Source organism: Lissotriton helveticus, chromosome 8 (genome assembly GCF_964261635.1).
Source record: "Lissotriton helveticus chromosome 8, aLisHel1.1, whole genome shotgun sequence".
Taxonomy (NCBI): domain Eukaryota; kingdom Metazoa; phylum Chordata; class Amphibia; order Caudata; family Salamandridae; genus Lissotriton; species Lissotriton helveticus.
The window spans coordinates 1,080,959,915-1,082,113,347 of NC_136069.1; the positions used below are offsets into that span (position 1 = coordinate 1,080,959,915).

At 42.6% G+C, this 1,153,433-nt stretch overlaps 1 protein-coding gene across 1 annotated transcript; it reads right to left on the reverse strand.

Moving 5' to 3' along the window:
* Positions 1-233,187: 233,187 nt before the first annotated feature.
* NLGN4X (neuroligin 4 X-linked) lies at positions 233,188-952,481 on the reverse strand. The gene is made up of 8 exons (XM_078657971.1): positions 952,207-952,481; positions 842,536-842,638; positions 717,587-717,675; positions 641,408-642,222; positions 431,556-431,708; positions 300,985-301,170; positions 274,239-275,028; positions 233,188-236,885 (listed from the first exon to the last, which is right to left on the reverse strand). Exons 4-8 carry the CDS (start codon positions 641,877-641,879, stop codon positions 236,036-236,038), a joined length of 2,451 nt encoding a protein of 816 aa, XP_078514097.1. The 5' UTR covers positions 641,880-642,222; positions 717,587-717,675; positions 842,536-842,638; positions 952,207-952,481; the 3' UTR covers positions 233,188-236,035.
* Between the last annotated feature and the right edge of the window lie 200,952 nt (positions 952,482-1,153,433).

A 1,153,433-nucleotide genomic window follows, 5' to 3' on the forward strand; every position in this document is an offset into this window, starting at 1 on the left:
GGTGGAGGCATGGGCATGCCCATTTTGGGCAGCCCCACCCTATCAAATTTGCCCCAAAAATATCCCTGGCATTTAGTGAGCTTTTTGCCCCCCCCCGGCGGTGCTAATTGGGGGCTAATGCCCCCATGTGCCCCCCGGGGGGCATAAAGTCCACTAGATGCCAGGGAATTTTTTGGGCCCATTTTAATTCGGGTGGGAGCTACCCAAAATGGGCATGCCAAAGCCTCCACCCTAATAAAAATGTGCCAAAAAATCCCTGGCGTCTTCTGGGCTTTTTGGCCCCCAGGGGTGCAAATTGGGGGCTAATTCCTCCATCTGCCCCTCAGGGGGGGCAGAAAGGCTGTAATTTTTGTGGGGGAGGGGTGGGGCCAATGGCATGCCTATTTTGGGGAGCCCCCACCCTAATTCAGATTTGCCCCAAAATATCCCTGGCGTCTAGTGGGCTTTTTGGCCCCCGGGGGGCACATTGGGGGCTACTTCCCCATCTGCCCCCCAGGGGGGCTGAAGGGCTGTAATGGTGGTAGGGGGTGGGGGCATTGGCGTGCCCGTTTCAGGCAGCCCCAAACCTCAAAAAAAGGTGCAAAAACAAATCCCTGGCGTTTAGTGGGCTTTCTGACCCCCCCCCCCCCCCCGGGTGGCAAATTGGGGGCTACTGCCCCATCTGCCCCCAGGGGGACAGAAAGACTGAATTGTGCCCATTTCTCTATGGGGGCGTGAAGGCCCTTGCCCAAGGGGCCGCTCCCCCCTCTCTGGTGTCTAGTGGATGGATCCCAGCTTGGGCATTGCCCTCCCAGGGCAATCCCCAAGCTGAGATCGGCTGGGGAGATTCTTCCCTTTACAATGATGCTTCTCCCATCTTTCCACGTGCTCAGGGGGCTGAGATAACCCCTAAGCATGTAGAAAGTCAAACTGAAATGAGCTTAGGCTCATTTCAGTTTCGGTTTCTGTGCAAGGAAGACAGTGCGACGTGCGCGCTTATCGTCATTGCACAGAAACCAGGGAGGGGGCATCTGAAGCTGGGGAAGCTCTTCCCCAACTCCCGTGGCTTTGGGGGATAGAATGAATTCCCTCTGCTGCCTGCAGCAGAGGGATTTCGTGCCACTGGCCTATGACGGAATGGTTCCGTCATGAGCACAGGGGCGCCGACGCTCATGACGGAACCATTCCGTCATGGGCATCGAAGGGGTTAAAAGCAAAATAAGCCGCTAAGACCTACACCTAGAGGAATTTTTTCCGGTTTCAGGATGAGAACTATTGTAGCATCATGCCATTTTAGCAGTGGGCTGACTCCCTCCAAGAAGATTCTATTGAAAATATGGGTTATTGTTGGAATAATGCTCTCTCCAAGTGAACTATATAGTTCAATTGGGAGTCCATCTGGACCAGTCGCTGTACCCCTTTTGCCACTCGCCAATGCCTTCTTCACTTCCTCCTGTGTGATAGGCAGACCCAGATCTAATTGTTGGTCGTAGCTAATAGGTGTTAAGATGATATTCGCCAACCATAATCTTGCACTGAGTTTATCTTCTGTGGAGGTCTCTTTATATATCTCCTGAAAATAATCCAGGAATGCCTCTCCGATACCTTCATCTGAAGAAATGGAGGGTTCCCCATTACCCACAGAGATTTCTTTCATGTGGTTCCAGGGCTGATCTGCTTTGATTTTCCCAGCTAATAATTTGCTAGCTCCTTCTCCCTACTCAAAGTGGGCCATCTAGCTCGCCTCCCATCTGCGCATAAGCCACCCCTGGAGAACACTCTCCATTTAATCCTTCAAATTCCTATTTTTCTCCAGATCTTCCTTCTGGCCAAATCCCTCTTAGGTGTTTAATTTTGCATCCACTTTCCTAATTTCTTCCTCCAAGACTATGATCTCTTCTCTATATTTCTTACGTCTATAACTTGATCTATTGGTTATTATACCCCTCAAGAAGGCTGTAATAGTATCCCATACTGTAGTGATATTGTCAGTTCCCACATTGGTCTCTAAGAATAGATTTGTTTTCCAGTAGAGAAACATTGTCTCATCCTCCTCAAGTAACAAGGTGCGGTCAAAAGACCAAGCTCTACCCTATTGAGTCTGTAAGCATTGAAGAGACAGTAGAATACTGGAATGGTCCGACATATGTGCTGGAAGGTATATTATATCCTTTGCTCTGTCTCTAAGAATGTGACTTATCAGAATATAGTCAATTTGTGACTTGTGTTTATACTTAAAATTTCTATGAGACCCCCATCTGTTGCCCTGACATTTCTCTCTAAATATCACTGAGACCCAGTTGGGACATTAATGCCTAGAGGGATACCCTAGATCTGGAAGGGGTGATTGCTCTACTGTTAGGAGATTTATCTAATTTGGGGACAAGAAAGATGTTAAAGTCTCCTGCCCATATCACTGGCTCTGGGAAATCCAATAGGTGCGAGAAAATAGTTTGGAGATTAGAGGGGTCATCCTGATTCGGGCCATAATAGCCAACTAATGTAAAGGGAAAACATTTGAAAGTGACCTTCAGAATCAGCCACCCTTCCCCTGGGTCACCATTATATTGTATAATCTGTGCTTTAGCTAATTTATTTTAAAAGAATCCACACCCCTCTGATATTTGCCTTCTGGTCAGTACAAACGAAATAATCCACCCATTTCTGTGCTCTTAATATTTCTTTCGTTTCTGCCTCAAGAAGGTGAGTCTCTTGGGTAACCAGGACCTGCGCTGGGAAGTCTCTTAAATATTGTAGGATTTTCCTTCTGCGTGACCCCCCCCGCAGGCCATTCACATTCCAGGACAGTATCTGGAAAGTATTCATTTAATTTGAGACTCTGCCATCCTTGCCTTCCTTAATACAAGACAGCGATAACATCTTAATTTTAACCCTCCAGTTAGTCCTAATCTAGCTAAAACCATCAGATCTGAATAACATAGAAAAACTAGGCAAATGAGGTATTTTTGTTTTTTATTCCCCTGTGCTCCCCAACCCCCCTCTTTGAGAACCCTTCCCTCATTTGACTGGACTAGTTGATATGGTATCTGTAATCTCCTCCTCCTCTACATTAATCCCACCTATGTGTTACCTGCCAGAGAAAGAAGACAGAGAGGAAATATATCATGCATCATGCATCATACATCAGAATACGTGTTTAAATATATCCACATTTTTTTTCCTTTCCTATACTTTATTTTTTTCCCTTTTCTCTTCTCCTTTTTCCTTCCCTCTGTACCTTCCCTTTTTCCCTTCTTCAGTTTTTTTCTCCCACGTTTTTCCCTTATTTTTTTTTATATTTATTTTCCCACCTTCATTTTGACAAATCATAAGCTATATCCTACAACTTCCATACCTGCAGAAATATCTTGGTTATTTAATTGCTTAAGGGGGCTAATGATATCTAACAAATCACCTGCCTCCTGAACTGACCTGATATTTTGCATTTTATTAGTGTGCATAACCTTCAAGAAGGCTGGAATTGCACTGTCGCTCCAATCTTCTTAAAATTGTCCATCCTTCTCCCGAACTCCCACTGCCTTTCTAATGTGTCTCTCGACAAGTCTGAACGGACGTCAAATGAGAAATCCTTGCTTCTCAGTATTTTTCTCTTTAATGCCAGATTAAAAAAAAATTCTTTCACGGCATAGGTAAGGAAATTGATGAGAATCTTCCTTGGCTTAGTCATATTCGGATTGGAGCGGAAGGGGTCCCTATGATCAAGGACTCCACAGGATCGTCGAGTGGCAGAACGTCTTTAAGCAGATTTACAATGAAATTCCTTAAATCTAACCCCTCTTTCCCCTCTGGAATGTTGTTCCTCCGGGAGTTGTTTTCCAGCGTTTCCATTCTTTCTCACAGCACAGCCTCTCCCTTTTGTAGGTCATATATTTTAGCCTCTGCCGTCCCTAAGTTGGTCTTTAGCTCCTCTACAAAATGCTCAAGGGATGCAGTTCTAGCATTTAGGAGATCTACTTTCCTTTCTAGGATCTCGCACAAGTTCCTAATCTCCCCATTGTTAGCAGCTGATATCGCAAATCCTTGCTTAATGTCCTCTTTTAGTGACGTGAAGAGGGCTTTCATTGAAAATGAGGGGGGTCCGAACTGCTCATGAAAGCGTAATCCTGACCCACCCCCGTTCCTCCCAAGGCTAGCACCTGTGGCAGTGGCTTTAGCAGTAGCAGTGGTAATAGCAATAACCGTGTCAGTGACAGTAGCAGTAGTGGGAGTACTCTGAGGACCTATTTCTATTCGCCCTGCAAGTCCCGTTTCAGGGCTCGGTTCAATTTGATCATAAATGGCCCAGTCTCCATCGCTGATGCACCTGTAGACTGCAACCTAACCTGCTGTGTGTCTGTAGAGTCCTAATACTCAGATAGGCCGGTAATGTTGTTGCTGTTTTTTTGCTCTTCTCCCTGCTTTGTAATGAGCAAGACCTCTGGCTGCACCCTGAAGAAAGACCTTAATGATAGGGTGACCTTCACTTTATTGGGTATAAATATAACCTTATGTTTCCCCCTTATTATACTCCTAGCGTTAACCTGGTCATTTTGAAAAGTAGAGTTATCGCTGGGCAGACTAGAGATATTAGGGATACCAGGGCTACTTATTATGGATGTGGTTCTCGAAACTTGCTCTTCTTTTGATTGAACTTGGGGCTCCCACTTCACTTTCCCCTTTTCCTTTTTCCTTTTTTTCTACTTCCAGTCAACCCTCTTTGCAGCTTTCCTACCCTTTTTTGGCTTATCAGCAGGGTTATCTCGTTTTTCTGGGGACCTTGACTTACCCCCTACAGCGTCTTGAGTGTATGGGAAAGCCAGCTCAACTTGAACGTGAACCTCATCTTTTCCAGATAAAGTAGAAGGCTCCACAGTGTGGGAACAAGAAGTGGTCTGTTCACCACCCAAAGACGACTCCGGCCTTTTCTTGTCTAAAAAGACAGTGTGGGAAACCGGAGCCAACAGTTTTTCCCCAAGTGTCTCCCCAACGTCCCCCGTGCACACAGCACTGGCACCTCAGCTCCAAAGAAGCACCAGATGCTGGGGCCGCTGCTGCTGACCCGGAGGAGGCCCGGGCTGCCGCTCTGCAGCGGTGCCTTGACTCTAGGGCATCCGAACACCAGAGTGGGAAGCAGGGCGGACAGGGAGCACCAGGCAGCTCCCAGGTCATCCGTCCACTCTATGCGTCTCCGGTGGTCAGTGATTCACTCGGTATCACTCCGCAGCCTCTGGAGGGAGAAAAGCGGAAAAAAGCGAGGCTAATCCGACGAAGGTAACATCGGGCTGAAGTGCGGTGAGAGTCAGAGATTCGGACACGTGCGGCTGCTCAACCAGCAGACGCCATGTTCTCCCCCCTTGAATCAAGCATCGGAGTGGGATTCTTATTGTGTTGTGTTTCTTATTTTCTAACTGTTCTGGTACTTCTAAATGCTCTTCATATGTTCTTAAGTTGACCCTGTGTGCTACGTGCCACAGCTACACTCGGCTGAAGTCACGTTTAAATTACTGAAACATTTGCTCAGCCTAACAAGAATACTGATATTATTACTTGTGGTGGACCACCATCCTCCCAAACTAATAGTTAACTTTCTTACTTCTTTGTAAACACATTGAATATTTTGAATATTTTGTTTCAAAAAGTATTTGCGAGTTTCAATTTGCCTCTCTAGACTGACAGAAGTAAGGTCTATTAATACTAAGTTGTGCAAATAAATTCAAATTCAAATTCAAAAGTACTTTATTTGGTTTTTTTTTGTACGAAACCATGAAAGTTCATATAACATTTAAAAATAGCATTCCAGGCTATCGGATAAAAATATACAATACAAAATACAATTTAAAAGTTCCGGCTATTCATGACGTAGAATGTTGAGCTGTTACACAGTCAGAGGGGAACAAAAAAAGGCACAAGAGTTAATTTTGGCTTTCTTACTTATCCAAGTGTTTCCTGTACTTCATAGTGCATTTTAAAAAACCAGCCACATGAGGAATACTTTCTGGGTACAATAATTGAAGGTAAAATAACGCAGGGCAAGCTTGTACAAAGTTCATTCTTTTTAAAATAGACTTAAGATAAAAAAAACCTGGGGAATTCATAATATTTACAAATGAACATAAAGTGGAGCAGGTCCTGTGGAGACAATTTGTTGCAGCCACAGGGTGCTAACTCCGTCCCCTTGTGAATCCCTCTAGGGACTGCCAGTAAAAGGTGGAACAGATTAAACCTGAACCTGATTAAAAGAAAACGCTCAAATGCCGGTAATGGCCAGAGTAGATATTGCTCCTCGGCAAATGAGGTTATTAACATTGAATGAAGGCGTACGTTAGGCTTCAACCAGTCCCTTTCCTCTCTATCTAATTTCTTACGAGTAGTTAATGACTGTTTTATGAATGTAAGATCTTTTCTCGTTATTCCTGCCGGGTTTAAAAATAAATCTGGTCGTCCCTCTTTGCCAAAGCTATCTCTAAGGTATCTCAACCAAGGTGTTCTAGGCTCAAGGTTTCTTTAAGCAAGCTGTGTGTTAGCCCAAGGTGTTTATTGAGCCAACATTGCAACCAGAACATGAAAGGGCGCAGTGACAAAGTATCACTGATAAAAGGCAAGCCAGTTTCTTCGTGCACTGATGTGTTCCGGGTTCCCTGTGGGACACACAAGAGTTGTTTTAAAAATTTGTTTTCGACAACTTGTAAACACTCATTTTGCTGTATCCCCAGAGTTCACTCCCGTAGGTAGCTATCGCCAGGCTTTTAGAGCGATAGACCTTAAGCATGGCTGCCACCGGTCTATTGCCCATTCTAGCTACAAAATCAAAAAGGGCAGCATTGGCCCTAGCTACTTCTCCCCTTTTTCTGTTCATAAGTGCAGCCCAGTTCAACCGTTGGTCTAAAAGTACCCCCAGGTAAGAAAAGGAGGTGCATGTAGGCACCCAAATTCCATCTACCCTAAATGAGTGCCGTTTCCTGGCTGCATTCCCCACCTGCAGGACATAGGATTAAGTGCTGTTTATATGTAAATCTCGTGTCAACATAAATCCGTAGAAGGTGTCCAATAAAGTTTGTAGTCCCTTAGGGGTGCGGGCTAGGAGGATACCGTCATCGGCATACAGTAAAATTGGCAAGCCCCGACGTCCCACATACGGGTAATCCGCCCCCGTCTTAAGCAAATGATCTTCTAAGTCGTTAATATATAAGTTGAAGAGAAAGGGGGCCAGGATGCACCCTTGCCTGACCCCCGACTAGTGCTAAAGCTACGCGTGACCTTGAGATCCTTGGTATATCTGGCATTGGCCTTTGTCTCGCTATGTAAATCCATTAGGAAATTAACCAGATGTTGCTCTACCCCCATGGCCTTCATGGTTTGCCACAACTTTCTCCGGTTGACACAGTCAAAGGCCGAGGAAAGATCCATGAAGGCCATGTAAACAGTTCCTGATCGTGCGATGGAATATTTACCCAGGATTAGGTAGAGGTTGAGGCATTGGGCCATGGTAGAATGTATGTCGGAGATGATCTGGTTCTCCTCTGCCCAGGTGGATAACCTCTTCAGGATAACGCCCCCTAAAACTTTTACTATGGAGTCTATCAGGGAGATAGGCCTGTAATTTAATGTGCAGTTCCGGTCTCCCTTTTTAAATACCGGGACTATTGTTGAAAGACCCCATGAGGCTGGGCAAGCTCTTTCTGCTGCAGCGTTTCCCACAGCTGTGAGAATTGGGGCCCAAAAAGTTGGGTCTGATTTATAAAGGTCCGGAGGGATGCCGTCTGGGCCCGGGGCCTTTTTGTTAGAAAGGTTACTTATTCCTTCCATTAATTCACCTACTGAGAATACCATTGTGTCCTGTCCTGACCTCTCGCATGAGGGTACTGATTGTACATTTTTATCCTCAAAGATGGTAACAAAGTGATTCACCCATTCGTCCTCCGTAATGCTTGACCCCACTTCAGTAGCCCCTGTCGGTACTAGGGGTGATTGATTAATTGTGCGCCAGAATCTAGAGCTGTTAGATAGGGTCAGGGGGTTTAAAAGTTCCTCCCATAATGCATTCCTCAGCTCATTCTTCCTTTTTGTCAGCACCTTTTTATAAGTTAGACGGAGTGAGCTGATCAGGGCTTTATCTCTGGAAAGTATTTTGAGGGCCTCTTTCAGGTCTCTTGCTGCTTTAGAACAGTTGTTGCAGAACCACTTAGGTCCACCAGAGGTGGTTTTACCCCCCGTGCCTCCAACAACTTTCCTACGTTCCGGGCAATATTCTCAAAGGCTGCAAGGACTCCTTCGCTCTCAGGGTTGGAGCTAAGACAAGTTAAAAATTCCTTTTCGCAATTCTTTTTTAATTTTTCATTGAATTCGGTCGGTATCACCTTATTCCATTTAATGCGTTGCCCACAATTAATGGGTTGCAATACGTTATCCCTAGTTATGTTGTCCTTTTTGGGTTTTTTCATGAGGTTTCCTCCTAACAAGACACAAACTGGGTTGTGATAACTATGAGCACTGGGGACTATTTGAAAACCTAATAAAATTGTCATAAGGTTTCTATCGACTAAGATTAAATCAATGAAGGTTCCATTTTTTCCTCCTTTGAAGGTGGGTCCTTTTTGATTTAACCTTGGTGGGGCAATGTTCATAGAGAACAGAAGGTCTTGCTCGTCTACTATGCGGTTCAAGACGTTACCATGGGTTGTGTGTTCAAAATGAAGTCCCGATGACAGGGGACATCCCATATCCTCTAAGGAATGTAGCATGGGGTCACCACATAGATGGACATTAAAATCCCGGCAAGCAACAAATTCCTTCTAGCAGGTCCCCGACATTGGATGATAAAGTTATGCAATTCTGTGGTCCTGCAGCCCTCACCCTGTTTGTTTGCGTTATAAAAATTAATTACACGCATACTTTTCTCTTCTTTCCCCAACATAATTGCCTGGAAGTTTTTATTGCCTGAGGGAAGAACCCTAACCGCCCGTAGCCCGCCCACTTCTGGCGCTTGTTGCCGGTACACAAAAAGATTTGTATCCCTCAAGTGCAATCTTACTGTCGGTTGCCCATGTCTCCTGAAGACAGATGATAGAATAGTGCTTTATGGTCTGCACCCATGATGGATCGGAGGCCTTATTTGCGAATCCTGCTATGTTCCAAGAGATGATGTTATATTCTGGATTGCCATCTATGGCCACCCCTGTGCTCACGTTAGATGTGCCAATCCATTTTGTTCCGATGTTGTAATCCCCACGGTTTGACCGTTGTTGGTAAACCCGTTGAGCTAGCACTATCCGTTGAGGCAGCAATGGGTGGTGCCATACTGCCACTGATTAGTACTGGGCAATCGGGCTGAAGACCAAGACCGTGGAAGGAGGTGGGGTTAGCAACGGGACCGTTCAGTCAGTCACAATCATTTAGACCTGAACGATTGTTGAATCTATTTGTGACCTCCATATGTGAAATAGTTTCCGATCCCCCCCTCGTTTGTCCCTTGAACGACTTAACGGGTATTGTGTTCCAACCATCCACTCCTTTTCTATGTGTGTAGAAGTGCGTCCTGTTCCTGTTGTTGGCATCACTATCATTTCTTGGCCTATAAAAGAACCCCAAGGGTAAAATGTATATGCCTTGTCCCCTCGGTGCGGTACATATCTCTGCTTCCTTCAGGATCTTTTCAACAGGTAGCGTGCTGTTGAAGTTAACTACTATGCAGTCACCTTCTCTGCATTTCCTGGTGCACCCCAGCCAAGCTACTCGGCGTGCCATAATTATATTATGCCCTATATTTTGTTGACTATCTGTGTTATTTGCTAGCCACTGAGAAACTTTGTTTTTAATCTGGGAGAAGTGTTAATACTAAGTTGTGCAAACACATTAGAGTGGATATTTCTGTGTTCCCTAATTTTAGAAGACGAGAATTAACTTTTTTAATTAAATTAGGAAAACTAGATGAATAAGGAGAAAATAATGTTGGGGCAAATATGCAGCTTTTCTTTAGACCAAATAAAATTTTACCAGAGTACTTAAATGACGACCCCAAAAGTACTTTCACCCACTTATCTGTGCACAGATTCATCAGTGGCTGCAAAAGCTGATTGGGAAACTCACTTCCATTCATTTATGACATAACGTGGCTCTGTCAAAACAGTCAAAAGCACTACTGAATTCCACAAAAAGCCCCAAATAGCTTCATTTTGTGTTGCCTGACATATTTTTCAACTATTTTTGCAAAGTAATCCCTTTGTGGTTTGTCATTCCTAGTTTTTTAATTTTTATGCGCTCACATACTGATAACCTTGTGTTTTAACACAGGAACACTACTGCCCAGTGCCCATTGTGTGTGTGCTCTGATCCTCCCAAAGTATGTTGAATTTGGCTTAACCCCTTGCATGATGGTGACGAACCCCAGCCGTCACGCTCCGCGGTGCTCGTGTGCGGATGACGGCTGGGGTTCGTCACGGCCCCGCCCTGTTCGTTTGTTTACCGCACAGCAGCGGAAACGGGCCAGCATCGAAGGGGTTAAGACCACATTTAGCGTAACTATAAGACCATAATACAGGGTGCAGAAATACATCCATGTCATGAAAAGTTAAATGCCACTTGTGAACTGCAGAATCTATTGTGCCATCCACTACAATAGCAGTGAAAACATCGCTTCAGGCCATGCACCACCTTGAACCCTGCTGCACAGACCTGTCAAAATCATCCTTTTGACAATTAGGAAAGCCCCATTTTAAATCATAAATAAGTCACGTCCAAGTGCACATTGCTGCCCACAAAGTAGGGTGCATGATCTTTATAAGTGGGGCATGTATGACATTAGAAACGTCATGTTCCCCTGTGACTAGGTTGAAAATGGCATTGTCCCTGGCTTGGCTTTAGCTGGCACATGATAAAATCCAACACTTCAATAATACACTTAAATCTATAACTTTTGACCTGTGCCAGCCACCGATAACATTCAAAGTCTTATATTTAATAAAAACACAATCTAAATCAGATTTGTTTAAAACACATATATGAAATGTACCTTTTAGAAAGTTACCTTACCCCTGCACAATGCTGCTGGAAAGTAATTTGCATTTGCTCCCCAGGAACTGCCCAGTCTGTCCATGGACAAAGTCAGCTGTGAAAGAGGTATGATAACTTCCCCCAGAGCAGAGACAATGGCCTTGGACTGGGGAGATGTTCTCCATACCTGACAGGAAGACCATTTGTAATAGGTCAATAAATTAATTACCTTCAAATCAGCCTGCCAAATCACAGCAAATATTTGGGGACACTTGGGAAGACCTAACTGTTGTCTCTATAATCAGGCGAGCACCAAATCCAGGGGAAGGAAGCTACCCCAAGAACTGGTTTTAAGTTACCACAGAGTTACCACAGAGTTGCCATTACACTGACCACATTTCTGGGTGGCCATACAGGCACTTCACAAGCCTTCCCTAAAATAGTTTGGCATCCTGTGGAGAATCATAAGAGGGCTGGAACTGCTGTTAGTGACCTTGACCTTCGAATAGTCCTTAAGGACTGGACCTGCACTGTTTTGTGCCCAGGACAAGGAAGTGGACTCTAAGTGTCAGTTGGATGACCTCCTATATTGATATGTAGACACAGAAAGCTTCAATGGGCCATTTATCTGAAGTGCTTGCTGACTAGTGGTAACTGGACCTGGACTAGACTTTGCTGTAGGACTCTGCCTGACAACCCAGGAGTCCATACAGGCCTTTTCCAAAGGTGTTGGGGGCCTTAGAAGTGTACTCCTGTGATTGGGCACCAGAACAACATTTTTAACCTATGAAAAGGTTTTCCTCCAGAGCTCCCAGAGCTTTAGGGAACCCTGCAGAAAAATTATCTGACCATCAGTTCCACAGTATCAGATTGAATTTTACCTTCATCCCAATAAAGGCTTTACGCTGGTCCCAAAAAATGACTTTGTCCCATTCTGCATAGGAATTAGATTTTTTTTTCAAGAAATCTCCAAAGCTTCATAGCTCCAGTGGTACCAATCTCTTTAAGTGTATGACCTTCAGTACCACGGCAATGACTATAATGTCAGCAGTGGCCCAATGAAGAAGGGTTTATCTTCTCAAAAACTGATAAATTCCAATCAAGCTTTTGAACTTAGAAACTTTTCACACTTTTTCGACTTTCAGACTTTGCCTGGAACCACTCCACTAGTTACATCAGACTAAGGCATCATCGCAGTCTGTGTAAAATCACTCAGTGGTCTCAGTCATCCTGTTTCCATAAACATATTACTTGCGCTTTGTACTTTTTGACGCTCTTTTCACATAAATCTTTAAAAATGATATCCACGATTGAATTGTTGTTGTTGTGGGTTTATTGTACTCCGACCAATTGCATCTACATAAGTTTTCACTGCCTTGAGAAAATTACGGTAGAACATTTCTATTACCTCACAGACACATATTGTTTCACAGCAGCTACTAGATCTAGGGCTAAATGCTACCATATCTGCTTTATTTGTGCTTGTGTCTGTATTGGGTGGCAAGCATTGTGCATGCTCCTTTCTTTCATGTCTCCTTCATGGCTCTGCTCCTGCCTTAACTTTGATGGCTCTGTTTGTAACATCCACTGCACCAAAGCATCTCTACTGAGCTTTCTGGAATCCACCTGATTTTGGTTTGGAGTTTCTTGTGTGGCAGCCAAGGCCAGATGTGCAGTGGGACTGCACTATTTCCACTTCCTGGGGGAGCCAGAATGTGGGTAAGCACTGCCAAAGTGCTCGAATGTCTTATCAATAGAGGTCCGTGTCGTCAGCCAGTGCATTCGGCTGAAGCGTGTAGGGGACGGGACGCAGTCCAGCACCTTAAGTATTTTAGCCGCTAATGCTTAGATCGCTGATGTGCATTGTTACCGGTGCACATGAGTGGTAAAAGATAGTCACATGTTTGTTGAGCTCTTCTCACACAGCATGATTGCTTAATCAGGATTCACTCTGGAACTTTTTGTGTGGATTTTTGTGCCATATTTGTGAGTTCTGAAACACCTAAAAAATAATACATAAGTAAATATAAACTGCCAATTTGCACTCAATCACTGCGTTTCAGCTGATACAATTAATACTACTGACTCAACTCACAGGAACAACTTGATTAACTTATAGTTAATCAGTAGAGAGCCTCTACAACTACCTGATCTATGTACGGCATTACCATCACAATACACTCAGTTAGACAGCCCAATACAACCTCATTTATTACACACATGAAGAGTCAGAAGAGAACAGAATATACAAGTTCAAGGCAAACAACATCTGTTGTAGACTCAGAGAGCACTTCATTGATGTGAAAGATGCAAACACACTGCAAACCAATGAATCGCATACTCAGGTGAATACCTAGATCATAAAGGAAGCAAGATGCATGGAACAGACTGTGAAATCCACAAATCAACCAATAAAGCATGGTGGTGTTGAGCCTAAAGGGCCAACGTTGAAGCCTGACTTTTTAATTCCAAAAAGAACAACAAGCTATCAGCTAATGCTCTTCATGATCCAAATGTCAACTTGACATCTATTATTAGAACTACAGAGGAAATACACATGATTTTCTACAATCAAAACTCATTGGCTTATAACTTTGATAATGATTCTATATATAGGCTTAGATGTATTCCCATGTAACGGTCCAAGACAAGTGATGTATTTTTTACCACATACTGAAGCTTACTGCCAAGCCTTTAACCAATCACTTGAAGAAATTACACCCCCTGCATATCCAGGGCTAAAACCAACAGATGTTGTCAGTGCTATATTAACACACATGTCAGATACACTAGTTAATCAATCTCAATTACTTTCTGAACAAATGTCTCTACTAAAAACCATAAATACTGATCATAAATTACTACAGGAAAATTCCAAGCATACAACCAAATTAGAATTTTTTTTATATAGATTCAAGTCTCACATCATCAATTTATCCCAAATGTATGACATTTTTTACTTACTCCATCAATCCAGAGGGAAAATAAATAATCAAAGAATATACTCTAAAGCTTCTTTATTATAGGAGTCCAAGACAAAAACAGGAGGGCCCGTATGGACATTAGTAATACACATTCTAAAGAGCATACGCCCAATCCAACTTTTTCACACAAAGATATTGAGGGAATATAGTTGATTCAGGCTTTCAACTTGTTATACTTGGGAACTACACCAGCTGTAAATGATAATGTAAAATGTAACAAGTTACCTAACCTCGCTAATAATAAATCAATGGAAGAATCCAAGGCTGATCAAACAACAATGAAAGGGGGAACCTCTATTCTGACCTATCTATTTGTAACAAAATAGCATTTAAGTCTGTTTGCAATTTCATACAGGATGCAGCAGGGTACATGGAATCATTCACTTAGACATAGTATTTATTATTTTCCATTTATTCATCTTTATATCAAATTATTTTTTCATTTTTTAGTGATTATATAGTCAAAATTGTGATACAATGACATAATAACATATATACAACTGTATAAAATAAAAGGCTAAGACATTGCTGAACAGGAACCCCTGAACAATCTATATACAAAAAATGTCTCTCATACTATCATTCATACAGAATTCAGACTTTCATATCTAGTGTACTAACAAAACTAATACAACATACACAGTGAAAACAGTAGTGTCCTATATTAGATTCCTCAGAGTATAGTTCAACCCGTGGTTTGAATCTTCCTTTTTTTAAATTATTTGCAAGGATTAATAGTCTGTTGTAATCCTTTCCTCTCTTTCTTCAGGGTTTAATTCTATTTTGTATGAGGGTCTACGGTGCGTACGGCCTACGTACGTTTCGGTGGTATCATTTTTTTAATTCACCTTCCTCAGGGCCAACATGAAACTGGACAACGAACATATACATGCATTCTATTAAAACCAGGGGGTTCTCATAATCTTTAACAATGCTGTTCCTTTCAGAAAAATGTTAAAAGGATAGGTTGCGTATTTTCTGGATCTCTGTGCAGATGTAGATTCCAAGTAATTGTGGTCCACGGTGTGTATCTGTATTTCGTATTTACATGAATTGGTATATCGGGCAGGCACCGTGAATGACTGGTGCTGCTCTGATGACCGTTAACCGCGAAATTAATCGTCTCAGGGGGGGCGCCTCCGGCCAATGTCTCTGCCACACACTGATATCAGTAAGTGAGAATTGAAGAAGTTGAGGAAATTCAACAAACATATTACAACAAGTAAGGACATATCACAAGAATCATCAATAATACCCAATGTTTCAAGGAATCATAAACTTTATTCAGTATTTAATCAAGCTGTCCAAATGAACAGAATGAAGGAAAATTGAACAAATCGAGTCTACTTTGAACACGTGTATATTGATACCTGACAGTACTGAGGGACTGTCAAATACTTTTAAGATAGAACAAAATAATTCTTTTTAAACATCGATACAACTATTTGTCAACTTGGCTCAATATCCACACACAGTCAGATAGATCAAAGACTCAAACATCTCATCAAATTTATTTTGTTCAGACACCAGTGTAAAAGAAACTGACCGTCCAACAATTAATACTTTTGATATAGTAAAGAATATAGCCGATGGTTTGGTATTTCTAGCTAGAACATTATCCAATAAAAATGCTAATTATCACTTACCATCACCTAATTAGAAAATAAACCCTACAGTTAACTTTACATGGAACTAATAATCTAGGTCAAATTAATCAATCTGGCAAAGCCAACACAGTCCTATTAGCAAAAGCAGCGAAAACAGACCCATTGCAAGAATATCCTGCCAAACCACTTATACCTTTGAGTAGTTCAGAAAGTACTAATTCCAAATAGTCCACATTACAATGGAATAATTTACCATCTACAAAATTATAGTTATGTCCCAAGTAAAAGTTTGAAGTTTCCTAGTAAGCTCACAGTTCATACAGACTAATAACCTCTGTTGTAATATTACATGAACAAAACGAGTAACAGGAAACATCGCTATAAATATTTGGTCAAGATAGGCTGACTGGTAGGATGGGGAATCACAGTTCAAAATGTTGAAAAGACAAAATACCCAAACATAGTAAGAGGTAGAGAACAAGTGGTAGAATCTTCTATGATTCCTCTGACCCAGACTAGTCATGTGAAGGGTCCAAGTTGTCTGAATGCACCCAAAATTTTAAAAGTCACCATAATTAAGTCTACGGTTGGTGACTATTTCATTTCAATGTCAACTTCCTTAGTACAAGAAAAGACAATCTTTAATTCCTTGCACAATCGCTAACATCGAACATAGGTCAGTTATAATTCAGTAGAGCTACTTTTCAACTTGCTCATGGAATATTGATGGAATTGAGAGGCAAATATTTTTCTCACATGTCAATCTACTTGCTTATTTCAGTAAACATCATCATTACCTGCATAAATATTTGAACACTTCATCTTTGTACTTGTTAAACTTCACTAAAATATAAAACATATGCCAACCTTTTCACTTTCATTACTGGAGAATTTAGTCTGATATTATTATTCTTAAATAACCTATCGTCTAAGAATTCACAAAATATGGTGTTGAACATCCAACCATTCTTAATAATAAATGCCAACAGAAAGCTCCATATTACTAATGCGTTCATCTAAAATCTGTTATCCAATATAGGTGTTAAATTGATGAATGGATGGTTCCAGACTGATAGACCAGCCAAGCATAGATTGTGAACTCAAAAACTGCAATCAATTTTACCTTTATACAATATTTAAAATGTAATTCATGCAAGAGTAATGAAATCACCCACAGACAGGAAAGTGATCATAACCTGCAGCAAATGTCATTATTTTTTTTGCTTTGATTAATATCAGTCTAGTTTCAAATTTAGGGCTGGGCATAGTTTGCGAAGTAGCGCCTTGCGAAGCCACACGAAGTGCACTTTGCACTATGCGAGCTACGCGTAGCACTACACGAACTGCGTAGTAGCATGTTTGCACTGTGCAAGATGCCGTTTTCAATGATTGCACAGTGCGGACAAGCATCCGGCACTGGCTTTGATTAATATGAGTCTAGTTTCAAATAGGGCTGGGCGTAGTTTGCGAAGTAGCGCTTCGCGAAGCTACACGAAGTGCACTTCGCACTATGCGAGCTACGCGTAGCACTACACGAACTGCGTAGTAGCATGTTTGCACTGTGCAAGATGCCGTTTTCAATGATTGCACAGTGCGGACAAGCATCCGGCACTGTGCAATCATTGAAAACAGCATCTTGCACAGTGCGAGCTGTAGTTTTCTTCCGCTCGAGGAGATTTTTACTCGAGCGGCAGCTTTCTCAACACGGACTGGTAGTTTCTCATCACGAGCGGTCACGAGCATATGCAACCACTCGCAATAAGAAACCAGACCTCCCCGCGCTGAGAATCTCGCAGGGAGGCTTATTTTCCACGCGCTCGAACGCCAACTTGATGTTGCTGATCGCTAACGAGGAAAAAGTCTCGCCAGGATGTCATTTTGCTTGCTCGCGGTTGCCAACTTGATGTTTAGGACCACGAGCAAGCAAAAAGTGACCGCTGCACTACGCATCGCTACGTGTGTTCACACTGAGCTACGTGCAGTTCGCGTAGTGCGAAGTTGCGCAAACTAAGCGAGCGTAGCGCAGTGCTTCGCCCAGGCCTAGTTTGAATATAAACAATGGCAACTTAATATACATAAGTAGCAGGTGAATAGGATGTAATGGAGAACTTAGGGGTCCATAACGGAATGCAGGACCGTCCGCAAAGGGTGCAGCGGCCCTGCACCTGCAATTAGGATGCCAAAGCCACCGTGGCGGTGGCATCCCCAATTCCTAGCATTGTGGCAGGCGGTGCTTACATTGTGGCAGGCGGTGCTTACAGCACTGCCCGCTACAATGCTGGGAATGCATGTTGTGCATTGGCATGCACAAGGTGACAGGCACCGCGCGGTGCCTTCCACTTTGTCCATGCCAATGCAGGGGGAACCATTGGTAAACCCCATGTGCGCCCCCTGCCCCCCCAACTTCCTGGGGGCCCGCTATGGGTCTCCAAAGGTAAAGACCGCATGGCAGTGATCTCTGCAGTTCTCCTAATATGGATGGCCACCATATTAACCATGTTTTCCACCCGGTTGACGAGTCGACCGGCGTAAAAGCGGCGGCTGTCTTTCCGTCCGCCGTGGACCCCCAGCCATCCTAATATGGCTGGGGCTCTTTTAAGTGTGGATGGCAGGCGGATCGACCCCGTCGGGCCAGCGGTGACTACCATCGACCCGGCTGGGGCGATCCGACCTCCATCCTAATGGATCCCTAAAATCCGAACTAGTAATCAGCATTGAAGCCTGCATAATCACAAGAATAGGAACTGGACTCAATATTGACAATTAAATATCCAACTGACTACTCAAATGGTAACTTTTTTTTTCTGCCTGTTAAAGAATTGTCTACAATCTCAGGCTGTTGGCCTGAATAGCTTGCCCACTGACATTGTACACCACGATCCTATATTACGGAGCTCTTTCCTGACATGAGACTATCTCCTTAAGTATTAATTTCTGCCACCGTACCTTTACAGTGGAAGGTATCAAAATGTCAGCCACTTCATAACAAGCATTGGCATAGCCAATAGGTCTCGCATTTGGGACCTTATAAGTGTTTAGCCATGCAACTGTTGGTGTTGTGCACCAAGGATATTCTGCTGCATAACTAAATACTTATAGGGTCCAAAAAGCGAGACCTATTGGCTATGCCAATGCTTGTTTGTTTTTTGTTTAAGATGCCAGATCTGCAATAGCTGGACATGGTTTTTGTTAACAGTTCTGCATCAAATGAACTTGTTTTCATTGCTCTGAATGTTGTTTCCATTCTGGTTGTAGGCATGAGTCATTCCCGGTGGTGTGTGGGCTGCCTAGCTGTTTGCATGTGCCGAATTTTTCAAATGAGGAAAAGCCTGGTGCAGGCGCAATTTACAAGTGTGGAGTGAGTGAGTGAGCCCCAAGCAGCATGATTCACTCACACAGGAGATCATGCACTGCACCTGCATACTCAGCATAGTTTAAGGAAACTCGACCCAGTCATCAAAAACATATTTACTAAGAAACTCTGAGAGGAGCCTGCCTGCTGCACTGACGGCTGGTGGTGTGTGTGCCTGGTGAAAGTGTGCACTCATGGCTGGTGATGAGTGTGCCCGGTGAAAGGGTGCACTGACTGCTGGCGGTGTGTGTGCCTGATGGAAGCGTGCACTGACGGCTGGTGGTGTGTGTGCCTGGTGGAAGCGTGCACTGACGGCTGGTGGTGTGTGTGTCTGGTGAAAGCGTGCACAGATGTCTGGTGGTGTGTGCCCAGTGAAAGCATGCACCGACAGCTGGTGGTGTGTGTGTGCCTTGTGAAAGCATGCACTGACAGCTGGTGATGTATGCCTGGTGGAAGCATGCACAAACGGCTGGTAGTGTGTGACGGCTGGTAGTGTGTGTGCCTGGTGAAAGTGTGCACTGACAGCTGGTGGTGTGTGTGCCTGGTGGAAGCGTGCACTGATGGCTGGTGGTGTGTGTGCCTGGTGAAAGTGTGCACTGATGGCTGGTGGTGTGTGTGCCCGGTGAAAGAGTGCACTGATGGCTGGTGGTGTGTGTGCCCGGTGGAAGTGTGCACTGACGGCTGGTGGTGTATGTACCTGGTGGAAGCGTGCACTGATGGCTGGAGGTGTGTGTGCCTGGTGGAAGCGTGCACTGACAGCTGGTGGTGTGTGCCTGGTGGAAGCGTGCACTGACAGCTGGTGGTGTGTGTGGCTGGTGGAAGCGTGCACTGACAGCTGTGTGTGGAAGAGTTCACTGATGGCTGGAGGTGTGTGTGCCTGGTAGAAGCATGCACTTACGGCTGGTGGTTTGTGTGCCTGGTGGAAGTGTGCACTGACAGCTGGTGGTGTGTGTGCCCGGTGAACGCATGCACTGATGGCTGGTGGTGTGTGTACCTGGTGGAAGCGTGCACTGATGGCTGGTGGTGTGTATGCCTGGTGGAAGCGTGCACTGATGGCTGGTGGTGTGTGTGCCCGGTGGAAGCGTGCACTGTTGGCTAGTGATGTGTGTGCCTGGTAAAAGCATGCACTGACGGCTGGTGGTGCGTGTGCCCGGTGAAAGCGTGCACCGACGGCTGGTGGTGCATGTGCCTGGTGGAAGCGTGCACTGACGGCTGGTGGTGTGTGTGCCTGGTTGAAGCGTGCACTGACGGCTGGTGGTGTGTGCCTGGGGGAAGCATGCACCGACGGCTGGTAGTGTGTGACGGTTGGTAGTGTGTGTGCCTGGTGAAAGTGTGACGGTTGTACCTTGATAACATCTTCTAAATATGGTTGTCCAAGTTCAGCATGGCAAATGTATGTGGAGACACTATTCGGGATCGCTAAAAGATACCTCTTGAAGACGTTTTCTGCCACCTGTAGCGATTTCACATTTACAAAGCCCCATATTCCAGCACCATAAGGTCAACTTACGGCAAATGGTAACCTCCACATAAGTGGATACTAGAATAGAAAGGGAGCTCGCACAGCTGAGGGTTATCAAGGTGATGTCTTTAGGAAGGTGAGTGTGCAGCAAGAGGGAACACTGTCTGCACAAACAGTGTAGAAACCAAGGTACTCGTACAAAGCTCACTCAATTGAGAGAGCACCTCTGCGCACAACAATAGAGACCAATAGGTCTAGTTCAATTGAACATTAAAACGTGATGATGGTAAATCAGTGTAAAGTTTTCATCAGCTTTCACATTTTATTCATGTTTCAAAAGTGAAGATCAGGTAAGGTATCCAAAAGTAAGTTTCCATCAAAAGAAAGGTCTGTTCCAAACAAATAATCACACATCCCGATGCATTTCGGGCCACGCCCTTCTTCAGGGGATTACTCTACAAAAACAATCCAAAAGGAAACAATTCAATCTTGTATCCAAATATAACATACTCAACTGCTAACATCATTAAATGTGCGAAAAAATAAAATCCAGGGTAGTGGTCATGCGGAAAGATAAGAAAATGAACAGATTCAAGCCAGAATGTACACCCCAGGTGTATAGACGGTAAAAAAAGAAGGAAAGGTCAAAGTGCCGCTTCATACAATGGAGTGAGACAGTTTTTGAAAGCCCTCGAACAGCCCGCTATGGCAAGAGCCGAAAGTGAACAAAAACGTGCATAAACATCCGACCAAACCTCCGTTTCGGCCGATTGTATCTACGAGAGGAAACATACATGAGAATACTGGCAAATTTCTGGATAGGTATTTGCAACCGTTTGTACTTAAAACCCAGTCACATGTTCGAGACACAACAGACTTTTTGTCCAAGCTTGAACCTATCATGAATGATCTCAAAAATACAGATTTGATTATGTGCACGGTGGACGTATGTTCGCTTTATACCTCCATCCCCCATGATGGCGGTATGGAAGCCATTGAACAAACACTAATCACATCAGATTTGGACTCTGACCTGAAAGTTTTCCTGATGCAACTCACTATGTATACGCTGTATCATAGTTATTTCACCGTACTAGACAAATGGATACTCCAGTTGAATGGAACTGCCATGGGCAATTCGGCAGCTCCTTGTTACGCTAATATCTACATGAAAGTGTTTGAAGAGTCGCACATTCTATGCCAAAACAGCTGGCTTCGACATGGAAAATTGTACCTACGGTACATCGATGACGTTTTTTTGCTATGGGAAGGTACTTCTGAAACCCTCGTCAGCTTCCTTGAATCATGGAACAATGTGAATGAACCTATTCAATTCACTTGGGATTACAATGACAAATGCATCCACTACTTGGATGTGGAAATACATCGAGAACCAAATGATTGGTTCACTACCATATATCGAAAACCCACAGACAGGAATTCTATTCTACATTATAGAAGTTTTCATCGGCCTAGCCTCAAGAACAACTTACCGTTTGCCCAACTACTAAGAGTGAAACGCATAGTTTCCAAAGATCAAGAGTGTAAGCAAGAACTCAGAAACACATTGGAGAGACTCAAAGCACGTGGGTACCCCACACCCATTTTGGACCTGGCCATGGAGAGGACCGACAAGTGTGTTAGATCGGAACTACTCAAACCCAAACCTAAAAAAACTACTGACCGCATGGTCGTGGTTTCTAAACATTCTAAGATGTCTAACCAGTTTCAATATATCATCCGGAAACACTGGCCTATACTCGCAATGGAACCTGATTTCAATGGCCTATTCAATCAACCTCCGATGTTTGCTTTTACCAGAGGCCGTAATGTCAAAGAGTTATTGAGCAAATCCACTTTGATTACTACTCCACTTGTTTACAACAGTCTAAAACCTTGCTACAATTGCAGCAACTGTGGGAATTGTATCCCTGGAAACAAAACTACCCACCCCATGAAAGGACATGTCATCAAACTGAGAGTGAATGCTACATGCAACAGTAGCAATGTTATCTACATGCTGAAGTGCCCTTGTGGCAAATGTTATATTGGTCACACTGAGAGAAAGATCCGTGTACGCATTCACGAACACAAAAGCAATATACGTACACGCAATTTGAAGTCAAGTGTGGCTATCCACTTCATGGAACATAGACACAGTGTGGCCCAATTGAAATTTCAAATACTTGAACAAGTTAAAATTACTGGGAACAATAAGAATACCCTTTTGAAAAAAGAGAACTTTTGGATCCGCCTTATGTCCACCATGGCACCGCATGGTCTTAACGACCGTATGGAATTTTTGTGTTATCTGTAATTTTTTCGCATATATGCCTGGTTACTGACTGCTTGTTTTCATTTCTTTTCTCATTATATCTCTTCTGTTACCTTATTCTGACAGTGTCACCTATCTATAATGTTGTTTTGGCTTTCTAGCGATTATTTAGTCTTTCCAATATGGCCCCCACCCATTCACCACTTCCCCTTGAGCCACATTTGACTCTTAGTCCTTTGTTTATGTTTCGGGTCACATTCGTCTTATTGCACACTGTTACGACGGCTCCACTGATAGATCACCGACTTCGCGGCTCTCCGTGTAGCTTGCTTCACGCTTGCACGATGTAAGTACCCTCGCCGGGACTTTTTAAGCAGCAGGTTATGTTTGGTCACTCTGGTTCTGGTGTACAAATTCTAAACTGTGCCACAGTATTTTTCTTCTACACGTTTTTGTTCACTTTCGGCTCTTGCCATAGCGGGCTGTTCGAGGGCTTTCAAAAACTGTCTCACTCCATTGTATGAAGCGGCACTTTGACCTTTCCTTCTTTTTTTACCGTCTATACACCTGGGGTGTACATTCTGGCTTGAATCTGTTCATTTTCTTATCTTTCCGCATGACCACTACCCTGGATTTTATTTTTTCACACATTTAATGATGTTAGCAGTTGAGTATGTTATATTTGGATACAAGATTGAATTGTTTCCTTTTGGATTGTTTTTGTAGAGTAATCCCCTGAAGAAGGGTGTGGCCCGAAATGCATCGGGATGTGTGATTATTTGTTTGGAACAGACCTATCTTTTGATGGAAACTTACTTTTGGATACCTTACCTGATCTTCACTTTTGAAACATGAATAAAATGTGAAAGCTGATGAAAACTTCACACTGATTTACCATCATCACGTTTTAATGTTCAATTGAACTAGACCTATTGGTCTCTATTGTTGTGCGCAGAGGTGCTCTCTCAATTGAGTGAGCTTTGTACGAGAACCTCCACATAATACATTTCAGATTTTTGCATCAAATGTACTATACACTTGTCAAACTCCAGAAATATGGGCTGCGGCCAGACTCTCGTTGTGTGAGATGTGGGGATGATGTGGCTGATTTTATCCATATGGCTTGGGAATGTAAACTAGTTCATGCCTTCTGGGTTAAAGTGACTGAGAACTTTACACAAATGGCATTGGAAACTGTGAAATGTACCCCGAATACCTGCTTGCTGGGTGTAGTTAAGCCCCTCAAACCCTCCAATTGGAGACTAGTGGCTGTCACAACGCTTCTGGCAAAACAGCTGGTTGTGATGCACCGGGGATGGAGGAGGGGGCCCACGTTGACTCCGTGGCTGAAGGAGATCGTTTTTTGCACGGACCAATTGTACATGAATGCAGAAGAATTACCAGTGGCGTCTAGATGCAAGGACTTCTGGTCCCCACTTAATATGTTCCCACATGATCATCCAGTGCTAGACTGAGGCCCTGCACAGTTTACTGAGTAATGTCCGTGTATGTCAGAAACCACATCCCCGGACGTCGCCTTCCTCACGGAGACCTGGATGAACGCCTCCTCAGTGCCCGACATCGCAATGGCCATCCCGGACGGATACAAAATCACCCGGAGGGACCGTGTCAACCAGACTGGAGGAGGCATCGCCATCGTCCACAAAAACACCATCCGCATCTTGACCAACTCCGAAGACACCCTCACAGCCGCCGAACATCATTACTTCCAGATACACACTGACCCCAAGACCACACTCAGAGGCACCCTCATCTACAGACCCCCAGGACCCCGTGCACAATTCAGCGAAGACATCACAGACTTCATCAGCCCACACGCCCTCCCCTCCGCCGACTACATCCTCCTAGGGGATCTCAACTTCCACCTAGAGAACAACAACGACAACAACACCACCACCCTACTGGACAACCTCGCTAACCTCGGACTCAAGCAACTGGTGAACACCCCACCCACTACGCCGGACACACTCTGGACCCAATCTTCTCCTCCAGAAAGCACATCTCCTTCAGCCACTCCACCGGACTCCACTGGACTGACCACAGCTGCGTCCACTTCAGCTTCAGAAAGAACACAACTCACCAACTCCCGCAACAGGTTCCCCGCAGGAACTGGAACAAGATCACCACCGACCAGCTCACCGCATCACTGAACCAGAACCCATCCGCCAGATCAACGGACCCCAACCAAGCAGCCCACAACTTCGCACAATGGATCACCAACTGCGCCGACGACCTCGCACCCCTGAAAACCCATCCCAGCAGGCCCGGAAGCAAGAAAGCCCTGTGGTTCAACGACAACCTCAAGAACTCCAAGAAGAACTGCCGTACCCTCGAGAAAGCCTGGCGAAAGAACCCGACCACAGACAACATGACCGCCCTCAAGCACGCCACCCGCAAACACCACCAGCTGATCCACACCACCAAGAAGACAGCATTCAAGGAACGATTAGACAACAACGCGCACAGCAGCAAAGAACTCTTCAGCATCGTCAAAGAGCTCTCCAACCCCAGCGCCGGAAACAACGACATCACTCCCTCACAAGACCTCTGCGACTCACTCGCCGCGTTCTTCCACAACAAGATCGCAGACATACACAACAGCTTCGGCGAACAGACCACGCACCCAACCACAGAACCAACGCCCCCCCACCACCATCCTCCGCGACTGGACCCCAGTCAACACCGAAGACACTATCCGGACGATGAACACCATCCACTCCGGATCACCAACCGACCCATGCCCGCACCACGTCTTCAACAAGGCCGACTCCGTCATCGCACCCCAACTCCGGGACTTCATCAACTGCTCCTTCGACACCGCCACCTTTCCGGAGAGCTGGAAGCACGCCGGACTCAGCGCCCTACTGAAGAAACCATCGGCAGACCCCACCGACCTCAAGAACTACCGCCCCATCTCGCTGTTCCCGTTCCCTGCCAAAGTCATCGAGAAGACCGTCAACAGACAGCTGGCCGCCTTCCTCGCGATGAACGGATCCCTCGACCACTCACAGTCCGGCTTCTGAGCCAATCACAGCACCGAGACCGCCCTCATCGCAGCCACTGACGACATCCGAACCCTGCTCGATAACGGGGAAACAGCGGCCCTCGTCCTCCTGGACCTCTCCGCAGCGTTCAATACTGTCTGCCACCGCACCCTAGTACAACGCCTCAGCAATGTCGGAATACAAGAGAAGGCACTGGAGTGGATCATCTTGTTCCTCGCCGGAAGAACCCAGAGAGTCCACCTCCCCCCGTTCAAATCTGAGGCCACCGAAGTCATCTGCGCCATACCACAAGGCTCATCACTCAGCCCCACCCTCTTCAACATTTACATGAGCCCCCTCGCGGCCATTGCACGTCAACACAGCCTCAACATCATCTCCTACGCCGACGACACCCAGCTGATCCTCTCCCTCACCAACGACCCCACCACCGCCAGAACAAACCTACACGAAGGGATGAAAGAAGTAGCCGAGTGGATGAAGAACAGCCGCTTGAAATTGAACTCAGACAAGACGGAAGTCCTCATCCTTGGATCATCACCATCTGCCTGGGACGACTCCTGGTGGCCCCCGGCCTTAGGCCTTAGGCAGCGCACCCAAACCAACGGACCACACACGCAACCTGGGCTTCATCCTGGACTCCTCCCTGTCGATGACCAGACAAGTCAACGCCGTCTCGTCTTCATGCTTCAACATCCTACGCATGCTCCGAAAGATCTTCCGATGGATCCCCACCGAAACCAGGAAGACGGTCCCCCAGGCACTTGTCACCAGCAGACTAGACTACGGAAACACCCTCTACACCGGAACCACAGCCAAACTGAAGAAAAGACTCCAATGCATCCAGAACGCCTCCGCACGACTCATCCTGGACATCCCCCGCCACAGCCACATCTCCGGACACCTGAAAGACCTGCACTGGCTCCCCGTCAGCAAAAGAATCATGTTCCGACTCCTCACCCACGCACACAAAGCCCTCCACGACCTGGGCCCCAGGTACCTCAACAGCCGCCTGATCTTCTACACTCCACGCCCTCGCCGCCGTTCCACACATCCGGAGAGCCACCATGGGAGGAAGATCCTTCTCCTACTTGGCAGCCAAGACCTGGAATTCCCTCCCCATCCACCTCCGTCTTACCCAAGACCACCTCTCCTTCAGGAAGCAACTCAAGACCTGGCTGTTCGAGCAGTAGCGGACCCCCCCACCCTAGCGCCTTGAGACCCTCCGGGTGAGTAGCGCGCTATTCAAATTTCTTGATTGATTGATTGATTGATTGAAACTTAGCTAGCAAAGAGCTGTGTCCTCAGTGCCTAACGAGCTGGCTCATAGGAATATTAGCACAAAATGTGACACTGTTGTGTTGTGCTGTAGAGGGAGTCCGCTGTTGAATTATGTTTATAACTGTTTGCCCATTTTGATTGTTGTGTATCAAATGTGCCTGGAACCACGATATGACACGAAATGTATTGCATAAGCTTAATACGATAAGACAATGAAAAATAATAATAATAATAATAAAATGCATAGAAAAAACAGAAGGTGAACCAGATTACATACCTGCTTGAAGCAATTCTGTGTTTGTATTTTTCAGTGAACAGATGTTCCAGTTCAATAGTTTGATTTTTAACAAGTCATCTTGATATAGTACAATAATATGGTTAAGTGAATGGTGAGTTCTCCAGCTTCGCACTTTGTCCCACAAGTGGCTATGGTTTACTTTATCAAAAGCAGTACTCTAGTTGCTGTAACACATGTATAGTGTAAGATTTCTGCCATCAGACTCTTGTGCTAAAACTGTCTAGTCTATGACTTTATTCGTTTTCAAGCAACCAACCCGGAAACTGGTTGATTTAGATTTTTAATAGCTTCTTTTTGTTCATCAACGGTTCCAAATTGATCAATAAATATTTTGCAACAATCTTGCCTTTACAATCTTAAAGTGCTATAAGCCGGTAAATGTTTGTGTCACTTTTCAAGCCATTTTTAGGTCTTGCCTGAGACAGCGCATGCGCTGTCTCTTTGAGGCATTTAGCAAGTGGCTTTTAAAAGTGCCACCAGAGGCTTTGCTGGCCTACAGCTTGGGTTCACGAGCTCGTGCACGTGCACAGCTGCCATCTGTGTTTTTATGCTGTAATCAGGCTCCTCCGCTTGCACTACCCCCTCACTTTTCCCCTCCCTCCTGGTCAGCTTCAATTGTGTCTTCTAGCTGTGAATCATGCTCCTCTGCTCGCACTCCCCCTCCCTGCTCCCCCTCCTCCCCCTCCTCTTCGTCGGTTTCATTTGTGTCTTCTATCACTGTGAATGCTCCTGCTTCCACCAGGCACACACACCATTAGTCATCAGGGCACGCTTTCATCAGGAACACACACCACCAGCCGTCACTGCACGCTTCCATCAGGCACACACACCACCAGCCATCAGTGCCTGCTTCCACCAGGCACACACACCACCAGCTGTCAATGCACGATTCCACCAGGCACACACCACCAGCCATCAGTGCACGCTTCCACCAGGCACACGCACCACAAGCCGTCAGTGCACACTTTCACCAGGCACACACACTACCAGCCGTCACACACTAACATACGTCGGTGCATGCTTCCATCAGGCACACACGTGTGCACTGACGACTCATGGTGCATGTGCCTGGTGGAAACGTGCACTGACGGCTGGTGGTGTGTGTGCCTGGTGGAAGCGTGCATTGACAGCTGGTGGTGTGTGTGCCTGGTGGAAGCGTGCATTGACAGCTGGTGGTGTGTGTGCCTGGTGGAACCGGGCACTGACGGCTGGTGGTGTGTGTGCCTGATGGAAGCGTGCACTGACGGCTGGTGGTGTGTTTTCCTGGTGAAAGAGTGCACTGACTAATAATGGTGTGTGTGCCTGGTGGAAGCAGGAGCATTCACAGTGATAGAAGACACAAATGAAACCGATGAAGAGGAGGGGGAGGAGGTGGAGCAGGGAGGGGGAGTGAGAGCAGAGGAGCATAATTCACAGCTAGAAGACACAAGTGGAGCTGACCAGGAGGGAGGGGGGAAGTGAGGGGGTAGTGCAAGCAGAGGACCCTGATTACAGCATAAAAACACAGATGGCAGCTGTGCAAACAGCAGCCACGCGGATCTTTAAAGTTCCTGGTCAATAATAGCGACCTCCCGGCATGGTAACACGGGTTGGTAGATCCAACCTACACGGATCTTTGGATTTAGACGCAGGCCAAGCATCCTCTTTTATATATAGGAGGCAATATATACAAATCAAAGACTTCACTTCGCAATCAATTATCTTGGCGAATATTGGAAGGGCCAGGAGGTGATACATATCTCGCAGAGGTCACTTTTTACTATTCGATTCAGGAGAGTTCTTCTGTCTCAGTGCTTCCTTCAGTCTTGATAGTGGACTGATTTGCTCCTTCCAAGATCACACCCATCATTATCAGCTCTCTGATTTATTTTTATCAAGTAGAGCATCTGTGTCTCCTATAACTTGTGGACCTGTGAAGTGTTTTCACGTTACTGTGTCACTTAGACGATCAGTTCTTTCGCTTAACTGCTGCAAGAGAGCACAGGCATTTCATAGATTTGTGGAATTGCGATTTCATATATCACGTCCATTTTTCAACTACAACTGGCTCTTAGTTTGAACCAAAACAGTAGAGCACATGCCCTGACGAAGTTACAACAAGTAACGAAACACGTTGGCTGTGTATGTGTATTGGTTAAGATTACCTAAATAAAGAAGAAAAAACTCTCGGACTAAAAGCATCTGTGTGATTCTTTAATGGGTGCGCCTTCCACTTTTTGTTTATAATTTGCTGACCGGATTTGTGCCTCGGGACAACGGGCACGGGAAGTTTGCTGCACCAATATTACTTTGACTTGGACTAATGTTCTGGTTGTGCTGAACCCTGGTCATGTAGTCCTGTTCTTTTTGGTTGCCAGTGGTATTGCCAACCTGCTATTCCACCTATCAAGATGGTGGTGGGCTGTTTGCATTTGTCTGACTATTTAAGTTTGGCAATGCAAACGCGCAGCAGGGGCCCTGATGGTGCGCCAGAGGCGCGCCAGAGGCAAGCCGTCCGCGCCTGTCCGCGCCCTGGACGCGCTCAGCGCCAGACATGCTGCCTGTTTAAATAGGGCCAATTGACAAATATTCGAGAGCACAGTTGATGAATTTAGGCAAGAGGGAGAGCAAAGGACACAACCACCCGCCACATACGGTGAGTCAGGTTGAAAAAAAAGTGGAAAAAACCCTTAATTGTGGACTGATTAACAGTATATCATTGGTCAAACACCATTGGGAGGTATCAGCTTTGATAAAAGACATGAATCTGGATGTACTTTTTTTAACAGAAACGTGGACTGGTGCTGACTCGGTGGTAGAAATAGGGCTTGCCTGCCCTGTAGGCTATAAAAATAAGCCAAGGGAAACGGGCAGAGGAGGTGGGGTGGAAATGATCTTTAAGGAGGATTTGATTGTTGTGCCTCTTAACCCCTTCGATGCTGATGACGGAGCGGTTCCGTCATCAGCATCGTTTGGGCTGTGCTGATGACGGAACCGCTCCGTCATCAGTACAGCCCTGGGGGAGAGCGCTGGCTCTCCCCCCCCCGTGCGGCGATCTTTTTTTTTTTTTGCAGGGGTGGCATCCGAAGACTTTCCGCTGCCACCCCCTGGCCCCCCCACGCTTCCTGGTGACGTCAGCGCGCACAGCGCGCGCCGACGTCATCAGGAAGCGCTGGACGCGCTGGAAGCCATTTGTTTCCAGCGCGTCCAGGAACAAGGTCGGTGTTTGGTGCTCCGGTGGGGCGGGGGGCCATTTCTCGGTGCCTTGAGGCATCGGGGGGGAGGAAACACTGTTTCCTCTCCCCTGATGTCCCAATGCAGGGCATTACTGGTTCAGGATCGCGCACAGCGTCGCGATTCTGCCCCAGTAATGCCCCCACTAGACACCAGGGATGTTTTTGGTTGGAAAGGAAGTGACCCCTTGGGCAAGGGTCGCTTCCAGGGGCAATATTATTATAATTCAGACTTTTCTGCCCCCCTTGGGCCGACATCGCTCGTTTTAGCGAGCGATCTCGACCCAGGGGGGGCAGAAAAGCCCACTAGACACCAGGGATTGTTTATGTTTGAAAAGGAAGCGACCCCTTGGGCAAGGGTCGCTTCCAGGGGCAATAATTTATAAATCAGACTTTTCTGCCCCCCCCTGGGTCGACATCGCTCGTTTTAGCGAGCGATCTCGACCCAGGGGGGGGCAGAAAAGCCCACTAGACACCAGAGATTTATGTATAATTGTAAAGGAAGTGACCCCTTGGGCAAGGGTCGCTTCCAGGGGCAATATTATTATAATTCAGACTTTTCTGCCCCCCCTGGGCCGACATCGCTCGTTTTAGCGAGCGATCTCGACCCAGGGGGGGCAGAAAAGCCCACTAGACACCAGGGATTGTTTATGTTTGAAAAGGAAGCGACCCCTTGGGCAAGGGTCGCTTCCAGGGGCAATTATTTTATAAATCAGACTTTTCTGCCCCCCCTGGGTCGACATCGCTCGTTTTAGCGAGCGATCTCGACCCAGGGGGGGCAGAAAAGCCCACTAGACACCAGGGATTTATGTATAATTGTAAAGGAAGCGACCCCTTGGGGAAGGGTCGCTTCCTAGGGCCATAATTTTTCAATGCAGACTTTTCTGCCCCCCCTGGGGGCAGATCGCCCATGTTAGCGCGTGATCTGGACCCAGGGGGGGGCAGAAAAGCCCACTAGACACCAGGGATTTATTTCTAATTGTAAAGGAAGCGACCCCTTGGGGAAGGGTCGCTTCCTAGTGGCCCATAATTTTTTTTAGACTTCATTTTTTGGGCCACATCTGGACCCAGGGGGGTAGAAAAGCCCACTAGACACCAGGGATTTTAGTATATTTATAAAGGAAGCGACCCCTTGGGCAAGGGTCGCTTCCAGGGGGCATTATAAATATTGTAGACTATTCTGCCCCCCCCCTGGGGGCGGAGTGGCTGTTTTTTTTACAGTTTCTGGTCCCAGGGGGGGGGGGGTAGAAAAGCCCACTGTACTCCAGGTTTTTGTTTTTTATAGGGAGCGACCCCTTGGCCAAGGGTTGCTTCCTTGGGCCCATTTGTTTTCAGTATGTTCTGTCGTGTCTTTATTTGGCCTCTCTGCCCTCCGTAGGGTTGCTTCCAGGGGGCCCACGTTTATAATGATTTATAATCTTCCCCCCTTGGGGACAGACACCCCATTTGTGACATACCCTGTGACATAGCCTGTTGTAATGTGTGTTGTTTTTGTTTCTTCTAATGTGTATTGTTTTTTTTTCTCTTTATATTGTTGCAGTATGCGGTTCTGTTGCTGGTGGTTCTGTTGTTCTGCTGTTTCTGTAGTTGCATGTGTTTGGTAAGAGACTTTTTTTTGTTCAATTGTAATGTAATTGTTTATTTTGCAAAGTGTGTAGTAATACGAGTATGTGTTGTTGCTGTTTGTTGTGATTGTAAAACATGTTTTGCATTTGTTTTTGATGTGTCCTTCTGTAGATGTAAGGTTTTTTTTTCTTCTTTCTAGTGGGATATCGTTGCCTATTTGCTGTGTCTTTGCAGAGTAGGTGCTGGTGAGTGTAGTTGTGTCTTGTAAGTGAATTGTATATTTTTTCTAAATATATTTTTCGGTGAAAAAGTCTTACTTTTTTATCTTACTTTGCGCAGTGTTGGGGTTGTTGAGTTGTTTGTGCAGACTCCTTTATTTGTAAGGATAATGGCTAGCTGCCGGATTACTGCTCAGCAAGTTGTTGGAATGCTTTTTGATTCTTCCTCTGACCATGGTCCAGAGTCTGACTCTGATTCTGAGCCAGAGGTGGGAGGTGAAGATTCAGGTAGTGAGTTTTCTCTACACATGGCTTCATCTGATGATGAAGACACTTTGAGTGCTGATGAAGCTACTTTTGGTGTGGATGATGTGCCTGTGGTTGGGGAGGACATTGCTGTGTTTACGGTTTTGGAGGACATGCTTGTGCCTGTGGTTGCGGAGGACAGTGATGTGCCAATTGTGCGGCAAGAGACATCTGGGCTGCAGCCTGGGGCTTCTAGACTTCCAGTTGGTGTTGTGAGACAAGGGTTAGCTGGGCGGCGGCCTGCGGCTGCAAGACTTGACGATGAAAGTTCTGACCTCTGGGTTGCACCAGGCATGGTGCAGCCGGCATTGCCTGAATTTACTGGTGTTCCAGGGTGTAGGGTGAACACTGAAAACTTTTTGCCTATTGATTTTTTCAAGTTGTTTATGGATGATGTGTTTTTGGCAGAGATTGTAGAGCAGACTAATTTGTATGCTGAAATTTTTTTGAGGGTGAACAGTGCCAGCCTTAAGCCCCACGCTAGAGCTACCCGGTGGACTCCCACAAATTTAGAGGAGATGAAAAAGTTTTTGGGTTTAACTTTTTTGATGGGCTTGCTTAGGAAACCATCAATGGCTTCATATTGGTCTACTAGTCCCTTGATGGCAACAGCTATATTTCCGGCAGTCATGAGTCGTGATAGGTATTTGCTTCTGCTGCGGATGATGCATTTTGTTGACAATAGTCTTGCTTTGCCACGAGATCACCCTGATTGTGACCGTCTTTTCAAGATTCGGCCTGTCCTTGATCATTTGGTTGATCGATTTTCTGAGATCTTTTATCCTGGGAAAGAAATTGCAGTGGATGAGTCTTTGCTGTTGTTCAAGGGCCGCTTGGTATTTCGGCAATACATTCCTAGTAAGAGGGCACGCTATGGAATCAAACTGTATATGCTGCGTGACAGTGAGACTGGATATGTCTCTAATTTCAGGGTGTACACTGGTAAGGAATCCAGGATTAACCCCCCTGGTTGTCCGTCGACTTTTGGAGTGACTGAGAAAATTGTGTGGGAACTTGGTTGTGGATTTTTTAACAAAGGCCATCATTTGTATGTCGATAACTTCTACACTGGTGTGCGGTTGTTTAGGGAATTGGCCAAAGTGAACACTGTTGCTTGTGGCACAATCCGCTCAAACCGTAAAGGTTTCCCAAAAGAACTTGTTTGTCGAAAGCTTGCTCGGGGACAGTGCAGTGCTTTGCGTTTTGAGGAGCTTCTAGCTGTGAAGTTTACAGACAGGAGAGATGTCTACATGTTGACTACAATACATGATGAAAGCACTGAACCGCGGAATGTTTGGGGTCAGGTTGCAGAAGTGCGCAAACCTGTGTGCATACTGGACTACAATAAGTACATGGGTGGTGTTGACAGAGTTGATCAGAGGTTGGAACCGTATGCTGCTCTTCGTAAGGCTTACATTTGGTACAAGAAGTTGGCTATCCATCTTTTCCACTTGGCAACCTTTAATGCTTTTATTGTGTTCCAGAAATCTTGTCCCCAGTCAAAGTTGACTTTTGTAAAGTTTCAGGAGTCTGTAATAGGCAGCCTTGTTTTAGTGGAACAGGCAAGTGTTCCTAGAGTTGGAGTGGTGGAGGATGTTGCCAGATTGAAAGATCGCCACTTTCCTGATACAATTCCTCCTACAACCTCAAAAGACTTTCCCAGTCGGAGATGTAGAGTCTGTTGGCGAAGAGGTTTGCGGAAGGAGGTTCGCATGTACTGCCCCGACTGCCCTTCAAACCCCGGGCTGTGTGTACCTGCTTGTTTTAGATTGTACCACACGCAAAAGAATTTTTGGGAGTATCAATGAGTGGTAAAGTGAACTGGTTGGTCTTTATTCTGTAATAGTTATTGTTCAGTTTCAAAGTTTGTATTTGTGTAGTCTTTTTAGATTTAGTTGTCGAGTTAGTAGATTTGTATCAATTTGCAATTTGTTTTTGTTTCTCTTTTATTTAAAAAAAAACTAATGTATGATGTTGGTTTGCGTGTAGTGTCCATTGTCTGACTGTGTGCATGGTTTGGCGCTTGACTGCCGGTGTCTGTGGACTGATGCTTGTCTGGCGGTGTCTGCGGACTGGTGCTTGACTGGCGGTGTGCGTGGTCTGGTGTTTGGTTGGCGGTGTGCGTGCTCTTGCGCTTGCCTGGTGTTGTGTTTGGATTTGTCTTTGGCTGGTGGTGTTCGTGGAGTGGTGCTTGACTGGTAGTGTGTGTGGAGGGGCGCTTGGCTGGTGGTGTGCATGGAGTGGTACTTGGCTGTCTGTGCACGGAGTGGTGCTTGGCTGGCTGGCGGTGTGTGTGGAGTGGTGCTTGGCTGGGGGTGTGTGTGGAGTGGCGCTTGGTTGGACGGTGTGCGTGGAGTGGTACTTGGCTGTCTGTGCACGGAGTGGTGCTTGGCTGGTGTTGTGTTTGTGGAGTGGCGCTTGGCTGGTGGTGTGTGTGGAGGGGCGCTTGGCTGGTGGTGTGCATGGAGTGGTACTTGGCTGTCTGTGCACGGAGTGGTGCTTGGCTGGCGGTGTGTGTGGAGTGGTGCTTGGCTGGCGGTGTGTGTGGAGTGGCGCTTGGCTGGACGGTGTGCGTGGAGTGGTACTTGGCTGTCTGTGCACGGAGTGGTGCTTGGCTGGTGTTGTGTTTGTGGAGTGGCGCTTGGCTGGTGGTGTGTGTGGAGGGGCGCTTGGCTGGTGGTGTGCATGGAGTGGTACTTGGCTGTCTGTGCACGGAGTGGTGCTTGGCTGGCGGTGTGCATGGTCTGGTGCTTGGATGGTGGTGTGGGTGGACTGAGGCATCACTGGCCTCACACAAATTACCTCCCACCCAGTGTTCCCCAAGGTCTCCCGATAAAAATGGTACCTCACTTGCGTGGGTAGGCATAGCGGCTGCTTTAGGAAAAGGCCCAATTCATACTGTGGAGACGAAAACATTACCTTTAGCCAAATAATCTTATTTTTTGAGGGGGTCACCTGAGCTTTTGGCCCGGGGCTTGGCAGGCATCTTTGGAAACTACCAAACCCAAACAGTTCTGAGAACTAGACACCCGGGGGAGTCCAGGGTGGTATGGCATGCGTGGGTCCCCCAATGTTTTCCTACCCAGAAACCCCTGCAAACCTGAAATTTTGGTCAAAAAACCCACTTTTCCATACTTTTTTGGGTGGGATCTCGCTGCCGGAACAAATGTCCTACCACCCAGCGTTTCCCTTGTTCTCCCAAGTAAAATGATACCTCACTTGTGTGGGTGGGCCAAAGGCATGTGACTTAGGCTGGGGTGCTTAATTTGTAAAACATAAATATGAGTAAAAACTACTTTTTTCAAAATTCATTTTTGGCGTGTTCTGCTTTGGGGCACCCACACAAGTGAGGTATCCTTTTACTCGGGAGAACAAGGGGAACGCAGGGTGGTATGACTTTTTTGCCGGCACGGCGATCCCACGCCAAAAAGTTTGGAAAAGTGCAATTTTTACCTAATTTTAAGGTTTGCAGGGAGTTCTGGGTAGGAAAATATTGGGAGACCCATGCATGCCATACCTCCCTGGACTTCCCCGGGTGTCTAGTTTTCAGAACTGTTTGGGTTTGCTACTTTGCAAAGAATACCACCGAGCCCCGGGCCACAAACTCAGATGCCCCCCCCCCCCAAAATCAAGGTAGTTTTGCAATAAGGTAATGTAAATTCACCACCGTACGATTTGAACCGTTTCCTGTTGCAGCCACTATGTCTATCCACGCAAGTGAGGTACCATTTTTTTCGGGAGACCTGGGGGCACGCTGGGTGGGTGGAAATTTGTTGATCCACGCAGATTCCAGAACTTTCCACCACAGAAATGTGAGGAAAATGTGTTTTTTTGGTCAAATTTTTATGTTTTCAAGGGATTCTGGGTAACAAAACCTGGGGGTAGGCAGACGAGTCACCCCATCCTGAATTGCCCTGGGTGTCTAGTTTTTAAAAATGTATAGGTTTGTTAGGTTTCCCTAGGTGCTGGCAGAGCTACGGCGCAAAAACAAAAGGTAGTCTTTTTGTCCGAATCGTGCTAAATTTCACTGGGAAATTGAGGTGCGACCATGCTGCGTTTTGCGCTGTTTCATGTCGCAGCCACTATGCCTACCCACGCAAGTGAGGTACCATTTTTTTCGGGAGACCTGGGGGCACGCTGGGTGAGTGGAAATTTGTTGATCCACGCAGATTCCAGAACTTTCCACCACAGAAATGTGAGGAAAATGTGTTTTTTTGTTCAAATTTTTATGTTTTCAAGGGATTCTGGGTAACAAAACCTGGGGGTAGGCAGACGAGTCACCCCATCCTGAATTGCCCTGGGTGTCTAGTTTTCAAGAATGTATAGGCTTGCTAGGTTTCCTTAGGTGCTGGCAGAGCTACGGCGCAAAAACAAAAGGTAGTCTTTTTGTCCGAATCGTGCTAAATTTCACTGGGAAATTGAGGTGCGACCATGCTGCGTTTTGCGCTGTTTCATGTTGCAGCCACTATGCCTACCCACGCAAGTGAGGTACCATTTTTTTCGGAAGACCTGGGGGCACGCTGGGTGAGTGGAAATTTGTTGATCCACGCAGATTCCAGAACTTTCCACCACAGAAATGTGAGGAAAATGTGTTTTTTTGGTCAAATTTTTATGTTTTCAAGGGATTCTGGGTAACAAAACCTGGGGGTAGGCAGACGAGTCACCCCATCCTGAATTGCCCTGGGTGTCTAGTTTTCAAAAATGTATAGGTTTGCTAGGTTTCCCTAGGTGCTGGCAGAGCTACGGCGCAAAAACAAAAGGTAGTCTTTTTGTCCGAATCGTGCTAAATTTCACTGGGAAATTGAGGTGCGACCATGCTGCGTTTTGCGCTGTTTCATGTCGCAGCCACTATGCCTACCCACGCAAGTGAGGTACCATTTTTTTCGGGAGACCTGGGGGCACGCTGGGTGGGTGGAAATTTGTTGATCCACGCAGATTCCAGAACTTCCCACCACAGAAATGTGAGGAAAATTTGTTTTCTTGGTCAAATTTTTATGTTTGCAAGGGATTCAGGGTAACAAAACCTGGGGGTAGGCAGACTAGTCACCCCATCCTGAAATCCTCTGGGTGTCTAGTGTTCAAAAATGTATAGGTTTGCTAGGTTTCCCTAGGTGCTGGCAGAGCTACGGCTCAAAAACAAAAGGTAGTCTCTTTGTCCAAAGAACGTAAAATTTCACTGGGAAATTGAGGTGCGACCACGTTGCATTTTGTGCCGTTTCCTGTCGTAGGCACAAGGCCGACCCACACAAGTGAGGTACTGTTTTTATCGGGAGACCTGGGGGAACGCTGGGTGGGTGGAAATTTGTTGATCCACGCAGATTCCAGAACTTTCCACCACAGAAATGTGATGAAAATGTGTTTATTTTGTCAAAATCTTAGCTTTGCAAGGGATTCTGGGTAACAAAACCTGGTGTTAGGCAGTCGAGTCACCCCATCCTGAATTCCCCTGGGTGTCTACTTTTCAAAAATGTATAGGTTTGCTAGGTTTCCCTAGGTGCCGGCAGAGTTAGGGTGCAAAAACTACAGGTAGGCACTTTGCCAAAAAAGGGTCAATTTGTAACTGCTAAATTTAGGTGTGACCACGTTGCATTTTGCGCCGTTTCCTGTCGCAGGCACAAGGCCGACCCACACAAGTGAGGTACCGTTTTTATCGGGACACTTGGGGTAATTCAGATTTGTAAATCAACTGTTATTACCAATTGAGCTTTCATGCATTTCTCCCTTTCAATGAAAGACATTGTGTAAAAAAAAAATCTTTATGAAAAATGACCAATAATTCTCATGCTAGTATGAGTATTCCCAACTTTGAAAATGTGCAATTATATACTGTTTCTGAACTCTATAATTTGTACCCAATTCAGAAATACATAGGTGTCTTTCATACAGATTATTCCATGTATACATTTTCCAAGACAAAGTGCACTATACCCAGTAAATGAAAAAATACCATTGCAAGTTGCTGCTCAGTTTTTGGATCTGGGTTCGTCGGGTTCTTGGTGAAACTACAAGTCCTATATATCCCCACAACCAGGAAGGTCTAACAAATGTAACGGTATATTCCTTTCCAAGAGCTGTCAAAATTAGAAAAGGTTATAGGTGAAAACGTTGAGATGAAAGGCTGTTTTTTTCAACAAAATTTCAAATATTCCAATATCTAACTGTTAGTTTCTATAACGAAACCTTCATGGATTTAGACAAATGACCCCTTTCTGAATTCAGAATTTTGTCTACTTTTCGAAAATGTAAAGCTTTCCAGGATCCATTATTGCTTTCAAACTCATTTCTACCATTAACTGGAAGGAGGTGGAAAGCTCTAAAAATAGCAAAAATAGGCTATGTCCCAGAAAAATGCCAAAACTGAGTGAAAATTTTCGGTTCTCTGACAAAAGTCTGTCATTCCCTGAAAGCTGAGAAAATGGAAATTTCAGCCCCACAAACCCTTTTGTGATACCATTTTCAGGGAAAAACCCAGAGGCTTTCATTTGCAGCCCGTTTTTCCCATTTTTCTGAAAAAAACAAAAAAATCACTATATTTTGGTTAATTTCTGGGACCCCTCCAAGGGAATCCACAAACCCTGGGCGCCTTTAGAATCCCCATGATGTTGGAAGAAAGGACGCAAATTTGGCGCGGATCCCTTATGTGGTCAAAAAGTTACAAGGGCCTAAGCGCGCACTACTCCAAAACGCCAAAAAAAGGCTTAGCACAGGAGGGGAAAAGGCCTAGCAGCGAAGGGGTTAAGATAGATGATATTGCAGGCATAGCAATCCTGGGCTTTTCGCTGCAGGAACCTAGCGGCAGCCTACTTACAGGAATGATTTGCTACAGACCTCTTGGACTTGATACTCAATACCAAACTATTTTAGATACCATTACAAATATGGCACTAGCACACTCCAGAATGATTATACTGGATGATTTTAATCTGAGGGATGATGGGAGTCAAGAAAGTCACTTGAGAAATTTGAGGGACACATGTGCTAATCTCAATCTACAACAGTTTGTAAAACACCCTACTCATCAGGGGGGCATGTCTTTGACCTTCTGTTCGCTAATCGCTAATCAATCTGAAACAGAAGTATCAAACATAACACCACAAATCGGGACTGACCATTATTTAATTCATTTTCATATTACACTGCCTTGCTCTATGGACAATACTAATTGTCCAGTGACTTACCGGAGAGGAACTCCAATGGTTCACTTCCTTCCTCCAGAACAGATCCCAACAAATCAAACTCAGTCACTGCCTTTCCAAACCCCAACCTGTCGCTCTTGGAGTCCCACAAGGCTCTATCCTCTCTCCAACCCTTTTCAACCTCTTTATGGAACCCCTCACTCTCATTCTCAAACAAGCCAAAATCAGTTACCACCATATGCCGATGACACCCAATTATACTACAAGATCAAAACCCACAATGACATCCTTCACCTCAATGACACTCTGTTGAAAGTCCAAGCTTGGTTCCACCTTAATCATCTCAAACTCAATCCTAAAAAAACTGAAATTATCCTTTTCACTCCTAAACTTAACTCCCTACCCATTCAACTCTGGACTAAAGACATCACTGCCCTTAACTGCTCCCTCTCCACCTCTAATTCGGTAAAATCCCTGGGTATCAGCATTGACCAGAACCTTACCCTCATCCCCCACATCAAAAATGCAGCAAGAAGTGCTCTCTCCACCCTACACCACCTCAAAAAAGTTAAACCTTTCATTCCAGCTGATGATTTCAAAATTGTCGTACAATCTCTTGTCCTATCCAAGATCGACTATGGAAACGCCACTCTGGCAGGCACCCCCAAGGTCCACCTGGCACCAATTAAATCTGTCCTCAACATAGCCGCCAGACTTATTTCTGACTGTCGAAAATTCGACCACATTTCCCCTGTCCTCAAAAACCTGAACTGGTTCCCAATCGAAGGTCGCTCCACCTACAAGATTGCTTGCATTACCCATAAAGCTCTTCACCAAGACACCCCCTCTTACCTGTCAAGTAAACTACAAAAAGCAGGGAACACTAGATCGCTGAGTAGTACTAACTCCCTAGTCCTTATCCCTCCCAAACTTAAATGCAAAAAGACCCAATCTCGTGCATTCTCTGGCAATGCCCCCACTATCTGGAATGCACTGCCCAAAGACCTTCGATGCAACCCCTCCTATCCTCTCTTCAAAAAGAGACTCAAAGCTCTTCTCCTCAATAAATACTGGGGTTCTTAATTCTTACTGACCTTTAACTCCCTCATCTCCCATCTATCACTCTCTCTCTGTCACCCTACATTCTCCCCCTCTCATCTCACCCTCCCCCCTCCTCACCCTCTCCCTTAGCGTTATCCTCAACTCCCCCTGCACCACCTCTAATCTGCTCTAACAACCACTTCTCTCACTGTATCTTGTCCCTTTCTAACTGTTTATTTTACTTAATATGTACCTGCTCTGTTCATGTGCCATCACTATGTAAAGCGCTCCGATACTCTTGGGTCCAGCAGCGCTATATACAACTTTTTAAATAAATAAATAAATAAATAAATAAATAAATAAGGAAGGGGGTGGGCGAAATTAGGAAAAAACAGGACCCACCCGGCTCTCTCAAACAAAAATCATTTTGACCCCACCGCTACAGTAGAGGATAATTATAAAACATATTATAATCATATGACTGACATGTTGGACCAGCTAATCCCGGTAAAAAAGCTTAATAATAGGAGTAAAAGCACAGCCCCCAGGTATAACCAAGAACTGAAACAACTACGTTTGATTTGTAAGAAAGCAGAGAGGAAATGGAGGAAGAAGTATCTAGAGTCAGATAAGAAAGAATTTAAATTAGCGCAGGTCAAGTATAATGAGCTTATCCTTAAGTCCAATGCAGACTTTTATGCTAACTCCATTATACAAGCGCCCATTAGTCATAAGGCTCTTTTTAAGATCGTTAAGGACCTCTCCACCCCAACTTGTACGAGCAACAAAGTGGTGGCATCACAGAAACTTTGTATTGAGATCTCCTCCTATTTTGAAGATAAAATTGCCAAAATTGTTGGTGACCTCCATCCCCACATTATTGGTGATCAGGATAATCTCGTGCAGAGGGTGGATGAGGACTTGCGGATAACAACCTCTCAGGATAGTTTTCAAATCCTCACCGATCCTTCTTTCAACAATCTGGCTCACAGTGTTTTTTTTTCAGTTTTTTGGAATACTATTGAGAAGCTCTTCTTGTAAATATGACTTACAACTACTATTTACAAATTGTCTGGCTTAAGTACAGTCTGTGGGCTGTCCTTTGTTTCTGTCCTAAGTTTTGATCTGTGGCTTAAATGTGTGTTTAAATGTCTATGTGGTTCGTGGTTTTCCCATTATTGATACATCTGTGAGTAAGTAGCGATTGCGCTCTTTTAGGTAAAAATGGCTAGGCTTAACCGCGCTGTATTGTGTGTTTTAAGTGTTTGACTCCCCTTCTGTATATGTCTGGAATGAGCTCAATGTGTTTTGTTTGTGTTTTCTTGCTGTCATCAGTCTGATATGCAAAATGTCATTTCATTAATATTAAATAAAAATAATAAAAATCCAGAAATGAACCAGACGACACATGCTAAATAGCTACATGTTACTATTAAATTTATAGAGTAAGCAATTATGCACATGTACAAATGGCCACAATGCTTAAAAGATAACATTAGAATTCACATTAATTAGGAATAAAATAGGCCTAAAATCCTTAGATACATTGTGTTAGATATAAACAGGCAAACACATTGTCTGAGTAAATTGGATGTTGCTGAACTAAAACACACATTTTAGAACTTGAAAGGCCTCAGTTTTAAATAGACAGTCACCGTGCTTCCATTTCAACACTAAAAAAAGCTTTCCAACAGCTGTGTTTTAACTGCCGCTGAGCAGCAGCTGCTGTTTTGATTGTAGGCCACGGAGAGACAGGAATGTTGACTCAGCTAGGATTTTGTCAGTTAAACCCGGGGTAAAATCCTGCATTTCAGACTGCTGTTTTAAAAAGTTACAAAAATCAGGTTCATTGTTTTCGATAAGAGGAAAACATTTAAAGTAAGGATTTCCTTTCTTAAGGCCTTTTTACATAGGTTTAGGAAAACAGAGACCCAACGGTGAAACCTTCTTCTAAACAGCACCTAACAAACAATAACCCCACGTATGTATCAACCCCTAATCATCAGATGGGGAGTCGTGTGCACACTGATTAGCACCCACCGCAACAGTGCCTATTCCCTAAGGAACTCAGAGCATTAATCACAACAGCAAAGGTGCACCACAACATATAGTATATGATATATAATATTCAATGAGTCGCGAAGGATGATATTCCTCAATTTGTAATCTTTTATTTCAAGAGCATAAATGAAGCACCATACAGCCGACGCGTTTCGTCCCAAACAGGGGACTTCTTCAGGGCTGTTAAATACAAACACATAGATAGACAAATATAAAAATACATGTTTGACAAACACTTATATACATCTATATATACAATACAATTTATATACACTTTTTATTAAAAATTGCCTTGGAAAAAAAAAAAACAAGGCATGTGGATATATTTGCTTCTGTTAAGGTTCAAGAATAGTGTGTCAAGTTGGGATGACTCTATGCAGAATCAGACACAAGTAGACAGACAGCATGGCATATAATTAACAGAGGGGTATAATATACATACTGGTTCCATCTAGGCAACACAGTGAACATTTCAAGTTTTGCTGCTCGTGGTGACAGAGGGTAACATGAATTTTGTTGACTATAACTCATAAGTCAAAGGGAAAAATAATACTCAGAATATAGCAATTTAGTCATGATCAGAGGACAAGGAGTCTGAATTCACAGCAAGAGTGGCGATAAAAATGAAGGGGATGGCGAAAAAAAATGGAAAAGGATTAAGATAAGGAAGAATGGGGACAATAGTTGAGATATGGGAGAAAGGAATAACATAGATCTGAAAATATATACCTTATATTGAAAGTGACAGCTTCAAAGATGATATCTACTCGACGGTGAGTGAAACTAGTGGCACCTTATGTGGCGAAAAGTATATCTCTTTATTCTATGGAAAGAAGGAAATAATAAATAATGTTTATCTATACCGTTATAATACAACCTGGCTCAATTATCTGGCTGGGGATAGTCAAGGAGAAGCAAGGTGACAAACTTACAACTGATATACGATCCAGCTAATCCCGTGAGTAAATTTGCTGTGCTTTAAAATGATGGGCAGTCGGTTCCGATGCTTCCAACCAATAATGGGTCGGGTAACAATAGATAAAATGGTCTGTAAAAATAGAGGCGGGATAAAAAAAAAAAGAATATTCATAAGGAAAATTCCTATATGACTAGTGGGGTAATTCCTATATAGATAGTAGGGGCCGAAATGTAGAAAGTAGTCATCCTTTGCTTAAATCAAGTAGAAGGGTCTAGCACAATACATAAAGACCCTCTGTACCTATCCAAAGACAGGCAACAGTGCTGACTGAGATTATTCAATGATAGGATATGCTTACCTATCTATAGTCCAAAATTACTAGTAAGTCCAATATGTCGCAAAATCCGGGAAATACAGATCTATTGATTCGATGCCGCAGTCTGTGTAAATGTAAACAAATAAATACATAGAAGTTTAGGAAACATGTCCAGAACCCATATAAATATTAATTGCCCATTTGGACAGTAGACTATATCCACTATCCAATGCCATCAGTAGACAAAAAAGCCAGTTTATCGATCTAAAATCCTGGTTGGTAATATTCGGTAAAAAAAAAAAAGGCTGAGGTCTGCAGATAAATTAGCCCATACCCCATGTTCCAGTTTAAAAAGACCCTAGCCTCTAAGTCCTTGAAATGGTGCCATCCATCCACAGCAAAGCGCTTCAAAAGTGCCATAGCGGTGTTTGCCATTTTACATAAGCAGATTCTTGGTTCTGATGTTAAATATTGATTGCCCTTTTAAAAAAGTGGCGCACAATGTTTCATGTTTCAAGTTAGGATTCTGTGCTTAGGCTTATGATAGGCAAGGAATGAAGCTTGCTTTTTCTATGTGGAATTATCAAAATGATTGGTTTTATTTAAAAATTTTTTTTATTAATTATGAAAAATTATAAAAAAAATATTTGCTTTTAAATTTGTTTTTTAATATTTATGACGTCTAATACTCATACTGTGACCTCCAAGCATTAAAATTAAATTTAGGTTGTGTTGTACCGCATAATGAGGAAATTTGCATATGAAATCACTCTGCGCAGGCGTAAAATAAGGGTATAAATGAGATATTTCTAGTGTCCAATCTCTGGGATTTGTAGAGAAAATTCTGAGGATGACGATTATGCCAAAAAATGATAGGATATTCATTTTTAAGTGCCCCAAATATCAAAGTCGAAATTGGGCAAAATTCACTAATTTGAAAACAAATTCTGCATTCAGAGCAGCTTTTAAAGTGCCTTAGGCTTCACTAAATGCATACATTTAGGTATAATACAAATAGATGACTTCTATATTGTTAGACAAGTCTATTGCACACTGCTTATAATTGAAAATATGTATAAAACCAGCAGAAGTTATTCTTTAAACTCTACACTGACAAACAGGGGGATGAGTGCTTTCCAGCTCTGTCTCTAGGGTGACTTTGAATTGGGACAGCCGCTTGGAACCCCTTTGCACACAGAATAGGACAGCTGGGAAGGGTTAAATGTCAATTCTATATTTAGAAGCATGGCAGGGCTCACAGAGCAAGGTCTGCTTTGACTTTTTGACCTCTCAAACTTTTTTAAAGAGGACAGGGGGGAGAGGGAGAAGTTTTACTTTTTTTGGCAAAAGCAAGCACTTTATGGACTCATATGATAGAAAATTAAATAATGGTATATGTGAACTTTGATTAACAGATAAGCTTTGCCACATATATACAGCACTAATGCTTTTAGTCTGAGGATTCAAAAGCTGAGGCAATTAAAATTTAGTTTGAATTAATCCGCCCTCATGTTACATTTGTACATTTGCTAAAAGGATTGGGGTTCGGGTATTCATGTTTTTTTAGCTCTCTCAAAAGTGGTATGTACCTCCTATAACTTTGTTTATGCCCAGTTACAAATAGGGGTTGATAGTGTTGACAGAAGTGAAAACTGTTTCAGGTTTCCTACTGTCAAAATGGGGGAAGGAGGATAGCTCCTCTACAAATTAAGGTTAGGTAAAATGTACGTTGCTCTCTCTTTTTCTTAATATTTGAGCCTGTCTAAGCTGTCTGAGAAATAGCAATGAGTCATTTAATTGGCTATTCAGTAATACTGTTTTAAACATTGTTAGCAATAATAAAATGAATAAAAATATATGTTATGTTACTGCCCATCCTGTTTTATGAAATTATGACAGGATCAGTAGTCTAGATTGCTGTTCCCTTATTTTGATCTTTAAGTGGAACTAGATGTGGGTAGTTTTTGTTCTACAAGTCTTAAGGTGATAACACCATTATTGTATGTTATTCTCATGCTACATAGTTTTGCAAGGGCATTGCTAGTTTTTTATTAGCTAGTCTGTGTAAATAAACTGACAGTCCTTATTAGAGCTGAGTTTGGATCATGAAAAGTAGAACGCAGGGAAGATGCCCATGTGATCCTTAGCAACACATTTTTGAAGGAAATGTTTTATAGATAAGAAACCCTATTAAATTAGCAGTTTTAGATTTTCCTGTTGCTCCTATAACATGAGAGCATGGTCCTAAGCGTACAATGTAGGTGCTTTTATTAAGAAGAATCATTTTAGAAGTGTCTGCAGTCCTGTACAAGTAATGTAAAGTTTATGAGCAAAAGTGTAGAACATTTCTTTTTTTGAGGGTTTTCAGATTAGTACACAGGAATACACCAATGTAAGGATTTAGGGTATGTCTGTGTTGTTTTTCTCTTTTCCTCTGACTTTAGTAAATTAATACCGACTTTCTTGGCTGCTTGGGATTGGGTGATGTATTACTCTTGTCAGTTCACCAAAGAGTTCCTTTTACACTTGCCAATAGGTCCAGGTTTTTTTTACTCTCACATAGATAAATGAAGTGGTTCTTGGGTGCCTTGCTAATATATGGGGCGTCCCAAGACAAGGAAATATTCTGACACTATCCTCTCTGTTGATAGGTTGTTTCTGTGCCTTGTCTAAAGACCTTTTTGTTCTGTCCACCAATAGATATGTGCTGCCTTACAACCATTGCCAGAGGGATCCGGGCATCAGATTCTGCCTGGGGAGTCAGCGTCAGCACCAGTCCAGCTTGAAGCCAAAGTGAAGGTAACCAGCACAGGCATTGCTGGCAACTAGGACCTCAGTGAAGGCGGAAGCCCTGAGATGAAATGTGTACCCCTGCCACTGTCTTGAGCGAAAGACGGGGTCACAAATCGGAAAGGAGAAATTATGGATCAAGTTTTCGATGCCCAGCTGAGAGTCACAGACCGACCAGAATGGCGAGGAGGCTTTGCTTGAGGTGATCCCTTTTGAAACAAGGGTTGCTTCAGAGATCCTAGCATCATGCCTCTGAATCCTGGTCCCAAAGTGAATGCAAGTTTGCTCCTTTGTTTGTTGGTCAAGAGATACCTGAGCACACAGGATGCAATGTGTGGCCCCAACGAATGAGCAGTGCGCCTGCAGAGCAATACAGGAGTTAGGGAAGGACTTGAGTTTAGGGTACAGGTGCTGTGTCTCTGGTGCCTGTTAGATTGAAGTGAAGAAAACGAGTGCACTGCCTAAGACACTAGACAGGATCGCTAAGAGCATTTTCCTTGGTGGCTGACTGCCCTATCCTGAAAGAAGAGACTTTTTTCTTGAAAGTGGGCTGTGATTCTTGAATTGCGAGTTGTGCAGCTCCACTAAACAACAAGAGCATGCCTGTGAGGCTCAAATGGACACAGGGAAAAGACTTTCCTCTGGTTGGTTGTACAGCGGCTTCAATTTCCCCAAGGACTTCTTCTTTTTTTGTCAATAATGTATCCCTTTAGTCGTTCCGTTTTTTTGAGGAGTAGCCCTTTGCAGCTCTTCGTTCTAATTCCTATGGCACTGTGTGGTCCTCCTGGTCCCAAATATGATTAATGTTCTAGCCCTCATAAAGGGAACAATGGAAAAGTTTACAAAAATGTTTTGATTTGATATGTCCTGTTAGTTATTCTGAAACTGAAATGCATAGGAGCCCTTAAAATGTTTTTACTAGACTGTTTTAGGATTTCCTTAGTACTAGGAGAACTGATAATTCTGTTTGTAATAGTGGTCATTACTCTCTCCTGCTATCTGTATGTTAATTCTGTCCCGATGCTCCGTTCTCTTTGTATTCCTGCGTATGCCTTATATGTACCCGCTTAATGAAATGTTTAGAATGGAAAATGCCCACTTAGCAATGAATTAGGATATTGATAAATTTATGAAAATTAATGTGCAAATATTTTCTGTGTTCCTATTGGATCATAGGAATGTCTTTAGCTCATGCTAAAAGGACTGTCTGTTAAAGATTGCAGAGATTTGTTAGCATGAGCTGAAAGCCATTTTGTATTTTGGCGGCCATTTTAGGTAGCCATGTGCTCACCATGTGCTGTTTCCCTTTTCAGAGCCTTGCACATGCTCAGAAGGGCCTAGCTAGTAGAATGCACCTGCTCCTCTAGTATAACTGTCAGGCTATTTTTGCTGCTGTATGGAGAAGTAACTCTCCTCCCACTTTGTAGAGCAAGTAGATCTTGTATACCCATATTAGGCATTTTGCATGCTTACATGAGCCAGTGTCATATAGTTACTGCTTGCCTATATACCGTGTTAAGTTAGCCTGAGCTTATTAAATGTTTAAACGCCATTTTACCTTTGGCTGCTTCTGCACACGACACATAATTGTTGTTTTAGCTTTCAGCCTAGAAGAGCGTTGTGATTTACACGAGAATAATATGTTATTGCTCTGATATCAACTTTGCTTAGTAAACTGTGTCTGTACAGTGAGTGCTGAAGCCTTCAAGGATAACTCGACACAGTGTTGTTGTGAGGTCTGATCTTCGCACCTTCCTAGACATAACATAAATGAAGCTGCTGCCAAAATCTGGCTTTAGGCGCGTTTTATATTGCTTTGCATACAGCACACGATACACACTTGATGCTGTTCGCATGCAGAGAGCTGGTGGAAGATGATGTGATCCCTTAACACTAGGATCTTGAGGTATTGGGCCGCCCTGCTAAAACCCACTGAGACCTTCTTAGATATAATATAATGTGCTAGATAGGGAGGGTGAGAAATAGGTGTTGTTGAACCCTATTCATTTCAGCATATTTAGTATGTTGTCACCTTTTGCATTCTATGGACTAATAACTATGCTGATAACTTTGCTTCTTATAATATGTTTGCTTGTATTATCTAAGATACTGCATTTGAGAACACTGCATTAGTAAATAAATATTTCAAATATGCACGCGTCCTCATTTACTCCACGTTCTGGTTTGAAATGATTGTATAACGAAAGAGTGCTCATGTATTCCACATGACCTGAGGTATTCTAGGTTCATGTTCTGGTTTGTCTAAACATTGGGAGTGTGTAATGACCAATGAGACACTGTAGCTAGCTCGGTAAGGGGATTTTGGGTACTAAGGTGAGTTTTGGCACACCCTAATTCACTGAGGTTCCAAATCTCTATGCACAGTTCTGTAGGAGAACGGAATCCCTGCTACATGGCGCCCATACGTTGGTGGTCTTATTTCATGACACTCGAGTAGTACATCATTCAATCCTTAACCTCTTCATTGTCGTTTCCAGAAAACAGTGGTGTCGGAAAAAACCTACCTATTTGTGAAATAGGTCTTTCAAGCTTGAATCTTTCTAAACGGTTTCCTTGAATTACTACCCAGTTGTGCTACAAAGTTTGCTTTGTCCTTTTTCCTCTCTGTGACGTCATGGCTAATGCCGTGGACATTCCGCAACATAGTCGAATTGCGGTGCGCAATCATTTGCAAAATTATAATGTCCCTGTGGATGGCATGGCCGTGATAATGGTGGTGAGTGCGGAGACAGCTTACCCTTACGAGATCTTTTATTCGTGGGTGATGTTCCCAGCTGTGGACGGCACTACAGGTGTCCTCCACACGTACACTCCCTCCCCTCTGCCGAATTTGTACACACCATACCGGGCACAGGAAGTACCGATTGATACTTGGCAGGATCGCGTTTGGTTTGGTGGCACCCTCCCCCATTCTTTGACAGCTCCGAGGTTAGGTCCTTTGTCCATTCCAGGCGCAAATTGGCCTGTTTTGGCTGGATTTACACCTCATCCTCAACACGGCAATTGTACCGTTGTTGAACTTCGTAGACTACATGTAGTCTCCATTAGCGTTATTCGAGCGTTGGTACAATACCTAACCCGTAATCTTCCGGGTGGGGCCCCGGGAGGCGCGGCGCTTCCTGCGGGACAGGGCGGTATGAAGCTCAGTCCTGTGATGGTCAATGAAGTAATGGGCAAGCGTCCCCAGGATAAGGATGAATTTCCTTTCTGGCTTGCCGAGAAATTTGATCAGCTGGAAGCAGTATTTCCTAACACGACTCCTGGTGAAAAACACAGGATTCTGGCAATTAGTTTACCCAAAGACTTGGCCCCTGAAATCGGTGACTGTGTGACCTGGGGTAGAACATTTGCGGCAGTCTATGCGAGGTGCTACGGCACTCCGTCTATGACTGTCCTGCCTGCGGTCCTTAATCGTGTTCAGGACGAGCACGGACCTGAGGCTGCGGTTGAGTTGGGCATGCGCCTGTGTGGCACCTTTGATGTGGTTTGCGATCTCGTCCTTGCTAATGTCAAAGGAGATGCAGTGAACTTTCAGGTGGCCAATGCTTTGCAGGGGCTCCCCGATGCCGAAAAACCCAGTCAGTTAGCGAGGACTATTGTGGCGGCTTATAAAACCATGGATCGCAATAGTAGGGGTCTCAAGCCTTTTTCTACTAAAGAGAAAACGCAACTCCAAGGGCAAAAATCTGACACGGACGTTCAGCCCAAGTCCAAGAAACAGAATTGGCCTAAAAAACAAAAACAGGTAAAGCAACAGCAACAGAAACAGGAGTCTCATCCTGCGTCTCCCGTGCCTGCCCCCACAGAACATGTTTATGACTTACGCGATCGCGCGAAGACTAAATCACCTGATCGTTTTCAGGTTTCTGATCAGTGCTCTCCTCGTTCTTTTCAGGAGTCATCAGCCTCATTGATCGGTGGTGGAGGAAGTGGAAGGGATCGGGGTGGCCAGCAAGGACGTGACCAGCCCTGCCCAAAACACGGTGCAGGAAAGCAGGACGGCTCGACGTCGAAAAGACCCCAGTTTCAAAAGAAGATGGTCGCCGCTTTAACAGCGAGATATGCCACAGATATTGAGAACACGGCTTCAGAATCTGACATGGGCTCTGACCTTGCTGGACAGCGCGGCAGAGATTACCATAGTGCGAGAGGCCCTGCGTCCACTACTGAAGGTGACAGCGACTGACCGTTATGTTGTAATCGAAACGGCTGACACTAGAGTTGCTCCCCCTGACGGACTTTATGAAATTGTCCTGTTAATCGAAGGTGACATACAACATACCATAAAAGGGGTATTTTGGGAATATCTTTTGTCTACGTATGACATTTTGCTTTCGGAGGCTGACTGGCCCCCACCTTTTGTTTTCGCAGCTCCGCGAGGGGAGGAGGTGATCCTCCCCAGTTTCGCGCACACAGTCTCGAAGGAGCATGCGCTGAATTTTGCAGAAGAGTGGGCTAAGGCTCTAGCGCCGGCTCTGTACCGTACACATTGTGGTTGGGATAAATTGTCCCCGACACACGAGATTCCTTTACGGTCTCAGCCACAGCTTCAACCTCAATATCCCATTAAACGTGAAGCTAAGGCTTCCGTGGCGGAAATCCTTGAACAATTGGAATGAAGGAGTGATTGAAACATGTGTGTCACCAATGAATAACCCTCTTTTTACTGTGACCAAACCTGACGGTTCATACCGTTTGGTATTGGATTACCGGCATTTGAACTCGCATTGCCGTACCTGTGCAGTACAGAATACACACGGCTCTGCCTTGGTGGATGGTCTTGTGCGTAAGCGTTTTAAGACCACGCTTGACATTTCCAACGGTTTTTATGCCCATCGTTTGGATGGTCTAAGTTCCCAATGGACCTCCTTTACTTGCGGCGGTGTCCAAAAACAATTTTGCCGTTTACCTATGGGTTATAAGAATAGTCCAGGGGTATTCACTGCCCGCATTGTCTCTCTTTTGGAGAGAATTGATCCAGATGCATGCTCGTATGTGGATGACATTTATCTCACAGACGACGAACTTTGGGAGCATCTGTGTCGAGTAAACAGCTTAATTTGTACCTTTGCAGACATGGGTTACAAATTCAACTTTGCAAAATCGCACATTGCAGAGTATACAGTGTTGTTCCTGGGCTACGAGCTCAACAATGAAGGTAGAGGTGTGGCTCCTCACTTCCTGGAGAAATGCGCACAACTGCGCGCTCCGACAACTCTGAAAAAATTACAGTCTTTACTGGATTTTTTACATTTCGGGAGAACATACATTCCGGAAACTGCCCAGCATATCAAGCCTTTGTATGCTTTGATACAACCAACTTTTTCCAAATCATGCTGGCTACCTGAGCTCTCTGCTATTTTGCAATCTTTGCAGGCTGATCTGCTCGCTTCTAAATTCTTACTGACTCGTGACAACCACACTAACCTGGTGATAAGAATCATCCCTGGGACGGTGGGTTTCACTTACCTGACTTTTAATGAAGGAGACACAGTACCAATTGCTTAAAAGTCACACTTGTACACTTCTGCTGAAATGCGATTTTCCACTGTGGAGAAAGTTTTGATGGCTGTACAGATGGCAATTCTTAGGGAACGTGCTTTGTCACAGGGAAAACGCATGTTGGTTGTTACCCCGTGTCCTGCCTTGGAGGCAGTTACGAAAGCCAGTGTACCTAATTCAAAAGCTTTGCACCCTCGGTGGATACAATGAACTGCTTCCTTGACGTCCCCGGATGTCACGTTTATTTTTGACGCCTCATTACGGTCGCAGGAGTATTTACAGTATGAATTCGTTCATCCAGCTCCTTTAGCTATGCGACCTGTGGAGGATTTCCATTGCATCATTTACACTGATGGTTCGGCGCAGGTTGCGCATGGCTCTAAACACGCCTACGTTTCCACATGCGCCATTGTGGTCGGTGCCATGGTGAACGATGAGTTCAAGTCCAGAGTTGTGCACACGCAGACTCTAGGGGACTGCACCGCACAATTGGCAGAGCTTCGGGCTCTGATGCTTGCATTGGAGTACGCAGATCCTAGTGTGACGACTCTTATTGTGAGTGATTCCTATTACTGTGTCCAGTCTTACAATGAAAACTTGTTCTTTTGGATTCAGAATGACTTTCGTGATTACAAGGGTAGCACGATAAAACATAAAATGATCTGGGTTCGAGTGGCTGAGCTTAAAGAGATGTTGCCACTTGGGTTTTTGATTCATACTCTCGGTCATCAGCGTGTTGGAGTTCACGCTGTTGGTAACTCGCTTGCTGATGAGGCGGCGAAATCTGCAGTATCGACGTATTTAGTTGCAGCAACACGGTCCAACAGTAAAATTGATGATGATATCTTGGCAGCTGTTGCTGCCACTGAGAAGGGAGGTAAACATCCTACGGGGTTCCCTTTGAAGAACACATACCACTTAAGTCCCGATAAGATATGTGAAAATTCCTGAAGTTGGGGAGCGGTTGATTCCCAACTTGGACCGCAGGGCTACATTGATTACAGCTGCGCATGAAGGTGTGGCATCTGCGCATGCGGGCGTCTCGGCCACTGTAACTCAATTACAACAGCGTTTCTGGTGGCAGGGATTGTACAAACAGACGCGTAATTATGTCCTTCAATGTGACATTTTCCAGCAGATTAAGCCTTCGACTGCTGCGCGTCCGCCACAGACACAGTTTTACATATCTAATAAACCACTAGGATGCATTTATTTAGATCACTGCGGTCCTTTTTCTTCTAATACTGCGTATAAGTACATCTTAGTAGCAGTTGATTCATGCACACGCTTTGTGTGGGTATGGCACCATCGCAGCGCTGATTCACGGACTGTCATAAGAGATTTGCGTGTCTTTGTAGGGATTTTTGCTTGTGGTACCTTCCATTCGGATCAGGGTCCGGCTTTCGCCTCTGAGGCGTATAAGGATGCCATGATTTCGATGGGGGTCCAAGTCAAGTTTTCGTCTCCGTACAGACCTGAGGGTCACAGTGTAGTGGAACGAATGAACCGTGACTTAAAGCAATCTTTGACAGCTCGAGTTATAGGCACTGGCAGAAACTGGCTGGCCCATCTCAATGGCGTGCAGCGTGCTCTTAACAATCTCTCTAGAAGGTCTCTGGGTGGGTGGACCCCATACGAAATGTTCTTTGGTATCAAGATGTTTGTCCGGGACCTTGACGGTCTAGACTGCGTGGCCCAAGCCACAACCTTTGACGTAGATGAATATTGCAATGTTTTACAGGATCTACAAAAGACCCGAGACAGTCTTGCAAAGGAACATTTGCCCTCCACATCGGATGATGCGTTGCAGATCCCGGTAGTTGGCTGGCTACCCCAAGTTAGAGAACTGGTTCGAGAGAAGATCGATAACAAGAAATAATGTAGTCCTTCCTATCAAGCTCCGGTTCCGGTGCTTGGCGTGAAGGGCACAAGAACAGTCATTTTACCACCGCTTCCAGGTCATAAGGAAAACAGGTTTATCTCAATTGACAATGTCAAGATACACAGAGTGGCCGATTCTTCTTAGTATGACACTGGCTGTCTCCTGTCCTTCGATTGTGAGAAATTCTATTTTGGCCACTGCTTCCAATCCTGAGCCAGAAGTGGCCATCGAGATGCCTACAATTTCCAGTCCTTTATTAAGTACTTTGCCTGGTACTAACGTTGATGAAATTAATTACACATACCCGAATGACTTATCTATGCCTGATCTGCACAAACTTTTTTTTGCAGAATCCATATTTTATTTTGACACTGTTTCTCATATTTCTAAGAAGCCCTCACAATTTGCAGTTTATGCCAGTTTATTTAAAAAACATTTTTTGATTCCACCTTGGACATATATTTCGCTGGTACTTTTTTCAATTTACCTTTTTATGTCAATTGGTTTTGTGTTTTATTTTTTTCGAATCGTCAATGGACACTATGTCGAGGAGAGAACATGCATTCGACATCTAAATGGAACTTTGGCCCCCCTCTCCTCATCGCATTCAGCACACAGACTGAAAAGAGACTTGACTTTTGTTAACATCACTGCTTGGCCTGTCCTTGATGGGATTGTGTGGGATGCCGTTAAATTTCAAATCCATGGCCCTACTGAGGTTGTTAATGTCCCTAATGTGCTCAGGGTAAACATGGGGGATGTGGTAAAACAAAAAATAAGTTCTGATGATTGGGATGTTCAGGCCGTAGAGGCTTTGTTCTATGATTTGAAATATTATGCTGCCTTTGATGCTGAGTATTTGTACTTAGAATCAACTAATTATGGTGATTTGTTTTGCTTCCAACATTTTGGCAACCATTATCTGCATAAGACTAATTCCAGGAGGAGTACTGTAAATTATACACAGTGGGAGCATTGCCCAGCTCCTTTACAAGGCAGTTCGAGTACTTTTTTTAAAAAGTACACATATTTTACTGACTTTAATCAGTCCAATCCCACTTCTTTTTATTTTAAATTGACAGAGAGGTCCATGTCCAAGGTTAGACTTACCGATACTAAGTTGTTGTACTCGAAGTCCTTTATAGACAAATTGGCTGTTGAAGGCTACGAGTTTTGGAGGGAAACTATTGACCTTAAATCTGTTTGAGGTTCCAAAAGCTGGCAGGTACAAGGCACTGAGGCTTTGCACCGAGCATGTCTCATCCCAAATCATATGTTGTTTTTGAATTCTACCATTTCGCAAACAACATGCTTTGGATTGGCTACTTCTAAAAAATTAAATACACCTACCGTCCCTGATTTAGAAGAATATTCTGGTTGGAGTAATATTACACAGTTTTCCATTACGGAATTGCAAACTCTATTGCATAATTCGTCCTTTAACATATCCTGTTTGGATCCAAAAGGTTGGCTGATGTGGCAAAGAAGTTCTGATTCATGCCAACGTCGTTTTCTGGGTTTAGCTAAAGGATTTACACAAGTCAGGCCTGATCCCCGTTTTGATGCTGATCATTCTGTCACCACTTATTCAGTAGGCAAATTATGTCAGAATTGGCTGAAACATTCTACATTGGCTGCGGTTAAACTGCATCTATCCAAGCTGACTGATGATGTGGATTTAAATGATTTCATAAAAGGCCCGGCTAGTGGTAGATCTAAAAGATGGATATATGCGATTTACAATGAAATCTGGAAGACATCACAGATTGAGGCTGCTACACGCCTTAGAGCTATGGATCAAGCTAATTTAGGAAACGTGCTTGCAGTTGTAGATAACAGTATTAACATTCTTTATTCCCGCATTTACACCTTAAATAATATAGTGTCTTCTGTTGTTGATATATTGCAAGATGAAGTGTCTGTTTTATACCGTGTTCAAAATCAATTGCGTTCCATTATGCAATTTGCGTGGACCGTGCAGACGCTTAAGTCGGGGAAGGTGCCTTGGAATTACATGAATGTCACCTCCCTTTTTGCCCCTTCTAATTTGACTGACAAGCAGCGCTTCCTTTTAATGAGAGATGCCCCTTGGTTTTGTGCTGACTATGTAACCCTAAGCATATATAAGGCCCCTGTTTTATGTACTCCTTAGACTGCCTCGTTCATTTGCTAAGGCTTCTGTGTGACGTAGTCTCCCTCATCTGAGGTGAATAAATGCATTCTTTTTATATTTCAGCTTCTGTGCCAATTTCTTCTTTGTAGGTTTAAAAGGACCAAGTATCAGTGAGACCACTGAGAAGGTTTCTATGTTCTTCAGTGTGTCCTCGGGCTCTCCCCTTGATCCTCTTCCACTCAAAATCTGGAAGACATACGGTCAAGACACCTTCCCTTGGTTGCAACAGATCTGTAACCGCGGTAATGTGTAGACGGTGGCAGAGTCTCCCCTGATCCGCTTCAGATGCCAGCAAGCGCTGCTGTGAGGAAGACTGTGTGAAATTGATTGACTGCTGTAGCAGGATTAGAAATGTATTGCATTTTTAAAAACGGACATATTTTTAAACTTACATGCTACCCTGATTCCTTTTATTTAATGTACTTACTCGCACTGATCTTCTTAGGGAGTCTGAGCTCAATTACCAGCCTGCACGCCTCGGTCCGACTCGGTGATTATCACCATAGAGCGGAGGGCGGACAGGCAGAGCCAGACACTTCCGTCTCACGAGCGGTTAGCGCTCTAGCTTCCCCACCTGCGAGGGCTACAAAGGCAGGAAGGAGCAGCGGGTGCTTTGCGGTAAGGTGTAGACGGTGGCAGAGTCTCCCCTGATCCGCTTCAGATGCCAGCAAGCGCTGCTGTGAGGAAGACTGTGTGAAATTGATTGACTGCTGTAGCAGGATTAGAAATTTATTGCATTTTTAAAAACAAACATATTTTTATACTTACATGCTACCCTGATTCCTTTTATTTAATTTACTTACTTGCACTGATCTTCTTAGGGAGTCTGAGCTCAATTACCAGCCTGCACGCCTCGGTCCGACTCGGTGATTATCACCGTAGAGCGGAGGGCGGACAGGCAGAGCCAGACACTTCCGCCTCACGAGCGGTTAGCACTCTAGCTTCCCCACCTGCGAGGGCTACAAAGCCCTACTATCGTACTGAGCGTGCAGCGGTCGCGCGCAGGGGAACGCCTAAGGGATCGCCTAAGAGGAGCCAAAGAGTAGCTCGTCTGCGCCCATCCGTGACAGGAAGGGGCTTGGAGCCATGGGCTCTGCTCTTTTGGAATCCTCCTCTGCAGGGGCACATAGACTTAGGTATTCAAGTGATATTTTAAGAAAATTACAGACAGCTCCTTTGAAAGGCTGTAATAGAGATTCCTGGCCATGTCCAGAGGGTCAATTTTCATGTATAAATTGTCAGTTTCAAGCGTCTAATGTTAAACCAATTGCTAGGGGAGAACAAGAAATACTTCTGTCAGAATGCGGCTTGAAGAGCTTTCTGCTGAATGTTCACTCTCTGCCTAAACATTATTTGGAAGTATGGGACCTTGTATATACATTGCAGCCTGATATGTGTTTTTTAACAGAGTCCTGGGTGAAACCCCATACAGTTCCTGTTATAATGTTAGGGATTCGCTCAGGTTATAAGTTTCTGAATTTTGACCGCCCTGATAAAGTCGGGGGTGGCTTAGCCATTTTATACAAGGAGGATTTGAAGGTCAGTATATTAGAACAAACTCATTGTTCATCAATGGAAATTATGATCTTCCAAATAAGCTCCAATGCTAAAACATTCTGGAAGGGAGCCCTCGTATATCGTCCTCCAGGACCCACTTCGAGCTTCACTCTATCCCTTCTGGAACTGCTGGCACCGCATCTTAAAGCAAAGGAAAATGTTATTCTCCTGGGTGATTTTAATATTCACGTAGATATTCCTACGCACCCAGAAAACCTAACACTATTAGCTGATCTATCCACTCTGGGCTTAGAAGTGCAGAATAATGGCCCCACGCATATTGGAGGCCACACTCTGGATATACTTTTTTCTAACTGTCCTAAAGTACAATGCCACTCCACAACTCAAATAAACTGGTCTGATCATTTTGTAGTGGAATTCTTTTTATTGGGTATAAACAAACCTCCCCCAAAACCCTCTCTCCCGCCAATTTGGCGGCGACAGTGGCATAAAATAACAGTGGAAGAGCTACAGAGGGTGTGGAAGAGACCTACCTTCACTGAGATAGATAGTGTAGACTCAGCTCTTTCTAAACTCAATAAATCCCTCATAGAGGCAGCCGATATATTGGCTCTGCTGAAGCTACACAAACAACATCCCACCTCTAAGCAAGAAATATGGTACACCGAAGCTCTTAGAGCAGAGAAACAGGGATGTGGAAAGATTGAAAAGATATGGAGAAAGACCCGAAATGAGGAAAATAAGAAAGCACATCAAGATGCCCAATCTAATTATTACAAAAATATTAGGCTGGCAAGGAAGAACAGTCTCAACCAGCAACTTGAAGAGGCAGGTAATTCCTCTAAGGAACTTTATAAAATACTACAGGCCTTTGTAAAACCGGTGGCCTGTGAAAGTCCGGATGAGTTTTCCCAGACCCTTTGTGATGACATATCTTTGTTTTTTGAGAACAAAATAAATTTGATCTATGATAAGATCATGCAAGCCTCCAGTCAAAGGAACAGCATTCCTGCTCCCTTTAAATTGTCCACATTCGGAGACCACTCACTTACTACCTTTCCAGCAATTAATGACTCTGATTTTTCTATTCTCATCAGTCATATAAAATCAGGGTCTCCGGATGATTTTTTGCCCGCCAAAATGATTGCTTCCCTGAGTACTCTGATTGGACCAGAGATCCAATCAGTATTAAATCTTTCTCTCAGTGAAGGGCGGGTACCTACGGAGTGGAAGAAAGTGGTGGTGAACCCTATTCATAAGAACACGGCACTTCCATGGACAGACCTTTCAAACCTCCGACCCATCTCCCTCCTGCCACACTTTAGCAAGATGACCGAGAAACATGTGAACACCCATTTGTCAAAGTACATCAAGGCAGCGGGGGGTCTAGACTATTCTCAATCAGGGTTTAGGCCCAATCACAGCACCGAATCTGCCCTCCTCTCAGTGACCGATACCATTCGGATGGCACTGGATGGAGGGGGCTCGATGATTCTGGTGCTGTTAGATTTATCCGCTGCCTTTGACACGGTGTCTTCTCGGCCGTCTGAGGGAGGTGGGTATAGGAGGTGTGGCCCTGTCCTGGTTGGAGAGTTTTCTCTCAGACCGCTCACAAGGAGTCAGATTGGGCTCCCTTCATTCCACCTTAAGAGAGCTCACCAAGGGAGTGCCACAAGGCTCATGCCTAAGCCCTACACTTTTTAATGTGTATGTGGCCCCCTTGGCTGCCATTGTGAGACAATATGGGTTCACACCGGTGTCGTACGCTGACGACAACCAGCTTTTGTTCCCTTTTCAGTCCCTCACGCCCGCAATAAAAAAATCTTTTGCGGATGGCATGAGAGCGGTCTCAGACTGGATGGCCATAAATTGCCTCCAATGCAACTTAGGCAAAACAGAGGTGATGTTATTTGGGGAGGCCCCTCTTTTGTGGTCCCCAGAATGGTGGCCCCTAGACCTTGGGCCAGTACCAAGTCCAAAACAAACAGTGAAAAACCTTGGTGTGCGTTTAGATCAGGCACTATCACTCAAAGAACATGCCAGTCAAGTTGCTGGATCATGTTTTCATACCATTGGACTCTTGCGACGTGTCTTCCCATTTTTGCCTGACTGTCACAGAAAGACCCACCCTTCTTGACGACAAACACCACTGGTTGCCTGTCCGGCAGCGTATTAAATATATAATCTGCTGCACCATACACAAATGTCTTTTTGGGTCTGGTCCTAAATATTTAACTGACAAGTTTATTCCCTACAGCCCTGGGCGCTCCTTACGCTCAAGTAATCAGCAGTTGCTTCAGGTCCCTAAGATTAGGAGGGTTAGGCAGGGAGGCCGAGCCCTCTCTTATAAAGGCCCCATTCTTTGGAACTCACTGCCACTCACCCTAAAACAAAACTCTAATTTCCAAACCTTTAGGAAGTTTCTTAAAACCTTCCTATATACAACTTCCTAACTAATGGTAGCCTCTTAAATTCACAAATCAGTTTAACATCTTTAGTAAAAGCGCAAGCGCGGAGATACCCCTTCGGGGGTCGAGTCCTGCGCTATATAAGAATATAAATAAATAAATAAATAAATAAATCTTTGGAAGAAGGCATGGTCCCAGAATGGTGCCATGTCCAATCAAAATCTTGGAAAGGGCAGTAAGCAAGACTTTGTCTTGCTTTTTAGAGGATAACCAACTGCTGGATAGGGACCAATTTGGGTTCCGCCCATGCCACGGGACCGTGATGGCGTTGGCAACTATGATGGACAATCTACGTAGGCGAGTCGATGATGGGAATGCTACTGTTTTAGTGCTTCTCGATATGTCGGCCGCATTCGACACGGTGAACCATTCAATACTGGTGGAGAGATTGAGGAAGATAGGTGAATGGACGGGCTTTGCAGTGGCTACAGTCTTACTTATCGGGGAGACAGCAGATGGTGACCATGGCACCATTCACCTCCAGCAAATCGTCGGTAATTTATGGAGTACCGCAGGGCTTTGTGATCGGCCCTATTCTTTTCAATATCTATCGGCAGCCCCTGTTTCCCATCATTAAATCGTTTAGAGTTGACCTAGTCAACTACGCTGACGATACTCAACTGGCGTTTTCCCTGGAAGGGAAACAAGCAGTATCCATGGACACATTCCAGGAGTGTAGGCTGGGGAGAAACTCTCTGCAGTTTAATGGTGGGAAAACTGAGGTGGTGTATTGCTCTTCGGTTAAGATGTCTAAGCATTTGCCACTGGAGTTTAGGCTCACCCCTGAAGAAGAACCTCTGGCCACTGTCAATACGGTGTGTAATCTTGGGGTTCTCTTGGACGATAATCTCTAAATGGAGTCGCAGGCAAATAAAACCACCAGCGTGTGCTTCTCCTTGATGCGCATGCTTCGCCAGGTACTCCCACTGTTACCAAAGGACTCGCGCTCCCTTGTAGTGAGGAGCACAGTGCTAAGCAGGCTGGACTACTGCAACTCTCTGTACTTAGGAGCACCTCAATACATCTTTCAGGGGTTGCAGAGAGTCCAGTCTGCAGCAGCAAAGCTGGTGTTAAATAGGCAACGAAGGTCCTCCACTACCGTGGCTCTAAGAGACCTACACTGGCTGCTCATCAGGGAAAGGGTCCAGTTTAAATCGCTCTGTATGGTGCATAGAGCGGTACATGATCGGGGCCCAGTTCCACTGTAGGAAAAATTCATCTGGTACCTCCCCAAGCGGCAGCTTTGCTCCTCTAGTGCTAATTTGATGACGATCCCTAGATTTAAGCATTCTAGGATGGGGGAGGGCCTTCAGTGTGGCTGCTGCACATTTATAGAACAAACTACCACAGAGTATCAGACAAATTGACTCTCTGACTGAGTTCAGAAAGAGCCTGAAAACGTGGCTCTTTCCCAAGGTCTGATTTCCCTTCTCCTGATATTTTGGCCTGTTCTCATGTCGGTTATTTTTTTTATCTAAGCGCCAGGATACCCGTAGAGTGGCAGTTTGCGCTGTACAAGTAGCTATTACAATTACAATTACAATTACAAGAGCTATAAACAGTACTTTGTCCCCGAGCAACCAAAATACAATATTAGAGAGCAATTATTTCCATATTTTCAGTCCAAAAGAATCCTCCAGATTGTGTCATTCGAAAAATAAATTCTTAATTTTCTTTATGTAGAGGTTTGCGGTAACAAGTTCTGAGAGATGATCCTGTGTAGTTGGTATCATCACATGCAGCCAAACAGCCGACACGTGTTTTGTCTTGGGGACAAATCACCCAATGACTTCTTCATGGCAAACAGTTCTATAGTAGTCTCATCACCATGACATAAGTGTGTCTGTGTACGATCCCATGGTATAAAAGGCAAAGGAATTCCGTTGCGTTTGTTGTATTCCGAGGTCAGCCTATGCAAAAAGCAGCGAAAATTTCTTAAAATGGACTAGTATTTCAGGTCCAATGAGTTTGTCACATAAGAGTTCCTTAATCTTAGGTGGACTAATAAGTCGGGTCCAACGGTAAAGTAGTGTAGCAAATCCTAGACTGGGTTGTTTGCCCAGGCCAGAGGTAACTCTAATTCATGCCTAATCATACAGGGAGTCAGGTGGAACACCTTGGACTTATCCCAGTTGATCCGAAGGCTGGAGAATCTTTCGAAGTGTACATTTCCCCGCAGCAGGGGTGCAAGGTTTACCTCAGGGTCCCTAACGTATAGCAGCATGCATAGAAAGATATGGCTAGGGGCCTCTGTTGGAACCCCAGTGCGGCCCGAGCATGCAGCTGCCTGATTTTAAATACCAGGGGCTCAAGAGCAAGGGAGAACAGCATGGGGAGAGGGGGCACCTCTGTCTGGTTCCGCAACAAATTTGTTTGGGTTCGGACACTGTTTTATTAATGCAGACTCTAACCACTGGGAGCCTGTAGAGCAGCTGCATCCATTTAAAAAAAGGCCTGTGGCATCCCCATGCACCCCAGGACCGCAAACATATATCCCCACTGCAGAGAATTGAACGGCTTGGGTGCGTCCAAGAGCACCGTCGCAGCCTTGAGCTCTGGTTTCAAGCTGTGTAGCACTGCAAATAAGGTGCATATGTTGTGCGAAGTAGACCATTGGGGTATAAACCCTGACTGATCTGGCAAGACCAGGTGAGGGTCCAGGGGCTGCAGTCTGTTTGCAATTATTTTGGCAAGGATCTTAGTGTCTATATTTAATAACGATAGCGGCCTGTACGATTCACATCAATTAGCCTCTTTGTCCCGCTTCTGCAGTGCTCCCATTAAGGTTTCCCTCAGGATGGGTGGCAGAGCACCTCTATCATAAGCCTCTGTATACATTGCTAACAATTTTGGGACTAGGCTATCTACATAGGTCTTAGAGAATTCCCCTATCAGGCCATCAATTCCTGCCACTTTGCCATTTGGCAACGCCATTATGGCTTCTTTCACATCTTCAATACAAACAAAATTCCCTGTACCCAGTAATTCAAAAAATGTTTGAGTGCAGTAATTAACAATACATTAAAATATTGAATGCTATATCCAAAACGTTAGAGTGACATTTTAATATAAAAAAAATATTTTTCCTTCACATTCCATTATACAAAAGATAAAACGGCATAAAACTTCACAATTATAACTCAATAAAAAAGATTATTCCTTCATAAAAAAACACAGTGCATATAAATCACAGGGAAGTTGATGACAAACAAATTACAATTATGACCAGCATAATAGAGACAAACACATAATGTAAGACACAATGCTTGTCAAATACAAATGCACATCAGATTGGACTCAAGAGCACTTCAGTTTATACATTGCTTCCATCAGTATTTAATCCTGTTTGTGTCAGTCCTTTGATTGTGCTCCTAACGGCGTTGACGCGTTTAAATGGTTTCATATATATTGTCCCATCTTTATCAAGACACAGTATTATTGTCTCTGTATATAATCAATTGCTGTATTTTTTCTCCCCTCGTTTTTGCGTTAAATCAAGGCGTACCACTGGCTATAGTCAATTATTTTGGGCAATGAATCTTCAGGCCATAAGCGGGTATCGCACACTTGTTTAATCAAAAAGCGCTACAGGCTTTGCTTCAACGCTCTGCTTGAATTGCGTGTGAAAATATAGGTTAAAAATTGGCGAGTATTCCTTGCCGCTCAGTTGTTCCACTTAAAATCCCTTTTGATTATCTTATAGTCTGCACTACTCTACGTGTTTGTACTTCGTGAAGTTTGTTGTCGCTCTGCTGGTCGACTTTTAGATCCCTGACTTAAACAGGGTTAAATACTGATGGAAGCAATGTATTAACTGAAGTGCTCTTGAGTCCAGTATGTTTTTTTTATGATGGAATAATCATTTTTATTGTGTTATAGCTTTATGCGGTTTGATCTTTTGTATAACGGAATGTGAAGGAACATTTTTTTTTTTATAATTAAGTGTCACTAACATTTTGGATATAGCATTCAATATTTTAATGTATTGCTAATTACTGCACTTAAACATTTTTTGAATTACTGGGTTAAGGGAATTTTGTTTGTGTTGGTTATACGTACCTTATTTCCCTTGAAAGCTTTAAGGGCACCCTCTCTATTTTTTCATCATTCTTTCAGATCTTCTACAGTCCAAGGTTCGACCAGGTACTCTCTCTGCCGCGAGGAGAGCCATCCAAGAGCAAAATCTTCAAAATATTGGACACCTTCCTCCTCCAGAAACATTGTACTATGCCCATATAGACATGAATAGAACTCAGTGAACACCTCCAGGATCTCGGGTGTGGTGTGGTGCCTGACAGATGCATGGTCCACCATTTGAAGTATGTGTTCCTGTTCCTTAGGCATCACCAGTTTGCTCGCCAGTGATCGACCTGGTCTGCCATCTTCACCATACACTCTGGCCTGCCACCTCCTGGACCTATGCCAGGTATCCTGTTCTGCCAGTTCCGCATGCTCAGAGTTCAGTTCCCACACCTATGTCAGCAGAGTGTGAGTGGGCATTTGCTTGTGTGCGTGCTCTAACTTGTGAATCTTATCTTCTACGACTTGTAGGCTGTTTCGCAGTGTCTTCAGTATTTACACTTGGGCCCCAATGCATACCCCTCGGATAGTGACCTTGAAGGCCTCCCACAGTGTTCCCACCCCATCCACAGAGCCTTCATTTTCCAGGAAAAAATTTGTGATGGTGACTCCCATAGTGGCGCAGCACACCTGATCTAGCAGCTCAGATGGCTGCAACCTCAATTGGAAGGGTGGTCTAGCACATGTGGGAATCGCCAACTCTAGCAACACCAGGGCATGATCGGATAGCGTTCTAGCAAGATGCTTGACGCTCTTTCTCCATGTGTTCACCTCCCTAGAGACAAGCCAATAGTCCAGTCTGGACCATGAGCAGTTAAGACATAAGTTCCCCTCCTTGGCAGTGGGGTTCCTGCCCAAACATCCCTGTATCAGGACTCAGGAGCAACAGACCATGGCCGTCTGCTTCAGTACATGTTAAGCTAAAGGGCCTGCCCTTCTTCACTAAAATCAATACCCTTCTGGAGGATGCAGAGTATGATGATGCCACCCTGACTGTAGCCCATCTTTTCCCTACATGCTGCTCTGTGTGTTTTGTGAGGTGAGTTTCCTGCAAAAGCATTACGTGAATGTTATGTCTATCCCGGAAGGTTAGAACATGGCGTATTTTCTTAGGATTGTTAAGGGCCATCACTTTCCGCATGAGTAGTTTAGTTACAACGCCTGAGTGTGCAATTGGCCATTTTTTTGTTTTCCAGGATCTACACCTCCGTGCATTCTTCCTGACAGCTGGCTCTTTGACCTGTTGCGTGGTGTACCGTAGATGTGCCTGAACGAAAATCTGTGATCCAACCCCCACCCACTTCAGCTCCCCCAGCTTGCTAAAGACAACCCCAAACAACGCTAACTTGCATAAGTCATGAACAGTTACCCATTGGAATTTTCAGGGAACTTCCATGTGGGGGCATTAGTGACCCAATCCCCTCCCATGGTAAAAGTGAGGTGGCCGAGGGTGTCCAGTAGGTAAGTTGTCACTTGAGCAATGTCCCTGCAATCTTCAGGTGCAGGCACAACAGCATTCATTGCCATCGTCTGATCCAGGCATGTTGTCAATTAGTCAGGTGCCTTACCGCAGTGGCAGCGCCTCCCACAGCATACTGCATTCCAGCTCCACAATTGCTCTAGTATACCTGCTATGTGCTATTACTACCAGCATCTACCTGTTCATGCAGGTATCATCTAGCTGGGTGTTCCCCTCATTGCTCCTCATCCTCTGATCTCTCTGCTGGTTCTATTCGACTCCTCTTCAGCAACTTGACCAAATCCATGTCTGATTTTGGGGTGTTGAATAGTTTGGACTTCCCTTCCACATCGATTCACAGCTGGGCTGAGTACAGCATTGTGTAAGAAATGTTCGCCACCACCAGTTGTTTCTTTACTGGCTGAAATTCTTGCTCACCCTCCAGTACAGTAGCTGTGATGTCTGGATAGAACGCAAGATCATTGTCCTTATAGTTGATCGTTTTTCTCTCACCATTTGTAATACTGCATCGTGGTCTCTGTAATTGAGCAGCTTTGCAATATTTCGGCCATGGCAGGACCCCTGGGACAGGACGCACCGCCAATGACCTATGTGCCCTTTCCACAATCAGCACCCCTGACAACTGCTCAGTGCCAAAAATGTCCTTGAGCATGCCCTCCACAAATAACTCCACCAATTCAAAGGTTGTTTCGCCAGACCTCGCCTTTAAATCCTTGTTTTTGTCCTGTATCATGGCAAGAACCTTCTCCATGTTAAGGCATTTAGATGAGACAGTCTGCTGGCCATCCTCTGCCTCCAAAATGCATGTTTCAGCTTCCTCCAGCTGGACACTATGCTTGTCTAATTTAGCAGCAATGTTGTCCATCCAGAGGTTGAGAGCATCAATTTTGCCATCTATCAATTGTACGCTGCTCTACATGGAGAGCAGCATAGATTCAAGATAGGTGGCCGCTTCCACTGGGTTTTCTTGTTCAGAGTCTGATGCTGTCCTCTGCTGATACCAGCCCAGCTTCCTCATTTCGAAGGTAAGGAGGGTTTGAGTTTTGTCTGACTTCCCATTCTTCACACGGTACTAGGGATGCTTAATGGGTCATATTACACTGTATACTAAGGCAGTCAGTCTCTCCTATGCTTGTGCAGACCCACCCTCTGTGCCAGTCTGATGTAGTCAGTCGTGCTCAGGTCTGCTGCTGGGCCCCGGGCCGCTCAATGTGCTAGCTGGACAGTGTTCATATCCACAGGACACACACGTGGACCGTGTGCATCAGTCTTCGTGAGCTACTGATCCTCTTTCCACCCCTGGCAAACTGGATCTCCCAGTCTTGCACCCAGCCAGATAGAGATCAACCGACCCATCGCCTTGCAGGGATACTCCATGTACAATGCCCGCAACCCAGATCGCATACAGGGCCTCACTGCGGGGCTGCGCCAACCTCCAGTTTTCCTGTCCCCCTGTGCCATGATCTGTGGTCCCTTGGTGGGACTTACGCCCTTGAGTATCCAGGAAAATAGTCCCACTCTAAGGTGCTCACAATGTCAATGTGTTTAGTGATGGGCTATGGGGCAGATCTGTGGGGCTGTGAGCCCTTAAGTTTTCAGGCAGTTAATCCTCACCTCGCCCCCCCCAGAGCCAATGCGAGAAATGATGAGTGGTATGGGTATAATCAGACTTTAAACCGGATCTCAGTGTGGCCTTTCCTCCCAGAGCCGGGCCCTGTCACGTGCAGATTTTGCAACTCACTGCTCAGCCAGGATTCACCGCTGCTTGTCCTTCCAGCCTTAGGCCTGAGCAAATCGCTGACAGCAGACTGGCAAGTCCGCCAGCGGGGGGGCCCCGACTCAGCAACCTGCCGCCACTGCGGTGCTGCAACCTCCACTTGCACGGGCCCACAGCAGTTGCCTCTGGGACACTTCCACTCCGGCCTGCTGTGATGTGCCGCTGAGTCTGCCACGGTCCACAAGGCTTTCCTATTCACCGGTCCGGTCCCAGGGAGTCTTTAGGGCGCTCCGGGTCCCGGCACCACAGCTGCGGCTCACCAGGTCCTCTATCATCTCCCGGTGGTGCCATTTTTAACTGCAATGGCCACCCAAGCCTGTCGAAGACAGGATGGTGCCCCGCCGTCTTGCTGTCAGTCACAGCAGCAGCACAGCACATGCAGCTGTGTCAGGGCAATCATCCATGCCTTTTAGTGGTTCAATGAAGCAGCAAATGCAGGATTCCGGACAGATTATGCTCATGGATGGTGGAGATGCACTAAGACGCAGCCATTTTAGCATCCCTCTCTTTCTATGCATCTTTGAATTAACTAGGTATCTTGATTCAGCAGAAGGTCTTCAACCTAAGGTGGGAAGCAAGCAATCACTCGCTTGTGCCGATGATCTTGTAATTTCACATTGATTTTAAAAAGTCTAACATTCAAGCTATCAAGCTTACATTGATATACCTTACAGAAAGGTCTTATAGTGAATAGTACAAAAAACAAAGTAAGAACCCTGCTATATGTGCATTCTGTGACACCTCAGTGTAAATTACGTTTTGAAATAAATTTAAAATCCTTAATCCTTCATCATACAAATGCAACAATAACTTATATTTGTGAGTGCAGTAAAACTAATACAGACATTAAAGCAGCTACTTTTTGAAGAAATAAAAACAAAACAGCATAGTCATCTTGAATTAGATCTTTACTAAAGTGAGAGATGTAAAATGTCCTCTGCAGTTAAAGTTACTTGTTGAAATGTCCACTAACATGCGTAAAAGGCAACTAAGGCGAAAACATTGCTGCATAATAGTCAAGCGCAACATTTTCTGTCTGTATTGAAATATATACGGAACTGGCAGTTGATTCTTATTTAACAGTAAAGCAACCTTTTATTTTGTACCAACTGACTTCTGTGCCTTCTGTGACTTCTGTGCCCCTTTGATTGTGTACCCCTTGTACTGACTTCTGTGCCCAATTCCCGAGTCCATGCCCTACGCCTGTCTCCTTTCCCCATCCCCGCCGCTGCTTCCCCTGTGTCCTCGCCCCCTCCACGCCCATTCGCTCCACCCGACCCTCGCCTCCCGCCTGCTGCTCCTCCCTCCCCACCTTCCCATATAAGGTGGCCATTGCGCCGTGAGGAGGGTGACCCTTGACCTTCCCTGGTAGGTCGCTCCCCCCTGCTGCAGCTCCGCCTGCACCCCCACTGTCTCTACTGCCGCCGGTGAAATCTAGGCCCTCCACCACCCGCAGGCATCCACCTGCGCCTTATCCCTGGTGGCCAGTGGTGGCCTTAGGTTCGTTGCCGCTTGTTGTGTGTGCCTTTATCTGTCTGCCTGCTCCTCTTCTGTGCCCCCTGCCCCCTGGCTCGCCGCTTTGTTTCTGTGCCCCTTTTGAATTCTGTACCCCTCGCCAACCTCTGTGCCCCCTTTTATTTTGTACCGACTGACTTCTGTGCCTTTTGTGACTTCTGTGCCCCTTTGATTTTGTACCCCTTGTACTGACTTCTGTGCCCCCTTCCCGAGTCTGTGCCCTGCGCCTGTCTCCTTTCCCCCGTCCCTGCCGCTGATTACCCTGTGGCCCCACCCCTCCACTCCCATTCTCTCCACCCGACCCTCGCCTCCCGCCTCCCATCAGCTCCTTCCTCCCCACCTCCCCATATGTGGCACTGCGCGGCCGCGCGCCACTGGCGTGCTGAAGGCGTGCCTAAGGCAAGCCCGTCTGCGCCCGTCCATGCCTGGATCGTGCCCAGCGCCAGAACCCCTACCCCCCGCAGCAGCCATGAGGACCACCGCCGCTATGACGCTGATAGAGATCGCAGGTCACCCGACCAATATTTTCACCAACTTCTGTTTCGGGCCCATATGCTTCAATTCACCATCCACATTGATCAGATGACCTTACAATCTACTCTCAATAATTGTGAGTCCCTTTCTACTAAATTTTAGTGTACCCGACTTACCATCCACAGATACGGGTACCTATGACCACGATGGGTCAGGGAGCTAGCTGTAAAAAGAAAGGCAGGAAAAATACAAACCCAACATTTAAACCTTTACTTTTCATAAAATGACCACGGACAACTGGAAGTTTTAAAAGTTTTATCTTAGAATTCAAATCTCTTTAGAATATACACTCCACTACAAGGAGACAGTCTAAAATCAAATTCGCAAAGAGTACATAACTATACAGAAGAACTAGTAGGGCAATCATTTAGTTTTCAGATGCTAGTGCGACAGGGAACCCGCTAAGGGGGAAAGAAATATTGGTAACCCTAGAAAGGATATTTACGTATGAGCAAGCTATGGTAAAATTTTAGATATGGAATGTACTTCATGAATATAACTAGAGTATTTGGAATTTCTAAACAAAAATATGATAGGGGCAAAGTGAACACGCTATAAATCAGAGTCAGTTTTATGAGAGAAAATTTAGAGACCATAACAGGAAATTACAAACTGCAATGAGAAAAAATGATTTCTAAAAGGTAGGGTAACATAGGAACACGCTATGAAATTAAAGGCAAATGACTTTAATGAGATGCAATGGTTGCGTGAGAAAAAGCATGGAACATTATCATATGCAAAGGTATGTCTTTATTGAAGCAAAGACAGAAAAATAGAAAGATGCAGTTTAAGAATTCAGAGCGATATTTACCTAGACTGGTGTGAAAACCAACCCTGGCCACGGGTCAGTTAAGGACAGGAAAACCCTCAAGGAAGGATAACCCTCAGTGCAACAGCAGGTGCAGAATGGACACCCCAGGACAGGACAGGAAAACCAGATTAGGATCAGGACAGGACCACCAGGATACGACCAGCACCCGCAGTTCGGAAGCAACGCCAGCGCTCCACCCTCTCTGCAGCTATCAGTCAGGACCCCGATTGGGTCAGCGAATTCCCCAGCAAAGTGCTCCGCCAGCACTTAAGGTTCAGTAAAACCTTCAGAGTCTATGGTCAAATTTCGGACAGAGAGCTCCGCAGCACCTCTGTATCAAGTCACCTATTGAGTGCGTTGGGTCAGTGACAGGTCAGCTATTCAGACAAGTCGGACAAATTCCCTAGGTGAACCTAGGCTAGATATACTGTTTTGGGACAGTGTACCACCCCCCAGATGTTGCAAAATGTCAGAATCCCCAATTTCGATTGGTCCTAAGGTAGGATTTGGTTAACACACCAATCAGAACAGACTTTTCTAAGCCCCTATTTACATGTTTGGGCACCGCCTAGCAAGATTGGGGTTCCCATGAGAAGTCGCACAGAATACAATGGAGAAGAATACAATGTAATAAATGTAGCATTTTTATTCCCCTGGCTGGGTGAAGGTGCATCTTCCCATGCATGACTTGGCAGCAACCTTCTGTTGGCTCGGTTTCAATGTCACCTCGCCTCGGCCGGTTCTGCGCAGTACTGCCCTCCAAGATGGACTCCCAAGCCCCCATCACCCCTCCGTGCCGAGGATACATGAAAAGTAAGCGAAAACAAATTAGCACATAGAAATAAACGAAGGTATTTCATGTCAAAATTTCGTACTTCAGATTTATCATCATAAAAATATACTATGCAATTAAATATTAGTGCAATATATAACGACACGAGAGCAACAGCACGAACTTCACCACGTTATTACAGCGAGCTGCTATCTTGTGGCTATTACGCATGCGCACCCTTTCCCTCCAAACTAAATCTACGTAAAGTCACGTGAGTGTGACTGACGCATGCGCAGAAGCAAATTTAAGAAACGGCGGCCATATGATAGACAAGGGTTACTCGTATTAGTAGAACACATAGGCAAGCTTCGCTACTACACATGTATACCACAAATAAAAGATATTAGTACAAAGTACAAATTATTATGAGGTTACAACAGATTCGAGGTTCATGAATCGAGCAAGTCGCGATGCGAAACTTTGCTCTATCAATCCCCTCTTTGATGATATTTACTATCATCACAAACTAATGGAATCAGATGCCAACTTTCTTTCACACTTTGTACATCTCAATCTCTTCCAACATCCTATTTAGTTTCTCCTTCTCCATTTTGGTAGGGTGAGAATTTTTCACCTTTTTGTAAATCTGATTATTCAATTCTTCCAATTCAAGCTCCTCCGCACCTCGTTTCACACCTCTCGCATTCACTTGGTACAAATTCGTTTGTTTCCGACATTTGCAACCGATGAATATGAGAAATATGATGAGCCCTATCACTCCAATTGGCATCAGTACCTTAAACAATAAGCTTTTACCTAAGCTAGCAAACCAATGACTTACATTGGAGAGACCATCAACCAGTCTCTTCCAGGCACTGTCAACCTCGAGTGGTTTAAGTTCCTTTTCCAAATTAGTAATGTTTTTCACATATCTTTTGAGCTGTACACTTTTGTCCGGAATGTAAGTGCAACAATGTTGCGCCTTCAACATCCGGCAGACTCCGCCCTCTTTTGCTAATAAGGTGTCAAGAGCAAGTCTGTTCTGCAAAACCATTGATCTGATCGCAACCATTTCGGTATTGACCAACAGAAATCCATGAGCTGTGTCAGTAGACAGCACATCCACTATAGTGGACAATTTGCAAATTCTGTGAGTGTTCAGAACCACTCCCACTCCAGGTATCAGTGCACTAAAAATACTACCCATTATTTCACCTACGCTTTCTCTTTTACTACGCACTAAGCCATTAGTATTTTCATTGCTTCCAGCAATTTCATTCACATGGTATATTTTCGGGAAGACAATGCCAAAGTAGTAGCTTCCATACCAGTGATCCGGCAATTTGAAATAAGCCTTGTCTCCACATATATAATAAATTCCAGGAAACACAGGCTCTGACCCATTTTTGAATCCCCAACCTCCAATTACATTGTAATTGTGCTCACATTGACTGGAACCAATGAAAATGTTATTATAATAACTAGTTCTTTCGCGGTGAAGACAGAGTTTCCCTTTCCTTTCGAAATCCAGCAACAAGGCAGGACCCGCCCCACTACTTGAGGTGCTCTCCATGTTCTCAGCCCATTTAGGAGTTTTCTGTCTCTTGTCATTAGCCTTTCTTTGGAAACTCTCCCTTCTTTTCTCTGCCATGTTTAAAAATATATTTTCTTGTTCATGTAATGAACAGGTCAAGTTGTCTCTGTGTGCTTCATTTAAGTCTATAGTACCTATAGTCAGAAAGTACTCTCCCATATAACGTGTAACGTCACTTTTGGTATGTACAGGATTCAGATTTCCACGTATGGGAAGTTCAGAAAAGATCACGTCATTGTTAGAGTAGTAGTACTGTAACGGTCCTCTTTTGTAAAATAAGCTTGCTAAAATGCTACAGGAAATGCCATAGGTCAAAGGTAAGTGATGATTAGTCACGCCTTAAGCTACATAAGTAGGTAGCTTCATGCAGACATAGCAGTCTTCTATTTCCATAGTTTCTACGTAATGCACTAACAAATTTGCGAAAACGTTTAAATTAGTCTGGTTCTTAACTCCGTGGTAATGTAGTCCTTCCTCATCTGATGCTTCTAAGTCTCGTTTTGTCTGTCTGAGTGCTTTCTCACATCTTTCTATACTTTGTGTTGTCAATTCTTCAGTGTCAGTAGTCTGAGTAGGGTCAATGTTAGTATTTTTGCTAACCATAAACGGAATGAAAACTGTTAATCCTATCCAAACTAATATAACTATAACTATACTACATATACACACTTTGCAGCATTTATTTATTTATTTTATTTATTTATTTATTTTTTACACTTATAATGCGCGCAGATACCCACAAAGGGTTTCCCGGCGCCATGGCTACGAGAAAAAGATACTGAGAGGCAAAATACTGTCACAGAACAACAACCATTGGTAAACACAATTATTTATTAAACAGCCAGGTTTTGACTTTTTTCTTGAAACTGGCAAAATTTTCCTCTTTGCGCAAAGCTAAAGGGAGAGAGTTCCAAAGAACTGGTCCCAGGTGGGAGAAAGATTTACCTCCCATTCGGGCCAGTTTGAATCTGGGAACCACGAAAGTTGCTCCATTTAAGGAACGAAGATTCCGTACAGGAACATGGGGCCTGACCAAATTCTGCAGGTACCGTGGTGCGGTTCCTGCCCTGATCTTGAACATTATGGTCAAGGCCTTAAACCGGACCCGGTTATCAACTTTCAACCAGTGTAGATCTCTGAGGTGCTTCGAAATCCTTGCTGTCCTAGGGATCTTACATAACAGCCTGGCTGCGGAGTTCTGGACCAATTGTAGTCGTCTGACTACGGCTAAATTGGAGCCCAGATAGAGAATGTTACCGTAGTCAACCCTAGATGTTATTAGCGCGTTGACTACGGTCTTCTGGGTATCCACAGGTAGCATCCAGATAATCTTCCGCAGCCATTTAATGATGGTAAAACAAGTACCAGCCACTTTGTTGGCCTGCTGCTTCATGGACAGAGAATCGTCGATACACACCCCAAGATTTCTAACCTGGGTAGCCGGACTAGGGAAAATACCCATAGATGGCGGCCAATGTCTATCTTGCCACAGCTCACGATTTTTCCCCAGGAGAAGAATCTCTGTCTTCTCCCCATTAAGCTTCAGCTGGTTAGTTGACATCCAGCTGAAGACCTCCTGGAGACCAAGTTTCAGGACTGAAGGGGATGAAGACTCTGAATTAGTAAGGGAAAAAATAATCTGTGAGTCATCCGCGTAGGTCATGAGTTCCAGACCTACTCGCTCTGCTAGATCAGCGAGGGGGCGGAGGTAAAGGTTGAAGAATAGTGGGCTTAAAATTGAGCCCTGGGGCACGCCATGAGGTGACCGAAAAATATCCGACTGTGCGTGAGAGGACGAGATCTGGAAAGTCCGGTCGCTCAGATAGGATCTGATCCAGCCCAATGCGGTCCCTCCGACACCATCCACGCTCAGCCTGGCAAGCAGTCTGTTTGCAGCATGTTTTGCAACAACTGTGACTAGGCCTTCCATTCACTCTTGAATCAGACATCTTGGCTCAGAAGAAGTTTTCCAACCCCTCTTTGTAACTTTACACAGGTAGCTTACTCTGTGCAATTTCAGGTGAGCTCGTCTTCTTCAGTAGACAAATCAGCAATCTGTTCTTCGTCACTTTCGTCAGTTATATCCAGATCCTCAAAGTTTTCCAAGATTAAGTAGGTCCACTCAGGATCCTGGTATTTTTCGTTCAGTCTTTTTATTTGATCACTCCTTCTTTTGGAGCTTTCTCCAATTTGCTCTGCAATCCGTGGACTTCTCCTTTTGTCTGCAAGTTTCTCTTCTACTGTTTTTATTCTCAGCCTTAGTCTCTTAATACATCTTGGTTCGATGTTTTTCTTTTTCTTAAGTCTCTTGGTTGGTACTGTAATTTGACTTTCTTCTAATGTTCTTTTGTTTTCATTTGTTTGTGGCACTTCTTCTGTCTCTTCCCTTCCTGTCTGACTAGTCCCAGGTCTTGTATCTACTTCTTCTGCCTGGTTACTAAGCTGGCCTGGTTCAGGTGAATTTTGATTTTGGCTTTCAAATGTCTCTGTTTCTGTGTCCTGAACACGTTCTTCTAATTCTATCTGATCCTGCTCGAGCACTTCGATCCCTTGATTTTCTTCTGCTCGAACCTTTACACTAGTACTAATCTGTCCCTTTTCTATTTCAGGAGTTAATGGAGGTGTGTCAATCACTTGTTCTGTCCCTATCTGACCTTCCTCTTCGTCCTCAGATTTGACGTGAATCTCAATGATCTGAGGGTCTTCGCCTGTGCCTGACTCGACCTCTCTATTCCACTCTCTATCTTCATAAATTCGCTCTCTTGTTCTGATTGGGTCTTCAATGAGATCGATTAATGGTATCCAATCATCTTGGCTGGTGCTCGGTTGCTCGTCATCAGCTACTTCCGGACCAGCGTCTACAGGACCCTCAGCTGGACTGGTGCTCGGCTGTGTGTCATCAGCTACGTCAGGACCAACATCTGCAGACCCCTCAGCTGGACAACCTTCAGCTCCAGGCTCCTCGTCTGGTATCACCTTCTGGGTATGGCTGGCATGGATCCACTTGGGAACGCCTGCACACTTCACCGCTGTCGTTGTTACCAGGATTACTTGGCGTTTTTGCCCCCACCTCGGTTCAAGGCAACTCGAACGAGTGTGTTTCTTTATTTTAACCCAGTCACCAGGAACCAATTTGTGAACTGGAGTTGTCGGGTTGGCGACGGCGTCTGCCCCAATCTGGCGAGAGATAGAACGCACTTGGTCACCCAGTTGCTTGCAGTACTCAAGTACTAAATCATCAGAAATGTTTAACAGTTTGTATCCTGGTACCCATGCTTGTCTCATCACTCTTCCCATCAAGATCTCATGGGGACTCAGGCCTGTTTTTCGATCTGGAATGCTTCTGAGTCCCATCAGAACGAGAGGTAAGGCATTTACCCAGTTTATGCCAGTAGAGTCACACATCTTTGCCAATATGTTTTTAATGGCGCCATTTACTTGCTCTACAACTCCAGAAGCCTCTGGACGATATGCACAGTGCAGCTTTTGTGTTATTCCAAATGCTTTACATAGCTGATCAATTACTTCATTCTGGAAATGTTTGCCTCTTCTCTGATTCAATAGTGACCGGAACCCCGAACCTAGGTATCAACTCCTTTAGTAGTAGTTTAGCTACTGTCATGGCATCATTCTGCGGGGTAGGGTAAGCCTCCACCCATTTTGAAAATAGGCAAACAATGACAAGGACATATCCTTTTCCTTCACAACGGGGCATGGTGATGAAGTCAATCTGTACTCTCACGAAGGGACCCCCTGATTTCCCAATTTTCCCTAGTTCAACTACTGTTCTTTTGCCAGCGTTGAACTGCTGACATGTCAAGCACCTCTGACAAAGGGATTCTGCTACCTTCCTGAACTTCTTGTTGTACCAGGTCTGTTGAAATACTAGAACCATGGCATCCCTACCAATGTGTGATCCTTCATGTATTAATCTGGCCATAGGGGCAAGCAGGTGTCTGGGTAACACAGGCATACCATCTGGGCCCACCATGACACCATCCTCTCGTCTTGGTCGACAACCAAGTTCCTTCCACTTCTCTTTCTCTTCCCAGGGCACAGCATGCTGCCATTCTCTCACTTCATCCCAAGTAGGCACTTCTTCAAACACCATAAGTTGGCAGCTGTTTCCAGTCGCTCCCAGTCTGATATTTATTGACATGCGATCCATAGCACATTGTTTTGCCACTCGATCAGCAAAATCATTTCCCAAAGATACATGGTCAAGGCCCTTTTTATGAGCAACACATTTGACCACTGCCAATTCTTTTGGTAATTGGATTGCCTCTAGAAGGTCTTGTACAACTTTTCCATTTCGAATGGGGGTACCTGATGAAGTCAGGAATTCTCTTTGTAGCCATAATTGGCCAAAGTCATGCACAACACCATAACAGTACTGACTATCAGTATACACTGTTATTTTTTTGTCTTTTCCCAATTTGCAAGTTCTTATCAGAGCAATCAATTCGGCTACTTGTGCAGACTTTACTCCAAATAAACAGGATGCTTCTTCAATTTTGTTTGATGTGACCACAGCATATGCAGCACTTAGGCCTACATGCTCGTGCCTCATGCATGAACCATCCACAAACCATTCCTCATCATGTACGGGCAAAGGGGTTTCTTTAATGTCTGGGCGGGGTTTAGTACTGAATTCTGTCAGGTCAATGCAGTCATGCTCATTCTCTCCCTTATCTTCCATTATCATTGAATCAGGGAGTAGGGTTGCTGGGTTCAAAATATTACACCGGGTGATGACTATATTTGCAGCACCCATGAGATTTCTCTCATATTTAGTCAGCCGACTAGGGGTGAGGTACTGAGTTTTCGTGCGGGTCAATAGAATTACCACCGCATGTGGAACATAAACAGTGACAGGATGTCCCATGATAATGGACTCACTTTGTTCTAAACTTGTGCAAGTTGCAGCTACTGCCTTCAGACACCCAGGTAATCCAGCAGCCACTGGATCCAAAGTGGCAGAGAAATATGCCACGGGCCTTCTGTTCAATCCATGCTCCTGAGTCAGGACTGACAATGCACAGTTATCACGAGTGTCACAGAATAGGCCAAATTCCTTGGAATAGTCAGGCATCCCTAGAGCAGGCGCTGTACACAGACAATTTCGCAATTGTGTGAAGGCTGTTAAGCTTTCATCATCCCATTCCACTGGGTCCTTTGCTCCTTTCTTTGTCATGCTTATCAAAGGCTTTGCCAGGACTGCAAATCCCACAATCCATTGCCTGCAGTAACCTACAACTCCGAGGAACATTCTGATTTCTTTCTGTGTACGGGGTAACTGCATATTTTGAATTATTCTGACTCTCTCTGATGTTACTTTTCTGAGGCCTTTTTCTATCTGGTGCCCCAAATATTTCACTGACTTTGTACAGAACTGTAATTTCTCAGGGGCCACTTTATGTCCCTTCTCACTTAGGTGATTCAGTAGGGCAATGGTGTCAATTACACAATCCCTATGACTTTTGGACGCCACCAATAGGTCGTCAATGTACTGCACCAAAACAGACTTTCCAGGTAAGACTAAAGATTCAAGACATTTTTTCAAGATCTGATTAAAGATAGAGGGGCTTTCTGTGTACCCCTGGGGGACCCTATTCCAAACATACACGTGACTGTTGAAAGCAAATGAGAAAAGAAATTTGCTGTCTGGATGCAATGGGATCGAAAAGAATGCGTGACATAGGTCTATGACAGTGAACCATTCAGCATCCCAGGGAATCTGATACAGGATGACTGCTGGGTTTGGGACAATGGGACAGCAAGGAACCACAATTTTGTTTACCTTTCTCAGGTCCTGCACTACTCTGTACTTGCCACTAGGCTTTTTAATGCCCATAATGGGTGAATTACACGGGCTACTCATTACTTCCTGTATGATGTTTGCTTCTAGCAATTTCTGTACTTCAATGGCAACACCTGCTCTCACTTTGGCACTCATTTTGTAAGGCTTAGTGTTGGGGTAAACTGCATTTTCTTTCATTGTTATTTGTATGGGGTCTACGTTTTTCATCAATCCTACATCCTTTCCCGTAAAGTCCCACACTTCTTGTTTCACTGTCTGTTGAAGTTCTTCAGGTAAGTCCTGTATAGTCATTCGCTTTATTTCTGAGTCAGGTCTGACTAACATTAACTTGTAGATACCATCTTCATCTGGGGTCTGAATTTCGACGCCCTTTGGTGTGCAAAAGATAGTGCAGTTCATTTTGCACAGCAAATCACGTCCCAGTAAGTTCACTGGACTGGTGTCACAAACGACAAATCTGTGCATTTCTTTAACCCCTTCAGTGCTAATGACAAGGGTAACTCGTCATGGAGTTTCCATTGATTTCAATGGAAAGTCAATGGAAGAGCCTCAGGTGCCTTAGCAGCCAAGTGGTTAAAGTTTCCTATTGAGATCTCCATTGGCTCGGTAACAGGTGTACTAATCAGTTGATTAGATACACCCACTACTTGGATTGCTTCTCCCGAGAGGGGTAGGTTGGGAACGTCCGCTGTTCTCACAGTAGAACGTGTAGCACCAGTGTCCAACAGAAAGGTGACATCATTTCCATCAATCTTTCCTTCAATGTATGGCCCTGACTGGTCTACTGGCAAGGAGGCGCCAAGTACACACTCCTCGTCCTCCCCTCTCAGGCCCCGTCAGTACTGATCATCACAGAAAAACGTGTCATTCAATAGATACTGCGAAGTTGCTGTATTTCTGTTTTCATCGCCTCCCCAGATTTCTATGTCGTCACCCTGCGGTGATTTCCCCTTAAAAATAGGTTTTGGTGCTCGGGGCACTTGAATCGTTTTTACCTGCTGCTGGGTCTTTCTTTGTTTTTCATTCTGCGTCTGTGGAATTAAATCAGGTGTTTGGGCATTATCAGCTTGTAAATACGGACACTCGTCTCGCCAATGTCCAATTTCTCCGCACTGGTGGCAGGGAAATTTCTTTTTCGCTTCCTCTCTGCTCATCTTAGGTCGGGGCTTTCCTCCATTCCCTCCCCCAGGACCTTGGTTCTGAGTAATTTTATTTACTTTACTCAGTTGCTTTTCTTGCTGTTCTGCGAGCTTTACTTGTGCCCACATCACCTTTTCCTTTAGCGCCTTTTTCTTCTCTGCCATCTCGTCCTCACAATACTTTGCGTATCGTAGGACCTCATCCATCTTTTTAGTATGCCAACAGATTTTATTATCCTTTATCCACTGACAAATTTCGGGTCTTAAACCGTTTACAAACCTGTAAATGAAGTGGGTCATGTCCTTCATCTCGATGTTATCTATACCACTGTATGTTTTGAACACCTGCAACAGCCGTTCATAAAAAGAGTGCACTGTCTCGTCCCTTTCCTGCGTGGTTCTATCTATCTTGGTCCAATCAGTTTCCTTTGCTGGCACCTTTTGTTTTAAATGTTGAATTACTTGCTCATATTTTCTCATCACTTCTTTTGATGGTTCTCCTGTTACTGAGTCCCTCGGGTATTCCTCACTAGGCCAAGCTATGGCTATTTTACACTCGGTCCACAAATCTACCGGGACCACAATGTCAAAGAACCCATCCAAATATTTCCACAGGCATTTTTGAACCTTTACAAATCTTTCCACTTGTCTGTACCAATCCACAGGCTTCTCTCGTAATTTTGGGAAATCATTAGTAAAGGATACAATATCCTGTCTGGACCATGGAACATGTACATATTTTCCACCTGGCACTTCGCGCATGGGGCATAGTTGTTCTGGCTTTTCAGCTTCTCTTAGAGCGAATTCGGGAGTTACCTGCTTAGACCTGGCCTCATCTCTTTTCTTAGCCCATCTAGCCTTCCATCTATCTACATCCCCCCATTTCTGCAATACTGACAATAGTTCTTTGACCTGTGCCTTTTTCCCTGACACATTCAAGTTTTCTAAATCCTTGTCTGAGAAATCTGCTCTGTATGGTTTCTGCAAAGGTTTCGATTTTGAGATATCTATTCCCATGCTAGCAGCAGTGTCGGTCAATTTTTCATGAAATATTCGGACATTTCGGGTGAGATTTTTGCAGATGAACAGTAACTCCTCTTCAGAGTAAGTATTTAGTCTGTCTAATCCTACATTTCCGGCCAATAGTTCTTCTATCTCTATTCTCAGTTTGCAGAGATCTAAAGGTTTTGACTGAGGAACCTGTTTCTCTAATTCTTGACTCCATTTTTCGATTTCTTCGGGAGTCACCACTGTGACACTCCTGGTACCCGAAGTCGATTCCATCTGAATTTCTTTTGTGTTGAAAGGATTATGTCTTTTCTGCATTCTTTTCCCTGTATTTCTAATGGGTAGGTCCATTAATGAGACCTCAGACTCACATTCACTGGTCTGGTCGTCTACAATTAAGGGCTCTGGTCTGGGCTGGGCTATGACAGTGGTAATGACTGGAGTTTTCGGACTCCCTTGACGGTCCCCATACAACGGAACCACTGGTCCAATAGTTACTGGGATGGTCAAGGCTTCAGGGCTTGTATTTAATTGGGAGATTTTCTGAATTATCTCAGCTCTCTGTTTTGCTAGAGCCTCTCGCTCCCTGTCCTCCAATATCCTTTCCACTGAATTGTCATGTAATATCTGAGGATTTAAAATTGGAGCATAATTCGGGGCAGTGGGATGTGTCTCTCTTGGTCCTTCACCATAATTAGGTTTTGGAAATAAACTTCCCGTGCCTAGGGATCTTGGTTCTTCCTCATAAAGAGGATTTAAAATCGGCATTCTGGAATTTAGTGGTCTTTCCTCACCTTCATAGGGAAGTCTAGCACAAGACCCCCTTTCTCGTGAGTATCTTGTCTCCTCACTAGTGAGTCTTTTTGGGTAGATCTCTCTGGGCTCTATGGGTCCTAGATTTTCAGTATAGGGAGGTATTTGGTAACCCCCTCCTACACTTACTTATCTGGCCTCCTCTTGAGGAGGAAGTCTTCGGGAAATATCTCCTGCACTGGAAGGTCGGTGTCCTTCATTATAAGGAGGCGGACTTCTCATACACATGTCATCTAACAATTCATCATCCGACTCACCCAGGGGCGGCCAATGTTTGCATTTCTCTGTCCTATTCTCCCCCCCGGGAGGACCACCCGCGGGCATCATTGGAAACAATCCCTCAACCATCATATTCTGTCTCCACTGTTTCATCTTTTTATCTCGGGTTTCTTGTTTCAGTTTGGGATAACATTTCGTTAATCCTTTATCCATTCGTGGTTTATCCCTTTCAAAAGCTTCAATCTCCCATAATTCTAGTGCTTCATACTGCGTTAATCTAGGTCTGGGATGTAAGTCATTCATTCTGGTTCTCAAATTAAATAAAATTCTGCCATTAAATGTACCGTCTACCGGAAAAGCCAATACTCCGTCATCCTTGGTGTACTCCACCCAATTCTCCAACCATACGCAGGTGTGGTACCCTTTGTCAAACAACATAAAAGATGCGGGAGTATTTGGTGGTGGAATGACAACACCTTCTCGAGTCCTAATTGGTTTGTCCTTCTTGAAATAATTCTTGACCTTGTTCACAAGGGACAACTTCCTCTTATTTCCGTACATAATGTCGGTTTTTACACCTTTCCACTGATCGTTCTCAAATCCCATATACCGTGGATCAGGTCGTGTATGTGGTCTATACGAGTGCCACATATAATTTCCTTCAAGCGACTTTTTGTTTACAAAGTCACTTCCAATCCAAATGCGTCTCTTATTTCTGCGCGTCCAATGGAATGCACACATTTAGATAATCTAGACCAATGGGTGCGCGGCCTTTTCGCGAGACAGTTCTCACGCTCCGGCACTCACCCCTCCTTCACAATTTCAGCTCCGCTACCAGCCCGCTGTGTCTACCAATCCCAGCGCGGCACGGAGTGACGTCAGAGCAGCTTCGCGACTGACTCCCTCCTTTACAAGGTAACGGAAACTTTCTTTCTTTCTAAAGTGCTTAGTGCTTGGTTATTTCACAACGAATACACATTCGCCACTGTGCTCAAGTGTCTAGACAGAAAGAATTTCACTGCAAGTAAACTACTTCCATTTACTTTTCACACGCTACGGATAGATCTCTTCCGCCTATCCTTCACTCTAGCATTAGGGAACCTGTTATTTCCTCAGACTCATCCACTTTCTGGGATATTTGCTAAGTCTAAGGTTTCACCCGCGAACCCCTTTGCTTTCAGCCAAGCTTCGGTGAACCCGCTACTCTTCCGATGTGACCCTTACTAGGTTACGCCACAATAGGAATTTTGCCAATGAACCTCGTTGCTAACATTTATTCAATCATACATTCAGAAAACCCTAGTCAGTGCTTCCAGTTCTGCCTAACCTGCACCAACTTTCCTTAGAGCAAGTGACCTCAACACAAATGGATTCTATTCACCATTCGCTATTCAATTCCCCGGGGATTCCCAACAACATCTAACAAATAACTAACAAGTGTGTTAATACATATATCAGTATAATAATAAGAAAAACAATTTAAAACATTTCATAATTTTTTCAAAGCAAACTTTTCCCGTGAGTGATCAGTTCACTAGAATGAATTTACTTTTCATAGCAGCATAAACATGAATAAACAAAACCCTTTTAGCAGCATCCAACTTATCTAGCTTAACTAGTCCTACCTGACTTTAACTAGTCCCTAACCATTTCCTCTGCTACCAGAAAATTACTGATAGAGATCGCAGGTCACCCGACCAATATTTTCACCAACTTCTGTTTCGGGCCCATATGCTTCAATTCACCATCCACATTGATCAGATGATCTTACAATCTACTATCAATAATTGTGAGTCCCTTTCTACTAAATTTTAGTGTACCCGACTTACCATCCACAGATACGGGTACCTATGACCACGATGGGTCAGGGAGCTAGCTGTAAAAAGAAAGGCAGGAAAAATACAAACCCAACATTTAAACCTTTACTTTTCATAAAATGACCACGGACAACTGGAAGTTTTCAAAGTTTTATCTTTGAATTCAAATCTCTTTAGAATATACACTCCACTACAAGGAGACAGTCTAAAATCAAATTCGCAAAGAGTACATAACTATACAGAAGAACTAGCAGGGCAATCATTTAGTTTTCAGATGCTAGTGCGACAGGGAACCCGCTAAGGGGGAAAGAAATATTGGTAACCCTAGAAAGGATATTTACGTATGAGCAAGCTATGGTAAAATTTTAGATATGGAATGTACTTCATGAATATAACTAGAGTATTTGGAATTTCTAAACAAAACTATGATAGGGGCAAAGTGAACACGCTATAAATCAGAGTCAGTTTTATGAGAGAAAATTTAGAGACCATAACAGGAAATTACAAACTGCAATGAGAAAAAATGATTTCTAAAAGGTAGGGTAACATAGGAACACGCTATGAAATTAAAGGCAAATGACTTTAATGAGATGCAATGGTTGCGTGAGAAAAAGCATGGAAAATTATCATATGCAAAGGTATGTCTTTATTGAAGCAAAGACAGAAAAATAGAAAGATGCAGTTTAAGAATTCAGAGCGATATTTACCTAGACTGGTGTGAAAACCAACCCTGGCCACGGGTCAGTTAAGGACAGGAAAACCCTCAATGAAGGATAACCCTCAGTGGGACAGCAGGTGCAGAATGGACACCCCAGGACAGGACAGGAAAACCAGATTAGGATCAGGACAGGACCACCAGGATACGACCAGCACCCGCAGTTCGGAAGCAACGCCAGCGCTCCACCCTCTCTGCAGCTATCAGTCAGGACCCCGATTGGGTCAGCGAATTCCCCAGCAAAGTGCTCCGCCAGCACTTAAGGTTCAGTAAAACCTTCAGAGTCTATGGTCAAATTCCGGACAGAGAGCTCCGCAGCACCTCTGTATCAAGTCACCTATTGAGTGCGTTGGGTCAGTGACAGGTCAGCTATTCAGACAAGTCGGACAAATTCCCTAGGTGAACCTAGGCGAGATATACTGTTTTGGGACAGTGTACCACCCCCCAGATGTTGCAAAATGTCAGAATCCCCAATTTCGATTGGTCCTAAGGTAGGATTTGGTTAACACACCAATCAGAACAGACTTTTCTAAGCCCCTATTTACATGTTTGGGCACCGCCTAGCAAGATTGGGGTTCCCATGAGAAGTCGCACAGAATACAATGGAGAAGAATACAATGTAATAAATGTAGCATTTTTATTCCTCTGGTTGGGTGAAGGTGCATCTTCCCATGCATGACTTGGCAGCAACCTTCTGTTGGCTCGGTTTCAATGTCACCTCGCCTCGGCCGGTTCTGCGCAGTACTGCCCTCCAAGATGGACTCCCAAGCCCCCATCACCCCTCCGTGCCGAGGATACATGAAAAGTAAGCGAAAACAAATTAGCACATAGAAATAAACGAAGGTATTTCATGTCAAAATTTCGAACTTCAGATTTATCATCATAAAAATATACTATGCAATTAGATATTAGTGCAATATATAACGACACGAGAGCAACAGCACGAACTTCACCACGTTATTACAGCGAGCTGCCATCTTGTGGCTATTACGCATGCGCACCCTTTCCCTCCAAACTAAATCTACGTAAAGTCACGTGAGTGTGACTGACGCATGCGCAGAAGCAAATTTAAGAAACGGCGGCCATATTATAGACAAGGGTTACTCGTATTAGTAGAACACATAGGCAAGCTTCGCTACTACACATGTATACCACAAATAAAAGATATTAGTACAACGTACAAATTATTATGAGGTTACAACAGATTCGAGGTTGATGAATCGAGCAAGTCGCGATGCGAAACTTTGCTCTATCAACGCCAACACCCTCATCGCTCTCAACCCAAGAAGGACCCACACCTGCTGCAAGGCTGCCCCGAAGCGCACCCACGGTCCCTTCTCCTGCCTGAACTGCAGCTTCTCCTGCCTAGTAAGCGCCGAGATGCCCGCCACAACGGAACACAACCAGCTTAGATGCATCCTGATCAACACCCGCTCCACACACAAACATGCCGTCGAACTCTGGGACCTACTCGACACAGCATCAATGGACGTCACCTTCCTGACCGAGACCTGGATGAACAAAGCCTCCTCACCAGACACCGCCAGAGCCATCCCAGATGGGTACAAGATCACCCGCAGAGACCGCACCACCAGGGCCGGAGGAGGAATCGCCATCGTTCACAAAAAAAACATCAGTGTCTCAACAAACACCAACGACACCCTCAGCACCGCCGAACACATGCACTTCCAGATCCACACGGACCCCAAGACCACCCTAAGTGGCACCCTCATCTACAGACTGCCAGGACCCCGGCCTCAATTCTGCGACTCCATCGCCGGCCTCATCAGCACGCACGCCTTGACCTCCACTGACTACATCCTCCTCGGAGACCTGAACTATCAGCTGGAGAACAGCAACAACAACAACTCCTCCACCCTGATTGACAATCTCACCAACCTCGGACAGCTCATCACGACGCCCACCCACATCGCCGGTCACACGCTAGTTGCCATCTTCTCCTCAAGCCCCCACGTCACCTTCGCCACACCTCCGAACTCACCTGGACAGACCACCACTGCATCCACTTCTCCTTCTGAAAACCCCTCACACACCACCGCACCCTACAGACCCCCCGCCCCTGCTGGGGCAAAGTCACTGAAGAACTACTAAAGTACAGACAAGCCTCGCATTCAACCCTCCGACCAACCCCACCAACCCCGATAATGGTGCACTCACCTTCGAACGCTGGATGAACGACTGCGCCAACACCGTAGCCCCGCTGAAAAAACCCAGAAAACAGAGACACCAGCAAAAGAGTCAGCTGGTTCACCCCGAAACTCTTTGACTCAAAGCGCACCTGCCGGAAATTGGAGAACATATGGCACAGCGACAAGACGCCGGACAGCCGCGCTGCCCAGAAAGACGCCATCCGCAATCCCCACCACCTCATCAGGACCGCCAAAAGGACCTCCTTCACAGACCGCCTTGACAACAACACACACAACAGCAAGGAGCTCTTCACCATCATGAAGGAACTCTCCAACCCCAGCTCCAGGACCAACGACATCCCACCATCGCAAGCCCAATGCGACTCCCTCGCAACCTTCTTTCACCGGAAAATCACCGACATCAATGACAGTCTCAAACACCGGACGACCCCTGCAGACTTCGCCGCACCGGACCCACCGCAACCCACCGCCCACGACACCCTGACAACCTGGGCTAATGTGAGCATCGAGGACACAATCAAGACCATGGGCCTAATCCACTCCGATACCCGTCCGACCCTCTCCCACACCACATCTTCAACAAAGCCAGCAATTCCATCACACTCCACCTGCACAAAATCATCAACCTCTCCTTCGAGACCGCCATCTTCCCTGAGAACTGGAAACACGCAGAGATCAACGCCCTAATGAAAAAACACAAGGCGGATCCGAGCGACCTCAAGAACTTCCAACCCATCACCCTGCTTCCGCTCCCAGCAAAGGTCATCGAGAAGATAGTTTACACCCATCTCACCCGTCACCTCTAAGACAACAACATCCTGGACCCCTCCCAATCAGGATTCCGCAGCAACCGCAGCACCAAGATTGCCCTCATCGCCGCCACAGATGACATCAGGATCCCTCTAGACAACAGAGAGACGGCGGCCCTCATCCTCCTGGATCTCTCCGCCGCCTACGACATCGTCTGCCACCGCACACTTCGCACACGACTCCAAGATGCAGGCATCCGGGAGAAGGCCTTGGAGTGGACCACCTCCTCCCTCTCCGGCAGAACTCAGAGAGTCTGCCTCCCCCCATTCCGGTCCGAGGCCTCCGAGATCATCTGCGGCATCCCACAAGGATCTTCCCTCAGCCCGACGCTGTTCAATGTCTCCATGGCACCACTAGCACGCATCGCCCGACAGCACAACGTCAACATAATCTCCTACGCCAATGACACGCAGCTGATCCTCTCCCTCACCAAGGACCCTCTATCTGCCAAATCCAACCTCCACCAGGGAATGAAGGCAGTCACTGACTGGATGAAGGAAAGATGACTTAAGCTGAACTCAGACAAGACGGAGATCCTCATCCTTGGGTGCAACCCCTCAGCATGGGACGACTCATGGTGGCCCGCATCACAGGGGACCCCCACTGGCCCCCACCGACCACGCACGCAACCTGGGAGTCATCCTCGACTAAAAACTCACCATGGCCAAACAAGTCAACGCAGTCTCCTCCACCTGCTTCAGCACCCTCCGCATGCTCTGCAAGATCTACAGATGGATCCCGACAAACATGAGGAAAAACAGTCACCCAGACCCTAGTCAGCAGCAGACTCGACTACGGTAATGCCGTCTACGCCGGAGCCTTGTCCAAGCTCATCAACAGACTGCAGAGAATCCAGAACGCCTATGCACGCCTGATCCTCGACGTCCCGCACCGTGACCACATCACCCCCCACCTGTGGAACCTGCACTGGCTCCCCGTCGACAGGAGAATCTCCTTCAAACTCCTGATCCACGCACACAAGGCACTCCACAAGACCGGACCAGCCTATCTCAACAGTCGACTCTCCTTCTACGTACCCAACAGGAAACTCCGCTCTGCTGACCACGCCCTGGCCACGGTCCCGCGCCTCCGCAGAACCACTTCCGGAGGCAGGTCCTTCTCCCACCACGCCGCTAAGACCTGGAACACCCTCCCCCTCTACCTACGACAAACCGAAGACCTGCTGACTTTCAGGAGACTACTCAAGACCTGGCTCTTCAGCACCCCACCCCCCCCCCCAGCGCCTGGAAAACCTTACGGGTAAGTAGTGCGCTTTACAAATTAAATGATTGATTGATTGAACCATATTTCAAATCAAACTTGTAGACCACCCTCAAAAGGACATTTTTAAGATCCAGACTATTGTACATTCCATTACCTCAGTTTGAAGGAGCTTTGAACCCTCAACTTGAAGTATTGAACCTATGACCATAGGTTCTTTGGCTATAAGGATAAAACTATTGGTCATATTATCTGCCTTTACCCAAAATTATTAGTTCTAAAGATGAAACATCTAGGCGCACCCAATAGAGTAGCAAATCTAAGGACAGTTAGTGACTTGATAAAATATTGCTTTGAGTTGAAGAAAAGGTATGAACTTTTGAGACTTGCTTATGTCTTGATGCAATAATCTACCATCTTAATTAGTTTGCACACAATTATTAATGTTTTATTATGATATGGTATCACAAGATTTAACAGAACTTTATAATATTTTTTTTAAAACAGGAACTCATTTGTTGTATGATTTACATTTTTGTATTGATTGAAATCATTTTGATTAATATAATAAACTCATTATTGCATGTCCACCACCTTCTTTTAAGATCAATGTGCATCATTAGCTGACAGTTAAGGGTATTTTCAAAGGAAACACCTGTGGCAAGAACAAGTAGGAATTTTATTTTAGAATTTCTTGGCCTCTATAATAACAACTAAATAACATTATATAATAACTGCAAAAGTAAAGACTTTATTGCATGATTTGATAAAACCTTTGCAAAATACAAAAAATATAGCACTTATTAAATTCATTAAAAAGAACCCCGGTTCCTACTATTAAAAGCGCCCAACCTCCCACCTGTAAGAGCTCTCTTGTAGGTGCACTACCACAGATCCTATAATGATGTTAGTTGAGATAGCTTTTGAGTCCCATATTTAGCCAGCCTATACGCCATTCCCCTTCCAATAGTCGTTTTGTTTTGGTATTTCCGACTGGTTATCATGTACCTGGCTGCCCCGCAAAGGGAGTTGTTCAGCTATTGCGAGGAGCCAGGGGTCTGCATCTCTGGCCGAGGTAAGCTGTATGCGGATCCCCTCCTCTAGTTTTTTTACTGCGCATCCATGAACCTCACTAGTGCGCATTTTAGGTTGGTATTCCGGGGATCAAAACAAGCCAATACTGCAGCTCTGAATGATCTAACCTATTTGTTGTTTCATCCCCTCCGTAGAAGAGCCCTTCTTTCCTTCAGGAGGTTAGGGCACAGGCACAGTACATGGATTAAGTTTTCCCTATGATGGCCGCAAAGCCGACATGGTTCCAGGGCGCTGTCTCTCTTCCATTTTGGGACATGGCGAGTCAATTGGAACACCCCCATTCTTAATTTTAAAAAGAGGAGCTTGGTTCATCATATGTCTTGAGGGTCATCCAAACATGGCTCCTAGGTGTGAGACGTGCCCTGTCTTCTACTGAGGAGAACTTTTTCGCACTTATTTTTGCTAGCCTCTTGAACTCATTTTGGCTTACATGTAGGTCCCAGACTCTGCTCAGGCCGAGGGTGTTTAACCCGCTGGACAAATAGCGGCACCCCGCTAGCCATCGTTTTGTATTCAGATTGGACCATAAATGTTGTGCTAGGCTGCCCTCCTTTAATGACCTCAGCTTGTGGCAGCTCATTAGAAAAGTCATAATTCTGCCCATTGATTGTTTGTATATGCACAGTTCCAGCCTAATTTGTGCCGGTGAAGTGTGTGATGGTAGCTAGAAGTCAGTTCTAAAAATGTTTACAATGATTTTGTCTAGTTGGCCACAATCCAGTCCTTTTAGCGCCTCACTTCCATATGTTAGAGTTGCAATGACTTTTGCCTGAGCCACTTGAAGTGTTAGAGCGAAGGTTGGGCCAAGTAATTTCTTTTGAATGGAGCTAAGTGCGAATGCTAGCGCTGTTCCTTTCTTTTTTTTGCTCACCCAAATGGCTTTTATATCTTCCGTTGTTGTTGAAAAAAACTCCTAAGTACTTGTAGCAATTGGTTTCTACATAGCTTTCCGAGTTTAATACCCATTTGAATTTGAATTTAAAAACACTTATAAAGCGCACGTACACTGAATCAGTTTCATGGCGCTGGTGAGGTCACTGAGTGAGAACAAAAGAGAGAGCTAAATGCCAAAGGCCTGCTGAAATAGTAATGTTTTTAGTGACCTCCGAAACTCCATATAGGAGGAGGAGAGTCTTAGCGGTAGGGGAAGGTCATTCCAAAAAGTGGGTGCAAGTACAGCAAACTTCTGCCCCCCTGCTCGCTTCTTTTTGAAACGGGGCGTGGTTAGTAAGGCCAGGCTCGAGGAGCGAAGGTCTCTAGAGGGAACAAAAAGAGAGATTGCCGAGTTGATAAAGGCAGGGGCGGTGCCCGCTCTTGCTTGAAAAATTAGACACCCCAATTTAAACCTGGCTCGTTGTTTTATGGGGAGCCAGTGAAGGCTCCTGAGCAATGGGTCGAAAGATGAGACCTAGATAAGCCAAAAACCAGGCGAGCAGCCTGGTTCTGTACCAACTGCAAACGCTGCAAAGCGTAAGCAGGGGCTCCATTATAAATAACGTTACCATAGTCAATCTTTGACAGGACCATGGCCATTAAGATGAGTTTTAGTGCAGAGGTGGAAAAGAACCTGGCAACTTTCCGGATCACTCGAAGTGTAAAGAAACAGGGGGAAACCACCGAGTTGATATGTGAATGAAGAGTTAATTGATTATTAAGCATAATCCCAAGTGTTTTAACTGAACAAGAAGGGAGAGGGGGGGACCCAAGTGAAGGGGGCCAGAAGGAGGGGGACCAGGGGTTGGCAGCACCGCCCGTCACCACAAGTTCTGTTTTATCCGGATTAAGTTTTAACTGATTGATGTTCATCCAGTCTCGGATGAATAGCATGACGGACTGGAAGCTGCCAACTCCTGAAGGAGAAGAAAGATCAAAAATGAGTTGTAGATCATCTGCATAATTATATACAGTGACCTCCATAGTCTGTAAAGCAAACACCAGTGAAAAGATATAGAGATTAAATAATAAAGGAGAGAGAGCAGACCCCTGGGGAACACCACAGTTGACATTTCGCTGAGGAGCCGAGAAGAGGCCTAGATGAACTGTCTGAGCGCGGTTCATCAGGAAAGACTCGACCCAGGCTAATGCCAACCCCCCTATCCCCGCCGCCCTGACACGTGATAACAAGATGTCGTGGTCCACAGTGTCAAAGGCGGCGGATAAGTCTAATAAGACCAATATTTTGGGGGTGTTGGCGTCGAGTCCTTCCATAAGTTGGTCCATGACCAAGATCACCACCTTCTCGGTTGAATGTCGTGGTCAGAAGCCAGCTTGACATGGGGCCAGGTAATTGCTGTCCTCAATAAAGGAGCTCAACACCTGGGAGACATGCGCCTCAGCCACCTTTCCCAGGTAGGGAAGCAAGGATATGGGACGGTAATTAATTAGGGAAGAGGGATCAGCCCCAGGCTTCTTTAAAATAGGGATGATAGTGGCAGATTTAAATGCGGTGGGAACTAGGCCTTTAGAGAAAGTATCATTTATAACAGTAAGAGCAGGGGCAGGACAGGCCAATAACACCTGAGCACTTATGCGGGCCGGGCACGCATCGGACGGAGACCCAGATTTTACACGCTTAGGAAGAGGGGACAAAGATTCGCTGGTTAACTCAGGAATGTAAGTGATGGACTGGGTGTTTTGTGGCGAAGAACAATCTAAAAAAGGATTTGACGGGGGAGGGATATGTGCTTTTATTTGTGCAACTTTGTCAATAAAAAACTCATTCAATGAGTTGCACAGTGACTGGGAAGGAGTAATCGTGGGTGAGGGCCTATCTGACATAGCTAACTCGTGGACAGTTGCAAAGATTTCGCGAGGCTGGCATTCTGCTGCCAGTATGCGTTGTGAGAAGAAAACTTTCTTGGCCTCTTGGATGGCTTTTTTATACTCTGAAAGTAAGGTGATATAATTAATTTTACTGACCGGGCAGTATTTTGACCTCCAAGCCCGTTCTGCTTGACGGACCGTTAATTTAAGTACCTTCAGAGCAGGAGTAAACCATTTGTTGGCATAGTGATAGTGGTTAATGGCAGTTTCTTGGGCCTTCCCGGACGAACCACCAGGATTTTACTTTTCTTATTATTTATCTGAAGCCCATTCTTGTTTGAGTATGCAGCAGTTGCACCCATGAGCCTTTGTAGGCCTATCTTTGTGTGGCTTAAGAGGACCACATCATCTGCGTATATTACATTTGGGTGCATGCGAGTTGACTGTATTTAGGGCTTCCGGGAGATCCGATAAAAATAGGTTAAAAAGTGTGGAGGCCAAGACGCATCCTTGCTTGAGGCCTTGCATTGTTGAAATTGGTTGTGACAGTCTGGAGCCATCACCAATCTTAATCCTGACCCATGTGTCCTGATGCAGAATCTGCACGGCTCACAATAATCCATTTGGAATGTTCAATGAGGAGACCTTCTGCCGCACCTTTGACCTGTTGACCTTGTCAAACGCCGATTTATAGTCTATAAATCCCATGTAAAACTGTCTGGTGCTAGTCTCTGCCTTTTCAATTAAACACGAAAGAGCCACAAGATTGACCGTAGTGCCGGTGTCGCTTGTGAATCCAGTTTGATTTGGGGGATTATTGAGTGTACCTCGGCCCATGCCCAAAGTGAATTGAGAAGTATCCCTACAAAGTACTTTGCTTTGTTATCGATTAGGGCCACCAACCAATAGTTTCCTGGAGTTTTTTTGGCTCCTCCTTTGAAGATTGGAACGAGGATCAATCCTTGCCATGAGGGTGGAATGATGTTCCTATCTAAGATGAAAATACAGAGTGGAGCTAGCTTAAAAGCCCAGAAGGCCAGATCCCTCTTAAACAAAGCTGGAGGGATGCCTCCTGGTACTGGGGCCCCATCTTTCTGTCCCTTTGAGATCTGCTTTTGGATTTGATCCTCTGGGACTGTGCTGTACTCTATGCTGTCACTTTGCTTTTTAGTTATTGGTGCTTTGTGAGAATGCTCTTCGATCATTGGCACTTTGTTGAAACGCTTTGGCGGCGAGTTCCCCTCCGTCCAAGGTTGAGCCTCCGGAGCTTTGTTGCCCTCTGTAGCATAGCCTGATTAAGGGTATAGTCTTGTAGGTCGTTAAAATGACTATACAGGAAGAAATACCACTCAGACTCCATTATATAATAATTTGATCTATCATATCTGATAAGTCTGAGTTTTAGTAACATACACCAATCCTCAAGTGAACATTACTATTTGAAATGTCCATTTCTATAAGCTCTAAGGAACAATGCCTTACCATTCACAAGTGGAGAATGGCTTGCAATTCCACCTGCTAGCAAAGCTTGCAAGCAGCTAATACTCCATAGTTTCGACTATGCAAGACTCTTCTTAAACCACACCTCAGCCTACTAGTATCCTAGTTGACTCCACTGCTTCAACCTCCAATGCAGGTGCAATACCATCCATCTCATAATCTTCTGGGGGAGAGCTAACCACTGACATAAAGGACTTTTCTTCCTTTCAACAAACTTCTTTCCACAACCTCCCAGAAACCAACGCCCAATATAATGTTTAACATGCTGCTGCTGTTAGATGGCCACATATGTGTATGGGGAGGCATTGGCAAATCCTGTGTCTGGTCAGGCCAGTTTTTCCAGCAATAATCATCTGTCTGGGGGAGGCAGCTTAGGCAGACCCTTCGCACCATCCCTCAGTTAAAGTTATCTAGGTTGATGGAGAAACACACTTGGTCTTGAAATAGATTAAAACATCTGTCTATGACATGACAAAGTTGGACTGGGAGGATCTTTGTTGAGGGAGGATGATGAAAGGGATGCAGATGGCACAGTCCATATTACACAAAGGTGCATGGGACTATCTTAAAAGCAAAGGCATATGACCCAGTCAGCTGGTACACAGTGCCAAACTCTAAGGCCCACAACTAAGCATGTATCCATTCATTCTGTTTTCACAACCTCAACTTCCAGAGGGCTCAATATTGCAAAGATAGACAAAAGGGCAACCTCCCCACTCCCTTGAGTGCAGACAACAACCACCTGCACATTAGTTTTCTATTACTCAATCCTCAGTCTCATCAAACAAAATCAATTGGTAAGAAGATGCCATCTAAAATGTTTTTCTTGCATATGGACACCCTTCGATTCAACAAGTATTTCAATAAATACCATGTACTTTCTCCTGTGCCCAAACATGAATATTTAGGTATTATAAAGAGGCAATGAAATGCAATGTAATATGGTACTGACTGTGGGGGATATTTAACAAAATTGTAATAAAGCAATCAGTTGGAAACATCCCACACGCATTAAGAAATGGGAGCTCAACTACTTTAAATGTTCTAAAGAGAAAATAATATATATAAAATGTGAAAGATACTTAAAGTGAAATTTAATGCAAGCGTATTTATCCTTGGGAGGGTAATAACTAAAACAGCTGAGTAGGAGTCAATCTAGGTATATTGACCTTGGTGGGGGGTGGGCAACGTAAAAATACACCTTGGGAACATCATTTGACAAGTCTATATAGAAAGTCAAATGGAGAAAATATTAACAAAAAATGATTGCACGTTCAAACAAAATGCTGTCCAAATCAAAGTTCCGAAGTCTGAAATTAATGTTCAAAAACATCATATTATATGTAAGTCAATCCCCCAACCCAAGTGGAGTTTCAAAATGCTTTCCAGCATTGAAAAGAAACATGCTTGGCTATTCTCTTTGTCTTGTTCATTGACCAGGAGCACCTAGACCTCCTCCATCAAGGCCAGGCACTTAGGATTGTTTGGCAGGCTGGTCACCACCTGAACACATTGGGTTACATTTAGGAACAGAGATGGAGGACATACTAGGTTAAAATGTGGCACCGGTAAGGGTTTTTGAGATGCAGAATATGTGGACTTGGCCATAGTCCTAGAGGAAAAGTGACAGCCCAGCTCTCTGTGCTGGCCAGCATGTGCTCCTCGGTGCACCTTCACCTCCTCCGCAACCTCTTGAAGGCCCCAAGAGGTCATCTGCTGACAAGCAAGAACCTGCTTCATGACATCCTAAAGGCAGCAATGACCCATCACACAGGGGGTGAACGTAGAACAATGGGTAAGGGCTCAGGATATCAGAGGCTAATCTCACCCTTTGCTGCTGATCATCTGGATGGGCACTTGCAGGTGGATAGGGGTGCAGCCGGAGGCTCTATTGTCATAGGGCTTCTTGGATGGTAGAGCGCAAATTTCAGTCCCTGATGTTTTAAGGGCCTAATGATGGGACACCACATATGGCATTTCATCTTGGCATAACTCATGGCATATGCTATCTAAATCGACTCCTCATTTGTCTCCAATTCTCTGTGTGTAGTACTTTAGATTGTGATTGAGTCACTATCCAATGTAATATAAGCAAACAACCTTTCCAATGCAAGTTTTAATCATTAAGGGGCAGATGTATCAAGCGTTTTGTTTGTCGCAAACGCTGCGAATCGCAAACTAGCAGCGTTTGCGACAAAAAAAGGGGAATTGCGATGTATGAAAAAAATTGCATCGCAAAATATGCGATTCCTTAATTTTGCGCTACCATTTAAGGAATCACAAAAAAGATTCCTTAAATGGTATGTAAGAAACAAGAAAGTTTTGCAATTTCACACTAAGAAATCACAAATTACCACCAACTTGTAGTTGGTGGTAATTTGCGAATTCTTTTAAAAAATTCACTTTTTGCAATTTGTAAAGGTGGCATGTGATGCTCATACATGCCCTTAGGGCATGTATGTACGCCATATGCGCACACATGTCAATTTCAGGTGTGCAGCAGGGTGTCCTTAAAACACCCTTGCACCCTGGAATTTATTCTCAATTTGAGATTAGCAAATTGGGAATAATTTCACATTCATTCCTATGGGCCTCATGGCCCATAGAAATGAATGGGAAATTATTCCTTAATTGCGATTAGCAATTTGCTAATCGCAATTAAGGAATTTTAAGAAATCGCTAAAAAATAGCGAATTTCTACCTACATACCATTTTGCAATTCTCAAATAGCGATTCTTTAAAAATCGCTATTTGAGAATCGCAAAAGGGTATCTTGATACATTTGGCCCTAAGTGGCTGACTATGGTTAACACAATGGCTAAAGAGGTTCACTTCTTTTTTAGATCAATGAAAAGATTTTGAGTGTATGATTTATAAACAAAAAATGTCACCAAATCGCATTGCATGACAAACATAACATCTAGTTATTTTGGCACGAAAGAGACAGAAGCATGATTGGAAGATCAACATTTGAATATTTTACGAAACAGCATGCATGTGTTTTAAATGGACATTCTATGGATTCTACTGTGTGTTACATAAAAATTACAATCATTTCTAATGTAAACAAAATAAAACATGTTTGACTTGACAAGGACAAGTACAATAAATGCAATTTAGAAAAATAAGATCACGTAAATTTATTATGAAGAAGTTTGCACTGTAATAATTGTCCATAAATAACATTATTCTGTGTTTACACTGTCCTCCATCTTACCTCAACCTCACACTATATCACATGATAACTGTTGTTGAGTCTGATTCAAAATAAGACGTGTCTAGTTTCACTTGAGTAAGCAGAAAGTGTGCTCAGAGAAATGTCCTCATTGTACTGAATCAAGGACGGTTCTTACCATCCCAGGCTTATGTTAAACAATGTATCAGCTTAACAGTACAGCGAAGACTGTGAGAATGGTTGAATCTCAATGCACCACTATGCTGAGGGAAATCTCAAATTTATTCTGTGTTTAAAAATGCTTCATCTAGGTTGTTTCCTATTGGTCTAAAACCTAGAGAATCATCTATTCCTACAGAATGTATGAACATTTTTGTCTAAAGCCCTATAGAAGAGTGTTGATTTTGCTAGCAAGAGAGACCTCCTATTCCCCATCTCTGAAGGCGAAGATTTTATTTTGAACTGCACTGAATTCTTTGTACTTATGACTTCTGTGCTTTGCTGCTAGCATTGCTCATGACACCTTTTCTCTATTTTGCCAATTAATTCTTATATAAAGCATTGACACGAGAATCTTTGTCCGTCATTCTTATGAGAATACTTCAGCATCATTGTATGAGTCCTCCTAATTTAAAGAGACAGTTCTAACTGGGAGCACCAAGGCCTGTATAAGGACTACACCACTCCTGGTCCAAGTTGTTAGTGCTCCCCATGAGTTAGAAATTGAATTAGTTTTCCACGCCAACAAGTCTAGGGACACCTTACAGATTTGGGCATTTCCCTTCATTTCACTGGATGCACCTTTTCAAAGGTGCACCCGGCACAATGAAGGGATATACACCATGTTATCATGAATGTGCTCCCAGTGCAGCCGTGAACTCACTCTGCCCTGGTGGCAGTGCATTCATGTGAAAACGGAGCGTCTGCAACCCGTCTGCACTTTGAAGGGGGATTAGAGATCCCTTTGCAGGTGAGTACAGTCATTGACTGCACCCGCCTGCAGGGGGATGTCTGGGGGTTCATGGAACTCCCTTTCCCTCTTCCAGATGGCTGCTCTCAGTAGGCATGTTGACAGTGCACCACCTTTTAGGTGGCACACTATCAGTGATTCTCCTGAGAATTTCTTTGCCTCTGCGTCCACATCTGTAATAGGACATGGACACAGAGGCAAAGGGATTCCCTCATTTGCATGGCGCACACCCCATGCAAATAATGAAATGCCCCCTGAAGACAGCTCTGGTGCATTGTGTTCACCCACACTATCGGTATTACAGACAGGGTTGCACAAGTGTCTGTGATACCTTCTGTAATACCAAAGTGCCCGCGGGGCACACAAAGTGGGCACAAGTGCCCGTTGCGACCCCAGGGCACTTACTGTAATACAGTCACTGGTACCAAAGGTGATGGTTCCAATTGGAGCCGACCCATATATTGAAATTAATTGGCTGTAGAGCCAAGTACAATACCTTCACAGTCCAAAGGGTTTGTCCTGAGATTTATATTGACCAATCCCATCTAATCCTTGCTCCGGAGAGACAAGGTGGCTGAAACAAGAATGACAAAGTGAGTATCAATAGAGACTGCATGGAAAATTATGAAATGAAGCAAGCGGCACAGTGAATGCTGGGAGTTAGAATAGAGAAAAAAGGAATGCAGTGGATGATAATCGACAAATATTTTGTGACTCTCATTGTTAGATTTGTTGGAGTTATACTCATTGGGATTCTGATTATATTTTTTAACTTTTGATGAGAGATTCCTCAAGTTGAAAACTAACTGGTAAACTTGCCTGATAGGAGAGCTGTGCCATGAGGGGCTATCAGTTATACCAAATTAGAAACATAACTTTCTTCTGTGAGTGTATTAACAGAGCTCAGCAGTCATTCCTTCCTTAGTGCACATGGAGTGGACACGCTGAGTAGCAACTTTCAAAGGTTGAGAGCTCACTTTATTGCAAGAGGAGGGAGAATTCTTGCCTCTGTCGAAAACATTTGTGCAGTTGAAGTGGGCAAACAGAGTAAAGATTAAAAAGAGAAGGGCGCTAGGTGGTGCATGACTAAGATGGCCACACACCTGTGAGTCTCTAACAGCTTGGCGGCATAACCCTTCACTTATCCTTAAATCTACCCCACTAATCCTGCCTCTATAGCCTGCCGCTTGTTCATTAACCTATCCTCTAGCTCCATGGCACGAATTAAGGCTCTCCGACCTCGGCAAGTGACTCCTGGGTCGGACTCTGGTGCACACAGGGCAAGCGTGGTGACATTCCTGGAGACCTGCGTGGCAGTTCATGCTGCGCGAGTCTCAGGGATTCCACGTGGCGACAGGCCCCTCTAATCAAAGTTTTTGCCTGGTGATCTCCTGTCTGTCTGCCTGTAACGACTGCCGACATGTGGCGGACATAAGCTGTGCTGATAATCGGGAGTTCCCGAGAAATGCGGTGAGGGTGAAATCTGCGTCTGCGACCCAGCATAATAACTTGAACTATGTGAGCACCATTAACCCCCCACACCAACATCAATCCACAAGCCGAGCTGCAGGCCCAGCAAAGTTCTGCCCCTTCATACCTGACATCCCCAGAGACTCTAGGGGGGGGATACAAACAATAGGAAAAATAAAACGTCAAAAAACATCGCTGTTGCACTGTTCCCTTACTGCTGCTTTGTTCCAGGGACCCCCTACTTCACGTTGCCACACCCCAGGGGCTCTACTTTGTGCCTGTCTAGAGGGTGCTACTTGCATTCTACCGCAACGGACGTTATACCTGCCGTCTTCAACAGTGCTCTATTTGCAGGAACCCCTGCGGGTGCTGTGAGCTTGACCGACATTGGGCGCTTTCTCTTCTTCTCCTCCCATACACTAGGTGATCACGGGTGGCTGCCACATTACCAGTTACGATCTTCCATAGTCCTATTCCTTCCCTCTGCGCTTTCCACTTTTGGGATCCTTAAAGGACTTGCCAGCTGCATGTTGGTACACAGCTTGTTTGTTCCTATTGCCTTTACTGCCAGCAGTAATCACTTGATTGCTCCTTCGATGCACCGGTAGCCACACAGTTTCCTAGTCAACCAGGCCTTAGTGCATTGACTTGAGATGCCTACTCCACTCCCCTGAGCCGTCAGTATTGAACCACAGCGGATCTTCCTCCAAGCACTTTGTGTTACCAATTCATCCGCCATACGCTTCCAGTGCACCCTGCAGTGGACTTGTATTAGTCCTATGAGGCCTACCATCCTCCTATTACACAGCTAGGTGCTCCGCAGGTTTATCTCGGTTCCTCCACTTTGCCATACCAGCCACTGCTGCCGCTGGAAGCAACAGTCCTTCTGGAATGCAGCATTCCCTACTCCTGTAAGTGATATTACCACCGAACATGACTTGTCGTCTTCCAACTTGTTGGCGAAACAGCTGTCCTGTGTGTGACTCCCACCATTGTTAATCTTCCTGCAAATACCGCTCTTTACTCTTGTGACAATGGGGAAACCAGATGACCGCCAACCCAAACTCATCTTCGAGACAAAAATGGCTGTTACACGCTCCAACTTGGATGAATCTGGACATCCCAGCAATGAGCAAGCGCAGACACAATCAACAGACCCAGAAGATGAAGTTAAAACCCTGCTCTTGGCTATACAGCATAGCCTTGCTGATCTCTCTGGGAAAATGGACACCATGAACAGCCGCCTGGACTTTCTAGTCCAGGAAGTGGATAAGCATGACAAGCAGATCAAAGAGGCCGAATGACCCATTTAAGACAACAAAGATGCCTCATCCCAGATATAGCAACAAGTGTGGCAAATGGATAAGCTTTTAAAAGTCATCGCTGCCAAAAACGTGACCTTGAAGCTCGCAGCTGCCGTAAATATATCCGAGTCATAGGAACACCAGAGAGCACCAACACGGGCTGCATGGAGGACTTCATTGAGCGCCTCCTGAAAGGTATCTTCGGTGAGGAGGCCTTCTCATCGCAACTCATTGTGGAACGGACGCATCGCTCTTTGGGTCCTGGACCTCCTCCAGGCAGTACTCCAAGTCCTATTGTGGCCCGTCTCCTGAACTATTGCAATCGCGATACTGCACTTAGACTGGCCCGAGAGAACAAGTCACTGCACTTTGAGACCAACAAGTTCACCATTTATCCAGACATTAAAGTTGCGGTTCAGGTGGCAAGTCACAAATTCCTGCAGGTCAAGCAAAAACTACAGAAAGCGCAAATCAAATATGCTCTTATGTACCCGGCACGTTTGTGGGTTACTTAACATTGCAAACATACTCTCTTTTCAAATCCACAACAAGTTAAAGACTTCCTCAAGACCGTCAAGCGAAGATCACCTTGTCGAGATTCCAGTGACCGTACTTCCAGGTCTCCATCCCCAACAACAGACTGACTCTAAGAGTGGACACTAACACTTTCGAGCTCATTTAGGGACCTACTCACTCTTCACATTGCCTGCTGCCTCATGGTCCCTGTAATGTATGGATGTCATTGCCTGTACCCGTTGAAAGGAACAATGCACTCTTTCATGGCGGTTTGAACTGACTGCTGCTCGTCATAGACAGATACGTGTATCATGTGCTATATATGCTCTGTATGGCACACTGATGGGCTTATTGCAATTTGTAGGTTTTGTTTTGGACTTTGCCAAGCACCCTTCCTTTTCTCCCCGCCTCCATCCCCGTACCACTGGGAGTCTGCTCAGCAGTTTTTGTTGGGAGAAGGAAGGATTTTGAGGCCCACAAGTGCCCCCCACATGGGGGTTCCCCCGTGTTACTTACTTTTTTGTTGGACTTCCTTGACCAGGACTGTAATGTCAAGGGTTATGGGGGGTCTGGGTGGGCAATGTTGTACCAGCACAATTGGGATGCCATTGTGTGTGGGGGTGGTTTGGGGATTACTCAGCACACTTGTGGTGCTGATGTGGGCGGGGATGGTTTGGGGATTGTTGCTGTTTTTTACTTTTACCTTTGTGATTCAGCAGCAGATGGACATGCCAGCACACAATAAGATAACCACATATAGTCCTCTCTCCATGACACATTAGGTCAATTGCCTCTCCCCTGGAAATGCCACAACACAGGATGAAGCATTATGAATACATTTGCTCACATGGAATGTCAGAGGCCTTGGCGACCCTTGTAAATGCAGGCAAATTCTCACAAAACTTGATAGGCATCAAATACACGTCGCCATGCTTCAAGAGATACACATTGACCCCTTCATGCCCCCGCTTTGGGAGCAGGTGGGCTACCGATCGAGTGTTCGCCTCCTATTCTACATAGTCATGGGGTACATTGATTTTTGTTAAAGAACACAATTTCATTCAGGGCAGTACCTACAGTGACTCTGCTGGCAGGAGCTGTATGATTTGGGGCACACAGAGCACACAGTCAGTCACGCTTGTCTGCTGCTATGGGCCAAACACTGATGATCCAGATTATTTCACTACCCTCTGGGGGCAAATTCTCCAAGCGGGGTCCACACACGTCATCTGGGGGAGATTTTAACACTGCCCTGTGCCCCAAAGCCGCTAGGTCTAACCCTCTCCCTCACATTACACCAAAACTCGTGACACACAGGCATGCTTGCTTCCAGATCATGGGCTCATTGATGCATGGCGTCATGTGCATCAAGATGGAAGAGAAGGTACCTATTACACTACAGCACACTCTTCCTGGTCGTGACTCGATTATTGGATTGTTTTCTGAGAAGTTGCTCCTTGGATCCTCTTGACGGAGCATATGGCCAAAGCCTATTCAAACCACGCCCCAGTACGCATGACACTTTAACCCCCTACTCGATTGCCACTCTATGATGTTGGAGCCTCATGACTGAGGAGCGCCTAGATCCCGCCTTCAAGGCCGACCTTGGGGTAGAGATTGCTGAATTTTTATTAGAAATAAAGGCTCGGTAATGCACATGAGCCCGAACTGTGAGGCATTTAAAGTCACGATGCACGGCTCACGCATTTCGAAAAGTTTTGGAGTCCTTAGACATATCCGACGCAGTCTGCGCCAGAGTGTCACACTCAGAGACAAGCTCACTGAGTATAAAACAACGGCTGAGCGGGAAGCCCGCTTTCGTGGTAAATACTTAATCGCCCATAAATATAGAGAGGGAGAAAGACCCAGTAGGGCACTAGCGATGGAAATTCACCTACCCCACTTTTCCAGTTACATTTTAGACATAATAGACAGCACAGGAGTGCGCCACAGAGATATTCTCGAAATTTTGCACACATTTACTGAATTTTACACAGACCTCTATAGCACTCGCAGGACTGAACACCCAGACCTTTCTCATTATCTTGAAGATGTAGCACTGGGATGGCTAGGAGAAACCCAGAGGGAATTCTTAGCGGCACCATTCGAAGACAATAAGCTTCGTGAGCCATTATGCAAATGAAATTGGGGAAAGCCCCGGGCTCTGACGGGCTCCCCATCGACTTTTACAAAATATACCTTGATCAATTGCTTCCTGTGCTGTAGGAGGTTTACATGGAGGCCCAGGAGCTACAGATCCTTCCAGATTCGATGTGAGAGACACTGATCACCTCCCTCCTGATACCTGGAAAACCGGCAGACCTCTGTGATTCCTATCGACCCCTCTCTCTCATCAATATGAATGCAAAACTTTTTGCCAAGCTACTAGCTAACCGCCTCAGTCTCCTGATGGAGAAATTAGTTTTACCAGATAAGGAAGGTTTTATCCCAGGTAGGGCGACTGCACACAACCTTTGTACCCTTTTTACCATTTTGTAGAATGTCAATCCACAACTGGCACTAGTGGCGGTCTTCTTAGATGCTACGAAGGCCCTTCGATTCTGTGGAACTCTCCATAGGTTTTATATCAGGTATACGCCTCATTTATACTTTGCCAGTAGCAAGGGTTCTAATTAATGGACATACTTCCTCCTCCTTCCCTATTACTCGGGGCACCCGGCAGGGCTGCCCGCTCTCTCCACTTCTTTTTGCCTTTGCCATAGAACCCCTGGCGGCCAAAATCAGGCAACACCATCAAGAAAAGGCCTTTTGCTGCTTCCTCCACCCTAACCTCATCTCCCCTTACGCAGATGATGTTGGCCTGTATGTTAGGGAACTGCTGCAGAATCTCAACTCGCTACTTCTGGAGTTTGTTCGATTCGGTGGTCTGTCTGGAATCTACATAAACTGGGCCAAATCACAGCTTTTTCCGCTCACTGCTTCTGTGACACCATTTTTCACTGACTTCCCCATTGAATGGTGTGCTACTGAAGTAAAGTACTTAGAGCAGTAGCGGTCGGCAGTAGGAGTTACTGCAGGGCGGTGACGTGGGCGGGGGAGGGGCAGGATGGGGGTAGTAATGTATGAATTACGGAGTTTTACAGGTAAGTAAACATTTAAATAAACAAAACGAATTCCGTTGCGCGCACTGCATCACCAAATGTGATGCAGTGCGTGCAACAAAATTCGTTTTATTTATTTAAATGCTTACTTACCTGTAAAACTCCATAATCCATACATTACTGCCCCCCACCCTGCCCCTCCCCCTGCCCACGTCACCGCCCTGCAGTAACTCCTACTGCCGACCGCTACTGACTTAGAGATACACATCACCATTGACCGCGAAGAACTGATGAGGCTCAACTATGGACAAATGCAGGAACATATTGCTGGCAGCATAACAAGGTGGAATGCTCTCCCTCTCACCATGGCGGGCCGCATTTCCCTCATTAAAATGGTCGTCCTTCCCAAACTCTTTATATCTGTTTTTGAACATTCCTTATAATCCGGGCAGACATTTCTTTACTCTGGTTGGATTGGAGTTATTCAGACTTATATGGGGTGGTAAACAGCCTCGGTTACAGTGGGACACACTTGCACGGCCCTACTCCCAGGGGGGATTTGATGTCCCTAATTTTGAATTGTATTATCTCTGTGCTCAAGCACATTATGCCCACTATTGGTTCCACTCCCCCAGATACACGCCTCATGTAGCGACTGAACACTGGTTGGCGAACCCTATTCCGTTGGATGGGGCCATACGGACTACAATCTCACCCCGCGCACCATACCCGACCTCTGTAGAATGCACAGTTAAAGCATGGCAGCGGAATGCTCAGCGACTACAAGCTCCCATGCCATACTCACCTTTACTCCCTCTCACTTATCATCCAAAGATGCCTGTCCTGCTAGAGGGTGCCTTCAAAAAGAATAAAGCTAAATACAACATTGACTGCTGGGGAGACCTTTAGCTCAAAGGTAAATTTTGCACGTCGTAACAGCTATTTCTGGACCCTCCCCCATGGATATTTTCCTTTATGTGCGACTGCGATAAGGCCTTAAAGAATATACCTCTTCATACCCTCTAGAACTCCTAGAAGTCGCCCCTCTGCACCATATACTGCTTACTGACAGTGCTTCACACTTACAGCCTGATTCATGTACGGGCCGTTTTGCGTGTCCCTAATAGCGATCAATAGCGACTCGCTATTGAGGAAACGCAAAACGGCATTCATGTACTTTTCTGAGAAAAAATAGCGACTCGCATGCGGGCGCTAAAGCCGTTAGCGACCCACAAAAAACGCAGAATAATCGCTATTTCCGGCTACCTGCGATCGGGATTGCGACTCGCAATCCCGATCGCACGAGATTGCGCTCGCAATCCCGATTGCACGGGATTGCGAGTCGCATTCTCGCGGGATCAGGAAAACGGGAAGATGCATTCCGAGCACCGTGATGACATCACAACCAGGAAGCAGCCAAATCCCACCCCCAAACACCACAGTGACGCTAACAGTCGACTGTCCACGACGGAAAGCTGCCACCAACCCGCCGTTTGCGCATCCCGACCCCGCCGAAATAGCGACCGCTATGTCAGACGACCCGCAGCCCGGACCCAGCAACAGCGCTGGCCGAAAGCGCAAATTGAAATTTTCTGAACAGGAGCTGGAGAACCTCATAGAGGGTGTGGTGGCCAACCACGACCAGCTGTTCGGTGCAAACTCCCGGAGGGTCCCCGAGCAGGAGAAGAGGAGGATCTGGGTGGGGATTGCCGCAAGTGTGAACTCTGTGGGAGTTGCGGACAGGTCCCTGGAGGAATTAAAAAAGCGGTGGTACGACCTCCGAGGGCGTGCCAAGGAGAGGGTTGCGGAGCGCCTTGGTGAGGCATCAGGCACCGGAGGAGGTGGCCCGACTGTCCCACCCAACACCCCCCTGGAGGACCGGGTAGAGGACACGTTGGAGAGGGAGGCGTGTGTTGGCGTCACCCCTCTGGACTCCTCCCGCCCCACCCAAGACACCCAAGGTAAGTGGCATGCGACAGCGACCCTGTCCCTATGACCGCCCATGACCAAATAGGCTCACTCATTGGCCCTTAGTCATGCCGTGCATCAGGAAATGCCCTGAAGCATTGTGGGAGACGTAGTATGTCCACAATGTAGTACTACCACAATGCGGCCCGAAAGGTTCCAAAGTGCGCTAATACACAGCCACCCAGGGAATGACACCCAGCATGCATGTAACATCTGCACGTCTGTCAGTCACATGCACCTAATGAGTATCCACTTACCCTCACAGGTGCAGGAGATAGCAGCGACAGTGAGAGGCTGCTGATCGACGAGGAGGCCCAGGAGGAGGAATCCCTCCCTGACACCCAGCCACCAGCCCCTGCGCCAGCGCCAACACCAGCAGCCAGGCCACCCACCACACCTGCTGCATCCGCCTCAGGCCCACCGGCTGCCAAGGCCAGGCCACCCACCTTGCCTGCTGCATCCGCCTCAGGCCCACCGGCTGCCAAGGCCAGGCCACCCACCTTGCCTGCTGCATCCGCCTCAGGCCCACCGGCTGCCAAGGCCAGGCCACCCACCTTGCCTGCTGCATCCGCCTCAGGCCCACCGGCTGCCAAGGCCAGGCCACCCACCACACCTGCCGCATCCGCCTCAGGCCCACCGGCTGCCAAGGCCAGGCCACCCACCACACCTGCCGCACCTGCAACACCAGCTGCTGCAAGACCTGCAGCTCGTCCACCACCATCTGGGCCAGCCACATCGGCTACACAGCGGCCGACCACCAGGAGGGGCAATGGCCACTTCCACGCATGCACGAGTGTGGAGCGGCGCATGCTGCGTTTACACCAGCGCCAGTCGCAGCAGCAGGGAGCCATCCAGCTCCAGCTGCAGAAGATCGGCCGCAATGTTGCGGGAGTGGGCGACAGGGTGGACCGCATGACGGCGGCCATTGACCGCATGACGACGGCTATGGAACACAACACTGCTGCGCTGGTGAAGCACCGAAGTGTTGCTAGCAGGCGCCACCACCAGTTGCTGAGCCGGCTGTCCACCTACAGCCGCTCCAATTATGCCTCGGCAAATGCCACCACCCTGCTTGCGCGCCGCTCCTTAACCCAGCAGCACCAACTCGTCCAGTGCTGCGAGGATATTACCCGGGTGCTGGAGCATTTGACAACCGCGGTCACCGCACTGCACGCACCTGTGATTCCGGCAATTGTGGGGGGTGATGATGCTAGTGAGGGTGCCTATAGTGTCAGCAGCCACTCTGCCACGCAGGCCCCCCCACCTAGGCGCAGCGCAAGGGCTGCCCCACCTCCAGCTGCCCAGGAAGAGGAAGAGGCTCCCAGGCGCCGGGAATTGTGCGCCGGAGACGCCAATGACATTGTGACAGGGACACAGGCGCAGGCTGAACTTAAGCCTGCAATGGAGCGTCTCATGCAGTATGCATGAATACTGCTTTTTGTATATAGTTGTTACGAAGACCCATTTATTTTTTTGTGATTCAAACAAATACATTTATTTTGGTGCACACATACGCCTTGTGTAATCATTACAGTTTGCATGCAATTGTGATATGTGGGGGGGGGAAGGGGGTGGGCTAGAAATTGTTAGCTGTGATATGGTTGCGACGTCTGTGGCCTTCAGCTGGGTTCTCCCCGCGTGCATGGTGCGCATGTGCTGGTGGCCGGTCGTCCCCCTCAGATTCACTGCCTGAGATGTCAACTGGTATCCGGCGCTTGGTTGCAATGTTATGAAGCATTGCACAGACAGCCACAATGCGGCAGCACGCTGCAGGACTGTAATACATGGCCCCACCTGTCTTGTGCAGTATACGGAACCTGCTCTTGAGCAGGCCAAATGTCCTTTCAATACAGTTCCTTGTCCGGATGTGCGCAACATTGTAGCGGCGTTGCTGAGGTGTGGCAGGGTTGAGGTAAGGGGTCAGGAGGTATTCCCGTAGGGCGTAGCCACTGTCACCTGAATGAGAGGATGCAGATGTTGATTGCCTGTGCAGCGCAGTTACTTCATAGCAATGTGACATTGTCGACAAAGTGTACTTACCAAGTAGGTGTCCTTCCCCAAACTCTCCCCTGATCAGTCGTGTGTGGAGTCCGCTGTGCCTGAAGATAAAGGAGTCATGGGTACTCCCTGGGTACTGGGCCACAATGTCAGTGATGATGGCCTTGGCATTGCAGACCATCTGTATGTTGAGGGAGTGGTACGACTTCCTGTTGCGGTACATATACTCCGTGGCAGCTGGTGGGCAGATGGCGACGTGGGTACAGTCTATGCAGCCAAGGACATGGGGAAAATGGGCAACATTATAAAATTGAAGTTTTGTGAGGTCCAAATCCTGTTGGCTCGTGGGAAATGTGATGTGCCGGTGGAGCTGGGTGAGCATGGCGTCAACAAAAGTGTGGAGGCAGCGTGACATGGTGGGCTGGGAAATCCCCCCAGCAGCGGCTACTATGCCCTGGAAACTGCCGGATGCCAGGAGGTGCAGGCTGCACAATACCTGCACATGTGTGGGCACAGAATTGTTTCGCCTTGTTGGGTGCTGCATGATGGGGTCGAGTTCTTGTATCAGCCAGGTGATCATTTCCCCATTCAGCCTGTATTTAGCATAAATCTGTTCTCTGGTTTGCCCCAGCAAGGTGACCCGCTGCCGGTAAATCCGTGCCTGCCTCATGCGTCTCCTCCGTGCTGCTCGCTGTAGCCTTCGCCGCCTCACCACCATGTACATCCCAGGCATTGTGGAACGCCTATTGCTGCTGCTGAATGTCCTTATGTGTGATTGGTCAGGCCTGGACCTGTTGGTGATTGGCTAACAGTTTTTCAAAATTTGGTTAATCATGGCTTTTATGGTTACCACCTGCTTTGAGTTGTCCTTAAATTGCACCGCGCTAATGTGCGATTTAGCGATTTTTCGCTAATGTATTTCTTTCATGAATGCCGATTGAGACAATATTGCGTTTCGCTATCCAATTCGCAGATTCCGTGGTTGGTCGCTATTTCATTTTCGCTAATGCTCGACTTCCCGGAGTCTGCGACTTTTACAGCGTAATCGCTATTCCTCTCGCTATTATTTTTTAGCGATTTCGCTATTTCGTACTTGAATGCCGATTCCGTGTTTTGCACCCGCAATTGCGTTTTCGCAGCCATTGCGGGCGCTATTTCGCTTCATGAATCAGGCTGTTAGTATCTACACTATACCATAGCTTAAATACTGATTGTGTGTCCACTCCCTGCGCTGCCTGGGATAAGTGGTCTGATGAACTAGGACAGGAAGTCACTGATCAACAGTGGGCATATTGCTGCAGGCAGACTGAACAAGTCTCCTCTAGTAGTCGGCTACGTATCACCCATTACCAGTTCTTACACCGCATCTACTATATCCCGGTTAAGCTATACAAATACAAATTGCAAGACACTAATATGTGTGACAGATGCAGGGCGGAAACTGCTGACTTCCTGCACCTTGATTGAGACTGCAGCTCAGTCCTAACCTACTGGCAACAGGTGATCACCGCGCTAGAACTGATGACATCCTTGAAAATACCACTATCTCCCCTTTTAACGCTGCTCGGCTACACAGAGAAGCTAACAGTGGCACATCGTAAATTTGTTTCATTTAGTCTGCTACTGGCCAGATGACAGGTGGCATATAGATGGGGTCGAGGCCAAGCACCCAAATTCAAGGAGTGGATTGGTGACTTGATATTTTGGCAAGATCAACCATATGCATATGCCGAACTCCCCCTACTTACATCACGCCCCCGTGATATTTGGGATCCACTTAAATTGTATCTCCTGGAACATTCAATTGAGGCCGGAAACAATCCATGATCCCCCCGCATACTACGCCCTATAACTTGATCATTAATTGCCTAAACGTGATGCCTCTATATCTTGCTGTACAGATGTAGTCTATTTCCACCCTGCCCTGATTTTATCTGATGTGTGTGAGATCTTTGTTTAATGTCCATTTTATGAGATGTCTCCTGCCATTTTTATTATGCTGGACTCAGTATTGCATCAATCTGGTGATTTGATGTTGTTGCTATGCATGTATATATCTATGTACTGTAACTTTTATACTGGTTGTTTTTTATGAGTTCTAGAAAACCTAATAAACAAATATAAAAAAAATAAAAAAAATAATAAAAAGAGACTGCAGAGTGATTGGAGTGTTGCCATGGTGCAGTGCCGTGATTGGCTGGCGGATGGTGAAACAACGCTGTGCTAGGGTGGCCTTTGAAAGAGACATGCTTAAATTGGTGAATGGATTAGGGAAATTGTCTGTGTTAGAAGAGTAAAAGTTTGAACCAGGACTGTTTACGATTGTTATTTTAATGGGGATACCTTTTTTGACAAGAGAGAAGGCTGCAAATACAGAAGACACATTTCTTCCTGAAGGCACCACCAAATAGGGAAATGGCAGTGAATAAAGGGTTACAAACGTGCATGTGGCTTAACCAATGGCACAAATGCATATCTAAAGACAGGGATCTTCAAATTTTCCTGAGCTTAACTTTCTGCATCCTCCGAATAGAGAATAAAATGGACATTGTTTAATGTCCATTTGCATTTTATGAGATGTCTCCTGCCGTTTTTATTATTCTGGACTCAGTATTGCATCAATCTGGTGATTCAATGTCGTTGCTATGCATGTATATTTCCATGTACTGTAACTTTCATGCTGGTTGTTTTTGATGAGTTCTAGAAAACCTGATAAACAAATATAAAAAAAAAAAAGAAATTGAAAAGAGACTTTAGAGTGATTGGAGTGTTGCCTTTGTGCAGTGCCATAATTGGCTAGCGGATGGTGAAACAACGCTGTGATAGGGTGGGCTTTGACAGAGACATGCTTAAATTGGTGGATGGATTAGGGAAATTGTCTGTGTGAGAAGAGTAAACGAAACGTTTGAACCAGGACTGTTTGCGATTGTTATTATAATGGGGATACCTTTTTTGACAACAGAGAAGGCTGCAAATACAGAAGAAAAATGTCTTCCTGAAGTCACCACCACCTAGGAAAATGGCAGTGAATAAAGGGTTACAAACGTGCATGTGGCTTAACCAAAGGCACAAATGCATATCTAAAGACAGGGATCTTCAAATTTCCCTGAGCTGAACTTTCTGCATCCCCCGAATAGAGAATCTGAGGAGAATTTTGTATCATTTAAAACTGCAGCCTAGACTCACACAATTTGTGGTGGTAAATCTTTGGGAACAATTGGCAAGTGAGAAGAAGAAGAAGACATTTTAATTTTAGTAATTTAAGATTTGCAGTAGAGGTTATTCATGGAGACGGGAGCAAGATAAAGAAAGGCAGAGAAAGTGCAGGGAGGAGGTCATTGGAACAGTAGGGGCATCTTCTCTGTTGGAAAATGAAGAAAAAGAACAGGAAAAAGAAAAACCTGAGAAAAAAGCAGATATAGAAAGCGGGGAGAAAAACGCCCTCATAGAGGAAATTCTTAGTATTAGACCACCCTCGTACAGTGCCACGGATACTCCAAGTACTACCCCACCAGTGCTACCTAGGAATGCAGTGACTGCGGGATTCTCAGTGGAGCCATGCGCACCTCCAAGTTATACAGAGACACCTGTTTTATCCTCTACTCGGACCCCCATATCAGTCACAAAAAAGTATCATACCCTTGCTGAGCATCATTCCTGCTTCCCTAGTCAGGAAATCCACTAGTTTTGCTCTGATAAAACCTGTCCCAAGTTCACCACAAGATTATACACTAATCACAGGAAGCATGGGTATAGTTCTTTGCCAAGGACGAAACATGATCAACAGAGAAAGTATGGGTCACACAACCAGCACAGACTTGTCAGTTAGCTCACCAGGTGCATGTCAAACTACCCTGAGGAAAAATCTATCCCAATTAAAGAGAGAATTTGAGGAGACAGTAAAAGGGAATGTGGGAATGGATTACCTAGGGTAATATGGGGAAAAATAGTTGCTTTATATTTGCAATGAATCAGAGAGAGGGGCCGAAGAGGCTCATGCCAAGATGGAGAAGGTGGCAGATGAATATGGTATTTATACAACACAGCAAAATAAGTTGTGAGGGAAAGCTAGGATGGATACAAATGAGAAAGAATTGTGGATGTTAAAGTTAAGAGGATCATGAAGGCTTGTAAAAGAACTAATTGAAAACATCAGACCTGATAAAGATACAGCCAGTCCTTCTCTGGCACAAGATCTGGACTTCAGACTATACAGAATGTATCTGTGCTTTAGTAAAGGACTGCTGCTCTTCTGAGTCTGCATTAAATGTGCCATGGCTAAAGTTTATCAAAAAGTTCATGACAGATATTAGTCATCCGGAATTTAATGAACGTCCGGAGTCCTTGAATAATACTACGTGGAAAGCACTCAAAGCAGAGTATCTAAACCACTTGGAGGATCTGAGACTATCCATGGAATTAGTCAAACCAACTGTACAGCATAATCAAATGGTCTTGACTACATGCTCAATGCAACCATACCTCTTTAATTTTTTGAATGCACTAGCTAGATTTGTTTTAACACGTTTTAGACTAGACATGTTTCATCGCTTGCTGTTTTTTCCAAGCCTTAACAATTGGTCAAGGGAATTAATACTCTTTCCCTGTGACAATATATCTAAGCAATCAACGATTCCTGTTTGGTTCTTTTGTAAATTATACATCACTTTGAAGAGATTTTTTATTGTGCCCTTAATGAAATCGCTAAATTTTATTCAATCTAGGCCGGCGTTTTTGTACATGCAATTACTTCCTAATTTGTTTATATGTGTGAAACTAGCATGGTTTCTCAAGGCTGTATTAACTAAAAGAAAATCATGTCTTGCTGTTTGCTAAACTATGACTCTCTTTTAATATTGCTGTATCTGGATTTTATAATATACTGTTGTGATGTGCGCTTTTATGATACATTATGTGACTCGAATAAAGATGAATTGATTGATTGATACAGAGACACCTGTTCCGTCCTCCACTCTGACCCCCAAATGAGTCACAATAAGTATCATACCCTTGCTGATCATCATTCCTGCTTCCGTAGTCGAGAAATCGGCTAGCTTTGCTCAGAGACAACCTATCCCAAGTTTACCACAAGATTCTACACCAATCACAGGAAGCATGGTTATAGTTCCTTGCCAAGGGCGTACCATGATCAACAGAGAAATTATGGGTCAAGCAACCAGCACAGAGTTGTCAGTTAGCTCACCATGTCCAGGTCGAACTATCCCGAGGATAAATCTATTCCACTTAAAGACAGAATTTGAGGAGACGGTAAAAGGGAATGTGGGAATGGATTACCTAGGATATTATGGGGGAAATTAGTTGCTCTATATTTGCAATGAATCAGAGAGAGGGGCTGAAGAGGCTCATGCCAAGATGGAGAAGGTGGGAGATGAATATGGTATTCATACAACACAGCAAAACAAGTTGTGAGGGAACGCTAGGATGGATACGAATGAGAAGGAATTATGGATGTTAAAGTCTAGAGGTTTGTGAAGGCATGTAAAAGAACTAATTGAAAACATTAGAGGGTGGAGTGACACAGAGAAACTCAGAGAATTGTAGTTCAAGAAAGAGAAGGTTAAAGTGAAGCAAAGGGGAACGTAGGGAGAAGTAGTAGCAGTTGTTGGAGAGTTTAAAGAGTTTCCATTATGAGAGCTACAAGGAGGAGCATATGTACATGTTCCATGGTCTTAATCAGATAATTTCTATTTTATTAATTCCCTTCCAAAGTTTAGAGAGAATCCTGATAAGTGGTTGTCACTATCCCCTCCTGCGCTGTCTCTGTCATAACCCCTTCCTGCACCCCCTGCATAGTGGTCTAGGGTGCAGGTCTCATGTTGCTTTCTTCCTATGGCACTTTATGGCACACTATCATATCTTGACTTATGTTCTCCCAATAAGTCAGAGACACCATTTACATCACACGGTGTGAATTTTAGCTTCTCCCCACCGACTGTGGAAGAAATTAAGCAGGAATTCAAAAATACCAAACCAGGAGCCCCTGCCGATCCATGCCCCCCAAAAATATTCCATCTTATTATAGATGTAATATTGGAACAACTTAGTTTATTGAACTCCGAGATAATAGAATCGGGACTATTCCCTAAATCTTGGAAGACTGCATCAGTACGGCCTCTGAATAAAAAACTAATCTGGACCCAACAGAACCCGGCAACTATCGGCCGATTTCCAGATTGCCCTTCCTCTCTAAAGTACTGGACAGAATACTTAATAAACAAATCTCTAAGTATATCTTACAGAACAATTTCCTTGACCATTCAGAGTATGGCTTTAGAGAGGGACATGGAACAGAAACTGCACTAATTACAGCCACAGAGGAACTTAGAAAATCCCTAGATGCTGGAAAGAAGGCCGCCTTGATATTATTAGATCTATTGGCGGCTTCAGATACCATAAGCCACGAAATCTTAGCTGACCGACTAAAGAATCTAGGATTCCATGGTACCTCTATCCGCCTTATGCAGTCGTACCTGAGCAATAGGACATTTGTAGTCGAACTGGAAGGATCCACCTCCAAATCTTTTGACCTGCCATGTGGGGTACCTCAGGGCTCCTCCCTGAGTCCCAGAGATCATCAGACAAGGAGGTTTGTCAGCCATATCATACGCCGATGACACACAAATAGTGGTCTCAGTCTCAGATAACATCGATGAAACTGCTGATCGCTTTAATGCCTGCATGACGAACATCAATAGGTGGATGCAAAATAACTGCTTAAAACTGAATAGGCAAAAAACGGAAGTCCTCCTCCTGGGTGCAAAGACCTCTTTCTGGTCCCCTAGATGGTGGCCCAGTGAAATGGGAGATTGTCCCGAACCAGTAAAAAAAGTTAAGAATTTAGGGGTAATTTTTGATGACAGATTAACCTTTGAGCATCGAATTAACAAACTTACATCGACCTTTTGGGACATCCTTAAAATGATTTAAAAAATTCAGCGTTTTATTCCACCCGATTGTGTGAAAACAGTTGTCACAGCTTTGGCCCTTTCACGACCACTCGATTACGGCAATGCCTTATATGTCGGCATACAATCCCAGCCGTTGACCAAGCTCCAAAGGATGCAGAACGCAGCCGTAAGACTGATCCTCAATATACCAAAACATCAATCAGTATCACATCGGCTGAAGGAACTCCACTGGCTCTCCTTGGATAAGAGGATAGCGTTCAAATCCCAATGTCTAGCATTCAAAGCAGGACAGGGACTAGGTCTCCTCTATTTGAGAACGCAACCAAAAAAATACACCCCTGCCAGAAACTTGAGATCTTCCCAGGCTCTTTTACTGAGCACTCCCAGACACAGGCAGGTCCACTGGGAAGGCAGGAGTTTCATATTAGGGGCAACAAGAATCTGGAACTCTCTGCCGTTACAACTAAAAAACTGCAAATCACTACTCGAATTTAGGAAACAGCTAAAAACATGGCTATTCAATAAATAGAAAAAATCATACATTAACTAAGCAATCGTGATGTTCTTTTCATCAGCTGGACATTAGCGCCAAGACACCTTCGGGTAATCGAGCGCTTAACAAGTCTCAAATCCAATCCAACATCCTCATGACCGATGTTCCCCCAACACCCTCATAAGTGATGTTCCCCAACACCCGCATGACTGATGTTTCCCCAGCATCCTCATGATTGATGTTCCCCCAGCACCCATATGATTGATGTTCTCCCAGCAACCTCATGACCAATGCTTCCCCAACACCAGTAAATCCATTGCACATAAATCCCTGCAAGCTTCCATCAGAATGGCATGAGCCAATGGCAAACTTTGCTCCCACTGTTACTGGGGCCTTGGTGCTGTTGTTTTCCATTATTTACTTTTTTGCGAAAATTATACATTATACACAATACCTAGCTACATCCCTTGAGCCTTTGAGATGGTATATAAACTCAACCCAACCCTGATTTGTGGCTTGGCCTCATTCCCTGTGGAATAAGCTTTCCCCTCCCCACTCACCTGCAGAATCATGCTGGAACCAAGAAGCCCTCCAATCTCCTTCAAGTCCATTGGAACCTGTGGTTCCCATGGCAACAACTCCCTTGACATTTTTCTCCTCGCTACCTCGTGCATGACTACTCAGGAACTCTTGCAACTCCCTGAGTCTAAGCCTCGAGATCCTCCTCAAACATCAGTCAAGTGGAAGAAATAGGTGAAGTACTTTATATCAAGTTATTGCATAATAAACCTCGTATAGTAGTGAACAGGACCAAGTATCCCCATCTTCAAAGACTATAGACTTTTACTCGATGTACTCCCTGTGATTTATTTTCGTGCTGATTGTGTGTTTATACTCCGGACGCTTCCGCCAACCTTGATGCTAGAACTGTCACCGCACAAGGTTTAAAGACTTTAGTTCCATGTTTCTCTGATGAGCAGTACTGTCAAGACAAAGCACTTCAGAGTCTTTAAAATATATGGATCAACCTCGTACCACACCCTGTGTTCCGAGTGTACCCCTAGGAGTGCAAGTAAATTTAACCTTTGCTCTGAGTGTATCTGTATGAGTGAAAGTAATTCCAACCTTTGCTCCAAGTGTATCTTTAGGAATGCAAGTAACTCGAACCTTTGCTCTGAGTATCTTCTTAGGCGAGCAAGTAACTCCAACCTTTGCTCAAATTTATCCTTGGGGGTGCTAGTGACTTCAACCTTTGCTCTTTGTGTATCCTTGGGAGTGAAAGTAAATCCAACCTATGTTCTGAATTTATCCCTGGGAATACCAATAACTCCAATCTGCATTTCAAGCTTATTCCTAGGAGTGCCATAATCCAATCTGTGACTCTGGTTATTCTGCTCTCATGCCATGTTGCTGATTAAATCTGTAAGTTTATGTCACTGAAGTTAATGTATGTTCATTGTATGAAGAGACCTGTTAATGTACTGATAGTAACTGTCCCCTCTTGTTATTTCCAGTGCATTGCGTCATCACAAAGTCAGAGGTTGTGATCCAGTGCGGATCTACCTTGCAAATGTAGAAGATCACAGAAGTGACAAAGCCTGTTACGCAGTGTTGCATAGCCTCTGAGCACATCCAGTACTGCAAGTCTCTCGTTTCTATATTTATCCCAACCCCCTTGCCCCCAGGGGACAGTGTGGGATCAAAGGTTTTAGTTATTTGACCTGCATTGTCCACAGGAGGGATAGGCGGTACAGCATTGCCTCCAGTGTCATCTACCCTGTGGGGACCAGGTGAGTGCATGACAGTGGTACACTCGATTAAACGAATTGTGACCATTTCTACGGTAATGTGGGAAGACTTGAATGTGGTATATTGTTTGAAGAAGCAGTCCGAAAAGACCTTCAGGTGAAATGTAAGAGAGCTGTTGAATGGCCAACACGGGAACTGCCACGAGTGCTGGGGACTAATGCCCCTTCACACTTTGTTTGTAGCAAGTATGAACACGTCATAATACACCTAAAGAGTAAGGCTTCCCCAAAAAGAAATTAATTGGCAAAAATGTATTGAACTTTTCAAGAGCCCAAGGAATCAGTGAACACTTATTTTGAGAGACTTATGCAGGTGTATATGGAGCACAGTGGATGAATGATCATTTCGGCTTAAACAGGAGAGGATTTCTTGCCTCTTTTCCATATGGATTGAGAACATAAATCAACAACTAAATTATTCAAGCATCCTCTTTTGGCAGAGCAAATCAGTGGACGAGATCCTACAGCAAGACTTTAGAGGCTAAATGAAAGGGATTGAAGGAACATTTTGTTATTCCCCAAATTCAGCTCGTTAAGAATGCAGGGACAAAGAGATTCAAGTTCCCCTCCGAAAGGTCATGAATTAGATCCAAAGTTTGGAATGTTAATGAAAGTAGTTTCCCCAAACTATAATGGAAATATATCTGGAATGGGGAAAGGTCAGGGTAATTTGGCAAGTACTAGTGTAAGTGTCTTAAAGAAGGTTACACAGTGCCAAATCTTTAACAGGGTAGGATATTGGAAGTGGAAGTGTAGGTACCATCCAGACTGAATCATGATCGAATCCCATGGGGTGATTTTAACAGGGCAGGGAGAGTTTTCCCCTGTACATAATGCCCTTATGACTCAGTTCAACAATCTGGAGCATTGCCCAACAACTTCAATCCATTGCTGATGCAGAGAGACATCCCACCCAGCAGCCAGATAACAGCGTCCCTTAGAATCCAATGCTGCTGCAAAGAAATCCAGTTCCCATGTTGTTCAAAACTTTCAATCATCAGTATCAATGATGGTGCCTGAGGTGGGAGGAGGAGTGCATACTTGTCTCAGTCCTAGAAGTATATCAGAGTGCATCATATGTGGATGGAGAGGTAAGAAGACATACTATAGGAGCTACTCGTTCAATGATTAGAACTGTTGAGGTTCTTACCCTACCCATCTGCGGAAAAGAAGTCCAAGTTATAGGCATCACAAATCCTCGACATGCTAACCAGGTTACCGCCAGAGTACCAGTAATAATAGGAGACATTAGAGAGCAACACCAATTTGTATTTTATGAGTCCAGTCCTGTAAACCTTTTGGGCATAGACCTTCTCTGCAAGCTCAACTGCATCATACATTGTAGAAAGAGAGATTCAAAAGGCTGACTATGAGTTTAAGTTTCACTCATCAGAGCCTGATTTCAGGCTATAAGAGTTCGGGACCACTGAGGAGTTTTCAGCAGATGTAAGGGCGACAGTCAAGAAAGATATTTGGGATCTTACTGGAAAGGAAATTGGATTGATCAAGGATGCCAAGCCCCTCAAGATTACCCTTTCTCCAAATGCCATTTTTCCTCAGACTCACCAATTCAGATGATCCCTGAGGCCATTGAAGGGATCACCCCTGTCATTGAGCACATGACAGATCAAGGGATCTTGAAGGAGGTTATTGGAAGCTCATTTTATTCCCCAATTATGGCTTTACAGAAGTCAAACGAGAGTGGAGGTTCATTCAGGACCTCCAAAAGATTAACCAAATTGTTGTTCCATGTTATTCTGTGGTACCAAAGCCTGCTGTGATCCTATTCTAAATCCCTTCAGAAGCGGAGTGGTTAACCATCATTGATCTTTCTCAGGAATTCTTCTCAGTCCTTCTTCACAAAGTGAGCCAGTTTCTATTTGCATTCCGGGAAGAGAAGACTCTTGTGTGGTGTCGCGACCAACAAGGGTACACTGAGAGCCTATCCTGCTTCAACCAGATTCTTAAAAAGAAACTGAGTCCTTGTAGTTGCTATTTAGCTCAACACTATTCGATATATAGATGAAGTTTTGATGAATAATGAATGACTAAAGAAGCTTGCATACAGGATACTATTGCTTTACTCAATCATTTGGCTGAGAATGAACATAATGTCTCGTCTGAAAAATTGCAATACTGTCAGAGGGAAGTCATGTATCTAGGACATGAAATAGCAAAGGGAGTGAGGTGAGTGTCCCATGAACGCACAGAGGCAGTTCATAAAATGAAGCTCCCAACCACACAGAGAGGTGAGGATATTTTTGGTTTTGTTGCCTACTGCCAGCAATGGACCTCAATATGTTCCTTGGTGGAAAATCCTTGGATAAGGCTGACACATGCTAATATCAATGATCAGGTGCCAAAGGATGATGAAAGCATGAAAGCCTTTCAGGAGCATTGAATGTACTATGCAATGCACAGGTGCTCTTGGAAGGCCAGACTATACAAAAGATGTTGTGTTCTTTTGCCATGAAAGAAATGGGTGGGATCTGTTTGTATGAACACAAGCCCATGGACACACCAAGGGCCCCATTAGGATAGCGGGCGGAAAATCACCCCGACCGCCTTGGAGGCGGGAAACAACAGCCCGCCAGGACCGCGGATAAACAGGCGGTCAAATTAGGATTAACCACCAAAAAAGACCGACCGGGGCGGTAGCGGGCAAACCAAAACCGCCCGACGCGGGCGGTGACGTCCAAAAACTGACCACGGTGGTCAGAAACGCTGTGGAAAAGCTACAACCTGTCTCAAGCAAAGCGGAGACACCGCACGGGAAATTAGGATATCCCAGATGGTCCCGTGGTACGATCCGCTGTTTCCGACCGCCGCGGTCGCACACAGGAGTGAATGGGAGAGACAGCGGAAGAGCTGCAGCATATCCACCGCAGCGGACGGTACATGAAAAACATGGCGGACGATGCCAAAACACCGCAACAATGCCAAACTTTGCACAAATCACATACCGATGAAAAAACAAATGCCAAAAAACAAATACATACACATCCAAGGACAACACCCACAACACACCTGACAGCAAAATCCCATTTGACCACACCTACACAGCTGAGTATAAAACCAGCCACTTTACTGACCACAATCCTTTGCAGCACTCCAGAAGAGAAGGGCACACACTAGATCTGACAGGAGAGGCAAAAGAACACAGCACACACACCACCACCATCACTACCGCCATCACACCAGCATCAACAATCCCCCAACACACAACACACCTCACACATAAACACCACACCCACCACACACACCCCTGCACCCACAAACACTTTAAACACCACGCACCATGGCAACACAGAAAATGCCCAAATTCACAGAGAGTGAGTTGACAGTCATGGTAAATGAGATAGTGAGAGTGGAACCACAACTGTTTGGTAGCCTGGTCCAACAGGACACAAATGTGGGAAAGGATAGTTCAGATGGTCAATGCAGTAGGGACCACCCCGCGATCCAAGAAGGAGATCATGAAGCGGTGGCAAAATCTCAAGAGGGTTGTCAAAGAGAGGAGGAGCAAGAACTGGGAGCTGGCTAACCGGACTGGCAGTGGCCCTCTCATCCCATTGAAAACATTCACACCATGGGAGGAGAAGGTGTTTGCCATACTCCATCCTGAGAGTCTCACAGGAGTATCCGGGGGAATGGAGGCTGGTAAGTACAAACAAATGGCAACCAACACACTGATATGTACTTCCTAGCACAACCCAAACACCATTGCATTGTTCAACCTCACCTAACATGTAGCTAGCCATCTTGCTTGGGTGGCTTGTTTGTGGGTGGGAGGCCTGTACCACGATGCATGCACCATGATCAGAGAGGCCCACACATCTGACAACAAGGTGCCCCAGAGTACCACATGGTGCTTGGTAAGGCCTACTTGTCATTGTGGACTGTCATGTCTTAATAGGTGTGTGTGTGGCCCCCTCCTGTTCCCTGAAGGTCTGGCAGTGGCAATGAGTATTGTCCCAACATCATGTCCCTAGGTGTGGGCAGGGCAAGTTGTATGTTTGGTACACTTCATCCACGGGCAGGGTGTTGTACTGTGTGGCCTCAAACTTGGCTCAGTCTTGGCAGATATTCAGGGTTACAGGCACTGTTGTGGTCTATGTAGTGTGTTGCTGCAATGTGATTGCAGGGTGTGGTGGTCACCATGTTGATTTGGGCATCTCCTGTACTGCATTGATTGGATTGCTTTGTCCTGATGATGACACTAACACAACCCTGCATCTTTCTCTCATGCAGAATTGCCAGTGAACATGTAGGAACGGGAGCCGGAAACCAGTGGTGACGAGAGTAGCACCACAGCTGCACCGGAGGCCAGTGAAACAGAGCTCACCAGCTCATCGGAGGGGGACCGTAGTATGTAGGAGGAATCCGTGGCTGATACACAGAGTACTGCATCATCTGATGCCAGCAGTGATGCATCCATGTTGGCAGGCACAGGGGATGGTGAGTCTGCAACATCATCTACCACACAGCCGTCAGTGCCCAGCCTCCCATCCACTTCATCTGGTGCTGCCCGTGTCTGTGTCAGTAAGAGGGGACAAGTTACATTCACACCTGGCACCTCTGCACCTGCCCCCCTGCTGCCCTCAGTACAGAGGGGCAGATTTATGAAGGCCTTGCGCCGCCGGTGCGTCACTTTTTCCCATGTTAAAAATGACGCACCGGCGGTGCAAGGCCTTCATAAATCTGCCCCAGAGTCTTTAGAGCTCCTGCACCAGCTTTGTGTGGGCCAGACTGCCCTGCTCAATGCCTTCAGTGACCATGACAAGAAATTAGGCCAGGTGGTTGCCTACATGGAGGGCATACACTTTGACATGGGTGCGCTACACCGTACAGCCCAGGCTTTGTCATCCGCAGTGACTTCTGCCCTTCAACAAGCACATGCTCCTATTCCTGCTCAGGTGCCTTTGTCCACCCCACAGTCAGTGGCCACATCAGATGACAGTGACCATGGTTCAGCACAAGGAGCACACAGTAGACACAACCCAAGCGGTCCCGCCCACCGACACCATCCCCACAGAAGAGCAGAGCAGAGCCAGCCCAGAATGCAAAGACAAGAGCCCGTCAGGGAAGAGCAAGGCTGAAAAAGCTGTGGTTCTGACATCAGGCTCACCTGCCTCAGAGGCATCACCAGCAAAGGACTCTACTGTCCCTAAAACTCCACGCAGAGCTAGGCGTGCTGTGTCTGTGCCCACTGAGGAGGTGTTGTATAGCAAGGTTACACCTAGGAAGGGCACAGGCCCAAATCCCCCCACCACATCAACTCCAATTCCAAGCCCAGTGAAGGAGGTGGAGAAGGACACTGTTGGGGCTACCTCTGGCAAAGGAGGGCACTGTAAGTGGGACACCTAGCAAGCAGGGGAAGGTGGTCCTGAGGCGTAGCCAGACAAAGCATTACGCAGGATCCAGCACGTCACCAAAGGGAGTGCCAGTGTCTGCACCTGATGCGGGACAGTTGGTGTGTGTGCCTGTTGTGTCATCACCAGTTCCCATTGACCCCAAGACAGGGACGCCATTTCATATCTCCAAGAAGTGGAAGAGCACCCCTCCAACCTCTCCCACTCACACTGTTTAACAGGTCTGCATGGCTTCACCTCCCAGTGCCACTATACCACCTGGTCCAAACAGCCCTCCAGCTTGCCAAACCACTGATAGCCCTACCTCACCTGGGCCTCTGTCTCCCCAGTCAAGTGTTCCTGCTGTTCCCGACAGACAGACAGCTCCAAGTCCATCTGACAGACTAATGTGAGTGGCAGTCCCCCTTATACACCCTTCTCTCATACAGGTGTGCTAGTCCTGCCCATTGATTGGCACCTGGGTGTGTTGCTGGTCAGGGAAGGGTACAGTCAAACACACGCACTGTGCAGCTTCTCATGTCCTGACTCTGCATTTCTCCCTGGCAACTTAAATTGTCATTCACTGCTGTGTTGTACTCTCATCTGTGCCATGGACACTGGCCCTGTTGCTCTGCTGTGCTGGAGTCTCCCCTGTGCCATGGACACTGGCCCTGTTGCTCTGCTGTGTTGTACTCTCACCTGTACTCTCACCTGTGCCATGGACACTGGCCCTGCTCCTCTGCTGTGTTGGAGTCTCCCCTGTGCCATGGACACTGGCCCTGTTGCTCTGCTGTATTGGAGTCTCACTTGTGCCATGGACACTGGCCCTGTTGCTTTGCTGTATTGTACTCTCCCGTGTGCCATGGACACTGGCCCTGTTGCTTTGCTGTATTGTACTCTCCCCTGTGCCATGGACACTGGCCCTGTTGCTCTGCGGTGTTGCACTCTCCCCTGTGCCATGGACATTGGCCCTGTTTAACTGCTGTGTTGGAGTCTCCCCTGTCCCATGGACACTGGCCCTGCTACTCTGCTGTGTTGTACTGTCTCCTGTGCCTTGGACACTGGCTCTGTTGCTCTGCTGTGTTGTACTCTCCCCTGTGCCATGGACACTGGCCCTGTTGCTCTCCTGTGTTGGAGTCTCACCTGTGCCATGGACACTGGCCCTGTTCCTCTGCTGTGTTGTAGTCTCACCTGTGCCATGGGCACTGGCCTGTTGCTCTGCTGTGTTGGAGTCTCACCTGTGTCATGGACACTGGCCCTGTTGCTCTGCTGTGTTGGGGTGTCCCCTGTGCAGCCTCTCATGCACTTGCTGTGCCACCTGCCAGACACTGGCCTTCCTGTTTGGACTTTGCCTGTGCAGATTTTCTTGCATATGAGCAGCATTTTGTGCCTTGCTATTGTGTACTGTTGTTCTACTGTCACATCTGTGTAATATATGAATAAAGACAGTTACTCCTGTTGTGTTTTTTTTCAGTGTCCTTGCTGATTAAAGTTATTTTTGTGTGTGCGTGTGGTTGCCTGTGCCCCATGCTCTATGTGTCACTTCAACATTCCCAAGCTCGTTGCACGCATCACATTTTTAAACAAGGGTGACACGGTCTTCAGTCCATTCACACTGATACTTGTGTTATTTGTGTTGGCTCTTTTGCCTGTCATGCAGTTCTCTTTTTAGTGGTTTGCTATTGTTGGCTAGGTTGTTGCCATGTCAGCTTGGGGTACACTGCCAGCACAGGGTGTGATGTTGTGCACAGGTTTGCATGCAGGCTGGGCAATGTCATGATGTATGTATGTTATTCCTGGATATGTGCCCAGCTGTGTATGTGTATGGTCATTTTGTGTTGCCCCTTAGTCCTGGTCCCCTGCCCTACATGAGATGTATGCTCTTGGGTGGTAAAGAGGTGTGCAGTGTGAAGGGTGTGGCTTTGTAGTGGTTGTGGATGTGTGTGTGCCCCTGGATTGTGATAGACACACGTGCCACCCAGGACTTGTGTGCTTGTGTTTTAGTTTGTCCTGCCCTGTGTAAATGATTGTATGCACTTGTGTGAGTTGTCTGTTGTGCACTGTGCAGTGTGTTGGTGTGTCCTTGCAGTTCTGTGTGACTCATCCTTGTTGTTTTGGTCACTTATGAGTGTGCAATGTGTGTGACTTGCACATCAGTGTTGTGTTTGTTTGATCATCAATGTGTCTTGAGTGTGTTTGTGTAGACTGTGTGGCCCTGCTGCTCCTCACTGGCATTGTGTTTGTCTTTGTCATGCATTGCAGGAACATGGTGCCTTTTCCCCTCATGAATGGCATGGTGTGTGTGGTGTAATGCCATCCCCTATGTGTGCCGCTTGTGCCTAACCATTGTGGTTCTGCACTCACTCTATTTGTGTATGGTACACCCCTTACATGTCTACTACTGACATGCTAGTCAGTTGACTTGGATGTCAGCTGTCCCCTTGGTTTACATGTGTATGTGCCTCCCCATCACTTCATTTGTGACACTGTGCCTTGTGCTGCAGTTCTTGGGCCAAAAGTGATGTTCCACACTGGACATTGCCACAATGGTCTATGTGTGATGTTCTTGAGCTATTTATTAGTGAGGATTGGTCATGTGCACTTCAGCTGTGTGTCCTGCCCAGTGGTCTGGTGAAGATGGTTCTGCTCTTGTATCCCAGAGTGGTGCATCCTGTTGTTGTTGTGTTGTATGTATGCGTGTTGGCTGTGGTGTTGCTTGACTTCCTGTGTGGGCTGTTGTATTTGTGCTGTGCGGATTTGTGGTGTGTGTGTTTAGGTTGTATCAGTCATGTCTGTGTGTAGCTGTTGTGCTTGGTGTGCACAGACTGCTTGTTGTGCATACAGTGCTATGTGTATGTGGGCTTGGCATTGCCTGATGTGCATCCACTGATGTCCTGTGGTGTTTGTTGATTTTTTATTTCATGTGCATGTGTGGTGGGTTTGTTGTGGCAGTGTAGTTCTGTGCAGGTGAACTTATTGTGTGAATTGTGGTATAGTGTGTGTGTTTTGTTCTTGAGTGATGATGTTGTGCACTCATGTTGTGTTTGTGCTCACATTGCCTTTCCACAGTTTGGCTGACAGGGAATGTCTGTTTGTGTTGAAGTTCTATGTGTGTTCCTGTGGTGTTTGTGTGATGTTTTTGGGCATGCATCTGTTCAGGCTTCCCTGTGTGTGTGTTCTGTTTGTGGCTACACCCAGGGTGTGTGTTTGTGTGTATATGTGCTGGGAAGTATTGGAAGCCTTCAGTGTGTGAGGCACTGATGTTGTGTGTTCCTTGTCAGCCACTCCGGCAATGGCTGTCTCCCTGGTTGTTTGTTGTGTGGTGCAGGGTGTGTATTGTGCTTGCTTGTTGCTGTGCTTGTTACTTGTTATTTGTTGCTGTGCCTGCGGGTGCACAGGATGGTCACCTGGCCTGTGACTTGGTGGGATGCGTTGATGTGTGGTTGGGGTGGTGTGTCCCTGTGGTATTTGTGCCCTGCCCATGCCTTGGAGTGTCCCTGCCTTCTGCATTGTTCGCATGTGTTGACCGTGGCGGTGACGTGACCGGGAGCGGGACGTTGCTGCTAGTTCACGGTCGATGTGTGTCCCGGATGCAGAGGGGTGACTTGGTGGCAGGTGGGTCATGTGTGGGTGCCCTTGTGGATGTGTTGTGACCCCCAGCAGGGTGTCTGTTATGGTTTTGGACCCTGTGTCAGCCCGTGTGTTGTGTGTTGTATTTGTGTATTTGTGTACCTGCGGCGGCGTCCGTGGCGGCCCATTTGATGGTAGTGCTGTAGCAGGTACATCACCGGATGCATATGTAGGGCTGGGTCCATGGCGTTCATGACCGGGTGGAGAGGACTGGGTCTGTGCTATCGCACTCCGCTGTCAAGTTTCTGCCGTCTCTGGTTGGGGGGGTGTCTCCGCTGCAGTGCGTCTGCTTGTTTGGGCCATACTAATTTGTGGAGTGGGGCGGACGTCATTCCGCATGGCGGTGAGTCTCCATTGGCTCCCACCGCCGCGGTGACGGGGGCACTTTGATGGCAGTGCGCGGCGCTCCGTGGCGGACGGGAAATGACCTATGTTTTGCTATACTAATTTGGCAGACGTTAGTACCGCTGTTCGCGGGCGGTAAAAGGTGTTTTTCAGCCCCGCTAGCACCGCAGTGTTGCCACCGCCCGACATCTTAATGGACCCCCAAGTGTTCCTTTGCCTATTTCTCAGCTACTTTTGATCTGGTGGCCGCAGTATTGCCTTGTTGTCTCACAGTGGTTGCAGCAGTTAGCCTTAACATTTAGAAAACTATGGGGAGAGTGATGGGCTATCCCTTGATTTTAATGGTGCCACACTCATGATTCGTACCCAAACTCAGAATTTGATAGTTAGCCACCTAACCTGTTATCAGAGAATCAATTTGCCAGCTTAGAATGTTCCCATCTGGAGATGTAACACACTGAACCCAGCTTCCCTATTACCAACCCCAGAGGGAGATGATGAGGGTGACTTCAGTGTAACTCAGTTGTGTACAAATCCAAGGCCTGACATACTGGATGTTTTCTTTAACAAATCTGACTATACCCATTTTGTTGATGGGTCATGTTTGAAAGACCAATGTGCATCTTAAGAGCTGCTTATGCTGTAAGTACTTTAGGTGGGGTAGTGGAAGCATCTTACTTGTGTCACATAACATCTGCACAAGTTGCTGAATTGATGGCCTTTACCAGAGCTTGCTGTACCTCAGTCAGAAGGGTTGCGAGGTACTATTGACAACAACATCCAGTATGGGTTTGGAGTTGTGCCGGTTTTTGGTCATGTATGGTTGCAGTTGGGATTTTTGACTTTGGCTGCAACCCCCTTCCGCAATGGGTTGTAAGTTTCAAATCTATTAAATGTCCTCCAATTTCCAATTGCCAAGGGAGATTGCTGTAGTGAAGTGTGCTGCACTTGAGAGCGCAAATGGTTTTGTCACCAGAGGCAACAGCTATGCAGATGAAGTCGCCCAGTACTGTGCACTTGAGCCCAGTACCTTTTCACCTAGACAAACCATGTAATTTGAGGGAGAGACATTGACCAGTATGTTGTGGAATACTGTACATACATTCAGTGAGTTGAGGGCATTACACCATGCTACCCCTGATATAGAAAAGTTCAAATTGAAAAGGATGGTATGCTCAAAGGATGCCAGTGATATTTGGATGTCAAGTGAAGGAAAGGCAGTTCTCCCAGATTCCGTTCCACAAGTAATGATCAGACACAGGCATGGTCCACCTCTTGTGGGAATTTATGGAATGGTGGTTAATTTCTGTTTTCACCAGTTTAAGCCTCAGTCCTGAATGATGGCAGAAGACTTGTGTCTAAGATGTGTGATCTGTCAAAAGCGAACGTGGGCAGGAGTTTTGTGGTGACTATAGGCCACACTGGAAAATCTGATGGACCATTTAATCAGATTTATGATTGACTTCATGGAAATGCCATGATATTGTCATCTGAGGTACATCCTTGCGTGCCTATTTTCCCGATGGATCGAAACTTAAAATACTCATAAATGTGACAGCCTAAGTGTTTATTCCCACATAGACAGTAGGAGGTATAACCTCAAGTATATCCCCCTACAAAAACGTATCGCACAAAACTACTTGATGTTACTTAACGTCACTGCTATCCATCAGTAGTTGGGAAAACTATGGAATTAATTGCCTGTGGGGGCCTTCATTTTGGAAATACAGACTGGATAAAACTAAAAAGCATATTGAGTCATCAATGTCCTTATTCTTTCACTATATGCATGTGAATGTCGCAAAAGGAATGTTACAGTGGTATGTGTGAAATTGCACTGGTTAGCCTCTCTGTGCTAATTCTCTTTCATCATTAGTGTGTGACTACGAAGGTGGCGCCCCCCACAATGTACAATGAAGTCCGTACTGTAGCATACCTCGGGTACGTGATTTACCATATCATTCTGCATGGAGCAAGTCAGGGTTGACTAATCAAATGGAACTGTCCTGGGTTGCCATCTGAGATACAGAGTAACACCTAGGGTTATATTCAACCAATATGTAGAGTTCTAGCTATACATTTTGTCATAACGAAAGTTAATATAGTAATTTAGAGATGCTGGTTAAAAACATGCTACTGGTTGTGATGGCAATATATATCACAATGGGTTGGCATTACAACAGCTGATGATGGATTGGCTTGACACCTCGTTGCCTATAATTGTTTAATTTGTCAGAATTTGCTTAGTGTAAGTTTTGACAAATGATATTGTAAATCCTTGAGAAGAATTTTTTTTCTGCTTTATTGGTGAATCAAGTGAAGATGTGCACCATCTCATGTTAACATTTCCCTTCCTTTCTTTTGATTTCTTTATTTAGTTAGGTGGTCTGGTAGCATGAAGGAACTGGTAGGATTTTAGTATTCACCCTGAAGGCACAGAGTGTTTATATCCCTAACTATAGGTAGTTTTCCCCTGAAGGAGACCCAAGCCCTATTGTAGGCTATTGTAGAGGTCGAAATATGTTGGTAACAAAATAATTAGCTTGGGGTCATGTGATTCATTGGTTTTCGTGTTATGATCCAATGTACATGTTTTAATCATACCAGAGGCACTCTTTATTAAAGTAGGTTTTGAGTATACCTCTAGGTATTTTTAAAAATGTATTTTGCTGCCAAATCAACAGGACCCAAGACATTGTTGTGGCAATAGATTTCTAAGAACTCCCAGGGTTAAGAGTAGCTGCCCTCCGTTGAATCTGCTGGGGTGGTATTGTTCCAACTCCATTGTGAAAGGTGGGCAAATGATGAAGCATGCCTTGATAAGTTAAGGGTGAGATAACCGCTCAAAAATCTTTTGAGGACCCTCTTCCATAGAAATCCTAACTACTATTGGATAGCAGGTACTTAAAGTAACAGTCTAACAGTTGCCAAACTATTGACGGAATGCCAGTTCATCTTGAATCAGACCAATGAACACGCTTGAAGAACGAGGTCATATAGTTGCTATGTACAGCTCTAGGGATTGACCAAAGGTTTCATTGTATCTAAAGACAAGAATCATCGGGAAATATAGAACTGCTGAGCAGGACTATCAAAGCAAAATTGCCGAAAGCTTTTTCCTCTACATCTCTTAAATGGCTTGATGTCCTTCTTTTAATGCTCACGAGTATCCAAAGTACCCCATGTAAAAAACTGGATTATCGTCATATGAAGTGTTGATGGGGAGAGCTTTGCCCATATCCTATGACCTAGCGGATGCCCTTGTGAATTTAACAGATGACATGATCCTCCAGTAATACAAAGGATTGTCTGACTTGGTGCGTTCTATCTCATATCAGGTCGACATCTCTACTTTTCACTACTGCACATGCGATTGCCTACCATATATCTTTGTACACCTTGAATAGTGCAGGTAGATCTCTTATCCCCGCAATTCTGAGAATACTTCTTGTTCCTCAGTCATTTTGGGGGTATCTGGAGTCAAAACCACAGCAGAATGGAGTTTATTTGTATTGTGGTTTGTGGATGCCTAAAAAATGAACAACTTTCTGTTCCTGTAAGTCATATCCTGTATGTTGCAGTAGGCAGAGAACTTTGCTCAAGTGTACATCTACATAGTGGAGGCAGGTACATCCAATACATTGTCAGAATACCTTGGTATAATACTAAATGAAAAGGAAAACATTTCTGTACAATTACAAGTATCTCTTTTGGTGTATGAAAATTAATTTACTATGTTAGAAGTACATATATGAGTTAATGATGACGTATTTTGAAACCTGCTTTACCTGCAATTTTCTATATTATACTGCATGTGGGGCATTAGATGTGACATTAAATGTTATTGCATGTGAATGATGTATATGATCATTACATTTACTCTACCAGTGAGTGAGTAATATGCAAATGGGTCCATATTACATTGTATCTTCCTAGGCTTGCTTGATTGGATGTAATTTCATGGTTTTGCAACAATGATGTTCTGGATCATTTGTGTGGACAGTATAATAGTCCACCATTTATAAATGCCTCAACATTGTCTCAACTATGTCAAACCACTGTGATGCCTATGCTCTGTCTCTTATATCTCACTGCTCCTACTTCTCTATTTAAACTCTCCTGCTGTACCTCAGCTCTCTCTCAATCTCTCAACCTCTCTTTTTACACATATCTCCACCTCGCATCTACCCTCACCCCTCTCTGAAACTCATACCTCTTCCCCTACATCACCCCCTCTCTCTACCTCTTTATCTACCTGACCTCTCTTTCCTAACTTCACCTCTGGGTCCCTTCTTTACATCTTTTCACTTTACTTTTCATCTCTATTTCTACACTTTACTACTATCTCTCTATCCTTCTCTCAGACTCCCCACACACTTCACACGACCTATCTTTCAATCTATCTTCTCCTTTTGACTCACTTTCTACCTGATTTTCTTGAAGTCTTTTCCCAAAATATTGGCCTTCTGGCTAAATCTGGCAAACCTACTCATGTTCCCGCTCAACGGAGACCATACTTTAACCCACTTCTCACTTTAAATAGGGAAATAAATAAACTGGTGAGGGCTCAGTTCCTGTACTTTTCACATGAGCGAAGAAATTTAATAAACCTGCTAAAGAGAAAAAGACAGAGGAAAAAACGCTCCCTAAGGCAAATAAAGGAAGATGGTGTATGGACACAGTTAAGAGAGGCAGCTTCAAAAAATAACTCAAAAAGGTACTGGGAAATAATCGCAGATTGCTGCGGCACTAGGGTGAAATCTCTTCCCATACCCATAAAAGAAGAAGATTGGAAACTTTATCTGCGGGAATTGTATTCTGGGAATCTCGATTCTTGCAGCTCTGATATTGGGGCTCTGGATCAGCCTTTAATTTCAGTACCCAACTATGTCCACTCTATCGATAAAGTGGTCGAGGCTATTCAAAAAAATGAGATCCTCAGGAGCAATGGGCCCTGATGAAATTCCCATGACGTTAATCAAAAAGGAGCCTCTTTTTTGGGCTACCTATTTAGCTCCATTATTTAATTTTTGTTATTCTAATGGGAAAATTCCACCATCTTGGTCAGGAAGTATTTTAATTCCTCTAAACAAAAAAGGCCTTAGATCGCATCCAGGTAATTACCGACAAATAGCTTTACTGGATGCAACGGGGAACATTTTTGCACGTAGAATTCTCGATCATCTTGCGGAATGGGTGGTAGAGAAGAAAGTACTCCCCATTGAGCAAGCAGGCTTTAGGAAAAACCATTCTATGCTAGATAATATTTGTATGCTGAAATTAATAGAGGAAAAATACACAATCTATCGTAATTCAAATGTATTTATGGCTTTCATTGATTTTTCTACAGCCTTCGATAAGGTAGATAGACCTCTCCTATGGAGAAAACTGCAAAAAATTGGTTTGCCTCCCCCTCTTCTATCCTTGATCACAGCACTCCACTCACAAACCTGGTGCAAGATATTAATGGGTGGAAATCAAGGATTATCACATGTAATCCCTACTGAAAACGGTCTCAAACAGGGCTGCTTGTTAGCACCGCTGCTATTCTCCTTATATATAGCAGACTTACCTGATTGCTTTGCTCAGATGATGGAAATGCCCCGAAGATCAGTACCTGTTCTTTTGCATGTCTACTATACGCAGACGATATAGTAGTAATGGACTTAACCCCTATTGGGTTGAATAGAAAGTTGGCCTCCTTTCAAAAATATACTGTGGCCCACTTTTTGAAAATAAATGTATCTAAAAGTAAAATTTAAATTTTGAAAAGTTCTAAAAATAGAAAATCATATAATTTTAATTGGCAAATCGGTCCTGATAGACTGGAGGTAGTAGATTCATACCTCTATTTATGGACATTTTTAACAAGCAGCTTGAAAAATAATCCTCACATTTCACACTGCTCTAGTAAAGCTACTTTGCATGCCAACGGCTTGCGCATTTTTTACAGCGTTATGGGTAGGAGACATTTTGTACATTTACTGACGGTTTTTAAGGCAAAAATCCCCCCAACCCTGCTTTATGCGATAGAATCAATCCCTGTTAAGGAATGGAGTTTTTAGACACGGTTGAAGGCCAGATACTACGAAAAATATGTAATTTTAACACCTTAGTTCCAACAGCAGCAATCAGATTGGAATTTGGCTTGATAAGCTCCTATACTCAAGGCTTATCCAGGGTTCTACATTGGGGTTATCAGCTAAAACATAGTGACCCTGATTCACTAAGAGGTGTCTTATGTCATGAAATCTTTGTTGTTAAGGCAGGTAACTACTCCTTTTACAGTGATTTCTCTTTGGCATTAAAATTCTTTAGTATAGAAGAAGAATCAGGGCTTAACCTTCCATCATTAGGATTTAAGTCTCTCCTAAAAACTCTGAGTGGCAGAGTTAGTTTCGATAGAGACATTCAATCCTGTAACTCTAAAGAAAGATTAAAACTAATAATTAGGACAAACTCTCCGAGAATTGCACAAAAATATTTATTTTGGAACTTAGAACACAGCATTCGTCGCTTATTTATTTTGGGTCGCATGAATCTTCTGCCCTTAAATGACCTTACAGCAAACTGGTCTCAAAATTCGAATAATGGGAAAATTTGTAATTTGTGTATGCTGTGCAATCAGACTCTGGACCATGTTTTGTTTGTATGCCCAGCATTGGCATTGAGCCGTTATCGTTGGCTCCATCTGATGTTTTTACAAAACTCCGTTAAAAACGTAGCATCAGCTCGAGATTATCTCTTTTATCCTAAAAACAAAGCAGTGTGCGCAAAATTATTTAATTATTTTAAGGAATTTATGTATATATATTTTAACCTGTACAGATGTTTTTATAAGATTGTGTATAAAATGTAGCACTAACCCGAGATTATCAATTTTGAACAAATAACGAAGCAGTGGGACTAAAACCTTTTAATTTCTCTTGCTTTTTTATTACACTTTTCAAACGGGTGGTTATCCCCTCAGCCAGCCTTTTAGCTAGCTCTCCATCTGTAGTAGTCTTTAGTTTTATTAATCTGTATTTTGCACTTTGATAGGCAGCTATTAACTGCTATTTTCTCATAAGTAGGGTTAGGTTGCTTTATGCTTCCCACTATGTTCCGTTGTTCATTATAAAAACCTATATGCAGTGGGATTCAGGAGGTTTTTATCTTGTGAGCTGGTTGCTACTGAATTGTCTTTTGCACAGGTCTGATTATGCCCATGTTTTATTCTGTCTCTAATTTTAAATTGATCCTTTTGGTTTTTATTAAATGAACTGTCAGCTTATATAATGTCCAATTTATCATCCTAGGAGTTATAATCTGGAAAATCTCAAGTACTGTATGACCAGGTTTTCTGATAATATTGTTTGTTTCTTCTTATCGAAATTTAGCTAATCGAAGGTAGGCTCTTGATAAATTTTATGATGGTTTTTGATTATGCTTGTTATGTGTTTCTGTTTTATTTGTAGTTCTATGAATGTATTTTATGTGGACCTCCTAGGAGTTCCAAATCTTTAATAAATATATTGAATTGAATCGACTCACTTTCTACTGCACCACTCCATCTACCTGTCATCTATATATATTTCTGTCTCCACCTCACCTCTCTGTATTCCTCTACATTGCTTTGCCTCTACCTCTCTTTAACTCACCTGTTTCCACCTTACCTCTCTCTACCACACTGCTTAGTGTATGTGATGCCTCGCTTTCTCACTACGTTATTTTTTCTAGCTCCTGCTCGTTTTACCCTGCTTAAAAATCTTGCATATTTATCTACCTCTCTTTCTCTACTTACTTCTTCTTACCTCACTGTATTTTTCTTGTTTTGTTACCTCACCTTCTGTTAATCTTACCTTATGTCTCTCCCTGTCTCTCCTACCTCTTCTTCTCACTTTCCTTCTCCCAGTGCTCTAGTCTTCTCTCTCCCTCTCTCTCTCTATGTATACTGTTCTCTTTACCTCTGTTCGTCGTCTGTCTCAAACCCTCCCATTTTCTATGGTCAACAGGCTAGGAGGTCACTATCTAACCAGAAAAGTGTGCACACAGAAAGAGGAGATGAAGGGCACGGAACATAAAGAGAATTATTGAGACAATGATCAGATTTCATCGGAATCAATGGTGAAATTATTCAGGGAATGCTTGATTTTCACTATTGCATTATTAATGTTGGTGAAGCTTTCTTTTAATACTATTTAGTTAGCTGAAGCTGTGCAGCTTGAGCTGTACACAGTTTTTGCATTTTTAAAGTGTAACATATGTAATTCAAAATTGTTTGGGATCACAAGGACTCAGGTGAAAATGGGTTATGGATTTAAAGATGTTGCTCCAAATGTTCCAAAAATATGTTATGCTCTGGCTCCAAAGGTCTTTAGGATGGTACTGTAAGGCACTTACTCGATGTGCTTGGAACACATGTAAGTGGGCGCAGACAATATAATGTGTTTGTTTAGGGATTAAAAGGGGAAGGTGATTGGAACTCCCCACCCCTTACACGTGACAGTGCAGACACTTCTGTCTATCAGGCTGGTATGCCATACATCCTTTGTAATTTATTAGATAACCCAATCCAAAAGTGTTTTATTAGTTGGGAGCTGAACTAATTAACTCATAATAATTTTGCCACAAAGACCACATTTCCAAGAACGAGAATTAGAAATAATTAATCTTATTAGTATTTCAATTACATTACAATACATTACTCTTTACACTCAAACATATATCATATTCATATTTATATTTCGATAACTTTGTCTTTATGGCACAAATACATCACAAATGGAACGTCTTCAACATTTCATAAAAAGAACAGGTCCAATACTAAGGAATACATTTTTGCAAATTGTATGCCTGATAAGCCAACTTTTTCCAAACACTGTATGGGTTTAGAAAATCTCCTTGAATACCATGCCATCTATCCAGTATCTTTTATGATGTTCATTTGTAGGTTCCTGGGCCACTCATCTCATGAAAGGCAAGGATGATCCATGTTTTGATATTATTCTGGTAAACTTTTATTTTTTAATTCATATATTTTTTTGAGAGCGTGTTTGTTTCCTACACGTTTAAACACCTGTCTCTTTTACCTTTGGTTTCTGCCCTGTGTTTACCTAGTGCTGGGAAACCCTGTCGGGTAGCTATGCCAATGGAAACTTAAAATATGTTTTTTAATATGCCATTGCTGAAAATGGACATTGATATTACTGACAGCGTAATGTCACAGCTGGATGGTCTTAATACATGCAACATTTGGCACTAGAATATAGATTGCTATTTAAAAAAAAAGTTACAATGTTGAATGCATATTATTTTTTGTCTATTTGTTTACATTTTTGCTAATGTATATGTGCACTCTGTTCCTCGTCTATGCTAAATTTAAAAGAGACATTTACAGAACATGTATTTCCCCACATTACAGTGACCTGGCCATAAATTAGACTATGAAGACCGAAGCAACGGGTCACAGCCTCATTTTCTATGACTGTATAGTTCTCTTAAATTGAATGTTAATAGATGCATTTGTAGAGATGGTGGTTGCTTTTTGTCGAATACCAAGTTAACCCACATCAGATTACATAAAAAAGGAATGGACAGCCAAAATGTTTCATCGATGACACTTTTTCGAGGCTGTGAATGTATATTGTCGGATTTAATATCGTTTCAATGCATTCTGTAAATAAAGTACCAATGTATTAATATCCAATGCAGCATTGTCAGCGTCACCGGAAGTAACAACATTTAAAATGAGTTGTGTTGTCAACAATTATTAGTACCCTACAGAAAAAGTACGTAGTAGTGAATAAAGGCAAACTGTGAGGAACCCATCGAATGTTCGTAAAAAACATAAAATACAACCAGTTAAACTATGCGTGTAATATTAAGGGAGTAAATGAGAGAATAGAACAGTGAAATGTGAATAATTAAAATGTGCTTGTGAAAATGAAGTCTGAGGGCCTGATTCACAAAGGTAAACGTACACATTTCTGTAAGTTTACACTTTTTCGGTATTCGTGAAACTGCATTTTAAAGGTACGTTGGATAAAACATAGGACAGAGCTATGTTTACATGTGCGCAATTATCCGCTCTGACTGTGGAGTCACTGCAGTCATAAACTGCAGGGCTTCGGTTAGTAACATTTACTATGTAGCCACTTACTTGAATTTAAATTTGAGTGAAAACCAGATTCTAGGCAGTATTGCAAATGGGATTACTGCCGATATAAATCGATAAGCCAATTATCCACCAAAAAAGTAAGAATCAGAATGTAATCTAAGTAATTGTCTGTACGGGCCACTATTCTACTGAGAACGTATTGAAGAATAGTATGATACGGTGCTTTAGTTGAAAAGGGAAATAATGCTAAAAGTGTAAGTGTTCAATATATGTAATTGTGCATTTGTTGCCTGTAACATATAACCATAGATGCCTCCATTGTATCTATTGACATACCCCTAACTATGATGTACCCTTGATATCTGAATTTAATGGGGCCCAAACACAAACCAAAAAAATTACAATTTCAAAAAATAAAATAAAAAATATATGGTCCAACCAATCTACCTAATGTACTAGTTGCTGGCAGCCAGTGTAGGGCTGTCTATGGCTGCTTTATTTGATATCTTTCATTAATGCATTTTTTATGTAGGGTGGACTGGGCTCAAAAGCATTACTGTGCTTTAAAAGAGAGCAGGAAGTGATTTCTGGTTAACAAACATCATAAAAAGAGCTATTAGCACTAGGAAGCCAAGGAAGAAACAGTTTCTGGGACGTTACAGTATGAAAGATTTATAATCATAAATACAATTAAAGATGAACAGTGTTAAATCTAAAAAGAATCAATAAAAAACAATTATAAGCATTTCCTACAATCCGACGGTATGGTTCCATTAGAAAAAATTGTGTGTAAAGGAGCATGGGCTCTTTCTGTGACTTTTTTCATCACTTGTGGATTGTCTCCACCTAAAACAATTAGCACGTACCCACAGAAAATCGGCCTTCGCCATCTTATCTGGATTATCAAAAAGCTCCCTTCTCTCTAATTTGGAAACACAGCAGCTCCATTACCTTAACCACAGTATAGATTTATATCTATTCTGGGAAGCACCATCTTTTTATACCAACATATTTACATTGCATTCTGGTCTGATCCAGATAGTGAGCCACCTGAAAAGGGGACGCAATTCAATAGTGTCATTCAAGTGAGGGGGGTCCAATATTTGATGGACTATGTAGGGAGGAACATATTGAGGGAAGCCCAACCATCTTCTACAAAATATATCTTCAATTACCTGAAGAGAAGAAGTTCCCACTTAGCCCCATAAATCATCCTCTCCATTCATGGTTACTGACACGCATTTAGCCCGATATAGTTAAAAATTTACCCCAGAGGTTTCTTGCCTAATCTTGAAACAAAACCAAAGATGGCTCACATTGCCCTCATTCATCAAAAGGGGAGACCAGGTGCAGGTCCTGTCAATGACAGCCACCAAATAAGGTACGGATGTAACCCTACCCAGCACAAAAGTATTAGCTAGAAACTGTGTAATTTAAATGGATTTGGGACCCACTGTCATCACAAAAGTGTTGCTATAATTAATATTTAAGTCTAAATCCTCCATGAATGCAAAAAGTGAGTCTACTATCCAGTGTAACCGCAGCGTGTTTCTTGATAGCTGCACCACATTATCTGTGCACAGTAAGGTAGGTATAGGTCCTGTCCCCCCCCATGAAAAATCTGCATTGGTCAACAGAAGAGAACTCTCCAGATTATTAATATATAATGTAAAAAGAAATGGGGCCACAATGCAACCCTGACTTATTCCCCTCTTAACTTTAAATGGCTTTGTATAAGAGCAGACAGTATTATATCAGACCATAGAGAACATATCAGAGAACAGATCTCTAAAAAAAAATTTACTTTGTGGGCAAAGTGATGGATAACATATTTGCCCAGAGCTTTGCCTGAATCACTATGTCAAAGGCAGATTTGAGGTCCATGAAAGCAGGTGATGAGAACCTGATATCGCACGCACATATTTACTCATGTTCAAATTCAAATTCAGACATTGATCACTGGTACTAAGACCCACTCCAAATCCGACCTGCAGATCAGAAAGGATGCCACTTGTCAAGTACCAGTCTTCATGGAGGCAGAACTGACGACAGCTCCCAATGCTCACCAATCAGCCTTTCACAAAAGTGGGTGCACCAACAGGAGGGAAAGGGGAATTGGAAATAAGAAGAGACAACTGCTTCTATGACTGCTTCCTTCTCTGCTCCCAGGTATTCTTCTTATTATTCCCAGGTAGAGGATGGTACCTAATGCACAGAGGGTCAAAAGATCAACACCACTCCCACAAAAATATACTGTTATTAACTTTTTAACAAATGAAGACTTCCTACCAGTCTAAGAAGAAGTATTAGCCTCTCTTCATGAGATGCTTTTTTGGTGGTAAGCTGTCTCCCTGAACCTGAAACTAACAAGACACTCTAAGTGATATTCTGCTACAACTATAAGCGACTTGTATGTATGACTCTTCTATTGATCTGAATACCTGTTTGTGTAGCAGGGAGTCATTAATAATGCAATTCCAAAAATATAAACTTAAAGTCTTATGTCTTCTGACTTGGCTTCGCCTCCTATGAACTTCTGTGGAACTCCTTTAACTTGCTCTCGTGGAGAAAATAAGGTAACGCGCAAATGGGAACCAGGAAGGTAATAGAGGTTGGAAAGGAAGAGGAAAGGCACAAGAGGTATGTCCAATATCTAGGAGTTGAAGGAGTTAAGCGCTACAGTTCACAAAAACAGCTGCCATGAAAGCGCGGAGAAAGAACCTTACTTGAAATGTTTTTCTCACAGTCTCAAACTCCACAGGTACTCTTGAACTAAGGGTTTAATCTCCTACTTGACTCTTGGCGGAACAGATTTGCGAGGAAACTTCACCCAAGCGTTCAATATTTCTTTCTCGTATCAACTCTACAATGCGATTTCCAAACTCTAGAAACGTGAAGAAACTCTCTCTGAAACTCTAAGAATTAACTAAGATAATTCCCCACCTACACTCGTAGAAATTACGAGGAGGTACAGAACCATGAACTAGCCCTGACAAAACTTCAGTTGAAGTGCACTGCGATAAGCGCGCGCGCACACATCTTAACAATTAGTGGGCACTCAGGTGTTTTGAAAATGAACTCCACTGTACAGTGAACTCGGCGGCTATCTTATAATGTGCAAGTTCCCTGACGCAGGTCTTCCCAAAGGTTAACCATGGAGGGTTTGACAATGATTCTGAACATTTTCTTGCCATAATGTTTTCTTAGACCAAATGTAATTGCACCTACGATATTCCTGACACCAGTCTCCTACACCCAGATCAATAGCTGATTAAGAATCACCCTCCACGCTACCTTAACACCTGCATCTATTACATCAGTAGGGTGATAGAAATGAGAGCCAGCCTTGTCATCCTATTAAAAAATGGAAATAATCCCAGAGGATGAGCAATACATTGGACTTTCCTCCACTACTGCTGCATTATTACTATGCATAAATATAAGAGTCGCTCAAGGTCACTGAGGAAGGGGTCTGCAACGATTCCATCTGGGCCAGGTGCCTTATTGCGAGAAAGACCTAAGATGGCCTTCTTAATCTCCTTCAAACAAATAGACAGTGTAGAGACAATTGCTGAGATTGAAGACTTGACAGAAGTAGCCTCATAACCTGTAGAATATATCTCTTCAAAGTGGTTTATCTACATCCCTGGGGGAATATGAGAAACAACTGAACCCTTATCTGAGTTATTAAAAAATAGGCAGTTGACTACTTCCCAAAACGTGGCATTGTTTTCTACTGTGGAAGCTTAAACTCAAACTGCCATGCCTCATTGCTAATCTCCTTTTTACTCCTGGCAATCTCTGCTTTATAATCTTGGTTACATCTAGCAATCAGAGGCTTGCCCCTTGGGTTGTTCTTCAGGGAATTGCAAATAATTCTGGGCTTCCTAGATCATCTTTTGTCAAATCATCTGAGGACAATAAGGGAACCCACATGATAAGAAAGCAAAACCATGAAATGGACCACTATCGTGACTGATGAAAAAGCCCTTAGCACCTCCAATGAACATGGCCCTCCCCGGCAAGATGCTAATTCCAGGGCTCATATAAGAGAAAATGGTCTCCGGTGCTACTTTCACCCTGGGACATTAAACTTACAAACATACCTTACTGATGAGAGGCATCACCTCATCATCAAAGAGATAGTGTTATGATCACTAAAACCAATATTATACACCATGATGTTATCTATGTTGTTAAACAGGTTACATGATACTAAGATGAAGTCAAAAAATATCGAACAACCTCTAGTCATAGAGGTTGGGGGATAGGATCTTAACCCCAGTAAATCAAGCTGTTCAAAGGAACAGACAAGGTTAAATTTGCAAATAAAATCATTTCGAAGTGCTCCCAAACCCAAGTGTTCAAATAGAATTTGTTGTCAAGCATAGACAAAGGCTTGGGGTCAAAGATGAAGCAATGCCCCTTCAATATTGTCCAGCAATGAGACAACCCCCTCATCCTTTGATTCACAAAAAATAGATTTAATGCAGCTATATGCTCTGAAGAATTAAAGGCAGAAATGGCAGTATAAAATTAAACCAATAACAGTTTTTTTTAATTTTTTTTAAAACTTTGTTTATTAGTTTTTGAAAAAGAAAAACATAGTACAATACAAGGGTGAGGCTGTAAAGACGACAGAAAAAGCATCCCAAGTATACATCACGTACAAAATATGACTGTGTAAGCACATGATTTCGACATACGGCTTAGCAATCAGGTGAGCATCATGACGGGCTATCAGGGTGAGCACAGGTAATTGGTATGACTAAAGGGGGAGTCAAGACTTAGTATGTAACAATGGAAGGGAAAGGAATGTGTCTAGTGTGTACTAAGAGAACCGTGGCCTATTATCTATGGCCCACGACATCAGGTGGAACATGCATGCGCTATGTGTGTTGGCGTGTGTAGTCGGAAGCCTCCCCGCGCGAGGCCACCTTAAGTGGGTGTGTATGTTATGTCTGGGCTCCGCCATCATCTGGAAGATCAGTCCCAGTTTGGGCCAGTAGGTAGGTTGTTAGTGGTCCCCATATGTCCCTGGGCCTGGTAGTAATCGGAAGCAGCTCAGCAAAGGTAGTGTGTTGTTCGTGGCTGTATGTCATGTCCATGAGCCACTCCTTAAACTTGGGGGCCCTGCCACGCCCGCATCTGCATGCCACTCGTCGTTTCGCAAGTAGCAACGCGATGTCTACGAATTTCCTACATGTCGTGGGAATGTGTGGTGTGTGTCCTAGGAGCGTTAGTAATGGGTCAATACTTATGGTTATCCCAGTCATTGACTCGAGAGCAGTCAGCACCTGCTGCCAGTAAGCATGGATCGAAAGACACTCCCAGGTGAGATGTAAAAAGCCAGCATGGTCCACTCGACAACGTTCGCATTTGTCATAATCGGTCAATTGAAACCTAAATTTCTTAACTGGGGTATAATACAAGCGTTGCAGGAATTTAAAATGGATTATTTTGAGTCTGCTACTGGCCGATATACGGGCTGTAAGGGAACAGCAGTATGACCACTGCTCGTCAGTGAGCTCAGTGGTGAGGTCAGCGGACCAGCGCGAGCGAGCTGAGGTCTCCGTCACTGGAGCACTTAACCTGATATGACGATACATGCCCGACACTAAGTGTGAGCCATCTGGGGAACAAAGCATATGATGCAAGGGAGATGTAGTCTCGGGTTCATCCGGGAAGTCAGGCAGGATTTCCCTCATTCCCTGGCGCAGCCGCAAGTAGTAAAACACCTCGAGCGGGGTGCGACTGTGCGCAGCAAAAAAGAGGTCCGCAGTTTTAAATCGTTTAGCCGTAAATAGCTCGCCCCAACAGTTGATATGTAGCTTCCTGCAGAGTGTGCGGAAGCCCTGTTCACATAGGAGTTCAAGTTTAGGGTGATATGCCAGGGGCATCCGAGGGGAATATAGCAAGGCACAGTCCAGCTTTTTAGCCACCCGGCGCCAGGCTTCGATTGTACACGTGACAGACGTATACAGCGTGGTGACAATTGAGGGTGGGCAATGGAGAAGCCCATTGAGGGGAAGTGGATTCGCAATCCAGTCCTCCACTGCCAACTGTGGCACAAAAGGAGTGGGGATCATCCAGTGGTAAGCAAAATGTGCTTGAGCACATAGGTAGTAGACATCAAAGGCAGGGACATCAAATTCCCCTTTGTCATACGGTTGAATCAGCGCAGACCACTTCAGTCTCGGGCTTTTACCTCCCCAGAACAACCGACAAAGTTCCGATCTCAATGTTTTGAAGAAAAAAGCTCCCGGGTAGTACGGGATGTTTAGGAAGAGGTAGAGGAATCGGGGGAGCACCACCATTTAAATGAGTGATGCCCGCCCCGCCATGGAGAGGGGGAGGGATATCCAGCGATCCACCTGAGTAGTCAACTTCGTAATTGCCACACCATAGTTGGAGCATAGTGTCTCGTCTTTGTCACGCGAGATATGGATACCCAAGTACCGAAGTTCCGATCGGCACCATTCCAGGGGGTAGTCAAGGGGGAAGTCTACCACGGCCTCCGTAAGCGGGAAAAACTGTGATTTAGTCCAGTTGATATGTATCCCGGACATCCCGCCGAGAGTGACGAACTCTCTAAGTAAGGGGTTCAGGTTGCATGCAGGGTCCTTGACAACAAGTGTCATATCATCAGCGTATAACGATACAGCAAGTTGAAGTTGGAAGCAGCGAAGCGCGCTCTCCCGATGTAGCTGACGCAGCCTGCAGGCTAGGGGTTCAACAGCTATTGCAAACAGGAGAGGGGATAATGGACACCCTTGACGGGTGCCTCTGGAAATATCAATAGAGGCGGACAGGTGGCCGTTGATCAGGACTTTCGCCGTCGGTCGCGTGTATAGCAGCTGAATCCACAGGATGAAAAGTTTGGGAAAGCACTTTCGCGTCAGTACCGTGAAAAGGTACGCCCATTCGACCGAGTCGAAGGCTTTAGTGGCGTCGAGAAAGACTGCTGCGACAGGGATTTCAGGATGCACAGTGTGCAGTAGGGAAAACAGAGTGCGTAAATTATGAGAGGTGGAGCGACCTGGAACGAAGCCAGACTGATCCGGCAATACAATCCGGGTCATGAGGAGAGATAAGTGGTCCCTAAGAGGAGCACACTGTGTTTTTTAAAATGCCCCTCACACACCAACAGGCCCTTTGGTGTCATGCTTCATCATCGGGGCCTTCGCACCCCTCTACGGGATGCGGCGTGCTACGACAAAACGACTACGCAGGAGCACTTGACAGTGAGCTATGTGAGGGTGTGTATTAAGTAATGTGAGTGAGGTGAGGTGGGAAGGTGAATAAAAAATACCTGGCGCTAAGGATAAAAATACCTTTATTCCGTCCTTGGCTGGTATTAGTAAAAAAAAAAAAGTGCAAAGACTGGTTGAAAAAATACGTACTAGGGTATATCAACCAACAACAGTGTCAACATGTTTCGGAGCACAAGGCTCCTTCTTCAGGACGAGGATATGCACTACGATCCTCACCTTACTCACATGGAATGTGAAAGTGTTCAAAAAATATATATATATTAAAAAAACAATGTGTAATATACCTATCTGCATGGAACGATCGCCTGCCTTCCCCTCAACGCTGCTGGAAGTGGGCGCAACGAGCATACCATCACTTAAAACATTTTTTCAACCAGTCTTTGCACTTTTTTTTTTTTTTACTAATACCAGCCAAGGACGGAATAAAGGTATTTTTATCCTTAGCGCCAGGTATTTTTTATTCACCTTCCCACCTCACCTCACTCACATTACTTAATACACACCCTCACATAGCTCACTGTCAAGTGCTCCTGCGTAGTCGTTTTGTCGTAGAACGCCGCATCCCGTAGAGGGGTGCGAAGGCCCCGATGATGAAGCATGACACCAAGGGGCCTGTTGGTGTGTGAGGGGCATTTTAAAAAACACAGTGTGCTCCTCTTAGGGACCACTGAAAACCACCTTGTGGATTCTATTTTGTTTATTCATGACGCCTAGGGAGACTGAATCCACTTCTCTCTCTCTCCCCCCTATTGTTATTTTTCCATGAGGAGAGATAGTCTGGTGGCCAGCACTTTCGCCAATATTTTTACATCGCAAATGAGGAGCGAGAGTGAGCGATAAGAGTCGCAAATGGTGGGATCTTTTCCAGGTTTTAACAGCGACGTTATTACGACTTCGCGCATTGTTCGAGGGAGGAGTCCGTCATTCAGTGATTCCTCAAAGACTTCGCGGAGGACCGGGGCCATAATGTCAATATATGTTTTAAAAAACTCTGCAGGCAACCCATCGAGGCCGGGCGCCTTCCCATTTTGCAGTGACATGATGGCATCCCGAATTTCATCTAGTTTAAAGGGGGCAGCAAGGAATGCCCTGTCGCTGTCACTGAGCCAACAGAGGGCAACGTCACCCAGGAATGTATCATATGATATATCCAAGGCGGCGGTAGAGGTGTATAAGGTGCGATAATGTGAAACGAAGGCAGAAAGGAGGTCATCGGTATCCCTGAGCGTGTGCCCTTGGTCAGTTAGCGGTTCCAAGACTGTGTTGTTAGTGCGTGGTGGCTGCGTAAGCAGCGCTAGCGCCCTGCCCAGTCTGTCCCCTTCACAGTATCTACGTGCTCGCCAGTGTTTCCCTCTACATTTGGCCTCTTTGTCAGCTTTCTCTTCATACTGCGTCAGCTTATCCCTAAACTCTGCATGAACATCTGAGGCGTCACCCTCTACCATCCTAGCCTCCAGTCCCTTAAGTTCGCTCTCAAGTTTGCGGATCGTGCGTTGGATATCACGTAGGACCCCAAAACATTTTGATATGCAATAGCCTCGCACTGTGACTTTAAAGGCCTCCCAAATATTATCGACTGAATCAACAGAGCCTTTATTGTTAGGGAAGAAGGCAGCGATCTCATCTCCAAGCTCGGCGCGGAACACGGTGTCCAGAAGGGCTGCTGGCTGCAGTCGCCATTGCGGCCTAGGAGTGTCCCACCCAGGTACCTGCAGGTGCATCAGGACGGGGCTATGGTCCGAGTATGTCCTTGGGAGGTGTTCTAGTTTGGTGACCCCCGCGCACATCTCTCTGGTGGTGAAGAAGTAATCTAGTCTTGCCCATGTGCCCGTCAGGGTTGTAAAGTGTGTGCCCTCCTTTCGGTGGGGGTGCATATACCGCCAACCGTCTACTAGGTCTCCCTCCATGAGTAGGTCTCCCAGCACTTCCCTAGATCTAGGTTTGTATTGGGACACCCCGTCTGCCCGGTCCAGGTGTGGGTCCAATGCCAAATTGAAATCTCTCCCCCAAATAACATGTCGGGATCCTACATCCAGGATCTTCCCCCAGAGTGCAGTGAAGAATACGGGTGTGTCTGTATTGGGGGCATAACAGTTGACCAAAATGACGGTATCGCGATCCAGGCGACCCCACAGCAAGGCATATCGGCCCTCCGCATCAGCCAGTTCGCCACATATATGAAAGGGTATCGCGCGTTTTATTAGGATAGCGACTCCTCTCGCATAGGTAGAATAGGAGGAGAATGTCCGAGCGACAGCCCATTTACATGCAAAGGTGGGGCGTGTCTGTGGTGACAAGTGCGTTTCCTCTAGCATAGCTATCTGAACATTATGACGCTCTAAGTATGCAATCACATTGCGACATTTTTTGGCATTGTTTAGACCCTGTACATTCCATGACATACAATTCAAGCGTGCATCAACCCCTGAACCCGCCATGTCTTAAGGTCGGCATATAAGTGTTACAGTTCGTAGTCGATACAAGTCCAGTATTAGCACTTGAAAGGTGTAAATTTACGTGCCGCCCACACAGCCTCCCCAACCTCCCACAGAACAAAACACCCCCCTAACAACTGCCCCAGCCCCCACCCACTACTTCATCCCAATCACGCCAGCAGCCATCCATATCCACATCCCCCCACCGCCCACCCTCCCTCAACCTATGTAACATGTATCCACAAGGGGGGTATACCCGTAGGGAAAACAACATCGAGGGCGCACAGCCACGTCTCCTCCCAGTAGCCTACCATTCTGTACCACCCTCGGCGTAGGCCAGGGAGGAGATGGTGGTCCTTGTCATACTTTACCAACGGAGAGGTCCAGTAGCCCCCAGTGGCTGCGAGGAGAAAAAGCAACCTTGATCAAAAGCCATACAGAGAGTGTCCTCTCATTCGTCATAGTCTACTCGAGGCGGGTCTTCGTCGAGGTCATCATTGTTTCTCCGATCTTCCTTTTGCGCTTTGCGAACCGCTTTCAAGTAGTCCTCAGCTTTCTGCGGATTGGTGAAGAATCTCTGTCGACCCTGGTGTGTCACACGCAGCTTCGCCGGGTAGAGCAGGGCATAGTCCAGCTGTGCCTCTCTCAGCTTCTTTTTAACTGCCAGAAACTTGCGCCGTTCCTCCTGCACCAGGGGGGTGAAGTCAGGGTAGATAGAGAAGGTAACGCCGTTGTAATGCAAGTTCTGTTTGGTCCGGGCCGCCCGCAGTGCGACATCCCGGTCGCGATAGTTGAGTAAACGGGCAATAACCGGTCTGGGCGGAGCTCCAGGTTTAGGAATCAGTGCTAACGATCTGTGTGCCCTCTCTACTATAAATTGTGGGGAGAAGGCATCCTCACCTATCGATGCTCGGAGGAGTCTCTCCACATACAGTTCTATCCGTCCAGTGTCTGTGGACTCCGGAACACCTGTGACGCGGATGTTATTACGTCTACTTCGAGCTTCCAAGTCCTCATTCTTGGCTGCTATCACTCGCAATAAGTTGTCCATGCAGGCGAGTTGGGATGTATGGGAAGCAGTGATGTCGTCGCCGTCGGATATCCACTGCTCCGCTGCAGTGAGTCGTTCTTCGTGCTGGTCCACTTTATGTACCAAGGCGTCCATTCTAGAAAACATCCTGTCCACCTTGTCCACCACAGTGGCGAATCCCTGTCACATTTCTAAGAGCAGCCGGTGCATATCCAGGTCTTTAGAAGGGGAGGGTGCAGCTGCAGGATCCGCGCCACTAGGCCCCTGTTCCGCAGCCCCTGTCTTAGACCCTTTCTTTGCGCCATCAAAGCTGAGTTTCATCTGACGGTTTTCGGGGTCCACCATCGTGCTCTCCCGTTTCCTACGCCGCTCCGTCTTGGGAACCTCGGCGGTAGTGGGTATTTTCCGGCCAGGCAGGGCTGTGTGGGGCAGTGCAGCCAGTCGTGGAGCAATGGGCAGCGCCGGAGCCACACTCCGAGGATCAGTATTCCACAAGGCGACACCCCACTTGGGATATCCTTGGTAAAGGCGTGTGGCAAAGCACCGGTCAGAGGGGGACAGCTAGGAGTGCACCACAAGCGGGAGCGGCAGAGCCGCGCACCGGACGTCCACAGCGTAGTTATGGCACACAGTTCAACGGCCCGGGTCGCCACGGGCCCAGAGCAGCACACACAGCAGATCTCACGCTGCGTCCAGAGGTTCACGACTACACCACCACTCAGGACCACAACCCTGACCGGGGTCCAGGATAATATGTAGAGCACCAGGGCACAAAGTAGTGGGTCGCTCACCTCCACAAATATCCCCGGGCAAGCGGGTTCCAAAAGCTACGCCGCAGCCAAAGGCCTTATCTGTACAGTAGTTCCACAGGCGCCATGCGCGCCACGTCCGCCCTCAGTATCGAATATGCACAGGGACAGGAGAAGGCTCGCAGTGAGGGAAGCCTCGCAGATCAGGTGAAGAGCAGAACGGTCCCCTCTCACCTCGGCTTCCAGCAGGGCGATGTGGTAGGTCACAGCGTGACAGAGCCTCCAGGCGCCAGCAATGGGGTTAGAAATTCAAGATGGCGTGTCCAGCGCCGGCTCCCGCGCATCGCGGTAACCTCGGGCGATTGTCCCCAGATGCGACGCCCCAGTCAGGCACAGGATAAAGGGCAGCGTCGGGTTTGCAGGCAGCCTCACAGCGGTCAGACAAGGGGTCCGGGCTGAAGGTTCGCGGCCAGGGGCGCCGCCGCTCGCGTAGGTCCGCTCCCGCTCAGGGCCCGCCCCCACAGGAAGAGCACCGGCCTCTCGTGGCGATGAGCGGCCGGCCGCCGCAGCACAGAAGCTCCAGGGGCTGTGCCGGTGTAGATTGACCGGACGATTTCACGCCGCTGGTCGCATCCAGAGGCTCCAGAGTTGGAACGAGTGTGGGGGACAATCCACGGTACAAGTGCAGCCACTTTGGGGAGCAGCAGCCCTCCAGTAGGTAAGGATTAGGGAAGGATAACTGGTGCAAGGAACGGGAGCCACGCAATCAGGCGGCCATTCCGTGTGTGCGCCCTCTAGCGCCCCAAACCAACAACAGTTCCTTCTTATATAGGAACCGTACAACAACTACCTGCAAGTTGGGAGCCCAGTTTGAAGAGCCTGAGACTTGCAGGATGTAGACAGAGATATCAATATGTACTGCCTGCCTTTGGGTCTCCTCACAGAGGAATGAATCGCAGGAATAAAAAAGTTTATAAACCACCCACTGTGAGAAAATTGAGGGTAACCCATATTTCTTGGACGACTATTATGTCATACCTAGAAAGACAATTTAGTCACTTAGGGACTGCTTTTTAATAATTAGATGTGCACTATTCCAACTCAGGAAATAAAAAAACGATTTAAAATGACTCAGATTCCACATCGATTTGATTGTGGAGAACCTCCCTAGATGAAAAATGCAAGTACCATTCATTCTCTTGTCACTCTACATACTCAGTGGCTCAAAACTATTTGAGGTCAGGATATTACAGGCATTAAAAGCGGCAATTGTCCTACCCTGTGAGAGAGGGGCTGCAAAAATGCATGCCTTTGGCGAGGATCAACAAATAACCAGCATGCAGGGAAGATAAAAGAAGCCTAAAGGTAAAGCCTTAATACGCCAGGCAATATGAGGTAACCCAGAAATATCAGCCACTGGAGTCAAGCTAGCCTGGCTGATGAGGGGTGATACCTCGAAACAGGTCCCAGGATGCTTGTTTCCAGTCCTGGGAGGACTTGACCTGGCAGTTCGGGCTGGACTGTACCCAATGGGAGCATGGTCAAGACTGATTTGGACATGGCTGGGTTTCAAGTGGAATGGCTTGCGGAGCAAAAAAACGATGGATTTAGGGCTAGATCTCTGTACTGGAGTGAATGTATGACATTGTTCTGCATTCTGTCCATCAATTGTTCTTTTTGCATTTGTCACCATGAGTGGGACAGAAATACCCAGACATTGGTCCTGTGCTCTCCATGCCACTGGATTCCAGTTAACCTGGCTGATGAGGGCTGAAACCCCAAAACCGGTCCCAGGATGCTTGTTAGTGGTCCAGGAAGGACCTGGCCTGGCAGCTCGGGATGGACTGTTTCCAAGAGGAGCAGGGTCAAGACTGATTTGCATATGGCTGGGTTTCAACTGGAATGGAATGGGGAGGAGAGAAACAATGGATTGAGGCCCAGATCTTAGTACTGGAGTGAATGTTTGACATTGTTCAGCATTCTGTCCGCCATTTGTTATTTTTACTTGTGGGATCTGTGGGCGCAATAAATACATCCTGGAGAAATTTCCTCTCTTCTCTCCAAGGACTCTAGGTGATGCAGTCCCTGTCAAATAGTCACGCCAATAACTAGCGCATCCCGTGCTGATGAATCTGTTGGCACATTAAATTTGCACTGGAGTCACCTCCCAAGGACTCTGGGCGATGTAGTTCCCAGCCCAAGAATCAAGCCAACAACCAGTGTGAAAGGATAAGAAGTATTTAGCTAAACATAATAGTACATCAGCACCAAGTAGCCTGAAGACCAGAGAGTACAAGTATTTAGTAACAGGAAAGACAGGTCAAATCACTATTGGAGATGCGAGCAACCATCCCCATTTTAACTAAAGTGTCTCTCAAATCAGAGAATATTAAGCTCCCTTTTGAATGTTGTAGTGCCATTTGAGTTTGTACTGATGGAACCTTAGTGGCCATGTAAAGTTGCTTGTTATGATGCAAAAACCCAAAAAAGGTATTTTAAAAAAGGAATGATGGAACCTTTGTGGCTCCTGATTTGCTCTGTAGAACTGTGGCGTAAGCATTAGAGCATAGTGAATTGAATGCAGGTTTAGAATGTTGAGTCTGCGGTTGCATGCAGAAGAATAAGGACGTGTTATACTAAACTCCATGTGTGGCGTAGTTATTGGCAAGTACCCGGGCTGGTGAGGATGCTACAACTGGTGACAGGATAGGGAAAAGTAACCTGAAGTTCACCCACGCTTTCCCAGAGAGTTTGACGTGGTCCAGCAAACTGCTCATGTGTGCCACGTGTGCCTCGGTAAAAGTGCAGAATCAATGTTTTTCCTTGTAGAGTGAAAGCACAGCCCCAGTTCCATGTTAAGCATATGATGTTAATAAAAACTCACTGAAAAGTTTTTACATTAGTGGCTGAGAACCTGCTGGGAAGGCCGCAGAAAGTGATACTGCGCTAACACACATTTCAAAGCTTTACTATCATAAAGAGTGAAAACACTGCAAGGCAAAGATCAACTAGATGTCAAACAGCACAACGAGACACTTAAGGGCAAAGTGATAAATGAACCAGTCATCTGCTTATCAGTACTGAGTAAAGAGAGTCATTCCGCAACAGTGCGGGAGGGACTGACCCCAGAGAAAGCACCCGGGGTTGGGCTTGCAGAGTCATCCATATCCGAAACGACACTTCACCAAAGCTGCAGAGTGGGGCTCAGAACAACTCTAAAGGTTTCTGAAGTGCAGAAAGCGGAGAGTGGTGAAGGGAATTGTGACTGTTTGCCTCTCCAATGGAGACCATTTCCTTTCATTATCAACAATGATTCAGAGGCCAGCATATTGTAAGGCCTCAGAGATGGTTTCTATTAATAAGATCACCAAGCAGCAGCAAGGAGAACTCTACTCTCCTCGTCAGTAAGTTCTACCAATAGTTACAATGCTGCCGTCTTCTTGAAACCACCAGCGCCATTCAATCATGCCAAAAATTTGAACATTGGCGACAGATTGACTGCTGGGATAGAGACATTTGATTACCTTAAGAATCTTGCTTATGAAGGTATAAATGAAGTCATAAAGAAAATGCTGCGAGCTGACGAAATTACATAAATCTCAAATTCAAGCCAATGCCAATTACAAAAAGTACATCTTCAGTCAAAATGACAGAAAGCTGTTGAGACTATTGACAAATTTGTTAAGAGACTAGATACGCTCATCAAACACTATAAGTTAAATTAATGTAATGATGAGGAATCTGTACACCAAATAGTGATTGCCAGATGCATGTCAGATTCATTCAGATGACAAATGCTGAGAGAAATCCTAGTGTTTAGCGAGTTCTCATGTCTGCCAGAGCTGAAGAGTGTGCTGCCCGACAAGTAGCTGACATGGAGGCAGTGAGGTGCCAGTCATGAGTGTAAAAAGTAAGCCAAAGCACAAGGCCAAGGGATAGAGAGTTAATTCTCCACAGAAAAAGAAATTATGCTTCAGGTGTGAATTTTCATTTCCACATAAAGGTAAATATCCCTCCATTGGGCAGATCTGCAAAGGCTGTGGAAAGGAGTAGCATTTTGTGATGGTAAGCAAGGCAAAGGAAATATTAGGTGTCATGGGGTGAAGACAAAATGGCCACCTGAAAGTTCTATAGGCGACATTTGGCGCACGCCCATACAGCCAAGCAACCACATCAGCTGAGGAAAATCAACAACAAATAAAGTCAATCAACATCTACATCTTCTGCAACTAGTTCTTCCATATCAATATCAAGTGAAACTGAAGAAGATGGGTGTGCCATGTTCATGTTTATCTCAGAGAAACATACACATGTTGGACTGGCCACCTGTGAGGAAAAACACCAGTCCAAGAGAAATTAACATGCCTAAACCCCAAAGTCATTCAAACATTGTCTGAAGATCATACTAAAAGTCAATGGTTGTTCAATACCTTTCATTATTGATAGTGGTGCGTCAATAAATATCACGCTTGAGGAGAAATAAAATCAACTGACTCCAGTGCCCAGGCTTATACAATTGAAAACTAAAGTGTATATATGAGCTGCATCGATTCCACTAAAAAGTCAAGGTTCATTTGAGGCAATGATGAAGCATAAGAAAACAAAAGTACAAGCACCCATTCATTTACTTCAAGGTACGGCATCAAGGACCTGTTTACTCAGATTCAGCTCAGTCACTGATATGGGACTGGTATCTATGAATTATAACATGAATGCTCTTCATGAAATTGTAAGTCAATTCACTTTGTTGTTTCATGGGTTGGAAAAACACAATACTATGAAAGCCCAATTTTACATTAATAAGGCCGCCCATCCCATTGCTCAGAGACACGGACAAATTGTCTGTCACTTACAAGCAGCTGTTGAAAAAGAACTCAATTCTTTCCTCAAACACAATATCATTCAGGGTTCGACTGGGCAAACTATCTGGGTTTTTCCCATAGTGGTAGTACCCAAAAAGGACAGTGAAGGAGCAGTATGCATCTGCGTAGACATGGGTCAAGCAAACAAGGCAATTGAAAGAGAACGACATCCAGGTCCGATACATTGCTGACATGATAACATAATTGAATGGTGAAAAGGTAGTCTTTCGCCTGGATCTGAACTCGAGGAGAATTGCAGTTACGTTATAACCTTTTCTGCACATGTTGGTCTGTTCCATTACAAGTGACTACATTTTGGCATTTCATCAGCTGCAGAGCTATTCCAAGATGTCATTTGACATATCATACAGCCTTGTCATGAATGGTTTCAATTACAGTGATGACATTTTTTTTCTTCTGACTTTCATAGATCGAGTTAATGACCCAAAGGTATCTGATATCAGATCGCTTTACATGAGCACCAGTAAAGTTACACAAGGACACATTCATTTATGTTAGGCACGGGGAGATTAAGTGATTTGTCCAGAATACAGGATATTGAGCATTATTGCCGAGACTCAAACCTGGTTCCCCTAGATTTCAGATCCACCACCCTAGCCATTAGGCCACATCCTCTCCCCAATTGTTTTTTGGAGCTACACAGGAGCATGACAAAGCTCTCATGCAAGCAAATCAGTTGCTCGCTAATGCTAGTTTAACTTTCAGTGCCAATAAATGTGAGTTCCAGAAGACAACGTTAAAATTATTTAGCCATATCTTTCCGGATGGGGTATGACACCCAATCCCGCTAAAGGACAAGCGCCGTCAACTTCAAGTCTCCCACAAAATGTTTCCAGGCCTTGGCATGGCCAGTTATTGGTCTAGATACATACAAACATTTTTTGTTTCTTTTCTTTGGCAACATGAATGCGAGCATAGCTTCTGGAAAAGCAAGCAAGATATTGAAATGCCATATTTTGATCCAAAGCCTCATAATGAAGTTGTTGTTGACGCTAGCCCGGTCAGGTTGCCCGCCATCCTTGCACAGTACAGCAAACCCCCAAACTCTCGAATACATATTGTGTTGTATGCCAGCCGAAGTTTGTCCCAAACACATGCTTATTCACAACCTGAGGAATAAAGCTTAGCAGTGGTGAGGGCTTGTGATTATTTCCACGTATTCCTGTATGGGAAGCCCTTCACGTTTGTGACCGATCATCAAGCATTGTTCACTATCTCTGGAAATCCAGCAGCAAAAATGCCTCCCGGCATTGAACGTTTGGGTCTGCGATTACAAGAGTACAACTACACCATTGTGCATCCAGGGAAAGAGCAGAGCCATCCTGACTACTTCTCAGGAGTGCCTCTACAATGCATTGACATGCATTCTAAGATGGCTGAAGCTTACATACATTTCATAGCGAAATCGAACGCTCCAGCTGCCATGTCGTTGGAACAAATTGTCACTGCAACAAGTCGGAGAGTGACAGGCTGAAACTGAAGACATTATTACACATCAATCCTGGTACCAGCACCCTCGACCTCTTACCAGTGACAGTGAATATCAAAAGTTCAAGAATGTCAATGATGAACTGTCCATTAATCAGAAAGGTATTATACTAAGAGGATCAAGAATTGTCATTCCGGAGAGTCTGCGACATCAGATAATTGAAGTTGCTCATGATGGACATTGTGGAATTGTTGCCGCCAAACGAGCTCTCCGAGACTGAGTTTGGTTTCAACATCTCGACAAGAGAGTTGAAAGAGAATCTATGCAACTACCTGTCATCAAAAACCACTCAATACCCATTTAACATGTCAGAGTGGCCAATGCATGTATGGGAATGAATTGCAGTGGACTTCTTCGGTCTTCTTGACAACGGGCATTCCTTGATGGTGATCATTGATGAATATTCACGTTTTCCATTAATCAAAGATATATCATCTATCACTCAATAAAATTTCTTTGAAAGATTAGAAAACATGTTGGTGATCTGGGGTGATCCTGCAATTATAAAGTCTGACAAGTGCCCACATTTCAACAGCCGAAAATTCAAAGTCTTTCTTAGTCATCTTAAAGTGAAGCATCAGAAGACTCCCCCTCCTTGGCCAATGGCCTTGTCAAACATTTTATATGTACTCTAAAAAAAGCTGTCCACCTTGCTGTACAAGAAAAGCTCAACCTGAAAGCTCTCTTAATTTCCACTCTTTAAGGTTACCGCTCGACTCCTCACTCGACCAGAGGTGAAAGCCCTGCAACCTTGATGTTTGGGAGTGCCATCATTACCAAGTTCCCTCAATGGACAAACAGAGAAGCAAATACTGAGGAACAAACACGCTTGAAATACTTGGACTGTAAGAGGGAAATGAAAACCTACACAGAATAGCGTGGACATGCAAAAGATGTCCCCTTAACTAGAGGAGAGCGAGTTCTTGTTCATCAGCATAGAAAATGAAAGACTGATGCACCTTTCCATGCTGAACCAATTCATATTGTTACCAGCAAACAACACATGGTGACTGCCCAGCATCCAGGGAAGTTCATTGCGTGATATTCTTCGCATTTCAGATGTGTGGCTCATCGCTCATCAGGCACTGATGTCATTGTACAGACTGAGTCTCAAAATATAAGTGAAGAACCCCTGACTGCTGCTGTTTCTTCCTCACCAATGCCAGTTATGGACACCCTGTTTTCGAAGACACCATCAGGACGTGTGATCTATTAGTGGAGAAGTGTGGCTCACCGATTAGAGCGGCAGACCCTGAGGCAGAATGTCGTGTCCGAATCAGGGTTCAATCCCCGTCGCGGCAGGGTCTTGGGCTCAATGTCTTCGGACCCGTTATTTCTCGCCTCGGTGCCTACTCTAATTGTGGAGTTCCACTCTGCAACTCTGGGCAATAGCTTTCTTAATCTCCACACCGGCCCTCACAATGCTAGGATGCCTGGCTTCACCTTGGGGGTACCCAGAAGTGGACACCTCACAGGAACAGGCCAGGATGGGTTCCACAGCGGTATTTGTACAGTGCTTAGAGACCCCTGGGTGATAAGCGCTTTACAAATCCAAAGACATTTGCATTTACAGCACCATGAAGACTCATTGAAGAGCTCTAATTGTATATATTTGTAAAAAAATATTTTTTATTTAACAAACGGGGAGATGTAGTGCCTCTTGAGTTTGTAATGACGGAGCCTTTATGGCTCCTGATGGACTCCATGGAACTGTGACGTAAGTGTTAGAGCATAGTGAATTGCATGCATGTTTACAATGTTGAGTTCGTAGTTACACACAGAAAAATAAAGACGTGTTATACTAAGCTCTGTGTATTGGTGTTGTCATTCGTGAGTACCCGAGCTGGCGAGAATGCTACAAATTTGACCGGACAAGAGGTTCTGTAAAGAATTGGTAGGACAGAGTTCCAGAGTCTTGTTACCCTCCCAGAGAATGCCTGTTTCAAGCAGTGTTCTTGCCTTGAAACTAAGAATTTCAAGCAGAGTGAACACAGCATTCCTTCATCTTCCAGAGACTTTCAGTTTTCCAACCAGGTCGGAGGGAGGGTCGCTGTGGAAAAGTTTATAAAAATAGAGGTAATGGAAGCTACATGTGGATTTCCTGTAGACATAATGTGGAATTCAACAATTCAAAATTTAAACAGGTTGGCTATAACTGTAACCTAAAATAACATATATAAAAAAGCTAACGTAAAGCGGGTCAAACATTAAAACATTCCCTTTGATTGCGTGCCATTCAGTCACAATGTTTTAATGATAAATGTAAATCGTACGTAAAGTGATGACAAGCCCAGCTTCCTGGAAGAAAGTTAAACAATGTCTAAGGCAATTTCTGAACCAGAACACTCGTCCTTGTCTTTCGCCTTCGCCTCAGGCTTAAACAGCAAAGACTGTGACATGGGTCAAAGGCAACTTGATTGTACATTGTACGAGGCGCTCTGTTTCTTGCGTTCATTAGAAACAAGCATTGATTCTCTCTGAATATACATGCATGCTGTGATGTTCAATCGACAGGCCCTATTTTCAATTCCTGTCAAACTGTGCAGGCATTATTGGCAGGTTTCTGGCAGCTATTGCTTTTAGAATGTGATACCCTACGCCTATCTCTCTCTGAATACATGTTTTAGAACAGTGTTTGGAAGCCGACATGCATACGAAAAATCTATTTGTTAGCAAACACGTGGAAAAGATTGCTGTTGAGTAAAGATTCACACATTTTGTTAGTGCTCTAACTCTAAATTCATTGAGCACATTTTATAACAAATCATTTTGATGCAAGTCACAAGAATGCACCCTCTTTTTTCCAGCAGAATGAATAAGTATTTTTTGCTCTTCGTTCAATGTCACTTAGATTAGCTGTCTCCATAACAACTGTAAAAGAGTGACTATTTCAAGCCTAATGTGTTTTTCTTGCTCTGAGAAGGTTTATTCTGTTTTTTCCAAAGGGAATAATGTTTGTCCTCTCCCTAGCTTGTGCATCACGATCCTTGAACCAGATAAGAGATTATAGTTTGTGCACAAATCGTGGGACATTTTGCTTCCAAGATTTGGACATTTGCAAATTGCGCACCCCAGAATTCGGGATAATATGCACTATTGTGTAAAACTCAGAATCATATGCAAATTGAGGGCCCACTAAATTTGAACACCATGCTCATGATAGACCACAATGGTGTTTTGTAATTTGTAAGGGTGCATCATAATCACGGATAGTCCGCACCTGCATATATTCTCATGTTGTATTTTCATTTGACCATTAGAAGGTGTTCAGTAATAACGTGTGAAAGTGTAAGAGGTAAGAAAAGTTTTATGCGTTGTAAAGACACAACGTAGCATTTATGTTAGGATATTGTAATTCATAGTATTTGATGTCATTTTCCTAACGAAATTGCTTATATGTGATGTTATGTGTATGAGCACCATATTAAAGTTGCAAATAGATGTGACTTAATTGCATTTAAGGTGTAGACTTTCATAAGTTGACATGAACTTGATGTGCTTTTGTAATGTAATGAGATATAAAGGCCTAATGAAATGTTCACTCACGTGTATTTGAGAGGCCTATGTGTTTCACTTTCATGTTGACCAATTTCTGTAGGCCTGAAATGTAGATAGAATAACGTCTTTTGTTTGGGAGAGTTAGGCTCGGGAGGATGCCATACATTTTGGTGAAGAAAGCTGATAATTGGGACCCGGTGATCTTTCTCATTGAGGGAGGCCTGGGAATCAAGGTCATCACGCCAGGAGCTGGGAGCACCGTCACCGCGTGCAAAAATCAACTAAGGGAAGCGTCCAGCGAGTTAAGGTGATTTGTGGGCGTGTTTTATGATTTTGTGTTTTTTATTAGGGATAGTGTTCCGAGGTGGAGTCAGGAGAAGGGGTGAGGAGATTGAAGGAGAGAGAAGGAGCTGTAGCTTTGGCTACTTGACTCATACTTCTTAGAAAGTCTTCACATGCTGTCACTTTTTTCCTGATCTTGCCTGGGAAATGTTAAGTAGGGATGTCACGATAGTGGTAGTGTAGTGACAGACTAATGCTTTTTATTCATACTCTGCAGATTAAGACCAAACTTGACATGGGGGCAGTTATTTCCTGTGTTCTGCTTCTGGAGATTGTCATTCTGTTCATGATTCATCGCATAAAGTTAGCCCGTAGGTTTTGGTTTGTATTAGTTCCCATGTATTTCTACAACCTCATAATGAGGTGTTTGTATATCCAGTTGTTTTTGGCCTTGTCATAAACCCCACTAACTTGGAGTCTGGAGTCTGTGATTCTTTAGAGTCATAGGGGCATATTATCAAGGGGGTTTATCTCCGCTTTTTTGGCTTTAAAAGTCACTTTGCATGTCAGTGATATTTATCACTAATGACATGCAAAGTGGGCGTGTCAAGATGTTAGCGACTGGAAACAGTCGCTAACATCGCTATCTCCTATTACCAACTTATGGAGATATTCGCGCTAAGCGCGAATATCTCCAAAAGCTAACACCTGCCCTGAGCAGTTCTTAGCCATGTTATCCAATGGGAGGTGGATAACATGGCTAGGAGCATTAGCTAGATAATGCATGAATATCGCTGACTTTTCAGCGATACTCATGTTTTGCGGCGATTTTTATCGCATTTGCGATAAACCTTGGTAATACCAAGGTTTATTTGCGATAAAAATCGCCGCAGCTTTGCGGTAAATTTTTATCTCTAACCAAGCAATAGCGATAATTATCGCTATTGCTTGGTAATATGCCCCATAGTTCTTATAAGTTGTGATCTTGTCCAAAATGAAATGGTTTTCCCCTTTACGCTTCTCAGCAGGCAATAAAGGTCCGTCTGGAGAGAGTTTCATGATAAATTTGGTAGAGAGGAACTCGGCCCTTTCACTCAAATACAAATAAACTGGTTCACAATTTGCATCTGCATTTTGCAGCCCCAATATGATGGCAATTGTGAATCTCCGAATAACTAGAGTCGCTCGATGAACAACTTAAATTGTAAATGTCTTTGGAGGTTTCTATTTGCAATGGAATAGTAGTACTTTGTATTAGCACGGAAAAGTACAATGTATGGTGTGGCAAGTGGACCACTTCCATAAATGTCCCAGCTATATGGACATCTGGATGCCTGGTAATGATCTTTGCTTATTGTGGAACAAGTATAGTGGCTGAGGCCTTGGAACGAGGGTGTTGGGGAGGGGGGTGAAACAAAAGAAATAATAAACATACCTTCTTCACTGCCGCCACACACCACTCCTCCGTCCTCATGCTGCTGGCAGTACCGGAAGCACCCAGGCTCCCAGACTCTCCCAGCCAATCACCTCACTGCATGAGCAGCATTGTGATTGGTCTGAGTGACCAGTTTGGATGCTCAGGCAGCACCTGGGAGGCTGGACATATTCTCCACCCGGCTGTTCAACACAGACCAGTGGAGAACATGCTAAGGCGCATGACGGTTTGGTTGGCCCAAGAGGGCCGATACAATCAGTCATGCATGCTTAGGAAGTGCAAACCACTCCTGCTCCCTCTGACGGTGAGGAGTCCAGCCCCGCCCCACACCTAACATGGCTTTCAGTGGCACAGAAAAATAAAATGATAATAACTTCTTGCTATTATATATTTTTTTCTTTTGAACTGCTCAACAAGCAGTGGGTTGACGCTACTTCACCTTAAGGAGGAAACAGCCATCGAACACTGATCTTGAAAATGCGCCATGACCTAGGCTAGTCTTATAGTAATGCTGTCTTATTGGACCAGCAAGGGTGCAGAGCGTGCTACCCTTGTGATGGTAGAGGGCTCCTGCCCTCACTCAGAATTAAGTGGCACAAGCACGGTTGTGGCAGCATACCCATTCTGCGCTCCGTAGTAGTCAGTAGTCTGAGCAGGCTGTGTCAAGGGGGGTTGTCAACCAGCCCACTCATGTAAAGTTCTGTGGCTGTGTGCTTAACTTACCCTTGCCCTGCATTGATTGTGTGTAGCTCAAGACACTGTGTAAAGTTTGCATATACATGCTGCGATACATGAGTGTACCTGTGTGTAGAGGCCTGTGGATTCCATTTTGAAAATACAGGGTCTCGAGGGATTAGTGGAGGTGAGACTACAATCCCCAAACAGGAGCTGTGGATTTCTGATATTCCTGAGAGCTGGGATTGGGACATTCACACTGGAGGAAGGAAAGCAGAGCATCCTCTGTGCACATCAAAAACAAGTTTAATTTTTGGAAGTGTTTACTGATCATTAAGCTGATTGTTGGGGTGTCATCCAGTGGACCAAGGAATTTTGATAGAGAGGTAGGCTCAGGTCTTTGAACCTTTATGAGACATAAAGCCAGACAGAAAAGTCTACTGGGGACTTGCATAAGCGTACTGCGGTTAAAGTTAAATCTTAAGGCCAAAATCAGGTTTTGTTTCGTGGAAACTAGAGTGATCCTCATCTTGAAGTCATCTCCATTATCTAATGGGGATTAACCAGCCTCACTAGACATGGAAGGAGGGCATCAGGAAACTGCCCTATATAACTCTAATGCACCAACATGTAGAGACTGTGGATAATATTTAGCGTATTGCCTCTTTTCTTTTTGTGCGCACATTAAAATTGTCCCTTTTTCAAAAAAGCAAGAACTTGTCTGGACAATGATCTAATTACTGTTGTTATGTTTACTTGGAGTCTTGAGCCTGTGTATGCCTCACACCTACCTCCCTCTTGAAGAACCTTGGACTGCTTGACCTGTGCTACCATTGAGAGTCAATTGCTAAAAAAAGGGTACGGTTTGGTTAGGAATGGCTTGAGAGTTTTAAGGTCTCTTGTAAAGCATAGGACTTGAACAAGATGTTTAAGGCAGCAACTCTTTCAGTTGATGGTGACAGAGATTCAAGGAGGAGCTCTCTGTTCCAATTAGGACATTTCTGTCAAATCCTACAGAGAGGATTCCAGAGAAGCTTGCAGTGTTGTCTAACAAGAGGTTAGCTAACAGGGTGCACAAGGGGCTAGAGTAGCATGGTTTTAAGCCAAAAGGGGCAAGGAACCCTTCACAGACTTGTTCCAGACTTGACAGTACAGGTCATCATTATTCCCAAGGAACCCAAGGAGGGTCCAGACGAAATGGAAAGAATAATGATGTGTCCGGTAAGGAGAACCATGAAGGGGGAGGACAAGAAACTTTTTCAAAGCCCAATGTAGTGACGTGTTATAAATTTCAGCAAGTGGGATACTATAGAAGGGGCTATCAGGTAAAATGCATTATACAAGCAGTACTCATGATAGCTAGCCTGTTACATGAGGTTGAGGGACCTGGGAAAGCCCTATTGTGCCTAACATAGTCATCATGGACATTTGGGAAGGGATCCAGATGCTCTGAAGCACATTTATCCTAACATGATGGGGTTTGCACAGTAAGTCAATATCAGTGGGAGGCAGATACCTGCCCTAAGGGATACTGAAGCTTTAAGGAATATGGCTGAAAGGAAGTATCTCAAGCCCAAGCAAATTCTTCCTGGTACTGAGGATGCATGTTTGGTAGCCAGTGATGAAAGAATGTACCACTTGCTTACATGAGTTGGGCTAGAATTCAAAATCAACGCAGCCATTGTAAATCTCTTGGGCAATTATTTGATTGCCCCATACTTGGTGACAGGACCACAAGCCTATATGGCTTGGATAGAGGCCGCTATGTTGACCAGAGCACAGGCTGCATGGCAGTCTAAAAAAAGACTGGGTCCATTCCAGATTTGCAGGGACCTGGGAGGATGGCCTACTCTATATTGAGCCAATAAATCCTGAATCCTGACCCATATACTAGCAAGAAGTTAGTGGCTCCATTGGTACACAATAGATTTCTAATGCCACTGGACCATGAACTGCCCTTTGCAAGACACCCCAGTGTTAGAAACACACAGGATCACTTGAACCCTCTGTTCTCCTGGTCAGGGATGCACAGAGACACAAGTGGTTCTGTAGAACCTACCCTTCTAGACAAGTAAGTGGTAAGTCAGGAGGAAGGACTATGCTACTGTTAAAGTTCTGTTCTCGCGCCAGGACGCCCCTTTGCTGGGGCATCTGTGCGCGTAATAAATCCGGATAACATAACATAACAATCCATTTACTAGTTGTGGGTGTTCCATTTAGGCAGGGGGAATAGATATTTGTAGGTCCATTTTACCCCCAACAGCCAGGCAAAAAGTTTACCATAGTTGTGGCGGATCATGCCACCAGGTATGCACGGCCGTATCTCTGAGGAGCATGACTGCAAAGCTGGTAGCAAGAGCTCTACTGAGGACCTTTTCTAGGGTCAGATTCCCAAAGACGATAATCTCAGACGAAGGAACAACTTTATCTCTTCACACATGAGACAGATGTGGGGCCTACTTTTCCATGGTGTACCATGCACAAACCGAGATTGGTGGTGCAGTTGAACAAGACACTCAAGAGCATGAAGGGAACTTTGCCAGAGAAGTGGGATCTTCTCCTGTCCTGTCTCTTGTTCGCCTATGAAGAGAATCCACAGAAGGTTAAGGTTCAGTCCCTTAGAAGTTCTATATGGATACCTAGTGAGGGGTTTACTCCCTCTAGTCAAAGAAGGGCAGTAAGAAACGTCAGAGGCACCACAAACGTATATGGTGCAATATGTGATTGGCCTCAGGAAACTGATAGTGCAATACATGAGTCAGGCAAAGGAAAACCTTTAGACAAGCCAAACACTTATGAAAGACTGGTATGGCCAGAAAGCTATGCTGACTGAGTCTCAGGCATATCAGGAGGTGCTGGTGCCGAAGCCTATCTGTAGCTTTGGTTGACAAATTGCATGGGCCTCACAAGATAGTTCAGAAGATTTCTGAAGTTAACAACTTGGTGGATACAATGGGACCAAGAAGGGTATATCATGCGGACAGGATGAAGCCTTGCACAGTGAATTTTATAGCTAAGGAATAGGAGAATGAGGAAGACAGTGAGCCCCTTCCTGGCTGGCTGCATGGTGACATGAAGGATGGTGCTGTGGTAGGGGTTCAGTTAGCCCCTGAGTTAAGGCCTGAGCAGCAAAGAGAGGGTTGAAAGGGTTTGGTCCAGTTATCAAGCCTCTTCTCACTGGCTACAGGGTTGATACCCATCAGCGTCCACAACTATTCTGTTAATGGTCTAACAGGGAAGGACAGAATGTACTGAATGTCTGGCCAGGTTCAGAGATGCATTAAAGCAAAAGTTGCCAAGATGTTAGACCTGGGGATCATATAGAGATCTTGTAGTCCTTGGTCTAGTCTTGCAGTGCTAACACCAAAGCAATGGTATCCTTACTTGCGGGTCTGTGGGGATTACTGAGCCCTCAATGAGGTAACCAAGACTGATGCCCATCTACTCCTAAGAGCGAATTAGCTTGTGAATCGGTTAGGTGCTACAAAGTATTTCACCAGCGGGTACTGGCAAACCAATTTTGTACCAAGGGCCAAATGGAAGACTGCATTGTCTATGCAAAAGCATTCATATCAGTTTGCGGTTAATGCACATTGGATTGAAGAGTGTGACTGTCACTTGCAGGGATAAAAGAGTTATTTGTGACTTATCTGGATGACATTGAGGTGTTTTGTAATTCATGGCAGGACCATATGTGTTGTACACCTTGTATCTCATCGGTAAATATGTGAGTTTGTTGGACAATAGCAACATCAGGATTGTGCCAGACTGATTTCATGCACACTCTCAGGATATGTTGCCTGTCTCCCTGCTAGCCCACAGTGCACCATCTGGAACCCTAACCTTGCAGAGCACCAAATGTGTGTGAAACCTCAGAACATGACAACCCAGATCCCCCAAAGAAATTGTGGTTAACAGATCTAGAACCCTTTCATTTGGACTCTTATGCATACCTAAAGAAATATACAAGAAATACTCAGCAAGGCATTTCAATATTTATTGAAGCAGTGTGTTTTTTGTATGAAATATGTGTGCTGCAATAATCAGTAGAATGAAACAGATTAGAGTAATTAGCGTTACAAGAATAGTGAAAAAAGACTAACTTTTCCGCCATTGTGTAAAGACAGTGAATCTAGGCAGGCAAATAAGTACTGTGTATAGTGTACTCCTACCTAGCACTCTCTAACCTATTCTTGCCTAGGGTGGGTAATCAGCCAAAACCCCTGCCCGGGTGGTTTAACTCCCCATTACTTATGGGTAAGTGTCATCAGGCTGCCTGTCTTGGTGTAGAGCTGGACATCCCTTGTTTTGGTATGCAGGAATCGGTTGAGATGGAATTGTAGAGATCTTGCAGTGTCAGCTGAGTGCTCTTCTGCCTAGACAAGAAAGTGGTTCTATATATATAGCAAAAGCACCCATGTAGCCATGTCTCAACCCCTGTCAGGGCAGGTTTCTTTATTCTAGTTGGATAGCATCGTCACCTATCGGACAATAATATAAATACCATTGGCGTAGTGAACTTTCACCCTTCTACTGAATGTTCAAGGAGTCATGATAGTGTGCCTACGGAGTGGAAATGTTAGCAAATGCAGATTCAGAGAATGTTATCCTGCATGGTCACACACACAAATGTATGTCAAATGTGGCAATGTTTAAAAAAGAGGGCAACTTAAGAAACGTGACTATGTAAATTATGGCGTTTCTAACCGGTACTATCCTGCACATGTGACATCCACTCCTTTGGTATAAGTAGGTGAAAACCATTGCTAGACAAATGCTAAAATATAAGGGTCAAGCAGTAAAAAACCTTCTAAAATCTAAAAAAGCATCATGCTTCTTTGATAAAAAAGAGCATAGAGAAAGACATTTTAAAGTTTTGGAAAGTAATAAAAGCTAATTAAAACAAATGTAAAAGCAATTTAGCATTAAAAATAAAGCTGAATTAAAAAAAGTCTCAAAACTTGAAAGTGCCAGATTGTTTGTGTGTTCCAGGAGGAAGATGAAACATTGCTGTTCCCAGCAGACAATGTTGCCTGGGACACCCATCAGATCATAGCCATTGAGCAAACATGTTCCCAACCATCCACTTCAGCAGCCACTGAAGGAGAACACCCAGTAAGCGACGTGCAGAAACCAAACCAAGATCCAAATCAGTAGGAGCAGAAGCATCCTAGGACGACTTGTAGAATGCATTCAGGAGCAACGGCAAGTACAAAGGATAACAGAACAAGTGTGCCGTCAATGGGCTGACTAGTAGGTCAATGTCCGAAGACTGAACCAGTTGTGTTCCTAGGCATATGTCCAGGGCACACTTGAAAGTGCCCAGAAGACAGAGGAATAGTGACTGCATGCAACATAGCCACACAGGCTGAAAGGACAAGAAACAGTGTCCATTTAGTTATTGATGCAAGGGTGCACCAAAGCTCTGTATCATGTGAACATGCGAAAGAGCTAGTTACATTTGGCCTTTTAATGAGACATAGATTGTGAAGTGGAGAACTAAAATCTAAGTCCAGACAATCAGAAACAGGACCAGCAAAAGACCTTCAAAAATGCTTCCCACCACAGAGTGCATGAATGATGGAATAACTCAGAAGACTGTCTGGAAGGCAGTGCCCAAGCTAGAGCCTATTTTCGTAAAAACGTGTGCCACTACCACAGTTAGACATGTTAAAAATGTGATATACAAGTTCCCCAACAATGTAATGGAAATTAGTGCGAAGTAATGACCAATTCTCAGAAGACGACCTTGTAATTTGAAGAGCAAACCTCTTCTTTGCAGATGTTAAGGCTAAATCTTTCTGGGATGATAAGCCTTTCAGTCTGCTCAAAGCATCAAAGTGCACATTTGTAAGCTTTACAAAGGCCAAAGTGTCGCCTCCCTAACTATGTGGGCAAGTGGAAACAGTACTTGCGTGCAACAAGTCCCGACTGCAGAAACCGTCACCAGATAGGCGACGCATATTTTCATGCCACAGCAGCTCTGGTCATTCAGAATTAAATAACTCCCATTAGAGAACAATCTGAAAGCCAGACATATCACAGCAGCTGGAGAACCCTTCAGTAGCAGGATACATTTGTCAAGGATGCATTACACGCACCATGTAACGAAACCCCCCTACACACTAAGGAATGCCCTAAAGTATTCTCATCATCAGTCCCACTAAGAAAGAATTCAGTCTCACCATTCCTACGCAATATCTAAATATCTAGTGCTTCGTATCTGCCTAGCTGATAGTGTTGTAAACAGTATTGGCAGTGACATATGTCGATATTGGCAGAGAAATAAGTCAGTGGAAAATCCAATCTGCAGAATGTATTTCTGCAACAGTGAATAGTAATTTCTCTAATTTCTCTATGTGTAATATAGTGTATGTTGTATCATTCCTTGCCATGATTATTTGCTGTTTTCTAAGATTGTAAGGTAAAAACAAGCTTGTCGAATTAAGGTGTTGCTATGGTACTTGACCAGAATGAAGTGTCTGCAGAGTCCAGCTTAATAACATAATTGATCTAAGCTATGACTGCCCATGTATTAAAGAGGACATGTCATTCTGTATGATGTCTATTGCAGATGACAGAATGTTACCCAGAGAGTATATCCTAGTGGACAATGTAGTCATACCATTATCAACTACTGCTAGAGACCTTTCTAAATGTGCGCTGCCATTTTTGTGCAGTCTCTCAGCAGCCTCCTACTGGGAAACTTTCAGAACTTCTTATACATACAAGAAACGCTTTTGACGTGTTTTTTGGGATCTAGTAAATAGTCCTGCAGGCCCACATTATCATAAAGAAGGGACAAGTGTTTTTTCACTTGGGCCAATGCAGAGGTTTTTAGCCAATCAAAGCACAACTTTCCAAAACTATAAAATGTTACAACCCGAGTGTCGAGTCGGAGCGCAATGTGGGCTGGGCCTGCTGATCTTAAACCCTTTGGTGTCACCAAGGAAATGTGCATGAGATCTGTTAGTATTTGACAGCCACACTAACCATCTAACCTGATTGGCCCCTGAAGAATTGTATGAACTGTTGCTAAGCATGGTGTTTAATGTTTCCTCCATGTTGGTTGTGAACCATTGCCAGTTTGCAAAATGTGCAAATTCAGAAATGTAAGGTGTATTTAAATATTTTATCTCAGTCAAGCCAAGACTGTTATCATCCATATAGGTACCCCAATATCGGCTCAGGTACCACATGCACCTTTAACCTACATTGCCCTAATACTACACTACATAACGGTTCTTAGGACTGACCTTTTACCTATTTACGGTAATGTCCAAAGAAGACATGGGGTTTTCTCCGAAAAGCTTACGCCTCCTTTATTATGCATGAGGATTCTTGGAATCACAGCAGGACTGCAGGCCTACCATCTCCTGCATAAAATCTAAGTACAAGGGTTATTCCTTCCATCATCCCAGTCTGACATGACACAGCGAGGTATATCCCGAGGGGGCAAAGTCTTGGGTATATATACACCATCTCTTGCTAAGGTAGTCAGAGGGAAAAGGACTTCCATGCCGACACACTGACATGAGACGGTGAGGCTCCTGCACCCAGACACTCCAGCTCACAGTGATCTGACATGCCTTGCGGGTCATCCACCTCGAGACCAGAACAGGGGTCCCACAGTCTCTCACTTCAGGTAATGGGGTTGACTTTATCCTAGATGGATTCTTGGCTTTACACCCACATCCATGCTAGGTACATTCAGGTACATCTAGTTAGGAACCCATCGTAGGAATACACTTTTATTACTGTTATGTATTTTATATACTTGCTTGTATTCATTGTTTTAGCATGATGGTAGAAATCTACCATCTGTTCACTCTGTTAGCACTTATCATCATTTATATCTGTCACTGTCTAATGGTTGTTTCAGCACACATATTTTACACTAGAATGACGCTGGTTCAATAAATATTTATTGTGAAACGACCCCACCGTTTATTCTGTGTATCTTTCTCCGAGACAAGGTGGGCACGAGTGACTGAGCAAAAGTAGCATTGTTTCCATGATCACTGATGGGAGAAAGTTGTCATGTTCAATAGTTGCCAAGAACTATTCTCTCCTTGGTAAAAGGGGTTTCTAGTGGCACTGTGAGCTAGCTAGTATACAGGCTGACATACTCAGCGGGGTGGAACAATAGTCCCCTACACATGCTAACAGTATATCAATTATATCAATAACAGTGTGACAAAAGCTTGAGTCTTTGCTGGAACACGAGCTTCAGTTTATTCACAATAGCCTTAGCCAACATGTGTTTTGTCGCGCTTACAGTTCTGCGCAGCGACTTCTTCAGGGCTAAGAAACAAACAATAGTACAGAATTGGCAATGAAAGGTATGCAATAATAGCATCAAATGTTTGTTTCTCATTGTGACAGACTAACTTTGAAGAATCGGCTCTTGTTGCCTACTCGAGCCTGTGGAAACCCATGCTGTTTTAAATGTGTCACATCAGTTGTTTAGTGACAAACTAGTGTAATTTAGGAAAAATATTAATAACACTCTTAGATAAAATAAGCTGGTCTAGAGTTAACACATGCTTGTTCCTTGTGAGCCCAGTTGTGACATATGAACCTAAATAGTCAACAGTGACTTTGCTAAAGTGAATTTAACATAACAACACCCCCTTAATGTTGCCTGGTTCCCGAAGGTATGTAATAAAAAAAACAAATACCTATACTCAATATGTGAAACTACTAGGGGAATAGAGATGGGTAAAAAAGAAATAAAAATAATGCTAAGTATACAAGCCCTGTAAGAGCAAGTTTATCATGCTAAGGTGACCAAATCTGACTGGGAAACCAACCTTAAATCCACTTGTATTCCGTCCCGAATAGGATTTAATAGGGCCCGATGTTAGACACACAGTTAAGACTCCACATATCTTGTGTCCAGAAGTTATCCCTCCTATTCACAGTATATGTATCCTGTGTGTGTTTCCCAATGAGGAGTCCCTGAGGATGGGTAGATAATGGGAAACAGCCTAATTACATATAAGGTCATATTCTATATAATTTAGGAATATGGTAATGAGGTCCCACTTACCTTAAAAAAGTATTTAGTGGCAGTGCAAGTTTGAATAAATAAAATCTATGATGCATTGCATCCTCTCGATGCAGGTTGTGTTAAATAAAATAACCGGCAGCCATATCCTTGCCGGGATTGATACAAGACCTTTGCCTAATAAAAAGCATCAAAGGAAAGTGTGTCAGAACAAGCAAGTAGACAGATCCTGTGGTGAGCATTTAAAAGATGCCCCCAAATGCAGATACTCATATCTAGCGTAATTGGCACTGTACCGGTAATTGCAGAAGAAAATTAAATTAGTTATGGGCACTTACCTCTGTGATGAATAGAGCTCCTTCCAGCTTGTACGCTGGAGACCTAATGGCCTGCAGAAGAACACACATTTATATATGACTGAGAGCAGAAACAGTTGTAAGACTATACCCGCTCTAAAGACATCAGCCATCTTGGAATGGTAAATTTAGTACCCCGCTTATCACAAGAAGTTAAAAGTGGTTCATTCGGAGGAGGAGCTTAGCGGGCACCCAAGATGGTCGCATGAGCTTAGAGCTCCCGGACCTTCGCCACCTCCACCGATTATCCTGTACCCTATCCTGACTTAGAGGACGGGTTCTTCTTGGCATGGCCCCGCTGATCGTCTATCTGTTTTCAGACTTCGATTTGTACCCCGGGAGCCGAAGATGTGGACTTTTGAACATTTCCGGCCTGCTCCATGGCACTGCCCCGTGCTTGGGTTCTCTGCCAGCCGGACAGTAATTGAATAATAACGGCTCATGCGAGTCTCCCTTGACCGGTCTTCTACTTTCAGTTTCGATTCTCGTGCTTCGACTTCTTTGACTTTGCCTTGATCGCCCTGGTTCCTTGCTTTCTGTTTAACCACGCATCATCAACTGGTGATCTGGAATCTCGCTGCTCCTTGCCTGGTGGTTGATCCTCGTCCTATTCTCCAAATTGCCGCGGACGCATCGAGTGTAGCCATTCTCACTAGGTCTCAGAATACCCTCCGGGGCGCATGACCTAAAATGGCCACCAAGCCTGAGGGAGAAAAACGCAAGACCAGACCGGCAACTCGAGGGGGTCCTGTGCAATCTAACTCTATGGACAGATATACCCTCGCTAAGGGCTCTCCAGGCGGCTCGACTAAACTATTTTGGAGAAGACTCCCCGATGGGTGAAGATCTGTCGTTGAGGGACGTCATGGGCGCCATTGCCGAGATGAAGGCCACACTGGGTCAACAGTATGAAGCCCTGACCCACAAGTTGGACACGGTCGCAATAGATGTTACCCTGATCAGGGCTGATCTTGCGAAGACTAATGAGAAGGTCAAATCCCTCGATCTAAAGACATCTAGTCTTGTTACAGACGTCTCTGACTTACAGGCAGAGGTCGGCAACCTGCGATCCGCCCGTGACTACCTCTCTCGACGTTTGGACGACTTTGATGGCCGGGCTCGACGAAACAACGTCCGTCTGGTTGGTGTCCCGGAGACGCTGGAACCATCATCGGTGGACCTGCTGGTGGAGGACTTAGTCCTGAATCATTTAGCACCCAAGGGTCTCAGCAAGTTTTTTGCAGTGGAACGTGCACACAGGATCCCGGGTGGCCCGCCCAAGCTGGGAGCTACTCCGCGTCCAATCATTGCTCGGATCTTTAACTTTCGGGACAGGGATGTGATCCTGCAAACTTCACGCATATCGGGTCCTACGGCTTATGAGAACACCACAGTCAGTTTCTACCCGGACTTCACCCGGCAGGTTCAGAAGCAGCGACTTGGATTCCAGGGGGTGAAAAAGAGACTGAGGGACAGAGACATGAAATACGCTATGCTTTTCCCGGCCCGGTTACATGTGGTTTACAATGACCGAACATTTTTCTTTGATCATCCTGGGGTGGCTAGTGACTGGCTGGACACGCTGCTTCCGGGATGGGATCAATCTGATCATTCTGGACACTCCGGTGGAGCAGAGGGCGGCCCGGTGGAGCAGGAATAGGGGGTGAAATCGGCTCCCGGACCAACGTAATGACTTTTGGCTGTGATTTGATGCTATGCCACTATTGCTTGCTAACGTGTTGTCTGATTGGGGTGTGGGTGGGGGTCGGGTGAGACTTCCTCCTCTGGGGTTCTTTTTGTAGAATAGTTGTATGTTAGGGCGACAGGCACACTGCAAGTTGGGGTGGCTTTTGAGTCTTACGCAGGGGTGCGGAGTGGGGGGTATGATGTCTTGGGGGGGTTGGGGGGTTGCAGTTCCTGTTTCTTTGTTTTTATCAAGGCATAGTATCGATGATCTTCAGTTTTGCAGTGTCGCGTCTGGTGTGGGGGGGGATGGGGGTGGCCTCTGGGATGGGGGGTAGGGGATTAAGATTACTGTGTTGGAATGTTAATGGAATGGGAGACAGGATCAAGCGGGGTGTAGTTTTGCAACTGCTGCGACGTCTGTCCCCTGATGTGGTTTTGCTTCAGGAGACGCACTTGCTTGGTAATACGTGCCACGCAATGAATAGGCGTGGTTATCGTCTCATTGCGCACTCAGGTTTCACTTCTGGCTCCAGGAGGGTGGGCATCCTGGTTCGGAACTCCCTCCCTCTTGCCGTTGACGATATTATCCTGGATGATAGGGGACGATACGCCGCCATTGTGGGGCGCTGGGAGGGGAGGGTTGTCACCCTACTCTCCGTTTATGTACCGCCGGGCCTCCAGACTACTACCTTTGCTGACCTGGGAAGAGTGCTCTTGGGAGTCCCCGCGGGTCTGCTTGTAGTGGGTGGGGATTTCAACTCTGTAGTATCTGGGATGTTTGATCGTTACCCTCCCCGTGAAATTGCGAAGTCTCAATCCTGGTTGGGGGACTTCCTGGAGGCTCTGGGACTTGCCGACTGTTGGCGCCTGCTTCACCCTGGGCAATTGCAATATACCTTCCACTCTGGGGCCCATGGCAGTCTTTCGAGACTGGACTACGTGTTGATGCCCTCCTCCCAGGCTACTCTCATAAGAGAGGTGAAACATCTTGCTAGGGGCATTTCGGATCACTCCCCACTATGGTTGGTTGTGGATGCGCACTTGGAGTCGGAGGGTAGAGTGGCCCCGATAAACCCATGGTATCTTCGTGATCCCAAGGTCAGAATGGAACTAATTAAAGCGATTGACAAATACTTTGCCGAAAATGTGGGTTCTGTGTCCTCCTCTGTCTCATTGTGGGAAGCGTACAAAAGTGTAATTCGGGGCCAGGCCCTCTCCTTGATTGGCAACGTTAAGAGATGTAGGCGGGAGGAGGTGGTACGTCTTGAACATGAAATCTCCGTTCTCGAGGGGGAGTTGGAGTCCGAGGTCTCCCTGGAGAGGCTGCACCTTTTAGGTCTGAAACAACTTGAATATAGAGCGCTGGTGACTGACGCTGCGAAAGAGATGGGTCGGGAACAGCAAGGACATTTGTATGATGTGGGAGATAAGGCTGGGAAATTGCTTGCTTGGCTGGATAGGAGGGAATGTGCGAGTCGGGTTGTCCCTGTTGTTGTTGATGTGAATGACGTGAGTATCACTGACCCTGTTGCTATTGTTGAGTGTTTCGCTGATTATTTTCGGGTAGTGTACTCCCCTGTGTCCGATTGACCTGAACATGACTCCCACTTGCTTCTACGCGATATTTCGCTGCCATGCTTGTCCGACCCTGAAAGGGATCTTCTGGAGGCTCCGCCTACGGTCGATGAAATCGTGATTGCCATCCGCTCGGTTCGCTCGGGAAAGGCTTCGGGCCCTAATGGGCTCCCCATTGAGCTTTACAAGCTCCGTCCGGATGTGCTGGCACCACATCTAAGGTCGATGTTTTTGGAATCACTGGAGACGGGTTCCCTTCCTCCTGACCAGAGATTGGCTTCCATAGTGGTTATTCATAAGGAGGGTAAGCCACGTGACCGCTGTGATTCCTTCAGGCCCATATCTCTGATTAATGCTGAACCGAAGATCCTGGCGAAAGTGCTCACCAATCGTTTGGTATCTGTCATAGGTGACCTGGTTCACCCAGGCCAGTCCGGATTTATACCTCACCGTAACACGGCACTTAACCTCCGGTGCCTGCATGGAGTCCTTGCGCGAGCGGAGACCTTGCGAGAACCGGCCATCTTGGCGTCTTTGGACGCCACCATGGCGTTTGATACGCTGGAGTGGCCATATCTTTGGGCGGTTCTTTCTAAATTCGGTTTCAGACCCACTTTTATTAACTGGGTGAAATTGCTCTACACTGACCCTTTCGCCCAAGTGGTGGTGAACGGGCGTGTTTCGACCTCCTTTGCTCTCGGTAGAGGAACGCGCCAGGGCTGCCCTTTGTCCCCACTCTTGTTTGCCCTTGCTTTGGAGCCGCTTGCTGAGGTGGGAGCCATCTTTGAAAGGCATTAGGTGGACTCCGGAGTTTGAAGATCGTATATCCCTGTACGCAGACGATATACTCTTGTACCTTACGTCGCCTCGGAAGTCGTTGATCGTCCTTTTCGACGTTTTGACTTCTTTCCGTAAAAACTCCGGTCTTGTCATCAACTGGTCGAAGTCTTGCATCTATGTTCTCTCCGGCGAGGCTCCTCTCCTGCCCCGTGGCTGTCCTATCTCGGTGGTGCTGGAGGGATTCAAGTACCTGGGAATCTTTATCACCTTGGACCCCGTGCTCCGTTATGAACGCAATTTGCTACCCCCTCTCCAGCGCCTCCGTGCTGATGTGATTGCATGGGGTAGACTCCCTCTCTCTCCTCTGGGACGAGCGGCACTGTTTAAGATGATGTCGCTCCCCCGATTTCTTTATGCGCTTCAGAACACACTTGACATTCTACCAGCCGGTTACTTTCGGGAGATTGAAAGTCTACAGCGACAATCGATATGGGGGGGGCGTTCTCGTATTGCCCTTTCAAAGCTGACGCTCCCTTGGTATGATGGGGGCATCGCGCTCCCGGACATCCATTGTTACTACTGGGCCTCTCAGCTGGGGGCCATTAACCACGGTACTTATGCTCACTTGCCGAACCCGGCTTTTGAGATGGATAAATGGCTGCTACCTGGTGGAGATTACAACAGGGCTTTATACGCGAAATCCGCCGGCAGATCTCTTACGGGCCCCACTAAGACAGCAGTACAGGTGTGGCATCGCGCTACAGCGGCCACGGGATGGGCTGACAAGCCGACTCGTGCCACTCCGCTTTATGCGTCGGAGAGATTAGGCTCCCTCTGGAAGTTGAAAGGTTTTGATAGATGGGACGTGATCGGTATCAGCAGGGTTGATGATGTGTGGATCAAGGGTAGAGTCAAGACGTTTGAGGAGCTGAAAGTTGAGTACGACCTGAATGATAGAGAATCCTTTCGGTATGCGCAAGTCCGACATGCGGTCCTGTCCGTTTTTCCCTTGGGTTCGGACATTCCGGAGGCGTCCCCGCTTGAAGATCGGATACTGGATGGGCTCGTCCCTGATAGCACGATCTCGCTCATCTATAAAAAGTTAATTAATACCAGGATTGACCTACTGGATAGCCTTCGAGAGTTATGGACTAGTGATGGTCTAGAGCTCGACGACGAAGACTGGCAGGCTGCGATCTCTTCCCCGAAGGAGATGGCTATCCCGGCGCGCCTCCGGTTTGTCCAGCTCAAAATTCTTCATAGGGTATACATGACGGGTCCTCGTTTGGTACGCATGGGGTTCTCGGCGGATGGATTGTGCAGGCGTGGCTGTGGTATGGTAGGCACTTTTCTACATATTATTTGGGAATGTCCTGCAGTGCTATGCTATTGGACTCGCGTGCATGCAGTTATGAGTGAGGTCACGGGTGGACAATCAATGCCTGAAGCGCGCAGGTGTCTGTTGAATGTCTGGGAGCCGAATGATTATGACCAGGCGCAGCTTCGATGGGTGACCTTGGGTAACATTATTGCCAAGAGAGACATTGCCCAGTTATGGGGCGCTCAGAGGTCACCGACAGTTCTGTTGTGGCAATAAAACATGGACTGGTTTATGTTCAGAGAAAAGACTGTTTATGTCTCCCGTGGCACGCCCCGCAAATGGGGGAAAATTTGGACTCAATGGAATATGTACCGTGGTGATATATGTACTCCCCCCCGTTCGGAATTGAATACTGACTTGTCTTCCTCCCAACCTGATGTTTCCTCCGCAGGACATTAGATATTTTGTTTGCTTCTGGTCTCCCCCCCACAATATCATCATATAATTCTGATATTTGATTTGCGTATGTACCCCCCCCGACAAAGAAGTGACACATTCGTATTGTATTGCCTTGCTTTTGTTTTCTTTTTATGTTTCTTGTTATTTGAATTCAATAAAAAGATTTAAAAAAAAAAAGTGGTTCATTCATCAGCTCCCGAGGTGTGTTGAAGTAGAACTCAAGGGTCGAGGAATATTCATCAGAATTATGCTTGATGGGCTAATGCATAGTGATAAAACAAATACCGTTGGCCATCTTTGAGTGTTTGTAGAAGGAAAACAATGCTGATTCCCCCATGTAATAGTGGGTTCCCAGCAAGTTTAGAAATGTAAAGGAGAAAAATGTAATAAAATGTAATAAACGGAATGTGGGTGAACCATCCCTAGGGTAACAAATCCATCTGGATATAAGATACCTGAAACAATAAGTTTGAAGTATTCATTACGTTTGAAGAGTCTCCAATACAAAGAAATGGAATATCCAATAATGAAATGGAACCAAATACTGATATCTACATCAATATGTCTTAAAAAGATACACATGCCAGTTCAACAGCACCTGCTGAGCTACCAAAGATAGATCAAACTGCATGTGGCTAATTAATCGATCTTGATACCTTTGCTCTTGATCCCAGCGAACCTGAGACAATGCCAGCTCCAGTTTCCCGTAAGCAACAAATTTGGGAATTCTACACTGGTCTAAAAAAGACTTATTTAGTCTCACCTTGGCTCCACCGCTGGATAAAATCTGAAATATTGTTTTTTCTGTTCTGGATTGGCCCAGTGGCTGTCTTCTGTTTACTTGTGAATGGAAATGATCTCCCAGAATGCTCTGCAGTATCCAATATGTACTTGCTCCTGAAACCACATACATCATCTCATCGTGAACAAAGAGACTAATTTTCCGTGAACATTACAGCTGTTCCAATTTCTGATGGGATCGTTTGGGACAGAGTTGATTATGATGTATTTCGCTCGACATAGCTTTTGAAAATACTGCATTTATTTAAAGTTTCCTTAAACGATATCATTACCTTCAGTAAAATGTTTGACGATTGGGATTTTGACACTGTCAATAATATTGTTGTCTGATTTAGAAAAACCTGCTGCATTTTCAACAATGAAATGTTAGAAGACACATCTGATTTTCATAATGTGTACTGTTATCATCATTATGGTCATCATTTTTTACACAAATCAGGTACCCATAGAAATGTTTACACATACAATCAATGGGAACATTGTCCAACACCACCAAAGGGTAGTTTGAAAACTTTTGCACAGAAATGTTCATATTTTTCAGGGTTTAACACTTCTGACCCAACCTCATTTTACTATAAGGTTGCACCTACACCTGCAAAGAAAAATATGCTGACTAACACCAAACGGATTTACTCTACATCCTTTATTGCCCAACTCTCTGAACAGGGTTTCAACTTATGGAAAGACGCAATAGACACAAAATCTGTCTGGGGTTCTAAGGATTGGCAAGTTCAGAGAACAGAAGCACTATTTAGAGCATGCCTCAGTCCGCAACAAATGATGTTTCTGAATGAAACTGTGCAACAGACTTCCTGTCTTGGACTATCCATGAACAAGGATTTGAACACACCATGGATTCCCACACCTTCATACATCAATTTTACATCACGTGGAGGGGGTACAATGGATGGCATTATGCAGTACAATAAATCAGATCCCAATTGGAAGGGATGGTTAGTTTGGCCCACAGACACAAACAGGTGCCAATTAAGATTCAGGGGTACAACCAAAGGGTTTAGTATCCACAGGCCAGACCCACAATATGTACAAAGAAAACATCCGGGGGTACTGACATCATACAGTATAGGGAAGTTGTGTCTTGAGTGGGTAAATACTTCAACACTGTCCCAGGTGAAACAGCACTTATCCTTACTCTCAGATGAGGTGGATTTAAGGGATTTTTTTATTAGGACCCTGAAAGCCATGTCAGAATCTTTTTATTATGCTGTATACAATGAAATATGGAAAATATCTCATCAAGAAGCTGTCGAGAGACTCCCAGAGATAGATACGATTGACCTAGAAAAAGAGTTAGCTGTAGTTGACAATGGTATGACTACATTAACATCCAGGATTTATTCACTGTGCAGCATCCTATCTCCTTCTATTGATATACTAGAACAAGACTTGTACATTCTACAGCACGGACCATCACAGCTACGTTCTATTATGTTGTTAAGCTGGATGCTGCAATCATTGCTCGCTGGTTATGTGCCTTCGCGATTTATCAACAGTACTTCTTTTTTTTCAGTATACAATCTGACTGAAAAGCAGATTACGTTGGCACAAATGGGAGCAAAATATGCAATGCTGTGTATTGAAAAACTTGACAAGTTACCTTTTACTATGCAGAGTCACCGTCCACAGAATGGTTAATTCATGGCCGTATAACACTACCGGTCACTACTTTCCAGTTTCAATATTGCCTAGAAAACGACAGGCAGGCAGATATGAAGCGATGGGTAGGGAATTATTCAAGGAATCTTGGAAATTAGTGTACAGATTTTGATGCCGGAAGGGGGACACAGAAGTGTTTCTTAGCGGTACTAACTGTAAGAACGCTTTAAGCTGCTCTCTCATATGCCAGGATATTATGGTTCATGGGCATGTAATAGTTCAATTGCAAACGTATCTTGTCACTTGAAAGGGACCGTGGCTGCAGTGAATAATCCGGTATTCGAGTTACTTTCAAATGGGCGTTACTTGATGCTGAATGATCAAAGTTGTTGTGGCATCGCCTATCTTGTCACTGTAAACTCCAGGGTTACTTACTGTATGAAAGTTTTGTTTCCACCGACTCAGACAATCAGGGAGGCATTGTTATGGCCTTCGTTGGATGTTTCCTTTATACGGTTTGATACTCTGAGCAGAATGAAAGCCATGCTTTTGCAACAAACCGTGCCCTTGACCCCTGCCCGAGAAATTATGATCATCAGGTTGCAAGCTCCTCGACTGAGATACAGGTACTGATATGAACAAACTGCCCTTTCCATTTCAAGGAAATGCTATAACATATTTTTAACTTGTCTGATGCAATGGGTATTGTCTACCTATTTAAGACCATAAGTTCTGGACTGTTAATCACCTTTCAGGCAATCCGTGGAGTTGTTCCCAACTTTATACACACTGTTTTCGGAAGAATTTTTGGAGGGTTTCTGGTGATGCTGTTTCTAATAGCAGATATTCTGATTGTCCAATTTCTGCTATGCAATGGACATCCCAGTCAATTAATTTCAATTATAAATCTTTATTCGGCACTTAAAAAGACACCATAAAAGCACATACACAATATACACATATTATAAATACAATATTTTAAAAAAATATGTAAGTTTTCAAAATTGATGGCTAAAAACGCATTTCATGAATAAGGGGAAAGAGGAATTTACATTACGTAATTAAATAGCATTAGAGTCAGTTATTTCTCTGGTGTTCCTTAGCTGCAATGCAACCCGGATAAAATTTATGATGCAAAACAACGTGTGGGCATCTGCAGCCTCCTGAAGAAACCTCAGGGCCTTTTTTGCTTGTCTGAGTTTTACTTCTTTCAGAATCCCTACCAAAAACTTGCGTCTTGGGGCAGAATAATAGGGGCATAACAAAACAAAGTGAAGGGTATCCTGCGGAGACCTAGCGTCGCAGCCGCAGGTACCCTTCGCCTCCACTGTCAAGGTAAACCCAGAAGGAACCGCAAATAAATGATGGAGCATATTTAGTCTGAATCGGGTCATATGATATCGGTCCTGAGCATTATACATGACCATCCCAGTCACCAAAGAGATGAACGCACGGTCTTGGAGTGCCATTACCGTTATCGCATGGTAATCCAGCTGGGCACACCTCGTCTTCAAGAACTAAGCGAGTCTTGGTTCTTGTCATTTAGACCAGTCTGGATCAACTGTATTCGGCTTGTCCTCCGATGCCTGTTCTGCAGAGAAGAATGCATGTTGGATCTCTGTCTAACACTTCCAACAATTGTGCCACCGGACGGTGATGCTTTACTCGACCATATAATGGCCCATGTTCTGAAGTGTCCTCAGCCTTTTCGAATGTTGATGTCTGCATTTATAGAGCTACCACAGTATGCTTCAGCTCCTGATAGGAATGATACCAGCTCCTCAAAAACACTTAGTCCTCAGATGACACTAGTGACTCACCAGCAACGGCTGTGGTGAATACGGCGGAACATCTGTGTTCGACTGACCTGATCTGCGAGGTGTTGCAGGGATCATCGTCTGCGATTGCAGGCAACAGTGATGTTGTGTCTCCCAGCCAGGACACATAAACATTTTGCCTCATTATGTGCTGGGAAAATTCGGCTTTTTCCAAAGCAACTAAATTTGCAATTTTAAACATGACACTTTAGCCTAAACTGCATGACTTTCAGTCACTCTATGTTCAAACGATATCTTCGAACATACTCTAAATTTGTATTGCCAGTTATACATGTTTTTTAAAACTTTCTTGGACATTTTACATTTTTTAGGACTATTTTTATAGACTTATTTCTGTACTATATTTAGCAATATGTTAGATTTTTAGTATGTTGTCTAGTCAAATGAGTAGTGAGTGTTATATTCCATATAGGTACCCCAATATCAGCTCAGGTACTACATGCACCTTTACCCTACATTGCCCTCATATTACACTACATAACGGTTCTTAGGACTGCCATTTTACATAGTTACGATAATGTCCAAAGATGACATGGGATTTTCTCTGAAAAGCTTAAGCCTCATTCATTATGCATGAGGATTCTTTGAATCACAGCAGGACTGCAGGCCTACCATCTCTTGCATAAAAACTATGTACAAGTGTCATTCCCTCCATCATCCCAGTCTGACATGACACAGCGAGGTATATACCCAGGGGGTAAACACTTGGGTTTATAAATGCCATCTCTCAGCCACGGCCCGTGGAGGGAGTTTCGGTGGGGCGGAGAGGTGGGGTGGGGGAGGGGCAGGGTGGGGGGGTGCTAAAAACCGGAGTATGGATAATTGAAGGTAAGAAAACATTTTGATAAATAAAACGAATTTCGAAGCGCGCCCTGCATCGCAAAATGTGATGCAGGGTGCGCTACGAAATTTGTTTTATTTATTAAATTGTTTACTTACCTTCAATTATCCATACTCCGGTTTTTAGCACCCCCCGCCCCGCCTCTCCGCCCCACCAAAACTCCCTCCACGAGCCGTGACTGCCATCTCTTGCTAAGGTAATCAGAGGATAAAAAGGACTTCCATGCTGACACACTGATGCAAGACGGTGCGGCTCCTGCACCCAGACACTCCAGCTAGCAGTGGTCTGACATCCCTTGTAGGGAGTCCACCTCAAGAACAGAACAGGGTCCCACAGTCTCTCAATGCTAGTAAAGGGGTTGACTTTACCCTGGAGGCATTCTTTGCTTTACACCCACATCCGTGCTAGGTACATTCAGGTATATCTAGTTAGGGATGCATAGTAGGAGTACGCTTTTATTACTGTCATGTATTTGATATACTTGCCTATATTCATTGTTTTAGCATGATGGTAGAAATCTACCATCCTTTTACTCTGTTAGTGCTTATCATCATTGATATCTGTCACTGCCTAATGGTTGTTTCAGCACGCCTATTTTACACTAGAATGACGCTGGTTCAATAAATACTTATTGAGAAACGTCCACACCATTTATTCTGTGTATCTCTCCCCGAAACAAAGTGAGCATGAATGACTGAGCAGAAAGAAGCATTGTTTCCATGATCTCTGATGGGACAGAGTTGTCATGTTCGATAGTTGCCAAGAACTATTCCTTCCTTGGTAAGAAGGGTTTCTAGTGGCACTGTGAGCTAGCTGGTAAACAGGCTGCCATACACAGTGAGGGTGTCCAGAATCAGTTTGGACACTAAGCCTGCGGTGTATGTTGTCTAAACTTACAGACCCTAAATAGGTTTATAGGGACTACACGACAAGACATGATGTCTGCTGCACAGGTGTGTTTGGAAAATAATTTGATACAGTATCAGGCATGCACTGAATAGTGCCTGATTTCCCTGAACCAGCCAATCTTTAATTCCCCAAACTGATTTTAAACCAATAGTGTTGCCCCAAAGTTAAACCCTAGTGTGGACAACTGGAAAAGAAAGAATTCGGGGGCATATTACCAACCAATAGAGATAATTTTTGTCTCTAACTTATTTAGAGACAAAAATTATCGCCGCAAATCGGCGATTTTTATCGCAGATAAACCTTGCTATTAGCAAGGTTTATCGCAAATGCGATAAAAAACGGCCGCAATGCATGAATATCGCTGACAAGTCAGCGATATTCATGCACTATCGAGCAAATGCTCTTAGCCATGTTATCCACCTCCCATTGGATAACATGGCTAAGAACTGCTCCTGGGCAAGTGTTAGCTTTTGGAGATATTCGCGCTTAGCGCGAATATCTCCAAAAGTTGGTAATAGGAGATAGCGATGTTAGCGACTGTTTTCAGTCGTTAACATCTTGGCACGCCCACTTTGCATGTCATTAGTGATAAATATCACTGACATGCAAAGCGGGGCCCAAGATGGTCACTATCTCCTATTAGCTGTCGCTAACTGGTGTTAGCGACAGCTTGGTAATAGGGAGATAATTTTATCTCTGCTTTCTTGGCTTTTAAAGCCAAAAAAGCGGAAATAAAGCCCCTTGATAATATGCCCCTCAGTCTATAACAGCTTTTTATAAGTAAGCATATTTTTCTTGCTGGTGGTGGTGTGAGTCTATAGTAATAAGACACTGGGTCAGTTCTAGTGTGACCAGAAAAATATGCAAACTTTTGTGCAAATGCTTGTGAGCTACCCCACGGTGGTGTAGGGTAATGTTACCATTGCATGTGATTAAATACAGCATGTGAAGTACTTGCTTTATGCAAGAAGTGGTCACCATAATGTTGAAAACAGAAAATGTCATCATAATTTGACGTGTCATCATACATTTCCTTGGAATTAAAAACGGTGGAATACTCTAGATATTCTAGCATTACATGCAGTGAAGCAATGTCCGAATCAATGAAAATGGTACTAGGGGTGTTAACATCATTAAAAAAACTACAGAACACATATGATATTCACAACAGCTCAGTAGGACTAAATATATCATACAATACCCTATCACAAATAATTCCATCAGGAACCAGAACAGCTGAAATGTTCACCAACACTTTGTGTGATGAAGAATGGGTTATTAAAATCAAGTTCCCCAATTGTATAGCAGAGAGTTCTGGGAGATAGTGTCAGGTCAGAAGCAAGAAAAAGACTGCCACAAAACCAATCCAAAGAAGAAGGAAAAGTAATAAAATTGTAATACAAAGGTATAGCCATGGAGGAACAAAGTACATTTTCTTGAGTAAAAAGTAGAAATCACGCATCTAACTCGTGCAGATGCAGGTGGTGGCTCTGATGAAAGTGAAGTGAACTCATCAAAGTAAATAAGGTAGCCACAGGGCGTTGAATCTATTTTTTGCAGCTCTGTAATTGAAGTGGACTCGAATTGTGGTATATTGACATTAATTGAAATTACCTGAAACCCATGCACACAGCAATAGTATTTAACATTCCTTTTACACAATATACACCAATACTCTTATCTTCCTTCCACTGCTCTTTTTTATCAACAATTTTTGTTAAACAAATGTATGCAAGCACAACTATTACTTCAATTGCATTGCAGATTCTTGTACATTTCAACTATATATAAAACAATCCAGCAATTCTTGGTTTGTGGGTTCCACTTTCTGATGCCCAATGCATTAGGGGACCATCCTCCAGATTCATCAAAGTCCTGTTTTGCGAGTCCTTAATAGCGAATATTAAGGAATCGCTATTAAAGACTCGCAAAACGGGATGCATGTAGAAATCGCAATATTTTTTGCAATTTCTACTGCTTCCTTATTTGCGATTCGCTAATTGCGAATCGCAAATAAGGAATGTCTTTCCCATTCATTCCTATGGGCCTAAAGGCCCATAGGAATAAATGGGGAGTCATTCCTTATTTGCGATTAGCAATTAGCGAATCACAAATTAGCAAGCGATTTCAAGGGTGCCAGGGTGTCCAAAGGACACCCTGTAGCACCCCTGAAATGGTAATGTACACTGGTGTTGCGCACACACATGTCCAAAGGACATGTGTGTGTGTAACATACAACTTAGAAAAATGCACTAAAGTGCATTTTTCTAAGTTTTCGCTGTTTACAACGTAGTTAGACTTCGCGATAAATAGCGGCCCCAGAATGCGAATTCGCAATTTTAAAATGGTACATGATTTGCATTTAAGGAATCTCAAATTGAGATTCCTTAAATGCAATTATTCGCAATTTAGCGATTTCTAGATTTGCGATTTTTGCATTTGGGATGATGAATCCCAAATGCAAAAATAGCGCTCGCAAAGGGCCAGATTCTGAGAATCTGGCCCTTTGCGAGCCGATTTTGGCTTCATGAATCTGGCTGCATGTCCCTTCTTCAGGTGCCACTGAGTTTAAAAGAAAAAAACATAAAGATAAAAGTAAAAACCAAAACTAACATCAGAAGGAGTCTACCCAGTTTACACTGCTATAATTAACGCAACCTAAAATCCCCTGACATAAAAATGTGCCTTGTCACAGTTTGCTAATTGCAAATCATGTAAATGTAGTGGATGTACGTTGTTACAACGCATGCTTTTACCACGCATGCTGTAACAACGCAAGTTTTAAAATGCATTCCATTACAACGCATTACACTGGGGGGTGCTGGATAGTGAATAGTTTAATTTACTATTCCAACACCAGTCCCCGTGGACACTAGGGAAGGTGTTGGATAGTAAATTAAAACTATTCCCTATCCTAGTGCGCCCCCCAGTGTAATGCGTTGTAATGGTTTTCGTTTTAAAGTCTGCGTTGTAATAGCACTGCGTGCTAAAAGTTGCGTTATAAAGGTTGTTCCCCAAATGTAGTGCTTATATAGCACACGTATCATCCCCGAAGGGGTCTCAAGGCACTGTACACAAACCGCCGTGGAACCCTTCCTGGCCTTTCCCTGTGAAGTGCCCACTCCTGGGCACCCCACGGTGAGGCCAGGCATTCTAGCGCTCTTGGAGTCATTGTGGAGATTAAGCAAGCTATTGCCCAGAGTTGCAGAGTGGGACCCAGGATTAGAATAGGCACTGAGGCGAGAATTATCAGGTCCGGGGAAATTGAGCTCAAGACCCACCGAGGCAGGAATTGAACCCTGGTCCGGGCCAGACCTCTGCATCAGGGTCTGCCACTCTAACCATTGAGCCACACTTCTCCACCTGCTGCTGATAATGTTAGACAAGTATTGGGAAAGAATACAATCAGCAAAATCTATACTGCCACCATTACCTTGTGCATCCCCCGGTCGAACTGGAAACAATGTTCAACTGAGTAACTCATTTGACCGCCTTTTACTGAGCGCCCCGTGTTTGTATGTCAGAACAGAGACTAAAACCTAGTTTTGAACTTGGAGCAAATGGTATGTTTTGCACCCTTAACTGGTATGAGTACTTTGCTGGGAAGTTTCTCAGATGTTTGCACTGTTGCTTTTGTGGTTTCATCAGCCTTGGAATTCCCTGCAAAGTGTAGTCCTACACTTTGATGACTCAAGGTTGAATCACATGAGTCTCTGGCAAGCATTTTTTCAGCTTAGCCACCTGTCCCCAAAGTGCTGTGTGCTTTATGGTGCAACCCTTGGAATCTCTGAATCCATTCTGGCAGTAATGCAGAAACTCGTTGTAAAATTGGATGCAATAATACGAATTGCACACGTTATAAGTGTGAGGAATTGGGATTTGCATTTTCACGTGCAGAATTAGAGCTTTGCAATCACCTAATGACTGCGTGTACGTCTTCTCTGGATGGAATTAACCATCCTGCTTTCTAGTCTTATTGGTTGCACATTAATCTGAGTATTGCTGTTTTGTCCCGACAAAAGGCTGTGCAGAACCGTCAGTATAGATGATGTAATCATACTGATCAAGAGGCATGACTTAATTCGGAAGAGGATATTCATTTTTGTAATGCAAGAATGTTTGTGTTAGGAGTATTGGGTCAAATCTGTAGTCTACATCAGTTGCGATGAGAGAGTTGGCTCACTGTATGCATCTTGGATGTAATGCTTAAGCATTGGTAACCCTATGGTTTAACAGATTCCGTATAGATTTGCAAATGCATTGCACCATTACACAGGGTGCTGTGCTGAGCATTGCAACGGATTCACGAATACTCCCACAAATACTACCAGATTAGACTGGTTAATGGTAGAGTAAGAAAGGGTTCAAAAGAACTGACCACTGAGAAGAGGAATAACAAAAAAATGAAAGGGAGATTATGATTTAATGAGTACATCAGTACCACTGCAAAAATAATAGGAAAGGTTGCCATTACTGGTTCTTTAGTACTGCGAGTGATATACCATTCTTGTACTTTAAATGTGACACTTGCATGAGAAAATATTTTAATGATTCTGATTTAAATAATTGAAGAACATCAAAGAAATGTCACAGGTTTGTCAATAACGGTGAACTTTCAACAAGGATATTTAATGACTGAGTTAGGAGTGCATGCAAAGTGAAAGAAAGTGAAAGGTTTCTTACATATTCAATCACATAGCCAAGGAGGCAGTGATATAATTAGTTACATATGTAGTAAAGCACTAATGCAAATAGCCATCCCGTGGTACAGTAACAGTGTTATGCATGTGTACCATATCTTATACATCCATTTGGACAATGAAACTGTCAGTAGGAAATCTAGTTAGATACTGAAACAGTCAGTTGGAATTAGGAGACTGAAAAGTTTATTAATGGTACATATTTATAAAGTGAATATTCTTGACCCCTCAATATGGTTTCAATAAGTTATCCCCAATTGGTCTATCAAGTCTATTGGTAAGTCTGTCGTTCAATGCACTATCTGTGCCTAGTGATTGCAAATTAAATAGTACTAATGGAATTGTAGTACTGATTGTGCTACCAAGAGAGTTAGTCCTTCAAATATGAGTTAGGCCTCTAACTACAGAGGTTATGTGTGCAGTTTACACTGCTATATTAAATTGCCATCTATAACGTCCTGCACAAACTTGAGGTTTGTTTTTATTACATTTATATCCCTCCTAAGGGAAGCCCTAGGTACCCAATAGAGTAGAGTGATATGTTTTGGAAAGGTAAAACATGTAGTTTGAACTTTTATACAGTAAGAAATGTATTTATATACATATATACCCAGTTACACATCCAGTCAGCTACCTATGCAGCGACTGGCATACCATTTTACAAAATCATTGAGTAAGCCACACACCCAGTGAGAAAATGAAAGAGGCACTTGCACATTCAGTCAAACTCCCATACAGCACTTATGTATCCAGCAGTAACAGAGCAAATTACACACAAAATTACACTAAAGAGTCAGTAATCAATCACTATACTCACATACACACTCATAAACAGAATCATGGACTTACTTAGAGATGTAATTATATAGCAACAAATTAACTTAGTGTAAGTAGTTTTACTGCCAGGTCGACTTGGCAGCCAATCATTTTGCAAAATACTTTCACATCCAGTGACGTTCCTTTGGAGGAACTCATGCACTCACTCAGATATGTACTTAAGTACTGACACTCCTATTCACCCATTCAGACAAGCAGCCATTTAAACATGTTTTGGGCCTGCTACTGCAAAGCCTGTGTGCTCAGTTTAACTACTAGGCCAACTTGGCATTCAAAACCTATTTCCTTAGCCTTAAACTCTTTTTCTATTACATATAAGTCACCTCTAAGGTAGGCTGTAGGTAGACTGTAGGGCAGGGTGCTATGTGCTTAAAAGTTAATACAAGTACTTTAAAGTTTCAGTGAGTTATATGCACTGTAACAGACCTATATGCCCAATTAAACATCCAGTCTCCCACCCATACTGCAAATCATAAATCTATTTACAAAAGCATAGAGGTTTTCACACACCCAGTCAGACAGGGACAGTGGCACTTACACATCTACTCACTCACCCATACAGCAGTTATGCATCCAGCACTAACAGAGCCACTTGCACGCACAGTTATACACCCCAAGAGTCACTAAAACAGCTAGAAAGCAATCCATATAGCTACTAACATACACATTTAGAGAGACATACAGTTTTTAAGACAGATAGTGATATAGCAACATTATTACTTACATATCAAATGACACATGCACAGAGGAAATGGTGCACTCACTTACATATGTACTCAAAACTGACACAACCAAGAAAGCCATCCAGGCAATATGCCCTTTAAACATATTTTGGGCCTGCTACTGCAGAGCCTGTGTGAAGTTTTACTACAAGGCCTATTTGGAATTTAAAACCCCTTGCCAAGCATTGAAGTCCCCTTTTATTACATATAAGTGACCCCTCAGGTACGCCATAGGGCATGGTGGTATGTGCTTAAAAGATCAGATGTACTTTGAAGTTTCAGTGAGTTACATGCGCACTTACAAGTCTCCCACCCATACTGCAACTCACATACCTATGTGTAAAACTATAGAGCCAGTCACACTCCCAGTCAGACAATGACAGAGGTACTTACCCATTCAGTCACACACCCACACAGCACTTGTGTATCTAGCACTAAGAGAGCCAGTTGCACACAGTTACATATCTCAACACTCACTAACACAACCAGTAAGTACTCGACACAGCCACTTACATACACACGTACAGACCCATAGACTTGCTAAGAGAGCTAGTCATATGCTGACATAGTAACTTACATATCAAATCACACACCCAGACAGGGACTAAAGCACACATGTCAGATATGTTCTGAAGAACTGACACTACCAAGCCACCCATCCAGACCAGTAGGCCTTTAAACATGTGTCAGCCCTGCTACTGCAGAGCCTGTGTGTGCAGTTTTACTGACAGGTCGACTTGGCATTTAAAACTCTGTGCCAAGCCTTAAACTCCCTTTTTTCTAGATATAAGTGACCCCTAGTTTAAGCTGTTGGTAGATATACACTGATGCCTACACTGACAGACCCAGACACACTATAATGCATACAGTAGCCCATCCAGGCACACACTGATGCATACACTAATACACTCAAGCACACACTCACGTGTACACTAACACACCCAGGCACAAACTCATACATACACTAACACACACAGGCACACACTCATAGGTACACTAACATACCCAGACACACACTTACCCATACACTGACATACCCAGGGACTCACTATTGCATACACCGACACACCCAGGCACACACTGAAGCATACACTAGCACACCTAGGCACACACTGATGCATATAGTGACATGGCCAGACATACACTAATGCATACACTGTCACACTCAGGCACATACTGATGCGCACAGTAACACACGTAGTCACACACTGATCCATACAGTAAGACACAAAGGTACACACTGATCCATACTCTGACACGCTCAGGCACACCCTGATTTACATGCTGACATATCCAGATACATAATCATGCATACTGTAGCACACACAGGCACACACTGATATATACACTAAAATATCCAAGCAGACACTGATGGATACACTTAAACACCCAGGACACACTCACCCATTCACTAACACATCTAACAACACAGCTATGCATACATTGATGCACCCAGGCATGCACTGATGCATGTGCTGTCACACCTAGGCACACAGTGATGCATATGGTGATACACACAGGCACACACTGATACATATATTGAATCACCCAATCACACAATGATGTATAAGTTGACACACTCAGGCACACTCTGATTTAAATATGAAAAGTAACAGACGTATAGTGGGTATAACATGGTGACATAACTGTTTATGTAGGTACCTAAATGCTTAAATTATGAAATTTAATATTATATAATGAAATCTAATTGTATTGATTTGGTTCTTTTCTTTCCAGACATCTTCTTGAACTTAAAAACAGAGAATTACAATGCCAAAAAAACAAAGAAGAAAGAAACAGAGGAAGGTTACTATTTCCTTACAACATAGAGAGACAAGGCACATAATGCGGAGAATGTGGTTAAAGGGAAAAGAGGTGCAGGTAAGAAAACTAAGAAGTTTCTTAAAATAGTATGTGGAACAATGCAAGGTGAGCAAAACCATGCGATTAAGAAGCAACATTTCAAATGAGCTGTGAAGGGAGGTAAACTTAGTGACAGAAAAGAGATAGTTTAACAAGAAGACAGAGGCAATTTAAGGAAATAGGAGTCAGAAGGTTTCACAGTAGGGTAAAACAGAATTTGGTACGAACTATGAGGCAGTGTAAAAGGAGAAAAGAAGCTGCCAAACAAATACAACATATTGAGACTGTAGTTGATAAGACAGTAGCTCTGTAGAGGAAGCTATTTATTTTGATATGGAACAGAATGAGAATACTGGATAAAATAGTGCTGTCTATAAAGAGAAGAAACCACAAAAAAAGGACTGGGAATTGAAGTAATTTTTTTTTACTTTTCAGAGGATAATGGAATCATGTGTCTTTAAAGAAGAAAGCTGGTTCCAAGAGAACACATTAGCGCATGCAGTTGCAACAACTGGTGGATGTTATGAAGTGAAACATGGTATTCCTACTACAAAATAGGAGCTGGTTCCTAGAAATGTAGAGGAAGTGTTAGCTGAAGAGGTACAAGGAAGACGTAGAGAGGCCGCTGTAATAGTAGTTGGAGTATTTGTCAGGAATCACTTAGTATATTGAAAACTTGTACCTCTACATTCCCATGCACAAGTCTGAAAGAGAAAATTGGCATTTTGCAAGAAAACTCCTGCATTATGTTTTAGGAGAAATTAATATAGCTCTATTGCATGGTATAGTAGCAGAGGTAGAAAAAGTTTGTGAAGATGTTCAGTTTTGTTTCTTAGGCGCTGAAGAGGAGTCTAGGGAAAATGCAGAGTTCAAATGTGTAAGTGTAGAAGAACAGGACACCGCGATTAGTATTGATAACTTTACACAAGAGATTGAAGAATTAAAGACAGTTTCTTCAGATAAACCCAACCATGTTTCTATTTGTTGTCTACGCACTCACTACAAAAGCCAAAATTGCAATGTTGTTTTCTTCTCAAAAACTGAAAAAGAGAGCAGAAATAAAAGGCAAGAATTTGCTGTATATTTTTTAGTAGAAGAATGCTTTGATTAGTCAACACAGCTAAATGTATGCAAGTATTGCTATAATAAGTTACAGGATAATAAAATACCATCCCGAGCAACTACATAACAAGTTAGAATTAGTATCAATTCTGGAAGAACTTTGGGAATTAAATATTTAACAATCATTTATCATGCAATGTATACAACTTTTAAAATGGAGCCAAAGACAAAGTGAGCAAAACCATGCGAATAAGAAGCAACATTTCAAATTAGCTGTGAAGGGAGGTAAACTTAGTGACAGAAAAGAGATATTTTAACAAGAAGACAGAAGCAATTTAAGGAAATAGGAGTCAGAATGTTTCACAGTAGGGTAAAACAGAATTTGGTACGAACTATGAGGCAGTGTAAATGGAGAAAAGAAGCTGCCAAACAATTACAACATATTGAGACAGTAGTTGATAAGACATTTGTCCTGAAGAGGAAGCTATTCATTTTGATATGGAACAGAATGAGAATACTGGATAAAACAGTGCTGTCTATAAAGAGAAGAAGCCACAAAAAAAAGACTTGGGAATTGAAGTAATTTTTTTTAACTTTTCAGAGGATAATGGAATCATGTGTCTTTAAAGAAGAAAGCTGGTTCCAAGAGAACACATTAGCGCATGCAGTTGCAACAACTGGTGGATGTTTTGAAGTGAAACATAGTATTCCTACTACAAAATAGGAGCTGGTTCCTAGGAATGTAGAGGAAGTGTTAGCTAAAGAGGTACAAGGAAGACGTACAGAGTCCGCTGTAATAGTAGTTGGAGTATTTGTCAGGAATCAATGAGTATATTGAAAACATGTATCTCTACATTCCCATGCACAAGTCTGAAACAAAAAAATTGGCATTTTGCAAGAAAACTCCTGCGTTATGTTTTAGGAGGAATTAATATAGCTCTTTTGCATGGTATAGTAGCAGAGGTAGAACAAGTTTGTGAAGATGTTCAGTTTTGTTTCTTAGGCCCTGAGAGGAGTCTAGGGAAAATGCAGAGTTCAAATGTGTAAGTGTAGAAGAACAGGACACCACTATTAGTATTGATAACTTTACACAAGAGATTACGGAATTAAAGACAGTTTCTTCAGATAAACACAACCATGTTTCTATTTGTTGTCTACGCACTCACTACAAAAGCCAACATTGCAATGTTGTTTTCTTCTCAAAAACTGAAAAAGAGAGCAGAAATAAAAGGCAAGAATTTGCTGTATATTTTTTAGTAGAAGAATGCTTTGATTAGTCAACACAGCTAAATGTATGCAAGTATTGCTATAATAAGTTACAGGATAATAAAATACCATCCCGAGCAACTACATAACAAGTTAGAATTAGTATCAATTCTGGAAGAACTTTGGGAATTAAATATTTAACAATCATTTCTCATGCATTGTATTTAACCTTTCGAATGGAACCAAAGACATTAGAATTACCACCAATGGAGCTATAGAAAGTCCTTAAAGGAAGGGTTTTCAACTTACCTTTAGATTTTAAATGGAATAGTGAAACAATCAGTGTAGAGAGAGATATTAATGAACCACTTATTAATCTAATAAATTATGTCCCTACCAAAAACAATCAAATCTGGCAAGAGTTAGTGGATGTTAATAAAGTAAAAAGGTTACATTATACCTGAAACAAGAGAATATTTATTACAATAATGTCGATGTTGTTGGAGATGTAAGTTGAATTGAGGATTAGATATTACCATCAAGTGGACAGATTGAGAAAGTGGGTAGATCCAAATCATAAGAAATATATGAACAATATAGTATCCATCCACTGCATTCCAAAGAAGTTATTGGCAATGTTATTTATCTCTTTTAAATGAAACAAGAAAAATGAGCTCCAATGAGTGTGTGAGAGAAAAGTTTAGAAGATCGCTGCTTTACAAAACTATTTCCAGGTGGCTGGTATGATGATTGCCCCGTACAAATACCTTCAGCTGAGTACAGGTCAACCAGATAATATTCATAGGACCCTAGATATCAGCAATATATTCCACACATAGTCCTTCTGATATACCTAGTTGAGAGCAGCCAAGGTCCCAGGGCATGATAAAATCCCTGGTGATCAGTATATACTGAGTGTCTAATCAGGACAAATTATAAGTATATATATATGCTAGTATATATATAACTGCTAGAAAGATTCTTTCAATGCTGTGAGAGACAGGATTCAACGTTCAGTGTTTCCAAACTATTTGAGAGTGTTAAAGGACTAAATTGAACAGGAAGGAACAATTGATGTTGAGATAGCTAAGGACAGTTCACAAAGTAGCAAAAGTTTAGGGGCCACTGAGTCAAGTTCATTTTGGAGAAACAATATTTGACAATGAAGTTGCTATAGCCATGAATGAGGTGGAAACTGTAATACAACAAGCAAGACAGGAAAGTGTTAATTTAGAATAGTTAGTTGGACAGCTGAATGACAAGCATAATTAAATATTTATGGAAGTAAAAGAGGGAATATAGCATGGACTCATTCATGAGAAGAAACGGGATGCATGAATATAATTTAAGACAATACTATTGTATGTTAGGGGTCAAGCTACCACTGGGAAAATCTTTTAAATAGAATATTCCACTACTTTCCTACAGATGACCACAGTAACAGCACCCACTGGATTAGCTGCACAGAACATTAAATGAATGACTTTACATCTACTCCTTATGCTGCCTGTGGAACATGTAAACAAACCAGATTACCAAGTGTTATCCGGTGAAGCTTGTCATGAAGTCTCAAGAGTACCGAAGAAATTGAAACTTTTAAACACTGGAGAGGTGAACATGGTTTCAAACTTAATGCTTGCCTTTGTACACATGAGGATGCAACAGATTCTAAAGACAGACTATGATGTGCTGTTTGGAGGTAAGCACTTAATTGTGTTTGGAGATCTAGAACAACTTACCCCCGTAAAAGGACAGCGTGTGTTCAAGAGACTCATCCATGATGAAACTCGAAATTCATTGGGAAGTATTGGAAATGTAAACATTTGGTTAATTTTCAAATACAAAGAACTACTTAGGAATATGCAGCAAGCATCGGACGTTGAATGCAGAAATATTCTCAAGGATATTAGAGTAAGAGTTCTCACCAAAGAGGGAAAATGTCAATTAGAAGTCGGCTTGTTTCGAAACTGTTTCCTACAACAAGAACAGCAGTAGAGCTAATGTTTAGTTTCATTCAAGAAGAAAAATCTATTGTGTGCCTATTGCCAACACTTCAAGTGTGCTCCTGTTTTAATGAAGAATTACTTAAATTGGAGAAAGAAGACATTTTACAACTTACAGCAATTGACGAAATGGAACACCAGGGTGTGACAGTACTCCTAAATTAATAACTACAGTCCTGCCTTTTAACTAGTCTATTGTCTTGCTCTGGAGTGCCTCAGGGCTCCTCTCTGAGCCCCACAATCTTTATCTACTACGGTTCACTGACATTGTGCAGTCCTATTGGTTGTCATTGGTTTCTTATGCTGACGACACCCAGTTTGTTGTGTCAATCTCACCTGACTCTGGATCAGCCCATCTATCTCTAACTCCTTGTCCTGACAAAGAGCCAGCTGGTTGCAAATTAAAACTCAATGAAGATAAAACAGAAGTCAAGTTGCTGGGTAACAATCTCAGCAACTTTGCTCTGAGCCCCCTCACAAACTGCCCACTCACAAAAACTCAATAAAGAATCTTGGGATTTAGCTCGACAAAGGCCTTACCATGCACCATTAAGCCAAACAACTGGCTGCCAGTTGCCACGGCATCCTAAGACTATTGCAGAAGGTCTTTAACCTACTGCCTTCCTCCTCCAGAAGAGTGATCATTCATACCCTTGTGCTAATCCAACTTGAATATTGGAATGTCCTGTTTTGGGCCCACTCATCTATGTCATCAGGATACTGAAGATTGTGCAGAATGCTACTGTACATCTCCTGACTAACATTCCGAAACACCAATCAGCCACCAAGGTTCCAAGATCCACACTGGCTTCTAGTGCAACACTGAGTGCAGTTCAAGACTCTTTGGATTATGCACAAGGCAGTCCATAGAAAGGACCCTTCTTTGTTGCCATTGTTAACCTCTTCCGATCTTACTGGGAGAGCCCACAGATCCTCATTGGCCCACCTACTGAAGGTTCCCAGGATTCTCAGATCCTTGCTGGGATGGCCGATCCACTTCTTTTTTGGCACCCAGACTTTGAAATAGTCTACCACTGGAAGTGCATCTACTGGAGGACGAACTCCCACTCCTATAGGCCTCAAAGACCTGCCACTTCTGTGATTGATGTTCCTCATCAGTTCTATCTCGGTCCCATCAGTGTCTATGACAGTGCTGGGAAGTCTTCGGGTAGCCATGCGGTATAAAAGATCTCAAGAATAGTGTGGTTTGTTTTTGGTTGAATTTAATGACAACAAAGAAAGTGCTGATGCAAATTGTGTCAAAAAGTATAATTGGTTACAAATGATTCTATGGATGATGCTGAAATGAAGGAAAAGAAGAAGAACAAGGAATCTGCTGAGAATAAGAAAGTGGGGCTTCTGAGTTCGGGTAAGTAGCAAGGCCAGGTCCAATGTTCCAGCAGTAGAAGTTTGTGAGTGTGTCAAATTTGGACAGGAGCAGGATGCTGAGGTCATTGGTAGTGGGCACTCTAGGAAGAAGTGGGCCACCTGAAAACACACTGCACAGGAAGAGTTAAAGGGAAGTCTGAGGGATTCACTCACGGAAGCATGTCACAAGGGCCTCAGAATCATGGGGGTATAGCTGTTTTGTGATTACCCAGGCCAGGCAGGCTGGCTGGGAGCGGAGCAGATAGGGCTGGTTGGTATTAGTACAGCATGGTTCCAGTAGGTCCATCTGTCTTCCCACTTGCTGGAGGGACAGAACTCGCCCTTCGGAAAAGAGATACCTCTTCTTACTTGGGTGCTGCGTCAGAGTCGCCAGGAAGCAGCAGATCGGTTAACCGGAGGTCGGGGCCCGCAGTTTGCAGGGGAGCAGCTCCTCTACTCCAAGGGAGGTTCTCTGTGCTTTGTCAAAGGCAGGAGGTGCTTCAGGGTTCTTTGAGAACTTGCAGGTGCAGGATGAGATAGCAGGCCACGATTGTTGAATCCTGGAAGCACCAGGCATTGTTTGGGGCCAATTTTCTGCAGCAGGTCTTCTGTTCTTGGGTCAGCAGCTCTCATTTGTCCATTGATATTCTTGGGTCTATCAAATCTAAGTTAGTCGGTCCAGGGATGCCACATAAATACTAAATGTAGGGGTCTTAAAGGGGTATTAGTCAATGTTTTACCTACCTATAGAGTATCTTCACCTTCTAAATGATCAATTCCTGTGGACAGGGGCACTACCCTAGCCCTGACAGGTTAATTCCTGCCATCCCAAGATGGAGGAATTTGAAATGTTGTACTCACATCACCTGCTCCTCATTAGGGGGGGTGCTGGCTGTATGTGGGCATGCCTCCTAATTAAACCAAATGTGGAGCAGGACTGAGGGTTTGGCATCCTCCCTTAGCTAGAGCTGCCTGAGTCGCATTTCAAAGGCGGCATCGGTTTTGAAGCTTTCCACCTCAGAAGGCCATCCAGTCCTGGAGGAAGTGTGAAGCACCTGCACCCAGAGCAGGCTTTGTTCCTGGTCTCTTAGAGCACTGGCACTCACCCCTTGAGGTCGGAAACATATCTGGTGGTGGTAGGCTGGCTAGTACTAGTCAGAGACCACACCGGTGCTTGTTAGATTTTCAGGGGACCCTCTAAAAGGTCTCCTGTGTGTATTTATGAATAAATCCAGCCATGGCATCAGTGAGGGCTTATGAAGATGGGATGTGTGGTACCAAACATCTTAGGGTACAGTGGAGCTAGAAAACTTGTAACAACAAGTATCCAGCCCATATTTTCTCTATGGCTCCCCTGTGCACTTATGATATCCAAAAATGGACTTGCTATCATAGAGTCATATCTTCTCATGCAGACATGTCCACAATGGGATATAGTGCACCCTGTCTTAGGGCTGTAAGGCCTGCAGCAAGGGTGACTTGCCTATACATCATGCAATGTATGGGGCATGGCACACAGGGCTGTGTGCCATGTTGACTCTCCAGTTGTCTCTGCAACAAGACAGACAGCCTACAATGGCAGCGTGCATAGCCTTGGTGAGGGGTCCCTGGGGTGGAACAATTTGTGCTGTAGGCCCAGTGGACCCTCTTCAGGACTTATACCCTAGGTACCAGGGGTACTATTTACTAAGGACTACCCGGGGTTGCTGAAGTTGTGCAAATTGTGGTACCATTTTGGGAAAGAGATCTGGCAGAACCTGATCAGCAGGGACCTACGGCACTTTCAATACTAATTCACATCTGCATCAGACATAAAGTGTGAGGCTAACCATGTCAAAAGAGGCATCGTCCTATAGACAGAATGTAATGACAGCAATCTTAAATTCAAGTAGAAATGAATTTCAAGCTATTAAATTCTCATCCTTTGTTTTTCAACCAAAGTTCTAAGAAGGATTACTGTTAAAAAAAATATGGTATACAGTATTTGTTCTATGTGGATCTTCAGTGTTTATGACCACATTCAGCCTACTAGGGGTGATGTCTTCATAAACGTCTGCATAATTCCAGTGTCCTTTATATCTATTAGTAGCATTTTACCACATTTAATAATAAAGGAGTTATTTTTTAGATGTTTTTTGATTAGTTCAGTAGCTATAGCTAAAACAAATGATTACATTATTGTAGCGAGTGCAATGCATAGTAGTGCCTATTTGTAGTGACATACTGTGCAGTTCTGTTTTTTTCCTATAATCTATATGATTTTTCCCCACTGTTCTAGAATGAATTTTTATACAATACATCATTTATGGTGTACAAATATAATGGTGTACAAGTATAAAAGCTGTAGACAGTAAAAACAGAAAATGAAATGTTTTAATGTAATGTAAGATACTATTACAACATAAGAAATGTGTAGCGTTTGTTTATATTATGAACTTATGCATTGCAGAAATTAAAAGTATTTTTTATAAGTTTGTAAAATGTAATACTAATTTAACTTTATGTTCCTTTTCTTTTTATACAGATGAATGGCACCGTCTGGATTGATGTAATTTCCTTATTTGTTATTTCTTTATGAGCCCTCACTGTCCTTTTAAGCCCTTCAGCCTCAGCTCTCTGTTGAGTTTTCTGCTCTAAAAAGGCTTTCTTTACTAACAACTTGTGCTGGGCTTCAATTGTTACAGGGTTAGTAAAGAGGTTCCCATAGCCTAGTTCCTCTAAGGTACTCTTCACATACTTAAGCCATGGTATTCTCATACATTTGTCCCTTTCTAACCCATCACTTAAAATTTCTCTGGTTAGAGACGCATCAGGGTTGGCCCAAATTTTTAACCAGGCCACAATTGGCCTTAGTTTTACTAGATCTTCTAGGTAGGGCCTCCCTAGTTCCCTATGTGCTATAAAACTCGCAGTACTTGGGGGTACCCTCAGGACGGTTCTTAGGTATTTATTTTCCTCCCGTTGAATTTTTGCGATGTTAGCAAAGCCCCATACCTCTGCCCCATAAATCACTTTGGAGCAGCATATGGAACTATACAGGTTCATTACCTGTTCGGGGCTCCATCTACCTAACCTCCTGCCGTAACTTGCTATTGCCCCATTAGTGGCGAACATTTTACTGCAGCGCTCCTCGACCAGGGAGTTAAATTGTAAACTGCCGTCAAAGATTACACCTAGGTAGGGAAATGTTTTAACCTCTTCTATTATGTGGTTTCCTATCGTGTACGTAAATTTAGTACAGGGTTTATTACCCGCCAGGAGCACATATGATTTACCCAAGTTCACAAAGAGGTCTAGAGAGCCCATGAATTTAACAAAACCATCTATCAGAGTCTGTAAGCTCCTAGGTGTGCGTGCGAGCAGGACCGCGTCATCTGCGTAAAGCAGAACAGGAATATGACGCGGCCCCGCCTTTGGGCAATCTGTCTTTAAATTTAGCAAAAACTGCTCCAAAATATTTATGTAAAGGGAGAACAAAAAAGGGGCGAGAATACAACCTTGCCGAACTCCACTCTTACAGGAAAAAGAGTCGGTCAACCCCCCTTCTCTGTTAAAACGAACCTTAGCCGAAGTGTCACTGTGCAGTTCCCTTAGGATGTTAATTAGGCCACCCTCTATCCCCATAAGAGACATCATGACCCAGAGTTTTTCCCTATTAACATGATCGAATGCCGCTGCCAAGTCCATGAACTCCATATAAATGGATGCACCGCTGGCCAAGGTGTATTTGGCTGTCAGCATATAGAGGTTCAGGCATTGATCACTGGTGGACCTCCCCGTCCTGAATCCATATTGAGTGTCCGAGAGGGTATTGTTTTCTTCGGTCCACTCAGTCAGTCTATTAAGGATCGCCCGTCCCAGGAGTTTGGCAGATACATCAATCAGGGAAATAGGATGATAGCACTTAGGGTCGTCCCTATTGCCCTTCTTGAGAATCAGGACAATTATGGCCTTGGACCAGGTCGGTGGCAGACCACAGGAGATGGCAGTATTTATGACCCTGGTCATTATGGGGGCCCAAAGTTCTACGCAGCTCAGGAACAGATCCGGGGGGATTCCGTCAGGGCCGGGGGCTTTGTTTTTAGTCAATCCCTCTATTCCAGCCGTGATCTCTTTGATGGAAAATACTACTGTAGAGACCTGATGTGAGAACTCAGGTTGCTCTTCAGTAGTTCCGGGCTCATAGTTGTACAGGCCCCCATAATGAGAGACCCACTGTTCTGGGAGGATATTAGACCCTATCTCCGGGATATTGTTTTCCTGGAAAGTAGGTTGATTAATAATTCTCCAGAACCCGGACATATCCCTTTTTTCCCCTGCTTCTCTTAAGTCTGCCCACGCTTCTCCCTGTAAAGCAAATTTCCTCCTCTTAATCTCCCTCTTGTAATTCTTCCTACACATCGTGATTTGTTGGATGTCCCTGGGTTTGTTTTTAAGGCTGCTTTTAAGCTCCCTCAAGGCCTTTGAACAATCACTATCAAACCATCGTGGGTTAGAATGGTTCCTTGTGGGCGCGCTAGTATTTAATAGGCCATCTATAAGGTTGGCAATCTGACCGAATGCTTCAAGTAACCTCGGGCCTTGAACATCCATGTCTAAACAGTCATTAATGGCGGGTTTGCCAGAGTCCATCAGAGACTTATAAAAACTTTCCCCGTTTATTTTAGACCACTTTAATCTTCTACCCTGGTCTGTTACCTTCTCCATGGATATACCTTGGTGTGTGCTTCTTGAGCCCACCTGATATATCAACCCCAAGAGAAGGGGGTTATGATCGCTAAAACTACTCCATTCAATCCCTGCGCTAATAATTCTATTTAAAAGGAATCTAGAAACCAAAATATAATCGATAATAGATGAGCATCCTCTGCCCTTGAATGTGGGTGGGAGGGTGCCATCCCTCTGCACTCCCATCATATTGATGGTGTGCTCTAGGTCGTAATTATGCCGAAGCTTGCTAAAAGCTAACCCTTCCGTCGTGTGGGAGAAATGCGGCCCATTCTCAACAGGACAGTGAGACCATTCTGCATCTATCAGGGCCAATGCCGGGCATAGATGGCAGTTAAAGTCTCCCATGACCAGCAGAGCCTGTACCTGCCCCTTTTTATGAGCTGTGATTTCCTGACCCAATCTGTCTTCCAACTCTCCTACAAATGAGGTATGGTCTCCCCCAACCCCATTGTTGTAAATATTGAAAACAGTGAGTCTTAGCCCTTTCCCAATAAGCCGTACTGCTTGTATGGCGTGGGAGTTCCAGTCTGGGGTAGACCAGCTGCCCGGGAGATCTAGATCTACATAAATGGATAGTCCTCCCATGGCTCTCCCTGATCTGTTTTTTTGCGCCGGGACAAAAAAACATTTGTACCCCTGCATATGGAAGTTACTGTTGTCAAGGGCCCATGTCTCCTGTAGACTGATTACATGGAATTTACTAATATAATCGCGCCACTCTTTGTTATTAAATTTGGCTGCCAAACCTGCTATATTCCAGGAAATAATTCTCAATGCCTCATTAACCTGCTCAATTCCCCCGTGATGCTCAATATGCGCCACAGTCTCCACCTGTTCCATTTCCAACCCATTCCTTCCCCCTGTAAGTTCGATGTCTGTGATCATGGGCTCATCTGCCACGGACCTCCTAACCCTACTGGGTGAGATTTGTTGCACATAGGGGTTTAACTGCTCCACCTCCTGAGTTAAGTCTCCAGTTTTCCCATCACCTAAAGATACAGTTCCCATTGTGTCAGTTAGTCTGCCCGTGTGTCAATCAACCCCCTCAAGTCCATTCAGGCAGCTAAATCGATTAAAGCTGTGAAAGGGTGCATCCGGGCGATGAAATGGTGGCCGAGTGTTAAAATCGTAGTGTTTTCCCCTCCGTCCGACCCTCGTCCAGTTGTCATAGGTTTGAATAGGGTACATTGGGATAGGGGGGAAAAAGAAAGACACATGGAGGGTTTGGATAGTTGATTCTAGTGATCTATTCTTCCCTCGACATATATGTATAACAGTCCCAACATCTCTAAAGCTCACAAGTATACAATCCCCTATGATAGATTTGTATGTTTTGCCCACCCAGGGCACCCTTCTCACCATTATGATTTCATTATTGAGGTGTACCGGGAGCGGTCTATTCGCATTTAACCACTTGATTACCTTACTTTTCAATGAGCAAAAGTTCTCAACTTCGCCATTTTCAAGCGGGGAAACACCAGCCATGACTACCACATAATCATTTGCCTCTGGGGGAAGATTGGGCCTACGTGGCCTAGGGTGGGGCTTCATTAGCGGTGGGAGAGCAGTGCTATCACTGGTTTGTGTAGAGGGAGCTGGACCTACAATAGAAGGTGACCTATTAGAATTCAGTGGGTGGGCCGGGACCAAGTTAGTTTTAGGGGGTTGGGGAGGGGCAGCAACAGTGGCGTCCTGGGGGGGGCTAAACTAACTACCCTATTGGGGGGCTTCTGAGGGGCCGAGGGAGTGGGGATAGTCTCTGGGATTCTACCCCGGAAGCCAGACGAGGTTTTCAAGCTATTTAGTGTAGCTTCCAAAATGGTGAGTCTGATCTCAACCTTTTTGATACTTTCGCCAATTGGCAATAATAGGGACCTGAGCAGAAATTCCAAATTTCCTAGCGGGACAACAGAGGGGGGGACATTGGTAACATTATTTTCCGTATAATTTGTCAAGACAGTAGCTATAGCAGCCTGTTCAATGGGTGTTGAGTGGACCTCTTCCACTAACCTATGAGTCAGTGGAGGGGGTTTTGTTGTCCTCCCAAACTCAGAGTGGGCGATTTTTGTTTTACTTTTGCCTTGACCGCCCCTCGACTTCCTCCTCCGTTTATTCGGTGGAGGCCCGCGAACCCCTTGCGCCGTGGCCAACTTGGGTTTAGCTTTCCTAGCTTTAGTAGCCGGTGGAGGCTGAGAGATTAGGTCAATGGTCACAGTACTTGGGCTGTTAGCGGGAGTTAAACTAGTAGGTGGGTCCGATAGGTTATTAATGCAGTCCAAATAATCAAAAGGGAGGGATCACTTGTCCTGCGTGAACCAGGGTATGCAGGAGATCGAACAACGGTGTCTCTAAATTAAACCCTCATGCACGTGTAGGGTAGCGTGGTAAGCGGTATATCTTGATTCTCCGCTCTTCAGACACGTGTGTGCATAATCATCGGGTTTGTTTTTGGTATGCAGCCTCCACCAGGAGGATCTTACCCTCGGTAAAAACAGTAGTGACCCAGTGATGTGGAGGGAGTGTGGGACAATAAAAATCCCCCGGAGACCCAGTTATCGGAATTTTATTAGGTCTGGGTTCGGGTGGATCCCATTAGGGGAATGCTCTAGTGGCGTGCGCTCTATTGAAAATATTAAGTTCTCAGGACGCACTAGCATTCAAAAATGATTTAAAATGGCCAACATGTTTCAGCCCTCTATGCCGTGAATCGGACTTTAGGGCTTTCTTCAGGACCCGTGGTGAAAGGTGAAAGTGATACTAGATTACTATATTTATAGCAAGCAGGTGTGTAGAAAAGGGAAATTATCAACCTGTTTCTTTTTCTCGAGGTCACGATGTACCTATAGTTCGAACATAATAATAAAAGACATACACAAAGGGAAAACAAGGGTAAGGGAGACACATAATGTAGTGAATTCACTACTAGACAATGCAGATTATAGCAACCTAAAATGGCAATTCTTCATAACCCCCAGTAATTGGCAGTGTCAACTCTCTCTTTCTCCAACAGGCTATTTCATGCAAAAAGTGGTTCATAGACGATGAATCATACTTATATGCAAACGTGTAGGGTTCAGATGATACCCCACCACTCAGATGACTATCGTGGTGAGTCAAATATGTGGCAATCGTTTATCACGTGACATGCAAAAAACTCATTCATAAATATGTGCAGTTTCTACTGTCTTGAGCATGATAATGGTTGCCCCGCGTAGTGAAAATCTTTCATACCGATGTGCTCTGTGCGCCAAAATCATACCTGAAATGTACCATAGTTACACCTCTTTCGGGTGTGACAAGGGCATATAAATACTTATATGCAAAAGTGTAGGGTTCAGATAATACCCCACCACTCAGATGACTATCGTGGTGAGTCAAATATGTAGCCATCGTTTATCACGTGACATGCAAAAAACTCATTCGTAAATATGTGCAGTTTTCTACTTTCTTGAGCATGATAATGGTTGCCCCGCGTAGTGAAAATCTTTCATACCGGTGTGCTCTGTGCGCCAAGATCATACCTGAAATGTACGTTAGTTACACCTCCTTCGGGTGTGACAAGGGCTTCGAGGGGGCTGGATAGGAGGAATAACTAAGTATTAGCGTGAGGCGGGTCTCTGTATACTTGCGGTTTTGTTGCAGAAGGGTCTCGTGGCAGTACCTAACGCTCCTGTCCTCGCGCTTCGCGTTGCGCTTCTGCTGCCTCTTGCGACCCGGAAGTAACAGGACTGAGCTTCCGGGTCGGTATTTTGAGGTTTCCATTCATGGCAATAGAAAGGGGACTGAACAGTCCTTCGAGTTTACACTATTATGAGGTGGAGAACTCGGGGAATCGTATTTCTTAAGAGATAATACTGGTGCTTCATTTAGAAGCGCAATCGTTATTCCAAGAATGAGGATAATGTGAAAGAAAAATGATAAGGTAAAAATAAAATTTAAAAAATAAAAATGAAAATCGGATTAAAATTTAGAATTGTCCAAATTATGGTAATTAGTTGCGAAGTTTTGCAATTTAATTAGTTAATTCGGTGGCAAGCAATTTATTGACATTAGGCACTTAGTTAATCCCTGGTGTTTCTCACAATGCAACTTGGGGATATCTTTCTTTAGGGCTTTGGGAATTCGCCTCATACGCCTCTGCTGATGTTAGTTATGGAAAACAGTCTCATTTCAACACGCTCAGCCACGGAATATTATCATTCAACCCCCTTATATCTGTCCCCAGACGGTGGACCCAACGTTGCTCTTTTTCAAAGAGGATTCTCTCTGCATTGCTGTCCTTTATGTCCAGAGTTTCAAGGATGACCCAACGAAGGTCATCCACTGTATGGTTTTAGGTTCCTACAACGCCTGTTGGCAAATCTCGGTTTGGGCCAGGAAAGTGCGCCAGATGTGAGGATCCTCCAATTCTTATTCACAATTTTTTCCATAACTAACATCAGCAGAGGCGTATGAGGCGAATTCCCAAAGACCTAAAGAAAGATATCCCCAAGTTGCATTGTGAGAAACACCAGGGATTAACTAAGTGCCTAATGTCAATAAACTGCTTGCCACCGAATTAACTAATTAAATTGCAAAACTTCGCAACTAATTACCATAATTTGGACAATTCTAAATTTTAATCCGATTTTCATTTTTATTTTTTAAATTTTATTTTTACCTTATCATTTTTCTTTCACATTATCCTCATTCTTGGAATAACGATTGCGCTTCTAAATGAAGCACCAGTATTATCTCTTAAGAAATACGATTCCCCGAGTTCTCCACCTCATAATAGTGTAAACTCGAAGGACTGTTCAGTCCCCTTTCTATTGCCATGAATGGAAACCTCAAAATACCGACCCGGAAGCTCAGTCCTGTTACTTCCGGGTCGCAAGAGGCAGCAGAAGCGCAACGCGAAGCGCGAGGACAGGAGCGTTAGGTACTGCCACGAGACCCTTCTGCAACAAAACCGCAAGTATACAGAGACCCGCCTCACGCTAATACTTAGTTATTCCTCCTATCCAGCCCCCTCGAAGCCCTTGTCACACCCGAAGGAGGTGTAACTAACGTACATTTCAGGTATGATCTTGGCGCACAGAGCACACCGGTATGAAAGATTTTCACTACGCGGGGCAACCATTATCATGCTCAAGAAAGTAGAAAACTGCACATATTTACGAATGAGTTTTTTGCATGTCACGTGATAAACGATGGCTACATATTTGACTCACCACGATAGTCATCTGAGTGGTGGGGTATTATCTGAACCCTACACTTTTGCATATAAGTATTTATATGCCCTTGTCACACCCGAAAGAGGTGTAACTATGGTACATTTCAGGTATGATTTTGGCGCACAGAGCACATCGGTATGAAAGATTTTCACTACGCGGGGCAACCATTATCATGCTCAAGACAGTAGAAACTGCACATATTTATGAATGAGTTTTTTGCATGTCACGTGATAAACGATTGCCACATATTTGACTCACCACGATAGTCATCTGAGTGGTGGGGTATCATCTGAACCCTACACGTTTGCATATAAGTATGATTCATCGTCTATGACCACTTTTTGCATGAAATAGCCTGTTGGAGAAAGAGAGAGTTGACACTGCCAATTACTGGGGGTTATGAAGAATTGCCATTTTAAGTTGCTATAATCTGCATTGTCTAGTAGTGAATTCACTACATTATGTGTCTCCCTTACCCTTGTTTTCCCTTTGTGTATGTCTTTTATTATTATGTTCGAACTATAGGTACATCGTGACCTCGAGAAAAAGAAACAGGTTGATAATTTCCCTTTTCTACACACCTGCTTGCTATAAATATAGTAATCTAGTATCACTTTCACCTTTCACCACGGGTCCTGAAGAAAGCCCTAAAGTCCGATTCAGGGCATAGAGGGCTGAAACATGTTGGCCATTTTAAATCATTTTTGAATGCTAGTGCGTCCTGAGAACTTAATATTTTCAATAGAGCGCACGCCACTAGAGCATTCCCCTAATGGGATCCACCCGAACCCAGACCTAATAAAATTCCGATAACTGGGTCTCCGGGGGATTTTTATTGTCCCACACTCCCTCCACATCACTGGGTCACTACTGTTTTTACCGAGGGTAAGATCCTCCTGGTGGAGGCTGCATACCGAAAACAAACCCGATGATTATGCACACACGTGTCTGAAGAGCGGAGAATCAAGATATACCGCTTACCACGCTACCCTACACGTGCATGAGGGTTTAATTTGGAGACACCGTTGTTCGATCTCCTGCATACCCTGGTTCACGCAGGACAAGTGATCCCTCCCTTTTGATTATTTGTAATTACCTAAGGAAACTGAGGGATCAGTACTTTCCTTCTCCCCCATCCATTTGATTAGCATATTAATGCAGTCCCTCAGCAGAAGAGGAACATCGTCCGTTGAGGTTGGCTCCTCACTCAATGAGGTCGGGTTTCCACCGAGGGGCCTATGTTTCAAATTTTCTATCGAGTGTCTGCGCTCCGCCCTGAGCTTCATAAGGGTGCTTTCCTTATCCCCTTCTCCCGCCGCCCGCGGAGCGGGAACCGCGAGGTGTTGAGGCAAAAATCCGGGGTTTGGTGAGCTGGACACAGAGAGCAGACCAGCGGCAGCAAACAACACGAAAGGCAGAGGGTCCCGCTGATAGAAGGAAGAGGTGGGTCTTTTGATCACCCGGTGCTCATGGGGGCGGGGCTAGCAGGGAGAGCGGCCAGGTGTGCTCAATCGGCCGGCAGGGACTCCTGGAACATTGAGTCCCTGCACTTCCTCGCAGCCCTGCTTTGCCCTTTCTGCACCCTGAGTGGTCCTTAGCGCTTCCTTTATCCTGACAGCGAAGCGGGTCCCGCGGAGCGGGAACCGCGAGGTGTTGAGGCAAAAATCCGGGGTTTGGTGAGCTGGACACAGAGAGCAGACCAGCGGCAGCAAACAACACGAAAGGCAGAGGGTCCCGCTGATAGAAGGAAGAGGTGGGTCTTTTGATCACCCGGTGCTCATGGGGGCGGGGCTAGCAGGGAGAGCGGCCAGGTGTGCTCAATCGGCCGGCAGGGACTCCTGGAACATTGAGTCCCTGCACTTCCTCGCAGCCCTGCTTTGCTCTTTCTGCACCCTGAGTGGTCCTTAGCGCTTCCTTGATCCTGACAGCGAAGCGGGTCCCGCGGAGCGGGAACCGCGAGGTGTTGAGGCAAAAATCCGGGGTTTGGTGAGCTGGACACAGAGAGCAGACCAGCGGCAGCAAACAACACGAAAGGCAGAGGGTCCCGCTGATAGAAGGAAGAGGTGGGTCTTTTGATCACCCGGTGCTCATGGGGGCGGGGCTAGCAGGGAGAGCGGCCAGGTGTGCTCAATCGGCCGGCAGGGACTCCTGGAACATTGAGTCCCTGCACTTCCTCGCAGCCCTGCTTTGCCCTTTCTGCACCCTGAGTGGTCCTTAACGCTTCCTTGATCCTGACAGCGAAGCGGGTCCCGCGGAGCGGGAACCGCGAGGTGTTGAGGCAAAAATCCGGGGTTTGGTGAGCTGGACACAGAGAGCAGACCAGCGGCAGCAAACAACACGAAAGGCAGCTCACTGAGGCAGCTACTCACACACCCACTCATTCACCCATACAGCTACTCAGACACACTCATTCACCCATACTGGCACTCACATACCCACTCACTCACCCATACAACAACTCAAATACCCACTCCCTCACTCACCTATACAGCCACTCATATACTCACTCACTCACTCATACAGGCATTCACACAGTCGGTCATTCAACCATATACCCATTCACTCAGCCATACATCCACTCACATAGTCACTCCCTCGCCCATACAACCACTCACACATCCACTCCCTCATCAGTACAGCCACTCATGTACCCACTCACCCATACATCTACTCACACACCCACTGACTCACTAACACAGATGCTCATATATGTACTCACTCACCCATGCAGACACTCACACATGTTCGTGCTCACCCATACAGTGACTCACATACTCACTCAATCACTCATACAGCCACTCACATATTCAGAAACTGACAGAGAGTCAGCAACACAGAACAAGACTGTACCGATAGAGCCTTTGCACTGTCGTATAATCGTTTAATTGACATAAAATTAGTGATATTGATTTACCAACTGTTTTAAAAGAGAATTGATTCTGTGATTTTTAAAACTTTTCAAATTGAATTGTGGCTTTTAGAACTGTGAAATACCTAACGTAAAGTTGAAACTGAGGCTTGTACTCACGGTAAATTGCAAAGTCAGTCCTTTACTCGCGCCCAGCTGCTGATTGGCCGGCCAGGTGGGGCAGAAAAAGTAGACATTAGGTAGGACACGCCCTCGTGTGGAGAGAGAGCTAGGTCAGCACTCTAGATTTTGACAGCAAACACCTACTTATGGCGCCTGCAGCGTGGAAGCGCTAGAGAGAAACTGACAGAGAGTCAGCGACACAGTACGAGACTGTACTGATAGAGCCTTTGCACTGTTGTATGATCATTTAATTTACGTAAATTGAGTGATATTGATTTACGAACTGTTTTAGAAGAGAATTTATTCTGTGACTTTTAAATCTTTTAACATTGAATTGTGGCTTTTGGACCTTTTAAAATTGAATAAGTGGCTTTTAAAACTGTGAAATACCTAATGTAAAGTTGAAACTGAGGATTGTACTCACGGTAAATTGCGAAGTCAGTCCTGCAGTTGTGCCCAGCAGCTGATTGGCTGGCCAGGCGGGGCAGGAAAAGGAAACATTAGGTAGGACCCCCCTTTGTGTGGAAAGAGGCCAAAGTCAGCGCTCTAGATTTTGCCAGACAAACACCTAGTTATGGCCCCTGCAGCGTGGCCACGCAGCAGACGCGCTGAAGGCGTGCCTAAGGCAAGCTTGTCTGCGCCCGTCCATGTCTGGATATGGCCAAGGGCCAGGGACCCTGTCCGTTGTGCATCAGAAAAACTGAATAATATCACTTACTCGGTGAAAGAACTACTAGCATTGAGGTATTCAGGGACCTCATCCTACCGCTAGCAAGCCTGATAGGTAAGGAAGCAACCTGTCCAAAATGTTTTTCCCAGGTCAGCACAACAAATATTGACAATTTCATACAAACAGATAGGACTGCTAGGGAAGCCAAGTAGAAAATGGGACTTATTAACAGCAGATCATTACAAGCACACACGACAGTAATTAGGATGCGCATCAAGAATGAGGAGCTTCATATCCTATTTTTGGCAGAGGCATTGCTGAAAGAATCTTCCACACCGGATATAGTCCAAGTATTCCCTCCAGGCTATGCAATCAGAAGATAAGACAGAAGGGAGAAAACAGGAGGGGGTGGCTATCATATACAAAAAGGAATTTGGATGCATTACAGCATCCCTGTCCATCACTATCTGCGATACATCACTCTTTAGCATCAAACTCCCGCCCAATACCACCTTTTCAGGGACACTAATCTACAGACCTCCAGGTACCGCTAACTCCTTCCTAGAGGAATTTCCTGGTACAGTAGCAACAATGGTAGCCAGTAAGGGGTTCACTACCCTAATAGGGGACTTCAATTTTCATCTAGATTTACCTGACAGCAACACTTCAATCAGATTAATCCAAGACATGGAAGCCCTGCAACTCAAACAATTGGTAAAAGAGGGCACACATGAAAAAGGACACCTACTAGACACCATGTTCTCCAATGAACCCAAGTTAGTGGTAGGGACCCCCATGCCAGTTCCATGGCCTGATCACCACTTCATTCCTTTCACATTAGACAACCCCCAGGCACAGCCCATAGATGATAAACCAACTAAAACTAGGAATAAATGGCCTAGATTGTTAAGGGATAGCATGATGAATGAACTTGACACCCAGGCCCCATGCATAACAGACAATACAGAAGAGGCCGACAAGATGTGGGCAGAATGTATTAAAAACGTAGCAGCTCAATACCCGGAAAAAAAAACCAGACCAAATAATCAACCATCTAGGAAAAAGGAGCTTGGTTTAACACAAACCTAATCCTGATAAAAAGGCCTACAAAAAGCTGGAAAGGCAATGGAGGAAAAATTATGACCCCGCTATCAAAAGTCAATACAAGATAGCTATCAGACAGTATCATAATGAGATGCTCCAAGCCCAAGCCAAATTTCTCGAAGGAAAAATTAACTCAGCAGGCAACTCAGCTAGAGAACTTTTTAAGATAGTGCCATCCCTCACCTCCACTGATTAGGAAACCACTAATCCTGCTTGATCCAAGGAAAGATGTAATAAGATGGCACATTTTTTCAAGAACAAAGTAGACAATATACAATTCCCTGCTAGGAAACAGTAGCTCAAATCAGGGAGAGGCTCACCCAAGCAATATTGATAATTTGGAAATTAAAACAGAGGTAAGATTAGCCCACTTCAAAGACCTAAGTGAAGAAGGTATGACCTTCATCCTGATCAAGATTAAATCCGGCTCCCCTCTAGACCTGTTGTCACCAGACAACTTGAGGCAAGGAGGTAAAAAAAAACAGGTCAACAACCGCAGCACTTATATCACTCTCCCTTACACAAGAGACCATCCCCCAAACTTGGAAACACAGTATAATCAGGCCACTGCTGAAGAAGCCCCAGCTAGACCCATCAGAACCAGGGAACTACTGACCAATCTCTCACCTGCCATTACTAGGCAAAATAACAGAAAAACACGTTAATCAAGTCCTGTCCCAATACTTAGAAGAGAATCGGATACTGGATACCACTCAAATGGGCTTTTGACCCCAACACAGCACAGATTCAGCCCTGTTGGTGGCAACAGAGGAATTGAAAGGAATCCTAGACCAGGGAGGTACAGCAGCTATTCTGCTTCTGGATCTCAGCGCTGCCTTTGATACAGTGAACCATAAGACAATGAAGGCAGGCTAAAGGAAGCCGGTATCACAGGCTCTGCATTAAAGTGGATAACCTAATTCATAGAAAACAGATACTTCCAATTAATGGACGGTGAACATCTCTCTGATACCCTCCAAATGTCATGTGGAGTCCCACAGGGATCTGCATTAAGCCCAACACTATTCAATCTGTATATGCAACAACTAGCAGAAAAAGTACAGCAATTCGTACTGTCAATAGGGTCTTACGCGGACGATACCCAGCTGATACTATCTGTGACGGAGAGCCCTCAATCCATGCACTACAATCTGGCAACATGCATGGTGCAAGTAGCAGATTAGATGAATAAAGTTTGCCTAAAACTGAACGGAGGAAAAAAAGAGCTCATGTCCCTGGGTAATAAGGCAGTCCCAAGAAACATGATTAGCTGGCCTCCAGAACTAGGAGAAACCCCAGTCCCAAAGACAGAGGTAAAGAATCTAGGAATTTGGTTGGACAAAAATGAGTCCACGGAGACTCAAGCTAGAAAAATATCAGGATTATGCTTTGGAGCACTGTGAATGCTAAGGAAGAACCTACCGCTCATTCCTGAAACCAAGCGCAGAACCGTGGTACAGGCCCTAGTGCTGTCACAGCCGGACTATGGCAACTCCCTGTACTTTGGCACACCCAAATACATCATAAACAGATTACAAGTGGCACAGAACGCCACAGCTAGGTACTATGGGGGGGGCGTGGCCGAACAGTCACGATGGTGGACGGCTCTCACTAGAGCTCCGAGCCCGGCCGGGATTTATCCGGAAAAAACTGAGCTGTGGGCGACACTCAAGACACAATGCTGGGTGGATCGGAGGAAGAGACCGATCTAGGGAGCGGAGGCCTGAAAAACAGAAACAAAAAGCGAGGCGGGGCGGCGAATCGGCCTGATTTCAAGGTCGCCAAGGACTGCGGAGCGGGCCCCAGAAGCGGGGAGGTAGAGTGCTGCAGTGATCCGACAACGGGACCGGGACTCGCTCGGTGGACGACATCGGATCTGCGGGGAGCGGAGCTTGCGCCCTGCGGATGGTTGTCGGGCCGCCTGGGCCCTCCCGGACATCGCCGGACACAAAGAGAGCAGGAGCAGTTCAGTGTGGACGGCGCGGAGCGGTGCACTGCGATCCGTGACCCGGTCCGCAAGACACTGGTAGTGACCGGCGACGCCATCTTGGGGCTGTCGGCCTGGGGAGCTCCCCGGGACTGAGGCGAGACTCCCGTGAGTGGAAGATTTCTTTGGTCTTTCCCTCCCTTTCCCCCTCTCCCCCCATCCTTACTTGCTGAACGGCCCCGTTGAGGGACGGAGGGGTCGCCGGGAGGAGGAGCTGCACGGCGGAACCCGGTGAGATCTTCGGGAGCCTTAGGCACAAGCCCTGCGCACCGGTCGTGGTGGGGAGCCACGATCAATTGCCCTTCCAAACCTGCTGGGCCTGGAGGCAGAGGGGGGCCCGCTCTGCTGTGGCGTGAGGTTCTGCCGGGTGGGGCCCCGGCGAGGACGAGAGCTTACTGAAGTGACGGTTTGAGCCCCCAGGGAGGTGAATCTGGTCTGAGCCGGAGGCGCCTGCCCCTTGGACCCCTGTCCTCCCACACCCCCCTGCACGACATCTCCTGGGAGAAAGTGGCGGAAGGGCGATGGCCTGGTGCCGGGATTGTGACGCCCTTACGGCCGGAGCGCCCATACTGGGGGTGAGTGCCCCGGGTCTGGAACAACATGGTGTGGAAGGGCCCGAAGCTTGCGGAGGGCCAAGGGGAGCAGACGGGACCCTGCCCGCAGGTGGGGAATGGCGCGGATAACAGCGGAACAGGACCTGCCGATCAGACGATGCCGGGGACTCATCAACCAGATAAGCTGGACCTCATACTCCAGGAAATCCGGGACTCGCGACACGCAATGGAGCAGCAATTGGGGGCCCTCACGACTAATTTATCTCTCCTAAAACTGATCACGGCAAGTTAGTGGACAAAGTCAAAGACCAAGGGCTAGTGCTCGCGGACCTTGCGCCCACTGTGGCGGACCACAGTACGTCTATCAGGGACATACAGGGCCAGGTCACCGCCCTGATGGAAAGGCTCGAAGACGCCGAAGGGCGTAACCGACGCAATAATGTAAGGGTGATCGGCCTGCCGGAAAAATGGGAGGGATCGCAGGCCGCAGAATTCATGGAGCAGTGGTTCCGAGACCACGTAGCGTCGGATGAGCTCTCCCCATACTTCTGCGTGGAGAGGGTACTCAGGATCCCAACGGGATTGCCCAGGCCGGGCCGCCCTCCGCGCCCGCTCATAGTCCGCATCCTTAATTACCGGGACAGGGATGTACTCTTAAGGAAAGCCCGGGAGAAATCCATCATTAACTTTAAGAACCAGAGGGTGTCGCTATATCAGGACTACACGAATACGGTACAAAAACGGCGGGCCTCTTATCTGGAAGTGAAAAAGAGACTGAGGAGCGCGCAGCTGAAGTACGCATTACTTTTCCAGCCAGTCTGAAAGTGATCCATGGAAGGAAATCTCACTTCTTCGAAAGCCCAGCCGATGCTGAAGAGTGGCTGGAGGTGATGGGACTGGTTGGTAGTCGGGGGGCGTCCCAGGGAGCTGAGGCAGGGGTGTCTGGGGCGGGCTCGGGGGATAGCCGCCACCCATCTTCTGGATCCGGAAAGGGGAGCACTCAGCGAGGACTGTCGCGGGAACGGCAGAAGAAGGACCAACTGGTAGCCCTCTCGATCGCTGGTGCCTTCAGGGAGGACTATGCGAAAATAACCACAGACTCCGAGGACAACTCGATACACTCAGACTCGGAGAACAGTGTGCTGCTCTTCCCTACAATCACACCTAGAGCTGCGGACGAACTAATAGACAGTTGACTCGGCAGGTGGTGTCCAGTGACAGTAGCTCTGATACGGACACTGTACTTTATCCTTTAATGATGCACCTTGTATATTTGGTACCAGTCTCTTGTTTTTGAACAGTTAGGTATGAGGGTGGTAGGATGTAACTGTGGTATATGTCACCGACCCTTTTTCCAGTATCTGCTACACCTCCAGAACTAGAATTGCAGTGGGTACCCTTAGACAGTGCCCAAGGAGGCTTACTGATAGTCCCACAGATACTGTTTAAACACTACATTGAACTTTTCTTATGTGAATCATGAACCCTGGCCAGGCCACCGTTGAGCCGGTAGAGCCCGGAGTTGGCCACGAGATGCGTAAAAGTGTGCTAGGCCACCCCCCATGGCGAACGCACAAGACTTTGGGTTTTTATGTTCCAATTGTTAATGTTGGGCCCAGCTATGTTCTACTGATGCGCCGAGTTAGTTTTGCTCAAGTTAAATGTATTCAGAGGTGTACTCTCCTGGGTTCTGCTCTCCAGTGCTCCTAATTCACGACCACTGACAGAATTAGTTCCACCACAAGATGATTATGGCTGAGCAGTCTGAAGTATACAAAGTTCTTACCTGGATGTGCGAGGGCTGGGGCAGTGCAAAAAAGACACAGAGTCCACTCCTACCACCTTAAACAACAGACACAAATTGCCTTTCTACAGGAATCACATCTCACAGCCACTGAGGCCCAGAAATTAAGGAAGAAGTGGAGAGGGGCCATATACTCCACGTCATATTCTGCCTTTTCCAGGGGGGCCACTATCTGGGTGAGACACGGGACGCCGTTGGTAGAAATGGAACAGAAAGTAGATGACCAGGGTAGGTACATTCTAATTAAAGGTACCCTGGATGGCAAACTGATTGTCCTGGGTAGCATATACGCCCCAAACTACGACCAAGAATCGTTCCTACAGAGAGTTGGGCGGGCATTTTCATCTTGGGCTGATATACCCTGGGTGCTCGGAGGGGACTGGAACGCTGTACTGGACCTGGACATGGATAGGTCACTCCCGCCCCTACAGGCCGCTGGCGCTGCAAAGCTATCAGACATTTTAAAAACATGGGTGGAGGGCTGGGGACTGAGTGATGTTTGGCGAACGTTACACCCTACGCACAAAGAATATTCCTTCTACTCCCCAGTACACGACCTACACACATGCATTGACCGATTCCTATGCTCCCGCACACTGGTTACAATGATAGGTGCCCCGGAATATCTAGCAAAGACTTTCTCGGACCACAGGCCCCTAAGGTGTACCATTTTCTGGAGCAGAGTCCCGACTCCAGTCCCTACCTGGAGACTCAACCCACAACTCTTAGAAGACGGGCCGTTTAGAGCGTCCCTTTTAGACGCCCTGACGCACTTCTGGGATGCTAACTGGGGATCTGCTTCCTCCAACTTGGTGGTCTGGGATGCGATGAAAGTGGTAATACGTGGGGCTGCAATAGGGAAGTTGATTGGCTCCAGACGGGAGGTACACCGGAAATTATGTGAGGTGGAGGCCCGATTAACGGTGCTTGAGTGGGAGGCAGTTGAGGACCCCGAAAAAAAACAGGCCCTACAAGAACAACACATCTTGCATGCAGAGACGCTGAAAACACTGCGTATCCTTGACTGCAAAGCTTATTTACAGAGGCAACACACTGAGGCGGATCGCTCTGGCGCTCTGCTAACCCGCTTGGTGCGAAATAGGCCCGAAACCCCGATCATTACCCAGGTCCGTAACCGGGCGGGCACCCTAGTGAGTACTCAATCTGACATTAACCTGGCGTTTCATGATCACTTAAAGGCACTGTATGAGCAGACCGAGTTGGAAGACCTCACGCAAATAACTGATTTTATGAGGGAACTCCCCTTCCCCCTATTAACAGCAGACGCGCAGAAGTCGATTGAGGGGCCTATAACGCAACATGAAATACGTGCAACGATTAAGAACTTAAACAGAAACAAGACACCGGGCATGGATGGGCTCCCAGTGGAGTACTACTCAACTTACGCTGACACATTAGTACCGATCCTGGAAAAGGTATATAGGATAGCATTCGATGAGGGCCATCTGCCACAATCAACAATGCAGGCCTTAGTGACCTCCATACCTAAACCGGGTAGGGATATTTTGGAATTGGCGAATTATAGGCCCTTATCCATGCTGTCCACAGAATATAAAATATTGAGCAAAGCTATTGCTCTGCGAATCCAACCTCACCTTACCGCGCTCATACATGGAGACCAGTGCGGGTTCCTTCCTGGGCGCAGTACCTCCCTAAACACAAGACGCCTACACGCACTAATGGCGGCAGCACCGACAGAACAGGCAGGATGCATTGCGTTAGATCTTAAACAAGCGTTTGATTCACTTTCTTGGTCCTTTTTGTTTGAGGCCCTGCGACGCTTTGGCTTCCCGACACCTCTACTGCGATTGGATCAGGCTGCTGTATACTGATCCCACAGCTCGGGCGAGAATGGGGTGCTATGTTTCGGCCGAATACCCGGTTTACCGAGGCACCAGACAGGGGTGCCCTCTGTCCCAATGCTGTTTGTTGTAGCGCTCGAACCACTGGCCATTGCTCTTCGCAAGTACGCGACTGCACTAGGCATTCCAATGGCAAGGTCATCCCATATACTCTCCATATATGTGGATGATATGTTATTATATCTCCGGGACCTGGAGGCTGATTATACGCTATTGCACGATACCTTCCGTCAATTGGAAGTGGTATCGGGCTTGGCTATAAACCCAGAAAAGTCTGTGGGATTCTACTTCTGGGACGCACCCCATCCGCCCTCTATATCATTCGGCACCTACATGATATCAGTAGCTCAGTCCAGCTTTAAGTACTTGGGGATCCGGATATACAGAAAAACGGAGGACCAGTTAGATGGTAATATCTCTAAGACCCTCGCAGGCCTCCGTGGCAGTTTCGGATTCTGGACCTCGCTGCCTTTATTAGTCATGGGCTGCATTGCAATAGCAAAAATGATAATGCTACCTTGCTTACTGTACCACTTCGTGAATCTATCCATATGTCTCCCACACCGCATTTTCACGACAATAAACACCTTACTGACCACTCTTATAAGGGGGTCGGGTAGACGACGGATAAGTCTGCGTAAATTACAACTCAGTACCTCTCAGGGGGGTTTAGGTGCCCCTGATTTTCAAGGGTATTATTACGCCAGTCAACTCCAATGGTTGTCTTACTGGCTGGCCGGAAGGAACCTCCATGAGATCGGATGGACGACGGAACAGTTAGACAGAGGCGACTTACATATCCTACTGTTACCCAAAAGTAAGATACCAGGATGGTGCCACCCATTACTACGCACTACCCTTCTCTGTTGGAAGAAGGCGCTGGCTTACACATCTTCTGTATTGCGATATGCAGATAATATCCCATTATTAGGCATCCCGACACCACAGGGAAAACTCACCAAAAATACTCTTCGAAACTGGACAGAGAGCGGAGTTGAGGAAGTGGGTAGTTTCTTTGGAGACGATTTACCTCTTGACCATCGCACTTTTGTGCAGGTGACCGGGACCTCGGACAGACATTACCTATTGCACGCTACTGTATCCCACTTTATTAGGACGACTTGGGCTCCACAACTCATTAAACCACAACTGAATGAGCTAGTACATCTGATGCACTACATGGGGGCAGGAGGTCACTTAGTCCGCTGGCTGTATACAGGGATTAGAACTCACGCGGCACTGTCCCTTACCACATTACGAGAGATCTGGTCACAAGATACTGGGGAGGAAATTACAGACGCAACTTGGCGGGTGGTCCTGGAACACCCCAAAAGGGTCTCCCGGAATGTGAAATTTAAATTCATCCAAGCCATGATACTCCATAGAGCATATCTTACCCCGGAGAGAATTCACCGGATGTTTCCCGATGCCCCCCATCATTGCACGCGATGCAGGGTGGATGAGGCGGGCCTCCTAAATATGCTTTGGACAAGCCCACAGCTGGGCAGTTACTGGAAGGAGGTATGCCAAACAATAAGTGAGGTTTCACAGATACAAGTGAATGAGAGCGCCTTATATTGTATAGTGGGAGCTCGTCCACGTCCCAAACCATTAAAAACCAAACTAAGATTTGTAGATTTTGCCCTCCTCTTGGCGATCAGGACGATTACGATGAGGTGGAAATCCCCAAGAGCGCCCAGAGTTGAGACATGGAAGGCGGAGATAGTGAGGTGGGGCCGAGCAGAATGTATTGCCCTTAGAAAAGAGAAGGAGGGTGGGAGGTGGAAAACTCCCATGGCGCAGGATTGGGAAGTTACGATACTGGAATTAGACAGATTAGACCAGCCACTGTCCCAAAGCGAATGACAACACAGTACACCTTGAGGGAGGCAGGCTGAGTATAATGAACACTGGGATGGAACGGACAGGTTTAGGTAGGCTTATATAAATTATTCTGGAATGAGAGTGGTCATCACCGTGGAGCGAAGACAGAACAGTTGAGAGTTTATTGACGCCCGGGCGTGGTGGGTGGGGGTGGGTCAGTTGGGGAGGGAATGGGTGGGTTTGGGATATGTCCTGTCAATAACAGAGGACCCTGATACTATGTATGTAATTGAATGTGGACGACCTGGTTAAAGTGATCAGGCCCGCTTTATTTACAGATTGGGGGTAAGCTGGAAAACCGTGATGTATTAAATGTTTAATACTTAATAATGTATGCTTATGCCCTGAATTATACATTCACGAATAAAGTAAAAAAAAAAAAAGCTAGGTACTACTGCACATTCCCAGACCTTAGTCAGCCAGGACAGCCCTGAAGAAACTGCTCTGGTTCCCAATAAAGGCCATGATAGAGTTCAAATCGCCCATAGAGCCATGAATAACAAAGGCACATCGCTAATTAAAAAACTTGTTACATACTACGTGCCAGGTAGATACTTAAGATCCTCCGTACATCTACTTATGAAACAGACCAGGATAAAGAGAGCCAGATGGGGAGGTAGATCCTTCTCGCATCTGGCCCCTGTCCTATGGAACTCCCTGCCTAGGGAAATGCGCATGCTAACGGACAAACTGGCATTCAGGAAAAGGCTCAAAACTTGGCTCTTCCCTTAATCATCAATGGAACCTCATCCAGTCTTTCTCAGCGCCATGAAGCCCTCGGGCAGCTATGTGATCTGTAAATCCATAAAACATAAACGTTCATTCTCCCATACAGCCACTCATGCACCCACTCACTCACCCATACAACCACTGATATACCCACTCACTCATCCCTAAAACCACTCACACATGTACTCACTGACACATGTAGCCACTCACGTACTCATTCACTCACCTATACTGCTACTCACATACCCATTCACTCACCCAAACAGCCTATACACTCACTAACTGACTCACTCCCCTATAGTAGCACTCACACATCCACTCACTCATCCATATAACCACACACACCCCCACTCACTCACTCACTCACTCACTCATTCACTCACTTATCCTTACATCCACTCACACATGCACAGATGCACCCATAAAGCTACTCACACACTCACCAATACAGGCACTCACATGTCTACTCACTCACCCATATAGCCACTTAAACACTTACTCACTCATACATACAGCCACTCACCTACCCACTCACTCACCCATGCAGGTACTTACACAATCAGTCACTCATGCATGCAGCCACTCACACATTCACTCAATCACCCATATAACTACTCACACAATCAGTCACCTATACACCCATGCACACAGCCACTTACACACCTAGTCATTGACACATACAGCCACTCACGCACCTACACACTCATCCATACACCTACTAAAAAACATACTCACTCACCCATACAGCTACTCATACTAGCACTAACTCACCGATACAGATACTCATACAGTCACACACTCACCCATACACTCACCCATACAGCCACGGACACACCCACTCACTCATCTACCTAAGTCTTTGTGATGTTAATCTTTAGGACGTTTGTCTTGCAGTACATGGCCAGTGGGACAAAGAGCCTCTGAAGGCCCACCGGGGTTTGGGCGAGGAAAATCGTGTCATCTGCCTATTGCATTGATTGAATTTTGGAGGATGCATGTTTGGGCAGAAATTGCCGAGTGGCTGACAGCCACTCTGGCAAGTCTGCTAGGTATAAGTTGAAGAGTAGTGGGGCCAGTATGCACCTTTGCTTTAAGCCTCTATTTGTCATGATTTTATTGGTCGTTGACCATCCAGTGGAGACTCGTATTTTTACCCAGGTGTTGGTGTACAAAGCGATAAGAGCATTTAATAACGATTGCAGGATGCCCCAATTGTTTATTTTTTCCCGCAATCTGGGGTGAACTACACTGTTGAAAGCTGTTTGAAAGTTGATGAACCCCAAGTACAGAGCCTTTCATTTTATGGCAGGCGTGCTCTCAATCATATGAGATAGACAGATCAAATTGTCTTCAATGTGGCAACCGTATTGAAAGCCGGTTTGAGTGTGTGGCATCAGATTGTGATCTTCCACCCAGGTAGTCAATTATTGCAGTAAAGTACATGTATAACATTTCCCTTCAATGTCAAGAAGAGCGATAATCCAGTATTTTTTGGGGCTGAAGCGGAAGCCAGGAGTCTGGAGTCAACCCGCCCATTCAGCTTTCCCCAAATAGAGGGGCCAACAATGAAGCCCATTTGTGTGGCAAAGCTTTGTACACCTTTGTCGGTATGCCTTTTTGGCTGTTTGCCCCTCCTGGATGCATTTTTTTAATAATAAGTGCGATTTGAGTTTGGGGTATATTGACAATAGGTTCCGGTCTTGTGGGAAAGTTGACATGGCTAGAACTATGAGGACCAATCCAGTTGTTTTTGGTGGGCTCTACAAAGAGTGTTTCAATGTGAGCCTCCTACTTGGCAGGGCAAATATTTGTTATAGTTGATAGTGGGGCTGGTCTGGCGCATTTGCTAACCCAATTCCAAAATTTCCTTTGATCTTTTGATTTTATGATTTCATGAGCAGATTCCAAGAGATGGTTTTCTTTCAACCTCTGAAGGGTAAATCTTACTTTTATGTGCTCCTTTTGAGTAGTCAATACCTTCTCTCGAAGAGATTTATGTTTGGTGTTATCGTAAGTGTGTCTACGCAGGAGGCTGTTTAGTTTACATTTCATTTTCACAATGATTTGCTAGTGTTCACTGACGTCTTTAGTTTTTGTCCTGGAGTTGTTTGGCTCTGGGATTTTCTTTATGATTAGGTCTTCTCTTAGGTCATCCATTGTCTTTTCCCATGTTATTGTAGTCAGTAGGTCATTGCCCTCTTGTATCAGTTTATCCAGAAAGTGGTCTAAGCTCTCATTGATCACGTCCTGGATGTGTGCGGTCCACTGTGTTTTTCTTACTGTTTCTAGGTTGTCTTCTTTCCCAATCAACTGGGTTACAGGTCAGGGGCACTACAAGAGTGGCACTTTACACGTGAGAATGACATGATTTCTTGCCAGCAAAGGAGTTTCTGCGAACTCCTGCTCTAAATGGAAATGAGCGAACGAAACCCAGATGTAATCCAGTGTGGCCATTCTAAATTGAGATCTTCCATTTAAGGTGCGGGAGCCTAATTGATTTAGGTAAGCTGCTATCTTTATACTGCATCCATCTGTTCATTGGTACTGGTGTCTTATGTCTGGAATAGCCCACATTTAGTTGTCTAGTGATGTTAAGATGGAAGAACCCAAACCTGTCTCCATTAGGTTGGCATTAAAGTCTCCCAGTATTAGCCACATGTCATTTGGAAAGAGGAAGAGGAGGTCCCTCATGGCGGGGAGCATTCTCCTCAAGGTCACCTCTTGTTTCATTCTGGGTTGATTTAAATAAATGCAGTCAAAGATTATTGTTTGTTGTTCCGAACTACGATCTTCTGCTTGCTGAATCTGAGTTTTAAGGAAAATATAATCTCCCTGCCCTTTATATAGGAGGGGAGGCTGGAGAGCCAAATTGTTCTTCATGTAGATAGACAGGCCTCCCAAGGCATGGCCACCTGATTGAGATGCAGTTGCATATGATTCATAAACAGTGTATCCTGCCATGGGATTGTTTTCAAGGTCCAGGTTTCTTGTAGGGCGATAAAGTCACAGCTTTACAGGTGGCAGGATGTAATATTTTTGGCTTTGTTACTGGTTAATCCTCGGATGTTGCATGAGCAGCCTTTTAGGAAGTAAACAGTGTCGTTATTGGTTATGTTTTTAAAGGGGGTGCTCAGTACTTCGCCCTAGGGCCTGGAGCCAGGTCCAGTCTTGAGAATTTTGCCATTTAAGAATACACTGACTTACTTGTGGTGATTTTCATCAAGCCCTCTGTTTGTGGCATTAATTTTGGTCCTGCTATGGGGCGACACAGGACTGAGCTGAATGAGGGCCTTGCTGTGTTACTGTGGATCCCACTTTTTTCATTATCTTCCCTCAGAGTGTTGGAGGCTCTTTCATTTAGGAATGCTGGGTTCTTAACTGGAGCCGCAAAACTAACCTGAATTCCCCAATCTCCCAGACGATTTTGATCCTCATTAGAGCAGAGGCCATGTCTTCACTACAGAAGGTTACTTCTGTGGCCTCGTTTATCTAACCCAGTTCTAGGGCCACAAATGCCACACTTTTGATGTCTATGGTTTTAATATTTTCTATCCCCAGTAGATGCAAGCATAGCTTTAAAGTATTTCATCTATTTTGGGTGTCCCATTTCCCTTGGGACATGTACTCAGGGTACAACTTCAGTTTTAAGCCTCCTTGGGTCGGCTGTGTTTCCTCAACAGTATTCGCAGTCGCTTTGTTCTGCTGCCAAGGTTGTTTTTTTACCGGTGAGCCTTCTTTGAGCACCCTAAACTTAGGGGTTGGCTTTGCCAATCTGGTCATTCCTCTTGCGGACAATTTTGGGAAGCATCATAGGGTGGGTCTTCCCCTTCTTTCCTAAGGGATGCTGCAGTCTGCCATCTGCAATTTCAGGGGGATTTAGCGCTTTCACATTTTATTTTTCCCTGACCTGTCCATGATATTTACTTATGTGGCCATCTCTCGGGTGATTTTTCTCATTTTTACATCATCTCAATCTTCTTCAAGCAACTGTAGTGTCTCTTGGTAACAGTTGTTTTTATGTTCAGTACCTCTGCTGAGGTTTACCGTTGCGACGTGTTGGTGAAGAATCCTATCTTTTGGCGATTCAGTAGGCTTATCAGGAATTGATAAGGAGTCTTTGACGACCTCCTGCCTAAAACGTTTCTTTAATAGTTGGTTCGCCTTCGCTTCTTCAAGGTTCTTTGCAGGTCCGAGCTCAGTAGACCATTCATGGTTATGATGTATGCCTTCCACTTTGATGTTTTGTTCAGAGGAGCTGGTTGCGGCGATTTCTCCTCCATGTTTGCGGTTGGACGACGGGTCTATTTGGGTTTTAGGTTCCATGTCTTCACAACGGAGCCAGCAAAGAAGGGCACCATCATTTTTCTTAGACCTATTTAATTTCTTCTTTTTTTTCCTAAATAAGCACTGGCTTTCTCTGGGGGGTGTTTACAGTTTTTATGGCCTCAAACGGTAAGGTCCAATTACTAATACCTATTACGGAGTTTGGTTGTGTGAGATTATCTGCATCTTTTGTTGTTGTTGCTATTTGAGTGAGGTCATGTTCTTGTTTGACATCGACTTTTGGAATGCTGACCTGGTCTTTTTGTGTAATAATGGTCCTTTCCAATGGAACCGCAGGGGGATCATGACTGTGGGGCTGGATTCTTGTCCTGGAGCTAATCATGTTGCCTCCTTGGCGCTCAATGGTAGATAGGTGGTCCTTACTTGATATTGGCCAGGATTCGTGTTGGTTATGAGATTGCGGGGGAGAGGGAGTTCTATGCACTCCTCTCTGTGCCTCGTTCTTCAGGTCCTCAATTAAGGTAGTCATTATGTCCGAGAGCATTTCTGGTATCTTTAGAATGGGGTTGCAGCTACATTCCTTGTACATTTGAGGTTGCGCTGGCTTGGTCCGAGCTCTATGTATCAGAGAGTTTAGCTGGTCAAGCTTGGAGTCAATTCCAGTTATTTATTCAGCTATCAGGTGAAGAATGTTTATTTGTACATCAAGTGTGTCTGCATGCATATGGGCTGCATTGGCCAGTGAGTTCTAGTCTTTCTTAGTAGCTATTAGCAGGGTCTCAGCCTTATGAGTGGGTGAGTTATGGAGGGCATCCCTGTACAAGAGTTCTATTTTTGGAAGTTCGTTTATCTGGCTGTCAAATTGAGACATTGTTGGGTTTGGGCAGCTGCTAGTTGTTAGAGGTCGTTCCCCTTGGAATTTTTTTAGTCGTTCTTGTTGTGACTTAGCCGCTATGTGACTTTCACTGGTACTGTTAGTGGTCATCAAGGAAATGGAGTCCTCCATAGAAGCATTTGATTTGCAGCTTCTAGATTAATGCTGACATAGTTCCTCAGGGTAGTTGTTATAAGGTAGCTTGCAGTGAACTTGTTATGACAGGAGTACTAATGAAGGCAGGTCAAACTTAAGTTCCAGAGAGCAGGATCCCTGTTCACCATTGGATTGCTTAGTTACTGCTTGAGAAGGCAGCGGGCTTGATGAGTTCATTACCAGGCTTACTGAGCTCTCCGAGGTAGTAGACGAGATCCATATTGGTGATTTCAGACTAGTGTTCTGGTTTAAAATGAAGTCCTGGACTTCTTGGAGATCTTGAGGTTCCAAACGTGACCAAGGCTGTTGGTGAGCCTCACTGACTTTCCTGTTGCTGGAACTTCTGGGTTTGTCCGAGAGTAGCTTTTTATTAAGAAAGTCATCAAGTCGACTTTCTCTGGGTTTCCTTGGTGAGGTGGTCAGCATTGGCTGTAATGATATTGGGCCTTTTCCAGGGATAATTATTTCAGGGGATAAGGGAATAGGATAAGCTGTGCTTATTCGAATTTTCTCACTCTGGCTATTGCTGCTGGGAGCCATGGTGCCCCTTGGGAAGGCTGCTGGTTTGAACTTTCGTGTTTTCTTACTTGCCCGATCAAGATAATCTCTAATGTCTCTAGTGTCTCTGTTGTCTCTGGTATCACTATTATTTTCCTTGTAATTATGGTTGATTTTCTTTTTTCCTTTTACTGACGTCGGAGTATGTCCTGGTTGTTGGTTCTCTTGTTTATCATGCTTTCCTCTGACCGGGGGTGTCAAGAGACTACCCTGCCCTCTTATTTGGACCCCCTCATGTGCCACTTGGTTTCCTTCAGTTGGAGATGGTGACTGGTTTCCTCACTTTCCTCTTGGGGGATACAACATCTTTGTTTTCTGTCTCTTGGCAGTCTTGTGGGGATGGTGGGAGTTTTGTGACTGCCTAGAATTTCTTGTTCGCATTGCCCCCCAGTTCTTGACTGAAGGCTTTGGTAGGGCAGCACCCTTTCACCTTTTCTTCCCGCTTAATTCTCCTGCGGTGCTGGTTCCACACATAAAAAAGGTCAGGTTCCACTCGGAGGTTGTGGGGCAGGAAGACCACAAAAAAAGGAACTGAGGAAGGGGGGGTTAACGGGAACCCAGCGGGCCGCCTGCAAGCTGCATCCAAACCTAGTTGGGCCGCTTCTGTGAGGGCCCTGGTTCACTCTAAACACACGGGAGCTACTGTCGCTGCAGCTCAGGTCCCACACCACCACCTCTTCCCCTTACTTGCCTGCTGAGAAGCTCTTCCTTTTCCTTTTTTCGTCCTCATCCTCCTTTTTTGACCTCTTTATAGCCTCTTCAGATGGATATAAGCCCAGAATTGAATTAATGAAAGCCTGGGGAGAGTTGGGGGCCTAGGAATCACCGGAAGCTGAGGTGCTGTGGTGGCCAGGGGCTATGGGTGGGGGGCTAGATGGCCTGAGGGATGACACAGCAAAGCAGATAGACAGGCGACAGGTGAGCATGGGGATAGATCAGGTGTCACAGGTCGCAGGTCCAGCACAATGCCTGTGCGGAGTGTGGGTGCAGGCGGCAGAATAGGCGACAGTCTCAGCAGCGGTGTGAGCCAAGGAGGAAGGATAAGGCTGTATGGTGATACATGCTCAATGTTGCTCTGGTACTCTGAAGCTCTGTACTGAGCTCCAACTCCGCGGTGTCGCACCACCATCACCCACCATGATGTTACCAGCGCCGCAGCTCCGCTCGACCCCTTTGAGCCGGCTCCTCTCTCCTCATGCCTCACACCTTCTCGATTCCTTGACTCTCAGTGTGGCTCAATGCTTTGGCGCTCGGCGTGCTGTCCTGCTCCCCGCTCCGTGCTCTGTGCTGAGTCTGCCTTGTAGAAATGAAGTGTTCATAGCTATCAACAAGTCTGCGCCAGGGAAAGCCTAGACAGGGTACCACTTCATCTCTTTAAATCAAATGTACATCTATGGGGCCCGTAGTAACAAAGGTGTTACAGAGTGTGGTTGAGGGTGCTAATCCTGAGTTTTGGAGATCGACCATTTTAGTCCCCATTTTTAAAAAGGGAGATAAATTAATGCAAGTCTGTTATAGACTAATCTCCATCATTGATTACACCGCAACATTTCTGGGGTGACTAATACTATCCAGCTGGAAGAGTGGGCAGAAGAGAATTAGATTTTGATACCAGCCCAGTTTGTATTTACACCTGCAATAGGTACAGTAGAACAAAGACTAAGGGGCATATTACCAACCAATAGAGATAATTTTTGTCTCTAACTTGTTTAGAGACAAAACTTATCGCCGCAAATCGGCGATTTTTATCGCAGATAAACCTTGCTATTAGCAAGGTTTATCGCAAATGCGATAAAAAACGGCCGCAATGCATGAATATCGCTGAAAAGTCAGCGATATTCATGCATTATCGAGCAAATGCTCTTAGCCATGTTATCCACCTCCCATTGGATAACATGGCTAAGAACTGCTCCTGGGCAAGTGTTAGCTTTTGGAGATATTCGCGCTTAGCGCGAATATCTCCAAAAGTTGGTAATAGGAGATAGCGATGTTAGCGACTGTTTTCAGTCGCTAACATCTTGGCACGCCCACTTTGCATGTCATTAGTGATAAATATCACTGACATGCAAAGCGGGGCCCAAGATTGTCACTATCTCCTATTAGCTGTCGCTAACTGGTGTTAGCGACAGCTTGGTAATAGGGAGATAATTTTATCTCCGCTTTCTTGGCTTTTAAAGCCAAAAAAGCGGAGATAAAGCCCCTTGATAATATGCCCCATAGTCTCCATCTTACCACAAGTAAATATGTGAAAACAAAAAAGGGGGCTATTCATTTGGCATTCATTGACTTATCAAGTGCTTTCAATTTAGTCAATCGTGAAAAACGATGGGAAATAATGCAGAGCATGAAGAATGAACCGGAACTTATCCCTTTAATAAAACTCTTGCATTTAGATCTGGAAGTCCCGGTTCGATATGACTCTCAGGGGAACAAACATCAAAAACAGAGTTCCGAAGAGGAGTGAGAAAGAAATGCATATTAGCCCCATTCCTTTTCCTTATTTACATAAATGGAATAACTTAAGATCCATCGCAGCTAGGTAAGGACTTGCATAGGATGGGAGAGCGATCAATACCAATACTTTTAAGTCAGGAAAGGGTGTATCCTGGCTCCCCTTCTTTTTACGATTTACATTAACGCCCTAGAACCTGCTCTAAAGGAGGCCACCCTTGACATTCCGCGTATGGGGGAACTTGGTATTCCTGTGCTCCTATACGCGGATGACGCTGTCCTTCTTTCACAGACCAGAGTGGGCTTACAGCGTCTGTTAGATGTCTTTGGGAATTTTATGGGCTCCCTGGACCTTAAAATAAATGCTAAGAAGTCCCAGATCATGATTATGGGGAGAAGCTCCAGGAAGAAGCATTCTAAAACCTTTTTCTGTGGCAAAGAGGAACTTTGCAGAGTCCCAACATTCCCCTATTTGGGGGTTACTTTTGATGAGAGAGGGAATTGGGGACCGCAATTAAAAAATAGAAACATTTCCCTCGCTAGGACTAGTTCTGCACTCTAAGTTTTTACAAAAAAACTGGGGGCTAGGCCTATAACAGCATTAATGAAGATCTATAAAGCAAAATGCATTGCAGTGGCCACATATGGTAGCCCAATATGGGGCTATATTGCCCCGGATTGTTTACAGACTACAGAAAATAAATATTTGAGATCTGTTCTTTCAGTGCCACACTCTTCTCCCTCGTACACCATTCACTCTGAACTTGGGGCGGGCTACATTTCAGACTCAATAAGAATGGCTCCTATAATATGCTGGCTGAAGACCTGGTTAAATCAGGAAATTCCCTTGAATCACATTATATTGAAAGATTGTCTCCAACTGGATAATAATAACAAGATTAAATGCCTGACATACGTTAAAAACAGCCTTTTTAAATTAGGGAGACCGGAGCTTTTTTCGTCTCCAGAGTCAATAACATCAAAGGACATTGCTTTAATAAAGGGCGCAATGGGCCAAATGTTAAGTCTGGAGAGAGAAGAATTGGAACTAAAAAAAACCACTGTTAGGCTAATCTTATAATTTCTTGCCCACAAGGTCCTGAATTCTATCTTAACCTGGTGAATCGCCCATACCATAGGTTTCTCTTAACACGTTTTCGTTTTAATATGATTCATCTGAATCTTGGTTACTTTCCTAACTGAGTACCCCTGATAATGCTAGGCCGTGTTCATGTGACAATTTTTCCGTCCAGAACACCATGCACTTCTTGATGTTCTTTGGTCACTACACGGAATTAAGGATGAAATACTTGGTTCCAGTTTTAAAGGAGGCAGGGTTTTAGCAGGTTAAGCCTGCCCTCCTGTACCTGCAATTACTAGAGACCCCAAGGACTGTCTTCCCCGTTGCCAGCTTTCTGGTCGGTGCTGTTAGGTTAAGAAATAGGAAAATAAATGAGTGTTTGAATATAGATGAATCTGGATGAAGCTCAGTATAATGTATACATTGCGAAAATTGGCAGCAAGGGATATTAAATTGATTGATGTTTTTATATTTTTAGTTTTAAATCATGATCTTATCAGTAGATTTTTAATGGAACTTTTTAACTGGCCACAACTCTTTATACTTTTTGCATAATATAATGTATTTTATTCAGTTTTTATCTTGTATAATGTATGTATTTTATGCATGTTGTGTATAGTACTATTGTCTATTTATGATATTAATTTATCGAAATAAAGTTTTTTGACTGACTGACTGACAATACCAATACTTTTATACGAAGATGTTTGCCTGCACAGCAAATGGTCTCCAGGGGTTTTCAGGTCACTTTGTGAACTATATGGGTGGCTTGGAATTAAAAGTGAAAAATTCAAAGTCATATATAATGACGTGTAGGCCATTAGGTACTAAAACTAAGCACTTCAGTATGGAGGGAATCTCTCTTAAAAAGTTAAAAACTTTTAGTTATTTAGAGATAATTTTCAGTTCCTCCCTAATGTTGAAATCGCATCTCTTATTGAAATCACAGCAAATGGGGAGGAACATGGATGCCATTTTCTGCTTTGTGCAGAAAAAATAACACAAACCATTAGCTGAGATGATAACACTCTACAACACAAAATGCACTCTGGCTGCCCTATATGGGGTGGGGGAATCAAACTGCAGATGCACTCCAACATATAGAAAATAGCTTTGCACATAGGTTGCTTGTGGTTCCCAAAACCACTGCCAACTATGTTTGCCATGAGGAGTTCGGTTTACCATTCATAGGGGACACGTTACGATTAGCCCCACTTCTTCTGTGGATTAAATGTTGGCAAAATCAAGAGGCTGGTTAGGCAAGAGTGTGCATGTCTGATTCTTTATCCCTAGAAAACATTAGCAGAATACCATGGCTGGCATACCTAAAATCATCCTTGCAAAAAATGGGACTAAAGGAACTGCTCTAAGACCCACAAAGTATTGGTGCAGATGCCAAAGAGATTGTGAAACATCGTTATATGGAGGCACGTCTGACTGAGAGATTACAGAGTGTATTAAATGAAGACTATCGAGTCTTATTTGCAGATATCAACTGTCAAAATGCAGAATCGTATTTACTATGGAAAGAAACCTTAATTTATCGATCTTATCTCACATTTTCAGATTGAATTCAATTAATTTTAAAGTTGTTTTTCCAATACAATGTGTTTCACAGTATGAATTACCCTACTGTCATTGTAATAATGTCACGAGACAGAGTTTCTCATTTTTGCCACAATACTCTGGCCCAAGAGACACTTTGTTGGTACCTCTGTTTAATTTGGCAGAGTTCAGGTAACATCTGTTTGCCATGGAGTATTTACAAAAACTATCTTCCATGCGTGTGAAATTGTATTAGGCGTTCACTAGAAATCAGAAAACATTACGGTTTAAAACATTTCTAAATGACTGTTTTTAGGAAAATATTATGCCTTTCACTTAAAATAAATTATTCTCCTAAATATGTTTGAGAATAGGTTTTAGAATTATATTGCAGACAGGGATTGCAACCGATGAAATGACCAATTATTCTTTTAATAATTTTACATTGTTATTGCTGTATTCGTTCCTTTATGAAGTAAACTGTATATAAGAAATCTTATTGTTGTACACATAAGATTTTATATGTGTTTATAGCAAATGCCGAATAAAGATTAGATTAATTGAATTCACTCTGAGCACTTTACCACTGATAAACAGTGCTAAAGTGCATGTGCTCTCTCCTCTAAACATTGCAATATTCGTCCATACCCAATTGGTATATATATTTGCTTTTAAGTCCCTATGAAAGTGCACTACATGTGTCCAGGACCCGTAAATCTAATGATACTACTTCACTAGTGGATCTGCAGTACTGATTGTGCCACCCACTTAAGTATCTCTCTAACCATGATTCAGGCCTGCCATTGCAGAGCCTGTGCATGCAGTTTTAAACTGCCATTAAGACCAGGCACAATAAACTTTTTGCCTGGCCCAAACCTTTTTTTTAAATTACAAATGTCACGCCTAGGGTAAGCCATGGACTGTGCAGAGGGCAGGGTTCAGTGTATTTGAAAGGAGGACTTGCATATTTAAATGTTTTACAAGTTCTGACAGTGAAATCTCTCAAATTTGTTTTCACTGCTGCAAGGTCTATCTCTCCCACAGAATCACATTGTGACTACCTTATTATATTTTATAAGCGTAATTTCCAATTGGGAAGAGACACACACTTCAAGTCTGGTGTATCTGGAATTACAATTTAAAAACCAAACTTATGGTGTACTTAGATTTTAAATTCCAATTCTTAAAATTCCATTTTTAGGAAGTTGGTCTTTTCTTACTTTAGCTATTTGGTGTCTGTGCCTGATCACATGACTGGGTGTGGATGGCAGACAGCCTTTGTTTATTCCTACTAGACAATCAAACACAATGAGAGCTTAGATGTGTCTCATTGGGCCATCTCTGGCACTATGGGAGGGAGGAGCTGGGCACAGTCTCACATATGCCTCAATGGATTTATATCATGGTTACAGTCAAGTACCTGACAGAGGTATTGACATGGGTATTTTTTATATGTTTTCTTTAAGACAAACATTAATACTGGAATCGACATAAACACATTTCATTTCAAGAAGGTGGCTTTGTAATTCAATTTAAATGTTTATTGATCAATTATATTATCAAACCAGGCCACCAGTGACACAGGTCTAGCTATTCGAATAAGATTCAACTTATAAAGAAGCTTCGTATAGTCATGCATTTAATGATTGTAGCACAGAGTTGCAGAACACTCAGGGTAAGCTAATATTTGTTTATAGAATAGGATCCAAGGTCAGCCACACAGAGCTGCTAGTTTTATTATGCTGCCAGTGAAGCACATTCTTCAGCAGTCCCATGATTGATTTTAAATGTGTCATTAAGTAGCGGCTGCTACCGGACCTGGGTGAAAAGGAAGGGGGAAAAAAAAAAAAAAACCCACTTAACTGAAATGAACGCCGCCTCTCCTTCGTCCTCCGTCCCTCCGACATCTTCCTGCACTCCCGGCCAGCAGCAGGAAGCACCCACCCTTCCAGCCTCTCATAGCCAATCACAATGCTCCTGGTCTGAGCACCATGGACCGGGCTCAGGCGGGTACTGGAAGGGTTTGCATGCTCCTCACCAGGCTGTGTAATGCAGCCTGGTGGGGAAGATGCAAAGTGTGCATGACTGCTTGGCCGGCCAAGCAGTCGTACGCACTCTACGAGAGAAAAGCACTCCTCTACCTATTACGCCAGGCCCGCCCCACCCGAGAGCTACTGAAGTATATAGGAGCATTTTTTTTTTCTTTTTGTTCAGTGGGGTGACACTCCTCTGCCTTAGTGGAGAAGTCGCCACTAGTGTCATTCCGTGAAAAGATGTGGATTAACAGCTTTTGTACAGTAGTGGGACAGCTCAATGGATTTGCTTCTTTGGCTGCATATGGTGAGCATTCTTTAGTGCTCTTATTGTCAGAAATCAGTTAGGACCTGTGTGAGCAATCTCAAAATTTGTATATATCAAAATGTTGTTTTAGTATTGAAGGTGCAACGTTCAAGTCATCAGTTGCAAGTGGTGTCTAAACTATACAACAGTAGCATATTTCATTTTAGACATCCGTCTATATATTTCTGGATTATTCAAAATTCTATTTGTTGAATGAAAAAAATGCTTCGAGCAAAATACACCTGCTAGACACCAACTATATGTTTTAACCTATAACAGACTTCAAGTGGAATTTTCTCTATATATGTTCAGTTGATTTCAAAACACCCTTATGTGAACACTTGGACACAATGCAAATCATTGCCCCTCAAATAGAACGCACCACAGTATTGGCAGCCCAGAAACATTCAACCAATTCCTTGAGAAAGAGAAGAAACCACAAAAAAAGATAAATGCATGATTCTTTGCACAAAGCATTAGAAAATACTGTGATATTTTATTTTTCTTTAAAAATGCTGCTGCAAAGTTTATACATATGTGTCCAGCCATATATATCTCCCATCATTACTTAAGGCAAAACCAAAAATGCAAAACAATGAAATTAGAAACCATTCAACCTTGCGCGCCTCTGAAGGTCAAGAATATAAGGCTGGGAAAATATTTTTTTTTTCTTTTACAGATCGCAAAGTATACTGTATTTTGCTATTATTATTATAGAATTCTATGAAGAGCCTAGAAATTCGCTTTGCTTATAAACCCTCCACCGTTCCGGATGTAGTAAATTGTCTTTGACCATAAGTATTTGAAAAAGCTAAAATCATTCACTTACAGGAACTTTTTTTACCCAAATGTCACAAGCCTGGCACAATACTGTACAATCATATTGCTAGCAGAAAACAGTTTGAAGTACTAGACAGATACCGCAGCGTTTAATAACAGACGCTCCAAGAGCGTAAGGGTAAGATGGCTGGACATATTAACTCTGTAGGTTCCATTCTAGAATCTCTGAGGCAACCCACGGTTTGTCCAAAAATGGGCCTGTAAAAAATATTCATTAATACTATGTGTTGAATGAACTCGGGAATAATGCAGACATTAGAGTTCTAACTGTTGGAGATTGGCCTTCCACCATTTATATATATGTAGAGTGCTACCTGCTTACACATCTTTCAGAATTCCATTTCCATTAACCTTTTCGTTGCTCTTACTTACTCTCCATATCAGTATAAAAAAGCCAATATTTAGCGAAAGAGGTTCTTCAAAAATTGCCGGGAAGATATCACTGTTAGAAACGCGTACTCCAAAGGCCAGGCCTTCATCCTAGGCCTCATTCTTGTATTGTGGGGTTGGCCACATAGGGTTACCCGCGTCACTGGCGTAGCGAAACTTGAGGAGCCCCCCCCTTCAAGGTAGTAGAGTTGCCCCCTCCGGACTCAATCAGGAGCTCTCCGGTCACAGTACTGTGCTGAGGGGGCCATTGGAGCTAGCCCCCACCAATCTTCCACTGCGTGGGCTGCGGGGGGTCTGTGTTACACCATTGGCCTACGTTGGCATTAATGATACTGTTTCATCGTTAGAAATCTGGCAACCCATTTGTTAATTTAAATATGGTATGACGATTGGACCCCTCCTACCCGTGTCTCTTAAATGTCCACATCGGCAACGCTACAAACGCTTCTGTAACGCCACATAAGTCACTTGTCTTTGGTTACTATCGTTGAGTGACGCAGTTAACAATTTTTGGGACACAACAGAAGTGGGCAATGATCATTCAACGTCTCTTGTAGTGTATACAACATGGATGGTTTATGGTCCTGCAATTCAAATCATGATTTGAGCAGTAGCTGCGCAGTGTCCATTTCTCTAAAGAAATGGGTCTGGCTGTTCTGGAATTACCCTTTTCATCCATTTTCAAATGAAATTGTACACGAGTAATTTAAAAAATCTCGTGTAAGGTGATATTATATTTTTCCTTTCTCTAATAATGGGCATTAATTAGATGACAGTTGCAGACCGTAATTAAGCAGCGCAGTGATTGAACTATTTTTCTGACATGTTTAATCTTGATGAAATGCATGAAATACTTGCAGAGAAAGTGCTTTGCATACAGATAAGGTAAAATGCTCTACTTAAAAAAAATTGATTTCTGTATGTAGCACAGATGAACGGGCACCGTGGTCATCTGACGTCCGATGCAGCTGCTGATTGGTATGCAGCTAGCTCCCTAGATGAAAAACCTCCCAAAAAAACGGACTTTCCATGTTTGTTGGCAGAGCACTGCATTTTACAGAGAAGTGATGCTTCCTAAACTGTTCACGAAATTTCGGCGCTACATACAATGGTCTGTATGTTTGACTGCGATTGTGTGACTCGCCGAACCTCCTCGACAATTCTTGTGCTGCAATTTAAAACAACCTTACCGAAAATTAAATTTTAAAAAACGAATCTTGGCAGAATCGGAACATGCACTTCTATAAATTGTAAAGAGATGTTTGCATGTGATGCACTAAAATTTGGCGGTATGCTCTCAGTGAAAGCATGGCATTTCCTACAAATGACTTAATTTTAAAAATCCAAAATCGTCTCTGTTTACCTCAGGTAATTAAAAATAACATTCTCCCCCTGTTCGGAGGGAACCAGGGTGAGCATGACTAATATATGTACACATAGTTCACAACTGAAATCACAATCATTCTAAAGGCTCTTTTCAAACTGAAAACATCAATAAAAGCTTATTATTCGTTTCAAACCAGAGTTTTGTACATTTTTTTACAAGGTTTCTTAAATACAGTTCAGGCTGGCAAGTCATCTCTTTGCACAGAACTATACATGTTATACTGCATAGTCAGTCAGTCTTCTCTTGCTTTTAAATACGTTTCTTTTGTTCCTGGATTACAGCTCAATGTAAGTCTGTCAGACAATCTCTGCCGCATAAAAGCCATTCATGGCATGGCACATTATGAACATGTTTTTAAAAAAAAGTATTAAACCGTAGGTCATTTGCCTTGTTCCAGAACTTTCCACACACAGTGTCTTTACCACTGGGAGCATTCACTCCTTTCCAAATGACAGTACTTCTTGCCTAACAATAGCTTGCCCTGCTGCAATTTTAAAAGTATATGATAGAGTAACAGCAGTGACAACTTTTCACATTTGGCAGGGGTTGAAGATGCTGTTATATCATCAGACAGTTGCTTTTGAGGGATCAGTAAGAAAATAATGACTGCCTTCTGTTTTGTTGCTGTACTTTTTGTGTTTTTCCTCCCCAAGTGGCTGGAACAATATAAAGTGGCAAAGCTATACTCTAGTAGTTGAGTGTCCATGTGGTAAATTAGTACTATTTTGGCCTCCACTAAAGGTGTTGAATGTATGCAAAGGTTGCATTCCTGTTAATGTGTTAGGAATCATGGTGATGGTGTTTGGCGTCATAAGTGGGATGTCATCCGGAGACCTTCTCAAGGTCAGGGTGTAATCGGGTGGACATGTTAGTCTCAGGGTATCATGGGCTTGCAGAGACTCACATTCATGATCATGTTCCATCTGTTTCATCTGCAGGGACATCATTTCTTCATTCTGGATGTGTGCAATGTCATTAGTCGTATTTCTTTGAGGGCTTGGCCGCCGGTGTGTTTCATGCCGCCTTTTGTCTTTTTTGTAATATAGCGCAGCGAATGCCAAAATATTGAGAAATAACAAGGATGCTCCTACAGCAATGGTGACGCTCAGCTCTGTAGAATAATCCCGCTTGTCTTCAATAATGACAGTTGGCTCATCTGGGCCAGTTTTTTGGTTCTCCTTTGATTGCTGAGGGTTGACGGCTGGCGTCATTGCTGGTCTTTTCGTGGTTGGCCAGAGTTTTCCTGAAGATCGTCTTGTGGAATATGGGAAAGACGTCATATCCGGAGGTGGGACTTTAGTTGTTGTGGAAACATACTGGAATATTTCATTCAGATTGTGCAGATGGGGAACGAGTTCCAACCAGAAGGCAACCTTTGTTGCTCTGTAATGATCTCTCACCCTGGGCTTTAAGCCAATGTGCAAATAGAGCTGGTCCTTAGGGTTGTATTTTGACCATGCTACTTCTTCAAACCGATTCGGTTTCGTGTGGATGAATTTTGTGTCCTGCGGGACAGGCTGGTTTGGATCCCTGTAAATGAAGAAAAAGAAAAAATGATAAAACAATGGAAAAAATGATAAATGTGTTCTTTGCTTTCTTACAAAATCTTACAAAAAATAATTTTATACTTCGCTTCGACTACAATGCTGGCAAAAAGAAAATAAGCATTTCATTCTCATGTTTTAATAAGTGGGTGTTAAATTATGCTAAAAAATAGAATTGATATCTAAAGATGTAAAATACTAGTGATAACACAGTATAGGCACAGCACAGTTATATTATTCAATACAAATCTCATAAATGTGTTTCAGAGAGTGCAGGGGAGACATAATGTAGTGACTGTTTTGCAAGGTGTGAATCGCTTGAGTGACTATCAGCAGCCTTTTCTTCTAGGTCCACTCACTGGCAAAATGAAGTCACAGAGCAATAAGGCGCCCTGGGCAAAATGGCCTAATTTGCATTTAGTAATTGTGATTTGTAATCACTACCTACAAGTCTGTCTCGAAACCTAGATTCATTGGTCCAACAGAAGGTAGATATATTTTTTCATTGGTTCAAGATGCCTTTAAATAGTTTTTGTATCTCACCACTAAGTCAAATGCAAACAATAAAATGAATCAGTCTGTTGGAGGTTATCCAATGAGTACTAGAATTCACATTAAGATTAGATGAGACCATTGCTCATGCTTTCATCAGTTATAGAGATGATGCTCGCAGTACCAAACATACAGGAATGGGCTGATTACAAGTTGCACAGTACTGTGTAAAAGTAGAATAGCAGATTATCCATTACATGCAGCAATTTCCCACCAGTACATGCCATTACTAGTAAAACCCAAGCCGCCTTTCCATGGGGTTTTACTGTATACATTTACCCTCTGCTGTGGGCGGATGGTAAATGTTTGTCTGTGGGTGGGGTTGGGGACATGAAGGGGGTGAGGGGTAGGAAGGGATGTGGCAAGTATGTCCTGGCGGTGAGGGGGCACTGTATGCTTCCTTCCCTCAGTGAAAAAGGGGAGTGAGACTTGACTGACCGCTGCTGCAGTCAAAGACTCATGCAATTTATTGGGCTGGTTGTGGCTGAAAAAAAGGTGTGGAAAAACCTAACTATTAGGAATCAAGTGGAGAATTCCATTAGGTCATTCTGCCTAACTGTTAATCAGACCCATTTTGTTTCATATCCTTGATCATGTGCCCATGAAAATGTGTGTCTATTGGTCAAAAGTTATATGCTTAATTGCTCGATGGAAAATAAATAATCAAACATACCTGTGCAAAATATAAATAGAAAACTTAATTAGAAAAGGAACCAATTTTAAATTACAGGAATATCCGGAGTGCCACAATTACTGTCAGAGGAAGCATTTCCAGACCACAAGTCATGATCCACCAGAAAACAAATTCCCAGGACAAACAGGAGAATCCAATAAAAACACATATTTCTGTAAAATAGTTATTTCCTGACCCCAGAGTGTGATATCTCACATTGTCCTCCCAGGTTTTCCTCCCTGTAATATCCTAAAAGACACAGCTGATTGCACAAATATAAGCTTTTCTTCATGTTTAGTATGAAAAGATACCAAACGCCATCTGTCTGTTCATGGGACTAGAAATGAACCTTTCTACTGGGCACCGTCCCCTGTGAAATGTGAGGCAGAGTGTTTTCATACATTGGTTCACGGTTCTGTTCACACACGTTTTATGACAAACTACTTTTAAGCTCAAGCTGCATTGTTCTATAAATAAAACAGACCCAGAGGCAAATTCATTTATTTTCTGCACTGCCATTATGGCTTCAGTTTTAGCCACATGCTTCTACCACACTTCCTCTCACTTACATCAGGCAAGGAATCTTCGAGCACTCACAGTAAAAGAAAAACACGAAGACAGCCCCATCACTGTATTGTTATGTTATGTTATGTTAAATTTTATTTCTATAGCGCACAGCTACTCAATAAGAGTGTCCCGGCGCTTTATTTAGGCAGCTCAGTAAAAGAGAACATAACACCATAAAAACAAACATAAACAGGAGACAAAAAGACACACTAAAGGTTAAAAAGCCAGGTCTTAAGGCCCTTCCTGAACCAGAGCAGATTAGATGTGCGTCGCAAGGCCAGAGGCAGAGTGTTCCAAAGCTGAGGGGCCCTCAAACTAAAGGAGCGCCCCCCGATACGGGCCTTCGTCACACGGGGAACCACGGCCAGAAACAAAGATTCCGACCGCAGAGATCGAACTGGACGATAAAAGACAAGCCTGCGCTGCAAGTACTTTGCTCCAAAGCCAAAAAGTGCTTTGTGAGCCAGGGTCAGCGCTTTGAACATAATCCGCTTCCGGATGGGCAGCCAATGAAGCGACTGCACCAAACCGGACGCTCTAGCTCGCCTATGAAGGCCAAAGTTAGCGCGAGCCGCAGAGTTCTGCACAACCTGCAGCCGCTGAACAAGATAGTTGCATAAAGATTCGTTTACATCACCATCATGCCAACTATCTCTAAGAATATCTTCGAGTTCCAAACAAAAACTGACTAAAATGTGAATTAGAATAAGTTCATTTTAATATTTGTCTTTCTTATGTCTCACACACTGCATAAATAGATTGCTCCTAGGTGCTAGGGATGGAATTGGTTCACATAACCAAAGGAGGTCACATTAGAGTAGTGTCTGGCTATAAAGGTATAAATATAGATGGGCCAAGTTGGTTCATAGTGGTCAGGGACCTACCCATGTGAAGCCATGGCTGGGTAGTTGTGGTTACAATGACTCAGTTCAGTAACCTTTTCTTAGACAGAAGTAGACAATGTATATGGTAGATGAATATATGGGGTTACAGCATATATGTCTTGAGTTTTGTTTTAAATTGCATTGATTGATTGACCATGAGAATTTCCCTTGGTAGATTGCTCGTATTAGATAAGTGCCGGGAGGGCGCAACGGGTGTTTGCGCCCACCTTGCGTGTTCCGGGTCACTTTGATATTACAGAAGGGGCCGCAGACGCTTGTGTAGCCTCTTCTGTAATACCATTTGGACTGGCACACATAAAGCGCCAGTGCTATCTTCATGGGGCTTTCCCTCATTTACATGGGGGCATGCCCCATGCAAATAGGGGAATCCCTTTGCCTCTTCACCTGTGCGTCAATACAGACGTGGGCGCAGATGCAAAGAAGCTCTCAGGAGGCGCACTGACAGAGGGTTCAAGGGAGTGCCATTGATACCCCTGACATCCTCTTGCAGGCTGGTGCAGTCACTGACTGAACCCGCCTGCAACGTGATCTCTAATCCCCTTTAAAAGTGAAGTCGGGTTGACTCCTGCATTGTGAAACACGGAGCGGCATCAAAGCAGCCGCTTTGTTTTTTACAGGAATGCGCTGCCCCCAGGGCAGCGCAAGTTCGCGACTGGCCTGGGGGCACCACATTCCATGTAATAGTGCACACTTTCCCTGTTTGCGCATGCTGCATCTGTTTTAAGGTGCGCCAGGCGCAAACAGAGAAAGTGCACCCTTTACAATATAGGGCCCCAAGTATGGGTTGTCACTGAGCCGCCTCAGATACTCTTAATTTCGCATCTGACTCTAAGGGTGATCAGGAGATGCTTTTCTGATAAGTATAATTTGCTTGCAGGTGTGTCTTATAGGCATTTGGATAATGTGCCTTTAATGCATTTGAACACAAAGCAGAGGATCCAGAATATGTTCTGTCTTTTACTGGGAGAGAAGAAGAAAAACTTCACAAGCGAATAAACAAGTTTGACAATCAGAAGTTGCATAGAATGTCTATACAATATGCTGGGAAACATCACTTACAACGCAACTTTTACCATGCGATGCTTTTATAACGCAACTTTTACAACGCAAACCATTACAACGCATTGCGCTGGGGGGCGCTCTAGGATAGGGAATAGTTTTAATTTACTATCCAACACCTTCCCTACTATCCACGGGGACTGGAGTTGGAATAGTAAATTAAACTATTCACTATCCAGCACCCCAAAGCGCTATGCGTTGTAAAGGCATGCGTTGTAAAACTTGCGATGTAAAAGCATGCGTGGTAAAAGCATGCGTTGTAATGTCATACATCCCAATATGCTTCTCCATCTATTAATGTTCCAAATCTTCTATACCCACTGTAACCCTAAAGGGTGGGGGGGTTGGACAGCAATCATATCGTTTCATGAAGGACCTTGTAGATGTGTTAAGTCAACATAAATTATTTTAGATTACATTCAAATAAATGAGGTGAAATCAAATTTATTTAAATCACCTTAAATCAAATCTTATCAAATTAACTCCCTGCGTCTACAGCGGTTATTATACCCATTTTCATTTTTACAAGCAGAACGCAACATCATGCTCTGGTAGGTGGGGGTGAGCTGTTCACTGTATGATGTATTGGGACACTAGTCATAGTATGAGAAGAATGGACACGGCATTCAACCTTGTGATCACCACAAAGTCCAGGGCATTGGGTAAGGAATAAGGAAGAATGGACAAATGGGGGAGTAGAGAGAGGTACAGTAGGAGGTGAGCTCCAGGCTGACAGCTTAACCCTATATTATTTAGATTGATGGATATCTGTTATTTTGGTATTCCAACTACAACATTCCGTACTGGAGAATATGTTACATTGGGTTTGTGCATGATAAATGCTTCTACTTGCCACAGCGTCACCAATCACCATTCTTAGTTCATTTAAAGATCTACATCTGTCGGCTCATGTCTTATTACTTCATGCTTTGATCTTTTACATTTTGTAGTACAAGGACCTCCATGAGGTTTATACTGGGGTGGATGCTTCCCAGTCTTCTGCTTAATGGAATATAGAGACTTAATCAGCAGTATCTTTGACATCCACAACAGTTAGGTAATTAAACATCACACTACTCTGTCTCATTGACTCAGTGCTCTGCCTTCCACAATTAATTTTGAGCAACCTTTCCATGCTTCACCATGCACTTATATGACCACTTCACTGAAAGGGGTTTGTGTCTTGGATAGCCAATATGTCAGACACCTAAGCCATGATCTCCTGGCTTGAGGCTCACTAAACCAGCGGAAATGATCACCATTGGATGGGCCGGACAATCCAGGAGGACCCCTCCTGGTCACATCTAGCCTACTTGTGCTGCATGACGTTCCGTGGGATTAGGCTTCCAGGCATTGGGCACTGGATAGCTTCTAGGGCCTCATGACAGTGGAACTCGGTGGATTGTGAAGTGACTCCTTCATGACGTCGGTGCCCCTAGATTTTGACCCGAGATCCCGTCCCCTCTCCCAGAGTCTTCCTCCCCATGTTCAATAGGAGTGGAGCTTACATTAGTCAACCACTTATGGGGGTGCTGCATTCCTGGGGGCGACCGGGCCCCCTCTCGTGACTACTGTAAGCTGATCCCAACCGTGACCAATGTGCTACACTGCCCCGGAGGTACTCTGGAGTGCGGCCTGCCAAGCGTGCCTAGGAATGCCAAACTCATGATGGGTGGGGTGCTTGTTACAATGCCTGCAACAGCAACACACTTGGCCTCAATGTGAGGTCTTGAGGCATTCACTCTGCATTCCTGACATAGGGGTTTGTCCCGGCCTGCACACGTGGATCAAATTTGACTGCCAACCCACAAATTTCAGGAGAGCACCAACAGATAGGAGCTAAGAGGTGTAGTGTTCACTCTTGCTTCCCAGACTCTGAGCTACATGGGACCACAACAGCCAAGAGACCTTGGAATCTGGCCAACCATGTTGCTCTTGCTGTCCTGCCCCACCAGGATCCAACGGGTTGAGGGAAAGGCAAGTGTGCTGGGTGGGTCAACAGGAACTTCCTCACACCTTTTCATTGGTCACAACTATGAAGAACACAAAACCATTCAGGAATGGCGTCCCCATCCCAGCCAACTTTGGATACTCCTCACCCCATCACCCCAACGGAGAGCCCGGATAAGCTCAACACAATCCTACAGCCAACCGAAACCTCCCAGGTGCACCTGGAAGTGAAAGTAGATACGTGGACGCAGATATTGACCACCTTTGAAATGTTCAACGAAACTTGGCGGTGCAGGTCGCTCAGTACAAAAAAACTCTTGAACACCTCTCACGAAATAAGGCCCATTTACAAAAACTACTTGGGACCTCAGGGAGCAAATTAATTTCCTCAAAGATCACACGGAGGATGCTGAGGGATGGGCCTTGTGCAGCAATATCAGGGTTCTGGGCCTTCCTGAGGGCAGCAAAGTCACCTATATGGTGAACTACTAAGAGTCTCATAAGAAATGTCAAATGAGAGGTTTGTAAATAAAAAGTGCAGTACCTGGTCAAAATCTGGATTTAGTTAGGAAACATTAAACATATAAGTGCAGCATTATAAGACATTAGACTGTCTTGTACTTCATTTTATTTATTGACAATTTAAGACATATGGCTGCATAGTGATTAACTTAGAATCACACATTTCTTTGGTCATGAGCTGAAGCTGGAGTTATGACCCATTGTTTTACATTGAAAGACCATGAACGAAGTCACTAGACTGCATGTCCTACAGGTACTGGTGCAATATTGCCTTGAATCAAAGTCAATGCCCACAGTGAAATTTGGTTTCAGATGCTGCGCCCTTTACCAAGCTTAAAAAGACCACGAGGCTGTTTGTCGTTGAGCGTCTCATCTAAACTATATCATAGTTGAAGTATTATTAAGGTATAAGCATCAGTTGTGTATTCACCATACAGTGTGCCTTTCGTTGATCTTCTAGTTAGATTCATGGTAGTAGGTAGATTACTCTACATTTGAAATCATATTCCTAATTTTCTATTGTTTAGCCATTTAACTATGATATAGGAAGCTTACATTTAATAAATAAATACACTTGACAGCATTTAGTTAGAAATATGCTCTATGTCAATCCAAGTGGTCTAAGACAAACCATAGGAACAAGGACAGGACAGGAGCCAGGGGTGCAGAACAAAGCAGAAACATTAAGCAAAGTTCAGATTGTTACCAGATTGTGTGTGTAAGCTGTAAGAAAAATAATATACGTGATCATTCCCACAGCTAGTTTTAAAAGTGTCATTAAAGCCTCCAGAAATACTTTCTACAAAACACGCCATCTAAAAACAGTGTGAGAAAATGAGAATTATTTGAGGTGGATGGAAGTCCAACTCAGTTAATTATGGCACTATTCTTGTTAGGTTCAGTACAGGTTTCAATAATTTAAGCCTGAGCTCAACTAGGCATACAGTCAAAAAGTTGAAAACACAAAACAATAAAAACATTACAAATCCCACTCTAATTTCTAAAATATAGAATAATTTAATGACCCTGCTGCTGCAGAAAAGCTTCAGGTGGGAGCATCCTGAATCTTTAGTCCAGCGGCAATGTCACCTTGGCGTGGCAAGTTTGTCTGGTCCCGCAAACATGTTTGAAGCCAATTAGTTTTAAAGTCCTAGGTTTTTAAGGATGTTAGGAGGTGTACACTTTGACAAAGCCAAGTGTCCCAGGACCTCAGGAGCAGGACTTGGGGGACAAGAATCACTCCAGCAGAAGACACCAGGAGGGGCCAGGGCAGGTTCATTTGGAACTGGTCAGCTGGGAACTTCAGGGAAAAGGGCTTCTAGCATCCTGTTGTGTCCGTGTAGCTTAAAAGGAGGTAAGTGAACTGAGCCTTGGAGTCCTATTCTTCCTAATGGGTACAAGTTGCAGCGCATTCAGCCTTTCAGGTTTCCTCATAGGTTTTAACAGCAGGTGCAGTCCTTCTTTGGTCTTTCACCGGTCCAGTAGTATTCTGAAGAGGGTGCCCTGGGGTGCCACATTTATGCCAGGTTCTCGCCTGCGGGTGGGCTTATTCCTGGCCCTCCCTAACCGATAGAGAAAACATTTCCACGATAACCCTACCCTTTTTTGCAGCAGTTCCTGTGATCACTACAGCATAAAATACAACAGTGCCCCATTCCACCTAAATCCAACATGACAGACCCTTCCTTCACTTGTACAGAGCTCCTGTGTTCAGCCCACAGGTATGGCCAGAGAAATGACCCCCTCCTCTCTGGTCACTCAAAACTGATTCTGGGGGCATCTCCTATCCCACTGTTAATCGTGGGATGATAACTAGAAGGACAAGGAAGGGGCAGGCCCAGGTGTTCGCTACATCTGCCTATGATAGAATATGACTCAGTGAAGCTAAATTTCTGGACACAGTTCAGATGGTCATCCTGTTACAGGAACAGCACACTTCCCACACCCAAGGCCTCTGTCTGAGCACTGGAAGCAAATTCACACCTCATCATAGGGGCTAATCATCTCTTGAGTGACATTTAGAAGCTCATGCAAATAGGCTTCTAGAGGCGTTAGGTGGGTAAAATCTGACTCTTAAAAGTAAACCTTCTAAAATATGTAGTATAAATCAGATGTTAAGAGTGATTCAGGCTTGTAATATAGAGTTTAAAAAGTCACAAATGAACTTTGTAGCTGTTTCCTAAGTGGAGCTGACATAATTTAATATTAATATTACCTCCGAATGCTTTGCTATTGAAAAGCTAACCCCACTAGACTGAAAATGGCTTTTAAGGCCTTCTCACTATAAAGACATGTTTAAGATTGAACTTTAAATGTCCTACATTTAAATTCTAAATTCCATATTTGTAAAGCGCGACTTATCACCCCTAAGGGAGATTAAGTGAGCTATTGCCCAGTGTCACATGATGCTCAGCTGCCACCAGGAATCACTGGGAGACCCGTGCTCCAGAGTCAGCCGATCTGGCCACTGCGCCACACTTCTCCCCTATTTAATTACCCTTCACTCTGCCTTATGGGCATTTAGGCATACTGAGGCGTGACATATTAATATTTAAAAGGCAGGTGGTTATTTTCACAGGTCGGAATTGCAATTTTAAAACTGGACAGACAGGCTACAGTGATAGGCCTGCAGTTATGTTTTGCACTGTGGTGGCACAATGTGTGCTGTAGTCTACTAGTGACAGTTAGCTAGTACACTTTGTAACATACATATAATAGGTACAGTGTAGTTTAGTTAAACCTGCCAATTAAGAGTATAGCCAATGTTGACATATTTTAAGGGTCAGATCTGGGGCCTGGTTAGCAGAGTCCCAGTGCAAAGAGTAAAAAAACTGCAGCATCAGTCTAAAATAAAAAAATGGGGGTGATCATGAGAAAACAGGCACTGTTCTACAAACAGGATGTAAAATGTAGTGCTGCTTTATACACAACTCTGGTAAGCAGAACAATAGTGCTTTTAACTAAAATGATTAGGGAAACACCACAGTTAGTACACCATGCCTTTGTCTGTGCATAACTAATGTTTATGGTTATTCCACCAGCAGAGAGGAGACACATACTGTATAACCTCATTATATTTTGAGAGTTCTTCAGGTACAACGTGAGCATCTTATAAACCGTGCCTTAATGCATGCAAGTTGTAAAAAACACTTGTATAATTGTATACAGTGGTTGTCATTGTTAATACAAATCTTTTGTGATAGTGAACATATTTCGGTACCTGGTATGTGCCTCAGACTTTCTGCCGCCACCTATCAAGTCAGAGTCCATGTACCCATTATCAATCACCTGAACTTGTAAATAATAAATAAAGAACCATAATGTCAGCAGTCAACCATGATTTATTGCCGGGCTAAATCTACAACGTGGAAGTCAGTACCTTTGCATCGCTGCTTGCTAGCATAAGGCAGCGGACAGCAGGATTATGTTCTGATTTTCTGACCACATAACTAGATCTGTAAGCTTAGCCATATCCTAACATTTGTTTTCATGAGCGTGTTTTTACATCGCAGAGAAATATAGGCTCTGCACTTAAAAAAAACTAATATTGCAATTATACGTGTACATTATGTCATGGAAAGAGTATGCAATGGTGCGTGTGGTGTGGTTTTGGATCCATTTATGGCAATTTTGCATGCAGAGATAACCCACTTAGGGCCTGATTACAGTAAGGCTCAGAGCAAGTGGTAAATGTATGCTCTAAAGTCGATTCTGTGTGATTTTATTGTTGGAAAAGTCAGTATCACATGGCTGTTTCGCATTTCATGGGATTTTACTTGTAATTGCATAGTAATGAGGTGATTTCCCCACACGTAAATATTAAAAGTGCAAGCGATTTATGCATACAGTAGCATCACCCGGTATTGTGCAACTAATAATTCGGGCTATTGTCTACAACAACAAGAAGCACGAATCTCAAACTCTCCACCCTTTCTGTATCTGCAAAAAAAATCGTAGCTCCAGGCTCACCTTTGCCACAAATCATTCTCGTGATCACCTCACGTAAATAGTAAAAGGGCAAGCGATTTAAGCATACAGTAGCATCATCCGGTATTGTGCAACTAATAATTCGGTCTATTGTCTACAACAATCAGAAGCACAAATCTCAAACTCTCCACCCGTTCTGTTTCTGCTAAAAAAAAAACGGAGCTCCAGGCTCACCTATGCCACAAATCATTCTCGTGAGCTTTTCAAAATCATCTATCCGTCTCTAAATCCAACCTCTTTAGATTCAACAGCGGACTTCTCCCACAAGGTTCAGAATGTCCTTTTTAAATGTTCTTAGCAACAGAATGTCAAATAACTGATGATGATGGAACAGAAATAGGCCACTCTATAACACTCACAAAATGTATCCCCAGAAAACAAAGATAAGGTCTATGCCATCTCTCGCACAACTATACTCTACACAGGTGTATCTAGAGTGCCTGGGTAACTTTAAAGACCCTGATTTGTACCCACAGGCAACCATGAAATATCCAAAAGTATTATAAAACAAGCATTTTCAATGCAATAAGTCTCGCATTTCACAAATTTAAGACATTGGCATTGTAAACGACAATGCCTTTTTATTTATGTGTTTTTAAAAGCAACACAAATATAAAAGGCATTGTTATTTCTAATGCCAATTGCTCAAACTCCTACAAATGCGAGACCACTTTAATGGTGGCCGTGCCCTTTTCTTTAGATGCTGCTCGCCGTATTCAGGTTACAGTGAGCAGCGTCTAAAGAAATGGGCGCGGCCAACATTAAAGTGAAGGTGCAGTTTGGGGGGCTTTCACGCAAACAGAGAAAAAGAAAGAAAGATAGAAAGGTTCTGTAGCGCGGCCGCTAAACTCAAAGCGGACCATGCTGTAAATTAAATAAATAAATTAATAAGAGCTGCCGCTATAGTGAAAGCAGACCGCACTGTAAATTAAATAAATAAATAAACACAACCACTATAGTTAAAGCAGCCATGGAGAAATAATTCTGTTTGGACAGAATATCGTGTCCAAAATATCATGGGACAAAATATTGTGTGAAGAGTATCGTGGACAGAAATATTGTCATGGTAAGTTTCTAAAGGTAAGCAAAGTTTTACTATATATAACTCCACATATATCTACTGTGGCGATATATATGTTCAAGGTATGTAGAAAATGAGTTGAGAATAGCAAATCTATATTTTACCTATTTGCACTTACCTTCTCGATATTTTTGTCCTCTATATTTTTTAAATGATATTCTGCCCATGCACTATTTTTAGCATCCATATTCTATCTGACAACCAGAAAAAACATGTCCCATGTCGGAAGGTGTATTCTCCGGCTTTCTGTGATAGTATGTTTCAAGTTGGACACCTTAATGTTTAAATGTGTCAATAACGTGACTTCTCCTTTAGCAGCCTACAGAATCAGGCCTACACCTCCAGCTGCTGTCGCAAGAGTGAAGCCAAGCAATTCTATATAAGGTCAAATCCAGAAGTAAGAGAGCTTTCTTCATCCGTGGTCATATCCTCAGGAACTCTTTGTGCATCAGAATAAGGTTATTCATTCTATCTGCCTCAGTAAAGGTCTGATATACCATTCATTTAGTAAGATACAGTAAGACCCAGACCCACACCTGGCACCATAATTCATCTTCTAACCAGACCTACCAGAGTACCCACTCAAACAGAATGACAATGTCCAGACTGTAGCCATATATCTCATTATGAACACTGCAGAAAGAACTCCTGTCCACACTATCGTGAAAAGCCTAGAATCACAATGGGTGCTGGAAATGGAGTCAAAGGTCAATGCTTGGCCTGCACCTATCAGAGATGGCCTCTAAAATTATGTGATAAGAGTATCACCAACATATGCTGATTGTGCAACACACCGTGCAACAACATAAAGAAATAAGTATGCATCCATGCGGACAGATGCCTCCCAAATAACTGTTGCAACTCGGATGCATCTAGCAACATGTACAAGGAATGCCGCAACCCAACTAGAAATAGAAGCCATGCCACTACCTAAAATTAAGCAAAAGCAAAGAGAAGTTGATGCAAATCTACACTGTGCTCAAGAAGATTGGCAACACTTACAGCATACAAACAGTGCTTAATGTGTGGTGTTTGTTGCAAGTGGCGGACAACAGCAGTCATTTTGGAGAACAGAAATCATTTTCTAATTTTTCCATCAGATTGTGAGCTGCAGCGAGAGACTAAGAAAAGCGAGAAAGAAGGTTGAAAATAAAGACCAGAAAACTGTGGCAAAGGAAGGAGTAGGAATGAAAAAGAACCTGCTAGAGTTAAATAAAGAGACAGGAAGTGTAGGGTGAAAGAAGAACATGACACAAGATGAAATCAAGACTAAGCAGCCTCCACATTTTTGGCAACCAGTGCTTGATTTGAGCAGGTGCAGACAGGTGCAAAGCACCAGCACTCATTTTGGGCACCAGGAACATTTTATTTTTCTTCATCAGACTTGGCCCAGAGGATGGAAGAGAAAGGGTAAAAAGGGAGAAAAGGACAAGAAAACAACAGCACAGGGAGAAAGCAAGAATGAAGAAGAACCCACAAGAGTGAGAAGAAAACATAGGAAGTGTGGAGTGACTTCAAGACCAGGATGCCTTGTTACGTCAACCTTGCATTTGGCTGTAAAGTTGTGGGTTTCGTAGAATAACGTTTGCACACGGCATCTGTGCTTTTCTTCATTTGTTTTCTTTTTTGCAGTTTTATTCAGCTCAAGATCAATCTTCAGTGCATTGAGGTCGGCCAGTGGCGACCCCAGGGCAGCCAACAACAGGGGCGGCCTTAGAAACATATGATTGGGCACTTGATTCTACGGGGGGTCTGGGCACACCCCTCTGCCCATTTAACTGGAGATGGCAGACAACTGCGCTTTGTCCATTCAACAAGACCTTCGCAGACACGTTAAGTCAGAGAGACAGACACAGGAATTATGTGATGTGAATGTGATGCGGCTCCCTGTGCCTGCTTAAATTTGAATATGCATTATGATGTAGCTGTGTGCATGCTCCCTTGGCTGGCTTTGTGGCTCCTGCATGCACGGAGCTCACGAGGGGAAGGGGGCAGGCCAGCACCCGGATCTGTTGCGCCCAGCAGGACCACTGTATGAGGTGCTCCTTCCTCCCTGCACAGCAAGGATTCCCCAACGGCAGGGGAAGGAGCTGGGTGGGGGGCAGAGGGTGGCTAGGGTTCCCACTAGAGGTGGGGTGTAAACATTTAAGGGGTAAGGCGAGGGAGAGTCATTTCAACTTTCTTTTTGGGTGCAATTGTTTTTCTTCAGTATTCCCAGAGTAGTGGTGATGTGGACAAGGGTCTCCCAGAATGGAGTGCAGGCTGTGCATTGAAGAGGGGGTGCTCAGAGGACACCCCCACTCCCTGTCACTCTCTTTGTGGGTCAGAGAGAAGGTTGTCTGGCCGCATTAACTCCAGGCGGCTTCTGGTGCCTGCACTCAGACATCATTTCACTCTCTCTCGTGAACCAAGCTGCTCGCCCTTTCCCACTTCCTCCGAGCTTCTCTTCATCTCAGGGGCTCACACACAGTGCTGCACAGGACTCAGCAGCTCCATCCATGGTGAAACAGCCTCTGAAGTCATGGGCTGAGAAGAAAGGCCGAATGACTACACAGCCGGAGAGGGAGGGGCTTCTCCTTTGTGTGGGAATCATCTCAGATGGCGGGGGGCTGCAGCGTGACTATGCGGATGTCGCCTCTTCTGGCCCCATTTCTGCTCGACTTCCCGATAGCAAGTCTGCTGCCGAAGCAAAGCGTGAGTCCCGCCGCAGCAGCCACTACCGTGCGCATTGCTGTTCCCTCCCGTGGCAATACTCTGTGAGAGTGAACTTTTCATGAAAGGTGGGGCATGCACCCACCAGTAGACATTTGCAAACTAAGCTTTTTAAGAACATACACAAATGCCTATCCAAAGTGTGGGAGGAGTCAGACCTCCACAAAGTACCTACAACAGATCGCCTAAAGCGCAAGCACTCTATAGGCTTGACCTAAAAAGAACAAAGGCCATTTACCTTAATTCTCTCTCTTCTTATTTATTAGAATTAGAAACCTTCTCTAGATTTCGTCAGTCTACTGCAGATTGATAGAAGGTATACATTCAAAGGTTATGGTACATTTAGGGACAAATTTACAAAGAAATCATGCAACATAGCTCAGCAAGTAAAGTTGCTGCACTGGGTTGATGGACTGGGAAAGAGCAGACCAGCACCATATCTACTAAGATGTGGCACTGTTCTGCTTGGTCCCTGTGCTGGTGGACTTTATGCTGCCATGCGCCGACAAAGACACCCTTACATCATACTGTAATGGTATAAGCATTGTTTTAAGTATAGTTTTTGTACAGGAAGGGGTCACTTACTATACAAAATCTTTACTTTAAGGCATTTCTCTCTTTCTGTGTGAGCTGCGTAATACAGCACACTTGCAATGTGGGACTAACAAGGAGAAATGAAAACATTTCTCCTCATTACCCCTGCCTCAAGTAGACACAGTATTTTGCGTCAAAACTTCTGGGTGGTTGCATGGTGACACCCATGAACCACCTATGAAACACCACCTTGAGGCAAGGGAACACAAGTATGCAGGTTGCGCTGCTTTACATTACTTTGGGTTACAATCCGAAGCGTCATCTTTATATGCGACTACGTATGGGAAAAGTATAAGATTTTTACAAATAAGATGGTAATGAAATGGTGGAAAACACATAATTAATTATATCTTCCCATGCTCTATATACTGATGGCTTGGCCTGGTGGGTTTGGTCACTTTGGAGGAAGCCTCTGGGGAGAATTATAGGTGGGGTGCACAGTGTGAGTAGGGCATTGGAAGGGAATAAAAGGGTGTGTGAATGGAACTTGGGGTAGATTTCCAGAAGTCAGGTGTCCTATAAAGTTGCACAATAGTACCACTTTCCAGTACTATCAGACCTTTATTTATAATTCGCAAAGTAGAACATTATATTATATTAACCATAGTGAATAGCACTTATATATGTGACAACAGGAGCTATTTGCCTGCCTTGTGTATTAACCTTGCTTGAGTACAAGTTAATATGGAGGCATGGGTAGATCATGTATATCCCCAACTTGCTTCATATGTTCTCACCAATCCCCATTGTGCCTGCAAGCATCTTCAACACTCCTTTCTTTAAGTGAGTAAATCTGTGTTCATATGGATGCAGAGTGTGGTTTCTGTCTTAGTACCCATGTATTCTAACTGTGCTCAGAAGCAATAGACACTACCAGGAGAGAATGGTCAGTGCTGCAAACATCTCTATGCAATGTGCAGGCTGTGAATGCATGAGCATGTTGTTCGCTACCCGGTAGTTATAGAGAAGTGTTCCTTTTTGTGTAGTTTCACTATTTTTTAATAGCTTCTGCTTGTATTTTTTTTTACTTAGGGCAATGTCAGACTGCAAGCTAGCCCCTGGTGCATGTCCTTTGACCCCCTAAACATTGCAAACGATTTGCTGAGCAAAATTATCATTGTGGAAATAGCAAGAGGGCCGCAGTGTTAATCTACCACATCCTCATGAGTGATTTTAACAGCAAGTCTTCAGGACTTCCCTTGCAGCTCCCAACTTCTGGGAGCAATAGTTCAGAAGACCAATGTTAATAGAAACCATTTTAAACATATTTGGGAGCCTACTTTTGACATTATTATTATTATTATTATTATTATTGGGACATTTATTGAGCGCTGCGCTTACGCACACCGGCGTGTCCACGCGCTGAGAGTGGGAGTAGACGGATGACAGGGAGCACAAAAACATCACGGGCCATTATTTGCTATAAAGATAAGTTTTTAATTTTGCCCGGAATCTGGCCTCATCTAGTTCCAGACGCAGGTCCGTTGGCAGTTTGTTCCAATAAGATGCCGCCAAATATCTGAAAGACCTGCCTCCCATACGGGCCTTCTTGATTCTTGGGGTCCTCAATAAACCACCCCCTGTTGATCTAAGCGCCCGTGTTGGTATGTACGCTTTGATCAAATTCGTCAGGGGGGCGGGTGCCCTGCCATTCAGAATACGATGACAGGTACAGAGGGCTTTATACTCCACTCTTCTCCTTACGGGGAGCCAGTGTAGCTGCTGGAGGGCCGCCTTAGAGTGCGCCCTTTTTGGCAGTCTGAGTATCAGCCGTGCAGCCGCATTCTGCAGCACTTGCAGCCGGGCCATGCTTTTTTCTGGCGCCCCCAGGTACAACAGGTTCCCATAGTCCGCCCTAGCTGTTACCAGGGCATGAACCAGGGTTTGACGTGCTTCCAGCGGGAGTAAGTCCAGGACCTTTCTCAGCTTCTTCAGAATCCCGAAGCAGACTCCCACCACCCGATTAATCTGGGGGCCAAAGGTGAGCCCTACGTCAAACCACCCCCCAAATTGCGCGCCTCTAGGCACGGGGTAGGGGTGGGGCCAAGGCAAGAGGGCCACCATGCCGGCGACCAGGCAGACTGGGCTCTCCCTACCACCAGCACCTCTGTCTTGCTGCCGTTCAGCTTCAAGCAATTGTTGGCCATCCATTCGGCAAGATCTTTCATACACGAACGGAAGCCATCGGCAGCAAGACAGGGCGCCTGCGACAGGGAGATCACCAGCTGCGTGTCGTCGGCATAAGAGACCAGCTGGAGGCCATGACTCTCCACGATCGATGCAACAGGCGCGACATACAAATTGAAGAGGGTAGGGCTCAAGGACGAGCCCTGCGGCACGCCTTGGCCCAGAGGCACCCCCCTAGAATAGCAGTCACCCTGCCTGACTTGAAAACTTCTCTCATTGAGGAAGTCTTGGATCCATCTCAGCGCGGTGCCAGAGATGCCACCTCTGTTCAGACACTGTAGCAAGATGTTGTGTGCCACAGTGTCGAACGCCGCGCTGAGGTCCAACAAGATCAGAGCCATAGTTTGGCCTGCATCCACGCCCTCTCTCAGATGTTCCGTCGCCATGAGGAGGGCGGACTCAGTGGAATGACGTGGCCTGAAACCAAACTGCGTCGCATGGAGCAGTCCCCTTTCCTCTACATGCTTCATAATTTGGGTATTAACCACCTTTTCCGCCACTTTTGACAGAAAAGGCAGGAGGGAGATGGGCCTCCCTATCAGTAGTGTTTTAAAGTCCACAAGATCTGGGTGCATAATGTGCAAAAATAGGGCATGCATATGTGTGTAAATTGATATGCACCTGCAGTGACAGGATAAAAAATGTTTCTTTCACTGGATAGGGCGTGATGGCGAGTTCCTAATACCTAAAGTGAGCATTTGTGCACCATCATACTATGTATTACAAAATGAAATTCAATGATGAATGCAGAGTTATGCTAAATATATTGCAAAAGATAATTATTTCAAAATGTGCTTCATCTGCCTGAGTGCCTGTACAGTTATACATTCAGATATGACTACGCTTTCCCTCCTCAAAAAGCAGCAATTAGTTCTATGATGCTGTGAGAAGTACCTTTACTAGGCGAGAACTTTATGCTTACCCTGCTCGTAGGTTTCAGCTTTATAACTATACTCCCTAAAAATAGACACACAACACAGAAACACCTATGTAAGGTGTAGGAAATTTGATTCTTATTTGTAGTAGGTGAATGCTCACCTCGAATAATAACCAAAGCGCTTATCAGGCTGAACTTTCAAAGTCACTAATTGAGCCTGAGCTCAGTCCCTCGGTAGCTATGAAACAGAGCAGACAAGCTTAACTTAGGTAAATGTGTGAAGTATTTATGCAGTACCTAAACAGTAATGAAGTCAAAATAGCAGCAATAAAAATCCCAAACCAAATTCGAAAAATAGGGTTAACTTTAATAAAGAAACGGACATAAAAACAACAAAAATCTAATAAGGGGGACCAGAGATAAAGGGAAAAAAAGCACCAACAAGCACAATATGCCAATGATAGTCAATAGCCATGGCAGACCGGGGCCTAGGCACTATTTGAAGTCGAACACGATGGTGCTCTGGTTGGATACAACTAGTAGATTGGTTGTGCTGAAAAGTATGAAGTTCAGGTTCAAATAAAATCTAAGGCCTTATTCATAAAGGGATTCTGTCACTTTTTTGAGCTAAAAGTCTTTCCTGCACAGGTCAAAAATGAAACTGTGCAGCTGCTGTAGAATAGTAGGTCAGATACTAGAAAAAGGCTGACCCTGCTAACATTCTGGAGCTTTTCAATATTTGATTGAAAAATCATCTGAGACACAACACACTGTCATTTTTTCGGAGGTGAAGAGAGCTCCACTTGAGGCAAAGCTGATATTTAATCCGACGCCTTGGAGCTGCCTGTCAGAAATATTTCATGGCAGGTACTGCTGAGGCTCTGGAAAAAACACTGTTCAAAGATTACAAAATGAAATGTGTTCTTATGTCCAGACAAACATAGGAGTACACTTCTACAGCAACAAAGCCCTCAAGGTAGGGCACTTGAAGACTTGCATGATATCAGGCAGAGGCCAGCAGGAAAGTCCACTCGTGGTCCAGATGCTACTGGTCAGCTAGGCACCTCAGGAAAAAGACTTCTTGAAGATTGTTGTGTAAAAGTAGCCACACAGTAGGCCAGCGAACTAACCCTTGGAATCCAATGTTGTATCCTGGGTACAAAGTAGAGCATACCCAGCCCTGCAGGGCTCCTCTTGGGTCACAGATAGCAGGTCTAGTTCTATTCTGTACTTCTGCTGGTCTAGAAAGATGGGTGCCTTGTGGTGCAAAATGTATGCCTGGCACTAGTTAGTGGACAGGGGAGATTCCTGCAAACAGGGCCAAAATGCAATGTATCAGGTAATTTTTAAGATGGTCAAAGTCTTTGGCCACACTTAACTTTGGCTCATAGGGTTTTTGATTTGTAAGGAGTGCGCAATGGTAACAAATAGTCTCAGAGAAAGACATACTGACACCTTGCGATGTTAGTATTTGCTAGGCCGAGTAAGTTTATCGTATTAACAGTATTTATTGGGTCCAGTAAATACTTGGTACACCTCCATCCCAATTGTGATTGGGGTCTTAGCTTAATTTATTTTTACATTTTCAAGTCAGCTCATCATACATGTGTTACTAACGTAACTGTTTCCATCCAGTTAGAATGTACACAGCATTATCCACCGGTAAGAACCTGCATTTCCTACTATACTGAGTAAGCTAACGTAAAATTGGCTACTATGACAAGTAGTTAGGAAAAATCAGATTTTGAGTGCAGACAAGTGTTTACACACAAACCAGGATTGTGAGTTGAGGGATAATTCTCTCACAGGATGAATACTATATCGGCCTCAAACCCATAATATGCGCGTGACAAACTTCACCTGAAAAAATTGGCAACACCAATAAGGAGCCAGAAGCAATTAGTGTTTTCTTTTGCCCAAGAAATATTTACCCCATATATATCGCCTTCCTGACAAACAGACACACAGGTTTGCATCTCAGCAATGAGCCAGTTGTTGTATGTTATTCCTAAGAAAAAATTAAAACCACATGTTGCTTCGTATCAGGGCAAAGATAACACACCTGCATCCAGTGAGAAGCCCGGATAATATTTAGATTGTTTCTTAGCCTTAGAAAAACTCCAACCACTTCCCTGGGGTGAAGACATTCACTTTGGTGCAGAGAAACACACACACATCTGCACCACTTTGGTCAAGTCTGAGCAGTATATGTTCCAATGTGACTGAAAATCAAACGTCTTGACTACCACTTAGTCACAGCCAGTCAGTCAGGATGCGGAACACATGGCACTCAGCAATAGAAATCTGAGCATAGGTATATGTTGAAAATATATATTATATGTGGTAAGCTTCCATACAGCCTAGGCAGTGATATATGTGACCGAATCACAAGTACCTTAAACTGACATTTTGTGCACAGATTCTTTCCAAATTTCAAAATGCACTCTACATAGTTTCTGACCTTTGGGCACACGAAACCAAGAGAAAGCCCACACACCTCCGCTACATATATGCACAGGTACCCAGATTAAAAATCTCAGGGTCAGGCCTTGGCAGGGATATGTTCCTGTGCAAGGAAGACTGAAGAGAATTACTACATTTTAGGAATTTTGGGGCATATTAGCAAGAGCCTCGTTAAAATTATCTATGTGAAGTACATCTAACCTGGGCTTCTATTGGAATTCTATAACGCATATTAGAAAGACCATTATCGTCGTTTTAGCGGCAGTTTCCTGTCGCTAAGATGGTGATAATTTTAATGAGGTTCTTGTTAATATGCCCCTTTGTTTTTTAAATCTGTCAATCTTCATTTTCAGTGCGATCTGCAGACAGCCAATCAGGGTGAGGGAGCACTGCCATTAAGTGATAGAAACCTTAAGATGTGTAGATGTTAGAAAATATATTGTTGTGCTTTATTTCTATACAGACCAGGGTGATATGTGGCCAAAAGGGGAGGATTACTCTAATTGGCATTTTACTTGCAGCTGATATCTACATTTCCAAAAAGCACTGCACTCAGTTTATCAGTTGTGGATACCAAGAAATCATACATAATCCATGTAGGCCACACTCCTCCATGTTCAGAAGACTAAAAGGAACAAAGTTGAGGGTAATTTCTTGGCAGGGATATTTTCGGGTGTGATGTGGACAAATGTATATGGTTGTGGCATGTTTCTCTATAGGCCAGGAGCTGAACAAATGACAAGAAGCCTAAACTAGCATTTCTTCTGCACTGTCATAATATCCAAAATGCACTGCACCAAGGTAATTGACTATGAGCACACAGAACCCACAGAAAACCAATACATGCCTCATACCCCCTTGCTCAGGAGACTCAGAGGCAGGAAGTAATAGGTCAAGTGTTGGCAGGGAAATGTTCCTGCCTGAGAGAGACTGGACGTTTTTAGAGAGCCCAGGAAAGATATCTGTGACCAACTGACAGGTACTCTAAGCTGGCATTTTCCCTGCAGCTGTTTACCAAATTTACAAAAAATGCTTGTCACCCAGGTTATCACCTGCCAGCATCTTGACTCCACATAAAAACCCATAACTGTCTGGTACTCCCACACCCAGGAGACCAGAGTAATGAAGCTGGGGGGTAAAAGTTTGGCAGGAATATGTTCCTGTGGAAAAGAGAGCGGGTTCAATTACCATGTTTTGTAAATAAATTTGCTAGAAATCTGACAAACATCATATTCAGCCTGTCCAACTGCTCAGTCAGTCTGGACAAGAGAGGTTTGGCTTTCATCAATAGATTCCTTACTTCATACAGAATTAGGGAATATATTGGGTTTATACTTTCCTTAGAGTTCTTACTTTAATGTCTATCATGAAATGAACGGTGGGCCATGAACAGTGACTCTGCCACAATTTTGTGATCTTGGCTATTATTATATAACATACCAATACTAATTTTATGGTATTTTTTAATTTTCTGTCTGTATTTGTCTCTATTTATTTTGTGTTTGGCATGAAAATTAGTTTATGCAACAGTGGTCCCATGCATTCAAGAAATGCGAACAAAAATGAATATAGACAGAGTCAATCTATATTATGAGCGACATGTCCAGCCGGACAGCGGTCTTCCAAGTTTACTCAATAAACACTTAGTTAAAACACAGAGAGTACCTTCCACAAATCACCCAGTGTGGTACACAGGCCCGTGCCAAGCACTAACAGATCAGGTACAGAAGGTAGATATAGAAAGCGAAGAAGGGCTTTTTAAGGCAAAAGACGTTTTCTGTTTTCAATTCAATTGTACAGAATTTGTAAAAGAAGCACCATTACATTACATAGTAATCAAGCTTTGTATTAGGTGCTAGATAGGTCGACGGCGTTTCGGACCCCCTATTAAATCACGGGGACCATCATCAGGACATTCAATGAAAGCCTTAACAATAATTAGCCTCTAGTTGCCTAGAAAAAGAAAGGAAATATACACATTTAGGTACACAAACTGCAGAGATATATAAAAGTGACTTGTAGTGACACGTGCAGCACTCATCTACCAGGCGGGTGGAATTCATAATATGTGCATTTTCGTGGTAGATCTTCAGAGAGACTATCATGCTGATGGGGTATACTTGCCGATGTTCCGGTTGGTAATAACGCATGCATATTCAGTCAGCTGTGAAAGTTGCCGATATACGGAAACAGATCATGCCGGCACGGTGTATTTGCCATGATCAGGTGATGGAGGTGTCGCATGCACGGTCGTGGGCCGCGAAAATGCCGGTGGTTCGTAGTGAAGGCGACTGGACAGATAAGGAATTACCGTGACTAAAAAAGTGAGCAATTGGACAAATATAGAGTTAACGTGACTATCAATTAAGGAACCTCCGGAATACTTAGAGCATACACAGTGGCGCTGGCGGAAAATATACACGCTTACCAGTGAATCCCACTGGAGATTGGCCGATGGAAAGTTAAAAGTGATCGCCCTAAAAAAGGAAGAAAAGTGTAAATAGGGCGTGCGCGGGAAGTTTACGGAACTATTGGGCGGGTGAGCTCAGGTTCTTACCAGAATCGAGCGCACAAGTCCGCGGTACAATGTTGTATCCGTCGGAGCCTAGGGAAACCTGTGGGGAAACCCAAGACGTTAGGGTATTGCAAAAGTAGCTCGTTTCGAGGCCAATAGATGCACGATTACAAAAAGGGGGTTCTTACCGGATGAGTCGGCGTTAAAGTGTGCTCCCTGGCGTGCTCGTGGAAGAAAGTGAAGGCTGACAATATGAACGTGGGGGCTGATTGGATGAGGAACATGTGATGTTCCTGGGCATGAAAATGGACGATGGACACTGGCTCGGCGGCCATCTTAGGAGAGGAGGTTGAGCCAATCACCCGGGGAGATTGCCGAAGTGAAGTGCATGTGACAAATATTTACTTATAGTGAGCCTCAAGAATTACATTAGATTAAAAAATGGGATTACAGAAAACAGCATGACTGACTCAGGGCAAAAAAAGCTGAGTCAATACTAGATTAAAGCAGTCCATTCATCCTGCAGGTTCAGTCCAGAATTAAGGCTGTCAGTCTTCAAAATCCACTTGAGCTCTTCTCTGTTCAGTAAACGGGTTAAATCACCACCCCTGGGGGGAATGATGACCTGCGTGATAACAGTCCAGCAGATGTCATTTTCCGTATGCCCCTTGCCCACGAAATGTTCAACCAGCGGGGCATTGGGTGTTTTACTGCGGACCCGACTCCGATGTTGGGATATCCTCAGCTTGATTTTTTTGCTTCGTATATCAGGTTGCAGGGGCAAAAAATGGCATAGATGATATTGCAACTATTACAATTGGTGAAAGTTCTTAATACATTTCTCACATCTTTGTATACAAACTCTTTACCATCTACTGAATAATCGCATACAACACAAGTGCCACATTTGGAGTGACCTCGGAGAGGTGGTAGTTGCCAATGATCATGGAGTGTGGTATTTCTTGCTGATGGCAATGCAGCCCTTACTAACTGATCTTTAAGATTTTTATTTTTCTTAAATGCAAAGAGTGGAGTCTCCCAATTTATTGGGCCTGAATTCAGCATGTGCCAGTTCTTTTTTATGCTCTGTTTGACACGATTTGAAATGGGTGAGAAGGTGGTCACACACACCAATTTGTCAGAGGGTTGTTTGGGTTTTGGCTCTAAGAGGGTTTCACGGGGACAGTACCAGGCTCTTTTCATGGAGTTTTTGATAAGACGCCTGGGATAGCCTCTAGTTCTAAGTTTCTCAAATAGGGTATTAGCCTCACTGAAGTAGTCCTCCTTTTTGGAACAATTTCTCCTGAGTCTGAGGAATTGTGAATATGGCAGGCTGTCCCTCAGGGCCCTGAGGTGACAGCTGTCATAACTTAGCAATGTATTTCTTTCCGTAGGTTTACGAAACAGGGAAGTATATAAGGTACCATCTTGATGTTGGACGTTTAGGTCTAGGAAAGAGATATTCTGCTTATTGTGGGACAGGGGGAATGTAAGGCCATTACAATTATTGTTAAGCCAGTGCAAAAGTCCATGGAGGTCATTTGTTGAGCCACCCCAGATAAGAAAATATCGTCTATGTAGCGCTTCCAGGTGTGCAGCCCTCGATGGAATGGATTACTGGGGGAGAGGATAGTGTTGGACTCCAGCCAGTCCATATAGAGGATCGCCTATTTGTTCCCCAAGGTCCCTGCTGACTGAATTGGGGCCCCTTGTTGCTGTTAACATGGCATGATAATTAGGCTCCAATAATTATGCTTTCATATTAATTTAACCAATGGATGTACCCTACGCTTCAATGCAAGTTTTAGCACTATAAGCAGCCATGTGCAATACAACACACTCATCTGAAAACATTAGCATTCTTAAAAAACCTAAACAGCTGCATACATGAACCTATGTGATCTTTATTAGGAAAATGTTTCCTTTTAACTCTCCTAACTGTGAATATGCAAAGCTTTGGGTCTAGCGGTCATTATTGACAATACTTCTAATAATTTTTTTTCAAGACATATTTTCTGTAATTTTCTATATTTAAAAATATGTGAAGCTAGGAAAAGAGATGGTATTCTGTCTGTAGTGCCTTCAGAAAATAATACAATTCCTCATACGTCACATGCCATGTTTGCTTTGCTGTATGGAGAATCACAGACACCGGGGTTGTCTAACAGCTAGACAGTTCTCTGGCCCTCTGAGGCTGCGTCTTTCTGCCTGTTTTCACCTTGCCCCGCTTGCAGTGCTTCTATTGTTTTGTGGCTGACATTGGGCCACTGGGGATGTCGTGGTCAGCTCAGCTGAGACCAACATTGCGGCGGCTAAGGGCAACATGTTGCAACTGTTCTGTTTGCCACCACTGTACCTGGCTCGCTTGCGGAGGCGGGTGGGTGACTGTGTATGGCATGGCGATGGCGCGGTGGGGGCAGTGGGTGCCCTGCCATATTGTACTGCAATAATTCCAAGTTCAACTTCAGCTATCATTGACATCTTTTACAGCCTGGTGAGGGTGGAGGCAATAGCTCCAGCAAGACTAGTGGGAGGAGGTTAGTAGTCCACCACCGCTGCTGTGTGCTGCTCACTATTGTCAAATAGTAATCTTGTTCTCCTGTCTATTCCATTGAATACCTGCATTACTTGTTACCAGACTGTTTTGTTTATAGAAGGGCTGGGACAGGACAAGACCAAGGCTGTACCAGTGGTACTTTGGTGCTTTGGCATCCCGTAGGCTGCGGTGGTGAACGGACCACTGTAGACGATCCTTGGGTCGGGCTACACATCCAATGAACTCGTGGGCCCAAGGTGGCAGACACCCTGTCACATTATTGCACCAGAAGATTAGTGCTATTAAGTGCACTGTGTTGTCCCACTGCCAGAGTTAAGAGTGAGCCTGCCTGAGACCAGAGGAGGCGAGGTTACGGGCCAACAGGAGGAGGCGAGGTTAGGCCACCCCCTTGCATCAGCATAGTCAGAATCAGTATCCGGATTATAGAACACCATGGGGAAAACAAGACAATGGGGAAAACTTTGCTCACACATAAGCCTATAAGCGTAGATACCGTGCTTGAAAGAGCCATTGAGTCGTTTCTATGGAAATAGCTCTATCTGAGTGAAGATTTTCCATGCAGCTGGGAGAAGCTTAGAGGGTCCCACCAATAGGCTGTGGGGAGATGCAAGCCTGTGGTAGCGTATTGGGGTTACGCATTCCCAGTGATGGAGAAAGATTGTTCTGTAAGGGATAGCGACAGGGTGGCTAGTCACAGTACTGCAGGAGCTAGGAATGGGGTTACAGTGGCAGAGATGAACCCCTGCACTTGTTTAGCACCCCAAAGTCCAGACATTGTTAACTCCTCCCAGGACACCCGCTGCCAAACGTAAAAGGCCTAATATCAGATAGCCCCTGACCACCCAAACAGCCAAAACCAAGAACTGGTAAGGGAAAGATTGGGATGGAGGAAGCTTAGAACTTCATTGAGGTTTATGAGAAATGTACTGAAATCCTGTAAGTGCATCCTACTCCAATTAAGGAAAGTTTGACTGCCTTGGAAGCCAAAATGATTAACCTTATTAGAGGCCAAATGTCTGCGAGTGCTCCCAACACAGGTGTAGCTGGACACACCTCCAGATGCAAACCTGTGGGTCAGGTATGGCAAAGTCAAGTATGGTAGCCACCTTTCCACCAAAGGAGAGGACATCTCCTCACCCTGGGGCAGGAAGGAGCAGTGGCGATCGAATGAGGACTGCAGAGGTATTACATGGGGAGCGGCCCCCACCATGGGAAATCAGGCCTCTTAACTATCACCAACAAGGACAGACAGGGTGATGGACAAGGTGACAGGAGCAAATAGTGGAGGGCATGCAGTTCCCGGCACCCTGGCACAAAGTCTTCCTCCCAGGGCGTATGTGCTTTTTCTGGTGGGAACTCCATTATTAAAACCCACCAACCCAAATTCTGGGGAATAGGCTCATTAAAAAGACACACATTGGCTCTTTATACATCAGGACTTCACTTAAGAAGAGAGAAATGAGATCCCAACAGTTTGTGGGGTCCGTTGGGTTACCTCCTCACCAAAGATGATATGCGAAGATTGCCTGGTAGTGAACTTTGTCACCCAACAGCAGTGAGAAGGCTGTTAAGGTATCATAAATAGAGGTCATTAATCCCCAGTGAAATATCTGTTTTTCCTTTGGGCTACTTTTATAAGCTATCCTCCCAGCCATCAATTGCATACCTTCCCAAATCCGGCCATCAACTGAAACAAACTGTGTCAGTTAACAACAGGTTTGCACCTCTTTCTAACTGTGTGTATCCAGGCCCCAAGTTAGTAATTGCTGTTCAGCTGACTGGGTGGTTGAACTGGCTCCATCTAACTCTAATTAGGAGACTGTTAACTCACCTATCCTAATGGTGGACTGTACTGAATGTCCATATAACCCTGGGGCACCCGACTCTAGTCAATGTAATGTACCAATCAAGCCTATCCATCTTGAAGTTTCTGATTGCCCTTTCCCACCAGTACCACATAATAGTTATGATATTAGGGGAAGATGTCGATTTGTGGTTTCGAAGCAAACTCAACTCCCCAGATTGGTGTTATATTATTTTAGATTATTATGTAATCTGTATTCAGGAGACCTGGTGCATGGAATCTATCCAGGATGAAGGTTTTACATTGTTCTTTATGGGAGCTATACCATCTAACGCAGGACAGGCCAAAGGGAGGCTTCAGATCCTGGTCTCCAATTTGCTATCTGCCACCACCAGAAGTGTTGTGACTGTCCTGTCCTATGCACAACTACTTTGGTTATCATTTAAAAGTGGGATTGATTTGGTACTTTTTAATTTCTACAATAACATATTTGATTCATCTAATAGCTCCATTGTGTATGCCTTAGATGCAGGTCTGGAAGAGTGTTTGCAGACAATTCACTCTAAGTACACAATTCTTTAGTTGAGTAATTTTAATATCCAGAAATGTCCTCTACCAGCAAGACAGGTTTGTGGCCTAATTAATTCCATGGGGCTGGAACTCTGCACTTTTACCACAATGACTATGCGAACACTTTGAACTCCCTGATATTTAAGTATGATCTTATGCACTTGAAAAGCAGTGGTGTGCGTACCAGCATACCAATACCTACATTTATTGGCAGAGATGCACATGCCACCATTGATCATGCTATGATATCTGCTATTGATAAGGTTGTGGTTCACTCTGTTAGTATCTCCCAGACAGTGAGCGACCATAACCCCTTAGTAATTTCACTCTCAATTATGGCCCATGATACCGTAAGTAATACAATTGTTACCAATGTCATTGCAATTACGTCTAATGGTCTCCAGATTCAATGGGCAGGTATTGATCCAAGTAAACGTCTATGAGAATTGTTAATTTTCAACCCTGAATAATGCAGCTATTATCTAGAACAGGAGGTAGATCATGTTGGGATATTGAATGTCCATGGGAAGATCATCAGAATGCTAAAATCATTGCTTAAAAGTACTATTAAATATGGTAAGACAGGAAAACGGGGGTGGTTTGAATATTCATGCACCCAGACCTCAAACCTCTAAGGAAGGATCTGGATGTTTCACCTAGTGATAGCTCAGCTATTAGATACTTATACAAGAATCATAATCAGGTACTTGCAGCCAGGATTGAGCACTGCAAGAAGAGGCCTGGATTAATATGGCCCATGACTCTGAGACAAAGGATTCACTTTTATTTTAGTGCACAGTAAATCCCCCTTTTTACCGAGATGACACTCTGCTTAAACTCACCTGTTGGAAAATGCCCTTATTGCAGGGTTATTCCCAAAACTTTTGCTTCTTCCTCCTATTTTTCCTAATCTGTTCTTGTTGGCTGTAGGACTCCGGTCACTTTACCACTGCTGATCAGTGCTAAAGTGCATATGCTCTCTCTGTAAATGTTTATTATGATTGGCTATCCATGATTAGCATATTTGATTTACTGGTAAGTCCCTAGTAAAGTGCACAGAGGGTGCCAGGGCTGTATATCAAATGCTACTAGTGGGCCTGCTGCACTGATTGTCCACCCATATGAGTAGCCCTGTAAATCTGTCTCAGACCTGCCACTGCTGTGTCTGCGCGCACAGTTTAAAACTTCCATGTCGACCAGGCAAGTGCACCCACTTGCCAGACCCCATTCTTCCCTTTTCTCCCTTTTCTTACATGTAGAGCACCCCTCAGGTAGGCCCAAAGTACCCCCATGTGCAGGGTGCAGTGTATGTAAAAGGTACAGCATGTGCTGGTGTGTTTTACATGTCTTGATAATGAAATACTGTCGATTTTGTTTTTCTCTATTGAAAGGCTAACTGTCCCATAGGCTAACATAAGGGTTGCTTTGTAACATCTTACAAGTATATCTTCCATTGGAAAGGGCTAGAGAAGTTGGGTTTAGGCTCTCTGAACTCAGAATTTAATAAAACATCTTTTTATGGGGATGTTTTTTAATTGTGTGTTTGAAAATACGACTTTTAGAAAGGAGGTATTTTCTTGTTTAACCATTCTGAGTGCTTCTACTATTTTTGTATTGATTGTATAGTTTTGAAATTACAGAAGCTGGATATGTGCATTCACTGTAGACAGCCACAAGGGTGGCTGAGGTGTGTCCTGCCTTTCCTGAGTGACTCATAGCTGGGCTGAATAGACCTTGACTGCATTTAGAGTGGTGGGAGAAGTTTCACCTGCACCCGAATAAGCTGTGTCTCCTTTGCACAATGCTATCACCACCTCCTGTGGTCATGCTGCACCAGAGAGGACAGGACTGGTTTGTACTGGGCTCAGAGACCCTTGCCTCAAAGAGAACTAAAAGAAAATGTGTTATACGTTTTGGACCTTAAGCCACAGAGAATTAGATCACTTCTGGACTCAAGAGGAACTTGGGCCAAGGAGAAGAGCTGTAAGGAGGAGTACCCCCCTTTTGCTGTGTGTGCTTTAGTGGGTTGGCCTGCAGTTGCTGCTTCTGCCAAGGACAAAACCTGGAACTTTGCTGTGAACCTGCTTAAAGAAGAATCTCCAAGGGTCGGTGTGTGCTGGCCTCCTTTTCTGAAGTCTCTGGGGCACAAAGACTTCACCTACAACCCACTGACCAGCACCTAGACTCCGTTGTGGTCTCCTGCATTCAAAAGGGTGCCAATTCCAGTCCCTGGGCTACGGGAATTGTGTGACTGGTGCTGCATAGCAAGAACAACAACTCTGACACTGTCAGCACCGCCACCAGTGATGCCGTGACCTGCACCGAGGTGGGGGCACTACTCATGAAGGGCACGATGCACCACCCCGCCTGCACCGCAGTTCTGATTCCCTTTGACGCCTGCAGTTATCAGCTTTCTCGATGCCAGGGTTCACACCAACGCAGTCACCACCAGCACCTGCATCCAGTTATTGCAAAGCTGATAACCAACTAGGGAGACTTCACGAACTCTGCGATATCGCATCGCCTCACTGGAACCTGCACCTCATAGCTGATGCTGCCTAACTTCCCTGTCCTCAACTCGACGCCTCAACTCCTCATGGACTCGACGCTGAGTTTTTTCTCTCGAGTGGCTCGCCAACGATAAAAAATTTCGACTGATCATGTGACACATAGTCCAGTTTGTGGTAATTTTACACAGCACGTCAAACTCCTGGTGCTAAAAATCCATAAGAGCAGAGAGACTTAACAGACACTGCTGCTGGATGAATTCCTCAGAGGCGACAGAGTTTTTCCAGAACTTCGCGGCATTCCACAGAGTAGAACTCTGTGAACTCCGCCCAGTCCTTCTTGCCATAAGTACAAGTGCTGGAGGGGAAGTGCCAGGGTCAGATGGGGTCCCAGTAGATGCTTGTAAATCTGAGGGGGAATTATGAGGTCTCATTTTGACTAGGGTACTCAATGCAGCTGTTGAGGGTTCAATGTCCTGTTCCTGGGCTATTTCTACTATAATCCCCAATTTTAAAAGGGGAACAAATCTGAACCAAAATGGTATTGGCGTATTTCCCTCCTAGATTCTTCAGCTAAACTAATGGGAAAGGTCCTCCTACAAAGACTGGAGAACTGGGCTGAAAGTAATTCCATCAGATTTGAGATGCAATACAGGTTTAGAAGAGGGTGGGGGACTGTAGAGCAAATCTTGAACTACGTTTAGGGAAGTACACTAAAGAGAAAACTGGTTCTCTCTATTTATGTTTTGTTGACCTAAGCAGTTCCTTTGATCTGGTGGACCACTGAATATTTTGATCTACTTTGATCTCCCTGGGTGCCCCCGGGAATAATATTAGCTTCTTTGCAAGCTTATATGAAAACCTATTGGCTATAGTGTGGTATGGCCCCAATGGGGAATGGTCTCCTGGTTTTAAAATCAAGGGGGTATCAGACAAGGGTGCATACTGGCACCATTCTTGTTTTCAGTCCTCTTTAATGGGGTGGATGACACCCTACATACTTTTCAGGCCGATGCACCTATTGTCGATGGCCGTTCGGTGCCAATACTATTGTATGGTGACGATGCCGTCCTGTTATCCAGGATGCCGGTCGGACTACAAAGATTAATGGACTCTTTTGGCTATTTCATGGCATCTAGGAGAATAGAAATAACAAGGAAAAAACTGTCACAATGGTCTGTGGGAAAAAGGCAAACAAACGCAGGACCTTTTATATTGAGGGTTCCTCAATTGCTAGTGTAAAATCCTTTTGTTATCTAGGGATTTTATTTCCTAACACTGGAGTTTGGGTGCAACACGTTTCAAATACTCAGTTGAATTGAGTCGAATATGTGAGAAAGTATTTAGGTTCGCCTATAAAATCAGGAGTCTTTCATCCAAGGAGATGATCGAAATATACAAAGCTAGGGGTGTATCAACTGCTACCTATGTGGAGGGGTATGGGGTTATACACCTAGTAAATCCCTTCAGACAGAGGTGACTTGATTCCTCAAACGTTTGTTGTGTGTACCTAGTTCTATGCCATCTTTTATAGCTCCTAAAGAAACTGGCCTGCACTATATGTAGGATATTTTAACTTTAAAACCCTTATTATGATGGCAGTCTATTTTGGTCAAAAACAACAAAACCAGTTTAAAAAGGCTATCATTCTAGATGGCTGCGTTAGACCATGCTCTTAAGATTCCCTGGTTGTCTTATGTAAATGATTCTTTTAGTATATTATTTGATCTACCTGTTTTGAGTGACCCCGAACGCGTCCTTTTTTATTGAGAAAATTGTAGTTAAGGCCTCTTTTATTAATTATAGACTGGAGGGAAGACTGTGTGAAGAATCCAAAAAGCAAACAGTTATGACATATGTATTGAACTCTTGCCAGATGGCTGCCATCATACCTGATCTGGGTAACCAATAGCCAGCACCAGACTGCAGCTGAGCACTGTTCATCACTTAGTTGCCTTTCCTGATATGAATAAATGTCCTACAGGTAATACACCCTGTCCCAGAGATGGTGTATTGATTCAAGCATGCAGCACTTTATATTATTTTGTGTTTTTATATGCTGGTCTTAGAAGATGTAACTTAAAACCAATTTTTATTGTACAAAATATCAAGGATGTCGACTCAAAACTGCTGCATGCCATATATTTGTCCTGGGTATCCTTTTGTATGTTTTAGTACTGCAATTTATTTTTGGGGCACTATACACCTCATGAAAAGCATTGTATTGTAGTGCAAATTAACAGGGATGATTTGACTGTTTTTCATTTTTATTGTTTTTAAATGTTTATTTATTGGCGATTTATTTTATGATCTTTTATGATATCAGTATTTGTGCTGAATAAGGACTTTGAATTGAGTTAAAAAGGAAACCTCTGGCTGAGCCTGAGCCATAGTTTATTGGCCAGACTGTATTTCCTAGGAAAACACACTCATATTTGGTCAGGCCAACATTGTCTTTTTTACCTTCTAGGATTTAAGTTTTTCCTTTTCAGAAATGCAACAAATATTGAACAAATTTGTTTCCCAAAAAATGAAATAATCTCCACATTTTTGTTTATATCTAGGTGCTTCACTGACACATTCATGAACGAATTCATAGCTCTCAGGGTAAAATCGCAGCACCACACAATTTTAAGAGATATTTCAAAATCACAATCAGTAAAAGGCTTCTGTTCACAGGACGTATTGCAATAAATAAAGAAAAATGAAAGGAAAAGAAGAAAAGAGAGACAATGTGGTAACAGCCTTGGCCAAGAGGTTATTTTAAACCTTGTGCATATCTGCTTTTCAAGTAAATCCAAATATCATCTCTATTTTTTCAGATTTTTGTGTTTTCACTACTTTGTATTGCTGATTAAATTCAAATGGATCTGTAGAGTAATTATATCTGAAGAATGGTACACGTTTTCTCCCACACACACATATACGTAACTAAATGATTCCTGAAATTTCAATAGCCACAGCTGTCCTGTTTGGCTGCAATAAACAAAACCATGCAGTTTTTTGGCAAAGCACATTGTGACTGTGTTATGATGAACAAGCTACTTGAAATTCAACCACGCTTGAATCATTTGGATAATAAGTGAATGTAATTGAAACAAATGACAATTGAATGATAAAATGTTTTTTTTTTATGCGTTTTCAAGCAAAATTCTCGGTGTTTCCTTACCATCACAGTTGTATTTCTTTTCTCAGCTATATTTATCGATGTTTTAGATTTTTGTATACATTATATGCCTGTCTAGAGAAATGTGATATTGTGATGGTGCTTGTTGGACCCGGCCCTTTTTGGCAGGTTCACCCCGAAACTTTTTGCTTTTGCCTAGCCTGTTTCTGTAACCTGGTGTTGGTGATTTTAGGTCTCTGCGCACTTTTTCACTGTGGTCCAGTGTAAAGTGCGTGCGCTCTCTGTGTGTGTGGTGAGTGACCTGCCCTCCCATAGGAATGCGTGGGGAATATGTGTGACCATGGTAGTTCCTGATGTGTGGGGAGTGCAGGGTCGAGTTTGGTATGTGCTAACTCGTGAGATTGAATGCTGCGCGATGATGCATGCAGCATGATTGTGTCTAGTGTGGAAGTGCCACTTCTAGAAGTTGGCATGTTTGTGTAATTTGTGTCTGACGTGTGATTGGCTGGAGCTGGCTGGTGAGCCTGGCTCCAAGAGTCTGGATGGGTCTGCCCCGGTGGTGAGTGGAGAGATTGGCATGCTGATGTGAGGGAGGGGTACACCTGGGACCTGAATAGGGCTGGGCTTTCCCCACACAATGCCGGCTCCACCCCCTGTGGTGCGTCTGATGTCCCAAGCCTGGCCAGTGAAAGGAGTTCCCCATAACCAGTTGTAGGTGGTTCTCACATTGCCTGCACCCTGCTAGACAAAGAATTTTGTGTATGAAAAAAGGCTGTGACCTCTTGTAAAATGTTCTTGTTTCTTGAATCAACCAGGAGCGTGCTGCTGCTGGGGCCCAGGGGAAGGTTTGCCTCCCTGGGCCCTTACAAGCCCCTGGATACCTGATGGACTTTGCTGCACAGGACTTTTGGGACCCTTTGCCTTGCTTTCTTGCCTTTGCCCAGGCTTGTTGAAGCCTAAGCGCCCTGGGATCTCTTTTTAGGGAGAAGGCTCGTGACTCTGCCCTAGCGCTTAGAAAGCGCTGCTATTTTATGCCTGTAGCACTGGGTTGCATCGTGTGCTGGTATTCCCCCTTCTTGGGCTCATCGTGGGTGGTCACCCCACTTATGGCGATGCGTTTGTGCATATTTGCATTTTTGGCAGGAGCCTACCCTGATTATTTGTTTCCCCACGGTTATTTTAAAATCCGGGTGCTACCCCGTTTATGCCGCCAAAAGGAATCACCGCCGCAGCCCGAGCCGCGTTTACAATCTTCCCCCGGGCCACTGCCTAGCGCGACCCGGAAGGAGAGAGAGGCTTGGTCTGCCGGGGGCGGGGCTTCCCAGACCGAAGGGGAAGTGATGCAGCGAGAAGAGAAGAAAGCCCCGGGTCCCCGGAGGGGGGCCCGGGTGAAGCGGGGCTGGCGGCCGAGGCCGCTAACGGAGGGGCGGGGTTCCCTGGAGTCTAAGGGAGCCCGCGAGAGAAGCGCCGCTGCCTGTCCGAGAGAGCCGCCGGAGGAGAGGCGTCTTCGTGGAGCAGGGCTCCTGTGTGCCACGAGGAGCCCCGCAGGAGTGTGTGCTGCAGTGGAGAAGAGCCCGGTGAGTCAGGGCTGATCTTGGGCGGGCGGCCACCATTTGTTCTTTGGGTGTCGTGGGGAGGCTCTGGTGGTGTACTGGGCAGCCCCGCCTGAAAGAGGGCCGCCCCAGCGAGGATGACCGAGGGACAGTGCGGGCCCGGTGGCAGTCAGCGGGCCGCTCCAACGTGTGCCAGGAGGAATTCTCAGAGCCTCGGATGGCTCCAACGATGGGCATGTTTATTTTCGGAGCCAGAGGGCTCCAACGGGCACAGCGTTAGTTCCGGAGCCTAGATGGCTCCAGAGGGGACTCCCTCTCCATTTAAAGGCCCATGTTCTTCCCTACAGTTGTGCCTCATGATTTAAAGGGGTCTGTGTCACCCCAGTTCACGCGCCCGTTCTTGTGTGCCATGGCGCAGATGTGATGTTGAGGGCCTGTGTCCTGTCCCCAGTGTTTGAGGGGACCTGTTTATTTTCAGAGCCAGATGGCTCCAACAGTTGGCACAGTGCTGTTCTAGGGTCAGTGAGGGCCCTGTCACAGTTTTATTGATTCCCAGCTGCCCAGCAATTAGTGGGCAGCTTCACCGTTTAGGCACCAAGGTAGAGAGAGTCCTTGTGAGGGACGGAGATGGCACAGTGGTGCCAGGTCTTCCACAGCTGCGCAGCACTTAGTGCCAGCTGCAGCGTTTAGGCACTTGGGATTGTTCCCAGCTGCCCAGCAAGTAGTTGCAACGTTTAAGTTTGCACAGGTGGCGCACCCCTGACTGGAGCTGGCCTGGCAGCGTGCCCTGACATTCTGGACACGTCATTTTGAGCCCCTTCTTGAGATGGCCAGTTGGCCAGGGGGCTGGTATGTGGGTAGGGCGCAAGGCCCTAATGTGATTTCTGCACAATGTGATTTTACTATGTTTATGATGGTAATTGCCTAATGTGATTTTTGTGCAATGTGATGTTACTATGATTATGAGGTTATTTTACCTATGTAGGTTTATGTTAGTGAGAGTTTACTTCACTGTGAGTTACGCCCCTAAATGTGATTTATTCTTAGGAGGCAGAGTCTAATGTGTTTAGACTAGTGAGAGATTGCCTACTGTAGTTATACTATTTAGGCCTAAATGTGATTGCTGCGTAATGTGCTTTGCCTTTATGCTTGTGTTATACTTCTAAAGGTGCTCATGCTTAGAAGTTTGCTTTGCCTAGTATGTTATACTAGTGAGTTTGTGTCCCTCCGTGATCTAGGCCTATGGTTATTAGTATTGCGTAGTGTGTACCTACCTTTACCAGTGGTTACTGGTTGTGACCTATAATTGTTATTTTGTGCTACACTTATTCTAAGTTATAGAAGTGCTATTTCTGCCAAGTGTTGATTCTGACAGTGGCCCATGTGGCCCTGTCCTAGTGTAAATAATCCTGTGTGAATATTGCCCGTACCAGTTGGCACAATGTATATTGTGTGATTACTATCTGATGTGTTTTGACAATACAAAAGTTATTTTTATATAACCTTGTCTGGAGTTCCTTTTGTGGTGTGCCTAGGATGTTGTTGCTGTTGTGTGCATGCGCAAATGCTTTACACATTGCCTCCAGGATAAGCCTGTCTGCTTCTGCCAAGCTACCAAGGGGGTGAGCAGGGGTTATCTTGGTGTGTGACTCCCTTGCCCTGACTAGAATGGTGGTTTCTGCCTGGCTTTGGCATAAGCCTTAGCCAACCAAAAAATCCCAGTTCTAACAGTGCTTGATGGCAAGAGCTTGAGAAGAGACCGACGGTGGTGCAATGGTAATTGCATAGTTAAGGTATGTTTGTATGAATAGGAATTTGTAAAAGACAAACCTGGAGACACAGTATTGAAGCATTGAAAATGGGCAGGGTCCTGAGATACTATTAAGGATCAATTACACTGATGCAGAATATTCATGGTTGATGATTCCTGTGGTGCAGAGGTAGTAGAGTAACTCAGTGTAAAAACGGTTACTGTTTTACGTTGTCCCGAAGGCGGGGGGGGGGGGGCAGGGAGAGCATTGCAGAGCCATATCTACTGGCACCAAAACATTCTGCTTAGTTACATGTACATACACCTTTTCACAATAGTGCTAAGGTGTGTGTGTGATGCCTAAAATAGGTTTTCTAATGGAAAGGTATGTGCTCTACAGATGCAAAATTGAAAACAATTCTCCTTGTTGGCACCTGCTTCAAAGAAATGTCATATTTTGGCACAAAGCCCTGTCTATCAATGTTAATAGGAAGGGCTTTGTCCCAAAAAATCAAAGGTTGCAGCGTGGCAACAATATGTACACCCATGTGACGCCTCCTTGACACAAAGTAAAGCAAGCAGCGCAAAGTGCTCCTGGCATTAATTTTAGAACAACTTTCCAGCGCAAACTGACGTTTTGCTCTGGAAATTAAATAATTTTGCATTACTGTTTACTAACATAATGTCCTAATAAATCTTTGTGATCTCTGTGAATACTCCATGTGAGCCAGTTGATATACAGTTCAGAAAATCCGGGTGATGAAAACTGCAAGCATAATAATGAAATTATTAGTTCAGCTGTCGGTATGAAAAGAAAAACAACCTACCCAGTTTTGGCAAAGTTTGTCCAGTAGGTCATCACCACTGCACTAAGCATGACATCATTCCTCGAGAAGTTGCAATTGAACAGCTCAGTGGGTCCTATCATTGGGATACCAAAAACATAAGGCACCTCGTCACCATGTGCCGAGTCAGCCCAGGTTGGTTTCATCTCGCTTTGACAATGGTGATAAAAAGCGTAAAAATATGTTGGCGAGCCATATTGGGCATGCAGCTCAGCAGTTGCAACAGCAGGTGCAACCCACTGATGGTCAGTGAACAGGGCTACTAAAGTCTTTCTTCGTGTTTCAGGGTTCTCCTTGTCTGCCCAATCAGTGTACATAAACTTTATAGTCTCCCGAAAAGTATCCTTGCCCTCTGTGTATCCATACAGGTTGTCGACAAAGTTGGAGACAGAAAAGTCGAAGTCATTTGGTGAGACACCATCTTCATTGTCCACAATGCCATCCACAAACTTTAAGCCTTCTCCCTGATTCACACCAAGCATTATATCATAATTAAGAAATTCCCCCTGTTCCATTAAAATCTGAGGGTCATCCGGAATAACGTCACCATCGATCACTGGCCCAAATGCAATGTGATATGTGGCTGGGGTGATGGTCTGCTGGATGAGCTCTTTGTAGTTCTTATCTCGAAGACATTCAACCACATCAATGGTGTCTTGCATGTCGCAGCCGACTTTATCTGCTAATATCCGTGTGTATTTGCCAGGCTGGTAATTCACAGCCCAGCTGGACAAGGCTGTCCCACTTTGTATGATGGCTTTTTGAAATAGACCTGTGGGTGAAAATTGGAAAAATACAAAAAGAGAATCAAAATACGCAGACAAAAAAAACATAAAGATTAGCTCTATTCAGCATACAATACACTTTCATATTTCTGAACACCAGACATTTAATTTATCTATTGCTTATATTTTCCTTCCAACAAATTATGTGTGTTGACAATATCAGATTTTTTTCAGTGTTGTAATTGTAAGAAGTTTTTTGAAATGCCTGTAAAGCAAGCATAGGTAACATTATTTAACACACCCCAGGTACTGTTATGTATTTCTAGACCATTTCCTTTGCAATAAAGTAGTGTCATCTTTTACTTGTTGCACTATTATGTTCAAGTACCTATATTGCATTATCTTAAGATAGTTAAAAGGGAGTGGTCACTTGCACTGGCTCTTAAGCCTCACTGTAGCCATGCACCAAATTGTTCGAATATGGTTAGATACATAACATTTTCACCTTAAACTATAAGAAAATATAGGAAGTACAGTATTAAATGCTCCCTCACATTACATTTTTTTGCTTAATATTACCCTATGTTGTTAAAATCAGACTCACAGCTTTAAAGAACTCATTGGGCAGTGGTGTGGACTGTTTGTAATGAGACAACTGACAGACTTTGGGGTTCTCTAGAATTGACAAGGAATCACTTTCACTGGGATTCATAATTAAGGAGTGATTGATAACTATGTGGCTTGGTTGCCTGTAACTTTGAAATACGGATGTGTGGTAACACTCAGGGTGACATCTACAGATGCAGAAGAAAAAGGAAAAAATACTCCATGTGTTTAGGTGGAAGTAGCCTGATTTGCATCACACTTTCTTTTCAATATAGATGGTGTTAGAAGCATGAGCCATCTTAGGAAGGCCTATGCAGAAGCAGCTGCTTCACAACAAGATGTGGTTGCAAGTAGTAGAGGGGGTGTTAATACGAATAGGAAGAGATAATGTTCTAGAAAGGAGAGTGTCGCAGCGCTGGCGCTCATCGCAAATAACACACCGAGGCAGAGGTAAGGAATGCACGTCTTACTTTATTCCCTGCCAGCCTCACACTGGCTTACAGACTAAACTCCTCCCTGTGACTCACTTCCTTTTCCTGCTGCCTGTCCTGTCTCATACAGGAGGTCAGGCAGGGCGACACTACATCTCCCCTGTTTTGCAGAGTCTCACTTCTTCTATATCTCTTCGACCAGACGTCGGGGCTTCCTGATTAAACGTTGTGGTCGTTCTCTATGTCTTGTCACAGGACCGTGACTTTGAGGACTGTGGTGATGTGTAGTTTCCACCATCCGCGTGGGGCTATGATGGTTTGGGTCACTGTTGTCACTCTGATTGGAAGAGTCAGTTGAGAATGGGCTGGGCGTGGCATCATGGCCGTCACGTCGGTTGCATTTCCTGAAGTGCGAGATGTTTCTTGTCACTTGTTTGTGGTCAGCTTTGGCTGTGACCATGGTCCCTTTCTTCTTGGTGACCTGCATGGGAATGTCGAGGTATCGACTATCTGCCTTGGATCGCCGATCACTTCGCACTATTACCCAGTCTCCTTCTTGTATGTTGGAGTCTTTGGCATGTCTACGTTGATCAGCATATGTTTTCATTTGATGCTTTCGGGTGTGATCAATATCCACAAGGGTGTTGTGATCAACGGTGACTGTCCGTTGTTGCAGACTGTCCTTTAGCATGGGCAGTCTTGTCCTGGGTGTCCTTCCTAGCATTACAGTTGCTGGGCACTGGGCTGTGGTATTGTGCGGCGTATTCCGATACGCTCTGAGTACTTCGTTTAATGTCTGCTGGACATCTCGGTGGGTCAGTTCTGCCTGCTGGATTGCTCTTTTTAGTGTCCCCATAAAACGCTCCACCATGCCATTTGCCTGTGGCCATAGCGGAGTGATTTTCTGGTGCTTGAAGTTGAGGTGGGTTGCAAAGTTCGTGAAATCATGACCGTTGAAAGGAGGTCCATTATCTGTTTTTACTCGCAGTGGGATGCCCCAAGCTGCGAATATCTCATCAAGCACTGGGATTACTGTCGTTGCTCGAGTTGATGATATCAATTGTGCAAATGGGAAGCGGGAGTATTCATCCATGGCAACAATGATGTACTGTCCTGATTGTAGTGGGCCAAAGAAGTCAACCGCTATCTGTTGCCATACTCCGTCTGGCAGTTCTGACATTTGTAACGGTGCCGGTGGCTCTTCCTTGCTGACTACTTGGCAAGTGACGCAGTCCTTCAGAGTTGTCTCGACCATGTGGTCAAGGGTGGGGAACCAGACACGTTCTCTCAGGGCTTTCTTGGTTGCATTGATGCCTCTGTGTCCTTCATGTGCCAGGTTGATGACTCCTTGGCGTAATTTGAGAGGAATTACAATCCTCCCCCCTCTCAAAAGGAGACCATTGTCACTGATGGAGAGTTCGTCGCGCACTCGTTGGAATGCGGCTAGGTCCTGTCGGAGTTGAGCAGACTCGGAGGAGGACTGCTTCATGTCCCTCCAGGAGTTGGAGCGAATTCGGGTCATCACTGCTTGGACAAGGGGGTCAAGTGCAGACGCCTCCTGGATGGCTTCGATAGGAACTGTGGGAGGACACGCAGCGTCAACAACAAAGTGAAGATATTCGTCAGCTACAGAAAGTGCGGAACGGGCACCCGCCAGTGGGTGTCGTGACATGAAATCAGCTGGGTTTTCAGCTTTCCCAGGTTTATGGATGATGGAGAAGACGTAGTCTTGGAGGCGCAGGCCCCACCGCTCAATGCGTGGTGGCATTTTTGCATTGGGGTTGCCAAAGATGGTAATGAGCGCCTGATGATCCGTGATGATCGTGAAATGTTTGCCATACATGAAAAGGTGGAAGTGTTCGCAGGCCCACACCACGGCCAGGCTTTCCTTCTCCGGCTGGGAGTATGCTTTTTCTGTATCCGTCAGACTGCGACTAGCGTAGGCAATGATGTGACGCTGGTCTGAGTCTTCTCGGTATTGGGCCAGAATGGCACCCAGGCCCACAGGACTGGCATCCACAGTGATTTCAGTTTTTTTTTTCGTGTCGAAGTACGCCAGATTGATGGCAGACCCCACAGCATGTTTGATGACAGAGAAAGCATGTTGACACGCCTCCGTCCAGTCGAATGGCTGACCTTGGCGAGTGAGTTCTCGCAGGGGGTAGCTGATCGTGGCGTAGTCGCGGATGTACCTCGCACAGTAGCTTGCCATGCCAAGGAAAGAACGTAGGTCAGTGACATCACAGGGTTTCTGAGTGTCAGCCAGGGCTGCCACTTTCTCAGGGTCTGGTCTCATGCCCTCCTTCGAGAAAATGTGTCCGTAGAATTTTAAGGTGTCTTTATGGAATTCACACTTGCTCGCATTAAGTGTTAGGTTTGCCGACATCAGTGCATGGCAGACCCTGTCCAGGGCCGTGTCGTGTTCTGTTCTGTCCTTCCCAAACACCAGCAGGTCGTCACTGTAGTTGAAGGCATTTGGGATGCCTTGGATGACTCGTCTGATGGCTTCCTGGAAGATCTCGGCAGCCGAGGATATGCCAAAGTTCAGACGTTTGTAACGAAAAAGGCCTTGGTGAGTGGTAAAAGTTGTGATATATCTCGATTTGTCATGGAGCTCCAGCTGGTGATAGCCTTTATTAAGGTCGAGCTTGGAGAATACTGTGGCACCATTCAGCTTGGTAATCATGTCACTGATATGCGGCCCAGGATGGCGTTCCCGCTCGATGGCAGTGTTGGGCGCACGCATGTCAACGCACAGCCTGACCTTGTTGTCTTCTCCTCGTTTTGGAACTACTACAACTGGCGATACCCACGGAGTGGGACCCGTCGTACGTTCTATGATGTCTGTTCGAAGGAGATCTTGGAGCTCGTCATCAACGGCCTTTTGTAGATGGAATGGCACCTTCCTATGGTGTTGGGCAACCGGTGTCACGTTCTCGTTGATGTGAAGCTTTACTTTGAAATGATTGAGCTTTCCAAGCCCTTTGAATAAGTTGGGAAATTTTGCAACGATGTCAGGAGTGTCCTCCGTCATGTAGAGGAGTTCCACGAGTTTGAGTCTTTCTGCTGTGGGGAGACTGAGGAGACAATCTGCCAGATCTGGTCCCTCCACTACGTGAATGTAGGCATCAATTGTCCGGTCTTTGAACGTGAGAGTGGTGCGAAAGCGGCCTAGACAAGGCAGTGGTTTGCGTGACATCCACGTGAAGACACGGACAGCAGCAGGTTCCAGTTTAGGCTTGTGTTTCATGGATTGATGTTCTAAAGCACAGATGTAATTTAAAGATGCTCCAGAGTCCAGGACAAATTTAGCTGGGTGGTCGCCTATCAGGATGTCGAGCTTTGGATATCGCTTCAGACGATCTGGGTCAGCAACCATGCATATGTACTCATCACGTTCCGGAGTGGTTACCATGCATATGTATTCATCACTGTCTTGTGACGTGAGGGTGCGCGATGGTGACTCACTGGATGTGTCTCTGCGGGACCGATAGGAGTCCGTCACATGGCGTCTGGAGCGATGGCTACTTCCGGAACGACCTCTTGACTGATGTGAGTATGCTGACTGGACGCTGGAGTCGGACGAGCTAGAGGACCTGCGTCCCTTGTCTTTTATGGCTCGGGCGTGATGTCGTGACTCATGCCCCTTGGTTGATGATCGGTGACTAGGTTGCTTGGCTTGGCATGCGACCTCGAAGTGATTGTCTCTTCCACAGCGGTGGCATCGTTGCCCGATGGCTGGGCACTGTCCTGAGTGGGGGTAGTCCTGACTGCACCTAAAACAGGTGGGCGACGCTTTTGAGGGTCTCGTGTGTCGCGAGCTTCGACGTGATGGCCGAGACCTGTAGGACTTGGAGGTGGGCTTGACGGGCTTGGAGGACCGGTGTGCTTGAATGCGCAAAGCATGGTCCTTGTGATCCGACGATTTCTGTGTCCCCATGCGCTTCGCGTAGTCCTCCGCCTGGTCATTGATTCTTGTCAGTTCCTCGATTTCCTCTAATGTGTATGGTTTTTTTAGGAGCCTTCGGCGCAGGGCTTCAGACGAGCAGCCGTCGATGATGCGGAGCCTCAGGGCATCTTCCGTTTTAAAGTTATCAAAGTCGCAGTATCGTGCGAGCCTCCGTATGCGCATGATGAAGTCACTCATACATTCATCTTTCTCCTGCGTGGCGAGGTTGAACGTGTGGCGCTCATAATCCACATTGCGTTTGTGGAGAAAGCGTCTGTCAAGTGCAGCTTTGGTTTCATCATAGGTAGCTGTTGCAGCATTGGGCAGCTCTTTGATGATTTGCGCAATGTCCGGACCAATCAGATTCCTCAGAGCCACAAGTTTTTGCTTGTTGTCTTGCACTAGGGATCCGACCATGTAGTCCTCAAAGTCTTCACTCCATGTTTTCCACGATGGGCCCATGCTGTTACCTGGCGTCAGTGGTAAAGGCTGAGGTTGGCGCATGAAGGAGGCTCCCACTGGGTTATTCGCCATTGCAGGTGCAGTGGAAGCAGGGCCTCAGGTGCTGGGAGCTGGGCTTCCTGTGCTGGGAGCAGGGCTTCCTGAGCTCGCTGTGCTTGATGCACTTGATGCTGTGGTGGCAGTGCCCGATGAGCTGTCAGGGCCCGGATTGGACATCTGCGCTTAACTGGCTGTGAAAGCGGTTGTCCGGTGTTTATTAGTTGCACGCAGTGTTTATGTGTTATTATTAGTCTCTTTATTGAGCAATTTCGCTTCTCAGTTGCCTCTGTGGACCGGTAATGTCTTTGGAAGCAAAAGGCGCCTGACCTTAAGATGGCCGCCAGAGAGAGAACGTGGGTCTGTTGAAGGGCGGCGCCTGACTCCAAAATGGCCGCCGCGCGGGACAGTAGGCCTCGTGTCTCTGTCCCTGGACCCAGCAGACAGCACGCGTGAGGGGAGCGATCGGGCTTGAACTCACCGTCGCTCCTCACGCTGTGTCCCGTTCTGGCTCTTCTTTCTTCACTCGCGCCTGGGATCGGGTGCCGCTCTCCAGCGCTACACACTCGGCTGCTCACTTCTGGCACGTGGGGTCGCGCTCTGGCATACGCGCCTACCTCCTGGTGCAGCAGTCGGGTGCCTGGGGTGTTTTCGAGCACCCGCGCTCTGGTTTCTTCGCGCCTCTCCTCCCAGGGCAGTATCGGCAAGCGCTTCTCACCGGCTGCAGTCGGGTGTGTTCTGGGCTTCGGCGGATTTTCTTTCCGCTGCAGGGTTCGGTGGTCGGCCACGTTGGGTGGCTGAGCGGGGCTGCTTGTGGGGTTTAGAAACATCCCACCCTCGTCGCCATTGTCGCAGCGCTGGCGCTCATCGCAAATAACACACCGAGGCAGAGGTAAGGAATGCACGTCTTACTTTATTCCCTGCCAGCCTCACACTGGCTTACAGACTAAACTCCTCCCTGTGACTCACTTCCTTTTCCTGCTGCCTGTCCTGTCTCATACAGGAGGTCAGGCAGGGCGACACTACAGAGAGGTAGGGGCGATCCATTACAACAACAAAAAACAGAGTGGGAAAGAAGAAAGAGATTTTTTTTCTAAAGGAAGAAGATGTTAATGTAGAAAGAATTGAAGAGCGAAATGGAAATAATGGAGGCAATGGAAATACATCTAGACAACTCTAGAACAATAGTTGAAGAGACAATAAGTTTACCACTTGCACAAATTTACGAAATGTGAAAAAGTTCACTGTGAATTTCCCTGATAGTGACAAAAATTCGGACCCTCCTTTCATTTCATGCTATTACCAGAAACATTTCTCTTGCTGTACAGTACTTCATTTCCTCTCTTCCTTACACTTCTTTTTGCATCCTGTCACTATCATCGTTTCATACTGCCCATCATAATGAACGGCATGAAGCAACTAATGCAGCCCAATGATCTCCATCTGCCACCGTCCAGGCATTATGACCGCCATCTGCCCAATATGGCGATCCTCTCTGATAATGTGTGTTGCTTTTTTCTGTGGAAACCTTTCTTACTTTCATATTTATAGACATCATTGGTAAAGTTTAAATATGAGTCATATATACATGAAGAGATAATTGAGTATTTTCTACTTGATGTGTGGAATACTTCTCCCAGGTAGTGCAGAATTTTTAGAAATAAACATTAAAAACATTTGAAAAGTGACTTCAAAAATAAAAAGAATTCTTGTGCCAACAGAGACCCTTCCTATAAACTGTAAGAGGAAAACGATCTGAAGTTGCTGTTAGATGTCATGTTCTATAATTATATAAAATTACAGTAATAAATACATCAATCCAATATAAATATAAGCAGGGAACATTATGGAAAGGTGCACCATTTATTACCAGCGCTTGCTGCACAGGTTTGCTTTACTGGAAATGGAACTCGTCATACGGCCCCACATCTCAGTCTGCTTTATTTTGGCACAGTCTGTTCCTTGTGTTCTGTTTCTGTTGATGCACTCAGCTAGTACCTGCAGCAATCTCAGTAGGCTCACACAATGCTAAAGTAAAGCTTAATTGTCAACAGCAGTTATCACGTCGCTATTTCTTTTTATCTCCACTGTTACAGGTTTCAGAGCATAGATTTAACATTATGCATGTGCAATTACGTGTTTATGAAATATATATAAGTTCTAGGGTGCAGCAAAGGAGCGTAAGTTAGAGAGATGAGAGAATGTGAAAGTGCTCCTCAGGATAGGAATGCATCCACACCATTGTTGTTTTGATAGGGAAAACATATGTAAATGTATCTTGTGTAGGAACAAAGCATGTAATGCATGTCACACAAGAGGGCAGCCAAAAATACTGAGAAAGCAGGGAAGTTGGTATTTAATGCCTTTGTAGTCAGGGTAAGTCATACTCAACTGTGGCACGTTCCATGCACATGGTCCCATTTGTCAGCTGTTTACATGAGTGGCAACAAGAAGACAATGCGTATTATGTGAACCAGTTCATTGTGGGTGTGCTTGGTTAACACTGTACGAAACACCTTGCAAAATGTTTGCACTGACCTTGTACAAACATGTTGGGAGATTCTCCAATGACATTTCTTGCACTTGACTATGATGAACATAGACACATCAAGAGACAGGGCCGGCTGGTGGCGCCTGGTTCACCAATCACTGTTGGCTCCCCAACACCCCATGTCCATCTCCTCAAATTCTCTTCCTACCACCAGGCAAACGTGCCGCTCATCTCTCCAATCATAAAGTATTTCTAAACATAGCCTCCCCCCACTGAGCACTACAAAAGGGGGTGGTCATGGACAGAGCATCTGAACCAATCAAACACTCACACCCAGTCAACAGATCTGGGTTTAATCCATCACCGTTTTTTAGCCCACTCTGCTACCCCAGTTCAGACATGGCCATATGCAAATCAGTCTGACCCTGTGCCTCATGGGAACAGTCCAGCCTGAACTGCCAAGCCATGCCTTCCCTGGACCGGAAACAAGCTTCCTAGGACCGGTTTCTGGCACTACAGCCGTCTTCAGCCAGGCTTGCTTGAATCCAGTGGCAAAGTGAGCAAGGGACTCACGTCTGAGCATACCCTGCCAACTTATGGCGAACAAAGCGGTACAAAAGGGGGTGGTGATGGACGGAGCATCTGAACCAATCAAACACTCACACCCAGTCAACAGATTTGGGTCAGCGCCTCCTCCACAGGTCAGTGCCCTGTGCGGTTGCACCAGTCACACTGCCCTAAAGAGAAACATCCCTGTCAGGAGAAACATTAAAAATAAGTATTTCCTCAGAAATATCTCTATACATGAAAACAGCAATCCATCAGATATATATCTATACAAGATTGGTATTCATTAGAACACAGAGTGCATGTTTTTTCCAAATGGCTATCAATGTTTTTACTTACTAACATTGATGCAGCAAAACGCAATTATGCACCTGGGTTGCAAATGTTCCTTTTCAGCACATTCCTACCTACAAAGTGAAGTAATTTCATATTGTGGATGGGACTACTTAATTCTGTGTGATTTTTGCAATATTTGCTATTACTGTTTTTATTGTCCATCGCCTGTCATAATGCTGGTGGATTCTATTTAAGGATTTTACATTTTCATATCTACCCGTGCCTCATGTTGGAATGTTGAAATCTGGCTACAGGATATAATGTCATTATAAAATAGTACAATAAGATATTGAGCTTTTGGTCAAGCTCCAAACGTTTGCTTTACTAAGTTGTAATGGTTTTCTAATATTTGATTTTTTGTCTGTCAGGCCCATGGCATTTCAAGAATGGTCACAGTATTCCATTTATATTTACTTTAGTTTCGGTGATGGGACTCAAAGTAGTTATTAGATTATGCCGCTGATGTGACAGAATGTTAACTGAAGTTATGCCAATCATACAGGCAAAATAATTTTACTCAAATTGCAGTTGGTGTTTCAATTTGCTCTCATGAAAAAAGTTGGCAAAAGTATGACTAGATGCACACATACAATCTCCTAAGAATGCATTGGCAAAGCAAATAAGTTTCGTTTATAAGTGACAATGCAAGCCAGTCCTCTTGGCATTGTCAATTATTGTTTAATATTGTTACCTGCCTGATGTTTGGATATTTGAGTCTGCATTTTGCAAAAATTGTTCATGTACCTTATATTGTTCTAGTTTTATCTCTCAATAGCAATAGTTAGCGTCTTGAATATGTCATATGGCCATGGATTACTCCACATTTTGTCCATATAATTGTCAACGTATTATAATAAATGTAGATAGTCATGAGATGTACATACATTTAAACAGAAGAAAAAACATCACAAGAATTTTACACCCACATGCATCAAGCGATTTTGGAGTCGCAAACGGTGCGAATCGGAAAATTCGGCCGTTTGCGATTCCAAAATCACTTTTTGGGATGCATTAAACAGTTTTTCAAAAATCGCAATTGTTTGTGATTCCTAAAAATGCGATTGCATTTAAGGAATCGCATTTTTGCAAATCCTTAAATGCAATGCATGAAGGTTTAAAAAATTCCGAATTCGCAAATATGAGAGCAAATTAACACGAGGTTGACCCTCGTGTTAATGTGCGAAATCTTTCATAAATGGTCAAAAAAGCATTTTTGAAAGTGTCATGTTACACACACATGTCCTTTGGACATGTGTGTGTGAAACTTGCACTTAAAAAAACATTTCACGGGTGCAGGGGGGGTCCTTTGGACCCCTCTCAGCACCCTTGAAATGCATCAACAAATTGCTATTCGCAAAACAAAAATTGCAAAAAGTGAATGCCTTTCCATTGATTCCTATGAGCCTCTAGGCCCATAGGAATCAATTCAATGCCATTCCTTAATTGCAATTCGCAATTAAGGAATCGCAAATACAGAAAATTAAGAAATCGAAAAAACTTTTAAGATTTCGTGATGCATAGGATTTTGCAATTCCTAAATTGCGATTCCTTAATTTTCGCAATTTAGGAATCGCAAAATCCTACAATGATGCATGTGGCCGATAGAGCAGTAATCATTTTCTTTCAGTGTAAATGTAAAATAAAATTAACATTTTCGATATGTTATTTTCTTTTCAAGAATAATCGTAAATTGGAGATCCTTGTCAATGATGGGCCTGATTAACGAAGGTAAACTTGCACTTTTGTGTAAGTTTATGATTGTTTGCTATTCACAAAGGTATTTTACTAGCAGTATTTTAACGACTGAGGACACATCATCAATATTTGTGTGTACATTTTCCAACATCCATATATTGTATCAATCTATCTATACCTTAATTTTGGTATTAAACTGCATGAGGCAAGAACAATACAGAGTAATTTTTTAAACAATGTGGAATAAATAAGTGGCATGAATACTACTTTTTGGTCCCTTGAATATTTAGCAGTCAAATGGTGGCCAGTCATTTCAGTCTATAACTGACTGGAACTTACCTGGCCAAGAGATGTGATCAAGTTAATGAATAGAGAGAATGTGAGTTTATGAGTGTGTTTGGTTATTATAGGGTTATCTTGATAAATGGGGAAATTCATAGCTCTAAAGTGAAGGTAGATTTTTGATGTAGGAATTTTTAAAGGGCTTCAAGAGGTAACTTGTGATTGTTGTGATCATATCAGTTGACACTTTCATCTAGCCAGAGATCCTATTCAGCTTGGAGCTTACTGTCAGTTTCTGAGTGTTGGCATAATTTCCCTGATAAATTTGTCACAGTCATGTGCCAGCAATAGAATGCGTTTGGCAGTTTATGGTTATATTATGCAGGTAGTAAGATAAAGAGGTCATATCATATACCAAACATCTTGAAGGACCCCTTTAATTGTAGGTATTTCTTTCCGGTCACATAGTCAGTCAGAGGTATCAGATCCTCACAAACTTCTATTTCGGCATGAATTTTACTTTGAGGGCAATTTTACGCCAGAGATATGTATTACTTAATACATGTATCATCTGCTCTTTATGCTCCAGGTGGTACCAGGATCTCAATTGCACTATCACTTTAAAAGCACCAACAGTTTTAGACTATCACTCCTGTTGTTTGTAGCTTGGAAGAAACAACTAGAATGATTAATTAGCTGAAATACGCGAAAACCCCCGACCTGGACAAAATACCTGGTGACTTATATAAATTGGAACGTTCGATCTGGGCTGTATATTTATAGCAGCTGGTGCTAAGGAAACAGGTTCCTGGCTCTTGGCAGAAATTATAGCAATACATAAAAAAGGGATGCAGGGGAGCCCTTGAATTATAGGCCTATCAGCCTTATTGACAATGCCCCAAAACATTTTCTGAACACATTTTAGGGAGACTTCTTGATTGGGTAAATGCAAATGAAATGTTATCTCCTCTCCAGGTAGGTTTCTAGAGCAAAAAGTAGTACAACAGTTCAGATTTTTAGATTTTTGGTTTTATATTTGAAACATGTTTTACTTCAGAAGCAAAAACCGAATGTGGTTTTTATTGATCTTAGAGCAGCATTCAATCTCATACTGCGTTCTACCCTCTGGCAAGCCTTGACAAATTTGGGGGTCCGAAGTAATCCAGTACATTTACTTAATAAATTGCATGCAAATAATTTCACTCAAGTTTGCTGGGGCCCCGATAGCGAGTTAACAGACCGCATTCCTACTGAGAGAGGAGTTTGCCAGGGCTGCGTTTGGTCTCCATCCTGTTCTTGCTGTATATTAATGACGTTGAGGAAGCCTTCTACCTTTGCAGAAATGACTTTCCGGCTCTGAATAATAAGAATATACCAATTTTACTTTGTGCAGATGACTTACTCCTTATATCTAAATCACCCATGGGTCTCCAAATTTTGATTGATACGTTTTTACGTTTTTGTAAAACAAGAGGCTTAGAGTTAAACTAAATAAAACCAAGTTTATGGTGTTTGAAAAGACTAAGAAGGGAAGTCTTAGTATTCAGGTAGGTAGCGCGGCTTTTGATAGAGTACACCATTTTGACTGCTTAGGTGTAAGATTTGTGGATAATTTAAGCTGGGCTAGTCAACTGGAAAAATCTACATTAAAGATTGATCACAGATCTAATGCTATGCTAAGGTTTTTTTAAATCAAACTACGTCACATATAATTTCCCCTGTTAAGGAAACTTACTCTGCAACCACACAGAGAGCCGCTCTTTATGGGGCGAAGATCTGGGGTTGTGGCAACTTACATTCATTGACAATTGCTTAGAGTAACTTTATTAGGACACTGTTAGGGTTACCTTCCAGCTCACCGCTAACCCCCATGTATTTTGATGTTGGGATAAAAAGAGCTGCTGACCTGACTGTCTTAAAAACTCTAGCATATTGAATCTGACTCTGGATTACACCTGAACTTGGAGTTTTTAAAGATTCACTGATATAGTTATTGAATCTCCCAGGATCCAGGGATATCCCATGGGTTAAATCTGCCTGATATAGTTATTGAATCTCCCAGGATCCAGGGATATCCCATGGGTTAAATTTGCCTCAGACTGTTTTTTTTTAAATTGGAATGCGTACTTTATGGGATGACCCTAACACTATTACAAAAAATGATAGCAATCTGTTAAAATTTTTATATTGGGCTTGTATTAATGATTGTTATGTTGTGCACAGCTCTAGTGGGTCGGCAATCAGTACATTGATAGCCTGCAAGCAATATCCAATGTTTGAAGCATTTTTTGATTTTATATTTCCATCTTTAACTAGAAATTTGTATATAAATTCTGCTATGGAACTCCACCGCTGAGGTCCTTCACAAATAAATGGTGTAGTAACCAAGATCTCAAAATGTACCCTGCATGTGGCTCGAGCAATAAAGATGAGAAACATATATTTTCCTTCTGTAAAGAGTACCGTTTTATACGTAGCAAATGGTTTATCCCAATCTGCCATGGTATGGGCACTCGCAGACACTAGAAAGCCTTTAGGATTTTTAAAAGTGGCACGTCGCTCAAAGTAATATTTCCTGTAAGCAAATTTTTACAAGCAGTGTGGTTTAAGAGACTACAAATTATAAACATTATTGACTGATGTGTTTACTATCTGGATAAGCTCCTTTTATGGAAATTATTGTTGCACTCTTGTTCTTTTGCACTATGCACGGTTACTTTATGCATTGTTGCACAGCCCTTAACGTATATCTGCGGACATTGTCTGTAAAATGTATAGGAAGCTTATTGCATATACATTATCAATGAAGCTTAAGGCAAGGAAGAACCACAAGCCCATAGTTATTTGTTTTTATTGCCTGCATTTCAAAGCAACATATATCTTAAAATATTTTGCCATTTAGTACTTGTTGTATTTTGCACATCTGTTTTGTGAGCTTGTTATTATTACAGCCTGGAGGAATGTTATCCATTATCAGAAATGATCTAGTGAGTTTTTCAAGAGGTATCGTTTAGTTGAAATTTAAATAAGGACATTAGAATGATGCTATATTCTGATGCACATAGTTTTTTTTTAACTGAGTCGCATGTATTAGCTTCTTATGCATTATACGTTGATGCTTCTGTTTTTATGTTTTCTTGTGCATACTTTTGATGGTTATTTCAACCGAATAAAGTTTACTACTACTACTACTACATGTATCATCCTTCTGATAATTTGTATGAGCATTCAGAGAGACAGAAGAGTGAAGACCTGGCCTGGCAGTTTGGTCTTGACTGTTAACAAAGGGAGCAGGGTCAAGACTGATTTGCATATGGCTGGGTTTAAACAGGAATGGCATGGGGACCAAAAAAAACAATGGATTTAGGCCCAGATCTCTGTACTGGGGTGCATGTATGACATTGTTATGTATTCTGTCCATCAACTGTACTTTTTGCATTTGTCATCCCGAGTGGGATGGGTGGGTATGCCCAGACATGGGTCCCGGGTTCACCGTGCCACTGGATTCAAGCTAGCCCGGCTGATGAGGGGTGATGCCCCAAAACCGATCCCATGATGCTGGTTTCCGGTCTAGGGAGGACCTGGCTTGGCAGTTCGGGCTAGACTGTTCCCATGAGGCACAGGGTCAAGATTGATTTGCATATGGCTGGGTCTGAACTAGGGTGGCATGGTGATCAAAAGAACAATGGATTTAACCCAGATCTCTAGACTGGGGGTGAATGTTTGATTTGCTCTGCATTCCGTCCATCATCTGTGTGTCTTTTGCTTTCTTTCCTTAAGTGCACTAGGTATGCCCAGACGTGGTTCCCGGGATTAATGTGTCACTGGATTCAAGCTAGCCTGGCTGATGAGGGGTGATGCCCCGAAACTGTACCCAGGATGCTTGTTTCCAGTCCAGGGAGAACCAGGCTTGGCAGTTCGGGCTGGACTGTTCCTATGAGGCACAGGGTCAAGACATATTTGCATATGGCTGGGTCTGAACTGGGGTGATGGTCAACAAAAGAACGATGGATTTAACCCAGATCTCTTGACTGGTGAATGTTTAATTAGCTCTGAATTGCGTCTATCATCTGTGTGTTTTTTACTTTCAATTCTTCAGCAACAAAATCATTGCTATTTACAGCAACTTCATTCCACAACTGGTCCACACTGACCTCATTTACCTTATTCCCCTAGCCAGCATCATCCACTCTCATGACATCAACACCCTCTCGTACTCTAATGATACATAACTCATTCTCTCCCTCACAGACAAGTCACCCAGTACCCAGATCAAGTGTAATGCCTGCATGGCTTAAATCACCGCTAGATGACGACCAACACTCTAAATTTGAACACTAACTAGACCGAAATCATGATCTTTAGGAAGAGCTTCACCTGGAGGCCAACAGAACAAGCACCAACAACCACCCCCACCGCTCATACCAAAAACCTAGGGATTGTCATCCACAGCAAACTCAACTTCCCCGCCCATGTCAATGCCATCACTGCCTCATGCTTCCATACCCTAAAGATGATGAGGAAGATTTTTAAATGGCTCCAATTCAGCACCCGGAAAACCGTCACATGCCCTGGTCATAAGCAAGCTGAACTATGGGAACACCCATTATGCTGGGGTCAACATAAAACTTACCAAAAGACTGCAGGCCATTAAGAGACTGGTGCCAGAATCACTCTCTACGTCCCAAGCCGCATTCACATTGCCCCACATCTGAAGGAGCTCAACTGGCTCTCCATTTACAAATGAGCACAATTCAAACTTCTCACCCACACTTTCAAGACACTGACCCAGCATACCTCAGCAATCATATCAACTTTCACAAAGATTCCAGATTCCACGCCCTTGTCCGTATTTCTACTTGCACAAATCTCACATATATGCAAATCCAGATCAGAGGGCCCAGACCTCTCCTAGTTAACTAATAAAAGGTGGAGCGACCTACCATTACACATTAGAACCTGTTCCTCACTTCTTGAATTCTGAAAGAAGCAGAAGACCTCGCTTTTTTAGTAATTCCACGAGGCCCTAGTTGTGGCTAGACTCACACCTGAACACATTGGGGTATCCCCCACCCAGTACTATACTCTAAAATGAATACACAAACTAGTACACCTGCTTCAGACAACCAAACATTTTTCTATGTTAGAACCTCACCTACTCTATTAGTGGGATTCTTCATCAATGGGTCTCATCCTGGCCCCTAAATACCAGGATGGCCTTAACTATATGCACAGCCATATTCCAGGGAGCACCCTGAAGGATGAAATGTTGTTTTCATCTATTGATATTTATCTGATGAAATGCTGTTTTCAAAATGTACCTTAATGTGCATATATACATCAGAGTCAAGTGCTAGAACTTTCATGGGAGAATCCCTCAACATGTTTCTACAAGGTCCGTGCAACATTTTTGCAAGGCATTTATTATAGGGTTCACCCAGCACACCCATATAGAGGTGGTTAATACAGTAAATATTATCTCCTCATTGCCAACACGTGTAAGCTGCAGACACATGGGACCATATGTGTTGCACATGCCACTGTTGAGTGTGACTATAACCTGACTACAAAGGCATTAAATACCAACTCCCCTGATATGTTTTCACTATCTAAACAACAGTGGCATGGGTGTTTCCTTTTCCTAGCCAAAATATTTCCACCACATAAAATGAACAATTCTCTCCCTCCAAATGTATTCTTCTCCTCTCAGGTGCTTGTTCACATTCTCTTATCTCTCTAACTTACACTCCTTTGGTGCACCCTTAATTTTATATATATATTTCATAAACAGGCAATTGCACACGCAATTTTAAATCTAGGGGGTGCGGCCGGACTAGATGGCCGGGTCGAAGTGTTTTACCTCGGCTCCATCTAGAGAGCTGTGAACAGCAATCCTGTGCACCCCTCAAACCGGATGGCTGAAGAGAGGGGTGTCCACCCCCTTTTCTGTCCCTGTGTGAGCTGCACGGCGATTGCGGCCCCATTGCAACTGTCTTTGCCTGGATTTGCAGGCCGTGAAGGAGGAATGGCACAAAATGACGGCCGCCACCGGAGCCGCAAGGTAGGCTCTCTCGCATACGGCAGTGGTCTCAGCGTGACCTGTGATAGAGAGAGACCTTCCTTGTGCCCAGCGCTGATGATTGTGGTATGACATGCCACTCCGCTCTGCACTCGATTAGGAAGCCGTTGATTGGGGAGTCTGCTGTGGCGGCCGGCGGTTGGGAGTTGCACCCCTCACGCGATTGGTGCACGGAGAGACAAAGGCGCGGGGGCCTAGAGGGATCTGCCAGTTACTGGGGACCCCCAGATTCTTGGGGTACAGTTCTCTCCTGGGGTCCAACAAGTATACTGAAGCCTTGCCTGGAGCGCCTGACTTCAACATGGAGGCCGGAATTACATCGCTGTCCTAGCTGTGCAAGGGGGCTCTGGATATGCCCCCCTGCCACCTGTGTCTGACCAATTGACATATTATGAGATATATCCAGGTAAAGAGGGTGCCTACACCCTGCACCCCGCACACAGCTGTGCCATCTCGCAGGACTCCTTCTGGAGTGATGGAGGGCCACAGGCTACGTCCCTGGGATCTACTGCTCTGGTGTATTGGTTGACCCAGGGTATAAGAAGTGGCCTCGCGATAGGCCCATAGCCCTGGTGTAAAGTGAGCATGGGGGAGACCGCCTCTTTGCAACCAGAACCACTCTCATAGACATAGGAGGGCCACTGCGGATGCCCCTATGCACCGAAGATTATGCCTGCTAAAGTCTCCAATTATTTCCCCCCAGCTGAGAAACATCAATTACCGGTGCAGGATGACCCCGCCGATGCCGTGGCGCTTACGCAAGTAGATCTAATGGCGTCCCTCTGTGAGTTCAAGACAGAGCTGCTTGCTGAGCTTAACCAGGACATCAAGGCTTCCATCAAGCAGCTCAAATCGGATCAAACTACGCGGGTCGGCGACGCTCCAACGGGAACTGTATTCGGTCGGGACAAGAGGGTTGGATTTGGAAAGCCACGCCCAAGAGCTCGATAAATGATCTACTGCCACCCAAGAGCAGGTGCAGGATCTACAGAGACAACTACATCTCGCACTGCTGACATCTGAAGATTTAGAAAACAGGGGTCGAAGGGACAACATCAGGATCCAAGATTTGGAGGAAGGGGCGGAGGGGCAGAAACTGGAGGCCTTCCTTGAGAGTCTCTTTGCGGAGATTCTCAGCCCGCGGCAACTCAAGATTAAGTTGGAGAGAGTGCATCGATTAGGGGGGAAGTGTTCCGGGGCCGACGACGACCACGCAAAATTCTTGCAAAGTTCCACTCCTTCAAAGTAAAGGAAGCAGTACTTCAAGCGGCTCAGACAAAGAGCGACATCTCCTTCCATGGTTTTTGTTATAATGTTTACCAGGATCTGGCTCCTGCGACGCTGGCTAGGAGGCAACAGTTCTGTCCCATTATCACAAAACTCTGAGACGAACACATCAAGGACAGATGGACTTATACATTCGGTCTGAGCTTCGAATTTAAGAATAAGATGCGCCCCATCACAGGAATCGAGGATGGGATACGGATTCTTGATCTCAACCCTGGAGACTCCGCGTTAAGGCACGATACGCAGAGGGGGCAGAGCGAGAAACCCGGAGAAATCGCCAGTGGAGCACAAGTCTGAAAGCGGGGCCCAAGTGATCGCATTCACACAGGGAGTCTTTTTCCAGATTGTTGTTGAACACAGGTGGCAATTACCCGCACTCCAAGAGGGCCTTACTAGGGTTGTGACTGCTCAGGACTCTGAGGAGAGGGCCCAGAACTCCGGACCCGGGGGACCATTTGGACATCTTCTACTGGTTTTTTCTAGCAGGGGGTCGTTCTCCCCCCTGTTGGGAGCCCAGGGTGAGGACATTGCACTGGCAGAAAAACTTTAGCCGAAGTTCTACCCGGGATATACTGGTTCAGCGCAATATTGGATAATTGAGAGATGTCGACCTTTGCTGTTATCTTCAGTAGCCGGGATGGGCGTGGCCTTCGGTTGAGTCACCCTCCAACATCCCCGGTCATGGGGCAACCCATGCCGGAGATGGTCCAGTTTTCATCCACAACAACTGGTTGCTGGTATTGTTAAAACTTTGTTCTTCTTTTTTTATATTAGGTTTTTTGGTGTCACGGTCCTCCTTCCCACTTGTTGCTTTCTCTTTGTGGGCAGCTGACGCGGGAGGGAGGGGTAGATGGGGCTTGCGGCGGGTAAGTTTAACTTAAGTTTGTTTTAAGTTTAACTTAAGAAAAAATCCTAACCTCAGACACAATCCTAACTTAAGACATAATCCTAACTTGAACAAAATCCTAATTTAAGACAAAATCCTAACTTCAGACAAAATCCTAGCTTAAGACTACTAAAGGCCTTCTGTGAATACCAAAAGTGGTAAGTTTAGGATTTTGCCGTAAATTAGCTCTGTGAATCGGCCCCATAGTCTCTATCTGCTCCCAATTCAAAGTTATAATTTCATAAATGTAATAAGGTAAACCAGTGTTAGTCAATGGTAGGGATAGGCTTTACAACAGTGAAAAATGACTTTTGAAGTTATTCACTCCCAGAACATGTCAAACTTAAGTATACATAGCCTAGTTTTTAAATACAGTGCAAACTGCTTTATGAGTCTCTTGGGCCTACTGGTAACCTATAGGTATTAAAAAGGATGTTTTAGGCCTTGCTAAAGGTTTATTTAGCCAAGTCAAGATGGTAGTTTCAAACTGCGCCACAGGCTGCAGTGGCAGGCCTCAAGCATGTTTTGAAAGGCTACTTTAGTGGGTGACACAATGAGTGCTGCTAGTCCACTAGCAGCATTTAATTTACAGGCCATGGGTACATAAATTAGTATTTACTGGGGATGTATAAGTAAACGAAATGTGCCAATCAAGTGTCGACAATTGTGTTATGTTTTAGGAAGACAGCACAAGCACATTACACTTTGTTAGCTGGCAGAAAAATGCACAGAGTCCTAATGCCAACTAAAACGGGTTCAGCAACAGAAGGCAAAACTCAGAGGGAGAACCTGCAAAAAGGGCCAGGTCCAACACTAAAACCAATATAATCTTCTACCTGCCTCACTAAACATGGTCGATAAACTGAAAGACGACTTGTGACTGTTTTTGTTGCCTGCCTTGGCCCTAAAAGGATTATCTTTTTTGTATATGACATCTAAGGCTGACGTTAGATAAACTGTAGAGATTTCAATGTTGTCAGACTAAATGGAAATTTTACTTGGATGAATATTGCAAAGAATTGTCTGAATAATTAGGCAGGATGGCTTAAATTGTGGGCTCAAGGGGTTGACATGTAGAAAACAAAGTAAATGAGATAAGAGATAATCCCTTTCAATTTGGAAGGCCTCCAATTTGATTATGTTAGTGAAATCTGTCTCAGTTGGCTTGAGATAAAGGGTAGAGACCCAATTGATATTTTGCTCTGAATTCCCATCACTTTCTAGAGGTAATACCATAGGTAGTAACACCTGACTCTAGAAAAGGCGCACTGGAATCAAGTAATATCATAGGAAATTATCTAGATTCACTCTCAGCTACATTGAAAATTGTCAGTGCTAAATCTGTAGAGTGTATTAGCTAAAAATTTAGCATCTGTTTTTCATCAAAATATGATGTAGGCCAATAGATGTTATTGTAGGGTGGGAATTCTCTTTCATGAGAGCTAATACAACATTGGCTGGTTACTAAGGTGATGTTGTTGTAATATTTGTTTGACCTCGAATATAACAAATGATAGGCTTCACGCAAGCTTAGTAGGGAATTGCTTTTAGACTTTGCTTTGTATCCTATTATTGCCTCTTGATTTAAAACTCAGGGGCAGTTGAATTACTACACAGAATTTGGAGACTGTCATTTGCACTTTGCATCTAAGTGCATTATCAAAATATTGTCAAGAAAGAAAGAGATGGAGTTAAAAAAAAATGCCACAGTTTCCACAAATTGCTGCATAGAAATCCAGAAATGCTTCAAAATATTAACAAAATCATTTAACCAGGATTCCATCAATATTAATAATCTTCAGAAGATAGATCATCCATGAATTTACTGATTCTAAAATATCAAAACATATATAAAGTGTCAATATATGGTTAAAAAAATTCTACTGAGATTGAGAACATATCACACTCAATGGCCACAATGGTACCCAATAATATACACAATTCTGCATTACTGGCCAGAGCACTAGATGAACCTTCTGCTAAGGATCATCAGATACTCCAGTATCTATGGAATAGCCAGGCAATCATCCACAAAGCCATCGAAAATCCAACTTGATAATGCTACAAATTTTTCAAAGACGCAAAACACTAAATGCACATGGGTAGCCACTATGTTTCACACATTCAAGTATTATTTTGGCAATTACAATAATCTTAAGTGATGATGGCCCTAATGTGACTTGATAACCCAGTAATGTGAGAATGTCTCAACATTGTGCACCTCACTAAATTAACTACAAAGCAATGGAGGGGTAACAAGAAAGGTTTGAAGTACCTTTTTGAGTCTGAGTGTTGGTAAAATAATACCTTCAGAATCAGCGAGACTGAAAATTATCCAAGATACTTCTATTGATAATTGAATGAGGCACAGAATTTATTCCAGCGATTGAGTGAAGCTTCAAAAGCTAGAGAAGGTATATCATGCTGTTTGGGGTTTGCTCTGTATAATATTTGGTGTTGGAAACAGTGGCCCATCAGGGGACAAAGGAGAGGCAGGAGCCTCCTGCCCAATAGACATTTTAGATGTGAAGGTTAGGGTGAAGTGATCTGGGTTTACTTTCCCTGGTAAGAAAGGAAAAATGGCAATGACCTTGTGGGCCAGCTTCAGATCCAGTTATTGCATGCACTCAGAGTGAAAAGATTGACATCTTCATTATCAAGTCTAACATTCATATGATTAGCAGGGATAGTGACTTTAAAGGATATGGTAGTGGCTAAGATTACCTGTATTAAACTCCATTCATACATTGATGGATTCAACCCAGATCTTTTGACTGGGTGTGAGTGTTTGATTGATTCAGATGCTCCGTCCATCACCACCCCCTTTTGTACTGCTTTTGGCCACCATAAGTGTGGCAGGGTATGCTCAGACGTGAGTCCCTTGCTCACTTTGCCACTGGATTCAAGCAAGCCGAGCTGACGGCTGGAATGCCAGAAACCGGTCCTCGCAAGCTTGTTTCCGGTCCAGGGAAGACATGGCTTGGCAGTTCGGGCTGGACTGTTCCCATGAGGCACAGGGTCAGACTGATTTGCATATAGCCATGTCTGAACTGGGGTGGCAGAGTGGGCTAAAGAACGGTGATGGATTCAACGAAGATCTTTTGACTGGGTGTGAGTGTTTGATTCATTCAGATGCTCCGTCCATCACCACCCCCTTTTGTACCGCAGTTCTGACTGAGCGGGTGAGATATGTGGGTAGGCAAATAATGTTACCCCTATGAACCTATACCCACAGCCCAATCCTGTCATAAAAATTATTATAAAAATGTTCTTTTCATGAATTAAATGAAAAAGAGTCTTCATAACACTCCTCTTTGCCCTTACTGTAAATGTCAAATGAATTTAATGTCATGTGGTCATATGAGTTCTGGGGCTGTATTACAGTAATGGAGCCCCATCCCCATTTACACCACAGTATACCCTTAACTAGGTGCGCCGTCACAAGCAGGGACAATGCACCCTATTACTCATAATGCATCCACATGCAATGTTATTGAAGGTTGTACATTTTCACATTTTGCCAACTATAATCTCACTTTATGTTCTGGCAAATGGAAGTGAGCCTTTGGATGAATAATGAGTTCAGTGTTGTATTCATGAATGACAGATCCTCCTCATGGATGTCTTGAGCTTCCTCAGGGAGAAGTCCAGCTGCCGACTCATTAGGTTTTCGCTGAAAGTAACAATTTTCTGCTGCTTGATTAGATACCATAGACTTGTCTCCAGAAAAAAATATATATAAACTGTCCTATATTCAATGCATTTTACCACGATGGTCTAACTGACCCTTTTCTAGCGAGGGCTCTGGTCAGTTGATATGACAATTGTCTTTTAATTATTTTGCTGCACTGCTATTTTGTACTAAACCCAGTTTAGACTTTGGCTTTCCCAATGTGTTGTTGTTTACTTTTACCAGATGGTTATGTGGCAGCAGAAATCACTTTGGAAGAAAGAGGGCAGCGGAGTGTTGGAGTGAGCTCCACATGATGGCCTCAAGCATCAAGGTCTTTCCAGGGGAACTGGGTTGGAGAATGACCCAGAGGTGGACCTGGTAAATTGGCTAAATTTATGGGTCTGATTACGAGCTGAGCAGGACTGCCACAGTCCTGCTCATCATATTAACAGGTCCGCCACCACCAGCCATTTCATGATGGAATCCCCTCCATGAAAGTAGGATTGGAAGGAGAATAGAGAACAGAAATGAATATGAATTTCAACACAAGTATAGAGAGAGCTGGCTCTAGAAACAGTATGATAATGGGGATAATCAGCAGGAGTGCCAGGACATGAAGCACAGACCCTTGAAGGATGGATGTGTCAGAGAAAGAGACCTCTGATCTAACCACCCGACCTCCAGGTGTTTTCCTAACTGAGGACGCAATGCTTGCAGACCCTTTTTCCTGTTACTGTGGTGTGAGTGATCTGCAAGAAATGGAGATGGGGCCGATCATTTCAAACATATTTTAGCCCCAACTAAAAGGGACTCCTTCCTAGACTGTGAACAAACAATACTGAAAATGCATTTGCGAATATTTGTGAGAGTGGGTGGAACTAACTAATAAAGATGAGAAGAAATATTTTCCTGAACACAGCACCTTCAGCTTATTTACAGAAAAAAGGAGCAGGGTTAAGACTGATTTTCTTATGTCTAGGTCCAAACTGAGGAGGCATAATAGGAAAAAGAATAATGGACTGGAAAGCTACCTTAAGCGGGTGTCAGTGGTTAAACCTTTTGCAAGGTTTCCTACAATTACATTTTGGTTTATTTTGTAATGCCCTAAGCTGCAAGAGTATGCCCCGATGAAGGGTCCCTTGCTCAACATGCAACTGGAACCAAGCTATATGTGGCTTAAAAGCTCCAGTCAGGGTGAGACAATTCTTGACCTGCTTGTGTTCTGTTTCACGGTGTTCATGGCCTGCCAGTTCTGGCTGAACTATCCCTATTGGAGCAGGGCTAAGATTGATTCGCATATCGCTGGTTTCAAACTGAGGTGGCATGGTGGACAAAAGAACAATGGGTTGGAATTCTACCCTGAGTGATTGCGAGTGGTTAGATTCATTTTAAAAATTCCTCCCATTACCCTTTACATGTTTCATGTAATGCCCGTTGCAAAGGTATAGCCAGATGTGCATCTCTTGATCACTGTGCCAGTTGAACCAAGCTACAGTCAGCCGATGAGCACCAACAAAGGGGAAAACAGTCTTGGGTTGCTTGTGTTCCAATTCAGGGAGGACCTGGCATGGCCTGAAAATTCAGGATAGACCATTCCTATTGGCACTGGGTCAAGACTGATTTGCATATTGCTGGGTCCAAACTGATGCGGAATAATGGGTAGAAGAACAATCGGTTTTAAAGCTACCTCAATTTAATGGCAGTGGTTAGACTTCTTGTAAGCATTTCTCACATCACCTTTTGTGTGCTTGATGTACTGCCCTAAATGGCACGAGTCGGCCCAGATATGGGTTGCATGCTTACTGCGCCACTAGACCAAGCTCCATGCAACTGATGGGCCCTAATGAGGGTGAAACTGGTCTTGGTTTGCTTGTGTTCTGGTTCAAGAAGGACCTGGCCTGGCAGAACGGGCCGGACTATTCCTATTGGTAGAGGGTCAAGACTGATTTGCAGATGGCTGGGTTCAAACTGAGGTGGCATGGTGGGCAAAAGAACTATGGGTTGGAATGCAATACTGAGCAATTGCCAGTGATTAAACTTATTGCAAGCATTCCTTCCACCAGCTTCTGTGTGATTGACTCATCTTGCAATGAATAAGAATCTTGATGGTGATTGATTAGAACAAGAAAAGAGGCTAAGCAGACCATTTCACCACCACTAGGTCATTCTCTGCTTTAATATATTTTCTTTCTAAGTAGAAGATGAACGCTGCTTCAGAAGAAATCAAATTAGGTAGAAACACAGAGCTTTTAGAAGAAATGGCTAATTTTACAGCAATAACTTTGAGGTTAGCTCTGAGGTTAGTGACAGAACAATTAGACGTCCATGCCAAGTTGCTAATTCAAAATAAGGTGTATTAGATTTGCTGCCAAAGGCTGGTGCTGCACCATTGTGGGGGATGAATGTGTTGTACCCATCTTCCCAAAAATGTTCTTAGTATATATGAACGGATAGATGACTTTAGGGAGAGTGTCGAAAACTACACAAGGTACATAGTGGTCCAGTTTAAATCCAGGATCATCTGGACATGGCTAGGAGAAGTTGTGTAACAGTGGGAAATTTAAATAATTGAATAAATTATTGGAATCGTTCTGATTGTGGTTGTTGTCTACATCGCTGTAAACTAATACTGTGCATCATCCAACATCTTGTAAAAATAAAGGCCCCGTCAATGCTTTTACACTTGCTGTTCTGAATTATGATGAGTAAAGGGACAATAAGGATGTGAAAAAAGGAAGTAATGAGGCTCTTTTCTATTAAGTTGTTGTAAAGTACTTTTCCTCACGGAAAAAAGGGAGAAAACATAAATATGTATTCTTTTCATATTACTATATTACTGTTTTATATATGAATGAAAAGATTGTAGTGATATATTCTATACCCAAATATAGATTGTTGTTTAATATTGGTTTGCAGTAGCTAATAACTTCAAATATGCTTTGTGTCCCTTCTCATTTCATTAATAATGATATCTTTCACTTTACTCCTAAAGAGTTCACAAGCCAGCATTTTGACATAAAACTAGTACCGTTTGCATTACACAGTCTGAATTAATCTTCTGCAATCTTCCATAAATGATGGTCTACTTTGATGTTCATGGAGTGTAACATAGTTTAACCGCTTTCACTACAATAGGAGTAGAACACGCTTTGACATGTGTCAATACAGAGTGAGTTCATACATTTGATCACATGACTTGTTAGGGTTAAGGTTTTCTACTTACCCTCTGAGTAGTGGGACAAAGTGAGCAGACTCACGCAAGATGCGCCTGCTCCGGAACCAAAGATGGTAACTCGCTTAGGATCTCCGCCGAATGCACCAATATTTTCCTCAATCCATCGCAAAGCTTGGATTTGATCAAGTAGCCCATAATTCCCTTTTGCAGCTTGGTCACCTGTGCTTAAGAATCCTGCAAGACATATATAAAAATGTACCAGAACATAAGAACACAGCAGCAAACCGAGGTCAAGCACAATCACTTTCTTAGTTTCAAATATAGTTTTTCGAGTGCAACAACTTCCAGCACCTGCTGCCAAAATGTGCAAATTAAGAGGAAGAGTTAAAGACAAAAATGAAGGTGCACTAAACAAATCAAGAGCATGTCGAATCTTAGGAAATTCTTCTTTATTTTTCAATTTCTTTTAGTAACAACAGCGGCACACAGCCAACGTGTTTTGTTCCCCCGTGCCTGGGAACTTCGTCAGGGCTTGAAAAATAGCAATAATCTGGGCTCCCCAATTACACCCGAGCGCAGTGTATATCCGAAAATGAATACCGGAAGAAACCGTCACACCTGAGGAGCAATCACGATCTTGAATCTAAGTTAAGTCATTCTTAAGGGACCCAATACATGGATGCAGATGTAAAATAATTTGCATAGGGGTGCGGATGGACCGCAAGAGTGCAGTGTCTTCCTCAATTGCTCCCCTCAGAGCAGCAGTAACATTAGATAATTGTGAAAATCAGTAAGGAGAAGGTCCTTGTGCAACGGTCAGTATCAAAGCAGCAGTAACATGGGACAATTGTGAATTTTAGTAAAGAGAAGAGGTGCAGCACCGAGGGAGACGATGGCTCGGAAAGGCTGTTGGAAACCAACATCGTAATCCCAATGGCAGAAACACCGTCCATAGGAGGTTACGGTGCGGTTCCGACTGTAAACCAACCAAGTCAGTCGGAAGGGCTCCAACGCAGTCGGGGAGATTTTGACTGTTGGATACTAAAAAAAAATAGCACTTACGTTCATACTGCCGAACACCGGCCGCCACCTCTTCTTCCTCTGTCCTCCTATCGGCACTAAGCAAGAAGCACACAGCTTCCCAGAATCCTCTGACCAATCACAACCTTGCTTTACGGCAGCTTTTCAATTGGTCTGAGTGCCCCTTTTTGGTGCACAGACAGGGGCCAGCAAGCTGTGCGTGTTCTCCACCCATAATGTAATGTAGCCTAGGAGGAGAACATGCGGAGAACGCATGACGGTTTGGCTGGCCCAAGACAGCCAGCCAAACCATCATGTGCACTTTAGGTTCTGCCATCACTCCTCCCACTGTAACGTGGGGAGCCCAGCCCCACCCACCCAGTTTCAGCTATAAGCTGAATACAAAATACAAAATGATAATAACGAACATTCACTGCTTTTTCCTTGCTTTTTCCCTGTTATTTGAGTGCCTTCTCCTTGCTTCCCCTCAACTTCATTGCCTTCTCTGTGCTTTTCCCCATTTTTTGAGTGCCTTCACCTTGCTCTTACCTTTATTTTGACTGCTTTCTCCTTGCTTTTTTCCCTGTTTTTTGATATTTTTCTCATTTCTTTTCCTTCATTTTCACTGCCTTCTCCTTGCTTTCCCACCTGTTTTCACCTTGCATTTTCCCCATCTTTTTGAGAACCTCCTCCTTGTTTTCCCTCATTTTCACTGCTTTCTCCTTGGTTTTCCCTTAGTTTTCACTGCTTTTCATGTTTTTCCCTCATTGCCCTTCCCACCTGCCGTCTGTTTTTTCCAGCTTCCCGGCCTACCCTGCCCTTGCCTACCAGTGCTCCTCTCTCCTCCAAGGACCTACTTAATGGAGGCCAAAGAGCAACCCCATTGAGCAGGCCCCAATCCTACCTATCCCAGTGATGCTGCATCTCTGTTTCTCCTGTATTCTCCTATCTTTTCTCCACCATATTGAGTGCCTTCTGCTTTCTTTTCCCTAATTTTCACTGCTTTATCCTAGCTTTTTCCAGTTTTTTTAGTGCATTCTCCTTTCTTTTCCCTCGTTTTCACTGCTGCCTCCTTGCTTCTACTACTGTTTTCTGAGTACGTTCTCTTTGCTTTTCCCTTGTTTTCACTGCTTTCTCTTTGCTTTCCCCCCATTTTATGAGTACCTTCTCCTTGTTTTCACCTCACTTTCACTGCTTTCTTGCATTTTCCCCTGTGTTTTGAGTGTCTTCTCTTCCTGTCCCCTCGTTTTTACTGCTTTCTCCTTGTTTTCCTATCAATATCTGGCTGTTCCAATGAGACTCCTGGACCTGCAAGAGCCTTGGTACCCTGTCAGGTAATTAGCCACACTTTACAAATCCATATTTATTGATTTATTGATTGATTGCCTAGTGGACCTTCTGGACAAAGTCAATTAACACCTATCCACCAAGAGTTCCAAAGACAGTATTTTCTCATTTTTCTGACCCAGCTATTTCCCTCCTCAACCTTTCTTGTAGTGAAGGCAAAGTACCTAATTCATTCAAGGAGGTTATAGTGGTCCCACTCCAAAAGAAAGCCAGCAAAGACCCACTTGAACTGTGAAATTATCACATCAGTTCCTTATTACTCTATCTAATGAAAGTAGTTGAGGCACATGTTGCTCGAAACCTCTGCTCCTTCTTGAAGGTGTCCAAGTTTCTTGGTCCCTATTAGGCGGGCCTCCACCCTGCTCACTCCACAGAAACTGTCATCCTCTCTGGGATTGTTGAAATGTGTGAATTATGTGATAAAGGCCATTCACAGGCACTATTACTCCTTGAACTATTGGCGGCCTTACACGAGGTCTACAACAACTTCCTAGTTTACCGTGTCTATGCCATGGTGCTGCAGGGTACAGCACTTGACTGGATAATTTCCATCTTAAAGGATCATTCACAATCTGTCAGCCAACTCCTTTCAAGTCATATAAAGTCCACCTAGACTGTGGTGTACCCCAGGGATCCTCCCTCTTGCTACATTTCTTCAACCTGTATATATGCCCTCTAGTTCACACCCTCAAAGAAATGCACATCAAAGTCTATAATTATGTTGATGACATACAGCTACTTTTCAATATTGACAATTCTCCTGAATGAAAGGAGGACTTCCAAGACACAATGCTATTCATCCACAATTTAAGGAATATCAATCATCTAAAATTAAACTCAGGACAAACTGACATTGTCATCAAAAGAATTAAGCATATATTTTGTAATTCATCATCCTGGCAGTCTGTGACAAGTATCCTTCTCTCGCCCAACAATGCCTCACCACTGAGGCCCTTATTCAAGTCATAAATGCCCTAGTCATCTCCGGAATAGAATATGCCAACTCCCTATATTTGGGCCTCCAAAAATGTCTCAATCACAGGCTCCAAATAGTATAGAACCAAGAAGTCCTGTTATTCTTCCAACAATGAAGAAACTGCCATATCACCCTTTTGATTAAATAACTCCACTGGCTTCCGGTGGAAGAAAAACTATCTTTAAAACTAGCTGCATTATTCTCAATTCCCTTAATGGAAAAGCCCAGCCTTCATCACAGACTGAATCCAAAAGTACATACCCAAACTAACTCTAAGATCCATTCATATTAACTACCTAACAATACAAACATTTACCAAAAGAGAGCGGGTGATTCCAGATTTTCAGTATATGCCCACCGCAACTAGAACTCTCTCTCTCTCTCGAAATCGGAACAGCTCCCAGCTGCATGAAATTTAGCCAACTACTTAAAACATGGCTTTCTAGACAGGCATATGACTGAAGCAGCCTCAGCAGCTATGTCAGGCCCTGTTACCCCAGTGTCAAGAAACTGTTGCTGATTGTGCACTCTACAAATGTCAGTAACATAATATAATATACCATAACATAACACAGCTTAGCATAGCATGGCATAACCATAAGTAGGCTCTCCAAAATCTTCACCTCTCCAAAGTCTGGCAAAGTGGGGCAGTAAAGTCTAACATTAATGAAAGACATACATTTCTCAAGAACAGTCTAATACCATGCTGGAGAGAAACTTAAAACAGGGAAAACTCCTCTCCTTATCATGATACTAGGAGCCTGGTGTTTGAAATTTCCATTAAGAAAAAGTGGCCACAAATTGTGTACTGACTTTTTACAAATAGAAAATAATTGTTCAAACCAATTTATGTAATAATAGGTGAGTTCACAAATTCTTAAAATAATAGTGGGGTACAATCGGACCCACCTCATTAATACGAATGAAGTAGATGTCAACGTGTGACTCAGTACTGTTGGATGGCATGACAGGCATGGCTGCTTACTGGGATCAGCAGACCACCATATCTGTGATCGCATTCAAATTATTAAACTTATTTTAAACACGGCCCTTTTTCCTTAAAGGAAAATCCCAGCCAGGTTAAGCAGCTGACACAGCCTTCTCAGCCTTTTGTTTGGAACATGATTATTCACACTTTTACTAACATGGAAATTAGAGTTAAGAATAAAACTTTTTGAGCTTCGTGCAAAAAGCATTTTACTGTTGCAAAGCCTGCGATTCAAAAACTCACAGCATTTGAGACAACCAAAAGGCTATTTGCTTTGTACTAAACCCATTTTGTGATTCAGTAACATGTTTCAGAATTACAAAATAGGTTTAGTTCTCAAGAACGAATTCCTATTTGGAAATTATTTGTAAAGGGCATGATTAACCTGTCCTTTCAAAATAGAGATTGGTTAAGTGATGCATCAATGTTTTGCTATCATAATAAGTTTACAGAACATTGAAACGTTACTGATTCCTGAGTTGGAGTCTTAACACATTCCTAAAAGGAAAGAGGTCTCCTTGATATCCCTTCCCCTTTCTAAATGTAAATGAAATTTTGTTGGGGAGGGACCACTGGCAACTATCACATATATATTATGTTTTTAAATACACTTTTCTTTTTAAAAGCGGTTCCATTCCCCTTAAGAAAAACTGCTGCATTTTAAAAAAAGTTTTCTTTACTAAAATACATACATAGTGGTCTGCTGAACCCAGCCATTTAGGCCCACTTATTACGAATGGACATTTTGTACATTAGGCCTTATTTCTGTCAGTGTTGTTATCCCACCAGAATTAAACAAGAAAGATCATAAGTGCACTTCAACAGAGGGATTTATTTATTTGGTAAAATGTTGTATGCAGTAAAAAGATTTACTTGAGCATATACAACTGGATATGGTTCATCATATAACTTTGTAGCTATCCAAGTTCACCATAGCTTGATGCGGAATTGCAAAATAGTCCTATACATCAAAAGGGTACACTATAAAATGTGTGTGTAGGGAGAGGAAACCTTAAGAGGATATTAGTTATGTTAATTTGTCGTTAATTTGGTGAAATATACTTGATTATTGGAATAGCATTTAGTGTACATGGATATGATGAACATTTGTATGGTTGCTTTTCTCCTTAGAAGATTATTGAAGTTTGCATCATATACTGGCAAGGCCTAATTGAGAAATTAAGTGTGATCATGATATGAATCTTGATCCACACATGAACCTATTATACGATATGTGTAGTGCTACACCGATAAGAAGAGTACTTGTAAAATTTGGAAAAATATCCAATATAAGTAGGGACCACTGCTTATTTGGGTTTCTATTGAGAGTGTACCTGTCCATGTTATACCCTGTTTATGTCTTTTCTTCCTGAATTTAAGTTGACATCAAATGCTACATGAAATGTTTCCTTTTAACAAAACTAACTGATAACTTTGTGAGATCACTTGATATTGTTCAGTTTGGTGGTTATTATTGCAGCTTAAAAGAAAGTGCCAGATATACTTATTGCTCTAGAAAACAGATAATCACTAATGCCCACATGCATCATTGAGAATTGCATTCGCAAACGGTGCGAATCGCAATTTTCAGCCGTTTGCGAATGCAATTCTCAAATTTTGGATGCATCATGCTTTTCGCAATTTTAGGAATCGCAACCATGTTGCGATTTCTAAAATTGCGTTTGCATTTAAGAAATCGCAATTTGAGATTTCTTAAATGCAATGCATGATCATTTTTAAATTGTGAATTCACAAATTGGAAGGGGTAAATTAGCATGAAGTTGAACTTCATGCTAATTTACCGAAAACTTTCAAACATGCACAAGTTACATATTTGAAAGTTTTAATTTACACACACACATGTCCTTGGGGCATGTGTGTGTGTAAATTGCATTTAAAGTTACATTTCAGGGGTGAAGGGAGGGGTTCTTTGGACCCCCCCAGCACCCTTGAAATTGTATTCACATTTTGCGAATTCGCAAATTGAAAATCGCAGAATGTGAATGCCTTCCCATTCAGTCCTATGAGCCTTTTGGCCCATAGGAATCAATGGGAAGGTTTTCCTTAATTGCGATTCACAAATTGTGAATCGCAATTAAGGAAAAATAAGGAATCGCAAAAAAAGTTGCGATTATTTCATGCATTGCCGTTTGCGATTTCTAAATTGCGATTCCTTAATTTTCGCAATTTAGGAATCGCAAATGGCAACAATGATGCATGTGGCCGTGTGGGCCTAAATTCACAAAGGTAACTTACACTTTTGAGTAAGTTTACCACTTTTCAGTATTCACAAACTGCACTTTTGTAGTAACTTAAAGTTTTTGTAGTAAGTCCAGTACTAAACTTGGTCAACCAGTGGTACTGCAACATCTTCCCATTGTAATATATGAGTAAGTTACTACAAAATTGTAACTTATTACAGAAGGGAACTCTGTGAATGCTGAAAGTCTAAAACTTACTTAAAAGAGTAAGTTATTAGATGGTGCAGTCTGTGAATCAAGCCTTAAATGTACAAGATGATCCCACTTATATCTGTAAAGCGGCAATTCTTGATAGTACATTGCATGCTATTTACTGATTAAGCTACTCAGGCTAAACCTCTGTAACTAGTATACTTTTTAAAATGTGGAACTATATGTTACATGTGCGTCTCTTTGTAGACTTCAAGAAGTTCTGAGCAATCGAAATGTGTTGCTGCAAGAAAAATAAAGTTGTATATATATGCCACAGTCATCTTTTATGCCAAGAATTGTTTTTCAAAGAAAGGAATTTTGTATTAAAGCACAACATGGGATCGCCTTGCTATGTTATATTGTTCTGGAGTAAAGTTACTTAGTGCATCACCTGTTTACTTTTGACTACTACTGGAGTACAGTGCTGTGTGAAACGACAAGTTAATATATATGTATTATAAGTGTGTAAACAGTGTAAAGATTTACTTGAGCATTTACAACTTGATACGGTTGTCATGTAACTTTGGTGCTATCTAAGATCATCACAGCCTGAGGTACAGTTGTTTGCATTGAAATGGAAACAGACTACCACAAACTTGTCTTTCTTAAACCTGATTACCATTGTGGAATATGTGTTACAACATTAACGACCATACATTTTCAGGCAAGCATTTTGGCAACCTCTCATAGCCATTTAGTTGTTTGTATGCCAGGATCAGGACGTGGAGTCATTGTGATTGTGTGTCAATCTCATTGACTATTTTTTGCAGGCATGCAAAGCTTTTTAATGCTAGCAAAGTTTTGTAAAGGCCCCACTGTTCGTATTTCGTGAAGTCTGAAATGTGTTTTGCTTACATTTCATCTTCACTCTTGTGTCTGCACATTGCGAGATGATTTTCACTAATAAAACTCCGGGCAACTTAGAAATCATATGCAGTCTTTTTTCATGCATGTTCACCTTTCACAGAGAGTTTCTATGTACAATGGCATATGCATATTTACATTCGATTGAAAGTGAAAATCTTTGCAATTTCATAAAGTAGCAAAGGTTTCCACTGAACTTTGCAATGTTTGGAAGAGATAACACTTGGCGACTTGCAATGTTGCACAATTATATTCAATTGCACGGATTGCATAAAACGTCACCAGGATTGCTGCAACTTTGGACCATCATTTCCAGTTAACATAGATCGTGCTAGTCCTAGCAAGATTTGAATTAAGATTCGCACAGCACGACCTCCTGCAAATCGGGATTTTGCCCTAGTTGGGCATTTTAACTGTAGGAGCATTGCTTCAATCTATGGGTCTGATTCACAAATGTAAACCTACACTTTTCCGCAAGTTTACCTTTTTGCTATTCACAAACTACGTGCCGAGTTTTAGAACTCCACACTCCTAATATATATCTGTGAGCTGAGTTCTCTGCACGGGGAGAATCTGGAGTCCCAAAGTCACTTTTTGGTGAGTTTTGTAACTACAAAAACGCACTACGAAGTGCAGTGTCTGAATCAGGCCTTTAGTAACTACACTTTTACTCATGGAGCAGCAACATCTTCTTTCACAAGCACTAATGCCAGGGCTTTAAGTGGGCCGGGTCTCACTGGTGCTGAGCACTGGCAGTTTTATTAAAGGGGGGTCAAAATGGGTCTCTAACGGTCTCTGTTTGGTGCCCTGGCACAGGCGGTCCGTTTTTTCTGGACTGCAGTGACAGCAGGCACCTCATGTGCGTGTGCTCACACTGCTCACTTCTCACTAGTGGAGAAGTTACGGCATGGCGTCATGCCAGGTGAGCGTAGTAGGGGAAGAGAAATCCTTTAAAGCGTCATTTTCTCTCTGGATGTCCCTTCTCTTTTAGAAACGCAGGAGCAGCAACATCGTCATGGTGTCACCAGGGCTTTAAAAGGAAGCATTTTCAATAATATATAAAAGCCATAGTTGCTGCTTATTTATCTTATGCAACTAACAACCATTGACAAAGCCAATAGTGTGACTATTTGTAGGTATGGTGTTACTTGTTGTATCACATATCTGGATGCAATGACAGAAACAGCAAAAATGTACAAGCCGGACAGGACACTATGCTAGACACAAATTTTTAGTTTACATGATTTTAAGCAACGCCCTAATTAAATTGGCCACGCCCCTTTGAGAGGCCCCCCTCTAGTGCACAGCCCTAAAATCTTTTGTGTCAAACGAGTGCCAATGCAAAATTTAGCAAACAACGCCCTATATTTTTCTCCCGAAAGGTCTTAGTAAGTCTAAGACAATTGTGTTGACCGTTTCTAATGCGTTTCTTGACCGCCACATTTTGTTTTTACAAACAAAAACGTTGCCCTAGATTCCGCTTGTATTTTGGATTGAATGCACAGTCTCACTCTGTCACACTGCAGACTGTAAGCCTTTATTAAAGAGGAAATCTGGCCTCCCTGGGAGAAAGTGACTGTAGTAACCTTTAACGCAGCGAGGTAATTAGTATTCAGAGCCAAAATTCACATTAGCAGCTCCAGCGTCATCACACCAGAGCTGGGTGATCTTTGCGGTGTCTAATTCATTCCAAAATCTATCGAGAGAACCTGCCATCAATTAATATATCACGTTTACCACGTGACAGGCGTTGGTCTTTTGTTTTTTGTTTGTTTTTCTTTAATGAGTGTTGATTCTTATTGGCGGCAAAAGCGCATTTTGTCAATTAAAAAAAGAAATAAATCAATGACTGGAAGTTGAAGTAAAATGCACGTACACATTTTATTTCTGCTTATTTAGCATGTTACTAGTTTCACTCAATAACGTCATCTTTTAGAGCCCGGGTTTAATTTATATATGAGTATCTCTGATTGTGCTAAAGTTTATAAATCGTCATCAGGTCCTGGAGTTAAAATTTCAACAAGCTGCAGTCATCTTTCGCCTCAGTCGAGGACAATCTAATTGGCTTTTGTTCTGCAGATGGAAAATGGTTTCCATCTGGATGTGCGAGTAAGGTTTATATAGAGGCAGCTGGTCTAACTGTTTCCTGGCCAAAGTGACTTGCAGAACCTCCAATGTCATTAACTAATGCTCATACAACCGTGCGTCCCTGGTCACAAAGATGGGCCAAATGAGCAGTGATCCAAATGACCAATCACAGCATGTGATTGCCATGCTCTGTGTATTTCTATTTACTTATTTTTTCAGATTATCTATAGTGCTACTATGCCTTATGAGTAGGCATGAGCGTACCTTTCGTAAATTCAGTATAGCACAATAACACAGAATTACCTCAAAATTCCACTAAATTCCGATTGTATTATGAGAGAAGAGTAATTCTGCATTTAGAACTATTTCCTAGTTTAAAAAATTCCCCCCTTGCATACAAAATGGATGCAAGGATGAATGTTGCGCTAAGAAATAGCGCTAAATGCAACAGAACACAAATAGCGAGTGTGAGCGGACTCTTATGGCTGCCTAATGTGCTCTTGTAGGATTTTACCCCAACTTACTACAGATGTTTAGCTCTATTTTCTAAGCCCAAAATGGACGCGAAGATGCATTTTGACCTAAGAAACAGTGCTAAACGCAGCAGAACACAAATAGCGAGCACACTCACTAAATGTGCTCTTGTGTTAGCATATTTTGAACCAAATTGCTCTTAATTACACAAGTAGGAGGTAAATCAAAGAGTAACACAGAATAAATTACTCTAATTACTCTGTCGTTATTGAAATTCTGCCCAAGCCTACTTAAGAGTCATAAGAATGCGTTTTGAGTAACCAGTGAAAAGGCAATTGCTAACAAGCATTGGAAATGCAATAGGGCTCGCATTAGGAAAGTTTGAGCTATTGGTCTTATAAATGATTTTTTTTTAATTTATGTGTTATTTTTTAAAATAGCTAAATTAATAGCTTTGTCATTTACAATGCCAATAGTTCTAACTTTCGCAAACACCTATAGCATTTGTATTGCAACATGTTTTGTATTTACGTGACTTAGATGTATTGATATTACAAATAACAATGGCTTTTAATTTTTTTAAATAATTAATACTTAAATAATTTATTTAATTTGTAATGGCAATAGCTTAAACTTTTGTAAATAACTTTTGTGAAGATTATGTTCAGTGTTTTTTATTGTGACGAAAATCCAAGAACAGAAGTGAAATATTAACATCTTTTTGTGATTTGTAATAAAGCAAGAAAGCTTGAAAACCGCTTGAAACATTGAAAGAACATATTTGAACCAGTGATGCTGTGGTTGCACTGAGTGATGCTGTGGTTGCGCTGAGTGATGCTGTGGTTACGCTGAGTGATGCTGTGGTGGTGCTGAGTGAGGCTGTGGTGGTGCTGAGTGATGCTGTGGTGGTGCTGAGTGATGCTGTGGTTGCGCTGAGTGATGCTGTGGTTGCGCTGAGTGATGCTGTGGTTGCGCTGAGTGGTGTGTGCATCGGTGGAGCTTAGTGGGTGCATTTGTGGAGCTGTGTGGTGGGTGCATTGGTGGAGCTTAGTTAGAGCATCGGTGGAGCTGTGTGGTGGGTGCATCGGTGGAGCTGTGTGGTGGGTGCCTCGGCGGAGCTGTGTGGTGTGTGGCTCGGTGGAGCTGTGTGGTGGGTGCATTGGTGGAGCTTGGTGGGTGCATCGGTGGAGCTGTGTGGTGGGTGCATCGGTGGAGCTGTGTGGTGGGTGCATCGGTGGAGCTGTGTGGTGGGTGCATCGGTGGAGCTGTGTGGTGGGTGCATCGGTGGAGCTGTGTGGTGGGTGCATCAGTGGAGCTGGGTGGTGGGTGCATCGGTGGAGCTGTGTGGTGGGTGCTTCGGTGGAGCTGTGTGGTGGGTGCATCGGTGGAGCTGTGTGGTGGGTGCATCGGTGGAGCTGTGTGGTGGGTGCATCGGTGGAGCTGTGTGGTGGGTGCATCGGTGGAGCTGTGTGGTGGGTGCATCGGTGGAGCTGTGTGGTGGGTGCATCGGTGGAGCTGTGTGGTGGGTGCCTCGGCGGAGCTGTGTGGTGGGTGCATCGGTGGAGCTGGGTGGTGGGTGCATCGGTGGAGCTGGGTGGTGGGTGCATCTGTGGAGCTGTGTGGTGGGTGCATTGGTGGAGCTGTGTGGTGGGTGCTTCGGTGGAGCTGTGTGGTGGGTGCTTCGGTGGAGCTGTGTGGTGGGTGCCTCGGTGGAGCTGTGAGGTGGGTGCATCGGTGGAGCTGTGTGGTGGGTGCATCGGTGGAGCTGTGTCGGTGGAGCTGGGTGGTGGGTGCCTCGGTGGAGCTGGGTGGTGGGTGCCTCGGTGGAGCTGGGTGGTGGGTGCCTCGGTGGAGCTGGGTGGTGGGTGCCTCGGTGGAGCTGTGTGGTGGGTGCATCGGTGGAGCTGTGTGGTGGGTGCCTCGGTGGAGCTGTGTGGTGGGTGCATCGGTGGAGCTGTGTGGTTGGTGCATCGGTGGAGCTGTGTCGGTGGAGCTGGGTGGTGGGTGCATCGGTGGAGCTGGGTGATGGGTGCATCGGTGGAGCTGTGTCGGTGGAGCTGTGTGGTGGCTGCATCGGTGGAGCTGTGTGGTGGGTGCATCGGTGAAGCAGTGTGGTGGGTCGTTCGGTGGAGCTGTGTGGTGGGTGCCTCGGTGGAGCTGTGTGGTGGGTGCATCGGTGGAGCTGTGTGGTGGGTGCCTCGGTGGAGCTGTGTGGTGGGTGCATCGGTGGAGCTGTGTGGTGGGTGCATCAGCGGAGCTGTGTGGTGGGTGCATCGGTGGAGCTGTGTGGTGGGTGCATCTGTGGAGCTGTGTGGTGGGTGCATCGGTGGAGCTGTGTGGTGGGTGCATCGGTGGAGCTGTGTGGTGGGTGCCTCGGTGGAGCTGTGTGGTGGGTGCCTCGGAGGAGCTGTATGGTGGGTGCCTCGGAGGAGCTGTATGGTGGGTGCCTCGGAGGAGCTGTATGGTGGGTGCCTCGGTGGAGCTGTATGGTGGGTGCCTCGGTGGAGCTGTGTGGTGGGTGCCTCGGTGGAGCTGTGTGGTGGGTGCATCGGTGGAGCTGGGTGGTGGGTGCCTTGGTGGAGCTGTGTGGTGAGTGCCTTGGTGGAGCTGTGTGGTGGGTGCATCGTGGAGCTGTGTGGTGGGTGCATCGGTGGAGCTGTGTCGGTGGAGGTGGGTGCATCGGTGGAGCTGGGTGGTGGGTGCATCGGTGGAGCTGTGTCGGTGGAGCTGTGTGGTGGGTGCCTCGGAGGAGCTGTATGGTGGGTGCCTCGTGGAGCTGTATGGTGGGTGCCTCGGTGGAGCTGTGTGGTGGGTGCATCGGTGGAGCTGTGTGGTGGGTGCATCGGTGGAGCTGTGTGGTGGGTGCATACCAACCAACGCTGCAGCCATCAGACATAAGCAAAATGTTTCAACACTGTTGCGGACCCAGCGGCGATACATTTTTAAGACCCATTAATTGTATGGCATCAAGCCCCTCATTGAAGGCCTAAAACAGCCAGCACACTGGAAAAGTTTTAACCCACCCTGGAACACCAGAAGTGACAGGCATACTCAGTAGACAGTTCCACTAACCAGCCTTTGACCGACACAAGATTAGTCGGTGCAGGGTATTGTCTCACGACAGGGAAGCCAGAGAGGTCATTTGTGGGTTGGGTGGGGTCACAAGTGCTTGCATAAGCAGACTGGGGCTACAGGATAACTTTCTTTTCAAAGGTCACTAGGCACCCTGGCCTACCAGCAATCAGCTAGAAGCATAGCGAGGTCCGCGACATGGCGATTGTGTTAGAAGAAGCTCTATGCCTCAGAGTGCTGTGTATTAACCAGGACAGCAGAGAGAAAGAAACAGGGTCCCACGGCTCTCCTTAGCCTGGGGTTAGAGGTGTAGCCCCTTCCAAGACCGAGAATCACCCTCTGCTCACTTTACCACACACACACCGCTAGATAGAAAGCTCGGACTGTGTCGACGACTGCTACAGTGTTCCCCAACCACCGAACTGAACGTAGACCACAAAAAAGGCACTGCCCTACTTGCTGACCCATGGCCTTATCCCACCCACTCCGGATACTGTAAGGAAATAAAAAGGGGAGGATTTCTCTGTACCGATGGTAAGCTATTTGGGATGAACTGCCTACACTTTTTTGCGCAAGAGCAACAATACGATACTGTCCAATATCGCCCTGCCAGCAGCACTGGCAGGCAAAAGCCCATTCCTTTCAGCACAGAAACACCACAAGCTGCTGAAGCTGCAAAGCAAAGGGGAATCGAAAATGAAATGTGACATACCTTGTATGGTAGGGAAGCTGAATCACAAATGTTGGGAGGAGAATTTAATTTTAAACTCGGACAGAGTACGCCATCTATGCTAAAGTGAGTCGATATTTTGGTTAACAAAACAGTGGTGCCGATAATAGTTTAATGTAAAAGCAATCAGAACCGTGGGCTCATTTTTCACACAAACATTTATTTCAACATTTCAAGCTTAACTCACCTGTCCAGAGACAGCAGCAAAATGTGAGTCAAGTGGTGCATTTACCGAAATTTATCAGGACGGACTTTGAAAGAAACAAGTTAAACAAGTTTTAAAAGGAGACACGGCCTCCGGCCGTGAAACTGAAAGTACGGCCGGCCGGCCGTGAATAATTAGGGGGTGAGAAATGCGCTGGGAGGGCTGCCTTTGATGTGCTAATGCGAGGCAGGCAGGCAGGCGGCTGGTGGCATTGTGCACGCGCTTTTTAGGGCTTGCGCTTGCGCAATCACCTAAAAAGCACATGCACTTCATGCAATCGCCAGTGGAATCGCCAGTGGTGGTTAACCTCGGGATAAGCCACATTAGAGCTTCGCCAGCTATGCGCATGCGCACAGCAGGCGAGCCCTAAAAAGGAGAAAGCAATATGAAGGATATGTTATGAAGAATAGCATGAATGAAATAGAAGAGCTATAAGGAAAGTCAGCTTAGGTCAGCTTAGGTAATGCCAATAGCACATGTAGTTCCTGCAGCTTCTCAGAGGTGAAAGACCCGCACTACAATAATTCAAGAGAGAGATCATTAGGTCATGGGTAACAGTTTTCAATTGGTTAGGAGTCAGGGCATGATTGACTTTTCTCAGGAAAGAGAAACTGAGAGTGTGCATGAGTGTGTGTGTGTTGTGTGTCACAGCATCAGGAGTCCCACCACTGGAAGTCACTACAATGCACCTTCTACATTGGGAGTACCATAACATTATGTGTGTAGATGGATGGATGGATGGATGGATGGGTGGGTGGGTGGATGCATGCATGGATGCATGGATGGATCACAAAGGAAAATACCAGCACTCCACTGGGTGGTCAATATATCCATTAAACCTAGAGATAACGGGGTAAGTGTAGTGATGATGGATATACTAGATTACCATAGAAGGATGTCAGCACCTTCAGAGGTTGAGGTGCTCTACAGAAGATCTAGTAGGCAGAGATGGAATTACATGATAGGGAAGATCGAAAGCGTTTTCCGAGGTTAGTGAAAGAAGATGGACTAATATTCCAGGATAAATATAAATTCCTTTGTAAAGAACACCGTATATTATTGGCTAGATATAGCTTCGCCAAGGTACATTAGAACATAAATGACCCCCCAATAAGACCATTAGTATCCACCCTTAATTATTTGACAGGGCCCATCATCAAGTATGTATATTGTTTTCTGAGACCCTTAGTATCAAAACAAGCAACATACATAAAAGACACAACATACATGATACCAAAGATTAAGAGCATTGAATGTAATCCCTGGTAGAGAGTGAGTAGGCAGGGAGAGAGTGAGTAGGCAAGATGGTGGCCGACTGCTCGGCCGAGTGAGCTGGCGTGCCTCACATGGATGAATCACCCCCTCTAAGTGTTCCAGTTGCCAGGTACCCCCCATTGTAAGATTCGGGCTGGGCGAGTGGCCCGTGTGTCATGCTTAGAATAATTTCATGCTCTCCATGCACCGGTTCTGTACCTACCGGTTTTCCATTACCGCGCTGCACTCCTCTGTGCACGCAATTCCTGGAGGAGTTCATGCGGCAACATGGCCCCAAAGCTCACAGCTAAGACAGCAGCTGCAAACTGCAAGGGCTAGATCCGCTGCTATCGCAGCTTGAGCCAACAGTCCAGTGGAATCGATTGATTCAGCTAAAGTCCCGTAGTCAGCGCGAGGGGGAGAAGTTACCGGAGAAGGAGTTTTGTGCAGTAACCGGGCGGCCCCCACAGCTAGCGGCAAGACCAAGCAGACCCTACTGGCTCTTTTTAAAAACGTCACTGCTAAAAATAAAATACCGGCTGATGTCTGGGGGAGCAAGCAAACATACCTGAGTCCCACAAAAACTTTTAATGGGGTGCATTCAGCAGGAGATGTATTAGTCTTACCAGACTCCACACGAGCTGACAGCTCTATCTATGTCAAGTTTTTGTATCGGAACACACATCCTGGCCATGCGACTGTCCAATAAACGAGGTGGTTTAGCATTTCAGGCCCGGAAACGTACGTGTGCAGGCATTTTGCTGACACAACAACTTGGAGGCAAGAACGCGCACTGCGGCAACTAAGGATACAGGAAGCATTATTCAACGCCTGTCGGAAGCACGAATGGTTCGCAACACGTGTTAGAAGCAAGAGGAAGAGTAAATCTTTCTTGTTCTGTGGAATTCATTTTAACTGGAAGCGAGAGGATAATTGAAAAAATCCAACATATGCTTTTGATGGTGGATTAACACATTTGTGAGGTACGAGTTGGAACTGGGAAGAAGGAAATTAAGGTAACACTTACAAGACTATAAAGTACTGAGGTGCTGTGGTGACTGGAATCGGGGCTACAAAGGAAATATTTTTCGAGTGAGATGGTCGCTGACCGGAGAAGGAAAAATGTTGTCTCTGGCTTTCCTGAAGTTTTGCATTGTTATGCTGCTGTGACAGTGGGGGTATATTTATATTGATGGTATGGTGAATTTGCTGGCTGGCTGTGGCCATATAGAGTTTGTTACTGTCCTGGTGGGAGCATTCTGACATTCTTAGGTGTGTCTGAGACTTTACCATCTTTAAAGTTAGAGGGGGGGCGAGAAACGTTGTTGTGAGTCCACGAGTAGGGTTAGGTTATGCCCACTGTCTAGGTGATTAATTTGAGGGGCGTAATACCCGGTGTGTTGTTAAGGGGAGAAATACCTTGTAGTTTGCCATGATGTGAGGTGAAGTGGGTTGGATGATACCCACTGTCTAGGGTAGTGTGTAGTGCATTTAACTGTGCATATAGTGCCTTTAATGTGAGATGAGGCAGGGATGTTACCCACTGTTTGAGGGGTGATAAATACCTTGTGTGTGTAGTTACTTTGTAGTTACTTTGAGTATGAAGCAAGTTGGGGGTTTTACCTTCTGTTTGAGGGGTGATAGATACCCTGTCTGTGTACTGTGCCTTGATTGAGAGACGATGTGGGTTGAGTTTTGCATTACCTACTGCTTAGAGGTTATGTAGATGTCCTCTTTGTGTGTAGTAGTGCCTTGAGAGTGAGGTGGTGCAATTTTACCCACTGTTTGAGGGTTGAGAGATACCCTGTGCGTAGTTGTGCTTGGAGTGTGAGGTGAGGTGGGTGAGCACCCACTGTTTTAAAGGATCAAACTTTTACTTTGTGTTTTTTTATAGATTAGAATGGCATGTAGTTTTTAAAGAATTATTTTGGACGTGTTGGGTGTGTATTTTGTCATCTTGCGTTCAAATGATTTTCTATAATCATTATAAGGGGGGAGATGAGTTGTAATCTACTTTTTGGGTTAATGGATCCTCCCCATTGTTGTTCTCTTGGTGCTTTAAGTGGAAGAGTCAGTTGGGGTGTATGGGCTGAGCAGCAAGAAGGCTGCTCCTGGTTGGCCATTACATGGATATTTACATCTTCCTATAACCTGGAACTGAAGCTGTAACCTGAAAAATAAATCCACAACCTTTACCTACGTGACCTGTCTACGTGGCATACTTTGTTTAACAATGAGCAATAAAATAAAGAACTTATTTAACAGAAATTGGTAACTTCTAAATGGGGGGGGGGGGTAGTCAGACTCTTCAGAAGCCCCTGTTTGCATACTGAAAGAACAAGACAATATGGAACCACTTAGTGCACACATAAAAATAACAGGTGGCATGAGGCAATTGAGTACTGTAGATGGAGCCAAGCTAGTGGGGATTTCCCAGGTGGAACATGTGTGAATTGCACAACCTTCATAACATGTATTAAGGTTGTATTGAATGGAGAGACGACCTATATTGATAGCATGGTTAAATGCAGGACAATAAACATAGTTTATCTGATCGCCTGTCCATGTGGCATAGGCTACATGGGTGAGACTAGCAGAAAAATGTGTTTAAGACAGAAAGTGCATAGATCAGCCATCAGAATGAGGAGGAAAAATGTGACACTGATTGAACATTGGTGCAAATAAGAACGTAAAGAAAATTAATTGACATCGTTCATTGTCAAAAGTATAAAAGACAAAGCGAGAGAGGGATATTTAGACAAGAATGAGAAAAGAGAACAATACTATATGTGCAAATGTAGCACCTAAAAATATGGTCTGTGTTATGTACTGTGTATTGTTGCTGTGGTTCCCTGGCAACTGAGTTCTGACTTCCAGAATGCTTATGTGCTTGGAGTCAGGACCTGCAGTTGGATTGGATACCACAGCCTGCCAGGGGTTGTTACTACTATGCATATTACCATCTTAAACTATACAATAGTCCTGTCTTGGCAAAAGTGATGACAAGCACGGGATAGATAATTTAAAGGGTATCAAGAGCAGTTGATATGGTGGAGCAGCTATTCATCGTTAACTTGTCTTCTCATTTTGATGTGAACGGACCCCTGGCTGAAAAGAAGCTGCAGCAGTGTAAAAGTTATCTTTGACCTTCCACTTATCTAGTTTCACCTCTTATCATCCAAACAAGACCAGGACGCTACAGATTACATTGAGCTGTGGTAGTTTGAATCTTAAAAAGTCCTGTTTGTCTAATGCGAAGTCAACTGGAATCCAAGAATCTTCTACTTTCGCTGTGACGTGTCTATTTAGAATGATAAGGGCTATTTGTGATTAGGAGCTACTGCTGACTGAAAGAAGGCTTTCAATTGTACAGTGTTTTGGTCTCTTTTCACATCATTGGCTCCTGCATTGTCCGCTGGGATTGGCTGCTTCTTGCCTGATGTACGGAAGCCAACGGGTTTGACAAGTGGAACCTACCAGATTACTCGACATTTAGGGAAAGAAGAGAACCTAGTTTCCCATCTAATTTGTCCCAGAAATTCACAGATGCTGCACATTGGTGGTGAGATGGCTTAATATTTTAATGCTGATGCACACAGCTTTTGACTTTGCACAACTGTGTGTGATACTGTTTCTCTTAATTGTGCATCACTGATGCACACAGTATAAGTCACTGTCTGCAGTAATTCAAATAACATTCATATGATGTCACTTCACCCTTGATTACACTGCCCAACTAGTATAAGTGGAGCTTCTACAATTGACATTGTGACCTCCCAAGCTATTACTTCCTTACCAGCATTTCTGCAGGAACCAGGCATAACTTGTTTGATGTAGGAGGATTGGCGGGAATCCTTTGAGACCTTCTTAGAGGCCATTGGGGGTAATGTATGTGTTGTCATAGAAAATGAGCAATTTTGAAGCATTGTTTTGGGAATTGAAGGGAGGAAGGTTTTGAAAACCCTTCCAATGATATCAGAGGGAGAGCAGACCTATGCATAACTATTTACAAGAACGGAATAGTGCTGATACAAGCAGCTAACAATGAATTAGAAATATTCGACAACATGTTCTCAACCTTAAAAGCATGTGTAGAGAACTCAAGATCTCAACAACACCTGACACCACAAGAAGATACTCTAGACTCCTACAACACTACCACCACGGACATCTTACTAACTAGAGCCCCTCAAGCACCACAACAGTCTACGCAACTAGGAGACACAATCGATAAAGGAGGCACTTCATTTGGGAATGATACAGAAAGAACAGAAATGTCTACACGATATGCGAATAACGACCTGGAGCTTTTTCAGAGGGAAGAATTGACACCTCTCCCCAATAACGGGTCATCTCCGACGAGTAGGCCACTAAATAAAAAGCTGGAAATAACTGATATGGAAGATATCACCGCTTCCATACCCTACTCTACTACAGCATAAAGGACATCCAGAACCATAGGAAATGTATATCCCCCAAACATGGTATTAAGAGCACAAAGCATAGATAGCGCATCCCACACTGCAAATAGAGGTGGAGCAGACAACTGAACCAATGACAAAAAGAAAAGGATCCCGATAAAGACAACAGAGCAAAACGTGAATCCCGAAATAAGCGGTTGAGCACTCTTAATACGTCACCCCAGACTCTGAGAGAAATCAAAGCGCTTCAAACACAAATGGGCAACATGTCCCAGAACATACTAAGCACTCTACAAGCGATAGAAAAGTTACTTGAAATCACAGTAAGCACTCACACCAAAGTCGAACACATCCGAGAACTACTATATAACTCCTAAAGAAAGAGCAATGAGACGGCCATGCCATTATCAAATAGGCATAATCGACCCGATAGGAATCGTAATTACTTATCGAAAGAGGAAACCCTATCCTTAATCCGGGAGCATGAGCCTACGGACCACAGTAGAGGGGAGGAAATTAGAACAGTCCAGATCAAGGCTAATAGAACATCCAGACAGAATGAAACGAAACCCAACCTTAACAACTTACAACAAGTCCAGCTAATTGTCGATTCGCAAAATCTGAACCCAAGTAGCGCTGGGAAACTGGTGAAATGCCTACTGCTCAACTGTCGGTCTGCAGCAAAACATGCATCAGACATAACTGACCTCATCATTAGCCAGGAAATTGACATGACAATCCTTACTAAAGCATGGCTATCAGAATCCTCGTCTCCATTCATGGATCTTCTAGTGCCCCCTCAGTATAACATTGTGAGACTTGATAGAATAAAAAAGACAGGGGGTGGTATATCCTGCATTCACCGATCGGATATAGAGGTCAGCCAAGTACAATCCGACCCACTTGAAACCTGTGAATACCTGGGTCTGAATATAAGATCGGTTGACAATCAGAGGTGCAACCTGCATGCGCTTTATCACCCACCAGGAAATAACGTGACTTTCATAGACCAGCTAATGGAGATCATCACGGCTAACTCTAACACTGACGCTAAGAACATATTCCTAGGGGAATTTAATCTACACTGGAACGACAGCAACGACAAACAGGTCAACGCTCTTAAAGACTTTTTAGCAGTGCTAAACCTCACCCAAGCATGCACACAGCCAACACACTCGAAAAGAGCTACGTTAGACTGGATAATTAAAAAAAGCAATAATACTTCAGTCCTCTCAATTGAGCCATGCGACTGGTCAGATCACCATGCCATAACCTTCCTGATACCCACATTGAAAAAGAACAAGACCACACAACCTATTAAACACAAAAAGTAGATGCGGGACACTAAAGACTCGAATATTGAACTACTAGTAGAAAGCTGTGAGAAGGACCTAAATCCACCTAACAACTTGCAGAATGTGAATCATCTAACGGACCACTACACTACATCAGTAACAAATATAGTCAACGCCACCATGCCACTAACACTGAAAGGAGTCACAGAGAAGGTTAAAAATCGAAGGTTCAATGGGACACTGAATGAAGACTGTCAGAAACTGAGACTTGCTGTAAGAAAATAGAGACAACACCCATCATCCCCCAAACTGAAATCTCTTCAGAAAAATCAGAAACAAATACAACAAAAAGATCCTCAATTCCAAAAAGGAATTTATTAGATCAGAACTGGATAATGCCAAAAACAGACCACGGCAACTATTCGGCATCTTAAAACAACAATCCAATAGGTTGGCCAAATCTGCCCAAGAAACCACAAAAACGCTACTACGTTGTGAAGAATTATCAACATTCTTCACAGACAAGTTCAACACGCTTGAAAGAGAGCTCAGGAAAGCAGCTGACAACCTTGACAACCAAACACCCTCAACGATCAATACCACCTCGAAGATTGTCTATAATAGGGCAATAAACAAGGCACAATGGGATACCTTCAAACTATTTGACCAGAGTACCATCGCCAAAACGCTATCAGATATCAAACATTATAACCATTATAATGACCCACTCCCCTCAAAATGCCTGAAAGAAATCAGCCATATCGTGATTCCAATATGGACGAAAATAATAAACGCCTCTCTATCCCAAGGGATCCTTCCAGAATGCCTAAAAACAGGTCAAGTCGTCCCCATCATCAAAAAACCTACAGCGGACCCGGCAGATCCTAATAACTTTCGCCCAGTGACTAACATTCCTTTACCTGCCAAACTAATAGAGAAATGTGTGCAAAATCAACTGAGCTAACACATAGCCATTTCTTGCTACTGGACGACTGCCAGTCGGGATTCAGAACAGGACACAGCACGGAAACAGCGATCCTACATATTGTCTATGATGCACTACAGACCCTAGACCACAATCGAACATGTCTACTTATCATCTGCATTTGACACGGTAAATCATGAAACATTACTGAGCAGGCTCCATGACAGGATGGGAATGGCTGGTAATGTGCTGAAATGGTTTGAATCCTTCCTTCAGAATAGAACGCAAAGATTCCTGGTCAACCAATCACTTTCACCATCATGCCCTAACTCAATTGGAGTCCCTCAAGGATCTACATTATCTCCAGCATTGTTTAACCTGTATGTCGAACCTCTTACAGAAATTCTCCGAAATTCCAAAATATCTTATGACATGTACGCGGATGACACGCATATATACATCAAGATCGCGTCTCTGGAAGACATCAAGTTAATGAATGAGGCCTTAAACATGTCATTACAATGGTTAACTAACAATCATCTGAAGCTAAACGCACAAAAAAACAGAATTCTTACTAATCTCACCACCAAAGAACCACACAGAAGTGAAGGAATCGTCCAAGATGATCACAGTGTTAAATTGCACCCCAACCTTACTTGACTCAGCGTAATCACTAGGAATCACGCTGGATGAGAACCTAGACATGAAAGCCCACATCAAATCAATGGCAAAAAGGGCCCGTTTTCATTTGAACTACATTAGAAAAGTGAAACTATTCATCTCTAAGGCGGATCTCAAACTGGCAGTCCAATCACTAGTTATCTTGAGGATTGAATATGGATGTACAACGTTAGCAGGTTTACCAAAAATTTCCACAGCACCACTACAAGCATGCCTCAATGCAGCTGCAAGACTTATCACCGGATCAAGGAAATTCAACCATATCTCTCCACACCTGAAAGCATTAAACTGGCTAACTTATGAAGCAAGAATTCAGCTAAAGATGGCATGTATTACCTACAAAGCTCTCCACTACAATACACCAAGATACCTTGCCCAGAAAATTGAATTAGCTGGAGGAAACAGACCAGCCAGGAGTGCCAAGGAGCTGGTGCTGAGGCCACCCATTTTTCGGAAGAAGAAAACTTATGATAGAGCTTTCTCAGGAGCAGCCCCAGAATCTGGAACTCACTTCCTCAAAACATTAGGAAAATTCCAAACACAGCAACCTTTAAGAGAGAAACTAAGATCTTCCTAATGAGCAAGTTCCTTCCATAGGCAAGACAGTTCATCACTAGCACTGTGACATAGATGTGATCAAGACGGAACAACAATGTAAGTGTAGAGAAGGTCACCAGCTTTACTGGGCATATCCTCGATCGGTACTATACTACGTCTGACACAGAATTGTAGAATATAGAATGCACAGGAAAAAGACCCTTAAAAACTATTGCATACTGGAAGTCCCCCTTCAATTTGACCTCCCCGAGATGGCCCAGAGGGACGCCCAGAGTAGCGACGGGCAGAGCGGTGCTCTAGCTACCTGAGCGGCAGCCAGGTGAGGCGCAGCTTTCACGTCCTACCAATAAGAAGGACGATTACTCGATAAAAGACATCCAGGTGACACATTTATGATCTTAAAACATTTAATTAATTCTTTTTTCACTAAGCATTAGTGAAGTCCCGGTCCTGAAGAAAGTAGCGGACACCTCTGAGGTCCACTTACTGCAGAAACATGTTGACCTTATCATCAATATAGCAGATATTTGTTCGAAACTGCTATGATCCCGCACTGTTTTTTTAGATTTGGAAATATGAGAGACACCTAATACCGTTCTTTAGCTCTCTATTATCCAATTTTAGATTCCTTCACATTATTCACTCTTTCACATTTTTTCACGCACTGCTTTTCAGTCACTCTCAGAAGGTTACACCATCCTGATTCTGAGTTACATTGGGGTATCCTTGCACACATTGTGCATTTACAATGTGTGCAGAAGCTTTCTCCTTGGTGAAAGGAGTCCCAAATGATGACAAGGGCGGAACCGAGAGATGACTGATGGGTACTTTTTCAATTGAAGAAGTACTTCCCACTGGAGTTGTTGACCCTTCTTACCACACTTTGTTCATAGATTAGGTCAGTTGTCAGACTTTCTTCCACACTTTTCGCTGAGACCTACAGTTACTCATTGTTTTGTGTATGATAGTAATAGGGAATGTAACTGTTTATGGTCTTTAAAAATTCTCCCTAGGATCCTCCCTTTATCGGTTTGTTTATTATACTGGAAGTCCCAGCACTTCATATATATAGTTGTATCCCAAATCTACCTCATGTCAACTTATACATTGTTGTTAACCCTTTATTTTTTGTTAACCCTTTATGGCTGTATACTTACCTACGTCATATTACTGTGAATCGTTATACTATATAAGACTTGTCTCTAACCTACCTCATGTAACGTGAAGCACTCTGATACCCAAGGGTCATGTTCGCGCTATAGAAAACTCTTTAAATAAATAAATAAATTAGCAGGGACGATGTTTAAAAGTAACAAAGAATCTGGATCATTGCAGTGTATCAGTGCAACAAATAAAACAATAGGCAAAACAAGCACTATTGACAAGAGGAAGATAAAAACTCAGGTTAAGGACAGGGTTTGTTATGTTGTGGGAATACGAGACACACTGATGAATCATATAACTGTCCTTCGGCTTCTAAAAGCAAATGTTTTACATGTAAATGTTAGGGCATTTTTACAGGGTATGTAAGGCAGGAGCAGGAATCAAAAGGTCATTAAATGTGGTTGGGGATCGTCATTCATTAGAAGGCATCAATGATTTAAGTGTTAGTGGTGAGGAAGAGATCGATATGCTGGTAATGTGTGAAGTGGATCCACAGATGGAACGGCAAGAATATTCCAAGGCATTGGAAAATGCAGAATATTGTTCTCCAAAGTGTGTGGTGGAAATTCTAGGCAAAGATATGCAAGCATGGGCAGACTCATGTTTGCCCTCCACCCTGATTGACAAGAATGTGTGGAATAGTTGGGAGGATGTAAATTCGATCCTCCTAATGTACAACCTGAAGGATATTCTGGTGGGAAACTACCCTTATTAGAGTATTTTACTGCAAGTCCAGGGTTCCCGAGTAGAAGCGCGTGTGGAAAGATAAGAAGAAAGGGAAAATCATTAATGCGATGGAGAGAGCAACTCGCTCTTGGGATGGCCCTCAATCCTAAGAATCTCAAACAGGTTCTTTCAACAGGATGCATGAATAGTGATGACTTGGTTGCCAAATTCCAAAGTTATTCGAAAAATAACTAGGGTGATTAAAGGGATTCGAGCATTGACTAATTCTCAAGGAGGGGACATGCCATTAGGTGCAAAATGTACCCTAAGTTTTAAGGGAAATGCTGAAGGAATAACTTCAAAGATTGTGCAGTGAAGGTGTGGTAGAGCCTATAGAGACCTCTGAATGGTTGAGCCCCATAGTCATCGCAATGAAACCCACAGGGAAGTTCCACATGTGTGTTGACTTAAGAGATGTTAATGCTTTATTATGGGTGGATCAATATCCCTTTCCCCGCATTAATGAGATACTTGTGAATATAAAGGGGGGAAATGTTTCACCACACTAGACTTATAAAATGCATATCACCAAATAATGTTGCACAAAGATTCATGCCACCTGACATTGTTCATCACACCTGAGGGTGCCTTTCAGTTTATCCGAATGCCTTTTGAATTGGCTTTGGCCATATTCCAGAGAGTGATGCAGGGGGTATTACAGAACATTGCTGGTACCCTTGTGTTTCAGGATGATGGTCTTGTGTGGGGTGAGAGCCAATAAGCACATGACAAAGTGTTGATGGGGGTGTTGAGGAGATTGGAAGATGCAGGTCTGAACATTGGACGACAAAAATGCAAATTTAGTGTCAGTGAAGTGGAATATCTTGGCCACATGCTAAATTATAATGAGGTTAAACCCAAACTTAATTAGGGGAGGCCATTGAGACGGCTCACTCACCGCAAGGCAAGTATCAACTCAGGTCCTTCTTAGGTCTGGAAGAATACTATGCTAAATTAGTGGATCACTTTGCAGAAAAAGTGCATGTTTTAAATGAAATGATAAGAAAAAATGTGAGGTTCTTCTGGACAAATGATTGTCAAACTGCGTTTGATGTGGCGAAAGGTTCCATAGCAAAAGCAGTCTCGCTCAAACCATGTGATCCTGATGACTGAACCATTAATGTAACAGATGTTAGCTGTTATGGTCTGGGGGCAGCCTTAATTCAAGAAGATAAAGGTAATGAAAGAGTGCTAACATTTTCTTGACGCACGTTAAAGGTAGCGGAGAGCTCTTATTCCACTGTGGAAAAGGAGTTGCTAGCATGCTGGTGGGGTGTGCAACATTTCTTGATTTTTGTGTGGGGAATTGAATTTGCATTGCGCACTGACCACTGATTGATCTATTTTCCATGGCAGGAGCTGGGAGAGCTACACCCCGCATTGGAAAGTGGCTCTATCGGCCGCAGGGATATTAGTCTATGGTGAAGTATGTTTCTGGGGTTACAAATGTAAATGCTGACTGTTTGTCAAGACTGCCATTGCAGAATGGGGGAGAAGAGGAAGAAGTTGAACAGAGGGTAGCAGAAGTGTCTGATGTATGTAAGGCTATTAGCAAAATGGAGCGGTGGAGAAGGTTGTGCAAGATCTGCTTCTTTGTGATTTAATGAAGGTATTGCCTCATGCCCAGCAAGGCAAAATTATGGGGAATTTAGAGGTGTTTCAAAACATCTGGGAGGAAATGTCAGTTGTAGATTGAGTGGTGAAGAGATGTCAAAGGTTGGTTGTACCAGCGGGCATGCAAGTCAGGTTAAAACTGCACGAAGGGCATGGTGGATTGTCGGCCATGAAGTGGAAGGCACGTGCAGATGTTTGGTGGCCGGAGATGGACAGGCAGATTGAGACATGTGTTAAGAACTGCATTCCATGCACTTGTAGTGATAAGTCCCATCGAATTCAGGAGACTTCCATATGTCCTATGCTGTTGCCTGAATGTTCCCAAGAAAAAGTAGCAATTGATATCTGTGGCCTATTTGGCTGTTTGGGGACTAATAAAAGATTTGCGATTGTAATGGTTGAATATTTTTCTACATGTCGAGAAGTGGCTTTTGTGAGAGAGTACGGAGTTAAATTGTAGCACAGTGACTGGGGGCCTTGGCCGTCAATAAAGAGAACATGTGCAATAAGATTCACACTACAGGCTTGATGGTATGCCGGAGTTACCAGTACCCCTTGGATCTTCTGTACTTCTAAAGCCTATTTAGTAACCTTTAAAGAATGACCTCAATGATGGTGGTGACCTGAAGGGTGGCTTGCAATATCTATGGTTTTTTATCCATTTTTCTCTACAAGAAACAGGTTGCTTAGCGCTCTTACTCCCCCCCCTCCTTCTACCAATTCTCTTAACTCTCTCTTTATGGGGCAATCTGACCATTCCTGGTATTTCAGTGTGTAGTGAGTGGTGACATACATTTTGACATATTTACTGTTCACAATCGCTTTGAAAACATGTTTAATAGGATATACCCATAACAGATAAATATAGGGTTACATGGATACTGCTTGCATTGAGCTATCGGGCAGCCTGAAAGCACATTTTTGAAAAAAAGAGTAGGTGCAGAGACGATTCTGAATCTTGGGTTTGTTTAGTAGGGAGTGAAATGGATGCATGCTGTCCGCTAAGTAGAAGGTCTCTGAAAACCTTTCAGTCAGGGAAAAGCGAGACAGGGCGCACTGCTAGAAAGTGGACGCATACGTGTTCAGAGATCCTACTTGTAATAATGGTACATAAAGGGTGAGGGGAAGAGCCCTAGAACCCCTCAGGTTGTGTGTTGGCCAAGGCCAGCACACCTAGTAATAACAACAAAATACCCTTGCACACACAATTTGAGTATAACAGGTGGTGTCTGTTGAGACACTATAAGCATTCATAACAGAAACAAAGCCATTTGGTTGGTGAATAAAGTATGTTCTCTAGTCAGTTTCTTGAAAGTGAAGTAGTTTAATGTTCATAAGGGAAAAACCAGCCAACACGTGTTTTGTCGCTTCTGGGACAATCCTCCCGCGACTCTCAGGTCTATGATTCGCGATAGATTCAAAGTGGAGGTCACTCCACCGGTGATAATTCCAACCTGGTAGGGCTCAGAACCATAATACCAACGTGTGATTATTCGAATATGGACAAGTCAATTTGGAGAAAGATACATTCGTATTCATGGGTCCTTAAGGTACTTCACTTTCAAGAAACTGACAAGATAACATACTTTATTCACCAATCAAATGGCTTTGTTTCTGTTATGAAAGCTTATAGTGTCTAAATAGACACCACCTCTTATACTCAAATTGTGTGTGCAAGGGTATTTTGTTGGCACGCTGTCCGCTACTCTTGCTTGTAAAGTGGTGAGGTAACAGTTAAGTGTTGTGTCCTTGATGATTGTGAACGCTCTTCTCTCAGCTGACAGCTCCCCATATAAGGAATTTTAATCAAAACCCTACTTTTCAAGCAAGAGCTTCAGGTTATTCAATTTTGAACTTTTGTACAAAACCAGTGCTCCAAATATTCAACAAAGTAGTATCCATATTATCAACATTGAAGAACGGAAGAAAAATCTGGAGCAGACAAAATTCAATCCTGTGATTCCTGGCAAATCACTTACTCTCCCCAGTGCCTAACAAAAATGAATGTGTCCATCTGTAACAAAACTGGTGATCATGTAAGCGCTAATACCTGATATCTTTGGGTCTAGTTCGTACTATGTAAAACTCTAAAAAAAAACGTTACAAATCTGACCAGCTTTTTTACACATTTCTGACCCAGAATGATTATTGATGATGTCAGACAGGAGCATCCTCTCTGATTGACATCAGCCTCTGGCAGCACAGGGCTTAAGCTTAAAGCAGTAAGATCAGAGTGATAACAAATCAAAAAACAGGAGGCAGGAAGGAGTGTGGGGCGCTGAACCTCAAAGCCCATATTAATCAACCGCCAATGCGCAAAAACAGACGTTGTGTTTGAGTCTTTGCATGTCGTGCTTCAGATTTGGTGCATTTCTTTTATTAATAGTGCACAGCTGCGGGGCTGATTGTTGGCCTTTGAGATAGTACTAATGTTAATTGCAGCACCCGTGTGCACTGCAAATAACATGAATACTATTTCAAAGCCCGACATTCAGCCCCTCTGACATGCACTATTAATAAAAGAAATGCAGCAAATCTGAAGCACGACGTGCGCTTCATAGCTGCCAAGGTTTCATTGGCATCTGTGAGATACAAGGTTTCCCCGATGAACTGAATAATACCTTAGTGAAGTACTGTTCCATGTAGGTCCTGGAGTGGAGTACCCATGTTAGATTCATATATAATTGTTATAGAGTGAGTGTTAATGAAAATCATTCACACTGTCAGTGGTTAACCTGAAAACAGACATTATTGCCGTAGAGAGTCTTTGGCTAGCGTCTGTTTGTGAATATCAGGATTATGATGTAGTGGAGTTTGGGCTATAACACATGCCACCTCTACCATACTAGTACGTCTCACATAAATTTAAGAAAATTGTGCAAATAATGTAAAGACCTCTTCTTTTAGAACACTGTCACTTGAATTCATACTGGAAAGGATATGTCGCGCCCTTGATAGATGGTTCCAGGCACAGCTACACAATATTGCTGACATGGACATTTTCTTGACCAATTTGTTAAGCTTCTACATTTTTGCAGTGAGTATCTCAATAGTCACTCCAGTCAACTTCCAGGAAAGAGCGCCTATTCACAGCAGTCAATATAAACAAGTCCACGATGAAAAGAGCCTACATGCCCGTCACAACTGACAACATACAAGACCACCTTTCTGGCCTTCACACTTTTCACTAAACATCTATCATGTTCCGTAGCATATAAGTAATTTGAAGATTCTCTTTCTCAAGTTACAACTAGCCTGGTATCATAGAGGCCTTCCACAAGGCAGTCCCATATTTCACCTTGATACATGATTAAGCCTATATGTATTCAACTAAACGGAGAGCCAAAACTAACCGCAGGAACACCACTGAGTGCCAAGCAGGTGACCTACCTGTTCCTTCAAACAAAATATAAACTAGCCTTTACTCAGCAAAAAATGTTTTACTGTAAACAACTCAACAATAAGTCAGGGAACTTTCAGCAGCTCTAAAATACACCTATGTGGACATAATAATCTGCCCTACTGATCTTATTATGGTACCACCATTGTAGTCCTGTGCTTTTCTAAACCTAAAGTGTATTTGCCTGTGTAACCAATTCATGTCATGATGTGTGTATCTAAATTGAAAACCTGCATTAAGACTCTTCATGTGGTGCTGCATGTGTGGAAATGCACCATCTTTTCACTTTTTTAAGCAAAATTTTGGAGTGATATTTGGCGCTGCACCCACACGCGTGTTCTGGTTCCCAGTGCACATTGCCTTGGTTGCAGCGCCCAGAGACCTTACACTGGGGCACACAGAGGAAAAAAATTCAAGGGAACATTGCCTATGAGTAAAATTTTGTGTGGCCTATCCATGCTTATTAAATGCACACTGCCATATTATATCCTTTTCCATTCCTAAGCCAAGTAAGAAAAAATAGTGGTCATATTAGTGAAGTGTTTCCAGTACCAAGTTCCACCCACCTTCCTCTCTGTGAACCCATCTCTACTTTCTCCTAAACTGTACCCCTAGATTCCTACACTTCTTCCACTGGACTTCTCTGCTCTTATTCATCATCAACCCTTTCACCTATATTCTTACAATGCACTTCTCGTTTGCAGAACCTTATTGCTTTGTAATTAACTAATTCATGCAACAAACGCATTTGTGAAAACAGGTCATGAATTATCTCTGCAACAATTATAATTGTTCTCTGCTGAATCTAAGGTACAAATCAGTCCCTGCAGGCTTACAAGTTAGTGTTAGCCAAGCTACAGAACAATGATTAAGGAAGGTACCATAGGAAGGTTTGGTTCCTCTCTGTCTCTGAATAGCTGTATCAAATGAATAAACTAAATATTAAAATACACAATTAAATTAATGAGTTTGACCGGTATAGAAAGTAGACTGTCTGACTTATTTGTTTAAGTTACAAAGCGTACATTCATGTGTGCCTGACTGCTTATTTTGTTTGACTATGTTGCACAATGCCCTGAACAAATGACATTTGCTCCTAATCATGTGGTGTAAAAATTTGATATCCCTTCGAAAATAGAGCGGAAGTAGAAGTTTTCTAATGAAGATCTGATGGACAGGTAAGTCTGCACATAAAGATACAGAATAGATTTTTCTTACACCGGAGGTCACATGTTTAAATTGATAGATTTTTGTATACAGATAAAGTTGGCACATTTACTTTGGGATTGCCTTTGTGTGAAGATAAAAGTCATGGAGCAGTCAGGGATATGGCTTAGTAAGTTAGATTCAATGGGTTTGAATATCAAATTTCTGAATTAAAAAAACAGTGGACTGCAGGGTGAAGAGTTGAGAAGTCACAATGGAGTGTCTCTCTGAGGAATACGGTTAGTTCTGAATTAAAGCAGGTGGGCCCTGTCTAAAGTGACACAGTGGGTGAAAATCGATGGGATGGTATGCTACCCTGGTGCGATTGCCACTGGTTAGACTATTTGTATGCAGTAACTTTATGGGTGCCGCTGTACCACTTTTTTAGTAAACCAATCACTATAGATCAGTAGCGGCTCCTGGAAGGCGTGGTGCGGGGCGGGGGGCTCGGTGCGGGGTAGTAAACTCCAGCAAACAGCCGATCAGAGTTAGGTAAAGAAAGAAATAAATAAAAACGAATTACATTGCGCCCGCTGCAACACATTTGGCATTGCAGCATGCATAAATAATGTTTAGCATGTATATCATGCAACAAACATAAAAATATGATACAACCTCTTCAAAATTTATAAAAGTATATTTTTTAACATATGTAATCAAGTAACCTTAGTACATCATGTATATTGCTTCACAGACAGACATTTATAAAAAGTGAGACAATCCTATTATTTAACTGAGAGGCAAGTCACAAATCATACAAACCCTAAAGGCCCGATTCACAAAGGCAATCTGAGACAGACGTCTAACTCTAAGACTTTTGGTATTCACAGAGTTCATTTATGAGTCATATCTTTATGTCCGCAGTCAGACCAGAATCTCCGGCTTCGGCCATAGTCTCTGCACCCGGCCCGACCTCTCCGGCTAGGGCCGTACTCTCCGACTTGCTCCTTATAAAGTGTAATCAATTGGCCAGAATGCAATTTTTACTAAAAGGAACATCAGGAACAGGTGATAAATGATAGAGGAGGTCATGAAAATCTGTTTGGGCAGGGAAAAGGGCAAAACTCCGAGCACTAAAAATCAGTGCTGATCGACTTACCACACTCTGCCGCTCGCAGAAATCTACAGTGCGCAGCTGAGTTTGTTCAGCAATTCACAGAGTTCTGCAGTGTAGAACTCGGCAAACTCTACCCAGACCTAATTGATTCCAGACTATCTGGTTTCAAATTTTGAAATTCAGATACAGATGGGAATCTTTACCTCTACCTCCTGTAACATCAAAGCTCAATGTTTTATCTTTGATTCTATGTTCACAATGAGAATAATTGGCACCAAGATAGAAGCCCCAACTCAAGGCCCAAATACCAGGCCAAGAATGCATGTATTTGGTGAGGGTCACACTCCAAACACCACCAAAAGCGCAAAATATATTTTCCAACCATCTTCTTTTTTGTATTACCAACGTGAAGTTATTCCCCAGGGTGCAGTTCAAACTAAATTGGTTTACTTGATGTCTGTGTGCCTCAATTTTCACATGTAATGAGATTCCTGCTAATTTCCACTTTAGAATTTGGGGTATGTAGTTGTGCTAAAAAGCCCAGTGGCCCATTGGGACTGCTTACAATAATGTCTGAAACTGGGATTGGAAAACAAATGTGTTCTATCCCACATTGTGCACAAATTCATATCTCTGAATCAAGATTTTCTAGGAGATGCAGGAAAATTCTTCTAATGATGACCTATGACATAGGCTTGGACATTTTCTAATCCTTGCAAGAGAGGGCCTTGGTAGCCAAGGCCTTGCAAAAACTGCTTCTGAAATGCTGGCCCTTTGAATATTGAGTAGATAAATGGTGTGCAAGCCTATATCAAAAAAAAAACTTTGATCCATCCACATTCCCCACAGAATTCATTCTGAAGACAGGACAGTTTTAGTTCAGCTATTGCTCTTGGCAAAAACCTTTCAGGCAGAAGGGAGTTAGATCACACAAAAAATGATCATACAGAATGATCACATATTTTTTAACATGCCTGATAAGGGTTGGTAGTAGATTAAGTCTATCTAGAATCAAAGAAATCTGGATCCAACCCTGTTCGGACAGTGGGAAACAAGAAAGTCTTTCAATAAGTACCTCACACCACCTAATACTTTCCCTTGTCACTTTCAATCTGTCTTTCTGTACTAATAAGCTTGGCAGTTTCTTACCATTTCGTATTGGATAATCAAATATAACCCTGATTTGAAAGAAATATTTACTCATCAAGTTATAAAATAGGTTTGGGAAAAATGAGCACAGTTTGTCTTACCACAGATTTATTAAATCAATTCATGTGTCACTGTTAGACCTGTCTTCCTTAGGGTGGTCTTTCCCCCCACCATTTTGACTTTTGCCTCACATTTTTGCTGATTCTTGTTTTTGGCTTTAGTACTCTGAGCTCTTTACCACTGCTAACCAGTGCCATGTCCATGTGCTTCTACCCTAAACATGATGACATTGGTGTATACCTGATTGGCATATTTGCTATACTGGTAAGCTCCTTGTAAAGTGGTATGTTATATACACAGGTCATGTACTTCAAATGCTAGTAGTGGGATGAAGCACTGATTGTGAAAACCCAGAGAAGTAGCCTTTCAAACCTGTCTCAGGCTTGCCACTGCAGATCCTGTGTGTGCAGTTCACGGCCACTTCGACTTAGCATTTAAAACTTTTGTCAAGCCTCAAACTCCCCTTTTTATTACATATAGGCCACTCTTATGGTAGGCCCTGAGTATTTAAGTAAAATGTAGGACATGTACTGTTAAGTTTTGCATGTCCTAGTAGTGACAAACAGCGTATTTAGTTTTTCACAACAGCGTATTTCGCGTTTCACTACTGTGGGGCCTACTCCTCTTTTTGGCCAGCACTGGGGATTCTGTAATATACTTTTAAGCTCTAATTCCTGATCAGAGGCGACTAGCATTTTCATGTTTGAAATGTGTGGAATGGTAATGATAAATCCAACTTACTTGTGAAGTTGGATTTATATTACTATTTTAGAAATGCCACTTTTCGAAAGTGGGCGTTTCTCTGGGTGTACTGCTCTTTGTGCCTGACAGCCTGTCTCCAATACACGTCTTGATTGGGTAACAGCTACACTTCGTGCATTCCCCCTAGACAGCTACAAGCACAGGAAGGTAGGACTCATCTGCATTCTAGGCACTCATCTGCATTTATCTGCATTCTGATGGGTCTTCCTTACTAAGGAGGAATGAGAGGAACTGACACTTACACGTCAGTAGGTCGTCCTGTCCACAGAAAAAGGACTGATTTTTCCCCCAGGCTTAGCACGGCAGGCAGGACTGTTTAGAAAGGAATGCTTGTGCACTTCAGAGAGTTTCTTTGAAGTTACCCCTACATCAAAGTCACTTTTGGGTATAAGTACTGAGACTCTCACCCCCTGAAATCAGATACTTCTTGATCTTGAACTGAACCTCTGTCGGAAGGACTGCTGTGGTTCTTAAATAACTCAACTGGATAGATTTTCTGGAAGGAATGCTTTTCTGCTTGCTGCCCTGCTGCATGTTGCTTCCTGACTCTGATGGAAGAACTTTTCCTTCCCTCCAGGTGATCTTCAAGGGATAGCTGGTTTGCCTCATGTTTTCTGAAGTCTCAGGGACATTAAATACTTCTTACTATTCAATTGGTGCTGCTGGGCTCTACCTTCTCTGAGTCCTATTGTGCCTGAGGTGCACTTTCCAAGCTCTGGGCCTCAGACGTGGGGTCTACAGCTGTTTTCGTCAAAATACAATGCATTGCATCGACTGCATGAGACATTCCCTCACATTGCCTATCGACACCAACGCAGAGGTTGCCCGATGATATAGGTTCCATAGCCTGTGCAGCACGATGACGACCCTCTGCACGGCTTGACAACGCATTGCATTCACTTCAATGGAGCTCGTTGATGACGTCCATTTGTGATGCTTGATGATGACACAGTTGACTCGTGATGTCGATCAACTCCAACTGAGTAATTTCTTCGGTGGGACCTGTCTGGGTCCAGTAGCCGGCCTGCCATCGATCGCGGTCAGCCTGGCACCAGTCCCTCATGGCCTCAAGTAATATTTTTGCTCACTAGTGACTTCTAAGCACAATATTTGATTTAGTCTTTAAATATTAATATCTTGACTTCTACCTATTTGAGTTTTTTACATTTTGGTCTTATTTTGCTCATATAAAAAATTATCTATCTTTCTAAACCTATGTGGAGCACTTTTGTGGTGTATTCATTGTGTTTCTGTGTGTGTGTGTTGCACAAATACTTTACAAATTGCCTCTGGTTAATCTATAACTGTTTTCATCATGACACCCACCTGACTGTGATTAGAGTTTAAACAGGCATTAATTAGATCATAGTATCTATGTATTTAAACCACAGGTGCCACATAACGCTTACTTTGTAAATAAAAAGTGCAATGGCCCAAAATATCTCAAAGAATCCTGCCCCTGAACGGCTGGGATGACAAGCACCATAATGCACATTCTTATTTCTGTCTCATGGTTATTTCTTCCACAACTAAACACTTCCTGTCATTAGCCAACACACTCCAAAGGCCAACCCAGGTCAACTTCTTGCCATCAGTAACTGTGTGTTTGACCTGGCCCTTAGTGGAAGGTCATCCTCATACTTTTTGCCTTCTTTCTCCTATTTTCTGATCCTCTTTTTGTTGGCTTTTGTACTTTGGGCATTTTACCACTGCTAACCAGTGCCAAAGTGCACATGCTCTCTCCCCTAAAGATGGCATGATTGATTTACATCCGTTTGTCATCTTTGGTTTACTTAAAGTCCCTTGTAAAGTGGTGTACCATATGCCCCGGGCCTGTAAATGAAATGCTACTACTGAGCATTCAGCACTGATTGTGCCACCTACAGACATAGCCTTTCAAGCCTGTCTCAGGTCTGCCTCGACAGCGCTTGTGTGTTCAGTTTACTGCCATTTCGACTTGGCATTGAAAGCTACTTGCCAAGCTCTAAACTCTCATTCTTTTGCACACAGGTCCTCCCTAAGGTACGCACAAGGTAGATCTACAGGCAGGGTGCTGTGCAACTACTGGTGAAGTTGGATATCACATTACTATTTTAGAATTGACAATTTTAGAAAGGGGGCATTTCTCTTTGCTTATAACTCTGTGTGCCTGACAGCCTGTCTCCAATACATTTCTGAGTTGGGGGACAGCTACACTTTGTGCATTACCTCTGGACAGCCACAACACATGAAAGGCTGGGTGTGACAGGGGATACATCTACATCTATCAACATACTGATAGCGTTCTTCCTGGGCAGGAAGGGGAAGAAGTTGTTTATACTTACATCTGAATAGGTTGTGTCCTTCCCTCAAACAAAGAGCTGATTTAGCCCCTACTGATAGTCTGGATCGAGGGTTCAGTTGAAAGGGATCTTGAGCACTTCAGGAAGTTCCTTTGAAGATACCCTCTACATCAAAGGCTTTACTGGGTATAAGTAACGGGGCCCTGACCTCATCTAATCAGACACTGCGTGGGACTTGTAACCAGACACTGCTGGTTCTACATCTGCATATTGCCTGGAAATGCCACTCTTGCTAAACTGTTTTGCGGTGTTGGGCTGCTACCTGCTGAGTGCTGGGCTGCAGAGCGGACTGTTATCTGCAACTTTCTTGGATGTGTTGGCCTGCAGCTTGTTACCTGCCTTTGCGCCCCCAAGTGTACTCCAACTACTTGTTGTCTTGCTCCCAGTTCTTTGGGGTCTCAGGGCCATCAAAGAACCCCTTGCCTGCCCCTGTAGTGGGACTCGAACCTAGTGAGTTCAGGAGCAGGGCTTATGCACGGTTCAGCATGTGGCTGATCAACAACTTGGGTGAGGAGCAAGGACTTCCAGCATTGCAAGGTTGAGTGCCTCATGAAGGTGTGTCTCTTTCCCTGCCTGACTCATGCTGCACCTGTAGCCTGCCATGCTCACAGTGCTTTAGTAAGGATCGGCATGTCCCTCCACTGATTTCCACTGCATAGGTGGTGCATGTCTGTTGGTGCGATCCACTGAGCCCTATTTTTCCAAAATGCATTGAAGAGTCAACGTGGAGATTCCTGCCAACGTCAGTGCCACTTAAGCCCACCCCTAGTGGACGGAACCTCATGTGGTGCAGTCACTCCCGTTCTCCTCAGCAGCCCAGAGGGAGAAGCCCAACCGTGCTGGAGATCACCGCATTCCAAAATCCTGAAGGATCATGAGTCTGCCTTGATCGACTGAAGATAGCAAGTGCAGCCCCAAGTCTTGAGGCCGACCAGAGAAATGTATGGTGACCCTGCTATTGTGCATACAGGGTCTATGTGACCTGCGAGATCTGGGTTACCGCCTGCATCTTCGCATGCAATATTGACTGTAGTACTTGTGCTGGTCTCAGGGGACCCTTGTATCCAAATGAGCTTTGCATGGGGCGTGATAATGACCCATAACTCTTTGTGGTCCACAGCATGGATCTCTAAACCTCCAACTGACAAGTGCGCTAGTAGTGCCGTAAGGACCTGGATAGTGTCAAATGAGTCTAAGAGTGCTGTAATCCTTGTATGCATTGAGCAAGCATATCTTGTAACATATACTATGTTCTTCCATACAAAGAGTACTATTTTTAAAAGTGCATATTGTATTTTTATCAATTTTATCTTTCTTTTGGGTCAAAATATAGAATTCTATTTTTATAACCCTGTGTGAAGACTCTTTTTTTAGTGTATTCATTGTGTTCGCATGTGTGTATGTGTATATGTGTATGTGTTGCACAAATGCTTGACAGATTGCCATAGCGGCTAAGTTTACCTTCTCTGCACTAACCTACAAGAGGGTGAGCACAATCAATCAATCAATCAATCAATCAAGACATTTGTATAGCGCGCTACTCACCCGGAAGGGTCTCAAGGCGCTCAGGGGGGGGGAATACGTTACTGCACGAACAGCCAGGTCTTGAGTTGCTTCCTGAAGAAAAGATGGTCCTGGGTCAGTTGAAGGTGGATGGGGAGGGAGTTCCAGGTCTTGGCTGCCAGGTAGGAGAAGGATCTTCCTCCGGCGGTGGCTCTGCGGATGCGTGGTACGGTGGTGAGGGCGAGGCCGGTCGATCGTAGCTGGTGGGTGGGCGTGTAGAAGGTCAGGAGGTCATTGAGGTACTTGGGGCCCAGGTCGTGGAGAGCTTTGTATGCATGGGTGAGAAGCCTGAATGTGATCCTCTTGCTGACGGGGAGCCAGTGCAGGTCTCTCAGGTGGCCGGAGATGTGGCTGTGTCGGGGGATGTCCAGGATGAGTCATGCGGAGGCGTTCTGGATGCGTTGGACTCTTTTCTGTAGTTTGGCTGTGGTTCCGGCGTAGAGGGTGTTCCCGTAGTCCGGTTGGCTGGTGACGAGTGCCTGGGTGACCGTCTTCCTGGTCTCGGTGGGGATCCAGTGGAAGATCTTACGGAGCATGCGCAGGGTGCTGAAGCACGACGAGGAGACAGCGTTGACTTGTCTGGTCAACGAGAGGGAGGAGTCCAGGATGAAGCCCAGGTTGCGAGTGTGGTCCGTTGGCTTGGGATTGGAGCCTAGGGCAAAGGGCCACCAGGAATCGTCCCAGGCGGAGGGCGATGATCCCAGGATGAGGACTTCCGTCTTGTCTGAGTTCAGTTTCAGGCGGCTGTTCTTCATCCATTCGGCGACGTTTTTCATCCCTTCGTGTAGGCTGGTTCTGGCGGTGGCGGGGTCGTTGGTGAGGGAGATGATGTTGAGGTTGTGTTGGCGTGCGATGGCTGCGAGATGGCTCATGTAGACATTGAAGAGGGTTGGGCTGAGTGATGATCCTTGTGGTACGCCGCAGATGACTTCGGTGGCTTCGGATCTGAACGGGGGGAGGCGGACTCTCTGGGTTCTTCCGGCGAGGAACGAGATGATCCACTCCAGTGCCTTTTCTTGGATACCGATGTTGCAGAGGCGCTGTACTAGGGTGCGGTGGCAGACAGTATCGAACGCTGCGGAGAGGTCCAGGAGGATGAGGGCTGCTGTTTCCCCTTTGTCGAGCAGGGATCTGATGTCATCAGTGGTTGCGATCAGGGCGGTCTTGGTGCTGTGGTTGGCTCGGAAACCGGACTGCGAGGGGTCGAGGGATCCATTTGTCTCAAGCAAGGCGGCGAGCTGTCTGTTGACGGTCTTCTCGATGACTTTGGCAGGAAAAGGGAGGAGCGAGATGGGGCGGAAGTTCTTGAGGTCGGTGGGGTCCGCTGTTGGTGTCTTCAGGAGGGCGCTGAGCTTGGCGTGCCTCCAGCTCTCCGGGAAGGTGGCGGTGTGGAAGGAGGTGTTGATGATGTCTCGTAGATGGGGTGCGATGACGGAGTCGGCCTTGTTGAAGACGTGGTGGGGTCAAGGGTCGGTTGATGATCCGGAGTGGATGGTGTTCATCGTGCGGGTGGTGTCTTTGGTGCTGACTGGGTCCAGTTGCAGAGGATGGTGGTGGGGGGCATTGGTTCGATGGTTGGTTGCGTGGTTGGTGCACCGAAGCTGTTGTGTATGTCGGCGATCTTGCGGTGGAAGAACGAGGCGAGTGAGTCGCAGAGGTTTTGCGAAAGAGTGATGTCGTTGTTTCCGGCGCTGGGGTTGGAGAGCTCTTTGACGATGTTGAAGAGTTCCTTGCTGTCGTGGGCATTGTTGTCCAGGTTCTCTCTGGTGTGTATCTGACTTACCCTGACTAGAGTGATGGGTTCTGCCTGACTGGGTGTATACCTTAGCCAAACAGAAACCCCATTTCTAACACTATGCAATGCAAAACTCCCCTAAACTTGGACTGGTGCGGTCACCTCACCATCCCTATCACCCTGCTCACTAGCCAACCACAATTGCTGAGCATCTGACTGTAAAATTTCTTGAGTTCATATAACATGTATCAATCTAAATGATACATTTAGAGACACATTTGTTTATTCTTATAACAAATATTCTGGGGGCAGATTTATTAAGGGCTTGCAATAATCTTGCAAATCCACCTTGCATATCTCTGTGTGCTTTAATAAATCTACAGTAATGTAAGCAGTTCATATCACTGCCTTGCATTACCTTGCATCAGGAAGGCATTCTATGGGTGGAGTATTCCATGTGCCTATCAATGGATTTTGCCACATTCCCAAATTTACTAAGAGTTGTAAACCTGGTAATGAGTCAAAAAAGTATACCCCAGAGACCCAGGCATAACTGAGACAAATATCTTTATATCTTATTGCCACTTCCTTTTTCTATGTGTGATGCATTACATATCACAAATATCAAAAGGAAAATGCCTTTAAGGAACGTTTTTGTGCAGGATAGTGTTCCTCCCTTCACAAAAGCAATCATTACCTGCAACGTGGGGACCCTTGCATCATGGTTGGCACTAAGTAGCACACAGTGAGCCAGAGCAAGGAGGGAGCAGAAATGGACCATATCTTTTACTATAAATGAGTTATTAGTTTACAAAGTAAGAGGTTTTTTATAAAAAATAACATATATATACTAATAAATCTTATGAGTTATCCCAACAAATATAAACGAATATTGGGTGGGTCTGGAAGAAACCATTTAAATTTCGTATCTCGTTTTTTCTAGTTTTCTAATTCATAATATGTCTGGTTTTGAGAGAAATTGCATGAAGTAATTAAAAGCGAAAACCAAGTAGCGAAAAGGGGAAGAAAACAGCCTGGCAACATTTTAATTTGATACAAATGCATCAGTCGAAAAAGCTAATTATCCTGGCAACCAACAATACTATTGTCAGTACTCCTGAGGACCGTGAAACTCAGGAGCTAATTTACTAGCCCCTTGCATGGCCGGTACGTCACTTTTTCCCATATTAAACATGACACACAGGCGGCACAAGGTGCTAGTTCATAAGCCTCTCTCTATATTTACCACTACTGGTCTTTTGTCATGAATACTTTACTGCTCTGTGCAATAATACTTCTTTGTATGGGAAAATATTGGGGCTTATTTACAAGACACTCGCTTCGCCGGTGCACCACTTTTTCTTATATTAAAAGTGACACCCCGACTGCGCAGGGGGCTTGTAAATAAGCCCCATTGTTTTATGCTTCAACTTTGTAACCTATTGCACAGTCTGGCCCAAACTTTGGGACATATTATCAAGAGCAGCGTTAAAAATTATCACCGGTTTAGCGGCAAAAAACTGCTGCTAAAGATGCGATAATGTGGGTGATAATATGCCCTTGAGAATTCCAATAGGAGTCCATGTTCTGGTGTGAACATGGGCTTCTATTGGAATTCTCCAGGGCATATTATCAAGCTCATTATCGCCGCTTTAGCTGCAGTTTTCTGCCGCTAAATCGGTGATAAATTTAACGCCTTTCTTGATAATATGCCCCCACATTGGTACGATGCGTCAGAAAGTTAGCTTACTGAAGACGCTCATCTGGATTTCAAATAATCTGTTGTTTGGTTGTTGCACTGCAAAATGGTAAAAACGCATTTATTTTCTGAAAACTCTCTCTTTGCACCCAAATACGCTAATCTATGATAAATATCTGTACCCAAAATATGTGAAGACAAATATCGACCTCCTCCTCCTAAGCTACACATCTGAAAAAACAATACTGACCTTATTTACTTGTTCTAAAAAAAGACTCATACATTTAATGCAACCTCACAGGCATCTGTAGTACCTGCATTTTGCAAGTAAGTAGTAACTTCATTGAACATCCTCTACATATTGATTGAAGTAAACATATATGAAATGCAAATATAATGATCCAAGTAAGCTAACATAATCTTTGGGTATTTAATCAAAATCACTAAAACCGAAGAGAAAATAGTTGACCCATAACATTTATAACTGTATGCCATTCTCAAGAACTGGTCTCATGTTTGATAGAAATGGTCTGTTAGATTTCTCAAAATATTGTAATGTTGGCAGCCACTTCACATCAATCTACCTCCTTCCATGATCTTAATTTTAAGGTATTAAATTACCTCGATATTTAAGGCTCTTATGGGCCCAAGTTTGACTCTGCCTCCTTAATAGTTTCTTATAATTCTTAAGTAGGTGTCCTATTCAAAATTCCAATGATGATCAAACATGCCAGTGTCATCTATGGTCTTATCTTAAGCATGCCTTCTTCATATTAGCCACTATGGAGACATGTTTACTGATTCAGTGGCACCTGATTGTGTTGTCCTCAGAGAAAACTGCATCCTAGACAGGAACACAGAGATTGTTGATGATGGTGGGCTGCCAATTTAGCCTAATGAACACTCCCAAAAAATTCAAGGCCCTTCCTAGTATCTATTTGAATATCTGTTCATTAAATGTGTTACTAGCCCACCACTACATCTGTGCCTTAATTTACACTCCATCATAAATGAGCCTCACACTTTCCTCAATCAACCTGCTTGATTATGCACAAAATGTGTTAACCATCTAAAAATGAGCTGTCATTATTGGATACCTGAACGTCTGGGGTTGCTATCCATCAGGCTTCTACAGCTAAGATATCTCTGGCAGATAGATAATCATGGCCGCATCCAAATGGCCAATGAACCAACTCACTTATTCGGTCATAGTCTTAGCTTTTAGTTTCTCTGATACCTGAACTCGATCTGTAAGTGACATCTCTCACATTCACCCCACATCTTAGTCTGCTCTACATTGAAGCGGAGCTCTACAAAAGACTGCCACGTTGAGAAATATGAATAAACTCCAGCTTTTTTTTTTTACTTTTACCCTCCACTGGATTTGCAATGAACAATCTGCATCTAGACCTAACCGATGAAGTCCTTGCACACATAGAAACTAGCAACATCTCTAAGAGAGATTTGCTCCACTTCCACTTGTAACTCAAACCTCTTGACCATAACCAATTATGCTCTCCAAGTCTCCATTAAATGCTTCTGTAAGATTCTTGAAATGTGGTGGAATAACGCAAAAAGTCACATCTGGTGGCATTGTGAGTTTCCCCCACTTCTTGGACTACAAATTTGTCTACATCATAGCAAAAAGCAATAGTTTGAGACTTGATTTTCTCAGGCCCAGAATTTTTTTCAAGTAAATCTTCAGCCTCAAACTGCAGTCACTGGCACCTACACCTCACAAAGTGTATAAGTCCTTTTGAAAGATACTATGAAATTTGGGGACACTTCATGTATTCGTCTGAGATTGGCTGAGCAGGACTCATGCACCAGCAAAGAGCAATAAACTAATAGACCAGACATGGAAACATTCCAGGAAGTTAGAGGATTTCTACACACTGTTCACTGACCAATCCATAATCAGAGATTAAGTCAAGCAGACAATCTCAAATCAAATGCCATAAGACTGATAAGAGCACCTTCTGTGCAAATGACATTACGTGTGTTTTGTAGCTAAGCGGTCCTCTTTGGTAGTACTCAAGGGGCTACAGTGTGGCTTATGTGATTCACAGTGTGTGAGCGCCATGGTGGTACTGGGAACTGAAACCGACCCTGGTAAAGAGCTCGGCCACCCCGGGGGGAGGCATGTGCTAGTGAAAAGCTTTGTGCCGATTTTGTTGCAGGGTCCTATGCTGCAAAACCAGTCCCCGGTAATAAAAACGGCCTCCCAGCGGTCTTAAACTGGGGGCCCACTGGGTTAACGCCCAGTGCCCACTACGGTCAGTCGGGCCCTGTTGAGCACATTTGCTGCACTTTTTCATTCAAAATAGGAAATTGCCTACATTGCATCTGGGCATCCTCCAAGAGAAGTTAAATATCAAAAATCTTAACTCATGTTCCAATTCTAGGACAAATGCAGACCAAAGCACGAGAGAAAGGATGTTATGTTATGTTATGTTAATTAATTTGTAAAGCGCATCTGTTACCCAAAGGTGTCCTGGCGCTATCTGCTATCTCTAACAGAAGTGGGTTGCTGGATCAAAGAGAGGTTCTAAAACAACCAGGTTTTAAGCATTTTTCTGAAGGGGAGTAATTCAGTACAGCTCCTCAGATGAACAGGTAGCTGGTTCCAAAGTCTTGCTGCACCTACCACAAAGCTCTTACCACCCCACCAAGCCTTTTTCACTGGTGGTACTCTTGATTATGAAGTGACCTGAAGACCAGGCACAAAGATTTAAAATGTATCCGTTGTCTCACCGGTAACCAATGAAGTTTACGAATCTCACTAGAGATGGGGGAAAATTTAGATAAGCCGGAAAATCAACCTGGCAGCTGTATTCTGCAGCAGCTGAAACCTCAGCAACAGCCTCTCTTGGATGTTTAGATAGAGGCTGTTGCAATAATCAAGTCTTGACATGATAAGTGCCGTGACCACCGTCTGCCGACTCTACTTAGGCAAGAAGGGGAGAATTTTCTTGGTGGTTCTAATGATGAACATTGTAGAAGAGACCACAGCATTAATTTGTTTCCTCATGTCAAGTTTCTCATCCAGATAGACACCAAGGTTTTTCACCTGTGTGGAGGGAACAGGTAGAGGTCCCAGGGACAACAACAACATACATTTATGGAGGGTCAACGGGGATTTAAAGACCACACTCTGATACGGCCCCAACAATACTGAACAAAGAAGAGTGTCAGAGGGTCTAAAATAACAAGAAGAAGAGCGCTATATGTACATCTACAGAGGACTACCAGTAACTTAATTCATGAAGAAAAAAAGGGGGAATAAGGGTCACCCTCACATTAAACCCAGCTAGTGATCATATGAGGATTCCCATCAGTCACCACACGGAACCGCCCTTCATCATTTGGGTTCCTCCTAAGACCACTGATGGTGTTATCTATTCCATTTCTCATGGAGGGCTATGATTGTAAAAACCCTCTCATGGTCAAATAGATTAACGTGGTCTTACTTCTCAACGGAGAGGATGTTGTGAAAGGGGACTGATTTCATAGTGAAAAAATTAGTGAAAAAAACAACAAGAAAAAGTGTATGTGAGATAAAATTGGATGAGGGGGTGCTGAGCGTAGCTTTATTCTGTTGCTACCCACTCTACCAATGTTAAAAAAGTAGACAGGGACAACCCAATTAATCTTGGATCATCTAATGTATTTTAGGGTCAACATTTTTCTGCAATAGTTGACATAAGTTGTCATTGCTTTCATCAGGACCGCTGTACAATATTTGCTATTACGAACTAGTGCTCTTAAAGAAAAAGTGCTCAAAGTTATAAATAAATTTCAAAACTCGATACTTAGATCACCTGTATCCACTAGATGTCTGTATCGGTGGTTTACCATTCCAAGTAGGATGTTACTAGAAATAGTGAAAACATGAAGTTGTTATAACGTAGTCGTGTAGAGGAAACATAGCATTCCTGTACTTGTACATCTATACTAGGTTACACTTATATAATCCTAGTGGAAAGTAAAGTTCTTCCAGGCACAATCATAGAGCCATCTTATATAGTGCCGGAATCTCAACCTTAGAACGAAATTTTAAAATAACCAAAGGAGATTGACATCTTACCCTACTTGGAAGATGTATAGACCTCACCCCACCTGGCCACGGCTCAGGGTGAAGGGGAAGCACCGCTCTGTAAAAAGGGCAAAAAACAGCATAGCTGAAACAGCCACTTTCATCTAGTGTTGTCAGACAGTCACATAAAAGCGCCAAAAGCGTTAACCAATGTTCCACTCACATATCGTAATTAGCCTTATAGAAAATCTACTGAGCTTCCGTGATTTGTAAAAGTAATTTCCAACAACAGCATTAGTAACTCAGACTACGCACCCCAGCAGAAGATAGATATTACGGCTTGCTGGGAGAACAGAAAGTTACTTGTACGTCGCAATACTAGAGCTGATTCGAGTATTTAAAAAGCCCTTAATCCTGTAAAATAATCCCACCGCTGGATGTACATGCCAACAAATACCGCTCACAGCGCTCATACCGCACAGGTCCACTACAGCCCGCCAACAACCTCAACCAGGAACTTGAGGAGTACATCAACGAAGAACCAAGACTCAACACCAACCAACTTGGAACTGGGCTTGTGATCAATCTTAGCCAACATGTTTTGACACCAACTGAAGAGAAAGCTCTGAATAGAGGACTAGGCTTTGTGCCAACTCATATCAACGATCACTTTGAAACGCGTCTTGAATTAGCTAAATTTTTACGCAAAGTCAGACTACATTTCTTCTTTGCTAACAAACCAGGATCAGATGTGGAAGTGACACGAGAGACCAACACTGGATTGAAACGCAAATCCACTTTTAATCCTCCCTCACATGCCATGCCTCCGAAGGTTTTGGCATTCGAGCAAGCTCTTGAGCGGAATATAGAGGACTTATTCTCTCATCAGGAACAGTTTTTCTGCAACTTTCCCAAAGAGGAACAAATGGCCTTGAGAACATTGTCTGCATGCCAAGATTTAACAATAAAACCTGCGGACAAAGGGGGAGCAACGGTCCTCTTAGACACCAGCACTTATCGTGCTGAATGTCTCCGCCAACTCAGCGATAGGAAGGCATATCGCCCCCTTGATGTTGATCCAACCGAGGAACTAAAGACCATCATTTCCACCATGACGGAGGAAGCTCTATCTGAAGGATGGATTACATCCCAAGAAGCCTCCTTTTTGTGTACTCTGCATCCTGTAACACCTTATTTTTACGTTCTACCTAAGATACACAAGGAACAGAGACCTCCACCTGGCCGGCCCATAATATCGGGCATTGGTTCAATTCTTGAACCGTTATCAACATTTGTTGATTTTTTTCTACGCCCTATGGTGCAAGAGATGCCGACGTATTTAAAAGATACGGGTGACGTACTACGCCTCTTACCCGAAATTGAATTTGACTGCACTATGGATCACCTGGTTTCGTTTGATGTAGAGGCTCTCTACACTTCAATACCTCAAGACTAAACATTGGAAGTTATCAAGTATCTGTTACAATCCAAGACCTTTGAAAGTATTACTCCTGTGAGCTTCATTATGGCTTGTGCCACTTTAGCTCTGAAGCACAACTTTTTCAAATTTGAGGACACTACATACCTCCAAGTGTCGGGTACCAGTATGGGGAGCGTTTACGCTCCCAGCCTGGCAAATCTTTACGTGCATTCATTTGAACAGCAGCACGTGCTGGCTAACACTAATCCCTTCCTTCGATGTATCAGAACCTGGAAAAGGTACATCGATGATGTCCTTGTTGTATGGCGGGGCACAAGTGAGAGCTGTCTAGAGTTTTTGGGATGGTTAAACAGTAGGAATGAGTTCCTTCACTTTACCATAGAGATAGGGAAAGACAGACTGGCTTTTTTGGATCTATTCATCACATCTACTGCAGAGGGTTTACACTCAGAACTCTACAGGAAACCCATGGCGAAGAATTCCTTGTTAAGTTTCAATAGCCACCACCCCAAATCCTTACGGGAGAATTTACCGTATGGACAATTTCTTAGAGTTCATAGGAATTGTTCCAGTGCTGGAGCCTTTGAAAACCACTCTATGGCTCTAAAAAAGCAACTGATATCCAGAGAATATCCAAAGAGGTTAGTGCAGCGATCGCTTAAAAGAGCTAGGAACAATAACCGCTTGGCTCTTTTAGAACCTCCAGTTCAAAAACCTCCCCTGGAAAGGTTAACCTTTGTCACCACTTTTGGGACCATGTCCAATAAGATACAGAGGGTGGTCAAACGCCATTGGTCCATCTTGAATTCTGATGAGTCCACAATTCAGATGCCGTTGTTTTCCTTCAAAAGAGGTCCAAACCTGAGGGATCGTCTGATCCACACTAGACCACGTAACAGAGAACCCAGGGCTCTGGGTACATTATGGGACCTTCCACCAGTGATAGGTCACCATCCATGCGGTTCTTGTCATTCCTGCCCACAAACAAAAAAATCTACAGAAATTGACATAGGTACAACACGGCCGTGGATCCAAAATAAGTTCACAAACTGTAATAGTGACAATTTGATCTACCTCATTACATGTCCCTGTGGCCTGAAATATGTGGGGATGACCACTCGGAAGATCAGAGTGAGGATATCGGAACACAAGAGCACCATCAGGTGCAAGAGGCAAGCCACTAAATTGACGAATCACTTTCTTGAGGCACGCCATCCATCCACTGCATTCCTGTGGACTGTTATCGCACAGCCTAATATTCCACCACATATTACTGACATAGGCAGATTTCTTTTCCTGAGAGAACAAAAATGGGTATTTAAATTGGGCACCAACCGTGTTGGGCTTAATGATGACATACCATGGGTTAGTTTATGAATTCTTGCCCAGTTGATGTTTTCATCTCTAGCCCTAGCCTAAGCTGTGACTGTCCTTCTGGCTCTTTTGTGGGCTTGGACACGAGAAACCAAACCATACATATTACTCCCTTGCACGCCATCCATATTCAGAGACACACGGTTTGACATGATATGTCCTAACAACACTTAACACAATACCCAGTATAATAATACAGGGCGTGAATTCACCAATCACAGTCCTTAGAGATTTTCTCTATTGCGGTAAAATATCTAACATCTAAGCGATATAACATTCAATGTAACAGTTATGTGATGTTTCTATATTTTTTGCTGAACTTAGCGCGTGCTGGATCGGATTGCTTAAATAATGCTTAAATACCGATTTAATAAATACGCCGAATGTTCTTTTTTGATTGTTTACTTTTTCGAATAACGAGAATACTTCACCACTATTGGTCTAATATCTAGCCAATCATGTCTCACGTAGCAACCCACGTGATGTGCATCTGTCCAATGATGCTCTCCGTTATATACGGCAGCTCGGGCGGACTCCCACACCTCCCCGATCGGCTCAGACGCCAACACGAAGTACCGACGGAGAGGTGAGATGTGTGTCTGTGCGGTATGAGCGCTGTGAGCGGTATTTGTCGGCATGTACATCCAGCGGTGGAATTATGTTACAGGATTAAGGGCTTTTTAAATACTCGAATCAGCTCTAGTATTGCGACGTACAAGTAACTTTCTGTTCTCCCAGCAAGCCGTAATATCTATCTTCTGCTGGGGTGCGTAGTCTGAGTTACTAATGCTGTTGTTGGAAATTACTTGAAATTACTGAGCGTGGCTCAGTGGTTAGAGGCGGCAGTCCCGGAAGCTGAGATCGGCTGTGGACCAGGGTTCGATTCCCCGCCTCGGCGGGTCTCGGGCTCAAAAAAAAAATTCCACAGACTCGATAATTCTCGTTCCGGTGCCTACTCGACTCACGGGGTCACACTCTGCGACTCTGGGCAATAGCTTGCTTAATCTCCACTACGGCCCCTCACGGCGGGATGCCTGGCTTTCACCTTGTGGACACCCTGCCGGGGTATCTCACAGGGGAATACCAGGACGGGTTCCCTAAGCAAGCGCTTAGATACCGTGTCGGTGATTTGCGCTATATAAATACATTTACATTTACTTTTACAAATCACGGAAGCTCAGTAGATTTTCTATAAGGCTAATTACGATATGTGAGTGGAACATTGGTTAACGCTTTAGGCGCTTTTATGTGACTGTCTGACAACACTAGATGAAAGTGGCTTTTTCAGCTATGCTGTTTTTTGCCCTTTTTACAGAGCGGTGCTTCCCCTTCACCCTGAGCCGTGGCCAGGTGGGGTGAGGTCTATACATCTTCCAAGTAGGGTAAGATGTCAATCTCCTTTGGTTATTTTAAAATTTCGTTCTAAGGTTGAGATTCCGGCACTATATAAGATGGCTCTATGATTGTGCCTGGAAGAACTTTACTTTCCACTAGGATTATATAAGTGTAACCTAGTATAGATGTACAAGTACAGGAATGCTATGTTTCCTCTACACGACTACGTTATAACAACTTCATGTTTTCACTATTTCTAGTAACATCCTACTTAGAATGGTGAAACCACCGATACAGACATCTAGTGGATACAGGTGATCTAAGTATCGAGTTTTGAAATTTATTTATAACTTTGAGCACTTTTTCTTTAAGAGCACTAGTTCGTAGTAGCAAATATTGTACAGCGGTCCTGATGAAAGCAATGACAACTTATGTCAACTATTGCAGAAACATGTTGACCCTAGAATACATTAGATGATCCAAGATTAATTGGGTTGTCCCTGTCTACTTTTTTAACATTAGTAGAGTGGGTAGCAACAGAATAAAGCTACGCTCAGCACCCCCTCATCCAATTTTATCTCACATACACTTTTTCTTGTTTTTTTCACTAATTTTTGCACTACGAAATCAGTCCCCTTTCACAACATCCTCTCCGTTGAGAAGTAAGACCACGTTAATCTATTTGACCATGAGAGGGTTTTTACAATCATAGCCCTCCATGAGAAATGGAATAGATAACACCATCAGTGGTCTTAGGAGGAACCCAAATAATGAAGGGCGGTTCCGTGTGGTGACTAATGGGAATCCTCATATGATCACTAGCTGGGTTTAATGTGAGGGTGACCCTTATTCCCCCTTTTTTTCTTTATGAATTAAGTTACTGGTAGTCCTCTGTAGATGTACATATAGCGCTCTTCTTCTTGTTATTTTAGACCCTCTGACACTTTCTTTGTTCAGAGGTCCCAGGGAGTCTGGTCAGCATTTTGGGGTCCAAATATTAATGTCATTACCAAATAGGATGACTTCAGTCTTGTCTGAGTTTAATTTCAGACAATTACTGGCCATCCAAGATCCAACTGCTTTCATACAATCGTGTAGCTTGTGGCTAACCGCCCCTTCTAGTCCGGGAAGGAGGGATACTACTATCTGCGTATCATCCGCATAAGATGTAAGCTGGAACCCGTAAGATCTTATCAATGGGGCCAGGGATGACACATACACATTGAATAAAGTTGGACTTAGTGATGAACCCTGAGGGATCCCACAAGGCAGATGAAAGGTAGTTGAGCAGAAGTCTCCAAGGGCTACTATCTGCCTACGCGCAGCAAGAAATGATTTTAAAACCTTCCAGGCAGAATTTTTTACTCCGCAGGCTGACAAATGGTCCATCAACAGAGCGTGATGGACCTTGTTGAATGCTGCGGAGAGGTCGAGCATAATCATTGCTGCTTTACCCCCTGATCTAGCGTTTTCCTAATCTCATCAGTAGATTTTATGAGAGCAGTTTCTGTACTATGACCCTCCCGAAAGCCATATTGTGTACAGTCAAGTACCTCAGCCTCATACAGGTAGCTGCTCAGATGTCTATTTATCCATTTTTCCAGCATTTTTGCTGGGAAAGGTAGGTGAGAAATAGGCCTGAAGTTACAGACATCTGTAGAATCCAAATTTGTTTTTTTAGCAGCGGAATCAAGGAAGCCGTCTTCCAATATACTGGGAAACTGCCCTCCCCCAATACTCTATTAAAAAGAGTAATCAGTGCTGATGTAATTACATGAAGAATCAGTTTGGCTATTTTGACAGGACAGGGGTCATAAGGAGAGCCAGATTTCAAATTTTGCAAGAGTGTAGTCGTATCAGTGTTATCCATAGCAGGGAATTCCATCAATGCATGTTGTGTTTGCGGGATTAGATTTATGTCCCTATCTAATTCATAAGAGAGACCATTGTTGGCATTAATGAAAGTTGAAAAAATAACTTCGACTTTGCCTACAAAATGCTTAGCAATTTTGTTGCATAGTTTCTGGCTGTCTACTACTTTTGACGAATGAGGATTGGCCAGTTGACAGACAATTTTAAAGAGTTCCTTTGCTGAGTTTTCAGCTAATTTCATTTGGCTCGCGAAGTACTCTTGCTTAGCTGTAAGCAACAATTGCTCATATGCCCGTAAACTATCTTTATGTTTAATTTTGTCCTCGGCCTTATAGCCCTTCCTCCATTCCTGTTCAGAGTATTTGCAAATGCATTGGTTGGAGAAAAATGTAGACCATAATGTGATATGATTCCTGACCTTGCTCCAAGTTGGGAATTTGGGCCAGTCATTTAGGGTCAAAAGGTTAAACTGGGTCCAATTGCTGGGTGTGCTGGTAGGTGCTGCATCTCTAGGAAAAAGGACATTTCTATCCGCCAAGGTTAGGTTATAGGTCCCCAACCAAAGAGAAAATCATCATGGCTACTGTCATTTAGCTGTGGATCTGTAACATATAGTTGTATACTTGCTGTCTAGAGGGTGGATGAGAGGGCTACATAGAGCATGTATTCATTTAGCATTTTTCTCACATGTTTGAATACTTCATCCCAGAAAGTGGAACTTGTCCCTATACAAAAGAGACACCCCCTCTTTGCCATGAAGGTGCGGATGGCATAGACATTCTTCTATGATAGCACAGCTTTGATGAACTGTGGGAGTGAGAAAAAGCCTGAGCCCACGACAACATACCAGTTAGTGCTCAGCACATGAGCTGACTGTTGTTTTTTTGGTAGACTGCTTTAGATAGAAACTGCAGTAAGGGAACTATCAATTAGCTGACTGACTTAATTCCCAGCTAAGCTTTGCCCAGCAACGTAGATGCCTTTAATCAGAAATATTTCTGACTTGAGAGAGAATTTCAAACCCAGTTCATGGCCAATTACATTTTAGCACCTTGCTAGGTGAATCTACACAGTTACACGTCTAAGTTATGGAAGAATCTCATTTTGTCTGTACTTTCTGTGTCAAAAAGAAGGAGATGGCTTCCATTATCTTCCACTCATGAGCACATCAGGAACCAATGAAATGTAGACATGAGCTCTCAGTGTGCGTAAGAATCACATTCATTCAGTAAAAGTGTGGTAATATCAACCAAGGCCAGCTCCTCCATTTGAACGGAGGAGAGTCGCCGCACAAAGAACAGCCCTAGGCCAGACCTAAAAAAAAAGGTAATAAAGTTTATTTAATACCATTTTATTTTTCAGCAACCAACCAGTCCCAAACACAGCATCAGGACGGGGCGAGCAATTACTGATGAGTGGCATCAGGGAGCTGTGCACTTATGTTGAAAGTGTGCATGTCCCCATGGCCAGCTGTCTTGTGATACCCAGCCAGACATGCACATTTTAAACTTTTCTAGTCCAACTGACCCTTCTCTAGACAGCGGGGTTAGAGAAAGCACAGGCCTCCAGTGCTTGTTAGAGAGCTGAGAGAGGCCACTCCTTCCAATCCTGGTGCTTCTCTAATGCAGGGTAACAGAATGAGAGCAGCACCAGGATTGGCTTGGGAGCCTGCCTCAAGGAGAGAAGACCAATTGAGAAGGACATCGTTCTTGCGTAGGAAGTTAGGTGTATTTTAATATTTCTTTTTTTCTGTGTCACCCACCCCACTACCCTCCGAACATGCCAGACACCACTGATGTCAACTATGGCTAAATTAGTACGAAATTACAGTAGCAGACCTACAGGTAAATGTCAAACCAAGTGTTTTACTTAGCACTTTATACTACTCTTCAGCTGTTTCTAAGCGCTGTAAATAACAGATGGTACGATAACTCAGATTACAGTACTCACTTTACTGGCCAACAGATGGGTGGAAGACTAAGTCGTCTTTTTCACGATTCAAACTTGTAACTTGCCTATCACCACTTTCTTCAGGAGGTGACCGTTCAACTCACAGAGCTATCCATCCAGCAATAGGGATTAAAAAATAAAATGAAAATTGCTCCTCCACCACTCTTTTCATACAGTGCCATTCATTTCCATTTCTGTCGAAGTGGAGCTTTCACGGCAGGAATGCTCTAGCAAGTTTGGGACATCTGAATTTGTGGGTATTTAGCCATTTCTCCCCGTCCCATCCGTTTGTGGAAATAGTGGGGGCATATTAGCAAGGGCATTATCGCCGCTTTAGCTGCATTTTTTTGCCAATAAAGCGGCGATTTTTTTATCGCCCTATTACCCAGCTGTCGCTAACAGCAGTTAGCGAGAGCTTCCAGGCAATAGCGACCGGTTTGGGGCCCGCTTTGCATGTCAGCGATATTTATCGCTAATGACATGCAAAGTGGGCGTACCCAAACTGGTAGCGACTGAAAGCAGTCGCTAACACAGCTATTGCCTATTAGCAATACCCATGGCGCGATAAAAAAACGCACGCTAACCGTGATTAGCGCCAGGATTTTACACGTGGTAAAAACCTGACTTAGCCATTATAGTCAATGGGAGGTGGATTTGATGGCTAAGTCCCTACCTGCCTATTAGCGAGATTTTCCTTAGTGATAGGATTTTTATCGCTGGAAATCTCACGTTATTGATAGGATTCGCCGCTATCGCTGGATTTTTTATCGCTGTGGAGATAAACGTTGCTAATACTGCGTTATCTCCGCGATAAAATCCAGCGACAGGAGGCGATAAAAAAATCACGCTAAGCGTGGTGTGCGATAATTTTCGCAAGTTGTTGCTAATATGCCCCATAGATTTACTCATGACACGTGCAGGAGTACATTTGTTTCAGAGTAGCAAGGGGAGTGCAAACTTCCCGAGAGCTGATGGGAGCGTAGGCGATAGATCCACAGCACAATTATACATGGGGAACTGTCTGTACATGAACCCGGTAATACAAAGACATGTACTCTGACAAACACTGTTGTGAAGTTAAACAAAAATATCTTGGAGCCGTTTAAATCGATTCTAGATAACCGCATCCCAGCTACTCTTGAATTGAGGGGCATATTATCAACAAATAGCAATATTTATCGCTAAGTAGGGTTAGGGGCAATTTTTTTATCGCCCCGCATCACGGGATTTTATCGCTGAGATAACGTGCTATTAGTAACGTTTATCTCAAAAGCGATAAAATTCCCGGCGATAGCGGCACAATCCGTGAATATCGCTGAGAATACAGCGATATTCACACATTATCGCTAACAGGGTCTTAGCCATTATATCCATATCCATCTCCCATTGGATATAATGGCTAAGAACTGGTCTGATCAGGTGTTAGTTTTTGGAGATATTCGCGCTTTGCGCAAATATCGCTACGCCTCTGTTGGTAATAGGCGATAGCGATGTTAGCGACTGTTTTCAGTCAAACCTGAGGTCTCACCTTCGACCACGTGCCATATGAGATTATGGAATATATTAACCATGGAAAAACTGGTGAATGTTATGTCTGAGGCCAAGAAAGCTATAAATATGCCTGGAGCTTACTATCTTGTCCCACACTCACTAGAGTCCTCAATCTATTAAGTTATTGAAGTGGTAAACACTTTTGCTAATGATAGATCATTATAATGTCAAATAATGAAGAATGTATTAATATTTGACCCATACCATTTTTAACTGAATGCAATGATTCTCCAACACATGTTGCTAGAGCTGGTAGAGGGGGGAGGAAGGGCTTGACAGAGGGTAGTATGAAGGCAAGGGCTAAACTGTTTTCTTTGTTTTAAGTGCCTGCGTCTGTTACCTCGTTTAGCGGGAGTGTAAGATTCATTTTTTCTTTTTGTAAAAAGCAACACAAATTATTTAAAACACAAAATAATAAATGTATAGACATATGCGAGAGTAGACCTTTGACCGCAGATTAGCGTTTTGTTTTACCCAATAAATGTAAACTATTTATACATGGAAATCAATTCACGGATTAATTTTATGCTATAAAAAATGAAATTAGAAAAGACAAGTGTCTTGCTTCATACAAATCACATTACTCTATGATTTATTTCTCCCTGAAACCGAGGCTTCGATAGAGATTGTCCATACGCAGCATTTCACTGACAAACACCCACTTCCGAGATCCCAAGCAAAAGCTCCGAAAAGTAACTTAATCGATAAACACGCCACATTACATATGAGGTAGTGGGGAAAGCCAGTGACTAACCCACAGATGTTTAATCCGTTTATTGCCCTCTTGATCATTGAGGTTGTATGATACAATTCTTGACACTACATTTTGTGTATGTTTTCATCGCAGGTCATTTGCTGCCACCGTGTGGTTCATTGTTATTTAATCTTAAAAAATAAATAGTTTTCATATTTAAACATTCGTCGCGTTAACCTCATGGTATGATGAAAGTTACAAGTTTTTGCTTTTTGAAAAAGTAGTATCGTGCTCCACAAGTAGTAGCAGGCTTTAACTCAGTGTTGGAAATAGTACACTAAGGGGCTAAAATAACTACGCAGTGGCAGTTTACCACCCAAATATTTGCGTACTCTGTCACAGCTAAGCTTTGCTGCCATTCCCTAGCAATTTTTTATTCTTTCCTCCTTTTGGATTCAAGGCTGCTTTTTAGCTCAGGAAAAAAATGTCACGATGATCAAAGAGCTTCTCTCTAATGTCGAAGGAAGAGGCATTGCTTCACAAACACACCATGGTGCATATTTACAACAGAATGGAGAAGCATGGCGGTAAACAAACATTGCTAGTGCCACGCTTCTCCATTCTGAAAACGCAGGGAGGCATCTTATTCACAAGAATGCGGTGCTCTCTTGCGTTTCCCCTAGTGCTGGCGCTAAGTTCAGCTGCCTAGCAGGTCAACGCATGGTGTCTGCGTTGGGGGAAATTATTGTTTATGTGCAGGAAGTTCTCCCTTCCTTCACATAAACAATCATTCATGGCACAGTACACACATAGAAGTTGCCAAATGTAATTTTAAAAAAAAGATTGTTTATGTGCAGGAAGGGACACCTTCCTGTACATACACAATCAATGGCAATTTGCTGTTTCTATGTGTGGTGCACAAGGCAGCACACATGGAAACAGCAAAAACTAGGATAAATAAAGCATTTCTCCTCGTTTCACTAGATTAAGGCCAGCTTTTCCCTGGTCTTGAATTTTGGCGCTGCCTCCTATTTACGCCACACTTGTAAATAGGGGGCAGCGTCAAAGTCAATGGGTGTTGCAGTGGAATGCCCACCGCAACACCCATTGCCCACCCCTTTCACGCTGGGTACAGCATGAAAGGGTGCCTTATTTACAAGGCATAGTTAAGCCACACTAAGGGGCATATTTACGAGGGAAGTGGTGAAGTGAGGCGTTAGCATTCCTGGCTTAACGCCTGTCTCTTCCACTTCAGAAACTCAGGGCTGCACCATATTTACAATAATATGGTGCAGTCCGGTGTTTCTGCCTGCGCTACACTTAACAGACTAGCGCCAACGCAGGCACCCTTGCACCATAGTGCAAGGGTGGTGTCTGCGTGCAGGGGAAGATTGTTTATGTGCAGGAAGATCACCCTCCCTGCACATAAACAATCTTTAAATGCCGTTTAATAACTTCTATGTATGCTGCTTAATGCAGCATACATAGAAGTTGCAAAACTGCTTTTTTAGAAAATGATTGTTTATGTATAGGAAGGGGGACTTTCCAATACATAAACAATCATTGGCCTTTTGCTGTTTTCATGTGTACTGCATAATGCAGCACACAGGAAAGCAGCTAAAACATAGAGAAATGAATAATGTCTCCTCCTTGCTCCAGGGTAAGGCCTAGTTTTCCCTGGTCTTAGTTCTGGTGCTGCCTCCTATTTACGCTTCCCTTGTAAATAGGGGGCAGCATCAGAATCAATCGATGTTGTGTTGGAACATCACAGCAACACCCATTGCCCTCCCCTTTCACACTAAGCATGGCGTGAAAGGGGGCCTTATTTACAAGGCAGTATTAAGTCATGTTAAGTGGCTTAACGCTGCCTTGTAAATAAGGCTAAAGCCCCTATCGCCACAGGAACGTCGTAAAGGTGACGTTCCCGCGGCAAAAGGAGCATGTAAATATGCCCCTCAGTGGCTTAACGCTGCCTTGTAATTAAGCGATCCCCCATCACCATCAGAAGGTCACTGAAAGTGACATTGTGGTGGCTATAGGGGCTTGTAAATATTCCCCCATTTATCAGTGTACATTAAATATGTTTTGGCGCATCTCAGTGCAGCAACCAAAGTTCCTGCGATGTGTCAAAGGGTGAGAGGAAAACAACACCGTACGTACCATATGTACTAACTTGTAGGATCAAGTGCTGTTCTACTTCCCCCCAGCAGAAGTGCACTTTTGGCTGTTTTATGTGTGCTGTGCAGCACACATGCATAAGCAGAAAAAATGAAGAGACATATAAAAGTTACTCAATTTTTAAACCTGCCTCAAGGAGGCATAATTTTTTGTGTGTAAACTCTGTTTCCAAATTTTGGTATATAGGGATTGGCATCAAAACTTGTGGGTGGCGTCAACTATGTACCACCCATGCAATGCCGCCTTGACATAAAGTATTGCAAAGCGGCGCATAGCGCTTCTTAGTGTTATTTAGGCAACTTTCCAATGCAAATCATGAGGGAAAAAAGGACACTTAAGTTAGAACCTGCCACGACTATCAAAGAAAAGGTCCTAGCCCTTGTCAAATTAGAAATGGAGCAGACCCTTGCCGGATTGGAAACAGAGCAAGCCCTGGCTGAAAAAATACTAGCCATGGAAGAGAAAAAAATGGCCCATGACCTTAGCCTCAGGGAGTTGGACATTAGAGCCCAACAAATAGAGTTCAACAGCAGTAATGGAGGCATCTCACGTGCTATGTCTCCCAGTGTGAGTAGAGGTTGCATCCCGCAGCATATGGTACCAAAATTCCTGATGGGGCGGGGCATTAAAAAATGGCTGGCAGCTATGAGACTACTCTAACAGCGCACGGGCCCCAGAGGAAATCTGGGGCGGTAGTTTATGTCCGTTCTTGCCCAGATTGGGGAGAGATACCCTCCTTACAATGGAGGGGAAGGACAAGGTGAGCTACCTGGTCAAGTAAGGCATTCTGATCAAAACATTTGTTGGAGGTCCCAAACTCCCTATTTAGGTGGGGGTGGATTTCTTAATTTACGCTGGAAAGATATTGGGGAAGGGCCCTCAGTTGGATGGGCTGGCTTCCTTCCCACCACAGGCGGGAAAGATTCCTGTTAGTGTAGGCAGTTCCCTTTGGATCTAGGTGAAAAATGCGTCCCATGATCTTTCTCAAAGTGAGGGGGAGCAAAAATACAGGATGCCCTAAACCCAACCCCCGGGCCTGATGTACTCACAGGTGGGGAAGCTGGCCTGTGCTGGGAGATCATCCACTGAGGGTGGTTTTCTATGCCACATGCTTATAATTAACAAATGTATATTAATGAAAGAAAATGCTTGCTATAAGCTCTAAATTTCCATTTTCTAACTAGGACATGCTATATATTAATGTTTCATATTCATAGGACAGAACATTGTTATACAATGGGATACTGAACAGCTGACAGAGTATGCTTGCTCAAGGTTCTCGTGAGAACCCTCCTAAATGTATCTTTTGTAACATTTTGTAGCCGCTTTAGAAGAACAACATGTCAACATGGACATTTACAGTGGGAATTGGGGAAGAAGATGACAGACCATTGGAAGATCCTTTCCCGTTGGCCAAGGAAGAGTCAACAATTTGAGTTTGCAACATGCTTTGTACTTTTCTCTATAGCATGTGTTTGTTCCCAGTTAGAAAGTCAAAGCATTCTATGTCCACCTTTCCTTATTGTGCTGCTGTTGCCCAGGATTGCTGTAAGGTACTGCTAAGTGTGATTTTCCTTGATTTCCTTACCCTTTTCTGAGGAGACTTCATTTCTTTATACTAATCATAGGTACTTATGTCATTATTTTGTTACCTAATTTTAAGTTTGTTACGGCAGCTGTTAGGGGAATAGGGTGAGTTTACAGAACTACTCTTTATAAGGAGTTCCACCCTTTATAGCTATTAGCTTTTTCCTACATTTACTTGCTCTTTCCCAAAGGAACTCTTTATGGGTACTAATTAGAATAGGTTAGACCCTTTTGATTAGGATAGGGACAAATTCCTTAATGGAACACACTGTTATTTTGTTTGCTGTATCTAATAACAATTTTTACTATTTCTGTAAACTGATTTTTTTTTACTAACTTGAGTAAAAGAACAAAAATACGAACTAATCTATTTAATGAGAAATAAAACTTTAAAACTTCTTCAAACTTTTCATCATTGACTGAAAATTAAATGCTGTAAGTTGATGATTGTTTTAGCTATGTATTTAGGTTTTGCTCCATTCTACCATGGAGGCAAAGATTTGCTGACCAAATGAAGAAGTGTGCCTGGGAATTGGAGTTTCATCTAGTAAGTCTTAAGGTGGAGCTAGTTATAAAATAAATTATGAGATTTATACACTTGCACCCTCCCATAGAAAATAGTGGCAGCAGGGACTTAAATTTAAACCCCATAACACCCAATAGCAAATAATGTTAAATTAAATTACATTTTTTAAACCAGTAAAAAATATAAATAAATACATATAAAAATAGCACAAGCAAGCAGGAAGGCACTGGCCCAGCTGCAATCCTTCACATTTGCTCCCCTATGAGAAGTTGATCCATCAAAACAGGAAGAAATGGTATCCAAAAAGCAGGGCCGTTTCTAGGTGAGGCGAGAATTGAAAAATGCCACCCCCTCCCTTTTTCTATCATGGGGAACTACATTCACCACACGATCTCCTTGGTCTGTGGACAGTCCAGGCAGTTCTTGGGGTTCACATTGCACTTTCGCATCAAGAACCCCCCAAAGTGTATGAACCGCGAGAAACTTTCGAAATGTATTAATTTATCCTGTTGGCCTGCAGATCGAATTTGGGTATTATATCCAGCCTAAAACCGCTCTTCAGCTAAATAAAAAAAAACGGCAGATTTTGCGTGTTTTGAAATTTGCTAAATATTTTCAAATATGTCCACAAAGCAAACTATGTTGTCTCTATCCTCATTCTTACAGAGTTGATACAGCTGCAAGTTATCGGTTGCTGGTTGGATGAGACTGCAAACATTCTTCAAGAGCACCAAATGAGCTGGCATCTCCTAAGATCACCTACTTACATGTAGGACCAATAATGCCCACTAGCAGTCAACTTAGATCATAGGATTTTCTAGAATATTTGTCTTTTCGTCCATTATGAACGTTGTCTCGTTTTTAGGCACATATAGAGCCCAGGACATGGAAAGTGCTCAACTGCTGACCAGTTCAACCCTGGACATGCTGACAAATGTTGCTACATTTTTAGTTCAACTGGCTCTTAACAGGTGAAAAGCAAAAAGAGAGGAGTCTGCTTGCAATGGTTGCCTGTTATTAGGACTGCTGTCAAAGGTCTCAGAAAGATATACGGTACAAATAGATATTTACTGGGGCAGCTTTCTTTTTCTATTTTCTTCTGTAGTTTGGCAGTGAAGTAATGACCATCCCAGTTATTCAGTGTGTCTATGTCATTTATGCAATGGCGGGAAGTGCCATCATAAAGAAGTTACTCAATAGGGTCACAGTCTAGTCTTACATCCCTCATAGGCAAACCCGTTTTCCCATAAAGCACCCTTTGTAATATTGTTTTAGCATCAACACTCTACTCTAAGGAAAAGTGTTTGTGGTGCATTTGACAAAATTAACAACAAAAGTGCAATCATACAATGTAATGAACTTCAAGGTCTGACGGCTTAGACAGATTTACTCGCAGGAGTAGATGCAATGGAGTCTCCCTACCACTTTAAAGAACCACCGCTTGTCAACAAATCAAGCTGGAGAGTGAAAGGTCCTCTCAGACTGTTCCTATTGTGAAGCGCTCTGACACCTTCGGGTAAATTCTGCGCTATAAAAACGCATAAATAAGGTAAGGGGTCCTCTGCTCTTAAGTTCTGCACACTCTTTTCGTGCTTCCTTGACCCCCTCTCCCGTGTCCTACTACTCCTCCAGGCTCCTTCCTCGCTCACATGCAGAGAGGTAGATTCATCACCTCATCTCAGTCACAGGCCGCAGGCCTGGACATATGGGGCCGCCACCGCTATCTTATGATCTCACTCTCAGATCTTTTTAGACTGCCTGGCCTGCTGCAACAAACAGACCCGACCCACCCGCGCCACCACAAACCTCACTCAGACACAGGGCGTCACCTCCCCCCTCACAGTGCTGCTAGCCAGAAGCCAGCTCTGCTCACCAGTGTTTTGCGCCACTCACTCTCAGTCCGACCGTGAGCGTGAGGACGTGCCCGGGCTCCGAGTCGGAGATAACATATAATGATTCACCCGTCCGCCTCGCCTCATCATTTACAACATTATTAGCAATAGCAGGCTGCCTGAGTAATGAATGATGAACAACATTATTACACATGATTCATTTGCAATTGAATTTGCATCCGATCCGAAACATATATATTTATTTTCGCCAGCGGCCTTCTGACAGACTCACCGGTGCGTGCACTGCTCAAGTCACGACCTGCGTACGTCCCCACGACCACCACGGCCAGGCCTGACCACGGCTGTGCTGTTTTGCAGGCTCGTGGTGCTGGAGTCAGGAAAAAAAAGAAGGCCGACGGGAGACGGAGCCGGGACCGGACAACAAGACTGTGTGGCACTGTGGCAGGTGGCAGCTGCAGTACACTAATTAAATTATGGTTAATTAACGCCCATCAAAGGGGGAGCAGCGCGCCAACCGACACACACAGTCCGACCGTCCCCCGCGCGCGCGCCGAGAGAGATGGTGGCACTGGTGCGCCGTGGGCGTCACCGTCACTGGCCTGCCCTCCCTGGCTGAAGCACTGCCCATGGATTGGCCAAAAATGTTCCCCAGGGCCGTCATTGGTAGCGCTATCCCAGAGCTACAAGATTGACGTCCCTGGGGACCCACACTTACACTAGTGTGTCCCGCACCCCGCTCTACACACACACACGCCATTAATCTAGGGTGTGCCGCTCGGCTCTAAACTGTCTGCGCAACATCATGATGTCACAAGCAATTGCAAACAGCAGGTGCGCTTGCACAGTGCACTCTCCACTGCATGATTTCCTGTTTCCAGACTAGTGCCACACACAACAAAATGCCGCCCTCACCATTTTGCCACCCTAGGCGGCCGCCTAGTCCTGCCTAATGGCAGAAACGGCCCTGCCAAAAAGCAAATATCAATATTGACAGGTCAGTAGTCACAGTAGTTTGTACGGGAGAAGTTACCCATTGGGCATGGTGTGGCTGAGTGTACTGAATACACTAATATTTCTATTTGGTGGTCATACACAACCAATAGTCCCAACTGATTAACCAGAAGGAAATGAATAGGGAGAATACTTCAAGTGCTCCAGCTGCATGTTAATATTATGATGTGGGAGATGTTCTACATGAGGGGGTTCTCCTACTAAATCCAGAGGAACACCAATGGACTGTTAGGGTATTCCGTCACGCAAGATGGGTGTGCATCAATGACAAAAATCAGTAGCCATCTTACATAATGTGATCCCCTTCACAGCCAAGTAGGCCTTGTCAGACATGCAAAAATAATGCCCAACAAAGTAAAGCAGTGCAATATGCTACTGTGGAAATGGATTAAATGCTGTAAGCAATTTAACTTGTGGGAGAGAGAGAGGGAAGTGAGCTGTGTTACAGTGTTATTTGAGAGGCAGACTACTTTTTTGCCAATCACAACTTCAAAAGTAAGGGGCATATTTATAAATGGGGTTGCATTGCACTCGCACCATACAATGTGGTGCAATCGCGATGCAAGCCCAAAATATGATTTATCAAGCCGCACAAGGCCAACTTGCATGGCCCTGAGTGGATGGATAAATCTGAATGTAAACCAACACAGCACAAATCACTGCTTTGCGTTACTCTGCCTCAGGGAGGATTTCCATGGGTGTCACCTGGGTATTCCAATACAACATCCATGGATTTTGGTGAATTTACAGATTTACCACTAATGGAAGACCTGGGAATGTGCCAAAATGCCATGCCATCCCTGGTGAGGAGTATAGAGGAGAACTATCTTTATCTCTCCTTGTTGCTTCCTCTTTTGTATGTGTGTTGCATTCTGCAGCATACATAAAAAAAGGAAATACCTCAGGGTATTATTTTGTGAAGGAAGGTGCCGCTTCCTGCACAAAAATAATGCTACTTACAAAGCAGACACCCTTGCACCATGGTGCTTCTAGGCAGTGGCTCTGAAGTGCAAGGAATTCCCAGTCTCCCCTGCCCTGGCTGAAGTGACGATGCAGGGTCGTTAGGCGTTTTGTGCGAACGCAGACCACAGGTTATTCAGTTAAAGTGGTGCTGTGCTCACCTCCGCCATGCCCCCCCAATTCTGCCAGCTAATGGCCCATCCAGGCACTGGTAATCACTCTCGCTATTGTGTGACTCTCTTGAAAGAATTCATACAATATGTCAGTTGCCCAGGCATGGCTATAGGCTCAAAAGAACTAAGAGAAGAAACAAATCAATAGATAATCAGTATCAAAGTGCACAGAGTCTGAAGGCCAACAAAAATAAGGTTGGAAAAAAGGGAGAAGGTAAAGGCAAAAAGTTTGGGAAAAGATCACCCTAAGGGTGACAGGTCTAACAGTATAAAAAATAGTGCAACATGTACCACCATCAATGTGAATATAGCCACAGGATGGTTCCCCCTGGGTCATATACCCCTTCGAAGCTCCCAATCTTTCATTAAATCCAGTTCATCATAATTCGTCACTATTTTTCAAATTACAAACATATAAAAAGTGTAGTGTGTCAATTTCAATGTATATTGGGATCTCACTCATCACTTCATCAGGGAAAATGATCAAGTCTGCTCCTCACATGGTTCATTATACCCATTGGTGGTGCACTGATTTTTAAAACCTGATTTCTCAATTTGTACGTTACAATCTATTAGCTGAAGGATTGGGTGACTCTGAGCTGCATGCCCACTCCGCCTCTGACATTTTTGCTATAAATTAAGGGGTGTATCGGTATAGCTTCCTTGTTCTTATTTGTCTGACTCACTGCAGTGAACATTCCCGTAGAAAGAGCAGCAGATGACAACCTCCATTTGCTCAAATGGTCAGGTGACTAGTAAGTTCAAGCTTTAGTTATTATGTAAAGCTCTGTGTGTCAACCTGTGAACCTTTGAATGTGACTACTCAAATGTCACATGCCTTCAGAGGTGGATATATTTCATCACAAGTTCAAACCACATTCATTCTCTGGAGCAAATCTCCTGATAGGTTAGAAAAATCAAATTGCATTCTGTCAGAAGTATTTTTTCTGCTTACATGATCATCAGCAATTTCTTTAAGTGAAGGCTGCCTGAGGATTTAAGGGCAGAAGGTTGACGCTCACAGTTCTTGAAGGGACATAATTTCCCTTGGTCGTATATACACCACGTGCAGAATATATAGAGCAATTTACACTTGATCAGTAAGGAAGGAGGATTTGTTATGCTGCCTTTATCATGTGTAAATGTAAAGTATGTTTCCCAAATGTAGAACAGGACCAGTGGTAAAACACAAAAATATGCAACCCATCTGCAGAATGTTAAGAGGGTCCCCTGAGTCTCTCATATGTCAGAGATATTTATTTGCCTTTGGCTGATTGTGGACCCTCTAAAGGGTTGGGGTCCCTGAAGGTTTGGAGCTCCCTCCACTGTGGAGGTTGCAGGGGCCTGAGTAACTCTGCTCCATAGGCCATATTTTGACCATTCGAGGTTTATTAACCCCTGGGCGCGGCGGCAATTCTGCGCCTGTGCAGCGTTTTCCATAGTGGGCGGGTTCATGACGGCCCCCAGCCATCATCAGCACACGCCCACCGCGGTGCATGATGGACGGGGGCCATCATCAGCACCGAAGGGGTTAATAACTATTTTAACCTATCATCGATGTGTTGTTTATTCAACTACTGAGCCAAGCCTTTAGAAAACTATATACATCAAATGCCTGCGGGTCAAAGCAGAATATATAGTCTCTATGTAGACATCAATGATTATATTTAAATAACATTGTTGAAACCAGTGATTCTGGCAGTGTGCTGTAGACTTTGAGAATAAGGAGTTTTTTTAAAATAGGTTTACCTTAAAAGGAGTTTATCCCAAAAATTTGAAAATTGCAATTACAATTCCTAACTATGAAAATGATCATCAAACCAACCCAAAGAACTTCCTCTTGATTAGCCTAACTGGTGTAGAGCAAAGGTGTATGCCAAAATAACTTTGCGTTATAAAGAGCAAAGGGGTCGCTTAGCAGAAGTATTGGTAGTATATAGAATACACTGGGAATATAAATATAATCCAGGGAACGTTCAATCAACTTATAAAAAATACCATTTATTAATACATAAGGTAAAACGTAAGGAAATGCAATATGGTTAATTATTTTGAAATACTTATCTCTCAAATGCTTATGATACCAGGCTAACATTTTCTTGTCCTGATGATAATCCTGAGATTTAGGTGGATCAAAATGTTGGTGCCCTAATCACCCTGACCCTTCTGACTATACTTGATTGATAAATGGGTGCAGTAGTGCTGTGTAGTAAAGAGCTGTGAATTTTGTATGTTGTTGACACCTTTTTTTTGTCTTTTTGCCTATGTGAGTCACTTACCTGTATAAGTGTGTCCTGTAGGGGTACTGCCCTTATGTTTTTCTTTATGTAAAAATGAATTTACATTTCATAAGACGTTAAAAAAAATAATTTTATTGTCTGTGTGTATTTTTAAATGTGGATAAAAATGAAAATCGGGTTGCTTGTTGAGTAATTCTATATACTGTCTGCCATGACTGCCAGGCCAATAGATGTGTGGATTGGTAGATACCGGGGTTAAAAAAGAAAGGATTTATAGTAAAGAGGCTCTAACAGCAGTAGATATGCTAAGGTTGATACTGAAAGTTGCATATCGTCATATAAGTGCACTGATGTATCTTCTGCGGGTGTTCACAGCACTGAATCCTAGCAAACATTCAAGCATGAGTGCATATTTATTGGCTAAATAAATCTGGAAATATACTAATTTCACCTTCATTTTTCCACAGAACCGAAAATAAATGTGGATAAATACAGATAAATTAGCAAAAAATAAATATGGATAAATACAAACGGAAATGGCAACAAAAAAAGTACCATAAAAGTCGGGAGTGCTAATTAGGACTAAGATATGCATTGAGTAATATGTTATTTATTACCATTATTGTGGCAACAAATGGGCAGCATGACCCATTTGTTGTTTCGCAAATTGATTACTGGAAAGGAAAGTTACAATTAGTTGTATTTTATGTTGGCCCCTCTGGAAGGCTGGATGGGCTTGAGAGCAGCCTATCATAGGGTAAGGGAAAGGCTCTGTAGGGCAGATGTTATTGGGCAAGGTCATTCAAATATTAGGCGAGTGCCTCAGAGAGGGGTGTGGAGTGTCAGGCAGGAATGTTGTAAACTGTGCATTTCTAAAGGTAGATAGAAAGTGGTTGCTAACCAAAATAAAATCAGAACATTGACATTTAATATAGGACCCTTGATAGCTGACCATTACAGGAAAAGCTTCAGTTATCTCTGAGCTTAACCATTGCATAATATTTAGTTGCCATTTATTTCTGAGAGCTAAATAAAACTTGAGTATTTTAAAAGCAGACAACTGTCAACTCTCCATTGCTAGCAGCAGCTTCAACATTCTCTGCTTTCTACACCCAAAATGTGTTTCTAAGAAAGCAAATCTGTTCTTGCCAAGACTCTGTATTCCTAATTATATTATTAGATAATTCTCTCTTCTTTGTACCATAATCAAAGAATATTGTCCTGGATTTCACCTACTGGTTTCCATAAACCTTTCCCTAGTTGACACCTATAACCTTCATACCAAATGCAGAAAAAAAACATGCAATATAAGGAGTAAATAGAGGTAACTTGCGTACAATGAATCTGTATTGGCATCCCATGATCTGGTGACAATTACAAAGCACTCGACATTCGACCTTGTGGTTTATAATGTCAGGATCATCCCTCATTTCCCAATGTAGACCCATTTTACACAGGTACACGTCGTGCATCCAATAAGCCAATAACACAACCCAATACAGCAGAAAAATCGGAAGAAGCGACAGAAGAATCAGCATTGCTTATGGTAATGATGGGATATGACTGACCTGTCAATGTGTGATGACACCACCTGATCTATAGATCACAGTATCATAGAAGCACACAATCAGAGTTGCAAAATGGCGGACGGGAACATTGAAAGAAAATGTATCATTGCTCCTGCAATATGATCCCATGTTGTATTCTGTCTTACAATGGATAGAGCGTGTGACCAGCTTGAATCTTTACTACTTTTTTTAATCTTAATGCTTTTGCCCTTTAAGAACTCAGAATTCATTTCAGCCTATGACCTTGGTAAACGCTGCATACATCAGCCAAGCCTAAAAGAAATGTGTAGGGTCAAAGCGTTTCCATCTTAGCTCATTCTTTCCCATAGAGACATAATGTCAAATGGAACAGAAAATGCCCAGACATCTAATGTCAAGTCAAACAAACCACTGTAGAATAGACAGAAAATTGCAAGCACGAATCCAGTATGCATTAATGCAAAGTCAGAGCATCTCATGTAAAGAGAATTCGGTTAAGACTATCCTCAATTTTCAAATCTGAACCTTTATTAGGTAAATGAACTCAACTTCTGTGTGTGTTCTAAAATAGTCATTTAAATCCCAACAGTTATATTGTCTTGCTGAGCATCTGTTCACTATGTTTCCAACAAAGGCACAGGAGAGACAGCAATTTAAGGAGATCAGACATATGCTTCAAAAAAAGTTCAACCATGCTTTCCAATTCATAATTGTTTCGAAAGTGTAAGCATATCAATTTCTAATTATATATAGACACATTTTGAGTGATGAAACATCACTATCTTAAATTTTCCTTGTTGGTCGCTCACCTCATGATTTAACAGTTTGAACTTAAAGCGCCTGTGTTTTCTGTGTGTTTATAATTCTGTGTGATTTATTCTCAGTGATGGGAGAGATAATTCAATGATACAGATTTATGTTGTTAATTTGTGATTGAAATAAGGGGCCGAAATTACATAATTTTGTTTTGCATAATTCTTATAGATCTGTTTGTTCAGAATATTGTGCTGGCTGGTGGGTTCTACCGAAAAAGTGGATTTAGTGGAATTAGTTACCGATGTTTGATAAATGTCTTTTAACTGAAGAAAAGAAATGTTATAACGAGTAGAATTAAAAAAATTAGTTTAGTTAAAAATGTTTCTTCGCATTTATGTTGATTATTGACACATTGTTTTGTTACTTTCACAGCCCTGATGATGTCCCAATAGGGACGAAACGTGTAGGCTGTTGTTTGTTCTATAATGAGACTTTGAGACAACAACTGAAGTTGAAATATTGGATTGATTTGACTTCTTGTGTTATATGGACTGCTCTTGTTGGAAACTGAATAATTATCAAGAAATAAATGAATATGGACTTCAACATGGACTGTTAATCAATTATTTGGGAGCTCCTTTCATTGGTATTTCTATGGTTGTGTATATGTGTATGTAGGGCAATTGTGTTAACATGAGATGTAAGTATCTGATGATGTGATGGTGGTGGTGTGATGAGACAGTGGGGTCGAGAGAGAAGGGTGACGTGTAGAGAAGAGATTACAGTGAAGTCATGGAGAGTGAGGCAATGTTAACAGTGAGGTAGTGATTGAAGATGAAGACGTGGGTGGGGTGGAGACAACGGAAGCTGAGAGGTGCTGAAGGGGGAGGTGGAAAAGCGGATGAAAAGTGGGAATGAGGCAGAAAATGGAGGAGGCTATTGCAGGGAAAGGCACTGAAAGGTTAGTGAGAAAGTAGGATGCAGCTGAGAAAAGAAAGTGAAGGTGGAAATTAATGTGAGGTGAGGTGAAGTGAAGGAGCTGAAATGAAGAAATGGGTGGGCATGGAAGTGGAAGACAGAGTGGTCGAGGGGCATGAAGAATAGCAGAGGCAAAGGCGAGGTATCTGACACCATGGAAAGAAAAACGAGAACAAACCACTCAATTGAATGAAACTCTAGGCACTCAAGCTAGGTCAAGGACAATGTCAAAAATGAGGCTTGAAAGAAAAGCTGAAAAATGGCGTTTGTGTTGCCTTTCGCAACCCCATCTTAGGAGTAGCATGCCATTCTGTCCTCTGATTTCTGACTGACCACTCGCATAACACATGAGAGAAGCCAAGGAAAATTGTTTTATGGGCAGTGTGAATATTGTGAGGAAGGCAAGCGTTATGTCGCTCATGACTATGTCGCTGAAGATGGTATAGAAACAGCAGTTCAGAAGGAGGTAGGACTTCCCTCGAGAATATTTTCTGCTACCCGATGCCACAACTAAGTGGTCAGACAATCACATATTCCATTGACACAGATAAAAAACATATGACTGTAGCACCTTCATAAAAACAAGTACAAGCTCTCTGTGCATGAAGGAAGAATGGGCATTTTAGCATGACAATGATACATTCTAATAATATTTGGAATTTTCTTGACTGACTACCAGTGAAAGGCTGAGTGGGACAAATGCCCATCAGCTAAAATCGTCTGAGATGTGAAATCTGAGTCTGATAGGTGAGATCATTAAAGTCATCAGGTTCACAGACACTGAATATATGGGTTAACCATATGGATATATTGCACAGAGCAAGATATGTGGAAGTTTATATGTACACATATCCCAGAGATCAAATAAATGTTAATGGTCTAATGATGTCCATTTGACATTAAGGTAGAATTCAAGTTTGAATGTTACACTGAAAAGGCTTGGTGTGGGTAATTATTTAGGAGAACACTTACGAGGAACTTGAGAAGGACATGTATCTTTCAAATTACGCCGTATTATTAAGTTTAACTTCAACCAATCCTAGATTTGTAGCCAACATCATGTGCCTGCTGAAATCTATAGACAAATTTACTATAGAACAATTAAACAAAAGTAGCAGAAAAGTAGGTTCTATCGAATACCAAGCCAGCAGTGTTGAATGTGGAGCGCATGATATGGAGCAGGTACCAGCCATGCTTCCAAAATTCTACCCTTTTGTGCATGCACAATTGTGTTACAAGGGCTTCCTATAACAGCGTGATGAGGTACACATCCTTCATGCGGCCTGTGCCAAGGCTTTCTGGGACGTTAATTGTTACCTGGCAAAATAGGCTAGTTCTGCCCACTCACGTCCTATTCTTGAAAGGAGAGATCGAAGAGGGGAGGGGACACAAAAGGAGCTTGAGACAGAAGTGACAGCTTGGAAGACATAAAGCACTCCACACCTCAGAAAAGGCCGTTTCAAGGTGGAGGTTGTGGAAGAGGACCCTGCACACTCATGGAATACTATGTTGCGTATGCACAAAGTCAGATACAAACAATGCTGCGTACACTGAAGCTTGGGGGAGGAGGATCCAAGTATATATGGGCATCTCACAACATGAACTTAATACTGCTTCCAATGGAAAGGTCCTTGTTGCAGGCCCCAGGGTTAGACAAAGGATAAAGTGGATGGCTCAATAAGAGAAATGAAGAACTGATGGGGAAACCATGGTGGGAATAGACTGGCAATAAGAAAAAAACAGAAGGGGGACGATTACAAAATGACTGTACAGTCACACTGGAGAAACTGACACAAGGATTTTCCATTATTGGGCAGACCGAAGGATTAGAGGCTGGGAAGGATACACTGAATAGGAAATTCAACTCATGGTGAAGAACAGCAAGTGGAAAACAGGAAGCCATCATTGGAGAAACAGGAGACAATGGGGTGTTTTCGGTAGGCAACAGCATAAATTAAAATGTATACATCTATATCTATATCTATATCTATATCCATATCTATCTATATATATATATATATATATATATATATATATATGTGCTGCATAAAAGTTACCCCTCGGGTGGAGGCACAACCCAAGACAGCCTGCATCTTCCCTCACCGCCGACGCTTTTCAGGCCATTCGCCCTTCTTCATGGGCGGTCTGTAATTCAAATGAGACGCCAGCGGCAACCATTAGATACCCTCTTTTATTTCAATTAATTCCCAATGGAAAATCACAATGAATTCTGGGAATAGTAGTTGTCTTCAATCAAAACCCCATGTGGGGTGCTGGCATAAAGTCCATTTGAAAAAATATAATAAACAATTCATTGGGGGAATTTGATTGAGTCTCTGAGATGCATATAGTAGTCTTTCAACCAATTATTGGCACCCTGAAAGTCTCCAGAAAAAGAGCTTGCGACAACACTCTACGGTGCAGAGATCGGTGGGTTTTGCAAAGCTAGGAAACTCAAGTAACAGAATACAATTTCCTCTGGAAATTGTCAAATATTAATAACACTATGAATAATACTACTACAATAGCTAACAATAAAACAATAAAAATAACATATCAACAAAATAAAACAACAATAATAATGATAATGAGAACATTAATAATAATAATTTATATTATTAAGTATTTTATGTTAGTGATTATAATCTTTAATATTATTTTTGCTATTGTTATCACTCAGAGTTTTCTGCTTTCAAACTGACTTTGTGAAGAATTAGAGCATAAACATTCTGAGTTGGATGGCGAACCATGTCCAGCGTGAGCAGGACATCCAGTCTTTATAATTTCTTTGCGTTCTGTGCCTTGTAGTTCTGCCTTTGAAAATGTGTAAAAATGCCACACCTCATCCAAGATTGCATAAAACACAGGATTGTGTGAGCTACTAAATCCTGACTTAGGACGACTTGTGAAGTTTGTGGAAGGATACAAAAACCACTTTGGTGCGTGAGGTAAAATACCCCAAATGATCATTGATAAGGATATTCCAAGTCACCTTAGAGTTCTATGACTTCATAAAGGCAGTCATCCTGCAGCCCCATGCCTCTATTTTATCATGCAAATCCTTGGTAATTTTTAGTTTTTCATAATGCGTTGTTGGGGGTACAGTATCTCACATATATACATAAGGTACAGTAAAAAAATATATACAAGTAATTCATAATACCTTTGATTGTCCACGTATATTGAATTTAATTTGCATAAAAAACAGACAAAGCTTACTTTTTTTAAATCTAACAGACCATATAGAATATATATGGCTCAGAGGCGGTCACACCCTTTCTGTTTTTCTTAAATGTTTCAGTCGTCCTGGAGAAGATTTGAAATCCTGCTATTATGTCACATGTACCAACGCTCCTTCTAAAAAGTAGCCACAACAGAGTTTTTTTTTTAGAGATCACATGAAAGTAGAATCAATGTATGTTGTCCTGACTCATGACATCACTCTTCGAGGAAGTTGTCCTGCTCACGACACTGCATTTTTCTACTGACTCAGACAAAATTTCAACAATTTCAAGCGCTCTTTATTCTTAGAAAATCAATTTTTGTAGATTATGAATCTTGAAATTCTACTATGCATCTTTCAGTTACAAATGCCTCATAACACAACGACCCTTGCAGAAACACCTGCTTGAGCAGGGAAACCACTTTAGAAGCTGCATAATGGTTATCATGAGTGTGTGATTGCCGGACGCAATTAAAATACACATTCAAAATATTTCTGTATTAAAATTTGGCTTAAGGGAAAAAGCCAAGTAACCAAATAAAAACCAGGGTATGTAGATTTTGGAGGAATAATCACCAAAATGTTATGCCACATTTTTGTGGGCTGAGCTCAGAACAAGTGATCATTTTTATACCTGATAAATCCTGAACTCCTGGTAATTAGATTTTATAGGGTGCGAAAATGATCACCTTCCTTGCCAGCGGCCCCAGAACCAAGTATGGTTAAAAGAACTTCCTTTTATCTTTTTAATTGGATATCTATTTTCTGGTGCCCAAAAAACCCGGACAGTAGGTAATCATCCTAACTGCTAATTTATGGAAATATCTTTTTTTGTGTGGTTCCCTCTAAATGCAGTAGCAGTATTGCAGTTGTCGTGAAGGCTCGCTGAAATGTCCGAAGAACGGAACACTTCCATTCCATAAATGAAAGTCATCATTTTGCGTTTGCAGACAGGAAAGACTAGATGAGAATTGATGACAGTGTTGAGGCTTCACCCACAGCTATTTGCTGAAACATCCAATTGCATCCATCACCGAGAAAGGCTCTGTGTACTCAATAGTGCTGTCTATTCCCAAAAGGCTGTTAACACCATTAACTTGGGGATGTCATTATGGGATCCAAAGTGCTGAGCACACGCATCAGTAGAACTGAATGATCCCTCTCTAAAGATGTACTGCCAGTGATCAATACAGCGGGAGGAGGCCGAAAGGGCTAAAATCAGGCATCTTTAAATTTATGAGGCACAGCTGCATTTTTGTTCCATAGCACCACCTACAGTTGCATGAACATACTGCACAGTGCTTTTCTTGGTCTTTAGAGAGGTTGTATGAAGTTAGAAGAAAGCTATTATTCTAGGCTGGCTTCCCATGAATAATTTTACTTGGCTAAGAAGCTGTATCAAATAATCACAATTCAAACTAACTACCCTGGAGGTTGTACACCAAGTACATTAGTCTACTCAGCAACCATACTTGCATGTAAACCAATCCTTGTCTTGATGCCTCAGCAACAAAAGAGAGTAATAATCAATAAGAACCCAGGGAAGGGTTGCCGGGAAGGTTCTTGCATCACTATGGTAGCACATGTCATTTCTTTATCTCATAGGCACAGAATTGCACTTCAGAGTGTAATGCCCCACCCAAGTAAAGGGGATATATAATCCAAAAAGAAGATGGTTATGATCTCTTCTTTGCAGTTGTGTGTATTTATTTTTAAAAATCCCAATCAGACCCTGATGGGCTAATCACACACTTGATCTTGGTGAAAAAGTCTTTCAGAATGCTTTAATGTAAACTATTCAATGCTGATGTTAAATTAATCACTTCTTGCGATTCTCTTGCAAGGAAATCTTCATCTAGGAATAAAAGATGCTAGATAAGTAAATCATTTGTATATCTCACTGCATTTATTCATAGTTTTACATAGCGCAAACTGACCAGAAGTTATCAGAGCGCTTTACATGAGAACCAGTTGCCTTACACAAGGGCACATTCATTTTTGTTAGGCACGGGGAGATAAAGGGATTTGCCTAGAATCACAGGATGTTGAGCATCATTGCCGAGACTCGAACCCAGTTCCCTAGATTGAGATCGACCACCCTAGCCATTAGGCTACATCCTCTATATTTAAAATGCATTTTTTAAATAATAGATGTACTGTTCATGACAAACCAATCAAATGCAGAAATGAAGGGTATTCTAAAGCTAACAAACTGTTTCCTAAACTGAAAAGCTCTTCTGGCTTTTCTTTGAAAAATAGAACATGAAATTGTTGGGATGGAAAATGCCCTGCATAGCTTGTGAGAGGATGCTACCCTACCCAATACTGCTTTTACCCTAAACAGTCTCTGTAGGTGTTTTTTGTTTTGCCATTATGAGACTCCCAATCATGCCATCACACTGAGATCCTCTGCGTTAAAATGGACTGAGACCGCAGAGCGGTGTCCTGAGGTCCAGCAGCTCCTAAAGTGCACCCCTTTCATGTGGCTGAGATATAGTGGAAAGATCTGTACACATAGCAGGTTTAGCCTGGGATCTGTGTGTACATGTTAATGAGAGAGCATGGTGGGATTCATGTTGAGTTCATATGTGTGAGGCAACCTGGAAAGGTGTAGTGTATTGTGCAAGACTGCCCACACAACTTGAGACTTGGAAGCACTCCTTTTGAACATTCCTTCCATCCTCAAGTATGCTATAGTGGGGCAGACCCTGCTTCTCGGTGGGGCTGCTAGTGATGTCTGGGCCAAATACGCATATTTACTTGGCTAGTAAGAAGTAAGGGTATGTCCCTGATGCCCTAGGTTTCCATTGTCCTGGCATGAACTTACCATGCAGTGGGTGGATTTCATTGGAGGGGAGCCACCGAATTTGAACAGTGCAGTACAGGGGATTGATCTAGTCTAAGGAAACACTGACCTGCTTGACCTGTAGCTTTTTCCGTCATCCCTCATGACCAATGAAGGGGTTGTGCACCAGTATGGTTGAGCGGGATTGAGTTAGAGAAACTGAATCTGTTTGACTAATACCCCCTTCCAGACCAAATCAGAGACAAGACTTCTGGATATACTGTTGGAACTGCTGTTCATGAAACAAAGAGCCCTATTGTCAGTTAGAGGAGATGCTGTACTGAACCCTATGGAGGTAAGCCTGCCTAAATGTAGGTGTTTGTCAGTCCAGCTGCTTCTAAGGACATGTGGAAGTTGTAATGTGGCCTGCCCATCCAAGGACATGAGGCCGTCTGGCTGCTCTGCAGGATGAAAACCTAAGAATGTATGACTCAGGTGGGACTCAGAGTAAGACTATTCTCATACATCTTTGCTGGTAAACCTACTTTGCCCCTGACTCCACTTGTGTTGCAGAGAGACCTGCGAGCCCCTGACTGTCTCTAGGAATCTTGTGGCCTTCCTCATTTCCATCATCTTGCCAAAGAAAGTCAGTGAGATAACTAGGTGAGGCTATGTTGACCTAGGACCACGGACTGCATAGTAATCTGACAAGTGGTTCTTGAGCCATCAGCACTTAAATCTGCAGTGCTATTTTGTCTCCAGTTCTCTCAGACAGTGAACCTCATACCTCTAGACCTATGGGTACCTCATAAAAGACCTCTACACTTGTGGGAGTGGCCCTGAAGTTTATATTAGCAATGAGAATTCTCATTGTGCAGATTCCGCCCAAGTGTGGCAGGATGTATGTCAATAGAACGCGATCTTTTAGATCGTGGTACTTGACAACGCGGGCATTACAACGCAAGTCGTTACAACGACTTGCGTTGGAGGGCGTGGATTGTGGAATATTATAATTTTATATTCCAACACCAGTCCACGTAACAGTAGGTAAGGTGTTGGAATATAAAATTACAACATTCCTTGTCCAATAGCGCCATTCAAGCGCAAGTTGTAATGACATCGTTGTAAAGGCACTGCGGTGTAAACACCGCATTGTAAACGATGTTTACCGTGTGGCAACTCCCCCATGACAGAGAGTCCTCCACCATGAGTGCAGACACCCTTTGTGAATCAGGCCCTGTATTCATAGGGTTTCATTTATGAAAACTATTGCATCGCAGAGTGAAAACAGCGATGCAACAGTTTTCACTGCACCCTCCTTGCAACATGATGGATGCGCCATACTTAATGTACGTGCTCCATGTCGCAAGGAGTTACAGATACGTCAGTATTTCTGACATATCTGTAGGCACAGTAATGACCCACTGCTGGAGTGTGAGGCAAAAGTGACGTAACTCCAGCAATGTGTTATTACACATGGGCAAGCCCCATGTCACATTTGCCTGTGTCAGTCTTGCGCCTGTTGTGAGGCAGGTGTAAGATTTTGACATAGTTGCATTCTAGAAGTGGTGCAGTGAAATCTGATAGATTTCACTGTACCACTTCTACAAAGGCTTTTTATGGGGGAATGCCCACCCTGACCAGGTATAATGTAGCACAGGGCTTTACAAAATGATGCATCCGCTTAGATGTGTCACTTTGTAAATAAGGTACAACATGGCACATTTTTCATGCCAGTGCATCACAAAAAGTGGTACAATGACGGCGCAAAAGTGTCACAAGGTCTCATAAATAAGGCCCTTAGGGCCTCATTTATGATGCCCCTTGTGCCATCGGAACGTCACGTTTTGTGACGTTCTGTGGCGCAGAAGCCTGCGTGATATTTATCAGGCAGCACTAAGCCACTTTTTTTGGCTTAATTCTGCCTGATATATATCAGTCCCTTTAATGCACTGTTCTGCGTTAAAGGGGCGTTCAATGGGTGTTGCTGGGGGCGTTCCCAGCAACATCCATGGGCTTTTGACACTCCCCCAGATTTACGAGAAATCGTAAATCTGAGGCAGTGCCAAAAGCTTACGCCTCCCCAGGGGAGGCGTAAGGGAGGCGCAACAGGGAGAAATACCTTCATTTCTCCTCGTTTTTCCTTTTTCTATGTGTGCTGCATTCTGCAGCACACATAGAAAGAGGAAAAGCCTCTTGTAACTATTTTTGTACAGACAGGTTTCCCTTAATGTACAAAAATAATCATCCCCACAACGCAGGCACCCTTGCACCATTGTGCAAAGGTGCGTGCGTTGGTGCAGGCAGACCATTGTGCGCCGGCGCAGGGGAAAAGGACAGGAATGCACCGTATCTTATAGATACTGCACATTCCTGCCCTTTTCTTTTGCCGTAGGGAAGCGCAGCAGGAAGGTCTGCTGCGCTTCCCTATGGCAAAACCTCATAAATGAGGCCCTTAGTGTCTAACACACACCACCTCCTTGAGTAAGCCTTGGACTGTGACTTAGAGAATGAAGTGATAAAGGAAGCATTTAGGTGCATAATATCAACGGCCAGCGATCATTATCGCTGGCCGTGATTAGGGATAATTTTATTATCGAAGGCTATCTCTGGAATGTATTGCCCTGGTAGCGCGTTATTAACAATGCGTTACTCCAGGGTGATAAAAACTCCAGAGATAGTGAGGTTATCGCCGTTTTGCAGGGAATATTGCTGGTTTTCCAGCGATGTTCCTGCAAAACGGCGATAACCTTGCTGATACGACCCACAGGGCCGTATCACCATAATCCACCCCAATGTTAGGGAAAGGTAAGTCTGCATTTTAGCAGACGTTAGTTTTTGGAGAAGGCACCGGTTTTCTCTGAAAACTAATGTGTGCTAAAATGCTGGGGCAGCCTTGTAAATATCGCGATGTGAACATCAGCGATATTTGCAAGGTTGTCCCTCCGGGGTACGCCCAGTAACGCCCACTTTGCATCTCATTAGAGATGCAAAGGGAGGCGTTGGGAAAAAGGGTGCTAACATGCATAATCGCATGTTGGCAACCTCTTGTAAATAGGGGATAGTTTTATCTCCACTTTTTTGGCTCTTTAAGCCAAAAAAGCGGAGATAAAGCCCTTGTAAATATGCCCCTTAGTAATTTAATTTGGGATTGAATAGAACACCTCCACCGCCTCGAAATGTTTCCTAGTAATCTTATATTGTCTTTAGGCCATTTGAACTACTTTTCACAAGGCACATGAGGAGCAATAAGAATGGCACTATAATCATCTTTGCATATTTCCTCTGCTTCTCAGATTTCTGCCTTGTCATGTTTATCTGTGTTACCCTGGCTCCCCCTCTACTAATGTTTCACACAATAAATCTTGTGCATCAAAATGTAATTGTTGTTTTTCCTTTGCATTTCATCTTGTAGTGATGTTTATAAATTCAGCACCTTTGAAAGAAATAACAATTAGCATATTGTTTCCTCATATGCTGACCAATGGTAGCATATAAACCCTCAGTTATATTTGAGCAAAGTAATTTACATGCATCTCAATAAATTACTTGTCATGAGAAACTTGAATGGTTGCACTGTGTTTATAAGGGAAACATCCTTTACAACGCAACTTTTACCACGCAGTGCCTTTACGACGCAACTTTTACAACGCAAACCATTACAACGCATTGCGCTGGGGGGCGCTCTAGGATAGGGAATACGATTAATTTGCTATCCAACACCTTCCCTAGTGTCCACGGGGACTGGAGTTGGAATAGTAAATTAAACTTTTCACTATCCAGCACCCCAAAGCGCTATGCGTTGTAAAGGTTTGCGATGTAAAAACCGCGTTGTAAAGGCATGCGATGTAAAAGCATGCCTTGTAATGTCATACATCCGTTTATAAACCTGTAGGACTCCCAAATACTCCAAGCAGGAGGGTATTGGTGCCGGTGCCCCCATTTAAATTGTGACAACTTAACATGTCCTTACTCTGTAGCTAGCACCACACTGCATAGAAGGGGTATTAATTTCTGCTTTTATGACTGTTATTGTGAGCTCCAAACTCCACAGCAACAGCAAAGTGTTGTTAGGTAAATACTCAAAGAGCCAAGACAAGCCAAAGGCATCAAACTTGACTTTGAGCGTGTATGTCCGTGGTATTTGGTATTAGTGATGTGTTTGTTTCCTGCAAATAGGTTGAAGTGACTAGTTTCTGAATTCAAGTAGGACCAGGCACAATGTTTGACATCTGTGTGTATTACCTGAACTTGTGTTCTTTTCTCATCTGCAAAAGACTGCTTTGCACAATAGAATGCGTTGCCAAGAGACTTTGCTAGATTTAGTTCACTACTGGAATCGCGATTTCCTTTTTTTATATGAAGTTTATCTCCACATAAAAATTCACATGAGATACCAGCAAATAACAAGTCACGCTATATGCATATTTCTTTATATTTTCACAACATTTTCATGGAATTTACAAAAATACACAATTTTGTATTCCCTCAATATAACCACCTATTAAATTGACCTGATCATTTGAACTTGTAACTAAGACAAAAAAATTGTCCTTTGTAACCTGTTTTATGATTCTTTTTGTAACTGTTTTAATTGTCTTTAAAAACAAAAACATTCATTCATTCATATAAAATTGTTCTGCCCATTTTCTAGATATTAGTGAAACTCATTTATCAAAGCAACTATGTATGCAGCCTATGTCTTGTTGATGGTAGAATAGTCTTTGCCTGCATCTCTGTCTATCGTGCTCAATTTGAAAAAGAAAAAGTGCTGCTAAAAGTTGGGGTCGTCGAACACCACCATGGTTGTCTTTATCTGATTTTACCTCATACCTCTTTCATTTACCAAAATCCTCTCCCTGCTGCTTTATCTCACTCTTGCAGGTTCTTTTTAATCCCTACTTTTATTTGTCACTGTTTTTCTGTCATTCGGTTCCTCCACCTTTCAGCTTTGCTGTAATTCTCTCTCTTGTTATTAGTCAAAGTCTGATGCTCAAACGTAAACCCCGGTCCACAAATAGGAGTTCTGTGTGCCCCACCTACAACCACAAGCTCAAAACAAGCATTGCCCATCTGAATACAACATTACATAATTCCTTTAAATACATATGTGCGTTCTCTAAAGCAGAGTAAGATGGCTGCATCTTGTTATGGAATGGTCCAAGTTAAGATTCCATTCCCATGCCACGCAAAGTAGCTTCTCTTAAAAAAAACAGAAGCCTGCCCCAAATGTAGTCACATATTTGGTATATACTTTTATCAGACGGGCTTGAAAATTCCAGTGACTGAGCTCCCCTGTGCCTGCATGGAAAAGTGCCTCTTTGTTTATTTGCTGAATCTTGTGTGCAGTCACAGCTCACTGCAAAGCCCATCCTTGCCCCCAGCTACTGATGCAGTGGCTCTCTCGGAAGAAAATGACAGCTGCCAGGCAGTCTTTAGCAAACGCTGCTGGAAATGTGCCCGCTTGAAACTTGCTGAGAACTGTGTGTCACTTTGAAATGCTGATTTCTCTCTGCATGCCTAATGGCATGCGCCATATTTTGCAATCACTTGTGCCCTCCAACCTCCACAAACGTTCAAACGACTGAAAATCCATCCCTTTAGTTCATCTTAGACGTGAAACAAAGAGGTCATTCGGCTGAGGGCAGTAAATCAAAACAATGCGGTCAACACGTACTTGTTTGTCTTAGAAACTCGCACGCATCTTCCCTCGGGTAATCAAAGGTTTGGAAAACCATGAAAAGAAAATTGACTACTAGCTATTTCAGTTCTTTTATGTTCTTGGTGTCCACAATTTTTATCCTAACCAGTGGTGTAACTAAACTTGAGGGGGCCCCCCTTCACAGTTCACTGAGGGGGCCACCAATGCTCTGTACTCAGTCAGGAGCTTTAAGGCCAGGGGCCCCACTGCCTGTGCACAGTGACTGGAGCTCGGGCCCCTCGTCATCAGGGGGTCTAGGGTCTATTGTTAGGCCACTGATCCTAACTTGTTTTGTACCATACGAATATAGGAGGTCATTACGATGGCGGACGGACTGAAATCCGTCTGCCTTCGTCCCGGTGATGGGAACGGCCTGCCTATAAGGTGGCGGTCCCACATATCAAATCACAATGTGTCCCCCACCACGGCGGCCACAAAATGCATTTTTTACTTTGCTGCGGGTGCTGCTGGCTGCAGCACCCGCTACAATGTAAAAAAGGCAGGTTTTGCTTTTTCCTACACTACGTGGCAGGTCTCATGCGGTGCCTGCCACATGGTGCAGGGAAATGTAGGGGGCACAAAAGGTGCCCCCAAGTGCATTAACAAACTGACCCTGCACAGGAGGGGCCTGCAATGGGCCCCCAAAGTCAATCCCCACCAGTCTTTCCATGGCGGGGGAACCGCCATGGAAATGTTGGTGGGGATCCAGTATCCTAATCTGGCGGGCTGTGCCTTCCAGGCACCGCCACCATTTAAGGATGCAGGACGGTCCGACAGGCAATTGTATGGATTGCCTCTGTCGGACCCATGGCAATCAGGCTTTCCACCGCCAGCACACCGCCCGCCATCACAATCTGGTGGGCGGTAATTGGCGTTACGATAGTGGTGAACCCGTCAACGACAGCCTGTTAGTGGCAGCAGGTTCACCGCCATCATAATCAGGCCCACAGTACCGAAATATCTGAACATCGTTCTACAAAGACCAAAATATTAACAAGGTAAGTATAAATTATAGTACATGATTATATGTACCATGAGGATATCTAAATTCTGAAGGAGTGTAGGTGAATTGTTAAGAAAAGTTAATGTATATTTACATACATTTGGATACACTGTATCAATATGTAAGTTTTATATATTTTTGCTACCATACTTTAGCAAGATATCTTTTCACAGGTTTGAAGGTATATTCTTCATACACGCTAGTAAACACAAAAGGCAATATTTTGAATGGGGCTTGATTCACAAAGGGCCTCAGCCACCAGTGCGGAGGCCCAGCAGCTGTGGGGGAGTCTCCGCACTTGGGCGGAATCGATCCTGCAAGAGTACAGAGACTCCCCCACGACTGCTGGGCCTCCGCTATGAGTGTTGAGGCCCTTTGTGAATCAGGCCCAATGTTTTTACCAATTTATTTTTACCTTTTTTCATATTCAACGGATTCTACAAATGTAAGGATGACAAATATAGGTAATTCACCTTTTTGCAAATAGGATAGAAACCTCAAAGCCTTAATGTGAGCTCCCACATTTAAAATGTGAACACGTTTTGCTAAGAGTAGCCCTTGGCTTTATTCAGTGCAGAAAGGCCTTCCTCATAGAACACATGTTAGAACACTGGCATGTTAGAAGCTCCACTGAAGAGAACAGATGTCCCTCAGGGCTAATATTGGCTGATATATGCCTTCTACTCCAACATGCAAATGTTTGACTTCCTGTTTCTCCATTTTTTATTTAGAAAATTCTACCCTCAGTGGATAGAATGTTCTAATAGCCCTGTTGCACTTCTGCCTTGGGCTATACAGCTTGTTAAAGGCTCTCTTCCTTTTATAGGGCCTCCCCTGTGGCACAGACCTATAATTTCTGTTCAGGGCCTTCAACAACTGGTGTAGCCCAAGGCAGTGAGCTATAAGCCAATATGAGGTGTTCTGTGTAACAAACTAACCAAACAACACTCTATTAAAAAATTAAGGTAAAGGTCCTGTTAGAAATGGGGTTTCAGGTTGGCTAGGGTATGCACCTAAGCCAGGCAGAACCCACCACTCTAGTCAGGGCACGAGAGTTACACACAGAAGAACCCCTGCTCACGCCCTTGGTAGCTTGACAGGGCAGTCAGTCTTATCACTTTGCGCAACACACAGCCACACCAGCGATATACTAGGCACACCACACAAAAAGAGACTCCACACAAGGTTATATAAAAATATCCTTTGTATTGCACATAAAAAACGTTAGACCATAATCACATAAACCATGACATAGGGCAATTGTCATAATACTGTAAGTTAGTGCAATGAAGTAAGCACTTATAGGCCGCACAGGTTACAAAAACACAATCACTGCACCTATAGGCGTATCCTGATGTAATGCCTGTTATAATGACAGCACAGCCCTATTCAGTTGCAGGTGTAACTTTCCCCACCACTGTAAATGCCGACCAGGCCTATTCAGGTGCAAGGGAAACTCCTGCTACTCTAAATGCAGCAAATGTCTGTTCAGCCTAGTGCTGAGTCACCCAGGAATAGCAAGAGAAACCTTAACCCCCCCTTGTGGCTGTCTAGAGTGAATGCACATACCCGCTTTCCTCTCAGTCAAAACCAGATGGTGAATACAAATCCAAGCAGGGCACAAAGACACATAAGCATATGCCCTCTTCTAGAAGAGGCATTTCTAAACTAGTAATGACAAATCCACTTTCACCAATAAGCAGGATTTAGCATTACTATTTCAAACATACCAAACATGGTCATGCTACCTCTCGCATATCGGAACTTACCACTTATAGCACATATTAGGGAATCCCCTATGCAAAACTATGTAAGGGCAGTCTCACAGCAGTGAGAAACCAAATAGGCTGCTTGACACTACCAGGACATGCTACACAGTTAAGGCACATGTCCTACCTTTTACCTGTACAGCACCCTGCTCATAGGGCTAACTAGGGCCTGCCTTAGGGGTGACTTATATGTAGTAAAAGGGGAGTTTCAGATGTGGCAACCACTTTGCATGCCACGTCACTGTGGCAGTATAATGAGCACACAGACCCTGCAGCGGCAGAGGCCTGAGACAGGTTTGAAAGGATACTTCGGTGGACGGCGCTAGCAACGCTGAAAGCCCACTAAAAGCATTTAATTTACCTTTTCATTATTGCAAGACATCTTGTAACTCTATACTAGGAAATTTGTGCCTACGGACCTATTATGCATGGGACAGCCCAAACCAATATTTCTAGACAGCACTGACAGTCTAGAAGATTATAACTCTCTCACATATGCCTACTCAATTTAAATATCAATGACAAGATCTTATTTACCAAACAAATACTGTCACAGAGATGTCTGATTAATCTTTTTTTGGGTAATATGTTGCTGAAGTATCTTTCAAAGTCTTCCACCAAGAAAATGAAGACTCCATCACTGAATGCCCCAACGCCCACAAAGGCCAATAATTCATTCAAATAATTCATCAGGAAATGGCTTTTCTAGTTTGATTAAATTCAATTTTATAGGTGCACGCTGACACATGGGGGCATCTTGGGGATTGTGCTGTATCAATTCCTTGCTACATGATTGTGAAACTCTCCCCCTCTGAGCACTGAGGGTGCCCTTATGCCCATGCAGCACTATCCATATCTTTGGGGTATTCTGAATGACCTTAGTGAGAGTGAGTGACTAAGGTGAGATGACAGCTTGCATTGTGCTGTGCCGAAGGAGCCACCCGATGGTCGTTATTGTGGCAACAGAAGTCCAGTGGTGGCAAAGGGTCATGGGCATGCAAGGCAGGTTTATTCTTACCCCTCTGGCACCATGGATAGGGTGCACAGACATAATATCGACTCCAAAATATCGTTTGGATAGAATATCGAGTCAAAAATATCGTTTGGACAAAATATCGACAGGACAGAATATAGACAGCCAAAATATCGTTTTTAAGGTAAGTGAAGTAATATCGACTGTAAATAATATAGAAAGTGAAAATATGTAAGTATATAATATAGATAGTAAAAAAAATCGTTTTTTTTTAGGGTTCAGGGTCAGTTTTGGGTTTTTGGGTAAAGGGGTATTTTTAGGGTTCAGGGTCAGTTTTGGGTTTTTGGGTAAAGGGGTATTTTTAGGGTTCAGGGTCAGTTTTGGGTTTTTGGGTAAAGGGGTATTTTTAGGGTTCAGGGTCAGTTTTCAGTTTTTGGGTAAAGGGGTATTTTTAGGGTTCAGGGTCAGTTTTCAGTTTTTGGGTAAAGGGGTATTTTTAGGGTTTAGGGTCAGTTTTCAGTTTTTGGGTAAAGGGGTATTTTTAGGGTTCAGGGTCAGTTTTGGGTTTTTGGGTAAAGGGGTATTTTTAGGGTTCAGGGTCAGTTTTCAGTTTTTGGGTATTATTTTATTATATTTTGTTACTATATATATATGTTTTAATAAATATGAAATAAAAAAATATTTATTTAACTTTCATTAATTATTTAATTATTATAAGTTAATTTAAGTAATTTTAAGTATATTTTAGTAATTAATTATTAATATTAATTTAATTTAACACTGTTTTTAGTAAATACGATATTTTTTACAACTATATTTTTGTAAACGATATTTTTAACTCGATATTTTTGTACTTACCTGTTTGTAGATAGAAACTCGATATTTTGACTGTCGATATTTTGTCAACGATATTTTTGATGGTCGATATTCTGTCCCTCGATATTATTTCAGTGATCCCATGGATAGATTCAATTGCCACTTCCTCTAGTATGCCCGACTACACCCTGATACCACATGCCAATACAGGATTATAATTCTAACTATGATAAAGGAGTTCTGAAGCAGACCTACAGAGGGCAAACAGCATGCCACGGGAGGTGGCCTCCTTTGTCCCTGATACACTCCTGGAAGTAGAATGTTGTTTTCAATCACAAATTTCCTTGCTCTCATGCAAAACACCCCAAGATCTGGCACCCAATTTGTGTGTAGGAAGATTACTTGTTTTCTTTATTAATTACTCAATTATTGCTTGTGAGACTTACTAAGTCATCGAAATGAACACTTCTTTCTTTCCCAATCTAGTAATAGTTCTATAGTATCGTTCAGTTATTGATCTCCTGATCTTTTTACATTTCTGTGTATTGATTGTTCTGATGAAAAATGTTTCAAATCTTTGAATTTTGTTCTCATTTAAAGTGTTTGAATGCAGATGGTAATGTTCTCCCTGACACCTATTGTGTCATATTGTGCCATATAAAAACTGCAATAATAAATACAACTATTAACCTGTAAAGAAGCATTTAGGAAACCGTTTTGTCCAAAACCTAGTCATTTCTACTCCTGATGTAAAGTGCAGGTTCCTTTTGTTAGACTTGGCATATTTGGCGTGGTTTCCTCAGACATTTTGCACCTATCTCCTGTTTTTTTGATGCTGTGCTGGATTTTGTTTTTGCTGGCATAGATGCTTTAGGCACTTTGCTACTGCTGATCATTGGCAAAGTGGAAGTGTGCCCTTTGTAAGTTGTTGTTACAAATGGTTCTCCCTGATTGGCATATTTGATTTACTGGTAAGTCCCTATTAAAGTGCACTGAAGTGTGCCAGGGCCTGTAAATTAAATGCTACTAGTGGGCCTGCAGAACTGATTGTGCCACTCACATGAGTAGCTCTGAAAAGGTAACTCAGACCTGACACTGCAGTTATTTTCTTATATGTAAGACACCCCTATGGTAGTCCCAAGGTACCCACTTGGTCAGGGTGAAGTGTATGTGAAAAGTAGGACATGTACCGGTGTGTGTGACATGTCCTGATAGTGAAATACTTCCAATTTTTTTTTCACTATTGTAAGGCTATCTTGCCCGTAGGATAGAATGGGAAATAGTTTGTAACATCTTACTAGTATAACTTACCAATGGGACACAATAGAGAACCAATGTTTAGGCTTTTAGTAAAGATGGTTTTTAAATTGTGTGTTTGAAAGGGCCACTTTTAGAAAGTAGGCACTTTCTTGATCAACCATGCTGTGTGGCTCTGCCTGTTTGTGTATTTACTGGTTTTGCAGTGACAGGGGCTGGAGATATGCATTCACTGTAGACAGCCACTGGGGGGTTGAGCTGTGCCTTCACCTTCCTGGATGACTCAGATCTGAGCTGAATGGGACTTGGCTGCATATGGAGTAGTGGGAGGAGATTTCCTTGTACCTTAATAGGGCCTGTCTCCCTTGCACAATGCTGTCTCCACTCCCTGTGGTCCGACTGCACCAGTGAGGACAGAACTGGTTTGGACTGGGCTCAGAGACCCTTGCACAAAGAGAACACATACATTTTTGGGTATAAGTATTGGACCTAAAACCCCAGAGAGTTAGACTGCTTCTGGAATCAAGAGGAACCTTTGCTAATGAGAAGAGCTGGAGAAACTGGAGGAGGAGTACTGCTCCTTTGCTGTGTGCTGTCTGGGGTTAGCTTGCAGTAGCTGTTTCTGCCAAGGAAAGGACAAGGACTTTGCTGTGTGCTTTATTCCCCCTGCTTGAGGAAGATCTCCAAGGGCTTGAGTAGAGCTTGCCTCTGGTTCTGAAGTCTCAGGGACACAAAGACTTCACCCCTAGCTCCCCTGAACTTCCCTACTGGGGGTTCTGACCTGCCAAGAGGTGCCTGTGACTGTGTTGGGCCTCTGGAGATTGTTCCTGCTGTTGGGAGCTGGAAAAGCAACGCATTTATGAGAAAATTGATGCATCGCTCCTCTTGCGGTTGTTTTTGCCAACGCTGCACCGCTGTGCGACAAGAATCTCAATGCGTTGCCACACCGCTGCCAAAACGACACAGAGACTGTCGCCGCTGCAAGAACTGAAACATCGAGGTATCACGGCTGAAGAAACTGATGCAGCGCTGCTCGACGCCGCCGCATCGATCATCAGCGCATACTGTATTTCCACTCATCGTACCTGTGGGGCATCACCTGCGGACCAGAACCATCTCGGAATTGACGCATCACTTCCCTCTACAGACCGGATTTGACGCATCACTTCTCCTGCGTGCAGCAAAACTGTTGCATCGCCTCCCCAAGGTCTCAGGAACTGACGCATCTTTTTGTTTTTCAACGCCTCGAATCTCTACGGCTGTTTGGCCTTGTGAATCTTGTCACAACTACAGGTACTTTAAAAGAAATCATGCATCCATAATTTTCAATGGCCCACGTTGTTTAAACCCTTTTTTAAATCATATTCTTATTACATATATGTTGGATTTTTGTTATTTTGGTCTTGTTGAGTTTAGATAAATAAACTTTCTTTTTCTAAACAGGTATGGTGTCCATTTGTGGTGTTATTACTGTATTACTGTGTGTTTTGGGTACAAATACTTTACACATTGCCTTAGGGATAAGTCTGTCTGCTCGTGCCAAGCAACCGAGGGGTTGAGCAGGAGTTATCTAATGTGTGTATCCCGCTTACCCTGACAAGAAGCAAGGGTCCCTATTTTGACAAAGGTACATACCTCTGCCATCTAGAGACCCCCATTTCTAACACCTTGGTTTGTCTTAAGCTCAAATTGGTAAAGAGTGCTGTCAGAGAGTTGAATGGAAATGGTGTAAGCACCATCAGCTAGAAGATAAAATGCATCTAAGTAATGATAACCCTACCATTATTTCAGCTAGATGAGATTAATGATAATTTATAATTGAATAAGTTCAATGTATAACACAATTTATAATCAAACTAGTAGTAGATGCCTTCAGGTCTAGAAGTGCCAATTTCTCTAGATGTGATACCTTAAACTTCCACTTCACACATAAAAGTAATACACTAATGTAGGGATTAGCTTCCACTAAGCCACTCTTTTTACTTTCTGAGCATTTTCAAGATGGAAGTATAGTATGCCAATGACAAACTGATATACAATAAAATATCACCACATCCATGTGTTTCATTAGAATTAGTAATGAGGCTATTGCTCCAACTACTAAAACGTGTTAATTCTCAAGCCACTGCCAACAATATTGCTAAAAGAGCATGCATTTACCTTGCACCACTTGTGCATTGCAAGGTTGCTAAAGTTAGCACAGAAGGGGTAGTTTCAATCAGTCTTAAGAATGACGTGGTGACCCCTTCATTAACTACCCCCCACCACCCCCTGATCACAAAGCAACAAAGGACTTCAGGCCTATATATACACTATCACACCAGCCCTTCCCCATTGCAGTCTGGGCATCTTTCTTAGTCCATTAAGATCTCTCAGCTGCTTATGTCACCATCAACCACCCAGACATTCATATAGGTGGGATAAGATGTAAACGGAATCCCCCACTACAATGGCATGTTTAGGATGAGTCCTAGCTAACCATCATTTCAGGCCATTCAGCTCATCAATGACAAATCTTCATCATAGGGTCCCTTAGAGAATCCCATTGTTATGCATACTGTTTACTAGATAACTCCCCAATCTATTTGAGCTGTTGAGCATTTTCAAGGTGGAACTATAGTTGCATGCCAATGACAAATGGATATGCAATAAACTTCCACCACATCTTGTTGCTTTTAAAGAATTACGAGAATGCCTGCCAACCTCACAGCAATGTACGTCTTCCAGTTGGTGGCATCTACTTTGTTGTCCATTTCCATCCCCCTGATTTGAGGGAGGAGGCAGTCATCATCAAAGCAAATATATTAGGCATCATTCTTGATTTGGAGTGATACATTTTGATACCACATAATGTTGAATACTTATCGTTACACTTGTAATGATCAACCTTTCTTCAATATGTTATATGGTATAAGTGAGATTTAATTCAGGTTAAAAACATATTGTAGAAAAATTATATAATTTTTTCGTGAATGAGAGCAGCGGTTGCAAGTACTGTTGTTCGCCACCAAACATTGATTATTGATCAAAACTCTTTTTGAATTGATGTTTTACGTGAGTACATTTTGGCCACTTTTGTTGTGAAAAAATCCTTTTTTTGGAGGGAAGGTGCCATGGAAAGTGTGTGCACGAAGTAGCAACAGTAGCAAATTCTTCTTTCTGTTGTGAACATCCTTCCTGTTCTTGGTTGAGTCTTTGGTTATTTTGACTTTGGACTCTGAAGGGAAAGCCTTACTTAGCCTGCATTCTCTGCTGCATCATTCACCCTTAGATTCTTTTCGATTTTGGGAAAATAATGTATGTTTAGTTCAATACTTATATGGTGGGAGGGAGGGTACACACAAACATATTATTCCTTTTTTCAATTTTATTCTTAATTTTACTTGTTTCTTGCAGAATGGCATGGCATCTTGTTTGCAGGGCCGGACTGGGAACCAGAACTGGCCCTGGCAGAGTGTTCTGCCGGCCCCCTGGGGGGCGCTCTTTGCCACGGCCGGTTTTCGGCGGACAGGGCATAAACGGCCCTGTAACAAAAACGGCCCCCAGGGGCGCAAAACCGGCCCCCACCCATGCGGCCCACCGGGGGATTGCCAAGTGCCCGCAATGGCCAGTCCGGGCCTGCTTGTTTGGCTAAAGGGTGCAGGGCAACCCTATGCTGGGATTAAATGATAAGAGTGCTGTGGCAAACTGTGTTTCGGGTGAGTGAGCTTAGCACTTTTTTTCAAGCTTTTTCCCCCCATTTCTGATGGTAGTGCAGTGTTTTACTGTGTGAGTGCTCGTCTACTGTAGCCCATTGATGTTTTTCCTGAGTTATTTTAATAGATATTTTTACATTCTCACTGCTGCTGTGCTAGAGATACTTCAGGAGCCTGTTGAATGTTCTTATTCAAGTCAGATTTAGGTTATGTTTTTTGGCATGCACCTGTTGGTTGATAGGAACCAAAGTGGGTCCAAGCATCCAGAGCCAGACAGACAACCGTTTTCCTTTGTTCTCAGTCACCTTCTATCCATGTGCATGTACATTATAGTGTGTGTCTTGTGTGGGTGTGTGAGTGCATGTGTGTCCGTGTGTGTGTCTAAGTGTCTGTGTGTGGGAGGGAGATCGTTGAGGTTGATTAATGCACTGTTTATGAAACTTTTAAAAGGTTCTGGCAACTGCACCTTTTGTCTAGGTGTTATTTGAGCACGGGGCATCTTCAAATGTCATTGTAATCACTTTTTGTCCATGTCCATGTTACTGTACTGTTATTTCCTACTGTAATAGATGTTGTTTCATTCTCTCTGCTGCTTTACTGGACCAGTCTGTCCTGTGGATGCAACTATTTCCAGTCCTGGTAGATATTTATGCAAATCCTTTCCCTGCAATAGAGCATGTGTTTGCTGTGGTTGAGGGGATGGGCTCCAGGGCAGGCAACCATCTTCTTGTTGTCCTCTGTTCTTCCTCCTTGCCTACCATATTCACATACACCATTTTGCAACTCTATAGTGTGTCTTATAAGCTCTCCTTTTACCTTTGTTCTCCACAAACTCTTCTTTTGACAAGCTATGTGCTCGTCCACCATCTCCGAAAACATTGAATGTGACTCATAGATGGCCATTTTGTCTTTATTCTCAATGCTGTTTTCCTTGCCATGCCATGTGCTTGTTCTCCATTTTGTAAAACATGAGTGTGTACCATAGGCAGCCATTTCGTCTTTGTACCTCATGCCTTCTTTCTTGCTAATGCTGCAGCAACAAATGATGAACAAAATGCTGAATAAATCAAACATTCATCCCCAGTCAAAAGTTCCTGATTAAATCCATTGTTCTTTTGTTCACTTTGCAACCCCAATTTGAACCCGGACGTAAGAGAATCACTCTTGACTATTCTCTTCATGGGAACAATGCAGCCTGAACTGCCAAGCTGGGTCTTCCCTGGTCCAGAAACAAGCATTCTGGGACCAGTTTTAGGGTTTTACCCCTCATCAGTCAGGCTATCTTGAATCCAGTGGCACAGTGAGCAAGTCACCCACATCTGGGTATGCCCTCCCCACTTAGGGTGAAAATGTTGCAGCAACAAATGATGAACAGAATGCTGAATAAATCAAACATTCATCCAGAGTCAAGAGATCTGGGTTAAATTCTTTGTTCTTTTTCACACAACGCCGCCCCAGTTTGGACCTAACCATATGCAAATCAGTTATTGCAATATTTCTCCCTGGTTCCCATAATGGAACCTTGAAACTGGAGATCATTACATATTATTTACCATGTCTTAGCATATTTTTTCTTCATGGGACAAGCTAGCAGCTGGCTAACAGACAGCTGCTGAGTGAGCTCTCACATCCTGGCCCCCTATGCAGGTTTGGGAATCATTTACAGGTGGATTTTCTTGCAAAGCTTCTGAGATGCAGGTAATTGTCTGCTGTTTCTTCAAATTTAGAACAGGGACGACCATGATAAACAAGACCTCTAAGGCAAAATCTAGACTGTCAGCCACAAAAAGCTACCCACTGCTCTGACAATTGGAAAGACACAGTATGCAATGACTGAATGGTTGGGCACCTCAGTGTGCAGGGCTAGAACTAAGGGGAAAGGAAATATGCTTACTGCAGGGGAGAACATTACCCAGTTAAGGTGCTGCATTATGGCATCCCAGCTCAATACTGCTACAGGCAGTGGCTGATCCCAGGAAACCAAACCCAATACCCTCAACTCTATTCATGGCACAGGCACAACTTATAAAGCAAATGCAGCAAATCAATAACTATGCAGCAAATGCTGCAGCCATAGACTCACACAAATCCACTGTACATCGCCATTGCCTATAGCGTTATCAACAATTTATTTATGAAAGGTAAACAACACCTAAATATTAAAAGTCCAATTAGTATCCATATTTAGAAGCGCTTTGAAGAAAAAAGCTTTTTCAAGCTACCTATCCCCACACAAAATATTTAACATAAAAAACACATAATGTGCAACATGTGTAATGTGGTCCTATATAGCAATCTCGGGGTTCTGGTGACACTTATAAACCACTTGACCCTCAGCCTTGGTTTATGATGTCATCAGAATCTCTTGATGGCAATATCAGTCCATAATACACAGGAATGGAAGGCTTATAGCCTGGTGATTCACCTGCAACTAACACAATGTTTGATACCGCAGCACATAAAAAAACAGTTCCACAAATTTCTCCACAGCAAACATTTTGTGATGGTCATGTCTGAGCAGCACTAGAGAGCAGTGACAAATAGACCTGACAGGCAAATAAAAAAAATAAAAGCACAAAAGCATGAGATAAAAATACAGAAAGTCAAACTAAAATAGGTGGGAGAAAATGCACATTCTAGCCCAAAATGGCCACTGACATACATCACATGAAGTGCAATCCTATGCTATTTTTTTGTGCAATGTGCATTTTTATAGACATGAGGTGCAGGTAAAGTATTTTGAGAAATGTCATGCAATTTCAAGTAATTATTTAGCAAAGTTCAGAAAATTCTTTATGATAACATTTCGTAAATATGCCCTGTTTCCTGATATTGTCAATGTGGTCTAAAACTCCTTTTTTGACTTGGGCTGCATATCATTGACAAGGCCCAAATGCCAGTGGCTGCAACGGGGTTGCTTTGATCCCAACTGGAGTGGACCTGGATTAGACATTCCGGCAGGTCTGTTACTGTTGGAGCAGGACTAAGGCTGATTTGTATTTGTCAAGACTAAATCTAGATTGTATAGTGGCCCAAAACCAAAAGATAATGGACTGGAATGTGGGCCAAATAATTACCAGCATCCTAATTCAAGCATTCCACCTATAATTGTTGTGTTTTTCTTCTTCCAATGTGAAGTCTCCTGCATTCTGTAGTAAGTAACCAGGAGCTACAGGAGCAGCAATAGAGGTTTATTGCAGGAAACAGAAGGAGTCACCTCAACACAAGCTGGCCAGGCACAAACTGTCACCAGCTAGAACACTAGAAGGAGACAGAGCCATATACATTCTGGAATGGATGACACAGGTAAGAATTGTGGTGGAGTAAAGGAAATAGAAGAAAGATAAATATACAACACATCTCCTCTCGTTGAATAAAACAAAAGGAATAAAAGGAAACTTAACACAAATGAGTAGACATGTCATTGAAAGGAAACTTAGCACAAGGCTAAAGAAGAATTCCTGAAATAAAGGCAAAAGACATCATAGAATGATAAGCATTCAAACACAAATAATTATAAGCAAAGAGAACATCATATAATTAATACACAAGTAATTATAAGCGGTGAAAACATCAAAATTAATAAGCATTGAAAGGGACACACGTCACCCCTCTAAAAGAACTAATCACAACAGAAATCATTCAAATGAGCAGGAGGTCTGTGGCTCCTTTGAGGTCTGATGGCAGGCAAAGAAGGACTTGAAGAAGTAATGGGGTTAGAATCAGTAAAGGAGTTGGGAACGAGATCAGTAATGGAATTGGGAAGAGACACAGCGGGATCAGTAGCATCCCCTCCACCGTCACCCCTAGCCACAGGAGCAGGAACCACAGGACTCGGATCCGGAGAAGGAACAAGCATGAAGCCTGAGGAGGGAAGATCTTGGACAGGAGAAGGGACAGGAACAGAACTAGGACCAACTACAGAACTAACGCTACCTTTCTGATAGAGGGCAACCCTCCTTAAGTTCCACTTCTCCCCATTGGAGAGGACAACATAGTGGGGATAGACCATTTTAACGAGAAAAGGACCACGGAACTTGGACAACCCGCCAGAAACACGACCAGATTTTACCTTGACAAGGTCACCTCTCGCAATTGTACCAGTAACAACCTTGGTGGAGGTCCCATCACCTTCACGAGGTTTGTGAGAGGAGACCCTAGGAAGCAGACCTACAGAACTACAACTAGAAGCGCCTTTACCGGAAGGAAATACAGAGCCCTTACGAGAAAGCTTGGGGACCACTCTGGAACCATCACCTAAAAGAGACTGACAGACCAAATCTTTGAGCCAAGAGGGAATGAGTTTGGTGCTGGGAACCCTACCCCTCATCATCTCAAAAGGGGATCTGGAGTGGGAACCATGAAGAGTGGTACAATATGCATAAACCATTTCACTAATAAGGGAAGAGACAGAAGAACCACTGGAGAGGGCCATTTGAACGGTGCCTTTCACCAATCTATTAAGGCGTTCACAGAGACCGTTACCCTGAGGGTTGTAGAGGGAGGTCCTATGGTGGGAAATACCGCAATCAGACAAAAAGGCTTGCATCTCATGCGAAACCAACTGTGTGCCATTGTCAGTTATAAGAACATTAGGGAAACCTTCTCTAAAAAACAAAGACTTAAGGTGATTAATGGTAGTAGCCGTAGTGATGTCCTTGAGAAACTCCACAGACAACCACTTAGAATGGCAGTCGACAATGACAACAGCAAACCTCTGGGAAATAGGCAGTTCTGCAATGGGACCTATAAAATCTAAGCAGATGGAGTGCCACGGAATTTCCGGGAACTGCAACGCACCCATTTCAGAACCCACTGAAACCTTAAGTCTCTTCTCACCCACCTTGCAGGTAGGACAATCCTCGACCCATGAGGAGACCATGGAGTCCACACCGGGCCACCAGAAGTTGAGCTTGAGACGCTGTTGCGTCAGGGTTTGTCCAAGATGACCCTCATGTGCTAAGGAGATGAGCTTCGGTCTCAAATCAGCAGGAGGCACAAATTTGTCACCACGTAATATGACATTGTCATTGCAAACAGACAAATCATCTATGACTTTGAGAAAAGGACGGACAGAGACATGGAGACAGCTCTCTCTGCGTGAACCTAATTTGATGAGCTGGATGACTTCCTGTAACACACTATCTCTAGACATGGCATCAACCCACTCAGAGCGAGAAAAGGAGCTCTCAGAAAGAAGAAGCACATCGTCGATCCAAGCAACATTCGCATCACATCCCTCCAGACTGAAGCCAACATCAGAACCAGACGGAACAGCCAACCTAGACAGACAGTCCGCCTGGAAGTTCCTCCACCCAGAGATGTGAGAAATGTCAAAGTGGTATTCCTGGAGTTTAGAGGCTAACCTTGCCAACCTCGGAGAACCAAATGCCCCACCCCCAGGAGAAAGAATGCGGATGAGGGGTTTATGGTCAGTCTTAAGGTTGAAGCGGGTGCCCCATAGATATGGTTGAAAATGATGAGCACCCCACGCAGCAGCCAAGGCCTCTTTCTCGATAACAGAATAGTTCTGTTCACATTTTGAAAGGGTACGTGAGGCAAAGGCAACAGGTCTGTCACCATCCTTGTGGGACTGAAGCAAAACTGCACCGAGGCCACAGGCACTGGCATCCACCAACAAAGTGGAGGGCTTGGCAGTATCAAAGGGTGCCAGAACCTTAGCACTGCAGATAGCTTCCTTAATCTCATTGAAACAAGTTTCCATTTCAGGCCCCAATGAAAATTTGCAACCCTTCTTCAATAAGGTTCTCAGAGGCAAGGTCTTCTCTGAGAATTTCTCCACAAATTTGGAGTAGTATTCGATCAAACCCATGAATGACCGCAACTGGTCCTTGTCAGACGGGCAAGGGGCTAAGCGTATTGCATCAAGAAGGTTCTTCTTGGGTCTGACGCCATTGACTGAAATCTCATGTCCCAAGTACTCAATGTTCTCCACAAGAAAAGAACACTTCTCCCTACGTAGTGTAAGGCCAGTGTCCCAGATTCTGTGTAGGACATTCCTGAGAACAAGGTTGTGGTCAGTCACAGACTCTCCAAAGACCAAGATGTCATCTTGAAAGAATACCACATTTTTGAGCCCCTTAAAGATTTCGTTGACTAATCTTTGAAAGACACTCGCCGCCGAAATCAGCCCAAAGGGAAGACGAGTAAATTGAAAGATACCCTCTGGGGTGATGAAGGCGGTAAGATGCTTCGAGGACTCATGGAGTTTAACCTGATGGTAGGCGCTCTTCAGGTCGAGTTTTGAGAAATATCTCGCCCCCTGAAGAGTGGAAACCATCTCCGTGATGTTGGGTAAAGGGAAGGTGTCCGCAACGACACACTTGTTTAGGGACCTGAGGTCCACACAAAATCTCAATTTTCCGTCTGATTTTTTAGAAATCACGACGGGCGAAATCCATGCTGAAGCTTCTGTAGGCTCAATTACACCAGACTGAAGCATCTCTTCAATTAAAAGTTTTACCTCACTCCGGATTGAGATAGGAATCCTCCTTACCCGATGCTGCACTGGCAGACTACCCTTCTTTAACTTAATGAGATGGGCATACCCCCGAAGTTCACCCAACTCCTCCCTGAACACAGATCCAAATTCAGACAAGATGAATTCAATAGAGTCATCGTCAACAACCATAATTTGGTTCTTTGCTCTAGGATTGATGACGATGTAGAGGTCATATTGATGTACCCACCCTAGTATAGGCGGGCCATCAATGGAAACATAAACTTTCCCAAAAATAGACCTTTTCTCAAAAGCAATCTCAGATTCAAAGAAACCCAGGATTTCAATTTTCTGCCCATTGAAACCCTTAGGTGAAATATCACTACGCTGTAATTTCACCCCTTCCCAAAAGGCATCGAAAGTAGACTTGGGTATAATGGTATGTCGAGAACCCGTGTCAACCATCAACAACACCTCGTGGGAGTCAATCTTGAAGATGGCTTTGGGTCTGGTTTGTCTCGGATCATCACAGATGACATCAACATCGTCAATGACCAAAAGCCTGTCAGGTTCAACTCCAGAATCATCAGCGTAGTAGTCATCAACAGTATTCACTCTCTGTCTAGTTTTGCTCTTGCACATCTTGGAAAAATGTCCGACTTTCCCACACTTCAAACACTCTTTGTTTGATGCAAAGCAAAACCTGGCGTCGGAAGAGTGACTGCTACTGCCACACCTGTTGCAGACTTTGCTTATTGAAGTTTTCTTGACAGTGGGTCTGGGTCTGTTTTTTACTACCGCAACACTGTCTCCAGAACAATGCTCACACCCCACAACGCTACCTTTGTCGGTAACTACAGAAACTTCTTGGTGAGGAGTTGACTTGTGCGAATCAAGGACCTTCATGCACTTACTAGACTCTTCAATTACTTTGGCCAGATCAATTGCGTCTTTCAAGGTAGGATTTTTGGCTGCCCATAGCCTCTCTTGGATTTTCTTACTTGAGCACTGGACGACTAATTGATCTCTTATGAGCTCGTCATTCATAGAACCGAACTTACACTTTATAGAAAGCTCTCTGAGTCTGGCCACAAAATCATCTATGGTTTCTGACTCTTTTTGGCGTTGTGTATAGAACTTATAGCGGTTCATGATCAGATTCTCTTCCTTTGCAAATCTGATCTCCAAGCGATCAACCGCTTCCTTAAACTCATCAATGTCATGCCCACCAGCTCTAAGTGTGATAGGTAGGAATCTAAAGACCCTCTGCCCTTCTTTGCCCAAAGTGCTCAAAAGGATAGCTTTTTTCCTTTTGGGTGAAAATTCCTGTCCATCAAGTGCTTCTAGGTAATTGTCAAACATGATATACCAGTCTTCCCAAGGTATTTCAGGTACACCAGGTTCAGGTAGGAACTGGGGAGGCAAAGTTACCACAAATTGTTGTGCCATGTTCACTGATTGTAGAGTGAAAACAAAATAACCACAAGTTTTGCACAACAAAAAACTAAGAGATTGTAGTAACAGTTCTTACCATTCATAAAGTGTCCAAACAATATTGAAGTACTGCGACAGAGCCAGGCAGAAGTTTTAGGGCAAACGAGTAAATTCCAATTCAATATCACCAAAGACGGCTGGAAGACAAAGTGAGGCTTGTAATGTAAACACTAGACGACAAAATTGCCGCCGCTGAAAACGAGGCTTGGATTTCGGTTGAAATGAGGCTTGGAGGACAAAGGCCTGAAGGAAAGATGGCCGCCGGCGAAAACGAGGCTTGAATCTGTTCTGGAACGAGGCTTGGAACTCACAGGGAGCGTCTCTCATTAGCACCAAGGAAACACGTTGCGCTCGCCTCGGCTGACTCGTGCACAGCCTCTCTGACGACAGCTGGTGCGTTTCTAGGGCAACAGGAAGCGGTGTCTCGAGCGTTGCTCGCGCACGCGCTGTACTCACTGCGCAATGACTGACGAGTCTGATGCGTCTCCACGGCAACCGAAGACGGTGTCTCGAGCGTGGCTCACACACGCGCTGCGCTTGCTCAGCAATGACTCACCAACTCCGTTGTTTGGGTGACGTCAGCGCTGGTAGAGCTCGAGCTCCGCTCCGCTTTCCAGTCCCAAATAAATGGTAGGATTACCAAAATAAATGGTAGGATTGCCACAGATGGACGCCTTCACTGGAAACTGAAGAGGAGAGCCTTGGCAAGATCTGCACGCCGTAGATTCGTTTCTTGTTGAGGAAACTCCTGCTTTCCGCTGAAAATCTTGAAAAACATCAAGATGAGGTCTTCAATGGTACTGGCCAGCAGGTAACGTCGTGTTTTTTAAATGCCCCTCACACACCAACAGGCCCCTTGGTGTCATGCTTCATCATCGGGGCCTTCGCACCCCTCTACGGGATGCGGCGTGCTACGACAGAACGACTACGCAGGAGCACTTTGTAGTGAGCTATGTGAGGGGGTGTGGTTTACGTGATGTGAGTGAGGTGAGGTGAAAAAAGTGATTAAAAAATACCTGGCACTGAGGAAAAGAGAAAATTTTATTCTGTCCCTGGCTGGTATTAGTAAAAAGTGCAAGGACTGGTTGAAAAAATACCTGCTAGGGTATATCAACCAACTACAGTGTCAACATGTTTCGGAGTACAAGACTCCTTCTTCAGGACGAGGATGTGCACTACGATCCCCACCTTACTCACATGGAATGTGAAAGTGCTCCAAAAAATTTTTTAAATACAAAAATAATGTGTAATGTACCTATCAATGTTTTAAAAGATGGTTTGCTCGTTGCACCCAATTGGCGTTTCAAAAATTTAAGTTCAAAATGCGGATGGCCCCATGAGCCTTAGCGTGGTATTGGGGGTATCACTTCTCATTGCCCAGTCAGCAACGATGACTGCAAGGGCTGGATGCCTGCCTTCCCCGCAACGCTGCTCCGCTGTACAGGCATCCAGCCCTTGCAGTCATCGTTGCTGACTGGGCAATGAGAAGTGATACCCCCAATACCACGCTAAGGCTCATGGGGCCATCCGCATTTTGAACTTAAATTTTTGAAACGCCAATTGGGCGCAACGAGCAAACCATCTTTTAAAACATTGATAGGTAAATGACACATTATTTTTGTATTTAAAAAAAATTTTTGAGCACTTTCACATTCCATGTGAGTAAGGTGGGGATCGTAGTGCACATCCTAGTCCTGAAGAAGGAGTCTTGTACTCCGAAACATGTTGACACTGTAGTTGGTTGATATACCCTAGCACGTATTTTTTCAACCAGTCCTTGCACTTTTTACTAATACCAGCCAGGGACAGAATAACATTTTCTCTTTTCCTCAGTGCCAGGTATTTTTTAATCACTTTTTTCACCTCACCTCACTCACATCACGTAAACCACACCCCCTCACATAGCTCACTACAAAGTGCTCCTGGGTAGTCGTTCTGTCGTAGCACGCCGCATCCCGTAGAGGGGTGCGAAGGCCCCGATGATGAAGCATGACACCAAGGGGCCTGTTGGTGTGTGAGGGGCATTTAAAAAACACGGTGTGCTCCCCATCCCTGAGGGACCACTGAACTACCACCCTGTGGATTCTACTTTGTTTATGCATGACGCTTAGGGAGACTGAATCCACTTCTCTCTCTCTCCCCCCTCCTGGTTGTTTTTCAGCAGGTAACGTCGCCAAAATTGTAGTAAGTAACCAGGAGACCACAGGAGCAGCAATAGAGGTTTATTGCAGGAAACAGAAGGAGTCACCTCAACACAAGCTGGCCAGGCACAAACTGTCACCAGCTAGAACACTAGAAGGAGACAGAGCCATATACATTCTGGAATGGATGACACAGGTAAGAATTGTGGTGGAGTAAAGGAAATAGAAGAAAGATAAATATACAACACATTCCCTGCCATAAAGAAGGAAACCATTGGATAAGTAGTGGTGGACTGGTAACAAAAAGTAACCATTGAAAAAGTGTCCATTGGTACACTTCTAGTGCTGCAGGTGATTCCAGCAAGAGAGTCTGGCCATCATTTGGAGGAATTATGAGGAGGCATGATGTGTAGTTTCCACATATCAGTAGGAACTGCACATTTGGGGGCAACATAAACTTAAGACGGTGCCAGACTGATTCCATGCACACCTGTAGGATATGTTGTCCCTTGGACCAGCTAGCTCGTAGTGCCACTGTTATCCCCCCAAACCTAAACAGGGAGTGAACAGTTCCGGCAATCACTGAACATGACAACACTGTTCCCTCAGGAACAGTGATGACAGACTTCCAATTTTTTGCTCAGTCACTCATGCTCTCTTCTGCTCAGAGACATATACAAAGAATACACAGAGAAGCGTCTTCAATATTTATTGAACCATAGTGATTCGTACATAGAATATATGGGCTGCGATTAATAAAAGACAGAAGCAGGCAAAAGTTATGCTGAATGTCAGAACGGTGAACAAAATGAATAGCTCGACCATTTTGCTGACACAAATGCATACATATACAATAGTACAACTATGTAGTGTACTCCTAAAATATGAAACCCTAACCTACGTGTCTAGGGTGTAGATGTATGTTTTGCCAAGAAGGCCTCTTTTGTATGTCTTGGTCACGGACTGGACACCTCTCACAGACCCTTTATCTCAAAGGCCAACCACAAGCTCCTAAATAGCATAACTATAATTTATAATTAGTAAGTATTGTTGATGGCTGGTATAAAATAGGAATTTAAATGAACCCAATTGAAGGAAAAATTGTGGAATTGCGAGATGATCCATTTGAATTTTATATACGTATAGCTGTAAATTGCCCAATGTAATCTCTGCATGCAACTGACAGCATCCATGGTTCTATTGTGATTTATAATGAGCAATAATAACACACTTCCCAGCATGTGTCATTCCTAGGAAATGAGTGATGCATTTAGTAAACAAGTGCTCGTTGTGATACACTGGTGGTTTAGAAAATATGGGAGTGCATATTTCAGAAATAACTGTTACTACAGTGAAAACCTTTGCTGAAGTGGGTCTGTCTGAAGCTGCTAAAGTAGGACGGCTTTGATTGTAAAATAAAAAAAAATACCAATGCTCAGGTTTTCGATCCAATCTTCAAGAAGTAACAAGGCTGTATGAGCTGTATGACTGCTTGTTATCCCTTGAGTGTCACAGAGTTGCTAAAGTGTCAATTACTAGAGTGTACTTGGTGAAGCAAACTGTTGTGAACTCAGACATTGATCTTGAGTGAGCTGACTTCTCGTTAGAAGAGATCTTTTCAAACGTATACCAGTCCTCCTGTGTATAAAGAGAAATCTATGAAAATATGAATGAAGAAATGTAGCAATGATCAAAATGCTTTACTTAACAGCTCTGTGCGTGGCTGTGATCAGTTGTACCAATATCACTATGCATCAACCAGTATGTGCAATACTACAGAGAAATTCGAGTTGTGGTTTGCCTAAAATGGCAAGGGGTATAAAGAGATCAGAGCATTGGAGAACATGTTCCTTCTTGACCATGCTGTGTTGGTGAATAGCACCAAAAACCTGTTTTTTTTGTGAGCTTTCAAATATTCATAACATAACAGAACATACCATAAATTAACATAACACAACACATAACACAACAAAACATAATAAAACATACTATAACATAACATGAAATATAACATAACAACACATGTATTTTAAGTTCTTCATATTCTTAATCCTTGTATTAGCAATATTACTATTATTATGATGTTTAAACTATTTTCATTATTAGCAATATTATTATTAAAAGTACTAGTAAATATTTTGATAAAAGTCATTGTAGTAGTCACTGTAGTAATTGTAGACTTATTAAAAATGGTTGTGTGTATTAGTAGCCTAAGTATTGCTATCAGTGGTACAATTACTGTTATGATTGGTTATCTGCCACTGCGGTTGGTTTAGTAAAGGGCACTAAAATAAAGGGAACAGCAAGCGAAAGCAGAAGAAGGGTGCAGACTTACCAGTGAGCACATAGAAACAAGTAAAACAAAGCAGACTTCTATATCGGACATAATGCAAAAGTTAAAGAAAGCAGCAGGGGCTCAATAACAATCGGGCACCACCTCTTACATCAGCGATGCAGCTCTGGCCTCGATATGGTTCTACATCAATACGGACATTGCTGGTTTTACAACTGCACATTGCCAGGAGGGACTTCTGCTCTTCTAACTGCTCTGCTGCTTGCTGAGCCACAGGAGGGGTTGCCATTTTGCGACGTGCCTTGCTGTGCTGGCCTGCTACCTTTTTGCTGTTTACCATCCAAAGTGCCCTCCGCTACCTTGTTGGCTTGCCCCCTTTCCCCCAAAATCTTACGCCCATCGAAGACGTTGAACTGTTCTGTGGGACTCTGCTCTATGAGCAGTCCAGCATTTTTAATGCATCTACAGCTCTCCTGCACCATTCTGCCAGCTTAGCACTTCACTGGGATCTAATGTAGACAACTTCGCTCCAACCCAGAGCAACTGAGTGATCAAGTGCACTGCTGCAATACCTCTTCCAGCTTCTCTTACCTCTGATGCCGCAGCGCCATGAGAAGTCTTTGCTGTGCAGCCTCGCCAGGTTGCCTGGACATTGCCAATCAGCATGTTAGCACTGCCCATCTCTGTGAGGAGCTTCAATGCGGTGTGCCGACATCAACCAAAGCAACACGAGCCCCAGCATCTCTAAAAAAGGCACTGGGATTCCAACACCAAGTGAGAGGTCCATACACCTGCCTGCACATTTGCATTACACTTTATTTTCTGTACGCACTAATCCGTCAGACCCCTGCAGAACCAGCGATGAGTGCTGCTTTGGCACAACAGGTGCCCGTGTGCACTGAGTGATCCCATGTTGATTTTGAAATCACTTTGACACCAGCATTTACAATACCATAAAGTACAGAGTAGTAACAGCTGCATATTTTTACACTGTGATTCCCTTGTGCATTGAGTGTAATAACTTGAGAAGTATTCATAGGATTTATAGTGTTTTGTTCTTATTTTGTCGATAATTCAATACCTATTTTTATAAATCTGTTTGGAGTCCTTTTGAGGTGTATGCATTGTGTTACTGTGCGTGTGTGTGTATGTTACAAAAATACTTTACAAATTACATCTCGTGATAAGCCTGCCAGCTCTGTGTCAAGCTACCAGAGGGTGAGCACAGGCTATCTCAGTTGTGTATCTAATTTACCCTGACTAGACTGGTGGGTTCTGCCTGGCTTGGGTGTGTACCTTAACCAACCAGAAAACTCAGTTCTAACATTTATCGAATGATTCGCTCCGGTTTTTGCAACAAAACCAATATGGTATAGTCTGTTGCAGATATGTTTTTATTCATCGTATTATTTTTGACACAGGTACCGACATTGCTGCTGCTAATATTAGTAGTATAGTAAGTTTAATGTTGTGTCAACTGCTGCCTAAGGCAATTGCAATCTGCTATTTTTTAAGAAGAAGACATAAACGAATTAGTACATTGGACAACCTCTAAGCTATAGTTAATCAAACAACAGCACGAAAGTTATAAAACTCTCCCCAATGCCACCTACATTCTTATCGTCCATATTGAAATGAAGAGAATGTATTTATATTTCTACAGTTTTTAACTTATGTGTAAGGGAAACACCACTGACATGCTGACTTGAGGTCATGACAGACTACTAACTAGATCTGCCAGTTGGGCATTGTATATTAGAGGGTTTTTTGAAGGGTTGTGCAAAATGTGCATAATTTGTGTTTGCATCATTGTTTTAAATTTCGGGAAGAAAATACATAATTACACAAAATGGAAAACTCCCATTTAGTAGTATATTTTAGTGTAAATATGGCCTCACTTCCATTTTGGATGCAATGACGCATGTCATGCTCAAAGAAAAGAGTGAAAACACAAGTGTTGCTTTGTATCACTGCACTTGTGCTAACTTTTTGCATGAGGGGCAGGTAATTATTTGACATTGCAAATTAGCGAAATGTCTGGAATTTCACCTTATAAGACTACCACATCATTATCAAAATTACACTAGATTAGGCTAGTATAATGGAAATGTTCCCTGGGCCTAATTGTTGACATTTTCATCAGTCAGTCAGAGAAAAGCTGGTTTCCTGGGGCACATTCACCACAAATAAAAATGGGGAATCCCATTGGATGTTTGAGTGTAAGCTAATCTGGCAGAGGGGTTGCCAAAATGTCTTGTGGTGTGTTATTTGGTCACAAGAGGGACTTAATATACTTAACTGGTAACAATATTCTTGAATAACCAGTCTGCCAAAATAAATTTGTGTTAAGCAAAGAAACACAGAAAGGACCAACCTTTGCTGGTCATAATCTAAGACAAGTTTTTGTTGCTGAATCTAAAGAAGGACCCCAAGCCCTTGAGTCATGTGATACTACCTGTGTCTGATTATGAGTCTTCATACATAGTTTTGGAATCTCTAGAGCTGGGTAGAGACGTTATCAAAGCCCTCATGTAAACACAATGCAATGGCACAACCATTTGATTTTGGCTTTTCAATTTATCCGTGACAAATTGGTATTGCCAAGACAAAAGAATCTCTTAAAGGTCTTCCTCAGTTAATTGAGGCCCAATGAAACCTTTGTAGGTCTGGGCCCAGGACAAGTATTGCACTACATTAGTCTCTCCAGCACAATCTTTCGTTTTTTAAATGATATTTATCATGATTGCCTCATGAAACTTTGTTAAAATTCAATTTTTGGTGCAGCTAAGGCAATAAAGTCACAAGCAAATTAGCAATGTATCTATCTCTTCTTCTTCTGCTTCTTCTTACTATTATTATTATTATTATTACTACCAGATTTCAAGGTCAAGGTCAAGGTCAAAAGGTCTTTATTTCGAATTTTCATCATTAAAGACATACTATAAAATACAAAATCATGACATAACCTCCATTTCATACGGAGTAAAATTGAGTATCCATATAAGTTTATACATAAAAATATAAATAAGTATAAAAGCTAAAACCAGTGCTAAAAAAGTATTAAATACACAGATTTGCAAAAGACTTTGACAACTACATATTGACCAATTAACAAGAGGTTCAACAGGACCCATGACCCACGGGGAATACCTTTTACATTAACAGTTGTATCATTTACATCGCTTGATTAGAACTAATCTTGCAAATCCGGAGAACCCAAGCCCAACTTACATATTTGGCTACACCTATAACCACTTAGGGGGTGGTATCGGTTTTCAGGATCCTGCTTGCGGCCAACGCAGATCTAGTTCCCATTGACCGACAAACAGGTCTTAGCCACTGCCATCTGGGTCGTTGGCATTCTGGACAGACAAAAAGGAAGTGATCGACGGTTTCAACCTGGTCCAAACAAAATGGACATTTATCACTACCTAGATTAGTCCATCTGCATGTTAACCCTCGTAGCGGTAGGGTGCCTATTCTATACTGGTGATACAGCTTACGGTCTAAGGGTTTCGTTATGATATCCCAATATTCTTCAAGGTGCGGGTCATCCTTGACGCCAAGAAAAGTTGCCGTCAGGGAGCTGCCAGTCATGGATTCATATCTCTTAGCTTTAATCCATGCCCAATACACATCCCTTAAAGCCTTTTTGGGGGGAAAAAATGCTGTATCAGGGTTAACCCATAGCTCCCCCAGCCCCATATCAGTCAGTAGTATTTTAATTTCAGACAGCCAAGGGATTCTGTGGGAACCTCCTAACCCTTTGCCTTCAAGTAAAGCCTTGGCATATAAGGACAGTTCCTGTGTAGTCCACAGATGTCGCCAAACGCCAGTGGTCTATACCATACAACGTCCTCAACAGGCTGGTAGCCCAGGTCATACAATAGGGGAATATGAGGGGTGAATTGAGGTAACCCTACCACAGACCTCAGAAATGTATTCTGAGCGACCCTTAAGGGGGCCAGATTGCTAAACCCCCACAATTCTGCACCATACAAGACGGCGGGGAGAATTTTTAACTCATAGATTTTAACTAAGGGGGCCAATGGTTTAGTTAGGGTAAGCTTATGTTCTTTAAGCAGAGCCCCTCTTAATTGAGTGTGTTTTAGGGCATACAAATCTATCTGGGGTTTCCAGCACATTTTATCGCCGAAAGTGACCCCAAGATATGTGAAGACGGATGTCTGATCCAAAGTGGCCCCTCCCATGTGCACCCTAGCACTTACTGGTCGTGCAGCATGGAGAACCATAAACTTGGCCTTTCCCACGTTGACTTCCAGCTCATGTTCGAAACAGAACAACTCAAAGTGAGACAGTGCCAGCTGTAGTCCCTGTCTCGTCTTAGATATTAAAAGAGTGTCGTCTGCGAACACGAGCAGGGGCACCTTCATACCAGCTAGGGATGGTGCATATGTTGGATAATTAGAAAAATATTTAACCACCCCGTTAATAAACAGTGAAAACAGGGTGGGGGCCAAGACACACACTTGTCTTACCCCTTTAGACACCTCAAATCTTGCCGTTACCTCACCTGGTTTACCCCAACGAACCTGGGCATATGTATGTTTGTGAAAGTTAACCAAAATTGCCACCAACACCAGGCACAAGATCAAACGCGGATCTTAGGTCCACAAAGGCCACAAAGAGCATACCGCCCCCAAGAAATACTTCCTTCCAATACAAAAGTACAAATCTACCAAATTTCTATTTTTACTCATTTACAAAGATAAATACATAAAGAAACCCTGAAATCAGACTGACTCCCCAAACTGCATCATTCAAAACAGAAGTTAAGGTACCATTGATGAACACATTTCTGCCCTAGGACACAGGAACTCTACTCTCCAAGCCCGACATGGCACGTTGACTACATCCATGTTTTTTACCCGCCTGTTACAATCGTGTTTTTGATTTGTCTGGTTGGTCCTTGAGGTGGTCCCTCCCTCTACTGGGGAGCGACTACATACTACATCTGTACCGGTCTCAATTATGTTGTTACTTGCTCCCCTTCTGATCATCTGAAAAGCGCTCTAAGACCCTCATGGGTCATGTTCATGCTATATAAAACTTTTAAATAAATAAATACAATTCAGTGTCTGTATTTATTTTAAATATGAAGAAAAAACGTTGTTTTTATTTTTGAGTGATAATCTGTGATATTAGTCCTGCTATTCGTCCTGACTGCCAGGCAAATAGAGGCCCTCATTGACCTGCTCTGGAGTTTACAAAGGGTATGAGGCTTGCTAAAAAAAATCAAACAGCTGCAGATGTGCACATCTTTGTACCACAATGCTCATGTTTTCAAAGAAGTGCATTTATTAGGCCTGGGTGAAATTTTAATTTCACTAGAGTACCACTTGGTACATGAAATTCCCAAAATGATGCCACTACACTACATTGCACAATTATGTGCCACCCACTCCTACATTTTATTTCAAGTTAGCAGGAATATTGCAAACTCCCAGAACGCAAGTGGCTTATGGCTTAGTCATTTCACCTGTGTTTTGTATGATATTTATTTACTGTAAAATGCGCTCACACATTCACAATTGATATGAGGAGCATTTTACCCTAAAATATAGAGCCAAATGACGGATTTGCATTTTGCATAGTTACACAAAATTTCACATAATTTACGCAATATTTTGGATAATTAAACAAAAGCAGATTCAGCACATTTGTCAAAAACCTTGTATTTATGTGTTATGTATAGCTGAGCAAATATGTATCACTTGCATCTGCAGATATATTTATAGCACCTTATTTTTTCAAAAAAATATATATGGATAAAAATAAACAAACTATTGAAAAAGAAAAATAACATCAACCAGAAATCTAACAAAAAAAAATAATTATGATAATAATTCGATTTTTTAAATGAATAAAAGTTTTAACAAAAAAGATAAATAAGTAAATATACATTATACTACCAGATCTTGATAAAATGTATTGTAAAAGGGTACAGAAACAAAGCTTGTCTGAATCAACATACTACAACCCTTTAAGATCGAAGTCCATCATCAATCGAAATAGCACCACTCAAATACATTGTGATCCCTCAGTTCATGAGATCAAATAGATGCTTCACATTCCTTTACTCCTAATAAAATACAAATGTCTTAAAACATTAAAAAAAAACTAGATTTAATAACTGATCATGTTTAAAACATCTTTAAACGCCTGCATCACATATCCTTTAGCAATCTCCTATGTTTTGATGCGGCCCACAATAATTAAGCTACCGCAAAGCACACATAATTGTCAACTAACTGTTGCATATTATAAAGTGCTGGAGTTCATAGTATAAAATTATAGTTTTGGATGAGGGGCAAAATATATATGAACTTACTGTTGAATATAATAAAGTACTGGACGAGATTGTCTTAAATTATATTTTCGTATCAAGGTTAAACTTTGAGGCAAATAAAAAGTTCAAAAAAATAAACAACACAAATTAGTCTATGTCGACCTTCCCGTCGCCGGGCAAGGGGGCAGAACACTTACTGTATGGGTATTAGCCGAAAAACGAAGCATACAGTGAATCATATTGAAACGAAACCATATCAATAGGAAGCGATGTTGAGAATGTAATGCAAATATAAAAGTGTCAATATTTTAACATCCTTATAAGTGCAATATTAGAATCATTAATGATCATTTTGTAACTATCGTTGTTCCTGTTCTACTTCACAGATCTAATCATATAAATATGAGACTTGGGTAAAATAGAATATTAGCACAGTATGGTCTATTTGTATTTTTACTTTATGGAAGACCTTACCACTCAAGCGAAACAGATCGGTGTGTGAAGCACTTGTTGCATTCATCTGTTTACATTCCAAGCGTTAAAGGCTTGAAGTATAACAGACAGGGCATAACCACAGATGATCATGAATTTGTTACATATTAATTTCAAAGTACGACTCAATATATAGCTCTATGGGCCAGATGTACGACCTACCAATTTGCGAGTCGCAAATTGTGTCACATTTGCAACTTGCAATTTTTGACTCACATATTGGGATGTATAACAGTGTCTCAAACACTGTTTGCGATTCCTAATGGGATCGAAAATTGCATGCCCCATGAATATTAATGAAGCAGGCGCAATTTGTGACCCCATTAGGAATGGCTAGCACTCCCAGGGACGGTGGCCTGCTGGGGTCAGCAGACCACCATGTCTGGGACTGCTTTTAAATAAAGCAGTCTTTTTTTTTTACACCTGTTTTCCTAAAATGAAAATGGTATGCATTTAAAAAAGAAAAAATACACTTTTCAGTTTCACTTTTTAAGGGCAGGCAGTGGCCCCTGTGTCCACTGCCTGCTCTTAAAAATATTTTCTCACATACTCACTAAAGGGAAGGGGTTCCCTGGGGACTCCTTCTCATTTGCAGGTGGTTTACCACCTACCTGAAGTAGGTAGTAAACTGCAAGTGTTTTGAGGCCACAAATGTGGTTGCAAAACAATTGTACATGGCATGAGGACTCGCTATCAGGAAGGGACGCCCCAGTGGTGGCTCCTCCACTATGGCGGAGGAGCGTCGTCCCTCTGCTTTAAGCAGTGTAAAGGAAATATAAAATGATAACTTTTAGTTATTATGATTTTATGTTTCCTTCCTTTGCGGGTGGGCGGGTGGGTGGGGCTGCTCTGCTTACGGAGCTTGACAGGAGAGGAGAGGTTTGCCCACTCCTAAGTGCGCAATGACTGTTTGGTCAGCCCTATCCGTCTACCCAAACCAGTCATACATAACTTCCTCGTGCTCCATGCAAGCTGCATTGCAACCTGTGTGGAGAACAAGCCAAGGTCCCTGTTCACTGGTTGAGCGTCGAACCAGGATACTCAAAACCAATCACAGTGCTGCATTGCAGCGTTGTGATTGGTCAGGGGAGCCTGGCTTCCTGTCCCATGAGGAGAGCAGGAGCAAGGAGCAGAGACACAGCAGCGGGACTGGTGGCAAAGTAAGTGTTGAAATTATTTAACTTTTTTTGTTTTTCTTTGTCCTACCTCGCACCGGTTCCCCCGTTGCCCACCTCCGCCTCACCACCCACAAGTCATGCTGGCTGCCTCTGATGTAGACTGGGGGTCATGCAATGCTTCAAGATCAGCATGGGATCATTGAGTGTAGGAAGTCTGTGTCAAGTGTTGCAAAGTTCACCTTATTCCTAACATTAAATATTTTGCAGCTCACTATTGCGGTTTGGCCTGGAAACACTAGCAGTCTGCTAATGTGTGTTTGTGTGTCCAGAGAGTGCCTGTGTTTGTCAAGGTGTGTACGTGTGTGTGTTTTATGTACATGAGGGCGCATGTGTATGTCCCTGTATTTGCACACCTACAAGAATGCACGCATGTTTGCGGTTATATGTACACACCTATTTATCTGATCTGTCTCCTCTGAGCTTTTGAATGGCTGTGAGTGCCCATGAGTAGACCGGGTAGTCTGCACCCCTGTGTATGTCCCTATAGTTTTGTGTGCATGTTTTCGTTCTATAGTCATATGTGTGTGTCTGTATCAGTAAGATGGTCACTGTATGCTCAACCTATACACCTGTCATTTTAGTTTTGTCATGTGAAGGTGGATGGAGCAGAGGGTTGCAGTTTTATTGGGTCCGCTGAATTCCTGTGGCTGTCAATTCCGTGGCAAGGAGTTGCGAATTCCACAGTGCTCAGTGCACACCTAGACTGTGCCAGTCAGTATTAAAATAAAGGCTAGTAATAATAATAATAATAATCCACATTTGTATAGCGCACAATCACCCGTTAGGGTCTCTAGGCGCTGGGGGGCCGTCGGGAAGATTAAGCGAGCTATTGCCCAGAGTCACATGGTGCTGGGCTAACCTGCCGCCGGAGCCGGGGATCGGACCGTGGTCCCCAGATTCCAGCGTCAGTCACCCTGGCCGCGGCGCCACACCTCTCCCACAGTAAAAGCAGATAGAGTTGAAGGCCCAGCAGGGGCAGTTTCTCCTCTAACTATGCCTTACTGGAACAGAAATAGGAATCTGAGTAATGATATTTTTTACAATGAATCATATCATTATAAAGGCTATCCAGATGCAACAAGTAGATGTTTGGACTGTTGTGATGAGAGAGGAGGTCCTAAGTAATTGCCAGTGTAGGAGAGCTGGAGTTCAGAATGAAGAAGTATCCCAGAGCACAGGAGAGAGGGGGAGCGCAACACAAAGTTTGATCTGGCAAGCTATTCTGGAGGGATGGAAAAGGGAGTGAAGGAATGAGGATGACATACAGTTGAAGAAGGGCTTTAAGTAAGATGAAAAAAGGTTGGGGTCTCTGAAAGGGGCATAGTCTATTTAAATAAGGGCATGGCTTAAACAGATTAACTAAATTTCTGTGATTCCAATAGTTTCTCACCCAACATGGATTTTGGTCACTCTGTGAGCTTTCTGTTGTTGTATCCAGAAATTTTACACAGCAACTGACATTTTCCTAAATCCAACCAGGATTAGTGGCCTTGCCAATGTGCTTTTAGGTGTTTAAGATAAGGAATGAACAATTTTGATTTTGCCGTATATAATTAATATTGAAGATGCTGAATTGTGAGAATGTGAATTAAATATTATTGAGGACTGTGGAACAGACAGGGGTTGTCATAGTGTACCAATCATTCCTATTCTGTAAACTTTTTTCATGTGTTTAAATATTGCTTCATAAACCTTTTAGCTTTTTCAGTAAATTCTTTATTTAAATTTATTTGACTTACAAAACAACATTTTTACAACTTTTTTCAAAAAATTTCTCTGGGTGAGAAAACCCTGTACCCTCCTTATGTAAGTTGAGATTGCTCACTTCGGTTTCTCACTACATAAAACTCTGCCTCAACTTTTACACACCACCACTTTGAAATTTCACCAGCCAGTACTGGTAGTTTACTTCTTTCATTTGAATAGCTTTCCATGTCTAGGGGATTCACAAAAAATGCTGTAACTGCTCCAGCTCTTTATCTTTTCTTGCCATTGTCCACTGGAGGGATTGCTGCAAGAGTATGTATTGCAGAGATGGGCAAACATGAAAATGTTGCTGGTAGCTGTTTTTTCACGTTTTTACCCACCCAATATATATATTTCCAGGCAGGAAAATCCTTGCGATTTTAATTTTTCTGACCACATTTACTCTTGAGGCTCAACTTTGTTTGAGCTAAGGATTTCATTAAAGCTGATCATTAAAGTGGCCTCTGCCAATAAACGACAGATCAGGAGAAGGTGGATGACTTAATGGCAGAACCTCCTTTGGCTTCATCATTGGGCTTGCCATCAAGCATTGAAAACAGCACTAGAAATAGGGGCCTAGTGCCGCCTATTTTGAGTGGCAGCACCACTGTACTAGGCAGCTATCATTCAAATGTATGTCTTGTATGTAAAAAGTTCAATGAAGTCATGGGAAATGAATCCTTCACCCAATATTGGGGTATACATTTCAAAGACCCATTTTCAAACTAGGTTGGAAATGGTTGTCACACTATGGGAGCACAAACATGGCTAGCCAGAGGAATAAGTGGAGTCAAAGGGCCTTAGTTACTGGCCAGTAAGGAGACAGTAGAATGGGGCATGCCTTTAAAGATGTATCAGAAGAAAATGTCAACTAGAGTTTTTACCCATGCATGGTAGCTCCCACCATTCAGGCAGGAGCTGCGTGCGTGAAATGCTGCTAGTAGTTTGGTTGTCAAAACCAAATGTGTTGCCACTTCTTCTGCCAGAGTAGAGGTCTTACATCCACCACGTCAGTGAGAAAATTTACAGATCTTCAGGGGCTAAATCAATCGTATTTGCAGGTTGGGTGTGAAAGGCAACTCTGAAAATGTGTGAATTACCACAAAGTTAAGACATTGAGGCTGTTCACTATTGTCCCAGTGTCACTCACTGCTCTTCGAATGGAAAACGTGGTTAAACATGCACCTAAGGAAAATCCACACCACTTGCTTTTTTAAAACCATTGTAAATTTTAACCTTGAAGTTAAACGTCTGTAGGTTATCATTCTGCATATCATGATCTACTGTTTATGTCTGCTGTGGCACTTTTTGGGCATGTTAGACCTGTCAGCCTTGGGATAGTATTCCCCCAAACCTTTTGCCTTACGCCTCCATTTTGTTTTTTCCTGATCTTGTTTTTGCTAGTCTTATGACTCTGTGCACTCTACAACTGTTAACCAGTGTTAAAGTGCATGTGCTCACTCCTTAATACATGATAACAGTGGCTTTTCCCCAAATGGCATATTTAACTTACTCATAAGCCCCTAGTAAAGTGGTACTACATGTACCCAGGGCCTGTAAAATAAATGCCACCAGTGGGCCTACAGCACTTGTTGTGCCACCAACTAAAGTAGCTCTATAATACATGTCGCAGGCCTGCCATTGCAGTCTGTGTGTGCAGTTTTTAACTGCCATCTCGACCTGGTAAAATCAGCCTTTAACCAGGCCCAAACCTTCTTTTTTAATATATATATGTCACCCCTAGGATAGGCCCTGGACAGCTCAAAGGGCAGGGTACATTGTATGTAAATGTTGGACATGTAATTTTAGGTTTTTCATGACCTAGTAGAGAAACACTTTCACATTTGTTTTTAACTACTGAAAGGCCTATATCTCTCATAGGATAATTAAGACGCTGTAATCTCCAAATGGGAACAAGTAATCATTTCATGTTTGATGTCTTTGGAATTGTAATGAAAGATCCTCATTCATGGTGAAGTCAGATTTTAAATTAAGATTTTGAAAATGTCACTTTTGGAAAGTTGGCATTTTCCTGCCTTAGTCATTAAGTGCCTGTAGCCTGTCTCTGGGTCACATGACTGGGGGTGTTGCTGGCTGCTGGGCTTTGTGACTCTTCCTAGATGACCACACAAAATGGAGAGCCTAGATCGGCCATCACTGGCAGGACGGGAGGGGGGAGCTGGACACAGCCCTACTTACACATGATTAGGCTGTGCCCTGCCACCACACACATGGCTGCATACCCCCCTGTAGTCCGTCTGGAATCAAGACAGGGAAGGCAGAATGCCTGTGGACTTCAAGGGGAAACCTCTAGATGTTTTCCTCATTTTAAAGACAAAACTGACTTTAAATATTGGACCTCAGACTCCAACTCTTCAGTGCACTTCTGGACCTGTGGATACTCTGCCAGGATGAAGGAATGTTGTGCTGCTGAAAGGACTATCACTCTGCTGGACTGCTGCTCTGAAGGACAGTTGCCCTGCTATGCTGACCTGCTGCCATGTTGTGCGGACCTGCTGTGCTGATCTGCTGCCCTCTTGCCTGGGTGAGGAGGACTGGACCTGTATCTGCTGAACCCAGAACCTCAAAGTGACTCCAAGGGCGTGTTGGCTAGCCTCCTGACTACAGCCTCGGGGACAGAAGTCTCCAATACCCTTGATATCATTACCTGGACTCTGCCATCTATGAGTCCTAACCTGCCAAGTGGTGCCACCCCCGTTTTGGACCCCTGGAAATGGGCCTAAAGGTGCTCTGCCCATCTGTGGACCCAGCAGACCTGAAGTTTCTCCTCTGCTGTGCTGAGCAATCCCAGGAAAAACTGGCCCATCACCTCTGTGTCGAGGGTTCTTCTCAGGCAAAGGCTTCCCGATCTACCCTGCTGCCCAAATCTGAGCCACCGCATATGCGAAGCATTCCTGATGCAGGCCATCACATCAGAAATACCTTGTCGGCGGCAGCCTTAACTCAGATTCTCACAGCGCAGCCTCACAGCTATTCGGAACTGAAGCATTGCCTCAACTGTGCGACATATCCACTGATGGGATATTCGAAGATAATGCAGGACCTCACATTGCAGCTTCATAGCTCTTCGGAATTGATGCATCGTCTTGGCTGCTTCCTTGCATCAGCAAAAGGCATCTTAGCATGAATCTGTGTCTTTTTTACTCTGCAATGTAGACAACATTCAATTTCCCCTGTTTGCCAAGTGACAGAACAATGGTTCTTTCTGCTGCTTGCCGATGAACCACCCCCTACCCACACCTGCCAGCAATCTGGGAATACAACTTGTTGACAAGCTCTCCTTGCATTTTCAGATAATCTCCATAACTCGGAGCTTCTATGCCTGTCTCTGTGCCATCAGAAAGTTACTGAACCTCTTCCTCTTGTCAGCTGGTAGGACAGTTGTCCATGTTTTGATTACATCTGGACTGGACTATAGTAACATCTTATACCTAGGCCTCTACAAGGAAAGATCATACAACTTCAGGTCGTAAAGAATGCTGCTGCCTGCCTCATTTTAAGCATTCCCAAGAGGAAGAGTGTTTCTACTCATCTAGGCTATCACCATTGGCATCCCGTCAACAACAGAATTATCTTCAAATACCTTATGTTTATCCATCCGGTCTTTTATAAGTGCAGTCTGCAATACTTGATGGGTAGGCTTGCAAACCATCATCCACTTTAATCTCTACGCTCTTGCTTGTCTCTCAGCCGAGATTTTGTTGAGTGAGAAGTGGTAGACATTCTTTCTCAGTCTTTGCGAGGGAAAAATCGAATCAACTCCCTCAATCTCTGTAAGCCATCTCCATCTTTTTTTTAGGAAGGCCCTCAAAACTCATCTCTTTGCATTGCATTAGAGTGTCAGGAAGTGGGTGCTCCTCAGAAAGTCCACCGTCGGAACACTTATTGGAGAAGCCATGGCTTTACACATTTTCTCATTCATTCATTATTTTATTTAGAAAAAATAATAGATTTTTTTTGAAAAAATAATATTTTTTAAGTTTGCCAAAGAGAATTTTTTCTCAGAGTGAGCCATTGTAACATTATTGAAAGCCCCTTTTAGGAAAACTTTCCTTAACCATGAATTTCATCTTATAGCCCTTGCTCCTTTAGACAAAGAACGGCAGTTTATATCGGATAGAATGTTAGTTAGCAGCGATGAATGTACTGCATCCTTTTCATACATTTTACCTGCAAGCTCTCCTTGTTATGGCATTCCCTGTAAAAAGAGCAAATGAAATTCCATGACAACCAAGTGTCAAATTAAGTTTGAAGTGTACATATTGATAATTACAAAGCACTTGCTCTTCTTTAAATGAATTGGCAACTGTGCATTATAGTGGGCTCTCGAGGAATTAACAATTTACTCATACAAACTTTGCATCAGGTGTTTTTTGAAAAGTCATTACAATAACAGTCAAAAAGCATCAATTGGGTTACCAATTTAATCGAATCGTCTTTTATATAAAATATAGGGCCTCTAACAATTTCGTTAAATGGTAGGCAGTTCTCTCCCCTACTAACAATGCCTAATTTTGGCCCTCACTATGAGGTGAAAGCTAGTGCACAAAAATTGCAGTCAGAATTGCTGCTACCACATATAGTGTGAAAATTATCGGGTGATGTATTATCACACCATATCCAGTTTCACACCATGGAATGTGGAATACTCACAGACACCAAGGTTTGCACATCAATTTTCACATATTTTCCCCATATTCTGAGCAATATCCAGTGGCGCCTAGTAGGGAATGGGAATGGGGGTGGCGGGCGAGGGGCCTCGAGGGCAGGTAACAGGGGGATTTGAAATGATATTATTTATAAACGCACTTAGCTTTTCTGCCGGCCGAATCTCTCTTCTGCTTCTCTGCTCTTCCTGACTCCAATCCGGAAAAAGACGCAGGAAGGGCCTGGGCACACAGGCTCCAGAGAGCCACTCACATTGTTGGAATGCAGCCTTGTGATTGGTCTGAGCACCGTGGATCAGCTGTGATCGGGACAAGGTGCATATTCCCTACCAGGCTGTCCATTACAGCCTAGTGGGGAATATGCAAAGTGCGCATTACTGCTTGGCCAGCCGAAACGGCCAGCCAAGCAGTCAAGCGCACTTAGTGTTCATAGTCCACTCCTCCACCCAGACCCAACAGCCCGCCCTACCCTAACCCCGCCCCGCATCAACCAAAAATAAAATTATAATAACATTCAAGTTATTATTATTATATTTCCCCCTCTTTAACTGTTCAAAGAGCTGTCGGACGACGCTCCTCCACCTTAGCGGAGGAGCCGCCACTGGCAATTTCTCCTTGATAAAGCCAGTCTGGTTTTCACTGGTGAAAGAAGCCTGTAGAAACAAACAAAAGTGCAGGATTTGTCCTGCTCGTGGTGAGCGCCTGGGTTTAAACTTGAGGCAGGCAATCCATTGAAGGCTAGACTCTGGCTCGATCCCTATCCCGCCTTTTTCTGAGCTCTAGTCCTCTTTGATCTTCCAGTGCACAACGAGCTGAGCATTCACGTGGCTTCTTACTGCCTCCAATGCTCCAAGCTCTTACAACAATAATTAAAGACAAAGGGGCTTATTTACAAGCCCCTTGCTCCACCGGTACGTCACTTTTTCCCATATTAAAAGTGACGCACCGGCGGTGCAATGGGCTTGTTAATAAGCCCCAAAGCATCTGTCCAAATTGTGTGATCCTAGTCAAATATTTCATTTCAACCAGCATCCTTTTTCTTCATTCTTGTTTGAGAGCACATTAAAATAGTAAGTTCAGAATCTTTGTGGAACAAAAGTTCAGATTTAAAATCATCACTTATCATAAATGTCCCTCACTGCAGTGATATGATCATATGAACTAAAGTGAAACGCTCCTGCATGTGATAGATATACACTTTTTGTTTTATTTTGAAGAGACAGAATCGAATTTTTGCATGATAAGTGTTGCACAATATACATGCCAAACATTTTCAGGTCTCGGCTCAATCGCTTGCTCCCAGAGCCAAGGCAGACCCTTGGCTCTTGCTGTTATAGAAAAAACAGTAACTCTTCTTTGGAAACAGCTATCAGTGCTTGTCCTGAGCTTGTGACACAGAAGTTTAGGGTCTGATACTCTAAGCAATCATAAGCATTCAGTGAATGTTATGTTTATTTGTAAAGCGCACTATCGCCAGCGAGGGTCATGGACCTGTTTTTATTTCCGCTTTTCTGCCTGTTGCCCGGAACAAAGAACATTCTAGAAGGAATAAAGGGCCATATTATCAAGCAGGGGCGATACATTATCCCCGCTTTTATCGGCAGGAAACTGCCGCTTAAGCGGCGATAATGGGCTTGATAATATGACCTTGAGAATTCCCATAGAAGCCCAAGTTAACACCAGAACCTGGGCTTCTATGGGAATTCACAAGGGCATATTATCAAGCCCATTATCGCTGCTTTAGCTGCAGTTTCCTGCCGATAAAAGCGGCGATAATGTATCGCCATTGCTTGATAATATGGCCCAAAGTGACTTTCTGGACTTTCCTGTTTTTTTTTTTTATTATGGATGCAGCATTAAATCCTTGTCAAGCGGTAGTTCTTAGACAGTGCGGTTTTGCTGTTTGTTTACAAACTACAGTTAAATATAAAATCAATGCCGCTTTATTTATGTACCCTCCGAGCAAGCCGCTCCAGAAAGGCGATTTGCTGAAATCAGCAGATTTTGTGGCCCATGATGGATTCGGAGGCGGATGTGTTATTTTCACCGCATTTGCTGCGGCTGCAGAATCACAGTATTTATGGAGCTCTGACAACTACCAAAGCCACAACATCATAATATGCATCGGAAGAGTCTGTCTTTTCAATCATCCCTGTCGTAATATACTACGCTTGGCAATGTGTGATTGATAAATTACATTTTTAATGGCATATATCATAAACCTATATTTTTTGCTGTTCTTGAGTTCAGTTGGTGTGGGAAGTGTATTCGCAAACGTGCTGTCGAATATTAAAATAACCACGCTAGAATGCTGTGCAGAATGTAATGAAACTGTAATTTTTTTTGGTTGTAATTTTATTTCCAATGGGTTCATTCGCACATATACAGGTTCTTGAAGATTCAGCAAGAAAGAACGAAACAATCAGTCGATTTGTTTATCATTTGTTTGTGCTTTATTATTGTTGTGCTTCCGTTTTGCTGATATATATGAAAACCCATCTATGCTACAGCAGCAAGTGACTATGAAATGACAGGGCATTTATAGTGCTCTCGTTCACCGAGACATCTAGGCGCTAGAGCTGCCTGCTTCATTAGAACCTTCTAAAGCCGGAGCTCAGAATAGATAGGATTTCACACGTTGATTCAAGATGTCGGCGGTGAGTGCCTGACTTGAGAGATTTTGCCAGCTTAATCAAATGGTCCAGACAGAAAGTGGAATGCTGATGTAGACCTTCTATTAATGGACCTAAATGCTGCCACACCTCCCGCCGCCATACCAGTACCACATCATCTCCATGGAACCAGCAGCAGGAGTACAGGAAGGCTAGGAACATCGAATAGGATCTGGTGATTGCCCACTGGTGCCAGGCACACCAGCTCCATGCCAGCCTGCAGAAGACCTACAGGGGCAGCCCACAGAGCCATCTCTCACTTGAGAGCAAGGGCAACATGTACTGGGCAAGGAATACATGTCCTTCTATGAACCTGAGACCCCTAAACAGCTGAGGGCCTGATTCACAAAGGTAAATTTACACTTCTGTGTCAAAAGATAGGGCAGTCCTATCTTTTTGTATGCAGAGACTTGGCAGTCTAGTGCCTACAGAGCCAGCAGCAAGAGTTGTAGTACCTGGTGGTACACATCGTATACCACGTACCTTTGAATAGGAGCAGCTCACTCCCTTTGTGGTCCTTCTCCTAGGACAGCACCAACATGAAATCCTTCATCCAGACTGCAGAGATTGAATTCTGCTAGTCCTGGATATGGGAGGCCAGTCTCCAGGAGATGTTGGATAGTGAGGCGATTAGCGCTCCAGTGCTAACTTTTAAAATTAAAATGAACTTTTAGAATCGCTCAGGGAGTGTCAATCCTCTGGGGGGGGGGGGCAAAGCAACCTCTGTAAATACACTTTAATGGGTATGGGCGTGTATGGTGTCCCATCTCCAAACTGCTCCTGGTCTCGCAAACCACATCAACAGAGACCCGCTGCAAGATTGTTGCAAGATTGCGCTGTCCGAGGGGCCACATCCCACATTGAGCGTTGAGCATCCCTCCCGAAACTCGAGCTTGGTTCCCCAGCTTCACGGTCGACTACTCTAGGTGTTAGGCAACATGCTCTCCCCTACTTACTTACTTCCACATCAACTTGGCATAAAAAATCTCTTGCCAAGCCTTAAACTCCCCTTTTGTTACACATAAGTCACCCCTATGGTAGACTGTAGGTAGCCCTAAGGACAAGCTGCTGGGCAATTAAAAGGTAGGACATGTACTTTTAAGTTTTACATTTACTGGTGGTTACAAACACCCTAAGTCGTTTTTCACTACTGTGAGGTCCACTTCCCTCATTGGCTACTACTGGTAATCAATATTCCCTCTAATATTTTTCCTCTGCATGCGGCAGTATAAGGTCTCTGTGCGCTGCAGCCAAGGCTATGTGTGCCAAGAACCCAACCGCGTGTGTGGGTGCAGCACCAATTATCAGAGCAAATATCATTCAAACATTTCCATAATAAAGAGAAAAGATAGTTATTTCTGTACATACAGCACCACATGAAGGGTTTTAAGGCAGGTTTGCAACATACAACAAACATAAAAAGGATACAGTATTCAAAAGCATATTCTCCATTGAAGGTCTTTTTAATGTAGCAATGTTTCCCTTACTATCACTTGCAAATGTGAATGCTACATCCTTGAGAGGTGAATGCGTTATTCAAGATAGCACCACAATGGAACCTGTCAAAATGCATAGTTGTGTCCTATCCTTAGCCATCCACAGAATATTCCTTATATGCGTTTTATCTCCTACTGCATTTCTTGCATGCCTTTCGCAGCCCTGCCAAGTACCATGCATCAGGCTTAGACTAATGCATTTTAGTGTGGTGTTCTGCATCACTGCACTAAAATGCATTAATCACACATTTGTAGTGCCTTGACAACACCTGTGTGCAGTGAGGGAGAAGTTGGAACTGCAGCTGCAAAATGCACGGCATGTGCACTATTGCAGTATTTAACTGTGCTATATTCAAGCTGCCAGTTTGTGGTCTCATTGTGCAACATACTTTTGATCATTCGGATATTCTCCTGCTACTGACACTACTAGACCAGCAGGCATAATAGGAAACAATTAAACAAATTGTAGCCATATCTAAACACTTGCATATTTCTGTTTTTTTTAATAAACCGCACAGAGAACATACTGACAGTATGAGTGCAGAAACTTCTGCTCAAATTAAGCGCTGGGGTGACATTCACAAACAAAGAAAGTGTTGCTGTAGAGTAAGTAAAATGGCTGCTATACGGTGACGAGGTTGAGACTCTAATCTCTTTCTGTTCTGAATGTGTTGGCACCGGGCCAGGCTGCTGGCTTAGAGATACTTGCACCTGTCTGAAAGGGTAGTTAGTGCCCTTGTAGTGATGCACCACTGTAGGCATTATGCAGCAAATACGTGAGAGGTAGCACTGAAGGAGAGGGACCCCACTGCTGTGCGGGACGTGGTGACCTGTTGCTTAGGGGTGCTCAGTGAGTGAAGGGGCCCAAGTCCACTGGGGCCTCCCTGACCCCGCTCTTGGTGTGAGTTAGAATGGAAGGACCCATCAAACATCTCACTCACCTCCTGGGTGCAGTACCCCAAAACAGCTTAGCTATCTGCTCATTTCCAGCAACGCTGTTGCCGGGAACACTCAGCTGTGGTGCTCCACTTTGTTTGCGGACAATTTGAGTTGGCCATTGTCTGGACCATCTGAGGAACTGGCAGTCTTTGGAATGAGCGATTGCCTAATAGCCTCTTAGTGAGAAAGCAACAAGGAGCGCAGGACAATTACCACAGGAGGAAGAAAAGCACACAAGACAGATAGCAAGAGGAGCACGGAGGAGGGAGTGTTTAAAGGTAGGAGAAACACAGGAGGGAGAAAGCAGCATGGAGCAGTTGGGATGGCAGAGAAAAGCACAAGAGGGACAGAGAGCATAACTGAGAGAAGGAGTGTTTTGCAGATGGAGAAACACACAGAGAGGATGGCAACATGGAGCAGCGTACAAGGGAAAGAGCAACATGGAGTGCAGGAGGTAGTGCCTCAGTGACTCTGCTTCAAAATGTGCTTTTCAATTTTATTAATAGATCTAGCGCACCGCAGTGGTACAGGTCTTACTAACTCATACCTTGATTTTGGTCGTGAGAAAGTGGCACTCATAATACACTGACATTTTAAACAATGTCTCACGTAGCAATCTGAAACCTTGGTAGCTATCATTTGTTAATAAGGCGTGGCAGATTGTGTGCCTTTTTGAAAGTTTTTATGTTCATTTCAGCACCCTTCTTGCCTACACACAGCGCAGCAATTAACTTGAACCCTTTCAAAAAGGCACCTAATCTACACCGCTCTATCAATAGGTTGACAATACCTCACAGATTTGCCAGGATATTCCCAGTTTTTCACCATGTCCTGGTTTTTAGAGCGGGTTAACTGAAAATGGTGGGAGGTGCCTTTTTTTGTTTTCCAAAGCGGTGATAGTTAGCAGCTGTTATAAAAAATCGATTTAATTAACTGGCATGATACTGGCTTTAAAATCTTTATTTTATCAATACTGCCTGTTCTGTAATTCTATACTGATGAGCGATGTTATTCTGTATTCTCTATTTAAATAAAAATTGTAGCTAGCCCTACCAAGTACCACGCATCAGGTGTTAGACTAACGCATTTCAGTGTGGTGGTCCGTATCACCGAACTGAAATGCGAAGTCACAGATTTATAAAACCTCCACTGATGTCAAGCCCAGTGCCAGCTGGTAATTAGAACCACTTACAGAAAGCTGGCAGAGCCCGGTCAGCCCTGCTTGCGCAGACTTGTGGGTTGGCTCAGCTAGCTTTGACTGTGCTGGAAACTGTGAAAGTGTGATGCAGCCCAGGATGGCGATATGAAATAGTTTAATTAAAATCTTACCTGCTCATTTCCTCAGTCCCCTGCAGCCTGACAGACAAGTTAATTTTGCTGAATGTTGTTCAGTTGTTGACTGAACAACCGTTCACCACATGCCCTTTTTCAATTGCGTGACACAGTTACAGTGTACTGGCACTAGGGTCCCCATCACGGCCCATGTGACAGCGAGCTGAGACTTAGAGCTACCCTGTGCAGTTTACTTAAGGACTTGGATTCAGTGCAGCCCATAGGACACACAGGCAGCAGCCCCTCTATTGACACAGACCAAAGGCTGCATGTAATACCCATAACGGAGCACCGTATAATCTGAGGCCACTCCTGAGAGTCGGCCTCTCTCCTGCAATAATCTGCAAAGCAACGCAATGCCCCCTAGCCTCATCTCAACCTGGCTTGCTTGGAACAGGTGAGCTGAACACTGGGGATGTGAATGGGGTAAAGATGGACAGCGAAGGAACAGGTTGGTTCTGGTGGATATAAATGGAGTTAGTTCTAATGGCTGTGTGGTATTTGAATGCACTGGGTGGGGCAGGTTGGTTCATATTAGGAATAGCGTTCTAGTGTACTTGAGTAAAACCAGGCTGATTAAGCTCTCAAGTAAAAGTCACTCCTAGTTGTTGAAATGTCACTCATAATTGCACTGACATTTTTTAAATATCACACTTAGGAATCTAAAACCTTGGCAACTATGTGCTGTCCCTTTCCTGTATGTAAGAAATGTTCCAGTTTTTGGCTTAAAAATTCTGGTCACCCTGTCTCTAAACTTAAGGCACATAGCAAGCCTAACAGCATGATGTGTGCTCTCACAATCCCTAAAATATATTGTGGATTGTAAAAGCACATGTCGTGCTGTTAGGCTTGTTGCATGCCTTTTGTTAATAGAGCACAGCAGATTGCGTGTCTTTTTGAGAGTGTTCACGTTGACTGAAGCTCCTGACATGCTTACACTCGGGGCTGCATTTAACATGAAAACTTTAAAAAAAGGTACACAAACTGCTGTGCTCTGCTAAGAAAAAGCATGCAGCAAGCCCAACAGCACCAAGTGTGCTCTCACAATCACTAATACATATTAGTGATTGTGAAAGCACACGTTGTGCTATTAGGTGCTGTTAGGCTTGTTGCATGCCTTTTCATAGCTGTCAAGGTCTCAGTTTGCTTATGTGTGACATATTCATAATTTTAGTGTAATTATGAGTGACATTCATCGACTCTGAGTGACACTTTCTGGAGAGCAAATCAAGCAATGAGGACGAGTGAAACACATATATATAAAAAGAATTGCACCCATTTGAGCAAGTAGAAACTAGAAGATCTTAAAACTGCTGGAAAGCACCAGAAATGGAAGGGCACTAACCTAGTAAAAAAGACGTAGCTCACAACTAATCCTCATAAAATAGAGTTTTGCAAATATGCATGGTTCGTGTTCTGCATGAAACAAGTCCCAGTCTCAGTTTGAAATGTAAATTAAGAAAAGCATGTCTCATTAACTGTGACTGGAATTGCTAGCCTAATGGGTTTAAGCACCTGTTGCAAAGAATAAGATGAACTTCAAAGTGCAGACCCTGTAGTGTCGACTGGGTGTGCATGAATGACAAGCGTTATTGCAAGTGACGCGGCTGTTCGTGATGTCGAGCTGAGGAAGTACAGAAACCCGCCTTTGCTCCAAACTGCCTGCTTGGTGTGCAATGGATAGCAAGCATTTTTGGCATTAGGAAATCTTAAACATACAAACTTAAACATCAGAAACACGCGCTTCACTTATTTTATAGCGGAAAACCATAACCCCTGAATATTTAGTGTCCAGTGGGTAGAGTCTATTCAGTCTGTTACGGTTAAAGGAGATCTGACGGTGGGCCAGTAACTGTTTGACCGCCGATTTCCACCTAGTTAACAATGTTATTTTAAAAAGCGCTCCAAAGCAAGTGTCGCTTAACAACAAATTGATTACTTAGTCAGTGAAAAACAGCTTCTGGAGGCCGAGAGTAACCGTACACAGTGTAATTACAAGGCTTTCCAGGTACTGACAGTACAGTCAGCTCAACTCAGCCCAATCTGCTGTTATACGTAACTTGCAAGCCCAGCCTCGTAACTAAAGGTTAATGGATTATTAATGTTCTATTAAAATCATCATCATGTTAGTAGTAGCCATGAATTCTATCTGAGTGGTCGAGGACTGTGGTCTCTTCTTGCAGCACGGCACCAATCGCCTTCAGATCTTTTCAGATCTGATCATACCTCTGCAGCGATAATCCAAGCCACTGATTGGATTATCACTGCCCTGGGACAGGAGTGTAGGGCGGGGTCGGGGAGCCTAGGATAGCTGGGCACTGCCCTTGAGGGCTAGAGGGGTGTTTAGTGTCATCAGAGTCCCATGCCAGTAGAGACTGCACTACGACACCTGTACGTGTGAAGTGCACTAACTACCTTCAGATTTTTCCGATCTTACACAGTGGCGTGAAGCCTGGCATGTGGAGCTCAAGGCGGCGGGGAGGGGGACGAACAATGCAATACTCCCACAGGAGTCAGAAGGTCCCTAACCCAGGTGGGGAAGGGGCACATCCAGCCCCAGTCAATGAATATCTCTGTGAGGCTTTTGTTAATAGAGCACGGCAGATTGTGTGCCTGTTCATGTTAATTGCAGCTCCCGACAGGCTTACACACTGGGCTGCATTTAGCATGAAAACTTTCAAAAAGGCATGCAAACTGCATCGCTCTGTTAAGAAAAGACACACAGCAAGCCCAAGAGCACTACGTGTGCTTTCACAATCACTAATGTATGTTAATGATTGTGAAAGCACATGATGTGCTTTAGGCTTGCTGCACGACTTTTCTCAAGACAGTGCAGAGGAGGGCAGATTGTCTGTTTTCCTTCAAGTATTCATGCTAATCGCAGCGCCCATCACGCTTCAACACAGTGTTGCGTTTAACATGAATACTTGTCTCTCCTGGTGTGTGCGTGCTTCAAAGAGCACACTGCATGCCCAGATTCACATAGGTGCACGCGCGCATGCGCGCAGCTTAAATGGAACAGTGCTGGTAATTCCTTAGTACACTTTTAAGCTGTAATTCCTGATTAGAAAGGAGTAGCCGTATCATGTATCATATTTTTAAAATGGGAATTAACATTCTCTTTGCTTGTAAAGTTGGATTTAACATTACTGTTTTAGAAATGCCACTTTTAGAAAGTGGACATTTCACTGCTCTTACATCTCTGTGTGCCTTGCAGCCTATCTCCAATACATATCTGTGGTGGGTGACAGCTACACTTTATGCAATACTACCAGACAGCCACAAACACAGGAAGGATGAGTGTGACAGAGAACTCATCTGCATTCATATGCATTCCGATAGCTCTTCCTGGGCAGGAAGAGAGAGGGGGGGCTGACACACCTGAATATGCAGTGTCCAGTTTGGCACAGAAAAGGCTGGTTATCCCCTACTGAAAGTCTGGAGCCAGGACTGGGAAGAAAAGCAGACCTGTGTGCTTCAAGGGCCTGCTTTGAATTCACCACCATTTTAAAAGGCACAACTGAGTATAACTACTGGGCCTCTGACCCTACTGGATCTTTTAAGAACTCTGTCAGGAGTAAAGACTGCTGTGCTAGAAGGATTGCCACTCTGCTTGACTGCTGCTCTAGAAGATCTGCTTTTTTGATTTGCTGTGCTGTCCTGCTGTCTGCTGATCTCTGACCTGCTGAGGACAAGGAGTTGACCCAACTCACTTGAACTCATAGTGACTCCAAGGGCCTGCTTGCTTGCATCCTGTTATCAACTCTCAGGGCGATAAAAGACTTCCTGCAACCCTGCAACAGCACCTGGAATCTGCCCTCTGTGAGCCCTGCCTTGCCAAGTGGTGCCAATCCAGTCCTGGGCCACTGAAAGGTAATTACTGTTAGATGCAGTGATGACTTTACACCAATCAGAACCAAAGCATTGCTGTTCGATGGTGATTCAGGAACCGATCAAAGCCATCGCTTCGACGGACTGCGCGGGTGGGTTATAAACAATATAAGGTCTGACCCGGAGAGCAGTAAACCACACTTCTTTTCAAGACTCCTGGGGGTGTGTAATGCTTTTAAAGAAAACTCCCAGTACAGTTTCGGTTAACAATCCATGAACTGATTAGTCGTAGCTGCTCGACTTTAAAAATATTCATCAATAACCACATCAAATACACATCCCACCCTGGTCAAAATTAATGTGTATACATAACTCAAAATATTTTGACTTTATATTGTTTATAATTGATTGAGTGGAGGGGGGGCGGTCTGACTCCTTGATCCATCTATTGCTCTCATTGTGAATGTGACTTTTTCAGTGGGACCTGGGTTTACTCTGATCCAGCACAACCTCAAGGAATCATTAAGCGGTATTTGACACTAAGCACTAGGTTTTGACTAAATCTTTAAAAAATCATAACACAGAAATGCCTATTGTATTTTTTAAATATTTGTCTTGTTTTACTCATACAAATATCATCTATTTTGCTAACCCTAATTGGAGTATTTTTGTGGTGTTCTCATTGAGTTATTCTGTGTGTTGCACAAATTCTTTACACACTACCTCTTTAGATATGCGTGACTGCGCTGTACCAAGCTACAGAAGGTGAGCACAAGTTATCTTTTGGTGTGTATCTGACTTACCCTGAATAAAGTGGTGGTTCCTGCTTGTACAGGGTGCATACTCTGACAACCATAAACCCCATTTCTAACATTGGTAGAGTCCGGCAGGGTTAAAAAAATCTGTCTTTCACATGTAACATTGAACTAAGTTTTAGTAGGGTCACCAGTAGGTGTGAAAGCAAACCTTGTAGAGCTCAGCCAGAGAATCAGTTTATGCAAAATCCTGAACCCATATCTGAGTTGGCCAATGCACACAAGTTTTTTGAATCCCTGCCCTCCACCAGTGGCAAGTGAGAGCTGGCTGCAGTGGGAGAAAAGGAATCCTGTTGCCATCTTCTGTGCTCTGCACAGTATGCAGCTCACTGCAAAACTGAAAGATAATGTATTTGCAAGTCCGAGGGCATACAAGTGCCCTATAGGCCCAGATGCTGTGCTACTGTACATATAGTTCTCCATTTATGGTGCCCCTTGGAGCACAGGGACACCACAAGCATTGAGTGTTTGTGAGCCTGCAGAAGGTACAGCAGCACCGCCAAAGATGTTTTAAAAACTCACGCTAAGTCTCCCAGGGAGTTATAATCATACAGCTGAGAGAGTTTTTACTTATTTTTCAGCCTACCTCGAGTCCATGCTTTTTTTACATGGGCTGGGGAATGCCTGAATTGCTAGTGGTTAGTCCTGCCTCTTCATTGGCATTCTAATAAAGGAGAAGACAGACCGTAGGACACACATTTTCAGTTCAGTACATGATTAATATTGCGGTATTTGACAATGTTAAGTTTACATTATAATACATGCTTATGAATATTGGTTCCACTCCCATTGACTTTATTTGAGAGTTATAGCATGTAACATATATTGTAATGTTGCAATTAGTTAGTAATAACGTTCCCCATTAATTTAAATTAATGTTGTTATATTAGTGTATTATAACATGTGGCTACTTTTACAGATGTGTTGGCATCCTGTTACATCTAATTTATGTGGGAAGTACTGTGATTAAATGTTTGGGACCCACTAGGGCTGTACCATGATAAAAGGGTGTCACCAAAGGTATTTCAATCTAACTGATTGTACATATTTGCAATTTAATCCATAGTCTTTGGTCATGCATGTAATAAGGGTATGTTTCATTTTTACAAGAATAAGCACTCACTGGACAATGATTTATTTTGTGTTGTTGCATATTAGTGAGCTGGAGTTGATAGCACATCTCACCTCTTCCAAGTAGGCCTTGGGCTGCTCAGCTTTACTACCCTGAGAGAGCCAAGTGCTAGAATTGGGTACTTTGTTCCTGATAAAAAGACAATTGCGGCTTTAGTGTAGAGCTCATGTCCTCCGCAGCTATTAGTCCAATTTCTTACACATGCCATAACACATCTTCTTTTGTTTTAAAGTAAGACAGAATGCTTAAACAAAGCACAAAAATACACAATAAACTGCAGAAGATAATATATAAACTGCAATTCAAAAAGAACAACGTCTGGCCCTTTTCAGATGCAAATTGTTTACTATTATGCAATATGAATATTTTCCTTACAATGATAGCAAATTAAGAGCCCCTAAAATATAAGTAGCCGCCCAAGTATAAGCTATAATGAAATGTTCATTCAATATTTATAGATCTTGCTGCAGAAGATGTAAACCACTTACCTAAAACCCCTAGCCTGTAGTTAACGGTTATAACGATGACATTTCCATGACTTGATAAAATGCTTCCATCGATCATGTTCCCAGTCCCCTCCATGTAGGATCCTCCATGAATGTATACCATAACTGGCTTCTTGCTGTTCTGGTCATGAATGTCTGCACACAAATGCAAAATATCAAATGATATAATGTTCCTTTATGGTTACAGAAATCGATTTTTTTAACAAATGATGCAATATGTAAAATTCCCCACATTTCTCAGTTACTGAAACAGACAGCTATACAACATGTAAAAGTATCTAAAATTATCAATTAATGAAATACACAACTTTAGTTCCCCCATTTCACTGCATGACCAAACTGATGATATAAACATGCCATAATTGATAACATCAAAGACAATATCATCTGTGTAGCACTGATGGCACCCATGCATTCTGATTCTTACACTTATTCCCTGTGTTCTCTTCAATCTGACCCAGACACCTGCTACCAGTTTTTTTTTAAATGTAATAATGTGTTCTCTACAGACAGTCTTTGGCTAGAAATTGTGGAGCATATTTAGGAAAGCCTTTGCCTTGCTCTAGCACCATGAAACATGGTGCAAGAGTGATGCAAATAAAAAAAAAAAAATTATATCTACCAAACAACGCAAGGCCACCTTGCATGGCCCTGAGTGGCCTCATAATTCTCAAATAATGCAATGCAGCACAAATCGATGTGTTCCATTGCCATGCACCAGGGAGGCGGTTCCATAGGTATTGCATTGGTGTTCCCATGCAACATCCATGGATTTTAACGCATTTCCATATTTACCAGAAGTGATAGACCTTGGAAAGGCCCCAAAAACCTACACCTCCCCAGGTGAAGCGTAACAAGAAGAAATATGTTTATTTGTCCTTGTGTTTTCCTCTCTCTATGTATGCTGCATTCTGCAGCTTATATAGAAAGAGTCAAACATTCTCAGGTGATTCTTTTTGTGCAGGAAGGTTCACCTTCCTGCCCAAAAACAATCCTCTGTCCAACGCAGGCTCCCTTCTACCATGGTGCAAGAGTGCCTGCATTGTCTCTAGGAAGCCAAAAGGGTTCCAGCTCAGGGGAAAAGACAGGAATGTGCTGTAAATACAGCGCATTTCTGGCCTTTCCACCCATTGCAGTTCAGCAAGTTGATGTGCTGCAGTGTGTTACTTGGCCATAAATACGGCCCTGTGTTCAGTACTTGAAAGATACATGTGAATGCATGCACAGTGCAGGTACTGAGTCATTCCGTGTTTACCATTCAGGTAAACCATACGTGCCGCAGTCCTTGGTGGGAGTAGAAGATTCGATCAAAGGATGGATGCACAGTGCCTATCCTGTGACTGAACACTGTTTGCACCATTCTGAAATAGCAAGCACATCTGCAGTCTTTGGTTGTGGACATTGTTTATTTTATTTGCATTGTTCACACAGTACAGTTGCTGCAGCACTGCAATGCAAGTAGCACTCTGGACACCAGGCATGGATCCAATGCACATATTGTATTCGCATGTCTAAGAGGCAGAATGCTTACAGCACAATTTATTTTGTATAATTCATACATTTAATTGTTAATGTGTGCTGAAAAAAACCTGAGGAGGAGGACTCAAAATCATATATGAGCATTCAAAATGAATTACCATGGGTCTTTGTTACAAGAATGCCTTTCACTGTGTACATGTCCACCTAAAATACCTGGAGCATATATATGTTTATTTCTCTATAACCTTTCCCTGTTTCTATCTTGTAGCAGCATTCAACTACTATTTGAAATGAGTTTACAGATTCCTGCCAAATGCTATTCAAATTAAATTCAATGGTGGAAGGCGTTTGAGTAAGTGGTGAAACAAAACCCAGCAAATCACTGACAGTAATAATTCAATGTAACAAAAAAGGGCAGCTTCACTTTCAGCAGTGCGCATCACACTTTCTCTCAAAAATAGAGGACTCTCCATTCCACCCTTTGTAAAGCTTATGTCAAGCACAATTGTGTGTCTACAATTTACAGAAATCTTTGACTTAAAATATGGCCATTAAACGCTGGGGACGAGGAGGATGGTTCAAAGAACATGTTTGAGTAGTACTATTACACGTCATAGGTGGTATGTGAAGGCAATGCTCGATGCAAACAACTTTTAACGACGTACTTCGAAAGCAGAATTGTGGAGGTGGAAGTATGTGGCATGAATGTTAGTGCATATTTATTACGTTGCTTTTTATTATTATGGTGAAATGCGTTGGTTTTCGGCTGCTGTGTTTTGTGCTGCGTTATTGCATTATGTCATGGTTGGATTGATTTCTTCTCTAACTGTTTTATTGTGTTGTGCCCTGTTATGTATTTGTTGTGCTGTTGTTTTGCTTTATGTTTTATTATTGTGTTGTGTTCTGTTGTACTCCGCAGTTTACTCCAGCGATGTCAACAACTATTTCCAAATAAACAGAATGGAATCCACTCAAGGTGGTGGTGGTCCCTAAAGTGATGGGGAACACACAGTGTTGTTTAAATGCCCCTCACACACCAACAGGCCCCTTGGTGTCATGCTTCATCATCGGCGCCTTCGCACCCCTCTACGGGATGCGGCGTGCTACGACTCACGACTACGTAGGAGCACTAAATAGTGAACTATGTGAGGGCGTGTGTTACTAAAGGAAAAAGTGAGTGAGGTGAGGTGAAAGTGAATTACTTAAAAAATACCTGGCACCTAGGGAAAAAAATGTATTTTATTAAGTCCTCGGCTGGTATTATTAAAAAGGTGCAGAGTGGGGTTGTAAGTATACGTGTTAGGGTATTACAACCATTTTAGAGTGTCAACATGTTTCGGAGCGCAGGGGCTCCTTCTTCAGGACAAGGATAAGCACATATCCTCACCTTACTCACATGCAGATGTAAAAGTGTTTAAAAAGAAATTACAACAATGTGTAATGTACCTAACAATGTTTATGTGTAGGTGAGTTCAGTTGCGCCCAATTGGCGTTGAAGAAAACCTGTAAAAAGAAGACACAATAAACACATTGGTCTAAAGTTCAAGAACTAAGGACAAAACTGTTTTTCTTAGTACATACGGGTGATAGGTAGAACCCAAAATGAGGTTCAAGAAACCCTGTAAAAAAAGCATTCAAAATTTTTTGGGGGAAAATATTAAAAAGGGACAAACACATCAACACAGAGACATACAATCACAGTGTAGAAGATCTCCCTAATTGGGTGGAAAAAGAGGGAGAGGATGACAAGTCTTTTAGGCTTACTTATTTTTCTCAGTCTCATAACCTCATGAGCCTATGCGTGGTATTAGGGGGATCCTTCCATACTGCTCAGTAAAGCAACCTAAAAAGTATTAATTAGTGGGATTTCGTTTGTTTAAAGCATAAACTATCTAGAGCATCAAAGTAGTAGTTGTTATAGCTCTACTCACGGTTACTGCAAAGCTAGTCGCCTGCCTTCCCCTCAACGCTGCTCCGATGAAGTGAGCGTTTGGTTGTGCCGATACCCTATTTATACTATCCTAATTGGTAATTAGTGAGGGAAATGGAATAATTAGACTCGGAAACCTGCCCAAATACGGAGCTTTTTAGGCCTTTAGATCCGGAATTGCGCGCCCGACTGAGTTAGGAGTCGGTAAGAACCGCGCATGCGTGCATCGAACAGTGCCTTTGATGTTACTACGCATGCGCGAAGACGGATATGAACGCGCATGCGCGAGGTTCTTGAACTGATCAGATATGTAGCAAGCGCGAAGCACAGTGTGAATGCGCATGTGCAAAGCTCTTATACTGATCGAAAGCACTGTTCATAACAAATAGTTGCTTAGGATAAAGAAGACATGAGGAATACTCGCAAGATTGGCATTATGATAAACAAGCAATATTGCGGGCAGGAATGCTTGAAGAGTGTGGTTATCGTAAGTCATATCTAGACACTCAATTCTTAGAAATTGAACAGACAAATAAGCCTATTAATTCGTAGGATAATTCTTGAAAAGGGCAATGTCACTAAGGGCAGGTGTTGGGGGTTCAAGGTCCCAATGGTAACAGTAATAGGAAGTTTATCAGTGATTACTTCAAAGGCCTAACAGCTAGGACCATCTCATATATTGCAGAAATTCAGTGTTTATAAGAGATGGCCTGGTGTTAATTATCTTAACAGGTTCCATGGAATGGAGTCATTGAGGCCCGCGGTATCGGTCCCAAGACGGAACACCCACCGTTGTTCTTTTTCCAAAAGTCCTACCTCTGAAGGCAACTGTTCGATCACCGTCCACTGTAATTCATTGACACAGTGTTGATGTTCAAGAAAGTGGGCTGACATTTTCGTTGTTAACTTTTTGCACCTAATGTTACTTTTGTGCTTGTTAATTCTTACTTTCACTGGTCTTGTTGTCATTCCCACATACTCTTTTCCGCATGGACATGTGATCAAATATACAACATTCTTGCTGTTACAGTTGGTAAATGTACGTTGTTCCCAATTTGTGCCATTGGAAAAAGTAAGGGTTTTGCTTTTTTTGTTAAGATGACAGTTATTGCAGTTGCCACAAGGATGGTGGCCCTGTATCCCTTGTAGTCTTGGCTGTTTTTCAATGTTTGTTAACCAGTTTTGCAACCTGGTTGGTTACTGGGCTATATGTGGTAACACAAACTGTTCTATCTGCTTGGTTGTCTTTTTTGTGGGTTATCTTCCAAGAGGGCCTCTCGGTTGTTGTTCCTAGCTCTTTTCATAGCTTTTTGGATCACCTGGTCAGGATATTTTCTTTGTCTCAGTTTTTTACTGAGATCCTTCGCCTGAGTTTTATATTTTGCAATGTCACTGCAATTCCGACGTAAGCGGATAGAACAGTTTGTGTTACCACATATAGCCCAGTAACCAACCAGGTTGCAAAACTGGTTAACAAACATTGGCGTATACTTAAAAGTGGTACTCTATCACTGGAGAAACCACTGTTTGCACACAGACGGGGTAGGAACTTGAAAGACATGCTTGTTCATACAAGACCCCCTCCAATCAGAGAAAAACAGCCAAGACTACAAGGGATACAGGGCCACCATCCTTGTGGCAACTGCAATAACTGTCATCTTACCAAAAAAAGCAAAACCCTTACTTTTTCCAATGGCACAAATTGGGAACAACGTACATTTACCAACTGTAACAGCAAGAATGTTGTATATTTGATCACATGTCCATGCGGAAAAGAGTATGTGGGAATGACAACAAGACCAGTGAAAGTAAGAATTAACGAGCACAAAAGTAACATTAGGTGCAAAAAGTTAACAACAAAAATGTCAGACCACTTTCTTGAACATCAACACTGTGTCAATGAATTACAGTGGACGGTGATCGAACAGTTGCCTTCAGAGGTAGGACTTTTGGAAAAAGAACAACGGTGGGTGTTCCGTCTTGGGACCGATACCGCGGGCCTCAATGACTCCATTCCATGGAACCTGTTAAGATAATTAACACCAGGCCATCTCTTATAAACACTGAATTTCTGCAATATATGAGATGGTCCTAGCTGTTAGGCCTTTGAAGTAATCACTGATAAACTTCCTATTACTGTTACCATTGGGACCTTGAACCCCCAACACCTGCCCTTAGTGACATTGCCCTTTTCAAGAATTATCCTACGAATTAATAGGCTTATTTGTCTGTTCAATTTCTAAGAATTGAGTGTCTAGATATGACTTACGATAACCACACTCTTCAAGCATTCCTGCCCGCAATATTGCTTGTTTATCATAATGCTAATCTTGCGAGTATTCCTCATGTCTTCTTTATCCTAAGCAACTATTTGTTATGAACAGTGCTTTCAATCAGTATAAGAGCTTTGCACATGCGCATTCACACTGTGCTTCGCGCTTGCTACATATCTGATCAGTTCAAGAACCTCGCGCATGCGCGTTCATATCCGTCTTCGCGCATGCGTAGTAACATCAAAGGCACTGTTCGATGCACGCATGCGCGGTTCTTACCGACTCCTAACTCAGTTGGGCGCGCAATTCCGGATCTAAAGGCCTAAAAAGCTCCATATTTGGGCAGGTTTCCGAGTCTAATTATTCCATTTCCCTCACTAATTACCAATTAGGATAGTATAAATAGGGTATCGGCACAACCAAACGCTCACTTCATCGGAGCAGCGTTGAGGGGAAGGCAGGCGACTAGCTTTGCAGTAACCGTGAGTAGAGCTATAACAACTACTACTTTGATGCTCTAGATAGTTTATGCTTTAAACAAACTAAATCCCACTAATTAATACTTTTTAGGTTGCTGTACTGAGCAGTATGGAAGGATCCCCCCAATACCACGCATAGGCTCATGAGGTTATGAGACTGAGAACAATAAGTAAGCCTAAAAGACTTGTCATCCTCTCCCTCTTTTTCCACCCAATTAGGGAGATCTTCTACACTGTGATTGTATGTCTCTGTGTTGATGTGTTTGTCCCTTTTTAATATTTTCCCCCAAAAAATTTTGAATGCTTTTTTTACAGGGTTTCTTGAACCTCATTTTGGGTTCTACCTATCACCCGTATGTACTAAGAAAAACAGTTTTGTCCTTAGTTCTTGAACTTTAGACCAATGTGTTTATTGTGTCTTCTTTTTACAGGTTTTCTTCAACGCCAATTGGGCGCAACTGAACTCACCTACACATAAACATTGTTAGGTACATTACACATTGTTGTAATTTCTTTTTAAACACTTTTACATCTGCATGTGAGTAAGGTGAGGATATGTGCTTATCCTTGTCCTGAAGAAGGAGCCCCTGCGCTCTGAAACATGTTGACACTCTGAAATGGTTGTAATACCCTAACACGTATACTTACAACCCCACTCTGCACCTTTTTAATAATACCAGCCGAGGACTTAATAAAATAAAAAAATTTCCCTACGTGCCAGGTATTTTTTAAGTAATTCACTTTCACCTCACCTCACTCACTTTTTCCTTTAGTAACACACCCCCTCACATAGTTCACTATTTAGTGCTCCTACGTAGTCGTGAGTCGTAGCACGCCGCATCCCGTAGAGGGGTGCGAAGGCCCCGATGATGAAGCATGACACCAAGGGGCCTGTTGGTGTGTGAGGGGCATTTAAACAACACTGTGTGTTCCCCATCACTTTAGGGACCACCACCACCTTGAGTGGATTCCATTCTGTTTATTCGCATTACCAAGGGAGACTGAATCCACTGACTCTCTCTCTACCCCTCTATTTGTTTGTATCTTAACAACTATTTCCAGCCACAAGCAGCATATACAGTGGTTAATTTGTAAACAAAATAAGTGTTGGAGGCAGCTTGCACCAGCCCATTTCTCCTGCTAGCATCACCTAAAACAGAACCAACTACCAACCATGAAAGTGGGGAGGGGGGTGTAGAGTAATGGCCAGAGTTGCCGACCTCAGAGCTTGGGATCCACGCTCGAGTCTCTGCGTTGGTTCAACATCCTTCGATTCTGGGCAAATCACTCTATCTCCCCTTAAATAAATGTGTCTTTAACTGGTGCTCATGAAAAAAAGCTGGTGTTAATGATTAAGGGGCATATGTATCATCCTTATTTTTAGTCGCAAACGATGTGATTCGCAAAAAAGCAGCGTTTGCGACAAAAAATGGAAAATGCGATGTATGATTAAAATCGCATCGCAAAATTAAGGAATTGCAAAATTTGCGATTCCTTAATTTTGCATCAGCATTTAAGGAATCGCAAATTGCGATTCCTTAAATGCTATGTATGAAGCACCCAAGTTGTGCGATTTCTCATTAAGAAATCGCAAATTACCACCAACTTGAAGTTGGTGGTAATTTGCGATTTCTTTCACAAATGCGCTTTTTGGCATTTGTAAAGGTGCCATGTGTCGCACATACATGCCCTTAGGGCATGTATGTGCGCTATATGTGCACACATGTAAATTTCAGGGGTGCATCAGGGTGTCCTTATGACACCCTTGCACCCTTGAAACTATTCTCAATTTGCGCTTCTCAAATTGCAAATCGCAAATTGAGAATAACTTCCCATTCATTCCTATGGGCCTCTTGGCCCATGGAAATGAATGGGAAAGTATTCCTTAATTGCGATTCGCAATTTGCTAATCGCAATTACGGAATATTAAGATTTTTTTTTACATACATCTCTATTTGCAATTCTCAAATAGCGATTTCTAAAAAATCACTATTTGAGAATCGTAAAGAGGGATTTTCATACATATGCCCCTAAGTGCCAGTGGTGGGACCGTAAACCACTGGCTCAAATTAAGCCCGGAGCATGTACTTGTAAAGCACCAGTAACAAACAGCAATTTAGCACTCTACAATGCAATAAGTTACCACTCCTCCAACTCCACAAATATTTAAGAGAATAGTCAGCCCAAAACAATCTGTGACAGAGACCATACCTTAAATTACCAATTATACTTGTCATTGTATGTGATTCGATCCAAACACTACATTACCAGTATATTGTACTACTGACCTATAACACAGTCTGTGAATTTAAAGTGGTTGTTGCTCCAAATAGTAATAGAGGGAGGCGGGGCATACTGATTGTGTGCCGGTCAGTGCATCTTCTGACTTCCTCTTATTTCCTGCATCCACATGGATAATACGGCACGGAGGCAAGGGGCAAAGTGTGTCCTTCTTTTGTACGGGCCATGCCCCAATGCAATGAAGGGATGCTCCCTTATGATTGTGCTGTGGCAATATGCACGCCAGCACAATCTGTATTACATAAAGAACCATGCAAGCGTCTAATGCCCCTTGTGTAATACCAAAGCTCCCTGGGGACACAGAGAGCAGGCTCACATGGCTGTTGCGCCCCCTGGGATATTTATGAAATCTAGTTTGAGGTGTCTAGAATTGTATTTTATAACAGTTGTAATCTTTGCAAGAAGAGACCCTCAACCTTATGGGCAACAGAAATGTGCGCACACATTTAAAACGATATGGCCAAACACAATGAATGCAATCAATTTAAAATACAATAACAAAACAAATAAATAAAGTAAATAAAAACATAAACCAATTTTTGTGGCAAATCGAAATACAGAAAGGTTACAGATTTGATATAATAAATAATTCAGTTGAAAGAGTTAAGCAACCTAATTTTCTTGACAGCCTACTCTAAAACTCTACATATAAAGGTGGTAAGGAAGTACTAGTACAACTCTCTGCAGGAATCGAATTGCAAAGGTGACCTGCCACCAAAGAAAAGTCCTATTGAGAGAATTTTACATGACACACATTTAGAATGGCAGAACGAAGCATGAGTCCTATTCTCATTAACATATATGCATCCGACCATCTGCAACTTTACTGGCAGCTTCACCAGGTGAAAATCAACAAGAGAATTGTAGGTGATGAAGCCTAACCTGAATTAAATGATATACTGAAGAACTGGCTGGTGCTTCTATTACCAACTGTGCCACAGAATGAAATAATCTTGGCAATGGTGAAGGGGTGGACTGAAAAACATTAATCAGTAAAGCATTTGTACTGGTAAGTCTTTATTGTGTCATGGGTCAAACATAAGTTACACAAATAAAGGTCTTAATTGCTCTGTGAAAAAAAATTAAGGAATACTATGAAAGGAATTTGGAAACATAAGAATGAAAAAAGGTGAATACATTGAAAAGAACACGCAAATTTGGAAGAGTTGGTGGGATAAACAAGAATAAAGTCAGTCATAATTTATAAAGGTGGGAGGCATGTATTATTGAACAAAACCACTTGGTTGCAATTTGGAAAAATATTGGAACATCTAGGGGAACATTTACTAAGAACTCACAAAATGCTGCTCAGCAACCAAAATTGCTGCACTGCATTACATGAAAGGGTGAAGACAGGACAGTGCCACAACTACCAAGTTATTGCCACTAGTACTGGAGCACATTTAGCTGCTTTGTGCCATACATTCACCTTTGCACCTCAGTGCAAGAGTTTGTGCCTGATGTCTAGCATAGGTTTTGTACTGAAAGGATACCGTTCTAGTACAAAACACTCTGCTTAGACATAGTTTTAAACTTTTCTAACGTTGCCTGTGTGTTGTACAATGTAGCCCATATGCAAAGTTAGAAATGATTTCAGAAAGGAAAACTTTTCTCATAAGTTATGCCTGCCTTGAGGAGATATACATTTTTGCGGCAAAGCCCGGTCTCGCCCCTGCAGGAAAGCTGAGATAATGTTTGCCCCATCTCTTTAGTGCTGCAGAATCAGCTCAATAAATGGCGCATTTAATCTAGGAATGCCACATATAAATTGAGTACTGTGGCTTAGACGTACTTGTGGATGCAGATACCAATAGCCAGCACCACATTTTTCAGTCACTTCACGTAAACATTAAGTACAATTGTTGCAGGTCAAATTTCCTACGCCCTCACACAGATTGGGTCGGTTACTATATCTAGAAGCCAAAACTTGCACACAATTGAGTATGCCTTTAGAAAACATAAGCGGTACAAAAGGGGGTGGTGATGGACGGAGCATCTGAACCAATCAAACACTCACACCCAGTCAAAAGATCAGGGTTTAATCCATCACCGTTCTTTTGCCCACTCTGCCACCCCAGTTCAGACATGGCTATATGCAAATCAGTCTGACCTTGTGCCTCATGGGAACAGTCCAGCCCGAACTGCCAAGCCATGCCTTCCATGGACCGGAAACAAGCTTCCGAAGACCGGTTTCTGGCATTGCAGCCGTCTTCAGCCCGGCTTGCTTGAATCCAGTGGCAAAGTGAGCAAGGGACTCACGTCTGAGCATACCCTGCCACACTTATGGCGGCCAAAAGCGGTACAAAAGGGGGTGGTGATGGACGGAGCATCTGAACCAATCAAACACTCACACCCAGTCAAAAGATCAGGGTTTAATCCATCATAAAATAGTTTTTAAAAAGGCATTATAATTTACTGCAATTTACTGAGAGATCAAGGGGCACAAGCAAGCGCACACCTCCACATTGGCATAATTGCCACCAAGATAGCTCAGTGAAAGGAAGAGGAAGTTATTGACTAAGTACGACTGCAGCTGTGCTAGCACACAACCTTCAGGGTTTGTACCATGAAAATATAACCCTGGTTTTAAATGGTTTTGAGTCCCATCATGGCCGAGAGGAGAATCCATGATTAAGGGCCACATCTATCTGTCCTCCTTTATAAATATATGAACATGATTCCTGAGTCAAGAAATCAAAAACCAAAAGAACTCTGGATGGGTTAAAAACTTAAAAACCTATTTTGCTTACCTACGAGGGAATGTGTTTTTGGACGTTGTACTAGCTTAGGTTTAAAAAAGTTAAAACATGGCTAACAAATCAAAGACATTTTAAGACATGCATTTAAGTTTGTGATAGAGACATAAACATACTGCTTTTGTGTGGTACAGTAAAAAAGGTCAGAGTTTTTTGTTGTTGTTAGGACTATGAATCTGTACATTACAGTAGAGTTCGTTAGACAAGTACTTACACATGTGCCAGCGGATGCAACAAATGTGAGGGTTGCATTGTGTCACTATGGCCAACGCAGAAGGATAGAGTTATGGGTGTGGTGTTGACGGTGACCGCCTAACAGTTGCTGTTAAGAGTAAGATACTTTTTAAGAGCTTCTCTGCATGCACACACACAATCAGAAAGTTCTTTAATTAAACTCTGGTCAATTTGTCTAATACTGTAATGGCTCTTCGATGGTCTTATTTTTGACCCTTGTTCATGTACTCAGGTAATTGTTTGTGTATGTTCAGTAGAGCACACGCGCATTCCTCTTTCCTCTGTGGGGCATTGATTCATAAAAGCTTATTGTGTGTTTATCATGCAGCCAACAGTGTGGCATAAGTAGTCCTAATGTTGGGCTGTGGTCTGAACAATTTGTACACTTCTCCTGACAAATCCGGTAGCAATGGCTGTCTTTCTTTATCCTCTGTCTTTTCTCTGGACTATAATTAGTTCTAAAGTTGATCTCTCAGATTCTCCCCCTCAATGGTAGTGCTGGGGGCTCTCTAGGCCTGTCGAAGTCCTTGATTTGCTTAACTACTGTCATGCCTCTTAGTCTGTTCCTTTTTAGTCGTGCTTATTGAATTAGCTATTGCATTTTGTATGTTGTGTGCAGCAGTTGTGCAGTATATTTTTCAGAGTGGGACTTGTTTAATAACTGCTTTTGCTTTTTCCTTGTCTTTTCTTCATTTTGATTCTTCCAGCTCTCATTCAGGGTCCCATGTGGAGCAGCATGCGGTAGTGTTTGAGGCTGAAGCCGACTCAATTGAATGCTTCATGGTTCCTAGTCACAAGACTTCTTTTACCTTTTGTTTCCATATGCTGGAGTGTGAGACAGCTCTCTCAACGCCATCTTGTGCTGCTCGACTTATTGCTCAGGCACTTGTCATGTTGAGGGTGACTGCACATGTGGTTGGTGGCAAGACCAGGACCAATGCACACACTGAAACAGGTTAACTGTTGTGCTACACACCAGTGTGTGGCAAGGTTTTTTTTAATATAAACTCTGCAATAACTTAAGGAGCTACCATCGCCCCAAGGGGAGACAGGGATAGGTTCTTCTGGGTAATACTAGTTAACGCATTCCTGCCCAAGCCAGACATAATAGGCGTGTAGATCTTGGGAGCAAAACACTACATAAGAGCAAAAATCGCTTTGCAAATATTCACACTGCACTTGAGGAGTGGATGGAGAACCATCAGGGGCACATTACAGTATACGAAAAGTAGACTAAAGACACGGGGCCTCATTTATGAGGCCATGCGTCACTTTTAAGCCGCTGGTGCGTCACTTTTAGTGAAGCACCAGCAGCATAAAAAATGTGCCTTGTTGCACCAAATTTACAAAGTGACGCATCTAGGTAGATGCGTCACTTTGTGAACCCCTGCGCTTCATTATACCTGCGCCAGGTATAATGTATGCAGGAGGGCGTTCTGACGCAAGAAAAGGTCATAGAAGTGACGCAGTGAAATCTATAAGATTTCACTGCGCCACTTCTAGGACACAAATGCGTCAATTTCTTACGCCTGCCTCTCAGCAGGCGTACATTGCTGGATTTCCATCACTTTTGTGACACACTCCAGCAATGCGTCACTTTTGCGCCATGCAGATATGTCAGAAATACTGAAGTATCTGTAAATCCTTCCGCAATGATGCGTCATATTGTAAATATGATGCATCATTGGTGTCGCAAGGAGGGTGCAATGAAAAGTGACGCATCGCTGTTTTGACGCAGCGATGCATCACTTTTCATAAATGAGGCCCACTATGTTGACTGGGGCGGTGGGGTATGTCCATGTGTGACCTTGGTTTGAATTTCGTGTAACCGGTGCAGTACCTTCACGCTGTGCAGTTCTATTTATTGCAAGTAATGTGTTGTGTAGCCAGTGGGCCTAGAGCAAGGGAACAATTGTGCCTTGTGACTACTGTTTAAACTGTGAAATGCAGCAGCAATCAGGGTTCAGTGAGCCCCTAACAGCTCTGGGCCCTGGTGCCACTGCCCCTGCTGCACCAATGGAAGCTACGCCCCTGAAGGTATGCACTATTTTGTCATGGTGCCGAATAACACAACACAACTTAAGATGCCCTTTGTCTCTCCATATATTTATTCATTATATAGTTTTATGTAATGCTAGTCTGCCAAAATCGTGTGCCAGTGTGCTTTACAAGTAAAACAGCATTGGAGACACAGATGTTCTTTCAATAAAGGGTGACAAAACAAGTTACAGTAAACCTGGAATATAATATATGAAATACATCTAAAGTAGGGCTGCGCCTACGCTGACAAAAAGCACTATCTTGCTGTTCGGTCAGGAAGCAGATTGTGTTCTGGTCTGTTATGATGCAGGTATTTTCGTGAAAGGTGCAACGCAGTTCTCATGAAACATATATTTCCAACAGCATAATGCGGCAACTATAACAATACCAGCCACCTTAGCGACTGTTGCCAGGCAACTGAAGAGGTATTTTATCACTCTAACGCGATGCAGTGCGAATGAGTCAATATTGCATAACTTTACTGTGGAACCATTAACAGTAAAGAAGAGTGGTATTGCATGACTATGTTTCTTATCAGCACTAGATTTAACAAAATTATTACAATTTTGTCTCTCTGGCGGTGTTAGCTCAGTGATGCACAACTGCAGCAGAATTTTATGACTGGGAATTAAGATAATAACCATAAGATCTTTGATTACCATGTTTTCCACGCTCATTACATTTTAGTCATCAGTTTTTTAACTGGTACAGCAGCAAAAATAATTGATTTTAAATTGTAACACATTTTTTTTTTCTATTTTAAGCAAATGTACTTGTGAGGATTCCGCTTGTGAATACAAATGCTGTAGAATATGTGCCAGTGAATGCGGATCCGGTGAAACTGAAGAACTTTAACACTACAAATCTTTTTTAAAGTACTTTGGGGCACATGCAGCAATCTATTCACGGGTCGCAAATGGGACGATTCGCTGGCGACCGGTAAAAAGCCATTTGCAATGCATCAACCCAAAATGCATTCGCAAAATAGGTAATCACAATTTTTGCGATGACCTATTTTGCGAATGTATTTAGGGAATCGCAGTATACAATTCCCTAAATGCAATGCAGGAAGCATTTTCAAAATGTGACTTTGCATTAAGGAATCGCAAATTAACATCAAGTTCAAGTTGATGTTAATTTGAAATCCATAGAAAAATGAATAAAATTGCATTTTCCTAAGTACCATGTTACGCATATACATGCCCTTAGGGCATCAGGGCGGTCTTAGGACCCCTAGCACCCCTTGCAATTGCATTCACAATTTGCGATTACCTATTTGGTAATCGCAAATTGTGAATGCTTTTCCATTCATTCCTATGGGCCGCTAGGCCCATAGGAATGAATGGAAAGCATTCCCTAATAGCGAATCCCAATTTGCGATTCACTATAAGGGAATGTGTAGGAATCACTATGGCCCACATGCATCAATATCGGCTTTTGCGAGTTCTAAATTGCGAAAAATAACGATTCGCAATTTAGAAGTCGCAAAAGCCTATGCATGAATATTTTAGCTTTTTTTTTGCAATTCGGTAAAAATCGCTATTTTTACCGAATTGCATAAAAAATGCAAATTTTCAATTGCGAATTCACAATTCCCATTCATTCCTATGGGCCAAAATGCCTATAGGAATGAATGGGAATTGCGAATTCGCAATTTGAAATCGAAATTCATCAATGCATTTCAAGGGTGGAGAGGGGGGTGCAAATGACCCCCCCTGCACTCATGAAATGTACTTTTCAGTATAAGTTACATACACACATGTCCCAAGGACATGTGTGTCTGTAACTTAACAGTTTCAAAAATGCATTTTTGTGCATATTTGAACAATTTCGCAATTTACCACGAGGTTGAACTTCGTGGTAATTTGCACTTCCAATTTGTAAAATTGCACATTTTTAAAAAATGATGCATAGCATTTTAGAAATTGCACAATTGCGATTTCATATGTGCTATCGCAATTTTAGAATTTGCAAAAAAATAGCAATTTCTAAAATAGCATGATGCATCCCAAACAGCACTTTTGCATTCGCAAACGGCCGATTTTAAGGAATCGCACCGTTTGCGACTCCAAAAATGCTTGATGCATGTGGGCCTATTTGTTTTGCAAATCCTACATACATAAGGAATTGCGACTCCTAAATAGGGATTCCTTAAAAACCACTATTAAGGAATCGCAATTCCTTATCTTGATGCATGTGCCCATTTGAGTCTGAAAGCTGTTTTGTAAAATTAGTTACTCAGTTTGACTCGCGTCAGCATTGGACACACTCATAAGGACAATCTAAAGCTATCTGAAACTGTACATTAATCTGTGCATTTTATTTGACTGTCCAGGGCGGCGTTTAGACTAAAGGTAGCTTTAAACGCTTGTGGTCACTTTTAATTTTTCGACTGTGTTTACAAAGGCTAACACTAGCCATTTTGACTACACTATTCGTAATCGAACATGTGCTGCCTTATTTTTTATCAAATATAAAGTCACATGGTCATTCCATAGATTGGCAGGTAATTCACCATATCTCCGAAGGCCAGCATCAAAAAGATAAAAGAGAAGTTTTGATTAACCTCATGTATACTGGAAATCTACAAAGGGTGAGGCATTGTGATTTCAAAACACTTTGCCATGGAAGAGTGCGGGCATTAAAAAAAGGTTACCAGTTTCAAAGCCAGTTTAAGATCAGTGATTCATATATCAATAAAATATGTCAATTCTAAGAGGGTAGGTCGAAGGTAAGTGTTTGTCATGATGGTAACATGCATAAGGAAGATTAAGAGTGTCAGGATTGCCGGAAAAGCCTAATCAGCCATCAGTTTATATGTCAATTTAACAAAGTTCTTTAGAAATGTATTTATAGGCTTACTACATAGTCGCCCTCAGTGCTTAATTTGTGGCAGAGATTGCCGGTGGTGGGTAGGTGGTGGGTACCCAGAGCAAGACAGAGAAGGGATGAATGTGAGAGTAGATAAAAGTAAGTAAGAAAATTAATGACAAACAGAAGAAATCGTGAATAACTAAACCCACAAGAGTGAGAAATTGAGACATGAAATGCATTGTAAAGCGCCGGCAGTGGGTTCTTAATGGGTCTTAAGAAACACTTTGGGCCCATGCTCCTATTTTTTTCACAAGAGAAGTACAGCTCCTAACTTATCTACCTAAATAAAGTGTGAATAACATAAATTTTTTGGGACAAGTTAACTTTTCGTGGAACTGCAGTGCTTAGCACTGACCGTGTAAAAAAATGTATACATTAAATGTAGAAATCGCTTGTAAGCAATACTTTGGTAAACTTTTTTTTCCTGAATTTATAAAGTTAGTAATGAGTCAAACAAGGATTTTAAGAGGCGACTCTTGTTACATCATTTTGTCTGTAAAGTTTCTGTGGTTAGGTTTTATTTGCACTTATCAGAGGTTCTAAAGCTAAGATATTGATGATAGATGACAGTGACAAGAACAAGAGCGGTACTATTATTTTGTTTACGGGAATGCAAGCCTTAAGGAGTCCTATATATTTCCCCATTTATATTTAAAAATTAGATCCCTACACCAGCTATGTTGTAATTCTTTCCAGAAATATCCTAAAAATAATATATAAAACCTCTCTTCAGAATATATTTCCAAAACCAAGACTGGCTCCTTGTAATTCCTTGGCAAACTCCTACTGATGACAGTAGAGGTTTGAATCATCAGGGGACTGTGTTACTTTCATAAAGCTGACATGACTGAGATAAACTAAGTCTTCTCAACAACTTCATCATACTTATGTGTGTCTAATCACATATTTCTGTCCCTGGTAAAGCAACAATCTATACCTGTCATCCAGAGCCAGCTGATAATATTTCCGTGACTTATGGACGGATATTATTACAGACTTCGTTATTGCTCCTTGCAGTAACCCCAGTCGAGACAAATTTACTTAAAAGTGCCTTTAAAGCGCCTTGGAAGTCAGTTCACAATGAATAACCATTAAACCCTTAAAAAAAGCTGTAAACCGGCTTACAAACCAGATATTTTTACTAAGTTTGAAATTGTTTGTCGCTTCCAATGCCCCAAGAATTAAAACTTGGATGTTAAACGTATTCTGAGGTTAGAGTGCAAATGACGGACATACACAGGGGCATATTTACAAGCCCCTTGCAACACCGGCATGTCACTTTTTTGACACTCCAGTGGCGCACAGTGCAGGCCCATATCTACGAGACCATGCAAAGGAACCCTGCATGACTTTTCATGGCCTTGTAGATAAGGTCAAAATACATGCAGCGCGAGTTGCTGCATTGCCTTATATTGCAGCAGAGAGGCGTATCACGGGTGCTGCTGTGGGTTATCCCACGCAACGCCCATGGATTTTGACACGCCTCCAGATTTACAGTATACCAGCGCCTAAAAATTACGTCTCACCAGAGCAGGTGTAATGAGGAGAAATGTTTCAATTTCTCCTCCTTTTTACCACTTTCCATGTGTGCTGCGTTCTGAAGCACACACAGAATGAGGAAAATGCCTCTTGTGATTGTTTTTGAGCAGGAAGGTGCCCCTGCCTGCACAAAAATAACCATGCGAACAACACAGACACCCTTGCACCATGGTGAAAGTTTGCCTTCATTGGGTCACAACTGCAAATTTTGCGCCGGCTGAAAGGACAGGAATGCTCCCTATCTTGTGCATTTCTGTCCATTCGAATTGCTGTAGGGCAGCCCAACACCAATTCTTTGTAAATATGCCCCATGGTTTTTCACAAAAGCCTGACCTCACTCAGTTGACTCTAGAACTTAAAATACATGGGGGGAGAATTGAATAAAGGGAGTTGGTCCCCCCCAGCAGGTTAGTAATAAAGACTTACTATTTTTTTTTTAAGCATATTGTCTAGATGTGCTGTTTGGATATCAAAAAGTACTGATGCCATTGTTTCATTTGCACCCTGAAACAAATTATTAACTTAATTGCAAGTATTTCAGCATCTTAAGAAATCTGCGCGTTTGCAGACTTCAGCTACTCAGGTGATGACGAAATACCCAAAAGATATGGAGTCTCACCAAACTTCACCATCTTTTCCTCAAGAACTGTTACAGTTAAAGTCATCTATTAGTTTTCCTGTGCCAATGACGCTGATCGCTGTACTGTTTAAAGTGGCTTTAAAATTACCCTGCATATTTTGTGGTTGCCTAACCTCTCTATCAATTACAGTCAAACAGGTTTATGTTATCTTATCTGACTTTGTAGCAATTAGTGATTCATTGTCTGAATATAAACTTAGGACCGCTAAAGAAGTTTTCTCATCTACTTACAAGGTTTGGCATCAATATAGTTTTGCTAGAATATTGACTGACATGAACATGGTGTCCTTAATATTGTTCATGAAAAAATCACGCCATTTGAGTTACTAATAGAAAATCCATACACAATGGTATGATAATATTGTAAAGGATATTTAAGAAACAATATTTATGTCAAATATTAGTCCTGCATACAATATTCTGATGTACAACCCATTGAATATGTCAGCCAGATGCCATACTAAAGGGGAAATTTAGAGTTTGGTTGGATTGGAGAACCACCAGAAATAGGTGGGACATCCCCTTGACCATTTCATGGTTAATCTACCCCATTTAAAGTGGGGGGGGGGGCTCATTGACCCACCAAAGGTTGACAATATTCTTATCATCAGGAAGTCATTATTCAGTGCAGGCATTGTGTCTGCTGTGCTCGGAATTCAGTTAAGTCAAAGTACATTTGACGCACAGGCAAAATGCAAGTTTGGCAAATATGGCGAAAAGTCATCTGACAGATGAGTGTAGGCCGAAGCTTCAACTGACCTGGTTGGTTGTCACCTTGCAAGGGTGGGCTATTTTGGGACTTTGAACCTTAACAAGTAGAACGTATAACAATAGCAAGTAATTTAATATCAAATGTGACAAGATATGGCATAGCCCTCTGGGTCATACATCAGTAAAAAACTTAACTCTTTATTCTCTATGGATGCAAGTGGTTGCACGGCAAGAAAACATGCACCACAGTGCCTTGGTTTGACTTTTATATTCCTGCTTATTTTGACACGTGTGCTCAATAACTAGGGAGAAAGCAAAAGACACACAGATGCTGGACGGAATGCAGAGCAAATTAAACAGCACCCCCAGTCAAGAGATCAGGGTTAAATCCATTGTTCTTTTGCTTACCATGGCAGCCCAGTTTAGACCTAGCCATATGCAAATCGGTTTTGACTCTTTTCCTCATGGGAACAGTCCAGCTCGAACTTCCAAGCCAGGTCTTCCCTGGACCAGAAACAAGCATCTTTCGACCGGTTTTAGAGCATCACCCTTGATCAGCCAGGCTAGCTTGATTCCAGTGATACAATGAGCCCGGAACCCATGTCTGGGCATACCCGGCACACTTAGGGCGAGAAAGCAAAAGACACACAGATGATGGACAGGGCTTAGACTGATTTGTATATGGCTGGGCACGAAGTGGGGTGTATTAGTGAGCAAAAGAACAATGATTTGACCCAGATGTCTTGACTGGGGGTGAATGTATGATTTGTTCAGCATTCCGTCCATCATTTGTTTGTGTAGCAATAGTTAGTGAGTTCACTAAGGCTACTTCATGTTTTTGACATTTTACAAGAAGAGTGCAATGCACTCCTGATTAGGAATCTACCCAAAGGAACCTCATTTTTGATGTAAGGTAATAAACATGTGATGACATCTCACGAGACAGAACACCGCCTGAAAGATCATATTCAGTGGGGTAAGGAAGGTGGACATCAGTGACTTCAGCCAGCATAGTGTGGTTCATAAGAAGATGGAGAGGACTAGAGCCTGAATTATATTTCTGAAGCCCACTTCAGAAAGGAAGGTCTAAACTGTATGAAATAGTGATAGGTGATTCCAGATAATCTTTATTTTGTGTGCAGTTCAAGGCTTGATTGTGTTGTTAATTTCTGTGCTGAAGTAAAGGAACTTGGCTTCTTCAAACTGAAGAAATTAAGACACTAGAATTCACCTAGGTTGGTATGCCACCTAAATAGCAACTCAAAGATATGACAACAATATTGTGGATAAATATGGACCAAAATATTAAAATATAAAAATATTTCTGTTTGCTCTTCAAATATAATATTGAAGTAGAAATATAATTTATTTTAATTTATTTTTTTATTCTGGAGGTTTTTTTTAATAACAATTTTATTCGTTTTTTGGAATCTACCGGAAAAAAGTAGAATTACAGCCACACCTCACCTTCACATTATAACCAACCATTTGTCAAATCACATCCTGAATCATAGTGTTCCCCTCTCCTCCCCCATATCTTATTGTGCTTCAATGGACAGCCTCATGCATTATAAATATGGCTTTAGAGTTGAGTGCACCAGTCCACTCCTGGTCTCCATTTCCACAAAGACAAGGTACTGGGGAGTTCCATCTCTGGGCAATGTCCAGCTTTACGACCAGTGTGGCAACCGCCGCAAGAATACAGTCATCCTGGAAGCCACAAATCTCATCAACCATTCCCAGCAGAGCCACCCTGGGGCTTAGGCTAAGGTATCGCTCCAAGACCTCTGAAAGCTCTATCGTATTTTCTGCCAATATATGGAGATAACTGGGCAGGCCCAGACTACATGGTAAAAGTGAGTTGGAGCTGAGGAACAGCGGAAGCAGGCAAGTCAAGGGAGCCTTCTGGCATGGTGAAAGGGTATTGGCGTGAGGTAAATCATGTGTAGGTCAATTAATTGAATCAACTTAAGTTGTGGTGAGATGGCCAATGTGCGTGGAGCCAACCTGCCCCCCCTCCAATTTTACTCATCAAGCTCACCAACCCAGTCTTTCCAGGGGTGTCTCAGTTTGTCAAAACTATGTGGGGCATTCACAATGAGTGATCGATAAATTTGGGAGATTACGCCTTTGCCAATGCAGCCCATCAGCAGTTTAGCCTCCAATGGGCTAAATTCGGGGCCTCAGTGTCAGGCAAGATATTAGCTAAGAGTGTGTGGCATAGTTGCAGATATTTATATAATTGCATTTGATTAAGATTGCAGTGATACTGTGGGTCTCGAAAGAGAAAACTGTTTCCTCACCCAGACACCCCCAAGGACTATGACGCAGATCATATCTTATTTGTAGAAGCCCCTAACCCAGCCGAGTGGTGGAGTCAGCATCCCCCTTTACATGGGGCTCATTCCCCGCAATTAATCATTCCATCCTAGGAATATCAACCCGGAATTCCACCAAATGAAGATCACACAAGTGGTGCCTGGCAAGCTGTAAGGTGCTGGAGCACAATGCAGTATATCTAGGATGCGGTCAAATCCCAGGGAAGAAAGCCCTCCTCGATATGTTGGATTATCCCACCCACCGCCGAGCCAGTTATTGACAATAATTAGTTGAGAAGCCGGGTAATAGCATTGGAGGTCCATCATCCCCAATGCACCATCATACTTAGATTGTCTAACATTGTGAAAAGCGATTCAGGTGTGACCGCCTGGCCAGAGAAAGTCGCAGAGAAAAGAATTGAGTGCGTAGAACCAGCACTGAGGAAATGGAGTGGAAAGTGTTTGAATATGTACAAAAGTGAGGGAGAATCCTAATTTGGAAGAGGGCAGTAAACCCATCACATGCAGGGGAAGCTGCAACCACTTCTGCCACAAGTGGGTTCTAGTGTTGCCTCTGATCGGGGCAAGTAGAGACTTGGATGCATTCACCCGGATGCCTCACCGAATAATGTGAGGATTTCGACATCTCGAGGCTCAAAGTCTGGGGGTCATACAAAACATGCCATCTGCATAGAGAGCGATCCTCTCTGCTGGTCACCCATCCCATGACCACCCACTGAGTTGGTCATTGAAGCGGATGAGCCATGTTAGGGATTCAATTGCAAGAGCGAATAGTGGAGAAGTGTGGCTCAATGGTTAGAGCGGCAGACCCTGATGGAGGTCTAGCCCGGGACCAGGGTTCAATTCCCCGCCTCGGCGGGTCTTGGGCTCAAAAATTCCACGGACCTGATAATTCTCACCTCGATGCCTATTCCAATCATAGAGTCCCACTCTGCAACTCTGGGCAATAGCTTGCTTAATCTCCACAACGGCCCCCACAACGCTAAAGATGCCTGGCCTCCACCTTGGGGGTGCCCAGGAGTGGACACCTCACAGGGAAAGCCAGGAAGGGTTCCACAGCGGTATTCGTACAAGCGCCTTGAGACCCTTGCGGGTGAGTAGTGCGCTATACAAGTATCAATTTACATTTACATTTACATTACAATAGTAATGGGGACAGGGGACAGTTCTGATGTATGCCCCTCCAAATAGGGAAGCAATCCAACAATGAACCATAGGCCTGGACCTGTGCAAGGGGCTGGTTGTAGAGGTTACTTATAAGGTACCTAATGTACTTCCCCAGACCGGCATGATTGAGAACAGCTTCGAGAAAGAACCAGTCCACAGTGTCAAACACCTTTTCAAAGTCTAGAAGAAGTATCCCTGCTGGGGAATGAGATGCACCTAATCTAGAGAGTGCCACCTTAACCCCTCTGATGAAGTGTCTTGTACTGTGCACGGTCATTAAGCCACATTGATCTCAAGTATGATAAAGCAGTTTGCAGCTGATTGACCAGGATTTTAGAACATAGCTTTATTTCAGCATAGATTAAGGAAATAAGTCTACACAAGGAGAACTTCTCAGGAGGGTGTACTGGTTTAGGAAAAACTGCTATCAAAGTTAGGTCCAATAAAGGTGGGAATGCACCCTATTTAGCCACTTCAGTATAAAATTTGAGCAGGAATGGGGTCAACTCAGTGAAGAAGCTCCGGTAGTGCTCAACAGGAGAGCCGTTCTGGGTCAGGTGTCATGCCGGATGGCATATCAGATAGGGCAGAGATAATCTCTAATTCAGTGATGGGTTCATCACCTCATGGGTCAAAAAGGGGGATAGAAGGTAGGTGAATGTCATATAATAGTGGTTGTTCCACCTCTGTGGAGGGGCATTCTCTGCAGGTGTAGAGTTTTTAGTTGAGGGCAGCAAAAGTCTGTATGATATCAGGGATTTTGGACAGGCGCTGACCATCTGCATCTGTCAGTTGGTGTATGATTTGTGAAACTGTGTCATAGTTGCTGAGCCAGTAGAGCTGTTTCCCTGATTTGGCACTGTGTTTGTAAATGTTACAGGTTATTGCTCACCAGCAATGAAGGGGCATCCTTGAGGGCGAGTTGCTGCAGGTGGCAGCTGGCCACCGAGAACCGATGCGTTTGATCAGGTGGATGGTGGCCAGGGGCCCGACGCTCTAGGTTGTGAACCTGGGTAGTGAGGGCTGTATTTTGTGCTACTGCCTCCCTTTTCCCCTATGTACAAACCCCCTTGTCGCCCCATGGATTGCTGGTTTACCAGCCTCCCACGGGTTGGCCACTGAAGCAACTGATCCCTAGTTATTTTCAAAGTAAGCCTGGATCTCGGTTGACACGGAAGCCTCAATTTGGGGGTCTGGGAGGTATCAAGTGTTATGGAACTAGATGGTCTTCTGAGTCAGGTCAGCGGCACCAATTGTTATAATAATGGGATCAAGGTCTGATATTCCCTAATGGAGTACGGCTACACAGTCTACCTGCCATACATTTGTAGTCTGTAACAAGAAAATATCAATTCAAAATGACATTTTTTTGGCACTGCTGAGGTGTGGGTTTATACCTGTCCTCGAGTGTGCCAAAGTCTATTTTCTATGTATGCGCTGGAAACTGCATATGAAATTCCCTATGGAACAGGATGAACACCCCTCTGGAGCCCCAACTGAACCCCACATGGAGCACTCAGTCATACCCATATCTTCGAAGGAAGTGACATTGGGTTCCTAGCAAATTAATTTCCTGAAGCACAAAAACAGCAGGCTGGAAGCATTTGTCCAATCCCAGCACATCAGTATGTTTAATGTGGTCAAGGATGCCATTCACATTCCAGGACATCAATTTAAAAGAGGGCATGTCCGATGTCCGAGGCATTGCAGGACAGTACTAAGGTGAAACTTGACTCAGAGCACAGGCAGCAGTGCCTTGGAGGGGTGGTGCTTTGTGGTTCACATGTGAGGTGTAGTGCAGGCACTGAGAAACCTAGTGGCAGATGGATTACAACCAAAACAAAAACGAGTACAACAAACCATTTTCTGTGTTCCACTCAACTACCCCCTCCCCATCCTTTTACCCCTGAAGCATCTGTCACCCAAACTGGACCTCAATGGAGGTAGAAAAAAGAAAAAAGTAGAAAGCAAAAAGGGAAGGATGTAGTGAGAGCAGGGCGCCTAGAAGACACCCTTCAAATAATATACTGTACTAGGGAAAGTCAGGGTAAGTGCAACATAGAGTTGCTAAGGAGTACGATCAGTCTCCATGGGACACAACTGTAGGAGAGTAGGGTCTGCTATCCTATGGTCACCCCAAATTTTTGCTTTTTGCTTCACTGGTTTATGACTTAAAGTGGCTGTGGGCCTGCTAATCAGACCCACAGCCTGCTGTTCTCTCTCTAAATTAATGCCAATGCTCATTAGGTGCATTACGAAATTGGAACTGGTTCACCTTATTGGCCCCTGTAACAGTGTACCCCAGGTACCCAGGGCATAGGTGCTTCCAAGGCCTACCAGGGGCTGCAGCACGTATTGTGCCATCCCTGGCCTGGCCTCCATATTTGACACAACTGGCTGATCACTCAGCTGGGGTAAGTCGGTGTAACCACCCCTTACTTAGGTATAGTATGCCTATATCTAACCTAAAATGGACACATATGTTCCTATCAGCCACTCCTATGGAAGGCCTCCTCAATCCTGGAGGCAGAGTGCTTGGAAATATGTGAGATGGTGCTCTGGCATGAGCTGAGCCTGTCTGCTGCTTTCGGAACCAAGTCCTTTAGCTGTTCCATGATACTGCCATACCATATACTCTTAAGTGCATTATGAACCTCGCGGTTAAATGCTATCTTTGGTTTGGCTTTATCAAAACATGTCGAGTAAGGTGTCATACGAATTGGAATACTACCCCCTCGCCAGTTCTGGCGACGGGGGTAGTATTCCACCCTTCTAGAGGGACACGACATGTACCTAGCCTGAACCCCGGTTAAAGTTAAACATGAGCCTCAGCATCACAAAATGGATGCTGCCACCACAGACACAAGTCTGACCTCCTGCTGCTGGTAGTCCTTCCAGCGAGGGAGGCTTGGACAAAGGGTTTCCTGCCTTGGGAGGTGCTAGCACCACCCCAGACAATATTTTGTGTATTGGGTAGGACAGGGCTGAATAGAATCAGACATGCCTGGGGCACACAAGGCGTCCCTGTGCATATGCCAGTTCAAACCGGTGCTGGGGCTCTCCAGCCCCAGTCTTGGCGCGAAGCTGGACAAAGGAAAGGGGGTGTAACCACCCCCCTTCCTGGTCCCACCCAGAGGAGGGACCTAGCAGGTAATCCGGCCCCTAGATTTGGAATAAGAGTAGGAGCTGTGTCCCAAGACTTCAGATCATCCTGAACTCGACTTGAAACTAAGAAGAAAACTGGACTTCGACATTCTGCTGCACAGAAGACTGAAGAGAATCTCCCTTGTGGCCAAGGAGTGACCACCCTGTGAATACAGGCACCAACCACCAACTCGACATCTGCTTTGCTGCCACCTCCTGCCGGAGCCCGAGCCCAGAGCCCAACGGGACCCAGACTCCCAGACATCTCAGAGCCCGATCCACAGTCTCTGCCAAGAAGAGACCCGTGGAGGCACCGAGAAATGTGGGACCGGCCATCTCAAAAGACCCCCAAGAAGCTGACTGCGCAGCACCCGAGGCACCCTCGATACTGTGCTTTGGGGTTTGAGAAGCCCCACCACCGAGCAGCATTTGCACCGAAGATCAGCCCCCCAGCCTCTCCACGATCTGCGTGGGGCCCTTTTGCACTTTGCCACTTGACGCACCATTCCGGCCACTTGCCACGTGGCTAGCGGCCATCTTGGTGACGAAATCTACAAACTACACCACTGGTCTAGTTGCTCCAGACTGGCCCTTGCTTCTCTGAAAAGGAGCACCCACTCTGACCTTGCTGGTACGAGTACTAAGCTTTTTCTACTTCCTGCGTGGCTTGCATTAGCCAAGGCCTGTTTGCTCCAATGAAGTTGCCGACACCGCCATCAGCTAGAGCCTTTGTGGGACAGCTTGTGATCGACTCCTGGACGTCCTTGACCTCTTCGTGTCCAAGTGGCTGCGGAGACAACTGCACTTCTTCACCTGTTTGCACCCGACATCGCCTGGTTCCATCCGGGTTCCACGGTAGTCACTGGCTCGTGACTTTGAACATTGTCCCCTCTGCTTTCAGGTCTTCACATCTTCAAATCCATCCTTGGATCCACCGGAACTCTCCTCGACGACCCGCCTGCAGCATCTTCATCTCCAGGCGCCATCGACCTGTGTGACGAAACCCGACACGACTTGGCACCTGTGCATCCGCTTCCTGTGGGTGAGGTAACTCAGCAACGCCGGTGTTCCTACACTGGTACACACCTCTAGTGCCTAGCTCTAAAGTTTTGTCCTTCTAGGTCCATCGGAAGGTTCCTTAAACACTAACTTTGTAACTTTTACGCACCATTGACTTAACATTGGTGCATGCGTGCACTTTAAGCACTGCACCCGAGTCCCTCGGGCCTTTCCCGACTTCATCACTGCTAGTCCCGAACAGCTCCAGCGATTCCCCAGGTCCTAGGCCTCCTTCCTTTCCCATTGGTGGTTCTTATACCACTATTTTAGTATATGGTTTAAGTGACCCCTAGGGCTCATCCATATTGTGCAACTTTTGTGTATTTAAACTGTGTTTTGTTTTAACGCATTTGCTTCTGTGCTCATAAAGAGTATAGGGGATATTTTGTAGTAAATAAATATATATATTTTCAATATATATCTGTGTGCTGCCCTTTCATTTGGTATTGAAGGGGATTGTGTATGGTAAAACAGCTTGCTTCACATGCCTTTACAGAGTTTAGCCTAAGACTGCTTTGTCCACGCTACTAGGATAGCTGGTCTATAAGGTTGACTTACAACCAATCATCATAAGGATTGCTTGGCATGGTACAAGGTGATCACTAGAACTAGTGAGCATCATATACCAGGCCAACTTCTCACAACAACCGCCCAGAACGATGGAAACAGGCCTATACAGGGTCAAGCTGAGGAGTCTCTCCCTTGAGGGTCCGCGTCAATGAGACCTCACTCAGTCTTTCATCAGTCCCTGCCATCCTAAGTGTAGGGAGCTCTCAGCCTGAGCCCTAAGAACCTCTTTGAACATCATCACAGTTGCGGTGTTTATATGAATGGGTACACTGTTTCTCCTAAGGCCTTGAGGGGCAATTGGTGGCACCTCTGCGTGGTCACCACTTGGGTCGGATGTATGTCGTTACAATGCATGCTTTTTCCACGCATGCCTTTACAACGCAGGTTTTACAATGCAAGTCGTTACAACGACTTGCGTTGGGGGGCACTGGATAGTGGAATAGTTTAATTTACTATTACAACTTCAGTCCCCGTGGATAGTAGGGAAGGTTTTGGATAGTAAATTAAACTATTCCCTATCCAACAGCTCCCTCCAGCGCAAGTTGTTGTAACGACTTGCATTGTAATACCTGCGTTGTAAAGGTACTGCGTGGAAAAAGTTTAGTTGTAAAGGATGTTTCCGCTTGGATCCAGCCAGTCTGAAAAGACATGTTGGTCTCTTTTCTCCTCAACCCAATCCTAGGCCTGCTCAGGGACTTGAATAAGAATTACTTAGATTTAAAGAGGACTTTGAGTTTTGCTGGGAAGAGGAGCATGTATTTGCGAAAAGGCCCTCATTTACCGGATTTTGCATAGGGCAGTGCAGCAAGTCACTTCGCTGCACTGCCCTATGCCAAAGTGAAAGGTCAGGAATGCAGCGTATTTATGCAATAAGGTGCCTTTCTGTTCTTTCCCCTTGTGCTTGCACCATTTCAGCAGCCTAGTGCCAAGGCAGGCACCCTTGCACCATGGTGTAAGGGTGCCCATGTTGTCGGAAAGATTGTTTTTGCGCAGGAAGGGGTACCTTCCTGAACAAAATTAATCCTAAGAGGTATTTTCCTCTATTCAGAATGCAGCACACTTAGAAAGAGGAAAGAATGAGGGAAATATATATATATATATATATATATATATATATATATATATATATATATATATATATATATATATATATATATATATATATATATATCCTTGTTACGCCACACCTTTGGAGACATAAGGATTTGACACTTCCCCAGGTTAACATGATCTTGTAAATCTGGGGCAGTGTCAAAATCCATGGGTGTTGCGTGGGAAAACCCACCCCAACACGCATGGAAAGCCTCCAAAGCGCAGCGCTATGAGGCCATCAAAACCCACGCATAGTGGCTTTGCGTACCCTCACAGATATCAATTTGTAAGTGGAGTTGATTGTCGCACATTTGAATCCCCTGTGGCAACGAACCTGGTTTTTGTTGTTAGAGTACTCACACGCAGGAATGTCCCTCTAGATGGATACTAGGGATAACAATATCTCAGACATAGATGAAGTGGACCCTGTAAACCTATACAAAAGGATTCTATGTGAGCATCTCACCAAAGGCTTTGTGTGTATATCATGACTGTTGAGTGGAGGGCGCCCTTGGTATGTGTCCCTCTTTTGCTCCTCTGTGTAGGTTGCAGTGAATCTGACTCCCCAAGTTAATGCACTTTCCCCTGTGCTTGCTTAGCTGGAGTCAGATTAGCAAATATTCACTACAACACCCTTGTATTCACTTTCCCATTATTTAATATATTGGAATTAATATCATAAATTCTATACTCCCACCCAACTAATGTGTGCACTTTCCTCAACATTTGTTGGACTGTATTTTAAGTTGCCCTACTCAATGTACCCACTTTCCCCAATATTTGTTAAACTGGAATCAGAATAGTAAAACTGACCCTTTCCATGTATGCACTTTCCCCAATGTTTCTTAGACTGAAGTTAGAATATTAAATCTGACACACTAATATATGCACCTTCTCCACTGATTATTGAACTGGAGTAAGAGTAGTAAATTTAAACCCCCACCACAAATGTATGCATGTTTCCCAATCTGTGGGAAACTGGAAATAGAATAGTCAATCTGACACCACCCCATGTATGCATGCTTCCCAATGTTTCTTAAACGGTATGAGAACAAAACATCTGACTTCCCCTAATGTATGGACTTTCCCCAACTTTTATTTAACAGAAGTTAGATTAATAAATCAGAACGATAATGTATGCCTGTTCTGCAACGTTTATTAGACTGGAATTAGAATAGCAAATCTGAACTCCTTCCCATGCTAGATGCATGTCTTTTGTCCAATGTTTGTATAATTGTAGTGAAATTAGTGAATTTGATATGTTTTTTTCATTTGTTCATTTTTTCATGTTTTTAGATCTGCATTACAGTAGTGGTTTTTACTTCACTCTAGGTGTTTATAGGACAGTTTGAGTTTTTTTTATTTAGAAATATATTGGCCCGACTCAGAAAATAAACTTAGACGTTTGATCTAAACTTAGACAAAATGTCTAAGTTTATGTCTTTGGGAATTCACAAAGGGCATTTACGAGTAGTATGTTCTGAGTCATAATCTTAGATGTTTGTTTAAGTTTAGATCAAACGTCGAAGTTTACCTTCGTGAATTGGGTCCATTATTTTTTTAATCATTTTATTTTTTTAAATTAAACTTACTTTTCAATGTGATTTGTTTTTAAGTAATTTCCTATTAGTAGATATGAATTTAAAAATTATTAGTTTGTGTTACATATGTACACAATAGTTCGATACCTATAAAATAAATTTTAATATGTTTGAAGTGGTTTTAAGATTTTTATTATTATTATTTCTTTTATTTTTATATTCATTTTAATGCATTATGTTTTACAAGTCACAGTTTGTAAAGTTTATTAAACTGCTGTTTATAATTTATCTAATGTATTTTTAAGGGTTTTACCTTTTTTAAATGTAATTTTTCAAAATTAAAATAAATTTAGTTATATTTAAAAATGTATACTACGCCAATATAATGTCAATATTTTGATCCACAATATATTTTTTTGATATTATTGTGCTTTGCATTCTTTCTATGTAAAGTTAATCTTTTGGTTGTGGACATTTCTGACAATGATATTTGTGTACTGCAATATTTTTGTAGTTAATAATGCAATATCCAACCATCTTAGAGAGCTGGTTTTGCACTTGTTCCAAAGTAAATTCACTCATGTTGAACACATGTCTCTTCTTCCTTGAAATATCTATAAAAATAATTTGGAAACATGCTTTGATACATTGATGCTGCAATCTCAGTTTATTAACAACCATTTCAGTGACAGGCCATTACTTCAATAAAATCTTCACCTCGACAGAATCATTTGTTAATTTGCCATGGCTTTCAAATGACTCCAACACCCAAAGTGCTACAACTTAATTTAGAATAATGAGTTAGCAATTGAAGGTCATGGCAGATTGAGGTAATGGTTATATAAAAATAATGGGGCATATTATCAAGGAGGTTTATCTCCGCTTTTTTGGCTTTAAAAGCCAAGAAAGCGGAGATAAAATTATCTCCCTATTACCAAGCTGTCGCTAACACCAGTTAGCGACAGCTAATAGGAGATAGCGACCATCTTGGGCCCCGCTTTGCATGTCAGTGATATTTATCACTAATGACATGCAAAGTGGGCGTGCCAAGATGTTAGCGACTGGAAACAGTCGCTAACATCGCTATCTCCTATTACCAACTTTTGGAGATATTCGCGCTAAGCGCGAATATCTCCAAAAGCTAACACCTGCCCTGAGCAGTTCTTAGCCATGTTAACCAATGGGAGGTGGATAACATGGCTAAGAGCATTTGCTCGATAATGCATGAATATCGCTGACTTTTCAGCGATATTCATGCATTGCGGCCGTTTTTTATCGCATTTGCGATAAACCTTGCTAATAGCAAGGTTTATCTGCGATAAAAATCGCCGATGTGCGGCGATAATTTTTGTCTCTAAACAAGTTAGAGACAAAAATTATCTCTATTGGTTGGTAATATGCCCCACTGTTCCTGTGGATGAGAACGTCCTTCACTGTAAATGTTTTTGATGTGATGACATATTTCCATTGGAGAAAAAACAACCATCTATTTAGAGGGGTGATTGTTTGCTGAAAGTTTTAGCGGACCAAAACAAACAATTTCTAAGTGTGGCTTAGAACACAATCTCAGTCACTTACACCGTGCAGGGAGCCATACAACCAGTCTGGTCATCAACAGCTATGTCATGCACTCTCTGTATGTCTAAATGACATCTTGCCATATTTAGAGACTCATTGTGTCAATGGCTAGTCTATCTGTCCTTTTAGTGGAACAATAGGTGTGGTAGCTTCATTGAGGTCACAAAACCTTTTCTGAGAGGGCACGGTGTTGCAAAAGCCCCTTTAGCAAAGTATTTGTTCCGAAAGTTAGAGTGTATCCTTGCATAAAGAAATAATCTCTGACATACAGGGAGTTTTCTACCTTTCCAATTGGGGCATTGTGCAACACCCCCACCCAGGACCATCAGGTCTCACATGGAAGTCAGAGTTAGAAAAATGAGTACCAAGCACCTCACTCTAAGTAGGGCTGGGTGACCCCTATTATGACCAGGTAGTCTGTTCTTTGGTGGACACACTGGCCGGTCCACAATTTCAGAAAGAAGAATGAGTTGAGGCTCCACTGTCTGAAACACTGCAGTTGCCCCACATCAGGTTGGGGTAGGGGAACCAGGATCATAAAAAAATGGTGAATCCATCATTTTACAGCAGATGTTCAATTTTGTCAAATTCTAAATGGCATGCCTTTGAAGTGCAATATTCTAGTCAACACGTGTTAGACCTGGTATAGTTGGTGTGGATCTCCCCTACATTTTTGCCTTCAACCCTTTGGTTTTGTTGACATTGTTTTTGATGGCTGTAGGACTCTGCACACTTTGCCACTGCTAACCAGTGCTACAGTGCTTGTGCTCTCTCCTTTAAGCATGGTAAATTTGACTTACACCTAATTGACACATTTAATTTACTTGTTTGTTCCCGGTAAAGTGATAGCCTACGTACCAGGGCCTGAAATTTAAATGCTACTAGTGGGCCTACAGCCCTGATTGTGGCACTCACATAAAAAACACTTTAAAGATGTCTAAGGCATGACCTTGCAGCCTGAGTGTGCAGCTTCTAAACTGCAATTCTGATGTGGAAAAATAAAGCTTTTCCCAGGCCCAAACCTTCCTTTTTAATACATATACATCATCCTTAAAATAGGCCCTGAAAAGCCCAGATTGCAGGCTGCAGTGCATTTAAAAAGTAAGACATGTCTTGGCAGTGAAATACTCAAATTTATTTTTCACTACTGCGAGGCCTGTTTCTCCCATAGGATAAGATTGGAGTTACCTTTTTATATTTAATAAGCTTTAACTTTTAATTGGGAGCAGGAGGATGGGTGGAGTTTGGTATCTAAAGAATTGTAATTAAAAGCCCCCTTTAACTGTAAAGTTGGATTTTTCGTCACAATTCTGAAAATGCTACTTTTAGAAAGTTGCTATTTTCTTGTCCTAGGCATTTGGGGGCTGTTTACAATGGTGGTTGGTCGGACCGCTGCCTGCTATTGCGGCGGTCAGGAGACTGCCCTACAAGCAGGCAGCAATCCAACTGTCGCATTATGATGCAACCGCCGTGGTGGCGCTCAAAAAGTGCTCCTGTCACTGTGGCCTGGGCTGTGGCCAAGAAAAAGGGCAGGAGCACATGACACCATGATTTGGAGCACCTCCTCCACTTGCATGCGCTGTGTGCCATGCACCATTTGGTAAATGGGACTCCGTGCATACAGGTGAGTGGGGACACCACATGTGCCCCCAGGGCCACTTCAATGTGGCCCATGATGGATGGGGGCCCTGTTTGTGAATCCTAAATTCCATTTCCAAAAGCTTTTTCATTGCAGTCTTCCCACCATGAAAAGATTGTCCGAAAGGTATGTTGTAGTCGCGATGGAGGAGCTTGGTTCGGCACTGCCACCATTCAGGACTACGAATCTGACTGCCACCCCGTTGGGATCATTGATCTTGGCTGAGACATTTGTTTTCCCCCTGACCGCTGTGGGTCTGACCACTGATATTATAATACAGCAGTTGGACCGAGGGGCTGTCGGTGGGTGAACCTTCATTGATGGCCTGTCGGTGGTGGTCCACCAACCATCATAATCAAGCTCTTGGTGACAGAAGAAGGACGGCTGTGCTGCTGAAAGGACTACCACTCTGCTGGACTGCTGCTTTGAAGGACTGCTGCGCTGCTCACCTGCTTCTCTGCTGCCATCTTGCCTGGGTGATAAAGATTGGACGTTCATCTCTAGCCCCAGTAACCCAGCAATAACTGGGCGGGGGGGAGTTAGAAACCACCTTGAATAATAATCACTGTCCTTGTTAAGGGTAAACCACCAAAATCCCTAAAAAATCCTGTGCTCCAACTCCTGCTAACTATGGGGCAGAGCAGCCAGGCTTAACTTGGAAGTAATATGTAAAATATTTATACAATTAGTGAAAGAGTAATAAAATGAGAACATAACACAAGAAGAATCAAAAGTTAAAACTGATGGCAATGGATTGTGAGTGGGATACAGGGACCAGCTTCATCCCAGTGGAAATATTAGTTTCAGACATAGAAACTTTAATGTAGAAAAAGTAGTCATGAATGAGTAGTTGGCAGGGCAACCTGAACCCGAGGCAGGGTTTGATGATATCTATCACCAGAGGGACACAGTTCCTAACGGGCAGGTGCAAAAAGTCACCAAGCCCTCAAAAAAGAAAAAACAGAGAGTAAAAGAGATCCTAGATTGGGGACCCACTCAGGTGACTGGAAGACCACTCTTTGTCCTCTGTTGCCCTCACACACCCCGAAGGGTGTCATGCTTCATCATCGGGCGGTTGCTCCTCGTAGGGCCAGCGCTGCAATTCCCTACGGGCCCCCTGAAGGGTCACTTTAGCGGAGATCTTTTCAGGACCGCCGGATGGTGCATGTGGGTGTGTGGGGAGTGGGTTCTTTACGGAGGGTTAGAGAAGTGTGTGCTAGTTAGTGAAAAAATATATATAATGGGTCATCACGCAGCTAATTTTATTAGATGTACCCTTATCAAGATTTGGACTGCTAAAAACTGTGACCCTGGAGACACACTATGCCCTGGGGTCATGGGTCATAGGTCAACATGTTTCGCACCTCTTTCGCCTATAAGAGGTCGTTGGCGTTTCATCAGGACCAAATTGTTAAAATTTAAGTGCACGTGAAAGTTGGTGAAACAAAATAAGAAACCCTCAATGTCGATCTGGGCAAAAGCCTGTGCCCCTCTCAATGTGGTCACAGGTCAATGATGAAAAGGTAGCTCCAGGTCTTGTATTCCATCGGCTAGGCGCATGAACCACCCGTTCATTATCGGGACTTCAGCACAAATGGTCACATCAGTGTACCTGCCCCTTCCATGCGACTGCCAGTAATGGGCCTCCAAAGAAAAGGAAACTGATAGTAAATAATCCCACGGCTACGCTGCCGTACTGAATATATAACACAAAAAAGAGGGGGGATCTGGGAGCTATAAAGGTCCAGTGTCCATGCTCCCTAAATACAATATCTATCACCAGAGGGACACAGTTCCTAACGGGCAGGTGCAAAAAGTCACCAAGCCCTCAAAAAAGAAAAAACAGAGAGTAAAAGAGATCCTAGATTGGGGACCCACTCAGGTGACTGGAAGACCACTCTTTGTCCTCTGTTGCCCTCACACACCCCGAAGGGTGTCATGCTTCATCATCGGGCGGTTGCTCCTCGTAGGGCCGGCGCTGCAATTCCCTACGGGCCCCCCGAAGGGTCACTTTAGCGGAGATCTTTTCAGGACCGCCGGATGGTGCATGTGGGTGTGTGGGGAGTGGGTTCTTTACGGAGGGTTAGTGAAGTGCATGCTAGTTAGTGAAAAAATATATATAATGGGTCATCACGCAGCTAATTTTATTAGATGTACCCTTAGCAAGATTTGAACTGCTAAAAACTGTGACCCTGGAGACACACTATGCCCTGGGGTCATGGGTCATAGGTCAACATGTTTCGCGCCTCTTTCGCCTATAAGAGGTCGTTGGCGTTTCATCAGGACCAAATTGTTAAAATTTAAGTGCACGTGAAAGTTGGTGAAACAAAATAAAAACCCTCAATGTCGATCTGGGCAAAAGCCTGTGCCCCTCTCAATGTGGTCACAGGTCAATGATGAAAAGGTAGCTCCAGGTCTTGTATTCCATCGGCTAGGCGCATGAACCACCCGTTCATTATCGGGACTTCAGCACAAATGGTCACATCAGTGTACCTGCCCCTTCCATGCGACTGCCAGTAATGATGGCAGACTGCTGAAGAGTGGGATCCCTGTGCTTTTTTTGATGAAGGCAGGAAAGTTCAACACTCTCCCACATCACCAACAGTATAAATCGTCTCTCACCTCAAATGTCTGTTTACCAAGCAGTGGTATTGTGGAGTATTCCTTATTAAGAATCTGCTCTACACCTGAATCCTATGAACTACCTTGGGTTTCAGAGAGAAACAAATGTCTCAGGGGTTGCTTTTATTCCATATTGGTTTGGATGATATTTTACCAATCAAAAGTTGTAATACTGTGTCTGGACTAATAAAAGTCTTTTGCCATTTTTCAGCTCTGCTTATTCTAGGCTTACAGACTTTGCTGTAAAAATGGCGAAAGGCGTTTTTACTTTTTAGTTCAGCCTGGATTGCACCGAGCTAATCCTATGCCTAAAAACTCTGCTAGAAAAACAGACATTTTAGGTGAGCAGATTCAGTGTGCTGATGGTGTTGTAAGGTGCACCATAAAAAGAAGCTGCTCGCTGCACAAACTTGGGAGCTACCCTGAGTCCCCCTACTTTCTTTTTTGCTTAATTTATGCAGCACTCTAAGCCTGAAATGGTAGTGTCTTGACTTATACAGGGTGTTTCCTTGTGACTGGACAAAATTATACCTCTCTGAAGGACTCTAACTAGATCGTAGCATATGTGTAAGGGGTTTCTTTTATACATTAGAGGTTGATTTGGATGGTATTTTATCCATCCAAAGCTGTAACACTGTGCCTAACTATGAATCGTGCATTAAGGTAATTATAACTTGCGCCCCGCCATGGACACTTTTCTCTTCAATAATATCACTGCAAATGTTGCAGTGATATTATCAATGATGTCACAGAAGATGTCATGGGTGATGCAATATGTGGGGTAATTAGCAGTGCATATCTAGGGCGCGAGTTATAGTTACCATAGGGCATGAGCTATAGTTACTTGAGATAAATATAACTGGTGAATTTCAGTAGTTTTTAGAGATTAAAACATTACACTGTTACTGAATACATCACCTAACTATAATGTTACTTTAATCATTGTATTTTTCAGCGACTTTCCTGGGTTAGCAATATTAAATTACCATTTGTATATCTATACGTTAATCCAATACGTAAATTGATACAGATTCCATATGTAAATCCAATTCGGCTGTGCACTGAGGTTTTTGCTCTTTGGCTGTGTACAGGGATGGTTTGTGGCAGTGGCCAAGTCCCCCAAAGGCAGTCAACACCATGCTGCACACAGCCTCTGGCTGTGCTCAGGGGTGGGGGGTTGGCCACAGGACTTTGCACTAGGACCCATCCAAGGACCATTTTATTTTTAGGGAGGGGGCTGCCGGGCCCCCATCCCCAAGCCATTATAGTCACCCAGGAACCACCCTGGGGCCAAAACTGACTAAAAACTGACATTCAGACCCGCCCCCTGAATCACTTTAGGTCCTGGCAACTCCATTCTCCAGGGCCCTTTTTGCAATAAAGGGAAAGGGGGCTGCATGCTCCTCCTCCTGGAGCCTTGCTATGCCCTAGGGACCCTATCTCCTTAAGCCTTTTTGAAACAAAAACTTAAGGGGAGGGGGCTGCGTGGCCTCTTGCCACGAGCCTTGTTGGGCCTTGGGGACCCCATTCCCAGGGCTGTTTTTTTTTTTTAATTAAAGGATAGGGGGAGCCGAGTGGCCCCCTTCCCTGATTCTCGTTAGGCCTTGAGGAACTGTTAGAAATTGGGTTGTTGGTTCACTTGGGTATGAGCCCAAGTCAGCCAGCAACCACAATCTTAGTCAGGGAAAGAAAAACCCTACATTACCTTGTGCACACCCTCTGATAGGTTGACACAAAGCAGTCAGGCTTAAGTTAGAGGCAATGTGTGAAGTATTTGTGCTACACTTCAAACAGTAAATGATTGAAAAATCCACACAAAAAGCTTCCACATCAGATCAGAAAAATAGAACTTAATATAATAAATAAAACAAGACCAAAACAACATAAATCCAATAAGTAGAACTTGAGATATTAATTTTTAAGGAATAAGCTGTTAAATAGTGGTTAGAAGCAATTCACACAAAGGTGATGCGTCGGGGCTGATCCACGCAGCAGAGGCAATATACTGGTTCGCAGGGCTGATCCGCGCAGCAGACGTACTGCATCGGTTCAGGTCATACAACAAAAGTGATGCTCTGGTTCCGATCCTTCCAGCTGGAGGGATGCACCTGTTCTGATCGACAGAGATGGGGGAATATGCCAGTTCTGATCCATGCAATGGAACCAATGCACTAGTTCAACAGAGGATGTGTGGGCTTCACTGAAACAAACACCTTAGGCAACACTTCCATAGGTCCAGGACTGGTGTGGCAGAAGCAGGTAAGTATTTTATGTCCATGGGACCTCAGATCAGGAGGCCAGCCAGCTATCACTTGGAGTCACTCTGGGTTCTAGTGATGCAGGTCCAGTCCTTCTCACCCAGGCAGGGGATCAGCAGGCAGCAGGGCAGCAGGGCAATGCATGAGTCCACCAAAACAGCAGCCCAGCAGAGTGGCAGTCCTTCAACAGCACAGTAGTCTTTCTTCCTGGCAGAGTCTTCACAGGTCCAGAAGTGTACTGAAGTCGTGATGTTAGAGGTCCAGAACGTATAACCAGTTATGTCTTTGAAGTAGTGGAGACTTCAAAGACAGGTGCTTCCTTTTCTGGCCAGACTCACTAGAGGGGGTAATGCTGCCTTTTGTGGGGACTAGACACAGCCCTAGGTTGAAATGAGGCTGGGTGCAGCTCTTACCTCCAATTAATCAATCAATCAATCAGGGAATTGTAAAGTGCGCTACTCACCCGTGAGGGTCTCAAGGCACTGGAGGGGGTAGCAGCTCTGGTTACTCGAACAGCCAGATCTTGAGGGTCTTCCTGAAGATGTGCAGAGTGGGTGCATGTCTGATGTTGATCGGGAGCTCATTCTAGGTCTTTGCTGTGATGTAGGAGAAGGATCTTCTACCTGTTCTGGCTCTGCCGATGCATGGGGTTTCAGCAAGATCAGTGGATCGGAGGTCACTCTCCAGGTACGTGGAAGGTGATTCTTTCATTGAGATATTGGGTTCCTATATTGTGGACTCATTTGTATGCATGGGTGAGTATCTTGAAAGTTACTCTCTTCTCGCTGGGTAGCAAGTTTAGGTCTTGCATGTGTGGGGTGATGTGTTCATGTCATGGTGCGCTGAGGATGAGTCTGGCTGTGGTGTTCCGTATGGTCTAGAGCTTGAGGAGCAGAGAATTGTTGATCCCGCTGTAGAGTGCACTTCCAAAGTCTAATCAACTGGTTATGAGTGCATGGGTGACGCCTTTCTTGATTCAGGGGGTCCTGAGAAGGAGGGTGTTAAAACAGGTGGAGGTGACGGGTTAATTTGTCGGGTCATGGAAAGGGAGGAGTCGAGTATGATGCTGATGTTCCAGCCATGGTCCGTGGGTGGGGGTGGGCTGCCGAGGGCAGTGGGCCACCAGGTGCTGTCCCATGCAGAAGGGGAGGGTCCGAGGATGAGGACTTCTGTCTTCTCAGAGTTGAGCTTCCGGAAGCTACTGCTCATCCAGGTTGCGATGTCCTTCTATCCTTCCTAGACGCTGAGTCTGGTGGTGAGGGGGTCCTTGGTGAGGAAGAGGATGAGCTAGGTGTTGACAGCACAGGAAACCATGCTGAGTCCATGCTGTCTGGCGAAGGAGACAAGGGGGGCCATGAAGATGTTAAAGAGTTTGGGGCTGAGTGATGACCCTTGGGGTACTCCGCATCTGATCTCTGTGGGTTCGGAGAGAAAGGGAGGAAGTCTGATTCCTTAGATTCTGCCGGTGAGGAAAGAACAGAGCCAGTTGGGGGCGGTCTCCTGTATACAGGCGTCATGGAGTCTGGTGGTGAGCGAGCAGTGTGAGACGGTGTTGAAGGCTACTGAGAGGTTGAGCAGGACCAGGTCTGCAGTGTGCTTTTGGTCAAGGAGCATGTGAATGTCACCTGTGGTGGAAAGTAGGGCAGTCTCTGTGCTGTGGGTGCTGTGGAATCCAGATTTGGAGGGGTCAAGGATGGAGTTCTCTTCTATGAATTTCGTTAGTTGGACTTTGACGATCTTTTCTGTAACTTTGGCTGCAAAGGGGAGGAGAGAGATGGGTTGATAGATCTTGAGGAATGGTGGATCTGCTTAGGGCTTCTTGAGGAAGGGCTTAGCTTCTGCATGTTTCTAGTCATCGGGGAATGTGCCAGCTTTGAAGGAGGTGTTGATAGTGCGTCTTAGCTATGGTGCGATGGTGGTGCCAGCTCTGTGGAAGATTTGTGGAGGGCAAGGTCCATGGGGGCTCCTGAGTGAATGCCTTTCATGGTCTATGCGGTGTCTTCGGTGGTGACTGGGTTGCAGGAGGAAATGGTAGGCTGACTTTCGTTGCTGGGGGCTGAGTGGGTTCGGTGTCATGTGTCTGTTTGTCAAAGTTGTCGTAGAGGGATCTTGTTTTCAGGTGGAAGTAAGAGCTGTGATTTTGTGGACCCCTACCTTAAAAACACATTGGCCCTGGGTGATTGGGTCCCCAGTGCCGTAAATGGATCATAAAAACAAATATCGATCCCTGGGACATGGCTTCCCTGGGGCTGAAAGCGGCCGTGGGAGGGAGGCACCATGCCCCCTCCATCTTACAAACATATTAACCCCCAGAGAATGGGTATCCCAGGGCAGAAAATGGCCCAGGGAGCGGGCTGTGTACCTCACACTCCTCAAAAAATAAATTGACCCTAGGGGATGGGGTCCCTGGGTCCAAAAATGCCTGGGGAGTGGGTCAGCATGACTCATCCCCACTAATAAGACATTGGACCCTGAGGGTTGGGGTCCATGGGGCCTGGGAGGGGGGGTCATGTGCGCTCCCTCCCACAACAAAATAAAAAACATCATCCTACCAGGTCTAGGCTTACACTGGGGGGGTGTTATAAATAAGCACGGGAGCCTGTGCTTGTTTTCTTTTTTTATCTTGCCACAGATTTGTGGATCCTTTGCAAATTCACTGCAGATTTCATTTAAACAATTAATGTGTTTAGCCCCAGGCGGTGTCCCGGACTGTTTATGTCTTTTTTTCTTTTTTGCTTGTTTTTAGGACTTGGGACTTCGTCCCAAGTCCTAAGATGGCAGCCACCAAGCAATCGGATCACAACTCAAGATTTGTTGGAATACGCTGACACTGACTGCGTTGGAGATAGCCGTGGAGAAACGTACTACAATTGAGCCATTATGGATGGTAGGGAGCCAAGAGAAGGGGAAATCTACTGTGGTTCAGTCCTGACTCGGGGGGGTAGATAGATGTAGGCTGTGGGCCCCAGCAGTGAGGCGCGGCGATCACGACAGGCTGAGTGGGGGGGCCGAAAGGGAAACTTTGCTCTCCCCCGCCGCAAAGTCCGATGAAAAGGCTGCTTCTTAGAAGGCCCCCCACAGACCACAGTGTGAGCAAAGTGCGCCCGGTGGCACAGGCTTACCGGCACACTTCAACTTCATCCCCAGGGCAGGCACAGGGGGATCACAGCGGCCATGCAGGGAAAGCAGCGGTCAAAGCAGCGACGGGAGCCGGCGCAGCCAAATCCCCAAGACGCACTCAAGCGCCAGCAGGTCCCTCGCTCAGCGTGTGACAGAGTGTAACATGGCACCCAGCGCCCACTCCACTGGTGCCTCTTCAGGAGAATCTACGAGGCTGCCCGGGGGAACACAGGCAACAGGCAGGTCGAAAGTACGCAGGCCACACACCCTCAGGACACACTCCGCAGGTAGCAGATCTCCCGGTCACAAGTCGGGGTGACATGAGGCGGTGCCCAGTACCAGCGGCGCTGGGGCCCCTCCTCGTCTCTTTGTGCGGTGCAGTGCCAGCCCCGATAGCTCTGTTTGCGGTCGATGATAGTCAGCAGTCAAAATATCTACTCAGTCACTCACATACCTACTCACAAACCCACATACGCACTGACAAACCTATGCAGGCATTGATACACCCACTCACAGACTCATACATTCACTCGCACGCCCATTTACTGCCCCATAAGCCACTCACACCCCCACTCACAGACCCATAGAGCCACTCACGCACACACTCACCGACCTATACAGCCACTCACACACCTACTCTCAAAACTTACAGGTTGCTTTTAGGAAATACAATAAAAAAACATAGAAATTTGCTAACACAACAAGAGTTACAGGGGTGTTAAGGTTAGGAAATAAGATTAAAAAACATGTAAACCATAGAAATATACTGATAAATGATTACTACTTCTGATAAAAAGGCTATTGGTTGATCCTAAAGTTCTCAGCAACTTTAGGTCCATTTCTCTTTTCTCTACAGTTACGATACTCTTAGTGAAAAGGGTCAATAAGCAGTTGTCACTCTCCTTAGCATACACTTCTTGTTTGCATGACTCCCAATCAGCCTTCTGCTCTAGTTTTAGTACCTAGTCCACCCTACTGGATGTTTATACATTTATCAAAAATCTATCAAGAAAAATCTTGACCGGAGCATTTCTGAGTTGCTTATGCTCTTTGGTAAGTCTTTGGCCTTTGATTCTGTCTCTCATGTCATTTTACTTGACAGTATCAAAAGAATTGGTATCAGTGTGCTGGCTGTAATCCTTCCTGTCTGATAATTCCCAAGCAGTTTTTCTTCCCTCTTTTACCTCTTCTTCTAAACATTTGGCCTGGGGTGCCCCCCAGGGCTTGGTACTTAGCCCCACTCTTTAATATCTATCTATCGCCTCTGACTAAACGGGTGGCAGCCTGGGGCTGCGAGTGGTCTCCTATGTGAATGACACTCACCTTTTATTGGCCTTCCAGGAAAATACACCTGCTACTCTGAGTTCCTTCAAGTTGTGCCTGAAAGCTGTGGGGAATGGATGGAGGAAAACCATCTTCAGATGAACTCAGAAAAAATGTAGATTTATTTATTTTGGCACTAAGTCCTTCCCCAATGCCAGTCTTTTGTTGACACCTGAAGTGGGGGCTGCCCCACCCCCTACTTTAATGGCCAGAAACCTTGGGGTAAAATTTTACTCTCATCTTACCTTAGAGCCTCACTTGCAGCATCTTCACTGGCTTGCTGTCCTCAAGCAAATCCAATTTAAGACGCTTACTCTGGTCTAAAGAGGCTGCACCCATAAAGGCCCTCTGTATCTTAGGAGAAGATTTAGTCCCTACTTACAGTCAAGAGATCTGAGGTCCAACAGTTTCAAGATATGGCATGTTCCCCTCATACAAAAAGCCAGACAAGGGGGGTTCCCTTCTAGTACCTGTCTTCCAAATTGTGGAATACATTGACATTTCATTTCCACTGCTGCTCCTTGTAGTCTACCTTTAGACTTAATCTTAAACCTTTTTTGTTTGATTCCTCTCTTGTGGTTAGGTAATCTCTATTTCTCGCTGTACTCTCATGAGCTTCAGATAGCACGAGAACAACTCTTCGGATGTAGCAGTGCACTCTATAATTGCCATGAATTGAAATGAATTGAAAAAACAAAGGTTAGAGAGACTTTATAGTTAGGAAATTAGATTTAAATAAAGCGTCGAAATTCACTGAAAAAAATAAAGGCTACAGGGACAATATAGTCAGGAAATAGAATTAAATAACTTTGAAATGTATTGTAAAAAACAAAGGTTACTGGGATGTTATAGATTATACATGCACAAATCCATAGAAATTCAGCAGTTATTGTTACCTAATCTAACTTTCACGTACGTCCACGCAATGCACTGCATGTGACCTCACATATTACATCACTCATGACATGGTCAGTAACATCACTGATGACCACACCCACACAACCACTCACACACCCACTCACACACCCATGCAAACACTGACAATTGGAAAAAAAATCTCACCCTATTCCTCAAACCCAACAACCTGCTACTTAATTAACAGTTTAAAATTACATTTAAAAAATGTAAAGTTCATATAAAAATGTGCAAACTATGCTAAAACAAATTCAAGCATGTTATTATGATACTAATAAACTATAATACTGAAATAACGAATAATTATTAAACTAATAAAATACTTTTTTATACAACTAAAGTAATTTTATTCTATTTAATTAGTTTGTCCTCATATTGCTACAGGTAGCGATTGACATCCTGATTGATCAATGCACCCCACTGATTCACCAGGCGTACTTCAACCTGAGCAAGACCTTTTCCAACAGGTGCTCTTTGGACCTAATGGCCCTGTGACTTCAATATGTTGGTCAACCAGTCTTAATCAGCAGACAATCCCGACGTCCTTGTCTGCCATTGCCAAATTCCACCTCTCCCGCAATTAGTCTAAAGGTAGCCACATCCCTACTCTTCCCACTGATGGACAATTCATATCCAACCTGCCCAACTATAGTGCTAAGCTTATCCAACCTGTAAAATCTGGGGGGGGGGCACCCTTTTCATACACAGCTCCCTGCGCACCAGCAAAATTACGAAAAATGAAAGTGAACACAATTTCCCAGGTAGTTTGACCATGGACCATATTTCCTCCGGGATACCAAAAATCACCAACGCAAGGCTTACCTTCATTTCGCTATCCATTTTCTCGGACAGAGTCTTTCCCACTTTTTGCCAGAAGGGCTGTATAAAGGGACACTGCATGAACATGCCCACATTTATGACACCTCCGAATCACTTGATTCTCCAGCCTCGACAACATTTTTGGGGTCCAGTATGCTCTGTGCAACTTGAACAAATGATTCTTCTTAAAGCTACGGATTTCACTGTTTCATACGAAGTGCACATTGATACTTGCCCGTGGTTCATTAGATCCAGCATCGTCAGGTACCTTCACCGGATCTCCTCTGGCAGTGTGAATTAAAGACCTAATAGAAGATTTTCTATCCTTTGATATTTGGTTCCAGGATATTTTTAACATCACAATATTCTGGCCATCACATTTTTGAGTTGATGTTTTTTTAAACCACCATTGAGTTATTGCTAATAGCGAGGGAAATGCTTAATAAGGGTTTATGGGGCATATTATCAAGAACGGCGATAAAATTATCGCTGTTAACATCAGCACCTGGGCTGCTATGGGAATTCACAAGGACATATTATCAAGCCCGTTATTGCCGTTCTTGATAATATGCCCCTATGTTCTAAAGTGCTTCGCTGCTCACAGTATAGCAAAGGCCACATGATCACCGTGAGGGGTTTACCTGAATACTTCAATATGGCGGCCCTTTTGATACTACAGGAAAAAATGCCAGCAAGATAACAGATTGAATTGAATTGAATTTAGATATTAACACGAGGGTGCTTTTTTACAAGCCCCGTGCACCACTTTTGCGTCATATTTAACATGGGAAAAGTGACGAAAAGGTGGAGCAAGGGGCTTGTAAATCTGCCCCTGGAATATTTAGCTATGATTCAATGTTTTGCCAACTACGTCATCTCCGAGACCTTTATGCAAGAAGATAGCACAATTAATGAACATTTCTAAACGCGAAGGCATTAGCCACTATACTCTTTGCAAATAATTCCATTTTAATGACTTAAAATGTTTCCAATCTAAACTTTTAATTCATTATTTCTAAATAGTGACGAGTTTAGACCACAGATATTAGTCTTTTGTTGCATTTTTCTTCTGGTGAAGGAGACAAGTGTCATTAAATTGCAAATTATAATTCTTAAATTGCTCAGTTCACACGTATTTAGAGACAGAGATTTCACTTAGCACGCGGGGGAATTGCAGTCATCTATATGCTAATGCTGGTTAGCAAAAAACAGGGAACTCTTCTTGAAAAGCAAGAGAAAATCAAAGACAAGGCAAAGTGTGCTGTTTAAAGATGGGTTAAGAAGCAGGTTAAAAATACGGGGGGTAAAAGTGTCAGATTTTTCATGCATCAGGTTTGAGCTTTGAAAACAAAAGCACATCACTACCTTCGTCTTCCCCACGATCATTACTGCTCATATCATCTGCTTGGCTCTTTGTGTTGGCTCCTGGGAGCAGTTGGATCACAATAGGAAAAACAAAAGAAGAAGAGAATTCAAGAAGAGCACAAGACAAAAAAAAAAGAACCAAGATCAAAAAAATATACCGGTCAAAAAAAGGTGACACAAAAATGGAAAGACCGATGCATTTGGAATGCCCAAATTAGAAATGCAAAGTGGGTCATGAAGAATTCAAGTATATTGTAAAATTATGTAAAATGGTAAATCGTGGCTACGTAAAATAGTGTCTGTAAACAACAGTTGAAAATCGATCTTCAAAAAACAAAAGAATGAAAAAATGAAGTAAAGTGCTAGGTACCAAAATGGGACCAAGATGCAAAAAAAAAGACATGTACTTTGAAATCTTAATTCATATTTCAGGACAATTCAAAGTTGACCATAAAAACTGAAAATGTTGACTATTTGTTGATTTACCAGTCCATAATACGGCATATTAAATAGCCTTGTTTGTTAGCAGATCAGCTTTATATTGTCCTCACTATACATATTCACCAATAATACGAGTTTTTGGCAGAAAAGGGGATTGGGTTTAAAGGTGGTGAAGTGATATGCCAAAGATCATACATTGTGCTTCATGGTGAAAAGCCATTATCAGAAATGTGGAACCTAAGTCATAAAAATGCAGTTGGACACCTGCAATGCACGTTTTGCTGCAGGTGTGTGAATGCAGTTTACTCACAGACTGCTCTGAATCACAAATTGTACCTGCAAGACAGTGCTTAATTTGTAACTAAATAAGTGCCATGGGCCTGGCTAGGACGCCATTGCAGCTTGCACCCTCCATTGTCCTTACCAGTTCTTCCAATGACAGTACCAATACAACTGCTAACCATCATACATCTACAAGTGTGACATTTTAGACTATTCCATACCCCAAAAGCCATAAGAATGGCTTAGGTGGCAGGTATTAGTCATTTTTAAAGTGTCCTTAATTAATAAACAGCCAATGTTGAGATGATCTCTAAGTTAGACTAACATTGCCACCATGTGGTAGACTCTATAAGTGCCAAGCACCAGAAACCGCTGCCTCAAATAAAGCACTGGGTTTTCCTATTGTGGGGGAGGGCCCTGCAGGTTGTGCTGGTGCTGCTCAAGCCCCATGTAGTCAGTGATTTAGACTGCACTGGCTTTCATGAGCCCTCTTGGCAACGGGAAAGTGGCCTACTGATAATTGTATGTCGAACTTTTGAATACAGAAACGTTGGGCTCCCAAAATATCATAGCCAAAATATTGAGAACCAAATATAGAGAAGGTAAGATATGGTTGGGTGAAAATGACAGTTAAAACATACCATTTTAACTAACCAAACCACTGAAATTCACCAGTTTTAATTATCTTAAGTAAATCTAACTCCTGCCCTTAAGTAACTATAATTCACGTCCTCACCGTACAAAGTTTTCTTATCAATAATATAATTTCAGATGTTGCCTTGGTGTTATCAATGATGGCATAAGCAGTGGCTGGTGTGGGCGCAGGTTTTAGTTACTTTAGGGCATGAATTGAATTATGTTTCAGTGAGGCCGAATATGTGCCTATTGGATTCAGTTGAGAAGTTGTTTATTTCCTATGTATACTTCATGGATGACTGAGTGTTTTTGAGTCCAATTGCTATAAATAAGCTCTGTGACTATGTCTCAAGAAGACATGTTGGTGTTGCTTGTGACTGTCAACTGCTGGATGGTTGTGAAATGGTGGTGCTTTGGCTAGGTACGTGTCTGTCACATAAGTAGAGGGATTAGGGGAGAGGATGTAGCCTTACGGTTAGAGCAGTTTACCTCGAAGCTGGGGAACGGGGTTCCAGTCTCGGCAGGGACTCTCAACATCCTGTGATTCTGAGCAAATCACTTAATCTCCCCAATCCTAACAAAAATGAATGTGTCCATCTGTAACAAAACTGGTGCTCATGTAAATGCTCTGATATCTTTGGGTCGAGTTTGCACTTTATAAAACTCCCCCCAAAATCTGTGTATGGGGTAGTAAGGCGGTTTTGTGGTTTTGAAAATATTCTGTTTTAGCTTCAGGAATTAGAAGATACTTTAGAAGGACAGCAAGCTTGCTGATGGTGGCCTGAACCAAGATGTTGTTCTTGATGTACAGATTGACATTGAGCTTTCTCAGATGGATTTGGGGGAAATACCACTGAGGCTATGAAAGCCACCTTGGATTTCAGATGTTTTTAATGGAACGCAAGTTATGTTCTGGTTTTCATAGCAATCAACTCGACACCCAAAACATTTCTCACTTCCTAACTTGAGAATTGAAAACAACATTTGTTTCGATGGTAGAAATCATCATAGGGAAATAAATAAGTATTGATATCAAAGCTGAAGACTGCTAATATTTAACCTATCCATGTATTTTTTGTAGACTTAAAATGAAAGCTTCGCCAGAAAAAATGCACACATGCAACTTGCTTGGGAGAGTGTTTCAGGAGCAAACGTTCCAAGGACAGCTCAGAGATAACAGATGTTAAAGCAAGGTCAGATATTTTTGTTTGAAAAATCTGCATGTAGTACTATATCACCTATTTTGTTTACCAATATGAAAACAGGTTTTTTTTTCATAATCTTCACTAAAGTAATGTACAATAAACTTGAATTCAAGGAAGTAATCTTGTGTTCATACTAACGGCGGCAGGGGAGTTTTATATGCTGCATCTCTACCTCAACAAAGGAACGTATGCCTTTGAGTTTTTAAAGCTAACCCAGATATTATTGTTTTGAAGTTTTTGCCAGAATGTGTTTCTTGTTTATAATCCTGCTCGTCTCCAGTGGTATCCATTAATTTAAATGTTAATGGCTTTCTAAGAAACCATATTATCAAGCTGTCACTATGTAAATAAACATGTTATGTAACATAACTTCTGTTCCATTTGGTATTTCCCTTCAGGACATTTTTGAAATCCATGGGGCTCTGGCATGCTAGGGCTTCTACACATGGCTATTCAAGCACTATGTAATGAAAGAAAAAAGCATTAAACCATTGCAAGCCTTCGTTGTCTTTAGGCGTGAAGGAGACGGGATTACATTAGATGTTAAACTGCAGATATTAATGTGTGACACTGACAGACACGCTGGTGATTCATTTACTATTATGGCGAAGACTTTGTTGTGATAGAGTGACCGGACTTGCATTTTTTGATGCTGTTCGCCCTGGGATATTGAGTACCCCGAGCGAGATACTTGTGAGAGCTTGTTTCGAGCAGACGCATGCCCGTTGTTCTTTAACCCCTTCAGTGCTCATGACGAGCTCAGTTCGTCATGAGGTACACCTCTCGTGTGCTCATGACGAGCTGAGCTCGTCATGACCACACCCATTAACATTATGGCCCAGCACAGGAGGAAAATATCATCAGCAGCCAAGGTGTTGCATCTCCCACTGCTGTAAGACCTTACGTAGGGTGTCATTGGATTGTTTTTCAGGAGTTCCTTATCACCCTGTCCTGAGGAGGCCAGATTTAGTGGAAGACCGCAACGCGACTGCGTCAACAGTTTCCATAAAGAGGAGTCCCAACTTTGAAATGATATGGGAATTTATTGCCATTTACACATTTTTTGATTTGGGTTCTGTTTAATTACTCTTTGAACCATTTGTGCCTGACTACCTCGGAGTGTACCCCCTAGATTGAATAGAAGGACACCTAGATGTTGCTTTAGTAGTATTTTGCTGGGTGAAGAAGAAATTATTTGTGACTATTTTGTTTTGTATAAATTTGGTGTATTTCGTCTTTATTTGTTGTATATATATTTGTGTACATATGTATGTATATTTGTTTATAGTGTAAAACTTGATACAGAAACTTGCAAAGAATAATTCTGTGTGATTACAACAAATAAAATATGTAATCACGTCCTCTCATAGTAGTGATGGTTATTGTAATTTTAAAGTAATAGATCAGTGGACAAATGTCACAAAGATAGGAGAATTTGTAGTCCCCTATTAGGCAAATATTTAGATATCGATCCCTCCTTTTTCCACTTCCTCTTTTTCTACACAGACAGACAGCGCATATCTCTTGGTAACATTTGTGTGATGTTCACGTACATGTCCAACAACAATAGAGGACACGGGAGGTATTTTAATGCAGGTATCTGGTGCTGCTTTTGACACAATGTTTGCCTCTTTTGACAAGCACTCGAGAAGAAACAAAGAAAAGATTCACAAAGAATTCCCTTGCAACCTACTTCAGCCACTCTAAAAGAGTAAAGCAAAGTAAGAACTGAGAGAGGGCATAGCCATGTAACTTAACTTTTGTGATAGACGCTGCCACTTTTTGTCACTTGACCGTGTTTTAAAGATTATTTTATGAGCGTTGCAGAAGAAACTAGTAACTACCAAGTTACAAAAAAGCAAGACATCTCCATAGGTGTAGGTTATACTCATTATCTGTGAAGATGAATGACTTTAACCCAATTCACCAGTCCCCCAGTGACTACACGGGTCAAAATAATGACTGCTGACATCCACTTGGCATACTCCTGTTTTTGTGGATTGTCTGAATTGTGGAAAACCTGCAGTGTTAGGTATATGCTTACTGTGAAATTTTATTTACATCTGTTTGTTCCATGGAAAATACCGTTGCATGGAAAGAGTACCTTACCACAAAGTGGAAGTGCCCCATTCAGTGTTCCTCCCTTACTGAATCTCCTACACCTGCTTAATTTAGGGTTAAGTTCAGAAGTTCTTATAAATGCATAAATGCAATCAGATGATTTTGATTACTCAGAAAGCGAAGGCTTGAGAGTGTAGACCCCATTTCCATTTCCCCCTCTCCTGACACACACTTTCCCATCAGTAAATATCAAGAATGCAGAAAACTTCTCACACCCGGCAGATATTCATCAGTTGTAAGTGACATCTGTGCACACCACTAATCACTGAAGTTGACAATGTGAATCAGGTGCAACTTGTGCATGCGCATTCACCAATTTTACTACGTAAGTTTTAGAAAGCAAATTTGGGGCAGATTTACAAACCTCTTCCGTCTCCTTGAGGTGCCATTGCGTCACTTATTTTGATGCAACAGCGGTGCAAACAATGCGGCCAATTTACAACGTGACGCATCTAGGGAAATGCATCACATTGTAAAGCCCTGCGTCACGTTATACATGCACCAGGTATAATGTAAGTAGGCTAGGCGTTGCCATGCAAAAATCAATGTAGAACTGATGCAGTGAAATTTACAATATTTCACTGCAGCAAGATCCTTGCGCCTGCTCAGACCAGGCGTAAGGAATGACGCATGGCTTTTTGTATGGGACTCACCTATCTGTTGTGGCACATTGCTGGAGTTGCGCCACTTTCATGAGCAACTCCAACAATGCATCACTTTTGTGCCAACAGATGTGTCAGTATTTCTGAAGCATCTGTTAATCCTTGCACTGTATTGTAAATACAGCGCATCCATGGTGGCGCAAGGAAATTTGGCACTGGCACAAGGAAAGTGCCACATCAATGCAGATGCGTCAGTTCCTTGTAAATCTGCCCCATAGTGCATAGGCTTATGAGGTGATATCATAAGGAGTCCGGTCGGTGCTGACTTGCATACGGCGGGCATCTGTCTAGAGTGGTGTAGTGGGCGATAACGATGGACTGGAATGCAGCCCCACGTGACTGTCAATAGCTGATACTAATTAAATCATTCCAAACCTTCACAAATATCATTGTAAATTGATCAAAATCAAAAGTCTGCATTTATTTGATTCATAATCATTTTGATGACGACCAGCTCATGGGTTAAATGTTTTGGATCGGTTTCAATCATTTTTGAGTCATTAAAAGGATCACTTCACATATATTTTGAACTATTCGTATTGGCCCTGGGGAGGAAGCACTTGACATTTGAGAATATATTAACGTTTTAGGAGTGATTCATATCTTCATTTATGTGCTCTCTTAACTGCTCTTTTAGGGATTTCGGTCATCTCAAATTTGAACCTACTCTGAAGAAATCCTATTTCAGAGCCGGTAAATTATTGTTTCACGGGCTCATTTAGTTTGTGGAAATATCAGTCTTTACAGGGGCACAATAATGTTGGCAGTAGCCATCAAGATGAACCGATACAAGGGGACATTATATGTTGTTTTTTGTCTCAATCAAAATTGTTCTCAGACTATTTGAATATGTTCTTTGGTTTTGAATACTTTACCACACATAGTGTATTGGTAATATCTGCCTACTAAAAAGTATTCCTCTGGCTATCATATTAGAACAATGTTAATGCCCCTTATAATATGATGACCAGAATCTTACCTGAAACATCTGTGGCTCCTGCAATCAATTACTTTAAACCTAATGGTCTGAGTTCTAATAAGCAATGTGTCACTGTGGTGGATGCTGATAAATTCACACATACATTAAGGCCTCCTTAGATCAATAATTAATTAACTTTCAAGGGCCAGGCTGATCTCATATTTAACACAATGTTCCTTACACTGAAGGGGTGTTATGCGGGAGGAGAAAAATCACTATTACAGAGTGACAGTTCATGCAGGATTAGCTGAAAGTTGCGTATTAACTATTTCCACAGTTTTTATGGACTTGTGTTGATCGATTTGTGTTATGTGTACCCGTGATTTGCACAGGACAGCAGATCTTCAATCTCTCTCAATAGGATCAAATTAATTGAAGTGTACCTACTTTAAAGACGAGTGAGCAATTAAGGGACGAGCAAATTGCCTTGTGATTACTTAGCAACTTGTGCTTTATTACAATATATCGTTTCCCAATTGGTCATAATTATTGCTTCTGCAATAATATGAGTAGTTAGCAATGAACATTGTACATCTCTGGGCTTGCTGCATTCCCCAGCATTTCACTCAATAAAGTCTTCGCATTCACGACTGCTAGGGCTCACATTTCGTTTTGTTGGCAGCTTGTATTAATTTCAGCAGATTTTAGGTCACTATTTCGCCTGCCTGAATTTCTCGCTCTTGTCACTAATTCTTTTGGAGATTCAAATGTCTGTTCGACAAGTTCGAAAACATTTTCCCATTTTCAGGTGAAAGTCATTTAATAACCACATCTGCAATTTAGAAAATAATAAATTGACTGCATTCCTCCCAACCCAATAGTAGGTCAGGATGCATATTTGCTTGAATAAAAAAGACAAAGATATGTACTTGCCTTGCGGTAACTCACATTATTTTGGCATGGCAACATCGTATCAGTTTTCTGTCTTTAAAAATCAGGAAGAATTCCTATTTCAGCACTTCCAGAGACGACCAAGATATTCCCTTGACTGGAGAACATAGATGGCACAGGAAAAGACTCATAGAAACAATCATATACAGGAAGACCTAGTACACCACATATATTTACTATCTAACCTACTTCAGGTCATTGTTTATTTGGTGTAAACTTGTAATCCTTGTTAACCCAGTGTGATAGTATTCCTAACTAAAATTGTCTAATATAATCTCGTTATAAAAGATGGACTCTATTATCCCTCATGTAATGTTAAGCGCTCTGATACCTAAGGGTCTTGTTCGCGCTATAGAAAACTGTTTAATAAATAAATAAATATAAATAAACAGTGGAATCTCTGTATTCCTGGGATAAACACTAGATTTTAAATAATTTCGCATTTTTAGGTACCAATTATTTGTATTTCTGGGATAAACATTACATTTTTAAACAATTCTACTTTTTTTATTTACAGAGTCTTTCATCTTCATGAGATGAATTGAATAGATATTTAAAATGTCTGTACCTATGATAGTGCATTTCTGCCTGATTTAAGGTTTCCACTCTGGAAGAAATAATTTTGTAGACAACTAGGTCACAGGAGCTGAAGAGAAGAACGGAATGGAGGGATAGGGACTTTGAAATTATCATTGAAGAGCTAAGATAGTGTGAAAAAACGATACCTAAGAAAACTATTGATTATCTACATCGCCTTTCTGATTGTTACGTTTGATACTTTGGTACGGCCATTCATCAGATATTTACAGGTGCAAGAGAGGTTTTAGATGCCTACCAGTCTTCCTCTTGACTGTGAATGACCACATGTTGGCAAGTCTGGTATTAGACTAAGGTGAATACGTTTTGTGCAGTGCTCACACAATGAAACATGATACCGCAATTAGCGCCTGTTTGCGCACCATTGTAAACATCTGCCTGCATGCTGCTAAAAAACGCTTAGTCCTGCTAACGCCTGTGCAAACTTTAGTAAACGTGGGGCCAAATTATCAAGAACGGCGATAATGGGCTTGACAATATGCCCTTGTGAATTCCAATAGAAGCCCAGGTTCTGGTGTGGAGCACATCAAACCTGGGCTTCTATAGGGATTCACAAGGGCATATAATCAAGCCCATTATCGCCGTTCTTGATAATATGGCCCTTGGTCCTTTACGTCATTCTTGTTGCCTGTCTCCTGATTAAAAGTCACAACCTTTTATTAGACGTCTTTGGTTGGAGGTTGGGGAGGACTACGGTCATGCTTCTACAATCACAAATAGCTATGTTGTGTTATTGTTCTTAACTCTTAATATCGAGGGCTGCACAAGAATCTGGCACAACCGAGAATTTATGACATACTTGGGTTTACCCTTGTAGTAGAAAACCCCTCACCTTGGAGTTTGTACCCATTCACAATGAAACAACCTGGAAATATAGTAATAGGAACATTGGCCCTCCTCCTTTTGGCCCTCCTCTCTAGGTCCCTCTCCCTCTCCTTCTGCTTCTGTTAAAACCCTTGGTGTTAGAGTCAGCAGTGACATTTCCATGCACTCGAAAATCAGTGCGGTGGTATCATCTTGTTTTCTTAAGCTCCGTATCATACGTAAAGTCTCCCGCTTTTTTTCCATTGCAGCATTGAAACTCATTTTACTAGCCATGGTCATATCCCGTCTGGATTACGGAAATGCTCTCTATGTTGGTATTCCGGCATGCGAGCTCCGTCGCCTCCAACTAGTCCAGAACCAGGCTGTCAGGTTAGTTTACAAATTGCCCAAACACCATCATGTCACCCCACTGTTAAAAACATTACATTGGCTTCCGCTTTCTGAACGCACCTTATTTAAACTGAGATGCATGATCTTTAAGGCTCGCGATGGCACAGCACCTGTCTATACTATCTCTTAACTAAAAGCTTACATCCCCAACTGAGACCTGCGGTCCTCCTCTAAACTCCTCCTGTGGGTTCCTCGGTTCAGAAGGAAAAAACACGGTGGCATGAGCTTTTCTTTTTTGGCCCCTTCCTTTTGGAACACTCTTCCTCTCAGCATTAGAACAATTACTTCCTATATGGACTTCCGCAGGGCCTTGAAGGCTCAGCTCTTTCCACAAGCATTCGCAGAATAGGCGGCACCCCCGTTCTCCCCCGGTACTTCTGTCCTCAGCGCCAAGAAACCGTGTGGTCTACGAGCGCTTTATAAAACTTTTAACTTTAACTTTATTGCTTGGGATGAGGTTAAACATTTGCAAATGAGTGCATGTAAATCTGATATCTCGGATTATCTCTCATTCCGTGCACCAAAACTCGTATTCCGGAGTGCATCCTGCACCTGGTAATTGTGCCTCCTGCAGGGGTAATCAATAATGTTGTATGTGGAACCAATATGATCCATAGCTGGTGCTTCAGGAAGTCAGTTTGTGTGTTCATTGTGACCTTAAAGTCTGTTGACCAGAAGCAGCCTTTCAAAGACATTAATTTGATAGAAACAAAAAATGTAAATTATTTTTAATTGTGATGATTTTAGCTTATGCTTTAGGCCATATTTTTAAGGTAACGAGAATGCTAAAATGGCTTGACATTGGCATTCACATTAAAAATGAGTCAGTGTACAGGTTTGGATTGATAACTACCTAAGTAAAACCACAAGTAACACATTAGGGAATGCAAAGAATGCAGGTCATGAGGCCAGGGTTAGATGTGCATCGTTTATTTTTATTATTTGACAGATCGGTGTACCTTTATCAATTCAACTTGTTGAACTAAATCTGCATCTGGAGCTATTGGACCTCCACATATGACTCTGCACTGCACTGTCATGACTGAGCACCTGGGGGCACTGCAGCAGGGTAAACCCACGTTTTCGAAATGCTCAGGGTATATCACGATATTAATTAAACAGTGCCATGGCTGCAATTCACACTGCAGAATTGGCTTCCGGTGGAACAACACAGCGTCATCTTTATTTCCAGAGTGTATGGAATTATGTGGTGCATTTAATCGGTGATAAACATACCCACGGAAATCCGTGAGCATGTTGGCTATTTTCTCATGGTTTCTGATAGTCCTGCTGTAGAGTAACACACTTGTGTGGAAAAGAGTGCATTATTTATTTGTCACTCTTGTAGGGGCTTACATAAAGAACATTGCTTGCTGAGCTATTAAATATGGGTTCTTAGAAGAGCTTAATGTTCAATTACTATATAGCCGAAGATGGTTTGGAGCTGTTTGCAATTATCGGACACAGTGATTCTGTTGATTATAGCTAGAAATACATATAGTTGCAGTTATGATATTCTTTGTCTTCTGTACCCATATCTGCTTTGAATATAGCCCTATTGATGTCCACTCTTTCCACTAAAACTAGGTGCTCTTTTGATTATTTTTTTTATTTGAATCCTATAATCTTGCAAATACTTATCTACATTATATTCCAGCCTTTGAGAAGAGGTAGGTCTATTTGAACATCAGTTCAATCCACGTGGGTTGGATCCTGCTGGACAGGAACACAGTCTAGAACCAATCCATAGCTCAAAGTCACTTGTAAAATCACCTGACTTTATGACTGTGTTGTGTTTGCCCCTGATTACTGTGGTCACGTCCAGTCGAAACCTTAAGCCCCAGGAACCAAATGCCACCTTTTTCCAGAAATCCAGAACTGGTAGGTGCCTCTAACTCCACCTCCACTGAGTTAGGCTTGCGTAAAAAGGAGTGCTAGGAGCCAGACAAATCTGTCAGTTTCTCATACACATGTATTTTACTTGGCGCTCAGGATTGTTACCCAAATAAAGTATTCACAAAAATTGTTGGCATTTTACTATATGATATTTATTATAGACTTGTAGCCCACCGTAGCGGGCTATACCAGCTATTAAAGGCCTGCTACCACGTTAAAGGCCCGAGTCGAAGGCTATTAGAATATTCTGCCACTAGAGGGCAGAATGTTTTAACAAATAAAACAAAGGCCTCTCAAAGCTCCAGGGGATTTAAATCCCCTCGAGCTCCGAAAGGCCTTTGTAAAACATTGGAATGTTGCTCTACGGGCCTTTACCGGCCCATAGAAGCAGGGAGCACTCCATTGTCTGCAATGGAGCTCCCAACATTCCAATGTTCTAATATAAGTTATTTGTTCACAAATCATCTCCATTCGAATGATTGTGTTATAAACAACTCTGTCATGAATATTAAAATTTGGACAAATTTTAAATATGCCACAATCATATTCATCACACTTTCAATCCTACTACTTTTACCTAAATTATTGCCAGCCATCTAATGGCATGTTTGGGAAAGTCCAAAATAACATCCTACCCATTCACCAATACCTTGTACCTTTTCCAGGCATGATGTTCAAGGGAGTGAGGAGGCGGTCAGCTCATGCTCTGCTCCTGTGTCATTAACAGGATATTTGAGCAATGCTCTAGCTCATGATAGCAAAAACAACAAGTGATGGACTGAGTGTGGATCAATGTCACACACTCCCCCAGTCAAAAGATCTGGGCCCAAATCCATCGTTTTTTTGCACTCCACACCACCCTGGGTTAGACAATGGCGATATGCAAATCAGCTCTGACCCTGTTGCCCCATGGGAACAGTCCAGTCCGAACTACAAAAGCCATGTCCTTCCTAGCTCATGATAGAGCATGCGGAAACCTACAGCTACTTTCCTTCCTTCGTCCAACAGGACAGAGCTCACAAGGTCATCTTCTAGGTAACTATCCTTTATTCACCATGTTCACAAAATATGCATTCACCCACAAATGGAAAATTTCCTCAAGGAAATAACTCATAGCTATAAAAGCACGTGCTGCAGAGTTCCTCCTTTGTCCAGCTGTTTTCAGGCAACAATAACAATTTCAAGATAACCCTGTGATTAATGTTCCTGCTGGAGAGAGATCAGAGTTTTGTCTAGTGACAGTTTTGACTCATCATAAAGTAGCAAAGAGGGTTAATGTGCCTACTGCTAAGAACACATGCGATGCAGATCACAGAACGCAGTGTGAGTGAACCATGAGTAGCGCTATAAGAAAATTAAATATATGCCAGATAAATGAAGGGCACTGTTGAAGGGTGATAGTAAGGGAATTTTGTGGTGAAGGAGGTTTTGGTTAGGTGGGGCACCAGAACCATTGCTGCACTGGACTCCGCCAGAGCTTAAGTCAGACCTGAGTTACCTTTTTGGTCCTTTCAGCATGAGTAAAGAAAAACAATGGCAACCCAAGCTTGCCTTTATTTGTTAGAAAATAAACAAGTTAGCCTGATTTCTGAGCCTTCCACTTGCACCCTCTGTGCACTGCAAATGAATGCACAGGCAAGGGTTTTCCATGTTACATGCAACATGGCTTGAATTTCATGCAAGACAAAAAATCTTTGCTACAAAAATTAGCTGTGCATAAATATTGTAAACTTATTTAATGACTTGTTGATTGTACATTCTCTCTATTTGCACATATATCCATCTTCTTTTCTTGGCAAACATTTTCTTCAAGGTTTCACCTACACTGTTTAACTAGTTCCAGTAAGTTTATCATTAATTTATCTATTAGTCTTTAGCTCATACTCTGATTTCATAATCTATTCTCTGTAAAAATATTGTTTAGCAATCAGCTTGCACAGTGACTCAATGGCCTAGACGCTCATTGATGACATATGCAAGGATGCTGACACAGTGCTGGTTATGCTGTATTATTATATTATTATATATTATATAATATATATATACATATATATAAATAATATATATATTTATATATATATATATATTATATTATATTATATTATTATTATTATACTATATTATAATTATTAATATAATTATTACTATGTTATTATACTGCACTGCTTCTGGCTCTAGTTTCATGGAGCTCGAAAAGGGGCAGGAGCATCGCGTATCAAGCATCGCACTCAGAGCCCAGAGCCTGGCAGCATTTTGCCTTGGACAAAGGCAGGGAGACCAGTCACTTGCTACCCAACCCTGTGGTCGAGATATGCTGCGAGGCTGCAGGGGGCAAAGGGGGCAACACAGGACACAAGGAGCTGGGTGCCGCCCCTGCTCAGCACCCTGCTGAATCTACCTACAGGGGCTCATGCGCAGTGAGGAGTGAGCGTGGAGGCTGTAGCCAGCCAACATAAAGAGTGAGTCCGACTGCCCTGCAGACGTGGCCCAGCTAGATCTGGGTGCAGCTTGCAGGACAGGTCGTGAGCTCCTGCTCAGCTCTTTCACTCGCCCCTTGCTTTTTTCCCTTAAACCTCCTCTTTGGCTGAGAAAGCCGCACCCCATCAGGCACTGTGGTCCCAAAAGCACCATCACACGTAGGTGCATCGAGATGAGAGACACTATGGGGTGAGGCCACAAGACTCCCTGTGTCTTCCAGCAGTTTCCAGAGGAGCCCGCACCTCAGGGTATCGGGCCCCAGTTCTGGGCTATAGTCGGCCCCTCCTTATCTTCTTCCACAGTCCCAGTTAGCACGGTGTGGTGGAGCCACAACTGGAGATGGAACTCAGTGGACCAGAGGTCGGTGTGGCTTGTCCCATCAGAGAATTTGCAATCAACAACCATAGCTCGTTGCTCTCTGCTTCTGCCCCATTATAATTCTCTAAAAATATACTGTCACCACTCATTAGCAGCACAAGTCATAGCACTAAATACTGCTTTATAGCTATAAAGCATTACATTGTGCTATATGATGCATTATTAACAACAACGCCAGAATGCTACAAGAATGCATGAATTACCCTTTAGAGCCACCCTTGGAGTCTACCTACGTGCTGTTTCACAACTATAGCGTAGCACAATAGAGCAATAGGTCCAACATCTATTTAATCTCCCATGTGTCTCTGGAAATGTCCGGCTGAGTCTAGGCCCATTTTAGGGAGCTGACTGACACAAAGGATAACCAAAGGTCCACTAAAAGACTTCATGAAGCATATAAGTCCTTTTCTTCTGGGGTGGAAAATGTCACACAGACTAGTCTATAAATGGCCCACCTAGGCAATGGGAAAAAGGAGAGACCCCCAGGCTACCACATGGTGAGCTACAGCAGCTAGGACCACATTGATGAAGGTACAAGCAGAAGCACCCAAAACAGCTAGTGCAGTTGGCACTGAGAGCATCAAGAGTGCCTGCCCCACTGAAGGGGTCACTGGCGGCATGACATGCTCACCATGCTCACCTACACTTACATCTGCAATGACATGCAGCAATAAAGTAAGTACAATTTATAAAGACGGTAATCAGCGCCCGGGAAGAAACAATTGATAAAGGACTTTTTCTAGAAGAAACCACCTTAGCCCCATACCACTGACCTAAGCCAGGACCCTGTGAACCTTACAGAGGACCTTGCAGCCATGTCAAGCCCTATGAAAGACACAATATCGCTTAAAATGCAGCTCCCTAAACAAAGCTGCAACTACAACTCAGTTCTTTCCTGGTGGAGGAGAGACATTACCATTTCCTCAGACAGCCCCTCCAACAGTATGAGATCAACGTCACAACTAAGGCAGTGAGAAGGATCAGGTGGGCCAGAGCGCTATTAATACTGTTATCAACAATACCAGCATTCTTCCTAGCACCCTCACGTGCAAAACTCCTGCCCTCTCAACACTGAATCTCAGCCCCACGTGACAACTATTCCTCTGAAAATACCCAATACCACAACTTTGGTTGCTCAGAGTCATATCTACGAAGTGCAAAACATTGGCTTTCAATTGCATGGCACCAGTGGAGGAGAAGTCAGAGAGGCAGCTGGCACTGTTTGGAGAGAGTGGGACCTGGCCTCACTTCGTGCTTCCCAGAGAGCAGCACTTTGTATTGAGGGTCCCAACAGTGCAAAAACCAATGCAGACTCAGATATCCAGCAACAAAATCCCCAACAGCTGCCATCACAGGACCAAATGTTCATAGGGAGCCAATGCAAAAATGAAAATTCAATCCTGTTTACCATTCAAACTTAGTGATAAAAGTAATCTACTGGCTTCAATGAACACCACCTTAGTTACTACAATAAACACCCTAACTTGGCAGTCAGATAAATTGGAATTTCAGTTTGACCTAATCAAGCCCTAGCTACATCAATAGCCAAAATGGAGGCCAAACTCAGCTTTCTGGAAGAGGGGGCACAAGTCGCTAGCTCAATTGGAAAAGACAACATCCTGTGTTCTTTGTGCACATGCCGTCTGATAGAGGAAAAATTATGCACCCTGCCCGAGGTCCTAAACCCAATGATACTGGACCTGAAACTTGCTTTTCACTCCATAGCAAAAGGTAGCTCCTAATCACTTCAGCACATATTCATAGATATTGGGAACGGGTCCTTAGAGACAAGAGACATCTGTAAAAGGGATCAAAGAGGCAAAGCAGCAGCAACAACAGCATTGCAATCCAACGAGGCTGTACTACAACTGGACCAACTAACTCTCCTGTAACTCCAATGGGAGATGCTAGCAAGGTAACCCTCCAAGCTTCCACAACATCTGAACCGTAATCCAAGGAAACTATTACACCAGGAACCACACAGATAACCGATGGAGCACAGTTCTCTCAAAGAGAAAAAAAGAGGCAGAAAAAGGCAAAAAAACAAAACAGCAAAAGATCGATCAGAACTCAGCACGCAAATGATCCCATGTTCAAGAAAAGAGTGTTAGAAGAGGGAAGCTGAACTCCTGATTGTAACTCAACCCCTAGGACCTCTGCCATTAGCACACTCTTTACTCGAACATGGAACAAGCTCCACTGTTGCCAAAGCACCTCAGCAATGCCTTCTGTACCTAGCCCTCATCTATAGCTTGGACAACCACTACTCTCTAAAACTCGTGAACAGCAGGGAGTGCTGTTGAACTCCAGTACAGCTACACAAAAAAGGGAATAGCCACATGGAAAGGAGACCTTTCTTGATAGACTTAGCGGAAATTCTTCCAAACAATATAAGACTGACCAAATAAGCAATGATTGCCTATCCAGCAAATCCCAAAGATATTCCAGACAAACAAAGCTGGTGTTTACACCACAGTATCCAGTAGAGGGGAACCACAACATCCGGAATTGTTCAAACATATTACAATTGTTTCAGGCAATCCAAAATCTTAAGTGTTGAGTTTAAAGTCATGCCGGAGTGCAACAAAGGCAGAGAGTCAACAATACTAACACTAAATTCGCCTCTATTGGCAGAAGTAATAATGGTGTGTAGGTCAACTTTTGAGGAATGGTGTATCGGAATATCAAAAATGATAGCTCTGAAGTACCCAGCTCCATTGAAACACCAAAACGAACTGTCAAATTCTACTGCTCGTCCATACAATGTTTTCAGGGGGATTGGGCGCCCGCAACATAATCGACCCCAAGGAAATATGTGTGTAACCCGGTCTTATTCAACCATAAGGAATCCGTAGGAGAGTTGCCATAGAATCACCTGAGGGAAATCTTATAACTGATTGGAGCCGGATTCCGACTGCCCTGTCCAGTGTTACTCAGTACTGCTCTTAGCATCAGTAAGTATGCCCCAGAAGGAAATCAATATCCAGAGATATTGTAATGGAATGTTGCCTGGCTGTCAAGACTATTAAAATCTTCATATAAAATCTTCATCTGCAAACTCATTTATAATGAATGCTGATTTACTTTGCCTCCAAGAAACATGGTCAACAAATTCAATAACTATTCCCGTCTTCTGCAAGATACATCAAGCTGCGAAAAAAATGGCAATATTTTTGAGAGGCTATCTGGAGGACTTTCTATATATCTCAATATCGACTTGGAGCTAATAATCAAAGAAATACCCACCTCAGCTGGAATGCCCCAGCTGATTACACTGGGCTGTCTTAAAGCAAATGATACCTGAACACAGATTTTGCTGATTAACATCTATTTTAATAGTTTTCGCTCTGGGCGAGCTGAAAGGTTGACTCAGCAATGTGAAAAATTGGACATAGTGTTATGTGACCATGTTATTTATGACATAATAATCTGCAGGGACTTAAGCCTGCATCAATTGGGAAGAACCTCAGTTATTTGTCTGCCAACAAACTCCCCAACTGACTTGCTCCACTGTTTCCTAAATAAACATGGCCTCAAGGCCATTCAGTTGGAAATTCACCTGTGCCACCAAAGTTTCCAAAAACATTAAAGGGAATAAGCACTATTGATTACGTCTTTGCCTCAGCCAAAATCATTGAGCATTTAGAGAGCTTCAGAATCTTCTCATTACCACTTCTCACATCATTGAACCTCAGCTCATCCAAGCGTGAATGCCTGATAGTGTTGGGCACCTCACAAGGTGACAAAACTCTACACTTAATCTGGAGAGTGAAATGGGGTTCAGTCTCCTTGCAAAGACTTAGTCTGGAAATTAGCCAATGGTCTGTCCCTTATGAATCATAGTGGCAAATATCTGCTGGCCAACTGGGAGTCCATTATTAAGGATATCCATTTAACTCAAGAATCTGCACTAGCTCCCAGGAGGTTCTTCACAAACATCTCCAAACACAACCACCACTTAATATAAAACAAGCAGAACATCCACAGGATGAGGATATTAAAATAAAAAACACACAAGTTGCACACCAAGGCTGATCAGCAGTTGAGACTGCAGGACTTAACAAAACAACATAAGCAAAGAGTGGTCAAATACATACTTATGGGTAAACACAGTCAGGATGACCAATGGAAATCAAAATGGGCTGGGAACCCTCTGGAAATAACAAAAAGGACAAAATGTTGTGGACACAGCATGTATAAAAGCTGCATGTAGCAGAAACATTGAGCGTCTCCTTGCCAAAAACAATAAGTATCCCAGATGAGTCTTCAGGCAAGGAACCAATGTTCACGAAAAACACTATTCAAAGAATCCTGTGTAAAACAAGAACAACAGGTTCTCTTGGCCCAAATGGGATCTCAGCCCAAGTTTTCATAGATGACATTGACTTGTTATCTAGAATAGTCTTCCCCCTCTGCCACACAAGGCGCAGTGACCACTCATGTACTAAAGAGCTGCAGGGAATCAATTGTGCACCCAATATTCAAGAAGGGAGATAGGCAGAATCCATTCAACTGCCGCCTGATCGCCTTTCTAGCTATTGAAGCTAAAGCATATGCTTCTGCCCTCTTAAAAGAACTGGATTACTAGGTGGCAGCTAATGTGATTGTTCCATTTTATCAAACAGTCTTCAGGTCGAACTCTTCATCTTCGGACACCATAGTCGCACTCTCACTTAATTCACCAAGCTTCCAGTCAGAAGTCATCCGTTTCTACTCATGTTTCATTGTTTACTCTGCAGCATTGGACTCAGTAGACAGGGGCAAATTATGGAGGAAATTCCAGGTCTTGGGCATCCCAAATAATTTGATTAATGCGCTAATATCTTTGTACTCCTGAACATGGGTGAAGGTTAAGCTGTCCCAAATGGTAATAACAAGGAAAAACCTGATGAATAATGGATTAAAGCAAGTCTGTGTCCTTGCTCCCTTGCTATTTAATCTGTACACTGCAGACATGTCAGCAGCCCTACAATATGCTAACATATCCCGCAAAAATCGGAGATGTTAAGATAACTATAGTGAAATATGCTGACAACATCGTCCTGCTAGACCATTCTAAAATTGAGATTCAGATAGCCCTGAATGCCCTTTATAAGTACAACGAGGCAATTAAATGATGGCAAATGAGTTAAAAAGAAAAGTTGTAACCTCGAGGAGGGAGACCAAGAAATCAAACTGTTGCTGGAGTATGAGACCTTTAACATTCAGTGAAACAAAATTGTACAGTTACTTGGACATGTGGCTTTACATAAATGGTGGAACTAAAACTCACTTGAGCCACCTTAAAGGGCTCTAATCACTACTAGACTTTGCCAGTTTAACACTGTATCATTAGAAAGTCCCTCTTCAGTATCAATGCGAAGGGTGCTCAGTGGCCCCCTACTACCTGCGATCACCTATGGCCATGAAGCTTTCCCAGGACAACTTACTAAAACTACGAAACAGCTCCACCTAAAAGCATAAAAAAGAGTCTTTAGACTGCCCCGAAATATAAGGGGTTGCCTGATTAGACTTGAATTTGGGTTGGAGGGCCAACCATGGGCTAACACATTGAAATTCGTCCTCCAGAACATATTTAAAATTAAGAGTAGCCTTTTATCTAAATGATTCCGGTGATACTCTCCCAAATTGACTTGTCCATGCTGAACAAATTATTACTCTCGTATACAGCAATTAAAACTATTCTGAAAAAGTAGACAGAAGCACTGTCAAAATCATGTGACAAGGACAAACTAAAGAACATACCAATATTAGGAGTACTGGCAATTTCATATGCAAATCTTTTCCCACCCTGCTTGAACACGCAATAAGAATTTCAGTGCTCAATTGGGAAAGCCTGTCTTAAACAAATATTGGCTGTAAGGTTCATGAGCCTTCAAATTAAAGAACGTTACGGAAAGAAGGGGTCCCAGACAGGGAAGAGGAAAGTAGATTTCAAAGGTAAACACTACGTAAATAATCAAAGATAATCAAAAATACAGTACGATGTTTTAATTCACAAGGTACCAAACAACCATGAAAATGGCTTATACACATCAATTTTTAAATTTTTAAATTTTCTTATAACATTATGTGCCCACATGCACAACGCAAGGGGAAGGGGAGTGAGGTACTGTGAAGGGTGTTCAGTGAAAAGTGCAAAAGATTTTTCAATTTGGCAACAAACAAATACATTCAATTCTTATGTTTGTTAAAAACATTATTCAGAGTGGTCACCCATCAAGGGGCCACAATTAACAGCTTCAATCGAATTTTTTTATCCAAAACCAGACTTCTATTGTGGCAGTATCAATCTTGCTTTGGGGTAGAAGCTGGTACCGGTGGGGTAAGCGGTCTACGTTTCGAACCTATAGTAGGTAGGGAAAGTTGCCCTTACAAAGCGGGTCTTCATCAGGACAGGTGGTGAAGTGGGCAGACTTCCTCTAGGAGCCCAACCACGGGGAAACCCGGGAAACTCCGTGTGTCTGTTACTTTCAATCGTCTGTGCTTTCAGGAGGTATTCCGCCTTGAAACGTAATTAGGTTGGCGCTGGAAATACCGGTGCTAAGATTAGCAAAAAGGCTAGACAAAAAAGGGGAACTCGGCAGATCACTCGAAGTTTCACCTCACGGCGTCACTGCTCGTGCAGTTTTTAACAAACATAAGAATTGAATGTATTTGTTTGTTACGAAATTGAAAAATCTTTTGCACTTTTCACTGAACACCCTTCACAGTACCTCACTCCCCTTCCCCTCGCGTTGTGCATGTGGGCACATAATGTTATAAGAAAATTTAAAAATTTAAAAATTGATGTGTATAACCCATTTTCATGGTTGTTTGGTACCTTGTGAATTAAAACATCGTACTGTATTTTTGATTATCTTTGATTATTTACGTAGTGTTTACCTTTGAAATCTACTTTCCTCTTCCCTGTCTGGGACCCCTTCTTTCCGTAACGCTCTACTACCCAGGTCCCACTGACTTCGAATGGGTGAACCCTTTATTATAACATTCAAATTAAAGAAAGCAACCCAAACTGGCCATTCCTTTCCAAGATTGGGAACTGCAGGCTGAGTGGTTTCAAAACAGAGGGGCAGATTTACTACTTCTGGCGCATCGCTGCTAATCAGCAGGGATGCGGCACATGAGTTGCGATTCATCTGCCCACCCGTGCGCCACCACTGATGCGCCGCATTTACAACACAGCGCACCGTGGTGCACGGATGGGCAGATGCGTGTCGCATCTCCTGTCGGAAAAGCGGCGCATTGCTGGAGTTGCGTCGCAAGTGTGAAGCAGCTCCAGCAAGGCTTGTGGGTGTCCTGTACCTAACATGCTGCGTCAATCCTTACGCCTGCTTCAAGCATGCGCAGGGTTTTGACGCGGCATAGCCGTAAAAGTGACTGAGTGAAATCTTGTAGATTTCAATCAGCTACTTTTAGGAGGCATTCCTGCACCAGAACGCCCCCCTCCCCTGCCGGAACGCCTACATGTGGCGCAGGGCTTTACAATGTGACACCTCTCCCAGATGCATCACGTTGTAAATACCCCGCAGCATGGCGCTGGCTTTGTGCCGCCGCTGTGTCACAAAAGTGACACAACAGCGGCGTAAAAGAGGCGCATGGGGCTTGTAAATCTGCCGGAGAATCTTTTAACCACCTGTGCTGTTGTCCCATGCTGTTTCCTGCCAGGTGAATTCTGTTGAAACCTCTCCTCCTAAGCCGCAGCATAAAAACCTAAAATGATACTAGGAATTTTGTTCTTACTTCGATGGAGCCACCTGAACTGGCTAAATTTGGTGAATACAGTAGAGTGGTACATGACCTCCTTAAAGACCTCAGCAAGACTTTCTAAACTTGAATATGGAAAAGATCAAATCTTTCCACAGAAAGATTGGAGCAGCATGCAGTCTCTAGAGTTTACCATGTTTCATACTATGCACATTATTTAAACTTTGTTTAGCACTTTGCAATATAATGCATAGCAATTGGACAGTGTCACAATCATTGTTATTCTTGCCATTCAAGAGCCACCAAGTATACCGTCACAGGTATCTTGCCCATCTTGCTGCTATGGGCTTCTTTCAAGAACGGTTGCACATTACTGTTATCCCCTCTATCGCAAAGCACTTTAATATTGACTCCTACCTCTAAGCCTTTTATCTTACTTCAACACCGCTTATATTATCTTTCCATGCTTTTTCCTATTTTTAACTCCGGTACTATCTGTTCTAAGTCGATTTTTCTATGGTCTTACTCCTCATCTTAATAACCTCGGCACTCACAGCCACTTTTAATAACCGTCGAACACTCCTGTGACTAATGTTAATCTGAAGTCCTTTTTAGTGTATCAAATGTAATGTAATAACACTGTTTTAAAAGGTTTTCTTAAGGTACTTTAACTCTTTGTATGTGCTTGTGTTACTCAGATATTGCTTGTTATCCTTGCCTCATGTATTGCTTCTGTTGAGAGGATTTGCACTGACATTGTAACGATTTTTATTAATCATACAATAAAAGTTATTGACAGATAGAAAATGCAGGGCTCTGCAATTTAAGAGGTAAATTCACAAAGAATATGCTTTGATTTAATCATACAGTGCTCCTGAAATCACACTTACACTGAATACACAAGTATTTGTGGCTCCAGTCTGCTTGAAATCCCTATGAGAATGATGGCAAGGTCGACTCAGATTTTCATCCCTTCAAGTCCAGTAAACTGAGGACCAGTAAGTAGGGTGAGTACTAATACCTACAGAGTTCAGAAGCCACTGAAGTGCAGTATAAACCACAATTAAAAAAGAAGATGATAATATAATCTCAACTCCCCAGGAGGAGTCATGCATGTCAAAAAACATCTTCACAAGTTAACAGGGAGTTGTATGGAGAAAAGACTGAGCATTCATTACTATAGCCTTATAGCCCGCCGTAGAGGGCTATACCAGCTATTAAAGGCCCTCTCCAGCGTTAAAGGCCCGAGCCGAAGGCGAGGTCCTTTAACTAGGGAGAGAGACTTTAATAGCCGGTATAGCCCAGCTACGAAGGGCTATAAGGCTATTAGAACATTCTGCCACCAGGGGGCAGAATGTTCTAACAAAAAAAAAAGCTTTATGGGAGCGTGAGGGGATTGGAATACCCTCAGGCTCCTTGAAGCCTTTGTTCAGAGCCAGAACTGTGAACAAAGAAACATTGGAATGATGGAGCTCCATGCTTACACCAGCCATTATAAGCCCGGAGCACTCCATTGTTTTCAATGGAGCTCCCAACATTCCAATGTTCTAATGAGCAATATATATGAAGAACAAGGCGCTCTGAAAGAATTATGTAAGTATTAATTCACAATGTCAGAGAATGCACAGCAGTGGCATAACCCTGTACGGAAGCCATGATAATTTTAAATAGTTTCCGTCCATCAAATTTTGAAAGGAAAGCTTTTCAGAATAAGGTCCTGAAGAGTTTAGTGAGGTCTAAAGAAATTTGTGAAAGACTTTAAGGTATTCCAAAGCCCAACATATCAAAACAAAAAGGTTCCCTTTTAACTGCATGCATTGGTGGTCAATGTTAGGTGAGTGCAGTACATAATTAATTAATAAATGTGTTATAGGTATGCAGAAAAATATGCTAATATGAACAATTAACTGCTTTCTCTTGTAAGAAATTAAGAAAGTGCGTAGAGAGTTGCTCCTGTTTGGTTTTACCTTTGTGAGATTTAAGCCCATGAAAGGTAAGCTTTGCAATTTCCAATTGACTGTACAAAAAACCTGCAACTATCCTCACAAATGCATGATCCAGGACTAAACCTCCTTGAAAGGTAATGCATATCTGAGCAAATCAATTTAAGTGAATGTGATGAATTCAGTAGTAATTATTATTTAGGAGAACACGATGAAGCATTTTTAAAGCGCATTAGCTTTACCTAAAATTAGAAGCTCTATCCTCTGGGCAAGTATTATTGCGGTAGGGGGTGCTGCTTTATAACGTACTCATTCAGTGTAAAATATCCATTTCCTTCTATGTATGCCCTTAAAGAGAGTAATGGAAAATTTTAAAGGCTAATGTAACAAAGGGCAATACTCATTCTGTGTCTATTTGCAAAGGCACTGGCACATAAGGACCCTAGTTTTTATATTAATTGCCTTGATTAAGTAGATAGTTAAAGACAAAACAATGATGTCAGACGTTTTTCAAAATAATTCCGAAATCTGAATATGCCAGGTGGATCTAAAATGTAAACACGCATGCCAGATTTATCAGATATACTTGAACGCCTGAAAATATTTATATATTTGTTCATCTATTGTTTTATTGGGCACAAAAGGTGATGGATCACCTTGTAGAGGTGTGTATCACTTACAACGCAACTTTTACGTCGTAATGCTGTTACAACGCAGCTATTACAACGCAGGATCCATTACATCGGATGCCATTACAACGCATGGCATTACATAGCAGATGGTATTACAACGCATACCATTACATCGTAAGTATTGGTAAGTATATAATTTTTTTTTATTTTATTTAATATTATATAATTGATTTAATTAATATTAATTATAAATAAAAATAAATAAAAATATTTATTTATGTTTTTAAATATTATAAATAAAATTTATTAATTTAAGTAATTTTTTAAATAAGTATGAGTATAGGAGTATATGTTTTGGGGTACTGGGGTATATGTTTTGGGGTGTTTGGGTATTTTTAGGTTTTAGGGCAGGGTTTGGGTTTTGGGGTACAGGGGTGTTTTTAGGTTTTAGGGCAGGGTTTGGGTTTGGGGTACAGGGGTGTTTTTAGGTTTTAGGGCAGGGTTTGGGTTTTGGGGTACAGGGGTGTTTTTAGGTTTTAGGGCAGGGTTTGGGTTTTGGGGTACAGGGGTGTTTTTAGGTTTTAGGGCAGGGTTTGGGTTTTGGGGTACAGGGGTGTTTTTAGGTTTTAGGGCAGGGTTTGGGTTTTGGGGTACAGGGGTGTTTTTAGGTTTTAGGGCAGGGTTTGGGTTTTGGGGTACAGGGGTGTTTTTAGGTTTTAGGGCAGGGTTTGGGTTTTGGGGTACAGGGGTGTTTTTAGGTTTTAGGGCAAGGTTTGGGTTTTGGGATACAGGGGTGTTTTTAGGTTTTAGGGCAAGGTTTGGGTTTTGGGGTACAGGGGTGTTTTTAGGTTTTAGGGCAGGGTTTGGGTTTTGGGGTACAGGGGTGTTTTTAGGTTTTAGGGCAGGGTTTGGGTTTTGGGGTACAGGGGTGTTTTTAGGTTTTAGGGCAGGGTTTGGGTTTTGGGGTACAGGAGTTTGTGTTTTGGGTTAATTAAATTATATTTACCATTTTTAAATTAATTAAAATATATTTAATAAATTAAATTAATTTCATTAATTACATTTTTAAATTAAATTAATTAAATTAAATAAATTATTTCAATTAATTTAATTTAATATCAATTATAAAAATATGTACATTAAGTTAATTTTATTATTTTAATTAAATTAAATTATTCCCATTTTTATTAAAATTACATTTATTAAATAGATATTATTTTATTAAATTAAATTAATGGCTTTTTTAAAATGTATTTTATTTAAATTAATTAAATTAAATTAAATTAATTAAATTAACTTAATAACATTTTAAAAAAAAGGTATACTTACCTATACTTACGATGTAATGCCATGCGTTGTAATACCATCTGCTATGTAATGCCATGCGTTGTAATGGCATCCGATGTAATGGATCCTGCGTTGTAATAGCTCCGTTGTAACGGAATGCGATGTAAAAATCCGCGTTGTACTGACACCAATCCCCTTTTAGATTGTGCTGCTGCTTTTTTAGTGGGTATATAAATGTTGATTGTACAATAATGTACATTTAGAGGCCATCCTGAAGGATATGAACACTTCTCCAAAAATTATGTACGTTTACCCAATCTTAATAGTGTGCAATAGCTTCAATATGATGAGAACGTAATAGAAAATCATTGAAGCAGAGCCATAAAGTGATAGAACACATTTGTGAGAGACTGGGCTGATGATCGAGGGGCATGAAACCCTACTCAAGCAACAGCCACAATCTGTGCCAGGGTGAACAACAAAGTAGCTAAATTAACCCATGCTTAATCCTATTCTACAAAAGCAGTCAGGCTTAACTTAGAGGCAATGTGTAATGTATTTATGCAGCACTTAAACATTAACAAAGTGAAGATACAGCACAAGAAAAATGTCACACTAATTAAAAATTATAGAGAACATATTAGTAAATGATTTGCCACCAAAACAAAAAAAATCCAATTAGTAGATCCAAAGTTATGAACATTTATAACGAAAAATAGCACCTACAAGGTCATAGGGGCAACCGCAGTCATCTTGTCACCCAAGACCACGCAAAGTCGAAAGTTATGGCTGACAGGGATGGAGCACAATGTCTGAGAAGGCAAACTTCAGTGAAGCAAGGCAGCTGGTGGTGCCCTAGGAGGAGGTGTCTTCATTGGGAGCTGATGGACAAAGTCGTGGAGAAGATTTCTATGTTCATTCTTAGTCTCTTTTATGTAAGTTGGAAAATCCCCTGCAGGGTGAAGCTGTAGGCTGTAGCCAAAGAGGGCTCGATGAGGCCAGATATCTCTTCCACGAGGAGCTGTTGAACAGGATTTGCTATTGTAGAGAAGAGTGCATTGGGAGCTGCCACAAAATCAGGCCGATCGGCGATGCAGCTTGGGCAGTTCGGCAAGCAGCTAGATCCTGGTCTCCTCTTGGTTCTAAGAGCACTTTTGGCAGAACACTTTCTAAGTCCCAGGTTTTGGAATTGGACTACTTGACAACTTTAGCACAACTTCCAAGCACCCAGGACTGGAGGGGCACCACTTGGAAAGTCAGAACTCACTCAGGTTGGTTGCAGGTACAGGTTCAAGATGGTTGGAGCTTTTTCTGTGCCTGAGGCTCTTATCAAGAAACAAGCCAACTAGCCTTTGGAGTCACTGTGGAAGTATTGGTTTCAAGCAGGAAATCAGGTCTCAAGCAGCAGGGCAGTCCACTGAGGGCACAAGGCAAGCTTCACGCAGCAGGGCAATCCACTTGGCGAAGCAGGGAAGTCCTCTCACGTACATCGCAGTCCACAGGCAACCGAGCAGTTCTCTGAGAGTCCTTCCACAGGTCCAGAAGTGAACTGGAGAGAGGGCCTGCGAGTCGTATTTTTGTACCTGGTTCCTACTTTGAAGTGGAAGAATTGTCTGGAATTTTCCCCTATGAAAGTATCTGAAATTCCCTGTCTCCCTGCTCTGGTCCCAGTCTTTACTAGAGGCACAATAGGCTAGTGTTCATTTCTTTGTGTGTGAGCTAAGGCAGGGTCTTTGAAGTGCAAGTAAAGCTGTGCACAACTACACCCCCACATCCTGCTTGGATGGCCCATCCTGTCAACATATATTGTGAGGGAGGTATACACAAAGGCCAACTGCCAACTCCATCAAGTCATGTGTCCAATGAAACAGGCTGCAAGCACCAAGGGCTATATGTATCAACATTCCGTTTTGCGATTCCTAAATAGCGATTTTTAAGGAATCGCTATTTAGAAATCGCAAAATGGTATGTATGTAGAAATCAGCTTCTTTTTAGCGATTTCTTAATATTCCTTAATTGCGATTAGCAACTTGCTAATCGCAATTAAGGAATTATTTCCCATTCATTTCTATTAGCCAGGAGGCCAATGGGAATGAAGGGGAAATGTGCGATTAGCAATTAGCTAATCGCAAATTGAGAATATTTTCAAGGATGCAGGGGTGTCCAAAGGACACCCTGCTGCACCCCTGAAAATGACATGTATGCGCATATGGCGCACATACATGCCCTAAGGGCATGTATGAGCGTCACATGGCACCTTTTGTTTTTAATAAAAATGCTTTTTTAAAGGAATTCGCAACTTACCACCAACTTGAAGTTGGCGGTAATTTGCGATTCCTTAGGGACAATTAGCAATATTTTTTTGCATCATACATTGCATTTAAGGAATCGCAAATTTTGCAATTCCTTAAATGCAATCGCAAAATAAGGAATCGCAAATTGTGCGATTCCTTATTTTGAACCATATTTGCTTAATACATACCATATTGGGAATTCGCATTCACAAAGGCCGAAATTCTGCGAATTTCGGCCTTTGCGAATGCGATTTTCAATGATACATATGGCCCCAAATGGTTAGGACAAGAAAATACCAACTTTAACAAAATGGCACTTTCAGAATTGTGACTTAAAATCTGACCTTACAATTACAATTCCTTAGACACCAAACATGTCATTTCTACCTGCTCCCAAACAAAATTTACCACATATAAAATATAATGGGGAAACCCAATTGTATGCTATGAGAGAGATAGCCCTCACAGTAGTGGAAAACACATTTGTGAGTTTTTCACTACCAGGACATGTAAAACTTAGAAGTAGTGTAGTGTAGTTCCTATATTCCCTATAGGCTCTGCGCATTGGAATAATATATCCTATAGATTAGACGTAGGACTGAGGTCGACTAGGTCTCTATCGAATATACTAAACCTAATAGTGAGTGCCAGCTAGCTCAGAGATCACTAGAAACGTTCTCGAATTCATATGAATGGGATTAGTTTCTAACAACCACATAAACATGACAACTTTGTTTCCCAAGAATAAGAAATATATCTCTAGAGTCGAGGAAACAATAGATAAGTATTTCCTCAGTCAATCGTGCATCCTTCGTTTCAACAGAGTTTGTAGAGAAATAGAGAAACTGGCATTTTCAATAAAAAGGTTTATTGAACAGTCTTCTTTTTCATACAAGAAAAGTGAACTGCTACAATCGTTAAGCAGACTGCAAAGTATAATGCGTACAGCGAGAATAGTATTATAAAATAATACTGTAAAAGCATTGTATGGTTTCTAAGCCATGTAAAAATACACACATAAATAACATTGACTAAAAATACTCAACTGGTGCTTCTAAATACGCCTACCCCAATGTACCTAACCTAAGTCTAGTACACGGGAAGAAGTAAGTAGGGTGTAGCATAGGTTTAGTTGTTTTTGCCAAGAATCTACCAAAGGTTTGTCTAGGTTCTAATCATCTCCATACCTTGGTTAGAATGAAGGAGGTCTGGTATCTCTGTCTCAGGACTCGATTTCCCAATACCCAGCAAGGGGAGCTTGGAAGCACCGGAGCTGGATTCTCGGTGAGAGAAAGGCAGCCTCTGGATCAGTGCGTCAGCTGGAGGGTCAGCTTCTTTCTGCACTGCTCCGAACCACCGTAGTTTGCCATAGCAAGTGAAGGTATATTTATATCTTGAAGGTGTTTAGGAATGCCATAGATTGACGTAAAGTCGGGCATAATACCGTCAGGAAAGAACCCCTAGGGAATAGTTATTCTTTGCAAAGTACATGAGTTCTTGGACAAATCAATATTCAAGCAAGGGGAAGTTCCCTAACTGCTTAAGCCGATTTTCCAAGAAATCGTTGTGACGTTTGGTACGGGTGGAAGTAGCTATGCCTTTATTAGGTCTGCAGGGGCTATGTCTAAATAAGGGATTGATTTCTAAGCCTATATAAGGGCAATGTGAATTGTACCTATATAAGGGCATGAATCGGGAAAATTCTCTCGGAGCCTAAAACGCCACACAACAGTAGCTGTTCAACATGTTAAATACAATGCACCCTGCCCTAGGGGCTGTTTAAGACTTACCCTAGTGGTGACTTATGCATAATAAAAAGGGCGTTTTAGGCCTGGGAAGAAATATATTTTGCCAAGTAGAATTGGAAGTTTAACACAGCATACAGGCTGCAAAAGCTGGCCTACAACATATTTTAAGGGACTGCTATGGTGGCACAATAAGTGCTGGAGGGCCACTAGTAGCATTTAACTGACCAACTCTGGATATATTATACACCATTTTACAAGGGACTTATAAGTAAATTAATTATGTAAATCAGGTAAAGCCATTTTACCACGTTTTAGGGAGGGGGCATATGCACTTTAGCACTAGTTAGCAGTGGTAAAGTGCACAGAGTCCTAAAAGCCAACACAAAAAGGTTCAGAAAACTGGAGGGGTGTCCAACAACATCGTTTTTTACTCTATTTATTAACCAATTACAAAGTTGTGGTTGTCCTGCTGGCTGGTGGGATGGAATTTCATACAGTGGTCCCACTTTCAGAGATGAATTGCTTTAGAGGCTCCAGCAGAAGAATGCTTGAGCTCCCTGGGGAGTGATGGCCATGTCCAACATGCCACATAGAGCCCCTTTTGTGTTGGTATGGTTCTGCTTTGGCCCTCCAGACTGGCACATAATAATTAGTGTTTCTGTTCACAAACATATTACACTATGTGCAGCTTAGACAATGCACCATCAAATTAATTTCAAAAGCTCATTTGTATATATATTTCAGTAACTATTTCAATGATTGAAATTCATGGAATCTCTGTAGGAATTGGTTGAGCTCATATCTGCCTTTTTATTGCAGCTTCCACACATGCATTAACTGAAGAGATTTTCATATGACTTTTCAGATGGAACAATGCACCCAGATTTAGTAAAAACTGGCTAGATGTTCGGTAGTACCTTACAGTACTCCTTTACAAGAAGTGTTGATTAGCCCTCAGGCTACATAAACAAACCTGCCTCTCTCCCCGATTGGCCTACTTCATCTAATAGAAGATAGAAGTAATTGACTGATCATGTTGAATAGTTGGCATTAAGTATTAATTACTATAGCACTTTGAACAACTATTGCAGTGAGGCATTTATTCATCTGTGCTTCAGATTCTAAGGCTTTGGATAATTCCTAACTCTCATGTGGAGCTCGGGAGGATGATTTGAACAGCTGAGATAGACTTCCACATTAAATGTCCTCTATCTTTGTCACTCGGCCATAATGTACACGTTTCCCTACAATCAATGATCCAATTGGTGTACTTAAGCCAATGTATGTTTATACTCAGCAATTCCTGCATTGCTGTGTCTACACTTATTTCTCCTGATGATCTCTTAATTAATCTGCTTTTGATATCCTCCAAAAGTGCAGACTTTACTCCATAAGGGATTTATGGTTCTACACAAAATAACTGTTTACATTTGCAGATGTAAACAAAAACTGGGAAATATATTAAGCAAAAAGAATAAAAACACACATTTAAATTAAATTTAAGGAAGCAAATTACACAAAACTCATTAGACCTGGCATCATTGGTGTGAGTCTCCCTTCCATTTTGACGCATTGCCTCCTTTGTTTTGATATGTTTTTGCTGGTTATATGCTTTGGGCACTGTGCCACTGCTAATCGGTGCCACAGTGCAAGTGCTCCCTATGTTAAATTGATGTACTAATTAGTGTTTCCATGATTGGGTTATTTGATTTACTTGTCAGACCCTAGTACAGTGCACCATGTGTGCCCAGGGCATGCAAATCAAATACTGCTGATGGGTTTGCAGCACTGGTTCTGCCACCCACAGAAGCAGCTTGTAAAGTGTGTCTCAGGCCGCCATTGCAAGGCTTATGTGCAGTCTAGCACTGCCATGTCGACTTGGCCAAGTGCACCCACTTGCCAGTCCCTTAACCTTCCCTTTGCTTCATATTATACACCCCTATGGTAGGCCCAAGGGCATGGTGCATTTTAAGTATAAGGGTGGACATGCTCTGGTGCGTGTAGCATGTCGTCATAGTGAATTACAGCCATTTCCGATTTTCACTATTGCAAGGCTACCTGTTCTCCATAGGCTAGAATGGGCAGTTAGATTATTACATTCTTATAATCCTAACTGACTCAGGGAACATTGTAGAAATTCGAATTTAGTATGCCTGAACTGAATGATAAAATACATCTTTTAGTAAATTTGGTTTTAATATTCTGTGCTTGAAAATACCGCTTTTAGAAAGTAGGTATTTTCGTGCCTAACTGTCCAGACCTGCCTCTGCTAGGTGGTGTATTCCTTGTCTGGGTTTGGGAGTGACAGGGCTGGGGGATTCCAGGAGACAGGCTGGGGCAGCCCGGTGGTGAATAGAGAGATATGCATCTAGATGGAAGGGAGGAGTTGCACCTGGGACCTGAATAGGGCTGGGTCGTCCTTCTACAATGCTGGCTCCACCTCCTGTGGCTCTGCCCTGCACTGTGAAAGGCGAAAAGGAATCTTGTCAACAAAGTTCTCCAGAGCTGTGCCTTCCCTCCCCTGTGCTGGCTCCACCTCCTGAGGGGCACCTGATGTCTCTGCCCTGCATAGTGAAAGGAAGGAAGGAGTAATGTAAACAAAGTGCTCAGGAACTGGTTGGGCCTAGGCAAAGGCCTCTCTGCCTCCAGAGAACAAAGGATTTGGGGGTATAAATATTGGGACCCTGATCCCAAGAAATTAGATCACTTCTGGAACAAGAAACTTTTTGCCAAGGAGAAGAACCAAGGAAGCTGCAGGGGTTTTACTGTCCCTCTGCCAGTGTGCTGTTTTCTGGGTTGGCCTGCAGTGGCTGCTTCATTGCCAAGGAAGGAGAATTAACTTTTAGGGACTTTCATCATATACAGAATATTCTCTAAGGGTTTGAACTGTGTTTGCCTCCTGCTGAAGTCTCAGGGACAAAAAACTTCATTTCCAGCTCCACTCTGAATTTCCTTGCTGGGAACTTTGACTCCAGACATTTGCCTGTTGCTGGGAGCTGGAAATGCGACGCATTGAGAAGACACTTGTTGCCGCCGCAGCCGAGATCGTCGCATAGCCGGAGAAGCGAGCCTTTGTCGCACCTCCCTGGAAGCGTGTGTTCATCAAGCTGACTGCTGTCGCATTACCGGAGAAGGGTGATGCCATTGAGAGAGTCGCCATCGCATCACCGGAGAAGCGTGTTGCAGGGCCTGTCCAAAGTACAGAGTCGTTGCAAGGCTGCCAGGGCGTCTACGCATCGTCATCACATCGCCACGTCAGGGGCCCCATCTTCTCGCATCGCAACCGGATCATCGCACCGCAACAGGGCCCGCAGGCCGAGAATCTACGCATCACCTCCGCACTGGTAAGGATCACGACGCATCCCCAACTCTGCGCAAGCATTGAGGCACGATGCATCATTTCCCCCGGATCACGGAACCAACGCATTTCCCCTTTTGCGAGCCTTTTGTTCACTTTGCGTTACGCATCCAGGTACCTTGTTGAGAACTTTGTCACATTGATCATCAACTTGAACTAAGCAACGTTTTATCATCTTTAAGCACTCTTAAGTATAGTATTGTGGATTTTTGTCGTTTGTGGTCTTGTGTTAAGTCTATATAAAGAATACTTTTTTTTTATAAAACCTGTGTTGTGTCCATCTGTAGTGTTTTCACTGTATTACTGTGTATATTCACAAATGCTTAACACACTGCCTCTGAGATAAGCCTGTCTGCTCGAGCCAAGCTACCAAGGGGGTGAGCAGGGGTTATTTAGGAGTGTAGTCCCCTTATCCTGACTTAGAAGTAAGGGTCCCTATTTGGACAAACGTGAATACCATTAACTAGAGATCCCCTGATCTAACACAGGCACATTAGCACATCATGGCAAATAAAGATATTATCACAACCATGGACAAGGCAGTGAAACCAAATACATATCTCAGACTTCATGAATAAGCTTAAAGGTAGCACAGTAGTAATCCAGCTGGTCAAAGATTTAATAGGCTTGGGAAAGCTGCTGAGAAGAGTGACAAACAAATTCACAATAAAAGTATGCATGTTAAACATCAGGCACAATGTGCAAACCAGAAATGGCTCTAGGCCATAGCCCAGGTACTGTATGGAGAGCCTGCAATGCATGACCAAAGGCTGTGCACAGCTGGTTTAGTGGCTGGGCCTGACTTCTAAGAAGATTCCCAGAACCTATTATGCATGGTTGAAGGCTGTTCACTGTTGGTTTGGAGGCACAGATGATGGTACAGGGTGCAGGCCCTCCAGCCATCCCATTGCTTACAACTCTACACAATAGGTGTGGTATAGGGCCTGTCCAAAAGCCATGCACAGCTTTTGTTGGGTGTGCAGGAAGTCAAAAAAACATGCACAGCAAGACATAGGTGCACAAGGGGTTTGGTGCAGGAATGGCCTCACAGCTGTGCGCCTCTGCAGTTGGGCACAGAGAGGGAGGGTGTTGGTCATAGAGAGGGTGGGTGTTGGGTCTGTGCACAGGTAAACTCAGGTGAGCATGGTCAAAGGCTGTGTGCTGCGGGGGTTGGACATAGAGGAAGTTTAGCAACCTCTGCTGTACAGTCAAATGTAATTTGCAATGAGATTGGACATAATAGAGGGATGTGCACTATATAATCAACAAAACCCCAAACAGTCACCCAAAAACTTGTTTAATTTAAAGCAGGGTTCCTCAAAGTTGGTCCTGGAGGGCCGTCTCCATACAAAATGTTTAGCACATCCCCATTTAGACAAATGTGGTAATCTGCCTTGGATCAGGTCCTCCAGGACCGACTTTGGAGAACCCTTGTTTAAAGTTATGATATCTTCTGCTCTTATTTCATAAACATATGTGTAACGAAAGCCTCAGTAATTCCATTAGAAATTCACATTTAATGTGCAGCTGTAGCTTCTGAGTGAAACAGAAATAACCCTAAACATAGGTAGATATTATGATAGCTGAGCAAATCATAACTTGTCCCCCTGCCATGCAAAGTGGAACTTAAATCCCAAATGAAGTGGTTTGGGCTCACAATACTTATAGCAATAAATAACCAGGCTTAACAATATAAAGTCATTAAATGATAGCATGTATCCAACAAAGAAATTATATTGTATCCAAAGTAGTGCTACTCATAATGTCATTGGCAAGGTGATGTATAGCGCCAATAATAAGGTCATTAATGGAATTTGTGAGGGCATCTGGCACATCATTTAAAAAAATCAATTTTTTTTATTGAGTTTTCAAATATATTAATAGTAGATGTTACATATGCTGTGTTATACATATGCCGGTCCGGTCCTCGGATGCTTGATTCCGGTCTGGGAAAGATATGGCTGTTGTAGTTCGGACTGGACTGTTCCCATGGGGCAACAGGGTCAGAGCTGATTTGCATAAAGCCATTATCTGACCCAGGGTGGTGTGGAGTGCAAAAAAACGATGGATTTGGGCCCAGATCTTTTGACTGGGGGAGTGTGTGACATTGATCCACATTCAGTCCATCACTTGTTGTTTTTTGCGTGTTATACATATGCATCATTATCCTTGTAACAGGTCAAACAGTAGCAGGTATACAGTAAGCAGAGGTTGACAGTTATTTCTCTTCTCCAGCAATGTAAATAGGCAATGGTACCTAGTTATTGGTCATTAGTGACATTGCTTTGGTGTCAGAGCCTTGTACGCTTCCTGTAGCGTTTGAAAACCGTGTATTTTGCTACCATGACTAGTCTCATATTCTGTAACTTCTTATGTTGTGGGGGTGGGTAATAATGCAACAGGGACAACATAAATGAAAACAGGTATTAACTAACAACCCATGAGAGTACTTCCCAATTCCCTACCTTAGTCGCCATCTGGTGTTTATGCCTTTGATTGTCAGTTTGATATTGACTTGTGCATGAACCTTGTATGGGTGGGTATATTCAGTATATATCCCCATATTCCTGCTCTGCCTACCAGGTCAGGGTATGTTTTGTTCCTCGTTTGCGCCTTCCTGATCTGCAGAGCCAGGTGCATGTGTGTCTTCATTTATGGTGGTATGTATGCATGTTAACTCAGTCAGAATCACTTCCAAGTTTTTTGCTATTGGGATTTTGCGTATGCCCATGGTGTCCTCACTACGGAGCGCTATGCCTTCTGCCTTAGCCCATGCTAGCATGGATTGTCTCCATGCTAATATGTGGGGGGGGCACCTGCGCCTTCCATTTCTTAGTAAACAGCCCCTTGGCCACTATCATTCCCAGATCTAGAAACCTAGAGGTGACTTTGGTGCTCCGGAACCTCCAATATAGATGTAAGATGTATGTGTGACATTCGAATGGGAGTGTGAGGTACTTGCATGTGGTCAATGTATTTTCTACGTCCAACCAATATTTTTGTGAGTGGGGGCATCCCCAGAGCATGTGTAGCAGGTCTGCGTCTGCTAGGGCGCAGCATGGGCTGTCTGCACCTATACGATGGAAGTACTGGTTGATTCTTGCTGGCATAAGATATGCCCTTTGTGTGATGTAATACTGGATCTGGCAGAGTCACACGTTTCTGGGAATGCACACTCTCCAATACCGAGGCCTATTCCCTATCTGTGAATGAGCGGCCAATGTCTTGCTTCCAGTGACCTCGTAGAGAGGTCAGAGCGATTGCTGTATGCTGCCTCAGTGAGGCCGCGCACCACCTAATGAGATGTCTGTCCTGTCCCATGACGTACAGATATTGCATTGTGGGATGCATCGGTGGCTCCTTTGCCAGGTCTCCCCATTTAGCCGTGAGTGTGGCTATCAATGCCCGATGTAAAAGAAACTGCCCTGGGGGTAACTTATCCTCTTCCACTAGTGTTGTATAAGGGATTAACTTCCTGTCTCAATATAAATCTTTCATAGTTTGAACCCCTGCCTCATGCCAGTTTCGCAGTTCCATTCTGGACACTACTGATTGGCCCTTGGGTGCTCCTTCCAAAGGCATCACTGATGCGTATGGCACAACACTTCTAGTCAGGTATATGCTTCTGCTGAAGTATTTATAGGCCACTGCGAGCAGTATCGGTTTTGGCTGTCTGAATGATGCATTAGGGTGAAAGGCTGCAGTCAGGTGTTAGAGCAAATATGATGGCTCTGCTGTTACTGTGTCCTCACTTTGCTGGTTGGCCAGCCATCTGGCAACTCACTGCAGTTGCGCAGCCAAGTAATAATGTTCAAGATTTGAGCCTGCAAGGCCTCCCTGGTGTGTTGGTAGACATAGTTTCTTGATTGCTACCCGGTGACGAGTCCTGCCCCAGATAAAGCTATCTCTCCTCTGGCCGGAAGAAGGAACGGGGAATGTAAAATTGTAGATTTGTAAAATAATAGAGGAATCTCTGGAGGACCACAATCTTAACCAGTGCTACTCTGCCAGTCACCGCTGGTGGAAGAGTGCTCCAGAACAACATTTGGGAACGGATTGCGGTGTGTGCTCTGCCCAGATTACCATCGATTAGTTCTGCGGGTTGCCTTATACCCAGGTACCGAAAAGTGCCTCCCTGCCATTGCACCTACACCCCATTGAGGACACACCCCGGGTTTTAGTTCATGTCAATGAATGGATAGAGGCAGGACTTAGCTGTGTTGACCTTCAGTCCGGATAGGGCAGCAAAATGTCTGAGAATTTGCACTAGTTGTTCGGGAATTCTTCCGGTGATATATACCATTAGGTCACCTGCATACAATGATACCATGTGCATGCCATCTCCCAGTGGTATGCCCTCTTGCAATTTTGTGAGGATTGTCTCTGCTAGTGGCTCGATTGACAAAGAGAAAAGGAGAGGAGACAGGGAGCATCCTTGTCTGGTTCCCCTCTGTATTAAAACTTTTTCTGATATATAGGGACCCACCTTGACCTGGATTGTCAGTTCGGTGTAGAGAGGTCGAACCAGACTGAGGAACACTGGGCCCAGTTTATATTTTTCTAGTACTGCAAATAGAAATTCTTTCTCCAAATCTAGTGTCAGATATCCAGCTCTCTGCCATTGTGCAGGAGAGTCAGTCGCTATTCTAAATAGTCGCCGAATATTTAGGGATGTAATGCGAGCAGGGAAAAACCCATTTTGATCCTTGTGAACCAAAGACGGGACAACCTGTGTTAGGCGTGCCGCTAAAACTTGTGCCAATATTTTGTAATCTACATTTAGTAGAGCTAAGGGCCTGTAAGAGCCCATGTCTGCAAGGTCCATATCTGGGCTGAGCAGTGACACTAAATTGGCCTCACTCATTAAGGGAAGGAGCCGCTGTTCATTCAGAGCCGTGAGGTACACCACGCGTAAATATGGAGCCAGTAATGTCGAGTATGCTTTGTAAAATTCTGCCAGGAGGCCTCTCTGATCTTCTCAAGGGTAAGGGGGTCATTTAATGTCTCCCTGTGGTATGGCGACGCTTCTGGGAGGTGCAATGCGTCTAAAAAGGCAGTCAGGTTCTGGTCATTACAGTGTCCTCTAGATTGATATAGTGTGGTGTAGTGACATGTCATGGCTCAGTATATTTCATATTGTATGTAAATGGTGTTTCCCCTCACATCACTTAGTGTACTGATTGGATGGCGAGTTTGTGCCAGGCGTATTAGCCATGCTAATAGTCGGCCTGCTCTGTCTGCCGCGGAATGTGTAAGCATGATGTGTACTGTATAATTATGACAGCGGAGCCTTTCTAAAAGGTCTGCGTGTTCTGGTTGCAGTGCTGCTAGTTTGTATGCGCCTCTGCTGTTTGTCCCTACCTTTGGTTCATGCCGCAATAACTGCCGCTCTATGGTGTTGAGTGAGTTGGTTAGGGGCTTTCTAATCTTCCAAATGGCTCCAAAGCAGTGACCCCTCATAGTCACTTTGAAAGCATACCATTCCAACAGGATGTCGCCTCTGGTGCCTTTGTTTGTCTCAAAGTAGTCCAGGAGTGTGGTCCCTTGTGAGGCTCGGAATGCGTAATCTTTGAGTGCTGCTGGTTGAAGCTGCCAAATGTGTTTTGGGGGAGTGCCTACATCCTAGGTAAGTGTCAATATTTGTGGGTTATGATCGTCCTAGATATTCTATCTTTTTATGAGCAGGGAGAGGGGATGTGATCCCACTATATGGTCTACCCTGACATGTAACAAGTTCACTGCCGAGTAAAACGAATAGATATGTGTGTTAGGGTGAAGAGAGAACCATATGTCCATTTGCGAGCAGTGTTCCAGCCATGTCTTTAGGGCCTGTGTGTTAGATTATGCTGTGGTTCTTGTCATGGGTGGGAATGACCTGTCTAGTTCTACATTAGGCAACAAATTAAAGTCACCCCCTATGAGCCACTCCATCTAGCCAATACTCCTGTCAGTTTGTCTAGAAAGGTAGGTTGGTCTATGTTAGGTGCTAGATAGAGCCTATGAGCAGCATTTGGCCATTCAGTCTGCCCTTCATCAGTGTTTACTGTTCTGGATCTGCTAATGTCTCCTCTACTATATATGGAACCCCAGCTTCTATTCATACAAGGACCCCGCATGACAGGGAGGAATAGTTAGTGCTGAAGACCTGCCCCCTCCACCGTCAGCGTAGTGTGAGGTGTGTCTCCTGTAGTAGGGCTATATTTGTGGACCCTCGCTGTAGATAGGAGAATATTGAGTAACGTTACGATGGTGTGTGCATACCCCATACATTACAAGTAACAATGTTAACTTGTGCCATATATCAGTGATGTTTGCCTCATAATGTATGGTGCCTGACAGGCTACAGGTAGTCAAGTCACGTCAGGAGCTCTCTGAGCTGTCCAAACTAAAATTACAACCGGGGATTCACCTGTGTCGTGAGTAACTGTATGAGGGCGAATTCTTGAATAATATTCACCCGAACTGGGCAAAAACTGCACTTGCTAGCTTCTGTGCATGAGTGTGCACTGCTAGAGCTTGTGTGCTGCATTGTTTCCCTCCCCTTCTGTGTTCTGTCAAGTGATTCAACTCACTCCAGTTTTTAACTCTAGGGGTGCATGTGAATTACTGCACGGTCATAACAGATATTTTAAAGACGGTTTGTTTAGTTGCTGCCGGTACAACCCTCCGCCCCTTCATTTGTGCTATGATATATCCTTCGTTGGGGTGAAGCATGTCAGTTTTATGACATAAGTTCACATGGGAACAGATCGCAGTCTAATGGCTGGCAGGTGGCTGGCAGATATTCATATTATATTGTGCGCTGTATGTGGTGTTACTTCTGAGGGATATAGACAGTCAGATCTGACCTGGGGGCGTCAATCTGCTCATGCTGGATGAATGAGTTGGACGTGTTTCTGGATCCAAAACTTGGGAGTGGGCTCCAATCGCCAAGGCCACTTGCATGGCCTCTTGCCATTTTTGTAGTCTCTGCTCATAATCTGGGACCACCACTGATAGTGCCTTAAAGTCTGAACCCTTGCTTTTGCCTCTGCGACGATTTCTCTTGTTCTGTGATGGTGCTTCGTGATTGTTTTGTGGTCTAGGTCCGGACATTTGGACGGACTCCTCCAGCCAGTCCCAAACATCCGAGGGTGTATCAAGGAATCAGGTAGAGTCCTTTGTAGCCACCCGCATATGAGTCAGGAATATCAGCGGTTAGCGGATGTCTTGTACTTGCGCTGTGTAATTCGGGAACAGCAGGACCGGGCTGTTTTGAATCGCGATTGTCTTTAGCTTGCATGTTTCCTTGAGAATTGTCCCCCGGTTTCTGTAATTGAGTCTTCTGAAAAGGGACGGATGCGGCCAGGAACCCGGTGGCAGCTTGTGAGCTGGTACTTGATGTACATGTTCAACCACGAACTGCGGCGACAATGCCCCATCCAGGAGTAGTTCTCTTATCCCCCTCTCCACATATACATTTTGGTTATGCTGGATTTGTCGGTGGCTTTCGACACCGTCCCCCATGAAGGTCTCCTTTTAGGACTCCAGGAGATCGGTTTTCGTGGGACGGTGTTGAATTGGTTTGAGTCATTCCTGACCGGCCGCCGGCAAGTGGTCTGGGCACCTCCGTTTTCCGCTGAAATGCCGCCGCTGGAGGTGGGGGTGACGCAGGGCTCTATTCTAAGCCCTGCGCTTTTCAACATCTATATGGCCCCTCTGGCGGCGGTTGCGGAATCTTTTGGTGCCCAGATCATAACCTATGCTGATGACACCCAGTTGCTCTTTACATCTGAAAAGGGTAAGGACTTTGACGGCCCGCGGATTAGAGACTGTTTGGGAGCCGTCTTTACCTGGTTCCAGCGACATAGCCTAAAATGCAATCCCGATAAATCGGAATTGCTTTTCTTTGGATGCACACCTGATCCTGGCTGGAAGGCCTGGTGGCCCTCAGATATGTCTCCACCGGAGGCTGCCTCTTCCAAAGCTAAAAATCTGGGCTTTGTGATTGATGATGGCCTTGCCTTTGGCCCCCAGATTATTGGGCTGACCGGCAAATGCTTCGGCCTCCTGAAAATGTTACGGAAATGTCTTCCGCTGTTGTCGCTGAAGCATAGAAAGACTATCGTGCAGGCCTTGATAGGCTCGCGTTTGGATTACGCGAATGTTCTCTATCTTGGCCTGCCGAAATATCTTCTGACGCGACTGCAGATTGTGCAAAACTCTGCGGCCAGAGCCATCTTTGGTCTCCAGCGCAGAGCCGGAGCCACAGATTTGCTAAAAAAACTGCACTGGCTCCCAGTCGCTAAAAGGATTGTCTTTAAGGCGCTTACTTTTGCCTTCAAGGCCCTTCATCTGATTGGCCCTAAATATCTTCAGAAGCGTTTGGCTTTTTATGGGCCTCGTAGGACGTTACGTTCCGCGACTTTATCCAAAGCCTTGATTCCCCCCATCAGCCGGGCTAGAATGGGAGGACGCTCTTTCCGTTTCCTAGCGTCTCAAAGTTGGAATGACTTGCCTGTCTCGCTCAGGAAAGCTGAGGATCTGCTCTCTTTTAGGAAAGGACTAAAAACCTGGCTTTTTACACAGTAACTGTTCTTCTGCTTTTCTCTATTTTCGCAGTGTTATGTTTTTCTTACATTCAGGGCTCTTTATCAAAGCGCCGGGACACTCCTAGGAGTAGCCGTGCGCTATAAAAGAGCTTTTTTAACATAACATAACATAACATTCTGCAGGGCTGCATCTTTCTTCTCCTTCAAGGAGACCAACCACTTGTATGTTATTGCGCTGTGACCATCCCTCTGTATCTTCTATTTTATCCTCTAGTGTGTGCACATGGTCTAGTAGGTCTTGTAGGGCTGCTGTATGGTTGTACATAATTGGTTTCAGTTCTGGTAGTGCTTGTTTGTTTGTTTGGGTCAGGTCTGCCAGTTTGTGGTGGTCAGCTCGCAGCAGTGTAAAATCTGACGTGACTTTATCTATTCTGGACTCCAGGGAAGTCCGAGTCTGGTCCAGTGCAGTCCCTATTTATTCCACTGCTGTTAGGACTGAGTCTAGTTTGGCTGCAAGTGTTGCATGCTGCACAGCATTCGCATCTCCCCCTTCGGTGTGCAAAGCTTCTTGGGTTTCAGGTCGCGCTGTGGCCTGCTCCAGGTTGATGTGCAATCATCACATATGCAGGTGCTGTTTCAGTGGCATTCAATGCTGGAGGCCTTCACCTGCTGGGTCGATCTGTGGCACCCAGGTGATGTTCTGGCTATTATTGTGGTAGAGTCGGCTCCAAGACCAGAGCCGAGTCCCCACCTATTCTACTCATCCTCTCACCTGCCTGCTGTGTGCACTGTTTGTCACTGGCTCGAGCCCGACCCGCATCTTTAAGTGCCTGGGAGATCCTTTGATAGTTAAGCAAGGTAACTGACTGTAGTGCCTCACATATATGTCAGGGTCCACCTCTGGATCACTGGTCCGGATTGGGTTGCTAATGTACTCTGCTCCCTTTGTTTTTCTTCTTTTTTCTGTTTGTGGGCACGCGTGTTCTGGGATCCGTGTGGCCTGTGGACCTCTGCGTGCGTGACTGGGCCTGCACTCAAGACATCTACGGTAGGCTTCTCGATCGGCATCTTCACCCGGTTACTGCTGGCTTACACGTAATGTGCCTAGCCTTTCTGTGCTATTCTCCAGGAGCACCTTGTGGTTGTGTGCACCGGCCGCTCAATCAACTGCGGCTCTGCGGGGCCTTGCTAGTGACCTGAAGTAGGCCCTGCTGCCATTCCCCGGGACGTCCTCAGGTGTGGCCCTCTGGCTCCTGCGTCTTCTATGGTTTCACTGCATATCCATGCTACTGGGCTCTCAAAGGGGAATCTCTAGCCACCTCTCGCACCTCGTGCTTTTGCCTATGGCGCATACCTACTCCTTCTTCAATGGGTTCTCTGGGCGGCACGTCCCAGCAGAGCAGAGCCGGAAGCCGTTCGGGTCTCCCTGCAGTGTGGGGGGAGGCTCTCACCCGCCGCCTCTCTCAGCTGTCTTCCGTGTGGTGGTGCTGGTTCGTCTCACGCCTTGTGCTGCTGATTCCGGCAAAAATGCTGGTCATCCGCACCTCTGCTCTTCCTTAATTTCCTCCAGCGGTTTCTCGGCATGGGATTGCCGCAGCTCACTAACCCGGCGATCTGGCCACTCCCTTCACCAAGGCCTGAAGTGCCTCCGCTCAACCGTCCGTCACAGCAGCGCTTCCCCGTTCTACTGTGTCGGTCAGGTCACTTTCCAAAGCCAACTGTGCCCTGGTAAAGGGGTCGAGCGAGTATGTGTTGTTTTTCAGGATAATTTAGGGGATTATTGTGGAGCGTTAGGAATCGGCTTCCGCCGTTTTGGCTGGCTAACCACGCCCCCGTCATCTGGCACATCATGGGTGATGTCCGGAGCAATGCATTTGGGTTACATCTTTTATATTTATACAACATATGCATATGGGCAGAATGTAATATGCTACTGATAATACAGACACTGGTTAATTGATCATCATGTCTTTCAGGGAGATCAGATTGGAGCCTCAGCTGTCAATTGTAGACTTTAAGAAAAGCAACATCTCACATCAGTCCCTTAGAACGTTTCAGTTTACAATGCTATGTTTGTAATCCATTTCTAAAATTCAATTGAGAAATTCATCCATGCAAAATCATCTGATGGTTTTCTGTCACCCGAAACGCATGAAAATTAAACATTTATCACATCCTGCTCCATACATATTCAAAACCATGCACTGTAGTCTTGCTGCACATGAAGGAAGACAGTGTGAATAATGCATCCCAATGCAAGGAAAGTTTTCTTAATTATTAACATGGAACCAACACAATGTATCGTATGAAGGTCAAATAATTCCTTTACAAAATGTATTCTATAGCTACGTAGCAAGTAAAATATAGTTATAGTGCCAACCGCCAGATGCAGTAAATATGTCCTCCCTTGTCCTTCTATTTTTATCAGCATATTTGAATGAATTATTTCTTTTTTTAAGACCAAGGCCAGGGAGAAAAAGCCTAAAGCCTATAACATGTTTTATGTAGCATCATTCTAAATAACAAATGTTACTATCACCCAATTTAACTGTAGCCGTTATTTACCAACCGCAGAAGAAGAATGCCCAGTATGACTAGCTAGTATTTAAAATTATGGTGGGGCTGTATAATTAGCATGTTCTGTGCCTGCTCCCAGGTGGAAAATAAACTCCACTTTTTGGAAAAATCGCATGGTGTACAACATGTGTACTGAGACAGGGAGGCATGGCGATTGAATTCACCCCCAATGCAACTTCGTAAGCAGACTCACCTTCTTCCATTTAGAAAGGCTTTACAACATTTTATTTTGATCAATAATCATACCTTTAATAACAATGTGTTGGTCCAGTGCCAAGACGCCTATCCAGGGAACACTGTGCTCCTAAAATGATTAATATCAATAACTAGACAACACGAAAAGTTAGAACATGAGCTGTAGACAACACAAAACATCAAACACATTTTCCCAGGCTCTGTGCTGAAAAAAACCCTGCTGATATAATCCACTCTGCAGGGCGATTGGGCGCACGTGCCATGTGTTTAGCCCTGCATCAAGCCCATGTAGGATATAACCCACTGTGCAGGCTTTTGGTGTTGGAGTTAAGAACATGGGGCCTCAATTCATTCGGTACAAAAGGATAACATCAGACCCCCAGGAAGCTTCTGAAACTATCGACAGACAGATCATGAAATTTGAGAAAAGAGGGTACCCTAAGCAACTTCTAGAAGAATCAAAAAACAAAGTCATAGCTTTACCCAGAGAATCTTTATTGATCAAAAAAGATAAAAAGGATCAGAAACTCACAGTATGTGTTTTGAAATACTCCATGCAATCGGCCAAAATCACCAACATCATGAGAAAACACTGGACCATCATTACCCAAGAACCAGATTTACAACCTTTATTTGCCAACCGAATAACATTTGCGTATAATAGATCCAAGAATCTCAAAGAATTGCTCAAACACAAGAACAAAGATCCCACTGAACCTACATATAAGGGAATGCGTAAATGCGAAAATTGCACACATTGCAACAATGTGATAATAGGATCATCTTTTACACACCCGAGGACGGGCCAAGTGATACAATTGAAGCATTCTAGTACATGCGACACTAAAGGAGTTATATATGGCATCAAGTGCCCATGTGGCAAGTTATATGTGGGTCAGACGGAACGCAAGGTTAAGGTAAGAATCACCGAGCACAAGAGCAATATCCGGTTAAAGAACATAAAATCCACAGTGGCAGCCCACTGGACAGAGGCAGGTCACAACATAGCCCAGTTACGGTTCACTATATTGGAAGTGGTGAAAGGCCGCCCAGATGCTGATACACATAAGATGAGACTAAGATTCGAGTACTTTTGGATTAAAAAGATGGGAAGCCTTCAGCCAGATGGGCTCAATGACAGGTTGGAACTCACATGTTTCTTATAAACTTTTGATTGATGAGAAAGGATTTGCCCTGCAGGGGCAGAGGACATTGTGCTATTCATAAAATGCTGTCAGACATTTCATATTTTTGTTATATATGAGTTGTGTTATTTTCAGTCTCCATTGGTGTTTTTATGTTGGGCGATAAATTACCTCTTTAACGCTTAGAAGTCCGGGATATTCAGTGAATGTGAATGACCATTCCAAAATGGCCGACCGTTTTTACCCTCAGGCATTAATGCATGAACACAAGCATAATATACAGCGTTTCATCTTTCAGATTTTCATTATGTTGTATTAGAATGCATTTATTCAGCATAAAATATATGTGTCTAACCGATTTAGGATGCGTAAAATATTCAAACTTAATAACCTCGAGCAGGTCGCGCTATTCAATTATTTTGGGTGAATAGGTTTGAACTTTATTTTAGCTGAGTAACACAAGCGAGATTATCTGGATTTCGTGTAGTATTGCTTAGTTTCGTGTATAATCGCAATGTAATTAGTCTTCACACGGCGATCACGTGATCGGTTGTTGACCTATCAGATCAGTTATAAGGGCCGTTAGCGTTAAGCGATCTGAATGCAGCAGGCATTGGACGAAAGAGCAGGAAGCGGAGACGCTACATTTCACTGTAAGTACGGGTGACCTAGGTCACAACTAAGCGAGAGGAATCTTTTGTTAGTTTTCAGCGCGTTATGGTTAAGTTAAAAGACAGCTGGTTTTAGATTTCGAAAATTCATAAACCTCTAGCGCTCGAATGTAATGTGGTGGGTACGAGACAGGCATTGAGTAACTCGTTTATGTAAAGTTAAAAATGTATGATTTTTGAGGCTATGTAAACATTGAGAACGTAGCTGGGGCTCATTATGTATTCTTTATTCTTTTTCCGTAGAGACCCCCGACGAAGGGTCCTTTTGTACCCGAAATGCATTGGGTCAAAGTGTTATGTTGTACGATTGAAACCTGCTAAGAATTGATAAATGAAGTATTCAATGAGGAAATATCATTAGAAATACGAATAAAAATGACATAAAGGAAATTGTGTTTGAAGAATTTTCATTGGAAAGATATATGATGGATTAAGAGGACCAGAAGTGGTCCGTGATAAACCGTGTGCACACCCTAAATCCGAGGATAGTACCCCTGTTCTCACCTATCATTCACATTTTGGACAGTGTTCCTAGACAAAACACTCTTCAGGTTGTGGCACCAAACTAACTAGCACTAAAGAAAGATATACTTACAGAAAATTGAGTGCAACTGGTGATTTATACAAATACATCTCAGTGTGTCTACCCCTTACAGTTAGCACCAACCCCAAGGAACAAAGATGAATCTGGAAGATATAGCATTAATCACAACCAACAAGGCAGAGACCTTAGCATACACCACAGAAGAAGCACAAGAAATATACGGATTGATTAAAGAAACGAGAGCCTTCAGCCCACAACTAAGCACAGCTAATCAACTATTAAAACAACTGGAGTACATAAGTAAACGAGAAATCAATAAACGATTACATGCAACTACATTAATTCATTATCATCGAAATATGCGCATACCAAGAGGACTTAGAATAGCACTTAAACCAATGCTCTGCAGGAACAACAAACCCTTTCTCAACAAGTGGTATCAGATTTTAAACAAGTGCAGTCTAGATCTGATTCTATTGATAGTGGAGGAACTTTCCAAGGAATTAAAAGAAGTTGAAATTGAATTGGATACAGTTAAAAGTGAACTCAATAAATATGATGACTTGACCACACAATTGGAAGACATAAACAAAAGATTGGAAAAGTACGCTAAAGAGATTGAAGACAGAAAAATCAAAAAATACAAAAGAGACACAGTAGACTATAAGTTGGAAGAAGTCTATAGCTGGGCGGAAGTGTATAACCAGCGGAAGTGGCAAAAACCTACCACCAATATCACATCGTCCCAGGAGAGTGTGGTATCAGATTCGGAAACAACACAAAATAGAAGACCAATAGAAAAAACATCACAAACAGGTCAAAAGTCACAAACTGATAAGTCTTTTTTAGATGTGAGTTCGGCAGCCAACAACGCACCAACAACATCCGCAATAATAGAACCTCAAAAACAAGGAGGGGAAAAAGAAAAACCAAAGGAATCAGAAGCGGAACGCGAACTGAGATCCAAGAAGAAGAAAACGATCTTGTCATAAACATCTCAGACAAATCATTAACCAAGACACAAATGAAATTATTGAATAAAGGCATTTCGTTTGTACCAGTGTACAAATCTAATCCAGAAGAGACCGAAATAGCTTTGTTCAAATTTTTCCGCAATTTAAAGTTAAAGAATTTTTTCAGTACACTCCCACCCACAGAAAGAGAATTAAGTACAGAGAAAGAATTTAAGGTGAAAAGCACATTCTGTGCCCCTATCTCCCACAAAACCATAGATGCATATGAGCGTGTGGTATCTACAGAAGTCAAAAACATAAACTACAGAAGTGGCACCAAAAGCAATTTTTCTAAGAATGAATGGAACACATTGAATACATTGAAAAACATGACTGACATAACTATTCAAAAGGCAGACAAAGGGGGAGCCCTTGTTGTAATGAATTCAACTTTTTACAATGAGAGTGTGAAACAACATCTTCAGGACACTACTATCTATCATAAACTGGAACAAGACCCAACAGAGACTTTTTCAAACACATTGAAAGAGATATTAGATAAGGCTTTAAACATGAATTGGATCACTAACAAAACTTATCAATTCTTGAATATAAAGTACCCAAGGAGACCGCAGTTTTACATGTTGCCCAAAGTGCACAAGCACCCAACGAATCCGCCGTTCAGGCCGATAGTATCAGCCTGTGGGTCATTATCGGAACCCATTGGACAGTATCTAGACTGGTTTTTACAACCATTAGTTCAAAATTGGTGCACCCATCTTAAAGACACGACTGCATTTTTAAATGTGCTCACAGAAGTCAAGATCCCTGACAATGAAGAAATTTGGTTAAGTTCCATTGATGTCACTGCACTATATACCTCGATCCCCCACAATGAGGGATTGGAGGCAATGGAGTGGTGCTTACTGGAGAATGAGGTGAAAGGTTCAGAAAAAATTTTCTTGATGGAAATTCTACACTTCGCATTATTCCACAGTTATCTGGAATGGAACGGAGAATACTATGCACAGTGCAGTGGGACCAGCATGGGCTTTGCTGGGGCACCTTCCTACGCGAACATTTTCATGTCAAAGTTCGAAAATGAACATATCCTGAACAACCCAGAGTGGCAGAAAGGATTGCTTGTCTTTAAGAGATTTATTGATGATATATTCATCATGTGGAAAGGGAAAAAAGAAGAACTTACAGCAAACATTGAAAAACTGAATACGGTACATGCTAGGATCAAGTTCACACATGTGATAGATCACCAAGAATTATCCTTTCTGGATGTTAAAGTTGCCATCAAGCAGGGTCAAATACACACAAGTGTACATATCAAAGAAACAGATCGCAACAGTGGGTTGCATTACCTAAGTTTCCATCACCAGGCCTTAAAACAACATCTCCCGATGTCTCAATTCATTCGGTACAAAAGAATAACATCAGACCCCCAGGAAGCTTCTGAAACTATCGACAGACAGATCATGAAATTTGAGAAAAGAGGGTACCCTAAGCAACTTCTAGAAGAATCAAAAAACAAAGTCATAGCTTTACCCAGAGAATCTTTATTGATCAAAAAAGATAAAAAGGATCAGAAACTCACAGTATGTGTTTTGAAATACTCCATGCAATCGGCCAAAATCACCAACATCATGAGAAAACACTGGACCATCATTACCCAAGAACCAGATTTACAACCTTTATTTGCCAACCGAATAACATTTGCGTATAATAGATCCAAGAATCTCAAAGAATTGCTCAAACACAAGAACAAAGATCCCACTGAACCTACATATAAGGGAATGCGTAAATGCGAAAATTGCACACATTGCAACAATGTGATAATAGGATCATCTTTTACACACCCGAGGACGGGCCAAGTGATACAATTGAAGCATTCTAGTACATGCGACACTAAAGGAGTTATATATGGCATCAAGTGCCCATGTGGCAAGTTATATGTGGGTCAGACGGAACGCAAGGTTAAGGTAAGAATCACCGAGCACAAGAGCAATATCCGGTTAAAGAACATAAAATCCACAGTGGCAGCCCACTGGACAGAGGCAGGTCACAACATAGCCCAGTTACGGTTCACTATATTGGAAGTGGTGAAAGGCCGCCCAGATGCTGATACACATAAGATGAGACTAAGATTCGAGTACTTTTGGATTAAAAAGATGGGAAGCCTTCAGCCAGATGGGCTCAATGACAGGTTGGAACTCACATGTTTCTTATAAACTTTTGATTGATGAGAAAGGATTTGCCCTGCAGGGGCAGAGGACATTGTGCTATTCATAAAATGCTGTCAGACATTTCATATTTTTGTTATATATGAGTTGTGTTATTTTCAGTCTCCATTGGTGTTTTTATGTTGGGCGATAAATTACCTCTTTAACGCTTAGAAGTCCGGGATATTCAGTGAATGTGAATGACCATTCCAAAATGGCCGACCGTTTTTACCCTCAGGCATTAATGCATGAACACAAGCATAATATACAGCGTTTCATCTTTCAGATTTTCATTATGTTGTATTAGAATGCATTTATTCAGCATAAAATATATGTGTCTAACCGATTTAGGATGCATAAAATATTCAAACTTAATAACCTCGAGCAGGTCGCGCTATTCAATTATTTTGGGTGAATAGGTTTGAACTTTATTTTAGCTGAGTAACACAAGCGAGATTATCTGGATTTCGTGTAGTATTGCTTAGTTTCGTGTATAATCGCAATGTAATTAGTCTTCACACGGCGATCACGTGATCGGTTGTTGACCTATCAGATCAGTTATAAGGGCCGTTAGCGTTAAGCGATCTGAATGCAGCAGGCATTGGACGAAAGAGCAGGAAGCGGAGACGCTACATTTCACTGTAAGTACGGGTGACCTAGGTCACAACTAAGCGAGAGGAATCTTTTGTTAGTTTTCAGCGCGTTATGGTTAAGTTAAAAGACAGCTGGTTTTAGATTTCGAAAATTCATAAACCTCTAGCGCTCGAATGTAATGTGGTGGGTACGAGACAGGCATTGAGTAACTCGTTTATGTAAAGTTAAAAATGTATGATTTTTGAGGCTATGTAAACATTGAGAACGTAGCTGGGGCTCATTATGTATTCTTTATTCTTTTTCCGTAGAGACCCCCGACGAAGGGTCCTTTTGTACCCGAAATGCATTGGGTCAAAGTGTTATGTTGTACGATTGAAACCTGCTAAGAATTGATAAATGAAGTATTCAATGAGGAAATATCATTAGAAATACGAATAAAAATGACATAAAGGAAATTGTGTTTGAAGAATTTTCATTGGAAAGATATATGATGGATTAAGAGGACCAGAAGTGGTCCGTGATAAACCGTGTGCACACCCTAAATCCGAGGATAGTACCCCTGTTCTCACCTATCATTCAGCCTCATTTATGAGCCCTTGCGTCACTTTTACGCCGCCGGTGCGTCACTTTTTGTGACGCACCAGTGGCGTAAACAATGCGCCTTGTTGCGCCTTATTTACAAAGTGACGCATCTAGGTAGATGCGCCACTTTGTAAACCCCTGCGCCACAATATACCTGCGCCAGGTATAATGTATGCAAAGGGGGCGTATTGACGCAAGAAAGGGTCGTAGAAGTGACGCAGTGAAATCTATGAGATTTCACTGCGTCACTTCTAGGACACCGTTGCGTCAAAATCTTGCGCCTGCCTCACAGCAGGCGTAAGACTGACGCAGGCCCTTTCACATGGGGCTTGCCCCATGTGAAAGGATACATTGCTGGAGTTGCGTCACTTTTGTGACACACTCAAGCAATGCATCACTTTTGCGCTTACAGATACGTCAGAAATACTGACGTATCTGTAACTCCTTGCGACATGATGCGTCATACATTAAATATGAAGCATCAGGTATGTCGCAAGGAGTGCGCACTGAGAAGTGACGCATCGCTGCTTTCACGCAGCGATATGTCATTTCTCATAAATGAGGCCCAGTGTGCTGTTGTAAGTCAAGCCAAATGCTAAACCTCCATGTAGATCTATGTCCTTCTACATTGTCCCAAATAGGCTTTAACACCTACATCATGCACCTACATCATGTTACCCCTATTCCAGCTTCAGGTTGAAAGGCACACTTTGCATTCTTAGTTCATTTGGTACTGCAAAAATGATTTCTATTTCCATAACCATTTCACCTTTTGTATAAAACCAGCATTACCTGTGCTTAGAGATGCAGGGCTTTGTTGAGATGTGATCTTCCATTTGTAGTGAGTTACACTGCCCTTACCATTCCTAGTAATGACATCGAGGATGTCAATAGAGAGGTGACATATGAAGATTGTATAGATAACTTCAGCTTAACTGTTTATTTACAGGACATTTCTGAAGCTTCTTGTAAAAAAGTGTTAATGATTAAACAAGACCATAACTAGTACTTAACAAAGAATTTTCAGCGTATGTTAGGAGCCTATTTGATAATATACTAAGTTCAACTCCCATACGTTTATATTCCACTCTGCCCATCTGTCCATCCATCGCCTTAGTTACTCAGTAGAGATTCACCGAAGGACCAGGCATGCAGCCAAGCCCAGCATCCAACCACCATGAGTGGAACATACACTGCACATGGCTTTTTATGGCTTTTTCCCAGGCCATGCATTTAGACTACCATGTGACCAACCTACAGCAGTACAGTTAGAATGTTAAGCACAGTTCTGGTGTCTCAACTTTAGAGCAGATACATCAAACGGCGATAAATATCCTAGCAAATAAAGCTTTTTTGTCATCATTATTTCACTTTGTCCTCATAGATGGATAAGAAAAGATCTAGACATAACAACAGTAAGCTAATAAACTTTTAAGGGATTTCTTTGAACAGCACTGAAGTTATAGGCAAATCAGAAAACGCCTTTTTAATGGAAATGTATATATGCAATATTTGTATATTTAAATTTGTGATCTTTTGCTACTTTGCAAACTTGGGCAGCCGGACTATGCAAATTTTGTGTGATGAAATACAGGGGTAGATGTATCAAGATTTCAATTTGCGATTTCTAAATAGCGATTTTTAGCGAATCGCTATTTAGAAATCGCAAAATGGAATGTATGTAGAAAATCGCTTTTTTTTGCGATTTCTTAGTGTTCCTTAATTGCGAATTCACATTTTGCGAATTCGCGATTAAGGAATAATTTCCAATGCATTCCTATGGGCCAGGAGGCCCACAGGAATGATTGCGAAATAATTCTCAAATTGCAAATTCGCACTTTGCTAATCGCAATTTGAGAATTATTTCAAGGGTGCAGGGGTGTCTCAAAGACACCCTGCTGCACCCCTTAAATGTACATGTGTGTGCATATGGCGCACATACATGCCCTATGGGCATGTGTGTGCGTCTCATGCCACCTTAAAAAATGCCAATTTGTGCATTTGTAAAAGAATTCGCAAATTAACATCAACTACAAGTTGGTGTTAATTTGCGATTTCTTAATCAAAATTCGCAATTTAAAAATGCTACATACATAGCATTTAAGGAATCGCAAAATTGTGATTCCTTAAATGCTATGGCAAAATAAGGAATCGCAAATTTTTGCGATTCCTTATTTTGCGAATTTTTGATGCATGCCAAAACATGCAAAAAGACCGTTTACGACGCGTAAAGGCCGAAATTCTGCGAATTTCGGCCTTTGCGATTCGCAAAAGGCTTGATACATCTAGGCCACATTTTCCGACAACAAGAGGCTTTTTCCACCTCTCAGGGAAATGCCCTTTCTCCCGCTGCACTCAAACAATACTCATCATGCTTCCCCGTGAATCCTCAAATATGTTTCCATCACAGAAAATTTGAAAAATTGCATGATTTCATCAAATTTCAAGATGGATAAAAAATTAAAGTGAAGCTTTTTATCAAGTAATCACAGCTCTCTAAATATTCACACTTTATTGAAGAATCTGCAAGTTTGAGACTCTGCAAATCAACCACTCAGCTATCCCTAAAAATGCGACCCCTTGAAGTCGGCCCTGACTTGTGTGAAGTTTGATATTCATGCCAACCTTAGGGTAATTACGTTCAGAATACCCTGTGCTAGTGCCCACGAGGTATGGTGACAGGCAATATGACTATTATTACTGAGTGAAGTTGCAGGCCGTGTCAAGTATTTAATGGGCTACTGAAAACAGGGCATGGTCTGGGGTATAGGCCTGTGCCCATTGAACACAAACCATGAACAACAGACAGTGGGAGCAATAGTAGTGTGCAGCAAGGGCGTAATAAAGGCCCCCACATCCCCCGCAGTGCGAGAGGGGGCCAGGCTTACCCATATTGGAGTGAGCCTGCTCAGCCCCTACTAATGTGAGTGTGAGGGGCCACTTCAGCTTATCTTGCAGAGGGCCTCCTTTATGTTGTGTTATGCCACTGATGTATAGGATGTACTTAAATGTCACCCCCCCATCTTGTACCCTGTCCACATCCTTCCCTAACTTAACACAGTCACACCTTCTTACCTAGGACTCAAGTACCAGGAAAGGTAACTTAAGCACCTTAATGATTCAAGGAAAAGTAATCTCAGTTAACCATTTAAGGAAGGTCATTTACCACTTCAATTAGGTTTTTAAACGGGTGACAACATAGTCATGTTATAAATGAACTTGTGCTGTCAGAATTATTTTGACATAAATGCACAAAATAAAACAGGAATTTACTTCACGATGTGTGCTTTATGGCTTCCTGAACTCACATGCATACATGCAAAGCTAAATACCAGCCTCCCATCAAATGACCTTGTCATTAAAACTGTAAAAATCTCATTTGCTTGTTTACAATGTGAAATCCCGCTTTAGGCCTGGCTGGTTAGGGATGCGAGAAGACATGTGAGCTGCCATCAGCTTTGCTTAGTTTCTTACCACACAACGGCTGACAAGCAGTCAACCTTGACATTAATTAGAATTTCTCTTTGGGCTTTCAGCGGATTTTATGAACTATTAATGTACACAGACACTGATAGAACAAGCAAAATCTTGATCTAGATGAAGGACATGGCTCTTTACTTCCTTTTGAACCCCAGGATTACCAAAGTCCCAATGCCTGATATATGTTGGCTGACTCCAGCTATCACATGTTTAAAAACAGCAATAAGCTGAGGAAAGTACACATTAAATCAAAACTGTTAAGATTGTTTGTGATTCTTAGCGAATTAAGAATCCCTACTGTGGTTTACTAAAGAAATGATGAGCCTTTATAAGTAACTAGAGTTCTGCATGAGGCAATATATGTGTGTATTCGACTGAAATGGTCTCGATTCATGTACCACCATATAGTAAATTAATGTATGTCAGTCTATTAAAATGCTTTCAATAGACTATCTCTCGATAGACTGTCTCTCAAAATATACAATCGTGTAAATCACAAAGAACCATTGTCACTCTTTGCAGTAAACATTTTGTTCATCACAGCAGGTAATAGGCAGTTTCACTATGCAGTTCACTAGACTCATTCATATATGTGGTGGGAGACATAGACAATGTCTACAAAAGCTGTGCTTGCTAATCCTTTACATGCCTGCTAATTCGTTATGTATTTGATGCCATCACCCATGTGGGTTGGATAGAAAGGGGCTTGGTGAAAGTAGCAAGTGCTTTGCCATTTACCCACATAGTTGATCTGAGAGCATCTAACAGCATGGGTGTGATGGGCCCATCCACTGATATGCCTTGTTCTCTTATGCACACCTATGTAAGCAGCGGGGAGGAAAATGTAGGGCAAGGCTGAAGTAATATACATTTATTTGATCGAAAATGTAGGCGGGTCAGATTTGATATTTGTTTCAATACAGATTATTATGCAGCTGGAATTAGCTTGCTTAGATAACTTCCCAATTACAAGTTGTATTCCACTTTCCATGAATATAAGTGGCCTGTCACTCCTTCACTCAATGTTTTCTGCGTTCGTTAACAACTGACTCAGTTCTAAGAGTAAGGAAAACTTGTCGGTAAAATTTAATTTGAAATAGTGGCATTGCAACCTGCACCCATTTTCCAGTTCACCACCATCAGGAAAGGATCAAGGGAGCATGTAATTCTCCCTCCAACCAGGCAACATTCTCTGATACCTCAACCAGCTTACCTCCCACCCCCACCTCACACAGACGTTTCAGCACACTTTCACCACCTGCTCAAAATTGGAGGTAATTGTCTACATTAAACTTCCAGAACCGAAAATACTGTGCAAGATTCTTCCTGGTATTTCCAGGCCCACACAGTTATTCCCCATTCTGAGCATTATTACACATAATTGCCGCAATTCTATGCAGCGATCCTAGTCCTTATTAGTAATTCCAGCCACCAGGAATCGCTTACAACTAGTAATAATAAAAATGTGTACTGAATGATAATCAACTGTAAAACACAAACATATCTGCAGCAGCAAAGTACTTAATAGTATGTTAGATAATGTTTTAGATTGACTATTGCCAATGTATAATTTTAATATTGAATTGTATTTGTCTTTGACAACCTAGTTTGATTTATATCTCTGCATTACACTTGGCTGACAACCCTGTTTTAATGATCTATATGGCAAATTGTTTACAATGACTTTTAGATTCTTTTGCCCAAATTATGGAGAAGTTTGACCTCAAGACGAATCTTACTAAATCGTTTATGATGATTTGTGGTCGTCAGTCAGGTAAAACAAGGTCCAAATTTGTCCTTGGCACTCCCATACATAGAGTTAAAAAAAATCAGTGTTTCAGGATTCTGATAGATTCTTTATTGAAATGGGATGATATTTGCAATGCAAGTTTACATCAGTTGGATAAACCAATTGAAGCTGTGTTCAGCTTCTCTAGATAATTGGATTAGAAAACCATTACAAGAGATTAAATCTATTTACAAACGTAAATGCATCTCAATTACAAGTTTTGCGGCAGATCTATGGGCTTACATTGAAGGGAATGGAGTGCAATTGATACTTAACTCCATCCTGTAAAAGATTTTACTTGTCCCCAAAATCACGTATACTTTTATTTCCCATGTCAAGTTAGGGATTGGTTATTTGGAGGACTATATTTGTCTATGTCTGCTAGCCGTTTGGCTTTACTTTTGGCCTCAGCTAGACGCCATACTAAGCCAAATGATTGAATCAGCTTGTAAAGCCTTGGAGCACGTTCTCCAAACCCCTTGGCCCGAACTGATAGCAAAATCAGAAGGGTTTTATTCATCTGGCTCGGGAAACCTTTCTTCCAAAGATATGTTCAAAGAATTATTTTTAGAAAAAACCTCATTGTAGATTTATGTTAGAGCTAACCCCCAGATGCATCAAACATTCATTTTGAGATTCGTTATTAGCGAAAAATAAGGAATCGCTAATAAGGAATAGCAAAATTGTTTGCAAGAAGAAATCACTTTAAAAATAGCGATTTTTTAAAATTCCTTAATTGCGATTCACAAATTGCGAATCGCAATTGAGGAATACCTTCCTATTCATTCCTATGGGCCTAGAGGCCCATAGGAATGAATGGGAAGAATTTTCAATTTGCGAATCGCAATTAGCGATTCGCAAAATGAGAATGCGATTTCAAGGGTGCCGGGGTGTCCAAAGGACACCCTGTTGCACCCCTGAAATTGATCTGTGCACATATGTTGCGCACACACATGCCCTTAGGGCATGTGTGTACGCAACATGAAACTTTGAAAAATGCCCTTTAGTGCATTATTCAAAGTTTTTGCAAATTACCATGAAGTTGTACTTCATGGTAATTTGCGAGCCCTATTTGAGATTTGAGAATTTGAGATTCCTTAAATGCAAGTAATCGCAATTTAGCGAATTCTCAATTTGCGATTTTTGCATTTGGGATGATGCATCCCAAATGCAAAAATACCGGTCGCAAAGGGGCAGATTCTGAGAATCTGCCCCTTTGCGAGCGGTTTTCAGCTTCATGAATCTGGGCCTTAGTCATCTACGGTGTGCTCTAATGAAATTATTACTGCTCCAAATATGATTGAATCATATCTCTTCTTCATGTCAAATGTGCACAACACATTTCTTCTAATACAATTTAGGTTCAAAATATCACGTTTTACTGACCTTCCCGGAGAAGGGTCTTTGGAAAAGGTCTTGCCCCATTGTCCTTGCATTTTTTGTCATTTTACATGGGCAGATAAAACGTTTTTTTCTTATCAATATTGCGTACCCATGGATTTAGATATCACAGACCGGACTTCCCTTTTCTACAGGACATTTTCACAAAATATATATGCATTTCAATTGTGAGGTTTATTGAACAATCTATTAGAATAAGAAATATGTTGACTAGAAAATAAGATGAATGATAATGAGGGCAGCCCAGATACTGGCTTTTACCCTAACTTATGGCTTAAGGGCCACAAACGGCTGGCAGACCTTAACTGACATTGATGGCAAGTACACCATTAATAGGCCTGGCAACACTAGCACTATTTACTATTTTATAATGAGACTGAAGAGCTGGTGTTATGTTCAAGACATGTTGGTCCACAATGCCCTTAGTCTGACATTGTTGGGGTCCCTCGCTAACACCCCGATAGCCCGCGGTTGTCCCAAAATAGGAAATGTCGAACTTTTCAATGATGGTAAGACCATCAAATGGGCTTGAGTTAAAAGGCCTCCCAAACTTGTGGAGGTAGTGAACTCTATGGCCACAGAGTACGTAGAATTATTGAACAACTTTACCCGAGAGGAGAGAGCGTTGTTTTCGGCAAAAGTCCATCAGCACTTCGGTGACAACATAGGAGAGTTGTTGGCCCAAGATATTAAGCACACACATACAAGTCAGAAAGACACACCCTGGTATACTAGGGCATGTAGGGTAACCAAAACACTACTATTGCAAGCAATTAAGACTAGGGATAGGTCCCAGCTCGTGGCTTGCACGGCAAGTTATAAGAAAGAGGTGGAAAGGGCAAAGAGGAATTGGGAAGACTCTCTGGGATGAGTTGTCAAATGCTCTGATCACTAAGGATGACATAACATTTTGGGGCAAATTAGCTTTGTGTTCCTATGGTGGCAAGAGACCTGGGGTATACTTTGTATAATCCCAGGATTGGGATTCCCAGTTTAGTAATTTATATTCCAGTTTTAATGGCCAGGGGTAGGTTGATGTGGATCTCCAGCTGGTGGAAAAACTCAAGGACCAGGTACATTTAGAAGTAACTCTTGGGAAGACAGAAGAAGCTTCTAGCTCTATGTCATAGGGAATGCACCTGGTTCAGAACAGATCCCTAATGAGCTTTACAGATTAATTCTGGGTATCTGGGGCACTTACATGAACCATCTCTCAAGTGCCATCTTGAAAGGCATTCCGATCCCTGCTTATTGGCTGCATTCAGCAATAGTGTCCCTAGCAAATCTAGAACAATTATTCTCATTGATGCATCCCAGAAAAATGATTGTAAGCAAATTTTGAACCACGTTCTAGACTGGATACGGGAGAAAAATGTCCTTTCCAAGTTCCAGACAGGGTTTAGCAGTGGAATTAGCACAGTAGACTAGATTTTGCACTTCAACTCTCTCTTTTGGAAGACTGACCATAAACAGGGGCCTACTTTTTGTCTGGCTATTAACCCCGCTAGAGCTAAAACCTACAGTTGCAGACTCTTTTTTGACACAACCACAATGGAGCAGGTATCAAATATTGATTATTAAGGGCTAAAGCTAACACCAAGCTTAGATTGATCCATGCCGGACCATAAAGCTGATTGCTCACTATTACACTATTCATCTCAATTGCTAGAGACATACAACGAAAACTCTTTCAAAGAAAGCTGCTCTAGCAGTTGAGATTTATAATACCAAGGCTCTGGGATACGATCAATCAAATACCATCCCATTATGGCTTTCATGCTAAGTGGGCAAATGTGAGCTATCAGAGCATGGAATGTCCGGCGTGTAAGGGGTCTAGAGAAGATTTATCCTACTTTCTAGTCTTCTGTACAGCGTCTGATGCCCAGAGGAGAAAATGGTTACTACCCTTGTCTACACTCTTGGGTGTTAGGAGTTACTTGGTTGCCATCAGGCTCTTAAGATCTGACACCTCTAGGCCGGTGGTGCTTCCGGTTGCAAGATACCTCCAAGCAGCCTGGATATGGCACTCCAAGTGCCTTTGTGCCACTGATGTTAGTACACCCAAAGAAAAGCATTAAGCGGGGGCTGGAGGTCTCCAAATGCATAAGGTTAGACCTGCCACAGCCTAGAGGATTGAAAAACAGATTAATATGATCTTTTTATAAATTGTGTTTTAGGTACTGTATTTATAATACATTGCTTTTAGACAGCATTTAGTCTAACATCTTTTATGAATTTTTATAACTCATTTTTTCACTGTGTTGCTTGACAATTTGCACTATGCACTTTAACACTTTGGTGATAACTAATGTATTTGAGGCCCCTGCTATTGGTTTTATTTCAGCTTGCTGGATGGAATTAAGGACCCATTTGGAGCTACCCAGGGCTTTTTCTGAGGTTTATGCTTTCCGGAACCTGTTTTTTATGCAGATATGTTATTGGGGTACTCTGTTAGATTCATAAACCATGTGTGCTGAAGGATGCAATCTGGTTTGAAACTTCGACCAGCTTTTTATTGTATCAAATTGGGTTTTGTAATTAAATGGTGTGCTTCTGTAATTATTGTATTTGTTCTTATCTGCTTTTATGGTTCTTTGAACCGAAATAAAGATGATGATGATGAAAGTATACAAGGTTTGCTGTTTTCAAGTATGCATTTTACATGTTGTATTTATATGTGCATTTGTTATGACTGGGATTTCTTTGAAAAATAAGTATTTTATTGATAGGTTTATGTTTAATCTTTTTTCCTGTATCTTTTACGGCAATTTTGGGAAAATATGTTCTTTACTTGTCTTAAATCTTTTATTTAATTATTTATTTGGTTTTACAAACAATTGTTTGCCTTTAAATGACTGGTAAAATTTTTGCTAAAACATTTGAAAAACAATTACTCCACATTTAACTGGCATGCAACTGCCTCTAAAATAACCTCCTTGGAGTATCATGTTAAAAAATATATTACTCATCATGTACAGCACAGCAACAAGATGATAGCTTCGAACTTTAAGCAGTTCTAGTCTGGGATCAATCTAAAGTGTGGAAGTAGTCATAAATCCTTGTGGAAAATTAACAATTTATCGACAAAGAGGAGATTAGCATCGCTAGTGTAGTCTATTTAGGATTCCCTCTATTATTTGGGTTTCCTGATTATGATAATCAATGTAAGAGGACAATTGGGTAAATTTCATCAGTATTTTAATGGCATGATTTTCACTAGGCTGCAAATGCTGACACAAATTGCACTCTCATTCAATATCAATTAAGGGGCATTCAATTATGGCAGGAACATAATTTGCACCCTCTTCTGAGTTGAGATGGAAAATAATCCTTAAATTGTGCATGTTCTCATGTTTTCTGAGTTAGGAAAACTGGCATTGCCTCCTGATTTTCAACAGGTTTTACTCTTGGCTCCAATCAGGAGTATGAAAACCTTCAAGAGGCCCAATTGGCATCCAATCTTATTTTGTTACCAAGTTGGAGTTTGCTCTAGAAAGAGGATTACCTCACTTGGGCTAAGAATCCAAGGTCCTACAAGCTAAGAGCAAGCACTCAATTTTTAATATTAACCACATTAGTCTTTTTAGGTTTTGTTTATTGGTACAGTTTAGCCATTTATAAAAAAGAATGCTACTTAGAAGCTTTATCATTATCTTGCTATCCAGCATCCCTTCTTCCTTTACCTCACCAAAATCAACTTTTTTACCCCGGAATTGATAATGCAATTCGTCCTAGAGGATACAAAACGTGACCTACATTATACAAAATTCTTCAGATACTTACAGTTAAGACATGCTCTTACACAATATATCACAGGGCCCATAGACACATGGGATTACAGCCAACTAGATGTCAAGATACTCCTAGGTGAACTTACTGGACAAAAAGGGCCTAATTCAAAAAGGGCCTACGCGCTCATGGTGGAAGCCCCACAGTTGTGGGGGTGATGTCTGCACTCGTGGCAAAATCTCTGCAATGAGAAGTTTCATTGTGGAGATTCCTTGTGCGGAGACTCCCCCACGACTGTAGGTCCTCCGCCATGAGTGCAAAGGCCCTTTGTGAATCAGGCTCAAAGTCTCCCAAATGTATCAATCCTTTGTGCTCAACATACTGGACTCATTTGACCGTCTTCAGTAGACCGAGGTGGGGGACCTAGGACAATTCACTTACGATGATTGAAGGGAGGTCTGTGCCATTCCACTTGGCAATATCGACTAATCCAATGGAAATATCTGAACAGAGTTTACCATACCTGGAACAGACTATGGACATGGGGGCAGTGGCTTCACAAAACTGTCTGAACAGCACTACAGCATGGGGTGATTTTCTCCATATAATTTGGAAATGTGAGAAATTGACCCCGTTTTGGGAGGGGTGTTGACATTCTTGGGATGCATGTTGGTTTGGACACTACCCCAAGATCCCACACGGATCCTCCTTCATGCCACGGACTAGACAGGCGGTGACAGATAACACTCAATACTGGTATGGTTGGGACCTGTGAGAGCAAAGAGGGACATAGCCAAGGCCTGGGAAACACAGCGAACCACCATGTTTAGAAAGGTGGAAATCTGGGCTAGACTTCTGCATGAGTCTGGACATCCTTATATGTAAAGCCATGAGCTGCCCACTGACACATTAAAACATATGGGCTGAATGGTGCAGGTACCTGGACTTCATCCTCCAAAGGGTTGAAAACCCACATCACTCACCGGAAGATGAAATCCCGACTTATATTAACAAAGCATGAGCTGCGGACCAAGGAAGGAAGAAGCTGAATATTGATAACTGCTGGCCAGAGGTTGGGGGTGGTTGCTTTTGTTGTGTTGGTAATGCTATACTGAAAGTTCAACCACTTGGGTGTTTGCTGTTGTGTATGGTCAAAAGTGCAAAAAAGTCTAAGGTACCAAAAACGATTAAAGGTTTGTTGCAAAAATATTCAACTTGTTTATTGATGATGCTTCTACCTTTCATTACAATTATTTTCCCACTACCTTGACATGGTCACCATGTTAATAATCTTCCATCTTCCATTTCCTCTCACCTTAACCTATTACTAGGCAGTCCAGCATAGTTTGCCTTTCCTTGCCATATGATGTCTGATGTCCATTTAATCCCCTTCTACTCCCTCCATTTGTAGTTTAGAGTAGTTAGCAGAACAGTAAAAAATGGATCAGACTACCAAACTTCTAGGGCCTGAATGACAATGGCCCAGCTAACAAGACATGGTCAGTACATCTGCTCTTTCAAAATAACCAATGTCCTCACAGTTCACTGGTCTAAATATGAGGTGGTATGTTCTGCTACATAAATATATTATCTCCCACTCCTTTCAACCCCTGCACTCACTCTTCTCTTCCCATCTAATCTCTGCCAGCCACTTTCATTTAAAAAACGTGTTCTTCAATCTCCCTCTTCTTAGCTATCACCAAGCTCTTTCTTCTTCCTCCAACCTACTCTAACATCAAAAAATCCCATTAATAGCTTCACTGCCTCTGGCTGCCCACTTACTGATCCCTCAGCCTCGTGTGCTCACAGTCATCTTTCACTGTACCCCTACATGCACTTTTACCTCCTTTCCACTCATTCACCAACATATGCACCATGACTCCTGCCAACCTGCCACACCTGTGTTTGTGTGTATGTATTTGTGTAGCATGTGTCTAGCCAAAAAGCAGTGGAGCACTGTACAGGGTCAAAGGCAAAAACACAATAAACAAGGGCTTAAAGTAGTAGATGCTTTCTGTGAGTGAAATAGGACTGTTACTACGCTGGAATCTAGTGTTCTTTAAATAGAAAAAGCATTTGCAATATAATTGGTCTCGTCCTTGGGACATTATATGTATTTAGCTATGCAGCACATTGCCTGGCTGCTGAAACATCTACTGTTCTTTAACATGGAGGGAAAGTAAGCACCAAGCTGCAGAACACACCAGGTATGGGAACACATGGAGAGAAATGCTGCCTATCAGCGGGAAATGGTGTTGTCCAAAGCTCTATTCTTAATATAAAATAGGACCCTTCAGTGGTCATATCACTGAAAATACAAGATTTGAAAAAAATACTGTCTATGGGTGCTCGTGGAGTTTCTATGGCCTGGAATATAGGGAAAGCTAAAGTGATTCTGGTATTTTACTGACCTCTGCTGGTGGTTTTCTATCAGGAAAGTTAAATAGAGGCAGTTGTCAGAAAAGCAACAAAAAAAGTCCCTATACAGAAAGCAGTTCTGGTATTTTACTGACCTCTATTGGTTGTTTTCCAAAAATACAGTTAATTAGAGGCAGTTGAATAAGCATTAAGCAATTCTGGTATTTTACTGACCTCTACTGGTCGTTTTCTATCAAGAAAGTAAATAGAGGCAGTTGGACAGAAAAAAAGTCCCTAAGCAACGGTGGAAGCAGGAATGTCCTGGGGCTGATCTCCAGATCCCACAAAGTAAATACAATAGATCTTCCAGACAGCACAAGCGCTGTCTAGGTTCGATCTAGAAAGGAGTATCTTCAGCTAGCTCCTAAGCTGGAATGGGGATGGGATGGTCCTGATAGATATTGGGATGTTGCCCCCGATTGTACAAGATCCAGAATACGAGTGTGCTTGCAATTGACTATCTGCTGCAGAATATTACCCCACAGTGTTGTTGACTTCTGACAGCTTTGTTCTCCAGTTCCAGGTTGTGTTGTTCATGGAACCTGCATCAGGACCACAATGCTACTCCATGTAGGTACCACAGATCTATAGGCATCAATGGGGAGAATTAAATGTATGTGACAAGTAGACACAGCAATTTTCTTCTTTCTCTTTAACTAGGTCAATGCTTATTCAGGTAATGCACAATGCAGGAGAAAGTCTTGACCTCATTGTTGATTTTTGTGCTTCCTGCTTGTAGGCTTTTTTGACTACTGCAGCATTGTGCCAACCACGTGTACTTAAAAAGTTACATTACGCTCTAATGTGCAGTACAGTAGTGAATCTTCTTAAGCTCCTGTACATGTTATATGCTTTAGACATTTGTTGTATGCAGAGTTTTCTTTTTTGCCAATCTTGCGCTGGCAATGTGCTCATCTGCTTCTGGATTATATGCCTAAAACCTAATGCGCCCCTCGTCCAAGAAGATGATAAGAACATGGATAACTGGCCTTTTCCAATCACAGCCAAGAGACACACATTCAGTAACATATGCTTTGTTCTGACCTTCTCCTACGGCAGACTGACATAACTCCGATCTCAGCTATACCCCTGTTCATGTGGACAGGACCAGATCTCAGATTTTGTAGACGGCCCTTTTATCCACTGTAATAGAAGGGTGCCCCTCTGGAAAGAGCCTTGCCTTGCATGCTCCATGAAGATCTAAGCAAAGGCAAAATCCATGTCTTAGGCACTGCTGTACACAGGTACATTAGTGTCCACTATCCTTCTTTTTTCAGAAGATGCCACATGTTCGTACTCAAACTTCAACCTCCTGTGTAGAAAACCCAAAGAGTTCGGGGTTCTCTTGAATGTCTTTAAAATACCTTATTTTAGAGGGTACTTTCTAGAAGATACAGGTCAAAAATTGCTGCTCTCCTCACTTGGTGTGCCAGGCAGCAAATTAAGAACTATTGCATTTGATATACTAGAAGGGCACAAGCCATCTTTCATAGCATCACGCATGCTCAGAAAAGACATACAATGGCTGTTGAGAGCCCCATGAACTGTTACGGGTTAGTGCCATCAGAGATTAGCTATCATTGGTGCATCAGGTGTAGTGACACTGAGGTCCTTTCGGCATGAGCAGCTTATTGCACCACGTTTATTTCAGCACACAACCTAATGGTAGGGGTTCCATTTTATGTCCTTGCTTGCAATAGCCACATTAACAGCCTTCTTAAACTTCTGTATCTCTTCTGGTTTGCTGAGAAGGATGAGCAAGTTTTTTTTTCTATGTGTATTTTGGCACGAAAAGTGTACACTTTATCATGTACAGAACCAGTGTGCAATTTGCAGGATGCATGACATTTTCTACTACCCATTTTCACAATTTTGAATGTTTTTGTAAACTTTACTCACTTATTAATTTGGCGAAGTCAGAAAGTCAAAGGAAAGATGACCTTCCACACTTTTAGTTGGTAACATGATTAATGAACAACTTTGAACAAACAGACAAGCATATGTATATTTATGATAACACTGTAAACCTGTCATCTTTGCAATACATCCTAATGTTTTGAAAATGTTAAAACACGTTCCCTTAAGGGGGCGCTATTGTACCGTCTAAAGAATGCCAGAGTAAGAAAAGTCTTCTTATTCGATTTGTGGGACGCCTTCAACATGGTTGGCTTGATACAAAGAGCCTGATTTAGAGTTTGGAGGACGGGTTACTCCGTCACAAACGTGATGGTTGTTCCATCCACCATATTACAAGTGAATTATATCCAATGGCACTTGGAATACGGCAGGTGAAAAATCAATCACATTTGTGACAGAGCAATCTGTCCGCAGAATTCAAAATAAGGCCCAAAGTCTTGGTCCATTTGTTTGGATTCTTGCCAAACAAGAGCTGCTGCAAAGTGCTTACTTATGGGTTTTTTCTTGTTATACCATTCCAGCTTTTGTGTGCGTTCATTTTAAACACATGTATATGTAATGATCTAATGTTTATATCCTGATCAAATATTGTTCAAATGAATGCAGAATAAAGCACTTGTTTCCCTTTCTCCTCCCTACTTTGAAATTGAGGGTAAGCAACACTGAACATAGGGGTGTTCCATATCCACAGGAAAACTTATTTATATAAATGCGCCCTGTGCCAAAACGCAAACACACCTCGACTAATGATCGGTTCACAAAAGCTGAACTTAAGAATCGCTGTTTAAGAGCATCACTCGTCCCACAATGTTGTGCTGATTGTTATTATGTAAGTAAGTAGAGCTGAGGAGGTGACGTTTTACAAACCGTGGCACTGGACCTGTAATGGAACATATTGCTTTTGGCTAGCAGTCTAGAGGCATTTGTTGAAGTATCTATAAAGTAGTGCAATAAACAAAGACAATAACAGAACATATAAATAACATAAGCACAATAAAACAAAAGCAGTACAAAAATGCAAAATAATAGCAACATAACAAACTGACAATACACAACACATCAATATAGCAACACAGCAAATATACCAGAAAGTCCAAAAGCACAACACAATAAAAAAGTATAGCTCTCAAGATAAGAGCACAACAACTGAGAATAAAAAGGGCATACCACAATATAATAATGAGAAAAAACACATAGTGCAAAATATGACAGCACAATACAATGTCAAAAAATAGGAAAACAATACAAACACCAACAATAAGACACAACATCACACAGTAACAAAGCAATAGAAAACCCCAGACAATGTTACCCCAAGAGGAAAATGCTAAACCATAAGATGACCACACACCAACCAAATCCAACACATAACAATACAAAAGCACAACAACATTTCTATTCTGTTATCTTTTTCTTATGGTGATGTGTTGCTGATTTGTGTTTTTATTGTTAGTGTTGTGGGTATGACTTTGCAGAAATTTGGCATGTAATGCTCTGTTGTGATGTGTTTGTGACCTTGTTGTATTAATATTGTGTTGGGGTTTACTGATGTGTTCTGTTGTGTTGCATAGTGTTTAAGTGTGTTTATATGTTATTGTAATAGTGCATCATTGAGTCAGTTTCATACATTATATTGTTGTATTGTATTCTTACATTGTTGTTTTTGTAAAGTATTGTTAGACTGTGCTGTTTGTAGAGTTGTGGCATGCGTTTGCATTCATATTTGCATGATGTGCTGACTTGTGTTGCATTGATATTCTGATATTTCAATATATAGTTCTCCTTTATGCTTTTTTGTTGTTTTGTAGTGTTACCTTGGCAAGGTGAGTTTTTTTGTATTTTTTAGCGTTTTTTTGGCTCTTATGCTCTTGATATGTGATCTCTGGGTTGGAGTCCCTTATTTAAATATAAGTATATTGTTGTTTTACTAATGTACTGAGTTGTACACTCTGTATTGTGCTTCACTGCAGACCATCTAAAGAAACGTACTCACAACAGTTTCTTAACACAAAATGATGCCCCCCGCAAAATGCAAGGAAAGGCCCTGTCATCTTCCAGATCACAAAGCGATTAATATACCTTGGACTCATTGGGGCCCCACTATGCTCCAGGTGGCCTACTCAGGAAAGAAGTGTAACTTTCCCGAGTGTTTACCGATTTCTTATTCCATGTCATTTCATGTATTCTGCAAGGCATGCAATGTCATGTCTTTGGAAGGAGAGAGGACTCCCTCCAAAACAAGGAACCCTAAGGACCCCTGCTTTGCAGTGGCCGCAGGGCCTCCATTATGTCCCTGACTCACAACACTTCCGTCATAGAGGGACTCTGCCAAATGAGCCCATTCCTGGTATTTTGTTGGACAGAGTTTCATCAAACACTGCACTTACTTACTAACAAATCAATTGATGTGATCCGACCCAGAAAGAGAAAGTTCAAACACTATAAAATTGTACCTTATTGTGGTTGTTGAATACCATTGAAAAACTATGCCATTCCAGTACTTCAACCGCAGTGTTTGAAGAAGAAATGCGTTTATGCTTGTTGAGTAGTAGAATTAGGAATGTGCACAGCACCGAAAGAGAACCGTGTTTTTTTCCTGCACATAATTTCCATCTATTAGAGCAAGCAGTAAATACAGACAAGGTTGTTAAGATGTTTCATGCTGCACTGCAAGATCTTCAGAACTTCAAGGTTTATCAGAATAATGGTATATGTTTGCATCTGTTCATGAAACGTGGTAAGATAAGGCAGTAATGTCTGAATAATAGGGTTGATTTGTTAATTGCTTATGCGCCTGCTGTTCCTTTGTCAGCCAATTGCTTTGCATACATTTGCAGCTACTGAACTATTGTTGTTTAATGCCTTCTGTTGTTCGTGTAGAAATAAGGGAGGGCAGCATTCACGATAAAATCCCACACAAATTGCTATTGTCCCGCACAAATTGCACAGCGCTCTCCTTTTCACTTTTTCATACGCGGATTGCTAATTAGCCCACACAATGAAAAAGGAACTTTTATCAATCTTTTCTGAACTTTATATACATATACATATATATATATATATATATATATATTCACTGAAAAAACCATAGGTTATAGACCATATATAGTTAGGAATTAGCATTTAAAAAACCTTATTTTACTCACACAAAACCATTGAAATTCCATATATAGTTAGTTGCACTAACTATATATCGCGCACCCGCAATCCACTGCTGATCATGTCACATATTACATCATTCATGACATGGTCAGTGACATCACTGATGACATCACTGATGACATCTCAAATGACATCACTGATGACATCACTGATGACAACATCCAGTGACTGTACTTTTCTGTAAAGTTAAAATATGTCTTGAGTGGATGTATAAGTGTCTGGATGAAGGATTTAGTAGGTGCATGACTGACTGTATGAGTGAGTGATTAAATGTGTCTCACTGAATGCATGGGTTAGTGACTAAACTGTCTTAATTTGTGCATCATTATGTCTGTTGTTCTGTAAACTGCTGCATGTGTTGATCATTAGCTATACGAGAGGCTATATGTGTTATTAATTGGTTGCCCAAGTATTTCTATGGGAGATTGAGTTTGTGTGGGGGTGGCTGGAAGGTGTGTGACTCTATGCATAGATGTGTGAGCAGTTTATTCACTAGGTGTATGAGTTCAAGAGTGCATGTGGAAACAGCTACATGGACAGTTGACTGTGTGCATGAGTGTATTGATGAGTGAATGGATATCTCAATGCTACATGTCATAGTAAGTACATATGTAAAACACAGTACATGTGAGAGTTGGCATATATAAATAACTGTGCATGAGAGCCACTGAATGAGTGAGTGGTTGTATCGATCATTGTGAACTTGTATCAGGGATTGTATAAGAGAGTAAATATGTGTTAGTATATGTTTCAATAAGTAAGGTGTGTTTAACTGTATAGTTGAAGAAATGGAGGTGAGATTGTTTCTTTGCATGACTGACTGGGTGTGTGAGTAACTCCATGGATAAGTGGCAGTGTGTGAGTGTCTGTTTACACTGAGTGTATCTAAGGTTATATTAGAGTCTGAAGAGGTTTATCGTATTAGCACAAGAATGATGTCAAATGAGATGTCATCAGTGATGTCATTTGAGATGTCATCAGTGATGTCATCAGTGATGTCACTGACCATGTCATGAATGATGTAATATGTGACATGATCAGCAGTGGATTGCGGGTGCGCGATATATAGTTAGTGCAACTAACTATATATGGAATTTCAATGGTTTTGTGTGAGTAAAATAAGGTTTTTTAAATGCTAATTCCTAACTATATATGGTCTATAACCTATGGTTTTTTCAGTGAATTTTCAAGGTTTTGTAAATGCTAATTCCTAACTATATATGGTCTATAACCTATGGTTTTTTCAGTGAATTTCAATGGTTTTTTAATAGCAAATATCATAAGCTGTCGAATGTCAAGTACGTGGTAAGTAAAAACATTTTTGTGTTTATGCACACTGATCTGCTTTGAATGCTGCCCCCCACCCCTCATTTCTATTAGGAGTACTCTCTCTTTGCAGATAGTGAAGGGTAGTTAACGCAGCCCTTTGCCCCCTTTGTAATACGTCGTGCCTGCTTCTCTCTCCATTTGATTGATTGTTCTCTTTGGTTCATTCTCTATTTACAAACAAGCACAGAGTCGCAATACTCTGTTTAGTCTTTGCAGATAGCGAAAAATCGTGTAAAAAAACAAAAGGAATCGAGCAAAATCAGTAGGCCACTAATGGGATCTCTTTTTGACCTCGCTAAAATAGAAACATTAGGAACAACCTGTTGAAAATAGCAATGCGTATGTACATAAGCGGCGTTCATTTGTGTTCACAGTACCCCTTGTTGATTTTTTCAATCGAGCATTGAATTGTTCGAAGTTAATTCTCTTAAGGATCTTCTCTACCTGCAAACGAGGAAGAATAGGAATATTCTCTCTCCCTTTGCAGATAGTGAAGGGTAGGTAACGCAAGCCTTTAACACGTCGTACCTATTTCATTCCTCATTGATTGATTGATTGTCCGAACATTGACTGTTTGGGAATTAGTTCTTTTTGGAGGTATTCCCTGTTTGCAAATAAACGTAGGAAAATCTTTGCAAGTAGTGAAAGGGTACGTAATGCGGACCTTTCTCCCCCGTTGTAATCTGTCATGCCTATCTACTCCCCACTGATTGATGCACCTTTTTCACCCGGACCATTTACTAGAGATACGTCATCTGGCCCGACCAGAAAGCACCCCTAGTGAAAAGGACATATGCAATAATAACGAAGTGATCACTGTATCCTGTTAACAGAAACTTTACCATGAAACAACCTGGAAAGAAAAAAATAGGAAAACGAAAATCAGTAGGCCACTGATGAACATGAACTTTTATTAAACAACAAACAAAGAAACGATAACATAACGTAATGATAAAACCTATTAATGTCCTAGAAACAAGAAAACGTTAAAGTATGCCAGTGGTGAGAGACCAGAAAAACAGTCCGAGAAACCAAATCCGAGAAACCAAATCACCCCTCGCTGTCCCAACTCATGCACTCTGAAAGTTCAAAGTTTTGAGGAGTGCTTGTAACATTGTCTGAAGCCTATTTGCAATTGCTTCATCTTCACTATTCTTAAAGTAAGTGGGGGCTGTTGTGATGCGGTGCCACCCTGAACCGCTTGACGGAGGCCCCCGAGGGACGGTGTCATGTCGCGGACTCGGAGGGGGCGCTTGGCTCCGGCCCCCTCCCCAAGTCGTGTTGCCCTGGTGTGGCCTGAGATCGCCCCCGACATAGGTGGCCGGCTCCCGGGGTCAAGCGGAACTTTTTTCCTTTTGGTGACTCTTCCATTCTTCACCTTGTCCCACAATCCGTTTCACCTAAAGACACGCTGTAGTGGGGCACCCCTTTTCCGTTTCATTTGCCATTCAGCCCGCTTTTGCTACACTGTGCCTCTTCCGCTATTCAGCTGTTTACCGCCCGCTCTTTCGACTACAGCGTCTCGCTCACCATGTACTTGAGTTGCTCCCGCTCTTGCGGTGCAGCGATAGGCGGCTGCCACAGGACTCTCAAAATGGCGGCCATCTCTTCAGATTTGGGCGTGGTCCACTAAATGGGCCTGCGACACCTTGGAACTCGGACGCTTGTCTGCTAGAGCTTGGGCTCCATTCTCGAAAGCGTCCCCTCATCCTTGAAGATTCTACAAAAGTCTTGGGGGCCCCCGACTCCCGCAGGCTTCTGGTGGGGAGCGCCTAGCATGATTGCTCGTGGAATGGCCACGACGGAGCTACGAAATGGTGGTGCTCTCATGCTAACGCCAGCTTCAGTCTGAAACATCCAGAAACACTGTAGACTACCAATTCGATCAGTTCCGGTAGCGCTCCAACGTGACCCGGTAGAGAAGAACTTGCCCTCCCCTCTTTGACTGATGGTTCTTGTTGCCTGTCCCTTCTGTTGTCATTTAACAGAACTATTTAGCCTGCTGAAAGGGGTTGTGTGCCGTCCGCTGGTTGGTGGAGACATTTTGACTATATTCTGGACCTGCGTTGTCGCGTAATGCGTCATATGACGCGCCGCGTTAGAAAGTTTAATAAATTATGAAACACAATAAACAATCCTTAAAAAATAAAAAAAAATAAAAAATAATCAACAAAAGCAACAGCTAGGTAATACACATATAATTTTATCTCCGTGAAGCGGAGCGCTGTTACAGATATATATCTTGTTTCTGAACGTTAATTTCTCAAAATGCACCGAAGCACATATATTGAGACCTAGCAAAGGCACATCGGGCTACCAGTCCCTACAATTTTTCCAAGTTTCGTGCAAATCCATTCAGCTGTTCGATCCTACCGAGAGACAAGATGGCGGCCGCTACGGACTGTTTGGAATGTTTACAGACACCGGAGAGCCAATCAGCTTCGCTTCGCAAAGCTCCGTAACGCGAAAAGTACGCGAAGCGGTGCGCTGTTACAGATATATACCTTTTTTTGAACGTTAATTTCTCAAAATCCACTGGAGCACATATATTGAGATCTAGCAAAGGCACATCGGGCTACCAGTCCCTACAATTTTGCCAAGTTTCGTGCAAATCCATTCAGCTGTTCGATTATTATTATTTTTATTTTTTTTTGCCCCGCGGGGCCCTTTTAAAACCTCCACATCAAACCTAGGGGGTGAGCGACAATGTACTATGCCCCCTTATGGTCATTTGCCCCTTCGCTTTGGCCTCCTCTTGTCTCTCGATCCTACCGAGAGACAAGATGGCGGCCGCTACGGACTGTTTGGAATGTTGACAGACGCCGGAGAACCAATCAGCTTCGCTTCACAAAGCTCCGTTGCGCGAAAAGTCCGCGAACCAGAGCGCTAACCGGTCCGCTGTTACAGATATATATCTTTTTTTAAACGTTAATTTCTCAAAATCCACTGGAGCACATATATTGAGACCTACAAAAGGCACATCGGGCTACCAGTCCCTACAATTTTGCCAAGTTTCGTGCAAATCCATTCAGCCGTTCGGGCTAAAAGTGAGGCCAACCGCCCTATGGAAATTAACATGGGAAAAACGCGTTTTGGGACCCCCCTTTTTTCTCGGCCCCCCCTTGACGAACCCCCCCAAAATTTTCAGGGGCTGCTCAGAAACAAAATGTGCCATTTTCCTGAAAATTTCAGCCAATTCCGTCCACAAACGCCAAAGTTATTAGACATAGAATTTTCAAAAAACCCATAGAGAAAAAATCCTAACTATATATACCTACTGGCGACCGCCAGTAGGTAATATATATATATATATATATATATATACGCAACGAAATCCCAAAGCGCGACCATCCAGAACAGCGCAACATCAGGATACAGACTCCGTAAGCAAGGATGCAGGTAAGTGTAGTTTATTCAAACATCATAAGTCCAAATATATATATACTTAGTAACAAAATTGTGAACCACTCAAAAAATTCTGGCTGAGTGTTTTTATATGGTTTTGAAAAACCTGTTGATTTGCAGTAGCCTCATGTCACGTGGCGCTGAATACATTTTCCTTAAAATGTATGATGTCTCATTTATTATTAAAAGTTTGTGATGTGTCTGTTCACAAAGTAAAAACCCTCCAGACAGGATCATGTAAAGTGGGTTTATTCGTATAATTTCGGTGAGTACTGAGCAGGTTTGGTTTCTTCCTCAGCCCCATTCCAACTTCCAGTTCCCTTCCTCAGAATTCCACATAGAACTAAGAGACATGAAGGCCTACTGTTACATCACTGTAAAGTTAATAACACAACACATTCCCCTTCCATAAAAAAAAACAGGAACCAAACTATACAACTAACAAATGAAAGAAAAAACTACTAAATTGTGATGAGAAAAATAACGGTTACTAAATATACTCACAGAAAGAAAATATACATTGTAACAACTTACAACAGCATATAACCACTGAGAAAATACAACATTCCAGTACACAAACAGAAGCTTTCCTATTCTGCAATATTCTAAGAGTCTTTACCCTTAATTTGTGGTCGATCAGCACCACCTACCCATGGACTGTTGACCACCCTATGTTCGTAAAAGTCCACATAATCACTTGATTTTTATACATCTCCACATCTTTTCCCATTTCTCTTACACTCACTCCACGAGTCTGGACATACTCCACCATTCTCCTGTGTGCACTTGCACAACACTGGATTTCATTCCAATAATTTTGAAAGGTACCAAAAAACACTCTCACCTTTAGCACGGAATTGTGTTTTTTTGATCCACACTTCATTCCTCACAGCCCATGCTCTCTTCATTACACTTTTACAATCAAAACTGGTTTTGTATCTCTCTTGATACTCAGCAATCCTTCCTTTTACCTTGTCATCCCACACTCTGTTTTCCAACTCTACCCCTTTTAACCACTTAGGATTCATCTTGGTGAAGGCCCTTCTGCCCCTCATTACACTGAACGCAGTAAAACGCTGTTATAACATTAGGCAATGTTCTGTGTGCCCACAATTTTTCACGTAGCACACTCCTCATGGTAACACCCCCACACACTGCCTGTTGGTTGGAAGCTTTAACCAGATGGTTCATCCTCTGTACCAGTCCATTGGCTTGTGGTGAGTAGAGCGTAGTTCTGAAATGCCTTACACCCATATTATTTAAAAACTCCACCATCTGGGCAGAGACAAACTGCATGCAATTGTTGGAGACAAAGCCTTTTGGCACACCTTCCCTCACAAATTCATTCTTCAAGAATTAAATAACTGTCTAAGTAGGAACTACCTCCACACACTCAGCTACAAACAAATCACTTAGAGGTGTAATCGACTAATATAACACATCTCTCTGCCTAAGCAACTGCATTGAAAGGTCCCACAATGTCCACCACTACCTTGCTCCAAGGTTTCTCAGGAACCTCCACTGGTGACAAAGGAACAGTTCTGGTCACTTTACTTTTGTAGCCGTACGCACACTGTGCATACTCCTTGAGAACTCTCTCCACCATGTGGTCCATACGTGGCCACCAATAACATTCTCTCACCTGGGCCTTCTTTTTGGTCCTCCTCAAGTGACCTTCATGTACCAAATTTATGATTTTGTCATGAAACCCCGTATGTGGGACCAGCCTCTCAACTCTACACAGAAAACTCTCCACAATTGTCAATTCCTTTCTGACCATCCAATAATCCTCAACCTCAGATCTCATATGCCTTTTCTCTGCCCATCCCTTCACAACAAATTATTTGACAGAAACCACAGTATCATCCTCCTCAGTTGCCTTGCACCACTCTGCCTTTGTTACCGCCTTCTCTTGCACCCATGATACCCTGACTTCATCACAAAGAAACTTTCATCATCTGTACCCATTCACAATTTAACATTTTCACACTTAGCCCCCAGTCTTACAATCCAAATGCCGCAATCCTTGCTTATCACAGTATAGTGATTCACTTTGGCAACTTTTATTGGTATACTCACTCAATCCCCCACATGGAATATGTGATTAGAGCCTTTTCTATGTGAATCATAAAACATTTGTTGACTGCACTGCATACTCTACTGATATTACAAAACTTTTACTTCAACTCTTTTCTCCCCATAAATAATCTTTAGAGACCGGTGCTCTAAACTTCAAGAAACTGAAATCATTCTCACAAGGATTAAATGTGGTGTAATACTATACATCCTCAGCTTTTCATTTTTTAAATCTTGCCACTGAACCCCATTTGTCATGACTCATTAAAAATGTTCTTTTAGCACCAGAGTACAGAGTTCCATATAAAGCAGATATAAAGTTGGTATAATATACTGCATACTATAAACGTATATGAACTTGTAAAAAGTATGTTTGTTTGACTCAACCTCAACTCCACTGCATTATCTGTAACCGCGAATTCAGCAACACCCTCTTTAAAAAACATACTTGAAAAATTCTATGACGAGAGCAGTTGTAGCCCAACAAAAAAAAGTAAACTTTGGTTATTTGAGTTGTAGTCCACCAAGGCTAGCACAAAATATGAATTATGAATTAACTCTGAAATGGGCCGAGGTAAGTGTGTAGGATATGGTCAGACATGAGTCCCGGGCTCACTAAGTCATTCAATTCAAGCTCCACCTCGTCAATGCAATCCAGCAATGTTGAATCTTATTCAGAGATGATTGTGATCCAATGCAGGGGGTACATAGCCTTGCAGTTCGAACTGCCCTGCTCCCTATTGTTTGTTAGTCAAGGCTGATTTGACTATGGGTGGGTTCCTGTCTGCAGTGGAACAGTGAGCAAAAAACTCAACTGACTGAATGTGGCCCGGAGAAATCATCAATGGCTTAAATTATTCCAAACATTAAATCCATAAAATTTTTTGTTTTGTCATTTCTTCTTTGACACTAGAATGAAGACAAGTATAGATATGTGGCACTCACTTGATTAACATTCTAACTTAATTGAGTCTTCTTTCAGCCAAATTATTAGCTATGTATTAAAAAGCATTGGAATCGACGTTTTGGTTCACTGATAGTGATAATATACATAGAATGACAGTCATACTCTTGATATGATGATCCCTGAAAACTTGTGTAAACAAACAGCATTCATTTGTGTAATACGCTACTCTGATATTTGCTCATATAGCAGTACTATTTACTTGTTTTCCAAAGCAAACATTTGGTGCCAAATGTGTGATCATTCCAAAGTCCTGATTATGGTACATTTCTCATGGCTGTTTGTTGTGCTGTTCCTGTTGATGTCACAAGTTCCTTTGTTCCTGTTCTTCTTTAGCAAGTGAAACTGTGAGGTTTCCATTTCTGTTATTTGCTTGTGTGTCCTAGTGCTGTGGGGAAAAATCTGATGTCAATGGTTTCTTGTAATATATTATTTCTGGTGAGAAGTGGCGACAAAATATGTTTGGAATACAAGAAATACTGAACTGGATGTATACAAGTGCCACACTCCTCAATAGTATATAACTTCGAATCTTAGGTAAATGATGGTCACTCGAAACAATAAATGGGGGTTTTTGAAGTTGCCAAACATTCTCCAATATAATTACTACAACAAACTTTTCTGCATGTTGGTTTTCACATTCAAATTGGGAATTTAGGACCACTTTTAACTGCTTTTACAGAAATTACACCAATGACCTTTATCCAGTTTCAAAGTCACAAGGAAAAAGGTTTAAAATGTAACTTAAGAAAAAATAACACTGTTGTTTTCGTTGTATACTAGAACTCTTGAGGATGCATTGCAAGTTTGCATGGACAAACTGTGCCAAGGTGTTAATCTGGGAAAAGCAGGAAATCCCTCCTCAAACTACTGGTAGGTCACCAATTTGGGTCTACATGAAGCTTTGTCCACATCATCATAAAATAATCGTGTCACATTAAACTGCTGACGCATCTGGGTACAATGAACAGTGAAAATGTACATTTAATTGGTATATTCTAAAAGTGGGTAATAACTGAGCAGGTGAAGATATCATCTTGCAAAACCAGTTAAGAAGGAACCATGCTAGATTTTTAGGATAGTGACTGTGTCAAGTTAAATGTATGGAGAAATTCCTGTTACAATGCAAAGTGTTTCTTGAGACAGATTTCATGTCCCAGCATCGCTAGCAAGCACTCCAATTTGTCTACATTGCCTTATATACAAAGTAATGAATGAATGAATGATCTGCCTAATCAGTTGATAAGGTGTGTGACAACAGTGAAATAGAGGGATCAAGAAGCTGTCAGACTTGAGGTGTCTCTTCTTTAGCCAATGATGTAAAGTATTTTATTTCAGATTCGGATATTGTTCCTTCGACAAAATAATAGACAACACTTTCCCTTTGCACTCTACATAGCAATTCGGCTCTGCAAATTATAATTTACTCCAAAAAGATTGGTCTAATCACATATAAGAAGGCTGTTTATAAAGCTGTATAGACAGTTCATTGTGAGCAATACTTCTACTTGGAGTAAAAATAATGACATTTTCACTAAACTCCCAGCAGGCCCAAAGTGGTGAGCAATAGATTTGCATGAGTCAGTTTTGAAAACTCTATAGGTTGCGCTTATTCCAAAACTCCAAAACGTATATTTTAAATGCAATCTGAACCATGAGTAACACTGTGTCAGTCTGCTTACAACGATAATGTAATGTAATGCTTTGACACCTTTGTTTTAAGGGAAAACATGGTATGTTGCTTACCACTTTGTCAACAATATAAGAGGTTTTAATGTTTTAATAGGAGCAGCTTATAATGCATCTGTTATTCTGTGTTCTGTTTTTTTTTTATTTTTTAGGATATAATAGTAAATACAATTACAAGCATTATTAATAAGATAGCAAAATTCATTACACATCACATTACATTTACCACTTAGAAGGAGATGACAATGAATGTACATTATATATTGGTTTATCTATGTGCTGTTATTTAATTACATTTCCTTTTAGTTTTTTTTGTTATTTATTGGTATAACTATCACGAAATTATGAGCATTGCTTTGGTGTGCGAGCTAGGATTTGCATGACTGTTACTACGAGATATGGATTCTGGTCCTTATCACAACTTGCGAATTTCAGGGTTTTTTCACTTTGAATTCACAAACAAAACTGCATTCACAACCATAACTGCATTTTAACTGTATGCTTTTTGGGAGAATTTCTGATTTTTGCTTTAAACATTATAAAGCCCGCCATACCTCCACTTTAATCTCATTTTTTCCAGCCAATTTAGTTTTATTTTATTTGTACAGCATCCACAAGATCAGTGCAAACTACCTTCTGTGATTATTAGCAACCTGAGTCCACGGAAGGAAACTCAAGTTTCAGTCAGATCTGACTAAAGCGTCACCATTCTGATATTTTTTTTGCTATATCATGGACTGTTATTTATTTTGGCAGGGCCTTAGCATGTTTACCCTGCTATTAGTGTATGGAGTTTTATTCAACTCCGTTAACATGGGGCATAGTTTTGAAGGCAAGGAGACAAAAATCGAATAATTTGTCAACTCCCAGTGCACACACCCTTTAAACCTTTTATTTATGGACCCTGTTTTATTAGGTTTGCATACCAAACCATGGCCCAACCGACTCTAAATAGACAACAGAGGCTAAAAGACTATTTGTCCAATTAAGTTTTTATTTTTAAATGTGGACTCACAGAAAATCTGTAACTTAGCTTTGAGGACTGTCTGTACACTAATGATTCCGCTCTATAATCCTTTCAAGCCCCACCACACATTAAATGTTCATGCTAATTTCTTGAGAAGTGGCACTTGTACACATCCTATTCAGTATTTCTTGTATTCCAACTGAACAACTGAATAAAAGTGTTTACCAACCAGTAACGTTTTGGGTACAAGCAGTCCTACATGTTAAAAAAATAAGGTAAATGCAGAGCACATCTGTTGGGTGGCAGAAACATGTTTCAAAGTAGGTTGTGGCTTAAAGTCAAAGCATGTCACAAAACAAAAGTGAGAAAAGGCAAGATTCTGTTCACAATAAATAGTCCCCCAGTTGATGTCTGGGAACATGCTTGTGTTAATTGTTGTTTGATGCTGCTATAGACAATATCTATGTAAAAAGGATGTTTATAAAGTGTGGATGTTTATTGGCATAGCTTTGCTGATGTGTTTGAGGCATTGCACATTGTTGGATAAACTAGAAAGTAGGGGTGACCCACTTAATTTTTTGTTAACTCTTGCTATGTCTGTTAGCATGGATCGAAGGTTGTATTCAATTGAACTCATCTCAGTAAAGTCTGTAGTCTATTTTACCAAACTACATAGGGTTGCCCATAAGGCAGGGTTGAGGGTGGCTTATCTTTGACTAATGCATGCCTGTCAATCTCTTGACTCAAAATTATGGGTTATGTTTAAGTTTAAGGAGGGTGATCCCGTAGAGAGGAATAAAAAGCAAACTCTTTTTTTAGGGTGTTTGAGGTTTAAGCTGTGAGTGACCCCATTAAAGTCTCTGGAAGCATTTTGATTTTTTAGTGGCTGAATGCTAGTAAAAGGTAACCTGCACAAAATGTGGGTAAGTTGGTGGGTATGCTATGGGTACAGCACGTAGGGAAAGATTATGTTCATTATCCCTTTTTTTGTGATTCAAAATTGGGCATTGCAGTAGGTTGTTGAAGTACTTGAACTCCAGAAACCGTAAGATACTTTCATATTGATTGTATGATGTCATCAGTGATATAATAAATGATTTTGTTTGAGATGTCATCAGTGATGCCATCAATGATGCCATATTAACATGGCATGAGTGATGTAATATTTGAGGTCATAAGCAGTGAATTACAGGGTGCAAGTTCAATCAGTTATAATTGGAAAATCTGCAATTCTCTTTTTTTAACATTATTCTTATCTGATGTCAACACCTAACTATAACATCACTTTGACCTTTGTTTTTTTCAGTAAATTTCTATGGATTTTGAAAATATTCTAAAATGAGCATCTGCCTAACCACGTCGGGCAACCTACACTCAACCCCTGTGGTGCAGTATACCCTGCTGCAAAGAGTGTTTAGCGCTGTATTTACTTTAAATTAACAGTTTTGAATACTGTGATACAACCACAGGAGTAACATGGTAGGTGGATTTGGGTGCATTATCTGGCATGTTGGTGCAACATTAAAGTGGAATACACTTACAAAAACTGTCTGTCCAGTCAGTTTCATTTGCACAACCTTAATCTCAACCCAGGATAGCCATGGCTTCAAGAAGCAAAGCTAAAACAAAGAAGCTAGTTTAACACATTTAGCAACACCAAACAGTGAAATAACAGTAAAGAAATACTACACCAATTTATAAAAATAGATTACATTTTAATGAATGTTTAGAGATTTTTAAAGAAATCTAATGCAACTGAAATCAACAATGGCAATTGTAAAGTTTGTAACATTTTGAAAAATCAGTTTGACTACTCTGCCCTGGCTTGGTTAGTCAAATCCAACAGGGGTAAGGTCTGAGGGAGGGAGCAATCGGGTAGATTTAGCCAGTTACCTGGCCACTAAAGCGTTTTCCAGTCCAGTTCCAAACAGTAAATCATGACCGCCATAGACTTCAATGGAGTGGTCCTAATATTGCAGAGGCAGGAGATGAAGATGCTCTGGATGCTGCGTGGTCGACACTGGTTCCTGTGCGGTTGGTTTCTGGCCTGTCGTCAGGTGGTGCGACTTTGACCACAGAGGTTGGGGTCCCTGGAAGAACTCCTTGCGCTGCGGCTGCACTACCGGTCTCCTTGTACATAGTTCCCAGCAATATCTTATTGTGAGGCTGGTGTCCATCTTTGGCATCCAATCTGGATTCATAAAACACTCCTGGGTCCGGCTGACACAGTGCCAATTTTGGCTGTTGAGAATTGGTATCTTGGGATGCCCAGGGGCAGAAGGTAGCAAATATTCCTTAGTGGCAACCAACTTGCAGATTTTGGTTATTTCAGTTGTTCTGCCCCTAATGCAGGATCCAGAGGGTCAACCCACTGTTTTCTTGAGCCACTCATTTGGTCTGGGGCCCGACTTTTCCTCAAGCAAGTAGCCTCCGCAAAGTCCTCTCTTATCTAGCCCAAGGTGAACCAGGTGCGGTTCAGTAGGTGGTGCAGCCCCTCTTTGTGCACTCCAGAGGTCAGCTGGGAAGTCCTTCTTCAGTCCTTGTTACAGTGCTAATGTGATCTGAGGGCCAGGGTGCCAGGGGTACCATATTTATTCCCAGAAAGTGCCTTGGGGGGATGATGAGGTGGCTAGCCAATGGCTATAGGTCTTCTCCCTCTTAGTACCGAATTTCTGGCTATATGTGGCATCTAGAAATCCCAAAGTGTACTACTCTGTCCCCTCGCAAGAGTTCGGGGTGCTTACTCAGATGACAGGAGCTTGGTAGCGCACCCTAGAAGTGTGGTTATCTATGGGCTGCACATCCACAGGAAAACCGGCTTGGACACTGGTTCCCCGTCTGTGTTCCCACCTCCAGCCTTTCTACCTGAACAAATGCACCCCCCTCAGGAGTGTGAATGCCCTTTGGTCACCAAAGGCAGCTTCATCGTTGAAGCTTGGGTACTCCACTAGCACCCTGAGTAGCTTCCTTTGAAGGGGAGGTAACACCGCACCCTGTAGAAGTCTGCAATTGTTCCTAATCTTGGGAGTTGTTCGCATGACTCCCCAGTTTGGCAGAATGCTGTCTGCTGGTCAGTGCCCATGTGAGGCCACTGGACAGAATGGGTCACAGAGTGGCAACTTTCTAAAGGTTGCATTTATTCAATAATGACATTAAATTTTACTTCGGCATCAAGTCGGGTTTATTGCCACAACTAATGTGTTACCTTACTGTGCCCAGCTTGATAGTGGCATTCAGAAGTAAGTAAGGCTGAGTGGTCTGCCAGTAGCCCTGTGTTATCCAATGGGGCTGCTACTCCTTCCATAGCAAACCTACAGGCCTTCAATGGAGGAATCTTACATATATTGCTAAGGGAAGTGGGGGCATTGCAATTAGTTTGAATGGCAAAGTTGAACTATTAGTGTTACCACTGACCTTCCAGTCTTCAGTGGCAGACTGGGAGCCATTTTGTACATTGTCAAACACAAGGTGGTACATCAGTGCTGCAGCCCTGGGTAGACATTCTGCATTACTCTGGGTACCATATACTAGATATTGATAAATAAATCAGTCCTTGCCAATAAGGATAGCCAATTTGACATACACTTTGTAATTGGTTAGAACACTGGCACAGAGGTCTGGTTAGCAGGCCTTTGTGCACACTCAGAGTCAATACACCAGCAGCATCAGTCCACAAATGTGGAAGAGAACACGCGAAGAGGCATTTCCTTACACATGGTACCTCACGGGCATCACTAGCACAGTACTGACAACAAAATTGTCTTGGGTGTCAAGGTATGTCATCCTTCCCTTCATGGGTCTTTTTCAGAAGCTTTTCAGGGCTCAGGAAACTTGAGTCTCCTAATCCTGTAATGGTAAATACATTATTTTCTCTGAAGTTGCAACCAGACAATCAGATCATTTAGGCATCACAGAACTGATATACCAAAATGATGAACTGGAGAAAAAGCTCCCTCAACCGTTTAGAGGTGGCTATTGGTTTGCTTTTTCTGGTACCACAGGAGTCCTGTGGGGCTGCTGCAGGACTCTTGAGGGGACAACCATTCAGAAAATTCTTATTTTTTCTCAGGGTTAACCCATTCATGTCCAGCCTTTGCCCCTCTATAAAGGCTAATAAAAAAATGGCTAAACTGATTTAGACAAAACACCACATGCATGCTTTTTTAATATAATTCTAACTTGGTGCCAAATTTGGAGTCATCCTGTTCAGCTGACCTTTCTGCAGCCAAGAGCAACACTTCCTATGCAAATTAAAATGGGAAATCACACTTTTCAGACCCCTGTTTTCTTTGCCACTGGTTAACAGATAAGAGTAAAACGTTCCATAAAGAAGCGAAAGTGGATGAACTATGGTTCTTCAAAGTTTCATTCAGATTTGACAAACTACGTGAAAGTGATCTGGAAAAAGTGCATTGCTTTTGGAAACTCTCTCTTAATCAGAACTACACAGTGTGTTAAAGATTGCAGGAATCGCTGTTAGCATGATCTGAAAGCCATTTTGTTCTTGGCAGCCATTTTACTTAGCCGTGTGTTTTCTCCCTTTTCTGGAGCCTTGCACATGCTCAGAAAGGCCTAGGTGGAAGAATGCACCTGCTCCTAGTATGTAACTGTCGGGCTATTCTTGCTGATGTCAGGAGAAATGTCTCTCCTCCCACTTTGTTGAGCAAGCACATTTTGTATACCCATATTAGTCAATAAGCATGCTTGTATGTGCCAGGACCTCCCCTTGGTTTTATGCTGACTATGTAACCTATGCATATATAAGGCCCCTGTTCTCTGTACTCCTTAGTCAGGATCCTACAGTGGCCTGAGGGTACTGTATGACGCAGTCTCCCTCATCTGAGGTTAATAAATGCATTGTTTTTATATTGCAGCTTCTGTGCCAATTTCTTCTTTGTTGGTTTAAGGACCAGTGTATCAGTGAACCCCTTAGAAACTTTCTATTTCTTCTGTGTTTAGTTATACTCACACTAGTTCGAGCTTCCAGGTGAGTGTTGGGGAACTGTAAAAACTGTATGCATTGTTAGTGCTATTCATTGGGGTTAACTGCTTTCCCTTAGAGGTAGACCAAGAGTGTTTGTTCTTGCCAGAAATTCACTGCAAGGAAATAGTCATTCCTTCAGCTGTGGTTACCTGAGCATTAACTCATTTTTATGGGGCTCAACTTTAAGTACACCTTTGACATTTATGCTTGAATGATGGAGACTCATATTTCCAGGCAATTGATTTCACTGTCATTTGAGTCCTTCACTGATAGATGATACTGGTAAATTTTGGATTTTGATGTACACATTAGGACATATGGTCTTATTCCATTAGTGGACTCCTATCCTCCCAAATCAATAATAATCCACTTTCTTACAATATCCAACATTGGATGAGAAAAATATTTCTCTGTATCTAAAGAGTGAAAACTGAAATCCTAAATATGAGAGTTTAAATCACTGGTCCTCTTCCATTCAAAGGACCTTGTAGTTAATTTCCTACTCCAATCCATCACTCGTTTTGATATGGTACTGGTTTTGTCTGTTCAAGATCTTTTTGATTCTAATGTCTATTTCATTGTGAGTATCAATGGGTATACTGCTGTCAGAATAGTGAGACGATTTAGGTATGGAACCTGTGTGCCTATTTTGTAGCAATACCTCATGAAGAATCCTAATGGCTAGCAATATGGCTGAAAATGACAATAAAGACAAGGGGGGGCATATTATCAAGGACCGGTGTTAAAATGATAGCTGTTTTATCGGCAGGAAATTGCTGATAAAACGGCGATAATGGGCTTGATAATACGCCCTTGTTAATTCCCATAGAAGCCCATGTTTTGGTGTTAACATGGGCTTCTATTGGAATTAACAAGGTCGTATTATCAAGGCCATTATCGCCGTTTTATTGGCAATTTCCTGCCGACAAAACGGCGATAATTTTAACATCGGTCCTTGATAATATGCCCCAAGGAGACGTTTGTCATTTTGGCGCACCCTGCTTTCTTCATAAACATCAATCTCTGTATGACCTTTCAATTTAGGAGTCTTTCAAACACGGATACAAGTGGATTTCTCATGCTGTCTCAGCTTTTTATAATTTGACCTTGTGATCTCTACTACTTCGGTTAAATTTTCTTTCTTATAGACTATCATTTTCTTTGCAAGGAACCTAACTACCCAGCTCTGTCCCTATCTGTATACTGACTGTTTTCTAGTTTCTTCCTAGACTCACAATGCAAAAGCCAGATATTATTAACTGATTGCTTCAAGCCCAAGAAAACGTGGGTAACTCTCCCAATAAACTTCAAACCCAATCTGCACCACTGCCAGCTATTTCAGTGCCGGGCCTACATGCAGCTGTGTAAGTGTACTTCATGGCTAGTGCCTCATCTTTCTCCATACATGGCCATACTCATGACTATGTCAGTTGAAGCGCAATCTCAATCTATAGCATTCCTTGTCATTTCAGTTTTAAAGGTACACAAGTTGTGCCAATGCCCCTCAGTTGTGAGCTGAAACATTCTTGCTATTCCAGGAAAGTAATACAAACACATATCTGTGGCAATGTACTCCACCTTCGATGAGGAAAGGCCATAGAATCCTAGGGATTGGGTTGCAGGAAAGCTGTCCGGTGGAACTCCCCCACTGTTCCAGCAATAAGACCTACACACAGCTATAACAATGCCCCTTAAAACTATGTTCTACAGTCGATCCTGGTACAGAGAATAGCACACCACTATAGACTATGCCTGTCGCCTAGATATTAATTCAATGGAATCTCCTTATTGACTTTGTAGGTTGTTACTCTCTCCATCCTGATAAAGACCCCCTTCTAAATTGGCCCTTCCACCATTCTGTGGTTGAAACGTTGACATTTATAATACACTGACCTGTACTTGAATTTGAATAAACATTCAGATAACTGAAATTTGCATACTGTGCCTCAAAATTGTGGATTATAAAAAATGTAATATTCTTTTAGACAGGTTTAATTTTCACTGTTTGTAAATATTGTACCTAATTGCACCTTTTACTCTTACTCCCTCTTCACGAGCACTCTATTAAGACTTGCTTCCCTTCACTTGTCTCGGAGCAACTGTTCTACACAAGTATATTGTTCAAATTAATTGTGCTATAACAAATACAATACAAATTGTGGAATTTAATTCCATTTGAAATTGTTTTTGTCTTGGGTGCTAATGATTTTTCAATTTTAACGATCTCCTTTAGGACAAAATTCTCTCTTGCAACTGACCTTAGTGATATCAGCAAAACCCCTTCCTTCTTTCCTCATGAGGCTGCAATAACAAAGTCAAGGTAAGGTCTTGCTACTTTTATGTGTCTTTCACTGGGTTCTGAGTTGGTCTGAGTTGGAGATTGAGACATGTGAAGCAAGGGACCTGGATACATTTGTATTAGCTGTCCACTCCCCCGGCTCTTACTCTGTTTATAATAAACATATTACTCCCAAATTCTTGACCTGTTTGAGGAATATTTAAAGGTTTTAATTGCCATAATAAAAAATCAGCAGGACATAAAGGATTTCAATTGACTTTTAATCCACTCAAAATTGTGGAGGTAGGTTTGGGAACTATCATGGTCTGTTTCTCAGATTAATGGCACCTAAAGGCCCAAGTGATACATTTGACTCTCAAAGTTTTCCCATCATAGATAAATCTCTGGTGGATATTCAAGAGTGTATATTGTCTTGGAGGTCTCCACATAACATCCTCAAACCTCTTTAGAGAATCTCAAAATTCTTTAAATCACTTGAAAAGTTTTATGTCTGTTTGTTCAATGCCACTGATAACTGGAGGTGGTGCACTGTTTAGCACACTGATTAAGTTTGCAGATACATCCATCAGGTGCAAGAACTAAGGTTTTTTTGGGGTCTTCATGTTATAAGGGTGTGTCTTTCACCGAGCAATCTGCAGTTTTAAGCCTGATTCCAAGTGGGCTGATACATTTGTTGTGTGTGATAAAAGAACTTCTGAATTTTGTGGTCATTACTACACCCCTATAATTTCCCAGTAAATGCTTGGAAATGTGGAATTTGTTGGAGCATTGCCTTTACTATTCCTTTACTTTGTTTATCAGGTGTTCACGGGCTAGTGTTCTTGTAGGTGGCTAGAAACTCAGGTCCTGCACGACCTCGAAACCTGATTGTTAAGTTTACTACTTATTGATATACAGCTCCCTACTGAATTTAAAACAAGACTGAAAATCGACTTGAGTTTTGCTTCGCTAAATCTTGAAGATGACCACCACAAACTAAACAGAGGAGTGTCTCAAGAAGTACAAGAACAAAGGCAAGGATACAAGTGAGCTCAGATGGTGCAGAGTTGAGGGGTCCCTGGAGATCAGAAAAGCAAAGAAAGATGAGCAGATATTGAAATGAAGAAATGTTACTAGATTTGATGAAGATGAGTGTCTTTCTCCAGAACAACAGAAAGCCGGGAATGCAGCATTTACGCCGATGACGTTGGAGGAGATTGTCCAGGAAATGAACACTTATGATACCATTCCTTTACGGAATACTTGAAGATCTAGACTCTTCTAAGCACAGAACCAGCACTAGTAAGGATTTCTTTCAGTGTCTAACGCTTCACAAGTTGGCATATTCTATATTTTTCACTCAGTGTGGAATATTTTAAGCATATTTCTCATCTTTGGATATTTCCGCAGAAACTATAGAATGCAATTGCAAATGCAAATAATTAAGGAATTACTCATGTGAGTCATTGGCAGTCCTATGATATTAGCCAACATAAACAAGGTTACTCAGAAATCACAAGAACATACTTCTGATATAAATTTCATCCAGGTAACTGATGACTGTACACTCTGACCTATCACGCTTCCCACCGTGGGAGGTAGAACTTATTTTTCTGCACATAAATTGGCTGTCTTTGCTACAGAGTTATTGCCAAAAACGTCACTGTTCTCCTTCTTGCGAAAAATAACAAATATAATAAAAAATAACGGATGCGTAATGTACCAAGAGGAGGAAACTCTTGCCAACCTGTCCTAATGATACTGAGACAAAATACAGCAAGACGCTAGCAAAAATCTAATTATAACACCCACCTGATCACTCAAATAACTTGGAAGGAAATGCAAAAGTGATCTCCAACAATATGTATGACCTAATTCCAAGGCGTAGGTGTAAAGAAGTTATCCGCTCATAACGAGATCATTATGGTGGAAAGCACCACCAATTATGGATTATGTTTCCTTGTGCTTGAGTTGCTGCTAAGCATTAACAAATCACCTCAAAACGGGTAAAGCAAAACTAGCCTAACCACGGTTTGCATGAGGTATTTCATGAGGCTGTTCTGGTCACATTGTTACAAGCTTAAAATTGTTTAAACAAATTGTTTCTTCATTTTATATGTTTTGTTGATGAATGTATGGGTGTCTAGTTAAAAACGAAGGTATCTTTTACACTGGAAATAAGATAAGAATTCACATGTTCTCACTTAGGGAAAACCTATTTTTATATTTGAAAAAAACAACTAGGTTGAGGTAGCAAATTGTAACGACTAATGTGATAGGATGTAGCTAGCACAGGTTTTACAGGGTCAGCCTTTCGAGAGAAAAGATGGTCAGAGATTGCATAGGTTTAAACTTCATATTGAAGGGTGCTCTCACATTTTACATAGATCTCTCATAATTCAGAGATCAAATCTATTCTTAAAGTTTCAGAAATCTTAGAGGCTAAAGCTTCATGTGCAACAAATATGCATCATGCAACACAGATCTTAACCGCATCGATGCGGCGGCTTTTCCCGCTGTACGTGGCAATTTTAAAATTACTGCGTTACATGACGAGCTCAGCTCGTCTTGAGTGCACGGCAGGTTACGCTCATGACGAGCTGAGCTCGTCATCAGCCTGGAAGGGGTTAAAAGTGCTGTCTTTGAGCAGAAAAGCTACCCAGAAGTAGTCGCACATGCTTTGAACTGATACAGCAATGCCACTGGTTACAGATATATCATAGACTCAGGCCATGAGGGGCCCCTTAGATAACAGATTCTACAGGTTCATGCAACAGAGCGATGAAGCGTGGATCTTTCAGGTTTTGGACAGCAGATTTACAACTTGATGATCACATTGTTGGGATCAATACATCACAAGTCTGATTTTCGCCAGAGCCAACTCAGACTTTCATCCTTCTGAAATTGCTAAATAGAGCCGCCTTTAAAAACAATCAGTGCATAGTTTAGGATTGTTAGAAACCACGTTTGTAAATGTTGCATGAAACATTATTATTATTATCAGCATCATCATATCATTTTTTTCCACTTGATTAAAAGCATATATGTTTGGGCGCTGGCAGCGAACATCTTCCCACATAGAACAACTAGCACAGACCAGAGAGCAGTTCGACTAGATTAAGTGTCACAGAATATGAACAATAGAGGCAACAGCAGTTGCCTGGTCACCCGAAGCAGACTGTAGCACTGGGTGACATCCAGGGTAAGATTGGGCCAGAAAATAGGCCTGGGCACCAAAGTAAAAGTGGCCCAATAAGTGAATTAGATAGCTGAAAAAGTGGCCTCATTTGCAAATCAGGGCAGGTTTCAACTTGTGTGGACAAGCTGTATAAGTGTTTTGCAAGGAATGGGAGACTACAGTCTTTTGTGCTTGCTGCAGCCAATGTTTGTGCAAATATAAAGGAAATTCACAGCTCAAACAGCCCACGAACAGCCAAAAACCATCTCTCACACTAGCCTGTAAGACCAGCTCTTTGGGCACTGCCCAATTGCCCTATATGCCATTCCGACCCTGATGACAGCAGTTTATGTCATTGCTTGGAATTACTAATACGGAGGCAGCTAGAGAGAGAGAAAATGGACTTTAGTGCATGTGTGACAGAGAGATGGAGAGAGAGAGAGAGAGAGAGAGAGAGAGAGAGAAAGAGAGAGAGAGAGAGAGAGAGAGAGAGAGAGAGAGAGAGAGAGAGAGAGAGAGAGAGAGAGAGAGGGAGAGAGAGAGAGAGAGAGAGAAAATAGACAAAGAATGGGAAAGACGGTGAGAAAGATTGAAATGGAAGGTGAAAGGAAACTTCCGTTGTATGTGATGAGATGAAAAGCTGTAGAACAATGTGACAATAACCTTGAAAATGTACACAAATGAATTGCAAATGCACTAAAGTCTTCAATCCAAGTTGTGGAGTAAATTAGAACTTGGGAGCAAACTATGTGTGTGCCTAAACCTAGGGGCATTTTTATCTAGGTTTTTGCCCTTGGGGCACACAAGGTAACACAAGGGTGATGCAAACCCTACATGAGATTTACCAAACCACACAAGACCCCCTTGCATGGCCCTGTGGTGCTTGGTAAATCTGGAGTAAAGCCAGGCAGTGCAAATTTCTATATCACGTTACAGTGCCCCAGGGAAGGATTCCATGGGTTTAGCCTGGGTGTACCCACGCATCCACCCATGGATTTTGGCACATTCCCAGATTTACCATGCATTTTAGACCTGGGAATGTGTCAAAAGGCTAAGCCTCGCCAGGTTCCTCTTTCTATGTGTGATACATTTGGCAAAGTGTGGCAGTGCAGTGACCGTATAGGAATGTGCCCTAACTTGATATATATGCCGCACTCCTGCCGTCTCCCTTTCATGCCGTGGTGCGTAGCAAGGTGTCTTGCTGTGTTGAAACTATTATGAAATTGGCCCCTAGTCTACAAGATTTTCAAAATTGTGCACACTAATTTCCCAGTACCAATTCTCCAGGGATTATATAGAGGTATTTTGCAGAGGAGAAACATATCTAACTAAAGGAGTGTGTGAGTAATTTGTGTATGATAAATCTGACCCTGCAGTTTGGTAGAAATTGGGTTTTTGGTTGGAAGGGTTGTGCAACCTGTCCACACAGAAACCACAATCCTAGTCAGGGTAAGTTACAAGACACCCTAAATTATCATGTGTTCACCCTCTGGTAGCTTGGCACCGAGCAGTCAGGCTTAACTTAAGGGGTAAAGTGTAAAGTGTTTGTGAAGCATTTCAAACAGTAACACCGAGAAAACACCACAAAAAAACAAACTCCACATCAGTTCAGAAAAAGAGAACTCAATTTTATAAATACAACAAGACCAAAATTGCACAAATCCAATAAGTGGAAGTCATGATATGAATTTCCAAAGATTCATGTGAAAATAGTGCTTAGGAACAACAATCGCCTATTTGGTATATCTGGTTGTGCTAAACTGGGGAAAAGTCATAAGTTCTGGCTGACCGTGATCGAGTGCAAGACAGATGCAGGGACTTTGCAAGGCTCGCTCAATGAACAAAAGTACCTTGATCCTGGTCACAACAGCGAAGGGGTGCAGCAGGGCGATGCGTCGGTATCGACCCCAAAGTGGAGTTAATGCAGCGATATACCCCACACAACTATGACAATGCACTGGTTTTGAAGAAGATCCGCTGGTTGCGATTTGTTATGGTTGTAAAGCTGATACACCAGGTTTCTCCATACAGTTGAGGGGCGGTGTCTCTCTGCGGTGGCAGCGATAAAATGGATCTGATGCAGAAATTCAAATGGCAATGTACTGGTTCCAATTACGATGCACCAACCCTGCTCCCGCAATGGCAGCAATGCATTGATTCTGCTCAGGCAGCACAGGATGTGTCAGTGCTGTAGCAGATTACCTCAGGCCCACTTATAATGGTCCTAGGTGCAAAAGTATAGTTATTTGAAGTCTATTTATAACATTTAGCACCCAGCACTCAAAATATTGCCAAATTAAATCAAACCCTAAGAATAAATCATGTAACATATTACAAAATCAATTTGAGCGAGACCACTCAATGCAAGAACTCATTCAACTGATTTTTACAAACTCTTTATCTTTATTTCTGATCTTCTTTAAACCAGCTTTTCACTGTGGCCATGGCCAATGTGTTTCATCCCTCTTGGGACTTCTTCAGGGCTGATTCTTCCCTCTTTGCACATAAAATGTGGTATAATGTTGTCTTTTGTGCTTGAAATATATATGATATAATACAAAGTTGTCTTTTCACTTGGGCATCCTCTAAATTTACAATTATAGTTGCATCATCTTGTGTAGGATTAGACCTTTTTACGGCCTGTGAATTTGTGTTCCTCATACATGACATTTCTTGCAATGTCCACTGGAACGTGGCGTTGCGATGCATTAATTCTGCTCTCCGAGTAGAGGATGCATCTGTGCTGTAGCAGACCACCTCAAGCCCACTTTTAATGGTCCTAGGTATAAGAGCAGGGTAAGTTGAAGTCTGCTTTGTCCCCGAGTTTTCAGATCAGGAGACTAGTCAGCTGGCCTTTGGAGTCACTTTGTGTTCTGGGAACAAGATAGGCAAGTCCAGTCCTCCTCACCCGAGGAAAGAAGACAGAAGGCAGCAGGTCAGCATAGCAGAAAGCAATTCTTCCAGAGCAGCAATTCAGCTGAGTGGCAGGCCTTCAGCACAGCAGTCCTCTTTATAGCCTAAGGTCCAGAAGTGTACTATCTTGGTCAGGGGCCCAGTACGTATACCCAGTAGTGCCTTTGAAGTAGGGGTGACTTTAAGGAAGGGTGTTTGAAGACAGAGGTCCTCCCTTACTGCCGTGGCTCCAGACTCCCTACAGGGGTGTATGCAGATCACTGTAAGTGGACAGGACACAGCCTGTTCAACTATTAGTGTGAGGCTGTGTGACCAGCTTCTCCCTCTCATCCTCCCAGAAAGATCAATTAAGTCACAGCTAATTTCCCTTTGTGTGTGGCTGTCTAGAGGGAATACACAAAGTCCAGTTGTCACCCGCCCCATTTCAGAGACAGGCTGCAGGCACAAAAAGGCTAAGAGCAGGAAAATATCAATTTTGTAAAAGTGCCAATGTCAAAGTTGTAATGATAAATTCAACTTTCCCTTTAAAGAGGATTTATCATTTCAAATCCATAGGTTTAAAACATGATAGATCTACTCGCTCTCAAACAGGAATTACAATGTATTAAGTCTAATAAGGAAATGCCAATAGTATACTATGAGAGGGGTAGTCCTCACAGTAGTGAAAAACAAATTTGGATGTTTTTCCATACCATGACATGCAAAACTTAAAAGTACATGCCTCACTTTTTGATTACACAGAATTCTGCCCTATGAGCTCCCTGGGGGGAGGCTACCTTAGTTGTGACTTATATGTAACAAAAAGCTTTTCAATGGGTTTTTAATGCCAAGTTGACATGGCAGTGTAAACTTTCACACAGGCTCTGACATGCCATGTCTGGGGTATGTTTAAGGGCTACTTGAGTGGGTGGCACAAGCAGTACTGCAATCCTACTAGTAGTATGTAATTTATAGGCCATGGGCACATTTAGTGTATTTTATTAGGTACGTAAAAGTAAATTAAATGTGCCAATTGTGTATGTATCAATCAAACCAAGTTTAGAGCAGAGAGCACATGCACTTTAGCACTGGTTGGCAGTGGTTAAGTGCTCAGAGTCCTAAAGCCAACAAAGAACAAAGTCAGAAAAAGAGGAGGAGGCAGGCAAAAAGTTTGGGGTGACCCTTCAGAGAGGGCCATTTTCCAACAAAGATTATCCCCCATTCTGATCTAAACGCCCCAGAAAGGTTGAGGGAAGTAATTTTGCCATTCTGAAAAAAATGCCAAGCATTGTGACGGATTTAACCCATGACAGTTTTACCTCCCATATATTACAAGCTATCAACAATGAGGGCCAACAACAGTAAATGATAATATGTAAATACAAATTCTACACAAATGAACATAGAGTATTTAAATCCCTGTTTAATTGTAAATCAGCAAGGATGCAACATTTGAAAGTATGATGGCACTGAAGGGGTTACCCAGAGTCTTGAAACCTATAGATACATTTTAAAATTCTCCAAAATGTGCCTCTTTACATGTTTTAAATGAAATGTTTGGAAACCTGTGGGTTCTCCTACATAGGACCCTGTTCCCCTATTGATTTAACAATTCCTCCAGAAATAGAAGATGTTTCCATTGCAATCCATGGCAAAATCTGGATCTAAGAGCCAAAGTAGGCTACATGAATAGAACCGCCTTTGAAAGTTCAAGTGGGGCCAATTCACAAGGAGAGTTCTTTAACACAAGGAAGTAGTGGTAGAATAAAAAATGGAGACTCTATTGGTTTTAAATATTCAGTTGCAGATGTGGCATTAAAGAAGGGACGAGCAGATTCCAACACTCCCATGTACACGTAACTTGTCCCGCATTTGTAATTTATCAATAATTTGACGTACTCTAAATTCTTTAGTGAAAAGTAGTAGTTTGGTTCGTTGTATAAGCTTGCAATTTAAACCTATTCGGTTGTAAAATTGTAATTAAAAAGCATCTATGTAACTATTTTACCTGGGTTCATCTTTCCTATGTATTCACCTCATCCTTCATTGGTATTTGTATTTCCTCTACACATAAGTGTCTGTGCAACGCGTGTGCATTTTAATACTTCTGATCAAACGTATGGTAGTGTAGTTGAAAAAAATGGGCAAAACATATGTGGATTCAATGAAATGAGATCTTTCATTTCAAATTATAGTTCAGGAATTTTGAGTAAGTAAAGGAATTCTGATGACGTCTGGTAGACATTAGCTTCTTCATAGTATGGCATGCATAGAATGTTGTTCAATTGTAGAAGTTTTAAGCACACCATTCTAAATAAAGCTAATGTAGATGAGAGCCCTTTAGAAGGAAGGATGAGTAGGAATCTTCAGGGAAACATCCTTTACAATGCAACTTTTACCATGCAGTGCCTTGACGACGCAACTTTTACAATGCAAACCATTACAACGCATTGCGCTGGGGGGCGCTCTAGGATAGGGAATAAGTTTAATTTACTATCCAACACCTTCCCTAGTGTCCACGGGGACTGGAGTTGGAATAGTAAATTAAACTATTCACTATCCAGCACCCAAAGCGCTATTCGTTGTAAAGGTTTGCGTTGTAAAAACCGCGTTGTAAAGGCATGCGATGTAAAAGCATGCGTTGTAATGTCATACATTCGAATCTTCAAGTTCGAATGGAAGCCAAATTGATTTTCTTTAAATGAGACCGCCTATTGGCCAAAATATGTCCCTGTTCCATCGCAATAATTATAAATAGAAAGAAGCAGGTGGATAGCTTTCTTTTTAAGTGCTAGGATAGTTTGAAAAAATGGTCTGACACTGATACCTTACAGCACATTTAAGAGGGGTCCCGAATATTTGTCCTCTTGCATGACCGTATGGTTCTATCGCCCATATACCAGGGAAGGCAATGTCCTTCACTATCACTCAGAAGCTCAGAGCAAATTAGACAAGGGTCTCCTTATCAACAGAATATGGATGGGAGCACATGCAGAGCCTCTGGGTAATATCGCGCAGCGGCCTTAATTAAACTTTTAACAGCGGGCATGGCACCACGAAGTCTTGAGGGAAGCCAACATTGTTCTACACACAGCTAGTGATACATAGTACCCTTTGATGCACGTGTTCCCTTGGAAACAGACGCCCTGGTGAAGAGCTGTCCCTCAATCCCATCAAAGTTCTGATGTCTTAGCAACAGTCTCACATATTACATACCTTTCAAGTTTATATCCAATCATCTTCTAGGCAGGTGGCAACTGTGTCGAGGCTTGGTCTAAATCGCTATCTCCATTGAGTGGAGTCAACAATGCTTCATCCAGATACACAGAAATCAAACAGGACAAAAAAGTTTTACCTTAACTACAGCCCAAATTGGAATGTGTGGAAGTGACTGCACGGCACTGTTTATGGAAATATATTCCATCTGGATTTGTTTTATATAATCTAAAACACCGCAATTTATGTACGAAATAGAGCTACAATGCCTTAGAGATGTGGAGTCAGCCTCGTTTAAAATTCACAAAAAATGCATTTGGGACTGGTATCAGCGTGCAGCCAAACGAACACGAAGAAGGCATTTTTAAACACATTTTTACACCTTTTAGCGTTTGATTAGAATATTCTATGTGTGGCTTCCGCTGTTAAAAGGCGCTGCATATTCTGTAATATTCTTGTAGTCGGTTGAGTAATTTATGTGACATTTATGTCCTGTTCCATGAAATCAAAGCTATTTCCTCCTCAGCAGTGCTTCACGCAGATAGAGTATCACCATAGCTACCGGGATAGCTTCATGGGCAGGATAAATGCGAAAGCAAATTGGAAAAACGAGTCGCTCTATTTGTCACCAAAAAGCAAAATTAATTAGCGAAATGTTCTTTTGCTTTGTCCTATTAATCATGGGTTCCGTACAATGTGCGGAATAATTTCATCAGCACTGTGTGCGTAGGCAGACGTGCGATTAAGCTGCACATTCCTATGTAGCATAACAACAAACAGCAGCCTTGTAAACTCTCTGTACATATTAATGGATTCAATATAATGTATATGGAAATGTCTGCCCAAAGATATTTTACTTCCTTCATAAACATGCTGCCCTCGGAGCACTTAGGTACCCATTGCTTTATTTCGACCGCAGTAGAATCTCAATGTAGAATTCTGATGTTTAAATCCTATATACAAGAGGAGTGTGTGTGTGTGTGCATGTAACACAAAATACATTTGTGGGCTGCCACCATTTGGGGCATTCTTTTTACAACCACAATCACAAAGTGCAACACGCCTGACGTGATACAACGATAGGGTAGCGGGCAGACTCCTCCTTCCAGCCACGGCCCATGGAGGGAGTTTCGGTGCGATGCAGTGGGCGCAACAAAGTTCGTTTTATTTATTGATATGTTTACTTACCTGTAAAACTCCGTAATCCATACATTACTACCCCCCACTCTGCCTCTCTCCCTCCCCACGTCACCGCCCTGCAGGAAATCCTACTGCCGACCGCAGCTGATCTTCTCTTCTTCCTATCCTTGTAGATTAGAGAGCTCAATAAGTTATTGTTAGTATGTACGTAAATATGTTGTATTTGTATAGCACAAATCTAGCGGAAAGGTAGGGAAGCACTGTAGAGAGTCAAAGGTAAAGATATTGTCAACAAGCGAGTGGATAAGTTGTGTTTCAAGAGTGGAAGTGATGCAGTGTTCATTAAGGGATGTGTGTCTTCAGCTCTTTCCTAAATTTGAGAAGGTTTTATGTGGTCCTGAACCAGCCGCGGCCCGTGGAGGGAGTTATGGTGGGGCAAGAAGGCGGGGAGGGGGAGGGTGGAGGGTGCTAAAAACCGGCATATGGATAATTGCAGGTAAGTAACCAGTTTAATTAATAAAACAAATTTTGTAGCGCACCTTGCATTGCATTTTGCGACACATGGCGCGCTACGAAATTTGTTTTATTAATTAAATTGTTTACTTACCTGCAATTATCCATATGCCAGTTTTTAGCACCCTCCGCCCTGTCCCTCCCCCTCCCCGCCTTCTTGCCCCACCGTAACTCCCTCCACGGGCCGCGGCTGTCCTGAACATCCTCATTGATGTTGTAGACCATGAGTGCATAGATGGAGAACATCTCTTGCTTTGTTTTTTTAGATCTCACCTATGGCTGTTTGTTGTCGAAGACCTATTGTTGGCAATACCAATACTTACAATAGGCTTTGGGTCAGTAAACTGCTTACCACTGAATGGCTTTCTTGTCAATGGTATTTTCTTGCATCTTATTCAGTGGCTTTCTTTCCTTTTCTTGCTGATCAGCTGTAGCATAGCTTATTTATAATTCTTTTGACAGGACAACTTGAATCCTTCAACAGCACCACATCAGAGAATGATTTTTCTTTTTCCTTGTACACTCAGGGGGAGTTTTTCTTATTCTCTCCCCTCTGTGCTCCTTCTCTAGTCACAGCCCAACCCACTGCACTATCCGTATTTCTCCCCCCTTCTCCGCAAAGTCATTTGTTACCTCTTCCACCGCTCTCCATTCCACTTGGCTTTTTTGGGGCTTTTTCACTTTTTTAATTTAAACCCTGGTTTCTCTACCATTGCCCCCATGTCACATTTGATACACACATTGTCAAGGTCTTGTTAAAGGTGAGTTTCTGGAGACTCTCATGTGCTGAAACATGTTGACTCATTGATAGTGTGATAAAGATTTCTAACTTTTAAATTTGGAACAGACAACTCATGTGTTCACTACATTTGAATTTACCTGTTATGAAACTATTTAATTTTCCCCTAAAAGCCTACTTTCCTTGTGCAAATGTCTTCCTTTGGTCACTGACATTTAGTAGAGATTAGCGATATACGTAATTAGCAAGCACTTCAGTGATCCAGATATCGCAATGAAAGATGCGTACTTGATAAGCCTTGGGATGCCTTTTTTTAGTATCTTGTACTAAAGTTTACTTTTTTATTATGAATTTTAAAACATAATGAGACTCGTATTGTCGGCCTGTAATTTCCCACATGATTGTGTACTATCTAAGGATAATTCTAAAATGAACTTTAATGTGTTATCATATCTTTATTCTAAATGTTTTAGATTGTACCTTTTATAGCTCTATTGAACAGAAATACAAGAATAAATAAGAAATAAAGAAAATAAGCATTAATCCTTCTTCAAAACAACTCTCTCTAAAACAGCTTTGTGGGCACCATCTGATGAAAGCAATGGTGGGTTTGTCCCTGTTGGCAATTCTGAGTTAAATACAAGTGATAGATGGTTAAGTTAGGTCTAGTCAGGTCGAAACGCCACTCAATCCACTAAGGAACACACAGGCATGAAACATGTCGACCTGACTAGACCCAACCTAACGATCTATCACTTGTATTTCACCCAGAAATGCAAAAAAGGACAAACCCACCACATTGACAACTAGATCAAAAGTTCCTTTCCCTGCCTGTTTTTAACTATATCGCAGGGACCCAAGAATAAATACCTCTGAGGATACCAGTACGATATTTTTAACCCTCGTGCACCAATCCCCACACACTCACACTCACCACTGCAGCGTTCCTCTGAAAAGATCTCCACCAAAGAGCCCTCTCGCGGGGCCCGTGGGGGTGCGGCAGTGCCACCCCCATGAGGAGCAAAACGCACAATGATTAAGCATGACACCCTTATGGGTGTGTGAGGGCACTTCTCCAATTAGGAGGAATTCCCCTTTTCTGTATCCATCCAATAATGAAGATAGGTATCTTCCCACCTACACTATGACCGTCCAGTGATTGACACGTCTGGTCTTGAGAGCACGGGTACTGGACCTCATTTTCCGCTAGCTCCCCATCCCCCCTTCTTTGTGCATTTGGGAGAGCAAGAGTACCAAACCAACAGACATTCATAACGAAAAGTGTCAATTGTTTTTGACCTTATCTGTTGATTGCAAAATTAAAAATTGCCAACTCCCATATTAGAATGGTAACTAATTGCAAAATTAAAAATTGCCAACTCCCATATTAGAATGGTAACTAATTTGTAAATATTAAACTGTCCCCATTGGACAGCCTTTCCTTTGGGAAATGTGTCAGGGGCCTCTGGTGAATCAGGCAATGATCCCGGGGATCACTACATGCTCCAACTGATGTCTTAACGAACATGATTTTTTTTTTAAAGCAGCATCTTTCCCTATAGTGTATTCAGGCTCCTTTAAAAATGTTTCCTATTTGGGAATGCCAATGGAGGGACTGCGGTTTCTTGTCTTTTGCAAGTCACCGTCCCTGCATTCATATCTAATTTAATCAAATAGTGACCTGTCTAATTATTCTTTATTAGGCACGTTGTTTTGCGACTCTCTGTGATTGGCCATTTTGTGATGCAACCTATTAATATATTTTTTATATTGCAAAATACCAGGCAAATCACAAAAAGTAGGTACTCAGTTTTGACCACAAATAGCGACTTGCCTGTTCATTCATCAGGCCCGTATGAAACAATAACATCTTAACTCCATGTTAAATTTCAGTTCAACAATTTATTGAGCAAAGTTAAGGGCCTCCTATTTCATTAGTACTGATTTTAAGTGTTTCCAAAGGCACCGCAGAGATCATTTATATAGTAATTTCGTCAAATCAAAGCATCACTTTATCAGATGTTCTTGAAAAGCCATCTGCAGACATGCAAGACCTGTTGGGCTAGTCATTCTTATGACAGATGTGCAAATCTAGGAAAAAATTAATAATGGCATTTTGAAAATTTACGGTTCGCTACATTTAGTTGCCTTTATCAAACCATCAAAAAAGATTAACTGTAATAAATATTGGTACCATACATATTGTTGCCATGTCAAGAATAGGAAACCTGCTAATTTCGGAGTCTACAATTTTGCCTGTTTTGACACGGATGATTGTGTACGCACAAAGGAAAATGAGCATAAAATGAAAAATTTAATTGTGTGTGCAGTAGATAAGGCACACTTAACAACTCAATTCCTATTTCCAAAAGTAGACACAAATCTGTCCAGCACAGATTTTTGCTATGCAGGTATGAGATGTGCAAACGGATTGCACATGGGCTGTCATCAGTTACCATCTCTCTTTGTATTTGTTATTCTGTTTTTATGTTATGATGGGGAGGCAACTGAAATTAGTCGTGCAGCAGCCCAGTCACCCACAATTCCTATAACGAAAGACAATGTTGTGTCCACCACAGATGCCACCGTTGGCATATATAAATTCAATAACCGGAGGTGATAAAGCCACACTGGCTGTTGCTATAACAAATATATCTGTTGTTACTTGCTGATTGTTTTTAACGAGTACAGACAGTCGTGCAGCTGTGAGAAGTGCTCAATTTGTAAATAAAAGTAAGAGTACAGGCCCAAAGCTTGTTTTAGGGGCCCCAGCTAGTCTGGCAGATTAAATCTGCTTAGTATTGGTTCCACCTCATGGGGCAGATATACAACTTCTGGCACATCCCTGCAAATCAGCAGGGATGCACCAATAAAGATGTGTCAAGCAAAACGACCCGCGTGCCACCAAGGATGCGCCGCATTTGCAATGCGGCACGCCGTGGCGCACGGATAGGCATTTGCGTGACGTATCTTCCGGCGTAAGTTTGGCGCAGTGCCAGAGTTGTGTCGCGGACACGACGCAACTCCAGCACTGTTCCAACCCAGCCTATCTCCAACATGTTGCGTCACGCCTTATGCCTGCTTCAAGCAAGCGCAAGGTTTTGACACAGCGACATATAAAAAGTGACTGAGTGAAATCTTGTAGATTTCACTGCATCACTTTTCCGAGGCCTTTCTCCAACAGACCGCCCACACTGCGACGGAACACCCACATGAAATCTGATGCAGGTTTCATGTGACGCAGTGTTTTACAATATGACGCATTTGCCTAGATGCATCACTTTGTAAATAAGATGCAACCCGGGGCATGGTATACGCCCCCACTGCGTCACAAATGTGACGCAACGGCGGTGTAAAAGTGTTTTAAGGGGCTTGTAAATCTGCCCCCATGTCTTCTTCTTCTTCTTCTACTACCCTAGACCTCCTGTTTCTTTATCTTATTCTCGCAGGTTTTTTAACATCCCTGATTTCTCACTTTGACACTGTTTTCCTATTTTCTCTTTCTTACTTCATTTTCTGGCTTTCTCTCACTTGCTCTTGGCCAAAGTCAATGGTGAGAGTCCCAGTCTTCAAAGACAGCTTGTCTTCAGGAGTACTGCTACACGATTGAATATATACAAGAGTGGCATAATTTTCAAGCTTTTTGCTTGTTGAGATTAAGTTTGGATTGGCATATTGTGGATGGTGCAGCTGCTTTGAATAAGGAAAGTGAAGGTGCGGTGACATTGGTACTAGATGTTAATGACTGAAGCAGTATATGTGCAAATTCTTTGCAGAGTGTTTGAAATAAATAGAGTTGGATGTTACCCTCAAGGAGGTGAAATGCTTGATTTTGTTGGGTGGTATACAGGAGAGTACAGTTATACTCTTGGTCAGGTCTTACTTGAAGATATTGGATGAACTGTCAGTATGTGAGAATACTGTGATCATGAGGGGAGAACAGTTTATTCCCCCTCAGGGTTTATGGCATAGGCTGATAAATATAGTGCATGAGGGTCACCTCAGAAAGACCAAAACTAAAAAAACGTTAAGAACAGAATGGTGCTGGCCAAGTATGGATGACCAGGTGGACATGTGAGTGAAAAGGTGCAGTGTGTGTAAGAAAGGGGAGAAACACTTGAAGGTTGGAACACAATCAGAGTTAGGGACATATAAAGATCCCTAGTAAACCATCGCACACGGTATGTTTTGATTTAATTGGTCCTGTAAGTAAATTGAGAGGTGAGGTAAAGTATACCATGGTGTGCATACTAAGTGGATTGTGGTCAAGTTTATGAAAGAGATCACGACTAGAGCTACGGTTTACCTCGTAAATTAAATCATGTTAAACGAAGGTATTCCCTCAGTGATCATTACTGACAATGGCATGCAGTTGACATCACATGACATGCATTGTTTTTTAGAATCTAGGGGGTTAAGCATAACTGCACATCCTTATATAACCCACAGAGTAATGGCATGGTGGAGAGGGCCAAGAGGATGGTTTAGAAAACTATACAGATGGCAGTGGCCAGTGGAATGGATGTAAGTATGATGTTAATGGAAATGGTCTGGGCTTATCGCGCAAGCGCCCATGGCGTGAATGGTAAGTCACGATTTGAAATGATGCGGGGGGATGCCATGCACTAAGCCTATCCCTGCGTGGTTGGAGGAAGTTGTTGGGAGTGCTCAGTGTAGCTGCTTAGACAAGGAGGAGAGGGACATACTCACTCACAACCTACGTATTTGTGAGGGTGACTCAGTGAAACTTCATAGTGGTCAGAAGAGTGGTGGTTTGTCCAGGTTTAAGGGGCCATTAAGAGTTGCAAAAGCTCTTCGCTTTACAGTGGTTCTTGACAATGGTGAGAAGTGGAACAATCGACGTGGGACCTTCTACCAAAGAGGTGGTCAATGTAAGGTGGAGACCCGTGAGAATGGTGGTAGTGCTTTCATGTTGATGTCTGATTAAGAATTGTGTTAGTCTCCTCCAAATTTGTCAAACACTGTATCTCGAAGTAGAGGGAACAGATGAGACAGTGCACAACGCTTTCTCCCAGTGGTTCCATTAGCCTGAGTGTGCTGATAAAATGGGCAAGGGAAACATCCTTTACAACGCAACTTTTACCATGCAGTGCCTTTACGACGCAACTTTTACAACGCAAACCATTACAACGGATTGCGCTGGGGGGCGCTCTAGGATAGGGAATAAGTTTCATTTACTATCCAACACCTTCCCTAGTGTCCACGGGTACTGGAGTTGGAATAGTAAATTAAACTATTCACTATCCAGCACCCCAAAGCGCTATGCGTTGTAAAGGTTTGCGATGTAAAAAACGCGTTGTAAAGGCATGTGTGGTAAAAGCATGCGTTGTAATGTCATACATCCATCGGGCAAGGGTCAGGAGAACTAGTTGACCACTTATGTATTTAAGGGATTATGTTAATTGAATTTGCAAAGCTTGCACTCATTCGTTTATCCTAAGCAATGAGCATCATTTATATTCTTCCTACCTAGTAATTGTAAGGGAGGAGGATGTGTTATAACTCAATGTGTGGAGTCTGGAACCTAGAGTGTGAGCTTTTTTCATGTTCTATGTTTCAGCTCTTTTACCAGCATTCAGTGAGTGCCAATTGCTGCTCGGCTGGCTCAGGGATAGCTGTGTGTTGTTGCAGATCGACTTACCTTCGATAAATGTTTAGAATAATATTGTACCCGCTGTCCTGTTATTTTGAAGAAAGCTGGTGCAAGAGTCACCTACATGGTGGACCTTGGTACTTCTATCCTCCCACGCCGGGTGATCCAAGTCAACCATTCTGAAGCCCCACTTCAACAGGGCAGATATGACCAGACGTGGAGGAAGAGAGAGAGCTTCTCCCAGACCTACTCCCCTACAATGCTAAAGATGGTTCAATAGAGAGAGTAGTGATGTGCCCTACGTTTACAGAGCAGCAGCAGAAAGTTGTTACTACTTGTTGGGACAGTGTTTTTAACTGTTCTCTCTGACACCTGGCATGATCCAGTCATGTGTTCATGATATTGGGGACAGTTTCCCTGTCTAGTATAAAGTAAGAGTCTGTATTATGGATTCTCCAAAATGCAGTCTCTAGAGATGATTCAGCCATCCAGAAGATCCTGAGCCATCCCTGTGGTTCTGCTGCACAAGTCTTACCCGAAATGGGGGACCCAGAACTCAGGTTCTGCGTGTAGTACAGAGCATTGAATGCTGTCACAAAGACTGAGGCATACAACATTCCTCAAGCTGATGAGCTCATTAGGGGCTGCATGATGGGTAGCATGTTGATTTAACTTCCGGGTTCTGACAGACTGCCCTGACTGAGAGAGAGCAAGCAAGAGGGCAGAATTCTCAACTCCTATGGGTCACTTCCTGTTTAAGGTAATGGTTTTTGGGTTGAAGATTCCCATGCCATCTTCCAGAGGCTGATGATCAGTATACACTTTAGGCTGGAGCCCTTTAGTGTAGCATATCTAGATGATACTGTTGTCTTTAGCTCTATCTGCCAGGACCACTTCCCTCACTTCAGAAAAGTGCTTCAGGTCCTGCAGCAGGCAGGCCTATCAAGGCCAACATGTGGCAGATAGGACAGCGGTCTGTTGTGTACCTGGGCCATTAAATTGGAGGGGAAATGTGCAACCTCTTTAGTGAAGATCCAGGCAATCATGACTTGGGAGCCTTTCCAAAACCGAGACTCTGCTTAAAGCTTTCTTAGGTCTGACAGACTACTACAGAATATTTGTCTAGGGGTATGGCACCATTGTAGCACCCCTGACAGACGTGACTTCAACGAAGCTGCCAAAGAAAGTCATCCAGAATGAGGAGTGTCAGAAGGTCTTTGATATACTGGAGGAGGCACGAAGCACAGCACCTGTGCTGAAAGCACCTGATTTCAGCAAGAAGTTCCTGGCCCAACCAGATGCTTCAGAACATGGGATTAGAGCGGTGTTATCACAGTTAAATGATGAGGGTCAGGATCAACCAGTTGCTTTATTAGCAGGTGACTACTCCCCGGCATTGGAGTGTCATAGAGACGAAAGCCTTTGCTATGGTTTTGTCACAAAAGAATCAGAGAACCTATTTGGGACTGACTTCAGGGCACAAACCAACCACAGACCTCTCAGATGGCTCATGCAGATGAGACAGGAAATGCTCAAACTGTTGTGTAGGTTCATTTTCCTACAGTGTATGGACTTTACAGTGGAGCACAGACCTGGGAATAACCTGTTAATACAGATGGCTTCTCAAGGTTGTTCTGCTTAACTGAAGGGAACTTCCAAGGGAATGGCTGATTTGCTCCAAAACTTTCATCTGGAAGGCACGTAAGAAAACTATTTTTTTGTATGATCACAGCAATTTTTCTTGAACTGATTCTGCTGGTTGTTTGCCTCTGTGCACTGGAAACTTGTTAATCAGTGCTCTAACCCATAAAACATGTCAAAATTAGTTAAACTCCTGATTGGCGAATTAAGGGTAACTATAGGCCCCTAGTATATGGTACAAAAGTGTGACAGGGACTGTAAATTAAATGTCACTAGTGGGCATATTGTTCCACCACTAAAGTGACAATGCAAGTCATGCCTCCAGGCCTGTCCCTGCCACATGGGAAGGCAACTTTATCTTTGACAATTTGACCTGGCAAAATAAATCCATTTCCAGGCCTAATCCTTCTTCAGTAATACTTGTACAGCACCACTACAGTAGGCCCTCAATGTCCATAAGGCAGCGTGCATGGTGTTTAATAAAGGTGGACATGTGTATTTGTATTTATTTTTTTACATGTCCTCACGGAGAAACAACTCTAAAGCCTTTTTTTTCACTGCAGAAAGACCGCCTCTCCCCTAGGGAAACATTGGTTTGCATGGTTTTACAATGCTTAACTTCAGTTTGGGGAAAGCTAAAAAAATGATTCAGGGGTTCATTTTACTAATAATGTAAAATGTAACCTAATGGTCAAGTCAGAATGTATATTACTATTTTGAAAATTACCATTTGAGAAAGTTGTCATTTTTCTGCTTTAGCCAGATGTACCTTTCCACCAGTGTCTGTCACCAAGGAGCTAAAAGGCCTCTTCGGTGCTAATTGGCTCCGATAGCAGTGACAAATTAGAGAGGGGTCAACCTTCCCCCGAGAGGATGGCCATATGGGCTGTGCCCAGGAACACAATTAACTTAATTAACTTCAAAGTCTACCTACCTCGCCAAAGGCAGATGTAGCTCACACCTGGGTCTGCCCCCTTTATTATCCTGCTATCCATCCAGGTTCCACTCCCAGTGGGAGAGGATCTGCCCACAAACTGGTATTGAGTGACCACAAGGGAGGATTTGCCCGTTATTGTACTCACAGCTTTGGGTGGGCACAGGGAGCTCTGCACAGGTCAAATAATATTTTGCCATTCTGACATTAGATAGAGAGGGGCACTGGGGGATAGGTTACAGCAAAACACACAGGAGGTGCTGCAAAAGTGGGAATTTTATTCCATTTGTAAGGGAGTGACCAGGAGTTTTCCCAAAGAAAGGCTCGCTCTGGGCATTAAGGTGTCATCCACACTTTTACCTTCAGAACACCTCTGGACCTGTGCAAAACAGAATAAGGACTGAACCTCCTGTCGTCACTTTTGGGTAAAACGTAAGGTCTGGATCAGCTCCTACTTGTACCCTAGGACTGAGACGTGGACTCCAGGTTCAGTTGGATGGCCTTCTGGACACAAAATCTGCAAGAAGTCTACTTTCCTGAGGAACCCAGCCAACCAGTTCCAAATGGACCTGCCCTGGGTCCTGTTGGCTGGATTCTACTGGCGAGAGTCCTGATCCCTAAGTGGTGTTCTCGAGGTCCTGGGGCCTTTAGATAAGTGCCATAGTGTACTCCTCCTTCTGAACTCTAAGACCCGGGACTTAGAAATATTTTCAAGGATTTTTGCCTGGGGAACCGACAGAAGACCAGGGCAAACTTGCCAAGTCAATCCAGTGAAGGTGCACTGCCACTGGCCCAAAGTTTCAGGTTCTCTCAGAGATTTTCTGCAGCAGCAAATCTGTTTCAGAGGGACATTGTAGAGAAGGCTTGCCTCCTTGGAAGAATCTGAGCACCAAACGTGGTTAAGTCCCAAAGTAGAAATCTTCACAGGGTAAAAGCAAGTAAATTATTATGTAAAGGAGAGATTTTCCTTGGGTTCAAATTTTAAAGATCTTCTGCTTGGAGCTTTCCCACCAAAAGTCAACAGCTTCACTGGGACTTTGTCCGATGACTATCAGGCTTCATGGAACTCATCTCGTCCTTAGTCTGCAGCATTGTTCCATTAAGGATTCTGACTTTGATTTCAGAGACTACGTCAGTAGGTAAAGCTTTCCACCCACGCTCTGTGGCAGTCGGCCTTAAAACTTGCATGTGTCCCGGGTTAGCACAATAAATTGCTATTCCTATTTAAAACATTAAAAATCCATATCTGTGATTTCCCTTATGGGATTTTTGTTGTTCTTGGTGTCATTGTGTTCATTAAAATGTTCTCTATTGTTATAAACTGGAGTGTTTTTTATTTACTGTATTGCGGTTTTCAACTTTTTTACTAATTTGGTACATCTAAATGCTTTACACATTTTCATAAGTTCAACCTGTCTCCTCTGTGTCCTAGCTACAAGGGGTTGTACTCCAGTTTAAATTAGTGAAACCTTTACTGGGCTGAACAAGTATAGTTACAACATTACTTAAGGTGGACTACCCCTTTGCTTTTGCTTTGTTCGCCCTAAGTTGGCAGGGTATGCCTAGACGTGCGTCCCTTGCTCACTTTGCCACTGGATTCAAGCTAGCCTGGCTGATGATGGCTGATTAGTCAGAAACAGGCCCCAGGATGCTTGTTTCCGGTGCAGGGAAGACATGGCTTGGCAGTTCGAGCTGGACTGTTCCCATGAGGCACAGGGTCAGACTGATTTGCATATGGCCATGTCTGAACTGGGGTGGCGGAGTGAGCTAAAGAATGATGATGGATTAAACTCAGATCAGTTGACTGGGTGTGAGTGCTTGCAATGTTCAACACTCCGTCCATCATCCCCCTTGGTTTTGCCTCGGACTACCATCTACACCAACTAATGATCCAATTTTTCATACAATAAACTTACAAAAATGCATGGTCAGTGCTTAGGAGAAAAACTCATTATCACATATACAGTTTCATGCTTGGGAAAAAATTATAATATGTTAGGGAGATTCAATTAGGTGTGATTTTCCACCTTTTTATTTGCATGTTACACTGGAGCTCATTTCTGAACAGTGGAAGAGAACATCTAGATGTTCTTATGTGTTATTCTCTTAAGTTAACAAAGTTAGGTTAGTGTTCATGATGAGTCTGCCTACCATTTTATCATGAATGGAACTGGTTAAAAATTCAATCTGCAATAAACTCTTTAAGGGTTGTGTGACACCACAAATTATTATTAGCCGTGTTAAATCACAATTGGTAAACACTGTAGATTTATGATCCGACCGATGAAAGTAGAACTTTTTGCTATTTCTGGAGAGTTTACTGATTCATTATTGGAGGACCTGGAGTCTTATTTCATCCCTTACTCACCACACAAATCTAGCTTGCCTAAAACAAGGTAACTTCCTTCATATTAGCCTCAAGGGCATAAGTATACATTGTTTGAACTCTGCTGTCATCTATTTAGAATAAAATGTTTTTTCAATTTGATATGAATTTTCAATGGGCCTCGTACATAACAACAGTAGTAAATCTGGAATGATTTGGATTGTTCTTTTCTTTATTTAAATGATTTAATAATCTGGGAGCTATCCATTATGTTGGGATAATTATGTTTGAAAGACAGTTATGTGTTAAATATAAGTATGTACAACCATCTCGCCATATATCTTACTATGCCTACTCCTTTACAAGACTATTTTTATTTTAAACAGCTGGTAATTTGAACTCGACCAAACCTTATTAGGCTATGTAACCATGTGACTTTGTTACCTCACTACCACGAGCAATAAAGGTAAGAGAGATACAAGCACAGCATCATTTAATGCAACTAATTTGGAATGTGCTCTTCAACTTCGGCTACGTCTAATTTTAGATATCCGTCCATCCATAATTTTCCCAAACTTCATTCGGCTGAGAAACCACACGGTTCTATAAAGGATCGCCCACAATAATTTAACGCTAAGCAGCCACCACAGTTTTTAAATACAGGTAAGAATACAGAGAAAACGCTACCATTAGCGACAATGCTAATCTTGTAAACATCAATGTAAGATAAAGTCATGTTCATCTCTATTCTACCAATCTATAGATAAATCGATATCCAGAGACAACGCAACTTATTACATTGCTGCATTAGCAGTCTCCACACTTTAAACGCAGGTAAATTGCTAAAATGTCATTGTGACGTCTGATATAATCTGACAAAAAAAGATGAACAAATAAACAATATTGACCAAACTTTTCTGAACTATCCAATATTATATGTAATCATGTGGATACTGCATACCATCTTTAGCAAAGTTGCCGTCACTTATCCATATAAGGAACCAACATTCGGATACTTGCATAGTTACATCAAGTCCATATTCTTATGCATAAATAGGTCTTCCCCACTCTGTAAATATATCATTAAATAGGTTAAGAATAACCCTCAATTAATGTAACATCTGTAAGGAATAGATAAACACCTCTCTTTTTCTAATTTCTTCTCATGGCTACAACCAGACTGGTATTTTCATTATTCTGTTCTATGTGTTTCACTTTTTACAAATAAAAAATGAAATGTCAACTGTTCTGTTTTTCCATTGATGCAAATGTAAGCATGTCTCCCTGAAATACATTTGTATGTTAAACAATATGAACCAATGTTATGCGGTATATCATGAAAATTGAACAAATTACTGGCCTCTAGAACCTGGCAAACTGTATTTAGCGCTAGTGTTTAGCATAAAGACAAGATTTTCAATATTGTTTATTTATTTTCAGTACCATGATGGTAACGTCCTGAGGAAGACACCTTCAACGTGTCGAAACGCGTAGACCTGAAACCATCCCTCAACTACATTACTTTTTACATAAATAATGCATATTTGATAATGGATCTATTTTTATCATGTTTTATCAATGCCAACGATTCAATTCGTGACACTTTTTATCAAATTTATTAAAATGTACTTTCTATGCTAAACTAGTGTTTCATTATTAATCCTGTTTTGTTTGCCATCTAACCTGTGCCAGTAGTCATATTGCTTGCCTGGGTGTGTTACTTTACATACGTTACTTACCAGGCCTTCAGGTGAACGCGTTTGTCATGCCCCCAGCACACGGCCACAGCAGACGATCTTCTGATTAATGTACGACCCACATGGCATGAAGGGAGGAACGTAGGACACGCCTCCAGCGTTTCTCATGCCCCCAGCATGCCCCTTGATGTGGCGCAGCAACGTAATTGGAGCTTGTATGTACGACTCACATGGCATGAAGGGCGTACACACGCCCCCAGCGTTTGTCACGCCCCCAGCATTTGTCACGCCCCCAGCACACGCCCACAGCCCACGATGTGATGGATGTGCCTCACGCCCCCAGCCCACGCCCACAGCACAAAGCAGACACGCCCACAAGGGACTACTTTGCTGGCACGGTTCTTTTACCTTTCAAATGTATAGAGGAGTTGGCCTAACGGCTAAGGCGCTCGACCTCTGGATTCGAGTCTTGGTAACGACGCCAAACATCCTGTGATTCTGGGCAAATCACTTAATCTCCCCATGCCTAACAAAAATGAATGTGTGTCCTCATGTAACGTAACTGGTGCTATGTAAAGCGCTCTGATACCTGATTCAGTTCGGGTCAAGTTCGCGCTATATAAAACTCTGCAAAAAAAATTAAAAAATATGGTGGCCGTCTGCATAGCCTATGTCCTTCTGCTGCAACAGCCCTTTCCAACGCTGTATTGGGTGTTGTGATTGGTGCTGTGGTTACTGAGATTACCCGCCTCAAAGGTTTGGGCTCTCTCTTTATAATATTAGTATGTACTGAGGACATCTATATCATGCACATTAAACACTGCACATATAAAGCAACTTACTTTCTTGATCTCAATGCCCATTGCAATGTTTCGTATCTATCGCCCATCAGATGGCTAGTATGAAATTTAAATTCAGAGCAATTTTCAAATTAATGCTGTCCACGTATTACTGAATAGCACGAGTCACACTTTCCATTATATGCATCAAAATACGTTATTAAATGAAATTATACCACTGGAATGATCAATTAAGTCAAAGAGAGGGAAAATGTGAAATACATTCTTCACGCACTAAGGATGACTTTCTTTTCATTGATATGAATGCGCCACAGGCAGTGAAGTGGACACAACTTTAATTAAATGGAATACACATGAATCAAAAGAGTCATCCTCCAATGATCATCTTCTCCTGCACAGAAATATTAATTTTTCAGCATTTGTATGTCTGTGATTGTAACTTCTAAGAGGGTGAAAAATATTTCTCGATCTGCTTCAGTTAGCAAAGTACTATTATTATTTTTTATTTATTTGTATCACTTCAGAGGCGAGCATTGTCATGCTAAGCTACTCCGTGACACATATTCTAGTAATTAATCCAAATTAGTTTACGGGTAATTTCTAATCTTCAAAAACGAGGGAGGTGGGAGTTAGGGGGGGTGGGTCGTTATCTGGCACAAGTTTATTTGGTTATATGAAACTGTTGCAATGCACCTGACAAGGGGGAATGTTGACGCCAAGTCAGGAATATATTTTGATGTCTTCTTGAGGCAACAATAAAACAATTTAATCATAAAAGAATTACTCATTTTAATAGCGTGGATTTGGATTATGTGTAATGATGCAAACACTGTGAGATTGTACAAATGAGACATGACATGAACTGTGTTGGGGTTACTGACAAATCTTAATTCCCCATCTTTTGTTTTCATGTCTGCCAAAACTAATGATTTGGAGATTTATAAAAGAAAACAGAGAATTCCACAAATTCGGAATAGAGTAGTTTGTGTTTTGAAATAAGAAGCTGCTTTTGAAAGTATACTGCGCCAATCTGAGCCACCAATGAAACAGCACATGAAACACTGGGCTCTTCAGAAAATTTAGATCAAGTCAGCAAGCACTCACATGGCAGGCTTGGTGCTTAATTTGTAAACAAATATGTGCCAGGCCCTCACCCGGAAGCCACTGCAGATTGCACCACCGATTGCTCCAGCCTGCGCTGTCTACGACAGTACGTACACAACTATTAGCCATCACAATTCTATAAGTATGCCTATTAAGGCTATTACAGGCCCTTAAAGCTATAAGAATGGCTTGAGCACTGGTAATAGTCATTTTCAATGTAGCTTGAATTAATATGCATCTGTTGTTGTGCTCATCCCTATATTAAACAGTCACCGCCACCATGGTGCAACCTGTCTTATGTACCGGTGTTGACAATAAAGTGCTGCTGCTGAGCACCAGAAACCACTGGTTCAAATTAAGAACTGGGCAGACTGTGTGAGGTGTTTCTTTTAGACAAAAAGCAGAAATTAGATGTGCACAGTGGCCATGGCATCTGGGCATTCTTATGCTGTGTGAAATGGTGGACCAGCTCCCCTTTGACAAAGAGCAGAAAAGGTAAGAAGTCTAGTGACCAGAAGAAAAACAAGGATGGCAATGCCAATAGGGCTGACTTTAAATAAATGTTGTATGGTAATGTGAAGCATTACAAGTAAATAGCATGGGAATGGATAAGTAGTTGAGTGGAAGCAAACAACTGTAGATTATTGGTTAACGCTGAAAGGTCAGGTGACAGTAGCACTTTCAAGCAAGACCTACACACCCCTAACTGTCCTCCTTCCATCTGTGCTGTTGCCAGAGAAAAACATTACAAATTATCTAGTTATCTAAGACACTTTAATAGTATTACAGTGTTATGAGTGTGTCACTGAAAGGCAGCTGGAAAATTAAATAAAATAATCACAGCTGTGCGCTGGGCAAGTCCTTTTTGGTGGAAGCATACAACGTCTGCCTAACGAAAACATGTACTCCTGGCTCTCAACATGTAGGTGGAATGAAAGCCCCTCTTAGTAAACCCTAAATATTTCTCCGGCGACAGCTGCACTGTCAAGCCAGTCCATAAAAAGACAAACCTTTGACACACCACAATGCTCATCTCACAAAGAGATCCAGACAAAGCTTAGGTTTTAATATTGAATATGAAAGAGTAGAAATTCAATAAGTACGTTTATAGGGATGCCGAAAGGGATCCTAGGGTGTTTGGGGGTCTCCAGTCACTGAATAACTAGTAGTAATTGTTATTATACTGTAATGTGCATTGCTACCACACAAAGTGAGCAATTTTCTTACACATTTTTATTCCTCCTTATTAAAAATAGAACTCTCGAGACAAAGGTTTATCATGTGACTTGCAAATGCGTATTCAATTCCAATAAATGAAGGTATATGTTTGACATTTGACTAAAGTCAATAGGTACTACAGAAGATAATTCTTAAAATGGTAACTATCACTTGCTACAGACTTTGCAATGAGGTCTTGCCAAGGATTAAGCATGAATTACAGATGGACATATCCATAAATCCGTACTTCTTTGCATGATTACACTTTACAAAGTTGTTTTAACTTTGATTGGCCAGTCTCTGAACTTAATTTTGATAAAAAGTGCAGGAAATGCTTTTATCAGCACCAGTTGTGGTATAATAGCATTATGATCTGATGGGTCTAATTTAGGGCATGGTGGTAACTGTAAATTCTCCAATTGTTTGGAGAAAGTGTTAAATACAGAAGAGAACCCTCCAGCAGAATTTCTTCCATCTAAGGCACACTATTGTGCAGGAAATTCAATTAATGGTTTCTATGTTACGTTATGTTATAGTTTTGGTAGAGCGCAAACAGCTGCCCCAGCGAAGAGGCGTCCCGGCGCTAAAGAGCCACAGACCCTAACCTGAGAGTGAAAGGAGTGGGGTTAAAGGTGGCCTAGAGAGAGGGAAACAGGTGCGTCTTAATAGCCTTTCGGAAGGTGGACAGGCTTTCCAAGGAACGAATGTTTAACGGCAGAGCGTTCCAAAGCTTGGCTCCTAGGACCCTGAAGGAGCGGCCGCCAATGCGGCAGAGCTTTGTGCGGGGTACGCTCAGTAGGTGCTGACTTGAGGAACACAAGTCGCGCCGGGGTACATAAGGAGTAAGGAGAGGTCGTAACAGTTTTGGACTTCCGAGTTTAAGGATTTTGAAGGTCATAATGAGGGTTTTGAACTGGATTCTAGAGTCGATGGGTAACCAGTGCAATTTACGAATAGTGGCTCTGGCCGAGCATCTGCGGGGAAGGCCGACTAAGGCTCTTGCTGCAGAGTTCTGCACGCGTTGCAGTCGTGCTATCTCTCCTTTGTTGGCGCCAAGGAGAAGAACATTGGCGTAGTCTAGGCGGGAGAGGATTGTGGCTTGGATAATGAGTTGACGGACCTTAGCGTCAAAGAAACCAAGTATGGGGCTGAGACTCCTCAGCAGCCAACACAGGTGGCAGCCACTTTCTTGGTGTGGGTCTGATAGCTGAGTGCGGAGTCCATCCAGACTCCAAGATTTTTGACCAGGGATTTGGGAGGTGGAATGGTGCCTAGTGACGAGGGCCACCAGTGCTCATTCCAGTGGCTGGTGTTCTTACCGAGGAGCAGCACCTCCGTCTTGCCCGCATTAAACTGCAGGCAGTTGTTCTACTATGTTTCTACTCCATATGTCACATTTTCCCAGGAATTAGATGCTTTTTAGTTACCATCATAATCAGAAATATTTTTTCCTGATTCTTTACAGTCCAGATAAAACAACAAAATAAACCACCCTCCATTATAAAGATTCTGTCCACGCATTTTGCTGTTAATTGCCACCCTGCACAATCTGTGAAATTGTTGTTTTCATTATGGTTTTGTGCATTGTGTCCTGATGATTTTTTATTCAAAAACAAAATACCTTCCCTTATCTGATGCATCCTGCACAAATCTCAGAATCTACTCATATACTATTCTCTGTGCTTTCCTTCTCAGTTAAACTCGGTAACTAAGGACAAAATGTCCAAATTGCACAGATTTCGATTTCCTAGTTGCAAAACTAAAAATGGCAATTAGGAAATCACAATTCCTAATGTATGAAACCCATTGAGTTTCCTTTAGCAATTCCCAATGGGGCCTCAATCAACCTACCTCATGAATATTAATGACGTAAGTCACAATTTGCTACCCATTAGGATTTGCAGCTATCACAGGGATAGTGGCCTTCTGGGGTAAGCAGACCACCATTTCTGTGATTGCTTTTCAGTAAGGCAAGCCTTTTTTAATGCAGACCTTTTTCCTTATTGGAAAATGGGATACATTGAAAAAGAGAAAATGAAACATTGAAATGTCATATTTTTAAGGGTAGGCAGAAGTCCCTTGGACCGCTGCCTGCTCTTAACAAAAATTTTCTTCAATATTCACAAAGGGAAAGGGATCCCGAGGGTACCCCTTCCCCTTTGTGAATGGTTACTACCACACTTGATGTGTCTGTAAAAAAATGAATGTTTTTCATCCGTAATTCGATCTCAAAACATTCAATCATACCATTATAATTAGGTATTTGTAAGGAATCTCCTAATCACGCCCCTTCCAAATACCAAATCGTAAATCCAAATTGTAATTCAGTAACACCGAATCGCAATTTGGCTTTTGTATATTTTAAAAACCTTTTTTGCGGTTGCAAATGGCCCGATTCTGTGAATTGGACAGTTTGCAAACCCAAATTAGGTTTAGTACATATGGCCCTAGATTTATGCCAACAGGTCAAGCACAGGTCTCAGTGACGTCAACTTGACTGAGGCACTTAAAGCACATATATGAAAATATGCAGGAATAATTTCTACTTAATTTGTTACAGAATGTGTTATGGTGTGTCAGATGTCATGCGGAAAGAGCTCAAGCACAGAAGTGTAACAGCAGTATTTTTTAACATCTTATTTTTGAAGACTATATTGTAAAATATGAATCACCTTCTTCGTAAATCTCCTCAGATCAATGTGCAAACTGCGTATCTTCCTGGCTCGAATCTATCATCGTAGTTTGTCTATGGGGATATGTTCTCCTATTTTTTATCTTCAAACCTTTGAAATTGCAAATAATGCCTAGATATAAAGCGTCTAGTATGATTTGCTGACTCAGACAGAGCGTAATTATGTTTTTTTGCTTCAGAGAATCCTGCAAGCTGATTGGAAGTCAACATGGGATTGCAGTAACACTTGTAAAAAAATACTGCATATTTTGGAGTTTTTAAGTTTACTGTCTTGCGATTTTAAATAAAAAGGTAAGTAAACTTATTAAGGTCAGATTATATAAACCCAGTGAGGGGTGCTAATTTTGACCAAAGTGTTATTTTCCACCATATTACACAGATAGCACAATAACATTTAGTTGCAGCACCTTTATATTTTTTCTACTTACATATAGTACAAACATCCAATTTTGCAGCCACAAAATAGCTCTGATGGCTTCAAAAAATAAACTAGGATGTACCAAGCCCTTACAGTTTAGAGGGGGGTAAGGAGCACAGCAAAGCAAATTAGCACCACATAAGAAACGTATCTAACTAAGCCGTCAATGAGCATAACATTTTACATGAGAGGGAGTTGGTAAAGAGGTGATGAAGAAGTGATTACGAAGTGAAAATAACAGCAACTTAGGCAGTGACTTAGATCATGTCTAGTAAATGAGGCGGAAATTGTTCCAACAGCATAACCATTGCAGGCAGCTATTTCTGTCACATTTAGGAAGCATTTGGGAAAATGAGAGAATAACCAGCAGTGACATTGTTTCTGGTGGTCCTTTCTGCATCTCCTCTTTTGAATACAGCAGACGTTTATAAAAATAAATCTCTGGCTCGGTCCATCATCACGCCTGACCTTTGAGAGAGATGCTTGTAGTGTTAAAAAACAGAACACATGTCTGGTCCTGGGTTACCAGACATTTCTTCTGCTCCAGATCATGGCCAACATTCTCTAAATGCAGCCGCAGCCCGTGGAACGAGTTACGGTGGGGCAGGAAGGCGGGGCGGGAGAGGGGCAGGGTGAGGGGTGCTCAAAACCGGAGTCTGGATAATTGGAGGTAAGTAAACAACTTAATAAATAAAATGAATTTCGTAGCGCGCCCTGCATCGCAAAATGTGAGGCAGTGCACGCTACGAAATTCGTAGCCTCTTCCATTTCTCTATGAGAGCTTGTGTTATGGCCGGTTTACAGCCTTAACACAGGCACCTATGAGAAATGGGAGAATGCCACCGCACCATGTCCGGTCGTATCATGATTAGGTGATCAGGACCACAACCAGAGATCGGTCGGTACTGTTTCCTCCACGGTGTCAGATGGAGGAAACTCCGACTGGCATCATTATAGGTCACAGAGACTCCAACTCTCCCATAAACATCCTCTCTAGCAGCAAGCACCATGGATGGTAGCACTTGTCCTCTGCTGACTCCAGAACTAAAGAGCTCAAGGTCAATTCAGAGGAGCATTTTGACTGTCTGTAACTTTGTTCTGGTAGCTTACGTATGCACACTTTCCTGATGGAGAGCAGAAACTGTTGCATTCTTGGTAGAATTGTCATGATGGTTGGAGCTGGACATTTCTTGTGGATGTAGGAGCAGGATTTTTTTAACTGTCTGGAACCGGGAAAAGCACATTGAAGACAGGGGAGTCAACACTAAGGATTTGAGGTTGTTTCTTTAAAGTGGTAGTGCTACCAAAACGTGTAAATGAATTTCAATCCTAGAGGACTAGAAACTTTCTCCTGACTGGTTTAACCTTAGATTTTCCACTCATAACATTATGATGCAAAGTTCAAGACTACACATTGAGCTGCTTAACCTCATCACTGCGGCGCGAATTCCGCAGCAGTGCTGAACATTCCAATCGCGGGCGTGGTCATGACGGCTCCCGGCCGTCATCAGCACACGCCCACCGTGACTCATGATGGCCGGGAGCCGTCATGACGGCCGGGAGCCGTCATGAGCATCGAAGAGATTAATGTATGTCTCTAGCATCATGGAGCTCTTTCGGGCTAGGCATTACCCAGCCGAAGATCTTCAAACTCCAGAAGAGTTTCTAAAGATAAAAATAAAACAAAACTGTCAGAAGGACAAACGACCAACTCCAAACCAACTGTGTGCATCAGCTGGTTGACCACAGAGAACTGCCAGGGAAAAGGCTTTAACATATCTTCACATCTCACATATGTTAAAATTTAGCAATGTATTCCAATGATCTTTCTATTGTCCTGTTTATGTGTTCTAGAAAACATTTGATTCATACTGCTGATTTTTAAATAACTGATTTTGACATTTTGAATTCCTCTTCTCCTGAATGTTTTGTTGTTTGGCTATTTGCTGACACGTCCCAGGTGCTTTTCTTCTGCTGAAAGGCTTGTTGATTGTACGTGAGCCAGGCGTGACTCACAGAAACCAGTTCGCCTTTGTGAGTCAGATTGTTTTGTCCATGTCAGAGCTCGGTCAGAGCTCATTTTAGGACTGCACCTTCTCTCCCCTATCTGCACACTCCCGTTCCCTGCAGCAAGGAAGTGTACATCTGTTGTCATGTTATCGATACCGACATTTTTCCTGAAAATGTGCGCGACAACACACTGGTGCAGGCTTCTGTCAGTTCAAATGTACAGAAAATGCCTCATGGCACATTGAGGTTTCAGTGACATATATTATTACAAACAAAGAGGAAACCAGATGCACAGTTAGGAAGACAGCTGGAACATGGCAATGTTATAAATGTGTGCTGGAACCCAATGGCAACCACGTGGAAAGGAAGATAGCTGAAGTGACATTTTCACGTAGCTCCAATTGTGACAGAAATTGGACATCCACATTAGAAAATGAAGATGACATATAAACAGTAAAAGCTTTTTAGTAATGCCCCTGTTTGAAACATATCGGAAGGATGACACGAAGGGGGATGACAGACTGGTCTGCAGCATATACCGTGTCACAGGCTACGTTCAGCATTTAAAATAGGTTTAAGCTTATGAAGCGTTTGAATTAATTTATTCTTTGGTGACTGCAATCAAATATGTCTTTCAAAATTATACCCTGAGGAAGGGACCAAACCAAAGAGTAATGAGTTTGACAACACCTTTTTTTAAAAAAAGAGTGCATGATGGAACTAAGACAAAGGAAATTTTGCTTCACCTGTGTCATTAGTACAGATCACAATTCATGAATTCGTTTGAAAAAATTATATCTGGAGATAAGCAAGACCCATATTAATATAGGGTTGAACATAATTACCATTGTAGTAATTCCGCATTATACATGCCAGGCATGTCACAGCAGGGTTGATCTACTAAAGCGGCCAGATAGAAGTGTGAAAGGGAAAACATTCTTTCACCATAACCTCAGTATAATCTAGGTATTTCTGAAAGTTTATCTTGTATTGATCATTAACTTTGTTCAACGGTTTTAAGGCAGTTGAGGTAAATGTAGTCAGATGTATTTGCTGTTTGAGACACTTAAAAAGAGGTAATATGCAACATGGGTGTCCCAACGGATGTATGTCGTTACAACGCATGCTTTTTCCACGCATGCCTTACAACGCAGGTTTTACAACGCAAGTCGTTACAATGACTTGCGTTGGGGGGCGCTGGATAGTGAATATTTTAATTTACTATTCCAACTCCAGTACCCGTGGATAGTAGGGAAGGTTTTGGATAGTAAATTAAACTATTCCCTATCCTACAGCGCCCTCCAGCGCAAGTCGTTGTAACGACTTGTGTTGTAATTCCTGCGCTGTAAAGGTACTGTGTGGAAAAAGTTTCGTTGTAAAGGATGTTTCCCGTCCCAACAACACCTAAGTGATTATGGCAGCAGAGAACGAAGTAGTACATTAATCCCACAGATTCTTGACACTCTATTGTTTTTTTATAGTATTGAAGTGAATAATGGCTTTTTAAATTTGTCTGCACGGTATGTAGAATTATTAAAATACATTTTCACCTGATGAGAGGTGTAGTTGGCTGGGCATTGTGGGTCATCAAGTGCTTGATGCACATAAAGGTTTTGGTTCCAATATTGGTTGTCTTTAAATACAAAGTTGCAAAGCTTTGATAATTTGTGGGTGACATTTAGACATTGTCAGCCACGGGATGTGATTTTTTTCAACTATCCCCATATTGTGATGCTGAGTGATTATATATTCTTCTTGAAATTGGCATTTTTTATCGTTTTTTACTAACCAGATTCAGACTAAACCTTTTTCATCGGTTAGTAGCCTTTCCCACCAGAAACTCATGGGAACAAACGTTAGGTCTTTGTCCATGCGATGATACATCTGTACAGACGACCATACATACAGTATTGTTCTGTAAGTTCTATCATGTTCATCGCAAAATTTGGCTGTTACCATTGCTGAAATTGTGGAATTTAAGACAGTGTCGCCCTGCCATGTTGCGCCTTCAATTTTTGGATTCTGAAGCTACTTGTTACCACATGGTTAATTTTTTTAAATTTATTTTTAAACAGAGAAATAATCTTTGAGAAAACTGCGCATAATTCAATGAAATGTATTCAATGTAACGAAAACTGAGTTACTTTCCAAGCACTTTTTTCTCTAATATTTTAAACCGTAAATTTTTTCTTGTAATACTGCTTTCTATTTGTATTTTAAGACATAATGTTTACAAAATGCTTTTATGGATTTCTATCATGAAATACCGAATAAAGGAATTTAATAATATTCTTCTTGGGCTAGATCATTGGCTTTCTTGATTAGTTTTTAAGACAGTGGAAGAGCATTTCACTGTGTTTAGCTAATCTTATAAATTATAGACTTTCTCCTGCAAGTAAATACGTAGTGCCCAAATGCTCAACTCAGCTAAAAGATAGTCTGTTTTCCTTCCTCCTCATCTTTCACACCATTACCATATCCAGTCCCTGTTGCCCATATGCCTTCCATCCTCTTCCACAGTCGGTAAGGTTTTGGTATAATTGTACTCTTCAGTGAAACTTTGCCACTTTTTTAGGTTTTGCCGGCACAGCGCTTGCGCTGTGCTTGCAAAATCTCTTGTAAATATTTATAAAAAAATCTTTAAAGGACCATGGAGCCCTCCCCATTACTTTCCTTTAATTACCATTCATTGGCTCCCACATCACTCGTGTTTCCTTGTTTAATATTGAGAGCGGTTCCTCCTGGCCTCCAGATTATTCTGGGTTTCGGACCGTCGTCCATGCTGTGGAGCCTGACCAAGTACTGCTTCCTGTGACCAGTGCCTTCCACTGGCCAGCAGGTTCCTGCAGGTACTCTTTTTTTACTCATACACATGACATTCTTTGAGACTGGATGTGTCCGCAGCCACCAACTCAAACCAACTTCACTACCTCTTATTCTGCTAACCTGTCCTGGCCTATCCCTCATGGTCCCTCTGTCTGCCACAAATAAAACATTAACATAGTCAAATAGCTGTTAGAGAGCTATTTGGATTTGTTAATATAATGGGGCACTTTACATGAGCCCCAGTTACATTACAGAAGGACGTGTTCATTTTTAGACCTCGTCTGAGACAGTGTATACTCTGCATGCACCCTTGCTTGCGAGAGATATTGTGTGTGACAATAGGCTTGAAGCCCACCCATAGCTTACCATTAATTGGTTATATTGTCAATCTTATTTGCTGCATTCTAGTTGTCAAGTGCAAGCTGGATTCACTCCCTTTTCTTTCGTCTGGAGCATGGACTGAGTACTAATTGCTTCAGCTTGATTGCTGTCCATCGCTGATTGTGCTGTGATTGAGGTATTACTCTTACTTTTTATTCTTCCGTGTCATCCATTTGTAGCTATGTTTTACTATGCAACACATACATCAAATAAGCCTTTTTCGCCTTTGAAATGGATGTTTATTGTGACAACCAATGTTATCTGTTTTTATTCTGACAACTAATGTTATCGGCTTCTAAATGTATTTTCAATCGGCATGGATATAGGCACAATTGTATTTTTGTGTGACAGGATTTTTTGCCACGCCATATTTTTGCTTTTTTTACGCATGGGGAGCCTAACTTATTTGCTCAGAATCACAAGATCACATGTGTGTTGTGCCGATACCTAGCAAGCATTAGCATAACCAATAGGTCTTGCCTTTGAGACTATTGGCTCTACCATTGTCTTTTGTTCATGTTGTACAGCATGGGAATTGCTGACTTTGTCAATGATTTGTAGCCACACTGAATAGCAACGTGGCTGCTGTGAAGCATGCCTAAAATAATCATTTAAATAGGACGCAATTAGCGCTAATGCACTTAAAAAAAGCATTAGCATGGTTGCACTCATATCGAAGACTCATTGGCTTTGCTAATGCTTGTTTTGGTAGGCTTCCTCACACATCCCCCTCCTGTTGCTGCTTCTCACATCCTCCGCCCCATTCCTCTCTTTTGCAGTTGTTTTTTATTTATTTTTATTTTTCATATAGCACAAACTCGCCCTGAAGTACTGAATCGCTTTACATGAGCACCAGTTACATCACACTATGACACTTTTTTGGGGAAAGTTTCCACATTTTGAAGTTCTCAAGAAGGTACAGCTGCTTAATTTGTTCACCATCTCACAAACGCTAATCAGCCCTATTCAGGGGGTAGACTCCTGATTTTTAAAGCAAAACTTGCTTTATGTTGTCTGTCCCCCCCCTGAAATCACCTCTGCTTCAATAGAAGACAAAGGGCAATTACTTTCTCCCGATTATTTCTTTTATTCTCCTACTTTCCTCATACAATGTTGGCATGTCTGCTATCTGAACAATGCCTATCAAGCTGCCTCAGCTGACAATAAGCAGGCACAGAAAATACCTTATCGTGTACCTTGTGTAGAGGTCTATTTCTCTGCAGAGAAGGGCAAAAGAAAAGGTCAAGCCATGATTCCTTTTTGAAAGCCGCCATAACCTTTATTTCAGTCAAAGGGGACTTGCTATCAACTTTCCATTCGATTTTTCATTTAAGGTTAAAATATATTCCATCAGATTCTGTGAAATAGAGGGGTCATGAACTCCTCGGAGATAGGGACATTATTCGTTCGTTAACAAGCATTGGCAAAGCCAATAGGTATTGCCTATGTGAGACCTATTGGCTTTGTAAATGTTTTTTGGACACGTTGCACATCACTGTGAGCAGGCATGCAATATAGCTTCAGGGCAATGAAAAAAAGTGTTATGGCGCAGTCAATACTGGCCACACAATAGCACTTTCTTTTCTTTACCCTAGGCTGTGTTAAAGAGCTGTTCAAAATGGATTAAAGGTAGGCAAAAAGTGCAATGCAGATGTCGACCTAGCAATGTCATAGATCTTTTTTCTTTTTAATTTAAGCCATGTTGCACAGCAGCAACATGGCTTAAAGTAAGGAAATAAAGCACCATGATGCTGGTGCTGCTGTGCAACATCTACAAAATGGTGATAAAGCCAATAGATCTTGCATAGGTAAAATCTATTGGCTTTGCCAATGCTTGTCTCCACTGCTACAATTGACAGATTCTCTTTATTTAGCATTTGAAATATCTACACTAACCTTCCCTTCCGTATCACTTAAATCATGAATTTAAACTTTAATTATAAGCAACAAGGCCACTTGAAGCAGAATACCAGTTGGTTGGCATAGTGATTCTTCACCTGTTGGGAAGATTTATAATTCTGCCACCACAATATTGTTGATTTTCAACAGCAAGTTTCTCATAGCATACAACTGACACCAAATGAACAAGTTACTTACCTTTATTAAGGCGTTATCTCCTTTTCTGATAGAGACTCTATCTAACTGTAGATTCCTCACCATGTGGATTTTCCCAGGTGCAAGACTGGATCAGAAACCTTTCACAGCAATTTCCTAGCCCATCGACAGGTGGCGATAAGGCGCATTTTTTGACTCCACATGATGTCTGTGCCACTATATGTGCACCACATCTGCGAATGAGGGTGCAAGCCTTCTGGGAGCTGCTTCTGGGCTAGCCCATAGCAGATCTTGATGCACAGTACAATCCTTCTTTTGATGGTCTTCATTTGCACTGATTTGTCTTACTTTGCACCAGAGAAACTGATGAAAAATTGCTCATCCTGTCCGTATCCTCTGGCTCGGTCCACATACAAGTGCATGTTTAGAGTCCAGGTGATGAAGCGGTCCATAGAAAGCTGGCAAGGTGATAGATTGCTGTTAGAACTGGGGGTCTCTAGTTGGCAGCGGTAGGTACCACTGTCCAAATAGAGACCCTTGCTTCTAGTCAGGGTAAGGAGGAAGCTCTCTGAAATAACCCCTGCTCACCCCCTTGGTAGCTTTGCACGAGCAGTCAAGGCTTATCAAAGGCAATGTGTAAAGTATTTGTACCAACACTCACAGTAACACAGTGAAAACACCACAAACTGACTCCACAACAGTTTAGAAAAATAAAGGTATTTAATCTAAACTACACAAGACCAAAACGACAAAAATCCAACATACACAGTTCAAGAATATGGTTTCAAAAGTGTTCTTACGGTTGCGATAAAATAATCCACAGTTGCGTGAAAAGTTCACAGTTGTGTCACGTTTAGCCAACAGTACCTGAAATGCGACAAAGTTCCAAAACAGAAACTGGTGCGGTACAAAACAAGCGATGCGTCACACCTAATACCTTGGGGAGGCGATGTGACAGCCCCGCTGGGTGTAGTGTGCATGATGCGGTGACTCCTGTCTGTATGGGGAGGGATGCGATACCTTGTATGGATTCAGGTGTGGAGGTTCCGTAGTGAAAAAGCTTGCAAAGGCACGATGCGATGATCTTTGGAGTTGCGACAATCTCCGGGGCGACGATGCGCAGACCAGAATCTTCCTCTCGCAGCTCCTCAATGCGATGGCTCTGCGACGACACTCGCAGCGACGTGATGCAGTCCGCAAGCAAGCAGTGCGACGATCTCACCCAGTGACGACAGGCTCTGCAACGACACTCGCAGCGATGGTAATCTTCCCGCACCGGTCTGGTGCGTCCCGCAAATGAAGGATGCGACGACTCTGGCAGTGGCAACAGGAGCTGCGACGATCTCGGCCTTCGTAGCAGCGGGAATTTGCTCCGCAAGCAAGCAGTGCAACAAAACTTGCAGAAAGTCTTTAACAGCTTGGTTTCCAGCTTCCCAACACAGGTACAACTTACAGAGGCACCACAACTGGCCCAAGCACTCTAGGAAGGACAGAACTCTCTCAGCAGAGTTCAGGGAAGCTGGGGGGTGAAGTCCTTTTGTTAATGGGACTTCTTAACAGGGAGCCATCTCTTCTCAGGCCCTTGGAGATTCCTTCAAGCAAGGGGACACAGCACAAAGCAAAGTCCTTCCCCTCTCCTTGGCAGCAAAGCAACAGCAGGTCAGTCCAGCAGAGCAACAGCAGGACAGTCTTCCTTCTTCAGTTTCAGCTTTCTCCTTGGCAGAGGTTCCTTCTTGATTCCAGGATGATCTAATTTTCTGTAGTCAGGGGTCCTGTACTTATTCCCCTAAAAGTATTTGATCCCTTTGTGCAGTAGGGCTCTGAGCCCGGTCTGAACCAGTTCTGGGTGTTCCTTGAGCACCTTGTTTTCCTGGCCTTTCCTTTCTTTTCAGAGAGAGGGGCAGGGTTGTCAGCCGCACAACAGGAGGTGGAGCCAGCATTGTGGAAGGCAGGCACAGCCCTCTTTAGGCCCAGGTGCTACCCCCTCCCACCAGTCTAGATGCAGATGGAGCTATTCAGCCCAGGCATGGCCCACTCAGACTCTGGGAGCCACCCAGCCCCTGTCACTCACAAACCAGACAGTCAATTCACAAACAGGCCAAGGCACAAGGTCAGATAAGAGAACAGCAACTTTCTAAAAGTGCTGTTCTCAAACACAGGATTTTAAAACAGCCTTTCCTAAAGGATGTGCTATTAAATTCTGAGTTCAGGATACCAGACGTTTATGTCCTATCTTGCTCCTATGGGAAGATATGCTGGTAGCCACTGTAGCCAGCATACCCCATGATAGCCTATGGGGCAAGATAGCCTTACAATAGTGAAAAACGAAAATGGCTGTGATTCACTACCAGAGCATGTCACCTGCACAAGTAAATGTTCTACCTTTCACCTACACTGCACCCTGACCAAGGGGGTACCTTGGGCCTTCCGTAGGGGTGACCAATGTGTACAGAAAGGGAAGGGTTAGGCCTGGCCAGTGGGGACACTGACCAGGAGGACATGGTAGTTCACAGACACTGAGGTGGCAGGCCTGACACCACATTTTAGGGCTACTCGTGTGAGTGGCACAATCAGTGCTGCAGGCCCACTAGTAGCATTTGTTTTCACCAGCCCTGGCACACTCAGTGCACTTTACTAGGGACTTATTGGTGAAACAAATATGCCAATCATGGATAACCAATCATAAGAACAATTTACAGAGGGAGCACTTGCACTTTGACACTGAACAGCAGTGGCAAAGTGCCCAAAGCATCTAAACCAGCAAAAACAAAATCCAGCACAGCATCAAAAAATACAGGAGGTAGATGCAAAAAGATAGGGGGAAACCACGCCAAAGATGCCAGGTCTAACACTGCCCTATGTGGAAGGGCGAGAATACAAAGGGCAGGAATGACACTTTTGTCTAAAGGACATTTTGTCCAGGAAAAAATATGTATATGAGGAAACCACTGACAAATCACAGACAATGCTTAGAGTTCTTAACTTTCCTGGCTGATGTTATGGAAATAAGGAATTGTATTGTGATGGTAAGAAGACAAAGAGAACAAGTGTGCATGTGTTTAAATGGAATGTGCAGCAAATAGGTACCAAATTAACGTCCACTACAGCATGAAAATGGAGTTGGCTGGAACATATGGACCAGTCCCTTCAAAAAATCCATCACAAAAGGTGAATTGAGGCAAAATGGCTGGTCAAGTAAATGCAAGAAGGAGGAAAGTGACTAGAAGTAATCTTTAACTTTTACCACAGCAAGACTTTGCTGGGCCAGTGACAAACAAAACATTTGATAAGTGTAATTTCAGGATGTGCATGTCTTTTGAAGAGCACAAGTCAGCAACCTTCTCTCAGAATTCTGGAAAAATCGATTTTGTTGATGTGCACCTGGCTACCAAGATGCACCAACCACTTTGGAAGGAAGTTCGAAATTCATCAACTATCCTTTCTAAATCTCCACACATGGAGCTGTAAGTTGGATGTGCAGACTCGGATGCAAGACCCAGCCCTTCTGCTGCAATAGGAGGTTCTCCTAAAGGGGCATCTAGATCAGAGGTATAATGCTCGTCGCCACGAGTTCCAGGTACCACTATTTCCTCGCCTAGTCTGGAGGCAATATTATGACTTGGGCCCGGTCTCTCCTAATCATTTTCAGTACTCTGTACTTTGGGCTGGAGGGGGAGGGGCACCAAGGCATATAGAAATCCCAACCCCCTGCGTGGGTGGAAGGCATCTCATGGGGAGGTTGGCCTTGGGAACATCAGCGTGCAAAAGGTTTGACACTGTGTGCTTGCTGAGGTGACATATAGATTCAGCAAGGGTTCTCCTCACTGATAGATGATATCCTGAACACCTCTGAGTGTAACTGCCATTCGTGATCTGCAGCTGGCAGCTGAGTTTGTCTAATCTGACTTTCTAGGAGGCTATTAGGTGTGATTAGGGATATACTGTGAGGGGTCCCCCACTTCCCCAGCTGTAGAGCCTTCTGACACAGGGAGCCATCCCCACACCACCCTGTTTGTTGCAGTACTGCAAAGCATGTTGTGTTGTCTTTAAATACCTGTACCTGTTCCTCCTTGATGGTTGTCAGAAACACTTTTAGTTGCAAGTAAATGGTTCACAAAAACCACATGTCCATTTGAAGGCGATCTTCCGCCAGAGACTAGAGCCCTCTGCTCTTAACCTTTCCCAGATGTCCTCTCCAACCCACTAACAATGTATATCCCATGACTATTATCTCTGGGTGGTGTAGGGAGAGGGGTCTACTGCCGGTCCACTTGCAGTTAAGCAGCCACAACTGCTTTCACAGTCTCCTTCAACATCTGGTAGAAATAGGAGAGATTGCCTTACTTCTGACTCCTCTGCAATTTCAGATACTACTGAAGAGCCCACATGTGCCAATGGGCCCTGATTGTGAACACCTGAGGTGCAGGGGTAAGGACAAATGGTACCTGAAATCACAGTTTCATCTGTTAGGATGCAGGACACGGATGTGAAAATATGTGTCCTGCAAGTCCTGCATTACCATGCAGTCTCCTGGGTCCAGTGCAGACAGAACTTGGGCAGGATCGGTTTTTCCTTCTCCAAGAAGTATATAGATAACAATGGTTGAGGGTGAAGTGGGGGACTTCATCCTTCCTCGCCACCAGAAATTAACAGGATCAACAACCATTCATAATCTTCAATGTCAGCACCCTCTGTTTTGCTCCTTTGAACTTCTCCATGGAATTAGAAAAAGATGTTCTCCGGGAGCTTTTGTGGTGAGGTGGGTAGGAAAAAAAGGTAGGGAGTATCAGTTTTGGATGATCTGGATCACCCACTGTTCAAACAAATTACTCCTCCAGCCAGAGTGTTGAAAAGACCCTCTAAAGGACAATTGTGCACCACCAAGGACAACTTAAAGCAGTTTTGCTGTGCCAGATGGGTGAGGGGTGGGGTTTTGTTAACTTGTTGTCCCTGGAGGCCTTGTTGCTCTTGGCCTGATGCCCAGCCTCGGCCGCTAAAGGCTTGGAGGGCTTGATGCTGTTGAGGTTCATATTGTCTCTGCTTCTTTCGGTAGCCCTTACCAAAGCTTTGAATGGGGCATTTCTGTTGGGGAAACTGATGAACTGTTTAGCTGAGCCGAGAGAGCAGGCAGTGACCTTACTCCACTTTCGCTTTGAACAGCCTAGATTCATTGTAGGGCATGACCATCAGATAAATGAAGCCTGCAGAACGCATCAAGGTGTGACGCGTAAGCATCATGCATGTGCTAACTGTCCTACCCTAAGCAGTTGATAGTGTCCAAACTGGATCTGATTGTCAATCTCGCTGTGTCCTGTCTGTCCAAAATAAGTCTCTGTAAGATGGCAAAGTCCTCTAGGATAGCTGGCAAGATGTCCACCAGCCTGTCCCATAAATCATTCGAATACTTGTCCATGCAACATGTTGTATTGATGAAGCTTAGGGCAAGGCTGACCAAGGAGAACAACTGTTTTGTGAATATCTCAATCCATTTGGATTCCCTGTCAGTTGGAGTGATTGGAAAGGATTTGCGTTTCAGGCAGCAGGTAGATGTCTGAACCACGAGGATCTCTGAAGTAGGATACTTTTGAAGGAATTCTGGAAGCCCAGGAGCAGGTCTTCTGTTGCCTTGCCAGTTGTCTATTGACCGATGGAGAAGATCCTGGAGTGCCCCAGGTGTCCACCAGAATATCTATAACGACCTTATTAAAGGGGAGAAGAGGTTCTTGGCTGTATTGCACCAAGTTGAGGATCTCTGTCAACACATTGATTTTAAGGTCTAACACGTCAGACGTAAAGGAGGAAGACTCCTCAGTGTCCATAGGATTAGGTGAAGAAAGCTAATGTCTGGTGAGGTATCCTAAGCACTGGCATCCTGGAGATCATCAAATATGTTGCAGTCATCGTCATACTAGTTGCCTTCATTATAAACACTATCGCCTGTGTCATATTGTGGGTCAAGTGTCTGATCTGGCAAAATATTACATCATGGCATTGGGACATGTGTCTCTGAATCTGATCACACTATTAGCACTGTATCCAGCATAAATGATGTTGGTATCGGTGCAGCACCCAAGTTGGTGGCGTCTATCTCAAGGAAGGAGTCACCCTCCATGCTTGGTCAAGGGGAACAGTTGGCACAGAGAATGGATCCACTGACTGTAACTCGACTGGGAGCCAGAGGAGCTCCAGAGTGATCTGTTTCAGCATCAAAAATCTCCCCCATGGCAACTGTATGTTGATGTAGCTGCCGTAGCATTGTTGCCTGTTCAGAGAAAGCCTGAAGCTGGACTAGCATCAGAATCAGCTCTGCATGGGCGGAAAGGCCTAGAGTGCCTGGAGTGTTGCGACTCCAAATAATGAGAGTGATGGGATGAGGGAGTCACATGATTGCATTTTTTGTTTTTTATTTGACTTCTTGGACTTACCTGAGCTACGTTACTGTGATAACAAACATTCACAGGAATGTCCTTAGGAGTGGGAAGGCACCAATGCCCTTGACTTTTACCAGGACCGCTGTGTCTTCAACCCTGAGCAGTTTTTTACAATGACAGAGTTTGGCGATAGCAAGGTTGGCCATGCAGTTGCAGATGGCCTTTTTGTTCATTTTAGCACAGCACGGACACAATGCTGAGGCGTGTTTAGAGTCAAGGAACCATAGAAGAGGTCTTTAGTGTCTGTTACTGACATCTTCTGGTTACAGTCACTGTGACTTAAAACCTGTAGCGTGGGAAGTGACACAGTTGGCAAAACTACCAAAATGTTTCAGGGAAAATGTCTATCAAAATGGGACAGGATTGGAGAAAGTCTCAATCCATGTCAGCAGGCATGGGAAGAAGGGAAATGACACTAGCAAATGCAGGTGGTGGAGATAGAGTAGCACTATAGTAATGTTTGGGGTGGGAAAGTCCCAATAAGAAGTTGCATGATGCATCCTCTCACCCCATGAAGGAATGGCTATAAACATTTCTGCATCTAGACTGGCACCTTAGGAAATCCACAAGTTGAGGAATTTGTGGTTAAGAATCTCTATCAGAAAAGAGGATTTTCTCTAAGCCCAGGGCACAATACAAATGTATAACAAGTGCATTTGGCACAATTCATTGATAACCACTATAATATCTTCAGGTAATCACATATCACCTCTGAAATTGGAACCCTTCTAAGTGTAAACAAGCTAACCTATGCATTTTGCAGAAGTGACTCGTTTATACTGCCTAAACAACAATCAAACGTCCTGTTAAGAGTCTGATGCAAGCCATCCCAAGTTTCTATGCAATCTTAGATCATTCTTTCCACATCTTGCTCAAGAACAACAGGGTTGTTTGCCAGGCATGCTGGGTTCTCCCAACAATGCTGTAATTATTTTATCAGGATGCTGTGATATAACATGATACTTACTGGGATAGTTTAAAAGTGATGAGAATTAATTGTCCTGATGATCTCATCAAGTGTCTGATGGTAATCCTTTCAGAAATTCACTGTAGCTGCTTTCATTTTAATTAATTTTGCAGTCGGGGAATAGGTTGTGTTGTTCCACATCTCTACAGTTGACTTTTTATTCACTATTTTAAGTTTTTACAAAAATAAGCTGGTAGTTGAGTTATTCATGAGGGTGTTCTCTGTTTCCCCAAGATCCGTGAAATATTTCCTTCCCTTTAAGAGGACAGAGATTTCTAATAAGGGGTGATGTGGTGAAAAGGCTAATAATGTTTTGGGACCAGATTTGTGTGAATTTATTGGTGAAGCTGAGTAAGGCTTTACTGGTAGACTGAGCTTTGTGATTGTTTCAACCTCCTTAATATAGCCTTATAACCCGGCGTAGTGGGCTATACGGCTATTAAAGGCCTGCTGAATCATTAAAGGCCTGAGCCGAAGGCGAGGGACTTTAACGAGACAGCGGGACTTTAATAGCGGTATAGCTCTGCTACGAAGGGCTATAAGGCTATTAGAACATTCTGCCACTAGAGGGCAGAATGTTCTAACAAATTAAACAAAGGGTTCTCGAAGCTCGATGGGATATAAATCCCCTCGAGCTTCGAGAAGCCTTTGAAGATCATTGGAATGTTGCTCTGCGGGCCTTTACCGGCCCATAGAAGCAGGGAGCACTCATTGTTTGCAATGGAGCTCCCAACATTCCAATGTTCTAATAGCGCTTAAAATCGAGGAAGCAAGGTTTATGGTGCATGTGTTTGCCTTGGACTCTCAATTGTTTTTATTCAAATTTTTGGATTCTTTAAGGCCTTATTTTGGGCGTATTGCATCAAAGAGCTTAAAGTATCAAAGAGCTTCTTGGTCATCTGTGATTGAGTGGATTTTATCGTTATAAATTTGAAATATCCAGTACCGTACAAGATGGTGAATTAGACGAGTGAATCAATTCATCTGTCAGTTCATCTGTCATTGGCATAATGTGCATCGAAGGCCACTGGTCTGAACCCTGATTGGTTCTATAACAATGCATGCAGCTATTACTTTAACACTGTGATCCCCGCATTCATCTCAAATAAACTGTCTGCAAGCCTTAGATGCAGACTTTAATGTTCAGAATTTTGAGACTGAAATATGTAATTATCATACTGCAACTATTGTTTATGGCAGAATAGTAGACCATACTTCATAAAGGAAAGGTAAGCTGGCTCGACACCTTTTATACCAAGTATTAAACATTTAAATTGGTTGCGGCCTCAATCTCTTGTTCATATTCTCTAAATTATTAAGTGCCAAACTACTACAAAAGTTGAAAATGGAATGCCTTCCCTTGCTCCACCTGACAACACACTATATAATATTTTCAAATAAAAAAATAAGCAAAGTTTCTTGTCTTTACTCATATACCACATGCCAGGATTAGCAGTTATAGAAGGAACCTGGCAGCAATTTAACAGCGATGATGCAGTCATCCAAATGTCTGCTGAACATTAATTTAGAGAAAATTTGGAGTTTAATTGTATGTAATCGTCGCATGGTTGTTAATGGGCCTAGATATTTTCCCAGAGAGAAATTTGAACTTGGCTAATTTAAACAATAAAACCTTCCAGATCTTCAACAATTGTTTCAATAAATCATGTTTTTTTTGTACATTTCACTTTCAGAATCCATACTTCTTCTATGAATAAAAGATTACACTATCTCTGCCAGGATCTTAGTAACAGACATGACAGTGATGAAAATATTATTTCATACCTATTATAGTATCTTGGTTACAGTATAGTTAGGGAATCACACGTTTTCTTTCAGCATATGGTGGGACCTAAGCCAGGAATAATCTAATTGTCTTCCTTGTTCATGATTGATAGAATCCTTATTGAAGAACATTTATATATTTACAAATATTTCGTCATCATGTTTCCCATAATAAAAGAAAACATTAGCACCTTGCAGGCTGATCAAGAAAGGCTTATGCAAATATTATGCCTTCAATGAACATAGAAATCAGTTGTTTCTTCTACTGAAAAAGATACACAATGTGATTCCTAAAGGCCAACCAGCTAAAGAGATCCGCACACGACAAAAGTCCTGTTACATTATCGGCAACCAGCCCTTCTCTGCTTTCTTTAGAATGTACATAAATTGGGACATTAACTGCAGTTTTCTACCATACCATACCATACCATACCATACCATACCATACCATACAAATACCATGCAAATAAAATTAATTTTTTCAGGATACGCAAATGTGTCCCCAATTTAGGATATTGTTGCAATTAAACTTGCAGCACTGTCCACAGCAATAAGATTTAGAGATTTTTCAGTAGAGTGACACTAAACAGTAAAATAACCGGCTGAGCGTCAGTTACCAAGAACCATGAATGAATACTAAAGTCTGCAATATCCGGTCCTGGTTTATACGTTGTCACCAGCTGAATTCCAGAGAATATGGTAAATCATACTTCTTCAAAATGAACACCAGTACATCTACTTCTGGTCCGATTCCGAATTTTGGCAATAACTCTGCCAGCTTCAAATTTGTTAATGGCAGATTTTACAGAAAGGCTTGGAATCAGCAGTGTTTACATAACCGGGAATCCCTAAATCAGGCCCATTCCCTGAAAGACCTGACTGGGTTTTTTACTTTTCTCACAGTGAACATAGAACAGTTCATCTTTCAGTTACATATTTAGAAAAAACATTTATTTAATGGTTTTATACAGCGCTCATATTCGGTAAACCAGAGGGGCACTTCACATTATAAGATGAAGAGTGATACTATCGTCTTGAAACACTAATGAAACAATGCATTCTTGTCAAAGCATTTACATATTTTTTAACATTTCAATTAGTTACTTATATACAATAAAAAAAAAGATTTTTCTATAGCGTGAACTAGGGGCCCATTATGATCGCGGACGGACTTGAGTCCGTCCGCGACCATAAAGGAGGAGGGAACCTCCGCATGGCCTGCGGAGTTCCCTCCAGTCCAATTAGGATGTGACCGCCACCCTGGCGGTCACATCCTCTATTTTTACCATTGCGGCGGGTGCGGCTTCAAGCTGCACCCGCCGCAATGGTAAAAATGCATACATTGCATTTGTAGGCAGAAAGCGGCAGGCACAGTGCGGTGCCTGTCGATTTCTGCATACAAATGCAGGGGGGTACCATAGGTACCGCCCATATGCACCCCCTACCCCCTCTTCACCGAGGGGGCCCGCAACGGGCCCCCGCAGTGAAGTTCCACATGCTTTTCCACGGCGGAAAACCAGCCGCGGAAAAGCATTTTTTAAAGCCCATCCTAATATGTCTGGCGGTGTCTGAGAGACACCGCCACCATATTAGAGCTTTTTCGCCGCGATTGTAAGCCAACCGCGGCGGAAAAGCTGCGGACGGAAACCAGGACCCACCAGGCATCCTAATGTGGCGGTGAGTCGTTGGTGGGTCCGCCACCGCCGGCCCGGAGGATGCGGAAAAACCGCAATCGTAATAGGCCCCTAGATCCGAAGACATCAGAGCGCTTTACATGATCACCAGTTTTGTTACAGATGGACACATTCATTTTTTTAGGTATGCACGGGGAGATGAAGTAATAATGTGCCCATAATCACAGGATGTTGAACGTCGTTGCTGAGACTCGTACCCGGTTCTCCAGCTTGGTGGTCGACCGCTCTAGCTGTTATGCTACATTCTCGCCAAATTTTCACTGTTAGGAAGCAGTTAGCATCTGAACAAAGCACAAGAAGTTTGATTTGTAATTATGAAGTTTTTGTTAGAAGCGCCCCTCAAACAGAAGTGCTGTACGTTCCTCTGAACACACCGCACGCGGCAAAGTGCAGCTTGTGGAATAAAACTAAGGTGCAGCGAGATGGTTGCAGGAGTTGGAGATCTATGGTGTGTGGGAAAGTAGAAGGCCAACCAAATGCCGGTGGTAATTCATGGAGGGAGGAGTTTATAGTTCATTTCACTTTGGACGTAATGGTGGAAGGCTACATTGAGCTACATTTTTTTATTGAGGCCACATTTGAATTTGAACAATGATGAAGATACTCTTAGATCCATTTGTGGGGTGATACTGTGACATGCATTTCCTACCTTAACTCAAAGCCCAGTAAAGTTGTGTAGCAGCACCTTCAGCCCTGTGAATTACTAGTGAAAAGAGTCTTGCTGGCCTTCCACCGCAGACAATAGGAGCATTCTCCATTCAGTAAATAAAGTATGCAGCGCTGTTGCTGGCTGCTTTTAAGATCCATAGCCTGTGTCTGATACTATTGTTGTAAATGCAGCTTGACCTCGGGGCCTCAGCTTGGTTGCTTGTTTGACCACTTCTTGGTCGGTTGTGTTTCTTTTAAATAGAGCGCTACCTGTGTTGTATTTTTTACCACGCCATTGTAAGTAATTACACCTTTATACTACACTGTGCAGAAAAAAGTCTACACATTTGTGCAACAAAGACGTACGCGTATGATTCCTATAGCTGTTCACTTTTTTATTCACAAAAATTAGAATATGCCTTGAAATTGACTAAACTCACAGCTTTCCAGAAAGGCTTGGCTTGCAGGGGGAGAATGAGAAGCAAGGTTTCACAGACGTAGGACTGAATGTCTGATTTTTCCAATAAGTGGGCCTGTCATATATACACAATCACACCCTTGCTCAGGGAAGGTGTCATCCCTATGGGTCATGGAGCAATAGCTTGAACATGGCTAGTATAGCAAAATTTGGGAGCATTTGGGAATTAAGATGGGAGTGATCCTGCTCAAATAAATATTTCATTACAGTTAGATCTAAACTCTACTCAAATTGTGTGAATAGTATTTTTTACATCCACTGCGGACCGAGGCGTGTAGTTTTAGTGCTGTGCTTGACGAGTTCCATTTATAGCCTTTTTGAAAAAAAACTGTGTACTCCACACTTCGGGTGTAGAATTGTGGGTTTTTATTTTCATGAAAGTACGCACAGAAAGTGACAGGCATACAATGATAGATTTGCCTGGATGTCACTGGTTAACCTACGATGTAGTTAAAGAGAAAATACATTCTGATTTTCCCCACTGCCAATCCTTGAAGTCCTGCACGGAGCTCTTGTCATACTATCCGTCACACCATTGAACATCCCCCTTTACAATACAAAATACACATATTCATAACTTCTTGGTGACTGAACTGATTTAAACTAAGTGTTCAAGCAACACAGTTGTCTGTTGGCAACCCCACCATTTCTTAGACTCTTAGAGTATATCCAGTCATATCCCTTCCCTAGGTATATAGAGATAACTCTAATCACTAGTATATGCAGTAGACTTTGTACTCTCTGCCATTCCTATGTGACTCTTAGAGTATATCCATTCGTATCCCTTCCCTATGTATATAGAGATAACTCTAATCACTAGTATATGGAGTAGACCTTTGTACTCTCTGCCATTCCTATGTGACTCTTAGAGTATATCCATTCATATTCCTTCCCTATGTATATAGAGATAACTCTAATCACTAGTATATGCAGTAGACCTTTGTACTCTCTACCATTCCTATGTGACTCTTAAGACTATATCCATTTGTATCCCTTCCCTATGTATATAGAGTTAACTCTAATCACTAGTATATGCAGTAGACCTTTGTACTATCTACCATTCCTATGTGACTCTTAGAGTATATCCATTTATATCTCCTTGTGTGACTTTACATCTTGTACATTTGCAATTTTTTTCTGTTTGTATCCTTTATGTAACGCATGTAAACTGAAGTCCTTATGTTTTTCAACTGGTCCTTCTGTAAAGCGCTCTGACACCTTCGGGTAAAGTTCGCGCTATATAAAATCGCATAAATAAATGAATAAATAAATGATAAATGTACATAGAAACGTTCAGGGCACAAGTCCTAAAAAACAGAAGTGGGGGGGACGCTGTCACCTTTCGTGACATCACGACAGGAAGTGACGTCACGAAAAGTGGCTTACACCAGCGGGCTCATTGCCTCCTCTCGCTCATCCCTTAGATGCGATTGTTCCACGCTCGGTGGCTCATGCTGCCTCTCAGCCCCAGGGTCACAGGGTCAGAGTCCACTGCCGGTTCTCTGTTGTGTTAGCTTACTCTGAAATCACTTTTAAAGCGCTTGGCCTCTCTGGGACGAATCCGATCTCGTCACAGTGAGGCCAAAGAGTGAAGTCAGCTGTTTAGCAGGGGGGGACAACGTCCACCCGGTAAAATAAGCGGGGGGACGCCGTCCACCCACGTGGTACCCCGATTCGAGCCCTGGGACCGTTGATCATTTTCAGAGACAAAAACTGCATTGTGGAGAGGATCCCGATCCTGTAAGCTGCCATTACATATTCCCTTGATTGGAGTAGTGCTTCAGGACGTCAATTTACAAGTTAATGAATACTTCTGGGAAGGTCTGAACGAGGCTGTGAAGGCTGTTGGTTTATAGAGCGCCCGCAGTTACTTTCTAAAAGGGGAGGGCGTTTCTGCCCAATTCCTTTGACTGCTATGCAATTTAGCCTTTTACATTGCTTATTATAATAGTGGGAAACCATCAGAGGAAGTGTGATTCGAGAACAACGGTTCTAAGCCTCATACTAAACATCTTGCATGTTTGGCATGATTCAGTATTAACAAAGTTAAGGGGGAAGGATAAGCCCGCTTAGGCAAAGCAGCCAGTGGTGACCAGTATTACTGAAATTGACTCCTACCTGTTTTAGGCATTTTGCTTCTAAAATGGCCTGAAAACCATATACTTGCAGTGGTGGCTGGTCTAGGACCGTTGTGGTGGGGGGGAGGTAAGGGGCAGGCAGGAGGGAGTGTTAAAAAAAGAAAGAAAACAGCACTTACCTTGCTGCTGCCTCTCCTCCATTCTTCTTCATCGAGGATGCTGAAACAGGAAGCACCCAGGCTCCCAGTCTGTCCCAGCCATTAACGATGCTGCTGCCATCTTGACTGGACTGAGTGCCGTGGTTATGCGCTCAGAGAGGGAGTGAAAGCCTAGGCATGTTCTTGACCCGGGTTCTAATGCAGCCTAGGTGGAGAACATGCAAAATGTGCATGATGGTTTGGCTAGTCATCTCGTCATGCGTACTTAAGTGCACATACCACTCCTCACTCCCCCTGCTGGCTGAGAGCTCAGCCCTGCCCTCTTAAAAAAACGGGGCCAGTACCGTACAGATAAAATGATAATAACGTCATGTTATTATCATTTTTTTTTTGTGTGGGGCAACACTCCTCTGCCTCAACGGCGGAGCCGCCGCTGTATACTAGATTTTCAAGAAGACCAATTCCTCTCTCAGTGGGCTGGAAGAACTGTTCTCTCTTCCCTACGTTTCCTAGCCTTGATTTAAGGATAGAATACCATAGAGGGGAAGCATGCATATATTATTTGTAGTATCAGATGGATACAATTTTATGTATTGTTATTTACTATTCCAGGTACTTGGAAGTATGAGTGAGCTGCCTGGAAACTATGCAGACCAAAAGAACTGAAGGGATGAGAAAGGTCAGCTGATGTAGCTCCTTGAAGCTTAGATGTGTCTTCAATGTCTGTGGGCTGCGCCCAGCTTTTGTGTTTGGGATTTAGTGACATGGTAACTTGTCCAATGATAAATCCCATAAGTGTAATCTCCTTTACCGTCAGGTTCGAGGTTGTAGTATTCACAATCCGAAATGCAATATTTAAACTCCACATATTTGGAGCAGAAGAAGTCTGGGGTGTCATTCGTCCTGCAGTTCAGCCCGTTTGGAAACTGCTAGCACTAGGTCTCAATTGGAGATATTTTGATTGGCGCAGGCACTCTTCATAGTGTCTTCTGTGAGCCTGATCTGATCCTGTAGAGGTCTATCTGCTTCAATCTGAGCATTGCACATTGAACACATTTCAGCTGCATAAAAGCAGCAACAGAAAACCCAGCCACTACCACTTCTAACCACAGCCACTGGAGGTGCCTCTCACCTGCGTTGAGTTTATTCCTTCATCACTACCCAGGTTCTTCACTGCGACATATGGTTTTCCAGTCTGAATTGGTGGAATCACTTTCATATAGAGTCTAGAAACTAATGCCATTGATGATATCTGATCTCCAGCAAAGTTTGCATGTGTGAAGGAAATATTTTTAAACCAGCCCAATCCTAATCCAGTTGCACCTTCATGTCCCATTGAAATGATCCATAAAAGCACACAGTATTCATTCACTCTCCTACTCCTTACCTGCTAAGATATTTCTTGCATGTATGAATTTCCTCGTGAGGAAAATGTAAACATGGGCAAAGGTGTGAAATGTATGCTCTTCATATATGCAAAAGCAACCTGTAATTGCGTGGAAAGAGACAGCTGGTCGAATATGTTTCCTTCAGGAGGGTCCCTTTTAGACTTGGCATCCTTGGTGTGGTTTTCCCTGTCTTTTTTTGCCTCTACCTATATTTTTTATACTGTGCTGGATTTCGTTTTTGCTGGCATAGATGCTTTGGGCACTGCTTATCAGTGTCAAAGTGCTAGTGCTCCATGGGTAAATTGTTATCATGATTGGTTATCCATGATTGGCATATTTGATTTACTGATAAGCCCCTAGTAAAGTGCACTGAGTATGCCATGGCTTGTAAATCAAATGTTCCTAGTGGGCCTGCAGCACTGATTGGGGCGCCACACAAGTAACCTTCCAAATGTAACTCAAACTTGCCACTGCAGTGTCTGCGTGTGCAGTTATCAAACTGGCATGTCGACCTGGCAAGTGCACCCACTTGCCAGGCCCTAACCATCCCTTTTCTTACATGTAAGGCACCCCTCAGGTAGGCTCAAAGTACCCCCATGGGCAGGGTGCAGTTTATGTGAAATGTAAGACATGTACAGGTGTGTGTGACATGTCCTGATAGTGAAACACTCTGTATTTCGTGGTTCACTCTTGAAAGGCTATCTGTCCCATATGCTAACATGGGAGTTACTTTGTAACATTTTACAAGTATAACTTTCCATGGGGACAAGATAGAGAAATGGAGTTTAGGCTCTTTGAACTAACTAACTTTAATAACACATCTTTTTAGGGAGATGGTTTTTAAATCGTGTGTTTGAAAATGCCACTTTTAGAAAGGCATTTTCTCACTAAACCATTCTGTGTGCCCTGCTGGTTTGTGTATTGAATGTCTGGTTTTGAAGTGAAAGGGGCTTGGGGTTGTGCATTCACTGTAGACCGCCACATTGTTTTGAGGTGTGTCCTGCCGTGCCTGGGTGACTCAAAGCTGAGACCTTGGCTGCATATGGTGGTGGGAGGAGTTTCACTTACACCTAACTAGACAGGGTCTCCTCTGCACAATGCTGTCTCTACCGCTTGTAGTGATATTGCACTAGAGATGGCAGAACTGGTTTGGAGTGGGCTCAGAGACCCTTTCCACAAAGAGAACAAAGACAAAATGGAGTATAAGTAATGGACATTTAAACCCAGAGAATTGATCACTTCTGGACTCAAGAGGAACCTTTGCTAAGGAAAGAGCTGGAGAGCTGTGAGGAGGAGTACTGCCCCTTTGCTGTGGGCTGTGTGGGGCTGGCCTGCAGTTGCTCATTGTGCCAAGGAAAGGCCAAAAAACTGGAACTTTGCTGAAAGACCTGCTTGAAGAAGAATCTCCAAGGGCTTGTGTGTGCTGGCCTTTTGTACTGAAGTCTCAGGGACACAAAGACTTCACCCAATCCCCCATAACTCCATTGTAGGGAGTTATGACTGGCCAGGAGGTGCCTATTCCAGTTTTGGCCCTCTGGAGGTTGTTCTTGATGTTGGGAGCAGGGAGAAACCTAAAAGAAGCAAGAAAACAAATCAATCTCTGACACCTTCAGCACAGCCGCTGTGATGCCATGACCTGCACTAAGGCCGGGGGCCAAGCTAATGAGGTGCACAACGCACTGCCCTGCCTGTACCGCAGCTCTGACACCCTTCGATGCCTGCCGATGCCTGCAGTTATTGGCCAGCACTCACACCAACGCCATCATCTCCAGCACCTGCATCGCGTTATCGCTGAGCTGATAACCGATGAGGGTGATTCCATGAGTCTTTGACTTCACATCGCATTGCCTCACTGGATCTGACGCCTCACCGCCGATGCAACCAATTTCCCCTGTCCTTGATGCCTTGCATCGTCCAAGGATTTTGTTCCAAAGTACTGTTGTTCAGGGGTCCGTGTGACTCTGCCTGATGCCGTGCACCTCGCGGTCGCCGTCATACTTTGGATTATTGCCTGTTACGCTGTCGTAATAGCTCCAGGTGGAGCTATCTGTTTGCTACAAGTTGTATTTTTGAAATAACTGTTCTAAAGTCATATTGTACTACCTGTATGTTGGATTTTCGTCCTTTTGGTCTAGATGAAGATACTTTATTTTTTTTAACTGGTTTGGTGTCCATTTGTGGTGTTTTCACTGTATTAGTGTGTGTTTTGAGTACAAATACTTTATAGATTGTCTGTTGGATAAGCCTGTCTGCTACCAAGGGGGTGAGCTGGAATAATCTAAAGTGTATCCCCGCTGCCTAGAAGCAAGTGTCCCTCCTCTGCCAACTAGAGACCCCCATTTCTAACAGTCCCACTTGTGCAACTAATATTACTTGAGTCCCTAAACACAAATATTCAGACCAGAACATAGTCAAACTGAATGCTTAAAGTAAATGTTTAAGGAAGGGGTGAGAAGTGTATGAATGTATCCATGATCCCACAATCTTCAACCTCTATACTTTAGAGTTGGCACCGGCAATTGACTCAAAGGGGGTTTCTTTACTTCTAATATTTGGGCAGTCATTACCATACACCTATGTGGAAAACCTGGTCGTAATATACACAACTTTACTTTCAACCATTAATATAATACAAAGAGTCATCAGACATTATATCTTTGCATTGTAAACCAGGAAACAGTTAAGGCTTCTAAGCGGGTGGTAATTTAAAAGGCATTTTGTATTAATTTCCTTGTGCTCTAGGTCTTGATTTGGACAATAGCTGGATCCATCATAATGGAACTACTCTTATAATACTAATTTGTAGTTTGTAAAACATAATATAGCCATACACTGATTTAAGCACAATCTATTATAAATAACAGTATTTAGACCTAAACCATAAAATCACATACAATTAAAAATAACGGAATTTATCAAGGTCTAGAGCCCATTGTCTCAGTTTTATTCTTATAATACTAAAAAAATACACGTGAGAAGTCCCTTCTTTTTGGTCGTTTCATTAGAGAGCACCATGAGAGATATGAATATTTAACCCAACAGATATGTACTTTAAATGTTTTCCACTTATCAATAGTGCAATATGTACATTTCTGGACATTGTGTCTCTGGCAGCTTGCCTCCCATTTATTTCAATTACAGATTCAAGTGGGGGCAAACATTCCTTCAAATTGGTTTAAGTATTAGCACATCACTTAGAGATAACCCTCAACTTAAAACTAAAATCAATTAATTCTAGTGACTTAAAAATATGAAGAGGTGATAAAACCATGTTTTATTGAATTCTAGCTGCTTTCAAATCTCGCACAAAAGACTCAATGGTGGATGACAGAGCGTTCTGCAGTGGCTACAAGGCAGATGTGTGATGTGTGCCATTTTAGAAAACTCTCTTAGAAACGAAAAAACAAATATTAAATGACAGATTTAAAAATGGGAGGGCGAATTTAAATGTAGCTTTTAATGTCCTGTGGGGGCCATTTCAGTCAAGTCAATAAAACTATCTGATTGCATTCTGTCAGAATATCATGGACTACATTTTGTCTGACAAAAATGTAAAGCCCTAAATATTTTTCACAAAAATATCGTCCCACTGGACTTAACAATCTGAAATCTACACCCAGTGGAGCAACACTTTTGTAAACAATATTTGGGCCACGATATTTATGTCAGACAATATTTTTGCAATCCATATTTTGACTTACAATTTTGCCTGCTGTGCTTAAACAATGACTTGTAACCCTAGCCTCATAAGTTATTAATCTCGCTTCTACCTTTAGCAAGCATTATCATTGTTCAGTAATTAATTCTGTTCTTGCTGGCTCTGATCAGTTGGCTGCCTTGTTAAAAAATAACCAGAAAGTAAATGGAGTTGGAAACAAAATGGAAAGCCCTGATATCCAAGATCTTTGTGTAAATCAAAGTATTCACTCCTCAACGTATTCACAACCTGCTTGATAAGTCTCGCCCTAGTCGTCATAAGACGGTCAGGTTTTCTAATACCGATATACAGAAAATCACAGTTTCAGGCCCCATATACCAGATAAAACAAGAGTCCCATGACTTGGGTGGTTAACAATGCAAGTAAACGCGCAAGCTTTTGTCAATGGTTTTTGTATTGTACGTCAAACATACCTAGCCACGTACATGTGAAAAAGTTTCTGTTTTACAGACTTTGTAGCAGCAGAACATTACCATAAAATGTGCCAGATCAAACCCAATGTCATACACCAAGCATGATCCCTAGGGAAAATAGGAAGTTCACACCAGGCACTGAAGCAAGTGATTCTATGAATAAAAAATACCATCACTACACTCAACCATGCAAACAGCTCAAGCTTTTGCTTTTTAGAACAGATCACTTTTGACATCTCAGAAATTGGCCACTGTTGAAAATCCAGTTAAGGGCAAGACTGTGAGAGCTGGACCAGCAGTAAACCATACCACAAACATATGCAAATAAACCAAATTGTCAGTGGTTTAAGCTCTAGCATATGTGCAGTTGAGATTTTCATGTGCTGTGTTGTGATAAATCAGCAGAGCTTCTTGTCACTATCAGTCTTCATTTATTTAATGTGTATTTTTTTTAAATAAAGGACTACACAATGATGTGACTCTGACTCTGTTTCCCTTATCAATAGAGAGGAAGGGAGTTGTGTCCATTCAGAAGAGAACAATGGGGGCGTGGTGTTAATTATGTCCAAGCCAGGGGTCAATGCAATGGTATGGTGGGAATGAGGGAACACATTGACAGTGGGTCTGGTGGCACAGCATATCTTACTGTTCTCTCTCTCTCTATGTATCATGGGTTAAGACCAGTAATAGGCCATGCCAGGTCAGATAAGAGTAAGGCAATAAAACCTTATGAGGATGATGGGCGACTGAGACAAGATATAAGATGGCCTCTTAGAGCTGGAATATTTAGTAATGATATCTGTGAAGTCTGTGATCTGTCGTTGTGTCTCCTAATGGTGGATGTATGACGTTACAACGCATGCTTTTACCACGCATGCTGTTACAACGCAAGTATTACAACGCAAACCTTGACAGCGCATAGCGCTTTGGGGTGCTGGATAGTGAATAGTTTAATTTACTATTCCAAATCCAGTCCCCGTGGACACTAGGGAAGGTGTTGGAAAGTAAATTAAATCTATTTCCTATCCTAGAGCGCCCCCCAGGGCAATGCGTTGTAATGGTTTTCGTTGTAAAACCTGCGTTGTAAAAGCACTGCGTTGTAAAAGTTTCGTTGTAAAGGATGTTCCCCCCCTAATGGTGCTCAGTGCTTTAAAGAAACACACTGTGATTTTCAACACTCTTCAACATATGAACACAGCCCAAAACCTTCCATGTAAATTTGGGAGAAAAATGAATTGGTTGAGTAAAATCAGTTCTTGGTGCTCTATATCTTTTAGAGCTGCTCATTTTACTAAACTGCAATAAAATGCTACTGCTTAAGCATGTTAACCTTCAGAATCACTTTGGAAAAGAACAAAGTCCTTCAGCCGTGGCGGTACTAATTGACATGCATAATGTTGTTCGGGAACACACTGGCAGTGTTCCCAAAGCCGGGTATAATTTCCTTCACACAAAATCCTAAAGGCTGTTTCCCTCAATACAGTTTTGAATTTCCTGCAACAATACTATTTCTGTGTAGTTTCTGTCATGAAAACTGGGCATAAATAACCAAATAATTTACAGTATTCTTGAAATGGAAAAAGTAACCATGTGGAATAAACATAGGTGCTTATTTACAATGTCATCTTGTCAGAAAAAGGCACATATTCCTAAAGGATATACATAAGTAGTTATCATTTTTACTATATTTGGGGCTTGTGTGAGTTATGTAGCTGGCAGACCATGAGTGTGGTCAAACTTGATGGGCTGCTAATAGCCAAAGGCTCTGCATCATTACTTAGGTCCAAATATTCAAATATTCATATCATATTGAACTGATAAAAAGCAAAATTGTGAAATTCCGAGATAAATGGCTAGCAGTATCTGGTAAACACAAAGATGTTGGGTAGTATGCTTGAAAATACTCGGCTATAGGCAACTGACACATTCCAGTCCATAATTTTTTACCTCAATATGCCACTTCAGACAGGGCCCACTGAAATCAAATCAGACCAAATCCTGCTCCATAAGAAACAGCTGTGCATGAAGTGCCAGATCCTCACCCCAATAGGAACATAGCTTTGAGTGTCATATGAAAACATAGAATTTGCAATATTAACTTCAAATTTAATTTTTTTAAATGAAACTGCCTATTAAAGAAAACACAAGAATATGTAGGTGCCAACTTCTTTAAAATGCTCCAAATTTAGTGAAACTTGCTTGCCTACTATTGTAGGACTTAATTGAATTACTATTCTATCTCCAGTTATAGCAAACTTGAGGACAAGTGCTTTTTTATTGTGTGAGGCAGATATTTCTATGTGATATTTTTTGTAATCTACATTTATTTTGTCTTTAAGTCTACATTTGTGATCTTTACATGCTTCATTTATGTGTCTCTTTTACTCTTGCTTACATTCACTTGCTTCTGTCCAGCATTCAACTTCCCATTTTTTTTTATTTTATTGCTACGAAGCAGGTTTGAAAATCATTAGAAAATCTGTTTGAGTCTTGCGGCCAGCAGATGACGAAAAGTAGGGAGGCTTCCCCGGCCCTTAACTAAATGGACACATACCTAAAAGGAAGAAATATTATGTACATAATACTTTATCTCATATTTTCACCTTCTAATGGCTCTGGGAACCAACTGAGTCACTCTGCAATGCACTGGGCTAGTAGCTTTTTGTGATCTGTGAACTTTTGTCCAGATATTCATGCGTTTTAATTAATTGAAGGTCCGTGGTTTGCAATGTGTTCATTTATTCTATTTAATTTCAAACAGCCTGCAGGCTTTTTGACCTTTAAGGTGCATTTTGCTAATTGGTTCCATATCTCAGCGTCATGTAGGTCTGCAAAGATCACCACACTGTTCCAGCACTTATCCTTCGCTAGAAAAATCTTCAAAGAATCAAGCCAGGCGTGCTTGCAGACGAAACAGAGGGAAGAGCAAAGCGAGATGGCTTATTGGTAGGAAGGACCACTGGTTACGCCCCCGGGCTTGTTATAAAGACCGCTTTATTGGAAGCTAGCTGAACTCATCTACTTTATCCTTCTCTCTACAAAATAACTCCTTATACCCTGCCCCTCACTCAATCTCCTCCTACACAGAGAGAGTTAGTCGAAGAGCAACACGCATGTTTGAAGTTAGAGAGGTTGCCTTCTAGCACAACAGATAATAAGTCCTGGTATGAAGGAGTGGTAAATTCCCCAGTAGCCCTTACGAAAGTCGCATAGCAGTTAATAACAATGCTATCAGATATATGCCCCTACATCTTAGAACACAAAAAAGCTTATCCCAATTTAGGCGGGATCTTAAAACCTGGCTGTTTTAATATTTAGCCGCACTTTTCTGTTTCATCCCCTCTGCCTTGTACCTTGTGATTTGGATAGTCTAGCACTAAGACGCCATTGGCATACACGCGCTTTATAAAAGCCCTCATTTCATTTCATATATAGGAGCAATCATAGCCCCTGCTGGAAGAATCTATAGGCACCATGCAACTTGTCCCCTTATAGAGGTGACTGAGGGCAGTCACAAATTTCTATGACCAAGGGACTGGGATTAGACCTAGTTAGTCGTCGTAAAGGGGGAAAAGCTTGTTGAGCGTCTCTTGGGAGCCTCCATTTTGATTGTGGCATAGCTCCACCCCAGCATAATTGTGTTTAAAAACATTCCTATTTGGCCAAGCAAATTGTAGGCACCTGTTTCCAGAGAAAAAGATTTCCGTTTTAAAATTAGAAAAATTATTTAATAACATGAGCGGTGTCTCTCATAGGTCTAAGAATGACCTGATCTGTGCCAGCATTTCAGCATATTAACAAAAGTTTCCTGCACTTAAAATGTATTGAAATGAAAATATATTACATAGTTAGAAGATATCCCATAAATCTGTCATAAGTCCACCTGTATATTAGCTACCTTGGTCACCACTAATTTACTCAACTACAGAGTGGTGTATCAGGAGCTCGTCAGCTGATATGTTATGTTATAAGCTATGTTATAAGCTGTTTTGTAACGCGCTCAATTACTACCGGAGTATCCTGGCGCGGTATACCGCTGGGGAACCCGTCCTGGCTTTCCCTGAGGGATGGTCCCTACTGGGAGTCCCCAAGGTGAAGCCAGGCATCCCCGGCGTTGATGGGGCCGTTGTGGAGATTAGGCAAGCTAATGCCCAGAGTTGCCGAGTGGGACCCCTGGTTAGAGTAGGCACCGAGGCGAGAATTATCGAGTCCGCTGACCCTGGTCCATGACCCTGCCGCGTTGGGAATTGAACCCTGGTCCCGGGCCGACTCCTGCTTCCGGGTCTGCCGCCTCTAACCAGTGAGCCACACCACTCCACTCCACTATATCACTTGAATATTTTTTCAAAAAATATCTTCAAATGTTGGGCGAAACACGTAGGCTGTGCTGAACTGTTGGTTACAATTAAGTAGATGTTGAATGAAAGAATCAATACAAGCAAAGAAAAGACCTCTTGGGTCATCCTTTTGTTTGAATACATCAATGTGCTGAGTCATGTTTTTTGTTGAAAGTTGCCTCTCTATATGTTTATATTTATTGGAATATGAAAGGCTACCATTGGTAGCTAGCTTTTTGAGGTGGACAATTATCAGATGTTTATCTAAATACAAAAATGTTTATTAAAAATATCGAGCACACGTAGTGGTGCGGTATCTAGGATCCCTTGTTGCCAATACTAGTTCAGTCTTGCCTTATAGATGGCATACAAAAGGTTCATAGAAGAATGGTGTTAGCTAACATTCAAGCTTGGGCACTACATAGCGACATCATAAACCCACTACAATTAGGTTTAAGGTTTAAAACCTCAACTTTGCCCAGGTTTTCTGGTTTGTATTGATCTTTTGGAAGATGGTTTTGATCGGCAAGGGCAACCTGTATGTCGCTTTCATTGATTTAAAAAACGCCTTTGACTTGGCACCGCACCAGAAGTTATGGTGGATTCCTGAAGGAGATGGCCATGCCTCTTGAAGTACTTTCCTTATTGATCAGCTTCATAACACTAATTACACCCGGGTCAGATAGGCTGCCCTAGGCAAACTGACCAAGAAGATCCCTGTGCAGAAAGCAGTACGCCAAGGGTGTGCATTGGCTACTACTCTATTCTCCTCATACTTAAACAGGTTAGTTGAGTATTTGTCAAACTGTTCCATAGATGCTCCTATTATAGTGATTTCTCAACAATTTTCATGCATTTTTTTAATGATTGTGGCTTAGAAATAAACATAGCTAAAACAATATTATTGGGCTTTACAAATCATAGAATGGTCACAGGCACCTTAATGTTAGGGGGAAAGGCCCTAGAGAGGGTCATTTTTTAAAATCTTTTTGGGCATCTAACTTCTGCCAACCTAGTCATGGTGTCCTCACAGTAACATGACTGTGTTGAGGTATAGGCAGATTGCTGGGGTCATTTTAAAAGAATACCATGGTTCTTATACTAAGCCAATAGCCCCAGTCTTACAGGTCTATGTGGCCAAAGCCCTGGGTGCAGCACTTTATGGGGCAGAGTTATGTGGCTTATTGAGGTCTCTGCTTTAGAGCGCTCAGAGAGTAGATTCTTGAAATCACTAGCCTCCCTTCCCCCTACCACCCCCTGCACCCTCTCCATTTGGATATGGGTATCAAATAGGTAGGCTCAAGAGCCTCCTTACATCACTTACTCATTTGGAAGAGAATATGATCCACCCTGGAGTTGGCACATTATGCCGCGGCCATACAAGATACTATCAAAGTGGATATATTTAAATAAATTTGAGGGCTGAGCGCTATAAAGAAACAGTTGCTTACCTTAGTCCTTGGAGATTGTTGGTTACATCCTATAACAACCCCTATGACATCTAAGGTTACTATGATGACATTTTTCTGGGTCTTTTTTGTAAGCAGGCAGGAACAAAAAGTTGTGGATACATTTAACTGGTGATTTTTTAAATGTCAAATCAACAGATTGTTTAGAGAAATATTGGGACCTGATCACTACTTCATTTGACAGGAAATTATATATTCAATTCCGGGTGGGAATACTGCCACTCCGGTCGTTTACCATAGAATGGGTGGGATCTGAGTCTGCCACAAGTCCTTTTTGTAGAACCCATGTTGAATCTGTACCGCATGTTTTGTTTGTATGCCCGGTTTGTGCACAACCAAGTTTAGCTTAGTTGGCACCTATTTGCAGGCAGCTGGGTGCCACCAGCTATCCTATTGCCTTGCGGCTTTTGAAAACAAACTCTTCTATCCTGCATGTTTGTTGGGTAGCTAAATTATTGGGGCGAGATGTGATCGATAAGATGATTTGTGGTCAAATGATTGGGATCTAGATGGATGCTAAGGGCTTGTGGACCAATTGCTATTTACCTTCCGGTATGAGCTGCTACCACCTGTATTCAACATTTAAAACAATGTAATTCTTGGTGCTCTTTGTTATTTTACATATTATAATGTCTTATTGTGCTTAATATCTACTTTATTCTGCATTTATTGGATTTTATTGGAATTTTTATGGCCTCGGCCGAAATAAAGTTATTTTGATTGATTGATTATTTTCGAACTTTTGAGGTGACTTTAATTCTGAAGCTTTATGCTTTTCTCTCACCCTCTTGAACTAGAACTCTTTATGTATTGCACCAGAGATTCCACTCCTGGACTGTCCTCAACAACTACAAGGTTCTCAAACCAGCAGCTTACTGAGATCTAACATTTCTCGTCCACCTAAAAAAACAGCTAATAGCTTTGCATTTTGGTAAATATCCTTCACTGGCAGACGCCCCGAAGTGGAAAAATATGGAAATAAAAATGTGTTGTCTATATGGAATTTCTACAGAAGATCTTATCCACTTAATATGCATTTGTAAGACACTTCAGCCAGCATGAGTGACCTTACTAAGAAAAGCTTTTTGGACAGAGGAATACAATCATGTCAGGCGGCTATAATTAAAGGGCTTGATCCATCTGACCCTCAGTTGAAATATAAATTGGTGAAGTTCCTGCGCGTACATGAATAGGCAACAAAGTCAATACAGTAATAAGAGGGTCCGCTCACAGAAGGCGTAATGTTAGTAATAACTGACTCTGTGGATTATCTATTCTGAGGGAGACATTACAAGGAGGGAGCAAGTGGTCTGGACCACCTGGACGTAGGGACTATTACTCTTATTCATATTGGTTTACTGCTGGTACCGAAATGACTAACTTGTGCCATCTGTTAACTGTCGGTTCTTTTTTGCAGTTGATGTAGTAAAAAGTAGAGAACAGGCATTACTTCACCGAATTAAAGAGTGTACATATGGTTAACAGTTGATTTTAAATTTGTGATATACTTCTTGGTGTATTTGACTGTTGAATAATTTTAAAATGTGCTTCATTCTTTTTAACATAGTTGCTATAAACAGTGAGGGAAATTGTTATGGTTTTAATGAACTAAACAATAACATTTTACATTACATTACATAGAGATCTTTAGGGGTTCCGACTGACACCTTTTCCCCGACTCTTTGAATAGGGAATCTTTCCGTTATGGACCATGCTTAATGCATTTTATTATGATCTTTTTGACTAATCTTTGATTTGTATATCATTGAAATTAATAGAAACTAACTTGTGATGTTCATAAAGATGATCTACTAGAAGATTTAATTAACAAAACCCTGTCACTGTCTTTATTGACTGAAATTAGAATAGTGATTGGAATTATAGTTTGTGTGATGAAGAGCTCCTGCTCTTCTGTAAAACAACCACAATGATCCATACAATCCCATAAAGGTAAAAAGAGCAGGAATTAGCCCAGATAATGGTAAACTGTCATCTCTTAAATAAAAACGGATTCTCGCTCCAGCAATCCTATAAAGACTGAATAGGTCATAGTAGTTATCTCAAAATTAAAAAAAAAAGGTAAAGCCACATGACCAGAGGAGTGCACTGCATTCTTGTATAAATTATACTAAGATATGCTAGTTATAATAATAGTTATACTCAAGTCAGGAAAGGATCCTTCCCTGTGCCCGTTCTTTAGACCCCTTTTACTTCTCAACCTGGACATGAAGCTCCTGACAGGGATATTATTTGCCAGATTGGAAACCCACCTACAGAAATTAATTGAACCAACCAGTTGGGCTTCATCCCAGGCAGACAATGAGGGGAAAGTAACAAAAAACTCCTCCACATTGCATAGAGCACACATTGATCTAAGAAACATGTCTTACTCTTGTTGTTAGATGCAGAAGAGGCCTTTGATAGAGTGCTACTTTCCTGTGCAAAAAAAGTTTTGCTCAGGAATGTAAATTGGAAAAAAAAGATGTTCCGTCAATTTGTGATGCAAACACTATGCAAAATCTTAATAAATATACCGTTTTGTGACCTATTTCCAAGCCACCCAACTGTGCTTCCTGGTTGAGTGCGGTAAGAGGAAGACCTCGAAACAACCTGTATTGTGAACACCACTCCCTCTAACCCTGTGGTTGAAGAGAACGCAGAGAATCTGGGTGGTGCTATACTTTCCCCCAGTCACCAGGGTCACTTTTGTTGTCTAGGACAAAATAACACATACTAATGGCTTCAAACTTTCCTTTCCCAATGTATCCCTATTTTCTTCGAGACTGAATTCCCTCCAGCTATCAACCTGGTAAACTGTAGGTTGTGGAGGGGGAAGGGATGCTTGATAAAGGGCTTCCTGTTTAAAAACACCCAGATTATCCCTTTTGAGTCCTTCTGGCAGAAATGTGTCCAGCCAGAAACAGAGAGTTTTGAATACACACAAATGCAATATTGGCTTATACACCAGACAATGAAGGCAGGCTCTCATACCAGCTGAGTGATGGTCTAGGGATGGCCCTCACTCAAAGGCACTAATATCCACACTATACAAACTCCTCATTGACACCCCCAACAGACTAAAACACCATGGCCAAAAAAGATGGGAGAAAGAATTAGCAGAGGTCATCTTTTTCAAGGACTGTGGTAAACTGTTTGAGAAGGCACGCACATTTGCCCTAAATGCCGTACACGAAAAAAACAATACAAAATACTGGATCATCGGTACATTACTCTGGAGTGAGTAGAGAAATAGAATAGCGCTAAGAGTACTCTATCATGGAGATGCTGTGGAGCGAGGGGCAGGGCCGGACAGGCTACCGGGTGTTTTGGTGTGCTGCCAAGCTGGGGGCGGATTTTTTTGATGGTTTTAGAGTATGCTTTGAAACCATTCGTTTTGCTATGTTTATTCCAAAGCCAACGCAGGTCCCTATCAACAAAATCAGCCCCCAACGCAGTGAATTTAGCCCTCAGCTTGGCAGCACACCAAAACGCCTGGTAGCCAAGCCCTGGCTATGCCTACTCTTCTCCACCTGCTGCGGAAATGCCCTAAGTTGATGAGATTCTAGGACAAAGTGATTAGTGACTTATATCTAGTGCTCGGGAGCTGGGGTAGGTCGGCTAGGCAGACCATTTCCATCTGGTAGGTCACCGAAATGAACCAAGAGCAAACAGCTAATAATGGCATTGCTAGCAGCTGCTCAAGCAGTCTTTGAACTCTGGGGCAAAGTGGCAAGAGGTACTCTTCTTGTGATCATGAGAGGCATACATCTGGCCACTTTGGAATCCAGAAAGCACTAGAAATATATGTGAATTCAATAGCTGATGATGTGGAATAGAGGATGACACTTAGATGAAATTAAGTTTTATATATTTTATTGGTTGTTTTTGAGTGTATTTGTTTGCTGTGATGTTATATTTTCTGTATATTTTTCTAAATGTATAATTCTCTTTTTGTGTTTATATTTAATAAATCATATATAGCTGTGTATTTGTTTATTCTGAAAGCAGCTTTTGCACAGTTTACAACCCAAAGGAGTCTTTGAGTTTGGACCCAGGGGAATTATGTGTGTTTGCTTGTCTGTGTGACCCTAACCCCTTGGACTCTAAGGGGTCCTTCTCTTTCTTTGTTTCAGACTCTGGGGCAAGAACACAATACCTTCAGTCTCAGCCTGGCTCCGACAAATCTGAGACATTCTTCCTATAGAGAGACTGACTTTCTCCGTAGACAATAACCTTAGGGCCTCTGATGATAAATAGCAGTCACTGTTACAGCTTTAGGTGCCCGAATTTAGGAAACTCCCATGCCGAAAGTACCCCAAGGTCCAGAGACTTATTCCTGACAATAAGACTCAAACTAGGGTTTGTCATTTGTCCACTACCCTCTATCAGTAGCGACTTATTAAAGGGGTATAAGGGACAAAAGTGAGCACATGAACCGCAAGCGACCTACAACACTTGAGTCAAAATGTGTTGGGAGCTGAGCAGGGCGGAGGCGGGCATGCAGGACTGGTAGAGGAACATGTTAAAATCAACATTTTGTTATGTAACATGCTTAACAATCCTAGCCGACCAGCAGTTGTACGTGATGGTACCCGGCCGGACTGACCATAGCAGGCATCTGGCATTTCCCCGGGAGGATGGAAGGCTGGGGGCATAGTTTTCCCTTGGTGGGGGCCGGTTTTGTTACTTGGGCCAGTGTTACTGCCATGCTGCAATATCAGCCCCCAGTAACAAAAGCACTGTGCTTCATACTGGGGGATTGGCCCGACAAAATAGCCAGGGCTGGTTTGAGTTTCCAGTTCGACTCTGGGATGCTACGTGCCAGAGATATAAAAATGCAGTTACCATAAACTATAATCTGAATAAGAAATAAGAATGATGTCCTCCTTTAAAACCACCTACATGTGCAGTTGGAACAAGAATTGCCCCCTTACTGCACACCCAATGCGATTGTGTCAGCATTTGAACCTGTGTTTCTGACACTTCTTGCCGGTATCTTACACTGGGTTAAGTGACTGGACACTTAAATAATAATCCAATACAATAATCTTTCTCCAACATTCTCCCGCCTCCACTGTGTTAGCTCTGCACAAAGAAACCTTTCTGGAAATGCATTCTTCACTCATTTCAGATATTTTTCCATTCTGTTCCGGGCTCTCAGACTACAACCTCATTCCCCATGGTTATTTTTAGGTTCTATATTAGCAATCTATTATTCTTTGTTCATTGAATAGCTCCTACCCTGGGAATGCCACATTTGCTTCCTGGGAGTTAATGGTTTTTTTCGGACAGTTAAAGAAATGAATGGCCTTTTGCCCTTTCCAGTGACCTTGCTGAGAGATCAACCCTCGCTTTTCTATTGCTGGCGCACCCACTCCATTACCAAGGGGTTGTACGTGACCACGTGCGTGCCCGAATAGAACGAGTTCCGGTCGACGTGATGGCCGGTTTCCTCTCAGCTCGGAAAGTGGGCTCTGTTCTCTCTCAAAGGAATGAATCACTCGTTTCTGAACAGTGCCAAACACTGTTAGGTTCTAAGATATTTCTTTGTAGCAGTATGCCTCAAACATTCCCCCTTGTTAAAGCGTTTACAGACCCTTATTTCAGAAAAGACGATGGCTGAACGGTGACCAGCTGCATGTTGCGACCCTTGTTTTTCCCGGCATTTCCAGCTCTTTTTTTTTTCGTTAGGGCCCTTTTAATATCAAAGAGAGCTCTGTCAAGGTCCTGGGCCTAACTTGAGCACTACGGGAAGACGTATAATAATTCGTAACTGATGTCGCCTAAGTGTAGTTAAGTATGCCTTTACTGGTAGCTCTTGAAGAATACAATGGAATATATTTTAAACACCCTCTTTCTGCCGAAACAGAGGGTTTCATTAGCAGAAACAGCCTCGAGGTCTCTTTGATGAATAGCATTCTCCACATTATAATAACGAATTTTGGAAGACACTTGGGGGCGGGAATGGGGGCATATGCAAATGCGGTGAGTTGTTATTTCATATTTTATTCACCGGGTGCCTGGCAACATCCTGTTCGTTAAAGAAGCAGGAAAATCTGTTCTGGAAAAAATGTAACCTTCACTTTGCAACACGCATTAAAATGATTTGTGGTCCATATTTGTTGTTTATGTAATAATATGTGTCCCTCCAACTGCATTGCCATATGGCAGAGTACATTAATTTTGTCTACAGAAATGTAGCATAGGTCGTGGGTATCTGAGACATTGCTGTGTTGCATTTAAGTATGCGGCGTACAAATATACAAAAACGTATATAAACATACCAACACGCATTCAGACAGGCACAATTAAATAACGCATGTGAGGGCATACAATATTCAAACATGTTTGCATGCATATAGTTATGCATAAATGCAGACTTGGATTGAATAATCTATGTGCAGGCACGTATTCTAATGCATACAACCATACCTGTGCAGTACCATTCAGAGACGTTTTAAGGCATGGTCCAAGTGGGCTCTGACCCAGGGCCCCAGCCTTTCATGGGGGGGGGGGGGGCTGATAGAACCACCTGTTCTGCAGACAGTCTTGACCTGATGACCTTAAATAATTCTTAAACGTATTGTTTTAAATACCGTGTTCTCTTAATTTATGTTCAATGTGAGTGATGTGTGTCTATTACAGACATTTTGCAGATTTATTTTGTTTGTTTTTGATTCATGTACTATCCATAAAAAATTATTTTAGATCAAAATAGGACCTCATATATGAGAAATGGGAGGGTATCACAGAGATTGTTTGCCGCAATATTAGTGAGCTGCTGCTGTATTACAATAGTGAAAACACACGTGGTCCCTGAATATTAGATGGAAACTCATCTAATTTTCAGACCACTGTGCCTGTTCACTATAAATGATCTGGCCAAAGAGTGCGTGAAAGAATGGACCATAAATTGAAAGCTGTTCCCAAAAGGGACCCCCAAAATTCGTTTGGGCCCCAAATTCCTAGATGTCCCTGTACATACTTAGATGAAATGTGAAATCAGACGAGGGCACTGACATAAACCCATCTGATCCGGCTATTTCTTTTCATATTCTAACACGTAAATACTCACTTTATCTTTGACTTCACCTTGACTTTCCTCAAGAAGTAGAACCAATAGACATCTTGAGTCAACTTTTATTTTGCAGGTGAGGCATACCATTTAATGTACACTTGCTTCTTGGTAATCTATTTAAAGGTAATTGATTCTCTTTTGCACCTATCGAGCTGACAGATGCTTAAACTGTAAGCTGCTTTGTTGTCTGACACCTACCCCCGCCCACCTCCGCACCCCACCACTCTCCCCTACCCCACTTTACACCATGGCCTTAGGGGTCACATTCCAACAATTTTTAACACTTTCAGCACTGCTTCACACCTCTCAGACATCCATTTTCGACCGAAACATGCCCCACGTTTCCCCTAGTCCCAGGTTCCAATGAGAAGTTACTAAAAGTCCTCTGACTGACAGCACTTGAAGACATCCCCATGACACTGCCACCAATTATCTTCTCTGCCTGTAAACACATCATCGAAAAAACAGGGGACCTGTGTATGCAAAGTCTTCCACGATAAACACAATCAGCTGCACTCGGACACTTAGGTCAAAGTGATAAAATATGTTAATTTCAGTGCTTAATTTGAGCCGGTGGTTTACAGTGCTCAGCACTGGCACTTAATTATCAACGCCATACTTAGGACACTCTGCCACATGGTGGATGCTTATCGAATTTGGAGATGAGCAGAACAACGGTTGTTATGAATACAATATACGTTAAAAATTACTAACACCTGCCCCCCCAATCATTCCTTTAGCTTTGGGAATCTGAAATAATCTGAACTCTCATCCCTGCAGGTGAGAGAGATGGTTAGTAGCTGTTTTTGGCAGCGATGACAGGGGCAATGGGTGGCACAAGCTGCAATGGCCTCCTGGTCAGGGCCCTGGCACTTATTATTTTACAAATTAAGCACTGGTTTATTTAATGATTAGTTTATATAGTTGTGGCTTTCATATAACGTTACTCTTAAGCCTGAGGTGAAAAAGTTATCTTCCATTTAGAAACCATAGGTATGTAACAGAATTTCTGCAGGGGCCATAGTAAATGGACTTAACATCTACAGAAAATAATATCTTTAAAATATTTGTTCTATAAAAATAAAAATAAAACACACAATTGGCACTAGATGTTTTTAATTGATTATTTATGGGGATGGTGGTAGAATGCAGAAAGAAGGCTAGTGTCATTATTTGGCCAATACAGAGATATTACGAGGGAGAAAGTGGATGGAGGATTTTAATATGAAGGTTAGTTTCAGCAAAGTTATCACAATGGCAATAGAACACTTTTGTGATCATGAACGTTTCTATTACAAATATATTTCAGCAAGACCGAGTTATGTCAGTTGAAACACGATGGACAAACAAACTCCCAAACCCTCATTATGAGTGACCTGGTAAAGGGGTTAGGCACGTAGATCTAAATATTGTACCATGTAATTCTTTATGAAAATGTGTTCTGTAGGTAAACTTCACTATGTATCTTATTCCTTTGAGTGTAGAATACAGATTTTGTGCTGTTTCTTTTTTGTAACCTCACTCTAATTATGTACTTGATAGAAAGCTGAAGAGCTACTTTCTTGTGGCAATTGCTACAAACGCATTGAAATCGGGTCATACAAGGGCAAAGGTGAGTGGCAATAACATATCTGAATAATAAAGGACCCTCTATTAAGTGTTACTATCAAGTGGAAATTATTCGCCTTGATACAAAAGCAAAGCATTTTGAATGAATACATATGTGCATGTAGCAAGTGGGAAGGCGAGGGCAAATATATCTTCCTGGTCAGAAGATTGGCTCTATCTTTTTAATGTAAATTGATCCCATTGATTGGCAAGGCTGGTCTGGCTCCTAGTGGCAGAGGCATAACTATCATCAGTGCAGAAGAAATGGGGGACGGGGAGAACAGGACCATGAGAGACCTGCCATACCTCACAAACGGCTGTCATTTATTACATAAGTGGGAATTTCATTCATCACATTATGTTACTTTTGTTAGCCCCCTAGTAAGTGCAGGTGCTATTTCAGCACTAGCATTCATATATGTTTAACCCCAGACCAGCCGCGGCCGGTAGTGGGAGTACCGGCCGGGCGGTGACGTGGGGAGGGGGTGGGGCAGGGTGGGGGGTAGTAATGTATGGATTCCGGACCTTAACAGGTAAGTAAACATAAAAATAAATAAAACAAATTTTGTTGCGCGTACTGCATCTCCAAATGCGACGCAGTGCGAGCAACGAAATTTGTTTTATTTATTTTTATGTTTACTTACCTATTAAGGTCCGGAATCCATACATTACTACCCCCCACGCTGCCCCTCCCCCTCCCCACGTCACCGCCCGGGCGGTACTCCCACTACCGGCCACGGCTGCCCCAGACTTTCAATTTCCATGCTGAAAGCAAATACTTTTGTATGTTAGATGTGTGTATGTGTGTGTGTGAGTATCTAGGTATGGATCTGTGTGTGTGGGTCAGTTGCAAGGATGTGTTTGTTTATATAAAAATACTAGGATTCATCTTCACATGAATATGTCTACACGCTTACAAATTAAGAAACTTCGAGAAGGACCGTTCTACACATAGATCACTAATTTGAAACCTGTTTAATCATAGACACATTTTCTTTTAAGAACGCTTGTTGGCATTTCTTTAAGAGTCTTTGCTAAGCACAGAATGATTCCTTGTGGTGGCTTTGTGCACTCTCTGAGTCCATCACTAATTGGGCAGATGTAGCATCCTTCAGAACCTTTTTGCCTGTGGTGCTGTGGCGGGGTAGACAGTTGTCTTACTGATGTTGGCCAGGTGGTTATGGTTCAAATGTCAAACATGTTTATTGAGTCCCTACATGCATGTAAGACCACTGTGTGTCTATTTTGTTGGAAATCATTATCGGTTTATTATCCTAGTTAATAGCATCCAAGTCTAAGTTAATCACAAAGGGTCGGGTTGAATAGGGTTGTCAATTTTCTGGAACTGGCAAGTCCTTTTGCCTCATTCTGTGCGTTTTCATAACTACAGGGCTAACGTCATAGGGCACTCCATGGATCTTGGAGTTATATTACTTTATATTATTGGATACATGTCCCAATATTTCTAGTAAGAATGGATTCCACCAAACCTTAGCATGTGTTGCTATGGATAACACGTAGACAAAACTAGTGCAGATTAAAAAGGCTATATTAATGAAATGATACATAAATATGGTCAACATGCACTCCCGGGAAATATAAAAACTCTGGTTAAGAATAATTTTACTAATGCTTGACAATATATAATGCAGTTTATCACACTACCTACAAATTTTTGAAACATGTTAAAAAATATATGGTTGCTAAGTGTGAGCCACCAATGTAGGGCTATATTGGCAGAGCCCATTTACTAACATGCTCAAAGATGCAGGCATGTTAGAAACACTGTACCTACTTTTCATGACGTTCTGCAACAATGCCTATGAATGTCTCACACCAAGTCAACTCCTCTAAATGTGATGACAAACCAGTCTGTCTAAATTGCAATGATAATTTCTCACTGTGTGTGGTAAAGCCAGCACCAGACTTTGGTGTAACCAGTGGCAGATCTAGAGGTGTCTCCTCATGAGATATTCCCTCCATCTAGAATATACTAAATTGAATGGTTATACAGCGAGGGCAATTTGCCAATACCTCAGGCCCTAAGCTAGGCCTCTGTTGTTGTTGATGGTAATATTACGACACTCTCATCACTACGAGGTGTGCATTTGTTTAACAGTGTCTTAACAGTGTCTTTTTTTAAGTTTAGAAAGCTTTATTAATTAGAAATAAGCAACGTAAAACATCATTACAGAAGTAAATGATACTAAAGAAAATAGAACAACAATTAAGATAAAAACAAAATAAACTCAAACCCCAAAGGGGTAAATAAACTATACCAAGAAACAGAGCTTTTTAAGGGTATTTTGTCATAAGGGAGGGGGGAAAAAGGGGAAAGAAAAAGAAAGAAAATGGGGGCAACCTAGCGAACAAAATCAATACCTATAATTATCATACTTTAACAGTGTCTTAAGAGCAAGATCAAAATCAAATCAAAACAGGAGCACAGATGTATTTTACAGTGACATGTTGGGTATTCTGATACAAAAGCACAATGGAATGAAGTGCTTTAAAGTATAAAACATCAAACTTCCAAAATATGTTTTATAATATATATGTCTGCCAGGAGTCTGAGGCAAGATCACAAATTATCTATAGTAAAATAGCACAATAAATGTTTGTATTTCTTTGGGCGATACAGCATAGAAGTGACTATCACTCCTCGAAGATACTAAAGCCCTTCAATGGGTAATGAGTTAGGACTAAGAATGGCCCTTTTTGCCTTTACTGAAAATCCCCGTAGATTTCAGAGTTTAGTATCCACACGCTGCAATAATTTAAATGTGTATATTTCTGACGGATAATATGTACATTACATTGCTCTACTTTGATGCCCTATTTTTTTTTATTGGCTTGTCATAACATTTGTTTTGCCTTTAATTCCTCCTTTACCTGCATCTTTCTGCTTGCGATCGACTTTTCTGGCTTTTCGCCTGCTGTACACCACTTTTATGCAATATTTTGGCATAAGAAAGGTTATTTGGTATTTCAACTGAAAAAAATAAATTACCTGCAGAAAAAATAGCAATTGGAAAAAGCTTGATTTGTACTTTCTTAGATTTTGATTGTAGCTTGTGACATTAATCTTGCTACATTTTTTTATTAAGTACCAAATAAGTATGGCTATTGGTTGAAGAAATAGGAATATTTGTCACAAATATTGTTGAGATTAAAATAACTATTATGGCCAAATTAGTTAAATAAATGTCAAACGTTTTTTAAGAATCTCTGTTGTGTGACCTTTTTCAAAAGAAACATGCTAAACTCTTTGTCCAGATAATTGTTCCTTAGATTTAATGGTGTGGCTTTTGTTTTCACAGAAGATCTAATCTGTTTTCTTCCTTACTCTTTAGGTAAATACCTAATATGAGCAGAATATAGCTGCGTATCTGCCATCTATCTCCTCTGACCAGGATTGTTCCAGACTTTGGGATAAAATCACACACTGACATCTAAGAGTGAAACCAGTTTTGTAATCTTGCGTACCTTCTTCCTTCGATTTATGGAAGAATAAACTCAAAAGAGAAATTGAGAAAAACTAGTGAATGCCTGTGTTTTATTTAATAAACATACAACAAATAACCACAGTCAGCCAGTTATAGTTGCTAACAGAGGGGGAGGGGGGATTCTGACAAAAAGCTTGCCTTTAGTAATGTTCCCTATTGACTTGGGACAGCAAATTGATAAATCAAATTATTGAAAACCAAATAATTTCATGGTCTGTCTCCATAACGACACATTCATTATCCAGATAACAGTGACGTGCTATAAATTGAATCTCGCAGATTTCATGGAACTCATACTAAGGTAATTTGCCTACAGGAGCTTGTTCGTGACATAGTTGTTAAAAAGTGATTTAAAACGGAGTTTGGCTTCGTGTTAATCACGCGTCTGGGTGGGTTGGGCAGCCGCCTTTTTAGTAACACATCTGTACTCTTTGAAGGTGACCCTGGGCGGAAAAAACGGATAAAAATCAGACATAAGCAACACAAGCTATTCATAACTCCTGTCAATGTGAAATAATTTGCACTTGTAAAATTATTGGAATTGCTTGTTTTGTTGATTCATAAACACATTGGTGGGTGGTCTGTAACCCCTTCATGCCACCATTCAAACCTCTTGTTGCTTTTGTCCTTCATGTGCACTAGCTTTGAAGTTCATTAATGCCCAACTTAAATGTGAACACATGGGAACACATAATTGTGAACGTGTTATTGTCCAAATTAATATTAATAATTTTTGCTTCGCTTTTGTAAGGGCAAAGGGCCGTTTGGCTCAATTCTCGAGGAGAGAATCGTCATATTTCATTCTTGAACATATGGGCATACACATTCATGTACGCTTGCACACTGGCAGGGATGTGCGTGCATGTGCGTGCACAACCTTGCACAATTAGGATAGGACTCTGAGGTATATTTAGAAGCCCCTATCGCTACCACAATGTCACTTTTAGTGACGTTGTGGTGGCGATAAGGGCTTCTCCTTGTTTACAAGGCTGCGTTAAGCCACATAACGTGGCTTAATGCTGCCTTGTAAATCAGGCACCCCTTCATGCTATACTTAGCATGAAAGGGGAGGGCAATGGGTGTTGTGGTGGGTGTTCCACTAAAACACCCATTGATTTTGACACTGCCCCATATTTACAAGGGCAGCTTAAATATGGGGCAGGGCCAAAATTAAGACCAGGGAAAACCTGGTCTTAAACAGGCGAAACAAGGAGAAATGCTTTGTTTCTCCTTATTTTTGCTGTTCCGGTGTGTGCTGCATTGTGCACCACACATAGTAACAGCAAATTGACAGTAATTGTTTATGTGCAGGAAGGTGACCCTTCCTATACATAAATAATTTTAAAAAGATGACATATTGCAACTTCTATGTGTGCTGCATTGAGCAACACACATGGAAGTTTCAAAACATCATTTAAAGATTGTTTATGTGCAGGAAGGGAGACCTTCCTGCACTTAAACAATCTTCCCGCAATGCGGGTACCCTTGCACTATGGTGCAAGGATGCCTGCGTTGCCGCACAGCTGCTAAATTTAGCGCCAGCCTAGGGGAACGCAGGGTTTCACCATATTGTTGTAAATATGGTGCAGCCCTGCGTTTCAGAAGTGTGCGGAGCGCGGAGTTAAGCCAAGGAGGCCAATACCAAGCTCCGCTACTTCTCTAGTAAATATGGCGCAATGTCTCAAAAGGTAATGTGAAATTAATGTACTGGATAAAATCCAAGATGTTAAAAAAAATAAAAATCTTTGTAATATCATTTGGAACTCCGACCATCCTAGGGTGACTGTTCCATGTTATTCCATTTTCACCGATTAGAAAAAAAGGCATTATTAGATGGACTACCTTTTATTTCCAAGACTTAAAAAAAAATCAGACATCAAAGAAATTGGAGCTAAATTGCAGCAATTCTTTTTTTGTTTGTATTTTTTTGTTGTAATGACCAGCAATTTATTTTACAACCCTCTAGTGGCCGCTCGAGTGATATTTTCCTCTTCTGTTCTAATTGTGTGGGTGTGTGGTATTTAGCAATTCAACATATAATTAATCTTTTCAAAGTTTACCAAACACATTGCACCAATTAAACACCAAGGAATTTAACTGCCATTGAAATGTCAGCAGGCGCAATTAATTAGGTTGCTGGAGCAGTAATTTTCAGATTAGGGACACAATCGAGCAGCAGGTCTGGCTAACATTGTAAAAGGAGTCCACATTAACACAAATAGACTCAATGCAACACATTGACACTTCTATTTTTCTGTCCCAAGGGATAATGAAATCAATGGGTGTTTTAGAATAACAGTCATGCACAGTGACATTAAGCTAAAAACCACAGCCTGATATTTAATTTACAGCCATTACTGAGGATGATCTAAAACCTATCGACTACTGTTTTGTCTATCCATTTGAGGAACAGAAAAGAAGTTTGAATGACAATTTCGAATTTATAAAATGTAATCTAATAGTGCATTTTACTCTGTTGGCGCTGTTGGCAGCCACAACTGTGGGGGAATACATACCATCCTCTGTGGGTACGTAGATGTTCATGTAAAGACAATCCTCACTTTGGTCTTGAACATAGGAAATGACCGTGTCCAGATTGGCCGTAAACCATACAGGCAGCATGTCGTTCAACAAGGACCTGTCGTCTAGGTACTGTGGGCAAACAGCGGCGAACTGAGTGGCGTTCCTGACCCCGGTCCAGGAGGAGGGCGGCTCTGGAGGCTGGAATCGCCTCTCTCCCGTTGGAGGGGCAGCATAGGGAACTCCCAGGTACTGCTCTACTGGCCCCAGCATCTCGTTGGGCAAAGGCGTCCGCGTGCCCCTGATTTTGCCAAAGTTTGTCGCGACAATGGGGTGCTGTGCTTGACCATCAAGAGGCCGGAACCTCATTGTTAGGACTGCTATCCAGATGAGGGCATAGCAGTTCACCATGACGCAAAGCGGGGGAGAGACGAGAGGCAGCCATGACAGTCCCTTTGGCCTCGACATTGTTTACATCAACATGGGAAAAGTTCAGCCCCCCACAGAAATGTGGCGCAGGAGTGAAGTCTGTGAAAAAATGTGTTGGCGACAGAAAAAAGAAAAGAGGGTGCAAGGGATTGCCCTTTTCTTTGAGAGTCGCAGGGCTCCTCTGTGCGCTGTTCCCTTTACAACTGGGTCGTTGCCATTAACTCATTCTAGTTTCAGAACAAAAGGAACCTTCTTCTGAGTAATCCATCTCTGATCTCCAGGCCTCTCTGGTTCCTTGACTCACTTCCCTGCAGAAGAGAGATGTCTGCTCAGCATTGCGTGAAATTATGCCTTGCTGGGAGTTCCAGGCAGATCAGTCGACCTGTGAAGAAGAGAAGCAAACAGTTCAGACAAGTGATGTAAAACAACCAGACAACTTCTGTGCTTCACAGATCTTCCGGTGGGTGATTTGTACTGTTTTGCACGGCTACATTTGCATAGTATTAAAAGCAAAACCGTTTTTAGAATTTCTATTTCAGTTTTTTTTTTTTTTTAGCACAACATACCAACAAAACCTCAACAGCTATTCCCAGTATCATCCCTTCAGGAAACATTCGCTTCTGCTTGTATTTCAGACTCATAATCTTCCTGTTCAACAAGCAGCCATTGACTTAAGGCTGCTGCACAAAAATAAATGAGGAAGACTGTCAAAGGTTGCTACATGAACTCGTTTTTTCTATTTTATTATCACTACCAGTCCACTTAATATGAGAAATATCTATACAGGGTGGCAAATAAAATATTGGTATGCCAGGTAAATCAGTGCTGTGAAAATAGGTGCAGACATGATATGATAGATTTTATTGTGTATGTGTGACCCAAGTCCCATTCATCACATGTGTATTCTGGTGCACGACAGACCCATTTGTCCTAAAATACTGGCAGTTTTTAATGTGAAAGAGAAGAGTATAATGGAATGTGTATTCAGAGGACATACTGAAAGGTTATCATCATATGGAATATGCCCGGCATGTACAAAACAGTTTACAATATATAGGCTGTATTTATTACAGGTATTGATAAACCACAAAACGCAGTAGTCAGTGAAGAAGTCTGAGCATTAATTAATTCAATGCATAGTACATATACATTGAGAAGTCTGTGGCTAGTGATTAACATACAGACTCCATATTATAATGAACAGGCCCACTGTCTTACCTTAACCTATTAACCGCGGCCGTTTTTTCACGGCAGTGCGGCCCTTTTAAAGAACGGGCGGGGCTGCGTCGGCCGTTGAACGTGCGCAGCACCAGCCAGGTAGTGCTCCGAACGTTCAACGGCCAACGGCAGCACTTAACGGGTTAAGGCCAGATTTATAGTTTGCGGGGTGTTACTCTGCCACAAATCTGTCGGATATCCTTGTCCATCTTATTACAAGTCCCATAGGAAGTATAGCACTTGTAATAAGGGGGACGGGCAGTGTTGTAACACCAGCACCACCTGCAGTGCGGGGAAGGCATGTTCCAGGGGCCTCCCTCATCACAGTACTGTGCCTGGAGAGCTCCATATAGAGCCCGGAGGGGACCCCTCCACGTACCTTGCAGTGGGGACCCTCAAGTTTCCTTGCGCTAGTGCGGGCGGGATATCCCTCACATTTGTAATGGAGTTTTTCATATGCCAAACATCAGGCTCTTAGTTTTAATAACAAGTCTGTGATTAACACAAAATGTCTAGAGAGTTCGTGAGACATGCTAATAATGCCAATTAGGGGTCTGGAGACCTAGTAAACTATGAGACACAAGTTCAATTAGTTTGTAAATATCTCTAGAACCCATAGATTATTTTGTTATGGGTTTAATACGCAGCTTGCCTGATCTGTGTTTTGTTATATCGAATGATTAATTTGTTTCACTTGGCATGGCAATAATGCTTGCAAACAATGTTTACAATTACAGAAGGGGGACGGGAGCACACTGCTTCACCTCCCAGCACAGTTCGCCCCATTGCATCCTGGTAAATGAAGTTCAATTTGAATGCTTACTTGAAATTTTGCAGAGCGTTTCACCAAAAGTGGTGCAGTTAGTGCTGTTAATGTTTACAATTATATGATCTGTTCCCTCCTGTGGCTGGGGTATGCTCACCTTGCTCAAAGATACCGTTTTTTTATTTTTACACAGACTGATTAGTGATGTTCGGTTACTGCAGCGTAAATCGGGCGATGTAGAAAAAATAGGCATTGGGGGAAAAAAACAACCAAGCTCATTTTAAAGAAACAAAACTGAAAAGGGTTTTCAGCAAACCAAGCAAGGGTACTGAGATTTGTCACGTTGTATTCTCAGCAGCAGTTTTTACTAGCCAGCCCTGATCTTGTCCAAATAATTCACCTTGATGGACCTGATTGAATCGGACAGACATAACATATTTTCTCTGGTGGCTTTTATGTCAGCCAGCCAACTCATTCCCTGAACTAACTAGTTTTAAAACATTTTCCGGGCCATGGTTGGAAGGGTTTGCTCCCCACCTCCCTTGCCCTCCTCAGGAGTGGCTGAAATGGTCGTCAGAGGGATGGAAGTGCTATTTTCCCTAGAAAGTTGCTGTATTTTGACTTATGTTTTCATTGGCTACTGTGCCATTCATTTAGTTCCATGTAATCTTTGAGTGAAAGGTCAACACTGTAACCCTACCACAACCCAACACTAAATTGTTAACTGTTAGCTGTCTATTCAGTGAACAGGACAATGTCCTGTTATCAGATCTATTAGACCTGTCATTCTTGATAGGGTATTCCCCTAAACTGTTTGTCTTCACTTCTTCTGTTATGCTGAATTTGTTTTTATCGGATTTAGGACTCTGTGCAAGCCTAACCAGTGCTAAAGTGCTTGAGCTCCCTCCTTCAAACATTGTAAAATCAGCCTACATCTAATTTGCATATTTAATTTACTTGTAAGTCCCTAGTAAATTGTACCACTTGTACCCATTGCTTGTACACTAATTCTACTAATGAGACTGCAGCACTAATTGTACCAGCAACAAAGGTAGCTTTTTAAAAACTGTCTCAGGCCTGCCACTGCAGTATGTAGTGCAGTTTTACTGCCATTTGACCTGGCAAAATAAAGCTTTTGCTGAGCCTAAGTCTTTTATAAAACATATAAATCACCCCTAAGGTAGGCCATAACCACCAAGAGGGCAGAGTATAGAGTGTTTAAAAAGCAGGACATGTGGGTTTAAAGTTTAGATATGCTGGCAGTGAAAAACTCCTAAAGTCGTTTTTCAATGTTGCAAGGCCTATTTCTTCCATTGATTACCACTGGGTTTCCTTTTTAGATTTAATAAGTGCTAACATTGTAGTGTTAGCAGATGGAGATATACTGTTTGCACTCAAATGAATTGTAATTTAAAATTATCTTTTATGGTAAAGACAGATTTTAAGTTAGAATTCTGAAAACACAACTTTTAGAAAGTTGGCATTTTGTTTTCCCAACCATTTTCGCCTTTTGCCAGTGTCCTGGTCACATGACTGTAAATGGCTCTGCTATAGGGGTTTGTGTATTGCTTCCAGAAAGTAACACAATGGGGGCTTAGGTGTGGATAGGATGGGCCTTCCTGGCAGGATGACTGGGAGGGACTGAGCCCAGCCGCACTCTTCAAAGGACTTTGCCTCCTGCACTCACAAAGGATCTTGACATCATTCCTGCCCTGCCTATTGTCAGCCCCAGACATTTTGGAGCTTTGAAAGGGGAAGTTAAATAACTTTCAAGAACCAGATGAGGGGGTAGGACCGGGAGTCCTCCTACAAAAAGATTGGCATGATGTATAAATAGTAGACCTCCAGAGCAGCTCATCAGAACACTCCTGGACCTGTGGAAGTTATAGAAGAAGGACTGCCCTGCTACTTTAAGGACTGCCTGGCTGCCTGAGAAGGAAGACTGGACCAGCTTGCATTTATACCTAGGTAACAAGAGTGACTCCAAGGAATAAGTTGCTTGACCTCCTATGTGAGCTACAAGGACACAATGAGGTCCTGAGTACTTGCTGCTACTGCCCAGATGACCTGCTGGAACCCTGCTGGCATCTGCTGGTGTAAGTCCCTGATCCCAAAGAGGTGTCTCGCTCGGTTGTAGACGCTTGGCTGGCATCAGAGTTTTCTCTCCAACAAGAAAAGGTGAAATTCCTGAAGTTTGGGCTTGTTGCACCAGTGAACGGGCCAATTCACATCAAGATTCTGCAGTATGCAACAACCACCTACAAGAAGATCAGGTTCCCGTCAACAGTGACCACCAGCAATGACCGGCAACGTGAGACCTTTACTTGGGGATACAGCAACAACAGCCCGCAACGACCCCCAGTGCAAAGCTACAGCAACGACCATCCATGACAACTAGACTGCTCTTCACGCTATTGCAAAGACCATCTGTGATGCTCAGCCTGCTCCTTGCAGCCCCTTTCAAGGAGACGTACTGCTTTACATTGGACTTTAAAGGTAATTCTTCAGGAGGACTAACCTGGTCCCTGTATCCGAGCTGTGCTCCATCACTGTCTGTCTGAACTTGTGACTTTTCCCTGGTATAGTGTGACCAGATGACTACAAGTGTTGATTTGTGATATTAGGCACTATTTTCACAAAACAAATTTAATTGAATATCTCCATTCAAAAGATTGGTTTACTGGGGCCAGGACGACAAGGTCAGAAGGAATAGGTGTAGCACACAGCATGATGGCATATCCTTTGCCAAAAGGCTGCTCTTTTTCCCAATAGACACCGTTGCTAGCAGGACTTGGTGCAGCACTTGAGCAAATTCCATAACCTTTGCCTAGAGCCCATAGGCCATGGTGGGTAAACTCTGGCTCTGGGCAATGTGGGCAACAGATATGGCTGATGGTGTTGCAACTAGGTTAGGATGAGGGCATTGTAAAATTCATGGCTCAGGGCTTCAGTCTACACTCAATGTCTCCATGACATATGAAAAAGTAATGCCCCACTGGATTACACCAACATCAATTGTTCTTTTTGGATTACACCAAAATGACATTGCAAGTGCATGGCCAATGTCTTGTGGCCAAAGACAATGAGCAGGGGGCTTTGGGTTGGTGCACTACATGCACAGTGAATTCACAAGCTACACCACGGGGCTAATTTAGGGAGAATTGGCGTATGGCAGAGCCACAAGTCTTCTTGCAGCGCTATCCATATGCCAATGAGAAAGAGAACGAATGCACTGTATTTATGCAATATGGTGCATTATTGTCCTTTGCCCCAGCACTGGTGCACAATGGACTGCCTAGCGCCAATGCAGGCACCCTTGCACCATGGCGCAAAAGTGTCTGGGTTGCATGCAGGAATATTTTTGAGCAGGAAGGGGCACCTTCCTGCACAAAAACAAATCAGAGAAGCGTTTCCTTCTTTATATGTATGCTGCAGAAGGCAGCACACATGGAAAGTGGAACAAATGAGGAGAAATAAAAATATTTCTCCTTGTTACACCTGCTCTGAGAGGCGTAAGGTTTTGGCTCTTTTTCAGCTTTACCGTATTAAGTAAATCTGGGGCAGCATCAAAACCGATGGTTGTTGTGTGGAAAAACCCACTGCAACGCCCATGGAACACCTCCCTGATGCAAAGTAAGGCAATTCAGCAACTTGCACTGCTTTGTCCTACTCCATATCTATGAAGCCATTCAAATCCACATAATGTGGCTTTGAATGGCTTCATAGATAAGGTTGAGAGGTTTGCATGTGATACTCCGGTTGCGCAAACTTTTCATAAATTATCCCCATGTGTCCTGTGCTTGGTCAAATAGTGCCAGTAGTGCTTACACATTTAAGACACATGGGAAAGACATAATACATTTCCTTAACACCTTAGGAGCTTCGTAAATATACCTCCCCAGTGCTGCGCTGTCCATTATCCAGTGCTGAATGGACGTCCAACGGTCGCACGCAGCACTGGGGAGGTAGTGCCCGTGACGACCGTTGGCAGCACTTAAAGGGTTACAATGATTCCATTAAAGGGAAAACATGTTAACAAATCACTACCCAACTAATACTGAAATATGCCTGTTGTGGTGAACTACATGACTAAAATGGCCCTGATGCCATTTTTCTGACCTCACGCATGGTAACAGAATTAACATCAATAATGGCATACTGATGATTTCATCTATGAAAAGAACAAACATGGGATTATAACCAGAGTTGTTGAAGTCCAAGCCAAATATTCTCACAAAGGTAATATAGCTAAAAAAAAGTTGCAATTGGAACTAGATCTGTTGTACAGATCTGTTGTATGGGTTCTGGTGATTAATCAGAAGCTATGCCCAATTAGACTGAGCTCAACAGATCTAGGGGCATATTACCAATGACTAGCGAAATGTATCGCTAAATGCGCTTAGCGACTTTTTTTTATCGCTGCCTATCGCCAGATATTTTAGCGGGGGAAACATGCTATTAGCAACGTTTTTCTCCATAGCGCTAAAATATCCAGCAATAGCGGCGTAATGCGAGAATATCGCTGAGAATATAGCGATATTCTCGCATTAGCGACAAAATGCTCCTAGCCATGTTATCCACCTCCCATTGGATAACATGGTTAAAAACTGGTCAGAGCAGGCGTTAGTTTTTGGCGATAGCGGGAATATTTCCATCGCCACGCCAGCCGTGGGAATAGGCGATAGCGACGTTATCGACTGCTTTCAGTCGCTAACAGGTTGGGTACGCCCACTTTGCATGTCATTTGCGATAAATATCGCTGACATGCAAAGTGGGTCCCAAACCGCTCGCTATCGCCTTCAAGCTGTCGCTAACTGCTGTTAGCGACAGCTTGATAATAGGGCGATAGAATTTTCGCCGCTTAGCAGCCGAAAACGGCCGCTAAAGTGGCAAAAAGTGCCTATCGCCCCCCTTGATAATATGCCCCCTAGTCCTCAAGAGTTCTGCAAAATAATGCAGGTAATACTGTTGTACCATACATGCACAGCTGTGCAGTATTTTTAACTTCCAGTGGAAATTGCATATGTTCAGAAGAGGAATTTGAGAATGCAATCTGCCCATAAAACATTTTTCTGACAGGTCCTGTGAGTGCAACCCTTGGTTTTGGACAAGGGTCAGAGTCCCCTGCAGAATTGTCTGCTGGGCCATTGTATGCCCTCAAACACCTGTAAAGACAGGTCACCCAAAGGCAAGCTCCTAAAGTATCCAGCAACACCCCTTCAACATTTTTGCCCTGAAGATATCTTCTCCTGCATGGGTCTTTTAGCTTCAGAACTTTGCTCTTCATAGACACATTTGCTCCCAGTGTATTTGAATTTGGCTAAAGATTACTACAAAGGGCTACTTTTTGCTTCACGGTAAAATGTAAGTGAAAAAGTAAATTCTGTGATAAATTCTAGTGACTTTCTCCATCTGACCATATTACATAGGAGTTGACCACCCCTGAACCCTATATTCCTTGATGGAAATTAGGCATTTTCTTAAAGGTAAACTTAAAGGAAATATTGGCATTATAAGAATGTTTCCACACGTCTTTTTCCTAACATGAAGAGCAAGAACACTAAATGTACTACAACAGGGGACCCATAAGACTGTCACTCGACTCTTCAAGGTACCTTGACAAGTACACATGTATCAGTAAGTTCAGGATCAAGTTGACAATCTTTATCATGAACAAAGTTGAGAACCTGTGACAGAGGAAGGTTACATTACTAGGTCACCTGTTCCTGGTCCAGTTATGAGCTGGGATGTTTCAGACTCAATCTGGAAGCAAACGAAATCTTACTAAGGAACTGAAGGTTCATAAAAGATCTAGAGCATGGTAAGAGCAATAATCAAGTATCTGATCCAAACTTAGTGGAGATCCCAATATAATGTAAGCATTGCTGTTGCAGGCCACAACCAGAAGATCAATGGATGGGGTAGCTTTTCACTAAACAACAAAAACATCTCAAATGGTGTACATTATTAATCATAGGTGTTAATTTATATTCCCCAATGCAATTTGCTAGGACACGCTCTCACATGATTGATGTTTGTATGCAGCTAGTAACAGGAAGGAAGCCCGCTTCCTTTTTTTGCAAATTCCATCCCTCGTGTTAGCTGTGTTATAACCTTGGTACAACATAAGTAGCAGCAAATATAATAGGTGGCAGCTTACGGTAGTGCTCTAAACCAGTCCCAACAAGAACAGGAGAGATACCAGCCTCGGCCGGTAGTGGGAGTACCTGCCGGGCGGTGACGTGGGGAGGGGGAGGGGCAGAGTGGGGGGTAGTAATGCATGGATTACGGAGTTTAACAGGTAAGTAAACATATAAATAAATAAAACAAATATCGTTGCGTGCACTGCATCACCAAATGCGATGCAGTGCGTGCAACAAAATTATTTGTATTTATTTATATGTTTACTTACCTATTAAACTCCATAATCCATACATTATCAACCCCCACCCACGTCACCGCCCGGCAGGTACTCCCACTACCGGCCGCGGCTGACAGATATCAAAGTGCCAGAATTGTAATGGTGGTTTCCATACTGCTGAACAAAGAAATAGAAAAAATTAACGGCAAATGGAATTTGGAGAAAATTATAAATAGCACTGCTCCTTTACTGAACCTGTTTGTATAATGGAAAAAAAAAATTCTTTATTTGGCACACCTATGAAACCTATTATTCAACAAGGAACATCAATGTTCTATGCAAAATAAAATACCATTGCATATTATTTCCATGTTAATATGTGACTATGCTTCTCAATCAGTACTCCTGCATGAAAATTCACAGCGTTTGCCACTGCAGTTAAAAACAGCAAATAGTCATTCCCTTTACCAGAAGATAATGTTGCTTGATCTGCTTAATGAAACTCTTTTACGATCAACTATTCGATCACTATTACTAATTCACAGAAAACAATAATCAATCAATGCTCAGGTTTGTGAAGTAAATATACAGCAATACTTGCAAAAATGAAAATGTATTCATGGAAACAGCATATCAAAGTAATATGGAAAAATCACCGAACCACCATGTCCAGATTTGCATACTGTATTTGGCAAAGAGTTCTATTGAACGTATATAATGGACTGAATTAAACAGGTTTTTCTTGGTTGCTTCAAAGACTTCTTGAATACGTCACTGTGTCATAATTTAGGGAAGAGACATTGATATCTCTTAAGAACTGAGGGACATATATATGATCCCAGCTGTGCCACGCCTGCATCACGCAACGTGGTACATGTGCAACACAACTAAAAAATTAGATTTATGAAGGCCACTTTGAGTTGCCCTGAGTGGCTTCATAAATCTCTAGAAAAGCAACACAGTGCAAATTGCTTCATTGCATTACTCTGCACTAGGGGGGCGTTCCATGGGGTTGCTTGGGTGTTCATATGCAGCTCCCATGGTTTTTGACCCATCCCAAGATTTACCAGAACTGGTAAACCTGGGAATGCGCCAAAAAGATCCACCTACTCAGGAGAATCATAACAAGGAGAATTATTTTTTATTTGTCCTCAATGCTTACTCTTTCTATGTGAAAAGAAAAATTGATGGACAGAATGCAGAACAATGTCATACATTCACCCCAGTACAGAGATCTGGGTCAAAATCCATCGTTTTTTGGCTCACCATGCCATAACAGTTTGGACCCAGCCATATGCAAATCAGTCTTGACCCTGTGCCCAATGGGAACAGTCCAGCCCAAACTGCCAAGCCAGGTCCTCGTCTGACTGGAAACAAGCATCCTAGGACCCGTTTCTATGTGGGCATTTAGCAGCACACATAGATTGAAGAACATGCCTCTTAGGATTGCTTATGTACAGGAACGTGTCCCATCCTGCACAAAAAGAATGCTGCATGCACCACCTTGGTGCCAGGCAGCCAAAACGGCGCCAGCACAAGGGAAAAGGCAGGAGTGTGCAGTATTCTTTTAAATATGGCGCATTCCTGCCCTTTCTCTGTCATCAGTCGGGGGCAGCAAAATGACTTGCTTCACTGCGTGACATTGTCATGAATATGCCCCTGAATCAATACAGATTTCATATATTATAAAATAAACACCCTTAGCTTCCACTTTAAGATTTGTGTATGAGAAAAAAAGTAAGCAGTTAGTACCATAGCTTGGATATTTAATTGCAATAATAGTTTTGCCTGAATTTTTTTCCTGCTAAACACAATTTGCTCCTTCCCCCACAAGGTGCAAAAATATAACATGTAATTGTGCTATCTGTGTACAGGAATAGCAACCTAGAAAACAGCAGTTCCCTTTCACATTTAATTTCAAATGAAATGCTGCACTTCTAAAATGTATCACAGCTGAGTTAGCAGAGTGTATATTAAAGGGCAGTAGAATGAGCTGTTCAGTAATAAGCATTGTTGTTAAGAAATATAACAAAATATCAATTTAATGAAATCTGTAATACCCATAATAATATACCTGACTGTAAAACAGACGGTCATTGTTTAACCATTTGTGCTCTTTCATACATATTTGTGTTGTGTTCATTAGGATGCCACGTTAACAGTTGCATCTACTGACTTGCATTGCCATAATTAACAATATATCAATATAGATAGACCTAGGGCTGATCTTGGATATATTCTAACAGTATTTACAATCTAAAAATGAACTATAAAGAGTGACTGCAATTGAGCTAGGCACAGTGTGCATGTGAAAGAAAACATGAATGGGAATATATATTCAAAGATGATATGTTTTTTTATCTATATTTCTATTAATATATCAAAGAGTAGTCCTCGGTCTTTCTATATTGATATCTTCTCCCTGTCCTAGGTACTTATAGTAGTTCGCAGGGGGTCTCTTTTCTTTACATTATGTTGCCAAAATTAACTACATGTTCTCCCCCTTACCTTCACCTTTACTTTTGCTAAAGAGGGGTTTGGAGGAAGACGTTTGCTCTGAAATATACAGATTGTGTTCTAATCTCTTTTAGAACTCGTCCATCGCAAGTCACTTGCTTAAAATACTAAGAATAAGCTAACACATCGAAAATTCACTCGTTTGTGTTTCCGATCCCAAATTATTAACACTACTTAAATATTGGGGGTGGCTTTTCAACGCAATACAATTTAGAACATCTGTCTGTTGAAACAATTAAAAGTAGTGGACACCACACTGCTAATTGTGGCCAGCAAGTCTTAAATGTGAACATTAAAATTCGTAATCTCGCATAACAATCGAGTTAAAGAGCAATCAGTTCTAACTGCGTATGATTTCATAATTCCCACTTATTTTCTAGTGGTCTACAATAATAAGAAAGTAATCAGCTTTTCAGTCACCAAAAGTATTGCTTTGTTAAAGTGAAAACATATTAAAATACTTGTTACGCTTGTTGTCAAGCTTCGATTCAAATAATAGAATATTTTCTTCCCAGTGACCTGTTGCTATGGGTACATATTTTCTTTTTCATTAGTGGTCAGTGCTTCTTTGAAGAGGTCATTTTGCTAATCTGAGGACTGTGCAGCTGGGATTTCAGATGATCACAGTATGCAACCGAATTTCATGTAATAGCTGCAAAATGAAAGCAGGGCATTTTATGCTGAACTGGTAGTTTGCCGTCTTTGTTTGAATATTTGATGACCCAAATTATGCATCTTCCTTTGATTATTTAGGCAGAACAAATTCTGAGCAGAATTGTGCGTTTGTATAATAATGTAAGCATTCCTCCTACAATGTTTGCTAATATTTATCATTGGTGCATAATTCTGTAATGTTGCTGTCGCCTTTATTGATCATTATTTTTTAGTGTAACAGACAAAATGCAAGTTCTAAATCTTCAAAAAGTCTTTAAAAGGGAGGACTCTATTTTCAAATAAGTGTTAATCATTTAAGGGGGCAGTTTCATCAACAATAGGATCTAAGCAGTTCCTTTGACTGTACTGCCAAGAAGTCTTTTCTTTAGTCCAGAATGGTACAGGATATTAACATTGTAACTTTCTGGCTAATACAGAATAAACACTATTCATGTCTGTCTTTGTTTCAGTTTCTGATGGTGATTCTAGCAACACCTTCCAGCTAGCACCCATCTAACTACTAGCAACCTCTATGAAAACAGACTACAGAACGCCACTGAGGAGCGCTGCCTTAGGGCAGTGGCGAAATGAAACCTGATGGCACCCCCGAAGGGTATGGCGAGAGGCCCCTGAGACTCCCATACCTCACAGATATTCATAGCTTTGGGTTTGAAGGGTAGCCTTAGGGGCAGAGTACTCCTTGCCCCACAGGGGCTGCAGGCAGTAGTGGCCCGTTACAGGAGTTCCTTTGGGCGGAAAGGCAGGGCGGGGGAGGGGCAGGGTGGGAGGTAGTAAACACCGGAATATGGATGATCGGAGGTAATTAAACAATTAAATAAATAAAACGAATTTCGTTGCACGCCCTGCATTGCAAAATGCGATGCAGTGTGCGCTACGAAATTCGTTGTATTTATTTAATTGTTTACTTACCTCCGATTATCCATATTCTGGTGTTTACTACCCTCACCCTGCCCCTCCCCCCCGCCTTTCCGCCCCATGGAACTCCCGTAATGGGCCGCTACTGGCTGCAGGGTCCTGTGTTATGCCCCTGCCTTAGGGAGGCGGTGCACTAGTGCAGAGTCTCTACAATTGCCCTTCCTACTCTCACCTTTAGGCAAAATTCAGATACAGCTATAGGATCTGGCTTACTAAGGGCTTGCTTTGCCCTTGCATCATGCAAGGTGACACAAGGCAACGCAAGCGCTTGAGCAACGAAAAACAACTTTGTGTGGCTCTACATGGTTTAGTAAATCCAAAGTAACGCAAAACAGATAATTTTGCTTTCTTGTGTTACCTTGTGTAAGGGAGGCGTTCCATGGGTAGTGTGTGGATGTTCCCAAGCATCCATCCATTGTTTTTTGGTAAATTACCAGATTTAGAAAGAGTTGTGAACCTGGGACTGCATCAAAATAGTACACCTCCCAGACCCAGTAACAGCAAGGAGAAATATCTTCATTTCTCTTTGTTCCTTCATTTTTCTATGTGTGACGTATTCCGAATCACAAACAGAAAAGGAAAATGCTTTTAAGGATTCTGTGGGAAGGTGTTCCTTCCTGTACAAAACAATGCTGTTCATAACACAGGCACCCTTATACCACAGTGCAAGAGTCCTTGTATTACGACTAGGCAGTACACAGTGCGCCAGCGCAAGGAAGCAGCAGAAGTGTACTATATCTTTATAAATATGGTGCATTTCTGATGTCTCCGTTTCACACAACGCAGCACACCAAGGGGCATATTAACAAGGGCTTTATCTCTGCTTAAGATAAAACTAGCGCCCTATCAGCAACAAGTTGCTAACACCAAATTTGTATGTTAGCACCCTTTTACTCTTCGCTTCCCCTTGCATCTCTAATGAGATGCAAAGAGGGCGTTCAGAGTAAAAAAATAGAAGAAATGTCGCTAAGCGACATTTCTCCTATTATCAAGGATATCGCTAACCCTGTTAGCGATAATAAAAGCCGCGCTAACCGCAGTTAACGCTGCTTTTTTACATTTGGTATTTTTCTGACTTAGCCATGATATCCTATGTAATATGGATAGCATGGCTAACTATGTCTATCCCTATCAGCAAGCTATCGCCAAACCTTGTGGGATTATCGCTGTATTTCCAGCAAGAATCTCACAATTGGCAGCTTGCGCTCTGAATTTTATCGCTTTGGAAATAAGTGTTGCTGATAGCACGCTATCTCCGCGATAAAATACAGAGTTGGCCCGCGATAATTATCCTAGCGCTAAGTGCGCTTAGCGATAATTATCGCCTGGCCTTGTTAATATGCCCCTAAATTGCCTTGCTGCACTGCTTGAAATGTAAGTGAATCTGCCCCAAAATGTACAGATTGTGGGCTTTTTCACAAAGCTTTTTGTAGTACGTAAAGTAATACTCTTGCAGTACTCGTTTACGTACTTATGCATGACTTTGTGGATTGGCTCAAAAACATCTAAAACTGGAATAAAATGGGAATATTCAGATATCTTTTTTGCAACTAGAAATGACTGTGCCATAATTGCACTTTTACTAAAATGGAGTTGGATATTTCTAGGCCAATTCACAAAGGCACGTAAGGCTAGGTGGAAGAGTACTTCTGCAGTACGACTTCACTTACTCATACATGTTTCTGTGACCAGCCCCATGCGTGCAGGGGGGCTCTCAATAGCCACAGTAGTTATAGTTTCGAAGATGTAAGCCCTTATTTGGGAGACGGACTTGGATAACAGCCACGGCCCGTGGAGGGAGTTTCGGTGGGGCGGAGAGTTGGGGCGGGGGAGGGGCAGGGTGGGGGGTGCTAAAAACCGGAGTATGGATAATTGAAGGTAAGTAAACAATTTAATAAATAAAACGAATTTCGTAGCACGCCCTGCATCACATTTTGAGATGCAGGGCGCGCTACGAAATTCGTTTTATTAATTAAATTGTTTACTTACCTTCAATTATCCATACTCCGGTTTTTAGCACGCCCCACCCCGCCTCTCTGCCCCACCGAAACACCCTCCACGGGCCGCGGCTGTTGGATAAGTGGGAGGAGAGGACACATTTAAAATTGGCTAGCTGATAGAACATTAAAGCTTTTTACTGCAGCTTGATGGACAGACAGAGACTCATTGAACCCTTAGGATTACGAGGAGGCACATTCCACTTTGCCCACAGTTTTCAGCATCACACCTCATACCTTAAAGGCAACGGTAAATGAAAAAAAATAATAACACCATTTTCTGTCTAGATTATTAAAGATTTTCGGACACACTAATAGGAATTTTTTTTCGAGCAAAATAGGTATGGAAGGGTATATAGAACACACCAAGTACTGTACACCGAGCCTTGCGTAATATCTTGTAATCCTTTAACATCACAAAAAGCGGGAAAAGGAATTACTAGAATCCAGGCTACATTGAGAAAAAACATATATACATAGTTAAAATACAAAAATAAGTAAAACTATAAATACATTTTCTAGTGCTAGAAAAAATGCTGGCGTTTCTAAGTGTAGCAATCCCAACTTTCAGCAAGCTCTATCGTGTTAAGAGGGAAGTGAAAAAGATACAAGTATATGATTTAATGAGGCCAACAATATCGACATTCATAATTAGGACAATGCAAATAAACGGAGACGTTCCGTGGAAACCCCCAGGAGAAGAGAGACCGATTGTGCGAGCAGCCAAATGAATTCATGCTTGTGTCACATTCCATACAAAAGGATGGCCGCCATGACATGACAGGCACAAGACACCCATTGTCCCAACGCTATTTGCATTTCATAATCCTGGGAAAGCTCCAATTTTCCTTTAGCGGGCAGCAATTGTGGAGCTCGACAAGCAGAGAGAGATTCCTCCACAGTAAAACCGTGACAACTATGCTTTCTACCAGAGAGAACATCACAGCATCACGTTCAAAATGCCATGAATGATTCTTTCAACATGTTACCAAACTGTTACATGTGTCACTGATATGCATTTTTAATCAAAATACTTTTGCCAAGATAACAATCAACAATAATTCCTATTTGTAAAGTGCGAACATATCACCAATTAAGGATTTTGAGGCGATGAGGGCCGTCGTGGAAATTAACAGCTAGATTCATGAAAGGAAATCCGGCTCGCAAAGGGCCAGATTCTGAGAATCTGGCCATTTGCGAACGCAATTTTTGCATTTGGGATTCATCATCCCAAATGCAAAAATCGCGAATTGCGAAATCGCATATTTGCGAGGAATTGCATTTAAGGAATCCCGATTTGAGATTCCTTAAATGCAATTCATTAACCATTTTTTATTTGCGAATTCGCTATTTCTGGCCGCTATTTACCACGAAGTCTGACTTCGTGGTAAATAGCGAAAACTTAGAAAAATGCACTTTAGTGCATTTTTCTAAGTGGTATGTTACACACACACATGTCCTTTGGACATGTGTGTGCGCAACATCAGGCTACATTTATATTTCAGGGGGGCTACAGGGTGTCCTTTGGACACCCCTGGCACCCTTGAAATCGCATCCTTATTTGCGATTAGCAAATTGCTAATCGCAAATAAGGAATGACTCCCCATTCATTCCTATGGGCCTTTGGACCCATAGGAATGAATGGGGAGTCATTCCTTATTTGCGATTAGCAATTTGCTAATCGCAAATAAGGAAGCTGTAGAAATCGCAATTAAAATTGCGATTTCTACATGAATCCCGTTTTGCAAGTCCTTAATAGGGATTCCTTAATAATCGCTATTAAGGACTCGCAAAACGGGACAATGATGAATCTAGGGGTAAGTGAGCTATTGACTAGAGTCACATGATGATGAGCTGAGCTGCCCCTGGTGATGGAATCGTGAGCCCCCCCCCCCCTCTGGAGTCAGCCGCTCTGGCTTCTGCACCACACCTCTCCCTAAGATGTTTTTCTCAGGACAAAGGATGCATTTGTTCCCCTTGTATGAGACAAAATACTCCAATACAGTTTAACAGACTTAAGAAAACACTAGTAACAATTGCAAACAGAACCGCACACAGAGCTGAATTACTGTGATTCCATCTCACTGCCTGGACTTAAATCCTAAGCTCTTGATATGGTTACTTACCTCTGTTTACAAGTAGATTACACTTCAAAACAGCATGGCATATACCATACATGAGATCTGCTGAGAGTATTTTGACATTAATTATCATTGCTGAGGAATTAGAGAATCATCCTGGCCTACTTGATGCCACGCTTCTATTGAATCATTGACCCTCCCCAAACTCAAAAATGGGGATGAATAGCATATAACACTCTGTACGCCTGTGCATATATATGTCATATATTTATTAAATGAAGTGGGATAACAACCTATGTTTCACAAGGACCCCCGAAATATGGAAATTGTTTCATGGCTACCTAAGTATTGGTTTCATCAGTGTGTGACATTCCCCAAACTCCTCTGGAGCAGGGTCGGACTGGCTACCGGGCGTTTTGGCATGCTGCCGAGCTGGGGGCTGATGTCACTGCGGTGGGGGGTAATTTCGTTGATGGAGACCTGCGTGTGCTTCTAAATAAACAAAGCAAAACGAATTTTGTTCAGCACACTCAGGTCCCCATCAACGAAATCAGCCCCCAGCTCGGCAGCATGCCAAAACGCCCGGTAGCCAGTCCGTCCCTGCTCCGCAGGGCTTTACGATTGCCTGAGTCAGTAGGATTATGCAGCAATGAAGGACCAAATTATGTGGCAATTGTATCTTTTATACCTTACAGACTTAGGGGCATATTTACAACAAAGTGACGGAGTGTGGTGTATTCCTTCCTGGCTTAACGCCGTTCTGCGTCACTTCAGAAATGCAGGGCCTCACCATATTTACAACAATATGGTGCAACCCTGTGTTTCCCCTTGCCATGGCGCTAAACTTAGCAGCCTAGCGCCAACGCAGGCACCCTTGCACCATAGTGCAAGGGTGTCTGCATTTGAGGGGAAAACTGTTTATGTGCAGGAAGGTCTCCTTTCCTGCAAATAAACAATCTTTAAATGACATTTTGTAACTTCTTTGTGTGCTGCTTAATGTAGCATACATAGAAATAGCAAAATGTAATTTTTTGAACTGTTTAAGTGCAGGAAGGGTCACCTTCCTGCACATAAACAATCAATGGCAATTTTCTGTTTCTATGTGTGCTGCACAATGCAGCACACATGGAAACAGCAAAAGCGAGGATAAATAAAGCATTTCTCCTTGTTTCGCCTGATTAAGACCAGGTTTTCCCTTGTCTTAATTTTGGGGCTGCCTCCTATTTACGTCACGCTTGTAAATAGGGTGCAGCGTCAAAATCAATGTGTGTTGGGGCGGAACGCCTACAGCAACACACATTGCCCTCACCTTTCACGCTAAGTACAGAGTGATGGGTGCCTTATTTACAAGGTAGCGTTAAGCCACTTTAAGTGGCTGAACGCTGCCTTGTAAATAAGGCAAAGCCCTTATCGCCACCACAATGTCACTAAAAGTGATGTTGTGGTGGAGATAGGGGCTTGTAAATATGCCTATTCGTTTGGTATTTACCCAGACTTTTTGCCTTCATTTCCCCTATTTTTTGCTGATTTCCTTTTTATAGGCATTAGGATACTCTGCACTTTACGCCTGCTAAACAGTGGCAAAGTGGTTGTGCTCTCTCCCTTAAACATGGAAAAATTGGTATACAACTAATTGGCACCCCTAATTTACTTATAGGTCCCTAGTATTACTCAGGGCTTGTAAATTAAATGCAACCAGTAGGCTGCAGCACACATTGTGCCACCCAACAAGTTAATGTTCATGCTAAATCAACCTTTGGAGTGCACTGTTACCCTGGGGTGTCCTGGTGCTCGTTTCCTGATCAAGACCTACTTAGGGGCCTAACTGCAAAAGAGCTAGATTTTTAGGGCCTTTCTGAAGGCTAGCAGGTTTAGAGTGGCACGTACTGTTAGATGTAGTTCACTTCAGGCTGTGTTTGTGCCAGTGAAGAAAGTTCTACCTCCCCAGGTGGCTTTTTTATACCTGGGTTCCACCAATGATTTAGCACTAGCCGATCAAAGTGTCCTATTGGCTACATAGCATTTGAGCTTCTGTGGAAGATAGGATGGTCCAATGTTGTGAAGTGCCTTGTACGCAATGCAGAGTGATTTAAACTTTACCCAGTTCCTCACTGGCAGCCAATGGAGTTTTTGAATAACATTTGTCACTGAAAAAAATTTGGGGGTGCGAGACAGGAGTCTCGCCACCGCATTTTGCAGCACCTGTAGCTTTTTCAGATGTTGTTGCTGCATATTCATATATAAACAGTAATCTAACCTGGTTAAAATCAAGGTAGATATTACAGTTCTTTGAGATTTAGGGGAATTAAATCTAAGATCCTTTTAATCTTTCTAAGTTTAAAGGAAGTCAATGTAGTTATGGCATTCATTTGAGTGGCAAAGGACAGCTTATTGTCTATAATCGTGCCCCAAATTTTGGTTTTAGCAACTGGCTAGGTAAAGATCCCAACTCCTCTGGCAACCAGCTCGGGGACTAGAAGGAGGGGTCATTTCCATGTACAACTACCTCCGTTTCATTGGAGTTAAGTTTTAGGCAGTTACTACTCATCCAGGCTCTAACAGTTTTTGCCAATAATACTATATTGGTTGGAAAGCCCAACAACGACCTGACTGTCGTTGGCGTATGAGGTCAATGCAAAACCATAAGATTTAATAATCGGCTTCAGGGCTACTACATAGAAATTGAATAGAGTGGGACTAATGGATGAGCCCTGGCGCAGTCCATATGGATGATTCGGACGTGAAAGCATCTCAAGCTACCAGTTGCTTCCTATCTGTCAGGAAAGATCTAATGAAATTTAGGGCTGACCCCTGGACTCCTACTGCCACTGGCCGCTCCACCAAGATGTCTTGGTGGATGGTGTCAAAGGTAGCGGAGTGATCCAACAGGATCAGTGCGGCCTTAACACCCTGTCTAAAGCCTCTCTGATTTCCTCCACATATTTAATCAGAGCTGATTCAGTACTATATCCTCATCTAAGTGCATGCTGAGTGTCATCCAGCAAGCTATGCTTAGTGATAACGGAAGAGATCTGATGATTCATGGCTTTCTCTGACAGTTTTGTGGGCAGCGGAAGGTGAGAAATAGGGCGGAAGTTGTTCCGGTCATTGGGATTGAGATTGGATTTCTTTAATATAGGTAAAATAGAGACAAATTTCAAAATCTTGAGGAAACAACCTGAGAAGAATACAGAGAGTTAAATAGTGTGGTAAGATTGTCCTCGATGATGTCCGATGCCAGTTTTATTTATTGAAAGCAACAAGGTCACCCTGCTATTGATAAGAGCTCCCAAGGAAGGGAAAATATATTGTAGATAGAGACATTAGGCAGCCAAATTACTCAGTTCAATGATGCTTATAGATATTGTTACAAAAGAAAGCCACGCAAAATTGTTAAAATTGACCAATACATTTTATTATCAAAAAAATTAATTAGAAAGTCATGACAATGATGATGAATCTATTAACCAAGCCCTATCCTATAGGTAATATGAATCATTGTATCCATTCAGAATCTTTATAGTATAGTCTAAAAAGACATGTCAAAAGTCATGGAGATTATTTTCTTACAATGATGAACAAAAAATATAACACAATACAAAGGTGGCTTAGATCGTTGCTGTTTCTTGATAGGATCAAGTTTACACGTGTTTCAGTGACTCATGCGCTTTCATCAGGAAAGGCACAAGTGTGACCAAATACACCTGTAAAGTATAAAAAATATGCTTGGCTATGCACGTAAAAAAAAATTGATAATTTGAAACGAAGAAGAGAATTACAAAATCGTCCTATGTTTTAGATAGTGATGCCTAATCAGATAGTCAGTAGTGTCGAAGAAATGGAGTTTAGTCTTCAAGTGAGTATGCATAGAGACTGTGAACAGAGATACTAATAACAAAAAATACTCCAATTGGCCACGCAGTGGCCAGTTGGTCTAGTAAACTAGCAGTGCCCCAAGTTGGGGACCAAAGATGGGAATAGAGATAGAAAGGCCTTCACCCAAAATACAATTAGAAAATAACCAAGTGTTTAAAAAAGAGAAAAGAGTAAGTTTAAACGAGTTTTTAAAAACTGCCACTGGGCATGGATTTAGATGGGAGCTTGATTTTGCTGTGGCAATGAGATCCCCCACCTGACTAACGTCAAGTGGTGAGCATCCAAAGAAGAGTGTCAGATACAAAGTGGCTGTTGAATCTAGACTGTCTGGAGTAGCTATACCCTCAAGTGGTAACCCAGGACAATAAATGTAAATATTAATAACTTGCTCTGAAAATGCCTGGTGATATTGTCGTACAGTTGCTGTGTGCAGGCAATTTTTGGCGTGCAAGGTTATGTAACTGTCATGTCTGTATTAAATAGCAATCTAGAAGAATTTTTAGCATTCTAGATTTTCTAGGTGTAGGACATTGTTTTTTCCTTAACTAGAAGAGATTTGTATGTTGTGAGACATGATTAATACCTGTCCTTCTCCTCGCTGTAATGGTATATTTATAGAGCGCAACTGTCACTCCGAGGAGCTTCTTGGTGCTCTCATACACTTCTCTCTAAATGCATTCTTGTCTTTTACAAATTTGTTTTTGTTTGCTTAATGCTTCTGAGTACCAGGGAGCATAAGAGTGACTGAGGCCTAAATTGATGCTTAATTCTGGTGCAACTGTGATTTCGCCATGCCAGCCAACTAAGAAAGCATTTATAGCCTTGGATTGAAAGGGGGCCCTGATGTGTCTCATGCCAGCCACTTCAGCCTGTAGTGCAGTTTTGAACTCTCATTTTTGACCTGGCATAATAACCCTTTCGCCAGCCCTAAACATTTCTTTTTAATACTAATAAGTCACCCCTAAGGTAGGCCCTAAAGGCTCATAGAGCAGGATGAATGGTATTTAAAAAAGTAGGACCTCTATACCCAAGTTTTACATGTGCTGACTGGAAACAACCTTTACAACGATGTCTTAACCACAAATGTCTTTATAACATCCCTGTAACCTTTGGTTTTTCAGTGAATTTCTATGTTTTTTTTATTTCATTCTTGACTATTACATTCTGTAAAGTTTTCTTTAGTGATTTTCTACAGTATTTTTAAACTGTGTTTCCTAAATATAACCTGTAACCTTTGATAGTGGGTGTGTGAATGGGTTATAGGTCAGGAGTTGGTGTCGGAGTGGCTGCTTGGGTCTGGGAGTGGGTGTGTGAGTGGCTGTATTGTTCTGTGAGTGGGTGAGTGAGTGGTTTTGTGGGCGTGTGAGTAGTTGTATGGATCAATGAGTGGGTGTATGAGTGGGCATGTTAGTGGCTGTACAGGTACATGATTGGGTTTGAGAGTGGTTGTATGGGCATTTGAGTGGGTGTATGAGTAGTTTTGTGGGTGTGTGAGTTGTTTTGTGGGTCATTGAGTGGGTGTGTGAGTTGCTGCATGAGTCTGTGAGTGTGTGTGAGTAGCTGTGTGGTTGTGTGAGTGGGTTTGTGAGTGGCTCTTTGGGAGAGTGAGTGTGTGTGAGTGGCTGGTTGGGTCAGTAAGTGGGTGTGTGAGTGTTATCATGGGTGTCTGGGTGGCTGTATGGGTCTGTGAGTGGGTGTGTGAATGGTGATATGCATATGTGAGTGAGAGTGGTGGTATCGGGGTTTGAAGGGGGTTGTCAGTGGTTCTGTAGGTGTGGAAGGAGGTGAATAAGTGGCTCTGTGGATGTGTGAGTTGTTGTATAGACCTGTGAGTGGGTGGGTGAGTGCCTGCATGTGTCTGTGAGTGAGTGTGTCAGTGGCTGTATGAGTCTGTGAGTGGGTGTGTGAGTGCCTGCATGGGTTTGTGGGTGGGACTTTGACTGCCTGTGTTGATCTGTGAGTGGGTGTACGAGAGCCTACATGGGTCCGTGACTCTCCAACGCATATTTATTTTACCATGTATACTTTTACCACAAATATTTACATATTTTACAGTTAGCAATACTTCTTTTATATATATCTATATATAGAGAGAGAGTTTATACTTACCTGTAAAATACTTACATTTTAGTGGTAATGGCATGCATGATAAAGTCTTCTTGCCTTTGTCTTCCTAGACAGATTGCAGCCAAACTCAGGAAAGGGGGAAGGTTAGACAAAGAGGGCATTACCCACCCACAAGCTGGCACTGGGAATAAGAATGGCACCCTCATAATCTTTAATCAGAGCACTCCTGGACCAGTGTAAGATTCAGAAGTAGGACTACCATGCTCTCTGAAGAAGGACGACTGGCCCTGCGTGCCTTAAAACCGGGATCATCAGAAGTGACACCAAGGGTCAGTTGGGGGACTTCCTCTTTGAGTTACAGGGTCACACTACCTGCAACTGCCCAGCTGACCAGCACCAACTAAACCTGCCTAAGCCCTGCTGCTGGCCTCTGCAGGAGTGAGTCCTAACTTTCAAGAGGTGCTTCCCCAGGGCCTGGACCCTTGCTTAGGTCGTAGTGTAATTCTCCTGCTTCAAATTTATCAAAACCGAACTCAAGGTGAAAATCCAGAAGTTTAGGACTCTTCGTGACCACTCGTATCACCCATGAATACCTAGATCTGAATGAAACCTTCTCTTTGTGCCATGAGTGACCGCACGTGTCTCCCCCCAACTTGAAGGTTCAGCAGCAACCTGCCCTTCATGCTGATAATGATCTCCTTGTGGCTCCTGCCAACGCAAAGCTCCGGCTGAGACTTCTGACTTGGACGTGGACTGAGAAAAGGTAAACTCTTCTCTGGGATGACCCTGGTCCTTGTATCTGACCCATCTTCCATTGTGATTGACCTGAACATTTGACTTTGACCCGGTTCAGTGCAAAGAGATAACCATGAATAACGCTTCTTTTTGATGCTATTTTTACCTGAAAATTTACAAAAGTATAACTCTGGTTGTTTTGGTGACATTTTATTAATTAAAATATACCCTACATTTCAAATTTGTTCGGGACTTTCTCTGTGTTGTGTTTTCACTTTATTACTCTTTGAGTGCTGCGTGAGTACTTTACACACTGGCTCTAAGTAAAGCCTCCCTGATTTTGTGCCAAGCTACTAGAGGGTTAAGCATAGGTTTATTTAGTGACTTTTATAATTCATCCTGGCACGGATTGTGTTTATTTCTTAATGGGTCTCTCACCCGTCTCAACTTGTAACCCAATTTCTTGCAGTATCTAAATTATATAGCAACAAAAGACACATGATGGATAAATTGTACTATGGTCCTATACTGCCTTCTGGTGCTTCTCGAGACATTTACAATCCACTCATACAACAAAATCAGTGATCTTCAATTTCACCTATCAATACCAAAGAATTTGTTCTGTAAAAACACAAGAGAGAGTGAGTGGAAAGTGTTCCCTGTCTCCTAGGCATAAATTGTGAATAAAGCAGGTCTGTTCTACACTAAACAACCAATGGTGAGGAAGCGTATCGGCTTACAGGAGCAAATTGTCACGTTTAGAACTTTAGTCCTGCTTGAGGTGGGAACCCATACAAAGACTTCAAAAGCAAGGTTTCAGTATTCATAAGTTGACTATCTACCTATAACAGCCTAGAGATGGCAAGAACCCACATTCTTCTAGAGCAATGCCATTGTTGTGTGCTTTAGCTCTTCAGCTCAGGAAAACTGAAGGTTTCGGGAGAATTAAAGCCTGCAAGAATACAACCGGTTTGTATTCCCTTTTCTGTTTCACCCCTTCTCTCTAGCGATAAGGAGCTGGGAATGGACATGCTGTGAAACAAGGCCTCTGTATTCCCTCCAGTACTACACCATTCAAAACCACAAGTAAGAAGTGGGATAAAACAAGTGATATGGGAGCAAAGTCCCTCGTCTTCCTATACAGGGTAAATTAAATAACTCTACCCCAATACAACTAGAAAGACACAAATCCCTCAATACAATGCCTTTAGCATCCCGGTCAATCAACCTTGATGATTTGTTCAATCGAATCCATCCTGATCACCAGGATGTTGCAACGGCAATTCCTTGACTATCCTTGAACTTCTAAACCTCTTTTTTCCAAATACATTAAAAATACATTCCCAATAAAGCCCTTTGGAAGTAGGAGTGTCAGCAAAAAAATAAAAGCAGACTGTGAGTACACAAACAGATGTGAAAAACAGCCAAGTTCCTCATAAGTGATTGAACTGAGACTGTGTATTACAGCACAATTCAAAAAAGAACTGTAAAGAAAGTCAACACACTGAGGCCCTCATTATTCTGAACCTAATCGTGGTTTCAGTTTCGACCGCCGCATTATAATGCAGGCGATTAAAACTGAAACTAGCCGGTCATTCCAGCTGGATTTCGACCGGCTTAAGGAGCCCGTCAGGCAGTTGGAGGCCGGCACGTAATCCCCATGGGTGGCGTTTCCACCGTAATGATTACGATGTCGATTTCTGACAGGCTTTTCATGTCGGGCTTTCAGACATGGAAAGCCTGTCGGAAAGCAACACTGCGGCCTCCAGTTGGGGGCCCCCTGTCAATCCCTGCACGGTGTGGCAGCCACCTTGAGGTCCCTGCCACGCAGTGCAGGAATGAACAGATTCTTCCATTTGTCTATGGGAGCTTATGCTATGGCCCCATAGACAAATAGGAGTATGCGACGGCACCATGTGTGGTTGCTTTGTAACCGCAGTGTCAGGACCGCCGACCAGAGGTCTGTGGGTCCCGTGGCTGCAATTGTGTTGGAACCGCCAACCGGAGGTCGGTCAGTCCAGAGACTGCAACAACATAATTAGGCCCTTCAATATCGTAATTAGACCCTTAATGGCTATTCTTAGATCATTCACTGCAATTGACCACACCTAAACTGACCATGTTGAAGGCTTTATGAGACTTGCCAGCAACATCCAAGATGCCGTTTATCAGTTTCTAGCTTATTCCTTTAATTGATGGCATCTTATTCCTTTAAGCTTAATTTTGATAACATAGGAGTGCTCACTCTAAGGAGACAGCATCCCTCTGTCCACAGCTTGGTGCTCGTCTTGTTGGGTTCCACCAACTCTAGTATGTACAATAGAATGCCTGTGCATTGTTGTAGATTCCTCCTTGTCTTTTCCCGTCATGTCAGTCTCTCTCTGAAAATACCTGACTTGTGGTTTGGAGAATGTGTTTAATAAATCCTGCCATTCCAGCCTTTAGAATGCAAATTGCAAGTTGGTCAAGGCCCTGTTTCCTCAGCAGTTGCATCCTCAGTTGACTGCCTAAGTACATTCTTGCTAGACTTGAAGACATTAAAAATGCAGCATCATTCTAGTCCGCCCATGTTTCTCCATGAGCTCTATTTTATTGGCTTCCTGTCTAGGAAATAATTGTCTTCAGGTTTTTATGCACAGTGCAGCCTAACCACCTGCCCCATGTATTTTCAATTTCTTTGTCCTTATGCCCTTCCTAACTCTCAGAGATCATCTGGCCTCCATTCACTTCAAATTCCTAAGTACAAAAGGGCCTACACGGGTCGGCTCACTTTTTTCCTCAGGCAACTGCCCATTGAAAGCCTTTCTGGATGTTCATATGCAACCTAATCACTATATTTTATTAAAACATCTTAGACATTAGTATTCAATAATTGGGCCATTTATGCCTGAATCTGGCTTGGTACTCTAAATTCAGCACTAGTGGACTATAGTTACTATGCACTCTACAAACTTCTTACCTTAAATTAGAGGTGGAGGTAGATGGGATCAGCATTATACTGGAAGGAGTAACTAGATAACAGTGGCCAGTGGCCAGGCTGGTGGAGAAGATGGACGAACTGGTTTGTAGAAGTCAAGGGACACAATATGTGGAGGAAGCTCAACATTAAAGGCAGGTGTAAGATGCAAAGGCCTCATCCAGAGAAACAATCTGTTATGCAGATGATGAATGAGCAAGATGTCAAGAAGGGAAAGAAGGTGGCCGAGGTGGTGCATGGGATATGCTGGTTTGTGATACTACACGGTACAAAAGGGGGATGTGATGGACGGAGCATCTGAATCAATCAAACACTCACACCCAGTCAAACGATCTGGGTTTAATCCACCACCGTTCTTTAGCCCACTCTGCCACCCCAGTTCAGACATAGCTATATAAAAATCAGTCTGACCCTGTGCCTCATGGGAACAGTCCAGCCCGAACTGCCAAGCCATGTCTTCCCTGGACCGCAAACAAACTTCCGAGGACCGGTTTCGGCATTCCAGCCGTCTTCAGGCCGGCTTGCTTGAATCTAGTGGCAAAGTGAGTAAGGGACTCACATCTGAGCATACCCTGCCACACTTATGGCGGCCAAAAGCGGTACAAAAGGGGGTGGTGATGGACGGAGCATCTGAATCAATCAAACACTCACACCCAGTCAAAAGATCTGGGTTTAATCCATCACCGTTCTTTAGCCCACTCTGCCACCCCAGTTCAGACATGGCTATATGCAAATCAGTCTGACCCTGTGCCTCATGGGAACAGTCCTGCCCGAACTGCCAAGCCATGTCTTCCCTGGACCGGAAACAATCTTCCGAGGTTTGCGATACTAGGCAGTGAAAAATAGGACACAGTGAGGAGGGAGATGCTGTTTGGGCACAGAAAGCATTTTCGTGAAAAATTGTGCTTCAGGAAACATCAGCTGACCTTGTCTAAAGTTCAGGATAAGTTTCCACACTTGCATGATAGGAAAGTGGGTGGAGAACTGCTTTTCTTGTTAGGATCTCTAGTGTTGGGTAAGGGATGACAATAGCCTTTTTGTCCTTGGCGGGGTGGTCAACAGGTCTGTTGATTACCTAACACACCGTATAGGGTCACGCCTGCCTCTCGAACCTATTAATGCAGAAACATGCAATCAACTGTTGTTATATCCTGTAACTGCTGCCAATAACAAGGATTGTGATACAGGAGTGAGGAAAAAAGTGGTCTTGTGCTTTAGTTCTTAAAGAAACAAAAGACTATCTGGTTTAAAATGTGCAGACTTTGACATTTTGATCAGAATCGTTAGGCTGGCATGTGCACCGGAGTTTATGCAGCCCCTACCGTGCAGTGGGCCCCCAACTCTTCAGGGGACCTCCATTCAGCCCAAAGCCAATGAATATCTGTCAGATATGGAGGGAGATTAAAGGTCTCCTCCTTTTGTTTTGTAGGGGGCCCCATCATTTTGCTTTACACCACTGCATGATGTGCAAGGTCGAGGTCCTCAGCTTGATCATTCTGAGTACTGGAGTTTTACATGAAAAAAATGTTTAAAAGAATCGGTTTTAAAGGATAACTTTTTTAAGTTGGGATTTTGTTTAAATTGCAATTAATAATATCGGTCAATTTCTCATTTAAAAAGGAATTGATGATCTTTCTTTATGTGAACAGATTTTTGCCAAATCCCTTTATTTTTCATTTACATGCACGGCGAGATAAACTGATTTGGTCAGAATCACTGGGGGAGTGTGCTGAGCCCTCACTGGCAAAGCCAAAAGACCTCACCTTTGAGAATATTGGCCAGGGCCGGACTGGCCGTAGCGGGCACCGGGCGTTTCCCCGGTGGGCCGCCATGGTGGGGGGTGGTTTTGGGCCACTAGGCTGCCGTTCTTGTTACAGGTCTATTTTGCAGCATATCTGCAATTTCACCACGTGTAACAAAAACAGCCAAAACCGACCCTGGCAAACAGCTTGGCCACAGCCCCAACCCCGCAGGAGGCTGGCCGAGCACTTTCCCAGAATTTTTTGTTTCCCAGTCTGGCTCTGATATTGGCTCTGCTATTGCGTTCTTTTCCTGCTGCATTGGCATTGTCAACTTTGGCAATGATTTGTAACCAAGCTGCACAGCAGTGTGGCTGCTATGCACCATGTCTAAAAATAAAATACTTGGATTATGCTGCATCCAACACTAATGCACCAAAAAAACGCATTAACCATGACTGCATCGTGATGATTTTTAAAATTACGTTTAGACACAATGCAAAGCCTCCACGCTGCTCTACAGCACGGCTGTAAAGCATTGCCTAAGCTATTAGCTCTCATAGGCGCGACCTATTGGCTTTGCCAATACTTGTCTTTTAAGAAAATGACAGGAACAGCAGTCTGAAAGTTCCAAGTGTCCCGGTGCGCACAGTTGCTCTACCTTGTGATGCAAACAATTTCATCCAGGTTTGTTAACGAGGTCACATACTGTCAAGTAATTAAAAAGGCAAAAATGCTCTCATTTTTGTCAGTTGAGCAGCTACCAGAGTAGCAAACAAAGAAAGACACAAAATTGCTGACCTGAAATTTCCTGATCGTGATTGATGGGCTGAACACGCCTGTAAAAAATATGCTGTTTAGATGGGACTTGTTTGTTAATTATTTTTGTTTATTGGTGGATCTGCCACAGTGCAGAGAATAGTAGCAGGTGCTGGGGTGATCCTAAAGGGGCAAAAAAATCAGCAAATCAATCCCAAGTGGCATGTACCAGAGATGTTAACAAATTAAACATTTGGGCAGACTGGGGTGCTTGCCTTAAAGTTTAATTTGAATCAATATGAGTGCGTTTTTGCTCTTCATCAAGTGTGTAGATCTAACAATGGAGAATGTGTATTAGTGTTCCTTAATACTCCAGATGCAGTGGCTTCCTTAACATATTGTTCACTTTTTTTGCATACACCATTCGTAAAAGAAGTGAACATGCAGGCTTACTTTAATTACAGCGTTGTCATTACGCGTTTTTTTCTTAGGAGCATTTCAGATGCGATCGTTTTATGTTTTTATATGACATTTTTACATTTGATGTACTTTTGCTTATTAAAAATGTAAATATTTGTAGGTTTTATTTTGATATTTTATCTATTTAATATTTTATTCGCAGCTCCTCTCGGTTCTGTATCACTATTCCCTAGTGATTATTTTTGTGCCAATATTGTTATCGATTATGTCATGAGCATTTGGTTTGTATTTTTTGTATTTAGTGTCCTTGCCCTTTGTGTTTGCTTTGATCCGTTGCTGAGTGCATGGCTGAAGGATTTTTTCTTCAATACTGACATGTCTTATCCTTTCTCATCCCCACCGCTCAGATATGTGAAGGGCGAGGAGAGCAGCAATATATGAAAGTCTAGCTCCCTCGCTTGACATTATCCTTTTCTGATCCGTGAAGGCGAGGGCTGATCTCCAGTGCTCTACGGGATTGTTTTACAATTCAAAGGCCATCCTTAGTGCCTGTTGGCATTACATCCTCAGAGGTGTAACCAGTACCATCCGAACACAGCAACAATGTAGTGATTGTTTGCTCCTCCCCGTCTTTAACATTGACAATAAGAGACCTTTTTCGAAATATAGATTCGATGAATCAGTATTTTCCTTTCAGTTTCTCAAGTCAATCAGAAAACGTGTTAATAATTAAGTAATTTAACTCTTCTGGGAGCGTTTAAAATGATTATTTCCCATAATGACAGACAATGACAGACATAATTCCCCCTCCAACCACACAATTACTTCAGCTGTCCCTGTGTGTTTCAGACTTTCACTGAATTTGGAATGCAGGTAAATAATATAGCCTTATGACCCGCCGTAGCGGGCTACACAGGCTACTAAAGACCCGCTCCAGCCTCTAACAAGGGAGCGGGCCTTTAACCGCATGCGTGCGGCGGCTTTTTTCGCGCTGTGCGTCTTTTTTTAAAAAGCCGCGTTACAGGACGAGCTGAGCTCGACATGAGCATGCGAGCGGCGCAACTCATGACGAGCTCAGCTCGTCATGAGCATGGAAGGGGTTAATAGCAGTTACAGCCCAGCTACGAAGGGCTATAAGGCTATTAGAACATTCTGCCACTAGAGGGCAGTATGTTCTAACAAATAAAACAAAGGCCTCTCGGAGCCCGAGGGGGTTTAAATTCCCTCGGGCTCCGAGAGGCCTTTGTGAAAACATCTTTGGAATGTTGCTTTGCGGGCCTTTACCGGCCCGTAGAGGCACGGAGCACTCCATTGTCTGCAATGGAGTGCTCCACATTCCAATGTTCTAATATAATTTAACGCCAGCATTCAACACCAATGACTAAGGCATCTTAGCCTTCTAAAAGAGTGGTAACACATACTATTTAAGGTTTCATAAAATGTGTCTGTTGTGTATCAGAAGCTGAATAGAATAAATATTGAACATGATCGAATGAGCCCATGCCCGAAATTATGAGTGTGAGAAATGCTCACTTCAAACGCAGATGTAAGGACTGTGGCCCTAGGTTAACGTTTGTAGGGAACTGAGCATTCTCCAATTGCTGGAGAAAACTCCAAGTATGGAGTAGAACCCACCCAGTGGAGTAAAAAACTTGAGCCTCTCCCCCCTGCAAAGTACATGGGGGGCCCCATTCGCACTCACTCAGGAGTGCACAGGCCAAGATAAATTGCTGAGGGGGCCAGCTGGAGTTCGGGGCCCCCTGCACTGCAGGGGCTGTTGGGTCTTTGTTACACCACTGAACCCACCTCTGAAATTCCTCTACAGTATCATACCAATGGAGGATGAAATTCTGCTGGTGGATTTTACTCAATTTTCAGCATTTTCTGTAGAAACAAGAAAATTTCCAATTGCCTCCAATCTGTGTATAACCCCATGCGCCTCTGTCTGGAGAGCACTGCTGACTCATTCTAAGCAGCACAGTAAAACATAGTGTACACTCTTTTTTGATGCACTTGAGTCACAGAGTCTGTCAAACCTATTAAACTAAATTGATACTGGTACATGCTGTTTTATTTTTAATCTGTTTGTTGTACATAAATTTGATCTGGAATTACATTTTTGCCACTGGGCTGCCATTATCCTGAACAGTTTTGTTCTATTTTGCAAACTGCTTAATTACAAAATATACTGTGGTACCAAAACACAGACATTTACTCAGTGCTTCATTCGTGGATTGTCTGTTTCATTCCGCTCTTCTAATATATTGTTGTACATCTTAGAATTGTAAATGTGCCATAAATCTGTAACTGGGTGCAAGTTAGTTTTTATTTTCTATTCCATGAAGACCTATACATGTGGATAGAATGAATTCATTTGATCGCCTGTTGTAAATATCATTAGAAATGTGTTTTTACCTATGAACGCGTGTGCGGAAGTCATCCTTTTTGATATGATCACCCCCATAGTTTGTCTGCTACTGGTGGTTAATGACTCTGAATGTGCCCTGGGCCCTGCTAATCAGGCCCAGCACTCTGTTCTAAAGGTATATTGTAGTTGGTGTAGTTACAAGTACTTAAAACAACCTACCTGTAAGGCTCCCGTATATGGAAGGGCATGTAGGTTTTGAGACCCCAGTGAATTTAATGGACTTAAGTGTGCAATACTGTGGAGTCTGCTCCCATACTAAAGCCTGCCCAGCATTTCAGGATGGTTTTAAAATAAAACTATGCCCAAATTCAACTTTGGAATTAAAAGTACTTCCAAAGTCTAAAACTACCTTTTTATACATATAAGTCACCCCTAAGGACTGCCTAGGTGGCCCAAGGAATGGGTGCCTTGTTATAAAAAGCAGGGACATTATAACATATAAGTTATGCCCTGGTGAGGGGAAAACTGCCCCTTTATTTTGTTTCCCATTGTAGTGCTGCTAGCTCCATAGGCTTACATGAGAAGGCTTTATTAGCCTTTTATAAGGTTGAACATTTGACAGAACTGAGATAGAACATTAAATCAAAGTATCAAAATAATAGTTACAATAAATCCAACAACTTGCCAAGGTCGGATTTATTGTAACTATTGCAAGACAGTAGTTTTAGAACTTACTTTCTTGACGTTACCTAAAGCAGCCCCGTAGCAACCTCTTCTGATTGGCTAACCTTTGGCAACTTGAGCCAAGCTGTTACCTGATTAGGTGTGAAGAGGCCTGGGGCTGCAATAATAGAGACATCTGGTGGGAAGAGATCTGTTGTCTGCAGATGCCAGGCAGGAAGGGGGCTTGGTAGCCAAACGGGTCTTCAAAGGCAAAAGCATAGATAGCACAGAAACTAGGCCCACCACCACTTCCTGCACCCTCAACCAGATGGGAGCCCCTCAAATTAGATTAGAAGAGGAACTGGAAGGGGAGTGTAGGGAAAATGCAGCAACGCCTGCAGGTTGGGTTAGTCAGACCTGAACTCAATGGAGAGATTTTCTCCATTTTTAATTTTGTGGGGATGGGCATTCTGGGACAGAAATATGCCACACTTCCCAGGAAGTGATCATAACAGAGCGTGGTGGCTTGAACCTCATTGGTGTCCCCCTCTCTTGACAGCACAGAACCAGGAATGGGAACGCTGGCCTGCACTTTAGATCCCTGCTTAGAAACATCAGAAGAAGAAGGAATGTACTGCTGAAACCTGGGACTGCACAAGAGAGCACTTCACTTATAAGAACTGCACCTGCTGCACTCTTAAGGCTTAACAAAGAGAGGGCTTTGCCTGGCTTCGAAGATCAAGGATTGGGCTTCCTGAACAGCAACAGGAAGACAAGTGCTGGAAGAAGTCACCTGCATCATCTCTAACAAGTACAAGCCCAGCTGACCAGCTTCACTTGGACTTTGCTGGGTTTGACCAGATGTATTGTGGGAATTGTAGTCGCAAAACACCCAAAAGGAAAATTAGAACTTCTGGATCCATGGCTGGTGTTGTGGACCCTTTTATTCCCTCAAAAAATGTTCAAAGTTCAGAAAGTTTGGTAACAAGCTCTGTAAGTCCACCAACCTCAAGTATGATAGTCAGCGACATAGAAGCGTGCCCTGGCCTGAAAGTTTGCGACGCTGAAAGCTCTGGAGCTCTTCGATGACAACAACGAACACAGAGACCTTCAGGACTCACCGAGGTTTTGTGCTGCAGCTGGCTGCCATTGTCAAACTAAAATCCGGATTGACAAAGCTGATCACTCTACATCAAGAGAAAAAGCTCAAAAAAAGTGACTAAGTGTGAAGGTAATAACTTGACAGGCCCCAACCACTCAAAAAATCCAACCCACGCTCCATCATGATCAGCCTGAAACTTTGACTTCATCCAGGTCATACTCATCCAGGTAACCCCAGTCTGCGCTTTTCAGTTTTAGGCATTAGACAGCACACTTTTTATTTAATTTTTTTAAATTCTTATATCCGGTTCTCTACATTTGGATTTATGTCAGTTTGGTGTCATTTTAGAGATAAATATATTCTTTATTTTATAAATTGGTGTTGTATTTTTATTGGGTGTTGTGTCTTACTTATTTACTATTTAGGTGATACTAAATGCTTTACACACCTGTCTCCTAAGTTTAACCTGACTGCTCATCAGCCAAGCTACCAAGGGTAGAGCAACGATTAGTTTATTGAGACTTGACTGAACCTTGTTTGATATTGTGGCATTTTTACTAGTTGTAGGTACCTACCTACACCTAATAATAAACCTCTTCGAACAATTTGCTTTCATATCAGAGAAATAATCCTAGATACATGTCTATGGACACCCCTATGTCATGAGACTTGCTATACAGACTTCTAGTCCTTCTGGACTTCTGACCTTCTCTAGTTTGAAAGAGTAAGGGCCAAGAACAAGAAAAATGAAGAAGATGTAGGTTAGAAAGGAAAAAGGTGTACGGCACAAGGATGGAACCATAGTTAGAATAACCCCTAGAATATAAAGATGTTCTACCATGCTTAAACCTGTTTTCACTTCCTTTAGACCCTCACTGGTGACTTGCAGTGCTTTACAAATATTTGATTGATTTACTGTTCCTTGTTTGATGCAAGTGTTGGTTGCTGGGTGGATGCAGTACTGTATGGAAATGTAGAGGAAAATTGGGCACAGAATGTGAGAGCTCGAGGACGCGATGAAGAGGACATAATGACATACACTATGAAGTAATTTAGCTGAACCTCTACCCTTTATTCTATTAAGTTTATTAAGATGCATAGTGTAATATTATGAACCAAATTGCATAGTGGTACATTCTGTTGGCTGTACAATTGTTCAATAAGGGCAGATTGGATAAGCAGAGCTGTTTATGCAAAAACAAATTTGCAAAAGGTAAACTCATTAAAGAAATCCAGTCCACATAACATACACACTGAATAATGGCTGCTGACTACATGTGTTTCAAGACATAAGTGTAAAAGGAATTTTAATTACCAGATCTTCATGCTCTGATGGGTGTATACTAGGATCTATTCTCACACAAATATACGTCACCACACAAGATTAATGCAGACACCCAAAAGGAAGAAAAGTGACTGTACTTGAGCCCATGTCAAATGACCTTCTGCATTTCATACCCCTTGCTGCAAAGGTAAAGAGATAACCTAGCATACCAGCACATATACTGAGAATGTAAAAATAATCAAGCAACCAGCAACAAAGTTATAACACCTTAGAGCACTAAAACCAACTTATCAAAAAGAAGTTGCTTTTTAGGTATGAAAGCGAGAATGTATGTTAGTGATGGAAAACAATATAGCGGGAGAGAAGCATTTCTAATAACCTTACTGAATGTTCGCCTTTATTAACGTCCTAAATTCAGCTAAATTATTTTTCCAACTACTTTTAGACAATAGTAAATTAATTATTTTATATCCAGTCCTGTCATATTTGAAAGCAGGTACTTGATAAGGAGTTCAGGTGCTTGTCAACATTTTGGTACAGAGACAATATTGTAAGATTATTTATGTGGCAGTTGATGTGTTTGAGTCTATGCTTTTGAGTTTTTTATCCAGTATCTACTTTCAAATGCTATGGAAGTGAAGGAGTTGGAAGGAATAATTGTATCAGATAGATTCCAAGTTGGGGAACAAATACTTGAGCAGATCAGGATCCAGAGGAATATGAAAGCTTAGACCCAGGACTACTGAGGCCTTCATCTATAGCTCACTACCTGCCCATACAGCAATGTGAGTGGTAACTTTTGATGCTGTCAAGGGTCCGGAATAGGCCAACAATTTTGGTATTTCCATTAGGAAAGGCAATGGAGCATCTATAGGGCATGACCTAATGGTAGCATCAAATTATAAGTTAAAGTCTAAAAAAAGGCTTTTTACTGGCAAAAAACTCTTTTTGCCTGGAACACTGAAAATCCTTGCACTCTTGCTATTAGTCTATCAGAAAGAAATTAAGCTGTTGTGAATATGAATAACCTCAAAGCACATGTGTTTATCTCAAATTGTTGCTAATAGATTCAAAGTATGAAATGTTGCAGGTTGTAATAACTTCAAAAAAGCGTTCCCTTTATTTGGGAGCGACCCTCTGGGCGCTGCTGAGTTGGATCGACACTGCGATCTATAAAATGTTGTAAACCATATAAGTCAAACGATTGTCATAGACTTCAATAGCAAAGTTCATCAGTTTCGACTTTTAATGCATTAAAAGTCGAAACCGATGAACTTTGCTATTGAAGTCTATTAAATACTTCAAAAAAGCGTTCCTTTTATTTGGGAGCGACCCTCTGGGCGCTGCTGAGTTGGATCGACACTGCGATCTATAAAATGTTGTAAACCATATAAGTCAAACGATTGTCATAGACTTCAATAGCAAAGTTCATCAGTTTCGACTTTTAATGCATTAAAAGTCGAAACTGATGAACTTTGCTATTGAAGTCTATGACAATCGTTTGACTGATATGGTTTACAACATTTTATAGATCGCAGTGTCGATCCAACTCAGCAGCGCCCAGAGGGTCACTCCCAAGATAAAGGGAACGCTTTTTTGAAGTATTTAATTTCACACCTAAAGTTCGACTGGGTGATACCTCCGAGGCACGCTACAAACTTACAATTTTTTTAATTACACACGAAGCTTGTGCCCAACCGCCCCCATTTAAATACTAGTATATCTTCGCAGGTTGTAATAAACCACATTTCTCTCATTGGTAATAGTCCACAGCAGGAAACAATAAATCATTGTAATAATTGAAAGTGTTCTTCTGTGCTGTATTTATGCAGATATCAGAAATAAACTGTGGGTGGGGTTATAAAAGTAGTCACTGGGGAAAGTCAGCCTTTTTTAATTGAACTAAAAATAGAAAATAAACTCTCAGGTGTTACACTCAGACATAATATTTTACAATGCTGTACTCGATATTAAGCTCCACAGAATAATGTGTTGTGATAGCTTGAGCATCATAGAAATCGGGCATGCTATGGCAAAACACATGTAAGGTTATAGCACATAACATGAAACATACAAGGACAATAAATAAATCGCATATTCATTCACAAATTTAAAAAAAAAGCTACTTAACATAGAAGCCATGCATAGCACACAGTTGAGTGAGAATTTATAATTAAGGCTCCAGGTTTTAGGGTTTTTATTTTTTTACCATTCCATCTGTTATTTTCCATATTTATTTTTTGCCCATCTTATTGGTATTTATCAATATTTATTTTGTATTTTGGGAATAAATGGAGTTGTAAAATGGTACACTTCCACATTTATTGAAATGCTGAACACGCACTCGCACTTTGATGCCTGTAGAGCTTTAGCAAATGAAGCAGCCAAGTTTAACAAAACATTACACCCACAGGTAAATATTACCATTATACTTCATATATACGTTAACATATGCCTGTATTTAAGGAAATCTCAGCCTGTTTTGTAAATCCCCATGTTGTCTAACTGCTTAGCTGTTGGCCTGGAATTCACGAAATACATCGTGGCAAGTCAATTACAAGGAGCAACATTTTCAGTATTTTTTCACCTTTAAAACTAATTACAGACAGGCAACACATTGTTTTCTGTCTGTGTTTATCTGTAAAAATCATAAAAATGTAAAACTGGGAACCTTATTTATAATCAAATGGAATTAGATGCATTGACATAATTATAGTTTGGCTTTATAATTCCATTTATTAAAGAAACTGGCATTCAGTATATAAGATCGAGGATTTCTGAAATGCATAGGTTTAATCACATCAAAAGCACATCCAGAGAATCCAATTATAGTACATACTGTTAGCTAGAATTAGCCCAATAGTTTGGATAAAAAGTCATTTGATAATATTGGGTACACAGATCTCAAGCTGGATGTCACAGACTAGGGCAGTGGTTTAACAATGATCAGAAGTAGCAAACATTTTGGGGCATTGTGGTCCACAGGATGGTTCTTAAATCTACCAGATAGCAGGGCATTGTTCCCAGCAAACTATGCCTGTGCATGGACTGCTTGCTGAGGGAATCAGTGCAATTTCTTGAACTATTTTACCATCACCCACTCTGCAATTGTTTGTAAATGTGTCAGAGAACTAACACTCAATAGTTGCCTAAAGTCTGTCTGCCTGAAGATTTTCCACTTTCAGCACTAGTATCATGAGGATCAGCTTTGAGTTACATTGATAAGGGTTGCCAGGAGACATTTTAAGATGAATAACTGTGGGTCTCAAAAGGAGAAAGGTGTCTATGTGTATATTGATGACTCTGTGTGTGCCTTAAACTAAAGACAAACAACCGGATATTTACACTGTGTGAAAGATATCCATCAGTTACTTTTCCTGTGCCGCCCAATTCATCATCTGGACCACTTCACAGAGTGGGAAGTCCATGTTGTAACCACCTCAAAAGATAATATAATGAAATGGTTGACTACAATGATGTTGATGCCCAGAGTGATCAGTGGCTTGTTATATGGTTGTAACTGGAAGCAGTGCTTAAAGAATTGTGAAAAAAGAAAAGTGCTCGTGTTAAAATGGGAGAGTGTACGCAATAATAACTTTATTCTGGAGCCCTCCACTTTCAAAGATATAAAAACCTATGAGTGCAAATGGGTCAGTTAGCTCAAACAAATAACTACTGACTGGATTTACTGGTCGACATGTTTCTGCGGAAATTAAAGATCCAAAAATGGTATCTACCGCTTCTTCAGGTCCTATTAAATATTTGCTACTGCTCAAAATATTAAACATACAGTGAACGCAAAAATGATGATAGTATCATCTGTTCATTCCTGGTGATGCTCCTGATTGAATAGAAGATATCCAGATGTCGAAGTCATCCAAACACACACACATAGACAGAGACGAGAACAAATCAGGATAACAAAGCCAACATTAGTATAAGTTATCACAAACTATATTAAAGATTATTGTTCTTTTAACATATGGGTTCAACTGAACCTAATTAAAAACAGAGTTTAACCTCAGGCTCACCTCAGATGTGAGAGGAACGTGCTTCTCCACACCTGGCATACAGCTCAGGATAATGGGGCACCGCTCTGTAGTATAGGAAAATATCTAGTCATGATAGTATTCGCGACCACTGAACAGATAAAGACTCTATAGGTTTAAATGTTGGAAAAGTTGACAGAGAACCATCCCTCTCATTAGGTTCTCTGTACACACAACCTAGTATTAACCTCTCTGGAGATCTTATTGATGATACAATTAAAATAAAATAAAAGATCGTCTGTGTCTTCAATTATAGAGGACTTAAGACACGAGTCAAAAGCGCATACATTCTTAGGTGTATATGTAACGCCCATGTTGCTTCGGGACGGTGCAGTTAACGTCCTACATTCCTTAGCGCCATATCTAAGATTTCTCTAGAAGACACTATAATAAGCGCCATTTCTCGGTGGTATCATAATCCTATAAACAGCTTAGCTCTTCACTCAAGCCTGTGTGTAGGATAGACTTAACATGTGGTTTCGCTAATTAATATGCCTAACAGTCCTGTCAGGGTACGCAAACACTATGAGCTCCTCTCTGTTTGAACTAAAAATATTACCGCTATTCTCAGCTTTTAATAAAAAACACTGTTTCAAAACCGTTTGATGCCCAGAGCGCTTTGCCACTATATTCATTAAGGGCATCAATCGTAGTGGGTAGCGATAGTCCCACATTCGTCTGTGTGTATCCCAAAAGAAGCAATATGTTCCACTGGTCTCAAAGGCACTATACTATGTGGACAATGCGGGGAAGAGTCGTAATTAAGCTGTGTGCAGTTACCAGAAAGATGGACAAAAGAGCTAAGCCATCTGCAAACTGAATCTATTATCGGCGTTACACTGACCTGTCTGTCGGTGCTCCTGGCAGCCAACTCGGCTGTACGGGGAGGTACCGGGACGGAGTCTGGCGTCTTCCTTGTTTACTCTTGCCGTCATCCGATTGGGTGGGGATGATGTCACAGTCCCGCGACACAGCATCATGGGAAATGTAGTTCCTAGCACAGTACCATGGCGTAACATGTAGAATTGGTGATTGTTGTTTGATCTAATGGAAAATTATGATGTCATGCAAAGTGCATCCTTGCGTGCATAGATGTAATAGTTCAATGGCAATTTATCGTAAGATGTCTGATCTAGTGGAAAACTATGATATCCTGCATTGTGTGTTATTACAGTGTGTCAACTTCCAGTTAGAATACATGTAGTGTATTCGATGGTACCCTCAAATCCTGATTACACTGTGCATAGGTAGGTAGGTATATTTGAAGGTATATTTGAACCTATATTTGAACATTCTTAATCACTCGAATTCCTTATCTAGAATGATATCCAAGGGATATCCTCGTTAAGGCCAGCCTTATCACGGTTCAATTTATATACCCACTTCTGCTCTATTCTGAACAGATGTTTGGACACGTCAGTTATATGTCCTGGAATTGTCGGTTGTTCCAGTCCGGTCCACTCAAAATCTGTTGGTTTGTGACAGACTTGTAAAAAGTGATTTCTTAGTCGGGTTGCCTGTTTCTTGCACCTTATCGTGCTTTTGTGTTCAGAAATTCTAGTTCTTATTTTACGGGTTGTCATCCCGACATACCTAAGGAGGCAGGGGCAGGTGATAAGGTAGATCAAATGACTGCTATTACAATTTGTAAAGCGCCTTTGTTCCCAAGGGCGACCAGTCCCTATGTCAATTGTTGCGGAGCGCTTTGTTTGTGGACTGGCTGCGCAATTCGCACAGGGATGGTGTCCCGTCACTGGCGGCATATCCCATAATGTGCCAACTTGGTGTGCCCCTCTTGTAGGTGGTCTAGTGTGTATTAGTTGGTCTCTGAGACTAGTACCTCGTTTGAATGCAAAGAGGGGCTGTTCAAGTGAATCCGTTCCAGTGTTCAGGATCTCCCAATGTTTTCGGATAATGCGTTGAATCGCATTTGATCTTGTACTGAAGGTATTAACACAGGTCATCCGTTGATTCTGTACTTTTGGTGGAGATGGCTCCAATAATGCCTCTCGATAATTGTTTGCTGTCCTCTTTTTGGAACGCCGGATCAGTTTCCTTGGATAATTTCTGTCTCCAAGCTGTTCTTCCAGATCTTTGGCATGTTTGTTAAAACTCTCTTTAGTGGAACAATTCCGCTGAATACGCAGAAACTGCCCAAATGGCAGGTTATCACGTAGTGATTTAGGGTGACAACTGTTGTATTGTAACAGAGAGTTACGTGCCATTGGCTTCCCATAAAGTTCAGATTTTAGGCCTTCTGGTGTTGCAGTGATCAGCAGGTTGAGGAAGGCCAATGAGTGTTGATCATGATCCACTGTAAATCGTAGAAAGTTGTTGCGGTTATTTAACCAGTCATAAAAAGCCAAAAGAGCCGGCACAGTGCCACGTCATACTACCAGGATGTCGTCGATGTATCTTTTCCAAACCCGCACTGGTGTTAAGTACGGGTTTGTGGTGTGTAGCACATGGTCTTGCTCGAATTTGTGCATATAGAGGTTAGCCAGGCTAGGGGCAAAAATGCTGCCCATGCTGGTCCCTGACGTCTGTAGGTAACACTGTCCTTCAAATTCAAAAAAGTTTTCTTTCATTGCTATTGTTGCCAGGTTCATTATCAGGGAGATAGGCGTGATAGAATCAAACTCATGTTCACCCAGTAGTGTTTCAATTACCTCTAAGGTTTCGTTCTGGGGAATGGAGGTGTACAATGATTCTACGTCAAAGGACACAAGGAGATCTACTGTGGGGTCAAACGCAATCTCCGGTAATAACCTGAGCAGATCTTTCGTGTCTTGGAGATAAGTTGGCATGAGTTTAACCAAAGGTCTCAAAAAAGTATCCACAAAAGTTGATAATGGTTCCAGTAGTGATGCAATGCCAGAAATTATCGGCCGACCTGGGGGAGGTCGTTGTACCTTATGAATTTTAGGAAGTGCATTATAGTATGGTCTTATTGGGTGTGGAGTTTGCAAAAAAAGGGCCTCATTAGTTGTAATCCACCCTTCAGCAAGTGCTTCCTCTACAATATGCCCAATAGTCGTGGACAGTCTTGTTGTAGCATCCTCCATCAGAGGTTGGTAAGATCGAATATCTCCGAGTTGGCGTAAGCACTCTTCTCTATATGCACTGGTGTCCATTAGGACAGTCGCTCCGCCCTTGTCGCCTGGTTTGATTGTAACTGATTGATCTTTCATCAGTTCTCTTAACGCCTCTTGTTCCAATTTAGGAATGTTCATAAAAGGTTTATGTGTTTGTTTAAACAGGTCATGAATATCATGTTGCACTGCTTCCTCAAACGTTATTACTTTTGCTGGAACAGTGGCAGCCAGCGGGGTGAATGTAGAGGGTCTCTTGAGCCCGGTGTTTTGATCGCTCCTCTCTCCATCTTCATTTTTTGAGAAGAAGAAGTGTAGTCTCACTTTCCTAAAAAATTTTGAAATTTCAATCTGGGTTTGAAAAGGGTCTCCTGTGGTTGTTGCTACAAAACCCAAACCTCGATTGAGTACTTTTTCTTCATCAGGTGTGAGAACTCGTGAGCTCAGGTTGACTATGAGGCTGTCCCTGTGCTCGTTCTGGCTTGGTCCTGGGGTATCTGTTTGCCGCTCCGTGGACCCATTGATTGTGGGGGCAGATTCCACTGTACCTGGCCTTGTGGGGCCCGCCGTCTTCTGCGTGATCTCCCTCGGCCAAACCCTAAAAAAGGAGGCAGATTGTGGGAACGGGAATTGTCCTTGTAACCATGGATTTGGAGCCCACCACGGATTGAATTGGCGTTGATTATAATTCTGCCCTCTCCGTTGTCTCTGATTGCCCTTGCCTCTATTGGGGTTTATGGGGTTGCCTTGATTGGAAGAGTCAGAGTCACTCGAAAGATCTTCGGATGAGGAGGTCCCATAAGTGGAGCCCCCTCTTCTCCCATTCCGATTAAAGGGCGTGGGAACATATGTGGCACTAGTGTATGGGTATATCTTCTCCTTGGAAAACTTAGCCAGATCTTTTTTACATTTCTCTAATTTAGAGAACAGAATGGTATCTTTAAACTCTTGTTGGTCTTATTACTCTCTTCTTGCTGTTTAGTAAAGAGTTTGCCTGAGATAGTAGTTTTTATCTGGCCCTCTAGTGTTTGGATCTCTACCATGATCTTATCGGCAGTTTTCTTGGCAGTTTTAATTATCAACACGAGCCAATCTCGCGTGCACTTCCATGCAATAAGGTACCAATCTCTTATAAACTTCATCATCATCTAAAAACAGTCGTGGAGAGTTGGTGACTATCAGGCCCGTGGGGGCACCATCACGATGCTTCTGACGTGCGTCGGAAAGACAACAATATGACGGTGGCTCTGCCATCAGGATTATGATGTTGGTTTCTGACTGCCATTCCATTTTGGCCTTTTTGACATGGAATGGATGTTGGAAAGTGACATTTGGGGTTGCTAGCAGGGCCTCCCTTCCCCACTGGCCCTCCACTATGGGGCCTTGGGGGGACACCTATGGTGCATCCCTTAACATTGCTGCAGTATGTGGTGTGGCAGGCACATCATGGTGCCTGCTACACTGTGCAAGGATGTTTAATTATCATCCATTCTACAATGGAAGCTTGTGCTGGGAGCCTATTCTGCCCACCGTACAAGCTTCCATTATAGAATGGATGTTTCCGGTCGCATCCAAATCAGGTGCTTACATGAGGTTAACCTAGGAAAATATGCAGCTTTTAAAAATGAAAAAGGACCCAGATGAGAGTGATCTTAAAAAGGACAAATAACATGTGTCCAATGACTAAATATTCAGTTGAAGTATGGCAAACAAAACCCTAGGGTTATGATCAGTTTTAGACCTGGCCCTTTTGACAGGTTTATCAACAAACCTTTTGCCTTTTGCCCCCTTATATATTTCTGACCCTGTTGGTGTTGGCTACAGGATTCTGGGCACTTTACCACTGCTGATCAGTGCTAAAGTGCATATGCTCTCTGTATTCTGATATGATTGGTTATCCATGATTGGCACATTTGATTTACTGGTGACTCCCAAGTAATAGTAGTGGGCTTGCAGCATTGGTCTTGCCACCCACAGGAGTAGCCCTGTAAATTTGTCTCAGACATAGCACTGTAGGGTCTGAGAATGCAGTTGTTTATAGTGCATGCATTTGCCAGGCCCAAACCTTCCCTTTCCTTACATGCAAGGCACCCGTAAGGTACGGCCAAGGTACCCCCGTGGGCAGGGTACAGTATATATGTATATACACACATGTATTGGCGAGTGTGACATGTCCTGTTAGTGAAAAACTGTGTATTTTGTTTTTCACTATTGTAAAGCTGTCTGTCCCATAGGCTTATCTATGGGGCTGCACAGTTACATTTTACATGTGTAGGGACAAGATAGAAAAATGGAGTTTAGTCTGTCTGAACTCAGAATTTGTTAACGCTCCTCTTGGTAAAGGTGGTTTTTAAATTCAGTGTTTGAAAATGCCACCTTTAGAATGTGGGCATTTTCTTACTTTACCATTTTGCATGCCTCTGGATGTTTGTGTATTCAGTGTCTGGTGTTGAGTGACAGGAGCTGGGGATATGCATTCACTCTAGAATATTACTGGTGGAGGTGAGGTGTACCCTTCCTTGCCTGGGTGACTCATCACTGGACTGAATAGACATGTCCTGCATTTAAAGTAATGAAGGAGTTTTGCTTCCACCTGAATATACTGTGTCTCTTTTTTACAATGCTGTTTGCCACCTGTGGTCATGCTGCACCAGGGAGGGCAGGTCTGGTTTGGACTGGGTTCAGAGACCCTTGACACAAAGAGAACAATGACAAAGTGTGGTATACGTATTGGACCTAAAACCCCAGGACTTTAGATTACTTCAAGGAACAAGAGAAACCAGCCAATAAGAACTGTGTGAGGAGTGCTGCCTTTTCTGAGTGAGGGGTGGGTTGGCCCTTAGTTGCTGCTCTGTCTGTGGTGGAGGAAAAGGATAAACTCTTTTTGCCCTGCTGTGGCATCCTGCCTGTGATGATTCTCCAAGGGCTTGTGTGGCCTGGCCTACTGTTGGAAGTCTAAGTGATACAAAATACTTCTTGAAAGACTCTTGTTGGGTCTAAAAGTAACCTGCCTGGAGGGAAAACTGCAGCACTCTGTGAGGAGCGAGAGGGCCTGGAGTTACTGCTACTGTCTGGAGCAGGAGAAGGACTGGATTGTTCTCCCCCCTGTTTATTTAGAAAAAGTGTGTGGAGCCCTTCAGGGTGCTTTCCTCATCTTTATGGCCTAAAAGTGAAAGCGCCTGAAAAGCACTTCTTACACTGCCCAGCGCATGGTGAGCCCTACTTGTGAGGAGAGGATCGGTGTTTGTGAGGTTAAAGCGAGTGGGGAGCCCGTCTGGTGCTTCCTGTACTCCCCTCCGTACAACAGCCAGCGGGACCCCGACTTCAGGGAAGCCTCGCTGCAGCCTGGTTGCCATAGCAACCACCCAGAAAAGGAGAATTAAAGCGAAGTCTGCTGGCCCGTACCAGGAAGAGAGACCAGGAGTCTAGAGAGGGCTCGGGCAAGGAAATGCCCCCTCATTCACCAAGGGCCGGATGGCCTTAGATTGTCGGCAACCAGAAGGATGACAGCGACTGGCAGTGGTGTGGGAAACGGCTGAGGCTGCATTTCCCTGTCTTCATCTGTGGGCTGCTGGCCATTAGGAAACCTCACCGGTGAGTTGGGGCAACGAGTTCCATTCTCCATACACCTAAGGGCTGGCTAGAGGTACAGCAGCGGTCCTGTAGGCCTTTGGGGGTTACGGACGCGCTACCCGATGGTATGGGAGACTAAAGGGGGCTGCAGCTACACTGTGCATTCACGGGCAGTGGTCTTGTTGGTGCCCACCTCTTTCTCTTGTGGCACACTTGGGGGCATTCTGTTTGTAATCCACCACATTTAAAGGTCGTCTGCCATTTCCCAGGCAGAGAGGACTGAGTAAAGTCTCCCCGCTGTTGGGCGAGTGAGAACTGTTTCATTTGCATGCCCTAATGTTATGAGGGAAGTAATTGTGACATTTGTAAGAAACCAGCTATGATGTACTAGAACTGTAAGATATACACAACTATGGTGTTTTCTTTATGATGTTGGTATAACAGGTGCAACCCATGAGTATTTACCTTATTGCGCTAAATTTATTGCCATGACAATTGCCTAGTTGGCAAAAAACATTTATGATCTGTGTATGAGTATGCCAATTTCCTAGTGTCAAGCAAAAAGTGATTCATGTGACTCTGGTCTAATGTGTTTTATGTACAATAAAAAGGATCTTTTTTATATAACCTTGTGTGGTGTCTCTTTTTGTGGTGTGCCTAGTGTGTCACTGGTCTGTGTGCGTTGCGCAAACGCTTTACACATTGCCTCTGGGATAAGCCTGACTGCTCTGTCAAGCTACCAAGAGGGTGAGCAGCGGTTATCTTGTTCGTGTAACTCCCTTACCCTGTCTAGAGTGGCAGGTTCTGCCTGGCTTATGTGCATGCACTAGCCAACGAAAACCCCTATTTCAAACAGTTAGCATTTTTCAGTTACCAGAAAATTGTGATTGGAATATTTACTCGGTGAATTTAATCTTCCTTGCATTCAACTGAATTATCAAGAACTTTCACTTTTCAGTTTGTACCTTCCTACCATGAGAAATGTGTCTAATTTAGACCAGAAACGGCCGCTGATGTTGGAGCAGTCCTGGGATAAAAAAACATTTAGGCCCTCGGGTAATGAGTTAGGTATCGGCCACGGTAAAAAATAATACCCAAGGATCTGCGTTTGTCGGGGTTAATAAATAATTACAATCATGGGTCACGTGGATTTAGGTCTTTTCTCCAGTAACATTGACATACATTGATATTTTAAGAGGCATTTTTGGCAGGTTTGATCGGCCTAAATGTACTTGAGGAAAATTACTAATAAACACGTGATTGTAACCCCGGCACAAATGTTTGCTTTCACAGGGATCAGAAACAAATTGTGCAACTGACAATGAGGGCCTATGCCATCAGGATTCAACCTAAGTGTTATTTGAGGTACTGTCACACTTTAACGATGTTTCCACAGGATGAATAACAGAACAGGGCACTAGTGGCGATAAAGGGCATCCTACAGTGCCTCCTCAAATGTGGAACCCTCTGTAATGTCCTTAATCACCCTGATCAAATTCGAAATCACAAAGCTTTCTTCAATGAGGAGGTGTGACGTGCTATTGAAAATCCAGGGGAAAGGCAGGAGTTAGTCATTCGTACTCATGGAAATAAATTCTGAATTTGACATGAAAGTGAATAGCAGATCATTCCTTAGAGTTCTTGTTCATAGTATTGAATGTTTCTGTGCCTGTCATCAGCTCTTCAGCTCTTCACCTTCTGTAGTTTTGCTCTCCGTTTGATTCTTTTTCCCTTTTCTCCTCCCTTCTCATCCTTTTCCTCTTAATCCACTACAGAGTTTGCACCCAAATATTGTGGCACCTGTAAAAAAACCTTCCTTCCCATATCTGGAGACCATGTGCAATGTAAAGAATCCCCTCCCTTACTCAACCCCTTCCCCCAGTAACAAGAAAAATCAGTTCACATGCAGAATGTGCAACAAAGGATTTCTTCAGGTGCAGTGTTCCATGGTGGAGCCCCTAAAAACCGTCAGAGGTACTTCTTGAATACCCATCATTCATTTTGCCACTACAGAATGCATTATGTGTTTACAGTGATTGTCCACGTTTACAAATCACCAGAGAAATTAGTCTCCAAGGTGTAAAACAATCAGATTTTTCTGAGCTGCTCAGAATATTTATTGCTCAAAATTGTTCATCTGTTTTGGCTACTTCAATGTCCTATGATATGCAGTTAAGACACTCACTTTGGAATGACTCAAAATACCTTCTTAATTTAGGAGTTCATTGTCATTTGGTGATCTTTCACAAATGGTACATGTATAGCAGGCAGTTAAAAAATATACAACACTTGTTAGTGGATTTCTAGTGTAATCACGCTTCAATAGAATTTGCCAATCAAAATAATTCACTCTTGGCAAGATCTTGTACAGTTACTCGTCAATTGAGAATTGTTCTTTTTCATCCTTGTCCATTGGTGTGGATTTTCCAGCAATAAATCCTACAGAATGTAACTCTTTTAACGTTGGATAAGTTGTCTTAGTGCAAGCTTTATTTGAACTGACTGTAGATCTGGATGCACACCACCTTAACGCAAGTGAACTAAACAAGCTGTGCACCATTGGGAATTCCGAGAAACACGCGAGGTAAGGTGGATTTTTATACCACTGGAAAGAACTGCTATGGTTTATCTGAGGATAGTGCTCCACATTTGTGCTCGCCATTTGGCTGAGTTGTGCAGTTTTTAACTGGTCAAAAATGTATTACATAAAAATTCTATGAATCCCTAAAGCTAGGGTCTATTATGCACTGTTGCCGCCAGTCAAAGGCTGCATAATTATCTCTCGATTAAAATGTACTTTACACAGAAGGCTTCATATTCCAATAGGAAAGTGTCAGTCTCTAAAATCAAGAGATCTACAATGACCCCTCGGGACATATTTACAAGAAAGTGGCGAAATGTATTGTTAAGCCAAGCAGGCTAACCACAAGCTTCGTCACTTTAAAAAAGCATGGCGGCACCATGTTGTCTAGGATATGGCGCAGCCACGAGTTTCCACCTGCGCTGGTGCTAAAGTAAGCTGCCTAGTGCAAGGGTGCCTGTGTTGAGGGGAAGATGGTTTATGTGCATAAAGGTCCCCCTTCCTGCACATTAACAATCTTTAAATGCTGTTTTGTAACTTCTATGTGTGCTGCTTAGTTCAGCACACATAGAAGATGCAAAACAGCATTTAAAAAAAAGTATTGTTTATTTTCAGGAAGTGGAACCTTCCTGCATATAAACAATCATTGGCGTTTTGTTGTTTCTATGTGTGCTGCCCGCCTTAGCGGAAGAGTCGCCTCTGGAATCGCTATTAATTTGGAAAGGGCTTACTGCTTATAGTGTATCACATACTGGGTTGCTTCTTGCAGTGCTATGTACTTGCAGTGCTATGTACTGCATATGATATGATCCATTTCAATGGGTGGACATGCGGGGTGAGTTTATCATTACAGAGAATCCCTGTGTTTTTCTATTTTAAAGAGATGTGTGAGAGAATTTCAGAGCTATTTAGTTAATTCTAGTAAAATATACCGTGTTTAGATTCAGAAATATTCGGGTGCATACGATTTCGTAAAGAAATGTGCTATGTTTCAATCACTAATGCCGAAATTGTGAAATATTTATTGAAGCAATGAAATTTTAGGTAATAATAAAAAAGAATGAACATTTTTGTAAACCTGTTCTACAAAGTGGAAACACGGATTCTATTTGGGGCAATTTCGTCCTAATGTATTTTGACACACGAGCATTCACGCATCAGCAAATATAGTTAAGAGCATCCTAGCCCGTGTGCATTTCAATTTATGTATTCAAAGGAAATGCTAAAATATTCTGCAGTGCCTGCTTTCTTTTCATTAAAAAAATCTCTTGCTGTGAATGATTCATTGCACACAATGCTCATTTTATTTTAACCGTTAGAACATTTTAATTATTTAAAAAAATATGCTTCTTCTCAGTGGAAACCTATTTGCACTTCTGTGTTCGATCAAATGGTACAAAAAAAATACCAGTTACATTTAGAAGAGGGACTTGAAATGTATAATGTACTTTGCTTTGGGCATGGCCATGTTTGCTTGAACATAGCTGAATGTTTTAATGACAAGAAATGATACACGCAGAGTTTTCTTCTGAACTTTTGCATTTTTTACAAGGGATAAATGTTTTTTTTTTCAACTCCTGATTTCATTTTAATTTGATTATAGGTTTGATTAAAAATGTTGAGAAAGAAAATTAACAAAACTTGCAATTCATTTTCTTGTCAAAAGAACAAAACTAGATTATGTGAACAAAAATTTAAAAAAAACACTCAAAAGACATAATAAAACAGGCATGAACACTTTGTAGGAGATAAAACTATTTCAATGACTTTTGCCATTCTCCTTTTAGTTAATAATAACACAAATATCAAGCATTGGAAACTTTCAGTGCTGGAAATGGAACGCCTTTCTCTTTTGTGTTATTTCGCATATCATTAGGAAAGCTACCTTCTACGGGGAGGAACATGGCGGCGGCAGGCTAGCGGCTGCTGCGGAGCTCCCTCGCCCTGACACCAGCGCTCATTGAAAACCTACCGGCACAATGATGACCTCTGTCGGCTAGTCCCTGCAGTTTTCCACGGTGAGAATAGATAGCGATTTGGCTTCTTTCTCTTCTTCACGTAAACTAAATTGTTTGCCTTGTTTTTTCTCGTCGGAGAAAACATCCTGGCACTAGGACCCCGGGATCCGGATTCATGGGATGCAGCCTCGGCACTACGTCACACGCGACGCTCAGCTGTGTGCCCGATCGGAGGAAGGAGCACGGAGAGCGGGACAGCAGAACCGGGCGAGAGATACAGGGCGCAATTATAGTACTACGAAGGTTGTTGTGAACCCATCCACTGATAGCCTCAGAGATACCAGGTTACTCCGCAGCCGTGGCCATTGGCAGCGTTCAAGAGTAGCGCTCATTTATCGAGCAAAAGGTCCGGTTTGCTGTGATTATCGTTCCTCTTCAAGTCCAAGGGATCTCAAGACTGCCGGTAAGGGGGTTTTAAGTGGGAGTGCCTGTATGGAGGTAGAGGTCGTGAGTGAAGGTTAAAACCGACCTACGGTAGCTAATCCTCCAGGCAATACAGAAAAAGGCTCAAAACAGTCAAAGGGGGTAGTGTTAGGAGGTGGTGGAGCAGCGGACACTAGAAACAGAAACCGATATCAGGACCTTAGGAGCCAGGGGCTTTGGGATTTAGAAGAGACCCAGGTTAGAGAGGGACCGACCCAGGTATCCCCTTATAAAAACAAGAAGAGGGGGGGGAATAGAAAAGGCGGGGCTGTCAAGGGTAACAAACAGCTATTAGCTCAAAAAGGCACCCCCTCACTTAAAAGTTTCTTTAAGGTAATGGAGCAGGCGGTTAATTCTGGAAAGTCAACTGCGGGAGCAAAAGAAATACAAGATACTAATGCAGAGACTCCCGTCCCGAATGAGGTGGAGGAGGTAGTCGAAAGCGCTAATGAACTAGACATTGAGTCCCCCCTCCCTATTATTTCGACAACCTTACCCTTGGAAAACAGGTATGCAGCATTGGGGTCAATAGTACATATGGAACGATCTGATGACACACTAACTGCTCCTCCAGAGCTTGAAATGGGGTTGAGTATCAATTCTCCAAGTAGACAAGGGCCTCCCCTTTCAAGTATAAACCCAGATGCAGTAATTTTGACTACAGTTTCATCTCCGGTCTTGTCCATGGCCCAAACTATACCTGATAATAAGGGAACTTCCTTTTCTCAAGCTCCCCGTATAGTCCAACCCACCGCCTCCTCCTCTCACGGTCTAAATACCTTCCTACACGCTCCCACCTGTAACGCATTAAATAACAGAGATAGGCTTGATGAAGCTCTCAGCGGTGAAGAGACTGATCGAATTGGCTGTCTATTTCGGTCTCTTAGGGATGACCTGATGGACACATTTGCAACCTCGGAGAGCAATCAGAGAGGGTTATATGACAGATTCGATAACCTGGAGGCAAGTATGGAGGGTCTAACGGCTCGTACTAGCGTGCTAGAAACCAAAGTCACCTCGCTTGTGGAAATATCAAAGGACAACTCCAAAGACATTAAGACTTTAAAGGAGCAGAACCGCAAGCTCACAATGGATATGGAAAGACTAGAAATGCAGAGCCGTCGGAACAACTTGAGAATCCTTAAAATTTCAGAAGGGACGGAGGTGGAAGATATAAAAGGATTCGTATGCAGATTATTGAGGGAAGACATATTAAAGGATCGGCCAGATATAGACTTAGAAGCTGAGATTCAGCGTGTACATAGAGACCCCTTTCGTTTACATCCAGACCGTAAAGCTCCCCGAAAAATACTGGTATACTTCCAGACATACACTGTAAAAGAACTAATCCTCAGTAGGTGCCTCGCAAGATATTCTCTTCATTATCAGGCTAATCCCTATCAGATTAGATGATATATTCGGGGGAAAACGGCTCAGAGGCAGTGGGAGCTGGGCTCCAGGATGCCTGAACTTCGTTCTTTGGGGGCTCAAGTCCAAATGAAATTCCCTGCCCTACTAAAGATCATGTGGAAAAACAAAATGCATAACTGTAATTATCCTGAGGAAGTAGATGAACTACTAGATATAATGAGAAAATAGTCATGTTATATCTATTTACCAACTTATCAATTTTGACAAAATAATATACAATAGTATGTAAATAGTATGTAGATAGTAATGAAGGGAGAAAATAGCTATCATATTTTGCTGGAAAATACACAAAAAAACGGGGTTAATAAGGGGGGGGAAATAAATAAATAAATAATAAAAAAAACGCATACGGGTCGTTGAGGGAAACAATAGCCACTGGCTAAAATGGTCAACATACAGAATGCACAGAACACGGGTAGGATAAATTTGTTTTTTTAAGTAAGATGTGGTGTCACGGCGGAGAAGGGCTCTCTAGGGCGTAGGTACGCCGAATAAGAGCAAGGAGGGAGGGTTCCTCGATGGGAGGGGTGGGTGGGGTTACTGGGGGGAGGGGTAAAAAACTTAAAAATGATCTCATATGCCAGAAGTTTTTATTTTGATGGGCTGAAAAAAGAACTCAGATCTCAACGAGCTATAACTACTAGCATCCGCCATGGCAGTGAACACTAAGATATTATCTTGGAACTTAAATGGAATAGGGGATCGAAAGAAACAGCAAAGAGTTTGTGAGTTCCTTAAAAACACAGAAGCACATATTTTTCTTTTACAAGAAACTCATCTAGAGGCGGAAGCCTGCGGTAAACTTTTCTCTAGACTTAGATGGGTTCAGGAGATTTTATGCTCTGGGCACTAGAGGAGTGGCTATAATAGTGCGAGCAAATAAGGGTATTAGAGTACAAAATTGGGGGACAGATCAATCAGGGCGATGGCTATCAGCGGTCCTCTCTATAGGTAGTCTTTTTTTTGTATGTACTGCATACTATGGCCCTAACGAAGATAATCCCAGGTTTCTCCAAAAAATCGAAGAATATATGATTCAATACACAGCTCCAGTTATTATGGGAGGTGACTTTAACCTTGTTTTGGATCCCTCTTTAGATCGCACCTCCAAGGCAAAATATAATTCCCCTAACAAGTCTTTGCTAGCCCTGAAAAACATCATAAGAAACTTTAATCTTAGGGAGGCCTGGAGGATCAAACAAGGAAATCGCAGGGAATACTCTTTTTACAGCAAGAAGTACAAACAATATTCTAGAATCGATTTTTTCTTATTAGACCAAGCTTTCATGTCAGATATTATATCAATATTTCACATTCCGGTAGGCTTCTCTGACCATTCGGTAGTGGAACTGATAATTGATCTTAAGGTTAAGACCCCAACATACAGATGGACCTTAGATAGAACGATCCTCTTAGACGATGCAATTAAAAGTAAAATCAAGGGACATTTGTTAGAGTTCTTTTTATTTAATGCACATACAGCTTCCGAACCTATTGTCTGGGATGCTTCTAAGGCCTATTTGAGAGGTACCCTGGGATCACATATGGCCTTAAAAAGAAAGCTCACGCAAGCAAGAGACAGATCTGATCTCGAAAAGATTAAAACTAAAGTAAAACAACTACAGTCAGCCACATTGGAAGACAGGAGTAGAATCCCACTACTCGAGAAAGAGCTGATTGAACTACAAACTAGCTTTAAAGCACGTGCTGATAAACAAATCAAGGACAGGTGGGAAGTGAGTAAACTTCGAAACTTTGAGTATGGGGAGAAGTGTGGCTCTCTCCTCGCCTGGAAAGTCAGAATGGAACGATCCAGGAATAGTATTAGTAGATTAATACAACGGAACTCAGGTTTGCCCATAACCGAAGATGCCGATATTAGGATAGAGGCCAGAGGGTTTATGGAAGAACTTTATCGGGAGCAGAACAGCCTGGGGGAAGAAGATTTAGAACGTTGGTGGGCCACGAGAGAACTACCCCAGTTGAGTCAGCCTGATAAAGAATATCTAGTTACAGAGATCACTGAGGGGGAGGTGCGAGCCCAATTAAAAAAAATGGCTAGGAACAAGGCTCCGGGTCCAGATGGACTGCCAACCGAGTTGTATAAGGACAATGTGGAAGAAATAATTTCTCCACTATTGTCATTATTTAATAAAAATGTTATAGAAGGAGAGGAGACCCCAGTTTCCTGGTCAGAGGCCACTATCACCTTGATAGCAAAGCCAAACAAAACCCCCCAACCACATAGAATCATGTAGGCCCATTTCACTCCTCAACTCGGATTCTAAAATTTATTCAGGTATTCTTACATCCAGATTGGCAAAGATAATCAAGTCCATCATTCACCCTGATCACCGCGGGTTTATACCTGGGCGCCAATTAAACGAACTCACCTTTCAAGTGGTAGGAGCAATAGATATGGCAGTACAGCAAGGACTCCCACTGACCATTGTGGCGATTGATGCTGCAAAAGCATTTGATCAAGTTAACTGGCTTTTTCTATGGAAAACCATGGTAAACTTCGGATTTCCAGACACATTCGTCAGAGGAATTCAGACACTATACAGGGGCCCACGAGCCAGGGTATTAATTAATGGTGGTCTGACTGAATGGCTGGATATCTCGAGGGGAACGAGGCAAGGGTGTCCCCTGTCTCCTCTTCTTTTCGATATTTATATTGAACTGTTCGTTTGCTCCTTGAGATCTGACCCAGTGATTCTCCCCTTTAAAATTGGAGACTTGCCCCTTAAGACAGCACTTTATGCTGACGATTTGCTTCTGTACACATCAAATCCTGAGCAGGCCATTCCCAGACTATTTGAATTGGCTGAAGATTTTGGCATGGTTTCGGGATACAGTATTAATAAAGAAAAAACTGACATTATGAGTTGGAATAATTTGCATCCGATACCAGAAGCTAAACTAAAAATTAGATATCTGGGTATTCAGCTTACTCACAATTTGGGTGAAATTACCAAATGTAGTTGGCAGATTGCAGTAAAAGAAATTAGAAAGCTCTTGGCTAGATGGAACAACTTACCTCTGAACATTTATGGGAGAGTGAATCTAGTCAAGATGATAATACTGCCGAAGGTCACTTTTCTTTTTAATTCTATCCCCTTATATTTCAACAAAAAAGATATTTCTAATCTTCAAGGGAGGATTGGCTCGTTTATCTGGGCGACCAAGTCCCCCAGAATTGCGTGGCGGAAATTAAGAAGGGGATTAAAATTGGGTGGACTGGCTCTGCCGGATTTACTTTTTTACTGTTATGCTTTTCAATTTAAGAACTTTAGACTTCTGACAAATAAACTAGACTCTTCCTCACACGGAAGACTTTTTCAAGCCATGCTATCAGACCTGCCAAAAGGGCGGGAGTTTTTTCTATACAAATTTGGGGACCAGAAGTTTTTTAAAAAGGTTCGACTGAAGCTTCTTGGGACAGCACTTAATATCTGGAGGGCAATACGTAGAATTCTGAACATGCCTTACTATCACTCCCAAGCTCCCATTTGGGACTCCCCAGGTACACCAGACTGCTTGTTAGATCGGTTGGCTCTTCCTCTGAGAGCTGCAGGATTAACTAAGTGGGGAGATCTAACCAATGATTCTAAACTACTAGGCTGGGAATCTATCTTAAATCTAACCGGGGGTTCTATTTCCAGGTTTAAGTTTTACCAATTATCTTCCTGGTGGGGCAGTCAAAATTGGGTTAACGAGGACGATATTCCGATCCTGGGACTTATTAGCAGGGCGACTGGGAAGAAAGGGGAGGTTTCACTCTGGTATAACGCACTGGTGGGGGCAAAGGATGAACTAGGAGTGGATATCACCAAGCTTTGGGCTAATGCCATTAGCCAGGATCCTGAAGAGTTGCTGAAGATTTGGATAGACTCTTTTACAATTTCACAAAAGACTATAAAACCATCCAACCTCACGAGGAATCATCTATTTACAACTCACAGGGCCTATTGGACTCCAGCTAAATTATCGAGGATCTCAGCAGAAGAATATGTCTGTCCAAGATGTAGGTCACCAGATGCAGACAATAGACATATGTTTGTAGACTGCCACGAAATCGTTAATTATTGGGACCAGGTGATTGGGTTTTTAGAAGAGGTCCTATTAATACCGGTTGTAAATTCCCCCAGATTAATACTTTTTGGCCTCCCCATGGAATATGATATTAGTAACAGTATTTCACAGTTCATTTTTTACGTTATTGTCATTGCCAGAAGGGAAATATGCAGGGAGTGGAAATCGGCAAGTCCTCCCCGATTTGCAAACTGTCTCAAGAATATTATGGCTGTTAGTCGTTTTGACCAACTATGTGGAGGCGAGAGTGCGGGAAAAGTATGTTCTCAATTAATAGCATGGTCTGAGAGATAACGGACAAGGTATACAAAATGTCCAATGATTATGCCAGAGGTTTGTGGCCCGGTCCTCCCATGGGCTTCGATACATCACGAAAGGGAGTGGGACTAGGTAACGACCTACCTCTGGGCGATCTTCGATGGCTATACACGGCAGCCAGGGCGTGAACAGTTATTCCGTGGTAAAGGCCAGGAGATAAGCCCATCTAAAGTTGACAATATCTGGTGACATTTATGAGGACGAAAAAAAAAGAAAAAAAAAGGAAAGCTACCTTCTTCCTGAATAATTCCTCTGAACTCTTTAATCTAAAGTAAATGTTATTACTTGGTTAGGGCCTGATTATGATGGCGGTAAGACCACCACTGACAATGGCGGACGTATGGTTCTGGGTCGGAAAGACTGACCGCCACGCATCCGACGGGCTCAAGAAGCCCGTCAGTGTGTCGGAGGCAGCCATAATCCCTACAATGGTGGTGGTGCCTGCCAGGGATTATGATGTACCTCCCTGCCAGCCGTTTCATGTTCGTTTACCTGCCATGAAAAGGCTAGCAGAAAGGGACATTGGGGATGCATAGCGAGCACCCCTTCCCCTCTGGCCCTTAGTTTGGGTGTTGGGAGGCACCCATGGTGTCACCCTACATATACCTACACCATGTGGAAGGCACCACATAGTGCCTACCATGTAGTGCAGGGAAATGTAATGTATCCCCTTTTTACATTGTGGCTTGTGCTGCAGCCAGCAGCACCCCCAAAATGCAAAGATAGGCATTGCGACCGCCATAGTGGAGGTTGCATCGTAATGCCTCCATCGGGACCGCCGAGAGCCTGTCTGGGGGTCCTGTTTACGATAGGGTGGCGAGCGAAGAAAGTCCGCCCTCCATCCTAATCAACCCCTTCATTTTTTAACCATGTGGACTGAGCATCTGCTTGACAAATGAGTAGAGCCCAAGTACTGTGGACAGCCTTTCGTGCTGCTGACATCCAGTGGGTAAGACTGACTGTAGATGCAATGAGATATGGATACCATTCTATTCTTAAATCCTGACAAGTAAAATACAGTGTTTCTGTAGGGTTCCATTCAATTACGGGAAAACTCCAGAAGAATACCGCCCTATCCGATTTCAAGTTTTACTGAGGGTTTAAATGCACCCAGTAAAAGCCAATGTGTTTATGTGCATCTTTTCAATGTGTGCAGAAACAACCCTAGCATCTGGAACTGTATGTGGTACGACATTTGCTGTTTTAAATTTACTTTTGTGACACAAAGAATCAGGAAAAGTGGCATTTAATTTTTTTTTAAAGTACACTTCCAATAGACAAAAAACTCCTTGTATGTTGGATTTTCCACTGCTGTACATTTGGGTTAGTAGTGGGAACTGAGATGTTCTAGGGGCATGCAAAATCCAATCAACTTCACTAACTGTAAGCTTGCCATTACATACACCACATTTTCCATGTGTACTTCCATCTTGGAGTTACTTTAAAGTTACTCCTTAAGCAGAAGGGGGTAACTGTGTTTTCAGAGAGGGGATAAGAAGAAAGACACCTACATTTTACAGTGACATATGAGGATGAGTTTTTACACATGAGGCAACATTTCTTCTTTAGTGGTAAAAGAGAAAATGGGAATTTTGAAAAAGGAAAACTTATCAGGGGTTTTGTCTTGAAAATCACATATAATATCCACAAACATTTAAGTGGCTATTCCCAATTATTCTCCATGGTCGCCCCCATCATGGAAACACTGTTTACGTTGTTCTAAGACGTCAAAATAAATAATTCAAAGTTTGGAAAGGATCGGGAAATACCGATTTCATAAGGGTTTCAGAGAATGCTTTCCTCCATAGTGAAAATATTTTCGTTTTTCAGAAGCTAAAAGCAGAAATGTGGAAATGCACATTTTCCAATGATTTACTCATGGGGATTTTACAGCTAGTAAACAACTTGCAGGAGTATCTATTTAGCTAGCTGTAATACTCCTGAAAACTTAGTACAATGTCAGATTTCTACAACGACTCTTAGGCACTTCTGTATCTCCAAAACATTGGAAATCTATTACAAATGTAAGAGGCAAACTGCGTGATTAGATTGTCAACTTAATGATACCAGGCTTTGCCTTTGTGAATCTACCTTGTATTATGATTCTCAATTATTCTATGGCAAAGGATTCATTTCAGAGAACCAGAAAACCACGTTTGAATTCATGTCAGCCATATTTAAGTAGTTTATGGTACAAGAAGCAAACGCAAAAAAATCAAAAGAAACGGGCATCTTAGTTGTTTTGACAGGCAGTTTGAACTGATGTGAGGAGATAATTGGATGCAGGCCATCACATCTCAAGGTTTCAATTTCTTCAGTGATGTCTAAAAGAGCAAATTAATTATTGCGTTTCCTAAAAATCAAGACCTTCCTGTGACGAATGAAGTTGACAAAGCTGATTTTTGACAGTTGTCCTTTGTAGATCTAGTAATTGACAAGTGTGACTGTGTGTAGCATATCTTCATTCTTTACACATAATCATCTGTGAAAATGGATGATTCACATGAAGAGGCATAGCTTTCTTCAGAGCACTGAACAAAGGATAGTAATTTAAAATGCATATTTAGCAGCAATCTTTGTATATCTAAAAGACAACCACATTGACATAAGGGTGAAAACCGAAATAAACAATGTGTGACAGCATCATTGAAGGAAAGGATCATCGGAAAATATGCAAGTAAAACCCAATATGCCTAGTGTAATAAGTTAAGTGCAAAACCTTTGGTCGAAAACCCCTTTAAAGAAAATATTAGGATATCAATTGGAACTCGAATATGAAATATTTTGGAACTCATTAATGGGTTTTTTTCCATAGAGAAGTTGCGCTGCCCTATGGCAATTGAAAAGGGCAAGAATGCACTGTATCTTTTAGATACAGCGCAATCCTGTGCCTTTTCCCCTGCGCTGGCACACAATGGGCTGCTGTGCATCAATGCAAACAACTTTGCACTATGTTGCAGGGGTGCCTGCGTTGCGGGCATGAATATTTTTGTGCAGGAAGGAAAGGGGGCACATATAAGGCCATGAAAAGCCACTTAACGTGGCTTTACATGGCCTTATAAATATGCCAGTTGCATATTGCGCCACCAGAACATCAAAAAAGTGACATTTCGGCAGCGCAATAGTGCTAGTAGGGCCTCATAAATGAGACCATCTTTTTATCGATATTCAGCAGAAGTGTGTAAAATATCTAATTAGTTATTCAAAAATCAGATCATTATTCACAGAATCAGGACTCCACAATGTTTTCATTTGTGGGGGATATTCTGCCAGTACTGTGCCATCATTTGCAACATTCAGGGTTAGAACAGGGGACTGGTGTTTTGTGGATATGGAGAGGGGTAGCCTGCAAAGACAAATTGAACACCTTCCATCATTCATATTTTTGGGTATTCACATATCCCAAGCAAGTAGGTTTGCACCCTGGAAATGCATTTAAATTTGGTATTGACTAATAGAAGCACATTTGCACATCTTGGGGGAGAATGAGGGATGCATGTCTTAAGGAAAAAGGTTTCACTAGAAAGGAAATAATTTACACCACAAGAGAAAAAAAAAAGCTTTCACGGGCTAAGTCACATTCGATTACAATTTCTACATGCTACATTTCCCATCTATTTGCATCCAGTACACCTTGCTATTCATTAATTGGTTATTGCAAGTCTCTTAGAAGTTCCATGGCCTTGCAATGCAGCTCCTTGTGGAAATGTGATATCTTGTGTTAGAAACGGGGGTCTCTATTTGGCAACGGTTTGCACCTTTGTTCAAATAGGGGCCCTTCCTTCTAGTCAGGATAAGGGGGATACACTCCTAAAATAACCTCTGCTCACCCCCTTGGTAGCTTGGCACGAGCAGTCAGGCTTATCTCAGAGGCAGTGTGTGAAGCACTCACTTATAACTAACAGTAATGCAGTGAAAACACTACAAAAGGACACCACACCAGTTTTTGAAAAATAGCCAACATTTATCCGTGCAAACAAGACCAAAACAATAAAAGACCAACATACATCAGTTATCAGTTAACAGGCACTTTGCAAATATGACTTAAAAACGCAGTTCCTTGAAGCCGATAGCTCCGCCCGGGGCTACTGCTGTGCTTAAACAACAGAATCGAACATTTCAGGCTGAGCGCATCGATGCGGACTATCATTAGAGGCTTGTAAACAGTACCTTCAGCTCCGGCCAACCACGTCATTGCAGGCCGGTCGTGACAACGTTGTTGTTGCAAAGTGAAGCGTAGCGAGTGGCGTGTAGTATCCTCACATCGCGGTTCAGCAGGGGCTAGGTGACGGTCGTCCAGCAGCATCAGTGAGTCCAGGGCTGCAATGCGGAGTGATGCGGAGTGATGCGGTGCTCGTTGTGGTGCTGACAGGTCACAGTGCAAGCAACATTATCGGTTGATGGAAGCTGGTGTTGGTTGGCCCAGACTGCATTGTGGGACAAGGCAATGCGTCATGTGACTTACAAGTGGTGTCCCCAAACCACGGTACAGTCACCGGTGTCAAATTCAGCGGGCAGCGACCTTGTCGGTGAGACCAGGGTGGAGGAGTGAAGCGAGGTGGTGTGGAGTCGGTGCCCACAGGTCGCTGTGCAAGCATCGACTCGGTGGCAGCAGCAGTCGTCGTTGACGTTGAGACCAGGGTTGCATGCAAAATGTGGTGGTGCCCTCTGCGGTGCCTAGGAAACAGAGCCAGCTGCGGTGTCCGTGGCAGTATCGGCTGCTTTCCCCCTCTGTGGCAACTTAAACCCCTGGCACGCGAGGTGGTACCCAGAGGTAAGTGAAGTCTTTGCTGACCCTGAGAATTTGTTAACAGGAGGCAACCTATATTTCAAGCCCTTGGGGATACTCAGCAACAAGTGAAGAAAGTTCAGTCCAGTCCTTTCACTGCCGAAGGCAGAAGCAGCAACTGCAGGCCAACCAAGCAAAGCAACAACACAGCATATGGGCAGTACTCCTCCTGTCAGTTCTTCCAGCTCTTCTTCTTGGCAGGTTCCTTGATCCAAGCAAGTTCTACAATTCTGGGGTCTGGGCCCCATTATGTATACTGCATTTCTCTTTCTTCTCTTGGACAGAGAGTGTCTGTGCTTAGTACAAACTAGTTTGGTCCTCTGTGGCCCAGCTTCCCACCAGGAGGTGGAGACAGCATTGTCCAAGGCAGACGAGCCCATGAAGGTGCAAGGGAATCTCCTCCCACTATTCTAAAAGCAGCCCAGGTCTATTTAGCTTAGCCCTGACTCATCCAGGAAATGCAGACCCCCTCCCCCAAGTGGCTGTCTGAAGAGAATGAACATCCCCAGCCCCTCTCACTCCAAAGCCAGACAGTCAATACACAACCCAGAAGAGTCACATAGGATGGCTAAGAAAGAAAATACCTACTTTCTAAAAGTGGCATTTTCAAACATAGAACATAAAAATCATCCCAAATTCTATCCTGTGGGACAGATAGCCTTTCAACAGTGAAAAACGAGTTACAATGTGGAACACTATCAGGACATGTCACACACATCAGTATATATCCAACCTTTCACATACACTGCACCCTGCCCATAGGGATACCTTGGCCTACCTTAGGGGTAACTCACATGTAATAAAAGGGAAGGTTAGTGCTTGGCAAGTGGGTGCACTCACCGAGTCGACATAGTAGTAAAAACTGCATGCAGACAATGCAGTGGCAAGTCTGAGAAGCCTTTAAAAGGCTGCTCGTGTGGGTGGCACAATAAATGCTGCAGACACGCTAGCAGGATTTTATGTACAGGTCATGGCGCACTCAGTGCCCTTTACTAGGGACCTACTAGTAAAATCAATTATGCCAATCATGGAAACACCAATCCATAATACAATTTACAATAGGAGCAATTGCACTTTAACACTGAACAGCAGTGAAAAAGTGCAAAGAGACACTAAACCAGCGAAAATAGAGTCACAACCAGGAGGTCAGAAAGCAAAAAGACAGGGGAAACACGTCAACAAATGCCAGGTCTAACATTTGTAACATGTTTAAGGAGGCACTTGTACTAAAATTGAAAGGATGTGTGTCTAAGTCGTTTTATGTCAGCTTATTGGCGTGGAAATCAGGCATCATTAACAGCACTGACCAAACATATTTACAAACAACTTTTTCCTTGAGAGGAACCTGTGATTTGAAACATTATCATTGCAAGTAGCAATGGAATGAGTTATTTGCCAAGCAAGGCTAATTATTGTATTGCCCTTCACACACTGAAGTGGTACTTCCTAAGTAGTAGTTGCATGATATAGCTTGCGATTGTTCTAAAAGAGACCATGGTTCATGAGGCATACGATTCACAGTATTCATGCAAGCAAGCCATTAAAGAGGTAAAATGAGGAAATGTTCCTATATGAAGATGCATATCCATTTACCTTGAAGTGCTACATGGAATGTTAATGGCATTTCTCATATAAAAAATGGTACTGAAGCATTTCCATTAAACTGCTTGAAAGTAGAACAATACACAAAGAAAAGCAGAAGTATAACTAAAAGAGTTTTCCATCTATAACTCTTCTATGCTTTGTAAACCAGAAAATGTTTTTAGCAAAATAAATTTTGTACCTCAAGCCATATTGATGCTGTGTTTTCCCTCTTAAACCTTTCCCTCTTCAGCCAGATTGTTCCGATGCTTTGCACCAGCACTTAATTTTCAACATTGCCACATATCAAAGCTGTCACATGCTGGAGCTGTTTGTGTAATTTAAAGATGAACTGAACAATAGTTGTTTACTAATTCAATATACATTAAAAACATCTAATACCGGCCTGCACAGGCCATTTTTGAACCTTTGGGAACAGCCGCAACCCATGCAGGTAAGAGCGGTGGGGTAGAGGGGCCAGGTTGGGGGGGATTTGACAGATGAGCATGAGGAGAAATTAAATAAATAATTCAGTTTTCCCCATCGTCTTCTATTGAAATCTTTCCCCACCCAGCCCACCTCACTTCTGTTACCTGCATGGGGCACAGCTGTTTCGGAACCTCAAACACTCTGAATTGCCTCACTTGTAGAAGTGTGATGGTTGGTACAGTAGGTACAGTCGTTGGCAGTGTTGGCAGTGGCAATGGGTAGTGGAAGCTGCAGCAGCTTCTTGATGACAGCCCTGGCCCTTATTATTATTTATTTTGCAAATTAAGCTCAATAAGCTCTGAAGGGGTAAGTCCACTTCATCCATTAGTTAAACAACTAACACCGGCCTGTACAGGCCATTATTGAAGCTTTGGGAACAGCCGTAGCCCATGCAGGTAAGAGTGGCAGGGTGGAGGTGCCAGGTTGGGGGGGGGAATCAACAGACGACAAAGAGGGGAAATTAAATAAATAAATAATATATTTTCCCTTGTCGTATTCTGTCAAAATCTTCCCCCAACCGCTCTTACCTCCATGGGCCATGGCTGTTTGGGAACCTCGAACTCTCTGCATTGCCCCACTTATGGAAGTTTGATGGTTGGGAGTTCTTTAGGTATAGTCATTGAAGGTTTTGGCAGTGGCAATGGGCAGTGCAAGCTGCAGCAGCTTCTTGATAACAGCCCAGCCCTTATTATTTTTATTACAAATTAAGCTCATGACGCTCTGAAGGAGTAAGTTCACTTCATCCATTGGTTAACATTACTTTGAGTGAGGACATTCTGGCCCTTCACAAGGAGCACACCAATACATAATTTAATTCCCTTCTATGTCAGTGACTACTGTAGCAATGTGTGCTTTTTGAGACCAAAATATTTTTTGCTTCAAACAATGCTTCTTTCCTTTCTTGTTTAATCTTATAGATGGTTCAGCAATTCCCCCACAAATAGTGTTTTACAAACACTATGACAACAAAAGAATTGGCAAAAACCAAAAAAGCTGCCAGCTAACAACAGCCCTACTGGCTTGTCAATGCCTTTGTGAATTGTTTCTGTGCATTTCAGACATGTTCCAGGCATCTCTAAAATTCCTTCAGACTAAGGGCCTAATTATGAGTGGCTCATTAAATTTCATCCCATTTGTGAGCCCCTGTTTACTCACAGGACGGGATTTCGAGTTTGGTTTTAATTTAACGCATCCGATTACCGGATTTGTTAAATAAAACAACATTCATCAAATTTCAGCAGGTCAAACCTGCTGAAATGCATCAGGGGAGAACATACGGTATTTACCTATCATGCAAAATTTGGTGCAGTAAACACCAACATCTGCATGTTATTCCCTATAAATTCATAATAGGTGTTATCACACCTGATAAATCACGTACCCAATGGAACCGTTTTTTTATCAGGGGCCATGAATAACACCAGAACTTGTAATCAGGCCAAAGCCATTTTTATTATCAAAACTTTGGGTGCATGACCTTGATTTACACTGGTAAGCACCCTCATTCAGTGTTTGTCTGTCTGGTGCACATAAGTCTAAAAGCCTGTAAAAATAACAAAAAGTCTGCAGTGCATGCGTGAACAACAGTGTGTGCTCACACGAGTGCAGTAGGGAAATAGAAAGTGGCTGTTCACTTGCCACTCCGTTTTGTTTAAGCCCCCAATAGCTATGGTGGCATTAAGGCACTCATTAGTTTGCATACTGACACGTGTTTGCTCGTCCCCATGCTGAGGCCAGAGTGCCACATTACAATTGGATACACTAATAGATTGGCACCTGTCTCACTGTTAGTATCTTTACCAGGCCACACATGTCCTGTCTTAGTAAACAAGCCACAGAATTGAGCAGCCTATAAAAACAGGCTTTGATAATGCATCGGTTTCACCTATGTGATGAATGAAGAGCTGTTTTTATCAATCATCATTCAAAAGAAAGAAAGAGCTCCCTGACAAATAACACAGGAGTGGAAAGGATGTGGGACAGCGGCTAGAGCTTCTGACTCAATAGCTGGGGACCCTGGTGTAGTCTTGGTGTCACAACATCCTGTAATTCTATGCAAATCACTCAATCTCTCGGGTGATAAATTGTTACATAAACATGTTGCAAGAGTTAAAAGCAAAAAAGAGGCAAAAATGTATGGGAAAATAGTTCTACCAAAGCAAATATTAACAGTATTTCGACTATGGGAAACTGATAAGAGAATCAGATGAGGAACAAGCTTTGATGAATGCAGGACATTATGTTACCACCAATAGAAATAGAGGAAAAGTAAGTAGAGCGCACAGGAATCAATGAGAAGCCAGGAAAGAGACGAGCGTAGATGTAAGTCCCTTTTAATTTTATATTAAAAACAATAGATTTCTCAAGCACAGCGCAAGCGTTGTGCATGTGAAACCTAAAATTCAGCCATTGCGCAGATCATCTGTGTCCACTGCAAATTGACATACTGTGAGAGAGGCAAGATGTAGCACTTCCCCTCAACAATACAACTTTGATTACAGTATGAGAAACATTAATACGTTGCACGCCTAATGCAACAAAAGCGGTATGCTTTTAAAATATAAAAGTGTAGTGTATGTTCCTAGAATTTAGAAGACCACTGTTTACATGTGAAAGGCACATCATAAAAATATTAAAGGACCCATCAATTACATACACGTCATGTATGTCAAATGCTAATTTCAAACTTCAGTTATTAGTATAACCTCACAATACAACACACAGAGAGAATGCAAGACTGTGCAATCCAAGTGGGTATTTTCCAATTTGTATTACATAATTACGTTACCAATTCACAAATTGCATTGCTCATATGAAATTAAGTGATATTCCCAGAATGAAACACTTTTCAGTCAGGCATTGAATCTGAGAATAGATTCCAGGTCCCCATGTCCAAACTTAGGTGCTGTGCAGTAGGCCCCTGCCCACATTTAAGCTCCTGAACAGAAGGGATTGTGCCTTGATCATAATAAAGTTTTGGCTACCCACTGTCTTCCAAAATCAGCAAAATATGGCTCATTTCTCACAGAGAAAACAGGTTCCGGTAAAGGGGCATTTTCAAAACAAAGTTGGATTGCTTGGATTTTTATGTGGTGATTTACTGTTTCCAGTAACTCGAGCTCTCTTGGAAAAAGTCATAAGTGGCTCCCACCATTAATCTGCAAAATATTCCTAGCACTTCACTATTTGAGTGAAAAATATTCAACTCATTTGCCTAGTCCTTCCAATTCAATGTCTTCAATCAATCAATCAATCAACAATTTGTAGAGCGTACTAATCACCCATGAGGGTCTCAAGACGATGAGCGGGGGGGTGCAGCTACTGCTCGAACAGCCAGGTCTTGAGAAGTCTCCTGAAGGTCAGCAGGTCTTGGGTATGTCGCAGATGTGTGAGTAGGGTGTTCCAAGTCTTGGGGGCGAGGTAGAAGAAAGGTCTGCTGCCGGTGGAGGTCCTGTGGATGTGTGGGATGGTGGCGAGGGCGAGGACTGCGGAGCAAAGCTGGCCGTTTGGGGTGTAGAAGGTGAGACGCTTGTTGAGGTATGCTGGTCCGGCGTAGTGTAGTGCTTTGTGGGTGTGGATGAGGAGCTTGAAGGTGATCCTCTTGTTGACTGGGAGCCCCAGTGCAGGTCTTTCAGGTGGGCGGTGATGTGGGTGTGGTGGGGTATGTCAAGGATGAGGCATGCGGAGGCGTTCTGTATGCGTTGGAGTCTTTTCTGGAGTTTGGCCATTGTTCCTGCGTAGAGGGCGTTGCCGTAGTCTAGTCTGCTGCTGACGAGGGACTGGGTGACCGTCCTTCTGGTTCCAGTGGGGATCCATCTGTAGATCTCGTGGAGCTTGCGGAGGGTGTTGAATCAGGAGGAGGAGACGGCATTCACTTGCTGGGTCATTGAGAGTGAGGAATCCAGGATGAACCCCGTTGCCTGCATGGTTGGTGGGTATGGGTGCAGTTCCCAGGGTGGCTGGCCACCAAGATTCGTCCCAGGCGGAGGGGGTGGAGCTGAGGTTGAGGACCTCTGTCTTGTGTGAGTTAAGTTTCAGGTGGCTTTTCTGCATCCAGTTGGTGACGACCTTCATTCCTTCGTGGAGGTTGGTTTTGGCGGTGGCTGGGTTCTTGATGAGTGAGAGGATCAGCGGTGTGTCGTCGGCGTAGGAGACGATGTTGAGGTTGTGCGAGTGGACGATGTTGGCGAGCGGTGCCATGTACATGTTGAAAAGGGTAGGGCTGAGGGACGTTCCTTGGGGTACGCTGCAGATGATCTTGGTGGCTTCAGAACGGAATGGGGGAGGCGGACCCTCTGGGTTCTGTCGATGAGGAAGGAGGTGGTCCAGTCCAGGGCCTTGTTGCATATTCCTGCATCGTGTTGGCGTGTTCGTAGAGTGTGGTGGCAGACAGTGTCCAAGGCGGCCGAGAGATCCAGGTGGACGAGGGCCCCGTTTTCGCCGTTGTCCAGCAGGGTCCTGATGTCGTATGTGGGAGCGATGAGGGCGGTTTCCGTGCTGTGGTTGCTGCGGAATCTAGATTGGGACAGGTCCAGGATGATGCTCTCCTCGGGGAAGTTGTTAATTTGCTTGTTGCCGATCTTTTCAATTACTTTTTCCGGGAGCAGGAGCAGGGAGATGGGTCCCAAGTTCTTGAGGTCCTTTGGGTCTGCTGTGGGTTTTTTGAGTAGGGCGTTGATCTCGGCGTGCTTCCAGCTTTAAGGGAAGGTGTGGGTCTCGAAGGAGCTGCTAATGATCTTCCGGAGTTGGGGTGTGATGATGCGGTTTGCTTTGTTGAAGATGTGGTGGGGGCAGGGGTCGGATGGTAATCAGGTCTCCCTGATTACAAAACAGGTCAGGCCACAGAAACCGAGTTCCCAACAAACAAGTCAAGCTACTCACAGCTAACCTAAATCTCAAGTCCCTTGGGAATGTGCTCAGAGAACTGCTTACCACATCTTTAGAAGTAAATCCTTGGTGCAGAGATTTAGGTGCATTTAAGGGGTAATTCGCCAAGCTTTCCTTCAACAGTCAAATATTGATTTTGTTATTTGCATAGTGGCTGAGGTCTCACCTCCTCCTTTTCCAGGCTTTATTTGAGGTGCATTAGGCCGCATGCACATTTTTGAAAGGCATAGACTAGTTTGTAATTGATACGCACATACAAAATGTCCTACCTGTCTGTCACCCTCAATTTCTCAACAGTGTGGTATATAAGTTTGTCTCAAAGATTGCTTTATTGCAAAAGACATCTTCCAGAATCACTTGCAAGCAATTTTTAGGTATTTTTCAGGCCCCAATGTTTGGCATATAAGTGAGTCCCTCTCTATGTCAGGGGGATTCAAGTACCTTCCAGTAACACCACAGGCGCGGCCTCCCAGACCGAAGATGGCCAACAGACAAATGGCGTAAAGAAACTTGAGGGGGCTCCTCTGTAAGTATATGGAGGCCCCCCAATGCTCTGCACCCAGTCAGGAGCTCTCAGGCCAGGGGCTCATGCACAGTGCCAGAGGGGGCCCCATGGAGGGGCCTAAAGTTACGCCACTGCAACAGATCTACCACAGAGGTGCTTCAAAAGTAGGGTGTGTTAATCTAAAGCAACAAGCTTGGGTCAGCCCAGGAAACTGCTCCTCTCAGACTCTTACCTTTGTTGAGAAGCACTTTACATATTCACAGAGCAGAGTGGTTATTGTGGGCCATAAATACATAACAATATAGAAGGTTCTCCCCGTACAGAACGTGATATTAAGTAATTAATTCGCCTTGGCTGAAAAACATGATAAGAGCATTCTTCTTCCCTATGTTCTCAACAACTGGATTCCGTTTACAAATATTAACTTTCAGCTAAATTGAATAAACTCTCCAATTATGAACTCTGAAGCCACCACTTGATATATCTTGGTAAAAAAACAAAAAAAATGGGATTGGAGAATGGAAAGAGGTGAAAAATGTGTTGTTAGCTCTTAATATTTACCACACAGGCTTCATGAGACTCTTTTGGTTATGGAGAAAACTCATCATATACCACAATCACAATACAAAACGTTGGTAACTTTGGACTAGAATGGCCTAAAACTAATAAAGTCAACATATAATGTACCATTAATTAATATATGGTACCTCTTGTTGTCACTTTGATGACCTAACACAATATCAGAACAAACCCACTGTTATAGGGGCCTCACTGAGGGAGATGGAACACTGTTAAAGGGGCGAAAACATGCCTGAGTCTTGTTCAGCACCTTCACGCCCTAAGAAAGGTCAAAAAACCAGCAGTCCAAAAAGCTAAAAATAAATATTAATTAGCAAAAATCAAGAGATCACCCGAGATTATTGAATTTTTCACCACATTTCACCCATTTTGGGTGCACATCCTCCATCTGTACACACTGCTGATCTAAGTGTGCCTTATATCAATCAGCATACCTTCCTTCCTTCACAGAGGCAGGTAAATCTATATGGTCATAGTTCATGAAGAAAATTCCACAGAATTGACATAGCCCTAAACCATGCATTAACTAAAGTTTACAGTGGTAAAACAGACAAGGTGAAATAATGCTAGGTGTGCTAGTCCTAAATTGGCATGTTTTTATTTAAATTAAGATATCTTCTTACTCTTGACTAAATATGTGGGTTTAATGTCCAAAATGGAGGTTGAAAGAAATGTAATCGGTAGTCGTTTCTCTTCTTTCCTTGATCTGATCGGTAAACACCCAGGCTCCCCATACCAATCACAACTCTGCAATGCAGCATTGTGATTGGTCTGAGCGCTGTGACACGGTGCTCAGCCAGGGGCTGGAGGGGCGGGCATGTTCTCCATGCGGGCTGTAATGCAGCCTGCATGGTGAACAGGGAAAGTGTGCATAACTGGTTTGGGAGGCCTGAGAGGGCCCACCAAACAGCCCAAACAGTCATTGTGCACTTAGGAGTGGGCAAACCTCTCCTCCGCTGCCCTGCTCCAAGAGCAGAGCAGCCCCGCCCACCCACAAAGCAGCACGAAGTATAAAATGATAAAGACGCAAAGTTATTATCATTTTATGTTTTGTGCTTTGCATTGCTCAAAAGCAGTGTGGCGACACTCCTCCGCCATTGCAGGGGAGCCACCAATGTTTGTATATCAGGGCCATAGATTCAAATGCACTCCCTTTTTTGACCTCTAAACAAACACCAGTTAATGATCACAGTATAACAGTTCTCTTTCATTCTAGTTGCAGCAGCCGAGTTAAGTGCACCTGCATTACTATGAGTCATTCATTGGAAAGTTTTTAAATATTACAACTGCAACCAATGTGGTCTCCATAAATGAGGACCGTAAAAGAAAAGGCATGTATTTTTGGATTCGAAAGACTCTGGAATCCTCCGTACATGGGGCCAGAGTCACGTGACTTTTATGCATGGGCCGATTAAATGGAAATGTGTGGTGGAATGTCAGCCAACCAGAAAGAACAAAAGAAAGATAGATGATGGTGCTTGGATTATGTCGGACTCCATCACCGAAACATCACTGAGCACTAAATTCATTCAGAGTCAACCAGTGATACACCGGGAAAAAAAATAACGTATTGTTTTCACTCCACCACAATAAAACAGTTACAACAATTTGGGAAAGTCCAATAAGGCACACATCCCAGTAACTTTCGCCTTTTACTAGCAGAGAATGAAAGCTGAAAAAAACTAGCGGTTGTAATGTTATTTCTCTTAATTAATAGCCAGCATCTAATTGGATGGCTTTATCTAGCGGTAATGCTGCCAGGGAGTTGGCCATAACTGACCTAGTCAGCAACAGTTCATAATTGGAGTCTTGGTGTCAGATCTGATCAGCTCGCCATGGCTTAGCTCAACAGATTCTAAATGTAATCATCTCTAGAGCACGCCGAGATTTCAATATGTTCTTAGAAGACAAGAGAGCCTCATCAGTAAGAAACTTAGATGGTAAAATGTTCAAGAAGTCAAAACTGGAAGCCCCATGCAAATACATTTTTTTCTCAAAGAAAAAGTGTGACCTGAGAAAAAGCATAATTCCCTGCGCAACTGCCACCCAGAAGCTAAAACATTCTGAAAAACTCTGATGCTTAGAAAAAAGCATGCATCAAAAGGTAAACCTCTTGAATGGGAAATGTATATATTTTTTTAGAGCAACGCGATTCAGGAATTTTAGAAATGAAAGGACCAATTCAAAAAGATTTGAGTATGAGTGGGTGTGAAGGAGTCTTATAATAAACCTAGCTTCTCTTCAATTTACTCCTGGAAATCAGGAGGACTACAAGAATAAATCACAGCAACATTTTTGGGAAAGGGGCCATGGTAATAAATGTGCTGGTCAAGTGAGTAACAATGTATATTGCTATAGACGGTGGAGTAACAGTCAGATGTACTCTAGTGGAAAATCATATTATTTATATACAAACATAGATTTTTTTTAATATGAGTTTATTAGACTTAGATTTCATTTAAACATTAATACATAAACCCCTCTTTGCATAATTAAAAGCATCACAACAATAAATGAGGTTAAAAAAAAATACAGCTAATACTTAATTAGTCTTGCTGCACAATTAGCGGGAATTGATATTCGTGCTATTTTTCAGAGCGTAGTTTATTTGGATAGCGAAGTGAACTTTGGAGGGTAAGTTCAAGTGAAGTACCAATGGTGCCACAGGCCGAAAGGTAAAAAATGAAACCTTACCCACTCCTGGTTAGGTAGTGAAGGAAACGTAGGGCCTTATTCATTAGCCCTTGCGACACTTTTACACCGCCTTTGCCTTACTTTTTGTGAAGCAATGGAGGCATAAAAAATGCAGCACATTGCGCCCTATTTACAAAGTGATGCACCTTAGCAGATGCGTCACTTTGTAAAGTTCTGCGCTACATTACACCCGAGTCAGGTAAAATGTATGCAGGGTGAGCATTCCCCTGCAAAAAGCCTCGTTGAAGTGATGCATTGAAATCAGATTTCACTGCACAACTTCTAGCACGCTACTGTGTCAACATCTTACGCCTGCCACAAAGCAGGCGTAAGACTGATGCAGGCCCTTTCACATGGGGCTTGCCTCATGTGAAAGGACACATTGCTGGAGTTCCATCTGTTTTCAGACACACCCCAGCAATGCGTCAGTTTTGAACCAACAGATACGTCTGTAATCCTGACATATCTGTCATTTCTTGAGATATGATGAGTCATACACTAAACATGACGCATCTATCAGGTCGCAAGGAGGGCGCACTGAAAAGTGACGCATTGCTTTTTTCACGCAGCGATGTGCCACTTCTCATAGATAAAGCCCATAATAGGGTGTAGTGGGCATCTCACACTATGGGCTCGGTTGTCACTGAGCCTGATGCACCAAAGACAGCTTCACCCTTAGCCAGCTCCTTACAGTTCATACTATCATTATTATAGCTGGCATGCTGGTCCAGAACAGATTATGTATCTCCATGAGATAATGAACTAGCCCACGGTCTCAAAGATAAAAGCGAACCAATAGGCCCACAGGCAGCATGCTCATCCCCAGGTTCCCCCTGCAAAAGCCCACTCACGTCCAGCTTTGGAGATTTGAGTCCATGGATATGTTTCAACCTGACCTTCAGCGCTTTCCATAGCTGTCCAGGCTTTTAAATAAAAACAATGTTCTTTTCTGTGCCTCCAGCAGCCACAGCCATCCCACTTTCTTTTCAAATACTCTCTCTCTGGCACTGAATCTTCCCAGAAGAGGAGTTATCTCGCTGCACAAGGTTATCTGTTCATTATCAACCTCCACAGCATCAGTCTTTCATAAAAAAAATACAAAAAAATCATTCTGCGAGAAAATCAAAACGCAGTCATATTACATTGGGGACGTGGCGTTATTTGTTATTCTCACTGAAAGAGACAAGATACATCGCTCTCAGATTTGGTGATAGAGCCGGCCGCTGCTCTGCTAGTTTGGCGCTACAGGCGGCATCTATCAGGGGCCCTCTAATAGGCCTGGGCAGAATGATTACAGTTGAGATTATTTCGAGCTATCCATCTGCTTTCACAGCGCTGCAGAAACTGTATGTGTACTTCCTGGCAATTTCACAGATGGTGCAGCGAATCCCTCATGTTTTTTTTGTCAGCTGCTCTGGCTGTCAATCACAAATACAGTCCAACTGAGGGTTTGTTGTGTGAGAAGCGGGAAGATTGCAAGTTTTATCTAGGTAATGACTTGGCAAATGAGAATGGGTTCACAGGGACACAAGAAAGTGATAGTCAGAGAGGATTAATTTGTTCAGATAACATGAAGTGGACGGTAAATCTCTCAGTTTAGAATGGGAACAAAATGGGATTATTCCATTATGTAGTGCACCAAGGCAGTGTATTTAATTTTTGGAAAATCCCAAAAGTTAACTTCATGGATGGACTCAAGAAAATGTTGTGTTCCCTACATTAAAAAAAATGTGATCTGCACCTTCCCCGAGCGTATATCTGTATAGGGAGGTGTGGGCTGCTCACAGCTATTTAATAGACTTTCTTTCGGTCTGTCAGAACTCGTCTCTGTTTTTAGATCATATTGATTAAATGTGGGGAAGGCATTCAAAATAAAACTCTACCAGACTTTCTCCTGGCCTCGCCAATCCTTCATGAACTGTTGGTAATACGATGGGCATGGAGCTAGCTAGCCACAAGTGCCGTGGAGCACATCTAACAAAAGTATATGGTAAAACAGGTTAAGAAAAAACTAAGGAAAGGAAATAGTGGACATTATTCTTCAATTTTCGGGTTTAAATTTTAATAGGTGAGTTTTAGACCCTTAGGAGGGTCGTAAAAAACAATTTTGTGGAAGTGTATGTGCGTGAGTGATTCGCTGTCACAAGTGCAGCCTGAATGACGATTGCACCGAATGTCAAGAATGGAGGTGTGGAGCGATTGTCGTTAACAATATTATATTTATTTAGCTACCCGGTGAGTAGTTTCCTTTACTATTGCTCTTCAATCGTGATTGGTAAAGTAATATGCAACGCGTATAGTTTTCTAATCTTAAAGAACCTTGGTTCAGTTCTTGAACTGCTTTGTTACTTTTCGAAAAATAAAGTTCAAATAATTACGTTCTTCTATCTGGGAATAGTGCAAGTGGGCGCTCTGCTCTCCATTTTCATTTGCTGCATCAGTATTGAGACATGAATATTGGCAGACAGCCATTCAGTCTGCTTATTATCTGGTATAAACACTGATTAAGGGAGGTGGATGCGTGCAATGACACTTCTGTTCAGTATTGTGGTTTTGGTGAGAGTTTCACGTTCAGATATTGCAGGCTTAGGCAGCCATTTTAGGCTGGGTGGACGTTCATTTTGTCTCAATGGGTCTCCTACAGATTCGTGTGTGACGTAAATAACAGCATCTATGCTAACTTCACCGGTTTAGTAGGTCCTGTCTTTATTTCGGAAATAAGACTTTTTGACAAAATGTGAGATTACTCATAGGTTTAATTTCACTAGTTATTGTAGTGAATATTTACTGTTTGGCTGCCGGGAGATGAAATGCAGATAAGATTATTTGTACATCGCCCAGTGGAGTCACTTAGAAGAGAAGGAATTTGATTGAGCAGTTTAATTTTTGAAGAGATTATAGCCTCTGTTAAGCACACTATGCCGGGTGTAGTCAGTGACAACATCAATCACGTAAAGAAAATAGTAAACAATGACCAAATTCAAATATATTGTTTATTACCCACACAAACATCAAATATTAAAAAGAAACAAGGACCTACAAAACAAAAAAAAAGATTATATGTTCATGGAGAAGTGAAAATGAGTGAGGATGCCAAGTTATTATAAAGGTTGAAGTGTTTCAGATACTTCCACAACCTATATGCTGCTGTTGGTGGCTTTATCTAACGAAGAGCGTATAATAAGCGTCTCTTTCTCTTCAATTTAATCTTTATTTTCAGGTTATGTTATTCGGTAAAATCATCATTTTGCTTGATATGTACAATTAATCATCATGCCATGGGTGCCATTTAGTGAAAAATTTAGAAACATCTTGGGGTACATTATTGCCGAAAGAGGTTGTGTCTGATAATCATTCTCAAAAACATTATGCAATAGACATAGTGTATCATACATATTTCTCACCAAAATATCATCCCAATTGTTGTAGCCTTTCAGGTATTATTTCCAGTGGGGAAGCATTTTTCTGAACAGCATTTAGGACACAGCATTTCTGTCAGTATATATTCTGGTTACAATCTTCAGGAACCATACCCCAGAATTGTTTGTTTCAACATATTGCACACAAGTGATCTTGTCCTCAAGAACTTTTACACTATGCACTAGAATTTCTTCGGATCTAATCATATTACAGATTATGCATTTAAAAATTGGGTGTAGCCCATTTTCAATGGTAAGGATGATGCAGAGGTTGTACTAATTGTTCTGTTTGGTGGTCAGGACTTTTATTTTCAGCTCCTCATTTGAAAAAATTGTGTTAAACAGTTCACCTTGTTTATTTTTAATGATCTTCAGGTTCTTCACTAGGTAAGTGTCTACATGCTGACAATACTTTTAATTACGTTAGGTGTAGGACACTTACATATGCAAAATTACTAGTTTAAATAAAGTACCAATCAACAACATTAGATTTGCCATAATGGTTGCAAATATCATAACTCTCTTGTAATTAATCTCTGTCCCCATTCCATATCTGCTATTGCTCTTGATGCCCCAACTACTGCCCACTTCCACCATGAAGCCAGAACTTTATTATGCAGCACTTTCAAAAATAGACCACTGTTCAATACTTTGGCGTTAACATTAACTTAGTAGAATCTTAAATGCGTAGATGCGTCTTACCTGGGAAAATTACTGAAATGTCATATCCGCATTTTGTTCTTTACAAACAGTTCTTCTTATTCTTGTTGATTCTTGTATAGTTAACACATCTAAAGGAACATGATATAGAAAAGTTATTAACATCATTACAAAAAGACCTACCACATAGTGAGAGATTGATGGTGCTAAATTAATTATTTCAGTGTACCAATGCTCAACTAAACTCTTCTGTTTTCATACATTGTCAATCCATAATAAACACCCTCCAGCCTGCTGCTTATTTATGATAATGAAAATGCAAATTCTAAAATTCAAATGCTGAAGCGCAAAAATCATTATGACTCTACAGTTACTTATAAGCGTGAACATTGTAAATGATCAAAACCACTCAATTTAGAGGTTATATTATGTAATTCAACTAGTCAGATTGATTTTGTTCCACATATGTTAGTCTTATAATTTTCCATAAATGTCCAGCTAATGTGTCAGATATGCTCATTTTGTGAGAAAAACATCATTGCATATGGTATTTCACAGTAAAGTAATCATAAATGGGGTACAATCCAGTTTTTCATTGGTTCACATATTCGACAAATCATTTTTAAAAGGATTACTTTTCCTTTCCCAATGTCCTGATTTACATGAGGGAGTCTACATTTTCATTATCTTTGGAAGATTAATAAAAAACGTTCTATCTGATCCTTCAAGGATTTTACTAGGTCTCGGCTAAATGTACATTATGCCAGCCCAATTGACATGATTTTGGAAATTTCATGTTATGCTTATTACACAAAACTTTCGAAATTACGCCATTATATCACTAATTTACTGGAACAACAGAATACATTCGGTTGCTATTTTTGGTGCTTTTTAAAAAATGAATCCATGTGTCAAAAGTTGACACAAGGATGTATTTTGTGCTGAAATTAGCACAAAATAGCAGATTCACATTTTGCATAATTTTGCATAATTTTATCAAATCTTTGCATAATTACATGAGGGCAAATTTCACCAATTTCTCTTACCCCTAGAGTTTACATCAATCCAATCTGTTCCATTAATTGTTGTTGTGAGTAAGCAATGCATTCTTTAAACTATTTTGAATAAAGGTACTCCCTAATACAATACAGTGAGTGACTGAGCCAATCATTAGGCAAGGATTTGCAAAAAAACTGCATCATCATCCTGCAGTAACTGCAGTCTGTCTTTTAATGCGGCATGTTTCGTTTTATTTTATACAGGAGTCCGTGAAGGAAACACAACCCATTATATAATTTTACAGTACACCACTCTAAACAAACAAATGACTCCGATAATGGCATTTAGAATGTGTTTACCGTACACATGTAAGGATAGAAATGTTTTGATGAAACATCCAATGCCTCTGCAAGAAGAAATAAAATGCTTGCCAAGCACCAGACGAAACAGGAACAGTATCCATAGTACACTTTCACTGTTAACAAACAGCGATATTGTGAGGCTGATTTTCTATGGTGACTTTACAATATCTCACAAGAATATAAGAGTTAAAAAAAAACAGTAAACTTGTATATAAACTTGAGATAATATTGAGGTGTACTCAGGTTAATAAATTATTTTGCCCTGCTAATACATCCAGCAAATTGGCTCATAAGGCACAACGATTTTACATAAATTATACAGAACTGTACTTACTCTACAGTAGAAACGTTAGTTGAGAAGTATTGCTCAATATCTACTACAAAGAGATGAGCACAAAGTCTTTAAACTATATCTTGCTTGGGTAAGCTATGCAGATGGAAGTCCGGAGGAGATTCTCTGGAGGAGCGGAGTTTCTGGAGCAAGTCATTAGTCGTTCCCTTGTCTATGTTAGCATTTTGTTATGTCTCTATTTGGATAATATTAATTAAATTCGCTAGCTTTCATCACGGTTACTCTTTCGATTGATTGATATTTCGTGATTTTACAGCTATATATCTGGACTAGTAAGGAATAATTCTTCTTTTGTCACTTTGAAACTAAAAAACTCACTACATTTTTGGTCGCAAGACAGGTTGAACATGCAAAATTATCCATGGCATAAACTTAAATGCAATGCCTATTGTTGCCACTATATGTAAAAATGATGAATTACATGTATTTATTATCTAAGAAAAATCAGAGGGTTCATGCAATGGGCAAACATAAATTAAAATGGCATTAAAAAATGAGAGCGCACAGCAGAGTACTCTATCTATTCTGCACGTGAAAGATAGTTACTATAAAATGAATGGGAACCCAAAAATATCTCGAGCAAAAAGTATTGTCAAAATCATATACTCAAAGTCAGTTAGAAACAGATAAGAGTATTAGCACTCCTGACATTTTGCAACTGACTGAATAACATATAAGTAACACAACTAAAGATAATTAAAACAAATTGAACATTTGGAGCCATTCTTCGACTGAGCCACCTCTTTCATTAAGCAGAAGAAGTAGAGTATGTTTTTAGATGATAAATGACAAGAACCATAGGAGACACTGGCAGTGTTGTCATACCATTTACTGTTCTAAACCTGGACCAATAACCTGTTTTAACAGTATCTCTCTTTAGCAGGATTCAATTTAAGAAGTGAGTAGAACGAGATTAAACATGTCTTTGTGATTAGCTGTCCCACTATTAAGTCAAGGAGAGGCCCTGCTATTTCATAGTATTTTATTCTCAGAGCAGAATTTGGGCCACAACTCTGCTTTTCCTTTTATTTTGATTAACCTATATATTCCTCCAGGTCAAGAAAATGCACATTTGGTAAATGAGTTTTTTCATGACATTAATTTGAATATGCATAAAGTAGGTAATTCCAAGGTCCTAATTATGGGAGATGTGAACGAATAGGCCTCTAACCACTCACTCGCTCATTTTGCAGATATCTATACAATTACATTTTCACACCCCACAGTCAGGTCACCAGATGTCTCACTAAACATACATCACATGAATAATGCTTCAACCCCCTAAATTGGGCTCAAGCGCCCACCATATTCATGTGACCTACCTACAGATGTTCCCACTCTTGGCACACAAATCTATAGCCCAACTTCATCCAGCACTTTCCAATTCAAGCCCCATCTGCAATGGTAAACTCATTTCAAAACAAATTATGCAAAGAACATTACGGGATCCTATGTAAAATGTTTCAATACACCTTCTTCATGTAGAAGCCCACTTTCACTTGGGAGGGTCACCCTGTTTTTGGTGAAGTAATGTAAGACAAGAAAGAGGGGTCACTTCTAGCCATATTATAATCCCCAATTGCTCAAACATCGCTTATTATTTACAGAGACTCTAAATTTAGCTCACCCTTGGTGAGGTAAATTCGCCACTTTCTCCAATATTCCAGGTATCCCAATGGATAGTTTTCATCTGGCAGTTCGCTCCCATTGATGGGTCACCTTCATAGTGGTTGGTGCACTCGAACACAAAAAAGGTGGACCAAACCGCTCACCCTAATATCTCTTCTCTTGCTCTGTGCTAATTAGAACTTCCACTCTTGTTCACCCTTCTCAAAGTTAAGTCACCGCTTTGGCCAATGTTCACGAAGTTAAAAACATGCTGTAGGGGAAATGTGCCCTCCTTACGATTCAGAGCAGGTAATTTAATTTTCGCCTCTGCTCCCTTTGAAAGTGGTCAATAGCCTGTGGGCAAAAAACACATACTTATCAGTTGACAAGTCTATGACTCTTTGGCCTAGCAGTTACGGTAATCGCTGCGAGTCATACAGATAGGGATACACCGTATCGGAACGGGAGCAACCCTGAAAGGTATGCTTTACACATGGAGCAAGTTACTATTGAGCTTATACACTGATATTTTGGAACAGGTCCTATACTGATATTGCGACATTGAGTATTATATGTCTATGAATCTAAAAGAGGGGTACGGAATTACAACCAATCATAAAGAACTTTGGAAGAGAACATAGCCCCGAGGAAGGCGCAATATATTTTCCCATTGAGTGACGAAACACGTGTTAGCTCATGAGGCTAAAGAGTTCCACAAATGGGCAAAAGAATAAAAAAAGAATGAAAAAAAATACTAATGCTAATCTTTGATTATTATTATCGACGTGATATGTTAGCGTTTCCTGGAGGTTGATCTGTATATTGTTATGTTGTCTTCGACCACATATTAGGGAGTAGGGTGGTTCTCTCTACCTCATAATCACCACATTTCTTTATTTGATCAGGACAATTACATTTCTTTTGTAATTCTTTGAGGTACCACCTCGCTATGATTCAACATCCAACTTTATGAGATTACATCTTTTTCAGACACACAGTTTCTGATGATTAATATTAAAAAACCTAAGGCCACAAGGCTCCGTTCAAATGGGTGTCGGACAAATACACAGTATAAATGGTTTTATAATATTCGTACCATAGAAGTAGTACAATCATACCCTTATCTCGGAAGAATTAAGTTGGCAAATTTGTCTGACAGTGAACATATTGCACACATATCACATAAGGCATATGTTCATAGAAATACACTAAAGGCCCATTATTGAGCAACAGGTCACAGGCACTTTAATCATCTCTTAACAGTATACAAAATGAAGATCCCTTCAATCCCTTCATATGCTATAGAAACAATGAATATTAACCTATGGCACTTTATGCATAAGGTGGTTGGGAAGATTCTTCACACTATTAGCACCTTAAATTCCATGGATTCAATAGAAGCGCTAAGGCTAGACTTAGTACGGGTGAACACTTACATAAGAGGACTAGGCGCTATCCTATGATGGTATCATTGTATTCTACACACCGAAAAAAAATCCTTAAGGAGTCTTATGGCCTAGGAATGTTTCCTTTCTACTACAAAGGATGTTTTGTTTTTAACTAACAATTTATGTGCACTTCAGGGTTTTTCTTTGACTAGTTCAGATATGACCTACGTTCATCCTAAATATGATCTAAAGCATACTATGAAAAATCATTCCATGACGAATGATACGGATATATGTAGAATTAAATCCCATTTCTAGTGTGTTATCCAATTATGTCCGGCAGCAGTGTATTTGGGTTGGAACCTGGAACTCAGGGTGCGTAGGTGCAGAATGCTATGTAGGTTGAAATGTTCACTGCTAAAAACTGTGACGGATGCATGGCAAAATGTAGTTTGGGAGGAAAGCATATGCACCTTATGTTATAATAACATACAGACTAATGAACATGTTATATTTGTCTATCCCGTTTTAAAGGTATACCAACTAAGATTTTTGAAAGCCACTTTTTATTAATATGGCATTACAACAGCAAAAGGCTGCTATGAAGATGATAAATTGGCCATTTAATGAATTAATGTGTTGTAAAATGTTTAGATTCTTTAGCTCTTTTTTAAAGTTGCATAAATTGATGTATTTTGTAAATTGTATATCTTATTATAAGATCTAAATATCTAATAAAAACCTTGTGATACAAGTTCAGTCCTAATTATTCAATAACACAAAGTGTTATGTTAGTTGTTTTTATGTCTGGCTTACCAATGCAGCTCTCTGCAGATGTAAGGTGATCAACTTAAAAAAGAACATTCAGGAGTGCTACAGAAATGGGTTTTGACTCTGCCTACATGTTGGTGGCCAGGCGTAAATGTTTTGATTGGACAATGTTCGAAACCGGAGCCCCAGTCCTGCACCACTGTCACCAAATGCAAGACCCGGGACTCCTCACTCAACGTTAGACCAAGTAAGGACACCGTTTAAGATAGCTGTGCTCACCCTCTTAGTAGCTTGGCACGAGCAGCCATGCCTATCCCCAAGGCCCGAGTGTACAGTATGTGCAATCACATTCACAGCAACCTACTGGTGACACCACCAATGGACTCCACACGAGTTTGATAAAACGGGTATAAACTTTGTATAAAAAGATATACGATCAGACCACACAATACAAAAGCCAACATAAAATAAAGGGTAATATTCGTTCCGGCTGGGTGGTAGGTTCAAAACCCAACCACCGCTTTCAAAATGCTATGCTAGTCATAATGCTAGAATCACACACATTGCAATGGACAGACAATAGAGTGCTGCGTAATGATACATTACTGTGCTGGACTAAGGAGAAATAATACAATGCGGAACGATACACCCCGGTATCTTGCAATGGGAGAAATAATGCAATGCATACCACTACAATCATGGACTGCGTAATGAAGCAATAATGCAATGTGCCACACCCCAATCACGTACTTTGCAATGAGGAAATAATACAAAGCACACCGCTACAATCATGTACTTTCCAATTAAGGAATAATGCAATGCGTAGCTACAATCGTGTACTGTGCAATGAAGAAATAATGCAATGCGTCACACCCCATCATGTACTTTGCAATGAGGAAATAATGCTATGCACACCACTACAATCATGTACTTTTCAATTAAGGAATAATGCAATGCATAGCTACAATCCTGTATTTTGCAATGGAGAAACAAGGCAATGCGTAGCGCTACAATCGTGTACTTTGTTATGCAGAAATAATGTCAGGTGTCATAAGACAGTCCAGCAGTTCATTAGTAGCAATATTAGCAATGTGTATTACGACAGTCAGCCTCTTCGATAACAGTTGTCCCCCCACACGTAATAACGATGACATAAAGTACAGCTTCCCACTCTGGCCCCAGTACTGCCCCTCCTTTGGTCAGTTTGGGCCCCAATCTGAGCCGAAGCAAAGGCTCACGTCGCCAGAAGGACTGAGAGGCCAAGAGAGTGTCCCTCTGACCCCGCACCCCGCCCAGGCAGTGACCCACGTTACCTGGGGGGCACAACCCCACTCTTCTCTCCTCCTTAAGCGAACTTGGCCTTCGGTGAAAAACGTTCTCAATGGGCCTCAGCAGCTCGGCCTGGCAGCTCAGCTCCTACGGGGCTGCCGGTCCGGGCCGCGACTGTTAGGAAGGTCTCAGGCAGCCGCAGGGCACACGTACCCCACGACTTTGAGATTACGTTACTACGGATGCAAGTTCAACACAGCACCATCCGGGTCTCCTCTGGCATGAAGTCACAAACACAACGCTGATTGGACTTCACATCGACTTCGAGTGAACATTCACCAGGCACTCCTTCCTGTGGTCTCAGTAAGCACCAAGTCCCGCACACTTCACTGCAGAGACTCACTTTCTTCTGGTGCACACAATGATCATCCGATCACCTCCACAGTCCCAGGTTGCACCAAAGCACGCACACTGCTTCACGGAGACTTACTCCGATTTCGGTGCCCCGATCCCCAGGTGTTCTTCACCAACGCCTTCGCCTGTTTTGTGACATGCTCACCGTGTCCGAGCCTCACTTCTCCTCCGGTGCACTCAATGACCAGGCGCTCTTCACCAGCGCCTTTGGTGCCCCCTGACACGCACCATGCATGTCCGAGACTCACTCCACTTCTGATGCACACATTGACCAGGTGGTCCTCATCAACACCTCCTGTGCACCACGACACGCACCATGCGTGTCCAAGACTCCCTTCACCTCCGATGCACCCGCTGACCAGCCGCTCTTCACCAGCACCTGCGGTGCACCACGACACGCACCCTGCGCATCCGAGTCTCACTTCACCTCCGATGCACACGCCAACCAGGCGCTCTTCACCAACACCTGCGATGCACCACGACACGCACCCAGCATGTCCAAGGCTCACATCATCTTCGATGCACACGTTGACCAGGTGCTCTTCACCAACGCCTCCTGTGCACCACGACAGCCACCCAGCGTGTCCTAGTCTCGCTTCTCCTCTGTGTGTCTAAGATCACAGGGCACCTTCCGAGGGTCTCAAGCTGCCAAAACAAGCGCCCTCCGAGTCACTTGAAACATCTCCGGAAACTTTTATGTTCCTGTGTTTCCAAACAGGGAGCCATCTCACCTCGGGCCCTTGGGGTAATAAGACACAGCACAAAGCACAGTCTTCTTCAAGCAGGGGGACCCAGCATACAAAGCACAGTTCCAACAGCCTCTTCCTTGGTTAAAACAGCAAACTGCAGACCAGCCCCAGATCACGAAGCAAGGGTCGGTCCCTCCCAGCAATCTCTTCAGTTGTTCCTTCCTTAGCAAAGGTTCCTATTGACCACAAAATGGGTCTAAGCCTTTTCAGTCTCAATCCATTTCTATTCCAACGTTCAGGGGTCTCAGCTCTCATTGTTATACCCCTAAATGTCTTTGAAGTTTGTTGTGCTCAGGGGTCCCTGACCCCTGCCTAAATCAGCTTTGGGTTTCTCCCTCCCTGTATCACCTATCTCCCTTTGTTACTGGGGTCTGGATCCTTAATCACTAAGCAGGAGATGGTCAATGTTTAGAACCGCAACCCAGGCCTCTTTACCTCCTGGGCTTCTCCTCTTCCTACTCTCCAGATGCAGGTCAGCCTGGTGCCATCTCAACCCCTCCCTTGGGTCAAGACCTCCGCCAGCTCCTCTCGCCTCTGAGATCCAGTCAATCCACATTCAGCAGAGACACACAGAAATGCCTAAAGCACAACACTCAGCCACTTTCTAAAAAGTGCTTTCTGAACACACAGTGACAAAATCACTTTCATAGCAAGATGTGTTATGGCACTGAGAGTTCATACATACTAAAGTTCACCTCTCCAGTTTAAACTTATGGGAAACTAGGCTAACAAACACAGTACCCAGCGTCCCCCATTCTGTCCTATGGGCAGAATGGCCTTTCACCAGTGAAAAATGAAATGGAGTGTTTTTCACTGTCAGGACATAGCACACACCATAGTATATGTCCTGCTTTTTACTTACACTGCACCCTGCCCAGGGGTTACCCGGGACCTACCACAGATGTGCCCACTGTGTACGGAAAAGGGAAGGTAAGGCCTGACAAGTGGTTGCACTTGTCAGGACATGCTAACTTAGTAAACTGCGCGCAGGCCCTACACTGCAGGCCTGAGTTCCCTTCTCCGAGCACCTTTCCATTACTAGCCCTGGCACACACAGTGACCCTCACTAGGGACTTTACTAGTAAGGCAAACATACCAATCATGGCCAACCAATTACCATTACACTTTACACAGGGAACACTTGTACTTTGACAATTGTCTAGTGTAGAAGTGCCACTTTTAGAAGTTGCAATTTCTGTGTGCAGTGAATGTGAATTGGACTGTCTGACTTATGCTTGACACGAGCTGGCTGGTGTGCTTGGCTCCAGGAGTCAGGATGGGTCTGCCCTGTGGTGAATGGGGAGATCTGCATGTTGATGGCAGGGAGGAGTGTACCTGGGACCTGAATAGGGCTGGGCCTTCCCTCCACAATGCTGGCTCCACCCCCTGTGGTGTGTCTGATGTCCCTGACCCATCCTGTGAATAGGCAGAGGAGCTGAGCAAAACAAAGTGCTCAAGAACCCGTTGTATCTGGTTCGCCCCTTGCCTGCACCTTTGGAAACAAAGGATTTCTGTGTAGAAAAAGGGGCTGTGACCCCATGAAAAATGTTCTTGGTTCTGACTTGAATGTACCAGGGGAGTGCTGCTACTGGGGACCAGGGGAAGTGCTGTAGAAACACGGGTTAACCCAATAAGTCGCCGGGACCTGGGTGAATTAATGATGCAAACAAAGTGGTCCCAGATACTAAAGCAAATGAACTAAGTTAAATAATATCTCAACTAGATTCAAAGAAGATATCACAACATTGTTTTTAATCACAACGTGTACAAAATTATTCAATAAAACACTGTTCATAAAATACATCAATATTAAATCATAAATGGTGGGCACCATTTATGATTTAATATTGATGTATTTTATGAACGGGGACCAGGGAAAGGCTTGCCTCCGTGGGCCCTGCCCTGCCCCTAGATGCTGGAGGACTTTTTGGGACCCTTTGCCTTGCTTTCTCCTGTTGCCCAGGCAAGATGCTGCCTTTTGCGCCCTTGGAGCGCTAAGATTTGGATCCCAGAGGAGCCATGGAGCTTGGCAGCGCTGTGTAGGGATTCCCCCAAAATTGCTAAACGCTGGTGCCCACCCCGCTTATGGCCGCCTAGTCATGTGTGCTATTTTATAGCAGGTGCCCACCCTGCATTATGGCCATGTCATTTGTATTTAAATTACAGCGGGTGCCCACTTCGCTGTTCATTTTCATTTTCGAGGGTGACTACCCCTCGTTTTTGCCCCCATAATTCACTGCCGCGGCCCACGGCGAAAACAGGAAGTCAGGCACCGTACTTCCTGACGGTGGGTGGGATTTCCGGTTTGGAAGGGAAGTCCCGCCCGCTGCAGCGCTGGGATTGGACGAAGCCCCGCGGTTGCGGCCGATGGTGAAAAGTCCCTGGACTCCCAGGAGGGGGGCCCAGGTGAAGAGGTGCCGCCGCGCTGGTACCGGGTGAAGCCTGGTGCCAAAGTGAGGCGGGGCTCCCATGGCCGAGGGAGAGCCCCGCTGGCACCAACGACTGCCGATGGAGGGCGGCGGGGGCTCGAGGCACATTGCTGGTGCCTGCCCCCACCGCTTATGAAGAAATAAGGCCGCCGCCGAGAGGAGACCGATCCCCAGCAACCAGCCCGATGAGTTTAGAAGGGCTGGGGTGGGGAGTTGAGACAAGGCACTCTGCCTGGGAAACAACCTTTACAACGCAACTTTTACAACGCACTACCATTACAACGAAACTTTTACAACGCTAAAACTTTTACAACGCATACCATTACAACGCATGTTTTTACAACGCAAGTACTTTTACAACGCATGCCATTACAACGTAAGTATTGGTAAGTATATAATTATATTTAATATTTTATATGTTTGGTTTTTTTTACGTTTTCAGTTTTTGGGTAAAGGGGTATTTTTAGGGTTTAGGGTCAGTTTTCAGTTTTTGGGTAAAGGGGTATTTTTAGGGTTCAGGGTCAGTTTTCAGTTTTTGGGTAAAGGGGTATTTTTAGGGTTCAGGGTCAGTTTTCAGTTTTTGGGTAAAGGGGTATTTTTAGGGTTTAGGGTCAGTTTTCAGTTTTTGGGTAAAGGGGTATTTTTAGGGTTCAGGGTCAGTTTTCAGTTTTTGGGTAAAGGGGTATTTTTAGGGTTCAGGGTCAGTTTTCAGTTTTTGGGTAAAGGGGTATTTTTAGGGTTTAGGGTCAGTTTTCAGTTTTTGGGTAAAGGGGTATTTTTAGGGTTCTGGGTTAATTTGGGTTTTTGGGGTACAGGGGTACAGGGTAAAAAAAAATTAAATTAATTAAATTAAATGAAATTAAATTATATTAATTACAATTAATTAAAAAAATATATATATATACTTACCAATACTTACGTTGTAATGGCATGCGTTGTAAAAGTACTTGCGTTGTAAAAACATGCGTTGTAATGGTATGCGTTGTAAAAGTTTTTGCGTTGTAAAAAATTCGTTGTAACGGTATGCGTTGTAAAAGTATGCGTTGTAACGTCATACATCCCTCTGCCTGTGCCTCTCTCCAGACACTCCGCCTCATTGGATTACTCGGGCCCAGTGGGGCCCATGCTTTAGTGTATAGAGGTGGTTGGGGGGGTGATGTCAGGGCCTATTGTCGGCCCACCCCCTGTGCCTATCCGGGTGTTGTTGGTCTCCTGAGCGGCCCCGCCAGCTAGAGGGCCGCTCCAACGATGGCACCATTATTGTATGGCTGGCTCAGAGTGGCCCGTGATGTTCTCTCGCAATTGCCCCAGCCTCAGGGCATATTTCATTTAAGAGGCGCTAGCACACCCCACATTTTTGGGGGAACAGTCTTCTCGTCAGTTGCGATTTCTAGAGCCCAGAGGGCTCCACCGTATTGCTTGGACTTTTTTACTTTCAGGGGACATGTGCTTTTGAATCTAGGAGTGAGGCGCACTCCTTTGCCCTACCTTGGCCTTCCACAGCTGCGCAGCACTTAGTGGCAGCTGCAGCGTTTAGGCCCTGTTCTTGGAGTGGTGTGGCTCACTGGTTAGAGGCGGCAGACCCGGAAGCAGAGGTTGGCCCGGGACCAGGGTTCGATTCCCGACGCGGCAGGGTCTTGGGCCAAGGTCATCGGACTCGATAATTCTCGCCTCGGTGCCTACTCTAACCATGGGTCCCACTCAGCAACTCTGGGCAATAGCTTGCTTAATCTCCACTAACGGCCCCATCAGCGCCGGGGATGCTTGTCTTCACCTTGGAGATGCCCAGGAGGGACCATCTCACAGGGAAAGCCAGGATGGGTTCCCCAGCGGTATACAGCGCCAGGACGCCCCTTTGCTGGGGCAGCTGTGCACTTTACAAGTATACGACATTTAACATTTAACATTTCTTGTTCTCAGCTGCCCAGCAAGTAGTGGGCAGCTGCAACGTTTAGGTTTGCGCAGATGGCGCACCCCTGACTGGCGCTGCATTGGCAGCACGCCCTAACATTCTGGACACAGGGCATTTGAGCCCCTTCTTGAGATGGCCAGTTGGCCAGGGGGCTGGTATATGACTAGGGCGCAACGCCCTAATGTGATGAAGTGCTCTAAATGTGGTACTAGGAAATGTAATGCATTTAGTATGCTTTACGCACCCTGTTTGATACCTCTAGATATGGTTTATGATGTTGTTTTACCTATTTAGGTTTGTGCTAGTGAGATTGTACTTCACTGTGTGATTTACGCCCGTAAATGTGAGTTATACTTAGGAGGTAGGGTCTAATGTGTTTAGACTAGTGAGGTTGGTGCAGGATGTAATTCACGCCTGATGTGACTGTGCATAAGGTAGTTTATGTTACAGGTTGAGGTGGAGTACAGTGATTACCAGTGGCTACTGGTTGTAGGTTTATGATCTATTTATACTTGTACCAATTATGTCTTGTGTAAATAATCCCATTTGAATATTGCCCATGCCAGTTGGCACAATGTATATTGTGTGATTACTATCTGATGTGTTTTGAGAATACAAAAGTTATTTTTATATAACCTTGTGTCGAGTTCCTTTTGTAGTGTACCTGGGATGTTGTTGCTGTGTGCGTGCGCAAATGCTTTACACATTGCCTCCGTGATAAGCCTGACTGTTTGTGCCAAGCTACCAAGGGGGGAAGCAGGGGTTATCTTTGGTGTGTAACTCCCTTGCCCTGACTACAGTGGTGGTTTCTGCCTGGCTTTGGTGCAAGCCTTAGCCAGCCAGAAATCCCAGTTCTAACAATATATTTTTTTTTTTCGGCTTTATATAACTCGGGCACTTTCTGCTATTTTGCATGCATATCACATTGTATACTGTTTATCCTTTTTGCCATTACTATATATTTTTATCTTTTCTCAATGTAACTCATGTTATTGTTGTTGTGCTTACTCTGTAAAGCACTCTGATACTTTGGGGACTAGCTTACACTATATAAATCTCAAAAGTAAATAAATAGATACATAAACAAAAAGACCTTTCAGAGTCCTACTGTAGATGAGCCTAAGGCTCCAAATACATGTTGTTTCCTCTGAGTACAGGATTTGTTTGGGCCAAATTTGTATGCTTCCTCTAAAAAGACTGCTTGTACTGCACCTATTGGCTTGTGACAAAGTTCATACTCGATACAATAGGACTGAATTTGTTATGGTGGCAAGACAAGGATCATGGCTTAAGTCTGATCAATTTATTGTGAAAAGTTATGATAAAGACTCTAGGCCTGATGTATGTATTGTGAAAAGCATATAATAAATCCAATAGGCATTCAAGGGAGGATTGTTATTACTGTGTATTAAAGCCTACAGATAGTTATTTTGTTAAAAGAAATTTCATAGATTACCTTTGTAGGGAAGTAATTTGTTGTTTGCTACTGTCTTGGATAAACCCTAGGAGTAGACAATTTGCACTCTAATAGTTCTTGCTAGAACCTCTACTTAGCTGTCTGCCAGGACCTTGTAATTACAAGTCATTAAATCATATAAACATACATACATTTAAATGTATATCCATATAGATAATGGAGGGCCTTTAGGTCAGCTATTTTCTACCACTGGCCAGTCTGAATATCAATTACATGCTGCTTTCATCCATAACAGTGTACTGCATACGCTAATGATTCAGTCCACATTAGGCAGTATTTTCTGAACACATCCACCATCTTGAGTGTGCTTCAGTGTCAGGGCTAGTTGGCCAGTCTTCTAGATTTAAATGTTCTCCTTTTATAATTCCTCTTCCATTTCTCTGTTATTCCTCTTTTTATTTTCATGTTTCCTAAGAGAATACTAAGAAGCTCCAGGTAGTGCTAACAAGCCGCTTGCTTGACCTTCATTTCATATGCAGAGTGCCGCATTGCACATGGCCACTTCCTGTATACCAGGAGACCATCATGAAATGATTTTGTCCAGAAAGTATTGCTGTTTTACCATTCCAGGATGGCCAACATTTTAGTTCAAAATGTGGAGGCCATGCTCTAATTTTAAAACAAAGATAGCTTATATATTCCTTTGCAAGAGGGACCTTCGATTGTTTGTTTTGTTATTGCAAACATTTGCCTGCCCGATTTAGACACCAAAATGTTTTCTTTTTTGAACTTTTGTTCTTTTAATTTATCTTGCTTTTGTTGTAGAATATTTGTATGTTTTATTGTGGTTCTACCAGAGGATGAACGCATGAATGAGTGGGAGGTTGAATGAATGGATGCATGAAGGCAAATGTGATTGTTGTAGTGGATGCCAGCTGGTTGAACCATTGCCCAAAACTCTTTGGTGACACAAAAATCACTTTAATTAATAAACCAGATCTATTGGCATTGAAAATGCTTGTTCTTAGAGTTGACCTGTGGAGGAGCTGATCATACAGGGAGTATATGCTGTAAATTGGAAAGAAAACAGTAGAAAATAAAAAAAATGGGCAGACACAACAAGAACTAATCAAAGAGAAGATACAGTGAAATAGCGTGCACAGAACTACATGAGTATATAAAGAAGCAAATGAGAAAGTAAAGGACCAGCCAGGGAATGAAGATATTTGAAAGCAATACTAGCCCTATAAAAATCTTGCCATTGGTTTTTTTTCTATAGGCACTTGGCAACCCCGATTCTCCGGCCCGGTGGGGTAATGGCACCCAACCAGGAATCACTTGTACCCGCTAGTACCTTTGCAAAATAGATTTGTGGCGCTTGCAGGGCAGGAAGCTAATTGACAGTTTAGCAAGGAGTGTGATTGTGCTGGTGCCTTGCTGAATGAAGGTGTGACTAGTAGAGAGACATCCGGGGGGGGAACATCCTTTATGACGCGGATGTTACCCCGCGCTACCATTACGACGCGTCTCTTACAACGCAAGTCGTAACCACGACTTACGCTGGAGGGCGCTCAAGGACAAGGAATAGTTAATTTACTATTCCAACACCTTCCCTACTATCCACGGGGACTGATGTTGGAATAGTAAATTAAACTATTCCTAAATCCGCACCCTACAGTGCAAGTCGTGGTAACGACTCGCGTTGTAAAACACGCGTTGTAACGGTACCCGTGGTAATAGCCCGCGTCGTACCGTCATACATCCCATCCGGGGCGCACTCGTATATTCCCCCCCATAAAAAATGTATGGTAATCCAAACAGGGATTTAACCCTCTCTCCAAAAACACAGGAAGGGATAGAAGAGGGTGTACCTGTGATTGCAGCAGATGAACACTAACCTTGTATTAACTACTTAAACTGGAATGTGGCCAGATTAGCCTCAAACCTTTCAATTGAAGGTTGGGAATCCCTTATTTTAGACTATAATATAGTTTTTATGAAGGAAAACGAGGGAATTGACAGAGGTGGCATTTAATGAACATACGTGTTTTTGACTGTCAGATGTCACAGCGCTAGCCAGATGTGTCAAAGGAGGTTTGTCAGCCTAGTTCAGAGTTAATATTGGTTGTTCAATCTCACCTATTCTATCAGACTGGGGGGAGCCCCAGGCGTTTTGCTTTTGTTAGAGCGGTAAACATAGGGTTTCAGGGCCAGACTGTCTAATGGGTGTTTCAGAATTCTGCCAAGCTGGGGTCATATTTCTGACTGTGGTGGGGGCAGATTTCGTTCATGGAGACCTGCGTGTACTTCGAAATAATTAAAGCAAAACGAATTGTGGTCAGTACACGCAGGCCCCCATCAACGAAAACGGCCTCCAGGTCAGCAGCATTCCAAAACGCCCGATAGCCACTTCAAAACTGTAGGGTTTATAAAGTGAATTTCTATCACAATAACTTTCCTAGCAAGGTCGATTGTAATTTTCAGTGTCTGTTTTTGTGTAATTGACTTGTTAGCAGAATAGGAGGCCTAGGCAGAGAGCCATTTTAATTTGCAAGTGGATGTGATTTTAATGCCAAATTAAGGCATTTGCCCACTTAGCTCCAACAATCTTTTACCCAATTAGCTCGGGAAACTGACTCTAATGCCATGGATGCTAGGAGGCAAGTTTTGTTTTCTCTGTTGGCCGAGCGTGACCTAGCTAATAAGGCCCCAAATTCCTCAAGCACAGAAACACTAGCCTTTATAGGGAGGGGAGGCGAGATCATAATAGATGAAGTCTTCACCTCCCGAAGTCTGTCATCATCTGTTATAAGTAGGGAGGTGCTTGTACAGATCTAGAGTTATCACAGTCCTATCGCAGTGCAGTTCATTTCCCCCCTAAAGCGTCATGAGCAAAAGTTTATGTTTCCTCAAGTGCTAACTGTTGAGGATGCAGGGCGCAGAATGTCAAACATGTTATGTCTCAGGTTGTCTGTAATAGTAAATTAGAAATATGCCATCTGGCTTCTATATTAAATAATTTTATTGACCTTCTAGTACAGATCAAAGGGCTGCTTCTTAGACCCATAGTTCAGTCATCTTTTTATGTCAAATCTTGGTTTTACAAAGAGTGTAGAGCAGCAAACGAATCCCTGTGCTAGGCCTTGAAACAGTCCCCTAGAGACAGGAAACAATCTTACATCGCATTACATTTACAACGCAGTCATTACGTTGCAACATCCTTTACAACGCATGTCATTACAACCGATCCATTACATGGCATGTCACTACAGCGTAAGTAATACATCCCATGTCATTACAACGCATACCATTACAATGCATAGTACCCCTACACTATCCACAACTTACCCTACTGTTGCAACTCCTGGAGTTAAAATAGTAATTTTTAACCCTACACTATCCAACACTTGCCCTACTGTTGCACCCCCTGGAGTTAGAGTAGTAATTTTTACCCCTACACTATCCAACACTTACCTTAAATACAATGTAATGGTATTGTAATGGAATGCATTGTAAAGGTATAATGCTATGTATGGAATGGGTTGTAAATGTAGTTTTAAAAATATCGTCGTAGTGGTATGCGATGTAAATCTATGCATTAAAAGGATGTTGTGATGTAAAAACTGCATTGTTAAGGCATGCGTTGTATATGTATGTGTTGTAACGCCATACATTCCTAGAGACCAGCTTACGCATTGGCACTATAGAAAAGGAAACTGGCCATGAAGGGGGAGAAATGGGAGGCAATAGTTGGAACCTGCCAGCTTAAAGATTCCCAAGACTTTTGCAAGTCTGTGTGGTCAGTTTTATCCCCAACAATGTCCCAAGATAAAGTTTTCATTCACATCACAGCAGAAGTTTGGCTTGAGCATTTCTCTGGGATGTATGCATCCAATAACAGGCCTGTGGAAGAAGTGCAAATGACTAGTTCTTCCTGTACTGAACTGCAATTTAGTGAGGATGAGGTGCTTAAAGCCATTGTTAACAGCCGGTGTAAGAAGGTGTCCCTCTTGATTTATTCTCAGAGGGCCCAAGGTTTTGGACCCACATGCTCACCTGTGTATTTAGTTCTGTTAATTGCACAGCTGTGCCTATGTCCTGGCGTACCTCCATATGTGTTTCTATCTTTAAAAAATGAAATGTGCATGATGTAAAGTGTTATTGCCCGATATCTCTTCTAGAGTCCACGGCTAAAGAAAATTGGTAGAATGGCATTGGATAGTCTCCTATTTTGGTTAAACTAATATAATATCCTCTCTCACAGTATGGCTTTAGAAAGGGACTTGGGACAATCAAACAGTGCCTCAATCTCCACCTTGTTATGGCCAAATATAAATATGCCAAGAGTGTTTCCACTCATCTGGGTTCATGGATCTATTCAGTGCCTTTGATGGAATTTGTGGATCCAAGCTGTGGTCCATCTTAGAGAGCATGGGTGTCGATGTGGGACTGGTCTCCTTTTTAAGACTCTTACATTATGATCTCAAAGCATCCGTAAGATCTGGCAATGCTGGTGAATGCACCTAACCTTTTAAAGTTGAACGAGGGGTACAACAGGGGTGCATTCTTTCCCCGATTCTTTTATACTATTGATCTGGACATTTTCAGTATCTGCTGGGGCAGATGTTCCTTAAGTACAGCAGAAAGCTATGCCTGCGCTACTATACACAGATGACGTTGTGCTCCTTGACAGGATGGCCAATGGCCTCAAGTCTTAATTTATAGTTATGTATCATTTATGAGCGATCTGGAACTCAAGACTAATTTTACAAAACATATACTATTGTGTGTGACCCTAGAAATCACTTGTGGCCCGCATTGTCTTGCTGGAGGGCGCGCAGGGAGAGGCGGCTTGCGTGTGGAGGGGGGTTTAATTTAACCAAAAAATTGATTTACCTTTCCGCCGGCTGGGTCCTATGTCTTCTCGGCTCTTGCAGCTGCTCTCCTGCTTTCGGGAGGAACAGGACGCAGGCAGCCTGCATCCCTCTGGACCCTCCTCTAAGCCAATAACAATGCTGAAAGCAGCATTGTCATTGGAGGGGATGCCCCACAGCCAGGGGTTTATGGGAGGCTATGTTCTCAATGCAGGCTGCGCACACCACTCCTCCCCTGACCTGGCTGCTCGCAGAGCAACCCCACTCACCCGTAACTTAAAATAAAATGGTAGATTAGATAGCTTTTATTTCGGCACCAAACCATGAAAAGTTTACATAAAGGAGAACAATAATAAAAATCATCATGCATATAGAATGTATTTATTTATTTATTTATTTGTTAAGCTTATAAGGCGCGCAGCTACCCACAAAGGGTTTCCCGGCACCATGACGGAGCATACAAAAGGCAGATACCTTGCATAGTTATTACTGATCAAACAGCCAAATTTTGACATTTTTGCGAAAGCGCGAATAGTTATCTTCTTTGCGGATGTGGGATGGTAGTGTATTCCAGATGGATGGGCCTAGATAAGAGAAAGATCTTCCACCCACTCTGGAAAGTTTAAACCTAGGCACACAAAAGTTAGCTGCAGATTGAGATCGCAGATGACGAGCAGGTGTATACGGTTGTACTAGGGCTTGCAGGTATTTGGGGGCAGTACCAACTTTTATCTTAAACATATAGCTCAGGGCTTTGAACTTAATACGGTTCTCTACCCTGAGCCAATGTAGATCACGTAGATGACCAGAGATACTAGAAGTTTTTGGAACCCTACAAAGCAGCCTAGCAGCCGAATTCTGAATCAGCTGCAGTCTACGCACCACAGACTTATTTGACCCAAGGTAGAGAATATTCCCGTAGTCAAGTCGAGATGTAATGAGAGCATTGACTACGGTCTTTTGGGTAGTGGTGGGCAGCATCCAAAGGATTTTTCTACGCCATTTCATATTGGTAAAACATAGAGCTGCTACTTTGCCAGTTTGTTGGTTCATGGACAAAGTACTGTCCACAATAACTCCAAGGTTGCGGACATGGCTGGTCGGGACAGGTAGCTTGCCCATTTGAGTAGGCCAGTGGGAGGAGTTCCAGAGGTCTTTGTGTTTTCCTAGAATGAGGACCTCCGTTTTGTCTCCATTCAATTTTAACTTGTTGATGGTCATCCAGTTACAGATATCACTAAGGCCTTGTTTCAGATGGGAGGGAGCCGATGGACTAGATTCAGAAAGAGAAAAGATAATTTGCGAATCATCCGCGTATGTCATGAGAGTAAGACCCACTTTATCTGCTATGTCTGCTAGGGGCTTAACATACAAATTAAAAAAACAAAGGGCTAAGAATTGAGCCCTGGGGTACACCGTGGGATGAAATAAAACTTTTTGAGCATGCTGAGGCTGACATAATTTGGAAAGTACGATTTTCCAGAAATGAACAAATCCACTTTAGTGCTTCACCACATATACCAGCATTTTCCAATGTATTTACTAGCCTTTTGTGCGAGATGGTATCAAAAGCCACACTAAGGTCTAGTAAAATGAGGACAACTGTTTGACCGTCATCAAGGAGTTTACGAATCTTTTCGGTAACTCCCAAAAGAGCTGTTTCTGTGGAATATCCGGCACGAAAGCCAGACTGTGAAGGATGAAGGGAATTGTTAGTTTCTGTAAAATGTGTTAAAACAGAGTGGACATATCTTTCAAGAATTTTCGAAAAAAGCTGGTAAGAGTGAAATAGGTCTGTAGTTGGCCAGTACTCCATGATCAGCCATCGGTTTCTTCAATAGGGGATTCACCATTGCATGTTTCCACAAAGCAGGTACAGTGGATTGTAGAAAAGAGGTATTCAAGGTGTCCAGGATTACCTCCAAATGCGGAGAATCCAGTTGTTTTAAAATGTTTATAGGAATTGGATCCACAGGGGAACCTAATTTAATATTATTTATAATAATCTTAAAATTATCCATCGAGACGGGAGGCCAACATTCTAAGATGTCCGTAGAGACAGAGATGGTTTTAGTTTCTACTTGAGTAATAGTATCAGGATTTGTGCTACTAATTTCCAGGAGTAAATTATCAATTTTCCCAATGAAAAATAGGGCAAGATTATCACACTGTTGCTCATTTAAAGGTTGGGCAATTGCAGTTGTTTGAGCACCAGCCAGCTCTTTGACAACATTAAACAGAGTTTTAGGTGGATTTGTCGCTTCCATAATAGTTTTAGACACAAACAAAGCTTTGACTTTTATACAGGAGGCGTGATAGTTATTTCTTGCTTTGTTGTATGTCACCTTCTTCTCGGGTGAATAATTTTTTCGCCATTGTCTCTCCAGTGCTTTACACTTAGACTTTTCGATTTTTAATAAGTCGTTATATCAGGGGGCTGGAGGACGATGATTGTTGGCTTTTATGTGAGGAGTGGACAAACATAAGTCAGCTGCTTCACATAGCCACGTTTGAGTGGCCTTCGCTGCACTTTCCATATTTAGGCCCTTTGGGGGAGGATTTCCACTAAGAACATCATTGAAAGTTAGAAGATTCAATTCAATTCAATTCGATTCAATAGAATTATTTTACATGGGGAGATACAGATAAAACCGTCTTAAAAAGGAAAAATAGAAGCTAACAATCATTCTTAATACAGTCAATCATAGCCAAATCGTTGTATATGATAATTGTATTTCCTTATAAAAATGAGAATATATCCTTTTGTACAACCAACAGTCATAAAAGAAAATATATCATAATATAGATATACAACACATTCATATGTCAATCTAAAAACAGTTCATAAAAAGGATTATAGCATCAATCAATATCCTGGGTATAAAAAAAGAGTAGGAAGGATTGAAAAAAACAAGGACCCCCTGAACAATGGTCAGATCGTGGTTCAATGCCCTTCAAGAGAAATTTTAACTCTTTGTGGCTATGTTTAGCCACACTATCTATCGTCACTCCATTCTTCGAACCCGTTCCAATATGGTGGCTATTTTGCTCCAGAGACTAACGGGAATAACCTCTGTCCTCTATGCCGATTCTATGAATAATATTAGTCTATCCATTTTGTTTATTATTATTCACGTGGAAAGTATCTTGTGTGTCTGTGATTGGGTTATTTAAACCCTCGGGAAAGTACGGTCAAATTGATTACTTGTTTACCGTTGAACAGAGGCATCAACCCTGTTCCGTGTTCCGTGGCACCATCACGCCTACAATTTTGAAAGGTAAGCCGGCCGTTCTACCGACATAATTGGTCGCTCGGGTAATGCGGTAGCTCTGCGTGTCCATAGCATGATTTAATCTGGTGTATTCTTCAATTGTATTGTTTCTTTAGAGTTTATGTGTGTTTTTTTCTAAATCTGCTGTTAATTGCAAAGTATGTGTTTAGCGGCCTCACCCAAAGTCATTGAATATCATGACTTTTTATTTTCTATATTTAGAAGCCTACTATCCATTAAGGGCATATTGATTGTTGATCGCTACATTTTGAAAGTATCGACCGCGGCAGACGTCGGCCGCCCCTTTTAAGTAATCACCGCTACTCAATTTAAAGGTACGCTCTATATCTACTATTAACTGCACTAGCCTTACAATAAATATTAGGTTGATCTACATGGCTCTATGTATCCCCTTTTTTTAGGTTCTTATTAGGGTGAAAACAAACCTCTGTGTTCTCAGAGAAGAATATTTCAAATGCTAATGCACCCGGCAAAGATCCTAACGATGCTACCTTCTATATATTGAATATTGAAAGGAAGAGTCTGCCGTATGATCCCTAAGAAATTTTAAGGTACTTTTATGACCCTTCTTTTAGTTTTAGTTAAGAATTGCTTTCTTAGACTTATCCTGAGCTGGTAAGTTCATCAAGTAGGCAACGAATGAAATGTCTAACAGGGAATAACTACTTTAAAATACCAATATGCCCCTGTTGGTTTTTCTTTACTTGGCTTCCAGATATATCACGGTCCAAGGCCATCAGACACAATATAGGAAGGACCTGCCTCTTGCTCTGTATGAACACGTTTTATCTCAGGTACAGACTCTAATTACGTATTTTTCGATAAATTTAGAGGATATTATATATATGTATATATATATATATATGAATAGCTACCGCTGAACGTTGACTAATCTCTTAGTTCCTATAAGATTGAAACTCGATACATTAAGATCTGTAATAAAAGGGGTTGACGGAAGTTTGTTCTAATTCGAGAGCAGGGGCATATAATTCGCAGGTTTTGAATTAGAAAGGTAGGATACCATGTATCTGGTTCATGATAGGGAATCCTTATGTTCAAACGATTGTAACCTGGTTTGTAAATGCTATCCGTTGTCACCTCTAGTACCATATAATTAATTGTGATGTCTGTATACCATTTCAGGCTTTATCCTCTTATAAGTGTATGATCGTAAATATCAATTTGCCAAGTCTGCACATACAGATACATATCGTGCGACCATCATCAAAAAGTGAGTTACAATGTCAATGAATTATGGAGAATATATGTGGTTGAATTATTAATATTTGCGGACCTTTGTATGTAAATATGCATTTATGGCTTCCGTCAGAACTATCGTGGCCTTGATTAACTATCATCAATAAAATGTAATTTTTGATTGTGATTCATCACTTGCTCTCATTGTACATGTCCATTGAGTCCAATTTCCACTGTTGTTTCTATAACCTTCCTCTAAGAGTACTTTTCAGTTTAGAACATGAAATGTGTTTTATTCTATGCTTTTGAAAACAAGATGCAGAAAAGAATATTTTGACAGCAAATAGGTTGTACACTATAACATAGTTGAACTAATGTAATAGCTTTATAATGTAATAGAAATGTAAGGCTATTTATAATGCAAAATATTTTTATGTATATGTTTCAGATTTAAAAGTGTGGCTCCTGAAGAAGGCGTCTTTTCTACCCCGAAACGCGCGACGAGTCTATTTCGCCACTGAATTTTAATACTTAAGACAACTGTAGAAAAATGTGTTCTTTCTCAGTGTGTTTTTGTTTTATGAACATTTGTGTGCATTATTTGTATGTATTTTTATTTATTGTATCTCTATCATATAGCTTCTGATGTTCAGTACTCTATATGATTTTTAATTATGTTTATTAAAATTATGGTTGTATATATATTGTTCTTATACTTCTTTTCGCTGTCATTTTAAGTCACTTGTTTTTCAATACCTTGACTGCCTAGGAATTCATATTCACATATATAAAAAAAGAGTAGGCAGACACTAGACAGCCTACTTAAGTTTTACTCAGCAATTTCGCTTTCATAGTTAGGAGTTATCTATGGCCTATGAGATTGGTGTATGTCTTCCATTGGTTGTGGGTCCCTAAGTGGGTTGTGTTTACTTTGCATGAGTGTTAATCTCTTTCACATGTTCGGGCACATGGCCTCATTCATACACTTCTTACATGTTTTTTTTTGCAGTGTCAACCACAATAGTTGCAGAAACAGTGTCATGTCCCTTAGGGGAATGCACAATAGAATAAGTGGGCGCGGTCATGGCGAATGCCAAGAGGCACCATCCTGAAGTTCTCATGCTCCACCTCCTTGGGACCAACTGTTCCTTTCTAGGGAGGTTCGGATACTCAAGAGTCTACCACTCAGGTACAAGAGGGGGTCTAGGGAAGTGGCAATTTTGTTTAAAAAGGACGTTTCTCCTGGTGGTGTGGAAGGTGCATGTGGACCTCCTGGGGCACTTTGTAGTCAAACAATGGACGCTTGAGGGTCTGGCATGGATATTGGAGAGTGTATACGTTCCCCCTCAGATGCTCTGCATGACCCTTGAGACAGTGGACCAGTATTTGATAGCGGCTGTGGTGGGTTCACGTTACTGGGGGATGGGGGTGGATTTTAATGCGGTGAAGGACCCAGGGATGTACACACCCTCCACTCTGGGAGTTGCTCCCTCCATGTGCCTTCGATCCTGGGCCGACACACTGCAGTTAGTGAATGCCTTTCGGTGCCAACATCACACCGAGGAGCAGTTCACATATTATTTCCATCCTCATGGAATCTCCTCCCACCTGGATTATTTAATACTTCCTCTCTCAGACTTTGTGGTGGTTACAGAGTCTCGTATTCTTACACAGTGTATCTTGTACCATTTCCCAGCACCGCTGACGGTCGGGGAAGATGTCGGGCAAGCATGGTCTGGGGCGTTTAAATGCATGGAGGTTTCATAATAGTGACTTTGTGAAGGAAATCAAGGTGGCCATCACAGACACTTTGAATTTAATAAAGAAACTGCCTCCTCCCCCACAGCAATTTGGGAGGTGCTTAAAGTGGTCCTTCGAGAATGGGCTTACTCGTCAATAGGTGTGTGCACTAGGCATCATAGGGGGTGTGCTCTGTCTAGAGGATGAGAATGAATTGAAGGCCTTGAGTAGTTGGCCGGGTCTCATCCTCCCAGATTGTGCAGCGTAGGATCGACCAGGCTTGTCTGGACCTTTGACATAAGCTCTCAGATTCAGCAAAATTGAGCTATCTTCATTCCCAGGGTCGGTGTATAAGATGGGGGACAAGGCAGGTAAGTTGATATACTGGCTAGTGATGTCCAACCACCCGTGCACCCTGGTGACCAAGCTGCAGACTATAGTGAGCATGACACTGTAAGGATTGAACCTCCTGGTGCAGTAATTTGCCTCTCATTTCTTGACCTATGTATGCTGGCTGGGAGCCAACCACCCCGAAGCGTGACAGGCCCATCATTCATGACCTGCCCCTACAACCGCTCACAGCCCTGAAGAGCAGAGATCTTGATCTTTCCCTTACCACTGAGGAGATATAGCAGGCAATCTCTGTGATGCCCTCTGAGAAGGCCCCGGTCCAAATGGGTTTCTGCTGGGACAGTATAAAAGATTCATCCTTGTTAATCCAACACCTGCTGGTGCTGTATGAATACACCTATACCTGTGGGGTGCTCCCCCAGAACCCCAGGGAGTGACCATTATGGTCATTATTAAGCCTGACAAACCCCCAGAGGACTGCAGGTCATATTTCCCCATCTTCTATTAAACTTAGAGGTGAAAAATGTGGCCAAAGTATTGGCTATGCACCTGGCCACGGTGCTAAGATTGGCTTTGTGCCGGGCAGGAACCATAGGCATTGAATTCGGCCCCTACATTTGGCACTAGCTTACTCCGATGAACTGTCAGATGATGCTGAGTTCCTCATGGTTGATATTGAACAGGTTTTCAATATGGTGCATTGGCCTTGTTTGTCAGCGGTCCACTGGAAGATGCGCTTTGGACCCCAGTTCTGCCGATGGCTATTCATATCCACATCAACAGAGCCCTCTCACAGAAATTTCCTATTGAAAGGGGCACTCAGCAGGGTTGCCCCCTTCCCCCCATGTTTTGGCACTGGTGATGGAGCATTGTGCAGAGCTCATTTGGATTGACACAAAACTCTGGCTTTAAATGAAGGGAGTAGTGATGGATCAGGTTTCTCTGTATGCAAATTATATTCTCCTTTTACTTCAGCGACCAAGTGAAACTATTTTTCAGCTTATAGAGATCCTGAGATACATGGGGAGGCATTGGGGTTCAAAGTTAATTGGGGGAAGTAGACACTGATGCCTGGACCGAGTTGATAGACCATGGGTGTGTGGATCCTTGTTTGTGGGTAGCTGATAAAAGTTTTCACTATTTAGGCATGTAGGTGGCCCTCATCCCATTGAGGAATTGGGAACTTATTGTATCCCCCCTGTTGACCCAGGTACAGTGAGACATAGAGGAATGGCCTAAGTTGCTGTTCGCAATTTGGAGACCATGGTGCGCTATTTAAGATGGTATTCCTCTCTAATTTCTGTATGTTCTATAGTACTATCCACATTTGCTACTTTCTTTACTGGTCTGCAGTCACATATCATTAGATTCTTGTGGGCAGGAAAGACGCCCAGAGGATCTTTTGGGAAGTGTCCCTTCTTTTTGTTTGGAGCAGGGTTGGGGTGGGCGGATATTGGAATATACTATTGGGCCCTTACACGTGGTCAATATCAATGACTGGCTTTGGGCAAATAAAGTGGACCCCACTCACGAGTTGGAGCTGGAACTGTTGTACCCCTTTTGCATACTACCTTTCCAGTACAGCAGGGCACCTACTATCAGCCACCCAGGTCCCTATTTGCTGCTGGTACGTGACTACGAACTACATGAAATGGCATGCCACCCTTACGGGGGCCTTCCCATCGGCATTCTGATGTGGTTGTTGGAGATGGCGGCCTTGGTGGGTTCCATTCTTGGGACCTCATTGGCGTCTCTACACTGGAAAACATCTGGAGGGAGGGGTGCATGCATAATTACAAGAGCTGGCAGCTGAGTTTCATCACAAAAAATTTAGATGTTTTTTGATAATACAAATTGATTAAAATCATTGGATTTAATTCCGGACAAACAAGTGTCCCGAGAGTTACTGTTTAATTCATTAGGTCGAGCGGTCAGCACAGACCCCAATACAAATAGTTGGCAATAGTGGTGCTCGTTTTGTTTTTTTGTGCTTTTGTGAGGCTTGTCCTTATTGCCCGTGAGCCCAGACCCAGTTTTGGTAACAGCTGAGTTTCATCTGCACTCCTCTCAGTTCTATGGGTACCTTCAGCTGAGACATGTTCTAGAGGACTATAAGGGAAAACTGGACACCCTCCCAGACTTTAACCCGCTCAAATTCATATTGGTCATTGATGAGCTTGGCAGAGGGGCATTTTGTGGTTGAATAAATCTCTGGTTGCTAATATCCTGCACTCCCTTCGGGCCCCGAAGACAAGGTGGAAGGAGGATGTTGGGGTTGGGGCCCTTGACGATAAGGAGTAGGTTGGGGCAAAAATGGAATCAAAGATGCTGGTTATCTCTATGCGCTTCTGGCTAATCCAGTTTAACACCTTGGCTGCTAAGGCTTTTCCCCTCCTGTGCTGCAGAATTAGGTTTTCCATTGTTTCATGATGAGTTGACCTTGTCATGAGCACAGCTCCAGTGTGCCTCATGACGAGTTCACCTTGTCATTAGCATGGAAAAGGTTAAGTACTTTCATCGGATTTACTTCTCCTGGCATGTTTGTGTTGCTTAGGGCATGCCCCAGGGCCAGAGTATCTCCGGTGTTGTCACTTCATGGGCTCCCTTTATCACATATTGTGAGACTGCCCAGTGGCACAAGAGTACAGGAATAAGGTCAACAGCAAGTGATAGGCTTACCTTTGGCTCTCGTCACCAAGATTGTACTGCTGGGGATCATGGGCAAGCTGGGAGAGTTCAGAGCCACATATGCCCTTTTTGCCTCTGAATACTTGTTGGCCAAGAGAGACCTGGCCAGGCATTGGAAAGATGTACAGGTGCCTCCACTGAACAAATGGGTTAAGGGCATGAATAACTGTATGGAGATGGAAAAAATGGTGTTTAAGGCATGGGCGCCACAGAAATATGAGCTAATTTGGGGGCCATGGACTCGATTTAATGGTCCTGTGAACTGATAGCGAAGTTGGATACATAGGGGGCTGTCTCCTATTGTTGGTGGGTGTATTCACCTATCACTGAACCGGGGGCTGTATCTTTAGTCTATAACAAGGTTGTTTCCCTGTGGGATGCCCTGCACATGAACCTGGATGCTATAAGCCTGAGTTTCATTAGTTATTGCTTCAGTTGTGATATGAAAACAATAACATGTGTTATAAACAAAAGAAAGTATGGGCTTTGGTGGAAGTTGAACCAACTAAATGTGCTTTCATGCCATGGCTAGCTTACGGATTTCCATTTTCATTTTTTAAATAGATTTTTTAAATTGACAGTCTTGTTGGTGTGCTTACCAGAGAGTAACATGTATGCTCAGGGTGATACTCTTCCAGGAAGCATCAGGCAGGGATATTGATTTAACAAAATGGCAGAGATTGCAGAATCACACATCTTTGACTCTCTAATGAAATCATATGGTTGACCTTTTATCCCACACTCCAATATACAGCCTTCTCTTTGCTGGTGCTGGGTGCAGGACAAAGAGTATCAAACACTGAGTGTAAAAAGACACAATGAGTATTCCTGTTTCGAATTACTTTGTTCAGTATCTCTAAGACTAGGGGTGGTGAGGCTTGGCTCAGTGCTACCAATATGCCATCACAATTGGACAGCTACATTAATCCAACTACCATCAACAAAAACACTTTCACAGGATAACTCTGGGGATCCAAGTCCTTGAAGCATGAAATAGACTGAATTCAGTCGTGAAATAAAACCTAGGTCATGGGAATTTTAGGAAGTATTTGAAAAGTATATTCTTTTTTAGAGTCTCTGTATACTAAATTGCCTCTTCGTGTTTACCTTTCGTGCTTGTTTTAGCATTAGGCTACATTTAGAATAAAAAATAAACAAAACGGGCATAAACCAACCCACTAATCTTGAAACAGTATGTGACTATGTATGCATTTATTTGCATTTATAAAGTGCCTTCTTAGGAAAGAATGAAACCACAAACAAAGGTCTGAGAACTCATTTAATTTGGGCAAGCTATCCATTACTGGTAATTTGAGAACAATTAGATGGGATTGGGTGAAGGAAAATATGGGGTATCGGAAGTTGTTAAGTCTAAAGTGTTTGATGATATGGTAGTGCTGTCAAAACTCCCCAAAATAGAAGCAATAGAGAAGTTGAGTAACCAGCATGAGACACTCTAAATGCAGATCAGGGAAATATTGGGCCAATCGAAAAAATGTAAGGATTGCCATGGAAAAAAGGAGGGAAAAGGAGAGTCCCTGTGGCAGGCTGATATAACCAGGAATGTTGAAAAGCAAAGAGTGAGCTCCTGCAGGCAATGAAGTCTAGAGCTAGATATAGACAGGCATTAGATTATACCAAGAAACAAAAATAATGTTCTCTTTGGTCCTTTCTAGTTAGCGCATTGGTAGACAAAGATAACAAGTCTTTTTGGAAGAAAGCAGCCTATTGTTTGAACAGACCCAAGACTGTCCTAGATTTTACAGTCCATCCAGAAGAGTGGGTATCCCACTTTGGGGGTATTTGTGCTCTAGGGAACATGGAGGAAGAAGAGTTTGTAGGCATACAAGAGAATGTAACATCTGGCACTGTGAAAGTCACAGAAATATCTCTTGAGGAAACCTGAGCAGCCAAATGCTCCTGTATCCCAGCCAGAGCTCCCGACTCCAATCGAATCCCCACTGACCTATATAGAGAAGATATAGAAGCCTGGGCCCCATATATTAATATGCTTACAATTGCCATTCTCTCAGGTACGGAAATCCCTACTTCTTGGAATTCAGCAGATATCATACCTATCTATAAGAAAGGAGATAGAGCAAACCCGGCCAGGTACAGACCTATCAGTCTTATTGACTCTTTGCAGAAAATTTTCTGTATTCAGCTATCGGCCCGTATTCTGGATTGAATCTCAGAGAAAAACATTCTGTCTGATTTCCCCATGGGTTTTCATGACAATATCAGTACCTTGGAGCAGGTCTTCTGCTTTCTCTGCCTTTAATGGAGAGTGTGGTCATCCAAGGGGGGAAGCTTTATGTAGCCTTTATGGATCTGCACATGGCTTTCAACCTCAAGCTAAACTCTGGAAGGTGGTGGCAGAGCTGGCACTACCTTAAAATCTACCAGATATTCTTATTTGTTTGCATTGAACACATATAGCCAAAGTTAGGTGGAGGGAAGATGGAAAATTAACAGAGTCCTTTAAGATAAATCATTGAGTGAGACAGGGAGGTGTCCCAGCACCTACCCTGTTCTCGCAATTTAATAATGGGATAGTAGGCTTCCTTGACAGGGATTAGTGCGATGCCCCAAAAGTTGGGGAGAGAAGAGTACCTACATTCCTCTTTGCTGACAATACATTAATAATATCAAACTCCCCACAAGCACTCCAACAGCAACTTAACAACTTTAAATTCTTCTGTGATGAGTGTGGCCTGGTTTTGAACGAGGCAAAAACAAAGTACATGACATTTGCTAAGGGTACTTCAAAGCCATCTAAGAGACGTATATATGTAGGAGACTGTACTATGGAACTAGTCTCTGCCTTTAATTATTTGGTGATTCATCTAACACCCACTCTATGTTGGGCAACCCATATAGAAAAGGCACAGCTGTCCTTAACCCAGAAGACTGCCCACATAAACAAAATCCATAGAAACACGAAGTCCAGAAAAGTGGCTCCAGGAAGAGAAATATATAATACCCAAGTCCTAGGAGCAGTCCTGTATGGAGCAGAATTGAGGGGTAGTGGAACACCATTTGCCTTACTGCTATTGAACATCGCTTCATAGGATCTCTCTTCAATTTATCAGCTAGCACCCCCCTGACCCTAATGTTCTTTGATTTGGCCCAAAGAAAATCGGCTCATAAGCTGGACTACACGCATTCAATGTTTTGGCATCACCTAGGGACAAATGAGGAGCTCACCCCCTATCGAGTGGCTATTAGGGATCATTTCATGCACCTAAGATAATTACAATTTCCTGGTTTCGAACCCTGAGAGAACTGTTGAGGAAATTGAGGATGGAGTCTTATTGGGCAAGACTGGATGAGCTATGTATGATTCCTAAGAGTAGAGTTAAAGCCATTTATTGGGAATCTACCCTGGTGAACGTCACAAATTCTATGGGCTCTCTAACCCATGAGGTCACAGATTTTAAACCCCTCCCACTCTTTGAAAAAATAATCAATGAAATTGTTCCTCCCCTTGCATGTAAACCTTTCCTCCAATTCAGGCACAAGACCCGTCCAACTAAAGTGTTTTGTAGAAGTGGCGAACCAATGTACATCCTGATGATGAATGACAAGCTCGTAAACTAAGACCTGAATCCTTAGTCCATGTGCTATTTTTCTGCCCACATTACAAGAACTCGAGGGCCAAGTGGATAACCCCCATGTGTAGGCTTACTGCTCCTGGGCACTATCTCGACGTGCTGAGAATTCTCTCTACAGACACCCGTAGAGTAATAGTCTTCGGCCTAGCCACATTTCTGTTAGCTCTATGGATGAAACATTCCCACGGTATTGTATAATTCTTTTCATTGCATTTTTTTAAATTGTAAATACAGAAGAGATGTACTTTCATATGGTTTTTAACTCTCTACAGATACCCGTAGAGTAATAGTCTTCGGCCTAGCAAAATTTCTGTTAGCTCTATAGATTAAACATTTAAACTTTATAGTATAATAATTTGTATTGTACCTTTTAATTGTATATACAGAAGAGATGTTCTCTTATATGGTTCTCAACTCTTTTATGATATTTTTAAATTACTGTCTTTTTTCATCTTTTGGCACTTACATAATTAATCAGGTGTTAGTAATTCATGCTCAAATGTATATGGTTGTGGTGTACTTTTGTAGATCTTTGTGATCGAAATAAACTTATGATGATGATGAAGGGTAATTATTTAGTTGAAGAGATGAGTCTTCAACATCTTTATGAATTACAGGAGGGTTGTAATAGTTTTGATGTTTGTGAGGATGCTGTTCCAAGTCCTGGGAACATACACGGAGAAGCTCTGTCCTTTTCTTGTTCTCGCATATATTCAGCTCTGCTATGCTGAGGTCTTGGCATCTGAAATTTTTCTGTTCACCATGGTGTTTTCCTAGTCAGGTAAGGAGTAGACTGATTTCTGATGGTATTCTAGATGGTGCAGCTCAACTTGAAGATGATGCACGTCTGAAGATGGAGCCACTGTAGTGCCTGCAGTGCTGAGGTGATGTGGTCAAATTTCATTAACACTTGGTGAGGCAAGCTGTCGCATTTGGATATAGGTAGATTGTTGAGCAGAGTATTGACACTATGCATATTTGAAATCACCATGGCTTGTATTTTGTTCTGTCTGTTTCCAGAAGGAAGAGTTTACTTTTTTTCTGGAGGGAAGGCAGGTAGCATACAAGCTTGCCTTTCCCCTCAATGTTTTCTTGGAAAGTGAGTCCTGAATTGAGTGTGTATCCAAGTGATTTTGCATAATTTGCCAGCTATGTGGTGAAGACACTAAAGTTCATATCAAATACGCAAGCTTGGATTGTTTGGAGATATTGCCAAAGTGGAGGAACTCCGTTTTTGTTGGGATGCGCTCTAATTGAAAACATCATATCCAATTTTAAATTATCTTAAAGTAGGTTTCAAATCACTGAATGTCACAGGTTATGTAGAATGTAATGTACAAAAGTTGTGTGTCCTTGTGATATTGATGTATGTTGATGTTCTTGTCAGGGAACAAGTATCAAAGAAGTTCCATGGAAAGATTGAAGATAATGGAAGAGAGGTGATACTTAGAGTACTCCACATGAGACAGGGAGTATCTAGGATATTCCAGTTCCAAACTGTATAAATTACTGGTGATTGCACAACTGTGTTGGAAAAGCTCATATGTTCTTCTACTGCGTGAAACAATGCTTGATGGGTGAACTGTCGAATGCTGAAGCAAGTGCAATTGAGTATTTGAAGAACATCTGTCTCCTTCTGCATATTGATTTGAAACCAAACTGAGCTCAAAGTGCTTTAAGATATTGAAGGCTGTCCACATGGGATCTTGGGAGGGATGGGTGGATGTGTAGATGCCTAATTCATGTTTTAATGTGGAATCTCATTGATTGAAAATCATACATCGCCTTAAGACAATGGGAACTATATTAGCCCACACTGGGTATATCAGTGCAAACACTACCCATTTCTTTAACCTTATTAGCATCCTTTTCTTCTCTTTACCTCTTCTCCTTCCCTACCTTTCTTGTTATCTCTTTTTCTTGGATTCAGAAGATACCTGTAGGTGGTATACAGTTGCAAATAAATCAGTAATAAATAACTATGGCTCCCGGCTTTATGGTTTTTATTTTTGTAACATTTCCATCTGTGTTTATCCATATGTATTTTTTAGTTATCTTATCAGTATTTATCCATATTTATGTTGTTTTGTGAATAAATGAAGTTCCCATATACTGAACTAATAAATGGGCACTTATATTTTGATGCCTGTCTTGTTTTAGCAGATTAAGGAGCCAAATATAACAAAACAATAAACCCACAGCTAATTATTTGCATTTATTTGCATTATTATATCAATGGTTGCTGCCATATGTCGGTATTTAAGCAAATCTCACCCTATTTGTCAACTCCCCACACTATCTATCTGCTCACTCAAAAGAAAAACAATTTTCTGTATTTTAAGAATAACTAGAGACAGGAAACACTCTGTTTTCTGTCTGCTTTTACCTGTAAAAAAACAGGGAGCCTTAAAACTAATTAAAGGAAAAGACAGTTCAATCACAGTTACCTATATTTGGTGCCATAGCATTTGGATTGGTAGGTGGAAGAAATTATTAGAAGACAAATTTATAGGAACATTTGATTTGTGAAGTTATGCTATCAGGAACTAATTTCTAGCAAACACATGCCTATTTGATATTTTTACCTGCACTAAACTCTCGATCCGAGCTGCACTTTTGTGTTACCACTCCAATGGGCCCATTCACATAGAAACATTTGATCATAAACATAAGTTTAAAACCAAAAATGTCTCTTTATACTCATGCGAGGAATTCACAAAGGGATTACTGGTAGTTGTAGGCCCTTTTATTCTTGTGGAAATTTCCACTACACGTGTGAAGATCTCTGCAGCAGTACATCCCACTGAAAAGTTGCAAGGTGAATGTTTCATGGCATGGCTTCCCTTGAAATTTCGAAATCACCCAAAACCAAACAATTTTGTCAGCATACCCAAACTACAATATGACCCTTTCCCACCCTGGAAATGGTCAAATACTCACTGCAGCACAGGACTGGCGTAACTCCTCTTCCAGGGTGGGAAGAAGAATGATCACCCCCAAACTTGGCTGGGGTCTAGGGTAAGGAGTTTCTCCACAGGGAAAATGTGGTAAATAAATAAATAATACCCTATTTTTGAATGCATAAATGAATAACAGATAGCTCAATAAATAAGAGTCAAGATTCGAGGTAGTAGGAGTTTGCAGGTTTATTACAGCATAAAGGACAGGAACAGGACCACCTGCACAGGAATAGGATGGCAAGGCCCAGCAGCGCTGCCGGGGTCAGGATCGGGACAAGGGGGAAGTAACTTTTTAATAACAGTGCATGAGCATATATACATAACGCAAACACATAGCATTACATTGCAATAGGCGTAGCAGTGGGTGGAGCAAAAGGCGTGACGCGTAGCAGTCGCGAAAGATAAGGGTGAAAAGAGGTGTAACAGGGCGTATACATAGACATGTGATGCAAACGTAACAGAATATGTCATGAATGGGGCGGCAACCATGGAGGGGGCTACCTGAGGAGCCGGGGACCTCTAACCTGATGGTGCGCGCAAACTAGCAATGACGTGTTACTAGGAGAAGCTGGGGGCTATGAACTCTGTGCTAGGAGCAGAGACTGAAGTCTGGAGAGTCAGGGCGACATGTACCTAAACAGTATCTAGTATCCGATGTTTAGAGAACATGTTGATATAAACTAGAAGTCAGGAGGGGAAAGGCTAACTTGATTCTAAGACTGGACCATGCATTATTCTACATGTAGTGCGTGATGAAGAATATTAAATGACCATTAAATGCAGTATTTCTCTAACGTGGAGACGTGAAGGCTAGACAATGACGGAAACTATCGATGCGATTCAGTAGCTTTAGGAATGCAGAGAAGGAGGACTGAACTGATAACTGGAATCATAACATATTCTTGGCAGACTCAGAGGCAGAGCCAGGGTGAGCCGGGCACTGCGAGGCAGGAAGTAAGTGAAGGGTCGAGGATACAGGTGGGGGCTGTATCGCTCCTCAGCGAGGCTTCAGGAGACAGGAGCTGAATCTGGTGTCCAGGCCCTTTTGAGGCCTAGAAACGGGGACTTTTCAATAGAATAACGTGCACACTGAGAAACGTGGCAACGTAGCTTTACATAGGCCTGATATTCGTAGTATTCACGAGAACTGGAAACTGGCATACTAGAGGTGGACACAACTGTAATTGCGTCATTAATCGAACATAGGGAATGCATATGCATATTTAATCATGCACACATAACATATGATGGATGACACGTAGGGACACAGAACATGGCAAAATTTACTTTTCCACATTCCCTCCTTGTCACTACGTTTCCATCAGGAAACATCAATATTCATGATACCATCTATCATTTCATACAGTATCATTTGCTCGTCTCGAATTATCCTGGAACGGGATTTAGAACGGGGCTTGGGACTAGGAATACAAGAGGTAGCACAGATGCCGCAAATTGCAGGGCCACATTGTATACAGAGGCAGCAGCTGAATATGATCGCTACTGCAATACCTAGAAAGGACAATACTTTCCATCCCCAGGCGGAAATTATATTCCAGAACCAACCGGACCATGTCCAGGTGCCTGGATCTTGGTGTAACAGATGGGCAATTTTATGGAGTCTGGTTATAGCTGAATAAACAGACGGCGCGTTATTTGGAATGAAAATGCAGCAACTAGATCCGATGACTCTACAGGCCCCGCCCCTATCGGCCAGTATGACGTCAAGGACGAGACGATTCTGTAAAACGACAAATCTCATAGCAGATTGCTCTTCAGTTAAGTTACCTAGAGCAGAGGCAGTCTCATTTACTACAGCTTCGAGGGTTCTGGTTAACCTACGGATTAGCTTACTATTCTGGATAGGTCCTATAAAGAAAAAGAAACCTCTGTTGAAATCTGTATACTGTTCTAGAGTAGTTTCAGTATAATCGACAATTGGGGACTCCCTTCTATGTCTAATGTGTACTAGATGTGTGTTTCTATGATAATCAGGTGGGGCTAGGAAAACTGGTGGCAGTAGGAAGGCAATGTAACAGGTTCCCTCCCAATCGAGGGGCAGACGAATATATGCAGTTTGACCACAAATAAAATAAGAATGACGTGAAGCTTTGAAAATGGATTTCCCACTGTCACTATACTTGACAATAGTAGTACAATCACTATGTCCTACGTGTACGGAGCCATTATTTCGGACACATAATTCGCCTTTAACTGGTAATACTGAAATAGCAGGTAAGTCTGGAGTAGTATCAGACTGAACATTCAGGACCATGAAATTCGAAGAATAGTTACCTAAATTATACACTTCATTTTCTATATCTAACCCGGTTCTGTGGGGGAGACCTTGCTTGTCTGGAAAACATGTACTGTTAAGAAAAGACATATCTGTTGAGGATGACGTTAACGTGGACCATGCTCCACACGAACCATTATGTGAAAAAGGATAAGGAAAAAGTGGCAGAACTCCCTTCGGTATCTGGAAAGGGGGGAGTCGACCACACACCCAACAATTAGTGGCATTGCTGGTCTGATGTGAGTAATGTAACATGCGGATGAAAGAATTATTTTTCATAGCGAGGCGGTAAGAGAGTTCATGAGGAGGCAGATCACTAAACGTGTGCTCTACTGTAGCATTAGCAGACTTATTTACATGAAGAACTGGGAAATACAAGAAAAATGCATAACTGGTGCAGGAAATCATAATGCTGAGAAATAATATGAAACATAGAAAAACGATACATCGAATTGAGTTTTGACTAACTCTCTCACTATGGGGGTCTATTTTATACATGTCAGAAACAGTCTAACCGTTTCACCTAGGGGAGGACTTAGACAATCAAACTGGCTGACTTATTTTACTAGACCGGAGTTTCAACTTATACTCCTGTTGCGGAGTTTTCTCTAACAGGGGAGGGTTTGTAGCAATGTCTTTTGCGGGACAGTCCTTGAGAACAATATTTTGGCAATCCTTCAAATCCTGGGAAATGTTCTTTGAGACGGGTTTCAGTCCATAAAACTTTTTTATATGTGAAAGGTGCACCCAGCCTTTGCGACCCTCCAACTTCACGGCTGTACGGGTGGCGAGGAGGACCTGTCGGGGCTCTTTCCAGCGTGGCTCCAGCGGACTTGAGCGGTCAAAATTGCGGACCAAGACCATGGATCCTGGAACGATTTCATGCGGTGCCACCTCGGTATTGTCTGGAAATGCGGCGGCAACCTGTGAACGACAAGAGTTGAGGGCAGACATCAAGGAAGCTAGGTAATCTGTCAGCATATTACTTGAAACATCGGTAATACTTCGGGGTCTAGGAGTACCCCACATGTTAGGGGGGCGGCCGAAAACGACCTCATACGGGGACAGACCTGATCTGGAATGTGCGACCATGCGCATATAAAATAAAGCGACTGGCAGAGCTACTAGCCAGTCCACACCTTTCTCTTTACATACTTTGGCGATTCGGATTTTCAGAGTCTGGTTATGTCTCTCTACGAGACCGGCTGCTTCAGGATGGCATACACAATGAAACTTCCACTGGTACCCCAACAAAAGGGAAACATGCTTCATTAACTCAGATGAGAATGGCTGGCCGTTATCAGAATATACGACTCTAGGGAGTCCATAACGGGGGAAGAACTCACGAACCAACTGCTTGGCAGTGGTCGCGGCTGTGTAATCTGGGACTGGATATGCTTCTGTCCACCTGGACAAAGCGCATACAACTACAAGGACATACTTGAAACCTCGACATCGTTCCATCTGAATATAATCCATCTGGAGGACTTCAAAAGGGTGGTCAGGGGGCTGGAATCCACCTTGTTCCACCGGGACACTTTTACCTGGATTAAACTGACAACATATCATACAGGTACGGACTTTCTGCTTGGCTGCAGCTCGTAAGTGCTTGTTGAACCAAATGTTCTGGATACTGTCTAACATAGCTTTTTCTCCTAAATGTGCTGGACTATGTGCGGTATTAATAATGACTTGAACCATAGAGTCGGGGAGAAACCATGTGGCTCTACCCTTCGTTAACCATCCTTGATCTGTCTGGACCCCTCCTTGTTCGGACCATTTCTTGATTTCTTCGGGAGTAGCATGTAACTGTATGTCTATGACATCTTGTGTAGGGTCTTTAACTGTCATACATGTAATCGGATCTGGAGTGTGTGTCTGTGTCGGATTAACTGGAATGTCTGGAGTCTGTGCTGTAAGCTTGGCTGTGCGATCTGCTAGATCGTTACCTTGAGAAATGGTGTCAGTAACTTTCGTATGTGCTTTGCACTTCATGATAGCGATAGATGTCGGTAAATGTATGGCATCTAACAGAGCTTGAATAAGGAGACCATGCTGAATCTTGGTTCCATGAGAAGTCATGAAACCTCTCTCTTGCCAGAGCACTCCAAAGTCGTGTACAACTCCAAATGCGTAACGTGAATCTGTGTAAATATTAACTTTCAAGTTCTTGGCGTGTATGCAGGCTTGTGTCAGAGCAACTAGCTCTGCTGCTTGAGCGGACAGGGTGTCAATACGGTGTGTCTCAATAACTTCAGTGTCAGTAGTCACTGCATACGCGGCGACTAGTTCTCCTGTACTTGTTCTCATACATGAACCATCCACATAAAGTGTCAGGTCGGGGTCTGGTAACGGAATATCTGTCAGATCTTGTCTTGGCTTTGTCGTAATGTTAACTACTTCCACGCAGTCATGTGTGGCAGAATTCGAAGTAACTGATGGTAATAGTGTAGCAGGGTTCAGGATGTTGCAGCGCCTGATTTCTATGTGTGGCTGGAACAGTGTCAATTCATAACCTGTTAAACGTGCAATTGTCAAGTGCTGAGTTTGTGTTCGGTTTAAAAGAACTTCCACGGAATGTGGAACTTGTACTGTCAAGGAGTGTCCTAAGACTATGGAATCACTTTGTCTGATAGCTAGGGCTGTGGCTGCAACTGACTTGAGGCACACAGGCAGAGCCTGGGCTACAGGATCTAATGTGCTCGAAAAATAAGCACAGGGCTTGTATTGTCCTGCTTGATCTTGTGTGAGAACAGATAATGCTGTACCTTCGCGTTCAGTGACGAAAAGTGTAAAAGGCTTACTGTAGTTCGGTGTCGCTAGAACTGGAGCTTGGCATAGGGCTTTCTTTAACTCATTGAAACTAAGTGTATGTTCAGATGTCCAAGGGAGGACAGTCGATACGGCTGCCTCCTGTGTCGTTAACTGTATCAGTGGCTTGGCTAGAAATGCATACTGAGGAATCCATTGTCTGCAGTAAGAAGTAAGGCCGATAAAAGCACGTACCTCCTTCTGGGTTTTGGGCTGAGGAAGACTCGCTATTAACTGGATACGGTCTGGTGTCAACTGCCTACCCCTCTTGGACAGTAAGTGTCCTAAGTAGACCACTTGCTGGACACAGAATTGAAGCTTAGAAGGGGACACCTTGTGCCCCATCTCGGCTAGGAAATACAAGACTGTAAGGGATGCTCGTTCGCAAGCACGTTCAGAACGGGCTGTGATCAGGAGATCATCGACATACTGGAGCAGGGCAGTGTCAGTTGGCATGTGAATGTTGTCTAGTTGTCTCTTAAGTGCTTGACTGTAAATGCTAGGGCTTTCTGTGAAACCTTGAGGAGCGCGTGTGAACATATAGCTCCTTCCATTTAAACAAAATCCGAAAAGGAACTGGCTGTCTGGATGAATAGGGACACTGAAAAACGCGTTCTTGAGGTCGATTACAGTAAAGAACGTGGCTTCGGAATCAATGGCTGTCAATAGGGAAGAGATATCTGGAACGACTGGGTACTGAGGAATAATACACTTATTAAGTTCTCGTAGGTCAATCACTAATCGATATACTGGGGGTGCATTTGGATCAGTACGTTTCATGACTGGAATGATCGGAGAATTGCATACGTTGGAGTCAGTTTCTACAACCACTCCTTGAGCCATGAGCTCGTCAATAATTTTGGATAAGGCTGCTACAGCCTCAGGTGGCAATCTGTACTGTCTGATTCGTGGTAACACCACACCTGGCTTGAGAGTCACACGATAGGGTGTGATTTGCATATAACCAACATCAGTTGGACCTTGCGCCCATAGATGCTGCGGAACATTAGACAATCTGGGATCAAAATCTCGTAATACATAGTGACCCTTAAAGTCACGTAGGAACAATCGTATTCCCTCTGGGGAACAGCATATAACTGCACCTAACTCTTTCAGTGTTTTAATGCCTAATAGGTTTTCTGGACATGACTTAGTAAGTAATAGATCAGTAGTGCGGGACAATGGACCTACTTCTAGAGTAACTGGCTTTGATATTTCATTTACAATGGGTTTTCCTGAAAATCCAAGGGAAACATTTCTTGAGCCTGAGAGCGGAGCCCCTGGAACTTCGGCGTGACTAATTGTGGTCCTACTTGCCCCTGTATCAATCAAAAACTTTCTGTCTTTCCCTAATACTTGACTGTGAACATAGGGACCTTCTTGATCTACAGGTATCTCGATGAGAGGCAAGCCTACCTCCCTCTCTAGGCTGTTTCATGAATACTGCTGGTACTCTGGATACTCAGACTGTGCATACTGGTACATCTGCTGTGTAACGTGCTGTGTTGCAGCGATGGGCTGCGGTGCTGTAACTGTCTGTGGTGCATTCTGTGACTGAGGAGTCTGTGAAACTTGTTCTTGTCTAGGCGGACGTGGTCTTTCTTTAGTCTTACCAGTAGCTATGTTATGTTTCAGAACTGCACACTCGTTTATAAAATGACCTGGCTGTTTACAATAATTGCAGTTCCCTTTAACGGGAGCTGCAGGATGACTGGCTTGATTCGGACCCCTCTTCTGACTGTCTTGAGGAACAGATTGTGCAACTAGTACTTTCATTTTCGTGTCTTTCATACGTTTTCTCTCGTGTTCTTGTTCTTCCCTGATCCTATTCTGGTGGTATTGGAGCATCTGCAACATCTGGGACGGGGTATTAGCTTGCCAGGTACTTTCGACTTTCAAAACTCGATTTTTAATTTGTGGACTTGAATTCTCGACTAATTTAGTAACAAAAAGGTGAGGGTATGACTCACTACTTGTCTTGAGGCCACTGTTGATGCTAAAACATTTCTCAAATCTAGAATAAAAATCACTAATGTCTTCGTCTTGTTTCTGTTTACAGGCTGAGATTGCATCCCAGTCTTCTTTTCTAGTTGTCAATAATCTAGGTAAAACTTGTATTAATAATTCTGGTAATTCTTTACATTTCGCTCCAAGACCGGTACCTGGTACTCGTGCCTTGTCTTCAGCTTCTAGAACTGCCCAATCGATCTTTTTCTCTCCCACCTCCCATTCTTTTTCCTTGAGCTTTTCATACACCCCTGCGGGCAACAGAACTTTCAACATTTTAATTATATCTGGATACGTGTATTCTCCCATACGGAGCATGTCTTTTAATTCTCTATGGAACCCTGCTGGATCTTTATCATGACAGGGAATTAATTTCTTCATCTCTAGGAGTTCCATCTTTGTAATCGGAGTGTAAACAAACACTCGTTCTAGTTCGCCACCCGTTCCTCTAACTGGGTGGACTTCTCGTAACGGATTCTGTCGCTCCATATAAAATGGTTTACTTTCGGGGGGTGAGACATGAACAAAATGCGGATTCAAAAACGTTCTATATTTGTGACGCTGTTCTAGAATGACACTAATTAAATCGGTACCTAAACCTTTCCATCTATACTGGAGTAACTCGTTCAGGATATCATGTAACGGGCCTGGATCAGAGTGCTGACCCTCATACAATGTAATGAGGTGCTGAATCATATACATACCCGCCAGTCGTTGCTCGGCTGGGGGCATTTTCAGAAACATTTGTGCCACTATTTCGTCTGGAAAAGTGGTAGAATCAGTAATCCATCGGACTGCTGATCGGGCTAGTTCTTGTTCATGCATGGTACTTAACTCACTGTAACCGATTCGTGATTTCAGAATGTGATCGGTAGCTTGAAACACTTGTTCTAGAGAACCGTGTTCTGGTGCTGGATGATGAAAAATAGACTTGTGTTCTAGGCGTAAATGGCGATCTGGAAATGTAGATTTTCCTACATACGCTATTCTGTCGGGATTCTCGTCGTCTAACTCTTCAGGATCAGAGTTACTTTCTTTCTCGCTTACTTGTGCTGCTTTACGCTGTTCGTGTAACTTTATTATTTCTTTACGGATTTTCTTGTACATACTCTCCATAGCACCGACGGTCTTGTGCTTACCCTCGGCTATATTATCACTCCACCTTGTCAGGGTTTTCATTTCAGCCGGATCTTTAGACGGGTAATCTTGTTCTCTTATTAGACAATTGATCAGAAACTTTAATATCATGAGCTGGGTCTCAGCTTTCCTTTGAGACATGGCCTCGCCAATGCTTTCTGGATCATCCCCTGTACGGATGAAACGATATATTCTGTCTAGATCTTCTTTCATATTCGGTAAGGTGACTAGATACTCGGCCACCTTTCTTACGCGGAATGAATATAAAACCATATTATCCTCGCCTGGGACTGGATCATAGCCGCATTCGGCAAGGGATTTTCTTATTTCTGCTGCAGTCTGATGTCTGGGCGTACGCTGTGATGCTTGCATATGTAATTCGGCTGTCGTTAAACGCTTGTGTGGCGGCGGGGTTTGAGGAGTACCTCCCCCTGCGGCCCCTAAACTAGAGTCGTCTACTGAGGCTCTTCGTCCTGGCAGAGTGGGAAATGGAAATGTAGGCTGGACTTGTATGGCGGGCTGGACCGGGGGTACCGTAACAGGTACTCCGGTGTCTGGAGGAGCGGGAAGTGCCTGATTTACAGGGACTGGCGGAGCGCGAACAGGATTTGCATATTCTGGGACTGTGTCGTCCAAATAGGACGAAATAAAAATATCAGCTGCGGTCTGTTTGTGACGTAGCTTGGTCGGAACTAATGGTGGCGGGAAATTACTGGATGCCTCTGGGGTCGCTTTTGGCAAGCCCTCGGCAAGGAGAGGATACATACCCCTAATAAGGGCATGCCTCTGTCTGTCTGACTGTTCGGCTTTGACTTGTTCACCTATCTCGATTAGTTCTTTTTCTTGTGCTCGTTCTAAGGATTCTCTACTTAATTCTGACTTTCTGATTTCTTTTTCAGTTCTTTTATGAGCTTCTTTGCGCCATAACTCGATGGCATCTTTCTGTGACTGTCTGGCTTTCTTTTTCCATAATGCCTCTTCTACTCGCATGATGCACTCGGCATCCCATGTACCCGATACGGGCCATCTATACTTTTCCTCTAACTGTTTGGTATACTCTACCCATAAATCTAGATACAATATGGCGCTTATGCCATGCTTCTGATACATAAAATGACCTGGACTGTCCCTAGGCGGGACAGGAACTGCTGCTTCCAGCAGACCCTTTCTAGTTTTTAACTGGCGTAACTTAGAAAACAAGGGCATGACTGGACTGTAATCTAGACACAATACAATACACAATAAACACGATACTTATTCCCCATTCATACCACGACATTAAAATACATGAAGAACATTTAAAAATAACAGTTCGAACAGAATACTACCTGGAATACGGAACACAGAATACATGAATTTCCTCGAGAACAGAACTGACTGGAACAGAAACTAGGTGCACTGCTGAAACAGTACGAAACTTACCGGTCTCATAAAGAGACACGTCAGGACCCGCATCCACAGAAGTGGACACTTCGTTTGTGGGTCTGTGTACCACCAACCCACGGACCAGAGTCAATTAAATTGACCCTGTCTAGATACTACCCCAGTAACGGTACTCACCGGGCAGCAAGAACGGAAGGCCTCAGACTGGACGGGACTGCCTTGACGTCGGACGGACGAACTTCGGACTTCTGTTACGGGTGGGCCTCCGGATACCTCGGACCTTGAACTCTCGGCTTGGGCTCTGGTCGGGACTCGCCGCGTTCCTCCACCGTCTCGTCTGGATGCTGGACCGCCTCCTCCGTCTCCTCCGTGGGCCTGAGGGATACTTGAAGCAGAAATATCTGCCGGTGCGCAGAAGAGTTCCGTCACGACTGCAGAGGGTCAGGGGGTCGGCGTGGCTTCACCGACGCGTGGGGAAAGGGCAAGTCCCTATTCGGGCGCCATTATGTGGTAAATAAATAAATAATACCCTATTTTTGAATGCATAAATGAATAACAGATAGCTCAATAAATAAGAGTCAAGATTCGAGGTAGTAGGAGTTTGCAGGTTTATTACAGCATAAAGGACAGGAACAGGACCACCTGCACAGGAATAGGATGGCAAGGCCCAGCAGCGCTGCCGGGGTCAGGATCGGGACAAAGGGGAAGTAACTTTTTAATAACAGTGCATGAGCATATATACATAACGCAAACACATAGCATTACATTGCAATAGGCGTAGCAGTGGGTGGAGCAAAAGGCGTGACGCGTAGCAGTCGCGAAAGATAAGGGTGAAAAGAGGTGTAACAGGGCGTATACATAGACATGTGATGCAAACGTAACAGAATATGTCATGAATGGGGCGGCAACCATGGAGGGGGCTACCTGAGGAGCCGGGGACCTCTAACCTGATGGTGCGCGCAAACTAGCAATGACGTGTTACTAGGAGAAGCTGGGGGCTATGAACTCTGTGCTAGGAGCAGAGACTGAAGTCTGGAGAGTCAGGGCGACATGTACCTAAACAGTATCTAGTATCCGATGTTTAGAGAACATGTTGATATAAACTAGAAGTCAGGAGGGGAAAGGCTAACTTGATTCTAAGACTGGACCATGCATTATTCTACATGTAGTGCGTGATGAAGAATATTAAATGACCATTAAATGCAGTATTTCTCTAACGTGGAGACGTGAAGGCTAGACAATGACGGAAACTATCGATGCGATTCAGTAGCTTTAGGAATGCAGAGAAGGAGGACTGAACTGATAACTGGAATCATAACATATTCTTGGCAGACTCAGAGGCAGAGCCAGGGTGAGCCGGGCACTGCGAGGCAGGAAGTAAGTGAAGGGTCGAGGATACAGGTGGGGGCTGTATCGCTCCTCAGCGAGGCTTCAGGAGACAGGAGCTGAATCTGGTGTCCAGGCCCTTTTGAGGCCTAGAAACGGGGACTTTTCAATAGAATAACGTGCACACTGAGAAACGTGGCAACGTAGCTTTACATAGGCCTGATATTCGTAGTATTCACGAGAACTGGAAACTGGCATACTAGAGGTGGACACAACTGTAATTGCGTCATTAATCGAACATAGGGAATGCATATGCATATTTAATCATGCACACATAACATATGATGGATGACACGTAGGGACACAGAACATGGCAAAATTTACTTTTCCACAAAAAGGAAAATGCTACTTACCAGTATGCATCTGTTCTTGGCATGTTGAGCAGCAGATTCACACACTATGCATAGATCGCCATCTGGTGTTGGGACCGGATGTTTGCAGTTTGTTATTGTCTTGAAACAAGTCTTTGGAAGTCACGAGATAGGTGACCCCTCCTTTGGACAATAGTGCGGATGAGCATCAACTCCATATTCAGATTGTTTTTTCGCCAAGAAGGGAAATTATGGAGTTTTGTGAGAAATAGAAAGGGATGTCCATGTATGGTGTATCTAATTAAGATAATACTGAAACAGATAAAGGTAGCCGGGGAGGTGGGTGGGCGTGGGTGAATCTGCAGCTCTACATGCCAAGAACAGATGCATACTGGTAAGTAGCATTTTTCGTTTGAGGCATATGAGCTACAGATCACACACTATGAATAGATTGCATAGCAGTACTGTCCCTTTAGCGGCAACCACCAGTATCTGTTGCAGTAGTCTGGAATAGTACAGCCTGGCCCACACTATTCTTGTTGATTTACTTGTACATCTACACAATAGTCTTTTGTGAATGTGTGCAGTGTAGACCATGTAGCTGCTTTGCAGATATCATCTAAGGGAATGTTTCCTAAAAAAGCCATGCAATCCCCTATTTTGCGAGTGGAATGGGCTTTAGGGGGAATAGAAAGTGTACGTTTTGCTTTTTGATAGCACATTTGTATACTTTTGACGATCCACCTTGCAATTCCAGACTTTGATATGGGATTGCCTTTATGTGGTGTTGAGAAGGAAACAATAAGCTCTTTTGTTTTGAGAAAAGGTTTTGTTATATCAATGTAGTAAAGAAGTGCTCTTTTTATGTCTAGTGTATGAAGAGCTCTTTCTGCAACTGTTTGTGGTTGCAAGAAGAATACAGGCAACTCTACAGATTGGTTGAGATGGAAGGGAGTATTAACTTTTGGAAGGAATTTGGGGTTTGTTCTGAGAACCACTTTGTTATGATGGAGTTGTAAAAATGGTTCTTAAGTAGTTAGTCCCTGTAGCTCACTGACTCATCTGAGAGATGTGATAGCCACAAGGAAAGCGACTTTCCATGTAAGAAATCGTAGCTCACATTTATGCAGAGGTTCAAAAGGAGGGTCCATTAACCTAGTGAGGACAATGTTTAGATTCCACACTGGAGAGGGTGGTACTCTGGAAGGAATTATTCTTTTGAGGCCTTCTATAAATGCTCTAATGTCAGGTACCCTGAATAATGATAGATGTTGTCTATTTTGTAGGTAGGCTGCTATGGCAGCGAGATGTAATCTGATTGATGTGTATGCTAGATGACATCTTTGAAGATGCAGTAGGTAACATATGATATGTTGAATAGATGCATCTAAAGGATTGATTGTGGTATCGGTAAAGTATATCACGAATCTTTTCCACTTGGCTGCATAGCAGGCTCTAGTGGTGGTACACCTAGCTTCTTTGATGACGTTCATACAATCAGGTGAAAGATTGAGGTAACCAAATTCTAGGACTTTAGGAGCCAGATTGCTAGGTTGAACTGTGCTGGATCTTGGTGTTTGATCTCTTTGTGGTTCTGTGTTAAGAGTTGTGGGGAGAGATGTAGTTTTTGGTGCGGGACTACTGATAGTTCCAGCAAGGTTGTGCACCATAGCTGTCTGGCCCAAGTTGGAGCAACTAGGATCAGTGTTAGTGACTATTGTTGCAGCTTGCATGCCACTAGGGGAATGAGTGGGAGAGGCGGAAAAGCTTAGGCAAATCTGCCTGATCAATTCATTCATATCTCATTGCCTTTGGATAATGTGTGTGGATATATGGCGGCAATGCTTGGGCATTTTGTGTTTGAATGTGTGGCAAAGAGATCTATCTCTGGATGCCCCCCCCCCATTTGGAAAAATGGTTGAAGGACTTGTGGATGAAGTTCCCACTTGTGAATCTGTTGTGTCTGACAACTTAACAGATCTGCCATCTGATTCTGTATTCCTGGAAGATGTTTTGAGGAATTGCCCATCTCCATGTGCTCTGAGCTAGTTGAGAGAGCTGTAGACAGTGCCCCCCCCCTGTTTTTGTAGATAATACATTGCTGTTATATTTTCCATCTGGATTAAAACAGCTTTGTTTGATACGTGTTTCTGGAATGCTTTTAATGCCACAAATATTGCTAGTAGCTCCAAATGATTGATGTGGAGTAGCTTCTGCTGCGGTGTCCACTTGCCCTTATGGTGTGATGTAGTAGATGAGCTCCCCAGCCGGTAAGCGATGCGTCTGCTGTTAACGCGATTTGTGGAACCGGCTCTAGGAGCGGTCGCCCTTTGGAAAGGTTTTGGGTGTTCCACCACTGCAGAGAGCGATGTGTGCGGCCGTCCAACAGCACCAAATCTGTTAACTGACCGTGAGCTTGGTTCCACTGACGTGCTAAGCATTCCTGTAAGGGACGCATCTGGAGTCTTGCGTGAGGTACTATGAAAATGCAAGAGGCCATCATCCCTATTAGTTGCATGAAACACTCGAGCTGACAGTGAGTCTTTCGGTTGGAATTTTGTTATAAGGGCATGCATACTTGTTATCCTGGCTGGATTGGGATATGCAAGGCCTCTTGAGGTGTCTATTGTGGCACCTAGATATTGTTGGATGCAGGATTGTTGGAAGTGAAACTTTGGGAGATTTATTGCAAACCCTAAGTTGTGAAGTAGCTGGATTGTGGTGTGTGTGTGATTTAAACACTGGGTATTGGACTTGGCTTTTATGAGCCAATCATTCAAGTATGGGAAGACGTGAATTTGTTGTCTTCTTAAGTGGGCTGCTACCACTGCTAGACAATTTGTGAATACTCTGGGTGCTGTGGTAACTCCGAATGGGAGAGCCTTAAATTGGTAACCGTACACTACAAATCGAAGATATTTCCTGTGAGCAGGGTGAATGGGAATGTGGAAGTAGGCATCCTTGAGATCTAAAGTGGCAAGGAAACTGCCTTGTTTGAGAAGAGAAAGGACCTGTTGAAGAGTGACCATATGAAAATGGTCTGATTTTATGTATAGGTTTAATGGTCTGAGCTCTAAGATGGGTCTCAGGGTTCCATTCTTCTTTAGGACCAGAGAATACATGTAGTTAACGCCTGTGTTTTGATGCTGAAGGGAAACTGGTTTTATTGCGTGTTTCTGCAATAGGAAAAGCACCTCTTGTTTTAGAAGTGTTAAATGTTCTGTTGACATTGGACGATGTTTGAGTGGTATGTTGGGGGAATCAAAGTGAGCTCCAGGCAATAACCAGATTGGAGGATTTGTCTCACCCACCTGTCCGTGGTGATAGTGTTCCAGATAGGTAGGAACTGGGTTAATCTTCCCCTGACCGGAGTATAATGATCTGGGGGGAGCGGCGGGAATCATTGTTTGGAGGTAGTGCCAGTGCGAGTATTGGTAGTTTTGCCTCTACCTTTGTTGTTATTGCCCCTGTAGCCTCCTCTGTAATAACCTCTGGTAGAAGAGGTCTGTGTGGGACTTTTATACGAAGTGGAGGAGTTTTCGGTGTTAAAGCCTTTAGAGGCACTCCTATAAGAGGAGCGACTAAAGGAACTTCTTAGAGCTTGCGATTGCAATGCTCCCATTGATTTGGCAGTATCAGTATCTTTTTTCATCTTCTCTAAAGATGAATCCACTGTAGGTCCAAATAAGTTTTCTTGGTCAAATTGTTGGTTCAGTATGGTAGTCTGAACCTCGGGTTTGAACCCTGAAATCCTTAGCCAGGCATGTCTGCGTAAAAGGACACTGGTATTAATGGCTCGGAGGCTGTGTCTGCGGCATCTAGAGCACATCGAATGGAGGTATTGGTTACTAGTTTACCTTCTTGTATGAGATCATGGGCTCTAGTCTTATATTGATCTGGAAGGTGTTGTAGTTGGGTCTCTAGTTCATCATAGTGCGCCCTATCGTACCTAGCTACTAAGGTCTGTGAGTTGGCAATCCTCCATATGTTGGCTGCTTGTGACGCTGTTCTTTTAGCAGATGTGTCCAAGAGTTTTGACTCCTTGTCAGGTGGTGGAGCATCACCTGAGGTTTAAGAGTTAGGCCTTTTCCTGGCGTTGGAAACAACCAAGGAATCCAAGGGAAGCTGTCCCTTAATGTATGCAGGGTCAGTTGGAGCAGCCTTGTACTTTCTTTCCATCCTAGTGTTAATGACTCTAGCCCTTACGGGATCTTTAAATACTTCAGGAAAGTGTTTAATTACCCCTTTTAACATTGGTAGAATGGAAGTGGACCTTAGAGATTTTGCAAAAGTGTCCATGAGGAAGTCTGCTTCTATGGGGTCTGTATGTAAACATACCCTGTGCTGTCGTGCAGCCCTGTGTATAAGTTGAGTGAAACCTATAGTGTCCTCTGGAGGGGATGATCTAGATGGCTAGACATCCTCTTGTGGTACATTAGGAACATTTGGTGTGCCATCATTTTCCCATGGGTCATTTGGGATGCAATGATGACTAGGTTCCCCTAGAGGTTCATTATCCCCTTCGTCACCAGTGGTATTATCATCATCTGGAGGTGGAGGAGATTCTGTGGGTACTGGAGATGGAATAGGAGAAATTTTTTGTGGAGGAGGAGCTGTAGGAGGAACCCTTAAAGGAGAAGTAGGAATGTCTTTTTTCTTTAAAGAAATTGGAGGTGGTGTAGGGCTGTCCATTTTCCTTTTGTTGGAAGGACTAATCCTAAAATGACCTGTTTCTTGGTCTAGTTCTGGAGTTTTTTGTGTGGGATTGGGTTGAAAAAGCTCCTCCTCTTGAGTATGTTGTTTTAGTGCCGATTTTTTTGGGTCCAAGTGCTTGTGTGGCACAGTTTTTGGAGTTGTCTTATGCTCCTTAGGTTTGGAATCATGAGTTTTGTTGGGTTCCGAAGGTTTGCTTGGAGTCTTTGGAACCGGTTGCTTGGTCAGCTCCGATGATTTTTTTGGATCTGAAGCGTGTGTGCCAGGTGTCTTTGTAACAGGCTGTTTTTTCGGTTCCAATTATTTTTGGGGATCCGAAGGTTGATTACTAGTAGTTTTCGGGACCGGTTGCTTCCTTGGTTCCGATGATTTTTTTGGATCTCAAGGTTCAGTGTTTATAGGTTTTGGTTCTGAATGCACCGATGTGGAACCAGGCTTCGGTGCGGACGAAGACAATGGTTTCTCTTTCAGTTTCTCTTTTGTCAGTGCTGAGGATGGGGTTTTTGCACTGATGGTAGGCTGGCTCGATCCTGAGTGGCCTGAAGGCTTATGTGTTGACTTCTTTGCCGGACCCGAAGGTGGGGCGTGGGAAGTTTTATCCCGGTGTGCACCTAGGCCTGAAGGTGAAGGTGTTACCAAAGGCTTTGAATGGATGGGGGGAGGGTCGACGTCAGTTCTTACATCCCGTTGCCCCAGAGTGATGTCTTTGACGTCGGATTCCTCGGCTTCGGAGGCTTCAGAGGCGCTAAATGTGCCTTCTTCCTTCCGCTCCTGCTCCAATACATCGATGACCTCCTGGAAGATGTCGTCCGGTATCGATGTTGATGATCGAACCATGCTTCCTCGAGTTCGACGATCTCTGATGGTTTTCTTGGAGTGGAAAGAGGTGCAAGATAGGCAGTCTTTGGCCTCGTGCTCAGGTGAATGGTAGAGGTTACACACCTCATGAAGATCGGCGTGTGGAAACTTGGATCCACATTGAGGACACTTTTTAAAGGAAGTCCTTTCCATGAGCCAAAAGGCCTGATGGTGCAGATAGGCCAGAAGGCCAAATTCGATGACCGGAACCGAAGTAGAAGCTTGTAGAGATGCGCGTAGAAAGGGAAACGCGATCGAAAACAATACTGAAGAAAGGGTAAGGATTGTGCGTCGAAAGTTAGATCAGTAACAACACTGAACTGGAACAAGTCGAACACATCCTAGCCCGATGGCAGAAAAAAACAATCTGAAGATGGAGTCGATGCCCATGCGCACTATTGTCCAAAGGAGGAGTCACCTATCTCGCGCCTTCCAAAGACTTGTTCCAAGACAATAATAAACTGCAAATATCTGGGCCCAACACCAGATGGCGATCTATGCATAGTGTATGATCTACCGCTCATATGCCTCAAATATATTTTTCCTGCAGAGAATCAAAAAATGTGCATTTGAAGAGGGGAACCTATTCACCCTCAACAGAATTATCAGAGACAGAACTCTATACAACAGGGATGCATTCCCAAAATGGAAAACATGTGATTTCCCAATGGTTCTCCAAGGAAATCAGCTCCAGGCACAGCTTTCCATGCAGTTTACTTGAGGAGTTGGGGTATTACAAAAAGTAGTAAATCTACATTTGCATATAGGAGTAAATCGGCAGGTGCAGATTTACTAAATTTGTTGACAGTAGAGCCCCAAGCGTTAAGTGAACGTTTATTACCATTGTTGTTTCAATAAAGGAGAAACACAGATATATAATTACGTTAATGGTACTTTTCTACTGAATGGTCAACTTAGTCATGGACTTTTGTAAGCATTTACCTTTTAGTGAGATATAACAAGTCTCCAAAGACTGTGCTCGTTCGAAAAGTCATACCATATGTCCATTACCATCTTGTGATATCAGAGAAAATAAAATGCATATTTTCCAGTCAGCAGACATTTCATAGAGGATCAATTCCCATTAAGTCAAAGTGCACAATGCATTGAGATTGATAGGACTTGAGTACCATATGTCCATGACGATCTTGTAGTATCAAAAGAATAAAATCGTGTTTTGCAGTCATTGCATAAAAGATCATGTGGTAAAACCAGATGACATGTACATTTTATTAATCAGTGATCATCGCTGCAATTAAGTGGGTTGTTTTAAGCTGATCCTGCACCATCTTGAAGTATTTTCCAATTCGGGCCAACTACGAGGGGACCGTAGTGGTAAATATCCAGGTGTCACTACAGGTCTTTAGGCCATTAATTAGAAAGAGAGGCTTCGATAACATCCGCCTGGACGAGAGTAGCGATGGGCAGCAGCAAAGTAAGTGGGGGAAAGATTCAAGTTTGTAACCAAACAGCCTGCACTTCACTATATTGGGGAGGATCAACCAGTTTGGGTTAAAGTCTTTAATTTGTAGTGTCATCATCCTCGCAACCAAAATTTGAGTGACGCACACTTTCCGAATTGAACAACTAAGATATAGCTGTGGCTTCAGGCTCACCTGGTGTTCGTTGTCATATGAGGCTACCAGGGCTTGTGAGAATGAGATAGTTTTGATATTTTCCACATCTGCAAGTTTTTAAAGTATTCTTGTCTGTTTCTTTAGTATGTTTTTCACCACTGAGTGAGGAATTGATGGATAATTTAATACACTTAGATCAATTTGGAGGGTATCTGCTGAGGCCAATAAATATGTTCTCCAGGGGCTGTTTTTGGTATGGAATATGTTTTGGTGGATAAAGCTCAAGGTGCCGGGCATCGCCGAAATGCATCTATGGTAGTATTTTATGATAGAGTCCAGATTGGTCAAGTTTAGGGCCTCTAGGCTAAATTCCAGTTTCACCAGCGATTCCTTGGTGTACTATGGCAGCCTAAACACTCTTTTGTAGGCTTTTGTATGTAATTCTTCCATGCTTTTAATCAAAAGTCCTTGGAAAGCATCACTGCCATAAGGGATGGCGGATGGTAATGTTGCCCTGAATACTTTTCAAATTGGTGCTGAAGAAGGGCTTTCGAGGGAGGCATTCAATTGGCACAATCTGATGATAATTAGTGCTGCCTTATCTTTGAGGTGATTCAGATGCGTTTTAGGTCCCCCTTGTGCCGATAACCAATTACCCAAATAATTGTGCGATTTGGCTCCAGTTATTTAAAAGGGGCCAAGGGGCCAGTAGTGATTGGTTTGCTTACACATACTTCTAAACAAGACCACTTTCGTTTTTGAAGTATTAACAACCATCTTGTTTGTCATGCTGTAGGTATGGAGGGGGTTAAGGGCTATCTGAAACCCTATTTTTGAGTTATCATGAAGAACTATGTCATCAGCATACTGCAACATCGTAATCTTGGTTGTTCCTATTTTTGGGGAATTAAGTTTGCGTGATTCAGTGATGCGGACATATCTGCTGTATATAGGTTGAAGAGCACTGATGCTAGGACACATCCTTGTTTTGGGCCTTGATTGGTGTTAATCTTTTTTGATAAAGCAGTAACCGACAACTTGACCATCACGCAAGTTGATGTATAGAGTGCAATGATCACTTTGAGCAGATCACTTGGAATACCCCGCTCCTGGAGTTTACTCCATAGAATGTCCCTGTCCACCAGGTTAAATGCTGATGAGTAGTCTATGAAGCCAACGTGTGTACTTTAATATTTTCATATTTCACGAGCCGGTGCCATTTGGTTTATATTTCACGCATTATTTTCGCTGGTGTATAAAAATAGCTGACATATTTCCAGTCATATTACAGAGCTGTCACAACAGCAGTGAAACAAATGAAGTTAATGGTCTCATGCTCCTTGTGTTGTACCTAAGTGATAATGACCAACCTAGCCTCAGGCATTAGCTGCACAGCTTCATTCACACCATGAATAAGGCAGAAGGGGATACTTGCTGCCCATGGCTATGTTTCTCATTTTCACTTGGACAGTATCAATCCATTGGCAGCAGGCTATGCACAGGAAGACATTGGGAGGCCGTGTCCAGACAAGAGCGTGCATCATTATCTTTGCTTCAAAACAATTAGCATGGCCTCTTTCGATAGGTACCTGTTGTTCTCGCCTCCAAATGCATGCTACAACAGGGTACTTCTTTTCAAGCTTCTTTTCAATTCAAATTACATATATCACATTTTATTGTTTTTGTTGGATGAGTTGGTTGGCGCTTTGATTCTTTTCGTAAACATGCTTGTGTCACCTACAAATATCTTTTATGCACAGTAGTAGGGAATTAATGCTTTTTGCTAACCAAATTCTTTGTTGTTATGTTGTTGATGTGCGATTACATCTACATGAAAAGATTTTAACTGTGAATTTACAGTAAGAAGTACAAAACTGATTCGCACATTAAATCTAGTGTAAACTACAGAAGACCTGTGCAGGCTTATGCAGCAGCAAGTGTACTTTAGGCAACTAGTTCATTGCCATGTGTGCTCTTGGCTAAAGGCGAGGGTCTCCCTGGAAGAGTGGATTATAAGAGCACATTGAAAATGAAAGATGTGAGTTAATGTATGGTCCATTTGCACATCTAAGCAGAACTTTTCTACTTATTGATGTAAAGAAAAGAAAACTGCAGCAACAGACTCAGAAAATATCATCTTTACTTCTTTAAAATGTAACAAAAAAAGAATTCACATATATTTAAGTCTCACTTACAGACAGCCATAATGTGTATTGACAAAGTGAACTATAAAGTTATGCCTATTTGTGGAGTGCACGGTCATGCTCAAGAGTATCCTGGTGCTGAGCAGGTGTGTGTGACTAGCCCTGACTATGGTAGGTTGGTTATTTGAACAGGCAGGTCTTCAGTTTCTTGCAAAATTTGAGAAGAGAGACGAGGCTCTGCAGTGAAGTGGAAGGCCCAGATTCAGAAAAAATCATCTTTAGTTCTTTAAAATGTAACAAAAAAAGGAATTCACATATATTTAAGTCTCATTTACAGACAGCCATAATGTGTGTTGACAAAGTGAACTATAATGTTATGCCTATTTGTGGAGTGCACTGTCATGCTCAAGAGTATCCTGGTGCTGAGCAGGTGTGTGCGCCTAGCCCTGTCTATGGTAGGTTGGTTAATTGACAAGAAAAGGAGAGTTGGTGGTGCACAGCTTGTTAGTGTTAATTTTTCAAAAAATTTTATCGAACTTGTGGGTGCTCTCTAGGGTGGTGTCTTCCGTCAGGCACCCAAGAATCATGAGGTTGGTTAATTGAACAGGCAGGTCTTCAGTTTCTTGCAGAATTTAAGAAGAGAGAACGAGGCTCTGAAGTGAAGTGGAAGGCCCTATTATGCTTTAAAAGAAATGTAATGGAACACCCATCCTCCTGATCTGTTTTTGTGTATCCATGGGTTGTGTGTGAGTAGGAGTCATGAGGAGTGGAGTGTTTGGGTGTTTGATGGAAGGAGATGCTACTGTTCAGGTAGGTGGGGCCTGTAATATCCAGTATAGACTTGAGTGGGTGTTGTGTCTAGTCCTTGCTCATGATTCAATAGCTTTCTTGTCTGTCTCAGTCCCTTTTTTTACTGATTCAAAGTCTTTCTTCCCTATTCTTGTGTTTGTCCTGCCGAAGGAACATTTTGATATTGTTGTGTTTTGATATGGATGACTTCTGCTGCAGGAATCAGGTCTTACTCTTGCATTCAAGTCAATAAGGTATTATTTTCTTCCAGTCAAATTCTGCACCCATCCCATTCCCTTTATTAAAGAAATCTATCTCTCATGATGGCATCATTGGCGTGGGTTTCCCCTGTATATTTGCCTTAGTCTCCTGTGTTTTTGCTGTGTGTTTGACTTTGATTGGCTGGTCTACATGCTTTGGACACTTTGCAACTGCTGTTCAGTGCAAGGTGCAAGTGCTCCCTTTATAAACTATTGTTATGGATTGGTGCTTCCATGATTGACATATTTGATTTACTAGTCAGTCCTTAGTACAGAACACTGTGAGTGCCCAGGGCCTGTAAATCAAATACTGCTAGTGGGCCTGCAGTACTGATTGTGCCACCCACATAAGCTGCCTGTAAATATAACTCAGGCGTGCCATTGCAGAGCTTGTGGGGAGTCTGGTACTGCCATGTCAACTTGGCAAGTGCACCCCACTTTACAGGCTCTAACATTCCCTTTTTTTACATGTTAGTCAACCCTAAGGTAGGCCCAAGGTACCCCTGTGTGGCAAAGGTAGGACATGCCCTGGGGTGTGTGGCATGTCCTGATATTGAAATACTTCCAATTTTGTTTTTCACTATTGCAAGGCTACCTATTCCCATAGGATAGAATGGGAATTTGGCTTATAACATCTTATAAACATAACTACCCCTGGGAACACAGTAGGAAAATAAAGTTTAGTATATCTGAACTCAGAATGTTAAAATGCATCTTATGCAAGGGTAATTTTTACATTCTGTGTTTGAAAATACCACTTTTAGAAACCAGAGCTTTTCTTGCTTAGCCATCCAGTGTGCCTCTGCTAGGATGTGTATTGACTGTCTGGCTTTGGCGTGACAGGTGCTGGGGATGTGCAGTGGCTTCAAAAAGTCTGGATGAGTCAGGACTGGCCTGAATAGACCTGGGCTACATTTAGAGTAGGGGAGGAGATTTCCTTTCACCTGAATGGGCCTGGTCTGCCTTCCACAATGCTGTCTCCAACTCCTGCCATGAAGCTGCACCCGAGAGGAAAGAACTGGTTTTGACTGAGCACTGGGCTTCTCTGCCACCAAAAAACAAAAGGATTTTACTGTATAAAAAGAGGGGTCCAGACCCCAGACCCCAGACCCCAGACTTTTAGATCACTTCTAGGAAATCGAAAGGGACCTGTGCCAAAGAGAAGAGCTGGAGAAACTGAGGTGGAATACTGCCCCCTGTGCTGTTTGCTGTCTGGGGCTGGCCTGCAGTAGCTATTTTCTGCCAAGGAAAGGAAAGGGACTTTACTGTTTGCTGTGTCCCCTGCTTGAGGAAGATCTCCAAAGGCTTGAAACTGCCTCCTGTAGTGAAGTCTCAGGGACACAAAGATTCACCACCAGCTCCCCTGAACTTCCTTGCTGGGAGTTTTGACCTGCTAAATGTTCCTGCTGTTGTTTTGGACCTCTAAAGGCTATTTGCCGCTGGTAGCTGGAAAATAACGCAACTTCAAGAAGTGCGATGCATTAGCACCTGTTTCTGACACATCGCCAAAGAAATTGTCGCAGCGCTTGCCCACGGCTCGAGAAATCGCTGCATGCCACATCGAGTGCACCAATCTCTGAAGTCCGAGGTCATTGCACCGATTCCGACGCAAACCCTGCTGTGTGTCTGCAAGAACCCATGCATCATTCCAATCATGTTATCGCATTGAGACGCCAGGTTTGTCGCATCGTTGGGGGACACAGTGAGAAACCTACGCATCACCTCACCACATAGTACGTAACCGACACATCACCTTCTCTCCAGTAAGGAACTGACACATCGCCTCCCCAGTGCAGCAGTAAGGAACCGACTCATCACCTCTCCTGGAGCAAGGAGCCAAAGCATCACCTGCCCTGAGTGTAAGGAACCAACGCATCACCTTCCCTGCGGTGCTTTTTGTTTGTGAGCACGATGCATCCAAGGTACTTTGTTTGAAACGTGTTGCATCTGCGATTCGCTATGAACTGAACTGTTTCTACCCTTTGAAAGTCATAGTTGTATTACTGTATTGTGGATTTTTGTTGTTTTGGTCTTGTTTGGTTTAGATAAGATTACTTTTTTTTCTAAACTGGTGTGGTGCCCTTTCATAGTGTTTTCCCTGTATTACTGTGTTTATTCACAAATGCTTTACACACTGCCTCTGAGATAAGCCTGTCTGCTCATGCCAAGCTACCAAGGGCGTGAGCAGGGGTTATTTTAAAAGTGTTTCCCCTTACCCTGACTAGGAAGAAGGGTCACTACTTGGACAAAGGTACCTACCTCTGCCAACTAGAGACCCTCATTTATAACACGCCTCAGCAGACCCCTCATGGTCGAGGAACACCAGCGATAGCATAGGTGGGGTCGATCTTAAGATAATGTTTAAACTATTCCAATATAGCCACCTGGGCATGCATGTGAATATGCAGTGGACAGATTAGAATGTTTTTTATATTTTAGGAAACCTCTGGAATGTACATCCATGTGCAGTGGGAACTTTACAAATAATTTTCTGAAAGAATTGAGAACTATGCATAGATGACCATAACACTTGTGCACACATTTGTTGTGCCCATCTTTAAAAGATGGTTCTTTCACTTTAATAAAAAAAATTAAAAGGTGACTGTTGCACACGATTGTGCATGCAATGTGGCCATCTTTTTTCATAATTGTTCTTAAATCATAATAACAACTATTCCATGATGGCCACTTTGCATGTATGCACATGATCAGTGGTAATTTTGGAAAGATTTTTATTTTGGTTCATGAAATATTCAACGTACTTTCAGAAATGCTTCTTCAACCAAACAGTCAGTTGGAGAATCAGAAATGAAAGAAGGTCAAATATTGGCATGTTTCCCTTGACAAATGTTGGCCACAGGGTCATGCCCCCCTCTCCTCCCATAGGACTATAAAGGATTCCCGAAATTGGAATCAAGATGCCAATGCAACATACTTTAGGCAAGTAATACCCAGTTTGCATGCATGAGTGTGTTACATGGTATATGTGATTGAAATAAACACTGGGGCCGTGTGTTTTGTGTATCCTGATGAAAGTCCTGGGCCCAGGAGGTCTTTAGTTTATGGTCTTTAACATGTTGACCATCTATTAGGTAATAGGATCATTACTTACCCTCAAATTGCAAATCTTTTAACCACACCCAAACAAACAAAATTAAAGGGATACCTTGGTGGTGTGAGGTATTTACAGTATCCATATTAAGACTTTGGCTAGAAAATTATTCAAATTACTCTCTGGAATATATTCGAGCCCATCATGGTTTTTACACACCAGGATGAGACCCAGTGATGAAGCATGCCGCTACTAGAGTGGGAAGGGGTCAAACAAATAAAAAAAAAAGAAAATATTTCTTGGCCATCAGGTTTTTAAATAAAGGTTGAATCTTTTTCAAAAAGTAAACAGGTTTAGTATTGGATAATTGGTGAGGTGTGAGTTTGACTAGTGAGAGTGTATTTCATGTCCTCTACATTTAAAAGTCTCTCTTTCCTTCCATGTAGGGTATCTCGCAATATCCCCATTCAAGTTTATATTTGGTAGAGCTTTACTACTGGCCTTACAAAATCCCAAGAATTTTGACAAAAGATAAATTCCCCTGAATATTCAAAAAGCAAGTAGGTCCCATTGCCTGCTGTACCTTACAGACAGCAACTTTAAAAGCCTCTCACTTCCACATACAGAATGTGCTTTGTACCCTGCAAATTATGTTGTCTCTAGAATTAAACATTAAACACTATTGTTTTACTTTTAGTTTTTCCAGTATCTAATTAGACAAAAAGGACAAAATATTTTGTTTATTGGTTTAATTGGGAATGCAGGAAATAGCTGCCTATATTTAGGCTTTTGGTGAGTAAATGCCTCCTGGACTACAAAGGTGAGTAACATTTATTTTTCAAGCTATTCAAGGAAAAAAGGCTAAGACTTCCTGCTCTTTGGTAGTCCAGCAATAACTCACTCCAACCTCCAATGACATGTAGAACATTCCCTATTCTAAAAAGAACAAGTTCTACCTCATGCCAAACACGAAATTTGTTGATGTCACGTACAGTATTTAAAAGTAAACACAACACATCTTCATCCTATAAGTAATATATTATAAAACATAACAAACTCATCCTAACATTTAACAATAATGATATACAAATTAGTTAAAAAATATAAATAACAAAGTTGGTAATATACACATATAGCAACTAAGACATCAAAATGAAACATATTTTTCAAACAACATAATTCTGCAACTAAATTGGACGTTTAACTTCTCCCCTAGATCTAGTATTAAATCATCTTCCAATTTCCATATTCTCCAAACAACTTTCCTCACTCACCACAGCATACTTTTGAACCGCAAAACACTGATTCTCTGTAGCTCCACTCTTATTATCCAACACACCCTACTCATCCAACCAGCTGTAACCAAATCTTTCCTCATCTCCTCCCTTTGGACTCATATCCTTCATACTTCCCTTACATCTTACAGTTCTGTTCATGTTCCACACACAAGCATCACCAAGTCTTGCTGAATTTCTGAATACTTCTAAGATTTCAAATGGAGCAGAAAATGTACTCTCTCCTTTCTTATCTATCTTGAAGCAATTTAACACGTGCCATATCTCCTTTCTTCACTACTTTATTGCCCCTTTTCCAATCAGCATACTCCTTACCATGTGCTCTCACAATATTCTCTTTCACAATTTCTGGAGATCACTGTTGAAATCTAGATTTTACCATCAATTATTGGTAGGCCTTTATAAAAAGTAATCTTCCTCTAATGATAGCAAGGGGATTATACCCTGTAATGGAGGCTGTGGTACGATACATCCACACGGTTTACTTAGTATAAGCCATCCAATTTGATCCTTTACTGTTAGCCAATTGCAAGGTTCCTTTATCACACAATTAAACCTCTCCACTTCACCATAACCAACAGACTGACAGACTGAAGTGAATTTATGTTCAATTTCCTTGCAGCACAGGAAACTCTCCATCATTTCACTCCTAAACTCGATATCATTGTCTATAATGACATTCTTTAGTAACTTCTTTCTGAAAAATGTCTTCAAGCAATTTCAACACGTTATTAGTGCTAGCACAATTCACAAATACTACTTCAGGCCAATTAGCAAAATTGTCCATGGCTACTAAGGCAAACCAAGATTGCCATTTTCACACTTAATCAACCCCATAATGTCCGCTCCCAACCCCTTCAAAGCACTCTTGGGACAAGGTACTGGAAACAATTAGGGTTTCAACAACACCTTTTACTTATCTGCATCCAAGAAAGGCTCACAATCTCTAAAAGAAGAAAATAACTTTCAGAATCAATACCAGGTCACTAATAGTGTTCTTCAATTTTCCTTTTGCTTTTCATGAAACCTACATTTCCATCACTGCATAATTTTATAGTGTACACTCTTAATTCTTTAGGGAGCATTACTTTCACTCCTCTCAGGACATTCTCCTTCAGCACGGCAAGTTTAATGCAAACTCTCCAAAAAGTCCTACAAAAATGATCTAACCACTTCTTTTCTTGCTACCCTCTATTACAATTTTTTTCACACCCTCTAAGGTGGCAACCTGTTCAGTGATCGTTTGCCACTCATCTTCCAAAATAGCAGAAATCCTTCTATTACCCACACATGTCAAACTCACATCCTCTTTGCCATCATTGACAACCTTTTATAACGGCAGGGGTAATGTACTTAAACAGTCAGCCACTCTATATCTAATAGACGTAATGTAATGTAATGTATCCAATATTTATAAAGCGCTCTATCACCCCACGGGTATCCTGGGCGGAAAGATAGAAGTTATAATAGACACGCAGACAGACATGATTGCGATCCTAGGTGTGACCTTCCAAGAATAACACCTTAAGAAAAGGTTTATGGTCACATCTCACTTCTACTTCCCACACAACATTTCTTAAATATTCCAAACTCCAAATGATGGTCAGTGTTTCCTTCTCTATAACATAACATCAATCCTATTCTGGCAAAAGGGCCCCTCGATGTGAAACCCCCCATGTGTTCTCTCCATTCAGAATCCTTCTGAGATAACACAGCACCTCAACCCTTATTGCTAGCATGCATGGTCAGAATCTACTCAAGTTTTGAAACAAAACCCTGTAAACTACCAGCATTGCAAATGCTGTCCTTAATTTGTGAAACATCATTTTGTAAATTACATGACCAAATGAACTTGACCCTGCTCTTTAAAAGCTGATGTAAGCTATAAGTCTTTTCTAAAAGGAGATGAATTTGGCTTAGAACTGCATCAACTTAAAAACTGGCCATAACTCATCTTTATAAGTAGGTGTTGGTGTCCCTTTTATTGTGTTAAGAAGACTTTTTTTGGTTTGATTCCTCTCGTCGTAACCTCATGTCCAAGGCAGTCTACTGATTTCACACCAAACTTGCACTTAGCACACTCAGCCATCAGCCCATTCTCATGAAGGATTTCCATAACCTCACACAACTTGCAGTAGTGCTGATACTCATTTTCTCCCATGACCAAAATACCATCCAGGAAGAATTTAGTTCCCTCTTTTTTCTGGAACAATTTGTGCATCCGTTCCTGAAAAATGCCATATGAACAAACTGAAAATCCTTGGGGGGGGGGGGTCAAAGTCTATGGAGGTTAACCATTCCATACCTTTCATCAGTGTGCTATTAAGGTATCGGAGAGCCACACACAAGTGGATTTTCCTATTGGGCGACTGGCCACTCCCAATGAGGCAACCCACTCGGCGGCATTAACTGGTTCAATGACCTCGGGGAAGTTTCTCAATCTCTTTGTTGACTTTCTCCCTCAAAGTCCATGGGCTCTCCCTAACCTTTTTTACTTTGGGAACAACAACCTTCCTGAGCACAATTGTAAATGAAAACCCTTTAAGTGTGCAGATCTTCCTTAAAACACATCTGAGTATTTTTCCTTGTAAGAAAATCCACTCTACTCACCACCCTTAATGACCAACACCCGCTCCTCACTATTTGAGACCAAGAATGATGTCAGAGCTCTCTGGTCGTTCCAACCGAACACCAGAGACTCTTCTTCAGCAAGGCAGAGTTTGCCCATGGTTTTCCTAACCTTACACTCTAAAGTTAACCTCCTAAACCCAACCATCGGGATGAGATCTCCTATAAAACTCTCTGGAGAAACATCTGGTGCAGATAGAGAATTCCCTAACACAACTGAAAATTTCTCCTTTCACATCCACTTGTCCACTATCATGTATGGCGAACCAGAGTGTGCTATGATTAACACCTCCATTCCTCTAATATTCATATCACACACAGGTTTGGACCTTGAGTGCTTAAGAAGGTGATTCACTTTTCTAAACTCCATATATTCCTTGATCCCCAGTACACAGAATTGTCATTTGTAGCCTGACTCTGATCAGACCCTTCTGAGCCAGATTGGTTACACTTTTACTTGCTTTCTCTTTTCTACACACTTTCCCTTTAATTCTACAGTCTTTGTACTTTTGGTCCCTCGCAGGATGCTTCTATCTATATGGTCTTTATTCCCATACCAATAACTTTTCCTCTCTTTATACTTAAACAATATATATACATATTCATTAAACACACAAACTGTGATACTAAAACATAAACAAGAATGTTAACACATGATAAATGAAGAGTACCACCAGCGAAACTGTAAAGAATATACCGACATACGAAATGTGAAATATGAAGCAGAGTACATAAAACTATTAACAAAGCATCTGAAAACTTGAAGACAATACAAAAGCAGGGAAAACGTGAACCATCATAACAAGAAAAAAGAACATGCACAAAGCGACAAAAAACAAATGTCAATATTATATTTTGTATTAGGATTACTCAAGTCCTCATAGGTGCATATTTCAACAGGGATGCGCCAACGCGCATTTCGGAAGTGACTAGAAGATTAACATATCTTTCATCAGGGCGCTGGGTATATAGATATGTTCAGTGGCAGGAGGCCATCTGTGGGATATGCACTTTCAATAAATGTACTATACGGGGTACTCGGTCATTAAGTCACTACCAGTGTTTTGATGAAAAATACTACAGATACTCCAGATAAGATGGAAACAAGAAAGCAGTGGTGGATCTTCTGGCTGTAGTGGGTCCTATAATGTGGAAAGTCCCTAATCCAGACTAAATGTGATCTTCTAGTCATTTCCGAAATGCACATCGGCGCATCCCTGTTGAAATATGCACTTATGAACATTTAAGTTATCCCAATACCAAATGTACTATTGACATTTGTTTTTTGTCGCTTTTTGCATGTTCTTTTTTGTTGTTATGATTGTTCACATTTTCCCTGCTTTTGTATTGTCTTCAGGTTTTCAGATGTTTTGTTAATAGTTTTATGGACTCTGCTTCATATTTCTCATTTCGTATTGCACAAAACGTGACGAGCAGAGGCAATAAACAGGAGGGTCCCCCATAAGAATAAGGGAAACAAAGTGAAACCTCCTCACCAGAGGGATTCGATTTGTAGTCGATGTAGTGTGTAACCAGATATTCAGTATTGTTATATGCCGATATCGTAAGGAGTAAAGCATCAACCTATATATAGGAAAAAACATAAAAAGCCAGCAAGGTGGTATTAAACCTGATTGGATAACTTTATGGTAAAAGTACAGTACACATAACAAATATACTGACCGAATGAATACGTAAATGGTGGCAAAAAGTAGTCCGTTTTATGATTCGGTTAAATCATAAAATTGCTTCAATCACAAGGTGTAGAGATATGTATCCAACAACTGCCCTGCACCCAAACAAGAATATTTGGTACATTATGAGTAAGCAGAATACCATAAGAGCAGAACCATCTCTCTGTAGATACTCTGTGAGACTTTCTCTCACGCTTGAAACTACTGGAAAAATTAGCTAGGTATGCCTTGTAATGTCAGTCAGTATATTTGTTATGTGTATATATATAGGTATAGGTACACATATGTTATATGTATATATAGGTTGATGCTTTGATCTTTACGATATCGGCATATAACAATACTGAATATCTGGTTACACACTACATCGACTACTAGTCGAATCCCTCTGGTGAGGAGGTTTCACTTTGTTTTCCTTATTCTTATGGGGAACCCTCCTGTTTGTTGCCTCTGCTCATCACGTTTTGTGCAATTATCAATCATATTTTATGGGGTTTCTTATGCTATTGTGCAATCTGAAGGGCTCTTATTCTCATTTTGGGTTAGTCCTAATCTTACCATGTCTTTTGCAGTTTACCTCAAGTGTCATGTCAACCCCTTTGGAAATATCACTTGGCCCTTTAGGATTCTTTTGTCTTCTTTACATACATATTCTCCATTGACATTTACAATTCCCTCATTGTTGATATCTCCATAGCTGATATTGTGATACACCTGAAGTTCAACCCGACGTCATACTGCTTTGCAGTCTCTGGAACATTCTATCCAGACCCTTATTGTTACTCTGGTGAGACTTGGTTTCTATCCTAATTATTTCATTTTGATTAGCAGTTCTTCTCCGGGTCTAATCTTTCCCCCTGAACTTTTTGGAGAATCAACATGAGATTGATATACATAAACATATATATAAAAAAACAATCATGACCACCTTTCAGGGTCTCTCCCCCCTTCTTGGTCATGCCATAATTGAGCTGTTCTTTATTTTGTCCCTGCCCTTTTTTCCTTTGCCTGTCCTTCTTACATTCTTTGGATTTACCTTGACCCCAATCATTCCATCCATCAGGATAAGGGGTATCCTTTTTGGGTTACACCTTTCAGAAATTTACAAAATCCCTATTTTTAATGTATATTCTTGTTGTTTAAAGTTCCCTTTTTTGTATTTATTCTTGAATTGTATGTGATTGTATTATTTTGTCTATTGCCATTTCCTTTTACGTTTTCTACAAAATGGTTTTTAGCTATGATTGTGTTTTGTATGTAGTGCTTATGTTGTCTATATTGTGTATTTTTATGTCTATATTTATATATATTTATATGTTTCACGTTGTTCTCAGCCCTGACGAAGCTCCCGGTGTCGGAGCGAAACACGTTGGCTGTCTTGTGAACTTCAGAAAAAAGAACAATGAAAGAAATGTTGATACAACTAGATGCCTCTGCAAATTACTTTTTAACTGGTGCTGCCTCCACCTTTCTTCAAGTTGTTATCTGGATATCCAGTGGGACCGAAACACAGCATGGTCTTGGAGGTTGAACAGCACAGAACTTTTAACATTGTGTGGGACTACTGAAGTTTGAGGTGCTCACTGCTCGGTCCGCTGTGGTGATCAATTTTGTTGTTCACTATTTTTAACCTTGACATTATGATGACTCCATAATAAATTTGTTATTAGGCATCATAATAGTTAATTTTAACTTCACATTCATGTTTTGTTTTCACATTTATAACACTGCAAATTATTTTTTCAGCACCACCGAATTCCTGTTTATTCTATTTCACATCACTGGTGGATCTATACTAGGATATCTCACGATAACAATGAGTGAGATACCTTAAACAGATACCAGTTTTTCTACAATATCCCGGATGACGATGCTCTGCCATTGGGTGGGCTGATGGGTTTCTTTTCCATTCTTTGTGCAACAAAACACACACAATTCATAGGCACAGGTTGTGCCACTGCAGATTCCCTTTCTAGCCACATGCTACTAGACCATTTGTATCCATTCATGTTATTAGTAGGGCAAATAGACCACCAGACTCATAATCGGCCAATATATATTATGTGAAATTATAATGCTTCATTTTGTTAAGTTTAGTTGTGCTTATGTTAAGAAATATAAAAAAAATCTGACTAATTACCGTTAAAATGAGATTTGACTTAACTAACAATTTCTCTTTTACAATCATGAACCAGCTGTCACTCTTTTAACCCTAGCTTGGCAGTCTGGGTGGTCCTTGTGGGAATCTCACCTTCTTCTCTCCATATGAAGAAAAACCACTGTATGAATTTTATAATCCAATATTGTTCTTTTAAAAGGCTCAATGGCATTGGATAATATTCACCTATCAACACACAATAGTGAAAAGGAAGGAGAGACAGGCGGTACAAGACAAACACCTGTCTCTTCACAACATTTGTAAGTAAACGTAAGGTTTCTTAAAAAACTGCTGACCATATTCTCAATATATGAATTTGACAAAGAAACCTTTCAATAGAAGATAAACAAAACATGTTTTTCATAACTTAATCACCACTATTTACTGAATTTAAGGCATTTGTCTGTCAGTATCTGTCACCTACAAGCAAATAAAAATATGTAGATGGACAATGTAGTCAAGGGCAGGACATACTGGGTTTTTGCTCAATGGAAAATAGAACTCATTGTATCTATCAAGGGTGTGTGAGAAATTAGAAGGGATATATCTGCGGTTAGAGTAAAACCTTTATTGCAGTACCAAAATCCACATGATATGTCCCATTTTCCCAGTAAATCTCATAATAAGCTTTATTCATCTCATCTGATAAATAGCAATTCAAATAGTTTATTCAGAGCAAAGGGGATACGTTGGAGAAGGGGAATGCCGGCAACCAATACTGATCCAACCTTTGTGAAAATTGCATGTACTCTGTGGCACCACCATGTTTTAAAGCTTCCCTAAACACAAGTGCCAATACCTGTGACAACAAGCTCCCCAGAGCAGCTACCCAGCTGCACATATTGTTTTACTAAATGAAAAGTCAAATAAAAAAGGGCAAATAACCCACTGTAAAGGATGGAAGATAGTTTGAATTGCAGTCAAGAGTATTTCTCTAGCAGCCTTGCTAATAACTATTTAAAGACATTTAAATTTATTTCTGAAACAAGCCACCCAGGAGAGTGTGGAGCAGGAAATGAATAGGTTTCCTTGTTTTTTTTTAGCTGTCTATCCATGCTGTTCAAAGTGCTTGATGACTCCTATAATTCTCGGTGTGCCTCTGGCAGGTCAAAGGCAGATAAACAAATTCTGGAAAGGTTATATCTTTAGGAAAAATGTAAGATTTCTTTTAAGAATTTGTTTTTAAAAAGCTTCGGACAGCCATATCTAGCAGTTCAAGTTCACTTTGACCTGAAGGTAAATCCTCCAAATTATTGGGATATTTGTGGGATGCGGGAGCAATAGTGGCGGAGAACACCTGATTTACAAGCAGTAGGTAACCTCTCTGTTTCCTGCCATGAATTATACATGCTTCAGCAACTACAGCCTTACTCTAACAGCTGTTCTTTCTGTTTGAACAGACACGACAGGGAGCCCTGTTTCAAATAGAGCTCGTATTGTTAGTTCAGCCTTTTCTTTGTGCTCTTCATACACTGAAAAACCTTCTGCATGAGGTTATGGGGGATTGACCAAATGATTGCCATTGACGTTTAGGGGTTGCTGCTGCTCTGGAATCTCTTGGCATAAGATATTCCAGCATTGAGGTCATATTCCAAAGCATAAAGCCATGCTGAATTATATAAGAATGTTTTAGAACAAGGAGGTTCCTCACATAGTTATTGATATCTTGAAATAGATTTTTGCTAATATTTAAAGAGTAGGAACTTTTTGGCTATTTAGTTGAAGGGACAGCCAATCTGGCTTGTTTTTCCTTAGTAGTAAAACCAACTGAGGAAAGAACAGCTTACAGTATAACTAGGCTTCATAACGTTTTTATGGAAAAAAGTGGAGAATAGACTTCTAATCAAACCAGGAGCTGGTCAAGTAGGTATAGTGACAATATCAGCATTCAAATTATTCTGGACAATAGGATGTATGACATAACAACGCATGCTTTTACCACGCATGCCTTTACAACGCGGTTTTTACAACGCAAGCCTTTACAACGCATAGCGCTTTGGGATACTGGATAGTGAATAGTTTAATTTACTATTCCAACTCCAGTCCTCGTGGACACTAGGGAAGGTGTTGGATAGTAAATTAAATCTATTCCCTATCCTAGAGCGCCCCCCCAGCGCAATGCGTTGTAATGGTTTGCGTTGTAAAAGTTGCATCGTAAAGGCACTGCGTGGTAAAAGTTGTGTTGTAAAGGATGTTTCCCTGGACAATATCACCAGGAGTTTTATTTTACACACAGCGAGGTTCAAAAGTCAGGATTTTAATTTGATTAAATGCCTATAATCTATAATATCTGTTGGAATAACTGTACAAATAGATATGAAGGAACAATGAAAGGTGTCCTTGTTGTGGAATTGATGGTGCAGATATTATGCATATGTTTACTAGTTTCATGGAAGTTGTGGGATTCTGAGAGGCAGTATTTAAAGAAGGCAAGGCCTTTAGAGCAGTTCCATTTTAGAAAGTGCTTACTCTAGGTCCAGGGGAGGAGGTTGCAGGAGAACATTAGGGTATAGCATTTACAACTGCCCAAATTGAAATATTGTGTATCACAAAACAGTGGTTGGCTAAGAACATTCACACCTGAATTTTGGGCGTTGCTGGTGGGCAATAATGAACCAGTTCAAAATGAGGTCTGCAGAAAATAAAGAGAGTAAGGAATAGGTATATTCTTGCTAGGACATGGAGGCCACATAGGGGATATGTTGGGACACTGGGCAAGTATCCAATTCTCTATATCTTAAACACATAGGCACTTGATGCAGCCGCAAGACCGATTGTTCAGAATTCTGTAATGGCATTGAAACAGATACTGTAGAAAATTGGGCATTTTGTGATTTGGGAACATGTGCTGAGCCCTGGTGCTCTATTGTTGTAATATTGGGTGGTGCTGCAACAATGCTTCCTGTAGTAGCAGTAAGGTAGCAGAGGTGCTGATTTTCTGTGTAATATGTGATATGTTGTAACACAACAATAAAGGACTCTTCCACAGCAGTTAACAGATCTCAGTCTTGGGAAAGTGTTAATGGGGTCAATGGGAAATATTTGGGGATTGGTTTATTGACATCTACCAAAGATATGGAGTCTTAGCTGTCCAACCATCCGTTCTTAGCCTACCCTCTCTAAGGAACAACCATTAGACTGAAAAGAGAGAAAGAGTTGTCTACCTACCACTGAGCAGAATATCTACTTGCACAATCAGTAGAAAAGTAACCTCTATACTGGACCCAACTACTTTCTCAAAGAAAGCTGGGAGAGAGTATCCTGAATGATTCTCAGGGATGAAGGGGTCACGGTTGTCTCTGAATACCTTGCTTAGACAAATAGCTCTTAAAATATAAGTCTGAGGAGCTGGAATGATGTCATGATCTTTACAAAGGAAGGGACCAAGTCGGGTAATTTACTATTATTTAGTATAGCATTGAGATGTCTTTAAAGACCAGAGATGTCATTAGGGGCTTGAGTATTGTTCTAAAGAGAGAATCTGTCATATTTGAACAATTTGCCAATTTTAGACAAAGTGTCTTGCCCACCAATATCATGCTGACACTTGCCTCTGTCAACAGTGGCATGTAATTATTTTTTTTTTTTAATATAATGTTGTTTTCCTCAATAGATCTTACCTTCGGTGTTAGAAAATTATTTTTACTGTGTAAGTTCAATGCTTCTTTAATCAACAAAGCATTGCAACATGATGCAGTGTTAAAATATGTAAGTGATTAGCAAAAGAGTCCTACCAAATCTAATGAACTGCTAGATAGCTGCCTTTCACTCACCTTTGCAAGCTTATGAAATACTAGCACAGTCTCTACTAAGGTTAATTAATGGCGTTAGAAAATATTAGCCATTTTTTGTGGCAATCTTAGACACTTAAATATTTCTTATCTTTCTGATATGCAACACTCTCACAGCATATCAGTTATCTGCTGGATAACAAGTGTTACATCTCAAATGCACCACATGAGATTCACTGCTCTATCATTACCTCATCTATCACTGTGCATGTTATGTTCTTCATTCCAATTTTATTTGGAACTGTATTGCTGTTCAGCTGGAGAGTCAGTTGCACTGGAGCTTCGTGTTGACCAGTCCAGTTCCTGTTGATGTGCTGCATATTAAAGTACTATTTGGAAAGATACCTTGGTATTATAATTTGTTATCAGTGGAGACGAGTGGAGGAACACCCCTGTCAATTACAACCAGCAGCACAGGAGTGGTGTGTTCCTGAACCTACAATTGCAGTTTGAAACTAATTGGACGGTGTGTGGAGTGTACACACGGCGGTATTTTCGTATTGTTATATGGAAAAGGATTCAAGAGAAAAAGTGAGCTTGTGAGCCAAAGTTGCGGATTTTTGACGTACTTACGAGATTAAACGGTACTGAGAAATCCCTTAACGGTAAGCGCAACACGAGTTAAGAGATTTTAAACGTAAATACCTGTGCACGTAACTTGTAGAATTTCTCTTTTTCAGCGTTGAGGGAGGATTTCAGCATTGAACTTCAGCTGAGATTGAATGTGCCTCATGCAACGTTGTGATGTAACATGCACAACATGGTGATGTGACGCATGCAAAGTGAGAGCCCTTTTGAAGAGGATATTCAGGATTGTGTACTTAGCAACGCGTATGGCAACGCATAAGCGGAGTACAATTTTGTTTTTAAAAAACAAAATGGAACACTTTGTTTACGATTATAAGAAAGTAACTTGATGTAAAGAATCAATTGTTGACTCACAAACTGTTCTGTTTTGGCATTGGCTCATAAGTAAGTTCAGTTTTGGCATTTACTTTATTGTGTATATTGAATTTGACATTTTGGAAAAACATGGAAGATTGGTAATTGTAGTCCACAAGATAAAAATATTATATTTTAACACGTATTAGACATTTGTTTTGAAGGTACTTTAAATTAAAAAAGAAAAAGGAAAATGCAATTTGATCCACCAGCTAAATTTTTGCAAAGTAAAGGAGAACCTCGAATATCGTGGACAAGATGGAAAGAGGAATTTATTAACTATATGAGAGCAATTGATGGAGAACGAATGGGTGCAGAGAGAAAAAAATTATTTTCTTACATTGTTTGGAGAGCAGAAGAGCAAGTGATTTTCAGAGCACTACCCCAAATTGCGTCTGCTGAGGGTGTAGAAAATACCAATCTGTATATGGAAGCATTACTCAGGATGGAGAAAAGATTTAAACCTACCACAAACATTGCCCTTAACAGATTCAAATTTTGCACGAGGGTACATGAGGAAATTCAGTATTTTGATGATTTCTTAACCGCTTTAAGATCCTTGAGCATGCATTGCAATTTTGGTAACATGTGTTTTGAAATGATATGAGATCAAATTATTGTCCATGTGAAGAGCAAGAAAAAACAAGAACAATTGTAGGTGATGGGTGACCCCAAACTTTCGGAAGCCATTCCTACAGCTGAAGCATTTGAACAATCGAAAAATGGATGCACACCGTAAGGGACGAGAATAATAAATCAGCGAAAAATGAGGAAGTATGTGCTGTTAAACGTTTTGAGGAACAGCACTGCCAATGGGGGTTTCAATGTAACTCGCAATAACAACTATTGGGGGTTTAAAAAATATGATAAAAATGATAGAGGTACAGTTTGTTATAGATGTGGTAGTAGAACACAAATAGCATAGTTTGGGGGATGTCCAGCTATGAATAGGGAGTGTAGAAAATGTGGAGGAATGGGACACTTTGCAAAGATCAAAGAAGGTTTGCACCACAAACGTGTGGAAAAGTTTCTTGTATGTCAGGGAAGAGTGATGAAAAACATATGCATGATTGTTTGCCAAGTGCTGAGAACAACAGGGGTTTTGTAGTTTCTTTAGTGGAGAAAATTGCTAATGTAAAAGACACTGAGGACCAACCCATAAGAAAAGAACGAGTGTGTATGGTGCAAGTTTCAGGGATAGACTTGAGTCTCATGGCAGATTCGGTGTCTCCATGGACAATCATTTCAAAAATGCATTTTATGGAATAACTCAATACTGTTTTTCACATAAACGAGATTTTACCACCTGACATTATAGCAGAGAGCTATGATAGTACTTGAATTGCAATGGATGGATATTTTAATACTTTGTTATGTTTTAAAAGCAGAGTTCCAGAAATTAAATTACATATTGCTGTGAAAGGTGTGAATGTGCTAGGATGGAAAGATCAGTGAAAATTAGGAATAATACTTAATCCCCGGTCAGATGAACCGGTCATGTTGGATGACACTATTTATCATAAAAGCATAGCAGTTACTAAACGTGAAGCAATGAAAAATAAAAGAAGGTATTCACAGAATCCTTGGTAAACTCAAAGAGTACTCACACCATATCAAACTCAAAAGTAACAAAAAACCAGTATAATAAAAAAATTAAGTGTACCTATTAAGAAGAGAAGAGTTAAAAACATGATAAATAAGTTGGTTACTGAGGGCATCATAGAACCCATTGACTCTGTAGAGTGGGTTTCACCCATTATTTTGGTTCGAAAAGAGGATCAAAAATTGGGAGTATGTGTGGACCTGAGAGCATTAAATGCAGGAATTTTAGTGGATTGTCATCCACTTCCTAACATAAATGAGGTTGTTTCCATGTTGGAGGGCAGTAAGGTATTCTCCACCCTGGATTTAAAATCGGCGTAACACCAGATTCCGTTGTCTGAAGAATCTAAAATTGTAATTGCATTTATTACCCCGCTGGGCTTATACCAGTATACCAGGATGCCGTTTGGTCTAGCCTCGGTCTTCCAAAGGGTCATGTTTAACAGTTTTAGAGATGTAGACAAGTTTGTAAGATGTTTTCAAGATGATATTCTGATTTTTTCATCTAATGAGGAAGAACATCTGAAACATTTAATGGAAGTCTGTGAAAGGTTGAAGAATAGTGGTTTGACCCTAAAGGCACATAAACGTAAAATGTTTAAAGATACTGGAGAATACTTAGGGCACACACTGACAGGTAATGGTATTGTTCCCAAGAAGGCAAATGTCGATGGTGTTGTAAATGCACCCGCGCCCACGCCCACGAACAAAGAACAGTTGTTGTCTTTTACAGGTATGTGCGAGTATCATAGTAAATTTGTCACAAACTTTGCAACTAAAATGGAACCTTTTAGGAGGCTTTTAAGACATAAAGCACTCTTTGAATGGGAAAAAGAGCAGCAAGAAGCATTTATGTCTATCAAAGAAGATATTGTCAAGGCTCCAACATTAAGACCATACTGCATGAACAAAGAGTGTATCATCAATGTAGATGCCAGCTTGTATGGCATTGGAGGGGTTTTATCGCAGACGTGTTGAAATGAAGGAGGGAATGTGTATTTTGCTTCACGCACTTTAAATGAAACAGAGCGAAGATACGCAGTCATTGAAAAGGAATTATTAGCTTGTGTGTAGGGCGATTGAACATCACCGGAATTATGTCTGGGGAAGTAGGTTCATGTTAAGGACAGATCACAAACCACTAGTTAATATTTTATCACCAGGTGGAGGTTGGAATGCCACTGCTCGCATTGCGAGACTCACCTCTAGGTTACAAAATATTGTTTCAAGACTGAGTTTGTGCCTAGAAAAACAAATGTGATGGCTGATTTTAAGTCACGTCATCCTTGTCAAGAGAACTGTGGTGTGAGTACTGAGGAGTCTGAAATTGTTACCACCATTCAAGATGTGGTTGCTGGTGGTTTTGAGGACATTTCTGAAGACAAGTGGGGGTTGTGTGAGAACGAGGACTTGTTATGGCAAATGGTTAAACAATACATTTTGGAAGGTTGGCCCAGGAAGAAAGACATAGAGAAGAAGTTATGCCCATGTTTAAGGTCGCGGATGAGTTAGAACTGGATGGTAAACTCATGTATAAAGGTGATGAAAATGCGTGCCACCCAGTGGTGAGCAAGACTTAATTTTGAAATTTGCTGACAAATCGCATCTGGGTATGTCAGCCATGAAACGTCTTGTAAGAAATTACTTTTGGTGGCCAGGAATGGATCGCATGATTGACCTCACTGTCAGAGTATGTGATGTATGTATATCGAGCGAAAAAAGATTGAGTTAATGTACCTCCACTCAAGAGTTCTGAGTGGCCTGATGATCCCTAGAAGAAATTAGTTTTTTATATTTCTGGTCCGTTCATGTATTTACCATACGATTTAAGGTATGCTTTGGTACTTGTGGATTATCATTCAAAGTGGCCTGAGGTTAAGCTTGTACCACACTCATCTATCAACACGGGTATGGAATTTTTCAAAGAAATATTTGCGAGGGAAGGTTGTCTATCAATTCTCGTTACTGATAATGGTGTGCAGCTTATTTCAAAAGAAATCAAGGAGTTTCTGAAATGTCACAATATCAGACCTGTTACCACGTCACTTTATGAACCACATGAAAATGGTCAGGTTGCGCGGTACAACCGGGTTTTGAAGGGTTACATTTCTGATGTGATGAAGTTAGGGGGTGATTGGGAAAATTTACTAAGGGAAAGATTATGGTTCTATCGCATTCCCCCACATAGGGTCACTGAAGTTAGTCCTTTCTATTTGTTGAAAGGAAGAGATCCTGCATCCAAAATATGCCCCCCGGTTGTTTAAGAAGAAATGCAAGAAAAATTAAATGTTGGAAACAATAGTTCACAGAACTGCAGTAAGAGTGAAAACCAAACAGGGTAAAATAAGCTGTGTTATGACAATAAGTGAACAACTAAGATTCATGATTTTAAGGTTGGAGATAGGTGAGAATCACAAAACCTGGGCTCATTAGCAAATGTTCAAATAGATTTAGTAAAGCCATAAAGATCATCAAGGTTTTTGAAAACAGTGTTATCACACAAGATGGCAAGTTGTGGAATGTAAAATGATTGCTAAATGTCCTGATGGTTCCTGTGGTTCTAATGTGATTGATGATTCTAGTAATAATTCTCGTATTAGAATTGAGAATACTGTTCACAGGATGAATCAGGATATGGCCACCAGTTCACGGTTTGAACCGTTGAATGTTACTGATGCAACGAATTGTAATGGTAATACTGTTGCTTCCAGGGTAAAGGATTCCTGTCCCATTACCATTGAAATTGTATGGTTTTGTAAGATAGCTGTACCACCGTTGTTGTCTTTCTTTTCCTCCTCTTCCCTTTCCATCCTTATTGTTTTTACTTTCTCATATAAGGGAGATATGTTACATCCTCACATGCACCGCATGAGATTCTCTGCTCTATCATTACTTCATCTATCACTGTCCATGTTATGTTCCTCATTCCAATTCCATTTGGAATTGTATTAGCAAAAGGGTCCTTCCAAATCTAATGAACTGCTAGAGAGCTGCCTTTCACTCACCTTTGCAAGCTTATGAAATGCTATCACAGTCTCTACTAAGATTAATTAATGGTGTTAGATTATATTAGCCATTTCTTTGTGGCGGTCTTAGACAGAAATATTTCTTATCTTTCTGTTATGCATCACTCTTGCAGCACATTAGCTATCTGCTGGATAACAAGCGTTACATCCTCATATGCACCACATGAGATTCCCTGCTCTATCATTACCACATCTATCACTATGCATGTTATGTTCTTCATTCCAATTCTATTTGGAACTGTATTGCTGTTTAGCTGGAGAGTCAGTTGCAATGGACCTTCTTGTTGACCAGTCCAGTTCCTGTTGCTGTGCTGCATATTAAAGTACTACTTGGAAAGATACCTGGATCTTAAAATTTGTTATAGAGATCTGAGAAAGTTCAGGAATTCAATTGACTAAATAACTGTAGGTTGGGCAACTTATGGACTTCTAAGAGTCACTGTTCAATTTTTGCCAAGCTTTCACATTTTGCTAGGTTATGTATCTTCAAAGGAGGAGTGAATTTCAAGCTAAAACTTCAGAGAAAATGTAATAAGAGATTTGACGTTTCTTATATTAAACTTCTCGATTGCCTGGTATATGTTACTATAATACCATTATTTAGATAAACTGAGGACAAACACAAATCAGGTGTTTGCAGTAAATAGTTTGACAGACCAGTCTCTAGCAACCAAGAAGAATGAGAATTAGTATTTTGGCATATCAACAAAATTCATCCATGTATAAATCTGTTCTATATTCAATACCATATGGAGCATCAGTTATATAAGAGACCAGTTAGACTGAATGAGGTGTCCTGTTATGCAGATGCTAAATGTATTATGTGCACAAATTTGAAATACAAAAGTGAGGCCATAGGACTGTCCTACTTTGATTCAGGTGAATCATATTCACTAAGCATGTAATACATTGGATAAAGCAAGAGGGCAACTCTTTTGGGATCTAGTTTCATTTACCAGTCCTTCACAGATGACACAAAACTATTTATCTGGGGGTTGTGCAGTTATTCATGCATTTGATGTAATCCTCATCTTTCAGCAGAGCCCTTTCAAATGACCATGTATTCTTCTTCTTTTTAGGTAGTTTATCAAATTTTAGGGTAATGACCAAAGGGCTATGACCTGACATTATCCTGGGTAATTTTTCCATATGTACTATTGACATTAATGAATTGGAAATTAAGAAATAATCTAGCCTTACACAAACCTAATGTGGTGCTGAATAGAATGTGCTGCCGGTGCCTTGGGAGTTAAAATGTGCCCATCCATCCACCAATGAATTGTGTCTGGCCAGATTTACTATTGCTGCGCCTGTTTTCCTTTTACGCCCTGTATATACCTGTCCCCCATTTATCCCCAATCCATCTAAACCATTAATATTAAAATCTTCACAACATATTATGGGTTCCGGCCATAGGGCTAGCTCATTATCCAGATGCTCAAAGACCTCCGGATCATCTTTTGTTGACCCATAAATTGAGACCACAGTGCATACTTCTCCATTCATTACACACTCTAGGACAACCCATCTGCCCAATTGGTCCTCCAATTTCCTATTTACGGTGATGCCCCCCCCCTCTTAGCTAAAACAGCCACTCCCCTAGTCCTAGTTCCTTGTTTAGTGTGAGCCAAGAGGAAGAATCCTAGTTGCTCTAACAGATAAGCTCTTGTGCCTTCAATGTGGGACTCTTGTAAGCAAACCATATCCAACCGCATGGCCTTCAGCATTGCTGCCACGTGTTGCCTCTTTGGTTGCCCACTAAGTCCACATATATTTATAGAAGCAATCCTTACACTCATTACGATATTTTAAAAGGGAATCCCACCTCTTTTACCTTCCAATAAAGTTTTTTCTGCCATCATCTTGATCTGTGCTGTGCTGTACAAACTGTACGTGTCCCTCCTAGTGCCCCCCGCTCCCCCTTCCCCTAACCCTGTCCCTGTCCCCCCCCTTCCCCAACCCCTCCCTTAGGACCTCCCCCCCTTCACAGGCACATAGGTCATCCATGACCTATGTGTGGTCGCTGTAGTTACGTAGCCATCGCAGCCTCCTCCTGCCCAGTGCCCAATGCGATATTACATCTCGTTGGTGTCCCTTTCCTGCGTCAATATCTATTTTACCATTTATCAGTGCATTAGGGAAGGGAATCTAAAATTTTTAGCCTTCCGCCTCACACTCCCACTTCCTAAGCCCTTCCCCACTCCCTTCAATTCCTCCAGATATTGTTGCGCTTTAATTTCTGAGAAGAAAAATTTGGCCTGCCCCTTTATGATCACTTTAAGTTTGGCCGGAAATAACAAGAAGGCCTCAGCCCGAGGCCCTAGAATGGAGTTATCAGCTGTTTGAGTCTCCATCTCCTCACCACGGTGGCATGGCAGAAGTCAGGGCGGGCAAAGAACGTAACCTGATTATGTGTGCGTTTCGACTCGGGCTTAGCATTGTCCATAATGTCCTGCCTTACCAGATAGTTCCCAACATACACCAGGATGGCACTAGGTTTGTCATGGCGAGGTGCCCCAGGCCCCTTTTTTAATGTCAAGGGATATCTGTGTGCTCTTTGCACCTCTGTTTCCCAATTCCAACCTGTCAACTCTGGGAACGCACCATTAAACACATTGACCACAAAGTTTCTTACGTCCTGCCCTTCCATCCCTTCAGCCACCCCCAAAAGTTTTATATTATTTCGCCTCTGGCGGTTCTCAAAGTCCTCCAGCTTCCACTGGACATCCTCTGTTATCTTCTTTTGAGCTTGTCTGAAAGAGTCCCATATGGTTACCCCCTCTTCTAATTTCCCAGTCCTTTCCTCTACTTCAGTTACCCTAGTTGTCATATCCTCATACAGTTTATTCATTTTCCTAAGGGAGGCTTGAATCTTCTTTGTTGCCTGTTTAGCCCTGCGATTTTCCGCTCTTGCCTTCTCCTGCATCTGTTTCTGGGTGGTCATTACCAAATCCAGGGTGGCTGCCTGCGGCTCAGTCTCGGGGGGGTGATATGTACTGATTGATCATTTTCTATTCCACCCTCCTGATACATTTGCGAGGTGGCAGAGTAATCCCATACCAGTTTTCTAGCAGTGTTATCTGTATTTCCTCTGTCCTTGGTCTTACTCTTAGACCTCCTTTTTTGAGTCTCCCTGCCATCAGATGAGTAGTTTCCAGAGGCTGAGTCAGTACCAGTGTCTTCTAGCAAGTCATCCTCGCTAGATACTAGGGATTTCTTCATTCAGGGAATAGAAATCTCCCTCTGTTGACCCTGCCCCCCCTTTCCTCTCTCACCAGCCCTGGGTCTGCTCGCATGGTACTCACAGATTCATTTGCCATGCCGCCCTCTTGCTCCCCAGGTTTCTGTCTTTCTCCCTCTCCTCGTGTGGTATGGCGCTTTCCTTGCCCCAATCCTGCAGCTCCATCAACTCTGCACCGCTGCTCACCTGGCTCAGCTCGATGACCTGATCGACGCTCCCAGAGCTCACAGGGGGGCGTGCTTTGCTGGCGTTGCTCGGGAACCAGAACTCCAGCGTCCTCACGGCGGGATCCAGCGCCCTTCTCTCGTGCTCCCATCGCGCTGGTTACATTCTCCGTCGCTGAAGCCTCTATCTTGCTGGCCTGCGCTAGATCTTGGGTTTTGCTGGCGAAATTCAAGGTTGGTTGCCGATATTTTGTATCTTTATCTTCTTTTACCTCTCTTTGTACGCAAGGCTTTTGAATGCGGTCAGCTGCTCCCGTGTTTGGAAAGCTCGGCGCTGTTTTGCATTCTGGGTTCCCAGGGCTACCGATCTGTCCTCCCGCTGTCTGCTGCTCATTCCCCTTTTTGGACGACGTAACTGGGAGTCTCTTTACTCCTCCTGTAGCCCGGGGCAGGAAATTTGTTGCTTGCAGGGTTTTTGCGCTGGAAGTGCCTTCCTCCGGGGCCCCAGCCGGGGCCTTCGGGTCCTTTGTCTGCTTTACTGGTTCCTTTAGTGGTTTTGGCACCCGTGGTGCCATCCTTGCTGCTCTTGCTGCCGGCTTCGTCAACCGTTCTGCGATTAGCCGGGTCAGCGAAATTAAAGTACCTGCTGAGTGCCAGATCCACCATGCCAAACTCGCTCTCTGATGCCCCACGAATATACTGTATTCTTGTTGTATAAGGGTCCACCGCATCCTTCTATCCTTGCTGAGGCATTAGGTCAGGAGAAGGATTGCCTGCGACTGAGTGCTACAGACCACTCACGGCCATCTTGCCCTCAGCGAGTCAACATGAGTTATCTGGGGATTGTAAAGTAATGGCCAATAGAGTAAATTACAGACATGAAAGATAGCGAATTGCATTGAGAAGGTTTTCTAGATGGAAATAGCTTTTTTTCAGATAAAGTAAGTTTCTAAGCCAATGTAAGGCTATCATGTAAATAAAGGAAAGATGCTTCCCTTTATGAGCAATCCAGGAAGTGCTAAGATTTCAATAAAAAGATATACTTCATTGACTCTTCTTTTAGTCTAATTCCACCCATCAACATGTGTGTCAACTCTTGCAACTTTCAATTTCTCATAAAATTTATCATTTTGCCACTACCAGTGTATACTGGGACACTTCATTAGAAGTACCTAGGCGCTTTATAAACTAGTTTCTTATTTCCAATAATAATACTGCAGTCCCAATATAATGTGAATGTTATTTGATTAAAGAGCATTTTCTACAGACTGTGTTAACAGATGGCTCAAATAAGTCAACAGACTTTGGCGTAAATGTCTAGCCACTCCCAAAAATGTAAGTGTCAAAATAGGGGACCATTAAGCATTTGGGTGTAGACACGAAGAAATAATGCATGTCCATAGTCATAGATGTAGATCTATGGTTTTGAGGAATGATACATTTGTGCCTGATTCACAGAAATGTCCTACTCATATTTAAGTACATTTGAGACATGCACCATCTTTTTATCGCACTTGCTTCGGGTTTCCACATTGAGAAGAATTCAGCCATTTATGAATTAAACAATTTTAAAATATCTTTTCTTTCAGTTTTTCCTATTCTATTTAAGAAAAGTCATTCCTTCCTGTAATCAAGTGTGAAAATGGGTAATTGTGATGCAATTTTTCACACTTAACTACTTATCCTTCCCCAGATCATGCAGGTATACATTGCAAAAAAGTGGGGCATTGTATTTTGTGTGAATACTGCACAAATTTCAGTTTGTTTACATTATTTGCATTGCATTTTCATGGCCTCAACCTGGTGAATGCTCAAAACTAGACTTGTATATGTTACGAATCCAAAACATCATAAATGTATTGAAGTTTCATACGTATAAGTTCTACTTCTGCATGCAACACTTTCTTGTGAATTGCCAAATCAACATTGCATGTAAAATATCATGCTTTTTAAGTGTAGGTTTAACAATTAAATATTTTTTTTATGAATTGGGCTATTTGAAATGTATTATGACTTGCAACAATCAATCTGTTCTACTTTCAAGTATGTACTCTTTTAAGTGCTGATTCTTTCTTACTTGTATAATTAATTATACTTAGGTGCCATCTAGTTCTGATCACATATTTCTCAGCATCAGGTCTCAACACTAGAAGTGAAATTGATTCATCATTTCAGTCTTCACCTTGCTATCATTTTGGAAACTGTATCCTGGAAGTGTTAACTTATGCAAACATGTAACTCTCTCTTGAATGTTCACAACTATTTTTCCATGCCAGAACTCTCTCCCTTCCTCTTTAAATATTTGAGTTATTGGCAAGAACACATTGGTATTGCACATCAGTTGTTCCTATAAAATGAATGTATTTTGTTAGTCTTAATGGAATATTTCAAAATGTATAGATATTTTTATCAATTCTTATAAATACTTGAGTCATTATATAACATTTGGCGATGTTATACTTGTATAACTGTCTTGAAATTCAGAGTCCTTTCTGAAGGTAATTTTAGCTTTATCAGTGTCAGCTATCTAGCTATCATGTCAAAGGTTTGAAGAACCCTAAGCCCTTAGTATTACATTTCTGGGGGTTCTTCTATTCTGAGTATTACAGATACAATGCAGGCACTTTTAAAGGATCATGGCCACACTCTGCGGTAAGCAATTTGTCCATTAACATATCAGACAACTCATGCAGCAAGCAGATCCCTTAACTCATGATCTGGAAGCTGTTTACAGAATCGATGAGTATGTAATAAGCTATGGATCTTCACACATCATCCCTATGTACCTACACATTTGGGGCACATCTGATACTTATGCAAGGGCTAAAATCCCTTTTGCTCTAGCTCTACCGTGTTGATCGGAGAAATCATGAAAGGCCTATCCCCTGGAATAAAGGTTTCATTTTTCAACTTAATGTAAGGGCCGAGGGGTGGAAGAAGTATATGTCAGCTCATAAAGGGTATGAGATCAGGCCTATAAGCTTAGTAAAACAGACAGGGTTTAGGTTGGATGTACCCCACTCTGTCACTTGTATTTCAATGTACCTGTTTGGAGCAATCAGAGCAAAAAAGAATGCATTTGTGAGTGTCTCTTTGCAAACTAGGGATGTATTCATGAGTGAGGTGGTCTGTCCAGTTCTAGAGCAAATGCACAAGAATTTTGTTTGCACTCCGATACTACGGACCACTGTAACTCATAATCCTGCATGAGGGAAAGCGTAAGCTTGAAAAATAGCCAAGCGTCTTGGACCATACACCTTTGTACACAAAATTTATTATAGCCCATTGGTGATGGCATTAATGGTTGTTAAAGGCCCTGAACCCATGTTATTGGCCAAAACCAGAGATTAGGGCCTTTAAAGGTACTGGATCTTTAATAAAAAATATAGCCAGAATAGATGTAATGCTCTCAAATAAAGAAGAAGCAGAAGGCACAATTAAAGAGTTTGGACATGGAATATGAAACCGGTTCCAATTCCGGGTTACACAGGACATTACATTTTAGCACATAAATTCTCGAAGTTCGGGCATCCTAGGGGAGGTTTATCATTTTTTGCAACAGTAAAATATGACTGGTCCACAGAAGAACTAGATATGGGAGAAAACTGGCTGCAAGCGTTAAAATTGACTGGTAAACAACATACCAATATGTTAAACTGGCAATTAATAATAGTTAACGTACACATTCATCCAGACAGAAAGCAACAGAAGGTGAAATTTCTAACACTGGAAAACTTGATTAAGGTGTTACAAAAGACCCACGAACACAGTAATCTGATAATTTCGGGAGATTTTAATAGTAATTTCATAAATTGTAAACAGTCCAGAAGTAAGAGGAGGGATACCCCAGGAATTAAATCAACAATCCAAGATCTGGAAGCTCTAGGTTTAATCACCTTGAACAGTAATGTAACTGGAGATAGACCAGCAGCCACCACGTGGAAAGAGTCAATCAATTATAGACTTTACCTACGTCTGTAACAATCTCTTTCCTAGGATGAATTGCTTCCAAATTTGCCCACGGCCGAAAAGCAATCATTTTCCACAGATAATGAAAATTAACATCACTTTAGATCAAACACAAATATTAAAGTCTCTGGCACAATTTCCAGAAAAATATAATCTGAGGAAACTGAAGTGGCGAGGACAAGATACAAACATAATAATGGAAACAATCCAGGATTACATGAAGACACTAGGGACACACAAAGAAATAGCGTTAAAAAATTGGGAACTTTTGGGGCAGTTTCTCGTTCATAATTTTCCCGCAATTCCAGGACGACAAATGAAGAAAGATGCCAGGAAGAAGCCATGGTTTAACAACCAACTGCGAGATCTTAAAAGGAGCATTGCCAGAGAGGTGCGCCTCCGTGCAACGGCAGCAAAAACGGGAAAAAAATCTGATAACGGCAAACTCAAGGAAATGCGGAGAAACAAATAAGAAAAATGTAAGGGAGGTAAAAAGAGAGTATAAAGAATCCATTTGGAATAAACTACTATGGCCAAGCAAACTGCCAACAAGCAGGGAATTCTGGGGAATAATTAATAATCTGACAAAGAGCTCAAGACTCCAACAAGACAACGGAATAGGAGAAGATACGTGGATTAAATATATTCAAAACATGTAAAAGAAATTGGACTATAACCATGTTAATGCAGCCACGGTCTTAAAAGAACCCGGAGAAGAACATCTTAGTCCCCAACCACAGGAAGGGCATTCTCAACAAATGCTAGAGATCAGCAGTAACGTATTAGAAAATCTTGTCAATACCAAACAATTGAAAGGAATAATAACAAAATTAAGGACGGAGGGGGCAGCAGGACCAAATGGGCTACCAAATGCTCTTTTCAAGAACACACCTGAGTTTTGGGCAAATTATTTCACACCCCTTTTCAACTATATTTACAATCAGAAAATAGTACCTGGAGAGGAAATATAATCCACCCAATATTTAAAAATGGCATTCATAGCAAGCCAGAAAATTATAGGTTGATATCCCTAATTGGGGTAGAAGCCAAATTTTATACATCATGTTTACTTATTCACCTACAAGAATGGATGAATGAGAAGAATATAATCCCAAGGTTTCAAACAGGTTTCAGGTCAAGAATGGGAACAACTAAAAATGTGACAATTTTGACTCTTTTGAGTGAAAAAGCACTAAAATAGAAGACAAAATTATTTTCATGCTTCTTCGACCTGAAAGCCGGGTTCGATAGAGTAACTAGAACTCGACTTTGGAATAAATTAAAAACCTTGGGGCTACTGATCAATCGATTGGACACAATGACTGCCCTGTACACGGAAACCTGGGCCAGAGTGAAAATAGGCGACAGAAGTCGAGTATCCGCAAGAATAAACACTCAGCGCGGCTTAAAACAAGTCTGCGTCCTGGCACCAACCTTGTTCAATTTGTTCTTAGCAGACATAACCGAGCATTTGCAATCCGCAAAGAGCCATCCGCCAATGTTGGCCAAAGAGCCTTTACCGTTTTTACAATATACGGATGACATCGTAGTGCTAAGTCAGAGTCCGATTGGGCTGCAAAGAGCAATGAACAGCTTAGTACTTTATCTGGACCAGGAAAATCTAGAGTTAAATAAAAAGAAAACAAAGGTGTTGTGCCTAGTTGACCCCAATAATAATAAGTTTAAATGGTATGTCAAGGGAGATCAAGTGAGTGAAAGAGCAAGTCTAATATAATTATCTAGGTATAAAGCTGGGGCACGGTACCACATACAAGGACCACAAACAAGATCTAAGTGCTAAAGCCCAATCATTAATTTTTGCTTTTCGACTGCTGAATATAAATTTGAGCTGCCCGGCTTATACTCACCTCCTAAAAGTGATGGCAGCACACATTTTTATGGTTTTGAAACACGGCATGGCAAAGAGGCAGAGTTATTGAACAAGCTCCAGGCCAAGATATACAAAGCCGTCTTTAATATTCCCAAGTCAGCATCCCCAGCACAGGTGCGGCTGGAATTTGGCCTTCAAAATCAGAGGTTTTGGAGCATGAATTCTTTTGTGAAGCTCTGCTATAAAATTCGATCATCAGAGCCGGGCACACTGCATAACCTATGCTGGGATGAGATAAAAGCACAAATGGTGCAAGAAGTATCTACATCTTGGGGAGCATATTTGAGGAAATCACTGGTGGAGCTAGAGACCCAAGTAGTATGGGAGAGCATGGCAGAAAAGTCAACATTTAAGTCAGTAATCTGTCCACCAAGAAGAAATCATTCCTGGAAGACAAAAATATCTTGTCCAAACGACGCCATGCATGGACAGTAATAAATTCCTTTACTTATACAAAACCCCAAACCTACCTAGCAGCCCATTTCAGCTCCGAGATAAAAAAGACCTTTATTTACTATCGGCTGGGAATCCATGACTCGAAGGACTTAATGCCATCTTGGAAACGTAACTATCAATTAGAGAACTGTCTATGTGGTTATTCGGACGAAAAATGAATACATCTGTTGTGTGAGTGTTCAGCTGTAAAGGAACTAAGGAAATCCTCTTTAAAATCGATTTTTAACAAGCTACTTATTCGCACACGCAGACAAGCTGTGATCAGATGGATGGATGGCTCATCAATCATTCTGTCTTGTCGAGATGTAAAATATCTTGCCAAAATCAGGAAACTACTCCGACAAGCAGATCAAGCGAATATGAATACTGGTTGGAAGAAGAAAAAAAACGTTATTATAGGCCGTTTGGACAATTGAGGTTATAAAGTACTAGGCACTTAGAAGCCATTTTAACCAGTTGATTGCTTTAAATTAGAAGTTTTTTTATTTATCAGAGCTAGCAGCAAATCCCCAACTATGAGTGAATTGCGGTTTGTGATAATGACATCTTTTTATGTTAGTGGAATACAAAAATACATTTTTTGACTTTATTTAAACCACCTCGTATTTAAACATCTTATCATGCACCAATGATGCTTTTATGTAATACCACGGTTTTATCGTGAAACTTGTTTTATGCAATTTTGTAATTATTTTAAATAATCAAGCAATAAACTACTACTACTACTACTACAAAAAAAAAAGATTTTGGAGCAGTAGTTCTATGCCAGCCATTATGAGCCCTGAGCCATTCATTGTCTTCAGTGTAGCTCTCAACATTCCAGTGTTTGTTTAAATAAAGATAATGTAATTGCAAATCGATTTCATATTCGGTTACTAAATAATTCTTTGCATTTTTGACAAACTTCAAATAACTACTTTTATGAAAATTTGCTCACACTTTTATTCATAAGAAGTACAATTTGCAATTGTAAGTTGTAAATAAAGTAAACGTATTTTAGGAGTTTAACTTGTGCTGTAAATGTTGTAAATGGTGAAAAAAAACGTTTACACCATAGTGCTATTATGAACTCTTTTCAGAAAAAAATTACATTTACTGTATCCTTGATATTACTTAAAAATACTGTTATTGCTGCTGTTTTTTTATAATGACAATGTCAATGATGTGACTTGTTCGTTTTCTTTATCAATATGTCTAATAATACCAATGAGATAAGAGAACACATGATTATCATTATTATTATTATTATTATTATTATTATTATTATTATTATTATTATTATTATTATTATTATTAGACCCTAGCTGCAGGCCAGGGCTTATGATAAGGAGAGGGCCTTTAACAAACTTGAAGCAGAAGGGTTCTAATGCTATTAGAACATATCATCCTCTGTGGGCTGAATGGTCTAAAATAAACAGGGAGAAATGAAAAGACAAGCATGGCAATGAAGGAGCAATAGCCTATACAAGCAGCTACATTGTCTTCAGTGGAACTCCTGAATTCAAATTTTCTAATAATAATAGGAATAATAATAATACTTTTTTCATGTGGTATTTTCTGACACACTGGCATGTCAAAATATTTTAGTGCACAGCATAACCTGAAAGAATGTCTGCTATTAAGAAAGTAATAGCACCATGCTACAACATAAAAGAAAAAAAGAGATGCAAATAGATGTTCTACAACAAATTATGTTAGAAAAATAAAGGAATTTGTTTAAATCTGAGATCTTCACTTGATACATTTTCAGGTCATTAATGTACAAACCCAGTGGAAATGTCCTTAATGACATAATGCATTTTCTATTTCCCGTTATGGTGACATTTTAGAAATCATGTACTCATTCAATGTATATTTCGTTTACGTTGGGCCATCTAAGTGATTTATCTTGACAATGTGGTGGAAGAATGGGAAATCTTGTATGGTGGTGTGATGACAAGGAGAAAGATGTAAAACTCCAATCATGAATGTGTAATTCATTTAGTCAAAGCCAATTTTGCCAGTAAACATATTTTCCCAGGCATTGCTGAATTTGAAGAGAAATTCTGAGAATAATATGTCTCTACATCTTTTTTTAGATGCGCCATTACTATTAATGTTCTCAATGAAATGCCACTTCAGGAAGACTTTGAGACAGTAATTGAATGGGCAAGGTTTTTCTTATTTAGATCATAGCGGCATAATATCTTATTAAATGTGCGGATAGGATTTGGTTTAGGAGTGCAGGTATCAGAATTGTGGACCCTCTTAAAGCCTCTGCCATCCTTGAATGTCTATGCTAGTGAAAAGAATGGAATGTGTCACCAGACACAGAAATCGAGGTAAGAGAGAGAAAATGGAGTGAGAGAAGTCCTGGACCGTAATCCATTCTCCTGGAATTCCACTGTTTCAAGAGATGGCACCACTCTATCTTCATGTTATTGAAATAGGTAGACCTGACCAGCTAGAAGACAAAGGGCATAAGGTCAATGCAAATTCCAGCTGAGTCTCAAAGCACAAATGAAAACTGAAACAACAAGGTTTAGCAGTTCCATCATTGAAAGGCTATATGACTAGTTAAAAGATGCCAAGGAATCCGGTGATGGCCCCTGGACGCTGCTGATCACACCCTGGTAAGACTCTGCAAAACAATTGGACAGCAGACAGCACAATCAACAGGAAAGGGCAAGAAAGGGACTGATAGTAACCAACGGACCCAAGAAGGAAAAAATAAGAAACCGTGAGGAATGCAAAATGGGTGTGAACTATAATAGGATTGGAAATGTTGATGCAACAACACAAGTCGTTGTCAGGCACAGAACTACGGTCCCAAGGAGAATAAATAGGAATTTACTCCTCTTGACCTCGAAATGACACCAACCCAGGAAGTGAATGTGTGTGAGTCCACTGAGGGTTAGCAAAAGTGTTCTCACTAATATGAGCTCCACAGGCCAGTTCTCCAGCACCTCTAACTTCCATCTGCTAGCCACCTAGCCTGAATCTTGATGGGGAGAAATGGTCAGTCTGTGTTAGAGTAGAGAAGAGAAATAACTAAGGGGCATATTTACAAGGGGTGGCAATAATATTATCATTGCTTTAGAGCCCGTTTATCGCATTATCAACAAGGACATGTTAGTGCATGTATCCTTGCATTAGCGCCCCTTGTCATCATGCCTCCCATCGCATCGCTAATGAGATGCAAAGCAGGCGGGCCTGACAAGACTCCCTTGGGAAAATATCGCTAACCCAGCTTCGTCATATTAACAACGAGGGTTAGCAACATTTAAAATCACGTTAAGTATGCCTTAACGCAGGAATTTAATGTCTGTTAAATCCCTGACTAAGGCATATCTAACATGGGGGGTGGATTGTGTGGCTAAGACCAAAGGCCCTGTCAACAATGATATCAACGTTTTCCATGTAACATCGCTGGAAACCAGCGATGTTCCATGGAAAACATCGCTATCACTGAAATAATTATCGCCATTGCGCTATGCGTTCTTAATACAGCACTAGCATGGCGATAATTATCTGCGATAGACGGCGATAAAAATCCCCACGCTAAGAGCAGCCAGCAATAATTATCGCTGCCACTTGTTGATATGCCCCACAGTGTTCTTCCTGTAGAGATGATGGTAAAAATGCTTTGTATACGGTTATGACGGTGAAAGTTGGGGAAGCTATGTTCCATGGAAAACATCGCTATCACTGGAATAATTATCGCCATTGCGCTATGCGTTCTTAATACAGCGCTAGCATGGCGATAATTATCTGCGATAGACGGCGATAAAAATTCCCACGCTAAGAGCAGCCGGCAATATTTATCGCTGCCACTTGTTGATATGCCCCACAGTGTTCTTCCTGTAGAGATGATGGTAAAAATGCTTTGTATACGGTTATGACGGTGAAAGTTGGGGAAGCTATGTTTTGACTTTTTTGATAAGGCATGAGGGAGGCTTTGCTTTGGTTGATGGTTGATGGTAGGGAGCGAGTTGTTATATGTGATCTTGAAAGGTTAGAAACCATGTATGCGTATTAAGAAGTTGAAGGAGGTGACAGAGAATGTTGTACTGGTGAAGTGCCCTCCCTGTGCTGATGAATGGATGGAAGGAAGCTTGCATGAGGGCTGTGACAAGGAGAGTAAATGTGCATGTGCTTTTGTGGGGACGGTGAGGTCAGAGGGAAGTCAGGAGGAACGAGAAGCAATATGCATATGGAGCAGAAAAGACGCAGTTAGATAAATGGTGGGTGTGTGCTGGAACAAGGGAAAGAGTTGTATGTTTCAGGCAGGGATTTGAAATTATGACTTGTGGGGTACAGCTATATCTCTTTATCCAATGCTCAGAATACTTTTCTACCTTAGCCACATGGAAAAGGTGTAGCTGCGTGCAGTGTGTACCCTTGAGAAAAATGTGGACTTTTCTAAACTGACCCACTACTTTATTGCCACTCCTCCTTGGCTATATTTCTACTACATTTTATTTATTTGTGCAGCTTAACCTCTGTTCCTTACTCAGCTCAAGGACTACAACAAATGCTACAGAACCTATGCATTGCTTGATTTGCTTCTGTGATTCACTAATTAGCTTTCACAGCACTTTTGAAACTAGTCTGCATAATTTATGTGCAAGGTTGGGCAATTGCAAGTGTCTCAATAGGGTACTTCCACTTAGCCATACATAATATCGGTAACTAGTGTAGCACACATTAATTTTATGTTTGCATGAACTATGTTTTTTGTTATATTTCCAACCCTTGACTAAGACAGATAAATAGCTCATTGGCTGAACATTTTCCAGTGCAGCTGACCTGAGTGGTCCCGATGACATCATTTTATAAGTTGCTTTCTCCCCTGTAAGAGCTTTTTCTTCCCAAAAAATAACTAGAGAAAATGCTACAGATATATCTTCCATTAACATTTCATTTAGCTTCATATTCTGCGCCACTCCCTTAGGATGCCAACATCTTAAGTCTTTTTGTAATTTATATCTCAATAATGTAGTGGTGTAAGCACGTTATGAAGACATCAGCTAAAAAGAATGTTATATTGTTATTAATTATCGAGTAAACTGTGCTCTGAAACGGCGATTTTGCAAGGTAATATTTCTAGGAAATATAGCACAGTTCTCACTGCATAAGAACAGAAAATAATTTGCTGAGTAAGCTGGTGAAGGGAGAAGAAAAATGTAGATTGAAAACTGCAAACAATAAAAGATCCACTGGGGAAAATGTATTGCTCGAAAGATGAAAGCTCAGCAAGTGCTAGATTTATTTTGCTTCTCAGTTCACATAAAGTTATTTACTTTTGTAATTTACTGACTGTTGTGAAAAGTAAATAAAAGGAAACAGCATTGCCTCGTACTTGTTGTTCCAAAGAAAGCAAACAACCCTAACATAAACAGGTGACAATGCTGTCCCTTGCATTGGCACAGAGAAAATGATGAAAATAGTCTCCACATGCTGCCAAAACCTGATTAGTATTAGTTAATTATCAATCAATCAATCATAGACATTTATAGAGCGCTCTACTTACCCGGAGGGTCTCAAGGCGCTAGGGGGGGGTGCTGCTACTGCCCGAACAGCCAGGTCTTGAGCTTCTTCCTGAAGGCGAGGTGGTCTTGGGTCAGGCGCAGGTCGGTCGGGAGGGAGTTCCAGGTCTTGGCAGCCAGGTAGGAGAAGGACCTTCCTCCTGTTGTCGTTCTTCGGATGCGGGGGACGGCGGCGAGGGCGTGGCTGGCTGATCGGAGGTGTCGTTTGGGAGCGTAGAAGTTGATGCGGTTGTTGAGGTAGCTCGGGCCTTGATCGTGTAGGGCTTTGTGTGCGTGGGTGAGGAGACGGAAGGTGATTCTCTTGTTGACCGGGAGCCAGTGCAGGTCTCTTAGGTGTCCGGAGATGTGGCTGTGTCGTGGGATGTCGAGGATGAGTCTGGCCGAGGCGTTCTGGATCTGTTGGAGTCTCTTCTGGAGCTTGGCGGTGGTTCCGGCGTAGAGGGCGTTGCCGTAGTCCAGTCGGCTGGTGACGAGGGCCTGGGTGACAGTCTTCCTGGTCTCGGTGGGGATCCACCGGAAGATTTTCCGTAGCATGCGCAGGATGTTGAAGCACAACGAGGAGACTGCGTTGACTTGCTTGGTCATGGAGAGGGAGGAGTCCAGGATGAAGCCCAGGTTGCGTGCGTGGTCTGTCGGTTTGGGTGCAGTTCCCAGGGCGGGGGGCCACCAGGAGTCGTCCCAGGCGGAGGGCGAGGATCCCAGGATGAGGACTTCCGTCTTGTCCGAGTTCAGCTTCAGGCGGCTGGTCGACATCCACTCGGCTACTTCTTTCATTCCTTCGTGAAGGTTGGCTCTGGCGGCGGCGGGGTCGTTGGTAAGGGAGAGGATCAGCTGGGTATCGTCGGCGTAGGAGATGATGTTCAGGTTGTGTTGGCGTGCGATGGCCGCGAGGGGGCTCATGTAGACGTTGAAGAGGGTTGGGCTCAGCGAGGATCCTTGGGGTACGCCGCAGATGACTTCGGTGGCCTTTGATTTGTACGGAGGTAGGCGGACTCTCTGGGTTCTTCCGTCGAGGAAGGAGATGATCCATTCCAGTGCCTTCTCCTGGATTCCGACGTTGTAGAGGCGCTGCACTAGGGTGCGGTGGCAGACGGTGTCGAAGGCCGCGGAGAGGTCTAGGAGGATGAGGGCCGCTGTTTCTCCGTTATCCATCAGGGTTCGGATGTCATCGGTGGCAGCGATGAGGGCGGTCTCGGTGCTGTGGTTGGCTCGGAAGCCAGACTGTGAGGGGTCGAGGGATCCGTTCGTCTCGAGGAAGGTGGCCAGTTGCTTGTTGACGGTCTTCTCGATGACTTTGGCTGGAAACGGGAGGAGCGAGATGGGGCGGTAATTCTTCAGTTCGGTGGGGTCCGCTGTTGGTTTCTTGAGTAGAGCGCTGAGTTCGGCGTGCTTCCAGCTCTCAGGGAAGGTGGCGGTGTCAAATGAGGTGTTGATGATGTCCCGCAGGTGGGGTGCGATGACAGCGTCGGCCTTGTTGAAGACGTGGTGAGGGCAAGGGTCGGTCGGAGATCCGGAGTGGATGGAGTTCATCGTGCGGACGGTGTCTTCGGTGCTGATGGTAGTCCAGGCGCGGAGGGTGGTGGTGGGGGGCGGTGGTTCGGTTGAGTCGGACGTTGCGTTCGTCGGTTGTGTGCTGAAGCTGTTGTGTATGTCCGCGATCTTGTTGTGGAAGTAGGAGGCGAGGGAGTTGCAGAGTTCTTGCGATGGGGTGGTGTCGTTGTTTCCGGCGTTGGGGTTGGAGAGCTCTTTCACGATGTTGAAGAGTTCCTTGCAGTTGTGTGCGTTGTTGTCCAGTCGGTCCTTGAATGCAGTTTTCTTGGTGTCGCGGATCAGCTGGTGGTGCTTCCGGGTGGCAAGCTTGAGGGTGGTCATGTTGTCCGGTGTTGGCTCCCTTCTCCAGGCTTTCTCGAGGGCTCGGCAGTTCTTCTTGGAGCTCTTGAGTTCGTCGGTGAACCATGGGGCCTTCTTGCTGCCGGGTCTGCTGGGCGGGGTCTTCAGTGGGGCGAGTTCGTCCGCGCAGTTGCTGATCCACTTCGTGAGGTTGTCGGCGGCCTGGCTGGGGTTCGCTGAGCTGGCGGGAGGGTGCTGACTCAGGGAAGCGGCGAGCTGGTCGACTGTGATCTTGCTCCAGTTTCTGCGGGCGACCTGTTGCTGGTGGTGGTGGATCGTCGTTCTTCTGAAGGTGAAGTGGACGCAGCTGTGGTCCGTCCAGTGGAGTCCTGTGGCGTGGCTGAAGGCGATGTCTTTGCAGGATGAGAAGACGGCGTCGAGTGTGTGTCCGGCGAGGTGGGTGGGGGTGGTCACCAGCTGCTTGAGTCCGAGGTTGGCGAGGTTGTCGAGCAGGGTGGTGGTGTTGCGGTCGTTGTTGTTCTCCAGGTGGAAGTTGAGGTCCCCCAGGAGGATGTAGTCAGCGGAGGGGAGGGCATGCGGGCTGACGAAGTCGGCGATGTCCTCGCTGAATTGTGTGCGTGGTCCCGGGGGTCGGTAGATCAGGGTGCCTCTGAGGGTGGTCTTCGGGTCGGTGTGGATCTGGAAGTGTAGGTGTTCGGCGGTAGTCAGGATGTCGTCGGTGTGGGTCGTGATGCGGATGGTGTCCCTGTGGGTGATGGCGATGCCTCCTCCCATCTGGTTGGCGGTGCGGTCCCTCCGGATGATCTTGTAGCCGTCCGGGATGGCGATGGCGATGTCGGGCGCTGAAGAGGCGTTCATCCAGGTCTCCGTGAGGAAGGCAACGTCAGGAGCTGTGGTGTCGATGAGGTTCCAGAGTTCGATGGCGTGTCTGTGGACTGAGCGGGTGTTGAGCAGGATGCACTTGAGGTGGTTGGTGCTGGTGTTCGTCTTGGCGGGTGCTGGTGCGAGGCAGGTCCGGATGCAGGTGAACTTGCAGGCGGTGCAGCAAAAGGGTCCGTGGGAGCGCCTCGGGGTGGCACGGTAGCATCCTGGGGCTCGTCCGTCGTTGAGTGCGATGAGGGTGGCGGCGTCGTACGTCCGGCGGGTGGGCTGGGATCTGCGGGGGCCAGGGGTCCTGGCACTGGGCGCGGTCCAGGCGCGGACGGGCGCAGACGGGCTTACCTTTGGTGCACCTTCGGCGCTCAATCGGTGCTCCCGCTGCGCGCGTCCGCTGCGCGGTCGCTGAGGGGGCGTCATAAGAAGGGATCCGGGAGGGCGGGTCAGGCGGGAGGCGGGGAGCGCGTGGGCCTATCGGTAGGCGGGGGGGCGGGGTCGCGTCAAAAACCGGCGCGAAATCCAGGCGGCCGGCCCTGCGGCGGCTGGGGCGCCGGGCTGGATCGGCGATCAAGGCGGGCGGCCCTGCGGTGGCTGGGGCGCCGGGATGGATCGGCAGCAGGCAGGCAGGCAGCAGGTAAGTGGCAGGCAGCAGGTGGGGAGCGAGGGGGCAACCAGGCCGAGGGCACAGTGGTCGCTGCAAGTCTGGGGTCGGGGTCCCCTTAAGAAGGGATCCGGGAGGGCGGGTCAGGTGGGAGGCGGGGAGCGCATGGGCCTATCGGTAGGCGGGGGGGCGGGGTCGCGTCAAAAACCGGCGCGAAATCCAGGCGGCCGGCCCTGCGGCGGCTGGGGCGCCGGGCTGGATCGGCGATCAAGGCGGGCGGCCCTGCGGCAGCTGGGGCGCCGGGATGGATCGGCAGCAGGCAGGCAGGCAGCAGGTAAGTGGCAGGCAGCAGGCGGGGAGCGAGGGGGCAACCAGGCCGAGGGCACAGTGGTCGCTGCAAGTCTGGGGTCGGGGTCCCCTTAAGAAGGGATCCGGGAGGGCGGGTCAGGCGGGAGGAGGGGAGCGCGTGGGCCTATCGGTAGGCGGGGGGGCGGGGTCGCGTCAAAAACCGGCGCGAAATCCAGGCGGCCGGCCCTGCGGCGGCTGGGGCGCCGGGCTGGATCGGCGATCAAGGCGGGCGGCCCTGCGGCGGCTGGGGCGCCGGGATGGATCGGCAGCAGGCAGGCAGGCAGCAGGTAAGTGGCAGGCAGCAGGCGGGGAGCGAGGGGGCAACCAGGCCAAGGGCACAGTGGTATTAGTATTTGTACTGTGCTTACGACCACAGCAATGTGGTACATTCTCTTAAGAATTTCCTTTCCTGCCTACCTGTGAGTACAACCAAAACAAGTATTTGTGGATTTGTTGCAGTAGTACATGGTTTGTAGTAAAGTGCCGCTTTTTTGTGTGATCATTCCTATGTGTTTGTGGATTGGTTTTGCTGGGTTTTTGACTCTGGCCACTTGGTTTTTACCCCAGTTCATGTGCTCTAACCCCTGAGTTATGTTGAATTTGCTTACACATAATTGGCATTTGTACTTACCTATAAGTTCATAGTATATGGTATCGAAAGTACACCAATGGCATGCAAAGTTAAATGTCACCTATGAACTATAGCTCCACTGTGCTATCCACTAGTTTATTAGACAAACATCCAGGGCTGCCACTGCACCTGGCTGCTGCAGTTTAAAACCCCGCTTGTCAAGATACACCCTTTTGAAGGGTCCTTTTTCTCCTTTTAAATATTAACAAGTCATCACTAAATAGGCCTTAAAGCCCATAAGGCAGGGTGCATGATATTTAAGCACCAGAAAGCTATTGCCACTATCGCAAGGCTGGCTGTTCCAACTCAGACTCCTTGTAATACTTATTAAAAGCCTAATTCAGTGTGAAGTAGGATTTTTAATAGATATTAAGGGAACAGTACTTTTAAAGTTACCTTCTTTCTGCTCCAAGGCTCTGGGGGCCAACTAGTATTAGCCTCTAGCTGCAGCTCTTTCAGTGCTCAAGCCCTGAATGAGATGTGAAAATAGAGAGACAAAGACCTCGTTTTGGTTCGTATTTTTGTTCCTCTGGCAGAACGAACATATGAGCAGTGTCTAGGAACTTAATTAACTTGACATAGGCCTTGCCTGTCATAGGCAGTTGTCAGATGACATCTTGACAGGCCCAGTTCCTCCTTCTACCAGTCAGGGAGGCTACAATCCCAGTGGGGAGGGAGCTCACCACAGAACCAGAACTGATTGGAGGTGACCATGGATGGAGGGTTGCTCCTTATCATGGCATCATCTTTGGGTGCTCATACAGGCTCTAAAATAGGTAAGAAGTGTTTTCCATCTTGAATTAAGGGAGAGAATGTAACTTCGGGATTATATGCAGTAGGGCACCAAGGAACATCTGCAAAGCTGAGTAGGGTCACAGCTGGAAACTTTTTCCCTATTGGTTAAGAAGGCGCCTACATGCTAGCGGCAGGCATAAATGTGCTACTACTGGGTACTCTCTTCAGAACACTCTGGAACTGTGGAACAACAGAAGAAGGGCTGCACCTGCTGTTTGAGATGTGTGATTAGACCTGAAGGGCTGTACCTGCTCCCACTTGTACAAAGGACAAAGAGGTGGACTCCAAGGGTCAATTGGAGGACCTCCTGTTATGCTATAGGCCACAACAAGATGCAAGAAGCCTTTCCCTGAAGAGGCCAAAAAAGGACTACCCTAGGGGTGAATTTTGAACTCTCCAGTCTTAGCTTTTCTTGCCTAAACTAATGGCTTCACTGGAACTTCATCCAACAACTATTCGATGTCATGAAGCCCTTCTCGGATACAGCTGCTGCTGTGCACCACTAAAGAACTTTGACTTCCATTTTCAAGACTAAATACATTAAAACATCGACTGGGTCAAACCTAATTAGTGTATTCAACTAATGCTCCCTTGTGGTCAACCTCTATTCGCACTTAGGTCCTGGTCTGCCATATTGTGCGTAATGCTTTTTGGCACTATTTTTAGTTCCCCTTAATGAATTTCTGTCAAGTTGGTGTCATTTTGTTCATTACAGTTTTCTCTGGGTTTGCTACTAATAAATGCATGGATCACTTCCTTAAGTTAAACCTGTCTGCTCTCTGCCATAGCTGCCAAGGGTAAGCTCAGGTTTAACTTACAGAATCATCTGGTGACATTATTACTTAGGATAGACCCCAACCCACCCAAACTAATAATACTCTTTCTCATATGGTTGGCTTAGAATGTATTCAAAGTTTAGATCAGCAGTGGTTTCTTTAGGTTAGTGTGCAGGCAAAATGAGTTTGACATTGGAAGATCATTGTTCTGCCTTATGTGTAAGGATGCTAGTGCCAAACTACTTTCATGCTTTAGTAGGATTTCCTGCTTAGCTGACTATTGTATGACTGGAATAAAGTTGTTTCAACATATGCACAGCAAAGCCAGGGACACAGTTATGATGTGATGCTGTGCACATGATGCTGTGCACACGTATATGGTTCAAGGGCGTGTATTAGCGTGTCTGTGATAGTGCTGTTGTTTTTGGCAAAGCTTTACCATCAATGTGACTTTTGTGTATTGTTGTGTTTGTGAGGGTGTAAAAGTTTTATTTACCTTCCGCTAATTGAGAATGGCCATTTGTAGGACTGTTTGGAATAATGGTATGTGATTATATTTTTGAGTTAAGAGTACATTTTGTGTATCAAGTGAAACTCAAAATATGGCATATCAAGGGCGTGCTATATACTTGTAGAAGGACTGCCTTTAATGTATGGATTGGTCGAGGTAGGGTGATTCTGTGGTTTGAGAAGTCTATGCATCTAAAGAATAACTTTTCTAAACCGCAGATGCTGCACATGAATGTGTGGTGGTACACATGACACAGAGCTCCATATCTTCCATACCACTGACCACATGTGGTGCATGAAACAGAAGAACTCCATAAGCATGGTGAACTTCCTAAAGAGGAGTATTGTGAAATATTTACCTTTATTCCATTACTGCTAGTCATGACACCTCAGAACCTCTGATCGATCACTCCCAGAGCAACACCATAGCCCCCCATCCATTGCTGCCAGATCTGACCCAACTGAAAAAACAGCTTCATGAGTGATTCAGCTCAACCAAATCTGTCCTAGGGGTCAGTTCTCCCACCTCAACCAGGCTGCTCCCGACGACCAAAAGAACCAAAGCCACCCCCCCAGAAATGCTAAACATGCCTCCAGAGAGAGCTCTCCCACCATCCCCACACTATGGCAGAACCATTCCCTTGTTCAACCCATTAATCCTTCACCTCCAACCCCCATCCAGATATCTGTCATAATAGCCATGATTTCTTCAACTACACAGATTTCCCCCTTCCATCCCCAGGATACCACTGAAAATCTTATGACTTCAAAGATTATAAGCAATGTATACAAGGATTATCAGTAGCTCACAAACTAGGAAAGTAATGAATATTTAATGCAGGGGCATTAAACACAATGACTAGTTTAAGCAGATCTACAATAAACAGGACTGTGTGAGAAATTCTCTAATGGTTCCAAATTATGTATGTAATATAACTATCATGAAAGACGAACATAATAATAATGACTAAAAGCTGGCTTAACATAAAGCTTGAGACCTATAGTATTGATGCTCCTGGATGTTAAGTAAGCTATTCTGTGTGTACACTGAACTAGTTCATGCAACCCATACGGGCATGTTACATAAAATGTTCTCTAGGACTATATAGGCATGGTGCACATAAAGTGCCTCTGCTATTGGCCCTCAGTAAGTGAGTGCTCCGTGGTCTCATTCACATATGCATTTTCCTACGTATATCATTGGAACATGAGGCAAAATGCACCCCTGAATGAGTAGCAATCTCAACTTTTTTGGACATTAAGGAAGAGAAAAGGATTCCTTAAACGGTATGAGTAGGCACCCTTAGGGGAGTCCCTAATCCCGCCTTCTAAACAGCTGGAAATAGAGTATCATTGCTGCAGAGGCCACCACTGCAGATCCGGGCCCAGGCAGTCACAGTCCATCCTTATGCCCTTCTAAAAGTTACTCACCACCATATTAGTTTGGCTGCCATTCCAGTAAAGTCTAAATTGGTAACAAGACACAGAAATTGATTTTTCTCAAAGATTAAGTAAACATCTCAAACTTGTGCTATAGAATTCTCGAGCTTAAACATTAGAGCGTCCGTTTACCTTTTTATTTAACTCATGTATGGATATGTTTCTAAAACAAGCTATATTTAAAGTGATTTTCTTTATTTTTGTGACCTTGAAAGATACCGGGCAAATAATCAATAACAGTAGGGCATTCTATGTTGATATTTCATATGTTTGTACAGCTGCTTTCATAACAAGACTAGTTGTTCAACATATCTCAGATTTTACATGTGCTGCTTAAGACATTTTGGTAACTGATAGAATAAAGATTTCCTATAGGTTCATAATAGTCTAACACTTGAGTCCTAGGGCAGGTTTTTTCCATTGTATGTGACTTGCATACGAAAAGCATACGGAGAGGGACTTTTTTATTTAACTTGGAAACTCATCTTAATGTCATTTATCAACTATTGTGAGTCACTCAATTTTGCTAGGAACCTCTGCAGCATCCCAAGAGCTGCTGTTCTCAAAAACTGCAAAAACAGAAGTTGGTGGACAGAATGCAGAACAATGTCATACAATCACCCCAGTATAGAGATTTGGGCCTACATCCATCATTTTTTTGCTCACCATACCATTCCAGTATGAACCCAGCCATATGCAAATCAGTCTTGACCCTGCACCCAATGGGAACAGTCCAGCCCGACTGCCAAGCCAGGACCTCCCTGGGCTGAAATCAAGCATCCTAGGACCGGTTACAGGGTTTCACCCCTCTTCAGCCAGGATAGCTTGATTCTAGTGGCATGGAGAGCACGGGACTCACGTCTGAGCATACCCGTTCCTCTCTGGGTGACAAATGCAAAAACAACAGTTAATGGACAGAATGCAGAACAATGTCATATCTTCACACAGTACAGAGATCTGGGCCTAAATCTATCTTTTTTTTGCTCACCATGCCATTCCATTCAAATAGTTAAAAAATTATATTCGTTACAACTATATAATTGAAAATTATATTAACAACAGCAATATTCTTTTTTTCTAGCAATTTTTATTTTCAACAAAATGATATCGGTACAGAGCAAAGTCAAAGCAATAGTTTGGCCCATAAAACGTGACTCCCCATGCATTACAGAAACATGACAATGATCACAGGTTCTGTCCATTCGCTGAATCAATACAATGAGTATTGTCTAACCACCCCGGCGACAAATCAATAAAACAGCGATATTCTTAACAATGATATTTCTTTCCTGAAAAAAATATATTTTTGACAACAATACTTCTGCATCATGATATTTTTATCACAATTATTTTCCCAATATCTCTTTCTCCAGATATTTACAACTAAATATTTTGTCCAAATACCTTCATAATTTAATTTAGAATTGAGATGATTCAACAGTTGTGTTCATTTTCTCATCCAGCTACCTGGATTATGGCTCATGAAGAACAGACGGTCCAGCACCACCCCTCTTCCTGGAAGTCAGACTCTGCTGCCTAATGACATTCTCTCTAGTCAGTTCCTTCCCAGTGCTTGGTGAGATGTGGATCACAAAATCTTGACGGTGCTCTAATTGTCAAGTATTGATGAACCTAACCCTTAATGCTTTTTAGGGTATACCAGCAGAATGACTGCAGATTGATGACATCCCAACTACATTCTCAAAGTGCAGGCAATTGGTGAAATATGTAAGTAAACCAGGCATTACTACTCCAAGGATCTGGAACAACATGGTCACCAGAAGTGTGCAGATTTGTCTGCATTTAAAAAGAAATCCACCTCTTCAGATTACACTACATCCTCATACAATAGGAGTCCCCCTTCCATACACATCCTGCTTCCATGTGAATTATCCTGATTCATATCTCAGGGCGTCTGCCCTTGTTCTTCACTTCGTTGCTCTCTATCTGGGTTTGCACTTTGAAATACTTACACATAAATACAAATACATAGGAATTTCTCAAAACTGACTTGGGTTGAATAAATATAGTGGAAACATTTTGTAGGAAGGCTGGTCTTGCCCTAAAGCTTTCTAACTTCGAAATTGATGATTGGAAATAACTTTTGTTTCAGAGTGCATTTAACACTTAAAAGTTATTTATTTGTAGTCAACCAAATAGAATAAAGAAAGAAAGAAACACATATAGATTATTAGTCCTACAATTTGAAGAGAACATATCAGGAATCTACTCAATTAGATTAACCTATCGTGGGCAAAAATGGTGTTTCTAAAATAGATGCAAATCACTTGGCATCAGAAACTCTTTATACAATCACCTTCAAATATGAGCATAGTTATAGGTACCTTGGGAAATATAACCTCCAGGTAAATATTTGGCCACAGTACATATCAAAGTGGAAGGTTTCTCTGTGCACGTTGGAATGTTTTTCAGGTGTTTAGACCGTGGTCCTTAGATTGTACATACCTAGCTCCAAAACAAACAATACAGTTTAGATTGAGGACTGCCTACATCTGTATTGCTGAAGCTTCTCCAAGGTAACATAGCAATATATCTTGACTTCTTAAACAGAGATGAAAGGTTATGTGGCTTTGTTGTGGCCGGATTCTGCAAGACCCAAACTGACACAATCTGCACTGTATGTCTATGTGTGAGAAATAGAAAGTAATGTTTTTGGGTACTTTAACCAAAGTGGGCATAGGAAATTGAGTTATTAATTGTGCAGGATGTGAGGCATGCACAAGTAATAGGTCCACAAATTGGACTTGCTGGGAATCAATCACCCCATTATAGTGCTTGAATCTCTCAGGGTAGCGAAGCAGAGGAGTTCAAGGCCTACTCATGGGAGGCGTGGGCTAGTGATTACCATTCGCTGGCATGCAACATTAACACTCAGTAAATGAATACATATGGCAGATTGAAAATAACTTAGATGAAATTGAGATCACATATGACCCCAAATGGTTCATACAAACATGTATGAGAAGTCTTTTGGCTTGGTCAAAGGTTCAAGATCAACAAATCGAGGGCCAGATTCACGACCCATTTTTGAGCTCGCAAACTGGAGTTCGGCCTGTTTGCAACCGCAAAAAAGGATCATGGCATGCACAAACGCTATTTTGCGAGTCACTGACTCGTAAAATAGCGTTGGTGGCTCTCGCTATTAGGAAGGGGTGTCCCTTCCTATTAGCGAGACTCAATGCTATTTACTATTGTTTTGTGACTGCATTTGCAGCCGCAAAACACTCACAGTTTACCACCTTCTTCAAGTAGGTGATAAACCACTCGTAAATGCGAAGGGGTCCCCAGAGGGCCCCTTTCCCTTTGTGAATGGGTGCTTAAATATTGTTTAAGAGCAGGCAGTGGTCCCAGGGATCACTGCCTGCCCATAAAAAATGAAACAAAAAAGTTTAATTTTTTCTTTTTTAAATGCATCCTTTGAGGAAAAAGGGCTGCATAAAAAACGAAGAAACTGCATTATTTAAAAAGCAGTCCCAGACATGGTGGTCTGCTTACCACAGCAGGCCACCATCCCTGGGAGTGTTAGCCTTTCTCAATGGGGTCGCAAATTGCACTTACCTCATGAATATTAATGAGGCATGCAATTTGCAACCCCATTGGGAATCGCTAACAGTGTCTGAAACACTGTTGTATATTCACTTTTGCGAGTCGCAAATTGCAAATCGCAATTCGACGCAATTTGCAACTTGCAAAAGTGAATGGTCGCACATCTGGCCCCAAATGTTAAAGACATCATCATTTTGTGTTTAAAAGAAATGATCAAAAGTAACCATATGTAATTGCACTTACTAATATTAATAAAGCAGTTTCACCTTATTCAGTTATCATATTCAAAATTATTATGCCAATAAAGCATTTTAAAATTAGCATAATGTGTCTGTGTGCTTTTTTCCATGCTTTCAAGTCATAAATACACAATAATAGAAAAAAATCCTAGAAGGCACTGTTGGTTTCTGATCACATAAAATGCAACCTAAGTTTCAGCCCCAAGAGAACACTCCACCTTATGTATCTTCCTTATATACCTCCAGGCTTCAATAAATGCAGACATACAACAAGCCATGAAGAGTGATGAACTCCCAGCTGTAGAGTAAAAGCTTCAGCTTTGAGAGCGTTTTGAAAAATTATGAAAACAAAATCCCATAGGGTCAAGGATTTGTTGACTTCACAAACATAAGGTTAGCTTTCCAGACATTTTAGGGGGGCTGCTGTAACTCCTACAGCCCCCCAAACATCCTGTATATTTGTTGATGGTGCCCCTATCCCCCTGGGGCCACCACAAGAGTAGAAAAACATGCAAATGAGTCAGCCCTGCAGGGCATTATGTGACGCTCCAGACTTGAGAAGTGAATATTTTAGGATGGTCTCCCCTGCTGTGCTGGCAGGAGCTACAAAGCCTCATCCTTTGTGTTTCCTTTGTTCCTGCGGGGGCCGGTCCCACTAAGGCACTCACCTTATGGTGCCCACCATTGGGAGCAGCCCAGGGAGCACACCCCTAGCTGCCAAGCTGGCTCCCACTTAGCTGATTCTCTCCTGCTTTCCTCCCCTGCCCTCTCCTGTGGGCAAAGCACTCATGTTGGTGGTGGCTGCCTGCTTCAGGCTTGGAGTGTGGGTCTTGGGCCCCTGTTTGAACTCTCAGTGGATGCAATGCTGATCCCTGCTTTTCTGGCAGTGCGGGGGGACCCGGAGAAGGGGACCTGGGCCCCATGGATATAATACAGCCAGGGAGTTGGGATTCCAGGGCACACTGAGCTCTGGATAGAGTGACCCAGGCAAGACCATTCACAGGGCTAAAAACATGGTCCTTGCAGTGACCCCTGGCCTGCCCCAGTGGTAGTTATTGGCCATGTGGCAAAGCCTCACATGTTTCATTTCTTGAAGAAAAGATCACAGGTTGCCAACCTTTAAACAACTATAAATTGGGCCCTTTTGGGCCGATTTGGAAGATCTTGGGATCAGTCTGTGCCTGGTGGCGACCTCTATCCGCCAGTTTTAGCAGAGCTCCTCATTGCCAAACTGGTGTAACCCTCATGGAACTGGCTCTCCTGGCTCCCTAAGCCAGTCTCCCTCCTGGTCTTTGTCTCTGGGTGCAGAATTCCAAGGCTTTCCACCAACTGGACCTCAGGAGGTGTACAAGGGCCAGTCTCATTGGCCCTTAGGAAAACCCACTGGTTCTGGGGACAACTGTCCAGAGTCTTTTATGGGCATCTGGAGGTTCTAAGCTGCCACGGGTATATTGTCCAGCAACAAGAAAAACAAACAGCACCAAGCAAGGGCGAACCTTCCCCATGTGAAAGAGTTTTTAAAGGGGGGGTGGAAGGTTCTAGAAGGCAATCCTGGAATGCCACATCATCTTTCCACCCCTGCCCCAAATCCTTTGGCACAGCATGTTAGGACAGTTTGAGATTGCGTCATCCAGGAGTCCGAGGTCACATCTGATCCTGGGGTCTTGGCTCTGCCCCTCACTGCCTGCCTGGGCCTTTCCCACCAAGATTTTAAAGAGGAGCCCCCTGCTGTGTTGGCTCCATGGGTCTAGGCTTACTCCTTTATTCAGTGGGCCTGGGCTGTTCCCAATACTGTTGCAGTATGGCAAGTAATTAACAAATGCAGATTTTTTTATCCCCACCATTTCCTTATCAGGGACTAGGTGAAGCACTGTTAATTATAGTGCACAGTCTAAATATCGAGTTTGAAATATCGACCTACAAAAATCTTGTGTTGAAAATATCGAAGGTACATAATATCGAGGTCAAGAATATCGTTGGACAGAATATCGACCCTAAGGTAAGTAATATCGATTTTTTTATATCGATGTAAGTAATATCAAAGTTACTAATATCGATATTTGTATTATTGTTATGTATTTTATTATGTATGTGTAATATTTTTTTTGTTAAGTATTTTACTTGTTTTAAATTATATGTGTTTTATTTTTATATATTAATAATGTTATTTTTCATTACATTTTATGTTTTAGTACCGGAGCGGGTTGTGGGTTTATAGGGGAATAGGGTGGGAAGTAATTTAAATATACTAAATTTATTATTAATTTTTAGGAATTATAAATTAATTTTAATTAATGTTTGTGTTTATTTCTGTAGCGGGTTGTGGGTTTATAGGGGAATTGGGAGGGAAGTAATTTAATTATAATTAATTAATGATTTATTTTAATTTATTGGAATGGGTAAATATTTCATTTTTAATTAATTATTAATTGGCAATTAATTATTTTATTTGATAAATATTTTTTTAATTGGTAATTAATGTTTTTAATTGGTAAATAATTGTTTTAATTGGTAATTAATTTTTTTAATTGGTAATTAATGTTTTTAATTGCCAAATAATTGTTTTAATTGGTAATAAATTTTTCATTTGGCAATTACTTTTGTTAATTGGCAATTAATGTTTTTAATTGGTATTTTTTTTATTAATTGTAAATTACTTTTAATTCATTGGTAATCAATGTTTCATAAAAAGTATTATTTGGTGTGAAAAATAATTTTATTGTTTAATAATTTTTAATTGTGAATTAATTTTAAATACTTACATTTTTTGGGGAATTAATAATATGTTATTGTTCAATATTTATTATTTGGTGACTAATATTTATTAATTAATATTTATTGCTATTTATTGTTAATTTATTGTTAATTCATTGTTAATTAATTATTCAATTGTAATTATGTTTTTAATAATTATTAATGGGAATTCGTAAATGATGTAGAGTTAATGAAAAATTAAATTATTTATTATTTTAAATACACATTTTTTTATAAGTATGTTATATTTAAATTCTACGCTAATCAATGTTTTCCCTACCGTTTCACTCTCTGGAGTTGGAATAGTAATTTTTACCCCATGCAATCCATCGCTTTCCCTACTGTTGCAATCTGTGGAGTTGGAATAGTAATTCTAACCCCTACGCTATCCAACGTTTTCCCTACTGTTGCCCTCTCTGGAGTTGGAATATTAATTTTTACCCCTACGCTATCCAACGCTTTCCCTACTGTAGCACCCTCTGGAGTTGGAATAGTAATTTTTACCCCCAAGCTATCCAACGCTTTCCCTACTGTTGCCCCCTCTGGAGTTGGAATAGTAGTTTTTACCTCTATGCTATCCAACGCTTTCCCTACTTGCCCCCTCTGGAGTTGGAATAGTAAGTTTTACCCCTACGTAATCCAACGCTTTCCCTACTTGCCCCCTCTGGAGTTGGAATAGTAATTTTTACCCCTACGCTATCTAATGCTTTCCCTACTGTTGCCCCCTCTGGAGTTGGAATAATAATTTTTACCCCTACGCTATCCAACGCTTTCCCTACTGTAGCACCCTCTGGAGTTGGAATAGTAATTTTTACCCCTACGCTATCCAACGCTTTCCCTACTGTTGCCCCCTCTGGAGTTGGAATAGTAGTTTTTACCCCTACGCTATCCAACGCTTTCCTTACTGTAGTACCCTCTGGAGTTGGAATAGTAATTTTTACCCCTACGCTATCCAACGCTTTCCCTACTGTTGCCTCCTCTGGAGTTGGAATAGTAATTTTTATCCCTACGCTATCCAACGCTTTCCCCACTGTTGCATTTTCTGAAGTTGGAATAGTAATTTTAAGTATTACACTATCTAATGTTATCATTACTGTAGTTTTTGTTGGGACTTTGAATAGTAGTTTAATTTATTTAGCTAATAATATTGTTATCATTATTTTTGATAATGTAGTATAATATTCATTTTAAAAATATTGAAAGTATATTTAATTTTTTAAATTTATTAAATATAAATATTTACTTGTTATTTATGTTATTGTTTCATGTGTGTAGATGTATTTGTAATGCATATTACTTTTTAATAATGCATACATTTTTAAAATAATTATTAAAACGTATTATTAGGTAAGTATATATTATATTTTTTATATATATGTTTAATTAATGTTATATTATTGTATATGTATTATTTATTAATTGTAAACATTATTAAATATGTTTAACTATGTTTATTTTGTTTATAAGAATTATTTAATTTATTTTACACTTCTTTTGTATTTAAAAAAACCGATATTTTTAATTACGATATTTTTAACTTCAATATTTTTGTTTCAATATTTTTGTACTTACCATGTTGTAGATAGGCTGTCGATATTCTTGCTTCCGATATTCCAGCGTCGATTTTTGTGTAGGTCGATATTTTTTCCGTCGATATTGTGTCAGTGATCCGTTAATTACACCCGTTCATGCAGGGGGGCCTATGTTCTGGCTCCTGGAAAGAAATGTAATTAACATGGCACAGCAGGGAGACAAAAGGCCGGGACTCTGGTCCTGAGCTAAGCCAGAGCAATATGACAGTCCTGACAGAACCATATTTTGAATGGATTTACTTCTTGAACTCTCAGATATGGTTTTCTTGCATATGTTCCATCCCAGTTTGATTTGTCCTTGGATTTTGTACGCCAAAGGGAAGGAAAACTACTTTCTGAGGCAGTTTTCCCTTTACGTGTCACTATAGACAAAACATTAAATCACACTAACATTAAAGCCTACCCAGGTCAATATCTAATCCTGCAAAGTCCCCACTCTGCCAGGCTACCTGTACACTGTTACTGGGTTGCGCACAACAGTACTCCTACATGTGTGACCCTTGCATGTGTGCACACGCATGTGCGTGCATTCGCAAATATGTTCATGTGTAACCAGCCAAGTGCCACTTACTCAAATTGCATCACAGCACCTTATCTTAAAAGGTGGAAACTGGCGGTAAACACACAAAGTCCATTTGCCATGTGATTACCATGGGTGAGAGACAAGTAGTGAGACTCACCCATAGAAAAAAATTCAAAACAAGGTAATTCAAAAAGCAAAAAATCCTGGCTACCTCAATGGGTGGAACCCACTTTCAGCAGTAGGTTAATCAAACCTGTGTTATCACCATGGTTTTAATACAAAATATATACTTTTTTGCTATTTTTAAAATTATAAGGAGCTTTATTTCAACCTGCATGGAAATGCAGCAAGGCATTGGGGTCTAATTGCAGGTGTAAAAATCATTAGCACTTGTCAAATTCCCCATATATTTTTATATAAAACATTTTGAGGAGAGGAAAATACTTTGCTTTCATCTCAAGACTGTGTTCAGAAGAACTGGGACAATTATGTTTCACTGCTTGTATCAATCCCATTGGGATCATCATCCAATTTAGTAAAGAAGATGCAATCATTTCTTGCTATGTCGCTCAAGCCTTACAGCACATTGTTATCTTTCCTGAGATTTTACTTTCTCAAGAACCTTGTATATTATGAGAACGTTTGATCATTTTTAGGTGGCAGGTAAGTAAACGTTTTTTTTCATGGTGGTAAATTTGTAACATTTGGATCATCAATTTCAAAGAGACTTAAACAACTATTTAAAGGCTATTGCTTTGAGTGCTCTATTCTTTGGTTGATGTAGACTTTGACCGCCCTTTTTCTTCTTAGGGGATCATAGAGGGGCATACTTACTATGAAGTATATTCAACTGGAGAAAGTCTTGAAACCACGCTTGACCTGTGTCGAGACTCACAAATGAATTACTGTATGAAAGACACAGAATCTAACACACAGCCAGATATTTACCAAGCTCCTAAATAGCCTTTATTTTTAACAGGATCCTTGACAGCAGTGACAAGCCTATGAGTACTGTAATATGCAGTGATACTAGATTATTAAAATGATTAAGTATCATTTTTCGCTAATTTACAACTGCCAAGTGATTGACAGATAATATCAACTTTCTGGCAAACAATTCAGAGAAAGCTTTGTGGAATTTAGAAGTGTCAATAAACTCTCTAATTACCGCTTGAATCCAAGGCAGTAGCTCATGGGTAATTTAAAGTTACATATTTTAAATGTAAATGATCCCAAGACATTCACCATGTATAAGACTTTTGTTGACAATTCATTCCTTCTGCGTTCATATTCTTTTTACAAGCTGAATTTTTTATTCTTTTAAACCTACTGCAATCCTTTTAGCTTTTGTTTTTACAAGGTCATTATTGTCAACATCTGTGGACTATCGAAATGGAACTAGTGTTATGAGGATGATATTTGGTTTCCTAAAATGCAGATTATGAGGTTTCAGCATGAACAAGTTTCCAGGCTCCTGAGACGTGGATAAATATACCACAGTGCCGCAACCTTGACATCCCTGAATTAACTCCTACTTCATTTAAGGATCTACTACAAAATAAATGCATGGTCCACTGGCACATTTTTTCAGCCCTTTCTTTCTCAGCTTATTTATTCTATTGGTAATCTTTGCTGTTTAGGGTCCATATTCCTGTTAGTTCCCCCTTTCAATAATTCACTAGGCAGGAAGCTTATAAGTAGAACAAGATACTTCTGAATTTCTAAGAGTGCCTGATTTGACCCGCTGATTGCAGGTGGGCCCTACCAGCACTCATTTTTTTGGTGATCCAGATAAAGAGTGAGAAAAATACTTAAGGAGAAAATAGGGAGGAAGAGAAAGATGGAATAGTGACAAAGAGATAAAGCAAGAATGAAAAGAACCTACAAGAGTGAGATAAAGAGGCCGGGGTTTTCTAGCTGTGGTATGAGGTGGAAACTAGACTAGGCAGCCTTGTTATTTGGAACCCGACCCCACCTGTGGGCTTCTGAGCAACATTTTGGGTGTCAGCACTTTTCCTTTTACAAATTAAGCGCTGAAAACACAGCTCAGTTATCAGATTTTGTGATATGCCTTAAAAAACCTGACTCTACCCGTGGCAATGAAGTTCGCTTTCATCAGTTTTCTCAGCGCCAAAATGCTTTGGGGAGTGCTTTGGGGAGTGCAACTAATACAAACGAAAGCACAATGCCAAGCTAAACAAAAAAAATTAACACACCGCGTAATCTACCTTTTTGCAGCTGCATGTACACATAAAATATGCTTTTTTGGTAATTCAAAAACACTACCATGCACAAAAGTGTGCATTGCATGATATATTTACACAAATATTGTAAATCAGTAAAGGTTGGGCACAGACGCGAGTGCAAGGAGACAGTAGTCAACTTGTCCATGTCCATGATGTCACATCACAATGGTTCGTGAATAAGTGAACAATTTCAAACAGGTATTTTTCTTTTAATGCCATTATTTCTGATAATAATGGAGAGCAATCAGGACAACCGCTTACCAATCAGTCCCCTTACAGGATGCAAAGTGCTTTTGTGGTTATCAGATGTTAAAAATTATGAGATTGAGGCCTGTTATGCTTCTCTAGTTTGACACTAGCTAGATTGCCAAAGACATAATGCAGTCAATTGGACAATGACTGCTGACTTATATCTGCTTGGAACTAATCAGGACTAATCAGCAGCAAAGATCATAGGTGTAATTAACTTCCAATTCCTAAAGGGCAAAGCGATTTTTTTTCCTAGGTGCAGTCCAATTCCAGATAAAACGTTAATTTTGTGAATTGACTCTGGGAGTCTATAAGTGGTGCTTTTCATGTCATCAACAGCTCTTACAAATAGGTCGAAATTGTGAAAAATACTTGATATTATGGTAGGAACATATGCAGGTTTCATTCCATGTTCCTCTTTCCACCCTTCTCTCCTGATATTGGATATGATATGCAGTTAAAAAATAGGTCCTTTTGTTTATCAATTTCCAACATCTTCTTGTGAATTACTCAGTAATTAAATCTTGCATTGTTTTATAATTTAACGTAATGATGTTACTTATAAAATGGACATATGATTGTATATAGTCTGCTAAGCGCATGTTTATATTTGCTATCCATCCTGCTACTTCTTTTTCATTGTATTGTATGCACAGAACGATTAATTAAAGAACATTTTGTATGGTACACGTTGCACTTAAAAGCCATTGCAGAGTCAATGGCTACCAGCACTTTGAATTACGAAATCCCATTTGTATGTAATGGGAGGACTGTAAATCTAGCAGTATTAACATCGAAGGAACAGTCACTTTTTGAATGCAGCTTTTCATTCCCTCCCACAATACTATAAATGCTTACAATAGTTGAGGCTGGCTACAAGACCTCAAACGAGTTTTGCAAAAATCAAAATGGAAATTGTGGGAAAGGCATGAAACAGTGCCTGCCAACATGTCCTCCTCAGATAGTGTTTGGTTCCTCTGCATGGATGCCAAGACTTCATTTTTGGCACCATTCCTATCTTTGGGAATAATAATTCCTTTATAACACTTAATGAGCACTTCATTGTGCTGGTCTGTAGAACTGCACATCAGTACTTAGCTGTGCAGTTGGAATTTAAATCCTTGCTTTGGCAGTGAGTGGATTCATTGTGTTTACAACAAATGACAAGTGATATATGCTTTTGGAATGCACCAATTGAAAAATCGAGTAAACCAATAATGTTTTCATGGCTCTCCCTCAAAGATAATTCTTGCACTAGTTTTAAGTATGGAATCTTTGGTGATGCACCGTTACATCGCAACTTTTACAACGGGAGTCTTTTACAACGGAACTATTACAACGCAGGATCCATTACATCGGATGCCATTACAACGCATGGCATTACATAGCAGATGCTATTACAACGCATGACATTACATCGTAAGTATAGGTAAGTATTTAATTTTTTTTAATTTTATTAATATTAATTATAATTAAATATATTTATTTATGTTTTTTAATATTATTAATTTATTATTTATTATATTAATGAATTTAATTTTTAAAATAAGTACAGGTGTACAGGGGTGTTTTTAGGTTTCAGGGTAGGGTTTGGGTTTTGGGGTACAGGGGTGTTTTTAGGTTTCAGGGTAGGGTTTGGGTTTTGGGGTACAGGGGTGTTTTTAGGTTTCAGGGTAGGTTTTGGGTTTTGGGGTACAGGGGTGTTTTTAGGTTTCAGGGCAGGGTTTGGGTTTTGGGGTACAGGGGTGTTTTTAGGTTTCAGGGCAGGGTTTGGGTTTTGGGGTACAGGGGTGTTTTTAGGTTTCAGGGCAGGGTTTGGGTTTTGGGGTACAGGGGTGTTTTTAGGTTTCAGGGTAGGGTTTGGGTTTTGGGGTACAGGGGTGTTTTTAGGTTTCAGGGTAGGGTTTGGGTTTTGGGGTACAGGGGTGTTTTTAGGTTTCAGGGTAGGGTTTGGGTTTTGGGGTACAGGGGTGTTTTTAGGTTAAATTAAATTAATTATATTATATTAATTACATTTCTTAATTAAAATAATTAAATTAAATACATTATTTTAATTAATTTAATTTAATTACAATTAAAAAAATATTTAAATTAAATTAATTTCATTATATTAATTAAATAAAATTAATTACAATTTTTATTAAAATTAATTTAAATAAATAGATTTAAATTTATTAAATAAAATTAATTACTATTTTAAAATGTATTTTAATTCAATTAATTAAATTAAATTAATTAAATTAACTTAATTACATTTTTTATACTTACCTATACTTACGATGTAATGCCATGCGTTGTAATAGCATCTGCTATGTAATGCCATGCGTTGTAATGGCATCCGATGTAATGGATCCTGCGTTGTAAAAATTCCGATGTAACGGAATGCGTTGTAAAAAACCGCGATGTAGTGACACCAATCCGAATCTTTCCTAAACATGTTATTTACAATTTACATTCTTCCGAGTATTACAATCATTCCTCTAAATGTTACTGCTAAACTCACTTGCCATTCATTATAGTACGTTTTAAATTTTATCTGACACTATTAAAAAATTTAATATTAGGTGCCCTTTTTGGTATTAGAGCACTTTCAAACATTTTGAAATCTAAAAACAGTGAGACTTTTAGGTTGATACGTTAACTTATCCCTACAAGTTAATTTCGAAATGACAACCTCAGAGCGAAAGTATCACAACTGCAGCGCATATGTAGGGGCTCACCATCAGTCGGTAAAATGTAATCTGCCTCTCCTGTTCCAGAAACAAAGCTGCAAGTGCTTCTTGAAGTGGCATTTTGTCTCCCCATGCTGACTATACTCCTTTTCTTCCTCTGGTTTGGCCATATACCAGGCTAGAGATGCCCGTGCACAATTGCACTCATTCAGGTACCATGAACAATCTGAAAATGTCATTGAAAGCTATCTTTCTATAATTTAGCACCTATCTTCTGTTTATGCAGACTCAGAGCTCTTCCAAACATACTTGTGTGGCATTATGACATTAGTCAATGGATTAAAATTCAAGGGACAACAATTAAAAGGTACCAGCAGGATCCACTTGGAAACTGATAAGAAGTTGGTCATATCGAGCATATTTAAAAATAATTGAAACATTCAGATAAAATCACCTTCATTTATCACCATAATTTCAATGTATACGTCTGGCTGCTCACTTAGAGTTTAAGATGCAACCGTAGAATATATTCACTGCTTGTTCTAATGTGTAGATGTGCAAATATTTATTGTGAACTTGCACAAAACCATTTCTGTGTCCCATAATGGAGAGTGTGCAGCTATAGACATTGGTTCCTGAGTAACCATCATGAGATCTCGACTGCCCACTCCCCCAGCCAGGAATTGCAAGATGACTTTGAGAGGGGTCTGCCCAAGATGATGCTGTAAATTAATTTCCTTTTTGGGATGCCCTGGAGAGTCACTGATACTTTTCCTTAATCACACTAAATATATCACTAGTTGAAACAAAATGTAGACAGCAGGTGTGCACAAAAGCATTTGTTTCTGTTTTTCTGAGTAGGAATGCCTCATGCCAGAATTCCACATTTAGAACAATGCATGCACATTACCTATGTGTGCATGACAGTTGGAACATTACATCTAAAAAGCCATTAATATTTTCTAAATCTAACATATAATATAGTAAATGACTTCTGTCTCATACTTATCTATTTGTTTCTTTAGACTTATGTCTAATACTGATCTAATTGTTTATGGTTTGAAGAGTGTGGATGTAGATCACCACACTTTAATGATCATGTTAGGGAATGAAAGAAGAAATGTGAGCAAGTAAAATAAAGATGACTATTCTTTCTTCCAAGTACCATATAACTTTGAAGTGCAACATGAATCCAGCATTGTGGCATAATCAGTCTATCTGCTACCTGTCAAGTGAGCATAGCTGTAGAACAATAAGCATCGTGTCAGCTCTATTCACATTGCAACTGCTCTGATATACTCCAAATGGAGACCCACAAGCTTTGTATTTTGATTGTATCCTCCTTCCATTCTGGCTTAAAATGTTTCATTTTGTATGCATATAATACGTCCACCCACCAGTCTATCTGAACTATTTATTGACTTTCCTTCAAGCTACATACAATGCTTTTAAATGCTAATCTGGGGTCAATGTTTTCTAATGTATTATTTGCATTGAATGACAGCTGTGAACTCTTTGGTAATTTGCTTTTAAACATAATAAAACAGGGTGTAGTTGTAGGTATCCAAAATGATCAGTACACCCTCTGAGATGTTACTGCAAAATTAATGAATACTCTTACAGGGAATAAGTGTGTTCATCATGAAACCATTGTGTGGGCCATGATGCAAACATGTACTATCTTTCAAGCAGTCACAAAGCAGTTTGTATAGATTTGTGGTGGATGTATTTTAAGTTTCGCCAACAAAGGTTTGCAAAAAAAAAATAAACTATTGCCTTCTTGCTGCCAGCTGCCCTGATTCCCAAATTGGACTATGTCCTAGAGAGACAGCTTCTCCTTAGCAAATCACATACACCCCCACCCCTTTTAATGTATTGGTGTATTGGTATCTGGGCAATAGTTTGCAACCACAATTGAGGTCATAAACAATTGATACATTCCACTTAAAAGTCATATATAGGAGGCGTATGCCACTTTCAGGCCCTCTCCTATTTGGAATACGGACATGGTCACAAACCCCCATTTACAAATTGAAAAGACTTTTCAGGTTAGTTAAATTACTTTGTATACAGTAAAAATGTATATTTTGTAGTCATAACTCTGTGATTTTTCGAATTGCAGGCTTTCAACTGCTAAATATATTTATAAGCCAGCTGTACATTCCTGGAAGATGTAGTTTTTTTTGCCTATTTTTATGAATGCAGCCAAACACCCTAACCCATCAAAAATAGAGACACCTTTGCTTTTTCCAAAAGTAAAGAAAGTGAGTAGAATCTTAAGGAGTGATTATCAAATGAAATGCTTGGCACACCATAAAGGATACTCAATACAACCTGAAATATGTGAAATGTAGGCTTCTATAATCCTATTTTTATTTTAGTATAATTGATGCAATTATGGGAAACAGATGCCTTGACCTTGGTGAACAAGGGCGTGAACAGCAAACATATGAAGCAAGGAGCAACCACGTTAGGACAGAATACAAAATATTTAGTTTACCTAACCATGCCTGGCGAATTTTTTTGTTTTTCAGGATTCGTTGTTAACCTTCATTGCACATCAACTATGTATATTGCATTGAATAAGAAAGGTAGGGATCCACTAAATAAACATTGTAGCAAGTGCTGTGACATTTTTGCTATGAGGAGGAAAACAGTAATAATTGTTTATCAACAAATAACTGGCTGACTTAAAAGTCCAAACCTACGTAAATATTTACACATGATATGAAGCTGCAGTTGCCAATTTAGTACAATGATGAGGCAGGTACATGTTGTTGGAAAAATTTATAAGCATAGCAGATGGTACATTATCATTTTACAATTTCTAATATTTTCTGGAATTTTCCAAAAATGTTGCTAAATACAAGTTAGATAAATATGTAGCATCACTAATTTAGATCAAAATCATGTCAAAGGCCCAGTTCAATATGGTTTTTACCCTTGGGCAATGATTCTATAAGTATTTGTACTTTGTGTTCAGATTTTGGTAGTTAAGAGACACTGGGGCCAGTTCACAAACTAATATGCAAATATAAGTTTGTTTAAATATGCAAACAGCCTTTTCTGAGAGAAAAAACATGATTGGTATTCGCATTCGTTGATTTTGTAATTGTAGAAAAACTAACTTTGAGAGCAAATAAATCCACTCCTGAAGTTGGAGGGTGGTGGTTGGGCAACACATCTTGATTCCAGTCCTCAAAATACATTCTAAGATATGCACACCACGAACATGCAAGCCTCTCTTCAACTCCTTCCTATCATTACTTCAGAGACACTGAGCCCCCATCTTGGGCTTAGTCATGCCCCAGGGACCACCACTTCTCCCGGGCTTAATTTTAATAACTCTGGGCGCTTGGACCCCCTGAGCCTGGGGGACCAACCACCTCCCTGGGGCTAAAAATAAAGGAATGGGTGGGCTCATAGACCCCCTCCCAAGCCCCAGGACCTCATCCTCCCTGGGGCTGGAAATAAATTGACATGTGGGCCACGCGGACCCCCCTGAGCCACAGGGGCACCACCACCACCCCGGGGCTTCAATTCTTTTTAAAAAGGAGGGCCCCACTCCCAGGCCAAGGACCACCACCTGCCCCGGGAGCCCCAAGCAAACAGAAGGAGGGAGACCATGTGCCACCTTGCCCTGGATCCATACATGGCCTTGGGGACCCCCAGCCCCTAAGGCCATCTCCTCCTACGTCCTAGGGTGCCCACCTCGGAACATAGCTATTTGGTTTAGTTATGGCAGGAATTTTGACAGCTCCCACTAAGCAATAGCAAACATTCTAGTTCCAATAGGTGGGAGCTGTCAAAGTGCACCTGCCTTGAGGAAGATAAGGATTAATCTCTTTCCCAGCCGTAAACATGTGGGCAGGGAAAGAGGTGAAACAATTGCTCCTGCATGGAGGGAGCTGCCTTTCCAGCAGCTCCCTCTGTGGAACTGCAATGCTGGCTCCCACAGGTGATGGGAGACCGCGGGAACCTTGAGGCTCCCCCACATCCCAGAGAAAAGAGCAGAAAGAGGCAAAATAAAGGTGAGAAATGAGCAGAAAGTTAGGTCAGAAGGTCAGCAACAAGCAGAAAGAGACTAAATAAAGGAAAAAAGCAAGCATAAAGAGACAGAAAAAAGGTCAGCAATGAACAGAAAGAGTCAAAATAAAGGTGAGAAACTAGCAAAAAGAGGGAAAATTATTATCAGTAACGAGCAGAAAGAGGCAAAATAAATGTGCGAAATGAGCAGAAAGAGACATTATAAAGGTCAGAAGGCTGCACAAAGATGGTCAGAAAAGAGGAGAAAGAGGCGGAATAAAGGTGAGAAATAAGCAGAAATAGGCAGATAAAGGCAAAATAAAGATCTGCAACAAGCAGTTACAATAATATGATATTCAAATGTCTCATTGCTGACCTCATCTGTGCCTCCCAGGTCAGCAATATCTGTTCTCAATGTCATTTGCTCAATTTAGTATGGTCTGTTTTTTCCATTACACCTGCTGCAGAGCTTGCGTCTTCTAAATTATTGGTAAACTGTTGTTCATTATAGAGACTATTGTTTATTAGGTAAGCCCATTTTAGCTTTAATTGATTGCAATCATCTATCATTTATTTAAAGTTTGCAGCAATAGCTACAATTTGCATGATTACTTTCAAGTCTACACGAGAGCTACAAAAGATCTGGGTTTCTACCTGGAAGGGGGGTACTGATGAGATCAAATAAAGTTTTAGTTTAACACCAATATTATCATCTATTCTTCTAATTCATTTTTTACCTTTTTGGAAATGGGCATTTTATATTTAAACTTTGCTCTAGCAACCCTGAACACATCAAGTTCAGAACTGGAATCATATTTGCTCTTACCACCATCATCACCATCAAATTACTTTATTCTAGTATACAACAATACCATAAAAGTACAACACAGTTAAAAACCGCAAGGATTAGGGCCTAATACCGAGTACCTATACAATTAATAAAAGATTTTAACAAATAATTATACAATTCATATCTAATAATAAGGTTAAAAACTATGCTAAAAATTAGAGGGTCTAGAACTCCTAAACAGATTACATTTAAAATAGGCCGGGAATGGGACAAGGGAAGTATAAAACAAGCATGATGAAAGGGGGCCCCCCCTCGAACGTAGTTCATATATAAAAAAATTGTCATAATTACTAGTGCAAAGATTTAACATCATATGCCATCATCCCACATCTTTAGTATTTCTCAATCTTGCAGCCATCCTTAAAAAGTTAAAAGTATACTTAGCATTGTAATATTGAGCATTCTAGCAAGCTTGGCCTAATTAATACAATAACTAGTACTCAAAGCAACAACACTTATGACAGAGTTGTCACTGTTACTCAAGAAATTGGTAAAAAAAACTTAGGGGCTCATTACGGATTTGGGACCGGCTGCCTAAGAGGCTGCCTCTGCACAATCCGAATTATGATGCAACTGCCCCCACGGCGGTTGCATCATCTATACTTTGCATTGTGGTGGGGTTGCGGTCAGCAGCCCCCACTGCATTGCAAAAAAAAAGGTACTTGCCTATTAATGCACTACCTGGCAGGCACCATTCAGTGCCTGCCACATAGTGCAGAGATATGTAGGGGGGCACCATAGGTGCCCCCTAGTGACCATGCCACTGGCCCAGGGATGAAAGGGGCCTGCTACGGGACCCCAAATTCATTTCCGCCTGCCTTTTCATGGCGGGTTGACCACTGCAAAGTGACCAGTGGAAAGGGATATCATAATCCCAACGCTGGTACCTGGCAGGCACCGCTGCAATGCTGGGCAATGTGAATGCTCCAATACGCGGTCAGAAAAGGACAGCCTGTCGGAACCATGGCGGTCGGTCTCTCTGACCGCCACACTTCCCCAATGCTTCCCCCTGCCATCATAATATGGCGGGTGGAAAAAAAAGTACGATGGCAGAGGGCCCGCCACCAACAGGCCCGCCATCGTAATCAGGCCCTTAATTTCAGTTAGCTGATACATGCTTACACTTGTTACAGGGATAGCTTAGCAATGCCTGCTCTTGTATCTGAAATATATTATCAGAATGATATGCCTCTTGTATTTAGATGATCTTTTTGCCATTTTCTCCCCATTTCCACTTATCACATGGTGCACAGTGATCTCAGCCTTTCAATACACGTGTACCATTATAATGCTGCATTTGCTATGCCTTTTCACATTTTACCAGGCACAGCTCCTCCATGCTGGCTAAGGAGCGTCGCGCCCTGCTCAGAGCCAGCAGGTGATAAATAGAATAGAACAATGTCATTATCTTTTTATTTATCACTGTATGACTGAAGCAGATAGATTCTAGGGCTGGGCAGGGCTGCACCATTAGTGGGAGGAGGGTTGGGCACTGTAAGTGCGCATGTCAGTTTGGCCAGCCATCTTAGGATGGCCAATCTGACATGCGTACTTATATTTCTCCAACCCAGCTGTGTTGCACAGCCAGGTGGAGAAAGGGCACAGGGTTCCTGTGCCTGAGCAAGCATCAGTCCTGCCCGCTCAGGCCAATCCTGGAGCTTCTCTCATGCTAGATATAGCATGACCGTAACCAAAATTAGGTCTGGGCTCACGGGCAATAAGGTCAAGCCTCACTTACTGGAAAAACCAAAAAAAACACCAATATTGCCATCTTGTTTCAACCTGGGGCTGTTTTTGCCTCACAACTAACTGTACTAAACAGTAAGTCACCGGACAAATTTTTTTTAGTCCTGAATAAACCAATTATTTTAATTTTTGATTCAACAAAACATTTTAAGAAGATTCACATAATTGGGAACATTGCTTACTTCACTCCACACTTACTCATAATCACAAATTTGACATACACTTCGATCATTCATTCAAGCATACACACCATACATAACATACAATAAATTTTCATCAGTTATTACAAAATATTATTTACAAACATCATTTCAGAACAACAGCATTGGGAAACGTTTCAATTTCAAGACGTTTGTGTTTTCACAATAGTACTCCTAACACTGTAAGAAACAGGGTCTACGCGTTTCGGAATCCCTTTGTTGAAGGGAGATCCCATCAGGACCACGTAGCTCCACCAGGATGCTCAGATTCCTTCGGTGTCGGCTATACGCCGCTTTCAAACAGCAATTTGATTCGTAAGAGAATGGAGAGTGTAAAGTTGTGGGAATGGCATGTTTAATATCCAACGAGCGATGTAGGAAAGCAAGGGAAGTTGAATTCCAGCGTTTCTCAATCAATGAGATCCTTCATACTCTCACGCCGTCTTCCTCCGTGTCAGATTACGGGAGAAACGCTGGAATTTATTGTATGTTTTGTATGGTGTGTATGCTTGAATGAATGATTGAAGTGTATGTCAAATTTGTGAATATGAGTAAGTGTGGAGTGAAGTAAGCAATGTTCCTAATTATGTGAATCTTCTTAAAATGTTTTGTTGAATCAAAAATTAAAATAATTGATTTATTCAGGACTAAAAAAATTTGTCCCGTGACTTACTGTTTAGTTCAGTTAGTTGTGAGGCAAAAACAGCTCCAGGTTGAAACAAGTTGGCAAGATATAGCATGACAGCAGCATCTGGATTGTGTGGGGAGACTGTGGTTTGTGACCCATGGACTACCTGGAGAAGAGGCGCTCCAACACGGCTGGCAGTGTCAGCAGCAGGTAAGTCTTTTAATTAATTTGTATTCCCCTAACAGCCCCCTGTGCTGCCCTACCACTTTAGATTAGCAGCAACTGGCACTACATTTTACTTTTTATTCATAAGTAAAATGGTACTCTGAAAATTATTTTCAGCTGAGTAACTTGTTTTATGTAACAGACGCTTATCCCGTGAAATGGATCACTCTGTGGGAGTTTAAATTATTTAATCTCATATCACAGTGCCAGTCAATATGCTGTTTTGACTCCAGAAGTAGTGCTGATTCAATGATTGTCTCTGTAGCTGTGAAAGTAGCTTGTTAAATTGTTCATCATCCTGTGGCATAGTCCTTCTATACATTTGGTATTTTTGTTTTGCTACTTTCTTTGGGATAAATCTCTTTTGCTATGGATGATGCAATCAGAATGATTGTAGCCTGGAATATTGAGTAAAGAAAATAAAGTTACTGGAATATCATAATATAAATATAAAGGCCAAAAATATATAGGATAGGACATAAATGTATACAGATAAATATAGAGGTCTAAATTCATTAACTGGACCTAGATAGATAGCCAGATAGATAGATAGAGAGATAGATAAATAGATAGATAGATAGATATTTTTGCTGAAATAACCCAAGAGGAAAGGTTGTTGTTGGTAGAGGAACATAACATAGAATAGGGACTACTGAGTTACCAGAATATCATAGCCAAAATATAGATGATAATTATAGGTTTTCTATACTTAACACCTCAGAATTATCCCTTGTAAAAACAATGTTTATAGAGAGGAATATAAAATTAGGAATATAAAAACCTTAGATATTCACTGAAAAAACCAAATGGTTATTTGGACTTTATAATTATGCTCAGATTTAATTTGTACAAAATCATAGAAATTCTGCAGTTATAGTTATCTGAGCTAAGTATAACTTACGCCCCGGCAATGCACTGCTTATGACCTCACATATTGCATCACTCATGATATGGTCAGTGACAACACTGATGATATCACTGGTGACATCTCAAATGACATCACTAATGACATCACTGATGACATTATCCAGTGATTGAGTTTACTAAACGTTTCTGAGTGTTAAACATATATAACAAGATAATACAGAAGTTAAACTACTATACTTTGTGTACTACTAATGAGTGAAACTATTTCTAACATATATTATGTGACTGACTGTGTTACTGTGTGTATCCATCCGTGAGTAGGTATCTGAGTGGCTCTATGGGTGTGGATCACTGCATAATGTCATGAGTGATGTCATTAGTGATGTCATTCGAGATGTCATCAGTGATTTCATCAGTGTTGTTACTGACCAGCTCATGAGTGATGTAATATGTGAGTTCATAAGCAGTGCTTTGCAGGGGCCTAAGTTATGGTTAGCTCAGGTAACTATAATGGCTCAATTTCACTGGTTTTGTACAAGTGAAATGTGAGCCTAAGTATAACCTACATGTAACCTTTGCTTTTTTCAGTGAATTTCTAAGGTTTTTATATATCCTAACTATAACATCCCTGTAATCATTGTTTTTACAAGGGATATTTCTGAGGTGTTAATTATATAAAACCTATATTTACCATCTATATTTTGGCTATGATATTCTGGTAACTCAATATTCCCTATTCTTCATTATCTACCTCTACCAACAAAATTTTCTCTCCCCTGCACAGTCAAGCTTGTGGCCCTCTTTGAGTTACCTCAAATTTCTCTATTGCTTTTGGCAAAACACAAACTCTGTTCAGGCCTTTTCGGATTTCCATCATGAGAATGTTCTCCATCTGGGAAGTAAGGAAACAGGCCTTTGCTATGTCTCAGGGAAAACCAGTTTGGTATCACCCTACTAATAAAATAACGTATTCTTTACCAGTTCACTATTACAATCCTCTTCAGGAAATGTTGCAATAGAGCCGAAGAGCCTTCATCACAGCAGCCTTGGTGCCCCTCATATGGGGGGATATCCGATTTGTAAGTCACTGTAATTCATTTGTAATTAGAAAGTTCTTTGCTTGCATATTTATTGCAGAGTGAAAGGTTTTGGTTCTTCATTGCAAAAACTATTACAACATATATTTTTGAGAACCCTATTTTTCATTTGTAGCACTTTTCATTGACTGTGCTTGGCAAATAGCCCCACGTCTCATTTATATGTGACACATGATGAAAGGAATGTGAATCACTTAGGTGGACTTCTCTCAACAAAAGGTAGAAATAGAAGAATTTTCAGCTTGCTTTCTATGGGCAGATTCTTTGCAAAATCTTTCCTGTGTTCTATACACAAGAGACTTCAAGGCAAATTATCCCCTTGGTTGACACTGGGTTCACTTCAAAGTGTTCATGTCATGTTCAGGAGCTGAGAAACTAATCTTTGGATCTTGCCATCCATTAATATTTTCGACTTAGAGAAGAGCATAGGATCTCCCTTTTTACACCAGGAGTCCTTAATTAGAAGGTCATTGCAAGGGCCAGGAGACATTTCTATTGCACTGGCATAATCTTGTATAATTTTAATCATTTTGGGTTACGCTTTTCATGCGAAATTCCCAATATTTCTTTATTATTTTACGTCACACTATTATGCAAAGTTTGCTGCAAAAATGTAATGAACAACCAGGTGCCAGTGGCTGCTGTTTGCAGCGCTTGTGTTTTTGATGTTTCCTATTGCTAAATGAGTCAGTGCATCCAAAATGGACATGAGGCTGCATTTCATGGTAAAAAATAGCAGCAAATGCATCTCATGTAATTACAGATAATTTTATTTAATTTCTCTGGCATTTGGGGTCCGATTCTGATTCGGGAAAAAACGCTCCGAATAGCCGTTTGGAGCGTTTTTCCCGTACGAATAGTACCCTGCAACGTCCCCCGTACGTAAGACGAAGTACGATTCGTACCAGAAGAAGAACTCCGTACGAGTCGTACAGAGACCGTACGAATCAAATCCCCGTCCGAATCTCCCTCGGAACCCGATGTACGCGACATCTGTACGGTTCGCGGCTGGTTTTTATGACCCAGCAAGTACGATACGTGTCGGGTACGCACCGTACGACCCTTTTTCTACGGGAGCTGAAAATAGCTGAAAAAGCAGAGTTTGCGCCGAAACGGGTACGGAAGGCCCCCCCCCGGGTACGGTGCATACCCTCCATGATCGCAGGGGTACATACCGTACCCCACGATCGCAGGGGTACGCACCGTACCCCATGATCGCAGGGGTACGCACAGTACCCCATGTATGCGGGGTGTACGCACCGTACCCCATGTACGCTGGGTGTACGCACCGTACCCCATGTACGCTGGGTGTATGCACCATACCCCATGTACGCTGGGTGTACGCACCGTACACCCAGCGTACATGGGGTACAGTGCGTACGCCCAGCGTACATGGAGTGCGGTGCGTACACCCCATGATCGCAGAGGTACGCACCGTACCCCTGCGATCATGGGGTGTACGGACCGTACGGTGTGTATGTGTTTGTGTGCTTTTCCGTACGACTCGCCCTTACCTGACGTGGACCGTACGAATCGCATCCTCATACCCCGGTCCGGATCGTACTCGTCGGGTCGTACGGCATGTGTACGAGTCATACGGCATGTGTACGAGCCGTACGGTTCACGGTTTCAGCTTTGCAATACGTACGGTTTGCGACGATTCGGACGGATTCACGGAATACGGATCGTACTACGCGACTCGGACGGACGGGTACGATTCGTACGGAGAGGGCTCCGGATACAAATCGTACGGACGGTTTTTTTCCCGAATCGGAATCGACCCCTAGGTGTAATTATGCAAAAGCAAATTACATTGCTTTTGCACAACCATAGTCATTTCAATTATATCACTGTGGTGGTCACAATCAACTTCCAGCTAACTTATATGAGAGTCCCCCAGATTTTATTTTCATGACATAGTCACACAACTGATGAAGGTTAAATTGCATTTCTACATCTTAGGAGGTATATATCTAGATCTAAAAGGGATGCCAAACATATGTACACATTGAAAAGAATAATGGGAAAAGCATGCCGATAAGTATAAGTAAATAATCCGTAATTCAAGGTTACAAGTCTTGTGTCTTACTAAATTCATGGTAACCTTTTCTTTTCTTCCAGGATGTATTGATTTAAAAAAAAAAAAATTAGCAATAATTGCAAACAGGAAGCGAAAATAGACTCACCAACAGCACAAATGACAACACTAGCTGCAAACGTCCCTGTTGAGTGTTCCACTCAAGAGCTGAAACCTGCCAGACTTGTAGATCGTCACTGGCTGTTTCAATTCTGTATAGAATAAAAATAAAAGAAAGCGATAATGCTCAGGCAGAAGACACCAGTAGGTCTACACTTCAAGAAAGGGTGGAAAGGAAGCAAATGTCTATGCAAGGTATTAGTACTGAACCGCACTGTTTACAATGAAGGCTGCAGTGAGTGATAGTTACATAGGGATATCTCATTGTAATCAAACTTTATGATGTAGTATGGGTAGAAAAGAAAGATTCAAACATGCATCTCGTTGGGTTAATAATATTCAAGTCATTATTGTAAGACAAATAAATACTACATGTCCTGAAAATACAGTCCACAAACATAAACACGGCAGAAAATGACTCAGTTGTCCAAAATGACATTTTTCGTTAGAAGACTGCAGGAATAGTGAACCAGGTAAAATTGTTCATATACCCAAAGTAAGTTTTGAATTAGAAGCATACATCAAGAGGTGTATGTGAGGTTTAAAGACTGGTGACAGTGTAGTGGCAAAAGGAACTCAAGTTCCATCTGCCCTGGCTTTATATTAATGGCACCTGTGGCAATGGGCCCAATTCTGAAATCTGCTGCAGCATCTAAGACTAAACATGAACTCTAAAAGCGGAAGGGCACTGTTTATAGAACAATTGCAACTGGCTCCCGAAAAGCAAGAATCCTTCAAAGTCTTGAAAGTTCTCAGGAATTTAGAAAGAAATCCAAAGGGTTTGCAGTGAGAAGATGTAACATTCTAAAATTCTAAATATTTTATTAGGAATTTTAATGCGCTCCAAACCAAGCCAATATGTGTTTAACAAATTTTTAAAGTCAAATGTCGCTTCTCCAGTGCTAGCTATTTTAAAAGATATTTAAGAATTGAATATTTATAAAAAAAGAACACAAATTGCATAATACAAGAATGAGTCAAAAACTAATATATAGATTTGGAAACGTCCAAAGATTTTTGGACAAACAAACAGAAAAAAATTGACATAAATATAAAACATTAGACAAAAATGTGTTATTTTAGTTTGCCCTTTCTAAATTTCAAGGACATCGTCCATCTTGATTCTTCATTAGAAACTTTTTAACAAGCATTTCATAATGCCTAGTAATTTCATAGTCATCTAAATAATTTCAAGAATAGGATCCGAGAAACATACTTTGACATGTCATAATTTATTGGAGGACTTTAAGTTTTAAAACACTTCAAAAGAAAACTTAAACAACTATTTTAGCCAACTAAATACTTATGAGGCATGACATCAATGAAAGCATCTCTCACCCTTTAACAGGAAATCTCATATGTTAGGGGTTGCAGTATTTGGCTGTGGCCATTGAAGAGAAAAAATAAAGACCACCCACACACAAATACCACTGAAAGAATTGAAAAAAGTGACTTGTCCCATATGTTTCGTATGAAATCAATGACAATAATTCCTATTTCTTCTGTTAACAAGAGCAATATTTAAATCATTTTTCGTACCAGACACCTCAAGGTGGCTGCCACACGGTGCAGGCCCCTCGCCCCCCAACTGGAGGTCGTAAGATGAAGGGGGTCCTGCTAGGGTCCCCCAAACTCACTTTCCAACATTCTTTTCATGTCAGAAAGCTCAGCATGTAAAGCTTGTCAGAAACCGAGCATCATAATCCAGCGGAAACACCATCCATTGGGATTACGGGCCGGTCTCCTTGAGCCTGTCGCAATCCAACCGGAAAGACCAGCCGGTTTCAATTCCAACTGTCTATATTGTAACTAGGCAGTCGGAATTGAAACGTCAATGCCGGTCCGAAAGCCTCCAACCTGTGGCCAGAGGCTTTCTGACCGACATCGAAATAGGCCCCAAAGTGTCATTCTAGAAAAAAACTATTTTTGATAAAAAAAACTAAGAGTCTATACCCTGCTCCACAAGAGACAGCAAGGGTAACCGCCTCTTGTTAAAATGATGGATGAAAAAATTATTAAGAATGTGTACACATTCTATAAAGCAAAATTGAGACTTTTGAAATAAATAAAACAGAAAAGGTCAATATTATCGGGAGTTGTTTCAAGAAAAAGAGTATTTACTTACTAAGCAGGCAGCATGATAACCGCATTTGAAAATGTACCCAAATCCCAAACCTTTCAGTTTTTCTTAATATCACTTGCCTGCTGCCACCATGTCTGTTTTGCTTGATCACGCAAATGGGTAGAAATGTTATGTTTTCAATTTTAAATTTACAATCTGAGTTATGAATATGCACTGACATTAGATTTTTGTGTCCCAGGGGTGGGCTCTTCAGGACAATTTTCATAGAGAATTTTGAAAAGAGTTACAGAAATAAATGGCTGAACAGAATTACACCAAATTTGGCAGAAAGCTGGATCTTTACCCAGAACATGTGCTTTTTGTGATTTGGTGTAATGCTGTTCACTAGTTTTTAAGAAATTAAGATTTAAAATATATAGATATCTGGACTGAAATTGGACTGGAACCAAAAATGTAAGCCTTGTGATTGGCTGAAAGAGCTCATTTATTACTCGCTGACCCCAGCCAGGAGTGCTTGATTAATGCCATTCCTGTGCGAATATGCAACTCTTTTTTGCTTTGTTGTGCCCCAATCTGGGCAGGGGCACCATCAACATGTTACACATATTTTAAGGAGGCTGCAGGGAGACCAGTAGCATCCCAGAAATCCTTTATTGAAAGTAACCCTATATTTCATGGAGTGTTTCCAAAGTGACAGCAGGAAACGTTGCTGATGTTTATAAGTATTCTTCAAGCTCGAGATTTTGCTCTGTGGCTGAAAATTGCAGGGCTCTCTTTGTGGTTGGTGGTATGGCTGCATTTTCTGGTCTATGGAGTGTAAATGAAAGACTCTAACATACGTTTTATATTGCTGAAAAAGCCAAAACGTGTGTCTTTATTTATTGATGTGATGATCTCTTGACATATCCAATAGGTTTGTCTTGTGTGTGTTGTGGTCACTCCTTGACAAAGTCAATAGGCTTGTTTTGAAACAATGATGTGGTGAACCCTTGAGAAAGCCAATAGGCTTGCCTAGAATATTGATGTGGTCAACCTTTACCAAAGGCAAAAAGCTTGTCTTGTATACTGATATGCTCCCTTGTACACTGATATGCTCAACTCTTGACAAAGCCAACATGCCTGCCTTTTATATATTGATGTGGTGTCTACTTGAGAAAACCAGCATTGGCTGGCCGTTCAAGGGGGGTTGGCTGCCACTGGTGGGCTTGGGTGAAGGGCTTGTCCACCATATGCGAGTGCTGTTGCAGTGAGGTATGGTAATGAGATCATACATTGTGTTAAAAAGCTCTAGAAATTCACTGAACATTTCCAAGGTATAAGTGACTTTATAGGTAGGTAGGGTAATAAGACCATACTTTATGTTAAATATCCTTAGAAATTCACTGATAAAAATGAAAGGTGAAAGAGATATTATAGCTAGCGCTGATAATAATATCTTACTGGTCATTAAAAACTCCATACTGAAAAAAACAATTGTTAAAAAGTGTTGTGTAGTAAGTGTAACATGTGAATTTTGTTCAGGTTAGACCTGCAGTGATGATAATGTGATGTCAAAGAATGCAGTGAGCAAGGTTCGCAAAGTCCAAGAGAAGACTGGATTAGGCCTTTACCTTATGATTTCCTAGGACTATGATAGAGTTGCTTTTGAGATGGGCTAAAATGGTCCAGAGAACTTCAATCTGTTTGTTTCTTCCGATATTTACCCTGAAAATAGTTGATAATAGGCTAGTCAAGGATGCTGTGAGGCATGCTCAACAGGTTTCCAATGAGCCAGAACCTGGGCAAGTGTTACTTGATTTTCTTACAGCAGAGACAGACATGTAGCTGGGATGTAAAATGCTTGTCTGGAATAGATGATTGGACTTGTTCGTCAGAGAGTGCAGTAAGGTAGCTTAAACTTAGATCCGGGTGCACAATTGGGATACATCAAATTTGAAGTGACATAAAGCTTTCTGTAAAATGGACTGCTTCTGTATCTTTATTATCAGAGAATAAATGTGCCTAAGTGGTGTTACTCTGTTAAGGGAATTGCTCAAAGCTTCCGGCTGGTTCTCCAGACATTGGTAAGCACAGAGAGGTTCTGTTACATAGTAATGATTTTGGTAGAACTATAGCTAGCAAACTTTCCACGCAGTGATATGCAGGAAACACTGGTGTGAATATCTGTGTGAGTACCAGTACAATAAACGCATCCAAAAGCAGTAAAGGGATACATACTGCAAGAAAAGCAGAGACTGGAGTAAGACGAGGTTCTAAGCATAGAACAAACGATAAGTCAACACTTTTTTCATGTAAGGAATTTCCTGACAGAGGAAGCATGACAGCGCTCCCCTTGAAACAATAACTGAGTAGGGTTGAGTGTTGTTTATGAGATAGCTACGCACCCTATGGTTAAACGGTAACCATTGTGGTAAACATTGCCTCTAGTGGGTGGAGTCTGCTGGTAGCAAAGGGTTCTGTGCATGTTTCAGTATTTGTAGTAGTTCTGAATATGTTAGTTGGTAAAGCTGCTGGAACAAGTGAATTTGGCCCAAATCTTGATGATGGTATATGCAGTAAATATTTCACTACTCTTGAACCCAAATCCCGAGTGGCATCCCCTGGACTTTACAGAGGGTAAGAGTATTTCATATGGACATCACAACATTGAGTGAGTTGAGGACACTGCAGAGAGTAGTGTGGCCTCCATTTCATAGTAGTTAATAATATGACCATAGCAAGCGTTGGATCTGAGGGCACCCTACTGAAAAATGGGAATTTGTTGATAGAAGGTTAAAGCTTCTGAAAAAGTATTGCCAACGCAAAAAACTGCAACATATATTGGGAAGGAGCTCAAGGGTGCACTTGATATTTTCTTACTTATTTAACTTTTCTCATTTCATGGTTACACTGCTGCTTTCTGTGTTAAACCCTTTGTTGATGTAGATTTAAACTCATCAAGGGCTATTCAGTAGGACATTCTAGAGTTTGAAAAGTAGTACTCATGTAGTATTCCTTTACGTACACTTATATGGCTTTGTGAATTACATCCACAACTTCTAAAATGCGAAGAAAATGGTAATATTCAGGGAATAGCTATAGATAGTTAGTATAACTAGAAAGCAGAGCGCCCAATTTGAAATTTTTAATTAATAGGGAGTTTCATTTTTGAAGCTGGTTGACAAGGGCATGAAAGATTACGTAAAAGAGTACTCCTTTATTATTACTCAACTTGATAAATGTTTTTGTTAATCTTAACATTTACATTTTACCAAACCTCACAGACCTTTTTTAAAAGCATCAGCATTCTTTGTTTCACCCTTCCTCTCTGTTTGTTTTTATATATTTTACTTAATGCAGGCATTTTCTGGTGTACATTATTTACTGTGTTTTTCTCTTATTTATTTCTGATCAGCATACCTTTATCGTGGTGATTTGAGATTACATTTTATGATTATTAAGCTGCCAGCCTATTCATAGGTACAGCTTCAGTTAATCAGGTTTATAATTTTCCTTTTATTTAAATCCTTCACCGTGAGCCTAGTAATTTGGGGAGATTAGAAAAAGGATGAAACCTGTGTGCTTGACTTTTTTTCAGAACATTTTTAGAGCATTGTAAGGTTGAGTGGGTGAAATAAGAGCCGTAGAACATTTCATCTTTATTAGAAAAAAACGTGGATAGGGAATGACTTGCCCCTCAGGCTTTTATTATTCGTATTATTCTTTTTACCATGGCACTATGGTGGAAATTAAGTTTCATAGATCTCTAGTTCCTAGCACATCAGAGCTCTGTTCGCTGCTTTGATTACCCTTCTGCCACATTAATTTGTGGAAGAAGGAAACCTGGTACAGTCGTCCATTGTCCCTCCAGCATAATAAGCCTAACAGAAACACCACACTGGCCTTCAGTATTAGTGGCCTTTTTTTCGGATCCCTGTGCAAATACCACTTCCCGGGGTATCCGTTATCATGGCCGATAAATAACTCGTCCCTACTGGGCAGCTCATAATGAGGGCCTACGTGTAATGCTGTTTGTTATCAATGAAATGACTGTTTTGAAGAGTGACTGCCACAGTAGTATTTCTGCATCGCTGTTACCCTAGTAGAAACAAATACCACATATCTATTGGCAGAATCAGGAGGGTCTGGGAAGTTGACATCATTACAGAGACATCACAATGATTATGGCTACTTGCTATCAACAAATGCCATTCAAATTATAACACAGTTCACATACTAAACAATACACCAACAAACTGAAAATCACACAGCAAATAATAGAAAAATTCACCAAAAACCCTTTTAACAAGAATATTTGCAATTTATCATAAAATGTCACCTATGTTTTTAAAATTGTAAGAAACCTATCTTCCATATTCTTGACAATCATGAAACATATTTTTAACCAACGTCAGTTTTTTCCTACACTGACATTTTTTTCCATTTCAAATTTGCCACATGAAATTGAATGAAAAATTATTCTGTACTCATGTTGATGAAGGACTTTCATCTCCTCACAGCATTTGCCCGTAAATTAGGGGCTCGCCATCTTCATCTAAATGTCATTTAGTTAGAAGAAAACCAAGGGGCTTATTTATGAGAGCCCTGAATCACTTTTGCACCATGTAGAGTGGCATATGTGTGATGCAGGGCTCTCATAAAGGTGTAAATCATGAGTAAGGCAACACCGCGTAAATCGCTGTGTCACCTTACTCTGCTCCTGAAAGGCGTTCCATGGGCATTTTGGTGAGTTTTCCCACACAACTTCCATGGAATATGACACTGTCACAGATTTACAAAGTGATGTAAACCTGGGGAAGCGTCAAATCCCTTCGCCTCCTCAGGTGAGGAGTAACTCGGGGAAATATGTTAATTTCACCTTGTTTTTTCTCTTTCCATGTGTGCTGCAGAAGCACACATGGAAAAAGGAAAAGACCTTGCAGGATTGTTTCTGTGCAGGAAGGTGCCCCTTTTCACTGCGTCACTTTACAACTTGACTGTGTCAAAATCCCTGTGCCTTCGCAAACCAGGCGTAAACATTGATGTAGGGCTTTTAACAAGAGACTCGCCTCTGTGTTCTGACGTATTTCTGGAGTTGCCTCGGTCGTATGACCAACACCAGCAATGTGTCACTTTAGCACCAAAAGGTGCAATCAGAATTTCTGATGCATCAATGCATCCTTTTGCCATGAAGCACTGCATTATATATACAGCACATTCATCGCGTTGTTAGGGCATTTGCAGCAGGGGCAAGAATTCTGTAGCGCTGATGCATCAGTCCTTGTAAATATACCCCTAGGTGTGCACATGTGAAAAGAATTTGTTATTACCGATTTTTCTGAGTAAGGAAGCTTACGACTTGTGCTTCAGTTGTTTTTTGAGTTCCCAGCCTATATTTACAAGAAATTGAGGTAAGGTAAGAGAAATGTGCCCAATGTAATACCAGCCCTTACCATAGACAGTCTTATGTGTCACATTATGACTGGCTAGCCTACAGGCACTCATTCATTGTTTGCCTTGAACATACTGCTAATAGGTAGACTTTATCACTAGTATGGAACTAGAATTTAGTAATTCTGGAATAGCACAAAAATGAATAAATCCCATGATATTTAGCAAATTCGTGATGTGGCCTTGCCATGATTAAGCAAATGATTCTTCAACTTTCTTTCATTCTCTTTCTGTAAGAGGTGTTTGGCCTGTCTTAAGTATGATACAGTGTCTGAGAGCAAATTTATAAGTACTATTGTTAACATTCAATTCCAAACAAAATTGAGTCACTATGGCTTTGGGAAGTAAATGTGTATAGAAGAGTAACATTTCTGCCCCATGTACATTACCCTTTCTCAATTTTCAGCCTGTATTTTCCCACATAGTCAGTGAACCTCTGTAAAACATTGCGAGGTATTTGTGAAATAATACTACTTTTTCAATTTTGAGTGAACTGGCCACAACAATAACTAAAAGTAAGACACAAATAAGCAAAATCATTTGTCTGACACGACCTTAGCGGATTACCAGAGTTTACACAATGCGCAAAATGGTTTTTGACAATAAAGTGAGGTTTTTTTTTATTGCTGGAGAGCACATTGTTGTAAGATTGGCGTGCTGATCCTGTTGTTATGAAATCGATGTTTCAGAAGAAAGGAACATTTATGCTATAGAAACCTTTGCCGTTCCTGTTGCCCTGCTCTGCCCAAGAGTTTAACAGTCCAAGGGGACTGCAACGTCACTCGCCGCATCACACCGCCAAGTCCGAAGGTCTGGACTCAAACTCCTAGCATCCTCCCTGTGGCACCTAACACCGCGTCACACAGGAAGCGCCAGGAGGCGCTTAAAGACATGAAAGGGCTCCCGCAGCGCGGGATGCGCTCGGGCGCCCCATCCATGCCCGTCAGCGACCGGAAGAGGCCAGGCTGGGCCACCCCCCCTTCTTGTGACATTCCGGACTTCTCTCCCTTATTGGGACATGGTCAGTTGCTTTTAACCCAGTATATTATTGATTTTGTAGTATTTACTTATTATTGTGAGTTGTGTTTCATAACCCTTAAAGCTGCCATCGTAAGGGGGTAGGCAGTTCAGGGGTCGTAGGCACTCTGGACGCGTTTCTTACGCGAGCCGAGTCTATTTTAATACATGTGATTGAGCTTACAGAACGGCGTTTATCTTTAGAACCCCGCCGTGCCTCTTCGGAAGCACTTTTATCAGGCCCTCTACTTACAGAAGACATACCATCTACCTCTCTCTTGCCAGTAGTTTCTGAGTCTCCGTCTTCCCAATCTAAGGAAACATCGAACACAGCTAGTACACCACTTCCTTCATCCCCTCCCTGTCCTAAAATTCTCACGCACCAACAAAAATCTGTGCAAACAAAGGTCGGGGAGGGCCTTAAACCTAACAAACAAAAGGAAAGCTTGTGCTTTGCCCCAAACCATTCATCAGGGCAGTAAAGTAGCTAAAATCCGAGGGACAACACGGGGTAATAAGGGCAGCCCCCATGTTTCTATGGTATCAAGTAATCCATGCCCGGTAGGTGGTAGTGACATGGACAATCCCCGACTAATGCCTAACGACTTTGAGGACTCCATCATAGCAAAATTTGAAGAGAAACTTGTTGTTTTGCTTAATCCCCTAATTAGTAAGTTGTCTGGCATCTACTTAAGACTTTCTAAGATAGAGCAGCACCTTTTCTCCCCAAAGCCCCCCATGCCTGATGGAAACTCTGGTAGTATACTCGAATCAGTACCAGTAAAGAAGCCCACATCAAGTTTGTCAACTACCGAGTCTGGCTGCTGCATACAAACTGTAGTGCCAGCTCCTTCTGTTAATGCATGTAATGTGCCGATTATTACACCCAACTCTGGCCCGAGGAGGGAAATTGAAGGGCAACAAATTCAGGAGACACTGCAGGGGGGGGGGGTGAGCCATGGTGACTCCCTTAATTTACCGCCTGAAGCTACGCCCTATACAATTATACTCTCCAATGTGCCAGTCCTTCCATCAGGGGATGGGGAGCACTGGACCTCCCTTAGAAATAAGGCACTTCATCTGTTGAATTTAAGAACTGGGCTAGGTAATCATCTATTTCAGGAATTCAAGATGATACGCAGGGTTCCATGGGTAGGGAAATCACTGAAATCCTCTAGAGGTGACTGCGTTGTGTTGAATTTTGGATCAAACACCGATAGTCAAAATGATGCTGGATAGGGCGGGGGTCAGGTATCAGAGTAGGGACTCCATTAGCATTCTGCCCTTGGGGTTCTTTTACCGCAACACTGTAATTCAGACAACACGAAGGGAAGTATTGCGAGAGATAGATCGGGCACAAGGCCCCTATGACTATAATGTACCAACTCATAATAGATTTGAGCCCTTCTCCAATTTGGAGGAAATAGATTAACTGTGTAGTTCGTTAGTTTCTCCTCCGACTTTGCCTTTAATAGTTGTGTCGATGAGGGCATTAGCCACGGGCCTTCAATAATATGGACAGTCACAACCTATCCATATATAATGGACAGAAGCATGTAATGCCTTCTGGTCCACCTGTGAGTGGGTTGGGGAGGGACTGCTATTCAGAAATAGTAGTCGTCCATTCGCCAGAAGGGGTCGATCCTCCCCGGGTGAAGATTGGCTCAAGTCAGCAGTCAGGTCATAGCTCTAATCTGTGTGACACAGTAGATACTAAATTAGTGTTAAGGAACATTGCGGTGCTTTCACAGAAAATAGCCTCTGTACATTGGTCCACGTTTACTGAAGAGCAAGACATATTGTTCTTTCAAGAGACCTGGGCCTTGGACCAAGTATTCCGTCATGGATACCTACATTTTTCCAAAGCAGCGATATAGGGGCAGCGTGGCAGACCGAAAGGGGATTGACCACTTGGATAAGACAATGTCAAAAGTTCAAATTGGAGAGATTATCATTGACTCAGAGAACATTCTCATATTTAGGTTGTAGTGGGCACATACCATAGATTTGTTCTTAATTAACGTCTACTGAAGGGGTATGCAAGGTGGTAAAACTTGCCCTACTGTGGCACTTTTAGATTCTTTTTAGTAAAATACAGACGAGATAAACATGTAATAATAGCAGGTGATTTTAATTATACTTTTGAACCCCTGGACTTTCATGGTATAAATTTTAATGTAGCTGAGGATGCTGAGTAGTCCATTCCACCGCTCGATCTTCCAGTAATAAAAAAGATCGACAAGTGCGATACTTCAGCTGAAAGGTTTTTGCCTGGAACAAAGGGTTAGGGCAGCCAACGGGAGAACAGTCTCCGACAAACATGGTATGCCTACCTTTAGTTTTGGACAGCACACCAGCCGAATAGATTTTTTTCTAATAAATATGGAGTTCTGGTCTAACCTAAAAGATATGGTGGTTTGTGAACGACCCGAGAGTGATCACAATCCACTATCACTGTTCATACGTTTATTGTCCTCATCACATGGAGTACGGTTAGTACAATCTGCAGATCATGTTGAGGCCCAATTGACCAACAACTCCAGGTGAGTAAAATGGACGAATGTGAGGACAAAGGTAGAGCACATGGAACAAATTAGTAATTTGGTCGTTAAAGCCCTAGGTACCCTACAGAGTTGTGCTTTCCAGGAAGAGCTCCGTTTTACCACTGTCCAGGTCCACGAGGACCTTTTTACAAAGCTCAAAGGTTATTTCATTACAAAAAGTAAGAATCTCGTTATTAATTCAGGCTATAAAGCTGCCGCCTGGTAGAATTCTTCCTGTCGTAATGCCTACAGGAGCCTAGCAGTGTCAGTTAGTTAGGTCAAAGGATAGGGGGGAAATCTGTAAGGTCAGGACGTCATACAAGGCTGCTCAATATCTTGCCAAAAAATATTGGGAACAACAACATTGGGCAGAACTGCTCAATGCATGTTCGGAAAGAAACATGACTGCTTTTTGGCACTTGGTCAAGTGAGGTAGAGGGTCACCTAGTAAGGTGCCCATGAACCACGTAGAGCCAGACCAGTGGGTTTCATATTTTAAAGATCAGTTTGCAAGTGTTGGAGTAATACAAGAACATTTTGAATTACCTAATTCCACTTCCGCTTTACACTTTAGCAAGAAAGAAGTGGAAAATGCTTTACTTTTAGTTCCAAGAGGCAGGGCGCTGGGGCCTGACTGAATTTCTGCAGACTTGTTCCTCCATGACGTAAATATGTGGGCGTCCTATATTCAATTTATAGCGAATGCCATTGCTAATGGGGCACCCATCCCTGCAACCTGGGCAGGTGCAATAATCCTTCCCATCCACAAAAAGGGGGGTTACTCACGACCTGGGAACTATAGGCCAATAAGCCTTATAGAGTGTATCCAAAAGATGACAACAAGGCTGGTATTGTGTAGAATCCAGGCATGGTTGGAAGAATGTGCAATTCTATCCCACCTTCAGGCGGGGTTCCAGCCGTGCACTAGCACCGTAGATCAGGTGCTAAGGCTTATCTTTATATACTGGCGTACCGTAGTACTAGGGAGAGGTACAATCTATGCAGCATTCGTCAACCTCAAGTCGGCTTTCGACCTCGTCCCCCGCACCAAGATGTGGTGTAGTTTTATGAAGATTAGTATGCCTTTGGATATTTTGGCTTTATTGATCAAGTTACACACCTGATAACTCTTCAGTTGAGAAGGGGGTGAGACAAGGGTGCATGCTAGCACCAACCTTCTTTTCAATTTACATCAGCGGGGTGGTGCAGTACTTTGAGAACTTTCCCACGAATGCACCATCCCTAGCTGGAACTAAGATCCTCCTCTTAATGTTTGCCGACGACACCTTTATTCTGTCTAAGACAAGGGAGGGCCTTCAAAGCGCCCTCATGAGGTTTGAGGAGTTTTGTGAGGATCATGATCCTATTGTAAACGTGGACAAAACTAAATATATGGTCTTACAAAACAATAAGAATACTGTGGGTGCTGTCAGAATGAAGGGGGAATCTTAGAGCAAACAGAGACTTTCTCATATCTTGGAGTTACCATTGATAAAAGAAATCAGTTGGAAGCCCCAAATAGACCTGCTTACGGTTAAGCATGCGCAATTGTCAGGTGCTCTGTTGAAGGAGCAAAGGTTATCACACACCAAACCAATTGCTCCTATGCTACACATTTATACCTCTAAAATTGGTGCCTCGATCCTCTATGGTCTGAAAACGACACAGGGTCGTGACTATGAACCAGTAAGGCTGAGTCCAAGATACCTAAACAACAACACACCTGCCAGTACTGAATATGATAAACTATTTTTTAGAATGACCCCTATGGACAAGACATAAAGATCCGATTTTTTATTTGCGTCACTAGTTTATTCATTTATTTTCACACCAGTGAATCAGAATTTTATTTTCACCAAACAAACAATATTCATGTGTATATACAAGCAATTTGGAAAAAACATTATAATGAAAACATACTATACAAAACAATTTATACAATATTTACAACACATCCACACTTTCACTTTGGCCAAACCATTCATCCATCTACATTCATACTACAAAGCAAAAAATACTTATGGCCTAGTGTCAAACAACATAAGTTCCTTTAAATTAATAAACAATGGATACAAATGGTAATCAATGTACTAAACACAATCAGATTAGTATTAGTCCTATTTAATAAACATTATTTATATACTAATTTTGATTTGACAGAAGAACCCTAAAAAACAGGTTGACGCGTTTCGAACTCCCCAATGCGGAGTTCTCCTCAGGACCAACAATCTTATTGTAAGACAAAAAACAATCTTCCTAGTAGATGGCGTACAGCCAATCAGCCACTCTTTTGAGGCTCATGTATTATTTCGGGTATTTAGGTCGTGTGTGCCACAACGGTAAATTGTTGGGCGCCAGTTTAGTGCTGACGTCCTGCTCAGGTTCAGCAGCACCTTCTTTGCTCGCCCGTAGTCGCTTTTTCGGAAACCGCGTTCGATCCTCTATGGGGCAGAGTTGTGGGGCTATGCCAACATGGATCATTTGGTTGTGGCGCAGAACAAATTTTTGAGATCCATAATTGGCCTTCCGCAGTCTACCCCACTATTACCCCTATATTTGGATCTCGGTTGCCAATTGGTTAGCGATGTAGCACAATATAGGCCAGTCGCCTTTTGGAGGAGGCTTTGGGTTACACCCGAACTATCACATTATGCACTGGCCTTGTTAGAAGTTAGAGATCTGGATGTTTCTAGGAAAATCCTATGGCTACGATGTGTTAAAAATATACTTAGTGAGATGGGGATGAGCCGCCTCTGGACAGCACCTGCCGAAAGTATATTTCCATCTAAAACCGAGTTAAAAGCAGTGTACTGGAATATGATAGTCACAAGGCGGTTCTCTAAAGTATTTCTTGACAACAAGCAAGAGGCTTCCTATGAGAGCTATTGGGACCTAATTACCTCCCCAAGAGACAGAAAACTGTATCATCAATTTAGGGTGGGCTCGACTCCCACAAATGTTTTAACCAACAAATGGTGCAGTTCCAATAGTAGTAACTGTCCTTTCTGTGATGATAAGAGGGAATCTGTGGCACACATCTTCTTTGCCTGCCCATTGTACCACAGACCTAGGTCCAGATGGTTGAAACCTATTTGTTCAAACATGGGGATCAGGTCCAGCAGCGAGGCATTTAGGATTTTAAAAACATCTTGGGAAGGGTCCATAATCATCGCTGTGGCAAAGTTTTTGGGATGGTATGGGTGATCCATTAGAAAGGAAGAATGACTGGGTAAAAATCCACGCTTATGTTTCGTAGGATTCCACCATTAATCTTGCACTATGCACTTTATTGTATGATTCCTCCCCAAATGAAGATCAATTAAGGAAGGCTATTCAAGACAGCAGTGTTGATGGGGTGAGATTTAGGGGCATATGTAGGAAGGCGTTTGCAATTCGCAGAATTCCGGCATTTGCGAATCGCAAACGGCGTTTTGGTATGTAGGTGCCACATAGCTAAATAAGGAATCGCAAAAATTGCGATTCCTTATTTTGCTCAAGCATTTAAGGAATCACAATTTTGCGATTCCTTATATGCTATGTAGGGGTGCCTTTAAAATTGCGATTTTGGCTTAAGGAATCGCAAAATACCACCTACTCCAAGTAGATGGTATTTTGCGATTTCCTGTCAAAATGCATTTTTTTTTTAATTCAAAGTGCCATGTGGCGCACAGACATGCCCTTAGGGCATGTATGTGAGCCAAATGTACCTACAGGCACATTCCAGGGGTGCAACAGGTGTACTTTGGACACCCTGGCACCCTTGGAATTGCAATTCTCAAATTGCGATTTTCTCATAGAAAATCGCAATTTGAGAATGTATCCCCATTCATTCCTATGGGGTTCTTGGCCCATAGGAATGAATGGGACACGCATTCCTAAATTGCGATTCGCAATTTGCTAATCCCAATTAAGGAATTTTAGGGATTCGCAAAAAAATGTATTACCTACATTCCATTTTGCAATTCTCAAATAGCGATTCCTTAAAAATCGCTATTTGAGAATCGCAAAATGTAAATTACCTGCATATGCCCCTTAGTCTTTTAAAGGTATTTATTGTGATATCATGAAATGACAGGGTGATTGTTTTAAATCTAGTTAAATATGTAATTGGATACCCTCTGTTTTTATTCCTATGTATGTTGCTATAACTTTCTTTTAAATCGAAATAAAGTTTTTTGACTGACTGGCTATAGACATTTTCCGTTATGAATAATCTTTCACTGAAACTGCTGATTGTGTATTCTCAGAATTCTGCCCAAAGTTACAAAAGTGCACAACCAATCTACATATGTGAATGTAAAAGTACAAAATGTAAACAAAGGAAGCAGGGGAATCAAGATGTATGCTCCGACAACATTGTATACTCAATTTGAAAAGCGAGTTGTGTGCCCATGAACTATGATAAAATACACAAATTACACCATCACTTTAGGGGTTTCCATTGTGATGCGGAGAAATTCCATATTCACAGAGCTGTGTCGAGGAATTTAATTTGAAATGTTGTCTTTGCTCTTCCCTTGTGGTGACATTTCCATGTTTATCCGCTGTCTAGATATTATCATGTGTAATAAATTGAGCATCTATGTATAAAATTTGTATCTAGATGGTTGGTGAAAGTATGATTAACCCTGATGCTGACACAGCTTTAAAAAACGTTTTTGAGATTATTGGGCAGGGCAGATTGACCTGCTTGGTTGCACATTCCAAAAGGCATACACGATATTATTTGCACTTGAAATGTTCCTCTTTTGCCAAAGCAGTGTGGCGTTGTGAAGTAGCTACCATTAAAAAGTTTTTTCTTTTGACACCACCCGGTGATGTACTTTCAAGTGCTACTAACTGCCTGTTGAACAAAATGTATTCTGCTCAGGTGGTGGCTGAACAGAATAGAGCCAACTGGGTGAAAATGGCATTTATTTTTTTTCCCTGTTTTGCAAATAAATGATTTCTCACTTTTTATGGCAAACATGCTTCCTAGATCTAAAAAAGAGACAGCCCCTCTGCTCCGTGGTAAATGTCTAAGCTCCAAAAAGTAAAGCTGAGCTGTAAAAAACTTGCAAGAATCTGGTGTAAGGACTACTCTACTCCAGCTAAACTGAAGCTAAAACGGACACTAATGAATTTAAGAAATTAATTATTTCTATGAAATCAGAATGTTTCTCAGGTAAGGTACAGCTGGAAGAAAATTACTCAACAAAAATATTTGAGATAGTGCTCCCCTTTCCTCTCCAAAATGTGCTACAGTCTACATTGATAATTCACAAGACCTAGTCAGTAGACTCTGAAGTTTCTTTGAGGAACAAATCTCAATTACATCTGGTTCCCCCTTGATTCTCTCACACCCGGATTGTTGGAGGAAGCTATAGATGTCCGTGCCCCTCCTTTGTTGGAGATATGTAAAGGATTTCTATTAAAGGGTTGCAGTCCAACAAAGTGAAAAAGGCATCGATAGTCCCACTGCTGAAATGCCTAACACTAAACCAGGTGTTCTGTCTGACTTTAGGCCAGCCTCCCTCCTGCCTCACCGAGTAAAAATATTGGCGAAACATGTAAATCAAATACTCTCCTCCTTTCTGGAAAAAAAAACAAATTTTCGACCCAGTCAGGCTTTTGACCATCTCACAGCACAGAGACAGTACTACTGTCAGAACTGGACGATTTGCGGCTATTAATGAACTGATCTATACCAAGAGTCATATGGTATTTTGATCATTAGAATGGAGGAAGTTGGGATCACTGGGAAGGCGGTACTGTGGAGTCACTCTTATCTGAAGGAAAAGGCCCAAGCAGTTCATCTCCTTCCATTTTTGTTGAACTTTCAGGCTACTAGACAAGAAGTACCTAAAGGGTCAGCATTTTGTCCTAAATTTTTAACACCGATACCAGACTGTAGACACAGCTGATTCGATCCTTTGGGATCAGATGCTTGAAATATGCAGATGATCCACAGCTGATTATTGACATGGGCAAGCTGGGCCCTAACCCTTGTGAGCCATTTCATGAATGTATGTCCTCAGTATCCTTTTGGCGTAAGGATAATACCTCAAAATTAAACTCAGATTTGTACTCTGGTTATATAATTCCACTACATCTGGCCTGCTTGTAGCCAGTTTCCGGACACCCGCTTGGGCCATTTCACCTTTCCCGGCAAAGGTGGTAAAAAAAATCTAGGATTCTATATAGATCCTCAATTGTACTTTAATTGGTAACTTAAACATCTTTCTTGTACATGCTTTTATCTGCTAAGGATTCTGAAAAAAATCTTATCAGTACTGCTCAATTGACACATCAAATGGTTATTCAGGCTACCATGCTTAGTCGTGTTGACTTTTGTAATTCTCTGTTTCTTGGCTTCCCTGTAGGATCTATTAATAAGTTAAAGAGGTTTCAAAATGCCACTGCTAAACTGGCCCTGGGCATACCTCAATAAGTCTCCTCTTCTCTGGCTCTCAATCAGCTTCATTGGCTTCCAATGCATAAGAGAATTGTGCATACATTTCTTTACCATGTGTTTAAAGCCAAGGATGGGCACTTCTCTCGATATCTGAGAATCAAATTGAAAATCTACACACGTCTTGCCTTTTAAGATCAAAATATTCATGCCGACTCTGTGTCCTTTGTTTTAAATAGATGAGGCGCGGTGGTAAGGCTTTCTCAACAGTTTAATTTTGGAATGACTTTCTGTAGTCTCTTCATAAAACACCAGAGCAGTTTCTCTTTAGGAACGCCCTGAAAACGTTGCTATACAGGAATTAGCATTTAACTATTATCACTAGTGGTCCTCTCTCAGGTCCAAGACACCTTTTACAGGTAATTACCACACTCTATAAATAGTATAACAAAAAGTAACAGAACTTTATTACCACAGAATACGTTTTTTGACTACTCAAGAAAAGTTATGAAATAACTTAATGTTATTTTGCTATTTAACTTCCTATTCCTTCCTGCCATTACAGCCTTTTATCAGTTATCATCCTGCAGCAGAACCCCAGAAGAAAGTGCTCACTGCTGTTAGCGTTTGCCTATTCAGTTGACAAAGGAATCTCACACCTGTGATGCCTATTCGGTACCTGTATAAAGCTGGCTCTTTACATAGGGGACCAAAACAAGGTACAGTGTATAAAGAGTCTAGGCAACCCTTATTGGCTTAAAGAGGTAAAAATTACAACACTAAATGCTCTCTTTTGTGGTAGTGGGGGCGAGCAGTTAGGCTTATCAGAGGGTAGTGCTAAGCATTTATTGTAATCACAGAGACAATAAATGAGACACACACTCAAGAATAAATCTGAGACGTATTTGGATAAATGAGTTGAATTTATATATATTTTTTGATACCAAGAACTTCATTCTCAAGTAAGTATTTTTTTAAATATACATTTTTACAGGTAATTAAAATGTTGACCTAAATATTTCTTTCTGAAGCAATTCTTTCCTATGGGAAAAAGGCATATGTTGAATACAATTAATTACGGTTGGTTTCTGGGGGTTTCCTTTGGGACTTAAAGTCATAAGGAGACCAATGTCCAAAGTACCACCAGCAGTTACTCGTTACCTGCCCTGATGCATCTGGTTGCAGAGATGCCGGTCGGGTTGGTACCTTTGTGTGCTACATCGGTGGAAAGAAGGGGGCCAACTAGAATCAGGGTGTAGAGGGGTCTTGGGGGCAAGTCTAGGAGCTCCCACATTCAACATCTCACATCTCACAGCTCAGGTCACATGAATCCTGGGAGCAAGGGGGCACAGACAGTTTTTATATAGCCAGCCTAGGATGCTCCGGTGCAGAGTCAATAGGTCAGCTGGGCTCTGTGCATCCAAGGCCCTTGCAGTTGTTGGTCTTGCCAGTTGAGAGGGCAGATATCAGGATAGCTAGGTCACTCTGGAAGTCGGTCTCTGTGGTGCTGATGTTCCTCAAAAGCTGCTCGGTGCTGTTAAAGTCCCGACTGGCCTTAAACAGACCTCAGTTGCTGTAAGAGGTCCAGTACCACAGGTATTGCTACTGTGCAGCTCCAGTCAGTCTTGGGATCCGCTCACTTAGTGAGGGGTCAGTCCTGACCTTCGGGAGCCAGGGTACCTCTTCGTGGATGGCTGCTGCAATGAGTTGTAAAAAACAGAGGGAAAAGGAGGTACTAAAGAACAAGTCGTCCTCCTTGAGCAACGTATGAGTAATGAGCCCAGTGTCTGGGTTCGTGGACCTGTCTTGTGTTGTGACCGGATACAAAATAATATTTGATGTGGCCAGAAAAGAAAGAAAAAATATCTTTCTTGAGTCCCCTCACTCACCGGAGTTTCCTCACGGTGACATGCTTCATCATTGGGGCCATCCCAGTTCTCTACGAAAAGGGGCGTGCTGCGACTTGCGAATTACGTAGGAGCACTATAGTGTGAAGGACTATGTGTGGTGCAAAAAATGGTGTAGTGGGGTGGAGTGGGTGAGTAAGTGAATTAAAAATACCGTGCTAGTGGGCCTCAATGTTTTATTCTGCTCCTAGATTGGTATATTAAAAATGGGGTTATACTGTGGACCGACCAGCTATGGAGGTGGGTTCAGTATGTGGTCAACATGTTTCACGCTACCCCTAGCGTTTCTTCAGGACCATACAGGGACCAGCCCTGTATTTTCCACTCCTAGAAACCTAAATAGAGGTTAAGGATGATTAACAGATAAAATAGTACTGACCGCTATTCAATAAGTGAACATGCGGGGTTACGACATTCATACGTGGTAACTTACTGACGTATGTGTTGTTCACTGTAGAACATTTCAGGGTGCTTAATGGACTTCATGGTCTCTGAGAGGGCGGCGGCGCTTCGATGGAAGCAATGTTCCTAATCAGCAACGCCGTACGGATTTACCTAGCTGTTTCCCCTCGGACCGCATATATATATTCTACAGTGAACAACACATATGTCAGTAAGTTACCACGTATGAATGTCGTAACCCCGCATGTTCACTTATTGAATAGCGGTCAGTACTATTTTATCTGTTAATCATCCTTAACCTCTATTTAGGTTTCTAGGAGTGGAAAATACAGGGCTGGTCCCTGTATGGTCCTGAAGAAACGCTAGGGGTAGCGTGAAACATGTTGACCACATACTGAACCCACCTCCATAGCTAGTCGGTCCACAGTATAACCCCATCTTTAATATACCAATCTAGGAGCAGAATAAAACATTGAGGCCCACTAGCACGGTATTTTTAATTCACTTACTCACCCACTCCACCCCACTACACCATTTTTTGCACCACACATAGTCCTTCACACTATAGTGCTCCTACGTAATTCGCAAGTCGCAGCACGCCCCTTTTCGTAGAGAACTGGGATGGCCCCAATGATGAAGCATGTCACCGTGAGGAAACTCCGGTGAGTGAGGGGACTCAAGAAAGACATTTTTTCTTTCTTTTCTGGCCTCATCAAATATTATTTTGTATCCGGTCACAACACAAGACAGGTCCACGAACCCAGACACTGGGCTCATTACTCATATGCTACAATGAGTTGGCCATGGAGCGGCAACACAGTAAACCAGACTGTACTTCTTTGGTGCCCGCAGTCTGCAGGGGAGTAGCTCCTCTACTCCAAGTTAAATTGCTGGCAATTTGCAAAAGATTGGCAGTCAATGGGGTCCTTGGTAGTTGCACAGCTGCAGTACAAGTCACTCAGTTACGGTCGTTGAGGCTGGTGCAGGCAGGCAGGTTTTGGCGCCAAAAGTCCGCAGCAGACTTCAGTTTTAGCTTTCTCATGGCTCTTCCTTGTCCTCTTTTTCTGGTTCAATCAAATCTAAGTTCCTGGCAACAAGGATGCTTCTAAAATACGCTATTTCGGGGTGTTAAGGGAAGTGCCAGGTAGTACCAATGGGCTATTTACCTTTAGGGTGACTACATCCCCAATATGACCACTTACCGTGGGAAGTGGTCATAACCCTGACTCAGTGAGCCTACTTCCACCAAAAACCAAAGTGGTGGAATTCTACTTTTCATGTTCACATAAGGTAGCCCATCTTAATGGTGGAACTAGCCTGAAAGACAACACGCCTCCTGACTAGTTATTTTTCCCAAAGGTCCAGGTGCCAAATGGGCCCGGGGCAGGTGGTGGCATCTCCTCTTTCTGGGGAAGCCTGGATAGCAAATTAATGGTGAGAGAGACCTTTGAAGGCCGCTGCCTTGATAAGCTGATTACTTAGCCATCCTGCTTGGAGGAGGTAACAACACCTCCAGCTGGAGCAAGCATTTTTTCTGTTATCAGAAAGCGTGGGTTCTCAGGGACAGTGGGACAGAAATCTGTCTGTGGTGGTAGGCTTGTCTACACCAGTCAGCCAGTGCATCAGATATTGGTAAGTGTTTAGGGGGCACCTTTGTGGTGCCCTTTTGGTGCACATATTAATATTTCCATCACTTGAATCAGTGTGGGCTTATTAATATGAGATGTTTGATAAAAAACATCTTTAGTTTTAGTGAAGGCATCATGTAGCTAAGGAACTCGCAATTAACCAGCGCCCAGTACATATACTCAAGATGGCATGCCAGTTCATTGGCAATGTCCAAGAATCAACATGGACATCACAAGAGCATATATGTCCTCACATGTAATATAATGAACCATGCCTTACGGCTGTAAGGCCTGCTGTAGGGGTGACACACTCATATTACATGTAGCATCTGTAGGCATGGCACACAGGTGTCCCATATCATGTCATGTCTTCACTTTTCGCTGCACCATGTCATGCAGCCTGCAATCGCAGTTTGCATTAATGTGCTGAGGAGTTCCTTGGGGAGGCACAATACATGCTGCAGCCCTTGGCGTCTCTCTGTAACCTCACTGCCCTAGGTAGAAGGGGTACCATTTACTAGATACTTACATGGGCTGCTAAAGATATCGCCAATTAGGGGAACCATTGTACAGTTTTAGGGAAAGAGATCTTAAACTGGGGACCTGGATATCCAGAATCCAGTGCACTTCTGTCAAAATTGCATTAGGGACCAGGCAAAAAGTGGGGGTGGCCATATCAAAAGAGGCACTTTCCTACAGTACCTGATTTGGATGTGTGTGAGCATGCATGTTTACGGAGCTTCTCATAAATCCACTATTGATGTATTTGTAATATTTTTGCATTTTCTGGGCCTTGTTGTGTCTCTCCATGATATAATTTGAGCTTAATGTTTAGTTTCCATACTGCACTTATATCTGGTATTCAGCGTCAAGATACCCTTGGGTGAATGTGCTCATTGCAAATACATATGTTATGTTATGTGTGTGTGAGGAAGCGGGAATTAATGCTGTCATTGGTGCAGTTGTACTAGGTATGATCATAATTTGCACTTTTTTTTGCCATCATGCTATAATTATTTTATGTGTGAGGAAAGTTATAGTGTTACTGGTTTTCTGGTAAACGGATGTATGACGTTACAACGCATACTTTTAGCACGCATACCTTTACAACGCAATTTTTACAACGCAGGATCCATTACAACGAACTACCATTACAACGCATTTTTTTACATCGCAGACACCTTTACAACGCATACCATTACAACGTAAGTATTGGTAAGTATATAATAATTTCAAAAATGTAAGTAATTAAAATTAATATAATTTAATTTAATTTAATTTTAATTTAATTTTATTTAAAACCCAAACCAGCCTTGAACCCTAAAAATACCCCTGTACCCCAAACCCCAAACCTAGCCCTGAACCCTAAAAATACCCATGTACCCAAAAAACCAAACCTAGCCCTGAACCCTAAAAATACCCCTGTACCCAAAAACCCAAACCTAGCCCTGAACTCTAAAAATACCCCTGTACCCAAAAACCCAAACCTAGCCCTGAATCCTAAAAATACCCCTGTACCCAAAAACCCAAACCTAGCCCTGAACCCTAAAAATACCCCTGTACCCAAAAACCCAAACCTAGCCCTGAACCCTAAAAATACCCCTGTACCCAAAAACCCAAACCTAGCCCTGAACCCTAAAAATACCCCTTTACCCAAAAACCCAAACCTAGCCCTGAACCTTAAAAATACCCCTGTACCCAAAAACCCAAACCTAACCCTGAACCCTAAAAATACCCCTGTACCCAAAAACCCAAACCTAGCCCTGCACCCTAAAAATACCCCTGTACCCAAAAACCCAAACGTAGCCCTGAACCCTAAAAATACCCCTTTACCCAAAAACCCAAACCTAGCCCTGAACCCTAAAAATACCCCTGTACCCAAAAACCCAAACCTAGCCCTGAACCCTAAAAATACCCCTGTACCCAAAACCCCAAACCTAGCCCCGAACCCTAAAAATACCCCTGTACCCAAAAACCCAAACCTAGCCCTGAACCCTAAAAATACCCCTTTACCCAAAAACCCAAACCTAGCCCTGAACCGTAAAAATACCCCTTTACCCAAAAACCCAAACCTAGCCCTGAACCCTAAAAATACCCCTTTACCCAAAAACCCAAACCTAGCCCTGAACCCTAAAAATACCCTTTCACCCAAAAACCCAAACCCAGCCCTGAACCCTAAAAATACCCCTGTACCCAAAAACCCAAACCTATAACATTTTTAATATAATTATATACTTACCAATTCTTACGTTGTAATGGCATGCGTTGTAAAGGCATCTGCGATGTAAAAAAATGCGTTGTAATGGTAGTTCGTTGTAATGGATCCTGCGTTGTAAAAGTTGCGTTGTAAAAGTAGTCCGTTGTAATAGTTGCGTTGTAATGGTACTTTTAAAAATATTATATACTTACCAATAATTACGTTGTAATGGTATGCGTTGTAAAGGTATCTGCGATGTAAAAAAATGCGTTGTAATGGTAGTTTGTTGTAATGGATCCTGCGTTGTAAAAATTGCGTTGTAAAGGTATGGGTGCTAAAAGTATGCGTTGTAACGTCATACATCCTGGTTTTCTTGCACATGCTCTGTGTAAGCGACCCTTAAACTGCTCCTGCCCATGTTTCTCTTATCCTGTATCTTTAAGGAAACATATACATTTTCTGGTCATGGTTTAGCTTTTCTAGATGGGACAAAAGTTTCCTCTAATAGCAGTCATGTCATTTTATCATGTTAGGCTTGCTGAAGCTTCTTTCCACTGTGCTAGAGCCAAAAGTATTGACTTTGCCAATGAAAATGTATTTGTGTTAAAAAACTAATTTTCATTTACTTTCTTAAAATCCTTCTTAGTACGTATTTTCTGACAGCGAAGTGTGGGTCTCTGGTTTTGATAATGGCCTATGACTTATGTAGATATTCCTGCATATTCTGTGGACTTTCCTCTTCACTGTGGTCTTAGTCCCTCATTACGAGTGGTCCGGATAGCTACTATTACAACAAGTGTGGCGGCTAACATCACATTTCCACAGTTTTCCACAAATACCTTTTGGCAGGTCAAACATAATGATATTTTTATTTTAGGGGAAAAGTCCTGATAAATACAGGGTTATGCATATTTTTGTGGGGTAAGCACTAAAGTCCGCACGTTGTTCACCTTTGTCACAGACAAACTCAAAATTGTGTGCTATTTATTGTACCCAACGAATTTTAACCCTGCTGTGTCAGATTTCATTGGATGACATAAATATTGGCCCAAACTCGTAGGTACTAGCAATGAGGGCCCTAGCTGCACATTTCTCTTGTATCCCAATGTATAAGTAATTCGTAATCAGTTCACAGATCTACAGAGAGGTATAATAAATCCCACATTATCTTTTTCTAATCACTTCTCGAACAGTCGTTGACTGTGAGTCAAGGTGGAAGACTAAAGAGTTAGATTTGCCTACATGCGCTGCACAGTGCTACATGCTCTGTTTATTGACAATTGTGCTATATTCTTTCAAGTCATACGTCCCTTATCAACGAAATTGAGACCTATCAATTAAAATTATTTGTAAGTTTGTACATGGGAAGCAATGGATTGTGGGTTTTAATTTCAGAAATTTTTACTTGAGATATTTTCTCAGTATATCGGACAGATTGCTATTTTAAATTAATAGGTTGAAGCAATATATGACTCTTAACCTTTTTGTATAAATAGCTGTGTTTTATTCCAGTCTTAGATGTAAACTACACCTGAATATCGAGCTTTGATTAACAAGGCATTTTTAAGTCCTTTAAAGATGTTTTTAGCATAGAGACGCTTGGGTATTGGTGGAATAGCTGAAAATGGCATGGAAGAGCTGAGATTGGAGCTTGGCTGGATCTGAAGTGCCATGGGGACCTTACAACGCTATACGTAAGGATCTTGAGGGCTCCAGCAGACTCCTTAAGATATCAACTGAGATCCACCTTCGAGGAGGCGGGATCGGTCTGGCATGCCAGCCTTGGCCGCACTATTAGCACACTGAAGATAGAGGCAGCAAGCCTACTGCCATTGGAAATTCCACTCAATGCCTGGAAAAAGCAGCAAATAAGCAAGTCTTTGAAACATCCTTTGCTCAAGACATTAAGGTCCTCCGTTCAAGTTCTAACCTAGAGCCACTGAACAAATCATACATGTCGGGAAAAGCCCAACCCTACCTAAGCGAGGCCCTGACACTGCATGCCCGAAGTAAAATACTTTTTATGAGACTTACAATGATACACATTGCTGATTTTAATCCAGCATGGGCACGTAAGGGGGAAAATACAGAATGTAGACTGTGCTCCTTCCCAAAGGAATCCTGGCTGCACCTCCTGTGCTGCTGCGTACCTCCTTTGTCCTATCCATTCTGTCAATGGAGCAAAGACCTGAAGGGAAGCCTCAGCCTTATTCTTTTCCAAATCCAAGACAATGATTTTAACAAGATTGGGGCAATTCACGCACGTGATCAGGATTCCCTTAAAGGAATTGCAGGAATTCACTCTTGCTCCTGTAACTGACACGCCAAATCTCGCTGAAGCAAGCAGGTTGGTCCCCAACAGGCACCAAGGAGTGCCACTTTTTTAATCATAACTATCAAATCTGAATATTTTTTTTAAAAATTGTAAGAATTTGCTTTTAATCAAAAATGAATTTCAAATAACACTGGGGACTGCATAATGTGCCTAAGGGCATTTGGCTGAGCACAAAGCTAGGATATGGATGGGCAGGGGAGTGTGCTGGGGGCAGGAGGGAGGAACTGTTTAGCTCAATTATGATCCTTTTTAACTGCATTTTTGCTTTTTACTGTAATTATTTTAATTAATAGAACAGTTAATAAAACAAATTCAAAATTGAACCACATCACTTCTAGTTTTTGACAAACCTTTCAGTAAACAAAAACTAAGTGTGGTGAACCTACCCGATATGCCAAGAATTCCACTACTTGGTCAGGTCAGAAGTCAGTATTTGAGCCAAGATATGGGTAGTTTGTCCAGGCGCTACTGTCTGTACTCAGCCAATAGACTGTATGTCTCCCTGCTCTAGTTACACACCAGAGGGTATACCTTGCAGTCTCCCAAGATGCAAGAGCAATAAGACATCCGCAAAATAATTAGAAATCACTTCAGACAATTGCAAGGATTAACATGCATCTGTGCTACTATTCAAAATACACAGTGAAATGTAAGAAAGGCCGAACTTTGCATTTATATGTTAATAGCACACAGCTCCCTCCTTTCATCAGTGCGCCTACATTTCTAAAGAAAGAATTATACAAACAATTAGGTCAGGATGGTCCTAATGATCTGAATAGCTTGCTCCCAGGCTTTCAGAGTTGCTGATATGCACAGTACAAGCCTATCACTAGACCAATGTTTACTTTCTTTATCTAAATTTAAATTCTGAGGCTATTTCATGAGCAAGTGTGGTGGCACAGAACAGACGTTTGTGCTAACGTTTTTAGACATTGAACTGTCTAAAGCACATACACATAACTTGAAAACTCCATTAGTTAGTAGATGTGCTGCAGAAAGCACAGCTCAGAAACAGGGCGGAGTGGTGGCTCTCTCATTTCGAGCATGAGCTGCCCATGCCTTACTCAGAACTCAGAGGGCCATATCACATAAAGGGAGCAATGAAAGAAGCCACAGTTTTGGGTTGATTAGTGTCTTACATGGTTGAAGGGCTTCTGTAGTGTTATTTTACCACCTTAGAAAGTGGTTAAATGGCTGTTTTTCATAGGAACCTTCAAGGCATGTGCTGTTTTTTTCTAGAAGTGTAGCAGTGTTTGTTGGCATAGTTTAGTAAACAACTAAGCACACAACTATAACATACACAAAGCAGTATAACACCACATTTAAAAGGAACAAAACAGTAAAAACCTGATGGCACAAACAAATCACCTAAAAGAATGCAGCACAAAAAAGATAGCAACACAAAAAAAAACAACTGAACATGTTACCAGTGAAACAAAATACTACTACACACTGTGGTGTAACACAGGCCCCCCACAGCCTCAGCAGTGGGGGGGGGGAGGCAAGCTCCAAGGGGGCCCACTCAGCAAAGTACTCTGGTCGGAGCTCTCCCAATCGTGTCCATAGGGGGCCCCTCCACATGTCTTGCATTTTCGTTAAGCCAGTGGCTACACAGCAAACGTACACAAACATTTTTGTCACATATTGCCATCAGCAGAATTCTGCTTCCATAATACAGCAGTAAAGGGTTTAAAGCAAGCAGTACATTAAGAACGCCAGACAAAAATACTTTGTGATCCTGCCAAGTGAATTTTCGAGTTATGTGCTTGCTTTTAAGAAGTTCAATGTGTTTAATCTTTAAAACACCACGGCTCTGCGCCTGGGCACACATCACAATGCGGCCCTAGTTGTGGTGGAGTAACCAGCTCCTTCCATATGCCCTGGATTCATGACTTGCAAAAAGTAGAAACATACGCATTTTGTTTAACTCTTGTGCATGCAGTTTTGCCGCACGCCTGCCAGCTCGCCTTAATTTTGTAAAAGGCGGCATGATTTTTGATGCAATTAATTAGAGAGAGGGTTGAACCGCAGCTCCGCAAATTAGATGCCAGCATATATTTCAAAACTTCCTTAGATTGCTTGCCTCTGTGCAAGTGATCAGAAAGCAAGGGGCCAAATTATACGAAATGTGCATTAGTGAAACCGACAGCACATGTTCTTTTCAACTGTTTTTGCTGCTTGTGCAAAAGGAGCGTAGCAAGCTGATTTTGCTTCAGTGTGTATTCCATGCATTTTTATACCAGATACACATTTAGAAAAAAGATTGTAAAGCAATATCAGGGAACAAAGATTACATATATTTTACTAGATGTCTATGTTTACTTTAGTTTTATTAAATAAAAAGCCTGGTCAATCAATAATAATTTTTAAAACAATGTTGAAAACTGATTTTATTTCAGCCATTGTGCTGTTGTTTGTGATACGGCAGAGAGCAAACTGGATGTGTTTCAGCTGGAGATTAATTTTTCACATTTTAATAATAGAAAATTATATATTTGTACCATTTGATATTCTGTAAACCCAGCCAAAATGGGGCAAATTCAGTTTCCTCTTTCTTTATTTTAAATATAGAATGAATGTGAGAAAATTTATTTTATTTTACATGACACTGTTTTCTGTGGAAGTGTGTTGAAGAACCAGTGGTGACGTATGGTGCTTGACTTACTCCACTGCTGGGCTGGAGTACATTTAAGCTTGGTTTTTCACTGTAAGGGCTATAGTAGATTTGGAAATGTATTTGTAAATTGCAGTTGTCATATTCTGATGTGGGGGGGTGTTTTTTATTATCATGTCACTCCCTAAAACCTATCCTAAATTTCCTAAAATACTTTCAATTTAGTAGTAATGACTTCCCATTTTCCCACCACTCCTTCATATCCCTTCCATATGTACTACTAAAATATATACAGATGTATGCAGAGATCTCCACCACTGGGGCTTTGCACAGAAGAAATAACAGAGGTGAAGGTGGAGATCTTTGACAATAGGTTCTTTAAGTGCATTCTGTAGGATCTGAAGTTGAAGTACTGGAGTACTATTTTATATACTACAAGGTGCCTTTTGTGAATAATGCCCATATTGTTTAACCGTTTCTATACAAACAATTATTCTCAATAAAAAACACTATAAAATTACTACAGATGACGATGTATGTATGACTTTCCAGGAAGGTTGCTGTTCAAACCCTCATCATGTTGGCTCTTCTGGAACCAATGAAATAGTAGAACCACAATCTTTATTATTCCCAACACAAATATATGCACGTTTTATAAAAAAGAATTTGACCATTTGCAACTTGAGTTAAATGAATTTTGTACTCCGAATGTAGACCAATTTAAAAACTTGCCTTGTTGGGCGGGACCAAGATTGTGGGAAGTGCAGAACTTGCAGACTCCCTTACATCTCTCAGTGACAGAGGGATGAACTGTGCTCAACTTCATGTCCTTTCTATTGAATGTGTTATGACCTGGTTCCAGATTCGCACAGAATATCCACTGGCTAAGCCAACAGGTTTAGCAGTCTCTATCACCTGTTTGGCTTTTTCTATGCTTTTTTTTCATTTTCAGTCATGGTTTTTACTAAACTTTATAAAGAAAACTTCCAGGTCCTGAGTAATCTAAAAAACAAAATTGACTAAAAAGAAGAAAAAAAGTATCTTACAAAGCAAACTTAGAATAGTGTTCCCTGGCACTAAAAGGGACAAGTTTGTATAGATGTGGGCCTTGTGAAAGGGTGGAATGTCATCACTCACAATGAAGTTAGTCAATGGCTGAAGTGGGTTGACCTATTTCCCCATACTGTACGGTGAAAGCATGAACTGTGTAAATGTGAATGACACAGTAAAAGACTCAAGCATGAAAAGGGCTGGATGAAAGCCTCCATAGGTAACTATATTATACATATCTGTAACCTTTTAGCCATTCCCCCAAAAATGCATTTTTAGATTTAGATGTGGCATTGCGCACCTTCCGGTGTCATACCCCAGTAAAACATATAATGACACCGATCTGGATCCCTGTCCTTGCATTTGTAATTCAGTGCAGAACTTGCTGCATTTTCTTTTTTTCTGTCAGCTATATGATAACCCGCACAGTGAATTCATTTTACCACTCCTGATTGTGCTGAATATTAGAAAATGCAGGCCAGCCCTATTTTACCTTCGGCTACTTCAATCAGAATATATCTGCAAAATGATTTACAGATTCATCTCTGCAGCAACTCATTTGAAGAGGCTAGTCTGAAAATGATTACTCTGTTTCACCTCTAAGATTATGTTTTAAACTTGATCTTTCCCACTGGTCTATATAGGTTATTCGTACGTTTGGAGACGTTTAAACCTTTTCTGGCAATTTTCATATTTTAATAGGCAGCATGCACCTTGTATACCTCTCTGTCTCTAGGGGCCAGATGTAGGTAAATATATTTTACCGACTCATAAATACCGAATTTTACCGATTCGGTATTTATGAATCGGTAAAATATAAGGAGGGAGATGTAGGTAAATCCAGATGTGGATTTACCGAATCTGTAAAAGTCGGTATTTACCGATTCGGTAAATACCGACCAGTAATGCCCATTCATTCCTATGGGCTTTGAAGCCCATAGGAATGAATGGGCATTACCGATTCGGTATTTACCGAATCGGTAAATACCGAATTTCACAAGGGTGCAGGGGGTGTCACTTTGACACCCTCTAGCACCCCCAAAACAGGTTCGGGTGCCATGTGGCAGGCATACCTGCCCTATGGGCAGGTCTGCCTGTCATATGGCACAGGTGTGCATGCACACATGTGCATGCACACCGGAATCGGTATTTTACCATCAAATTGAATTTGATGGTAAAATACCAATTCGGTAAGGTTTGTGGGACTCAGAAGAGTCCCACCTACATATCAAATTTACCGAATCGGTAAAAATACCGATTCGGTATTTTACAAAATCGGTAAATTTACCGATCGGTAAATTTACCGATTCTGTAAAAATATGCCCCCTACATCTCAAATTCCATTTACCGGTCGGTAACGGCCGAATTCGGCCGTTACCGACCGGTAAATGCCTACCTACATCTGGCCCCAGGTTCCTATTTCTGTTTGAGTTTTTCGGCAGTGGTTAAAGGCACCATGCACTTTATAAAGAAAAATGAATGACTATTCTTGTATTATGTCTAATCTAGGACATTTCATTTGAAATGACTTGAACTGGATGGTCGTTGATATGTTGTGTACTCATAAATTTTAAACGTGGTAAGTTGTTTATTTTTGGGCCCACTAGTTAAAGGCACCATGCACTTTATAAAGAAGAGAAACTGTTTACTCATAGGGTGAGGTGTCACGTTTTGTAAAATTTTAACATAACTGATGTACAAACTGAATTGATGTTGTTTCTTGTATTGTCTTTTCTAGCTCTGACTTTTATGGTTTGCTAAAAACCGAATAAAGTTTTATTTGATGATGATGATACATATAATTGTAGTAGAATCAAATGCTCTTGGTTTACACCAGACCTAAAAATGTGTAATACAGGCAAGGGACAAATATATTTTGGGAAGGATGTGAACTATAGTGATTAGGTTATGTTGTAATGGGCCAAATGGATGAGGGACAAGGATCTTTTAATACGAATGGAACCCTGTTGGTCCAAAATTGTGCTTAGAGCTGATGAATACTAAAAAAGGCTGGCCAGGAGGAAGGAAATGGCAGGACTTTCTCTGCCATTCTCATCCTTCTCCTCTTTTTCTTTCACCTCCTTCTGGAAGGTTCTGTTTGTGAACTGGGACATAAATGCAGGAAAAATGCTATTGCACATTGCAAGAAGAAAAATGCTCCCAGCACATGTGCGACTGTATTTTGGTGGCTCTGTCATTAGTGGCTATTTTTTATTTCAGGAAACCTGTCACATATTTTTTTCCACACAAGAATCACCAAGAGACAATAACAGTCAGTTTTTGATTAATTACATTAAACAATATTTATCTTCAATTTACATCTGCAAAGATTAGGAAGAGGTTTAAGGGTCATTAACAATTGCCTTACACAAGGTGAAAAATAGTCTGTCATTTCTACCTCTATTTAGTAAATGAAGGTGAAACATACAATCCAATCTATTATTAGGTATTTTTAGTGGCTGCAAAGACAAGTATGATGAAGGCAAAAAACAATATCCTACATATTGATTGTCTGCAGAACACCATAACTTATACAATATAATACCTGAACAGTAACATAGTTTTTGTAAACTGCTCCCCAAGCAAACCACATAAAACGTTTTTATTGCAGTATTTGGTGTGCACAGAATTTCAATCTCACCACATATTGTCCAAATGAATTCTCGGAATTAGGTGCTCACCTCTGTTCTAGCAATTGCCTAAATCTTTGCCTTCACTTTAGACTGGTCCTGTGTCATAGAACTTAATGCAGACACAGAATTCGTGATGGTTCACTTCACTCACATCGGCTGAGGAAAATTTATGTCCGGCTAGTAAGCAATTTTAGTCCATGAATAGCAACAATTCAATTTAATTTAAGTCAGAAAATAAGGGGCTGGTCTATGACAGATTTATGTTCATCCGCTGCAGGGTGGGTATAATGCAGTTCTATCGCTTCAGCTCTATAATCTTTTAAATCTGCAACCTGCCTTTTTTAATAACATTGTCTAAAAGCGTTGCAACCCTCCATTATATATTTATGGCTTTTGATTACACGCTTGAAATGGTTTAACAGATTTACACCTTTAAATTGTACTTGTCTAAAGTATTCGACACACATTAAAGATAGTATACGTTAGATTCCCTCCAATTACAATTATTGATCAGAAGTGCGCTCCTCAAATCTATTTCCCTTGAATTAAAACACTGTACGTTTGATTTACTATCGGAGGAGCAATTCAGCTGCTGATGATGGCAAACTTGTTTTCCGAGAAGGGGTAGGCAGGAAACACTGAAGATGTGTTTACTGTTCTGAGGGAAGGTCATCTTTTCTTGAGAGGTAGTGCCGAAAACAGCCATTGTGAGCCACAATAATGGGTAAAGCCAGCACACACACACAAACATATTTTTTGCAATATACAAATTAGAAACATTTCAATGAAGCAGCTCGTTCAAGAACACTGTCAACATCTAGGGAGAGAACTCGGTAAAGTAACAGCTAACCAGAGTTAAATGGAGAAAATCTCAGATGGGTTGTTTATAAGGCGTATACAAATTGACAGAAACAAAAAGAGAAAGAACAGCACAAAATATTTAAGAAAATGAATAATCATAGCGATAACGGTTTCATCAGACAGTTTTGAGAAAATGGCTTACATGTATTGAAAAACTACCGTGTGACCAAGGTAAGAATATATTAATTAGTATTTAAGAGATTTTTTTGGGAATAATGAAATGGATGTGGTTTGTTAGTTATCAGTCTTTAATACTACAATTAGGATGGATATTTAATCTTTCTTTAGAACATTTTTTATATATTTTGAAACAAAAGTGAATATTTCTGGATCATTTCGGATTGTATTGATAATTATAATGTTTCAATGCTTCCATTTTTAAAATCATAAATACATTTATAGCGTATTGATTTGAATTACTCATATAAACAAAAGCCTGAAACCTAGTGAACGAAGTGCCATCGTCCAACACATATCCCATTCACAGAAATGGAATGGCTCACGCCCAGTCATATATAACCAAAAGTCCAAAAATAATGAATTATCATTATAAGAACAGAGATTCAAGCATATGGGGTTCAGTATATTGCAAGCAATATAGAAGAAGAAGTAACAATAATGTCGATTGGACCGATAAAGGAAGGTAATTGAGTTTCACACAGAAAAATGCTTAGGAACTAAGGACAAATTGTTGCAAAGAAAGAACACCGTTGTCCCGTGGAAAACTACTTTTAGGATTATACCCAAAGCAGATGGTGTGATCTGCTAGGAATCTTGGGAAAGTTATCTACAATAATGTGACGATGGGAGTAGGGAAAGTGCCCACTTCTTCTTCTGCCTTCACAGAGAGAACATCTGAGAACAAGCTTTATCTCTGTCGCTTTATGCTACCGGACCTATTAACTGTGGAGAGAGTTCTTAGGGAGATTCCACAGACTGACATCTTCTACCTTCTTCCTGGAGATACTTAAGTATGAATGTCATCTTAGTGTTAGTATAAAGATAGATTAATGCTCTTTATATATCAGCCCTAGATGCAGGGCAATCTGAGCTCATGCTTTCTGATCCTCTGCATTTTGTTTCTTGAATTAACTGTTTTGTTTATGCTACACCACCTTAATTTGATACATAGATTTGGCTTTATGCTAATTCCAATGTATTTTTACACTCTCGTCTTGAGGTGTCTTTATATCCAGTTGTTTTTGGCCTTGTAATAAGGTATTTTAACTTTACACAGTTGTCTGTGGTTACTATGTGTTCCAGGGAATTCTTTGTTAAGGGATTGGCTTGTTAACAAATTTCCTCCCCCTATGCTATCATGCTGCTAAAAAGAACAGTCAAATTGTGTGTCTAAAACAGGTCTAGAACTTATAGGCCCGGCCCTTTCATCTGCGTAAAAACTAGCATAATCATGCCCTTTAATATCACATTAGCAGAAAGGCAGGCACTGCAAACCCTCAAAAAGATGCCACTATTGCTGTGAAACCCACAGATAAAAGGGTAGGAATAGTGATTCAATACGTTCGAGATAAATAACTCAGACATTCTAAGACAACTGTCCAACCAAAACAATTATTTGAAGTTGACCCACAGTCCCAGTGATTTTATCAAAACCAGAGTCCTTGAAGTAACTACAAAGGTGAAAGAGAAGGATACGCTCACTCCCAATGAAACTGCATAAGAAACATCCTCGAATATCAGTTCTATTTTCTCTTCCCAAAGTACGTAAGTATTTAGAACACCTGCCTGGCAGAAAAATGTTATCTGTCTGATACTCTATTATAGAACATTTAGGCGGATATATCAATGTGTCCATTAAAGATGTAGTCCCCAACACTAGAAACGTACATGATCAACCTGGTAAAAGGCTTTCCCTTTGATCCCCAAAAAGAATTGCTGGTGACTCTGGGTATTATCTTCTTTCTACAAATATACCACAACAAGAGAGCTACAGATCATTGAAAAAGTTCTTAATGACTATCCTAGACCTTATGGGATACCTACCAAATCCATTATAAACCTATTGATGACTGCTAACTAATTTAAATATGTAAATCAATATTTGCAACAATGCAAAGGGACATAGATGGGGAGTATTTTTTCTTCATGCCTAGCAAATATTTACGTTGAATCATTTGAACACCAATATGTCCTGACTGACAAGAATCCCTTCAGGTCTTCTATAAAATGCTGGAAGCATTATTATATATAAGACTTTGCTGTTTAAATGGCGAAAGACTTTGTCATTTTCTATCTCGGCTTGGATAGCACTGTCTAATCCTATGCTTAAAAACTTTGATAGAAAAACAGACATTTGAGGTGAGCAGATCTAGAGTGTCGCTGGTGTTGAGAGTGCTCTAACAGGAGCTGCTTTCCACCTAAACTGAGACCTACCCAGAGTTCTCTCCTTCTTTTTTGCATAATTTATGCGTCACTCTATGCCTGAAAGGGTTTTGTTTTGACTTAATACTGGGTGCTCCCTTGTGTCTGGACAAAGCTATACCTCTCTGAAGAGCTCTAATTAGAGCGAAACACTGTGTCAGGGGTTGCGTTTATTCATTCCAGGTTGGCTTGAGTTGGTATTTTACCAATTCAAAGCTGTAATATTGTGCCTGGAGTGATAAATGGCTTTTGTTATTTAACAGCTCGGCAAGGACTGCACTGTACTAGTCCTATGCTTAAAGACTTTGCTGTTTAAATGGCGAAAGACTTTGTCATTTTCTATCTCGGCTTGGATAGCACTGTCTAATCCTATGCTTAAAAACTTTGATAGAAAAACAGACATTTGAGGTGAGCAGATCTAGAGTGTCGCTGGTGTTGAGAGTGCTCTAACAGGAGCTGCTTTCCACCTAAACTGAGACCTACCCAGAGTTCTCTCCTTCTTTTTTGCATAATTTATGCGTCACTCTATGCCTGAAAGGGTTTTGGTTTGACTTAATACTGGGTGCTCCCTTGTGTCTGGACAAAGCTATACCTCTCTGAAGAGCTCTAATTAGAGCGAAACACTGTGTCAGGGGTTGCGTTTATTCATTCCAGGTTGGCTTGAGTTGGTATTTTACCAATTCAAAGCTGTAATATTGTGCCTGGAGTGATAAATGGCTTTTGTTATTTAACAGCTCGGCAAGGACTGCACTGTACTAGTCCTATGCTTAAAGACTTTGCTGTTTAAATGGCGAAAGACTTTGTCATTTTCTATCTCGGCTTGGATAGCACTGTCTAATCCTATGCTTAAAAACTTTGATAGAAAAACAGACATTTGAGGTGAGCAGATCTAGAGTGTCGCTGGTGTTGAGAGTGCTCTAACAGGAGCTGCTTTCCACCTAAACTGAGACCTACCCAGAGTTCTCTCCTTCTTTTTTGCATAATTTATGCGTCACTCTATGCCTGAAAGGGTTTTGTTTTGATATATATATATATATATATATATATATATATATATATATATATATATATATATATATATATATATTTATATATTTATATAACATTTTTATCATATGGGCGGATTTCCCCATGAAGCTTGATGAATTTGTGAAGTACATTAACCAAACACAGAATAACCTTCAACTTACCTTTCATTGAGACAAACAACACATTTCTTTCTAGACCTCCTAATTTAAAATGATGAAGGAACACATATATCTTTCTTTTGTCCTCATATCACCCTAGCGACTGCAGATCCAGGCTATGATATTTTAGGGGTGGGGTTCATTAGCCTACTGTACTTGCATTAATCACAGTGCCTAAAAGCCAATATCCATGCATTTGGGTGTAATCATAGGACTCTCCTCATCCTGTAGCTGATATACCACATCATCTTATATGCTCGGCCTAAACTGTAACCGCCCTAGGTGGAGCGCTTCCTATTTCAAACTTGCAAGTCTAACATATTGCTTTTAGCCAGCTCTCTGGTGACGGAGAACTTGGATCCAGCCAATAAATACAGATCTCCCTTCTAGCTAGCAATTCTAGGTAGAACAGCAAACATCACTGGGATTCACCGAGAAGACATCTTGTTGTATTATCGACCCCTAACAAGACCAGCACAGGGGCCGTCCTGATGTTTGTCCCCAACAATTCCGATATGATGATACTCACAGTTTCTCAAAATCTTTCTAGCATTGGGGAAGTTACAAATACATGTTCATTGTTTCCTTCAAGATGACCACATCTACATTTAGGGGTCAGGTCCTTTACAAATCTGGCAACCTTTTGAGGTGTCCGATACAGTCTATTCAGGGTAAACTAAATATTTCTCTTTAAGTTGGCATATTTATTCTTAGAGTATAGAGTGCCAAACTTGTAAAGAAACCCCCTAATTTCTCATTCTGCAGTCATTTTTGCCAATATCTTCCCCCAAGATGAGCTATCGGGAGTCGCAAGAAGCATCCTTCAATTCTTGAATTGAAAGGCCATACAATACAGGTTCGGGTTTGGAAGTGGCAGGCCTCCTTTCCTTACCCTCTGCCTCAATGTTTTCCAAGAGAGCCAGGCACCCCCCTACACCCCAAAAAAAGCTTGTGAACGTCCCCTGTAACTTAGCTAAAGCTGGTTTAGGATACGTGAGCGGAATACAATTAACAAAAAATGTCAGTTTAGGAAGTATTGACATTTTGATCAAGTTGACTCACCCATATACTGTTAAGGGCAAGTTTCTCCATCTAGAAAGGAATAACTTGACCCCCTGTGTCACCCTTCCTAAATTAAATGATGGAAGAACCTCCAGAGACTGTACTTTAGAGATACCTAGATATTTCATCTCTGACTTAACCTCTCCATCCCAATTAATAATGTTCCAACACTTAATCTCTGAATTTGATGTATTGACAGAGTATCCTGATAATGCCCCAAACTCCTACGCCAGCTTTTCTACTCTTGGAATGGTCTGGTTGGGGTTTGATGTATAGAGAATGAGGTTGTCAGCATAAAGAGCAATCTTATTTTTGTATAGTTTACAGTCAGCATTTAATCCTGACTCACAGAAGCTTCTATTTGAGATTGGCGATATGAATCTGCCTTTCTGGGGTCCATGGATGATTTTAAAATCAATACCAGTGTGGCTCCCCTCAATGAGTCTAGAATCTGGGCATTTTTTTATATAAATAGATTATAGCAATTTTCTCCAGACAGGCACAACCTCTTCCCTAAAAAGCTGATACAGCTACACTGGAATGACACCTGGCCCTGCCGCCTTACCGTCCTTAGCATGTTTTAATTGGCTGAGAATTTCTGTCTCTGTAATCTGTGCTTCTAGACAAACTCTTCCTGCCTCCGTTAAACTGGCAAGTTTCCTTTCCTTCAACCATTCCCTAAGTCTACCGAGGTCTGGATAGATCTCCTCAGCATATAGGGTGAAATACAGGGAAAACAAATGTTCCTGCATCTCTCCTGCCTGTTTAGATATATCCCATCAGGGGATAATAATCAACTCCTTGATGTTATTCCTAGTCCTTGCTGTCCTCGCATTCCATGCCAAAAGTGATCCTGATCTTTCTCCATATTCAAAGATGTTCTGAGGCCTAGCCTGCCATCTTTCCCTGCTCTTTGTCTCCATCTTGATTTTAAAATTCAACGGTGTCTCTATTAGGCGCTTCAATATTTGTTCTCTATCCTGATCAACCGTCATCTGCAGATTAGCCTCCAAAACTGCAATTTCTTGCTCCAGGGAAATGAGTTCTATTTTCTCTGCTTTATTCCTGAAATTAGCATGGCTTCTCAATACACTCCTCATAAAAGTCTTAAAGGTATCCAAGACTGTGGCCAGGGGAGCCGATCCCATGTTATTAATGAAAAAATCCTCACTGGCTCTTTTCGGGGTCCCTGCGACATCTGCTACCAGGAGGAGGGCATGGTTAATAGTCCACCTTGATCTCTGGACATCCCCAGGGCTTTGAACTATCAAAAGTACAGCTGAATAAACAGATATGTGACCTGGGAGATGAATAACTTCTTTGATGTTTCCAGCTTTGGTAAAATCTATAAAGAAGTAATCAATCCTTGTAAAGTGCCCATATTTATTTCTGTGAAATGTGTACACCCTTGTCAAACCCTTTTAATGGCCCCAGGCATTTACCCACTCACAGTCTTGTATAATTCTTTTTAAACATTGTCAGGTCTTGGGTGTGTGCATACACTTCCTTTTAGTCAACCTATCCAGATTAACCTGCAGGAGGGTGTTAAAATCTCCCCCAAGAACCACCGGGGGTTTAGACTCTATTAAATTCCACTCCTAAATTGATAAAAAGGAGGGATCGGCCAAATTTGGGCCATAAAATCCTGCTCATGTAAATACAAATCCTGCCCACCTTAAGTCCGCCACAACCCATCTACTGGAGTAATCTGTTTTTGAGGTCAACACATCCACTCATAACCCTCACCTCAGAAAGATAGCGACCCATTTACAACATATATCTTGATCTGAGACTACATAACTCTTAATCCACATGCACTTAGAGGAAAGGATTCTGCTCTCAGTTGGGCTTCCTGTAAAATCATAACATGTGCATTACTCGCCTCGAGGTACCTGAAGCACCAGTCTCTGGTCCCCCTTTGTCCTGAGGCCATTGATATTTCAAGTCATAAACCGCATATCTTTGCCTCCCCCATATATTCTCTAACCATCTGCACCTTGGCATCCCTATTGCATAATCAGTAGCGATGTCTACGATTATTAGTACCATAGTGTCGTGAATTTCAGGATTATTTTTTCATTTCTATCCCACAGCTCCCAACCAGTGCCCCTTCCCAAGCCCCACCCTGCGGGACCCTTCCATTGCTAATTGACATTTTACATGCCGTAAAGCCGCCGTATAGAGGGAGAAAGAGAAAAAAAGAAAGAGAAAAATAAGTGCAAAAAAAAAACCTTACACTTAACCACAGTTACCACCACCCTTTGCTTCTCCTGTAACCTACACAGAAAACATTACTACAGAGGTTGGAATCCCTTTTGATATAGTCGATCAATGTGTCCACTTCCTCTGTTGATCTATAGTTATACATCTTATTCTTCCACATAATGCGTAGCATAGGCGGGAATTTTAGTGATGCCTTAGACCCCAATTTGTGAAACTCATCCATTCTCCTACCAAGCTCCTACTGCCTTTGCACCATTGTCTTACACACATCTTACCTTATAGTGAAAAAACATTCTTTGGTGCTAAAAAGATAGTTCTTTAAGCATGTACCCAATATTGCCTCCCTCTCTGTATAGAATAAGAAATTTACCAAAATCTTCCTAGGTTTTTGATGTTGTATGCTTCTTTTAAAAGTATATCTATGTACTCTCTGTATTTCTTGCTCCATATCAATATCAGAACTATCCTTGGGAACTGTGTCGCGGAGTAGTGTTGCCATAAAATACTTCATATCGCCACCTTCTGCTGCCTCTGGGACATTCAGGATCCTGAAATTGTTCCTTCAAGACTGATTTTCAAACCTCTCGAGGTCCTCTTTCAGCCCTTGGTTTTGTTTAGTAAGCAGCTCTAATCTGGTAGCATTATTCTGCACATCTTTCTTAAACAATACAACCTATTCCTCTAATACCTTTGTTCTTGGGTCTACCTCGTCCAACTTCTGAGTGAGGGCTAAACAAGAGGCTTCTATCCCTCTTTTGTTATTCTCAAGCACCTCAAATCTGCTCTTGATTTCTTCCTTGAGGCCCAGGAGAATAACGGTAAGCGACTTCTCAGTCCGTGCACCTGTTATCTCATCCTCCTGTGACCGGGCAGGTACTGCTGATTGAGGACTTCCCCTCTGTTGCTCTCCTTCCACTACCTGCTCCTGTTGTTCTAGGTAAGTGAGTGCATACTGATTTTTTGTGATAATTTCAGGTGGGTACTGAATTAGATCCCCTATCTCTGACCCGGCTCCTATGACAGGGGTGCCTGTACTAGCTGAGCTAGATGGACTAAATTGACTGGATAGACTAGTCGGCCCAATAAGAACCCCTATGGAAACCACAGGAGACTCCATGCTCTGAGTCTTGACCTGTACTGCCCCACCCTTCAATAGTCCCTTCATTACACAAGTGTGAAGTTGGAGCTGCCATTACTTTAAAATAGGAAGTATGTGACAGTGTTATCTTGATTGAGGAGCAGGAGTTCTCTTACCCCTTCTCCCTGCTGACTTATTCAACAGTTTTACTGCCTTGGTGGGCTTCCTAATCTTGTGATTTAAATCTCCCAGGGACCCACCCGTTGTGTTCTTCCGTTCCCTTATGTTGGTTGTAAGGGCTACTGAGGTAAGGTCTACTTCTGGACTTTACCTGGGAACAGCACCAGTATGGAGCGTGTAACTTGTTATAATACACGTTTCCCTTTTTTCCTTATGGGCAGGATATTTATTCTTCGGCGTTGCCTCCTCAGTCTCCTGTCTCCCCTGTCCCTGTCATTGCCACTAACTGCTGCCAACATCCTCTGGTGTCAGCGTTCTTCGCCTCAGCACTTGGGGCTCTTTCTTTGTGCAGCCCTCGGGACTTGTGCTGTCGCTGCCTCTAGGAACCTGGGTGAAGACTGTCCTTCCTTGTAGGAGCTCCTTCTTGGCCTCCCTCCAACACAGCAACTCTCCCCTGGGTATTATAGCGGAGGACGGCGCCTTCAACATCCGGACCCAGCACCTCTACACTCTACGCAAGCTGGCAATGCGATGGAAGGACTCCCTTGCAATATTATGGTGAGTTTCACCTCCCTCTCTCTCTCCCCGGAGCTCGGGCCATCTAGTGTGCGGCTGCCATGTTCCTCCCAGCTCCTCCCCTCTCTAACTATAACTAATGAATATTCCCTGGCAGATATTGTTCCCTGGGGACCGGGGCCAGGCCTCTCCAATGGTGATTGAGGGGGAGCCTGAAAGCCCCCATGGTCCCTTACAGCTCCCCTCATCCTGTGGGAGACAGAATTGCTTTGAGACCCAGGGAGCTGATGACATGCAGCTCCCTGGGTGCCAAAGCAATGTGTCTGTTTCTCTGCTCACTTCGCAGGGAGCAGGGAAATAGACACTGCTTTGATTTCAACAAGCAAGAGGGTTTGCTTGGGCTTGGCGGGAGCCATTCTCCTGCCAAGCCGTAGCAATTGGAATGTCCCGGGGGTAGGCACACTGGGACATTGCTGGAGCTGGCCCTGGAGGGTGGCGGTCCTCAGTGCCATGTAGGGCTCCAGGTGGGGGGGCCACACTGTTAAGTAGGCCATAGGAAGGTGGTGGTCTCTGGGGCGGCCCCCGCATTATTTGTGATTTAAGCTTTGGGGAGGAGGAAGTTCCCAGGGCAGCATGTGAGGCCAGATGGCCTTCCCGCATTATTTTTTAATTTAAAAATCTGCCACAGGGCAATAGGGGCTGAGCGGGATGCCTGCATTGTTATTGTTTACAGCCCCGAGGAGGTGGCAGTCCCCGTAGCAGTGGAGCCGAGCAGACCACACGCATTTTAACAATTCATTGTTCCGGGGAGGAGGCCATCCCTAGGATTGTGAGTGGCCTAGCGGGTCCACCGCATTTTTATTGTTTACAGCCCCAGGGAGGTGGCGGCCCCCAGGGCTTTGCTTAAGATCAAGAGGGGGGCCACAAGAGCCCCCATCCTTCTTGCCTTTAGGATATTAACAACCAGAGAGCTTAAAAAACAATTGCCATGTATCCACCTGTGAGTCCAAGGAAAAATGTAAAATAAATGCTATTGAAATGCAGCGGGTCCCTGTGTGACCCCACCATATCTGGGGGGGTCAGGGTATTCCTACCATGCCATTTAACTTTACATTTTTACTTTTTTTCTGGGACTCAGCTTCAAGCGAAGCCCCAAGATGGCTGCCAATACTTCCTAGTTGAAGTGTTGGCAGCCAATGAAATTGCAGTAGGATCTGCGAGTTTACTGCAAGGACTCGTGTCCCCAGATATCTATATTTTGTAAACTTTAATTTCTCTTCAGGAGTGGTAGCGTGCTTTGTCATGATGGTCTGACCTCTTGTAGCACTCACATTATGACTCTGTTTTTCTTTACTGGAGTGATGGAGTTTAGTAAATACAAACACACTTTTTCCACTGCTGATTAAGGTACTTTCTGTGAATTATTCTCAATACCTTAAATTCTACGTGAGGTTATTTAGACTCCTATTACACAATTACACCATTTTTAACAAATGATATTAATGACAGCCATTGTTGCTTAAAGAATGTTCCCATGGGGTTTAAGGATTACTTGTGTAGCTTGTTAAGATATCTACAAACTAGAGAGACATTCTGTGAAGCCGCTTAAAGCTTAAGTCCATCATGCCTACATATCTAAAGTAGCGGTTCTGGGCCCAATCCAAGCCCCCTGATATATCTCCGTAAAACAATTGTCCAGAGATTATAATTTGTGGTTTGTGTTTTTGCATCAATAAAGAATTAATTTAGTTTTGGTAGACATTGCTGGGTCGAATTTTACTGTTGCAGTGATGATGTATATTTCAGGAACCATGAGACATATATTTCATTTTGGTGTCAAAACATAGGTTTTGAGGGTCAAGTAGTCTTATGAAGACAGAAAATAACGCCTCAGAGCAACCCTTCCACCGTTTTATAAAATGGCAGGTATAATATAGGAAGAAAAGACATATATAGAAATGAAACAAATAATAATGTGTTTTTAATTCTTTTATGTATACACCAAACAACATTTATGATCTGAAAATGAAAAAAAATATTTTTATCACTCCTGTTTTAGACACATTTTCATACTTCACTTTATTTATGTGATACATTTGCAGAATGTTGAACATTTGAGAAGAACATATGGACAGGGACATCTTTTTGTTTTGTATGAAAGAAGCAAACATGGCTGAAACACACGTGCCTCTACAATGCAGTCCCAACAACGAATGCACCTCAAACACACATGAACTATGACAAATATCTTTTCTATGCATGCCTTTACAAAAAATGTCATTGTAAAGGCATGTTTGCTAAAGAGATATGCATGGTAAATGACCACTACTCCGACCCACCCTCCCTGCACCAATGCACTAAAATTATATCCCTCTACCTCAGCCCCCTCACCCTGCCCTTAAAATAACCCCTCCCCCTCTGAGGCCTAAAGCCTTGCCCCATACAGAAAACTACCCTGACCCCAGCCCCCCACCTTGAGCCCTAAAACTTACCCCGAGCTACTCTTAAAACTTGCCCTACACCATCCCAAGCCCTTTGGCCTAAAACCCTGCCCCCTTTAAAAATAACCAACCCCAAGCCCACGCCCAGGGCTCTGAAACTGACCCCCACCTCTAAAAACTCACCCCAAACCCAACACCAGCCCTTTAAACTACTCCGATCCCCCCTGATCTGAGTCCCACAACCCTGCCTCCTTTAAAATGACTACCCAGACCCTCCAGCCCTGAACCCTAAAATCAACCAGCCCATAAAACTGCTCCGACCCTTCCCCCTGCCCTGAGCCCTAAAACCCTGCCCCTTTCAAAAAACTATCCCGGACCCCTACCCTGAGCACTAAAACTGACCCCACCCCTAAAAACTAACCCCCCCAAACCTGGCCACAGCCCCACTTTCCTGTTCATGTCCAGACCATCCTGTTCCAATGCTTTCTATTGCTTTCCCCACCCAACATGGAACTAGACCGCTAGACCGCTATCTGCCTTAACCATGCAAATGCGTGGTTAAGGCAGATGTGTGGTTCAGGCAAGCATTGTTATGCTTACGGGGAAATGGAACACATTGCTTAGCCTGCATTTTAAAGGCTGTGTCCCTCTTTTTGTAGCATAGGTTTTGCAAGTACATTTATGTGCAAGTTCTGTGGTTATAGGCTTTAAAAATGTTGCATGTTTTAGGACCACATCAATATCTTCCCAACCAACTAACTATGGATCTTTCTCTATTTATGCATCATCCAAAGCATTTACACATCTCCTGATCAATTAATGTTTCCACGCACAGAATATGACGTCGGTGGAAGACACTTAGCCGGACTGATCTCTTGAACTCACTGAACCGAAGATTGTCAAATGTGTGAAATTCAGAATTTGTTTTCCACACACACACACAAGGTATTTGTCTATGTCTTTAAAGTTACACTCTTCTTCTGTCCTAGCAAATCCTTTTAGAAACTTCACAGGTTCAGCAGTTAAAGTTCCAAGCTTTGGTCAAATTTTGCTCATAGTTTCATCATCTATTAGACTATGTGCCTTGATAAGAACACTGGGCATCTCTGGGTCACGTTTCTTGAAAATTCTCACTTCTTCTATAACGTATCCGTAGCTTTGACAATCCTTGACTTATGAACATTGCAACAAATGTAAGTACCACAATAATTAACATCTGTTTCATTTAACAGTACAATGACTCCATTAGAACCATTTCAAACAGCCCACTCAACTTGTGGCACAACTTGAGTTTCAGCTTCCTCCAATTTGATGTTAAGTTCTTGAATGATATGGCCCATAACTTTTGAATATATCTCTGCAGGCACCGACTCCTCATTGACAATGATTCCACTTGCAATAATTAGAAATTCAGTGTTCACTGAAGCATCAGCAATGTTTTGGTGAGTTAACATCCCCAAGTCTATCCTGCTTGATGTTGATGGCCAGATTTTATCAAGGTGCACTGGTATAGGTGTCACATTTGTGATGCAGGCAAGGTCAGTTGTTCTACTTGTAGACATGCATCTGATTCTATCACAATTTCTGAGAGATAGTTCAAGATAACTGTTGAAAACAATGTACAGATGTTGTAAGATGACTTTGGTATCTATAGAACAGTCTGAACAACCTCTACGAAGTTTTGCGTGGATGAAACCTTGACCTTTCACACTTTTGACATGTAGTCCACACATAGCAGTTTTCAATGAGGACACCTTTTCGAATTGAAAATCTTCAGGTAAAAGTTTTTTTCAAGCTTCTGTACAAATTTGTGCTTCGCTGGTTTGGTTGCAACATCTCCATCAAATAAAGCTTTTGTTGGAAGAAAATCATGTAACAGAATGTCCTTGATAAATCCACCCCTTTCGTTGGCTGCATCCATCTCTCAATCTGCTTTCCAAAGCTGTTTTTCGGCAACCTTGTAGTGGCTGTTTGGACGAAACTCTTACTATGGCAATTAAAGCAGCGAAGTTTAGCTTTAGTGATTATGTCAAATAGCTTTTTCTCTTTCAGTACAAATCTCTCCGACTTCAGTTCTGCATATAGTTTCGATCCATGTTCCAGGGCATCGAGTGGACATGTCTTTATATCATTAGCCACATATTATTTGGTCACAAAGTTGTGTAGTTGCACAGGCTCAGTCATTTCAAAGGTTTTATTTTTGCTGCTGCATGAAATGAAGAAGGCTGCAATTGTTCTCCTCTCTTACTCACAATTTCATGGTGAGAAATAAATTCATGATGGTTCCTTAATTTTTAATTTGTCATTGTTCTGAAAACATTGCAAATAGAAAGAACTTCATGGTAACCTAGCTTTCATTGAGCAGCATATTCACTGTTATGTGTCTAACCAATATTTCCCTTGGAGCTTTTCTGTGATTTCTGGATCATCTGTTCCAGTTTCATATCTGGAGCCACAGTATTGAACCTTCATTCCCTGTCTTTTGACACAAAATGTCTTTGGGTTAATGTTCTGTAGAGATATGGTTTCCCTCCTCTAGTTTTCCCACTCTTTCCAGATAACAGGACCAATATCTCAGGTAGTTTATGCATTCAAAGTTGAGAAGCACAGTAATCACTGACTCCACAGTCTCTCTGTGCAGCTACCAATCAGCATCTGCCAAGTTATTCACTTGAGCTATCATGTGTAAAAGATGTACCCAGTACTTGCAAAGTTCTGACATTTTTGACACATTCAACAAACTCTACGAACTTGGGGGCTCATTTACAAGGCCCTTGCACCACCAGTACGTCACTTTTTCCCTTCAAAGTGAAAATTCAGTTAAATCAGCTTTGCAGACTGCAGCATCAGGTAGAAGAAGATCCATGTCCTCAGCCACTTTGAAACTTTCTGGTAGACTGGGAAGTGTTGATGGCTTGTAGGGATTTCGCACACGTTGACAACCCATTTGGGTTATAAGTTTGTAGCTTCATTTGTTTAATCTTACAGCTGACACAGCTTGTTTTCCAGCAGCTACTTCATTGGTACAGTCTTGAAAAAGCACCATGGCAGTATCATGCGTGTTGGATGTTCCAGACAAAGAAGAGTTATTTTCAAAATCAAAATTATCATGAGCAGCAATTTTAAATCCTTTCCTGGTAAAGGACTTGAAAGTGGTCTGCTCTCTGGTTCACAAGATTTTAAAGCATGAGCTGCTAACAAGTTCCTGCGCCCTACTGTCATTATAACTTGTTGATAAACCAATCCTATTCAATGAAGGGATTAGATCTCTACTTTTGCCCTTGTCATAGACTGCGTGGATAATCATCATTTGTAGCAGAGTTTTCTCTTTGCTGTGAAGTAATTAATAAAACATGATTTAGAAAACACAGTACATATGCACAGCGTAAGCCTGTCAGTTCATGAGACTATCTTCCACTTTGCTGTTTATATCTTCAAAACCATTATCAATGTTGTCATCTTCTGCTCTGAACTGAAGAGCTTTAGATTGTAACAGTTTTGATATGCTGATATTAAACAATTATGTAAAAAATGTTAAGACAACATCAGGTGTTCTTGTTGACTCCTATGATTTGCGGAGCTCTGGGGAATCACAAAATGTGTCATATCTGAAATCTAAATCTTTCAGGACATTTATGGTTCTTGTTGATTGTACTGCATCCTATGATCTTATTTTGGTAGTAATAACTTCAGGAGTCAAATCAGCTGAGAACACATAAGTGGCTCATTCTTTTTGTTAGACTGACAAAACCAAATTCTGTTATTGTACATTCTCACCAGAAGAGTCTTAATTTCACTATTATGGATCAATACAGTTTCATCAAAGTTGACCATTATTTCTCTGAACTCACTGAGTTTGAAACCATTGCCAGGACTCAAGAGTGGCTTTGAAACTTCATTTGCTTTTTCAAAGTATGCAAACTTAACTGAACCTGGTGGTTATGTTGCTGCTGGGAGCTCGTTGTACATTTATATTTTCAAATGTATGCGCGCATGCAGTTCGGGTGAGCATTTAAATCTGCTGCAAATACATTCATCTTGCGGTTTAGATTAGCTACTTGGCTGAAAATGTTTATCTTGGAAAAAGAGAGATGCAGATAAAAACATGTTTGCCCTTTGAGACTCACATACTCTGTTCTTTTTTCTTTTGCCAATCTCTTTGGCCCTTGTTCTAGATAAACCACAGGTATCATGTTGAAGATCCTCTGCTTTGTGACCAGTTGTTGGAGGTAGATAAGGGGTAGCCATCGATCTTTTAAGTAGATAGGCATTGGGTTTAGTAATCGTCCCTTTCTCAGAAGCCTCAGATTGTTGTTGTGATTCAGTGGTTTCTGCTATTTTTTGACAAACTGTTTCCAGGCTTTTTTCTATTGTATACAACTTGAAGCACTTTTTGTTACAGCAATGAAATATTTGATCCTCATTAACATCAGTCTCAATCTTCAGTGGACTTCGTCTTGCCGTATTTCTGCAGCATCTTGAACTCTCTTCTGTCTAACCACAGTTGATGTTATCTTTTCTTTTAGATGAGTTTGGCATATTACACATTTATCTCTGTTGAAGAAGTCCTCAGTATTTGTAGTTAGCAACACTCTGTCAGGAGGTAACGATGCTCTGCTCCCACCTGCTTCGCTCATGTTTCCGAATTTGAATCAACGGAAAACCTGAAACAAAAACAAGATTAAAAGAAAAAGCCAGTATGATGGCTAATACACATCATTATTGAGCCGCCATTTTGGAAAATGGTGGGAGGGTTGCTCTGAGGAGGTATTTTCTGTCTTTATCAGACTATTTGACCCCCAAAACATATGTTTTGACACTGAAATGAAGTATATTGGCATCATGGCTCCTGAAATAATACATCATCACTGCAACACATCCGTCATATTTTTTTTAAAATGTTGCCCAGAAAATTTCGACCTGGATTAACAATGTCTTCCCAAGCTAAATCACTTCTCTAATGATACAAAAACACAAATCAAAAATGAAAATCTCTGTACCACTATTTTTTTACGGAGGTATATCAAGGGGCCATGAATTGCCACTGTTGGACCTGAAACGACAGCTGAGGACGGCTGTCAGTATTCTGCTCTGCGCAGAATCTTTCGAATAAACAGTATAACGGGGATGATATTACACTAAGTAGCTGCTGGATCTACGGTGGCACTTTTGATCAGTGGACTGGGGGAGGGATGTCTAACAGGGACTGAGCACTCGGAAAAGGGCGCTGTGTCTGCTCTTTCGCCGGAAGAGAGGCACAGGGATTCCCAGTACAATCTCCAAGGTTGAAATGTTGTGCTGTACAGAAACTGATAACCAGTCAATTGGATCTGGGATACATTGTCTTATCTTGGCAATGCTTTGTGTTGACAGCTTCTCAATCATTTCCCTTTTTTTACTCTCCTGCGGAAAATGCGTTCTAAGTCGTTCACAAATAAATCTTTTGTGCTTAACAAGCTTTACTTTCCCTCAAATAAACAGATTATTTATTCGCTTTTTGGATCGAGGGACAACAGTAGCAAAGCAAACAGAATGAAGGTTATGAGGAGGTGGCAGCGAGCTGAGCACACAGCCCTGTCAGATACTGAGGTTCAAACGGCTCAGGGAGTAAATGCTTTTCAAACACTGCTTAAGTGCACCCGAGCTGAACTGTGACGGAATTACTGTGGCTTTCAGTCTGCACTACTTATTGAGCTGAGTACTTCATCGCCCACTTCATGTTTATTTTTTATTTGCTGTTATTCTTTCTTTCCTTATTTTTTGTTTGCTGGTAATCTTTCATTTATCTGAGACAGCCGTTCTCGAACAAGCATATTCCGCAGGTGCAAGCAATATGGTACACTATTATTTCATAGCATCACACCTGTTTTTCTTTTATGTCAAGGGTGGTAGAAATGAGCTGCTGCATAAAGAATAAAAGTTGCAGACTTGCTAGTCAAAAATCCTCGGGGCTCATTTATGAGAAATGACGCATTGCTGCGTGAAAGCAGCGATGCGTCACTTCTCAGTGCGCACTCCTTGTGACATACCTGATGCGTCATATTTAATGTATGACGCATCATGTCGCAAGGAGTTACAGATACGTCAGTATTTCTGACGTATTTGTGAGCACAAATGTGACGCATTGCTGGAGTGTGTCACAAAAGTAACGCAACTCCAGCAATGTGTCCTTTCACATGGGGCAAACCCCATGTGAAAGGGCCTGCGTCAGAATTACGCCTGCTGTGAGGCAGGCGCAAGATTTTGACGCAACGGCGTCCTAAAAGTGACGCAGTGAAATCTCATAGATTTCACTGCGTCACTTCTATGAGGCTTTTTGCGGGAGAACGCCCTCATGCATACATTATACCTGACGCAGGTATAATGTAGCACAGGGGTTTACAAAGTGACGCATCTGCTTAGATGCGTGACTATGTAAATAGTGTGCAACAGGAGGCATGTTTTACGCCGCCGATGCGTCACAAAAAGTGTAAAACTGACACAAGGCCTCATAAATAAGGCCCCTCCTGTTCAATAACACAATACTGTGTGCGTGAATCTCAAGGTGTCTCAACACTTCACCACCACAGCGCACATATAGGATTCAGCCAGCGTAGAAGCCTATGGCTCTGGATTAGGCGAGACAATGTATTTTTCTGAGTGAATTTTTGCTAAATTGTTGATTGTTGGATTTGCGTATTTCTTTAATTTGCGCTCTACTCTTGCCAATATCCTTCATGAGTTTTATGTAAAAGGTAAAAATCCCCTTTCGTACAATTTGCTCCCATACGACTGTCAAAATGCGCTTAGTGTAATTATACACTTAACTTTGCAAAACATTATGGAGCAGATTTACAAGCCTCTTGCGCCACTTTTGCGTCATTTTTCCCATGTTAAAAGTGACGCAAAAGTGGCGCAAGGGGCTTGTACATCTGCCCCTATGTGTATTTCGTGAGTAGACTTTTTGCGACTGCCTACGAAGAAAGGGAATCTGCCGTGTGTTTTTGGATTTTTTCAACATGCTTTAATTGCATAAGAGCTAGATTCAGTAAACACCTTGTAAAGTCCATCCTGTAGTATTTTGCAGAATTTCGTCTGTCTTCTGTGTCAATCATTGCAGAAGCACGTCTCTGCCAGTCGCGTGGGAAGGTTGCATTCAGCCGCTGTCAGAAGCAGAAGCGTCCCCCTCCTGCACAGGTCATAAGACATGGCACATGAAAGAACGAGTGGCTCCAGACATGAAAAACTATTTTTCTATAGTCTTTTCAGGAACGATATTTGTCCTTAGCTACTCCTCACCCAAGCCTCATTTCACCCAAATGGTATTTGCATATTAAAGCAGCCATCTTGTACGAGACAGTCCTCTTTTGTCTTTGCACTGAGTGATCTCTTTGAGTGACTCGACTTTTCATTCAGCTTCTTAAGGCCTAATCCCTGAGCATTCAAGCAAATATAACACACTTCACAACATAATATTACATCACCATTAATTAACGCTCTGTGGACTATCCTGCTCAGATTTACTACCCATGCGACTTTTTACGAGGCAAAAGTATCCAACATCAGCTACAGCATTTATATCAAACAATTTAAGTCGTGCATTTGCTAATGGTTGCATTTTAATAAAACAAAATGATGTGCATTGGCTAAACAGGGATTGGACAGTTTAGGGGCCTGTCCATTAGTACCCTGAGAGGGATGCTCTCTCAGATCCTGTGGTTGTCGTTATAAGATGTTTTTTCTGGTGTAGCGCAGATTTAAGGCCCTGTCTTATGCACCTGTAGGATACAAAGTGAATTCGTTTTAACCAATGTTTCCCAGAATTTGCCTTTTATTTTTAGATAGTGCAGTTCGAAAGTAGAAAGAAGGCCTTGCTCAATGTTTTCGCGCTGTGATACCTAAAACTAAAACACTAACTCGGAGAAATATCTACTTACGTGAATTCACTAAATGCCCTGCAGGGTCACAAAACAGGTCCTCTGCTCTGTGCTGAGTCAGAAAAGATCATCATGAGATGGTCCCAGGTGTTCTGTTCCACTCATCTGCATTCTAAGGGATAGGAGGAGGCATGTAATATACAACTTTCCTAGTTTTGCCTTCCTCTAAACCTCTTTCGAATGTGTTGATTAGGGACTTGTATCAGAAAAGGTTGCTTAGCCCTCAAAACCAGTTAAGAAGAAGTCGAGATTTGCTCTGACAACAAGACACTGGGACCTAGAACTGCATAACACAGGATCATTTAATGCATTAACATTAGAATGACATTCAGACAAACATACCACGACTTACTATAAGTTGATAAAGTTACAAGACCTGGCCTCATATGCATACAACCGTGGAGAGAGTCCAAAATCTTGTAACTAACAGTCAGCTGATTCGGTATTAAACAGTTTGTGAAATTGAGAATATTCTGTCTGCTTAAAAAGCAGAAATATGGGAAGCAAGATAACAAGTGAACAGACTTAAAGCATTCCTAGTATAAGATAGCGCTAACAGACTAAGGGTTTGTAGAAACTGGGATTCTGGTAGGCAGAGTTATACTCCCTGTGCAAACTGGAACCACAATCCTAGGCAGGGTAAGTCACAAACTCACTCTAAGTGTACTTTTGCGCATCCCTGGTACCTGGGCACAGAGCAGCTTAATTTAAGAGGCAATGTGTAAAGTATTTGTTGCAATACTTGAAATAGTAACGCAGTGAAAATACCATAAAAGGACTCCATGGCCAAATAGAAACATAGAGCTTAATTTAATGAAGTAAACAAGATAAAATGACTGAAAATCAATAAGTAGAACCAGAGTTATGAATATTTAAAGCATAAACTGAAATTTAGCGCCTAAAAGATTAAAGCATCAACCGGTGCTCTCTGGTTGCGCTAGATAGGGTCAAATCCAAAGGTTTGGGCCGACTACGATGGCGCATGCATTGAATACAGGAACCATCCTTGGCACACTGCAAATTATCTTATTTCAACGTAACGGGCAGGAGTGCGAGGAGCAGATGAAGCGGTGCTCTGTCATCGAAGATTATATGTGTGGCGCAGGCGAGTACAGTCAACGTTGATGGTTTACTCAGGTAAGCGATGCATTGGTTTTAAGCCATGCAATAGTGGAGATGCATCAAGAATGGAATCAATATGCTGAGCATCCGGCGATGCATCGTTGTCGATTTTCAACATGGCAGCGATGTGCCTGTTCTGAGTACATTGTGTGAACAACAATGTGTGGATTCTGCTGGAGCAGCACTTTAGACCCACTTCCAATGGTCCAGGACTGGATTGGCTCCACTTGGCTGGGCAGATTCACAGATGGCAGAGTCCAGGTGCTGTAGAAGGTGAGGTGGAAGTCTTTTATGTCCCTCAGAACACAATCAAGAGGCAAGCTAGCAAGACCTTCTAGTCACTCTGATTCTGGGTTGTAGAGATGCAGGTCCAGCCCTTCTCACTCCCACTCAAGTGGGCAGCAGGAAGAGGGTAGTAGTCCAGCAAAATGGAAGTCCTTCTAGCAGCACAGCCGTCCTTCTTTCTGGAAGAGTATCCACAGGTCCAGAAGTGTACTGAAGTGGTGTAGTCTGAGTTCTAGTACTTCTACCCATTTGGACCTTCGAAGAGGGAGAGACTTCAAAGAGATGCATTTGAAGTGTGTAGTCCCTGGTCTTCTTAACCTGGCCCCAGACTTCCTACAGGGTGCTATACAGCCCTTTGTGTGTGGGAAGAGACACAGCCTATTCAGGTGTAAGTGTGAGGCTGCGTCAAGCTTCTCCCTCCCATCCTGCCTAGGATGACCCATCAGGTTGTGAATGGTCCTCCAAATCACACCTAAGTTCCCTTTGTGTCTGACTGCATAGAGGGAATAAAGCACAGCTGTCACCCAACCCAGACTGGCCAGAGACAGACAGCAGGCACCAAATGACTAAAATAAGAAACAGGCAACATTCTGAAAGAGGCATTTAAAAAATTAGAATTTACAATCTGACTTCACAAGAGGTTTTGATTTTAAACTGTGATCCCAGAGTCACCAAACATGGGGTCCAATCTCTTTCCAATTGGTAATTACACTTATAAAATGTAATGAGGTAATCCAATGATATCCAATGGGAGAGATAGTCCTTACAGTAGTGAGAAACTAATTTAAGGGTTTTGCATGACCTGGACATGTAAAACTTAAATATACGTCATGCTTTGTAAATACACTGTTCCCTGCCCTTTGACTGTCGAGGAACTACCTTAGGGGTGACGTATATGTATTAAAAAGGAAGATTTGGGCCTGGCTAGAGGGTTAACATGGCAGGTCATCCTGGCAGTTTAAAACTGCACACACAGGCCCGCAGTGACAGGCCTGATACATGTTTAACGGGCTACTTAAGTGAGTGGCACAATGAGCGCTGCAGGCCAGCTAGTAGCATATAATTTACAGGCCCTGGGCACATATAGTGCACTTTACTAGGGACTCATAAGCAAATTAAATATGGTGATTGTGGATAAGTCAATGTTACCATGTTTTAAGCAGAGAGCACATGTACTTTAGAGCTAGCTAGCACTAGCAGAGTGTCCAGAGTCCTAAAGCGAGCAAAATCGCAGTGAGAAAAACAGGAGGTCTGAAGACAAAAAGTCACAGGAAACTACACCATGGATGCCAGGTCTAACATGGTTATATTACACAAACAAGTTGCAGTACAAAATCACTAGATTCAGTCCCTCAGTAGACGTCTCTTACATTGGACAACCAAATACGAGGCTCTCCAAGACACTGAAAAGAAACAAAAGCCATGAAATGGCACACATTTTTCAATACAAAAGTAATTCATATCACACTCTCAATATTGTGGCATTTGTAAATCATAAATGGAAAGGCTCAAGCATGCATATCCTATCACTTCTGCAATAATTAACAGCAATATATGAAAACATTAGTATGTATACAGGCACTATCTATGCTGAACTTTATTCTTAAGTTATTTATTTTTGGTTCAACTATGGCATTGGCAAGCCTTAAATTCTTACCTTTAGGGTCATGCCTACAGACAGCTTTTAGTTGTCATATGTTAAAAGACCTGTTCAGTACAATACCAGTTCTTACTGAGTACTTTGGGTTGGTCAATTGCTTATGATTTGTTGAATTTCCTGCTAATCTCATTTGCTTCTTACTAATGTTATGTCTTTCTTTCCTTGTCCTTTGCTTGTGCTTCCCTTAAAGCATAGCTTTTTTCACCATTCTTTAGTCTGCATGATGTGTATGCTTCCAAGCCTGACATCAGTGGACTACTGTTTTTCTTTTTATTCCCACACTCCAAGAAGTGCTTGTGTTTGTTTGGCTTCTGCATGAGTGTGCTATTTGAATTGCTCAATGATTTGAGCTTAAACATGGTCAATAATTTAAATAATGTAAGCATATCTGCTTATGTTTTCCAGTGCTCATATATTTTAACAGAGAAAATAAACGACAACCAGTAAAATTATTTATGTAATAGCTCACAGTGGGTAAGTGTAGACTGCAGTTACCCTCATAGCCCCAGATCCAAGTTATTATGGTGCAGTTAAAACACCTTATCTACTTTGCACTGGCATGCATTTAAGAAATAATATAGACAGTTATTTGGTGGCTTTTCACTCTTATTTACTCTCTATGCATATACACTTTCTGGGATCTGTGCACATCTGGCACAGAGGTAATAAAGCTGATTTCATGAAAAGGGTCATTCACAGGAGACCACAGATTAGCTCAGTGTATTGGAATCTGAAGGGGATTGTTGAGGACCTTTTGCACACAGTGTGTGTGGTGTATCAAAGAAAAATTGGTACATTAAGTAACAGTTAGTATTTTCACTTGATGAGCAATGGAGGAATACATTGATTTGGGCAATACAGGATGCATCAATGAGAACATTGTACTATTTAAAGTCTACATATAAAAATGTGAAATGTTTATTAAGAATTATAAATGGATAACAGTGAGTAACATTGAATTTTTAACCAAAGGGTTCTGAGTGATATCAAATAGACAAGAGGAAAGTTTGAATTGTATATAATGATATTATTTAGAAACCTGAGGGGAAAAACATGGCACTTAATCACTTTTTACCCATCTATAATCACAGGGGCAGAAATGTAATGGAGGAGCATTAATGCTATGGGGTATGATCCTTGGACCAAATGTAAAAAAAGGTTCCCATTACACCTACCTCACCAACTTCTGTGCCTTTCCTCTACCTGCTGAAGCTCTCCATCGGAGCACAGAGTTAGTGCTGCACTGACAGGCTTTCTGAGAACCCTGTCATTCCTATATGAAGTAGTAATAGTGGGAAGAAGCTATGTAATGGCATTGAATAACCAAATTTAGAATCTGCAATTCACGATAGTGACTTCCAATGAGAGCCATACATAACAAAATAATTTATTTTTAGTCAAACAGAAAAAATTAAATAAATAAAATGAATGTGCTTCATGAGAATGGTCAGACAAACAATGAAATATTAGACAATCTCTACACATGCAGTTTAAAAAAAAGATAAAAAGGGAAAAACCACACCAGGTAGTATAAAGAGGACTCAATAATCATTTCATTAGTTCTTCAGGACCACAACTCCCTAGAGCAGCTTTGTGGTGAAAAAAGAAACCTGACGCTTGTAGTGAATGTGAAGCAAAAAATGATTTCGAGCGAGACGGATAAGCCATTTGTGGAAAGTACTTTAAATAAAGCTGACAGCAGCATAACCATAGTAACAAGATGGAATGTTTCACAGAGACGCCAAACATGATACCCCTGAAAACAGTTTGAAACATACAGTGTTATCTGTAGGTTGGGAAAATGCATATTCAATGTGGGCATTTAGGACTCTTGAAATATGATGCTGCTAATAATGTAGATGAACTGGATAAAAGTGTTTGTTGCACGAAAGGCACTACGTCGATCTTACCTGTTGTTTTAGAGCAAATTCCTTGTTCCTAATACAATAATTACAATGATTAGAAAATGTCCACTATTACTAAGACTAATCAAATCAAAAGTGTGATGTGAAATTCATATTGTTCACATCTGCAATTATTATTCAGTTGTTCTAAAGTTTATGAAAGTATTTGAGTAAAGTGGAGTTCAGGTCTGCACCAAAAACTTTTCGAAATGACGATGATTGAATAGTGTGTTTTCATAAAATCCTACATTACGCAACAGGGACCTTCAAAGTCCTAGATCTCTCACTATGGGGTACCAGAAACTATGGGAATCTGAAACATCCAGCCCATTATGAAAGCGACCATGGAGGCCCACTAAAAATGAAGAATTATTGGGGGAATTGACAGTTCTGGTCCGATTTCCCTAGTAACTGACTCCTTCCTTTGGGCAAGTCTTTCACGTAGGGATTTCGAATGCTTCAGTAGCTCAAATATAAAAGTAAATGTTAAGAGATGGGTGGTGTTGCTGTGACTCTCATAATTTCCATGGGGCCAGTATCTCCTGTTACTGCCCCGTCAGAATTGAGATGTGACTAATGAGGGCCTAGGAAGTGGTGCATGAAAAGCAGGAGGTATTGTGATGTCAGGTTATTAGCGACATGCTTCATACATTTATCGCTGGCTCTCTTTGGCATAAAATCTATGCTCTTCATTCAATGCAGAACTTTCGCAAACCACCAATAGCTCTAATATTATAGTTAACTACATGTGGTGGCTTGCTGGACTGACAACGCCATTGATATAACAATGACCATCGAATTTCTGAATAGATTGCGCATTCATAAAATAATAGTTTACAGTTTAAAAATGTTTCCTAATTCGTAATTTACTAAGTGTATCAAGTAATAGGAACCGGAAGTGTTCCTGAGACCTATCTCCTAGAAAACTCATCCACAGATTTTCAGGAGTTGTGAAATTAGCCATGGTATTATCTGAGCAATTCACCTCCCTCACAATTTTCTGGGTTGTACACAGTTTAGAGAGAATCTATGGGCCCAATTACAAGAGTGTAGAAGTTGCCACGCAGTAACTTTGTAACAGGCAGTACTAATTCCAGAACATCAGTAAGTCTGGGATGTGGAATTACCTTTCCATCACAATTTGTTGTTGGGAAATGAGAACTAGCTGTGGAAATTGGTCTTTCATTGGTGATTTCCTCATTTCACCTTCCATTTCTGACTGGCTCCCCATCAGGTGATTTCAGCTTCTTTTTGCTGCCAAAATGTCACAGGGGGACATCAGAAATGATATATTTCTGCGTCACCTAAAATCTCAGTTAGACCAGTAGTTCATGTTAGCAGTTGAATGTTGAATATTTGGCAACTTGTGATAGGGCCATAGGATGTTTAGAGAGCATACTACTGGATATGAGCCAGCCAGACATCAACTGTCATAAAAAACATATATATTATCGTATACGGCAAGTCGAGTCCGTGTCAATCTGCAACAAACCGATACTAGTACCATACATTCATTTTTTTGCCTATTGCAACCACATTTTAGAATTCACGGGTCTTGGTGTTTCAAACTCCGCCTCCTTATTCAGTGTTCTTCCATTCATCTATAAATACATTGTTTGGTTTTTTGTTTGGTTTTTGCTTTTAATTCTCTTTATTTCCTAAAGCATGCAGGCCCCTTCTGTCTTCACATAAGCATCAGCTTTCCATTCCCCTCCAAGAGTTTTATTTAGTGCAAGAGGTTATGAAAGTGCCCAAAGATAACTGCAGAGAATAGATTCATGGGACTATGCTGGTTTCGGTGTGTATCTTGCTAACATGCAGCACTAAAATGGTGGAACAAATTGCTCAGCTTGATTTTCACACTGCTTTAACTGATTTGGTTTTCACTTCCACTTCAACGAATTTAAGATGTTGCTTGAGAGCTCCATACCCGGTGATTACAATAATTGTAAGCCTCACATTCGAAGAACAATAACGTTTTATGCTCGGCTCTTCTTGAGACAAACTTTAGAAAAAGAAGAAAAATTGCAGTGTCTGAACTTCGTCTATTTCGTTCAGCTGGATGCAGAAAGTGAATAATATTTGCTTGTGTTACAGACAAAGGGAAATATAACTGATCATGTTGTTGTTTTCAATAAGGTACTGAAGACTTAAATGCTATCCACAAGGCTATTTATGAAGGTGCCCAAGTTAAATGTTACCGTTTATTTTAGTATCTTTATAAAAAAATATTACATTATTTATAAAGACATAGCAGTGAAAATAAATGTGTCCAAATAACACACATTGTGCATATCAACTATAATATTAAACACTCATTCACACATGTATTACAACAGTGCAAAGGTCAAATTCGAATGTTTTATAATACAGAAGACTTGACATGAAAAACACGCTTTTTACTGCCTCACACACTGCGTGAAACAAATATTTCACTTAGAGAAACAACTGTGATAATCAGAAAGGCTGTTCAATGTGGTTTTACCTCATTGCACAAACTTGACCCCTTGCCTGCTAGTTTTGATTAAAACAAAAAAGCATTAAAGATCATATATGCAGAATATAATATGCTATGCATTACAATATTACACTTATTGAGTAAAGAGAGGGGGTTAATGACTCTCTTGAGGCTTGATCTCTCTATGAGCCAAGGCCTCTCCTCACAATCAACAATGGTAATAAATAGTATATTACACTCTGCATAGCTGCACATATGTTTTTGACACACACATACACACACATATATATATATACATAAATATATACATATAAATAATACACACACATATATATATTTTTTTTCACAGCCCGAAGTCTAGGATTTATTTATTTATTTTATTTATTTGCAAAGTTTTCTATAGCGCTGGCTAGACCCGGAGGTATCAGAGAGCTTTACATGAGGATCAGTGAGTTACAGGTTCCATAATTACATAGACATGTATAAACATAGCAGAAAAGAAAAAATATGAGATTACACAATAATGTGAGATTATTAGCACATACACACTTCTTATGGGGCGTGAAGAGGTAGAGGAGGAATGGTAAAATTACCTCATACTGGTACCCACTCGTACAGACTATTCCATCCCATTTCATCTGTCCCATGCTGAAGCTCCGTCCACCACCCCATTACAGAATTACTGCCCTGCCACAACCCCACTGCCCCCCCCCCGATCGATGCTGGCCACCACTTGGGACAGAGTGCTGGCTCCAGGACATGGATGGCACTTAAGCCACAACACAGCACCATCCTAGCCACCTTCCCTTTGGCGGTTTCATGGATGCTCTGTGCTTGCCAGAAACATGAGTACCCGGCTGACCACGGAAGAGCCAGCACCCTGTGATGACTCTAAGAGAACTACAATCAATGGGGGAATGCTCCACTCGAGTTTTGCACTGGCAGGTCTGAGATAGAGCCTCTCTGGAACAAGGTCTTAAGATGGGCCTCATAGTAAACATGGACTCTGACATGTTCTTTTCTGGAATGAGTAATTAGTCGCAACTCCTGCCTCTGTTTCTACACACTTCATTAGTGATGGGCTGCATGGACATGACTGGCAAGGGCGTTCATGGTGATGGGCAACAACCACCTAATGCAGGAGCCGACTATATATCTAGATGAAAATATCTTCAGTTTTTGACCTGCCTGTCGACCAAGAAATAATCATACAAAATACCTTTCTTACTGGCCTTCTCTGTCATGCTGGATTTTTTTCTCAGTTCTTTGGTCTGTCATGGATCATTTATATTTAAGTATTGTAACTGAACTTATGTAAAACATACTGCTTCCCTTTCAGGTTGTGTCTGCGCACTATACAATTGCAAATAAAGAAATATTCTTTCACCCATATTTTCAAAAAAATAAAGTAAAAGGAAGAGAGACATTTGGTGAGTACAGCATGGATGTCCAACCCTCATATCAAAAGAGATCAGCGCACATATACGTACAGGCCCTTACATTAGGTAAGAGAATCAACACAAATGTCAACTTCCATACTCTAATATTTGAATTGTGATCAAATATTTGATTACTTCTGAGAAAAATAAAAGTTAGTGATTTATTAAGTTATGAAATGTATGGCATGTTCCGCTCAGAGTCGGTAAGAAATTTAGCAGTACTGGTTAAAGAACAACTATTTCTAGTTAGCCTAGTGAACATTAGTCATTAACCAGTGGGTTGTGGGAAGTGCATATGTAATACAACAAAGCACAACGATGGCATTTCAACGTTCAAGCAATATATTAATTTAAGGAAAAAGGGGAGTGTGTTGGATCAGTTACCTTGCCGTGACTAAATGCCTTTTATCACAATTGTTCCTTAAAAATCGTGTTTGAGGCTCTGATTACTGCCCAGGGTCCAATTTATGTTTTATTTTTACTGCTCACTGACTTGTAAAATTGTTGCACTTAATAGAAAAACGCTTTTAAAAACGCAGCTCACAGATAGTTCATTTTAGAAATACTGGCTTGAGGGACTAAAGGGTGTTCTTCTGACCTCGCGGTACCCAGATGTAATAGCGTGCCTGCATAGTCTCAGTAAGGTCAGCGCGCTAGTCTCTCTTGTTTTAGGGGATAAAAGCCATTCTGGCACGCGCGCGCAGCGGGCGCGCCAAAGGCAAGCACGTCTGCACCCATCGGGCCCCGGAGCGCGTCCAGCGCCAGAACCCCTGGTTGTTTTGGATCCCACCAGCTTGAGAGAGCACAGATCATGGCGCTCAGAAGTGGTGAGTGCTGCGCCCCCAAGTTTGATTTCATTAAGGAGGGCGAGGAGTTTTCATGTGGGGATTGCTGCTTCCAGTCCTCCTTTTTTCTTGATGGGGACATGGATAAGGAGGTTGGGGACACCGAGGGGGTCAGAGTCTGAGGGGAAGGGGGGAGGAGCTATGTCTCCCTCGAACAAGAGTACTGGAGCCAGCAGCAATAGTCAGGTCTGCTGTTACGGGGTAGGAGGGCAGGCACCTCTGCTAAAATGCTTACTGCTTAATATGAGATCGTTGGGCAAGCATAAGTATGATCTTCAATGCCTGCTCCAGGTCCCTGCACTGGACTTAGCTTTCCTCACAGAGACTTGGACTAGTCAGGCCTTGGCCTCGGACTGGAATAGCGCCCCTTCCGGCAGGTTATTCGGTAGTTAGTCAGGACAGGATAAGGAGTACAGGTGGCGGGATAGCAATAATTCATCGTGATAACCTGAAGGTGTTTAGTGAGCCTATTACACAACTGCCTGCGGAGGCCTTTCACTTTGTGGTAAAAATTAACAACACTTCCACAGTACATGGCATACTTCTCTACAGACCGCCAGGCCCTAGAGCCTCTTTTTCCCTGGCTCTACAGACTCTGCTTGAATCTTTTACAGATTCTAACTCACTCATTATTCTAGGTGATTTTAACTTTCATCTGGAATTTAACAACAATCCAGATACTAGTCGGCTTCTTGATAATTTAGCTGCTTATGGCCTCCATCAAAAGGTGGTGGGTCCCACACATCTGGCGAGTCATACACTTGATGGGATTTTCTCCACTAACCTGAATGTCACACTGGGTAATCCCGTACCTCTTCCCTGGACTGCCCATTTCGCAATTAATTGTAATCTTCAATATTCATTACCCACACAGCAGGATAGAAAGAAACCAGCGAGCCTAAAAATCAGGCAGTGGAACAAAATCCAAGGCACAGAATTAGAGCTGGTGCTTAATAGTTGCCCTCCGGTTCAGGTCGAGGATAACGACGTGGCTGCTAGCCAATTCCACAGCTGGGTAGCCCAGGCTGTAAATAAACTTGCCCCACTGAAAGAAATTAAACCTAGAAGAGCGCTGGCATCGTCTCCATGGTACGGTCCGGAATCGAAAAAGCTGAAAGTTTTATGTAGGAAAGCCCAATGTACTTGAAGAACGGAATTTAGGATGGAACATAAGATATCCTACAAAACCGCATTACAACAATATAAAGAAGTCATTATTCTAGCAAAAACCACCTACTACTCAGCTAAAATAACGGACGCTACTAATTCTACCAAGCAACTTTTTAAAAATGTTGAAGTACTATTGAAATCGCATCAGAACACTCATTTTAGTGCTGATTCCGCGTTTTGCAACAAAATGGCCATTTTCTTTCAAAATAAGATCAATTTGATTTATGATGAACTATGGAAAAACAGGCAGGGAGGCAATGATGGTCCTTCTGACATCACGGAGGATACGCTGTTGCATTGTCAGTTGAACTTGTTTCGCCCACTTACTCCTATTGAAGTAACTAAATCTATATGCTCCACCAAGTCAGGTTCACCATGGCATTCCGGTCCTCCAACGGTGATACATCAGGTGTCCCAGACCATTAGTAATCATCTAACTCCCATTCTCAATCAGGTGATCACCTCAGGCAGTTATCCAATGGTCTGGAAAAAGGCCTGTATCATACCCATCTTGAAAAAGCCAGCACTTGACCTGTTAGATGTCAAGAACTATCGCCCCATCTCATGCCTACCGATGGCTGCCAAAATCCTGGAGAGGGCAATCAACCCGGAGCTGACATCTTACTTAGTCAGCAACAACCTGCTGGATTTCAGTCAGCATGGCTTCCGATCAAGGCACTCGACTGAGATCCGGAGGCAGGTGGATGGGGGGAAGAGCGATCCTCATCCGCCTCGACCTATCAGCAGCATTTGACACCGTGAATCACATGGTGTTGGGCAAAGGCTAAAGGCGGAGGGGATTGGGGAGGGGGCTCTGTCCCTCCTCTCCTCTTTCCTAGTAGATAGGGAGCAAACTTTATACTGGGAGAGTCTGCAGTCAGAAACCTTCCATCTGCCATGTGGTGTCCCACAGGACTCGGCACTGTCACCTACGCTCTTTAATATCTATGTGACCCCTCTCGCCAGTCTCATTCGACAGCATGGGTTCTCGTGTGTGTCGTACGCCGATGATACCCAAGTCAACATCTCGGTATCAAAAAAGTTGAAGCAGGTAGCTGCTAGGTTCCATGCGTGTTTGAGGCACATCATGAGCAGGATGAGCAATAATTTCCTTAAGATCAACACGGATAAGACTGAGGTCATGGAGTTTGGTGGCGGTCTGTCCCTGTGAGATCACATATGGTGGCCGGTAGAGGCAGACATGTGCCCATTACCATCTATGAAAGTTAAGAACCTGGGGATCATCTTTGACGATCAACTGGGTTTTTCTGCACAGATTAACCAGGTAACCTCCACTTGCTTCTATATCTTGAAGCTACTGCAAAGGTGTTTCCTTTTATTCCTCAGGAGCTTTGAAAAACTGTCGTTGTGGCCTTAGTCTTTTCCCGATTAGATTACTGCAACATTCTTTTCGTGGGTATTGACAAGGCACAGAAGACTAAACTGTAGTCTATACAAAATGCAGCTGCACGAATACTCCTGAACATCCCAAAAGGTCACCCAATTTCGGCCGCTATTAAGTCATTACACTGGCTTCCTATACAACAACGCATGGATTTTAAGGCCTTATGCCTTGTGCATAAGACTGTATATGGTGGAGGGGTTTCCGATCTGCGACAAATCTTTCAGTGGTTGATCCACAACAGAAGTCTCAGATCGGCTAACTCCAGCCTCATTTGTACCACCAAAGTCTGTAAAGCTAGATGGGGGGGAAGAAGTCTGTCATATTGTGCAGCTAGATTGTGGAACCAATTGCCCATTACACTCAGACTTCAACCAAGCATGACGGTTTTCAGGAAGCAAATAAAAACATGGCTATTTCCGGGTTTTAATTGACTATTCTTAACACTCTTAGATCTCTTGTCTCACTTTTAGCGCCATGACGACTCGGCATTCTAGCGCTCTATAAACTGGTATCTAACCTAATCTAATCAAAGTTGGTATTAAATGCTACTTAATACATGCCCAGATAGCTTGGCATAAATACTACATGTGGTATTTTTGCAGTTGCAATAGATGATGGCTTGCAAGTTTGTGAAAACAGTAATGTAGCAACGTCAGGTGGCACCCGGTGAGTAAAATTTCTTGTCACCCCCCCACATTGAAATTATTAAAAGAAGGAAAAATAGGATACTTAAAATTTTGCCTTTCAGTTTTTTTCTTTGCTGCGCACCACTCGTTTTAAATATTATTTTTTTTTTTAAAGTGTTGTGAGCCCTTCCAAAATGTTTTATAGTAAAAACACATATTTTTGCCATTTTGTCACTCCCCTCAGTGATGACACCCGGGGGCAGCCCACACCCACGCACCCCCTTTCCTGCGCTGCTGCGTGAAAAAGGCTGCTATTATGCCTAGCAGAAACACACATACAAGGAATAGAAGAAAATTAAAGAGAGTGATTGGTGCTTCCAATGACAACAATAAAAAATCAGATATTTAGAAGTCAGAGGCATATATATAACATGAAATAAGATGGAGCATACAAACTTGTAAAAACGTCAGAAGCCAAATAGAAAAGTATGCAACTATGGAGGGAGGAATGTGAAGACAAATCCAGATAAAAAAGTAGGCTCATTTGCATAAGGCAAAAGGTTATCACTTGGGGACAGGGCTAGATTTGGAAAGAGATCACAGAAAGATGACATGTTCATAAACTTTCTAAACAGCGTGAAAGCATCACCCACAAGCATAATGTCCAGATCAAATATGAAGCTCAAGAGCCTTAGCTTGCTGAAAAGAGCCAGAACCCATACAAACAATATGCAGGACAAGCGAACCACTCAGTAAAACTACAATGATGTGTCTCCATGGCATTAGCGTGTAAGCAAGTAAAATGGACCGTCTTCGCCTTTCAGTGGGCCCCTCTGGCCTCTATGCCCTGGTGCTAATGCGCATGCGGCGTCAATGATAGCCATGCCCTTAAAAGGCCCGGTAAGCATTCAAGCCTGTTTTTTGTCACCTCTTATGAACTGGGGAAAATACAGGGTTATCCCTGCACAGATATTAAGCAAATTTATAGAAAGCTGTGCACAGTCGTGCCATGGAAAGCAGCTTCAAATACGGCCACCAAATAACACAGTTGGATTAATGCAGTTTTAAGGAGGTATTGAATGTTTTAGGGTTTCTGTGAAATTACACTCGCCTGTGAAATTACACACACAAAACACACAGGCCTATTCAGAAAATGCTGTATATATAAATTAATATTTATTTTTGTGTCTGCCTCGGTTTGAACGAAAACATGTGGGTCTTATTGAAGCGTCTCAAACTTTAAGGGAGGGATGCACACAGGTAACATATGCAGGTGTTCATCAGTCAAAGCAATGATTTTTTGTAAACATAGAAACTAATAATGTGGGCCTAGGCATACTAATGAAACAGAGCTTCAAAAGTTGAAATGCACCAGACAGAATATTGCACTGGGGTATGATCCACAAATAATAGATGTACATTTACACCAGTATGCTCAGGAGTATATGCGTAACTATTGGAACCCACAACATGCACAGTAGTAGCCATGGGAAAATGTGCCAGTTGCAGATTTGAAGTAGAACTACCAGCAATGCCTGGTGACATCTACTATTTTCCCAATGCAGAGTTATATGCAGAGTTCAACTTTGCATTAGGGAAATGCAGTCCACTGTGAAAATGCAAATTTTTTCTTTAGATTTTTTTTCTGCACGAGGATTTATTTTCACCTTTGAGAATCTCCTTACCCTACCAGTCATGCCACCCTGGAAGGAAAGTTACTTCCACCCTGTTCTGGAGTGAATGTCCTACCATTTCCAGGTTGAAAAGGTGTTGAAGTGGATGGAGTTTGTGAATGACAACAAACTCACAAAGTTTGTGGGTGTTCACAAACTCTCACCAGCAACCCATCCCTTGACCAGCTATTCTTCACCCATTGTGTGGGGTGTATAACTTCGTAATTGTACAGTAGTAAAAGCAATTTCACCCTCCAGGTTTCCTTTTGCGGATGCCTTGCATGCAAATATTTTGACATTTTGGCAAAAAACATGTATTTAGTCTGTGAATAGGGCACATGATTTTCCTTCATCACTGCATACTTATGTCTGTGTAATCAACACAAGGAGAAAATCCATTTGGTCTTAAATGTAAGGCTGAATAAGGCTTCGCTTTGTTAAAATACGAGACCTTGAATTAATGGCCATCATGTTAGCACATTTTTTATTTTAAAAAGACATGTTCTAGGGAATTATTTTTGTGAAGAAGCCTAATAATCTCAAGAAAGTTCTTAAATAGCACATGAGAGCTTCATAGGTATACCCTTGCGCGTTATGTCTATTTACAGGGGAGGAAAGTATAGCTGTTTCCCTTTCTCCTCCCTTTTCTTTGTCAATCTACTAAAATACCCAGACTGGGCTTTGTGTCCAAAGCTTATGCCTCTGTGAAGCAGACAATAAAAAGGGGAAATGTGTTTATTTTTCTATAGATCCCATGAATTCCATATTATGCTACATTACACATCCAATGTGTGGTAGTCGTCTGATATTGTCTGGCTATAAGAATTTGTACTGGAAGTGTGTGCTTATAGTTTAAATCCTATGCTAGACAGTGTACACTGACCTCTGTACACTATTAAGCACTAGCGGTCGGTGGTGGGAGTCGCTGCCGGGCAGTGATGTGGGGAGGGGGATGGGCAAGGTGGGGGTAGTAATCTATGGATTACGGAGGATTACAGGTAAATTAACATATAAATAAATAAAATGAATTTTGGTGCGCGCACTGCATCCCCAAATACGATGCAGTGCACACAACGAAATTTGTTTTATTTATTTATATGTTTACTTACCTGTAATCCTCCTTAATCCATTGATTACTACCTCCCACCCTGCCCCTCCCCCTCCTCACATCACCGCCCGGCAGCTACTCCCACCTCCGACCGCTACAGCTATTAAGAGTCTGACCATCGTGAAAGGCAGTCTGTTTGTGCACCAGTGAAGGAGATAACACCAGAAGCATTCCAATTTTAGTAGACATGAGGGCATATGTAGGTAATTTTTGTTTTGCGATTCTCAAATTGCGATTTTTAGGGAATCGCAATTAGAGAATCGCAAAACGAAATGTAGGTAAGATTAACACATTTTTTGGCGAATCCCACTTATTCATTATTTGAGAATCGCAAATTGAGATTCGCAAATAAGGAATACCTTCTCATTCATTCCAATGGGCTAGAAGGCCCATAGGAATGAATGGGAAGACATTCTCAATTTGCGATTCTCAATTAGAGAATCGCAAATTGAGAATGCAATTTCAGGGTTGTAAAGGTGTCAATAGGACACCCTTTTGCACCCCTGAAATTAACATGTGTGCACATATGGCCCACATACATGCCCTAAGGGCATGTATGTGACCCACATGGCACTTTGAAAAATGCCAAAAAGTGGATTTTTCAAGGAAATCGCAAAATACCACCAACCTGAAGTTGGTGGTATTTTGCAATTCCTTAAGCCAATATTCGCACAAATTGGGTGCTTCCTACATTGCATTTAAGGAATCGCAATGTGCGATTCCTTAAATGCAATTGCAAAATAGGAATCTCAGCATTTGCAAGCGCAATTAGGCTTATTACATATGGCCCATGGCTCTGTATCATCTTTTACGCCTTGTGCAATGTAGAACAGTATACTTGGTTGCTAGGCTGTGTTACACTGCATGAAAAATGAGTACATCTGGCCCATAGTGGTTTCACACGGGGTCCACAAAACATTTTTTAACATTTAGATAAGGATAAGACCCCTGTGATATGATGCTCTTTGTGGAAATAGATTAAAAGACTATGAAGCCAATGGTCTTAAGGAGTAAGATATGTTACATAAAGTTTTCAAAAGTGTATTGGTTGAGTCTGAGAAAAAGAATGGTGTTACAGGTAAGTAGATATTTTTGTTTAAACATTTCTCACCTATTTTAGGGGGCCCATCTATGAATTGGACCCGCAGCTACGCGTGATTTAATACCTTTAAGGTCTAGCTAAAAGGCATCTTTAGCTTCACACTATCCTCAATTAATTTAAAGAAGTATAAATAAAAAATAGATACATGTATACATGTTAAGAGGGCCTTCGGCTCAGCCTTCGCATTCACCTTCTAATTGACTCTTTGTGTGAATGCGTTATGCATGATCACGTGCGTAGCCACATAAAAAGAGGACTTCAGTTCCAGACCTGGAAGGCCATTGCTTTATCTTGTTAATCCTTTTTCTTTTCCATTGTGTATCTTTTTATTTTTAGCCATTATTCTGTATTTTAAAGATGGCTTCCAGTTAGAGTATTCAAAACCAATGGTATAATAGTAATAAGCACCGTATTTTGCTTTGATGTGCATTAAAACTAAAAAAGGATTGTGTACCTGTTCTTAGTATAATTCTAGGACGCAATCCTTCAGTCCTATTAAAATTATATAGCATAGTTAATATTTTTATGAATGTAAAATGGGTATTGCAAGCATGTGGTCACCACCTCTGGGCAGCAGCATGATTTTGTTTTACTTTCTTTCGTTTGTGGCATGTGTTTGCTATATAAAAAGAAAAAAACATCACTCTAGCTTACCAGGGTAGGAGCTAATAGCTTTCCCAATGTTTGTTTTCCAACATTCCTAAGTTTTTTACCTGATTCATCTGATTTGGCCTAAAACGTGTATATATATATATATATATAGGAGAGCACTCGCTCCATGATTGCAGAATAAAACTTACCACTGCTGACACGATTTTGGTGTGATGGCGATTTACTAAAATCTTGGATTTGATACTTGGGGAGAGAGGTGTGCGCCTGCTAAGTCCGCGTGGATAGCGGACGGGACTGTTTTTGATATATATATATATATATACACACATGAAGATTCCTTCGCAAAAAAATATATATATATATACATTTGATATTTTCAAAGACCCAATGGCTAATATTTTTTTCAGTGAATTAATATACGGTAACCACCTCCCACCAGGTCATTACGGTCACAGGCGTCAGTCTTGGACTTTTGTGTGATTGCTAAATGCATTTTGGGTGATTTGGTCTAGTTTTTTCATTGAACCAATTAGACTAACACACTGAAATCAATCATTTGTAGGTGAAAAGTTCAGGATTGAAGACAGTGTCCTTAATGATGTACAGTAATGTGGTCACACTAAATTTAATAGAACTACATTACAAACTCAGTTAAATAAAACTGTTAACAGAGAGCTCTCTTTTAATGCTTATAAAAAAGATCAGTTAAGACTGCTAACTGAACAGCCCAGAAAATTCAGATCATTCTTGAATGTAGTACTGGTTGTAATTGATTTGTTTTTCTAGTCAGCCAAATCTGTTACCGATTTGTAGTAAATAGGTGGGAGTGCTGCCGGGCGGTGACGTGGGTTGGGGGGAGGGGCAGGGTGGGGGTAGTAAACACCAGAATATGGATGAATACAGGTAAGTAGACAATTAAATCAATAACACGAATTCCATTGCACGCGCTGCATCGCCAAATGCCTAAACCACACTAAACCTAAGGCACACTAATATGTTCTGCATTGGTAGCTAGTGTACTTTGTGGTGGGGCAGAAATACCTTCTTCTGTTTTGATTAAGTAAGCACACAAAGTGAACAAGCCTGACCTCGAATAGGGGAGTTTGCAGGCTTGCCCCAAGCAACTGTTGAAGAAGCTGCGCCATGTGAAGCATATCACCACAACATTTTCATCTAAATTGGCTACAAATCAAGAGTCCCTGAAGGGACATTAAAACATTATTTCATTTCTGTTTTTGTGTACCATGCAAGCCAATCTTGCCATCAACAGTGGTGTAGGGACTCACTTTCCACAAAAACACTGAAAGAAAGTGCGCAGAACAATGGTTTTTCCAACATAATGTCTACTAAAATTTCTTTAATGAGCTATATGTAATACACGCAGATAAGAAAAGCTGAAAAGGCAACGTCAGATCGCCTATAATTAGTCAATATCCGAAAACAACTTTTCACTTCATTTTTGATCTAGCCCCATGCACCTAAATCGGAATCATAAATCATGACTGAGATCCTATCGGAAGCAGTAGGGTGCCCCTATCAAAGGTTGGACACGTCTCACAATTTCAGGCCATTGACAACATAGCAAGCAAATCTTATAGGTTCATACTGCTATGCTAATGCAAATTGAATAAAGATCATCTGATCAGAAACCTGACAGGTTCCATCAGATTTACATGTTCAGCCTGCAGTAGTAATACTATCATAAAAAAATCGATCAATGTCGATGAGGAATCGCCTCCATGCAAATTATGAAATTACCATCAAAGCAACAGGTGTTCTCTGGAACCAGAGAACCAAAATCAGCATAAAGTGCCCTGTGTGGATTATCAATCAAATATGACCTGTAAATATATTCAGAATGGCAATCCTTTTGGCTGCATTGGCTTGGCAGTTTTAGAAAATGCACACTTTCACCTCAAGCACAAAATGTTCATTTTTGATAAATAAACACAAATCCACTTATAAAAGCTAGACATCATTGTTATGAAATAAAAATGTTGTTTTATTTCAAAGGCAGAGATCTTAATTTTTAGGAAACTCATTTTAGTCCCACAATTTTGGCTATTTAGCACATGTCAAGTATGTTCACTGCCATTGTGTCAGGGCAGTCCTAATTGTGTAAGAATGGCCACAATACGTTAAGAAACAGCTGCAGGTACACAAAAATAGCCAGCATTCCACAGACTATGCACATTGTTACACATTTAGGCCAATAATATGCTGGTGACAGAATGTTTCAAAGAACGCTCACAATGTGGCAAGGATTGGCCATTATGTACCTGAGATAGCTGGAATGTCAACATGATTGATGATTAATGACTCATGGAGGATCCACTAATATGTAGGGTTAACAAAGCCCGTATGTCACCTAGGAAGCTTAGAACATTCACTCTTTTAAAATTGTACTTCTTATACAATTCAAAAGAATTTTAGGCTTACCCCACAAACCGCCATTTTTGGTTCCAATGTCTTCGACGTTGGCTTTGAAAGACAGCGTTTCTACATGTGACGAATTTACAGAAGCTAATATCAAAGACACCCACTATTTCCATTAATTAGTGTTGGTGAGGGAAGTGATGGGGGTTAAGACTTATGAGTCAGGCTCTTGCCTCCCACTCGCACCCACCACTTATGGGACAAGTAGATTGTTTAATATGGGGGTTGACTAAAGATTATTCTAATTAACTGACCCAGGATTTTGCAACTTAATTTCAGTTCAGATTTAAAACTTCATTGTTCCAATGGGGCACCAAGGAATATCCCAGGGAGATTTGTGCAACCATAAGGGCTGTGTAAGCTACGTCTAACTAGCTCTGAAAGCAGCTGTGAGGGAGCCATAGCGGAAATTGACCAACTTCTGGCTAAATGAATTAGCTCCAGTAACTGAAACCTGTGGTGAGAAAGAACAAGGGAAAATATGCTGTCAGATAATAGTTTCTTAGGTTCTTTAAAACTATGATGCTTACCCTTTAGCGTGTGTCAATAAATACACTGTCAAGCAAATTGCTGGGTGAGTGGAAGCAGCTTTCAGAAGCAGCCCCATCGTTCTGAGAAGATGTCTCCTGTAGAATGATGAGTCTTGAGGAAACGGCAGAAGCACCTCTGAGCACCATTTACCCCCACATACAAAATCCACCTGTTCCACTGCAGCAGACTATTGGCATGCCAGTAAAGCGCAGTCATAGTCACTTCAACAAGGCCACAGGAGCCTGAATGCTCCAGGGTTGCTGATAGCTGGGACTGGGGGGCGACGGGGACTGGCATAGGCATGCAGCCACAGCTTGTGCAGGTAAGAGCAGAGGGGCGAAGGGGCCGGGTTGGGGGAGAATTCAACAGTTGACCACGAGGGAAAATTAAACAAATAATTCATTTTCTCTCATCGTTGTCTGTCACAATCCCCGCCCCAACCCGGCCCCACTGCCCCACCACTATTACATGAACAGGCCGTGGCTGTTAGCATGTAGCCATGGTATGGTTCTTTACACCAGCTCAATGTGAAAAAATGTCAGTCAATTGTACTGTTTGTTTATGAGTAATATGGAACAGGGACTCACAATGGCAGTTTATTTACTATGAATATTTGCTTTGCTCACTGACAGCAATGGTAATTTACATGCCAAGGCAATGTGCAAACTGGCATTTCAGTGTCATTTAGCAAGCATCAGAAATTGAAAAAGTGATATGACATTGGCACTTAACATCCTGAGGTGATCATGATTACGTGGTCATAAGTGCTTTTCATTCTGGGGAACGTGAAAGGTGGTACGTAAATAGGGGTCTAGTGACAACGTAAGCACTGGCATGACAATGCTTGCTTCACATACTGGGAATATTTCTATACTTACATGACGGTGCTGCGTTGCAGGCAGATAAAAGATTGTAATTGGCATAACAGTGGTACATTGTATACCAGGGTATATTGGACATAGCCACGACAACCATTGCTTTGACAATCTGGTTTAAGATTGGTGCTGCACATGCTGATGCATGTTATGCACACTGAGTATAAAGGGACCACCCTCATACCAAGGGGGCTTTTCAATGTACAAGTTACATGACAATGTTTCTTTGAGAACTAGTATGAATGGTGGGGTTTGTACCATGATGTTTTAATCACCTATCTCAGGCCTAGGCTTTTAGCAACAGCCCTGGTATTGAAAACATATGAATGTCAGAGTGAGCTGTACCCAAACACAAACAGCAGTGCTCTTCTTTTGAGGATAATGAACCCCTACAATAGGCTTAAAAAATGAGCATCTTATTTTTAGGAGACCTTGAAATATTCTAGGAATTTTAAGGAGACTCGAAGGCCCATAGACTATGAGGGGAACAGCTTCACACAGTATAGGCCAAATCTGATGTTATTATATTTTTTGCAATGTAGTCTTCTGGACTCATGAATCCAGCACACTGTTCTCAGTCATGAACGTTTCTGTTGGTGGTGGGGCCTTTTACTGTATTGTCAACACATAACTTTAGAGGTCGCCCATTGGCTCAGTATAGATACTCTTAAAAATATGATAAAGAATTTTTAAAACTTTCTGAAAATTGATTGACATTGAGAATGTGTTACATTTTACTATTCTGGACTAGTCGAGGATTGTTGGTTTTAAAACGTGATGTTGTGGTTTTTTTATACAAATTGTACACATTACTTTTGATAAGGTTACACATTATTGAAATTAATAGTTTCAGATAATTGCGTGAAGGATCCAATCTATTTATGAGTGGATAGCTTCAGAATAAATTAGAGGCATGGCCAGAAATGTTTACACTGAGAGGAAAGACAAAACTGATCAAAATGCCTTGATTTGACTTTACGGATAACATCACAAAAGAGCATAGAATAATAAATGCAATGCACTGAATCTTGAGTCAATAAAACTATTAGAAACAGTTTAGATCATGAATAGTCTTACTACTGTTATTGCATCCGTGGGAAAACAGAGCTCTATAAGGTGCTTGAAATAAAATTCAATAATGTTAAAAGTCAAAAGTCACAAGTAGACCACCTCTCCTTAAATTTCAGACCACAGATTCAGCAGCAACCCAAGTAATACTTCTCAGCCGTCCATTGATTTCCTATTACTAACTGAACAGTTTAAAAAAAAAACACACGCTATGACAAACAAACGGGCTGCTAGAAGCTGCAAATATATTAGGGCGTCTGTACATTTCTGTAAGGCAAGAGGTTTAAGACTGCTTAGAAAAAAAGGTCAGAAGAACATAAAATGCACCAAGGACTGCGCAGCCAACCCCACCCCCCAGTAGTCGGCTCCCCCAAGGCTTGAAGTCATCAGGAAAACATAAAAGGTGTCAAACTGTACGAGCCTAAATCTATAAAGAAGTGACCTTTCCCAACATGAGAGTTCCAAATGCAAATAAAATGCCATCTCCTCTGAGGCTAAAAGATGTTTTCTGTGTGGCACTTGTTAAAGACACCCTCCATTATTTGTGAGTAGCCACTTTCCGGATTTTGTTAAGTTAGTCTGAGCAGTAAACATTTCAGGGAGTCCAAAATCAGTGAAAACCTTATTGACATATTTCAGCCAGGGTATAGCAGTCCCTTGCCTATACTGGGGCAGTTCAAAACAACCTCTCTATTAAAGATTTGTTCCGGGCTGACCCATACTTTAACCCACAACAGAAGCGGTGCCAGCTTGACTACAGTGGAAACATATTGTTGATGAACCTCTGAATGCAAAATAAAGTTGGAGCTAGTTGGTGGGAGATTTAGGAGTCGCTTACATATCTGATTTTCCTCCCCCTAAAAGGGAAAAACATTATGGACCACCACCCACCCCTGCCCCATAAATCACTGTAGGGGCATACTGCAAATTATCAAGTTTAATGTAAGCTGAGATATAACCCCTGCCTTCCTTATGAGTGAGGTTAAATAAAGACCCAGCAGCCCTACTTAACCTAAAATGGGCAGCATTAACCTGGGGCTGCCAAGCCTGTGGAATCGAAAATGGCAACAAGGTAACAAAAATGTTCAATGGAGCTCAAGCACTGATCTGAAACCTACAGGGATCTCAGATTTCTCCTTCTTGTGACGCACGCTGTTAAGTGAGATTTCACAAAATTAGTTATCAGATCTGGACTCCCCAAATACCTGATGAAGGATTCAACTCATTTACGCAGGGCACAAGGGGTGCGGGTTCTTAGGACATCGTCAACAGTGTACAATAGCACCGGGACCAGGGCGTTGGCTACTTTAGGTACGTCCTAGTCACTGCCTTCAGTTGAACACTTACCTCATTAATTTAAATAATACAAAGCACAGGAGCCAAGATCCACCCCTGCTGCACACTCCTGCCTAGGTCTGCAGTTTCCCCTACAAAACTGTATCTAACCCTAGCCCCTCTGTTCTCATGAAGTGTATACAGAAGGAATCCATCCTTTCATGGAGGGAAATGAAGGTATCCTTCCAGAGTGTGAGTTGCGTGTCTCTCCTATTGTCCAAGGAAGGACACAGCTTTGTTAAAATAACCCTCACCCACCAAAAGGACCCTTGGTGGCATGCTTCATCATCAGGTTCTTCCTGCCCCGCTGTGGGACTGGGCGTGCTACAAGCAACAGAGACGCGGGAGCACTAGGTAGTAAACACTACGTGTGATGCGAAAGTGAGAGTGGAAGGGTCGGACGTGCAAATGGTGAAGTAGGTAAAAAGTACCTAGCTATTTGGAAGAATACATTTTAATGTTCCTTCAAGTTGATATTGTTAAAAGTGGGGAGACTGAGGTTATATCCTACAATGGGCTAACACCTCCTTCGTCGACATGTTTCTAAGCCATCCCCCTGGATTCTCATCAGGACCTTTAGGATCCCTATACCACTCTTGTTACTAAACAAAAAGTGATCTGCTACTCAATCCGGCGGAATATTGTGCATATAAAATAACATGCATTAGATACTATACCCTATTAAGTATAGTTCTTTTAAACTAGTCTGGAAGAAAAAGACATCGTTAGGTTTCAATACATGAGAACCCTCTCTCAAACACAACACCCCTAAGAGAAGTGATATATTTTTTCAAGAGAAGTGATAGATTTTTCTCTACATGCACCATCATCATTATGTTATGTGGGTGCTGTGCTGCCCATGAGAAACAAACAAATGACAATACTTGACATGACTACATATAACACACTCTATTTTAAGTCAAAAAATGGCCATAGATCAGATTACACAGAATAAAGCCATGACGATATGTGTATGGCATGATGTATCATGTTGCCTCTATGAGTAACATATAACAAGATTGCACGTACATTCTTAATACCCTACTAATGCCCCATGAGCCTGTTCACAGGAGGGGAGGAGTGCCTATAGTCACACACTGTTGAGAAATGTTGAAAGAGAAAATGGATTAAGAAACTATGTCCAACTTGTTTTGGTGGATGTTAAATACCTGCTCGTTGCCTAGGGGGATCTGCTGGCTATCCACTATTCCGCTAATTGGGACGTCGGTGTGTGGAAGCTGCTTAAAAGCGGAGTGACTTTCGTGTTGGTGCGAGAACATGGTTGTGCCAGTAATGGAGGCTAGAACGTTGACCTACCCAAAATGGCCGCCGCGAGCAGGCCCATGAATGTGTTCGAAGTAGTTCACTTCCTGCTCGCGTACTGCCCGTGTAGTCCATTTCATACCATGGAGAAAGGTAGGCTATGACTGACTATACCAGTGCCTGAAGCTGATAGTAGGAAAAGACTCATTCTATCCATATACACTGCTCATAAATCGAAGGTTTTACTGTGTCAAGAAACATATAAAGCCTAAAGAAACGAGGTCCTTAACACACCAGTGGTTCGTATTGATAGAATAAAGGAGTCTGAGGCACACTGGTCTAAGTCTGTTCAAAAAAGTTTGATGTGCCGGTTCTCTGAGGTCGGAGGTTTCTGAAAAAATGAACTATGAAAAAAGTGAATGAATGAATGAAACCTTTACAGCCACTATTGAGTGGATAAGCACCTGAAAGATGCTAATTTAATTTAAGCAGAGGGAAAGAGTAAATTGGTGACTCCAATGTACTTGTGGTGCTAAACATCACATCCCAGAGTTCGGATGCAAAAGAGACAGAACCCAGGCCGTATATAGCCGGCTGAATGGACGGACGTGCATGGATGGAAAGTGCTGTTTATTTTTATTTTTAGATATAATGAATTTTGCCACCCTGAATATCGAGAAAGTTCTGAAGTTAGAAAGAGGGGCCAAATTCCCTTATTCCCAAAGTGTAGTGGGAGAGTCGGATGACGGAAAAGGGGTTGTGCTCAAACCCCTTTTATACAACTTATGTTCCCTAATGAATTATGTTAGGGGTGCCTATAGGTCATTTTTCAATAGTAAAGCAGGTGGTGTCTGCACTAGGGTGTTATATCGATTAGCTGAAAAACGTGGGTGAAGAGAGATCTTATTTTAGTTGTACCCACAGTATATCAGCATTTTAATCCGTCGTGTGTGTGCCCAGACGGAAATCCCAGCGATGTTCCTTTTCAAAAAGGACAGCTTCATTGTTCACTTGTTCAGTGACTGTCCACTTTAAGTCCTCTGTGGTGTGGTTAAGTTCTAGGTAATGGGAGGCCATTTTAGTGGTGGCTTTCCCGCATCGCACATTGCTTCTGTGTTCTACTATGTGTGTCCTAACTTGTCGTGTTGTCATCTTCATGTACTCCATTGTGCATGGACACGTGATCATGTATACGTTTTTGCTGTTGCAATTGGTGAAACGGCGTTGTTCCCACCCTGAATAATTCCAAAATCAGATGTCTTCGCTTTTCTTCGTTAGATGGCATATGTTGAAATTCACGCAAGGGTAATGCCCCTTGACAGGTGGTAACAAGGTATTTGTCACTTCGGTAGGTGGAGTGTTACGTGGTCTTGAGTGGACAACCATGTTGCATAGGCTTTTGCCTCTCTTATGGAAAAACATTGGTTTGGGGCGGTCCAAATGCCCACAGTTGAGTAACCGCCAATGTTTGTTTACAATTTTTGTGACTTGGTTGGAGCCTGTGTTGAAAGTGGTGATGCATATAGGTCTTTCCTCTAGATGTTTATGTGTTGCAGGTTCGAGCAGTGTATCCCTTTGTTGTTTCTTGCCCGTTTTAGGGCCTTTGCCATGATCTTGGGTGGGTACTTCCGTGTCTCTAACTTCTTCTGAACGTCTGCCGTGTGTGATCTCACTGAAATCACTAAGTTCTGTACAGTTTTACCTTATGTGAAGGAATTGTCCATATGGGAGGTTATCACGCAGGTTTCGCGGATGGAAGCTATCATACAGTAAGAGGCAGTTTTTGGAAGTTGCTTTAAAATGTTTCGTAATTTTAAGTATTCCATCTTCTGGGTAGATGTTAAGATCCATAAATACCAGCTAGAATTAACGTTAAAATGTATTCTTCCGCATAGCCAGGTATTTTTTAGCTACTTCACCATTCACACATCTGACCCTTCCACTCTCACTTTTGCATCGCACATAGTGTTTACTACCTAGTGCTCCCGCGTCTCCGTTGGTCATAGCACGCCCCTTCTCGCAGTGGGGCAGGAAGAACCCGATCGTGAAGCATGCCACCAAGGGTTTTTTTGGTGGTTGAGGATTATTTTAACAAAGCTGTATGCTTCCCCGGACAATAGGAGGGACACACAACTCACACTCTGGAAGGATACCTTTATTTCACTCCATGAAGGGTGAATTCCTTTTGTTTACTTTAAGACTTTTTGAGGAGGATGCATTCACCTCTTGTTTTTCTTTACCTCTTCACTCCCTCCTTTGTTTTTGTATGCGTATACAGAAGGTTCACCAATGAGACTTCCACTCCCAGATCTAAAAGGGTCAGTTATAATTTCGTCATAGTTACACTATCAAATGCAGTAGATCGGTCCATAAATGCCAGGTACAATCGGCAGCGCACAGTGATGGTATAATTCCCCACAATCAAAAGTAGGTTTAAACACTATTTCACTGTACCCAGCCCAGGGAGAAAGCTGGGTGAACACTTAACTCACTGATGTAAATATTAAAAAGTAGAGGAGCCAAGATGCGCCTCTGTCTCACACCCCTGCCTATGGGAAAGAAGTCTGTAGTTTCCCCTGCATGACAGTATCCAACCCTAGCCCCTAAGTTCTCATGAAGTGTATACAGAAAGTTCATCAAGGGGACTTCCACTCCCAGATCTAACAGGGTCCACCATAGTTTTGTGTGAAATCCATTAGATATGTCCATAAAGGATAGGTACAGTGGTCAGTGCCTAGCTATGGTATATTTCCCCACAATCAAGCGTAGGTTTAGACACTGTTCCACTGTACCAAACCCAGGGTGAAAACCGTACTGACAAGGGGACAGAATGTTGTTAAGATTGGCACAGATTCGCAAATGATTGAAGCTTACACTCCCTACACATTTTACTTTACTATCAACCAATAAAATCAGAAGATAACAGTTATGTGACCCACAGTCTACTTTTTAAAAATGGGTTCTATAACCGAGTGGGCCCAAGAGCTCAGTAGCCTAGTACAAAAAGCATTATTAAACACATTTGTGAACAGAGAACCCATAGCTCAACACCTGATTTGAGGAGATCCATGGGTATTCTATTGGGTCCAGGAGCGTTAGCACCCGGGCTCTGTCTGATAGCTAACTCTACTTCATTGATGGAACCCTGGAGTGGCGGAGAATTGTCCAAATGGGTGCTTAAGAAGCCAATTTAGGTCTTGTCCTCATTTAGCTGGTAGATTGGTGAGAAATACTTAACCTACTCTGCGCTGGAGATATTACAAACTAATCAATTGCAGGGAGGAATATCCCTTTGACGCAGCCTAATAACAGCATTCCAAAATGGTTTACTGTTTTTCGGTGGGGGGCTAACTTCAGCTGATCCCAGTCCCTGTTATTTAGGAAGTTCTTCCTATATCTTATCACACAATAGTAATCCCTTCTCGTGCCCCGCACTTCCTCAACGTCTCTTGGATGTGCTGAGAGTCTTCCTGAAACGACGGTTCACCATAGAACAGAGACTGTCAAACTATCATGGACCATCTTGAACATGCCAGAGGGGCCTCAACAGGTCATTCTTAACACATAATTGCTGAAAAGCTGCAAATAAAGGTTCTCCTGTATTTTCAATTAGACGCCCTAAAACACATTGTTTTTAGGAGGGAATTCAACAGGGGCTTAGGGCCCTTAAGTGGCGAAACTAATCTTAGCCTGTCACTTGAGAGTTGGTTAATCCCAGTAGTGGCCTTTGGCCATTTGTCACTTACCATAGGGAAGACCCCTTCTTAGCACACTATCTTATGATCCCCCATTGGGTCTCATGTAAAGCACATTTAATGAGCCATTGAAAAACAATTCTCAGGGCAAATATAAAATCGATAACAGAGGATTGCCCCCTCCCCCTAAAGGTTGGTACACTCTGCCCAATATCTTGAGAAAAATTCTACCAAATCGTTTAAAGCTAAATGGTTTCCTATATCACTTCACCTGTAATCAACATTTCTTTCAATACTTGCAAATCCTATCCCAACTCCTCTTACTGATTCTCTAATTTGGTTTTAAAGTCACCGCAGAGCAGGGATCTAGATTCGGGGATCACATTGGGTCCAATTGGCTTACGAATAGCTATAAACTGAAACAATCCCTTAAAGAGATAATAAAATGAATTAGTAAAATTGTTGTAGTAGAAATTCACTAAAGAGTAGTAATAAAAGCCCTCTATATATTCGATAAGCACTGTCTACTATGCAGGGCATCCCGTATCCATTGATATTATGGCAAATAAAAATTCAGTTTTACTCAGATTGACAGTCCGCCCTTCACTCTGCCATGGCAAAGGATATAGCAGGGGAGGAGTAACATGCGAAACCCCTACAAGAAATTGTTGTGGGACCACAGGTTTCCTTAAGGACTACAAAATCAAACTTATCAATAATATCCAGCCAGTAAGGGAAATTGCTCTTATCTTTAAGCCCACAAATGTTCCAGCTTCCAAAAGAGAAACAGTTCCTAGATATAGCTGAAACAATCCCAGCCCCATTCTCCAAATATTCTGTCACATCTGGCGTGACGGGATGGATCTCCAATATGGGACTGTTTCAGTAAATCGACTGCAGATAAAACATCAAACCAATTCCCCACTAAAACACTAAACCAGGGAGGCAGATGTAGAGATTGGCTGACCAGATTACATTGTGATGAGCGACACCCCTGAAGTTACAACAGCCCCTGTACTGCCGAGCACTCCAGCATGAGGATTATGAAGAGATACAGACATGAAATGAGGCTTATAAAAATAATTGAGGGGGGGGGACCATGGAGCTCGCCATGCCTATGCATACTTGTTTCAAACATAACATATGTTGGGCCGCAGAAGGTTATTTAACATTTATAATAATACGATCTCCTTCGCCAGTGATAGGGCTGGGGCCAATCCAGCTGATTCTCCGCATAAACAAAATCTCCTCAGAAAGAGCAAATGGGAAATCTCTATTCCAGGCTAACCAGTCCAGCACTTTATTCGCAACTCTGCGTAAGACTTCACATAATTCTTGTGTAGGGGAGGGATACCCGTCATAACCACAACATAGCGGAACACAGCTGGAGGAATATTTAAGATGGTCTGGTTTGGAGCCAGGTTGGTACCTGTTGAACAGACAGAAGGAAAAGCCTCCCCGGCCACCCTAAAAGACTGAATATTCAAATGTGTTTTTTTTTTGCATGAGCAGGCGGGAGTGCTTGGTATATTACCTGGCTCAACAAGAGCTCGGGAGGCTCTTGCAGAGGAGGGGCACTGCTGAAGGGGGGCTCAAGTTGTGCTTCAATAGCTGTCAGTTGTTCCGATAGAGATGCAAGTTTGTCCCGGAATGAGGTCTTCAGTTTAATAACACAGTCAGCAATAAATGCTCACTGTTACAAAAAACTTGAAATGGCACAGACGCATCTGTCATTGACTAAAGAGGCACTGGCAGGGCATAGGTGTGAGATGCTACATCAATTGTAAAGCCTCGAGGCCCCCCGCTTAATCTTTTTTCCCTTGCTGGGCACCTTGGACCCAGCTATATTGAAGGGAGCAGACTTTACCACTTTTGGAGAAATTGCGGGAGGGCATGCAACTGCGCAAGCAGCAGGAAGGCTGCCTGGGAGGCTAAATGAGAGGTGCATAAGGGGTTCATCTACCGGCACTGGGTTGACGCCATAGCTGAGAGACAGCCTCCTCTCAGGTAGGGCTATTTCAATGCCAATAAACCCAACTTGTCCTCTCCAACATTAGATACATAGAAGTACATTTCAGAGAAGGCACAAGTTAAGGACACTCCAGAAGCTTTTCTCTCACCCATAGCTGACTTAAATACGAAATTTAGATTCCCAAGAGGCAGAACTGAAAACGGAAACCGTATCTTCAGAACGCGAGGTCAAAGAGAGCCGGCCCAGTCTCCTCTGGCCTCAGAAGGGTCCATACTGTGGGAGCACTATGGCTAATTCATGTGCCTTGCCGCAGGGGCTGCTGGGCAATGAAGTCCTCCGTGCTCGACCCCCCACCTGAGTAGAATTCCATTGTCACCAAACAAACACCTAAGCTGCGAGAGCACTGTGACTGAAATATGCACCTTGCCACAGTGGCTGCTGGGGAATGAAGTCCTCTGTGCACGGCGCCAGTCTGAGTAGAATGACACTGTCACCAACCAAACTTGCTGTGCCGCAGGAGCACTGCGTCTGATTTATGTGCCTTACCGCAAGGGCTGCTGGGCAACGCTGCCTCCCCCCTGAGACGGATGCAGCTGTCACTAACTAAAGTCATTGAAACATGTATAAGCTGAGGTGGTGAAGAGGAGTTCTTTTGTGCTCTTTTTAGTGCTCTTCCAATGCCTATTTTTAAACTGATGGAGTCTCTGACCAGCAATTATGTATAAGGCAAAATAATTTATGAAACTAATAATAGCAACTAGTATTACATCAAAGACAACAGTTTCATTTAAAGTAGTTTATTTTTTAGAAACACTGTAAATACTTGAGTAAGTGCTAACTCAAGAGGAGAAATGAACAGAAGAATTTCCTGAATCTTAACAATTTTATGGTGGAGGGCATTAAACTGGCAGATTTGCTTTCTATCACTATTAATCTTGAAACAAGGGCGACTTTTTCTACATATTCGACACTGATTCCATGTAATATGATGCTTAACGATAAATTTGACAATTAGGTTACTTTTTTCCTTTTTCCTGTTTTTAAAATGTATGGTTCTCACACTTTACATTCGGCATGTTCAATGCTCACTATGTTTATTGACGAAGTGTATAACGTTTCCAATAGCTATACAGAAAGAGCAAATACAATATTTCTCTTTGTCCAAGGGGCAACTGTTTGTTATAATTTCAAACCAAACTACAATTCAGAGTTGAAGCTTGAGGTGCCACACACTTAGCGTAACTACATTCCAGATCAAGACAATAACTAAAACATTGAATCAATTTTGAACCCTCTAAATGATTCAGATTCACTGGGGCTCAGAAAATTACCAATTCAGTATCAACTACGTTTTGTTTTGTTGCACTGAACATCTGTAACAAAAAAGTGGTGTCCCGGCACAATATTTATATCTAATGTCATTTCTTGGTGGCACCCAAAAGAAAAATCAAGCACTATCTGTAATCTGTGTAATGGTGGAGAGCAGGACTTGGAACATTTGTTGTTCACTTGCCCAAACGAGACTGTGGTAAAGGCAAGAAAAAGGTTTTTACAACCAATTTATATCAAATGTAGAATTAACTCTGTACCGGAATTGATCATATTATGTAAGGCTCCGCCAAACGAGTTTGTCTGCTACAATTTTTTACAAATTTTTAAAACCCTTTTTAACTTTGTATTAGAATGAAAAATCTATCTTTTAACAAAACAGTTTTACATTGTATATTATGAATGGAACATTTGTGGCACAGTATTTATATCTAATGTTATTTCTTTTGAAAGATGATTTTTAGTTTTTTTTTTTTTCAGTGCGGTGTAACTTGTCAGAGTGTCATTGCTTCATCTGCTACACAATGTCTGCCTAGAGTTCCTCCAGTGATTTCTGGGAGGTAACTATTTTCTCATAGGCTTTCATATCGTTTTCTGCTAGGGTTTAAGAAAAATATTGGGCCTGGTTGCTCGAAATACTATATTATTTCATTATTTTTCCCTTCTCGGCTCTCTTCAGCAGCATTGGCTTTTTAGCCAATATTTTTAAAACATTGTCTATTTTTATCGATATAGCAATTCCTGTCAAGCTTCTGCCATCCCTAAGCATTGTAAATAACAAACATTATCATTGCCAAATGTATGGTTCTCAATTTAGCAACCTCATGAATGTGCAAGCCTGCTGGATTTTGAGCTGTTGACCTTTAGATCACTACATTTGTCAGCATTCAGTGATCCACACACTGAGGCATCATGACGGCTTTATCAGGAAATATGGGACAATGCCACATAATGAATTATAGAATTTTAACTACAGGGATCCCTCACATTAGTTTATGCTACCATTGTCTGCTTGTCTGAATTGTAATATTCAGTGAGGTGATTTATGCACCTGATTTAGAATTTGGTGAATGAAAAAACAGCAAGTGCGCCGTCCACCCTTTTTAAGGGAATATGTATAAGGGAATGGCCAAGCGTGGCATTAAGCACAAAATGCTAACGCCACGCTCCGACATTCCGAAAATGCAGGGATGAACCGTATTTACAAAGATATCGCACATCCCTACATTTTCCCTAGCGCTGGCGCTAAAGTAAGCTGCCTAGCGCTAATGCAGGCACCCTTGCACCATGGTACACGGATGCTTGCGTTGAGGACATGATTGTTTATGTGCAGAAAGGTGTCCCTTACTGAACGTAAACAACCACAAATGATGATTTGTAACTTCAGTGTCTGCTGCATTGTGCAGCACACATAGAATTTGCCAATCGTCATTTTTGTAATGATTGTTTATGTGTAGAAGGGACACCTTTCTGAACATAAACAATCATTCATGGCGTTTTTCTGTTTCTATGTGTGCTGCACAATGCAGCACACATAGAAACAGAAAAAACAAGGAGAAATAAAGCATTTCTCCTCGTTTTGCCATGTTAACACCAGGTTTTCCCTGGTCTTAATGTTGGCGCTGCCTCCTATTTACGCCACCCTTCTAAATAGGCAGCAGGTTCAAAATCAATGGGTGTTGTGGTGGGACGTGCATAGCAACACCCAGTTCCCATCGCTTTCAAGCTAAGTATAGTGTAAAAGCGTGCATTATTTACGAGGTGTTGTTAAGCCATGTTAAGTGTCTTAGTGCCGCCTTGAAAATAAGGCGAAGCCCCTATCACCACAGGAATGTCGTTAAAAGTGACATTCCTGTGGCGATATGGGCTTGTAAATATGCCCCTTGGACTGTATTCATGTCTATATAAACTAAATAGGACAGAAGAGACATCTGCTGATGTTTGGGCGTCAAACTCCAAATGCACATGTATACAGTCTTCATTGGTGAGAATGGTGTTTTATATTCAAGCTCTGCATATTGATCAAGACACATAGTTCAACAAAAATAGCAGATGAGTGGGAATCACGTACACTTCCTCGATGTGAATGTATCACAGAGCAGAACACATATGGAGCACAAGACTTGAATTATCCCAGCACAGAGGCGTTTGTCTACAGTGAAAAACATTTCTCCGTGGAGAATAAAAAGTGCAACGGCACATAGGGAAAGTCATTTTGTACTACACCGTTGTACACTATGTACAAATATTCAGATGCTTTTCCCAGGTAGTATTTCGGAATTCACAAAAATGTTCCAGAAGTAGGCTAGGAAATCTGTGACTGTCACATGTATGCAGCCCAATGGTGGGATACCTTACAGAAATTCTTAACCTAAGAAATTTGGATCAATGTGAGGTCAGAAACCTATGCATCTAGATTTCTGATTATATTTGGTGGCCGAATCAGCCCTTACCTTCCTAAGCCTCCCCAATAAATTAAATGCTGCATATGTTGTCATTTGACACTGCTGATTCCACACTGCTGCTTACTTGATAATGCTTAGGAACATTACGATTACGAAGTTCGCAGCCTTATTTGTAGGCCTAGGAGGTGAATTCCAATCCGTCTGTGGAATTTGCGGAATTTTCTGCACTCTTTTTCCCCACTCATGCTTGTGAACGGTAAGTTGGCGAGCGCAAGTTGCCGCTCGGGTACAATTTCTACCCGAGCGGCAGAAAGATCATAGCGAATGGCAGTTAGCACTGCACTCCGCCACTTGTGGAAATCCGCAGAGTTTTTATTACACTTCGCTGAGTTTTGCGGAGCTAAACTTCGCAAACTACGCAAAGGCCTGCCGTTATTTGTGGAAAAATTGCATTCATTGGAAGATAACCTAAAAGTTTAAACTTGTCTTTTCACTGATATCCAGAGTCCAGTCTTTCTTCAAAAAGAACACCTCTATGTGAATGGTAAAGACTAGGGCCCAGATGCATCAAGCTAAAATCCGCTCGCAAAGGGGCAGATTCTCAGAATCTGCCCCTTTGCGACCGGTATTTTTGCATTTGGGATGCATCATCCTAAATGCAAAAATCGCAATTTAAGGAATCGCAAATTTGCGATTACTTAAATTGCTATTGCATTTAAGGTATCTCAAATTGAGATTCCTTAAGTGCAATACATTAAAGTTAAAAAAAAATGCGATTTCACTAATAGGGGGAGCAAATTACCATGAAGTTGAACTTCATGGTAATTTGCAAAAACTTTGAAAAATGCACTAAAGTGCATTTTTCAAAGTTTCATTTAGCACACAAACATGCCCTTAGGGCATGTGTGTGTGCAAGATGTACCCATATGCAGATTTCAGGGGTGCAACAGGGTGTCCTTTGGACACCCTGGAACCCTTGAAATTGCAATCTCAATTTGCGATTCTCTAATTGAGAATCGCAAATTGAGATTGTCTTCCCATTCATCCCTATGGGCCTCTAGGCCCATAGGAATGAATGGGGAGGTATTCCTTAATTAAGGAATTTTAAGAAATCAATATTTTTTTAAGCGACTTCTCATGGATAGCATTTTGCTATTCCTTATTAGCGAATCCTTATTTTTCGCTAATAAGGAATCGCAAAATGGATGCTTGATGCATCTAGGTGTAAGACATCACGAAAGGCTACCATCTATAAACAACAGGTGCTTGATTGCAAGGAATGGGGCTTGCCCAAGTGTGGAAGTGAATAGGGTTGATTAAGAATCAGGTTTATTGTTTACCCTTCTGCTCAGTGTTAATAGACTAGCGGATGTTTTTAAGGATAGGTTTAGGTAATGTGCATTGTCAACTTCGCATCAAGTTGCCTTAGCCAGTTTTTGGAGTTCTTAATTAAATCGTAAAACTATAAAATCCAGGGTTGAGTGCCTTAAAAAATAGAAGGCTTCTAGAGCAAGTCATTGGTGCATAGAGCACAGGACATAATACCTGTTCCTGGTGCAAGAAGTATACATGTTTGTTTCTTAGCATAAGTATATTACTTTGCTTTCGGCATTTTTATTTTAATGCGTTCATTTTTTTTTTTTAAACTTTGAAGAATATGACCTTTATAAGTACATCACTTTTATTTCCAAATTCGTCACATCATATTTTTAGTTACTTATGAAATAGCTCACAATAATACCAAAAAACCTGTACATCTAAAATATGAAGGAGGTCAAAGCCCTTAGTGCTTGGAAGATCTTAACATCACATTAGGATCGGAACCTATTCTCCTCCGGTTCAGGAAATGGCTGAACATAGAAATATTCAAAAATGTTTAACGACCTGGACTCAACAAAACGTAATCCTTCTCGTGAACAGCATCACATAGGGACCATAAAAAGAAATTATTCCGTCCATGCATTTGCTGACTGAACCCCCCCCCCCCCCCGCCCCTCAAAATGGTGATGAAAGTACAATTCAAAGAAGATTATTTTTCATGACCAGAATGGTCAACTTAAGAACATGTCAGTTTTCTCAAACCAAAGGCATTCAACTCCCAGGGATTAACAAAGGTCAATCTAAACATCCAATACTGATTGGGTCTGGGCTCTTACTGCCAGGAAAAGTCAAGTATGGCGGTTATTGCCATTGTCTAGCCAATAAGATCAACCCCAACTTTCATGAACCATCACACAAAAAGGGTGCCTGTTTACAACTAAATGATTTTTAGTTCACAGTTCACAGGGCGAACTATGGTCATATACCTATTCAGTCTAACACTAGAGTTATGAAGCGGTTAAGAGATAAGCCTGTATGTTAGAAAACTCCATAAATAAATAGGCTATATTTTTTAGGTGATACTTTTGTTCCCACCTTCAGTATTTGTATTCATCATTGAAACCCTTCAAATCTTTACAATTTTGCCTGAAATTATTTCTGGATATCAATAACTTCACATTTGTAAAATTTAAGACCTGGGTTTTTTACAGCATTCATTTATAAGCAATTTTGCCATAGTTTAAATGGTATGGCTTCAGCCACCATACTATTATTTACCTGTTGCCAAACAACCAACATTAAAGCTAGCTGGACAAATCTCCATGCTTGTTGTGGGTTTTCTGTAGTATATAATAGTCCTAGAGTACAAGTACTCATGAAAACACGTATGCACCATGAGGTTTGTTTCATAAATTATATCACTTCACTGGATACCCTTTGCCAGAAGCTATATTCTTGATTACACTACCAAGTTATGCATGTAAAAGAACTGTTGATAACTGATGGAAATCTACAGATATACTGTTGTACCATATGTTTAACACGAAAGGGATGTCATACATGCTATAAGTACTTATATTAAATAACTTCATGCTTAACATTGACGGGTACAACTATAGCAAGGAAGTAACATTTAATGCACAGTTTTTCAGTTAGTTTTTTCTCCTATTGATAGCCTACTTGACTGTGCTCGTGACCACTCATGATAGCTTGCGATCACCGCTGGTGTCAAGCATGAAGCAGAGTGATCGTGATCATGTTCTTGCCTAGTCATACTAGCGCTCAACCTCAGTGTCACTGTGTTTCTTGGAAAGGTTGGAAAGGTTTCTTCTTGCAGCCTTCATCAGGCTCTCCACTAGTACTTACTGTACTTTGTACTTACTGCTACATTTCCTGCTAAGGTGTTTCACTCGCAGCAAAATAAATAGCAAATAAATAACATTTTCTTCAAACAATTCTGAGAATGTATGGTACCAAAATCCGTAAACTCTCTGAGTGGCATTGTGTTCGCATGTGGAACACGGGGTCAGTCTGCACTTGCCACACAGGACAGCACAGTCTGGGTACTGTTCATTTTCATCTCAAAACAACAACATATTGTCACTGGTAATATAGTTGGTGTTAGTAATAACATGTCCATATCCAGATTGACAACAGGAATTTATTTAAGAATGCACTATGGTAACAAGACTCTGCCTGGCCCTCCACTAGTTAGTATTTCCATTCTTTAAATTGAGCCTTGCAATTGAACTTCCCGGGGGTGATGCATCTAATTGAGAATTACTACTACACGTCTGCTTGATCTAGTGCTCCCTCTGATTCTCCTAATCATATTATGTGTCACAACTTAGCATACAGGTTATTAAAGCACAACTTAACCATGTAATACAATGAGTTAAGAACGATATACATAGGATGAGGTACCCCATGAGTACATTCTAAGGATATTGCAAGCCACTGAGGAGTTCCATGACCACACAGAGGAATGAGGCCGAAGACCAAGTTCCTTTATAAGGTTATGGAACTCTGAGGTGACTTCCAATATCCTTATCATGTACAGCAGGGGGTTCTTATACCTTATCTTACATGGACACATCATCACCTTTCACATAAAGCACTTTAAATCCTTGGTGTGTAGTTCTTTCATATGAAAGAGAGATCATGTTTACCAACTTGAAGAATAAAAATAGAATCTCTCGAGCACAATTAAACACATGAAAAAGTTGTCTGATATTTGTTGCAAAAAGAATCATTTAAAGACAAGCCTGTTTTTTTTATTTTAAAGTGCAGTAGCTCAGAATGTGTATAAACATGCAGAACGTTTCTAACACATCTATAATTACCTAAGGAGTGCAAAAAATAAACAGGTTGCCATGAATATCTAATCTCTGCTTGTCAGTATACAGATAGAAAGACAGAGCACACAAAAGAAAAGCAATTTTTTGTTTTGTTTCTTAAACAGCTGCTTCAATTATGGTCTGTGGCCTGACCTGCCTTTCCCCTTGGTTGCTGGCTCTGACTGGCTCAGATTAAAGTTGAGCTCTGACCTCATTTGTTTTATAATAGGTAACTGGGTGCATCACAAGTTACCTATTATAAAGAATTTAGAGAGAGATTTTTATAGAGAGATTGCAGAATCCGGGAACTATATAATTATTTTAGTAGAGCTACCACTTTGTCAATTACATCAATTACAGGGGGTTATTTCATTAAAGTGGCAAAACAACATAGTTAGTGTTGTCCATATTCCAAGGGAATTTAAGTGTTACCAGGAAATTATCATACTACCAATTGCACCTTACAATGAAGAATGCAACATTTGAATTGATTAGACCTAGGATGAATATTTATATGCCTGTACAGATTAAAAAGGTGAACTGTATTTTTAATAGTTACCATATGTGATCTATATTGTAAAGACCAAACTTACAGCTAAAAACCCATTGTCATTTCTCAGGACAGAAGTGAAGACATTGGGAATAATGTGAAGTGTAAATGGGTTCATAGCTAACCCAGTGTTGTTGTTTTGGTTTTTTCGCAAAAAAATGTCTTTTAAAAAGCATGAAATAACACAAGACAGGTTAAGAAAGATAAAAAACACAATCCAGAACACTTGTTCGTGAGATCATGTACTATGTCAACGATTTACAAAAATGAGGATCTAACGTGGAAGTCTGGAAACACTTCAATAATAAATGATTTGTAATTTTTGAAAACCAAATTACAATCACTGTGAGTTGCTCTATATTATTAAAGACTGGGATTAATCAATACCAACGGGCCAACACATAATGTACTAATGAAACTAAACATCGCAAGATTTACCACCAGTGAGGCAATATTACAATGAAATTCTACTCTTCCAATGGTAACATAAACACATGGTGTCTATGTTATTTCAGGGGTACATGACTGGAGAGGCTCATCCACCGGAGTATTGGGTGTAAGGGACAAGTTTGTACCTAGGGACAGCAGGGGCCCACACATATTTTCCAGCACTATATAGACCATATGCATTGTGTTGTATGTCAAGAGTATTGATAACAATAATATTATCTGAGATAAGTACAGTGGTCAACATATATAATTTACAAAAATGTCACTCCGGTCGGTCTATATTTTCTATGATTAACTTAAAGGGGTGATATTTCCTGCGGCAGCCGGCAAAGGTAAGCCTGGTGGGGCAGGGCGCAGCAAGGGGGGAGAGCTGATAGATGATAGAATAGGTATTATTTATTTCTTTAATTATACCTATTCAGTCGTCAGTCGACTCCCGCCATCCCACCCCGCCTCACCGTGCTTACCTGGGCCGGCTGCCGCTGGCATTTTTCTGTAAATTATAGTTAGAACACAATATTTTTTGTCAGGTGATATTTAAGTCACAATATTCTGGGACCACACCATAAATTGCTACCTAAAACACCATCCAGAGTAAGATCAGCCAATAGTTGTTTAATTGCCGTCAATTTACACCTGTGCCTTCTCTAAACTGCAGAGTATCTGAGCCCAGTTGACCAGTTCGCTATTTTCTGTTGTACAAACAGTTCGTGCTCTGTCTGAGATAGCGGTTTGCTTTTCTTCTCGTTTTATATTGAGGGTCATGGAAGGTGCCATCTCAATGACACTTTATTAACTGAAGGCATTGCTAACACTGACATGACTATGTATGCTGTACATAAAGGAAGCAATGTGTATATTGACGTAACAATTTTATGCTCATGCCAGGGCAACCTGTGAACTGGCATTGCCATAATACCTTGCACACATGGGTAATTTGGAAAGAGGTGGACTGGAGAAATTATGAATATATATTTTCGGCAATGTATGCCTTACATATTTGGGAAATATGAAAGCTGGCTTGACAATGGGGTTCAGCACACATTTCAAATACTGGCAGTAAAATGTTAGTTTAACAGACTGGTGACATTCACATACTGAAATGGCAACACCGCTTTACTTATAGTGAAAATGCTGAAAGTGGCATGGCAGTGGTGTATTAGCCTACAGCATATTCATATCCCAACCCACTATGGGAACACAGTTGGCTTGAAATTCTGCCACATTCAGCTTCCTTTTATATAGGGAATTGGGCAGCTGAGGACTGAAACCCAAAGAAAAAAAAGTTATAAGAAACATGGGGGTATAAATGTGAAAGGGTGTTGCCTAATGAACAACAAATGGGATCTTGATAAACAGTATGTGAAATATAAAGAAAACTACTTTTATGTATGTATTATTGCCTTATCAGGAAGAGAAATACAAAAAACTCATGTTTTGGCAGTGATATTTATTTATTTATTAATATATTTATATAGTGCTCAATTACCCGGGGGCGCCTAGGCACTTCTGAAGGGAGTCCACAAAGTACTGCATGTAAAAAACAATGCCGGCTCAGTTCATAATGTGTAGAGCCACGTTTTCAATCCTTTCCTAAAGGATAAAAGTTCAGTGGAGTTTCTTAAATGAAGAGGTAGTTTGTTCCACCATCTAGAGGTGACATTGAAGAAGCTTTTGCCACCCCATCTCTGGAGGCGGGGATGGTACCCTCACTAGCTTTAGGGAGGCCGAGCGGAGTGCGCGGTCTGGTGAATACCATTCAAAGTGTTTGATTATATACTCGGGACCTGAGTTCTGTAGGGCCTTGAAGGCGACACATAGTGCTTTGAACCTGATTTGCTTCTCGATCGATAGCCAATGCAGTGTGTTGAGGGCCTGTTTGGCCGATAAATATTTGGACAGACCAAAGAGCAGTCCAGCAGCGGAATTCTGGATATCCTGTAATTTTGTTATTACTGATTTATTTGCTCCAACTAGTATTCCATTACAATAATCCAGTTTGGACAGCACTAAGGCTGCCACTACTGTTTTCTGCAATCCTGTTGGTATAAAGGGAAATATCTTCTTCAGGATTTTCAGGATGTAGTAGATGGAAGCAGTGAGTTTGTTTACGTGGTGTTGAAAGGAAAGGGTGGTGTCTATGATGATACGCACTTATTTCAAAATAAGAGCGGAATACTCTACAAATTATACTTCACTGTTGGCAAATTTGTAATGTCTCTAGAAAACACAAGAAATTAAGTTGGCACATATAAGTGACTTTAGGAACTTTAGTTGAAAGAGTAACAATGTGAATACAGTGTAGCACCCGAAAACATATTTTGGGGGACCTGAGCCAGCCTATTTCTGAAAGTAGTAGTAGCTCTCTTCTGATGAGAACTTCTCTCATCTGAAGAGAGCTCATCTGAAGAGAATCAACACGACAAACTGTAGTGACGACTTGGTGTTCAACTGTTGTTAGGACTACCCCGCTGAGAGCAGCCACTTCTATCATTGCTTGTGAGCGGACAAGTGGATAGATGGAACCATTTGTGTATTCCCCTGCAAATGTGATTTCAGCTGAATTCCTGCCATCAGTTGATATTGAACTGACTTTATATTATTGGTTGTAAAGAATGAGTCACTGTTTGGTCTCCCCAAGACCCCCCATATCAGTGTAACTACGTGTTAGTGGGGATCGTATGCGGGGTTACAAATCCTACCTATCCTTATAGGGAAACATCACAAATGAGAACCTGATCTGCTCAGTTATATGACATACTCTTGTAGTAAAGGGATTATATATGCAAACCCACTCAGCGTGACCACCAGGCCCAAGGTGACAGTATTTATATAAAATGAGGGATCAAATGTCTTAAAATTGTGTGATCTGCATGAGAACATTTTGTAAAATTTAAAGAAAGATATACTAACTGTAAATATGTGCCTTTTAACTTTGGAAATAGGAACTTCTGCAAAAGAACTAGCTCTAAAGGAACAAAACCATGAAGTTGATTTTAATACTTGGATATGAAAAAATTAAAGAAATTCCACCTTTTAGAATGCTCTGGGTTAAAGAATGCTAAGGTGTTTTTTCTGGAAAACTTACCAGAGCCATTATATTAGGGACCTTATCAAAATTGTGTCAGGAGAGGCTGAAATTGAGTCTCCCTAATTGTGAGCCCACAACACCAGTAACCTGATTACTGGGTGGCCAGTGATTACGGTTCAATAAGTTCATGCTAGCAGAAATCGCTCCATGGCCAGCATTCTGTGCTGAGTTGCCACAATTTTGTTTAAGTAGACAGTACATGCTACCTCAGCCTATATGGACAGATCACTGAGGAAAGGAAGGGTTTGGACAGCTTGGGTGGTGGAAGGCAAGGTGTTGCTTGGCAAGTATCTGCATTCTCTACCTCTATACTTGGTCCTGAGATATCACAAGGCCAAGCCCTAGATGTCCCAATGTGTGTTTCAGGTCACGAAGTAAAGATGAAGCATAGATTCTGAATGTTGATGAGGGTGGAAGAAACTGCAACACCTCAGAGACTGGGAATATATAATTCCTAATAGAAATATGCTGATTTAGGCCACTGGGGAAACAGCATTTACAAATCAGGTTGAGCTACATGTGCCGTTTCAACGCAAGCGGAACAACGCTTGCCTGAACCATGCATATGTGTGGTCAAGGCAGTCAGCAGTCCAGAAGCAGATCGGATAGGCGCAGAGAAGAACAGGAAGTATTGGGGGAGGTTGGACTGGGACGAGGCTTGGTCAGTGAGGCTGTGGCCAGGTTTTGGGGGGGAGTAGCTTTTAGGACTGGAAGCTGGTTTTAGGGCTCAGGTTGGGAGGGGTCAGAATAGTGTTTAGGGCTGGGGCGGGGTGGATTGCAGGGCTGGGGTATCAGGTTTTGTTGCTAGTACGAGGGGACCTGGGTGGTGATCTTTACCACGCATATCCCTTTACCAATCATCCCCATGCAATGAAATTCATTGTAAAGGCATGCGTGATAAACGCATGCGTGGTAAAGATGTGGTTGTGGTTCAGTCCAAGTTGTTTAGACATGCGTGGTAAATGCATGCATGCGTGGTAAAGATGTGGTTGTGGTTCAGTCCAAGTTGTTTAGGCATACGTTGTTAAGGCATGCGTTTTTGTATAATACAACCAGAAACTGTGCACCATGAATAAGTTGCCTAGGTAATTAAGAAGCCATACCCTGTAGTCAGTGAAGTGAAGGTAGCAGGCCAGAGTGTGAGCATTGATTGCCCTATGAGTGACAGTAACCAATTTTGTATAGTGCTCTAAATTGTGCACGTGCTAGTCACAGATACAACAATTACAAAACAAAGGATCGCAGCTGTAAGGGCAATAATACACAGGGTTATCTCTCAGGTAGAAAATTCAAAGAAGGGGGTTCCATCGACCACGGCACATTAAAAGAATTACAGATAAGAGTGCTTAAGACAATCATCCTGCCATCACCAGTGACCTATGACAACGTAGGCACCTTCCTCAACCAGCGGACAAGACAGCGCCAACACAGTACGACAGAAACACGCCTTGCAAGCACTTCGCCATAAGGTGAAAAATCTCTCCGCATAGACAAGACAGTAAATGTCTTTGAGGGAGATATAATCCAAATTAAACGGGAAGGCCATTACTGCTTTACACTCAACCTTATGAGGTTTTGTATTGAAGCGCTGAAACGTTTTAATGAGATCAGCCAGGAAATTAGTGCATGCACTGCAATTCCTGCTCAGGTAATTCCGTTGATTAAGACATTGCGCACAGAGTGGCACACGTCAATGATAGGTAGCCTTGCAGAAAGGAACTAATATTCTTTTTAACCTTGTGCAAGATGGCGGCGACCATTCCTTTAGGGTTGACAGCAGTGCTTTTTTCAAAACAAAACGAGCAAAGAGAAAGATTATTATACCATTAGATTGATAGTATTAAGTGACATGCATCCATATAAGGTCAAATCAAATGTATCGCCTTTCTCAAAGAAAAAAGAAAAGGCCCAGCGTTTTAATTAATAAAAGGACACATAAAAAGGCAGCTCCTGTCAAACACAGCGCTGATAATTAAAACGACGACATCATGACAGCTTCAACGGCCACTTCCCTAATCTGAATCTCTGATGCACATTACCCATTGCTTACACCTTGACACCAAAATGCTACACCAGCAATCAGCAGAGAAGGCCTTACTCCTTTCGACAACACAAAACAAAAAAATTAAATACGACTTTCAATGGAAGATATCGTTACTTATAAAATGCAGTAAAATAACGTCATCAAAATACTGTATCAGATATTGTCCTATGATTGACGAAGGTGCAGTTTACCCTTGAAATCATGTCTACCGAGCACTGACAAAATGTATCTCGTGCACCCATTGCTTGGAAAGTTGTGGATTTCAATTGTATCATATTTTAATTGCATTTATGTAGCACTCACTACATCTAATGAGGAGTTGAAGCACTCCAGTAGGGTACTAGGCAGAATTTTCCCAATTTCTAAGTTGCGCCAATATGCATATATGACCCCCCTAATTTTTGGCACTAAAATGTATAGATGAAATACTGAGAAGGTAAAGTTAACCTGTTTGAGCATTAATTATCTGACTTTTGGATGAGGCTTATCGGCCACTCAACAACAGCAGATGGGTGTAATGCAAGGCATCCCTTATTAAGTAGAAATACATGCTAGGATATGAACTGTTGACTCTCAGTGTCAATGTCATAAATCCTGAAGGAATATGTATATGTTGCACTGGAAAATAAAAATAAAAATTACGAAAATGTGAATAAAGAGCAAATGAAAAAAAACATGTTTAAGCATTAAAATAATGACTTGGCACTAAAAGTATAAGACTACTGTATGAGTAACCATAAATCATCAGAGGCGATTGTTTAATGCAAGTTAGCAGTTTAAATCAATTGGCACAGACAATATACGAACGTTATTAGGTGGCTGCCCCCTACAACAAGTGCAAAGAAAAAGCTTTAGAAACAGCCTTAGACAATTTGGTTTAGAGTCTACATAGGAACCGACGTTATTGAAAATGTTCTTGATAAAAGGGGGCAAATGATGTGTTTATAAACAAATAATGTCTAAATCAAGAAGGACTAGCTAGGTTTTTTATATAAGGAAGACTCAATGGAGTACGTATGTCAGGAAAAAACCGGTGGGTTTTTTGAAAGCCCTCACCCACCAACCTAGTTGGTGGCATGCTTCATCATCGGGCCCACCACAGTGGCACCTAACGTGCCCCGGGTGTGCTTCGACGCCAGATTACTGCGGAGCTGGTATAATTGCTGAGTGTGCAGTGTGGTGAGTGTGAAGGTGAAGATTAAAAAGCCATACAAAAATCCCAGCACCCGAGGGTAAAAATATTTTAATAAACTGGGTCTCTGTTGGCAAATTAAAAGGCAGACGGACACGGTGGAGTATGGATTATGACCTCCAGTGTCCAGTGGTCTACATGTTTCAGCCTGGCCTTTCTTAATTTAAAACAGGCTTTCCTCAGGACCAAGTGAGTATGTGTGGGTTTTTAAATAGATAATTTACAGTGAGTGTTTTTTTGTTTTTATGTGTAGCACTCCCTACGGTGCTATATGGGTGAGAAGGGGGTTCCCTCTCGCTTTGACAGTATTTTTCTGTTCAAAGCCTTCTTGGGTCGCCTGGCAGAGAAAAAGACCGAAGATGTCGATCTGGTTCCTCCTTGGACCTGTCGTCCTTCTGCGACGCCCCTGCAACTGTGCATGTTGTGTGCTGTGCAGAAGCCTAACATCCATCTCACAACGAACTAGGCCTCGAGGAATCCTTTGGCTGTAGTCGACTCCTCAACTCAAGAAACAACGTCAAGGGCCGAAACACGAAAGAGAAGCAAGAGTCACGGGAAGCACATGTTACAGTCTGAACCCCTGTGGAGTAACAGGCGAATGCTGTTATTAGGGGCTCACCAGCCTCAATATGTCACAGCGTTATGTGCAATATTTCCTTCTTTGAGGCCGAGCTTGATTTTATTTCAAAATGGATGCATCAAAAGCATTCTACCCCTGAAGGTCAACAAGGTCATTCTTTATTGAAGCCCATCTGCAGTCTACCGCTTGCTGGATAATTTCATTGCACCCCCCCCCCCCCCTTTAATACTCGCTGCTTTCAAACTACGCCTTTTCTTTTCCTACAGAATGCAATGTGCCATCCATTCTTTAGACAAGAAATTAACTAATGATGTTAAAGGACATTTTGATCATGGCTCGCTCCTCCGCCCATATGGAAGGAATTTCTATTGCTCATCTTTGCAAACGCTATAGGTTGGTGCAAAAAGGAGGGAGAGGGGAAGGGAGGGGAAAGGTGGTGAGAGGAGGGAGGCAGAAAGGAAGGAAGGGTGAGACAGAGAATGACAGAGATGCATGCACAGAGAGACAGATCGAATAAGAAAGATTGAGAGATCATGGCGAAAATGAGTGTGGGATTGGGATTTATACAAAACTATTTATAAATCTCAATATCTCTCTCTCTCTTTATATATATATATATATATATATATATATATATATATATATATATATATATATATATATATATATATATATATATATATATATACATATATATATATATATATATATATATATATATATATACATATAGACGCACAAATATAACTATACACACACACCGAACGGTAGAAGGAAATTTTGAGATATCCAGAGCATACCACATGCTATGAACTGGGAGTTTCCCGCTATATTTTGCACATTTTAATCCTGGCAAAGTATTAACTGAAAGGCAGAGCGTCTCATTCAAAGAGGTGCAGTTACGGATTGGCCTGATAAGCCCTTCACAGTCGATAACCATTTTGCGACAATTCGTCGTGACCAAATCGGTAACAAAAGCACGAAGTGAGCAAAACGCAAGTGGACGATTTAGCACATCTTGCAGCAAAATAACATAATGCATCACCGGCGCCCAAAATATTCCTGCTCACTGATAACTCAAGTGCGGACCAATTTGCTGTGATTCTTTTGTCGATTGATTTTTGCCTCTGCTATCCATTTCATTTGATACAAAATGACTGCAATGACTGAATCTATATGCGCCAGTAATCCATTTTAAACCCTAAACAGATTATGTGCTAGAGCTTCATTAGTCGAATTCGTTTGTGGCTGTGTATTATGAATGCGTTTCACTTGGCCTTCTGATCGCAGCGAATCAAGACGGAGATTGTGGGCCACGACGAATGACCCACCCGCCCTGAGAGGGCAAGCAGCTCAGGGCAGGCCACGTGACCTCTGCCCTTTAGGAATACCTTATCCCTGAAAGCTTTTTGATGAAGAATGAAGAGAGGACGCCTCCCTTTACCTTTGAAACATTTTCCACGTTTATTTTACTGACAAGAAATGTTCTGTTATCAGCATTTTTAGGCCACAGTGAAACATAAAGAAACGTGGTCTTATTCGTTTAGAGCCTTGTTAAGGGGTGAGCCTCAACAGGTGCCTTTTAACTGTTCAGTAATTTTTAGGAATTCTGGGGCATATTATCAAGGGGGTTTATCTCCGCTTTTTTGGCTTTAAAAGCCAAGAAAGTGGAGATAAAATTATCTCCCTATTACCTAGCTGTCACTAACACCAGTTAGCGACAGCTAGTAGGAGATAGCGACCATCTTGGGCCCCACTTTGCATGTCAGTGATATTTATCACTAATGACATGCAAAGTGAGCGTGCCAAGATGTTAGCGACTGGAAACAGTCGCTAACATCGCTATCTCCTATTACCAACTTTTGGAGATATTTGCGCTAAGCGCGAATATCTCCAAAAGCTAACACCTGCCCTGAGCAGTTCTTAGCCATGTTATCCAATGGGAGGTGGATAACATGGCTAAGAGCATTAGCTCGATAATTCCTGAATATCGCTGATTTTTCAGCGATATTCATGCATTGCGGCCGTTTTTTATCGCATTTGCGATAAACCTTGGTAATACCAAGGTTTATCTGCGATAAAAATCGCCGCGGCTCAGCGGTAAAATTTTGTCTCTAACCAAGCAATAGCGATAATTATCGCTATTGCTTGGTAATATGCCCCCAGATTCCTTCCGGTTTCAATTTTGGACAACCTTGCTGCATCAAATCGCGAGGGCAGGAATGCACCATGTCTATCAAGATATCTGGCATTCCTGCTGGTGCAGTCACTGCAATTTAGCACCAATGCAGGCACCCTTGCGCCATGGTGCAAGGGTGCCTGCGTTACAGGCAATATCATTTTCGTGCAGGAAGGAGCACCTTCCTGCACAAAATCAATCCTTTAGGTGTTTTCACGTTCTAAGTGTGTTGGAGAATGCAGCTAACATAAAAAGATGAAACAATGAGGAGAAATAAATATGTTTCTACATGTTGTGCCTCTGTTGGGAAGGTGTACACATTTAACCCATTCCCAGGTTGACCAGTCTTGGTAAATCTGGGAATGCATGGGTGGATGCGCGGGAACACCCACGCTCCACCCATGCAACGACTTCCAGGTGAAGAGTAACGCAAAGCAGCGACTCACGCTGCCTTACGTTACTCTGGATTTACCAGGCCACGCAGGACCATGTACGCTGGCCTGGCGTGGCTTGGTAAAGCAGACTTAAGGATTATGTTACCCTTGCGCCATCTTGAGCGACTCAATGGCAACACACTCGTATGTTAAGTATGGTCCTCAGGATCTAAGTGTGAACTTCACCATTTGTGCATTGTTTGCAAGGGCTTCATTAAGTGTGCTCTGGACATCCACCTATTAACTCTGCCCACTGAAATTACCAATACTATGGGTATCAGTAACTTTAGAGCAAGAAATTAATGGGGTTTACAAGTGGGACCCTGAGGTACGGATGTATGTCAGTACAACGCGATCTTTTAGATCACGGTACATGACAACGCTGCCATTACAACACAAGTCGTTACAACGACTTGCGTTGTAGTGCGTGGATTGTGGAATATTATAATTTTATATTCCAACACCAGTCCACGTAACAGTAGGGAAGGTGTTGGAATATAAAATTGCAATATTCCTTATACAACAGCGCCATCCAGCGCAAGTCGTAGTAACGACTTGCGTTGTAATGGCATCGTTGTAAAGGCATCGCTGTGTTTTCACCGCATTGTAAACGATGTTCCCCCTGAGGTACACTTTAGAAAGGACAAGTTTCAAAGAGAGTAAGTACTTCTGATCTCAATTCTCCTGGTTACGCCTCATATCACATCCAGTTTTTCACTCACAGATTGCAGCGAATTCCAGCAGCCGAAGCCTCCTGGTGAAGAACACCTGGTCCACATTGTTGTTGCCAACCTTGTAATTGATTTGGGGCCTCTACTTCCTGTTACTGTTTTAAATGGAATTGAACAGGAAGTCAAAATCGAGGATCGTATGGACTGCGAAGCCACTATCTTACTTCTTGTCTAGCATACTGCTCGTTGAAAACCACTTACTTCAGTGCTCAATTTGACAACAATATCAACTGGCATATTGAAGCCTGTTCGAGGAATATATTTTAGGTATACTCTCCTCTCATTTCCGCCAAACGTATCCCAAAACAGTTGGCTGTCCATAGCATTGTGGATTGACAAATGCTACAGGAATCATCGTGTGGCCTCGCGGCCAGCTGATCTGGCCCTAGTCGCAGCAAAATGAACCACTACTTCTCAACGGAAATAAAGATCTGCCACCTCTGTAGTAGTCATCACTCGGGACTTCCTTATATTGAGCTGGAGCCAAGAGCTCTGCCCTGCTTAAGGAGAAGGGCAGAGGCCTTAATAAGCAGCCGCGTCCCATGCAGGTAAGAGCGGTGAGGCCGGGTTGGGGGGGATTTCGATGACAAGGGAAAATTAATTATTTATTTAATTTTCCCTGGTCATCGTCTGTCAAAATCTCCCCTCACCCGGCCCCATTGCCCCACCGCTCTTACCTGCACGGCCCGCGGCTGTCTATAAGAAACCCCTAGCAACACAATTCAGATATACTCCTGGACACCTGAAGAAGACAACGTCTGAACACCCCCCAACATATTAGAATGCTCTGTATGACACTACAAATCTAAAGCACTACATGAGAAGTTATGCTCTAGGATTCCAACAGTTCCCCTTACCTTTAGGTCAATGAGCCACTCAATCTATCATAGATACCCATCTCTAGGCCTCCATTTACCCCTATGCACATCCACTCTAGGGCCACGAAGGACCCATAACTCTCCGCCTCTACCTGTCCCATATCCTTCAAGCCCTTAGTTTATTTCTAAGTTTTATATAATAATTGAACAAAAATGTTGATGTTCCCCCTCACCCTTATGTTTGTGAGTTACTGCAGCATTTGACTTGAAGTATCTACTATGTAGAAATATAATGGAACTCAGTCTGTAACAATCATTCGTTTATTGAATTGACACCATCCACTATATCTGTTAAAAAGGATTTGCATGCTAGTAGCCAATGGAACCTGTCCATCAAACTGTAATGTTTAAAATAACGAAATACAGACAAAGATGTGAATAAAAAATCAATTGACATTCAAAGGCCCTAAAATGGCCACATAGCAAGTTTGCAGGACAAATGTCTTTTAAAAACTGTCTGCCACATTTACCCATGCTGTGGGGTTAGGGGGCGGAGTTAACATCGGATCATTACTTGGACTTTGCGTGTCAACTAAAAAATGAGGAATTACAAGGGGAATCGATATTTCAGGGTCTTATTCCACCAGGACTTCCTTATTTCCCCTCAGAGTTTCACCAATAGTTGTTGGATGCTATAAACAGAGAAAATCTCGAGGTGAAACAAAATAAATTTGCTGTGCTTCCGCAGATCTTGCAATTCCGACATAGCAAGTAATTCCTGCTACTGGTCTTCCAAAGATTTAGAGGAAAATATTTAATAAGGTTCTTAATGTGAATTTCCAAGGGGGGATAAGTCTAAGCAAAAAATTGTCATGGTTTCTTGTTGGTTTCAAGGCTTGAGCGGTCCCCCCTACACATGAAATAAGGTTGCCTGTTTACCATTCTCTTTTATAATGTGTATAATGTCTTGGATTATGTATTTTATATTAATTGATGGCTTGCGCATGTACAATATTTATTCACTGGTGCGAATTGACATAATGTAATTATATTTTGAACCTCAATAAAAATGTTTTTAAAAAATAAGGTCGCCTGTACAACTGAAAGGTAAAGGAGCCATGCATGATATACCAGGAAACAGGAAGCCCTGAACTTCAATAGGTGAAAGGAGCAGAGACAAGTGCTGATAGAAAAGTGCTGAAGGAGCAAGGAATTGGTGGGGGTATGCTACATAAAAAGTGCATAATATAGTCATATAAAATGTATATGGGGTAGGCGGGCAATGCACTGTTGCAGGGCATAGCACAGACCTTGCACTGCTAGGAGAAGAAGGTGTTGGGTATAATTGGGCAAAGAGTACAGAGCCATGATCTGCCATGGGGCATGAAACTATGCACTGCATAAGGGGAATGTTCCATGCAGTGCTAAAGGGAGTCACAGACCTGGGTGCAGCTATGTTGGTCCAGAGCCACGCACTGCTAAAGGGAAACTGCACAGATCATGCAGTGAATTGTGGGAACATGAAGCCGTGCAGGCCTCAAAGGGTTACAGAATCATGATCTGGAGCAGAGGATGGGAGCAGTGCCAGGCTTTGCTACTGGGAAAAGTCAAAGGACAATTCATAGATATAAGCCAATCACAGCCGTGGACTGGTGCAAGGGTGGGGAACCATGCACTATTTTCAGAGGATGGCTTGGAGCCGTGAAGCACTGTACACTACAAAGAAGAGTACGCTGCAAGAGATACGCATCACAACGTACTACTACACGGAGGGTAAGGGTACAAATGATATCTTCTGCTACAGGCAAGGATCACACAACCGTGCACCGGGTCACACGCCACGCACACAAGTAGAACTGACAGACCCATGAATTACTGCAAGGGATGGAAATCTCAATATGTGCCCCGCCAATGTGGCACAGGGGCCACGGAATGATGTGCTGGGACATGCAGAAGGGTTAAAGTTATAAACAGTTACAAAGAGAAGGCACAGGGGCATGCGATGGTAGCAACAACAAAACACGCACACACAACAGTACAGTCCATTGTTACAGGTTGCACACAGCCTTCGAGCTCGTAGAGGGCACAGAGCCATGCCTGTAGATGGAGATGGTTTAGAGGCGGGTACTGCTCCGAGGGAGTGTGGGGGGGGCATGCCCTCCTAGAATAGGCAGTGCCATGCATTGCACAGGAGACAGGAACGAAGACAATGTGAAAGTGACTGCCAAGGGCCGTGCACTTCTGCAAGAGGCACAGAGCTGTCAACTGTACGGGGACATGTCGCCATGCAATGCAGCAGCACGGCGGCACAACAGCAAGCACTGCTGTGGAACCAGAGCAGAAACCCATTCACCGCTGAGCAAGTACAAAGGGTCAGTCTCTAATACGAGGGGGGGAAGGAACCACTCCCCGCTGCATGGGGGCACAGAGGCATGCACTGTTGGAGGCAATGGGCACCCAGCCAAGTTTTACTAAATGAGCCCAAAATCACACCCTGCTACGAGTTGAGAGCACATAGCAAAATGTGTGGGGGTGTTAGGTCTACTCATCATCAATACAGAGGCGCACAGAGAGAGTGGCGTGCAGAACAGCAAGGGCCCTAGTGTCAGAATGAGGCTGCAGTGTAAGATAAATGTGAAGAAAGGAGGGGGGGCTTAATTTAAAGAAACTGAGACATTGAAAGAGCCAGGCACACAATTAAAGGACGTCGGGTATCAGGACAGATGTGCACTGAAAGGGCAGTGCGAGGAAAGGGTCTGGTACTTTATGCTAGGAAGGATGGGTGCTGAGACGGAGGTGTGAGGAACCGCTGGGAGGTGGGAGGAGCAGCTGGGACCCACGTTTCAGGGAAGAGGTACTCTCGGAAACCAATGGAAGGAATATCAGGGGTATCAAAAATTAGCATAAAGACCCTTTCTTGGCACAGCAAGAAAAGAATCAGGGGCACCTTCTGTAATGAAAGAGGAACACTGGGAGAGCGGTGTGAAGAAGAAAAAGGGTTACCGGATGCAGGATATATACACACATTGAACAAATGTGTAATAAACATCAAGGGTGCAGAATGAGGTGCACTAGTAGATCAGCGTGTATGATTCATAAATGATAAAGTACATTTACTCCTGGATATGTGCCCTTTTTATCACGTAGACTCGTTCAAAACAATATCCCATTTAAATTATGGTTCATTAGTCATTCACTTATGCAGGATTATTTGCATGCCACCCTTTTACCACTGTTTCTCTAAAATGTGTTCATCCGAGGAAACTCTGGGCCCCAAAAGTCATTATAACGCATTTATATTGTTGAACACCCACCCTTTATAGCTGATTCTCTCAAATTGATATATATGGCACAGTAGCAAACATTGATTCGGGTCAGCCCAGAAAACAATGGGCTGCAAAAACATATTTTACTTCATTTTTGTTTTTCCATATTAAACATTGTTTTTTTGTAAATCGTGCTGACTAAAAACCTCTCCGAAAAATTGAGTAACCTCATACCTCGTAAATCTCTCTCCCTCTATTGCGCAAGCCACTACTTTAGAAAAACTCGCCTTCTCTCACTGCCCCTAAACAATGGTGACCCTTGTAAGTAGCTTCATCCTGTCACTCGCCAGCAGCCAAATCATATTCAGAGGTCAGCTGCGGGGCACTCTCATTGTGCCAAGTCCTTTCCTGTGGCGCGGCTCCAGGCCACAGCCATACTCAAAATTCTGCTTAACATCCTGGCTGCTGTAGCGGTGCCACGCATTGTGAACTCTCTGGAAAAATGCATTGGTGGAAGGAACTCGGTTCTGATGCCAAGCAGACATCTTGTCCTGGCAGACCAGATTATTTCACTACAGCAGTTTGCAGTGCGCTTTGCTCTGAGACTTTAAGGCGCTACTGTCATCAACAGCTGAGGTTAGCAAATCCCTCTTCGTCATACACAGGGGCAATGAGTGGGCTTCAGAGAGAAGTTTGATTAGCCACAGAGAAGCAAGTTGAGAAATGACCCGGTCAGGGATCATCAGCCCCAAAGGAAGCAAATTGACAAGAAACCTCACTAAAACGCAGTCGTTTCCTGCGCAATGAATTCCTGTCATCCCCTCGGTAACGTTTGATTGCATAAACCCTAAAGAAAACCATTCATGGTGAGGTATTTCCTCCCTCAAACGTGCTTGTGAGCCAAGCCTACAATTAGAGTGCGTGCGTCCTTCTCTGAGCGAGAAAATATTCTAATTCTTAAATGTGACCTCTGGCTGCGACAGCCACCCTCAGCTTGGGAAGGAGGCCGCTCCCTGCTGACCCGCGCTTCTCTGGCGGCCTGTCAGCCAAATTAGGTCTGTCTGTCAAGGGGGTCGTCCTGGCTGGCCTGCACGCCATTGTTTTGCATGCAGTCGTAGAGCTCCCATGCCATGGGGGCCCCGAGGGGACAGTTTTGTTTATAATTAAACTAAATTGTTCAAGCAATTGACCGCGCAGTAAAGGAATTGTTGCGTAAAAAGCGCGCACACTACCACCTTGTGGATTCTTCCAGGAAGGGCAGCACTGCATTTTTCTTACATGCAAGTGTCGTTTTGCGGTTTCTTCACATGTTAAGTGTCTGACGCATGGGTAGCTAGGAGACTTCACAAGTAGAGCAGCGCGCCCTTCAACTAAATGCAAAGCATAAATGTGCGTTATGGCTTGTTTTTGCCTCGTTCAAAAAACAAGTGGTCCACTGCTAAAACTAAATAAAGACGCGGCAGCCTTTGTGTTTTTAGATTATTGCGGACACCGATTCACTCATCTCTGACATAATTACTAACCCATTTGAAGTATGTGCATAGCACCCGCTACAAGTATTTGTAGCCCCCCCCCCCTGAAGTACAATTTCATTACCGTACCTCTGCAATGTGATTTTTAGAGAACCAAACCTGGGAGTCATAGAATATTTACAATCGAATGATAGGGAGTTAATAACGATTTTGATATTCCCCAAAAATAGATCTTACTATGTAAGAAAGAGGGGAAAGCTACGAGAGATCTCTCGCCCGCAGGGTGACGGTCTTCGAGAAAATGAGGTCTGACTAAGCGATTGCAACAGGCGAGGTTCCATCTTGCTCCTCTTTTTATCTGTGGCATAATTCAGGCTTTGCTTGGAGAGTGCATCCTGAATGCGACACCTGTGATTCAAATCTAAGGCGACTATCCGAGAGCTGACTGAACTGCACCAGCTGGTCTGTGTGCGGGATTTACAGAGGCAGTTTAAAGGTTTTTAAGGTAAACACGACTGTGAGCCTCCTCGACCCGCACACCTAAATACACCAATGAAACACCTCAGCTCCACCACCCCGCCCCCACAGCCTCACGCTGCAGTCTCCTGGAAGGTACAGTAGCGGACCTAGCAGCTCACAAGTATTGGACCAAACCAAAGCATCCTTTCTTCAGGCCCCTTCCTGACGCCCCCACCTCCACCCCCACGCATGCTAGTTTCAGATGCCCCGCTCGCTGTGCCTGAGGCTAAAGCGATCAGCAGCCGCAGCTCAGACAAGGCGGACACGATCATCAGGTTGTGAGAATATTACAAATCGCAGCAGTCCCCCCCACCCCCCTCCCACCCCCTACCAACCCCCAGGAGGCTGCAGGGAATGAGAAATGTCGCGCGCCGCGGTGCAAGGCGTAAGTGGTGGGATTCGCTAACCTGAAAGTTTATGATGCCCGGTCTGATGGGAGGAGGGCGTGAGGATGAATCATCCTGCAGGGGACGCCAGTTCGCGAGACACGTCCAGGGCACGCTTTGCTCCAAAGTGCCTTTCCACTCCCGAGCCCCGGGGAGGGAGAGGGGGCACAAAAACACCTAATGGGGAGGCGTTGAGTTTGGGCTGGTGGGATATACACGCCATACGGTGAAGGAAGGAAAAAACTTGGAGGGTGGGGGGCACAATGCAGCTAATAAAGAAGTAGAGGGTGCGAATTTGGGGGTTAATCCTCTTATTAAAAAAAGCAGAATACAAGGACATTTATAAGCCTAGGTGAAATCACACAAGCAAAGCAGCTCAAAGGAAGACAGGGTATAGTCGGCTCTTTTTTATGCGCTTTCGGGTCGCCATGTGCAGAAGAAATGCACGACACGGACCTCAGCGAGGAAAGAGGGACAGCAACATTACACACAGCAGAGGACATTAGTATGCATACCATTCGGTGGGGGTCATGACAGTGGAACACCCTCCCCGCGTTTTGGGAACACGGAGTTTTGCATTTTCCTCACTGCGAGTAGGCGCCTCTTATACTCCCAGTCCCTTTGCAGAAATAATCCAAGCAAATGGCTCTGCGTACAGTGTGCCCGCAACACCAAACCAGAAATTTCACACAAAACAGACCAGCAGCTCGAGCGTCGTCCACGAATATAGAATGAAATGTTTGTTTTCAGTCCATTGGCAGCCAGAAGGTTCTTTCCCCCTCAAGTCCTGTCCGTAAAAATCCAGTCATCGACATCCACGATTTTTTTAATCGCTACGTTTGGAAGTCGGTGATCTTAGCCTCGGTGTGAAGCGGATCTCGCCAAAGGGGGTGAATTGCCGGTTAGTTGGGAGGTGAGGGGTTGTTGCTTATCCGAAGAAAATGAAGCTGCAGGCAGTTTCCAGACATCTCTGCGCACCTCTGAACACTGCAGACAGTTGCTGGAGTACCACCCCCTCCCTGCCTTCAGCCCCGTGAGCGAGGACCCCCGAGTTTTGCTGTTTTCTCTCTGTTCTGCAGTTTCTCCTCTCCCCACATTTCGGTTTATTTGTCCGAAAGGCAGAGCTGCTGCCTCGTAAACACCCCGCACATTCTCAGATCCTTCACCAATAGCCGTTCCCGGCGAAATGCCTTCAAAAATAAAACTCCAGCAGGGGTAAACGCACGTAAGGTTGGAACTGAAAGCTTGTTTTCGCAGGGAAATGCAAGTGTCGCCTAAAACGAACGGGAGGGAGGCACGGGTGAAAAAGACTGCAGCAAAACCGGGCTTTCTGACACACACACTGTGCTGACACCAATGTCACCCCCGACCCCGATAAATGTCGGATCTTCACTTACCGTGGAAATCGGGCAGCGGTGCAGGTGCAGGGGGAGTTCTTTTAACACAGCCGAACGCTACCAGGGAATCCTTTAACAAACCCACGCCAACTCAATCCAAGCTCCTCTCCTCCGTGGTTGGAACCAAACCGATTTCTCATCCATAAGGAAAGCAGTGACCACAACACGCCTTGCGTCCTCGCCTGTAAATCAGCCCTACTGTACGTTCATTCAGCAGGAAAATTTATTGCAAGCGGCACAGGAGGTAAAAGCGGGTCTGTGAGTAAAGAGACCTGATTGCCTATGCAGAGAGACAAAGACAGGGAGAGAGACAGATCTGCAAGAAAAAAAGAGATTGAGGAGGGAGAGAGGTACAGGCTGTACCATTCTCACTCCTCCTGCGATTGGACCAAACTGAATGAAATTACAAAGCCGGCAGCCAATAGATCTCAGCATTCTCGCCCATCACCACAGAAAGCACAGCTCCATCTACAACCTGCTGCAAAAAACATCTAATCCTAGGGCAAAGGAGCTGTAACAGCATAATCAAGGGGGCTTGTGTGGCTGAACAGGTGGGTACGTTACACAATGTATGGAGGCCTGGGCAAACGCACAGAGAACTACCTAGCATCGCTAATGGCATTCATCTTCTGATGCAATGCAGCAGATCTGTTTTCCCTGATATGTACATATGCAGCAGTGTGAGCACAAACGTCTTGCAACTATTTTGGGGGATGAAAATAAAAATCCAGTTGATTTGCATAAAACTAGATCGTAATTATATATATATATATATATATATATATATATATATATATATATATATATATATATATATATATATATATTATATATATATATATATATATATATATTCACTGAAAAAACCATAGGTTATAGACCATATATAGTTAGGAATTAGCATTTACAAAACCTTGAAAATTCACTGAAAAAACCATAGGTTATAGACCATATATAGTTAGGAATTAGCATTTACAAAACCTTGAAAATTCACTGAAAAAACCATAGGTTATAGACCATATATCGTTAGGAATTAGCATTTAAAAAACCTTATTTTACTCACACAAAACCATTGAAATTCCATATATAGTTAGTTGCACTAACTATATATCGCGCACCCGCAATCCACTGCTGATGATGTCACATATTACATCATTCATGACATGGTCAGTGACATCACTGATGACATCACTGATGACATCTCAAATGACATCATTGATGACATCACTGATGACATCATCCATTGACTGTGTGTTTCTGTAAAGTTTAAATATGTTTTACATATTGAAGAATGAGTAGATGTATAAGTGTCTGGATGAAGGATTTAGGAGGTGCGTGACTGACTGTATGAGTGAGTGATTAAATGTGTCTCACTGAGTGCATGGGTTAGTGACTAAACTGTCTTAATTTGTGCATCATTATGTCTGTTGGTCTGTAAACTGCTGCATGTGTTGATCAGTAGCTATATGAGTAACTATATGGGTTATTGATTGATTGTCCAAGTATTTGTATGGGAGACTGAGTGTGTGTGTGGCTGGCTGGGAGATGTGTGACTCTGTGCAGATCAATGTGTACTTGTATCAATCATTGTATAAGAGAGTAAGTATGTGTTAGTATATGTTTGAAAATGTAAGGTACTCTATGTTTAAATGGAAAATGGAAAAAATAGAAAATGGAAGTGTGATTGATTCTTTACAGGACTGACTAGGTGTGTGAGTAACTCCATGGATGAGTGGCAGAGTGTGAGTGTCTGTATAGGTGTATGAGTGCATATGATAGTGTTGTAAAGATGAGTGATTGTATGTATGAATGATTGTATGGGTGAATGAGTGAATGTGTGTGTAGACGTAGGAATCAGTGAGTGCGTATGTAGTAACTAGTATTGGTGTGTCAATGGTTTCAAAAATTATACTCTGTATTTAACACTGGGTGTAACAGAGGTTATATTAAAGTGTGAGGAGATGCATTGTATTGTCACATGAATGATATCATCAGTGATGTGGTCATTGATGTCAAATGAGATGTCATCAGTGATGTCATCAGTGATGTCATTTGAGATGTCATCAGTGATGTCATCAGTGATGTCACTGACCATGTCATGAATGATGTAATATGTGACATCATCAGCAGTGGATTGCGGGTGCGCGATATATAGTTAGTGCAACTAACTATATATGGAATTTCAATGGTTTTGTGTGAGTAAAATAAGGTTTTTTAAATGCTAATTCCTAACGATATATGGTCTATAACCTATGTTTTTTTCAGTGAATTTTCAAGGTTTTGTAAATGCTAATTCCTAACTATATATGGTCTATAACCTATGGTTTTTTCAGTGAATTTTCAAGGTTTTGTAAATGCTAATTCCTAACTATATATGGTCTATAACCTATGGTTTTTTCAGTGAATTTCAATGGTTTTTTAATAGCAAATATCATAAGCTGTCGAATGTCAAGTACGTGGTAAGTAAAAACATTTTCGTGTTTATGCACACTGATCTGCTTTGAATGCTGGCCCCCCCCCTCATTTCTATTAGGAGTACTCTCTCTTTGCAGATAGTGAAGGGTAGTTAACGCAGGCCTTTGCCCCCGTTGTAATCCGTCGTGCCTGCTTCTCTCTCCATTTGATTGATTGTTCTCTTTGGTTCATTCTCTATTTACAAACAAGCACAGAGTCGCAATACTCTGTTTAGTCTTTGCAGATAGCGAAAAATCGTGTAAAAAAACAAAAGGAATCGAGCAAAATCAGTAGGCCACTAATGGGATCTCTTTTTGACCTCGCTAAAATAGAAACATTAGGAACAACCTGTTGAAAATAGCAATGTGTATGTACATAAGCGGCGTTCATTTGTGTTCACAGTACCCCTTGTTGATTGTTTGAATCGAGCATTGAATTGTTCGAAGTTGGTTCTCTTAAGGATCTTCTCTGCCTGCAAACGAGGAAGAATAGGAATATTCTCTCTCCCTTTGCAGATAGTGAAGGGTAGGTAACGCAAACCTTTAACACGTCGTGCCTATTTCGTTCCTCATTGATTGATTGTTTGCCCGAACATTGACTGTTTGGGAATTGGTTCTTTTTGGAGGTATTCCCTGTTTGCAAATAAACGTAGGAAAATCTTTGCAAGTAGTGAAAGGGTAGGTAATGCGGACCTTTCTCCCCCGTTGTAATCTGTCATGCCTATCTACTCCCCAGTGATTGATGCACCTGTTTCACCCGGACCATTTACTAGAGATAGGTCATCTGGCCCGACCAGAGAGCACCCCTAGTGAAAAGGACATATGCAATAATAACGAAGTGATCACTGTATCCTGTTAACAGAAACTTTAGCATGAAACAACCTGGAAAGAAAGGAATAGGAAAACGAAAATCAGTAGGCCACTAATGAACTTTTTATTAAATAACAAACAAAGAAACGATAACAATACGTAATGATAAAACCTATTATTGTCCTAGAAACAAGAAACGTTAGAAGTAAGCCCGTAATAAGAAACCTGAAAACAGTAAGAGAAACCAAGTGTGACATTGCAATGGCCACAAGGCAACGAGGCTTCATCGCCCCTCACTGCCCCAAAACGTGTCTGTCCCACCGCCTGCCACGGCCAAATAACGGCAAACTGGGAAAGATACAAGTCAGCAGACATCCGCCCCATTCTGGAAACTTCCAAAGTGCAACAGGTTTCCGGCTACGCCCAGCCGGAAGCAACACATATAAGGCGGGTCCTGCTGCCAACCGTCGGCAGAAGATCATCACGTAGGGTGTAGCCGGAGGAAAGGCCGAGGCCAGCGGGACCCGGCCAGGGGATTGACAACACTGGAGAGTTGCAGGGGGGGGAATGTCTATGTCCTCGACCCTCCCCTCTCTCTCCCAGTCCGGCCGCGGTGGCACTTGAGAGTTGCAGGTTGTCCCCCCACTCTCTCTCCTGGTCCGGCCACCAACGGCCGGGAGCTGGGGCTGACGGGATCCGGCTGCAGCCGATGAGCCAAGGAACCCGTTCATGGGGCCAGAGCAAAGGGCGTCCGGCCGCCATCCACCGGAGGTCCGGCCCAAAGACGGACGGGACATTTCTTCTTTCTTTTATAATGGCTGCGACAACACTGGGGGGGGATGTCTTGCACATGCCTCCGACCCCCCCCCTCGTCCTCATCGCCTGGTCCGGCCATAACAAATGTCAAGCGAGACGCCGTGGGGTGCACTGGGTGGGAGAGACGGTGCGAACAGGCCTCTCCCGCCTCCCCAGGTGGAGGCTTCCCAGCTGCACCCTCAGCGGTCCAGGCGCCCGGAAAAGGGTTCTTCCACTGTGGCGATGCTGCAACGTCTCGCCCGGCAGGGTGGAGCCCGTCCGCTCATTTGACCCCGCGATCGCCAGTAGCTACCGAACTCTCAAAATGGTGGTCGACCTGGCAAGAGCGGGCCCAGCATAAAGAAATGGCCCGGTCACTGGTTGACTCCACCACCGTAGTCCTCCACGACCTTGAAGATTCTAGAGGAGCCGCGGGAGTCCCCGACCCCCGCAGACACCCCCGATGGGGAATGACTGCCATGATCGCCCGTGGAGTGACAAACCTGTAGCCGCGGGACGTCGGCGCTCCCATGCTGGCGCCAGCCTCAGTTTGAATTACTAGAATCCTGCAGACCTCAGTTCCGGTGAAAGCACGGTGTGACCCGGTAGGAAAAATTGTTGCACCCCCTCCCCTTTTTGACTGATGGTTCAAACCACCGATCCTTTCCTTTGCCCTTTTAACGGAACTTTGGACTGCCCCCCCCCCCGCAGCGCCCCACGCCGTTATTTGCTGGGCGGCAACTTACTAGACATCACCTTCGTGCCATCTAGATTTCAGCGCGTTCTGCTGCCTTGGAACTATTCGCACAACAGACCGCTACTGACGACCCACCCCCAGGCAACATCTTCTGAATTTTCATAATTTGAAAGAACTAGTAACATGTCCTCATCAGGAATTTCCTCTTCAATCATCTCATCAGGAATCTCCTCATGAAAACTCTGCAATGATGATTCTTGTAACTCTATGGTCTCCAAACATTCGATAAATTCGCCATCAAGAGATAATTTCATTAAATGTAGTGGATAATTCAAAAGAAATTGCCACGGTCTCTTCATTGTTTAAATGTTTTTACTGTTTTTGTTTTGTTGTATATATTTATAAGTTATTAAAGTTTTATATTCCTACTACTTTGTTGGAGTGCTATATATTTTTAATGTGACACATAATTGTAAAAACTTTGATGTACAAAGAGTCATCCCTGGAATCTTCCGCTTCAGGCTCGGTCCCCTCCCAATCACAATACAGGATGGTTTTCAGATAGTAGGAACGCGTGTGGTTTGACGGATCTCATCGGGTGTGGGCCTTGATCTACTATAACTCCTTTGAAGAGGGGTGATTCTTTACAGCTGGGGCCATAAACTACATCTGCAGGGCTAGCTGATAGCCTGGACAATCGGACACAGAGGAAGAGGAGTGTCAGAGGGTGCGGTAGTGAATAGGGCGAAAGGGAGGTGTCGGGCGGGCACAGAGTGTGATTCTCAGGGAAGAGCAGCGCGGATGGGGGGAGGTTTATTGCCGATGCATAAGACAGAGAGCGGGGGTGACCAGTGCCTGGGGAAGATGCTTGCGAGGGTGGGGAGCCATACTACGGATCAACAGCGTGCAGAGAGTGGGTCTGGTCAAGGCATCTAAAATGGCTGCCGTGCACGACAAAAGTGTGGCATTTCAAAAAAGGCAAGATGGCGCAGACAATGTTTTTCAACACTTCCTCATTTCCTTCGAATCGAACGTTAACAGACGTTGGTGCATATTACCAAAGTTAAGCGATATTTATCGCTAACGATGCTTAGCAACGAATTTTTTACCGCTAAGCATCGTCAGAAATTATCGCAGATAAACCTTGCTATTATCAAGGTTTATCGCAAATGCGATAAAAAACGGCCGCAATGCATGAATATCGCTAAAAAGTCAGCGATATTCATGCATTACCGAGCTAATGCTCTTAGCCATGTTATCCACCTCCCATTGGATAACATGGCTAAGAACTGCTCAGGGCAGGTGTTAGTTTTTGGAGATATTCGCGCTTGGCGCGAATATCTCCAAAAGTTGGTAATAGGAGATAGATATCTTGCATGTTGTAATGCAAGTTATTGTGGTATATGGAACTCATACCATAATCTCTCAGGAAAACAGAAACTGATCCTTTTGGGACCGCCTGAGAAGGCCTAGGGGGTGAGGGGTACTCTACTTTGCCCCCTTTTCACGTTCCGAACTATTTTATTTTACTCTCTTCTATAATTACACAAAATGGCAGCGATAAGATGCATCAGAGACAGACAGTGAGAGAAAGGAGGCCGGAGATGAAGAAGAGATGTCAAATACACATTGGAGATAATATAGTGGGAGAAGGGAAGTAAATATGAGTAAACTTACCATGTAACATAAAAATGTTGCACTCTATACTATAAGTCTCATTTTATACTACAATCACTTCGCTACAACCTCACAAATTAAAAATAAAAATGAATAATGTCTCAACCAATTTTTGATTTCTAAATATAAATTTATTCTTCTGAATTTTCAAAATTTGAAAGAACTAGTAACATGTCCTCATCAGGAATTTCCTCTTCAATCATCTCATCAGGAATCTCCTCATGAAAAGTCTGCAATGATGATTCTTGTAACTCTATGGTCTCCAAACATTCGATAAATTCGCCATCAAGAGATTGATCCAAAAAATCATTCAAGTCATCTCCTCCTTGTGAGAATACTTCATTATTGGTGCTGTCAATTTCAATAAATGTAGTGGATAATTCAAAAGAAATTGCCACGGTCTCTTCATTGTGAGCCATTTTATTTTGAAATTGCTTGCTGTAAATTGCAGAAAAAAATAATCACTTTCATTTATCGTTTTTAGTAATACATAATATAAAACTAACTTTATCAAGTATTTAGTATAACAGAAGGACTGTAAATAAATAACAGAAAACATTTTTCAAATTATCTTAAAGTGTACAACATAGTTCCCCTTACAAATTAACAACTCACCTTTTTAAAAGTAGGAGAAGTGTTAGTACTGTGTAAACCAAACACCAGAAATTGAGCACCAAAAATTCCTCACAAATGTACCTCAGACAGTAGTATCACAAAATGGCTGTGGTTTCCTCTCATTTTAGATATATACATAACCAATTAACTTTCATCACACACAAATACAAAACCAAAGTAACATTTTAATTGGTTCTAAATTTCAACACTTTCAAATGTGTTTTCCCCATGCAATTTTCCATAGGACATTTAGATACGTCTACAGCCTGAATGGCTGAACGGAATTACACCAAACTTGGCAAAATGGTACATCAAACCTAAGAGGTCAGGGAGGATCTACTATGCCCCCTTATGGTCATTTGCCCCTTCGCTTTGGCCTCCTCTTGTCTCTCGATCCTACCGAGAGACAAGATGGCGGCCGCTACGGACTGTTTGGAATGTTTACAGACGCCGTAGAACCAATCAGCTTCGCAAAGCTCCATAACGCGAAAAGTACGCGAAGCGGAGCGCTGTTACAGATATATATCTTTTTTTGAACGTTAATTTCTCAAAATCCACTGGAGCACATATATTGAGACCTAGCAAAGGCACATCGGGCTACCAGTCCCTAATATTTTGCCAAATTTCGTGCAAATCCATTCAGCCGTTCGATTATTATTATTATTTTTTTTTTTGCCCCGCGGGGCCCTTTTAAAACCTCCACATCAAACCTAGGGGGTCAGGGAGGATCTACTATGCCCCCTTACGGTCATTTGCCCCTTCGCTTTGGCCTCCTCTTGTCTCTCGATCCTACCGAGAGACAAGATGGCGGCCGCTACGGACTGTTTGGAATGTTTACAGACGCCGGAGAACCAATCAGCTTCGCTTCACAAAGCTCCGTAACGCGAAAAGTACGCAAACTGGAGCGCTGCCCGGTCCGCTGTTACAGATATATATCTTTTTTTGAACGTTAATTTCTCAAAATCCACTGGAGCACATATATTGAGAACTAGCAAAGGCACATCGGGCTACCAGTCCCTACAATTTTGCCAATTTTCGTGCAAATCCATTCAGCCGTTCGGGCTAAAAGTGAGGCCAACCGCCCTATGGAAAACTCAATGTTAAAAACACGTTTTGGGACCCCCCTTTTTTCTCAGCCCCCCCTTGACGAACCCCCCCCAAATTTTCAGGGGCTGCTCAGAAACAAAATGTTCCATTTTCCTGAAAATTTCAGCCAATTCCGTCCACAAACGCCAAAGTTATTAGACATAGAATTTTCAAAAATCCCATAGAGAAAAAATCCTAGCTATATATACCTACTGGCGACCGCCAGTAGGTAATATATTTAGTTCAGATATTTTATTGCATTTGGAGAAAAAGAAAAGAAATACAATCAAGGTAAACAGCGATACATAAATACCAAAATTGAGCATACATGAAAAAAAGTTAAGCAGTTAGATGACAAAGGGTACTCGTATTAGGATGATGATGAAACAAAATTATTATATGTAAATGACCATGCTAATACTGACAGAGAGCAAATATTTCAAAGACACCGAATGAGTAATATATAAAATTAGAGGGAGACCCCTTTAACACACCAAGGGACTAAAGAACTATTTAATAAGTTATAAATAAACTTTCCCATAGAGTATGATTATGAGAAGTAATTCAATAATACAAAAAACCTATGAATCTCATAATACTTGCTTCACATACATTACACTCCCCCTGCACTCTTAGGAATTATCTATTATGCCACTTCAAATTTATCACAAAATACTTTTATTACCTGTCCTTACTTCCCTACATCTCTCTCACTGTCAAAATATAGGAAGGAAGGGCTAGCTACGTATACCTCATTGTATGTGATTGTATAATGTACAAAAAAATAAAAAATATATTAAAATACAAAAAAACTTTTGTGTACAATTTTCATGTCTTTAAAAAGTCACAAAATATACCTGACACAATCTTTTTTTTATATAAAAACACAGTTAAACGTGAAATACAATAACATTAAAACATCACACAATACTAAATTTCATAAGAAAAGAGAGAAAAGAAAATTTGACAATACGCTTTGTCATTCATACAGCATATCTTTAGGGAAAATTTAATAACTAAGAATTGATGCACTATGAATTTATTAACTGTTCAATTAATTAAAATCATTACAGTAAGAAAGAATAAAACTGGTGAGTAAAAAATGATCACATTAAAACTATAAAGGCTGCTGGCTAAAAAGTTTTTTGTTCAAATAATATATCCCCTCTCCGCTGCACCCAAGTTTCTTAGACAGCTGCGTAGGCCTTCATGGTTTTCTCCTACAGCACTATGTGGATCGTTCTCCTTATCCCTTCCGTTGCGAGCCATTGATGTGGTGTGATTTCTGTAGGGCGGGTGGATAGAATCATGGCTCTTCCCTCATTTGAGGGGAGGCTGCATCGACCCCCTTATTGTACCTCGCTGGTGGCCCTGGTTTGTTTGTGATCGTTTGCTGCCTTTAAAGCCATTCTAATCAGATGAATGAATTTCCCAAGACTCGCCAAGGTCATGGTGGTTATTCTAGAAAAGTACGAGGCTGATGCTTCGCGGCATGTCTTGATTCCCTTGATGATGCAATTCAAATAACTTTATTTCGATTCCTCAAGGAAATCATAAAAGTATACATCAATTTAAAAAGCACTAGAACTGCGATAAAATCAGAATACATTTCTACATGATTCTATAGTAAAACCACAATACATAATTACACAAATTTAATTATCGAAAATATTCAATATCGGTTTCTGATTACAAGGGCTGATCTGATAAAAATTCAATACAGCATTACAGATATTTACAGTTGACAGTGATAACAAAAATTCATAACCTTCTTTATAATAGCACTTTCCAAGGGATAATAGTAATGGTCTAATAAAGGTATTTCTTGGGTCCTTATACAAAGTGCAAAAAAGGATAAGGTGCAGGGTATTTTGCGAAACCTTATTATTACAGGGGCAACAAGGTAACTTCTCCCTCCAACCCCCCTGCTTTGGAAAAGCAAAAAGGAAGTGTAAAGTACCGAGACGAACCCTTGTGAGATAGAAACGCCCTTGCGTGTTCATAATATATGTTAAATAAAAGGGTCGCACTAGTCTTCCCCGAACACGTAATACATGTTCATTCTTTTTTAGGGAACCCAATTTGAGACTATACGCTTTTTTTATAATTTCCTTAGTATCCTTATTAAGCATGTCAGGATTTGTAAACATTGCGCCTAGCCCAATTTTATAAAAGGTATCCCTCACATATCGGAGCCATGGGATTTCCCTGTAATGCTCAAGTTTAAGACAATCTTGAAGAATATCTTTTGTCAATTTCAATTCATCAGATTGCCAAACCGTAGACCATAATACTAAAGGTGCAACGTGAATAATATCACTTACAAACTCAATTCCAACCTCACTATGACAAAATATATTTGATGTGCCCGATGGGACAGATAGTAAACGTTTTAGAAACTTATTCTCCATAATCTGTATCTTTTCACAATTATGTGACCCCCATACACCAGCACCATAGGTCATAGCAGAAACACATTTGGCTTTATACAAAGATATTATTTCAGCTATACGTCGTTGTCCTAATTTACTAGCAAAGCGAAAGAGAGCTTCAATTGACTGTGTAACCTTTTGAACTCAGGCTAACATCAAGGGTTCCCAGTTCAGTTTTTTATTAAAAAGGTTTCCCAGATAATTGAAGTTATCAACTTTCTCTATATTGAAGTCCCTCACCCTGAATTTGCGGATTTTAACACTTTTCGAACCCCAAGTCATGGCAAAAGATTTAGTAAAATTGACCCCAAGATCTAATTTTCCCATAAACATATCAAAAGCATTCAGACAAATCTGCATGCTATTGGGGGTAAGGGTCATTAGGACAGTGTCATCTGCTTATGACAACATTGGAATTCTTTTACCATTAATCTTAGGAAAATCAGCACCAGTTTCCAACAGAAAACCTTCTAAACCATTTGTATAAACCAGAAATAAAAAAGGAGCTAAAATACATCCCTGGCGGACGCCTTCAGTAGATAATATATGTCTAGTTTTCTCTCCTCCAGGGCCATATCTAATTCTAACCGTTGTCGCGGTATGTAACCTGCGGAGCAGAGTGACCAAAGGCTCCTCAAACCCCATAGCCTCCATCATACGCCACAATTTGTCCCTACACACCGTATCAAAGGCACTGGCCAAGTCCATGAATGCCAAGTAAATAGAATTATTCTTGGCACCCATGTACTTGCCCATAATCAGTGCTAAATTCAAGCACTGCTCAGTAGTTCCTTTCCCTCTTCTAAACCCATATTGTGATTCTACAATAATCCCAGCTGACTCTGCCCAAGTTTCCAGACGAGCCAATATCACCCTACCCATTAGTTTACAAGAAGCGTCTATTAATGATATTGGCCTATAGCAACGTGGGTCCGACTTGTCCCCCTTTTTAAAAATAGGCACCACAACTGCCTCTTTCCATGAGGTCGGAATCGGCCCCAACACTACTGCCTTAAAAACGTTCAAAAGTAATGGGGACCAGACCTTCAGATTATGTTTAAAAAGGTCTAAGGGAATTGCATCGGGGGCCAGGGGCCTTTAAAGCCGCCCCCTTAGTCAAAGCTAACTCCAGTTCCGTAAGCGTTAATGAATCACTGAGTAGCTTTGCTGATTACGTGTTAACATTACCGTATTCACCCTCTCCCGTGGAAGCAATCTGGAGTATCTCATTGGGATTGAAGATTTTACTGTAATGAGCTACCCAGGAATCTTCAGGTATATGTACTCGGATGGTGTTATCTTCCCCTTGATGATGCAGACTGGGCGGAGAAGGCGGCGACGTTCGTTCGTAAGGGAGGGGCAGCAGCATAAAAGGTGAAGCCAGGATTCTCTCATGTCATGTAGGGGCACAGTCTGAAGCTTGTATTTTCCCCATTGCGAGCCCATGTGGGATTAAATTCAGTGATTCCTAGAGTACACAGTCTCATAGAGAGGATTTCAGTTCTGGCTTGTGGTGTCATGGCCTCATTCAGGTAGGGTTGTGCCTTGCCTACAGTGTAGGAACTGTTCAGCGGGACTAGGTGGGGGCTATAGCGAAGGGATTTAAGGTCCAGTTCAAATGAGATTTTGAGAACCTGTCTGTTTATGTGGCCTTTTTCCATGCAATTAGCGGGATTTCTGGCAGTGGTATGCTCTTTTCCTCAATCTTTAAAATCTTGAGTGCTTTGCCAATACTGGTGTGCCATGCTGATCTTTGCCCTTCAAAGATGTCTCTCAATTGGTACCTTAGGGAGTTTGTTGGGGCCGTTATAATCCTTAACACCTTGGGTGCTTTGACTTTTCCCCTCCTGTGCTGAGGGGTCTGTAAATCCCATTGTTCATGACGAGCTCAGCTCGTCATGAGCACACGAGCAGTGTACTGCATGACGAGCTGAGCTCGTCATGAGCACGGAAGGGGTTAAGTATGATGTTATAATCTCACCTTGGCACATCAATTCTGGCCTTACCAGGCCTAGCTCCAATCTTAGTCTTGACTTCCTTGCCGACCTTGGGATAGAAAAGACTGATTTATATGCTTTGGCTTGGATTGCGGTGAGAAGGGCATCCTGCGACCCCGGAAAAGCCTTGTGGTCACAGCTAATGGCTGGCAGCAATTTTGCTTTTAAGGCAGTTAATATTAGTCTGGCCGTGGGGCTTATCAGATGTAAGCTCAGTTGCTTTAACAGGAATATCACCTTATTGGCCTTGGACGACTGCTGTTTCAGATGGGCATTTGCCTTGGCCTGTTCCGTAAACCAAATCCCAGGAAATTATACTCTGCCACTGTACTGATCTGCAGATTTCCCATTTGCCACTGTGCTTTCTTTTTCAGATGATTGCTCCAAAAATGACAACCTTAGTTTTCCCTTGGTTTATTAGAAGGTTGTTATCTTTGTTAAATTGATTCCACGCATTTAGGGCTCTTTGTAGGCCCACTCTCGTGTGGTCCATTACGGCTGTGTCGTTGGCATTTTGTATGACCGGCAGCCTCAAGCTGCCTAATCTCCGTGCTACTAGGCTGGCGCCTTTCAAGGCGCCCCCCAAATCCGCCGTATACAGGTTCAAAAAGGATGGGCGCCAGCACGCATCCTTGTTTCAGCCCGTTGTTTTTTGTTATTTTGGGGGACACTGAACCAGCGTTGGTTTTAACCTGCACCCAGGTGCAATCGTGAAGTGATCTAATTGCCTTCAGTAGGTTTGGCGGAACTCCCTAATTTTCTAGTTTCGCCATAGCCTGTTTCGTACCACTTTATCGAATGCTGTGCTGTAATCAATGAAGCAACACAAGAGGGGAGGGTTTTTCTTCTTTATTGCTTCAGTTGTTAGGTGCGCTAACGCCAGGATATTGTCCATTGTCGATGCTTGTGGTCTGAAGCCAGTCTGATTGCAGGGTATGATGCTTTTTCCTTTGGCCCATATCTCCAGGTCCTTCAGAAATGAGGCGGTCGTAGGCCTTGGTTTCTATGTCAAGAAGAGCGATGAGCCAATAATTTGATGGCTTTAAACAATCTCCCTTTTTAAAAATTGGGACTAATATGGACCCCTCCATGAGTCGGGGGTTATTGCTGTCGTTAAGGAAAGGTTGTAAAGAGGAGTGAGGACTGATGCCCAAAAGCCAGGGGTCTTTTTAAAAACCTGGGCGGGTATCCCGTTTGTTCCAGGGGCCCCATCGTTCTTCATGTTATTAAATATTTTAATAACCATTTGAGGGTTTATCTGGGCTGACAGGATACGGCGCATCTCTGCCTGGTCTCGCAGACCCTCAGAAGGATTTCAATCGATGTCCCATTTGTTTGTCTGCCCCCTCTTTTCTTTATTACTAGTTCCTTGCGCAAGAGGCGTTTGATCTCGCGTATGTCCTTGGTTGGGTGGATGATTCCAGCTGTTATTTTCTTTTTGGACCTGAAGTATTGTGGCTGGGGATGGCCCAAGCTTGTTTGTATCTCATCAACTATAGTCTCCCATATTTTTATCGATGAATACGGAATTCCTGAGATCTCCTCCTGTTTTAGGTCCAGCCAGTTTTGAAGTTTTGCTCCTGTCTCATCTGTCCATCTGATTCTCCTTAGGAGGCTGTGATTTTCGTCCCCTCCGGACTCTCCGATGGCTTGGAACTTGAGGGCTGCTGGAACTTCTAGCTTGAACACTGCTATTAGTGGCCTGTGATCGCATTCAGACCTGATCTAGACTGTAAAATCTTCCATACTGGCCGCCATTGCTTCGCTGACCATGATATAGTCGATCCTCGAAATGTCCCGGAAGGTCGGCTGTAGTCGCCCGCCATTTGAGTATTTTGCTTTCACAGCGTACGTTGAAGATAGCTTATAATTGTGGAATAAGTCATGAAAGGGTGCGGCCCTTCCCGTCCCTCGATCTGGGGATGCTGTATTGTCGAGGTCCTTCAGGTTAAAGTCCCCTACTAAGACTACTTGATGATTTTTGTATTTGTTTAGGAGGCTGTCGATTTCCCTTGTCAATGCCTCCAAATGATCTTTCATGGTGGTTTGTGCTGGATTGACGTAGCAGTTTATTATTAGGAGGCGCCTTGGCTGTAGCGTGTGTAAGAGACTTGATGCACTAAATCTTACAATATCTACAGAGCCAAGTATTCCCATAGATAATGCCAAAATTTATGTCGACACATTTAGATGGTTTCTGTTAATCTTCCATCTTTTTCAAGACCATAGTGAATTCAAGTCTCTCTGTTATATAGCCACTGTAAACATCCTGGTGAATAAAGGTTTATTGCATCAAGGCCTAGTTATTAAATTCTCCCTAAAGATATGCTAAATGAATGACAACGTGTATTGTCATATTTTCTTTTCTCTCTTTTCTTTTGAAATTTAGTATTGTGTGATGTTTTAATTGTATTGTATTTCATGTTTAACTGTGTTTTTATATAAAACAAGATTGTGTCAGGTATATTTTGTGACTTTTAAAGACATGAAAATTGTATACAAATGTTTTTAATAAAAGTATTTTGTGATAAATGTGAAGTGGCATAATAGATAATTCCTAAGAGTACAGGGGGAGTGTAATATATGTGAAGCAGGTATTGTGATATTCAGAGGTTTTTTGTATTATTGTATTACTTGTCATAATTACACTCTAAGGCAGAGGTCTTTAATTTTTTTTAGATGTTGGGCCCCCCACCACCTGACAGAAATTTCTGGAATCTGGTACACTACATGATCGACTGCCACGCTCATATTACCGGCCATATCCGGCAAATAATGTTCAACACAATAAGAGTGTTTAGTAAACTGCAGGTTTGGTGTGGTGAAATGACAGAGGCGTATTACACAGCTCAAAACATAATTTTCCAAGATAAAATGTGCGCAAATTCTTTTTACTAGGATGCTTTGTTTTACACAGGACATAGATTAATAATAACACCAGCAACATGAATGTGACGGTTGTGCCAGTGTTTAGCCACATTTAGACTATCAATCTGTGGGTGGATTTTTGCTACTGCCATCCTCAGGTTGTGCTCCACATCCAGTCTTGAACGGTACTTAGTCTTTAATACCGCAAGTGCTGAGAACCCAATCTCACAAACTCCTTAATAAATAAATAAATAAATTGTAAGATGTAAAGCACCATGCATAAGTGAACTAAAGGGAGGATTGCTGTGATGAATCCACTATAGGGAACACATTATGGGTGTTTCATTAAGTGGAACTTAAAATATGGAACCTGACTTTGCTTATGGGGGCTTTGCATTCAAGTAGCAGTTGGATGTCACGCAAAATATCATATGCATGATGTATAGATCCCAAACATGAGCACACATAGAATAGAGAATAGTAACACATAGGCAAGGGAGTAGCCAGACAATTTAAATACCTCCCACTCTGAACTACAGCTCTTATGGCACCAAGAAAGCAAAGTAAGTCATCACAACCCTCCCCATTTACCATGTACATTCTGTCATCTATTAATTCTTTCATCCATCATTCAGTCTTTCACCATTCATTCTGTCCTTCCATCTGTGTCCCATCCATATCCAAACCTTCTCAACCGTTTGCAAACCTATCCATCATCTATCCTTCCATCCATCATTTCAGTCATCCATTCCTCTATTCATCCATCCATCCATCCATCCTTTCTTCCTGCTCTCCACCCTCCCTTTCACTCATGTATGCATTCTTTGACTCATCCATCTTTATGTTCTTCTTTTCACTCATCTATGCACACATTTGCCCATCCATTCTGCCAATCATTCATCCATGTTTTCACTCATCCATCTATCCATCCTCCCTTTCTCTCTCCATTCCCCTTTCACTTAGCCACCCATCCTTCTATCCACCCTTCACTCATCCACCCACTCATCCATTTACTCATCCACTCATGAATCCATCCATTGACCACTCATCCACCCTTTCACTTTTCTATCCATCATTTTGTCCATCTACACTCCTCTCACTCACTCGTCCATCCTTACATCCACCCATTCACTCATCCATCCTTCTATCTATTAATTCATTCACCCTTTCACTTATGAATACATCAATCCATCCATCATTTCTCTCATCCATCCACCCATTGACTCGTCCATCATCCACCCTTTCATTGATCCATCCACCATTTCACTGATCCATCCACCCTTTTACCCATCCATCTACCTTTCCACCCATACATACGTCTATTTACCCTCATCCATCCTTCCACTCATGCATCCATCCATCCTTTCTCTCATAATCCATCCACCCTTTCACTCATTATCCATCCACCCTTTCACTCATCCATCCATCCTTTCACTCATCCATCCACCCTTTTACTCATACATCCACCATTTCACCCATACATCCACCATTCCACCCACCATTCCACCCATACATCCACCATTCCACCCATACATCCACCATTCCACTAATACATCTATTTATTTACCGTTTCTCTCATCCATCCTTCCACTCATTCACTCATCTATCCATCCTTTCTCTCATCCTTCCATTCACCCCTTCACTCATCCATTCATACTTTCACTAATCCATCCAGCCATTCACCCATTCCTTCACTTATTCACTCACCCCTCTTTTCACATTAAGTATGGGCTAAGCCTTTGTCTGCAGAGTTGCAGACAGAAGAGGCCCATCAAGAACTTAGCCCCTGCTGTATTTCCTAAAGCAAGGGGTGGGGTGAGGTGGGGGGAGGGTTCACAATGCCCCTGTGCATAGGCAATCTGAAAACTTGGAAGTCATGAGTCATGAATGATGCACAGTGCCAGGACCTCAGGTGACTGTGACATGGTGTTGCTTCCAAGGCTTTAAGTGGGATGAAAAAACTCGGGTCTCTCCAAGGGGCCTGTCTGATATAATTAAGGGCGTGTCTTAAAACACTGAAGCTAAAAATATGTACTGAGCACAATGTGCAGCGACTGGTATTTTGCTGTTTCTATCATTGCATCCAGTAACATTAGACCTACAATAATCCATGAAAATAGGCTTTGTCAATGGATGTTAGTTGCATAAAATGAAAAAAAGCATCAACTATGGCTTCCTTGTATAACACATTTTGTATGCAAAATGTCTGTAATAGACTCTTACACATTAAATATGTATGATAGAAAAACGCTATTTACAACATTGTGTTTAAAAATTACTCAAGGTCATGAGGGCAAGACTGTAGAACAGAGCTGGCTCTTTCACCCCCCCCCTCCTTCCCCCTTCGCTCCCAGCCCCTTTGAAAGGCTGGGGCCCTGAGCCAGAGCCCACTTTGCCCATGCCTTAAAACTTCTCTGGAAACTTTTCCTTTCTGGGAAGAGCTAACTCTCCCAGGAGGGGGTTAATTCATAGAGCTGAAATGCTTTAGCTGCTGTGGGAGGCAAGGGGTCTCCTCTGCTAAAACCGAAAGCGTGTCTGTTTGTTTGCTTTCGTTTTTAGCAGAGGAGGCTCCTTGCCTCCCACTGCAGCTGAAGCTGTCAGCTCCGTGAATTAACCCCCTCCTGGAAGAGTTACCCAGACAAAAGAACGGGCACGTCATGCCCCATCGATTTCCCCTCGCACCCCCCTCCAGCCATACCAAAGTTCTCCAAACAAAGGTAAGATTGGAGTGGAGTGCGCGCCCCCCTGGGATGGTGTTGCGCCCCCCCAGGGGGGCACGCCCCACAGATTGAAGAACTCTGCTCTAAGGGATAGTTTATTTCTAACTTACCGAATGAGTAATATCATCCCAAAACAAAGGGGTCAGAAGAAAGCCCACCATATAACACAGTAATATCATGTGTGGTAGAGTGTGTATTGTTTGATAAATAAGGAGGAGTTGGCCTAACGGCTAGTGCGGTCGTCCTAAAATCTGGTAAACTGGGTTTGAGTAACAACGCTGAACATCGTGTGATTCTGGGCAAATCACATAATCTCCCTGTGCCTAACAAAAAATTAATGTGTCCTCATGTATTGCAACTGGTGCTATGTAAAGCGCTCTGATACCCTATTCGGGTCAAGTTCACGCTATAGAAAATTGCGTTAAAAAAAAGGGGGATGAAATGGAAAAGGGGAAGAGTAGAAGGGGGAAGGAGAGGATAGTGGGGATAAAGGGGGTACAATGGGACATTTGCTTCACTTATAGTGATGAAATCAAGAGAGGGACCCAAAAGGATGCTGCGCTACCAAACCTTGAGCAGACAAGTCCATGTAATTATCCAGAGATCGCCATACATTGTTAGCAATTGGAGGTGTAGACTGTTTACCTTCAATAAGTGTATGAGCTCCACAAAGGTATGACATCCATGGCCACCAAGTGTTATATGATAGAAGCTGAAAGGATTTCTATTCTGTGAGTATACTTTTGACTGTGATGGATAAGAGCAAATCCAATAATTCCATATCTATATTATCAAGAGTTAGAGGAGCAATTGCAGCCCAAGGACCCAGCATAATCATAGAAAAGGAGATGATGATAGGTGTACCCAACAGGAATCTCGTAGAATACATTAAAAAACATAGGTTGATGAGTGCCAGATTCTAGATTGCAATTTCAGCATTGATCATTATCTTGTAGTTTCAGTATGTGTAAGCTAGCAGAAGTCCAATGTAGTGAGATTCATTGTAAAAAATATGGACTGAATCAGTGAGGTAGCAATTTTGTTACAAAGGGATAATTTCCCGATCAGCTGCCAGGTATCATGGGAGACGTGTTTAAAGACATCCTCCTTAAAATGGTGAGACAATTTAACACAAGTATTTGTAGATTGCGTAGACTGTGGATCAGAGAGAATAAAATCAAACATTATAGGGACATTATAGTTAGGCTCAGATTTCACTCTTCCAGAAAATATAAAAATTCAGCAGTTATAGTTACATGAGCTACCTATAACTTATGCCTTGCAATGCACTACTTATGACCTCACATATTACATCACTCATCACATGGGCAGTGACATCACCAATGACATCACTGATGACATCTCAAATGACATCACTGATGACATCATCCACAGAGCCACTCACATGCCAATTGACACCCCTATACAACCACTCACACACCCATTCACAAACCCAATCACATACCCATTCACAGACCCATAACGGTACTCATACACCAACTCACTCATGTATAGAGTCACACACACACTCACTCACAATGCCAATCAAACATCCACTCACTCACCAATTCAGCTACTCATACAACCAGACCCTCAGCCATATAGTCATTCACACAGCCACGCAGTCACCCGTACAGCTACTCAAATACCCACTAATTCACCTACACGGCCACTCAAATACCCACTCACTCACCCACACAGCTTCTCAACACAGACACTCACTCATCCATACAAGCACACACACTCACTCACACCCCCACACAACCACTTACATACCAATTCACACACCAAACAAGCACTTATACATCTGCTCACTCACCCATACAGCCATTCACACAGACACACACTCTCTGTTGCAAACTCATCCTGTGCCCTTGGGACCCCATTTTTTGCTAACTGGTACTGGTAGTAACTGACTCTGACTGACCCTGGGCTCTGCCTAACCAGGCTCAGGGTCAGTGCAATTCTGAAAAAGTTACTTAGAATAAAGTGAAAACACCTACATACAGTAGGGGACACTATGGGTTAGGGTACCCCTATGATTGGCATGACCTCCCTCATAAGGCACTAGTACATAATAGGGCATGGCAGTTTAGAGGCCAGCAGCCCTTCTGCACTTGCATGTGTGCATTGCTGAAGCCTGAGGTCAGTTAAAAGCAGCCCTGTGTTGCAGGACCGCTTTTAACATACAAATTGTGCTTGAAATGGACTTTGGTGTTTGGGGCACTTAAAAAAGAATAAACTACAATTTTTGGCATAGACCCCGGGTCTTCACTAGGTTTCCCAAGTATAGGGGGTCAGTTGTAGTTGTTGTAGTGGAGTTTATTGTACAGTTAATTCAAACCTTTACAATCATGCATTATATGTTTTGACATTTTTTTAGTGACTTAAAATAGATCATTGTTAAAACATAATAACATTTCGATAAAATGTGACCCAAGAGTAGTATTGAACAGCAAAAAACTGAATATCGGGCAGGCTAGGAATATAGAGTGAAGAGCAGAATGCAAGGCAGCAGTTGTTACTTCTACAGGATTCTTGTTTAAAGTCATACGTTTTCTACTTGTCTTACGACAAAAAGAGATATTGATTACAGAGCGTCAGCTTGCTGTGGTTTTACTATATAGTAAAGCGGTATTCGCATAGAGCAGGGGGGTGCTTGGGGGAACAGAGAGCTGGGCTGCTGTAGCTATGAACTTGCTATAGAGTAAAACAAGGGAGAAGTGCATACCTTGAAAGGCAGCGTAAGATGCCTGGCTGTGTTGGTCTGGCGCCTAGCAGCAAGTTTGAATGGATGGGCGGAACTGGAAAGGTTGCTTCATGCAGATAAAAAGTGCAAAGTGCTAGGCAGCGGGAGTTGCATCTACAAGATATTGGCAAGGGGCGTCGGTATTCAGCCTAAATTGCAACAGGGTAAAGTGCCATGTGCTGGAAGTGCCATTTGTGAGAATCTTACTGTAGGGTAGGAAACAATGCGTTCATTGGACATTGTTGAATAATGAATGCAATGATATATGCAGAGACTTGCAAAAGAGTTATGCGTTATGAGACTTTGGGTATTTGGGAAGGATAGTTTGGTCAGCATGAAAGGGGGTTGAAAAGTGCAAGACCTTTAAAGTGCATGGTGTACCAATCTCTGACCTCACATTACTAAAGTTCCCATTTGTGGCAGCAGCACAGTCCTTTAAAGTGCATGGTGTACCAATCTTGACTTTACCAAAGTTCCCATTTAGGGCAGCAGCAAAGCAGTGTCTTATACGAATTGGATCAGGGTACCATAGTCCATTCAGCTGTGATGCAGTCTGCAAACAGGGTGGCCTACCAATTTTATGATTGTTTCTGTGGCGGATAAGTATTTTACCAGGCGACAGCTTAGTTGGACATCCTCACCAGAGAAGGATGCTAACACTGCTTGTCTGCAAGTTCGAATAGATTTCTTGTTGAAGAGGGGTCTTAACAAGATCCGTCGTTCCCATTTTAGGGCCTTGCATATAGTCAGCAGGTGCACTATATCCTCCTCCCCCTCCCAGCAGATTCGGCAACTTGCTAGTTTAGGTGCGCTTAGCCATGGCGGCATGTAGTATGCAGATGGTAATATGCCTAGGCGGAATCTCAGGAATTTATCTTTTATTGCTCTGGATAAGCTGGTGAGAAGATAGGCTTGTGGTGATGCTTTGCTTTAGGTCTGCAAGGTAAACCACCCATGAGCACGCTCTGTCAGGTCAGCTTTGTCCTGTATGAGTGATTCTTTTGATCACGTTATTTACTATATTTTTAAATCTGAAGATGTTCACTGGTAGCTCCCAAAGGTCCTGCAGTCCCAGTTGGTTAAGTGAGTTGTCCAAATAACGTCGGGCTGGGCATGCCCCCTTAGTGTTCAGTTCTTTCTACAGATGAATGTTTAATGAGTCAGGTGGACCCCTTTTGATTTTAAACCAGCTTTTGATGAATGCCCCTTTGCTGGCGAGCTCTTGACTTTGTATCCCAAGCTCCAGCCTTAGTTGTGCGGGAGATGTATATCCTGGTAGCCCAAAAATCATTTGAAGTGCTCTTGTTATTGTACGATCCAGAGTTTCTGCATCTCTCCCTCTCATAGCTTCACTTCTGTAGCTGATTGATGGTATAAGTTTCGCCTGGATCACTCTGATTAAGGGAAGACGATTCGGACCAGTGATGTTAATCTTGAGGTTTCTTAGTGCCACAGCGGCCGTTTATCCCCTTTTTTTCATGGCCTCAAGTTGAGCTGTGTACTTTCCTTTGTCATAAATAATGATTCCCGGGTACTTGTAGTTTCGTACAGCTTCCAGTTTACATGACGCCAAGTGCTAGTGAGTTTGTATCTTTTTTTTGCGCCAGTTCAAGCAGAAAGTTTTAGTTTTTTCCCTCCTAATGCTGAGTTCTTTCTCCTCTGAGTACCGGGATGTAGTATCAAGCAGACACTGTTAACCCACTGGTGTCCGGCTTCTGAGCACTATGTCATTCACGTAAAATAGGTTAGACAGCTGAAGGCCACCTATTTTGGGAGCGTGCGAGTTGTTACCGTTGAGGGAAGTTGAAAGCTCTTCCATGAAAAGATTAAAGAGTAGCGGCAGAAGCAGGCAACCTTGCTTTAGTCCGGAGGTGGTTGGGATCTTTTTAGTTAGGTGGTTTCCTGTGCCCAATTTTACTTGCACCCAGGTGCTTCTGTGCAAGAGGACTAGCTGTTTTAGTAGTAGCGATGGAATATTCAGCTTTTTTAGTTTTTGCCACAATAAGTTCCTATTTATATGGTTGAACGCGGAGCTGTAGTCGATGAAACATAGGTACTAGGGCAGTTTTATGGCAAGTGCGGTGTCTATAATTAGTGAAAAGGTCACGATGTTGGTGGTAGTACCCATGTTCTTGACGAAGCCAGTTTGGTTTATCGGGATTGCTGAGATTTCTGTCGCCCAGGATGTTAATTCTTGTAAGAGAAATCCTGCGTAATATTTGGCTTCGTTATCAAGTAGAGCTACCAGACGGTAGTTTTTTGGGTTGTCCCTATTGCCTTTTTTGTAAATGGGGGAGCTGATCGAGCCCCTCCATGAGGATGGTATTGTCGATGTATGCAGGATTGATTCAAAGGTCGGTTTTAATACGGATACCCAGTATCCCGGGTCTTGTTTGAATAGTATGGGCGGGATCCCGTTTGGTCTTAGAGCTCCCTCGCGCATACCCTTTGAAATTCTTTTGCAGATTTGTTTACTCGTGATTATAAGAGGCTGTCCTAAAATAATGTTAGAAGGCAATTGAGATATTGGAGCTTTGCTTTCGGGTGAAAGAGTGTCAATATGAGGTTGAGTTCCATGATCTTTGTTGAAGTGAGTTTGTAGAAAGGTTGTCAAAGCCTCTTCTGTTACATGTGAATTAATGCCTAGATTTGACGGGTTAGCGAGAGTCTTGACCTTTAGCCAGAATTGCGCACTGTTGTTGTTTTTAATGTCATGCAGAAATTTAGCCCAAAATGCTTACTCAGCGTCTTTTTTGAGGCACCAGATTAGTTTCCTACTCTTGACTTTCAGTTTCCTGAGTTCTTGTAAGGTCGTGGAATCGGAGTCACCTTTTTTCAATCTCCGAAGTGCACGGTTTATCAGCGTTTTAAGCTTTTTCAGTTGCACATTATTTCCAGTGTGGAGATAGGGGCATTTGGATCTAGTGAGTCTTGAACTCCCGTTTAGGTGGGTTCCCTTTTTTTACACCATATTTGTTTCGTAGATTTCTTGTGAACATCTCCCAGCTTCTCCGGTCGTCAGAGTCTGCAGATTGTGCTTCTTGCACAAGTTGTTTTGCAAGGATGAGAAAGACTTCCAGGTCGTCCATTTTACATTTTATTCTCTTTTCGTTAGATGTGAATTCTGAATCATGGATATTTACTGGCAGAGTTTGTGGTATGAAGATTGTACCTATTGTTATTTCCTGTAGTAAATGATCGCTGTATTCAGAGGTTCCGATGTGATAGTCTGTTACTTTTGGGAACATACAGTGAGGAACAAAAGTGTAGTCTATTGTGGTACTTGCTACTGTGTTGTGGAATGTTGCAGTCTGTGGGTGGTCTCCCGGAAATCTTCTATTTAGTGCTCGGAAGCCCAGCTGCTCCAGGATGACTCAAAGCCTCTGTGCTGTTTTCGTGTGTCTCCTGCCTGCATAATTATCTTGTGTTTCTGCGGTCCACACAAAAGGGTCCTCTTCCATATCAGTATCTTCAGGTGTTCTCCTGAACATGTTTGCATTGAAGTCCCCAGTGGTGATCAGGCTGTTGTTCTGCTCTTCCATTACAATTTTCTCTAGCTTCTCCTTCAGCTGCAGAATGCTTTTAGTACTATTGCAAGAGTGTAGGTAGAGATTTATGAGAATTACCTGCTCCTTTTTTACCTCCCCCTGCAGGGTTAGTCTAAGCGCTTGCATAACGTTTGGAGGTGATAAGCTGTGCGTCATTGACTCCATAGCGTAAATGCTCTCTATGAAGCTGTATGTAACAAGACCTCCCTTGCTGTGACCAAATCTGGCACTCTTTATGGCAGGTAGGGAGAGCAGATTGAATCCGTTCAGAGCTAGCGGCGATTCACACCAAGTTTCCTGAAGTGAGATTATGTCGAAGCCTTGTAGGTAGAGTTGCAGTTCCAGATCCTGGTCTTATCTCCCACCCTGTTGATGTTCCATGAGCAAAGTTTGAGGGAGTTTTTGGTGTTGTGTTGGGTACACGGAGCTTGGCATGTTACAGATTTTGTTTTATTGTGTTTATGGTCCTGGATAGCCAGTTCTACTCTTGTGGAGGTATAGTTTTTGTTGCTTTGGACCTATGGAGCTGCTGATCTCTAATTTCTTTGCCCTCTGTACTTTCGCTGCAGGCTCCACGTAGCACTGAGTACGAGTGTGTGCTCAGTTGAGTCCCCCGCACTCTTTTTGATTTTCCGAAATGGTGATTAGGGGTTCCGGGTATCTTGGCTTTGCGAAGGGCCGTAGCTTAATGCCACAGGTGTTAAATTTGGTATATTCTTTTAGAACTTTGTCTGCTTTCCCAGATGTGACCCAAACTGTTTTAGTCGCTTCCACTCCCAGATGTTCAGGAGACTCCACAAATTCTATAGACTCTAGGTCATTAGATCTTATGTTCTTCAGGCTATTGATGGAGTTTATTAAACGTAGAATGTTTCCTCTATTTAGTGTGTTGATCCATCCCTTTGAGTTGTATTCGGGATGGAAGTGATTGTTGTGGAGTTCACTTGCGCTGTTTGGTCTATGGGTAGTTTCTGATTGACTATGGGTGTGTTCGCGGACTCAGGGGATTCACTTGATGTAGTTGTTACCACACCGTTAGTTGTGCTCTCTTGAGTGTGTCCTCTGTTCTTGCAGGGTTTGCTCTTTGGGGCTTCTCCACCGCTTATAATTGTTTTGGGGAGTTGCTTCCATTTTGCTCCCATCCCCTCTTCCTAGGGCAAGTGTTCTGGAGGCTCCTGATGACACTCTGTCTGGTCGCCCGCCTGGGTTGCAGTGTCAGGGGGATTTCGATTGAGGTCTTTCCCCCGTTCCTGGCTCATAACCCTGCAAGGAGATATTGTTTGAATTAGCTTTTGTTTTCACCACTTTCTCTTCAACTTCCTTTGCTGTTTGGATATAAGCAAGCTGGTTGGTGAAAGGTTCGTTCTGGGGAGTCTGCTTTTGGGAGGTTTATTGCGCCTTGAGGACATTGGAGAGGATATCAATAATCCTTGCCTTGTTTGATTTTTTTCCTCTGATCTTTTTGGGACCGAGCCCTCGTCGGGCAGACTAGTCTCTGGTTTCTGGTCTATGATGTCCTGGGACACGTCCTCAGTTATCAGTTGTATTGGTTGTTGCTCGGCCTTTCTTGTTGTGGCCAGTTCTTTTGATGTTGATTTCCGTGACACAGCATCTCTTATATCGGATGGGAGGTTGTCCATTACCGTTGGAAGAGTTGCCAGCTTATCTACTATGGTTTCGCAGGTGTAGCTAGCCTGCACTATTTGTGTCTCCGCTTGTGGTCTTCTGGTCCAATTATTAAGATCTGCCAGTTTGTTGTCGATATTTGCGACAAAGATCGAAAGAGAGTTGAGAACTGACAATTGGATGTCATCTTGTCAGACTGCTATTGCATGGCATTTACTGACATTTGCATTGTGTGTAGCAAAGTGGTCCAAATGTCTTCTTTTTCCTGCAATTTGGAGTGCTTTATGTCAATCCTTGGTGAGCTGTTCCTTTGTTGTGGTTCAGCTTGGGGCGTGAGAGAGTATGAGGCAACCGGTTCCTCCTATTCCTCTGGAGTGAGGTAGGATTATTCAGGTTCCGTTTCCTGCATTGTTTAGGTGTGTTGCCATTGTGTTTTTATTTTTTAGTTCATCTTGCACAGTAACTGCAGGCAATTGGCCATGGCTGCCATGCGGCTGTTCCTGAGTTTGTTGGGTCTGCCTTTCCAGTGGTATCTGAGGAGTGGGCTGAGTTTCTCCCGCCGCCGTTTGGATTGACATATGCATGGGGTCGTCGTTCCCCATTGTTGCCGTCATGGGCTCGAGCCCTGGTGTGAGTAAGTGGGAGATTTGCTTTGCCTTATTAAGGTCTTTTCTTCGGTTTTCCATTTCCGTTGCCTTTTCCTTTTGTTGGTGGTGGAGTTCGGGGGTGCCTGGTTCTTCCCTTAGAGTAATGTTTTTATTGTTGTTATTGTTGATGTTATTATTAGCCAGGTTTCCATGTTCTTGTTCTTGGCATTCATAGTGTTTCATCCCCACTTTTCCCGGTTTGTGTGGTGCCCAAATGATTGAGGTTCCTTCCATGTTGTCGCTGAGAGGGGTGTGTTTGTTGATATTTTTATTCACTTCCTCTTTCATGGCCTCTATGAAACTGTTGTTCTGAACTTGGCCATCTATCTCGCTTACGTTGATTTTGTTGATGTTTTTGTTGGTCTTTTCTTTCGATGTCAGATCCGATTGTCCTGTTTGACCTTGTTTGTTCCTTCATGTGCCTTATCCATCTCTTCCTTTTCCCCTTTGTGCTTCTCATCTTCTGCGCATGCTTCACAGGGTCTTGTTGCGCATGGCATTTCCCTGCCGGCCTGGAGACCCTCATAGTTTGCATTTGGCTGCTGTAGCGCAGTGTGTAGTATTTTGATAGGTTGAAGAGGGATTGGAAGATTTGTTTTCTTTGTTGCTGGTTAGGCATAAGACCGGTTGGCATTTTTTAAGAAAGAGAATTTGGTGTATATTTTCGGTTGATAACTGTTAGTCTTGATGGTCCCAGTGGTTGCGTTATTTGCATTGGCAATTGGCTGTGCCAGCGGGTTGCTAAGGAGTGGGGAGATCAGAGGGGTCTCCTCTTCCTTTGTTATCCGGTCTTCTGTGCTTTCTAAGCTTTCTATGCCGGAAGTCTTCTTTATTGTTCCCTGCTAGGGTTCGGCGTCGGCTGCTGTCTTGCCTTCCCTGATCTCATTGTAGCGGTTGGTGTAAGTGTTGTGGTTGCCCCATCCCAGTTTCTTCCCCACTTTTTCCTTGTATTAATCCTTGACCCTTGGCAGAAATCCCGGTGGCCTGGTGGTTGTTGCCTTGCCTTTCCCTTCCTCCTTTCTCCTTGATACGCTCAATAGTCTAGATTGTAAGGTGGAGCTGAAGTTGCGGGGATGGAAGGGTGGACAAGTCTGCTGCAGCACGGCGTGTCGTGCTGTACGTCCGGCATCTTCAGGTGCATTTTGAGGTGCTGTGGTCATTGAACTGGGCTGGAGCTCAGGATCGGATGCTGCCCCCTCTGCACCAGAGCACACACCACTACACCAAGCCCCACACAACGTCCCTTCCCCCTACCTTTCCCCCCTCCTGCGATGCTGCTCCTTCACGCTCCTCTAAGCTCCTTTAAGCTCCACCACGGCGCCCCTAGGTGTTCAAGGCCACAGCAAGGAGCAAAGAGCAGGTGCAGAGGCCAGGTAAGCAGGGTGGCAGAAGAGTAGTTGCAGTGGTACAGGTGGGGCTGAGAGACCAGGAGAGAGCAGCGCAGAGCGGGCAGAGTGAAAATGAGCAAAACACGCCAAGGAGGGGGCAAGCCTGTTGTCCTGTTTGTCTACCACACCCTACCACACCCACTTTAGCCCATCTGCCCCCTCCACTGCAAGCAACTAACCACTGCCGAACCGAGACACAGGCAGCAAGCCACAACCCGCGAGCGGCACCCGGAGCATGTTAAACTTGCTTACCGGGTCGTTTCTTGACGACCTCGTGGTGTGTGCAACAATGGCAGAGATGCAGTGGTGGCAGCAACAGCAGAGGAGTGGAAGCAGATGAGTGGAGGTGTGGTGGGGGTTGTATGTCAGTACAACGCATGCTTTTACCCCGCATGCCATCACAACGCGGGGATTACAACGCAAGTTGTTGCAACGACTTGCGTTGGGGGGCGCTGGATAGTGGAATAGTTTAATTTTCTATTTCAACTCCAGTCCCCGTGGATAGTAGACCACCCACAGACTGCAACATTCCATAACCAACAGCGCCCTCCAGCGAAAGTCGTTGTAACGACTTTCGTTGTAATCCTTGCGTTGTAATGGTAGTGCGGGGTAATAGTTGCGTCGTAAAGGATGTTCCCCGGTGCGGCTACACGGTGTGAGTCCGGTTAATGGGCTGCGGGGACAGGAACGCCAGAGCTCAGCTCAGCCGAGGGACCCAAGCGCAGGACAAGCTGGCAGCCGGAAGCCTGGAAGCCGGAAACCAGAACAACAGAACAACAGAACAGTGAAGCAGCGGGAGAATAGGTGGGTCAGGTACTTAAAAGGAGGAACCTTATGAAACTTTTTTCATATGCCCAGGGGTTAGTTAAGTTGCCCATTTCACTCAACACATTGTAGTAAAGTACTTCCCAAAATCAAATTTGTGCTAGAAGCACTGTGGAGTGAGGGTCTGCAATATTTTTACATATTCAGAAACCCTACAGTCTCCCCTAGGCGTTCCATGGGTGTGAGGACCTGTAGAGATAGCTAGGGGGCATATTATCAAGGACCGGTGTTAAAATTATCGCCTTTTTATCGGCAGGAAACTGCCAATAAAACAGCGATAATGGGCTTGATAATACGCCCTTGTTAATTCCCATAGAAGCTCATGTTAACATCAGGACATGGTTTTCTATGGGAATTAACAAAGGCGTATTATCAAGCCCATTATCGCCGTTTTATCGGTAGTTTCCTGCCGATAAAATGGCAATAATTTTAACACCGGTCCTTGATGATATGCCCCTAGATTCCTTATAATGTATGTTTATAGCCGGGGTGTTGGAGAAATTGCCCAGTTCATTTTCCTCATTGCAAATCCCCAACCACATAGGTTAGGATGGCAAGAAGTTATTAAATAATAACTAACATCAAGGATGTCATCAAATATCATTCAAGGACTTCCTAGAAGGGCATTGTTATATCCAGTAGTACAGTAGTATGCTACTGTCACATTTATCCTAAAATGTACAGACAAGAAGTTATAAGACTTTCTTTTCTGTTAGCCAAAATTCAGCCATCAAGTAATCTGTCACGATTTGACAGAGTAAAGTTGATGAACCAGGCTTCTTTGATGAGGTGATAAGTAGCCCCTGGGGTTAGTGAGCCATTGTGGGAGGGCTGGGTTCTGTGACTTAGGCATGCCAGAGAATGGGGAGGGGTTGTAAACAATAATCTTCAATAGAAGGAGGTGACAGGCTGGAGAGGCCATTCTTATTACACCCCCACTCTTTGAACCTAGCCAGATGGCAAATATTAAGGAAGGAATGAGCAGTTGTAAGGGTGGACATTATGGAGAGGAACCATCCTAAAGGTGGGCTTAGCCAGCTCTTGTCTCTCTGCTAGAAAATCAGCCATGTGGAATTTTTTGAAAAACAGTGCTCTCTGGGAGACTGTAGTGCCACACTTTGGAGGATATGGCTATACCCTGGGGTGTTGCCCTGCACCTCATTGGAAAGGAGTGTCCTCCTGCTGGACCCAGAGAACTTGAAATAAGTATCTGAGAGGAGCAGAGCCTCTCAGATCTGCTGCTTGAAACTAAAGGAAGAAGAATGGTCAAAGCTTAGATGTTTGATTTGCACCAAACAGGCCGGGCACTCTGAAGACTGCCCCTGCTGCACAATCTGGAACTACAGCCCTGTGGACTACCTTGCTTCAAAAGGACTAAAGAGTGGACTTCCTGTAAGCTACAGGTTAACAAAGCTCACCTGGAACATAAACACCAAGAAACCCCAGCCCGGAGTACTACCAGTAGATTTGTAAGGATTTTGTCCAAGTGGATTGTGGGAACTGAAGTCCCAAACTTTCAGGGACCCTCTTGGAGTACATTTTGGACACTTTGGTATCTCAAGGAACTTCAGGAAGAAGTTCCAGAAGATTGAGGAAGTTTGGAGAAACGTTGGAAAAAAGCTCCATAAGTGGACCGACTCAACATGGCCAGCGAAGCTGGAGACCCTCAACCACAAGATGGCCTGCCATCCAGGTTCGTCCTGCTGAAAAGCTCCGGAGGTCTGACTTCTAGAGTTTAACCAAGAGTTGGCTGAAACCCAAGCCGTCAAACTCTCACTAAGGCTGGCCAGGTGAAGAGTAGTCAGAAAAAGCGCTGCAAATGCTTCTAAGTCTGAACGAAGGAGAGGTGACCGGGACCAACCGCAAGAATCAAGCCGCCCACCTTCAACCCCGAGCCGGTCTGGATCCCTGGCTCTTCCAGCTGTAAAGCTCGGAAGGCCTGACTGCCATAAGTTTGACTGGGAGCTCATCACACGGCAAGGTGGCGAACCCTAACCAAATCTGGACTGGCTGAGAGCTTCAAGGGACCCCAGGAAGAAAAGTTGCAGAAAAATGTCTAAGTCTGAAGGTAAAAAGGTTGACCAAGACCGACTGTGGGGGATAGCCACACAGGGCTCCATTGTGGTCAGCCTGAACCTTTGACTTTGTCTTAGTCTAGAGCAACCAGATGTCCCAATATGCTCAATAGGTTTCTGTGGGCTTTATAGTGCTAACTCTTTAAAAAAATCATATCTCCTAATTCCTGCATCTGATTTTATTTGTTTTGGTGTCACTTTCAAGATAAAAACTTTTCCTGTTTTTATGAATTGGCAGTTTTTTATTGTGTGTTGTGTCTTAATTATTTACTGAATTTGTATTTTTAAATGCTTTACATATCTGACTTTGAAGTTAAGCCTACCTGTCTGCAGCCAAGCTACCAAGGGTTGAGCATGATAGTAATTTTCTCAAACATATTTTGAGCCCTAGATGATGTTACTGGCCTTATTGCCAGTGGCAATATACATTTACACTACTAATAATCCACTTTCCAACATTTGGTGCTCGGAGGTGTGAATTAGGACTTGTGATTAAAAAGTACACCGTTGTTAGACTTGGCATCTTTTGGCGTGTTTCTGCTGAATTTTTGCTTTCTGCTCTCCCAGTTTTTAATCTGTTTTTGCTGGTGTTGTGTTTCTGCGCACTTTTCGCACTGCTGATCAGTGGTAAAGTGCATGTGCTCCTGTGGTAAAGTATGCAATGGATTGGTGTTTCCATGATTGGCTGTTTCGTTTTCTTTTCAGCCCCTAGTAAAGTGCACAGGGCCTGGGAACCAAATGCTACGCGTAGGCCTGCAGCACGGATTGTGCAACCCACGCGAGTAGCCCAAAAAAGGTACCTTAGACCTGCCATTGCAGAGTCTGCTTGCAGTTTGTAACTGTCATGTCGACTTGGCCGGTGCACATACTGGCCAGTCCCTAACCTTTCCTTTTCTTATATGTCAGGCACCCCTAAGGTGGGCCCAATTTACCCCTGTGGACAGGGTGCAGTGTAGGTGTGAGATAGGACATGTCCTGGTGTGTGTTGTGTGTCCTGATAGTGAATCACAGCCCATTTCATTTTTCACTATTGCAAGGCTACCTGTTCCCCATAGGACGGAATGGAAAGTTTATTTATAACATCTTATAAACATAACTTGCCCTGGGAACTAGGTGGGAAAATAACATTTAGTATGCCTTTACTCAGAATCTAACAATGCATCTTTTAGTCAAGGTGATTTTTACATTCTGTGTTTGAAAATACCACTTTTTGGAAGTAGGAATTTTCTTGGTCAGTCATCCCATGGGCCTCTGCTGGAATGTGGATTGCCTGTCAGGGTTTGGACGACAGATGGCTAGGAAGCACGATTGTCTAGGTAGGTCAGGAAATGGCTGAATAGACCTGGGCTGCAATGGGGGAAGAGGGAGGAGATTTCCTTGCACCTAAAAGGGCCTGGTCTGCCTCTGACAATGCCGTTTCCACCCCCTGCCGGGAAATAACACCAGAGAAGGCAGAACTGGTTCTGGCTGGGCACAGACACCCTCTGCCTAGAGGATCAAAGGGTTTTTGGATACAAATACTGGGGCTGTTGGAACTGGGGTTCTTTAGTGGCAGAGGTAGGTACCCCTGTCCAAATAGGGACCCTTGCTTTTTGTCAGGGTAAGGAGGAAACACTCTTTAGATAACCTCTACTCACCCCCTTGGTAGCTTGGCACAAGCAGTCAGGCTTTTCCAAAAGCAATGTGTAAGGTATTTGTACCAACACTCACAGTAACACAGTGAAAACACCACAAACGGACTCCACTACAGTTAGGAAAAATAAAGGTATTTATTCTAAACTACACAAGACCAAAATGACAAAAATACAACATACACTGTTCAAGAATATGATTGCGAAAGAGTTCTTAAAGTTGCGATAAAAACAATCCACAGTTGCGTGAAAACTTCACAGTTGCGTAACATTTTGCCAACAGTACCTTTTAAATGTGACAAAGTTCCAAAGCAGAAGCTGGTGCGGTGGAAAACAAGCGATGCGGTGCTCCTGAGATCATGGGGAGGCGTTGGTGACAGTCCTGCTGCCGCAGCGGGCGTGTTGCGCAGAATCCGGTCTTTATGGGGAGGAAGGTGATGACTTTTATGGATTCCAGTGCTTAGGTTCCGTAGGAAGTTTGTTCTCGCAAAGGCACGATGCGACGATCTGTAGGGGCTGCGACAATCTCCGTGGCGACGATGGGTGATCCAGCGCCTCGATGCGATGGCTCTGGGACGATGTCTGCAGCGACGTGATGCGGTCCGCAAGCAGGCGGTGCGGCGATCGCACCCAGCGATGACAGGCTCTGCGACAATGTTCGCAGCGATGGTGATCTTCCCACAAACGAAGGATGCGGCGTCTCCGGCAGTTACAACAGGCACTGCGACGATCTCGGCCTTTGTTTCAGCGGGAATTTCCTCGCGCTGTTGGGGATGCGCTCCGCAAGTGAGCAATGCGATAACTTTTCTGTAGCAAAGCCTCTCAAATCTTGGTTTCCAGCTTCCCAACACAGGTACCCCTTCCAGAGGCACCAAAACTGGCCCATGCACTCTAGGAAGGACAGACATCTCTCAGCAGAGCTCAGGGAAGCTGGGAGTGAAGTCCTTTTGTTCCTGGGACTTCAAAACAGGGAGCCAGCTCACAACAGGCCCTTGGAGATTCCTTCAAGTAAGGGGTCAAAGCAACAACAAAGTCTTTCCCCTCTCCTAGCCAGCAACACAACTGCAGGTCAGTCCAGCATCACACAGCAGGGCAGTCCTTCTTCTTCAGTCTTCCAGCTTTCTCCTTGGCAGAGGTTCCTTCTTTTTTCCAGGATGATCTGGGTCCTGGGGTCCTGTACTTAGCCCCCTAAAAGTCTTTGATCCCTTTGTTCAGGAGGGCTCTGAGCCTGGTCTGAACCAGTTCTGGGTGTTCCTTGAGCATTTTGTTTTCCTGGCCTCTCCCTTCCTTTCAGGGAGAGGGGCAGGGTTGTCAGCCGCCCAGCAGGAGTTGGAGCCAGCATTGTGGAAGGCAGGCACAGCCCTATTCAGGCCCAGGTGCTATCCCCTCCCACCACTCAAGATGAAGATGCAGTCATTCAGCCTAGAGTTGAACCAGTCAGCCTCCTGGGGGCTCCCAGCCCCTGTCACTCTCAAACCAGATAGCCAATTCACAAACAGGCCAATGCACACAGAAGTGTCAGACAAGAGAACAGCAACTTTCTAAAAGTGCTGTTCTCAAACACAGGATTTAAAAACAACCTTTCCCAAAAGATGTGTTATTAAATTCTGAGTTCATGGATACCAGACTTTTATATCCTGTCTTGCTCCTATGGGAAGATATGCTGGTAGCCACTGTAGCCATCATCCCCCATGATAGCCTATGGGGCAAGATAGCCTTACAATAGTGAAAAACGAAAATGGCTGTAATTCATACCAGAACATGTCACCTCCACAAGTACATGCTCTACCTTTCACATACACCTCACCCTGCCCAAGGGGGTACCTTGGGCTTTCCATAGGGGTGACCAATGTGTACAGAAAGGGAAGGGTTAGGCCTGGCCAGTGGGGACACTGACCAGGAGGACATGGTAGTTCGCAGACAGCAAACAGGCACTGCGGTGGCAGGCCTGAGACACCAATTTAGGGCTGCTCATGTGGGTGGCACAATCAGTGCTGAAGGCCCACTAGTAGCATTTGTTATCACCAGACCTGGCACACTCAGTGAACTTTACTTGGGACTTCTTGGTGACACAAATATGCCAATCATGGATAACCAATCACAATATCAATTTACACAGGGAGCAATTGCACTTTGACACTGAACAGCAGTGGCAAAGTGCCCAAAGCATCTAAACCAGCAAAAACGAAATCTAGCACAGCATCAAAAATACAGGAGGTAGAGGCAAAAAGATAGGGGGAAAGCACGCCAAAGATGCCAGGTCTAACACAGGCCCAGTCCCCTGAACTTTAGAAGTCTTTTGGATCACGAAGACTGCCAAGAAGAAGAGCTGGAGAAGGTATGAGGAGGGACTACCCCTTTGCTGTGAGCTTTGCTGTGTTGGTCTAAAGTGGCTGCTTCTATCTTGGGCAGTGAAAGGACTGGACTGAGCTTACTGCAGTCTACTTTTGTGAGTTTCTTCAAGGGCTTGTGGTAGAGTTTGCCCCCTGTTCAAGAAGTCTTAGGAACAGCAAAGACTTCAAGCTCTTCTGTCCTCAGCACTTGGGACTGTGTGTTTTGTGCTGCGACAGAAGGAAAGCAACTCAACGTCATCTACGATGCCGCTGCTGATTCCGTGTCCTGAAGGCACCGCAGAGGGCACTGCCACAATGCTGCACACTGACCCTGGTCTCACCGACGATGCCTTCTGATGCCACCACCGAGCCGCTGCTCGCACCGTGACCTGTGGGCACCACACTCTGCACCACCTCGCTTCATGCCGAAGCCTGGGCACTGCAGAGAGCACCACCGCAACGCAACCCTGGTCTCACTGACGACACCTGCTGACGCTTCCACCAAGCCTTTGCCCGCACCGCGACCTGTCAGCACCACACTCCGCACTGCCTCACTTCATGACAACGCCTTGGCCTCCCCAACGCCACCGTTCCACCCCAAAATCGACCCCGCTGTTTGCACCGCGGTTCGAGGGCACTGCTCATAAAGTTACACGACACACCGCCCTCATCCCGCACCGCAGCCTTGGCCTACCGACGCCGGCACCATCGACGACTGTTTGTCAGCCGATGACAGCACTTCAGCAATGACGACAATGCTGCCAGCACCATGACGCGCACCGCCTTCACCTCGCACTGCGACCCTGCCATCTGACGCCACCACCGAGCCGCTGCTGTATTACTGTCAGATATGAGCAAATGATTTACACACTGCCTCTAAGGTAAGCCTGACTGCTCGTGCCAAGCTACCAAAGGGGTGTGCAGGGGTTATTTAAGAGTATAACTCCCTTTTCCTGACTAGGAAGAACGGTTCCTTCTTGGACAAAGGTGCACGCCCTTGCCAACTAGAGACCCCCATTTCTAACAACCGTTCAGTAAAGTGAATTAAAATTTTAAAATTCATCTAAATTGTCTTAGAACAAAACATTTGAGTTTGATTTGGGGAATTTGGCCAAAACTGTTTTTAAACAATTGTTTTGATTTTTCAAAAATTGTTCGAAGTCTGTTGTGTCTAGTTGTTGTGATCCAAGACTAGGGGACCATGGAGCTGGACCTTGCTAAACGGTCTCAGTTTAGGATGGCTGATCTTAGGGCACAGTGTAGGCTGAGGAGGCTGCCTGCTTCCAACAAGATTAGTAAGGCAGGGTTGCTTAAGTCCCTAAAGGCCTGAGCTGGGGTAGGTGAGGAAAATTCAAGAGAATGATAGAGTGTGTTCCCTTCAACCTCACCCAGGAGGGGAGAGAGGATGGTGCCTCTTCCATTTTTTCCAGTGTCAGCCATGTGATTCCAGATGGTGGGTTGAAGGGTAGTGTCTCCTACTAAGAAATCATCACTGTCTCTTGCAGAAAGGCTGGAGGACTAGTTAGCTTCCATTGCATTGGAAAGGGAGAAATAGGAATTACTTACGAAGAGATAGGAGTAGAAGGAGGAGAGCAGAAATAATGGTAGTGAAAATGATGACATGTTTGAGATGTCATGGGGTAGTGGATTTGACCACAAACATCACAAGGGTATAGTACACAGGTATTTAGAGGGGGATGGCATTGAGAAATGGTTGACTGCATTTAAAAGGGCTCTTGAGATGTTGGGGTTCACTCTTGTGGGAACTGACTCCAGTGGCTGGAAAGGCTAGACTCCCGACCCTGCCGGTACAGGGTAAGGTTCAGAGATACCCAGAAAGTGAGTACAAAGTCATGGGTAGACTTTTTGGACATCTCACAGAAGGCAGTGGAAGGCTGGATTGTTAGTAACAACTTTGACACATATGAGGGATCGCATAATTTATTTTCTTTTTACCTTTCTGTGCATCTCGTGCCTCTTTCTGCAGTTCTTTTGCCTCTTTCTGCACCTGTTGCTTCTTTTTGCACTTCTCTTGCCTCTTATTGCAACTCTGTTGTTTTTTTCTGCACTTCTCTTTCTTTTTTCCACACATCTCTTGCTTCTTTCTACACCCCTGTTGCCTCTTTCTGTACCACTCTTTCCCTTTTCTGCTCTTCTCTTGCATGTTTCTGCAGCTCTCTTGCCTCTTTCTGTAGTACTCTTGCCTCCTTCTGCACCTCTCTTGCCTCTTTCTGCACTTCTTTTGCTTTTTTCGACACCTCTCTTATTTCTTTCTGCAACTCTCTCGTCTCTTTCATCACTTCTCTTGCTTCTTTCAATACCTCTGTTGCTTCTTTCAGCACTTCTCTTGCCTCTTTCTGTATTTCTCTTCCATGTTTATGCATCTCTCTTGCCTCTTTATGCACATCTCTTGCCTCTTTCTGTACCTCACTTGTTTCTTTCCGCACTCCTCTTGCCTCTTTCTGTACCCCTCTTCCCTCATTCTGCACTTCTCTTCCTTCTTTCTTCACTTCTCCTGCTTCTTTCTGTACCTCTCTTGCTTTTTTCTGCACCCCTCTTCCATATTTATGTACCCCTCTTCCTTCTGCACTTCTGTTGCCTGATTCTGCACCTCTCTTGCCTCTTTCTGCACTTGTTGTGACTCTGTCTCCATTTCTCCTGCCACTTTCTGCACTTCTCTTGCCACTTTCTGCATTTATGTTACTTCTTTCTGCACTTCATGTGCTTCTTTCTGCACCTGTATTGCTTCTTTCTGCACCCCTCTTGCCTCTTTTTGTACCCCTCTTCCCTCTTTCTGTACCTCTATTGCCTCTTTATGCACATCTCTTGCCTCTTTCTGTAGTTCTCTAGCCTCTTTCTGTACCTGTTGCTTCTTTCTGCACTTCTCTTGCCTCCTGTTGCACATCTGTTGGTTTTTTCTGCACTTCTCTTGCTTTTTTCCAAACGTCTCTTGCTTCTTTCTGTACACCTCTTGCCTCTTTCTACACCGCTCTTTCCCCTTTCTGCTCTCCCCACTCCTGTTTCTGCAAATCTCTTCTCTCTTTCTTCAGTGCTCTTGCCTGCTTCTGCACCTGTCTTGCCTCTTTCTGCACTTCTCTTGCTTTTTTCAACACCTCTCTTATTTCTTTCTGCAATACTCTTGTCTCTTTCATCACTTCTCTTGCTTCTTTGTACACCTCTGTTGCTTCTTTCAGCACTTCTCTTGCCTCTTTCTGTATTTCTCTTGCATGTTAATGCACCTCTCTTTCTGCAGTTCTCCTGCCTCTTAGTGCACCTATTTTGTATCTTTCTAAACCTCTCTTGCTTCGTTCTGCACCCATATTCGCTCTTTACTGTACCCCTATTCCCTCTTTTTGTACCCCTCTTCCCTCTTTCTGCACTTCTGTTGCCTATTTCTGCACTCTGTTGCCAGTTTTTGTACCTCTTGTACCTCTTTCTGCACTTCTCTTGCCTCTTTCTGCATTTCAGTTGCTTCCTTCTGCACTTTTCTTGCCTCTTTCTGCACTCCTCTGGCCTCTTTCTGCACCTCTGTTGCTTCTTTCTGCACTTGTTGTTCTTCTTTCTGCACCTCTATTGCTTCTTTCTGCACCCCTCTTGCCTCTTTCTGCACCCCTTTTTTCTCTTTCTGCACCTCTCTTTCCTCTTTCTGTAGTTCTGTTGCCTCTTTCTGCATCTCTATTGCTTCTTTCTGCACTTCTCTTACCTCTTTCTGCACCCCTCTTGCTTTTATCTGTACATCTCTTACTTCTTTCTGTACCTCTCTTGCTTCCTTCTGCACCTATCTTGCCTCTTTATGCAACCCTCATCCCTCTTTCTACACCTCTCCTGCCTCTTTCTGTACCTCTCTAGCCTTTTTCAGTACTTCTCTGGACAATTTCTGTACCTCTGTTGCTTCTTTCTGCACTTTTACCTCTCTTCTCTGTTTCAACACCTCTTGCCTCTTTCTGCACCTCTCTTGCCTCTTTCTGCACTTCTCTTGCCTCTTTCTACAAATCGCTTGCTTCTTTCTGCACTTCCCTTCATTTTTCAGCACCTCTCTTGCTTCTTTCTGTACCCCTGTTTGCCTCTTTCCGCACCTCTCTTGCTACTTTCTGCACCCCTCTTCCTGTACCCGCTTCTCTCTTTCTGCACCTCTGGTGCCTGTTCCTGCACTTCTCTTGCCTCTTTCTGCACTTGTCCCGACTCTTTCTGCACTTCTTGTGCCACTTTCTGCATTTCTGTTGCTTCTTTCTGTACTTCTCTTGCCTTTTTCTGCATCTTTTCCCCTCTTTCAACACCTCTCTTGCCTCTTTCTGCACCTCTCTTAACTCTTTCTGCACTTCTCTTGACTCTTTATACATCTCGCTTGCCTCTTTCTGTACTTCCCTTTCCTCTGTCAGTACCTCTCTTGCTTCGTTATGCACCCTGTTTGCCTCTTTCTGCACCTCTGTTGCTTCTTTCTGCACTTCTCTTCCTTCTTTCTGCATTTCTCTTGCTTTTTTCTGTTTCTCTCTTGCTTCTTTCTGCACCTCTGTTGCTTCGATATGTACCCTCTTCCCTTTTTCTTCACCTCTGCTGCCTGTTTCTGTACCTCTCACCTCTTCCTGCACTTGTGTTAACACTTTCTGCACTTCTTGTGCCACTTTCTGCATTTTTGTTGCTTCTTTCTGCACTTCTCTTGCCTCTTTCTGCATCCTCTTCCCTCTTTTGACGCCTCTCCTGCCTTTTTCTACACCTCTCTTGCCTCTTTCTGCACTTCTCTTGCCTCTTTCTATAAATCGCTTGCTTCTTTCTGCACTTCCCTTCATTCTTTCAGCACCTCTCTGTTGCGTCTTTCTGCACTTCTCTTGCTTTTTTCTGCACCTCTCTTACTTCTTTCTGCACCTCTCTTTCTTTTTTCTGCACCCCTCTTTCCTCTTTCTGCTCTTCTCTTGCCTCTTTCTGCAACCCTCTTGCCTCTTTCTGCAGTTATCTTGCTTTTTTCTACACCTATCTTGTTTCTTACTGCAACTCTCTTGTCTCTTTCACCACTTCTCTTGCTTTTTTCTACACCTATCTTGTTTCTATCTGCAACTCTCTCGTCTCTTTCACCACTTCTCTTGCTTCTTTCTACACCTCTGTTGCTTATGTCTGCATTTCTCTTGCTTCTTTCTGCACATCTCTTGCCTTTTTCTGTACATCACTTGCTTCTTTCTGCATGCCTTTTGTCTCTTTATGTACCCTCTTCCCTCTTTCTGCACCTCTCTTTCCTGTTTCTACACATATTTTCCCTCTTTCTGCACCTTTTTTGCCTATTTCAGCACCTCTCTTGCCTGCTTCTGCACCTCTCTTGCCACTTTCCGCACGTCTCTCTTGCCTCTTTTTATACCTCTGTTGCTTCTTTCTGAACTTCTCTTGCATCTTTCTGCAGTTCTCTTGCCTCTTAGTGTACCTCTTTTGCTTCTTTTATTACACTGCTCTTGCTTCTTTCTGCACCCTCTACTCTCTTTCTGTACTCCTTTGTTTGGCACCTCTCTTGCCTATTTCTGCACCTCTCTTGCCTCTTTCTGTCCTTCTCTGGCCAATTTCTGCACCGCTGTGGCTTCTTTCTGCACATTTACCTCTTTCTGCATCCTCTTCCCTCTTCCAACTCCTCTCTTGCCCCTTCCTGCACCTCTTTTGCTTCTTTCTGCACTTATCTTGCCTGTTTCTTTACCTCGCTTGCTTCTTTCTGCACTTCCCTTCCTTCTTTCAGCACCTCTCTGGCTTCTTTCTGTACCTCATTTTCCTTTTTCTGCACCTCTGTTGCTTCTTTCTATACTTATCTTGCTTCTTTCTGCACTTCTCTTGCTTCTTTCTGCACCTCTTTTGCTTCTTTCTGCACCCCTCTTCCTGTATCCCGCTCCCCTCTTTCTGCACCTATGCTGCCTGTTTCTACACCCCTTTTGCCTCTTAATGCACTTGTCCTGACTCTTTATGCACTTCTCGTGTCATTTTCTGCATTTCTGTTGCTTTCTTTCTGCATTTCTCTTGACTCTTTCTGCATCCTCTTCCCTCTTTCAACACCTCCCTTGCCTCTTTTTGCACCTCTGTTGCCTCTTTCTGCACTTCTCTTGGCACTTCCTGCACCTCGCTTGCCCCTTTCTGCACTTCCCTTTCATCTTTCAGTACCTCTTTTGCTTCGTTATTCAACCTGTTTGCTTCTTTCCGCACCTCTATTGCTTCTTTCTGCACTTCTCTTGCTTCTTTCTGCACTTCTCTTGCTTCTTTATGTATCTCTCTTGCTTCTTTCTGTACCCTCTTCCCTCTGTCCGCACCTCTGCTGCCTGATTCTGCACCTCTCTTGCCTTTTTCTGTATTTGTGTTGACTCTTTTTACACTTCTCGTGCCACTTTCTGCATTTCTTTTGCTTCTTTCTGCACTTCTCTGGCCTCTTTCTGCATCCACTTCTCTCTTTTGGCACTTTTCTTGCCATTTTCTTCACCTCTCTTGCGTCTTTCACCACCTCGCTTGCTTCTTTCTGCACATCCCTTCCTTCTTTGAGCACTTCTCTTGCTTCTTTATGCACTCCATTTATCTCTCTCTACACCTCTGTTGCTTCTTTCTGCACTTCTCTTGCCTCTTTCTGTACCACTCTTTTCTCATTCTGCACCTCTCTTGCCTCTTTCTATAGATCTGATGCCTCTTTCTGCATCTCTGTTGCTTCTTTCTGCACTTTTCTAGCCTCTTTCTGCACCCTTCTTGCCTCTTTCTGCACTCCTCTTGCTTTTTTCTGCAATTCTCCTTTTTCTTCCTGTACCTCTCTTACTTCTTTCTGCACCCCTCTTGTCTCTTAATGCACACCTCCTCCCTCTTTATGTACCTCTCCTGCCTCTTTTTGCACTTCTCTTGCCTCTTTCTGTACTTCTCTGGCCTGTTCCTTCTGAGGAAGTTTTTTGATCTCCTTCCCTTGTCAGCAAGAAAAACGGTGGCAGTTGCTTTGATAACATCTAGACTAGACTACTGCAACAGCCTGTATGCGGGAGCAAATAAGTCCGTTCTCCACAGGCTGCAGATGGTCCAGCACGCAACTGCCCGTTTGGTGTTACGCTGGCCCCGTAAGTCATCTGCCTCGGCCGCGCTTAAGACGCTTCATTGGTTACCGATCTGTAAACGGATCCTGTTTAAGATTCTTTTGATTACATTCAGAGCTTTCCAACAGCAAGGGTCTAGATACTTGTCCAACGGCTTTAAGCGCTATCAGCCGATGCGCTGTTTGAGGTCTGCAAATCAGAACCTGTTGGTAATACCTAGATTCAAGCGGGCGACTAAATCTCTTTTCCTTCTGGGCGCTAAGGCTTGGAATAAACTTCCGCCGCAGCTCCGATTGATGTCAAATGAGAGTAATTTGAGGAAAGCTCTTAAATCCTGGATATTTTCACTTACTGATGCTGCTTGTAGAGCATTGGTGTAAAGTGTATTGTTACTAAGTTCGCCTCCATTCCCCCCAACCTTTTTCATCTGGGTTGGTGTTAAGCGCCAAGATACTCTTTGGAGTGGTAGTTGCGCTATAAAAATGCACTTTACATTACATTACATTACAATCTCTGCACCTCTGTTGCTTCTTTCTGCACTTTTACCTCTTTCTGCATCCTCTTCCCTCTTCCAACTCCTCTCTTGCCCCTTCCTGCACCTCTTTTGCTTCTTTCTGCACTTATCTTGCCTGTTTCTTTACCTCGCTTGCTTCTTTCTGCACTTCCCTTCCTTCTTTCAGCACCTCTCTGACTTCTTTCTGTACCTCATATTCCTTTTTCTGCACCTCTGTTGCTTCTTTCTATACTTATCTTGCTTCTTTCTGCACTTCTCTTGCTTCTTTCTGCACCTCTCTTGCTTCTTTCTGCACCCCTCTTCCTGTACCCGCTCCCCTCTTTCTGCACCTATGCTGCCTGTTTCTACACCCCTTTTGCCTCTTAATGCACTTGTCCTGACTCTTTATGCACTTCTTGTGTCATTTTCTGCATTTCTGTTGCTTTCTTTCTGCATTTCTCTTGACTCTTTCTGCATCCTCTTCCCTCTTTCAACACCTCCCTTGCCTCTTTTGCACCTCTGTTGCCTCTTTCTGCACTTCTCTTGGCACTTCCTGCACCTCGCTTGCCCCTTTCTGCACTTCCCTTTGTTTTTCAGTACCTCTTTTGCTTCGTCATTCAACCTGTTTGCTTCTTTCCGCACCTCTATTGCTTCTTTCTGCACTTCTCTTGCTTCTTTCTGCACTTCTCTTGCTTCTTTACGTATCTCTCTTGCTTCTTTCTGTACCCTCTTCCCTCTGTCCGCACCTCTGCTGCCTGATTCTGCACCTCTCTTGCCTTTTTCTGTATTTGTGTTGACTCTTTTTACACTTCTCGTGCTACTTTCTGCATTTCTTTTGCTTCTTTCTGCACTTCTCTGGCCTCTTTCTGCATCCTCTTCTCTCTTTTGGCACTTTTCTTGCCATTTTCTTCACCTCTCTTGCGTCTTTCACCACCTCGCTTGCTTCTTTCTGCACATCCCTTCCTTCTTTGAGCACTTCTCTTGCTTCTTTATGCACTCCATTTATCTCTCTCTCTACACCTCTGTTGCTTCTTTCTGCACTTCTCTTGCCTCTTTCTGTACCACTCTTTTCTCATTATGCACCTCTCTTGCCTCTTTCTATAGATCTGATGCCTCTTTCTGCATCTTTCTGCACTTTTCTAGCCTCTTTCTGCACCCTTCTTGCCTCTTTCTGCACTCCTCTTGCTTTTTTCTGCAATTCTCCTTTTTCTTCCTGTACCTCTCTTACTTCTTTCTGCACCCCTCTTGTCTCTTAATGAACACCTCCTCCCTCTTTATGTACCTCTCCTGCCTCTTTTTGCACTTCTCTTGCCTCTTTCTGTACTTCTCTGGCCAGTTCCTTCTGAGGAAGTTTTTTGATCTCCTTCCCTTGTCAGCAAGAAAAACGGTGGCAGTTGCTTTGATAACATCTAGACTGGACTACTGCAACAGCCTGTATGCGGGAGCAAATAAGTCCGTTCTCCACAGGCTGCAGATGGTCCAGCACGCAACTGCCCGTTTGGTGTTACGCTGGCCCCGTAAGTCATCTGCCTCGGCCGCGCTTAAGGCGCTTCATTGGTTACCGATCTGTAAACGGATCCTGTTTAAGATTCTTTTGATTACATTCAGAGCTTTCCAACAGCAAGGGTCTAGATACTTGTCCAACGGCTTTAAGCGCTATCAGCCGATGCGCTGTTTGAGGTCTGCAAATCAGAACCTGTTGGTAATACCTAGATTCAAGCGAGCGACTAAATCTCTTTTCCTTCTGGGCGCTAAGTCTTGGAATAAACTTCCGCCGCAGCTCCGATTGATGTCAAATGAGAGTAATTTCAGGAAAGCTCTTAAAACCTGGATATTTTCACTTACTGATGCTGCTTGTAGAGCATTGGTGTAAAGTGTATTGTTACTAAGTTCGCCTCCATTCCCCCCCAACCTTTTTCATCTGGGTTGGTGTTAAGCGCCAAGATACTCTTTGGAGTGGTAGTTGCGCTATAAAAATGCACTTTACATTACATTACATTACAATCTCTGCACCTCTGTTGCTTCTTTCTGCACTTTTACCTCTTTCTGCATCTTCTTCCCTCTTTCAACACCTCTCTTGCCTCTTTCTGCACCTCTCTTGCTTCTTTCTGCACTTATCTTTCCTCTTTCTACATCTCGCTTGCTTCTTTCTGCACTTCCCTTCCTTCTTTCGGCACTTCTCACACTTCTTTCTGTACTTATTTGCCTCTTTCTGCACCACTGTTGCTTCTTTATGTACTTATCTTGCTTCTTTCTGTACTTCTCTTGCTTCTTTCTGCACCTCTCTTGCTTCTTTCTCACCTCTCTTCCTGTACCCGCTCCCCTCTTTCTGCACCACTGCTGCCTGTTTCTGCACCTCTCGTTCCCCTTTCTGCTCTTGTCCTGACTCTTTCTGTACTTCTCATGCCATTTTCTGCATTTCTGTTGCTTTCTTTCTACACTTCTCTTGCCTCTTTCTGAATCCTTTTCCCTGTTTCAACACCCCCCTTGCCTCTTTTTGCACCTCTCTTGCTTCTTTCTGTACTTCTGTTGCTATTTTCTGTACCTCTCTTGCTTCTTTCTGTACCCTCCTCCCTCTGTCTGCACCTCTGCTGCCTGTTTATGCACCTCTCTTGCCCCTTTCGGCACCCCTCTTGCTGTTTTCTGCATTTTTCTTACTTCTTCCTGTACCTCTCCTGCTTCTTTCTGCATCCCTCTTTATGCACCCTTCTTCCCTCTTTCTGCACATTCCTGCCTTTTTTTGCACCTTTCTTGCCTCTTTCTGTACTTCTCTGGCCAATGTCTGCACCTCTGTTGCTTCTTTCTGCACTTTTACCTCTTTCTGCATCCTCTTCCCTCTTTTAACACCTCTCACACCTCTTTCAGCACCTCTCTGGCTTCTTTCTGTACTTATTTGCCTCTTTCTGTACCTCTGTTGAGTCTTTCTGTACTTATCTTGCTTCTCTCTGGACTTCTATTGCTTCTTTCTGCACCACTCTTGCTTCTTTCTCATCCCTCTTCCTGTACCCCACTCCCCTCTTTCTGCACTGCTGCTGCCTGTTTCTGCACCTCTCTTGCCTCTTTATGCACTTCTCGTGCCATTTTCTGCATTTCTGTTGCTTTCTTTCTGCACTTCTCTTGCCTCTTTCTGCATCCTCTTCCATCTTTCAACACCTCCCCTGCCTCTTTTTGCACCTCTCATGCCTCTTTCCGCACTTCTACTGGCTCTTTCTGTACCTCGCTTGCCTCTTTCTGCACTTCCCTTGCTTCTTTCAGTACCTCTCTTGCTTCGTTATTCACTGTGTTTAATTCTCTTCACCTCTGTTGCTTCTTTCTACACTTCTCTTGCTTCTTTCTGCACTTCTCTTGCTTTTTTCTGTATCTTTCTTGCTTCTTTCTGTACCCTCTTCCCTCTGCCTGCACCTCTGCTGCCTGTTTCTGCAACTTTCTTGCCTCTTTTTGTACTGGTGTTGACTCTTTTTACACTTCTCGTGCCACCTTCTACATTTCTGTTGCTTCTTTCTGCACTTCTCTTGCCTCTTTCTGCTGGAGGGAGAGGTGTGGCGCCGCGGCCAGGGCGACTGACGCTGGAATCTGGGGATCAGGATTCAATCCCCGGCTCCGGCGGCAGGTTAGCCCAGCACCATGTGATTCTGGGCAATAGCTTGCTTAATCTTCCCGACGGCCCCCAGCGCCTAGAGACCCTAACGGGTGATTGTGCGCTATACATATGTGGATTATATTATTATTTTTATCATCACTCTTTTGACACCTTTCTTGCCATTTTCTGCACCTCTCTTGCCTCTGTCACCACCTCACTTGCTTCTTTCAGTACTTTTCCTGCTTCTTTATGCACTCCATTTGCTTCTCTCTGCACCTCTGTTGCTTCTTTCTACACTTCTCTTGCTTCTTACTGCACTTCTCTTGCTTCTTTTTACAACTCTCTTGCATTTTTCTGCACACCTCTTCGCTCCTTCTGTACCCCTCTTCCCTCTTTCTGCACCCATGTTGCCTGTTTCTGCACCTCTCCTGCCTCTTTTTGCACTTTTCTTGCCACTTTCTGTATTTCTGTTACTTCTTTCAGCACCTCTCTTGCTTCTTTCTGCACCTTTATTGCTTCTTTCTGCACCACTCTTGTCTCTTTCTACAGTTCTCTTGCCTCCTTCTGCACATCTTTGCTTCATTCTGCACTTCTCCAGCCTCTTTCTACACCTCTGTTGGTTCTTTCTACACTTCTCTTGCTTTTTTCTGCACCTCTCTTGCTTCTTTCTGCACCCCTTCTTCCTCTTTCTGCTCTTCTCTTGCCTATTTCTGCAACTCTCTTACCTCTTTCTGCAGTTCTCTTGCTTTTTTACATTTATCTTGTTTCTTTCTGGAACTCTCTTGTCTCTTTCACCACTTCTCTTGCTTCTTTCTACATCTCTGTTGCTTCTTTCAGCACTTTTCTTGCTTCTTTCTGTATTTCTCTTTCATGTTTATGCACATCTCTTGCTTCTTTCTGCACATCTCCTGCCTCTTTCTGTACCTCACTTGCTTTGTTCTGCACCCCTTTTGCCTCTTTCTGCACCCTCTTCCCTCTTTCTGTACCTCTCTTGCCTGTTTCTACATACCTGTTCCCCCTTTCTGCACCTCTCTTGACTGTTTCAGCACCTCTCTTGCCTGTTTCTCCACCTCTCATGCCTCTTTTGGCACATCTCTTGCCTCTTTCTGTACCTCTGTTGCTTCTTTCTGTACTTGTCTTGCATCTTTCTGCAGTTCTCCTTCCTCTTAGTGCACCTATTTTGCTTCTTTCTGCATCTCTCTTCTCTCTTTCTGTACCCGTTTTCCTTCTTTCTGCACCTCTGTTGCCTGTTTCTGGACTCTGTTGCCTGTTTTTGTACCTCTCCTGCCTCTTTCTGCACTTTTCCTGCCTCTTACTGCATTTGATTTGCTTCTTTCTGCACTTCTCTTGCCTCTTTCTGCACTCCTCTGGCCTCTGTCTGCACCTCTGTTGCTTGTTTTTGCACTTTTCTTTCTTCTTTCTACACCTCTATTGCTTCTTTATGCACCCCTCTAGCCCCTTTCTGCATCCCTCTTTATCTTTCTGTACCTCTCTTGCCTCTTTCTGTAGTTCCATTGCCTCTTTAGAATGATCCTCCCTCTGCTACACTTCTTGGCCAGAAGGCTATTTGTTCAAGCTATGATTTTATCGCGCCTGGACTATGCTAATGCCCTTTATTTCGGAGCACTACTCACTACTATTAAAAAATTACAGATAATCCAAAACTGTGCTTCACATTTGCTTCTGAATACCCCCAAGCACCTCTCAGCCAAGCCTGCACTGGCATCACTTCATTGGTTACCTATACAGGAAAGAGTCCAGTTTAAGGTTCTATGTATTATGCATAAAGCATTCGCAGGCAAAGGCCCTCCCACTATCAGAGGCATTATCCAACCTCACCGTCCCAAGAGATCCTTAATATCAGACAATAAACAACTGGTAGTAGTCCCAAAAATATAAAGAACTCAAAGCGGAGGACGTCACTTCTCATTTAGTGCTGCAAAGTTCTGGAATCATCTACCTACTGGTATCCACCTGCAACCTAACCATTCAATCTTCCGAAAGCAACTTCAAACTTATCTGTTTCCTTAGGACGGCTTGTAGTGGGAAGCGCAACGCTATTAGCGCTGGGATGCTCTCGAGTAGTCATGCGCTTTAGAAATGCCTTTCCATTCCATTCTTTCTGCACCTCTATTGCTTCTCTCTGCACTTCTCTTGCCTCTTTATGCACCTCTCTTGTCTCTTTCTGCACCTTTCTTGCTTCTTTATGCACTGTTCTTACTTCTTTCTTTACCTCTCTTGCTTCTTTCTGCACCCCTCTTGCCTCTTTATTCACCTCTCTTCCCTCTTTCTGCACCTCTCCTGCCTCTTTCTGTACCTCTCTTGCCTCTTTCTGTACTTCTCTGGCTTCTTTCTACACCTCTGTTGCATCTTTCTGCACTTCTCTTCCTTTGTTCTGCACCTCTCTTGCTTCTTTCTGCACCTCTGTTGCATCTTTCTGCACTTGTCTTCCCTCTTTGTGCACCACTCTTGTCTCTTTGTGCACCTATCTTGTCTCTGTGTGTACCTCTCTTGCCTCTTCCTGCACTTCTGTTGCCTCTTTCTGTACCTCTGTTGCCTCTTTCTGCACATCTCTTGCTTCTTTTTGCACCCTTCTTGCCTTTTCTGCACCCCTCTTCCCTCTTCCTGCACCTCTCCTTCCTCTTTCTGCATCCCTGTTCACATTTTCTGCACCTCTCTTAGTTGTTTCTGTATATCTTTTTCCTTCTTCTGCACATCCGTATTTCTGTAATTTCATTGCCTGTTTCTGCACCCCTCTTTCCTGTTTCTGCACCTTACTTGCCTCTTTCTGTACTTCTCTTGCCTCTTTCTGCATTTCTTTTCCATCTGTTACACTTCTCTTAACTCTTTCTGCAGCTCTGTTGCTTTTTAAGCACTTCTCTTGCCTCTTACTGTGCCCTCTTGCTTCGGTCTCTACCTCTGTTGCTTCTTTCTGCACCTCTATTGCTTCTTTCCGCACCCCTCTAGCCTCTTTCTGCACCCCCTTTATCTTTCTGTACCTCTCTTGCCTCTTTCTGTAGTTCTGTTATCTCTTTAGAACAATCCTCCCTCTGCTACCCTCCTTGGCCAGAAGGCTATTTGTTCAAGCTATGATTTTATCTCGCTTGGACTATGCTAATACCCTTTATTGAGGAGCACCACTCACTACTATAAAAAAATTATAGATAATCCAAAACTGCTTCACATTTGCTTCTGAATACCCCCAAGCGCCTCTCAGCCAAGCCTGCACTGGCATTACTTCATTGGTTGCCTATACAGGAAAGAGTCCAGTTTAAGGCTCTATGTATTATGCATAGAGCATTCGCAGGCAATGGCCCTCCCACTATCCGAGGCATTATCCAACCTCACCGCCCCAAGAGATCCTTAAGATCAGACAATGAACAAATGGCAGTAGTCCCAAAAATAAAAAGAACTCAAAGCGGATGACGTCACTTCTCATTTAATGCTGTAAAGTTATGGAATCATCTACCTACTGATATCCACCTGCAACCTAACCATTCGATCTTCGGAAAGCAACTTCAAACTTATCTGTTTCATTAGGACAGCTTGTAGTGGGAACCGCAATGCTATTAGCGCTAGGATACTCTCGAGTAGCCATGCGCTTTAAAAATGCCTTTCCATTCCATTCTTTCTGCATCTCTTATCTGCACTTCTCTTGCCTCTTTCTGCATCCCTCTTGTCTCTGTCTGCACCTTTCTTGCTTCTTTCTGCACTGTTCTTACTTCTTTCTTTACCTCTCTTGCTTTTTTGTGCACCCCTCTTGCATCTTTATTCACCTCTCTTCTCTCTTTCTGCACCGCTCATGCCTCTTTCTGCACCTCTCTTGCCTCTTTCTGTACTTCTCTGGCCTCTTTCTACACCCCTGTTGCTTCTTTCTGCACTTCTCTACCTTTTTTCTGTATCTCTCTTGCTTCTTTCTGCACCTCTGTTGCCTCTTTCTGCACTTGTCTTCCCTCTTTTTGCACCTCTTTTGTCTCTTTGTGCACCTCTCTTGTATCTTTGTGTACCTCTCTTGCCTCTTCCTGCACATCTCTTGCTTCTTTTTGTACCCTTCTTGGCTTTTTCTGCACCCCTCTTCCCTCTTCCTGCTTCTCTCCTTCCTCTTTCTGCGTCCCTGTTCACATTTTCTGCACCTCTCTTAGTTGTTTCTGTATATCTTTTTCCTTCTTCTGCACATCTGTTTTTCTGTAATTTCATTGCCTGTTTCTGCACCCCTCTTTCCTGTTTCTGCACCTCACTTGCCTCTTCCTGTACCTCTCTTGCCTCTTTCTGCTTTTCTGTTGCTTCTTTCTCCACTTCGCTTGCCTCTTTCTGCATTTCTTTTCCATCTTTCTACACTTCTCTTGACTCTTTCCGCAGCTCTGTTGCTTTTTAAGCACTTCTCTTGCCTCTTACTGTACCCTCTGGCTTCGTTCTCTACCTCTGTTGCTTCTTTCTGCACTTCTCTAGCCTCTTTCTGTACTTTTGTTCCTTCTTTCTGTACTTCTCTTACCTCTTTTTGCACCTCTGTTGCTTCTTTCAGAACTTCTTGTGCCTCTTTCTGTATCCCTCTTGCCTCTTTCTGCACCTCTGGTGCTTCTTTCTGCACTTCTCTTGCTTCTTTCTGCACCTGCCCTGCTTCTTTCTGCACCCTTCTTTGCTCTTTCTGCATCCCTCTTTTTGCACCTCTCTTGCCTCTATCTGTACCCCTGTTTCCTCTTTTTCCTCATCTCTTTAGCCTGTTTCTGTTACTCTATTGCCTCTTTCTGCACTACTCTTGCCCCCTACTGCACCTCTGTTGCTTCTTTCTGCATTGCACTTTCCTTGCCTCTTTTCGCACCCCTCTTGCCTCTTTCTGCACCCCTGTTGCTTGTTTCTGCACTTTCCTTTCTTCTTTCTGTATCTCTCTTGCTTCTTTCGACACTCCTCTTGCCTGTTTCTGCACCCCTCTTCCCTATTTTGCACCTTTCTTGCCTCTTTCTGCACCCTCTTGCCTTTTTCTGCACGTTCCTTGCTTCTTTCTACACCCTGTTGCCTTTTTCTGCAACTTGTCCTCCCTCTTTCTTTCCGTACTTCTCTTGTCTCTTTGTGCACCTCTCTTGCCTCTTTCTGCATTTCTGTTACGTCTTTCTCCACCTCTGTTTCTTGTTTCTGTACGTCTGTTGCTTTTTTCTGCATTTTTGTTGCTTCTTTCTGCACTTGTCTTCCCTCTTTCTGCATCTCTCCTGTCTCTTTGTGTACCTCTCTTGTCTCTTTGTGCACCTCTCTTGCTTCTTTCTGATTTCTGTTGCCTCTTTCTGCACCTTTGTTGCTTTTTATACACTACTGTTGTCTCTTTCTGCGTTTCTCCTGGCTCTTTCTGTACCTCTTGTGCTTCATTCTTTACTTCTCTTGCCTCTTTCTGCAAGTCTCTTGCCTCTTTCTACAGTTCTCTCCTTCTGCACCTCTGTTATTTCTTTCTGCACTTCTATTGCTTCTTTCTGCACCCTACTCACCTCTTTCTGCACTCCTCTTTCCCCTTTCTGCACCCCTTTTGTCTCTTTCTGTACTTCTCTTGGCTGTTTCTACACCTCTCTTGCCTCTTTCTGCTCCTCTGTTCCCTCTTTTTGCACCTCTCTTGCCTGTTTTTGCAACACTCTTGCTTCTTTCTGCATTTCTTTTGCCTCTTTTTGCACTTCTCTGGCCTCTTTCTGTACCTCAGTATTTTTCTGCACTTCTCTTGCTCCTTTCTGTAATTCTCGCACCTCTTTCTGTACTCAAATGGGAAGTGCACACTGTCAAGTTTAAAGGTCTGCATGCTCTTGTGACTGCCCTTCCCTTGCCTGTTTCTGTACATCTCTTGTTTTTTCTGCACCTTTCTTGTTTCTTGCGGCAACTCTCTTGTCTCTTTCATCACTTCTCTTGCTTCTCTCTGCACCTCTCTTGCTTCTTTCTGCACCAGTCTTGCCTCTTTTTGCACTCATCTTTTTTCTTTCTGCACCTCCCTTGCCTCTTTCTGCACACCTGTTCCTTTTTTCTGCACCTATCTTGCCTGTTTCTGTAACTCTCTTGTCTGTTTCAGCACTCTCTTGCCTCTTTCTGCACTTCACTTCCCCCTTTATGTACTTCTCCTTTTTCTTTCCTCACCTCTCTTGTTTTTTTCTGCATTTCTCCTGCTTCTTTCTATACCTATGTTGCTTCTTCCTTCACTTTTCTTGTTTCTTTCTGCGCCCCTCTTGCCTCTTTCTGCACCTCTGTTGCTTCTTTATGCACCTCTGTTGCTTCTTTCTGTACTTCTGTTGCTTCTCTCATCACCTCGGTTGCTTCACTCTACACTTCTCTTGCCGCTTTCTGCACCCCTCTTGCCTGTTACTATACTTCACGTGCCTCTTTATGTACCTCTCTTGCCTCTTTCTGCACCTCTTTTACCTTTTTCTGCATCTCACATGCCTCTTTCTGCGCTTCTCTTGCTTCTTTATGCACCTCTCTTGTTTCTTTCTGCAACTCTATTGTCTCATCACTTCTCCTGCTTCTTTCTGCTAATCTGTAGCTTCCTTCAGCACTTCTCCTACCCCTTTCTGCACTTCTCTTGCCTCTTTCTGTACCTCTCTTTCCTGTTTCTGTACCTCTCTTGCCTCTTTCTCGACTTCTCTTGCCACTTCCTGCTCTTCTCTTGCCTCTTTTAGCACTTCTCTTGCCTTGTTCTGCACATCTCTTGCCTCTTTTTGTACATCTCTTGTTTTTTTCTGTACTTCTCTTGCCTCTTTCTGTATTTCTCTCACCTCTCTCTGTACTCAAATTGTAAGTGCAAGCTGTCAAGTTTAAAGGTCTGCCTGCTCTTGTGACTGAGGTATATGTCTACTTGTACTTGTATTCTCACATTTGTTAGGCATCTGAAGATGGTAGCTTAAAAAGAGGGTAGCTTCTCCTATAGGTGGTCTAATCTTCTCAGTTCTGCTCTGTCATTTGTTTGAATAGGCAGACATGTCTTATGTATATAGATGTTATAGAGCCCCACAAATATACTAGTGAATACCCTTGTGCCCTGTGTTATAAGCAGAAAGACAGAAATACACCGTTTTGTACACGCATTTACAGAGTATGCTGTTTGAAACATGCATTCAAGTATATGTATGTTTATTTTCATGTAACATGTCAGTAGGTAAAAGCAGAGACACACACATGCATACCTTCACAAACTTGGTCAGAATTACAACAGTGATATGGTTAGAATTGCTGTTTTACATTTGATAGGCCTAACATTCTGAGCAGTCGATGAATATCAATCAATCAATCAATCAGAGTACTTGTAAAGCACGCTACTTATCCGTGAGGGTCTCAAGGCGCTGAGGGGAGTGGGGTGCCGCTACTGCTCGAAGAGCCAGGTCTTGAGGAGTCTTCTGAAGGCGAGTAGGTCTTGGGTCTGCCGTAGGTGGGTAGGGAGGGTGTTCCAGGTCTTGGCGGCGAGGTAGAAGAAGGATCTGCCACCAGAGGTTGTTCGTTGGATGCGGGGGACAGTGACGAGGGCGAGGCTGTCGGAGCGGAGCTGGCAGGTGGGGGTGTAGAAGCTGAGTCTGCTGTACAGGTAGGCTGGTTCGTTGTTGTGGAGTGCTTTGTGTGCGTGGGTGAGGAGCTTGACGGTGATCCACTTGTCAATGGGGAGCCAGTGTAGGTCTCTCAGGTGGGGGGTGATGTGGATGCGGCGGGGGACGTTGATGATCAGTCGGGCGGAGGCGTTTCGGATGCGTTGCAGTCGTCGTAGGTGTTTGGCTGGGATTCCTGTGTAAAGTGCGTTGCCGTAGTCCAGTCTGCTGCTGACGAGGGCCTGTGTCACCGTTCTTCTTGTTTCAGTAGGGATCCACTTGTAGATCCTGCAGAGCATGCAGAGGGTGTTGTAGCACGAAGAGGAGACGGCGTTGACCTGCTTAAACATGGAGAGGGTGGAGTCGAGGATGAATCCTAGGTGGCGTGCATGGTCGGTGGGTGTCAGTGCTGTTCTCAGTGTGGTCGGCCACCAGGAGTCGTCCCAGGCTGAGGGGGTGGGTCCGAGGATGAGGACCTCCGTCTTGTCCGAGTTCAGCTTCAGACAGCTGCTCCTCATCCAGTCGGCGACGGCCTTCATTCCCTCACAGAGGTTGGTTTTGGCAGTGTGTGGGTCCTTGGTGAGGGAGAGGATGAGCTGGGTGTCATCGACCTAGGAGATGATGTTGGAGTCGTGATGGCGGGCAGCATGTGCGAGGGGGGCCATGTAGATGTTGAACAGTGTCGGGCTGAGGGATGAGCCATGGGGGATGCCGCAGATGATGTCGGTGGCTTCGAATCGGAAGGGTGGGAGGCAGAGGCTCTGGGTTCTGCCGGAGAGGTAGGACGTGGTCCAGTCAATGGCCTTCTCCTAGATTCTGGCTTCTAGGAGGCGTGTCTTTAGAGTATGATGGCAGACCGTGTCGAAGGCGGCTGACAGGTCCAGGAGGATGAGGGGTGATGTTTCGCCGTTGTCTAGTTGGTGCCTGATGTCGTCTGTGGCGGCGATGAGGGCTGTCTCGGTGCTGTGGTTTCATCTGAATCCGTACAGGGATGGGTCCAAGATGTTGATGTCTTCGAGGTGGCGGGCCAATTGCATGTTAACGATTTTATCTATGACCTTTGCCGGGAACGGGAGCAGGGAGATGGGCCGGAAGTTCTTGAGGTCTGTGGGGTCCGCCTTGGGCTTCTTGAGGAGGACGCTGATTTTGGTGTGCTTCCAGCTTTCCGGGAATGTCGCTGTTTCGAAGGAGTTGTTGATGACCTTCCGTAGTTGGGGTGCAAATGCTGCGTCTGCTTTGTTAAATATGTGGTGTGGGCACGGGTCTGACGGAGATCCTGAGTGGATAGAGTTCATGACCTTGCGTGTCTCGTCGTCGTTGGCGTTGGACCAGGAGGTCAGGCGGTTGGTGCTGGTGGTGTTCACAGGGGAGGTGGAGTCTGGCGTAGTCGGGGCGGTTGTGGTGTTGAAGCTGTTGTGGATGTCAGCGATCTTGCGGTGGAAGAAGATGGCTAGTGAGTCGCACAGTTCTTGTGAGGGCGGGATGTCGTTAGTGTTGGCGCTTGGGGTTGGAGAGTTCCTTTACGATGCTGAAGAGCTCTTTGCTGTCGTGTGCGTTGTTATCCAGGCGGTCTTTGAAGGAGGATCTCTTGGCTAATCTGATGAGGTGGTAATGTCTGCGAGTGGCGTCCTTGTGGGCTGCATGGTTGTCCATTGTGCGTTTGTGGAGCCATATCTTCTCCAGTTTCCGGCATGCGCCTTTGGAGGACTGGAGTTTGTCAGTGAACCAGGTGTCTCTCTTGCTGATGTGGCTGTTGGAGGGTCTCTTGAGCAGAGCAAGGGTGATGACCAGTCGTCGATCCACTGTCTGAGGTTGCGGGCTGCGGCGTCTGGGTTGGTGGGGTGGGTGGGTGGGTTCTGGGTGAGTGTGGTGATCAGATGGTCTTTGGTTGCTTTGTTCCAGCAGCGGCGAGGCAGCTGTTGGGTGTGGTGGTACGTGGTGTGTTTCTTGAAGGTGAAATGGATGCAGCGGTGGTCGGTCCAGTGGTGTGGTCAAAGGCAACGTGGGTGCCTGTGGAGAAGACGGGGTCCAGCGTGTGGCCGGCGGCGTGGGTGGGTGCGGTGACAAGTTGTCTGAGGCCGAGGTTGTCGATCAGGGTGGCGGAGTTGGCGTCGTTGTTGTTCTCGAGGTGGAAGTTCAGGTCCGTCGGGTCTGTAGATGAGTGTTCCTCTGAGGGTGGTTTTGGGGTCGGTGTGGATCCGGAAGTACAGGTGTTCAGCGGTGTTGAGGGTGTCGTCTGCATGAGTGGAGACCTTGAGGGTGGACTTGTGGGCGATGGCTATTCCTCCTCCGATTCCGTTGGCGCGATCCCTGTGGGTGATTCTGTAGCCGTCCGGGATGGTTATGGCGATGTCGAGCGCCGAGTAGTCGTTCTACCAGGTCTCGGTCAGGAACGCAACGTCTGGGGTGGAGGAGTTGAGCAGGTCCTAGAGCTCGACGGCGTGTTTGCGTGCAGACCGGGTGTTTAGGAGTATGCAGCGGAGGTGGTTGGGTCCGATCCTTGGTGGTTTGATGGCTCTGTCGCAGGTGAAGCTGCAGGTGCGGCAGGAGAAAGGTCCGTGGGTGCATTTTTGGGGTGGCCTGGAAGCAGCTGCGGTCTTGGCCGGTGTTGAGTGGGTGGAGGGTGCTGGTGTCGTATCGGAGTCTGGTATTGTGGCGTTTGCGGGGGCCAGGGGTTCTGGCGCTGGGCGCGGTCCAGGCACAGACAGTCGCAGACGGGCTTGCGCAGCGTCCGGCAGCGTCCGGCATATATGGGGAGGTAGGTGAGAGGAGCAACTGGGAGGCGGGAGCAGCGAGTGGGCAGGGGGGTGGGGCCGCAGGGGGCACAGCGGCGGGGAGATCGAGTGGCACAGAAAGAAAAACGGGGCAGAAAAGAGGGGGAAACAGTGGCACAGAGCAGAAAAAATGGGACACAAAGGAGGTGGTAAAACGAGTGGCACAGAAAGAAACAACGGGGCATAAAGGAGGGTAAAAACGAGTTACACAGAATGGAAAACGGGGCAGAAAAGAGGGGGAAAAAGTGGCACAGAGCAGAGAAAACAGGGCACAAAGGAGGGGGAAAAGAATGACACAGAAAGAAAAGAAAACGAATGGGCACAGCGAGTCTTTAGCAGCGGCAGTGAACTTTCAAGAGAACAGTGAGGTTTTAAGACATCTTGGTTGAAGGATTAGTGATTAGGCTACTTTGTATGAGTTTGTGGAAAGGTACCGTCGAAGTAGGTCTCTTTCTGCACCTTTCTTGCTTCTTTCTGCACCTTTCTTCCTCTTTCTGCACCTCTCTTGCATCTGTCTGCACTTCTCTTTGCTTCTTTCTGCACACGTCTTCCTCTTTCTGCATGTGTCTTACCTATGTAGGCACAGTTAGAAATTAGCATTTAAAACATCTTAGAAATTCACTGAAAAAACACAGGTTGCAGGGACGTTATAGTTAGTAATAAACATTTAAAAAACCTTAGAAATTCACAAACAAGTAGAGGTTTCAGGGAGAGTATAGTTAGGAATTAGCATTTAAAAAACCTTAGAATTTCACTGATAAAAACACAGGTATCAGGGACGTTATAGTTAGACTGACATTTCACTCATACAAAACCAAAGAAATTCAGTCGTAATAGTTAGCTGAGCTAACTATAACTCACACCCCAGAATGCACTGCTGATGACATCACCTATTCCATCACTCATGACATGACAATGCTAATTCCTAACTATAATGTCCGTGAAACCTGTGCTTTTTCAGTGAATATATATATATTTATATGAAATTGACATTGCATTTGTGCCAATGGATTCCAGCTCAATATGTCATCTGCTGCCTTTTTTACACCTCATTACATTTTTTGGTAAGGGGATTTTTTTTTTTGGGAAGTGATTTTCACATTTTTTAGGAAAAATAAAGAGCAGAGTCCTTCGTTCACACAGGATGACTGTCAAAAACTTCAGGATTTCTTTAAAAAAATATCGGATCTCCTAACTGAAATCTCTCATACCCCAAGACTTGACTGTCCTGTTCAACTTACTCCAGCAGCCCCGTTGATCACCCACCCCTTGACTACACTGCCCCTAATTACAAAGTAACTACTGGCGAGCCTAATGGGGCAAGTAAAATCTGGGTCGCTGGTGGATCCGTGCCCCCCTAGGATATTCAAGCTAGCACTACCAGGAATAGAGGACGATGTCCTTTGCCTCCTCAATAGTTCTTTGGAAACAGGACAGGTCCCCTCTAATTTTAAGGAGGTACGTTTGATTCCACTATTGAAGAAGCCGGGTGCATATGCTAAGGACTTGAAAAATTTCAGGCCCATTTCCCAGCTGCCGTTCCTAGCAAAAACTCTAGAACAACATGTTCTTACACATCTTTCCAGGCACCTCGAAAATAACGGGCTGCTAGAACTGAATCAGGCGAGGTTTAGGGCACATCATAGTACGGAGTTGGTGATGCTGTCCATACTTAATGATCTGAGATGTAGAGCAGATAAAAAGATCCCGGGCGCCCTGGTGCTGTTAGACCTCTCCACGGCATTTGACACGGTTAATCATGGTCACTTGTCGCGGCTCGGGGATTTCGCATCCAGGGAACTGCGCACGACTGGCTAACCTCTTTTCTTCAAAATCGATCCCAGAGAGTACAACTGGCAGATCTGGTGTCATCGTCAGCTGGTATCTCGTGTGGAGCTCCTCAAGGATCGGCACTCTCACCTCTCCTTTTTAATGTGTATCTGCAACCATTGATTTCGGCATTAAATCAGATGGAATGCCAAATTTATAATTATGCAGATGACACCCAGATTGTCATTCAAATTGAGGACTCACCTTTTGCACATACGAGATTGCAAAACATCCTGAAATACACGGTCAACTGGATGTCTGCTAATTCCTTAAAGATAAACCCAGATAAAATAGAGGTGCTGCCAATTACCATCTCTGGTAGCCCTTGGAATGATTTATTTTGGCCGAAGGAATTAGGGCCTTTTCCAGAACCGGCAGTAGCTGTGAAAAGTCTGGGTATCCACATAGATGGCAAACTGACTATGATAAAACAAGTATCTTCAGTCGTCAGAAAGTGTGTAGACCTTCTGAGACAACTCCGGAGAATCTCTCAAGTTCTGTCCCCGGCAACCCTTAGACGCGCTGTATCAGCCACGATATTGTCGCGCTTAGACTATGGCAACTCGCTGTATGCTGGTCTTCCCCAACAACAGCTGACTAGGCTACAAAGAGTCATGAATGATGCAGCCAGATTGGTCTTTAAAAAACCAAGGCGGACAGACGTTACACCTCTGTTGCGCAAGCTACACTGGCTGCCAATCAGACAAAGAATAATGTTTAAGGGACTTTGTATTACACATAAAGCCCTAAATGGAAATGCGCCAAGTTACATCAAAGCGAGTTTGGTTCCATATGCCCCCAGTAGGGTTCTCCGCTCAACAGACGCCACCCTTCTGGTCCTCCCCCGTTTCAGACTATCAACTATGGGTGGGCGGGCTTTCTCAAATGCGATCCCAGTAGCCTGGAACAACTTGCCAATACATCTGCACAAGGAACCATGCCTCCTGTCGTTCAGGAAGATGCTCAAAACTGTGCTCTTCCGGGAGGCTTGGGGCTCATCCTAATGTGCTCTGGCCTGGTGAATATTTAGTGTGTACTTTTGGACAAGCGCTTAGAGACCTCTGGGAGATAAGGTGCTATACAAATCTAAATAAATAAATAAAATACATTTCATCCTCAAGCACTAAAAGGCACTATTCCCCTAACGTGCAGGCAGGATATAGCATAGAATATTTATTTTTTATGGCTATTGAATGTACAAATGGCGTTTTTGCACTTTCGATGGAATTACTCTAACTGCCAATTACGAAGACCTGTTGATATAAGACAATGTTTTTATACATCTTATGCATTTTTTCTATATACTATGTATGCTTGTGTTTGCACTGAAGTGGATAATATTATCCTGAATGAATTGTTTACAATAGCGTTATTTCACATTCAATTGTTTACATTAGCATTTATGGACCTACGGGGTCAATGCTTTTTTTAACCAATTGTTTACATTAGCGTTTTTGCACATGCAACTGTTGATATTAGCATATTTGCACATTGATATGACATGGTCATATATTTTGCAGGCAGAGTCTGGTATTTGTATCATGTTATATCAAAAACAGCGTATTGGCACATGTTTACATATAACTATTATTAGTTGGGTTCATTCTTTATTTGAAAGCATATTTCCATGTGTGTATATTTTAAAAGAAATTTATAAATATCTGTACAGAGTGTTAAACTACAGGGTAAATAGCCATGTATGCACTTATAGAGGTTTCCTCATTGTGTAGTTTGGAGTATTTCTTTCTTGTCTATTTTCCTGCCGACCAGGTGACTAGGAAGTGCCTGTGAGTTTAAATTTCCCAGTTGTTCAACAGTAACTTGAGTGACCAAGGACACAGTTCGTGTCCGAAACGCGTCTTGTGACTTGCACCTTTCACCTTTCACCTTATGGTTTAAATAAAAAAGCTTTTCAAATCGGCAACCAGCTCATGTTGTGTCAGTGATCCCGTTGTGTGAGCGACTGCACTTGGATATTGCCAGTTTATATATATATATGTGAACAAGGGCTTTGGTAGCCCAAAACGCGTCATGGAGAAGGTCTAAATAAACATCTTGCCTGAAATCTTTGGGTCCGTCACTCTATCATCGCTGTAAAGGAAGTTGCAGGAGGTCGTGAGTCTTTTGATATATATATATACAGTAGGTATATATAGTTAGGATTTTTTTCCTATGGGAATTTTGAACATTCTATGTCGAATAACTTTGGCGTTTGAGGATGGAATTGGCTGAAATTTTCAGGAAAATGGAACATTTTGTTTCTGAGCAGCCCCTGAAAATTTGGGGGGGTTTCGTCAAGGGGGGGCCGAGAAAAAAAATGCATTTTTCCCATGCAATTTTCCATAGGGCGGTTGGACTCACTTTTAGCTCGAACGGCTGAATGGATTTCCACGAAACTTGGCAAAATTGTAGATAATGTTTGCCCGATGTGCCTTTGCTAGGTCTCAATATATGAGCTCCAGTGGATTTTGATAAATTAACGTTCAAAAAAATATATATATCTGTAACAGCGCTCCGGTTAGTGCCCCGGTTCGCGTACCTGACGCGTAACGGAACTTCGCGAAGCGAAGCTGATTGGCTCTCCGGTGTCTGTCAACATTCTAAACAGTCCGGAGCAGCTGCCATCTTGTCTCTCGGTAGGATCGAGAGACAAGAGGTGAAGAAAAACGAAGGGGGAAATTAATGAAAGGGGGCAAGTTAGACCCCTCCTGACCCCCTAGGATTGATGAGGGGGCTATTAAAGGGTCCCGCGGGGCAAAAAAAAATCATTTTTTTCGCGGTAGAGGTGCTACCCGGTACGCGAACCGGGTAGCTAACCGGTAGCGTAACGGGAGTCCGCCATCTTGTGTTTCGGTCGAATTTAATCACAAGATGGAGGAAAAACAATGTGGGAAATGGGTATAAGGGGGCACGGGAGACGTATCCTGACCCCCTAGGTTTTCTGAGGGTGGCTGAGGAGGCCCATATGTGCGAAAAAAAAACACATTTTTTTTCAAATTTTCGCGCGGTTAGCGTCCGGTGCGCGAACCGAGTAGCGCTCCGGAAAGCGTAAATCGTGAAAATTAGTAAAAAAAAAAGTTACATTTAAAATTTGTTTAGAGTGATCATAGTTAGGGTAGCTCTGAGAAGAGCTTTTGGGTCTGTGGTAGATTTAGGTACTTATAAGTAGGTACCAATACATAGTCTTAAATTCAGGATGAAAATTCTGTTCCCCTCATCTGAGAAGTGAACTCCATCTCCTCTGTAGATATCTTGCATGTAGTAACGCAAGTTATTGTTGTAGATGGAGCCCATTCCATGGTCTCTCATGTAAGCTGAAACAGACTTATTTACATGCTTCCTCGATTTCTCAATTTGTGAACAAAATTGGTTGGACCACCTCCATTTCTGTCTTTGGCATATATTTGAATATACCAAGGCAGTTTGAGGAAAAAGTGCCATCAATTGCTCAAAGGTGTCCTTTAAAAGCATTTCCAGACCTACCCCAGTCAAAGTGCCCAAATCATTTCCTCCACAGTGCACTATTAACAGGTCAGGGTTTGGCAAATGCAAAAAGGTTTTCACCAATGGTATCAATTGGTGACATCTCAATCCTCTGTGGCCAATCCAGTTGATTTCCACATTTTGTAAATTGAGGTTGTGTAAATTTCTGTTAACAGCATACCTTTGAGCCCAGTGGATGTAACTATGTCCAATAATCCAGACAGAAAACATGGTGAGAGAATGTTCTGCTGCAGTCAGATGAAGTGTGGGAATGAAATGGCAGTTGAAACAGTAGGAGTTTGTAATGAAAAAAACTGTGGAGTTTCAGTGCTAAGGATTCAGTAGCAGTGATTGGTGGATTATGATTGTTGAAAACAGAAAGTTAGGGTGCATGGATGAGTTCTTTGAAAGATGAAATTTGAATGGTTAAGAAAAAATCATTTTAAGAAACAATGCACTGGATACGCAGGTGTACTGAGAGTTCAGAGTTCAATTGAAACATTGTTGTGTGAACTTGTAAACATGAAAGGTCTTTCAGGAGGTAGTTGCTATGGAAAAAAGGCAGAAAGGGCAGAGGGGGGAAGGGTGTTGATTTGAGAAAATTGAGGGAAGAGTTTTGATTGGGTGACATGAGAGATATGTGTGATGAATTACAGCATTTCTGTGCCTTTGTTGGTTGCAGCCTCTGGAGTGCATACCCTTTGCTCTGCTAAAGAAAAATTGGTGTGTGTCTGAGACTGTTTTGAAACTCAAAAAGTATTTGCTAAGGTGAGAAAAGATTCATTTAATTTAGATAGAGATTAGTATGCTTAAGGGAAAAAATTAGGAAGAAAGTTGTGTATTTAAAATGTTGCTTTGTGTCAAGTGTTTTAGAAATAGATTTTGTTTCTTTGAGTTTCATAGCCATGTTAAAAGTGAAGCAAAAGTGGTGCAAGGGCCTTAAAAATACGCTTTCATGTGTGTTAGGGCATTTTAAGTCACTTCCCCATGAATCTGGGTGAATAATTTGCTTACTTGATGTGTTTAAAAACGTTTCTTGAAGTCAATTAGGTTTCTTGATATGTGCTGCTAGAGTTTCATAGCCAGCAAGGGGCATATTTAGAAGGACTTTGAGCCACTTTCACGTTATTTTCCCCATGTTAAAGGTGACGCTAAAGTGATGAAAGGGCCTTGTAAATACACTCTCATGTTTGAGCCACTTTCATGTTATTTTCCCTATGTTAAAAGTGACGCAAAAGTGGTGCAAGGGCCTTGTAAAATATGCCCTCATGTGTGTTAGGGCATTTTAAGTCACTTCACCATGAATCTGGGTGAATAATTTTCTTACTTGATGTGTTTAAGAATGTTTCTTGAAATCATTTAGGTTTCTTGATATGTACTGCTAGAGTTTCATAGCCTGCTTGGGGCATATTTACAAGGCCTTTGAGTCACTTTCACGTCATTTTCCCCATGTTAATAGTGACGCAAAAGTGGTGCAAGGGCCTAGTAAATACGCCCCCATGTCTGTTAGGGCATTTTAAGTCACTTCACCATGAATCTGGGTGAATAATTTGCTTACTTGATGTGTTTAAGAACGTTTCTTGAAATCATTTAGGTTACTTGATATGTACTGATAGAGTTTCATATTCAGCATGGGCCATATTTACAAGGCCTTTGAGCCATGTTCACGTTATTTTCCCCACGTTAAAAGTGACTTTAAAGGTGGTGCAAGGTCCTTGTAAATACGCCCTCATGAGTGCTTTGCAAATTGAAGTCATTTCCCCATGGTGCAAGGTCCTTGTAAATACGCCCCCATGTGTGCTTGGCAAATTTAAGTACTGACAGGGTGTGCTTGTACATAGGAGCTGTGTTGTGTTTTCAAATTATGACCAGAAAATCGTTTTTTTAAAAAAAGAAATGCTTTTTACATTTATGAGAAGGTCAAAATGGTGTCTGCTTCTTTAAATAAATATTTCACTTTCCACCATGAATATGGGAGAATAATTTCCTTGTTTGCCGGTTTAAAAACACGTTTCTTGAAGTCATGAAGGTTTCACAATACGTTCTGCAAGAGTTTCATAGTCAACATGGGGGCAAATTTACAAAGCTTATGAGCCACATTCACGTCATTTTCCCCACGTTAAAAGTGACTTTAAAGGTAGTGCAAGGTCCTTGTAAATACGCCCTCATGAGTGCTTTGCAAATTTAAGTCATTTCCCCGTGGTGCAAGGTCCTTGTAAATACGCCCCCATGTGTGCTTGGCAAATTTAAGTACTGACAGGGTGTGTTTGTACATAGGAGCTGTGGTGTGTTTTCAAATTATGATCAGAAAATCGTTTTTAAAAAAAAAGAAATCCTTTTTACATTTATGAGGAGGACAAAAAGGTGTCTGCTTCTTTAAATGAATATTTCACTTCCCACCATGAATATGGGAAAATAATTTGCTTGTTTGTCGGTTTAAAAACTCGTTTCTTGAAGTCATTTAGGTTTCACAATATGTTCTGCAAGAGTTTCATAGTCAACATGGGGGCAAATTTACAAAGCTTATGAGCTACATTCACGTCATTTTCCCCATGTTAAAAGTGACTTTAAAGGTGGTGCAAGGTCCTTGTAAATAAGCCCTCATGAGTGCTTGGTAAATTTAAGTCATTTCTCCGTGGTGCAAGGCTCTTGTAAATACGCCCGCATGTGTGCTTGGCAAATTTAAGTATTGACAGGGTGTACTTGTACATAGGAGTTGTGCTGTGTTTTCAAACTATGACATGAAAATGGTTCATAAAGAAAAGGAATGCTTTTTACATTTATGACAATGACAAAAAGGTGTCTGCTTCTTTAAACAAATATATCACTTCTCACCATCAATCTGTGAGAATAATTTGCTTGTTTGTCGGTTAAAAAATCGTTACTTTAAGACATTTAGGTTTCACAATATGTACTGCTAGAGTTTCATAGTCACTATGATGATAATGATATACATTTAGAACTGTGTAGGAGGCATGGAGAAACTGAGGCTTCTGTAAGTGTCAAGGGAGGTGAGTAATGTACATTGCTCTGTTGCATACAGTCCTCATCTTCTGCGTACTCTTGGATATGCTAGACTACATCTGCACAATGAGATACCTAAGCTGAGGAAATACAGGTGATGTGATTGTGAAATGACCAAAAATATTTGCACGTTTTTCAATTATATCACCTGTGTTTCCTAACATTACGAATCACATTGTGCAGATGAGGTTTAGGCCTGTCCAGGGAGACAGAGGAGGTCTGGCCTTTGTTCAAGAGTGCAGTGGACATGACTCACTTCGTTGGTAGGCCTGCACATGTATTATCTCCTCTGTACTCTTCAACAAGCCTAAATTTCATCTGCAACCCTGAGTAGGCCTCACCTCAAACAAACCTCTGGATAGGCCACACCTTATCGGCATCCTGAATCAATCATTTAAAATGTTAGGGGCAGATTTATGATGGCTGTGCGCCTCTTTCGCGCCGCCGTTGCGTCACTTTTGTGACGCAGCAGCGGTGCAAAAGATGCACCATGTTGCAAGATAGGCCTCACTTCATCTGCAACAAGATATCGTCAGTTTAAAATGTATACATTTAGGATTGTGTAGGGGGCATGGAGAAGCTGAGGCTTCTGTAAGTGTCAAAGTTGTTGCATACAGTGCTCACCTTCTGCGTACTCTTTGATATGCTAGACTACATCTGCACAATGAGATACCTAAGCAAAGGAAACACAGGTGATGTGATTGTGAAATGAGCAAAAAAAATTGCACGTTTTTCAATTACATCACCTGTGTTTCCTAACATTACGAATCACATTGTGCAGATGAGGTTTAGGCCTGTCCAGGGAGACAGAGGAGGTCTGGCCTTTGTTCAAGAGTGCAGTGGACATGACTCACTTCATTGGTAGGCCTGCACATGTATTATCTCCTCTGTACTCTTCAACAAGCCTAAATGTCATCTGCAACCCTGAGTAGGCCTCACCTCAAACAAACCTCTGGATAGGCCACACCTTATCGGCATCCTGAACCAATCATTTAAAATGTTAGGGGCAGATTTATGATGGCCGTGCGCCTCTTTTGCGCCTCCGTTGCGTCACTTTTGTGATGCAGCAGCGGCGCAAAAGATGCGCTATGTTGCGACATATTTACAACTTGATGCATCTAGGCTGATGTTTCACGCTGTAAAGTCCTGCGCCACATGAAACCTGCGTCAGGTTTCATGTGGGCGTTTTGTTGCAGGGTGGGCGTTCACTTGCATGAAAGCCCTGTACAACTAACACAGTGAAATTTACAAGATTTCACTGAGTCAGCTTTATGGCATTGCTGAATCAAATCCTTACGCCTGTTTGAAACAGGCATAAGGAGTGATGCACCATGCAATGTGTGGCTTGCCCCTGTGCATTGCAGTAGTCATGTCGCGCTTGCGACGTGATTCCTGCAATGCGCCGCTTTTGCGGCACAGATGCGTGACGCATCTGTGCTGTTTTTGCCCCATGGTGCTCCGCATTGTAAATGCGGCACACCATGGGTGGCAGAGCAGCGGCGCACGTTAACTGGTACATCCCTGGGGATGCGCCAGTTAACATAAATCTGCCCGTTTACATTTAAGTATGAGCAGAGGACACAGAGTCGGTGAGGCTTATCCAAGGTTAAGAAGAGATGAGTCCTGTTCACTGAAAACTTGGACATAGGCCTCACCTCCTCAGCATTGCTGGACATGGCTAAATAATATCTGCAAAATGTTACTCTTGTTAAACAATTTTACTAATATAGTCTCTGAGATTTGTCTCTTACTCTGCAACATCTCATTGTTGTTCTCTTTCTTTAAAGATAACAACAACATCAACCATGAGTGATAATGAGCAATCTGTTGATCTTGATCTTATCATTGAACTTGTCATTGAAACATCAGTGGAAGTAGATCCCTTGGATGATTCATATCCTGTGGATGATGAAGAATATGATGAGGATACTGATTTGTCAGATTTGTATGACATAGGGTGGGCAGCTGACCTGCTCGAGCCTATTAAACTATAAAGACTTTTAAAAATAAATTTAAGTTACTGGAAATGAAAAGTAACCATGTTAACCGTTTTATTGAAAATTAAAAACAACTTCAAAAACAGCTTGTGTGAAGTGTCTTTAATAAAATAGTGAAATATGCTCATAAAATTAGTTCAGATTCACATATAAAAGAGCACAGGTCAAATGTAGAAGCATTCCATTTCTTTGCTACTATTTGTGAGTTTTAAATTTGTCAATGCACTAAAAATTATTGTATGTAGAATTGACAACTAGTGTGTTAATTTTTTGACGACTGTTATTTATTTACTGTTTGGTAATAGTGATTAAAAACATTTTTTATTATATTTTACCACAGATTCAACTGCAGATCATTTCAAAATTAAAACATGCCTTCGAGGCAAAGGAGGAGAAAGGCTACAAAATGTCAAACACAGCAGCTTACTACATGCTTGCAGCAGTCCTCTACAATAAAAACTCGTCAAGTCACCAAAAAAGCTCCGGGTAAGAAAACAAAATCTTTCCTAAGAAACATTTCCAGAAAAAAAGTATCACTACAGAACATGTTTTAGTCCAGAAGAAGAGAGTCAATTTAAACAGGAAGGAAAGGCCCCTTAATAAAGTTAGTGGTAGAGCAGGAGAAAACTCTGTGAGTGCCGGTAGAAGGCACAATCAATTTAGGGACATTCGTACACGAATGTTCCGCAACAGGATAATTGTAAATTTGATGAAAAATGTAAAGAAAGGTCAACAGAAACTGGCTTTTTATAAGAAAAAGAAAAATGTTGAGAAAATTATTGATCAGGCTTTGGAAATGAAGTGAAAGTTATTTATTTTGGTAATCAATAGAATTAGGAAACTAAACAAGGCAATTTATGAATTCAAAACAAATAGTAGATGGAAGAGAATAGTTAATCGTACAAATTTTTGTGAAGTATTTTCAGGAGAATGGATGCATAGTTCAAGTTGTGATGCATTTTTCAATGAGGAGAGTTACTTCCAGGACAATGATTTGGTGCATGCAGTTGACACCAGTGGTCGAGCATATGAGGTGAAAGACGGTTGTCCAGTTGAAAAAGAAAAACTTGTGTCAACAGAGGCAGAAGAGGTGTTAGGTGATTAAGTTTTAGGGAGACGTCCTAAGGGTCCAGTGTACACCTGGAAGTGTAGTAGTATTTGCAGTGTGCGACAGGATTCCATCAATTTGCTTTGTGATTTTGTACGGACATTTAATAAGAAAAGTTTAAAACAGAAAATGAAGTTGTTGCAGAAATTAGATCCATGCAGAGTGAGAGAAGTGACAGGTTTACATGGTCATTCACTGGCTTGTCTTTCCAGGAGAGTATGCCAGAGTGTTTTTCATCATTTCAGGATGCTAGCAGTCCATCATAATAAAGTGAGGAAATTAGTGAGAATGTTGTATTTTGCTAAGAGTCCAGCAATTAAGCTTAAACAATTAAGCAGTGCTCTTTTGCATGGTTCTGAAGTAGATGTGAAGAATATTTGTGAAGAAATTGAGTTTTGTTACTTTGCAAGTAAAGAGGAGAATGTTGAAATTGACCCAGAAGAAGAAGGTAATGTGGAAGAGAGTGTACAGGTTTCCAGTACAGATAATTTTCAGAAGGAAATTGCCACGTTTCGGGTGAAATCAATTGAGAGGCCTAATTTCACTTGTGTGTGTTGTCGACGCACTTATTATAAGAATCAGACTAAGTTAGTGGATTTATATGCAAAAAGTGAAAGGGAAAATAATAGTGAATGGAAGGATTTCGCAACATACTTGATGGTAGAAAATTGTTTTGATTTGGGATCGGATCAACGTGTGTGTACTTATTGTTGTAACAAATTAAATCAAAACCGGATGCCTGCTAGAGCGGTTCATAATAATCTGGAATTGGTTGACATTCCTTCTGAATTGAAGGATTTAAATACTTATGAATCTATTTTGATTCAAAGTGTCCATCCCTTTCAGGCTATTGTACGAATGGAGCCAAAGACAGGGAAATTGCCTCCATCAGATTTACAGAGAGGATTAAAGGGAAGAGTTGTTTATTTGCCTCTAGATTTGAAGAAAAACATTAATACAATTGGAGTAGAGAAAGTGGAAGGGGAACCTCTGGTTATCTTAGTTAATGGGGTTCGGACAAAGAGTAAGAAAATCTGGCAAGATTTAGTGGATGTTAGGAAAGTCAAAAGGCAACATTGTATTTGATGAAAAACAATGAGTACTACAAGAATGTATGTGTTGCAGAAGAGGAAGTAAGTGAAGAAGAGGACAGCGATTTGTGTGCTGGACAAATTGAGAAAGTAGAAGCCTCTAAAAATGAAGAAATATATGAACATTATAGTGTTCATCCTTTGCATTCCAAGGAAGTCATGGGGAATGCTATTGAGTTGTTTCAAATGAAACAAGCCAAAGGGAGTCCCATTAGTATTTGGGAGGAAAGTTTGGAAGCTCGGTGTTTCCCACAGCTATTTCCAACAGGTCAAGGAGGAAGATATGATGAGCGACCTGATCAAATTCCTGCTTCTGCATACCGGACTTTACGATTGTATGCAGAAGATCCTAGGTTTCGTCAATGCATTCCCTATTTGTTTCATCTACTGTTTGAAAGTGATCTGTCTGGACTGTCATATGCAGTGAACCACATCTTGAAAAGTGGTGTACAGATGCAAAATATCTCGGCAAGGGACTTTATGGATAAAGTCAATGTGCAAGACAGTATTTTGGATTCTCACCTGATTAATCTCATGGCATGTCAGCGTGGTACTAATGAGTACTGGTACCGTCGTCATGGTGATTTAAAATGTATGCTGAGGAACTTAGGAACTCTCACATGGTTCCTCACTCTCAGCTGTGCCTAGTATGGCTGGGAAGACTTACTTGAATTTCTACGAGAGGCAAATGGAAACATTGAAAATATCGAATTCAAGACACCCGGAGAACTGTGCTCTTTGGATCCAGTGAATGTATGCAGGTACTTCAATCATAGATTTGAAGCTATGGTGTCTTTCATCATGAACAAGAAAAATCCACCTCTTGGAGAGGTGTTGGATTTCTTCTGGAGAAAGGAGTATCAAGCAAGAGGTGCTCCTCATATACATATGCCGCTATGGATCAAAGATGCACCCAAATTTGGAACAGATCCGGATGACTTAGTGATGAGTTTCATAGAACAGTATTCTACATGTGCTGTTCCAAAGACAAAGGAAGACAAAAGCCTAAGAGAACAAGTTTTACGCTTTCAAAGCCATCGTTGTGGAAAGTACTGTCGTCGTAAATTCAGAAACAAGGACAAGTTCTACACAAAATGTCGTTTTGGCTTTCCACGACCGGTGATTTCTAAAGGAAGAGTGAACAGTTTGATGTCGTCGCTGCGACATAATGTGACGAGGAAATCACCCAAAAATACATACAATTTGAAAAGAAACGAAGAGTCCAAGTACATCAACGACTACAACCCAGTGATTTTGTCCATGTGGAATGCTAACATGGATATACAGTTTGTGGCTGATAACTGTATGGCTGTGGCTCGGTATGTGACATCTTACATCACAAAAAAAGAAAAGACAGAATTGAAGGATATGTGGGAGGACATTTCCCATGAAAAGAGCCTCAGTAAGAAGTTGTACAGTTTCAGTCTGAAGATGTTGTCGCATCGAGAAATCGGAGCTTACGAATGTTCTGACCGGTTATCTTCAGCAAGTCTCTATGCCAAATCTAGGAGTATCATTTGGGCGAGTCTTGGTCTTGCTGCAACGCGTAATCGAGTTCTGAAACCTGTACGGGAAATTGAGTATTTGGCGGAAAAGGAGCCAAACAGTACAGATATTTTGAAGACCAACATGTTGGATACATATTATCCAAATAGAAGCAGTCCCCTCGAGAATGTTTGTCTGTATGAGGTTCTACAAAATTACATATTCAAGAGGAACATCAAAGAAGATATTGATAAAGGAGTGTATGCTGTAATTGGAAGTGAGGCATGTCTGGTCAAGCAAAGAAAATGCCAATTGGTAAATCATCGAAAATTGAGTGGCGAATCTCCTGAAAGAAAAGAGTTTTTCTATTTAGCTCTTTTGCAACTTTTCAAGCCTTGGCGTGCAGAAGAGGAACTGCTTGGAGATTTCCTCTGTTACGAAGACTCTTTCAATGCAGCCAAGGAGACCATAGAATGTCCTGTTTTTCCAAAATATCTAGAAATGTTGAATGCGGAAATCGAGCAGGAAGCAACAATTGCAGCCGAGATTGCTAGAGACAGTTCTCACGACAGTCAGAGTTCTGTTTCATTGAGTCAGGATCCACTAGGAGGACCAGTTATCGAAAATGAAGCTGCCACTGCCATGATTGAAGTGGAAAGAGCCATGGCACATGCTCAGGAGGATGCGGTTAACTTAGAAGATTTGGAAAGACAACTCAACGTTGAGCAGAGGAAAATATATGACAAAGTTACCAACCAAATTGATCATGGATTAAGTCATGAGAAGAAAGAGTGCTCATGTACGTCGTTGAAGCCTGTCCGACTGTACGTGAGTGGAGAAGCAGGAACTGGAAAAAGTTTCCTCATTAAAGCAATTTCATGTTATTTGCAGAAAAGGACTGAGTCATCGCTGTCTTGTGTTGTCACCGCTCCAACTGGACTGGCAGCACATAACATTAAAGGTATTACTTTGCATCGTCTACTGATGCTGCCAGTGGAGCATGATAACAAATTACAATACCACAAGTTATCTGGAGATGCTTGTTGTGAAGTTTCAAGAGTCTTGAGGAAAATGAAACTTCTTATCATTGACGAAGTAAGCATGGTTTCCAATGTCATGCTTGCCTTTGTGCATTTGAGAATGCAAGAAGTTCTTAAAACAGAGTATGATGTGTTATTTGGTGGCAAACACATCATTGTTTTCGGTGATCTTCTGCAGCTGACACCAGTGAAAGGACAACCAGTGTTTAAACTACTTACACATGAAGATACCAGGAAGTGCCTAGGGAGCATTGGCAACGTTAATATATGGTTAAACTTCAATTATGCTGAACTGCGTGAAAATATGCGTCAAGCGAAGGATGAAGATTATAAGAATATTCTACAAGATGTTAGAATCGGAAAAGTGACGGAGCATGGGAAAGAAGCTTTACATGCACGATTACTGTCAAATTTGTATCCAGAAGAAGACGTTCTGCCAGAGAATATTTTTCGGAAAATTACTGAGAAGAAATCTGGAATATGTTTGATGCCAATTCTTGCAGAATGTGCCATCTTCAACAACAAAATGTTGAATGTAGAAAACCAAGAGATTGTGAAACTGGAAGCTATTGACAGAATAGAGCATATGGGAGCAACAATTATTTTGTAAGAGAATTTGAAATCTAAATTGGATTCATTAGAGAAGACTATATCTAAAACTGCTGGTTTTGAAAAGACTCTGAATGTTTGCTTAAATTGCCGTATCATTTTGAGAAGGAATTTACATGTTGAAAGAGGTCTGGTAAATGGATCAATGGGTAATGTTGTTGATTTTGAGAAATACAGAAACAGAGATGGAATTGAATTTATAAAAACTAAATGTGATGGCATTGAGGAAGTACAGCTAATTGGTCGTTGCTCTGCTAGGTTTTTGCTTGTAAAAGACTTATATGTTCGCCGTAAACAGTTTCCTGTTTGCTTGGCATATGCGGTGACAATCCATAAATCGCAAGGTTTAACCCCCACATGCATCAAGCATTTTTGTATTCGCAAACGGTGCGATTCCTTAAAATCGGCCGTTTGCGAATGCAAAAGTGCTTTTTGGGATGCATGAAGCAATTTTAGAATTCGTAACATGTGTGCGAATTCTAAAATTGCGGGTGCTTTTAAGAAGTCGCATATGTGCGATTTCTTAAAAGCAATGCATCATTTTTTTAAAAATTGTAAATTCGCTAATAGGGTGCCAAATTTACCGAGTAGTTGAACCACTCGGTAAATTTGGAAAAAGTGTGTTACATGTGTAAAATGTTTTTTTTTCAACATTCATGTTACGGACACACATGTCCTTAGGACATGTGTGTGTGCAACATGATGCGAAAAATACATTTCAGGGGTGCATGGGGGGGTCCTTTGGACCCCCCCCTGCACCCATGAAATTTTCTAAGTGCCACTCGCAATTTCCATTGACTCCTATGGGCCTTTTGGCCCATAGGAATCAATGGGAATTGCGAAAAGTAAGTTAAGAAATCGGTATTTCTTTGGGATTCGGTAAAAATTGCGATTTTTACCGAATCCCAACAGAATACCGAAAATATTGATGCATATCTTTTTGCATTTCTTAATTTGCGATTCCTTATTTTTCGCAATTTAAGAAATGCAAAAAGAAACATTGATGCATGTGGGGGTAAGTGTAGACAGTGCATTGGTGAAAATTGGCAGTTCTGTGTTCAAGGAGGGTATGGCATATGTGGCATTGTCACGAGTCAGAACTTTATCGGGATTGTACTTGATTGAGTGTGATGTCACAAACATTTGTGCGGATCTAGATTGTGTTAAGGAATACAATAGGTTAAGAAGAGAGTATGCGCCACATTTGCCTAAATATCCTTTGTTTGAGAAACGTGTGGTAGGCCGGAAACGAAGAAATGTGACCAATAGTAGGGAGGTTGTAGCAAAAAGACGAAAAGTCGATGAACCCGAAATTATAAACAGAAAGAAAATGGATTCTGTTGAAGATGTTGTTGGTTTTCAATTTGAAAATAGTTCTGGTGTCAACTGCTATGCTAATGTAGTGATTAATGTTGTCTTTTCTCTAGAAACTTTAAAAGAACAGATTGTGATCAATTCGGATCAAAGTTTTTGCTGTTTATTGAATTCTGTGTTAGAGAAATGTAGCACTGATAGAACAAAAATAGAAAGTGTGTCTGAAATTCGAAATCTGTTAGACAAATGTTCAGGTCAAACGCAATTCTCTCAAAATATTCATCAAGATTGTCAGGAGTTTTTAATGTATATGCTTGATGTATTACAAGATGAAGGTGTAGATGTAGATCATCTGTTTGGCCTTTCTTATCAATGGCAGCATGACTGCGAGAACTGTAGGGTATCAAGTACTACTAGTGTAGACTCAGAAAGATTTATATATTTAACTTTGCCAGACAGTAAATCAGTGTCCTTTAATAAGCTAGTAAAAGCAGCCGATCAAAACATGGAGTGTAGCCAATGTAAGTCTGCAATGCTGTCCACATTATTTATACGAAGATATGGCCAGTATGTCATTTTAATGTTCCAACAATGTAGGCCTGATGGAACAAAATTGACAACTTTAATTAAAAAATGTGTGGCTTCGCAGTTGTCAATATCAGGAAGGACTTTTGTAACTGCAGCAATTATATATCATGACGGTCCTTCAACAACATCAGGACATTACACAGCTTATTTGAAGTCTAGAAACGGCTGGTCATTCTGCAATGATTCTGTTTTAACTTAAAAAAAAAAATTGCCTTTTGACCTTAAAAATTCTTACCTGGTGTTTTTACAACCAAAATTTTAGGGAAGGAATCTCGGAATTTGCTCTGAGGAATTTCAAGAGGTTCTAATGGCTCCTACACTATTTGGCCTTGAGGATAAGTGTAGTACAGAGTGAAAAGTTATTTTTGAGTTTTAAGTAGTTCCTGGAAAAAAAGAAGGTTTTCTTACAGAAAGTGGTGGGCACGGATTAGTTAAAGGACAACAGAGTATTTCCCAAAGCAAACGGTGTTCTTACCATAACACTTGACGTCATGGAAAAATAACTGCACTTTGAATGAGTTCAGAAAAACTGTTTCTTTTAATAAGCTAATTCAAGCAGCCAATCAAAACATGGAGTAGAGGTAATGTAAGTCTGCAATGCTGTCCACTTTATTTGTACAAACTTTTGGTTATAATGTCATTTTAAAATTCCAACTATATAAACCTGATGAAAGTAAGTTTTCAATTTTAATTACAAATGTTGTGGCTACACAGTCGTTGATTTTAGGAAGAACATTTGTAACTGCAGCTATGATATGACATGATGGTCCTTTGACAACATCCGCTTATTACACAGCTTATTTAAAATGTAAAAAAAGCTGGTGTTTCGGAAATGATTCCCATTTGACTATGAAACAATGTTGCCTTTTGACTTAAAATATTCTTACTTTGTGTTTTCAGAAGAGAGAATTTAGGGTAGATAACTGGCCTATAATGATTCTAGGAGTTGATATAATTTTATGTACTGTTTTAAATTGCTTTGTGATTAACAGTGATCAAGAGAATTAAATAATTGTAGTAGTCATAGAGGTAGTGTAAGTGTGCCTCATAGTAAGCAGTATCAGTGTCATAGGAAATGTGGAACATGAGTGAGCAAGAAGGGTGAGATATTACTAGTACAGGATTGTGAAAGTGATCTTGAACGTTTTCTTTCTGAAAGTTGTGGAAAAAGAAAATGACGGGATTTGCTTAGAAGAATTCCAAGAGTTATAAATGGCTCTTACACTATTTGGCCTTGAGGAGAAGTGCGGTAGAGAGCGAGAAGTCATTTATTGTATGTAACATAATTGTCAAAACGATGGAGCTTTTCTTTCAGAAAGTGGCGGGCAGAAAATAATAACAGCACAACAGAGTATAAGCTGTTCATAGGACATCCTTCGACGTCATGGAAAGTAAGTTACTTTTGAGGAGTTCTGATTTCTGATTGGTTATGTTATATGGGTTTTTTAAACACAATCATTTTGATTGTGTTTTTTTTGCCCTGCTGTTATATGATGAATACCTTCAACTCACCGTTTTTAGTGAAATTTGATATATTCTGAGAACAGCAAAAATAAACCATTTAACATGTATAATTAATTCTGTACTTTGTATAGTGAATTTTAATTTGTACTCGTCTTGTCTCATGCTCACTCGTCTTTTACTACCTTCTATCAATCCTCTTTACATACTAACATTGCCTTTTGTTTTATTCTCTTTCACCCTTGTTCTCTAACTCCACTTATCTTTCAACCTTTGTTTCCCTATTCCAACTCTGCTTTTTTCTTTTCTCCCTTGCACCATTTTCCAGCTTTTAGACCTTCTGCTTCGCTTGTCTTTTCCATCTTTCCTCCCTTTGTTTTCTAAATTAAATATTTTTGGGTTCTCCTTTTTTGGTGCAATCAGTTAGTATAACTCACCCTCACTCATTTATCTTTCTTTGTTGCCTCACGCAGTCTGTATCTGACACTCTTTCCTTCACTTCCTCTGTCTCCTCTCTCCCTCACTCTCTTTTCCTTATTCACCCTTTCCTTATATAGTTTACCTTACTCACTTTCTTTTAGTAGCTTACACAACTTCAATTTAGTTTTCTCTTCTATCCTTCTTTTCTGTCACCTGAAGTATCTTCCTTTTTTTTCTCTTAGTAATTTACTCAATTGCAATTTCTTTTTGTCTCTGACTGTCTATCACCGTTTCTTTCTCTTTTTTTCTGAATGTTTATCTCTAACTTTATTTCTTTGTAAAATTGGATGATTTTCAATCTTTTCCCTTGTATTTTCTAATTTTTAAATACATGTTTTAATATTTTTCAAATTTTTGTTCTTTCTTTCACAGATTGAAAGTATAAAAATAACAAGTGACTAAGTTAACGACAATTATACGGTAAGTGTTTTGTACTCTTTTCGTTACATTTCTATCACATTTAACTTCTATTAGTTCCACTGCTTCATTTCTTTAACCCTCAGTTTCCTGCCTTTGCTACTTCCCTCATTCCTTTTTCTATTACTTACTTACTCTACTCCTTCCACTCCTTTTCTCAGTCCCTCTGTTCTCATAGTTCCTCACTCCTGTTCACTCACTCTGTCTCTATTACTCTCATTGTCTCTGACTCATCACTCTTTCACTACTTGTTCATTATGCTTTCTCCCTGTAGTTCAAGCACACTATGTTATTTACATTTCTTTGCTGTTTCAATTATTCCTTTTCTGTCACTTCTTCTTTTCTGATTTCTGTTTTTTCTCTCTGTTATTCCACATGTTTTAACCTTAGTCACTGTCATACATCTTGTTTTATTCCTATTTACTTTCGCTCACTGTTTTCTTAACACTTTCCCTCAGGGTTGTTCTTTTAGTCCGGTTCTATCCCTACCTCTCATTCCACATCCTTTACTGTTTTTCTTCTTAATTTGAACATTCACTCACATTCTCTAAGAAACTCTTGTTTATTATTCTTCTACTCTCCTTTTTTTCTTTCACTTCCTTATCTCTTTTGTTTTTCTCAATTATACCCTCTTACATCTTTTCTTTGGTAAATAGATCTATTAAACAGTATCTCTGTGTTACTCCCTCTAGCTGTCTTTCTTTTAACATTACTCTCTGTTTCCTTCCCTTATACTCACTCTTCCTTTTTTTAAAAAAAAAATGTTTCTGTTTCGCTTCCGGTTCGCGTACCGGCGCGCGAACCGGGAAGCGAATCAAAAGAAATAGAGGTTGCCAGAGTGCTAAACATTCTAGGAATTTTTTTATAAATGGGAGGTAGTTCTGAAAATAACTTTTTTTTAAATTGTTTTTGTTGTTTTATATTTTTTTTATTATTTTTCTGAACATTTTTTTAAATTTTTTGTATTTTTTGAATGGTTTTATATTTTTTTTGTTTTTTTGGGGGGGGAAATGAAAATCATTCATTATAAAGGGCTCAACAGGAGCAACAAAAAAAAAAGATAATTTACTTTCTGGGGCGTTTTGGACATTTATGATTTTCAATAGCTCTGTTGATTAGATTTATGCTACTCTCCCTATAGCAAATTAATTTGCCGCAAAAAATGCAGACTTGCTTCACGACCCCGAAGTTCATCTGGATGTTTGGGACCGTCTCCCTCGCCTCTGGTCCCGTCACTGCCTGTTCGGTTGATGTACTGGCCACAGGAGGGGGGTTTTCCTGCAGGTCACGTACTTGCGCAGCACTATAATTTATAGGGTGCCACCTCTCCATGTGCCGATGCATGGTGTAATTCCCGAAGCTGTACTTTTTATCAGTCCCTCTGGACAGAGCTTTGTCACAGATCAGACATGTGACGTAGCGGGCATTTACTTTTTTTTGGCCATGGGGAAATGTATAGAATTGCCAGATATAACTATCCTTCACATGGGACCTCCTTGGCTCTTCAGGCAAAAACTGTCTCCTCTCTTGCTCCTCTTCCTCTTCTTCCTCTTCTTCCTCTTCTTCCTCCTCTTGATTAAGGATGAACTGAGGAGGTGGTCCTTCCTTCCTAGGAGGTGGTGGTGGTGGTGGGGGTGCACCAGCTGCAGCTACTAATGAAGCCATTTCTTATTAATCAAAATAGGTCTTCCTCTCACAAAGTTGAAAGTCAGAGTGAGAAAAAAAGTGGGGGCTTTCATCATTTGGGAAAAAAAAATGTTCTAAACCAATGAAAAGTGTTATTTTGAGGTCACATGACCTAGCCTTACATCATTAGGAAACCAGAAGTGAAATGAACCAATGAAAAGTTTTATTAACAAGTCACATGACCTGTTACGCTTACGTTACGCGCTCCGCGCCGCGCCCCGGATCGCTTCCGGGGTGCTGCGCTTCGCGCTTTGGTTCGCGCTCCGGAGCACTTCCGGGTGCGCTAACGCGGCGCGTCATAAGACGCACTACACGACAACGCGATACGTCGCGCTTACGCGATGCGTCACGATGTTGCTTTCTAACGCGGCAGTTGCGCAAACGGAACGTTTACCGGTTCGCGGACCGGGTCGCGGCACCAAATTGAGCTAATGGGAAGCTACCCGGTGCGCGGACCGGTAGCGAAACAAAAAAAAAAATAAAAAAAAATATATACATAAAAAAATTGTATTAAAAACATATAAAATATATTTTTCGATTTAAAGAAGAATACATTTTAAAGCTTTTGATATTTGCTATTAAAAAAACATTGAAATTCACTGAAAAAACCATAGGTTATAGACCATATATAGTTAGGAATTAGCATTTACAAAACCTTGAAAATTCACTGAAAAAACCATAGGTTATACACCATATATAGTTAGGAATTAGCATTTACAAAACCTTATTTTATTCACACAAAACCATTGAAATTCGCATATATAGTTAGTTGCACTAACTATATATCGCGCACCCGCAATCCACTGCTGATCATGTCACATATTACATCATTCATGACATGGTCAGTGACATCACTGATGACATCACTGATGACATCTCAAATGGCATCACTGATGACATCACTGATGACATCTCAAATGACATCACTGATGACATCACTGATGACATCTCATTTGACATTACTGATCACATCACTGATGACATCATTCATGTGATAATACGATGAACCTCTTCAGACTCTAATATAACCTTAGATACACTCAGTGTAAACAGACACTCACAGACTGTCACTCATCCATGAAGTTACACACACACCTAGTCAGTCATGCAAAGAATCAATCACACCTCCATTTTCTCAACTATACAGTTATACACACCTTACTTATTCAAACATATACTAACACATATTTACTCTCTTATACAATCCCGGATACAAGTTCACAATGATCCATACAGCCACTCACACATTCACTGGCTCTTATGCACAGTTATTTATATATGTCAACTCTCAAATGTACTGTGTTTTACATATGTACTTACTTTGACATGTAGCAGAGATATCCATTCACTCACCAATACAGTCATGCACACAGTCAACCGCCCATACAGCTGTTTCCACATGCACTTTTGAACCCATACATCTAGTGAATCAACTGCTCACACATCTATGCACAGAGTCATAAACCTCCCAGCCACCCACACACACACTCAGTCTCCCATACAAATACTTGGGCAACCAATCAATAACCCATATAGTTACTCATATAGCTACTGATAAACACATGCAGCAGTTTACAGAACAACAGATATAATGATGCACAAATTAAGACAGTTTAGTCACTAACCCATGCACTCAGTGAGACACATTTAATCACTCACTCATACAGTCAGTCATGCACCTACTAAATCCTTCATCCAGACACTTATAAATAAACTCATTCTTCCATATGTAAGACATATTTTAACTTTACAGAAACATACAGTCACTGGATGTTGTCATCAGTGATGTCATCAGTGATGTCATTTGAGATGTCATCAGTGATGTCATCAGTGATGTCATTTGAGATGTCATCAGTGATGTCACTGACCATGTCATGAATGATGTAATATGTGACATGATCAGCAGTGGATTGCGGGTGCGCGATATATAGTTAGTGCAACTAACTATATATGCGAATTTCAATGGTTTTGTGTGAATAAAATAAGGTTTTGTAAATGCTAATTCCTAACTATATATGGTGTATAACCTATGGTTTTTTCAGTGAATATATATATATTCACTGAAAAAACCATAGGTTAGAGACCATATATAGTTAGCTGGACATTTTATTGACATAAAACCAATGAAATTCCATATATAGTTAGTTGCACTAACTATATATCGCGCACCCGCAATCCACTGCTGATGATGTCACATATTACATCATTCATGACATGGTCAGTGACATCACTGATGACATCACTGATGACATCTCAAATGACATCACTGATGACATCACTGATGACATCTCAAATGACATCACTGATGACATCATCTAGTGTCTGTGTGTTTTTGTAAAGTTTAAATATGTTTTACATATTGAAGAATGAGTGGATGTATGGAAGACTGAGTGTGTGTGTGGCTGGCTGGGAGGTGTGTGACTCTGTGCATATCAATGCGTACTTGTATCAGTGATTGTATAAGAGAGTAAGTATGTGTTAGTATATGTGTGAAAAGTATGGTGTTCTGTGTTTAACTGTATAGATGAGGAAATCGAAGTGTGATTGATTCTTCACAGGACTGACTAGGTGTATGAGTGCATATGATAGTGTTGTAATAATGAGTGACTGTATGTATGAGTGATTGTATGGGTGAATGAGTGAATGTGTGTGTAGACGTAGGAATCAGTGAGTGCGTATGTAGTAACTGGTATTGGTGTGTCATGATGTCATCAGTGATGTCATTTGAGATGTCATCAGTGATGTCATTTGAGATGTCATCAGTGATGTCATCAGTGATGTCACTGAAGTATGGTGTTCTGTGTTTAACTGTATAGATGAGGAAATGGAAGTGTGATTGATTCTTTACAGGACTAACTAGGTGTGTGAGTAACTCCATGGATGAGTGGCAGTGTGTGAGTGTCTGCATAGGTGTATGAGTGCATATGATAGTGTTGTAATAATGAGTGACTGTATGTATGAGTGATTGTATGGGTGAATGAGTGAATGTGTGTGTAGACGTAGGAATCAGTGAGTGCGTATGTAGTAACTGGTATTGGTGTGTCATGATGTCATCAGTGATGTCATTTGAGATGTCATCAGTGATGTCATCAGTGATGTCATTTGAGATGTCATCAGTGATGTCATCAGTGATGTCACTGACCATGTCATGAATGATGTAATATGTGACATCATCAGCAGTGGATTGCGGGTGCGCGATATATAGTTAGTGCAACTAACTATATATGGAATTTCATTGGTTTTATGTCAATAAAATGTCCAGCTAACTATATATGGTCTCTAACCTATGGTTTTTTCAGTGAATTTTCAAGGTTTTGTATATGCAAATTCCTAACTATATATGATCTATAACCTATGGTTTTTTCAGTGAATTTCATTGGTTTTTTAAAAGCTAATATCTATAGCTGTAAAATATATTCTTTATTACGTGACGTATCACGTAGCCACGTGAGACGCCTCATGACGCGTCGCATAACCGTGACGTATCGGCTCTGCAGCGAAAACAAAACCCGTTACGTAAGCGTGCCGGAGCACGCTTACAGATATATATATTTTTTTTAACCTTAATTAGACAAAATCCACACGTGCACATATCTTGAGGCCTTGCAAAGGCACATCAAACAAACAGTCCCTACAATTTTGCCAAGTTTGCTGGAAATCTATTCCCTTAATTTTTTTTTTACTGTTTCTCTTGGTTTTCCCCTTGTTACGCTTACCGGGACGCTACCCGGTACGCAAACCGGACGCTCCAAAAACACAAGATGGCGGACTCCCGTTACGCTGCCGGTTAGCTGCCCAGTTCGCGTACCGGGAAGCGCCTCTACCGCGAAAAATCGCGGGGGACTTTAATATCCCCCTCATCAATCCTAGGGGGTCAGGAGGGGTTTACCTTGCCCCCTTTCCTTCATTTCCCCCTTCTTTTTTCACCACATCTTGTCTCTCGAACCTACCGAGAGACAAGATGGCGGCCGCTCCGGACTGTTTAGAATGTTGACAGACACCGGAGAGCCAATCAGCTTCGCTTCGCGAAGTTCCGTTACGCGTCAGGTACGCGAACCGGGGCGCTAACCGGAGCGCTGTCACAGATATATATATTTTTTTAAACGTTAATTTCTCAAAATCCACTGGAGCACATATATTGAGACATAGCAAAGGCACGTCGGGCAAACCATATCTACAATTTTGCCAAGTTTCATGTAAATCTATTCAGCAGTTCGAGCTAAAAGTGAGTCCAACCGCCCTATGGAAAAATGAATGGGAAATACGCGTTTTGGGACCCCCTTTTTTCTCGGCCCCCCCTTGACGAAACCCCCCCATATTTTCAGGGGCTGATCCAAAACAAAATGTGCCATTTTCCTGAAAGTTTCAGCCAATTCCGTCCACAAACGCCAAAGTTATTAGACATAGAATTTTCAGAAATCCCATAGAGAAAAAATCCTAACTATATATACCCACTGGCTATCGCCAGTAGGTAATATACATATATAAACATATATAATCTGCATATCTATATAAATATAAATGCATGCACACATATACATATATGCATACATATGCATGTTATTTACATGAAAGTGTTAAAAACACTAATAAAAGCAAAGCTAAAAAGCCACCTCATTACAAACAGAATGGCTTTAACTTAAACGAGGGCGAGATCTATTGCATTTTCAATCCTTGTTTACTTTGGTTCTATCAAGAAGGCATTCAGATGTGTCACACATTTGCCATAAATTCTGAATGTTAGCACTCTAGTTGCTCATTAGATCACTGTAGTAAAGCTAGTGCTCACCAGGGAAGTCTGCTGCTAATCATGGTTTGCAGCCATTTTCCCGCATTTTTTATCCCGCAGACTTTCAGTCCGCATACCATTATCCCGCAAGGTCATTGACCTCGCATACCATTATCCCGCATTTTTTCAAAACGCATGTGCATTTATCGCGCATGCCTTTACAAAGAATTACGTTTTAAAGGCATGTATGGTAAATGCATTTGCGTTGTGAAAACCACGATGACGAGAGAGGTAAGTGGGTTTGTGTTAATTTTTTCGTGGGTTAGTGATTGTGTAGTGTAGTGTAGTGTTGTGTAGTGTAGTGTTGTGTTAGTGTAGTGTAGAGTTGTGGTGGTTGTTTAGTGTAGGGTCATGCTGGGCGTAGTGTTTTAGGGTTTAGGATAGTGTTGTAGTGTTTGCGTAGTGTACGGTCATGCTGGGGGTAGTGTTTTAGGGTTTTGGGTAGTGTTGTAGTGTTTGCGTAGTGTAGGGTCATGCTGGGGGTAGTGTTTTAGGGTTTTGGGTAGTGTTGTAGTGTTTGCGTAGTGTAGGGTCATGCTGGGGTGTAGTGTTTTAGGGTTTTGGGTAGTGTTGTAGTGTTTGCGTAGTGTAGGGTCATGCTGGGGGTAGTGTTTTAGGATTTTGGGTAGTGTTGTAGTGTTTGCGTAGTGTAGGGTCATGCTGGGGGTAGTGTTTTAGGGTTTTGGGTAGTGTTGTAGTGTTTGCGTAGTGTAGGGTCATGCTGGGGGGTAGTGTTTTAGGGTTTTGGGTAGTGTTGTAGTGTTTGCGTAGTGTAGGGTCATGCTGGGGGTAGTGTTTTAGGGTTTTGGGTAGTGTTGTAGTGTTTGCGTAGTGTAGGGTCATGCTGGGGGTAGTGTTTTAGGGTTTAGGGTAGTGTTGTAGTGTTTGCGTAGTGTAGGGTCATGCTGGGGGTAGTGTTTTAGGGTTTAGGGTAGTGTTGTAGTGTTTGCGTAGTGTAGGGTCATGCTGGGGGTAGTGTTTTAGGGTTTAGGGTAGTGTTGTAGTGTTTGCGTAGTGTAGGGTCATGCTGGGGGTAGTGTTTTAGGGTTTAGGGTAGTGTTGTAGTGTTTGCGTAGTGTAGGGTCATGCTGGGGGTAGTGTTTTAGGGTTTAGGGTAGTGTTGTAGTGTTTGCGTAGTGTAGGGTCATGCTGGGGTGTAGTGTTTTAGGGTTTTGGGTACTGTTGTAGTGTTTGCGTAGTGTAGGGTCATGCTGGGGGTAGTGTTTTAGGGTTTAGGGTAGTGCTGTAGTGTTTGCGTAGTGTAGGGTCATGCTGGGGTGTAGTGTTTTAGGGTTTTGGGTAGTGTTGTAGTGTTTGCGTAGTGTAGGGTCATGCTGGGGGTAGTGTTTTAGGGTTTAGGGTAGTGTTGTAGTGTTTGCGTAGTGTAGGGTCATGCTGGGGGTAGTGTTTTAGGGTTTAGGGTTGTGTTGTAGTGTTTGCGTGGTGTAGGGTCATGCTGGGGGTAGTGTTTTAGGGTTTAGGGTTGTGTTGTAGTGTTTGTGTAGTGTAGGGTCATGCTGGGGGTAGTGTTTTAGGGTTTAGGGTAGTGTTGTAGTGTTTGCGTAGTGTAGGGTCATGCTGGGGTGTAGTGTTTTAGGGTTTTGGGTAGTGTTGTAGTGTTTGCGTAGTGTAGGGTCATGCTGGGGGTAGTGTTTTAGGGTTTAGGGTAGTGTTGTAGTGTTTGTGTAGTGTAGGGTCATGCTGGGGGTAGTGTTTTAGGGTTTAGGGTAGTGTTGTACTGTTTGTGTAGTGTAGGGTCATGCTGGGGGTAGTGTTTTAGGGTTTAGGGTAGTTTAGTTGTTTAGTGTATGCTAAAGGCATATTCGTTCTAAAAGTTTTCGTTATTTTAATTTGCGGCCTAATAGTACATGCGGGATTTTTTTTGCGGACTGATGGTATGCGGGATTTCGTCATATATTCGCTAATCATACTTTCTATGGCAAAATGAACCCCCTCATTTTGTTCCTTTTTAAATTAAATGTTTTAAGAGTTACCACTTTATTCCAATCAAGATGGCTTCAGGTGTGCCATACCTTTGTAATAAGTAGGACTGTTAGCACTCTAGTTGTTCTTTAGAACACTCTGGGACATTCTGTCATTGGGCTATAGTTGGGCTACATCTGGCTGATATTTGGGCTACATTTGTTTTTTTTTGTCTCTGGTGGCCATCTTTGGGCTACATTGGGCTACATTGGGCTACATTGGGCTACATTGGGCTACATTTGGGCTCCAACATATATATAGCCCAATGTAGCCCAATATATATTTTTCAAAGTTAATTTTCGTAAAAACCACTGGAGCCTATATCTTGAGACATAGCAAAGGCACATCGGGCTACCAGTCCCTACAATTTTGCCAAGTTTGGTGTAAATCCATTCAGCCGTTCAGGCTAAAAGTGAGGCCAACCGCCCTATGGAAAATTGCATGGGAAAAACACGTTTTGGGACCCCCCTTTTTTCTCGGCCCCCCCTTGACGAAACCCCCCCAAATTTTCGGGGGCTGCTCAGAAACAAAATGTTCCATTTTCCTGAAAATTCCAGCCAATTCTGTCCTCAAACGCCAAAGTTATTCGACATAGAATTTTCAAAAATCCCATAGGAAAAAAATCCTAACTATATATACCTACTGGCTATCGCCAGTAGGTAATATATATATATATATATTCACTGAAAAAAACATAGGTTATAGACCATATATAGTTAGGAATTAGCATTTACAAAACCTTGAAAATTCACTGAAAAAACCATAGGTTATAGACCATATATAGTTAGGAATTAGCATTTAAAAAACCTTATTTTACTCACACAAAACCATTGAAATTCCATATATAGTTAGTTGCACTAACTATATATCGCGCACCTGCAATCCACTGCTGATGATGTCACATATTACATCATTCATGACATGGTCAGTGACATCACTGATGACATCACTGATGACATCTCAAATGACATCACTGATGACATCACTGATGACATCTCATTTGACATCAATGACCACATCACTGATGATATCATTCATGTGACAATACAATGCATCTCCTCACATTTTAATATAACCTCTGTTTCACCCAGTGTTAAATACAGAATATAATTTTTGAAACCATTGACACACCAATACTAGTTACTACATACGCACTCACTGATTCCTACGTCTACACACACCTTCACTCATTCACCCATACTATCATTCATACATACAATCACTCATCTTTACAACACTATCATATGCACTCATACACCTATACAGACACTCACAGTCTGCCACTCATCCATGGAGTTACTCACACACCTAGTCAGTCCTGTAAAGAATCAATGACACTTCCATTTTCTTGTCTATACAGTTAAACATAGAGCACCTTACATTTTCAAACATATACTAACACATACTTACCTTGTTATACAATCATTGATACAAGTACACATTGATCTGCACAGAGTCACACACCTCCCAGCCAGCCACACACACACTCAGTCTCCCATACAAATACTTGGACAATCAATCAGTAACCCATATAGTTAATCATATAGCTACTGATCAAAACATGCAGCAGTTTACAGAACAACAGACATAATGATGCACAAATTAAGACACTTTAGTCACTAACCCATGCACTCAGTGAGACACATTTAATCACTCACTCATGCATTCAGTCATGCACCTACTAAATCCTTTGTCCAGACACTTATACTTCCACTCATTCTTCAATATGTAAGACACATTTTAACTTTACAGAAACATACAGTCACTGGATGTTGTCATCAGTGATGTCATCAGTGATGTCATTTGAGATGTCATCAGTGATGTCATCAGTGATGTCACTGACCATGTCATGAATGATGTAATATGTGACATCATCAGCAGTGGATTGCAGGTGCGCGATATATAGTTAGTGCAACTAACTATATATGGAATTTCAATGGTTTTGTGTGAGTAAAATAAGGTTTTTTAAATGCTAATTCCTAACTATATATGGTCTATAACCTATGGTTTTTTCAGTGAATTTTCAAGGTTTTGTAAATGCTAATTCCTAACTATATATGGTCTATAACCTATGGTTTTTTCAGTGAATTTCAATGGTTTTTTAATAGCAAATATCATAAGCTGTCGAATGTCAAGTACGTGGTAAGTGAAAACATTTTCGTGTTTATGCACACTGATCTGCTTTGAATGGTGCCCCCCCCCCTCATTTCTATTAGGAGTACTCTCTCTTTGCAGATAGTGAAAGGTAGTTAACGCAGGCCTTTGCCCCCGTTGTAATCCGTCGTGCCTGCTTCTCTCTCCATTTGATTGATTGTTATCCAAGTATTTACTGTTTTAGAATTAGTTCTCTTTGGTTCATTCTCTATTTACAAACAAACACAGAGTCGCAATACTCTGTTTAGTCTTTGCAGATAACGAAAAATCGTGTAAAAAAAAAGAAAAGGAATCGAGCAAAATCAGTAGGCCACTAATGGGATCTCTTTTTGACCTCGCTAAAATAGAAACATTAGGAACAACCCCTCATGACAAATACAAAACTAGTGAGATGAACTGAACTCCACACAATGATGGCTGCAAAACAGCTCTGCTCCGCCACCCACCCCGCCCAAAATAACGATAAAGAACGGCTGCCATGATTGGTTGCGGAATGACCACGACGGAGCTACGAAATGGTGCTGCTCTCATGCTAACCCCAGCTTCAGTCTGAAACATCCAGAAACACTGTAGACTACCAATTCGATCAGTTCCGGTAGCGCCCCAATGTAACCCGGTAGAGAAGAACTAGCCCTCCCCTCTTTGACTGATGGTTCTTGTTGCCTGTCCCTTCTGTTGTCATTTAACAGAACTATTTAGCCTGCTGAAAGGGGTTGTGTTCCGACCGCTGGTTGGTGGAGACATTTTGACTATATTCTGTACCTGCGTTGTCGCGTAATGCGTCATATGACGCGCCGCGTTAGCGCATCCGGAAGTCATCCGGGGCGCGCAGCGCGTAACGTAAGCATAACAAGTCATGTGACTTGTTAATAAAACTTTTCATTGGTTCATTTTACTTTTCTTATTGTAATGATGAAAGGCTTGGTCATATGACCTAAAAATTACGCTTTTCATTACTTCCGAACATTATTTTTTCTTAAATATATGTTATAATGTTCCAGGCTAATGTACTTTCCCGGAAATTTTACAACTGTCCTGCAAGTAAAATATATTCTTTTTTCGAGAAAAAGAGCGTTTCTTCGTCCCATGACGGAGCCGTTGAGCAAAAGAGGGTCGACCTGCTGTCTTAGTCGCCGATACGCCTGAATATGAGATTCTTATCGATCACTTTATGTTGCAGGAATAGAAAACACAACAGCCCTTGACCATTTATCTTTACTGCGTTCCTTCGTATTATACCTTTTACCCTTCATGTAATTGGTCTGCTTTATTTCACTTGCCTTTTAATGATTCTAAAACAGTGACTATTATTAAAAACTTTACCAATGTATATACTACTACCATGTTTTCTTTTAAAAACCTTTATTGTGAAAATTTCATTATACAAATACGAGCCTATAACCACGTGGGCCGGCCACGGAGCAAACTGTAATCGTATATGATAAATAGACATTTACACTGTAGAGGAACGTAACGGGCGGGCCATTAGGTTGCAAGAACTAAGGTGTCTAACAGTTACGGAATCGGTGGACGTACATTTTATAATTAAAATACGACAGGGCCAGTTACAATAAAATTATCTAGATATACATTTGCGGGCAAGTACCATGGGTGACGTTAATTCGAACTTTCAACAGTACAGTAATCAATAACACATCAGAACTTAATATCAATAGGGATGTCGAAATATTCAATCAATTCTCGTCCCCGCCCGCCATGTGCTTCAAAACTGCATACGTATCTCGTGATTTCAAGGTTCTGCAACCAGTACACAACAAGGAGTTACGAGTCCCATTTATTCTGGCGCCATTTTGGGCGAGGACGGGCAGGTCCAGGATATAGTCAAAATGTCTCTACCAACCATCGACTATGATGATGTTCATATACTGTATTTATTAGAGTAACACTCAGATGTCCACATGAAATAAATTTGCCACAATCTAAACATGTCATTTTAATCTTTCCAAAGTTCTTCTAAATATTTGGGACCGTTTCCCTTGCCTCTGAAGCTCTCAGTGCCACTTCTTTGATGAATGTACTAGCAGGTCAGGGGTTCTCCTCCAAATCTCTTTTATGCAGCACTATAATTAATTGGTGCCACCTCTCCATATGACAATGCATGGTATAGTTACCACAACTATATTTTTTTTCGGTTCCTCTAGAGAGTTCATCGTGGCAGATGAAGCGTGTAACGTACCGGGCATTTACCTTTTTTTGCATGTACAGGAAAGGAAAAAAAAATCGAGCGTCCGAGTTCTAAGGTGTCCCAGGGCCATTTTAGTGGACCAGGCCCAAATCCAAAGAACAGGCCGCCATTTTGAGAGTCCTGTTGCAGCCGCCTGTCGCTGTAGCATCAAGAGCAGCCGAAACTCAGCTGAATGGCAACTGAAACGGTAAAGGGGCGCCCCACTACAGCAGACGAGCCAGGCCCAAATCCAAAGAACTGCTATCTCACAGGCTAATGGGGCGACCCACGCCGAGTTTCAGCATTGTAGGATGACCACACAAGTACAGCAACTTGCTAGACATCACCTCGGTGCCATCCGGATCTCGGCGCCCCACTGCAGATGAAGTGCCTCTCAACTATGAAACCACCACGGTGACATCCGGATCTTGGCGCGTTGTGCTGCCTTCGGCCTATTCGCACATCGGTCCGCTACTGACGCCATCTCACAGGCTAATGGGGCGACCCACGCCGAGTTTCAGCATTGTAGGATGACCACACCAGTACAGCAACTTGCTAGACATCACCTCGGTGCCATCCGGATCTCGGCGCCCCACTGCAGATGAAGTGCCTCTCAACTATGAAACCACCACGGTGACATCCGGATCTTGGCGCGTTGTGCTGCCTTCGGCCTATTCGCACATCGGTCCGCTACTGACGCCATCTCACAGGCTAATGGGGCGACCCACGCCGAGTTTCAGCATTGTAGGATGACCACACCAGTACAGCAACTTGCTAGACATCACCTCGGTGCCATCCGGATCTCGGCGCCCCACTGCAGATGAAGTGCCTCTCAACTATGAAACCACCACGGTGACATCCGGATCTTGGCGCGTTGTGCTGCCTTCGGCCTATTCGCACATCGGTCCGCTACTGACGCCATCTCACAGGCTAATGGGGTGACCCACGCCGAGTTTCAGCATTGTAGGATGACCACACCAACTTGCTAGACATCACCTCAGTGCCATCCGAATCTTGGCATCTCAACGCCTAGTGGTATCTTCCATACAAAAAATATTGTTACGCTGCCTTTGGCCCCATTCGCACATCAGTCCGCAACTTAGACATCACCTCGGTGCCATCCGGATCTTGGCATCTCAGCGCCTTGTGGTGTCAGTCAGAAAATATTGTTGTGCTGCCTTCGGCCTATTCGCACATCGGTCCGCTACTGACGCCATCTCACAGGCCAACGGGGCGCCCCACGCCGACTTTCAGCATTGTAGGATGGCCACACCAGTACCACAACTTGCAAGACACCACCTCGGTGCCATCCGGATCTTGGCATCTCAGCGCCTTGTGGTCTCTTCTACACCGGAAATATAGTAGAAAATATTGTTGCGCTGCCTTTGGCCCCATTCACACATCAGTCCACTACTGACACCATCTCACAGGCCAACGGGGCGCCCCACGCCGACTTTCAACATTGTAGGATGGCCACAGAAGTGCGACAACTTACTAGACACCACCTCGGTGCCATCCGGATCTTGGCGCGTTGTGCTGCCTTCGGCCTATTCGCACATCGGTCCGCTACTGACGCAAACTCACAGGCCAACGGGGCGCCCCACGCCGACTTTCAGCATTGTAGGATGGCCACACCAGTGCGGCAACTTCCTACACACCACCTCGGTGCCATCCGGATCTTGGCGCGTAGTGAAGCTGCAGCAGCTGCAAATAAGCTTCAGACAGTGTTACAACCGCTGCTCAGAACTCTCAACTATGACACCACCTCGATGCCATCCGGATCTTGGCGCGTTGTATTGCCTTCGGCCTATTCGCACATCGGTCCGCTACTGACGCCGCCTCACGTGCCAACGTATTTTCTCCGCATTTTATACCCTATGCCGCATAACAGGTCATGTGACTTGTTTATAAAACTTTTCATTGGTTCATTTTACTTTTGGTTTCCTAATGATGGAAGGCTTGATCATATGACCTAAAAACAACACTTTTCATTGGATGAAAACTTTTTTTTTCCCCCAAACGATGAAAGCCCCACCTTGTTTCTGGATGTTTCAGACTGAAGCTGGCGTCAGCATGAAAGCACCACCATCTCGTGGCTCCGTCGTGGTCATTCCGCGAGCAATCATGGCAGCCGCTCCCCACCAGAAGCCTGCAGGAGTCGGAGCCCCCAAAACTTTTGATGAATTCTCAAGGCGGAGGGGACGCTTTCGAGAATGGGGTCCAAGACCTAGCAGACAAGCGTCCGATTTCCAAGGTGTCCCAGGGCCATTTCAGTGGACCAGGCCCAAAAAGGAAACAGCCTGCCGCCATTTTGAGAGTCCTGTGGCAGCCGCCTATCGCTGCACCGCAAGAGTGGGCGCAACTCAGCTGAATGGCGGATTTTGACACAGTGGACCAAAAGCGGACGGAATGGCAACTGAAACGGTAAAGGGGCGCCCCACTTCAACAGACGAGACTCCACCTGGAGAGGCCCGTTCACGCCGCCTCCCCCGGGGCGCCCCACGCCGTTATTCGGAGCAGCATTGTAGGATACCAAAACCAGTGCGGCAACTTACTGGACATCACCTTGGTGCCATCGTTCTGCTGCCTTGGAACTATTCGCACAACAGTTTGCTACTGATGACCCACCCCCCGCGACGCCCCACGCCGTTATTTGCTGGGTGGCAACTTACTAGACATCACTTTTGTGTCATCTAGATTTCGGCGCGTTCTGCTGCCTTGGAACTATTCGCACAACAGTTTGCTACTGATCACCCACCCCCCGCGACGCCCCACGCCGGAAATCTGGACGTTGTGCTGCGTTGGGACTATTCGCACAGCCGACCGCTACTTCGTTGTTTTTCTCTAAAAATGTTTATATGTTATTACTATTTTTGTTTTCTTGTATATATTTATAAATTATTAAAGTTTTATAATCTTACTACTTTGTCGGAGTGCTATATATTTTTAATGTGACACATAATTGTAAAAACTTTGATGTACAAAGAGTCATCCCTGGAATCTTCCGCTTCACGCTCGGTCCCCTCCCCAATCACAATACAGAATGGTTTTCAGATAATAGCAACGCTTCTGCTGTGACGGATCTCATCGAGTGTGGGCCTTGATCTACTATAACTCCTTTGAAGACGGGTGATTCTTTACAGCTGTGGCCATAAACTACATCTGAAGGGCTAGCTGATAGCCTAGGACCGGCCTGGACAATCGGACACAGAGGAAAAGGAGTGTCAGAGGGTGCGGTAGTGAATAGGGCGAAAGGGAGGTGTCGGGCGGGCACAGGGTGTGATTCTCAGGGAAGAACAGCGCAGATGGGGGGAGGTTTATTACCCATGCATAAAACAGAGAGCGGGGGTGACCACTGCCTGGGGGAGATGCTTGCGAGGGTGGGGAGCCATGCTAAGGATCGACAGCGTTCACAGAGTGGATCTGGTCAAGGCATCTAAAATGGCTGCCGTGCACGACAAAAGTGTGGCATTTGAAAAAAGACAAGATGGCGCACACAATGTTTTTCAACAATTCCTGATTTCCTTCGAATCGAACGTTAACAGACGTTGGGGCATATTACCAAGGTTAAGCGATATTTATCCCTAACGATGCTTAGCAACGATTTTTTTACCGTCAGAAATTATCGCAGATAAACCTTGCTATTATCAAGGTTTATCGCAAATACGATAAAAAACGAGCGCAATGCATTAATGTCGCTGAAAACTCAGCGATATTCATGCATTACCGAGCTAATGCTCTTAGCCATGTTATCCACCTCCCATTGGATAACATGGCTAAGAACTGCTCAGGGCAGCTGTTACTTTTTGGAGATATTCGCGCTTATCTCGAATATTTCCAAAAGTTGATAATAGGAGATAGCGATGTTAGCGACTGTTTCCAGTCGCTAACATCTTGGCATGCCCACTTTGCATGTCATTAGTGATAAATATCACTCACATGCAAAGTGGGACCCAAGATGGTCGCTATCTCCTACTAGCCGTCGCTAACTGGTGTTAGCAACAGCTAGGTAATACACATATAATTTTATCTCCGCGAAGCGGAGCGCTGTTACAGATATATATCTTGTTTTTGAACGTTAATTTCTCAAAATGCACTGAAGCACATATATTGAGACATAGCAAAGGCACATCGGGCTACCAGTCCCTAATATTTTACCAAGTTTCGTGCAAATCCATTCAGCCGTTCGATTATTATTATTATTATTTTTTTTTGCCCCGCGGGGCCCTTTTAAAACCTCCACATCAAACCTAGGGGGTCAGCGAGGATCTACTATGCCCCCTTATGGTCATCAGCCGTTCGATTATTATTATTATTATTTTTTTTGCCCCGCGGGGCCCTTTTAAAACCTCCACATCAAACCTAGGGGGTCAGCGAGGATCTACTATGCCCCCTTATGGTCATTTGCCCCTTCGCTTTGGCCTCCTCTTGTCTCTCGATCCTACCGAGAGACAAGATGGCGGCCGCTACGTACTGTTTGGAATGTTTACAGACACCGGAGAGCCAATCAGCTTCGCTTCGCAAAGCTCCGTAACGCGAAAAGTACGCGAAGCGGTGCGCTGTTACAGATATATATCTTTTTTTGAACGTTAATTTCTCAAAATCCACTGAAGCACATATATTGAGACCTAGCAAAGGCACATCGGGCTACCAGTCCCTACAATTTTGCCAAGTTTCGTGCAAATCCATTCAGCCGTTCGATTATTATTATTATTATTTTTTTTTGCCCCGCGGGGCCCTTTTAAAACCTCCACATCAAACCTAGGGGGTCAGCGAGGATCTACTATGCCCCCTTATAGTTATTTCCCCCTTTGTTTTGACCTCCTCTTGTCTCTCGATCCTACCGAGAGACAAGATGGCGGCCGCTACGGACTGTTTGGAATGTTGACAGACGCCGGAGAACCAATCAGCTTCGCTTCGCAAAGCTCCGTTGCGCGAAAAGTCCGCGAACCAGAGCGCTAACCGGTCCGCTGTTACAGATATATATCTTTTTTTAAACGTTAATTTCTCAAAATCCACTGGAGCACATATATTGAGACCTACAAAAGGCACATCGGGCTACCAGTCCCTACAATTTTGCCAAGTTTCGTGCAAATCCATTCAGCCGTTCGGGCTAAAAGTGAGGCCAACCGCCCTATGGAAAACTCAATGTTAAAAACACGTTTTGGGACCCCCCTTTTTTCTCGGCCCCCACTGGACGAACCCCCCCCAAATTTTCAAGGGCTGCTCAGAAACAAAATGTGCCATTTTCCTGAAAATTTCAGCCGATTCCGTCCACAAACGCCAAAGTTATTAGACATAGAATTTTCAAAAAACCCATAGAGAAAAAATCCTAACTATATATACCTACTGGCGACCGCCAGTAGGTAATATATATATATCACAGCAGTCCTGAAACTTCCGAATCCTCAGACGCCTGAGACAGGTACAGACCACAAACGAGTTCCAAACGTTCAATTAGTGCATGAATCTTTTATTCCATAGTGGCGTTTGTCAGCATGACGCGTTTTGGCTGCACACAGGCAGCCTTGATCACATGACGCCCCGGATTTAGGGACCGATTATGATCACGGTTTTCCCGCATCCTCTGGGCCGGCGGAAGCCACCGCCGGCCCGGAGGATGCGGGAAAACCGCTGCGGAGCCTCCAAAGACCTACCGCCAAATTAGGATGGTGGTGGGTCTGGGATTCCGTCCGCAGCTTTTCCGCCGCGGTCACCTTCCGACCGCGGTGGAAAAGCTCTAACATGGCTGGCGGTGTCTATCAGACACCGCCAGCCATATTAGGATGGTGTGAATGTAATGCTTTCCGCTGGGCTTTTCCGCTGTGGAAAAGCATACGGAGTTTCACTTCGGGGGCCCCCTGGGTGAAGGAGGGGGGGAGCACAGGGGGGTACCTATGGTACCCCCCTGCATTTGCATGCACAAAGCAGCAGGCACCGGGTGGTGCCTGCCGCTTTGTGCATGCAAATGCGATGCATGAATTTTTAACATTGCTGCGGGTGCAGCTTGAAGCTGCACCCGCCGCAATGTTAAAGATAGAGGATGTGACCGTCACCCTGGCGGTCACATCCTAATCTGCTCGGAGGGAACGCTGCAGCCCATGCGGACGTTCCCTCCTCCTCATCCTAATCGACCCCTTAGTGTTCAGTTTATATACATACACTTCCTGGTTAGGCTAAATTGCCACACTAGTAAAAACAGACAAAATACTTTTACAATTACATTGATTCCCGGATTCTTATCACATGGTATATCGTAACTACTAGCTTAAATACATATAAATATATTTTTAAGATGAAGTATATAAATTACGATAAAACATATACTATATACAACAAACAATAAAATTAAAACTGTAAAATCAGAGTTAATTAATATTGTTTTCAATAGTTTATATAATAAAATAATAACGTGTGCTGGCCAAGTGGCTATAATTCATTAGACCTTGAAGAATCATTATTTATGAACACAATCTGTCTAAATATTATCTGTTTTACTAACAATATACAATCAACTCCTAAGAAAAGTGCTAGTGCAAAAAAGTGCGGACATTCCATTGTGCAAAATGTGCGCTAAATATCAAGGAAAAAAGCATGATATTTACAATCATATCATTGAATCCCAGGATACAAAGTATTAAAGTGTAAACTATGAATTGAATTTTATACGAAAAACCATGGTCTTAGGCTGCTCTGTCTTCGATATGCCTGACAATACTAAAGTGCAAGTGCATGCATAGATAAGTCATTATAAACCTGGGAATTGATATTACAAAGAACCTAATTCATAACTGTACATATAAAATCAACTGTAAAACTATTCATACTAAAAGAACATTTCTCCACTCTTCCCCTGATCCAGACTATAATGTTAAAAATGCCCATATTAGAAAGATTTACAGAAAGTTTCGAAGGTCATCCCCCATATTAAGCCCATTAGGGATTCTGGAGTCTAAAATTAAAATGTATTTGGACTCCAATTGTCTGAGTTGCTTCTCTCTGTTACCTCCCCTGATGTTCTTGGGTACATAGTCAATAATAAAATTCCTCAGATCATTCAGGTTTTTAGCATGCACGAGCTTAAAATGGCGAGCTACAGGATAGTTATCGTCTGAATTTACTATAGCTCTTATATGTTGTAAAATTCGGACATATGCTTGTAACTTCGTACTTCCGACATACTGCAAGTTACAAGTACATTGAAGTACATAAACAACATGGTCAGTACGACATGTGTAAAATCCTTCAATTTTACTAGGAGTAGATTGTAATATAGACTGGTACTCACTAGTATTGACCCCGAATTTACATGCTCGGCATGAAATACATTTAAAAAACCCTCTCTTTGTAGATAACCAATTATTTTTACTTTTTACCTCTGGGCTTGACCTTACCAAAGCATCTCTCATAGATGGTCCCTTTCCATCTTGCCTCAAAAAATTTCTCGCTGCTAGGAGATTTAAATCTGCATCTAGATGATCCCTCTAATGCCACATGTAATAACCTGCTGGACAATTTTACAGCACTTAATATGAGGTTATTGAATTTTGGACCCACGCATAAAGCAGGTCATCTGCTTGACCCTATCTTTTCCAATATTACTGACCTGAACTGGCTTACCCAACCCCTGTCTGCTGGTCAGATCATTACTTAATCCAGTTCAGTCTGATACTATCAACCTCCACCCAGCTGCAGCCATTCTATCCAGCCACCACTATGAAAAATTGGAAGTTACTCAACATTGATCAATTAAATCACACCTTAGCCACTAATCGTCCAACTCCAGGACATGATATGGAAAGCTCTGCCAAAGCAATTCAGGCATGGGTTAGTGACGCCGCTGACATTTGCCTTCCTCCACGTCATATTAAGGGAACTCATCACCGTCCCCCAGCCCCTTGGTTTAATGACCACCTAAAATTAGTAAAATCTAAATGCAAAGCACTCGAAAGACAGTGGCGGAAAGATTATGCACCCGAAAAAAAAGAGATATACCTAAAAGCAAGAAATAAATATCACACGACCTGTACAAAAGCCCAAGCACTTCACGTTGCAAACTCCATAAACAATGCCACAAACAGAGCAAAAAAACTCTTCGATACGGTCTAGGAATTAGCAGGTGCACAAACTACTGCTTCCGCCCGCCCACTAAACAAAGTACAATGCCAACATTTTGCCTTTTTCTTTTCTGAAAAAATTGATAAAATTATCAGCGACATTTACAATAACCCGTGTGTAACAGCCTCACAAGACGACACGGAGGCTACAATTTGTACCACAAACCTTCTTGACCTTTGGCCCATGATTACTACTGAATCTCTGATGTCCACCCTCAAAACCATAAAATCTGGCTCCCCCTGCGACCCTATCCCCGTTAGTGTCTTGAAACAATTGGAGGTTCCCTCCTTGGAGATCATTGCGGACACTTTAAATTTATCTCTCAGTCTCTTTACAGTTCCCACAATCTGGAAACACGTCATGGTCAGCCCACTTCTGAAGAAACCCACAGCCGACCCTGAGATATTAGCCAACTACCGACCCATATCACTCCTACCAGCTTTCTCGAAACTTCTGGAAAGGCATATTCACTCTGCTTTAACCCTCTTCACTGAAGAAAATTTTCTTCTTCATCCGTCACAGTCTGGCTTCAGGGCAGGTTTTTCCACCGAGACTGCTCTGCTTGGGGTAACCGAGAACATCCGGAAACTCCTGGTTGAGGGTCAAACGGTCGCACTCATTTTTCTGGATTTGAGTGCGGCCTTTGACACCATCTCGCACAACAAGCTACTCACAACGCTAAATACCAATGGCATTTGTGGAACCGCACTTGATTGGATCAGGTATTTTCTGACAGATCGGACGTTTCAAATTACTTCCCCCCTAGCTTGCTCTGAAACGTTCAGCGCCCCCCCCCATGGAGTACCCCAGGGCTCCATTTTGAGCCCTCTACTTTTTTAACCTGTATCTTCGTCCTTTGGCAGACGTAGTGGACAAATCAGGACTTACCCTCATGACCTATGCTGATGATTCGCAGATTATTTTTTCATTGTCTAAATCCAACTCTTCTGCTCCCTCATCTCTTAAGCAAGGTCTCCATAATATTTTTAGCTGGATGTCTAAAAACCAGCTGAAGTTAAATGGTGAAAAAACGGAGGTCCTCCTCCTGGGAAAAAACCAAGACCTATGGAACTCCACACATTGGCCTTCTAGCTTGGGACAACTCCCCCAACCAGCCACCCATGTACGCAATTTGGGGGTGCTTGTCGATAATGCTCTCTCCATGAGACAACAGGCCAATAAGGTTGCCGGTATTTGTTTCACCATCATAAAGTGGCTAAGAAAAATCTTGTGGACGTTGCCCTCCGCTACCCAAAAGACCGTAGTCAATGCCCTTATAACTTCTCGGCTTGACTACGGTAACATCTTGTACCTTGGTTCTAACCAGGTGGTAATCAGGCGACTGCAACTTGTACAAAACTCAGCCGCCAGACTACTATGCAACATCTCTAAAAACTCCAGCGTATCCAAACACCTGAGGGACTTGCATTGGCTCAGGGTTGAGAACAGGATTAGGTTCAAAGCCCTGAGCTATATGTTTAGGATTAAAGCCGGTACGGCGCCAAAATATCTTCAAGCATTGGCCCGTCCTTACTTTCCCAAATGAAATCTGCGTTCGCAAACAGCAACTACTTTTTGTGTGCCCATGTTTAAGCTAGCAAGAATGGGTGGGAGATCCTTTTTCCATCTAGGACCCACCCTCTGGAATGCACTCCCTCCCCACATTCGCAAGGAGGAAAACTACGCCATGTTCAGGAGAAGCATTAAAACCTGGTTGTTCGAAAAATAAATCCTGCTTACTTCATTTCATTACACCTATCCTGTTTTGTGTCCCCGGCGCCGGGAAACCCTTGTTGGGTAGCTGCGCGCCTTATAAATGTATAAAATAAATAAAATAAATAAAATGGTCCCCTTCTAAAGGTGATGTAGGGTTGGGGGGGCAAAATTTGTGCCAATGTAATGTTAGTTTTTAAAATGGGCCAATGTTTGTTAATAATGATCCTCACTTCCTTTCCTCTACATTGAAGGTAGTAATTAGTCTAATCGGTTCCATAGATGTCGAGTCATCTCCAACATCCATTCCTTTTTTATGACTACTGAAACTAGTGGTTTCCAAATATTCCTCTCTAGACTGTTGGTTAGCTTTCTCTAGGGCTTCTTTAAGATTATGTAACTTGTACCCTCTAGCCAAGAATCTCTTCAGTGCTTCTTTTAGGCAGATTTCCAGATCTACAGGTGAACTACTAATCCTCCGCATTCTTAAAAATTCACCATAAGGTATACTTTTTATCCGGTGACCTGGGTGAGCACTGCTGGCATGCAGTATAGAGTTTCCTGCCGTGGATTTGCGATGGAGTTTCGTTTGTATACCTAGATTATCAATATAGATCTCCACATCCAAAAATTGAATCCTATAACTACTTATGTCAGCAGTAAATTGAAGATTCAAATCATTTTGGTTAATCACCTTCACAAATTCTTTAGCTGATTCTATGTTACCTTTCCAGGTCATACACATATCGTCTATGAATCGCCAGAATTGCACAACATGAGACTCAAACATATTTCTGTGTGTACCCCTGAGGACGTGTTCCTCCTACCACCCAACATGTAAACATGCATAGGTGGGAGAAAAACACGCCCCCATGGCCACACCTCTCAATTGCTGGTATACAGTTTTGTCAAATAAAAAATTATTGTTTTCCAGACAAAGCTCTAACATCCTCAATAACATAATATTGTGCTGGCGAAACTCGATACTGCGCTGATCCAAGAAGAATTTTACCGCTAAAAGACCATCTCTGTGATGGATACTGGTATACAATGCACAAATATCCATGGCTATCAACACATAATCTTCTTCCCACTTTACTTTAGATAATTTAGACAAAAAATGACCAGTGTCCTTAATGAAACTAGGTAAGTTCTCCACTGCATCATGCAAAAAATAGTCAACATACTTATATATGGGTTCCATTAAACTTCTCTGGGCCGAAATAATAGGTCGACCTGGAACTGGTGATAACTGCTTATGAATCTTAGGTATGAAGTAGAGGATCGGTGTGATAGGGAACTCATTAGTAAGAAAGCCAAATTCATGTTTACTCAACAAACCATCTCTTCTCCATTGATTCAGTTAATTGAATATCGTATCCTTCAAGCTCCTTAAATCACTCATAGTTCCATTCCGATAACACAATTTATCATTAAGTTGTCTTTGCGCTTCTTCCATATACAACAAACGAGGCCGGATAACAATATTTCCTCCTTTGTCCGCCTTATTGATAATAAGGTTAGAATTACATCTCAGTTTCTTCATGAGTTTGGAGTATTGTTTTTCCATATATCTGAACCTATTTTTCTTCCTGTTTGTCATGTATTGCAGAGATTTAAGGTCTTCTATGATTACATCCAAAAAAGTGTCTATGGCATCCTTTGCCATCAATGGTATAAATGTAGAAGGTGGTTTGAAGTTACTTAGACATGGCATATTACTTCTCACCCCATGATATCCAACTCTTGCTGTGTGGAATTCATTCTTGTCGTTTCGCTTGATGTTAAAGCAAAAATTGTTTTTAGACTTTCTGTGTCATTCACTAATAATTTAGATCTTGGTTGCATAGAAATATTAATGGTCTCTGATAACTCTTGGGCTTTGTTTAATTTGAAGTGTTTCTTAAGTTTAAGTTTTCTGATAAACTTGAAAACATCAATGCGTGTCTGCACATAATTAAATGAGTTCTTAGGGCAAAATGACAGTGCAAGCTGGGTTTCAGATCTTGATAAAGTCTTCTCAGAAAGATTCACTACTGTATTGTCAAATTCCTTAGTTACATGATGCTCCATTATTAATTCCTCTTCCCCCCCCCTGCCCCGTTTTGAAAACTTTGGAGCTTCTGGATATCCTCCGTTTTTTTGCACTTCTCTTTTTCCTGTTACGTTGTACCCTCCGTTTTTCCACTGTTGCCGCTGCGTCCCTGGTCGCAGCGTTTGTCTCCTGTCCTCCACTAAAAAACCCAACTCTTCTGAGGGTGAGTATTGAGTGGGTACTTCAGCTAGATTGAATCTAGAAGTGTAATTTTCTTCTGAATCCGCACTACTCACTACCGAGCTCCCCTCTGTGTCAGACAGTAAAACATGAGAATTGTTCTGTTCCAAGCTGGTGGGGTTTTTAGGAGCTTGTGCCTGTGCTTGCGCTTGTGCTTTCCTTTTAACATTATCGAATTTGCGCGCGAACGTGAAAATTCTGCCAGTCTCGTAATCACGTTTATCGCGCACAAATTTATATTGTTTCCTAGTTCTTATTGTTTCTTCGTGCTTTAACAGGCATTTATCCAACTTCTCTCCATGTTTTGCAATGGAGTCTTTATTGTCATATAATTCTATTTCTTTGTTCAATGCCTCTATTTCACTCAAAATTACTGTGCGATCAATTTCGGCATACTTAATGAGTAAGCAGATCATATTCATGGACGCATCAAGTTTGTTCGTAGCCCATTCTTCCAACATTCAGGGGTTTGGGTTCTCAAAAGATGGAGCTATGAGAACCCTCATACCCCTTGGGACTCGTCCAACTTCCTTATACTTTTCTAAGGACCGCTTCTCCCACCACTTAGTTAACTCAGTCCGAGAGAGCTTTTCAAGTTTCTTAAATAATGTTTTCAAATCGATTGTAGCTTTATTAGTATCAGTAGTTTTAGAAGCAACAAGATTGTTGTTACTTGTGTCAGGTAAATCATCAAACAAAGCAACTGCCATGGTTTCTCTGTTCCGAAGCGTTTCTGCTGACATCGCCATTTTGTATAAAAAGATTGAAGTAAGCACCCAGGAGAAGGCTGCAATTTCGCTGCTTTTCCCCGTTTCTCTTCAGCTCTATCCTTCCACCCGCCTGGGTTTCAGACAACGATATTGAGCAATAGCGGCTTGCCACTTAAACACTCGGTTTCCCGCGGGGGTCCTCCGACTCCTACCAGGTTCTCCTTTCGTGTTCTCGTGGATGCCACAAAGCGTGCTCTTCCGTATTGATTGGCGGGGGACCGGCCGCTTGTAACTCCTTCCGGGTTAGTCCTGTGCTTCGCAGTAGCGAAATCGACCGCTGAACAGGCCAGTCAACAAGCAAAAGGAGGGTCTGCATAGGCGAAAACGGCCGTATTCCGCCCAAGTTGTATATCACAGCAGTCCTGAAACTTCAGAATCCTCAGACGCCTGAGACAGGTACAGACCACAAACGAGCTCCAAACGTTCAATTGGTGCATGAATCTTTTATTCCATAGTGGTGTTTGTCAGCATGACGCGTTTCAGCTGCACACATATATATATATATATATATATATATATATATATATTCACTGAAAAAACCATAGGTTATAGACCATATATAGTTAGGAATTAGCATTTACAAAACCTTGAAAATTCACTGAAAAAACCATAGGTTATAGACCATATATAGTTAGGAATTAGCATTTAAAAAACCTTATTTTACTCACACAAAACCATTGAAATTCCATATATAGTTAGTTGCACTAACTATATATCGCGCACCTGCAATCCACTGCTGATCATGTCACATATTACATCATTCATGACATGGTCAGTGACATCACTGATGACATCACTGATGACATCTCAAATGACATCACTGATGACATCACTGATGACAACATCCAGTGACTGTATGTTTCTGTAAAGTTAAAATATGTCTTACATATTGAAGAATGAGTGGATGTATAAGTGTCTGGATGAAGGATTTAGTAGGTGCGTGACTGACTGTATGAGTGAGTGATTAAATGTGTCTCACTGAATGCATGGGTTAGTGACTAAACTGTCTTAATTTGTGCATCATTATGTCTGTTGTTCTGTAAACTGCTGCATGTGTTGATCATTAGCTATACGAGAGGCTATATGTGTTATTAATTGGTTGCCCAAGTATTTCTATGGGAGATTGAGTTTGTGTGGGGGTGGCTGGAAGGTGTGTGACTCTATGCATAGATGTGTGAACAGTTTATTCACTAGGTGTATGAGTTCAAGAGTGCATGTGGAAACAGCTACATGGGCAGTTGACTGTGTGCATGAGTGTATTGATGAGTGAATGGATATCTCAATGCTACATGTCATAGTAAGTACATATGTAAAACACAGTACATGTGAGAGTTGGCATATATAAATAACTGTGCATGAGAGCCACCGAATGAGTGAGTGGTTGTATCGATCATTGTGAACTTGTATCAGGGATTGTATAAGAGAGTAAATATGTGTTAGTATATGTTTCAATAAGTAAGGTGTGTTTAACTGTATAGTTGAAGAAATGGAGATGAGATTGTTTCTTTGCATGACTGACTGGGTGTGTGAGTAACTCCATGGATGAGTGGCAGTGTGTGAGTGTCTGTATACACTGAGTGTATCTAAGGTTATATTAGAGTCTGAAGAGGTTTATCGTATTAGCACAAGAATGATGTCAAATGAGATGTCATCAGTGATGTCATCAGTGATGTCATTTGAGATGTCATCAGTGATGTCATCAGTGATGTCACTGACCATGTCATGAATGATGTAATATGTGACATGATCAGCAGTGGATTGCAGGTGCGCGATATATAGTTAGTGCAACTAACTATATATGGAATTTCAATGGTTTTGTGTGAGTAAAATAAGGTTTTTTAAATGCTAATTCCTAACTATATATGGTCTATAACCTATGGTTTTTTCAGTGAATTTTCAAGGTTTTGTAAATGCTAATTCCTAACTATATATGGTCTATAACCTATGGTTTTTTCAGTGAATTTCAATGGTTTTTTAATAGCAAATATCATAAGCTGTCGAATGTCAAGTACGTGGTAAGTGAAAACATTTTCGTGTTTATGCACACTGATCTGCTTTGAATGGTGCCCCCCCCCCCCTCATTTCTATTAGGAGTACTCTCTCTTTGCAGATAGTGAAAGGTAGTTAACGCAGGTCTTTGCCCCCATTGTAATCCGTCGTGCCTGCTTCTCTCTCCATTTGATTGATTGTTATCCAAGTATTTACTGTTTTAGAATTAGTTCTCTTTGGTTCATTCTCTATTTACAAACAAACACAGAGTCGCAATACTCTGTTTAGTCTTTGCAGATAACGAAAAATCGTGTAAAAAAAAAAGAAAAGGAATCGAGCAAAATCAGTAGGCCACTAATGGGATCTCTTTTTGACCTCGCTAAAATAGAAACATTAGGAACAACCCCTCATGACAAATACAAAACTAGTGAGATGAACTGAACTCCACACAATGATGGCTGCAAAACAGCTCGGCTCCGCCACCCACCCCGCCCAAAATAACGATAAAGAACGGCTGCCATGATTGGTTGCGGAATGACCACGACGGAGCTACGAAATGGTGCTGCTCTCATGCTAACCCCAGCTTCAGTCTGAAACATCCAGAAACACTGTAGACTACCAATTCGATCAGTTCCGGTAGCGCCCCAATGTAACCCGGTAGAGAAGAACTAGCTCTCCCCTCTTTGACTGATGGTTCTTGTTGCCTGTCCCTTCTGTTGTCATTTAACAGAACTATTTAGCCTGCTGAAAGGGGTTGTGTTCCGACCGCTGGTTGGTGGAGACATTTTGACTATATTCTGTACCTGCGTTGTCGCGTAATGCGTCATATGACGCGCCGCGTTAGCGCATCCGGAAGTCATCCGGGGCGCGCAGCGCGTAACGTAAGCATAACAAGTCATGTGACTTGTTAATAAAACTTTTCATTGGTTCATTTTACTTTTCTTATTGTAATGATGAAAGGCTTGGTCATATGACCTAAAAATTACGCTTTTCATTACTTCCGAACATTATTTTTTCTTAAATATATGTTATAATGTTCCAGGCTAATGTACTTTCCCGGAAATTTTACAACTGTCCTGCAAGTAAAATATATTCTTTTTTCGAGAAAAAGAGCGTTTCTTCGTCCCATGACGGAGCCGTTGAGCAAAAGAGGGTCGACCTGCTGTCTTAGTCGCCGATACGCCTGAATATGAGATTCTTATCGATCACTTTATGTTGCAGGAATAGAAAACACAACAGCCCTTGACCATTTATCTTTACTGCGTTCCTTCGTATTATACCTTTTACCCTTCATGTAATTGGTCTGCTTTATTTCACTTGCCTTTTAATGATTCTAAAACAGTCACTATTATTAAAAACTTTACCAATGTATATACTACTACCATGTTTTCTTTTAAAAACCTTTATTGTGAAAATTTCATTATACAAATACGAGCCTATAACCACGTGGGCCTGCCACAGAGCAAACTGTAATCGTATATGATGAATAGACATTTACACTGTAGAGGAACGTAACGGGCGGGCCATTAGGTTGCAAGAACTAAGGTGTCTAACAGTTACGGAATCGGTGGACGTACATTTTATAATTAAAATACGACAGGGCCAGTTACAATAAAATTATCTAGATATACATTTGCGGGCAAGTACCATGGGTGACGTTAATTCGAACTTTCAACAGTACAGTAATCAATAACACATCAGAACTTAATATCAATAGGGATGTCGAAATATTCAATCAATTCTCGTCCCCGCCCGCCATGTGCTTCAAAACTGCATACGTATCTCGTGATTTCAAGGTTCTGCAACCAGTACACAACAAGGAGTTACGAGTCCCATTTATTCCGGCGCCATTTTGGGCGAGGACGGGCAGGTCCAGGATATAGTCAAAATGTCTCTACCAACCATCGACTATGATGATGTTCATATGCTGTATTTATTAGAGTAACACTCATCTGTCCACATGAAATTAATTTGCCACAATCTAAACATGTCATTTTAATCTTTCCAAAGTTCTTCTAAATATTTGGGACCGTTTCCCTTGCCTCTGAAGCTCTCAGTGCCACTTCTTTGATGAATGTACTAGCAGGTCAGGGGTTCTCCTCCAAATCTCTCTTTTATGCAGCACTATAATTAATTGGTGCCACCTCTCCATATGACGATGCATGGTATAGTTACCACAACTATATATTTTTTCGGTTCCTCTGGAGAGTTCATCGTGGCAGATGAAGCGTGTAACGTACCGGGCATTTACCTTTTTTTGCATGTACAGGAAAGGAAAAAAAAATCGAGCGTCCGAGTTCTAAGGTGTCCCAGGGCCATTTTGGTGGACCAGGCCCAAATCCAAAGAACAGCCATCTCACAGGCTAATGGGGCGACCCACGCCGAGTTTCAGCATTGTAGGATGACCACACAAGTACAGCAACTTGCTAGACATCACCTCGGTGCCATCCGGATCTCGGCGCCCCACTGCAGATGAAGTGCCTCTCAACTATGAAACCACCACGGTGACATCCGGATCTTGGCGCGTTGTGCTGCCTTCGGCCTATTCGCACATCGGTCCGCTACTGACGCCATCTCACAGGCTAATGGGGCGACCCACGCCGAGTTTCAGCATTGTAGGATGACCACACCAGTACAGCAACTTGCTAGACATCACCTCGGTGCCATCCGGATCTCGGCGCCCCACTGCAGATGAAGTGCCTCTCAACTATGAAACCACCACGGTGACATCCGGATCTTGGCGCGTTGTGCTGCCTTCGGCCTATTCGCACATCGGTCCGCTACTGACGCCATCTCACAGGCTAATGGGGCGACCCACGCCGAGTTTCAGCATTGTAGGATGACCACACCAACTTGCTAGACATCACCTCAGTGCCATCCGAATCTTGGCATCTCAACGCCTAGTGGTATCTTCCATACAAAAAATATTGTTACGCTGCCTTTGGCCCCATTCGCACATCAGTCCGCAACTTAGACATCACCTCGGTGCCATCCGGATCTTGGCATCTCAGCGCCTTGTGGTGTCAGTCAGAAAATATTGTTGCGCTGCCTTTGGCCCCATTCGCACATCGGTCCGCTACTGACGCCATCTCACAGGCCAACGGGGCGCCCCACGCCGACTTTCAACATTGTAGGATGGCCACAGAAGTGCGACAACTTACTAGACACCACCTCGGTGCCATCCGGATCTTGGCGCGTTGTGCTGCCTTCGGCCTATTCGCACATCGGTCCGCTACTGACGCAAACTCACAGGCCAACGGGGCGCCCCACGCCGACTTTCAGCATTGTAGGATGGCCACACCAGTGCTGCAACTTGCTGGACACCACCTCGGTGCCATCCGGATCTTGGCGCGTTGTATTGCCTTCGGCCTATTCGCACATCGGTCCGCTACTGACGCCGCCTCACGTGCCAACGTATTTTCTCCGCATTTTATACCCTATGCCGCATAACAGGTCATGTGACTTGTTTATAAAACTTTTCATTGGTTCATTTTACTTTTGGTTTCCGAATGATGGAAGGCTTGATCATATGACCTAAAAACAACACTTTTCATTGGATGAAAACTTTTTTTTTCCCCCAAACGATGAAAGCCCCACCTTGTTTCTGGATGTTTCAGACTAAACTGGCGTCAGCATGAGAGCACCACCATCTCGTAGCTCCGTCGTGGTCATTCCGCGAGCAATCATGGCAGCCGCTCCCCACCAGAAGCCTGCAGGAGTCGGGGCCCCCAAAACTTTTGATGAATTCTCAAGGCGGAGGGGACGCTTTCGAGAATGGGGTCCAAGACCTAGCAGACAAGCGTCCGATTTCCAAGGTGTCCCAGGGCCATTTCAGTGGACCACGCCCAAAAAGGAAAGAGCCTGCCGCCATTTTGAGAGTCCTGTGGCAGCCGCCTATCGCTGCACCGCAAGAGTGGGCGCAACTCAGCTGAATGGCGGATTTTGACACAGTGGACCAAAAGCGGACGGAATGGCAACTGAAACGGTAAAGGGGCGCCCCACTAAAACAGATGAGACTCCACCTGGAGAGGCCCGTTCACGCCGCCTCCCCCGGGGCGCTCCACGCCGTTATTCGGAGCAGCATTGTAGGATACCAAAACCAGTGCGGCAACTTACTGGACATCACCTTGGTGCCATCGTTCTGCTGCCTTGGAACTATTCGCACAACAGTTTGCTACTGATGACCCACCCCCCGCGACGCCCCACGCCGTTATTTGCTGGGTGGCAACTTACTAGACATCACTTTCGTGTCATCTAGATTTCGGCGCGTTCTGCTGCCTTGGAACTATTCGCACAACAGTTTGCTACTGATGACCCACCCCCCGCGACGCCCCACGCCGGAAATCTGGACGTTGTGCTGCGTTGGGACTATTCGCACAGCCGACCGCTACTTCGTTGTTTTTCCCTAAAAATGTTTATATGTTATTACTATTTTTGTTTTCTTGTATATATTTATAAATTATTAAAGTTTTATAATCTTACTACTTTGTCGGAGTGCTATATATTTTTAATGTGACACATAATTGTAAAAACTTTGATGTACAAAGAGTCATCCCTGGAATCTTCCGCTTCACGCTCGGTCCCCTCCCCAATCACAATACAGGATGGTTTTCAGATAATAGCAACGCTTCTGCTGTGACGGATCTCATCGAGTGTGGGCCTTGATCTACTATAACTCCTTTGAAGAGGGGTGATTCTTTACAGCTGTGGCCATAAACTACATCTGCAGGGCTAGCTGATAGCCTAGGACCGGCCTGGACAATCGGACACAGAGGAAAAGGAGTGTCAGAGGGTGCGGTAGTGAATAGGGCGAAAGGGAGGTGTCGGGCGGGCACAGGGTGTGATTCTCAGGGAAGAGCAGCGCAGATGGGGGGAGGTTTATTACCCATGCATAAGACAGAGAGCGGGGGTGACCACTGCCTGGGTGAGATGCTTGCGAGGGTGGGGAGCCATGCTAAGGATCGACAGCGTGCACAGAGTGGGTCTGGTCAAGGCATCTAAAATGGCTGCCGTGCACGACAAAAGTGTGGCATTTGAAAAAAGACAAGATGGCGCACACAATGTTTTTCAACAATTCCTGATTTCCTTCGAATCGAACGTTAACAGACGTTGGGGCATATTACCAAAGTTAAGCGATATTTATCCCTAACGATGCATTGCAAAGATTTTTTTACCGTCAGAAATTATCTCAGATAAACCTTGCTATTATCAAGGTTTATCGCAAATACGATAAAAAACGAGCGCAATGCATTAATATCGCTGAAAACTCCGCGATATTCATGCATTACCGAGCTAATGCTCTTAGCCATGTTATCCACCTCCCATTGGATAACATGGCTAAGAACTGCTCAGGGCAGCTGTTACTTTTTGGAGATATTCGCGCTTATCTCGAATATTTCCAAAAGTTGATAATAGGAGATAGCGATGTGAGCGACTGTTTCCAGTCGCTAACATCTTGGCATGCCCACTTTGCATGTCATTAGTGATAAATATCACTCACATGCAAAGTGGGACCCAAGATGGTCGCTATCTCCTACTAGCCGTCGCTAACTGGTGTTAGCAACAGCTAGGTAATACAGATATAATTTTATCTCCGCGAAGCGGAGCGCTGTTACAGATATATATCTTGTTTTTGAACGTTAATTTCTCAAAATGCACTGAAGCACATATATTGAGACATAGCAAAGGCACATCGGGCTACCAGTCCCTAATATTTTACCAAGTTTCGTGCAAATCCATTCAGCCGTTCGATTATTATTATTATTTTTTTTTTTTGCCCCGCGGGGCCCTTTTAAAACCTCCACATCAAACCTAGGGGGTCAGCGAGGATCTACTATGCCCCCTTATGGTCATTTGCCCCTTCGCTTTGGCCTCCTCTTGTCTCTCGATCCTACCGAGAGACAAGATGGCGGCCGCTACGTACTGTTTGGAATGTTTACAGACACCGGAGAGCCAATCAGCTTCGCTTCGCAAAGCTCCGTAACGCGAAAAGTACGCGAAGCGGTGCGCTGTTACAGATATATATCTTTTTTTGAACGTTAATTTCTCAAAATCCACTGAAGCACATATATTGAGACCTAGCAAAGGCACATCGGGCTACCAGTCCCTACAATTTTGCCAAGTTTCGTGCAAATCCATTCAGCCGTTCGATTATTATTATTATTATTTTTTTTTGCCCCGCGGGGCCCTTTTAAAACCTCCACATCAAACCTAGGGGGTCAGCGAGGATCTACTATGCCCCCTTATAGTTATTTCCCCCTTTGTTTTGACCTCCTCTTGTCTCTCGATCCTACCGAGAGACAAGATGGCGGCCGCTACGGACTGTTTGGAATGTTGACAGACGCCGGAGAACCAATCAGCTTCGCTTCACAAAGCTCCGTTGCGCGAAAAGTCCGCGAACCAGAGCGCTGCCCGGTCCGCTGTTACAGATATATATCTTTTTTTAAACGTTAATTTCTCAAAATCCACTGGAGCACATATATTGAGACCTACAAAAGGCACATCGGGCTACCAGTCCCTACAATTTTGCCAAGTTTCGTGCAAATCCATTCAGCCGTTCGGGCTAAAAGTGAGGCCAACCGCCCTATGGAAAACTCAATGTTAAAAACACGTTTTGGGACCCCCCTTTTTTCTCGGCCCCCACTGGACGAACCCCCCCCAAATTTTCAAGGGCTGCTCAGAAACAAAATGTGCCATTTTCCTGAAAATTTCAGCCAATTCCGTCCACAAACGCCAAAGTTATTAGACATAGAATTTTCAAAAAACCCATAGAGAAAAAATCCTAACTATATATACCTACTGGCGACCGCCAGTAGGTAATATATACGTATATATATATTCACTGAAAAAACATAGGTTTTAGGGGTGTTATAGTTAGCTGAACATTTCACTCGTACAAAACCATTGAAATTCCTCTGTTATAGTTAGTTGTACTAACTATAACTCGCGCGCCCGCAATCCACTGCTGATGATGTCACATATTACATAATTTGTGACATCACTGATGACATCACTAATGACATCTCAAATTACATCACTGATGACATCACTGATGACATCATCCAGTGAATGTGGTTTGGTTCCTTTTTTTTCTTTTTTTTTTTTTTGTAGTTCAGAGATAGTTTATTCCAGGTTAGTTACAAGGACAGGAACAAGACCATAGGGAGACCCCACCAGGAGCAGCCAGCATGCTGCTCAGCCCAGCCACCTGTGGCTCCTCTCACAGTTCCACCAACATTCTGACGTCATGACCACATCAACATTCCACTGGTGGGAGAATGGCACTGAATTGACATCAGTAGGATATAACAACTGTGTTGTAAGAAATGTTGGTATTCCAATATGTTCTTAACATATCATATATCAGATATTTTGTGACTTCACTTTCATTTAAGGTGGTTTTCATTCTCGGTGTATGAACCACAAAGAACACAAAATTAGCCTTTTCATTCAGGTTTGGTGAAACGGAGAAATGGAATTTGGAGAGACCCACAAGATTGTTCGGTGTCTGTAGGTCAGATCGGTGTGTCTGTGTGTGTGTGGAATAGGACACGTAGATATAGGTCTTGATGAGGTGTATGGCAGAGTAGCTTGTAGATCTCACTGCTGCTGTTAGTTGCAGCATGTTAGGATTAAGGAGTATAATAGAGTTACGTGTGTCCCATTATTGCAAGAGCATATGGCGGGGGCTGCATGTCAGCATTGAGGTGTATGGCACAGCTGCGTGTGGGTCCCAACATACGAAAAGCAATAGGTGAGGGGTGAGGGCTGCTTGTCAGGACTGAGGTGTGTTGTAGCACTGCTGAGGCAATCCACTATTGGTTTCAGGCTGTGCTTAATTTGTAATAAAATAAGTGTCAGGGCTCTCGTCAGGAGGCTACTGCAGCTTGCATCACACATTGCCCCTTCCTTTTTTTTTTTACTTTTTTTTATTGAGATGGATCAGAATTTCAATAAAACAGACATACATATTTACAAATATCAGCCAGATAAAAGATGACAGTTTAGACATAAGGATTAAAACAGGTATGCAAATATAGATAGTTTTTATACAACTTCCAATGGTTATCAAAATCCAAAAAGTTTAGAAAAAAAAAAAAAAAACAACTGGATTAAAATCGTTGAGAACACATTACCATACCAGAATAAAAAACAGTGCAGGGACCATTTAAGATCTATCAGCCAGTTATTTTCCTCCAGTTACTAAGGGGAGCCCATATCTTTTTACCATAGTCTTTCTTCTTTTTACCCTTAAAATTATATAGACATTCTTCGATGTTATGTGTCCCGAGCAATCTCGAAAGCCACATCTGGAATGTAGGAGCTACCGGATCTATCCAGGCCGCCGCAATTAAGATTCTAAAAACAGCGACGGACAGAAAAATAAAAGCTTCGGCTTCCGGTCCAACTCTATGGTTTCCATCCCTGCCAATCAAAACAGTGGTTGGGGATAGAGGAATTTGACACTCTAGCAGCCCCGATAAAAACTTCTCAATTTCTGTTAAAACAGGTTTGAGATTCTGGCAGGAGTAAAACATATGCATGACATCCGCTGAACCTTGGCTGCATCTTGGACATCTATCTGTATCCCTTTTTCCCCATTGATACAGCTTAGCGGGGGTATAATAAAGATTAAAAACCATCTTATAATGTTGTGCTTTCAAATTGGTCGCTCTTAGTACTTTCTTGTTTAATGCCAGCGCATAGTCCACATCCACGTCTGGGTCCCCTATTTTTACAGCCCATGCGCTTTCTATTTTTCCAATATCATCTTCCAAACCTTGTAAAAGATAGTTATAGCCTATTTTAATCTTCTTACCCCCATTCATTATGTAATGCACAATCGGATTTAACTCCTGGATAGAAACCCTAGGTCTTAGTGCCTTCACTGTTTGTTCTAGCTGATTATATAACAGCCAATGATTGGATGGGATACCAAATTTTTGTTGCAAAACCTCAAACCCTAAGAGATCATCCTTACATATCACATCCCCCAAAGATCGAATGCCCAAGCTCCTCCACACGCCACTGTTCCTATTCTGTCCAAGATGTTGGAACGGACTTGAGTTCCAAAGATCTATTGTACCATTGATTTTAGGGATCTTAAGAAATTTCAACAGCGCCTTCCATGCACCCCATGCACTTAACATTACTTTACTTTTACTCCTCTTAAAATGCAAAACATTAATTTCACGTATTAGGACCCCCATAGCTTTTTCACCCATTACTAATTCATAAATTGTGGGGATTCTGTGGGTACCAAACGGTACTTCAGGAGCATCATAATACAGTAGATGGTTCATATGCAACAGTAAGCAAACCCAGTGGTATAGCCTTAAATTAGGTGCAGATAATCCGCCTCCCTCCAATGGTGTAGAAAGTCGAGCTAATGATCTTCTAACTTTGCCATATTGCCATACAAATTGTGAAAACACTGCTTCCATTTTTTTCATCAAACCTTCATCAATTAATAACGGTATGGCACGAAATAAATACAATATTTTTGGGAACATCGACATTTTCAGAACATTCACCCTCCCAATCAAAGACAGCTGTAGTACATCAATCCTCCTCAAATCTTTATCAATTGTGGCGAGTAGGGGGCCATAATTTTCCTGAATAATTTTATCTACATTTGAATTGATTTTTACCCCTAAATAGACCGCGGAGTCCACATACCTTTGATCCCTTTTCTGAATGTTCTTAGTACAGATTATTGTTGTTTTATCTGAATTAAGTTTATATCCCGAATAGTTCCCAAACTCCTGAGCCAGACTACTTAGTTCCTGCATTGCCGCTTGCGGGTTGGTGGTAACAATTGCCAGGTCGTCCGCGTGCGCCAATAACTTAGTAGTATGCCCATGAGATACCACCGGAGATATTCTATCCGATGCGAGAATCTTCCTAATTAGCAGGTCTATATATAACGAGAAGAGTATAGGTGAACAGGGGCATCCCTGGCGTGTACCTCTCCTAATCACTACCTCATCTGATTGAAAACCCATTGTGGTAATTCTGGCTACTGGATCCATATACAATGCTTTAATAGCTCTCCTGCATTTTTCTCCGAAACCCCTTCTAGCCAATACCTCCCACATAAAATCCCAAACCACACGGTCGAAAGCCTTCTCGGCATCAAAAAGAATCAGGGCCATATCTCCACCCGTTGCAGCAGCCGCATCGAATAATGAGATTGCCCTTGCTGTATGCTCGGTAGTACCTCTCCCTGGGACAAACCCATGCTGCCAGGGTGAGACAAGCTGGCCAATGATCCTTGCTAACCTTTTCGCCCATACTTTAGAGTATAATTTAGCGTCTGTATTTATTAACGAGATAGGACGATATGACCCTGGGTTCTCCTCTGGTTTTCCCTTCTTATGGAATATAACGATATTGGTCTGTTTCCATGTATCCGGAATATTACCTGAACAGATTATTCCATTAAAAAGGTCTTCGAGCAAGGGGAGAATTTCGTCCCCCAAGGCCCTATACACCTCGATTGGTAGACCATCTGGGCCTGCCGCTTTACCCGCTGCTAGTTCATTCAAAGCAATTTTAATCTCCTCTGATGTTATATCCATTTCTAATCGGGCCCTATCTTCCTCCTCCAACCTTGGAATTAGGGGAGACTGATCTTGCATAAATGGTACCACCCCTGGCTCCTGATCATACAGCTTTTGATAGAATTTCTGAAACACATCCATTATAGATTTTGGGTCTGTATATTCACTCCCGTTATATTTAATCCTCCCAATTTTATTACGATTTGAATCTTGCCTAATGCGGAGCGCTAACACTCTACCAGCTTGTTCTCCAGTCTCGTATCTCCTTGCTCTTTGCGTTTGGTATTCACAAATCTCCTTCTGTGTAATTATTTTTAAGATTTCACCCTTAACCCGAGCCATGTTCCTAGCAGTCTCCCCACTATCTCTACCTGAAGCTATTTCCTCGATATGACACCTCTCTATTCCTGCTAGATCTGAGGTGAGTTTCCCCACCTTACTTTTATCCTCTTTCCTGAGTTTTGCTGCACAACTAATCGTCTCACCCCTTAATGCGGCCTTAAAGGATTCCCACACTCCATTTCTGGAAGCACTATATCTGTTGCACTCGAAAAATTCCTTTGCCCAGTTTTTAATATGTTTAACGAACCTTTCGTCATTTAATAATTTCCTTTCAAATGTCCATCTAGATGTTTTCCTCTGTACATTAGGGACCTTATACGTCAGAATTACAGGATTGTGATCGGAAATTATTCTCGGTAATCTGTCAATGTTTACCTTGCCAATTTCGCCAGTTGTGACAAAGAAGTAATCCAGTTTGGAATACTTCTGTGCCGGGTGGGAGAAATATGTATACCCTCGGTCTCCGGGAACTTTTTCTCCCCATACCTCCACCAAACCATGAGACTGGATCAAAGAGCTTAAGGTAAGGCCCTATTAACTTTACGTTTGCGGCCTGTATAGGCACTGCCCCTCTGCCAGTCTGCCGAAATGTTCAAATCACCACACACTATCACCGGGGCAGTCCAATTGGCCAACTCCTCTTCTAATTTGTCAAATACCCCTGGGTCATCCTCATTCGGACCATATATTGCACACAGCGTGAACCCCAGATTCAGCTCCACCAGTACCCATCTCCCAGAACCATCTGTTTTACTGCGTTTCACTCCACCCAAGTTACTTTTAGCTAAAATAGCCACCCCTCTGATCATTGATGATTGCGATGAACATCCGATCAAGGTATATCCATACATCTCCAACATCCTTCTTTTATTCCAGGGGATATGGGTTTCCTGAATACAGACAATGTCTATATTATTTGATCTAATCAGATGACTCAATCTCTGCCGCTTCTTCCAATCATTTAACCCCCCAGCATTAATAGTACAAATCCTAATGTCTGACATTGATAAAGTATTTGCATTTCCTACCTTGACTAATTACCATGTATCTGATATCTGCCCAATTCCACTTCCTTTCCATCTCATAGTTTTTCAAAATTTTTACCCCCCCTTCCCTCCCCTCCCCCACCCCTCCCTCCCTCTGCTCTCTCTCCCTCCCCTTGACCGGCTCCAGAATGGAGCTCCCCCTCACCCAACCCCCTAGTTCTGAGGCGCTCAGACCGATGGTCTGTGCACGTGATGGTTTGCAGCTCGGATTGAGGAGAAGAGCCTGTGCCCAGTTTTCACCCAAAAAAAAAAAAAAAAAAAATTCCCCCCAACTTTATTTTAATACTGTGACCCCTTACCTAATACATTTCACTCCACCCCACTATCTGTGTTCCTGTGTCCCCGCTTTGTACTTTTTTGCGTAAACTGACAGGACAAAGTTACATATAGGCTACATCCACTATTTCAAACACATTTTAACATTTTGACCACTTAACCCTGTTTCTAAGCTACCTATGACAACAGGAGTTCTTTTGCCTTAATTTCAGAAGAGAAATATAGTGTTTTCCATCTTTGATTATCTTCAGCTGGGCGGGATTAATCAGGTAGGCCTGCATACCCTTGTCCTGAAACGGTTTGATCAGCTGCCTTAATCTCCAACGTCTCTCAACCGTAATATGACAAAAGTCAGGGCGAACAAAGAAAGTATAGCCATCAACTGTCTTTTTTCTATCTGGTCTCGCCCTCTCAGAAATAGCTTGCCTCAGATTAAAGTTGCCCAGGAAAATTAATATCGCTCTAGGCTTGTCGGCCTCTTTCGTGTTTTTATGGAGATTGGCAGGGGTACGATGCGCTCTCTGAACCTCTCTGTCAAAATCCCAATCTTTCAAGTCAGTAAAGGCATGTTCAAAGAGTTTTACAACAAATGATTTCATATCTGTACCCTCTGATCCTTCCGGGATTCCCAGAATGCGTAGGTTGTTCTGACGCGATCTATTTTCCAAAGATTCAAGTTTCCACTGTATATCAGTTAGCTGCTTAGCTTGCACATCCACCTTATTGGAAGCGGCCTCTGATTCCGCTTCAGTAGAAACAATTCTGTCTTCCAGATTGGTGACCCGCTCCCCCAGATTCACACAAGCCTTAGTCAGCTTCCTGACCGCCCCTTGTATTTTTCTGACAGCTGCCTGAGATTTGCGACTCTCCTGTCTTGCTTCCTCACGATGCGCCAAGATCTCCTGATGAATAACTTCAAGAAGGGACATTTGTGCAGATTCCCCAGCTGGGCTAACTGAGGCAGTATTAGTCAATGGCTGCTGCTCTCTCTTCTGACCATGCGTTTTCGTTCTCGACATAGTTTTCACCGCTGTCCTCGGGGGGCTGCCTTCATCCTGTTCCAGATCGCTACCAGTATCTGAATCGCTACCTTCTTGCTCCAAGCTGTCCTCCTCATCTTCTGACCATTCTCCACCCTCTGATACTGAGAAGAATGCCTCGCTTGGGGCTTCCTTACTACCACTGGGGTTCCCCCCAGTATCTTCCTCCAGGATCTCTTCTAATGCTTGAGGTATTGATACGACATTGGCCATGGGATCCACTGCAGGAGTCTCTCCCTGCTGTTCTACCCCCTCTATATTTCCAACAGTATCAGGCAGCCCCTCTTCCGTATTATCCAGGGGCACCTCATCCACCTTTAATATAGTCTGTGACTGGATCTGGGTAACATCATCCTTACTATCCCTGGAGTCTTTGTTCTTACTCACTTTTTGGAAAATATCAGAGATTGGGGTGGTACCCTGGGAATCAGAATTCAATTTGCCGCCCCCTTGCTGTTGTACAGATTTTTTAAGTGAAGGAGAACCTTGTTTCTTCCTCTTGTTGCCGTCTAAATCTACCGATGATTCCGCTAATTCAGCTAATTCAGCGGCTGCCTTCCTCCTTGCGGCAGCTTTAGCGCTAGCGCTCATTTTCGGGGCCATTATTTCCCTCCTCCTCTCCTTGAGCCCAAACTGCTCTTTGCTGCCTGGGCTTCCTGGGCTTTTAAAGTTGTCAGTATGCTTCACTTTCCAGACCAACGGAACCTCCAGGGCGTAAGGTTTCAATACCGCCTCACCTTGTAAAGAGCTCGCTTGTCCATGCGGTCGGGTATAAGCTTGTCGGGTTTCAGCTGAGCGGGGCTTTCTGCTCCGCTGCAATCTCCGTTTGATCAGGAGACTCCACACCGCTTGTCTGGTAAAGGCCGACACCACGAACTCCGCTGCCTCCGCCTCCGCCTCTGCTAGCAGCCCGACAGCCCCACCTCTCAGCCTCCTCGTCACCTGCAATACGTCCAACAACAGCCGCTTCAGCGGCTGACGGCAGGTCAGTTTCATGCAGCGGATTTCTTTTTCCCTCGGCGGCGAGCAATTCCCGCTTGCGTTTCTACCTCGAATCAATCTTCAGTTTCCAGCCATTGTCGATATCGCCTTACAGGCATTCAGGCAGTAAGGGGTTACAGGGATATCATTTCCTCATTATTTTCTTTGTGCACCTCCTCAATCGAGCTGCTTTCCCGGCCGTCTACACGGCCGCCATCTTGCCTTGTGGTTTGGTTCCATATAATAAGTATTATATATATATAAGAATCTGCATTGAAGACTGAGTGGATGTATGAGTGTCTAGAGGGAGTATTTAGTCGCACTTTGATTGACTGTCTAAGTGTCTAATTTAAAGTGTCTCACTAAATATATGGGATAGTGATTTAACTGTGTGAATATCTGTATTACTCTGTCTCTTGTTGTGTAAACTAGTGTATAAGTTGGTTACTAGCTACATGAAACTGTACATTAGTTTTTTAATAGTTAAGTGAGTATTTGTATAGGACAGTGAATGTGTGTGTAGTTGGGAGGGAGGTATGTGACTATCCAAAGATGCATAAAAAGTTGATTTATTAGGTATATAAGGTTAAGACTGCATGTGAAAACAGCTGATTGGGTGAGTAAATCTCTTTATGAGTGTGTTGATGAGTAAATATATTTGTGAATGATACATGTCCAACAAAGTAGAAATATAAAATGCAGTGAATATGACAGATGTATATAAATAAGTATACATACGACTCAGTGATTGTATAAATGACTGTGTAGATAAATATATACTTGTAATAGTGATTTTATAAGTCACCAAGTATGAGTTACTATCTATATGAATAAATAAAGTGATGTTTGTATAAGTGTGTAGCTGAGTAACTGTAAGTATGATCAATTGTTTGTATAAGTGAGTAGGATGACTGTAAAAGTCAATGAAATGTGTGCTGGTGGGTAATGTTGATATAGGTGTATAAGTATATTTAATTCTATTGATCTTTCTCAACATGTATGAGTGAATTTATAGGTGTTTAGATGTGTGTGTGTAGACCTAGAAATCACTGAATGGGTTTTTAGAAACTTTTATTGGTGTGTCAATGGTTCAGACATGGTACTCTATACTTTATAGTGAGTGATGAAAGGTTATACTAGTGTATGATGAGGTGTATCAGAGTGTCACGTGGATGATGTCATCAGTGATGTCACTGACCATGTCATGAATGATGTAATATGTGACATCATCAGCAGTAGATTGCGGGCGCGCAAGTTATAGTTAGTACAACTAACTATAACGGAAGAATTTCAATGGTTTTGTACGAGTGAAATATCCAGCTAACTATAACACCCCTAAAACCTATGTTTTTTTCAGTGAATTTCTAAGGATTTTTAAATGCTAATCCCTAACTATAACAGGCCTGAAACCTATGTTTTTATCAGTGAACTTCAAACGTTTTTTAAATGCTCATTTCTAACTATAACATGTCTGAAACCTATGGTTTTTTCAGTGAATTTCAAAGGTTTTTTCAATGACAATTTTTAAATGTATTAATTGTTATATTTATTTTTTTGATACTGATTTACTACATTTTTTTAAACTATTTATTTTTAGATTTTTTTTAATTACGTTTCATATCTTTAACATAAATTGAAACAACATTTTTTAATTTTTTTTTGAAATTCTTTATATTTTTATTATTTTATTTTATATTTCTTAAACTTTATTTATAATATTTTCTTTATTGGTTTTTTTCCCATTTTTTTTTTTAGGAGTCACGCACCCACAGCGCACCTTCCTCGATTACTGAACAGAACCTAGCCGCCATTTTAGGATTGTTATGTAGGATCCGCGTAGGGTATGCGATAGGTGCGTATTTCCCTACGCGATTGCTATGCGACTCATACACGACTTCAAGCGCATACGTGACAAATACCTATTACGTTACGTGACGCTCACGCATTTCATCGTGACACTTGTTTAACGCGGTGGGTGCGCGACTCCCGTGACATTTTTTAATGTTTAAAAAGATATATATATATGTATTTAATATAAATATTAAGGCAAGACATTATCTGAGCTAATCATAAAAATAATATTCTTTTAGTTTTAATACACTTATTTTACTTTTAAATGCAATTTCGCAAAGTCGGACCCCACCCATTTCAATCATTTTTCCTAGAACTTCTTTGGAGCAACAACTCTACTAGGAAGAACCTGATTTTTGGGTGATTGTAGACCTTATTTTCATTTTGATTAAAGAACAATGGCTACTGGACAGCAAGAATCATCTGATTCTGAACATTCCAACAATGAAGAATTTCTACCGGAGCCTGCACGTCCAGAGAGATACACTTCCATCGAATGGACATTTTTAACATTTCCTGTAGGCCAAAAAAAAGTGAACGCTACCAAGGTCCCTTGTAAAATATGCAAAGCCGTACTCTCACGTGGAGATCCGAATAAAAAGTATTCTTGTGGGACTACAAGCATGCTTAAACATTTAAAAAGTTTACATCCTGTCGATCTAGCACACGAGGAGTGCCAAAGACTCTGAGAAAACCCACCACCACCTCCGGCAGTAGCAAGCACTTCGGGGACATCTCTATCAAGTCAACATCTCAACATACGTCCCCAATTGGCTAATGCAAAAATACACTGCATTAAGTGTAAAAGGCTGCTGTGCTGTGGAGAGCAGTCTGTGGACTTGGTTTGCTGGGCTTTAGACAATCATCGGTGCTAGATTTTTTTTTGTTTTAACCCCAGAAGTTCATTGTTTTGTTGCTCCAGTTCTCTTTTTTTTCTTTAAAAAGAAATACTAAAAAATCAAAAAATGATTCAGAAAAACACAAAAAACTGTTTAAAAAAAAGTTATTTTCAGAACTAACTTCTCTGGTTGAAAAAAGAGCTATATTTGTATGATAGTGTGTGAAAGTTTGGTTGAATGTATGCGTAGTGGATAATTGACTGAAAGAATGCATTTGTGGTGTATGGTGAATGTATAAGTGCAGAACTAAAAGGAAGTGCTGCAGCATGACACTATAAACTCTTTAGCTGTAGTGTACTGTGGTACTTCTGAAGCACAGGGATGCAACATATGTACATAAATATGTTGCAAGTCTATGCTTCCCTATGCACTGCTGCTTAAACTGCAGCCATGTGGTGACACAGGCACCCTTGCACCATGGTGCAAGTATATCTGTGTCGTGTGGAGTTTGTTTTTGTGCAGGAAGACACAACTTCCTGCAGAAAAACAAGCAGTGAAGGCATTTTTCTCCTTCAATGTATGCTGTGCATTGTAGCATGTATTGAAAGTGAAAAAATGAGGAGAAATGAAAAGAATTCTCCTTGTTGTGCCTTGCTTCACCAATTGGAGGATGGTGCAGCATTCACACACGTCCAGATTTATGATTTCTGATAAATCTGGAGATGTGTCTTCTTCTATGAGTGTTCAGTGCAAACACACACAGCAACACCTATAGAACGCCCTTTCAACGCAAAGTGGTGTGTAAGATGAGGTCTTATTTACATGGAGAACAAAAGGTACACAGAGTACCTTTTCCTCTCTTTGTAAATATGAAAGAGTGTTTTGAGCTATAACTATGTTACAAAAAGTGACATATTGTTAGCGGAGGATGCTTCTAAATTTGCCACATTAGTGCTTAGGTAATAGCAGACTGTTACAATAGGAACATATTGGTAGTTCATTGTATGAAAAATTGCATGAGAGTGACAGGAGGTAGGCACAGAGTTATGTCTCCAAAGATGCTCAAAGACGAATTATTGAAATGGTTTCGGTCCTTCAATAGGTACAATGGGAAATATTATGAACCAATCAAATATTTTTTTTCCAGGTCATATGATATCCTATGACAGTGAGATTCCAAAACTACATGGGTATAAACTGGGTGTTTTCAATACTGTATTAATACTCTGTATCTTCTTGCAGATCTGCTTGCATGGTATATAAAGAAATTAACTCATACTAGGGTTAATGACTAGGCCAATCCTTAACTAGTTGAGTAATAAGTAGAGGTATTTCAGTACTGCAAAGAGAGAACAAGGTAAATTTATAAGTACTTATGTTTCGACAAAGTGATAGGCCATGTTTATAGAGTTCTGAAGGAAAGGGATGCAGCCTCATGTAACATGTGCAAACACACTCTGTGACATGTATTAACTTAAAGAATTTAGGGGCATATTATCAAGAACGGCGTTAAAATTATTGCCGGTTTAGCGGCAGAAAACTGCCGCTAAAGCAGAGATAATGGGCTTGATAATATGCCCTGGAGAATTCCAATAGAACCCCATGTTCACACCAGAACATGGACTTCTATTGGATTTCTCAGGGGCATATTATCAAGCCCATTATCGCCATTTTAGCTGCATTTTTCTGCCTCTAAACCGGTGATAATTTTTAACTCCGTTCTTAATAATATGCCCTTTAGTCCCTTTTAATCCTGAAACTCCCTGGACCCTAGTAGCCCACTATGTCTCTCTATTGTACACAATATAGCTGCGTTGCAGAGAGGTACTCTGAAAGCCATGTCCCATTTTATACTTCTCTGCAAAGCAACTCTCTGACACTTTCTGCACATATCTGGTGGGTTAGTTGGCCCCCAATGACACTCAGTATGCATGCTAACTTTATTCAGTAACTTAAAACGCCCACAGAGCATCTTTCCATACATATCTACCCTGTCCATCTCCCCTTTCTTCACCTGTGTGCAAACACAGGCCATTGTGCATTTTAATACTTAGTTAAACTTACCTTCACAGTAATAGAAATAAAAAAACACTACACATTTTTTTACTGTTGTTTTTTATAATCTAAATGTATGTAAATTTGATATTTTAGAATTAGGATCTGTAAAAGAGAAGACAAAATACAGTTATAATATACAATATTATATTTTTACCAATACAGCATAATTTTAACATATTACAAATTATTTTCTTTGCCTTTTTTGCTGTTCTCAGAATATATTGAATTTCACTAGAAACAGTGATTTCAATCGTACTCATCACATAACAGCGGACAAAAAAACAATCAATAAGATTGTTTAAAAAAACAAAACTACACCCTCAATGACATACCATATAATGCAAATCACACATATATAAACTGATTACTCCTAAGAAAATGTTCTAACTTAAATTTATATACACTGTAAATGTTGTTTAAAAATATACACTGAGTGAATGTACAAGAAAACGTCCGTAATTCAAAGATACACATTTCCTCTTGGCCAAATGGTATTCTTGAAATCCTTTATATTGAAATTGTCCAATAGTAATTGTATTATTACATATTAATACATTCCTTAGAGGACGAATTATGTTCCTAAAACTTTGGCTTTAAAAATATTACGTAAGAATTTGGTAATTCACTTGACAAACATTGTTTAAAAACCAACTGAGCATCAATACAATATGTCCAGCCTTTATCACATTTTAGGTAGGTGTAATGTCCAGATGTTGTGGAAGGACCATCATGGAAATTATTGCTACTACTAAGCGAGACCACTGACTCATTGTCAGTGAAATTGCTCTCCCAACCTCGCAGCTCCACCATTAGGTGAGTTGCCCCTGCCCCTGCACTCTTGAGTGTTGGTGATCAAGGCCCTCCTCCACCCGCAGGTTTTCCTTCGCCTCATCCCTGGTGGTCCAGTGGACCTCTGTCTCCTTTCTCTCACTCTGCTCCTTCACTCGTTTTTCTACCCTTTCTATCTTTCACCTTTCTGCACCTGTCTGCATCTCTGCTCTTTTGTGCCTTATTTCTGCCCATTTTCCCTTTCTCTCCCTCTGCTCCTTCACTCGTTTTCACTCGTTTTTCTACCCTTACTATCTTTCACCTTTCTGCATCACTGCTCTTTTGTGCCTTATTTCTGCCCATTTTCCCTGTCTCTCCCTCTGCTCCTTCACTCGTGTTCACTCGTTTTTCTACCCTTTCTATCTTTCACCTTTCTGCTCTTTTCTGCATCTCTGCTCTTTTGTGCCTTATTTCTGCTTATCTTCCCTTTTTTCTTTATCCCTTCTTTCCTCCCTTTACCTTTCCCTGCCGCTGCTGCCCCCGCGGCCCCTCCCCCCCAGCGCGACCGGCCCAATCCAGCTCCCCTCCCCGCTCCCGCCTCCCAGCTGTCCAGCCCTCCCCGATCCCTACTTAGTGGCGGCCACTGCGGGGACAGGCGAGCAAGACCACTGACTCATTGTCAGTGAAATTGCTCACCCACTCTCGCAGCTCCACCATTAGGTGAGGTGGCCCTGCCCCTGCACTCTTGAGTGTTGGTGATCAAGGCCCTCCTCCACCCGCAGGTTTTCCTGCGCCTCATCCCTGGTGGTCCAGTGGACCTCTGTCTCCTTTCTCTCACTCTGCTCCTTCACTCGTTTTTCCACCCTTTCTATCTTTCACCTTTCTGCACCTTTCTGCATCTCTGCACTTTTGTGCCTTATTTCTGCCCATTTTTCATTTCTCTCCCTCTGCTCCTTCACTCGTTTTCACTCGTTTTTCTACCCTTTCTATCTTTCACCTTGCTGCACCTCTGCTCTTTTGTGCCTTATTTCTGCCCATTTTCCCTTTCTCTCCCTCTGCTCCTTCACTCGTTTTCACTCGTTTTTCTACCCTTTCTATCTTTCACCTTTCTGCTCTTTTCTGCATCTCCGCTCTTTTGTGCCTTATTTCTGCTTATCTTCCCTTTTTTCTTTATCCCTTCTTTCCTCCCTTTACCTTTCCCCGCCGCTGCTGCCCCCGCGGCCCCTCCTCCCCAGCGCGACAGGCCCAATCCAGCTCCCCTCCCCGCTCCCGCCTCCCAGCTGTCCAGCCCTCCCCGACCCCTACTTAATGGTGGCCACTGCGGGGACAGGCGAGCAAGACCACTGACTCATTGTCAGTGAAATTGCTCTCCCACCCTCGCAGCTCCACCATTAAGTGAGGTGCCCCTGCCCCTGCACTCTTGAGTGGTGTACAGTCATAATATCGAGTCTTTTATTTCGACTGGACAGAATATCGAGTAAAAAATATAGAATGGACATAATATCGACTAGACATAATATAGACAACAAAAATATCGACTAGAGAAAATTAATATCGAATAGAATGGACATAATATCGAATCAAAAATATAGAATGGACATAATATCGACTAGACATAATATAGACAACAAAAATATCGAATTTAAGGTAAGTTAATAATAATTTTTATTTTTTGTGTAATATAAGTCTGTAGCGGGTTGTGGGTTTATAGGGGAATAGGGTGGGAAGTAATTTAATTCTAATTAATTAAATATGTTAATTTATTTATTAATATCTATTTAGAATTAATTGTTAATTAATTATTAATTGGTAATTAATTAAAATATAATTGGTAATTAATTATAATTGATTAATTGATAAATATTTTAATTTTAGTAATTTATTTTCTGTAGCGGGTTGTGGGTTTATAGGGGAATAGGGTGGGAAGTAATTTAATTATAATTAATTAAATATGTTAATTTATGTATTGATATTTATTTAGAATTAATTGTTAATTAATTATTAATTGGTAATTAATTAAAATATAATTGGTAATTAATTATAATTGATTAATTGATATATATTTTAATTTTAGTAATTTATTTTCTGTAGCGGTTTGTGGGTTTATAGGGGAATAGGGTGGGAAGTAATTTAATTATAATTAATTAAATATGTTAATTTATTTATTGATATTTATTTAGAATTAATTGTTAATTAATTATTAATTGGTAATTAATTAAAATATAATTGGTAATTAATTATAATTGATTAATTGATAAATATTTTAATTTTAGTAATTTATTTTCTGTAGCGGGTTGTGTGTTTATAGGGGAATAGGGTGGGAAGTAATTTAATTATAATTTATTAAATATGTTAATTTATTTATTGATATTTATTTAGAATTAATTGTTAAATAATTATTAATTGGTAATTAATTAAAATATAATTGGTAATTGAAAATAATTTAATAATTTTTAAATTGTAAATTAATTTATTGTTAATAGGTAATTAATTAGTATGAGTAGGCAATTTTTATAATTAAATAATTTTATTTTGTATTTATAAATAAATATTTAATATTTGTATACACTTTTTTAATATTTTAATTATTTGTAATTGGTATTACTATTTATGTTATTTATATATATTTGTGAAGTATTTACTTTCCCTACTATTGCACTCTCTGAAGTTGGAATAGTAATTTTAACCCCTACGCTATCCAACACTTTCCCTACTGTTGCACCCACTGGAGTGGGTATGCAACGTTTACAACGCTACTTTTACTATGCACTACCATTACAACAAAACTTTTAAATTGCAAAAACTTTTACAACGCATACATTTACAAAGCATGTTTTTACAACGCAGATACCGTTACAACGCATACTATTACAATGTAAGTTTTAGTAAGTATATAATTATTTTTAAAAGGTTATATGTTTGGGATTTTGGGTAAAGGGGTATTTTTAGGGTCCAGGGTCAGTTTTCAGTTTTTGGGTAAAGGGGTATTTTTAGGGTTCAGGGTCAGTTTTCAGTTTTTGGGTAAAGGGGTATTTTTAGGGTTCAGGGTCAGTTTTCAGTTTTTGGGTAAAGGGGTATTTTTAGGGTTCAGGGTCAGTTTTCAGTTTTTGGGGTAAAGGGGTATTTTTAGGGTTCAGGGTCAGTTTTCAGTTTTTGGGGTAAAGGGGTATTTTTAGGGATCAGGGTCAGTTTTCAGTTTTTAGGTAAAGGGGTATTTTTAGGGTTCAGGGTCAGTTTTCAGTTTTTGGGGTAAAGGGGTATTTTAAGGGTTCAGGGTCAGTTTTCAGTTTTGGGGTAAAGGGGTATTTTTAGGGTTCAGGGTCAGTTTTCAGTTTTTGGGGTAAAGGGGTATTTTTAGGGTTCAGGGTCAGTTTTCAGTTTTTGGGGTAAAGGGGTATTTTTAGGGTTCAGGGTCAGTTTTCAGTTTTTGGGTAAAGGGGTATTTTTAGGGTTCAGGGTCAGTTTTCAGTTTTTGGGGTAAAGGGGTATTTTTAGGGTTCAGGGTCAGTTTTCAGTTTTTGGGGTAAAGGGGTATTTTTAGGGTTCAGGGTCAGTTTTCAGTTTTTGGGTAAAGGGGTATTTTTAGGGTTCAGGGTCAGTTTTCAGTTTTTGGGGTAAAGGGGTATTTTTAGGGTTCAGGGTCAGTTTTCGGGTAAAGGGGTATTTTTAGTGTTCAGGGTCAGTTTTCAGTTTATGGGTAAAGGGGTATTTTTAGGGTTCAGGGTCAGTTTTGGGTTTTTGGGGTACAGGGGTACTTTGTAAAAATAAAGTAAAATTACATTTAAATTACATTTATTTAATAAAATTAAATTATATTAAATTATATTATAATATTTTTTATTAATTTATATTCAAAAAATTATTATATACTTACCAATACTTACGTTGTAATGGTATGCGTTGTAAAGGTATATGTGTTGTAAAATCTTGCGTTGTAAATGTATGCGTTGTAAAAGTTTTTGCGTTGTAAAAGTTTTGTTGTAATGGTAGGCGTTGTAAAAGTATGCGTTGTAACGTCATACATCCCTGGAGTGGGAATAGTAATTTTAACCTCTACGCTATCCAGCGCTTTCCCTACTGTTGCACCCACTGGAGTGGGAGTAGTAAATTTGACCTCTACGCTATCCAACACTTTTGCTAATGTTGAACTCACTATAGTTGTAACAATAAATTTTAAACATTTTCTAAAATGTTATATATGTTTATTTAATAATATGTTTATATATATATATATATATATATATATATATATATATATATATATATATATATATATATGTGTGTGTAATGTTTTGGTGATATAATGTTTTTAATTATATAAATTATTTATTAAAATTACATTTTTTTATTAATTATTTCTAAGTTTATATTAAATATATTTATTACTATATTAGTTTTAACTTAATTTTAAGACATTTAAAAAAATCGATATTTTGACAGTCTATATTTTTGTAAGTCGATATTTTGGAGTCGATATTTTGGTACTTACCTGTTTGAAGATAGGGAGTCGATATTTTGTCAATCGATATTTTTTACTCGATATTTGTGTATCTCGATATTTGTGTCGTCGATATTATGTCAGTGATCCCTCTTGAGTGTTGGTGATCGAGGCCCTCCTCCAACCGCAGGTTTCCCTGCGCCTCATCCCTGGTGGTCCAGTGGACCTCTGTCTCCTTTCTCTCACTCTGCTCCTTCACTCGTTTTTCTACACTTTCTATCTTTCACCTTTCTGAATCTCTGCTCTTTTGTGCCTTATTTCTGCCCATTTTCCCTTTCTCTCCCTCTGCTCCTCCACTCGTTTTTACTCGTTTTTGTACCCTTTCTATCTTCCACCTTTCTGCACCTCTGCTCTTTTGCGCCTTATTTCTGCCCATTTTCCCTTTCTCTCCCTCTGCTCCTTCACTCGTTTTCACTAGTTTTTCTACCCTTTCTATCTTTCACCTTTCTGCTCTTTTCTGCATCTCTGCTCTTTTGTGCCTTATTTCTGCTTATTTTCCCTTTTTTCTTTATCCCTTCTTTCCTCCCTTTACCTTTCCCCGCCGCTGCAAAACCCCTGCGGCCCCTCCACCCCCCAGTGCGACCAGCCCAATCCAGCTCTCCTCCCCGCTCCCACCTCCCAGCTGTCCAGCCCTCCCCGACCCCTACTTAATGGCGGCCACTGCAGCGGGCTGCGGGGCGCCGCTGGTGCACCGAAGGCGTGTCAAAGGCAAGCATGTCTGCGCCCGTCTGTGACCCGTCCGCGACCAGCACCAGGAACCCTGGACCTCCGCCGCGCCAGCGCTACGACCCAGCAGCACTCCACGCACTCAACCCCGGCTGCAACAACAATTGCAAGCTAGCATCACCAGCCGACACCCATGGACCCTTCAGCTGTCACTGCCGCCGGCAAACCTGCAGCACCGCCAAGAACACGGATCCAGCACAACCCGTCCACAAGAACACAACTTAACTGAAGACCCTGCAATGCATCCTCCGCAACGTCCGATCCCTCCACAAACACACCACAGAAATCTGGGACCTCCTCGACAGCACCACCCCGGATGTAGCATTCTTCACCGAAACCTGGACCAACACCACCTCGGGACCGGACATCGCCATCGCCATCCCCCAAGGATAACAGATATCCAGGAAGGACCTCCCCACCCACCCAGGAGGAGGAATGGCCATCATCCACAAATCCAGCCTCCGCCTGAGCACACTCCCTAACGAGTCCACAGAACTGATGGAACACCTTCACTTCAAGATACTGGCCAGCCCCACCGCCGCCCTCCGAGGAACCCTCATCTACCGACCCCCTGGACCCCGCGGACCCTTCGCCAACTCCATCACGGACATTATCTCCCTGCAGGCCATCGCATCCACCAACTACACCCTGCTGGGAGACCTGAACTTCCACCTCGACAATCAACTGGACCCCAACACCACATGCCTCCTGGACAACCTCCACAACACTGGACTCCGCCAGATCGTGACCGATCCCACGCACTCAGCAGGACACACCCTCGACCCCCTCTTCACTACAGGAAAATCCATCACCTTCAGCCACACCACCGAACTCCCATGGACCGACCATCGTTACGTCCACTTCACCTTCAGAACACCCACCATCCACAGACACCAGCACCTGCTTCCACAAAGAAACTGGACCAAAATCACCGATGACCAGCTCACCACCTCACTCAACAACTCCACCCCAACCATTGCGTAAAACGACGACCCCAACACCGCAGCCCGAACCCTGCATAGATGGATCTCAGACAGCACCAACACCATAGCCCCCCTCAAGAAAAACAACAATACCCGTGCCTTGAAAGCCAGATGGTTTACCACCGAACTTCGAGAATCCAGGCGCACATGCCGCCGCCTCAAAAAGGCCTGGAGAAACACCAAATCCACAGAAGCCCACAACAACTTCAGAGCCGCCACCAACGCCCACCATCAACTCATCAGAGAAACGAGGAAAAAAGCGATTGAAGACAGAATCTCCACCCACGCTCACAACAGTAAGGAACTCTTCAGCATCATCAAGGAGTTCTCCCAACCCACCAGCGAGTCTACCGACATCCCTCCCTCACAAGACCTCTGCGACAAACTCAGCACCTTTTTTCCACCACAAAATCAAGAGCATCTACGACAACTTCGACGAAGACAACCAGCACACTGAACCCTCACCAACCACCCCGACACCCGGAAGCCAGCGATTGACGACTGGACAGCCCTCACCACCGAAGACACACTGAAGACAATGAAGTCAATCCACTCAGTGGCCCCCACGGACCCCTGCCCCCACCACATCTTCAACAGAGCCGCCGACACCATCGCACCAATGCTCCGCCACTCCATCAACCGCTCCCTGGCGACCGCCTCATTCCCCGACGACTGGAAACACGACGAGGTGAACCCCCTCCTAAAGAAACCCTCAGCGGACCCCACCGACCTCAAAAACTACAGACCCATCTCCCTGCTCCCGTTCCCAGCGAAAGTCATCGAGAAAGCCATCAACAGCCAACTCGCCACATTCATTGAAGAACACAACATCCTCGACTCCTCCTAATCCGGCTTCAGAAAAAACCACAGTACAGAAACCACCCTCCTTGCCGCAACAGATGACATCCGCACCCTACTGGACAAAGGAGAAACAGTAGCCCTCATCCTCCTCGACCTATCAGCAGCGTTCGACACAGTCCCCCACCGCACCCTAATACGCAGACTCTACGACGCAGGAATCCAGGACAAGGCCCTTGACTGGATCTGCTCCTTCCTCTCCGGCAGGACGCAGCGGGTCAGACTCCCCCCTTTCCTCTCGGACCCCACACCTACCACCTGCGGAGTCCCTCAGGGCTCCTCCCCCAGCCCGACGCTCTTCAACATCTACATGGTTCCACTTGCCCCCATCGTCAGAACCTACGGACTCAACATCGTGTCATACACAGACGATGCCCAGCTCATCCTCTCCCTATCCTACGAGCCCAACACCGCCAGACGCAACTTTCAAGAAGGCATGGAAGCCGCCGCCAAATGGATGAAAAACAGCTGCCTACAACTAAACACCAACAAAACAGAAGTACTCATCATGGGCCCAAACCCCGATGCCTGGAGCAACACCTGGTGGCCCACCGCCCTCGGAAACCCGCCAACCGCCACAAACCACGCACGCAACCTGGGAATCATCCTGGACTCCGAGCTCAAAATGGACTGCCAGATCAACTCTGTCTCAACTTCCTGCTTCCACACCCTCCGCCTCCTTCGTAAGACCTTTAAATTGATCCCCCTCGAACACGCCCTGGTCACCAGCAGACTCGACTACGACAACGCACTCTACGCCAGAATAAACAAAAACCTCATCCGCAAGCTACAGAACATCCAGAACGCCGCCGCAAGACTGGTCCTCAACCTGCCAAAACACTGCCACATCTCCCAGCACCTGCGCACACTCCACTGTCTCCCCGTCGAGGCGAGAATCACCTTTAAGATGCTCACCCACACACACAAGGCCCTCCACGGCACTGGACCAGCATACCTGAACAGCCGACTCAAATTCCACGCACCCCAAAGGACCCTACGATCAGACCAGCTCTCCTACGCCATGGTCCCCCGCACCAGAAAGACCAGATCAGGAGGCCGCTCCTTCTCCTTCCTCTCAGCCAAAGCATGGAACGCCCTTCCGCTCCACCTCAGACAGACAACATCGCTCCCCATCTTCGCAAGAAACCTCAAAACCTGGCTCTTCGACAGACCCCCTCTTTGATGGAATGGAACCTGCACCCCCCCTACCCCTAGCGCCTTGAGACCCTTACGGGTGAGTAGTCGCGCTTTAACAAACCCCTGATTGGTTGATTAATTACTACAAAAGTCCTTCCTGATATTGATAGTTGACTTGCTACAAAATGTTTTATTAAAGTGTCCACTTTTCTTTCATCAGCTGTACAGCAATGCATCATTAAAATTATATATTGTCCACATCTTTGTATAAATAATGTTGATAACATTTCTGATTTGCATTGGCTATACTCAATGTTTTGATTTCCTACTTTAACTAGCTTATTGAAAGATACTGATTTACAGTCTGGTAATGTCAAATACATAAATCTTTCAGTGACTATATTAGTCCTACATGTATACATACAATTTTCACAATGATGTTCCCATTTATAACAAAGGCCAAAAAGATTTTCAATTTCTATTCCTTCATTTTCCAATACGGTAAGCATATACATTAGAAATTCCTAAGCATCTTGTTGGATATTCTGCGTAAATTGTGTAGAACCAGAACATACATCCAAAAGATTACGACTATCTCAAACACTTTGTATTTTACTTTTCATCAGTTCTCAATTCTTCATAAATACAATGCAACAAAGAACAACATCTTTTTTCTTGATTCTCCATAATTTGCTGTTGCAAACTTTCAAGAAAAAACAACAACATTGACCACTACATTAGCATAGCAGTTGACACCTGAACTATTTTCAAACTGATAACCAACAATCTCTTCAACAGTCTCCTTTTTCTTTTTGCTTGCCATCACAACATTATCTTGTTTTTTTTCCTTCTCTATACCTTCACTACAGATATTCTCATACCTTCTTTTTCGACCTACCACACGCTTTTCAAATACAGGATAGTGACCTTAATTGGGAGCAAACACTCTTCTTAACCTATTATACTCTTTAACACAGTTTGCATCTGCAGTAACCTTTGTGTCATCAAAATCAATCAAAAACAAACCAGATAAAGTTCTGACTCGGGACAAAGCAAAATATGCCATACCCTCTTCAAACATTGTACTTCCAATATTCACCAAAGCACTGTCTACACTTAAACCTTGGGATTTATGAACAGTCACTGCATATGCTAGAGAAAGTGGAAACTGTTTTCTACGGACCTTTAAATCTTTAACAAGCAAAAAACCAACTGAAGAACAAACAATTTGTTTTACTTTTTCAATCTGATCAAATTTAATTTAAAAAAATTCAATTCCATCTTTATTCTGATAATTAACAAAATCCAAAACTTTTCCCATTGATCCATTAACTAAACTTTTTTTCTACATCTAAATTTCACCTTAAAAGTACCCGACAGTTTATACATGCATATAGATTCTTTTCTAAACCAGAAGTTTTAGATATCGATTTTTCTAAAGAATCCAATTTTGTTTTCAGTTTTTCTGAACTAAGCAAACTTGGGAGAACAGCTAAATGTTGTACAGAAAGAAATATATCAGCAAGTGAGACAACATAATAATAGTGATTCCTTCATGCTGTATTTTATCAATGGCTTCCATTTTTATTATTTCTTCATTTTCCAGCTTTAAAAGTTGTTAATTGAATATAGAACACTCGCGCAGTGTTGTCATTAAGCAGGTTATAGATTTGTTTTCTGCAATTTTCATATATATTTTTTCAGGAACTATATTTTCATTTGGAAACAAATTGGAAAGTAATCGACTCTGCAAAGCTTGTTTGCCATGTTCAGTTAGTACTCCAATTCTTATATCTTGAAGAATAGTTCCATAATCAACATCATTTGCCTGTCGCATATTTGTAATGAGTTCCTTGTATTCAAAATATGATCAATTGTTAACGTTTCCAACGCTACCCAAAGACTTTCTGGTGTCTTCATGCGCACGTGTTTTAAAGACTGGTTGTCCTTTTAAGAGAGTAAGTTGCAGTAGATCTCCAAAAACTATGACATGTTTTCCTCCAAATAAGACATCATACTCTGTTTTAAGAATTTGCTGCATTCTTAAATGCACAAAAGCAGGCATTAAATTTGACACCAAGCTTACCTCATCAATAATCAAAGGTTTCATTTTCTTTAGCACTCTTGAAACTTCACAACAAGCTTCTCCTGATAGCTTATGATATTCCAATTTGTTTTCATGCTCCACAGGAAGCATCATTAATCGATGTAATGTAATTCCTTTAATGTTGTGTGCTGCCAACCCAGTTGGAGCAGTAACAACACAAGACAAATGTGACTTAGTTGTTTTCTGTAGATTATTGGTGATTACTTTAAGTAAGAAACTTTTTCCTGTTCCAGCTTGTCCACTCATACACATTCGGATAGGTTGAAATGATGTGCATGTGCATTCTTTCTTTTCATGAAGAAATTTGTGGTCAATCTGTTGTCTCACTTGCTGATATATTTCTTTCTGTTCAACATTTAGTTGTTCTCCCAAGTTTGCTTAGTCCATTATATCTTCTTGAGCTTGATGCATTGCTTTTTCCACCTCATTCATGGCAATTGCTGCTTCATTTTCAACAATTTGTTGTCCTAGTGGATCTTGACTCAGTGGAGCAGAACTTTGACTTTCTTGGGAACTGTCTCTAGCAATCTCAGCTGCAATAGTAGCTCCTTGATCAATTTCATCGTTCAACATTTTCACATAATTTGCACAAACAGTGTATTCTATGTTATCTTTACAAGCATTAAAGGAATCTTCAAAGCTCTGAAAATCTCCAAGTAATTCCAATTCTGAACGCCACGGTTTGAACAGTTGCAAAAGGGCTAAATAGTAAAATTCCCTTTTATCAGCAGTGTCGCAACTCAGTTTCCTGTGATTAATCAAATTTCCTTTTGTTTGTTTCACCAAACATCCTTCGGAACAAATCACTCCTTATTTCCCATCATTGATGTTCTCTGTAGTATTCCATTTGAAAGTGTAGTTTTGCAGCACTTAATAGAGACACATGTTCTCAAGATAATGACTTATGTTTGGATAATATGTGTCCAACATATTTGTTTTCAAAATATCTGTTCTTTCTGGATCTTTTTCTGCTAAATATTCAATTACTTGTACAGATTTAAGTACTCGACTTCTCATTGCAGCAAGACCTAAACTCACCCAAATGATTCTTCTAGATTTGGAGTATAAACCTGCAGATGATAACCGATCTGAGCATTCATACGCTCCAATTTCTCGATGGGATAACATCTTCAAACTGAAACTGTAGTAATTTCTTACTTAGACTCTTCTCGTGACAAATCTCTTCCCACATTTCTTTCAATTCCGTCTTTTCTGATTTTGTTATGTAGGATGTTACGTATCGAGCAACAGCAATGGAAGTGTCCTCAATGTACTGAATATCCATGTTAGCATTCCACATGGACAGAACAACCGGATTGTAATCATTTATGTATTTTGATTCTTCGCTTCTTCTCAAATTGTAGGTATTTTTTAGTGACTTTCTTGAGATGGTATGTCACATAGCTGACATAAAACTGTTCACTCTTCCTTTGGAGATTACAGGACGTAGAAATGCAAAATGATATTTGGTATAGAACTTATCCTTAGACTTGCACTTCCGTCTACAATATTTTCCACTTTGATTGATGGAATCGTAAGACTTGCTCTCTTAAGTTGTTTACTTCTGTGCTTTTGGGTACAGCACATGTGGCATATTCTTCAATAAAAGACAAAACAGTATCATCCGAATCTGTTCCGAATTTGGAGGCATTCTTAATCCATAACAGCATATGTATATGAGGAGCACCTCTTGCTTGATACTCCTTTCTCCAAAAGAAATCCACAACTTCTCCAAGAGGAGTATTCTTTTTATTGCAAATAAAGACATCATAGCTTCAAATCTATGATTAAAATACCTGCATACATTAACAGGATCCAAAGAGCACAATTCACCAGGTGTCTTGTATTCAATATTTTTTTTATTGGAATTTGCCTCGCAAAGAAATTCAAGTAAATCATCCCAAGCGTATTCAGCACAGCTTAGGGTAAGGAACCATGTAGGAGGTCCTAAGTTCCTTAGCATACATTTAAGTTCTTCATGACGACGGTACCGGTACCAATATTCAGTAGTGCCAAGCTGACAAGCCATCAAATGAATCAGCTGAAATTGTAAATGATCTTCTCTCTGTGCACTTTATCCATAAATTCCTTTGCAGAAACATTTTGCAGATGTACTCCTGTTTTCAATATGTGATTGACTGCATATGAAAGTCCAGACAAGTCACTTTCAAACAAAAGATGAAATATATATGGGATACATTGTCGAAATCTTGGATCTTCGTCATACAATCTTGTTGTCCGATATTCAGATGCAGGAATCTGCACAGGTTGTTCATCATATCGTCCTCCTTTTCCTGTTGGGTACAACTGAGGAAAACAATGAGCTTCCAAGCTTTCTTCCCATACACTCATGGGACTTCCCTTTGCTTTTTTCATTTGGAATAATTCAATAGTATTACCCATCACTTCTTTTGAATTAAGTGGATGTACACTGTAATGTTCATAGATTTCTTCACTACTGGATATGTCCACTTTTTCAATTTGTCCACTTGATGTTTCAGTATCTTCTGCTAAAAGTATTTCTTCTTCTCCCATGTACACATTTTTGTAGTACTCATTGTTTTTTATCAAATACAAAGTTGCCTTTTGCACTTTCCTAACATCCACTAACTCCTGACAGATTTTCTTACTCTTAGTAGGCACGCCATTAACTAGAATGACTAGTGGTTCATTTTCTACACGCTCTACACCAATAGTTTCAAAAATTGTCTTTAAATCTAGAGGTAAATATATAACTCTTCCTTTGAATCCGCTCAGTTAATCTGACTGAGGCAATTTACCTGTTTTAGGCTCCATACGAACAATAGCCTGAAATGGGTGCACACATTGAATGAGAATAGACTCATAGGTATTTAAATCTATCAGTTCTGGAGGAATAGTTACCAACTGTAAATTATTATGGACAGCTCTAATGGGCATTTTATTCTCATCTGATTTATTATAACAATATTTACAAATACGCTGATCACAACCCATCAAAACGATCCTCTACTAACAAATACGTTGCAAATTCTTTGAACTTATCATTTTTTTCTCTTTCACTTTTTAAATACAGATCAACACTCCTAGTCTGATTTTTATAGTGAGTTTGACGACAACAAATATGAGCATAATTTGGCTTTTCATCTGAAATCACCTTAAACTTTGTAATTTGTTGCTCAAAATGTTTTGTAGTAGTATGTTACACATTCTCTTCAACATTTTCTTCTATTAATGACTCAGTTTCAGCACTCTCTTGTTCAGGACCACAGTAACAAAACTCAATTTCATCACAAACCTTTTTCACATCTGATACTGACCCACCCAAAAGAGCACTGTTCAACTCATTTAATTTGAGTGCAGGACTTTTTGCATAATACAATATTCTGACTAACTTCCGCATTTGAGAATGATGTACTGCTAAAATCGTGAAACACTTTGACATACTTTTCTAGAAAGACAAGCCAGAGAATGACCTTGCAAACCAGTATTTATTCTCACTCTGCAAGGGTCTAGTCCTTGCAAGATCTTAATCTTTTGTTTAACACTTTTTTACTGTATAGTCGTAAGAAATTGCGTAAAATATCAATAGATTCTTGTCATACACTACAAATACTACTGCAATCCCAAGTGTACACTTGGGTTTTAGGACATCTGCCTAGAACTTCATCAGCTAACACTTCTTCTGCATTTTTGGGAACAATTTTCTCTTTCTCAATTGGACAACATTTCTAACCTCATAAGCTCGACCACTGGTATCAACTGCATGCAATAAATTATTGGTCTGAAAATAACTCTCTTCGTTAACGAAAGGTTCTGAACTTGAAAAAAATCACAAAAATTTGTTCTGCTAATGACTCTTTTCCTCTTACTTTTAGCCTTCATTAAATGGATTGGTTTATCTAGTGTTCGAATTCTGTTTAAAACTAAAATGAATAGTTTTCTTTTTTACTTCAAAAGCCTTTTTTAACAATGGATTCAATATGCTTCTTCTATTTATAAAATAGTGCTCTTTGTTTATATTTTTTCATCTCTTTGAGCATGTTATGTACAATTCGGTTATACATTTTTTTTACGGATTTCTTTATACTGATTTTGCCTTCTTTTACCATACATCATATCTTCTGACTGTAAATCTCCTTTTTTCCTTTCCTGTTACTCTTTTTATTTTTTCTGGTTGATTTGTTTCAGTAGTTTGTACATTCTGCACAGTGTTTGTAGGCTTTGAAAGTTTTTTAATGAATTCCTTAGTTGTCTTACCGGAAGGTTTTTTCTTTTTACCCACATGTAAATTAAATTAAAATTAAACATATATAAATGTATTTCAATAAATATATACACTATACTTTTCTATTACTATACAAACACATTCTATATAAAAATCATTTAACCACTTTCTTTTCTCATCACTTATTCAAATTGTAATTCAAAGCTTTATACATAACTGTATAGGAATGCCAGGGGAATAACAGGGTGTTAGCAGTAGTGTATGGATACTGACTGGGGAATTGTAGGTCTGAAACACAAGTATGAAGGTGGCTAGAGCACTACATGCATAGTGCATAGGAGTTTGAAGCAGCCCATATCAAAAGGCCTGGCTTCTTACATGAGAACATGGATACTGACTGAATGATTAGAGTAATACAAGGAGAGACACTGGGTGAATTTATAATTGGTTGACTTTTACTTCAGTGAATAATTTAGTACATGGTGCTGAAACAGTCACTATGGGATTGCAACAGCAGGGACAGCGTGTTTGCTGGACTGTATGAATACTGACTGGGGAATTGTAGGCCTGAAACACAAGTGTGAAGCTGGTTAGAACACTACATGCATACTACGTAGGAGTTTAAAGCAGTCTATGTCCCAAGGCCTGGCTTGCTGCATGAGTTCATAGATACTGACTGAATGATTACAGTAGTACAAGGGGAGACACTGGGTGAATTCATAATTGGGTCAGTTTTATTTCAGTGAATGGATTAGTACATGGTGCTGAAACGGTCACTATAGGATTGCAAGAGCAGTGACAGGGTGTTTGCTAGAGTGGATGGATACTGATTAGGGAATTGTAGGCCTGAAACACAAGTGTAAAGGTGGTTAGAGCACTACATGCATACGGCTTAAGAGTTTGTAGCAGTCCATCTCCTAAAGCCTGGCTCACTGCATGAGTACATGGATACCGACTGAATAATTACAGTACTATGAGAAGATAAACTGGGTGAATTCATAATTGGTAAGTTTTACTTCAGTGAATAGATTAGTACAAGGAGCTGAAAGGGTCACTATAGGATTGCAAGAGCAGTGACAGAGTGTTTGCTGGAGTGTATGGATACTGATTAGGGAATTGTAGGCCTGAAAGAGAAGTGAAAGGTGGTTAGAACGCTACATGCATAGTGCTTAGGAGTTTAAAGCAGTCCATGTCCTAAGGCCTGGCTTGGTGCATGAGTACATGGATACTGACTGAATGATTAGAGTAATACAAGGAGAGACACTGGGTGAATTTATAATTGGTTGTCTTTTACTTCAGTGAATTAATTAGTACATGGTGCTGAAACAGTCGCCATGGGATTGCAACAGTAGTGACAGGGTTTTTGCTGGACTGTATGGATACTGACTGGGGAATTGTAGGCCTGAAACACAAGTGTGAAGGTGGTTAGAACACTACATGCATAGTGCTTAGGAGTTTAAAGCAGTCCATGTCCTAAGGCCTGGCTTGCTGCATGAGTTCATGAATACTGACTGAATGATTACAGTAGTTCAAGGAGAGACACTGGGTGGATTCATAATTGGTTCAGTTTTATTTCAGTGAATGGATTAGTACATGGTGCTGAAACGGCCACTATAGGATTGCAAGAGCAGTGACAGGGTGTTTGCTAGAGTGGATGGATACTGATTAGGGAACTGTGGGCCTGAAACACAAGTGTAAAGGTGGTTAGAGCACTACATGCATACTGCTTAGTAATGTGTAGCAGTCCATCTCCTAAAGCCTGGCTCACTGCATGAGTACATGGATACTGACTGAATAATTACAGTACTATAAGAAAAGACACTGGGTGAATTCATAATTGTTTGATTTTCACTTTAGTGAATAGTTTAGTACATAGAGCTGAAAGAGTCACTACAAAACTGCTAGAGAAGTGACAGGGTGTTTGCTGTAGTGTATGGATTATAACTGGCGAATTGTAGGCCCAAAACACAAGTGAAATGGTGGTTAGAGCACTACATGCATAGTGCATAAGAGTTTGAAGCAGTCCGTGTCCTAAGGCCTGCATTGCTGCATGAGTACATTGATACTGACTGAATCATTACAGTACTGTAAGGAGAGACACTGGGTGAATTCATAATTGGTTGAGGTTTACTTCAATGAATAGATTAGTACATAGAGCTGAAAGAGTCACTAAAGAACTGCAAGAGCAGTGAGAGGGTGTTTGCTGGAGTGTATGGATTTTGACTGGGGAATTGTTGGCCTGAAACACAAGTGTGTAGGTGGTTAGGGAACTGTCATATAGATAGGTTTTGCCTTTACCCTGTGGTAAGTTAGCATGAGCTTATTAGAAGTTTAAACGCCATTTTACCTTTCTGCTGCTTCTGCACACGGCACATATTGTTATTAGAGCTTTGAGCCTAGTAGAATATTTTCCTTCACACGAGAATAATATGTTTTGCTATTGTATCAGCTTTGCTTGGTAAGCTATGTCTGAACAGTGAGTGCTGAGGCCTTCAAGGTTATTTCAACACAGTGGTTATTGTGAGGTCTGATCTGCGCATGTTTTAGACATAACACATATGCAGCTGCGGCCAGCTCTGGCTTTAGGCACGTTTAATAATGCACTGTGTAGAACATGCACACACACTTGATGAATATTCGCATGCAGAGAGCTGGTGGAAGATGATGTGATCCCTTTCCACTAAGATCAGAGGTATGGGTCCGCCCTTCTAAAACCCAAAGAGACCTTCTTTAGATATAATATAATATACTAGCAAGGGAGGGTAAGACTTAGGTGCTATTTAGCCTTCTTCCCTTTAGCATTGTAACATGTTTTCTCCCTTTGTATTTTATGGACTAGTAACTATGCTGATAACCTTGTTGCTTATAATATGTTTGCTTGTATTAGCTAAGATACTGCGCCTGAGAACACGGCATTAGAAATAAACATTTCAAACTTGCACGTGTCTTCATTAACTCCTCGTTTTGGATTGGTATGTTAGTATAACGAAAGAGTGTTCATGTGTTCCACGTTACCTGAGGTGTTCTAAGTCCATGTTCTGGGTTATCTAATCATTGGGGGTATGGTAAAACCAATGAGACACTGATTGCTAGTCTGGTCGAGGATTTTGGATACTGAGGTGAGTTTTGGTACACCCTAATTCACTGAGGTTCTAAGTCTCTATGCACAGTTCTGTGTAAGAGCAGGATCCCTGCGACAGATCTACATGTATATAGCATAATAATTTGAAAAAGTTCATGTGCTAAGGCCCTGAATCACTGCATGAGTACTTAGATACTGAGTGAATGATTAGAGTAGTACAAAGACACATGAAGTTACCAAATGCTTCTCTCACAATGGTTTCCAAATGCACACAGACTCACAGTGTGATTCTAGACAAGCAACACTATTCACTACTCTTCGCTGTTTGAGGACCTTGCTGGTTTCGTTGGACACTGCTGGGGGAGTGAGAGGTGTTCCCGACAGACTCGAAGTCCCAGGAGCCCCGGTATTGCCGCCACCTGTGTTGTGAGGCCCTCCCACACACGCCCACAGCCGCTATATAACTCCTTGCCGCACCCTCTGAGCGGAACGCACGCAGGAGCACGCCAGGAGAAGCCCGGGACAAGGGCGGGGCCATCTGTGGCCGTCAAAGGCCGAAGGAGGCTGGTTTGGGCCACCCCTCATGGCCATTGCATCTAAAACAATTATAGAGTCTTTTAGGGGATACTTATACATGTATTACCATGTGCCGATACTTGTTGTTAACCTCTTTTTAATTTAAGCTCGCTCTACTTAAATTAGGGTGCTGTTTGGGCAAAGAGGAAAGAGCTCACTGAATTGTGTTTTTTAACACTGGGTGACCATTTTTAGTTGATTTTACCAACAAGGTATTGGGGGTGAAAGGGAGAGAGGGAGCGTATTATACTGTTTATACTGTCTTTTCAATGTAGTTGGAGAGCTGTGACAGTTGTGATTGCAAATTGAGTTCAGGTTTAACTCCTTTTTTGGCCTGTGAGCAAGGTTAATCCCCGCTAGTGTAGATTAGTGAAAAAATCTCATTTTGTATTTTGTATACTTGAGAGTTCAAACATAGCATATTATAATAAGTAAACAAAAATGTATATAGGGGACATTGGACAATTTTATTCTAAGAGCAGAATCGATTATAACCAATGAAATTGCTCTTGCTGAAAGACGATTATCTCTAGACCATCTAAATTACCAACGTATAAGGAATCTGGCCAATTAAATTCACTCGATTCATTGCAAACGTTGACGAGTAATTGCATTGTATCCCACTCCCCCACTTTAGGTAGCCCAGTGGTAAATCACACTCTTAATGTTAATGATCAGCCTGAGGTGGAAGCTCCATCAACATCATCAATAGCAACGAGGTTTATACCTGTGCTACATCGACTATAGCTCCGCCTTAGACATTGTAGCGCTGGAGGCAAAACAACCTTTATACCTGTGCTACATCGACTATAGCTCCGCTTTCGACCATGTAATCAGAAATCTACTGTGGCAAAAACTAAAGAGAATGAAAATCCCTTCAACCCTGCTGAACCAACTAATTCTTTTGCACAGCGATACCTGGGTCCAGGTTAAACTAGGAGCAGGGGACTTCGTAACTAAGAAAATCCCAACCAGCACAGGAGTAAAGCAAGGATGCGTGTTAGCGCCGACTCTAATCAATCATTTTATGGCCGAACTATCAACCACACTAAACGAAAATAACCCACATGCACCTAAATTAGGGGGCTTCCAGCTGTCCAATCTATTCTATGCTGACGACCTGGTGCTAATTAGCCGGACCCCGATAGGCCTACAGCGGCTCCCTGAGATCACCTTGCAATATTCCAGAACAAATAAACGCAGCATAAATTATGACAAAACAAAAGTCATGTGCCTTAACCATTGCAAAAAGAAATTAACACCCAGTTGGTTCATGGATACAAGGAAACTGGATGTTACAAATAAATATCGCTATCTGGGAGTAATCATAGATCACAGGGGCAGCTTCATATCACAACGAGAGGAAACAAAAAAGAGAGGCCTAATGACAGCCGTATCCTTAAGAAAATTAAAAAACAAGATCACCAGGCCAAACCTCTCCCCACTAATAAAGCTGATCCAAGCCAAACGGATTCCACCTATTACCTATGGAAGTGAAGCAATGAGAGGGGCAGGGATGCCGAAACAGTAGACGGAGTAATAACAAGAGCGATGCGCATGATTTTTGGCCTCCCGCGGTACACCTCACCGGCGCAAATCCGACTCGAATTTGGGTTGGTAAAAGAAGAGCTGGCTCCCAAGGGAGTATACCTTAAAAGTTGGTACAAAATCAGTATTGGAGAGGCAAATACCCTTAACGCACTTCTTTGGAAAGATCTACAAAGTAAAGACAACAGCCCAGCAAGGCTTTATTTGGAGGACGCAAAAAAACAACTGGGGGTGCGACAGCTGTGGGATCTACAAGGGAACCTGGCAGGCTTCAAAAAAGCAGTAAACAACATTGTCAGGAAAGAATCTCTCCTGAACAGTGAGTGCCGAGGCCTTCAAGGTTATTTCAACACAGTGGTTGTTGTGAGGTCTGATCTGACAAAGCTTCACTAACGGAGCGAGCACATGAATGGCTAACTGTACAAACTTACAATAAACTTACACCACAAACGTATCTTTTGACCAGCTTTACCAAAAAAACAAAAGAGTAATTTCTAAAATATCGGCTAGGAGTATTGCCCTCAGCAGACCACATGGCCCCCTGGCTGCATCCCCCAAAACCAGCAAAATGCCACCTGTGCGGGAATGATGAGGAAAACATCTTACACCTCATCACTATCTGCAAAGAGCTGCAGCAAGAACGCATGAACCTGCTGAGACCACTATTTCACAAAAAAGGGATCAGGTCCTGCAGGCAAGCAGTCCTGGTTTGCTTCTCAGGTGATGAAGTCCAAATGGTTGGTCGACTGGTAAAATATATCGAAGCCACAGAAGCCAGAATCAACATTAAAAAAGAATAAATGGATAAAGAAAGCACATTTCCAACACACCTAGAGCTAAAATACTGGGATTATGCAGAGGCACAGCTGGCTCACAGGTATAAATATGGACAGACCACTAAAAAGCACTAGTACACGGGGAAAAGGACGGCCTGCCACTAACAAGGAATGTGGACTACAATGCACCCAGAAAGGGAAAGGGGGTCAGGCTAACAATAAGAAACCTCCCCCGAGGACTCGCAGAAATGACTTAGTGTCCGGCGAACATTTCTCCCTAACAATTTATTTTAAACTTTAATTTTTAGTACTGTTTAATCAACGTTTTTAACTGTTTTATCGCTGCTGGTTTTTGTAATGGTTTTTATTAACTGTACAATAAAGTATTACTTACTTAATAGCAACAAGGTTTTGAGGGTTAAGGCAGGGGGTTTAGTGAAAAATAGATCAAAGAATACTTCACAAGGAAAACGGAATGCTAATAAAAATGGGGAATCTAGGCGTTTAGAAATGTCGAATAAAGGGCCTACAGAATTAGTAGAACATATGGGGCCTTTAAGTAGATCCTTTGGAACTCAAACTGAGACGTTAACTCTTTATACTCTAATAGAGCAAATGGTATGGCCAGGACATTAGAACATATTGTTGCATACATTTTTAAGACCACCTTAAACTCTGTCCAGGCCCAAATAAATGATTGCTTGGCCGTTAGAATGAAGGATCTAGTTGATAAAATTACCCAAATAAATCAGGCTATAGTCAAATTAGACACTATGTTTGAGAAGGGGAGAGATAATTTTGAAGAAGGGGCCAGACTACTTGCAGAGTATAGAAACAGCTATCATAAAAATAAGGATGCAAGCCCTGATAGAAATATCTTAGCTCAACCAAGAATAGACCCCCCGAATGGTACTGGTACTGCGGAAGGAAAAGCACAACTACCAAGAAACTAGGAATCCCAAAGTAAGACCACCCATTCAGGAGAGAGAAGAATAGACCAAACCACAAAGAGATTAGACCACTCTGACAATAGTAACATAAGGCTATCAGTACCTAGCCCAAACAAAACTGATCTGATCCCCAATCACAATAATCTAAATATACCCCCAGCTGCATGCCATTATGTTCTAATACTAACTGGCGTGCTGGCTGTAAGGAAGGACCAAACTGAAACATGGCTTAACCTTAGAAATAAGGTCGTAGACTGGCTCCAAAAGTTTAAAAGATTCAGTACACATAAAATGAACGAAATCATAATGGTGCGTAGTATAGGGTGGGTGAGGGACCACAGGAAAAACATTGAAGGTGACTGTATAGTCGTAAACTTTAGGTGTCCTCACATAGTCCGCAACCTACTAAGAATACATGAGGAGACCCTGACGCAGAATAATAATATCCACGCCCTCCCTCTGGGGTACTTTTATAGACCGGATGGGGAAGAAATACGCAGGAATTGCGATAATTCCTTCCCCTTCATACCTTTAATAGGTTTCAAGAACTATTTTCCCAGGAGGCTGTCGATTGACTGTATCCATTATTTGCCTTGGGAGATGGAATAGAGGCTGTACCAATAGAAATAGAGATGAAGGGGGTAAAGGTTGCACCAGAAATTGTACCACAGACTAATGAGTCGAGGGTACAGGAGGTAGATATGGATGGGGATGGGTCAGTGATCCAAAAAATCCCATTGAACGTGGGTGGCGAAGTAGCATTGCCAGGAGAAAACATATGTTCAAGTGACATTTTGCTAGATGGATCTCTCGTAGCCATGAGTGGTAGTAACTTTCCAGGAATAAAATTAATTTCATGGAATATAGCGGTACTTAGGAAAAATGTTAGCGACCCATAGTGGAATGAGTATATTGAAACAAGTGATATCTGTCTCTTGCAGGAAACTTGGGCGTTAAATACCCCGCATAGAGTAGGGTATAGAACCTTCAATGTTGATGCAACTCCCTCTGTAAGAGGAAGGCCTTCAGGGGGTGCTTGTAATATGGGTAAAAGTAACTCTTGAGATTAGAGTACCAGTATTAAAAATCAACTCAATGGATATACTCGGATTAAGAATAAATACGAAGGAAGGAAGGGTGCTATACTTATTCAATGTGTATAATAGACCAGGCTCCTTATCAAAAAGTCACTGATATTAGAAAAGTTGGACTCATTGCTAAATTGTTTGGAGGAGAAACCAAGTATAATATTAGGTGGCGATTTGAATTGTAATTATGAGCCAATTATCGGGCTTGGAGACATTTTTGAAGATGAGGATAGTGCCAACATTATCCCTATACTACATAATATTAATCCAGTTCCCTGTACTGTATTAGCAGTTCAAATTATGAGGCTGACAGCTACTCATGGATTGAGAGCATGTAATGGTCGATTACCATCAGACACATTAAAGGCCTCTACTTTCTTCAGGAATAATTACCAAAGTAAAATCGATTTTGTTATGGTTTCTCTTGATATCTGGTCTTATGTAATTGACCTAGAGATTATGCCTAGGATTGAGAGCGATCATCGCCCACTCCAACTGCTATTTTCCAGCAGCGTACTGTCTAGTATAATTACGAACAATGAAGTAGTCAGTACAACCAATATAACTAATGATGTCATATTAGCCAGCAACAATCGCCGTTCAGTAAAATGGGCCCACATATTGGAGCATGGCAAAGTGCTAGCATACGGCTTGAAGAAAGTGCTTTCGTAGACTTACACAATGTTTTTTTTAAATCATTAATACCAACGGTAACTAAAATGCCAAAAAAAATCACCTAAAATTTAAATAATATGCCAAGCAGGAAACCCTGGTATGATAAGGATTGCCGTAACAGCAAGGTTAAACTACTACAAGCAATACAAAATAAGAATCCTATTGAGATTAAGGAGGCTAGAGGAGAATATAAGAAAACACAAGAGAAGGCGAGAACAAACTGGGACGAGGAAAGTTGGTCAGAACTGCTCAAGGCAGATAAGAATAAGGACCAAGTGGGGTTCTGGAGATTGGTGGCGAAGGGGAACCACACGGGAGGAGTGGATAGGGATGTTTTTCTTGATGAAATGACTTGGGTCGAACATTTTACCCAGTTATATAGGGCACCAGAAAATATTGGGGTACTGAATAAGGACATTTCATTGTCAAGCCCCAGCGTAGCTAAAATGGAGTTTGAACTAGAGGAAACAGTGCTAGCTATTAATGCAGTTAAAAATGGAAAGGCACCCGGACTAGATAAAGTTCCGGGCGATCTATATAAGCATGAAATTAATGTCTGGGTGCCCTACATTAATTATTTATGTAATGCCTTAGCAGCAGGCGTAGATTTTCCAGATAGCTGGAGGGAAGCGGAAATCGTATTTATTTTTAAAAAGGGCAATAGGAATGAGCCAGCAAACTATCGCCCTGTCAGTTTAATGGACATTTTACAAAAAATGTATTCATAGCATATTTTAACTGCACATATGGATGGAGGAAAATTCTGCATTCACCAAGTTCCAAACAGGTTTTAGACCCAGAATAAGTACTATAGATCAAGTTTTTAGATTCTGTTGCTTATGCTGGAAGTATGTTAATATAAGGAAAGGACATCTGTATGTCGCATTTGTAGATCTTAGGGCTGCTTTTGATCCCATTCCACGTGAACTGCTATGGGAGTCATTACATTCACAAGGGCTGTCTTCTGCAACAGATCATAAGGTTGCATGAAAATAACTATGCCAAAGTAAGATGGGGTCCAAATGGTGAACCAACAAACGCTTTTCCAATTAAGAGGGGAGTCCACCAAGGATGTGTGCTGGCTCCCACATTATTCTCAATGTTTGTTAATGATATCCCATTATACTTGGAGGGCTGTAATAATGATGCACCGAATGATGCGTTGAATGGAGAAAGGGTTCCAGCCCTTTTATTTGCAGACGACACTATATTGATATCTCAAACGTCTAGAGGTTTGCAATCCCTTTAAAACTTACTCCAAACACATTGCAGCTGGAAGGGCCTTGAGATCAATACTAACGAGACTAAATATATATGGCCATAAATCCTCATAAAACTTTTAGGGGGAATTTGTTTCTAAATGATCACAAACTATAATCTGTACAGTATTTTACATACTTGGGCGTTTCACTGGATTCAAAATTATCGTGGAAAACCCAAGTAGAAAAAATTAGAATGATACTAACACAGAATACATTGCCAATTTTGAAAAAATGGGGAGAGTCTTAGCAAGGCTGCTTCCTAGGCACTTGAGGTCTTTAAGTTCAAGGCCCAGTCCGCTGCATTATATGGGGCGCAAATATGGGGGCCAATGTGCAGGAATGTTTTCGCGAATGGTGAAAATACATTTTATAGGGCGCTCTTAAGACTGCCGATAAGCACACCATTAATACCTGTTATGCTTGATTTAAATATGAAACGCACAGATCATTATGCTATCCTGAGACCATTATCATTATGGGTGAGACTCTGGTGTACACCAGAGTTAGTTGATTATAAAATTGGCCTCAAAGAAATAATGAGATTAAATTGGAATACTACAAATGTTTGGTTAAAACACGTGCGTATATGGCTAAAAAGAATTGGTTTGGTACAGTTTTGGGAAGAGCCTTCAACATTGACTCAAAATTCGAAAAAATTGTTGAAAACTGCATATTGGGTATATATTGATCATAGCTTGTCAAATGATCAAACAGGTGGAACCTTGATAAATAATTTTCTTGTATTCAAAGATAGTGCTTATTTCGAACAGTTTTTAGACGAGGTTCAACCACTCTTGGCTAAAAGACTATATATGAAATTCAGGTAGCCAGGTGGACAAGTACCTGTAAAGAAAAGACCAGGGATCTTGTGGAAAAGTACATTTTGCCATGTTCTGTGTCACTACGAGTCCTCCATCATATGTTATCTGTGCATGATTAATATGCATATGCATTCCCTATGTTCGATTAATGACGCAATTACAGTTGTGTCCACTTCTAGTATGCCAGTTTCCAGTTCTCGTGAATACTACGAATATCAGGCCTATGTAAAGTTACGTTGCCACGTTTCTCAGTGTGCACGTTATTTCATTGTAAAGTCCCCGTTTCTAGGCCTCAGAAGGGCCTGGACACCAGATTCAGCTCCTGTCTCCTGAAGCCTCGCTGAGGAGCGATACAGCCCCCACCTGTATCCTCGACCCTTCACTTACTTCCTGCCTCGCAGTGCCCGGCTCAGCCTGGCTCTGCCTCTGAGTCTGCCAAGAGTATGTTATGATTCCAGTTATCAGTTCAGTCCTCCTTCTCTGCATTCCTAAAAGCTACTGAATCGCATCAATAGTTTCCGTCATTGTCTAGCCTTCACGTCCCCATGTAAGAGAAATACTGCATTTAATGGTCATTTAATATTCTTCATCACGCACTACATGTAGAATAATGCATGGTCCAGTCATAGTGTCTGTTAGCCTTTCCCCTCCTGACTTCTAGTTTATATCAACATGTTCTCTAAACATCAGATACTAGATACTGTTTAGGTACATGTCGCCCTGACTCTCCAGACTTCAGTCTCTGCTCCTAGCACAGAGTTCGAAGCCCCCAGCTTCTCCTAGTAACACGTCATTGCTAGTTTGCGCGCACCATCAGGTTAGAGGTCCCGGCTCCTCAGGTAGCCCCCTCCATGGTTTCCGCCCCATTCATGACATATTCTGTTACGTTTGCATCACATGTCTATGTATACGCCCCTGTTACACCTCTTTTCACCCTTATCTTTCGCGACTGCTACGCGTCACGCCTTTTGCTCCACCCACTGCTACGCCTATTGCGATGTAATGCTATGTGTTTGCGTTATGTATATATGCTCATGTATTATTATTAAAAAGTTATTCCTTCCTTAGCGCGCTCATCCCAGATCCAGCCCCAGCAGCTGCTGGGCCCTGCCTTCCTATTCCTGTGCAGGTCGTCCTGTTCCTGTCCTTATGCTGTATTAAACCTGCAAAACTCCTACTACCTCGAATCTTGACTCTTATTTATTGAGCTATCTGTTATTCATTTATTCATTCAAAAATAGGGGATTATTTATTTATTTACCACATAATGGCGCCCGAATAGGGACTTGCCCTTTCCCCACGCGTCGGTGAAGCCACGCCGACCCCCTGACCCTCTGCAGTCGTGACGGAACTCTTCTGCGCACCGGCAGATATTTCTGCTTCAAGTATCCCTCAGGCCCACGGAGGAGACGGAGGAGGCGGTCCAGCATCCAGACGAGACGGTGGAGGAACGCGGCGAGTCCCGACCAGAGCCCAAGCCGAGAGTCCAAGGTCCGAGGTATCCGGAGGCCCACCCGTAACAGAAGTCCGAAGTTCGTCCGTCCGGCGTCGAAGCAGTCCAGTCCAGTCTGAGGCCTTCCGTTCTTGCTGCCCGGTGAGTACCGTTACTGGGGTAGTATCTAGACAGGGTCAATCTGATTGACTCTGGTCCGTGGGTTGGTGGTACACAGACCCACAAACGAAGTGTCCACTTCGGTGGATGCGGGTCCTGACGTGTCTCTTTATGAGACCGGTAAGTTTCGTACTGTTTCAGCAGTGCATCTAGTTTCTGTTCCAGTCAGTTCTGTTCTCGAGAAAATTCATGTATTCTGTGTTCCGTATTCCAGGTAGTATTCTGTTCGAACTGTTATTTCTAAATGTTCTTCATGTATTTTAATGTCGTGGTATGAATGGGGAATAAGTATCGTGTTCATTGTGTATTGTATTGTGTCTAGATTACAGTCCAGTCATGCCCTTGTTTTCTAAGTTACGTCAGTTAAAAACTAGAAAGGGTCTGCTGGAAGCAGCAGTTCCAGTTCCGCCTAGGGACAGTCCAGGTCATTTTATGTATCAGAAACATGGCATAAGTGCCATACTATATCTAGATTTATGGGTAGAGTATACCAAACAGTTAGAAGAAAAGTATAGATGGCCCGTATCGGGTACATGGGATGCCGAGTGCATCATGCGAGTAGAAGAGGCATTATGGAAAAAGAAAGCCAGACAGTCACAGAAAGATGCCATCGAGTTATGGCGCAAAGAAGCTCATAAAAGAACCGAAAAAGAAATCAGAAAGTCAGAATTAAGTAGAGAATCCTTAGAACGAGCCCAAGAAAGGGAATTAATCGAGATTGGTGAACGAGTTAAAACCGAACAGTCAGACAGACAGAGGCATGCTCTTATCAAGGGTATGTATCCTCTTCTTGCCGAGGGCCTGCCAAAAGCGACCCCAGAGGCATCCAGTAATTTCCCGCCACCATTAGTTCCGACCAAGCTACGTCACAAACAGACCGCAGCTGATATTTTCATCTCGTCCTATTTGGACGACACAGTCCCAGAATATGCAAATCCTGTTCGCGCTCCGCCAGTCCCTGTAAATCAGGCACTTCCCGTTCCTCCAGACACCGGAGTACCTGCTACGGTCCCCCTGGTCCAGCCCGCCATACCAGTTCAGCCCGCATTTCAATTTCCTGCCACACTAGTACGAAGAGGATCAGTCGACGATTCTAGTTTAGGGGCCGCAGGAGGAGGTCCTCCTCAAACCCCGCCGCCACATAAGCGTTTAACGACAGCCGAATTACATGCACAAGCGTCACAGCGTACGCCCAGACATCAGTCTGTAGCAGAAATAAGAAAAGCCCTTAATGAATGTGGCTATGATCCAGTCCCAGGAGAGGATAATATGGTTTTATATTCATTACGTGTAAGAAGGGTGGCCGAGTATCTAGTCACCCTACCGAATATGAAAGAAGATCTAGACAGAATATATCGTTTCATCCGTACAGGGGATGATCCAGAAAGCATTGGCGAAGTCATGTCTCAAAGAAAAGCTGAAGTCCAGCTCATGCTATTAAAGTTTCTGATTAATTGTCTAATACGAGAACAAGATTATCCGACCAAAGATCAAGCCGAAATGAGAACCCTGACAAAGTGGAGTGATAATATAGCCGAGGGTAAGCACAGAACCATCAGTGCTATGGAAAGTATGTACAAGAAAATCCGTAAAGAAATAATAAGGTTACACGATCAACGTAAAGCAGCACAAGTAAGCGAGAAAGAAAGTAACTCTGATACTGAAGAGGTAGATGACGAGAATCCCGACAGAATAGCGTATGTAGGAAAATCTAGATTTCCAGATCGCCATTTACGCCTAGAACACAAGTCAATTTTCCATCATCCAGCACCAGAACGAGGTTCTCTAGAACAAGTGTTTCAAGCTACCGATCACATTCTGAAATCACGAATCGGTTACAGTGAGTTAAGTACCATGCATGAACAAGAACTAGTCCGATCAGCAGTCCGATGGACTACTGATTCTACCACTTTTCCAGATGAAATAGTGGCACAAATGTTTCTAAAAATGCCCCCAGCCGAGCAACGACTGGCGGGTATGTATATGATCCAGCACCTCATTACATTGTATGAGGGTCAGCATTCTGATCCAGGTCCGTTACACGATGTCCTGAACGAGTTACTCCAGTATAGATGGAAAGGTTTAGGTACCGATTTAATTAGTGTCATTCTAGAACAGCGTCACAAATATAGAACGTTTCTGAACCCGCATTTTGTTCATGTCTCACCCCCAGAAAGTAAACCATTTTACATGGAGAGACAGAATCCGTTACGAGAAGTCCACCCAGTTAGAGGAACGGGTGGCGAACTAGAACGAGTGTTTGTTTACACTCCGATTACCAAGATGGAACTCTTAGAGATGAAAAAATTAATCCCCTGTCATGATAAAGATCCAGCAGGGTTCCATCGAGAATTAAAAGACATGCTCCGTATGGGAGAATACACGTATCCAGATATAATTAAAATGTTAAAGGTTCTGTTGCCCGCAGGGGTGTATGAAAAGCTCAAGGAAAAAGAATGGGAGGTGGGAGAGAAAAAGATCGATTGGGCAGTTCTAGAAGCTGAAGACAAGGCACGAGTACCAGGTACCGGTCTTGGAGATAAATGTAAAGAATTACCTGAATTATTGATTCAAGTTTTACCCAGATTATTGACAACTAGAAAAGAAGACTGGGATGCAATCTCAGCTTGTAAACAGAAACAAGACGAAGACATTAGTGATTTTTATTCTAGATTTGAGAAATGTTTTAGCATCAACAGTGGCCTCAAGACAAGTAGTGAGTCATACCCTCACCTTTTTGTTACTAAATTAGTCGAGAATTCAAGTCAACAAATTAAAAATCGAGTTTTGAAAGTCGAAAGTACCTGGCAAGCTAATACCCCGTCCCAGATGTTACAGATGCTCCAATACCACCAGAATAGAATCAGGGAAGAACAAGAACACGAGAGAAAACGTATGAAAGACACGAAAATGAAAGTACTAGTTGCACAATCTATTCCACAAGACAGTCAGAAGAGGGGTCCAAATCAAGCCAGTCATCCCGCAGCTCCCGTTAAAGGAAACTGCAATTATTGTAAACAGCCAGGTCATTTTATAAACGAGTGTGCAGTTCTGAAACACAACATAGCTACTGGTAAGACTAAAGAAAGACCACGTCCGCCTAGACAAGAACAAGTTTCACAGATTCCTCAGTCACAGAATGCACCACAGACAGTTACAGCACCGCAGCCCGTCGCTGCAACACAGCATGTTACACAGCAGATGTACCAGTATGCACAGTCCGAGTATCCAGAGTATCAGCCATATTCATGAAACAGCCTAGAGAGGGAGGTAGGCTTGCCTCTCATCGAGATACCTGTAGATCAAGAAGGTCCCTATGTTCACAGTCAAGTACTAGGGAAAGACAGAAAGTTTTTGATTGATACAGGGGCAAGTAGGACCACTATAAGTCACGCCGAAGTTCCAGGGGCTCCGCTCTCAGGCTCAAGAAATGTTTCCCTTGGATTTTCAGGAAAACCCATTGTAAATGAAATATCAAAGCCAGTTACTCTAGAAGTAGGTCCATTGTCCCGTACTACTGACCTGTTACTTACTAAGTCATGTCCAGAGAATCTATTAGGTATTAAAACACTGAAAGAATTAGGTGCAGTTATATGCTGTTCCCCAGAGGGAATACGATTGTTCCTACGTGACTTCAAGGGTCACTATGTATTACGAGATTTTGATCCCAGATTGTCCAATGTCCCGCAGCATCTATGGGCGCAAGGTCCAACTGATGTAGGTTACATGCAAATCACACCCCATCGTGTGACTCTCAAGCCAGGTGTAGTGTTACCACGAATCAGACAGTACAGATTGCCACCTGAGGCTGTAGCAGCCTTATCCAAAATTATTGACGAGCTCATCGCTCAAGGAGTGGTTGTAGAAACTGACTCCAATGTATGCAATTCTCCGATCATTCCCGTCATGAAACGTACTGATCCAAATGCACCCCCAGTATATCGATTAGTGATTGACCTACGAGAGCTTAATAAATGTATTATTCCTCAGTACCCAGTCGTTCCAGATATCTCTTCCCTATTGACAGCCATTGATTCCGAAGCCACGTTCTTTACTGTAATCGACCTCAAGAACGCGTTTTTCAGTGTCCCTATTCATCCAGACAGCCAGTTCCTTTTCGGATTTTGTTTAAATGGAAGGAGCTATATGTTCACACGAGCTCCTCAAGGTTTCACAGAAAGTCCTAGTATTTATAGTCAAGCACTTAAGAGACAACTGGACAACATTCACATGCCAACTGACACTGCCCTGCTCCAGTATGTCGATGACCTCCTGATCACAGCCCGTTCTGAACGTGCTTGCGAGCGAGCATCCCTTACAGTTCTGTATTTCCTAGCCGAGATGGGGCACAAGGTGTCCCCTTCTAAGCTTCAATTCTGTGTCCAGCAAGTGGTCTACTTAGGACACTTACTGTCCAAGAGGGGTAGGCAGTTGACACCTGACCGTATTCAATTAATAGCGAGTCTTCCTCAGCCCAAGACCCAGAAGGAGGTACGTGCCTTTATCGGCCTTACTTCTTACTGCCGACAATGGATTCCTCAGTATGCATTTCTAGCCAAGCCACTGATACAGTTAACGACACAGGAGGCAGCCGTACCGACTGTCCTCCCTTGGACATCTGAACATACACTCAGTTTCAATGAGTTAAAGAAAGCCCTATGTCAAGCTCCAGTTCTAGCTACACCAAACTACAGTAAGCCTTTTACACTTTTCGTCACAGAACGCGAAGGTACAGCATTATCTGTTCTCACACAAGATCAAGCAGGACAATACAAGCCTTGTGCTTATTTTTCGAGCACATTAGATCCTGTAGCCCAGGCTCTGCCTGCGTGCCTCAAGTCAGTTGCAGCCACAGCCCTAGCTATCAGACAAAGTGATTCCATAGTCTTAGGACACTCCCTGACAGTACAAGTTCCACACTCCGTGGAAGTTCTTTTAAACCGAACACAGACTCAGCACTTGACAATTGCACGTTTGACAGGTTATGAATTGACACTGTTTCAGCCACACATAGAAATCAGACGCTGCAATATTTTAAATCCTGCTACACTGTTACCATCAGTCACTTCGAATTCTGCCACACACGACTGTGTGGAAATAGTTAACATCATGACAAAGCCAAGACAAGATTTGACAGATATTCCATTTCCAGATCCAGACCTGACACTTTATGTGGATGGTTCATGTATGAGAACAAGTACAGGAGAACTAGTCGCCGCGTATGCAGTGACTACCGACACCGAAGTTATTGAGACACACCGTATTGACACCCTGTCCGCTCAAGCAGCAGAGCTAGTTGCTCTGACACAAGCCTGCATACACGCCAAGAACTTGAAAGTTAATGTTTACACGGATTCACGCTACGCATTTGGAGTTGTACACGACTTCGGAGTGCTCTGGCAAGAGAGAGGTTTCATGACTTCTCATGGAACCAAGATTCAGCATGGTCTCCTTATTCAAGCTCTGTTAGATGCCATACATTTACCGACATCTATCGCTATCATGAAGTGCAAAGCACATACGAAAGTTATTGACATTATTTCTCAAGGTAACGATCTAGCAGATCGCACAGCCAAGCTTACAGCACAGACTCCAGACATTCCAGTTATTCCGACACAGACACACACTCCAGATCCGACTACATGCATGACAGTTAAGGACCCTACACAAGATGTCATAGATATCCAGTTACATGCTACTCCTGAAGAAATCAAGAAATGGTCCGAACAAGGAGGGGTACAGACAGATCAAGGATGGTTAACGAAGGGTAGAGCCAGATGGTTTCTCCCCGACTCTATGGTTCAAGTCATTATTAATACCGCACATAGTCCAGCACATTTAGGAGAAAAAGCTATGTTAGACAGTATCCAGAACATTTGGTTCAACAAGCATTTACGAGCTGCAGCCAAGCAGAAAGTCCGTACCTGTATGATATGTTGTCAGTTTAATCCAGGTAAAAGTGTCCCGGTGGAACAAGGTGGATTCCAGCCCCCTGACCACCCTTTTGAAGTCCTCCAGATGGATTATATTCAGATGGAGCGATGTCGAGGTTTCAAGTATGTCCTTGTAGTTGTATGCGCTTTGTCCAGGTGGACAGAAGCATATCCAGTCCCAGATTACACAGCCGCGACCACTGCCAAGCAGTTGGTTCGTGAGTTCTTCCCCCGTTATGGACTCCCTAGGGTCGTATATTCTGATAACGGCCAGCCATTCTCCTCAGAGTTGATGAAGCACGTTTCCCTATTGTTAGGATACCAGTGGAAGTTCCATTGTGTACGCCATCCTGAAGCAGCCGGTCTCGTAGAGAGACATAACCAGACTCTGAAAATCCGTATTGCAAAAGTATGTAAAGAGAAAGGTGTGGACTGGCTAGTAGCTCTGCCAGTCGCTTTGTTCTATATGCGCATGGTCGCACATTCCAGATCAGGTCTGTCCCCGTATGAGGTCGTATTCGGCCGCCCCCCTAACATGTGGGGTACTCCTAGACCCCGAAGTATTACCGATGTTTCAAGTAATATGCTGACAGATTACCTAGCTTCCTTGATGTCTGCCCTCAACTCTTGTCGTTCACAGGTTGCCGCCGCATTTCCAGACAATACCGAGGTGGCACCGCATGAAATCGTTCCAGGATCCATGGTCCTTGTCCGGAATTTTGACCGCTCAAGTCCGCTGGAGCCACGCTGGAAGGAGCCCCGACAGGTCCTCCTCGCCACCCGTACAGCCGTGAAGTTGGAGGGTCGCAAAGGCTGGGTGCACCTTTCGCACATAAAGAAGTTTTACGGACTGAAACCAGTCTCAAAGAACATTTCCCAGGATTCAAAGGACTGCCAAAGTATTATTTTTAAGGACTGTCCCGCAAAAGACATTGCTACAAACCCTCCCCTGTTAGAGAAAACTCCGCAACAGGAGTATAAGTTGAAACTCCGGTCTAGTAAAATAAGTCAGCCAGTTTGATTGTCTAAGTCCTCCCCTAGGTGAAACGGTTAGACTGTTTCTGACATGTATAAAATAGACCCCCATAGTGAGAGAGTTAGTCAAAACTCAATTCGATGTATTGTTTTTCTATGTTTCATATTATTTCTCAGCATTATGATTTCCTGCACCAGTTACGCATTTTACCTGTATTTCCCAGTTCTTCATGTAAATAAGTCTGCTAATGCTACAGTAGAGCATACGTTTAGTGATCTACCTCCTCATGAGCTCTCTTACCGCCTCGCTATGCGAAATAATTCTTTCATCCGCATGTTACATTATTCACACCAGACCAGCAATGCCACAAATTGTTGGGTGTGTGGTCGACTCCCCCCTTTCCAGACACCGAAGGGAGTTCTGCCACTTTTTCCTTATCCTTTTTCACATAATGGTTCGTGTGGAGCATGGTCCACGTTAACGTCATCCTTAACAGATATGTCTTTTCTTAACAGTACATGTTTTCCAGACAAGCAAGGTCTCCCCCACAGAACCGGGTTAGATCTAGAAAATGAAGTGTATAATTTAGGTAATTATTCTTCGAATTTCATGGTCCTGAATGTTCAGTCTGATTCCACTCCAGACTTACCTACAATTTCAGTACTACCAGTTAAAGGCGAATTATGTGTCCGAAATAATGGTTCCGTACATGTAGGACATAGTGATTGTATTACTATTGTCAAGTATAGTGACAGTGGGAAATCTATTTTCAAAGCTTCACGTCATTCTTATTTTATTTGTGGTCAGACCGCATATGTTCGTCTGCCCCTCGATTGGGAGGGAACCTGTTACATTGCCTTCCTACTGCCACCAGTTTTCCTAGCCCCATCTGATTATCATAGAAATACACATCTAGTACACATGAGACATAGAAGGGAGTCCCCCATTGTCGATTATACTGAAACTGCCCTAGAACAGTATACAGATTTCAACAGAGGTTTCTTTTTCTTTATAGGACCTATCCAGAATAGTAAGCTAATCCGTAGGTTAACAAGAACCCTTGAAGTAGTAGTCAATGAGACTGCCTCTGCTCTAGGTAACTTAACCGAAGAGCAATCTGCTATGAGATTTGTCGTTTTACAGAATCGTCTCGTCCTTGACGTCATATTGGCCGATAGGGGCGGGGCCTGTAGAGTCATCGGATCTAGTTGCTGCATTTTCATTCCAAATAACGCGCCGTCTGTTTATTCAGCTATAACCAGACTCCATAAAATTGCCCATCTGTTACACCAAGATCCAGGCACCTGGACATGGTCCGGTTGGTTCTGGAATATAATTTCCGCTTGGGGATGGAAAGTCTTGTCCTTTCTAGGTATTGCAGTAGCGATCATATTCAGCTGCTGCCTCTGTATACAATGTGGCCCTGCGATTTGCGGCATTTGTGCTACCTCTTGTATTCCTAGTCCCCAGCCCCGTTCTAAAACACGTTCCCAGAAAATTCGAGACGAACAAATGATACTGTATGAAATGATAGATGGTATCATGAATATTGATGTTTCCTGATGGAAACGTAGTGACAAGGAGGGAATGTGGAAAAGTAAATTTTGCCATGTTCTGTGTCACTACGAGTCCTCCATCATATGTTATCTGTGCATGATTAATATGCATATGCATTCCCTATGTTCGATTAATGACGCAATTACAGTTGTGTCCACTTCTAGTATGCCAGTTTCCAGTTCTCGTGAATACTACGAATATCAGGCCTATGTAAAGTTACGTTGCCACGTTTCTCAGTGTGCACGTTATTTCATTGTAAAGTCCCCGTTTCTAGGCCTCAGAAGGGCCTGGACACCAGATTCAGCTCCTGTCTCCTGAAGCCTCGCTGAGGAGCGATACAGCCCCCACCTGTATCCTCGACCCTTCACTTACTTCCTGCCTCGCAGTGCCCGGCTCAGCCTGGCTCTGCCTCTGAGTCTGCCAAGAGTATGTTATGATTCCAGTTATCAGTTCAGTCCTCCTTCTCTGCATTCCTAAAAGCTACTGAATCGCATCAATAGTTTCCGTCATTGTCTAGCCTTCACGTCCCCATGTAAGAGAAATACTGCATTTAATGGTCATTTAATATTCTTCATCACGCACTACATGTAGAATAATGCATGGTCCAGTCATAGTGTCTGTTAGCCTTTCCCCTCCTGACTTCTAGTTTATATCAACATGTTCTCTAAACATCAGATACTAGATACTGTTTAGGTACATGTCGCCCTGACTCTCCAGACTTCAGTCTCTGCTCCTAGCACAGAGTTCGAAGCCCCCAGCTTCTCCTAGTAACACGTCATTGCTAGTTTGCGCGCACCATCAGGTTAGAGGTCCCGGCTCCTCAGGTAGCCCCCTCCATGGTTTCCGCCCCATTCATGACATATTCTGTTACGTTTGCATCACATGTCTATGTATACGCCCCTGTTACACCTCTTTTCACCCTTATCTTTCGCGACTGCTACGCGTCACGCCTTTTGCTCCACCCACTGCTACGCCTATTGCGATGTAATGCTATGTGTTTGCGTTATGTATATATGCTCATGTATTATTATTAAAAAGTTATTCCTTCCTTAGCGCGCTCATCCCAGATCCAGCCCCAGCAGCTGCTGGGCCCTGCCTTCCTATTCCTGTGCAGGTCGTCCTGTTCCTGTCCTTATGCTGTATTAAACCTGCAAAACTCCTACTACCTCGAATCTTGACTCTTATTTATTGAGCTATCTGTTATTCATTTATTCATTCAAAAATAGGGTATTATTTATTTATTTACCACAATCTAAGTACCATGTGCTTAAGTAACACAAAAGAAGATGAGTCCCATATACGTTTCTTTTGCCCAGCTTACGATGAAGTTAGGAAAAGATGGATTAAACCTCTTTGTCTAAATTTAGGAATGCACTCATATAAAGAAGCGGAAAGGATCCTCAAGGCCGACACTAGGCAGGTGATAGTCTTCGGTGTTAGTAGATTTTGACTAGCAATAAGTTTTGTACGCAACAAAGTGGGTCTGAAGCTATAAAGGAAACTGTAATCTACTTTTAATGCAATTGGCTATAAAATTCTGCTGCTACCTTGGTTAGATTAAATTGTGTACATATATTCTCAGATTTTAAAAGTATTACTAGCAATGGGAAATGACGATGAGATGGACTTAAGCAATGAATGCTATGTGCTTTTTACAATTTGATACCTTTTTAGCCTATTTAGATTACGTTTTTAATGTAACGATTTCCTAACCGTATCCGTGTTATCTGTAAAATCATCTATTCCTCTATACGGACTCTGTATTGTGTAATTTTTGTTTTTATGTATCTTTTATGGCTATATTGTGCCGAAAAAAAATTATAAATGAAATGAACACTACTCTTGAGGAGGTAAGATGACAGCACACATTGCACATCTCTTAGAACTGCAGTTTAGTGTGAAAGCCTGACTCACTTTGCAAATACATAAGAAATGACTGGTTTCTAATTCTACCAAAACTTGAGAACAGGATAGGTTTTTAAGCAGTTATATGTTTTCAAAAGCATGAAATACCCAAATGTTTCTGTCACAATGGTTCCCAAATGCACACAGACTCACAGTGTGATTCTGACAAGCAACAGTATCGCTTAGACTTTACCAGAAATCATTTACCCAAATGGTTCCCAAATGCACACAGACTCACAGTGTGATTCTAGACAAGCAACAGTATCCCTTGGACTTTACCAGAAATCATTTACTAATCTGGAAGAGGTAAGATGACTGCACACATTCCACAAATCTTAGTACTGCAGTTTAGTGTGGAAACCTGACTCATTTTGCAAATACATAAGCAATGACTGGTTTCTAATTCTACCAAAACTTGAGGACAGCATAGACTCTTAAGCAGCTATATGTCTTCAAAAACATGAAGTACCCAAATGTTTCTGTCACAATGGTTCCCAAATGCACACAGACTCACAGTGTGATTCTAGACAACAAACAGTATCCCTTGGACTTTACCATAAAATCATTTACTAATCTGGAAAATGTAAGATGACTGCACATATTCTACATATTTTAGAACTGCAGTTTAGTGTGGAAGCCTGGTTTCTAATTCTACCAAAATTTGAAAACTGCATAGTTTTTTAAGCAGTTATGTATCTGTAAGCACATGGATTATCCAAATGCTTCTGTCACAATAGTTCCCAAATGCACACAGACTCACAGTGTGATTCTAGACTAGCAAGAATACTCCCTGGACATTACAGGGAAAAACGCATTAATCTTATTAAAAACAAAGACACCACATACAACCCCTCACAAATTATTAACTCACCTTTCAAATTGATTTGTAGATTAAGAAGTGTGACAGTCACATACCAGATTTTTTTATTCACAATCTATGTACTGCACTGCTCTTATCAAAACCAAAATATGGCACTGTTTCCCTCTCATTTTGCACACATACATATGTAAATATCAAATCACATTGCTTCCCATATTAATTCAAAAGCTAACACACATTTCTATTGGTTCCACATTTTAACCCTTTCCAATTGACATAAGTTTGAACTCTACCCCCAATCTGCTTACTGCCTGTTACCATAGTAACAGTTCATGGAACACTCAACTGAGCACACAGGCCACAAGTTCAGCTCACAATGTTTCTAATCCAAATAGTAAGTGTGCTTGACTTTTCAAAATATCAGCTTATCCTATATAATGTTCCTTTCAAACACTTTTTGTTAACCAATAGGAACAATGCTTTTAAAAAACAGAACCATACACCATATTTTTCAGTCTAGAATGTTCTTAAACAGCCAATCATTTCTGTTCTTTTTTCAAAACTGCATGTTATCCACCATTTTAGAAAAATCTTACTTTTTAAACTGCCATTTCATTTACAGAGACCATCTGTGTGCATCCAGACCTCCTTTCAAGATGATTAGAGCGTGGATTGTGGGACACAGCTATATTTTCTGGAGCCAAAGGTATGCAGAAAATAGAGGCGATGACAAAGACCTATCTTTGCCAAATGTAGACATTAAATGGATTGGACAGAGAGGGTTAAAGTGGCACCAATTGATGCCATTGGTTAAATCCTTTTTGCATCTCCAACACTTTGACCTCATAATTGTGCATTGTGATGGCAATGACCTAGGCACTTTGACTCGGGTAGGTCTGGAAATGCTTATGAAGGACATCTTTGGAGAATTTATGTCACTTTTCCCTCAAACTGCCTTTGTCTACTCCAATATATGCAAAAGGCAGAAATGGAACTGGTCCAATCAATGTTGTACACAGATTGAGAAAGCTAGGAAACATGTCAATAAAACTGTTTCTGCTTTTCTCCGAGATTATAGGATGGGGTCCATTTACCACAACAATCTGTGTTTCAATATGGATGGCATCTATAGGAGAGATGGTGTACATTTTACAGATGAGGGTAACAGAGTCTTCCTCATGAACTTTAGACTCTGCATAGGTACTTACTTGTAGGTACCAAAATCTCTCAATAAACACAACAACTCTTTCTAGAGCCACCCAAGATCTATACACAGAAGCTTGATGTATATCTGAAAAATATTACTTTTTTTTGCTCGGAGTCACGCACCTAACACGTTAGAGGTGTGCACCAAGCGCAAGGGAGTCGCACACCCTACAAGTTAGGAATCGTGCACCCAACACGTGCACCCCAGGGGGCCACGCTGATCGCCGTGCTGGGTGCGCAACTCCTAATTTTACCATCAAAAAATTAGCACCTATCACTAATTTCTACTCTCCCTAGGGACCCCCTTCCCCGGGGCTTATATATAACGTTGGGGACCGTGAGAGGAGCCTCAATGCCCCCACGGTCCCTGCCAGCTCTCCGTGTCCATTGGGAGCCGGCATTGCTTTTCAACACGGGGAGCTGCTAACATGCAGCTCCCGTGTGGAAAAGCAATATGGTCTGCATTTTGAAAGAGAGAGCAGGTTTCTCTGCTCTCTCTTTCAAAATCCAAACCAAGTTTGCTATGACAGGGCGGGAGCCTCGACTCCCGCCCTGCCATAGCAAACAGCAGTGTCCTGGGGTGGACACCTTGAAACACTGCAGGAGCTGGCCCTGGGGAGTAGCGGTCCCCAGGGCCCTCAATGGCTCCAGGAGAGGGGACACATGCCACCCTCCCACAATATACAAAGCCCCGGGGGTGGTGGTCCCCGGGGCTTGGGGGGGCCTTTGAGCCCCCCAACCTTTTTTTTCAAAGCCCCAGGGGGTAACTGTCCCCTGCGCTGGGGGGCCTTTGAGCTCCCTCTCCCAAGTATTTTGCTGTGGGGTGGCGGTTGAGCCCCCAACATTTATTTTGTAGCCCCAGGGCGTGGTGGTCCCCGGGGCTGGGGGGCCCCTTTGGGCCCCCCTAACATTTAATATTTTTGCCCCCAGGATTTGTCCCCTCAGGGGCTAATTATTAAAAAGGCGCAGGACCCCGTGCTTTGTTTTATTTTTTTGTTTTACGGCAGGATCCGCGCACCCTGCGCATATTTTGCCATTTAAAAAAAAAACTACAAGATTATTTGGGGGACCTGGGGTTCCTTGTGGGACCCCTAAGCAGGTCTAGAGGGTCAGGGTATTTCTACCCTGCCCCCTTTATACATTTTGCACACTTGTTCCACTGCTTTCTACAGCCTCGCTTCTACCGAGGCACAAAATGGCTGCCAACACGTCCTGGTTTGGAGTGTTGACAGACAGTTGACAGCCAATTAGCATGCAGCTCATGATCGTAATGGTGCGCTCAGGGTACACTCAGAATGCGCGGATCCAGCGTGGCCATAGATATACATGTAATTTAGAAGTTTATTTTCTCAGGAAATACTGAACCGATTTGCACCATTCAAGCAAAAAGCACAACTCTGTACCAAGGTCTACCTTTCTGCCAAATCTGGTGTAATTCCGTTTAGCAGTTCGGGCTGTAGCTGCGATTAACGGTCCCTAAGGAAAATTGCATGGGAAAACATGTTTTGAGACCCCAATTTTTCTCAGCCTCCGCTTGACGAATCACCCCCAGACTTTTAGGATAGGAGCTGGCTAAAGCGGGCCACCAGTTTTGAAAATTTCGCGAAGATTCGTCAACCGGCGTCAAAGTTATTCCAAATAGAATGTTGCAGATTTCCTATGGAAAATAGGTCCTAACTATAACTACCTACTGGCGACTGCCAGTAGGTAATATATATAGTGAATATATATAAACTACCTACTTGTGCCTGTGATTTTTGTTTAGCAATTGAAAGTTTGTTTCCCATATTAATTTCGTTGGAGTTTTGAACACAACTACAGCCCAAACCATCAGATGGAATTAAATCAAATTTGTCAGAAAAGTAAATTTTGTTCCTCAGTTTTTACGTTTGGCTATTTGGAGCAAATACTTTCAGTGGTTGTCACGAAATTTAAGGTAAACTTAATTTGTATATCTGTAACCTCGAATAATTTGCGAATAATAGCAAGCTCGTGCAGCAATTTCCAGAGCTCTGGCTGCCAACTCTACAACCAGGAAGTGTTGGCCATCCTGGAGCTCGGCTTCGGTTGCCCCAAAAAAGACACAAAAGAAAGAAAAGAGGGCAGGGTAGAAAAAACATTTAAAAAAAAAAAGAAAATTGCCGTTAATTCATGAAATTAGCGGCAAAAATTGTAAAAAACAAAACAAAACAAGCGCGGTGTCCTGGTCTTGTTTTTCAAGAAACCCCCAGGTGGCCAGGTCCTGGGGGAATTCTATAATAAAAGGAGGGGGTGAACCGGGCCTCCCTCCTGAGGCTCTTTGAGACCCTGAGACCACCACCTCCCGGGGGCTTTGTTTTAAATTATGGAGGGGGCCAAGTGGGCCCCCTCCTGATCTTCCTAGAAGCCCCAGGGAAGACCACCTCCCCGGGTTATGTGTTCAATAATGTAGGGCTGCCACACGGACCCCCCTCCTGGGATTCTAGTACCACCTCCAAGGGGCAATTAAAACAATTTTGCAGGGTGTCACACAGACTCCCTGGACCTCACAGCCCACCATCCCCCAGGGTCAAATACATAGTAAAGAATAACTGGGGGCACAGGCCCCCCTCCCAGGGCCATTTACGGCCCAAGGGACCACCGCCTCCCTGGGGCAAGCTTGCCAATTTAGAAGGAAGGGGCCATGCGGCCCCCCTCCTGGAGCCATTAATGGCCCTGGGACAGCCACACATCAGGGCCGGCTCCAGCTATGTCCTAGGGTGCCTAGCGCGAGACATAGCTATTTGCTCTGACTTGGTGGGAGCTATGAGAACTCTCACCATGTCCGAACAAATATCACTCCCAGCAAGCGGGTACCCTGAAATCGTTCCCACTTGCTGGGTGCAGAGTTTTCCTCTGTTTCCCTACTCACTGTCAAGCATGCAGAACAACAGATAAAAGGTTTACTCTCACACAGGAAGCTGCATGTTTATCAGCTTCCTGTGCATAAAAGTAATGCAGGCTCCGCAGGAGGCAGGGAGCCAGTAGGAACCGCTGGAGCATTCAGGCTCCCCCATGTGGTCCCCAATGTAATTAACTGGGTGCACTGGGTGGGCTCCAGAGCACCCAGCATTTGAAAGCTGGGCCCCGGGAATGGGGTCCCCAGGGCAGGAGCCACAAAGTTTCTCCCCCATAGAAGTTTAGCTTAGGGCTTGGGGTTCCCCATTCAGTTAAAGTCTAGTGATGGGTCCCCCAGAGACAAATCGGCCTTGAAAGGGGGGCTATGTGGCCTCGTTCCTCCATTCAATTTCAGCCAGGCCCCCATCCCCCATTTATTTATGACTGGGCACTGGGGGATGGGGGTCACTGGGCCAACATTGGCCTGGGCAGGGGGTCATGAGCCACACTACCCACTGCAAAACTGGGAAACAGAGGGCAGAAAAACAAACAGAAAATAGCCAAATGGAGGGCAGAAAAATAAGCAGGAGAGGTAAAACAGAGGAAAGAAAAATAAGAAAGAAAGGCAAAACAGTGTACAGAAAAAAACACAGAAAAGGCAAAACAGAGGGCAGAAAACCAAAAAAAGAAAAACAAAATGTAAAATGGAGGGCAGAAAAATTAGCCACAAAAAAAAGGCAAAACCGAGGGCAGAACATTAAGAGCAGAAACGCCAAACAGAGCACAAGAGAGTAAAATAGTGGGCAGGAATATAACCACATAAGGCAAAACGGAGGGCAGAAAAACTAGCAGGAATGGTGAAACCGAGGGCGGATAAACAATCAGGAAAGGCAAGACATAGGGCAGAAAAACAAGCAGAAAGGCAAAACAGAGCAGAAAAGGGCAAAACAGAGGATACTTATACACTCACACACCCACTCACAGACCCACTAAGATACTCATATACCCACTCATAGACCTACTCAGAGACTCATGCACCCACTGAATGAACTACTCAGATACTCATGCACTGACTCACAGACCCACTCAGGCACTCACACAGCCAATAATAGACCCACTCAGACACTTGTGGACCCACTCATAGAGCAACTTAGAGACTCACATAACATCACAGACCCACTCAGGTATTCATGCACTCACTCACAGACTGACTCACACACTCATGGAGGTTCTCAAAAACCCAAACCCACTCCGACACTCTGACTCCCCCTCTTAGACCCACCCAGATACTCACATATCAACTCGAAAACCCAATCAGCTACTCACACTCCCAGTCACAGACCACTCAGACATTCATGCACTAACACACCCAGTGATATACCTATTCAGTCACTGAGACCCACTCAGAGACTCATACACCCATTCACACACCAATTGAGAGACTCACACACTCACTCATACACCCACTGAAACACTCATGCACTCACTCACAAATTCACTCTCAAAGGTTACAGTTAGGAAATACAGCCACTCACATAGCTACTCACAACTACTCACTCAGCCATACAGTAACTCATATAGCCACTTACTCACCCATACAGTTATTCAGACACCCACTCACTCATGCACATACTAACACATGCCTTCACTCACCTTTACAGTCACTGACACATGCGTACACTCACCCATATAGCCACTCTCACATTTACTTACTCAACCATCTCAACAGTCACACCCATGCACCATTTATGCACCCACTCACTCACCCATACAGCCACTCGGACACCTACTCACACATGGATTCACATAGTCCCACAGCCACTTACATAATATGTGTTACAAATAGTATCAATCATTAGTAGTACACAAACTATACTCATTCAACTTTTCTAGTATCTTAGTATATATCTTTAACACTGAGAAACATTTAGAAAACATTCACAATCACTCAATGATGTCATCAGTGATGTCATTTGAGATGTCTTCAGTGATGTCACTGACCATGTCATGAGTAATGAAATATGTTGAAATATGTGAGATCATAAACAGTACATTGCTGGGGCATAAGGTATATTTAGCTCAGGAAACTACAACTACTGAATGTCTATGATTTTGTACTAGTGAAATCTGAGCAGAACTATACCGTCCATGTAACCTTTGGTTTTTAGTGTAATGTGTGTATATATATATATATATATATATATTCACTGAAAAAACCATAGGTTTCACACCAGTTATAGTTAGCTGGAAATTTTACTGGCATAAAACCAATGAAATTCCCACGTTATAGTTAGTTGGACTCACTATAACTTGCGCGTGCAATGCACTGCTGATGACGTCACATATTACATCACTCATGACATGGTCAGTGACATCAATCATGACATCACTGATGACACCATCCTTGTGACAGAGTGACAGACCTCCTTTCACTGTAATGTAACCCTTGAAACACATATTCAAAAATAGAAACTAAAATTTTCAAAAAAATGGAGATACCCATACCAGTTACAACAACCAATTCAGTAATTCCACCATCTATATACACATCCACTCATTCACCAACAGTTCTATGTAGTCACTCATACATATACTCACTCATCATATGTAGTGATACACCTATACATCCTGTTAAGCACCAACAGTCATCCAAAAGATACTGTCACACATACTCACACATGCAAATAAACTATTAAACATCCATTTATTTGCATATACAGCTATACACACACTACCACTTTACTTCAAAGAAAACTTACACATACTTACTCTCTTAAACAATCACTTATAGAAACACATACTTATTTAAACAGGAACTCCTACAATCCCTTACTCTCACATATACTACATTAAAACATATGTAGTTACTGATAAAGACACTAGTGAGACAGTCATTAACTCACTAACATACACATATACACACTCATCCACCCATACAGTCCTGCACATGTGCTGTATTCAAAACACATACAAACAGAGAGTCAGTCATTTATGCATCTATGTGCTAAGTAATACCCCCACCAAACCATACAAACACTTATACTGATACTAAGAAAAACATCTAATAACCCATATACCTACACATGTAGCTACTCACCAACCCATGCAGCCACTTATACACAAAGTGAAACATTCATACATATATTTAAATATTTAAACATTACTCACTATTATTTATTTTTCAGAAAGACACACATTCACTGGATGGTGTCATCAGTGATGTCATGAGTGATGTCACTGACCATGTCATGAGTGATGTAATATGTGACGTCATCAGCAGTGCATTGCACGCGCAAGTTATAGTGAGTCCAACTAACTATAACGTGGGAATTTCATTGGTTTTATGCCAGTAAAATTTCCAGCTAACTATAACTGGTGTGAAACCTATGGTTTTTTCAGTGAATTTAATAGGTTTTTTAAATGCTAATTCCTAACTATAACTGGTGTGAAACCTATGGTTTTTTCAGTGAATTTCATTGTTTTTTTAATAGCAAATCTCTATAGGTATGAAATATTATTTTTTATAATGAATTTTATATTGTATAAATATGTAATTTTTATATTTTTTGCCTGGTGCGCTCCCGGGGCGCGTACCGGTGAACGCAAGGGTAAGCGCAATGTTGCGGCACGCCCCGGGGCGCGTACCGGTGAGCGTCCCGTTAGCGCTATTCCCGCAAACGAAAACAACATCGTGACGTATCGCGTAGCCGCGTGATGCGTCATATGACGCACTGCGTAAGCGCACCCGGAAGCACGCGATCGCATACGATCGCACAACGTAAGCGCCCCGACGTGCTTATGCTACGCGCCCCAGGGCGCGTTGCGTAAGTGCATCTAGCCATGTGACTTTAAAATAACACTTTTCATTGGTTCAGAATTTTTTTTTTTCAAAATATTGAGAAACGCACCCATTTCTCTCACTATTGCTTTGTACTTGGAGAGAGCAAGAGGTGTTCTTTGCATTATCTGCTTCTCAAAGTTTCCTGATCTACAGCAATGGCTGCAAGGGAGTCATCCAGCAGTGATTCTGATGGTTTTTTGCGTGAGGACCCTCCTCACCACAAAACAAAGGACCACTTCATTTGGAAATTTTATGACATCCCTGAGGGAAAAAAAAGGTTAATGCTGCTAAGGTAACCTGCAAGATATGTGGCAGTATTTTATCCAGAGGCAATCCTAATAAAAAATATAGCTTTGGAAATGCCAATTTAATTAGGCATGTCCAGAGAAGACACCCAAATAACTATGCCAGGGAGAGTGTGAGGGACCTGGCACGGAAATTACCAAGAGATGGCAGCAGCACCTCCACTGGTGGAGCAACACCTTCAGGAACACCACGTGGAAGAATGGTCCCTAACGTGCAGCCGGTGTTTGCAGGCATAAAATTTCTATGCGTGGACTGTGATGAACTGCTCTGTTATGGGGAGCAGAGCGTTGAACTCATTGCTATAAAGAGACAGGAACACCGCTGCCCTCCCCGTCCCTAATTTTTGCTCCTGTTGAGCAGTTTTGGAATCCCTGTTTTTGTTTTTCCCCTGAAAAAAATCCCAAAAAAATATAAAATCGTTTTAAAAAAGTATAAAAAAATATAAAAAAACAAAAATTAAAAATAAAAGTTCTTTTCAGAACTACCTCCAATTTATAAAAAATGCTAAATTTTTTTAAAACTCTGTCATTCTTTTTTCTCCATAGTACGCTCCCCGGTACGCTCCCCGGTGCGAGTACCGGGCGCTCCCCCCGTGAAAATCGGAAAAAAAAAAGAATTTATCCCGCGGGACCCTTTTATGGCCCCCACATCAAACCTAGGGGGTCAGGAGGGGGTGTACCCTGCCCCCTTTTGGTCATTTCCCCCTTTGTTTTTAGCCACCTCTTGTGTCTCGGTCCTACCGAGACACAAGATGGTGGCCGCTCCGGACTGTATCGAATGTTTACAGACACCCGAGAGCCAATCAGCTTCTCGTGCACAAGTCGCGTGGTGCGCCCGGAGCGCTCCCCGGTGCGCGTACCGGGGCGCGGCTCTAGATATATAAATTTTTTTGAACCTAAATTACTCAAAATCCTCTGGAGCACATATCTTGAGACATAGCAAAGGCACATCGGGCTACCAGTCCCTACAATTTTGCCAAGTTTGGTGAAAATACATTCAGCCGCTCGAGCTAAAAGTGCGACCGACCGCCCTATGGAAATTAACAGAGTGACAGACCCCCCTTTTATCTCGGCCCCTACTTGACGAATCCCCCCCCTCCACAGAAGGAGCGGAGCGCCGCGAGGCAAAGTTGCTGAAAAATTCAGGCCGATTCCTCAATCGGCGCCAAAGTTATTCCAAATAGAATGTTGCGATTTCCCTATGGAAATCAATCCTAACTATAACTACCTACTGGCGACCGCCAGTAGGTAATATATATATATATATATATATATATATATATATAAACGCGTAGGTGAATGGGGCTCCTCGAGTCTCTTGAATAAAACCCTTATAAGAAGCAATTGGACGTGTGCAGACAATAATCATTGCTCGGTGAAAGATTTTTTGTGGGGAAACGTTCATCCCTGCTGTCTGGCACCGACCGTCATCCAGCGTGCGCTTTCTAAAGAACGTATTGGTGGCAATATATATATATATATATATATCCATTCACTGAAAAAACATAGGTTTTACAGACGTTATAGTAAGGAATTAGCATTTAAAAAACCTTAGAAATTCACTGAAAAAAACATAGGTTTCAGGGACGTTATAGTTAGTTGGACATTTGACTCATATAAAACCAGAGAAATTTGAAAGTTATAGTTAGTTGAGAAACTATAACTCGCGCTCCCGCAACGGACTGCTGATGACGTTACATATTACATGACTCATGACATGGTCAGTGAAATCACGGATTAATTTCATATTTTAATATTTATAAAAACTATATTTTTTCTAATAGTTTTTTAATATTTTGCAACTCTATTATCCTTTTTTCAACTTTAAATCTTCCCCCAAAAATATGCCTATCACATTTTTTGGGGGAGGAAACTACAGTCCCGTACCGGTAGTCTACCAACCTCGATCAGCACGCGAATCCTATCCACCACATTTAAATGATGTGCATTTCGTATCAGACGGGTTTGTGACACCACGTCCCGTGTTGCAACATGTACGTATGAGGTCGCACCAGCTGCTACTGTGGGATGCGACCAGTACGCACCACCAAGCGGCGCGTTACATTATGTACGTATGGGGTGGCACCTGCGCCTCATTCCAAATGCGACGAATGCACGCTGCCACACCCTATGTTACGTCATAGACGTACGATATCCCGCCGCATATGCCAGTCCCTCATTTTATTGTCTCAAAACTAAATCTAAATAACTTTAAAGTGTAAATGAGAGCAAGCGATAATTAAAAATATTTTAAACAGTTATATATTTCTAACTGTAATAAACTTATATTATAGTAAACATATTTTCTCAAAATCACATCGGGTGCGATCTCATAAAAAAAAACATTTCATTAGTTCATCACATCTCCCATTGTAACAGTTTGAAAACGCCACCCATTATAGTCAATATCTGTACTGCATTTCATGAGACACACCTCTTCTGCTTAGGGAGCTTTGTTCTAAACTTTTTGCAATATACAAATATCTTACACTACACACATCATGCAACCATCATGTTCATCAATATTCATACTCTGAAAAGTAGCCTTCCACCTGTGATAGTCATACACCTAAAAGTTAAATTACCGACATTTTCTCTAATACCAGAGGTAACATGGTTGCATACGCTGTCCACAGCACAACGTAATATAGTACGGCCCAGAGACAGTATCATGCATAGATATTGAACACACGGACACAGATAGATAGTGGAAGTGGGTACGGGCACGTGCGCATAACTCCTTTTTATTATCAGGGTCACATGTCCAGTGACGTCTGTGCTGGATGCATGTGGGGTGAGTGTAAACCAGCCTTCAGGGAATGGTTGCTGCTAGCATCAACTACACCAGCAATCGTTGCACCACACACAGAGATTCAATATTAAAAGAATCGATAATTTGTGCTGCAGTAAGGTAGGGACAGTAGATATGAAATAATACAGAAATAATTCTATTGTAAAAGAACCACAACTTGTGGTATACAGACATACAATCAATAGATCTGAAATAATACACAAAAAAATTATATCATAAAAACTCCATCAGTTCTAGTGCACTCACATAGCCACATCAAAAGCATTCAGCATGTGCACAGCCAGCAATAATGCGTGTTGTAAACAGGCCGTACTAGGAGCAATATCTGTTGCCAACAACACTGCATCATCTGCAATAGCGACTCAATCTGAATTGTGAACACTGCTGTCTGCAGTGTTGGCCACAGAGAGTGGTCAGCAACGACCCAAACCTACATAAGGTGACATGAGCTGCCCAGTGTGTCGTAAGCGAGGCACCAAAAAAAGCGTGTTCGGAGCCTGCAATGATACGCATGCATGGTGCAGACAGTACGCACTAGAGCAATGTCTTTTCCTACAGGACTACCTCATCTACAATAGCAACTCAATCTCAATTGTGAACACTGCTGTCCGCAGTGTAGGCCAGAGAGAGTGGTCAGCAAGGGCCCACAGCCATGTGGCATTGACTTAAACTCTACAGTTTGTAATACACGAAATAAAAAAAATGTGCAGAGCCTGCAATGATGCGTATGAGTGGTGCAGACAATGCACACTAAAGCAATTTCTTTTCCTACAGAACTGCGTCATCTACAATACCGATTCAATGTCAAATGTGAACACAGAAGTCTGCAGACTACAGGCCATAGAGAGCATTCGGCGAATGCCCACAGCTACGTGGCATTGACATGAGCTGCCCAGTTTGTCACATGCAAAGCAAAAAAAAAGCATGTGCGGATCCTGCAATGATGCGCATGCATCATGCGGACAGAGTGCACTGGAGCAATGTATTTTCCTATAGGACTGCATCATCTACAATACCGACTCAATCTCAAATGTAAACACTGCTGCTTACAGTGTTGGCCAGAGAGAACGTTCAGCAAGGGCCCACCGCCATGTGGCATTGACTTGAGCTCCACAGTTTTCAATGCGTGAAGCCACAAAGACTGTGTGCGGAGCCTGCAATAATGCGTATGAGTGGTACAGACAGAGCGTACTACAGCAATGTCTCTCCTTACAGTACTGTAGCGAGTCAATCTGAACTGTGAACACTACTGTTTGCATTGTTAATTGAAGGCAGTACTCACACACATAACCATGAATACTTTTTCTCACTGCCTCTTCACAAAATACAACAACATAAATTACAGAAAACTCTACAATAAATAAATCAAAACAATTTGAATTGGGATTTAATCTGTCCACAGTCTACACTATTCACTGTTTTTTTGGACTTGCAAGATGAATTTGGTAATTTTACTAAACTTATAACTCATCTAAAAAAAGTTCTTCAAGCAAGTATACTATAGCCTTATACCCCGCCGTAGCAGGCTATACCGGCTATTAAAAGTTTTAATAGCCGGTATAGCCCAGCTACGAAGGGGTATAAGGCTATTAGAACATTCTGCCACTTGAGGGCAGAATGTTCTAACAAAAATAAAACAAAGCCTTATGGAAGCGTGAGGGGATTGGAATCCCCTCAGGCTCCCTGAAGCCTTTGTTCACAACCAGAGCTGTGAACAAAGAAACATTGGAATGTTGAGGCTCCAGGCTTATACCAGCCATTATAAGCTCGGAGCACTCCATTGTTTTCAATGGAGCTCCCAACATTCCAATGTTCTAATAAAACAATATTGTGTATTTTTCAATAGATGTTGCAGTTACTTGACTACTGGATTCTGTAATTAAATAATCACCACTCGATCTGAATTATGAACCCTGCTAACAGCAGTGTAGGCTAGAGACAGTGGTCATTAACACCACACAGCCATGGACCATTGGATTCGAAAGCACAGAGTTGGTTGCACCTGATCAGAGGGGGTACACAGAAATCATCACAGACTTTAACTTATGACATCCTCAATCATAGAATCAAGACCCCGTTTCACTGTTCGGAACTGCTGTACCGCGATGTACTCCACCGACTAGTGCTAACTAAGCCCAATAATCATGTGCAGCAGTTAGCTATGGAAGCACAGAGTGTGGTGCACCTCAATAGAAGAAGTTCTGAAAAAAACAAGCAGCAGGTAACACCGGACATCGTCCATTGTGGGATCAAGACACCCTTCCACTGTTGGGACCTAGAGTTGGTTGCACCTGGTCGAAGGGAGTACCTCCATCTCCACTCTCAGATACAGTTCTAACATCGTCCATTGTGGGATCAAGACACTGTTCCACTGTTGGGACCTAGAGTTGCTTGCACCTCATCGGAGGGGGTACACAGAAATCATCACAAACTTTAACTTCTGACATCCTCTATCATAGAATCAAGACCCCGTTTCACTATTCAGACCTGCAGTACCGCGGTGTATTCCCACGATAGCAGTCAAATAGGTCCAATAATTATGTGCAGCAGTTAACTACCGAAGCACAGAGACTGATGCACCTCAACAGAGGGAGTTCTGTGAAAAACCAGCAATGGGCAATATTGGACATCGTCCATTGTGGGATCAAGGCACCATTCCACTGTTGGGACCTAGAGTTTCTTGCACCTAGTCGAAGGGAGTACCTTCATCTACACTCTCAGATCTAGTTCTAACATCGTCCATTGAGGGATCAAGACACTGTTCCACTGTTGGTACCTAGAGTTGATTGCGCCTCATTAGAAGGGGCACACAAAAATCATCACACACTTTAACTTCTGACATCCTCAATCACAGAATTAAGACCTCGTTTCACTGTTCGGACCTGCTGTACGGCTGGGTAGTCCAGCAACTGCAGTAAACCATACCTAATAATCACGTGCAGCAGTTAACTACGGAAGCACAGAGTCTAATGCACCTCAACGGAGGAAGTTCTGTGAAAACCAATCAGAAGGTAATATCGGACATCTTCCATTGTGGGATCAAGACACCATTCCACTGTTGGAACCTAGAGTTGGTTCCACCTGGTCAAAGGGAGTACCTTCATCTCCACTCTCAGATGCAGTTCTAACATCATCCATTGTGGGATCAAGACACCATTCCACTGTTGGGACCCGGAGTTGGTTGCGGCTGGTCGAAGGTAGTACCTCCATCACCACTCTCAGATGCAGTTCTAACACCGTCCACTGTGGGATCAAGACACCGTTCCACTGTTGGGACCTAGAGTTGGTTGCACCTGATCGGAGGGGGTACACCGAAATCATCACAGACTTTAACTTCTGACATCCTCAATCATAGAATCAAGACCCCGTTTCATTGTTCGGATCTGCTGTACTGCGCTGTACTCCAGCAACTACAGTCAACAAAGCCCAATAATCCTGAACAGCAGTTAGCTAAGAAAGCACAGACTGTGATGCACCTCAACGGAGGGAGTCCTATCAAGACTGAGCTGCAGATAATATCGGACATCATCCATTGTGGGATCAAGACACTGTTCCACTGTTGGGGCCTAGAGTTGGTTGCACCCGGTCGAAGGGAGTACCTTCATCTCCACTCTCAGATGCAGTTCTAACATCGTCCATTGTGGGATCAAGACACCGTTCCACTGTTGGGACCTACAGCTGGTTGCACCTGAGCGGAGGGGTACACACAAATCATCACAGACTTTAACTTCTGATATCCTCATTCATATAATTAAGACCCCGTTTCACTGTTCGGACCTGCTGTACCACAGTGTAGTCCAGCGACTGGAGTGAACCAAGCCTAATAATCATATGCAACAGTTAACTACAGAATCACATAGTCTGATGTACCTCAACAGAGGGAGATCTGTGAAAAGCAAGCACCAAGTAATATCAGACATCTTCCATTGTGGGATAAAGACACCGTTCCACTGTTGGAACGTCGAGTTGGTTACACCTGGTTGAAGGGAGTAGCTTTATCTCCTCTCAGATACAGGTCTAACATCGCCCACTATGGTATCAAAGCACCGTTCCACTGTTGGTACCTGTCGGACTACTGTGTTAGTAGTATACAGAGCACTCTATGGTGCTGGGCTTCAGTCTGGGTGCTGTGTGCCTGTGTCGCGGTAGCCAGCGTTAATCTCAGGACCCTCCTGAGCTTGCAGACCTTAGTCCAAGAGCTTCCGCCAGCATGTGGTGGGCCCTCTTTCACAAACGGCGGTGTTGAAAGGTGAACTGTGGGGCATATATGCGTCACAGCAGCCATGGCGGTTTCTAGATACAAGCACGCTGAAAGCATCATTCATTCACCTTCACTCACGGCGTCAGCCTTGTGGCGGTGTAAGCTGCGCAGACCTGGCAGACACGTTCACCAATCCGGAAGAGAACCACACCCAGAGAAAAGTGCCTCTTCTTCATACCCCTACGCTAGCCTTGCGTACGCAGAGTCAGCCCACTCCCATAAACATTTGGGGGTGGGGGGAGGAGGCATGTACGTGCTACCATGCTGTAATCCTCCCTACTGACTGTACTATCATGGATGCTTCCACTGTCCACTTCACTCAATAGACCATCATTGTACGTTGACATGCACATGTCTGTGCTCTGCATACTCAACTCTGTCGAGCACATCCCCTCAAGACTTTGCATTATATACTTTTATAATCGATAATTACTTGCCACCTTCGCACATACTTTGCTCCCATCTCTCCCTGAATTCTGTATTGTGAGGCAGAGGTGCCATGCCACGTTTGCTTTGTGTACATGGCTAACCACGTTTCCCACAGTATGTAGTGTTATTGTGTCTGCTAGGTGTACATGTTGTTTGTCATGTTGAATGTGATTATATAAGGTTGCGTGTTTATTCAAGAGCAGTGTTTTCTCCCATTTACATATTGCTGTCTTGAAAGAGCATACAGAAGGTTTTCTCACAGGTGAATAGTGCGACCACAATGGCAGTCATTCATTACTATCCAAGAATGTCCAACTACACAGCGCTTCTAAGCTTACAACCCCCAATCTTGCGTCCTTTCTTAAAGGGACGCCAACTTCCACAATCAGACCAACATTCACACAGCTTTCTAATGGCAGTTATCTGCTTCTCAATAACATGCACTCCTACAGAATGTGAGCTGGCATACTGCACTGCATGTCCTTACTGTTTCAAACAGAGTAACTTCCTGTGGTGATGTCTATTCCCCCCCACACAAAGTAACTCCCAAACTTCAACTTGGCCTTCAATTCCTAGTTTGAAAACAGATTTCATAAAACAAACCAAACTAAAAGCACTTTTGTTCAGAACAGAAGTCTCCCTCACGTCTGCAAAAGGAATGTATCAACTGCAGATACCATGAACTTCAAGTAAAATACACTCCCTTTTAAATACAAACTGCCAATTACACTATGTGAATTGTTACACAATTTTCAACACATGTCACACTCAAGGTCTGGCACACTTTTTCAACACGGTCTCCTACGGCGTTCTAACATGCTTTCAAACTGTTCTTTTAATACCAGACTACATTCATTCAATCATCTCTGGAATAACAGGAACAGTGCCCATAATTCCCGCTCTCTTTGCGGCCATCCTACTACTAATTCTACTTCTAAAAATGGCTATGCTCTCTGTGGTAACAACTATGTCAGATACATCGATACTGTAAAAAAACAGAAAAACATTTTGGCTACCTACCTCTATCTATTATTGGAGCCAGTTACAACATAACATTTATCTACACTTATGCAATATGTGTACAACCATTGTTTGATTGCAAAACTTGCCCATTTGGCGAATGGATCTATGCCTAGCCAACATCCCAACAATAGCTCCCGATGACCAGCAGGTAATGCATTATCTTGAAAACCATGAACGTGATTGTTCTGTCAGTGGACCAATGGCGAATGCAAAGCAAAAAGGTATCGTAGCGGAATGGGATTTCTGCGCAGCCGCGAAAGATCTCCTGCAACGTGCGACCTTTCACAACATCGCAGATTGCCTCCCTATTCAAATTGCCGCTCCAACATTCGAGGAACATTACTGTCCCTTCGAGGATATGAATTGGATAGCTTCGCTTTTCTCAGACGATGGCAACAATAGCCTCTTGGAACATTATGCATCTCAAGCCGCTGAAGAACTCCTGGACTGCATTCTCCAAGACTTGTAAGAAACTCATGTTATTCTTGAATGGATTTTTTCCATCTTTTTTGACTTTTTCCTTTACATTTTTTATAATACACTTCAATCCTACTACTTTGATATAAGAATTTTCTAAGTATACCCAGACATTTGAACTCTGTCTTCATTAATGCCCCAACGTCTCCACTCTAGCCAGGGATCGGTGATATATAGCCTATGCAAATACTCTATTTACTTCGTAAATTAGCCTAAACCCAACACCCATTTAGAAACCACATCTATTCTTTTTGCACACCCCTCTCTGCCTGCCTGATATTCACGAAGCCCTTTCACACAAATTTACTCAAACTCAGCCTCTGCTCACAACCTGACGATAAAAATGAAAAAAGACAACTTTGTTTAGGAACTGGTTGGCACAGTGTGGTAATCGTGAACTACATTTATTTTTATTATACAATTTATTCATTCATGTCTAATAGCTATTTTGTATGTAACATAGAACTGTAACATATAATGTACAATTCACTGATGCGGGAGCTTAGATTTGACTACAGCAGAAACGGTTGGAGTTTGTCTCAGCTCAATGCCTTAGCTCTCAACACAAGAATGTTTTTTTGAAACAGCTGAAGACAATAATGTATGGTTTGACTGCAAAAGTACCGAATGTGCTTCTCAGAAGCGCAATGTTTGTATTCATCCTCAAAGTTCCAATGTGGGTAGAACTAGTACCAATTCTGACACGCACCACATTGACTCTACTGTACAACAGATTGCTGACTATTATACTGTTGATAATTTTGTGTTACAAAAAAGCACTGACAAGGTACCTAAAAAGTTATATGATTACAAATTGCAATTTCTTTTTTATTTATTTCTTTTCTTAAAGGACACATGTGGTTATCATATCCTACCTTTATTTTCCTTATTTTATTTTTATTTTTTTTGTCCTCATATTGCGAAGCTTTATGTGTTTGGAGTTTCAGGTGTCTTCCTCTTGTTTATATTACTCTATTCCGTTTCTGCCCCTTGGTCTCTCTTGTCTGAGGAACATAAAGGAGTACCTTTAAAACATCACATAATTTAGAACTTTGGTTTTCGGGTCGTGGGGGAGCTAGCTTTTATAGCTACTCAACAAGTACCTTACTTGTTCACCAGAAGTTGTTTCGCCTTAATCATAGGACTATTGTTTCTACTCTATGTTAGGATTTAGATATTTTTCAAAACTTTCCCAATACTTAAATCTTTTACAATTATTTCCTTTTCTATCTAATTTGTTTGTTCTTACTACCGAGTTCAACCACTCTCCATGCGTTGGTGGAGAGACGCTTATCCATTTTATAAAAATTTCCCTTCTTGCAAGTACAACCAGTACAAAAAGTAAATTTTCTTGACACTTATTTAGACCCCCTGTATTGACTATGTTGTCTATCCCAAAAAGAGTAAGAATGGTACTTACAGTTATTTCTCTTTTCATGATGTTACTCAGTGTCTTACCAACTCTGTTCCAGAATGCCTTTAATGTGGGGCAGCTTCTGAACATGTGAATGTCATCAACCTTATTTTCTCCGCATTTCGGGCATTTCTTTATTCCTGCATTTTTAAATTTGGAGAGTTTTTTCGGGGTCCAGTATGCTCGGTGAATGGTATATAAATGATTCCTTTTTAGTGCCTCAGATTTTAAAGTCGACCAGCATTTCCCCACTGATTTTTCCCAAATTAAATCCAAGTCAGCAGTGAATAAATCTTTCCCCCAAATTTGATTTCCAATGTTTAAGTTTCTGCCTTCAGTTGTTATTAAGGCCCAGTACCATTTTGCCACTTCCTTTGGTATCGATTACATTTTTACCATTTCTTCTTCTAGTTTTTCACTTTCTTTGGTGTTCATAGGTAATGTTTTGGACCAGCTTAGAATTTGATAATATTTAAATTTGGAGATTGAGTTTTTAGTAATGTTTTGAAGTTCTACCCATGTTCTTAGGGTTGAGCCATTCAGTAACTGTCCCCAGTAATTTACGTTAGCAAGTTTTAATGGGATTGCCAGTGTGTCCTTTAGGCATTCTGGAGTCCCTGGTGAACACCAGATAGGGGCCTTTTCGCTGTAATAGGGGATGTTTAAGATTCCTCTTATTGTGTCCAGACTTTTGCAGCCTCCCTTAGGATTTTCAGTTTTATCTTTTTGAAGTACTTGGGGTGTCCAAATTTGAATAAAAAGTGGTCAACTGCTTCTGTTGTTACTCGTAAATGTAATGGGTAGTTCTCATGAGTGTTGAATAACACTCGGATGTTTTTAAAGTAGAAAGCCCTATGATATTCCACTAAATCTGGACTAGCCAGTCCACCTTCCTGCTTTCTCCTTCAAAGTTTTTTTAGTGAAATTCTTTCGAGGCCCATATGAAACTTGCTATTTCGCTTTGTGGCTTTTTCAATAATTGTTTCTTGAATTCCAAAGGGATTGAGTTAAACAAAAATGTATATTTTGGTATAATTGACATTTTGATGATGTTTGATCTTCCTATCAAACTAAGTGGTAATGTAGACCATGTCTTAAGCAATTTTCTCACCTCTCCTGCCACTTTATTTATGTTTCGTTGCGTGATTTTATTTAGGTCATGGTTTATTAGAATTCCCAGGTATCTTATTTCATCTTTAATATTTACGCTTTTGAATTGGGTGTTCCAAGTCATAATTTCCGTTTTTGTGTGGTTTACTAAGTATCCCGAGACCTTTCCAAAGGTACTGATGGTTTCTTCAATTGTAGCCTTGCTTTTCGGATAATTGTCCGTAAAAATCATTAGATCATCCGCATATAGTGCGATCTTCTTCTCCCATGTTTGATATTTAAATGGAGTTAGTCCTTTGGCTTTCCTTAAGTTGTTTGCTAGCGGTTCAATATATAGGTTGAAGAGCAGCGGGGAGAGGGGACACCCCTGCCTTGTTCCTCTACCTATCTTCACATCATCCGTGAGGGTGCCATTAATTAAGATTTTGGATCTTGGTGCCTTATATATTTGTTTTACAACATGCATGAAGGGCTGACCTATGTTGTTTTTGGTCATGACTCTCTCCAAAAAGGCCCAGTTCACTCTGTCGAATGCTTTTGCAGCATCTACAGTTAGTATGGTAAGGGGTACCTTCTTTTGCGTTGCTATGTCAATTGCAGTTAGGAGCTCTTGTGTGACTTCATGCAGTTGTCTCCCCTTGACGAAACCTTTTTGATCTATATTTATAAGTTTCGGTAAAACTTTTCCCAAGCGTGCAGCCATAATTTTAGTGAAGATTTTGTAATCTGTGTTTAACATTGATATTGGGCGATAAGATTCGCATCTAGAAGGGTCTTTACCGGGTTTTAAGATTATGGTAATTACTGCATCGTTCCAGGAATCTGGTATAGTGCTTTCTTGTTTGAGAATCAAGTTTACTAGGTCTGTAATGTACGGGAGCAGAGTATTTCTTAGTTCTAAATAGAACTCGTTTGGTAAGGCATCAAGTCCTGCTGCTTTTCCTTTTTTCAGACTTTTAATGGCCTTTATTTTCCTTATACAATAGAGTCATTCAAGTGTAATAGCTATTGTTTATGTCACATGCAACTGTAACATGTAATATGCTATTCACTGATTCAGGAGCTTACGTTTGAATGTAGCAGAAGTGGTTCAACTTTGCATGAGCTGGATGCCGTAGCTCTTGCACCAGTGGGTTCAATTATGACACTTAAATAAAGACACTTTCTATATAATTTTCAAACTCCATCCCTTTATTACACACGGCCACTTTCTTAGACACATCTCATTTCACCATTTGTCTTATGTGGCATTGCAACATTCTGCATTATATTCTTCATGATTATTTCTTTATTCCTGCTTCCTAAAAGACTTCATTCGAGTCTTCAGACCGGTAGGGGTGAGAAGTTCGCTTCCCACCCCCAGTATAGTATAAATGGACACTAAAACTACTTACACAGGTATGCTACAGCAGCCAGTATCCTACAGTAACCCTGTGCAAAGCACTACACTACGCTTGCGCAGTTTGCGAAGTTTCCCCTACTTCGCACTATGCGAATTGCACGTAGCACAGTGCAAACACGCGTAGCATAGCGCAGTGCAGTGGTCATTTTTTGCTTGTTCGCGGTCCTCAACGTCAAGTTAGTGACCACGAGCAAGCAAAATGACATCCCGGCGAGACTTTTTCCCCGTTCGCGATCAGCAATATCAAGTTGCCGATCGCGAGCATGGAAAATAAACCTCCCGGTGAGATTCTCAATGCGGGGAGGTCAGGTTTCTCATTATGAGTGGTTGCGTATGCTCGCGACCGCTCGCGATGAGAAACTACCAGTCCGCATTGAGAAAGTTGCTGCTCGAGTAAAAATCTACTCGAGCGGCAGAAAACTACAGCTCACACTGTGCAAGATGCCGTTTTCAATGATTGCACAGTGCTGAATGCTTGTCCGCACTGTGCAATCATTGAATGCTCTAAATGCATACTAACACCACCTGCACACATGTGCTACAGCAGCCAGTATGCCACACCTCCCAGAGCACAACAGTTTACAGCACTCAGCTCACAGTTTAGGCACAGGGTTTCATCCGAGTTTACCGGTACCTGACCTCTACACCATCTCACTCTAGACAAAACAGCACTTTCACACCAGTATGGGTAAATACATAGCTTCTGCCAGTATGCTACAGAGCATTCAGCTCACAGTTTTGGCACACGCTTTCACCCCCGAGTGTACCGGCACCTCACCCGACCACCATCTCACAGTGGGGAAAACAGCACTTTCACACCGTTGGGGTAAATACATTGGTTCGGCCAGTATGCTACAGCGCCCACAGCACATCAATTTACAGCACTCAGCTCACAGTTTAAGCACACGCTTTCATCCCCGACTTTACTGGTACCTCACCTCAGCACCATCTCACTCTAGGCAAAACAGCACTTTCACACGGTAAGGGTAAATACTTCGCTTCTGCCAGTATGCTACAAAGCACTGAGCTCACAGTTTAGGCACACTCTTTCATCGCTAAGTTCACTGGCCCCTCACCTCCGCACAATCTCACAGTGGGAAAAACAGCACTTTCACACCAGTAGGGGTAAATACTTCGCCTCGGCCAGTATGCTACAGCGCCCAGAGCACATCAGTTTAGAGCACTCAGCTCACGGTTTACACGCACGCTTTCATCCCGCAGTGTACCGGCACCTCACCTCAGCACCATCACTCAGTGGGCAAAACAGCACTTTCACGCCGGTAGAGGTGAATACTTTGCTTCATACTCCCTCTATAGCACACCCTAACCACCCTTCAGAGCTCACAGTGCTCCTACCCTCCTCTTTCCCACTTTTTTCTCCCTTTTTTCCCCTTACTCGCTTCAACTGAATCACAAAATGGCGGCCAACACTTCCTAGTTGCAACCACTCGCACAGCTCGCAGCCAACCAGCAGCAAGCTTGTGCTCGTAACGACTCAGCCAACAAGATGACAGAATTCCCAAATATCGATATCTGTAAATTTTGATATTTCTCAAAAACTACTGAATGGATTTACACCAAATAAACATAAGCATGCTTTCTAGACCAAGAAAGGCTCCAACAGTGGGGCAACCTTTTCTTTCCAATAATTGTGGCCAGGTCCAGGTCACGGCTCGCACCTCCGCGATACCTTAGCGGGACGCTGCAAGGACACTGGTATTGCAAGAAGCGTGATTGGGGGAGCCTTTTAAACAGGATGAGACGCCATTTGAACATTGCTGGTCCCACAAATGTTTTAAAATTTTATGGACATTGTAACAGGCACCGCCCACTTGGGTTTGATGGTACTACCAGTCCCAGAATGCTATGAACTCACCTGTAGAGCATCGAAATAAAAGAGGGAATAATCTGGCAGTCTACGTTGTGTCTTTCAGTGCCTGTATCTGCCCAGAGGAAGGGAGTTTCCCAAAACGCGTCGGCAGGCTAAATGTGGGGAAATGATTCAAGTGCTGCCTCCCTGCCATGGCTTGAACCCCCAGTGAGTGCGAACCAACAGTGGGGCAACCTTTTCTTTCCCATATATATATATATATATATATATATATATTCACTGAAAAAACCATAGGTTATAGACCATATATAGTTAGGAATTAGCATTTACAAAACCTTGAAAATTCACTGAAAAAACCATAGGTTATAGACCATATATAGTTAGGAATTAGCATTTAAAAAACCTTTTTTTACTCACACAAAACCATTGAAATTCCATATATAGTTAGTTGTACTAACTATATATCGCGCACCCGCAATCCACTGCTGATCATGTCACATATTACATCATTCATGATATGGCCAGTGACATCACTGATGACATCACTGATGACATCTCAAATGACATCACTGATGACATCACTGATGACAACATCCAGTGACTGTATGTTTCTGTAAAGTTAAAATATGTCTTACATATTGAAGAATGAGTGGATGTATAAGTGTCTGGATGAAGGATTTATTAGGTGCATGATTGACTGTATGAGTGAGTGAATAAATGTGTGTCACTGAGTGCATGAGTTAGTGACTAAACTGTCTTAATTTGTGCATCATTATGTCTGTTGTTCTGTAAACTGCTGAATGTGTTGATCAGTAGCTATATGAGTAAGTATATGGGTTATTGATTGGTTGCCCAAGTATTTGTATGGGAGACTGAGTGTGTGTGTGTGGGTGGCTGGGAGGTGTATGACTCTGTGCATAGATGTGTTAGCAGTTAATTCAATAGATGTATGGGTTCAAAAATGCATGTGGAAACACCTGTATGGGCGGTTGACTGAGTGCATTGGTGAGTGAATGGATATCTCAGTGCTACATGTCAAAGTAAGTACATAAGTAAAACACAGTACATGTGACAGTTGACATATATAAATAACTGTGCATAAGAGCCAGTGAATGTGTGAGTGGCTGTATGGATCATTGTGTACTTGTATCAGGCATTGTAAAAGAGAGTAAATATGTGTTAGTATATGTTTGAATAAGTAAGGTGTGTATAACTGTATAGTTGAGGAAATGGAGGTGTGATTGATTCTTTGCATGACTGACTAAGTGTCTGAGTAACTCCATGGATGAGTGAGTCTGTGAGTGTCTGTTTACACTGAGTGTATCTAAGGTTATATTAGAGTCTGAAGAGGTTCATCGTATTATCACATGAATGATGTCATCAGTGATGTGATCAGTAATGTCAAATGAGATGTCATCAGTGATGTCATCAGAGATGTCATTTGAGATGTCATCAGTGATGTCATCAGTGATGTCATTTGAGATGTCATCAGGGATGTCATCAGTGATGTCATTTGAGATGTCATCAGTGATGTCATCAGTGATGTCATTTGAGATGTCATCAGTGATGTCATCAGTGATGTCACTGACCATGTCATGAATGATGTAATATGTGACATGATCAGCAGTGGATTGCGGGTGCGCGATATATAGTTAGTACAACTAACTATATATGGAATTTCAATGGTTTTGTGTGAGTAAAAAAAGGTTTTTTAAATGCTAATTCCTAACTATATATGGTCTATAACCTATGGTTTTTTCAGTGAATTTTCAAGGTTTTGTAAATGCTAATTCCTAACTATATATGGTCTATAACCTATGGTTTTTTCAGTGAATTTCATTGGTTTTTTAAAAGCTAATATCTATAGCTGTAAAATGAACCAGTAAACGTTCCCTTTGCGCAACTGCCGCGTTAGAAATCAACATCGTGACGCGTCGCGGAAGCGCGACGTATCACGTTGTCGCGTAATGCGTCTTATGACGTGCCGCGTTAGCGCACCCGGAAGTGCTCCGGTACGCGAACTGAGACGCGGGGCGCTTCGCAAAAGCGCGACGTATCGCGTTGGCGCGTAATGCATCTTATGACGCGCCGCGTTAGCGCACCCGGAAGTGCTCCGGAGCGCGAACCGAGGCGCGAAGCGCAGCTCCCCGGAAGCGATCCGGGGCGCGTTCCGCAGCGCGTAACATAAGCGTAACAGGTCATGTGACTTGTTAATAAAACTTTTCATTGGTTCATTTCACTTTTGGTTTCCTAATGATGTAAGGCTAGGTCATGTGACCTAAAAATAACACTTTTCATTGGTTTAGACCTATTTTCTTTCCAAAATGATGAAAACCCCTCCTTCTTTCCTCACTCTGACTTTCATCTTTGTGAGAGGAAGACCCTTTGTGATCACTGAGCAATGGCTTCATTGGTAGCTTCAGCTGGTGCACCCCCACCACCACCACCACCTCCTCATGGGAAGAGAGGACCACCTCCACAGTTCATTAGCAACACAGAGGAGGAAGAGGATGAACAAGAGGAAGAAGAGATACAGGCTCCACAGTTTTTACAAGAGGTGCCCCGGGTTTCTCATCGGAAAACTAGTTTCATTTGGCAGTTTTTTTCAATCCCTGAAGGGCAGAAAAAAGTTAATGCTCGATATGTGACGTGCCTGATATGTAAAGAGGACTTATCTAGAGGCACCTTAAAGAAGTATAGCTTCGGCAACTACACCATGCACCGTCACATGCTGAGGTGGCATCCACTAAACTACAGCCGGGCAGAGATGCGTGACCTTCAGGACAATCCTCAAACTCCTGTGGCCAGGACATCAACACAGATATCTTTGTCAGGGCCAGAGGCACGGGAAACCGTGCCAAACATTCAGGACAACTTTGTCCATATGAAGATTACCTGTTTATATTGCGGTGCATTACTCTCATGTGGCAATATGAGCATTAACTTAATCAACAGAGTATTTGAAAACCACAAGTGCTCTAAACGCCCCAGAAAGTAAATTTTTTTTTTGCTCCTGTTGAGCCCTTTCCAATGCCTGTTTTTTGTTGTTTCCCCTACAAAAAAACCAAAAAAAACATAAAACTGTTCAAAAAATACAAAAAAAACAAAAAATGTTCAGAAAAAAAAAAAATATATATATAAAACAACAAAAACATTAAAAAAAAGTTCTTTTCAGAACTACCTCCCCTTTAAAAAAAAATTGCTAGAATGTTTAGCACTCTGGCAAGCTGTATTTCTTTTGGTTCGCTTCCTGGTTCGCTCGCCGGTACGCGAACAGGGAGCGAAAAAAAAAAAAGAAAAAAAAAGAAGAGTAAGTATAAGGGAAGTAAACAGAGAGTAATGTTAAAACAAAGACAGCTATAGGGTCTAAACCAGAGATACTGTTTAATAGATTTATTTACCGAAGAAAAGAGGGAAGAGGATATAATTGTGAAAAACAAAATAGATAAGGAAGTGAAAGAAAAAAAGGAGAGTAGAAGAATAACAAAGAAGATTTTCTTGGAGAATGTGAGTGAATGTTCAAAATAAGATTAAAACATGTGGAATAACAGAGAGAAAAAACAGAAAACAGAAAAGAAGAAGTAACACAAAAAGAATAATTGAAACAGCAAAGAAATGTAAATAACATAGGGCCATATCATCAACATAGCCAATAAAAGTTTTGCAGCTTTTATCGGCAGAAATGTGTCGCTAAAGCCGCTTTTGCGGCAGAAAACTGCCGCTAAAACCACTTTAGCAGCAGTTTGCTGCCAATAAAAACAGCAATAATTTTATTGGCTGTGTTCATAATATGCCCCTTAGTGTGCTTCAACTACACAGAGAAAGCATAATGAACAAGTAGTGAAAGAGTGATCAGTCAAAGACACTAAGAGTAATAGAGACGGAGTGAGTGAACAAGAGTGAGGAACTATGAGAAGAGAGGGACTGAGAAAAAGAGTGGAAGGAGTAGAGTAAGTAGGTAATAGAGAAAGGAATGAGGAAAGTAGCAAAGGCAGGAAACTGAGGGTTAAAGAAATGAAGCTGTGGAACTAATAGTAGGTGAATGTGATAGAAATGTAACGAAAAGAGTACAAAACATTTACCTTATAATTGTCGTTAACTTACTCACTTTTTATTTTTATACTTTCAATCTGTGAAAGAGAGAACAAACATTTGAAAAATATTAAAACATGTATTTAAAAATTAGAAAAGACAAGGGAAAAGATTGAAGGACAAACAGTTTTTCAACAACTTTGACACTTACAGAAGCTTCTGCTTCTCCAGGCCCCCTACATAGTCCTAAAGATATACATTTTAAACTAACAGTATCTTGATGCAGATGAAGTGAGGCCTATCTTAAAACATGGTGCATCTTTTGCACTGCTGTTGTCTCACAAAAGTGTCGCAAGACACTAACATTTTAAATGATTGTTTCAGGATGCCAATAAGATGTGTCCTATCCAGAGGTTTGTTTGAGGTGAGGCCTACTCAGGGTTCCAAATGAAATTTCGAGTTGTTGAAGAGAACAGAGGACATAATACATGTGAAGGTCTACCAATGAAGTAAGTCATGTCCACTTCACTCTTGAACAAACGCCAGACCTCTTCTGTGTCCGTGGACAGACCTAAACTTCATCTGCACAATGTCATTCGTAAACTTAGGAAACACTGGTGATGTAATTGAAAAATGTGGAGTTTCTTTTCCTCATTTCACAATCACATCACCTGTGTTTCCTTTGCTTAGGTACCTCATAGTGCAGATGGAGTATAGCATATCAAAGAGTACACAGAAGTTGAGCAGTGTATACAACAATTTTGACATTTACAGAAGACTCAGCTTCTTATCTTGTTGGAGATGAAGTGAGGCCTGTCTTGCAACATGGTGCATCTTTCGCATCACTGCTGCATCGGTTTCATGTGGCACGGGTTTTTTACAGCATGACACATCTGCCTAGATGCATCAATTTGTAATTTTGTCGCCTCATAGCAAATCTTTTCCACCGCCACTGCGTCACAAAAGTGACGCACAGTGGCGCAAAAGAGGCATACACCTATCATAAATCTGTCCCTAGCATTTTAAATGATTAATTCAGGATGACGATAAGGTGTGGCCTCTCCAGAGGTTTGTTTAAGGTGAGGCCTACTCAGGGTTGCAGATCAAATTTACGCTTGTTGAAGAATACAAAGGAGATAATACATGTGAAAGCCTACCAATGAAGTAAGTCATGTCCACTTCACTCTTGAACAAAGGCCAGACCTCTTCTGTGTCCGTGGACAGACCTAAACTTCATCTGCACAATGTCATTCGTAAACTTAGGAAACACAGGTGATGTAATTGAAAAACGTGCAATTTCTTTTGCTCATTTCACAATCACATCACTTGTGTTTCTTTTGCTTAGGTATCTCATTGTGCAGATGTAGTCCAGCATATGAAACAGTACCCAGAAGTGCAACACTGCATGCAACAACTTTGACACTTACAAAAGCTTCAGCTTCTGCATGCCCCCTACACAGTGCTAATTATATACATTTTAAACTGATGGTATCTTGCTGAAGATGAACTGAAACCTATCTTGCAACATGGTGCATCTTTTACACAAAAGTGACCCACAGCGGCGCAAAAGAGGCACACGGCCATCATAAATCTGACCCTAACATTTTAAATGATTGTTTCAAGATGCCGATAAGGTGTAACCTATCCACAGATTTGTTTCAGGTAAGTCCTACTCAGGGTTGCAGATGAAATTTAGGTTTGTTGAAGAATACAGAGGAGATAATACATGTGCAGGCCTACCAACGAAGTGAGTCATGTCCACTGCACTCTTGAACAAATGTCAGACCTCCTCTGTCTCCTGGAACAGGCCTAAACCTCATCTACACAATGTGATGTGTAATGTTAGGAAACACAGGTAATATAATTGAAAAACGTGCAATTTTTTTTGCTCATTCCACAATCATATCACCTGTGTTTCCTTTGCTTAGGTATCTCATTGTGGAAATGTAGTCTATCATATGAAAGACTACGTAGAATGTGAGAACTGTATGCAACAACTTTGACACTTACAGAAGCCTCTCCTTCTCCTTGCCTCCTACACAGTTCTAAATGTACATCATAAATACAAACAGTACAGAATTAATTATACATGTTAAATGGTTTATTTTTGCTGTTCTCAGAATGTATCAAATTTCACTAAAAACAGTGACTTGAAGGTATTCATCATATAAAAGCGGGGAAAAAAAACCACAATCAAAATGATTGTGTTTAAAAAACCCATACAACATAACAAATCAGAATTCAGAACTCCTTAAAATTAACTTACTTTCCATGACGTCGAAGGATGTCCTATGAACAGCTTACACTCTGTTGTGCTGTTATTACTTTCAGCCCGCCACTTTCTGAAAGAAAATCCATCGTTTTGAAAAATATGTTACATACAATAAATGACTTCTCGCTCTCTACCACACGTTTCCACAAGGCCAAATCATGTAAGAGCCATTTATAACTCTTGGAATTCTTGTAAGCCAATCCCGTCATTTTGTATTTCCGCAACTTTCAGAATTAAAATGTTGAAGATCATTTTCACAATCCTGGACTAGTAATATCTTACCCTTCTTGCTCACTCATGTTCTACATTTCCTATGACACTGATACTGCTTACTATGAAGCAGACTTACACTACCTCTATGACTACTACAATTATTTAATTCTCTACATCACTTTTAATCACAAAGCAATATAAAACAGTAGACAGCATTGCAGACTTACATTCCCTCTACTCCATGTTTTGATTGGCTGCTTCAATTAGCTTATAAAAAGAAACAGTTTTTCTGAACTCATTCAAAGTGCAGTTATTTTTCCATTACGTCAATTGTTATGGTAAGAAGTTATGTCTCTGTACTACACTTATCCTCAAGGCCAAATCGTGTAGGAGCCATTAGAACCTCTTGAAATTCCTCAGAGCACATCCCGAGATTCTTTCCCTAAAATTTTGGTTTTAAAAACACCAGGTAAGAATTTTTAAGGTCATACGGCAATTTTTTTTTTGAAAATTAAAACAGAATCGTTGCAGAATGACCAGCCATTTCTAGACTTTAAATAAGCTGTGTAATGTCCTGATGTTATTGAAGGACCGTCATGATATATAATTGCTGCAGTTACAAAAGTCCTTCCTGATATTGACAACTGTGAAGCCACAAAATTTTTAATTAAAGTTGTCAATTTTGTTCCATCAGGCCTACATCGTTGGAATATTAAAATGACATACTGGCCATATGTTCGTATAAATAATGTTGACATCATTTCAGATTTACATTGGCTACATTCCATGTTGTGATCAGCTGCTTTTACTAGCTTATTAAAGGAGACTGATTTACTGTCTGGCAAAGTTAAATATATAAATCTTTCTGAGTCTACACTAGTAGTACTTGATACCCTACAGTTCTCGCAGTCATGCTGCCATTGATAAGAAAGCCCAAACAGTTGATCTACATCTACACCTTCAGCATGCAATACATCAAGCATATACATTAAAAACTCCTGACAATCTTGATGAATATTTTGAGAGAATTGTGTTTGACCTGAACATCTGTCTAACAGATTTCGAATTTCAGACACACTTTCTATTTTTGTTCTATCAGTGCTACATTTCTCTAACACAGAATTTAACAAACTGCAAAATCTTTGATCAGAATTGACCACAATCTCTTCTTTTACATTTTCTAGAGAAAACAAAACATTAACCACTACATTAGCATAGCAGTTGACACCAGAACTGTTTTCAAATTGAAAACCAACAACATCTTCAACAGAATCCTTTTAGTTTCTGCTTATAATTTCAGGTTCATCGACTTTTCGTCTTTTTGCTACAACCTCCCTAGTATTGGTCACATTTCTTCGTTTCCGGCCTACCACACGTTTCTCAAACAAAGGATATTGAGGCAAATGTGGCGCATACTCTCTTCTTAACCTATTGTATTCCTTAACACAATCTAGATCCGCACAAATGTTTGTGACATCACACTCAATCAAGTACAATCCCGATAAAGTTCTAACTCGTGACAATGCCACATATGCCATACCCTCCTTGAACACAGAACTGCCAATATTCACCAATGCACTGTCTACACTTAAACCTTGCGATTTATGGATTGTCACCGCATATGCCAAGCAAACAGGAAACTGCTTACGGCGAACATATAAGTCTTTTACAAGCAAAAATCTAGCAGAACAACGACCAATTAGCTGTACTTCCTCAATGCCATCAAATTTAATTTTTAAAAATTCAATTCCATCTCTATTTCTGTATTTCACAAAATCAACAACATTACCCATTGATCCATTTACCAGACCTCTTTCAACATGTAAATTCCTTCTTAAAATTATACGGCAGTTTAAGCACACATTCAGAGTCTTTTCAAAACCTGCAATTTTAGATATAGTCTTCTCTAATGAATCCAATTTTGATTTCAAATTCTCAGACAAAATAATTGTTGATCCCATATGCTCTACTCTGTCAATAGCTTCCAGTTTCACAATCTCTTGGTTTTCTAAATGCAACATTTTGTTGTTGAAGATGGCACATTCTGCAAGAGTTGGCATCAAACATATTCCAGATTTCTTCTCAGTAATTTTCTGAAAAATATTCTCAGGCACAACATCTTGTTCTGGATATAAATTTGACAGTAATCGTGCATGTAAAGCTTCTTTCCCATGCTCGGTCACTTTTCCAATTCTAACATCTTGTAGAATATTCTTGTAAACTTCATCTTTCGCCTGACGCATATTTTCATGCAGTTCAGCATAATTGAAGTTTAACCATATATTGACGTTGCCAATGCTCCCTAGGCACTTCCTGGTATCTTCATGCGTGAGCATTTTGAACACAGGTTGTCCTTTCACTGGTGTCAGCTGCAGAAGATCTCCGAAAACAATGATGTGTTTGCCACCAAATAACACATCATACTCTGTTTTGAGAACTTCTTGCATTCTCAAATGCACAAAGGCAAGCATGACATTGGAAACCATGCTTACTTCGTCAATGATAAGAAGTTTCATTTTCCTCAAGACTCTTGAAACTTCACAACAAGCATCTCCAGATAGCTTGTGATATTGTAATTTGTTGTCATGCTCCACTGGCAGCATCAGTAAACGATGTAAAGTTATCCCTTTAATGTTATGTGCTGCCAGCCCAGTTGGAGCGGTAACAACACAAGACAGCGGTGATTCAGTCCTTTTCTGCAGATAAGATGCAATTGCTTTAATCAGAAAACTTTTTCCAGTTCCCGCTTCTCCACTCACGTACAGTCGGACAGGCTTCAACGACGTACATGAGCACTCTTTCTTCTCATGACTTAATCCATGATCAATTTGCTTGGTAACTTCGTCATATATTTTCCTCTGCTCAACGTTGAGTTGTCTTTCCAAGTCTTCTAAGTTAACCGCATCCTCCTGAGCATGTGCCATGGCTCTTTCCACTTCATTCATGGCAGTGGCAGCTTCATTTTCGATAACAGGTCCTCCTAGTGGATCCTGACTCAATGAAACAGAACTCTGACTGTCCTGAGAACTGTCTCTGGCAATCTCGGCTGCAATCGTTGCTTCCTGCTCGATTTCCGCATTCAACATTTCTACATATTTGGGAAAAGCAGGACATTCTATGGTCTCCTTGGCGGCAGTGAATGAGTCTTGGTAACAGAGGAAATCTCCAAGCAGTTCCTCTTCTGCACGCCAAGGCTTGAAAAGTTGCAAAAGTGCTAAATAGAAAAACTCCTTTTTTTCAGGAGATTCGCCACTCAATTTTTGATGGTTTACCAAGTGGCATTTTCTTTGCTTGACCAGACATCCCTCACTTCCAATTACAGCATACACTCCTTTCTCAGTATCTTCTTTGATGTTCCTCTTGAATATGTAATTTTGTAGAACCTCATACAGACAAACATTCTCGAGGTGACTGCTTCGATTTGGATAATATGTATCCAACATGTTGGTCTTCAAAATGTCGGTACTGTTTGGCTCCTTTTCCGCCAAATACTCAATTTCCCGCACAGGTTTCAGAACTCGATTACGCGTTGCAGCAAGACCAAGACTCGCCCAAATGATACTCCTAGATTTGGCATAGAGACTTGCTGAAGACAACCGGTCAGAACATTCGTAAGCTCCGATTTCTCGATGCGACAACATCTTCAGACTGAAACTGTACAACTTCTTACTGAGGCTCTTTTCATGGGAAATGTCCTCCCACATATCCTTCAATTCTGTCTTTTCTTTTTTGGTGATGTAAGATGTCACATACCGAGCCATAGCCATACAGTTATCAGCCACAAACTGTATATCCATGTTAGCATTCCACATGGACAAAATCACTGGGTTGTAGTCGTTGATGTACTTGGACTCTTCGTTCCTCTTCAAATTGTATGTGTTTTTAGGTGATTTCTTCATCACATTATGTCGCAGCGAAGACATCAAACTGTTTACTCTTCCTTTAGAAATCACCGGTCGTGGAAAGCCGAAACGACATTTGGTGTAGAACTTGTCCTTGTTTCGGAATTTACGACGACAGTACTTTCCACAACGATGGCTTTGGAAACGTAGAACTTTTTCTCTTAGGCTTTTCTTCTCCTTTGCGTTTGGAACAGCACACGTAGAATACTGTTGTATGAAACTCATCACTGAGTCTTCTGGATCTGTTCCAAATTTAGGTGCATCCTTGATCCACAGCAGCATATGTATATGAGGAGCACCTCTTGCTTGGTACTCCTTTCTCCAGAAGAAATCCAACACCTCTCCAAGAGGTGGATTCTTCTTATTCATGATGAAAGACATCATAGCTTCAAATCTATGATTGAAGTACCTGCATACATTGACTGGATCCAAAGAGAACAGTTCTCCGGGTGTCTTGAATTCGATGTTTTCAATGTTTCCATTTGCCTCTCGCAGAAATTCAAGTAAGTCTTCCCAGCCATACTCGGCACAGCTCAGAGTGAGGAACCATGTGGGAGTTCCTAAGTTCCTCAGCATACATTTTAAATCACCATGACGACGGTACCAGTACTCATTAGTACCACGCTGACACGCCATGAGATTAATCAGGTGACAATCCAAAATACTGTCTTGGACATTGACTTTATCCATAAAGTCACTTGCCGAGATGTTTTGCATGTGTATACCACTTTTCAAGATGTGGTTCACTGCATATGACAGTCCAGACAGATCGCTTTCAAACAGGAGATGAAACAAATAGGGAATACATTGTCGAAACCTAGCATCTCCTGCATACAATCGCAAAGTCCGGTATTCAGAAGCAGGAATTTGATGAGGTCGCTCATCATATCTTCCTCCCTGACCTGTTGGAAAAAGCTGTGGGAAACACCGAGCTTCCAAACTTTCCTCCCAAACACTAATGGGACTCCCTTTGGCTTGTTTCATTTGAAACAACTCAATAGCATTCCCCATGACTTCCTTGGAATGCAAAGGATGAACACTATAATGTTCATATATTTCTTCACTAGTAGAGGGTTCTACTTTCTCAATTTGACCAGCACACAAATCGCTATCCTCTTCCTCACTTACTTCCTCTTCTGCAACATATACATTCTTATAGTACTTATTATTTTTTTTCAAATACAATGTTGCCTTTTTGACTTTCCTAACATCCACTAAATCTTGCCATATTTTCTTATTCTTTGTCGGAACCCCATTAACTAAGATAACCAGAGGTTCCTCTTCCACTTTTTCTACTCCAATTGTGTTAATGTTTTTCTTCAAATCTAGAGGCAAATAAACAACTCTTCCCTTTAATCCTCTCTGTAAATCTGATGGAGGCAATTTCCCTGTCTTTGGCTCCATTCTTACAATAGCCTGAAAGGGATGGATACTTTGAATCAAAATAGATTCATAAGTATTTAAATCCTTCAATTCAGAAGGAATCTCAACCAATTCCAGATTATTATGAACTGCTCTAGCAGGCATCTGGTTTTGATTTAATTTGTTACAACAATAAGTACACACACGTTGATCCGATCCCAAATCAAAACAATTTTCTACCATCAAGTATGTTGTGAAATCCTTCCATTCACTATTATTTTCCCTTTCACTTTTTGCATATAAATCCACTAACTTAGTCTGATTCTTATAATAAGTGCGTCGACAACACACACAAGTGAAATTAGGCCTCTCACTTGATTTCACCTGAAACATCGCAATTTCCCTCTGAAAATTATCTGTACTGGAAACCTGTACACTATCTTCCACATTACCCTCTTCTTCTTGGTCAATTTCAACATTCTCCTCTTTACTTCCAAAGTAACAAAACTCAATTTCTGCACAAATATTCTTCACATCTACTTCTGAACCATGCAAAAGAGCAGCGCATAATTGTTTAAGCATAATTGCTGGACTCTTAGCATAATACAACATTCTAACTAATTTCCTCACTTTATTATGATGCACTGCTATCATCCTGAAATGATGAAAAACACTCTGGCATACTCTCCTGGAAAGACAAGCCAGTGAATGACCATGCAAACCTGTCACTTCTCTCACTCTGCAAGGATCTAATTCTTGCAACAACATCATTTTCTGCTTCAAACTTTTCTTATTAAATGTCCTTACAAAATCACAAAGCAAATTGATGGAATCCTCTCGTACACTGCAAATACTACTACACTTCCAGGTGTACACAGGACCCTTAGGACGTCTTCCTAAAACCTCATTACCTAACACCTCTTCTGTCTCTGTTGTCACAAGTTTTTCTTTTTCAACTGGACAACCATCTTTCACCTCATAAGCTCGACCATTGGTGTCAACTGCATGCACCAAATCATTATCCTGGAAATAACTCTCCTCATTAAAAAATGCCTCACAACTTGAACTATGCATCCATTCTCCGGAAAAAACTTCAAAAAATTACTACGATTAACTATTCTCTTCCATCTACTATTTCTTTTGAAATGATAAATTGCCTTGTTTAGCTTCCTAATTCTATTGATTATCAAAATAAATAACTTACGTTTAATTTCAAATGCCTGATCAATAACTTTCTCAACTTTTTTTTTTCTCTTATAAAAAACCACTTTCTGTTGACCTTTCTTAATATTTTTTAACAAATTGCCAATTATCCTGTTGCGGAACATTCGTTTATGAATGTCCCTAAACTGTTGTTTCCTTCTACTATCATGCACAGAGTTATCTCTTGCTCTAGCAGTAACATTTTTCATTGGCCTTTCCTTTCCGTTTAAATTGCTTCTCTTTTTCTGGACTGAAACATTTTCTGTAGTAATACTTTTTTCACTACAAATATTACTTATGAATGATTTCGTGGTCTTACCCGGTGCTTTCTTGGTGACTTGACAACTTTTTTTTGTAGAGGACTGCTGCAGTATTTGATACACCTGCTGTCTTTGACGTTTTGTAGCCTTTCTAATTCGAGCCTTAGTTGGCATTTTCAAATTTTGAAATGGTCTGCAGTTGAATCTGTGGTAAAATATAATAAAAAATGTTATTAACCACTATTACCAAACAGTAAATCAATAACAGTCGAAAAAAACTTAACACACTACTTGACATTTTTACATAGAATATTTTTTAGTGCTTTGGCAAATTTAGAATAGACAAATAGCAGAAAAGAAATGGAATTCTTCTTCATTTACCTGTCCTGTTTTATATGTGAATCTGATCTAATTTTATGAGCATATTTTAATATTTTATTGAAGACACTACACATAACCTGTTTTTGAAGGTGTGTTTAATTTAAAATTAAACAGTTTACATTTTTACTTTTCATTTATTGTAAATTTTAAAAATAAATGTTTATAGTTCCATAGGCTCAAGCAGGTCAGCTTCCCACCCTATGTCATACAATTCTGACAAATCTGCATCCTCATCATGTTCTTCTTCATCCTCAGGATTTAAATCATCCAAGGGATCTACTTCCACTGATGTTTCAATTACGAGTTCAATGATGAGGTCGAGATCAACTGATTGCTGATTGTCGCTCATGTTGATGTTGTCGTTATCTTTAAAGAAAGATAACAACAATGAGATGTTGCAGAGTAAGAGACAAATCTCAGCGATTATAATAGTAAAATTGTTTAACAAGAGTAATATTTTGGAGCTATTATTTAGCCATGTCCAGTGATGCTGGGGAGGTGAGGCCTATGTCCAAGTTTTCAGTGAACAGGACTCATCTCTTCTTAACCTTGGATAAGCCTCACCGACTCTGTGTCCCCTGCTCATACTTAAATGTACAGGGGCAGATTTATGCTAAGTGGCGCATCCCCACGGATGCACCAGTTAATGTGCACCGCTGCTCTGCCAGCCATAGTGTGCCGAATTTACAATGTGGAGCACCATTGAGCAAAAACAGCACATATGTGTCACGCATCTGTGCCGCAAAAGCAGCACATTGCAGGAATCACGTCATAAGCGCAACATGTCTACTGCAATGCACAGGAGGAACCCTCACATTGCATGGTGCATCACTTCTTATGCCTGTTTCAAACAGGCGTAAGGATTTGATTCAGCAATGCTATAAAGCTGACTCAGTGAAATCTTCTAAATTTCACTGTGTTAGTTTTACAGGGCTTTCATGCAAATTAATGCATACCTTGCAACAAAACACCTATATGAAAACTGACCCAGGTTTCATGTGGCACAGGACTTTACAGCATGACACATCTGCCTAGATGCATCAACTTGTAAATATGTCGCCACATAGCAAATCTTTTGCACCGCCGCTGCGTCACAAAAGTGACGCACAGTGGCGCAAAAGAGTCATACACCTATCATAAATCTGTCCCTAACATGTTAAATGATTGATTCAGGATGACATTAAGGTGTGGCCTATCCAGAGGTTTGTTTAAGGTGAGGCCTACTCAGGGTTGCAGATTAAATTTACGCTTGTTGAAGAGTATAGAGGAGATAATACATGTGAAGATGTGGTAAATAAAATATTACCCTGGCATAATTTCTAGGCATTAACAATTATCATGCATCAATTGAGAGGCAGAGTCCGTGGTATCTGAGTTAAAATGGGCTTTATTCCAATAACTCGAGTCATGGGAGAATATGTTCCATCACCACTGAGGTTCAGGAAGGGTCTTCTAACAATTATTTACTGAACATCATATATATACTTTTTACTCCTTGTACATAGGGAGCTCGAGGCAGAGCAAGACGGAAAATGAGATAAGAGCATGTGGCCGTGTATGAGGGTGTGTACTTTGATGAGTCATAGGTAGGTGATAGGTAGGTGTCATAGGTGGGTGGGTACTTAGAGGAGGAGTTTGCATGACCAGCTGGAACTCTGCCCTACTTGTGTGCAACTTGGACATGACGTGCAATTGACGTGTAACTGGGAGGAGAGCTGACTTTCAGTCTAGTAGAGAAATCTCTAGTGTCAGGGCGACCAGCACATCTGGTACATCTGATATCTAGAGTCAGGGAATGTATTATCTGAAGCAAAGGTTGCTCTTCACTAAGAATCATAAAGGGCATATATTTCTTCGTTCATTACTCGGGGCTGTGAGCTTTCTGGAGATGCAAGCACTGTGATTCATTTTAATGGAGACAGAGAGGCTAGGCCCTATCTTCACTGACGGGTTCTGTTTATTCTTGTTAACCGGGCATGCAGATAACTGTTATTCATAATACTGTCTTGACAGGCCTCTTTCGGCTGAGCCTGAAGTATGCGAGGTCAGGGATTACGTAACTGCAGCTCTCAGAGTGCCAGGAGTCATGAAAACCCTTATCTCAGAATGTGGCTCGGGCTGCGCCACAAAATGGGTTCATTACGATATTTATTTAAAAGTGCACAATGCAATGCAAATACATGGGCCTTCATGTTAGCTTAACGTTTGGGAGACTGTGATGACTGGCATTCTAATGCAGGACATGAATGCAGAGGCCTAGTGATTCAGGCCACTACAAGGAAATGCATGGGTGACATGCACATACACATGTAACATAGGGTATACGTAGGGGGCATCTTGGTCAGGCAAAATTTCATTTTCCTCATTCCCTCCTTGTCCCCTACTTAACCCTTTAGGATACATCTATATTCATGAGACCGTATTGTTGATCATACAGCATCATTTGCTCGTCCTTAACCCTTTGTATACTTGGATGTGGAACACATGCAGTTGCACACAGTCCGCAAATGGCCGGGCCACACTGCAGACAGAGACACCAACCAAATATCATGAGTAGGATCAGTCCTAGGAAGGACAACACTTTCCATCCCCATGCCGATATTACACCCCAGAGCCAACTGGACCAAGTCCATGTGCCTGGGTCTTGATGTATGTCATGAGCAATCTTGTGGAGCCTTGTTATCGCTGCATACACAGATGGCGCGTTATTTGGGATGAAAATGCAGCAAGACGAGCCAATCACTCTACAAGCTCCGCCCCTATCCGCCAGTATGACGTCAAGAACGAGCCGATTT

Excerpts from the sequence above, each read along its gene's own strand:
- NLGN4X (XM_078657971.1), bottom strand. The coding sequence starts at position 641,879 with ATGTCGAGGCCAAAGGGACTGTCATGGCTGCCTCTCGTCTCTCCCCCG. Across the intron at positions 431,709-641,407 it reads CTACGTACCCACAGAGGATG|ACATTCATGACCAGAACAGC; the intron begins GTATGTATTCCC and ends ATTTGTGTGCAG. Across the intron at positions 301,171-431,555 it reads CTACAGGCTAGGGGTTTTAG|GATTCTTAAGCACAGGTGAC; the intron begins GTAAGTGGTTTA and ends TATGTCTTGCAG.